Source organism: Heterodontus francisci, chromosome 1 (assembly GCF_036365525.1).
Source record: "Heterodontus francisci isolate sHetFra1 chromosome 1, sHetFra1.hap1, whole genome shotgun sequence".
Lineage (NCBI taxonomy): Eukaryota > Metazoa > Chordata > Chondrichthyes > Heterodontiformes > Heterodontidae > Heterodontus > Heterodontus francisci.
Genome location: NC_090371.1, coordinates 126116525 through 127146786, shown reverse-complemented (window position 1 = coordinate 127146786; position 1030262 = coordinate 126116525). Strand labels below are relative to the sequence as shown.

The 1030262-nt window shown below is 43.2% G+C and overlaps 6 protein-coding genes across 25 annotated transcripts; 4 read left to right on the top strand and 2 right to left on the bottom strand.

The window, feature by feature from the left end:
• Positions 1-118365: 118365 nt before the first annotated feature.
• Positions 118366-219490, top strand: slain2 (SLAIN motif family, member 2). 3 transcript variants are annotated; one of them, XM_068035775.1, is made up of 8 exons: positions 118366-118952; positions 136058-136206; positions 155316-155489; positions 170420-170569; positions 183454-183819; positions 186030-186173; positions 210568-210865; positions 216415-219490. In XM_068035775.1, exons 1-8 carry the CDS (start codon positions 118552-118554, stop codon positions 216479-216481), a joined length of 1749 nt encoding a protein of 582 aa, XP_067891876.1. In that variant the 5' UTR covers positions 118366-118551; the 3' UTR covers positions 216482-219490. The 3 variants fall into 3 exon arrangements, with proteins under 3 accessions (XP_067891876.1, XP_067891865.1, XP_067891885.1); XM_068035764.1 differs by having other exon boundaries at positions 170408-170569; XM_068035784.1 differs by lacking the exon at positions 186030-186173 and having other exon boundaries at positions 170408-170569.
• A 28446-nt stretch (positions 219491-247936) lies between these two features.
• Positions 247937-279660, bottom strand: LOC137372177 (peptidoglycan recognition protein 1-like). Of its 3 annotated transcripts, XM_068035741.1 has the most exons (6): positions 279552-279659; positions 277715-277845; positions 275035-275088; positions 261845-262046; positions 250149-250267; positions 247937-248504 (listed from the first exon to the last, which is right to left on the bottom strand). In XM_068035741.1, exons 3-6 carry the CDS (start codon positions 275078-275080, stop codon positions 248329-248331), a joined length of 543 nt encoding a protein of 180 aa, XP_067891842.1. In that variant the 5' UTR covers positions 275081-275088; positions 277715-277845; positions 279552-279659; the 3' UTR covers positions 247937-248328. The 3 variants fall into 3 exon arrangements, with proteins under 3 accessions (XP_067891842.1, XP_067891832.1, XP_067891852.1); XM_068035731.1 differs by lacking the exon at positions 277715-277845 and having other exon boundaries at positions 279552-279660; XM_068035751.1 differs by lacking the exons at positions 277715-277845; positions 279552-279659 and adding an exon at positions 276052-276155.
• On the top strand, positions 276676-285410 carry slc10a4 (solute carrier family 10 member 4). The gene is given in 2 exon segments (XM_068028688.1): positions 276676-277032; positions 285047-285410. Coding segments are annotated over 2 exon segments (717 nt in total). The 3' UTR covers positions 285407-285410.
• Positions 285411-285990: 580 nt separating this feature from the next.
• Positions 285991-292566, top strand: zar1 (zygote arrest 1). 4 transcript variants are annotated; one of them, XM_068035674.1, is made up of 4 exons: positions 285991-286809; positions 287908-288000; positions 288075-288149; positions 292030-292566. In XM_068035674.1, exons 1-4 carry the CDS (start codon positions 286066-286068, stop codon positions 292114-292116), a joined length of 999 nt encoding a protein of 332 aa, XP_067891775.1. In that variant the 5' UTR covers positions 285991-286065; the 3' UTR covers positions 292117-292566. The 4 variants fall into 4 exon arrangements, with proteins under 4 accessions (XP_067891775.1, XP_067891769.1, XP_067891794.1 ...); XM_068035668.1 differs by lacking the exon at positions 292030-292566 and adding an exon at positions 288243-288565; XM_068035693.1 differs by lacking the exon at positions 288075-288149.
• On the bottom strand, positions 290833-946604 carry fryl (furry homolog, like). Of its 12 annotated transcripts, none has more exons than XM_068035582.1 (64): positions 945733-946604; positions 884073-884161; positions 861790-861870; positions 750315-750511; positions 685810-685863; positions 665438-665577; positions 658147-658243; positions 645740-645819; positions 637772-637852; positions 636798-636966; positions 612827-612919; positions 608735-608833; positions 605912-606013; positions 604819-604863; positions 591229-591332; positions 590074-590182; positions 575399-575485; positions 564138-564309; positions 545342-545474; positions 533272-533379; positions 532554-532791; positions 532256-532441; positions 527857-527943; positions 523246-523514; positions 511423-511612; positions 506521-506645; positions 505966-506023; positions 500884-500975; positions 494770-494942; positions 492819-492979; positions 490752-490862; positions 490224-490378; positions 485991-486090; positions 477608-477776; positions 473279-473538; positions 471431-471571; positions 461772-461940; positions 458174-458261; positions 456280-456392; positions 455746-455896; positions 445752-445855; positions 444920-445105; positions 439440-439644; positions 436482-436603; positions 436179-436366; positions 434614-434708; positions 432287-432894; positions 427878-427975; positions 410789-410959; positions 409748-409888; positions 407041-407244; positions 406530-406691; positions 404337-404411; positions 393873-394049; positions 386445-386645; positions 375621-375791; positions 372703-372911; positions 362545-362752; positions 359801-359950; positions 358791-358889; positions 327936-328004; positions 306592-306702; positions 295220-295404; positions 290833-292788 (listed from the first exon to the last, which is right to left on the bottom strand). In XM_068035582.1, exons 3-64 carry the CDS (start codon positions 861860-861862, stop codon positions 292530-292532), a joined length of 9177 nt encoding a protein of 3058 aa, XP_067891683.1. In that variant the 5' UTR covers positions 861863-861870; positions 884073-884161; positions 945733-946604; the 3' UTR covers positions 290833-292529. The 12 variants fall into 12 exon arrangements, with proteins under 12 accessions (XP_067891683.1, XP_067891740.1, XP_067891731.1 ...); XM_068035639.1 differs by lacking the exon at positions 861790-861870 and adding an exon at positions 804271-804423; XM_068035630.1 differs by lacking the exon at positions 861790-861870.
• Positions 946154-1006984, top strand: ociad1 (OCIA domain containing 1). 2 transcript variants are annotated; one of them, XM_068035717.1, is made up of 8 exons: positions 946154-946548; positions 979306-979390; positions 981054-981107; positions 981195-981242; positions 989327-989456; positions 992901-993088; positions 998849-999007; positions 1006407-1006984. In XM_068035717.1, exons 1-8 carry the CDS (start codon positions 946486-946488, stop codon positions 1006442-1006444), a joined length of 765 nt encoding a protein of 254 aa, XP_067891818.1. In that variant the 5' UTR covers positions 946154-946485; the 3' UTR covers positions 1006445-1006984. The 2 variants fall into 2 exon arrangements, with proteins under 2 accessions (XP_067891818.1, XP_067891807.1); XM_068035706.1 differs by having other exon boundaries at positions 946350-946548; positions 1006404-1006984.
• Positions 1006985-1030262: the final 23278 nt, after the last annotated feature.

The following is a 1030262-nucleotide window of genomic DNA, read 5'->3' as shown; positions in this document are numbered from 1 at the left end:
TGACCAATCTTGACTACATTTAAAACCAAACCCCATAGACATGCTAACTCAATGATATTTTTATACTGTCGGTCTTGGCTCCAAGACAACAGTATAAAGTGGAAACTTCCAGCATCACTCTCCCAATTTACACACGTAGTGTGCCACCAGTCGCCCATGAACCCATGCAGGCCAGTATTTTGCATTGCCACCAACAGCAGCTGTCAGGACCCAGAACATTTCAGATTACATCATTTCAAGTTGTTCCTGCCCCACTGAACTTATTTCTTCCAATCCTGATTCTATCTTTTCTCCCCGGTCCAGTCTCTTCCCGCCTACATCCGTGACTCTTCTGACACCCTACGTCATTTTGACAATTTCCAGTTTCCTGACACTAACTGCCTCCTCTTCACTATGAACGTCCAATCTCTCTACACCTCCATCCCCCACCTGGATGGTTTGAGGGCTCTCCACTTCTTCCTTGAACAGAGGCCCAGCCAGTCCCCATCCACCACCAGCCTCCTCCGTCTGGCTGAACTTGTTCTCATATTTAACAACTTCTCCTTCAACTCCACTCACTTCCTTCAAAAGGTGTTGCTATGGGTACCCGCATGGGTCCCAGTTACGCCTGTCTTTTTGTGGGATATGTCGAACATTCCTTGTTCCAGTCCTACTCAGGCACCCTCCCCCCAACTCTTTTTCCGGTACATTGATGACTGTATCAATGCCGTTTCCTGCTGCCGCCCCGAACTGGAAAACTTTATCAACTTTGCTTCCAATTTCCACCCTACTCTCACCTTTACATGGTCCATCTCCGACACTCCCTTCCCTTCCTCGACTTCTCTGTCTCCATCTCTGGGGATAGGCTGTCTACTATAATTCATATAAACCCACCAACTCCCACAGCTACCTCGACTACACTTCTTCACACCTTGCCTCCTGTAAGGACTCCATTCCATTCTCCCAGTTTCTCCGTCTCCGAAGCACCTGCTCTGATGATACTACCTTCCACAACAGCGCTTCTGATATGTCTTCCTTTTCCCTCAACCGAGGATTCCCCTCCACTGAGGTTGATAGGGCCCTCAACCGTGTCTGACCCATTTCCCGCACCTCTACCCTCACCCCTTCCCCTCCTTCCCAGAACCGCAACAGGGTTCCCCTTGTCCTCACTTTCCACCCCACCAGCGTCCACATCCAAAGGATCATCCTCTGCCATTTATGCCACGTTCAGCGTGATGCCACTACCAAACGCATCTTCCCTTCCCCTCCCCTGTCAGCATTCCAAAGGGAACGTTCCCTCAGAGACACCATGGTCCATTCCTCCATTACACCTGACACCTCGTCCCCTTCCCATGCCACCTTCCCACTGCAATAGCAGGAGGTGTAATACCTGCCCCTTTACCTCCTCCCTCCTCACTATCCAAGGCCCCAAACACTCCTTTCGGGTGATGCAGTAATTTGCTTGTACTGCTTTCAATTTAGTATATGGTATTCACTGCTTACAATGCGGTCTCATCTACATTGAGGAGACCAAATGCAGACTGGGTGACTGCTTTGCGGAACATCTCTGCTCAGTCCAAAAACATGACCCCAAGCTTCCTGTTGTTTGCCATTTCAACACACCCCACTGCTCTCATGCCCACATCTCTGGGCTTGCTGCACTGTTCCAGTGAACATCTACGCAAGCTCGAGGAACAGCACCTCATTTGCCGATTAGGCACGCTACAGCCTGCTGGACTAAACATTGAATTCAATAATTTCAGAGCATGACTGCGCACCCCCCCCACCCCCCCCCCCACTTTTTTATTTTTATTTTTATTTAGTTTTATTTTAGTTTGTTTTATCATTCAATTTTTTTTTACCATGTGCCTGCCCACTGTTTTTTCATGTTTGTGCTTTTGGCTAGGGCTTTCATTATTCTGTCATTTAACACCATCTCTGCACCAACGCTTTGCCTTTCACTGCACCATTAACACACTCTTTGCCTTTGCCCCATGACCTCCTTGTCAGTTATTCTCTGTGACCCTCTGCCCTATCAACACATTCCCTTTTGTTCTCTTTTATTTGCTTAAAACCTGTTACATTTCTAACCTTTGCCAGTTCTGATGAAATGTCTCTGACCTGAAACGTTAACTCTGCTTCTCTCTCCACAGATGTTGCCAGACCTGCTGAGTATTTCCAGCAATTTTTGTTTTTATTTCAGATTTCCATCATCTGTACTATTTTAGTTTTATTTCAGATTCTGATACTGCTGGAGGTACATTTCATTTCCTTTGTATCGGTAAGTGCCAGCAGTAGTGGAAGTGTCAAGTAAGTGTTATTAATAGCAAATTAACGGACTAAAGCAACTATGAGTTGTTTAGTTGGTTAACATTTAATTAACAAAGTTAAATTTTGAATGTAAGTGAAACTCAATAACGTGGCTAACAGTCTGAGACAATATCATTTGTCTTGCTGATCAAGAATGGGCTTCACAAAACATTTTGCACTTGAGGTTTATCTGCAAGTTTTTGTTTGCACATGCATTGCAGAGAAGACATTACATTTCACACAAGGTCCTGTGTTGTAGCTTTGCAATTAGTGTATATAACCATAATTACTCTGCGTTTATCTGACAGGTGGAAATCTCATAACTTTCCACACATTCCTGGCTGTTTCCAAGGTTGGCAGATGCATACATGAGATTGGGCGAATCCCATCAAGAAGAATACTCATTTTTTTTATTCATTCATGAGATGTGGGCATCGCTGGCTAGGCCAGCATTTATTGCCCATCCCTATTTATTGCATGCGTGGCATGCTTTTGATTTATGTACCACTAGTAGTTAAAGCGGGGTTTAGGCTATGGCACATTTAATATTTAAATGCTTTTGGGCCTAACTCTCCTTCCAGTTTGATATTGCACGTACCTAAATTAAAACTTGTGATCTTATACCACTCAATGAAATGTTAGATGTACATTGTTTATGTTTGCTAAAAGCCTGGTTTGGAATTTAAACAAACTATCATCACTAAAATGGCTAGGTATGAATTTTGGGCAGCCAAACAGTGGAGTATGTTGCCAACCCTTGGGCCAGTGGAGAGCCTTGTGCCATTTTCTGACATGTACCCCATTAACATAGTCCAGCAAGCTGAATGTACCAAACAAGCATTACGTTGCAGCTCACCAGTTGGCCTGTGGAGGAATTTCAGTGTGGATGGAGTCTGCCGGCAGGTAGGTCTGCAGGTGGGCAGGAGACTGATTATAGACTAGGGCAAGCCCAGAGTAGCAGCAGCCCACAGTAGATCTGTAAGGCCTAGAGCAGCACTCCTGCTCTTCTTTGCCCCAGAAAAATGAAATCAATAAAGATTTGGGACCATTTTTTGAAATTTCTGATGAAAAGTCATCAATCTGAAATATTAACTCTGTTTCACTCTCCACAGAAGCTACCTGACCTGATGAGTATTTCCAGCATTTTCTGTTTCTGTTTCATATTTCCAGCATCTGCTGTATTTTGCTTTTGAAATTTCCAGTTGGGTCAAATGGATGAACAGATGCAGCACATGCTCCACCCATTTTTTCCTCAAAAGTGCAATCAAAATCCTATATATGAATTACATTGGGTCTACAACATGCAAATAGGCTATTCAACCCGCTGTTTACGCGGGTTGAATAGCCCGGTCAATGCCGCTGTTTACGCTCCACATGAATCTCCTCCCATCACTCTTCATCTAATCCTATCCTCATACCCTTCTATTCCTTTCTTCCTCATGTGTTTATCTTGCTTCCCTTTAAATGCATCCATGCTATTTGCCTCAACAATTCCTTATGGTAGAAGTTTCACATTCTTAACACAATTCAGGTAAAGAAAGAATTTGCTCTTGAATTACCTATTGGATTTATTAGTGGCTATCTTACATTTATGACCTCTAGTTCTGGTCTCCCCCACAAGTGCAAACATTTTCTCCACATCAACCCTATCAAACCCTTTCATTATCTTTTCTCTATTAGATCCCTATGTACATCATAGGGTCCTTACTTCCATATTAAAAGAGCCTACCACTTCAAAGAAACAGGCAGACTGGCCACCCATTGGAGGGCCCCTTACAAGTTGGTGGCTGCAGTATCAATGTAATTGGGACGTTAAGTGATCCTCACCATTTTTGGGCCATTGCTGTTCCGCAAGTTGAATAAAAATCAGGCTCTCAGTGACAAAGAACGTTTGAACATGGTCACTTGAATGTGGTTCAACAGGACTGTCACTGCCCATAATACTGTTTCTCAGCATCTGCCAGCAATGTCAGGGCTGCCAGACAGAAAATTGTGGGGAAAAAAACTTTATATAAAAAGTTAACATTAAAAAAGTAAAAGATTAGACTAAAAGATCTAACAGGCAAATTCTCTATATTCCCTTGGAAGTAAAGAAATTAAAAATTATACAGGAAGAAGCCTTAAACCTCCAAAGAGCAAAATTAGTAGAATACCAAGATTGGGTTGCTTACCATCTTAACCATGGAACTGTAAGAAACATTGGGAAAACATAAAGTGGGATAAATCCACGTCCCCCACCTTTATATAAGAGGCAACAATATGCATGATGTCTTTATTTTCCAATTTTCTGGAAATGTTGTTTTATAAAGCTTTGTAAAATGTACTGGAAAGGATAGCTATGCTCAGAGTGATTAAGTTGCCTGGTCAGATGGCTTGTATCCCAGGAGGTTGCGGAAGGGCTTGCCATAATTTTCCAATCTTCCCTCGATACGATGGAGATGCCAGAGGATTGGTGAATGACAAATGTGAAACGCATTTTTTTCTTTCACGGAATGTGGGCATCACTGGCTAGGCCAGCATTTATTGGCCATCCTTAGTTGCCCTTGAGAAGGTGGTGGTGATCCTCCTTCTTGAACCGCTGCAGTCCATGTGGTATAGGTACACCCACAATGTTGTTAGGAAGGAAGTTTCAGGATTTTTACCTAGTGACAGTGAAGGAATGGTGATATAGTTTCAAGTCAGGCTGGTGTGTGGGTTGGAGGGGAACTTGCAGGTGGTGGTGTTCCCATGCATCTGCTGCTCTTGTTCTTCGAGACGGTAGAGGTTGCAGGTTTGGAAGGTGCTGTCGAAGGAGCCTTGGTGAGTTGCCGAAGTACATCTAGTAGATGGTACACACTGCTGCCACTGTGTGTTGGTGGTGAAGAGAGTGAATGTTGGTGGTGGTGGATGGGGTGCCAATCAAGCTGGCTGCTTTATCCTGGATGTCGAGCTTCTTGAGTGTTGTTGGAGCTGCACTCATCTAGGCAAGTGGAGAGTATTCCATCACACTCCTGATTTGTGCCTTGTAGATGGTGGACAGGCTTTGGGGAGTCAGGAGGTGAGTTACTCGCTGCAGAATTCCCAGCCACTGACCTGCTCTTATAGCCACAGTACTTATATGGTTGTTTCAGTTAGTTCCTTGTCAATGGTAACCCCCAGGATGTTGACGGTGGGGGATCCAGCAATGGTAATGCCATTGAATGTCAAGGGGGATGGTTGGATTCTCTCTTATTGGAGATGTTTATTGCCTGGCAACTGTATGGCACAAATGTAACTTGCCATTTCAGCCCAGGCCTGGATGTTGTCCAGGTCTCTTTGCCGATGGACATGGACTGCTTCAGTATCTGAGGAGTCCCAAATCATGTTGAAGATTGTGCAATCATCAGCGAACATCCCCACTTCCGACATTATGATGGAGGGAAGGTCATTGATGACGCAGCTGAAGATGGTTGGGCCTAGGACTACAACCCTGAGAAACTCCTGCAGTGATGTCCTGGGACTGAGATGATTGACCACCAACAACCACCCATCTTCCTTTGTGCTAGGTATGACTCCAATCAGTGGAGAGTTTCCCCCCTGATTCCAGTTTTGCTAGCACTCCTTGATGCCATACTCAGTGAAATGCTGCCTTGATGTCAAGGGCAGTCACTCTCACCTCACCTTGTTTGTCCATGTTTGGACCAGTGTTGTAATGAGGTCAGGAGCTGAGTGGCCCTGGCAGAACCCAAACTGAGTGTCAATGAGCAGGTTATTGCTGAGTAAACGCTGATTGATAGCACTGTCGATGCCCCCTTCCACCACTTTGCTGGATCAAAAGGAGGATGACGGGACAGTAATTGGCCACATTGGATTTGTCCTGCGTTTTGTGCACAGGACATACCTGGGCAATTTTCCACATTGTCGGGTAGATGCCAGTGTTATAGCTGTACTGGAACAGGTTGGCTAGGGGCGCGGCCAGTTCTGGAGCACATGTCTTCAGTACTATTGCCAGAATGTTGTCAAGGACATTGCCTTCAGCCATTTCTTGATATCACATGATCACATGGAGTGAATCGAATTGGCTGAAGACTGACGTCTGTGATGTGGGGACCTCAGGAGAAGCCCGAGATGGATCATCCACATGGCACTTCTGGCTGAAGATAGTTGCAAATGCTTCAGCCTTGTCTTATTCAAGAAAGGGTGTAAGGACAATCCCAGTAACTACAGGCCAGCCAGTTTAACATCAGTGATAAATAAGGTTTTAGGAAAAATAATCAGGGAAAAAATCAACAGGCACTAGCAGAGGTTTGAGTTAATTAAGAAGAGCCAGCACGGATTTGTAAAAGGCAGATTGTGCTTGACAAATCTAATTGAATGTTTTGATGACGTAAGAAAAAAGGTTGATAAAGGGGAAGAAATGTATGTTGTCTATATAGATTTTAAGAAAGCCTTTGACAAAATATCATATAAAAGGCTGGTTAACAAAACTGAGGCTCATAGAATAGGAGGGTCAGTGTAAGTTTGGATTTTAAAAAATTGGCTTCAGGACAGAAAACAGTGAATCATAGTAAATAAAAGCAAAATACTGCGGATGCTGGAAATCTGAAACAAAAACAAGAAATGCTGGATTCACTCAGCAGGTCTGGCAGCATCTGTGGAAAGAGAAGCAGAGTTAACGTTTCGGGTCAGTGACCCTTCTTCGGAACTGACAAATATTAGAAAAGTCACAGATTATAAACAAGTGAGGTGGGGGTTGGGCAAGAGATAACAAAGGAGAAGGTGCAGATTGGACCAGGCCACATAGCTGACCAAAAGGTCACGGAGCAAAGGCAAACAATATGTTAATGGTGTGTTGAAAGACAAAGCATTAGTACAGATTAGGTGTGAATATACTGAATATTGAACATCAGCAAGTGCAAACCTGAAGAAAAACAACCTGAAAAAAACAGTGGGTAAGCAAACTGAACAAACTATGAAATGAAATAAATGCAAAAAAAGATTGTAAAAAATGTAAAAAGGAATGCAAAAAAAAGGAAGAAAAAATAACTAAAAATGACTAAAAATGAAAGTAAAGTGGGGGGCTGTCATGCTCTGAAATTATTGAACTCAATGTTCAGTCCGGCAGGCTGTAGTGTGCCTAATCGGTAGATGAGATGCTGTTCCTCGAGCTTGCGTTGATGTTCACTGGAACACTGCAGCAATCCCAGGACAGAGATGTGAGCATGAGAGCAGGGGGGAGTGTTGAAATGGCAAGCAACCGGAAGCTCAGGGTCCTGCTTGCGGACTGAGCGGAGATGTTCCGCAAAGCGGTCACCCAGTCTGCGCTTGGTCTCCCCAATGTAGAGGAGACCACACTGTGAGCAGCGAATACAGTATACTACATTGAAAGAAGTACAAGTAAATCGCTGTACTACATTGAAAGAAGTACAAGTAAATCGCTGTACTACATTGAAAGAAGTACAAGTAAATCGCTGTACTACATTGAAAGAAGTACAAGTAAATCGCTGTACTACATTGAAAGAAGTACAAGTAAATCGCTGTACTACATTGAAAGAAGTACAAGTAAATCGCTGTACTACATTGAAAGAAGTACAAGTAAATCGCTGTACTACATTGAAAGAAGTACAAGTAAATCGCTGATTTACTTGATAAACAGCGATTTACTTGTACTTCTTTCAATGTAGTATACTGTATTCGCTGCTCACAGTGTGGTCTCCTCTACATTGGGGAGACCAAGCGCAGACTGGGTGACCGCTTTGCGGAACATCTCCGCTCAGTCCGCAAGCAGGACCCTGAGCTTCCGGTTGCTTGCCATTTCAACACTCCCCCCTGCTCTCATGCTCACATCTCTGTCCTGGGATTGCTGCAGTGTTCCAGTGAACATCAACGCAAGCTCGAGGAACAGCATCTCATCTACCGATTAGGCACACTACAGCCTGCCGGACTGAACATTGAGTTCAATAATTTCAGAGCATGACAGCCCCCCACTTTACTTTCATTTTTAGTCATTTTTAGTTATTTTTTCTTCCTTTTTTTTGCATTCCTTTTACGTTTTTTACAATCTTTTTTTGCATTTATTTCATTTCATAGTTTGTTCAGTTTGCTTACCCACTGTTTTTTTCAGGTTGTTTTTCTTCAGGTTTGCACTTGCTGATGTTCAATATTCAGTATATTCACACCTAATCTGTACTAATGCTTTGTCTTTCAACACACCATTAACATATTGTTTGCCTTTGCTCCGTGACCTTTTGGTCAGCTATGTGGCCTGGTCCAATCTGCACCTTCTCCTTTGTTATCTCTTGCCCAACCCCCACCTCACTTGTTTATAATCATAGTAAATGGTTGTTTTTCAGACTGGAGGATGGTAGACAGTGGTGTTCCCCAAGGTTCACTGTTAGGGCCACTGCTTTTTGGATATATATAAATGACTTGGATACTGGAATACAGAATAAAATTTCAAAATTTACCGTGATACCAAAATTGAACATGTGGCAGACAGGATGATACCAATCGACTGCAACAGGACATTGATAGGATAGCAAAATAGGAAAACAGGTGGCAGATTGAATTTAATACAGAGAAATGTGAGGTGATGCATTTTGGCAGAAAGGATAGGGAGAGGCATTGTAGACTAAATGATACAGTTCTAAAGAGTGTACATGGACAGACCTGGTGGTTCATGAGCATAGATCTTTGAAATGGCAGGACATATTGAGACAGCCATTAGCAAAGCATATGGGATCTTGGGCTTCATAAATAGAGGTATTGAGTACAAAAGCAGGGAAGTTATGCTAAATCTGGTTAGGCCACAACTAGAGTATTGCATCCAATTCTGGTCACTACACTTTAGGAAGAAAGTGAGGGTCTTTGAGAGAGTGCAGAGGAGATTTACCAGAATGATTCTAGAGATGAGGGATTTTAGCTGCAGGGTTAGGTTAGAGAAGCTGGAATTATTCTTGGAGCAGAGGAAATTGAGGGAAGATTTGATAGAGGTGTACAAGATTATGGCAGGTTTAGAAAAGGTAGACAAAGAAAAGCTGTTCCCATTAGCTCATGGTACAAGTACTAGGGGACACAGATTTAAGGTTTTGGGCAAGAGATAGAAGTGAGATATAAGGAAGAACTGTTTTACACAGCAACTGGGAATGACCTGCATATGAGGGTGGTGGTTGCCGTCAGACTTTGAGTAGCTCTCATAAAGCTTTGAAAAATTGCACCTAAGAAGAAAACCCGAGCAGATAGTTGTATAAAAGTAATATCTAGACAATGTAAAGGAAGTCCATGGTTGCTCATCTTTTCTTTTACCCCTCTCAGTAAAACAGTTCCCATAAGATAATGCCACTCTCAGTCAGCCCCTCTCTAGCAGCAGCAGCTGTTGCAGCTCCTTCGCCAATCAGAGATCCAATACAGCCCGACGTGCACACTGGGAATTGTAATCCCACTTCTCCGCATCCATTGGCCACTTATAGCGACATCCAGGCAGCATGTCGACTACAACACCCAATGTGCCCCAGGGGCCCTGCAGTGAGCGCAACCTAGCCCTGCCCCCCCTCCCCATACTCTCATTAGCATCATGATGTCAACAGACAGACATTCTTTCAGAGCAGTGTCCTCTGATTGGGAAATCAGCCACTCATTCATTCCTTTCCACTGCCCCCTTCAAACGCTTAAAAGGTTTCTGCGATGGACCAAACTTTTAATAGCGACCATCAGTGTAGAGCAGTTTGCATTTGAATCTCAAAATTGCTTCCATTTTACTTCCCTTTATCATAGCACTTTGTGTTCAATTATTTGAAAATGTTTATTGGTTTAGAAAAAATGGCCAAGATCAGTTTTTTTCCAGTTGCATCTGAACAACTCCATCAGGGTTGTATTCTCCAGTTACATGCCAAATTTCACAAGACTGGTAAACAGCATGCAGTGTCAAATATCACACTGAAATAAAGTTAAGATCAGTTTTCCTTCATATTAAATATATTATAATGCAATTATAATAGCTACATATATAGTTTGCATTTATCTATCCATATTTTTTCAATATATGTTTAAAGGTCTCGTGATATGTTTTACTTATTATTGAAGTAGCTCTCACTAAAGAAAAGGTTGGCAACCCCTGCTATACAGAAAGCCAGCATGGACTCGATGGGACAAATGGCTTCCTTCCGTGCCATAAGGACTGTATGACTCTAAATGAGAGTTGCGTGTATTTTCAGATATTGAAACAATGTCATTTGAGAAAATGGTAAGACTTGTATGTTGACTGTATTTCAGCAGGAGCTATACTTCTCAACTTGAATATTTAATATTGTACTGTTAATGTTTTCCAAATTCTTCAATGGGATAAAATTGGAATGGAGACTATATCTGGAGAATTTTTTTTAAAATCCAGTCAGGAATTTCTTGTCCAAAATTAAACAAGTCTGATAATTTTATGTAATTGTTGCAAAATCATGCATATCACTACAGCACTATTAATCTTATCATAATGCTATCAATTAGGTGTACTGTATAGCCTCCAACTAGTAGGAAAGATATAGAGTAAAAAATTTGCAAGGAAATTTCAGAAAGGTGCAAAAACAATAGAGTGGTTATAATAGGGGACTTTAATTATCCCAATATAGACTGGGACAGTAATAGTGTAAGGGGCAGAGAGAGGGAAGAGTTTCTGATGAGTCTTCAGGAGCATTTTCTTGATTGGTATGTTTCCGGCCCAACGAGGGAAGGAAGCATTGCTGGATCTGGTTCTGCGGAATGAGGTGGGTCAAGTGGATCATGTAATAGTAGGGGAACGTTTAGGGGACAGGGAACTTAGTATCATAAAGTTTAGGTTAGCAACTGAAAAGGACAAGAAGCAATCCAGAGTAAAAATAATTAACTGGAGCGGGGGCAATTGCAGTGGGGTGAGAAAAGATCTGGTCCAGGTAAATTTGAATAAAAGATTAGCACACAAAATTGTGATGGAACAATGGGCTGCCTTTAAAGAGGAGATAGTTTGAACATAGGAACATAGGAAATAGGAGCGGGAGTAGGCCATTTGGCCCGTCGAGCCTGCTCTGCCATTCAAACCGATCATGACTGATCATTTACCTCCACATCATTTCTCCCCACTATCCCCATATCTCTTGATGTCATTAGTATCCAGAAATCTATTGTTTTCTGCCTTGAACATGCTCAATGATTGAGCGTCCACAGCCCTCTGATCAAACATTTTAGACAGGGAGCCATTCCAAGTGGGCAATCAGCCTTTAAGCGTGTCTTTTATAAATAGGGTTTATGATTTTGCGACTCATGTTGCACAGGGGAAATGTCCTCCTAAGCTACCTGTTGAGGCCACCTATGTAATGTATTTCAATGACTTACGCTGGTAATATATTCAATTTGATTAATAGTTTCGTCTGAATATTATTAATATGCTCCAGGAACCTAAGGTACTTTTCTTTCCTTCTGCTTGTGTATAATAGTGTTAATTTAAAAGTCAAATTTAGGCATGGAAATTGGATTTGCAAATTCCTGCATGCAACACTGCTTAATTTGTATTATGTTCAAGGACAATGATAGATGTCTTCTTCCATTGTACTGAATTCTTGCTGAGTGATATAAGGTCAAAATCAGATGAAGAATCTTCAAAATGTTACTCACACTTTCTAGCAGTTGTCCAAGAGCTTTGCTGAAGGCTAGTGAATAGGCCACGTGCTGTTCTCCTCAGCTGTGTGAGGCCTGTGATCAGGGAAGGGCAAATAAGAAAGAACCATAGTGTGGGGGAGGGGAAAAGATAGTTATACAATCCAAAAAAATTGCAATGTTTCAGTTTCAATATATTCAATTAGAAGTAGCTGTGTGCTGTAAATGTAAAAATGTATATGGCATGACAATGAAATGGAAGGGTTGTGAGGCAACTCATGATTGTATAGAAGGAAACTGATCACCTTTGCACTGTTTGTATTTTTTGACTTGATGCTGTTTTAAACTGTTTGGGAATGTAATTTTTACAGATTTTTATGAATAAAGTATATTTTGGAAAAAAAAAAATAATCTTCCAATCCTCCTTAAATGGGGTTGGTGCCAGAGGACTGGAGAATTGCAAATGTTGCACACTTGTTCAAAAAATATTATAAGGATAAGCCCAACAACTACAGCCAGTCACTTTAACCTCGGTGATGGGAAATTGTTTGAAAATGATAATCTGGGACAAAATTAACTATCACTTGGACAAATGTGGATTAATTAAGGATAGCCAGCTCAGATTTGTTAAAGGCAGCTTGTTGTTAACCAACTTGATTGAGGTTTTTTATCAGGTAACAGAGAGGGATGATAAGGGTAATGTGGTTGATGTTGTGGCCATGACTTCCAAAAGGTGTTTCATAAAGTTCCATGTAACGGGCTTGTCGACAAAGTTAAAGCCCATGGAATAAGAGGAACATTAGCAGCATGGATACGAAGTTGGCTGAGTGACAGGAAATAGAGTGCAGTGGTAAATGGTTGTTTTTGGACTGGAGGAAGATATACAGTGGGGTTCCCCAGAGTTCGGTACTAGGACCACTGCTTTTCTTGATCCATGTTAATGACCTAGACGTCAGTGCACAGGGCACAATATCAAAATTTGCAGAACACACAATTTGGAAATATTGTGAACTGTGAGAAGGATTGTGATCAACTTCAAGAGGACATAGACAGGCTGGTGGCATGGGTGAACACGTGGCAAATTAAATTTAATGCAGAAAAGTGTACATTTGGGTAGGAAGAATGAGGAGAGGCAATATAAAATAAAGGATATAATTCTGAAAGGGGTGCAGAAGCAGAGGGACCTGGGGGTGTATGTGCACAAATCATTGAAGGTTGCGGGGCAAGTTGAAGAAGCAGTTAATAAGCATAAAGGATCCTGGGCTTTATAAATAGAGGCACAGAGTACAAAGCAAGGAAGTTATGGTCAACCTTTATAAAACTCTAGCTCGGCCTCAACTGGAGTATTGTGTCCAATTCTGGGCACCACACTTTAGGAAGGATATGAAGGCATTAGACAGGGTGCGGAAAAGATTTACAAGAATGTTTTCAGGGATGAGGGACTTCAGTTACGTGGATAGATTGGAGAAGCTGAGGGTGTTCTCCTTAAAGAAGAGATGATTACGAGGGGATTTGAAATAGGTGTTTAAATTTATGAAGGATCTGGACAGAGTAGATAGGGAAAAACAGTTCCCATGGGCAGAAGGATTGAGAACCAGAGGACACAAATTTAAGGTGAATTACAAAAGAACCAAAGGTGACATGTGGAAAAAATTTTATGCCGCGTGTGGTTAGGATGTGGGAGGCACTGCCTGTGAATGTGGTGGAGGTAGATTCAATCATGCCTTTCAAAAGAGAATTCAATAATTATCTGAAAAGAAAAGATTTGCAGGTCTACAGGGAATGGATGGAGATGTGGAAATGCTGAATTGCTCTTGCAGAGAGCTGGCATGAAGGGCTGAATGGCCTCCATCTGTACTGTAAACTTTCTAATCTATAATGGTTCTATAATACCATTTTATATCACAATAGCATCCATGTTGAAATATATCATACTGTACTATCACAATACTGCCATACATCATTTGCTCTCACGGGGCACCTGAAACAAATTTGACAGTTTACCTATTAGGCAGAGACAGGAAAAATTATAATGTGGAATATGGAAATAACAGAGACATTAAATAAATACTTTGTATCTATTTTCATGGTAGAAGCCACAACAACATCCTAGAAATAATGGGGAATCAAGGATCTTGTGGAAATGAGGAACTTACGGTTATTATTAGTAAAGAAATAGTACTGGAGAAATTAATGGAACTAAAAGTCAACAAATTCCCTGGATCTGATGGCCTGCATCCTAGGGTTTTAAAGGAGGTGGCTACAGAGATAGTTGCTGCATTGATTATGAGTTTCCAGAATACCGTGGATCCTAGAACAATCCCCATGGATTGGAAGGTAGCAAGCGTAAATCCACTATTCAAGAAAGGAGGGAGAGAGAAAACAGGAAACTATAGACCAGTTAGCCTTTCATCAATAGTAGAGAAAATGCTAGAATCTATTATTAGGGGAATGGTAACAGCTCCCTTAGGGAATCATAATATGATTAGGCAGAGTCAACATGGAATTATGAAAGGGAAATTGTGTTTGAAAAATCTGTTAAGAGTTTTTTCAGGATGTAACTAGCAGGGTAGATAAGGAGGAGCCAGAGGATGCAATGTATTTGGAATTTCAAAAAACATTCAATAAGGTGCCACACAAGAAATTATTACACAAAATTAGAACTCATTGGATTGGGGGTAATATAGTAGAATGATTTGATGGCTAATAAACAGAAAACAGAGAGTAGGAATAAATGTAATTAGTAGAGTCCCACAAGGATCAATTCTTGGGTCTCAGCATTTACAATCTATATCAATGACTTAGATGAGGGGACCAAGCGTAATATATCCAAGTTTGCGGATGATACAAAGTTAAGTGGAAAAGTAGACAGTGAGGAGTACACAAAGAGATTGCAAAAGGATATTGTCATGCAGGCCCCCACCTGCCAAGAACGAGGCACATTAATTTTCCCACATGGACATTAAATTTCAAATTGTTGCTCGGATGAAGAGAAGGCTTGTGACAAGGGGTTGCCAAGCCTTTGGCTGGAAAGACATTTTTGCATATTAACAGTTGGTGCGTGGAACAAAGGAGCTATTCCCTGCTCCAATACAATCCACAAGCAGACGTGGTCAAACCAGTTAGTCACATGACTAACCTGCTGGGTTTTTTCTGAATTGTAGAGTTTGAATTGAGAGGCTGCAGAAAGCAGAATGCTCCTGAACTGAAGCAGACCTCCTCTCCTGTCTGTCTTCTCCCATCTCTTTATCACAGAACTCCAAAACCCACTGAAGACATATGCACCCCAAAAGAGAAAATTCTCCTGCAGTGAACAAGGTTTAAGAAGAATACTAGGCCCCAAAAAAAAGCAAGATCTACTTACAGTGAGCTCGAATACCCGTAACAAAAACTCTTCAGATATTGCCTCAAACTTCTCCACTTTATTTCTTCTGCTCTTTTCTGTCCCTATCTGCATGTGTATATCACATATGCATCCTAGCGTGGGTGCGTCGTGTATCCGTAAGCGTTAACCGAATTAGAGTTTAAGTTTAATAAATTTCAATCTTTCTTCTTTAAACCTAAGAAGACCTGTTTGTGCTGGTTTCTTTCCCGTATAATTGGAAAGTGGTGAACAAGGATTCACCAAGGGGAGCTAAAAACACAGTGCGTTTAAAATTAAACCCTGTTACATTAAGACCAGGTGAAGGCTGAAAGGGAACCCTAGACCTCTTTCTCACCTTGTCACAACAATATACAGATTCAGTGAGTGGGCAAGATGGCGGATGGAACTAAATATGGGTAAGGATGAAGTTAATTAACTTTGGAATGAAAAATAGAAAAGCAGAATATTTTCTGATGGTGAGAGTCTGGGAAATGTTGGTATTCAGAGGGACCTGGGTGTCCTTGTACATGAATCACAGAAAGTTAACTTGCAGGTACAGCAAGCAATTAAGAAAGAAAATGGTGTGTTAGCAGTTACAAAGGGTTTGGAGTGTAAAGGTGAAGAAATCTTACTGCAGTAGTACAGGGCCTTGGTGAGACCACACCTGGAGTACTGTGTACAGTTTTGGTCTCCGTACTTAAGAAAGGATATACTAACCTTAGAGCGAGTGCAACAAAGGTTCACTAGACTGATTCCTGGGTTGAGGGGATTGTCCTATGAGGAGAGATTGAGTAGACTGGGCCTATATTCCCTGGAATTTAGAATAATGAGAGGCAATCTCATTGAAACACATAACATTCTGAAAGGGCTTGATAAGGTTGATGCTGACAGGCTATTTCCCCTGGTTGGAGACCGAGATCTAGGGGTCACAATCTCAGAATAAAGAGTCAGCCATTTAGGAATCAGATGAGCAGAAATTTCTTCACTCAAAGGGTTGTGGATATTTGAAATTCTCACCCCAGGTGAATATATGCCGACAGAGTTCCATAGATTTTTGGGTACTAATGGAATTAAGGGATATGGGGATTGTGCAGGAAAGTGGAGTTGAGGGAGAAGATTAGCCATGATCGTATTGAATTGCAGAGAAGGGTCAAAGGGCCGAATGGCCTACTCCTGCTCCTATTTCTTATTTTTTTGTGTTCTAAACCTCCTTCAAATGCAGACCTCATCGTACAGTGAGGTTATGCAGTATGCAGCACAACTGCAACAAGAGACACTTTATGGGCTATTTTGTAGGGACCCCTCAGACTTGCCCACAAACCTGAGTCTCTGCTTCAGCACCCCTATTGTGATCCCCTGGCTTTGATTATACCTGCAATGGTCGTGTGCAGTGAGGGGTGTCATGACCCACAAGTGCATTGGGTATTCCTTGTCTCCGGAAGCCATCTTGCCATGATCCTGGAAGGATAAATAGAGTGGTAACCTCTTCTATTGACAACTGCTGCTGGCTGGTGTTCTGGTGTCCTGATGGCAACATCCATCTAGTCAGTGTTACACTGGATGTGAGGGCAGCTAGCCAAGGTTGCAATTCCCAAAGCTCTCTCTGTTGACGTTCAGATCAAGGGGCAAGGTGATGTACTGCTCAGCCTTGGTGAACAGGGTGTCAGTGACAGGCTTAATACAGCTGTGAACTGTCGACTGGGAGATGTAGCTAAAGTTCCCTGTAAAGACTGAAAGCAATCAGTGGTGGAGTTAAGGGCTGTGGTGACTTTCACAGCCATTGGCAAAGTATGACCCCCTGGTCCAGCAGCCTGCAGATCCTGTTACAGGAGGTTACAGAGATCTGCAGCAGCCTGCCTGAAGAAACATAACCTCCTGAGGTACTGCTCTTCAGCCAGATCCAAAAAAATGCTTTGTGATGGATGTTGGCTCCTACAAAAAGTCTCCACTCATTTGATATCTTCTAATAGGCCCAACTGCTGGTGGTGCTGGTCACTGAGGCTCCTGCTGTTCCTCTTCCTCCAACTGTTCCCCCCTCCAAACAAAAGTGGTAATCAAACACCTAATATAAGCAGATAAGTCTTACTGAGCGTGTTAAGGAAGAAAAAGTGAGAAACAAGCAATCTGAAAGTTGGAAATTCTCTTCTGAATAAATTAGGTGCAGGTGAGGACATCGTTCAATACTACTTGAGTGGCTCAGATACCAATCCCGCCAAATTAAAATTCCAACACTGGGTGTTCTGCAATCTTTTTATTTAAATAGTATTGATCTCCTATTGGTGTCATAGGACAGCAATTTACATATATTCAAGAGCTCTTGTCTGCCTGTGGCGGCATCCCGGCCCCCTCTGAAAAGTGTGCGGTTAAAATGCCGGTGAGCAGAAGACCATCAGGAATGCAAAGGTAAAAATGCTTCTGCTATTTTAGCCACCCACCCGCCCCGCTCCCATTGAGTGGGCTGGCTTAAAATGGGACTTCCCATTTCAAAAGGATTAGCAATCAATGTACTTATTTCAATGTTAATATTTTCAAGTTCTGTAACTGAAGTTTACAGAGGTTTTACAGAAGAAATCCAGTCATTAAGTGACTTATCATGAGACATCTGCAAACAGCCTCAATGTATTGCTGTTATGGGCAAGATTCTATGATTAAACAAGTAGCAGTAGACTACAGTAGATGCATGCCTATGTGGCATACTTTGATAGGTTTTGTTGCATAGTTGATGGTAAGTATTAAAACTGTGGCAATAACGTGACAAAGTCTAACTTAGTTAATCCTTTTCTTGGCATATGTTGTATCTTACTTATGCCAGTGTTAATGTTTTCAAATACTGTAACTGAAGTTTAATCAGGTTTTACAATATGAAACCTATTCAGTAAATGACTCAGTATGAGAGATCTGCAGACAGCCCAAATGTATCAACATTATGAGCGTAAGTGAGGAATGAATAGATCATATACAGAATTAAACAACTTCTCCTTCAACTCCACGCACTTCCTTCAAGTAAAAGGTGTTGCTATGGGTACCCGCATGCGTCCTAGTTATGCCTGTCTTTTTGTGGGATATGTCGAGCATTCTTTGTTCCAATCCTACTCAGGCCCCCTCCCCCAACTCTTTTTCCGGTACATTGATGACTGTATCGGTGCCGTTTCCTACTCCCGCCATGAACGGGAAAACTTTATCAACTTTGCTTCCAATTTCCACCCTTCTCTCACCTTTACATGGTCCATCTCTGACACTTCCGTTTTCTTCCTCGACTTCTCTGTCTCCATCTCTGGGGATAGGTTGTCTAATATCCATTATAAGCCCACCGACTCCCACAGCTACCTGGACTACACTTCTTCACACCCTACCTCCTGTAAGGACTCCATTCCATTCTCCCAGTTTCTCCGTCTCCAACGCATCTGCTCTGATGATGCCACCTTCCATGACGGTGCTTCTGATATGACCTCCTTTTTCCTCAACCGAGGATCCCCTCCCACTGTTGTTGACAGGGCCCTCAACTGTGTCCGGCCCATTTCCCGCACCTCTACCCTCACCCCTTCCCCTCCCTCCCAGAACCGTGACAGGGTTCCCCTTGTCCTCACTTTCCACCCCATCAGCCTCCATATCCAAAGGATCATCCTCCGCCATTTCTGCCACTTCCAGCGTGATGCCACTACCTAACGCATCTTCCCCTCCCTTCCCCTGTCAGCATTCCGACGGGATCGTTCCCTCCGCGACTCCCTGGTCCACTCCTCCATTACCCCCACCACCTCGTCCCCGTCCCATGGCACCTTCCCCTGCAATCGCAGGAGGTGTAATATCTGCCCATTTACCTCCTCTCTCCTCACTATCCCAGGCCCCAAACACTCCTTTCAGGTGAAGCAGCGATTTACTTGTACTTCTTTCAATGTAGTATACTGTATTCACTGCTCACAATGTGGTCTCCCTACATTGGGGAGACGAAATGCAGACTGGGTGACCGCTTTGCGGAACACCTCTGCTTAGTCCGCAAGCAGGACCCTGAGCTTTCGGTTGCTTGCCATTTCAACACTCCCCCCTGCTCTCATGCTCACATCTCTGTCCTGGGCTTGCTGCAGTGTTCCACTGAACATCAACGTAAGCTCGAGGAACAGCATCTCATTTTCCGATTAGGCACACTACAGCCTGCCGGACTGAACATTGAGTTCAATCATTTCAGAGCATGACGGGCCCCCCATTTTACTTTTATTGATGGTTATTTTTTCTTTTTTACATTTTTTACAATTTTATTTCTTTTGTTCATTTTAATTCATTGTAGTTTGTTTACCCACTGTTTTTTTTTCATGTTTGTACTTGCTGCTGCTCAATCTTCAGTTCGTTAACACCCTATCTGTACTAATGCTTTGTCTTTCAACACACCATTAACATATTGTTTGCCTTTGCTCCATGACCTCTTGGTCAGCTATGTGGCCTTGTCCAATCTACACCTTCTCCTTTGTTATCTCTTGCCCCACCCCCGGCTCACTTGCTTATAACCTTTGACATTTCTAATATTTGCTAGTTCCGAAGAAGGGTCACTGACCCGAAACGTTAACTCTGCTTCTCTTTCCACAGATGCTGCCAGACCTGCTGAGTGGTTCCAGCATTTCTTGTTTTTATTTCAGATTTCCAGCATCCGCAGTATTTTGCTTTTATCATATACAGGATCATTTGATTTTGTGTATGAAAACCAGAGGCATATGTCTCAGTATCAAATGTGAAGTCTGTGTGAAAACACTACCATTCTGTTCATTGTGAACTAATAGCAACTCAACATTATTGATAGTTTTGAAGCTCTAAACTGTCTCAGAAATGATTAAACATCTGTTATCATTCTTGAAAATGCAGTCAGGTAAAAAGAGAGTTCAAGTCATAGAATAGTAAATGGAGATTTTATTCAAAAATTACATTTTATTTGAAATTCGAAATAGACAGTGATTTATAGAAATGCAGGATTACAGGGTTGAGTGTAACAAGATATAACAACATTTTGCACCTAACTGAGATAAGCTGATTCATTTTGACACTGCAGGTAATTCCTTCCATCTTCATATAGTTTTTTATTGGCTGTATGCAAAAAGTATAATTGATCAAAATGCAAAGAACAAAGTTTAATAAGTTGTTCTACTTGATAAGGTATCGTATTTCAAATCACCAAACACAATGAAAAGTCATATTTGCTAATGATAACTTCCACACAAATGCAGGCTCTGAATACTGGTTGACATTTAGCAGGTGCATTTGCTTCCAATGGTTGCAGGTGGCCCCTGCCCTCTAACTATCTACCCCCACCCCCCCCCCCACCACCTCCTCCCTCACGATCTTAAGGGTAGGTGGGGTTCTTTTGCCTTGGTTGCAGCCCAACCGGGAGAAGATACTCCTAATATTTTAAAAACCGTAAGGAAGGCAGCAAGAAACCACCCCAGCTACTCTTACTTCATAAGTGGTTTAAGAATCTCATGTATGAGACTCAAGTTAGGACCTACTTTGCAGCAGACTGTTATCTAACTTGAAATGGGGCTCATGATTAACTTTTTCTATTCCATTTAGCGCCTTATATACTACCATTAACTTCCTTCTTCTCCAGCTACTTTAAAAGCTGAAGAGTCCAAACTTTAATTTTTTTTTCTTAGCTCAATCCTTGGGTGTAAATGATCACCTGAGCACAGGGCAAGGAAGGAAACTTCCAAACAGCAGGAGATTTCCAACTTGCAGTCACTGTCAGGATTGCTGTTCTGCAGCAAGCAGCTTCACCTACTTACATAAATATTCAGAAAATAAAGAACTGCACTGCCAAAGGCCACAGGGAATTGGTCATGGGAATACGATTATTTATATAATTTTACTCTCTTTAATGCTTGAAACATGGCCCCAGAAAGTGTAAATTATTTCTCTCACAGAATCAGGAATTGAGCATTGAGTTTAGCATTGATAGGAAATAGGAAATAGAAGCAGGAGTAGGCCATTTGACTCGTCGAGCCTGCACCACAATTCAAACAGATCAAGACTGATCATTTACCTCCACATCATTTCTCCCCACTATCCCCATATCTCTTGATGTCATTAGTATCCAGAAATCTATTGTTTTCTGCCTTGAACATGCTCAATCATTGAGCTTCCACAGCCCTCTGATCAAACACTTTAGACAGGGAGCCATTCCAAATGGGGAATCAGCCTTTAAGTGCATCTTTTGCAAATAGGGATATGATTTTGCTACACATGTTGCACAGGGGAAATGTCCTCCTAAGCCACCTGTTGAGGCCACCTATGTAATGTGTTTCAATGACTTACCCTGGTAATATATTCGATTAATAATTTTGTCTGAATGTTATTATTAATATGCTCCAGGAACCTAGGATACTTTCTTTCCTTCTGCTTGTGTACAATACAGTGTTAATTTAAAAGTCAAATTTAGGCATGGAAATTGGATTTGCAAATTCTTGCATGCAACACTGCTTGCTTTGTATTATGTTCAAGGACAATGATAGATGTCTTCTTCCATTGTACTGAATTCTTGCTGAGTGATATAAGGTCAAAATCAGATGAAGAATCTTCAAAATGTTACTCACACTTTCTAGCAGTTGTCCAAGAACTTTGCTGAAGGCTAGTGAATAGGCCACGTGCTGTTCTCCTCAGCTGTGTGAGGCCTGTGATCAGGGAAGGGCAAATAAGAAAGAACCATAGTGTGGGGGAGGGGAAAAGATAGTTATACAATCCAAAAAAATTGCAATGTTTCAGTTTCAATACATTCAATAAGAAATAGCCTAGCTTTGGACAGAATAATAGGTTTCCAACTTTTTCTTTAAATTGCTTTTATTGAACAGCAAGGAGCATCAATAAACAAAACAAACAAAATGGAAATTATAGAATTGGGCTGCACAGCAGTGCAGATGCCGGCATTATGGAAACTCCGATCTATGAAAAATGGAGCAGGGAGCCATCAACTGCAGACACATGACTCTGTGAGCCCCACATGCCAATGGGGAAATGTACTGGGACTACAAAGTGTTCCACTCCATTAATGTGCAGCTGGTGTGAGGTCATGACTAAACCATCATATCAGTGAATGCCCACTATCCTGGCAACAGCCACGATGCCATCGCCCTGAGGCAGTCTGCCATTCACACTGTCTTTGGACCACCATATAGAACCAGAGGCTGGCTGCTTGGAGACAAGGAATACTCATGGCTGATGACACCCTTTCACCATCCAATCGCACAAGGTCAATGGGCATACAACAAGAAACATGCTATCACCAGAAACATTGTGGAGAAAACCATCAATAGTCTGAAGGAATGGTTCCACTGCTTGGTTTACCTGGGGGAAGCCCTACAATACTCTCCTGAGCATGTCTCCAAATTCATGTTGGTCTGTTGTGTCCTCTATAACCTTGCTATTGTGAGGGCACAACCATTGCCACCAGGCATACGGAGGCCCGATCAGGAGGAGGAGGAAGAGGAGGAGGCAGGGAGGAGCCGTCCAGGCCCCCTTCACTCTGAACAGGCTATCAGTGAGTGCCTGCTGAGACTCTGGTTTCCTTAGATCATCATCCTTTCTCCACCATTGCTCCACAATTCTCCACTTTCCCATCCATCTGCAACATTCCATCAAAGTATCCTCCTGGGCAAAATCCTAAAAATAAAAGCCACCAACAAAAACTTTTCCATAAAATCTTTATCCAATAACACATTCAATGATACAAAAGAAACGGAACTATTCACCCTTGTGCATTCCCTTAGTGCCTGTCTTCAGGGGCCTTTGCCTGTCCTAGTGCTCTTACACAGTCTGGTGGAAGGCTGCTGAGACGGCACATGGCTTTGCAGGACGACCTCGAGCAGCTTGGGTCATGATGCTGCTTCCGCAAGTGCTGTCACGGAGTTGGCCACCACTTCCATGGTAGAAAGGATAGCCTCCAAGCTCCAATGCGCTGTGCCATGTTAGAGCTGAACTCCTCCATGTTCCTTGACTGTGACAAGAGTCCTGCCAATACACCAAATATCTTGATGTGCATGCTCATCAGCTGCCCCATCGAAGTTCTCATCTGAGTCCCCATGACAGAACTCATCTCCAACCTCGCCCTCAGAGGAGTTGGCACCTGAACTGACAAAAGACTTCAGGCACGATTGTAGGCTATTTGCGCCCACTGACTCACCATGTGCAGATCCTGACTCGATACTAGACTCTAAGGTACATGTAGTGCCAGTATCTGAGCTTGTGGCTGCAAAATTCAGATCAAGTGATGGTGCTTTTCCATCGGAGGTGTGGTACAGCTCTCGCTTATCCTCCTGAGGTTGCAGTTGCTGGGCATGTAGCAGTTCTTGGGTATCTGAAAGCAGAAAATCAGAAGGGGAGGTTTGGGGTGAGGGAAGGGGAGTAGGATAGAAATTAATAAATCCATGGTCACAGCATCGGCAGCTTTCACTTCATGGCAGATAGCAGGATGAGGTGGGATTTGAGAAGGGCCATAAGTCAGAAGCATACCACATACTGTCATTCTGAATGAATCCAATGGGCTTAGGGGATGCAGATGTGCTTGTCCCCCTCTGGTTCTGGTCTGCTCCCTCCCATGATAGGCTGCCTTGTCCTGTAAGATTGAGGGAAGAATGTCAGTGATTGTGTTGCACTGTGTTTGGGTGCTGTGCCTTCCACAGCTGAATAGCTCAAGGTATATGGAAGCACTGAGAGGTGGGTATGAGGCTGGTATTCTTGGAAGGTGTGTGAGGATGGGTGAAGCATGTGAACGTTAGGCCTACATCCTGACTGCTAGGGACTGCAGATGAAGGCGTTATGGGGATGTGGTGCATTAAGCAATGTGAGAGCTTGGTGGGACAGTAGTTAGGAAATGTCGTGTGAAGGTGCATTCACTGACTTTGGCCCCCTGCCTGAGATCATTGAATGTCCTCCAGCACTGCTGCAGGTTTTCGGGGCGAGACACCATGAATTGGCCTCTCTGGCTTTCTGTTCTCATTCCCTTCTGAGCACATTCCTGAAGGGCCTCCTAGCCCCCTGCAGAAATATGGCATCTCGCCTCCTGTCAGCATCCTGGACTAAGGCCTTCAGCGCCCTCTCGCTTTCCTGTTGCTTCATCTGAAGTGCTTTTCCATCCACCCAATTCCTGCAGAGACAGTCAGCAGCAGCTTCCTTCTCATGAGTGCAGCTCCCATTTAAATGGTGCAGGCTGCCTTTAAGAGGCGCAGGTGAGCTGAAACATGTGATAGCCACGCACGCTGCTGGACCCCCTGTTGAGCCTTCAGCTAGCTGGCAGTGCGGTTTGTGCGTTGATGCTGCAATCATGGAAATGAGGAGCCAGCACAAAATCTGGGTGCTGCCTGCCTCAACAGGACTGGGTGCAGGCAGATCACGAAGCGCAATCCCCATGTCCGTAAGTAAGGGCAAACCAATTATATACCCAAGATATTCAAAATAATATAGCACAAGTCACAGAAAAAACTGCACAGTGCTCTGGCTAGACTGCACGAAGACAAAAACAGGAAAGGCCATGAAGTTGCTCTGTAGATAGGGGGCATACCCTTGTCAGCCCCAAGGTATGACCACAAGGTGATATTTAAAATCGTCAGCATGAGCTAAAAGAAAAATTTACAACACTGGACTGAATTTTAACTTAAAAAATAAGTGGGTTAGGTGGTGGTGGTGGGGGGGGAGTGGGCACAGGCGGATGGGGCATTAAAGTCTCAAAATTCTGTTTCCTGACCCAAACCCACCTCCAATCCATCCATTTCCGTCTTTAACTCAGACCGGAAGGTGGGCAGGTGACCAACCTGATCAAAGGATGCGGGCTGGAACTTAATATATGATGATGAGGCTGCAGGCCTCGTTGTCATGCAGATTTTAAACTTTAACTGCTGTCGGCTGGGTTTCCTGAGTATCGGAAACCCAGCAGCTTCATCAAGGCAAGGACTTGATGGATTCAGGAGACCGTCACACCTACCTCCTGGATCCAGGTCCAGAATTTTATTCACCACCCGCCACCACCCCCCACCACTGGGAGAGGGCTGGCAGGCAGGGGGGAGGGGAGGAGCATAAAATTGGGTGGTATGCCAGGGGCACCATGCCTGTCACCTACTCACCTCCTACCAATGCCAGAGTAGCTGTCGACTGGCCCAGCCACCTTTGGGCCAATTGAGGCCCTTAAATAGCTAATTAATGACCATTTAAGGGCCTTTTCCAGCCATGGTTGGTATACCCTGACAGCCTGATTGCAGAATTGGGTGGAGTGGGGGTGTAGGGAGTGTCCCCCTGCCAGTGCACCCTGTACCCACTGAGGGCCATCCCCACTCCCACCAGCAGAAAGAGCCACCCCAGCTTGACTTTTATTCCCCCCCGCCATCTCCCGTTCTCCTGATTCCTACCCCCCGCCCCACACGCTGGCGCCTGCCTGACTGGCTCCAGTGAGCTGAATTCCAGACTTCCATCACTGGCTGGGTCCAGTGCTGGGTGCATTCCCAGCAGTGGCCACTGCTCCCAATGGAGCTGCTGGGACTGAAGAACTGCCGGCCCTCTGATTGGCTGGCAGCTCTTGGTGGCAAGACTTCCTGCCTCATTGGGGTGGAAGCCGTGAACTCAGGCAACTGATTACCTTAGCCACACAAAATTGTGTCGTCATTTCCCAGGCTGGCAGAGGAGGGCTTGCTCCTGGCTTTGCAGCTGGTGGGCAGGGCCATCAGCTCTTCGTTAAATCCTGGCCCAGGCGTCTGCCTGAGAAGTTTCCATGATCAGGACCACGTTGCCCCAAAGACCTTCACCCCCAGGTCTCGAATCTCACCCCCTACTCCCAATCGAGGCCTCTGATCACCCCCACCTCAGGCTCCCGACCTCCCCCTCGCCGCAGGATTGGCAGCCCTCCTGATCAACCCCCCCACTTCCATCAACCAGCCCCCCCGACTCCTGTCAACACCCGCCCCATCCCCACACAGGCTTACCTGCTGCTGCAGCTGTCCCTGACCAGCTCCCCCCCCCCCCACTCACTGAAGGCCCAGCTATCAATCAGGCTGCCCTCCACGCAGGGAATCAATTAGTGACATCATTGACACTCTGTGAAATTAAGTCTCCACAGTGTGTGGGGGAATTTCAAATTGCAGATCCTCACCACTTTCTGACCAACCTGCGGGTCAGGTCAGTAAAATTTCTGCCTGCTCTTTCAAGCTAAGTCATGACTAATGCAAAGCAAATTTAAGTCTTTTTGCATAAAAATTAATCAATTTGCTGGGTTCTTAGCCTCTGACCTGCTCTTGTAGCCACGGTATTTATATGGCTACTCCAGTTCAGTTTCTGGTCAATGGTAACCCCCAGGATGTTGATAGTGGGGATTCAGCGATGGTAATGCCATTGAATGTCAAGGGGAGATGGTTAGATTCTCTCTTGTTGGAGATGGTCATTGCCTGGCACTTGTGTGGCGCGAATGTTACTTGCCACTTATCAGCCCAAGCCTGGATATAGTCCAGGTCCTGCTGCATTTCTACATGGACTGCTTCAGTATTTGCGGAGTCGCGAATGGTGCTGAACATTGTGCAATCATCAGCCAACATCCCCAATTCTGACCTTATGTTTGTCGGAAGGTCATTGATGAAGCAGCTGAAGATGGTTGGGCCAAGGGTACTACCCTGATGAACTCCTGCAGTGATGTCCTGGAGCTGAGATGATTGACCTCCTACAACCACAGTCATCTTCCTTTGCGCTAGGTATGAATCCAACCCGCGGAGAGTTTTCCCCCTGATTCCCATTGACTCCAGTTTTGCTAGGGCTCCTTGATGCCATACTCAGTCAAATGCTGCCTTGATGTCAAGGGCAGTCACTCTCACCTCACCTCTGGAGTTCAGCTCTTTTGTCCATGTTTGAACCAAGGCTGTAATGAAGGCTGGAGCTGAGTGGCCCTGGCAGAACCCAAACTAAGCGTCAGTGAGCAGGTTATTGCTCAGCTTGATAGCACTTTCGACGACACCTTCCATCACTTTACTGATGATTGAGAGTAGACCAATGGGGTGGTAATTGGCCAGGTTGGACTTGTCCTGCTTTTTGTGGGCAATTTTCCACATTGCAGGGTAGATGTCAGTGTTGTAGCTGTACTAGAACAGGGGCATGGCAAGTTCTGGAGCACAGGTCTTCAGTACTATTGCTGGAATATTTTTTTAAAATTCATTTATGGGATGTGGGCGTCACTGGCCAGGCCAGCATTTATTGTTCATCCCTAATTGCCCTTGAGAAGGTAGTGGTGAACTGAGTGCCTGGCTAAACCATTTCAGAGGGCATGCAAGAGTCAACCACATTGGTGTGGGTCTGGAGTCACATGTAGGCCAGACCAGGTAAAGACAGCAGATTTCCTTCCCTAAAGGACATTCGTGAACCAGATGGGTTTTTACAACAATCGACAATGGTTTCATGGCCATTATTAGACTAGCTTTTTAATTCCAGATTTATTAATTGAATTCAAATTAATGTGGTGGGATCGAACCCATGTTCCCAGAGCAATACCCTGGGTCTCTGGTTTACTAGTCCAGTGACAATACCACTACGCCACCGCCGCCGCCTCCCCCTGTCGGGACCCATAGCCTTTGCAGTATCCAATGCCTTCAGTCATTTCTTGAGATCACGCGAAGTGAATCGAATTGGCTGAAGACTGGCATCTGTGATGCTGGGGACTTCAGGAGGAGGCCGAGATGGATCATCCACTCACACTTCTGGCTGAAGATTGTTGCAACTGCTTCAGTCTTATCTTTTGCACTAACCTCAGTAGTGGGCAAATTATTGGATCTAGCCTCAGCAGTGGGAAAAGTATTGGAATCTATTCTGAGAGACAGGATTAACTGTCACTTAGAAAGGCGCAGGTTAATCAAGGATAGTCAGCATGGAATTGTTAAAGGAAGATCTTGTTTGACCAACTTGATAGAATTTTTTGAAGAAATAACAAGGAAGATAGATGAGGGTAGTGCAGTTGATGTGGTCTACATTGGTTTTAGCAAGGCTTTTGACAAGGTCCCGCATGGCAGACTGGTTTAAAAAAATAAAATCCCATGGGATCCAGGGAAATGCTGTAAGGTTGGTACAACATTGGCTCAGTGGCAGGAAACAAAGGGTAATTGTTGATGGGTGTTTTAGCGACTGGAGGGCTGTTTCCAGTGGCATTCTGCAGGGCTCAGTACTGGGTCCCCTGCTTTTTGTGTTGTATATTAACGTTTTGGACGTAAATGTAGGGGACATGATCAAGATGTTTGTGGACGACACAAAGATTGGCCGTGTGGTATATAGCGAGGAGGATAGCTGTAGGCTGCAGGAAGATATTGATGGTCTGGTCAGAAGGGCAGAAAGGTGGCAAATGAAATTCAACCTGGAGAAGTGTGAGGTGATGCATTTGGGGAGGTCAAACAAGGCAAAGGAATACATGATTAATGGGTAAATACTAAGAAGTGTAGAGGATGTGAGGGACCTTGGAGAGCCTGTCCACAGATCCCTGAAGGTAGCAGGACAGGTCGATAAGGTGATTAAGAAAGCATATGAAATCCTTTCCTTTATTAGCCGAGGTATGGAACAAGAAAAAGTTGCAGCTGAAGATGACTGAAGTCAAATACATAGGGCATGTACTGAGAGCTAAAGGACTTCGTCTTGATCCCGATAAGGTGTGAGCTGTAGCAGAGATGCAGCAACCAAAAGATGTGAAGGCAGTTCAAAGATTTAAAAACAAAGTGCTGGAAATACTCAGCAGGTCTGGCAGCATCTGTGGAGAGTAACAGAGTTAACGTTTTGGGAATTGAATTTATTTTAATGCAAGACAAATGAAAACACCTGTTTGAGACACTGACAAACAAACCTAGGGTGATTGCAAATCAAAGGATGGCCCACATCTATTTTGTAAGGTCATAATGGGAAGTGTAAAGACCCCAAACAATGGGAACCTTTCTGAACTTCTTGATGGAGATGGTGTGTCTGCAGCTACTCAATCAGGGGTTAAATTATTCATTCAATTTCCCAGGAAAAAAAGAGAAGATCTGGAGTTGGAGATAATTATTTTAAATTGCTATTTGGACATCTCAAATGTACCACTTGTGAAGATACGAACATACAAATTAGGAGCAGAAGTAGGCCATTCGTCCCTCGAGCCTGCTCTGCCATTCAATAAGATCATGGCTGATCTGTTTCTGTCTTGAATTCCACACTCCCATCTACCCCTGATAACCTTTGATTCCCTTGCCAAAAAGAATCTATCTACCTCCGCCTTAAAAATATTCAATGGCCCAGCCTCCACCACCTTCTGAGGCAGAGAGTTCCAAAGTCACACAACCCTCTGAGAGAAAAAAATCTCCTCATCTCTGTCCAGAAGTGCGACCCCTAATTTTAAAACAGTGACCCCTCGTTCTAGACTCCCCCACAATAGGAAACATCCTTTCCACATCCACCTTGTCAAGACCCTTCGGGATCTTATATACTTCAGTCAAGTCTCCCCTCACTCTTCTAAACTCCAGTGAAAACAAGCCCAGTCTGTCCAACCTTTCCTCATAAGACAAACCGCTCATTCCAGGTATCAATCTAGTAAACCTCCCCAGCACAGACCCCAGTGGGACTCCACTCGTTAAAGATCTGCAAAGGAAACCCAATCGAGCCCGAATGCCGGACCTGGAAGAGCGACCCGACCTGGACACATGCCATCGAGTCCTGTCGGGGTCAGGTTGGGTAGCAGGCCTGCACATCGGTACATGGGCACAGCCCTGCTACCCGATCCAACCCCGACGAGACCCAACAACATGTCAGGCTCGGATCGGGTCACACTTCCAGGTCAGGCATTCGGGCTCGGTCGGGTTTCCTACACAGACCTTTACCTCACATATAAGGCTATCCAACAGGGCATTGCAGTACTTTACCGCTCGTCACATCCTGCCAATCAGAAAAGGGCCCATTTTTGCATACTCTCCGTTTTCTGCCAGCCAACCAATCTTCTATCCATGCTAATATGTTACCCTCTACACCATGAGCTCCTTCTTTTGTGCAATAACCTTTTATGTGGCACCTTGTCAAATGCCTTCTGGAAATCCAAGTACAGTACATCAACGGGCTCCCCTTTATCCATGGCGCATGTTACTCCTTCAAAGAACTCCAATACATTGGTTAAACATGATTTCCCGTTCACAAAGCCATGCTGACTTGCTACAGAGATAGATGATGAAGCGGGTATCTGTTAGTGCTTTGGTCCATGTGCTTGCTGACAGACAAGTAGTTGGCTTTTGGAAAAGCAAGTTGGCTTTTAGATAAGCAGTTGCTTTCAGAGAGGCTATTCGTTATAGAGAAAGCTATTGGCTTTGGAAGCAGCTGGATTTACGAGCAAAGAGGCCATCGGGAATCAGGGGTTTTTGTTTTGAGTAAGGCCTATCCTCAAACTGAGAAGTCCAGATCCGGGAGATCTGATACCTCAGAAGATAGCTGAGGAATTAAGAATGCACTTCAATTTCCTTAAGAGCTGTGGATTGGTCCCAGGAGAAGTGAACAAATTGCCAAGATCCTGTAATGTATAGTGGAATCTTTGGGCGGAAGTGATGGTCAAATAGGAGTGTGCTATTTAGATTTAAAGTTTAAAGCATATGACTTCATGTTCTGTTAAGATTTTAAGTTTAAAATACAAATATTTCCAAATTGTAGTGGTAAGTTAGAGTTTTGCTTTGTTTAATTCTTGTACAGTAAAGTTTTTTGTTTAAAATGTGAAATTTTGTGGCGTAATTCTTTCAGTAATAATTGGAAATTCAGCTTTCTCTTTTTAAACATTAATGGTCCCTAATGGGATTTTAACAGTAGAGTCTGACCACAAGCCATTTCAAAGCATCTTTCTCAAACTGCTTCTATCTGCTCCAAAACATTTGCAAAGGATGTTACTTAATTTGCAGAGATATCACTTGGAAGTGAAGTACAAGCAAGGGAAGCAGATGTACATCGCTGACATGCTGTTGAGAGCTGTTTGAAGGAAGTTGATGCTAGTACAGTGTGTGAAATCTTTCAGATTCAATGAGAAGCAAAAGCACAAAATGTTCTGGAAGTCAGCAACCCAGCAGAGAAACTGAATCTGACAAGTGTCTTGCTCAGATTAAGCAAACTACGCAGCAAGATGCAACTCTTCAAGTGTGACAGGAAGTTGTGATGAAAGGACGGCCTGAAACCATCTAGGACACACCTGTTGCTGCAAGACAGTATTGGGCATACAGAGATGCAGTGACAGCCCAAGATGGCACATTTTACAAAGGAACTAGAGTCATTATCCCTGAAAAGAGATGAGAAATGAGATGCAGAAGCGCATCCACGCAATACATCAAGGAATCAAGTCTAGTCTCAGGAAGGCAAGGCTCTACTGGCCAAACATTAGCAATGAGATTAAGGACCACATCAGCCAGTGCCAGTGCAGTGCTTGCAATAAGCATCAAGCTGAGCAAGCTATAGAACCCTTCATAACTCATGACATCCTAGACAGAGCATGGATAAGTAGATTAAAATGTATGACAGTAAATGAACAGTGGGAAAGATTTAAAGAAACAATTCAAAATGTTCGACAAAAATACATTCCATTGAAAAATAAAAACAAAGCAAGAAAAATCCATCTGTGGCTTACTCAGGAAGTGAAGGATAGTATTAGATTAAAAGAAGAGACTTATAATATTGCAAAGAACAGTAGCAAGTCTGAGGATTGGGAGTGTTTTAGAAACCAGCACAGGGCCACCAAAAAGTTTATTAAAAAGGGAAAAAATAGAAGAATAGAATAGATAGAATAAGAGAGTAAATTAGCTATGAATATTAGAACAGATTGTAAGAGCTTTTACCAGTATATAAAAAGGAAGAAAATAGCTAAAGTAAACATTGGTCCCATAGTAGCAGAGACAGGAGAAATTATTATGGGGAATGAGGAAATGGCAGAGACATTGAACAAATATTTTGTGTCTGTCTTCACAGTAGAAGACACAAATTAAATACCAGAAATAGAGGGTAACCTAGGGTTATAAAAGAGAGGAATTTAAGGTAATTAGTATCAGTAGAGGAAAAAGTATTGAAGAAACTTAAGGGACTAAAATCTGACAAATCCCCAGGACCTAATGGCCTATATCCTACGATTCTAAAAGAGATAGTTGCAGAGATAGTGGTTTCAAGTTGTGACTAGTGGAGTGTGCCAAGGATCAGTGCTGGGGCCTCAGCTATTTATAATCTATATAAATGTCTTAGCTGAAGAGACAGAGAGTAATGAATCTAAGTTTGCTGATACAAAGGTAGGTGGAAATGCAAGCTGTGAGGACACGAGAGGCTGCAAAAAGACACAGAAAGGTTAAGTGCGTGGGCAACAAAGTGACAGATGGATTATAATGTGGGGAAGTGTGAGGTTATTCACTGTGATTGTAAGAACAGAAGAGCAGTATATTTTTTAAAAGGTGTGAAACTTGTAAATGTTGTTGTTCAGAGAGACTTGGGTGTGCTCGTACAAGGAACACAAAGTTAATATGGAGGTACAGCAAGCAATTAGGAAGGCAAATGGCATTGTGGCCTTTATTGCAAGGGGATTGGAGTACAAGAATAAAGAAGTCTTGCTGCAATTGTGCAGGGCTTTGGTGAGAACACACCTGAAGTACTATGTGTAGTTCTGGTCTCCATATTTAAGGAAGGATATACTTGCATTGGAGGCAGTGCAGCGAAGGTTCACTAGATTGGTCCCTGGGATTTGAGGGTTGTCCTGTGATGAGAGACTGAGTAAATTGGGCCTATATTCTCTGGAGTTTAGAAGAATGAGAGGTGATCTCATTGAAAAACTTACAAGATTCTGAAGGGACTTGATGGGGCAGACACGGGGTCATTTTATGGTATGGGGGCACAGTCTCAGAATAAGGGGACAATCATTTAGGACTGAGATGAGGAGAAATTTCTTCACTCAAAGGATTGTGAATCTTTTGGAATTCTTTATCCTGGAGGGTAGTGGATACTCTATCGTTGAAATATTTAAGGCTGAGATAGAAAGCTTCTTGGACTCTCAGGGAATCAAGAGATTTAGGAAGCAGGTGGGAAAGTGGAGTTGAAGCCCAAGATCAGCCATGATCATACTGAATGGTGGAACAGGCTCGAGGGGTCGTATAGTCTACTCCTCCTATTTCTTATGTACTTATGCATGAAGCATGGGGTAGACCTTGTCACTGTCATTGGAACTGATTTATCTCATCACAGTCAACTACTATTCAGAATATTGGGAGTTAGACCAACGGCAACCAACAACTACCAGTGAGATTGTGAAATATCTGAAAGCACACTTCTGTTGTCATGGCATTCCTGACATTGTGATGAGCAACCGTTCAGTTCAGGCCCTCAGTTCATGAGTGAAGAATTCAGATGCTTCACGAGCGATTGGGAAATTCAGCACTACACTGTCTCCACACTATGTCCAGTCAATTAGAAAGGTTGAGGTAGTGGTGAAAATTGGCAAAAGAAGCATAAAGAAATCTACTAGATCTGGCAAAGATGTGTACATGGCAATCTTAGAGTGGAGAAACACACCTACTGAAGGCATGGAAAGTAGTCCAGTCCAGCGACTATTGTCACACCACACCCAGATGGCACTTCAGTAGTTGGCTTCCAACTACTGAAGCCAGAAGTAAGATCAGGTGTGAGAGACAAGATCATAGTGAAACAACAGAAAGTCAAATGTCACTTTGATAAAACTGTCAGACTGAGAGTTTGAGAGCCAGTCAGAGTGCAAACATTCAATGCATTCAAGAAAAATGAGCCCACTTGGCAATTTGGAACTTGCATGAGAAGCTGTCACCTCCATCATACCAGGTACATTTGAACAACTGGATCTATCATCGCCACCCCAGACATCAATACTCAACCAGAGAAGCTGCTCTTTCACAGCAAATACTGATAAGCCAGATCTAAGTTCGCCAACTGAACAAGGATCTGAACGACCATCAGTCCCAGAAATTAACCGTACTCCAACAAGTGCAACAGATGAGCAGCAACATGCACCACAGCAACAACATTCCCCAGAGAAGCAACACCAGCAACATCACCAGACACCAGGCATACAGACAACAACTTGCATGTGTACCATAAAATGACCTAAATGCTTTAAAGATTATGTGTGAAACACTTATGTCAGGACAGACAAATTTGAAAGGAAAGAGAGAAAAAGGGGATGTTTGGATAAATACCTTTGTACACTTTTGGCTTGCTGTACCTCTGACATCATGATATATAAATAAAAATTTTGGCATTAGCCATTTTATGCACCACATGGAACAGTGCCAACTGCTCAAATTATTCAATTTCACTATTGTCACATCTATGCTTTATCCCTTCTGCAGTTTTTTGCTGTCTCATTTTCCTTTGCCAATTATATTAAATCTGCGTCCTCTGGTTACCAACCCTGCCACTACTGAAAACAGTTTCTCCTTATTTATTTTATCCAAGATTTTGAACACCGCTATCAAATATCACTTTAACCTTCTCTGCGCTAAGGATAATAACCACAGCTGCTACAGTCTCTCCAGGTAACTGAAGTCTTTCATCCCTGGGCACATACTAGCAAATCTCCTCTGCATCCTCCATAAGGCCTTATCATCCTTCCTAAAGTGTGGTGCCCAGAATTGGCCATGATACCCAGCTTGGGGCTAACCAGTGTTTTATAAAGTTTAGTGTAACTTCCTTTTGTGTAGTCGAATGCCTCTTAAAAAGGCATGTGGGACGCTTGGCTTTCTAAACAACCTTCTCAACCTGTCCTGCCACCTTCAAATACTTGTGCATGTACAAATCCAGTTCTCAATGTTTCAGCAACCCCTTTAAAATTGTACCATTTAGTTTATATTTTGGCTTTTTTCATTCTTCCTATGTAAATGCATCACTTCATAAATCTCTGCATTAGCGCTCATCTGCCAAGTGTCTGACTATTTCATCAGTTTATGTCCTCCTGGAGTCTATTACTATCTTCCTCACTGTTTACTGCATTTCTGAGTTTCATGGCATATGGTAAATGGTGGTGGACAATTAAACAACTAACTAGAAGAGGTGGCTCCACAAATATCCCCGTCCTCAATGATGGGGGAACCCAGCACATCAGTGCAAAAGATAAGGCTGAAGCATTTGTAACAACCTTCAGCTAGAAGTGCCAAGTTGATAATCTGTCTTGGCCTCCTCCTGAAGTCTGCAGCATCACAAGATACCAGTCTTCAGCCAATTCGATTCACTCCGCGTGATATCAAGAAACGACTGAAGGCACTGGATACTGCAAAGGCTATGGGCCCTGACAATATTCTGGCAATAGTACTGAAGACCTGTGCTCCAGAACTTGCCGCGCCGCTAGCCAAGCTGTTCCAGTTTAGCTACAACACTGACGTCTACCCAGTAACGTGGAAAATTTCCCAGGTATGTCCTGTACACAAAAAGAAGGACAAGTCCAACCCGGCCAATTACCGCCCCATCTGTCTACTCTCAATCATCAGTAAAGTGAAGGAAAGTGTCGTCAACAGTGCTATCAAGCAGCACTTTCTTATCAATAACCTGCTCAGTGACATTTAGTTTGGGTTCTGCCAGGGCCACTCAGCTCCTGACCTCATTACAGCCTTGGTTCAAACATGGACAAAACAGCTGAACTCAAGAGGTGAGGTGAGAATGACTGTCCTTGACATCAAGGCAGCATTTGACAGAATATGGCATTAAGGAGGCCTAGCAAAACTGAAGTCAATAGGAATCAGGGAGAAAACGCACCACTGGTTGGAGTCATACCTAGCGCAAAGTAAGATAGTTGTGGTTGTTGCAGGTCGATCACCTCAGCTCCAGGGCATCACTGCAGGAGTTCCTCAGGGTAGTGTCCGAGGCCCAATCATCTTCAGCTGTTTTATCAATGACCTTGCTTCAATCATAAGGTCAGAACTGGGGATGTTTGCTGATGACTGCATAATGTTCAACACCATTCGCAACTCCACAGATACTGAAGCAGTCCATGTAACATTCTCACCACAGAAGTGCCAGGCAATGACCATCTCCAACAAGAGAGAATCTAACCATCTCCACTTGACATTCAATGGCATTACGATCACTGAATCCCCCACTATCAACTAATCCTGGGGGTTACCATTGATCAGAAACTGAACTGGAGTAGCCATATAAATACCGTGGTTACAAGAGCAGGTCAGAGGCTGGGAATCCTGCGCGGGTAACGCACCTCCTGACTCCCCATTGCCGGTCCACCATCTACAAGGCACAAGTTAGGAGTGTGATGGAATACTCTCCACTTGCCTGGATGAGTGCAGCTCCAACGACACTCAAGAAGCTCAAACCATCCAGGACAAAGCAGCCCGCTTGATTAGCACCCCATCTACAAACATTCATTCCCTCCACCACCGACGCACAGTGGCAGCAGTGTCTACCATCTACAAGATGCACTGCAGCAACGCACCAAGGCTCCTTAAAAGCACCTTCCAAACCTACGACCTCTACCACCTAGAAGGAAAAGGGCAGCAATTTCATGGAAACACCACCACCTGTAAGTTTCCCTCCAAGCCACACACCATCCTGACTTGGAAATATATCGCCGTTCCTTCACTGTCGCTGAATCAAAATCCTGGAACTCCCTTCCTAACAGCACTGTGGGTATACCTACCCCAAATGGACTGCAGTGGTTCAAGAAGGCAGCTCACCACCACCTTCTCAAGGGCAATTCGGGATGGGTAATAAATGCTGGCCTAGCCAGTAATGCCCACCTCCCATGAATGAATTAAAAAAAAATACCCAAGTCCTGGTCATTAATAGTAGTGATCAAAAGAAAATTGAAGTCAACAGTAATCCCAATGTCAATGCACATCACTGTACATTTCTCTCCAATCTGAAAAACACCATTTACCACTACCCTTTGCTTTCTGTCTCTTAGCCAATTTTGTGTCCATGCTGCCACTGCCCCTTTAATCCCATGGGCTTCAATTTTACTAACAAGTTTATTATGTGGTACTTTATCAAACCCATTCTTGAAAGCCCACGTACACAACATCAAACACACTAAGCTCATCAACCCTCTCTGTTACTTCAAACCAAACATGATTGATCAACATAGGGGAGGCAGTGGCGTCGTGGTAATGTCACTGGACTAGTAATCTAGAGGCAGAGGCTAATGCTCTGGGGACATGCATTCAAATCCCACTGTAGCAGATGATGAAATTTGAATTCAATTAATAAATCTGGAATGAAAAAGCCAGTCTAATGGTGACCATAAAACTATTGTCGATTGTTGTAAAAAGACCCAACTGGTTCACTAAAGCCCTTAAGGAAAGGAAAACTGCTGTTCTTACCTGGTCTGGCCAACATGTAACTCCAGACCCACAGCAATGTGGTTGACTCTTAACTGTCCTCTGAAATGGCCTACATACGAACATATGAATTAGGAGCAGGAGTAGGCCACTGGGCCCCTTGAGCCTGCTCCGCCATTCAATAAGTTCATGGCTGAACTGATTACTCCACGTTTCCACCTACCCCTGATAACGTTTCATCCCCTTGCTTATCAAGAATCTCTCTACCTCTGCTTAAAAATATTCAAAGACTCTGCTTCCACTGCCTTTTGAGGAAGAGGATTCCAAAGACTCATGACACTCTGAGAGAAAAAGTTTCTCTTCATCTCTGTCTTAAATGGCCAACCCCTTATTTTTAAACAGTGACCCCTCATTCGAGATTCTCCCAAAAGGGGAAACATCCTTTCCACATCCACCCTGTCAAGACCCCTCAGCATCTTATATGCTTCAATCAAGTCGCATCTTACTCTTCTAAATTCCAGCGGATACAAGCCAAGCCTGTCCAATTTTTCCTCGTAAGACAGCCTGCCCTTCCAGGTATTAGTCCAGTAAACCTTCCCTGCACTGCCTCCAACGCATTTACATCTTTCCCTAAATAAGGAGACCAGTACTGTACACAGTACTCCAGATGTGGTCTCACCAATGCCCTGTATAACTGAAGCATAACCTCCCTACTTTTGTATTCAATGCCCCTCACAATAAACAATAACATTCTATTAGCTTTCCTAATTACGAGCTGTACCTGCATACTAACCTTTTGCGATTCATGCACTAGGACATGCACCAGATCCTTCTGCATCTCAGAGCTCTGCAATTTCTCACCATTTAGATAATATGTTTTTTTATTCTTCCTGCCAAAGTGGACAACTTCACACCTTCCCACATTATACTCCATTTGCCAGGTCTTTACCCACTCACTTAGCTTATCCACATCCCTTTGTAGCCCCCTATGTCCTCTTCACAAGTTACTTTCCTACCTATCTTTGTGTCATCAGCAAATTTAGCAACCATACCTTCAGTCCCTTCATCTAAGTCTATAAACTGTAAAAAGTTGAGGCCCCAGCACAGATCCCTGTGGCACACCACTCGTTACATCTTGCCAATCAGAAAATGACCCATTTATGCCTACTCTCTGTTTCCTGTTAGCTAGCCAATCTTCTATCCATGCCAATATCTTTCGACCTACACCATGAGCTTTTATTTTCTGTAATACCTTTGATGTGGCACCTTCTCAAATGCCTTCCGGAAATCTAAATACAATACATCCACCAGTTCCCCTTCATCCACAGCACATATAACTCCCTCAAAGAACTCCAATAAATTGGTTAAACATGATTTCCCTTTCACAAAACCATGTTGATTCTGCCTGATTACCTTGAATTTTTCTAAATGCCCTGTTATAACTTCTTTAATAATAGCTTCTAACATTCTTCCTAAGACAGGTGTTAAACTAACTGGCCTGTAGTTTCCTGCTTTCTGTCTCCCTCCCTTTTTGAATAAAGGAGTTACATTCACTATTTTCCAATCTAACAGAACCTTCCCCGAATCTAGAGAATTTTGGAAAATTAAAACTAACGCATCAACTATCTCACTAGCCACTTCTTTTAACACCCTAGGATGAAGTGCATCAGGACCCGGGGACTTGCCAGCCTGCACCTCCAACAATTTGTTCAGTACCACATCCCTGGTGATTGTAATTTCCCTGCATTCCTCCCTCCCTTCCATTTCCTGATTTACAGCTAATACTGGGATGTTACTTGAATCCTCAATAGTGAAGACCGATGCAAAATACCTGCTCAATTCATCTGCCATCTCCTTATTACCCATTATTAATTCCCCAGACTCACTTTCTATAGGACCAACGCTCACTTTGTTAACTCTTTTCTTTTTAAAATATCAATAGAAACTCTTACTGTCTTTATATTTCTAGCTAACTTTCTCTTGTACTCTAATTTTACCATCCTTATCAATTTTTTAGTCATTCTTTGCTGTTTTTTATATTCTGTCTAATCTTCTGACCTGCCTACCATCTTTGCACAATTATCAGCTTTTTCTTTAAGTGTGATACTATCTTTAACTGTTTTAGTTGTCCCACCCTTGGAATTTTTCTTTCTCATTGAAATGTATCCATTCTGTGTATTCTGAAATAACCCCTTAAATGTCTGCCACTACATCTCTGTTAACCTATCCCTTAACCTAATTTGCCAGTTTACTTAAGCTAGCTCTGCTTTCATACCCTCATAATTGCCCTTATTTAAGTTTAAAATACTAGTCTTGGACCCAATCTTCTCTCCCTCAAACTGAATGTAAAATTCAATCATATTATGATCGATGCTACCGAGGGGCACCTTAACTATGAGGTCATTAATTAATCCTATCTCGTTGTACAAAACCAGGTCTCGAATAACCTGCTCTCTGGTTGGCTCCAGAATGTACTGTTCCAAGAAATTATCCCAAAAACATCTATGTACTCCTCATCTAGGCTACCTCTGCCCATCTGATTTTTCAAGTCTATATGTAGGTTAAAACCCCCCATAATTATTGCCGTACCTTTCTGACAATCTGCCATTATTTCTTCCTTTATTCCCTGTCCTACAGTGTGGTTAATGTTAGGTGGCCTGCACAACACTCCCACAAGTGGTTTCTTATCTTTATGATTTCTCACCTCCAGCCAAACTGCTTCTCCATCCTGGTTTGCTGAACTTAGGTCATCCCGCTCTATTGCGCTAATACCATCATTAACTAACAGAGCTACCCCTCCACCTTTTCCTAGCTTCCTATCCTTCCTAACTGCCATGTACCTTTCAATATTCAGGTCCCAAATATGTCATCCTGCAGCCATGTCTCTGTAATGGCTACCAGATCATATTTATTTTTTATATTCATTCATGGGATGTGGGCAACGCTGGCCAAGCCAGCATTTATTGCCCATCCCTAATTGCCCTTGAGAAGGTGGTGGTGAGCTGCCTTCTTGAACCGCTGCAGTCCATGTGAGGTAGGTATACCCACAGTGCTGTTTGGAAGGGAGTTCCAGGATTTTGACCCAGCGAAAGTGAAGGAACGGCGATATAGTTCCAAGTCAGGATGGTGTGTGACTTGGAGGGGAACTTGCAGGTGATGGTGTTCCCATGTATTTGCTGCCCTTGTCCTTCTACTTGGTAGAGGTTGCGGGTTTGGAAGGAGCCTTGGTGCATTGCTGCAGTGCATCTTGTAGATGGTACACACTGCTGCCACTGTGCGTCGGTGGTGGAGGGAGTGAATGTTTGTAGATGGGGTGCTAATCAAGCAGGCTGCTTTGTCCTGGATGCTGTCGAGCTTCTTGAGTGTTGTTGGAGCTGCACCCATCCAGGCAAGTGGAGAGTATTCCATCACACTTCTGACTTGTGCCTTGTAGATGGTGGACAGGCTTTGGGGAGTCAGGAGGTGAGTTACTCGCCTCAGGATTCCCAGCCTCTGACCTGCTCTTGTAGCCACAGTATTTATATGGCTACTCTAGTTCAGTTTCTGATCAATGGTAGCCCCTAGGATGTTGATAGTGGGGGGATTCAGTGATGGTAATGCCATTGAATGTCAAGTGGAGATGGTTAGATTCTCTCTTGTTGGAGATGGTCATTGCCTGGCACTTGTGTGGCGCGAATGTTACTTGCCACTTATCAGCCCAAGCCTGGATATTGTCCAAGTCTTGCTGCATTTCTACACGGACTGCTTCAGTATCTGAGGAGTCACGAATGGTGCTGAACATTGTGCAATCATCAGCGAACATCCCCACTTCTGACCTTATGATTGAAGGAAGGTCATTGATGAAGCAGCTGAAGATGGTTGGGCATAGGACACTACTCTGAGGAACTCCTGCAGTGATGTCCTGGAGCTCAGATGATTGACCACCAACAACCACAACCATCTTCCTTTGCGCTAGGTATGACTCCAGCCAGCGGAGGGTTTTCCCCCTGATTCCCATTGACCTCCGTTTTGCTAGGGCTCCTTGATGCCATACTCAGTCAAATGCTGCCTTGATGTCAAGGGCAGTCACTCTCACCTCACCTCTTGAGTTCAGCTCTTTGGTCCATGTTTGAACCAAGGCTGTAATGAGGTCAGGAGCTGAGTGGCCATGGCGGAACCCAAACTGAGCCTGACTGAGCAGGTTATTGATAAGCAAGTGCTGTTTGATGGCACTGTTGATGACACCTTTCATCACTTTACTGATGATAGAGAGTAGGCTGATGGGGCGGTAACTGTCAGGTTGGATTTGTCCTGCTTTTTGTGTACAGGACATACCTGGGCAATTTTCCACATTGCAGGGTAGATGCCAGTGTTGCAGCTGTACTGGAACAGGGGCACGGCAAGTTCTGGAGCACAGGTCTTCAGTACTATTGCCAGAATATTGTCAGGAATATTTGCGCTCTCGGTTCATCTGTTTTGGTTCAAATGCTAAGTGCATTCAGATACAGAGCCTTTAGTTTTGTCCTTTTATTATTTTTGTAACCTCAAGTCTTATCTGTTGATTTACTCTAGATTTGTACGCTCTGTCCTTTCCTGTCACAGTCTGTTTATTATTTTCTATATTAATACCTTTCTCTCTTGCCTTGGCTCTACTCCTTGATTGACCATATCTTCCCAAATTTGATCCCTTGCCCCCACTATTCTGTTTAAAACCCTCTCTACTTCCCTAGTTATGCAATTCGCTGGAACACCATCCACAGCACAGTTCAGGTGTAGACTGTCCCAACAGTACAGCCACCACTTTCCCCAGTACTGGTGCCAGTGCTCCACGAACCAGAACCCGCTTCTACCAAACCAGTCTTTGAGCCACACATTAATTTCTCTAATTTTATTTGCCCTATGCCAATTTGCACGTGGCTCAGGTAATAATCCAGAGATTGTAACCTTTGAGGTTCTGCTTCTTAATTTGGTGCCTTGTTCCTCATACTGACTATACAGAACCTCTTTCCTTGTCCTGCCTATGTCATTGGTACCTACATGGACCACGACGACTGGATCCTCCCCCTCCCACTGTAAGTTCCTCTCTTGCCCTGAGCAGATGCCCCGAACCCTGGTACCGGGCAGGCAACACATCCGTCTGGACTCTCGCTCTTTGCTGCAGAAAACAGTGTCAATCCCCCTAATTATACTGTCCCCTACTACCACTACGTTCCTTTTTTCTCCCTCCACTTGAATGGCTTCCTGCACCATGGTACCATGGTCAGGTTGCTCATCCACCCTGCAGCCCCCACTCACATCCAAACAAGCTGAAAGAACCTCAAACCTATTGGACAATCGCAAAGGCTGAGGCTCCTGCACTCCTGCCCTCTGGGTCCCCATACTTGCCTCAGCTACAGCCACACTCTACTGTCCCTGACCATTGACCAAATCAGAAGACCTTATCCTAAGGGGCGTGACCACGTCCTGGTACAAAATGTAACTTTCCCGCTCCCTGATGTGTCGCAGTGTCTGCAGCTCAGACTCCAGTTCAATGACTCTGAGTCAAAGCTCTTCGAGCCACAAACATTTATTGCAGATGTGTTTGCCCTGGATCACACTGGCATCCAGGAGCTCCCACATGCTGCAGCCATAACACATCACTTGTCCTGCCATCCTTAATGTGTTTTAATTAACTACTTGATTATTTTATTCAATTATTTATTTTATTTTCCTTTTTTTATATATTTTATTAAATTTACCACTAGTTCCTTTACTATTTTAAACATTAGCATTAGAATAGACCTTAAGCACTTACCAGATACTCACCAAACAGGTAGCTCCTTCCCCAACCAATCACGCTTGCCTGTAATGTAACACTTCATTTTCTTGAACAAGCTCATTCCACTGAACAGAGGATCCGATAGGATAGAGGATAGCCTCTCCCCGCTCTTTTCAATGAAGCCTCTCCCAGCACTCTGCGCTCTTTTCAATGCAGCCTCTACAAGTTAAGGAACAGGTCCATTCCGTTAACAAAACAAAGATTTTGCAACACTTCAGATTGTCTGCCCCAATAAGGCTGGACGGCATCGAATGAAAGTGAAGATTGACACAGGTGCAAGTGCTAAAACTCTACTTTTCCACATTCTCAAGGACATGTACCAAAAGGCATGGAAGTATGTTGTCCAACCTACAAATGTGAAGCTTATAGCATGGAATGCCTCATTAATAAAGTGCCTAGACTCCCTGGACCTGGAATGCAGGTACAAAGAGTCCACATGGTCTACTCAGATATTCTACACAGTGGCTGTGTCAGGACCAGGTTGCCGGCATGCAACAAACTTAACATGGTCACCATCCATGAGCTGAGCCAGTCAGAAGACCACACCAGTCAAAACCGGTGCACACCCATTGGATTGGTACAAAACCTCCAGAGGCTGTACCTGGACTGGTTTGACACAGTTTGGAATTTCCACAGGGCACAGTCCTACACCTTAAAGAAGGTGCAAAACCTCAATTGACCTGCCGTGAAAATGCAGTGTGCACATTCAAGAGAAGTTGAAGATGGAACTGGATGGACTGGAAAAACAAGGCATCATTCGACGAGTGCAACATCACACAGACTGGTGCAGTTCCATCACTACCGCAATCAAACAGGACGGTTCAATTTGACTATGTTTGGAACCAAGAATGCTAAACAAAGCCTTAAAGAGATGTCCTCAAACGACACCAATGCTGGAAGAGTTAAACCCGATGTTTGCTGGAGGAAAACACTTTTCCAAATTAGATGCAAAAAACGATAATGGTCCGCACACTCGTCAAGAGGGTGACAAGAGCTAACAACATTTGGAGTTCCCTTTGGCATGTCCTGTTTCTTCCACTTACTATTTGACCTGCCAGTCAGCGAGGATAAATTCAACAGCATTGGGACTGGATAACAGAACGGGTCCTGGGCTATGTGTGTGTATTGCAGATGGCATCGCCGTAGTAGGACGTATGGAAGAAGAGCATGACAGAAACATACACCTATTAATGAAGATGTGAAGGTTTGGTTTTCAACAGGAAAAAGTGCTCCACTAAGGCTGATCACATAAATTTCTTCGGTGTCATCTGCTCAAGTTCAGGTATCTGCCTGACTGAAGATTGAAAACATCCAGTAATACCGATACCGCAGGACAAGGATGATCTGCAAAGGTGTCTAGGTCTATTCCACTTCCTTGCTGCATACATACTGCGCTTCACTGAAAAGGCATCTCTACGAAGAGAACTGCGAAAGAATGACAAGCCATTCTGATAGTAGGACGATCGCCAACACACGTTCAATGCATTGAAACAAGCACTGTCAGCCAAGTCATGTCTTCAATACCCTCGGAAGGCAACAACATTAAAAGTGGACGCATCACAGAAAGGTCTCGGTGCAAGTCTTCAAGTCAGCAAGCCTGTCGCATTTGGTTCAAAAGGTCTGTCATCAGCACAAGCCAATTACTCCAATAGTGAACAAAAAGCGCTCACTCTTTGGGATCACCAGGTTCCACACATCCTTATTCGATAAAGAGTTCACGGTTGAGACAATCATAAGCTGCTGAAGATGATCTGGAGAAAATTGCTCGAGTTCACTGCCTCGACTCCAGAGGTTACTCATCGAGATTCAGGGCTACTACTGTGATGTCAGATACAAACCCAATAGATAGATGATCCTATCAGACACTCCAAGTAGACTGCCCAACCCTGGGAAGGCACGACAAATGCTATTTGACTTCCAGGTGGATGAAGTCTGTACAAGTTTTGAGGATGTCTACAACATAGATATCATGTGCTTTGGTCAAAGCAAGAGAGAGGAACTCCAGAGGGAGACTTCTCAAGACCCCAAGCTACAAGCTTTATGGCAAATCATTCTAGAAGTTTGGCTTGAGACCATTCAGGAAATCCTTGTGGATCTAAGAATGTATTGGCCATAAGGAGATGATATCAGTATATCCAATGGAGTACTAGTCAAAAGACACCAAGTACTCTTCCCAGCTACACTTCAGTCTGAAGTACTTGCACAGCTTCACCAAGGACACATGGGAATAGAAAGAAAGAGACGACTCGCCCGTCAGTCAGTATTCTGGCCCGGCATCAGCAAGGACCTTAACCAGATGGTGTGTGTCATAAACATCAGGCTAGTCAACAAAAAGAGCCTCTCCAACTGCATGATATACCATCATCACCAGGGATCAAGATAGCAACAGATCTGTGCTCTGTGGGCAGAAAAGACTCTGCTAGTGACTATCACTTCAAATTTTCTATTGTGCAGAAGCTTTGAAACTCTTCAAGTACAGCAGTGGCCAACACTGTTAGTGCCATCTTTAGTCTTTTTGGTGCCCCAGTAGAAGCGGTGTCCAACAATGGCCCACAATACACCAGAAAACCATTCCAGGATATGTGTGAATCTTGGTCCATCAACCATGTCACATCATCACCCAGGTATCCTCATTCGAATGGGATGGCTGAACATATGGTCAGGACAGTCAAATCGCTGATCAAAAAGTGTTTGGAAATTGGACAAGATATCCAAGTTGCGTTATTGCATCTTTGTGCAACGCCATTGAACTCTGGATTGCCATCATCTGCTGAGATTATGTTTGGTTGACCAGTGGGAACCAAACTACCAAGCTACCATCTCACCAAGTGATCACAGACTGGTTACGTCAGAAACAAGACAAGATGGATAAGGCACATGACGTGCATGTGGGTACAGAATTACCACCTCTACACATTGGCCAGAAGGTGAGGGTCATTTACCCACAAGAACAGACATGGATCCCAGCAGAGGTGTCCAAGGTGTTCGTGACAACATCCAAATGATGTGGTACTGCAAAGAAATTGATCTCGCCTCAGGGGACTCTCTACTAGCCATGTACAAGGTGACAAACCAGCAACACTTATGCATACCTGTGTACGCTTTGAAGCCGAAGGGACAACAAGCAACACACCAACAACTGAGAACTATTCTCCCAAACACAAACTTCAGGAGGAGAGGATGGATAATTTGAGAGCTATCACATCATTATCACCTTGTCAGCCAACGACCAGTACGGTTCCAAACTTAGACAACATGTTGAAGAGGAATGTTCCAAATGTTCTTGTTACAGTTGAATGCTTTATGTAAATAGTGTTAGAGTTGTCAAATTTCCTATATCTCATAAGGGTTGCTAGTTAATATAAATATAAATGTTATATTATATGGGGTTGCCATTGAAGGGAAGGGGGATGTTGTGATAGATTATTTGTTAGTACGTTAAATATAATCATTTAAATATATGTTTATGCTAATATGTATGTCATTACAGGAAGTGATGCAATACCAGGCAACTCAAAACTGGGCATCCATGAGGCACTGTGGGCCATCAGCAGCAGCAGAATTATATTCAACCACAATCTGTAACCTCATGGCCTGGCATATCCCCCACACTACATTACTATCAAGCCGGGGGACCAACCTGGAAGATAAGTCAGGAGCAGCACCAGATATACCTCAAAATGAAGTATCAGCCTGGTGAAGCTACAACACAGGACTACTTGCATGCCAAACAGCAGAAGCAGCATGTGATAGACAGGGCTAAGCAATCCCACAACCAATCAGATCTAAGCTCATGCAGCCCTGCCACATCCAGTCGTGAATGGTGGTGAACAATTAAACAACTAATAGGAGGAGAAGACTCCACAAATATCCCCATCCTCAATGATGGGGGAGCCCAGCACATCAGTGCAAAAGACAAGGCTGAAGCACTTGCAACCATCTTCAGCTAGGGGTGCCGAGTGGATGTCCATCTCTGCCTCCTCCTGAGGTCCGCAGCATCACAGATGCCAGTCTTCAGCTAATCCGATTCACTCCATGTGATATCAACCAACGGCTGAAGGCACTGGATACTACAAAGGCTATGGGCCCTGACGATATTCCAGCAATAGTACTGAAGACCTGTGCTCCAGAAATTGCTGCACCCCTAGCCAAGCTGTTCCAGTACAGCTATGACACTGGCATCTACCCGATAATGTGGAAAATTACCCAGATATGTCCTGTGGACAAAAGCAGGACAAGTCCAACCCGGCCAATTACCACCCTATCAGTCTACTCTCGATCAACAGCAAAGCGTTGGAAGGGGTCGTTGACAGTGCTATCAAGCTGCACTTGCTCAGCAATAACCTGCTCACTGATGCTCAGTTTGGGTTCCACCAGGGCCACTCAGCTCCTGATCTCATTACAGCCTTGGTCCAAGCATGGACAAAAGAGCTGAACTCCAGAGGTGAGGTCGAGTGACTGCCCTTGACATCAAGGCAGCATTTGACCGAGTATGGCATCAAGGAGCTCTAGCAAAACTGAGGTCAATGGGAATCAGGGGGAAAACCCTCCGCTGGCTGGAGTCATACCTAGTGCAAAGGAAGATGGTTGTGGTTGTTGGTGGTCAACAATCCCCGTCCCAGGACATCACCGCAAGGTAGTGTCCTTGGCCCAACCATCTTCATCTTCTTCATCAATGACCTTCCCTCCATCATCAGGTTAGAAGTGGGGATGTTCGCTGATGATTGCACAATGTTCAGCACATTCACGACTCCTCAGATACTGAAGCAGCCTATGTCCAGATGCAGCAAGATCTGTACAATATCCAGGCTTGGGCTGATAAATGGCAAGTAACATTCGTGCCACAAGTGCCAGGTAATGACCATCTCAAACAAGAGAGAATCTAACCATCTCCACTTGACGTTCAGTGGCATTACCATCTCTGAATCCCCCCACTCTCAACATCCTGTGGGTTACCATTGACCAGAAACTGAATTGGACCAGTCACATAAATACTGTGGCTACAAGAGCAGGTCAGAGCTGGGAATTCTGTGGCAAATAACTCACCTCCTATCTCCGCAGTATACCATCTACAAGGCACAAGTCAGGAGTGTGATGGAATACTCTCCACTTGCCTGGATGGGTGCAGCTCCAACAACACTTAAAAAGCTCACACCATCCAGGACAAAGCAGCCTGTTTGTCTGGCACCACATCCACCACCTTCAAGATTCACTCCTTTCAGCACGAACGCACAGTGGCAGCAGTGTGTACCATCTACAAGATGCACTGTAGCAACTCACCATGGCTCCTTCGACAGCACCTTCCAAACCTGTGACCTCTACCACCTAGAAGGACAAGGGCAGCAAATGCATGGGAACACCACCACCTGCAAGTTCCTCTCCAAGTTACACATTAACTGAGTTGACTCAGTTAAAGACATATATGGCAAAACTGTAGATTGCAAATATTAGTATATACAACAATAGCATCATTTTCTGATACTTTCTTCTTTTCTTTCTTTCTTTTGGGCCTCCTTATCTCGAGAGACAATGGATACGCGCCTGGAGGTGGTCAGTGATTATGGAGTGACCTCTCCATGGCGCATGCCTGGGCAAATTTATGGAGGTTGAGAGTTGCCCAGTCGTCAAAACCCCCCTCTCGGCCTTTCTGGTGGGGTCCAAAGGAGTGCACTCAATCATATTATCAACCACAAGACTAAACCCCTTTTCTTTCACTGAGCTAGAAAAATGTAATTTTTATCTGCAAAAACTTTAATGTAACAGGACACAAGCTAAGGGTGAATAAATTGCTTTGTCTTTCACTGAATGACAAAGACACATCCTGGAAAACTCACGTTATCTCCAAGTTCACTCATACAATTTTAAGTTATCAAGCACAAGTCGAGAGAAAATAAATCTCTTTTGTTCTAATTATTTTGCTTGTTCATCATTCTTAAGAGTAGAAATCCAGCATTGACTATATTGTAATACTGATATTAGTTGGATTGGTTTGAAAATGTAACGCTCTAATTCATGATTTTAGCTTTTCCTACAAAAATTGGTGATATACTTTCTCATTCTTCTTTACTCCATCGAAAATAAGTTGAATTCCAAGAGAGTAATTGAAGTTACTCAGCATGTTGAAGCTAGGCAAGAGAATCTCTTGTATATTTAGGGATCAATAAAGAATGCTCTTAATTCTCGAACTGGCAAACATAATTTTCTCCTGATTTTTAGAACTTAAAATCCCAATTTATTTCCTGGTGTACACATTGCATTAGTGATATCATCACTCCCCGTGGGTGATGTGCTTGAAATATATGTGATGATGAATCTAATTCAATGTGTGGGCATCTCAGGATTCTTTTTTGTAGCAAATTCTTTCAAGGGAGAATTCTTGAAAACTTGAACAGAGTTCAGACCTTGCAGCAGTGGGTGCAGTCTTTCTCTGCAATCACCAGTAAGGAATGAAAGAAAAGGCAACAGAAATATAAGAAATTCTTCATGGGAGGACAAAACTTTATGATTTGATTATATGTTCACAATGTTTCTCATATCACTGTTTTAAATACTTGCAGTATTCAAGCAAAACTATAGAATTGAAAACCTGTTACTTTTTCATTCCCCAAATCTCTTGCACTAGTTTGTCTTAAACATTCAAGGCTAGAAATTGGCTTACCCTCCTTTCCGTGGACAGGGGCTATGATTCATGGCCTGCCCGTGCTGATTCCAATAGAGGTAGGAAGCATATAAATTTGGTGCTCTCACCTCATTAATGTGATTGTAACTCGGGGCCGAGCAGATCTTGCTGTCCTCCTCACAGTGCTGCTGGCGGCCCTTTATAAGCAGCTGAGTAGCTTTGGGCCGATAGCATGTGGTGCAGGCAGCCTTCCCTTCTTGAAGGTACATTCCTTAAAAAAGGATGCTGCACTAATGAAATGAAGGCTGCTGGTAAATTATTTTAAAAGATCCAAGTTGCAGTGATATGGCATAGCAGACAGAAGGCTCCCAGATTCAGTTACGGTGCCTTGGATACACTTGTCACCCAGGTGGATGACAGGAGAGAGGCCATGTTTCTGCAGTGGGGTGGAGGCAGGATACCTGCAAGGACCACCTTCATTCGGGAGTGGGAGCAGGTGGCCAGACAGGTCAACTGCCAGAGTTTGGACTCAAGGACCTGACAGGAGTGCCACAAAAGTTCTAATGGCCTCACATAGGTGGTCAATCTAAGTGAATGCATCTTCATATGACATCTCTTACCCACCACACCACCAATCTCTCATGTTGCTCAATGCACCACATCCCATCACTCAGCCAGCAGCACTCCCTGGCATTCATGTGTCAATCCTACCATCCAGATACTCCATCTCACTCTCACCCACCTACCAATGCTGCCAGCCTCACACCTACCACCGTTGCATCCACAGACCTCCTGCTATTCAGCTGTGGCAGGCACATCGTCTAAACATAGTGCAACACAATCACTAGTATTCTGCCCTCCCTCTTGGGGACAGGGTGGTACACAATGGAAGCAAAGCAGAACTGGTAGGGGACAAGGATGCCTGTATCTCCTGGGCCCAAGGGGAAGACGGTTCTCTGCATCATGTGGCCAGCTGCAACGGACTCCGTAGCATTCAGCATCACTGAGAACCTTGAGGATGATGGTATTCCTGCCTTATGCCGCTCCAAGCACACCCTTACCCCGCTACCTGTCATGATGAGCAAGATGCTGATGGCGTGACCATGCACCATACCCCGCCTTATATCACACCAAATTTCCCTTCTGATTGCCTGCTTTCAGACACCCAAGAGCTGTAGTAGGATTAAGAGAGACAGCAACATCACAGCACTGATGACAAAGCCCCGTCATTTGACCTGACACTTGCAGCCACCAGCTCAGGTACTGGCTCTGCATTTACCTTGAAGGATAGTATGGAGTTGGAGTCAACACATGGTGATCCATCCAGGCACAAGTGAGTGCCACCAGACCAGGAGTAAAGGATGCTTCATTTGCCTACTTTCTGGAGGGTGAGGTCACAGTTGATAGAGGATTGAGATGAGTACCTCGATGGGGCGGCAGAATGGAGAACACTAATGGATATATACATCAAGAGGTGAGGTGGTGGCATAGTGGTAATGTCACTGGACAAGTAATCAAGATGCCTTGATTAGTGCTCTGGGAACATGGGTTCAAATCCCACCACTACAGATGATGAAATTTAAATTCAATTAATAAAAATCTGGAATTAAAAAGCTAGTTTAATGGTGACTATTCAACCATTGTCAATACAAAAACCCATCTGGTTCACTGATGCCCTATCTGCCATACTTGATGAAAGATCACAGACCTGAAATGTTAACTTTGCTTCTCTCTCCACAGATGCTGCCAGACTTGCTGAGTATTTCCAGCACTTTTTGTTTAGGTTCAGATTTCCAGCATCTGCAGTATTTTGCTTTTATATTAATCTGCCATCCTTACCTGGTCTGGCCTACATGTGACTCTACATGTGGTTGACTCTTACATGCCCTCTGAAATGGCCTAGCAAGCCACTCAATTGTATTAAACTGCTGTAAAGTGTAAGAAAAGGAATGAAACAGGACAGACGACCCGGCATCAACTGAGGCACTGGAAAGGACAACGGAAAACCTAGCCCTGTAGACCCTGCAAAGTCCCCTTTACTAACATCTGGGGCTGGTGCCACAGACTAGTCAAGCAACATCGTCATACTCATGGAATCATATCTTAAAGACAATGTCCCTGACACCACCATCACCATCTCTGGGTATGTCCTGTCCCATTGGCAGACAGACAGTGGCAGCATAGTGGTATACAGCAGTGGGAGAGTGGCCCTGGGAGTCCTCAACATTGACTCCGGATCCCATGAAATCTCATGGCATCAGGTCAAACATGGGCAAGGAAACCTCCTGCTGCTTACCAACTACTGCCCACCAATTCCCCGCCCCCCCAGCCTGCAGCTGATGAATCAGTGCTTCTCCATGTTGAACACCAACTAGAAGAAGCACAAAGGGTAGCCAAGGCACAGAATGTACTCTGGGTGGGGGACTTCAATGTCCATCACCAAAAGAGGCTCAGTAGCACGACTACTGACTGAGCTGGCCGAATCCTAAAGGACATAGCTGCTAAAATGGGTCTGCGGCAGGTGGTGAGGGAACCAACAAGAGGAAAAATCTACTTGACCTTGTCCTCATCAATTTACCAGTTGCAGATGTATTAGTCCATGACAGTAGTGGTAGGGGTGACTACCGCACAGTCCTTGTGGAGTCCTTTCTTCACATTGAGGATACCTACCGTCGTGTTGTGTGGCACTACCACCATGCTAAATGGGACAGATTTTGAACCGATCTTGCAACTCAAAACTGGGCATCCATGAAGCACTGTGGGCCTTCAGCAGCAGCAGAATTGTACTCAACCACAATCTGTGGACTCATGGCCATCAAGTCCGGGGACCAACACTGGTTCAATGAAAAGTGCAGGAGGGTATGCCAGGAGCAGCAACAGGCATACCTAAATATGAGGTGTCAGCCTGGTGAAGCTACAAGACTAATTTCATGCCAAACAGCGGAAGCAGCATGCAATAGACAGGGCTAAGTAATCCCACAACCAACGGATCAGATCTAAGCTCTGCAGTCCTGCCACATCCAGTCATGAATGGTGGTGGACAATGAAACAACTGACAGGAGGAGGAGGCACAACAAATAACCCCATCCTCAATGATGGGGGAGTCCAGCACATCAATGCAAGAAACAAGGCTGAAGCATTTGCATCCATCTTCAGCCAGAGGTGCCGAGTGGATGATTCATCTCGGTCTCCTCCTGAGGTCCCCAGCATCACAGATGCCAGTCTTCAGCCAATCCGATTTACTCCGCATGATATCAACAAATAGCTCAAGGCACTGGATGCTGCAAAGGCTATGGGCCCTGACAACATTCCAGCAATAGTACTGAAGACCTGTGCTCCAGAACTGGTCGCGCCTCTAGCCAAGCTATTCTAGCACAGCTACAACAATGATAATTACCTGGCAATGTGGAAAATGGCCCAAGTAGGACCTGTACATAAAAAGCAGGACAAATCCAACCCAGCCAATTGCCATCCTATAAGTCTATTCTTGATCATCAGCAAAGTGATGAAAGGGGTTGTCGACAGTGCTATCAAGCAGCACTTGCTCAGCAATAACCTGCTCACTGATGCTCAGTTTGGATTTTAGCAGCGCCACTCAGCTCCTGACCTCACTATAGCCTTGGCTGAAACATGGCATCAAGGAGCCCTAGCAAAACTGGAGTCAATGGGAATCAGAGGGGAAATCTCTCTGCTGGTTGGAGTCATAGCAAGCGCAAAGGAAGATGGCTGTGGTTGTTGGAGGTCCATCATCTCAGTCCCAGGAGTTCCTCAGGGTAGTGTCCTTGCCCCAAACCATCTTCAGCTGCTTCATCAATGGCTTTCCCTCCATCATAAGGTCAGAAGTGGGGATGTTCGCTGATGATTGCACAATGTTCAGCACCATTCACGACTCAGCAGATAATGAAGCAGCCCATGTCCAGATGCAGCAAGACCTGGACATTATCCAGGCTTGGGCAGATAAGTGCCAAATAACATTCGCGCCACACGAGTGCCAGGCAATAACTATCTCAAACAAGAGATGATCTAACCATCTTCCCTTGATGTTCAGTGGCATGGCCATCACTGAAACCCCACTAAGAACTGCCTGGGGGTTACCATTGACCAGAAACTGAACTGGACCAGCAGATAAATATGTGGCTACAAGAGCAGGTCAGAGGCGAGTAACTCACCTCCTGTCTCTCCAAAGCCCGCCCGCCATCTACAAGGCACAAGTCAGGAGTGTGATGGAATACTTTCCACTTGCCTGAATGGGTGCAGCTCCAACACTCAAGAAGTTCAACACCAGCTAGGACAAAGCAACCCACTTGATTAGCACCCCATCCAACACCTTCAACATTCACTCCCTCCACCACCAATGCCAGGTGGCAGCAATGTGTATCATCTACAAGATGCACTGTAGCAATTCACCAAGGCTCCTTCGACAGCACCTTCCAAACCTACGATCTCTACCATCTAGAAGGACAAGGGCAGCAGATGCTTGGGAACACCACCACTTGCAAGTTCCCCTCTAAACTACACCTTCCTAACTTGGAACTATATCGCCATTCCTTCACTGTCGCTGGGTCAAAATCCTAGAACTCCCTTCCTAACAGTGCTGTGGGTGTACCTACACCCCAAGGACTACAGCGGTTCAAGAAGGCAGCTCACCACCTTCTCAAAGGCAATTTGGGATGGGCAATAAATGCTGGCCTAGCCAGCGATGCCCACATCCCTTGAACAATTTTTTTAAAAAGCGGCTGGGTACATTGGCTGGCCTTCCAGACAGCCTCCTGACACTCTTGAGGGATAGCAAGCATCGGCAAAGCTCCATCTCCATGTCATGCTGCAGACTCAGAGACACTGCTACTGCTGCCCCTCAACCTGTTGCAGCCTTTGTATGGGCAGGTCACCTACTTCTCTACATTCACTGTGTAGAGGCCACAACAGTCTCTAACAAATCCAGTAACTCAACACAAAGAACCTCCAGAAACACTCCTAGCGTACATCCAGACACATTGCAATAGAAAAAGTTGTCAAGAATGACCTTACCTGCAATTTGGGTGCCTGACCCATTAACATACATTTTTGCAGGGCCCATCTTGCAGCCTGAAGCTAGATCGTTGCAGAGTGACACACAACTTCGTTGCCAAGACTGACGTTGCTTAAGTTTGAGATCCTGGCGTCGCATCATCTGGTTAGACTGTGCTGGCAGGATAATGCTGCATCATGGGCTTCCAGTGCATGCTGGGGAAAGCCATGCTGGTACTGTTTTGAACAGGCTGCACTGGCAGTCACTGGTGACACTACTCATCTTCAGAAAGCGCTTCCAGCGGCACTATGCAACTGAATTTTGTGGCCTATTTATCTCAAACTTGGTCTCTGTGACAGTGTTGAACACATAATGAGTCATTTACTGATGTTTTGTGCCACAGCTGGAACTGTTTTCGGTTGCTGCAATGCAAGCAGCAGCTCCATTTTAAATAATTGGGAATACTTCTTTCATGTTCCAAAATATTTTATTGTCAAGTTTTCCCCCCTGATTTTCTCCATCTAAATATAGAAGCAGAATTACATCCTTGTCTTACCCTCTCCTCCCTTTGTACCTCACACTCTGCTGTTTCTTCCTGCTCACTATCTAGAAGCCTTGGGTTCTTTTCTCCGGGATGGGTTGCAAGAGAGAGGATAAATGGGTGGGGACAGATTCCTGGCAGGGCACCAACTGAAGTAGCTTGGTTTCTATTCCTGATTGACTCAGCATTCTGCTGCTGAAAGTTGTCTACAGGAGAAGAGAGGAACAGGAATTCATAAGTATTCAGACAAGAGTTGAACAATCAGTTAAAGAAACTACAACGTCATCAAGCTTGATGGAAGGATATATCTGCTTTTTCCGGTTGTGAAAAATATAGAATGCTAATGAGTCTTTAGCCATGTCCTTACATCTTATTTCACTATCCCCAAATCCTCTGTGATAGACTTCCTCTGTATGGACAATGTTGTCTCCTTATTGATAGGGCTGTATCAAATTTACTGCCAAAATGCGTCCCGGACCATGAAATGTCAGGTCTTCCATGAAATCGACCATTTTGCGAACATCGCGATTCAGTGATTGACACAAGGCTGATATCACATTCTGTAGGATACCTGTAATGTAAACAGTATAGTCAGTGATAAAGTTTGGAATATGGATTTCATTCCACTTGTGTGCAGGTAACATGTTTTTCCCTTACCCAAAATAGCCTTTCTTCATTTGTGGGGAGCATCAAAGCTCAGCCCTATTCTGTCCTCACCTGGCGCTCTCAAACATGCACACATTTCGGATGGATTTCGCATGAAGCTGTTACCTTCAGGGTCATCTTTATAATAACTCAGCATGACACATTTCCTAACTTTCTGACAACATTGTGAAAATGGTGTATCAGTTCCACAGAGGCTCCTCTGCATTTAATAAATAATTTTCAACGTGAGATCAAAAATTCTGAAGAGGTACTACTTTGATCTGCTTTTCGTTGTGATGGTGACCATTTTAAAAGTGCACTTTGTGAAGTTGCTCCATAAGTTTAACTAATAAATGTATTGTTAATGTTATATTTAGCTATACAGTTCAGGTAAGTCTCAGATTTGACTCAAGGGGGTAGAAATGATATGCATTGTGCACATTTTTCAGGAATTTAACAATGGGACAGCTTGCGCCCAATCTGTGTAGGCATTGGTTGCACTGTCAAATCCACGGGACCCAGTTTTTAGGTGTTCCAGCAGGTGGTTAAAACAAGCATTAGGTCTCTTGAAAATGCAAATTCACCGAGTGACAGAAACATTACAGCACAGAAGAAGGCCATTTGGACTGTCATGTCTGCACTGGCTTTCCGAAAGAACAATTTACCTAGTGCCACTCCCCTGCCTTCTCCCTGTACCTTGCACATTCTTCCTTTTCAGATAACAATCCAATTTCCTCTTGAATGCCTCATTTGAACCTGCCTCCACCACACTCCCAGGCAGTGCATTCCAAATCCTAATCACTTGCTGCGTGAAAAAGTTTTTCCTCATGTCTCCTTTGCTCCTTTTGCCAATTACCCTAAATCTGTGCCCTTTTGCTCCACTTTCCACCAATGGGAACAGTTTTTCCCTATCTACTCTGTCCAGATCCCTCATGATTTCAAATGCCTCTATCAAATCTTCTCTCAATCATCTCTTCTTTTAGGAAAACTGTCCCAACCTCTCCAACCTATCCATGTCTCTGAAGTTCTTCATCCCTGGAACCACTCTCATGAACCTTTTCTGCACTCTTTCTAATGCCTTCGTATCTTTCCTCAAGTGTGGTGCCCAGAACTGGATGCAATTCTCCAGTTGAGGCTGAACCAGCATTCTATACAAGTTTAACATAACTTCGTTGCTTTTGTAATCTGTGCCCCTATTAATGAAGCCTAGGGTGCTGTATGCTCTATTAACCGTGCTGTCAACCTGTCCTGCATTTTACGCCTGTTAAGGGGCACCTTTGACAAATTGGCCCCACTCAAGATTCTTTAGCAGCCCCACAGCCACCAACTTAAGGGACATTTTTGATCTCTTTTTTACAATATCTTTCAATGGAGCCAGGAAGAGCAGGATTGCTCCACAGCAGTCACAACTGTTCCCTGCCGCTTGGCAGCCTGCGCCAACCAACACCATCCCCTACCAGGACTTATCTGAGCACCACTACCAGTGGACTAGGTGGTCTGAAATTGGCATCTCCTTTCAGGCCAGCTTCCTATAGAGAAGTGACCAATGCTAGCAGATCGCCCCGTTATAAAAATGGGTCCTAAGGATCAATTTTCAATTGATTCTCAAGCTTTATGTTTTTGGTGTGCTGCGTCTGGACTGATTAATTTCTGCCCCATGACTTTTTTGCAAGGTTAACTAATTTAAGCTAAGCTGACAGTCTGTGAGCTGCAAATGGTTTTGATGTTTCTGGGAAACTTAGGGTTCCAGCACTTGATTGCTAGTCAGTGACCCTGTAATTATTTGGATTGTAGGACTATACTCAAGTATGAATTCATGGAAAAGCAAGTCTGGTTTCGAGTCATTCTATCATGTTTTAAGCATTGTAACTTTGTGACTTATGTGGAGAGGAAGAGAATAATTCATTCCTACATAGTCCAAAGAGGAAAAAGTAATCAAACTTCCTATTAGTCCTATTCACATAGGGGTTAAAAATTTCTTTGTGCCCTACATGCAGAGACGTCATGAACAGAGGAAATCTTCACAATCACATTGACAAGTATCTACAGAGAACAGCCAAAGGAACTCTTATCTCTTGATGCTTAAGTGGAGTTATCATTGAAGTTGGTTCTTTTGTTGTGGTATCAGTCTGGTTTCCAAACCTGGCTGGTAAAATATCACATATCTCATTTGCTCTGTGTATACAGATGCTTCAATTTGCTTTTGTTAATGAAATTCTAAGACTGCAAACCTAAATGATCTTTGTTAGCGGGAATGAATCTGAAAGAATCACTCGACACTCGGGTCTGCTCCAAACGTCAAACAGTTTATTGGATTACGCAAGCAGGGAGTAGGTAACTGGGCAATCCAGATTCCTCTCCACCGAACAAAGGAAAATCATCAATACTTATACATTTTCAAACAGTTACTCAGCCCATCCTGGCTGGACACGGTCTAATCATAGTGATTATAGATTACATACATTCATTATTAGAACCAATGAAATTGGTTACTAGGCATTGGGTGACTGCGTGACCAGCTCATGGACAGCTAGGGGGTTACTCTTGAACTCATGATGTCTTCCAAACCCCCTTATCTACCGTCCTTGGGTCTTATGTATACATAACATCTTATCTTAACCTTGTTACAGGCTGGTATCTTTGTCAGCATTCCATAAGGGCATCTGCTAGAGGCTGCTTGATTAGATTCCACTGAATCTGTGTGAATCAGCCCTTGTAAGGAATGTAGTCAAGTTAGTTAGCTAAGTCCCATGGTGCCTTGCAAACATTTCATTGCTAGCTAGAATTATATGTTATTAGTTATTCGTATAATATTTATTGCAGGTGTCTCTGCCCCTTTGTTAGCGGGAATACATTTCAACAATCTTGATACCCACAAACAGCAAAAAAAACCCTGCTCTTCCTTAAACCATGAGAAGGGATAACTTTCAATGAACACTGGTCTTATGGAAAGATTTGAACCTCTACAGTTAGGGAGCTAAATTGGACCGTGTAACAGCTTTTTTTAGGTGCTCCGTGGCCAATTAAGATTCGAAAATGGGGTGTTGGATGTGTACACACACTTCTGATGGGAAGTGCACAGGATGCCATCTTGGTAAAGAGGTTTGTGCATTTGTGCAATTAATGACCACGGCAGAGCAGTGACACAAGTCAGTGTGCAATGTTGATTTGAAGCCACTGCTGCCAATTTCCAAACCCTGTCTTAACCTCAAACAGCTGAACACAATGTCAAACAGCATGAAGGATGTCCCACTAGAACTATTTAAAGGGATAGAAACATAGAAAATAGGAGCAGGAATAGGCCATTCGGCCCTTCGAGCCTGCACCGCCATTCATTATGATCATGGCTGATCATTCAACTCAGTGACCTGTTCCCGCTTTCTCCCCATACCCTTTGATCCCTTTAGACCCAAGAGCTACATCTAACTCCTTCTTGAAACATACAATGTTTTGGTCTCAACTGCTTTCTGTGGTAGCAAATTCCATAGGCTCACCATTCTCTAGGTGAAGAAATCTCTCCTCAGCTCAGTCCTGAAAGGTTTACCCCGTATCCTTAGACTATGACCCCTGGTTCTAGACTCCCCCACCATTGGGAACATCCTTCCTGCATCTACCCTGTCAAGTCTTGTTAGAATTTTATAGGTTTCTATGAGATTCCCCCCTCACTCTTCTGAACTCCAGCGAATATAATCCTAACCGACTCAATCTCTCCTCATACGTCAGTCCCGTCATCCCAGGAATCAGTTTGGTAAACCATCGCTGCACTCCCTCTATAGCAAGAACATCCTTCCTCAGATAAGGAGACCAAAACTGCACACAATATTCCAGGTGTGGCCTCACCAAGGTCCTGTATAATTGCAGCAAGACATCCTTGCTCCTGTACTCGAATCCTCTCGCTATGAAGGCCAACATACCATTTGCCTTTTTTACCGCCTGTTGGACCTGCATGCTTACCTTCAGCGACTGGTGTACGAGAACATCCAGGTCTCGCTGCATATTCCCCTCTCTCGGTTTATAGCCGTTCAGATAATAATCTGCCTTCCTGTTTTTGCTACCAAAGTGGAGAACCTCACATTTATCCATATTGTACTGCATCTGCCATGCATTAGACCACTCACTCGACTTGTCCAAATCACACTGAAGCCTCTCTGCGTCCTCCTCACAACTCCACCCTCCCACCCAGTTTTGTGTCATCTGCAAATGTGGAGATATTACATTTAGTTCCCTCATCTAAATCATTAATATATATTGTGAATAGTTGGGGTCCTAGTACCGATCCCTGCGGTACCCCACTAGTCACTGCCTGCCATTCAGAAAAAGACTCATTTATCCCTACTCTTTGTTTCCTGTCCGCCAACCAATTTTCTATCCATCGCAATACACTACCCCCAATCCCATGCGCTTTAATTTTACATGCTAATCTCTTATGTGGGACTTTGTCGAAAGCCTTCTGAAAGTCCAAATAAACCACATCCACTGGCTCCCCCTCATCAACTTCACTAGTTTACATCCTCAAAGAATTCTAGTAGATTTTTCAAGCATGATTTCCCTTTAGTAAATCCATGCTGACTCTACCCGATTCTATCACTGATCTCCAAGTGCTCTGCTATAAAATCTTTGATAATGGACTCTAGAATTTTCCCCACTTCCGACATCAGGCTGACGGGTCTATAATTCCCTGCTTTCTCTCTACCTCCCTTTTTAAAGAGTGGGGTTACATTAGCTACCCTCCAATCTGTAGGAACTGTTCCAGAGTCTATAGAATCTTGGAAGATGACCACCAATGCATCCACTATTTCTAGGGCCACTTCCTTAAGTACTCTGGGATGCATACCGTCAGGCCCTAGGGATTTATCGGCCTTCAATCCCATCAATTTCCTCAATACCATTTCTTACTAATACTGATTTCCTTCAGTTCCTCTCTCTCACTAAGCCCTGTGTTCCCCAACATTTCTGGTATGATATTTGTGTCCTCCTTTGTGAAGACAGAACCAAAGTATGCATTTAGTTGGTCAGCCATTTCTTTGTTTCCCATAGTAAATTCCCCTGTTTCTGACTATAAGGGACCTACATTTGTCTTCACCAATCTTTTTCTCTTCACATACCTATAGAAACTTTTACAGTCAGTTTTTATGTTCCCGCAAGCTTGCTCTCATACTCTATTTTCCCATTCTTAATCAATCTTTTGGTCCTTCTTTGCTGAATTCTAAACTGCTTCCAATCCTCAGGTCTGTTGTTTTTTCTGGCAGATTTATATGCCTCTTCCTTGGATCATGAACTACTTACTGGATAGTTGCTGGATTTATTCTTCTGGCTGCTGGTGCAATTGTATGTTATTTTAGAGGTTTCTTAAACCTGACTAAAGTTTGAATAGTCTACAGGGAGTGATCTGGCTGCTGTTGCAGTATTTTGTTATTGTCATTTAAGATATTGTACTGAAATAAATTTGTTCTGGACATGGGTGGCCTGGTAGACCTTCCTCTGTAAATTGAACAGGACTAGGAGAATGAAGAGAGGCATACAGAACAGGACAAACTGCTGGAAGAGGGAAGAGGGAAAAGGTAAAAGGGAGGAGGAAGAGGAGGAGGATAGGGAGAAGGGCTCTCAGCAGGAGCCATATTACTTCAGGAAGAAATAGTCTCAAAAGAAAGACTTGCATTATATTGTGCCTTTCATGACCACCAGACCACCAAATTGTTTCTGTATCACATTAAATTCTTTTTTGAATACCTCCCACTGATCTTCTGTTGTTTTATCCTTTAGCAGACTTACCCACTTTACTATGGGCAGTCTCAATCTCATCACATTGAAGTCAACCTTGCCTAAATATAGAATCTTAGTAGCTGTTTTGTGTTTCTCCCTTTCAAACACGATATTGAGCTTAATCATATTATGATCGCTACTGGATAAATCTTCATGCACTGTTAGGCTATTAACAAAATCTGTCTCATTGTTCACCACTAAATCTAATATGACCTGCCTCCTTGGTTCTAGGAAATATTGCTGCAGAAAACTATCCCGGACACACTCAAGGAATTCAACCTTTTTAACATGTACTAGTCTGTTTAGCCTGGACGCTCTGAAGAAGCCCTGCACTGCTCAGCTGAGCAGGTATTAAGACTTTGATAGTATGCTGCATGCTGCACAACCTGGTCATTGTGACAGAACGGCCTTTGGCACCAGTCATCAGAAGAAAAGTTGAGGAGCAGGAGTACAAGGAAGAGGAGAGGAGGAAGTGGAGGAAAAGGAAGGGAGGCTACAATGTAGACACCTACCCAATTTAACTACACCTCCCCTTTCACCAACAGTGCCACACTCCTTGCTTTTCCTCTATCACATCGTTCTCTTTCTGACAACACAGAAATAAAAATCACCAGAAAATGCAAATTCAAATCAAATGTTATAGAAAATAGGAGCAGGTGTAGGCCATTTGGCCTTTCGGGCCTGCTCCGCCATTCAAAAAAGATCATGGCTGATCGTCTAATTCAGTACCCAATGTCTCCCCATATCCCTTGATCCCTTTGGCATAAAGAAATATATCTATCTCCTTCTTGAATATATTTAATGACTTGGCCTCCACTGCCTTCTGCGGTAGAGAATTCCAAAGGTTCACCACCCTCTGAGTGAAGAAATTTCTCCTTATCTCAGTTCTAAATGGTATACCCCGTATCCTGAGACTGTGACCCCTGGTTCTGGACTCCCCAGCCATCGGGAACATCCTCCCTTAATCTAGCCTGTCTGGTCCTGTTAGAATTTTATAGGTTTCTATGAGATCCCTTCTCATTCTTCTAAACTCGAGTGAATATAGGCCTAGTCGACCCAATCTCTCCTCATACGTCAATCCTGCCATTCCAGGAATCAGCCTAGTAAGTCTTTTTTGCAATCCCTCCAAGGCAAGAACATCCTTCCTCAGATAAGGAGACCAAAACTGCACACAATACTCCAGATGTAGTCTCACCAAGGCCCTGTATAACTGTAGTAAGACATCTTTGCTCCTGTACTCAAATCCTCTTGCAATGAAGGCCAACACACCATTTGCCTTCCTAACTGCTTCCTAAATTCTCTCATTAAATAATATGTACAAAATTAAACTAACCATTCTTGGTTAACCATTCCCTTAATGCCTGTCTTCTGTTTGCCTTTGCCTATACCAGTGCTCTCACAATGTTCTTCCCCAGAGGCTACAGTATGGGTGGTGAAAGGCTGCTGACCTTCAATTGAGGAGACAGCTGATGTCCTTGGAGAATGACTTCAAGCAGCACTGGGCCTAGAGGGCCAGCTTTAGACTGCATCATCACATCAGTAAAATATCACATGAGTAAAATATAACATGATGAGCCATCACTTGATTAATCCCCTGGAATAAGGCACCAGAGTTGGTAACTTAAGTTGCAACTGAAGCTGTTGGTGCTGCGATTGAAGCTGTGCCATTGGCCAACACACATTGGTAGGTTCCACAGGTATGCTGATGGAGGTGGCCACCCATTCTACGTTGGAAAGGATGGGTTCCAAGCTCTGGCAAAGTTGGAGCTGGCCTCCTCCTAGCTCCTTGATATTGTGTACAGGCTTTCTGGCAGGCTTTCCAGTGCATCAAGCATTTGGTTATGTAGCCTGGCCCGATGAGCTCCTCATCTGACTCCTCTGCAGCAGAACTAGTGAGTGGCCTCGCCTTCTGGTGAGCTGGCACCTGCACGATCCTTTTTCTTCTCACCCTGACTCCTGCACACTTCTGTCCAGTGTCTCACCAGCTGCAGATCCCTCCTCTATCCTAGCCTTTATCCTAGCCTCTAAAGCATATGCAGTATCAATCTCTAAGCCAGTGTCTGCAAGTGGAGTAATGGTAGCTCTTCATCTTTGCTGTCGTCTTCCGCTTCCTCCTCTGACTGGGAAGGTTCCAGTTCTTGGGTATCTGAGATGAAAGAGACAAGGTTTAGGCTGCAGCAAGGGTAGCAGAGAAAGTAAGAAATGCGTGCTTACACCATCTGCAGTTTCTCAGGTCTGAAGGGATGAGGGCGAAGTGGGATGAGAGAACGAGGATTAGGTATGCAGATACATACTCATCATTGATCCTTCCAGCCCTGCCAGTGCTCATGGCCTCAGCAATGCACCCTCCTGTGATGGCCAGTACTGTCTCCTCCATAGGGATTAAAACATGTTGGCGTGCTGGTCCTCTTCCATTTCTTTCCTGCTGCCTTATATTATGTAGGACCTTCTCCTCCAAGAAAAAGGTAAGTATGTCAGTGAGTGTCCTGCAATACATTTGGGTCATGTAGCTGTCATGGTTGAATAACTGCCAGTGTGTGCTAGCTGTGGGTTGTGGGTGCGAGACTTGCAACAGTGCTAAGTGTGGGAGGGTTGGTAAAGTATATGAATTGAAGGACTGAGTACTGATTGATCAAAATTGTTGGTAGGTGAATGATGAGGATGTAGTGAATTGAGCAGTGGATGAGGCTAGTGGTGTAGTTGGCAGGATATGCCTTTTGACCTCACTCAACTTGTCAATTTGTGCCCGACCATCCTGCACTGCATTCATGTTCTTCGGGCAATGCTCTTGACATTGACTTCTGCCACTACTTCTTCCCACTGTCCCCTGGCATATGTCTCGAGGGCCTCCTGTCCCCCGTGGATATAGGGCATCTCTCTTTGTTTTCACATCCTTTACCCAGGCCTCCAGTGCATTGTTGGAAAACCTTGATTCTCGTTCTTTTGTACATTCTGCAAAGATTCAATCTTGTACAGCATAGTTTCAGGACTCCCACCACTTCTTGTTAGCACATTGCACCTCCCCTTTAAGAGGTGCAAGCTGCTGCTACCTGCACAGCCTGCATGGCATTCTTCAATGATATCAATGGAAAACACCATGTGGGCCATGCTCCTGCCCCTGGGGAATTGAGGTAAGTCTGCTCAGTACTGCTACAAGTAGTGCTATGTGAATGAATTTCTCCCCTATGGCATTTATTTTTAAGAAATAAGCTTACTTTTACATAACACCCTACACAAACTCAGGATGTAAACACTTCACAGCAACAAATCGCTTTTCAAGTATAGTAACTGCTGTAATGTAGGGAAGTATGGCAGCCATATTCTGCACAGTGAGCTCTAACATACAACAATGGGATAAGTGACCAGATAATCTATTTTAGTGATGTTATTTGAGAGACTACTGATGGCTAGGACACCAGGTGAACCCTCCTGCTCTTTTTCGATTAGTGCCAGGGGATCTTTTATACATATATTGTCAGCCATGGATCAGTTGGTAGCACTCTTGCCTGAGTTAGAAGGTTCTGGTTTCAAGTTCCCCACCAGGACTTGAGCACAAAAATCAAGGCTGTAGATTCAGTGCAGTATTGAGGGTGTGCCGCACTGTTGGAGGTGCCACCTTTCAGATGAGATGTTAAACCGAGGCTCTGCCTGTCCTTTCAGGTGGACATAAAAGATTCCACGGCACTGTTTCAAAGAAGAGCAGGGAGTTATCCCCAGTGTCCTGGCCAATATTTATCCCTCAATCAACCTCACAAAAATAGATTATCTAGTCATTATCACATTGCTGTTTGTGGGAGTTTGCTGTGTGCAAATTGGTCGCTTTGTTTCCTACAAGAGACTACACTTCAAAAATACTTCATTGCCTGTAAAACATTTTGAGGTATCCAGTAGTTGTGAAAGGTGCTAAGTAAATGCAAGTCTTTCTTTACCTGAGAGGGCAGACAGGGCCTCAGTCTTACATCTCATCCAAAAGGCAGCATCTCTGATGGTGCAAAACTCCACTGAAGTTTGGGTCGTGACACTGTGTTCCAGTCTCTAGAGTGACGTTTGAATCCCTGACTTTCAGAGTGTTACCACTGAACTAAGGCTGACACCTTAGGGGAAGCTAGTGACTGGTTCCAGAATGGTAATTTTGGGGCTTTTGTGCTGAAATATGTCATCAAGTTGCTGTGTTAAGACAGAATAACTACATTGCAGCAAAGGGCACTTGAGAGCTGGTGAAGTCTGGCTGAGAGCTATTGTAATATCCTCAGAGAAAAACTGAGTGGCTGGCAGCTTGTACTTTAATCCAAAGAAAATGCTGAGGGCCCAATATTCCTCACACTAGTACCTGGGTTCCACTTAGTTCCCAGGTGCTATGAAGAGGAAGTGGGCTGGAAACCTATTATGTAGATCTCCTCCCACTTAAAATGGTCCCTGTATTTCTGGGGATTTCCTAAATTTCCCTATTGGCGCAATCTCAGCACTGTAATAGAAATTAGGGAGATGGTGTTGTTTTCAGGCCTCTTACCTCAATTTCCTTAGTCTACACCAAAAGGACTATCACTGCTTCCCCAGGTAACTAGTGCTAAAACTATACCCTCCTGTCAGGCTCGAATGGCCTACTCCTGCTTCTATTTCCTATGTTTCTATGTCAGAATTTCTCATGGAGCCCAGTAGGAAAGTAAAAAGGACCCTAAAAATAAGTGACTCATTCGCTTACCAAGAGAATCTTTGGGTCATAAGAATCCTATCTGCAGTCCTCCAATCAAGTCTGTAGCTCCTGATGCTGCCTCCGATTCCCAAACCAAAATCCTGCATCTATGTTGTTTCTGGTCGTATCGAGCCACACTCAATATATCACAAGAGGTGATTTTCAAAGAGAAACAAGTCCTGATACTCAAAGCTCTGCGTTCTGATATTCTAACCCAACTGCATCAAGGACATTTAGGAATAGAAATTACCAGGTGCTTGGCCAGAGAGACTACTGGCCAGAAATCAACAGTGATGTTGAGACAGTGGTGAAATCCTGTGAGGCATGTCAAAGTTGTCAGCCAAATCAACAGAAGGAACCCTTGATTCTGCATGAAACACCTTCACATCCATGGGAAAAGATTGTCACAGATTTATTTCACGTTCAAGGTGATGATTTCCTTCTTGTTACAGATTACTTCACCAAGTTTCGAATCATCAGACGGCTACGTGATTCGTCAAGTGCGGTGGTTGCTGATACGGTCAGTGCTCTGTTCAGCCCATTGGGCATGCCGGAAGAAATTATCCCCAATAATGGGCCACAATACGCAGGAAGACCATTCCAAGTGTTACAATCAGGTGAGGAGGGGTTGAATGGTTCCCCTCTTTTTCTTCTCCTTGTTTGACTGCAACAGGTTTACTTCTTTTTTGAAAAGGATATACTTGCCAATGCAGTAAGTGTTTAACTGTTTACACACCGTGATCATAAAAGAACAAATCAGACCGTTTTCTTGAATTTAACAAAGTTAGCTTTATTATACTTAAACTGATCTAAGTAAAATAATAAAACACACTCTGGCTTTCACTCACACGCACACATACGCTCAAAATTCACACACACACAGATAGGTTACAGAGTGGGGAAGGAAAGATTGACTAAATTAGAGTCCAGAGAAATAAAAGGAGTATACAGTCTGTGGAGGTTGTGACTTCAGGCTGAATTCGGTGGTCATGTGACATTTCACTTTGTGGTCCTGATGCTTCTGATTTGAAGGTGTGGATGGCTGATTTGGCTGTTCTCCTGGAGTCAGCAGTGCGGGGTTAATTTCCTTCAAGGAGTCTCTGTCTGCAGCAGGGGCGTCCCTGGGTGGTCACATCAGCAAACAGGATTAAAAGTTTGCAAGAGAGAGAGGGAAGAAAGAGGGACTCCACTTGGGTCTTCTCTTGTCAGTGTCCAGCTGCTTATCTCCTTACTGCAGAGAAAGCAGAAGCTTAAGCACATGAAGGCCGGGCCTGTCATATGGCCATTACCCAGTGATTCAAGCATGGTCATTACTAGTGTATTTCCCTTTGCAACTTAATTAGTCCATGTCTGGGAATCCCCTTCTCACAGCTAGGGTCCCGTTGTTCAATTGATTAGGTTTAATAGTTCATCTCCACCAGCTGAATACCTCAGGTGATGGCCTTGATGCCTTTCTCATGGGGTCAGGATATATGGTTCACTCAGATTCCCCAGGTCATTGCCCTTGATGGGTCCTAGCAGACATGGTGTTTCCATCTCAATGGGTTGGAACGTGGAAGGTACAGTGATGCAAATTGGAGTAGCTATCTTTAGCTGCAAGTATCAAGTCACCTTTAGTTTCGGTTTTATAAAAATACAATTTGCGTTGCCAAAATCATCAAAATCATCATTTGACATAAAGCACATTTTTGTGACATAAGACGTGAGCCAGGTGGGAAGTCCATCACGTGACATTGTCATCACTTTATCCAAAGTCCAACAGTATTTTTTATTTTTATTTTATTTTTTTTATTTTTATTTAGAGATACAGCACTGAAACAGGCCCTTCGGCCCACCGAGTCTGTGCCGACCATTAACCACCCATTTATACTAATCCTATATTCCTACCACATCCTCACCTGTCCCTATATTCCCCTACCACCTACCTATACTAGGGTCAATTGCTAATGGCCAATTTACCTATCAACCTGCAAGTCTTTTGGCTGTGGGAGGAAACCGGAGCACCCGGAGGAAACCCACGCAGACACAGGGAGAACTTGCAAACTCTATACAGGCAGTACCCAGAATCAAACCCGGGTCCCTGGAGCTGTGAGGCTGCGGTGCTAGTACCGATGGCCCTTAGTGATAGCCGACCCTCTCATCTAGCAGTTTGGGCGACCAAACATCTCACACAACAGTTTGGTCACCTGATACAGCCACCTAAACATAAGCCCCCACCTTGCAGTGCCACCAAGACACTTTCTGCAGAGCAGCTGAGACCCCAAGACTGCCCTTGCAGAGCACCCTAGAGCTTGACCCCCACCTTGCTGAACCCCTGAGAACCTAATCACCCCCTTGCAGATCACTAGAGAACCTGACCCCCCCTTCAGAACCCCTGAGAACCTGACTCCCCTCTTGCAGAACACACAACCCCCCGCTCCCCCTTGCAGAGCACCCACGACCCTGAATCCTCTTGCAGAGCACTGCAGTCTGACAATGCAAACCCCTCTTCCCCTATACAGTGCTAGACATGGTTACCTATCCATCACGGTAGTGAAGCCTCACTCCAGTGCCTCCAGTTTTTAACAGTGGGGAATCCAAAGGCAGGTATGGGCTGCCCACTATCCCCTTAATCCCAAGCCCCCCATTGAATTGTAATGAACTAGATAAAAATGTATTAAAAGAAAGTGTTCAGCAATTTAAAATATATTCCCATCGTGTCGGGGTGGTGATGGTGTTTTCCCGCCACTGGCTACAGCTGGAACCAACATCATGATGCCGAATTTCCAAATGAATGCTTCCATCGTGATTCTCCACGCCACCCCCAACCCCACCCCACGCCACTATTCCTACTCAAAATGGCCACCCTGAATTCAGGCCTCTTTGTGTCCTCCTCACAACTTTTTTTCCTACCTATCTTTGTATCATCAGCAAATATGATTACAATAGACCCAGTCCCTTCATCCAAGTCATTAATATAGATCATAAATTGCCCCAGTGAGTTCAACAGTCCTTGCATATTCCCAGGAAGATGTGCCTATTGTGAGGATGATACATGAGATCAAGCTATTTATCTATGAAGAGCGAGGAAATAAATTTTTTTAAAAATAGAACAAGAAAGACTTGTATTTATATAACGACTTTCATGCCCTCAGAACATCCCAACGCACATTACAGCCAATGAAGTACTTTTGAAGTATAGTCACTGTCGTGATATAGAAAATAAGGGTAGATTTTACACATTAGCACTCCGGGCACAAAGCTAAAGGGAGCACATTTGAGAATACAGACATGGAAGTCAACATGCCCCACATGATTATCTGTTATGACCAGGTGCGAAAGGTGTCTAGGGATCTTTTTCAGCCTTCACCTGGTCTTATTGTAACAGGATTTAATTTTTAAACACACTGTGTTTTGAGCTCGCCTTTGGAGAATCCTTGTTTACCGCTTTCCAATTATAAGGCAAAAAAATGAGCACAAACAGGCTTTCTCAGGTTTAAAGAAGAGAAGCGAAATTTATTAAAACTTAAACTTAAACTCTAATTTGGTTAATGCCTACGGATACACGCCACGCCCCACGCTAGCATGTATACGCCATACGCACATGCCAATAGAGACAGAAAAGAGCAGAAGAAAAATAAAGTAGAGAGGTTTGAGGCAGTCTCTGAAGAGGGGATTTTGTTACTATGTTTTGAGCTCGCTGTAGTCCTTGCTTGTAGGTAATTCTTGCTTTTCGTTGGGGCCCAGTATTCTTCTTAAACCTTGTTCACTGTAGGAGACTTTTCTCTCTTGGGGTTCCTGTGCCTTCAATGGATTCCAAAGCTGGTGAGAAAGAGATGAGAACAGACAAGAGAGAGGTCATTTCAGTCCAGGTGCAAACAGCTGTCTGAGTTTTAAAACTCTGTGGCAATTCAAATTCAAAAAAGCTCCAACAGCTAGTTAGTCATGTGACTAAACTGGTCTGACCATGTCTGTTTGTCTTTTCGGCCATTTTAGCAGTTAACCTGGAATGCTAGCCTCTCCACCTTCAATGTCTGATCATCAAAAGTCCATTGTGGATTAAATTCGAGCAGGGAGTGGCCCCCTTGTCCTTTACAAGTACTGTCTGTTACTATGCAAATATCTTTCCAGTCAAGGGTCTTTTTTTTTAAACAAGTTCTGTCCTTACTCCAGTAATTGTTTAAAAATCAATGTTCATGTGGCGAAATATGAGTGCCTCATTCTTGGCAGGTGGGGGCTAGCATGACATTACCCACCTAATAAAATAGATGGAAAATTATGCAGGGGTGCTGACTTCTGTATTGAAACTCCTGACATGCACAAAACTCTGCGGTGTTTCAGAAAATCTACAGCATGTCCCCTGGAGATGGGGAGTTTTGGGATGATCTGATCGAGGCGTTTAAAATAATAAATGGCATTGACAGAGTAGACACAGAACAATTCTTCACTCTAGTGGAGGAAGCTAGAACTAAACTGGCTGAAAGTGAATCCAAAAAAACACAAAGGAAGTGTAAGTTTGAAATCACTTCCCCAAAAAAGACTACAAATGCTGAATCAGCTGACTTGTTTAAAGGGGCAATAGACTTGTGAAATAAGCATTTTAAAGGCTATGCAGAAAGGAAAGGCCACTGGGATAAAACTATAGAGCTGGCAGGGCTAACATAATGGCAGAGCAGGCTTGATGGGTCAAATTTTGCCAACAGACCTCAATCTTACCAGCGGCGAACAGAAATTGAGGAGACTCGGAGGCTTGCTGACTGCAACGAGATGAGTTATCAGCACCATTACAGTTGGAGGGTCTGTGAACCTGTCTGCACCATGTGTCCTCAACCAAGCCAAGCTATCATGTTTGGAGGCTCTGCAAAGGGTTGGGCCAAAGTGATTTGCTGCTGCTGGAAAGGTGGCACTCAGGAGCCAGGGAAAAGGTTCCTAGGATGCTCAAGGCAGAGGAGGCTTCATCTGCGATGGGGTTAGTGTTTTCAGACTCTAACTCCACCAGTGAGGAGGAGTGTGGACCAAGAGATGTGCATGCAGCCACATAGTGTGGCTGTGCAGTGGCCAGGGGACCTCCAGCAGCCTGAGGAAGCCATTGGAGGTGGATGAGGAGGGTGCAAATGACAATGAGGACAGCCTGGCCGCAGAAGGCGCTACCCAGCTCAATGAGTGTACTGGCAGAAGCTCAGCTTCATCGAGATGTCTGAGCACTAATGCCTATGCAGACTGTGCCTCTCCAGGGAGGTGGTGGCAGAGCTATGCAGAATAATGGAACAGGAGTTGAGAATGCATTGAAGTGGCAGCCACCCAATGCCTGTTGCCTTAAAAGTGATGTTGGCGCTCAATTCTTTTTGCCAGTGTTGGGGTTGTCTGGCGATCTCTGTGGTATCTCTCAGTCAGCGGCCCATCGCTGCACAAAGGAGGTAACAGATGCCATGTACCATCAGGCTGGCCAATATATCAAGTTCACAACCGATCAGGCCAGTCAGGCCGAGAGGGCAGTCGGCTTCGGGGCCATGGTTGGATTTCCCCAGGTGCAGAGGATCATTGACTATATTCATGTGGCCATTAATGCTCCCCCAGAGCAGCCAAGTGCCTTTGTGAACAGATAGGGGTTCCATTCGCTCAATGTTCAGGTTGTGTGTGACCACCGTAAGCAGTTCATGCAGATGTGTGCGAGGCTTCCAGGAAACTTCCATGACTCCTACATTCTTAGACAGTCCCAATTGCCTCAGTTCCTCAGGCCACCCGAGCACCTTCGTGGCGGGATCCTGGAGTACAAGGAGTTTCCTCTGAAGTCATGGCTTCTGACCCCTGTGCGCAATCCCATTACACAGGCAGAGGACACATACAACTGCTGCCATATGAATACAAGGGCCACCATTGAGCTGGACATTGGCCTGCTGAAGATGAGGTTTTGATGCCACGATAGATCTGGGGGAGCCCTGCAATACGCACCCTCAAGGTATCCCGCATCATTATAGTCTGCTGCACATTGCAAACCTGGCGCTCCAGAGGAGAGTAGCGCTGCAGACTAGGAAGACATTGAGTGAGCTGAATCCTCAGAGGAGGAGGATGGGCATGAGGCGCCTCAACAGGTGGCCAGTCGATGAAGATGGCATCGGGGGGAGGAAGGGGTCAAGCCACAGGTCACTTACAGATGTAGCTCTCTGATCTGCAGACGTTTCACTTGAGGGTAAGTGGAGGGGCAACTGAGCCAAGAATTTCTATCGAGAGGCCATGTTGGGATTCAAACACATGCCCCTAGAGCATTAGCCTGGACCTCTGGATTACTTGTCCAGCGACAATACCACTATGTCACCACCTCCCTCAGGCGTCTTTGCTCACCTGTTATCGCAGACCCTCTGCATCTCTGTGTGCCCGTGACCAGTATGTGCAAAGGCCTTCATCAAAACAGGTGCTCATGAGTCCCTTCCCTTTTACAGACTATACAGTCATTTAATTCTGGCTAATTTCAACTGTTGCATCGAAATAAAAATACAATTCATTAGAGGTTGCATTTAACCAACTTTAACTTTCACTATACATAGGGGTGGCACAGTGGCGCAGTGGTTAGCACCGCAGCCTCACAGCTCCAGCCACCCGGGTTCAATTCTGGGTACTGCCTGTGTGGAGTTTGCAAGTTCTCCCTGTGTCTGTGTGGGTTTCCTCCAGGTGCTCCAGTTTCCTCCCACATGCCAAAGACTTGCGGGTTGATAGGTAAATTGGCCATTATAAATTGTCACTAGTATAGGTAGGTGGTAGGGAAATATAGGGACAGGTGGGGATGTGGTAGGAATATGGAATTAGTGTAGGATTAGTATAAATGGGTGGTTGATGGTCGGCACAGACTCAGTGGGCCGAAGGGCCTGTTTCAGTGCTGTATCTCTAAACTAAACTAAACTATTACACACATTTCAAAGTAGCAAAACAATATCACCCGTGAATCCCAAGCGCTATGCATTTAGACACACGTTTACGGTAACTTCTACAGGGTGCTACTCCTGCTGCCTTTTTTGCTCCAGTGCATTAGATGGCTGTGGCCTGCACTTTGGAGTGCATGAACCCTACTGCGGCCTGGCACATGAGAGGCCACCTGCATCTGTGCAGGGGCCGCCTCCGTCATCAGAGCAGGATCCAACGAGTGTGTCACCATTGAAGAGGCTGAGGATGTGTCATCAGCTGTGGAAACATCCTGAGAGGTGCCCCCAGTGCCTGAAGCCTGCTCCTCCCCTGCCCTCTGAAGCCTCAAATTTACTCCTGTGGTCGCCTGGAGAGATTGAGCTCCTGGCAACGGGGAAATGCATGGCTGGACCATCTTTCCCATGCATCGTTCCATTGGCCTCATGGATGGGGCTATACTATGGTTGTCCGCTCACAACCCCTGCATCCACTTGGTGCTACGCTCCATGTGTCTCTCCATGAGAGTTGCCACTCACTCAATGGAGGACGCCATACAGTCACATGCCAGGGAAATGGAGCCACTCATGTCATCGTTTGTGCATGGGACTTCACTGGCTCTGGAAATTCTGACAGATCTTAACATATTTGATGCATCAGCTGGAACCTCTGCTGCTTTGCTGTTTACCCCCGAGGCTTGCCATCTGCATCGAGCTGAGCATCGGTGGGCCTCTCCTCACTCCTCTGAGGGGAAGTGGCCACAGCCAACACTGCCTCTGCTGCCTCCTCCTATGTGTCTGTGAAATGCTTGCCAGGTTGTGCCACCCGCTGTAGACGTGCAACAGAGCCCACTGACGTGAGTGTTTCTGTGCTGGTGGAGGTTGCACAGGAATGAAATGATGCAGTGTCTTCACATGGTATTGCATCCTGCAAACTTCCAGGTGTGCATGGCATCCTCCTTCATTGGTGTCAACAAGGTGATAACAGAAACATCACCTCCAGTCCATTGGCGCTCCCTGGCATTCGGAGTGCATGTCTCCTCCAAGCATGAAAATAGGCAATGTCAGTACTGTCACATGGTGCCTACGTGCTGGTCACTCTGGGGCACTGTCAACATGCAGCACAGAGCTGGGATGGCATGATGAGGTGGCCATTCAGCCACTTCGGTGCAGCATTTGCCCATGCCTGAGCATGGATTTCAGGTGTATGACAACTGGACGCCTCACTGTTAACACTGGTACCTGGTGTTGCCCCATGCATAAGTCTACAAACTGGCGTCACATATCATACTCACCATTCAGTTACGACTGGGCTTTCATTTGTCAAATGTAAACACCTCTTAGCTTTCCAGACCGCAGCAGGTCATTAAATCATTTCCTGAACTGGATCCAAGTTCTGGCAACAACACCCTGGCCGCTCATAACATCTGACACTTCCAGCCATGCCTTCTTGGTGACATTTGCTGGCCTCCTCTTTCCGTCTTCTGGAAAGCGGACCTGCCTCCTTTCCTGGACTGCTTCCACAAGTGCTTCAAGGGAGGCATCACTGAAACATGGGGCAACCATTCCTCCTTCTGCTGCCATCTCTATAGTGCCTTCTCAGTTGTCCACTCCCTCCTTCTCACCTGTGGGTTCAAGCTGGCTAACTGCTACACAGGTGTCTTTAAAAATCCCAGCTGCGTGTAATCTCCCGGCACTAGGACCCGGCCGCCGCCATTATTTGGACGCCTCCCTCGCCAGCAGCCCCATAATTGGCTGCTCATGGTAAAATGAAATGGGATGTCCCACCGCCTGCCTGTGTGCTTTAGCGATAGGCATTTATTCCTAACGTCGGGACTTCCGCAGAAAGGGTGAACACATTCACTCTCTGGCTAGAATAATGGAGCAAAGTGAGCTGACTATTTTATTAGATTTAAACCATTTTCATAAAATATTCTTACATTTTCTCCTTTTGAACCTGAGTTGAAGCATTCTGGATCAGTTTTCTTATGGGTATTTACACTTTTCCCCATAATTTTCTGGCCTTGCTTAAGATCATCCTGAGCCCACAATGATCTAATATTACAATTACATAACCAGATGACATATTGCTCCAAATTTGTTTTGTTTTGCTCCAATGGCTCCTTTGATCTTATTGCATTTGTTGATAATTATTTGTATTCCACACTTGGAAGAGTTATCTGCCAACCCAGTTCCTTGGTTTCCCCTTTAATTTTATAAGGTCTTGTCGAACATGATACCTTGTTTAACTTTCATTTGACCCACACAACACATCAAGATACAGAGAGAGAAAATCATAATACATTGAACAGAAAGCTACAATATACTTCATTAGCAATTAGTAATACTTGGTAATAATAGTATAGTAATTATACTGTATTTACTATATTTTATCCCTATCCATCTTGTGGGTAATTCTTGCTAAGTATTTTCCCTAGCCCTCAATTTTTCCAATTTTATTGTTAATTCAAAGGAACCAAACCTTGAATTTTGGAAATCTAAATGCTATTTCTTTGTTTACATTAATTTCAATCCCTCTGATTAGTGGGGTCAGTCTTCGCTCGAGTCGTTTTAAACAGACTCCAGAAGCTTGTTGAGTGTGTCTACCCTGAGGCACAGTGCAGCTTCCAAGCAGAGAGATCCACCATTGACATGCTGTTCTTCCTTTGCCAGCTACAGGAGAAATGCTACGAACAACAGATGCCCCTCTACATTGCTTTCATAGATCTCACCAAAGCCTTTGACCTCATCAGCAGATGTGGTCTCTTCAGACTACTAGCAAAGATCGGATGTCCGCCAAAGCTACTAAGTATCATCACCTCATTCCATGACAATATGAAAGGCACAATTCAGCATAGCGGTGCCTCATCAGACCCCTTTCCTATCCTGAGTGGCATGTAACAGGGTTGTGTTCTCGCACCTTCACTGTTTGGGATCTTCTTCTCCCTGCTGCTCTCACGTGCGTTCAAGTCTTCAGAAGAAGGAATTTTCCTCCACACAAGATCAGATGGCAGGTTGTTCAACCTTGCCTGTCTTAGAGCGAAGACCAAAGTACGGAAAGTCCTCATCAGGGAACTCCTCTTTGCTGACAATGCTGCATTAACATCCCACACAGAACAATGTCTGCAGAGACTCATCGACAGGATTGCGGCTGCCTGCAACGAATTTGGCCTAACCATCAGCCTCAAGAAAACGAACATCATGGGATAGGACGTCAGAAATGCTCCATCCATCAATATCGGCGACCACGCTCTGGAAGTGGTTCAAGAGTTCACCTACCTAGGCTCAACTATCACCAGTAACCTGTCTCTCGGTGCAGAAATTAACAAGCACATGGTAAAGGCATCAGCTGCTATGTCCAGACTGGCCAAGAGGATGTTGGAAAATGGCGCACTGACACGGCGCACAAAAGTCCGAGTGTTTCAAGCCTGTGTCCTCAGTACCTTGCTCTACGGCAGTGAGGCCTGGACAACGTATGTCAGCCAAAAGCGACGACTCAACTCATTCTATCTTCGCTGCCTTGGCATCAGGTGGCAGGACCGTATCTCCATCACAAAAGTCCTCGAGGCAGCCAACATCCCCAGCATGTACACCCTACTGAGCCAGCGGCGCTTGAGATGGCTTGGCCATGTGAGCCGCATGGAAGATGGCAGGATCCCCAAGGACGCATTGTACAGCCAGCTCGTCACTGGCATCAGACCCACCGGCCGTCCATGTCTCCGCTTTAAATACATCTGCAAACGCGACATGAAGTCCTGTGACATTGACCACAAGTCGTGGGAGTCAGTTGCCAGTGATCGCCAGAGCTGGCGGACAGCCATAAAGGCGGGGCTAAAGACTGGCGAGTCGAAGAGAACTTAGCAGTTGGCAGGAAAAAAGACAGAAGCGCAAGGCGAGAGACAACTGTGTAACAGTCCCAACAACCAATTTTATCTGCAGCGCCTGTGGAAGCGTCTGTCACTCTAGAATTGGCTTTTATAGCCATTCCAGGCACAGCTTCACAAACCACTGACCACCTCTAGGCGCTTACCCATTGTCTCTTGAGACAAGGAGGCCCAAGAAGAAGAAGAAGATTGGAACCAGTGTGTTTGATTGTTTAACATAAATGTTTGTTTCTCTATGGAGCTTGTGTTAGTGCCTTGATTAAAAAGTTTTTGCGTTATCGTGACTCACATTAACTATTTCATGTTGGGTTGTGGTCAAGAAACTGAACATGGCTGTGACCTGTTCTTCAAAGCATCTTTATGCATGCTAGTTGTCTCACATGTAATAAATCATATTTGCATACATACACTGGTATCACAAGATCATGCTATATGTGACATTAGATGCAAGCTATTCTTGAGCTTTTCAAGTAATCTTAAATGATCAATGGGCTGGAGGGGAGGTGGCTATTTATCTCGCCCTGCATGGTACTGGTGAGGCTATCAAATGGCTTACATATCAGTTGTATAGACAAAGGCACAAACATTTCCAAGAGAAAGCAGTCAATTAATATTCGCACTTACACTCTCCTGCCTTTCACTAAAATATACATTTATACTAGGTGATTTTACACATCCCAATAATTAACATTTTGTCTTATTCATGAGCCCTGGATGAACTTTACTGTCCAATTTATCATATCTTTAAAACATAAATCAAATTTTCCCACTTGGGCCAAGTTATAACCACATCTTGTTTGTTTATGTTATTTAATGGAACAACTTCTTGGACTCTTATTTCCCAAAAGAACCTATTACATTGTCCCTGAGTCCGTTTCATTATTTAAAAATCATCCCAAATCCAAACAGCAGTATTGTTGGACTAACAGGACTTATCAATGTTCAATTTTATTTCCATGCAAACTTTCTTTTTTGATACACAGCACTGGGAAGGAACCACTTAGACTACACACAGTAACAACATAATTTATTATGTTACGACCAGGTGAAAAAGGTATTTCGGGGTCCCTCTCAGCCTTCACCTGGTCTTACTGTAACAGGGTTTAATTTTAAACACACCGTGTTTTGATGAAGGGTCTGATGAAGCATCAGTGACCTGAAACGTTAACTCTGCTTCTCTCTCCACAGATGCTACCAGACCTGCTGAGTATTTCCAGCATTTCTTATTTTTATTTCAGATTTCCAGCGTCTGCAGTATTTTGCTTTTATTTTCGTGTTTTGAGCTCCCCCTTGGTGAATCCTTGTTTACTGCTTTCCAATTATAAGGCAAAGAAATGAGCACAAACAGGCTTTCTTAGGCTTAAAGAAGAAAAGTGAAATTTTATTAAACTTAAACTGCAAACTCTAATTCAGTTAACGTCTACGGATACGTTCCGCGCCTCACACTAGCATGTATATGCAATGGGCACATGCAAATAGAGACAGAAAAGAGCAGAAAAAAAGATAAAGTGGAAAAGTTTCAGGCAATCTCTGAGGAGGTTTTTTTGTTACTGTGTTTCGAGCTTGCAGTAGAGTCCTTTTGTAGGTTGATCTTGCTTTTCATTGGGGCCCAGTATTCTTCTTAAATCTTGTTCATTGTAGGAGACTTTTCTCTCTTGGGATTCATGTATCTTCAGTGGGTTTCAGTTCCGTGGGAAAGAGATGGAAGCCATTAGGAGAGGCTGTGGCGAGCCAGCCAGGAGATGTCTTTTCAGTCCAGGAGCAAACAGCTTTCAGAGTTTTTTAGAGATACAGCACTGAAACAGGTCCTTCGGCCCACCGTGTCTGTGCCGACCATCAACCACCCATTTATACTAATCCTACACTAATCCCATATTCCTACCACATCCCCACCTATCCCTATATTTCCCTACCACCTACGTATACTAGGGGCAATTTCTAATGGCCAATTTACCTATCAACCTGCAAGTCTTTTGGCGTGTGGGAGGAAACCGGAGCACCCGGAGGAAACCCACGCAGACACAGGGAGAACTTGCAAACTCCACACAGGCAGTACCCGGAATTGAACCCGGGTCGCTGGAGCTGTGAGGCTGCGGTGCTAACCACTGTGCCGCCAATTCTATGTGGCGAAAAAAAACCTGCAACAGCCAGTTAGTCATGTGACCAGCTGGCCTAATCAGTCCTGGCCCTTGTGGATTGTCTTGTCATAGCAGACCTTGGAACTTCTCCTCTACACACAATAAAAGGTCCATTGTGGGTTAATTTGGAACAGGAAATTGCCCCTTTGTCCTTTCAAGTACCGTCTGTTGATATGCAAAAATGTCTTTCCAGCCAGTCTGGCAGCCCTTGTAATAGGCCTTCTTTTCCCAGCAACAATTTGAAATTTAATGCCCATGTAGCAAAATTAATATGCTTCATTCTTGGCAGATGGGGGCCTGCATGACAATTATCACAATGATAAAAACTACAAGTTTCCTTTATTAGCACATTTAACATCCCAAAGCACTTCACAGGAGTGTTATAAAACAAAACTTAACACATAAGGAGATATTAGGGTAGATGACTAAAAGCTTGGTCAAAAGTTTGGTTTTAACCAGCGTCTTAAAGGAGGAAAGTGAGGTAGAGAGGAGGAGAGTTTAGGAAGGGAATTCCAGAGCTTAGGGCCTTGGCAGCTGAAGATACAGCAATTAAAAATGGTGGATGCTCATGGGGCCAGAATTAGAGGAGCGCTGATATCTAAAAGGGCTGTTGGGCTGGAGGAGATTATAGGGATAGGGAGGGGCAAGGCCATGAGGGATTTGAAAATCAGGATATAAGTTTTAAAATTGAGGTGTTGCTTAACCGGGAGCCAATGTAGGTCAGCGAGCAGAGGGGTAATAGGTGAAAATGACTAGGTGTGAGTTAAGACATGGGCAGCAGAGTTTTCAATGACTTCAAGTTCAAGAAGATGGGAGGCCAGCCAGGAGTGCATTGGAATAGTCAAATCCAGAGGTCACGAAGGCATTACTGAGGGTTTCATCAGCAAATGAGCTGACATAGAGGCAGATTTGGGCAATATCACAGGCATGGAATAGGTGGTCTTAGAGATGGCATGGAGGGAAGGGTTTGGGGGGGTGGGGGGTGGAAACCAGGATGTATCATTCGGAAGGGAAAGCATGGTGCACAAATAATTCGGATAGACAAACAGTACGAGAGCAAGAAATACTCAGGTATTGGGGGTGGGGTTGGGGTTGGGTGGGTGGTGGGTCAGAGTAAGAGAGAATGCCATAACATCTAAATTAGGTTTACAGTGCATGTATGTGAACGCATGGTAAAGGCCTGCTCGGGGCTGCAATTGAAACCCGACCCGAGACCGGCAGAACCACATCCGACCCGCGCCCGATCCGACCAGCAGAATGAAGTTGATCATATTAAAGAGGTTGTGCTCTACCTTGGATGGAATCGCTCACTGCAGACTAGTGCGGAGTCCAGATGCACGTTTCCTGCCTTGACGTCCTGGCTGTTTAAATCTGGAAGCTTTTCCCTCCCTGACCAAAAGGCAGCACTGTTTCCGACCTTGCCTGATCCGACCCGACCTGAGCCTGAATGCCAGACTCAGAAAAGAGACCCGACCTGACCCGATCCCAATGGGAATATGATGCTCTGGCACTAATGGAGACCTGGCTCGAAAAGGGCAGAACTGGGTACTAGATATTCCTGGGTACATGATGTTCAGGAAAGATAGGGAAGAAAAGAAAGGAGGAGGATTTGCAGTATTGATTAGGGAGAAGATTACAGTGCTGGAGAGAGAGGATGTCCTAGAGGGCTCAAAGACATAATCTATTTGGTTAGAACTAAGAAACAATAGAGGCACCATTACACTACTGGGTGTATTCGAAAGGTCACCAATTAGTGGGAAAGGGCGGCACAGTGGCTCAGTGGTTAGCACCGCAGCCTCACAGCTCCAGCGACCCGGGTTCAATTCTGGGTATTGCCTGTGTGGAGTTTGCAAGTTCTCCCTGTGTCTGCGTGGGTTTTTGCCGGGTGCTCCGGTTTCCTCTCACAGCCAAAGACTTGCAGGTTGATAGGTAAATTGGCCATTATAAATTGCCCCTAGTATAGGTAGGTGGTAGGGGAATATAGGGACAGGTGGGGATGTGGTAGGAATATGGGATTAGGGTAGGATTAGTATAAATGGGTGGTTGATGGTCGGCACAGACTCGGTGGGCCAAAGGGCCTGTTTCAGTGCTGTATCTCTAAATAAAAAATAAATAAATATAGGGGAACAGATGTGCAAGGAAATTAGAGAGTTACAAAAACGATAGAGTAGTTATATTGAGGAACTTTAATTATCCTAAAATAGACTGGGATAGTAATAGTGTAAAGGGAAGAGAGGGGGAACAGTTTCTGAAGTGTGTTCAGGAGAATTTTCTGTATCAATTTGTTTCTGACCCAATGACGAAGGAGGCACTGCTGGATCTGGTTCTGGGGAATGAGATGGGACAAGGTGATCAAGTGTGATTTGGGGGACAGTGATCATTTTATCATGGAAAATGATTTAGTCATTTTATCATGGATTTAGCTATGGAAAAGGATAAGGAGCAATCCAGAGTAAAAATGATTGATTGGAGGAGGGCCAAATTCAGTGGGGTGAGAATGGATCTGGCCCAGGTAAATTGGAATCAAAGATTGGCAGGCATAACTGTAATGAAACAGTGGGCTGCCATTAAAAAGGAGATGGTTCAGGTACCATCAAGGTATGTTCCCATGATGGGGAAAGGTAGGACAACAAAGCCAGAGCTCCCTGGATACTGAAAGAGATAGAGAGTAAAATGAAGCAGAAAAAGGGTGCATAAAACAGATATCAGGTGGATAATACAAGCGAGAACCAGGCTGAATATAGAAAGTTCAGAGGGGAAGTGAAAAAAAGTATGAGATGAGACTGACAGCTAACATAAAAGGGAATCCAAAAGTCTTCTATAGGCATATAAATAGTAAAAGGGTAGCAAATGGAGGGATGGGGCCAATTAGGGACCAAAAAGGGGATTTACACATGGAGGCAGAGGGCATGGCTGAGATACTAAGTGAGTACTTTACATCTGTCTCTACCGAGGAAAAAGATGCTCTTAAAGTCAGAGAAAAAGAGGAGATAGTTGAGACACTGGGTGGGTTAAAAATTGATATAGAGGAGGTATAGATAGGCTGGCCATATTTAAAGTTGTTAAGTCACTAGGACAGGATGGGATGCATCCTAGATGTTCGGGGAAGTAAGGGAGCAAATGGCAAAATTGCAGAGGCACTGGCCATAATCTTCCAATTCTCCTTAGATACGGGGGTGGTGCCAGAGGACTGGAGAATTGCAAATGTTACACCCTTGTTCAAAAAAGGGTGTAAGGATAAACCCAGCAACTACAGAAGGTCAGTTTAATTTCGGTGATGGGAAAGTTTTTAAAGACAATAATCTAGGACAAAATTAACAGTCCCTTGGACAAATGAGGATTAATTAGGGAAAGTCAGCATAGATTTGTGAAAGGCAAATCATGTTTAACTAACTTGATTGAGTTTTTTGTTGAGGTAACAGAGAGGGTTGATGAAGGTAATGCAGTTAATGTGGTGTACATGGACTTCCAAAAGGTGTTTGATAAAGTGCCATATAACAGACTTGTCAGCAAAGTTAAAGCTCATGGAATAAAAGGGACAATGGCAGCATGGACGCGAAATTGGCTGAGTGACAGGAAACAGGGAATTGTGGTGAATGGGTGTTTTTCGGACTGACAGATGGTACATATTGTAGTTCCCCAGATGTCAGTGTTAGGATCGCTTCTTTCTTTTCTTGATCTATATTGATGGCCTAGACTTGGGTGTGCAGGGCACAATTTCAAAATTTGCAGATGACACAAAAATTGGAAGTATTGCGAACTGTGAGGGGGATAGTAACAGATTTCAAGCGGACATAGACAGGCTGGTGGAATGGGTGGACACATGGCAGATGAAATTTAATGCAGAGAGGTGTGAAGTGATACATTTTGGTAGGAAGAACGAGGAGAGATAATATAAAATAAAGAGTACAATTCTAAAGTAGGTGCAGGAGCTGAGAAACCTGGGGGTATATGTGCACAAATCGTTGCAGGTGCCAGAGCAGGTTGAGAAAGAGGCACACAGGATCCTGGGCTTTATAAATAGGGGCATAGAGTACAAAAGTAAGGAAGTTATAATGAACCATTAGAAAACTATGGTTCGGCCTCAACTGGAGTATTGTGTCCAATTCTGGGTTCCACCCTTTAGGGAAGATGCGAAGGCAGTAGTGAGGGTGCAGAAAATATTTATAAGAATGATTTCAAGGATGAGTGACTTCAGTTATGTGGTTAGATTGGAGAAGTTTAGGTTCCTCTCCTTAGAGAAGAAAAGATTGAGGAGAAATTTTATAGAAGTGTTCAAAATCATGAGGGGTCTGGACAGAGTAGAGAGGAGGAACTGTTCCCATTGGCAGAAGGTTTGAGAGCCACAGGACACCGCTTTAAGGTGAATGGAGAAACAACTAACGGCGATATGAAGAAAAAAATTTACACAGGTTGAGGTTAGGTTTTGGAATGCACCACCTGGGGTTGTGGTGAAGACAGATTCAATAGTGGTTTTCTAAAAGGAATTGAATAATTATCTGAAGAGAAAAAAAATTTCCAAGGCTACAGAGAAACTGCAGTGGAGTGGGATGAGCTGAGTTGCTCTTGCAGTGAGCCCGCACAGACACAAGTCAAATGTCTTCCTTCTATGCTGTAACCATTCTCTGATTCTATGTGGTCAGAAGCTCATGTTGGGGTCAAATATGACACTCAGGTTACAAACAATCTAGTTCAACCTCAGACAATTGACAGGGTGAGGAATGGAGTCGGTGGCTAGGGAGTGGAGTTTGTAGCATGGGCCAAAGACAATAGCTTTAATTTTCCCAATATTTGAGTGCTTTTTCTTGTATTCTTTCTCTCTACTTATCTGGCTTTTATTATTGCAGTCACAGACTGGATTGATGGTTTCAATGATTTTTCCATAAGTAATATTTATTGTATTGCAGCAGTAGTTGCATTCTCACACCAGATGCCACTATAAAAGTAAAAACAGAAAGTGCTGGGAATACTCAGCAGGTCAGGCAGCCTCTGTGAAGAGAGAAACAGAGTTAATGGTCTATGACCTTTCATCAGAACTGGCAAAGGTTAGAAATGTAATAGGCTATGAGCAAGTGAAAGGGGGGAGGGGTGAAGAAGAACAAAAGGGAAGGTGTGTGACAGGGTAGAGGGCAGGAGAGATTAAATAACAGAGATGTCATGGAACAAGGCAAAGGTAGTGCTAATAGTTGTAGTAAAAGACAAAGCATTAGCCCAGAGAGAGTGTTAATGGCAGAATAATATGCAGTTCAGTCCAAAAGCACAAACATGAAAAATAGGTTTGAGACAGGCACATGGTTAAAAAATCAGATAAAATAAAATAAAATTTTTAAAAGGCCAGTCATGCTCAGAAGTTGTTGAACTCAATGTTGAGTCCAAAGGCTGCAGAGTGCCTAATCGGAAGATGAGCTGCTGTTACTCAAGCTTGTGTTGAGCTTCAGTGGATCACTGCAGCAGGCTGAGGATAGAAATGTGGGCATGAGAGCAGGGTGGTGAATTAAAATGGCAAGCAACCAGAAGCTCGAGGTAATGCTTGTGGACTGAGCGGAGATGTTCTTCAAAGCAGTCACCCAATCTGCGTTTGGTCTCGCCTATGTAGAGGCACCCACATTTTGAGCACTGAATACAGTATACTAAATTGAAAGAAGTACAATTAAATCACTGCTTCACCTGGAAGGAGTGTTTGGGGCCTTGAATAGTGTTACGACTGAGGTGGGAGGAGTGCACTGTCTTTTCTAGTTCCACTTCTCCACAGGTCACAACATATATTTGAATGTTTACCCAGTTACCTGTATAGCCAATCATACACTCTATTTTTTATCCCAGAATAAAGTACACCAACCAGGTTTCTTTAATAAACAACAAGATTATCAGTTTATTATAAAACAAGACTTAACCAGTAATGAAGCAAAGCATTAACACACACATTGAAATATGAAAACTCCCTTTTTAAATTTCCCAATTACACTCACACACACACTGGAAAAGGTACAGAAATTCCCCTCTGCAGAGGTCTATTACAAAAAAAAGACTACTTTGGCCAGATACTTGCTAATTCTTGATGAAAAAAAAGAGAAGCTATGGAAGGAAGTCAGTTTTCCCTTTTTTGGTCTGGCATCCGGGTGTACAGAGATGGGTTACTGGGATCGTTTCAGAAGCAGTCCATTCAGGCAATGTCGAGAACTATTCTAGTAGGCTTTCCAGGAGAAATGTGGCATCAGGGTTTTCCGCCAGCTCACACTTGAATCTCAGGAAAAAAAATTTTCAGCTTCTTAGGAGCTATACAGCACCAGGGATTTTTGCTCACCCACGCAGGATCTTTGCAGGATTTCTTCAAAGAGGTAGAGAAGGAGGTGAGCTGGGTGGTTTCTTTTTCCTTGGCAGGAAAATATCAACTGTCTTCACACCCCAACTGATGCACTGAAAACAATATCCAAACCCCAAACAGAGAGTCGACCTCCTGACCTCCATAAACATTGACTTGTGGCTTCTCTGTAACCATTTCCCCCAGGTCACCAAGGGTTCTGTTGTTTACTGAGCCCAAAGCACATGACTTCCAGCACAGGTGTTTTTCAAACAGCATTTCAAATGTCCTTTCAGTGAATTTGGCAAAGAAACATATCCATGAAATCTTTTCAGATTTAACACAAGTGCTCAAAAAAATACAATACTTTTAAAAAATGTAACAATGGTGAGGGAAGATGAGGTAAAAGGGCAGGTATTACAACTCCTACAATTGCATGGGAAGGTGCCGTGGGAAGGGGACAAGGTGTCGGGGTGATGGAGGAGTGGACCAGGGCATCGTGGAAGGAATAGAGTCATAGAGGTATACAGCACAGAAATAGGTCCTTCGGCCCATCATGTCCCAGCCATCAAGCACCTATCCTAATCCCATTTTCCAGCACTTGGCCCGTACCCTTGAATGCTATGGCATTTCAAGTGCTCATCTAGATATTTCTTAAATGTTGTGAGAGTTCTTGCCTCTACCACCCCCTCAGGCAGTGTGTTCCAGATTCCAGCCACCCTCTGGGTGAAATTTTTTTTTCCTTAAATTCCCTCTAAACCTCCTGCCCCTTATCTTAAATCTATGCCCCCTGGTTATTGACACCTCCGCTAAGGGAAAAAGTTTCTTCCTGTCTATGCTATCAATGCCCCTCATAATTTTGTATACCTCAATCAGGTCCCCCCTCAGCCTTCTCTGCTCTAAGGAAAACAACCCTAGCCTATCCAGTCTCTCTTCATAGCTGAAATGCTCCAGCCCAGGCAACATCCTGGTGAATCTCCTTTGCACCCTCTCCAGTGCAATCACATCATTTCTATAGTGTGGCGACCAGAACTGTACACAGTACTCCAGCGGTGGCCTAACTAGCGTTATATGATCCCTTCAGAATGCTGACAGGGGAAGGGAAGGGCAGATGTGTTTGGTGGTGGCATCACGCTGGAGGTGGTGGAACTGACAGAGGATGATCCTTTGGATGTGGAGGCTGGTGGGGTGGAAAGGGAGAAGTGCAGGAAATGCGACACCTGTCACGGTTCTGGGAGGAAGGGGAAGGGGCGAGGGCAGAAGTGCAGGAAATGGGTCGGACATGGTTGAGGGCCCTGTCAACCACAGCAGGGGTGGGGGGAGGGGTAAATCCTTGGTTGAGGAAACAGGAAGACATGTCAAAGGCGCTGTTGTGGAAGGTTGCATCATCATAATAGATGCATTGGAGATGCAGAAACTGGGAGAATGGAATGGAGTCGTTACAGAAGGCAGGGTGTGAAGAAGTGCAGTCGAAGTAGCTGTGGGAATCGGTGGACTTATAATGAATATTAGCGGTCGGTCTATCCCCATAGATGGAGATAAAGAAGTCGAGGAAGGGAAGGGAAGTGTCGGAGGCGGACCATGTGAAGGTGAGAGAAGGTTGGAAATTGGAAGCACAGTTGATGAAGTTTTCCAGTTTGGGTTGAGAGCAGGAAACGGCACCGATACAGTCATCAATGTACTGGAAAAAGAGTTGGAGAAGGGGGCCTGTGTAGGACTGGAACAAGGAATATTTGACAGACGCCACAAAAAGACAGGCATAACTAGGACCCATGCAGGTACTCATAGCAACACCTTTTATTTGAAGGAAGTGAGTGGAGTTGAAGGAGAAGTTGTTCAATGTGAGAACAAGTTCAGCCAGGCAGAGGAGGGTGGTGGTGGATGGGGACTGGTTGGGCCTCTGTTCAAGGAAGAAGCGGAGAGCCCGCAGACCGTCCTGGTGGGGGATGGAGGTGTATAGAGATTGGACGTCCACAGTGACGAAGAGGCAGTTAGGGCCAGAAAACAGGAAATTGTCAAAATGATGTAGGGCGTCAGAAGAGTCACGGATGTGGGAAGAGATTGAACCAGAGGAGAAAAACTAGAGTCAAGATAGGAAGAAAAAGTTCAGTGGGGCAGGAACAGGCTGAAACAATGGGTCTACCAGGACAGTCCTGTTTGAGGATTTTGGGAAGGAGGTAGAAGCGGGGTGTCTGGGGTTGCGGGACTATGACGTTGGAAGCTGTAGAGGGAAGATCTCCAGAGGAGATGAGGTCAGTGACAGTCTTGGAGATGGTGGCTTGTGTTCAGTGTTGGGGTCATGGTCCGAGGGAAGTAGGAAGAAGTACCTGAGAGTTAACACTCAGCTTCTGCAAGGTAGAGTTTGGTGCGCCAGACAACAACAGCACCCTTGTCAGCTGTTTTGATCACAATGTCAGGGTTAGACCTGAGAGAACGGAATGCAGCAAGTTCAGAGGGAGACAGGTTAGAGTGAAGTCCCTTGTGTAATGAACATTATGGGGCCAATTTTCCACAGCCCTGTACTACTAGTGTGGCCTTGTGCACTGACAAAATATATTATTTTAAAAATCCATTTCTGGCAATACGAGTCGAATCCAAATCATTAACACACCTGAAACAGTTAAGTTTCTGATCATTGGTTACTTTCAAAATGATAGCCTTTAATTTATTTCAAGGTAGACGGTCAAAAGCAAACTCAAATTTATAACGATTCTTTTCTTTTCTTTTGGGCCTCCTTATCTCGAGAGACAATGGATACGCGCCTGGAGGTGGTCAGTGGTTTGTGAAGCAGCGCCTGGAGTGGTTATAAAGGCCAATTCTGGAGTGACAGGCTCTTCCACAGGTGCTGCAGAGAAATTTGTTTGTTGGGGCTGTTGCACAGTTGGCTCTCCCCTTGCGCCTCTGTCTTTTTTCCTGCCAACTACTAAGTCTCTTCGACTCGCCACAATTTAGCCCTGTCTTTATGGCTGCCCGCCAGCTCTGGCGAATGCTGGCAACTGACTCCCACGACTTGTGATCAATGTCACACGATTTCATGTCGCGTTTGCAGACGTCTTTATAACGGAGACATGGACGGCCGGTGGGTCTGATACCAGTGGCGAGCTCGCTGTACAATGTGTCTTTGGGGATCCTGCCATCTTCCATGCGGCTCACATGGCCAAGCCATCTCAAGCGCCGCTGACTCAGTAGTGTGTATAAGCTGGGGATGTTGGCCGCTTCAAGGACTTCTGTGTTGGAGATATAGTCCTGCCACCTGATGCCAAGTATTCTCCGAAGGCAGCGAAGATGGAATGAATTGAGACGTCGCTCTTGGCTGGCATACGTTGTCCAGGCCTCGCTGCCGTAGAGCAAGGTACTGAGGACACAGGCCTGATACACTCGGACTTTTGTGTTCCGTGTCAGTGCGCCATTTTCCCACACTCTCTTGGCCAGTCTGAACATAGCAGTGGAAGCCTTACCCATGCGCTTGTTGATTTCTGCATCTAGAGACAGGTTACTGGTGATAGTTGATTACTTGATTACTTGATTACTTGATTACTTCCGAAAAATCAGTTACAAGTGAAATAGACCTACAGCAACATACATTTCTACATTGCTTCTCATGGCGATTGCAATGCCTCCAGAGTTTTTACAAGAAGGTGGATGCTGAGCAGGAGCGTAAAAGGGCAAATGCAGAGGTGGATGACTGTGTAAATGCACAGTCAAAGAGTAGAGCCTTACGCAGACTTTTGAAAACAAGGAGGGAGATGATAAGGTGGAGAGAATTTGGCAAGCAGTTCAAAGGACATGAGTATTGTGGCTAAACGAATGACTGACAATTTTGGAGCAGAAGATGTGGGGAACATTAAAGTTGATTCACAATGGAAATTCCCAGAGAGGAGCGGCACACTGAGGATTGCACATCAGGAAATTCCAGACAAAAAGCCCACAATCATCCACACATGAACATTAATGGAAGAAAAAGCACAGGCTGTGGGCCTGAAGTTGGTTGGCCTGCGCTCCCTCACCGTGCTGTTCCTCACAGGAAGAGCCACATTGCAGAATTAACCCTGAATAGTAACACCAGGTCAGAGGAGTGGAAGGTATATGTGGGATGTGCAATTGCAGGATATCACATCAAGTCAACGTAAGTTCTTCTCCAGATGAGCCACAAAGTCCAATCACACTCTGCTAGTCATTCCTCATATTCTCAGGTGACCTGAAACGTTAACTTTGCTTTTCTCTCTACAGATGCTGCCAGATCTGCTGAGTATTTCCAGCATTTTTTGGTTTTATTTTAGATTTCCAGCATCTGCAGTATTTTGCTTTTATTTTAGGGCAAGAGCAGAAATGTCTCAGTAACTCAATTACCTCCAAGTTCCCCTCCAAGACTCACACCATCCTGACTTAATCGCCATTCATTCATCAATGCATCAATTATCAGAGGGCTGCTTTTAGATGAGATGTTATACCATGTCTGTCCATTCAGATGGATGTAAAACATCCTACAGTATTATTTGAAGATAAGCAGTGAGTTCTCCCAATGTCCTGGCTAACATTCTTTGGTAAACTAAAGTCACCAAAAACTACTTATCTGTCACTCATCTCATTTTCTGTTCTTGGCACCTGGCTGTGTGAAACATTAGCCACCTCATTTTCCTACATAACAGGAATATATTGCAAAAATAATTCATTAGACGTAAAGCAGGTTGAGATGCCCTGATGATGTAATGAAGCAGTATATAAATGCAAATTATTTATTTTCTATCTGTTCACTTTCCTAACTTTCCTATGTCCTCCTGCATTTTCCCTTGTTTTTCTTTGCAGTTGCCAAGCCACAAATGAGGTATTGCCAGATAATTCTGGTATCATTCCCTTCATGCACATCTCTAGGTCATTTATGTATATGAAGAAAAAGGGAGGTACTTGTACAGAACTTGGGGCACAGCTACAACTTGATACATCATTTACTGCCGGCTTTCTGCACTTCAGCCCTTGCCCCCATGCGGCCACTTTCTGCTTTCTGTGGTTAGGAGAAATTTTATTGCATAGAATGTTGTTTGGAAATAGAAGGGTCAATTTTCAACTGCAGGCCATCTATCACTTGCCTGATAACCATGCAACCAGCAATTGAAAATTGTGTTGGGGTGGGGGAGGGGGGGGGGGGGTGGTGGTGGGTGTGGCATCTCAGCCAGATACTCCAGACACTGGAGCCCATAATCTAGCCTGGCATTTCAGTGCAGTATTGAGGAAATGCTACAAGGTCAGAGGTGCCAACTTTCAGATGAGATGTTAAATCAACATCCCTGTTTGCCCTCATAGATGGAAGTAAGAAATCTCACAGTGCTATTTGAAGAACAGCAGGGGAGCTCTCCTCATGGCCTGGCCAACATTTGGCCTTCAACCAATACCTAAAACAAATTATCTAGTCATGTATTTCATTGCTGATTGTGGGAACTTGCTGTGAAAAAACTGGCCATTGCGTTTCCTCTATTACAACACTTCAAAAGTACCTAATTGGCTCTAAAGAGTTCTGGGAAATCCTGAAGGTGTGATATAAATGCAAGATTTTTTTTGATGCAATGTTCAGGCAGACCCATAAATGAGGCAGAAGCCCACCCACTTGAAACATATGGAAGGCTGTTGACAAATAAAAATCAGTGTTCTACACTGGATTTAGGGCTCTGATTGTAATCTATGGGTACAAATAAGTATAGTGTGCACCCTGCATGCTCTGTCCATTTATATTAGGTATTAAGCGGCTTAATGAGTAAGGACTGCTGGATGTTACTCAAAAAACAGCCAAGGAAACTAACATTTTTCTTTTGATGGGCCCAGGTGAACATCCAGGTGAATATGCTCCTCCTTAGACCCAAAAGTTCCTGACCGTTGCTAGCCTATCAGAGGCACTCTCTGGATTTACATCCCCCGCCAGACCTGACTGGCCAGTTAAATCCGGAGTTGTGGATTCATCTGTATCTCCGCATTCCTACAAGGAAAATCCAAAATAGTTTTAAAAAGGGAAGTGGATAAATATTTTAAAAAGAAAAACTTAAAAAGATGGAACTTGTAATGATAAATTCTGACAAGCATTTGGATTTCAGTGCCGTTGGTTCAGCTGGCTCCTGTGGCCAAATCCTCTCTGATTAAATGTTGTTGAAGTCTGCCCCCTATTGCAAGCCCATAGACGGTGCAAATGTACTGGATCTGTCCCACCTCCTCTATCTACAACGATAATAATTGGTTAGACCTTGCCCGGTGAAGGTATCTCTGCTGGAGACTCAGAAGGGCGGCACAGTGGCGCAGTGGTTAGCACCACAGCCTCACAGCTCCAGCGACCCGGGTTCGATTCCGGGTACTGCCTGTGTGGAGTTTGCAAGTTCTCCCTGTGTCTGCGTGGGTTTTCTCCGGGTGCTCCGGTTTCCTCCCACAAGCCAAAAGACTTGCAGGTTGATAGGTAAATTGGCCATTATAAATTGTCACTAGTGGTGGTAGGGAAGTGTAGGGACAAGTGGGGATGTTTGGTAGGAATATGGGATTAGTGTAGGATTAGTATAAATGGGTGGTTGATGTTCGGCACAGACTCGGTGGGCCGAAGGGCCTGTTTCAGTGCTGTATCTCTAATCATAATCTAATCATAATCAAGCCTTTCTTCCATTGTTTGGAGTCACAGGATGTTGTGCAGTTAGGATGAGCAGATAAAATGTGGAAGGTGATATGCTGACATTATTGTCCAGTTTTGGATTTTTTTGAACCACTTAACCTGTGGCGTATCTGCTGTGCACTAGACTGGATAACTTGGTGAAGACCTTGGCTTTTAGCTCATTGGATACCTCACAGAAGGCGATGCCATCCTTCTCTGGGGCCTCCTCTCTCATGCTCCTTCGCCTCAACCAGAGGTCAACAGCAGTAATTGTTTAGTCAGGGCAGTTGCATTGCTTGTTAAGGCAAGATCTTGGCTATTAGTATCTGGGAGTTATGTATGGATATAATGGACCAATTCTTTTTCTCAGCTAATGTCAAATTCCTTGTGATTGGGTTTAGTGTAAACAGTGCTTTCTTCTTTGCACTGTAGCCCAGGAAATAAAGAGGCAGGATGTTTTTCGACTGAAACTAGCCTGAAGTTTTGTGGATCTGATGCCAGAGTCATTTGACACTACTTCTCAGCATTAGCTTTAAGGAGATGTTGAATTTTAGTCTGAAATTCTGTTATTAATGAGAAAGAAAGAAAAGAGAACTGCACTCACTGTTGTAATGTAGGAAACATGGCAGCCAATTTGCACACAGCAAGGTCCCACACATATCTTAGAAATAATAACCAAAATGGGCGGCACAGTGGTGCAGTGGTTAGCACCACAGCCTCACAGCTCCAGCGACCTGGGTTCAATTCTGGGTACTGCCTGTGCGGAGTTTTCAAGTTCTCTCTGTGACCGCGTGGGTTTCCTCCGGGTGCTCCGGTTTTCTCCCATATGCCAAAGACTTGCAGGTTGATAGGTAAATTGGCCATTGTAAATTGCCCCTAGTATAGGTAGGTGGTAGGGAAATATAGGGACAGGTGGGGATGTGGTAGAAATCTGGAATTAGTGTAGGATTAGTATAAATGGGTGGTTGATGGTCGGCACAGACTCGGTGGGCCGAAGGGCCTGTTTCAGTGCTGTATCTCTAAACTAAACTAAACTAAATCTCTCTATGACTCTAATAATCTGTTTTAGGTGTTGGTTGAGGTATAAATGTTGGCCAGGATACTGAGGAGAACTCCCCAGCTTTTCTTCAAACAGTGCCATGGGATCTTTTACGTCCATCTGAGAAGTAAGACAAGGTTCCTATTTCGCATCTAATTCAAAAGGTAGCACCTCCAATAATGCAGCACTCCCTCAGTATTACACTATCAGCCTGGATTCAGTGGCCAAGTCCCTGGAGTAGGATTTCAATCGACATCCTTCTGACTCAGAGGCAAGAGGACTGCTACTGAGTCAAGGCTGACATCTCACACTGTAGCCCTATTGCCAGGATCCTTCTGCTTCTGTATGGGTGGTTTCACTGCTCCCATTAGTATGTCAGTACATCAAGTTACTGATCGACTTTAGGTCATCAGGGGTTTCACAGACTATCAGTGGGCGATGCTTTTACTAGGTGCTGCTAGAAGGCTGCCTGGATCACAGGTTCCAAGAAGTGGTCACCCATGGCCAGATGGAGTTCAGAATAGCAAGTCAGTGGCCACCTGAAACAGTAGAAAGAGGCAGGCAGAGCAGGAATCCCCCAGGAATGTGGCACACTCAAACTGATATTCAGCATTGAATATCAGTGAGGGTGAGAGCACCTCAAAGGAGTGCAGTCCCGAGTCTGGCACTGTGAGGCAAAGGACTGCATAGGAGGTATAACAAAGTTTAAGAACACAGTAGTAATAGTAGTAATTCAGAGGGACAGACAAACAGTTCAGTACCGTCAACGTGAGACCTACACATATATTGCCTCCGTGGGGTGTCTTGCAAAGCGTTAAGGTAGATAAGTCCCCAGGGCCTGATGGGATCTACCCCAGAATACTGAGGGAGGCAAGGGAAGAAATTGCTGGGGCCTTGACAGAAATCTTTGCATCCTCATTGGCTACAGGTGAGGTCCCAGAGGACTGGAGAATAGCCAATGTTGTTCCTTTGTTTAAGAAGGGTAGCAAGGATAATCCAGGAAATTATAGGCCGGTGAGCCTTACATCAGTGGTAGGGAAATTATTAGAGAGGATTCTTCAGGACAGGATTTACTCCCAGTTGGAAACAAATGGACTTATTAGCAAGAGGCAGCATGGTTTTGTGAAGGGGAGGTCGTGTCTCACTAATGTAATTGAGTTTTTTGAGGAAGTGACAAAGATGATTGATGAAGGAAGGGCAGTGAATGTTATCTATATGGACTTCAGTAAAGCCGTTGACAAGGTCCCTCATGGCAGACTGGTACAAAAGGTGAAATCACACGGGATCAGAGGTGAGCTGGCAAGATGGATACAGAACTGCCTCTGTCATAGAAGACAGAAGGTAGCAGTGGAAGGGTGCTTTTCTGAATGGAGAGATGTGACTAGTGGTGTTCCGCAGGGATCAGTGCTGGGACCTTTGCTCTTTGTAGTATATATAAATGATTTGGAGGAAAATGTAGCTGGTCTGATTAGTAAGTTTGCGGATGACACAAAGGTTGGTGGAGTTGCAGATAGTGATGAGGATTGTCAGAGGATACAGCAGGATATAGATCGGTTGGAGACTTGGGCAGAGAAATGGCAGATGGAGTTTAATCCGGACAAATGTGAGGTAATGCATTTTGGAAGGTCTAATGCAGGTGGGAAGTATACAGTAAATGGCAGAACCCTTAGGAGTATTGACAGGCAGAGAGATCTGGACGTACAGGTCCACAGGTCACTGAAAGTGGCAACACAGGTGGATAAGGTAGTCAAGAAGGCATACGGCATGCTTGCCTTCATCGGTCGGGGCATAGAGTATAAAAATTGGGAAGTCATGCTGCAGCTGTACAAAACTTCAGTTAGGCCACACTTAGAATATTTTGTGCAATTCTGGTCGCCACACTACCAGAAGGACGTGGAGGCTTTGGAGAGGGTACAGAAGAGGTTTACCAGGATGTTGCCTGGTCTGGAGGGCATTAGCTATGAGGAGAAGTTGGATAAACTCGGATTGTTTTCACTGGAACGACGGAGGTGGAGGGACGACATGATAGAGGTTTACAAAGTTATAAGCGGCATGGACAGAGTGGATAGTCAGAAGCTTTTTCCCAGGGTGGAAGAGTCAGTTACTAGGGGACACAGGTTTAAGGTGAGAGGGGCAAAGTTTAGAGGGGATGTGCGAGGCAAGTCCTTTACACAGAGAGTGGTGAGTGCCTGGAACTTGTTGCCAGGGGAGGTGGTGGAAGCAGGTACCATAGAGAGGTTTAAGAGGCATCTTGACAAATACATGAATAGGATGGGAATAGAGTGCTGCAGGCACATGTCGCTACATGGAAATAGGTTGTAGTGGTGATAACTGAGACATGACTCAAAAAAGGAAGGATTAGAATAAAGAAGAATCCATTGTGTTGCAACAGCATGCTGTCTCTCTCCCATATCTTTTACTAAGTGCGGCTAAACTTCACTTCAGTACTGAAAATACCACACCATATTCCATAATATCTTTGGTTAACAAAAATCTATCAATCTCAGTTTTAAAAATTAACGATTGATCTTGCATCAATTGCCGTTCATAAAAGAGAGTTCCAAACTTCTACCACCCTTTGCATGAATAAATGTTTCCTAATTTCACTCCTGAAAGGACTGACTCTAATTTTTAGACAATGCCCCCGGTCCTAGACACCAAACTAGCAGAAATATTTTCTCCCAACCCACCTCATCTGCTCCCTTTAATGTCCTGAAAACTTTGATCAAATCACCCCTTAACCTTCAAAATTTCAAGGAATGCAGCTCTAGTTTATTAAATCTCTCCTCATAGCTTAACCCTTGGAATCCAGGTATCATTCGAGTAAATCTACGCAGCACTCCCTCCAAGGCCAATATGTTTTACCTTAGGTGGGGTGCCCAGAACTGCTCACAGTACCCCAGGTGCGGTCTAGCCAGGGTTTCATGCAGCTGAGACAGAACTTCTACCCTTTTGTATTCTACGTCTCGAGATATAAAGGCCAGCATTCCATGAGCTTTTTTGATTATTTTCTGTACCTGTTGTAAGAAATGAGACCTTTAATAAATGATACTTTTCAGAATAACATAGAATTCGTATGGAATTAATAGACATAGTATTGTGAGTGCCTCTCTCTCTGTTAAGAAAAATCCTATGGCAAGCAGCCAGGACAGCATAGGCCTGTTATCTCTGCCAAGGACATGATTCTAGCACAGGCTCTGAAAGAAGACATTCCTAAAGCTGATAAGGTGGGATGAGTAAAGGTTAAATAGGGTGTCCTAGCAAGTGATGAGCCACGAGATGACTCCACGGGCTCTGGACGGAAATGGGAGGGATTACCTTGAATATGATTGACATGGTACACTCATCAGCCACGAGAATTAAAGTATATGAACAGGCGCTCGGGAGAGAAATGTGGGGTCTTCTTTGGATGGAAAAGACCTTCTCAAGGTGGATTCATGCTGGCTCCAGCCTAATACTTTGGGTAGCTCAAGAAGACTGAGGATCCTGAGGACTAAAGAAACCACCAACACCTCAACTGTCTCAAAAGTCGGGGAGGCTGCCACCACTGTTCTGCCCCACTGTATGATCTGGGAACGGTAATCTGTTCAATCTGTTATGGGTCATATGTCTTTTCTGTCTATTTAGCTTATCCATCATCATATTTAAATACCTGCTTCTTAATATACATCATATTTAAACTGTTACTTCTTAATAAACTATTTTAAAATCACATTATGAACTCGACCCCCTTCTTTGGGTACCTGCGACTCCCGAACCTAAATCTTACACTGTTCATGACAGTTTAATGACTTATGTACCTGGACCCAAGTACATAAGAACATAAGAACTAGGAGCAGGAGTCGGCAATTCAGCCCCTCGAGCCTGCTCCGCGATTCAATACGATCATGGCTGATCTCATGTTGGCCTCAACTCCACTTTCCTGCCCGTTCTCCATAACCCTTCAACTGATTTCTAATTAAAAATCTGTCTATCTCCTCCTTAAATTTACCCAATGTCCCGGCATCCGCCGCACTCTGGGGTAGTGAATTCCACAGATTCACGACCCTTTGAGCGAAGTAATATCTCCTCATCTCTGTTTTAAATCTGCTACCCTTTATCCTAAAACTATGACCTCTCATTCTAGATTGCCCCACAAGAGGAAACATCCACTCTATGTCTACTTTGTCAATCCCCTTAATCATCTTATATACCTCAAAGAACAAAGAACAGCACAGCACAGGAACAGGCCATTCGGCCCTCCAAGCCTGCGCCGATTTTGATGCCTGCCTAAACTAAAACCTTCTGCACTTCCGGGGACCGTATCCCTCTATTCCCATCCTATTCATGTATTTGTCAAGATGCCTCTTAAACGTCATTATCGTACCCGCTTCCACCATCTCCCCCGGCAGCAAATTCCAGTCACTCACCACCCTCTGTGTAAAGAACTTGCCTCGCACATCCCCTCTAAACTTTGCCCCTCACAGCTTAAACCTGTGTCCCTAGTAACTGACTCTTCCACCCTGGGAAAAAGCTTCTGACTATCCACTCTGTCCATGCCGCTCATAACTTTGTAAACCTTTATCATGTCACCCCTCCACCTCCATCGTTCCAGTGAAAACAATCCGAGTTTATCCAACCTCTCCTCATAGCTAATACCCTCCAGACCAGGCAACATCCTGGTAAACCTCTTCTGTATCCTCTCCAAAGCCTCCACGTCCTTCTGGTAGTGTGGCGACCAGAATTGCACGCAATATTCTAAGTGTGGCCTAACTAAAGTTCTGTACAGCTGCAGCATGACTTCCCAATTTTTATACTCTATGCCCCGAACGATGAAGGCAAGCATGCCGTATGCCTTCTTGACTACCTTATCCACCTGTGTTGCCACTTCCAGTAACCTGTGAAGCTGTACGCCCAGATCTCTCTGCCTGTCAATACTCCTAAGTGTTCTGCCATTTACTGTATACTTCCCACCTGCATTAGATCTTCCAAAATGCATTACCTCACATTTGTCCGGATTAAACTCCATCTGCCATTTCTCCGCCCAAGTCTCCAACCGATCTATATCCTGCTGTATCCTCTGACAATCCTCATCACTATCTGCAACTCCACCAACCTTTGTGTCATCCGCAAACTTACTAATCAGACCAGCTACATTTTCCTCCAAATCATTTATATATACTACAAAGAGCAAAGGTCCCAGCACTGATCCCTGCGGAACACTACTAGTCACATCCCTCCATTCAGAAAAGCACCCTTCCACTGCTACCTTCTGTCTTCTATGACAGAGGCAGTTCTGTATCCATCTTGCCAGCTCACCTCTGATCCCGTGTGATTTCACCTTTTGTACCAGTCTGCCATGAGGGACCTTGTCAACGGCTTTACTGAAGTCCATATAGATAACATTCACTGCCCTTCCTTCATCAATCATCTTTGTCACTTCCTCAAAAAACACGATCAAATTAGTGAGACACGACCTCCCCTTCACAAAACCATGCTGCCTCTCGCTAATAAGTTTGTTTGTTTCCAACTGGGAGTAAATCCTGTCCTGAAGAATCCTCTCTAATAATTTCCCTACCACTGATGTAAGGCTCACCGGCCTGTAATTTCCTGGATTATCCTTGCTACCCTTCTTAAACCTCAACTTGATCTCCTCTCATCTAAACTCCAGAGAGTAAAGGCCTAAACTGCTCAATCTCTCTTCATAAGACAAGCCCCCCATCTCTGGAATTAATCTAGTGAACATCCTCTGAACTGCCTCCAACGCAACTACATCCTTTCTCAAGTAAGGGGACCAAAACTGTACGCAATACTCCAGGTGCGGTCTCACCAATGCCTTGTACAGTTGCAGCAACATTTCCCTACTTTTATACTCTGTTCCTTTAGCAATAAATGCCAAAATTCCATTTGCCTTCCTTATCACCTGCTGTACCTGCAAACTAGTTTTCTGAGATTTATGCACAAGGACACCCAGATCCCTCTGCACCGAAGCACTCTGAAGTTTCTCTCCATTTAGATAATAATTTGCCTTTCTATTCCGACCAAAATGGATAACCTCATATTTATCCACGTTAAAATCCATCTGGCAAATTTTGGCCCATTTATCTAATCTATTCATATCCATTTGTAGATTTCTTATTTCTTTATTGCAACTTCCTGTCCCACCTATTTTAGTGTCATCTGTAAATCTGGTTATAGTACCTTCTATCCCTGCATCCAAGTCATTTATATAGATTGTAAATAGTTGGGGCCCGAGGACCGAACCCTGTCGCACCCCATTAGTTACATCTTGCCAACCAGAAAAAGACCCATTTATCCCGACTCTCAGTTCTCTGTTGGTTAGCCAATCTTTTATCCAAGCCAATAAATTGTCCCTAACCCCATGTGAACTTACCTTGTGTATTAACTTTTGTGCAGCACCTTATCAAATGCCTTCTGGAAGTCCAGATAAACTACATCTACAGGATCCCCATTATCCACTTTGCTTGTTACAGCTTCAAAGAACTCTAGCAAATTAGTCAAACACAACTTACCCTTCATAAAACCATGCTGACTCTGATGGATTGCATTTTGACTTTCTAACTGTCCTGTTATTACTTCCTTAATAATGGATTCTAACAATTTCCCAACGACAGATGTTAAATTAACTGGTCTATAGTTTCCTACTTTCTGCCTCCCTCCCTTTTGAATAAGGGCGTTACATTAGCTTTTTTCCAATCCACTGGAACCTTTCCCATATCCAGAGAATTTTGGAATATTACAACCAATGGATCCACTATCTCCACTGCCACTTCCTTCAAGACCCTAGGTTGTAGGCCATCAGGCCCTGGGGACTTGTCTGCCTTCAACCCCAATAGTTTGCTCAGTACTTTTTCCTTAGTGATGATGATTGTTGTAAGTTCCTCCCTTTCTATAACCTTTGCATTACCTGGTACTATTGGGATGGTACTAGTGTCCTCCACCGTGAAAACTGAAGCAAAATACTGATTTAGTGTCTCTGCCATTTCTGTGTTCCCTTCTATTAACTCCCCAGTCTCATCCTCCAATGGACCAACATTCACTTTAGCTATTCCCTTCCCTTTTATATACTTATAGAAGCCTTTGGACCTCCACTGTTTTTAGCTTTTCACAATTTAGAAAGTACCCTGTTCTATCCTATTTAGATCCAAAGTGTATGACTTCACACTTGTCAACATTGAAATCCATTTGTCACAGTTTTATCCATTCATTTAATCTGTCAATATCTCTTTGTAATTTATCTTGTAACTTCTATATACAGTGTTTAAACTGACACCTATCTTTGCATCATATGCAAATTTTTATATGTGACTTTCTCTCCCATCACCTAAATCATTAATAAATATAATGAATAGTTGAGGCCCCAACACAGATCCTGGCAGGACACCACTAGTCGCATCCTACCAATTAGAGTACCTGCCCATTATCCCCACTCTCTGTCTCCTTCCGCTCAGCCAATTTCTTAACCAGGTCAATAATTTGCCTTCAGGAAGAAAGGGGACATTACTGGGTCTAGTCCTGAGGATTGAAGTGGGTCAAGCGGAGAATGCCACAGTCAGGGCGCATCTTGAGAATAGCAAACTTAGCATCGTAAGGTTTATATTCATTATGGAAAAGGACAAGGAGCAATCTGGAATAAAAATACTTAACTGGAGGAGGGCAAATTTCAGCAAATTGAGGACTTGCTTGGCCTGAGAAAATTGGAGTGAAAGACTGGAAGGTAGAAATGTAATGGAGCAATGGGGGACCTTTAAAGAGTGGATGGTTTAGGTACAGTCTAGGTACATTCCTACAAAGGGGAAAGGGAGGGCAACCAAAGTCAGAGCCCTCTGGCTGACGAAGGAGCAGAAGAGAGGATAAAGCAGAGAAAGGGGGCATAGGAGAGATGCCAGCTTGATAATACAAAGGAGAATCAGGCTGAGTATAAAAAGTACAGAGGAGAAGTGAAAAAGGAAATAGGAGCAAAGTGACAGTACGAGAATAGATTGGTGGGTAACATGAAAGGAAATCCAATCTGTATGCATATTAACAGTAAAAAGGTTGTCAGAGGAGCAGTGAGGCTGATTAGGAGGCAGAAGGCATGACTAGGGTACTAAATGAATACTTTTCATAGCAAGGAAATGGACTTTGCCAAAGCTATGGTAAATGAGCAAGTTGCCAGGACGCTGGAAAGGTTGGCATTACTTAAAGTGGATCTGGTCGATATGGAATGCATCCTAGGTTGCTGAGGGAAGTTATTTTATTCGTTCATGGGATGTGGGCGTCACTGGCTAGGTCAGCATTTATTGCCCATCCCTAATTGCCCTTGAGAAGGTGGTGGTGAGCTGCCTTCTTGAACCGCTGCAGTCCATGTGGGGTAGGTACACCCACAGTGCTGTTAGGAAGGGAGTTCTAGGATTTTGACTCAGCGACAGTGAAGGAATGGCGACTTGGAACTATATTGCCGTTCCTTCACTGTTGCTGAGTCAAAATCCTGGAACTTCCTTCCTAACAGCACTGTGGGTGTACCTACCCCACATGGACTGCAGTGGTTCAAGAAGGCAGCTCACCACCACCTTCTCAAGGACAATTAGGGATGGGCAATAAATGCTGGCCTGGCCAGTGATGCCCATATCCCATGAATGAATTAAAAAATATATAGTTCAAGTCAGGATGGTGTGTGGCTTGGAAGGGAACTTGCAGGTGGTAGTGTTCCCATGCATCTGCTGCCCTTGTCCTTCTAGTTGGTAGAGGTCATGAGTTTGGAGGTGCTATTAAAGGAGCCTTGGTGAGTTGCTGCAGTGCATCTTGTAGATGGTACACACTGCTGTCATTGTGCATTGGTGGTGAAGGGAGTGAATGTTGAAGGTGTGGATGGGGTGCTAATCAAGTGGGCTGCTTTGTTCTGGATGGTGTTGAATCTCTTGAGTGTTATTGGAGCTGCACCGATCCAGGCAAGTGGAGAGTATTCCAGCACACTCCTGACTTGTGCCTTGTAGATGGTGGACAGGCATTGGGGAGACAGGAGGTGAGTTACTCGCTGCAGAATTCCTCGCCTCTGACCTGCTCTTGTCACCACAGTATGTGGCTGGTCCATATCTGTTTCTGGTCAATGGCAAACTGCAGGATGTTGATAGTGGGGGATCAACGATGGTAATGCCATTGAACATCAAGGGGAAATAGTTTGATTCTCTCTTGCTTGAGATGGTCATTGCATGGCACTTGTCTGGCGCAAATGTTACCTGCCACTTATCAGCCCAAGCCCAAGTAAGGGTAGATATTGTGGAAGTGCTGGTCGCAATCTTCCAATCCTCCTTAGATACAGGGGTGATACCAGAGGACTGGTGGATAGTAAATGTTACACCCTTGATTAAAAAAGTGAAGAAAGATATACCTGGCAATTACAGGCCAGTCAGTTTAACGTCAGTGATGGGAACGCTTTTAGAAACAATAATCTGGGAGAAAATTAACAGCCACTTGGACAAGCATGGACTAATAAAAGACAGTCAGTACAGATTTGTTAATGGCAATATAATAAAAGCAAAATACTGCGGATGCTGGAAATCTGAAATAAAAACAAGAAATGCTGGAACCACTCAGCAGGTCTAGCAGCATTTCCACAGATGCTGCTAGACCTGCTGAGTGGTTCCAGCATTTCTTGTTTATATTTGTTAATGGCAAATTGTGTTTGACTAACTTGATTGAGTTTTTTGATGAGATAATTGAGAGGGTGGATGAGGGCAGTGCAGTTGATGTTGCAGATATGGACTTTCAAAATGCACTTGAAAAAGTATCCACATATTAAACTTGTTAACAAAATTGACGCCTATGGGATAAAAGGGGCAGTAGCAGCATGGATACAGAATTGGCTCAAAGGATAGGAAACAGAGTTGCAGTGAACTGCTGTTTTTTTGGACAGGAGAAAGGTATATAGTGGAGTTTTCCAAGGTCCAATACTAGGACCACTGCTATTTTTGATATACATTAATGACTTGGACTTAAGGGTATAGGGCACAATTTTGAAATTTGCAGATGACATGGAACTTGGAAGTATAATAAACAATGACAAACATAGTAAACAGATGTCAAGAGGACATAGACAGACAGACACATGGCAGATAAAATTCAATGCAGCAAAGTGTGATGTGATATATTTTGGTAGGATCAAAAAGGAAAGACAATACATGCTAAATGGTACAGTTTTAAAGGCGTGCAAGAAGAAAGAGACCTGGAGGGGTTTCTGCACAAATCTTTGAAGATGGCAAGACAATTAACAAAGTAGTTAAATGGGATCTGGGCCTTATAAATGGAGTTGTAGAGTACAAAAGCCAGGGAGTTATGATAAACCTATATAAAACAATAGTTCGGCCCCACCTGGAGCTTTCTGTCCAATTCTGACGCCATATTTCAGGAAAGATGTGAAGCCTTTGGAGAGGGTACAGAGGTGATTTACTAGAATGGTTCCAGTGATGATGGATTACAATTACATGGATAGACTGGAGAAGCTGTTCACCTTTAGAGCAGAGAAGGCTAAAAGCAGATTCAATAGAAGTGTTTAATATCATGAAAGATTTAGATCGAGTAAATAAAGAGAAACTGTGTCCAATGGCTGTATGGTCAATAAGCAGGGGGTACAGAGTTAATGTGACTGGTAAAAGAACCAGAGGTAACATGAAGAAAAATTATTTTACACAATAAGTGGTAAGGATTTGGAATGCACTGCCTGATAGGGTGGTGGATACAGATTGAATAGCAACCTTCAAAAGGAAATTGGATAAATACTTGAAGGAGAAAAAATGACAGGGATGTGGGGAAAGAGCAGGGGAGCAGAACTAACTGGATAGTTCTTCAAAACAGCTGACACAGACTTGCTGGGCCAAATTGCCTCCTTCTGCACTATTCTATGCTATACTATTCTATGATTCATTGGAGGCGGCTGTACAGTCAGTCTCCTGGGACATATTCTGCCTAAACCTGTCTGCCTTTCCACCTTCCTCTTTTCCTTTCAGACCCTCCTTAAAACTCACCTCTTTGAATAAGCTTTTGATCATCCATCCAAATATGTTCTCAGCATCCATTTTTTGATTATGCCTCTATGAAGTGCTTGGGGTCATTTCTCTGTTAATATGGTTGGCATCCTTCCATCTATGAACGATGATGGACGTGCAGCAAACAATCCATTTATGTGGGGTGTCTTCTCTTGGTGCACCTTGCTGATGCTGTGAAGGCCAATCCTTGAGAGGCAGGTTCTTCCACAAGTGCTGCACGTGACGCTGTCAAGTGACATTTTTTGACGTTGGCACCTGTTGCCAAGCTGTTGTAGCAATTGGTCGTCATGGTACTGCACGACAGTCAGCAGGATGTGTCGCCTTTTCCCCTTTTAGAACCATAGAAAAATTACGGCACAGAAGGAGGCCATTCAGCCCATCGTGTCTGCACCGGCCAAAGAAAACTAGCCGCTCACTGTAATCTCACCTTCCAGAACCTGGTCCGTAGCCTTGCAGGCTACAGCACTTCAGGTGCTTGTCCAGGTACCTTTTAAATGAGTTGAGGATTTCTGCCTCCACCACCATTCCTGGCAATGAATTCCAGACACCAACCACCCTCTGGGTGAAAAAGTTTTTCCTTATTTCCCTTTTACCAATCACCTTAAATCTGTGCCCCCTGGTAATTGACCTCTCCGCTAGGGGAAACAGGTCCTTCCTGTCTACTCTATCTAGGCCCCTCATAATTTTGTACACCTCTATTAAGTCACCCCTCAGCCTCCTCTGTTCTAAGGAAAACAACTCTAGCCGATCCAATCTTTCCTCACAGCTGCAACTTTCAAGCCCTGGCAACGTTTTTGTAGATCTCCTCTGTATTCTCTCCAAAGCAATTATGTCCTTTCTGTAATGTAGTGACCGGAACTGTACGCAATACTCCAGCTGTGGCCTAACTAGTGTTTTATACAGTTCCAGCATTACATCCCTGCTTTTGTATTCTATACCTCGGCCAATAAAGGAAAGCATTCCATATGCCTTCTTCACCACTCTATCAACCTGTCTTGCCACCTTCAGGGACCTGTGGATATGCATTCCAAGGCCTCTCACTTCTTCGACCCCTCTCAATATCCTCCCATTTATTGTGTATTCGCTCGCTTTGTTTGCCCTCCCCAAATGCAGCTAGTGACTCCCAGGTGCAATAGTCGACATTTAGGGTGTTTATGTCATGCTTGAAAGCATCCTTGAAGCAGAGTTTTAGGTGCCTCAGTGGTCATCTGGCCCCAGTTACCTCATGATGCAGAAGGACCTTGGGTATGCCACCATCCTCCATACTATGGTTGTGTCCGATCCACCAAAGTTGCCTCTGTTTGATTAGTGCCAACACATTTGGGAGCTGTGCCTTTGAGAGGATTGCTGCATCTTTGATTTTGTCCTGCCAGGATATACCCATAATGCGCCGCAGACAGCAAAGGTGGAAATTATTAGCTTCTTTTCCTGGTAGCTGTAAGTCACCCATGTTTCACAGCCATACAGCAAGGTGCTGAGAACACAGGCCTTATAAAGCATCATGTCATGCAGACCCCCACCTTCCAAGATTGAGGCATATTAATGTTGCCACATGAACATTGAGTTTAAACTGTTGTTGGAGTGAAGAAATAACTTGTTTGAAGATCACCAGACACTGGGCTGGAAGGATAGTTGCATACTAAGAGATGCTGCTTGTGGAGTCAAAGGACTATTCCCTGCTCCAATTAACCCAAATGGATGTTGATCACCAGACATTGAAGGTGTAAGGAAGCGCATTCCAGGGTCTGCTAAGACAATACAATCCACAAACGCAGAAGTGGTTAAGCCAGTTAAGCCACATGACTGACCTGCTGGTCAACTTAAGTTTTTATTTGCGCCACACAGAAAATAATAGAGGGCAGTTTTGCAACTAAAGCTGGAACAAGCAGGTCTCTCGCCTGGCTGTCCCTCTTTCACTTTCTGTCAAGCCATGGAAGACACGTACACCTCAGAGAGAAAGACTCCGACATCGAAACACGTTGAAGCGTGAAATGGGCCCCAACGAATAGCAGGATTTACCAGCAACCAAAGACTCCACATTGAACTTAAAGAACAGTAAATACCTAACAGATATTGCCTCAAACTGTTCCCCTTTATTCTTTCTACTTTTTCTGTCTCTATTTGCGTGTGTGTTTATCGCATATGCATGCTAGCATGGTTGTGTCGCATATTCGTAGTCATTAACCAGATTAGAGTTTAAGATTCATAAACTTCTACCTTTCTTGTTTAAATCTAAGGAAACCTGTATGATTTCTTTGCCTTACAATTGGAGCAGTGAACAAGGATTCACTGAGGGATTTGCTAAACACGGTGTTTCTAAAATTAAACCCTGTTATGGTTAAACCAGGCAAAGGCTGAGAGGGAACCCCTAGCTCCCTGCTCACCTGCTTTTCCTGTGCTGGGATGAGGGAACAGTACCATAGGACATGCGCGATGCCAATATCATCACCCTCTATAAGAACAAGGGTGACCGCGGTGACTGCAACAACTACCGTGGAATCTCCCTGCTCAGCACAGTGGGGAAAGCCTTCGCTCAAGTCATTTTAAACAGACTCCAGAAGCTGGTTGAGCATGTCTACCCTGAGGCACAATGCAGCTTTCGAGCAGACAGATCCACCATTGACAAGCTGTTCTCCCTTCGCCAGCTACAGAAGAAATGCCGCGAACAACGGATGCCCCTCTACGTTGCCTTCATAGATCTCACAAAAGCCTTTGACCTCGTCAGCAGATGCGGTCTCTTCAGACTACTAGCAAAGATCGGATGTCCACCAAAGCTGCTAAGTATCATCACCTCGTTCCATGACAATATGAAAGGTGCAGTTCAGCATAGCGGTGCCTCATCAGACCCCTTTCCCATCCTGTTTGGTGCGAAACAGGGCACCTGCACCTGCACTGTTTGGGATCTTCTTCTCACAGCTACTGTCGCACGCGTTTAAGTCTTCAGAAGAAGGAATTTTCTTCCACACAAGATCAAATGGCAGATTGTTCAACCTTGCCCGTCTTAGAACGAAGACCAAAGCATGGAAAGTCCTCATCAGGGAACTCCTCTTTGCTGACGATGCTGCATTAACATCCCACACAGAACAATGTCTGCAGAGACTCATCGACAGGATTGCGGCTGCCTGCAACGGATTTGGCCTAACCATCAGCCTCAAGAAAACGAACATCATGGGACAGGACGGCAGAAATGCTCCATCCATCAATATCGGCGACCACGCTCTGGAAGTGGTTCAAGAGTTCACCTACCTAGGCTCAACCTTCACCAGTAACCTGTCTCTCAATGCAGAAATCAACAAGCGCATGGGAAAGGCTTCCACTGCTATGTCCAGACTGGCCAAGAGGGTGTGAGAAAATGGCGCACTGACACAAAACACAAACGTCCGAGTGTTTCAAGCCTGTGTCCTCAGTACCTTGTTCTACGGCATCGAGGCCTGGACAATGTATGTCAGCCAAGAGCGACGTCTCAATGCATTCCATCTTCGCTGTCTCCGGATCCTTGGCATCAGGTGGCAGGACTGTATCTCCAACGCAGAAGTCCTCAAGGCAGCTAACATCCCCAGCATATACACTCTACTGAGCCAGCGGCGCTTGAGGTGGCTTGGCAACGTGAGCCGCATGGAGGATGGCAGGATTCCCATTGACGTATCGTACAACAAGCTGGTCACTGGTATCAGACTCACTAGCCGTCCATGTCTCCGCTTTAATGACGTCTGCAAACACGACATGAAGTCCTGCGACATTGACCACAAGTCGTGGGAGCCAGTTGCCAGCGATCGCCAGAGCTGGCGGGCAACCATAAAGGCGGGGCTAAAGTGAGGCGAGTCGAAGAGATTCAGCAGTTGACAGGAAAAGCGACAGAAGCCGTAAGGAGAGAGCCAACTGTGTAACAGCCCCGACAACCAACTTCACCTGCAGTGCCTATGGAAGAGTCTGTCACTCTAGAATTGGCCTTTATAGCCACTCCAGGCGCTGCTCCACAAACCACTGTCCACCACTAGGCACTTACCCATTGTCTCTCGAGACAAGGAGGCCAAAAAGGAAAAAAGGACAATTGGAGTAGTAAACAAGGATTCACTGAGGGGGAGCTAAAAATACGGTGTTTCTAAAATTAAACCCTGTTACGGTTAAACCAGGCAAAGGCTGAGAGAGAACCCCTAGACTCCTGCTCACCGGGTCGTAACAATTAGCTTAGTCCTCAGGGTCAGCTTGGTGTTATCCCTTGCGTGTTTCGCGAGTCGGCCAAAGGTGGTAGCTGCTTTCCCTACGCATGTATCGAGCTCTGCATCAAGGAACAAATTGTCTGTCACCATAGACCCAAGGTAGCAGAATTTGCTGACCACTTTCAGTGGGGTGTTATTTAGTTTGATCGGGGTGGAGAGGCTCTGTTAAAGGTGTCATATAAGTACAAGTTCTTGTCAGTGATAATTTCTCTTATGGGATGTAAGTAGTTGAGGACAAGGAGGAAGCTAAAGATGTATCCTTGGCTGACTCCCAAGTTGACAGCACAGGGACAGGACGTGTGATTGACACTTGGAATGATCTTTGGGTAGGGCAGTGGACACAGAAGCCTTAGATTCATTCAAGAGGCAATTACATGGAAAGTTGGGGGAAAATTAAGCTTTTTTTTCCAGATGGATACATAGAATAGCCTTCATCTCTATTTATCTTGTAATACAAAGATTCAACACCAATATAATAAAAGCAAAGTACTGCAGATGCTAGAAATCTGAAATAGAAACAGAATATGCTGGAAATACTCAGCAGGTCTGGTAGCATCTTTGGAGAGAGAAACAGAGTTAACGTTTCATGTCTGTGACCTTTCATCAGAACTGGCAAAGGTTTTGAGCAAGTGAAAGTGGTGAGGTGGGGGGGGGGGGGGTGCGGGGAAAGAAGAACAAAAGGAAGGTGTGTGACAGGGCAGAGGACAGGACAGATTAAATGACAATGATCTCATGGAACAAGACAAAGGGAGTGGTAATAGTTGCAGAAAAAGGAAAAGCTTTAGTCCAGACAGAGTGTTAATTGCAGAATAATGAGTGGCTCTAAATATAAGTCAGCATCATAAGGTATCTATGGCCGAGGAAAGCCATTCGATTCTTTTTAGCTCATCTCTCATCACAGCATCTAATGGTGTCCTAAATGACTCCCACGTCTTAGCCTCCACCAATTAGCCCTGGGGTCCATTACAAGTGTTTATCGCGATTTGCATAATACAAAGTTGATAAAATCATAGAATTATACACAACAAAAGGTGGCCAATTGGCCCATCAGGCTCATACTGGCTGTTTGAAAGAGCTATTTAATTAGTCCCACTCCTCCACAGCCCTGCAAATTTTTCTTTTTGAAAGTTTTAAATCTGCTTCCACACCCAATCCGACAGTGCATTCCAGATCATCATAAACGCTGAGTAACAAAAAAGTTCTCATTTCCCGTCTGGTTCTTTTGCCAATTATTTTAAATCTGTCTCCTAGGGTTACCGATTCACCTGCAAATAGCGACAGTTTCTCCTTATTTACTCTGTCAAAACTGCACAAACTTTTGAACAACTCTATGAAATTTTCCAGTAATCTTCTCTGCTTTAAGAAGAATAATCCCAGCTTCTCTAGTCTAGGTGATCTTGATATCAGTCTTGGTATCATTCTAGTAAACATCCTCTGCACCCTCTCCAAAATATGTTCTAGGTTTGCCGTTCATCTGTTTGAACATGTACCCCCTTTTCTTAGTATCCGTTTGCCATGAAGTTTTGCTCTAGATTTATCTCTTCTATACTTCTTCCACCTAGAAGGACAAGGGCAGCAGATGAATGGGAACACCACCAAGCCACGCAACATCCTGACTTGGAACTATATCGCCATTCCTTCACTGTCACTGGGCCAAAATCCTGGAACTCCCTTCCTGACAGCACTGTCGGTGTACCTATTTCCCAAGGACTGCAGCAGTTCACGAAGGTTCAAGGGCATTTAGGGATGGGCAATAAATGCTGGCCTAGCCAGCAACGCCCAAATCCCACGAACGAATGAATAAAAAAAAGTGGATTCAAGGAGAAAGCATTTTCAGGGAAAAGTTCCAGGAATTTTTCCTCCATGTGTAGTGCACCAAGCAATGGCTAAACAAGTTCCATCGCCAGAGGTCAAACTGGCACCACAGACAGATATTTGCCTATCTGATCAAGGCTCAGCAAGCCCATCCAGAGTTAAGTAAGGTGGCACAATTGGCTCAAACTGAAGCTGAGACAGAGGAAGTTCTGAAATGCTACTATATTAAAAATGGGATTCTGATGAGGAAGTGGAGACCTCCTTACAGACCTGCGGATGAAGAGTGGAGAGTGATTCACCAGATAGTGGTACCACCCAAGTATTGCCAGAAAATATTAAGGATAGCCCATGAAATTCCTATGGCGGGACATGTAGGTTTCCGGAAGATCCAAGCATGTATGTCGACTTTTTTACTGGCCAGGTCTTCACAAGGACGTGGTGCAGTTTTGTAAAACGTGCCATACATGCCAGATTGCGGGAAAGCTGCAACCTGCAATAAAACTGACACCTCTCATTCTCATGCCAATTTTTGAGGAACCATTTAGTAGGGTTTTGGTAGACTGTGTTGGACCTTTACTGAAAACAAATGCGGGACACCAATATATACTCACTATTATGGATATGGCTATTCGGTTCCCAGAGGCCATTCCCTTGAGAACAATTTCTGCTAATGTGGTGGTAGAGAATTTAACCCAGTTCTTCACTAAATACGGATTACCAATTGAGATCCAGTTGGATCAGGGTTCCAAATTTTTGCCTGAAATTTTTCAGGCAGTTATGAATAATCTGGGCATAACACAGTACTCAGCATACCACCCACAGACACAAGGAACTTTAGTACGGTACCATCAGACCCTCAAAACAATGATCAACTGTCGTGAATATCCCCATGATTGAAACAAAGGGCTGGAATTTCTTTTGCTTGCCACCAGGGATTCATCTAATGAGTATACCAGTTTTAGTCCTTTTGAATTAGTTTATGGACATGGGGTAAGAGGTCCTCTGAAACTATTCAAAGAAAGGTTTTTCGAACAAAGGGATGAACCTTCCATGTATCTGTGTTTGAGAAGTGGCTCACAAGAGCCTGCAAAGAGGCTCAGGAACACCTTTAAGCGTCCCAAACAACCATGAAGAAATGGGCAGACAAGCATGCCAAGACCCGAACATTTCAACCAGGGGATGATGTTTTAATATTACTTCCTTTCCAGGGTGTACTGCTGAAAGCACAGTTCAGTGGTCCATATAGAATTTGTCAAAAGGATTGGTAAAGTAAATTATTTGATTGACACACCAGATTGCCGGGAAAAGAATCAGCTCTGTCATATCAATATGTTGAAACAATATCATTGCCAGGAGGAGGATAAACAGCACAGGTATGTCAGGTAGTAAGGACAGTGAAGGACAAAAGGGATTGTGAGGATGAGGCAGAAGGAGGCTTAGGCAATTCCCAAACTGAACCTCCTAATATCCAGTTAGTTAACACTGAATTGTTAGGGAGATTAGGCACTATGCTTTCACATCTAGATGCAGAACAATCTTCTTTCTTCTTCTTCTTTGGCCTCCTTATCTCGAGAGACCACGGGTAAGCGCCTGGAGGTGGTCAGTGGTGTGTGGAGCAGCGCCTGGAGTGGCTATAAAGGCCAATTCTAGAGTGACAGGCTCTTCCACAGGTGCTGCAGAAAAATTTGTTTGTCGGGGCTGTTACACAGTTGGCTCTCTCCTTGCGCTTCTGTCTTTTTTCCTGCCAACTGCTAAATCTCTTCAACTCGCCACACTTTAGCCCCGCCTTTATGGCTGCCCGCCAGCGAGTTCGCCACTGGTATCAGACCCACCGGCCGTCCATGTCTCCGCTTTAAAGACATCTGCAGAACAATGAGGAGACCTAAAAAGGCTACTCACAGCATTTAATGGAGTCTGTAGGGATAAACTAAGATGTACAACCTTAGCCATACATGATGTGGGTGTAGGAGAATCCTCTCCTATTAAACAGCATCCTTATCACCTAGGTCCAGAGAAACAGATCCAGGTGAAAGCAGAAATCCCCAGTGGTGTTACAGCCTAAGCCTGATTGTTCAACTAGATTTTGCATAGACTACAGAAAGGTTAATGCAGTAACAAAAGCAGACTCCTACCCAGTTCCTCGCTTGGAAGACTGTATTGACAGAGTTGGCAGTGCGACGTTGCTTACCAAAATAGATTTGTTAAAGCGAATACTGGCAGATTCCTTTAACATGCCGAGCTAAAGAAATATCAGCCATTGTCACACCAAACGGTCTTTTCTGATGCCAAGTGATGCCATTCGGGGTAAAAAATGCCTCAGCAACTTTCCAGAGACTAATGAACCAAGTGGTAGCCAGTGTTCCTAACTGTGTGGTTTACCTTGATGATGTGCTGGTACACAGTGACACTTGGAAGAACCACTTGGAACAACTAGAAGCTCTGTTTAGAAAATTACAGTCGGCTGATTTGGTGATAAACCTTGCCAAAAGTGAATTTGAAAACGTGTCGGTAACCTACCTAGGGCATATTGTACGACAACGATAAGTATTGCCAAGAACAGCAAAAGTACAAGCATTGGTGGAGTTCCCTGCCCCTAAGACTAAATGAGAAATCATGAGGTTTTTGGGGATAGAGTCATAGAGTTATACAGCATAGAAACAGGCCCTTCGGCCCACCGTGTCCATGCCGACCCATGCCTATCTATACTAATCCCACCTGCCTGCATTAATTCCATATCCCTTTATGCCTTGCTCATTCGAGTACCTATCCAGGTGCCTCTTAAATGTTGCTATTGTTCCTGCCTCCACCACCTCTTCTGGCAGCTCATTCCAAATACCCACTATTCTTTGTGTCAACAATTTACCCCTTTGATCCCCTTTAAACCTCCTCCCTCTCACCTTAAATCTATGCCCTCTAGTTTTAGTCACCCCTACTATGGGAAACAGACTCTGGCTATCTACCCTATCTATGCCTCTCATAATTTTATATACCTCTTTCATGTCCCCTCTCAGCCTCCTTCTCTCTAGGGAAAACAGACCCAGCCTATCCAATCTCTCTTTATAATTCAAGCCCTCCAAACCAGGCAACATCCTTGTGAATATTTTCTGCACCCTCTCTAGCTTAATCACATCTTTCCTGCAGTGTGGCGACCAGAACTGCACACAGTACTCCAAGTGCGGCCTAACCAACGGTATGTACAACTGTAACATGACGTCCCAACTCTTGTACTCAATGCCTCAGCCAAGGAAGGCAAGCATGCCATACGCCTTCTTCACCACCCTGTCTACCTGTGTTGCCACTTTCAGGGAACTATGTACTTGCACCCCAAGGTCACTCTGCTCAACAACGCTCCCCAGGGCCCTGCCATTCACTGTATATGTCCTGCCCTGGTTTAACTTCCCAAAATGCATCACTTCACACTTATCTGCGTTAAATTCCAATTGCCAATCCCTTGCCCATTTTCCCAATTGATCTATATCCTGTTGTAACCTTAGACAACCTTCTTCACTGTCCACTATACCACCAATTTTGCTGTCATCTGCAAACTTACTAATCATGCCCCCTACATTCACATCCAACTCATTAATATATGTGACAAACAACAGAGGGCCCAGCACCGATCCCTGCGGCACACCACTGGTCACCGGCCTCCAATCTGAAAAGCAACCCTCCACTACCACCCTCTGCCTCCTATCACCAAGCCAATTTTGTATCCAATTGGCTAGCTCACCCTGGATCCCATGTGTTTGAACCTTCTGGACCAGCCTACCATGCGGGACCTTGTCAAAGGCCTTGCTAAAGTCCATGTAGACAACGTCCATCGCCCTGCCCTCGTCAATCCTCTCGGTCACCTCCTCGAAAAACTCAATCAAATTCGTGATACATGATTTCCCACGCACAAAGCCATGCTGACTATCCCTAATCAGACCATGCCTTTCCACATGCATGTAAATCCTGTCTCTCAGAGTCCCTTCCAATAACTTTCCCACCATTGATGTAAGGCTCACCAGCCTGTAGTTCCCTGGCTTATCCCTGCTGCCCTTCTTATATAAAGGCACAACATTAGCTATCCTCCAGTCTTCCAGTACCTCACCCGTGGCTGACAATGATACAAAAATCTCTGCCAGGGCCCCAGCAATCTCCTCTCTTGCTTCCCATAACATCCGAGGATGCACCTGGTCAGGCCCTGGGGATTTATCCACCTTAATGTGCTTCAAAATCTCTAACAACTCCTCCTTTGTAATGTTGATATGCTCCAGGATATCGCTGTTCCCTTCCTTGAACTCACTAGCTTCCATGATCTTCTCCATGGTAAATACAGACGAGAAGTATTCATTTAAGACCTCGCCCATTTCCTGTGGTTCCACACATAGGTTACCATGCTGATCCTTAAGGGGACCTACTCTCTCCTTAGCTACCCTTCTACTCTTAATATACTTATAGAATATTCTAGGATTCTCCTTTAGGATGTGTGGTCTCTACTGCAAGTTTGTACCAAATTTCAGCACTATAGCTGATGAATTTGCTACAAAAGAAAGCCAAGGCAGTGTGGACAGTACCAAGCATCTCTGGAGAGGCTGAAAGCAATTTTGATCAATAAACAGTGGCGCAGTGGGTAGCACCGCAGCCTCACAGCTCCAGGGACCCAGGTTCGATTCTGGGTACTGCCTGTGCGGAGTTTGCAAGTTCTCCCTGTGACTGCGTGGGTTTTCGCCGGGTGCTCCGGTTTCCTCCCACCGCCAAAGACTTGCAGGTGATAGGTAAATTGGCCATTGTAAATTGCCCCTAGTGTAGGTAGGTGGTAGGGAATATGGGATTACTGTAGGGTTAGTATAAATGGGTGGTTGTTGGTCGGCACAGACTCGGTGGGCCGAAGGGCCTGTTTCAGTGCTGTATCTCTAAATAAAAAATAAAATAAACCAGTGTTGGCTGCCCCAAATTTCACTCAGCCCTTCAAGATAGCAATTGATGCCAGTGACCTGGGGGTAGGTTCAGGCCTATTACAAGAAGATGAATCGGGCCTAGAAAGGCCAGTGGGATACTTTTCCAAAAAGCTAAATCGACACCAAAAGAAATACTCTACAGTAGAAAAAGAAACCCTGGGCTTATTACTAGCTCTTAAACATTTTGCAGTATATGTCAGCCACGGCTACAGGGAGGCACTGGTATATAGTGGTCATAACCCTTTGTAGAAAATGTCAGACTATTTTGATGGAGTTTACTATTGCAGCCCTATCACTTAAAGATAATCCACATTGTGGGGAAAAATATTTTAATTGCTGATGCTTTGTCTAGAATTTAACTTTTCTCTGAGTTATCTGAGTACAAAGATGGTACAGGGCATAACTGCATTAGTTACAGGTAAAGAGTGAATGAGAATTAGTGTGTAAATGTGTTTTAATTTTTGAATATATTTTGTTTTTTGTCCATACTTTACAATGAAACACATCTAAAAATGGTGTTTCATTTCTCCAAGGGTGAAGGTGTCATGAAGGTGCTTCCATTATTAATATGTTTTTGAGGACTCGTGTTTAAAGATTGTGAAAATTGGTTCATTTGAAAGACTGAGAAGATGCCTGGATTTTTTTTTAAAGGTAACTGGAAGGACACCTGGGACTTCTTTTTTAAGAAAGCATGTACTGGAAGAGACAATGAAGAGCTAAATAAACATAAGGAGCCTTGCTAGCTATTGGAGTTGTTTACAGAGAATTCACATGTCTAGATTTATGTTTATCTGGAGTTTTTGGCTTTCTGTTTTGGGGCTGGACTGTTTGAATGGTTAGTGTTGTACAGCGTGCTAAGAGAGAAGCCAACCAACTCATCTTGTTCCACCTCTTTGAGAAACCCTGAGAATCCAGTGTGAGAGCTGGAGAAAATGAGGCAGCATTTCTCCTGAGAAGCTTCTGGAAGACATCCTCTCGGCATCGCCTGAAAGAACTTCTTCTAAAAAGATCCCAGTGACAACCGCATGTGTCTAGTGACACCCGTCTACGTGCACCAGGATGCCAGACCGAAAGTCATCTGGAACAATCCATATCTTACCCTTTTCTTCAAGAATTGACAATAACTTGGGCCAAAGTATTTTTTTTTACTGATCTCTGCAGAGCCAATTTTTCAGTTTTCTTTATTTTTTTCTTTAACCAAAGTGTGTATGCGCGCGTGTGTTAGGTTATTTTAGAAGGGTAGATATTTATACTTTCATATTTCAAACTATATGTCAATGAGCTTTGCATCTTTATTGAATAAGTCTTGTTTTATAATAAATCAACAATTTTGTTGCTTATTAAAGAAACCTGGTTGGCAGATTTTTATTCTGAAACTAATATAAAGTATATAATTGGCCGTATCAGTAACTGGGTAAAACATTTAAATATATGTTGTGACCTGTGAAGTAGTGGAACTAGAGAAAGACAGTGCATTCCTCCAACCTCGATCGTAATAATTGTAAAAGTGAAGCAGTGAGATGTCAGATTTGAGAATGTAACTCCCGATACCTGTGCTGATATGATCCTTCATGTTTTTCAACTCTAACAATTAACAGCTTCATCCCTTAGTCAGGTATCTATGTAGATTCTTCCAAGTAAGTCTTTCTTTTTGTTGGGTGTACTTTGCTGTGTGGAAATTAACTGGCATTCCAAGCGTCAACTTGAGTCACAGGTGATACTCTTACCTCAGAGTTGGGTTGTGTGTTTAAACCCCAGTCCAAGACATTAGCATAGAATTATTTTTTTTTAATTTTTTTTTTTATTAGAGATGCAGCACTGAAACAGGCCCTTCGGCCCACCGAGTCTGTGCCGACCATTAACCACACATTTATACTAATCCTACACTAATCCCATATTCCTACCACATCCTCACCTGTCCCTATATTCCCCTACCACCTTACCTATACTAGGGGCAATTTATAATGGCCAATTTACCTATCAACCTGCAAGTCTTTTGGCTGTGGGAGGAAACCGGAGCACCCGGAGGAAACCCACGCAGAATCTAGGCAGATATTTCAGTACAGTACCGATGAAATGCTACATTGTTGCTGGTGTCACTTTTTGGATCAGATGTTAAAAGGGAGCCCTGTTTGAATGTTTAAGTGGAAAGAAAAGATCGTATGATACATTTTCAAACAACAGCAGGATTTCTCTAGGTGGCCTGACCAACATTTATTCTGCAACACCACCAAAACAGATTAACTAATCGTTTATCTCATTGCTGTTTGTGGGACCTATCTGTACGCAATTTGGCTGCCACATTTGCTGACAAAACAACAGTGACTACATACAAAAACAGCAATTTATTGGGTATGGATTGCTTTTGGAGGTCCCAGGAAAGTGAAAGGTGCTATGTAAATACAAGCTTTTCTTTCTACATTTACCAGTGATGTAGTGGCGACGTCCTCTCACCCCATTCAAGTTAGACAAAAACAATTTTAAAGGGATTAGCTGTGGTTTAGGAAGTGGATGAATATTGTAAAAACTGTGACTTCTTGAGCTTGCATTATCATCATGAACAGGTATAAGTTCAACCAGTTGATGTCTCAATTGACTGGATGAGGGACAGAGACACAGGCAGCACCACAATACTGAAATAAAAGCAAAATACTGCAGATGCTGGAAATCTGAAATAAAAACAAAAAATGCTGGAAATACTTAACAGGTCATGCAGCATCTGTGGAGAGAGAAGCAGAGTTAACGTTTCAGGTTAGTGACTCTTCATCACAAATGCTATGTGACCTGCTGTGTATTTCCAGCACTTTCTGCTTTTACTACTGGACTAAGATGAACGTGGGCCAAAGGACACACTGATATCGCGTCGCTGGGGGTACGCGCTGACGTCATGAATCAGGACGTGACTGGAACCCGCTGACGTACGGTCCCACGCGGGTGGGAACACGATGACGTCATGCGACGGGGTGGAGACCGGTGGCAGGAAGATGGCGGCCGGCAAATGACAGCCGAGCCGGAGTTGGGCGTGGGAATCGTACGGCTGTGATCTCGGAAGCCCGCCCGCGTCCGTCATGTACCGATAAACGAGGAGGAGAAAAAACATCAAGCGAGGAAACGTCGATAAACGCGGAAGATGGAAGACGTTAACTCGAACGTCAGCGCCGACTTGGAAGTACGGAAGCTGCAAGAGTTAGTTCGCAAACTCGAGAAACAGAACGAACAGCTGAGGACCCGATCCACCTTCCTGAGCCCCAAGCAACCGGCGACTTCCCCGGTATCCGCACCCGCCCCTGGCGGGAACGCGTGGCAGCCCCTCCCCAGTTACTGCCCAGGTTCGGCCCCGAGTCTGGAAGGGGAGGCTCTGTCCCACTTTACGCCCCGGGGAGGAGCCGTGTCTCAGTCGCCGGTTTCGGGATCTGGGTCGGGCTCGGGCGGTAATGAGAGCCCCGAGCAGGGGGAGCGGACTGTGTTGGATGAGGTGACGGCGCTGGATCTGGAGACAATGACTTTGGAGGAGGACGAGGAAGACAGCTGGTGAGTGAGGGAGGGCGGGGACAGGTTGACATGACTCGCCCGGTGTCTGGCGGCAACATGTCTGGGCAGACGGATGGGAGTACTGCTTGTCAGTGTACTAGTCTGTCTTCCGGTGTGATTTTTAAAGTTGGGGTTTTGATATAGAGTTACGTCTGTTGGAACGTATTTGAAGACAACAGTATTTATGTGTAAACCTGAGCGATTGGTGACACAAATACTAGTTGTGTACTGTTGCCCCAAGATGTTTGGGATACGTGCTCAAATTTCTCCCCATCCCTCAAAGATCCACATTTTGGGATGCAATAGATACTCTTTCGAGATAGATGGCCATAGATTGAATTGCTGTCTGGGAAAAGCCGGAGAAACTGAAGCACTGTTCACTGGGTGTCTAAATGCCAGTTAAGGTGGCTTTATACTGATGTCTGCAGTAACCATACTATTAAGAAGCCTGGTCCCTTGTCTCAGCAACATAGATTCATGGAAATGTGCCTCTACAAATCTGCTGTAAGAATAATAATGGAGCCAGTTTTAGTAATGGCAAATGCAGGAAGCTGATAAACGTTTGCTTTTGTGTGACTATATGTAACCACTGATATTCCTCTCCTGAAACATGCAAAGATAAAAGTACCTTGAGACCACCTTTGCAGCTTAGATTGGGTAACCAAACCTGTTTTATGGCATCACCTGCCATGTTCAACGAATGTCCATTGGTGTGGAGTTTTCCTATGTCCTGTGTTGCTGAGACTAAGAAATCTTTAAGACAATAGTCAGTGTAACTTGCTTAGGATGGATATAAGCCTAAAAGGTGCTGAGGCTTTAATGCTTTATTTCCTCTAATATATACAGTAGCCCTGTTAATGTACTTATTTTGATAGGATGGTAGCTTCATAAGTCGTACATACATAATTAAATTAAAATAGGCTACTGCCTGTTTTCATTCTTTGTGAATACTGAATTTCTAAACTAATGTTCATTTATGTATAAATATGTAATTTCAAAATATTAAGGTAGTAACATGGTAAATACATGGTATATTCCACTGTTAGGTCTTCATCCAGTTTTGATGAGTTACAATTTCCACCTCCTGAATGGAATGACTCATGGTGGGCCAACAGTTTCACATGCACCAGCTGCACTTCACCTTACCAAAGTGACCATGTGTGAAATAAAAAGAGAAAATGCTGGAAATATCCAGCATGTCTGGCAGCATCTGTGGAGATTTAAACAGAGTTAACAGTCAGGTTGATGACCTTTTGTTAGAACTGGAAACAGGTTTTAAGCAAATGAAAGGGGGAAGGATGGAGGAGAGAACAAAAAAGGGCTGAGACAGGGTTGAAGGCGGGAGAGATTAAATGATTAAAGAATTGATGATGTAAGGCCAAAGGGAGTGATAATGGGGCAAGTAAAGAAACAAAAGATGTGTCTGGAGGTGTGAATGGCAGAATCATGAACAGCTGCTGTCCGTAAACAAAAAAGAGAGAAACACAAAACCGGCAAAGAAAAAGGAAACAAAATGGGGGCAGAGGTTACAATCTAAAATTGTTGACCTCAGTGTTGAGTCCAGAAGGCTGTCAGGTGTCCAGTCAAAAGATGAGGTGCTGTTCCTCGAACATGTGTTGAGCTTTATTGGAATACTGTAGTGGGCCAAGGATGGAAAGGTCAGAGTGGGAGCAATGTGTAGAATTAAAGTGACAGGTGACTGAAAGCTCAGTGCCACGCTTGCGGACTGAATGGAGGTATTCCACAAAGCAGTCACCCAGTCTGCATTTGGTCTCCCCATTGTAGAGGAGACCTCAACATGTGCAATGAATACAGTATACTAAATTGAAAGAGGTACAAGTAAATCACTGTTTCATCTGGAAGGAGTGTTTGGGGTCTTGGACGGTGAGAAGGGAGGAGGTAAAAGGACATCTCCTGCGCTTGCATGAAAAGGTTTTTGGGATAACTGAGGAGTGGAGGGCACGATGTGAGTTTGGTGTCTCAGCCAAGGCTGATATTCCCCTTATCTGACATTCACAACGTTATTTTCCGTGGGTGTTATAAGTAATTAGGAATGTGAACTTGGCTGATTTTATTTTCCGCATTAGCTCAAAAGTTGAGGTCAGCTGTAGCACACTGGTAAATATAAATGACCCGATTCCCCAGAGACATAGTCATTTACGGCATAGAAGGAAGCCATTCAGACCATTGAGTATATGCCGGCTCTCCTTGGAGCTGTCCAGTCAGACCCACTCCCCCGCTCGATGCCCGTAGCCCTGCAAATCTATTTCCCTCAAGTGGCCACCCAACTTCTTGAAGTCATCGCTTGTCTCCACTTCCATCACCCTTTTGGGCAGCAAGTTCCAGAACATTAGCACCTGCTGCCTTAAAAAAAAAAGTGCTTCCTCATATTCCCCCAGCACAGTGGCGCAGTGGTTAGCACCGCAGCCTCACAGCTCCAGCGACCCGGGTTCGATTCCGGGTACTGCCTGTGTGGAGTTTGCAAGTTCTCCCTGTGTCTGCGTGGGTTTTCTCCGGGTGCTCCGGTTTCCTCCCACAAGCCAAAGGACTTGCAGGTTGATAGGTAAATTGGCCATTATAAATTGTCACTAGTATAGGTAGGTGGTAGGGAAATATAGGGACAGGTGGGGATGTTTGGTAGGAATATGGGATTAGTGTAGGATTAGTATGAATGGGTGGTTGATGTTCGGCACAGACTCGGTAGGCCAAAGGGCCTGTTTCAGTGCTGTATCTCTAATCTAATCTAATCTGTTGCCCAAAACTTTCAAACTGTGTCCCCAAGTCCTTGTACCATTAGTTAGTGGGAACAGTTTTTCTTTTTCTAACTCATCTAAGCCTGTCATAATCTTGGACACTTCTATTAAATCTTCCCTCAATCTCCTTTGTTCTAAAGCGAGCAAAATCAGCTTTTCCAACCTAACCTTGTAACTAAATTCCTCCATCCCTGGAACCATTTTGGTAAATCTCCTCGGCATCCTCTCAAGGACCCTCACATCCTTCCTGAAGTGTGGTGACCAGAACTGGACACAATTCTCCAGTTGGGGCTAACCAGAGATTTATAAAGGTTCAACATAACTTCCTTTCTTTTGTACTCAATGTCTCTATTTATAAAGCCCAAGATCCCATATGCTTTACTAACCACACTTTTTCAATATGTCTTGCCACCTTCAAAGATCTTTGCACATGCACCCCCAGGTCCCTCTGTTTTTGCACACTCTTTAGAACTGTGCCATTAAGTATATATTGTTTCTTCCTAGTCCTTCTGCCAAATTGCATCACCTCACATTTGTCTGTATTAAATGCCATCTGCCATCAGTCTGCCCACTTTGCCATCTTCTCTATGTCTTGTTGAAGGTGGTTCATATCATCCTCACTGTTTGCCATACCTCCAAGTTTGGTGTCATTGGCAAATATTGAGATTCTATCCAAGATCTAAGTCATTTTTAATTAGCAAATAAAGCAGTGGTCCCAGCACAGGCCCTTGGGTAACACCACTGTCTACCATCCTGCAATCTGAAAAGCAACTATTTACTGTGGCGACGACTTTTCTGTTCTTGTGCCAATTTTTTATCCAATTGGACACTGACCCTCCTATTCCATGAGCCTCAGTTTTGCTAACCAGCCTTTTATATAGCAACTTAGCAAGCACTTTCTTAAAATCCATATAAACAACATCCACCACATTCCCTTCATCGACCTTCTGTTACTTCATCAAAAAATTCAATTAGATTAGTCAAGCATGATCTGCCTTTTACAAATACGTGCTGATCCTTAATTAACTCAAACCTCTCTGTGTGTCTGATATTTTCCCCAATTATTGTTTCTAAAACCTTACCCACCACTGATAAACTTAATGGCCTGTAGTTGTTCGGACTGTCCTTTACACCTTTTCTGGAATAAGGGTGTCACATTTGCCACTCTCCAATCCTCTGGCACCTCCCCCATATCCAGGGAAGATTGGAAGATTATGGCAAGCCCTTATGCTATCTCCATCTCCATTTCCTTTTGCAACCTGAGATGCAAGCCATCTGGACCGGGTGACTTATCTTCCCTAAGCATAGCCAGCCTTTTTGGTACCCCCCCCCATCTCAATTTTTACCCGATTCATTGCCTCTACTCTCTCCGCTTCTATTGATGTTTTGTCAGATTCCATTTTCTTCTTTAACACTGATGCAAAGTACTCATTAAGTATATTAGCCTTGCCCTGCGCCTGTATGCATATATTGCCCTCCTAGTCCCTAATAGGCCCCACTCCACCTCTTACTACTCGCTTACTATTTACATGTTGGTAGAAAGTCTTTAGGTTCCCTTTTCTTATTATGTGACCGATCTCTTTCATCATTGGAATTTCTCTTGTAACTTTTGTAACTGCACTTTAAACATTATTTACAGTAAAATTTGTATGTCAGTTTAAAATGTTTTTATTTGGTCCATTGGCGATGATATGGAGCTGCAATGACTTGTGTTTCAAAATCATTTAGTAACTAATGAGTTATTCTGTTAGTCCCTGGGCAGGTTCTTAGACCAGTTGAATTAGCCATTTTAGGTGAGTTTTAGGTGGAAATCATTATATTTCAACAAACTTAATTCAAACATGCATTCTGAAGTAAAGCCAGTAAGAATTTGAAATTGAATTTTTATGTTAAATTAGTCTTTCAGTATTTTCAATAATGACAGATTCTTGCATATAACAGATAATACATTTAAAAACAATCTACATTGAAATTTGGTCAAGTATCTAAAGTATTTAATCATTCAGATTCTTTTTTTGAAAAAGACACTGAAAATTTTGCATCAGTATCCTGATTTTGGAGGAAACTGCTTTTGCATTTGGGTGAATGAAGCTAGTCCCATTGTTTGAAGCATGAAAGTACAGGTAGTCGATCATTTGATTGCTGTTCTGAATTTCTCATTAAAGAATATGGCAGCAAAATTGAGCTTGATAACCATTGTGCGGTCGCTACAGGTGCCGTTTGGGGACTGAAATGATGTCCACTGTGTTAGTGTGCGCTTCTGTTGTAAATCGTGTCAAATGCTGTTTTGGTGAAGGCACTGGTGTGTGAGCATCTGATGTCCGCCAAATATATGCAGAGTAGGCAGATCATAATGTCACTCAGCATGCAAAGCTGATTTGACATAAGCACTGCGATTTTGGAGCTCCACGCTCTAGCTGATGCCTTCTCTTAATCTCACACAGCTGAACACACATTAAGCACCAGTGCTATTTAAAGGGATCATCAACTACTTAGATCCTTCTGTCTGTGGCTACAATTCTAAGTGTTTGGTGCTTTCCATCGTTTTTTCAAGTTACAAAAGTCTTAAGGCTTGCATTTATACAGAACCTTTGACTATAGCACCTTTCACAACCTCAGAATGTCCCAGATTGCTTTACAGCCGGTGAAGTATAGTCACGGCTATAATGTAGGAAACGTGGCGGCCAATTTGGGAGAGAGCAGGTCTATCGGGTGAGAGAGCAAGGAGCCGACTCATGGGAGCTAGGCGAAGCCTGATAGACCATGGTTGGAGACCAGAGCGCTGCATGGCATCGAGCGTGGGAGAGGGATAGTAAAGGGCGACAGAGGGTTTAGGGCAGTGCTGGAAAGGGTGGCTCCCTGAGCCGCAGGCGGAGAGAGGTGGAGGCAGAGCGACTGGCATGCCGTGAACCAGAGCCACAGAGAGCTGGTATGTGATGACATGACCATGCGCAGGCGCAAACCAGTATTGATGCCAGTGAATGGGCTGATGGATGCACACTGATGATGTCACCAGTGGGAGAAACTGTGCATGAGCCGATGGATGCAATTTATGCTGAGTGCGCACTGCACAAAGACGCCAGCTAATCGGCATCAGTAGTTACTCCCATGTGATAAGCAGATAATCTATTTGTTTTTCGAGAGATGATTATTGGCTAAGACACGGGTGACTCCCCTACTCATCTTCAAAATAGTGCCGTGGGATCTTTTATGTCCACCTGAGAAGGCAGATAGGGCCTTGGTTCAACATCTCATCTGAAAGATGGCACCTCTGACAGTACTGGACTCCCTCAGTACCGCACTGGAGCATCAACCTTGAACTTTGTGCTTAAGTCCGAGAGTGAAACTTGAACTCAGCGTTGTGACTTAGAGGTGAGAGTGCTACCAATTAAGCCACAGTGACACAACCATGCTGCAAGACTTTTTGCTGCCTTCCCAGCTTTGGCACAAACTAATTGCTCTCAGACATGGGCGCACAAGTAGGCCTCTCCCTTGGGATGTGGCATGAATGGGAGATGATCAGTTGCTACACAGAGCAGGACAAGCTGTTGGAGAAGTGCTCTCAGCAGGAGGCCATATCCGCCCAGGGTATTCGGGGAGCAATTCTTCTGAACCTCAGCAAGGAACTAATGTAAGAGATGCCTGTGCTTTAGTAAGGATGACCTCACTGAAATCTGCTGACTGCTGCAGCCACAACTTCAACCTCAGCAGAGCAAGAGCCTCATTGCCAGTGGCTGTGACGGTGGCAGTGGCGATGAACTTTTATGCATCTTCCTCCTCCGAGGATGGAGCTGGAGATATTAGCATCATCTCACAGTTTGTCATCCACTGTTGAATAAGGGAGATCACTGAGGCTCTCTATTCAAAGGGAGCTAACTATGTTTCATTCTCTCTTGCCAGAGACAAGCAGGAGGAGCGAACACGAGGGTTTGCAGGCTTCCCCATGGTGCAGGGTGCCATTGACTCGATGCACGTCGCTTTGTAGATGATGCATGTCAACTCTGCCATGTACCAGAACCGAATAGGATTCCACTCCCTCAACATCCAGCCGGTGTGTGATCATAAGCGCAACATGCAGGTCAGTGCCCTGAACCCAGGCAGCAATCATGATACTTTATTCTATGGCTTCCAATGTGCTAGCTGCATTTCGGCCACCATAGCAAACCAAAGGATGGCTACTGGACAACAAGGGCTAACCACTGACAACATGGTTCATGACTCAGGTTCGCAACCCATGCACACGTGTGCAGCATGCATGCAACAAGAGCCATGCTGCCAGAAGAAATATGATGGGGCAGACTCTTGGTGTGCTGAAACAACAATTCTGCTACCTGGACCATCCAGGGGGAGCCCTGCAACACGCAACTAAATGAGCCCGGAGATTCCTGATGGCCTGCTGTGTGCCGCACAGCTTCTGTCATGAGAGAACAACCCTTTCCGTCAGCTGTTAGGCAAGCTGCTGAAGTGGAGGAGGAAGGACGCAACAACCTACACAGCGCCTGTGTGTCCAGGCTGTCCATGACAGACAGATTTGCGTGTGATATCACGAACCACAACCCCCAATTCTCCAATCACCAGCAGTCCCACACCTTATCTTTCCTCTGTCACTGACCAATACATCATTCCCTTGGCTACAATGCCAAAATAAAATTCACCAAAAAATTAGCATTGCTAACATAATTTATAAATAAGATCATGCGCTATTACATATACATTAAACTAATCGACTTTGTACATTCCCTTAGTGTCTGCCTCCGTGTGCCTTGCCTGTCCTAATGCTGCAATGCAGTGCTACCCCACTGGCTATAGCATGGCTGGTGGAAGGCTGCTGATTTTTAATGGAGGCAACTGCAGAGGTCTGGAGGCCAACCAGCTCTCACTTTGAAGGCCCAACTTCAGACTGTGTTGGCCGGCTGACAGGTAACAGCAAAAAACCACTGGCAAAGTAGCAGGATGGGAGCACAAATGCTGTCATCCTGAGAAAGGACAGCAGATTTGTGCTCCATGGAGCCACTGCCACTCCCAGGGGCACTATCTCAGCAATTGTGGCAATCTTTTGTAGGGCTGGTAGCTGGGCTGCTGTGACACACTGCCAGCCTCTTTTGAGCACCAATACCCGAAACCATGATGACAGCAGCTTGAGCTTGCATGGCAACAAGCTGACCTTGTATGACTTCAGTCTGAGATTTCACTGCAGCACCCAGACATTTGGTGGCTTCTGCTTGTGCTGCAGTGGAAGCTGAGACATCGGCCTTCAGACATTGCATCATGGTTGAATTCACAAGGGTGCTCATGGAGTTGACCACCACTTGCAGACAGGAAAGGATAGGTTCCAAGCTATGCACAAAGTCTTGTGCCAAGTTGGCCCTGCACTCCTCTAAGCTCCTTGACATTGAATGCAGACTATCTGAAAGTTTTCCCAAAGCAGCAAGCATTTTGTTGTGTATGCCCATCAGCTGCCTTCTGTAGCCTGTCCCATCAAAGTTCTCATCTGAGTCCTGTGCAGCAGAACTCCTATGTGACCTTGCCCTCCAGCAAGCTGGAACCTGCACTATACTTTTCCCCTCCCCTGGCTGCACCACTCATGCCCAGTGACTCACCACATGCAGATCCCACCTCTATGCTATCTTTTTAATTACACACCGCATCAGTAGCTGAGCTGGTAGCTGCAAGTGTGAAATCTAGTGATGGTGTGTCTTCATCATCACTTTCTTCTTGGTCTTTATCTGTTGCTTGGCCAGGAATCTGAAGGCAAAAAGGCACAAGGGTAAGGTTGTGGTGAGGTGGGAAAGTAAGAAGTGCATGCTTATACCATCTGCAGCTTGTAACTCAGAAGAGATTGTGGGGTGTGAGAAGGAGGTTTGGGAATGAGGATGCTGTCGTCTTCACTGGTTTCAGCCCCGCCGCTTTCCATGGCCTCAGCAAGGGTCGTTCCAAGAATGACCAGCACTGTCTTCTCCAAGGGAGTTAGGGTACCCTCTGGTTAGGTCCTGTTGCCTCCAGTTATGTGCCACCTAGTTCTGCAAGAGAAAGGGAAGTGTTGTCGGCGAGTGTTGTGCAATCTGTTTGGATGATTTGACTGTTATGCTAGCAGTGTGTGCAAGCTGTGAGATGTGGGTGTGAGGATTAAAAACACAAAAACATAGTTTGGTAGAGATTGTTTTTAGGTGAGCAATGGGGGTGTTGTGTATTGGGCAGTGTGTGAGGCTCGTGGTGCAGTTAGTAGGATATGGCATTTGAAGATGCATTCACTTACCTCACACAAATGGTCAAGGTCATTGAACTTCTTGCAGCACTGCATTCAGGTCCTCGGCTTGACTCTTGCCATTGACCTCCACAGCTATATGCTCCCACTACCTTTTGAGCATGTGACTGGAGGGCCTCGCAGCCCCCTGCAGATACAGAACATCTCTGCTTCTTTCCATCTCCTCCACCAAGACCTCCGGTGCAGTGTCTGAAAACTTTGGAGCGCACTCTCCCACGATGTGCCATTCTTTGCTGTTTCCCAGGTCAGATTCACTTCTTGCCCAACTCCCTGCAGCTGACAGGAGCTGAGAATTCTGCAGTGAGTAACTCACCTCCTGACTCCCAAAGCCTTTCCGCCATCTACAAAGGCACAAGTCAGGAGTGTGATGGAATACTCTCCTCTTGCCTGAATGACTGCAGCTCCAATATCACTCAAGAAGCTTGACGCCATTCAAGACAAAGCAGCCCACGTGAACGGCATCCCATCCTCTACTTGCAACATTCACTGCCTCCACCACAGGTACACAGTGGCAGCTATACCTAGCATCTACAAGATGCACTACAGCAATTCGCCAAGCCTGCTATGACAGCACCGTCCAAACCTGAGACTTCTACCATCTAGAAGGACCAGGACATCAGGTGCATGGCAAGTTTCCCTCCAAGTCACACAGCATCTTAACTTGGAACTATATTGCTGTTGGTTGACCGTCGTTGGTCAAAGTCTTGGAACTCCCTCCCTAACAGCAATGTGGGTATACATACACCATGTGGACTGCAGCGGTTCAATAAATGCTGGCCTTGTCAGCAGTCTTTGCATTCTGTGAATGTATTAAAAAAAATTGCTTCAGCTGCAATGAACCTCCCGTTTAAGGTGCAGACTAGTGCTACATGGTGCGAGGAAGTTACAATTTTGGGCCCCCTGCTGATGCATGCAGGCAATGAACAGCGTGGTAAGCACTGGCCACACACAACAATCATGCTAGTCAGCAGGCAGCGTGGAGATGGGGCGCTGCCTGCATTTTGATCATTGGGCAGAGGTTAATTGCACATTGTGATCCCCATGCCCATTTTTGGGGGCGATCCAATTTAGCCCCCTGTGTGCTTAATAAATGAATCAGACAGTGACAGGATAATCTTTTTATTTTTCTCAAATTTTTTTGTTCTTTCATGGGATGTGAGCATCGCTGGCAAGGCCAGCATTTATTTATTTTATTTTTATTTATTTAGAGATACAGCGCTGAAATAGGCCCTTCGGCCCACCGAGTCTGTGCCGCCCAACAACCACCCATTTATACTAACCCTACAGCAATCCCATATTCCCTATCGCCTCCCTACACGAAGGTAAATTGGCTGTTGTAAATTGCCCCATCACCTGCAAGTCTTTGGATGTGGGAGGAAACCGGAGCACCCGGCGAAAACCCATGCAGGCACAGGGACAACTTGCAAACTCCGCACAGGCAGTACACAGAATCGAACCCGGGTCCCTGGAGCTGTGAGGCTGCGGTGCTAACCACTGCGCCACTGTGCTGCCCTTCCATAACTACCCTTGAGAAGGTGATGGTGAGCTGCTTTCTTGAACCGCTGTAGTCCTTCCCTTGTAGGTACACCCATGGTGCTGTTAGGAAGGGAATTCCAGGTTTTTGACAGACAGTGGAGGAACATTGCTGTAGTTCCAAATCAGGATAGTGTGTGGCTTGGAGGGGATCTTGCAGGTGGTGGTGTTCCCACATGTCTGCTGCCCTTATTCTAGGTGGTAGAGGTCACAGGTTTGAAAGGTGCTGTCGGAGGAGGCTTGGCAAGTTGCAGCAGCACATCTTGCAGATGGTACACTGCTGTCATCATGCACCCATGGTGGAGGGAGTGAATGTTGAAGGTGGTGGATGCGGTACCAATCAAGCGGGCTGCTTTGTCCTGGATGGTGTCGAGCTTAGAGTGTTGTTGGAGCTGCACCCATCGGGCAAGTGGAGAGTATTCCATCTCACTCCTGACTTGTGCCTTGTAGATCGTGGACAGACTTTGGGGAGTCAGGAGATGAGTCACTCACTGAAGAATTCCCAGCGCCCCTCCTGCTCTTGTAGCTGCAGTTTTTATGGTTGGTCCAGTTAAGTTTCTGGTCAATGGTAACCCCCAGGATGTTGAGAGTGGGGATTCAGTGATGGCAATGCTGTTGAATGTCTGAGAGAGATGGTTAGATTCTCTCTTGTTTGCGATGGTCATTGCCTGGTACTTTTGTGGTGCAAATGTTTCTTGCCACTTGTCAGCCCAAACTTGAGTGATGTCCATGTCTTGCTGCATGTGGTCACCGGTTGCTTCAGTATCTGAGGAGTCTGTGGATGGTACACTCTGCAATCAAATATTCCCACTTCTGACCCCATGGAGGAAGTGGTCATCGATGAAGCAGCTGAGGATGGTTGGGCCTAGGACACTACCCTGAGGAATTACTGCAGTGATGTATCTAGGGCTTCGATTTTTAGCCTCCAATAACCACAGCTGCCATCTTTTGAGCTAGGTATGAATCTAGCCACTTTTGTTTTGTTTTTCCCTGATTCCCATTGACTTCAATTTTGCCAGGGCTCCTTGATGCCACACTCGTCAAATGCTGCCTTGATATCAAGAGCAGTCACTCCCGCCTCACCTCTGGAATTCAGCTCTTTTGTCCATGTTTGGACCAAGGCTGAAAAGAGGTCTGGAGCTGAGCGGCCCTGATGGAACCCAAACTGAGCATTGGCGCGCAGGTTATTACTGAGCAAGTGCCACTTGATAGCACTATTGACGACCCCTTCGATCACTTTGCTGATTGAAAGTAGACTGGGTGATAATTGGCCAGGTTGGATTTGTCCTGCTGCTTTTGGACAGGACATTCCCGGGCAATTTTCCACATGGTCGGGTAGATGCCAGAGTTGTAGCTGTACTAGTACAGCTTGGCTAGGGGCGCAGCTAGTTCTGGAGCACAAGTCTTCATTTCTACTGCTGGGATATTGTCAGGGCCCATAGCCTTTGCAGTATCCAGTGCCTTCAGCCATTTCTTGATATCACGTGGGGTGAATCGATTTGGCTTAAGACTGACGTCTGTGATGCTGGGAACTTTAGGAGGAAGCCACGATGGATCATCCACTCAGCACTTCAGGCTGATGATGGTTGCAAATGCTTCACCCTTGTTTTTTTGTACTGATGTGCTGGGCTCCCCCATCGTTGAGGTTGAGGATATTTGTGGAGCCTAGTTGTTTAATTGTCCTCCACCATTCATGATTGGATGTGGCAAGTATGAAGAGCTTTGATTTGATCTGTTGGTTGTGGAATCATTTAGCTCTATCGCATGCTGCTTCCACTGTTTAGCCTAATTGTAGTCCTCATCCTGCATTTACTGTGAAATGTACAGTTTTGGCTGATTTGAGTCATCAAAAACAAACCCATATTAACTCAATAGTTTGAAAATGATGAGCAGCAACATTCAATTAAACATTTTGCAATGTTGAACTCAGGCTACTTTATTTCAGTGCATGTGTAATGTCATTGCTCAAAAATAACCCTCGCTAGAATATAACACTTGTCTGTAGTTATTTTCAAGTAATTTAAATATGCTTTGGACTGTAGAACATCCTTCGGCCACCATTAGTCATCTATCTTAGGTATGCCTTCTGGAAATATGTTTTCTAACTCCTTTAAAATCATTTGTTTGCTCAGTTAATGTTTTCAGTTAGTTGTAGTTCATTTGTCCAACATTTCAATGCTTATCAGAACATAGCCTGTCCTGAACTGTGCCTTGAGTTACCGGCAAAGATGTTGGAACAGGTGGTTCGATATCACACAAATAAGTGGACCTATAATCTTTCTCCAAATCTGGCATATTTTGGGGTATTTGATTATCTTTTTTACAAAACTGTGCTAATTTTTTAATTATCAAGCTAATTCTGTATCTGGTTCTGGTTTCATGCAATTGCTGTATTGAGAGAAAATCCTTTTGTACAGTTTGGCTCACGTATTTATGAATAAAATATTTGTGGAATTCTACTTAAGGCAAATGACTTCTGATGTATAATACTGAAAAACAAGAAGTCATCTTGGTGAGGGGTTTCTCATATTGCAAATATTTAATTGCTTTTTGAATCACTGATCTAATCTGCCTTTTGAGTTCTTTAAAATTTACCATTTGAGACAAAATTTTACAAAAAAATGAGTAATTTCTTTGCACAATTTAAAACCACAGCTGAAATATTTGTGGATGGTTAAAAGTAAATAACATTAAACAAATGTGTTTTTATCAATACTTGCCATATAACTTTCTAGTGCTGTGTGTATGTTTCTATTAATGTACACCTTCTCAAGGGCAATTGGGGATGGGCAATAAATGCTGTCCTAGCCAGCGACGCCCATGAATGAATTTTTAAAAATGTGTACACTCTGCAGCCAGACTTCCATCAACATAGAATGGAAGCCCACAGTAAATGCCAAAACATTTTTGAAATATATTCGTTTTGTCCTTTTGACCTTCCTAGAAATGGCTTTCCTACTGCCAAACTCGGGAGTAATTTATAAAAGCCTCAATATCTGATTAATCATCACTCTTCAGATTGGAAGAATAAATACTTAAATTTTACAATTAATTGATTGCTTAAAGTCCAGCTCTCCTTTTCCCACATGCGGTTAATTTGTATAGTGTTAACTGCAGTAATAACAGTTGATGGATTGAAGTTGGTTTTGCCAATGAAGGTCAGTAGGAAAATAATACCACCCACCCTGATGGCAGATTTAAGTAATTAGTGATTAGTATTTTTCTTGTGACCTAGGAGAAAATTAATCATTACAATGAAGTCCTGCAATTTGAGTATTTTGTTATATCCTAGGACCCTGTTACTTATTTGAATTTGAAGGGAAATCTACCGTTAGTTCTGCTTATAATCAGCCTTAGGGTGCTAGTTTGTGTCAATAATAGAATTTTGTAACGTTACTATTAATATTATTTTTCTCAAGTTTATTTGGTTTGTTCTGCTTAAAAAGTTATTAGTAAACTCTCAATCACATTTGCTTTTTGTTTCACACTTACACAAATTATTTTTACTTTGCCACAATCATGAATATTCTATTAATATGCTACGATATACTGTTGCAAAGTAGATGACTTTAAGGAAGAGATGCAGTGATGAGAGGTGTACAAACATCATTAAATCATGCAACACGTAACCATATGAACTAGGCAAAGAATCTTTTATAAATTGGCTTTGCCTGCCACTTAGTATGATTATTTATTGTATATCAATTGGGTGTTTAATTGTATTCAGGTGGTTGGCATTAACTGGGGACTCACCTGTGCTCATATATAAAGGGTGAAGCTGAAACCGTGGTTGTTGGGTTGAAGGTCCATGATATGCATGTAATGTATGTCTCTGTAATTAAAAGCTTGTAAACGTATAAAGATTTGGCTCCAGTGTTCTGTTCTTTACCACCTGGCTGTCTTGAGTTCTGACATGATTTGGTATTGAAAATTTGACAGGTTTACCTAACTGTTTCATAAATCCCCTTCCTAGGCAGAACCCTCTTTTTGCTGAAGTTCTTGTGTTTTATTCTGTAGTAATGATTTCATGCTTGAAATCGGGGGTTTTAAATTTTTTTGACTTTATGATGAATACTTTGTATAGTACATCCTCACATCACCCTCAGGTAATTATTCTTTAGAGTGCACTATCTGTTAAGTAGACAAATGTAGTAGCAATGTCTGATAAACAGCAATGAAATAAATGACCACTTGACTTTTGGTTGTTGGTGTGGATGGAGGAAATGTTGAGGTCACTGAGAACTCATCACTGCCCTTTGAAAAGTCTCATCTGTAGGATGACACCAACAGCAATGTAGGGCTCCTTCAATTCGCAATTGTCAGCCCAGGTTATATGCTTATATTCAGAATTTTCTGACCCAGAGACGAGAGTACTACCAGCTGAGGCAAGCTGGCCGTCGAGCTGATTTATGATGCATTCATAAAATATTTTTCTTGAAACATCTTACTCCCTTTATTTAAAATATGTGAAAATACTGAAGGACATCAATGAATGAGAATCTACCATAAATGCTGGCAAAAGCTTCCACTGAGTTACAGTTTTTGAAACTTTTAAACTGAGCGTCAAGAACATAGTACAGTCCACCAAGGATCTTTTGTAATTGTTTTCTGAGAGCATTGTCTACAGGCTTGACCCTGTATAATGCAATATTAGATTATTGTCAATCCTGAAACCCCAACACCAGCTGGTGCAATCTGCGATGGATAGCAAGGAACAGTACTCGTGCTGAAGGGCACGGCCCTGAATGATAACGTGCCAAAGGAATTTGTATTTAATGTAGAGGACCTTTTAGGCCTTTTCCATCCTGTATCAGGATGTCCTTTTATACTCAAATATGTGCTAGTAATTTGAGAAGATGTTTGTCCTTTATGCTAATTCAGTGTTAATTACTGCAAATTCAGTTAATTTTCTTACTGTTAAAGCATGTCCAGTTATTATATGATATTGCCACTTTGCTTGTCAGTGTGGAAACTGCATGTTCAGTGTTGCCATCCCTTTTCCCGTGTGTGTGTGTAAGCTCATGAACACATTAGTAAAACTGTCCTTGCATAGTGCTAACCAGATGTGCAACTTTAGTTGATTTTTGTCCTTTTGAACTATCTGTGACATCCCGATTTTTGTGGTTTTGATTCATTCATTGCTATCCCAAAATGTTTTTTTCAAAGCAAAGGTATGTCTGAGCTTAAGTTGCCAAAGAGGAAAGATTAGGATTTACAATTGTCGATTAAAATAAGTAAATAAATCAGGACTTTTTTCCTTTGCCTTATCCTGAGAGGTATGTCTTCAAATTGATCTTTTTGTTAAATTACAAGCCCATATTCCTCTTCTCGCCTCCGATTAAAGGAACTGCAGAAATCCTTGTTTTTCTCTGAGCAGAATTTAGTTTTTTTTTAGTTTTTAGAGATACAGCACTGAAACAGGCCCTTCGGCCCACCGAGTCTGTGCCGACCATCAACCACCCATTTATACTAATCCTACACTAGTTCCATATTTCTTCCACATCCCCACCTGTCCCTATATTCCCCTACCACCTACCTATACTAGGGGCAATTGCTAATGGCCAATTTACCTATCAACCTGCAAGTCTTTGGCATGTGGGAAGAAACCGGAGCACCCGGAGGAAACCCACGCAGACACAGGGAGAACTTGCAAACTCCACACAGGCAGTACCCAGAATTGAACCCGGGTTGCTGGAGCTGTGAGGCTGCGGTGCTAACCACTGCGCCACTGTGTGGTCTGAAGGAGAGCATGGAAAATGTATATCAACATCTTCAGCAGTGTCGGCGTTATCGTCGTCATCAAATGTTGGTGAATGTACAGTGTGCCCGGATTGGGGTGTTCACTGTCTGGTTTACACCGATAACTACAAATTCTAAATTGCTGCAAGGAGGCACGGTGTTTATTGTTTTGGTGGCAGAAAGTAGATTGGAGCATAACTTTAAATGCAATTATGCCATTTTACAATAGTGCATAATAAAGAAAGAACTTGTTGTGCCTTTTGAGAAGTCAGGACCTCCTAAAGCACTTCACAGCTAACTAAAGTATTTTTGAAATACAAAGTCACTGTTGTCATGTAGGGAAACGCAGCAGCCAATTTGTGCATTAGTGATGAAAAAAAATCCTGTGAAGGCATTGGATAAGTTGAGTAACTAAAAACAATTATGAGATAAAGTTTTCTGTTTCATCATTGTGGGCACATTACTGAAAACTTAGATTCTCAAGACTAAGAGCCATACTTTCAACACAATGGGGAGTTGATACTTGCTGATGAGAGTGAACTAAGATATGAGAATCAAATAAACTGGAGTAAGAAAAGACTGTGCAACATAATTAACATTATTTGTAACTTGTAAAGTGAAAAACAAGCTTGTACAGCTATTATGATTTTTGTTTCATTGATATATCTATCAAGGTTATTTTTAAATGTTATTTGAGGGAAAGGAATAGGAAAGATAGTAAAATCAATGGAATTGATATTTGTATTGAATTACAAAAAATAATTCACAACCATATAATTAATCCAGCTTTTTTTTTTGTGTGCTTTCAATTTTAGGTTGTACACATCACCAAAGAGGTTGCCAACCCCAGTTCAAAAAGCTTTTAGTCCATTACGATGGTGCAGACAGGTGCTGGATCATCCAAGCTCCGATATTGAAACAGCAAAAAGATCATTGATACACAGGCTTGATCAAACAATGGCAGGTAACTATTCAAAGTATTTTCTTCACTGCTTTAGTGTGAATTTAAATTTGGTACAATGCTGTATGAAAGATTATTTTTATTCCAAATTGGGGCTCATCGTTTTTCACCCAGTAATGTGCCTGATTGTTTTCATATGTTGTGTTTGGGTAAAAATGGACATTATAAATTTCAAATTAGAAAATATTTTTGAGTGAACTAGTCCACATGCGATATTTATTTTATTTTTATATCACCAGCACAGTCGGCACTAAATACTAAACCTGTAAATAGTCTTAATATTGGATTTGAGATGGTAAGGCCATGCTGCAATAATCTTCAAGTTGTACTTGTATTGTACTTACTTTGCTTTAATGTGTTAATTACACCTCAGAATTATTGCATTTCACTTTCTTTAGCTCTTGCCGATGATTAAAAACCTAATTGTCGCTAAGAGTTCAAGGTTACGGTATGATATTGCATGCATTACTTAATATCTCCTAAGATTATTACATTATCATTCCTACCTACTTGTTAATTGAGCAGTGGAAATCCAGCTAATGTTCTAGGACAGGGATGCCCAACCTTTTGTAGCTTGGGCTCAAATACACGTGTCAAATCCAGTGATTGGGCCACATGTGATTATGCAGTGATGCAAATCTCATACACAAAATTCAAGATTCTCCTATAGACCCAAAAGTGAGGCCTTTTTTGCATAAAATTTTATGCATATAAAATTTTGCATAAAACATACACAATTAGCTCTAAATAGCACAATCCTTGTACACAAAAAGCCAGACTCTCCCATCCCTCTTTATCTTTCTTCACTCCTGTTCTCAGCTACCCCTTACTCCACTTTCACTCCTCCAACCTTTCACTCTGTTTCACCTACTTGTAAGTTTTACAAGAGATCCCAGTTGATGGTGAAGGTTTAGTTCAAACCCCACAAGCAAGAAGCCACATTTCTTCTAGGTAGCAAACTTTTTTTTCCCCCTACTTTCTTCCAAAAATGATGCACACATTAAATAAGCCTGATGTACATCTCGGATTTTGATCTGAATTTTACACCCCATTTACACTTACTGCCAGTGCATCTACTTGTGTAATGAATGAAACAAGAGCTGGAAGAATTGCTGTATTTTGCCCGATGGAAAATCTTGGCTCTGAATATCTAATTACCCAAGTATTCTGGCACAAAACTACTTCCTAGCTTTGTGAAAACCCATACAAGTTAAAGACAAACTATGAAGACACACCAGCTTCAGATTTATATTCTGCCAAAACTGTCTCAATGATGTGAGAGCTGAACCTGATGGAAGTGAATTTCTGTACCAGTATGAGATCTTGATGCAAAGGTTACATTGCAAATTTGTGTTGGACTAAGAATTGTGAACACAAAAAGTATTATCCTTTGGATTTCAGATTAAATTCAAATAAACACATTTTTAAGTAAAATTTTAATCATGATGGTTCAAATTTATGTTACAGTGCAGTAGACCTGGACTTGTTTTGATGGAAATAATCACTGTATACTGACCAAATTATTTTCCAGTAATCAATATTTTATTTGTAGTCACCCCAACAACAATAGTGGCATTTTGTGAACCTGCTTGAATTGGTTTCACAAAAATTCAAGTTTTAGGATATTTTGTGCTTTTAAACGTGATGGTTTTGGCTGCTGCCTCATGCAGTGAGGGATTGGATTATAGCTCCAACTGAGAGCACTATATAGCTGGGTGAGAGGAACCTATTACGGGGCCAAACTCTTAGTGTTGTAGATAAGATGATTCCCTTGTTTTGAATAAAAGCAAAATACTGCGGATGCTGGAAATCTGAAACAAAAACAAGAAATGCTGGAATCACTCAGCAGGTCTGGCAGCATCTGTGGAAAGAGAAGCAGAGTTAACGTTTCAGGTCAGTGACCCTTCTTCGGAACTCAGTTCCGAAGAAGGGTCAGTGACCCGAAACGTTAACCCTTGTTTTGAATGTTGATCTTGAACTGTGTCCAAAAAAAAAAAGCCCCCATACCAAAGTTCAAAATATGTCCTCTGTGCAAGTCACTGCATTATTACTGCTTTATTATCCAACTTTAATAATGGAGAGGATGTGGCTGTAGTGCAGTATTTTTGGAGAATTCATTGATTAGGTTGCTGATTACATCTGAGACACCGGGTGAAGCAGTTAAGAGTAGCATTAACACACTGGTCTAATTTTACACTTTCAGGTTTTGTAGATTTGACGCATAATACACCATTAGTATAACAATTTTCAGCGATAACTACTGTAACATAGCTTTCTCTGTTATCTTCAAGCAGTGGAATAATGCTTACTGTATCTAGTACCAAACAGCTTTGAGTGAATCCCTGAACTAAGGGAGTAACAGAACGTTTACAACATACTTTGGGATATGTGCCAGATATATTGCAAGATTATTACCCTGATATCTATTTCTGATGGTCAGTGTTAATCAGCATGTTTTAGTTATGGCTCTCCGACCTTGCATTTAATCAGTGTCCCAATATAAGTTGAGATGACTGAACATTTATTTTTTCCATGATCTTTAGATCTCATCTTAGGAAAATAAACTGTAGCTAATGAGCAATACAGTGGTGCCTGAAGTAGATATTGTAGCTTAAAAGCTAACTTAATTTTAAAATAGAAATAACATCAATTTGATTGAAACTGCATGCAAGTTTTTACGAGTTGCACAATAGCTTATATCATTCTTATTCCGTATTTCAGTCACTATCATAGGCATAAAAACATTTAATCCAGTACCTGTACTGCCCTTAAAAAGATTTGACTGGGGGAGGCGACTGCAACAAGCAAGTTTTAACTTGTAGATTTATATATTACAGCACAGAAGGAGGCCTTGTGTTCTCGTATCATGCCTGTGACAGTTCTTTAACAGAGCTATACAATACATCCTACTCCCCTGCTCTTTTCCCATAGTCCAGTAAAAGCTTCATTTTCAAGTATTCAATTCCCTTTTGAAAGTTGTTATTGAATTTGCTTCCATCAGCCTTTCAGGCAGTACATCCCAGATTGTAACTCTCATCCTAATTTTCTTCTCCTCACGTTACTCCTGGTTCTTTTTGTGAATCACCTTAAATCTGTGTCCTCTGGTTACTGGCTCTTCTGCCACTGGAGACGGTTTCTCCTTATTTACTCCATCATAACACGTCAAGATTTTGAACACCTCTATCAAATCTCCCCTTAACTTTCTCTGCTATAAGGACAACAACCCTAGTTTGTCTAGTCTCTCCACATAGCTGAAGTCCTGAACATCCTTCCTAAAGTGCACTGCATAGAATTGGCTGTAATACTCCAGCTGGGGGCTAACCAGTGTTCCGTAAAGGTTTGGTGTAATTTCCTTGCTTTTGAAGTCTTGTGCCTCTATTTATAAAGCCAAGGATCCTGTATGCCTTTTTAATAACCTTCTCAACTTGTCCTGCCACCTTAAAGACTTGTGTACATACATCCCCTAAAGTTTCCAAAAGCATGAGCCCAAGCTTCCTGCCATTTCAACACACCCCTTGCTGTCATGCCCACATTTCTGTCTTTGGCCTGCTGCAGTGTTCCAGTGAACATTAACACAAGCTTGAGGAGCAGCACCTGATCTTTCGATTAGGCACTATACAGCCTCGCAGACTCAGCCTTGAGTTCAACAATTTCAGAGCATGACTGGCCTTTTTTTATATTATATTAAATTATTCAATTTTTTAACCATGTGGACAGAGCTGCCCTAACACACTCTCTAGACTAATGCTTTGTCTTCCACCACAAGCATTAACATACAGTTTGCCTTTGTCCCATGTTATTTAATCTCTCCTGCCCTCTGCCCTATCACACACCTTCCCTTTTGTTGTCTTCCCCACCAAACCCCCACCCACCCTTCACTTACTGAAAACCCAATTATTTTCTAACCTTTGCCAGTTCTGATGAAAGGTCACAGACCTGAAACGTTAACTCTGCTTCTCTGTCCACAGATGCTGCCTGACTTGCTGAGTATTTCCAGCACTGTCTGTTTTTATTCCCCTAAGTCTCTCTCTGTTCCTGCATCCCTGTTAAAATTGTACCTTTCAGTTTATATTGCCTTTCCACATTGTTCCTGCCAAAATGCAATTCTTCACACTTCTGTTATCTTTCATCTGTCATGTGTCAGCTTATTTTGCCAGTCTGTCCATATCATCCTGAAGTTGTTACTCACCTCACTGCTACATTTCAAAACTTCATGTCATCTGTAAACTTTGCATTTATGCCCCATATACCCAAGTCCAGGTCATTCATTTATTTTTGAATATATCGCATATATTTAGTTAGCTGTATTATTTAGATATAGATAGCAGTGGTCCCAACACTGACCCCCGGGGAACACCACTGCACACTTCCTTATAGTCTGGAAAAAGAGCAGTGCATCACTACTCTGCTTTCTGCACCTTGTCCAAATTCTTATCCACTTAGCACTGCTCTTTTACTCCCATGGGTTTCAATTTTGGTAACAACTCTTATGTGGTACTTTACCAAAAACCATTTGAAATTCCATACACACAGCATCAACTGTACTGCCTTCATCAACCTCTCCATTACTACATCAAATAACTCACATCAAGTTAGTCAGATATGATTTGCCATGAACAAATCCCTGCTGGCTTTCATTTATTAAAAGTAATGGTGACCATGAAACCATTGTCAATTGTTGTCAAAACCCATCTGGTTCACTAATATCCTTTAGGGAAGGAAATCTGCCGTCCTTACCTGGTCTGGCCTACATGTGACTGCAGACCCGCAGCAATGTGGTTGACTCTTACATGCCCTCTGAAATGGCCTAGCAGGCCACTCAGTTAAGGGCAATTAGGGATGGGCAATAAATGCTGGTCTAGCCAGCAACACCCACATCCCATGAACAAATAAAAAGAAAAAATTCCAAATGCCAATAAATTTTGTCCCGGCTTAGCACCTCTAAATGTTTTCCCCACCACCGAAATTAGACTGACTGCCTACTAGCTTATCGACTGTCAGCTTATCCCATCTTTTTGAACAGTTACAATCGTCCAGTCCTTGGCACCAATCCCATATCTAAGAAGAATTGGAAGTTTGTGGACAGAACCTCTCATTTCTACCCTCGCATCCTTCAGCAGCCTAGGATGTGTCCAATTCACACCAGTGACTTTTCTACTTTGAGCGCTACCAAACTTTAAAGTACCTCAACTTTATCTATTAACTTATCCAATTTCTGTACTACCTCCTCCTTCATTTTGACATTGGCAACATCCTCTTTAGTGAAGACAGATTTTTAAAAAACTCATTTAGTACTTCAGCTATCCCTTCTGCATCCACAAGATCATCTCCTTTTTGGTTCCTAATTGGCTCTCCCTTCTTTTGACCACCCTGAATAAAGAAGTAATAAATTTGTATAATATATTGGCTTCGCTACAGTTAGAATGCTGTACACAATTATGCAGATCTGATGACAACATTGAAGTCATAGAGAACACACAATCACCGGGATGATGACATGGATGGGAAGCTATACTTATGAGGAGAGAATTGAGATATTGGGACTGTTACGATCAAGGTGAGAAATGTGTCTAGGGGTCTTTTGCTGTCTTTACCTGGTCTTATTGTAACAAGATTTTATTTTCAACATGCTGTGTTTTGAGCTCCCTTTTTGTGAATCCTTGTTCACAACTTTCCAATTATAAGGCAAAGAAATGAGCACAAACAGGCTTTCTTTGGTTTAAAGAAGATGAAATTTATTAAACCTTAAACTTAAACTCTAATGCGGTTAACGCCTGCGGATATATGCACGCTAGCATGCACACGCGATACACGCGTGCAAATAGGGACAGAAAAGAGCAGAAGAAAAGTAGAAGAGTTTGAGGCAATGTCTTGCTACTGTTTCTCAAACTCACTGTAGTCCTTGATTGAAGATATAGTCTTGCGTTTCGTTGGGGCCCAGTATTCGTCTTAAACCTTGTTCACGGCATTCTGTCTGTTCCGATTCCTTTGGGAGTTCAAATTCAAACAAAAACTCACAGGTTGCCCAGCAGATTAGTCATGTGACTAGCTCCTTATATGGAACAGTCTCCTCAAAATCCTTTGGAAGTTCAAATTCTCTGCAACAGCCAGCTAGTCATGTGACTAAAACTGGTCTGACCAGTTCTGTGTATTGGGGAAGTAACTATTGGGTCCCTTTAAGTTCAACATTGCTAGCTCTATGTAAATGTCCTTCCAGTCAGGGTCTTGCAATTTTAAGTTTTTGTTCATGTGGCGAAATAATGTGTGCCTCAGTCTTGGCAGGTGGGGGTTTGCCTGACCAGACTGTTCCTGTTGGTACAAAGGAGGCTGAAAAAATACTTACAAAAATTCTTAATTTAAAAATCTTTAAGAGTGACTAGAGAAAGACTTTTTCTTCTGTTTGGGAGTCTGTGCTGAATGATCATCAATTTAAAATGGTCTCTTAGAGAACAAGGGGTTAGGAGCAATTTCTTTACATAGTGTCGCTGGGATACTGTGTGGAAAAATTGGAGAAATATTTGGAACAGAGGAAAATGCAAGCAGTGTGGAGAGTGCAGGACACTGGAATTAGAAACATAGAAACATAAAAAATAGAAGCAGGAGTAGGCCATTCAGCCCTTCGGGCCTGCTCCGCCATTCAAAAAAAGATCATGGCTGATCGTCCAATGCAGTACCCTGTTCCTGCTTTCTCCCCATATTCCTTGAAACCTTTGGCATTAAAAAATATATCTGTCTCCTTCTTGAATATATTTAATGACTTGGCCTCCACTGCCTTCAGCGGTAGAGAATTCCACAGGTTCACCACCCTCTGAGTGAAGAAATTTCTCCTCATCTCGGTTCTAAATGGCATACCCCATATCCTGAGACTGTGATCCTGGTTCTGCACTCCCCAGCCATCGGGAACATCCTCCCTGCATCCAGCCTGTCTAGTCCTGTTAGAGTTTTATAGGTTTCTATGAGATCCCCTCTCATTCTTCTAAACTGTGGTGAATATAGGCCTAGTCGACCCAATCTCTCCTCATACGTCAATCCTGTCATCCCAGGAAACAGCCTAGTAAGTCTTTTTTGCAATCCCTCCAAGGCAAGAACATCCTTCCTCAGATAAGGAGACCATAACTGCACGCAATACTCCAGATGTGGTCTCACCAAGGCCCTATATAACTGCAGTAAGACATCCTTGCTCCTGTACTCAAATCTTCTTGCAATGAAGGCCAACATACCATTTGCCTTCCTAATGGCTTGCTGCACCTGATTGCTTGCTTTCAGCGATTAGTTTTGGATTGCTCTCGTAAAGGGCTTTCACAAACATAATGGGCCAAATTGACGCTTCCTGCGTAAATATATATAATTCGGTAAAACCATGTTAAAATAATGGAAGCAAAATACTGCGGATGCTGGAAATCTGAAACAAAAACAAGAAATGCTGGAATCACTCAGCAGGTCTGGCAGCATCTGTGGAAAGAGAAGCAGAGTTAACGTTTCGGGTCAGTGACCCTTCTTCAGTTCCGAAGAAGGGTCACTGACCCGAAACGTTAACTCTGCTTCTCTTTCCACAGATGCTGCCAGACCTGCTGAGTGATTCCAGCATTTCTTGTTTTTGTTTAAAATAATGGATGCTTGGAAAGGATGTGTAATTTAGTTCGTGTTTAATAATATAAATATAATCATCTATTATCACTTGCATATTGTAAGTTATATTATATGTTCTATGTTTTTACATTGTAGCTGTTATGCAGAGCTTCTGAGAGTATCAGTTTAGTTTAATAAATGCTATTAAAGTTTTGAATAGTTTTTGGCTTCGATCATGATATAACTGAAAAATATTAGCAATAGTGGTAAAGGATTTCTGGTGTCATTTTGTACTGTTACCAAGAGTTCCTTAACATTGTTCATAGAATAATTCAGGCAGGTGGAACCAAAATGGCAAGGGGTATAGATAGTGTATAATGTCACCAGGATCCCCATATTCGTATTGCCGTAAACTCACTGGTAGTTACTTGTAAATGGAGTGATACTATTGTACCTATGTAATGTGAAGAACAAATCAGCCCAGTTGACACTGCAAAGTGCTCTTCACAATTGGAATAGGAGCACTGCCCCACATTCTAGGCAAACAATAGCCTGATATAGTTGTATTCACTAGATCATATCTAACAGCTAGCAACCCAGACTCTTTCCCAGACTCTCTCACCATTATTCTTAGAAATGTCATGTCCCAACTGCAGAGTAGACCTACCATCAGCGTGGACACAGTGATGTACAGTCAGGTGAGAGTGGCCCAGGGAATCGTCCATATTGACTCCAGACTTAAGGTCTCATCGCTTCTGGTCAAACAAGGCAAAGAAAATTTCGTGCTAATCACCTGCCCTCCCTCTCAACTGACAAATCAGTATTCCTCCGTGGAGGAAAAACTGAAGTGCAAGGACATCGACTGGGTGAGGTTTACAGCATCCTCCACTGATGCTAGTATCACCACAGACTCTGCTGCCTGAGTCCAGAGGACATAACTGTCAGACTAGGTTCTGCATCAGTGGGGGATGGAACCAACATGGGGCAGTAAGCTACTTGACCTCCATCACTCTATCTGTTGCAGATGCATCTATCCATGATGGCATTAGTAGGAGTGATTACTACTCATCTTGCCTCCACCGGAATGAGACATTTCCAGTAAATGACCGATTTCTGATTTTTTTTATTTAAAGCTGGCCAGCCATGAAGCTGCCCATGTTGGATGGGATACAGTGTGTGTTTGTGTGTATGTGGGGGGAGAGTTGAATAGGGTACAGTGTGTGTGTTGCGGGGGGAATTGGATGGGGTACAATGTGTGTGATGGCAAGTTGTTGGATGGGGTACAGTGTACATGAGTGGGGGGAGTTGGAAGGGGTACAATGTGTGTGGTGAGACAGTGTTGGATGAGTGTGTGAGTGAGTGAGGGTGGGTGGGTGGTCGGTCGGTTTTCATGGATGTCACATACCCAGTAGTTGACGGTAATAGGGTGAACAGGTGTTGGAGCGGAGAAGTACGCTTTGTGCCACGCAACACACTGTCACCACCAAAGCATCCTAGTCGCCGTGTCTTCTTCACAATGAGGCTTGGAAGGTTCTCTAACCATCGGATGGGTACAGTGTCTGTGTGTGTTTTGGGAGGCAGGTGGATGGGGTACAGTGTGTGTGTGGGGAGTTGGATGGGGTGCCGTGCGCGCGTGTGGGGAGTTGGGTGGGGTGCAGTACGCGCTTGGGGAGTGGGGGTGGGTGGGGAGTTGGATGGGGTGCCGTGCGCGCGTGTGGGGAGTTGGGTGGGGTGCAGTGCGCGCTTGGGGAGTAGGGGTGGGGGGGGGAGTTGGATGGGATGCAGTGCGTGCGTGGGGTGGGGAGTTGGATGGGGTGCAGTGAGCGCGTGGGGGGAGGAGTTGGATGGGGTGCAGTGAGCGCGTGGGGGGAGGAGTTGGATGGGGTGCAGTGCGCGCGTGGGGGGAGGAGTTGGATGGGGTGCAGTGCGCGCGTGGGGGGAGGAGTTGGATGGGGTGCAGTGCGCGCGTGGGGGGAGGAGTTGGATGGGGTGCAGTGCGCGCGTGGGGGGAGGAGTTGGATGGGGTGCAGTGCGCGCGTGGGGGGAGGAGTTGGATGGGGTGCAGTGCGCGCGTGGGGGGAGGAGTTGGATGGGGTGCAGTGCGCGCGTGGGGGGAGGAGTTGGATGGGGTGCAGTGCGCGCGTGGGAGGAGGAGTTGGATGGGGTGCAGTGCGCGCGTGGGGGGAGGAGTTGGATGGGGTGCAGTGCGCGCGTGGGGGGAGGAGTTGGATGGGGTGCAGTGCGCGCGTGGGGGGAGGAGTTGGATGGGGTGCAGTGCGCGCGTGGGGGGAGGAGTTGGATGGGGTGCAGTGCGCGCGTGGGGGGAGGAGTTGGATGGGGTGCAGTGCGCGCGTGGGGGGAGGAGTTGGATGGGGTGCAGTGCGCGCGTGGGGGGAGGAGTTGGATGGGGTGCAGTGCGCGCGTGGGGGGAGGAGTTGGATGGGGTGCAGTGCGCGCGTGGGGGGAGGAGTTGGATGGGGTGCAGTGCGCGCGTGGGGGGAGGAATTGGATGGGGTGCAGTGCGCGCGTGGGGGGAGGAATTGGATGGGGTGCAGTGCGCGCGTGGGGGGAGGAGTTGGATGGGGTGCAGTGCGCGCGTGGGGGGTGGAGTTGGATGGGGTGCAGTGCGCGTGTGTGGGGGGGGGGAGTTGGATGGGGTGCAGTGCGCGTGTGTGGGGGGGGGAGTTGGATGGGGTGCAGTGCGCGTGTGGGGGCTGAGTTGGATGGGGTGCAGTGCGCGAGTGGGGGGTGAGTTGGATGGGGTGCAGTGCGCGAGTGGGGGGTGAGTTGGATGGGGTGCAGTGTGCCTGTGCATGAAGGGGGGAGGTGGATGGGGTACAGTGTGCGTGTATGGGGGTGAGTTAGATGGGATACAGTGTGCCTGTGCATGAAGGGGGAGGTGGATGGGGTACAGTGTGCGTGTATGGGGGTGAGGTGGATGGGGTACAGTGTGCGTGTATGGGGGTGAGGTGGATGGGGTACAGTGTGCGTGTATGGGGGTTAGTTATATGGGAAACTGTGTGTGTGTGCATGGAGGGGGGAGGTGGATGGGCTGCTGTTTGTGTAAGGAGGGGTACTTGGTTGGAGTACAGTGTGAGTATGTACAGGGCAGAATGTTGGATGGGGTACAGTGAGTGTGGGGGAGTGTTGGATGGAGTGCAGTGTGTGTGTGGGGTGAGTTGGATGGGGTACAGTGTGCATGTATGGGGGTGGGTTGGATGGGGTACAGTGTGCCTCTGCATGAAGGAGGGGAGGTGGATGGGGTACAGTGTGCATGTATGGGGGTGAGTTGGATGGGGTACAGTGTGCGTGTCTGGGGGTGAGTTGGATGGGGTACAGTGTGCCTCTGCATGAAGGAGGGGAGGTGGATGGGGTACAGTGTGCATGTATGTGGGAGAGTTGGATTGAGTACAGAGTGTGTGTGGGGAATTGGATGGGTAGTGTGTTTGTGTGTGTGCGCGTGTTTGTGTTTGTGTGTGTGTGTGGTGAGTTGGATGGGGACACTGAGGGAGAACTTCAGAGCTTCCACCTGGAGGTCAGACAATTCCATACAGGTAAAAAGTTGTTCCCAAAAAAAAGGAAAGAAGGTTAGACTTCTGATGAAATGAAGTACACAAGGGAGGGAGGTGCAACGCACTCTGCAGAATTGTATTTGCTTTGGTGAGCTGCTTCCAAATACCTATGGTTCATGGTTCTTTCAGCACAGTGGCTAATATAATTGACTCGGGGTCTATCTGGATGAATGTTGGCTCATACAATGCCATCCAAACTGTGAAATAGGCACTGAAAGCGGAGGATAAGTCAAGTTTGGAGTACTTCGCAAGAAGACACACGACTAGTGAATCTGTCGGTGGCAAGCTGGTGAAGTATATGCACGATGTATGCTGAGGGGAAACATTAGGGGAGGAAAGAAAAAGAGGAACAGAGGAAAAGGCTAGAAATCACACACCAGAAACTGGCCACAAAACACAGTGCTAAAACAGTTATGCTGGTTGCTGTTAAGAAAGCTAATAAAGCCCATGTTACAACTCTGCATTCATCAGCGAAAGTGAAAACCTAACCAGTTAATTAGCAGTGTTTGTACAGATTGATGTACAAAGCAGAGAATACCCCAGATTGTGTGCTGATGTGAAGAAATCTGTATAAAAGCCAAAAACAACTGGCAGAGGGAAAGAGTTGAGGAAGCTTTCAAGAATGGTAACACCAAGAAAGTATATTCACTAGTCAAGATCATAGCTGGAAAGAAATAAGTAAACCCAGGAATAGGTATCATAGGAACATACGAATTAGGATCAAGAGTAGGCCACTCGGCTCCTCGAACCTGTTCTGCCATTCATAAGTTCAGGGCTGAACTGATTACTCCACATTACCACCTACCCCCGATAACCTTTCATCCCCTTGCTTATCAAGAATCTGTCTACCTTTGCCTTAAAAATATTCAAAGACTCTGCTTCCACTGCCTTTTGAGGAAGAGAATTCCAAAGACTCACGACCCTCTGAGAGAAAAAATTTCTCCTCATCTCTGTCTTAAATGGCCGACCCCTTATTTTTAAACAGTGACCCCTAGTTCTAGATTCTTCCGCAAGGGGAAACATCCTTTCCACAATCCACCCTGTCAAGACCCCTCAGGATCTTTTATGTTTCAATCAAGTCGCCTCTCTTCTAAGTTTCAGCAATACAAGCCTAGCCTGTCCAAACTTTCCTACCTGTCCAATCTTTTATCAAGGACGAAAACAAAGATGTGTATATGATAAGAACAAGATCAGGCTGAGATGGGAAAATTACTGTATGAAATTGTTTGAAGAAGAACCAGAAACGATAAACTACAAAGATTAGAAGTTAAAAGAAGCACTAGAACCTGAGGTACTAAAAGATGAGATAAGAAAAGCTATTAAGAACCCTGATTGGAAGGCAGAAGGACAAGCTTCTGCTGGTATCTGATCACTAAAAGAGGGCGGTGAAACAGTAGTAGATGCAATGAAAGAAATTATTGATGTATGGACAACAGATGAATGGGTTTGCAAGTGTGAGATGGTCACAATGCCAAAGATAGCAGACATACAGGACTGTCAAACATTGTACACTAAGTCTCATCAGACATGCATTGTAAAGTACTGCTTGACGTCATTAGGCAGAGTCACTCCACTGTGAACAGAGATGTGACGGGAGCAGTTTGGTTTCATTCTGGGAAAGGGTGCAACTGACGTTATGTTCAGGAATCACATGGAGGAATGTGAAAACAAGCAGGAAGCCCAGCTTTGGCTTATGTTCATAGACTATGCCAAAGCTTTCGACACTGTCTAGCACGGTGCTCTATGGAAGGCACTTATAGACTTTGGTTGTACCCAAACATCGTGTGTGGCTAATACAAGAGCTATACAGAAATGTTTCACAAGTTTTCAGAGTTGGTGATGAACATACCTGTTCGAGAAGGGAGTCAGGCAAGTGTATCTTCTGTTATCCATGCTGTTTAATGCTGTGCAAGAGAAGATAATAAGGATAGTACAGGAAGAGAGTTACCAGAGAGAAGTGGCTGCATGTTAGGAGGTCGTAACATATGGAATCTCAGGTATGCAGGTGACACCACACTCATCGGCAGAACAAAGGAAGAGCCAGAGACTATGGCATGCCTATTCAAAAGACAGAGTGTTTTGGATTGAACATAAATGAGGCAAAGTCGAGATTAGAAGCACCAAGATAAAGGTATTGGAGAAATTCAAGTACCTTGGCTCTAAAATAAACACCAAAGTTACATCCATAAATGAAATATAGGTTAGATTAGCTAGGGCAAGAGGTGTGACCAGTGACTTAAGTAGCATCTGGATGTCCAAAAGCATCAGCATGAAGTTGAAAAAACATCTAGTACATTCACTAGTGTCAAGTGTTGCAGTTCCATGGATGCGAGAGTTGGACTCCGAAGAGGATGAGGAGGATAACAGCTTATGAAATGTGGGTATGGCAGAGGATGCTGACAATTAGCTGGATGGACAGAAAGATAAATGAGTGGGTTATATCAAGAGTAGAAGTTCAGGAATCAAAAGGGTTGCTAAGTATAGTTAGAGAAAGATAGCCAAGTGTGGACATCAGAAACAAAGACCTGACAGCTTTGTTTTGGCAACAGTTGAAGGAGAAATTGAGCGAAGAAACAGAAGAAGAGGAAAATTCGGATGGGTAGATGACAGAGATGTGGATAGAGGGAGGCTTGAAGAAAGCCAGAGAAGGAGCAAGACCATGTTAGGAGGTCGTAACATATGGAATCTCAGGTATGCAGGTGACACCACACTCATTGGCAGAACAAAGGAAGAGCCAGAGACATGCCCCACTAAATGAGCATAGATTTACAAATAAGTTTTCAAAGTCATGTTCTGGTGTTAAAATTTACTTCATCCTTCATAATTGCATGATGCACTAACTATTTAATGCTGAAGTCACTTTGGTGATTTTATACAAATGCATTGTCCATCGTCTTGGTGGTAATCAAAGGTAAACAAAGGGAAAACTAATGTTTGCACACATTTGAAGTGGCCTGGAAGCATTTGCATTCATTACAGAACATTAAAAGTCCAAGAACATAAGAAATAGGAGCAGGAGTAGACCAACACAGCCTCTTAAGCCTGCTCCGCCATTCAATACGATTATGGCTGATCTGCCTCAATTCCACTTTCCTGCCTACTCCCCATATCCCTTGATTTCGTGGGAGACCAAAACTCTTATCTATCAGCCTTTAATATACTCAACGATGCATCCACATGTCTCTGGGGTAGAGAATTGCAAAAATTAATAACAGTCTGAGTGAAGAAATTTCTCCTTCGCTCAGTCCTAAATGATCCATCCCTTAACCTGAGATTCCTTTGTGTCCTAGATTCCCCGGCCAGGGGAAACATGTGTCTCCCCTGTCAAGCCCCTTCAGAATCTTGTATGTTTCAATGGATCACCTCTTCTAAATTCCAGAATTTATCCAATTTACTCAGCCTGTCATTATAGGACAACCCTCTCATCCTAGGAATCCGTCTAGTGAACGTTCATTCGCTGTACTGCTTCTATGGCAAGTAGATCCTTCCTTGGATATGGAGACCAAAACTGCATGCAGTACTCCAGGTATGGTCACACCAAAGCCCTATACAATTGTAGTAAGACTTCCTTATCCTTGTATTCAATGCTCTGCTAGCTGGCCTTCCATCTTCCACCCTCCATAAACTTGAACTCATGAAAACGATGCTGCCTGCATCCTGACACGCACTAATTTCCGTTAACTTATCACTCCAGAGCTCATGGACCTAAATTGACTCCCAGTCTGGCAGCGCCTCTATTTAAAAATTCTCATCCTTGTTTTCGAATCCCTCCATGACCTTGCCTTTCCCTATCTATGTAGCATCCTCTAGCCGTACAACCCTCTGAGATCTCTTGCATCCTCCAATTCTGGCCTCTTGCGCATCCTCAATTTTCATTGTTCCATCATTGGTGGCCGTGCTTCCAGCTGCCTAAGCTTAAGACTTTCTACTGTCTTAAAAATACTCCTGGGGGTGGGCAAGTGGGAGAATGGCATATCAATTTCCAATGGACTCCATTGTAGATAGGGAACGTGCCTGTTGCAATAAAGATTGGAAGAGTTATGGGATTAAAGGCTAGTAGTGAGCATTCATGCATGCAGAACATCCAGAGCGTAATAAACCTAAAAGATATTAATTGACGTGAACTGAATGATAGTAGCTGACAACCAAGAAACAAGCTGTTGTATCAACTCCTTGCATGTAGATAGTAATGACGTCTTGGTCCCAGTAGTTAACCATGTAAGTACAGGCTACGCTGTTGTACTTTAGGAACTCTATATAGTCTGTCTTGTGACTATTGTGACTCGTGGCTGGTCACCAATCACTGTGGTTGAAACATAAAGAAAACTCAAATTCAAAGGACAACTAACTATCGGATAACGCTTGGCTCACAGAATGTCAGAATGCTTTTAGGCAATAATACAAGACCAGAAAGTAGAAGAGCCCTCAGCCAGAATGCTGCACAGGTACAATATTGGTGTAGCTGCTCTCAGTGAAACCAGGTTTGCAGAGGAGTCTCATCTTGAGGAAGTAAGCACAAGCAACACGTTCTATTGGATAGGCAGGTCCAAGGACCAGCCTCGACAGTCAGGTCTGGGCTTTGCCATTTGATCTGAATTGGCACGTAAGCTGAACTCACTTCCCAAGGGTATCAACAACCAACTCGTGGTACTTCGAATAAGTCTTGCTAGGAACCAGTATGCAACACTTGTCAGCACCTATGCACCAATAATGACACACACGAGGTCAAAGAAGCATTCTGTGACGATTTCAGCCAGATCATCAGAAGAGTACTACACCAGGACAAATTAATCATTCTTGGTAATTTCAATGCCCATGTTGGGACAGCGTGTAATAAAATGGAGGGGAGTACAGGGACATCACGGCATTGGTATAGTAAACTCTAACAGCCAGCTTCTCTCTAAGTGCAGTGAGTTTGACCTCAACATCACAAATACAATTTTCCAACAAGCTAATAAATTGAAAACAACATGGATGCACCTCAGATCTAAACATTGGCATAGGTTGGTATACATTATTTTACGACAGAGACCTCAAGGATGTGCGCGCTCTCCGCTACCTTAGAGGTGCTGAATGCTGGTCAGGCCATCGGCTTGTCAGGAGCATCATGTCCCTGAAGATAACACCTAAAGCGCTACGACAGATGCAAACCACAAAGGAAGCTTGACATAATTATCCTAAAAGACTCGGCCGAGAGACAGGAACTGGAACAAAAAGTACCATAGAGCTTACTGGTATCCCAGAAGATAAAGTAGACATTGAAGATTCTTGGAAGTTAAAGGATATCACTCCTAGCATCTGAGGTCCTTGGATTCGTTAAACGGAAGCATCAAGATTGGTTTGACAAGAACAAGCAAGATATAGCCAAGCTGCTAGATGATGTACACAATGCTCCCAGATCCTACGTATCTGACAAAAAAATCGCCATCAAGTAAAACGCAAGTTGCAGGTGTAACTAAGAGATCAAGAAATGATAGTGGTAGAACAAGACTGCGGAGCTTCCGGAAGTTGCCAATAAACACAACCTGAAGGTTGTCCATGAAAGACTCCGTTTTGTCTATGGCCCCAAAACCAACAGTGCAATACCCATCCTCTCAGCAGACAGCAATCAGCCTCTAATGAAGAGGCATGAGATTCTCTTCCGACAAATTGCCAAGTATCTCTCATACCGTGCATAATGTGCATATATAATAAATAAAATACATGTTTTGAATTTATGTATCAATGAAAAAAAATCAAAATTAAAATAGTCTTAACTCTGAATTATTGCATTCTTTGACTTTTTTTTTACTATAATTCTGTCAGTAAAGTTATTTTTATTGGGGGTAGGCGGGAATGTGGAGTTGAGATTACAATCAGATCAGCCATGATCATCTTGAATGATGGAGCAGGCTCGAGGGGCCAAGTGGCCTACTCCTACTTCTAATTTGTTATGTTCGTATGTTTTGTATGTAAAACAAACCATAACTTAAGATGCATAGAATTAAGGCAATTGTTTTCAGCTAATGATTCTCGTGATTTTTAAAAAAGCATCTAATAGCACATTCAGAATAATTTAGTGCCTCAGCTAGATTAGAAACAACTATCTCAACAACAAAATCTGTTCCTTGCACAAATCAAATCTTTGGCCTCCTTATCTCGAGAGACAATGGATACGCGCCTGGAGGTGGTCAGTGGTTTGTGAAGCAGCGCCTGGAGTGACAGGCTCTTCCACAGGTGCTGCAGAGAAATTTGTTTGTCGGGGCTGTTACACAGTTGGCTCTCCCCTTGCGCCTCTGTCTTTTTTCCTGCCAACTACTAAGTCTCTTCGACTCGCCACATTTTAGCCCCGTCTTTATGGCTGCCCGCCAGCTCTGGCGAACGCTGGCAACTGACTCCCACGACTTGTGATCAATGTCACAGGATTTCATGTCGCGTTTGCAGACGTCTTTAAAGCGGAGACATGGACGGCCGGTGGGTCTGATACCAGTGGCGAGCTCGCTGTACAATGTGTTTTTGGGGTTCCTGCCATCTTCCATGCGGCTCACATGGCCAAGCCATCTCAAGCGCCGCTGACTCAGTAGTGTGTACGAGCTGGGGATGTTGGCCGCCTCGAGGACTTCTGTGTTGGAGATACGGTCCTGCCACCTGATGCCAAGTATTCTCCGGAGGCAGCGAAGATGGAATGAATTGAGACGTCGCTCTTGGCTGACAGATATTGTCCAGGCCTCGCTGCCATAGAGCAAGGTACTGAGGACACAGGCCTGATACACTCGGACTTTTGTGTTCCGTGTCAGTGCGCCATTTTCCCACACTCTCTTGGCCAGTCTGGACATAGCAGTGGAAGCCTTTCCCATGCGCTTGTTGATTTCTGCATCTAGAGACAGGTTACTGGTGATAGTTGAGCCTAGGTAGGTGAACTCTTGAACCACTTCCAGAGCGTGGTCGCTCTGCATTAGCTATAACCACGGTGTAGCTATGACCACTCGAACAGGTTTATTTAGAGCTCGATATTTTTTCATTAAAATCATCATTTGAAACTGTAAAGTGCAGCATAATGGTTAGCATTTTATCCTCACAATAAAAACATGGCCCTTACTTTGCTTGATTTATTTTTTTTCGGCTGTTTTCATGCTAATGTGATCCAACTGGAAAAGCTTGGAAGCCATAAATGAGATGTTAAAGAGCCGCATGCAGCTCAGGAGCTGCAGGTTGCAGACCCCTGGCCTAGGTCCTACTCATTGTGATTCCCTTCCTCATCTCTCTGTCCTCTTTTACTATTCTCCTTCAAATCCACCTCTTTGACCTAGCTGTTTACCACATCTCTGATTCTCTCCTGTTGGGATTTTTGGAAGTTGAATTGATTGGTGTCTGTGGTGCATGCTGGTTGGGTACCACAAATGACCAATGTGATTTCAGCTGTGTCAGTGTTTCTGTTAAAGTGAACAAGGAGCATGCTTTAATGATGCAAGGAAGTTGACATTGCTATGAGCAGCAGAAATACTTTAACTCATTTTGGAAATATTTATTCCAATCCTATCTATCACATTAGGTCAATAAAGAAAAAGAAAGACTTGCATTTATATGGCACTTTTCATGACCACTGGACATCTCAAAGTGCTTTTGAAGTCGTAGTCACTGTTGTAATGTAGGAAAGTTTGCACACAGTAAACTCGCACAAACAGCAATGTGATAATGACCAGATAATCTCTTTGTGATGTTGATTGAGGGATGAATATTGGCCTGGATAACTGCCCTGCTATTCTTCGAAATAGTACCATAGGATCTTTTACATCCACCAGAGCAGGCAAATGGGGCCTCGGTTTAACATCTCATCCGAAAGACAGCACCTTCGGCAGTGCAGCTGTCCCTTGATTTTTGTGCTGGAGTCCTGAAGTGGGACTTTGAGCCACATGGTTCTGGGTTCAAGGGGAGAGTGCTACCAACTGAGCCACAGCTGACACACAATGTCATTTGTTTTTCATCTTGCAGATAACAAAAGGCGGAGTCTGTTCAGTAGCTCTTGTTATCCTGCTGGTTACCCAAGTTCTTTCAGTCCAAGTGGAGGCAGCAGTCCCTATGGCAGTGGCTTCAGTTCCCCGTCCTCTACACCAGTCCGAACTGCACCACTCGTGAAACAGTTGATGACGACGCCTGGAAGTACAGGTACAGTGACCTTCAGATCATAGTGGTCATTTAATGGGTTTCATAACTGTGCATGTGCTACTGTGTAATAACTTGGGTTCTTAATAGAGGCCTGTATGTAAACAGTCCAACTAGGGGCGATGCCACATTGGATTTGGTACTGGGTAATGAACCCGGCCAGGTGTTAGATTTAGATGTAGGTGAGCACTTTGGTGATAGTGATCACAATTTGGTTAGGTTTACCTTAGCGATGGGCAGGGACAGGTATATACCGCAGGGCAAGAATTATAGCTGGGGGAAAGGAAATTATGATGCGATTAGGCAGGATTTAGGATGCGTAGGATGGGGAAGGAAACTGCAGGGGATGGGAACAATCGAAATGTGGAGCTTATTCAAGGAGCAGCTACTGCGTGTCCTTGATGAGTATGTACCTGTCAGGCAGGGAGGAAGTTGTCGAGCGAGGGAGCCGTGGTTTACTAAAGAAGTTGAAGCGCTTGTCAAGAGGAAGAAGAAGGCTTATGTTAGGATGCGACGTGAAGGCTCAATTAGGGCGCTTGAGAGTTACAAGCTAGCCAGGAAGGATCTAAAGGGAGAGCTAAGAAGAGCAAGGAGAGGACACGAGAAGTCATTGATGGATAGGATCAAGGAAAACCCTAAGGCTTTCTATAGGTATATCAGGAATAAAAGAATGACTAGAGTTGGATTAGGGCCAATCAAGGATAGTAGTGGGAAGTTGTGTGTGGAATCAGAGGAGATAGGGGAAGCGTTAAATGAATATTTTGCGTCAGTATTTACTGTAGAGAAAGAAAATGTTGTCGAGGAGAATACTGAGATTCAGACTACTAGGCTAGATGGGATTGAGGTTCACAAGGAGGAGGTGTTAGCAATTTTGGGAAGTGTGAAAATAGATAAGTCCCCTGGGCCAGATGGGATTTATCCTAGGATTCTCTGGGAAGCTAGGGAGGAGATTGCAGAGCCTTTGTCCTTGATCTTTATGTCGTCATTGTCGACAGGAATAGTGCCGGAAGACTGGAGGATAGCAAATGTTGTCCCCTTGTTCAAGAAGGGGAGTAGAGACAGCCCTGGTAATTATAGACCTGTGAGCCTTACTTCGGTTGTGGGTAAAATGTTGGAAAAGGTTATAAGAGACAGGATTTATAATCATCTTGAAAAGAATAAGTTCATTAGCGATAGTCAGCACGGTTTTGTGAAGGGTAGGTCGTGCCTCACAAACCTTATTGAGTTTTTCGAGAAGGTGACCAAACAGGTGGATGAGGGTAAAGCAGTGGATGTGGTGTATATGGATTTCAGTAAGGCGTTTGATAAGGTTCCCCACGGTAGGCTATTGCAGAAAATACGGAAGTATGGGGTTGAAGGTGATTTAGTGCTTTGGATCAGAAATTGGCTAGCTGAAAGAAGACAGAGGGTGGTGGTTGATGGCAAATGTTCATCCTGGAGTTTAGTTACTAGTGGTGTACCGCAAGGATCTGTTTTGGGGCCAATGCTGTTTGTCATTTTTGTAAATGACCTGGAAGAGGGTGTAGAATGGTGGGTTAGTAAATTTGCGGATGACACTAAGGTCGGTGGAGTTGTGGATTGTGCCGAAGGATGTTGTAGGGTACAGAGGGACATAGATAGGCTGCAGAGCTGGGCTGAGAGATGGCAAATGGAGTTTAATGCGGAAAAGTGTGAGGTGATTCACTTTGGAAGGAGTAACAGGAATGCAGAGTACTGGGCTAATGGGAAGATTCTTGGTAGTGTGGATGAGCAGAGAGATCTTTGTGTCCAGGTACATAAATCCCTGAAGGTTGCTACCCAGGTTAATAGGGCTGTTAAGAAGGCATATGGTGTGTTAGCTTTTATTAGTAGGGGGATCGAGTTTCGGAGCCACGAGGTCATGCTGCAGCTGTACAAAACTCTGGTGAGACCGCACCTGGAGTATTGCGTGCAGTTCTGGTCACCGCATTATAGGAAGGATGTGGAAGCTTTGGAAAGGGTGCAGAGGAGATTTACTAGGATGTTGCCTGGTATGGAGGGAAGGTCTTACGAGGAAAGGCTGAGGGACTTGAGGTTGTTTTCGTTGGAAAGAAGGAGGAGGAGAGGTGACTTAATAGAGACATATAAGATAATCAGAGGGTTAGATAGGGTGGATAGTGAGAGTCTTTTTCCTCAGATGGTGATGGCAAACACCAGGGGACATAGCTTTAAGTTGAGGGGTGATAGATATAGGACAGATATCAGAGGTAGTTTCTTTACTCAGAGTAGTAGGGGCGTGGAACGCCCTGCCTGCAGCAGTAGTAGACTCACCAACTTTAAGGGCATTTAAGTGGTCATTGGATAGACATATGGATGAAAATGGAATCGTGTGGGTCAGATGGTTTCACAGGTCGGCGCAACATCGAGGGCCGAAGGGCCTGTACTGCGCTGTAATGTTCTAATTCTAATTCTAAAAAAAACACACAATTTCAGATGTTTGCAGGAAATTTGATTTTGATATACTGTTAGTTGCTAATGGTTTTAAAATCTTAATCTAAGCTTTGAATAAAGGCACCAGTCCAATAATGACAAGACATCTGTCTGACATAATTTTACTTCACCACATGCTGGTAAGATCGAATGATAAACGCTATTACAATGTCAGTTGTGGCATTTTCCAGTGAAGAAAATGTAAAATATCACTCCAGTTCTTCAGCTACTAAGGACAGAAATACTATGGTAACATTACAAAAATGTGAAGGAAAAACTTAATTTATAAATATTGGAAGGTTAGCTTTTTCCCCTATTTTTCAAATGTGGCAAATGGTGTATTTCCATTGTGTACCCAACACAACTGAAGAACCAGGGGGTCATATTCCTGCCTCCTTACTCCAACCACAGAACTCTGCCTTTGCTGCTTTTGTGGGTAGGGGAGAAGAGACAACTTCTGGACTGCAAAATAAGGTTCCATAAGGCCAATGGTCTTGCACGACGGGACCTGGTTGGGTTATATAAAAGAAAGGAGGGGCTAGGGCTGCACTGCCCAGTTCCAGCGCAGCATGGGTTGATCGCCATGTTGTGAAGTCACAATGCTTTCATCCTGCCCCAGTCTGCAGTTCTATCCACCTTTGAGCCACCACTTTGAACCAGAGGGTGGCTACTCGGTGGAAAGGCTGTCTGCTGTGCGTGTGGCTAATGATTCCCCGCTGCAACCCCACCACATGTGGACAGTGCCTGTACAATGAGAACTATGTTACAACAAGGCATATCATAGAGCAGACCATTGACATCCTGAAGAAAGGGTTCCAATGCCTGGACCACTCCTCGGTGGGGGGGAGCCCTTCAGTACGCGGAGCATGACCTCGATTCGTGGTGGTCTGCGTCTCCACAATCTAGTCGTCATGAGGGCAGGCAGCCTTTGCCACCAGGGCGTCAGTGATGCTTCAGGAGGAGGAGGCAGTCGGCATATCCGTGGTCCAAATGGCTGTCCATGAGCATCAAATTCCAATTACCCTGAATGAATCCCCAAACCCCTGTTGTTCAATACTTCCCCACCTTACCATTCCTCAGCTAGCGATCGTCACAGCATCTCTTGGTCACAATCCTGAAATGAAAGCCACAAAAGAACCATTCCACACCAACTTTATATAACAACAAATCCAAAACCCCATACAATACTCAACTAATCATCCAGGTGCATTTCCTTATTGCCTGTATTGCGGTGCCTTTGCCTGGCCTAGTGCTCCTCCATTGCTCCCCCTTTGGCTGCAAAGACTGGTGGAAGGCTGCTGACTTTCAATGGGGGAGACTGCAGATGGCTTTGCAGGACAATATTGAGCAGCACACACTGGGCCTTGAGGACGTGGCTTCGGACTCCACCATCTCTGCAGGGGCGGAAGGAGTCTGAGCTGGCTGGCTGGCAGGGGCACTAGCAGAGCGGCTGAGGCGACACTTCAGGAATCCTAGTAATCTGCTGCAATACAGATTGCTAGACTGCTGTGAAAGCCTGAAAGCCCCTTTAACACAAAAAATAGGAGCAGGAGTATAGACCATCCAGTCCATGAAGCATGCTCAGCCATTCAGTACAATCGTGGCTGGTCTTCGGCTTCAACTCTCATTTTCTGTCTACTCCCCATATCCTATGATTCCCTGAGAGTCCAAAACTCTGTCTCAGTCTTAAATGTATTCAACAATAGAGCATCCACAACCCTTTGGGGTAGAGAATTCCAAAGATTCGCAACCCTTTGGCTGAAGAAATTTCTCCTCATCTCAGTCCTAAATGACCGGCCCCTTATCCTGAGACTGTGCCCCCCGTGTTCCAGATTCCCCAGCCAAGGGTGACAACCTCATACTTCCCCACATGATACTCCATCTACCACCTTGTTACCCATTCACTTAACCTGTCTGGATCTCTTTGTGACCTCTTTGTGTCATCCTCATAGCTTGCATTTCCACCATCTTTCTATTGTTAGCAAACTTGGATACATTACTCACTGTCTCTTTGTCTAAATCATTAATATAGATTGTAAATAGCTGAGGCCCCAATACCGATCCTCGCGGCACTCTACTAGTTACAGCCTGCCAATTTGAAAATGCCCCATTTATCCCTACCCTTTGCTTCCTGTCTGTTAACCAATCCTCTATCCATGCTAATATATTACCCCCATCTCCATGAGCTCTTCTCTTGCGTAGTAACCTTTTGTGTGGCACCTTAGCGAATGTCTTTTGGAAATCCAAGTATACTACATCTACGAGTTCCCCTTTACCCTACCAGTTACATCCTCAAAAAACTCTTATAAATTTGTCAAACGCAGCTTCCCTTTCGTAAAGCCATGTTGACTTGTCTGATCATACAATGATTTTCTAGGTGCATTGTTAAGACTTGCTTCATAATAGGTTCCAGCAATTTCCCGATGACTGATGTCAGGCTAATTGGCCTGTAGTTCCCTGTTGTGTCTCTCCCTCCTTGAATATTGGTGTCAGATTTGCTAACTTCCAATCCGCTGGGACTGTTCTAGAATCTAGGGAATTTTCAAAAATCATCAATGCATCCACTATTTCTGCAGCTGCCTCTTTTAGAACCCTAGGATGTAGGCTATCAGGTCCTGGGGATTTGTCGGATTTTAGTCCTTTAAGTTTCTCCAGTACTTTTTCTCTGCTGATATCGATTAGTTTAATTTCTTCACTGTTATTAGACCCCAGGTTACCCTTTATTTCTGGAATGTAACTTGTGTATTCTACACAAGTCCCTGCCATTTCCTCATTTCCCATGATAATTTCTCCTATCTCTGCATCTAAGGGACCAACATTTAGATTAGTTTAGATTAGAGATACAGCACTGAAACAGGCCCTTCGGCCCACCGAGTCTGTGCCGAACATCAACCACCCATTTATACTAATCCTACACTAATCCCATATTCCTACCAAACATCCCCACCTGTCCCTATATTTCCCTACCACCTACCTATACTAGTGACAATTTATAATGGCCAATTTACCTATCAACCTGCAAGACTTTTGGCTTGTGGGAGGAAACCGGAGCACCCGGAGAAAACCCACGCAGACACAGGGAGAACTTGCAAACTCCACACAGGCAGTACCCAGAATCTAACCCGGGTCCCTGGAGCTGTGAAGCTGCGGTGCTAATCACTGCGCCACTGTGCCGCCCCACTTAGCTACTCTCCTTTTTGTATACTTGGAAAAGCTCTTGCAATCTGTTTTTATATTCCTGGTTAGATTACTCTCATTCTATTTTTTTTCCTTTATATCAACTTTTTTGTGGCCCTTTGCTGGTTTCTAAATCTCTCAATCCTCAAGCATACTACTGTTTTTTGCAACATTATAAAGCCGCTTTAGTCAAATACAATCCTTAACTTTGAATGCTGGTATTTTGAAGCCATGATGGCAGCAGTCTAAACCTGCATGGCACCAAGCTGAGCTTGTTTGGCAACAGACAGATCTCATGACCTCAGTCTGAGCTTCTCAGCACTTGGGTGTTGTGTGACTTCTGCCTGTGCTGCAATGGAAGCTGAGACATCAGCCATCAGACACTGCATCACAGTAAGTGTTCTCATGGAGTTTGTCACCACTTACACGCTTGGAAGGATGGGCTCCAAGCTCTGCGAGAAGCCCTATGCCAAGCTGGAGCCAGGCTCCTCCATGCTTTTTAACAGTGACAGCAGGCTCTCTAGCACACCTGCCAATGCATTAAGGATTTCTGTGTGCATACCCATCAGCCTTTGCCTGTATGCTGCTTATTGAAGTCCTCATCTGGGTCCCCTGCAGCTGAACTTGTCTGCAACCTTGCCCTCTGGGAAGCTGGCACATGCACTATCCTTTTTCCCCCTGGCCTGGCTACAGCTCACTCATGCCTGGTAACTCACCACATGCAGTGCCAGTATCTGAGCTGATGGCTGTGTGTGTCAGATCAAGTGACAGTGCTTCTTCCTCAGAGGTCTACTGAGCCTTCGTCCTCAGGCACCACTGGCTGTCCAGCTAGCAGTTCTTGGGTATCTGAAAGCATAAGGGCACAAGGGGAGGGTTGGTGTGAGGAAAGGGGGCATGGGAGAAAGCAGGAGGTGCGTGGTTAGACCATCTGCAGCTTGTACCTCATACAAGATTACGGGATGGGGATGAAGTGGGATTTCATAAGGTACGTAACTCAGGAACGCACCGTCCATCTTGGGTGGCTTCAGTGATGCCACTTGCCACGGCCAAACTAACAGCACCAATAATGCCGAGCAGAGTCTCCTCCACGGGGTGAGGGCAGGCCATTCCTGTCTCCCGTTTGTTTGTTTCTGCACCCTCCTGTTGTGGGCAATGTTGTCCTGCAAGAGAGAGGGAAATGTGTCAGTGAGTGTGTTGCAACATGTTTGGGTGATGCGCCTGTCATAGCTGTATAGCTGGCAGAATGTGGAAGCTGCAATATATGGGTGTGAAGCTCTCAGCAGTGCTAAGTTTGTAAGCGTGAGGTGGAGCATATGCACGTTAGACATGAGTCCTGATTGGTAGAGAGTGTTGGCTGAGTTATGGGGGTATGTGCATTGAGCATTGTGTGAGATGGGTGGTGCAGTTGGTTGGATATAGAATTTGAAGATGCATTCACTGACCTCGACCACTTATGTGAGATCATTGAATGTTTTCTGACACTGTGTCCAGGTCCTCGGGATCAGACTCTTGGCATTGAACTTGGTGGCTGTCTGCTCTCTCTGCCTTTGCAGTGTCTATCTATAGGGCCTCTCCTCCTTTCAGCTTCCTGCACAAAGGCCTCCCCCACTGCATTGCAGAACCTAGGACCCCTCTCTCAGGTCTGCTGCTCCGTGACTCAGGTTTCTTCCTGCCAAGACTGATTCTGTTAAATTGATTTGAACCTATGCAGGTTTGAAGTACTGTTTTTGCACCAAACTTAAGATGAATGTACTGCTGCTACCAACCTTCCTTCCGAAATATGGCTTCCCTGTATATGTTTTTTTCAATTCGTTCATGGGATGTGGGCGTCACTGGCTAGGCCAGCAATAATTGCCCATCCCTAATTACCCTTGAGAATGTGGTGGTGAGCTGCCGCCTTGAACTGCTGCAGTCTTTGGGTGTAGGTACACTCACAGTGCTGTTAGGGAATTCCAGGATTTTAACCCAGTGATAGTGAAGGGATGGCAATATAGTTCCAAGTCAGGATGGTGTGTGGCTTGGAGGGGATTGTGCAGGTGGTGGTGTTCCCATGCATCTGATGCCCTTGTCCTTCTAGGTGATAGAGGTCACTGGTTTGGAAGATGCTGTCGGAGGAGTCTTGGTGAGTTGCCGCAGTGTATCTTGTAGATGGTACACACCGCTGCCTCTGCGCGTCAGTGTTGATGGTGGTGGATGGGGTGCCAATCAAGCGGGCTGCTTTGCCCTGGATCGTGTCGAGCTTCTTTAGTGTTGTTAGAGCTGCACCCATCTAGACAAGTGGGGAGTATTCCATCACACACCTGACTTGTGCCTTGTAAATAGTGGACAGGCACTGGGGAGTCAGGAGGTGAGTTCCTCGCAGCAGAATTCCCAGCCGCTGACCTGGGCTCTTGTAGTCACAATATTTATGTGGCTAGTCCTGTCCAAATTGGGCATCTAGCTGAAAAACCTGAGCGTTGTCACTCAAGCCGTTGTTCATGGGCACGTTGTTGGATCTCCGCAGGCAGCCGCCGCCATCGCTCGGAGCCAGCGGCACCGGGAGCTCCAGCTGCTTCTACTCCTGAGCCATCAGGCGGAGGCTCAGCTGCTCATACCGAGGCCGGAGCTCCCAAGCTCCTAGATATCCCTTCCCAGCTCTCCACCCCCCCCCCCCCTTCCACCTCGCACCCCTCCCCTGCCCCCCTCGCACCCCCTTCCCTCCACTCCCCCTCCCCCCCACCCCCTTCCCCTCGCCTCCTCCCACCGGCATCCACCTATCCCTGAGCAGGGGCCCTAACTGTCTTGTGGGCAACTCGGGAGAAACCAAGGCTAAGGGCGTAAACCTGAACAGAAAATCCGGAGCGGAACACCTTTGGCATGTTTCTGGCAGCTCCTGCAGCCATACCGGTGCCAAACGTCGTGCTCTGCACACCTTTGGAACCCACCAGGAAAGCCGAGTGGGGGTTTTGACGCATGGGCAACTCCCAACCTCCATGCATCTGCCCAGGCATTCGCCATGGAGAGGTCACTCCATAGTTACCTCACAGCGACCAAAACAACACGGAAGGCAGCAGTTACGGGTTATAAGCCCAGCTCAATTGGCGTAGAGATTGGGTGCCACCGGTTGTCTTTGTCGGTGGGAGAGGTCATCGCATCTCATTGGACAGCTACCACCCGCCTCAAACCGGGCAGCCCCCGGTCAGTAAGTTTCTGTCCCGCCACAGTCCACCTGCTTCAATGGGTGCTTGGAGCTCAGGGTCTCTGCCCGACAAGTGGACTGTAGCACTGCACCAAACAGCATGATTAAAAAAAGGAAAGAAGGTACCAGCCCTTCGTTTTGCAAGCTGGAATGTCAGATCTACGTGTCCTGGCCTGTCGGAAGACCCTACAGAAATCAACGATTCTCAGAAGACTGCCATCGTTAACAACGAGCTCAGTAGACTCAATGTGGACATCTCAGCACTCCAGGAGACATGCCTCCCTGCGAGCGGATCTCTAAGAGAGCAAGACTACACCACCTTCTGGCAGGGTAGGGATCCTGAAGAACCAAGACAGCATGGAGTGGTTCCAGCATTTCTTGTTTTTATTTCAGATTTCCAGCATCCGCAGTATTTTGCTTTTATTCAAATGGCCCGGAACACAGACTGTCCATCCGACTGCTCACTGCCTCTGGTCCAGTACACCTACTCAGCATCTATGCTCCAACACTCTGCTCCCCACCTGAAGTTAAAGACCAGTTCTACGAGGAACTCCATAATATCATTAGTAGCATCCCCAATCCGAACATCTGTTCCTGCTGGGGAAATTTAATGCCAGCGTTGGGGCCGACCATGACTCATGGTCCTCCTGCTTTGGGCGCTATAAGCATTGGAAGGATGAATGAGAATGGGCAGAGACTGCTTGGGTTGTGTACCTATCACAACCTCTGCATCACCAACTCGTTCTTTCATACTAAACCCTGTCACCAGGTTTCTTGGAGGCACCCAAGATCACGTCGTTGGTACCAGCTGGACCTCATCGTCACAAGGCGAGCCTCTTTAAACAGCGTTCAAATCACACGCAGCTTCCACAGTGCGGACTGCGACACCGACCACTCCCTGGTGTGCAGCAAAGTTAGACTCAAACCAAAGAAGCTTGATCACTCCAAGCAGAAGGGCCGCCCGTGCATCAACACTAGCAGAATTTCTTATCCACAGCTGTTACATAAGTTTCTAAATTCACTTGAGAAAGCCCTTCAAAACATTCTTACAAGGGATGCAGAGACTAAGTGGGCCCACATCAGAGACGCCATCTATGACTCAGCAATGACCACCTATGACAAATGTGTGAATCAGAACGCAGATTGGTTTCAATCTCACTTTGAAGAGCTGGAACCTGTCATAGCCACTAAGCGCACTGCACTGTTGAACTACAAGAAAGCCCCCAGCGAGTTAACGTCTGTAGCACTTAAAGCAGCCAGAAGCGCTGCACAAAGAACAGCCAGGCGCTGCGCAAATGACTACTGACAACACCTATGCAGTCGTATTCAGCTGGCCTCCGACACCGGGAACATCAGAGGAATGTATGATGGCATTAAGAGAGCTTTTGGGCCAACCATCAAGAAGAATGCCCCCCTCAAGTCTAAATCGGGGAAACGATCACTGACCAACAAGCAAATGGACCGCTGGGTGGAGCATTACATAGAACTGTACTCCAGGGAAAATGATGTCGCTGATACCGCCCTCAATGCAGCCCAGTCTCTGCCTGTCATGGATGAGCTGGATGAACAGCCAACAAAATCGGAACTCGGTGATGCCATTGATTCTCTAGCCAGTGGGAAAGTCCCTGGGAAGGACGGCATCGCCCCTGAATTAATCAAGGGTGCCAAGCCTGCTATACTCTCAGCACTCCATGAACTGCTTTGCCTGTGCTGGGATGAGGGAGCAGTACCACAGGACATGGGCAATGCCAATATCATCACCCTCTATAAGAACAAGAGTGATCGCGGTGACTGCAACAACTACCGTGGAATCTCCCTGCTTAGCATAGTGGGGAAGGTCTTTGCTCAAGTCACTTTAAACAGGCTCCAGCAGCTTGCTGAGCGTGTCTACCCTGAGGCACAGTGTAGCTTTCGAGTAGAGAGATCCACCATTGACATGCTGTTCTCCCTTCGCCAGTTACAGGAGAAATGCCGAGAACAGCAGATGCCCCTTTACTTTGCTTTCATTGATCTGACCAAAGCCTTTGACCTAGTCAGCAGACGTGGTCTGTTCAGACTACTAGCAAAGATCGGATGTCCACCAAAGCTACTAAGTATTATCACCTCATTCCATGACAATATGAAAGGCACAATTCAACATAGCGGTGCCTCATCAGACCCCTTTCCCTTCATGAGTGGTGTGAAACAGGGCTGTGTTCTCGCACCTTCACTGTTTGGGATCTTCTTCTCCCTGCTGCTCTCACGTGCGTTCTAGTCTTCAGAAGAAGGAATTTTCCTCCACACAATATCAGATGGCAGGTTGTTCAACCTTGCCCGTCTAAGAGCAAAGACCAAAGTACAGAAAGTCCTCATCAGGGAACTCCTCTTTGCTGGCGATGCTGCATTAACATCTCACACTGTCTGCAGTGACTCATGGACAGGATTGCGGCAGCCTGCAACAAATTTGGCCTAAGCATCAGCCTCAAGAAAACGAACATCATGGGACAGGACATCAGAAATGCTCCATCCATCAATATCGGCGACCACACTCTGGAAGTGGTTCCAGAGTTCACCTACCTAGGCTCAACTATCACCAGTAACCTGTCTCTCGATGCAGAAATCAACATGCTCATGGGAAAGGCTTCTACTGCTATGTCCAGACTGGCCAAGAGAGTGTGGGAAAATGGCGCACTCGCGTGGAACACAAAAGTCCGAGTGTTTCAAGCCTGTGTCCTCAGTTCCTTGCTGTACGGCAGCGAGGCCTGGACAACGTATGTCAGCCAAGAGCGATGTCTCATTTCATTCCATCTTTGCTGCCTCCGGAGAATCCTTGGCATCAGGTGGCAGGACCGTATCTCCAACGCAGATGTCCTCGAGGCGGCCAACATCCCCAGCATATACACCCTACTGAGCTAGCGGTGCTTGAGATGGCTTGGCCATGTGAGCGCATGGAAGATGGCAGGATCCCCAAGGACACATTGTACAGCGAACTCGTCACTGGTATCAGACCCACCGGCTGTCCATGTCTCCTCTTTAATGACGTCTGCAAATGCGACATGAAGTCCTGTGACATTGATCACAAGTCGTGGGAGTCAGTGATCGCCAGAGCTGGCTGACAGCCATAAAGGCGGGGCTAAAGTGTGGCGAGTCGAAGAGACTTAGCAGTTGGCAGGTAAAAAGATAGAAGCGCATGGCGAGAGCCAACTGTGTAACTGCCCTGGCAACCAATTTTATCTGCAGCGCCTGTGTAGGAGTCTGTTACTCCAGAGTTGGACTTTATAGCCACTCCAGGCGCTGCTTCACAAACCACTGACCACCTCCAGGCCCTTTGTCTCTTGAGACAAGGAGGCCAAAGAAGAAGAGTCCAGTCTAATCAATGGTAATCCCCATGATGTTGATAGTGGGACATTCAGCGATGGTAATGCCATTGAACATCAAGGGGTAATGGTTAGATATTCTTTTGTTTGAGATGGTCATTGCCTGGCACTTGTGTGGTGTGAATGTTACTTATCCCTGATCAGCCCAAGCATGGATGTGGTCCAGGTCTTGCTGCATCTGGACACTGGCTGCTTCATTAGCTGAGCACTCACGGATGGTGCTGAACATTGTGCAATCTTCAGTGAATGCCCCCACTCCTGACCTTATGATAGAGGGAAGGTCATTGATGAAGCAGATGAAGATTGTTGCCTAGGACACTACCTGAGGAATTCCTGCAGTGATGTCCTGGGACTGACATGTTTGACCTCCATCAGATGACAACCATCTTCCTTTGTGCTTGGTATGACTGCAACCAGCAGAGAGTTTTCCTCCTGATTCCCACTGACTCCAGTTTTGCTAGGGTTCCTTGATGCCATACTCGGTCAAGGGCAGTCACTCTCACCTCACCTCTGGAATTCAGCTTTTATGTACAGGGAAGTATATGTATGGAAGGGGAATTGTCATTCAGAAAGTTAGCCCAAGTTACCTGGTATTGGTTCCACTCTGGGCACTGACAGTACTTCAGTTCCAATTACATATATCCTGTAGACAGTCCACCCATATCTGATGTGGAAAAGTTTGTGCTATTCCAGAATAGGAGGAAACAGCACCTTGATGCTTCCATAAGTTATATCAGTTCATGGGATCGCCTCACTATCCAGCAGAAGTTTTAGGCATTGCTCTGCTTGAATTATAAGCTTGTTGAAACCTTTGTAATCTTGGTGATTGTCATCCAGAATTTTTGTATGACCAACATTTGCAGAACAATGTTTTTCTGGTCACTGCCCCAACAACATTTAATAATTGGCTTTTGTGCAGAGTGACATTACATTCAGTCTGGTTCTGGCCTTGCCAAACATACTGAGAGAGTCCAGGTTAAAGTCACTGATATTTTCTGTGACAGCGATCATGGCATTTTATCCGTTCTTGACCTTCCTGAAGCTTTTGACCAGGTTGGCCATGCCATCCTCCTTCACTGCATCACCTAAGTGGAACTGTCTTTGTGTTGCTTAATTCCTATATTTCCTAACACAGTCAACACCTCTCCAGCAATGATTTCTCTTCTTGCTCCTAACTATTAATAGGGTGAGCATCTACAGCTTTTTGTGGGAGGGAGTTGCACATTTCTATCAACCTTTGCTTGAAAGTGTTTCCTCACTTCTTGTGAATGACTTGGCTCTGATTTTAAAGTTTTGTCCCTTTGTCCTAGACTGCCAACCCCCTCACCTCCTTCCACTCACCAGCTGAAAAAGTTTCTCTCAAAACACCCTATCAGTTCCTTACAAAATCCTAAAAACCTCAGTCAAATCATCCCATATACTTTTTATATTCCAGGGATTACAAATCCAGTTTACGTAATCTCTTACAATCTAACCCTTAGAGCCCAGTAAAATTCTGGTGAATCTGCGCTGCACTGCTTGCAAAGCAAAATATATCCTTTCTGGGCACCGCGCATTAGAAGTATTGGGAAGATCACGATGGCGGCTTCAGAGTAAATAATAAATTGTTTTCAGTGACAGAAGGGTTGGTAACCAGAGAGCACAGATTTAACACAAACAAAAACAAGAAATGCTGGAATCACTCAGCAGGTCTGGCAGTATCTGTGGAAAGAGAAGCAGAGTTAACGTTTCGGGTCAGTGACCCTTCTTCGGAACTGACAAATATTAGAAAAGTCACAGGTTATAAGCAAGTGAGGTGGGGGTGGGGCAAGAGATAACAAAGGAGAAGGTGCAGATTGGACCAGGCCACATAGCTGACCAAAAGGTCATGGAGCAAAGGCAAACAATACGTTAATGGTGTGTTGAAAGACAAAGCATTAGTACAGATTAGGTGTGAATACACTGAATATTGAACAGCAGCAAGTGCAAACCTGAAGAAAAACAACCTGAAAAAAACAGTGGGTAAGCAAACTGAACAAACTAAGATGAAATGAAATAAATGCAAAAAAAGATTGTAAAAAATGTAAAAAGGAATGTTAAAAAAAAAAGGAAGAAAAAATAACTAAAAATGAAAGTAAAATGGGGGGCTGTCATGCTCTGAAATGATTGAACTCAATGTTCAGTCCGACAGGCTGTAGTGTGCCTAATCGGTAGATGAGATGCTGTTCCTCGAGCTTGCGTTGATGTTCACAGATTTAAGGTGCTTGGCAAAAGAACCAGAGGTGACATAAAATATTTTATTTCACAGAGAGTTGTTATCTGGAACACACAGCCCGTAAGTGTGGTGGAAGCAGATTGAATAGTAACTTTCAAAGGGGAATGGCTAAATACTTGAAGTGGACTAAATTACTGGTCTATAGGGAAAGAACGGGGAGTGGGACTAATTGGACAGCTCTATCAAAGAGCTGGCGCAATGGACTGAATGACCACCACCTGCGCTGAATGATGAAGTTATTATCCACGCTTCTACTGGTATTGTCGTTTGCATACATCCTGATTCTGTTTAAGATTGCTCGGAATATCTCCGTTGTGCAAAATGGAAGGTAGGGCTAATAGACACTTTTACTCATCATATAGGTTTCTCCCCTGGCTGGTGCTTGTTGTTTCAGTGTTGAAGTAACTATTAGTAAGGACGTTGAAATGTTATCTAACTATTTGCAAATGCAAGGTATCAGAACTATAGCAAAAACAAACTGGCAACTTCCTCCTCTTATCTATGTCAGGTCATTTTAAAGGTTCCGTAGACCAGAATCCTCCCGTTAGCCCTCCGTCATCTGTGGATAGTGAGCTAAGTGCTTCAGAAGTAGATGAAGATTCATTGGGGTCTGGTTACAAGCTTACCGATGTCACAGATGTACAAATCCTAGCTCGGATGCAGGAAGAAAGTAAGTATTGACCTGATATTTAATGTAAATTCTGTTAACTCCAAGTAAGAAAAAAAATTGTCTGAAATCAATAAATTTAACAATGCTTGCCCTAAGTGCTTTCGAATGGGTGCTTTTACGTAATGGGCTCCTTCACATAGGAATTTTCTTGGGCAGACGTTTTATGTAAGAAATGATAAGTACATTGTTTTTGTCGTAGATTGTTTTATTTTTAAATTACTTCCTTCTGCTACCTATTAGTAGCACTATCTGGTGGTTCTGCAACATTTTCTTTCTACATACAGCATATGGAGCTGGATGAACTTGATATTGGTGCTCAGTGATTTAGTGTGAGAATCTACCATCCAGTACTATCTGTCTTGACACCTCAGTTGTAAATAAGAAAATTGGCTGATAAAATTGATGAATATGTTCATATAATGTATAACAATTTGCATTTATGTAGAACCTTCAATATAGTAAAACATCTCAAGGCACTTTCACAGGAGCATTATCAAAACAAAATTTGATACTGAGCCACTTAAGGAGATATTTGGGCAAATGACCAAAGGCTTGATCAAAAAAGGTAGGTTTAAAGGAGGAAAGGGAAGCAGAGAAGTTTAGGGAGGGAGTTCCAGAATTTAGGACCTTGGCAGATGACGGTACGGCTGCCAATGATGGAGCAATTAAAACCAGGAATGTCCAAGAGGCCAGAATTAGAGGAACACCGATATCTAGGCGGGTTCATAGAGTCATACAGCACAGAAACAGGCCCTTCGGCCCATTGTGTCTCTACAGGCCATCAAGCACCTACCTATTCTAATCCCATTTTCCAGCACTTGGCCCGTAGCCTTGTATGCTGTGGTGTTTCAAGTGCTAAATACTTCTTAAATGTTGAGGGTTCCTGGCCTCTACCACCTCTTCAGGCAGTGCATTCCAGATTCCAACCACCTTCTGGGTGAAATTTTTTTCCTCCTGCCCCTTACCTTAAATCTTTGCCCCCTGGTTATTGACCCCTACACTGAGTAAACGTTTCTTCTTATCTAATCTATCAATGCCCCTCATAATTTTGTATACCTCAATAATGTACCCCCTCAGCCTTCTCTGCTCTAAGGGAAACGACCCTAGCCTTTTCGGTCTCTCTTCATAGCTAAAACGCTCCAGCCCAGGCAACATCCTGGTGAATCTCCTCTGCACGCTCTCCAGTGCAATCACATCCGTCCTATAGTGTGGTGACCAGAACTGTATACAGTACTCCAGCTGTGGCCTAACTAGCAATTTATACAGCTCCATCATAACCTCCCTGCTCTTATATTCTATGCCTTGGCTAATAAAGGCAAGTATCCCACATGCCTTCCTAACCACCTTATCGACCTGTGCTGCTGCCTTCAGTGATCTATGGACAAGTCCATAAAGGTCCCTCTGTACTTCCTAGGGTCCTATCATCGATTGTATATTCTCTTGCCTTGTTAGTCCTCCCGGAATGCATCACCTCACACTTCTCAGGATTAAATTCCATTTGTCACTGCTCTGCCCATCTTACCAGCCCATCTAGATCCTGTAATCGTAGGCTATCCTCCTCATTTTTTACTACACCACCAATTTTCGTGTTATCCGTGAACTTACTGATCATACCTCCTATATTCACGTCTAAATCATTAATGTACACTACAAACTGCAAGGGTCCCAGCACCGATCTCTGCGGTACACCACTGGTAGCGGGCTTCCACTTGCAGAAACAACCCTCGACCATCACCCTCTGCCTCCTGCCACGAAGCCAATTTTGGATCCAATTTGCCAAATTGCTCTGGATCCCATGGGCTCTTACAAATAACAGTACAGCACAGGAACAGCCATTCGGCCCTCCAAGCCTACGGTGATCTTGATGCCTGCCTGAACTAAAACCTTCTGCACTTCCGGGGACCGTATCCCTCTATCCCCATCCTATTCATGTATTTGTCAAGATGCCTCTTAAACGTCGCTATCGTACCTGCTTCCACAACCTCCCCTGGCAGCAAGTTCCAGGCACTCACCACCCTCTGTGTAAAGAACTTGCCTCGCACATCCCCTCTAAACTTTGCCCCTCGCACCTTAAACCTATGTCCCCTAGTAACTGACTCTTTCCCCCTGGGAAAAAGCTTCTGTCTCTACACTCTGTCCATGCCGCTCATAACTTTGTAAAACTCTATCCTATCACCCCTCCACCTCCGTCGTTCCAGTGAAAACAATCCGAGTTTATCCAACCTCTCCTCATAGCTAATGCCCTCCAGACCAGGCAACATCCTGGTAAACCTCTTCTGTACCATCTCCAAAGCCTCCACATCCTTCTGGTAGTGTGGCGACCAGAATTGCACGCAATATTCTAAGTGTGGCCTAACTAAAGTTCTCTACAGCTGCAGCATGACTTGCCAATTTTTATACTCTATGCCCCGACCGATGAAGGCAAGCATGCCGTATGCCTTCTTGACTACCTTATCCACCTGCATTGCCACTTTCAGTGACCTGTGGACCTGTACGCCCAGATCTCTCTGCCTGTCAATACTCCTAAGCGTTCTGCCATTTACTGTATACTTCCCACCTGCATTAGACCTTCCAAAATGCATTACCTCACATTTGTCCGGATTAAACTCCATCTGCCATTTCTCTGCCCAAGTCTCCAACCGATCTATATCCTGCTGTATCCTCTGACAATCCTCATCACTATCTGCAACTCCACCAACCTTTGTGTCATCCGCAAACTTACTAATCAGACCAGCTACATTTTCCTCCAAATCATTTACATATACTACAAAGAGCAAAGGTCCCAGCACTGATCCCTGCAGAACACCACTAGTCACATCCCTCCATTCAGAAAAGCACCCTTCCACTGCTACACTCTGTCTTCTATGACAGAGCCAGTTCTGTATCCATCTTGCCAGCTCACCTCTGATCCCGTGTGATTTCACCTTTTGTACCAGTCTGCCATGAGGGACCTTGTCAAAGGCTTTACTGAAGTCCATATCGATAACTCCCACTGCCCTTCCTTCATCAATCATCTTTGTCACTTCCTCAAAAAACTCAATCAAATTAGTGAGACACGACCTCCCCGTCACAAAACCATGCTGCCTCTTGCTAATAAGTCCATTTGTTTCCAAATGGGAGTAAATCCTGTCCTGAAGAATCCTCTCTAATAATTTCGCTACCACTGATGTAAGGCTCACCGGCCTATAATTTCCTGGATTATCCTTGCTACCCTTCTTAAACAAAGGAACAACATTGGCTATTCTCCAGTCCTCCGGGACCTCACCTGTAGCCAACGAGGATGCAAAGATTTCTGTCAAGGCCCCAGCAATTTCTTCCCTTGCCTCCCTCAGTATTCTGGGGTAGATCCCATCAGGCCCTGGGGACTTATCTACCTTAACGCTTTGCAAGACACCCCACGGAGGCAACATATGTGTAGGTCTCACGTTGACGGTACTGAACTGTTTGTTTGTCCCTCTGAATTACTACTATTACTACTGTGTTCTTAAACTTTGTTATACCTCCTATGCAATCCTTTGCCTCACAGTGACAGACTCGGGACTGCACTCCTTTGAGGTGCTCTCACCCTCACTGATATTCAATGCTGAATATCAGTTTGAGTGTGCCACATTCCTGGGGGATTCCTGCTCTGCCTGCCTCTTTCTACTGTTTCAGGTGGCCACTGACTTGCTATTCTGAACTCCATCTGGCCATGGGTGACCACTTCTTGGAACCTGTGATCCAGGCAGCCTTCTAGCAGCACCTAGTAAAAGCATCGCCCACTGATAGTCTGTGAAACCCCTGATGACCTAAAGTCGATCAGTAACTTGATGTACTGACATACTAATGGGAGCAGTGAAACCACCCATACAGAAGCAGAAGGATCCTGGCAATAGGGCTACAGTGTGAGATGTCAGCCTTGACTCAGTAGCAGTCCTCTTGCCTCTGAGTCAGAAGGATGTCGATTGAAATCCTACTCCAGGGACTTGGCCACTGAATCCAGGCTGATAGTGTAATACTGAGGGAGTGCTGCATTATTGGAGGTGCTACCTTTTGAATCAGATGCGAAATAGGAACCTTGTCTTACTTCTCAGATGGACGTAAAAGATCCCATGGCACTGTTTGAAGAAAAGCTGGGGAGTTCTCCTCAGTATCCTGGCCAACATTTATACCTCAACCAACACCTAAAACAGATTATTGGAGTCAGAGAGATTTGATTTAGTTTAGTTTAGAGATACAGCACTGAAACAGGCCCTTTGGCCCACCGAGTCTGTGCCAACTATCAACCACCCATTTATACTAATCCTACACTAATTCCAGATTTCTACCACATCCCCACCTGTCCCTATATTTCCCTACCACCTACCTATACTAGGGGCAATTTACAATGGCCAATTTACCTATCAACCTGCAAGTCTTTGGCATATGGGAGAAAACCGGAGCACCCGGAGGAAACCCACGCGGTCACAGAGAGAACTTGAAAACTCCGCACAGGCAGTACCCAGAATTGAACCCAGGTCGCTGGAGCTGTGAGGCTGTGGTGCTAACCACTGCACCACTGTGCCGCCCATTTTGGTTATTATCTCTAAGATATGTGTGGGACCTTGCTGTGTGCAAATTGGCTGCCATGTTTCCTACATTACAACAGTGAGTGCAGTTCTCTTTTCTTTCTTTCTCATTAATAACAGAATTTCAGACTAAAATTCAACATCTCCTTAAAGCTAATGCTGAGAAGTAGTGTCAAATGACTCTGGCATCAGATCCACAAAGCTTCAGGCTAGTTTCAGTCGAAAAACATCCTGCCTCTTTATTTCCTGGGCTACAGTGCAAAGAAGAAATCACTGTTTACACTAAACCCAAATACAAGGAATTTGACATTAGCTGAGAAAAAGAATTGGTCCATTATATCCATACATAACTCCCAGATACTAATAGCCAAGATCTTGCCTTAACAAGCAATGCAACTGCCCTGACTAAACAATTACTGCTGTTGACCTCCTTTTTGATAATGAGATGACGGAGACTACACTCCCTTCCCTAGGCTCATCATCCACCAAGTCCCTTCTCTTTGGTGAATACTGATGCAAAGTACTCATTTAGTACCTCGCACATTTCCTCTGGCTCCACATATAGATTCCCTTCTCTGTCCTTGAGTGGGCCAACCCTTTCCCTCGTTACCCTCGTGCTCTTTATATACATATAAAAAGCCTTGGGATTTTCCTTAATCCTGTTTGCCAATGACTTTTCATGACCCCTTTTAGCCCTCCTGACTCCTTGCTTAAGTTCCTTCCTACTGTCTTTATATTCAAGGGATTCGTCTGTTCCTAGCCTTCCAGCCCTTACGAATGCTTCCTTTTTCTTTTTGACGAGGCTCACAATATCCCGCGCTTTCCAAGGTTCCCGAAACTTGCTAAACTTGTCCTTCTTCCTCACCGGAACATGCTGGTCCTGGATTCTTATCAACTGACAATTGAAAGACTCCCACATGTCAGATGTTGATTTACCCTCAAACAGCCGCTCCCAATCTAACTTCTTCAGTTCCTGCCTAATATTGGCCTTCTTACCCAATCTCCAGTCCTGGGCTGGAGGAGGTTACAGAGGGAGGGGAGAGACGCTGTGAAGGGATTTGAAAATAAGGATGAGAATTTTAAAATTGAGGTGACGCTGAACCAGGAGCCTGTGTAGGTCAGCGAGTCCAGGGATGATGGGTAAATAGGGCTTGGTGTGAGTTAGGACAAGGGTAGCAGAGTTTTGGTTGAGCTCAGTTTTATGGAGTGTGGAAGATTGGAATAGTCAAGTCTAGAGGTAACAAAAACATGGATGAGGGTTTCGGCAGCAGATGAGCTGAAGGGTGAGATTGTGGAGGTGGAAGTGGGTGGTCTTGGTGATGGCATGGATGAGTGCACCATTGAATTCTATACCTCGGCCAGTAAAGGAAAGCATTCCAAATGCCGCCTTCGACACTGTCTACCTGTCCTGCCACTTTCAGGAACCTGTGGATGTGCATTCCAAGGTGTCTCACTTCTTCTACCTCTCTCAATATCCTCCCGTTTATTGTGTATTCCCTCGCTTTATTTGCCCTTTCCAAATGCATTACCTTACACTTCTCTGGATTGAATTACATTTGCCACTTTTCCGCCCACTGGACCAAACCATTAATATCTTTCTGGAGTCTATGGCTATCCTCTTCACGATCAACTACACGGCCAATTTTTGTGTCATCAGTAAATTTCCCAATCATGCCTACCACATTCAAGTCCAAATCATTAATATATACCACAAACAGCAAGAGACCCAACACTCAACCCATTCACAACAACATCTGTCCAATACTACCCTTTGTTTCCTGTCCCTGATCCAATTCTGGATCCAACCTGCCACATTTCCCTGTATCCCATGGGCTTTCATTTTACTGACCAATCTGCCATGTGGGACCTTGTCAAATGCCTTGCTAAAATCCATGTAGACCACATCCACTGCACTTCCCTCATTAATCCTTCTTGTTACTTCCTCAAAAAAGTTAGTAAAATATGACCTTCCCTTAACAAATCCATGCTGACTATCCCTGATTAATCCGTGCCCTTCTAAATGGCAGTTTATCCTGTCCCTCAGAATAAATTCTAATAATTTACCCACTACTGAGGTCAGACTGACCGGCCTTTAATATTTGGTCTACCACTTGCACCCTTTTTTTAAACAATGGTACAACGCTTGCAGACCTAAATTCATCTGGTACTTCTCCTTTATCCAGTGAGGATTTAAAGATCATGCTCAGCGCATCCGCTATTTCCTCCATGGCTTCCTTTTAACAACCTTGGATGCACTCCATCCGGCCCTGGGAATTTATCCACTTTGAAGGATGTCAGACCCTCTAATACTTCCTCTCTCGTTATGTTTATCGCATCTAATATTTCACACTACGCATTAACTACAGTGTCTACATCAACCCTCTCCTTTGTGAAGACCGAGACAAAAAACTCATTAAGAACCCTGCCCACATCTTCATCCACACAAGTTCCTTTGTACATTTCTGATAAGCCATACCCTTTCCTTAGTGATCCTCTTGCTCTTAATGTACTGATAAAACGTCTTTGGGTTTTCCTTTATTTTACTTGCCAATAATTTTTCATGTCCTCTCTTTTGCTTTTCTAATTTCCTTTTTAACTTCACCCCTGAACTTGTATACTCCTCTAGGCTTTCTAAAATATTAAGATTTTACAACCTTCTTACTAAGACTGATTTCCTTCAATTCCTCATTCCCCCCCCTAATCTCTTGGATCTCTAATTCTGGGACATTTCTTGTATCTTCCTCAGTGAAGACAGACACAAAGTAATCATTTAGCGATTCATTCATTCATCTGTGATTTCTCTATTGATTTATTTTTTGATTTAGAGATACAGCACTGAAACAGGCCCTTCGGCCCATCGAGTCTGTGCCAACCATTAACCACCCATTTATACTAATCCTACACTAATCCCATATTCCTACCACATCTTTACCTGTCCCTATATTTCCCTACCATCTACCTATTTAGGGGCAATTTATTCCTCATTATAAATTCTCCTGACTCTGCCTGTATTGGACCCACATTTGTCTTAGCCAAACGTTTCGTTTTTGCGTACCTGTAGAAGCTTTTACAGTCCGTTTTTATATTTTTTCCTAGTCTACATTCATATTCTATTCTCCCTTTATCAGTTTCTCCGTCCTCCTTTGCTGTATTCTAAAATCCTCCCAATTCTTAGCTTTACTGCTATTTCTGGCAACTTTATAGGCCTTTTCTTTTCATCTCTTACACCTCTTAACTTCCTTTGTTATCTACGCTTGACTGCCTTTACTTTTGGGGTTTTTGTGCCTTGAAGGAATGTATAGTTGCTGTAAACTATGTAATATTTCTTTAAAGACTATCCATTGCCTATGTACTGTCATAGCTTTTAATGTATTTCCCCAATCCACCTCAGCTAATTTACCCCTCATACCTTCATCATTTCCTTTGTTCAAATGTAACACCCTGGCTTCAGTATGAACTACCTCATTTTCAAACATAATGTAAAATTCCATCATATTACGGTCACCCATCCCTAAAGATTTTCTTACAAGATTATTAATTCATCCTTTCTCATTACATAAAACTGATCTAAAATAGTCTTTTCCCTAGTCGGTTCCTCAACATACTGCTCTAGAAAACCATCCCTAACACACTCCAGAAACTCGCGTTTCACAACATTAGTGCTCATTAGGTTTACCCAGTCTATATGCAGGTTGAAGTCATCCATGATATCTGTATTATCCATGCTACCTACTTCTCTAATCTCCTGATTAATACCATGCCCCACACTACCACTACTGTTTGGTGACCTATAAACAACTCCTACCAATGTTTGCTGCCCCTGGCAGTTTCTTAGCTTCCCCCAAATAGATTCCACATTTTGTTCTTCCGATCTGAGATCCTCCCGTACTAATGTACTGATTCTATCCCTTATTATCTGTACAACACCACCTCCTTTTCCTTTTTGCCTGTCCTTCCTAAATGTCGAATATCCTTGAATATTCAGTTCCCAGTCTTGGTCCTCCTGTAGCCATGTTTCCATTATGACAATTAAATCAAACCCATAGGGGCGGCAGTGGCGTAGTGGTAACTCAGAGACCCAGGGTATTTCTTTGGGGACATGGGTTTGAATCCCACCATAGCAGAAGGTGGAATTTGAATTTAATTAATAAATCTGGAATTAGAAAGCTAGTCTAATGATGGCCATGAAACCATTGTCGATTGTTGTAAAAACCCATCTGGTTCACTAATGTCCTTTAGGGAAGGAAATCTGCTGTCCTTACTTGGTCTGGCCTACATGTGACTCCAGACCCACAGCAATGTGGTTAACTCTTACATGCCCTCTGAAATGGCCGAGCAAGCCACTCAGTTGTACCTAACTGCTACGAAGTCAATAAAAAGGAATGAAACCGGACAGACCACCCGGCATCGACCTAGGCACCGGAAACGACAACTGCAAACAGATGCCAGACTTCAGCCAATTCAATTCACTCCGGTGATATCAAGAAACGACTGAAGGCACTGGATACTGCAAAAGCTATGGGTCCTGACAATATTCCGGCAATAGTACTGAAGACTGTGCTCCAGAATTTGCCACGTCCCAAGCCAAGCTGTTCCAGTACAGCTACAACACTGGCATCTACCCTGCAATGTGGAAAATTGCCCAGGTATGTCCTGAACACAAAATGCAGGACTAGTCCAACCCGGTCAATTACCGCCCCATCAGCCTACTCTCAATCATCAGTAAACTGATGGAAGGTGTCATCAACAGTGCCATCAAGCGGCACTTGCTTAGCAATAACCTGCTCAGTGACGCTCAGTTTGGTTTCCGCCAGCGCCACTCAGCTCCTGACCTCATTACAGCCTTGGTTCAAACATGGACAAAAGAGCTGAACTCGAGGTGAGGTGAGAGTGACTGCCCTTGACATCAAGGCAGCTTTTGACTGAGTATGGCATCAAGGAGCCCTCGCAAAACTGAGGTCAATGGGAATCAGGGGGAAAGCTCTCCGCTGGCTGGAGTCATACCTAGCGCAAAGGAAGATGGTTGTGGTAATTGGAGGTCAGTCATCTGAGCTCCAGGACATCCCTGCAGGAGTTCCTCAGGGTAGTGTCCTCGGCCCAACCATCTTCAGCTGCTTCATCAATGACCTTCCTTCAATCATAAGGTCAGAAGTGGGGATATTCGCTGATGATTGCAAATGTGCAGCAACATTCGTGACTCCTCAGATACTGAAGCAGTCCGTGTAGAAATGCAGCAAGACTTGGACAATATCCAGTCTCGGGCTGATAAGTGGCAAGTAACATTCACGCCACACAAGTGCCTGGCAATGACCGTCTCCAACAAGAGAGAATCTAACCATTTCCCCTTGACATTCAACGGCATTACCATCGCTGAATCCACCACTATCAACATCCTAGGGGCTACCATTGACCAGAAGCTGAACAGGAGTAACCATATAAATACTGTGGCTACAAGAGCAGGTCAGAGGCTAGGAATCCTGAGGCGAGTAACTCACCTCCTGACTCCCCAAAGCCTGTCCACCATCTACAAGGCACAAGTCAGAAGTGTGATGGAATACTCTGCACTTGCCTGGATGGGTGCAGCTCCAACAACACTCAAGAAGCTCGACACCATCCAGGACAAAGCAGCCCGCTTGATTGGCACCCCATCCACAAACATTCACTCCCTTCACCACTAACACACAGTGGCAGCAGTGTGTACCATCTACAAGATGCACTGCAGCAATGCGCCAAGGCTCCTTAGACAGTACCTTCCAAACCCGTGACCTCTCCCAACTAGAAGGACAAGGGCAGCAAATGCATGGGAACACCACCACCTGCAAGTTCCCCTCCAAGTCGCACACCATCCTGATTTGGAACTATATCGCCGTTCCTTCACTGTCGCTGGGTCAAAATCCTGGAGCTCCCTCCTAACAGCACTGTGGGTATACCTACCCCAAATGGACTGCAGCGGTTCAAGAAGGCAGCTCACCACCACCTTCTCAAGGGCAATTAGGTATGGGCAATAAATGCTGGCCTAGCCAGCGACGCCCACATACCTGAATGAATAAAAAAAATTTTTACCTCTATTTGGGCCTTTAAATCATCTACCTTGTTGCGAATACTGCATGCATTCAGGTAGAGTGCCCTTAATTTTGGCATTCTGCATTCTAAGTGTAGTTGTTGCTCACCTTTGTTTTGCCTGCCTTCTAATGTCACTTGCTACTTTTCTACCTTCTCTTATCAGCTTTACTTCCTTCCAATTTGAGCCACCCCTCAGGTTCCCATCCCCCTGTCTAAACCCTCCCAACAGCACTAGCAAATCTCCCTGCGAGGATGTTAGTTCCGGTCCTGTTGACGTGTAGCCCGTCCATCTTGTGCAGGTCCCATCTGCCCCTGAACCGGTCCCAATGCCTCAGAAATCTGATACCCTTCCTCCAACACCAATTCTCCTGGCACGTGTTTAATCGATCAATCCTCCTATTCCTATGCTCACTAGCACATTGCACTGGGAGTAATCCTGAGATTACTGCTTTTTAGGTCCTGCTTTTTAATTTCCTTCCTAACTCCCTAAAACCTGCTTTCAGGACCTCATCTCTCTTCCTCTGTAATTGGTACCAATGTGGACCATGACCTCGGGCTGTTCACTCTCCCCCAGATGGATATCCTGCAGCTGCTCCGTGACATCCTTGACCCTGGCATCAGGGAGGCAACACACCATCCTGGAGTCACGTTTACTGCCGCAGAAACACCTGTCTGTTCCTCTGACTATCGAATCCCCTATCACTATTGCTCTTCGACACTTCTTCCTCCCCTCCTGTTCAGCGGAGCCTCTCATGGTGCCACAGACTTTGCTCTGGCTGCACTCCCCCGAGGAATCATCACTCTCACTAGTATCCAAAATGGAAAACTGATTAGCAAGGAAGATAGACTCAGGGGACTCCTGCACTGCCTGCCTGGTTCTCTTCGACTGCCTAGTGGTCACCCATTCCCTCTCTGCCTGCATGCTCCTAACCTGCAGTTTGACCACCTCCCTAAACATGCTATCCACATAGTTCTCTGCCTCACGGATGCACAACAGTGACTCCAGTCACTTCTCGAGTTCCAAAACCCGGAGCTCAAGCTTCTGCAGCCGGTGATGCTTCTTGCACATGTGTTCGTCTAGGACACGTGTTGCATCCATGACTTCCCACGTACTGCAGGACGTACATTCCACTTGGCTGAGCTGACCTGCCAAAACGTAACTTTAAAAACTTTTTATTACAAGGAGAAGTAAAGAGAATTTACCAGTTACTCGCCAATCAGCTTCTTCCCCAGTAATGGAGAGAGGCAGCTACTGGAGGCTGAAAAAAGGTAAAAGAAAGAAAGAAGCCCCTCCCTCCCATTTTTTGAATTTGTAGTTCCCCTCCTTGCTGAATTCCCTCAATTACCAAACTCCCTTCTTAACACACTGTGCCCTCCAGCAGCACTCAATGCAGACAAGCAACACTGAGTCCCCTGAATTTATACTCTGAAAACAATGCTGTGTCAGCTTTGCTGGAGCTCAGAAACTAGTTTAAGCTAGCTACCTAATTAACTAGCTACAGCTACTCTGAGTGTTAATATACCCCTATTTAAAACTGTAAGAAATCTAACCTCTTAACTGAAACAGGGATTTTGATTAATTGCTAGATGTAAACAAAAACTGGTCTTGAGAGATTAACCCTTAAAATTCACTCACTTGCCGCCCTCCCCTCTTCACATTCGGTACAGTTAAGAGTCTGTTTGAGGAACATAAATTGGATTGGCAGATCAGTTTGAAATCGCCACATTAATATTAATATCTTTTAGCAAACTGTGGCCTTTGTTATTTAGATCACTGTAATTTGTAACCACTGGTTCTTAGGTGAAATTAAAATGAACTGTTCTAAATCTCTAAATAATATTCAATTTATTCATTCAGTTTAGGAGTTAATACACATGTATTTAAATTATGTTGCATTTAAAACATCAGTAACTTTATGTACTGTCCTGTTTCTTTCTTTGGGCCTCCTTATCTCGAGAGACAATGGATACGCGCCTGGAGGTGGTCAGTGGTTTGTGAAGCAGCGCCTGGAGTGGCTATAAAGGCCAATTCTGGAGTGACAGGCTCCAGACTGTCCTGTTATTGCTTTAAGTATCAGTTGAGGCTATTCTTTTGTCCATTGTATTAATTGAAATAGTGTGTTCCACTAATTAAAACAGCAATCGCGTATCCTTTGAGAAAAATTTCCATACTACTGTTCAATTTTCAGAAACACAATATTAGACAAATCTAGTTTTCTTTTAATCCTCATTCTGCAATAATTCAGTTTCACTTTGTACTCTTACTGTCCCTAGGTCTCAGACAGGAATATGAAGCCAGTACCTCAAGACGTAGTTCAGGTTCTTCCTGCCACTCCCTGAGACGAGGCACATTCAGTGATCAGGAGTTTGATGTTCAAAGTTTAGAAGATGAAGAAGAATGTGTTCCTCATGCTCTGCACCCTCCCCTGAACCGATTCACTCCATCTCCACGGCACACCCCTCGAGCTTCACCAAGACACTCACCTAGGAACTCGCCACGCTCACGCTCTCCTGCCCGGAGTCTGGATTATGGGAGAGCATCTGTGTCACCACAGCCTATGATTAGTCGACTGCAACAACCTCGTCTCTCCCTGCAAGGCCATGCTACAGACTCCCAGTGTAATACTGTCAAAAATGAAGGTAAGCTGTGGAGGAGTACTGGACATAAGTTCCAAATGAATTGTAATATAACTGTTGCATTGAATAGTGGTAGCAACTGTAATAAAAACTAAATCTAGTACTTTAAATGACATGAACTACTTTCTGTAGACACACCCATTTTGTCATCTTTACATGTCAGTGTCCAGTCGTTACGGATAACCTGGCAGTTTATATAAAGTGATAGTACTCTGCATTTCAGTATAAAAATGTTATGGCAGAAACATTGGCTGTTTCCACTTATGCTTGCCAAAGTAATGAAAAACAAAGAACTGTAGTATATATAAATGATTTGGAGGAAAATGTAGCTGGTCTGATTAGTAAGTTTGCGGACGACACAAAGGTTGGTGGAGTTGCGGATAATGATGAGGATTGTCAGAGGATACAGCAGGATATAGATCAGTTGGAGACTTGGGCGGAGAAATGGCAGATGGAGTTTAATCCGGACAAATGTGAGGTAATGCATTTTAGAAGGTCTAATGCAGGTGGGAGGTATACAGTAAATGGCAGAACCCTTAGGAGTATTGACAGGCAGCGAGATCTGGGCATACAGCTCCACAGGTCACAAAGTGGCAACGCAGGTGGATAAGGTAGTCAAGAAAGCATACGGCATGCTTGCCTTCATCGGTCGTGGCATAGAGTATAAAAATTGGCAAGTCATGTTGCAGCTGTACAGAACCTTAGTTAGGCCACACTTAGAATATTGCGTGCAATTCTGGTCGCCACACTACCAGAAGGACGTGGAGGCTTTGGAGAGGGTACAGAGGAGGTTTACCAGGATGTTGCCTGGTCTGGAGGGCATTAGCTATGAGGAGAGGTTGGAAAAACTCGGATTGTTTTCGCTGGAACGACGGAGGTGGAGGGGCGACATGATAGAGGTTTGCAAAGTTATGAGCGGCATGGACAGAGTGGATAGTCAGAAGCTTTTTCCCAGGTGGAAGAGTCAGTTACTAGGGCACATAGGTTTAAGGTGCGAGGGGCAAAGTTTAGAGGGGATGTGCGAGGCAAGTTCTTTACACAGAGGGTGGTGAGTGCCTGGAACTTGCTGCCAGGGGAGGTGGTGGAAGCAGATACAATAGCGACATTTAAGAGACATCTTGACAAATACGTGAATAGGAAGGGAATAGAGGGATATGGGCCCCGGAAGTGTAGAAGGTGTTCGTTTAGGCAGGCATCAAAGATTGGCGCAGGCTTGGAGGGCCGAATGGTTCCTGTGCTGTACTGTTCTTTGTTTGTTTGAATGAACATGAGGTGTGACTGGACAGAAAAAACATTTGATAGATCATTCAACCTATCAAATATGTTTTCCATGCAGAGTGTTAAATTTTCCCTATGAAGGAAAGTTGGGAAACTTAGGAACTGGAGTGGGCCATTCAGTCCCTTGAGCCTTTTCTGCCATTCAGTTAGATCATGGCTAATCTGTGTCTTAACTCTTATTTACCTGCCTTGCTTCCATAACCTTTAATACAGTTACCTAACAAAAATCATCAGTTACAGTTTTGAAATTTTCAGTTGAAATGAAAAGATCTGCGCAACTACTTAATCAGTGCAATACGATGGCATCTTTTGCCCCTCCACTCCCAGTATTACATACAGCTTATCCATTTGGGTATTAGATCATTTTGATCTCTCTAATTTTAAAATCATCTTTTTTTAATCAATAAATTAATCAGTATGCATTAATTTCTTTTGCTGGAATGTGTTCCAAATATCCATCATTCTGAAGGGGGAAAAAAACACCTAATCTTGATTTCAACTTAGATTAATTTTAAATGTATGCATTTTAATAGTCCCATGTAAATAGTCAGCTTTTATCTATATTATCTTTGCTTTTCAGCATTTACAAACCTGGATTGTGCATCCTATTCAATTTCTTTCTTCAGTAAGAGCAAGTTTGTACCATGCCCTGCAAAACTGTCAGTTTAACTAACATTGATAGCAATGGTAGCAGTATGACTGGTGTTATTTGTTCAGTGAGAATTTAGGCGAAAACATTTTTTTTTGTTGCCGTTTTCCACACAAAGAATTGCCACTTTAATTTTTTTTAAAAAGGATACATACTCTGTTAATCTTTGATTACAATATTCTATAAGGCAAAACCCTTTTACAGGGTTCATTTGCTATGTTAAAACTGCAGATTCATTTCTAATATAGGTGGCTAACCATTACTGTTTTTTTTTTCTCTATTTTAGAAAAGTTGAGACGTAGTCTTCCAAATCTATTCAGGACATCTAATATACAGTCAGCAGAATCTGTTAAAAACAGTAGAAGTTGTGACTCAAATTTACAAGTGCCAAATGGGGGAATACCCCGAATTCAGCAACAAGCTTCAGCGAGTAAGTCTGTATTAAAGTCTAAACAAACAAGTTTACACATGGAGTTTCAAAAGGCCTTCAGTGAGGTACTACATAGTAGACTCATGACTAAGGTCAGAGCTTGTAGAGTTAGGGAGCAAGTAGCAGAATGGATAGCAAACTGGCTACAGAACAGAATGTTCTTTAACAGAGGTTAAAGATAGACTGGCAGAAGATAGGAAGTGATATTCTGCAGTGGTTACTGCTGGGATTACAGGTGTTCACCATTTACATAAATGATTTGGACTCTGGAATCGGGAGAACCGTATCAAAATTTGCAGATGGTGAATTGGAGGATATAATTATTACAGAGGAAGACTGCCAAAATACAAGGTAACATTAACAGACTTGCAGAATGGGTGTATAAATGGTAAATGAATTTCAGTATAGATGTTTGAGATGATGCATTTTTATAAGAGGAGTCTGGAGACCACCTACCCCTTAGAAAATAAGGGTCTCAATGTGGTAGAGGCATAAAGGGATCTAGGAGTACAGATTCACAGATCATTCAACAGAGGTTATCAAAAGCATGAAAAGTCCAGTTAAACTAGGGTTCATTTCTATAGGAATATAATTCAAAAGCAGAGAAGTTATGTTAAAATTATGAAGACCCTGTGTTATCCACACTTAGAGTACTGTACACAGTTCTGGTCTCCATACTATAGAAAGGATATAAAAGTACTGGAGAAGGTGCAAAAAAGACTTACAAGGATGGTCTAACTATCTGTACTCTATATAACTATATGATAAAGACTGAAGAGGCTGAGTTTCTTTTATCTAGAAAAGAGAAGACTGAGAGGTGACTGATAGAGGTCTTTAAAATTATAAAGGGGTTTGATAGAGTCCAAAACTAGGGGGAGATAAATATAAGATAGTCATTAACACATCCAATAAAGATTTCAGGAGAAACTTCTTTACTCGAGAGTTTTGAGAATGTGGAATTCACCACTATAAGGACTGGTAGAGGTGAATAGTATAGATGTATTTAAGGGGAAGATGGATAAGTACATGAGGGAGAGAAAGGAATAGAAAGACATGTTGATAGTGTGAGAGGAGGCTTGTGTGGAGCATAAATACCAGCATAGACCTATTGGGCTGAATGGCCTATTTCTGTATAATTGCACGAACAAGATAACTCATCGAGCCAAAACAAGTCTCTTTAAATAATTTAGCGTAAAGCACTAATTTCTGTTCATTACATGATCCATTTTTAGTTGGACGTACAAGTTTTTAAATGTTTGACTTTGAAAAATCTTTGTTTAAACCCATGGCAACAATGCAGTATAGTCCTGACACTTCAGGACATGGAGGTAACTTGAGTAGTTTTCAGTTGACACCAGCCACGGATGTCATTGCATTTCCATTAATCCACTAGGAATCTGCATCCTGTTTTTGTTCCTGATTTGAAGCTTTTCATCTATTTTCCAACTCTACACTGTCCAAATAGTGGTGTGGTTACTCTTGTCTTCCTAGGTACAGGGATGAATTTGTAACTGTTCGAAGTGATGGTACTGTGCTTTTTGCTCTCTGTCTGGTCATAGGGGAAGTTGTTAGCTGTTCCATTCACCGGCTAGTCTTACAGTCAATGTCTTTGTGGTTCATTCACTGGCACTTTAATTCATATTCTAATTTTAAGAAGTTGCAGTAAGATTAGTCTGTGCAGCAATTATCTGCTAATACAGCAACCGTCAGGGAGAGGCAGATCATTTCTCCGTCCTTCCTGTTGACAAGCAAATGACCAATAAGCAGAGAATTTGACTGTTCCGTCTGTGATGAATTTTGAGATTAGAGGAATCTACAAAGCAAATTTATTTATCATCAATATAGCTAGTTCCATGCATTCTAACCCAATAATCATCTTTACAAAGGATTGATCTATGTAATCTATGCGAGTCGAAGAGACTTAGCAGTTGGCAGGAAAAAAGACAGAGGCGCAAGGGGAGAGCCAACTGTGTAACAGCCCCGACAAACAAATTTTTCTGCAGCACCTGTGGAAGAGCCTGTCACTCTAGAATTGGCCTTTACAGCCACTCCAGGCGTTGCTCCACGCACTACTGACCACCTCCAGGCGCTTGCCCATTGTCTCTCGAGATAAGGAGGCCAAAGAAAGAAGGTCTATGTAGAGATAGCATCCTTGCTTGGTAGATAAGATTAGTGAATTAACCAATGATTAAATTCTCTCGAATCCTATGAATGTGAGTGAAGTAATAACCAATAATTAAAAGGATACTTTGAGCCTCGTTGGTTGTCAAGGACCATACCAGACTTTACTGGATAAAAAATAAAATGTGACATGGTGAGGTATTAAGATCTTTGCCATTGATGTGGTATGCTGTCCTCCCAACAAATATGATGAAAATCGGCTGTGTTAAAATCATGTATTACTATTACACATTAATAGTTTGTAGTGTTAGAGTGCTTACAGCTAAAATAAGGGGTTGAAGTAATTTGTGGTATGTCTGATACGTGATGCCTAAAATACATCCTTTTTCATCTGCCCCTTTCTTTATCTTTTAATAGACCAAGTAATTATCAGAGGATATAAAAAAAAAAGCTTTTGTTTCTCTGCAGTTCAGAGAAGAAAGCATTCAGATTCACATCACATTACCAGGACTAACAAATTATATATTTATAATCAAACTACCCAGGAAGATAAACTACTGTAACTGTTCTCAGTTTATTTCTAATGAAAAAATTGAGTGACAAATAACCAACACTTAACGATAATCAATATTTCCACTTCAGTGGCATTCCTTAACAATTATTAATATATTAATTTTAATCAGTTATACTGAGTAACATAGTTGTCAATAAAGTTATTCATAAATAGTCAATTAAAAATGTTAAATTGGCAGGGTTGCAGATCTCTAGATTGTCCTGTAGTTCTATCCACCAGTCTCCTGAACAGCAACCCTTGCCCTGATCTCTTAGGGAGATTGTAAGAAGCATCTGCCCTTATCTAGCAAATCCTTCTGAATAAGAAAATCGGCATTTGATCATTACATTTTTCAAGTAGTGTTGCATACGAACGAACATACGTACGTACAAATTAGGAACAGGAGTAGGTCACTCGGCCACTCAAGCCTGCTCCGCCATTTAGTAAGATCATGGCTGATCTGATTGTAACCTCAACTCCACATTCCCGCCTACCCCCAATAACCTTTTACCCCCTTGCTCATCAAGAATCTATCTACCTCTGCCTTAAAAAATATTCAAAGTCTCTGCTTCCACTGCCTTTTGAGGAAGAGAGTTCCAAAGACTCATGACCCTTAGAGAAAAAAAATTCTTCCTCACCTCTGTCTTAGATGGGCGACCCCTTATTTTTAAACAGTGACCCCTAGTTCTAGATTCTCCCACAAGAGGAAACATCCTTTCCGCATCCACCCTGTCAAGACTCCTTAGAATCTTGTGTTTCAATCAAGTCGCGTCATACTCTTCTAAACTCCAGCGGAGTCAAGCCTAGCCTGTCCAACCTTTTCTCATAAGGCAACCCGCTCATTCCAAGTATTAGTCTGGTAAACCTTCTCTGAACTGCTTCCAACGCATTTACATCCATAAATAAGGAGACCTATACTGTATACAGTACTCCAGATGTGGTCTCATCAATGCCCTGTATAACAAACATAACCTCCCTACTTTTATATTTCATTCCCCTTGCCATAATAACATTCTATTAGCTTTCCTTATTACTTGCTGTACTTGCATACTAACCTTTTGCAATTCCTGCACTAGGGCACCCAGATCCCTCTGCATCTCAGAGCTCTGTAATCTCTCGCCATTTAGATAATATGCTTCTTTTTTATTCTTCCTGCCAAAATGGACAATTTCACATTTTCTCACATTATACTCCATTTGCTAGATTCTGCCCAGTCACTTAACCTATCTATATCCCTTTGTAAAATCCTTATGTCCTCTTCGCAAGTTACTTTCCTACCTATCTTTGTGTCATCAGCAAATTTAGCAACCATACCTTCAGTCCCTTCATCCAAGTCATTTCTATAAATTGTAAAAAGTTGAGGCCCCAGCACAGATCCCTGTGGCACACCACTCGTTACATCTTGCCCACCAGAAAATGACCCATTTATGCCTACTCTCTGTTTTCTGTTAGCTAGCCAATCTTCTATCCATGCCAATATGTTACCCCTGCACCATGAGCTTTCATTTTCCACAATAGCCTTTGATGTGGCACTTTATCAAGTGCCTTCTGGAGATCCGCGTACCGTGCATCCACTGGTTCCCCTTTATCCACAGCACATGTTTCTTCAAAGAACTCCAATAAATTGGTTTAAACATGATTTCCCTTTCACAAAACCATGTTGACTCTGCCTGATTACTTTGAATTTTTCTAAGTGCCCTGCAATAACGTCTTTAATAATAGCTTCTAACATTTTCCCTAAGAGAGATGTTAAGCTAACTGGCCTGTAGTATCCTGCTTTCTATCTCCCTCCCTTTTTGAATAAAGAAGTTACATTGGCTATTTTCCAATCAAATGGAACCTTACCGAAATCTAGTAAATTTTGGAAAATCAAAACCAACACATCAACTATCTCACTAGCCACTTCTTTTAAGACTCTAAGATGAAGTGCAACAGGACCCAGGGACTTGACAGCCTGCAGCTGCGAAAATTTGCTCAGTACCAGTTACCCGGTGATTGTAATTTTCTTGAGTTTCTCCCTCCCATTTCCTGATTTACGGCTATTTCTAAGATGTTACTTGTATCCTCTATGATGAAGACTGATGCAAAATACGCATTCAATTCATCTGCCATCTCCTTATTTTCCCTTAATACTTCCCCAGACTCACTCACTGGAGGACCAACACTCACTTTGTTAACTCTTTTTTTAAATATCTATAGAAACTCTTATCTGTTTTTATATTTCTCGCCAGCTTTCTCTCGTACTCTAATTTTCCCCTCATTAATCTTTTAGTCATTTTTTGCTACTTTTTATATTATTATGACCGAACCGGAGGAGTGCACTGTTCATTCTAGTCCCACTTCTCCACAGGTCACAATATATATTTAAATTTTCCCACTTACCGATACGGTCAATCATAGACTCTCTTTTTCCCAGAATATAACACACTAACCAGGTTTCTTTAATAAACAACAAAATTATGAGTTGATTATAAAACAAGCAACGATGTAAAGCATAAACACACAGATTGAAATATTAAAGTTCCCGTTTTACCTTAGCCCCTCACACTCTCTCACACTGGTTAACCGGAAAAATAAAGGGATTTTTGTTTTTAGAGCTCTATTACAGACAAAAAAAACACTTGGGCTGAATACATGCTCATTCTTGAAGAAACAGCAGATGAGAAGTTGTGTTCCAAAACTGGCATACAGTCTGGCCTCTGAGTACATATAGACAGGTCACTGGGATCTTTTAGAACAGTTCTTTTCAGACAGCATTGCGAATTAATTTAGCAGGCTTTTCTTCGAAGACAGGAGACAAGATGAGTTGACACGGTGGACTTCTCAGGGTCTTTTCGAGATGTGCTGGAAAGCTGAGCTGGGTTGTGGTCTTGCTCCTTCCTTGGGAATTCTCTTCTCTGCTTGGACGTTCTCTCCCTTTTTATACACTTCAACCCCAACTCAAAACAATTCAAAAGTGAAACTGACAACAGGAGGTCAAAATCAATCTTGACCTGTCATTTCTTCGTAAACAACTTCTCCAGGTGTCCAAAGTTCTCCCTCATTTATTTAGTTGGAAGTCAGCTGGTTTCCCAGCCAGGCTTGTTTTCCTCACAAGACCCCTTAGTGTCCCTTTTAAAAAAACATTTCCAGGGACTGTTTTTTAAAGTCAAGTGGCCTTTACATGACCCCCCCTTTTGAAAACCCCAAAGTTTAACATTTCTTCAATCTTTCAAAAATGAATCCTCAAAAAATATATTTAACAAAACCGAGGCACTTTTGCAACAATATTCATTCCGGTCTTCTGACCTGCCACCCATCTTTGTGCAATTATGTTTTTGCTTTAAGTTTGATACTATCTTTAACTTTTTTAGTTAACCACAGATGGTGGGTGCTCCCCTTGGAATTTTTCTTTCTAGTTGGAATGTATCTATTCTGTGTATTCTGAAATATCCCCTTAAATGTCTGCCACTGCATCTCTATTGACCTATCCCTTAACTGACTTTGCCAGTTCACTTTGTTAGCTCTGCTTTCATGCCCTCATAATTTACCTTATTTAAGTGTAAAATACCAACCTAGACCCACTCTTCCCTCCCTCAAACAGAATGTAAAAGTCAATCATATTATGATCACTGCTTCTTAGGGGCACCCTCACTGTGAGGGCATTAATTAATACTATCTCATTGCACAATACCAGGTCTTGTATAGTCTGCTCTCCGGTTGGCTCCAGAGCATGTTGTTCTAAGAAACTATCCCGAAAACATTCCATGAACTCCTCATCTAGGCTACCTTTTCCCATCTGATTTTTCCAGTCTATATGTAGATTAAAATCCCCCATGATTATCGCCAGCTGCTTTCTGACAAGCACCCATTATTTCTTCCTTTATACCCCATCCTACCATGTGGTTACTGTTAGGGGGCTTGTACTCCACTCCCACAAGTGGCTTCTTGCCTTCATCATTTCTCATCTCGACCCAAACCGCTTCTACATCCTGATTTCCTGAACTTGGGTCATTCATCTCTGTTGTGTCAATACTGTCATTAATTAATAGAGTCACCCCTCCACCTTTTCCTAGCTTCCTGTCCTTCCTAAGTGTCATGTGCCCTTCACTATTCAAATCCCAATCTATGCCATCCTGCAACCATGTCTCTGTATTGGCTATCCGATCATACTACTTTATTTCTATTTGAGCTATCAGTTCATCTGTTTTGTTTCGAATGCTACGTGCCTTCAGATACAGAGCCTTTTGTTTTGTCCTTTTTGTTATTTTTGTAACCTCTAGCCTTGTCTGCTGATTTACTCTTAGATTTGGAATCTCTGTCCCTTCTTGACACGGTCTGTTTATCTTTTTCCATATTAATGCCTTTCTCTCTTGCCTTGTCTCTGCTGTTCAATTTGCCACATCTTCCCAAATTTGAAATCTTGCCCCCAGTATTTAGTTTAAACCCTCTCTACTTCCATAGTTATGCAGCTTGCTAGAACTCTGGTCCCTACACTGGTTCATGTGTATGAATCTCTGACAGTATGGGAACAGCAGTGTTAATTTCTGAGAAGTCAGTGAAGACCAACAAGTATCGATGTAACCAGGAAGTCAGACTTATTGTGGGATAGGACGTGGCTAGCCAAATGTTTGCTGAATTTGCATTTCTGTGCAGTGGAGTGTGGTTTGGCTGGCAAGGAGGTTGGAGAAGTAGCCCCTGAAGGTAACAAAATGTGAATGAAGGATTCATCAGTAGTGGGGGTGAGGAACGAGCAGGGGTGGGTGATGCTTTGGAGTTAGAAATAGGCAGTCCTGACAAATAGAAAGTGGTGTTTGAAGCTGAACTAAGGATCAGACAGAATGCCAACATTGCACAATGTCTGGTACAGCGTGAGCAAGCAACAATGGATGGGAATGGAATGGATATGTGTAGTTTTTGGCAGTAGCTGAACTGCTGGTAAGTAGGGGGAAATTCTGGCTATCCTTCATTTGCTGTTCAGGTAATCTGACAGTATTGGGCGATGGTGGAGTCGAGAGTGGCAGTGAACTTCTCTGAAATTCTCCTCACCCACCAAACCATACTTGACAATACAGAAAAGCCAACGTAGCTAAAACTCTGTCACCTGTTCCCCTCCCCTTCCACCCCCTCACTAAGTCCTGCTGCACAGTCACTCCACCCTTGGTCTCCATTCACTCCTCGTAATTCAATCTTCAAATTCCAAATCATCAGCCTAATTTACAAATCCCTCTAAGGCGTTGTCACCCTCTTGTTTGTCAATGCATATGAATGAAATCAATGAAACATGCCTATGGTGTTAACTGAGGGGCAGCATGTAGACAAGAAATAGCGACCCACCATGGAATGTTCAGGCATTGTCAAGATAACCATGCTAGAACAAGAGAACGCATTGCAAGTTGCATCTGAACTGGAGGGGCACCAATATCCTGGGCGGGAGGTTTGCTAGAGCTCTTCGGGAGGGTTTAAACTAGTTTGGCAGGGGGGTGGGAACCGGAGCCACGGATCAGTGGATGGGGTAGCTGTTGAACAGGCAGATACCGAGTGCAGAGAGTCTGTGAGGAAGGTTAGACAGTTGACAGGGCAAAGTTGCAGCCATTATGATGGGTTGAAGTGTGTCTATTTTAACGCAAGAAGTATCAGGAATAAGGGTGATGAACTTGGAGCATGGATCAGTACTTGGAGCTACGATGTTGTGGCCATTACGGAGACGTGGATATCATGGGCAGGAATGGATGTTGGATGTTCCGGGGTTTAGATGTTTCAAAAGGAATAGGGAGGGAGGTAAAAGAAGTGGGGGAGTGGCATTGTTAATCAGGGATAGTATCACAGCTGCAGAAAGGGCGGTCATCGAGGAGGGTTTGTCTACTGAGCCATTATGGGTGGAAGTCAGAAACAGGAAAGGAGCAGTCACTTTGTTGGGAGTTTTCTATAGACCCCCCCAATAGCAACAGAGTCATGGAGGAACAGATTGGGAGGCAGATTTTGGAAAGGTGCAGAAGTAACAGGGTTGTTGTCATGGGTGACTTCAACTTCCCCAATATTGATTGGAACCTCCTTAGTGCAAATAGTTTGGATGGAGCAGTTTTTGTCAGGTGTGTCCAGGAAGGTTTCCTGACTCAATATGTAGATAGGCCGACTAGAGGGGAGACTATGTTGGACTTGGTGCTTGGCAACGAACCAGGCCAGGTGGCAGATCTCTCGGTGGGAGAGCATTTCGGTGATAGTGATCACAACTCCCTGACCTTTACTATTGTCATGGAGAGGGACAGGAGCAGACGGGATGGGAAAATAATTAATTGGGGGAGGGGGAATTACAATGCTATTAGGCAGGAACTGGGGAGCATAAATTGGGAACAGATGTTCTCAGGGAAATGCACGACAGAAATGTGGAAGTTGTTTAGGGAGCACTTGCGACTGCTGGATAGGTTTGTCCCGATGAGGCAGGGAAGGGATGGTAGGGTGAAGGAACCTTGGATGACAAGAGATGTGGAACAGCTAGTCAAGAGGAAGAAGGAAGCTTACTTAAGGTTGAGGAAGCAAGGATCAGACAGGGCTCTAGAGGGTTACAGGTAGCCAGGAAGGAACTGAAGAATGGACTTAGGAGAGCTAGAAGGGGACATGTAAAAGTCTTGGGGAGGATTAAGGAAAATCCCAAGGCGTTCTACACTTATGTGAGGAACAAGAGGATGGCCAGAGTGAGGGTACGGCCGATCAGGGATAGTGGAGGGAACTTGTGCCTGGAGTCGGAGGAGGTAGGGGAGGTCCTAAATGAATACTTTGCTTCAGTATTCACTAGTGAGAGGGACCTGGTCGTTTGTGAGGACAGCGTGGAACAGGCTGATCTGCTCGAACAGGTTGATGTTAAGAGGGAGGATGTGCTGGAAATTTTGAATGATATGAGGACAGATAAGTCCCCGGGGCCAGACGGGATATACCCAAGGATATTACGGGAAGCGAGGGAAGAGATTGCTGCGCCTTTGGCGATGATCTTTGCGTCTTCACTGTCCACTGGAGTAGTACCGGATGATTGGAGGGTGGCAAATGTTGTTCCCTTGTTCAAGAAAGGGAACAGGTATAACCCTGGGAATTATAGACCAGTCAGTCTTACGTCGGTAGTGGGCAAATTATTGGAGAGGATTCTGAGAGACAGGATTTATGATTATTTGGAAAAGCATGGTTTGATTAGAGACAGTCAGCATGGCTTTGTGAGGGGCAGGTCATGCCTCACAAGCCTTATTGAATTCTTTGAAGATGTGACGAAACACATTGATGAAGGAAGAGCGGTGGATGCAGTGTATATGGATTTTAGCAAGGCGTTTGATAAGGTTCCCCATGGTAGGCTCATTCAGAAAGTAAGGAGGCATGGGATTCAGGGAACGTTGGCTGTCTGGATACAAAATTGGCTGGCCCATAGAAGTCAGAGGGTGGTAGTAGATGGAAAGTATTCAGCCTGGAGCTCGGTGACCAGTGGTGTTCCACAAGGATCTGTTCTGGGACCTCTGCTCTTTGTGATTTTTATAAATGACTTGGATGAGGAAGTGGAAGGCTGGGTTAGCAAGTTTGCCAATGACACGAAGGTTGCTGGAGTTGTGGATAGTGTGGAAGGCTGTTGTAGGTTGCAACGGGACATTGACGGGATGCAGAGCTGGGCTGAGAAGTGGCAGATGGAGTTCAACCTGGAAAAGTGTGAAGTGATTCATTTTGGAAGGTCGAATTTGAATGCGGAATGCAGGCTTAAAGACAGGATTCTTGGCAGTGTGGAGGAACAGAGGGATCTTGGGGTCCATGTCCATAGATCGCTCAAAGTTGCCACCCAAGTTGATAGGGTTGTTAAGAAGGCGTATGGTGTGTTGGCTTTCATTAACAGGAGGATTGAGTTTAAGAGCCGCGAGGTTATGCTGCAGCTCTGTAAGGCCCTGGTTCGACCACACTTGGAATATTGTGTTCAGTTCTGGTCGCCTCATTATAGGAAGGATGTGGAAGCTTTAGAGAGGGTGCAGAGGAGATTTACCAGGATGCTGCCTGGACTGGAGGGCATGTCTTACGAAGAAAGATTGAGGGAGCTAGGGCTTTTCTCATTGGAGCGAAGAAGGATGAGAGGTGACTTGATAGAGGGGTACAAGATGATGAGAGGCATAGATAGAGTGGATAGCCAGAGACTTTTTCCCAGGGTGGAAAGGGCTTTCACCAGGGGGCATAATTTTAAGGTGATTGGAGGAAGGTTTCGGGGAGATGTCAGAGGTAGGTTCTTTATACAGAGAGTGGTGGGTGCGTGGAATGCGCTGCCAGCGGTGGTAGTAGAAGCAGATACATTGGGGCATTTAAGCGACTCTTGGATAGGTACATGGATGATAGTAGAATGAAGGGTAGGTAGTTAGTTTGATCTTAGAGTAGGTTAAAAGTTCGGCACAACATCGTGGGCCGAAGGGCCTGTACTGTGCTGTACTGTTCTATGTTCTGTCTATGTTCTATGAGACATGTTGACTACATTGGACAGGTAAAAATGGAACTAAACAAGGGTTGTGCCACAGAAATGATGAAACAGGAAGGATGGAATGATTGACTGTGTTGAGCACCACAGTACAGTAGGTCTGGTAATGGCACTTGAGGACTATTTATGTCCAACATTTAAAACATACAGTGAGGGGATAAATATCTCCATATCTGTTATGTGGAAAACACATAGGCACAAGTTATTATTTGTAAAACACAATATTGCTAATTAGCGTTTGTGTATTGTCTTTTTTCTCCCATATCCTGGCACCCATGGATATTTTAACCCAACAAATCTTTCTTTCACCTCCAAAAAATGGCTTCATTTTAAAATAACATCTATTTCAGCTTTTCAGCTGCAATGTCATTCCTTGATCAAGAAGACATGCAGGCTGTCTGCTCTTATTTACCAATGCTACCTTGTAACTAGAGTGGTACGAGAGTAATACAAAATGACTCACTTTACAATTTCTCTTCCTTCCCTGTGGAAAAGTGCTAAGGTGTTTCTCATCTTGCTGTTAGCCAGTTTTCATTGCGATTAGAACATGCCATAGAGGAAATTGCAGTAGTGCTTACCTCCGTAAGCGAAAGGTGTTTGTAATCCTTGATTTCTTCTCACACCTCATACATACACTGAGATGTTCCTTAGAAAACCTTTCCTCTGGCCCCACCCATTGTGGTATTAGAGATGGGTTTCGACCGAGATGTTAAAATACTCCATGAAATGCATTGCTGCTGCAACTGGTGAGGGGAGGGGATGTTGCTGGAATGCAGCGAGTAATTATTGAGAGTGGAAATGCAAGGATGGATAAGCATTCTGCAGTTTTGTTTGATTACCTTCAAGGATCAGGTGAGTATTCAGGCATTTAATCAGTGGATTAGAGTTTGCAAAAAGGGAAATTCTATGATTTGTCGATGGTGTGGGCTTGGTGAGTTGAATAGTAATTTTTTATTTTATGTTTTTTTTTTAAGAAGCCATTTATGATCACTTTAATTTTACTTTGCCACGTATTTGTGAAAAAAATCTCTTTGGTACTGTGCTTGCCCTAGGTTTAACTTAAAGTTTTTGATATATCAGATCTTCATGCTGACTTTTAATTTTAATATTTAATTTGCAGAAAGAACATCACAATTATCAGTAACATATTAAAAAGTGGGAATGTGGCAGTATGGTTGGTTACTGCAGTAGTTGCATTGCCTGCCATAATGTTGGAGATTTGACTTTTGTACAGAACTGTTCACTTCCATTGCTGACGTAGTAGGGAATGTGGAGAATGGGTGGGCTACCAGTTGGCAAACTGATCTAAGCTTTGTAAAAGACTGAAGGTAGCGACAGTGATATGGGGCACGGTTTCTTCTGGGTTCCTTTTCAGTCTCTCGGCCACCATTGCCACCTGTTTAGTCCTTGCATCGATGAATGTGATTACCCAGTCAAGTATCTGAGTGCTTTGTAACTGAGTGGGTGACCCCTTTTTTACTCAACACAGTTACTGGCTTTCATTTGAACTAATTTGCTTTCCTTATACAAATATTGGTTTGGCTGCTTGATGTAACAATGGAATGGGTTAATCACTGAACAGTACTGATGGTGGCTGATGAAAGGCCTGGCTCTGAGACTGTTTGACTGAAATTTTCGAAGAGCACAGAGGGATCAGATAATTTATATCAATTGGAAAACAGAAACCGGTGTAAAGGATTATAAATCAACTCTTCTCAGTAAATGAGAACAGTAAGTGCCTGAAATGCTGAACAGGTCTGGCAGCATCTGTGTAGAGAGAAACTGAGTTAACGTTTCAGGTCTGTGACCTGTGAAAAGTTAGAAATGTAACAGTCTTTGAGCAAGTGAGAGGGGAAGGACTGTGATGGGTCAGAATGGGGAGAGATTAAATGACGGTCAGTAAAGCTCGTGTTATTGAATTTGCATTCCTTATGGCTATGTGTATCTTGTTAAATTTAAAGTCTCTGGTAAGATACTTCCCAAGGACATGGTTAAGTATTTTAATTTTCCAAGCAAGGAATTTCTAGATACAGCAGGTAAAGAATGTGAAAGGCAGCAATGGAATTTTTGAATTCCTTCTTAGGATGTGAGCATTGCTGGCAAGGCCAGCATTTATTACCCATCCCTAATTGCCCTCGAGAAGGTGGTGGTGAGCCGCTGCAGTCCATGTGGCGTACGTACACCCACAGTGCTTTTTTCTGTAGCAGAGTGATACAGCTGAATAGCTTGCTACACCAGTTCAGAGGGCAGTTAAGAGTCAACCATATTGCAGTGGGTCTGGAATCATGTGTAGATTTTCTTCCTAAAGGATATTAGTGAATCAGATGGGTTTTTCGTGAATCGGATGTTTTTTTGGGGAATCCAGTAGTTTCATGATCATTATTAATGAGACAAGCATTTTATTCCAGATTTATTAATTAATTGAATTTAAATTCCCTAGTTGCCACGGTGGGATTTGAATTCATGGCTCTGGAGCATTAGTCCAGGCCTCTGGCCTCTGGATTGCTAGTCCAGTAACATTACCACTATGCTACATTCCCCCTTTACGGCACTTATTTCTGGAGATAGTTCATACAAAATATTCACATTGATGAAATGGGGCAGAAGATTATTTTTATGTGTAATTGATGTAGATGACAGGTGATTCTAGATTTTATTTCAATATTCATGGAATGTGTTTTGCAGGAAAGTCAGGATACAGGCATATATAACAATTAGGCAATGAAATATGCCACTCTTGGTGATTTTAAAATGACTGCCAAGTATTTTCTAGAATGCTAAAACCTGAAGTAGCAATATGGGTTGTTTGGGTTGTTCACAGTTGGTGACATTAGCTCTGTGGCTTAAGACTCTTCCAGTTTTTGTTCATGGGAACATAGGAGCAGGAGTAGGCCATTCAGCTATATCACTTGATGTCATTAGCAACTAGAAATCTATCGGTCTCTGTCTTGAACATACTCAGTGACTGAGCTTCCAGCACCCTCTGGGGCAGAGAATTGCAAAGATTCACCACCCTCTGAGTGAAGAAGTTCCTCCTCATCACAGTTCTAAATGGTTTGCCCTTTTTTTTTTTTACAGATTATGTCCCCTAGTTCTCGACCCCACAGCCAGGGGAAACATCCTTTCTGCATCTACCCTGTCTATCCCTTTTAAGAATTTTGTAAGTTTCTATGAGATCGCCTCTCATTCTTCTAAACTCCAAACAATACAGGCCCAGTCACCTCAATCTCTCCTCATAGGACAATCCCACCATCCCAGGAATCAGTCTGATGAAACTCCGCTGCACTCCCTCGATGGCAAGTATATCCTTCCTCAGGCAAGGGGACCAGAACCGCACACAATATTCCAAGTGCGGCCTCACCAATGCTCTATACAATTGACGCAAGACTTCTTTGCTTCAGTACTCAAATTCTCTTGCGATAAAGGCTAACATACCATTTGCCTTCCTAATTGCTTGCTGTTCCTGCATGCTAGCTTTCAGTGACTTATGAACAAGGGCACCCAGGTCCTTTTGGACATCAACACTTTCCAATCTCTCACCATTCAAGAAATACTCTGCGCCTCTGTTCCTCCTTCCAAAGTGGATAACCTTACACTTATCCACATTATAATTCCATCTGCTATGTTCTTGCCCATTCACTCAGCCTGTCCAAATCCCCTTGAAGCCTCTTTGCATCCTCCTCACAACTCACATTCCCACCACGTTTTGTATCATCCGCAAACTTGGAAATATTACAGTTGATCCCCACATCCAAATCATTGATCTAGATTGTGAACAAGTGGGGCTCAAGCACTGATCCTTGCAGTACCCCATTGGTCACAGTCTGCCAACCTGAGAATGACCCACTTGTTCCTACTCTCTGTTTTCTGCCTGTTACCCAGTCCTCAATCCATGCTAGTATATTCCCCCAATCCCATGCACTTTAATTTTGCTCAGTAACCTCCTATGTGGGACTTTATCAATAGTCTTCTGAAAGTCCAAATACACTACTTCCTCTGGTTCCCCCTTATCCAATCTGCCTGTAACATCCTCAAAAAACTCTTTAACAAATGTGTCAAGCATGATTTCCCCTTCATAAATCCATGTTGACTCTGCCCAATCAGACCATTATTTTCCAAGTGTCCAGAAATCACATCCTTTATAATAGATTCTAGTATTTTCCCTACTACCATTATCGGGCCAACAGGTCTGTAGTTTCCAGTTTTCTCTCTCCCTCCTTTCTTAAACAGTGGGGTTACATTTGCTACCTTCCAATCCTCAAGCACCATTGCAGAATTTATAGAATTTTGAAAGATGATCACCAATGCATCCACTATCTCTGTAGCCATCTCTTTCAACACCCGAGGGTGAAGATCATTGGGTCCCAGGCATTTGTCAACTTTCAGCCCCATTAATTTCTCCAATACTACTTTTTTACTAATCCTTATTTCTTTCAGTTCCTCATTCTCACTAGACCCTTGGATCTCAATTATTTCTGGGAGACTTCTTGTGTCTTCCTCGCTGAAGACAGACACAAAGTAATCATTTAGCTTCTCTGCCACTTTATTTTCCATTATAATTTCTCCTGTCTCGATTTGTAATGGACCCACATTTGTCTTAGCTAATTTTTTTCATTTTTGCATACCTATAGAAGTTTTAACAATCTGTATTTATATTTCTTGCTGGTTTACATTCATATTCTGTTCTTTATCAATTTCTTGTTCCTCCTTTGTTGGATTCTAAAATTCTTCCAATCCTCTGGCTTACAACTTTTTTTTGGTAACTTTATAAGCCTCCCCCTTTGATCTAATACTGTCTTTAACTTCCTTTGTTAACTACAGCTGACTTGCTTTCCCAATTGGGTTCTTTTGCCTTAAAGGAATGTATGTTTTTTTGAAAACCATGCGCTAATTTTTTAAATACTAGCCATTGCCTATCTACTGTCAAACCTTTCTCAACTGACATAATGGGACATGAAATTGTATTTCAATTCATGATCAGTTTGATTCTTGCAGATTTTGCGTATGTTTCATCTGCTTAACAGCAATCCCCATTTGGTATGCATTGACACAAAATTATGATATATATGAGCAATGAGTCTTCTCTCCATTTTGGTGAGGTGGTGGTGTACTGTTATTGTCACTAGACTAATAACCCGGAGATCCAGGGTATTTCTGCGGGGACATGGGTTTGAATCCCACCACAGCAGAAGGTGGAATTTGAATTCAATTAATAAACTAGACTTTTAATTCCAGAGTTAATGGCCATGAAACCATTGCCGATTGTTGTAAAAACCCATCTGGTTCACTAATGTCCTTTAGGGAAGGAAATCTGCTGGCCTACATGTGACTCCAGACCCACAGCAATGTGGTTGACTCTTAAATGCCCTCTGAAACGGCCTAGAAAACCACTCAGCTGTATATAACTGCTACGAAGTCAATAAAACAGAATGAAACTGGACAGACCACCCTGCATCAACCTTGGCACCAGAAATGACAACGGCAAACCCAGCCCTGTCGACCCGGCAAAGTCCTCCTTACTAACATCTGGGGACTAGTGTCAAAGTTGGGAGAGCTGTCCCACAGACTAGTCAAGCAACAGCCTGACATAGTCATACTCACGGAATCATATCTTACAGACAATGTCCCAGACACTGCCATCACCATCCCCGGGTATGTCCTGTCCCACCGGCAGGACAAACCCAGCAGAGGTGGCGGCACGGTGGTATAGTCGGGAGGGAGTTGCCCTGGGAGTCCTCAACATTGACTCCTGACCACATGAAGTCTCAGAGCATCAGGTCAAACATGGGCAAGGAAACTTCCTGCTGATTACAACCTCCTGCTGATGACCACCTACCTCCCTCCCTCAGCTGATGAATCAGTACTCCTCCATGTTGATCACCACTTGGAGGAAGCACTGAGGGTGGCAAGGACACAGAATGTACTCTGGGTGGGGGACTTCAATGTCCATCACCAAAAGTGGCTCAGTAGCACCACTACTGACCGAGCTGGCTGAGTCATAAAGGACATAGCTGCTAGACTGGATATGCAGCAGTTGATGAGGGAACCAACAAGAGGGAAAAACATACTTGACTTCGTCCTCAACAATCTGCCTGCCGCAGATGCATCTATCCATGACAGCATTGGTAGGAGTGACCACCTCACAGTTCTTGTGGAGACGAGGATACCCTCTTTCGTCTCGTGTGGCACTAACACCATGCTAAATGTGATAGATTTTGAACGGATCTAGCAGTGCAAAACTGGGCATCCATGAGGCGCTGTGGGCCATCAGCAGCAGCAGAATTGTACTCGAGCACAATCTGTAACCTCATGGCCCGGCATATTCTCCACTCTACCGTTACCATCAAGCCAGGAGACCAACCCTGGTTCAATGAAGAGTGCAGGAGGGCATGCCAAGAGCAGCACCAGGCATACCTCAAAATGAGGTGTCAACCTGGCGAAGCTACAACACAGGGCTACTTGCGTGCCAAACTGCGTAAGCAGCATGCGATAGACCAAGCTAAGCGATCCCACAGCCAACGGATCAGATCTAAGCTCTGCAGTCCTGCCACATCCAGCCGTGAATGGTGATGGACAATTAAACAAATAACTGGAGGAGGTGGCTCCACAAATATTCCCATCCTCAATGAGGGGGGAGCCCAGCACGTCAGTGTGAAAGATAAGGCTGAAGCATTTGCAGCAATTTTCAGTCATAAGTGCCGAGTTGATGATCCATCTCGGCCTCCTCCTGAAGTCCCCAGCATCACAGATGCCAGTCTTCAACCAACTTGATTCACTCTGCGTAATGTCAAGAAACGACTGAAGGCACTGGATACTGCGAAGGCTATGGGCCCTGACAATATTTCGGCAATAATACTGAAGACCTACGCTCCAGAACTTGCTGTGCCCCTCCTACACTCCTACAGCTACAACACTGGCATCTACCCAGCAATGTGGAAAATTGCCCAGGTATGTCCTGTACCTAAAAAGCAAGACAATTCCAAACCGGCCAATTACCGCCCCATCAGTCTACTCTCAATCATCAGTAAAGTGATGGAAGGTGTCAGCGACAGTACTATCAAGCAGCAGTTGCTTAGCAATAACCTGCTCAGTGACCCTCAGTTTGGGTTCCGCCGGGGCCACTGAGCTCCTAACCCCATTACAGCCTTTGTCCAAACATGTACAAAATAGGTGAGGTGAGAGTGACTGCCCTTGACATCAAATGCAGCATTTGGCCGAGTATGGCATCAAGGAGCCCTAGCAAAACTGAAGTCAATGGGAATCGGGGAAAACTCTCCACTGGTTGGAGTCATACTTAGCGCAAAGGAAGATGTTTATGGTTGTTGGGTCAATCATCTCAGCTCCAGGACAGCACTGCAGGAGTTGCTCAGGGTAATGTCCTAGGCCCAACCATCTTTAGCTGCTTCTTCAGTGACCTTCCTTCAATCATAAGGTCAGAAGTGGGGATGTTGGCTGATTGCACAACATTCAGCGCCATTTGCAACTCCTCAAATACTGAAGCAGTCCGTGTAGAAATGCAGCAAGACCTGGACAATATCCAGGCTGGGGCTGATAATTGGCAAGTAACATTCACGCCACACAAGTGACAGGCAATGACCATTTCAAGCAAGAGAGAATCTAACCGTCTCCCTTTCATGTTTAATGATATTACTATCGCTGAATCCCCCACTATCGACATCCTGGGGGTTACCATTGACCAGAAACTGAACTGGAGTAGCCATAATACCGTGGCTACAAGAGCAGGTCAGAGGCTAGGAATCCTGCGACAAGTAACTCGCCTCCTGACTCCCCAATGCCTGTCCACCATCTACAAGGCACAAGTCAGGAGTGTGATGGAATACTGTCCACTTGCCTGGATGGGTGCAGCTCCTACAATACTCAAGAAGCACGACACCATCCAGGACAAAGCAGCCCGCTTGATTGGCACCCCATCCACAAACATTCACTCCCTCCACCACAAACATTCACTCCCTCCACCACTAACACACAGTGGCAGCAGTGTGTATCATCTACAAGATGCACTGCAGCAACGCACCAAGGCTCCTTGGACAGCACCTTCCAAACCTGCGATCTCTACCAACTAGAAGGACAAGGGCAGCAAATGCATGGGAACACCACCACCTGCAAGTTCCCCTCCAAGTCACACACCATCCTGACTTGGAACTATATCGCCGTTCCTTCACTGTCGCTGGATCAAAATCCTGGAACTCCCTTCCTAACAGCACTGTGGGTGTACCTACCCCAAATGGACTGCAGTGGTTCAAGAAGGCAGCTCACCCCCACCACCTTGAGGGCAATTAGGGATGGGCAATAAATGCTGGCCTAGCCAGCGACGCCCACATCCCATGAATGAATTTTTAAAAAATTTGGTGTTTAACTTCTCAATTTCATATAGAGCACAAAGATGAGACTCACATTCTCCAGCCGTCCAGCAGTACCAAATAATGTTTATTAGCTAAATGAGGTACTGATTGGGCTGTAGTTTGAAAAAAAAAATGGATTGAAAATTAGGGTACGTGCTCCTTGTCTACTAATGTGCTGACAGAACAAAATGAAAAGTTGGAGAAATGATGCAAGCAAACTCATTTTGTGAGGGTTTTAAAAGAAAGTTTGGTGAGGCAAGTTGCACATTATATATATTGAATGGTGCAACTGTCTGTTTCCCTTTTCACAAAGAGTAATGTTTTTGTGGCTGACCATGAGAAATACCTGAAATATTCCACTCGGAGCAAAGTTTTGCCTTAGTTACATCATGGGAGGGCGGGAGCATAGTAGTAATGTTACTGGATTAGTAGTCTAGAGGTCTGGACTAATGCTCTGGAAATATGAGTTCATATTCTATCATAGCAGCTGGAAGAATTTAAATTCAATTAATTAATAAATCTGGAATAAAATGCTAGTTTCATTAATAATCATAAAACTTGAAGGGGTAGCTGAAAGCCTGCTCCAAGTATGCGAGCTCCATGAGGGGTCCCTGGGAACCCTCATCACTGGCCTTATGGCCTGTGTCTTCCTGATGCTCCAATGTGTATGACAGGACAAAGCTGTCTTGTTCCACTCTGCTCCCGACTCCTCACTCTTTGGCAAAGTGGATCCAAAGTTTAGCAAATTGGATCCAAAATTGGCTTGGTGGCAGGAGGCAGAGGGTGATGGTCGAGGGTTGTTTTTGCGAGTGGAAGCCTGTAATCAGTGGTGCACCGCAGGGATCGGTGCTGGGACCATTGCTGTTTGTAGTGTACATTAATGATTTAGATGTGAATATAGGAGGTATGATAAATAAGTTTGCAGATGACACGAAAATTGGTGGTGTCGTAAATGAGGAGGAAAGCCTTAGATTACAGGATGATATAGATGGGCTGGTAAGATGGGCAGAGCAGTGGCAAATGGAATTTAATCCTGAGAAGTGTGAGGTGATGCATTTTGGGACTAACAAGGCAAAAGAGAATATACAATGGATGGTAGGACCCTAGGAAGTACAGAGGGTCAGAGGGATCTTGGTGTACTTGTCCATAGATCACTGAAGGCAGCAGCACAGGTAGATAAGGTGGTTAGGAAGGCACATGGGATTTATCAACCGAGGCATAGAATATAAGAGCAGGGAGGTTATGATGGAGCTGTATAAAACACTAGGCCACAGCTGGAATACTGTGTACAGTTCTCGGCACCACACTATAGGAAGGATGTGATTGTCCTGGAGAGGGTGCAGAGAAGATTCACCAGGATGTTGCCTGGGCTGGAGCATTTCAGCTATGAAGAGAGACTGAAAAGGCTAGGGTTGTTTTCCTTAGAACGGAGAAGGCTGAGGGGGATATGATTGAGGTGTACAAAATTATGAGGGGCATTGATAGGTTAAATAGGAAAAACTTTTTCCCTTGGTGGAGGGGTCAGTAACTAGGGGGCATAGATTTAAGGTAAGGGGCAAGAGGTTTAGAGGGGATTTGAGGGAAAAATAATTCACCCAGAAGGCGGTTGGAATCTGGAACACACTGCCTGAAGAGGTGGTAAAGGCAGGAACCCTCACAACATGCAAGAAGTATTTAGATGAGCACTTGAAGTGCCGTAACATACAAGGCTACGGGCCAAGTGCTGAAAAATGGGATTAGAATAGTTCGGTGCATGATGGCTGGCATGGACACGATGGGCTGAAGGGCCTGTTTCTGTGCTGTACAACTTTTTGACTCCTGTCCATCACCACCACCGCTCTCGCTGTGCTCCCTGTCAACCCCGCTCCTTCATCCTGCCGCTGGTCTTGCTGTGCTCCTTCTCGGCCCTGCTCCTTTATACTGCCGCCAGTATCGCTGTGCACCCCCTCAAACCCGCTCCTTTTTACTGCCGCTGGTATCGCTGTGCACCTCCTCAACCCCACTCTTTTATACTGCCACCGGTGTCACTATGCTCCCTCTTGGCCCCGCTCCTTTATACTGCCGCCAGTCTCGCTGTGCTCCCTCTCGGCCCCGCTCCTTTATACTGCCGCCAGTCTCACTGTGCTCCCTCTCGGCCCCGCTCCTTTATACTGCCGCCAGTCTCGCTGTGTTCCCTCTCGGTCCCGCTCCTTTATACTGCCGCCAGTCTCGCTGTGCTCCCTCTCGGCCCCGCTCCTTTATACTGCCGCCAGTCTCGCTGTGCTCCCTCTTGGCCCCGCTCCTTTATACTGCCGCCAGTCTCGCTGTGCTCCCTCTTGGCCCCACTCTTTTATACTGCCGCCAGTCTCGCTGTGCTCCCTCTTGGCCCTGCTCCATAATACTGCCGCCAGTCTCGCTGTGCTCCCTCTCGGCCCCGCTCCTTTATACTGCCGCCAGTCTCGCTGTGCTCCCTCTTGGCCCCGCTCCTTTATGCTGCCGCCAGTCTCGCTGTGCTCCCTCTCGGCCCCGCTCCTTTATACTGCCGCCAGTCTCGCTGTGCTCCCTCTCGGCCCCGCTCCTTTATACTGCCGCCAGTCTCGCTGTACTCGCTCTCGGCCCGCTCCTTTATGCTGCCGTCAGTCTCGCTGTGCTCCCTCTCGGCCCTGCTCCTTTATACTGCCGCCAGTCTCGCTGTGCTCGCTCTCGGCCCGCTCCTTTATGCTGCCGCCAGTCTCGCTGTGCTCCCTCTCGGCCCTGCTCCTTTACACTGCTGCCAGTCTCGCTGTGCTCGCTCTCGGCCCCGCTCCTTTACACTGCCGCCAGTCTCGCTATGCTCCCTCTCGGCCCCACTCCTTTGCACTGCTGCCAGTCTTGCTCTGCTCCCCTTCGGCCCCGCTCCTTTACACTGCCGCCAGTCTTGCTATGCTCCCTCTCGGCCCCACTCCTTTGCACTGCTGCCAGTCTTGCTCTGCTCCCCTTCGGCCCCGCTCCTTTGCACTGCTGCCAGTCTTGCTCTGCTCCCCTTTGGCCTGTTCCTTCACACGGCCACTGGTCTTGCTATTCTCCCTCGGCCCCGCTCCTTTATACTGCTGCACAGAGTGTAGTATCTCCCCAGATTGTTGTAAAGATCTTTCTGGTTCACTAATGCCTTCCAGGGAGGAACTCTGATGTCCTTACCCTGTCTGACCTACATGTGACTCCAGACCCACAGCAATGTAGTTGGCTCTTAACTGCCCTCTGAAATGGTTTAGCAGCCCACTCAGTTCAAGGGCAATTACGGATAGGCAATAAATGCTGACCTTGCCAATGACACTTACATCCCAAGAATGAATAAGAAATAAATTATAGGAACGTAAATGGTTTCAGATATCAGTTTAGTTGAATGTGGCGAGCTAGGAAAGATACTCAAAAAATATATTGACAGAGGCTTAAAAATTGCTCCAGTTTGATGGGAAACAGGTTAAATATTTGAAACACTTGCTTGACATTGCAACCCAGAAATATGACCCAATGGCATGGTTGTTCAAATAGTCGTTTGGTAATATAGAACTTGAGAATTGCTGAAAATAGAGACACGTTGTCAAAGCTTTTCATTGTACACTCATCAGGACAATGCGCAAGACAATGTACAGAACTTTAGTTAGGCCACACTTAGAATATTGCGTGCAATTCTGGTCGCCCCACTACCAGAAGGACGTGGAGGCTTTGGAGAGGGTACAGAAGAGGTTTACCAGGATGTTGCCTGGTCTGGAGGGCATTAGCTATGAGGAGAGGTTGGATAAACTCGGATTTTTTTCACTGGAACGACGGAGGTGGAGGGGCGACATGATAGAGGTTTACAAAGTTATGAGCGGCATGGACAGAGTGGATAGTCAGAAGCTTTTTTCCAGGGTGGAAGAGTCAGTTACTCGGGGACATAGGTTTAAGGTGCGGGGGGCAAAGTTTAGAGGGGATGTGCGAGGCAAGTTCTTTGCACAGAAGGTGGTGAGTGCCTGGAACTTGCTGCCGGGGGAGGTGGTGGAAGCAGGTACGATAGCGACGTTTAAGAGGCATCTTGACAGATACATGAATAGGGTGGGAATAGAGGGATACGATCCCCGGAAGTGCAGAAGGTTTTAGTTTAGGCAGGCATCAAGATCGGCGTAGGCTTGGAGGGCCGAATGGCCTGTTCCTGTACTGTTCTTTGTTCTTTATTAATAACCAATGTGTAAGCGAAAACATCAACTTATACTGCATGAGAAGAAAGTGCTGATTGGTTGGCAAGTATACTCTGGTGGAGGCGTTGCCATGGAGAATGCACCAGTTTACAGTGACTGACCGTTAATGGCCAAGCTTTGCTTGAAATTTAAAACTGGTTGGGGAGTCTAGAACCAGGGGACACAATTTCAAAATAAGGGGGAAGCAACTTAGGACAGAGATGTGGAGAAATTTCTTTACTCAGAGGGTAGTGAATCTTTGGAATTCTCTACCCCAGAGGGCTGTGGAAGCTCAGTCATTGAGTATGTTTAAAGCAGAGATTGACAGGTTTCTAAATACAAATGACATAAGGGGATATGAGGATAGTTTTGAATGGTGGAGCATGTTGAATAGCCTACTCCTGCTCCTATGTTCCTATATCATCAGTGATGGAAAGCCACACAGATTCCAGTGCTGCATTTCTATTTCTGTATTTACGCAATCTGTGGAAGGATTTTGGTGGGGTTGTGTGTGTGTGTGTGTGTGTGTGTGTGTGTGTGTGTGTGTGTAATAAATATATATATATATATATAACAAAGGTTTAGGTTTCAAACCTTCAGAGTAGTTTATTTCAGATTAGATCACAAGGGTACTAATATCGAAATTATTATACAGCGCATGAAATGTTCAAGAAAAAATATCTACTTGTAGCATTTTCTTTTTCTTTTGCAGTTCCTTCTCCAAGTAAGCTCAGACTTCCTACCACACCATCTCCATTAGCTCTCCGACAACCACTGAAAGCAATGGCCAATCCAGGGGCTGTCTCCACAAGTTCTACATCTAGTCACAATAGTTCTGCTCCAGGGTCCTCCGTTCAGTCTCTCAGTTCTCCAAGTCATACTGCTGCAGGTGGCACTAATCCTAATAAAGGTCAAGTTGCAGGGATCCGGAGTGGCTTGCCACGACCTAGTGCCTCTACTGGAGGGGGAATACCAGTGCCTCGGAGTAAGCTTGCACAGCCTGTTAGAAGGTAAGAGTGTAACAACAGAATATTTAACTTACATGAAATAGAGTCTCTGAAAATGCTGATTGAGAGAGGATGAGTACTGAGAACCGTTTCAACAAGCTGTGTGTGAACCAAATGGTTATAATTTCAGATAGAATAATTGAATTACTTTTCCTTTATTTTGTAGTCACTGTTCTATTAATTTTTTTTGCAAAACTAAAAAAAGGCTTTCAATGCTGTAGAAATGTAGCTCTCTGTCATTTGGGTACTTTTTTTCTTAATCTTTTTTTTTTCCAGAGTGAATTCTATGCTCATAGATCCACTATCTTTGGCCTCTTTGAGATTACCACATTATGAGCAGTTTGAGCGCTATCCCCAACACTTTAATTGACAGAGACGATCTGCATCTGAGCCACACAGGCCAAAGGATTCCCAATTCAAGTCTAATTTAACTAAGCTCAGATGGGTGGGTGCTAAGGTGCAACAATTAGTTCCAGTGCCCTTGGCCTAAGGAGAGGAAAATTAGGCAGCGTTCTGGTTTCTGTTTCTGATTTCTGTTCAAAAGGCATGCATGGTCGTGATGTTCAGTGGTCATGTAGCATGACTATAATATTGTCTCGTTTCACGCAAGAGAATGGACATATTTTTAGCAAGACACCAGAGAGAAAGCAGCAGTCAAAGCCACCTTTAGCAAAAGATGCAAGTTTTATGATATTCACCAGAGGATACAGGGTCAAGGCTGTGCTTACACTTTGCATAGAATATACTTTGATTGTAGGAGTGGGGGAAGGATTTGAATGTAGGTACCAAGAGACAAAGGAGCAATCTGTAACTCACTGCATGAATAGAATGTTTTATTTTAAAAAAGGACAAGGAACTGTATGGGTCAAAGTGCATATTTCATTGAAAATTGCACTGTGCAAGGTTCTGATCTGTTATTACAAAAAGGATATAGGAGCACTGGAAAAGGTCCCAAAAAATTACAAGGATGATACCAGAACTGAGAAGTTACAAATATCAGGAAAGACTGAACTGGCTGTGCCTGTTCTCTGGAAAAGAGTAAGCTGAAGGGTAACCTCACAGACGTCCTTAAAATTATGATGCTGTTTGATAGGGTAGCATTGAAGACGTTTCCACTTGTGGCGAGTCCAAAACTAGGGGTTTTAAATATAAGGAAGTCTCCAATAAATATAATAAGGAATTGAGAAATTTATTTACTCACCGGGGTAATTAGAATGTGGAACTTGCTACCGCAAGGAGTAATTGAGGCAAATATCATAGATGCATTTAAGGTGAAACTAGTTTAGTTCATAGATAAAGGAATAGAAGGATATGTTGATAAGGTTACATTAAGTTGAGTGGAAGGAAGCTTGTGTGGTGCATAAATGTCTGTTTAAACCAATGGGCTGAATGGCCTGTTTCCGAGTTGCAAATTCTGTGTAAAATACATTGGGCCATAATTTGCTGCAACGTGCATCTGCTGTTAAACTTGCCCTTGCATGTTTAGATTTTTAAATTTGCACAGCAAGTTGTTGAAAGTGCGAGCGCAGCGAAGAAAACCGGGCATCTAGGGCCTGAGTGAACAGGGCCACCAACTGTGTATCTCCTTAACCAGTTAAATTGAGAGATTGCAAAATTAACAGTGCAAAAGTTTGACGAGGAGGTATAAATTAGAGTGGGTGAGTTCAGTGTCAAATGAGGTACAGAAAGAGAAATAGAGAGGGAAAGAAAGACAATGAAAGGACAGAATAGAAAAGTTTTTTTTTAAATTACTTTCTTAAAATTTCTAACAATTTAAACCTGAGGGAATGAGATGTTTCGCAAAGTCAATTTTCAGTGCCAGAAAGGGTGGCTAGCAGTAATTAACATTTATCACATCATTAAAAGGGTACTTAGACTGAAATGGACAAGTGGTGAATTGTTTGTATTTACCGTGCAAGTATAGCAACTTAATGGCATTCAATGTATTCCAGTGGTGAATCAGCCAGCAAGCTGCTGTTTTCACAAAAGCCCTCAGACAACAATGTTTGGATTTCCATACTTAATCACACAACTGCCCTTCTCTGATGTTGCTGTAGTAGTTGCATATAAATAACTGCAAGTGTCATTAGCTTCACTGCTATTTTGACAGCAAATTATTGGCCATGTAAGTACCTGCAGTTCCTATAATTCCTCTAGACAGTGCTATAATAAATGCCTTCAGTGTTAAATGTGACACGCAACCTCTGCAGTGAGAGTGTATCACCCTGTGCTTGTGCAATCTGATCAAGTTCCCATACAGTGCTCAAAATTCTTTTTGGAATTTTTTTTGACTTCCTTTCTTCATCAGTATCTCCTATCAAATGTCCACAATAAGGGCTAAAACAAAAATAAATATTTCACAGCAACAATTAAGTTTATCCATTGAATTATCTCTTACTACCTTTGTTAAAGTTTTTACCTGAAGGTGCCGCCTTTCCCAAAAGCTATGGCTGAGACACATTTTTTGCCCAGAGCTCTGCTCAGTGAGCTGAATATGAAGTGTGCTGTCTGCATATGTGCATTGTGTCTAACTTCCTGGATGTACCCGTACTATGCAGGCAGCTGTACTGGTGAAATATTTTTCTTCAGCTTCTCGCAACTTCAACTCCAGGTTTTCTTCAAATAATTTTGGAAAAATAAAAGGACAAATTTATTGAGAATTGATTGAGAACAGGTTAATGGACAGAAAACAGAGAGTAGGAATAAATGGGTAATTTTCAGGTTGGCAGGCTGTGACTGATGGGGTACCGCAAGGATCAGTGCTTGGCCCCATCTATTCCCAATCTGTATCAATGATTTGGATGTGAGGATTAAATGTAATATTTCCAAATTTGCAGATGACACAAAACTAGGTGGAAGAGTGAGTTATGAGGAGGACCCAAAGACTCTTCAAGGAGATTTGGAAAGGTTAAGTGAGTGGGCAAAAATTTGGCAGATGGAATGCAATGTGGAGAAATGTGGGGTTATCCACTTTGGTAGGAAAAACAGAAATAGAGTATTTCTTAAATGGTGAGAGATTGGAAAGTGTTGAACTTCAAAGGGACTTGGGTGTCCTTATTCATGAGTCACTGAAAGCTAACATGCAGGTACAGCAAGCAATTAAGGCGGCAAATGGTATGTTGGCCTTTCTTACAAGAGGATTTGAGTATTGGAGTAAAGATGTCTAACTGCAATTATATAGAGCCTTGGTGAGACTGCACCTGGAGTATTGTATCTCCTTACCTAAGGAAAGATATACTTGCCATAGAGGGAGTGCAACGAAGGTTCGCCAAGCTAATTCCTGCGATGGAGAGATTGTTCTATGAGAAAAGAGTAAATAGACTGGGCCTTTATTCTCTCTCTGGAGTTTAGAAGAATGAGAGGTGATCTCATTCAAACATACAAAATTATTGCAGGGTTCAACAGGGTAAATACAGGAAGGATGTTTCCCCTGGATAGAGAGTCTAGAACCAGGGGACACAGTCTCAGAATAAGGGAAAGGCCATTTAGGCCTGAGATGAGGAGGAATTGCTTCACTCAGAGGGTGGTGAATCTTTGGAATTCTCTGCCCCAGAGGGCTGTGGAGGCTTAGTCATTGAGTATGTTCAAGACTGAGATTAATAGATTTCTACATATTAAAAACATCAATGGATATGGGGAGAGTGCAGAAAAATAGTGTTGAAGTAGATGATCAGCCATGATCTCATTGAATGGCGGAGCAGACTCAAAGGGCTGAATGGCCTACTCCTGCTCCTATTTCTTATGTTATGATAAATATAGGGTATTTTAATTTTGGTTTTCTAAAGTTTTTATAAAGCATATTAGGAGGAGGGGATGTGGAGAGAGGTTTCAAGTTAGTGGATCTGTTTTCAATAAAATAGAATTTTGAAGATAAAAGATTCAGTAAAAGATAATTACTAATCCTTTAAATTTGTGATAGAGATCCTAATTGCTAATGTCTGAGACAGACAGGTCGAGAGAAAAATAGACACTGAGCTGGATTTCGTGGAGAGGGCAGAAGTCCCACTGCCAGGGCTGAAAGCGGGAGGCAAACCTGCTTCAGCAGGCAGTGGGACCCGGGGCGGCATTTTGTCAGCAGCGGCCAATTAATGGCTACCGCCAGGATTGCCATCCAATTAAGGACGGCGGCGCGCCTCCTGTAGCTGTTGGTCCAATCCGAGGACCAGCTGTTTCAGCAGCGCCACCACTAGCGGCAGCCTGTACTGAGGCTGCAGCTCCAAGGACAGGGCACCTCAATGGTGGCGTGCCCTTGAAGAGGGGTAAGTCTTGTTAGGGGAAGCCTGGGCCAGGCAGAGAGGCCCTGGTGATTGGGGGCAGGTGGTCCTGTGCTAGTGGTGGTGACTGAAGCACGGGGTTGCCCATTGCTGTCAGGAGTCCCCTCCATGGGCCATGGAGTGCCCGTAAAGGAGGCCCCCGGGAGCCCAATGGAAGGTGGACGGTCTCCCCACCCGGTGGCAGGCCCTCCCAATGCAGACAAAATGGCTGCGGAGGCAGGAGGTGGCCCTTATTTGGCCACTAGGACCACTTGCTAGTTACATTGTTGTAGTCAGTTTCAAGAAAAGTTGTATATTCAAAATCTTTTAAGACATGACAATTAGAGCCCTTGCACTCAAAAGAACCAACTTAATTTTACAAGCCTCCTCAAAGGCCTGGAAACAGGCACAATTAGCGGAAGCCCAGAATGATGGTTGATCTGATCTGGGGGAGTCGCCAGCTTGTAGCACGATGATTTTTAAAGTAGCGCAAAGGAGCGCAGAATCTCAATTTGCACTGGATGTAATTTACGCTTGAAGGTCCACAATTTTTTGTGCTGGTTTACCCAATTTTGGGCAAAGTGCACTGGAAATAATAGTGCAACCTAGCGGAAACTGTATTCTCTGTAAATCTGTTTAGCTTTGAACATATGTTACTAAAAATATAGTCTAATAGAATACTACTAAATTTCACAGTCATGTATCGTTTTCTAAACAAAATACATATTTGCAATTCAATAAGAATTTGTACATTAACATTTAACATTTGGGAAGATTTACAAAGCTCAAAGATCAGGCAAGTTAGCTCTGTATACCATTATATTTCTGATTCGTTGGTTTGTTTCGTTTGAATTTTGCAGGCCTGGATATTTGAAAAGGGCCATTCTCAGCAATGGTTATATCCTAACATTAAGATATATTTGTATGATAAACTTGAACTGTATATGCATTTATGGCAACATTGATTTAAGCTTGATATATGGTTTGCAAAGACAAGAAGTTTGGGCAACCCTACTTTACAATGACCAAAGCCTCCTATAACTATTTATGTCAATGTGACTGGTCAGTGAAAGGGTGTGCACACTACCCACTTTATACATAGTGAACATTATAGAAATAGCTGTTGATTTTCTATTACAAATGCACAGTCCAAGTTTTCTGTTCACCATTGTCCATTTCTAAATTGTATAACAAAATGAAATGATGTAAAGTTGTGGGACTTTGTTGTTGAATTGCAATCGAAGTACAATTGTGTACTGTCAAGTGTATTAACATCTTTTCCTATAAATTGACTTCCAGATCATTGCCAACTCCGAAGACTTACGGCAGCATTAGAGATGAAAGCTGGAAAGATGGTTGCTATTGAACTGATTACACAAGAGTGTGAAGCTTGCTCCGCTACTGTTCCTGAAACAAAGGACTTTTTACTTATAGACTGTTCAGAGAGATTTAGTAGGATTTAAGAAAATCCAGTTCTCTGCCATAAATCAGCACAAGTTGGTGGAGATCGTGGAGTAGCACTTTATTGACATTAAACATCAGACTTTTTCATACATGTACAATCAGTTTTTCCATGACTTTGTCCATTGTTTTAATGCTCACGAGCAATTTATGTCATCATTCAAAACAAAAAAGCAGAAGTCTGGACACAATCCCAAAAAATGCCAAAGAAAAAGCTTACAACAACCAGTGGTGTGGGAGATGGATAACTAACATTGTTGAGACTTTAGAATGGTCAAATAAAAGACTACTTGTGGAATCCTGTTTTGTACAAATCAGATATTATAGCAGTTACAGATTTTATATTCTGGAAGTAAAACAAGGCGCAATTCCATTATCATGGGCAGATGTGTAGTCATAGCAATCGATAGCCCACTGTAATCTGGTTTATTTTCAGTACAAAAAAGAGTAGCATCCCAAATGTTGTAGTTATGAATACCTTGAGTGATATGATGACAAATTACACATTTTTCTATTTTTGTTCGTGAAACTTTGGGGGGGGAGCGTGTAGTTTTAATTTGTAGCAACTTATGTTAATACCCCAATGATAATGCCTCATTGAAAATCTTAGTATCTCACATTTTTTGGCCACTTAAAGGCTAAAATTGCACCAGTAGTTTTCATTATAGAAGTTGAAATGTATTATGAGCAAGTTGACAATTTTTGACACTCTGCTGGTGATCACTGGAGTTGTGTCCTGTTGTACTTGGTAACTGAAAATTTTTGATGCATTGCTGGTAAGAAAAGGCAAGTTGTAACCTGAATGGTGCTTTGTGCAGACAAAATACTGTGGATAAGTGGCTTAAGTTGAAAGTTGAGTGTATATTGTAAGTGAGACACTTTGTTTAACTCTTTGCCCACACCAAGAAAAAAATATTGGTAGGCAAAACTTTCAGTATCTTTTTTTTGCAGTTGACCATTTTTTTTAATTGCCAAAGGGCTTAGTGTTAAGTGTGTTTTATACAATTGCGTTTGTCAAATTGTACAGCACTGGCTCAGGAAAGAATAGCTTTAATGTGCAACCAAGTTTTCAGCATGCAACGCGTGGTAAGATATGTCTGTTTTGGTAACTAATATTTCCTTAAAAGGTAGATAGTGAAAACTTGGTCCATTCAAGTTGTAATCTGATCACACCACAGTGCTTACAAAAAATAATGCAACATAGTTCTGTCTAAACTATGCACTCATATCCTGTTATACAAACACACTTACTTGGAGCTGTTCAATAAATACTGCAGCCTAGTAGGTACTATATTCAGTAATTACAGTGTTCAAAGACATCACTACACTTGTGTATATTCTTATGAAAGGTTGAGTTTACATTTAAATAAGTTTGTCTGCTACTGCAGGAAGTAGTATGGACTGTTATTATTTTGCAGATGATGCCATAAAATAGCTTGAATTGACTTTCATGTAGTTATTCACCAGAGGCCAATGTTTAATTGTTATAAAAGAGTATTTTTTGATTTGTTTACAAGAAGGATTCCTTGCAAATTTAGAAGAAAAGCCTTCTTTCCAAATGCCCTTAATATTCAGGTGTTGCAACCTTTCAAAATAACCAGTGGTGGGATAGACATGCTAGGAATGAGTGGGGTAAACATGAAGGAGATGGGTGAGTCAACAGTGAGTGAATGAGATGGATGTGGGATGATGGGTGAGTGAATAGGGTGACTGGTGAGTGGACAGTAAGAGGGGTGGGCCTGGGCTACAGATGATTAGGTTTGCAGTTAATGCATGGAGTGGACTTGGACTGAATAGTGAACAAGTTGAATGTGATTTTTTATTTTTGCTTGTTTACCTATCTAAATGGCCAACTGAAGTAAAGTGATATGTCATCCCAATTGTACAGATGAATAGGTGGATTCATGAGAACGTAATTGTGTGTCGTAAGGAAAGAACTTGTTCGAATGTAATACTGTGTACACAACTATTTACTGTCAATATATTTTTAAATATACACCTGTAAAACTTGTTTGTCCTCTGTTGATTAATTGCCTAGACAAGGGAATTATGATATTTTACAAATTGCCTTTCACGATCTAAAAAGTCATCAAGAGAATGAGCAGTATAATCCTTACAGTTAAGAGTTTTTGTTTCATACAAATTACGTGCTTTCGGGACATTTGTGGCGAGATGAACAGCATTTTCAAAAAGTTGGAGGTTTGGATTAGTCCTTTTCACAGGAAGGATATATGTGAAAACTTGATGCAGACTAAAGGCAAGAAAAAAAACTTCTGAATAGCACTTTGTGGGGGTGGTGATGTAACCCACAAGCCCACTCCAAGTTGTGGAATTTCCTTCAGAAAATGACTGTAAACACTGACCGTACACAATAGTGGGATTTTTTTTTAACTATGAACAACTTTGTTTTAACATGTTATACATACACAAGTATACACTTTCACACTGCAGTACTGCGAGACACAGACAAAAAAAACCTTACAGTAACCTTAAGAATAAATTGATCTGTAAAATTCAAAGCATGTTACCTCCACAGTGGTTTAGTTAACTGTAGAGGAATTAATCACAAATTTGACACGCAAACAACATTGAACTAAAATGCTGTGGGCAAAATAAACTTGCTTACACCATAAGTGTGGAATTGTTAATTTTATACAAGAAAAAAAATAGTGCCTATAATTTAAATTCATTTTTGAGGTTGTTATAATTTTGTTTGAATGTGGGTTAATTTTTGTGCCAATAGCTTGGAGTAGACGATACCCAATGTAAATAAATGGTCATATATTGCTTTCGATATTTAATTTTTTGCTCTGCTATGTAACTTTTGTAAATGTTAATGAACTTGTTTTAAAATAAAATGCAAGAATCACATCTTGTTTGAAAAAAATAAACAGTTCTTGACATTGGAAAACTATTCCATTGTATTACTGAAGTCAATATCTATTGAACAGAGGAGGGTTTTTGGCCGACTGCTTTGTAACTGTTCATCTACATTCTGCCAATGTTATATCAGCTATGAAAAGGAAAATTCTTGACTAGAGCCATTGTAAATGGTCATCAGAAGACATTTGTGTAAATTAACCTATCCACAATTCCTCGTTAATGAACAACTTTATTAAGTTGCTCTGTGCTATAATCTAATTGCTGTCTTCTTGGGATTTAACCTTTGCCACTGGGCTCATAAAATTTTGATATTTATGCCAAACACTTTGGGTGTGGGGGTGGATGATAAATAGAATATCATGAAACCATTTTCTATGGAAGTGTGAGCTGTCTATCATTATGCTGAATGTCATTGAACCTGACTAGTGGATTCCTCCATTGCCTCATGAAAACTGTAAATAATAAAATCTGACTACTCCACACTGTAAAATGATGGGAAAGAGAAGTAATTGGATAGTGTTAGGAACAAGATGCTGTTAGTTAACATTCTAGCCTTGGAATGTAGCCTTCTTGATTCATTCTCTTTTGATAACAAATCTTAAGTCCAATGATGCATATTTTTTTTTCTTTGGCTGAAGTCTTTAAGAGTTGCTAAATACTTTTCTAAACTTTTAATTTAAAAAAAAAAGTAATCTCGGAGAAATTGGTCACTAAGACTTTTGTCATCTCTCTCCTCCCTCCCGTCTCTTCCCAAACACAGAAGGGAGCATCTAACTGAGCCTGAACTGTGGAGCACTGAAATACTCCATTCTGAAAGAGTTGAAGATGATCACCCCCTTGCAGGATGTTGGGGCTGAGTGCCAGACTCGATAGTAAATTTCACATATGATGAAAGGGCCTACTTGCCTTCATTACCTGAATGCTGATATTACTACCAAAAGGGCAGCACCTGCTAGGAAAGTAGGTAGAGGCAAGACAAATAGAAGCACATTAGATGTTAGTTGATCCAGAACAATTTGACCATTCTGTATTTGGGTTCAAATTTAGAGATCCCCACAGATCCTAACTACAACAAAGTACATCACCATACCCTGAGGTGCAAAGTACTTGGAGTTCTCTGATTTTTCATGAACTGTATTCCAAGCATCTTGACTTGAATAAGCTTACAACACATACTAAGGGACTAGAGAATGGAATTGGCTCGCAATTGGATCAGTTTAAGCCATTTCTGTGCAGGTTCTTCCCTTGTTGAAGGAGGTATGATAAAGCAATGTTTGGCATCTGACAGAGCAGCAGGTTTGATACTGGGAGCCATAGCTACATACTGCACCTAAGTAGTCTGGGATCCCGGTCACTCATTGCTGGATTCATGTGACTTTAGCATCCTCCTGTCTGACGAAGCAGCCCTATTCAGGTTTTGAACTGCTCATCCTTCTTTTAGACGGTACCCTAAAACATTGCCAGTGTTAACTAGGTCAGCTAATTGCATTTGGTAAGCTCCCTTAACTTACAGCAGGCAACAAAACACAACTTGTCTTAACAGACAAAATGCAGAAAAAATAGATGGGAGAACTCTGCTGATAACACCACAGCTGTCTCACAACAATAACATTACTGCACTGAACAGGACCAGACTAGCTGGAAAGGGGCTTTTGGTGGAAGATTTTCATCTTGTGTGCCCCTAGATGAGGTACTGTGTGCTGCTAGGATAGGGTTTAGAGTCATAGTTTTACAGCACAGAAACAGGCCTTTCGGCCCAACGTGCCTGCGCCGACCATCGAGCACCCGTCAAAAACTAATGCCACTTCCCCGGACTTGGCCCATAGCCTTGTATGTTATAGCGTTTCAAGTGCTCTTCTAAATGCCTCTTAAATGTCGTGATTTACAATGGTATAACTCTGAAGTTGGATAGTCTTACAGCAGAGATCAAGAAATGCCGATGATAGAGACGACCACAGAAAAATGAGCACTAAGTCATGGTTGCCTATGCATCAGTGAGAACGAATGACAATCAGGTGAAGGAGTGATCATGCAGATGATGTGATTACTGCAACATCAACACCAGGCAAAATAATATTCATGATACTTCAGTGTGTAGGTTGGGAAAAATGTCACTGCCTGGTCGTCTTTTTATATTCATTCATGGGACATGGGTGTTGCTGGCACGGTCAAACATTTTTACTGCCCATCTCTAATTGCCCTTGAGAAGGTGGTGGTGAGCCACTGCCTTGAACTGCTGCAGTTCATGTGGTGTGGGTACGCTCACAGCTGTAAGGGAGTTCCAGGATTTTGACCTAGTGACAGTGAAGGCACTGATATATTCCCACGTCAGGATGGTGTGCAACTTGAAGGTGGTGGTATTCCCATGCTGCCCTTGTTCTTCTGGGTGGTAGAGGTTGCGGGTTTGAAAAGTGTTTAGTAGTGTTGGAAAGGGCAGTTGTAATGATCCCTTCTCGTGAGAAAATGTATTGAGCTCAAGCTAGTCCACCCATGCAGTCTTCACCTGCCAAACGTATAAAAATATACCGGATGGATCCTTGACCCAAGGACTGCCATCTGACTGTTTGCATCATTACCTCATTATCCAGTGTGACCGGCAGGATGCAAGAACTATCCGAGCAATGAATAGAGCAGAATGCTGGAACAACCATCGTACAGTATGCCACAAGTTATTACAAGTAATCGAACCACATTGTTACAAACTGTCAAAGCCAATTGAGTGCTTAGATGCAAAGCAGCTGATGGAGGAGTTCTGAGAGGCAGTAACTAGTTTCTTTCTTTAACAAAAGTAGTCTTCAATCGGAGAGCCCAAAAGTAAAGGAATGTGAGATGATGGGCATGTAGCTGGTGAGTTCTTTTCTGGCCAGATCAGGGACAGCCTTAAGTTTATTTCTGGTAAGTTGAGTGAGGTGTCTAATAAATATAGGCATTCACATCGAATGCACATCCCGTGCCATCTGGGAACTCCAGGCAACCACCACGGCTGTTGAATCAATGCTTCTCCACTTTGAACACCAATTGGCAGAAGCACTAAGGGTAGCAAGGACACAGAATGCACACTGGGTGGGGGACTTCAATGTCCATCACCAAGAGTGGCTCAGTAGCACCACTACTGACCGAGCTGGTCAAGTCCTAAAGGATATAGCTGCTAAATTGGCCCTGCGGCAGGTGGTGAGAGAACCAACAAGAGGGAAAAACCTACTTGACCTCGTCCTCACCAATCTACCTGTCACAGATGCATTTGTCCATGACAGTATTGGTATGAGTGACCATCGCACAATCTTTGTGGAGACAAAATCCCATCTTCACATTGTGAATACCCACCATTGTGTTGTGTGGCACATCCATCGTGCTAACAGATCTAACAACTCAAAACTGGGCATCAATAAGGCGCTGTGGGCCATCAGCAGCAGCAGAATTGTACTCAACCACAATCTGTAACCTCATGGCCCGGCATATCCCCCACTCTACCATTACCATCAAGCAGGAGGACCAACCCTGGTTTAATGAAGAGTGCAGGAGAGCATGCCAGGAGCAGCACCAGGCATATCTCAAAATGAGATGTCAGCCTGGTGAAGCTACAACACAGGCCTACTTGATATCAAACAGCGGAAGCAGCATGTGATAGACAGGGCTAAGCAATCCCACAACCAACAGATCAGATCTATGCTCTGCAGACCTGCCACATCCAGTCATGAATGGTTGTGGACAATTAAACAACTGATAGGAAAAGGAGGCTCAACAAATAGCCCCATCCTCTACAATGGGGGAGCCCAGCACATCAGTGCAAAAGAAAAGGCTGAAGCATTTGCATCCATCTTCAGCCAGAAGTGCCGAGTGGATGATCCATCTTGGCCTCCTTCTGAGGTCTGCAGCATTACAGATGCCAGTCTTCAGCCAATCCTATTCACTCCACGTGATATCAAGAAACGGCTCAAGGCATTGGATACAGCAAGGACTATGCCCTGCCAACACTCCGGCAATCGTACTGAAGACTTGTGCTCCAGAACTAGCCATGCCCTAGCCAAGCTGTTCCAGTACAGCTACAACACTAGCATCTACCCAGCAATGTGGAAAATTGCCCAAGTATGTCCTGTGCACAAAAAGTAAGACAAATCCAACACGGCCAATTACCATCTTATCAGTCTACTCCTGATCAACTGCAAAGTGATGGAAGGGGTTGTTGACATTGCTATCAAGTAGAACTTGCTCAACAATAACCTTCCCACTGATGCTCAGTTTGGGTTCCATTAGGGCCACTCAGCTCCTGACCTCATTACAGCCTTTGTCCAAACATGGACAAAAGAGCTGAACTGCAGAGGTGAGGTGAGAGTGACTTCCCTTGACATCAAGGCAGCATTTGACCGAGAATGGCATTAAGCAGCCCTAGCAAAACTGGAGTCAATAGGAATCGGGTGGGAACTCTCCGCTGGTTGGAGTCATACCTAGTGCAAAGGAAGATGGATGTGATTGTTGGAGGTTAATCATTTCAGATCCAGGACTTCACTGAACGAGTTCCTCAGGGTAGTGTCCTAGGCCCATCTTCATCTGCTTCATCGATGACCTTCCCTCCATCCTCAGGTCAGAAGTGGGGATGTTTGCTGATGATTGCACAATGTTCAGCATCATTCACAGCTATCAAAGCAGCCCATGTCCAGATGCAGCAAGACCTAGACAACATCCAGGCTTGGGCTGATAAGTGGCAAGGAACATTCGTGCCACACAAGTGCCAGGAAATAACCATTTCAAACAAGAGAGAATCTAACCATCTCCCCTTCATGTTTGATGGCCTTACCATCGCTGATACCCCCACTATCAACATCCTGGAGGTTACCATTGACCAGACACATAAATACTGTGGCTACAAGAGCAGGTCAGAGGTTGGGAATTCTGCTGTGAGTAACTCACCTCCTGACTTCACAATGCCTGTCCACCATTTTATTTTATTTAGAAATACAGCACTGAAACAGGCCCTTCAGCCCACCGAGTCTGTGCCGACCATCAACCACCCATTTATACTAATCCTACATTAATCCCATTATCCTCTCACATCCTCACCTTCCCTACCACCTACCTATACTAGGGCAATTTATAATGGCCAATTTACCTATCAATCTGCAAGTCTTTGGCTGTGGGAGGAAACCGAAGCACCCGGCGAAAACCCACGCAGACACAGGGAGAACTTGCAAACTCCGCACAGGCAGTACCCAGAATCGAACCCGGGTCGCTGGAGCTGTGAGGCTGCGATGCTAACCACTGCACCACTGTGCCGCCATCTGCAAGACACAAGTCAGGAGGCTTTCCAAGTTTATAAATGACACAAAACTAGGTGGGAATGTGTTGTGAGGAAGATGAAAAGCGGCTTCAAGGGGATTTGGTCAGACTTTGTGAGTGGGCAAGAACGTAGCAGATGGAATATAATGTGGAAAAATGTGAGGTTATCCATTTTGGTAGGAGGAATAGATGTGCAGAGTATTTCTTAAATGGTAACAGATTAGAAAGTGTAGATCTACAAAAGACCTGGGTGTTCTTGTCAATAAGTCACTGAAAGCTAACATGCAGGTGCAGCAAGCAATTAGGAAGGTTAATAGTATGTTAGCCTTTATCGCAAGAGGATTTGAGTACAGGAGTAGTGAAGTCTTTCTTCAACTGTATAGAACCTTGGTTAGACCGCACCAGGAGTACTGTGTGTAGTTTTGGTCCCCTTACCTTAGGAAGGATATTATTGCCATAGAAGGGGTGCAATGAAGGTTCACTAGATTTGTTCCCAGGTTGGCGGGACTGTCAAATGAAGAGAGATTGGGGAAATTGGGCCTGTATTCTCTAGAGTTTCGAAGAATGAGAGGTGATCTCATTGATACCTACAAAATACTTAAAGAGATAGACAGGGTAGATGCAGCTAAGATGTTTCCCCTGGTTGGGGAGTCTAGAATCAGGAGATACAATTTCAAAATAAGAAGGAAGCCACTTAGGATAGAGATGAGGAGAAATTTCTTTACTCAGAGGGTTGTGAATCTTTGGTATTCTCTACCCCAGAGAGCTGTGGAAGCTCGATCATCGAATATGTTTAAAGCAGAGATTAATGGATATGGGGATAGTGTGGGAAAAAGGCATTGATGTGGATGATCAGCCATGATCGTATTGAATGGCGGACCAGGCTCGATGGGCTGAATGGCCTTCTCCTGCTTCTATGTTCCTATGTGATGGAATACTCTCCACTTGGCTGGAGGAGTGTAGCTCCAACAACACTCAAGAAGCTCAACACCATCCAGGACAAAGCAGCCAGCTTGATTGGCACCACATAGAACCATAGAAAAATAGAACCATAGAAAAATTACGGCACAGAAGGAGGCCATTCAGCCCATCGTGTCCGTGCCAGCTGAAGAAACTAGCCGCCCAATCTAATTCCACCTTCCAGCACCTGGACAATAGTCTTGCAGGTTACAGAACTTCAGCTGCATGTCCAAGTACCTTTTAAAAGAATTGGGGGTTTCTGCCTCCACCACCGTTCCTGGCAATTCTAAACACCCAACCACCCTCTGGGTGAAAAGGTTTTTCCACATGTTCCCCCCTATCCTTAAATCTGTGCCCCCTGGTAATTGACCTCTCCGCTAGGGGGAAACAGGTCCTTCGTGTCTACTCTATCTAGGCCCCTCATAATTTTGTACACCTCTATTAAGTCACACCTCAGCCTCCTCTGTTCTAAGGAAAACAACCCTAGCCGATCCAATCTTTCCTCATAGCTGCAACTTTCAAGCCCTGGCAACATTCTTGTAAATCTCCTCTGTACTCTCTCCAGAGCAATTATGTCCTTCCTGTAATGTAGTGACCAGGACTGTACGCAATACTCCAACTGTGGCCTAAACAGCGTTTTATAGAGTTCCAAAATTACATCCCTGCTTTTGTATTCTATACCTCGGCCAGTAAAGGAAAGCATTCCATATGCCTTCTTCATCACTCTATCAACCTGTCCTGCCACCTTTAGGGACCTGGGGACATGCACTCCAAGATCTCTCACTTCTTCTACCTCTCTCAATATCCTCCTGTTTATTGTATATTCCCTTGCTTTATTTGCCCTCCCCAAGTGCATTACCTCACATTTCTCTGGATTGAATTCCATTTGCCACTTTTTCACCCACTCAACCAAACCACTGATATCATTCTGGTGTCAACAGCTATCCTCTTAACTATCGACCACACGGCCAATTTTTGTGTCATCAGCAAATTTCCTAATCATGCCTCCCACATTTAAGTCCAAATCATTAATATATACCACAAACAGCAAGGGACCCAACACTGAACCCTGTAGAACGCCACTGGAAACAGCTTTCCATTCGCAAAACATCCATCGACTGCCACCCTTTGTTTCCTGTCACTGAGCCAATTTTGGATCCAACCTGCCACATTCTCCTGTATCCCATGGACTTTCATTTTACTGACCAGTCTGCCATGCGGGACCTTGTCAAATGCCTTACTAAAATCCATGTAGATCACATCCACTGCAGTACCACTCCACATCCACCACCTTCAACATTCACTCCCTTCACCACTAACGCACAGTGGCAGCAGTGTATACCATCTACAAGATGCACTGCAGCAACTCACCAACTCCTTTGACAGCACCTTCCAAACCCGTAACCTGAACCATCAAGTAGGACAAGAGCAACAGATGCATGGGAAAACCACCACCTGCAAGTTCCCCTCCAAGCCACACACCATCCTGACTTGGAACTATATCGCCGTTCCTCCACTGTCACAGGGTCAAAATCCTGGAACTCCCTTCCGAACAGCACTGTGGGTGTACCCCAAGGACTGCAGTGGTTCAAGAAGGCAGCTCACCACTACCTTCTCAAAGGCAATTAGGGATGGGCAACAAATACAGGCCTAGCCAGTGACGTCTACATCCCATGAGCGAATATAAAAGAAAATATATGCAGGAAGTGTCATCAGCTGGAGGTGGTTTTGGAACTACAGCAGCAGCTGACATCATTGTTGTGCATCCGCGAGGCCGAGTGCTACATGAATAGTACGTTTGGGAGGTGGTCAACGAGCAGCTTAAGAGTATGAAGGCAGACAGGGAATGGATGACGGCCAGACAGACAAGTAGGACCAGGAAGATACTGCAGGAGTCCGCTGAGTTGTTCTCTAATTGGTATTCCATTTTGAATATTGGTGAAGGCAATGGTTCTTCTGGCGAGTACAGCCGTAGCCAAGTCCACAGAACATTGGTAGTTCAGCTGTGCGGGGGAGGAGGAAGAAGGTCAAAAAGCAAAAATGATAGGGGATTCAACAGTTAGAGGAATAGACAGGCATTTCTGCGGCCACAGATGTGACTCCAGGATGGTATGTTGCCTCCCTAGTGCCAGGGTCACTGAGTGGCTGCAGAGCACTCTGTGGGGGTGGGTGAACAGCCAGAGGTCATGGTTTGTATAGGTACCAATGACATAGGTAGAAAGAGGGATAATATTCTGCAGGCAGATTTTAAGGAGCTGGGAAAGAAATTAATAAGCAGGACCTCAAAAGTAGTAATCTCTGGATTATTGCTGGTGCCGTGCACTGGCAAGTACAGAAATAGGTGGATAAGAGCATAAGGAATAGGAGCAGGAGTAGGCCATTTGGCTCCTCGAGCCTGCTCTGCCATTCAATAAATTCATGGCTGATCTGATTGTGGCCTCAACTCCACTTTCCTGCCTGCTCCCCATAACCCTTGATTCCCTTGTAGATCAATAACTCAGTCTTGAATATATTGAATGACCCAGCCTCCACTGCTCTCTGGGGAAGAGAATTCCTAAGATTAACAACCCTCTAAGAGAAGAAATTCCTCCTTGTTCCCGTCTTGAATAGGAGACCCCTTATTCTGAAACTGTGCCCCCTAGTACTAGATTCCCCCATGGGGTTGGGGGATGGGGGGGAACATCCTCTCAGCATCTACCTTGTCAAGAGCCCTCAGAATAAGATCACCTCTCATTCTTCTAAACTCCATTGAGCAGGCCCAACTTGCTCAACCTTTTCTCATAAGACAACCCTTTCATCCCAGGTATCAACCGAGCCAAACCTTCTCTGATCTGCCTCCAATGGAAGTACATCCCTCCTTAAATAAGGAGAAAAAACTATATATAGTATTCTAGGTGTGGTCTCACCAATGCCCTGTACAGTTGTAGCAAGACTTCCCAATTTTTATACTTTATTCCCTTTGCAATAAAGGCCAATATTCCATTTACTTTCCTTATTACTTTCTGTAACTGCATGCTACCTTTTTGTGAGTCATGTACAAGGGCACCCAGATCCCTCTGTACTGCAGCATTCTGCAGTCTCTCTCCATTTAAATAATATTTTGCTTTTCTATTCTTCCTACCAAAGTGGACAACCTCACATTTTCCCACATTAAACTCCATCTGCCAAATTCTTGCCACACACTTAACCTATCTATATCCCTTTGCACGCTCTCTGTGCCCTCCTCACAACTTCTTTCCCCCTATCTTTGTATCATCAGCAAATTTGGCTACAATACACTCTGTCCATTCATCCAAGACATAAATATAGATTGTAAATAGTTGAGGCCCCAGCACTGATCCCTGTGGCACCCCACTAGTTATAGTTTGCCAACCTGAAAACGACCCATTTATCCCGACTCTGTTTCCTGTTAGCCAATCCTCTGTCCATGCTAATGTTTTTACTAAACACCATGAGCTCCTACCTTATGTAATAATCTATTATGTGGCACCTTATTGAATGCCTTTTGGAAATCGAAATACACTACGTCTACTGGTTCCCCTTTAACCACCCTGCTTGTTACATTCTAAAAGAACCCTAATAAATTTGTCAAACATGATTTCCCTTTCGTAAAACCATGTTGACTGTGCTCGTTTGTATTATGATTTTCTAAATGCCCGGCTACTACTTCCTGTGGGGCGGCACAGTGGCGCAGTGGTTAGCACCACAGCCTCATAGCTCTAGGGACCCGGGTTCGATTCTGGGTACTGCCTGTGTGGAGTTTGCAAGTTCTCCCTGTGTCTGTGTGGGTTTTCTCCGGGTGCTCCGGTTTCCTCCCACAAGCCAAAAGACTTGCAGGTTGGTAGGTAAATTGGCCATTATAAATTGTCACTAGTATAGGTAGGTGGTAGGGAAATACAGGGACAGGTGGGGATGTTTGTTAGGAATATGGGATTAGTGTAGGATTAGTATAAATGGGTGGTTGATGGTCGGCACAGACTCGGTGGGCCGAAGGGCCTGTTTCAGTGCTGTATCTCTAATTTAATCTAATCCTTAATGATACATTCCAGCAGATGTTAGGCGAACTGGCCTTTAGTTTCTTACTTTCTGTCTCTCTCCATTCTTGAATAGAGGTGTTCCATTTACAGTTTTCCAATCTGCTGGGACCTTTCCAGAATCTAGGAAATTTTGGAAGTATACAACCAATGCTTCTATACATCTGCAGCCACTTCTTTTAAGACCTTAGAGTGTGCAGATGAATGGGTAGCTGGAGAGATGGCTTTAGATTTCTGCGATATTGAAACTGGTCCTGAGGGAGATGGGACCTGTACAAGCCAAATAGGTTGCACCTCAATAGAGCTGGGACAAATATTGTGCTGTTGGGAAGGGGTTAAACTAGCTTGGCAGTGGGTTGGGAACCCAAGCATAGATACAGAAGGGAGAGAAGCAAAGCTGGAAATGGAAGGCAGGAAATTAGTGAGTATGAAAGGCAGAGAAAACAAAGCCTTGAAAACAGACAACAAAGGAGTTGTTTGGTGATAAATAGCATATACTTCAATGCCAGAAATCTAGTGAATAAGGCAGATGAACTGAGGGCACAGATAATCAATTCTTCTGGCAGCCTTCAGTCTCATGAGATGATGGTTTTCACCCTGATGGTCAACTCCATGTTAAACATCACCTGGTGTGTCTCAGGAGCCCCACTCTGGCATGGCAGTCTCTGCCACACTTGCTAGAGATGAAGGTAGTGGACTGAGAAGGTGCAGAATTCACTGGCCTCTGTTTTCTCTCAGCCAGCTGAGTTTTCTGTTTCTCCTCGCCTCTTCTGATGCCCCTCTGAACAGTCAGACTCCAGAGGTCCCAGAACATTAAATGGGAGATTATTGGAGCATGTAAAAAAGGTAATGTATTAGTTGTGGGGGGCTTTAATCTGCATATAGACTGGGACAATCAAATTAGCAACAGTGATCTAGAAGATGAGATTGTAGAATGTTTTCGTGACAGTTTCATGGAGCAATACATTATAGAGTCGACTAGGGATAAAGCTATCTTAGAGTTTGTATTGTGTAATGAAGCAGGGTTAATAAGCAATGTCACAGTAAATGATCCACTTTTATAAATAGTGATCATAATACCATTGAATTTCATGTTAAGTTTGAAAGATACACATTTCAATCACAAACAAGAATCTTAAACTTAAACAAAGGTATGAGGGGAGAACTGGCTAAGGTTAATTGGGTAAATAGACGGGAAGGTATGGCAGTAAATGAACAGTGGGAAACATTTAAAGAAACAATTCAAAGGGCTCAACAAAAGTACATTCTGTTCAAAAACAAAAACTCTTCAAGAAAGAGCCATCCGTGGCTCACTCAGGAAGTTAAGGAGAGTATTAGACTAAAAGAAGAGGCTTACAATGTTGCAAAAAAAGTAGCAAGTCTGAGGATTGGCAGTGTTTTAGAAACCAGCAACGGGCCACCACAAAGTTGATAAAAAGGGAAAGAAATAGAATATGAGAGTAAACTAGGCAGCAATGTAAAAACAGATTGTAAGAGCTTTTATAAGTACATAAAAAGAAAGAGAGAAGTAAAGTAGACATTGGTCCCTTAGAGGCAGAGACAGGAGAAATCATCATGGGGAATGAGGAAATGGCAGAGGCATTGAACAAATATTTTACATCTATCTTCACAGTAGAAGACACAAGTTCCATACCAGAAATAGGCAGTAACCTAAGGTCTAAAAAGAGTGCGGAAATTAAGGAAATTGATATCAGCTGAGAAAAAGTATTGGAGAAACTTGAGGGACTAAAATCTGACAAGTCCCCAGGACCAGATGGCCTACACCCTATGGTTCTAAAAGAGATAGCTGCATAGATAGTGGATGTGCTGGCTATGATTTTCCAGAATTCCTTAAATTCAGGAACAGTTCCTTCAGATTGGAAGTCAGCAAATGTTACACTGCTTTTCAAGAAAGGAGGTAAAGAGAAAACAAGGAACTACAGGCCAGTTAGCCTAACATCAGTCATTGGGAAGATGCTGGAAACTATTATTAAAGAAGTCTTAACTTTGCACTTGGAAAAGCATAGTATGGTTTTACTTAAGGGAGATCCTGTTTGACAAATTTATTAGAGTTTTTTGAGGAAGTAACCAGTAGGGTAGATAAAGGGGAACCAGTAGATGTAGTATACCTGGATTTCCAAAAAGCATTTGATAAGGTGCCAAATAAAAGATTAATAGGCAAGGTAAGAGCTCATGGTGTTGAGGGTAATACATTAGCATGGATAGAGGATTGGTTAACAGACAGGAAGCAGAGACTGAGCATAAATGGGGCATTTTCAAGTTGGCAGGCAGTGAATAATGGGGTGCTGCAAGGATCAGTGCTGGGATCTCAGCTATTTACACTTTATATTAATGACTTGGATAAAGAGACAGAGAGTAATGCATCTAAGTTTGCTGATGATACAAAGCTCGATGGAAAGGTAAGCTGCGGGGAGGACATAGAGAGGCTGTGAAGAGATATAGACAGGTTAAGTGAATGGGCAACTAGATGGCAGGTGGAGTATAATGTAAGGAAGTGTGAAGTTGTTCACTTTGGTCATAAAAATAGAAAAGCAGATTATTTTTTAAAAGGTGTGAAACTGGTAAGTGTCGATGTTCAGAGAAACTTAGGGATATTCATACAAGGAATGCACAAAGTTGACATGTAGGTGCAACAGGCTATTAGGAAGGCAAATGGCATGTTGGCCTTTATTGCAAGGGGATTGGAGTACAGGAACAAAGATGTTTTACTAAAATTGTATGGGGCTTTGCGAGACTGCACCTGGAATACTGTGTGCAGTTTTGGTCTCCACATTTAAGAAAGGATATACTTGCATTGGAAGTGGTGCAGCGAAGATTTACTAGATTGGTCCCTGGGATGAGGAGGTTGTCCTATGATGAGAGGCTGAGTAAATTGGGCCTATATTCTCTGGAGTTTAAAAGAATGAAGGCAATCTAATTGAGACATAGAAGATTCTGAAAGGGCTTGACAGGGTAAAAGCTGAGAGATTGTTTCCGCTGGTCGGGGAATCTAGAACACGGGGGCACAGTCTTAGGAAAAGGGGCTGATCATTCAGGACTGAGATGAGGAGAAATTACTACATCAAAGGGTTGTGAGTCTTTGGAATTCTCTACCCAAGAGAGTTTTGGATGCTCCATCATTGAATACATTTACGGCTGGTATAAATAGATTTTTGGTCTCGCGGGAAATCAAGGGATAAGGGGTGTGAGCAGGAAAGTGGAATTGAAGCCCAAGATCAGCCATGATTGTATTGAATGGCAGAGCAGGCTCGATGGGCCTTGAGTTCTTGAGCATCTCTCCAAGACAAAGGTGGATGGTGCAGGCATTGTAATTAAGGAGGAGTGTGAAATATTGGATATATAAATAGAATGAGAGATGAAATATCAGGGACTTTAGCAACTTTGAAAGATCACCTGGCCCAGATGAAATGTATCCCAGGCTGTTAAGGGAAGCAAAGGGGGAAATTGCAGAGGCTCTGACCATGATTTTCCAATCCTCTCTGGCTATAGGTTTGCTGCCAGAGGACTGCAGGACTGCTAACATTATATCGTTGTTTAACAAGGGAGGAAGTGATAGACCAAGTAATTACAAGCCAGTCAGTCTCACCTCGGTAGCGGGCAAATTATTCTGAGGGACATGATAAATCATCATTTAGAAACAGCCTTCGAGTCACAAAAACACCCGTTGACTATTACCCTTTGCTTCCTGCCACTGAGCCAATTGTGGATCTCGCTTGCCACTTTCCCAGAACTAGGTCCCTTGCTTTTCATGGTATATATCAATGATTTAGACTTAAATACAGGGGACAGTATTAAGAAGTTTTCAAATGATACAGAAATTGGTCATGTGGTTGATAATGAGGAAGAAAGCTGTAGACTGCAGAAAGATATCACTGGACAGGTCAGGTGGATGGAAAAGTGGCAAATGGACTTCAATCCGGAGAATAAGGGAATACACAATAAATGGTAGGATACTGAAGTACTGTGGAGTGCATGTCCACAGACACCTGAAGGTAGCAGGACAGATAGATAAGGTGGCTAAGAAGGCACATGGGATACTTACCTTTATTAGCTGAGGCATAGAATATAACAGCAGGGCGGTTATGTTAGAACTGTATAAAACACTAATTAGGCCACAGCTGATGTTCTGTATACAGTTTTTGTCACTGAATTACGGGAAGGATGTGATCGCATTAGAGAGAAATAGGTTGGGGCTGATTTCTTTGGAGCACAGGAGGCTGAGCGGGGATTAAGTTGAGGTGTATAAAATTATGAGGTGCCGAGATAGAGTGGATAGGAAGGACTTACTTCCCTTTGCAGAGAGGTCAATAACCAGGGGCCATAGAAACAAAATAATTGGTAGAAGGATTAGAGGGGAGTTGAGGAGAAATCTTTTCACCCAGGGGTAGTGAGGGTCTGGAACTCACTGTCTGAAAGAGTGGAAGGGGTAGAAACCCTCACCACAAATAAAACATTCTTGGATAAGCACTTGAAGTGCCGTAACCTACAGGGCTACAGACCAAGAGCTGAAAAGTGGGATTAGGCTGGATAACTCTTTTTCGGCTGGCACAGACATGGTGGGCTGAATGGCCTGCTTCTGTGCTGTAAATTTTCTAAATTTCCATGAACTAAACACCAAGCAAGTACTTCGCTTTGAAGAGCTTACCTCTATTGTCACACCCGTTAATGTTAGTCATGGAACTTGAGGCAACCTTGCAACATGGTTGAAAATTGGTTAGCAAGGAGAAGGGATAAAGGAAACATACTCTGATTTGCAAGATGTGACAAGTATTGTGCCTTAGGCATCTGTACTGTGGTTTTAGCTTTCTACCATATATATCAATGATTTAGTTGAAGGAATAGTCATATATCTTAGGTGACATTATGTTGGGAGCAGCTTTTTGTTTCGGTAGTTGATCTCTCACGGTGTTGCTCACAGACTTAACTGTCTCTGCTTGTCTCTCACTTAATTCTTTCTATCTTTCTCCCTCTCTCTTTATGTGCGTCTATTAAAAGTTTTGGTTCTGCTTAAGATATTCTCTCAATTTCAGCGATATTGGTCCCTTCTTTAAATGGTCCTCTGCATCACATTCAGGAACATGCCCATACTTTGGTATTAGGAAATCCATCTCTGTGTCTTTCACATGGTTTGTTCCAGCCTTGGTTCAGTGGCTCCCACCTCTAAATTAGAAGGTCATGAGTTCAAGCCCCACTTAAGGACTCAAGCGTATAATTTAGGTTGACACTTCAGTACTGAAGACTTGTGCTCCAGAACTAGCAGCGCCCCTAGCCGAGCTGTTCCAGTACAGCTACAACACTGGCATCTACCCGACAATGTGGAAAATTGCCCAGGAATATCCTATCCACAAATCCAATCTAGCCATGATGGAAGGTGTCGTTGACTGTGCTATCATGTGGCACTTTCACACCTGCTTACCAATGCTCAGATTGGATTCCGCGAGAGATCCTCGGCTCCTGACCTCATTACAGTCTTGGTCCAAATATGGACAAAACAGCTGAACTCAAGAGGTGAGGTGAGGTGAGACTAATTGCCCTTGACATCAAGCCTTAAGGAGCGCTAGTAAAATTGAGGTCAATGGGAATCGGGGGAAAATTCTCCACTTGTTGGAGTCATACCTAGTGCAAATGAAGATGGTTGTGGTTGTTGGAGGCTAACCCTCTCTGCCTCAGGACGTCACCGCGGGGGTTTCTTACAGTAGTGTCCTAGGCCCAACCATCTTCAGTTGCTTCATCAATTACCTTCCTTCCAACATATGTTAGAAGTGCGGAAGTTTGCTGATGATTGCACAATGTTCAGGACCATTTTCAACTTCTCAAATACAGGGGCAGGCATCGACATGTTGCACCACGGACATCTGACAAAATTATTGACTCAGTCACGGACATGGGGGCAAGTAATCTGTGTATGAAGTGTACAGCCAATCTAATACCATCAAAATACAGTCTGATTTAAAACACGTTTCACCCTACAAATAAAGTAACTAAGCATACGAATATCATTGGAGAGCAGTACAACTGCATTAGCTGGCTAGCAAGCAAAACAGTATGCAATGCCAATGGAAATTATTTGTTGACAGAATAGAGTTAGCCTACACCATGTCATGGGGTGGTAGATGGACCTTATTGAATGACCTCTGTGGATTCACACTGTGTCAGGAGTGCAAATTCATCCAATAAACCATGAAACTCAAGGAGAGGATTGTTATTGTGGTTATTGAGGTGAGTCAGTAGAAAAATCAGCAAAAGGAAGATGGACCATTTCTCACATTGCTATTGTCACAAGACAATTTAACCCATGATGGTCAATGTCTGTAAAACTTCTCCACCTGCCTGAAATATATGTCTGAAGAGAGGGCAACCAACAAAAGGGCAGTGATCTCCAAATCAGGAAAATTTTATGGGATGGAGCAGATAGTACTTCAGAAGTGTCATGTACAGAAAAAGTAGAGTGGAACAGGGAGGGACAGAGATTAACGGTAGGCGGCCAAGATTAGTTTATTCATCTTGACAGGCTGTTAAACTAGGTCCTGGATTCTAAAATACAGAAACAACAAACTCTCACATGGACAAAATGTCATCTGCTCACCAAATCTAGTGACAAAATTAGATAAACACAATTACAAATAAAGAGCGCCCTTCAGTTTCTCCAATAAAGCGATTCTCTTAAATTCACATATGTCTATAGCTCAGTCTATCACTGTCAATTCCAATTCAGTTCTGACAAGATAACTATGAACAAAAATATTTTCTGCAAAATGTTGAGCAGTTGTTACTGCGTGAATTATTCAGTTATAAAATGTTTAGTCACTATCTGTAAGATTGTACTCCAGATTAGCCAATTTATGTCCAAGCCAAGTCTCTTACCTGTTAGCAAATGTGCACTTTTAACGTGATGTAATTATGATACAGACAACTTTCAAATGACATTGGCCACTCAGGTTATCGGCCCTCAAACTGGATATTAAATGATGCACATTGCAGTTACTGATCTTTGACATACTTGTTAAACTTGTCCTTTAAGACAATTTGCAGCAAAAAAATCAGTTAATGACTGATTCTACCATGGTCATTGAAACATAACAAATTTTTACTATGTCTTCCCCGACAGTTTTTAAAACTGCAAATGTAGAATGGATTTTGTTAAGGAACTGTAGACAGTTCATCATAGTGTCATGTAGACCCCCACTTGCCAAGAATGAGGCATATTTTTTTCATATGAACATTGATTTTAAACTGTTGCTGGAGTGACGAAAGGACTTGTTAAAAAAAGATCACCAGACACTTGGCTAGAAAAACATTTGCATACTAACAGACAGTGCTTGGAGAGACAAAGGACTATTCCCTGGTCCACTTAACACAAAATGGGCTGTGATCACCAGACATTGAAGGTGAAGACACTCATATTCCAGGATAACTGCTAAGATGGCAGAATCCACAAACAGAAGTGGTCAAACCAACTAGTCACATGACTAACCTGCTGGGCAACCTGGGCCTTTTTGAATTGTGCCACACAGAAAGGCTGAGGCTGGTTGAAACTGAAGCTGTAGCAAGGAAGCCTCTCTCTCACTCTCTCTTTCTCACTTTCTTGCAAACCTCTGGACCCACAGAAGACATGTAAACCTCAAGACAGAAAAGACTCTGACCTCAAAACAAGTTGAAGCGTGCACTGAGCCCCAGTGAATTGCAAGTCTGACCAGCAACCAAAGACATCACAGCAAACTCAAAGAACAGTAAAATAGAAGACCTTTCCCCTTTATTCTTTTCTACTTTTCTGTCTCTATCTGCGTGTGTGTTTATCACATATGCATGTTAGCGTGGTTGCGGCGCACATTCGTAGTCGGTAACCGGATATAGTTTAAGATAAATAAACTTCTACCTTCCTTGTTTAAAAACCTGTCTGAATTGATTTCTTTGCCTTACCATTGGAAAGTGGTGAACAAGGACTCACTAAGGAGGTGCTAAAACACGGTGTTTTTTCAAATTAGACCCAGTTATGGTTAAACTAGTCAAAGGCTGAGAGGAAACCCCAGACCCATCTCACCTGGTCGTAAGAATAGATTAAGGTTTATTAAAGATATCCGTTAATTGGATTTACTAACTATTGTATATGGGTCAGCAGCATGCTATTTTGGCCAATATCACTCAGCTCCATTTCACCTTATTTTTGTATTCATGAAAAACTTAAAGTGCTGACTTCTGGAGATTTCTTGGATTTTCTTGCCCGTTTTGCCTCATTACAAGTTCTGGAACAATGTGATTCCAAATGGATAGCAGTGGAATTGCAACATTTATATAGAAGTAAAAGTCCAGCAACTTTCAACATGTCACTGAGCTTGTGTCCCAATTGAAAGCAATGTGTGCCAGAGCGTAGAAATCGAGCCATTCCCGAAGTGGCTTTTGCCATTTTAAATGAGTTTATATAACACAATTTAGTAAGATACCTAACATTCTTTTTTGCTTGCACAAATAGTCAATATCTGTCTGCACCCTTGTTGTAGCAATGCAGAGTATTCCAGATAGATGTTCATCTATCACGAATGATCTTGATTGCTCTCTCTTCCTCCTCTCTCTCTTTGTCTGTTTGTCTCTCTCTGTCTTTATCTCTGTCTCTCCCCCTTCTCTCTGTGTTTCCCTTTCTGTGTTTCTCCCCTCTCTGTATTGTTCTCTCCCCTCTCTGTATTGTTCCCTCCCCTCTCTGTGTTGTTCCTTCCCCTGTGTCATCCCCCCTCTCTGTCCTCTCTCTTTCTCTCTGTCCCCGCTCTCTGTCTTCTCTCTCTCTCTGTCTCTCCCTCTCTATTCCCGCTCTCTGTGTCATTTCCCCCTCTCTCAGTACCACCCCCTCTCTGTTCCCCCTCTCTCTGGCCCCACTTCTCTCTCTGTCCTCGCTCTCACCCCAGTCTCTCACTCTCTCCTTCTCCTCTCTCTCTTCCTCTCTCCCTCTCCCTCTCTGCCCCCCCCTTCTCTTTCTCTCCCTCCTCTGTCTGCCCCTTAATCACACTCTCGTCTCTTTCTCTCTCCTCTCTCTTTCTCCTGCCAAGTGAAGTGAATCAAATTGGGTGAAGACTGGCATCTGTGAGGAGGTTGAGATGGATCATCCACTCGGCACTTCTGGCTGAAGATAGATGCACAAATGCTTCAGCCTTGTTTTTTGCACTGATGTGCTGGGCTCCCCCATCATTGAGGATGGGGACATTTGTGGAGCCTCCTCCTACTGTTAGTTGTTTAATTGTCCATCACCATTCATGACTGGTTGTGGCAGGACTGCAGAGCTTAGATCTGATCCGTTGGTTGTGGGATCGCTACTCTTTTTTGCAAAATTATAAGCCTCTTCCATTGACCTAATACTATCTTGTTAGTCATGGTTGGACCACATTTCTTGTGCCCTAAAGGAATGCATATTTGCTGCAAATTATGTATTAATTCTTTAAATGTTAGCCATTGCTGTCTACCATCATATCTTTTAACAAAAACAAGAAATGCTGGATTCACTCAGCAGGTCTGGCAGCATCTGTGGAAAGAGAAGCAGAGTTAACGTTTCGGGTCAGTGACCCTTCTTCGGAACTGACAAATATTAGAAAAGTCACAGATTATAAACAAGTGAGGTGGGGGTTGGGCAAGAGATAACAAAGGAGAAGGTGCAGATTGGACCAGGCCACATAGCTGACCAAAAGGTCACGGAGCAAAGGCAAACAATGTGTTAATGGTGTTTTGAAAGACAAAGCATTAGTACAGATTAGGTGTGAATATACTGAATATAGAACATCAGCAAGTGCAAACCTGAAGAAAAACAACCTGAAAAAAACAGTGGGTAAGCAAACTGAACAAACTAAGATGAAATGAAATAAATGCAAAAAATGTAAAAAGGAAGAAAAAATAACTAAAAATGACTAAAAATGAAAGTAAAGTGGGGGGCTGTCATGCTCTGAAATTATTGAACTCAATGTTCAGTCCGGCAGGCTGCAGTGTGCCTAATCGGTAGATGAGATGCTGTTCCTCGAGCTTGCGTTGATGTTCACTGGAACACTGCAGCAATCCCAGGACAGAGATGTGAGCATGAGAGCAGGGGGGAGTGTTGAAATGGCAAGCAACCGGAAGCTCAGGGTCCTGCTTGCGGACTGAGCGGAGATGTTCCGCAAAGCGGTCACCCAGTCTGCGCTTGGTCTCCCCAATGTAGAGGAGACCACACTGTGAGCAGCGAATACAGTATACTACATTGAAAGAAGTACAAGTAAATCGCTGCTTCACCTGAAAGAAGTGTTTGGGGCCTGGGATAGTGAGGAGAGAGGAGGTAAATGGGCAGGTATTACACCTCCTGCGATTGCAAGGGAAGGTGCCCTGGGACGGGGACGAGGTGGTGGGGGTAATGGAGGAGTGGACCAGGGTGTCGCGGAGGGAACGATCCCTTCGGAATGCTGACAGGGGAAGGGAGGGGAAGATGCGACTGGTAGTGGCATCACGCTGGAGGTGGCGAAAATGGCGGAGGATGATCCTTTGGATATGGAGGCTGGTGGGATGAAAAGTGAGGACAAGGGGAACCCTGTCACGGTTCTGGGAGGGAGGGGAAATGGAGTTCAATGTGGGAAAGTGTGAGGTCATCCACTTTGGTAGGAAGAATAAAAAGGCAGATTATTTAGATGGAGAAAGACTACAAAATACTGCAGTACAGAGGGATCTGGGATTCTTGTACATGAAACACAAAAGGTTAGCATGCAGGTGCAGCAAGTAATTAGGAAGGCAAATGGAATTTTGGCCTTTATTGCTAGGGGGTTAGAGTTTAAAAATAGGGAAGTTCTGTTACAACTGTACAGGGTGTTGGTGAGGCCACACCTGGAGTACTGTGTACAGTTTTGGTCCCCGTATTTAAGGAAGGACATACTAGCATTGCAGACAGTTCAGAAAAGGTTCACTAGGCTGATTCCTGGGATGAAGGGGTTGTCTTATCAAGAACGCTAAACAGGTTAGGCCTTTATTCATTGAAGTTTAGAAGAATGAGAGGTGATCTTATCGAAACATATAAGATTCTAAGGGGGCTTGACAGGGTGGATGTTGAGAATATGTTTCCACTGGTGGGGGAATCTCGAACTAGGGGACATAGTTACAGAATAAGGGGGCACACATTTAAAACTGAGATGCGAAGGAATTTCTTCTCTCAGAGGGTGGTGAATCGCTGGAATTCTCTACATCAGAGAGTTGTGGAGGCTAGGTCACTAAATGTATTTAAGGAGGAGGTAGATAGATTTTTGAAATCTTGGGGAGTCGAGGGTTACGTGGAGCAGGCCCGAAAGAGGAGTTGAGGCCTGGGGCAGATCAGCCGGGATCTTATTGAATGGCGGGGCAGGCTTGAAGGGCTGAATGGCCTACTCCTGCTCCTATTTCTGATGTTCTTATGTTCTTTACCTTAAATCTATGCCCCCTGATTATTGACACCTCTGCTAAGAGAAAAAGTTTCTTCTTATCTACCCTATCAATGCCCCTCATAATTTTGTATGCCTCAGTCAGGTCCCCCTCATCCTTCTCTGCTCTAAGAAAAACAACCCTAGCCTATCCAGTCTCTCTTCATAGCTGAAATGCTCCAGCCCAGGCAACATCCTGGTGAATCTCCTCTGCACCCTCTCCAGTGCAATCACATCCTTTCTATAGTGTGACGACCAGCACTGTACACAGTACTCCAGCTGTGGCCTAACTAGCATTTTATACAGCTCCATCATAACCTCCCTGCTCTTGTATTCTATGCCTCGGCTAATAAAGGCAAGTATCCCATATGCCTTCCTAACCACCTTATCTACCTGTGCTGCTGCCATCAGTGATCTATGGACAAGTACACCAAGGTCCCTCTGACACTCTGTACTTCCTAGGGTCCTACCATCCATTGTATATTCCCTTGCCTTGTTAGTCCTCCCAAAATGCATCACCTCACATTTCTCAGGATTAAATTCCATTTGCCACTGCTCTGCCCATTTTACCAGCCCATCTATATGTAATCTAACGCTTTCCTCCTCACTATTTATGACACCACCAATTTTCAACTGCTTTACCCTCATCTACACATCTAGTCACCTCCTCAAAAAGTTCAGTCAAATTTGTTACACATGATCTCCTTCTGACAAAGCCATGCTGACTATCCTTGATTAATCCCTGCCTCTCCAAGTGGAGATTAATCCTGTCTTCACGAAGGATAGGTGGTACGGCACGGTCCAACTGCATGGAGCGTTCCGTGGCAATGTGACCAGGCCCATCCTTCGCAACACCGGGGACAGATAGAACCTCAGCACGTAGTGACACTTGGAGTTTGTGTACTGGAGATCTACACACAGCTTGATGCAGCCGCACACGAAGGTGGTCATCAGGATGAGGGCCACGTTGGGTACATTTTTCCCGCCCTTGTCCAGAGACCCAGTCCATTTTAGATCCCCAGATGAAGCGGAAAATGGCTCGGGTGACTGCCACAGCGCAGGAGTGGGGTATGGTCCAGACCTGCGCCACGTACAGCAACAATATGAGCGCCTCGCACCTGATGACCAGGTTCTTACCCACAATGGAGAGAGATCGCTGCCCCCACATGCTCAACTTTTGTCGTACCTTGGCTACTCGCTCCTCCCAGGTTTTGGTGCACGCCCCGGCCCTTCCGAACCATATCCTCAGCACCTTCAGGTAATCTGACCTGACGGTGAAGGGGACAAAGGATCGGTCAGCCCAGTTCCCAAAGAACATGGCCTCGCTCTTGCCGTGGTTAACTTTGGCTCCCGAGACCAGTTCGACTGATCACAGATGCTCATCAGTCTGTGCACAGACAGCGGATCCGAGCAGAAGACGGCAACGTCATCCATGTACAGGGAGGTTTTAACCTGAGTGCCTCCGTTGCCTGGGATTGTCACCCCTCTTATGCTCTCATCCTTCCTAATAGACTCAGCAAAGGGTTCAATACAGCAAACAGACAAGACCGGGGAGAGAGGACAGCCCTGTCTGACTCCAGATTGGATCGGGAAACTTTCCGATTCCCACCCATTGATTGAGACTGCGCTACTGATGTTTGAGTAGAGCAGTTGGATCCAATTGCAGATTCCCTCCCCAAACCCCATTTTGGAAAGCACATCCATCATGTAGGTGTGCGATATCCCGTCAAAAGCCTTCTCCTGGTGAGGCAGGTGTCCACCCTCCTGTCCCATACGTAGGCGATCGTATCCCTGAGTAGCGCGAGACTATCAGAGATCTTCCTGCCGGGTACAGTGCAGGTCTGATCGGGGTGGATCACCAACTCCAGAGCAGACTTGACTCGCCTGGCTGTGACTTTGGACAGAATCTTGTAGTCAACATTAAGCAGTGAGATGGGCCGCCAATTTCTGATTTCTGCCCTCTCCCCTTCCGCTTGTAAATGAGGGTGATGATGCCTTTCCTCATGGATTCTGACATGCTGCCGGCCAGGAGCATACTCTCGTATACTTCCAGCAGGTCCGGGCCGACCCAGTCCCACAGGGCCGAGTACAACTCGACGGCCTTTGTCAGCTCGTCCAGAGTTAGCGGCTTTTCCAGTCTCTCCCTCCTGCTGTCATCTCAGACCTCTGTGATAGATGACAGGAAGGACTGGGAGGCTCTGCTGTCTGTGGGCTTCGCGTCATACAGCCCAGCATAAAAGGATTTGCTGATCCTTAGTATGTCGGACTGCAAAGATGGTACCGAGCCATCTTCTTCCTTCAGGCTGCTGATAACAGAGCTCTTTCTGTGTACCTTTTGGAAGAAGTAACGCGAGCACGTCTCATCCTGCTCGATGGAGCGGACTCTGGACCAGAAGATGATCTTGGAGGCCTCCTTGGCAAAGAGCGAGGTCTGCTGGCTCTTCACCTCTTGGAGGTCCTCCTTGACCTCGACCCCCATTGACTGCAACCGGAGCAGATTTTGCATACTTTTCTGGAGTCAGGACATTTCCCAGGAAGTTCTTATGGTACTCTGTCACCTGTTGCTGGATCAATTGCAGTCCAGCACAAGATTGCATGCATACCTCCTTACCTGTGGCTATCAAAGTCACTGTGGCTCTGAATATTTATGCCTCAATGTTAATCCAGGTTGGAGCAGGTGACAGTTGCAACACCAGCCAATCAGCTGTGCAGGTCTGACGGATGAACTCTTTGACAAATCCAATGATTTGACATATCTATCGCCATGGACATCGAAAAGCAGGAAGACTGCTCTGGGAAACAAACAGGAAAGGCTGGAAAGACTCAGCAGGTCAGGTAGGATTATTATGAGAGGAAGGTAGGGTTAATGTGTCGAGGGTAGGCGGTGGCGTAGTGGTATTATCACTGGACTAATAACTCAGAGACCCAGGGTATTCCTCTGGGGACATGGGTTCGAATCCCACCACAGCAGAAGGTGGAATTTGAACTTAATAAAAATCTGGAATTAAAAACTAGTCTAATGATGGCCATGAAACCATTGTCGATTGTTGCAAAAACCCATCTGGTTCACTAATGTCCTTTAGGGAAGGAAATCTGCTGTCCTTACCTGGTCTGGCCTACATGTGACTCCAGACCCACAGCAATGTGGTTAACTCTTACATGCCCTCTGAAATGGCCTAGCAAGCCACTCAGTTGTACCTAACCGCTACGAGGTCTATAAAAAGGAATGAAACCGGACGGACCACCCGGCATCGACCTAGGCACCGGAAACGATAACGGCAAACCCAGCCCTGTCGACCCTGCAAAGTCCTCCTTACTAACATCTGGGGGCTTCTGCCAAAGTTGGGAGAGCTGTCCCACAGACTAGTCAAGCAACAGCCTGACATAGTCATACTCACGGAATCATACCTAACAGACAATGTCCCAGACACTGCCATCACCATCCCCTGGTACGTCCTGTCCCACCGGCAAGACAGACCCAGCAGAGGTGGTGGCACAGTGGTATACAGTAGGGAGGGAGTTGCCCTGGGAGTCCTCAACATTGACTCTGGACCTCATGAAGTCTCATGGCATCAGGTTAAATATGGGCAAGGCAACCTCCTACTGATTACTACCTACCGCCCTCCCTCAGCTGATGACTCAGTACTCCTCCATGTTGAACACCACTTGGAGGAAGCACTGAGGGTGGCAAGGGCACAAAATGTACTCTGGATGGGGGACTTCAATGTCCATCACCATGAGTGGCTCGGTAGCACCACTACTGACCGAGCTGTCCGAAAGGACATGGCTGCTAGACTGGGTCTGCGGCAGGTGGTGGGGGAACCAACACGAGGGAAGAACATACTCGACCTCGTCCTCACCAATCTGCCTGCTGCGGATGCATCTGTCCATGACAGTATTGGTAGGAGTGACCACCGCACAGTCCTTGTGGAGACGAAGTCCCGCCTTCACATTGAGGATACCGTCCATCGTGCTGTGTGGCACTATGACCGTGCTGAATGGGATAGATTTCGAACGGATCTAGCAATGCAAAACTGGGCATCCATGAGGCGCTGTGGGCCATCAGCAGCAGCAGAATTGTACTCAACCACAATCTGTAACCTCATGGCCCGGCATATCCCCCACTCTACCATTACCATCAAGCCAGGAGACCAACCCTGGTTCAATGAAGAGTGCAGGAGGGCATGCCAGGAACAGCACCAGGCATACCTCAAAATGAGGTGTCAACCTGGTGAAGCTACAACCCAGGACTACTTGCATGCCAAACTGCGTAAGCAGCATGCGATCGACAGAGCTAAGCGATCCCACAACCAACGGATCAGATCGAAGCTCTGCAGTCCTGCCACATCCAGCCGTGAATGGTGGTGGACAATTAAACAACTAAGTGGAGGAGGTGGCTCCACAAATATCCCCATCCTCAATGATGGGGGAGCCTAGCACATCAGTGCGAAAGATAAGGCTGAAGCATTTGCAACAATCTTCAGCCAGAAGTGCCGAGTTGATGATCCATCTCGGCCTCCTCCTGAAGTCCCCAGCATCACAGATGCCAAACTTCAGCCAATTCGATTCACTCCACGTGATATCAAGAAACGACTGAAGGTACTGGATACTGTAAAAGCTATGGGTCCTGACAATATTCCAGCAATAGTACTGAAGACCAGTGCTCCAGAACTTGCCGTGCCCCTAGCAAAGCTGTTCCAGTACAGCTACAACAGTGGCAGCTACCCTGCAATGTGGAAAATTGCCCAGGTATGTCCTGTACACAAAAAGCAGGACAAATCCAACCTGACCAATTACCACCCTATCAGCCTACTCTCAATCATCAGTAAAGTGATGGAAGGTGCCATCAAGCGGTACTTGCTTAGCAATAACCTGCTCAGTGATGCTCAGTTTTGGTTCCGCCAGGGCCACTCCGCTCCTAACCTCATTACAGCCTTGGTTCAAACATGGACAAAAGAGCTGAACTCAAGAGGTGAGGTGAGAGTGACTGCCCTTGACATCAAGGCAGCATTTGACTGAGTATGGCATCAAGGAGCCCTAGCAAAACTGAGGTCAATGGGAATCAGGGGGAAAACCCTCCGCTGGCTGGAGTCATACCTAGCGCAAAGGAAGATGGTTGTGGTTGTTGGAGGTCAATCATCTGAGCTCCAGGACATCACTGCAGGAGTACCTCAGGGTAGTGTCCTAGGCCCAACCATCTTCAGCTGCTTCATCAATGACCTTCCTTCAATCATAAGGTCAGAAGTGGAGATGTTTGCTGATGATTGCACAATGTTCAGCACCATTCGCAACTCCTCAGATACTGAAGCAGTCTGTGTAGAAATGCAGCAAGACTTGGACAATATCCAGGCTTGGGCTGATAAGTGGCAAGTAACATTCGCGCCACACAAGTGCCAGGCAATGACCATCTCTAACAAAAGAGAATCTAACCATCTCCCCTTGACATTCAACAGCATTACCATCGCTGAATCCCCCACTATCAACATCCCAGGGGCTACCATTGACCGAAAACTGAACTGGAGTAGCCATATAAATACCGTGGCTACAAGAGCAGGTCAGAGGCTAGGAATCCTGAGGCGAGTAGCTCACCTCCTGACTCCCCAGAGCCTGTCCACAATCTACAAGGCACAAGTCAGGAGTGTGATGGAATACTCTCCACTTGCCTGGATGGGTGCAGCTCCAACAACACTCAAGAAGCTCGACACCATCCAGGACAAAGCAGCCCGCTTGATTGGCACCCCATCTACAAACATTCACTCCCTGCACCACCGACGCACAGTGGCAGCAGTGTGTACCATCTACAAGATGCACTGCAGCAATGCACCAAGGCTCCTTCGACAGCACCTTCCAAACCCAAGACCTCTACCAACTAGAAGGACAAGGGCAGAAAATACATGGGAACACCACCACCTGCAAGTTCCCCTCCAAGTCACACACCACCCTGACTTGGAACTATATCGCCGTTCCTTCACTGTCGCTGGGTCAAAATCCTGGAACTCCCTTCCTAACAGCACTGTGGGTATACCTACCCCACATGGACTGCAGCGGTTCAAGAAGGCAGCTCACCCCCACCTTCCCAAGGGCAATTAGGGATGGGCAATAAATGCTGGCCTGGCCAGCGACGCCCACATCCCGCGAATGAATAAAAAAAAAGTCGATGACCTTTTATCAGAATCTGGAGATGTTACAGATGAACACTGTATAAAAAAAGGATAGAGCCAAAGGAAGGGGGGTGAGGGGAAAATAATGTTCTGTGAGTAGGTGGAGGGCAGATGATTAAATGACATAAATGATGTTCAGATAAAAGGAGGAAATAAGGAAAGAAATTAAAGAAATAAAAGACGTAATCGAGACATGGAGGAGCCAGTCGTGCACTGGGAAGCTGTGACAGACCACAATCTCTTCTCTGCTACAGCAGCTGTTGCTTGTGGTTATATCTATGGTACAGAAATCATCTATAAAAACCTTTCATACTTATATACTTATATACTTATACAGGCTATAACTTAGTTCTTGCTTGATTCACAAAGGCTGAGAAGCTCTTGTACATTAGACAAAGTATGAGGCACAGTTTCAAATAAAATCCTGTGCATGAAGCACATGTTGATGCTGTTGTCATAATTCACATTTAAAATGGAGACATGTAATACAGTTTTTTGTGTATGCCTTGATCAGAAATTTAAAATTGTCTGCTTCCATGTAAAATCCTTTATGGTGTATTCCCATTGTAGCCCAGCAGATGGCCTTCCAATCACACATGACACATTGACAGAAAACATTTTGACCTCACACTACTTTTGGATTTATATTTTCAACTAAATTTATTGCGATCATTTGGTGCAATATGTTGCAGAATGCGAAGCCAAGGACTTTATTTAAGTCAAGTCCATGTACTAACTTACATAAATCACGGTAACACCACCTTCTCTGGGCAACAAATGAAGGCTTGTCAGTGTTGGCCAGATCCCAAGAACTAAATAAACTGAATATTACCATGCGCATTTAAAAGGATGCTTGGCAGAGCATTGATATTTAATCTGAGCAGAATCTGTTATACGAATACACAAACCTTGTATACATTTTCCAGACTACTTTATGCCAGATATGTAAATTCATGAAATAGCGCAACCATCAAAACAAAGCAGCCAGGCATGTTTAAAGAAACAGCAATCAAGACATGAATTGCATTAAGCCCATCTGGGCCATGTCTTTATGATCTCGTAGAGTTTATTTCCAGGACATTCAGTTGCTCTTAGCTGCCTGTGACCCTTCAATATGTATCTGGATGACAGATAGCCTCTCGAAGCAGAACATTGAATCAAACTCTGGGCAGCATTCAGTGCATGGCTGTTTGGTGCAACACCTGCAACAAATTGGAGACTTTATCATAGAATCCAACTTGTGTTTAAAGAAAATTCAATTAAATCACAAAGCAAATTATATCAAGATTGAAATAAATGAAAATCATTTAAAGCTGCTGTGCTACACAGCAGTGTTTATCAACCTTACTGGTCTTCACTGGTTGCAACACAGAGGAAAATCAGATGATTTCTGTTATGGCAATCATGAAAAAATCTTATACTTGTCTTTTTCTAAGCATCCAGCAATGGTCCCTTTAAAGACTGGTGGTTAGGCCAATCTACACCTTGTACCAACCAACGGATCAGATTAGGCACACACACCGTCGCCTGGTACCTCAGAATTTGTCAGGTAACAGAGTTTTGGATGAGCTGAGGTTTATGGATGATACAGGATGGGAGACTGAGCAGGAGAGCATTGGATTAGTTGAGTCTGAAGGTGACGAAGGCAGGATGAGGGTTGCAGCAGCAGCTGGATGGAGGTCAAAGTGGCAGTGTGTGATGAAGAGAATATAGAGTCATAAATTTAGCTCGGGGTTGAATAAGACTCTGAGGTTGCAAATAGTCTGGTTCACATGGAGACAGTGACTGGGGAGGAGGGTACAAAGTTTGCGGTGGGGCCAAAAGGCAATGGTTTCAGTCTTCCCAGTGTTTAAGTAAAGGTTATTGCAGCTCATCCAAAACTAAATGTTGGACAAGTAGTCTGACTACACAGAGGCAGTGCAGAGGTTGAGAGAGCTGGTGTAGAGTTACAGCTGTGCATTGTCAATGTACACATGACTCCATTTCTACAGATAATGTCACCAAGGGAGTAGTTTGTTGATGAGGAAGAGCAGAAGGCCAAAGATCAATCTCTAAAGTTAATAGTGTGGGGACAGGAAAAGAAGCCTTCATAATTCTGGAGATGCTCAGGCTAGGATCAGATAGGTAAGAGTGGAACAAAATGAGGGCAAACACAATGAGTTGGGCACCAGAGGAGAGGCATTGGAGGAAAATAGAGTGGTTGACCATGTCAAAGACTGCAGAGAGATCAAGGAAGGTGACGGAAGATAAAGAACTGACGCTCCCAAATTTTCAAGCTGCAGGAGGCACCGAGGCTAGTTGGAAAGGACAAGGCTTGAATGTTTTGTGTATGGGGGTCTCATTTCACTGTGTAGGATGGGGTCCTGAAATTTTGTCAATGGGTCTCTCCATTTTCTGATCATACACAGCCCACTCACTGGTTTTAAGATGGGTATCTGGCCCTCTTCTCAAACAGGTTGGATATTCCTGCCCTATAAAACAGCAATGCTTTATCATGATATAACTAGCAGATCTTGAAATATTAAGGGAGCAATATTTAACCATTTTCCTGGTAAGATTCAAATGGTTACATCTGAATCTTAACAGATCTTACTCTCTCACATGCTAATTGCCTTAATATGCTCTACAACATTCTTTGCTTTTATTTTAAACACCCTTTAAGTTGATAAGATGAACATCTCCCGGGACTGTGATGTACGAGGGCATTCAGAACAAGTTATTGATATTTTGACATTGGTGAGGAATAATGTTTTCTTTCATCAGAGTTTATCAAAGTTTAACATATTCAATTTTCTCATTGATATAACCCAAGTTGTTTGGCAAAATGATCAAACATATTTACTCACTCGTAAAGTTTCCCATGATGCTTATCCCAAGACTGACATGGTTGTACCCACGGGTATGAGCTCCCATTTTGGTCCATCCGCGGCCTTCATAGATATTTCCATCTTCTCCAATGAGAAAACTGAAGTAATGACATGAAAATAATTCTGGACATATCTAGTTTTATAGTTTAGAAAAAATGTAACTAGTAGAATTAGAAAACGTTGGTAGAATTAGAGAAAAACAATGGAACATTTGTAAAGTCAAGTTATTTTGCAAATAAACTAAGAATAACCTTCAACTCCTTATGCTACAAAGATTCCACATAACTAAAGACATTGAAGGAAAATAAGGAGCATATACTTTGAAATGGAAGTGGTGGCACTATTCGATGAAGGAGACTTCTCATGGTGCCATAATGAACATTTATCTCCCAATCAATGCCACCAAGATAGACTAAGTGGTCATTTATCTCAGTATCTGTTTCTGAGACCTTGCAGTGCATAAATTGACCGCTGTCTCTTCCTATGTAACAGCAGTAACTTCAAAAGTAATTCATCAATCAAGCATAAATACAAGTTCTTTCTTACATTTTGTGTTTCTTATCAATATCACCTGAATGTAACAGCTCACTGTTTATAGGTTTGATGTAAATCCTGCTTTTACAGTATCAATCAGTGGTGTCAATATGATGCAAATAGGTGAGTTCTACAACATGTGGGAAATCTGTTCCATCAGCTGACTGTCCAGGCAGTGAAATTGAAAATAACCTTCAATATCATAGTCCTTAAGTATATGAATTTAAACAGAGTAATATGTAAAAGAATCCCTTGGATTACAAAAATAACTTGTATTTATACACCACCTTTAACGCAGTAAAATATCTCAAGGCACTTCCTAGAAGCATGATCAAAAAAATTTTGACACCCAGCAGCTTAGTCAAAGAGGTAACTTTTAAGGAGGAAATTGAGGTAGAGAGGCAGAGAGATTTAGGGAGGGACTACCAGAGTTTAGGACCATAGCTGCTGAAAGCACAACCACCAACAGTGGAGTGATTAAAGTCAGGGATGCCAGAATTGGAGGAGTGCAGATATCTCAGAAGGTTGTGGGGCTGAAGGAGATTACAGAGATAGGGAGGGCTGAAGCCACGGAACGATTTTAAGAGGATGAGAATTTTAAAATTAAGGCGTTTCATAACTGGCAGCCAATGTAAGTCAGTGAGCACAGGGATGATAGGGGAATGGGATTTGGTGTGAGTTAGGATACAGACAGCAGTTTTGGATGACCTCAAGTTTACGGAGAGTACAATGTAGTGTAGAAAGTGTTGGAAGAATAAAGAACAGTGGTAGCAAAGACAAGGATGAGGGTTTCAGTAGCAGATAAGCTGAGGCAGGGGCAGAGTCAGATGATGTTACAGAGCTGGAAGTAGTGATGGCATGAACATGTGGTCAGAAATTTACCTTGGGGTCAAATACGAGAACAAGTTTGCAAACAATTTGGTTAAGCCTCAGACAGTGAACAGGGATAGGGTTGGAGTTGTTAGCTAGAGTACAGAGTTTATGGTGGAGTCCAAAGACAATGGGCTCAATTTTATTATCCCGCCACTGCTCCCAGTCTCTGGTGTGCAATATGGCAGTGGTCCCACCTGTGACGTCAGCAGCCGTGATTGTGTGGTGGGCAGCCATTTAGCATAATGGAGACGGCCATCCCTTCCAATCACATGGTGGGGGCACCAGTGGAGACGCTGTTCATGGTGTCACCTGATGCTGGAGCAGGTGCTGGCATCATATTTAAAAGGTTGTCAGCCCTGCATATAACATCTCTATTCTCCTTGGACCTTCAGATTCCTTCAAAAGCTAAAGTAACCTGTCTGGGCAAAGAAGTGCGTAAATTTTGGTTCTGCAGGATGCCTGCAGTTGCTCTATAGTATAGATTAATGTTGGTCTGACAACTTTTCAATACGCGCCAGCCATCATTACCATACCAATACCATTTAAACTACCCTCTAATGCCCCCCTCGACATACCCAACCTCTACATTCTGAGAGTTCCCCACCTTCAAACACAATACCCTTGCAGAGCTCCCCCCTCCCATCACCATGCCCCCCCCCTTTCTGACACAATCCACTTGCAGAGTTCCCCACCACCTTGACTTGCAGAGTCAGCATACCGGCAATGCCTGCTGCAAACCCCACTTGCCCTACATAACTCCAGTGAAGTTACCTTCCCTCTCGAGGCACTGAGAACTCTTGCCTCAGTGGCACCAGTTTTTGAAGGATGTGAAACTGAAGGCACGCGAGTGCTGCACGTCAAACACAATATTGAGAACGCTTTGTTGAATCGCGGTGAATGACATTTAAATGTATGTAAAACACCACCGTACTTCGCCAACTTTGACAAAATCGGAAATGAGCATTATGGCGTCAGGTTCTGTGGTGGACAACACTGCAGGGATTCTCCAGCCTCCTCCCATGCCCCCTTGCACCCCGCCAACGATCCTACCTTCAATAGGAGCATAAAATCCAGCCCAATGGCTTTGGTCTTCCCAATATTTAGTTGGAGAAGATTTCTGCTCATCCAATACTGGATGTCAGACAAGCAGTGTGACCATTTAGAAACAGTGGAGGGGTTGAGATAGGTGGTGGTGAGGTAGAGCATCAGTGTACATGTGGAAATTTACACTGTATTCTCAGATGATGTCACCAAGGGACAGAACGTAGATGAGAAACAGGAGGAGGCCAAGGATAGGTCTTTGGGGGACACCAGAGGTATTGGTGAGGGAAGCGAAGATATTGCAGGTGGGGCGTGAGTCACATTATTCAAAACATATTATAAACCATAGAACAGTGGAGAGGAAATTGAGGATGAAATTTGTAGACAAATTAGAGGTTTGCATTAACAATGAAGTTTTAATTCTTGATTTTGTAGCGAAGTGGGCAGAGCTTTTAAAAAATAGTCAGCATTGTTTTCTCATTCAAAATGTTGCTACTCCAACAAGGACAGAAGAACTATTTGACCTGCGTCCGTGTAATGTTACAAGTAAATACATAATCTAAAAACATTTGGGAAATAGTGACCAGACTATAATTAAGCTTAGTATAATAGAAGAAAAAGAAAAATCAAGGGCAAGGATAGTTAACTGGAATAAGAAGCAAATTATAGTGAGATAAAGAAGGACCTTACCCAGATTACATGGAAAGAAATCTTAGCAACTAGAACTGTAGATCAAGGAAAAAGAAAGGCTGCAAATCAGGTTCCTTCCACAAAGGAAAAAGTAAATATATCAAAGTCTGGAGTTCCATGGATGAATAGAAAGATTCAAAACTGAAAACGGCATTTAATGCTTACAGGGAACATAATGAAAATGAAAGAGAGGATAAATATAAAGAATATATAAGAAAACTAAAAAAAGGAAATTAGAAGAGGTAGAAAGAGGATGAAGTCCTGCAGGCAGATGTTAGGAAGCTAGGTAAGAGTCTACCAAGCAGGACTTCAAAGGTAGTAATCTCTGTATTACTCTCAGTGCCACGGGTTGGTGAGTGTAGAAAAAGGAAGATAAAGCAGATGAATGCATGGCTAGAGAGATGGTGCAGGAGGAAGGGCTTTAGGTTCCTGGGACATTGGAACTGGCCCAACCTATCTGGGAGTCGGAGCAGACCAGCGGGAGACAGTTGTGAGCAGCGGAGCACTTATAAATAAAGCGCAGGATCAGACTGCAGCCTAACCTACCTGGGAGTTGGAATGGACCTGCAGGAGACAGCTGGGAGCAGCGGAGCACCTATAAATAAAGCCTGGGGATCAGAGTGCAGGCTAACCTAACTGGGAGTCAGGGTATACCTGCAGGAGACAGCTGGGAGCAGCAGAGTACCTATAAATAAAGACCTGGGATCGGAGTGCGGCCAAACCTATCCGGGAGTTGGAGTGGACCTGTGAGAGACAGTCAGGAGCAGCGACACCAGTTCAACTGCTGTGAGCCAGTGCGCGCTCAGTTTGAAGAAACTGCATGAAAAACAACTGTGACATCACAGAAAACGAGTAGGTTGATTGGTCAGTCAGTGCTTAGTGTAAGGGACTGTGTGTTAATAGCCAGCTTAGGACACTGGAGTTAGGGAAGATCTATAAATAAAAAGAAATAAAACTTTATAATAAATACTAAAACATATACCTGTGTAATTAAGCAACTTGTAACTTTTAGTTGTAGGCATACCAGAATTTAATAAGAAAGTAATTAAATTAACTAAATAACATAAGTAACAATGGAAGGAGAGGTGTTGTGTTGCAGCTGTGGAATGTGGGATCTCCTGGTCAACGCGATCCAGGACAAACACGTATGCAGAAAGTGTAAGCAGCTAGAGGAATTCCAGATCAGGATTATTGATCTGGAAGCCGAACTGCAGACACTGCACAACATCAGGGAGGAGGAGAGATACCTGGACATTTTGTGCCAAAAGGCGGTCACACCCCTTAGAATAGGGTTGTCTGTTTTGGTCAGCGTGAGGGACAGGAGGGTGTGACCATGAGCAAGGCAGGTAAAGGTACCGAGCAGACAGTAGTGGAGGAGCCTGAGCCTTTGCAATTGTCAAACAGGTTTGAGGTGTTTTCAACCTGTGTGGACAAAGCAAGGTCTGCAGACTGGCCATGGCACCATGGTACAGGAAGCCATTCAAGCAGCAAGAACAAAAAGGAAAGTAGTGGTAGTAGGGGACAGTATAGTGAGGGGGATTGACACTGTTCTGTACAGCAAAGAGCAAGAGTCTGGACCAGGGTTCAGGACATCTGCTCAGGGTTGGAGAGGAACTTACAGTGGGAGGGGGAGGATCCAGTCATCGTGGTCCATGTAGGTATCAACGACATAGGCAGGACAAGGAAAGAGGTTCAGTCAGTATGAGGAGCTAGGCATCAAATTAAGAAGCAGAAACCTTAAAAGTAATAATGTCTGAATTATTACCTGAGCCACGTGCAAGTTGGCATAGGGAAAATAATATTAGAGAAATTAATGCGTGGCTGAAAGACTGGTGTGGTAGAAGTGGGTTCTGGTTCATGGGACACTGGCACCAGTACTGGGCAAAGGGGGAACTATACTGTTGAGATGGTCTACACCTGAACTGTGCTGGGAACAGTGTTCTGGTGAGCCGCAAAACTAGGGAAGTAAACTAAATAGTGGGGGCAAGGGATCAAATTTGGGGAGATGTGGTAAATCAAAAAGTAGAGACAAGGCAAGAGAGAAAGATATTAATATGGGAAATGATAAACAGACTGTGACTGGAAGGGACAGAGATTACAAATCTAAGAGTAAATCAGCAGAAAAGGCTAGAGGTTTCAAAAATAATAAAAGGACAAAACTAAAGGCTTTGTATCTGCACATGGCATTTGAAACAAAACAGCTGAACTGTTCCGAAACGTTAACTCTGCTTCTCTTTCCACAGATGCTGCCAGACCTGCTGAGTGATTCCAGCATTTCTTGTTTTTATTTCAGATTTCCAGCATCTGCAGTATTTTGCTTTTATTATAGCTGAACTGATGGTGCAGGTAGAAATAGATAAGTACTATCTGATAGCCATTATAGAGACATGGCTGCAGGATGACATAGATTGGGACCTGAATATTGAAGGGTGCATGACATTTAGCAAGGACAGGAAGCAAGGAAAAGGTAAGGGTGGCTCTGTTAATTAATGATGGCATTAGCACAATAGAGAGGGATGACCTAAGTTCAGGAAACCAGGATGCATAAGCAGTTTGGGTAGAGATGAGAAATGATAAAGACAAGAAGCCACTTGTGGGTGTGGTGTTCAGGCCCCCTAACAGTAACCACACAGTAGGGCGGGTATAAAGGAAGAAATAATGGCAGCTTGTCAGAAAGGTACGGTGATAATCATGGGGGATTTTAACCTACATATAGACTGGAAAAATCAGATGGGCAAAGGTAGCCTAGATGAGGAGTTCATAGAATGTTTTCAGGATAGTTTCTTAGAATAGCACGTTCTGGAGCCAACTGGAGAGCAGGCTATACAAGACCTGCTATTGTGCAAAGTGATAGGATTAATACATGACCCCACAGTGAAGGTGCCCCTAGGTAGCAGAGATCATTAGATGATTGAATTTTACATTCAGTTTGAGGGAGAGAAGAGAGGGTCTAGTATTTTAAACATAAGAGCAATTATGAGGGCATGAAAGCAGAGCTAACTAAAGTGAACTGGCAGATTAGGTTAAGGGATAGGTCAATAGAGATGCAGTGACAGATATTTAAGATAGTATCAAACTTAAAGAAAAAGCATATAATTGCGCAAAGATGGGTGGCATGTCAGAAGATTGGACAGAATATAAAAAGCAGCAAAGAATGATGAAAAGATTAATAAGGAGAGAAAAATTAGAGTATGAGATAAAGCTAGCTAGAAATATAAAACCAGATAGTAAAGTTTCTATAGATAGTTAAAAAGGAAAAGAGTTAACAAAGCCAGCGTTGGTCCTATAGAAAGTAAGTCTGGGGAACTAATAAGGGAAAATAAGGAGATGGTAGATGAATTGAACAGGTATTTTTGCATCGGTCTTCACTATAAAGGATACAAGTAACATCCAAGAAATAGCTGTAAATCAGGAAATGGAAGGGAGGGAGAAACTCAAGAAAATTACAATCACCAGGGAAGGGGTACTGAGCAAATTGTTGGAGCTGCGGGCTGACAAGTTCCCGGGTCCTGAAGGATTTCATCGTAGGGTCTTAAAAGAAGTGGCGAGTGAGATAGTTGATGCGTTGGTTTTAATTTTCCAAAATTCCCTAGATTCGGGTAAGGTTCCATTAGATTGGAAAATAACAAATGTAACTCCTTTATTCAAAAAGGGAGACAGAAAGCAGGAAACTACAGGCCAATTAGTTTAACATCTGTCACAGGAAAAATGTTAGAAGCTATTATTAAAGACGTTATTGCAGGGCACTTAGAAAAATTCAAGGTAATCAAGCAGAGTCAACATGGTTTTGTGAAAGATCATGTTTAACCAATTTATTGGAGTTCTTTGAGGAAGTAACATGTGTCGTTGATAAAGAGGAACCGGTGGATGTGCTGTACTTAGATTTCCAGAAGGCACTTGATAAGGTGCCACATCAAAGGTTATTGCGGAAAATAAAAGGAGGAGGGGATAACATATTGGCATGGATAGAAGATTGTCCAGCTAACAGGAAACAGAGAGTAGGCATAAATGGGTCATTTTCTGGTGGGCAAGATGTAACGAGAGGTGTGCCACAGGGATCTGTGCTGGGGCCTCAACTTTTTACAATTTATATAAATGACTTAGATGAAGGGACCAAAGGTATGGTTGCTAAATTTGCTGATGACACAAAGATAGGTAAGAAAGTAACTTGTGAAGAGGACATAAGGGGGCTACAAAGGGATATAGATGAATTAAGTGAGTGGGCAAAGACCTGGCAAATGGAGCATGATGTGGGAAAGTGTGACATTGTCCATTTTGGCAGGAAGAATGAAAAAGAAGCATATTATTTAAATGGTGAGAGATTGCAGAGCTCTGAGATGCAGAGGGATCTGGGTGTCCTAGTGCATGAATCGCAAAAGGTTAGTGTGCTGGTACAGCACGTAATTAGGAAAGCTAATAGAATGTTATCGTTTATCGTGGGGGGAATTGAATACAAAAGTAGGGAGGTTATGCTTCAGCTATACAGGGAATTGGTGAGACCACATCTGGAGTACTGTGTACAGTACTGGTCTCCTTATTTAAGGAAGGATCTAAATGCTTTGGAGGCAGTACAGAGAAGGTTTACTAGACTAGTACCTGGAATGGGCGGGCTGTCTTATGAGGAAAGATTGGACAGGCTAGGCTTGTATCCGCTGGAATTTAGAAGAGTAAGAGGCAACTTGATTGAAACGTATAAGATCCTGAGGGGTCTTGACAGGGTGGATGTGGAAAGGATGTTTCCCCTTGTGGAAGAATCTAGAACCAGGGGTCACTGTTTAAAAATAAGGGGTTGCCCATTTAAGACAGAGATGAGGAGAAATTTTTTCTCTCAGAGGGTTGCGAGTCTTTGGAATTCTCTTCCTCAAAAGGCAGTGGAAGCAGAGTCTTTGAATATTTTCAAAGGTAGATAGATTCTTGATAAGCAAGGGGGTGGAACGGTTATCGGGGGTAGGTGAAAATGTGGAGTAATCAGTTCAGCCATGAACTTATTGAATGGCGAAGCAGACTCGAAGGGCCAAGTGGCCTACTCCAGCTCCTAATTTGTATGTTCGTAAGTAATTAATACATACATGTAATTAGGCAGAATTCATATATAATACATTACACTTTAGGAATAAAGATTCATTTAACAGAATTAAAAATTGAGTAAATTGAAGAAATAAAGATTCATTTAATGCAATTAAAGATTGAATAAATGGTCAGTTCTCAAGATTCACTGGAATTCCCTTTAAGATCAGGGTTAAAAATTTATGATTGTCTTTTAATTAAAAAGCCCATTCCAACATCTGTGCTACATTGGAATATATAAACTAATTTAAAAATGAGACATACAATACATGGTACACACTGATAGCTATGGTCAAGCTATGATCCTAAATCAGTTGGTAATGATAATGATATAGACAGACTGTCTCTCAAGGAGATGATACAAGATAGCACCAAGGAACCATTAGGAATGATCAATCACAAAAATGGCACATTACATAGGAAAAACATGCCATATAACCCCAATTTAACCTGAAAAGAAAAAAACAGTTACTGCACAAAGTTCATTTAAAAAAGCTTTTAAGAACACATTTATGAAGTTAAGTAACCAATAAAACAAAGCCATAGTGTTACTATAAAGTATTACAAACATTTTGACCAGATAAAAGCTCACAATTTCATGATAATTAGCAATTAATTAATTGGGAATAATAGTGAATGATACAACCATATATGGATAATGAAACAGGGAGGAACATCCATAGAAAGGTACACCCAAATTTGCAAAGGATGAGCTAATCGATTAGAGACAGTATAAATGTGAGAATTTTGAATCAAAAAATCAGAAATATTGGATTCCTCAGCAATGCTTCTCAACCAATGGTAAATGTGGCTGATTGTGTGACAAGAGAACTCTACTCTTGCAGAGGAGATTCACCAGGATGTTGTCTGGGCTGGAGCATTTCAGCTATGAAGAGAGACTGGATAGGCTAGGGTTGTTTTCCTTAGAGCAAAGAAGGCTGAGGGGGGACCTGATTGAGTTATACAAAATTATGAGAGGCATTGATAGGGTAGATTGGAAGAAACTTTTTCCCTTAGCAGAGGTGTCAATAACCAGGGGGCATAGATTTAAGGTAAGGGGTAGGAGGTTTAGAGGGGATTTGAGGAAAAACTTTTACACCCAGAGGGTGGTTGGAATCTGGAACACACCGCCTGAAGGGGTGGTAGAGGCAGGAACCCTCACAACATTTAATAAGTATTTAGATGAGCACTTGAAACGTCATAGCATACAAGGCTACGAGCCAAGTGCTGGAAAATGGGATGAGAATAGCTAGGTGCTCGATGGCCGGCATGAACACGATGGGCCAAAGGGCCTGTTTCTGTGCTGTATAATTCTATGACTCTATGACTCTTAACCGAGAGTGCTTTGTCTTGTTAAGCAGGAAGTTTATTCGGGGAATTTAAGGTAACAGTTTACTTTGCATTTTGCTGGATACTCTAAGACATTTCGCTGTAACATTGTCAAGGTTGAACTTTTGTATTCTATTTTAGGAATAGGATTATGTTTTACATCTTTTAATAATCTTCTATGTTGTAGTATACATAGCCACTTAGAGTGTATTGCATGTTCAATTCTTTAATAAATATATAAATAAGTTAGTAAATCGGCTCATGCAGCATTCTGTATACAACAACAAGGACCCCTCTCTGTATCTCCTTAAGTGGGGAGATATGTATTGAACAGAGTTTCCCAAACCCTCCTAATATTTGGCATATTTGTGACCTAGCCATAATGTATTGAAAAATAGCTATCCAAATGATGGTAATATCCTCCGTTGATTTCTTTATTTGAGGGAGAGCTAGTTCAGTTCTTCAGACACAAACAAGTGTCTGTGGGAATCTGTCTGGTTTAAATTTAATTGAAAGAAATTAGCAGAGGAGTACGCTTGATTTGGTTTAGTCCTTTTAAAGCAGGGCTGTCCAACCTTTTCGGGCGGAGGGCCACGTTGCGATTTTTTCTCAGCTGGATGGGGGAGGGGGGGTGTTGGTGAGCAAATTTCGAAAGATAAAGGCATTAAAAATTTATCTTACCAATAATAATAACAACAAATGTGCATTTTTTGAAGAAACTTTAAATGAGAAGACTAATTTATTGACTTACTTTCTCGTCATTATATTGAAAATTGCTTTGGTGACATACTTGGTATTGTTTTTGCTTTAATAAGTAGTCAATCTCTGCCCGCACACTTGATGTAGCAATGCAGAGTATTCTGGATAGATGTCCACCTTTCAGGAGAGACCCTGATCTCTCTTCCCCCTTTCCCCATGCTCTGTGTGTGTGTCTCTTTCTCTCTTCCCCCGTTTAGGACTTTGGACACAGATTGAAAGTTTTGTGTGAAAGATACAGTAGGAAGCACTTTGTTATGCAGTGGGTGGTAATGACCTGGAATTCACTGCCCACAATGGTGGTGGAAGTGGAGACAATCAGTGACTTCAAGAGAAAGTTAGATGACCACCTGAGAGAAATAGACTTGCAGGGCTACGGAGATTGAGCCAGGGAGTGGGACTGACTGCATAGCTCCATGGAGAGCCAGCATGAACATGATGGATGGAATGGCCTCCTTCTGTGCTGTAAGTAATTGACTCTTTGACTCTCTCTCCCCCCTCTGTCTCTCTCTCTCCCCCTCTCTGTCTCTGTGTCTTCCTCTGCCCCCTCTCCCTCTCCTCCCTCTCTCCACCTCCTTCTTCCCCCCTCTCTATCCCTCTCCCCCCTCCACCCCCCCCCCAGTCTCCAGTGTTCCCCGTTCTCTCATTCCCCTGTCTCTCTGTCCCCCCTCTCTGTTCCCCACTCTCTGTCTTACCCCCTCTCTCCCCCTTTCTCTCTCTCTCTCCCCTTTCTTTCTCTCTCTGTCCCCCCTCTCTGTCTCTCTGTCCCCCTCTCTCCCCCCTTTCTCTCTTTCTCTCTGTCCCCCTTTCTCTCTCTCTCTCCCTCTCTGTTCCACCCTCTCCCTGTTCCCCCTCTCTGTCTCTCCCCCTCTCTCACACAGTCTCTCTCACAATCAGAACCTGCCAGAAAACCCCGAAATGGCTGTCCCCGATGTCAGCGGCTGTCAGCTGTGAAACTGACAACGATCTTTTTAAAAGAGCTGACTTTTAAAAGAAATTTAAAAGAGTGTTCCACACTCTTCAACCGTATGAGAATCAGCATCTGTGACCTGTGAAACTGACAGCGCAATAGTTTAAAAGCGGGACAGACAATGGGAAATGTCTCATCTCCAGTCATGGTAATGATGAGGAATGGCCCAGGTACAGTTTACACCTGCCGGCCGGCTGGAAACATTTGGCGGGCCGAATCCTGGCCCGCGGGCCATATGTTGGACAACCCTGCTATAAGGGGTTAAGGTCATAAATCACCTCAAGCTGCTCATTATTGCAAATCTTGCAGAGAAAGGTCATCCCGTGTTACTGCAGTAGAAAGAAGCTTTGAAGGATTGACATTTTCTGGAATGACAAATGAAAAAGACGTTGAGGATTTCCTCGCAGTGACCTACTTGTAGCCAATATCGCACCAGCCACGTGTGACCATATGGTAATGTTGAATATTCTGGAGTTGCTTCTTACAGGCCGCCATGTTGAAGCAACGATTGCCATCAGTATGGTGAATCACAGCATATGTAAGAGAGGTCGACAGATTTTGGGTGCAACGAGAAGCCCGTGTTGACCATTCAGAACGTCTTATAATTGGTGGGCAGCCTATGAGAAATGGGGAGGGACAGATGAATCATAGAATCAACAACAACAGCTTATATTTATATAGTGCCTTTAATATAATGCCCCAAAGTGCTTCACAGCAGCATAATAAAACAAAGTATGACACCAAGCCACAAAAGGTCAGATGTCCAAACGATTGGTCAAAGAGGTAGATTTTAAAGAGTGTCTTAAAGGAGGAAAGTGAGACGGAGAGGTGTAGGGAGGGTATTCCAGAACTTGGGACCTAGGCAACTGAAGACACGACCACCAACGTTGGTGTAATTAAAATCAGAGATGCACAAGAGGCCAGAATTCGAGGAGCACAGATATCTTGGAGGGATGTGGGGCTGGAGGAGGTTACAGAAATAGGGAGAGGTGAGGCAATGGAGGGATTTGAAAACAGGGATGAGAAGTTTAAAATCAAGCCAATGTAGGTCAGTAAGCACAGCATAATAGGAGGCCATTTGGTCCATCGTGCCTGTGCCAGCACTTTGAAAGAACTATCCAATGACTCCCACTCCCCTGTCCTTTCCCCATAGCCCTGCCCTTTCAGGCAATGCATTCCAGATCATCATCTTTGTCACCTTCTTAGGTCTGTGTACGTGCACCCTGAGGTCCTATGTTCCTGCATCCCTTAAAAATTGTACCTTTAGTTTATATTGCCTGTCCTCATTCTTCCTAATGGCCTACTTCTGCTCCTAATTCGTATGTTCCTACCAAAATGCATCACTGCACATCTTTTTGTGCTAAGTTTTATGTCATCTGAAAATTTGAAATTATTCCCTGTAAACCCAAATCCAGATAATTAATATATATCAGAAAGAACAGTAGTCCTACTACTGACCCCAGGGAAGACACCATTGTATACTTCCCTCTCGTCTGAAAAACATTCATTCACCGCTACTCTCTGCTTTCTATTCCTTAGAAAATTTTGTATCCACACAACAACTGCCCCTTTAATCCCATGGGCTTCAATTTTGCTACAAAGTCTATTATGTTGTACTTTATCAAATATCTTTTGAAAGTGTATATATAGGACATCAACCCCACTACCTTTATTAACTGTCACAGTGGCGCAGTGGTTAGCACCGCAGCCTCACAGCTCCAGGGACCTGGGTTCGATTCTGGGTACTGCCTGTGTGGAGTTTGCAAGTTCTCCCTGTGACTGCGTGGGTTTTTGCCGGGTGCTCTGGTTTCCTCCCACAGCCAAAGACTTGCAGGTGATAGGTAAATTGGCCGTTGTAAATTGCCCCTAGTGTAGATAGGTGTTAGGGAATATGGGATTACTGCAGGGTTAGTATAAATGGGTGGTTGTTGGTCGGCACAGACTCGGTGGGCTGAAGGGCCTGTTTCAGTGCTGTATCTCTAAAATAAAAAAGAACTCAATCAAGTTAGTCAAACATGATAGGCCATTAACAAATGGCTGTCATTTATTAACTCATATTTTCTAAGTGCCAATTAATTTTGCCCCGTAATATTGCCTCTGTAGTATAAGGAGCTGAAAGGGTTAATGTTTCAGATAATGAGAATAACCACCACCCCCCCACCCCGCCCCCCCCCGCAACCCCGCCACTGTAGTGATGATAACGTAATAGTCACATGGGTATCAAGCTTGGAAAAAACTAGACGCATCATGAGCGGTGTTAGCCAGACAAGCTTAATGAGAGTGTAAGTAGTTATGTATATAAAATAAACATGTTACTATTTAGCCTTACAAAGACTTCAAGATATCTGTAAACAAAGCGCAAAGTACGCTAACAATACACAACAGGCTTCAGTGTTTCCCCGCCACAGATGTTTCGCTGAGGGCCCTACAGTTGCTGGGTTTACCCCTCTCCCACAGGGCTGTAACATTTGCAATGCTCCAGTTCTCTGGCACCTCTCCCATATCTAAGGAGGATTGGAAGATTATTCTCAGAACCTCAGCTATCTCCACCCTTACTTCCCTTATCAACCTACGATTCCATCCATTTTTTAATTCGTTCAAGGGATGTGGGCGTCACTGGCTAGGCCAGCATTTATTGCTCATCCCTAATTGCCCTTGAAAAGGTAAGGTCACCTGGTCTATCAGTCTGGACCAGGTGACCTGTCTACTTTGAATGTGCCAATATTTTAGGTACCTCCTCTTTTTCTATTTTTGTCCTATTCAATTCTTCTACTACCTCCCCCTTACTGCTATATTGGCAGCATCCTCTTCTCTAGTGAAGACAGGTGCAAAGTCCCTCATCCACGTCCCCTGCCTCCACAAAAAGGTCTCTTTTTTGGTCCCTAATCAGTCCCATCCTTCCTTTGACTCTCCGCTTACTATGTAAATGCTTATAAAAGACTTCCACGTCCCCTTTTATGTTAGCCGCTAATCTGTTCTCGTACACTGTCTTTGCCCCTCTTCGTTAATTTTTCAGTTTTCCTTTATACTTTCTGTCTTCACCTTGTTTCTCTACTGTATTATGATCCAAACTATTACCATAAGCCTCCTTCTTTTGTTTCATTTTAGTCCCTATTTAACGATCCAGGAAGCTGTAGCAATGGCTGCTTTTCCTTTCTCCCCTGTGGGAATGTATCACACCTGAATCATTTCCTCTTTGAAGGCCTCGCACTGTTCATTTACTGTTTTGGCTGCGAATCTTTGTTTCCAATCCACCCAGGCCAGATTCCCTTTCAACTCACTGAGATTAGCTCTCCTCCAGCTGAGTATTTTTTCAACAACGAATAAAAATAATATTCAGTAATTATTCCCCAGCTAAGTATCAGTGAAGATGCTATTGTAATATACAATTTCTAGAGACAATCAGTACCACAGCTGAGGCCTAAACTGCTGTCAACCAAGAATCACAACTTCACCATCTAATCTATCACTTACCTTCACCACATTTACCAATAATTCCAACTACCAACACATCAGTAATGATGTCAACCAATGGGACAGATGTTCAATTTTTCTCCGAGGAATTAAACAGATGTTGTGAATTGACTGCCTATTATAGAAATCAGCCGTTTTCACTTCTACTGAAATTAATGAAAGTGAAATTCAAATGGTTTCCATAAAGGGTGGCTGATCCACAACTCCGTCCTCACACTGAGGCATCATATTAAAAACCAACAACGATATCCTTATTGGCAGCTGTTTTATAAGCCGGTCACTCGGCTCCACCACAAGGAAAGATCGAACTCTCACTCTGCTCCACCACAGGGACAGATCGAACTCTCACTCTGCTCCACCACAGGGACAGATCAAACTCTCATTCTGCTCCACCACAGGGACAGATCGAACTCTCACTCTGCTCCACTACAGGGACTGATCGAACTCTCACTCTGCTCCACCACAGGGACAGATCAAACTCTCACTCTGCTCCACCACAGGGTCAGATCAAACTCTCACTCTGCTCCACCACAGGGACAGATTGAACTCTCACTCTGCTCCACCACAGGGACAGATCAAACTCTCACTCTGCTCCACTACAGGGACAGATCGAACTCTCACTCTGCTCCACTACAGGGACAGATCAAACTCTCACTCTGCTCCACCACAGGGACAGATCGAACTCTCACTCTGCTCCACTACAGGGATAGATCGAACTCTCACTCTGCTCCACCACAGGGACAGATCGAACCCTCACTCTGCTCCACTACAGGGTCAGATCAAACTCTCACTCTGCTCCACGACAGGGACTGATCGAACTCTCACTCTGCTCCACCACAGGGACAGATCAAACTCTCACTCTGCTCCACTACAGGGACAGATCAAACTCTCACTCTGCTCCACCACAGGGACAGATCGAACTCTCACTCTGCTCCACTACAGGGATAGATCGAACTCTCACTCTGCTCCACTACAGGGACTGATCGAACTCTCACTCTGCTCCACCACAGGGACAGATCAAACTCTCACTCTGCTCCACCACACGAACAGATCAAACTCTCACTCTGCTCCACTACAGGGACAGATCAAACTCTCAATCTGCTCCACCACAGGGACAGATCAAACTCTCACTCTGCTCCACCACAGGGACAGATCAAACTCCCACTCTGCTCCACCACAGGGACAGATCAAACTCTCATTCTGCTCCACCACAGGGACAGATTGAACTCTCACTCTGCTCCACCACAGGGACAGATCAAACTCTCACTTTGCTCCACCACACGAACAGATCAAACTCTCATTCTGCTCCACCACAGGGACAGATGGAACTCTCACTCTGCTCCACTACAGGGACAGATCGAACTCTCACTCTGCTCCACCACAGGGACAGATCAAACTCTCACTCTGCTCCACCACACGAACAGATCAAACACTCACTCTGCTCCACCACAGGGACAGATCGAACTCTCACTCTGCTCCACCACAGGGACAGATCGAACTCTCATTCTGCTCCACCACAGGGACAGATCAAACTCTCATTCTGCTCCACCACAGGGACAGATTGAACTCTCACTCTGCTCCACTACAGGGACAGATGGAACTCTCACTCTGCTCCACCACAGGGACAGATCAAACTCTCACTCTGCTCCACCACAGGGACAGATCAAACTCTCATTCTGCTCCACCACAGGGACAGATTGAACTCTCACTATGCTCCACCACAGGGACAGATCGAACTCTCACTCTGCTCCACGACAGGGACAGATCAAACTCTCACTCTGCTCCACTACACGAACAGATCAAACTCTCACTCTGCTCCACCACAAGAACAGATCGAACTCTCACTCTGCTCCACTACAGGGACAGATCGAACTCTCACTCTGCTCCACCACACGAACAGATCAAACTCTCACTCTGCTCCACCACAGGGACAGATCAAACTCTCATTCTGCTCCACCACAGGGACAGATCAAACTCTCACTCTGCTCCACCACACAAACAGATCAAACTCTCACTCTGCTCCACCACAGGGACAGATCAAACTCTCACTCTGCTCCACTACAGGGACAGATCGAACTCTCACTCTGCTCCACCACAGGGACAGATCGAACTCTCACTCTGCTCCACCACAGGGACAGATTGAACTCTCACTCTGCGCCACCACAGGGACAGATCGAACTCTCACTCTGCTCCACCACAGGGACAGATCGAACTCTCACTCTGCTCCACCACACGAACAGATCAAACTCTCACTCTGCTCCACTACAGGGATAGATCAAACTCTCACTCTGCTCCACCACAGGGACAGATCAAATTCTCACTCTGCTCCACCACACGAACAGATCAAACTCTCACTCTGCTCCACTACAGGGATAGATCGAACTCTCACTCTGCTCCACCACAGGGACAGATCGAACTCTCACTCTGCTCCACTACAGGGACAGATCAAACTCTCACTCTGCTCCACCACAGGGACAGATCGAACTCTCACTCTGCTCCACCACACGAACAGATCAAACTCTCACTCTGCTCCACCACACGAACAGATCAAACTCTCACTCTGCTCCACCACACGAACAGATCAAACTCTCACTCTGCTCCACCACAGGGACAGATCAAACTCTCACTCTGCTCCACTACAGGGACAGATCAAACTCTCACTCTGCTCCACTACAGGGACAGATCAAACTCTCACTCTGCTCCACCACAGGGACAGATCAAACTCTCACTCAGCTCCACGACAGGGACAAATTGAACTCTCACTCTGCTCCACTGCAGGGACAGATGGAACTCACATTCTGCTCCACTACAGGGACAGATCGAACTCTCACTCTGCTCCACCACAGGGACAGATGGAACTCTCACTCTGCTCCACTACAGGGACAGATGAAACTCTCACTCTGCTCCACCACAGGGACAGATCAAACTCTCATTCAGCTCCACTACAGGGACAGATCGAACTCTCACTCTGCTCCACTACAGGACAGATCGAACTCTCACTCTGCTCCACTACAGGGACAGATCGAACTCTCACTCTGCTCCACCACAGGGACAGATCGAACTCTCATTCTGCTCCACTACAGGGACCGATCGAATTCTCACTCTGCTCCACTACAGGGACAGATTGAACTCTCACTCTGCTCCACCACAGGGACAGATCAAACTCTCACTCTGCTCCACTGCAGGGACAGATGGAACTCTCACTCTGCTCCACTACAGGGACAGATCGAACTCTCACTCTGCTCCACTGCAGGGACAGATGGAACTCTCACTCTGCTCCACTACAGGGACAGATGGAACTCTCACTCTGTTCCACCACAGGGACAGATCAAACTCTTACTCTGCTCCACTATAGGGACAATAGACAAGTCATTAGCGATGTCTACTCATTCCAAAATGCATCAAAATCTTGATGTTTAGAAACTCCATTGATGCCAACATTCTTCTCGGTGGAGGAAGTCTTGGTATTGGGATGTTTTATTTTTATTCACAGGATGTGGGGATTTCTAATCTGATCCGTTAGTTGTGGGATTGCTTAGCCCTGTCTATTGCATGCCACTTCCACTGTTTGGCAGTCAAGTGGTCCTATGTTGTAGCTTTGCCAGGTTAACATCTTATTTTAAGGTATGCCTGCTGCTGCTCCTGACGTGCTCTCCTGCACTCCTCATTAAACCAGGGTTGGTCCCTGGCTTGATGGTAATGGTCGAGTGAGGGATATTCCGGATCATGAGGTTATGGATTGTGTTTGAATACAAATCCGCCACTGCTGATCGTCTACAGGGCCTCATGGATGCCCAGTTTTGAGCAGCCAGATCTGTTCTGAATCTATCCCATTCAGCACGGTGGTAGTGCCAGACAACACGATGGTGGGTATGCTCAACAGGAAGACAGGACCTTGTTTTCCCAATGATTGTGTGATGGTTACTCCTACCAATACTGTCATGGACAGATGAATCTGCAGCAGGTAGATTGGTGAGGGTGAGGTCAAGCAAGTTTTTCCCTCTTGTTGGTTCTTACACCAGGTCCAGTCTGGCGGATATGCCCTTCAGGACTCGGCCAGCTCGGTAACTAGTGGTGCCACCTAGTCTCTTGGTGATGGATATTGATGTTCCCCATCAAGAGTACATGCTGTTCTCTTGATACCCTCAGTGCTACTTCTAAGTGATTTCAACATGGAGGAGCACTGATTCATCAGTTGGGGGTGGGCAGTAAGTGGCAATCAGCAAGCAGTTTCCTTGTCCATGTTTGACCTGAAGCCAGGAGACTTTATGGGATTTGGAGACAATATTGAGGACTCCCAGGGCCACTCTCTCCTGACTGCATGAGCTGACCTTTCACCTTTGTGGTGGGAAACAGAGCCTGGACCATTTCTGGGTCCAGAACACAACTCCCAGGGGAAACAGTCACTGACAGAGGAACATCCATGGAGACAGGTTCACAGTCTAATTAAGGGTGGCAGGCGGGCTCTTGAAGCTGGTAGGCCAATCAGAGGCCTTCCAGCTTGAGAGGAGCAACAGGTTGCAATAAAGGGTAAGTAACAGAGAAGGTGCTTCAACATGGAGGCACCCTCTCATTAACTTCATTAAAAATGGAAATAAAAAATGGAAAAGCAGCCTGGCCACCACTGTGGGGGTGGAATCCCTCTACAGGGTGGCCTTTAACTGCACCCGCACCAAGGCAGACAGGGAGGGCCTGCAGGCCTGCCTGGAGAGTTGGCTCCCTGGCCTGACACTGGGTACTCGCCTCCAGGTAGTTAAACGGCTCCCCTTTGCTACAGAAAACTGGAGGTCCACTGGAAAATTCCAGTCGACCTTTAACTGTCCTTCACAAGGTTCATAATGAGTCTAATTGGCTACCTGCCTCATCAGGACAGATAGCCCTGCGGGGCCCTGAACCTGCCTCAGCCAAAATGTCTGCTGCTGGGATGGGGTCAGGAAACTGGCATGCTGGCCGGTCCCCATATAGGCAGGCCCCATCTGCCTTCATTCTTGACCTCATTGGGAATGGTCTGGTTCAACCACAGAGAACAAGCAGGGAGAGGGATGGAGTCAGTGGATAGGGAATTTTTTTTATTATTCATTCCTGGGATGTAGACGTCACTGGTTAGGACAGCATTTATTGCCCATCCTTAATTGCCCTTGAGAAGGTGGTGGTGAGCTGCCTTATTGAACCGCTGCAGTCCTTGGGGTGTAGGTATACCCACAGTGCTGTTAGGAAGGGAGTTCCAGGATTTTGACCCAGCGACAGTGAAGAAACGGCAATATAGTTCCAAGTCAGGATGGTGTGTGACTTGGACGGGAACTTGCAGGTGGTTGTGTTCCCATGCACCTGCTGCCCTTGTCCTTCTAATTGGTAGATGTCGCAGGTTTGGAAGGTGCTGTCTAAGTAGCCTTGGTACATTGCTGCAGTGCATCTTGTAGATGGTACACAGTGCTGCCACTGTGCATTGGTGGTGGAGGGAGTGAATGTTGAAGTTTGTTGATGGGGTGCCAATAAAGCGGCTGCTTTGTCCTGGATGGTGTTGAGCTTCTTGAGTATATTGGAGCTGCACCCATCCAGGCAAGTGGAGAATATTCCATCACACTCCTGACTTGTGCCTTGTGGATTGTTGACAGGCTTTGGGAGGACAAGAAGTGAGTTACTCGCCACAAAACTCCTCGTCTCTAACCTGCTCTTGTAGCCATATGACTATTCTAGTTCAGTTTCTGGTCAATGGTAACCCCCAGGATGTTGATAGTAGGGGATTCAGCAATTGTAATACCATTGAATGTCAAGGGGAGATGGTTAGATTCTCTTGTTTGAGATGGTCATTGCCTGGTACTTGTGTGGCGCAAATGTTACTTGCCACTTATCAGCCCTAGCCTGGATATTGTCCAGTTCTTGCTGCATTTCTACACGGACTGCTTCAGTATCTGAGGAGTCACAAATGCTGAACATTGTGCAATCATCAGCGGACATCCCCACTTCTTATCTTATGATTGAAGGAAGGTCATTGATGAAGCAGCTGAAGATGTTTCAGCCTAGAACACTGCCCTGGAGAACTCCTGCAGTGATGTCCTGGAGCTCAGATGATTGACCTCCAATAACTACAACCATCTTCCTTTGTGCTGGGTAGGACTCCAACCTGCAGAGAGTTTTCCTCCTGATTCCCCTTGACTCCAGTTTTGCTAGGGCTCCTTGATGCCATACTTGGTCAAATGCTGCCTTGACGTCAAGCACAGTCACTCTCACCTCACCTCTTGAGTTCAGTTCTTTAGCCCCTGTTTGAACCAAGGCTGTAATGAGGTCAGGAGCGGAATGGAGTTTGTAGAAGGGACCGAAGGCAATGGCTTCGCTCTTCCCAATATTTAGTTGGACAAAATTTCTGCTGAACCACTATTAGATGGAAGGTCAGTGTGAGAAATCAGAGACAGGGAAACATCAACAGCTATTTTAGATCTAATATTGCGCAATGAGAAGGGGCCTCTAGGGAAGAATAACCATAATATGATAGAATTTTACATTAAGTTTGAAAGTTATATAATTCAATCCGAAACTAGGATCGTAAATCTAAACAAAGGAAACTTCGACGGTATGAGAGGCAAATTGGATGTCGTAGATTGGAAATATAGGTATCACTATAGACAGGCAATGGCTAGCATTTGAAGAATTACAACAAATTTACATTCCTTTAAGGCACAAAAACCCAGCAGGAAAGCTGGTCGAACCATGGCTAACAAGAGAAGTTTGAGACAAAAACAAGAAATGCTGGAATCACTCAGCAGGTCTGGCAGCATCTGTGGAAAGAGAAGCAGAATTAACGTTTCGGGTCAGCGACCCTTCTTCGGAAGAGAAGTTTGAGATTGTATTAGATCAAAGGAAGAGGCTTAAAAAGTTGCCAAAAAAGTAGTAAGCCTGAGGATTGGGAGTATTTTAGAATTCAACAAAGGAGAACCAAGAAACTGATAAAAGAAAGAAAAAAAAAAGAATATGAACATACACTAGCAAGAGACATAAAAACAGACTGTAAAAAGTTCGAAAGGTATGTAAAAAGGAAAAGATTAGTAAAGACAAATGTGGGCCCATTACAGGCAGAGTCAGAGGTATTTATAATGGGGAATAAGGAAATGGCAGAGAAATTAAACAAATGCTTTGTGTCTGAGGAAGATACAAGAAACTTCCCAGGAATACTAGAGAACCAAGGGACCAGCAAGAATGAGGAACTGAAAGAAATTAGTATTCGGAAAAAAGCAGTACTTGAGAAATTAATGGGACTGAAAATTGATAAATCCCCTGGACCTGATAATCTGCATCTCAGAGTGTTGAAAGCGGTGGCTGGAGAGATAATGGATGTGTTGGTGATCATCTTCCAAAATTCTATAGATTCTAGAATGGTTTCTGCAGATTGGAAGGAGGCAAATGTAACCCCACTATTTAAAAAAGGGAGAAAGAAACAGGGAACTACAGACCTGTTAGCCTGACATCAGTAGTAGGGAAAATGCTAGAATCTATTTTAAAGGATGCGATAACTGGGCACTTAGAAAATAATAAAAGCAAAACATTGTGGATGCTGGAAATCTGAAATAAAAAAATAAAAACAAGAAGTTCTGAAGAAGGGTCACAGAACTGAAATGTTAACTCTGCTTCTCTCTCCACAGATGCTGCCAGACCTGCTGAGTATTGACAGCATTTCTTGTTTTTACTTAGAAAATAATGGTAGGGTGGGGCAATGTCAACATGGATTTATGAAAGGGAAATCATGTTTGACAAACCTGTTGGAGTTTTTTTGAGGATGTTACTAGCAGAATAGATAAGGAGGAACCAGTGAATGTGATGTATTTAGATTTTCAGAAGGCTTTCGATAAGGTCCCACATAGGAGGTTAGTAAACAAAATTAGAGCTCATGGGATTAGGGACAATATACTGGCATGGATTGAGAATTGCTTAACAGACAGAAAAGAGAGTAGGAATAAACGGGTCATTCTCAGGTTGGCAGGCTGGGACTAGTGGGGTACCGCAGGGATCAGTGCTTGGGCTCCAGCTATTCAAAATCTATATCAATGATTTGGATGTGGGGACCAAGGTTGCTGACAGCACAAAACTAGGGGAGAATGTGAGTTGGGTTGGAGATGGTCTGGTAGTTTGCAAGGACCAAGGGGTCAAAGATGAGCTTTTTGAGGAGAGGGGTGATGATGGTGGATTTGAAGGAGGGGAGACGGAACCATTAAAACTATCAGCTAACAAGGAGGCCAGGAAAGAAAGTTGGATGTTCAGCAGTTTGTTAAGAATGGGGCCGAGGGAGCAGGTGGGAGTCTCATGGACAAGATGAGCTCAGAGAGAGAATAATGGGAGATAAGAAAGAAACTGGAGAAAGATGCAAGTTCAGTGCTAGGGCAAAGGGGTACCTTAGGAGACATTTGGCTTGGTGGGCTAGTGAAAAGGAGGGATGTAACAGAGGCAGCACTTCGAATGGTCTCAATCTTAGTGACAAAGAAGTCCTCTAGTTCTTTACACTTGAAGGTGAAGGTGGAGGAGGCAAGGGAGAGGGATTTAAAAAGGCAGTTTGCAGTGGAGAAGACAAGCCAGGGCTTTTCTTTCCATTCCAGGTTGAAAACTAGAATGTTTTGCCATGTAAGCATCTTCTCAAGGGGTATCCTATAAAATATGTTCTTTTTGTGGCTCATTTAAGGGTCCATGAGGATTGAGTGGCAGAGTGTAATATCTGGACATCAACCATGCACCTCACATCATCCTGTGTAACCCACTGCTGCAATGGCAAGTACAGATACACTTAGTGAGTTACATAAGAGATCACTTAGTGAAACGCAATGTACAACGGAAGAGCAAGTACAGGTGGAATTGGAGAAGCTGCAATTTACTCAGTTAGCTGCTGGGCCTGGGGTTTGAACTTCACAGGGTCTGTCTACAAATACAGTTTGATAGCTCATTTTTGACTGATGACATTTTCAAAAACTTCAGTCTTATCTCTTGCACTACACATTGGCTCTACCATGGTTGATGATGGGAATTTTAACAAAGCTTCTTCCTCCGATTGGTTTCCTGGATGTTCACCACATTTTAATTACATTATTTCCCCAGGAAACTTACTATCTACTGTTTTATTTTGTTTGTAATGTCAGTAATGGCTATCTCTTAGGACCAAGCTGATGGTTTATAAGGCCTGTGTTCTCAGCACCTTGCTGTTTGGCTGTGAAACATGGGTGACTTACAGCTACCAGGAAAAGAAGCTCAATAATTTCCATCTTCGCTGTCTGCGGCACATTATGGGATTATCCTGGCAGGACAAAATCATTAATATGACAATCCTCTCAAAGGCAGAGCTCCCAAATGTGTTGAAACTAATCTAACAGAGGCGGCTTTGGTGAATCAGACACGTCCACAGGATGGAAGATGGTTGCATACCCAAACACCTTCTGTATGGTGAAGTAGCCAGGGCCAGATGACCAGTGGGGCACCCAAAGCTCCTCTTCAAGAATGCTTGCAAGCATGACATGAAGGCTCTAAATGTCGACTATTGCACCTGGGAGTCACTAGCTGGCAACAGGCGTCAACATCAAAAACAACACACAGCATCACTTGGCAGCTTCAAGTGCGGCACTTGTGGCAGAACCTGCCTCTCAAAGATTGGTCTTCACAGCCATTAGCAAAGGTGCATCAAGAGAAGACACGCCACCTAAATAGATTGTTTGTTGTGTGTCCATCATCTTTCACAGATGGAAGAATGTCAACCAATGTCAGGATCTTGTTCTGTGGTCTACAAGAGGGCCAAGCTGAGATTTATCCATTGGATTTTTTTTAATGAAGGAAAATGTCAGTGCCTCACCTTTTGATGGGGACCAATACAGAGATAAATGAAGAACTTCCAATTTGATTGCATTGCATGTAACAAACACAAATGGGGTCAGATTAACAATATGCCTATATTTCATGGATTGTACCAGCGTGTTTCTTACTGTTAGATTAAAGTTGATAACGACTCCTGCCCTTTTACAGTTTTGACTCTAAGAGAAAGCAAATTTAAAGTGTATTTTTCCTGTGTTTTAGGAGTACCAGTCATAGTAAACGGGCATCCCAGTGTCATGCTGGTACAATTAACACCACCAGTGTGGATGATGCATTGTATCTGCTTACCTTGGACTGCAAAAAGGATTCCGGAAAACACAAGAAGGACCTTCATTCTCTAAACTAAAAAAAGCAAGAAATTCAATATTTAGCCTTCAAAAATAAGCATTTTTGCCAGTTAAAGATATAATGAGAATAGACTATTTTGCAGGTTCAGTGTTACTGAGTTAAGTTTAACTGTGAAAACATCCTCATAATTCATAAAAATTAATTGCAGGCATTTCAGACTTGTGCAATAACTCACTCCTCGAGCCATAGCCTACATGTATTAACACAGATAAACCCATACATGTTGTTTCAATGGCATTCGTTCAATTCCTGATCACAATCCTTTTACAATAACTTGCTATTTCAGTAAGATATCAATCAAATGGTGCAGTGAATATTGTATGAATCATGGCCTGAACCTCCTGCCCACACAAGAGAACATGTTTACATGTTTAATATTAACTGAGTCAGCTCTGAAGTCAGTTCTGAAGCTGTCTCGCATCATCGAGATAATATCACAAGCAAAGAGCACTCGAGCCTGAACACCCGATCAGTAACATTTTAACTCTAAGCTGTCTTGGAGCAGACTCATTATTTATCATTCGACATTCTTTCTAACATTTATACAAAATATCATTATTCAACCAGCAGGTATTCAGCAACAGACTCTTGATTTGCAAGAGGGGGAAAAAAATCACAATAACAATTCCAACATAACAGAATTTCTCAAAGTGCTTCCCAGTGGGGGCGGGAGGAAGAGGAAAGGTTGGTAAACATCGAGCACAAAATGAGATCTAGGGGCCGGAGTGATAGACTGAAAGCAGAGAGAGAGAGAGAGGGGAGGGGGGTGGTTACAATAATGGACATTCCTGAGATCAGGGTCATGTAGCTGAAAGAACAGCCTAAAAAAGTAGAGCACAAGGAGCGGCCAAGTAATGGAGCTGGAAGAGCAGCGGTTGCCGAAAGTGACACGGAAAATTTAAGACTTTATCACGGCGATGCTCGAGAGTGAAAAGTGCAGTGGATTAGCAAACTGACCTTTCAACTCCGGGGTATGGATTCAAACTCACTGCTGATTGTGATTCATGTGCCACTTGGCAGCACTCTGTCCTCTGAGGCAGAAGTTTGTGGGTGCACAAAAATCAAGGCTGACACTGCAGTTCAGTACTGAGAGAATACTGCACTGTGGGAGATGCCGTCTTTCGCGAGATGTTAAACTGAGGCTCCACTTGCCCCTAAGGTGGATGTGAAAGATCCCAATTCTATTTCCAAGAGCAGGGGAGTTATCTTCTGGTGTCCTGGCCAAAATTTATCCCTTAACCAACATCACCAAAAAGGTTGTTACCACATTGCTGTTTGTGGGAGTTTGCTGGTTGCAAAATTGGCTGCTGTGATTCCTAAACTACAACTGTAACTAGATTTGAAAAAATACTTCAATGGTTGAAAAGCACTTTTATCCGGTGGTTGTGAAAGGCGCTATGTAAATGCCTATGTAAATGCAAATTTGTTTTAATAAGTATTTTGTGTCAAACCAGTTTTGTTAGTCTCAATGCAGTTCCTCGGTCCACGGAAAAGTAGACTGCACCCAGCTCATCGAAATGCACTTGGAGTGTAGCCAGGAGAGTGTGTCGGATCCGAGACACAGAAAGCTGACTCCTCGAGATGGAGAACTACACTTCAGCAGAAAATAATACATGGGTCCCATCAGATCTCTCGGATACTTTTAATTTCACAGACTTCTATAACAATACTGCTGTAGGCTTCACCAGTCAGACAAGTATGCACGTCACCAGCCTCTGGGCCCAAGAAGCTTCGACTTGGAGCGATCTTCCCCCTAGTGAGCTTTTCCCGGTGAAACCCGCCCCACCTTTTTGGGACTCTGCCCTGAACGTCCAGCTCATGCCCTTCGGTGCGATAACCCTCACCTTCTGCAGCACTTTAATCCCGATTGGGTTGGGGGCCATCCTTAGATACAGATACAACTGAGCAGCAGACATTCTCCTAAAGATACAATGACCGGCATGGGCGGACAAGCAGAGTCCGTCCCTTGTGTAAACCTGTCGAGACTGTTTGAAAACATCCTCACTTTTGTTTGTTGAACCAATGCAAGCTAAGGCCAAGAATCAGACAACTTTTCGCTTCTTCTGAGTAAAGCAAATATTGTAGTAAATTGTATGAAATTCAAATATCAATCAGGTCAGTAAAGATGATTTGATGTGAATATCGACAAAAACATAATTTAAAAAAACAGTCTGCGATCATTTAAAGGCTTGACTTGGAGCAGACCTAATATCACATTGAAGTATCATCTCAACCCCAGCAGACCCCATTAAGCCATTCGTCCAGCCAACACAATTAAACCATAATTTATTTTTGTAAAGGCTTGCTAACTAAAGAAATAAGTGGTTTGTTTTACTGGGGGTTTGCTCGCGTTTTTATGTGACCGCGTGGGGTTCCGCCGGATGCTCCGGTTTCCTCCCACAGCCAAAGACTTGCAGGTTGATAGATAAATTGGCCATTATAAATTGCCCCTAGTATAGGTAGGTGGTAGGGGGAAGGTGGGGATGTGAAAGGGTAATGGGATTAATGTAGGATTAGTATAAATGGGTGGTTGATGGCGGCACAGACTGGGTGGGCCGAAGGGCCTGTTTCAGTGCTGTATCTCTAAATAAAAAAAATAAATAATAGATTGGACTCTTACAGATTTGTCGGAGGAGTTGGGCTCCAGAATCGCCTCATGCACTGAACACTGAGAACAGTGTTGAGACAGATAATTAAGATCTGAAACAAAAATCAGGATCTGCTGGAAACTCTCAGCAGGTCAGGAGGCATCTGTGAAGAGAACAGAATAGTTAATGTATGAATTAGTTAATGTTAATGTTTTGGGTGTGAACCCTTCTTCAAAACAGTTTTGAACTATTGGCCAGTTGCCACTCACATTCTGCTGCCAGAAGGGAACTGCGATGTTTTACTGCTCAACAGCCAACCCTTAACTTAGGAAAGAGTGGGCCATGTCATCTGTTTTGACATAATATTAAAAACATACCATACCAGGTTTATAAGGTGCCTAGGTGATCCAAATGACCTTTTCAAGCATGTCTTCACATCTGATTAGGGTTCTACTCACCTTGTGTCAAGCCCAAGTAGTGTGAGACAGCATTTTAGAGAAGGGTGATTTTCACTGCTTTGGTGTATTCAGAAGTCATTGCAGAATATAATTCCCAAATTATACACCAACATACATAACCTTACATTATTTCAAAGACTGCAACTGCAATTCTGTATTAATCCTCTTCAAATAAGTCCTGTGTAAAGTTTCAATCACAATTATTTGGTGTGGAAGCCTAAATGCATGCAAAGTTTTAAATGTAATATTATTACTTCTCTAATTGTTATGAAAGATCAAGAAGACCAATGCAGTTTATACCAAAGGATAAAGATGGGCTGGTAAGATGGGCAAAGCAGTGGCAAATGGAATTTAATCCTGACAAGTGTGAGGTGATGCATTTTGGGAGGACTAACAAGGCAAGGGAATATACAATGGATGGTAGGACCCTAGGAAGTACAAAGGGTCAGAGAGACCTTGGTGTACTTGTCCATAGATCACTGAGGCAGCAGCACAGGTAGATAAGGTGGTTAGGAAGGCATATGGGATACTTGTCTTTATTAGCTGAGGTATGGAATATAAGAGCAGGGAGATTATGATGGAGCTGTATAAAATACCAGTTAGGCCACAGCTGGAGTACTGTGTACAGTTCTGGTCGCCACACTATAGAAAGGATGTGATTGCACTGGAGAGGGTGCAGAGGATGTTGTCTGGGCTGGAGCATTTCAGCTATGAAGAGAGACTAGATAGGCTAGGGTTGTTTTCCTTAGAGCAGAGAAGGCTGAGGGGGGACCTGATTGAGGTATACAAAATTATGAGGGGCATAGATAGGAAGAAACTTTTTCCCTTAGCGGAGGTGTCAATAACCAGGGGGCATAGATTTAAGGTAAGGGACAGGAGGTTTAGAGGGGATTTGAGGAAAATGTTTTTCACCCAAAAGGTGGTTGGAATCTGGAACACACTGCCTGAAGGGGTGGCAGTTGCAGGTACCCTCACAATATTTAAGAAGTATTTAGATGAGCACTTGAAATGTCATAGCATACAAGGCTACGGGCCAAGTGCTGGAAAATGGGGTTAGAATAGATAGGTGCTTGATGGCCAGCATGGACACAATGGGCCGAATGGACCTGTTTCTGTGCTGTATAACTCTATGACTCTACGATAGAATACCAGTACTGTGTCAGCTTGGGTCAGTTGGTGACACTCTTGTCTCTGATTCAGATAGTTGTGGGTTCAAGACCCACGATCAATTTGTCTATTTGCTGACCTTCTAGTGCAATTGGTGGTGCTGTCCTTTGGATATGATTTAAAGAGAGACACCATCTATTTCCGTGATTCAGGTAGATTTTAAAGATCTCACAACACTATTTTATCTTAATAACTATTTTATATATAAAAGCATTGCAGAAAACAAAGATGCATCACAACTCACGTGACTTTAAGCAGTCTTCTCCTGGCCAGAATTTACTGGGAATTAGAAGGAAAACAGATATTCAGGTCAGTGCACTACAACTGCGATCTAAAACTGAAAGATTCCTTACTTGGGGGAAAGTTTGATATGGAGATTTCTTCATCTTACTTCCACATATGGTAAACAGAACTTCTGCTTTTTCTAAAACATTTCAATTGCAGATTTCCGTTCTGAATGTTATTGTGAAATGACTGTTTGACTACACCATTTGGTAGCTTGATATCTTTGTTATTCCCTCTTCCATTATTATGTTAAAAGATTTATGATTTGCCTTAATTCACTATTAGAAAATCTAGTGAATATTGCTACCAGTTTATAGTGAGTATAAATAGCATACCCTACTTTAAAAACATTGAACAGCACAAATTAAATGTGGCTCAAGTAAACACTTCACAGTGACTCACAGGACTAAAATCCTCAAATTTTTTGTAACATAGCAATAGAAATAGGGAACTGCATAGATTCAAATGGTATAATAAAAGCAAAATACTGTAGATGCTGGAAATCTGAAATAAGAATAAGAAATGCTGGAAATGCTCAGCAGGTCTGGCAGCATCTGTGGAGGGAGAAGCAAAGTTAATGCAGTCAAGTGACCTTTCATCAGAACTGGCAAAGGTTAGAAATGTAATAGGTTTTAAGCAAATAAAGCGGAGGTCGTGCAAGAGACAACAAAAGGGAAGGTGTTGATAGGACAGAGGGTCACAGAAAATAACTCAACAGAAGGTCATGGAGCAAAGGCAAACGGTATGTTAATGGTGTGCTGCAAGACAAAGCGTTAGTGCGGAGAGGGTGTTAATTAACAGACAAATTAACAGCCCTGGCCCAAAGCACAAACATGAAAAAAACGCATCTTCCCCTCCCCTCCCCTGTCAGCATTCTGAAGGGATCGTTCCCTCCGCGACACCCTGGTCCACTCCTCCATTACCCCCTGCCCCTTTCCCACGGCACCGCCCCATGCAATCACAGGAGGTGTAATACTTGTACTTTTACCTCCTCTCTCCTCAATATATCCCAGGCCCCAAACTCTCCTTTCAGGTGAAGCAGCGATATACTTGTACTTCTTTCAGTGTAGTATACTGTATTCGCTGCTCACAATATGGTCTCCTCTACATTAGGGAGACCAAACGCAGACTGGGTGACCACTTTGCAGAATATCTCTGCTCAGTCTGAAAGCATGACTCCGAGCTTCCGGTTGCTTGTCATTTCAACACTTCCCCCCTGCTCTCATGCCCACATCTCTGTCCTGGGATTGCTGCAGTGTTCCAGTGAACATTAACGCAAGCTCGAGGAACAGCATCTCATTTATTGATTAGGCACACTACAGCCTGCCAGACTGAACATTGAGTTCAATAATTTCAGTGCATGACAGCCCCCCCACCCCCTTTTAAATTTCAGTTATTTTTTTCCTTTTTCTTTTTATTTTATTCTAGTTTGTTTCATTATTCTTTTTTTTAAACATGTGCCTGCCCGCTGTTTTTTTTTTCATGTTTGTGCTTTGGGCCAGGCTGTTCATTTTTCTATCAATTGACACCCTCCCTGCACTAACACTTTGCCTTTCACCACACCATGAACATACCATTTTCCTTTGCTCTGTGACCTTCTGGTCAGTTATTCTCTGTGACCTTGTCCTATCAACACCTTCCCTTTTGTTATCTCTTGCCTCACCCCCCACTTTATTTGCTTAACACCTATTACATTTCTAACCTTTGCCATTTCTGATGAAAGGTCGCTGATCTGAAGCATTAACTCTGTTTCTCTCTCCACAGATGCTGCCAGACCTGCTGAGTATTTCCAACATTTCTTGTTTTTATTCCAGATTCAAATGGTATGTTATTATTATAGCGGGATTAGAGTATAAGCGTAAAGAAGGCTACAATAGGGGTTTGGTGAGACCATACCTGGGTACTGTGTACAGTTTTGGTCTCCTTACGTTAGGAAGGATCATCTTGCCTTAGAGGGAGTGAAATGAAGGTTCATTAGACAGATTCCTGGGATGTCCTGGGATGGTGGCACAGTGGCGCAATGGTTAGCACCGCAGCCTCACAGCTCCAGGGAACCGGGTTCGATTCTGGGTACTGCCTGTGCGGAGTTTGCAAGTTCTCCCTGTGTCTGCGTGGGTTTTCGCCGGGTGCTCTGGTTTCCTCCCACATCCAAAGACTTGCAGGTGATAGGTAAATTGGCCGTTGTAAATTGCCCCTAGTGTAGGGAGGTGATAGGGAATATGGGATTACTGTAGGGTTAGTATATGTTGGTCGGCACAGACTTGGTGGGCCGAAGGACCTGTTTCAGTGTTGTATCTCTAAATATAAATAAATAAGAGATTGAATAGACTAGGCCTATGATATCTAGAACTTAGAAGAATGAAAGGAGATCTAATTGAAACACATAAAATGCTTAAGGAGCCTAATAGGGTAAATGCTGGGAAGATACTTCCCCTGGTTGGAGAGGCTAGAGCTAGGATCACAGCTCAGATAAGGGGTCAGCCATTTAGGACTGAGATGAGGAGAAATTTCTTCACTCAAAGGGTAATGAATCTACCCAAAGTGCTCTGGATGCTCAGTCATTGAAAGTATTCAAGACAGACATGATAGATTTTTGAATACTAAAGGAATTAAGAGATATGGAGATAATGCATGAATGTAGATTTGATGTAGATCAGCCATGATCTTATTGAATAGCATTGCAGGCTTGAAGGGCCAAACAGCCTACTCCTGTTCTATTTCTTATGTTCTTATGTAAATTGACAATTATAAATAGAGATCAATTTCCTTTTCCACTACTTTATGTAGCTGTGAATATGTATAAATCATTGTATGACTGAGGTTTCATAGTTGACTATATTGCATTTTCCATACAGTTTAAACAAATTGTAACTTCAAATGTTCCAGTGTAAGGGTTATGTTGTGAGATGTATGCAGGGTTTTAACTTCATAAGAAACAGTCTCATTTTGTCATGATCATGAAGTTAGGGCTGTAAAGTTAAGATAATTTTAGGACAAGATAGGCATTCTCTGGATCACTGCAATTTTGGAGTGGGCTGGGAAACAGGTAAGTGATGCCTCATGCAATTTTTAAGTACTACAAATACTCCTCCTGGCCCCACAAAAATCTTCCATCCACTGCCAGTTTCCTCCATTTCTCCCCTCCACAGGACTGCCTCCTTCCCCATTCAATGGCCTATTTACACTTGGCTCCACAGAGAAACTGTTGGATTTCCCAGCCTCCCCCATTGCCATTTGTGAATTGACTTAACACTCAAACTGAAAAGCATCTCCATTTAATTTCTGACCTATCTTCAGCAGAGCAGTTGTTAAACAATCTCCTTGATTTGTTTAAATACTTCACTGATTCATTTGAAGTTGGATTATTTAAAATTGTAGACATAGTTGTTGGCCTTTTGTTTTAATGTATCCCAAATCCTAATGAACTTTATTATTATGCGATTGGTATCATTCATTAGTGACTTCCCTTGCCTGCAAAATGTATTACCTGGATCACCCACCATTACCAAGTCAAGATATGCATTGCCTCTTGTGACTTCACTTGAATCAGACCTGTATTATGTCCACTACCTTAGATTTTGAAATATGTTTTATTTGATTGGTTGAAACCCTCCATTAAAATGAACTCTATCTTTTCACATATCTTTATGACTTTATAGGATTGACTGTTTTCCACCTTATTCTGACCTGATAAGTTTTCGGTCATCACAGATGTTAGCTTTATCCTGTCAGACTAGTTTAATGTTATGACTTTCCACTTAAATGGTATAATTTATTTCACCTCTGAGGTTACTGTTTCAAATGTGTATCCTTGCTCATATTTCTAGCTTTTGCATTTTTAAACATAATGTATAATTTTCTGAACCGTCAGTTGAAGCCCTATCCTGATGTGCCGATATGTTCTATTTCTTGTGTGATATTCAGTGAGTTACCCTATGTAACTCTGCATTCATTATCCCAAAAGCTTCTTAGAGCTGACATTTCTAGTAAGTTCTGGGGGCACAGCTGATAAGGAACGCTCCCAACCATATTATTATTTTCAACCAAATTGAGTGTGCAGTTAATGACTGCTGCCTCATACAACCTTCTATTGGAGCATCTGTGCCAAAATTACATTGAGTCCAAATATACACAACTTTGTATTTTTAGGAACAAAGGAACAGGAATAGGCCATTCAGCCCCTTGAGCCTGTTCCACCATTCAGTGAGATCATGGCCAATCTGTGACCTAACTCCACCTCTCCCTTCCCCCACTCCCTTTGCCCGTTTCCCTTCATACCTTTGGTTAACAAAAATCTATCAATCTCAGATTTAAAATGAATGATTGATCTAACACCAATTGCCATTTGTGGAAGAGAGTTTCAAACTTCAAAATTCTGATGAAGGGTCACTGACCTGAAACATTAACTCTGCTTCTCTCTCCACAGATGCTGCCAGACCTGCTGAGTATTTCCAGCATTTCTTGGTTTTATTTCAAACTTCTACCACCCTTTTTGTGTCGATGTGTTTCCCAATTTCACTCTGAAAGGTCTGCCTCTAATTTTTAGGCTATGCCCTCGAGTTCTAGCCTCCCCAACCAGCAGAAATAGTTTCTCTCTATCTGGGCGGCACAGTGGCGCAGTGGTTAGCACTGCAGCCTCACAGCTCCAGGGACCCGGGTTCGATTCTGGGTACTGCCTGTGCGGAGTTTGCAAGTTCTCCCTGTGTCTGCGTGGGTTTCCTCCCACATGCCAAAGACTTACAGGTTGATAGGTTAATTGGCCATTATAAATTGCCCCTAGTATAGGTAGGTGGTAGGGAAATATATAGGGACAGATGGGGATGTGGTAGTAGTGTAGGATTAGTATAAGTGGGTGGTTGATGGTCGGCACAGACTCGGTGGGCCGAAGGGCCTGTTTCAGTGCTGTATCTCTAAACTAAACTGTTCTCCTTACTATCTCGGAAACTTCAATCAAATATCGCTAAATGTTATAAATTCCAGAGAATACAATACCAGTTTGCATAATCTCTCCTCATAATTTAACCCTTGGAGACCAGGTAGCATCATTCTAATAAATCTACACTGCACTCCTTCCAAGGCTAATATATCCTTCCTAAAGTTTGGTGCCCAGAATTATAGACAGTACACCAGGTGTGGTCTGACTAGAGCTTAGTATAGCTGAAGCATGACGTCCATTCTGGTCCTCTAGATATAAATGGCCAGCATTCCATTTACTGTTTTGATTATTTTCTATATCTGTTCATGACATTTTAATGACCTATGTACCTGTACCTCTAAGTCTCTTTGGACCGCCGCTGTTTCTAGCTATTCACTGTTTAGAAAGTGTTCTGTTCTATCCTTTTTAGCTCCAAAGTGAATGACCTCACATTCAGAAAATAGGATGTGAACTATTTGAACTAATAAAAGAAATAGAATGTGCACCGGGTGAAATTTAAAAAAAAAATCCTTGTCTAGGTTTCCCTGTGGTCCTCGATGGTCACTCTAATAATCCTCTTCATTCTCACTGGCACCTTACTGGGACCTGATCTTCTAGTCACTATCCCAGCTTCCGTGAACATTGTGGCTCTGCTGATGTCGCTCGCTGGATATGTTGCTGGTTATGGTCTAGGCGCTCTCTTCAAACTGCCTCCTAACTGCAAAAGGACAGTTTCCTTGGAGGCTTTATTCCAAGCTACAGAAGCTGCCCTTTTTGTTTTGGGATGTAAAATATACAGAAGAGATGCATCACGCAAGGAACCAGCAGACCAGGATGATGACATGAATATTTCATACAAGAAACTCAAGGAGGAAGAGATGGATAACACGTCATTATGATAGAACCCACTACTAGCGATATGCAAATACAAAACAAGGCTGCAATAAAATATGAACTGTAATGAGCTAACAGAAGTTCATGACCAACAGCTGTTGTCCACTAAACCCTTTAATAGGGTAATTGATCGTTAGTCATGCAATTTTAAATGTTCTGCCCAATCCAGTTTTCGTGTTTTGGGGAATGAATATAATTGATGAATTTCAAAATTAATGAAAGAGATTTAATGAGTAGTCTGAGTAAAAATGTCAACTATTTTGTAATCCGTTGGGCGCAGTATAAATTATGATCATTTTTAACATGTCAAGAATAGTGATCCTCCAGGACACAGTATCAATATATTCTATCTTGTAACCTAAAACCTGTTGGTGTTTCATGAATAACTTCACGGAAACATAATCCAAGTTTGTATACACTATTTCTAAATACAATTTTCTCTAGAATTTTCTGAGCCACAAGAAGTTATACTGTATCTTGTAGAGCAGTTTTTATTCTAATTGCAATGTTTTGTTCGCGCACTGCCAATAAAATCGTCCAAAAGCTGTGAGTGGAGCTTGTTAAATGAATTGATTTAATAGATTTAACCAGTGGGACTTTGCAATTGACTAGTTGGGTGGACTATTTAAACAAAGCAACGGGTATAACACCTTAGCCTGAGACTATGGCTACCTTAGGTGAAGATGCGTTTGATTACATTTACTCACCCTATAATCCTTACTCTTATCAATATATAAGTAACCGACCAAAAGGTTCTAGTTGGAGACAGAGGAATTACTTGAGCAACTATGGTGATCCTGGCGAATATTTTGACAACTATCAACGAGCTCAGCTCAAAGCGATATTATCCCAGGTGAACCCAAACCTAACCCCAAGAGTGAGAAAAGCAAACACGAAAGATGTTGGAGTCCAGGTTAACCCCAAAATCGATGCGTCTGTGCAATGTTCTTTGGGTCCCAGGACACTGATGATGATGACTGTGAGGCGGAGGGGAGCATTCAAACGCCGAGCTTCACAGAATCAAGTCCAAGGGAGTCCGGCTAGTATGCCCAAGAATGTTCGGTTCCGAAGGACTATGGCCATCTACTCTCCTATCATATCACCCAATCTAAATACTTTCCTCTATAAAGGAGCGCGGGATGCTGGAAAACAAGATTCCGAAGAGCAGGAGAAACCTCAGCAGAAAGAAAAGAACGAAACTGAAGTGGTAAAAGAGGAGAAAGTTATAAAGGAGGAATCGGCAACTGAGCAAGTTGAGGAATCTGAGGGGAAAGGAACTAAGACCGTGGATAGTTCAGGTGGGATAACTACCGAACAGCCTGAAGATACAACGAAAGACAAGATCGATCAAGATACTGAAAACACTGTCACCAACGCAGCCAAAAGCGAGAAACGCTTAAGATTTCAGGTAAAAATTTTTCCCCGAAGTCTGAATCCCCCTCTCGTATTCGAATGCGAAATTACAGTAACATTCATTTGTGCCGTCTAAACTGCTAAAGGATATTAAGTGTTTTTTTAAAAACACGGGACAGTTACTAATGTACCCCAGTGAAGTTTGATGTAGCACAATGGCTTTCCTATTAAATTCGCCGACTTTTTTATAGCTGTTCCGACACCAACTTTAATATGGCGCCTTTAAGATAATAAAAGGTTCCAAGGTGTTAAACACCAAGCCACATGGAGATGTGAGGACACTAATAATTATCCTGTCTTTTGGTAAAAGGTATGTTAAATCCTCTTGTTAATTGTAAGTCACTGAAGTGGGATATCTGACACACGATAACAGTACTATAATCGCCAAAGCAAAAAATGAGAAATCAGTTAGATAACACCGTCTCCTGCATGAATTCGCCCACTTCATTGTCCGAAAAGTGCAAATTAGTAAGAGCTGTAGCTTCGCCAGTAACATTAAACATTCTAAAGTTTCTGCTATTTGGCTAACCGGCTAGAGTCACGTTAGCGTTTACAACCCTTTTTTAGAAGGTTGTAGTTCCGATAATAAGGCTGGCCGGCCACCCGCTGTCATCTAACACGAGTGTTACCTTTGAGCAACCTTAATCCGACAGTCTCTACCCCCCGCCGCCCCTTTGCCACTAAACAGCTGGGGAAAACCTGGAACATTCCGCCATAACTTGGGTCGGAGATGGGGAGGGGTCCCGAATTTAACCCCTTTGACACAGGTAGCACCAGGAATACTTAAATGGCATAAAAGTTGTTAGTTCCGACTAACGACATCTACCATCATTGAAGGAGTCCGCTTCATCGGCCGCAATGAAAGTAATCCACCACCTTCCACTAAAATTCTTAAACTTTTTAATGCAAACCTGGATGCATTGCCGCTCCATTCTGATTCATAACGCTGATTGAAAATGCATTTGGGGAAAATCTTAAATTGGAAACATTGTTCGGGTTTTGTGTGCTGTATCACTTCGATCGGGTAAACCACCTTGCAGTCTTATACCTGGTGTTTGGATTGCTGACCGTCCTAAATGTTTTTACACTTTAGTTTCTAGAGCAGAAATACGGATTCTTCCATTGCAGAGACTGTAACGCTCGCTGGGAGAGTGCTTACGTTTGGTGTGTACAAGGCACTAATAAGGCAAGTGTAAAATTAATAATTTTATATGTAATCTCTTGAGAATCGTCCGCATCACGAATCTCCTCGTCCGACAGGTCTACTTTAAGCAGTTTTGCAGAACCTGCGAGAAGGCCTACAACCCTTATCGTGTCGAGGACATCACCTGTCAAGTAAGTAACACAGGAAGCACACAGCCTGTGTAGACGTTTACTGAGGAGTATCCAACATCCGTACAGTGAGCCTTGTTTTTTCCTGCCCATCAGACCTGCAAACAGACCAGATGCATATGTCCCGTCAAAATGCGCCACGTTGACCCAAAGAGACCACATCGCCAGGATCTGTGTGGGAGATGCAAAGGCAAACGGCTCTCCTGTGACAGCACTTTCAGCTTCAAATACATCATTTGATTTCGATAGTAGCATTGATTCCTGTTAAGACTCAAGTTAATGGAACACAGGAAGCTACTTTATTGTTTCATTTTGGTTTCCTTAAATGATCGAATAAAGCTGAGGAAAATAAAGTGTGTAAAAAGCACGTTAGCTTTCTCTTGCCGTCACTTGAAATCGGGCATTACCTGTATTTGCAGTGTCTGAAGATTCAAATCCTCTCCAATGAATTCTTGTCACAGCTCTGGGTTCAGTAATAACGGCAACTAGAACGTTTCCGTTAAGTACTTAAGATTTTGAATTCATTGTCCACTACCTTGAATACTCATTGTCCCATCGGTTCTCCATAGTTGAACTACAATCATTAGTAACTCTTAACAGGCTCAGGCACCTAGGAACTTTTTTTTTTTCCTTCTAGCGTCCGAACAGTCGAATCCTACAGGGGGATTCCTCTTAGTTGCTGGGTATCTGGTTAAAGGGAATGTTAAGTTTTTAACCCTGGGGTGGTGGACACTGAAGTGATGTCTTCAAAAGTTGATTTGAGGGACAACAATTGGCTTAAGTTGCAAGGGGAAAGGTGAGTCCTTGCTCAACTTTATTTTCACAATAGTCAAGACGCCAACTGGAGATCACTAAATTAGGTAGCAGTAAAATATTAAATCTTGTGGTGTTCAATTTTTCTCAAGATTGGAAAATAAAATTAATAACCCCTTCCTTCCATATTTGCCAGCACTGACAGACTTGCAGTTGTAGCTGCTGTGTGCTTGGTAAACCACTTCCTTCACTTCCCGCTATCTAGCTTTGAGTGACCCACAATGCATAGGGTTGTACGTAGCTATGGCTCAAGTGCAGGGTATATGACAAAATTTGTTTAATTGACTAAATTTTGGCTTCATTGTACAAAGCCACTATTATGAATGCAGAATTACTGAAATGCATGACCTGGATGTCACCAGCATTCTGTTCAATAGGATTTAAAGCAAGGTAACAATTTTCCTATTGGTCATCTTGCTTTAATTGTATTCAAATCTCATACATGTGGCCCAAGTTACTAGTCTAGAATTTCCTTTTTGATACAACACCTAGAGTTAAGGAAATTACAAGCTAATTTAGTACTTAAGAATTGGCAACTTATAAATGAACTGTAGCCTGATCTGAGCTTATCTTCCTAATGTAACCTTTTATTGTAGATCCATTTACTTGTGCAAAAATCTCCCCCCATTAGTTATCTTCTGACATGGCAATATTAAAACTGAGGATTAAAAGGGGCAGGATTCAAGTTGTGGAAAGGGAAAGAGGGTTAGGTCATGAAAAGGAAACATTATATATTCCTTGTTGGCTGGAAATTAACTTAATGCTATCCTTGCCCTCTTGGTAGTGCCTGGCTTGCCATAAGGCAATGAATGCCATGTTTAACTGCGAGTTCTAATGAGAACACTACATTATCTAGCAACTCTTCCAACAACATTTTTGTTAAGATTGTAAGTGTAAATAAAATTTCTTCTAGCAATAAGAACTAAATAAACTCACTCTTCACTTCCAGATCTTGCATTCAAACTGTTTTGCAAAATGAGGCAGCTACTTTTTTTAAAAAAAAAAAGGCATAATGCTAAATTATTAAGAACTAGTTCTTCCCCACTTCCACAACCCTACTTTAGCTGCCAGGCTATAACTTCCCTGCTGCTCACAGTATGGTCTGAGTGGATTTTTGTGTTGCCAGAAAATTGCTGATATTTGACAATTCAGCACTAAATTGGCTGACTTGGGATGAATATTGTATAATAGGGTATCTTAAACCAATGAATGTAGTGCAAGTTAAATAACACCCTGTTTAAATAGAATCTATTTAATCAGCTCCAGTCTAGAACTTCAGGCAAACTGAAGTGGGAGAAAGTGATGGTTTAAGGATAGAGAGGAGAGAATGTCACCACCTGTAAAATACAGATCACAACATAGTTCAGATTAATAGGGCAATTAATTAAGTTGATTTGTTTAGGACCACCCAGAAGTGAAATCAAGATTTGTAGGTGGGGTTAGTAACGATGTTGGAGTGTCACACCAGTTTGTGTATCTTTAAAATATAATATAGTGCATCTCAATAGCTAATTAGCTCACTTCAGTCAAGTTGTCAGGATAAAGCAAAAGTAAAGATGGGGGCAAAATAAACATCCCCTTACTTGGACTTTAAATTGCATTTTAGGGAAAGGCAGAAAAAAAACTTCTTTACTCAATGGTTGGAATAATGGATGTGAATGGCAGAAATGTTGGAGTTAACAAAATGAATTAAGGTACAAATATTCTGACAGTTCTTCTTGTTCAGATCACCTGATCTAACATTCACAAGGGGAGATGAAAAAGGAGTTATACCACTAACCAGAGCTACAGTAGGAGTTGCTTGCTAAGTCTGTGTGCTAAAGTGGATCAATGTTCCCTGCCTTGCTCCAAACATCACATACTTTGATAAACACATTAAGAAAATGAACTTCACCATTTACTGCAAGTATGTCAATTAAATATTAACAGCCATAGTACCAAACTGCCAACAAAATAATTTATCATTGTTGAAGAATGATTACAGTGATTTGTTAATTTGCTATGACTGGTTACAGAGCCTTATTATATTAACTACTGTTGCAGTCTGATAGCATGCACAGTGCCTTAAACTCATACAATTCATCACAATTATTCCTGCTCTGTAGTTCACTTTTGCAAAAGGCAAATGCTAATAATTGAACAGTACATTCTACGCTCCATGGTATAGAGCCCAATAAAAATCACAGTGGATAGGATAGATGCATATCATAAGCAGGGTCATTCCCAGCAAAGAGGCAGATACACCATCAATGGGTGATTTTTACATTCAATTTCTCTTCCCACAGAAAGCCACTGCTGTGAATGAAATCTCAAGCATTTCAGTCCTTTGAGTATGACAAAGGTTGTGTATTCAGTCTTTGACTTTCTTTTCCCAAAAATGCAGCAAAAGATGGTCCCAAAGTCCATGGGAAACAGACCAATATCTGCTTTCAGAATTATCTGTAAATTCACAGACTGCAGAGACAGCAGATAAAGACTCATTACCAGTACTTTAGTTTTTTTTTTTGTTTTGCATTAGTTTTATACACCTATTCTCATAACAGTGTAATGCACAAATGTACAAGAAAAAAACAATACTGATTTTACACTATACAGGTCTAAAATATTTACAGAGTAAAATAAGTTAGATGAGTTTTCCTAATAAATTGCTAGGATGAAGCACTTTTTATTTCTCTTGCCACTCAGTTTTAAGTCCCTAATGGCATATTTTTGGTTGAATACCATTGGTATTTTTAATGTCCACTGAACAGTAAACAAAAGTAACAGATGTAGAATTAGTTTTACAGTACTGAGTAAAACTCAGTTGAAAATTACTTATCAAGTATCCTAACTTTGTATAAGACTTTCTACAGCATACCATGGATTATTAGTTCTAATACAAAATAAATTTCCTCAAACTGCTTTCAGGCATGCTTTGAGACCTTTTGAACTATTAACATTTTTATATTCTAAAGCCCGTAGTCAATTTGTCATAAATCAAGTATTAACCTCTTACATATAATTCTTTTACCACGTAGAAAGTGGTCTGTCCGTCTATGCAGGAGTTTAACCTTTCTTTATTTGTCCACAGACACTAGAAAACGAAGCTGAAATATTCTTGTTTGCCTTGAAGCCTTGCAGGTTATTCAGCTTAAAGCCATTTCCCAGAGGATTTTAGCATCATTCCACCTGCTGCAAAGAGCCTGAATGTCACTACTATACATTATTACAAGGGAGCTGGCTTGTCTTCAGAAAATGAAGAATAATGCCTTGTCTTCCTTCCGTGCTGTATAACTGACAGTACTAGTGCAATGAACCAATAAATGGTTGCACAGTCAATCCTAAATGTTTTGTGCACATTAAGTGATTCGCTGTTGATTAGTTCCATACAGCTATTACCCACTCTGTTTTAATTTATGTTCCTGTTTAACATCTGGTTTCTTCATATGAGTATATTTCTATAAATAGAGGCAATCTGGAGAGTGTTCAAATAAAAACAAATTGAAGCCAATGCGAGGGATGTAATTAATATATACATGATGCACCTTATCAACACTGAAATGGATGAATATTTTGAGTCAGTGGGCTATCTTAAAATCCAGTACTTAAAACATCTGCTGTAGGCATTGCCTTTGCCAGAAGCTGGTATGACTGGACTGTTCGGAGAGACTCACGAATCTGCAGATTCAGCTCCATCAGCTTGGAGCAGACTTTGGATAAGTCCTGGTTAGAGCCCACCACAGCAAAGCTGCCGGTTTGGCCCAATGTTTGATGGCGGAAATAAATGTGCAGGAGGGTTTGTATTGGATCGTCATCACAATTTCCAAAGATGTCATTGGGCCATACAGATCTGTGGATAAAAATATGGAGAAGCATATAAGTATTCACTTACAAAGGCAGCATCCAAGCTTATGCAATTTATAATAAAACTACATCTAAAATCAACATTTCCAATATTTTCCTTTCCATAAATTACAAACCTGCTAATTCTTGAACATAGTAGGAATTAAAAGGGATCCAAACTGGACACTTATGACGTTTTGAACAAACAAATTTTTCATATCAAATTATAATTGGGAAGATAACAGTATTAGCAAACAAGATGTGACACTGAGCCACATCAGATGATCTGAGGGAAGATGACCAAATGCTTGGTCAAAGAGGTAGGGTTCAAGGACCATCGTATAGTGGGCAAGAGAGGTTGAGGGAGGAAATTCTAGAGTTTAGGGGCTTGCAGCTGAAGGCATAGCCACCAATGGCAGAGCAATTAAAATTGGGGATGCTCAAGAGGCCAGGATTAGAGGATTGCAGGGACAAAGGAGATTAATGAAAGGAAGGGGTGAGACCACAAAGAGATTTGAAAACAATGAGAGAATTTTAAAAATCAAGGCATTGCTTAACCAGGAGTCAATGTAGTCAGTGAGCACAGGAAGATGGGTGAAAAGGACTTTGTGTAAGGACACAGACAGCAGAGGATAGAATGAGGGAGGCCGGCCAGGAGTACAATGTTATAGTCAATTCTGGAGGTAACAAAGTCATGGATGACAGTTTCAGCAGTTGAGCTGAGGCAAGGGCGGAGTTGAGTGATGTTAGAGGTGAAAACTGGCAGTCTTATGGCATGGATATGTATTTAGAAGTTCATCTCGGGGTCAAATATGGCACCCAGGTCATGAACAGTCTGGTTCAGTCTTAGACAGTTGCCAGGGAAAGGGATGGAGTCAGTAGCTAGGGAACGGAGTTTGCATTGGGGACTGAAGTTAATGGCTTTAGTCTTCCCAATATTTAGCTGGTGAAAATTTCTACTCATTCAGTATTGGACGTCCCTGTGATTACTGACCTACATTGGCTCCTGATTATACAATGCCTCCATTTTATAATTCTCATATTGGTTTTCAAATCCTTCCATGCCCTTGCCCTCTTTCTTTGTAATCTCCTCCTGACTTGCAAATCCCTGATCATGTGATCCATTTAAGTCAGTAAATGTAGGGTTGAGTATCCAGTAAGAATAATTGGACAACCCAGATAAACACCACGACTACAGTTATATTACAGTCACTGGCTACAGATATTATATACAAGTTTTTTAATTCTAAAGAAAGGCTTGTTTTATTTGAAGAGAATGAGGTGAGATGTGATACAGTTGTTCAAAATAATAGTGTACAGGTAAGTTTGAAAGTAAGCAAATATTATTTGGACAATTAGCACAAGACTAGAGGATACAAGTACCATATTCAAAAGCCTTTAACAAGGTTAAAAAGTAGAAAACATTTTACAGAATATCAAACATATGGATGAAACATCCAAAGAAGGTAGTTGAATTGGGGCTAACTGACACTTGAAATGGAAGCTGGATTAATCTTGAGAGGACTTCGAGTTAGAGAATTAACAGTACCATTACATGTTCTTTTCAGGAGAGCGAAGAAGGAACAGCGTTTCTTAGAGTAGGGGATTAATAAATGGGTGGGACAGAATAAGTCCTCAATAGGATAATCATATATGATCAGAAATGGGAGTACTGGTAATAGGTGTAAGTATCAACATCGATGAAAAAATATATCTTGGAACAAAATCAAACAAATGGGAAGTGCCATGAGATGACCACTCTAACAAATTCTGGGCCACTGATCCTCCTGCTACTGGGTAATGAAAATGTCAACCATGGAAAGTAGCCAGCTAAGTCTGAATGAGGAACAGCAGATAGGTACTTTTGAAATTAGCTCAAATTACCTTTGATGTACAGGAATAAATCCACAATAGGGTAGATTATACAAGACGAGTGGAGTTGGCAGAATTATTGGGTTAAATTGTATTGTCTCAGTCCATGCTTTCTAATGCAGATTAATGTTCTTATGTATTCACCAATGTCATCAATCTACTTGTTTGTGAAGGATGCTTATGTGTTAAAAGCAAATCATACACAAAATTAATGTTTAACACCATCCATTTAGCATCAGTCTAATGGATCATGCTGGATTAAATGCCACAGTTAATGCACCAGTTTAGAAGCACAAAGTGCATCATGAATACTATTCCAGCAAGCTGGTACAAAATACAGTTCCAACAAGACCAACTGCATTTCAGAAGTCCTAAATGTAAAAAAAAAAGGAAAAAGCATGAAAGACTGCTTTATGTCGAAGTATTCTATGTTGCTCATAATTTACATCTACAAATAGTGTTGCTTGCCATTTATCTTTAGAAACAAGCCTATTCCTTAATGTAGTCTGTTTTTTTGCTGACATCATTGTTTTATTAAATGACCACTGATTAATTGCATGAATTACCTGAATGCCTTGACCTGAGCAATTGCAGATGGGAAGTCCTTGTTTCTCAAGGTCTCAATGAGAGAATGAATGGCTGTCTCTGTACATGTCTGCAGGGCTTCAGGGACTTCAACTTCATCACTGATACCTTCTGCCTCTTTCAGGCTGGCTTCTAACTGAGCCAGTTCTTCTGACATATTTATAACCTGAAAATGGACAAAAATGAGAAAACTAATGTTTCAACTTTATTATTGTGACAGTTCCTGAAATATTCCTATATATCACATAAATCACTCTGTAAACAACTGAAAAACAGCAGCAACTTGGAGTACAAAACACGATGTTCTAAATTTCTATCTGGTGACAACTGAATGATAGAGGGATCAGATACCTGCATACACAAGTCTGCAATTTGGAAATGATATGCACATACTCTATTATTGTAATATTTCAGTGAAGATTTCCTTATTAGACCTGTTGTTAATGCATCCTTTGTCAGCTGGGCTATTGACTACCAGGTCAGCAGCATAACTGGCAAATGATGTGCACTTACTGTGGAGAAATATGATGTCACCAGGTAAAAATGAGCCTCTTGCTGACTGATTGGGAAATAGCACTAATGATTGTTGTACAGAAATCCATTGCCTATTTCCACATTGTAAAAGAATGAATAACAGCTACAAGGACAAAATGGGGAGTATAAATACCTTTTGTGCCCTGTCCAAGCACCAGTCTGTAGTATCTGTGTTCCCAGTTGCAGATGTCAGTGGAGGGCAGTATCCTAGTACTATGGTTAAGGTAGCTTAGTGATTATGGTTGCTGGATTAGTAATCCAGAGGTCATGAGTTCAAATCCCATTTTGGCCAACTGAATTTGTGGGCTATAACTATGAAAACCACTGAATTGTTGTAAAAATCCAAATGACTCATTGTCTTTCAGGGAAGGCAGTTTGTCATCCTTATTTGGTCTGGCTTAACATGTGACCACTACCATCCTACGTGCTTGACTCTCAATGCCATTTGAATTCACCAAGCAAGGCATCAGTTGTAAATAATAGCTGCACAAGTTCAATAATATACAAATTAGGTGATGATTCTGGCATCCCATCAGAGTAAGATTAAGGCAATCGCTTCCCAGTTAACCCTGCAAAGTCTTCCTCACTAATATCTGAGGGTCAGTGCCCAAGTTGGGACAGCCATGCCACAGTCTAGTCAAGCAACAACTTGACAGTCATACTGGTAAAATCATATGAATCAGCCGAAATCCCATATTTCTTCTTCACATTCCTCTAGTATGTCCTATTCCATCTGCAGGAGAGATAGACCAGAGGTATAGAGTCCAGGAGGAGTGTCGGAGAGAGTCCTTGATATCGACTACACACCCTATGACGCTCAAGGTCAATGAAACCTCCTGCTAAATACAATCTCACATGCAACCCCACCCCAACTGATGAACTGACACTCCTTCATGTTAATCATCACTTGGAAACTCGAGAGAGAAACAAGCATACAGAATGTATGATGGGTGGGGGCTTCAATGTCCACCACCAAGAGTGGCTAAATAGTACTATCATTGACCAAGCTGGCTGAAGGACATAGCTGTCAGACCAGGACTGTGTCAGGTACAGAAGGAACCAACATGAGGAAATAACCTACTTGACTTTGTCTTCACTAACCTATCAGTTGCAGACATGTCTGTCCATGACAGTATTGGTAGAAGGAATGGACAGTCCTATAAAGACAAAAACACATCTCCATGTGGATATCCTTCATTGTATAGTGTCACAACCTGAGTGGGACAGACGAGCAGCCCAAAACTGAGTCTCCATGAGGTACTGTGGACCATCAGCAACTGAATTTTGTACAATTACAATCTGCAACCTCAGTCCAACACATGCTATACTCCTCCTTCATCAAGCCAGGAAATCAACTGTAGCTCACTGCAATATGTAGAAAGTTGTGCCAGGAGCAGTACCAAGCAGGCTACCTAATGTAGCTATTTCACACGTGAAGTACCTGCATGTGAAATGTCAAAAGCAACAGACTAAAGATAAAGTCAAGCAACCACACCGTCCCCCACAACCAATGAATCAGTTCAAATCTCTGGAGCAGTACCACACCAGTCAAAAATGAGGTGCCAACCTGGTGAAGCTACAATACAGGACTACATGCATGCTAAACAGTAGAAGCAGCATGAGATAGAGAGCGCTAAGGAATCCCACATTCAACAAATCTGATCAATGCTCTGCAGTCCTGTCACATCCAGTTGTGAATGGTGGTGGACAATTAAACAGCTAACCGGAGGAGGCAGCTCCACCAATACCCCCATCCTCAATAATGGGAGAGCCCAGCATGTCAGTGCAAAAGACAAGGCTAAAGCATTTGCTCCATCTTCAGCCAGAGGTGCCGAGCGGATGATCCATCTCAGCCTCCTCCTGACGTCCCTCGCTTCACAGATGCCAGTCTTCAGCCAATTTGATTCACTCCACATGATATCGAGAAATGGCTGAAGACACTGGATGCAGCAAAGGCTATGGGCCCTGACAACATTCTGGCAATAGTACTGAAGACGTGCTCCAGAATTTGCCGTGCCCCTAGCCAAGCTGTACCAGTACAGCTCCAACACAGGCATCTACCCAACACAAAAAGCAGGACAAATCCAAAATGGCCAATTACCGCCCCATCAGTCTACTCTCCATTGCCAGAAAAGTGATGGAAGGTGTCATTGACAGTGGTATCAAGCGGCACTTAGCAATAACCTGCTCTCCAATGCTGAGTTTGGGTTCAGCCAGGGCCACTTGACTGCAAGGTTATAATGAGGTCTGGTCCAAACATGGACAGAAGAACTGAATTCCAGGGCGGAGGTGAGAGTAACTGCCCTTGGCATCAAGCAGCCCTAGCAAAATTGAAGTCAACGGGAATCAGGTGGAAATCTCTCCAATGGTTGGAGTCATACCTAGTTAATCCTGGCTCGGGTATAAAATTAAAACCCGATCCGGGCCTGACCTGACCACAGTCAACCCGAACCCAGACTGAGCCCTTTAATTTTTTTTCGCACCCGACCCGACACGAATCTCCTTCATCTGTTCCAGCAGCAGGTGATTCCTGTGACTTCCTGGAAGCAGTGTCCAGCCAGACCCAACCAGAGCCCGAATGCTGGACTTGGAATTTCGACCCAACCCGCACCCGACACATGTAGTCGGGTTTAGTTGGGTTTGGGTCTGGTAGCCAGGCTTTAATACCTCGCACAAAGGAAGGTGGTTGTGGTTATTGGAGGCCAAACATCTCAGCCCCAGGACGTTGCTGCAGGAGGTCCTCAGGTTAGTGTCCAAGGCCCAACCATCTTCAGCTGCTTCAATGACCTTCCCTCCTTCATAAGGTCATAAATGGGGATGTTCACTGTTGACTGCACAGTGTTCAGTATGATTCGCGACTCTTCAGATACTGAAGCAGTCCATGTCCACATGCAGCAAGACCTGGACAACATTCAGGCTTGGGCTGATAAGTGATGTGACAAGTGACATTTACGCCACAGAAGTGCCAGGCAATGACCATCTCCAACAAGAGAGAATCTAAGCATCTCCCCTTAACTTTCAACGGCATTACCATCATTGAAATATTTAAAAATGATTTGTTCGGCGGATGTGGGCGGCGCTGGCTATGCCAGCATTTATTGCCCATCCCTAATTGCCCTTGAGAAGGTGGTGGTGAGCTGCCTTCTTGAACTGCTGCAGTGCTTAGGGTGTGGGGGTGGGTTACCATTGACCAGAAACTTAACATGCTCTCTCTTTGCTTCTCTTATTTGCTTTTTCACTTCCTCTCTGGACCTTCTATATTCAGCCTGGTTCTCAATAGTATTTTCTATCTGTCATAAGCACACTTTTTCTTCTTTATCTTAATCTCTACCGATGATGAAAGGTCACAGACCTGAACCGTTAACTCTGCTTCTCTCTCCACAGATGCTGCCTGACCTGCTGAGTATTTCCAGCACTTTGTTTTTATCCCAGCTTCTTCAATCTAACCCTGTAACTAAAATCTCTCATCCCTGAAACCATTCTGGTAAATCTCCTCTGCACCCTCACATCCTTCCCAAATTATGGTGACCAAAACTAGACGCAGTACTCTAGTTGTGGACTAATCAGAGCTTTATCAAGGTTCTGCATAACTTCTCTGCTTTTGTACTCAATACTTCTATTTATTAAGCCCAACATTCCATATGCTTTGCGAATTCTTTTTGGGCCTCCTTATCTCGAGAGACAATGGATACGCGCCTGGAGGTGGTCAGTGGTTTGTGAAGCAGCGCCTGGAGTGGCTATAAAGGCCAATTCTGGAGTGACAGGCTCTTCCACAGGTGCTGCAGAGAAATTTGTTTGTTGGGGCTGTTGCACAGTTGGCTCTCCCCTTGCGCCTCTGTCTTTTTTCCTGCCAACTACTAAGTCTCTTCGACTCGCCACAATTTAGCCCTGTCTTTATGGCTGCCCGCCAGCTCTGGCGAATGCTGGCAACTGACTCCCACGACTTGTGATCAATGTCACACGATTTCATGTCGCGTTTGCAGACGTCTTTATAACGGAGACATGGACGGCCGGTAGCTCTGATACCAGTGGCGAGCTCGCTGTACAATGTGTCTTTGGGGATCCTGCCATCTTCCATGCGGCTCACATGGCCAAGCCATCTCAAGCGCCGCTGACTCAGTAGTGTGCTTTGCGAATTATTCTTTCAATATGTCCTGCCACCTTCAAAGATCCATGCACATGACCTCCCAGGTCCCTCTGTCCCTGCACACTCTCTAGATCATGCCATTAAGTCTATATTGCCTCTCCCTATCCCTTCTGCTAAAATGCATCACACTTCCCTATATTAAATTCCTTCCCCATATTAAATTCCATCTGCCACTTGTCGGCTCATTCTCATAGCCTGTCACGCCAACGTGCTTTGTTGAATGATAATTTTCCTTAATCCACTGACTGGAGATCAGAATTTATATTTTTTGAAGAAATTGAAAAAAAGAACAGATAAAAGATGACTTTGCTAGCAGCTTAAGATGGCCACATAATTTGCAACATTGTATCCTACATTGCAAGGCCTGTGAGGGAGATGAAATGTCTGCTTATCCCAGCAAGAATCAAGACCCAGGAAGTTTAAGGAAACTGCCTGTTCTTTTAAGCAAGAAATATGCTGCTAACCATCATGCTTGAATCACTGGGTGACTGTCATGTGACAAGACCCCTGCCCCCATCTGGGTTTTTAAGCAGGTGTTTCTCTGCAGCAGCAAGGAGAAGCATCTGGACTCTGACACGTGCAGACCCAAGTGGGTCTGTCTGTCTCTTTTTCTTGACCTTCCAGCTTGCAAGCTTCGAACTCTGCCTACTGACTGACCACCTCTGCATACTTCGGCAACAATCAGAAACCCCTTTGGAGGAAATCACCCGCATCGCTGTCTCCAAGAGACCCACCGAATCAGTCATCTAACTCTTCAAACTAAAAGGCTCAGGACCACTGAATTCAGCTAGAAGCCAGCAGAATCACCAAACTCCAAAGACTGTACGCTCCATTTTTTCTATGGACTCTTGACCAATCTACCCTTCCCCACTCTGTAACCTATTTGTGTGCGTGGACCTCTAGTGTGTGTGCGTGTGTGAGTGTTTGTGAAAGTTGCCGCATAGTTTATTATTTTAATTAGTTCAGTTTAAGTACAAAGTTAACCTCTTTCTTTGTTAAACCCAAGAAAACCTGTCCGATTACTTACTTGCTATGATCATAACAAGAACCAATCAAACACCTACTGAATTGGCTAGTACATCCATTTTAAAAAAGAATTAAACCTGTTGTGGTCAAACAAGGAGTGGAAAAGAGGGAAGTCATTCAATCCCTCCTCACCTGACTGTAACAAGCCTATCTATGTTCTGTTGCAGTTAACTGTATCATCCTCACTGTTTGCCACAACCTCCATGTTTGCTATCATTGGCAAATTTTGCATTCCAACATCTAAGACATTTGTATCTATCAAAAGATCCTAACATTGACCCTTGGGGAACACCATTGTCTACTATCCTCTAGTCTGAAAAACAATAATTTACCATGACCTTCTGTCCTTAAGCTAATTTTTTATTCAAGCTGACAGTGACCTTCCTATTCCATGAGTCTCAATGTTTTAACCAGACTTTTATGTGGTTCTTTGTCAAACGCTTTCTTAAAATCCATTTCGATAACATCCATTGCTTTCCCTTCATCAACCTTCTCTGTTACTTTATCAAAAAATTCAATTAGATTTGTCAAGCACGATCTGCCTTTTACAAATTGTGTTGGCTCTCCTTAATTAGCGCAAACCTCTCCACATGCCTGTTGATATTTTCCCTGATTATTGTTTCTAAAACCTTACCCACCACTGATGTCAAACTGATCGGCCTGTAATTACTAGGAATGTCCTTACACCCTCTCTTGAACAAGGGTGTCACATTTGCCACTCTCCAATCCTCTGGCACCTCCCCTGTATCTAGGGAAGATTATGGCAAGCCCTTCCGCTATTTCCAACCCCACTTCCTTTAGTAACCTGGGATGCAAGCCATCTGAACCAACCGACTTATCCATTCGAAGCATAGCCATCCTTTCCAGTCCACCCTGCCTACCAATTTTCACCCCATCCATTATCTCTACCAATTCATTTCTACTGATATTTTGTCAGAATCTTCTTCCTCAGTAAAAACCGATACAAAGTACTCGTTAAGTATTCTAGCCTTGCCCTGCATCTCCAAGCATATATCATCCTTTCTGTCCCTAATAGAACGCACCCCACCAAGAGAAGCAATGTCAGAGGAACACCAACACATCCAAGTTCCTCTTTTACAAATGACATCCAGGGATATGGGGATAGCGTGGGAAAGTGACATTGAGGTAGATGATCAGCCATGATCTAACTGAATGGCGGAGCAGCCTTGATGGGCTGAATGGCCTACTCCTGCTCCTATGTTCTATATTCCTAGTCTCACATCATCCTGACTTGGGGAGATCGACATTCATTCATCGTTGCTGGGTATCTTGGAATTTCCAACCTAACATTGCGGGTGCATCATTACTGCAAAGACTGTAGCAGTCCTGAAGGACCATTACTATCTTCTTGGGGCTATTAAGAATCAGCAATAGATGCAGCCTTCCAGTATAGTCACACCCAAGAACAAATATGAAATTAATAGTGGAGATATAACATTAGATGAACTTTTTGGAGTTTTGTGTAATCACCTTTGGGGATCAATGAATAATTATGCAGAAAGTGGAAGGAAACTGGTAGAATGCTTTGTCTTCAAAATAGGCCAGTAAACAGTGGAAATCTGCTGAAATTCCAGAGTGATATGTGAGAAAAGGACAATAACATTGGGCGAATTTAACTGTCGCAAGGTAGACGGGAACAAAGATAATGCATGTGGTCAAAGTGGGAACTGGTTTTTAAAGTGCATTCAGGACTGCCTTCTGGATCACTATGGGCTGAATTTTAAATTCCTGATGTGCTGGGAGTGGAGGGGGATCCAGTAAAATGTGGGAAACCCGGAAGTAACTGCAGCACGTCTGCTGGTGGCTGTTTAACCCAACCATTGCATTGACATATTATTTCTGGGTTTCCCGACGAATTAACTTGAGTGGGCATGAAGATGACCTACATGAGTTGATTAAAGGGGCATTGCAAACATGAAATGTGATGGACTCTGGAGTTGGGAGTAGAAGACAACAAATTGACAGAGTTGAGTGCATGCGTTCAAAGGCTACGTCTCGTTTTAGTGATACCTCCCTGAATGTGATGCTGCGGACTGTAAGGGCCTGCAGGGAGATACTGTTTCCTACTTATGGGAGGAAGAAGTCCACCAGTGAAATTAAGAAGGCATGTCTGGAGATAGCCGAGGTCAGCAGCAGGAATGTGGTACCATGCTCCTGGAATCGAAACCGGAAACAGTTTGATGGCCTAAGCAGGGCAGGAAAGGAGAGTACATCGGCACATTCAACTGCATCCTGAGTTGTGTATCACACTAAACCCCTTCACTCTGCTTTCTCCAGCACATCACTCCTCCTCCTAACTTACCCTGCAGGTGCATCATCCCTCTCTGTCTATGCACTTGCACAGGTGCAGGTGGAGCAATCTTTGGCGGGGACCTCATGGGCTCAAAAAGCCTACAGGATGATGGCCAAGAGCATCACAGCAGTCAGAACAGGGATCTGAGCAGCTGCCTTTTCATCTCCTGAAGTCACAGAGGTTGTACCATGTGGAAATGCCAGAAAAAGGAAGAGTAAAGATTTGTAGTTGCACAAGGGTATGCTGCTGAGAGTATTACACAATGTTAGAATTTTTTCTGTTAAGTTTCTGTTTAATTTTTTAGCCACATAAATAATATATTTCCACCACTTTCCTGCTGTTACCCATTTTTGGTTGCTGCTTGGCAAGTGGTCTTTTCACTTGTATCATCTGGGAACATAAGAATAGATGCTGAGCAATTGAGGCGGGGGGTGGTGTGGTGAAACGGATATGCTTGATTGTTTACTGGAGTGCTTTGTGTTGGTGTTGGGGATGGTGTGGGGGTAGTAGGTGGGCATGGGCAGGAAATGGCTTTTGCTTTTAGATGGGTGGAAAGGAGGGCATGCTGGTGCCATGGCCCCATCATAATCCGCCTCCTCCCCGGAATCGCCTGAAGAGGCTCTATGCCCTGCACCTTGTTCCTCCTGCAGGTCCAAATCTTACTGCTGTGTAATGCTGTGCAGAGTGCAGCAACCATGACCATTCTGAAGACTGTGGCTGGTGTGTACTGAAGAGCATCTCTAGTTCTGTCCAGGCACCCGAACCACAGTTTTTGCATGCCAATGGCTTGCTCAATGACACATCAGGTTGTCATATGACTTTCATTGTATTACTCCTGGGCTTCACTGGCTGTATTCTTCACGGGTGCCTTCAGCCATGTTGTAGTAGGTATCCTTCATCTCCGAGCAGCCAGCTGATAAATCTACATCAAGGTGCAAAGAGATTAGGGAGAGTGAACTGCTGCTGGATGAAAGCTGCTGCCTGGGAATCTTGCACGGACCTACATAGACATCATTTTGTGGTAGCACACCAGATGCACATTGATAGAGTGGAAGCCCTTGTGGTTGATGGACACTCCTGGCTGATCTGGGGCGTGCCTTGATCGCCATATGCATGCAGTCAATGACACTCTGCACCTGTGGACGCCAGCCAGAACTACAAACCTGAGTGCTCGCTCAGTCTGACTGGCACCATTTGTGGCAAAGTTGACATAATAGCTTGTCCTGGAAAACAAGGCATCAGTCATCTGGTTTGTGCATTTGTGAGGCGCCGACTGCGAGATTCTGCCAATATTTCTGGCAGAGCCCTGTAAGGAACTGGAGGTAAAGAGGTTGAGGGTGGTGGTGACTTTGACAACACTGGTGATGCCGTTCACAGCATCACCTGATGCGGGAGCAGGTACTGACGCCATTTTTAAAAGGCTGCCAGCCCTGCAGATAGTTCAACAAAATGCAGAATTGACTCCTTCCCTCCCTTCCCTATACACAAAGTGCAAAGCTGACCTTTTCTTCCCATTCCCTATACAAATAGTGCAGAGTTCACCCCTTCCCCACATCTTTCTCTGGATGGGAAAGTGAAGACGCATGAGTGCTGCACATCGTGCTGAAGATTGGCAACCGCAGGTAAGATCGCTGTGGATTACATTTAAGTTAATTCAAAGCAGTGTCCCGTCGCAGAGCGACAGAGGGGATGCCATGGAGCTTCCCCACCGCTGGGAAGATCGGGCCCGGCAATCCTATCGTCGGGGTCTGTGGTGGCTGCTGCTGCTCTGATTCTCTGGCTCCCACTGCGATGGAACCCGACGTCAGGCTGGGAACAAAATCCAGCCCGTAAAGTGTAACTCCAAGTCTACCTTGCAAGAGTTCTTGTTCGAGCAGGCTGCAAATGCCTGCCACCAGCTGATGTGACACTATGAACCTTCCGAGACACTGGTATTCCAACATGCCAAGGAAGCATTTCCTCTGCTTGTACATCCTGCGTTGCGGATATGGCCTCCTACAAGCTGCTCTTCTCTGTTCATCCCCACTCTCCTGTGGAGCGGTAGATTTGTGAGGATCAGGCTGTTGCTGCTCCTGCTGGTGCTGTTGATGCTAGTGGTCAGCTTGATCCTCATCTGAGTTCTAATGTAAAACAGTATAAGCGGCATCCATGCTGATTTGATCACAGTTCCAAAGTGGAGATCAGATGTACAAACCTTCAAAGTTGTGAAAATAACCGCTCAGCATAAGTAGTGTGAACAAAGATTTCATTTTCACACAATCAGACAAGAAATCAGCTGTGAGGTTTCAGTACTTATTGGCATATTTCCCTGTCATGTCTTCAACCCCCTCAACTGTTGCTATGTTTTCACCTTGCTTTCACTAGCGAGTTCCAAGAAGCCTGGAAAATCCGAGACCCACAGTTAAATTCCAAAAGCCATGTAATTGAGTAACTGACATATTGAAATTAACAACCCCCTCTCCCAAGGAGGTTGCTTGCATACATACTAATGTGCTGCAACTAAATGCAGAAGTCAGTGGGTTGGAGCCAGCTCCCTGACGCACTGTCAATTTCTGTGCTTTTAATCCTCCCAAACCTACAAGTTAAAATTCAGCTTTATGTTTCTAATTCAACAAGGAAAGAAACATTGCTTGATTTAGTTCTGGGAAATTAAGTGGAACAAATAACTGATGTAAAGGTACAAGAACAACTGGGAAACAGCAACCACAACATAGGTTCAACGTGAAAACTGAAAAGGATAATGGAACGTTAACGATAAGGGTACTGGAATCAAAAAAGGCAAAGCACTGTGCGATAAAAAGGAAATCTAGCCCAAACTAGGGCTAATACTACTAAAGATAATCAACAGACAGATAAATATAAAAAAAAGCTATAGAGATTGTCAGCATAGATTCACCAGGACATTGCCAGCGATGGGAAAGTATAGCTAGGAGGTGAAAAGGGAGATCAGAGGGCTAAAAAGGAATGAGAAAATGCTAGCAGATAATATGAAAGGGTTTTTTAAGCATATATGTAAAAGAATAATTAAAGAGCAGGTAGGAAGACTCGGGAATGAAGGAGTAAATTGAATTGCAGAGAGTGAAAAGTATGTTGGAGATGCTAAATATCTTGCATCAATTTTTACAAAGAAGTGAGAACAAAGGTTTATTTAGAGTGAGGATATGGAACATTTTGTTAGAGGTAACAGTAATAAAGGAATTGGTTTTGATAAAATTATCTACAAGAGAACTCAAGGTGGATATGTCACTGATGATATTAAATAAAGGGCTTTATTCCTGATAGCACACAGAAAATAATTACTGCCCTAAATGCAAATATTACTTAAAAGTTACCTCAGCCTTTTGCTTGATGGTGTCTACTTGACTGATGAGTTTACAATAGGCTTGATACAGGAGCAGTAGTTGGAAATGCAATTTGTACAGCCGTCGGCACAGCTCCAGCTCCTAAAAAGAGTAAATGTAGGTAAATTAGTATGTTCCACAGCTAATCGCACATGAAATAACTTGAAGATTAATCACAGCCAGCTTTCTGCAACAAAATATTAAAGATGGTTACTTACTACTTGCACAGAGGAAATGCCAGCTTAAAATGAGCTGATACAATGTAAAGCTGATGAAAGGCAGATGAAAGCTGAACTTTGCACTACAGTCACAGTTACAGCTCCAGCACAAAAAGCAAACGTTCAGTTCACTGGCACATTTAACGCAAAACAGCCAGCATTGCTGTGACAGATTGTTATCTAACAGTTAGTGAAAAAGTAATTAAATCTATTGACACTCAGAAAAAATCATACCACATTGTAAAATATTACTCTCAAAATAATTTTAAATCCCACAGCTGAATTAATATTTACAAATTACTATTCCGGTGCATATGTGGCATCTTAAAGACATCTGAAGCACTAAGCTAATTGAGTTTATATTCTTTAATTGATATTATGATTTCTACATAGGAATATGACATAAAATAATATGACTACACTCAGTGATTATTAGGTAAACAAAAATTGACCTGGAGGTTACGGAAACAACCAAGTCCATTACTACACAGCCAATTCTATTCTGAAGCTGGTAAGAGCAAAAGCTTGTCTTATTGTTCCCAGCTTTTGGTCAATATTTTTTTTTATAAGTTTCTACATATTTTAGAAATGGCAGACTTTTCACTCATTTTGCAAGTATTGCAATAATTGCTTTACACCATCATTAGGCAACAATTTCTGTTCTTACCCAATGACTTTAGTAATTGTACAATATTGAAAAAAATAGTTCCTCAATGTCTCATCAGTCATTTGGTTTGAATTTCTGTGAAGGATACAACATTCTCCCTGTACTAGCAAGAAAAAAAGACAAATGGATACTTGTTTCAATGATTAAATTCCAGACATATACTTTAATCACAGAGTTATACAGCACAGGAGGCGATTCAGCCCATTATGTCTGTGCTGACTCTTTTGAAAGAGCTATCCAATTAGCCACACTGCCCTGCTCTTTTGCCATAGCTCTGGACATTTCTCCTTTTCAAGTATATATCTAGTATTAAACTTAAAGAATGAGCTCTTGCCACAATTAATTTTTGTAAATACAATCTTGTTGGAGTAAGCTAAGAGACAAAATTCACACTGGCTGATCCATCACAGATTTTCAATAGGGATTCCACAACGTTGATCCTGTCCCAGTTATAGTGTCCCACAGTAATAGGAATCTAGCTAGTCATTGAATAGTCATTGAATCTGTGAACATCGTCTAGGAGAGTGTATACCCGCATCAGAAGACTCTGAAGACATGAAGGTATACTGGAACTCATCACTACCTCTGAAGAAGAAAACAGCAAAAAGAATTATGGTTAACTTTAACCCCTTTTAGATTTCTGTTCCTGATGGTTTTCTCTTTTTTTTTGAGGAAAACGAAGAACTGGCAGAGACGTATTTTTGCGCTCAACAGTCCCAGGAAGCTGACTTAACAGCAGTAGATACAGCTATAAACTTGGGGTGTTTCAGTAGACTCGCTATTTGAACTATATCATTTAGATCCCCTCTCACTTTTGGGTAAATAAATTCTTTCATGTCATATCAATGATGTAATTTGTACATACTTGCTTAGAACATTCAGGAATCACCAGAAATAGAAAGGATGGAGGGCTGTCTAAGAACACTGAAAATAAGCATAGCTCATAACAGGAAATATAAAAGGAAATAAAGTGGGTAAAATTTCTTATTGAAAAGCACAGGTAACATCAAATTGCACTTAAGTTTAAAATAAAATCAACCATCACTCACTAAAATATGACACAATGTATTCAAGGTCAGTTTCCATAATTTACTTTCAATCCATGTGTATTTAATTTACAATCTCCAATTCTCTGCCTTCCTTACTGCACTACAGCAACCCGTTCTTGAAACCATCATTTGAATATCTTCTCAAATTCAAGTCTATAACAATTCTCATGAATTAATTTCAGAAAAACAAACACACACCAATATAATAGCTGGCAATTACACTGTAAACAGTTCGGTAAGTGGAAGTGTTGAGCGGTAGGTACTTGTTACAACACCTTTTATGTTGACATTATCTAGAATGCATTATATTCAAGCAGATAAACACATTTTTGAGTCAGTAATGGTGCTGAAAATTAACATTTAGCTGTCCATACCTTACTCATTAATTTAATAACTTGCTAAAGTGCATATTGGTTGCTACAATATTTCTTAAAAATACCAATAATCCTGTGCAAAAATATATTTATAATTTGCACCAACATTTCTGCTTGATTATTAATACACATAAATTCTGGGAGATCTTTTAAGATTTTTAAAAAATAAACTTTGTAAGTATGTGATGTATTGTTAATAGTTTGGTAATGGCTCAAACCTTCAGTCAATTGTAGTTTCAATATAATTTGATACTTTATTTTCAAAAAAACTAACTTTACAATACACTGGAAGACCACACTTGGCAATTGTATGTTCAACTGGTCACCATACTACAAAAAAGGATAAACACGTCCAGAAAACAACAGCTTGCATTTATATAGCAGCTTTAATGAATTAAACTGTCTTATGCCCTTTCATAGGAGCGTCAAACAAAAACAGTTGACAAAAAGCACCAAAAATGATCTCAAATGTAAAGGGGATGAACTATTCTCTTCTCTCTGGCCTCCTTGTCTCGAGAGACAATGGGTAAGCGCCTGGAGGTGGTCAGTGGTTTGTGAAGCAGCGCCTGGAATGGCTATAAAGGCCAATTCTAGAGTGACAGACTCTTCCACAGGTGCTGCAGATAAAACTGGTTGTCAGGGTTGTTACACAGTTGGCTCTCCCCTTGCGCTTCTGTCTTTTTCTTGCCAACAGCTAAGTCTCTTTGACTTGCCACTCTTTAGCCCTGCCTTTATGGCTGTCCGCCAGCTCTGGCGATCACTGGCAACTGACTCCCATGACTTGTGGTCAATATCACAGGACTTCATGTCGCGTTGGATGAACTATTATGAAATAGTAATTGGAGTGGGGGCGAGGCGAAGAGCTGGGAAGAAACATCAAGGTATAAGATATCAAATTTTACAGATAAGACAAAACAAGAACATTACTTCAAAGTATGTTAAACCAATAGAACCAGAGATTCAGAATTATGATTAGTGAGAAGTAAATATGGTGTGGCTATCAGGAATAAGTTCAAAGTGTGATAAATATTTGAAATAATTTGCCAGGCAAGATAGTAGAGACAAATGCAATTGGAATCTAGGCTTGGATAGTATGGGTACCATAGAGATGAGCTTCAATGGATCAAACCATTCATGGGTGAATATATTCACTGATTTTAAAACCGCTGCATGTGCTTTCTGACATCACTGGGCCAGTGTTCCTGCCCATTGACCCGAATAAGTGAACAACAGTGATAAATTATTTTTTCACATCAGATTTCTTTTGATCTAAAAGTTGTACTTATTTCAGAACAGATCAACGACTATGAGCCACAGTAGTTATCTTAAAACTCAACTTACTAAAGCATGCTAGAGTCTGGCAACAACAAAAACTGTACATTCTTAACATTTTAGCAACTGAAGTCTAAAGTGTCATAGTAAAAACACAGACAGAATTACCAAATAAAAACAAATGTTTTTGGCTACTTCATTCTTGAAGTGACATATGTGATCAGTGTGGTTTCATGCCTGTTCAATGTTATATTTTACCACAGTATTTCAATAATAGACTTTCTGAGCAGAATTATTGCTTGAATAAAACAACTGAAGCAAGAAATTAAATGCCAAATTAAATGTTGTGTGTATGTTGCCTTATTCATGCTGCAAGAACTCCCTGGGCGGCACAGTGGTTAGCACTGCAGCCTCACAGCTCCAGGGACCCGGGTTCGATTCTGGGTACTGCCTGTGCGGAGTTTGCAAGTCCTCCCTGTGTCCGCGTGGGTTTTCGCCGGGTGCTCCGGTTTCCTCCCACAGCCAAAAGACTTCCAGGTTGGTAGGTAAATTGGCCATTATAAATTGCCCCTAGTATAGGTAGGTGGTAGGGAATATGGGATTACTGTAGGGTTAGTATAAATGGGTGGCTGTTGGTTGGCACGGACTTGGTGGACCGAAGGGCCTGTTTCAGTGCTGTATCTCTAAATAAATAAATAAAAGATAGGAAACATTATAAATTTTTTTGGTACATAAGCACATAAACTGCAGCATGTGATACAAAGAGTGAGAGACAAGAATGATTTTCAACAACAGTATGATGTACTAAATATTCTTTTTTTAAAAATTAATTCATGGGAAGTGGGTATCGCTGGTCAGGCCAGCATTTATTGCCCATCCCTAACTGCCCCTGAGAAGGTGGTGGTGAACTGCCTTCTTGAACCGCTGCAGTCCATGTGAGGTATGTACACCCACAGTGCTGTTAGGAAGAGTTTTCCAGGATTTTGTCCCACAACAGTGAAGGAACGACAACATAGTTCCAAGTCAGGATGGCGTGTGACTTGGAGGGGAACTTGCAGGTGGTGGTGTTCCCCATGCATTTGCTGCCCTTGTCCTTCTAGTTGGTAGTGGTCATGGATCTGGAAAGTGCTGTCTAAGGAGCCTTGATGCGTTGCTGTGGTGCATCTTGTAGATGGTACACACTGCTGCCACTGTACATCGGTGGTGGAGGGAGTGAATGTTTGTAGATGGGGTGCCAATCAAGAGGGCTGCTTTGTCCTGAATGGTGTCGAGCTTCTTGAGTGTTGTTGGAGCTACACCCATCCAGGCAAGTGGAGAGTATTCCATCACACTCCTGACTTGTGTCTTGTAGATGGTGGACAGGCATTGGGAAGACAGGAGGTGAGTTATTTGCCGCAGGATTCCTAGTCCTTGATCTGCTCTTGTAGCCACGATATTTATATGGCTACTCCAGTTCAGTTTCTGGTCAGTGGTAGCCCCTAGGATGTTGATAGTGGGAGATTCAGTGATCGTAATGCCATTGGATGTCAAGGGGAGATGGTTAGATTCTCTCTTGTTGGAGATGGCCATTGCCTGGCACTTGTGTGGCGCGAATGTAACTTGCCACTTATCAGCTCAAGCTTGGATATTGTCCAGGTCTTGCTGCATTTCTACACGGACTGCTTCAGTATCTGAGGAATCGCGAATGGTGCTGAACATTGTGCAAACATCCCCACTTCTGACCTTATGATTGAAGGAAGGTCATTGAAAAAGCAGCTGAAGATGGTTGGGCCTAGGACACTACCCTGAGGAACTCCTGCAGTGATGGCTTGGAGCTCAGATGATTGACCTCCAACAACCACAACCATCTTCCTTTGCACTAGGTATGACTCCAACCAGTGGAGAGTTTCCGATTCCCATTGACTTCAGTTTTGCTAGGGCTCCTTGATGCCATACTCGGTCAAATGCTGCCTTGATGTCAGGGGCAGTCACTCTCACCTCACCTCTGGAGTTCAGCTCTTTTGTCCATGTTTGAACCAAGGCTGTAATGAGGTCAGGAGCTGAGTGGCCCTGACAGAACCCAAACTGAGCGTCACTGAGCAGGTTATTGCTAAGCAAGTGCCACTCGATAGCACTGTTGATGACACCTTCCATCATTTTACTGATGATTAAGAGTAGACTGATGGGGCGGTAGTTGGCCGGGTTGGACTTGTCTCGCATTTTGTATACAGGACATACCTGGGCAATTTTCCACATTGCCGGGTAGATGCCAGTGTTGTAGCTGTATCAATAGAAACATAGAAAATAGGAGCAGGAGTAGGCCATTCAGCCCTTCGAACCTGCTCCGGCATTCATTATGATCATGGCTGATCATCCAAATCAGTCACTTGTTCCCGCTTTTGCCCCATATCCTTTGATCCCTTTAAACCCAAGAGCCACTGGAACAGCTTGGCTAGGGGCACGGCAAGTTCTGGAGCACAGGTCTTCATTACTATTGCCGCAATATTGTCAGGCCCATAGCCTTTGCAGTATCCAGTGCCTTCAGTCGTTTCTTGATATCACGTGGAGTGAATCGAATCGCCTGAAGTCTGGCATCTGTGATGCTGGGGACTTCAGGAGGAGGCCGAGATGGATCATCAACTCGACAATTCTGGCTGAAGATTGTTGCAAATGCTTCAGCCTTATCTTTTGCACTGATGTGTTGGGCTCTCCCATCATTGAGGATGGGGATATTTGTGGAGCCACCTCCTCCAGTTAGTTGTTTAATTGTCCACCACCATTCACGGCTGGATGTGGTAGGACTGCAGAGCTTCGATCTGATCCGTTGGTTATGGGATCGCTTAGCTGTCTATCGCGTGCTGCTTACACAGTTTGGCATGCAAGTAGTCCTGTGTTGTAGCTTCACTACCCCCAACACCTAACACGTCCCCCTTCCCCCTAACTGACCACCTTTGCCTCGCCGGGGCCCAACCGATTACCCCCGACGAGCCAACCAAAACTTACCTGAGCTCCCGGCTCCATGTCTTCCTCTGTGGATGGCTGGGCTGCAGTCCCAGCAGTGACCACCATTTCCGGTGGCGCTGCTGGGACTAAGAGCTGCCGGCCTGCTGATTGGCAGACAGCTCAATGAGGCGGGACATCCTCCCTCAAGCGGATGGAAGTCCCGCCTCGGAACACTTAAAGCCTGGGGACCCGTAAAATAGGGGACGGATCCCCAGGCGAGGCAGAAGTGGGTTCGCCACCAACTTTCCAGTCGATGGCCAGCTCCCGGCCACCCAATGTAAAATCCTGGCCGTGGTTTCCTTTAAGGGTATAGCAACCATATAACAAACATAGCTTGTCTGAACTTTTACATATTTTAAATTTGAGACTTCGATTACTAATTAAAAAGGAAATTTACATGATTCAGTCATACTGTACTTAAATTTAAAAGTAAGTAAAAAATGTTCATGGCCTAAATGGTTTGATAGGAAAAAAAGCCTATTTTTAAGTTTAAAAAAAAATCTTTTAGAATACCTACATGCAGCATAAACTACCATTTTGGTATCCTAAAAGGACTGAGAGTAGTCATAATAAAAAGACTTTAATATTGAGGTTTACATGGATTCATCATTGACCACTAATTGAAAAGTCATAAACTTTAATTTCTAAGCACTGCCCACTTGTTACATATATGGTCTGTAGAATCAAAAATCTGATACTTACAATATTATTTACCTCACTATTCACAACTGGATGTCATTTTATCAGCACCAGGATAGCAAATCAAATCTATTTAATATACTTACTATAGATGTTCAAAGAATTTTTTTTTCTTTTCAGTAATCATTTAAGTGAAAGGCTACAAGGACATTGTATAACAGTCATCATAAACAACATGGAAGCAACACATAGCATTCTTTGGCAGCTGCACACATATATGAATGATGACAGACACATTGCAGGGTTACAAAATGTAAATACGCCAAACAAAGGTCAGTTTGCGATTCCAACACTGTTAATATGTCTAGAAGACAAGAACCATCACTTACTGCTAGAACTTCCATTTGCTAAGCAAGAAGATGAAGTCAGAAAACAAGGAAAGAAAAAGAGATCAAGAATTAGTGACAGTTAAACCTCACACAAGGTCAAAGATGTCCCAGTGTTACCAGAACCAATTTACAAACTAACATACGCTACAAATTGAACCCAAATCCCTAGTGATGGTCAAAAGATGTATTTTCACATGAATGTTCATCACACCTAAGTCATTTCACAAAGCCTCCTTCCTCAATTAAAACCTGATTTCAAATGCTTCACATTAAACAGTTACCAATATATGTAACAGAAATCATTTTCGGTTTTGTGGTAAGTTTACAATATATAGTTATGAATTGCTTCACCATAGGATTACATTTCTCAATGGAAAACTATCTGCAGTTGCCAAGTTAGGTAAAATCTTATTTTAAATTATCTTAAGATTACTTCAAAACCATATTTGCACATTTAAGTCCAAGTTCAGCTTTAATGGTGACACTGTGATAAATTGATCAATTTCATATTTTTGTCCCAATAATAGTGGGAATAATTTATGTAATTTTACTGCATGGCTTTAATAATAGTACAGAAGAGTAGAAAGTTAAATATTTATTTAATTTTTATTATTAAAATATGGATTATAAAAAATCTTGTGTGCCCTCTTTAAAAAAATTATATACATTCAAGACTATCCATAATGACTCTTTTGGGACAAAATGAATTGATACAAACCTGATTCATATTACAGCAAAGGAAAGCCTATCAAACAGTTTCTAAAATGACTGCAGGAATCTAGCCACTGCAGTATTTTGAAGGACTAAAATAGAACACACTTATTTTCTAACCTTACGAATCAGTTGTATTGTGAGTCACTGTCATATATTTAATTTTTGTAGGCTGCCAATATGACCAGGAGGAAATTTTAGATTCTTTCCTCACTAATATTTGGGAAACACATTTTTTATATGCTACGCGTAGATTTCTAAAACCAATTCTACACTTGTTTACATAGAATATTTACAGGACAGAAAGAGGCCAATCCACTCCTCTTGTTTGGGTGGTCGAAAAAAAGCTAAGCAGCCTAATCCCACTTTTCACCACTTGGCCCGTAGCCCTGTAGGTTACAGTACTTCAAGTGCATACCCAAGTATTTTTAAAAATGTGCTGAGGATTTCTGCCTCTACCACCCTTCCAGACCCCCATCACCCTCGGGGTGGAAACATTTCTTAATGCCCCCATTTTCCTTCTACCAATTACTTTAAATCTTTGCTCCCTAGTTATTGACCTTTTTGCCAAGGGAAATAGGTTCTTCCTATCCACTCTATCTAGGCCCCTCATAATTCGAGCCACCTCAATTAAATCTCCCCTCAGCCTCCTCTGTTCCAAAGAAAATTCCCCCAGCCTATCCAACATTGCCCTATAGCTAAAATTCTCTATTCCTGGCAACATCCTCGTAAATCTCTTCTATACCCTCTACTGTGATCACATCCCACCTGTAATGCAGTGACCAGAATTGTATGCAGTACTCTAGCCATGTTCTAACTAGCATTTTCTACAGTTCTAGCATAACCTCCCTGCTCTTACACTCCATGCCTTGGCCAATAGAGAAAAATATCCCATGTGCCTTCTTAACCACCTTATCTATCTGTCCTGCTACCTTCAGGTATCTGTGAACACGCACTTCAAGGTCCCTCTGTTCCTGTACACTTCTCAGAATCCTACCATGTTCCTTTGCTTTGTTTGCCCTCCCCAAAAGCATTGCCTCACACTTCTTCAGATCAATTTACATTTGACATTTTTCTGCCCACTTGACCAGTCCAGTGATATCTTCCTGCAGTCTAAAGCTTTCTTCCTCACTATCAACCACATGATCAATTTTCATATCATCTGCACACTTCTTAATCATGTCCCCCAATTTCAGTCTAAATTACTGATATATACCATGACAGCAAGGGATCCATTACTGAAACCAGTGGAACACTATTGGAAACAACCTTTCAGTCACAAAAACACCTGTCGACCTTTCCTTCCTGGCACTGTGTCATTTTGGATACAACTTGCCTCTTTCCTTTGGCTTCCATGAGCTTTTAATTTTCTGACCAGTCTACCATATGGGACCTTGTCAAACGCCTTGCCAACAATCATGTAGACAAATCAAACACACTATCCTCATCGACCCTCCTCCCTGTTACCTCCTGAACAAATTCAGTCAAGTTAGTCAGACACAGCCTTCCCTCAACAAATCAATGCTGTCATAGATCATAGAGAGATACAGCACTGAAACAGGTCCTTCGGCCCACCGAGTCTGTGCCGAACAACAACCACCCATTTATTCTAATCCTACATTAATCCCATATTCCCTACCACATCCCCACCATTCCCCTACCACCTACCTACACTAGGGGCAATTTACAATGGCCAATTTACTGATCAACCTGCAAGTCTTTGGCTGTGGGAGGAAACTGGAGCACCATTGCGGAAACCCACGCAGTCACAGGGAGAGCTTGCAAACTCTGCACATGCAGACAGCTGTGAGGCTGTCCTTGATTAATCTTTGCCTTTTTAAAGGACGATTTATACTGCCTCTCAGAAATATTTTGAATAATTTGCCCATCACCAAGGTTAGGCTGACTGGCCTATAATTATTCAGGCTATCCCTTTCTTTCTTTTTAAACAATGGTCCAATATTAGCAATCCTTCAGTACCATGCCTATAGCCAGAAGGGATTGGAAAATGATGGTCAGAGCCTCCACTATTTCTTCCCTCAGTTCTCTTAGCAGCCTGGGATGCATTTCATTCAGGCCTGATGATTTATCCACTTTCAAGGATGCTAAACACCTTAATATTTCCTCCCTCACTATGTTTATCCCATCCAATATTTCACACTCTTCCTTAACTACGATGCCTGGTTCGCCCCCTCTATTGTGAAAACAGATGCAAAGAATTCATTAAGAACCATGCCCCTGTCTTTTGCCTGTGCAGACAAGTTACCTTTTGGTCTCTAATTGGCCCTACTCTTTCCCAACTTACCCTTTTACCCTTTATGTATTCAAACATGTTTGAATTTTCCTTGATTTAACTTGCCAATATTTTTCATGCCTTCTCTTTGCTTTCCTAATTTCCTGTTTAATTTTCACCCATGCACTTTCTACACTCATCTACAATTTCTGCAGTATTGAGCTCTTGGTATCTGATATAAGCTTCCTTTTTCCCCCCTTATTCTACTCTGTATGCTCTTTGACATCCAGGGGTGAGGGGGTGTTTGGGCAGGGGGGGGGGGGGGGGCAAGTGAGGGGGTGTTGGGGGGGGTGTCTAGATTTGGGAGTCCCAACCTCTCTCAGTGGAAGCATTTGTTCTGAACACTCTCCATCCCCTCCTTGAATACTTCCCACTGCTCTGACACTTATTTACCTTCTAGTATCTGTTTCCAGTCCACTTCTGCTAAATCACATCTAAACTTAGTAAAATTCGCCTTTCCCCAATTGAAAACTTTTATTCCTCACTTTATCTCTTTCCATAACTATGTTAAATCTATTCTCCTGAATGCATTTAAGAATTTTGCACCCTTTAAACCTATCTCTTGTGTTATAGATATTTTAAAGGCCCTATCAGAAAAAATCAAGGAAAACAAATCTATAACTGAAAATCAAGATATGTCCACATTCCCTACGTTGCACATTACAAACTATAAGTAGTGCAAACTGTAATCTTTTACAGCATGACGAAAAATACAAGAACAACATTTTAATTCAAATTTAAACACTCAGCAGTTCACCAGGACAAATGTTAGATCACTCACGGTTAATTTATCATTTCCAATAAATTGGACATTTAAGCAGATACTGCCCTACACAAATATCTGGTCTGCATTCACTGAACACTGTTAACATTTCTGGACACATCATTACACTGCAAAAATGTCCTTGTGTCTCTTGTCATCTGGCTGTTCTAATGCTTTCCCTTTCCAATAAACAAGGCGTTCACTCTTTATTAAAGTTCTCAGAGATGATGTAATATATTGAGAGTTAATTTAAAATTAACATTCAGAATTAATTTAAATAGTAGTTTTTGCAACTGTTTATCAGTATAAGAAGCCCTGACATTAAATATTATTCTGGAGTAAAATGGCACCAACATCTATTACTGCTTAGCTAAGATCTTTCGCAATTACATTACATTACTACCTTTTTTATATTGCAAAGACTACCACCAAAAGCAGAAGTGATAGTGACTCCCGAAAGTACTCTGTATGTTCATTATTTCTGTACTTCTGTCTTTACGCAATAAATGAAGTCCAGATAACAATTGCTTTGGGCCCACTTTCTGATGGTCTGATTCTCTCAGTTTCCTTCAAAAAGTCACTCTTATCCTGTTGATGTCACTCAGTCTGGCCTATGTGTAACTCTAGTCACACAAACATGTGCTCGACTCTTCTTAACCTCTGAACTGGCCCAGTAAGCCAATTACTGGGAGCATGTAGTCATTAGTTGACAGAAAGCAGAATGAGATAAGCTTCAATAAACAGAAGGATGAGAGAGCTTTGCACAAAATCACTAGTATAAATAACATAAACTTGAAAGAATTCACATAAATGAAACAAAGCCACAAATTTATATGTTACAAAGCACCTTACAGAAAAATACAAGAGGTGCTGGAAGCAGTCAATGTTTGTTTGATTCCTGATGTTAACAATTTATCTTTTAATCCAAGGAATGAGTGATCTTTAATGTACTTTTAATAAAATTTAATGCACATTTTTGAAGTAGTATTTTCAAAAAAAAGCTAAACTTTACATTTTAGGCAGCCACTCGTTTAATGACAACAATATAATAATAAACAGAGTGAATATTGACATCGCCACCAGATTGATGACATACATACTTGTGACATTGCTCAGTTGCTTAAGTCCATGACAAGTGTTGTAATGTGCTGTGTTGAAGTGTTGCACATTGTTGAGTTTGCACATAGCCGTATAGAGAACTTAAATGCAGTTCTGTCAGTCTGCATCAAATTACACTTCTTCATTAATTGTACTGGCAGTGTAACAAAAATGCATATCCTCTCTCACAAATGCATTGGTAAGTGCCAGCGGTTATAGTTAATATCTCACAGAATTGTAATGGAACAGCCCCAGAGTTCAGTCCCTAGTACAGTCCCACCCAGTAGAGTTGACTGTATCAAATTAGACATTCCAAGTACTGGGTGATTTATAAAGAGTAATAACCATGGGAGATTTCAACAACTCCAAATAAACTGGCAAGGAGAGGTAGAGAAAAGGGAATGGAATTTTCAGTGTGTTCAGAATTCCTTTCTGATCAGTACATAAGAAGCACAACAAGAGAGGAATCACTACTTGATCAAGTTATGGGAAATGAACCAGAGCAGCTAAGAGAAGCAAGAGCAATCTAGGCAATAGCAATCATAACATAGTAAGGTTTAAAATAATGATTGAGAAAGACATAATACGAAGGTGGCGTAGTGGTCCTTATGTAACAGGGGGGAGCTGGAAAGGTGGTGCCAGAGGACTGGAGAACTGCTCAAAAAAGGGTTTAAGAATAAATCCAGAAACTCTAAGGCAAATCAGTTTAACCTTGGTGGTGGGAAAGCTTTTAGAAATGATAATCTGGGACAAAATTAACAGTCACTTAGGGCAGGATTTTGCATTTTGGGTCAGGTCCCCAATGTTGGGGTCAAATGGGGATCCTGACCCCGCACTGTGTCGGGAACAGTCATTCGGCAGTGATTCTCCCTGAACTGGCCAATGCATAGCCAACAGCCATCTAATGAAGAATGACAAGCAGGCTCTCGAAGTTGGAGGGTCAATAGGAGGCTCTCGAAGTTGGAGGGCCAATAGGAGGCCCTCCAGCATGGAAGAAGCTGCAGTCTGCTGTTACAGGTCCCTCTCAGCAACTTTGAAAAATCTAAAATAAAAAATGGCCACAGTTGCCAGATCACCACTATGCAGAGGCAGTCTGTGGCCGTCTCCAAGAACCTGGCCTGTTCCCAATGCTGCAGGGCAAATTGAAAACTCTAGCTGGCCTCTGACATTTGGCCTTTAACTCTCCTTAATTAACTATGTGCTGCTTGTGGGTTGGTAGCACTTATGCCCGCGATCCTGTCTCCGGGAAATTGGCAAACGGGCACGCTCGCTCACCTCCATTCTTGCCCCTATAAAGGGCCGAAAATTATGCCCGTAGACAAGTGTATATTAGTTAAGCAAAGCCAGCATTGATTTTTTGAAGGCAAATCGTGTCTAACCAACTTGATTGATGAGGTAAGAGAGAGGGTTGGATAAGGGTAAGACGGTTGATGTGGTGTATATGGACTTCCAAAAGGCATCTGATAAGGTGCCACATATTAGGTTTGCCAGTCGAAGCCCATGGAATAAAAGGGACAGTGGCAGCATGGGTACGCGGTTGGTTAAGTGACAGGAAACAGAGTAGTGGTTTTTCGGACTGGAAGATGATATACAGTGGGGTTCCCCAGGGTTTGGTACAAGGCCACTGCTTTTCTTAATATACATTAATGACTTAGACTCGATTGTACAGGACACAATTTCAAAATTTGCAGATGACACAAAACTTGGAAATATTGTGAAATATTGAGGAGGATAATGATAGACTTCAAGAGGACAGAGGCTGGTAGAATGGGTGGACATCACACAGAGTGACTGTCCTTGACATCAAGGCAGCATTTGACCGAGTATGGCATCAAGGAGCCCTAGCAAAACTGAGGTCAATGGGAATCAGGGAAAACTCTCCAATGGTTGGAGTCATACCTAGCGCAAAGGAAGATGGTTGTGGTTGTTGGGTCAATCAACTCAGCTCCAGGACATCACTGCAGGAGTTCCTCAGAATAATGTCCTAGGCTCAACCATCTTCAGCTGCTTCTTCAATGACCTTCCTTCAATCATAAGGTCAGAAGTGGGGATGTTTGCTGCTGATTGCACAATGTTCAGCACCATTCGCGACTCCTCAGATACTGAAGCAGTCCGTGTAGAAATGCAGCAAGACCTGGACAATATCCAGGCTTGGGCTGATAAGCGGCAAGTAACATTCGCGCCACACAAGTGCCAGGCAACGACCATCTCCAACAAGAGAGAATCTAACCATCTCCCCTTCATTTTTATTGATATTACCATCGCTGAATCCCCCACTATCAACATCCTGGGGGTTACCATTGACCAGAAACTGAACTGGAGTAGCCACATAAATATCGTGGCTACAACAGCAGGTCAGAGGCTACGAATCCTGCGACGAGTAACTCACCTCCTGACTCCCCAAAGCCTGTCCACCATCTACAAGGCACAAGTCAGGAGTGTGATGGAATACTCTCCACTTGCCTGGATGGCTGCAGTTCCAACAACACTCAAGAAGCTCGACAGCATCCAGGACAAATCAGCCCGCTTGATTAGCACCCCATCCACAAACATTCACTCCCTCCACCACCGACGCACAGTGGCAGCAGTGTGTACCATCTACAAGATGCACTGCAGCAAAGCACCAAGGCTCCTTAGACAGCACCTTCCAAACCCAAGACCTCTACCAACTAGACGGACAAGGGCAGCAAATGCATAGGAACACCACCACCACCTGCAAGTTCTCCTCCAAGTCGCACACCATCCTGACTTGGAACTATATCGCTGTTCCTTCACTGTCGCTGGATCAAAATCCTGGAACTCCCTTCCTGACAGCACTGTGGGTGTACCTACCCCACATGGACTGCAGTGGTTCAAGAAGGCACCTTCTCGAGGGCAATTAGGGATGGGCAATAAATGCTTTCCTAGCCAGCGACGCCCACATCCCATGAATGAATTTTAAAAAATGTAATTTAATGTAGACAAGTGTGAACTGATACTTTTTGGTAGAAAGAACAAGGAGGGGCAATATAAACTAAAGGGTACAATTCCAAAGTGGAGTGCCGGAACAGAGGGACCTGGGGGTTCATTCAGAAGGTTGACTGTCATGGATCTCCACCTCTGTCTGTCCTGTGCTGGCCTTACACATTCTGCACAGGTCAACTGCTTCCAGTCCATTATATCTGTCATCCATTTTTTTCTCTGCTTTCCTCTCCAACGATTTCCATCAATCTTTCCTTCTAATAATAGTCTCTGTCTACCTTCTGCTATAATGATGTGACCAAAGTATTGTATCTTTCTCTCTTCAATGTTATGCACCAATTTCTCCTTTTCTGGGGGTATATGTGCACAAATTGTTGAAAATGGCAGGACAGTTTGAGAAAGTGGTTAAAAAGGCATATGGGATCCTGGGCTTCATAAATAGAGGCATAAGAGTACAAAAGCAAGGAAGTTATGACAAACCTTAATGAGAATGGTTCCAGGGATGAGGGATTTCAGTAACATGGATAGACTGGAGAAGCTGGGGTTGTTCTCCTTAAAGGTTGAGAGGAGAATTGATAGAGGTGTTCAAGTTCATGAAGGGTCTAGACAGAGTAAAGAGAAATTGTTTCCATTGGCGAAGGGTCGAGAAACAGAGGGCACAGATTTAAGGTGATTGGCAAAAGAACCAAAGGCAACATGAGGAAAAACATTTTAATGCAGTGAGTGGTTAGGATCTGGAATGCACTGCCTGAGAGAGGATGCTGGAGGCAGATTTAATCATGACTTTCAAAAGGGAATTGGATAAGCACCTAAACAGAGACAATCTGCAGGGCTACAGGGAAAGTGTGAGGGATTGGGACTAGCTAAATTGCTCTTGCAGAGAGCTGGCACGGACTCGATGGGCTGAATGGCCTCATCTTGTGATATAACCATTCCATGATTCTATAGGTGGTGCATTTTGACAGGAAGAATAAGGAGGCCACACACTGCTTGGATAATAAGTGACTGAGTAGGGTAGAGGAGAAAAGGGGTCTAGGGTACTGAAACACAAATCACAAAAAGCAGCAAAATACTGCAGATGCTGGAAATCTGAAATAAAAACAGAAAGTGCTGGAAATACTGAGCAGGTCAGGCAGCATCTGTGGAGAGAGAAGCAGAGTTAACGTTTCAGGTCTGTGACCTTTCATCAGAACAGGCAAAGGCTAGAAAAGAATTAGGTTTTAAGCATGTGAAGGTGGTGGTGGGGGGTTGTGGCTGGTGGGGAATAGAACAACAGGGAAGGTATGTGATAGGGCAGAGGGTAGGAGAGATTAAATAACAAAGCTATCATGGGGTAAAGGCAAAGAGCGTGTTAGTGCTTGTGGTGAAAGACAAAGCATTAGTCCAGATAGAGTGTTAGTAGCAGAGTGATGAGCACATTAAAAACAGGCACATGGTCAAAAAATGAAATAAAATAAAATTAAAAAAAAATTGAAAATATAAAAAAAGACCAGTCATGCTCTGAAATTGTTGAACTCAAGGTCGAGTCCGCAAGCCTGTAGTGTGCCTAATCGAAAGAACAGGTGCTACTCCTCGAGTTTGCGTTGATGTTCACTGGAACACTGCAGCAGGCCAAGGAGAGAAACGTGGGCATGAGAGCTGTTTACTAATATTCATTTTAAGCCCACCGACTCCTATGGCTACCTTGACTACACTTCCTAACACCCAGTTTCCTGTAAGGATTCCACCCCATTCTCCCAGTTTCTCTGTCTCTGACACATCTGTTCTGATGATGCAACCTTCCACAACAGCGCTTTTGACATGTCTTCCTTTTTCCTCAACTAAGGATTCCCCCCCCCACTGCGGTCGACAGGGCCCTCAACCATGTCCAAACTATTTCCCGCACTTCTGCCCTCACTCCTTCCCCTCCCTCCCAGAACCACGACAGGGTTCCCCTTGTCCTCACCTTCCGCCCTCCACATCCAAAGGATTGTCCTCCGCCATTTCCGCTATCTCCAGCGTGATGCCTCCACAAAACACATCTTTCCTTCCCCTCTTCTGTCAGCAATCCGAAGGGATCGTTCCCTCCATGACACCCTGGTCCACTCTTCTATCACCCCCCTATACCTCGGCCCCTTTCCACAGCACCTTCTCATGCAATCGCAGGAGGTGTAATCCCTGCCCTTTTATCTCCTCTCTCCTCACCACCCAAGGCCCCAAACACTCCTTCCAAGTGAAGCAAGTTACTTGTACTTCCTTCAGTTTAGTATACTGTATTTGCTGCTCACAATGTGGTTGCCAATACACTGGGGAAACCAAGCGCAGATTTGGTGACTGCTTTGTGGAACACTCCGCTCAGTCCAAAAGCAATACCCCGAGCTTCCAGTTGCTTGCCATTTCAACACACCTCCCTGCTCTTGTACCCAAATTTCTGTCCTTGGCCTGCTGCAATGTTCCAGTGAACATCAACGCAAGCTCGAGGAGCAGCACCTGATCTTTCGATTATGCACTCTATAGCCTTGCGGAATCAACCTTGAGTTCAACAATTTCAGATTGTGACTGGCCTTCTTTGTATTTTTTCAATTTTTAAATTATTTTATTTTATTTCATTTTTTAACCATGTTCCCGTTTTTCATGTAGACAGAGCTGCTCATTATTCTGCTGTTAACACTCTCTCTGGACTAATGCTTTGTCTTTCATCACAAGCATTAACACGCTTTTTGCCTTTACCCCATGACAGCTTTGTTATTTAATCTCTCCTGCCCTCTGCCCGATCACACACCTTCCCTTTTGTTCTCTTCCCCACCAATATCCACACTCTTCACTTGCTTAAAAAATAACATCCTTTCCTAACCGTTGCCTGTTCTGATGAAAAATCACAGATCTGAAACGTTAACTTTGTTTCTCTCTTCACAGTTGCTGCTTGAACTGCTGAGTATTTCCAGCATTTTCTGTTTATAGATCATAGGAAATTTCCACTGCTTGAAAGATGGTTTTTAAATTTGTTATTTCTTATATTTTCATGTAAACATACAATTAAAATATCTAAAAATGAACACTTAAAGATAAACAATTATTTACAATTCCTAATTGAAAATCTACTTACACCACAGCTTTATGAAATACAAGTACTATTTACTTTTAAAATATTTCTCTCATTTGATGCACAAATACTCATGATATTTATAAAAAGAGGCTTTCACTGCTCATTGGTAGTTTTTGGACAGATTTATTGAAACCTTGGGAACACATGCTGGTTAGAAACCTAATTAAAAATGTACAGCTCAGACAAAACTGAAGTCTAAAACTGCATAAAATTCTAAACTGGTTAATATCTGTACTAGGTGAAATATCAATGAATTTTCAGGTGGCATTCAATAGGTGTCTTAGTGTTCAATAAGGTGTCTTACAACAGACTTGCTACAAAAAAAGAGAACATGCAGCAGCGTAGATAGAAAATTGGTAGACAGACAGGAACCAAACAGGGTAAATGGATGTTGCTTGAATTGGAAAAGTGTTTTTTTTTTTATAGAGATACAGCACTGAAACAGACCCACCGAGTCTGTGCTGACCATCAACCACCCATTTATACTAATCCTACACTAATTCCATATTCCTACCATATCCCCACCTGTCCCTATATTTCCCTACCACCTACCTATACTAATGGCAATTTATAATGGCCAATTTACCTACCAACCTGCAAGTCTTTTGGCTTGTGGAGGAAACCGGAGCACCCGGAGGAAACCCACGCAGACACAGGGAGAACTTGCAAACTCCACACAGGCAGTACCCAGAATTGAACCCGGGTCGCTGGAGCTGTGAGGCTGCGGTGCTAACCACTGCGCCGCCCCATTCAAATTCCACTTTCTGCCATGGTGGGATTTGAACTTGTGTACCCTGGGTTTCTGGATTACTAGTCCTGTGACAATACTACTATACCACCATCTCCCTGGAGAGCACTGTTCCTGCTTCCTGTTAGAAGTGGCATACCCCAAGAGTCAGTGCTAGGCCCACTTTTGCCCTCGGTATATATAGATGATTTGAGTTTGCATATAAGAAGCACAATCTTCAAGAGTGTTGATGAAAAGAAAGGAGGTTTGCCTTCAGGAAAATATGGACGTGTTGGAAGAATACTCAGGAAAGTAGCAATTTAATGTGGGTAAGTGTGAGGGAAACCAAAATAAGGAACAGGTGTATACCGTCAATGACAGGACAGTATATGGTGTGGATAAAGAGAGAGATTTAGAGGTTTCAGTCATAATTCCATGAAATTGTGAGTGCAGCCATCGAAAAGATTGATAGAGTTCTGGGTGTTATAATTGGAGGCACAGAGTAAAGGAATAATGATGAATTTATATCAGACATTGATTCCACCATACAGCTCAATTTTCAAACTTTCTTGGCAGATTTTCCATGTGGCAAAGAAAAAGAGGATTTGAAACACAGAACAGTGACGCTGTAAATCGCTAACTTTTTAAATTTACCACAGTACTGTCAAGTAGAAAAGCAAGAATTGATACTCTAAGCTAATTGTTGTGTATCAGCCTGGTTGTCCACACAATGACCACCCACTGGCTCTGCCAAAGCCTGTTACTCCCAGCAGCTTATGTCAAGTAGCTGACAGCCCCCCAACTTCAGAAAGCCGAGTGGCACATTTAGGCAAGAGTAAGGGCATTGCATTCCATCCCCACAACACCCCACTCCTACCTCAGCGCCATACATAATAGCCTGACCCCAGCACGGCATGCAGGAATTTTTGTGACTGTTCCTGCACAAGTCTTCTTCTAAATTTTCCCACAAAAGCCATTGCGAGGACTTTAGACCGGGCGTGTTTTGGTTGCTTCATATGTGGGAGATGTCAAATAGTAGGAATGAAGCTAACCTGATGTGACCACACACTACTTTTATATTCAAAACATGAGAAAAAATTTTGTAAATATCTGTTAGCACTAAACAAATCCAAATATTTTCGTTCTTTGTTTCTAGCTGGAGCCCTGCGCTCATAGACTTCTACCATGTAGGCATGCTTACAAGAACCGCAATGCAGGCACACAGCATGATTTATCATCCATGAAAATTGATGCACCCCCTGTGAACGCCACTCTCCACTGAAATGGTGGAATTTGCCCAATATGTAGTTTAAAAAAAAGTGATCCTGTTCACGGCAATGGAAGAGGAAGTGCAACACTGTTTACATCCTAATGTTCAGCTGGTCACTTCTTCATTTACAATATTATGAAACAATAGAAAGCAAAACAGAGAAATTGAATCAGTTTGTTTTACTAATTAATTGGATGACATACTGAGCAGACTAGTTAGAACATTCATTGGAAGAAACTATCAACTGACCATTTGTTTTCTGAATTGAACAAAAATCAAATAAATTAAGGACCAAAAAGACTGCAAAGCCATATTTATCTACACATGAATATGGAGCAAGGTACAAGGACATTAAACAATCTGAAAGCAGGCAACCACATATACAGTAAAGTATGGTTTAATTCAAGATGCGGTAGTGTAATATTCACAAATAAATAGTGATACCACATGCAGGATTCAAACTTCAGTAAATGTACTACAGTACATGGTTTCCTGATGGGAAGCCAATGTTTGCTTTCCTTTGCTCTCCATCGTTGATAAAGATAGTGGTAGAGGTTTTAGAGTTGTAGGAAAAAGTATGTTACAATTAGCTGCATTTGTAAAAATTATATTCAATAGGAGTAATCAATTTGTACTATTCAGTTAGTAAAATAATTACCATAAAATTGCTGAGATGGAGATTTATGAAAATAATTATACTAATGCTCCTTCTTCCACTTTCTCCTAAGCTTTGCTCTATATCCTAGTACACTAGCAAAGTACAAAAATGAATAGGGTGGGTGGGTGGGGATGGGGTGTGTTGGGGGAGAGAATAGAAAAAAATATGCAGTCACTCACCTGTGCATCTCTATTGGTTCTTTGGAAACCATCCCCTGTGCCAAACGTCCTTTTACAGTTTTCCAACCACTGCATTAAAAAATTCAATCATATCATTAAGTAAATAGTTTAATAGGCACAAAAATAATAATCTCATATATATGGTTACTCATACATAAATCACAGATAACCATCCCCAGATACCACTCCTATAGCAAAACCAACACACTACATAATTAGCAGGTCCACGAACGCCAAAGATCACCTGCACGGCCACATCTCTTACCTGTTGTCCAACGATGGCAGAGCCCGGCACGTGAATGCAAAAGATAAGACTGATGTGTTTGCAACCATCTAGTGCCCCAGAACTAGCCACGTCTCTAGCCAAGCTGTTCCAGTACAGCTACAACACCGGCATCCACCTGACAAAGTGGCAAATTGCCCAAGTATGCCGTGCCCTCTAAAAACAGGACATATTCAATCCGGCCATTTACCGACCCATCAATCTAGTCTCAATCATCAGCAAAATGGTAAAAGTACTTTCTGACTTTATTTCTGAACGACCTAGCATTAATTTCAAGATTGTGCCCCCTTATTCTGGATTCCACCCCCAAAGCTTCTCTGTATCTACTCTATCAAATCCTGCTATCATTTTAAACAGGTAAATTAGGATTACCAAAGTGTGCAAGCTGCCCGAGAATTGACAAATCTGGAGATTTCACTGCCCATTTACGCTTCTGTATTCCTCCTTTCAATATTCTCTACCAAATTCCTGATTTCTGGCCTGTTGAGGAAAATCTCCTGCAGAAAGTTCATTCCTGAACCATGATTCACTAAACTGTAATCTACTTGGCTGATACAAATTTAAAAGAGTTGATGTATTTTTAAAATATCGGTACACAATATCATATTTGTACAGAACACATAGCTTATTCTTATTGTTAACCAGAGATGGTCATTTAGTCCATTATAAAACAATATTGTGTATATAAAGTAAGTACATACCACTTCTTAAAATGTCACATCCCCCCTCAAAGATCTGTGTAATTCTAGTGATAAACAAGGAAGCCAATTCTTCATATTATCAATTCAAAAAGTGCACCAGAATCAGAAGAATATATTTGATGGCAAGTGCAATAATGGATGGGATACTCCAGAGATTATGGTGTCTGTTTCAATTAGTGAATGGATTCCAAGTTCCATTTGTGAATCTCATTATGCCTATGTGACCTGATTTAATTACAGTGTAAATTTATGAGACAGAGCTTACAACAGGAATTTGCTTGTAAAATGAAGCAGCAGATCCTCTTGCTCCCATCATCCACTAGTCAATTATTTAAATAAAGGTTATATAGCTGAAGCATGCTACATATAATGCCATAAAAAGCCAAACCAAAGTTTGGGAGTGGTGAGGTGCAGGGGAGGAGATTTAATATAATTTGGGGATTTAAATACTTTATCTAAGAAGTAAGTGGCTTACATGACCACTTATGCACCCTAACCGTGCTCCTGGCTCACGATTTCTTTCTGGTAACTATTAGCAATGTATGTATCTATCTTGTACATGTTCACAATGATCAGGAGAAAAGTTACTAAAATTAGCATTTAAAATCTATTAATGTCCAGAATCATCATTTTAAATCTCTAAAGAACAAAGAAAATTACAGCACAGGAACAGGCCCTTCGGCCCTCCAAGCCTGCGCCGATCCAAATCCTCTATCTAAACATGATGCCTATTTTCTAAGGGTCTGTATCTCTTTACTTCCTGCCCATTCATGTATCTGTCTAGATACATCTTAAAAGACGCCATCGAGCCCGCGTCTACCACCTCCGCTGGCAATGCGTTCCAGGCACCCACCACCCTCTGCGTAAAGAACTTTCCACGCATATCCCCCCTAAACTTTTCACCTTTCACTTTGAACTCGTGTCCCCTTGTAATTGAATCCCCCACTCTGGGAAAAAGCGTCTTGCTATCCACCCTGTCTATACCTCTCATGATTTTGTACACCTCAATCAGGTCCCCCCTCAACCTCCGTCTTTCTCATGAAAATAATCCTAATCTACTCAACCTCTCTTCATAGCTAGCGCCCTCCATACCAGGCAACATCCTGGTGAACCTCCTCTGCACCCTCTCCAAAGCATCCACATCCTTTTGGTAACGTGGCGACCAGAACTGCACGCAGTATTCCAAATGTGGCCGAACCAAAGTCCTATACAACTGTAACATGACCTGCCAACTCTTGTACTCAATACCCCGTCCGATGAAGGAAAGCATGCCGTATGCCTTCTTGACCACTCTATTGACCTGCGTTGCCACCTTCAGGGAACAATGGACCTGAACACCCAAATCTCTCTGTACATCAATTTTCCCCAGGACTTTTCCATTTACTGTATAGTTCACTCTTGAATTGGATCTTCCAAAATGCATCACCTCGCATTTGCCCTGATTGAACTCCATCTGCCATTTTTCTGCCCAACTCTCCAGTCTATCTATATTCTGCTGTATTCTCTGACAGTCCCCTTCACTATCTGCTACTCCACCAATCTTAGTGTCGTCTGCAAACTTGCTAATCAGACCACCTATACTTTCCTCCTAATCATTTATGTATATCACAAACAACAGTGGTCCCAGCACGGATCCCTGTGGAACACCACTGGTCACACGTTTCCACTGCTACTCTCTGTCTCCTGTTGCCCAGCCAGTTCTTTATCCATCTAGCTAGTACACCTTGGACCCCATGTGCCTTCACTTTCTCCATCAGCCTACCATGGGGAACCTTATCAAACGCAAGTTTGAATGTGCCATAATTGTGCTAATATTATAGCAGCAACCAAAAGTGAAAAAAGCCATGTTAGCAGTGGAATCCTTTGAGTCTGCAGGTTCTACATATTGGCATCTGTCTCCACAGTTCAATCACTGAAAATGAAAATCCAACCATAGCCCAAACATTGCACTGAATTTTTTATTAACATGTCAGTTATAAAGGCAACAAAAACACAAACACATGTCAAATTATCTGTAATGCAGCATATGTACTTCATATGGAAACTAATGTTACGATTATACCTGTCCGGTCAATACAATTGGAGAGCAAAATGTCCCACCTGATTTGCACAGCCCAGGTTACATAAGCGGGACACCAGTTTTCGGCAAAGGCACATATGTGGTTTGTCAAGTTTTGCATATGTACCTTCAAATGAACAGCTGTGTCCCTGGTAGAGACAATGATCCCGATATTTATGAGGAGGAACTGGGGGATGCTTTGAGTTGCTGGGAAACTTAGAGGGGTGGGTCAGGAGATCGAGGGAGGGAGAGGCAGATCATGGCAGGGTGGTTTGCAAGGCTGGTCGGAAGCACTCCTATTCCTCCTGGCCCACCAGCAGTGCTGTAAAAGAACTTTCCTGCTGGATCCGTCAGTTCTTGGCTCCCTTTAGCTTCCAGCTTTCTTAGTGCCCAGGAAACCCAGCCCTTAGCCACATTGACATATTATTACTGGCTCTCCAGAACAGGTTACTCACCCATCCCGGTTTGCAGCAGGTTTCCCATTTTTAAGAACTCTCTCCCATCCATCCCGTCCTGTGGCCGGGGGTGAAGAGAGGGATTTGAAAATCTCTGCAGTGCAACCGAAGCAAAGTAAGAATATGAAGGTGGAAAAGTTTAACAATGCAATAAGATGGAAGTCTGTTACAGTAAACAAATTCTTGTACAGTTTGGTTTATGCATCTGTTTGACGTATGCTCTTGCGTCTATAAGGGTAGAAGGTAAAATGATTTTCCTTCTGATTTGCATTTCATAATTTAAAATATGTAAAAATTATTTTGTTCACTTAGTATTATGTCGGTGTGTCCACAAAGATGTTATGGATGCTGGATGGAAATTTGGTACAAACATCAACAGGACATATTAATGAGGCTTGGACTAAGTATATGCTAGAGTGTTTATACAGTTATTTATTTATTGCCAGTGTTACAACCAGGTGAGGCAGGGATCTAGGGCTCCCCTCTCAGCCTTTGCCTGATTTGGCCGTAACAGGATTTAATTTGTAAAACACCATGTTTTAAGCTTCCCCTCAGTGAATCCTTGTTCCCCGCTCTCTAATTGTATTGGCAAAGAAATCAACCAGACAGGTTTTCTTAGATTTAAGCAAGAAAGGTGCAAGTTTATTAACCTAAAAACTCTAATTTGGTTAAAACTATTAGAAATACGCGATGCGACCATAATATCATGCATACGTGATAAACACACACGCAAATAGAGACAGAGGAGGAGAAAGAAGGAGAAAGGTTTAAAGTAATAGCTGGAGTTCAGTTACAGGCTTTTGGGTTTGATGTAAAGTCTTGGATTGTAGTTGTCTTGTAGTTCTTGTTGGGGCCCAGTGCACACCTTCAAACTTGTTTAGCTGCAGCAGTCTTCTCTCTTGAGGTTTGAGTGGCTTCGATGGATCCCCTGGAACGTCGTGAGACACAGAGAGACCTTTCTTCTCTGCTGTCTTCAAATTGCAGTCTCTTTTCCAACTGTTCTGTAAGCACAATTCAAAACTCCAAGTTGGCCAGCAGGTTAGTCATGTGACTAACCCCTTATTTGGAACAACCGCTCCTGCGGTTTATGGATTTCAAAGCTCTCGGGCCAGATGTGGTTCTGTCGGGCTTGGGTTGGGTTTCATTTCCAGTCCCAAGCAGGCCTCTAATAGCAAGGGGCCACTAGTAGGGTTTCACATGGATCAGTGCTAGGGAATTGCTTTTTGTATATAAAGTATTAAGAGCCAGGACAGAAATAAAACAGTCTAAGTTTGCAGAAGCTACCAAATAGGGTGGTAGTGGTGGGGGGAGTCAAACAACAGCCCCTCATGTATACACTCCAACTCAATGGATTTCCTTCTCACAGGATCAAGACATGTCCACCTGTTACTCGCACTGCAACGACTACCTCAACCAAGACAAGAGTCAGCCTCCCCGACATTGTCTCTGCCTCACACAGGGTACAATACATACGCAAGTCAACAGACATAAAAGTCTGACATAAGTCAGAAGAAAGAAGCTCCACTCCATTCTTCATACCCACAAAGGCAAGAAACCATCTCACAACAAACCAGGAATTGACAGCATACCCTGTGACTGCAAACTCGTCTACATCAGAGAAACAGGCCGCAGCTTACGCACTAGTCTCAAGGAAACCAAGCCTGCTTCAAACAGTATGAATGGGACAAGTTAGCTATCGTCAAGCACGCTCAACTCAACAACCATCGCATCAAATGGTACAATTCCAAACTCATTCATTATGCATTGGCATACAAGACGCATCAGTGAGGCTATGGAGATCTATCAGCACCATGCTGACCCCAAGACAGTGTCGTGCTCATCAGTGATGTCTGGTTACCCCTATGCAAGAAACATATCACCATCTGCTCCACAGTCAACATACCCTGACAACAGCAACAGTATACATCAACGTACAGCGAGATACAGTAGCTGACCAATCAACAGCAAGAACAGCAGCATGTACTGACCTAGCATGGAATACAATTAGCTGACCAATAGCAGCAAGAACAAGAACATGTAATGACTTATCAGGAGTAAGATCCTGCCCACATTCTCATTCTCCACCACATATAAACCTAAAATTGCCACCCGTTCCAGTTACTCATCCAGTCGACAAACAGAGTACGCTGCCCGAAACGTCAAGGCCTGCCAGTTCTTCTAGGAACTAGTTTTTCAAGGAAATGACTTCTTTTCAGAGCAAACTGACATGGTATAAAACCATACAAATAGTCTTACTCAACTCTAAATAAAAATGTTCTGTCATGCCAACGTGCTTTGTTGAATGATCATTTTCTTTAATCCACTGACTGGAGACCTGAAGTTATATTTTTCAAAGAGATTTAAAAAGGAACAGATAAAAGATGACTTTGCTGGCAGCTTAAGATGGCCACCTAATTTGCAACATTGTATCCTACATTGCAAGGCCTGTGAGGTGGAGACGAACTGTCTGCTCATCCCAGCAAGAACCAAGACCCAGGAAGTTTAAGGGCACTGCATGTTCTCTTTAGCAAGAAGAAATACACTGCTAACTACCATGCTTGAATCACTGGGTGACTGTCATGTGACAAGCCCCCCCCCTCCCCCCGCCCTATCTGTGTTTTTAAGCAGGTGTCTCTCTGCAGCAGGTTGAGAAACATCTGAACTCTGACACATGCAGACCCAAGTGGGATCCCCCCCCACCCCACTCATCCTTCACCATTCCAGCTTGCAAGCTTCAAACCAAACCCTGCCTGCTGACTGACGACCTCTGCATACTCTGGCTACAATCAGAAACCCCTTTGGAGCAAATCATCCGCATCGTTGTCTCCAAAAGACCCACCGAATGTCAGCTATCTCTTCAAACTAAAAGCCTCAGGACCACCGAATTCAGATAGAAGCCAACCTGTCCTATTGGTACTTGTTATGATCAAAGCAAGTAAGTAATCAAATACCTATTGAATTGGCCAGTACATCCATTTAAAAAAAGAACTAAACCTGTTGGGGTCAAACAAGGAGGGAAAAGAGGGAAGCCCTTTGACCCCTCCTCACCTGACCATAACTCATCAAACAGCTTTTAATAATGCAAGGTAATGAGACTAGGGAAGGGAAGTTAACAGCAAGAATATTAACTGAATGGCTCTAGACCACTGGAAACAACAAAGAACAGGGGTCCGGGGCCACTAGTGGCTAGTTCACTGAAATCAACAGCGCAGTATACAACAACAGTAAGGAAAGCTTACAGGATCTTAGGATGCATTGCCAGAAGGATAGAGCATAAATCTGAGTGATTGTCTACTGTAATAGCCACAGCTGGAATGCTATGCACGATTCTTCTCCGTGTCCTAAAACAGGGATATTCAGACATTGGAGGCAATGCAGAAAAGGGCAACTAAGCTAATGCATATTTAAGATTTAAGAGCCTGAGATTGTTCACTCAGCGAAAGCTCAAAGATCCTTAAAGGAATAGATAAATTGAACTTCCATAGCTTAGAAAGGGGATTGTGCACACATTTCAGATTTGCACTTAATGCACAGAGTGGAGAATGCATGCAATGTACTGTCCAAAGAGGCAGAAGAAGTAGACAGTGTGGAAACATTTGAGGGAGAATTAGATATTTGAGGTTGTAGGAGATAGAGATGCATTTGTTTGAGGATTGCCAGATTGAGTGCACAGCCTTTTTCAGTTCCCTACTTTTGTACATGATTTGCTTTCTAAAACTGGAAAGATCTTCTTTGCTCAAACTTGTCAAGTTCTCCTATAAAGCACCACAGCAACTTCCTTTCACCATGTCTTGGCAGCTTCTCCATGATGGCAATGACTCTGCACAAAGAAATACTCCTGGCAACTAACCAAACTCTTTGCATAAAGATTTTATAGGAATGACCTCTAATTCTACTATCCCTATCCATTTCAAATAAAGCATCGAACTGGATTGTATCCAATCCTTCCATCATTTAAAAACTTAATTCATGTGCTCACTAGGCCCGCAATTTTCTAAACAAAACAACAAAATTTTGGAACCATTGTCATAGATATAACTCTAAGATTTGATATCATTTTGTTTGCATTCTACAGAGCCTAGATAACCTTCAACATGTGTATGGACTAAAACTGGACACATTACTTCAAGTACCAAAGAAGCTTTGTTATCCAATGAGACAAAGCATTAGCTACGTTATACATTCTAATTATTGGGTCCCTTGTTTTGTACTTAATGGTCCAATCAGGGATCGGCACCAACATGTTGCACCATGGACATCTGACAAAATTATTGGACTCGGCCACAGACATGGGGGCAATTAATCTGTATATAAAGCGGATAGCCAACCTAATGCCATCAAAACACAGTCAGATTTACATATTTCTCCCTATAATGTAGCTAAGTATACAAACATTAGTGGAGAGCAGCAGTACTGTATTAGCTAGGTAGCAAGCAAGCAGTATGCAACACCAATGTGAATTACTTTCGTTGACAGAACAGAGCTAGCTACACCATGTGCTAACACTGCATTAGCATGTAGCCCACTAGCTAAACCATTACATGATAAAAACAAGGACTAAGAAGTAACTTTATGTCATTCAACCAATAAAATAGCAAATAAATTTCCACACTGGAAAAAGTGATTAGCTAGCTGTCCTAGTTAGCTAGCAAGTTAATAATAATAAATTCAACTCAGTTTAATGTTTTCGAATGCATCTCGCCGCCATAGCTACATAGACAAATTCTCTTTCCCAAACTGAGTTAAATAATCTTTTTTTCGAATTCAATACCATGTTTTTTTTCACAGGTAAGAAGAAACATGTGAACGTCGCTAATGTTTTGTCGGATTGGATAACAAAGCTTCTTTGGTTCAGTGTCATTAAGATTCTATAGTAACTATGGTTAATGTAGAATCTTGGCGTCATTGTCAGTTTATGGGGAGAAATAGAAGCTAAATCTGGCCCATCTGTATCGCAATTGCAAAATGTACACAGATAAATCATGTCTTTTTTTGACAGAGCTTGCAAGTTGTACTTTTTTTGAATTACCATGGACCTCAAAACTTTTACCTTAGACACAGATGCCAACCCCTGGTCCTCGCAACCTCACGCTGCTGGTGTGGTTTCAACAGCAGATCAGCCACTAGCCCAAGGCATCTTTCCTGATATGTATTTCAATTGGTTCTCCTGTATAGTTGTTATGAATTCAGGCCTGCCCTGATGCATTCTCAGATACAATGATGCCAGTCAAATCCTTAAAAAGTTTTTTTTAATCAAAGTTTACTTTCACTGCCCTGTATCTGCTTGTGCAGTCGCAGGACATACAAACATACATATGAACATACGAACTAGGAGCAGGAGTAGGCTATTTGGCCCCTCGAGCCTGCTTCGCCATTCTATAAGATCATGGCTGATCTGTTTATGGACTCAACTCCACTTTTCTGCCTACCCCCGAAACTCTTTGACTCTCTGTCAAGAATCTACCTATCTCTGCCTCTTGGGGAAGAGAGTTCCACATTTGCAACCCTCAGAGAAAAAAATTTCTCCTCATCTCGGTCTTCAATGGGAGACCCCTTATTTTTAAACTGTGCCGCCTAGTTTTAGTTTCTCCCTCAAGGGGAAACATCCTTTCAACATCCACCCTGTCAAGTCCGCTCACGATCTTATATGTTTCAATAAGATCACCACTTATCCTTCTAAACTCCAATGAACACAGACCCAATCTGTCCAACCTTTCCTCATAAGATAATCCTTTCGTCCCAGGAATCAGTTCAGTGAACCTTCTCTGAACTGTTTCCAATGCAATTATATCCTTTCTTAAATAAAGAGACCAAAACTGTACACAATACCTGAGATGTGGTCTCACCAATGCCCTTTACAACTGTAGCAAAACATCTCGACTTTTATATTCCATTCCCTTTGCAATAAACGACAACATTGCACTTGCTGTACCTGCATACTAACTTTTTGTGTTTTGTGTACGAGGACACCCAGATCGCTCTGCATCTCATCTTCTTCATCTCTGTCCATTTAAATAATATGTCGCTTTTCTATTCTTCAGGCCAAAGTGGCCAAACTTTCCTACATTATATCCATCTGCCAAATCTTTGCCCACTCACTTAATCTATCTACATCCCTTTGCAGACTCCTTATGTCCTCTTCACAACTTACTCTCCTACCTATCTTTGTGTCATCAGCAAATTTAGCAACCATACATTCTGTCCCTTCATCCAAGTCATTGATATAGATTGTAAATAGTTAAGGCCCCAGCACTGATCCCTGTGGCATTCCACGAGTTACAGCTTGCCAACCTGAAAATGACCCATTATTTACCTATTCTCTGTTTCCTGTTAGCTAACCAATCCTCTATCCATGCTGATATGTTACCCACTATAACATGGGCTCTCATTTTGTGTATAAACTTTGATGTGGCACCTTGTCAAATGCCTTCTGGAAATCCAAGTACATCAAATCTACAGGTTCCCCTTTAACCACGTTGCTTGTTACTTCCTCAAAGAACTCTAATAATTTAGTCAAACACGATTTCCCTTTCACAGAACCATGTTGACTCTGCCTGATTGCATTGAGATTTTCTAAATGACCTGCTATAACTGCCTTAATAATAGATGCCTGCATTTTCCCTATGATAGATATTAAGCTAACTGGCTTTCTGTCTTCCTCCTTTCCTGAATAGCGGAGTTACATTGGCTATTTTCCAATCGGATGGGACCTTTCGAGAATCGAGGGAATTTTGGAAAATTACAACCAATGCATCTACTATCTCAGCAGCCTCTTCTTTTAATACCCTAGGATGAAGTCCATCAGGACCTGGGGACTTGTCAGCTTTTAGTTCTAATAATTTTCTCAGTATCCTTTCCCTGGTTATGGTAACTGTGTTAAGTTCCTCCCTCCCTTTCAACTGTTGATTCACAATTATTTCTGGGATGTTATTTGTATCCTCTACAGTGAAGACAGGTGCAAAAAATCTGTTCCAATTCCTCTGCCATTTCCTTATTTTACATTATTAACTCCCCAGACTCTCACTCTGGAGGACCAACACTCATTTTACTTATTCTTTTCCTTTTGAAATACCTGTAGAAACTCTTACTATCCATTTTTATATTTCTAGCAAGCTTTCTCTTATACTCTAATTTCTCTCTCAGTTATCTTTTAGTCATTTTTGCTGTTTTTTATATTCTGTCCTATCTACTGACCTGCCACTATACTTCGCTGAATTATATGCTTTTCTTTCAATTTGGTACTATCTTTAACTTCCTTAGTTAGCCACGGATGGTCTGTCCTTGTCCTAGAGTCTTTTTTTCTCAATGGAATGTATCATTGCTGAGTGTTATGAAATATCTCCTTAAATGTCTGCCACAGCATCTCTACTGATCCATCCCTTAACCTAATTTCCCAGTTAATTTAGCCAGCTCCATCTTCAAACCCGCATAATTACCCTTATTTAAGTTTAAAACAATAGTCTGAGATCCACTCTTCTCGCCCCCAAACTGAATGCAAAATTCAGTCATGTTTTGATCACTGCTACCTGGGGGTGCTTTTACTATGAGGTCATTAATTAATCCTGTCATGTTATATATTACCAGATCTAGAGTTGCCTGCTCTCTGGTTGGCTCCAGAATGTGCTGCTCTAAGAAACTGTCCCGAAAACACTCCATGAACTCATCTTCCAGGCTATCTTTGCCAATCTGATTTATTCAATCTATCTGTAGATTAAAATCATCTATGATTATCGCCGTACCTTTCTCACAAGCCCCCATTAGGTCACAGAAGCATAACAATAAAACTCTTTTACAATCCTTCAATCTTTCCGAAGGAGTACTGAAACAATCTGAAACCATCTTCAGAACTGCCAAGTGGATGATCCAACTCTGCCTCCTCCTGAGGTCTCCAGCATTACAGATGCCAGTCTTCAGACAATTTGATTCACTCTATGTGATATCAAGAACTGAAGGCACTGGATACAGGAAAGGACATGGGCCCTGACAACATGCCAGCCGTAGTACTGGAAACTTGCTACAACACTTACATCTGTCTGACAATGTATATCCTGTCGAGAAAAAAGCAGGTCAAATCCAATCGGCCAATTACCACCCCATCAGCCTACTTCTAATCATCAGCAAAGTGATGGAAGGTGTTTGAAGAAGGGTCACTGACCAGAAACGTTAACTCTGCTTCTCTCTCCACAGATGCTGCCAGACCTGCTGAGTATTTCCAGCATTTCTTGTTTTTATTTCAGATTTCCAGCATCCACAGTATTTTGCTTTTAATTTATTCTATTGATGGAAGGTGATATTGACAGTGCTATCAAGCAGCACTTACACAGCAATAACTTGCTCACCGATGCTCACCTGTGTTCCGCCAGGGTCACTTGGCTCCTGAACTCATTACATGGACAAAAGAGCTGAATTCCAGAGGTGTGGTGAGAATGACTGCCCTTGACATCAAGGCAACATTTGACCGAGTGCAACATCAAGGAGCCCGACCAAAACTGAAGTTAATGGGAATCGGGGGAAAACTCTCCACTGTTTGGAGTCATACCTCGCACAAATGAAGATGGCTGTAGTTGTTGGAGGCCAATTATCTCCGTCCCAAGATATTGCTGCAGGAGTTCCTCAGGGTAGTATCCTAGGCCCATACATCTTCAGTTGCTTCATCAATGACCTTCTCTTTATCATAAGGCCAGATGTGGGACGTCCGCTGATGATTGCACAGTGTTCAGTACCATTTGCCACTCTTCGGATACTGAAGCAGTCTGTACCTGCATGTCGCAAGACTGGACAACATTCAGGCTTGGACTGATAAGTGGCAAGTAAAATTCATGCTTCACAAGCACCCAGGCAATAACCATCTCCAACAAGAGAGAATCTAACCATCTCCCTTGACATTCAATGGCATTACCATCATTGAATCCCCACTAACAACATCCCGGGGGTTACTATTGACCAGAAACTAAATTGGAGTAGCCATATAAATACCGTGGCTACAAGAGCAGGTCAGAGACTGGGAATTCAGCAGTAAGTAACTCACCTCCTGACTCCCCAAAGCCTGCCCACCAGCTACAAGGCACAAGTCAGGAGTGCAATAGAATACTCTCCACTTGCCTGGAAGAGTGTTGTTCTGACAACACTCCAGAAATTCAACACCACAAAGGACAAAGTGGCCTGCTTGATTGGCTCCCCATCCACCACCTTAAACACTCACTCCCTCCACCACCAGTGTACAGTGGCAGTAATGTGTACCACCTACAAGATGTACTGCAGCAACCTGCCAAGCCTCCTTTGCCACCTCTACTACCTACAGCGACAAGGGCAGCAGTCGCATGGGAACACTATCATCTGTGAGTTCTCCTCCAAGTCACACACAATCCTAACTTGCTGTTATGCATCGAAAATCTGTAACTTCTTTCCCAACAGCACTGTGGGTGTACCTACACCACATGGACTGCAGCGGTTCAAGGAGGCGGCTCAGAACCAACTTCTCAAGGATAATTAGGGATGCACAACAAATGCTGGCCCTGCCAGCAACACTCGAATCCCATGAAAGAGTAAAGAAAGGGAAATTTCATATCAAATTGTAAGCTGTTTTATTCCACAAAATAAAAAGCACACAGAAAAGTGAGTTTGATCAGGCCCTTGCATTTTAATTACCACTTGTCCACCTACAAACCTACAAGTCAGAATGGGACTGTCTTGAGAAACTAATCTTCTGGCAAGAGAAAGAGAAAAAGAGGGGAAATAGAGATAGGAGGAGGGACAGTGAAAGCACGAGAGGGGGATGAGATGAGAGGAAAGAAAAGAAAGGGAGAGAGAACAAAAACGGGCAAAGAAAGCATGAGAGAGGAGAAACAGAACAAGTGGCAGAGAGATAGGGAGTGTTAATTGTGTATCAAATGTTTAATTAATTGCAGGTGGAGGCTGTTAATTGGGGTCTCACTTGAGCACTTATGAGGAGACACTCAGACTGGTGGAGGTTTTGAGTGAGGAGCTGCATGTTTGTAATCCTTTTACTCTGCACAAGAAGTGTGAAACTGAATAAAGATAGGCTCCAGCATTATCATTCCACAACAAGATTTCTGGAATTTAACATGGTAGCAGAGGATAGTTGCCTAAAGCTGAAGGTTGGAAACTAGGAATTTTTTTTTTTACATAAAAAACTAAACCTCTCACTGGCTATTGTGGAAAATATGGCAGAAAGCAAGTGTAAATTGTCAGGGTACAATTATCCTCCAATATTGAGTCTGAACCATATGACCAGTGGAAGAATGAAGTGGATATGTGGACATGGGTTATGTCCCTACCAAAGAGGAAACAAGGTATGGCCTTGGTGTTGTCATTTTCTACCAAAAGTAAAATCAGAAGTGAAGTGTTTTGTGAACTGGATGCTCATCAGTTGGACACTGAAGGAGGTTTGGATCTTCTGTTAGAATTCTTGGATGAAATTTACAAGAAAGATGGCCTATTGAATGTGTATGAGGAATGCTCAGACTTTGATAGATTTTGGAAAACAGACGGTTATTCAATGGAGGAACATATCATGGACTTTAACAGACTGTGTAGAAAATTGAGAAAATTCAATTTGGAGATCCCTGGTTCAGTGCTGGCATTTAAATTGCCAGATTGTGCTAGGGTGTCACACATGGACAGGCTCTTGGGTCAGTTCTTGGAAAAAGACTCACTGTGAGATCAGATGTCTACTGCCTTAAAGAAAATCCTGGGGAAACAGTAATTTTCAGTAGCTCTGGTGGAACAAACAGGGAATTCTGCAGTGATCCAAAGAATGGAGGACTCTATGCTTACTGGATTTCAAAATGGTTCAGATACTGGACGCAGGCATAAGTACAATGGAAGAGTTAACAACAGGAGGAATGAGGATGAAAGCACCTTTAGTAGGTCTAACCTATTATAGTGGAAGACCGAATTGGAACAGCAATCATAGGCGAATGAATCCCAGGAATGCCCAAGGAACAGTTAATAGGTGCTTCAGGTGTGACTCAAAGCATCATTATGCAATGACCTGCCCAAAGTGGAGGGGCAGAGTCCTTGAAATAACAGGACACAGAGAATTCTGAGGCAGAAGAGGAAGATACTGATGAATCTGAATGAATTGTACTAGTCACAAGGAGTTTTAGTCCTGCAATGAATGAATCTGCAACTAACACATTCAACTGTGCTGTAGTAGATAGTACTTACACATTGACAGTATGTGGAACTGATTGGTTACATTGTTATTTGGATTCACTCAGAAATGAAAATCGATGCAAGATTAAGGAGTATAAAAGTACTACCAGCTTTAGGTTTGGTGATGGCAATACATTGAAGTCACTGGAGAGAACAGTAATTTCATGTAAAATAAATTCCTATTTATCAGTACTGATGTTGGCCGGAACTTTACTCTCGGACGGGAGCCGTCCGCTGGCAGAAAAGTCGGTGGCGATCCCGCCTCTGCTGGGCCAGGGGATCCAGACTGCATTTTACGGTCCCCAGGTCCTTAATTGGTCTGAGGCGGGACTTCCCACCTCATTGAGGCAAGAAGTCTCTCCTAATGGAGCTGCTGGCCAATCAGCGGGTTGGCAGCTCTCTGTCCCAGTAGTGCCACTGGGAGCAGTAGCCACTGCTGGGACTACAACCCAGATTCCGCATGAAGAGGAAGGACGTTCACAGAAAAGAGGTGAGTTTTTTTGGGGGCCTCGCCAGGGGTGATCGGTCGAGCTCTGGTGAGGCAAGCTGGGTGGGTGTGGTTGGGGCATTGGGGACAGCTCTCCATTGGTCACAGGGTGCCTGATCAAGAGGGCCTCCCCCTCCCCCCAAGCCATCAGAAGGCCGCCTACTTTTTACAGGCTGCGGGTGGGCGGGCCATTTTTTGCCGCTGCCACCCCACATAAAATAGTGGTGGATGAGGGAGTGGATCAGGAAGGGGCCCCCCCCCCTTCCACTACCATCCCACTCTTTGGGTGGGCTAAAATTCCGGACGCAGTCTCTAGTGAAATACCTTTAACTATTGAGTAAACCTTCAATGAAAAAGGCACAAATGAAACTTGATATGGAGCATGATAAGGCAATTGTTTTTGGAAAGTCAGTGAATTTGCAGTTTACTCAGTCAGGATATTATATCCCCTTAACAAAACCTGATATTTCTAGTCAGAGTGTTAAAGAAGTATTGACATCAGGTGATAAGAATCAGATAAAAAGCAAATTCTCTCAAAGTTACACAGACAATTTGCTCACCCTTGTCAAAGATTAAAAATCCTGCTAAAGAATGCAGGTGTGATTGAGGAGGAGTATACGAGGATAATAGAAAAGATTAGTGAGAAGTGTGAAATCTGTACAATGCATTAGAGGACACCATCATGTCCTATAATCAGCTTTCCATTGGCATGTGTTTAACAAGGTAGTTGCCATGGATTTAAAGATATGGAACGAAGACAAGAACATTTTCATTCTACATTTTATAGACCTAGCAACTAGATTTAGTCTTTCTACAATAATAAATAATAAGGACAAAAGGCTGATTATAGATACAATTATGGAGAAACGAACAGGGACTGGACTTGGGGCACCAGCTAAGTTTCTGACTGATAATGGAGGGGAATCTGCCAACGACGAGTTCAGGAACGTGTGTGAAACCATGAAAATTATGGTCATGAAAAGCGCAGCTGGAAGTCCTTTCAGCAATGGGCTCTCTGAAAGGAATCGCACAGTCGTTGATGAAATGCTGCATAAAATCTCAGCTGACCAACCAAACTACAAGAGGACAACCGCCCTGCATGGGCGGTTCATGCAAAGAATTTGCTTCAGATGCTTAGGGACTATATTTCACCGCCCCCCCCCCCCCCCCCCCCCCCCACAATCAATTGATCTATGGGCAGAATTCCAAATTGCCTTCTGTACTGTGTGACAGTCCTCCTACTCTAGAAGGTAATACAACTAGTTCCACTTTTTTTCTGCACATTTGAATGCTTTACATGCAGGGAGATGGGCTTTTATCAAGGCTGAGGTCTCAGAAAATTCAGAGCTCTGGCGCATTGTACAAGACCATCTGAGGTGGACTTTAATTCAGGAGATTTGGTTTATTACACAAGAGGGTCATAGGAATGGAAGGGCCCTGGTAAGGTAATAGTTCATGATGGTAAGACAGTAGTTATGGAAATCAAACTGTTAAGGTTCATTCCTCACAATTAATTGGGGTTGATGACAAAATCTCAGAATCGGAGCAGCTGATAGAGGGAAACAAGGCAAATGATCATGTGTTTTGTGATGAAGGTCCTGAGGAACAAAATGAGGTAGATCAAGGGTTGGATCATGTTATGACCGAGGCGGGAGCAATGCAGTCAATTCAGTCCCATCACTCCACAGGTCGCAGCATTTTATTAAAGTTTTCCTACCCAACCGGAAAAACAACCAAATTAAACACTCTAGTAACCCTCAGAATAAAACAGACCAAACCAGGTATCTTTCGACAACAACAAATTAACTATTAAAAAAAAACCGAAATCTTAAACACTATTAAGATAAACCTATGTCTAAAGACCTGATAACTTACTTTACCCAAACTTCCCCATGCACACACGTACACTAAAAACTAACAGTTAACTGTCTTTAAAAGTGGTGTTTTTAAAAATAAAATTAGATGTTTCTTAAGTTTTTTGTGTTACGATCCTGATGATGGGGTATTCTAATGTGAAACTAATCAAATGCCACTCGAAGTCTCCACATGGATTTGATGAAATAGTCTGTTCTTGATGCAGCAGGCAGAATGGGGTGAAAGAGTAGAGAATAAGAAAGCACAGTGCAAGTTCTAATAGTGGGTCAGGAAACTATGTACTGGAGAAAGAGCCTCTGATAATACGTGAGGAATATCTTGTAGCAGTAGGCCCGACAGATATCCAAGTGCTAATAGAGGCCGTAGTTTGAACAGATTCCACAATGAAACTAAGGCTAGTCAGCAGTCTCTGAATAGAACTAGAATCAAAAGTTCTCATGACTGTTGTTACAACCAGGTGGGAAAGGTGGCTAGGGGTCCCTTTTAGCCTTCACCTGGTCTTATTGTAACAGGGTTTTGTTTTAAACGTACTCTGTTTTGAGCTGCTCCTTGGTGAATCCTTGTTCACCGCTTTCCAATTATAAGGCAAAGAAATGAGCACAAACAGTCTTTCTTGGGTTTAAAGAAGAAAAGTGAAATTTATTAAAACTTAATCTCTAATTCGGTTAACGCCTACGGATACACGCGCCCCACGCTAGCATGCATACTCGATACGCACATGTAAATAGAGACAGAAAAGGGAAGAAAAATTGTGGAGAGGTTTGAGGCAATCTCTCAAGACTGGTTTTGTCACTGTGCTTCGAGCTCGCTGTAGTCCTTGCTTGTAGGTAGATCTTGCTTTTTGTTGGGGCCCAGTATTCTTCTTAAACCTTGTTCACTATAGGACACTTTTCTCTCTCAGGGTTCATATGTCTTCAATGGATTCCGAAGTTGGTGAGAGATGAGAGCATACAGGAGAGAGGTCTTTTCCTGTCCAGGAGCAAACAACTTTCTGTCTTCAAACCTTTCTCCAATTTAAAACTCCCCTAGTTGGCCAGCAGGTGGTCACGTGACCGACTTGTTTGATCAGGTCTCTTCTGTGTATTGGGACAGGGACTGGTTCCTTTGTTCCAACACTGTCTGCTAGTATGAAAAAAAATGTCTTTCCAGCCAGGGGCTTGGCAACCCCTTGTAATAGGCCTTCTTTTCTTTCCAGCCGCAATTTTAAAATATAATGTCCATGTGGCGAAATATTTGTGCCTCATTCTTGGCAGGTGGGGGCCTGCATGACAGCGTGAAGTTTTAGTGGCTGCCAATAAAATTGACGCTAAACTAAGAGAAGCAAAACATAATGAATTAGAGTTGGAGGGAGTTTGTTGTTTATTCTGAGGTACCAGATAGGGGACAGCCAATCTTGTCACCTCGATGGATTTGTACTGAAAAAGTCATTCCGATGGGACTTATAAGGCTAAAGCGAGGCTGGTTGCAAGGGGTTTGAAGAGCAACTGGGTGATATCAATGTTACAGTGGACTCTCCCACAGCTGGAAAAATAATTTTTTTTTTAAAGCTATTTTGGCCACATATTCATGGGAGTGTACATCCATTGACAAAAGCGGCAATTGTGCAGGGTCTTACTTCTCAGAGAAGTGTTTCTGAAACCACCTAAAGAGGCAGCAGATGCAGAAGGAAAACTATGGAAACTGAATAAATGCTTCTATGGCCTTAATGATGCTTCCAGGGTGTGATATATCTCGGTGAGATCTGTTTTGTTGAAAACTGGTTGTGTTCAACTAAAAGCAGATCCTGCCATGTTTTATTGGTATCATAAAGGGAAACTTTCAGGCATCTTCATGCTGCTTGTTGATGATTTCTTATTGGGTGGTACTGCCCAGGTAATCAGTTTTAGTTATATTGTTTGAGGAATAATTATTGGCCAGGACCTAGGGGAACTCTCAAACTCTTTTTGAATGGTGTCATGGCATTTTCTATGACAACTTGAGAGCACAGTTAGGTCAGTTTAACGTCTCATCTGAAAAACAGCGCCTGCAACAATGCAGCACTCCGTCAAAACTGCACTGAAGTGTCAGCCTCGTTTAGATGCTCACGTTATGGAGTGGGACTTGAACTACGACCTTTTGATTCAGAGGCTAAATAACCAGAACCAGAAATGAGCTCCTGAATATATGAGCCAGCAGATCACAATTGGGTTTCCCATTTCCTTGAACTCTGGTGAAATGGTCCTACACCACTTGAAACTAACTATGAATAGTTTCATATTCAGGCTCAGCCTGTCTTAATTTACAAACTAGCATGTCATTTTTCAGCTGCAGTACACTCTACTATCTTTAAGCATAACCATTTTTGGTTACTTTTACTTTTAAAAAATTTTTTCACGGGATGTGGGCGTATCTGGTAAGGCCAGCATTTATTGCCTATCCTAGTTTCCCTCGAAGGTGGTGGTGAGTCACCACCTTGAAATGCTGCAGGCCATGAGGTGCAGATATACTCACCGTGCTGTTTTGGAAGGGAGTTCCAGGATTTTGACCCAGCAACAGTGAAGGAATGCTGATATATTTTCAAGTCAAGATGGTGTGTGACTTGGAGGGGAACTTGTAGATGGTGGTGTTCCTATGCACCTGCTGCCCTTGTTCTTCAAGATGGTAGAGGTCTTGGGTTTGGAAGGTACTGTCAAAGGAACCTTAGCGAGTTGCTGCAGTGCATCCTGTCGATGGTACACACTGCTGCCACGGTGGTGGAGGAGGTGAATGTTTAAGGTGGTAGATGAAGTGCCAGTTAAGTGGGCTGCTTTGTCCTGGATGGTATTGACCTTCTTGAGTGTTGGAGCTGCGCTCATCCAGTAAAGTGGTGAGTATTCCACCATACTCCTAACTTATACCTTGTAAATGGTAGACAGGGTTTGGGAAGTCGAGAGGCGAGTTCCCAATCTCTGACCTGCTCTTGTAGCTACAGCATTCATGTGGCTGGTCCAGTCAACTTACTGGTCAATGGTAACCTGCAGGATGTTGATGGTAGGGCATTCAGTGATGGCAATAATGTTGAATGTCAAGGGGATGTGGTTAAATGCTCTCTTGTTGGAGATAGTCATTGCCCGGCACTTGTGTGGTGAGAATGTCACTTGCCACTTATCAGCCCAAGCCAGAATGTTGTCCACATCTTGCTGCATATGGGCACGGACTGCTTCAGTGTCTGAGGAGTCACGAATAGTACTGAATAATGTGCAATCATCAGTGAACATCGCCACTTCTGACCTTATGATGGAGGGAAGGTCATTGATGAAACAGCTGAAGATGGTTGGACCAAGGACACTGCCCCAAGGAACTGCTGCAGAGATACCTGGGGCTGAGATGATTGACCTCCAACAACCACAATCACCTTCCTTTGTGCGAGGTATGACTCCAACCAGTGGAGAGTTTTCCCCTCGATTCCCATTGACTTCAATTTTACTAAGCTCCTTAATGCCCCACTCAGTCAAATGCTGCCTTGACGTCAAGGGCAATCACTCTCACCCCACCTCTGGAATTCAGCTGTTTTGTCCATGTTTAGAGAAGGCTGTAATGAAGTCTGGAGCCAAGTGGTCCTGGCGGAACCCAAACTGAGCATTGCTGATCAGGTTATTGGTGAGTAGGTGCCGCTTGATAGCAATGTCATCAATACCTTCCATCACTTGGTTGATGAAGTGTCGACTGATGAGGCAGTAACTGGTTGATTTGATTTGTCCATGCTTCTTATGGACAGGAAATACCTGGGCAATTTTCCACTTCGTCAGGTTGATGCCAGTGCTGTAATGAAACAATTTTAACTGCACATCTATTCTGTCATACTGGGAATGTGTGATGGCCTTCAGAAATCAAAACTGACTTTTAAAAAAAAACTATTTAGCTCATCAGTAATATCTTCATCCTGGTACACAATCTGCCCTGACAAACTCTTGGACAAAACATTTCACAATAAACTGCAATTACCACAATACTGGATATGTAAAAGATTACAACAATTCTCCAAATTTAACTTTTCAATCACAGTTTATATTTAACTGGAAAATATAAGCCAGCATCATAAGGTATCTATAACCAAGGAAAGCCATTCGATTCTTTTCACCTCATCCCTCACCACAGAATCTAAATGACTGCCGCATCTTAGCCTCCACCTATTAGCCCTGAAGTCCATTACAATCATGATTTATCATGATTTGCATAATAAGAACTTGATACAATCATAGAATCATAGAATCATACACAACAGAAGGTGGTCATTCGGCCCATCATGCTCATACTGGCTGTTTGAAAGAGCTAATTAATTAGTTCCACTCATCCTCAGCATTGCAAATTTTTCTTTTTGAAGTATAATCCAATTCCTTTTTGAAAGTTTTGAATCTGCTTCCACACCCAATCCGGCAGTGCATTCTAGATCATAATATGGTAACATGGTTGGTAGGCGTTGTGAGAAGCGTTGAAATCTTTGGAAACAATGGCTTTGGAAGTCAAAAGATTAAATCTTCTTGAGCATCTCACTTTTGTTTCACTTGCCTCCCTGAAGGATTAATTGGGATATGTGGAATCCATGACAGGGTCAAATGTGCAGGGAGACTTGGACTCTTCGGTCTTGGTAAGAAAAGGACAGCTATGGGGGTCCTCCTAGGAGTATCAAAGATAGTAAACTATATTTTTTTATTTGTTCTCATTTTACCCTCTGGTTCTTTTGCCAATTATTTAAATCTGTGTCCTAGGGTTACCGACTCACCTGCAAATGGAGAGTTTCTCCTTATTTACTCTATCAAAACTGCACAAAATTTTGAACAACTCTATGAAACCTCCCATTAACCTTCTCTGCTTTAAGGAGAATAATCCCAGCTTCTCTAGTCTCTTCATATAACTGAAATCCCTCAGTCTTGGTATCATTCTAGTAAATATCCTCTGCACCCTCTCCAAGGCGCAAACTCTGTACTAAGTTTGCTGTTCACCAGTTTGAACATGTACCTCCTTTTCTTAGTATCTGTTTGCCATGAAGTTTTGCTCTAGATTTATCTCTTCTATACCTCTTCCACCTAAAAGGACAAGGACAGCAAATGCATGGGAACACCACCAAGCCACGCAACATCCTGACTTGGGACTATATCACCGTTCCTTCACTGTCGCTGGATTAAAATACTGGAACTTACTTCCTAACAGCACTGTTGGTGTACCTACCTCCCAAGAACTGCAGCGGTTCAAGAAGGCAGCTCACCACCACCTTCTCAAGGGTAATTAGGGTTGGGCAATAAATGCTGGCCTAGCCAAGTCACCCACATATCCCGAACGAATAACAAAAAAAATATAGTTTACTATCTTTGATACTCCTAGGAGGACCCTCATAGCTGTCCTTTTCTTACCAGGACCAAAGAGTCCAAGTCTCCCTGCACATTTGACCCTGTCATGGATTCCACATATCCCAATTAATCCTTCAGGGAGGCAAGTGAAACAAAAGTGAGATCCTCAAGATTTAATCTTTCGACTTCCAAAGCCATTGTTTCCAAAGATTTCAATGCTTCTCACAACGCCTACCAACCATATTACCAAGTTGTGCAATATTTGATTATCAATGTCAATATTTTACATACACCTTTCAATTATGTTCTCGAGCAGTTATTTTATTCAATTCTTTTTCAAAGGGATTAATGAGTACAGCATAAATTTTTTTTTTTACAAGAGGACACTGCTCATTTGTCAAAGGGCAGAGAGGACATTTTAGTGATGGCGTTAGCGCATGCAGAGTTTTTTTTTTCTTTGGCCTCCTTGTCTCGAGAAACAATGGGTAAGTGCCTGGAGGTGGTCAGTGGTTTGTGAAGCAGCGCCTGGAGTGGCTATAAAGGCCAATTCTAGAGTGACAGACTCTTCCACGGGTGCTGCAGATAAAATTGGCTGCCGGGGCTGTTACACAGTTGGCTCTCGCCTTGCGCTTCTGTCTTTTTTCCTGCCAACTGTTAAGTCTCTTCGACCCGCCACACTTTAGCCCCGCCTTTATGGCTGTCCGCCAGCTCTGGCGATCACCGGCAACTGACTCCCACGACTTGTGATCAATGTCACAGGACTTCATGTTGCGTTTGTCAATGTCTTTAAAGCGGAGAAATGGACAGCCGGTGGGTCTGATACCAGTGACGAGCTCGCTGTACAATGTGTCCTTGGGGATCCTGCCATCTTCCATGCGGCTCACATGGCCAAGCCAGCTCCAGTGCCGCTGGCTCAGTAGGGTGTATATGCTGGGGATGTTGGTCGCCTCGAGGAGTTCTGTGTTGGAGATACGATCCTGCCACCTGATGCCAAGTATTCTCCGGAGGCAGCAAAGATGGAATGAATTGAGACGTCGCTCTTGGCTGACATACGTTGTCCAGGCCTCGCTGCCATAGAGCAAGGTACTGAGGACACAGGCTTGATACACTCGGACTTTTGTTTTCCGTGCCAGTGCGCCATTTTCCCACACTCACTTGGCCAGTCTGGACATAGCAGTGGAAGCCTTTCCCATGTGCTTGTTGATTTCTGCATCTAGAGACAGGTTACTGGTGATAGTTGAGCCTAGGTAGGTGAACTCTTGAACCACTTCCAGAGCGTAGTCGTCGATATTGATGGATGGAGCATTTCTGACGTCCTGTCCCATGATTTTCGTTTTCTTGAGGCTGATGGTTAGGCCAAATTTGTTGCAGGCAGCCGCAATCCTGTTGATGAGTCTCTGCAGACACTCTTCAGAGTGGGATGTTAATGCAGCATCGTCAGCAAAGATGAGTTCCCTGATGAGGACTTTCTGTATTTTGGTCTTCGCTCTTAGACGGGCAAGGTTGAACAACCTGCTATCTGATCTTGTCTGGAGGAAAATTCCTTCTTCTGAAGACTTGAACGCGTGTGAGAGCAGCAGGGAGAAGATCCCAAACAGTGTAGGTGCGAGAACACAGCCCTGTTTCACACCACTCGGGATAGGAAAGGGGTCTGATGAAGCACCACTATGCTGAATTGTGCCTTTCATATTGTCATGGAATGAGGTGATGATACTTAGTAGCTTTGGTGGACATCCTATCTTTGCTAGTAGTCTGAAGAGACCACGTCTGCTGACGAGGTCAAAGGTTTTGGTGAGATCAATGAAAGCAACGTAGAGGGGCATCTGTTGTTCGCGGCATTTCTCCTGTAGCTGGCGAAGGGAGAACAGCATGTCAATGGTGGATCTCTCTGCTTGAAAGCCACATTGTGCCTCAGGGTAGACACTCTCAGCCAGCTTCTGGAGCCTGTTTAAAGCGACTCGAGCGAAGACTTTCCCCACTATGCTGAGCAGGGAGATTCCACGGTATTTGTTGCAGTCACCGCGGTCACCCTTGTTCTTAGAGGGTGATGATATTGGCATCACGCATGTCCTGTGGTACTGCTCCCTCGTCCCAGCACAGGCAAAGCAGTTCGTAGAGTGCTGAAAGTATAAGCAAGCTTGGCACTCTTGATTATTTCAGGGGTAATGCCTTCCTTCCCAGGGACTTTTCCACTGGCTAGAGAATCAATGGCATCACTGAGTTCCGATTTTGTTGGCTGTGCGTCCAGCTCAGCCATGACTGGCAGAGACTGGGCTGCATTGAGGGCGGTCTCAGTGACAACATTTTCCCTGGAGTACAGTTCTAGGTAGTGCTCCGCCCAGCGGTCCATTTGCTTGTGTTGGTCAGTGATCATGTACCCTGATTTAGACTTGCGGGGGCGATCTTCCTGAAGGTTGGCCCAAAAGCTCTCTTAATGCCATCACACATTCCTCTGATGTTTCCGGTGTCGGAGGCCAGCTGAATACGACTGCATAGGTGTTGCCAGTAGTCATTTGCGCAGCGCCTGGCTGTTCTTTGTGCAGCGCTTCTGGCTGCTTTAATTGCTATGGATGTTAACTCACTGGGGGCTTTCTTGTAGTTCAACAGGGCAATGCGCTTAGCGGCTATGACAGGTTCCAGCTCTTCAAAGTGAGATTGAAACCAGTCTGCATTCTGCTTCACACATTTGTCATAGGTGGTCATTGCTGAGTCATAGATGGCGTCTCTGATGTGGGCCCACTTTGTCTCTGCATCCCCTGTAGGAGTGTTTTGAAGGGCTTTTTCAAGTGAATTTAGAAACTTATGTAACAGCTGTAAATAAGAAATTCTGCTAGTGTTGATGCACGGGCAGCCCTTCTGCTTGGAGTGATCTAGCTTCTTTGGTCTGAGTCTAACCTTGCTGCACACCAGGGAGTGGTCGGTGTCGCAATCCGCACTGTGGAAGCTGCGTGTGATTTGAACGCTGTTTAAAGAGGCTCGCCTTGTGACAATGAGGTCCAGCTGGTGCCAATGATGTGATCTTGGGCGTCTCCAAGAAACCTGGTGACAGGGCTTAGTATGAACGATGTTGTAAATATGCAGTGCAGGCTGGTCATGATGTCAATCAGTGTGCAACACTGCTTTGATACCAGCGGTGCGATTTTGGATTTCAACACTCCAGCCAGTGCCCTCTCAACCTTGCGCAACTGAACATCTGTTCAGCTGGAAGGACCCACTCCGCACCCCCCACCGATGTTCTTTAAAGGGATCATTAGCTACTTGAGGTTAGTGTCTGCTTGATTTATTCTGGCTGTTGTTCTGAATCTGCAAGTATTTGGTGCTTTCCATAGTTCTTTCAAGTTTAAAAAGTCCACAGGGAGTGGTGTGGCAGGTGCTGAAAGACATTTTCCTGACTTCAAGGCTTCTGCACAAACCAGTTGCTCCCAGACATGGGTGCAGTAGTAGGCACTGCCCTTGGATTACAGCATGACTAGGAGAATGAACAAAGGCCATTCGGAAGAAGGCAAGCTGCTAGAACAGGGAGGAGCAGGAAGGTGAAAAGGGCTCTCAGCACAAGGTCATATCCAAACAGGGTGTTTAGCGAGCAATTCTACTGCCTGAACTTCATTAAGCTTTAATAAGGACATCCTCACTGAAATCTGCCCTTGCTGTTGCCACAGCTGCAATCTCACTGTAGGGCAAGGATGGCATTGCCAGTGAATGTGACCATGTCTATAGACTTGTACATGCCTGGATCCTTTCAGGCCAGAGTTGGAAATATTTGCAACATCTCGCAGTTTGCCATCTACTTTTGTGTATGGGAGGTCACTGAATCTCTCTACTCAATGAGAACTAACTACATTTCATTCTCTCTTGCCAGAGACCAGCAGGTGGAGTGAGCATGCAGCTTGGCTAGGATTGCAGGTTTCTCCCTGGTGCGGGCTGCCACTGACTGCACACACATCGCTTTGCAAACACTGCACATCAACTCTGCAATATTCTGGAACTGAAGGATTTCTACTTTCTCAACATCTAGTTGATATGCAAGCATAGGTAATGAATCATGCAGGTCAATGCCCAATATCCTGGCAGCAATCATGATGCCTTTATTCTGTCTGATATACCATCTGCATTTGAGCTACCACAGCAAATCAAAGGGTGGTGACTGGGTGATAATGGCTATCTGCTGACGACATGGCTCACCATGTGCAAATCCTCCTCTAATCTATCCTCTAAGGCATGTGCAGTGTCAATATCTGAGCTGGTTGCTGCTAGCAAGAGATCAAGTATCTTCATTACTTTCTTCTTGTTTTTCCTCCACTGCCTAGACAGGTTATACCTCTTTGGGATCTGAAAGGAAAAAGGCCTGTGTATAAGGTTGTGGTGAAGGGAGGGGGGAAAAGTAAGAGCTACATTCTTATACCATCTGCAGCTTGTAAATCAAGAGATTGTGGGCTAAGTGTGAAGTAGGATGTGACGAGGGCAATTAAGTATGAGGATACTGTCACCTTTGATGGTTTTAGCCTTGCCACTCACCATGGCCTTAGCAAAAACCATTCCAATAATGGCCAGCACTGTCACCTCCATGGGGGTTAGGACAAGCAGGTGCATCTGCTCCCTCAAGTTAGTTCCTGCTGCCTAGTGTTGTGCAATCTGTTTGGGTGATGTAGCTGTCATGGTCGAATAGCTGGCAGTGTGCAAGGTGGGAGATGTGGGTATGAGGTTGCAGCAGTGCAGAATGTGTGATGGTGAAGGTGAGGTGAACCTATATCAGGTATGAGTCCTGATTGATAGAGATTGTTTGGTAAGTGAGTGATGAGGGATGTGCTGCATTGACTATTGTGCTGCTATTGGCTCAGTAGTTGGTAGGATATAGCATTTGAAGATGCATTCAATGACCTTGACCACTTGTGTGAGATTACTGAACTTCTTGCAGCACTGCATCCAGGTTCTCAGGGCTTGACTCCTTGCTATCTGCTCCAAATGCTTTATGATTGTTTGTCTGGATGGCCTCCTACCCCTGTGGGTACAGGACAGCTCTCCTCTCCACCTCCTTCGCCAAGACCTCTAGTGCAGCGTCCGAAAACTTTGGAACCCGCTCTCTCCCATGTTGTGCCATTCCTCATTGTTCCCTCAGGATAGATTAACTTCCTGTATTATTCCCAGCACCTGCTTGAGCCACAATGCACTTCCTTCTTAAGAGGTGTAGGCTAGCTTTAAGTGATGCTAGGAAGTTACGATTTCCCCCTGCTAATGTGTGTAGCTAATGAACAGCGTGGTTGGTGCTGGGTGCGCATAGAAATAATTCTAATGCGCAGGCAGTGTAAAGTTGGCAGATGCCTGCATTTTAATCAACAGGTGCGGGTTAATCTCACATCGTGATCCATGCGTCTGTTTTTAGGGGCTATCCAACTTATCCCCCGTGGTATTTGAAATGGTACACAATATTCCAAAAGTGGTCTTGCTAGTAAATTTTTCATGATTGCAATAAAATCAGCACATTTAAAATGTTACTAGAAATACCCTCATTTATCATGTTTACAAATATTCTAAATACAAGACTGAGAAAAAAATCTACAAATAACTGACCATTTAAGTGTATTAAATCTACAATCAGTTCTGATGTGACCTTGCCTCTTTACATATGAATTCAAGCAACAAAATGCTAAGCTTATGAGTTAACATTAACCATTATTTGCACAACAATATGTTAAAGAATCTGCAGCAACATTAAGTCACAGTGACACAGTAATTTCTCCAATTGCTGAACTCACACACCACACTTCCGGCCCCATGGCTCTTAGCTAACACACACAAAAAGAATATATTTTGTAGATTAGATGATTAAAGTGAGACCCAATAAGGCTCTGCAAAAATTCTAGCAATGAACATTTATTTTTTAAACCTTCCCCTCATCTCCCCACTCTATCAAGCTCATCACATTCATGAGATCTAGTTCATACCCCTTTGACTCCTTTCCCACTAAACTCCTGACTGTCCCATGTCCCTTCCTGGCCTTCATACCAGCTGACACTGTAAATGGTTCCCTCTCATCAGGTGTGCACAGTTTCAACTAATAACTCATGTCACAATTTTGCTTCCATCCCTGTGGCAAAATACCAATACAGCAGAAATTGGTAACTTATAGGGTTGGGGATGCTTTTTTTAAAAAATTCATTCATGGGATGTGGGCGTCACTGGCCAGGCCAGCATTTATTGCCCATCCCTAATTGCCCTTGAGAAGGTGGTGATGAGCTGCCTTCTTGAACCGCTGCAATCCACGAGCAGTAGGTACACCCACACTGCTGTTAAGGGAGGGAGTTCCAGGATTTTGACCCGGCGACCGTGAAGGAACGGTCAGGATGGTGTGTGGCTTGGAGGGGAACTTGCAGGTGGTGATGTCCCCATGCATCTGCTGCCCTTGTCCTTCTAGGTGGTAGAGGTCGCGAGTTTGGAAGGTGCTGTCTAAGGAGCTTGGGTGCATTGCTGCAGTGCATCTTGTAGATGGTACACACTGCTGCCATTGTGCGGTGGTGGTGGAGGGAGTGAATGTTTGTGGATGGGGTGCCAATCAAATGGGCAGCTTTCTCCTGGATGGTGTCGAGCTTCTTGAGTGTTGTTGGAGCTGCACCCATCCAGGCAAGTGGATAGTATTCCATCACAGTCCTGATTTGTGCTGGATAATATCATTATTAAAGTTCTGAAATATTGTGTTAATATGCTGCCTGAACCATATTTTACAACAGGTAACTATCTACAGTTCTAATTTATAGGATTATTTTTCTTTTTTGCAACTGCAGAAATATCAATAACTCAGTTATCGACATTTTAATCACTTTAAAATGTAGTTTACATAACATCCAATTATCCATCATGGAGAATTTTCAGCCAATCTCTGCAAAACGAACACATAAGCATACAGCTCCTTGTGGTCCTGAAAAAATTATTTAGAACGGAATCGGTTAGCAGCTCCTTACTACTTGATTAGAATAGACGACAGGGTTAATTTTGCACTCCTGTTCTCCTGATGAGGAACTGCGCTCCACGTGTCAGAAAATCACGGCAAAAATATTCCAGCACTATCTCCAATTGGCCCTCCTTTTTAAGGAATAATTTCAGATTGGGATAGCAGGATAATGGAACTCACACATTCTTTAGTATTATTTTTGCTTGCCAATAAATGCACTTGTCTGTTGGAAGTATGGAGTACGCAAGTTTGCAGTCATTCTTAATAATTTTAAGACTTCTCCTGTAACCAGCTATTTTCTCCACTTTCAAACGAAGGGGAAACTCAAAGCTTCAGAATCAAGTCTGTCAATGGGCTGGATTTTACCTTAGGCAGACGGGAATTTGCTGCCGACATAAAAGTCTGTGGCAAACCCCCTTCCACCTAGCCCGGGGATCAGTCCCATGTTTTATGAGTCCCCAGGCTTTAATTATCCCGAGGCGGAACTTCCACCCACTTGAGGGATGAGGTCCCGCCTCAGTGAGCTGCTGGCCAATCGGCGGGCTGGCAGCTCTTCGTCCCAGCAGCGCCACCAGGAGCAATGGCCGCTGCTGGGACTGCAGCCCAGCCGACCAGATGCAGCCAGGAGACAAAGTAAGTTGGGCTTGCCTCACCAGGGAGATCAGTCCTTCCCTGGTGAGGCTGGAGTGGTCATTTGGGGGGAGGGGGGGGGGCGTCTTGGGTCCCGGGGGTGGGTTGGGAGGCAGGGGCGGCCCTCAATCGGGCACCCTTTCACATCCCCAGCACGCCTGCTTGCCACGTAAAATACTCGTGGAGGCGGGTGAGGGCCCTTAAGTGGCCATTGTGGCCACTTATGGGCCTTGATGGGCCTCAGGTGGGTGGGTTGTTTCCCCCGACCGCCGTAAAGTTGACCGGAGGCAGGAGCAGGGCAGGTAGGCGTCCCGAGCCTCCCACTCAATTTTACGCCCACGCCACCATCTGATCAGCTGGGGCGGCGTAAACTTCAGCCTAATATGTTTGAATCTAAGTAAAATCACAGTCAGTGCAGTACAAGTTGTGAATAAAAGCGAAGCCATGAAATAATTGACAATCTGATCTGAGATGGCTCCAGTTGTAGCCTGTAAACGGTAACAGCTGGGATTTACTCCATGCCACACAAAGGAGCAGCTTGTGTAGTCTTTCCTTATGAGGTACAGGCAGAGTTAAATAATATAAATAAAAATCAAGTATTCTGTTATGCAAATTTTAAGTTTTTATTCAACTTTATATTCCCAATATTTAGCGTGCTAAAAAGAAGTGAAGCACTTCTTCACAATGCTGTGATAAATATGTTGCATCCGGCAACTCTCCTAGGGTGCTCTGGAACACGTGATCCCAAGTACTAGGTTTGTAGAGGAAAGAGAAGCATGAGGAAAAAGCAGTATTACATTTTTCTTTACTTTCAATGTTCCACACTTTTCAAATATTTCATTTCAACATCAGTACCAGTGTAACTCTGTAAAGATTGCCATACATAAATCAAAACAAAGTGCAAATGTAAGTGAAGGAGGGTTTCTATGGCTCACCTGCTCAGCTCCCTCCTTTTTGGCATTGTAGGTATCCAAGTGTTCTTGTAGCTCTAATACACTAAACTTTAATGTCTCTAGCAATCCACATGAGACAAGCTGCAAGAAAATAAATAGAAAATTTACATATTCATGCTACACTTTAATGAAATCAAAATTAGAATGTGTTTTACGCCAGAACAACTGTTGGAAACTGATGAACAAAATTGTTCAGTGGGTTCACACATTGTGTTTGCAATTCTGCTTTCCTGGTTAGCATCCAAAATCAGGAAGGGAGGGAAACTAGAGTGCAAGTTATTCTATGCCACTCTTGAGCACTGCTACATGACCAGATCATGAACACTCATGGTGGACCGGATAGAGATTACTTGTGGACCGATGCATGGACATAGCTCGGGCACACCTATTGTAGGGAGCATGGGGAAGAGGTGGAGAAGAAAGAGATTAAAAATAGACATGAAAATAACAAAACCAAGAAACATAAATGGGATTGTAAAAATGGACAATTTTTAATGTTGCAGATTGCCAGCATCATAATCAGAATGCTACTTATTCTACTACAAACCGATTCCAGCGCATTTTTGGAGATGAAGGCATGCAGATAAAAAAACACTTGCAGTGAAACATTAATTGTTGTCAGCACATACTCAGTGCAGGAACTAATTAATATTTTCATGTCGTCCTAGGTCAATTTCATGGTTCCCACTACATGGGCAACTGTCGGGAGTTAAAAACAATATCTTATGAATAGTAAGTGCAAGTTTACCTCTAACTTCAAAAATTGTGAGATATCAGCAGAAGGCTCAAAATATGACTGGCAAACTATTCTTGAAGTATTATTTTCAAGGAAGGTTCTACAATATAGCCTTATGAATGCATGTGATAAAGTTGCCTTCTGTGCTGCAACCATTCTATAATACTATGATAAGAATGCCATAGCATTTTGTATATATTATATAGCTTTTACACAATTGTCACTAGTTTAATTGCAGGAAAAGTCTAAAACTTACAGTTTCAGCATCCACAAAGACTGTAGGGCAATCTGAACACATCATCATTATTTCCAACGAGCTCTTGAACTTCGACCCAATCCTCTGCAGACTGTCCCCCAAATGACTGACTGAATCATGAGTTATGGCACAGAATTTTTTCTGAATGTTCTGTAGAAATAAGCAACTGGCTGTCAACATCACGTTTTACTCTATCCCCACCATATATTATGACTGAACAAATTTTCACATCAGCAAAAAGGTTTATACATATCAGGTGTCTTCGGTTGCACTTACAGGTTTAGCAGTGGCACAAGCCATTTTGGCTTCAAGGCAATGTTAAACTTGTAGTGCAAATCAGGTGACACTCAACTAGTTTAGACATCCATTATTAGATCTGGCTGGACCATGTCAAACATTTTTGGGCCTCACTCTCCTGTCAAAACCATTCACTACGCCAGGACAATCCTAGAAAGCAAAGATGAGCTGTTATTTCTTTCTGCACTCCTGACCATCTCCACCCTCAACTCCCACCAGAATGAGAAGCTCATGAACATCTTTGTCACCAGGATTGGACCCAGCCTCTCAGTTGCCTCTGCTGCATTCCCCTTTCCCCATGTTCTCATTCTTCCCAACCCCTCTGCAGTCTCTGACATGATCAACCACACTATACTTCTCTGATGACCCTCCTCCATTGTCCACTTTAGCGGGACTACCCTCACTTGGTTCCACTCTTAACTAGCTGATCGTTGGCAGAGCATTTCTAGCAAAGCTTCTCTTCCCACTCCACTGGAGTACCCTTGCCCCCTCCTTATCTACATACTGCCCCAAAGGCATGGGGTTAGCTTCCACATATATGCCAATGATACCCAGCTCTACTTCTTCACCATCACCACCACAGCTTTGGTGTTGTCCATTTGCTTGTCCAAAATTCAATCTTGGATGAGTTGCAATTGTCTCCAGTTTAACACTGGAATGGCCAAAATCATCTTTGGCCTACACCACAAACTCTGTACCCTTGCCACCAATTCCTTCCCACTCTCTGGCCACCAAAGCTGAACCAGTTTGTTTGCAACCTCAACATCCTAAATTACCCAAAGCTGAGCTTCCAACCCCATAGTTTCTCCATCATAAAGACCATCTACTTCCATCTCAGTAACACTGACTGTCCTAGTCTATCTACGGTTATGTTAAGCCTGCATAAAACATTAGTTCAGCCTCAACTGGAGTATTATTTCTAGTTCTGGGTGCCAAATTTTAGCAAAGATGTGAAGGCAATGGAGAGAGTGCAGAAAAGATTCATGAGAATGGATCCAGGGATGAGGAACTTCAGTTACTTGATTAGATTGGAGAAACTGGGACTGTTTTTCCTTGGAGAAGATTGAGAGGTTTGATAGAGGTATTCAAAATCATGAGGGGTCTGGACAGAGTAGATAGGGAAAAACTGTTCCCACTAGTGGAAGGATCGAGAACTAGAGGGCACAGATTTAGCGTAATCGGTAAAAGGAGCAATAGCCACATGAGGGAAAACGTTTTCGCACAGCAAGTGGTTAGGACCTCGAATGCGCTGCCTGAGTGTGTGGTGGAGGCAGGTTTAATTGAGGCATTCATGAGGGAATTGGATCATGATCTGAAAAGGAAGAATGTTCAGGGCTACGGGGAGAAGGCAGGGGGAGTGGCACTAGGTGAATTGCTCCTTCAGGGAGCCAGCACAGACACGATGGGCTGAATAGTCTCCTTTTGTGCTGTAACAATTCTGTGATACTGCTCACTACCCTGCGAAAATTCAGCTCATCTGATCGTGCATCAAGTCCTGCTCACCCATCACTCCTGCCCTCATTAACCTACATTAGCTTCCGGTACCCCAATGCCTCTAAATTAAAATTCTTATTGTCATCCTTTCATGTCCTCATCCCTCCCTAGCTTCATAACCTCCTCCAACTTCACAAACTCCCCAGAACACTCTTCTTTTGACTGTGGCTTCCTGTGCATCCCACTCTTTTAGCAGCTGTGCCTTCAGCCATCTAGGAGCTACTCCTGCAATTCTCACCCTAAGCCTCTTCACCTTTCGCTTCCCCTTTAAAACCTTCTTCAAACCTCTCTGAGCAAGCTTTTGGCCACCTCTTCTAATTTCTCCTCCTTTGGCACATCATCCAGTTTTTGGCTGATTACACGTCAATGAGCCACCTTGGAACATTGTTCTATGCTAAAGATACTATATAAATGTATGTTGTTATCTTTGTATGAAATGAGGGATATTACAGAAGAATTTGAGAATACCACTCACTGGGCCTACTGCATCTCTGGTGGGTATAGTAATCAAGACATAAAACTGACTAGGATATATTGCAGCAAACATATTCCCTTTCAGAATGGTGAAATATTAAATTTCTTCTCCAAAATGCAACTATTGTAAGAAGACACTACTTGTAAATTTTCCGAAAAAAGAGGAAGTCTTGATGCATTTTGAAAACACTTCGAATTTTACCTGAATCATACTTTTCTTCAAAAGACTCTGACATCCTGTGGTGAATTTGTTGCATAGATAGCCCAATCTGTTTTTCTATCAGTAATATCTTTATGTCTTTGTTACTTATGGATGACTTATAGGATGTCAGTTAGAATCTTCCAACTGACTTAAAATCAGTTTCAACAACTTTGAGAGTAAAGCAAACTCCATGGACACAACACCCACTGTGTTTTCTGAATCCACCATATCTGACATCTCCCCAAAAAACCCAATCACCAGGTAATAGACCACTGACCTGAAACAATCTGGAGAACACATGAAATGTATGCACTGCACAGGATCCATCTGTGTCCGACAGCATTTGGTTGACATGGCAACGCCAGGCTTCCTCCTCATCCTCATAAGCCACTGGTTGGAAAGCAGATAAGATAGCAGAAAGGAAGGGTGATGGTGGTGGTGAGGCTTGAATCTCAGGAAACCCTTCCTGGTCTCCCTCATCTTGACTGAAAAAAGATACAAAGTAGATGCTCAAAGCAAAGGGTCTAAATTAGGGAGGTAACTAACGCTATATTCATTTAAGTTGATGGGCCACTTTGTGTATGGAAACCAACAACACTAATGCTTTACACTAATCCTAAAGTATCATTCCAGTATGCTTTTATGATCATACTGGAAAACAGTGTTGTGCTGGAAATGTAATGTTTGATTTTTTTTTCTTATAGTGCAATTTTATAAATAGCACTTTTTCCTGCATTTGTTTTACAAATCCATGCAGAGGTACACATTTTCCTTGCATAAATTAAGTATAACATAGTTTACATTGTTCAGGAAAATATTGTATTAAAGTCACAACAGAAATGCTAAAACTAAAATCAGCACTTGCAATGAAATGATGCTGTCCTAGTCCTTTAGTTGTTTCTTTAGTAAATAACAGGCATAAAGGCATAACTCAAGAAAGGTTCACTTTAATAAATATATTACAATAGTTGCCAGCTGCCAAGTGTAAGATCGAACTGGATTATCAAATTAGAAGGTGTGATCAGTTTGAAATTTGATCTCAGCTGACATTTTAACTCAGAAAAAAGTGCCGTGATTAGGCCCATCATTCAGCACACCCCAGATAGATTATATTGATACCAGTCATGGAGAAGTCTTGTTCTAGGCCTTCCCACATGTCAGGCTTAAAGGGCGACTGTTGATTCAGGACAGCAAGGAGCATAAAAGGAGTGGGAAATAGAAATATACACAGGATACATTCCTTAAGTTATGACAGCAGCGTTACAGTTTGCAATTAGTTAGAAATCCTTAGAATATGGATTTTCTTCTGTAGCTTTTCCTATGGGTGCATATATAATCATACAGAATCTCTACAAAAGCATTCTTCATGTTAAATATTATAAAGTATCATTTGAGAAGCAAAAATAATCACTGACTCTTCAGAGCACTTTCTGAAAGCTAAATGGATTTTTTAAAAAAATTTGGTGCAGAAATACCACTGAAATCCTCAAAGGAGTACTGCAAATAGCAGCAAATGACAATAATGTTGCAGGTGAGAGATCGTATTTTAATTTCAGCCCAAACAAATCTTATTAGGTGCAACATTCCTCTACCATATTTAATCAGAACAATGCAATTATATATTGTCTCACAGAATCTTTTACTACTGGTAAAATCAATAAACTGATTAAATTATTCTTAAACCAGAATCATTGCGAAAAAGATTTAATGTGAATTTAAAGACATGCCAATATATGTGTTTCCCCAATGTACTTCTTATTCCAAAGAAAGTTAGAAAATTGAACAAATCTACCCACTATAATAAATCATAATTTACAAAAATATACTCACTGTTCAAGTTTACTGAAAATTCTTACAAAACATGCAGAGTAAATATATCTGAGACTGTTCCTACTTAAAGCAGATAACATTTCTACAAATGTTAAGCAGCACTGTTTCAAGTGCAGTCAAACAGCTTCTATGCATTAGCTGGCAGATTATCTGCACCATGTGAAATGTTGTCTCTTGGAAAAGGCACAAGATCTTTTGCTGTCGTAGACAGTATTTTTAATTATCTTAAGAGGTTAGATGTATTAAAGGATGTCAATCTACAAGCACAATCAATTTAATGGGATTCACATTTGTGAAGTTCCTTAACATCTCTTGGCCATCTATCTTTTACTGCTAATTGACATATCAATCACTTTTTTCATTTTACTCAAAGATTGAATGATCTCATTGCACCTGCTGTATAAATTGAGGTTAATCACTTATTCTTTATCCTTCATATTCGTCAGAAAATATGATGGGATTAAATAACTGAACAGAATAAAAACAATGAATGATCTCAGAACAAAGCAATAAGACAATTAGCTTCTATCATTCCAGTTGGTGCAAAGCAAAATAAGCCTTAACAGCAGCACTGAGAAAATGTTTTGGATTTCATTCTTAACTGGCTGGAGTTTTGTACTTGAGCTTCACGCAACTGGAAGGCTTTCTGTGGGACACTGGATACCAAATTTTAAGATCTCTCATCTAATAGTTGCAGCAATTTTATAATAAATCTCAGCAAGGCCAATAGTTCAGGAAATCAAGGTTGAAAAAAAAGTATGCTTAGAGACAAATCAAACAGCAGTACTCAGCTACAGCCAAGCCTGGGTTTTAAAAGCCCCCACTGAGTGCAGGAGAAAAGGAAGGCTTGCGGAGACAAAGAGTTCCATATTTTGGAGATCCTCAAAGTATGCTGTAGAGTAAGAAGTGATGCAATGAGTCTTGTCTTACTTCAGTCACAATACAGGAATCATAAAAATTTAAATTGAGTTACTACCCTTGCTATCCTAAGTTACATATTACTTGGTACCTCGTCACCTTTCCCTAAAGCAGTGAATCTTTTGGACTCCACCAGAGGCACAGGCCTTTTGCCTTGGATAGCATGCTTGTGATTCTTGGTTCAAATGTTGAATAAAATGGATAAACTGGCAACAAGCAGAGTATGCAACATTCTATCAGTAGTGTAGTTTGCTATCCTGACCAGTCACGAGCAGAATGCGTTCCTAATTTTTTTTTGCACTTCCCCAAGAGCGATCAAAAAGCAAATTCTGGAAAGCCAGTGGATGAAAGGCGATCCTTAATACTTCTGACAGAATTTGTAGGGTGTAAGGTCAAGTTTTAGTGCAATCCAGGTTATTATTCACATAAAATGTTTTTTGAGGATGCAATGTTCTAAATTTCAGAGTGACCAATAGGATCCTCGTTGTATTGACTGGTATTAAAATATCTTTCTTCAACCAATACATGTCCTGAAGTGTAAGGTATAGAAATGAGGTGGGACCTAAAGGTATGGGAAAACATAATCCATTGAACAAAACCAATTCGCTGCCCCCTGAAAAAGCTAAGATAATACAAGTACATTAACACATGATGCAAGTTTCTTCATTATTCCAGTTACTAATTCAAGGAGTAGAACTAAATGATGTCAACTGTGGCTCACTCCAGGAACATAATCTGGGCTAATGCTTTAGCAGAGTACTGAAGGAGCCCGCACTGCTGAATGTGCTGCCTTTTGAATGGGAGATAAATGGAAATCTGATTTGTTCTCTCAGCTGGATTTAGAAGTTCCGATGGTCTTATTCAAAGAGTTGGGAATTCTCCTGGTCGCCTGGCTAATATTGATCCTTATCTCAATGCTGTATGTGGAACCCAGTAGCACTTGGGACCATATGGTTAATTATAACAATTTAGTAAGGATTGAATAAGTATTTATTGATTTTAAATTAATTTATTAATTAGTGCTAGAAATGTCAGTTAGAGGGGTGAAGTGCTTCACCTGTGAGATGTGGGAGGTCCGTGACACTTCCAGTGTTCTGGATGACTACATCTGCAGGAAGTGTACCCAGTTGCAGCTCCTCACAGACCACATGGATTGGTTGGAGCGGCAACTGGATGCACTTAGGAGCATGCAGGTGGCAGAAAGTGTCATAGATAGGAGTTTTAGAAACGTGGTTACACCCAAGGTGCAGGCAGATAGATGGGTGACCACTAGAAGGGGCAGTCAGTGCAGGAATCCCCTATGGCTATCCCCCTCTCTAACAAGTATACCGTTTTGGATACTGTTGGGGGGGTGGCCTATCAGGGGAAAACAGCAGCAGCCAGAGCAGTGGCACCACGGCTGGCACTGTTGTTCAGCAGGGAGGGACAAAGCGCAGAAGAGCAATAGTAATAGGGGACTCTATAGTCAGGGGCACAGATAGGCACTTCTGTGGACATGAAAGAGACTCCAGGATGGTATGTTGCCTCACTGGTGCCAGGGTCAAGGATGTCTCTGAACGGACAAGGGGCATTCTGAAGGGGGAGGGTGAACAGCCAGAGGTTGTGGTGCACATCGGTATCAACGACATAGGCAGGAAGAGTGATGAGGTCCTGCAGGGGGAGTTTAGGGAGTTAGTTAAAAAGTTAGGTAGAAAGTTAAAAGACAGGACCTCTATGGTTGTAATCTCGGGATTACTCCCTGTGCCACGTGCCAGTGCAGCTAAACACGTGGCTGAACAGCTGGTGTAGAAGGGAGGGTTTCAGATATCTGGACCATTGGGATCTCTTCAGGGACAGATGGGACCTGTACAAGAAGGACAGGTTGCATCTAAACTGGAGAGGCACAAATATCCTGACTGCGAGGTTTGCGAGCGTCACTCGGGAGGGTTTAAACTAGTGTGGCAGGGGGGTGGGAACCAGAGCAGTAGGACAGCAAGTGAAATAAACTAGTAAATAAGGCCAGTAAGACTAAGAGGAAGAGCAGGCAGGGAGATGTTGCGGAGAACAGCGAGACTGGTGGTCTGAAGTGCATTTGTTTCAATGCGAGAAGTATAACAGGTAAGGCAGATGAACTTACAGCTTGCATTAGTACTTGGAACTATGATGTTGTTGCTATTACAGAGACTTGGTTGAGGGAAGGACAGGATTGGCAGCTAAATGTTCCAGGATTTAGAAGCTTCAGGCGGGATAGAGGGGGATGTAAAAGGGGTGGGGGAGTTGCATTACTTGTTAAGGAGAATATCACAGCTGTACTGCGGGAGGACACCTCGGAGGGGTTGTGCAGCGAGGCAATATGGGTGGAGCTCAGGAATAGGAAGGGTGCAGTCACGATGTTGGGGGTTTTCTACAGGCCTCCCAACAGCCAGCGGGAGGTAGAGGAGCAGATATGTAGACAGATTTTGGAAAGATGTAAAGCTAACAGGGTTGTAGTGGTGGGTGATTTTAACTTCCCCTATATTGACTGGGACTCACTTAGTGCTAGGGGCTTGGATGGGGCAGAATTTGTAAGGAGCATCCAGGAGGGCTTCTTGAAACAATACGTAGATAGTCCAACTAGGGATGGGGCCGTACTGGACCCGGTATTGGGGAATGAGCCCGGCCAGGTGGTCGAAGTTTCAGTAGGGGAGCATTTCGGGAACAGTGACCATAATTCCATAAGTTTTAAGGTACTTGTGGATAAGGATAAGAGTAGTCCTCGGGTGAAGGTGCTAAATTGAGGGAAGGCTAATTATAACAATATTAGGCAGGAACTGAAGAATTTAGATTGGGGGCGGCTGTTTGAGGGTAAATCAACATCTGAAATGTGGGAGTCTTTCAAATGTCAGTTGATTAGAATCCAGGACCAGCATGTTCCTGTGAGGAAGAAGGATAAGTTTGGCAAGTTTCGGGAACCTTGGATAACGCGGGATATTGTGAGCCTAGTCAAAAAGAAAAAGGAAGTATTCGTAAGGGCTGGAAGGCTAGGAACAGACGAATCCCTTGAGGAATATAAAGACAGTAGGAAGGAACTTAAGCAAGGAGTCAGGAAGGCTAAAAGGGGTCATGAAAAGTCATTGGCAAACAGGATTAAGGAAAATCCCAAGGCTTTTTATACGTATATAAAGAGCAAGAGGGTAACTAGGGAAAGGGTTGGCCCACTCAAGGACAGAGAAGGAAGTCTATGTGTGGAGCCAGAGGAAATGGGCGAGGTACTAAATGAATACTTTGCATCAGTATTCACCAAAGAGAAGGACTTGGTGGATGATGAGCCTAGGGAAGGGAGTGTAGATAGTCTCAGTCATCTCATTATCAAAAAGAAGGAAGTGTTGGGTGTTTTGCAAAGCATTAAGGTAGATTGTCCCCAAGGCCTGATGGGATCTACCCCAGAATACTGAGGGAGGTAAGGGAAGAAATTGCTGGGGCCTTGACAGAAATCTTTGCATCCTCATTGGCTGCAGGTGAGGTCCCAGAGGATTGGAGAATAGCCAATGTTGTTCCTTTGTTTAAGAAGGATAGCAAGGATAATCCAGGAAATTATAGACCGGTGAGCCTTACATCAGTGGTAGGGAAATTATTAGAGAGGATTCTTCGGGACAGGATTTACTCCCTTTTGGAAACAAATGAGCTTATTAGTGAGAGGCAGCATGGTTTTGTGAAGGGGAGGTCGTGTCTCACTAATTTGATTGAGTTTTTTGAGGAAGTGACAAAGATGATTGATGAAGGAAGAGCAGTGGATGTTATCTATATGGACTTCAGTCAAGCCTTTGACAAGGTCCCTCATGGCAGACTGGTACAAAAGGTGAAGTCACACGGGATCAGAGGTGAGCGGGCAAGATGGATACAGAACTGGCTCTGTCATAGAAGACAGAGGGTAGCAGTGGAAGGGTGCTTTTCTGAATGGAGGGATGTGACTAGTGGTGTTCCGCAGGGATCAGTGCTGGGACCTGTGCTGTTTGTAGTATATATAAATGATTTGGAGGAAAATGTAGCTGGTCTGATTAGTAAGTTTGCGGACGACACAAAGGTTGGTGGAGTTGCGGATAGTGATGAGGATTGTCAGAGGATTCAGCAGGATATAGATCGGTTGGAGACTTGGGCGGAGAAATGGCAGATGGAGTTTAATCCGGACAAATGTGAGGTAATGCATTTTGGAAGGTCTAATGCAGGTGGGAAGTATACAGTAAATGGCAGAACCCTTAGGAGTATTGACAGGCAGAGAGATCTGGGCGTACAGCTCCACAGGTCACTGAAAGTGGCAACGCAGGTGGATAAGGTAGTCAAGAAGGCATACGGCATGCTTGCCTTCATCGGTCGGGGCATAGAGTATAAAAATTAGCAAGTCATGCTGCAGCTGTACAGAACTTTAGTTAGGCCACACTTAGAATATTGCGTGCAATTCTGGTCGCCACACTACCAGAAGGACATGGAGGCTTTGGAGAGGGTACAGAAGAGGTTTACCAGGATGTTGCCTGGTCTGGAGGGCATTAGCTATGAGGAGAGGTTGGATAAACTTGGATTGTTTTCACTGAAACGACGGAGGTGGAGGGGCGACATGATAGAGGTTTACAAAGTTATGAGCGGCATGGACAGAGTGGATAGTCAGAAGCTTTTTCCCAGGGTGGAAGAGTCAGTTACTAGGGGATATAGGTTTAAGGTGAGAGGGGCAAAGTTTAGAGGGGATGTGCGAGGCAAGTTCTTTACACAGAGGGTGGTGAGTGCCTGGAACTTGTTGCCGGGGGAGGTGGTGGAAGCAGGTACGATAGCGACGTTTAAGAGGCATCTTGACAAATACATGAATAGGATGGGAATAGAGGGATACGTGCCCCGGAAGTGCAGAAGGTTTTAGTTTAGGCAGGCATCAGGATCGGCGCAGGCTTGGAGGGCCGAATGGCCTGTTCCTGTGCTGTACTGTTCTTTGTTCTTGTTGTGCAGAAATTGACTGCCACGTTTTCGTACATTACTGCAGTGACAACATTTCAGAAGTACTTCACTTGCTGTGAAGTGCTTTGGGATGTCCTGAGTTTGCCAAAGGCACTATAGAAATGTAAGTTCTTTCTTTAAAAACCTTCCTTCTTGGAAGTACCTTCAGAAGAGGTTCCTTGAGATTTGGAACCTGTATTTTTGTTCCTTCTATTAGTTTATCCCCTTTGTCACAGATTCTATAAAATGCAGAGTCTCACTAAGCAGAGAAATTAATACTTTGAAGATCAACCCAAGGAATCAAGCAACAAACCTCACATGGTATGTTCCCTTTAATATTCCTTCCAGTGTGCTGACCCTTTAAATTTTTTTACGTGGCCGCACACATGCTTCATCACAGAACAAGGCCTGCATGGTACGTATCAGGCTGCTGTATGATTGTGCAGCTTAGCGGGAGCATTGGGTATGAAACACTGGAGTATGAGTGTGACAGCCAAACCCTCTGGACCAAACAACATGTTCTAATGGGGGACTGTTTTAGTACCCATACTCTGAGAAAGAAAGGGTCATTCTACTGGTGCAAAATGACACAGTGGTTATTTCTGCTTCAGCCGTTATTGAAAATGTATGCGAGTTACAGAAGGCGCTCATGACATCAAGTTCTTCTTCCCAGCTTTGTGAATGGACATGGAATTCTAGTTTGAACATTACTTCTGATGTAGAGTGATCCAAAGATAGGCAACGCTCCTACATCCTAAGCTCAATGTTTTTGTTTATTTGCAGTTTTTGCCAGTGCTTTAAAGTTTGGATTAGACTGCACATCTTTTGCCGGAAAGGCTTCGTGACAAAAGATGCAAATCTAAACAACTTCTGACTGGGACAAATACTTCGGGTTGGCCAAAGAATATAATGGACAAAAATAACAGCCGTGCTCTGAAGCTGAAGGATCAATGCTGAGAACTGGGGATAGAAGTGTTGAAGGGAAATTGCAATAACATTTTGGAAAAGACTTACATAAATTAAACGTCTCACTAAGCTAACTACTATACTTATACAAAGCAAGGTATCACACAAGCAACATCTTTAAATCCAAGTTTCCACCCTTCATTAGAACAGTGACTCAGATTTTTAAAAAAAGAAAATGAGGCAGGAATTGAGAACAAAAAGTTATATACGCACAATTAAAATCATATAACTGGTGCAGCTACCTTGCAACTTCAGTCATAGAGACAATATCCTATGACATCCTCTTTGGATGATGGCTTATTTATACATAAATATTTCACTTGCAAATAATGAGGAATTAAGTGCAATTCCACCAGCTACAGAAATCCTCAGGAAATGGCTTAAAAAATGGTTGAAGCTGCTGGAGGTTTTGTTTTCCTCTGAATGCTCTCCTTGGATTAGAGAAGGTAAAGAGATTTACAGAATCTAATACAGGGCTTATGGATTTTATACCCAGCAGAATGAAACAACACTTTGAAAGAGAACTGGAATAGCACAGGTGCTAATATATATATGATAAACACAAAACTGAAAATAAATCAAGCTGATCCTATTTTTTTTTTTAAAAATACCCAAATAAAATCAAAATTACTTTGAAGGTTGTGTATGGATAATTTCAATGGAGAATATAATGTATAAACTGGCTGTATCATTGTGCCACTTGTTTGAAAGGAGTTTAAAAATCTTGTGTTGATTATTACTATTTATCCTGTGGTAAGCATCAAACTAATGCCACATGATCAGCTCCATATAATTCCATGATCATATTATGTAACCTTGATTTAAAATTGTTTTGGAACTGTGTTTCTTTCTATTCTGACCATGATATTTAAATACTCAATCCACATCAATGGCCTGGAATTTGGGGTTCTAATGATGGCAAAACCATCAGCGTTCACTGTATTCACTGTGTAAAACTGACAGCACCTTTTAACACCCACACATGCGCAGTTAAACATGGAAATCTGGAAGTTGCTGTGATACGCTGCTCAGCAGGGTGCGCTGTTTCAGTCTTTGCAGATTCAATCAACACAATCAGTGAATTGATGTGAATTTCAACTTTTGACACATTTCTCATTGTAAAAGCCATTGAATATGTTAAATAAGGGGTAACTGAGTTTTTAAACAGCATACCAAGTCATAATTACTGCCGAAAAACCTCTCTGGCCCTGAAGGGCTAATTTTAGAATTGTGGAGCATCATTCCCTCAAATTAACATTTAAAAACTCCATTATTTTTAAAGTAGTAATTAAAAAAAAAATGTGATTTAGCTTCTATCTTAATCCCATGTGTATGCCCCAATCTTAATTTCACATCTTCAAAATGATTTAAAAGTGAATATAATCTGTTTTTTACTTCCTGGTTTTTGGTCTGTGAGAATTCTTCAATCTGATTGGCTAAACAGCCTGCTTGATGACTTCACTGTTGCTGGATGCCACAGTTCCCCGACAGATAGCGCCAGATTCAAAGTCATGGTAGAGTAGGGGAAATCAATGCTCTACAGCCCACTAAACCTTTGTGGGCAACCTTCTTTGTGGTCAGTGGCGAGCGCTATTTCTTCGCTGTTACTCGCAAAATCTGGGCCATTATATATGCTGCAGTGGGTTTGCAACGACATGACTCTTACTCCTTCAATTTCAGGCAGCACAAAATGTACCAACAAAAAATAATGCACTAGCTGGAAAGAATAACTGCGCATAGTATCCTTTCTCTTGTCTTAGCTAAGTAATATTGAAGTAACTACCTTGAATGTCCTGAAAGATCTGCCTCCTCCTCTTCACATCTCTCATCCAGCTCTTTAAGGGCAAGGGTGACATCATCTTCACAGATGGACTCTGGGGAACTCCCAGGAGCAAGAGTCTCTTGAAACTTCTGGGATTCTTGGTTGATGCCTGAACCTGTGTCATCACCAACAGTGCTAGCCAGTTCATCCTTCACAATTGCATTGGCATCCTGCAATCAAATACAAAACTAGAAATACAGCACCGAACATGATTTGCTGCTGTTATTTTCTCAATTACATAAAAAATTTGGTAATATATCCTAACCTAAATTGTAAAATTTTAAGATTAACAATTGCAGCCTTATCATTACTTAGGAACAGCTTAACGCTTTCAGGAAAAATAAACAGCAGTAAATTTTGTTTTCTAAATGCTGACAATATTTATGCTGCTTGCTCTTTGGTTTGGAAACTTAAATGAGGTCCAATTGACAGCAATCAACAGAGACACAGATGGCCACTGAAAAACTGTGGAGAAATTAGCCTTTTTACAAGCAGAGCAAAAACAAAAATCAAGATCCATTAAACCAGATGGGCAGCTTGGTGAAGCCCATGATCCCCACAAGATAAGTTAAGAGAAGACATGCTGCAGTCGGGGAATGCACCGAGTGAAGGACAGGTTTTTCTCTAGAGAGGGAAAATAAAACTCAAAAGGAAAGTCACCTGACGGACACTCCTGTGCACCTGACTGATTCTGGGGTAGAACAGGGAGCTGATCACCTCTCAGTCAAAGAAGGTGTAAAACATGGGAAACACATCAACAATAAAAACATGTTTTTTCTAAAGCTCAACAACAATTAATAAAAGATTTAGAAATAAAATACATTTTGCTAAATATAATTTTAACATTATTGATTTTTATATTTTGTTTACATTTGTAAGCAATCTGGCTATAAAAGGGGATCAATCAGGTACTTGTTTCATTGCTTCAGGAATTATACTGCTACAATAATGCATCAAAAAACAATGGACAGCAGAATGATATCTTCTCATCAGTACAGAGACATCCTTTACTGCCATTATAAAGGTTTCCTTTTGAATTAAAGCAGCCCTAATATTTGTACAGTTATAGGCAAGACATCTGTCTTATACTACCAGTTATGGAGTTACACAATCAAATCCAATGATAAGTGCAATAATCAGTAGGGTTATGAGGAGTAACCACAAGGGTAGAGATAGTAGCTAGAAATATATTTGTCTTTCTCTGGTGTGATTTTCTTTACATTTTCTTCCCTCTCTAACCAGACCAATCATCTCAGGCTTATAGATGGATTGCTCCAGTTTGTGACCTTCTTTGTGGGCAACATCAATCCTGAACCTTAACTGACCCACTGGGATTTTACTAAGAACCTGACCAAAACAGATGAGCCTACTGTTCCAGGAAACCAAATATAAAATCAAGATTGGATCCAAATTCAAGTTTTCATAATTTGGAGAGAGAGTGGGAGGTTGAGTGCTCTGGCATTGTAACTACCACAGGTAGCATAACTAAAATTGGCAGTGTCATTTGGTAGACACAGAGGCTCACCAGTGATTTCACATACAAAATACATCACAATATCAAGTACAAGCCTGAAAGAAAGTTCCATTTATTTCCTAGAAGTAGGGATTTTTGTGGAAATTGAAGAAAAAGGAAGAATAATAAGACAGCATGGTATCACTCCAGCTGGATTTTAATCTAAATCACTAGCCTGTTCAACAGCAGCAATGGAAAGACACTGACTGTTCTTCTGGCCAGAAATAATGCATAGTACACTGGAATTTAGGTTTTGTCTCTCTGCCACAACTCATAAAATGTTACTCATCACAGATTAGGCTACAAATTGTTCCAAGTGGGTACAAGTCCACAATATAAAACTGTCCCACAATTTAGTACCAACAATTGTCCCTAAATTGTCAGTCTTGCTCAGAATCCACAGGATATTTGGTGTGGGAATGTGTAAACTTGACACTGGTCAAGTTTGTTTTAAGGCACTTTGTTGAGGCAGAGTAAAAGATTTACTCTGCATCGTACCTATGTTTTATTTGATTTGTAGGTGTTTGATGCAGTCAACAGGTACAAAAATGAGAAATGTTTAACTATCTGCATTACTGCCTCCCACTTTGAAAATACACCCTTCCTTCATAAAAAAGAAAGGAAATCAACAATTATAGCTCTATGCCCAAATGCTTAAATAACATTTACCATTTTGGTAGGATTCTTAGTTACAAAATTTATATATTAAAAATAAGCAAATTAAAGCTGCTAGACACAAATAATCAAACTTATATTAGGCTCTAACTGTAGTAAAAAAGGAATGTTATAATACTTACAAATCAGGTTTAGCCCCAAAGGTGACACTAATCAGCCTTATTCCATAGGTCAATACATTGCCATTTTAAGGATAAATGACATAGATGATATGCTAACACAGCAAGCCTGAGGCTAGTAGCTGCAATCTCAACCCCCAATCACAGAGAAATATGCAAAGCCAGGAAAAGATTAACATTGCCAAGCCATAATCAGATTTCTTGAATTAGCTGCTTAGAAAAATCACCATCAACCTTGAAGACCACAGGAGGGACCACTGAGAGAGAATGCAGGTTTCTTCTTTAAATTATACCTCTGCAAAAGTGCTATATAAGTGTATTATACAAAAGGAGGACTTTTTAACCTGTGCAAACAATTCATGCGTCTAAAGACAACCCTTTAGGGATCTTATGACACACACATCTTGTCTAAATACTGTCACAGGTTAAAAATATTAAAACTTCATATGGTTCCGTGAATCTGCAATGTTTAATCAACTTTCAGTGCAGAAATATACAAGGAATAAACAGCATTAGAAAGATCCCAAATCAGCCATGCACCAACCCATATTTCTACCCATATTGCTTCCCACCTCAGGCAGCTGGTTGTTAGCGCTATCTGGAAGAGGTGTCTCTAAATTTGGGGTTTCAGCTCTAGGCAGTGGTGCTTCTTCAGACACCACATTGGTTGCTGTGTCTCTTGACTGCAGCAGGGAATCCACATGGTTTGGAGCAGCATCATCTATTGCTGAATCACTGTTTAGCTAAGGGAAACATACAGGAAATTACAAGTGAGAATAAAGCCATAGGAATTTAAGTTCTTATACTAGAGCTTAACTACACCAAGGGAAAAAAACTCAAATATAAAAGTTATTACCATCTGAAAAACTAAAAATTAAATGGCATGGTGCACCAGAAACAAAATTTGATGCCGAACATTTAAACAATGTATGATACCAGTGGCTACTATCTAAGTTGTTACTAAACATTCAAATAGTTAACTGTCAGAATTGAGAAAACAAATTGGTTCCTACTGTCCAAAAATTGCATGCTGACGCATGGACACGTGTGCACATAAATGCCAGGAGTTTCAATAGTTTTTAAACCTGAAATCATGGGTTTTGGTGTTGAACTCTCACTTCGTCTATATGCAATACATAAATGGAAACCTAAATAACTAAATAAAAAAAACTGTATGAACAGTGAGTGGCAGCACTGCATAAATTATTCAGCAGCCAGCACATTAGAGTTATTCTACAATCATTTTGACTTGTTTGAGCTCTTTTTAATTGGTCATTCATTGAACTATAAGTTATACTGTCTAACAGTTCAACAGCCAATTTCGCAAATTGCTGATATTTTTATAACTACAGCCCAGAGGTGAAGAGCGGGGACCTGAAGGGAGTTTGGGGGCAGAGCAGGATAAAGAGTGAGGGTAGGCAGTAGGCCTCAATTGGAGAGTCTGGATGTAAACAACATGAATCTGAGGGGGTTCGGGGGCAGAGCAGCAAAGTGGAGTTAGCGGGAATGTGACGTCAGCACAAGGGAAGTTGCAGACTGTTGAGTAGCTGTTCAGTGTTTTTTTTTTTAATAGTCTTCAGTTTATTTCTGCTAAGTTTAGTTAGTCTAATCAATAGAGGCATGGGCAGGGCACCTTATTTCTGTGGAATGAACATCCTGTTCCACGTGGGAATGTCAGGAAACTTCTTGTGTCCTGGACAACCGCACGTGCTAGGTTCTGGAGCTTGATCAGCAGCTGGCATCACTGTGGTGCAGTGAGGCCGAGAGCTATGTGGATAATTTCTCGAGGTGGTCACTCCGCAGATTGAGGGTGTGCAGGCAGAGAGGGAATGGGTGGCAGTCCAGCAGGACCAGGCAGGTAGTGTGGGGGTCCCTTGACTGAATCTCGCTCTCCAACCGATATTCAGTTCTGAATACTGCTGAGGGCAATGGTTCCTCTGGGGAATATGAGGAAGAACTTTTTTATGCAGTGGGTGTTAATGACCTGGAACTTGCTACCACAAGGGTGGTAGAAGCAGAGACCAATGACTTCAAAAGGAAATTGGATGGAAATAAACTTGCAGGGCTACGGGGATTGAGCGGGGGCCTGACTGGATTGTTCCTTGGAGAGCGGCATGGACTCAATGGGCTGAATGGCCTCCTTCTGTGCCGTAAATGACTATGACTCTATGAATACAGCCAGAGCCAAGGCCACAGCACCACTGGTGGCTCAGCTGTGCAGTGGGGGAGGAGGCTATTTTTACTGGAAACAACGGACTAGAAACAGCTACTTGACGGTACATCTGTGTCGTGCCATGGGAGGTATTCACGGAGGAGATAGAAGGTTGAGAACAAATAATGTTTCCACAAAGAAAAAGGGTGGGAACCCAAATCTAGAGCCCCCCTGGATGTCAAAGAGCATACAGTGTAGGATAAGGTAAGAAAAGAAAGCTTATGTCAATGTCAAAAGCTCAAGACTGCAAAAAGCCTAGAAGAGTATAGAAAGTCCAGGAATGAAATTAAAAAGTAAATTAGGAAAGTAAAAAGAGCATGAAAAAAATAATATGCAAGTAAAATTAAGGAAACCCCAAAACATTTTATGAATACACAGAGAACAAAAGGATAACTAAGGAAAGAGTAGGGACAATTAGAGACCAAAAAGGTAACACGTGTGTGGAGGTAGAAGATGTGGACATGGTCCTTAATGAATACTTTGCATCTGTTTTCACAAGAGACATGGCAGTTAAGCAGAAGGAATGTGAAAAATTGGACAGATAAACATAGTGAGGGAGGAAATATTAAGGAGCTTAACATCCTTGAAAGTGGATATATCATCAGGGCCGGATGAGCCGTATCCCAGGCTGCTATGGGAAGTAAGGGGGAAAACAGCAGAAACTCTAACCAGAAATTTCCAGTCCTCATTGATTGCAGGCATTGCCTGGAGGACTGCTAACATTGTGTCATTGTTTAAAAAGGGAGAAAGGGATAGACTGAGTAATTACAGGCCAGTCAGCCTAACCTCAGGGCTGGGTAAATTGTTGGAAAAAAATTCTCAGATACAGTGAAACTCATCATTTAGGAATGCACAGATTAATCAAGGATAGTCAGCATGGATTTGTTAAGGGATGGTCGTATCTGACTAACTTGACTGATCCAATAAGGAGTGTTAATGAGGGTCGTGCGGTTGATATAGTCAAAATGGATTTTAGCAAGGCTTTTGACAAGATCCCACATGGCAGACTGGTCAGAAAATTAAAAGCTCATGGGATCTAAGGGAAAATGGCAAGTTGGATCCAAAATTGGCTCAGTGGCAGGAAGCAAACAGTAATGGTGAACAGGCGTTTTTGTGATTCAAAGGCTATTTCCACAGGGCTTAGTACTGGGTCCCTTGCTATGTATTAATAATTTAGACTGAAACGTAGGGGACATGATCAAGAAGTTTGCAGATGATATGAAATTTTGCCATGTGGCTGATAGTGAGGAAGAAAGCTGTAGACTGCAGGTAGATATTAATAGATTGGTCAGGTGGCCAGAAAAATGGCAAATGGGATTCAATGCAGACAAGTGTGAGGCGACACATTTGAGGAGGACAAACAAGTCATAGGAATGCACATTACATGGTAGGATTCTGAGAAGTGTAGAGGAACAGAGGGACCTTAGATACCATGTCCACAGATCCTTGAAGGTAGCAGGACAGGTAGATAAGGTGGTTAAGGTGGTATACGGGATACCTTCCATTATTAGCCAAGTCCTAGATCACAAGGGCAGGGAGGCGATGCTAGAACTGTATAAAACACTAGCTGAAGTGGTGTGTACAGTTCTGGTCACCGCATTACAGGAAGGATGTGATGGCACTAGAGAGGGTGCAGAGGAGACTTATGAGGATGTTGCCAGGAATGGAGAATTTTAGCTATTAGGAATACTTGGATAGGCTGGGGTTGTTTTCTTTGGAGCAGAGGTGGCTAAGGCAAGATTTAATTGAGATATATAAAATTTTAAGGGTCTAGATAAAGTGGATGGGAAGGACCTATTTCTGTTAGCAGAGAGGTCAATAACCAGGGAGCATAGATTTAATAGTAACTGGTAGAAGCATTAGAGGGGAGTCGCAGAGTACTTATTTCACACAGAGGGTGAAGGGGATCTGGAATTCACTGCCACTGAAAGGGTGGTAGATGCAGAAACCCTTATTGTACTTTTTAAAAAAAACTTGGATATGCACTTGAGCTGCTGTAATCGCGAGGTCTACTGACCAAGAGCTGGAAACTGGGATCGGCTGGATGTGTCTTTTTTGGCTGGAAAAAGTGAGTCGAATGGCCTCCTTCTGTGCAGCAAATCTTTCTTTTTTTATGTTTGATAAACCTGCAACAACCTGGTAGATCAGTTATATTGAGATGTTGGTCTGTTCCCTGTGAGCTCTCAATGTTATCTGAGCCTTTTGGTCAAAGTGCAAGGTAGACCCAACTGCTGCCCAAACACAGAGAAACAATAAAAATAAAAAAAATTGTAAAAATACATTGGTTTCCTTCAGCTTAGAGCAGCTGGTTCAGATAATCCTGAGTGGAGGCCAGGGAGAAAAGCTTCCTGCCTTCTTGATCAAGCAATATGCCTCTTTTTTTTTTATAACTAAACTGCAAAATTGCTCTTGGTGCAGATTCGTAAACAACTGTAGCGCAAGTTTAATATGATTGGCAAAACAAATCAGAAGCGGCATGACAAAACATTTTTTAACGCAGCGTGTTGTAGTGAGCTGGAATGCACTGCTTGAAAGGGTGGTGAAAGCAGATTAATTACTAAAATTCAAAAGAAAACTAAATAACTACATGGAAGGGGGAAAAAATGGGGAAAGAGCTGGGAAGTGACATTAATTAGATAGCTGTACCAAAGAGTTGACACAAGCACAAGAGGCTAAATTGTCTCCTCCTGTGTTGCATCATTTGATGATTCCATAAGATCCATTTAACATCGATATTCAGAAAATCAAAAGCACTGCAAAATGGTTGCACTGACCTTTGCACCAGATTACCAAATTCTCCAGATGCTGTGCCAAGTGCAGAGTCTTGTAATTTTAGAGCCCTGGTGCTGGGTCAAATATACAGCTGACCAAATTTAATGCCAGATTTTCCAGTACTAGGTATAATGATCTATACCATTACACTGCATCATTTATGTTATCATATAGATGTAGCGTTTGGAACATTTTAAAACTTTGCTAATTAAAGAATTGAAGTACATATGTCCCTGTCCAAAACATTGTCAACAGAAACGACTTTTTCCTTGGGTGCAGAACAACCAAGTTTTCAGGAAATCAATAGTGTAATTTGCTTTCTGCAGTCATTCAAAACAATCATACTGAAACTAACCCATATTTTTGATCCTTTCTTTCCGGTTCATTTCTTACTTATGATTTCAGCAATCCAAACTGCAGCTTACCAAGCCCCAGTGAGGAAAATATATCAATTGCAGTAATTTTCAGAGAATAAGTATTTAAGTTAGTTGTAGTCAGTCACTATCAGCAGAAGCAGCTACACTACCATCTTGTGTGATTAGCAATCCAGTTCTGTCCACAACTGTAAACATGAGATTCTGAACATCGCAGGTTGTTTTATGACATGGTTAACTTACATTTATAAAGCGCCTTTAATGCAATAAAATGCCCCAAGGCATTTTACAGAAGCATTATAAAACAAAATATGACATCAAGCCACAAAAGGAGATATTGGGTCAGATGACCAAAAGCTTGGTCAAAGAGGTAGGTTTTAAGGAGTGTCTTAAAGGAGGAAAGCGAGGTGGAGAGGTGTAGGGAGGATATGCCAGAGCTTGGTACTTAGGCAACTGAAGGTGTGGCCACCAATGGTGGAGTAATTAAAATCAGTGATGCACAAAAGGCCAGAATTAGAGGAGCGCAGATATCTTGGAGGGTTGTGGGGCTGGAGGAACACAATGAAAAACTGTGATGTGACTAACTGGACTTGGTAAGCTGCAGTTTGGATTGCTGAAATCATATGTAAGAAATGAACCAGAAAGAAAGGATCAAAAACATGGGTTAGTTTTAGTATGATGATTGCAGTAGGCAAATTACACTATTGGTCTCCTGAAAACTTGGTTGTTCTGCACCCAAGAGAAAAGTCATTACTGTTAACAATGTTTTGGATTTCCAGCATCAGCAAAATTCTTTTTACTTTGTTAACCATTTCCTTTCAATCCACCAAGATCATGATGGTTTCTGAACAACTTTTAAGTTAACCTCCCTATAAAAAAAGTAGTCAGTTCAAAAGAAGGAGCCAAATTGTGAGTTTATTTAAGATTTAAAGTTTATTTCTCTTAATTTAGTAAATAATCTGATAAATAGACGTATGGCAGAGTATCTCAGGCCAGGATTTTATACTGGCGACTGGGGTCTCGATGTCTGGAAAAAGTGGCGCCGAGATCCCCGGGTCGCCTCTTCTCCGGAGGGCCTGCCGAACCTAGTGACAATCAATCAGGCACTTAAGGGAACAGCAGTAGGCCTCCCACAGGATCAAGGACCCCATTGCCACAAGTCCAGCCCTTGGAGAGTTGCAGGCCAATCAGAGGCCGAAAGCTGCAGCGCGGAAGCAGTGGCTGCTGCTGCTAGAGGAGCACCTACCGGAGGCCCAGGAGCGGCGGTGGACCCAAGCCACAGGTAGGTCAGGGAGGGAGGGGTCTCGCAGGATGGAGATTTCAGGGGAGGAGGGTGTTGGGGGGGGGGGGGGTCACTAGCAAGGGCAGGGGGGGTGGCTCTCAGCGGGATACTCCCTTCCTGATTTCAAGTCCCTCGTTCAGACACGAAGTACCTTTTAACAAGGGACCTGCCGCCACCATCCCACCTCATTTTATGCTCTCCCTGCCTCTAATCCTGCTGAGCCAGAGAACAAAATATTTCCACCTCAGTTTATGGAGTGCACAAACTACCATGTGGGAACTCCAGTTTCTCCTGCCCTGCACAACCATATGTGCAGGAAGCATCATCTGGGCTTCAGAACCTGAGCAGCAGCTGGAATCACTGCAGTGCATCTGTGAGGCTGAAGGCTATGCGGATAGCATGTTTCTGGAGGTCGTCATCCCGTAGCTTAAGAGTGTGCAGTTCAAGAGGAAATGGGTGACCGCCACACAGTCAAGATAATGCAGGAGTCCCTTGAGTGCATCTTGTTCTCCAACCAGTATTCAGTTCTGAGTAATGGCGAGAGTAATAGTTCCTCTGGGAAATGCAGCCAAAGCCAAGTCCATGGCACCACAGGTGTCTCAGCTGTGCGGGGAGTTAGAGGGCGAAGCAGGAAATTTGGTTAAACAATAGCAATAGGTAATTCCATAGCCAGGGGAACACAAAGGTGTTTCTCTGGCCCCAGACATGATTCCAGGATGGTACGTTGCCTCCCTGGTGCCAGGGTCAAGGATGTCACTGAACAGCTGCAGAGCACCTTGACGGGGGAGGGTGAACAGCCAGTGGTCATGGTCTATATCGGTACCAGCAATATAGGTTGAAAGATGGATTAGGTCCTGGAGGCAGATTTTAGGGAGCTAGGAATGAGATTAGCAAGCAGGACCTCTAAAGTACTGATTTTAGGATTACTCCTGGCACTTTGCGCTAATGAGTACAGAAATAGAGGATAGTGCAGACGAATGCATGGCTAGAGAGATGGTGCAGGAGGGCAGGCTTTGGATTCCTGGGACATTGGGGCCGGTTCTGGAGGAAGGCGGGACCTCCATGTATGTAAACACGTGAAGCGTGGTAAATAAGGTTAGTGAGCTGCAGGCACAATAGGTACATCGGAATATTATGTTGTGGTGGTAACAGAGACCTGGCTCGAAAAAGGGCAGGTCTGGGTACTAAATATTCCTGGATACAAAGTGTTCAGGAAAGATAGGGAAGGAATGAAAGGAGGAGTGGCAGTATTGATTTAGGAGACTATTATGTTGCTGGAGTGAAAGAATATCCTAGAGGGGTCCAGGAAACAATCTATTTGGTTAGAGTTAGAAACAAGAGAGGTGCCATTACATTACTGGGTGTATTCTATAGGCCACCAACTCGTGGGAAAGATATAAAGGAGCAAATTACAGAGAGGTGTAAAATCTATAGAATAGTGAAAATGGGGGACTTCAATTATCCCAAAATAGAATGGGATAATAATTGCATAAAGGACTGAGAGTGTGAAGGGTGTTCAGGAGAATTTTCTTGGTATGTATGTTTCTGGCCCAATGGGGAAGGTGGTGTTGCTGGATATGATTTTGTGGCAGTAAGGGAACATTTAGGGGACGGTGAAGATAATATCATAAGTTATACATTAGCTATGGAAAGGGACAAAGAACAAAGAACAAAGAAAATTACAGCACAGGAACAGGCCCTTCGGCCCTCCAAGCCTGCGCCGATCCAGATCCTCTATCTAAACATGTCACCTATTTTCTAAGGGTCTGTATCTCTTTGCTTCCTGCCCATTCATGTATCTGTCTAGATACATCTTAAAAGACGCTATCGTGCCTGCGTCTACCACCTCCGCTGGCAACGCGTTCCAGGCACCCACCACCCTCTGCGTAAAGAACTTTCCACGCAGATCCTCCCTAAACTTTTCCCCTCTCACTTTGAACTCGTGACCCCTAGTAATTGAATCCCCCACTCTGGGAAAAAGCTTCTTGCTATCCACCCTAAAGGAGCAATCTAAAGCAAAAATACTTAATTGGAGGAGGGCCAATTTCAGTTGGTTGAGAATAGACCTATCCTGGATAAATTGGAATGAAAGATTGAAAGCAAAACCTTAACGGAATAATGGGCTGCCTTTAAAGAGATGATGGTTCAGGTGCAATTAAAGTACATTCGCAAGAGGGGGAAAGGTAGGGGAAACAAAGCCAGAGGTCCTTGGTTGCCGGAAGAGATAGGGAGTAAGATGAAGCAGAAAAAGGATGTGTATGACAGATGTCAGGTTGATAATACAAGTGCGAAACAGGCTGAATATAGAAAGTTCAGAGCGCAAGTGAGAAAGGAAATAAGAGAGACAGAGAGTATGAGAAGGGACTAACATAAAAGGGAATCCAAAAACCTTCTATAGGAATATAAATAGTAAAATGGTAGTAAGAGGAGGGGTGGGACCGATAAGGGACCAAAAAGAGGATCTACAAATTGAGGCAGAGGACATAGCTGAGGTGCTAAATGAATACTTTCCACCTGCCATTACTAAGGAAGATGATGCTGGAATCATGGTAAATGAGGAGGTGGTTGAGACAATGGATGGGCTAAAAATTGACAAAGAGGAAATATTAGTAAAGCTGGTTGTACCTAAAGTTGATAAGTCACCAGTACCGGATGGAATGCATGCGAGGATGCTGAGGATTGTAAGGATGGAAATTGCTGAGATACTGGCCATAATTTTCCAATCATCCTTAGATATGGGTGTGGTGCCAGAAAACTGGAGATTTGCAAATGTTACACCCTTGTTCAAAAAAGGATACAAGGATAAACCCAGAAACTACAGTCCAGTCAGTTTAATCATAGCGGTGGGAAAGCTTTTTAAAATGATAATCTGGGACAAAATTAACAGTCACTTGGACAAATGTAAGGAAAACCAGCACAGATTTGTAAAAGGCAAATCATGTTTAACCAACTTGAGTTTTTTTGACAAAGTAACAGAAAGGGTAGATGAGAATAATGTGGTTGATGTGGTGTCTATGGACTTTAAAAATGTCTTTGATAAAGTGCCACATAGTAGGCTTGTCAGCAAAGTTGAAACCTATGGAATTAGAGGGATGGTGGCAGTATGGATACAAAGTTGGCTGAGTGACAGGAAACAAGAGAGTAGTGGTGAATGGTTGTTTTTCTAACTAGAGGAAGGCATATAGTGGGGTTCCCCCGGGGGCCAGGCCAAGACCACTGCTTTTCTTGATACGCATTAATGACCTAGACTTGGGTGTACAGGGCGCAATTTCAAAATTTGCAGAATACGTAAAAATTGGAAGTATTGTCAACTGAGGAGGATAGTGATAGACTACAAGAGGACATAGGTTGTTGGAATGGGAAGACAGGTGGCAGATGAAATTTAATGCAGTGATGTGTGAAGTGATACATTCTGGTCAGAAGAGGAGAGGCAAGATAAACTAAAAGGTACAAAGGGTATACGTCCACAAATCTTCGAAGGTGGTATGGCAGGTTGAGAAAGTGATTAAAAAGGTATACAGGATCTTGGGCTTTATAAATAGAGGTATAGAGTAAAAAAGCAAGGAAGTTATGACGAACCTTTTAGAAAACACTGGTTTGGCCTCAACTGGAGTATTGTGTACTACTCTGGGCATTGCATGAAGAATGTGAAGGCATTAGAGAGGGTGCAGAAAAGATTTACAACAATGGTTCCAGAGATGAGGGACTTCAGTTACATGGACAGATTGGAGAAGTCGGGATGACTCTCTTTAGAAAAGGGAATGTTGAGAAGAGATTTGATAGAGGTGTTCAAAATCATGAGAGGTCTAGACAGACAGAAATTGGTCCCACTGGTGGAAGGGTCAAGAACCAGAGGACACCGATTTAAGGCGAATGGCAAAAGAACCGAAAGCGACATGAGAAAAAATTGGAGTGCAGTGCCTGAAAGGGTGGTGGAGACAGATTCAATTGTGGCTTTTAAAAAGGAAATGGATAAGTACTAGAAGAGAGAAAATTTGCAGGATTATGGGGAAAGAGTGGGGGAGCAGGAATAGCTAAACGGCTCTTGCAAAGAGCCAGCACTGACTTGACAGGTCAAATGGCCTCCTTCTGTACTGTAGCCATTCTATGATATTATACAAAGAAGCAAACCAGCAGGATTAGTCCCACCGTGCATTGATGGTAGCTGTGTAGAAATCTCACTACCAATTAAGCAAATTATTAAATAGCTGCAGGCTGCATTGGGGACTTGTAAGGAAAAATATAACACCAGCAAAAAACAAAAGGTAGTTTTCTAAATCAACCAGTAGGGAGACAATGGTTTGCCCTAGTGTCAAATAATAAAAGGAAATTTCTAAACTTAAATAATAAAGTAGTATGGGATTTAGTCATGTAAACATGGTTAGTATATGTTTTAAACAAAAATTTCTAAACACACTTTAAAATGTATATTTCATGCAATGTCTTGTGCCAAATGGATAATTCGTGTATTTCCTTTCCCAATCCTAATTACTGATTTAAAAAAAAAGTTGAGAAAAGGTTTTCTTCTGAGAAACAGAAATTTAAAGTAGCTTACAATGCTAATTATGACCCACGAGTAGCCAGATTTTGATAAAATAACAGATACTTCAGGATCACATCAAAAAAGGAATTGACACAAATCTCAGAGATTCACATCCTCCTAAAGTTCAATCAATGTCTCTATTAGCAGAACGTGTCAAACAAAACTATAAATATAAAAAAGACTGTGTAACACAAGAGAAAAACAATGACTTACTATCTGTGATCGGGTTAAGATCTGACTAGCAGTCAGTACCTCCTCCTCAGATGACTCGTCAGTGTCCTCCTGATTGGTTAAGTTTAAGCTAGGTGTGCTTCCTGAATACTGGAACTCCTGGAGCGATGGTGTATCTCCCTTCTCAATGCTGTCCAATGAACGTCTTCGCACACCCCAGTTAAAGTTGTCCATGCTTTCACCCTGCAACAGTTTTACTTTTAATTTATTATTTCTTAACGCAGCATTTTTTAAAACTGTGTTGCATGAGATCAACTTAAATGCTACCAGAGAATCACGGGATTATACATTACAGGTGTGCTAAAAGTAGCTTATTTCCATAACACTTTATATCAATACAGTTGTAAATCCCTACTGACTGACTGAAATACCCACAAGTAATACAGTGTGCAAAAATACACAAAACATGCAGTCAACAACATTAATTAACACAAAGCTCGCTATAATCTATAATGGTACTTTCTGTAAGTACATAACCAATTTACAAAAGTTAAACATATTTTACACTAGTTAACATTAAAAATTGCCCATAAAACATAAGTTAGCTGGTGCTTTACATTAATGTATTACTTGTTATTTTTTAACATTTATGTACAGGCATGTCCTAGAAAGGGCCAAAACTTGCACACAAATATAGACAGAACACTAAGGCCCTACACAGTAACGCTATATCATGAACATTCAACATTTATCACACACAAGACAATAACTCAACAAAGCACTGCACCAGGCTGCAACTTACCTGCAGCTCCTGGTTAGCAATGAGGAAAAGAGATGACCAGCATTAAAAAGTAAGAAAAGAGAAATATTTGGCACGATGTAAGAAACAGGAGTATGCCTTAATCTGAACAAACATCAATTACATTGAATTTAATAGGCAGTTTAGTTAGGGTGTGACAGTTCAAGTAACAAAATACATGCAGGACGTGCAGCTCATCATTTTAACACTTCTTCATAAGCTGCATATGCTGTTTAAAGACATCACCTTCTGGTGGCTGAGCATTTTTTTCAAGTTACCAGTAAGCAACTGCATGTCAAAAATGAAATCGCACCATACTGATTTTCTACCATTAGATTCTGCAACATAATTGTTACACACCACTGAGAAAATATGGAGATTATATTGGATAAATATATTTAACCTATATTATTTAACTATTGCTAACATTTATGGCAGTAGAACTGTTCAGACTCCACAGCTGACATACTGTTGCCATACTGTCGAGCTAGTTTGTTTTTGGAAAACATGACAGCTTTTACCTGCTCATGGTTGAAGTCCCACCCTCAGAAGCTCAGAACCAGGTTAACTCAAACAATTTCCGTTAGAATACCTTTTGTCTTTCAAACATCCCTCCTCTGCCTTTCTGCCCAAGGTATTTATTTTATGGAGGAAAGTCTAATCTTTACTATCATAATTAGGGAGTTAAATCAGTAATTACATATAGAAAGTTCCCAACGTGCTCATTTAAACTTGCATGACGGAACATTGTTTACAAACTTCTTCGTATTTTCTTTTGACTATCAAGCATCTTTATTTAACTAGTATATAAACAGTAATATGAAATATATTTATAAAATGTATTTACAGACTATCAATCCAGTAGTTTTTATTCGACAGAGATCGTAAGTCAGTACAATAAATGCTAGAACCACAAAGTGCATTATTTCCAGCAAATTGAATAACAAAGGAACCTTATCTGGTGCAACTTATTTTTTTTTTGTTTATATTTTTTGTAATTTAGGTAATAACTTGACATTCAATATCGTCCAAGTTGTTTTCAAAATGCTTTTCTCCACTTTAATGACCCCAAAGAATATCACCTGCCATGGCTAGTGAACATCCAAAAATGAGTCAAATGTGAGGTAATGCATTTTGGAAGGTCTAATGCAGGTGGGAGGTATACAGTAAATGGCAGAACCCTTAGGAGTATTGACAGGCAGAGAGATCTGGGCGTACAGGTCCACAGGTCACTGAAAGTGGCAACGCAGGTGGATAAGGTAGTCAAGAAGGCATACGGCATGCTTGCCTTCATCGGTCGGGGCATAGAGTATAAAAATTGGCAAGTCATGCTGCAGCCGTACAGAACCTTAGTTAGGCCACACTTAGAATATTGCGCGCAATTCTGGTCGCCACACTACCAAAAGGACGTGGAGGCTTTGGAGAGGGTACAGAGGAGGTTTACCAGGATGTTGCCTGGTCTGGAGGGCATTAGCTATGAGGAGAGGTTGGAAAAACTCGGATTGTTTTCACTGGAACAACGGAGGTGGAGGGGTGACATGATAGAGGTTTACAAAGTTATGAGCGGCATGGACAGAATGGATAGTCAGAAGCTTTTTCCCAGGGTGGACGAGTCAGTTACTAGGGGACATAGGTTTAAGGTGCGAGGGGCAAAGTTTAGAGGGGATGTGCGAGGCAAGTTTTTTTTACACAGAGGGTGGTGAGTGCCTGGAACTTGCTGCCAGGGGAGGTGGTGGAAGCAGATACGATAGCGACGTTTTAGAGACATCTTGACAAATACATGAATAGGAAGGGAATAGACGGATATGGGCCCCGGAAGTGCAGAAGGTGTTAGTTTAGGCAGGCATCAGGATCGGCGCAGGCTCGGAGGGCCGAATGGCCTGTTCCGGTGCTGTACTGTTCTTTGTTCTTGGTTCTTTGAGTCAGTTACCTCAGATGTAAAATAGTTCAGCATTCAGTGAGATTGCTTAGGAATATATTTAGGATCTGGTGATGAGTTTTTAAGTACAGATGAACATAACATTATCCTCCCTTTTTGGAGCTACAAATTAAACACCAAATTTCAAGTTGGAACACTTGTTCCTTTGATGAGCAGTCTGATACTTAAACACACCTACATCATCAAAATCCTGCTCCTAAAATATAACACCAATTTCGCACCCTGAATGGTAAAATTTGTGAAGCTTCACACCCTGAAAGATCAGATTGGAGAATTGGTTTGTAGTATCAACACAGCAAATATCTACAAGTTCACATTTATGCACAGTTTTCACAAACCTTTCTTTGCAGAAAGTAATTTTACAATACTATGATAAAAAATATTGCCTTTAGATAGAGGCTAAATCAATTGTAAGAAGGTAATTGGAAAATGTTTTCACCTGCACATGTATTAAATGATAAGCAATCATGTTTGACCTTTAAAATAATAAAAAGTTTATTATATTTTAAAGGCATGCAACTCTGAAAGTAATTGACTCCTTATCCGGAGACTATCATTTAGGATTAGGATTTAGGAGAAATTTCTTCACTCATAGGGTTATGAATCTTTGGAATTCTCTACCCCAGAAAGTTGCAGATGTCCCATCATTGAGTATTGTTAAGGCGAAAATAGACAGATTTTTGGTCTCTCGGGGAATTAAGGGAAATGGGGAGCAGGTGGGAAAGGAGTTGAGACAGATGATCAGCCATGATTGTATTGAATGGCAGAGTAATATTGAGGGGCTATATAGTCTACTCCTGCTCCTATTTCTTACATTATGTTGTTAAAGGAACATACTGTACCCCTAACACAAAAACAAGAAATGCTGGATTCACTCAGCAGGTCTGGCAGCATCTGTGGAAAGAGAAGCAGAGTTAACGTTTCGGGTCAGTGACCCTTCTTCGGAACTGACAAATATTAGAAAAGTCACAGATTATAAACAAGTGAGGTGGGGGTTGGGCAAGAGATAACAAAGGAGAAGGTGCAGATTGGACCAGGCCACATAGCTGACCAAAAGGTCACGGAGCAAAGGCAAACAATATGTTAATGGTGTTTTGAAAGACAAAGCATTAGTACAGATTAGGTGTGAATATACTGAATATAGAACATCAGCAAGTGCAAACCTGAAGAAAAACAACCTGAAAAAAACAGTGGGTAAGCAAACTGAACAAACTAAGATGAAATGAAATAAATGCAAAAAATGTAAAAAGGAATGCAAAAAAAAGGAAGAAAAAATAACTAAAAATGACTAAAAATGAAAGTAAAGTGGGGGGCTGTCATGCTCTGAAATTATTGAACTCAATGTTCAGTCCGGCAGGCTGTAGTGTGCCTAATCGGTAGATGAGATGCTGTTCCTCGAGCTTGCGTTGATGTTCACTGGAACACTGCAGCAATCCCAGGACAGAGATGTGAGCATGAGAGCAGGGGGGAGTGTTGAAATGGCAAGCAACCGGAAGCTCAGGGTCCTGCTTGCGGACTGAGCGGAGATGTTCTGCAAAGCGGTCACCCAGTCTGCGCTTGGTCTCCCCAATGTAGAGGAGACCACACTGTGAGCAGCGAATACAGTATACTACATTGAAAGAAGTACAAGTAAATCGCTGCTTCACCTGAAAGGAGTGTTTGGGGCCTGGGATAGTGAGGAGAGAGGAGGTAAATGGGCAGGTATTACACCTCCTGCGATTGCAAGGGAAGGTGCCCTGGGACGGGGACGAGGTGGTGGGGGTAATGGAGGAGTGGACCAGGGTGTCGCGGAGGGAACGATCCCTTCGGAATGCTGACAGGGGAAGGGAGGGGAAGATGCGACTGGTAGTGGCATCACGCTGGAGGTGGCGAAAATGGCGGAGGATGATCCTTTGGATATCCGCAAGCAGGACCCTGAGCTTCCGGTTGCTTGCCATTTCAACACTCCCCCCTGCTCTCATGCTCACATCTCTGTCCTGGGATTGCTGCAGTGTTCCAGTGAACATCAACGCAAGCTCGAGGAACAGCATCTCATCTACCGATTAGGCACACTACAGCCTGCCGGACTGAACATTGAGTTCAATAATTTCAGAGCATGACAGCCCCCCACTTTACTTTCATTTTTAGTCATTTTTAGTTATTTTTTCTTCCTTTTTTTTGCATTCCTTTTTACATTTTTTGCATTTATTTCATTTCATCTTAGTTTGTTCAGTTTGCTTACCCACTGTTTTTTTCAGGTTGTTTTTCTTCAGGTTTGCACTTGCTGATGTTCTATATTCAGTATATTCACACCTAATCTGTACTAATGCTTTGTCTTTCAAAACACCATTAACATATTGTTTGCCTTTGCTCTGTGACCTTTTGGTCAGCTATGTGGCCTGGTCCAATCTGCACCTTCTCCTTTGTTATCTCTTGCCCAACCCCCACCTCACTTGTTTATAATCTGTGGCTTTTCTAATATTTGTCAGTTCCGAAGAAGGGTCACTGACCCGAAACGTTAACTCTGCTTCTCTTTCCACAGATGCTGCCAGACCTGCTGAGTGAATCCAGCATTTCTTGTTTTTGTTTCAGATTTCCAGCATCCGCAGTATTTTGCTTTTATTATACTGTACCCCAAGATTTTTTTTAAAATCACAAAGTAATTAACCAGCCAAGAAACTGTGATCAAATCCTTTAATACTCCATTCTCCCAGTTTGAGTTATTTTTTCCCTATCCTTTTGGAGCTCCAGGTAAGAAGATAGCCGACATATTCCCAATCCTTATCCTGTCACTAGGAGGAATATGTGACTTGCTAATTCCCTGCCTTTCTTCTTCTCTCAAGGGAAAATCAGCTTGTTTAAGGAGGCCTAAGTGAGATTGGGAATACATGGGAGCCATGGCCACTGTCTGGCATTGTGCACTTGTATACAATATACCACATAGGCCCACTTTTTTCAAGTTAGAAAGGTAGTATAAATGTGAGAAAATATACTGTAATTAAACATTGACTTGAGCAAATATCACAGTGACTGGTGACATTCTCCAGCAGTGAGGTCATTGTTATTATGACAGAAGCCAATATTTTCACAAGATTCCAAATTAGCAATGAGTTAAATGGCCAGTTAATCTACTTTGCTGACGTGGGTTGAGAACCTCCCCACTCTTCTTTGTACAGAGCCATGGGATCTTTTGTAGCCACTTGAATAAGCAGTTGGGACCTCGGTTTACCATCTCATTCGAAAGAAGGCACCTCCAACAGTGCAGTGCTCCCTTGGTACTACATTGACATGTCAACCTAGATTGTATGTTCAAATCCTGCAGTGTGGTTTGAACCCATAATCTTTTGAATCACAAGTGATACCATGGAGCTAAATTGTCATTTGACTCTCAAAAGTCAATCTATGCTTGTTAAAAGTGAATCCAGAAAGAAGTTCTGCATGCAAAGGGTTGTGATGCACTGCTACAGAAAGCTACAGATGTCAAATCAATCTGGGTATCTAAAAGCGAAATCTAATTAGGAAGTAGATAAGCCACATGTTCCTCCAGTTAAATACCGAAGACCAAAGCCATCGTCTTTGACCCCCATTACAAACCCCATATCCTTGCCACTGAATCCATTCTCCTGCCTGATTCCTGCTTCAGATTAGATTAGATTAGATTAGAGATACAGCACTGAAACAGGCCCTTCGGCCCACCGAGTCTGTGCCGAACATCAACCACCCATTTATACTAATCCTACACTAATCCCATATTCCTACCAAACATCCCCACCTGTCCCTATCTTTCCCTACCACCTACCTATACTAGTGACAATTTATAATGGCCAATTTACCTATCAACCTGCAAGTCTTTTGGCTTGTGGGAGGAAACCGGAGCACCCGGAGAAAACCCACGCAGACACAGGGAGAACTTGCAAACTCCACACAGGCAGTACCCGGAATCGAACCCGGGTCCCTGGAGCTGTGAGGCTGCGGTGCTAACCACTGCGCCACTGTGCCGCCCTGGATTGAACCAGATTGCTTGCAATTTCAGCATTGCATTCAATCAATCCCAAACTAAACTTCCTAATCCATTACCTCTCCATCATAAAGATCAACTAATTGTACCTCCATACCACCACCCATCTTCATCCCTACCTCAACCCATCTGCAAGTGGAATCCTTATTTATGCCTTTTTTACCTCCAGACTCCTCCTTTGGCTGACTATGCATTTTTTGATTACACCCCTGAAGTGCTTGGAGACATTTTTCTACATTAAAGGTGCTACATAAATGCAAGTTGTCACTGTAAAGGTATTAGGAATATGGAGAAACGACAAGAGAATTGGGATTAAAAAGAACTCCGATGGCTGACAAAATGATGAAATAAGTTCATATGGTTCAATACCCCACTCATGTTCCGATGACATCTTCAATTTGTACAATGGACCTTTTGTTCTATTTTTGATTTGTTTAGTTTAAATTAATGCCTGAAATCCATGTTACAAACTTTTTGTTTTACTAAATATCAAAAAAGAAAAAAGAATGACTTTAAACAGTGATCTAAATTGTAATTGACTAATTCAAGTTTTATTAGAATCTGTTCCAGTCCGATCTACTGCTTCAAGACTAATAAAGTGCAACTTTGGTACAACGTTACAATGCCATTTTCCTTTTGTGGTACTTGGCTTGATGACCATGCCCTTGGTGCAATACAATATAAAAGAGGTGTGATTTTAGTTTGCCATCTTAAACTGCTACAGAAGTTTCTTACCTCTGCATCTTCCAGTTCGACATCTAAAAAATCAAAATCCTTTAACACTCCAAATTGCTGTTCACTATTAGCGTCCTCTACTGGTACTTCCTCTTCTCTGATTGGATCTTCAGTTGTGGAGATTAAACTTGTCTGTTGTTCTGCAATGTCTAGGTCTTCACTGGATGAAAATACAACCTAAAAAAGTGTTTTGCAATTATACACAGGCGTATCACTCATTTGCAAAAAACATGTTTCTACATGAAATATTTTTTCTAATCTTTAGGCCTCCTTGTGACACCCTCCATTGTCTGAGACTGGATACGTGACCAGCTCCTAAATCTATTACCTGGGTTCCAAGAAGTGTGTCACAGATTTCTTTCTTGCCCCAATTTACCTCTTCCTGCGGCTGGTAGAAGTTGTATTTCAAGTCTTAATGGCATTTTGATACATAGGCTTCATGAATGGGACTGAAGAGATTAATTGGAACTAAAAAAGGATTTATTTATATACTGCAGTAATAAAAAAGTAACATTAATTGGCTTCAGAATACACAAAACACTAGAGGAATACATACAAAAGGTAAGGAGGAAGTAATAAGGAATTTTAGCAGACTAAGGCAAATGTGGGAGAAAAAAGACAGGTTATAGCAACAGTAAAACTGGTAGATATGCAGCTAATTTCTTTTGTGCCAGAGATGAAGAAAATATGGAATGATTAGTTTTCCACATGCCAAGCTTGTAGATAAGCGGATGAAGGGGCCAGGGGAGAAGCCAGTTTTAGTGGTTGTCTACATAAGAATAAACGACATGAGGGAGGCAGCAGTCCAAAATTCCCAAAACCAAGTTTCTACACATTGCTTTCAAGTTCATGGATCCATATAGTCAAGTTTTCAGTGTCACTGCCAAGCTTTGCAAGGGGAAGCAAATTTGTGAGTAGAATCATAGGGGTGAAGAGAATGGCTGACTGGTTGGGGCAAGTTAATGGGTTTTGATTAATCACAGCTGGTATTGCTTCGGGGTAATCTTGGTTGGTTACAAAAGAGGGATGGCAACTAAAAAGGATAAGAACAAAGCCATAACTAATATACTGCAATAAAGAGTTTTTAATAGATATGGAAGAGGGAAGAGCTGTGATGTAACAATAGGGCATCAATGGAAACAAGGAGAAAATTTATGTGGGGTTGGCAACAGTCCTGAGTTTTACTGGGCACTGCAGTGATCCTATAGCATTGGAAGCTAGCAAACAGATCTCAAGTTTTAAAAGGGAAACAAATCAGTTCCAGGTATCTACAAACACGCTTCAATAATGGATAAAATAATTTAAACATGAGTAAGGAATTGGTTTGACGACTGTATTGGATAGTGGTAGTTTAATAATTAAACAATCAACATGATTTAGGAGAAAGGTCTTGCTTGGCAAACTCAACTCTTCAGCGAACATTACAAAAATTAGGGATAATGGGAATCCCTACCATTTGTCGTAGTTTATTTAGATTTCCAGAAGGCATATGACAAAGTCCTACATGAAACATTGCTAATTAAACTAACGCATGAGAATCCAGGGTAAAATGCAGGACAGTATTACAAATTTGGATTAAAAGAAATCTAGATAACAATAATTGTGATATGCATAGCATCATATTGTGGGAGATGGTGAATAGTGTATCGCAGAGATCAGTGCTCCTCTAGTATTTGTGTCCACATAAGACAACCTGGGATATAGAAAGCAGCAGTAAGTTTGTTAAATTTGTAAATGATATAAAAATAGGGAAGGCAGCAGGGATGGAGGATGCAATTGAAGTTTTGTATTTAGATTAGTTATGCAACTGAGTAGATAAAAGGCAATTTAAAACAGAAATTTAATACAGGCAAACGGAAACTTGTATTTATATAGTGCCTTTAACATAATATAATGTCCAAAGGCAATTCACAGGAGCGTTGTAACAGAAAATTTGACACCGAGACACAAATGGAGACATTAGGGCAGATGACCAAACGTTTGATCAAAGTGGTAGGCTTTAAGGAGGGTCTTAAAGGAGGAGAGAGAGGTAGAGAGATTTAGGGAAGGAATTCCAGAGTTTAGGGCCTTGGTAGCTGAACGTCTGGCCACCAATGATGGAACAATTAAAATTAGGAATGCTCAAGAGACCAGAATTAGAGGAGGGAAGATATCTGGGAGGGTTGTGGGGGTGTACAGACATAGGGCAGGGCAAGGTCATGGAGAGATTTGAAAACAAGGATAAAAGTTCTAAAATCAACATGGCTTAACTGGGAGCCAGTGTCAGTCAGGGGTGAGAGCTGAACAGGACTTGGTGTGAGTAAGGACATGGACAGCAGAGTTTTGGATGACCTCAAGTTTACAAAGGGTAGAATATGGGAGGCCAGCCAGGAGCGCATTGGAATCGTCATGTCTAGAGGTAACAAACCTGTGTTTTAGGGTTTCAGCAGCAGATGAGCTGGGGCAGGGTGAAGTTGAGCGATATTATGGAGATGGAGATAGGCAGTGTTAATATTGGCACATATGTGTGGTCAGGAGCTCAGCTTGTGTTCAAATATGGCGCCAAGGTTATGAACAGTTTGGTTCAGCCTCAGACAGTTGTCAGGGAGAAGGATGGAGTCAACAGTTAGGGAAAAGAGGTTGTGGCAGGGACCGAAGACGATGGCTTTGGTCTTCCCAATATTTAACTGGACGAAACTTCTACTTATATAGTAGTGGATGTCAGACAAGCAGTCTGATAATTTGGAGACAGTGGAGGAGTCCGGAGAGGTGGTTGCAGTAGAGCTGGGTGTCGGCAGCATACATGTGAAAACTGACACTGTTTTCAGATGATGTTGCTGATCAGCAGGGCTCAAATGAGAAACAGGATGGGCCCAAGAACAGATCCTTGGGGGAAACCAGTGGTACTGGTGCGGCAGCAGGAAGAGAAGCCATTGCAGGTGCTTCTCTGGCTACGATAAGATGGAGCTAAACGTTTGCAGTCCCATCCAGCTGGACGACGGTGGAGAGGTGTTGGAGGAGGATGGTGTGGTGAACTGTGCCAAAGGCTGCAGACAGGTCGAGAACAAGAAGGAGGGACAGTTTTCTTTTGTCAAAGTCACATAGAATGTAAAATGTGACTTTGGTAAGAGCCGTCTTGTTACTGTGACAGGGACAGGTGTCATGATCCTGTCTTTTTTTTTCTTTCTGTGGAAATATGTGGTGTGTCTTTAAGACAGCAAAGGATCAGTATGGTTTTAAGAACAAGTAGGCCTCAGGAGTTACCCAGAAAGTGCATTTTGGTGGCCGTTAGACACAACCATAGAGAGAGAGAACCAATCAGCTTCAAAGGATGCATCCTGGTTGCCTTGGATACAGCCACTCAGACTGAGCATCGAGAGATACATGTGTTACAATTTAATTTTGAACTGTCTTATAGTGGAAAAACAGCCTGTTCTAACGGAGAAACAGACAGACAGCTGCGTGTTAGCACCTGAAAGGAGCGCTCTCAGACCACTTAAACTGAAGGAAGAGAATTTAGTCTGTGACAATCTTTTATCCCTCAAAAATTCTGAAGCCAAATTGATTCATGAAAAAGTGTTTGCAAATTGTTAATTGTAGACATGCATTGCCGGAGAAGGAAAGCAACAATTTCAATTTCTGGATTAGAGTACGGACTGTTCTACTGTTGAAGAAACTTTTCTTCCCATCAGACGGCTGTCTTAAATCTGCAAGGACTCTAATTTTTTCTATTTTAAATGTTGCTTATACCTTCGTAGCGTTTAAGAATTTAGTTTTTCTAATTAAACAGTTAATTTGTTGATTTAAAGACACCTGGTTTGGTTAATAGATGGTACAATTTGGCTGGATCTCTCTTTAGTTTGCAAAGTTAAAATGATATGTTAGGCGATCTGTGGAGGGACAGGATTGAATTAACAGTGCGTTTCTCCCACCACAATCAGAATCGTATATTTTGATTGGGGGCTTTGAATGGAGTGGCCGGTTGTAACACAGGCACCTGACTGATCCCAATATGGATTTCCAAGCAAGATGAGCATGGATTTGGAAGATGACAAAGCATTCAAGGACTTTGGAGAGGAAAGGGAGGTTGGAGACGGGGCAGTAGCTTGCAATGACAGCGGTGTCAAGGGTTGTTCTTTTGAGCAGAGAGGGGATGACGGCAGATTTGAAGGAAGAGACACAGTATCTGAAGAGTGAGAACTGTTAACAAAATCAGCTAAAATGTGGACCAGGAAGGAAAGCTGAGTGGGCAGCAGTTTAATGGGAATAGGGTAGAGGGTGCAGGAGATGGATCTCCTGGACAAGATGAGCTGGAGGACGATGAGGGGAGATAGGAGAGAAACTAGAGAACAATGCGAGTTCTGAGCTAGGCCAGCAGGGAACTTTAGAGGAAATTTTGCCCGGTGGGCTAAGGTAAGGGATGGAAGTTGAAGAGGCAGCTGCTTGGATGGTCTCAATCTTAATGACAAAGCCGTCCACAAGCTCCTCACACTTTTTTTTACTCTTTCAGGGGATCAGAGGGTTGCTGGCAAGGCCAGCATTTGTTGCCCATACCCAATTGCCCTTGAGGTGGCGGTGAGCTGCCTTCTTGAACCGCTGCAGTCCGTCTGATGTAGGTACACCCACAGTGCTGTTAGGTAGGGAGTGCAAGGTTTTTGACCAAACAACAGTGAAGTAACGGTGATGTAGTTCCAAGTCAGGAAGGTATGCGACTTGAAGAGGGAACTTGCAGGCGGTGGTGTTCCCAAGCATCTGTTGCACTTGTCCTTCTAGGTGGTAGAGGTTGTGGGTTTGGAAGGTACTGTTGAAGGAGGCTTGGCAAGTTGCTGTAGTGCATCTTGTGTATGGTACACACTGCTGCCACTGCACGCCAGTGGTAGAGGGAGTGAACATTTAAGGTGGTGGATGGGGTGCTGATCAAGCAGTCTGCTTTGTCCTGGTTGGTGTCAAGCTTCTTGAGTGTTGTTGGAGCTGCAATCATCCAGGCAAGTGGAGAGTTTTCCATCGCATTCCTGACTTGTGCCTTGTAGCTGGTGGACAGGCTTTGGGGAGTTAGGTGGTAAGTTACTTGTCACAGAATTCCCAGTCTCTGACCTGCTCTTGACCAGATATATAAATACTGTGGCTGTAAGCTAAGTTTCTGGACAATGGTAACCCCCAGAATATTGATGGTAATTCCATTGAATGTCAAAGGGAGATGGTTAGATTCTCTCCTGTTGGAGATGGTCACTGCCTGGCACTTGTGGCACGAATGTTACTTGCCACTTACCAGCCCAAGCCTGAATGTTGTCCAGGTCTTGTATGGACACTGACTGCTTCAGTATCTGAGGAGTCGCAAATGGTACTGAATAATGTGCAATCAGTGAACGTCTCTACTTCTGACCTTACGAGAGAGGGAAGGTCATTTATGATGCAGCTGGGTTTAAGACACTACCCTGAGAAACTCCTGTAGTGATATCTTGGGGCTGAGATGTTTGGTCTTAAACAACCACAATCATCTTCCTTTGTGCCAAGTATGCCTCCAGCCAGAAGAGTTTTCCCTTGATTCTCATTGACTTCAATTTTACTAGGGCTCGTTGATGTCACACTCTGTTAAATGCTACCTTGACGTCAAGGGCAATCACTCTCGCCTCACCTCTTGTGTTCAGCTCTTTTGTCCATGTTTGGACTAAGGCTATAATGAGATCTGGAGCTGAGTGGCTTTGGAGGAACCCAAATTGAGCATCAGTGAGCAGGTTATTGCTGTGTAAGTGCTGCTTGATAGCCCTGTCGATGACACCTTCCATCACTTTGCTGATGATCCAGAGTAGACTGATGGGGAGGTAACTGGCCAGCTTGGATTTGTCCTGCATTTTGTGCACAGGACATACCTGGGCAATTTTCTATAACCTATGACAAAATGGGATATGCAATCGCACTATACAATACAGGGGCACTCCATCCTTTGGAAGACCCATGTAATATAAAATTGCGATATTAAAAAGATTTAATGGAAAGGGGGATGGATTATAGCCATTCATGATTTATGACAATGTTCCCCTGCCCGCCCACCCGATGAGGCTGCCAGACTCCAGAGGGAGACAGTCATAAGCTGGTTAAGGTCAGACCTCCGAGAAGAAGAAAGTTTTCTGATCACACTGCTGTCTGTAACTGGTCCTATGTATAACACTTGTAGCATGTTTATAAACCAAAATTTGTACCTTTGGTTTGAAAGGGGTGGGGGTGGGGGGGGAGGAAGGAGGGCAGACTGAGGAGAGGAGGGGAGGGAAAGAAATCAAGAAAGGAGGAAAAAAGTAAATCAGAACTACATTGTTATTCAATATGTAATGTCAGGACTTGGCCAGCTCGGTCAGTAGTGGTGTACCGAGCGACTCTTGGTGATGGGTATGGAAGTCCCCCACTCAGAGTACATTCTGTGCCCTTGCTACCCTCAGTGCTTCTTCCAAGTGGTGTTCAACATGGAGGAGTACTGATTCATCAGTTGAGAGAGGGCGATAGATGGTAATCAGTAGGAGGTTTCCTTGCCCATATTTGACCTGATGCCATGAGACTTCATGGGTTCCAGAGACAATGTTGAGAACTCCCTGGGGAACACCCCCTGACTGTATACCACTGTGTTGCCACCTCTGGTGGGTGGTAAAGGAGGAGACTGCGACATTGTAAGGTATGATTCGATGAGGATGACTATGTCAGGCTGTTCCTTGACTAGTCTTTGAGTCAGTTCTCCCAATTTTGGCACAAGTCTCCAGATGTTGGTATAAGGACTTTGCAAGGTCGATTGGGTAGGGTGTGCTGTTGTTTCCAGTGCCTAGGTCGATGCCAGGTCATTTACCTGGTTTTATTCTTTTTTTACTTTTCTTTAGCAGTTTGGTACAACTGAGTGGCTTGCTAGGCCGTTTCAGAGGGCAGTTAAGAGTCTACAACATTGCTGTGGGTCTGGGGTCAAATGCAGGCCAGACGCAGTAAGGATGGCAGATTTCCTTCCATATGGATGGATTTTCCTTCCGGATGGATTTTTACACTAATCCAGTAGTTTCATGGTTACCACTACTAAGACTAGCTATTAATTCTGGATTTGTAATTAACTGAATTTAAATTCCACTAGCTGCCATGGTGGGATTTGAACTTGTGTCCCCACAGCATTCGTCAGGGCCTCTGGATTACTAGGCCTGTAACATCACCACTACACCGCCAGGAAGACCCATGTAATATAAAATTGCGATATTAAAAAGGTTTAGTGGAAAGGAGGATGGATTATAACCATTCATGATAATAGAAAGGAAGCTGTGGATTATCTTTGCATTCCAGGTGATCCTGGAATAATAAGCAATATTAGCAGACGAGAGTAGGACCCAACAGTGCTTTGTGTGGTCCAGCCAGATCTTACGGTGAAAAGCTAAATAGTTGTCCACTGTATTGTTCAAGTCTGCATCCCTTATATTTAAAGAAACGGAGATGTAAAGGCCATACTGGGGGAAAGCCTAGGTCAGAGAGAGTAATAGTTTTAGTGGGCACTATGGCACCAAAGGTGGAGGTTAGGGTGCAGTTGAGCAAATTAGTAGCTGCAGAAATATTGTAGTGAGTGGATAGCTAAAAGCCAGATAGTTGGGATTTGGACAGTTGAAAGCGAATTGGGAGATTGTGTTTTTCCATGGGTGGGCGCAGAAGGAAGTAGGGTTGAGACAGGGAAGAGGGGATGTGGGTGAAGATTGATACAAGGAAATGACCAGAAGTGGCCTTAACTGTGATTGATACGATGGGAGTAGCGACGTCATGTGGAATGGCAATGTAAAGGGAATGGCCGTGAATATGGGTTGGAGTTTATATGGAGGGACAGATTAAGGGAAAAGAGGGCAGTAAACTCAGGAGAGAGAGAATGATGAGCTGAGATGCAGGTTGAAATCATCGAGGATGAGAAGTTGCTTGGTGCAGAAGTGGGAAGGAGAACAGTGAAGATAGCTCAATGAGAAAAAACACAAAATATTGCATACTGGAAGAAAGAATGAGTAGCATAAGTATACAGAATTAGCACAGGGATACTTCAAAAGTGATCTAGTAATGATAATAGGCATCATCAAGATAATGATGAAAAATAATTTAGAAAGCAGAAGCTTTGGGATACATAACCAGAACAATATAGTCTACAGAGGTTAGACTGAAGCTCTATGATACACTGATCAAAGTGTACATGAATAATGTGTGCAATTACACATATGGGGAGATAGTGACGTATTGGTAATGCCACTGAACTAGTAATCCAGAGGCCCAAGCTAATGCCCTGGGGACACAGGTTAAAATTCCACCATGGCAGCTGGTGGAATTTAAACTCAATTAATTAATAAAAACCTGGAATTGAAAGCTAGTCTCAGTAATGATGCCATGCAACTATCATTGATTGTCGTAAAAACCCATCTGGTTCAATAATATCCTTTAGGGAAGGAAATCTGCTGTCTTTACCTGGTCTGGCCTACATCTGACTCCAGACCCACACAATGTGATTGATTGACTCTTAACTGCCCTCTGAAATGGCCTAGCAAGCCACTCAGTTGTCAAGGACAATTAGGGATGGGTAAAAATGTTGGCCTTGCCAGCAACGCCCACATCCCATAAAAGAATGAAGAAAAAAAAAGAAAAAATTCTGGTTAGCAGTCTTTAAAAGAGGCAATATAGATTTATACAGCACAGAAGGCAGTATTCGGCCCACTGTGCCTGCGTTAGCTCTTTGAAAGCATTACTCATTCCCACTCCCTAATCTTTTCCCTACAACCCTGCAAAGTAGTCCTCTTCACCCCACAGCATACTTCTCTCCAGTCAGAAAAACATCTGCCTCCTATCACTTAGTCAATTATGTACCCGAGTTACCACTGTCCCTTTAATACCACGTGCTTTTATTTTCCAACTATGTCTGTTATGTAGTACTTTATTAAATGCCTTCTGAAAGTCCATATATACATGTACTGCATTATCTTCATCAACTTTGTCTGTTACTGCATCAGAGAACTCAATCTGGTTAGTTAGACATGATTTGCCTTTAAACAAGTCCATGCTAGCTGTCCCTTATTACTCATGCTTCTCCAAATGAGAATTCATTTGTACTTGATATTTTTCTCTAGTTTTTCCACCACTGATGATACAAAGTATTCATTCAGTACCTATTATGTCCTCTGCCTCCATAAGACCATTTCTGTAACTACTTTTAACGTAATTATCTTATGATCACTATTACCCAGATGTTCTCCCATTGATACACACTCCGAGACTAGGTCCAGCATTGCTTCCTTCCTTGATCAGCTAAAAACATACTGATTAAGGAAGTTCACCTGTGCACATTTTAGAAATTCTTCACCCTCTGTGTCCTTTACACTGTTTTCCCCCAGTCTGTATTAGGATAATTGAAGTCCCCTACTATTACAGCTCTATTATTTTAAAATTTCTCTGGAACTTGCCTGCAGATTTGCTCTCCTACCTCATTCTCACTATTTGGAGGTCTATAGTTCACAGTCAGCAATGTAAGAGTCTCTTAGAACTGCAATATAATCCTTGATCAATACTGCCTCCTTCCTTATCCCTTGCGATTAAATTGTCACCAGGAATATTTGCTTCCCATTCCTGCCCATGTTTAACTGAGGTCTCTGTTATAGGCACTACATCATAACCGTGTGACTACCTGTGTTTTCAGCTCATCCTTATTTTTAATACTACTCGTATTAACACACATGCATTCCAACACCATGCTAGTTGGCTTTGCTTTTTTTCCTCTATCTAATTCCTGCTTTTTCTAAACTATTCTTTATTCTGTTGCTGTTTGTACCTCCACGGCACTGCTTAGCTTGATTCCACTTGTACCAGTTGTAACACAGCCAATATGTCATCTGCATTTTGTCCTCCTCCTTTACATAGACATTGGGTGTGCTCCAAGGCTCAATACTTGGCCCTCTTCTTCTCATTGCCTAATAATAATGTCATCAAAGGGCAAGTCACCTTTCACATGTATGCTGATAACTAGCTTTACCTCTCCAGACACTGTGGGCATTTGTGTCCTCTGACTGTTTAGCTGACAAGTCCTCAATGTGCAAGAATTTAATCAGCTGAACATTTGCAAGACCAAAAACTTCTTGATTGGTTACTGCCTAAAACACTGTGCCTCAGCACTCAAAATCCTCTCTATCTCTACCAGCTCCCTCAGACTGAGTATAGAAGTATACAGTCTTGATGTTGAAATTCCAGTGGTAATTGGATGCTAGGTTGTATGAATTAAACATACTGGAGGGATAAAACAATGGGGAGAGTCTGTTCTTGTCCTTGTTTTCTCCTTAGGTCCTTATGAATAAAATGGTTACTCAGCTTCCACCAAGGACAGAAGATACCATTTTTTAAAGAGCTATTGAAAAGCTATGTTCAAACAAAGAAGGTTTTATTTAAAAACATTGTACAGTAGTGAGAGTTAGAAACATACTTTAGACAGAATGAAAACGTGTAACTTACTGATGGGTTCTTTGGGAGACCAACTTCTTGGCCACAAAGTGAGAGTACATTCATTAATTTCTCTCTTGTCCTCCTCTAAAATAAAACACACAAATGTTTCAAAAGAATACAAAAGTTAAAAGATTCAAAACATTTTTAAAAACTTATTATATCAAGCTAAAATACCACTAGCTTTGAATGTGATCAGATTACATTTTGAATATGAACAGGCTACTTCACTGCTTTGTATTTTAATTTTTATGCATATATTTCTGCTAAGAAAGCAAAGTTTGAGTCAGAGTGTCACCTCTTCTAAAAATAACCTTACATCTATTGTCAGACCATCATGGTTCTATTGTACTGATAATGCTGCACAGCAATATCCATTACCAAAGGCTCGCTCAGTGTACAGTAATAAAATAACTATTGGTTACGTGATTGGAAACATGGGGGCCAAGAGAAAGAAAACTGTTGAATACATCACATAAAATAATGGATCGTCAGGTGATAAACAGCAAATCTTCTTTGAAGCGTCTTGGGATATTTTTCTACATTAAAGGTGCTATATGCATGCACCATTATTGTAGTATTTGTATGGCCCAACCAATTTGGAACAACATGTAAATCTGTACTTCATAGCTTTGACTTATTTTTAATAACTTTTGGTGTATTTATGTGTTCATCAAGGAGTGCAAGACCTAGGAAATGTCATTTTATCCAGCGCAGACATCTAGTGCCAGCATCAAACAACACTAGATAAGTTATAGCTTAAGTTAAATACGGAGTAAAGTTCTCTCTTCTCTGTTCCAATATCTACATCACAAGCTCTGAAGAGCACCCCCTACTGGACAAGCATGACTTTCCATTTTCCACATCAGCTTTGAGTAAGATTACAATTGGTGCTGAATTACAATGCAATAACTGCAGCCGAAGTCTTCACTATACTGGGACAAGTAACTGGGAACATAGAACAGTAGGAGGCCATTCGACCCTGCTCTACCATTCGATAAAATCATGGCTAATCTGGTTGCGGTCTTAACTCCACTTCCCTGTCTGCCCCCCCATAACCCTCGACTCTCTTGTCTATCAAAAATCTATCTAACTCAGCCTTTGAATATATTCAATGACCCAGCCTCTACTGTTTTCTGGAGAACAGAATTCCATAGACTAATGACCCTCAGAGAAAAAATATCTCTTCATCTCAGTCTTAAAAGGGAGACCTCTTATTTTTAATAAAAGCAATATACTGCAGATGCTGTAAATCTGAAATAAACACAAAGTGCTGGAAATACTCAGCAGGTCTGGCAGCATCTGTGGGGAGAGAAACAGAGTTAACGTTTCAGGCCTGTGACCTTTCATCAGAAAAGCCAACTCTCAGACACTTTTTCCTACCTCCCCCCCACCCCCACCCCCGGAGCATGACCCTACCACCAAACATCAAGTCTCTACCTCCAGGATTGTCACTGACCTCATCTCCTCTGTAGATCTTCCCTCTACAGCTTCCCACCTCATAGTCCCGCAACCCCAGACAGCCTGCTTCTACCTCCTTCCCAAAATCCACAAACAGACTTGTCCTGGTAGACCCATTGTTCAGCCTGTTTCTGTCCCACTGAACTGATTTCTTCCTATCTCAACTCTATTTTTTCCTCCCTTGGTCCAGTCTCTTCCCACCTACATCCGTGACTCTTCTGACACCCGACGTCATTTCGACAATTTCCAGTGTCCTGGCCCTCATCACCTTCTCTTCAATCTCTCTATACCTCCATCCCCCACCAGGATTCTGCTTCATCCTTGAACAGAGGTCCAACCAGTCCCCAACTACCACCTGGCTGAACTTGTTCTCACATTGAACAACCTCCCCTTCCTCCAAATATAAAGTATTGCTATGGGTACCCGCATGGGTCCTAGTTATGCCTGTATTTTTGTGGGGTATGTCGAACATTCCTCATTCCAGTCCTACTCAGGCCTCCTCCCCCAACTCTTTTTCCGGTACACTGATGACTGTATCAGTGCCGTTTCCTGCTCTCACCTCTTATTTTTAAACTGTGTCCCCTAGTTCTAGTCTCTCCCACAAGAGGAATAATCTTTCTGGTATCAACCCTATCAAGTCCCTTCAGGATCCGGAAAATCTAACATAATTTTTAATGCACTAGATTTGGGTAAGTATGATCTATCCAGATGAACTGAGCCTAGTTTGGGTGGAGTTCACTGTACCTGGGATAGCTGTGGCCTTTTCCAGCTGACAGGTACCAAGGCATTTGAGTTGGACCCTGAAGATGTAGAAGAAGTACTTCGAGTGACGGCAATGACTTTCGGCTTTCCATTTCGGCATGCAGCACTGTGTTGGTCACCATACTTCTGTCCTATAATTGGCGTCTATTAAAATCAAAATGGCATTAAAATAAAATGAGCACAGTATACTTACAGAATTGGTTCTGGTGAGCTTTCTGTGCTGTACACCTAATACAAACTTTCACATTCCCAAGGTAAGCTCTGTAACAGTAGACCAGTGGAACACAAGGGCAAAAACTTCATCCAGATTTTTCAGTACTAACACAGGTGTGTGCTATAAATCTGATACCATACTACACAGAACAGAAAATTGCAAAAAATAAAAAAAACTTAATTGGTCTTTGTTAGGACACTGACTAGGAGGATCACTGTTAATAAATTTACCTTCAATAAGCATCATTATTTTAAGGCCCATGAACAGCATTTAACCTACCTCAGAGATGTCAAAATGGAAATCTAGAGTCTTTCCAGGCAATTCTTTTGAAGCATTGTTCCAAATTTTTGTGAATGAAATTTCAGGAGATGTCGAGGAATCCCCTCCATAATTTGATCTGTGTACTTCATCCGGCACAACAAGGCTAGCTGAACGAGATACCACCAATTTCAGAATGTTAAGTGCTTCCTTCCAGTATGGGCTCTAAATAAGATAAATAAAACAATGATTGCACTGCTAGACCTAGAAAGCTTATTTATATTGAATAAGCTGCCATTGGACTATTGCAAAATATGCTGAGATCTGATTACAACCCACGAATTAAATGTGACAAAATTGTAATCCAAGGAATGTATGAGCGAGTTAGTTTTGCGACTTCAAGGCCCCAGTGGGGTTAAAAGAACAGACTTACATTGGTACAAAAGCAAAATACTACAATTACGGATGGGCAATAAATGCTGGCCTTGCCAGTGACAACTATCTCCCATGAGCAAATAAAACACTGGCTAGGGTTGTTTTCTTTAAACAACACTATTCTAAAACGAGCTGATAGGAGGTACAATGAATTATTTGGGAGTAACTTGTCCTCTGATTCTCCAGGGAAAACAACCTCATGTCTCTGCACCCAGCACGACTCCAAATTGAGGAATCACGGGCATGAAGTTGTTCTCATCACTTCATGAACCATATCTCATGTTCCAAAATGATAAGCCAACCACCCGCCAATGCCATAGTTCTAAAAATCAAATACTCCCACAAATCTCTGTGCAGGTTTTTATTTTGCTCTTGTTACTGCAATAATGAGCCGCAATGAATGTATCTACAAATGTGGTCAAATGCTAAAACTAGCTCGTCTTTCCTCTTCTCTTATTTAAAATGGAATCTTTTTTCTAAATTGGTGATTTTATATTTTATCTTGCTGAATAACTAAAACTCAAACAAACCACACACAAAATGTAAATCAACTAGTTAAATTATTCTAATTAAGACCAGACCAAGATAAATACTTTGTGAATGGCTCTATTTCTTTATTTAAAATGTTAGAAAGTAGAATCATAGAAAGCTTACAGCACAGAAAGAGGCCACTCGACTCATCGCGCCTGTGCCGGCTGGAAAAAAAAGTGCCACCCAGCCGAATCACACTTTCCAGCATTTGGTCCGTCGCCCTGCAGATTACAGCACTTCAGGTGCACATTCAGGTGCCTTTTAAATGAGATGATGTTTTCTGCCTCTACCACCCTTTCAGGCAGTGAGTTCCTGACACCCCCACCACCCCCACCCTAGGGGTGAAATTTTTTTTCCTCATCTCCCCTCTAATCCTTCTACCAATCACTTAAATCTATGCCCCCTAGTCACTGACCCCTCTACTAAGGCAAATAGGCCATTCCCATCCACTCTGTCTAGGTCCCTCACAAATTTTGTACATCTCAATCAATTCTCCCCTCAGCCTCCTCTGTTCCAAGGAGAACAACCCCCACCTATCCAATCTTTCCTCATAGCTGCAATTTTCCAGTCCTGGCAACATCCTCGTAAATCTCCTCTGTACCCTCTTTAGTGCAATTACATACATCCTTTCTGTAATGAGTTGAATTGAAATCATCCCGAGGCAACAAACCTACATTGTGAAAAAGCACTATACTTAAAAAGCAGTTGTCTTGATTCATTTTCTGGATATTTTAATCTGCTGTGATTTAGACATTCATCGGATGGAAATGTTTTATGATATGGCACAGATTTATTTGAAATGCAAGAACTTGTGTCTCAATTTTGGAGGTTTCTTTAAACTAGAAGATGGCACAAAAGGCTAAATTATCCCACGTGTGAACTATCAACTATAACGTCCACATAAAGTTATAATGTAATAAAGTACACATTTGTTTTGAGTTGCTTTATAAATACAGTTTTCACAGGAAACATGACTTAAAATCAAGCTAAATGTGCCCATTTTCTCAAACCATTTTTTTCTGAATACAAATATTCAACACAAATGAAGTTAAGATGTGGTTTAAAGCTAGAATTTAAATATTCTCAGAAAGACTGGCAATTTTATGCAGTTTCTCCACAATGGTAACTAACTCACTCTGAGGAACTGAGATGTGCATAAATTGTGCTATTTTAATTCTTTGCCCCATTCTCACTCTGATCTCTCTGTCCTCAGCCTCCAACACTGTTCCAATGGAGCTCAGCGCAAGCTTAAAGAGCAGCACCTCATCTTTCAATTAGGTACTGTGCAGCCTTCCAGACTCAACATTGAGTTCAACAATTTCCGATCATTTTTGGTTTTTATTTAAGATTTCTAGCATCTGCAGTATCGATTGTGGGGTTTGGTTTCTATCCTACATTACAAAATGCTCTATTGTTGCAAGATGCTTCCCCCACATATCAGGCCAACCTATAATGGTGATTTAAGTGACTGAATCTCTAGTTACAATGTGAAAGTTTTTAACATTCTGACTGTAATCATGAATTTGTGTGGCAAAGGTACAGTTTGATACTGCAGAGATATTTTGTTGGTAAAACAGCCTGTGTAAATAAATCAAAATATTCATTTTTCATATACTTCAGTAGTTTTGCGCTCTTATGCGCCCATCATAAAATAGTAGATTATGAAGCAAGAACTTGAACAATTATAATTCGCTCCAGGTAGTTATACTATACCTAACAAAAGACATAACCTTTAGCACAAGATTGTTTCATTATGACTCACCTGCACATATTTCCCAATGATCTTCATGATCTCCAAATTGAACTGTTTTACTGGAGCTCCAGATAGGTCAATATGACTCAGAAGGCTATAGATAATTTGTAGTAATGACTGCTGCATACTAGTTAGGCCCTTTTCTAATAGCTGTGGGAAAAATGCATATAGAGGTAATACCTTTACAGCCATTTCTGTGTACAACTATGCACTAAAATAATCATAGCAGCATTTTTAAAAATCGATTTTAATTAATTGCTATCAACACTAAATGTGAGCAGAGCTGATGTCACATACCTCAGCTTGACATAGCAAGTTGTGGCTTGCTAAATTCTGCCTTCATACATTTTGACCCTAAAAGTTTGAGAAAATATATTGGATCTCCTATAGTTTTGCTCACAGCTAGTCATGGCAAAACAAATTTCCCTCAGAGTGCGGCACAGATATAGTTACAGGGATTGGCAGAATCTGGAGTTCATGATGCTTCATCCAGTGGTAATGATGTGCGGTTGTCGGTGTAACTGTGTCACACAGAATGGTGATCAAATAAGGTGTGTAAGACATGTGTAGCAAATTTAACATGTTACAGACATCCAACATTTTAAAAGTCCAATACAGCAGGACACCAAATCAGGGATGTATAAAGGTAAGTAGATTGAATTAAAAGACAAGATTTTCATTTTCCCACTAAAGGAGATATAAATGCAGTGATTCAGCCATTGTGGTGGAAGTTTCGTTCACCAAGAACATGTGATCTGAAGGAAGTTGATAAATAGAGAACAAAATCATCAGCAAAAGGGTGGGATAGTGTTGGATGTTAAATGGAGAAAGTAATTGATAAGAGGAGACCCTGGGATAAAGGGATGAGGTCTGGGAACCTGTCAATTGACAGAAAAAGAGTGACATGAAGAATCCTCAGGTAAAGAAATCTTAGTTCTTAACCAATGCCAGCCAACAATAATTTAAAAAAATGTTTAGTATTTCTTCCACCCAGTTATCCTCTACAAACCAACGTTATCAATTAAGTAGACAAACGATAAGAAAAATTACCTCAGCTAAGTAAGTAACCAGGTTAAAGGTGATATCTGAGAACGCATCATGGAGGTACCTGCAAACCACATTAATCCAATTTGCACTGTCTCGTGAATAACTGTGTGTGCTGTAAAGGCTCATCATGTGAGCCAAGTTGGAGAGTGTGGCTGTCTTTTCTTCTGCACAGACCTAAGGTGAAAATAATACAACATTCAACTACAAAAACACTACAGGCATTAACTTACATTGTTGCTTGGAAACTTTGGTTATCTGAATACAATGCCTTAATATCATTTCAGCTTAGCTTTCTTTGTAGTACCAATATGACAGAGATGAAATATTTCTTTAAAATAGAATGATAGAAAGTTTAAGGCACAGAAAGAGGCCACTTGCATTGTGCCCACGCCGGATGAAAAAAGTGCCACCCAGCTTAATCACAGTTTCCAGCATTTGGTCTGTAGCCCTGAAAGTTATGGCACTAAATGAGATGAGGTTTTCTGCCTCGAGCACCCTTTCAGGCAGTGAATTCCAGACCCCCAACTAAAGGCCGGCTACCCAACCCGAACCCAACGACATGTGTTGGGTTCGGGTCGGGTCGCACTTCCGGATCCGGCATTCAGGCTTGGGTCGGGACAATGTTGGACACGCTCTACCTCAGGTAAGTGGCTCCAATGTTAATTTAATTTTTGGACTAGAAAGGTGGTTTTGTTACAGTTATTTTAAGCTTGTGCAGATCAGCAACAAAGTGAAAAATGGAAGGTAAGTTAACTAATGGTCGGGTCGGGTCAGGTTAATTGGGCATGGGAAAAAAATGGAAGGACTCGGGCAGGGTTGGATGTGGTTCTATTGGGCTCGGGTCGGGTTTTTTTTTTTTTTTGCAGACCTGAGCAGGCCTTTACCCCCAACACCCTCTGGGTAAAAAAAATTTCCTCATCTCCCCTCTAATCTTTCTACCAAACACTTTATATCTATGCCCTCTAGTCACTGACATTTCTGTTAAGGTAAGTAGGCCCTTCCCATCCACTCTATCCAGGCCCCTCACAATTTTGTACATCTCAATCAAATCTCCCCTCAGCCTTTTCTGTTCCAAGGATAACAACCCCAGCCTATCCAATCTTTCCTTATAGCTGCAATTTTCCAGTCCTGGCAACATCCTCGTAAATCTCCTCTGTACCCTCTCTAGTACAATTATATCCTTTCTGTAATGAGGTGACCAGAACTGCACACAGTGCACAAGTTGTGGCCTAACTAAAATCTTGTTGTAACACTTCTGCTTTAATACTAGAGTACTTGACTTCCGAACGAGCACTCTGAGTTTGAAGAAAAATAAAATTAAAATAAAATGTATTCATTAAGATTTAGGTTTCATTTCCACACAATACACGTGTTAGTTTTTTTTAACCACTCTTCAGCCATCCTATTTATTACGACAGAATATACTTCAACACTGGCACTCCATTTACCACCTTAAACATTCATTCGCTCCATCACCACCAATTAGTGACCATAAAGGGGATTTACGCATGGAGGCAGACAGCATAACTGAGGTATTAAATGAATACTTTGCATCTGTCTTTACCAAGAAGATGCAACCGAGGCAATGGTGAAAGAGGAGGTAATTCAGACACTAGAAAGGTTTAAAATTGATGAGAAGATATTAGATAGACTGTCTGTATTTAAAGTGGATAAAGCACCAGGACCAGATGAGATGCATCCAAGGATACGAAGGCAAGTGAGGGTAAGAATCGCAGAAGCACAGGCCATAATTTTTCAGTCTTTCTTAGACTCGGGGGTGGTGCTAGAAGACTGGAGAATTGCAAACATTACACCCTTGTTCAAAAAAGGGTGTAAAGATAAGCCCAGCAACTACAGGCCAGTCAGTTTAACTTCGGTGGTGAGGAAACCTCTAGAATTAATAATTCGGGACAAAACTTACCTTCCGGGAGAGCAGTGGAGTCCAGACGTGCCGGAGTTTGAAAACAAAGTGAGCAGTGATGTCACAGGAAAGGTACAAGGTGATTGGTTGGTGAGTAACTGCTGTTAGGGAAGAACGCTAAATAGCTGGGTAAATAATTAAAAGTAAGGAGAAAGGTCTACAGTTTTTTTTAAAATATAGTAGGTAGTGTTTTTTTTAGGGAATCAAGGTCCCTAGTGTAAATAATCTAATTTTTGTGTAATTTAAGGGGATAAATTAAGGGTAAGTCATGGTAGGGCAGCTCGGGAACGTGGAATGCTCCTCCTGTGCAATATGGGAAGTCAGATACACTTCCAGTGTCCAGGGCGAACACGTGTGCAGGAAGTGTCTCCAGGTGCAGCTACTCGAAATCCGAGTTTGGATCTGGAGCGCTGGAGACACTGTGGAGCATCCGCGAGGCTGAAATCATTGTGGATAGCACATACAGGGAGGTGGTCACACCGCAGATAAAGACTGCTCAGACAGAAAGGGAATGAGTGACCGCCAGGCAGAGTAGAAGAACTCGGCAGGTAGTGCAGGAGTCGCCTGGGTCCATCTCCCTTTCTAACAGACTTTCTGCTTTGAATACTGTTGGGGGAGATAGCTTCTCAGGGGAATGTAGCAAGAGCCAAGCCTGTGGCACCACGGGTGGCTCAGCTGCACAGGAGGGGAGGAAAAGGAGTGTAAGAGCTATTGCGACAGGGGATTCTATCGTAAGCGGTACAGATAGATGTTTCTGTGGCTGCAAACGTGACTCCAGGATGGCATGTTGCCTCCCTGGTGCTAGGGTCAAGGATGTCACGGAGCGGCTGTAGGACATTCTGAAGGGGGAGGGCAAACAGTCAGAGGTCGTGGTAGACATTGGTACCAATGACATAGGTAGAAAGAGAGATGAGGTCCTGCAACAAGAATTTAGGGAGCTAGGTAGCAGATTAAAAAGCAGGACCTCAAAGGTTACAATCTCTGGATTACTCCCAGTGTCACGTGCTAGTGAGTACAGGAATAGGAGGATAGAGAAGATGAATGTGCGGCTGAGATGATGCAGGAGGGAGGGCTTTAGTTTCCTGAATCACTGGGTCTGTTTCTAGCAAAGGTGGGACCTGTACAAATTGGACGGGTTGCACCTGAACCGGAACGGGACCAACATCCTTGCTGGGAGGTTTGCTGGTGCTGTTGGGGAGGTAGTTTAAACTAATTTGGCAGGGGGATGGGATACAGAGTGGAGGTACAGTAGGGGGTGATGCACAGTCAAATCTAGAAGAGAAACTGAGTCAGTCTAGAAGGCAAAGCAAATATAGACCTGTTAAGGTACAAGTGAAAAATGCAAGGCTGGATTGCATCTATTTTAATGCAAGGAGTCTTACTAGTAAAACAGATGAATTGAGGGCGTTGATTAGCACATGGGATTATGATATTATTGCTATCACAGAGACATGGTTGAGGGAGGGGCAGGACTGGCAGCTCAATATTCCAGGGTATAAAATCTTCAGGCAAGACAGGGGAGGGGGTAAAAGAGGAGGTGGCATTGCAATGTTGATCAAGGAGTCAGTTACTGCAGTAAGCAGGGATGATATCTTAAAAGGTTTCTCAAGTGAGGCCATATGGGTAGAACCTAAAAACAAAAAGGGGGCTGGGAGTGTACTACAGGCCTCCAAACAGTCAGAAATAGAGGAGCAGATATGTAGGCAAATCTCAGAGAAGTGTAAAAATAATAGAGTAATGATAGTAGGGGATTTCAACTTCCCCAATATATACTGGGATAGTCTTAGTGCAAAAGGCTTAAAGGGGATGGAATTCTTAAAATGCATACAGGAGAAATTTTTGAGCCAATACGTAGAAAGTACTACAAGACAAGGGGCAGTACTGGACCTAATCCTAGGGAACGAAGCCGGACAAGTGGTAGAAGTGTCAGTGGGGGCGCATTTTGGGGATAGTGATCATAACTTGGTAAGATTTAAGGTAGTTATGGAAAAGAACAAAGAGGGACCAGAAATAAAGGTACTGAATTGTGGGAAGGTCGATTTCAATGATAAAACAGAATCTGGCCAAAGTGGACTGGGAGCAGCTACTTGTAGGAAAGTCTACATCAGACCAGCGGGAGTCAAAGAGGAAATAATGATAGTTCAGAGCCAACATGCACCTGTTAAAGTGGAGGGTAGGACCAATAGGCCCAGGGAACCCTGGATGTTAAGGGATATAGAGGATTGGATCAGGAAAAAAAAGGAGGCTTATGGCAGATTCAGAGTGCTGAAAACAGCGGAGGCACTAGAGGAGTATAGAAAGTGTAGGGGGGAACACTTAGAAAAAGTAATTAGGGGAGTGAAGAGGGGACATGAAAAAACACTGGCGGGAAAGATAAAGAAAATCCTAAGGCATTTGCTAAGTATATTAAGGGCAAGAGGATAACCAGGGAAAGAGTAGGGCCCATTAGGGACCAAAGTGGCAATCTGTGTGTGGAGCCGGAGGACATAGCTGTGGTTTTAAATGATTAATTTTCATCTGTGTTTACTAGGGAGAAGGACGATGTAGGTGTAGAGATCAGGGAGGGGGATTGTGATATACTTGAACAAATTAGCATTGAAAGGGAGGAGGTATTAGCAGGCTTAAAAGTGGATAAATCCCCAGGCCCAGATGAGATGCATCCCAGGCTGTTACGTGAGGCAAGGGAGGAGCTAGCATGGGCTCTGACACAAATTTTCAAATCCTCTCTGGCCACAGGAGAAGTACCAGAGCATTGGAGGACAGCAAATGTGGTACCATTATTCTAGAAGGGTAGCAGGGATAAACCAGATAATTACAGGCCGGTGAGTCTAACAACAGTGGTTGGGAAACTACTGGAAAAAATTCTGAGTGATAGGATTAATCTCCATTTGGAGAGGCAGGGATTAATCAGGGATAGTCAGCATGGCTTTGTCATTGGGAAATCGTGTCTAACAAACTTGATTGAATTTTTCAAGGCGGTGACTAGATGTGATGAGGGTAAAGCAGTTGATGTAGTCTACATGGACTTCAGTAAGGCTTTTGATAAAGTCCCACATGGGAAAGTGGTTACGTGGTTAGAGCCCATGGGATCCAGGGCAATTTGGCAAATTCGATCCAAAATTGGCTTAGTGGAAGGAGGTAGAGGGTGATGGTCGAGGGTTGTTTTTGCGAGTGGAAGCCTGTGACCAGTGGTGTACCACAGGGATCAGTGCTGGGACCCTTGCTGTTTGTACTGTACATTAATGATTTAGATGTGAATATAGGAGGTATGATCAGTAAGTTCGCAGATGACACGAAAATTGGTGGTGTCGTAAATAGTGAGGAGGAAAGCTTTAGATTACAGGACGATATAGATGGGCTGGTAAGATGGGCAGAGCTGTGGCAAATGGAATTTAATCCTGAGAAGTGTGAGGTGATGCATTTTGGGAGGACTAACAAGGCAAGGGAATATACAATGGATGGTAGGACCCTAGGAAGTACAGAGGGTCAGAGGGACCTTGGTGTAATTGTCCATAGATCACTGAAGGCAGCAGCACGGGTAGACAAGGTGGTTAGGAAGGCATATGGGATACTTGCCTTTATTAGCCGAGGCATAGAATATAAGAGCAGGGAGGTTATGATGGAGCTGTATAAAACGCTAGTTAGGGCACAGCTGGAGCACTGTGTACATTTCTGGTCACCACACTATAGGAAGGATGTGATTGCACTGGAGAGGGTGCAGAGGAGATTCACCAGGATGTTGCCTGGGCTGGAGCATTTCAGTTATGAAGAGAGACTGGATAGGCTAGGGTTATTTTCCGAGGAGCAGAGAAGGCTGAGGGGGAACATGATTGACGTATACAAAATTATGAGGGGCACTGATAGGTTAGATAGCAAGAAACTTTTTCCCTTGGCGGAGGTGACAAATAACCAGGTGGCATAGATTTAAGGTAAGGGGCAGGAGGTTTAGAGAGGATTTGAGGAAAAATCTTTTCACTCAGAGGGTGGCTGGAATCTGGAACACACTGCCTGAAGAGATGGTAGAGACAGGAACCCTCACAAGATTTAAGAAGTATTTAGGTGAGCACTTGAAACGCCACAACATACAAGGCTACAGGCCAAGTGCTGGAAAATGGGATTACAGCAGTTAGGTGCTTGATGGCTGGTACAGACACTATGGGCTGAAGGGCCTGTTTCTGTGCTGTATAACTCTATGACTAAAATTAATAGTCACATGGACAAATGCAGGTTAATTAAAGAAAGCCACCATGGATTTCTTAAGGGAAAATCATATTTAACTAACTTGCTGTAGTCTTTGGAGGAGGTAACAGAGAGGGTTGATGAGGGCAATGCAGTTGATGTGGTGTACATGGACTTTCAAAAGGCGTTTGATAAAGTGCCACACAACAGTTCTCGCTCATGGAATAAAAGGGACAGTAGCAACATGGACACGGAACTGCTGAGTGACAGGAAACAAAGAGTAGTGATTAATGGATGTTTTTTGGGCTGGAGAAAGGTTTGTAGTGGCATTCCCCAGGGGTCAGTGTTGGGACCTTTGCTTTTCCTGATATATATCAGTGACCTAGACCTTGGTGTACGGGCACAATTTCAAAGTTTGCAGGTGATACGAAATTTGGAAGAACACGGAGAGACAATATAAAATAAAGGGTATAATTCTAAAGAGGGTGCAGAGCAGAGGGACCTGGGTATATATGCACATAAGTGATTGAATGTGGCAGGACAGGCTGAGAGAGCAGTTAATAAAGCATACAGTATCCTGGCATTGTTTAATAGGGGCAAAGAGTACAAGAGCAAGGAAGTTATGTTGAACTTATATAAGACACTAGTTCAGCCACAGCTGGAGTATTGTGCCCAGTTCTGGGCGCCACATTTTAGGAAAGATCTGAGGTCATTGGAGAGAGTACAGAAAAGATTCAAGAGAATGGATCCAGGGATGAGCAACTTCAGTTATGAAGAAAAATTGGAGAAGTTAGGACTGTTTTCCTTGAAGAGAAGGCTGAGAGATTTGATGGAGCTATTCAAATCATGAGGGGACTGGACAGAGGAAACAGGGAGAAACTGTTCCCACTCATGAAAGGATCGAGAACAAGAGGGCACAGATTTAAAGTAAGGGGCAAGAGAAGCAAAAGTGACAGGAGGAAAAACTTTTTTACGCAGCGTGTGGTTAAGGTCTGGAATGTGCTGTCTGACAGTGCGGTGGAGGCAGGTTCAATTGAGGCATTCAAAAGGGAATTACACTGTTATTTGAAAAGGAAGAATGTGCAGGGTTACGGGGAGAAGGCGGGGAATGGCTCCTTCGGAGAGCTGGTGCGGACACGATGGGCCAAATGGCCTCCTTCTGCGATGTAACAATAAGATGCACTGCAGACACTCACCAAGACTCCTTTGATAGCATCTTCCATATCTGTGACCTCTACCACCTAGAAGAACAAGGGCAGCAGGCACATGGGAACACCACACCTGCACATTCCCCTCCAAATCACACAGTATCCTGACTTGGAAATATACCTCTGTTCCTTCACTGTCACTGGGTCAAAATCTTGGAACTCCCTACCTAACCTACACCATATGGATTGCAGTGGTTCAAGAGATGGCTCACCACCACCTTCTCAAGGGCAATTAGGGATGGGCAATAAATGCTGGCCTTGCTGGTGACGCCCAAATCCCATGAATGAACAAAATACAAGTTCCCTTGGAGGTGGTTGGGTCCAAAGATCACTCCACTACATCAGAACATTCAGCAATCAATTCAGCCAGTATTAAAAAAATAAAATTTTGCTCATGATTGAAAGTCTGTGGGTGTATGGGCAATTAGCATTATTTTCCTGCACAGTTTACTCTTGGTTTGAAATTAATTAATTCAGATTATCTGACAATTCAAATGGAAATTATGCAAGAATATCCTCTCATCCAAAAAAGCCAAGAAGCAAACTACCATCTTGGTTTACACTGGGGGGAGGAAGAGAAATAAAGCTACTGGTGATGTGGGACTTAAAAAATCTCGAGTGTTTTAATGGTGCTATTATGTTCATCATCTATAGAAACCACAAAAGCACATGGATAACTGGTGTAATATAAAAACAAAATACTGCGGATGCTGGAAATCTGAAATGAAAACAAGAAATGCTGGAACCACTCAGTAGGTCTGGCAGCATCTGTGCCATGGATAACTGGTGCACTTTTTGAGGTCTAATTGCATAACTTTGACTGAAGCATGACATTGCAAAGCAGAATTGTTGTCAACTACTGGGGTCACGTGAAGTATCAATGTTTATATGAGACTGATCTAATATTTCCACTCTCAAACATGATTGTGACCATAAGAAATAGGAGCAGCAGTAGGCCATTTGACGCCTCTGGCCTGCTCTGCCATTCTATATGATCGTGGCTGATCTGATTGCGGCCTTAACTCCACTTTTCTGCCAGCATCCCCAAGACTCTTGACTCCCTTGTAGATTAAAAAATCTGTCTAACTCAGCCTTGAATATATTCAATGACTCAGCCTCCCGCTGTTCTCTGGGGAAGAGAATTCCAAAGATTAATGACCCGCAGATAAGAAATTCCCCCTCATTATGATCCAGCCAATGGGTGCTGGTGTGCTTATGTCGTGAAACAGCATTACAAGAAATATTTGGTGAAAAAACTGATTGCAGCGCGTGATGCTGGCATTCACTTTTTGTTGAAGTTCTTCAGCCAATCCACATGTTCCATTGAGCATGAAAGCAGCTGACAGCAGAATTTATTGCCAACCGCTTCCAATGCTGTAAATTCACCAACAGAAGCAGCAGCCACATCTGACATAGTTAAGTCCCCCAAATAGAGAGCAAAGCTATAAATCTTCTGTATCAGGGCTCTGTTGTGACTTCCAGTAAACATGAGAATTGAATGAATTGTGAATAGGGAAGATCATTGTCTGGAAATTACTGAATCTGTGCAGGAGAATGCAACTTTGAGTGGCAGTGAGAGTCAGCAAGAGGCTTGACTTAGTGGATCCAGTAAAGAGAGATTGCTGGAGGAACCAGTTCTTTAGAGTCATGCCTCCAATTCTGTGCAATTACTGAAGCAGTTGACAATGAGTCCAGATGTCCAGATAGAACTTTTTTCTAGGCTAAATAGGATTGCCAATTTTGTTGTTTGATGTGCTACCAGCAGGAAGTAAACCACTGAATATTTCTCAAAATGAATGAGCGTTGTGTTGGACAGCATACAAAGAGCTTAATTTTTGATTATTTGCATTTCAATATTTGTTTTGATGTTTTATGGTGCTTCTTAGGGTTGGAGTCTAATAAGCATATGCGCTGGGAGCTGGGGGCCAGGAGGAATGGTGGTGGGTGCCAATATATTTCTGGATTCCCCATGTGTTGTTAAGCACATTTGTCAGTGGCTTTTTAACTGAGCCACCTGTTAGAAGTTAGAAATATGCCATATATATATATAAAAAGGATATTTTATAAATCAGTTTGGCATAGGTAGAGGATTAGATTAAGTTGCGCATTACTGGGAATCATTTAAGTTTCATTTCAGTGGAAACAAAAGTAGTGAAAGAAAGCACGGTCAAATGATATCTCTGCAGTAGTGGCAGAGTAACTGGGGAAATGAATAAAGGAGTACCCATACCATAAAGCTGTATTAGGAATTTCTTCCAAAAGGTCTGCTTGCTAAAATGAGTAAGCTAGTTATTTTGAGAGTAGAATAGCAGGCAATTTAGTGAATCATCCCATGGTTCAATAGTTTGATAAGGGATCAGAACAGTTAGTCTGGCCATCATTTTCCAGTCTTCCTTAGACTTAGGGGTGGTGCCAGAGGACTGGACAATTGCGTATATTAGAACATTGTTCAAAAAAGGGTGTAAAAATAAGCCAGAAACTAAAGGCCAGTTTGTTTAACCTCGGTGGTGGGGAAGCTTCTAGAAACGATAATTCAGGACAAAATTAATAGTCAATTGGGCAAATGCAGGTTAATTAAGGAAAGCTAACATGGATTTGTCAAGGGTGAATTGTGTTTAACTAACTTGCTGGAGTTTTTTGATGAGGTAACAGAGAGGGTTGATGAAGGTAATGCTTTTGGTGTGGGGTTACTTCCAAAAGACATTTGATAAAATGCCGCACAACAGACTTATGAGCAAAGTTATAGCTCATGGAATAAAAAGGACAGTAGCAATATGGAAAAAATTGGCTGAGTAACAGAAAAGAGTAGTGGTTAATGGATGTTTTTCGGACTGGAGAAGGTTTATAGTGGAGTTCCCCGGGGTTGGGGTTAGGCTCTTGCTCTTCCTGATATATATTAATGACCTAGATCTTGGTGTACAGGGCAAATTTTCAAAATTTGCGGATGATACCAAACTTGGAAGCATTGTGAACTGTGGCGGAGGATAGTGTAGAACTTCAAAAGGACTTAGACAGGCTGGTGGAATGGGTGAACAAGTGACAGATGAAATTTAATACAGAGAAGTGTGAAGTGATTCATTTTTGGTGGGAAGAATGCAGAGAGACAATATAAAATGAAGAGTATAATTCTAAAGGGGGTGCAGGAGCAGAGGGTGTATATCTGCATAAATCACTGAAGCTGGCAGGACAGGTTGAGAGAGCAGTTAATAGAGCATACAGCATCCTAGGCTTTGTTAACAGGGGCATAGAGTACAAAAGCATGGAAGTTATGTTAAACTTGCACAAAACACTGGTTCAGTCTAACTGGAGCATTCCGCCCAATTCTGGGCACCACACTTTCGGAAAGATGTGAAGGCACTGGAAAGAGTGCAGAAAAGATTCACGAGAATGGTTTCGAGGATGAGGAAGTTCAATTATGTGGATAGATTGGAGAAGTTGGGACTGTTTTCCTTGAAGAGAACATTGACAGGAGATTTGATGGAGGTATCCAAAATCATGGGGGGGTCAGGACAGAGCAGATAAAGAAAAACTGTTCCCATCGGTGGAAGGATTGAGAACAAGGTGGCGCAAATTTAAGGTAATTGCAAAAGAAGCAAAGGCAACAGGAGGAAAAACGTTTTCACACAGCAAGTGGTTAGGATTTGGAATGCACTGCCTGAGAGTGTGGTGGAGGCAGATTCAATCGAAGCATTCAAGAGGGAATTTGATTATTATTTATTTAAATAATAATCCAATTGAAAAGAATGTGCAGGGCTATGGGGAAGAGGCAGGGGAGGAGCACTAGGTAAATTGGTCCTTCAGAGAGCCAGTGCAGACATGACAGGCCGAATGACCTCCTTCTGTGCTGTAACAATTCTGTGATTCTCTGGATGGTTAGCCTTACAAACAGCTCTAAGTATAAATAACTGATAACAGGCAAATATGAACAATGGGGTTGCTGTAAGTACTGGACTAGTAACCCAGAGATTCAGGGTATTGATCTGGAGACATGAGTTCAAATCCCACCTCAGCAGAAGGTGGAATTTGAATTTAATTAATAAATCTGGAATTAAAAGCTAGTCTAATGATGGCCATGAAACCATTGTCGATTGTTGTAAAAACCCATCTGGTTCACTAATGTCCTTTAGGGAAGAAAATATGCTGTCCTTACCTGGTCTGGCCTACATGTGACTCCAGACCCACAGCAATGTGGATGACTCTTACATGCCCTCTGAAATGGCCTAGCAAGCCACTCAGTTGTACCTAACCACTACGAAGTCAATAAAAAGGAATGAAACCGGACAGACCACCCGGCATCGACCTAGGCACCGGAAACGACAACGGCAAATCCAGCCTTGTCGACCCAGCAAGGTCCTCCTTACTAACATCTGGGGGCTTCTGCCAAAGTTGGGAGAGCTGTCCCACAGACTAGCCAAGCAACAGACTGACATAGTCATACTCACGGAATCATACCTTACAGACAATGTCCCAGACAATGCAATCACTATCCCTGGGTATGTCCTGTCTCACCGGGAGGACAGACCCAGCAGAGGTGGTGGGACAGTGGTATACAGTAGGGAGGGAGTTGCCTTGGGAGTCCTCAACATCGACTCCGGACCCCATGAAGTCTCATGGCATCAGGTCAAACATGGGCAAGGTAACCTCCTACTGATTACCACCTACTGCCCTCCCTCAGCTGATGACTCAGTACTCCTCCATGTTTAACACCACTCGGAGGAAGCACTGAGGGAGGCAAGGGCACAAAATGTACTCTGGATGGGGGACATCAATGTCCATCACCAAGAGTGGCTCGGTAGCACCACTACTGACCGAGCTGGCAGAGTACTAAAGGACATAGCTGCTAGACTGGGTCTGCGGCAGGTGGTGGGGGAACCAACACGAGGGAAAAACATACTTGACCTTATCCTCACCAATCTGCCTGCCGCAGATGCTTCTGTCCATGACAGTATTGGTAGGAGTGACCACCGCACAGTCCTTGTGGAGACAAAGTCCCGCCTTCACATTGAGGATACCGCCCATCGTGTTGTGTGGCACTATCACCGTGCTAAATGGGGTAGATTTCAAACAGATGTAGCAATGCAAAACTGGGCATCCATGAGGCACTGTGGGCCATCAGCAGCAGCAGAATTGTACTCAACCACAATCTGTAACCTCATGGCCCGGCATATCCCCCACTCTACCATTACCATCAAGCCGGCAGACCAACCCTGGTTCAATGAAGAGTGCAGGAGGGCATGCCAGGAGCAGCACCAGGCATACCTCAAAATGAGGTGTCAACCTGGTGAAGCTACAACCCAAGACTACTCGCATGCCAAACTGCATAAGCAAAATGCAATAGACAGAGCTAAGCGATCCCATAACCAACGGATCAGATCTAAGCTCTGCAGTCCTGCCACATCCAGTCATGAATCGTGGTGGACAATTAAACAACTAACTGGAGGAGGTAGCTCCACAAATATCCCCATCCTCAATGATGGAGGAGCCCAGCACAACAGTGCGAAAGATAAGGCTGAAGTATTTGCAACAATCTTCAACCAGAAGTTGATGATCCATCTCGGCTCCCTCCTGAAGTCCCCAGCATTACAGATGCCAGACTTCAGCCAATTCAATTCACTCCGCGTGATATCAAGAAACGACTGATGGCACTGGATACTGCAAAGGCTATGGGTCCTGACAATATTCCGGCAATAGTACTGAAGACCAGTGCTCCAGAACTTGCCGCACCCCTAGCCAAGCTGATCCAGTATAGCTACAACACTGGCATCTACCTGGCAATGTGGAAAATTGCCCAGGTATGTCCTGTACACAAAAAGCAGGACAAGTCCAACCTGGACAATTATCGCCCCATCACCCTACTTTCAATCATCAGTAAAGTGATGGAAGGTGTCATCAACATTGCCATCAAGCGGCACTTGCTTAGCAATAATCTGCTCAGTGATGCTCAGTTTGGGTTCTGCCAGGGCCACTCAGCTCCTGACCTCATTACAGCCTTGGTTCAAACAGGGACAAAAGAGCTGAACTCAAGAGGTGAGGTGAGAGTGACTGCCCTTGACATCAAGGCAGCATTTGACTGAGTATGACATCAAGGAGCCCTAGTAAAACTGGAGTCAATGGGAATCAGGGGGAAAACACTCTGCTGGTTGGAGCCATACCTAGCGCAAAGGAAGATGGCTGTGGTTGTTGGAGGTCAATCATCTGAGCTCCAGGACATCACTGCAGGAGTTCCTCAGGGTAGTGTCTGAGGCCCAACCATCTTCAGCTGCTTCATCAGTGACCTTCCTTCAATCATAAGGTCAGAAGTGGGGATGTTCGCTGATGATTGCACAATCTTCAGCACCATTCGTGACTCCTCAAATACTGAAGCAGTCCGTGTAGAAATGCAGCAAGACCTGGACAATATCCAGGCTTGGGCTGATAAGTGGCAAGTTACATTTGCGCCACACAAGTGCCAGGCAATAACCATCTCCAACAAGAGAGAATCTACCCATCTCCCCTTGACATTCAATGGCATTACCATCGCTAAATCCCCCACTATCAACATTCTAGGGGCTACCATTGACCAGAAACTGAACTGGAGTAGCCTTATAAATACCGTGATTACAAGAGCAGGTCAGAGGCTAGGAATCCTGAGGCGAGTAAATCACCTCCTGACTCCCCAAAGCCCATCCACCATCTACAAGGCACAAGTCAGGAGTGTGATGGAATACTCTCCACTTGCCTGGATGGGTGCAGCTCCAACACTCAAGAAGTTCGACACCATCCAAAACAAAGCAGCCCGCTTGATTGGCACACCATCCACAAACATTCACTCCCTCCACCACCGACGCACAGTGGCAGCAGCGTGTACCATCTACAAGATGCACTGCAGCAACGCACCAAGGCTCCTTTGACAGCACCTTCCAAACCCGCGACCTCTACCACCTCGAAGGACAGAGCAGCAGATGCATGGGAACATCACCAGCTGCAAGTTCCCCTCCAAGTCACACACCATCCTTACTTGGAACTCTATCGTCGTTCCTTCACTGTTGCTGGGTCAAAATCCTGGAACTCCCTTCCTGACAGCACTGTGGGTGTACCTACCACACAAGGACTACAGTGGTTCATAAAGGCAGCTCACCACCACCTTCTCAAGGGCAATTAGGGATGGGGCAATAAATGCTGGCATAGCCAGTGATGCCCACATCCCATGAATGAATAAAAAAAAAAGTTTGAGGGCCAGAAATGGTATGTCTTCAGTGAATTGTGAAACTGATCGTGGGGAAAAGCACTGGATGAGATAAGGGGAGAAGTCCTTAGCATGATGTAAGGAGATGGTTGGTTAAGAACAGAAATTATGTGCAAGGGCTGTAGGGACTCCTGAATGGTGGAAGATAATATAAGGGTGGGTTTTTACTCCATGGTTTAGACAAAGAACTTGATATACCATTGGGCATCTTGTATCAAGGGGAACCTTTAAAGCACAATGAGATCTTGTCAATATGAACCCCAGGTCCAGCCTTGAAAAAGGGTATAAATGTTAAGTTTTTGAAAGAAGCTATTGTAGTAGTCAGTGAGAAGGAGGGCCCCGGAGAGTGGATCCACGTTGACTTTGGTCTAACACTTTTGGGTAGTTTGGAAGACTTTGAAAAGAAGCAAGACGCTGAGGAGAGAGAGATAAGCTGTTCATGCATGCCAGCCATCCTCCCCGACCTGGACCTAGATTCGCTACTTGTCATGGTCTTTTGTTTTTGCTGTATAACTAGAGTGTTATAATCATCTTAATCTCTGATTCAACTCAACATACCCACCATATTGGTTGCAGTAGATCCTGATTGATAACATACCTCATTATTTTACTTCCGGGTTTTCTGCCCAACCAGCAGAGATGATGTAGCCCACATGATGCAATCTTAGCTTTGGTATTTAAAGGAACAATCCAGATATGAAAGTTGAACGAGTCTGGAAGCCAACATGTCTGCCACTTTAAATGGGTTGACAGTTAGATATCTTAGTCTTGGGCTTACAAGACTGTACTGATCTGTATCCAAGTGCTCTCCAGTACAGTGGTAACAGTGAAGTGCAGCTGGGCCAAGAGAGGGATGATGGCGAAAGATGTCATGAAAGTGGGGACTCAACTCAACACTTTTCCATTTCTCACCAACAGCCTACCTCTCAGACAGTGGCATATATGCTATCTTGGCTTTGGTGAGACCACACCAGGAATACTGTGTGCAGTTTTGGTCACCATATTTAAGGAAGGATATACTTGCACTGGAGGAAGTACAACGAAGGTTCACTGGATTGATCCCTGGGATGAGAGGGTTGTCCTATGCTGACATGCTGAGTAAATTGGGCGATACTCTCTGGAGTTTAGAAGAATGAGAGGTGATCTCATTGAAACATAAAAGATTCTGAAGGAGCTTGACAGAGTAGACACTGAGAAGTTATTTCCACTGGTTGGGGAATCTAAAACACGGGGGGCACAGTCTCAGGATAAGGGTACGATCATTTAGGACTGAGATGAGGAGAAATTACTTCACTCAAAGTGTTGTGAATCTTTGGACTTCCCTACCCCAGAGGGTACTGGATGCTCTAACACTAAATATATTTATATTGTTGATGATGACCTGCACCTGTGGGAAGTCAGCCAGAGCAGAAAACCAGACAGCCTGCTCATTCTGACTAGCGTCATTACAGGCAAAGTTCACATAAATGTTGACCCTGGAAAACATGCCATTAGGCACCTATCTTAAGCATTTGTGGATCGCCGATTGGGAGATCCTGGATATGTTTGGGGCACAGCCCTGGAAGGATTCAGAGGCAAAAAAAGTTAAGGGAGGTGGTAACTTTCTCAGCCACTGGTAATGCACGGCCAATGCAAGGTCTTCTTCTAGGAGGCTGCAGATATCTGCTACCACCTGGCGTGACATCCTAAGCCTCCTGAGACACTGGCGCTCAGATATGACAAGGATCTCCTGCAAGACCCTGTTTCGTAGGTATTGCCTCCTGTGAGCTGTGCCTCTCTACTGCTCCCCTCTCTTGTGGAGCCACAGGTCTGTGAGAAGCAGGATGCTGTTGCTGATCACCTTGGTTCTCATCTGAGGTCCAATCTACGTCAGCATAAGTGGCACGTATTCTGATGTGTTGGATTAAACCTCGAAGTGCAGAAAGTACTGTGAACAAACTCTTCCCCACAAGTTGGTAAGAAAGCAGCTATGAGTACTGAGTATTTATTGGCATATTTCCCCCGAGATTGATTCAGCCCCCTCAGTTGCTGCTCTGTATTCGCCTTGCTTTCACTGGCGAGTTTCAGGAAGCCTGGGAAACCCATGTAACCTGAAGCCAAAGTCAAAAGTGTATGTTAATATGTTCTATTTGAGTGATTAACACATGGTAATTGGCAACGTGCTTCTCCCAAGGATGTTGCGCACAAACAGCCTAATGTGCTGGAGTTAAATGCGAATGTCAGTGGGTTGGCGTTTACTTTTTTTTGCCAGTTTTAACCTTCCACTCGCACCCAAATCCATGTGCTCTTCCCGATTAAAAGAGTTCCTGTAGTGTTTTGTCATGCTGTTCCATTAAAATTGTTCAATTTGAACAGATGAGTAATTTGATATTTTCAAGCAAAAAGTGAGCAAATTAACAATATTTGCAATACCTGTACTGATATGTATATACACACACACAATGATTCGACTTGTCACATCCTATTACTTATTAAATATCTGGGACAATTTTCCAAAGAATAAATTGTTTATATTCAGCATTCCAATACTTGTGTACTTGTTCATAACTGCATACATACCTTTGCTATTCTGTCAGCAGTTTCCTTGCAGAATTGGGTAGGGTTATCAAAATGTTGAATTAAATGAGGTAGCAGGCACAGAATATTTAATGGAAATCCTGAAAATAAATTTAAGTCTGGTCAAACACAGATTGCATTAAGAGGATCTTTCCATAGTTACTAATGTAATTAGGAATAATAAATAAATGCCCATGAATTAGATTGCACACAAGTTAATACTGCATGAATAAAAATTAATAAAAAAATTCTTCATGACTAATTGAAATGAGATTTAAATTATCTGACTGATAAAAGAACACAATATGCAGCATTCTTATTTATATGGAGCTTCTTGGAGTCGGTAGAGTCATAGAGAGATACAGCACTGAAACAGGCCCTCAGCCCACCGAGTCTGTGCCGACCATCAACCACCCATTTATACTAATCCTACATTAATCCCATATTCCCTACCACATCCCCACCTCCCCTCTATTCTCCTACCACCTACCTACACTAGGGGCAATTTACAATGGCCAATTCACCTATAAACCTTTTGTAAGTCAACAAAACTAGAAGATTCCTCTCCATAAGTAGGATTGCTGCACAACTGGTGTTGGTAGTTTTTTTTTGGAAACTTCTATTAATTCTAATCAATTTGCAGTGAATCTAACGCATATGAATCAATAGGAGTACTTGTAAGTTACATGAATCTATTTCAGTATTGTACAGTGAAGTATTTTGGATGGAGATCTAAAATGACCATTCAAGTGAACTAGATCTTTGGATTTTGATTAGTAATTTAAAATTATGCTAATGTAACAAAACTGAAAGCAGGCATGAAATAAACAAATTTATGATAAGATGCATCGAGATTTTGAATTGTTTTTGCAAATATTCAACACAGAAAACTTTTGGATACTTCAAATCTAAGAACACAAGTTAATTTAGCAGTAGGCTGTTGTAGATAAATATATGTGCAGTTATTGTCCACAGGCCTAATCATGAATCATGGAATGTATAGCATAGCAAGAGGGACCCTTTGGCCCACTGTGCCCGTACTACTTCTCCAACTGGAGCTAGCTACTCTAAACATATCTTCTTGAATTTTCTCATATTCTTTTCAAAAACATATCCAAATCAGTGTTAAGCAATAGCCAAATGTGGCAAAGCATTTCATATTCTAATATCCCTCAGTGCAAAAATAAAATTCTAACTCTCCCCTTCGAAGCTCTCATAATCCTTATTCTATATTCCTTTGTTACTGATTTGCTAACTTTTTGCTGTTTACCTTCTCAAAATCTTTCAAAATTTTGAACATCTCTATTACATCTTCTTTTAACCTCGAAGGCAATCATTTTCAGCCTTTCTTCATAATTTCTCATTTCTGGCATAATTCTAGTGAATCTTCACTGTACCCTTTCCATGGCTTTAATATCCTTTCTATAATGGAGTATTCAGAATGGCAGGCAATACTCCAACAGTGGTTTAACCAATGTTTCATACAAATTCAACATCATTTCTTTGCTTTTATATTCAATGCCCCATGCATAAAACCCAGAATACCATTTTCCTTTTTATGGCCTTTTCCAACTCCAATCTCAGATCCCAGCATCTGCACCACTAGATCTCTCTTTCAAAAGAAAGTCAGTCAGTAATGGTGTGGATAAACAGAATACTCCATTATAGAAAGGATATTAAAGCCATGGAAAGGGTACAGTGAAGATTCATTAGAATTATGCCAGAAATGAGAAATTATGAAGAAAGGCTGAAAATTATTGCCTTTTAAAGATACAAAGGAAAAATGGACGTGCTACAGTGTAATTGCTCACATTTCTGTGGTGAAAAATTAAAAAGAGGAATGGGCTAATTTGTCTATGGTTTTAAAACTATTACATTCTGGGCTATTTCCTAGCTCACCATAAAGGAAGCTTCCATATGCAGGTATGCATCTCTCAAGCTTACCCTCATGCATTGTGTCCTGGATGTACAGGTAATAATATACCCCTTTACTGCTGAGTAGGGAAGTTCACTGTTCACTCCTGATCATTAAGATTGAAAAAACAAAACGCTACCAGCAATATATTTCAGGGTAGGAATTCCAAATTGTTTTACAAAAAAGAAACATACCAAGAAGCAAGTTAAGTCAGCATGCAAAAAAGCAATACAGTAATTAACCCTCACTTTAATACTTAAAGCTGAGTCTTTTGTTGAGCATCACACATTTACTTCTGCACTCAAAGCTCTGACTCGCTACAACCATCTGGAAATATAGTTGAACCGAGTGAACTAAAGAAAAGGAGCAATCACAAAGCCTTAATGCCAAATAGGCCTTCCATATCCAGGATGCTAATGGCTTTGCTAGCAGGATACCTCAATATAACGGCCAATATAAATAAAGCATCTGCCTCTCTTTTAGCGACAATCATGCAAACATTGAGGAATTAATCAATTCAATCTTGTGCTGGTAGGGATCTGTCTGCAAGTAATTGACTGAAACTGAGATGGGATGTCCTTTATAGTTAATACCTCAACTGTAAACAAGATTTGTGATATTTGCCTCATGCAGGTAGTAGAAATCCCTTTTAAAAAGCAACCAACACAAACTAATTTAAATTTGGCATTAATGTGCGACATCTCCAGATGGTTTTATAATCTTCTTGTGTACAGGTTATTAAAATAAACAAAAGAAAACTTAACAGAAACAGCAGCCTGACCTCTCTACAATTGAAATGAAAGGAGATAACCTATAAATGTTATAACTTGAAAAAGGATGGAACACCATTTCCATTACAGCCATAAGCGCCTAAGTAATTTAACATTTGTTTTTGGATTTCAGCATTTGCGCTGTTATTTCTTCTCTGTTTCTATCAGGCTTATACTCGACTGATCTGGCAATATAGCTCATCATTCTGTTTGCTTTGTTGATTGCTGAGATGACATTTCTTCCAGCCTGTCTTCTAGCTTGTTTGAAACCAGTGGGCAAGTCCTCTTACTTTTCTCTCAATGGGCAATTAGTGAATTGTATTGAAATTCATCTGGTTTAGTTTTGACCACTTGCAGATTTTGTATGCTTTATTGAAGATCCTTAGCTACTTCGCCAAACTCAACTTCTCATTCTACTTTGATATCATCTGTGAATTTGGCCAACTTACATTGGATTTCTGAATTCAAGTTAAGTAGATTACAAAAAAACAATCTCTGGGGCACTCCACATAGTGGTTTGGATTTTACGACGGGCGGACGGGAGCTGGCCACCGAAATAAAAGTCAGCGGCGAACCTGCATCCGCCCAGCCCGGGGATCCGACCCGCATTTTATGGGTCCCCGGGCTTTAATTGTTCAGAGGTGGGACTTCCACCCGCTTGAGGGAGGAGGTCCCACCTCATTGAGCTGCCTGCTGGTCAATCATCGAGCCGGCAGCTCTTAGTCCCAGCAGCGCCACCAGGAGCAGTGGCCACTGCTGGGACTGCATCCCAACCGAAGACATGGAGCCAGGACCAAGGTAAGTTTGGTTTGCCTCGCCGGGCTGCAACTGATGCAGCCCGGCGAGGCAAGGGTGGTCGTTTGGGGGGAGGAAGGGGGGGATGGGGGCATCTCGGGTCCTGGGGACGGTTGGGGAAGTGGGAGTGGTCCTCAATAGGGCACCCTGTGCCCGATTGTCAGCTCCCCCCACCCCCCTTCGGTGCATTGGAAGGTCACACCGGACGCCCGCTTGCCACGGATAAAATACCCATGGAGGTGGGCGAAGGCCCTTAAGTGGCCGTTAAGTGGGGTAGAGGCGGAAGCAGCCCTGGAAGGCCTCCCGGAGCCTCCCGCTCCATTTTACGCCACCTCCCCATCCCACCGCCACCGCTGGGGTGGCGTAAAATTCAGGCCAGTATATCTGCCCAGCCCACCATCACAGAGCTTCACAGCACAGGAGGCCATTCGGTCTATCACATCTATTCCAGCTCTTTATAATGAACAAACAACTTAATCCTAATTGTCTACTCTTGCAATTTTTTCTTTCTCAAATGCTTATCCACTTATCTTTTAAAAGTTGTGTATTCTGCTCTCTTCCATGTTTCTGGTAAGGCATTAAATATTGTTAGTTACACTATTTATAAAGTCTTATATGTTTTTTGTACAGCTTTTATCAACTTGTGCACCCATTTTTAAGATTTGAGCATCTGTATATATTAGAGGCATTAGTTTTTGGAACTGGCCAAGTAGAAAACATTGTTTTTTCCAGTCTGGACTTTCCACATTCTCAGTTGTTCCAGTGCTGGTTTGAACCTGGGCTTTACAGGATATAAAGGAGAGTATTTTATATAGTTTTCTTGGTCATTCCCAAATTCTTATTTAAATACAATTCGATTTTGTTAAAACTAATTACTGATAAAGCAAGAATGACACATGAGCAAAGGCTTAAAGATGAAATCAAAAACCTACCTGCCACCTGAGCTGGATCCACCAGCGTGTGTCTAGAGATGGAAATTAGTTTGCTCAGGAGATGAACAGTCATCTCCTGAGTGGAAGCTGAGGTAAAGCCCTTAAGGAATAACTGCTGGAGGCCAGGAAAACTGTTCCACTTCAGTTTGCTCTGCACTTTTTCAATCTTCTCCCGACTCTCTGCTTTATCCAGGGGCAACTGTGTGAGCAGTTTGTTGAGCAGTTTTAGTGCCAAAAGGTATTCATATTCATAGTCTGACTCTAGTAGGGCTGTAGCTATCCAGAAAATGGTAGCCATCAGGCTACTTGGGTCAGTAGTTGGCTGCTGGTCAGGCATTTCTCCCTCTCTAAGAGAGGATAGGCTTCGAGTCCTCGCTAAGTTACCATAGTTCATCCTCCCATCCAAAATATCCAGTGTATTACTTCGACGCCTGTCACACCGTCTCTCGCCCAGTAGACTGGCTCGCAAGGAGTTACTTCTTGCATGACAACTATGATGAGTTAGGAAACCACTGGTGCTGAGTGGGCTTGTGCTTAGGTTTAGTTGTCCAGTGCTTTTCCTGTTAGCTGCCAACTTGGTGCCCATTAAGGAATCAGTTAAATGCGTTCTATAATAAAATGAAGACAAATACAGAAGATTATTTGCATGTGTATTTTAATATTAGTCTGTGTAAATAGAACTAATGTAAAACTTGACAATAAAAACAGAAAGTGCTGGAAATACTCAGCAGGTCTGACAGCATCTGTGGAGAGAGAAACAGAGTTAACGTTTCAGATCAGGTGACATAGACCTGAAAAGTTAACTCTGTTTCTCTCACCATAGATGTTGCCAGACCTGATGAGCATTTCCAGCACTTTGTTTTTATTTCAGATTTCCAGCGTCCACAATATTTTGCTTTTATTTCAGTGCAAAGCTTGACAACTTGCTTTCTGTCCACTTATTAATTTTCTTTATAGTTCTTGGCCTCATTTTCAAATCCTCCCGTAGTCTTGCTTCACCCTTGTTTAATAATTCTCTCCACAATTGTATGTTCCAGCCAGCCTACATCCTCTGAATTATCATTTGCTTGCCCAATTGCACCGCTGAAATTCGGTCATTCTGGGCCACTTTCAAAACCTCTTCCAAGCTTCATCTTGCTATCATAATTCCTTCCTTCTAAGATCTCCGTGGTCATGCTTAAATTTCTTTGATCCAATTTTAACCTCCTTTCCCCTTAAAGTGCTTGGACATGTAGTTCTAACCAAAAGGCACATTATAAATACTAACTTCTGTTGTTGGCAAATATAGAATTGTATTACATGCGCACAGTATACAAATAACCTATCATATTGTGAAAATATTTGTACACAGGTGTCAAAATAGAAATATGTGCAAACTGCTGACAGTTGCTTTGCATGTTAGATCGACATCTTTACTGTTTTAAGCTCATTTAAGGTCTTTTCCGCCCCCCCTTTTACAGTCTCTTCAGACCAGCAACCAACTGCAGCAAAAGGTCAGTGACCAGAATCAAGGCCTTTACTCATGTTGCTGCCCTGAACCAGTTAGTAGGAACCAAGCCAGAGTATCCTTTGAACAATTCTTCCACCCTCCATTAATTTCCCTTCAACAAGTGGTGATCAGCAGCTCAGTTAAGTGGGAGAATTAAAGTCACTACTTTTTAATCATGCTGTAGTGAATTATACTCCAAAATTGGTATCCCATTACATTATCTAGTTTCTCTTTCCTGGTGCTGTAGTTGGACACCAGCCTTTACTTGGAATACTGAAGTATTCTAACAGGAGATTATAGTGGGAGTTTTGAGTTACAATTGAATTTGAAAAAAAAACAGTAAACTTGTTTTTTTCAGACAGACACGTTCAAGCTTCGTTAAATTAAAACAAAAAAACATAAAAATAGAGCTCCTTTGAGCAATTAAAAACACATAGGTTGCAATATTCTGTTCCGTCCATAGAGGTTGCCTGCATCCTAAAGGCTCATATTACTCCATCTCTTGCACTGTACTGAGCAGTCTGCTTGAATACAAATAACTTAAATTTTCAAACTATGGTAAGGTATAAGCTTCTGAGCGTGCCAGCAGAGCTCAAGAGAGATCAATGTAACTCCTGGATGCAGAAAAGCCATATAACCAGGTTACTTGCATGACGTGTGCTGCAGAATGCTTTGAAACAAGCATCCACAGCCTTTAGTTACATGTTTTCAAATATAAAAAAAATGTACATTTGGGTTAAACTATGTAACCTTTAAAGACAGATATAAAATGAAATGGTTGCTAATAGTAGATTTGATAATTTGACAATTGACTATGTGTAAAGTCACAAGTACTTACTGAGAAAGTGCAGAAAGCAGATCATACTGCTTTATAGTGTCTGCTAATGTGTCAATGGCAGACTCAAGAGTGAGCAGCAGTTCTATAACAAAACCCTGTTAACAGAAACGTCAACATGAAATTTCACAATTCTAAGAATACAAAACAGAAATGTGCAAGTTGAACAAATGCTTATTAAGAGGCTGGATGACTGAGATTGAATGAGAAGAAATGTTTTCTTTTTAAATGAACTTACCAGAAAGGTCAGCAGATAGACATCAGGAACAGGAACCAGAACTGATTTTTCCCTGCCCAGCCCAAGTGAGTTGAGGTCAATTGTACAACTTCAACACTGTTCTGAGATAAACTACCTGATATCCAGAGAAAAGTTGGGTGCCTCTAGAGTGCAAGACTTAATGCTAGATGTAGCAGAGTTCAAATTAACACCAAATGTATTTCTGCAATAGACTGACTTCATCTATATTGTCATGCTAGGCCCCCACCTGCCAAGAATGAGGTACATCAATTTTGTCATGAACATTGATTGGAGCGAGGAAATGACTTGTTAAACAGATCAGCCGTGGCTGGAAAAAAACATTTCCATACTAACTGACATCAAAGGTGAGGAAGCGCATTCCAGGGCCTGCTGAGGAGGATACAATCCACAAGGACCAGGACTAGTGAGACCAGCTGGTCACATGACTACCTGGCTGTTCCACGGTTTTCTTTTGTACTGGCCACAGAGGGTTGGAAGTCAGAGTGTCTGTTTGCTCCTGGACTGAGAAGATCTCTCCTGTCTGCTCCCATCTCTTTTTCACAAGCCTCTAAATCCACTGAAGACACATGAACCCCAAGAGAGAAAAGTCTCCTACAGTGAACAAGTTTTAAGAATACTGGGCCCCAACGAAAAGCAAGATCTACCTACAATCAAGGACTCTACAGTGAGTTCAAAGAATAGTAACAAAAACTCTTTAGATATTGCCTCAAACTTTTCCACTTTATTTCTCTTCTGCTCTTTTCTTTCTCTATTTGCATGTGTGGATTGTGTATGCATGCTAGCGTGGGCTTGTCGTGTATCCATAGGCATCAACCGAATTTGAGTTTAAGTTTAATAAATTTCAACTTCTCTTCTTTAAACCTAAGAAAGCCTGTTTGTGCTGGTTTCTTTGCCTTATAATTGGAAAGTGGTGAACAAAGATTCACCAAGGGGGAGCTAAAAAAAACACGGTGTGTTTAAAATTAAACCCTGCTAACAGTAAGACCAGGTGAAGGCTGAAAGGGACCCCTAGACCTCTTTCTCACTGGTCGTAACAATATAAATCAAGCATCAAAAAATGCTATTGCTTTTTTAATGATGTGTTTCATTATTTGAAATTGCACTGATGTAAGTATGTAAATAGTCAACCCTGATTAACTCATTCATTAACAGTCAGATAACCATACCACTGTGGTTTCTGGTTCATATTTTTCTGACATTATGTGACTACAATTGTGCATTGAGACACAGCTAAAAATGTAACAAACACATTTTCCATAACTGATGCACAGAATTATTTTGTTACTTTTATTACAAGTGGATTATTTACCTGAGCCTCTTCCCCTGCATCTCCAACTGTTTCAACAAGTCTCGACAGTACATCAGACAGTGTAGTTACAGTCAGTGGCTGTTTTAGGGCTCTGAAGATTTGGAATGACCTTCCAGCATAATGTCTGTTAGAACATGAAAGTGCTGTCTGCAAGGCGACTTCACTGAGAAGCTGCTCCAGCTGAAAACCTAGTTTAGTGAGAAACAAAAAGACCATAAAAAAGAGCTAGGTTAAAATTTAAAGTGTTTAGATTGTGAACAGTTATATTTCAGAATTTGCAATAAAAGCATGCATTCTAATTACCTGATCTTGATTGCTTGAATATGGATATTACATGCTTTAAAAACACAGTTAACTGTTCAGCAGTTTTAATGTTTGGGTTCTTAGGAGAGACATCTTCATGGTTCCAGAGTGGCCCTCGTTTTCTTTTAGAAATGAAGATAAATAAAATTTTTATAGGTATTAAAATATAAAGTTATAATTTTTACATTATGTAAAATAAATCTAATTAAACATGGTGGGGTGCAATTTCCTGTGTGACTGTAATGAGGAAATTACCCTCAAAATTACAGCGATTCAGCCGATGCCAATTTACGCTGAATGTTTTCTTTTATTCGTTCATTTGTAGGATGTGGGCATCGCTGGCAAGGCCAGCATTTATTGTCGATCCCTAATAGCCCTTGAGAAGGTGGTGGTGAGCTGCCTCTTGACCCGCTGCAGTCCTTGGGGTGTAGATACACTAACAGTGCTGTTAGGAAGGGAGTTTCAGGATTTTGACCCAGCGACAGTGAAGGAACAGCAATACAGTTCTAAGTCAGGATGGTGTGTATGTGATGTGAACCTAATTTGACTACACTGGAACACAACAGTGAGAGTAAACAGTCAATGTGATTTGAACAAAATTTGAATGCAACCAATGGGGCCTCAAAGGGTTAGGGAGGGATCCTACAAAACTGAGGAATTATTTTTTCCCTTCAGAGTCAGAATGGAAGGTAAGTCACAAAGAGCAACCTGTCTTAAAAGATTTTTTGAGAATTCACTTGAATTGCTCAGTGGGGAGTCTATATTATCTAAAAAATTTCCTTCCTCACTATTGAATTAGATAACACTGCTATTAAGAGGGCCTGCTTGTCTGCGGAGCGTGACATGCAGGCCTTCCTGCATGAGATAGAAAGGTGGTATGAACGGCTACTGAATTCCCCAATACCCCAGCCCCCTTGCACAGACAGGAGGCGGCTGTGGAAGGACATGGCACAGGCACTGAGTACCACATCCATATTCCCAAGGCCTGCAGAATAAAGCCACAAAAGATTCAATGACCTAACAAGAACAGGGAAGTAAGATATTCAATATGTTCTCCTTTTCTTCCTCACTCCGTGGGTACCACCACACTCTAGTTGGGGGAAAACATTGAGGTACCGGAATCAAGCAAGGTGCCTGGAGGGAATGAAGTGAACTTAATTCGCATCTCTTGTTGCCTCCTCTTTCCCCTCCTTTCTTTGGGGAAGGATGTCAAGATGCCTTGAGGATTGTGATCATCACTGTGATATTCTGCTTGCTTGTTGACATGGTAAAATTTTTAACTGTTCCTACTGCTAAGTAAACACTTCAACTTTCATCCATACAGGTTACATTTTTATTTAAATTAGTCAAAGTTTACCAAAATTATAAGATTGATTAAAATGTACAAAAGTTTAACTCAAGTTTTGTATGATTCCATACATTTCTCGAGGTTTATTCAAGGTTTATTGAATGACTTGTAAATTTCTAGATATAATTTACTTTAGTTATGAAACATTTTTTGTGATAAAATTTTTTTGAAGAACAATATGACCCTTCAACAGATTAATAATTTGCAGGAAGCTCTCCTCGGAGCTGCTCTCTTGAAGCAATGCCCCATGTGGACAGGATAGAATATGTCCATTACCCTCAGCAGTTCAGTATCTTCTGCTTGGATGACTTCCTCCCCAGCACATTGAGACTTAGACCCTCCAACATGTGCACAGCAGACAGCAAACTTCACTATCCTTCTGGGGTCACACCCAGACTTGCCAAGGCACCTGAAGCGGCTTTTCCGAACTTTGCTGGTCCGAGTAACTACCGACCTGGTGGCCATTAGGCCATGGTTCTCTCTCTCCTCTGGTGCAATTTGAGGAATGTGAAAAGGTGTCAGAAGCCATGTCAATAAGGCGTATGCTTCATCACTGAGGATCCATCCTTTAACTTGCTCAGCTGCCGAATTGAGTGAGAAAAGCATAATGGCAAGTCCCCAAGTGCTGTGCATTCACATGCAAGATGAGCAGTCACACATTGCAGGCGATCTGGATGTTCAGTGAATGGGAGCCCTTTCTATTCATGTAGCTTAGTAGGTCCTGATCTGAGCCTTTACTGCAATGTACACATCATCAATGGCCCCCTGCAGTGTCAGGCTGTCACAGATGTGCCATATTCTCAGAACAGGATGACAATGACCTACTGTTTGCTGATAGTCACTACTCCGTGACTAATTAATCTCAACTATTAAGGCACTGCAGCATTTCGAACGGGGCTGGAGATCACTGCGAAGCACAGTGCAGAACTAGTCGACAGCCTCCTCGGACAACTCATTATATGTTTGTTGTAGCCTATACGCTCTGCAGGGTGGAAAATTAAGTGTAGGATCTTCGCTGTGGTGCTTACTTTTCTGGGCCTCCTGTCTCTGGTTCACCTCCTACTCCTCCTTCATAATAATGGAAAGGCAGTAAAGCCAACAGATGAGCTATTGCGATTGAAGAAAACAAGTCTGAGAAATAGGTGTCAGGATGAATAGGACGAGTACGCTATTAATATTTGTGCTTAGTTCAGGTGACCATGAGTCCCTCAAATCTTGGACATAATTTTACACCCGTTCTGAGCCAGTGTAACTGAGTGAAACTTGCATGTTCCGCTCTCTAGAATTAAGCTACCATAACAAGCCTCAATGCGACTGGGCATAGCAATCGATAAATGAGCATAGAAAAATCAAGGAAATTTGAGCGTAGTATGTTTGTGTGTAGCAACTTGCTTTTAAGTTTCCTTGAACTTTTACACCAGAAATTGGCTTCACACCCAGATTGTGTATGTCGTCGGGTGCAAATGTACAGAAAATTACACACCAGAACATTTTTTGTAAAATCTAGGATAGAAATTTTTGTAAAATATGTTTGAATTGCTCATGGAGATTTATTTTCAGGCCTTGTAAGTATAAAAGTCACTGACTTACTCAATTTTTAATTAACTTACCTTGTGGTTATAAATTCAATGAGTGTTTTCACCTTCTCATCTTGGTCTGCAGTAATATCCACCTCATTTAAAATGGTGGGAGTGAGCTGGGGAATGGCAGCACTAGTAGTTCCTAAACTGATGCTAGAAGAGGTAGAGCTTGAGCTGAGTCCTGAGTCGGTCATTGGCGATGGCTGGTAATCTGGTGCAAATTCACTGCCCCCTGCTGGAAGAATATTTAAAATAAAACATAAATAAAAAGGCAGCAATTATTTTAAGGCTGCTTATATAGTGCCACCATAACTCCTGGCCAAAATGGTGATGATTGGATAATTCCTCCATCAATCATGCCTGGAGGCTGCATTGCTGTAGGTAACTGGGATTGATTTTACATACATAACATGAAGGAACACAAGAACAGGAGTAGGACATTTAGCCCCTCTAGCCTGTTCTGCCATTCAATGAGATCATGGCTAATCTGCGACCCAACTCCATACACCCGCATTTTCCCCATATCCCTGAATACCTTTGATGAACAAAAATACAGTAATCTCAATTTAAAACTGATTGATCTAGCGTCAACTGTCATCTGTGGAAGAGAGTTCCAAACTTCTAACACCCTTTGTGTGTGGAAGTGTTTCCTTTTTTCATTCCTGAAAGGGTTGGCTCTAATTTTTATACTATGCCCCTAGTCCTAGACTCTCCAACTGGCAGAAATAGTTTCTATTTACCCTATCTGTTACCCTTACTATCTTGTAAACGTCGATCAAATCACCCCTGAACCTAATAAATTCCAGGGAATAAAACCCTAGTTTGTTAATGTACACCAGCTAAGCTGTTTGTGGATTTGTCCAGCTGTAGAGCAAAGTACTGGATGCTAATGACCGGGTTCACTAATTGAGTTAAGACATCATTGGCCATGTCATAATTTTTTGCATTGTTTGATAATGGCACCAATTGAATTAATTCGATGCAACACTGCTGTTTGATAATTCTGAGCACTGTATTTTAAGAAGGATGTAAGGGCGTTCGAGACGGTGCAAAAGAAAATATTGCGAGAATGGCTCCCTGAATGGACACTGGAGAAGTTGGGGCTGTTCTCCTGAGAGAAGGTTGAGAGGAAATTTGACCAAAGTGTTCAATATCATAAGGGGCCTGGACAGAGTAGATAGGGAGAAACTGTTCCCATTGGTGGATGGGTCAAGAAATAGCAAACACTGATTTAAGGTGAATGGCAAAAGAAGCAATGGTGAGATGAGGAAAAGCTTTTTCACGCAGCATGTGTTTAGGATCTGGGATGCATTGTCTGAAGGTGTGGTGGTAGCAGATTCAATCATGGCTTTCAAAAGGGAATTGAATAATTATCTGAAGAGAAAACATTTGCAGGGCTATGGGGAAAGGGCAGGAGAGTGTGACCAGCTGAGTTGCTCTTGCAGAGAGCTGGCGCAGACATGATGGGCCGAATGGCTTCCTTTTGTGCATTCTATGATTTTGTGATTCCAATCTCTCCTTATAATTTAATCTTTCGACTCCAGCTATCATTCTGCTAAATTTACACTGCACTCTGTCAAAGGACAATAGAATCATAGAATGGTTACAGGACAGAAGGAGGCCACTTGACTGTCATGTTGGTGTCTCTCTGGAACAGCAACTCAGCTAGTTCCATTCCCCATAACCCTGCAAATTTTCTCTGTTCAGGTGCTTATCCAATTCCCTTTTGAAAGCCCAAATGAATCTGCCTCCATCACACTCTCAGGCCTTCAGATCTTAACCACTTGCTGTGTAGAAGTTTTTCCTCATGTTGCATTGCTTCTTTTGCCAATCACTGTAAATCGGTGTCCTCTGCTTCTTGACCCTTCTGCCAATGTGACCAGTTTCTCCCTATCTACTCTGCCTAGATAACTCATGATTTTGAACACCTCTATCAAATCGTTTCTTAATCTTCTCTTCTCTAAGGAGGACAACCCCAGCTTCTCCAATCTATCCACTTGACTTAAGTCTTTCATCCCTGGAACCATTCTCATGAATCTTTTCTGCACCCTCTCGAAAGTCTTCACATTATTCCTAAGGTGCAGTACCCAGAATTTGACACAATACTCCAGTTGAGGACAAACCAGTGTTTCATAAAGGTTCATAATTTCCTTGCTTTTGCACTCTATTGCCTACATTTATAAAGCCCAATATCCCATCTGCCTTTTTAACCGCTTTCTCAACCTGTCCTGCCACCTTCAATGATTTGTGCACATATACCCAAGGTCTCTCTGTTCCTGCACCCCTATGGAATTGTACCCTTTAGCTTATATTGTTAACATACGAATATACAAATTGGGAACAGGAGTAGGCCACTCGGCCCTTTGAGCCTGCTCCGCCATTCAATAAGTTCATGGCTGAACTGATACTCCACATTTTCACCTAGCCCCAATAACCTTGCACCCCCTTGCTTATCAAGAATCTATCTACCTCTGCCTTAAAAATATTCAAAGACTCTGCTTCCACCACCTTTTGAGGAAGAGAGTTCCAAAGACTCAAGACTCTCAGAGAAAATATTTCTCTTCATCTCTGTCTTAAATTGGTGACCCCTTATTTTTAAACAGTGACCCCTAGTTCTAGATTCTCCACAAGGGGAAACATCCTTTCCAGATCCCCACTGACAAGACCCCTTAGGATCTTATATGTTTCAATCAAGTCGCCTCTTACTCTTCTAAATTCCAGTGGATACAAGCCTAGCCTGTCCAATCTTTCCTCATAAGACAACCCACCCATTCCAGGTATTAGTCTAGTAAACTTTCTCTGAACTGCTTCCAATGCATTTACATCCTTCCTTAAATAAGGAGACCAGTACTGTACACAGTACTCCAGATGTGGTCTCACCAATGCCCTGTATAGCTGAAGCATAACCTTCCTACTTTTATATTCAATTCTCCTCGCAATAAATGATAACATTCTATTAGCTTTCCTAATTACATGCTGTACCTGCATACTAACCTTTTGTGATTCATGCACTAGGACACCCAGATCCCTCTGCATCTCAGAGCTCTGCAATCTTTCACCATTTAGATAATATGCTTCTTTTTTATTCTTCCTGCCAAAATGGACAATTTCCCACTTTCCCACATTATACTCCATTTGCCAGATCTTTGCCCACTCACTTAACCTATCTATATCCCTTTGTAGCTTCCTTATGTCCTCTTCACAACTGACTTTCCTACCTATCTCTGTCTCATCAGCAAATTTAGCAACCATCCTTCATCTAAGTCATTTATATAAATTGTAAAAAGTTGAGGCCCCAGCACAGATCCCTGTGGCACACCACTCATTACATCTTGCCAACCAGAAAATGACCCATTTATGCTCGTTAGCTAGCCCATCTTCTATCCATGCCAATATGTTACCCCCTACATCATCAGCTTTTATTTTTTGCAATAACCTTTGATTTGGCACCTTATCAAATGCCTTCTGGAAATCTAAGTACAATACATCCACCAGTTCCCCTTCATCCATAGCACATGTAACTCCCTCAAAGAACTCCAATAAATTGGTTAAACATGATTTCCCTTTCACAAAACCATGCTGACTCTGCCCAGTTACCTTGAATTTTTGCAAGTGCCCTGCTATAACGTATTTAATAATAGCTTCTAACATTTTCCCTCAGACAGATGTTAAGCTAACTGGCCTGTAGCTTCTTGCTTTCTGTCTCCCTCCCTTTTTGAATAAAGGAGTTATATTCGCTATTTTCCAATCGAATAGAACTTTCCATGAATCTAGGGAATTTTGGAAAATTAAAACTAACGTATCAACTATCTCACAAGGCACTTCTTTTAAGACCTTAGGATGAAGTCCATCAGGACCCGGGGACTTCTCAGCCCACAGTTCCAACAGTTTGTTCAGTACCACTTCCATTGTGATTGTAATTGTCTCGAGTTCCTCCCTCCCTTCTATTTCCTGACTTACAGCTAATTATGGGATGTTACTTGTATCCTCTATAGTGAAGACCGATGCAAAATATCTGTTCGTCTGCCATCTCCTTATTATCCATTATTAATTCCCTAGACTCACTTTCTATAGGACCAAAGTTCTATTTTACTTATCTATAGAAACTCTCACTAACTGTTTTTTATATTTCTAGCTTTTCTCTCATACTCTAATTTTTCCTTCATTATCAATCGTTTAGTCATTTTTGCTGTTTTTTATATTTTGTCCAATCTTCTGACCTGTCACCCATCTTTGCCTAAATATATGCTTTTTCTTTAAGTTCTTTGGTAACAACAGATGTAAAGTGCTCTTTAATTACCTCTGCCATGTCCTTTACCTCCATGCAAAGATCTTTTTGGTCCCTAATCAGCCCCACCCTGTCTCTTACTACTCCTTTACTATTAAAAGCTTTAGAAGACTTTTATGTTAGCTGCCAGTCTCTTCTCATATACTCTCTTTGCCTCTCATTTCCTTTCTCACTTCCCCTCTGAACTTTCTACATTTAGCCTGGTTCTCACTTGTATTGCCAACCTGACATCTGTCATACGCAGCCAATTTGTAACTATCCTCCAGTTAGTGCATTTTGCAGGAGATATAATCCCGCTACACTCGGGAGACTAGTTTGCTGTAGTTCATGTGTAAATGAACTCTGTTTTCTGTAGTTCATGAGTAAATTAAAATCACAGTGGTGTCAATATTCACTCCATTATTTTAATTAGGTTGTAAAAGCATATATTGTCAAATTGAAAACACAATGTTTAACAATGGAATAGAGCATGCAGGATGTTGTTATAAAGCTACCACCCATCCATGATATTAACTCAAAAGAAAGCCTATGAATGTTTTTGTATGAAATTGTTCATGATTAACAAGACCATGGACAACACAGGACATCTTTTACAAATGAATTACACCATGAACAGAAGACTACTAAAACCAAAATTATTCAAACTATGGATGTGTTATAACTTTTGATAATTTTGGTCAGTTTTTCTGTTCCATAGATTATTTTCCAACTAGGTTGATTTACTCTCTCCACTTTTGTCTCTCTGCAAGCTCACCCTCCGAACTGACCTGACTTCAGTTAAGAAATAACTATTTTGTACTTGTTATTCAATGCTTTGTTTCTTCCTTTACTTCAATATCTGACTTCCGCACAAATGTCAGAAATCTGCAGTTGTTAAAAATAAAAACAAGTACAGAAAATGCCATTGGCATGCAGTAGCAAGGCTGAGTTGAAACAATATATTGCACATCATATCAAAAGTACTGGAAATGTATGCCATAAACATTTCATTTCCCCCAAAGTATTTCGGTACCATACATTAGCCTTGATCAGATGTACTAGATTTTGTGTCTCAGCTTCTGCAAATTTAATACACTACTACATTTTCATAATATTTTTGGAAAAGTGAGACAATGCTTGAAATTGTATTTTTCATGGACAAGTAGCACCATCTGCTGGAGTAAAAATGATCAACACGGTCTCTAACTGGTTTATTGATGAGATATATACAACAGTCACTAACCTGTAAAACTGTACTCTACATGAGTGGTTGGTTTGACAGTGAGCACCTTCGGCTCGGTAAACTCCCTGTTCCTGAGGAGAACGGAGGCCATAGCTTGAACATTACTGTTATAGGCCATTACTATAAGCAAGTGCAAAAGCAGTCGCTTACAATGTTCATACACTTCAGGATGCTGGTGATCAAATCCTGAATACAGAAAAAATCATGAAATAGTTTATGATTTTTAAACCAATATTTCATACAATTCAACCTGATTTTTTGAAAAATATATATCCCCCTTAATAATAACAAAACAAACATTTTATTTTACATTACCTGAAGTTCTAAAACATTTTTGGATTAGTACCATCAATTACAAAAAAATTCTCATTTTCTGTACTGTAGATTTTTTCTGTCATTACAGCTAAATTTGATTGTGAATTTTTCAAACCCAAACATAAAATGATAAGCAAACATCTGAAATTACTGTAAGGGCTATGCTCTTCAATATACAAAGTCAAACAAATATGTTAAAAAAATCATTTTTTGCCTAGAATAGGCAAATAGTATATTTGTTTGTATCGCTTTTGCAAGTGTTCAAAAACAACACTGCTTGGCTTCTTTCTCCGTCCTTAAACAGAACGTATTCATGAAATTCATATTCTTAACACTGGTGCCCGTGACTTGGCTGAAGTAGTGAACAGAGGTCATCATCCCATGACTTTGACCAAAGTCAGTTTCTCTTTGATAGCCTGGCTGAAACTAGCATGCTAATTAGATAATATGGATCCTTATTCTGTCACTGTGTGCCACATCACCCTAGCATTAAAACAAAACATGTTTACTTAATTACCTATAAATATTGCATGGAGCAAAAGATGCATGTAGCTCCCCCATTCCACCTTTACACTGTGATCAACAATTAGATCTGTCAGAAGGATCACTGCTATATTACACCTGAAAATAAAACAAAGCAGTTACAGTTTTAGAACCATAGGAATATAATCGGTCTATAAAACATGAATAGATTTCTGACAATTGAGACAACAATTAACTACTGAATTTTTACAGCATAGATTCATTCAATGGCAAGACAAATCATTGCATCATCCCAGGCTAATCAGGAGTGACAATTGTATTCACATCAATATGGTATTCAAAAATGGATAATTATTAAAACAAACTTTTATATGAGAAAATATTCACTGATTTAAACAAAACACACTGAACAAGTCCAAAATGCCTGCTAGTTTTCCCCCTTTACGAATTCTTATGCTTACTGCGCTGCAGGGCATCAGTACTAGGTAATGGAACACTTCCATTCTAACTACTTTGTAGCTGCAATCAAGTATACCCAGGTTGAGTACATGAAAGTCAACATGAAGCTCTCTGCTTTGCTGCATCTTCAGAAGGGTACATTACTATTGCCACTGTGAATTTTCTTTGCCATATAACAGTGACAGTTTCCTGGAACAATACTTTGCGGAACCAACTAGGGATAAAGCTATTTTTTTGATTGGGGGTAGTGTATTGCAATGGATAGAAAATTGGTTGGCAGACAGGAAACAAAGAGTAAAGATAAATGGGTCTTTTTCCGAAGGCAGGCAGTGACTATTGGGGTACTGCAGGGATCGGTGCTAGGACCCCAGCTATTCACAATATATATTAATGATTTAGATGAGGGAACTAAATGTAATATCTCCAAATTTGCAGATGACAAAACTGGGTGGGAGGGTGAGTTGTGAGGAGGATGCAGAGGCTTCAGGGTGATTTGGACAAGTTGAGTGAGTGAGCTAATGCATGGCAGATGCAGTATAATGTGGATAAATGTGAGGTTATCCACTTTGGTAGCAAAAACAGGAAGGCAGATTATTATCTGAACGGCTATAAACTGAGAGAGGGGAATATGCAACGAGACCTGGGTGTTCTCGTACACAGGTCGCTGAAGGTAAGCATGCAGGTCCTACAGGCGGTGAAAAAGGCAAATGGCATGTTGGCCTTCATAGCGAGAGGATTCGAGTACAGGAGCAAGGATGTCTTGCTGCAATTATACAGGGCCTTGGTGAGGCCACACCTGGAATATTGTGTGCATTTTTGGTCTCCTTATCTGAGGAAGGATGTTCTTGCTATAGAGGGAGTGCAGCGAAGGTTTACCAGACTGATTCCTGGGATGGCAGGACTGACGTATGAAGAGAGATTGAGTTGGTTAGGATTATATTCGCTGGAGTTCAGAAGAGTGAGGGGGGATCTCATAGAAACCTATAAAATTCTAACAGGACTTGACAGGGTAGATGCAGAAAGGATGTTCCCAATGGTGGGGGAGTCCAGAACCAGGGGTCAGAGTCTAAGGATACGGGGTAAACCTTTCAGGACTGAGATGAGGAGAAATTTGTTCAACCAGAAAGTGGTGAGCCTGTGGAATTCGCTACCACAGAAAGCAGTTGAGGCCAAAACATTGTATGTTTTCAAGAAGGAGTTAGATATAGCTCTTGGGGCGAAAGGCATCAAAGGATATGGGGGGAAAGTGGGAACAGGTTACTGAGTTGGATGATCAGCCATGATCATAATGAATGGCAGAGCAGGCTTGAAGGGCCGATTGGCCTTCTCCTGCTCCTATTTTCTATGTTTCTATGCAGATATAGTATTGTGCATTGAGTCAGGGTTAATTATTAATCTCATCGTAAAAGATCTGTTGGGGAAAGGTGATCATAATACGATTGCATTCCATATCAAGTTTGAAAGCAGCATACTCCAGTGCCAAACACGAATCTTAAAACTTAAATGAAGCCAATTACTTAGGTCTGACAGGAGAGCTGTCTAAGTTTGATGGGCTAAAAGGTATGGTGGTAAATAAACAGTGTCAACATTTAAAGAAACAATTTAAAATGTTCAACAAAAGTACATTCTATTAAAGAAACAAAAAGTCAGTGAGAAAGATTCAACCATGGCTTACTAAGGTGGTTATGGATAATATTAGATTAAAAGGGGCTTATAATGTTGCAAAGAGAAGTAGTAAGCCTGAGGACTGGGAGTGTTTTAGAAACCAGCAAAGTGTCACCAAAAAGTTGATTTTTAAAAAAATAGAATGAGAGCTTTTACAAGTATATAAAAGGAGGAGAGTAGCTGAAATAAATGGTGGTCCCTTAGAGGCAGAGACAGGAGAAATTATCTTAGGAAATGGCAGAGCAGTGAACAAATATTTTGTGTCTGTCTTCACAGTAGAAGATACAAGTTACATACCAGAAATAGAGGGTAACTGAGGGGCTAATAAGAGTGAGGAAATTAAGCTAATTGATATCAGCAGAGAAAAAGTACTGGAGAAACTTAAGGGACTAAAATCCAACAAATCTCCAGGACCTGATGGCCTGCATCCTAGGGTTCTAAAAACAGTAGCTGCAGAGATGGTGGATGCGCTGGTTATGATTTTCCAAAATTCCCTAGATTCTAGAATGGTCCCAGCAGATTGGAAGTTAGCAAATGTAACACCGCTATTCAAGAAAGGAGAGAGAAAACAGGGAACTGCAGGCCAGTTAGCCTGACATCAGTTGTCGGGAAAGTGCTAGAATCTATTATTATGGAACTCTTAATGCACTTAGAAAATAACAGTATGATCAGACAAAGTCAATATGGTTTTACAAAAGGGAAATCATGTTTGACAAATTTATTAGAGTTTTTTGAGGATGTAACTGGTAGGATAGATAAAGGGCAACCAGAAGATATAGCATACTTGGATTTCCAAAAGTCATTCAATAAGGTGCCACACAAAAGGTTAACACGCAAGATAAGGGCTCATGGAGTTGGAGGCAATATAGTGGCACGAATAGAGGATTGGTTAACAGACAGAAAGCAAACAATGCGGATAAATGGGGCGTTTTCAAGTTGGCAGGATGTAACTAGTGGAATACCGCAAGGATTGGTGCTGGGGCCTTAGCTATTTACAATCTATATTAATGACTAAGACGAAGGGACAGAAAATAATGTCCCTATGTTTGCTGACGATATAAAGCTAGGTGGGAATGCAAACTGTGAGGATGACAAAAAGAGGCTGCAAAGAGATATAGACAGGTTGTCCACTCATTTAACAAGGCAGTAGATGGAGTATAATGTGGGGAAGTATGAGGTTACTCACTTTTGTAATAAGAACAGAAAAGCAGAATTTTTTTTAAAAGGCGAGAAACTTGCAAATGTTGACGTTTAGAGGATCTTGGGTGTACTTGTACAAGGAGCACAGAAAATTAGCACAAAGGTAAAGCAAGCAATTAGGAAGGCAAATAGCATGTTGGCCTTGATTGCAAGGGGATTGGAATACAAGTATAAAGAGGTCTTCCGATAATTGTACGGGGCTTTAGTGAGACCACACCTGGAGTAGTGTGTGCAGTTTTGGCCTCTATATTTAAGAAATACTTGTATTGGAGGCGGTACAGTGAAAGCTCACTAGATTGATCCCTATGAGGAGAGGGTTGTCCAATGATGAGAAGCTGAGTAAATTGGTTTTATATTCTCCAGAGTTTAGAAGAATGTGAGATGATCTCATTGAAACGTACAAGATTTTGAACAGGCTTGCCAGGGTAGATACTGAAAGGTTGTTTCCCTGGCTGGAGAATCGAGAACATGGAGCACAGTCTCAGGCTAAGGAGCTGATCATTTTTGATTGAGTTAGGGAGAAATTTCTCCGTTCAAAGGGTTATGAATCTTTGGAATTCTCTACTCCAGAGGGTTGTGGATGACCCATGGCTGAATATATTTAAGAACAAAGAACAAAGAACAGTACAGCACAGGAACAGGCCATTCAGCTCTCCAAGCCTGCGCCGATCTTGATGCCTGCCTAAACTAAAACCTTCTGCACTTCCGGGGTCCGTATCCCTCTATTCCCATCCTATTCATGTATTTGTCAAGATGCCTCTTAAACGTCTCCATCGTACCTGCTTCCCCCACCTCCCCCGGCAACAAGTTCCAGGCACTCACCACCCTCTGTGTAAAAAACTTGCCTCGCACATCCCCTCTAAACTTTGCGCCTCTCACCTCAAACCTATGTCCCCTAGTAACTGACTCTTCCACCCTGGGAAAAAGCTTCTGACTATCCACTCTGTCCATGCCGCTTATAACTTTGTAAACCTCTATCATGTCGCCCCTCCACCTCCATCGTTCCAGTGAAAACAATCCGAGTTTATCCAACCTCTCCTCATAGCTAATGCCCTCCAGACCAGGCAACATCCTGGTAAACCTCTTCTGTACCCTTTCCAAAGCCTCCACGTCCTTCTGGTAGTGTGGCGACCAGAATTGCACGCAATATTCTAAGTGTGGCCTAACTAAAGTTCTGTACAGCTGCAGCATGACTTGCCTATTTTTATACTCTATGCCCCAACCAATGAAGGCAAGGATGCCGTATTGTCTTCTTGACTACCTTATTACTGACGTAAGGCTCACCAGCCTATAATTTCCCGGATTATCCTTGCTACCCTTCTTAAACAAAGGAACAACATTGGCTATTCTCCAGTCCGCTGGGACCTCACCTGGAGCCAATGAGAATGCAAAGATTTCTGTCAAGGCCCCAGCAATTTCTTCCCCTGCCTCCCTCAGTATTCTGGGGTAGATCCCATCAGGGCCTGGGGACTTATCTACCTTAATGCTTTGCAAGACACCCAACACCTCCTCCTTTTTGATAATGAGATGACTGAGACTATCTACACTCCCTTCCCTATGCTCATCATCCACCAAGTCCTTCTCCTTGGTGAATACTGATGCAAAGTACTCATTTAGTACCTCGCCCATTTCCTCTGGCTCCACACACAGATTCCCTTCTCTGTCCTTGTGTGGGCCAACCCTTTCCCTGGTTACCCTCTTGCTCTTTATATACGTATAAAAAGCCTTGGGATTTTCCTTAATCCTGTTTGCCAATGACTTCTCATAACCCCTTTTAGCCCTCCTGACTCCTTGCTTAAGTTCCTTCCTACTTTCTTTATATTCCTCAAGGGATTCGTCTGTTCCTAGCCGTCCAGCCCTTACGAATGCTTCCTTTTTCTTTTTGACGAGGCTCACAATATCCCGCGTTATCCAAGGTTCCTGAAACTTGCCAAACTTATCCTTCTTCCTCACAGGAACATGCTGGTCCTGGATGCTAATCAACTGACATTTGAAAGACTCCCACATGTCAGATGTTGATTTACCCTCAAACAGCCGTCCCCAATCTAAATTCTTCAGTACCTGCCTAATATTGTTATAATTAGCCTTCCCCCAATTTAGCACCTTCACCCGAGGACTACTCTTATCCTTATCCACAAGTACCTTAAAACTTATGGAATTATGGTCACTGTTCCCGAAATGCTCCCCCTACTGAAACTTCGACCTCCTGGCCGGGCTCATTCCCCAATACCAGGTCCAGTACGGCCCCATCCCTCATTGGCCGATCTACGTATTGTTTCAAGAAGCCCTCCTGGATGCTCCTTTCAAATTCTGCCCCATCCAAGCCCCTAGCACTAAGTGAGTCCCAGTCAATATAGGGGAAGTTAAAATCACCCACCACTACAACCCTGTTACCTTTACATCTTTCCAAAATCTGTCTACATATCTGCTCCTCTACCTCCTGCTGGCTGTTGGGAGGCCTGTAGTAAACCCCCAACATCATGACTGCACCCTTCCTATTTCTGAGCTCCACCCATATTGCCTCGCTGCATGACCCCTCCGAGGTGTCCTCCTGCAGTACAGCTGTGATATTCTCCTTAACCAGTAATGCAACTCCCCCACCCCTTTTACACCCCCCTCTATCCCGCCTGAAGCTTCTAAATCCTGGAACATTTAGCTGCCAATCCTGTCCTTCCCTCAACCAAGTCTCTGTAATAGCAACATCATCATAGTTCCAAGTACTAATCCAAGCTCTAAGGCTGAGATAGACAGATTTTTGGTCTCTCAGGAAATCCAGAGATATGGGGAGTGGGTGGGAAAATGGAATTGAAGCCAAAGATCAGCCATGATTGTATTGAATGGAGGAGCAGGCTCAATGGGCCGTACGGTCTACTCCTGTTCCTATTTCTTATGTTTAGTTTAGTTTAGAGATACAGCACTGAAACAGGCCCTTCGGCCCACCGAGTCTGTGCCAACCATCAACCACCCATTTATACTAATCCTACCCTAATCCCATATTCCTACCACATCCCCACCTGTCCCGATATTTCCCCACCACCTACCTATACTAGGGGCAATTTATAAAGGCCAATTAACCTATCAACCTGCAAGTCTTTGGCATGTGGGAGGAAACCGGAGCACCCGGAGGAAACCCACGCAGACACAGGGAGAACTTGCAAGCTCCACACAGGCAGTACCCAGAATTGAACCCGGGTCGCTGGAGCTGTGAGGCTGCGGTGCTAACCACTGCGCCACTGTGTTCTTCTGCTTAAATCTTATGGTCCCGGAGTGAAAATGCCAATTTGTTGACTTTTGTTAGTTTTGTGTTGTGCGTTCATGCTCTTTTTGAAATAGGTTGAAGATGTCCAAGTTTATCTTATCTACATATTTACACTCAGTAGAATGAGGGGTCTTTCATCCCATCAGTCTAACCCAAGCCCGACAGAAGCATCAACTGCTAATATACTACACCGACCAGTTCTCCTACACCAGGATCTCTCTGTTGATTCACATTTTGTTTTCCCCCTGTTTCTGAATTATTAAATGCATAAAATTTAAATCATATTCAGCTTAGATTATACATATGTATTAAATTTTCCTCTGGCCAGTTCTTAGATAATTCTAATGTGCCAATGGGAAAAAGAATTTGAACTTTGGTTACGGCATTTTATTTTGTTTTGCAAATAGAAGTATAAGTCATTTAAATTACTGGTGATTTGTGAGGTTCCCATCTCCATAGTGCAATACTTAACTCTCCATGTATTCCACTTAGTAAATAGTACAACAGTGAAGCTTGCTATTATATTGTAAAATGTTGCTGTGAATGCAGTATTAAGGGGATAACTGAACAACCCATTGAAACATGACAGGAAGCAAATGATATCTAGCTGCACTTGTGAGTATTTTTCAATTTCAACACCCCTCCTAAGCTGCATTCACTATTTACACTGCAGGATAACATACTAAAAGTATTCATGATTAAGCTAGTTGGCACATTTCAAATTAAGAAGTCTTTCAATCGAAGGCTGTTAGATGTGTCAGTTTAATAGCCAATACACTGCTGTGATGCAACCTCACCTTCGAGTCATAGAGTCAGAGTTATACAGCACAGAAACAGGCCCTTCGGCCATCGTGTCTGTGCTGGCCATCAAGCACCTAACTATTCTAATCCCATTTTCCAGGACTTGGCCCGTAGCCTTGTATGCTATGGCATTTCAAGTGCTCATCTAAATACTTCTTAAATGCTTCCTGCCTCTACCACCCCTTCAGGCAGTGTGTTCCAGATTCCAACCACCCTCTGAGTGAAAACATTTTTCATCAAATTCCCTCTAAACCTCCTGCCCCTTACCTTAAATCTATTCCCCCTGGTTATTGACCCCTCCGCTAAGGGAAAAAGTTTCTTCCTACCTAACCTATCAATGCCCCTCATAATTTTATATACCTCAATCAGGTTCCCCCCTCAGTCTTCTCTGCTCTAAGGAAAACAACCCTAGCCTATCCAGTCTCTCTTCATAGCTGAAATGCTCCAGCCCAGACAACATGCTGGTGAATCACCTCTGCACCCTCTCCAGTGCAATCACATCCTTCCTTTAGTATGGTGCCCAGCACTGTACACAGTACTCCAGCTGTGGCCTAACTAGCATTTTATACAGCTCCATCATAACCTCCATGTTCTTATATTCTATGCCTTGGCTAATAAAGGCAAGTATCCCATATGCCTTCCTAACCATCTTATCTATCTATGCTGCTGCCTTCAGTGATCTATGGACAAGTACACCAAGGTCCCTCTGACCCTCTGTACTTCCTAGGGTCCTACCATCCATTGTATATTCCCTTGCCTTGTTAGTCCTCCCAAAATGCATCACCTCACACTTCTCAGGATTATATTCCATTTGCCATTGCTCTGCCCATCTTAGCAGCCCATCTATGCCGTCCTGTAACCTAAGGCTTTCCTCCTCACTTTTTACGACACCGCCAATTTTTATGTCATCTGCGAACTTACTGATCATACCTCTTGTATTCACATCTAAATCATTAATGAACGCTACAAACAGCAAGGGTCCCAGCACCAATCCCTGTGGTACACCACTGGTCACAGGCTTCCACTCGCAAAAACAACCCTCTACCATCACCCTCTGCCTCCTGCCACTAAGCCAATTTTGGTTCCAATTTGCCAAATTGCCCTGGATTCCACGGGCTCTTACCTTCTTAACCAATCTCCCATGCGGGACCTTATCAAAAGCCTTACTGAAGTCCATGTAGACTACAGCGGTTTAGAATGTCAAGGCTCAGTCTGGATCTTTACAGCACAGTGATTATTTGAGGTCAACAAAACACTAAACAGCAGAGCTGGAAAGTTGAAACGAAACACTGAACACCGAAAAATTAGCAGGTCAGTCAGCGTCTATGGACAGAACAGACAAGTTAAAAGGTTTCAGTTGTGGAACTTTCATCAGAACTGGAAAATATTATGAATGAACACCATTAAAAACAGGAACAGGACCAAGGGAAGGGAAAAGAGTAAAACTACACACGAGAGGAGAAATAGAATGGCCTGGAAAGTTCACTAAACCCCTTCCCCTTTGTTCTAGTCCTCCATTTAAATGATGGCCATCTGTAATATCTTCTAGTTCTTACAAAGAATCCATACATGGAAGATATTAACTTGTTCATCATCTCCACAGATGCTGAGTGGCCTTCTACGTGTTTCCAGCATTTTCTAAGACCATTTGAGATCACGTTGATGATACTAAATGGTGTAGAAAGAAACTGAAATGAGGAGATTAAAAAAAACACTGGAAAAAGCAGGTCCATCAGCACCTGTTAAGAGAAGAGAAAAGACAAGTTATGATATTTCAGGTGCAGCCTCTTCAACAGTCTCAGGATATGATGAAAGGTTTACATCCAAGACGTCAACTACTGTCCTATCTCTTTACAGACCCTGGCTGATCTGCTCTGTATTTTCAGCATTTTTGGTTTTCATTTCAGCTTTCCAGCATTTGCAGTTTTTCTTTTTTAGTTTACAACAGGAATGAGGAATTGTACAATAAACGCAAGGTCTGCAGCTCCAATGAAATGATTCCCGGGACATACTAGAGGTGGTAAAGACAGAAATGAGTACAGGCAGAAACAGAGACAGAAATACAGAACATGAGTGTGTGAAAACTGACTGCAGAGAAAGACAATGATAGACAAGGTAAGGAAAAAATGGGGGTGGGGGGCGGTGGTGGGACCAGATGGAACGAAATGACATTTTGTGGTGTACAGCTGCTACTCAGCCTTGCTGTAAGTATAGTTTGTCTGTTCCCAGAGCAAATGGATCCCAAAAAGGACTACTGTCTTTGATAAGGTCAGTGCAAATAATTTTTTAAAAAACTTTGAATCAGACAAACCTTACCCACATCAATCTTGGAAAACAGATGCCTTCTAGAGGAAGTTCAACCACTTGACTTCATCATAAACTATACAAATGTTTTCTGATAATCCAACTAATATTGGCACTAACATTGTAACAAAAATCTAGACTGGATTACATGTTAGTTAGTTCACATTCATTCTAGGAATATAATATGCTGTCATTGCATTCCTCCAGTACATCTAACACCAAGTGGATATTTCCCTGAATAAATACGGTTTTGGTAATTTTGTTTATAGGATGTTGCAATCACAATTGTAATAGTTTTGTAGAAGCATTACTTTACTGTCTAAGTGCAGTGATCACTGACCTTTGCAGGGGTATCCCTGGGGTACCAGTCTCAGGCAGATAATCAGCCAGTGGTGACCAGCTTCCACCAGTGGGAGGAAATGGCAACGGCTCTGCTTTGTTGAGTTCCATCACTTTCAGCCTCCAGTTTGCATAAATGGGCATGGAATCACCTATTAAATACAGTATGCAATAGTGGAGTTAGTACAGCACTTTAAATGGTTGACTAAATTTCGTCCCCATGTGTAAAATGGATATTCCTTGCATTCAGATTCAGGTGCACAATAGAGAAATAGTGTTAAAAGATCAGATAGACTGTGAGTAAAGATGCTTTCTGCTAAAATTTATAATTCTAGAAATATAAATGATGTACTAATACAGTTTCCATGATCATAACCATATTTATTATTTAATATTTAGTCAAGTGCTTCACATTTAACAATGTAATTGCCTGGCAGGCCTACAGGCCAAAAAACATATATGCTTTGAAACTCAAAGGGGTTTCACGCTGATCTAGAAAATGCTTTGCAATATATTTTGGAATTACTGTACGCACTCTTTTCCTCTTCATAGGATCCTCCAGAGCTGCTGCTGTAACGAGATTCTAGCCGGTGATGCTGCCGGTTTAGGTTACTATTCAGCCCACCATAGATATCGAGATGTCCATAACTGTTAAGATAGAAAAAGCAATTAATTTTGACTATGTTGTACATTTATGTGCATATTGTTACGACCAGGTGACCAATATGTCTAGGGATCTTTTGCTGTCTTCACCTAGTCTTATTGTAACAGGGTTTAATTTTAACCACACTGTGTTTTGAGCTCCCCCTTTGTGAATCCCTGTTCACAACTTTCCAATTATAAGGCAAAGAAATGAGCACAAACAGGCTTTCTTTGGTTTAAAGAAGAAAGATGAAATTTATTAAACCTTAAACTTAAATCTAATACGGTTCACGCCTACGGATAAACGATGCGCCCACACTAGCATGCATACGCGATATAAACATGCAGATATGGACAGTAGAAAAGATAAGGAGAACAGTTTGAGGCAATATCTTTTTACTGTTACTCGAGCTCACTGTAGTCCTTGATTGAAGACATGGTCTTCCATTTCGCTGGAGCCCAGTCGTCGTCTTAAAACCTTGTTCACATAGGAAACCTTTCTCTCTTTGAGTTTCACGTGTTTTCACAAAATTCAGTTCCGTGGGAAGAGATGGAGGCAGGCAGACAGGAGAGGAGATGTTCTCAGTCCATGAGCCCACGGCGTTCTGAGTTCAAATCCTTTGTTGGAAGTACAAATTCAAAACTCCAGCCAGCTAGACATGTGACTAAAACTGGTTTGACCACTTTTGTGTATTGGGGAAACAACTGCTGGGTCCCCATTGTTTCAACGTTGTCTGGTACTATGCAAATGTCCTTCCAGTCAGGGCTTGCAATGTTAAGTTTTTGTTCATGTGGCGAAATAATGTGTGCCTCAGTCTTGGCAGATGGGGGGTTTGCATGACAGTATGAATGTAAAACTTGGAAACAAAAGTCTATACAATGTTTTTAATTTTACTATGGTTTGTATATTTCCTCCGCAAATTATTTTAGATGAAAGGTTTTTGTAGAATGGTAACAGCGATGTTCCAACACACTTTACACCAGACTGGATAGAACACAAGTCTGGAGGGCCAATTCCCTAATCAGTAAATGCCTATGGAGCCCATGCCAATCGGGATGGATCAATATTAATGTTCTCTCAAAGGTGTGTAAGCGAGCAGCAACCCGGAAGATACCAGGCAGGCCACTCACAAGTTGTCCCATTTAAGATAAGGCATGTATGTGGCCATTGTAAATTTAAAGGCTCTGCACATCAAAATGAAAGGCACAACAAATAAAAGAGAACATTGATCAATAAGGAAAGCTGGAAAAGCAGCATTTAAGTCAGTCCAGAACATCCATGTGTACCTCTTTACTGAAAGCATTAAGGCATCAATGAGACAAAGGATGTGGAAGTAGCCAAAGAAGTGAGGAAACTTGGGATAAAAAGAAAGAAAATAAAGACTTGCATTTATACTGCACCTTTCACTAGCTCAAGACTTCCCAAAGTACTTAGCAGCCAATGAAGTATTTTTGTAGTGCAGTCACTGTTATTATGTAGGAAATGAGTTAGTCAATTTGCACAGAGCAAGCTCCCAAAAACAGTAATGAAATAAATAGCCAGATCATCTATTGTAGGTGTTGGTTGAGGGATAAATGTAGGCCAGGATACCAGGCAAACTCTCCTGCTCTGCCTCAAAGAAAAAGAGACAAAAGCAGAAGATAAGAGACACTGAGAAATATCAGAGATAGGTAAAACAGTGACACAATCTTCAACTAGTTGTGTGCAACACAAGTGGGCATATTAAGAAAATCTACAAAATTTTCAACAAACTATAACAAAGTTTTTTTGAAACAGGAGTACATACTTCTCATCAAGAGCAGAATCCTTTGCTAGCTTACTGTCCTGATGACCATCATGTCCAGCCACCATTGTATTGCTGCTGGAAGTGGTACCTGCACATAACAGAAATGAATAAAAAATTGAAGGAAACAAGTTGAAAAAGTGCAATTAAACCACAAGATGACAAACGAGAATTTAGAAAAAAAAATAAAAATTCCACTATTAAATTACAAGTGTAAGAAAGAACAAACAAGGCAAGTCCATACATGAGTAAACTTCATGAATGACACACTGGATTTTGTTTCTAAGCAAAATTATAATCAAGTACACTTCTCAACTTTCCTTTGTTGCCTTTGCTAGATATTTCTTTCAGAAGTGTTTTTAATTGGGCTGCAGCCAATTATATGTCACATCAGTATTTTCATTCAACTACACTATTTGCTTTTCCTTGAGAACAATTAAAATTATCCTGAAAAAAACAAACTAGGTTTAAATTTACAAAAAGCAAATCTGACCATCTCAATGTCAATACTCAACTACACATTAAATTTGGAATCTTCTAAACTTTGTAGTACTGATGAGAAACTATCAGTCTGTAGACACAAATACAGAGGGAATTATGTTATTAATGAAACCCTATTGCATAGAAGCAGAGGAATTGCGAGAAGGAAAAAAGACAGGTTCATCAAGTTTAAAAAAAAAATTATTTCATGGGATGCGGTTGTCGCTGGCAAAGCCAGCATTTGTTGCCCATCCCCAATTGCCCTTGAACTGAGTAGCTTGCTAGGCCATTTCAGAGGGCAGTTAAGAGTCAATCACATTGCTGTGGGTCTGGAGTCACATGTAGACCAGATCAGGTAAGGTTGGCAGATTTCCTTCCCTAAAGACATTAGTGAACCAGATGGGTTTTTACGACGATCGATGGGAGTTTCATGGCGCTATGAAACTGAGACTGGGTTTGGAATTTTACGCCACCCCAACGAGCCGGATGGTGGTGGTGGGGGGGGGGCATAAAATGGAGTGGGAGGCTTTCCCGACTCGCTGCTACCTCTGCTCCCCTTTACGTAGGGAGGGGGTAGGGGCGACAAATGGCCCGCCCGCCCCAGGCCACTTAAAGACCACTTAAGGGCCTTCGCCCGCCTCTACGTAGATTTTACGCGGGGCAAGCGGGAGTCCTAGAGCCGGGAAAAGCAGGCAGCTTCCGATCGTCTCGGGAGGGTTGCCTGCTTATCAAGCACAGGGTGCCCAATGGAGGGTCGTCCCCACCACCCCAAGCAGCCCCCCCTTTCCCCCAAACGACTACCCTTGCCTCGCCCAGGCCCAACCGATTATCCATAGCGAGGCAACCAAAATTTACCTGGAATCCCAGCTCCATCTCTTCCGCTGCGCTCGGCTGGGCTGCGGTCCCAGCAGTGGCCACCGCCCCCGGTGGCGCGGCTGGGACTAAGAGCTGCCGGCCCGCTGATTGGCTGGCAGCTCAATGAGGCGGGATTTCCTCCCTCAAGCCGGTGGAAGTCCTGCCTCGGAACAATTAAAGCCTGGGGACCCATAAAATGCAGACAAAGCGGAAGCGGATTTGTCACCGACTTTTCAGTCGATGGCTGGCGCCCGTCCGCCCAACGTGAAATCCTGGCCTAGTTTTCAATTGCAGGTTTTTATTAATTAATTTAATTTACTAATGAATTGATTTTAAATTAAACCAACTGAAGCTAGCATTAGCCGGGGCCTCTGGATTACCAATCCAGTGACATTACCACTACACCACTGTCTTCACCCTAACACTTAGCCTTACAGTATCCTGACAGTTGCGTGACACAATGAAAAGTAAAGAGAAACAGAGATTGTTTCCAACGGCTGAAGGGTTGATAAACCAGACGGCACAGATTTAAGGTGATTGGTCAAAGAACCAGAGGTGACATGAGGAGAAGTTTTTTTTTATGCAACGAGTGGTTAGGATCTGGAATGCACTACCTTCAAAAAGAAATTGGAGAAAAAATTTCAGTGATATGGGGAAAGAGAGGGGGAGTGGGACTAACGGGACTTTTCCTCGTAAGAGCTGGTGCAGACACGATGGATTGAATGACTTCCTTCTGTGCTTACTTTCTACAATTCTATGAATTACTTTTGAAGTGTATAGCTGTTATGTTGGAAATTAGCAGCCAGTTTGCACACAGCGAGGTCCGAGAAGCAGCTCATGAGTAACCCGTTAACTTTTTGGTGGTGTTGATTGACAGATAAATGTTGGCTAAGACACTGGGAGAAGTCTCCTGCTCTTCCTCAAATATTATGGGATCTTTTAGCTCATAGACCTGTATAGTAAGAAGGCACCTTGATTCAAAAGGCAGTACCCCTGGCAACGTAGGATGCTCTCAGTAATGCACTGAAGTGTGATCCTAGGTGGTGAGTTCAATCCCTAGCCGACTGAGTCAATATCTGAAAGTTCAGGGTTAACAGGTAAGGGTGGATCTAAACATAAGTATTTGGGCATTAAACTCAAAAGGATAATTGTCCAGTTTATATGGTTTACTAGTGTTAAATCTCAATATTTGTCCCCCTTCCTTCTTCTGAATTAAGAGTCTGCTGCGGTTAAGGGGTCATTTAAGCCAGCAAAACCTCCATGAGTGTTGCAAACATCAATTCACTTGACTCTCGATAAAGAAGGCGCTACAACAAAACCTACATATTAGGGCATGCTCTGAGAACAAAGCTCTGAATAGGTTGCATTAAGCCACGACAAGAATTTTTTTTAAAGCAGGATCTGGCATTAAGAATTGAATTGGAGCCAGGGAGAAACAGAAGGTTGCTGTTCAAGTTCTTCCAAGAGCTAATAATAGCTCCCTGAGCCTCATTTCAAACCAATAGTTCAGCCACAAGAAAAGGAGAACTAAACACCACATTCTGATGACCTATAACTAAACCCATGTACTTCAACTGAACAACAACAGCTCAAAAATCTTACTCAAACCACTGGTGCAATTACAGTCTGAGGTAAGAGGTTCATGTGTGAGTATACATCTTCCTGATCAAGGTGCTACTTGGATAAATTAACTACATTTCTCGATTCACACTTTACTATAGCCTGCAGAAAATACCAGAGCTTCTGACTAATCATGCTACAAAGCATGGCTTGATAAGTACTTTTAAACTATCCTCCTGAACAAGATGAATCTCTATACACAATTGTATTTAAAAGAAGTCCTGAACTACAAAATTTATTCTATAATCAACTGAGCCAATTCTTCCCATCTTCAAGAAAAACATCTCTCAACAATATTTGATTCAAACTCCCCCACTGAGGAGAGTGGGTCAGGAGAAACATTTGGCACCAATCACAAGAAAGCTTACCAAAGTTTCATAACTGTGGACCTAGGAAAGTTTGCCCTTTTTTTCCCTCTTCCTTTGCTTATAGCACAGTACTCAATGAGACTGAGGAACCTCACTTGAGTTCAGAGAGTATCAAAATTCCTGTCTCCTTAACCTTCCCTTAGCTGAACTAGGGGTGCATACACAGCTATGTACAGACTAAACAAAGAAGAAAGAATCAGTTCTTTCGTGTACAAGTGATCATGGTTTGAGACTTAAACAATATCGTCAACCTCGGTACTCAGCTAAAGTAAAGTTACCTGAGGTGATGGAGGGGATTTTGTAGTTAGAGGTGATGCGGTAGTAAGGTGGGTTGTCCATATGAATGACAGCTGAGCTAACCGGATCAGTCAGTTGCAGTTCTACCACCAGCTCCTCCAACAGCTGCATCGTTTTATCTCTGCCCAGATACACAACCACTTTCTTGATCTGTTTAGGCACACATAAAAACTATTTGAAAACAAGAAAGGAAATCAAGTTTTTCCTGTGATTTTTGCAGACTCCATCATTTTTCTACCTTCTCAGGTGAACCAGATTATTGAAGCCAAGGTGCTACTTCATAGGAATAACATACGTAGTACTATATGAAATTCTTTACTGCCATGACGTCATAAAATCATACTCAATTTAACCATATTACCAGAAACAATGCTGGAATACTTAAATAAAGTTAAAGTAAATTTAAACAATGTTCTATTTGTTATTATTATTAGAATGATCTGCTGTTAGTATTTTAGGACAATTTAGTTTTTCCCTTCCTGTGGAGGCACAGTTTTCACCAGATTCATTAAGTACATTGGGCAGGACATGCTATAGAGCACATGGCCAATACAGTAACAGTGGTGCAGCACTGATAATACCATTACAGACAGAGAAACAGCAGTTAACGTGAATGGAGGCAATGCTTATTCCTTAGTAAAGATGTATACAGTCTCAACAGGCTACTGAGCCGTGCCACTCCTGAGCAGTATAGTTACATTCCAACCTCAATAGTATGAAACTTTCAACTGTAACAGGAAAAAGGAGGATAAAGGTAACGAGAGGAAAATAATTTTTTTTTAAACTGAGAAAGGAAAAGGAAATTACATAAATCAAAAAGAAATACAAAATGGAAACAAAAGTGGGTGACTGTACACCCAACTGGTTAAAAAAATTTCAAGGTTGCATTCAATTTGTAGTATAGTGTTGCAGTTGATTACTTACTCCCAGTCTCTTTTTGAATAACCTGTTCCCTGGGTTCTTCTCCCCCAATTATCATTTACATGTTTTTTTCCCCTCAGTTTGCATTTTCAAGTACAAATGACGAGTTTCCCAGTAAAAGTATTTACAATTACGTCCATCATTCAAATTTTTATATTCTATTATTGCTGACAGTTTTGTCAAAGAACAAAGAAAATTACAGCACAGGAACAGGCCCTTCGGCCCTCCAAGCCTGCGCCGATCCAGATCCTCTATCTAAACATGTCGCCTATTTTCTAAGGGTCTGTATCTCTTTGCTTCCTGCCCATTCATGTATCTGTCTAGATACATCTTAAAAGACGCTATCGTGCCCGTGTCTACCACCTCCGCTGGCAACGCGTTCCAGGCACCCACCACCCTCTGCGTAAAGAACTTTCCACGCATATCCCCCCTAAACTTTTCCCCTCTCACTTTGAACTCGTGACCCCTAGTAATTGAATCCCCCACTCTGGGAAAAAGCTTCTTGCTATCCATCCTGTCTATACCTCTCATGATTTTGTACACCTCAATCAGGTCCCCCCTCAACCTCCGTCTTTCTAATGAAAATAATCCTAATCTGCTCAACCTCTCTTCATAGCTAGCGCCCTCCACACCAGGCAACATCCTGGTGAACCTCCTCTGCACCCTCTCCAAAGCATCCACATCCTTTTGGTAATGCGGCGACCAGAACTGCACGCAGTATTCCAAATGTGGCCGAACCAAACTCTTATACAACTGTAACATGACCTGCCAACCCTTGTACTCAATACCCCGTCCGATGAAGGAAAGCATGCCGTATGCCTTCTTGACCACTCTATTGACCTGCGTTGCCACCTTCAGGGAACAATGGACCTGAAAACCCAAATCTCTCTGTACATCAATTTTCCCCAGGACTTTTCCATTTACTGTATAATTCACTTTTGAATTGGATCTTCCAAAATGCATCACCTCGCATTTGCCCTGATTGAACTCCATCTGCCATTTCTCTGCCCAACTCTCCAATCTATTTATATTCTGCTGTATTCTCTGACAGTCCCCTTCACTATCTGCTACTCCACCAATCTTAGTGTCGTCTGCAAACTTGCTAATCAGACCACCTATACTTTCCTCCAAATCATTTATGTATATCACAAACAACAGTGGTCCCAGCACGGATCCCTGTGGAACACCACTGGTCACACGTCTCCATTTTGAGAAACTCCCTTCCACTGCTACTCTCTGTCTCCTGTTGCCCAGCCAGTTCTTTATCCATCAAGCTAGTACACCCTGGACCCCATGCGACTTCACTTTCTCCATCAGCCTACCATGGGAAACCTTATCAAACGCCTTACAGAAGTCCATGTATACGACATCTACAGCCCTTCCCTCATCAATCAACTTTGTCACTTCCTCAAAGAATTCTATTAAGTTGGTAAGACATGACCTTCCCTGCACAAAACCATGTTGCCTATCACTGATAAGCCCATTTTCTTCCAAATGGGAATAGATCCTATCCCTCAGTATCTTCTCCAGCAGCTTCCCTACCACTGACGTCAGGCTCACCGGTCTATAATTACCTGGATTTTCCCTGCTACCCTTCTTAAACAAGGGGACAACATTAGCAATTCTCCAGTCCTCCGGGACCTCACCCGTGTTTAAGGATGCTGCAAAGATATCTGTTAAGGCCCCAGCTATTTCCTCTCTCGCTTCCCACAGTAACCTGGGATAGATCCCATCCGGACCTGGGGACTTGTCCACCTTAATGCCTTTTAGAATACCCAACACTTCCTCCCTCCTTATGCCGACTTGACCTAGAGTAATCAAACATCTGTCCCTAACCTCAACATCCGTCATGTCCCTCTCCTCGGTGAATACCGATGCAAAGTACTCGTTTAGAATCTCACCCATTTTCTCTGACTCCACGCATAACTTTCCTCCTTTGTCCTTGAGTGGGCCAATCCTTTCTCTAGTTACCCTCTTGCTCCTTATATATGAATAAAAGGCTTTGGGATTTTCCTTAACCCTGTTTCCTCGTTTCAGATTGGTCCTACATTCCCGATATTCTTTCAAAGCTTCGTCTTTCTTCAGCCTCCTAGACCTTATGTATGCTTCCTTTTTCCTCTTAGCTAGTCTCACAATTTCACCTGTCATCCATGGTTCCCTAATCTTGCCAGTTCTATCCCTCATTTTCACAGGAACATGTCTCTCCTGCACGCTAATCAACCTCTCTTTAAAAGCCTCCCACATATCAAATGTGGATTTACCTTCAAACAGCTGCTCCCAATCTACATTCCCCAGCTCCTGCCGAATTTTGGTATAGTTGGCCTTCCCCCAATTTAGCACTCTTCCTTTGGGACCACTCTCGTCTTTGTCCATGAGTATTCTAAAACTTACGGAATTGTGATCACTATTCCCAAAGTAGTCCCCTGCTGAAACTTCAACCACCTGGCCGGGCTCATTCCCCAACACCAGGTCCAGTATGGCCCCTTCCCGAGTTGGACTATTTACATACTGCTCTAGAAAACCCTCCTGGATGCTCCTTACAAATTCTGCTCCATCTGGACCTCTGACACTAAGTGAATCCCAGTCAATGTTGGGAAAATTAAAATCTCCTATCACCACCACCCTGTTGCTCCTACATCTTTCCATAATCTGTTTACATATTTGTACCTCTATCTCACGCTCGCTGTTGGGAGGCCTGTAGTACAGCCCCAACATTGTTACCGCACCCTTCCTATTTCTGAGTTCTGCCCATATTGCCTCACAGCTCGAGTCCTCCATAGTGCCCTCCTTCAGCACAGCTGTGATATCCTCTTTGACCAGTACTGCAACTCCTCCACCCCTTTTACCTCCCTCTCTATCCCGCCTGAAGCATCGATATCCTGGGATATTTAGTTGCCAATCATGCCCTTCCCTCAACCAAGTCTCAGTAATAGCAATAACATCATACTCCCAGGTACTAATCCAGGCCCTAAGTTCATCTGCCTTACCTACTACACTTCTTGCATTAAAACAAATGCACCTCAGACCACCAGTCCCTTTGCGTTCATCATCTGCTCCCTGTCTACTTTTTTCCTTAGTCACGCTGACTTCATTATCTAGTTCCTTACAGGCTTTAGTTACTACCTCCTTACTGTCCACTGACCTCCTCATTTGGTTCCCATCCCCGTGCCACATTAGTTTAAACCCTCCCCAACAGCGTTCGCAAAAGCATCCCCAAGGACATTGGTTCCAGTCCGGCCCAGGTGTCGACCGTCCAATTTGTAATAGTCCCACCTCCCCCAGAACCGGTCCCAATGTCCCAAAAATCTGAACCCCTCCCTCCTGCACCATCTCTCAAGCCACGCATTCATCCTGACTATTCTTTCATTTCTACTCTGACTATCACGTGGCACTGGTAGCAATCCTGAGATTACTACCTCTGAGGTCCTACTTTTTAACTTGGCTCCTAACTCCCTAAATTCTGCTTGTAGGACCTCATCCCGTTTTTTACCTATATCATTGGTGCCTATGTGCACAACAACAACTGGCTGTTCACCCTCCCCTTTCAGAATGTTCTGCAGCCGATCTGAGACATCCCTGACCCGTGCACCTGGGAGGCAACATACCATTCGGGAGTCTCGTTTTCGACCACAGAACCGCCTATCTACTCCCCTTACAATCAAATCCCCGATGACTATAGCCCTTCCACTCTTTTTCCCGCCCTTCCGAACAGCAGAGCCAGCCACGGTGCCATGACCCTGGCTACTGCTGCCTTCCCCTGGTGAGCCATCTCCCTCAACAGTATCCAAAACGGTATACCTGTTTTGGAGGGAGATGACCGCAGGGGACACCTGCGATGCCTTCCTGCTCTTTCTCTGCCTTGTTATAATGGATGGTTATCTTTAATTATGCTTGATGAAAAAGTTGAAGAAAGAAAATGAGTAAAGGTGATGCAACACATTGTGCGAAATAATCAAGTGTGGTTTGTGTTGTGGGGAGCCGAAGAAGCAGTCAGGAGCTTCACCACACAAATAAAAAAACAAGCTTAGGATGTCCCAAAACACTTTATAGCCCTTAAGTATTTTTTTTGAAGTGTCGTCAGTGCTGTGACGTAGAAAATGTTGCAGCCAATTTGCACACTAGGTCCCAACAACAGCAATGAGATAATGACCAGATAATCTGCTTTAGTGATATTGGTTGATGGGTAAATATTGGCCAGGACACAGAGAGAAAGTGTCTCTTTTTCTTCTAAAAGTGGTAAAAGATCTTTTACCTGAGAGGGCAGACAGGGCCTGGAAAATTCCTCTGGGAGACGCCCACGACTCCCGACGTTGAGAAGGCTCTGCCGCATTTTACCGGTGATGGTGAGGCCTCGGCGCGGCCCTTTGGTGGCGAGGCCTTCACTTGTGCTGCTAGATCTATGCAAATAAATGTAAATAAACATACCTAGACCGGGCGGCCATCTCACGCTGATATTCCGGCCAGTGACCGGAAGTCTTGCCTTCCGATCTCTGTTAGGGGATTCAAGGTGAGACACTGGTCAGGAGGGGGGAGGAGTTTAATTTTCAAGTCCTGGGGGGCGGGGGGGAGAATGGAGGAAACTCACTCCATTGGCTGGGGGGATGGTGGGAAGGGCTTGAAGAGTAAAAGTAACTAGGTTTTGATCACCTGGTTCATGGTTTGTATTAATTTTCTAGAGGTAAATTTTAATTTGGAAATTGAATTTTTTTTAATGCAAGTCAAATGAAAACAGCTGGCTTGAGAAGCTGACAAACAAACCTGGGGTGGTTATAAATCAAAGGGTATCCCATGTTTATTTAGTAAGGGCATATTGCGAAGTGTAAAGACCCTACACAAAGGGAACCCCTCTTAACTTGTTGATAGAGACGGTGTGTCTGTTTTGAGGCAGGCCTGTGCTCAAGCTGGGAAAACCAGATTTGTGACGTGTTGAAGGTGAACTGGAGGATTTGCCTGGCTGAAGCTAGAGGGAGAATTCCCAGGAAATCTAAAACCTCGAAAGACAGCTGAGAAACTAAGGAAATTAAAGTGAATTCCTAAGAGCTATGGTACACCTTGGATTGATCCCAGCAAAAATAAACAAACTGCCATGATCCTGTAACATATAGAGAAAATTCTTGGGGTGGAAGTAACAGTTAAACGAGGGTGTTCTGTTGAGATTGAGTTTAAAGTATTCATCTTCATGTTCTCATAGGATCGTAGGAAATAGGAGCAGGAGTAGGCCATTCAGCCCGTCGAGCCTGTTCCGCCATTCAAACATCATGGCTGATCATCTACCTCTACGCTATTTTCCCCCCACATCCCTTGATGTCGTTCGGATCCAGAAATATATCGATTTCTGTCTTGAACATGCTCAATGATTGAGCTTCTACAGCCCTCTGTGGTAAAGAATTCCACAGATTCACCACTCGGAGTAAAGAAATTTCTCCTCATCTCAGTTTTAAATGCCCTGTCACTTATTCTGAGACTGTGTCCCCTTTTTCTGGACTCACCCACCAGAGGAAACATCCTATCCACATCTATCCTGTCATGCACTGTAAGAATTTTGTAAGTTTCAATGAGATCATCTTTCATTCTTCTAGACAATACAGGTCCAGTTTCTTCAATCTCTCTTCATAAGACAATCCTGCCATTCCAGGGATTAGTCTGGTGAACCACCGTTGTGCCCCCTCTATGGCAAGTATATCCTTCCTTAGATAAGGAGACCAAAACTGTACACAATACTCCAGCCATGGTCTCACCAAGGCTTTATACAATTGCAGCAAGACATCTGTCTTCAAATCCCCTTGCAATGAAGGCCAACATACCATTTGCCTTCCTAATTTTTGCCTGCTGCACCTGCATACTAGCTTTTAGTGACTCATGAACAAGGACACCCAGGTCCCTTTGGACATCAACACTCCCAAACCTCTCACCATTTAAGAAATACTCTGCCTTTCTGTTTTTCCTACCAAAGTGAATCATTTCACATTTATTCACATTATATTTCATCAGCCATGTTCTTGCCCACTTAGCCTGTCCAAATCCCCTTGAAGCCTCCTTGCATCCTCCTCACAACTTACATTCCCATCTAGTTTTGTGTTATCAGCAAATCGGGAAATATTACATTTGGTCCCCACATCCAAATCATTTATATAGATTGTGAACAGCTGTGGCCCAAGCACTGATCTTTGTGGTACCCTACCAGTAACAACCTGCCAACCTGAGAATGGCCCATTTATTCCTACTCTCTGCTTGCTGTCTGCTAACCAATTCTCAATCCATAGCAGTATATTTCCCCCAATCCCATGTGCTCTAATTTTGTTTACTAACCTCCTGTGTGGGACCTTATCAAAAGCCTTCTGAAAATCCAAATACACCACACCCATTGGTTTTCCTTCTTCTATGCTACGAGTAACATCCTCACACATCCGGCGCAGTGGTTAGCACCGCAGGCTCACAGCTCCAGCGACCCGGGTTCAATTCTGGGTACTGCCTGTGTGGAGTTTGCAAGTTCTCCCTGTGTCTGCGTGGGTTTTCTCCGGGTGCTCTGGTTTCCTCCCACAAGCCAAAAGACTTGCAGATTGGTAGGTAAATTGGCCATTATAAATTGCTCCTAGTATAGGTAGGTGGCAGGGAAATATAGGAACAGGTGGGGATGTGGTAGGAATATGGGATTAGTGTAGGATTAGTATAAATGGGTGGTTGATGGTTGGCACAGACTCGGTGGGCCGAAGGGCCTGTTTCAGTGCTGTATCTCTAAAAAAAAACTCCAACAGGTTTGTCAAACATGATTTATTTCCCTTTCACAAATCCATGTTGACTCTGCCCAATCATATTATTTTCCAAGTGTCCAGTTATCTCATTCTTTATAATAGATCCTAACATTTTCCCTCCTACTGACGTCAAACTAACAGGTCTATAGTTCTCTGTTTTCTCTCTCCCTCCTTTCTTAAATAGTGGGGTTACATTTGGTACTTTCTAGTCTGCAGGAACCCTTCCAGAATCTATAGAATTTTGAAAGATAGCCACCAATGAATCCACTATCACTATAGCCACCTCCTTCAACACTCTGGGATGTAGCTGAGCTGGTCCAGGGGATTTATCAACTTTCAATCCAATTAATTTTTCGAGTACTACCTCTTTATTGATACTAGATTCTTTCAGTTCCTCATTTTTACAAGTCCCTTGGTTCCCTAGTATTTGTGGGAGATTTTTTGTGTCTTTCTCTGTGAAGACAGATACAAGTTAATTGTTTAGTACCTACACAATTTCCTCATTCTCCACCCAAACTCTCCTGTCTCCATCTGCAATGGACCAACATTTGTCTTTGCTAATCTTTTCCTTTTCACATACCTAAAGAAGCTTTTACAGTCCTCCTTCATGTTTCTAGCTAGCTTGCATTCATAATCCCTTTTCCCTTTCTTTATAAGTTACTTGGTCCTCCTTTGTTGGATTCTAAATTGCTCCCAATCCTCGGGCCTACCACTTTTTCTGGTGACCTAATGAAATCTTTAACTTCTTTTGTTAGCCACGTTTGATTCACCTTTCCTATTGGTTTTTGTATCTTAAGGAATGTGTTCTGTCAAGTTTCTGAGTTTAACAAATGTGTTCAAGTTGTAGTGTTAAGTTAGTAGTGTTTTGCTTTGTTTAACTCTTGTACAGTAAAGAAATTGTTTAACACGTGAAATCTTGTGACGCATTTCCTTCAGAAATAACTGCGAATTCGACTTTCTCTTTTTAAATATTAACCGTGCATAACGTGATTGTAACACAATTAACACATGAAAACTTGAGGTAAAAATGTACGAGGAAAGGAAAAGAGAATCTAACCCCCTAAACACAAATAAGGATGCACATTTCTATGTTTCTGATACCCTTTAAAAAGGGTACAAAGCTGAATATGTACAATAAAACCACTTCACCGTGGCAAAAAAATATATAAGACAGTAGTTACGGATGGCACAACTGAAAATAACAGGAACTAACTGTAGACCCAGTAAAAACACATATAGTAAAAACACATAAGAACTCAGTTGAAATAAAGGGGTTAGTCACACAACAATGAACAGTGTGTTAAAGAATAGGGGGGCTGGGTAGAAAGGGGCCACAGCACACAGATGGCTGAGGAATTGTAGACAGTATAGAAAAGACATGGTGATGCTCCCAGACACTGTCCTTGCACGTAGCAGATAAAGGAGTCATCATGGACACAAGATATGATTAGACTCATAGTAAACAATGGGAAACTGTAAAGTGTTGACCAGGTTCTCACTGAGCCAAATAAGGAATTACCATTATGTCATTATACCAGACCCCTATGAGTCAGTAAGAGGGGAGGGTCTTGGAAACAAGATTTAACCCTTGACTGAAACTGGGGAAGGCACGAGAACCCCAGGGAAGAACACTCGAGAAGATACCCCTGAGCCAAGGACTCAGAGAACAGAAGAGCAGCCGCAAGTTCAAGACTAATCACCTCATGCCTTGACGGGTAGTATACTGTGCAAGTTGTGAGAGCTTGTACTTTGATGATTCTGGATACTGTGAAAGTAGTGAGAGCTTGTACTTGATGATTTAGTGTGTGAATAAAATATTGATATACCTTTCACCAATCAGCTTCCGCAGATTCTTTAAGAGTAAGTGCGGATTAGGCACAACATAACCATTTATTCTGGAATCAAAACACAATAAACAAATTCTACCTCCGATTTCTATTTTCAGCAGTGCATAGCATTTAACTTACATACGGCAGGAGGCTGGGCTCACTTGTCACACCACACATGCTGATGAGAAAGTGCAGAATTATTTTCAGGTTTTTGGGCCAGCTGTCTGCTAGTGTTGTCCATACACTTTCTATCTCTGACCATGCAAGCTCATCACCATACTGCACAGAAAAGAAAATGTAAATTACAAGCAACTTAAAAATAACACAACCTTGACACCTCATCATTTTAAACAAAAACTCTGGCAAGATTTTCACGTTTGACTCTGGGAATCATGTGCACTTTCTAGATTTTACTGTCAAAACTGACACACATTAAAAACATAGTTTGCATCGCTATGGCAGTATTTTCCTCATCGCAAGGAAATTTCAACATCAATAGCTGGCCAAATCAGAAACTTGCACTATTAAATTTAGTGGTGCAAAAAGTTCTAGTTTTAGAATATCCCTTTTCAGTTTCAGCAAACATTATGTATATGTGAAAGTATTATTTCATGCATTATTGCTCTGAGGTTATTGGCGTATTATATATTTTTACGGTTAAGAGAAACCCAAATTCAAGCAGACCTCTCCCCCAATGCTCAGTCTCCAGGTTTGATGTAATGACTGAAGGAATTGTGAGCCTTTTATACCTGGCACTGTATCTCACACTGTCTTGGAAACAGTGAAGGATGTAAAAGGTGCACTGCTTAGTCTGTCTGCAGAGTTCTGTTACCAAGACAAATAATAAATTCAAATACCCGATGAAAATTTCAAAATCAGTTTACGCCGTATGCAAAAATCAGGATTTTTTTAACGCAATAAACCTTTAACGTGCATTTGTTATGAATACTGGACCTTGTAACATGATTATATTTTTTAAAATTGTGATTTTTGAAAGTTCAAGATGGAGTCTGGAAGGTCAGGTGACCTCACCTCCACTCTGTGAAAGGTTACCAAGACAACCGAGAACACAGATCAAAGACTTTCTTCTGAAAACAGAGACTGCAGGACTAACACCTGAAGAACAATGGGTTTTGTCCTCCCAGATTTTCAGGTTTTTAAACAAGGAGTCAGTAATTCAGAAGATGTTAATATACCAGGCAGCCATTAGCACTTGGGAACAATGGAAAGACCCAAGAGGATCTGAGAAACCAGACTTCTGGACTCTGTATTTTGGAGCAGAACAGTAAGTACTAACTTCTGAGTCCAGATAAATTTAACAGACTTTCTGAAGGCAAACAGGCCGAGAGAGAGAGAGAGAGAGAGAGAGAGAGACAAAGAGAGAGAGAGAGAGAGAGAGAGAGAGAGAGAGAGAGAGAAGACACCTGCTTTAAGAAGCTTGTTACAGTAAATGCCTACAAAGATTTGAACCAGTTTTGAAAATTGAAGCTTGTGGAAAAGTAGACCAGCAGGATCGCCTTAATCACAGACTTCCAGGTTGGAAATGCTCAAAGAAGTGAGTGAAGGGAGCATTGGTTTTTGAAATAGTCTGGGACATCCAACCCATTGCAACTGGGAGAAGTTTGGGACTTTTAACTGCAACAGATTTTGTCATCAAAAAGGACTCTAAGGTACAAGTGTGGTGTGACTTTTTTAAGCATTTTTTAAAATAAGTACAGAAAATACCTTTTATGGTAATTTGGGAAATCAGCTATGTACTATTCAGTTAATTGCGTATTTCTTTTCGTTTAGTTAAAAGTCTTAAAACGTGAAATCTTGACGTGTAATTCTTGAAATTGGTCTGGGGATTCATTTCTCATACTTTTCACGTGAACGATCGCACTGAGGTCGCAATATAACTGATTTCCTAGTGTGCCTCGAAACATTTTTCATGATATTGCAAGTTTGCTTTAGAATGAGAACAGAAACCTATGAGAACACACTTACTTTTGCTGTCATATACATCAGGTTATTTAGCACCATGATAGTAGCCTGCGGAGATCCCCAACCTTCCCCCCTGAGCCAACGTCTGCTGTTTGTCATCATCTCCCTGTCCTTCATATAGACTGCATCAGATTCATCCATCGGCTTTGTTGAAGGCAAGGGTTTGAAATCGACCAGTTCAATGTTATTCATCCAGGGCAGAAGGTAGTGCAGCATCACTTGCCGACCAGCAGGGTGCGCTGTTTGTATTCTGTGACTTACTTCTGTAAAGATTAAAACCGCAATACTATAAAATCAAATGCACAGCTTGCGGCAATATCTGGAGGCTCAAAATTACTTTATAAACCATTTTAGAAACAAGCCTAACATCACACTAAAAAGGAATAGCGAAAAATAAAATCATGCCTCGAAGGAATAACAAGTATGATCAGAGAACAAATTAACCTACACATTTTTTGGACAACTGACACAAAATGTCATAACATCAAAAATCTATCACATTGAATTGGTTACCCAATACTGGCAAAGCAAGCGTTTTATTAAATCCTGGCAGCTGGTGGAGTTTAAATTCAATGAATTAATTAAAAGCTGGAATTGAAAGCTAGTCAGCAATACTAACCATGAAACAACCATCGATTGTTGTAAAAACCCATCTGGTTCACTAATGTCCTTTAGGGAAGGAAATTTGCCGTCCTTACCTGGTCTGGCTTACATGTGACTCCAGACCCACAGCAATGTGGTCGACTATTAACTGCCCTCTGAAACGGTCGAGCAAGCCATTCAGTTGTACAAAACTGCTTCACAAAATTCAAGAAGGAATAAAACATTCGGCATCAACCTAGACACTGGGAACGACAACGACAAACACAGCCCTGCAAAGTTCTCCTTACTAATATCTGGGGGCTTGTGCCAAAATTGGGAGAGCTGTCCCACAGACTAGTCAAGCAACAGCCTGGCAAAGTCATATTCAAGGAAACATAACTTACATCCAATGTCCCAGACATCAACATCACCATTCCTGGGTATGCCCTGTCCCACCAGCAGGACAGACCCACCAGAGGTGGCGGCACAGTGGTAAACAGTAGAGGGGGATTTGCCCTGGGAGTCCTCAGCATCGACTCTGGACCCCATGATGTCTCATGGCATCAGGTCAAACATAGGCAACGAAACTTCCTGCTGATTACCACCTACTGCCCTCCCTCAGCGGATAAACCAGTACTCCTCCATGTTGAACACCACTTGGAAGAAGCACCAAGGGTAGCAAGGACACAGAATGTACTCTGGGTGGGGGACATCAATGTCCATCACCAAGAGTGGCTCAGTAGTGCCACTACTGACTAAGCGGGCTGAGTCCTGAACGACATATCTGCCAGACTGGGTCTGCAGCAGGTGGTGAGGGAACCAAGCGGGAAAAACCTACTACCTTATCCTCACCAATCTACCTGTCACAGATGCATCTGTCCGTGACAGTACTGGTAGGAGTAGGAGTGACCATCATACAATCCTTGTGAAAATGAAGTCCTGTCTTCATACTGAAGATACCGCCCATTGTGTTGTGTGGCACAACCACTGTGCTGAATGGAATAAATTCAGAACAGATCTGGAAGCTCAAAAATGGGCATCCATGAGACGCTGTGGACCATGATCAGCAGCGGAATTGCATGCAACCACATTCTGTAAACTCATAGCCTGGCATATCCCTCACTCTACCATTACCATCAAACCAGTGGATCAACCCTGGTTCAATGAGGAATGCAGGAGAGCATGCCAGGAGCAGCACCAGGCATACCTGAAAATGAGGTGTCATCCCGGTGAAGCTACAACACAGAACTACTGGCATGCCAAACAGCAGAAGCAGCATGCAAGAGACAGAGCCAAACAATCCCACAACCAATGGATCAGATCAAAGCTCTGCTGTCCTACCACATCCAGTCGTGAATGGTGGTGGACAATTAAACAACTAACAGGAGGAGGAGGCTTCACAAATATCCCCATCCTCAATGATGGGTGAGCCCAGCACATCAGTGCCTAAGACAAGGCTGAAGCATTTTCATCCATCTTCAGCCAGAAGTACCGAGTGAATTATCCATCTCGGCCTCCTCCCGATGTCCCCAGCATCACAGATGCCAGTCTTGAGTCAATCCGATTCACTCCACATGATATCAAGACATGGCTGAAGGCACTGGATACTGCAAAGGCTCTGGATCCTGACAACATCTTGGCTGTAGTACTGATGACTTGTGCTGCAGAACTAGCTGCAGAACAAGCCAAGCTATTCCAGTAGAGCCAGAACACTGGCATCTACCCCGACAATGTGGAAAGTTGCCCAAGTATGTCCTATCCACAAAAAGCAAGACAAATCCAATTCGGCCAATTACCGCCCCATCAGTCTATTCTCGATCATCAGCAAAGTAATGGAAGGTGTCATCGACAGTGCCATCAAACAGCACTTATATAGCAATAACCATCTCACCTATGCTCAGTTTTTGTTCAGCCAGGGCCACTCGGCTCCTGACCACATTACAGCCTGGTCCAAACATGGACAAAACAGCTGAACTCAAGAAGTGAGGTGAGGGTGATTGCCCTTGATATCAAGGCAGTTTTGATCCAGTGTGGCATCAAGGAGCATTAGCCAAAATGAAGTCAATGGGAATAAAGGGAAAAAATCTCCACTGGTTGGAGTGATACCTCGCACAAAGGAAAATGGCTGTGATTGTTGGAAGACAATCATCTCAGCCCCAGGGCATTGCTGCAGGAATTCCTCAAGGTAGTGTCCTAGGCCCAACCTTCAGCTGTTTCACCAATGATCTTCACCATCATAAGGTCAGAAGTGGGGATATTCACTGATGATTGTATGATGTTCAGTACTATTTGCCACTCCTCGGATACTGAAGCAGCCTGTGTCCACATGCAGAAAGACCTGGACAACATTCAGGCTTGGGCTGATAATGGCAAGTAACATTCACGCCACACAAGTGCCAGGCAATGATGATCTCCAATAAGAGAGAATCTAACCATCTCCCCTTGACATTCAATGGTATTACCATCGCTGAATCCCCCCACTATCAACATCCTGGGGGTTACCATTGACCAGAAACTGAACTGGAGCAGCCAGATAAATACTGTAACTACAAGAGCACGTCAGAGGCTGGAAATTCTGTGGCGAGTAACTCACCTCCTGACTCCCCAAAGCCTGTCCATCATCTACAAGGCACAAGTCAGGAGCGTGATGGAATACTCTCCACTTGCCTGGATGAGTGTGGCTCCAGCAACACTCAGGAAGCTCGACAACATCCGCAACAAAGCAGACCTCTTGATCGGCACCCCAGCCACCTCCGACACACAGTGGCAGCAGCGTGTACCATTTACAAGATGCACTGCAGCAACTCACCATGCCTTCTATGACCTTCCAAACCCACGACCTCTTTCACCTGGAGGAACAAGGACAGCAGACACATGGGAACTCCATCACCTGCAAGTTCCCCTCCAAGTCACATACCATCCTAACTTGAAAATATATCACCGTTCTTTTGTTGTCACTGGATCAAAATCCTGGAACTCCCTCCTTAACTGCACTGTGGGTGTACCTGCACCAGCGGTTCAAGAAGGCAGCTCACCACCACCTTCTCAAGGGCAATTAGGGATGGGCAATAAATGCTGTCCTAGCTAGTGACACCCACATCCCATGAAAAGAATAAAAAAAGAGTACTGATGAAGTACACCATAGACAAAATACGCAAAGAATGGTACTTAACAGGAAAGGAAACGACTGGGTATTATTTATTTACTCTGCACATCCAATGGGCAGCATGCTCCCCCTGGGTCAGAGCTGCTCTCAGGATAGTCTGAAGCTGTTCTAGACCCGAGTTAGTCACATTGCAGAACAGACCCTGACTTTTCAGGCTGCCTTAAGAGAAAGAATTTTACATTTATCTTTTGGACTCCCTTTTATGATTTGCCTCTTTTACATTATCTATGAATATTTTACACAGCCTTCTTTATGATCCAGTTCTTGTCACATCATCTGCAAGATCAGAACAGGAAAATAGGACATAACCCAATGAACTCAAGCAAATTGTTCACAGTATCTAAGCAGATTGAAGACATTGGGAAAATAATAAGGGCAGGTATTCAATTGGAAATTTTCATTTTTTTTTTGCTATTTAAATACTATGTATAACAAAAGGAAAAGGAACTATTGGAATTCTGTCTTTCAAGTACAAAGTAAATCAAAAAGGGTTTTGCAGTCATCCAGTATTATGTAAATTTGAACGATCATTTCTACAGCCAATATTGAGAAAAACTGTTGCCTGTGGCATAAATGAAATATACCTGAGAAGACTGGGATAGTGAGTTCTGGGTAAGTCCTTGCCAATTCCTCTGACAGCTGATAGTAGGAAACAGAATAGAGATGTGGCAATGGAGAAGGGTGATTTAGTATTCCATCAGTTCGCTGCACTTCCAGCTTGTGGGCATAGCGAAACAGCTTGGGCTCCAAGATCTGCAGTAAGTAAAACCAACAAGCAAAACATTTAAAAAAATCTAGATCAGGATATCTATACATTGGTGTTTTGATATTTGGGAGACTTTTAAAGGCAGGGAGAGAAGCAGCAAGGCAAAGAGGTTTAGAGAGCAGCCTTCAGCCACTGGATGGTTTATCATAACTCTTTACTGCAAGCATTATTTTATAATTTTTCATAAGTTACATTATTCAGAAATATTATCAAAGCACTTGCTTAAAAACACTACAAAATGCCACTGCAACTCTTAAACATGATTTTTTTTTTTTAAAAAGGCAAGTTCAAAATTTACTTCAATTATCTAGCTCATCTAAAAATGATTTGGTCAATGTCACCATGTGCTTTTAGCATCAAAATCAATAGATGCTCTTAGAAGTATCCCCACAGAGGAACGCACAATCATCCTGCCATCATTCAGGGCTCCTCACATCTTCTTTTATTTTTAGTCTATTCAGAAACACACCTGCTATCAAGCTGAAGAAAAGTCCTAGCTTTGTGTTGTGAGATTATAGGAGTTCCATAAAGTCTACTGAGTGAGGAGACCACTGACAATGCAACATTTTTCAGTACTGCACTGAAATGTCAGTTTAGATATTTCCCTGGATTTTGCAGAGCTTTTGAAGGCAAACTGTCAACGTTCGCCATCATTACCCCTCTGAAACTTACCGAAACTTCAGGATTTAATGCACGGGCAGATTAACGCAGAAATCCTGAAGTTGCAGTCTGTCGCTCACTGTGCTGTGCAAAACCCACCCCACCTCTGCAGTGAAATCAGTTGATCTGGTGAGAGCATCCCCTTTTTTGGTTTCACATCGCTGTAGAGACCCCATAAAAAGTTGGACCTTGTTCAATCAGGTATAATAAAAACAAGAAATGCTGGAAATACTCAGCAAGTCTGGCAGCATCTGCGGAGAGAGAAGCAGAGTTAACGTTTCAGGTCAGTGACCCTTCTTTGGAACTGGCAAATATTAGAATTGCCAAAGGTTATAAGCAAGTAAAGTAGGGGTGGGGCAAGAGATAACAAAGGAGAAGGTGTAGATTGGAAAAGGCCATAGAATAGCTGACCAGAAGGTCATGGAGCAAAGGCAAACAATATGTTAATGGTGTGTTGAAAGACAACGCATTAGTACAGATAGGGTGTTAACAGACTGAAAATTGAACAGCTGCAAGTACAGACATGAAAAAGAAACAGTGGGTAAGCAAACTGAACAAACTAAGATGAAATAAAATAAAGATACGAAAACAAACAAAAAAATGCAAAAAAGAAAAAAAGGAAAAGAAAAAATAACTAAAAATGAAAGTAAAATGGGGAGCCCATCATGCTCTGAAATTATTGAACTCAATGTTCAGTCCGGCAGGCTGTAGTGAGCCTAATCAGAAAATGAGATGCTGTTCCTCGAGCTTGCGTTGATGTTCACTGGAACACTGCAGCAAGCTCATAATAGAGATGTGAGCATGAGAGCAGGGGGGAGTGTTGAAATGGCAAGCATCCGGAAGCTCGGGATCCTGCTTGCAGACTGAGCGGAGGTGTTCCGCAAAGCGGTCACCCAGCCTGCATTTGGTCTCCCCAATGTAGAGGAGACCACATTGTGAGCAGCGAATACAGTATACTACATTGAAAGAAGTACAAGTAAATCGCTGCTTCACCTGAAAGGAGTGTTTGGGGCCTGGGATAGTGAGGAGAGAGGAGGTAAATGAGCAGGTATTACACCTCCTGCGATTGCAGGGGAAGGTGGCATGAGAAGGGGACGAGGTGGTGAAGGTAATGGAGGAGTGGACCAGGGTGTCGCAGAGGGAATGATCCCTTCGGAATGCTGACAGGGGAAGGGAGGGGAAGATGCGTTTGGTAGTGGCATCACGCTGGAGGTGGCGGAAATGGCGGAGGATGATCCTTTGGATATGGAGGCTGATGGGGTGGAAAGTGAGGACAAGGGGAACCCTGTCACGGTTCTGGGAGGGAGGGGAAGGGGTGAGTTTAGAGGTGCGGGAAATGTGCCGGATACGGTTGAGGGCTCGGTCAACAACAGTGGGGGGGGGGGAATCCTCGGTTGAGGAAAAAGGAAGACATATCAGAAGCGCTGTCATGGAAGGTAGCATCATCACAGCAGATGCGTCGGAGACGGAGAAACTGGGAGAATGGAATGGAGTCCTTCCAGGAGGCAGAGTGTGAAGAAGTGTAGTCGAGGTAGCTGTGGGAGTCGGTGGGCTTATAATGGATATTAGTAGACAACCTATCCCCAGAGATGGAGACAGAGAAGTCGAGGAAGGGAAGGGAAGTGTCAGAGATGGACCATGTAAAGGTGAGAGCAGGGTGGAAATTGGAAGCAAAATCAATCAGGTAAAGCTGGGTTTTTAACTGTGATCTGAGTAATGACGATTGCTGAACAACAGATCTGGCCCTGAAGAAGTAATTTTATATTTGTGGAGTGTTGTTAAATACCACCATGATGATTACTGACTAGATTTTTTGAACTACATTTTCAATTTTTTTTAAATGTTTGTCCATGATAATTTCAGTTTCTACCTTTACCCAATGTGTATGTCCCAATCTTAATTTTGCTGTATGCAAAATTTTTCAAGTGATTTGATTTTGGTGTTCATTTCCTGGTTGGCTATCTGAGAATTCTTTAACGTGTTTGGTTGTTTGGACAGTTTGATGACATTACAGCAGCTCTACACTGGGATTCCCCATTAAAAACCCTACAATCGGTTGCATGGTGAGAGAGGTAGATCACTCAGTGAGCCATTCTTTGAGGTCAATAGCAGCTTCACCACTGATGCTTATCAGGGTGAACGTAATGCAAGGGAATTATATATTTTTTCATTTTTTCCACTCCATGCCTACATCAGCAAACCCAGACTAAATGAGTCACAAGTATTGTAGAAGGTAAAGTTCTCTGTGCAACATACCTTAATACCTGAGGAACATCCACAACTACCAGACCAGTTATCTTTTATGTTACTGTCAAAATTGAAATTTACACTGATTTGGCACATGTATGGATAATAAATTAGTGCCAAATTCACAGTACTACATAACTGAATTCAGGATTGGCACACTGGGACCACAGTCAGTGTGATTTCCTCAGGCAGGTGGCCTAAAGCTAGACTAATATTGTGTGAAAGTGTAATACAACAGCTGGATCCAGCAAAGCTCATCAGAATCCAATGCACAAAATGTCTACAGAGGTCAGTAGCTTGGTGAGGGCACCAAAAAGCTCTCACCTAATTTGCAGAATACTTATGGAATCACAGGAGGCCATTCAGCCCCTCATGGCAGTGCTGGCTCTTTGGAAGAGCAGTCATGTTTAGTCCCGCACTCCATTTTTTGTCCATAACCCTCTAAGTTCCTCATCCTCAAGTACCAGTCCAACTCCCTTTTAAAATTATTTATGGAATCAGCTTCACCACCTTCTCAGGTAGAATGAAAGACCAGTCATCAAATCCTTCAATAGGCTTGAGCCAAATTCCAGCTGCATTTGCTGGATCTATCTGGTACTTATAAATGAAACACATCCTATCTTGGTAATGTCGTAAACAATTAGGCTAATAGTAACAGACTTCAGAAGGACATAGACTGGCAAAATGGGCAGACATATGACAGATGAAATTTAACACAGAGAAATGTGAAATGATACATTTTGATAGGAAGAATGAGGAGAGGAAATATGAATTAAATGCTACAATTTTTAAGTGGGTGCAGGAACAGAGAGACTTGGAGGTGTATGTACACAAATCTTTGAAGGTGGCAGGACATGTTGAGAAGTCTGTTAAAAAGCAGATGGAATCCTTGGCTTTATTAACAAAGGCAAAGAGAAAAAAAGCAAAGAAAGTTATGCTGAAACTTTATACAACACTGGTTAGGCTGCAGCTGGAGTATTGTGTTCAATTCTGGGTACCAGATTTTAGGAAAGACATTGAGGTCTTGGAGAGGATACAAAAGAGATTTCCTAAAAAGGTACCAGGACTGAAGGACCTCAATTATGTGGAGAGACTGGAGATGACGGAGTTGTAGTCCTTAGATTCCATCCCTCTCCCTGACAACTGGTTGAACCAGACTGAACAGCATTTTTAACACTGACATGAGCATCCAAATATATATTCATGCCATCACCAAATGGTCTAATACCACCTCTGTTACACTGCTTGACTTCCCCCATGCCTTAGCTCATCTGCTGCTGAAACCCTCATCCATGCCTTTTTTTTTATCACTAGACTTTACTAAGGAATTTCTAAAGCATGCTCAGGAGAATGTTCTGCACCAGGATGTTTCCAGTCCAATGAGGAAGGAGGCATTGCTGGATCTGGTTCAGGGGAAGGAGGTGGGACAAATGGATCAAATGGCAGTAAGAGAACATTTAGGGGACAGTGATCATAGTAGTATCATAAGATTTAGGTTTGCTTTGGGAAAGGACAAGGGGCTATCCAGATCAAAAATAATTAATTGGGGGAGGGCAAATTTCAATTGGGTGAGAAGGGATCTGGCCCAGATAAACTGGAAACAAAGATTACATGCAAAACCATACAGAATAATGGGCTGCCTTTAAAGAGGAGACAGATTAGGTACGATGTGGACAAAAAGCCAAAGCTCCCTGGATGACAAAGAGATAGTAAGGTGAAGGAGAAAAAGGGTGCCTATGACAGATGTCAGGTTGATAAAAAAAGTGAGAACCAGGTTGAACACAGAAAGTTCAGTCGGGAAGTGAAAAAAAAAATTAAAGCAGCAAAGAGAGAATATAAGAGACGAGACTGGCAGCCAACATAAAAGGAAATCCAAAAGTCTCCTATAGGCATATAAATAGTAAAAAGGTGGTAAAAGTAGCAGTTTGATTATGGACCCAAAAAAAGGATTTATGCATGGAGGCAGAGGGCATGGCTGAGGTACGAAATGAGTACTTTGCCTCTGTCTGACCAAGGAAGAAGATGCTGCCCAAGTTACAGTGAAAAAGGAGGTACTTGAGATACTAGATGGGCTAAAAATTGATAAAGGAGGTATTAGAAAGGCTGGCTGTACTTAAAGTTGGTAAGTCACCGGGACCAGATGGGATGCATCCAAGGATACTGAGGAAAGTAAAGGTGAAAATTGCAGCGGTACTGGCCATAATCTTCCAATCCTCCTTCGATACAGGAGTCGTGCCAGAGGACTACAAATGTTACACCCTTGTTCAAAAAGGGGTGCAAGTATAAGCCCAGCAACTGCAGGCCTGTAAGTTTAACCTCATTGGTGGTAAATCGTTTAGAAACTCAAGACAAAATTAACAGTCACTTGGACAAATGTGGATTAATTAAAGATAGTCAGCATGAATTTGTTAAGGGCAAATTGTGTGTTTAACTAACTTGACTGAGTTTTCTGATGAGACAGTTGATGCGGGTAATGCAGTTGATGTGGTATACGTGGACATCTAAAAGGCGTTTAATGAAATGCCACATAACATGCTTGTCAGCAAAGCTGAAGCCCAAGCTTTAAAAAGGACAGTGCCATCAAGGATACAAAGTTGGCTGAGTGACAGGAAACAGAGAGTGGTTAACAGTTGTTTTTCGAACTGGAGGATGGTATATAGTGGGGTACCCTTGGGGTTGGTATTAGGACCACTGCTTTTCTTGATCTAGATTAATGGCCTCGACTTGGGTCATTATTTGAGTCAAAATTTGCAGATGACACAACGTTTGGAAGTACTGTGAACTGTGAGGAGGATAGTGATAGACTTCAAGAAGATATAGACAGGCTGGTGGAATGGGCAGACACGTGGCAGATGAAATTTAATGCAGAGAAGTGATACATTTTGGTAGGAAAAACAAGGAAAGGCAATATAAAGTAAAAGATAAAATTCTGCGGGAACAGAGGAACTTAGGGGTATATGTGCACAAATCATTGATGGCGGCAGAGGGGTAGGTTAAGAAAGCGGTTATAAAACATACAGGATCCTAGGCTTTGCAAATAGAGGCAGAAAGTACAAAAGCAAGGAAGTTATGGCGAACCTTACAAAACACTGTTCAGCCTCATCTGGAGTATTGTGTCCAATTCTGGGCACCATACTTTACAAAGCATGTGAAGGCACTGGAGAGGGTGCAGTAAAGATTTACGAGAATGGTTCCAGGGATGAGACACTTCAGTTACATGGGTAGATTGGAGAAGCTGGGGCTGTTGTTCTTAGAGAAGGTTGAGAGGATATTTGATACAGGAGTTCAAAAGGGCGGCACAGTGGCGCAGTGGTTAGCACCGCAGCCTCACAGCTCCAGCGACCCGGGTTCAATTCTGGGTACTGCCTGTGTGGAGTTTGCAAGTTCTCCCTGTGTCTGCGGGGGTTTCTTCCGGGTGCTCCGGTTTCCTGCCACAAGCCAAAAGACTTGCAGGTTGATAGGTAAATTGGCCATTATAAATTGCCCCTAGTATAGGTAGGTGGTAGGGGAGTATAGGGACAGGTGAGGATGTGGTAGGAATATGGGATTAGTGTAGGATTAGTATACATGGATGGTTAATGGTCGGCACAGACTCAGTGGGCCGAAGGGCCTGTTTCAGTGCAGTATCAATAAATAAATAAATAAATAAAAAATGATGAGGGGTCTGGACAGAGTAGATAGGGTAGAACTGTTCCCATTTACAGAAGGGTCGTGAACCAGAGGACACCAATTTAAAGTGATTGGCAAAAGAACCAGAGGCGATATGAGGACAAACATTTTTACGCAGCAAATAGTTAGCATCTGAAATGCACTGTCTGAGTGTGGTAGAGAGAGAATCAATCGTGTCTTTCAAAAGGGAATTGGATAATTAACTGAAGAGGAAATATCTGCAGGGCTATGAGGAAAGGGCAGGGGAGTGGGACTAGCTGAGCTGCTTTTGCAAAGAGCCAGAATGGACATGAGAGGTCGAATGACCTCTTAATGTGCTGTAACCATTCTATGATTCTATGAATGGTTTTGATAGATTAAATAAAGAGGAACTGTTTCCAGTGTTAGTAACCAAAGGACACAGAATTAAAGGTGGTTGGCAAAAGAACCAGAGGTGACATGAGGAAACTTTTTTTATACAGCAAGTTGTTGTAATCAGGAATCACTGCCTAACAGTGTGGTGGAAGTGGAGTTAATAGTAACAATAAAACAAAAAACGATAAATACTTGAAGCAGAAAAAAAATTAAAGGGCTTTGGAGAAAGAGGAGGGCAGTCGGATTAATTAGGTAACTCTACCAAAGAGCTGGCACAGGCACAACAGGCAGAACAATGTCCTTCTGTGCTATATCATCCTTTGGACGAGGTCATATGGCTACTCACAGCTTTAGAAATTTTTTTTTACACCCAACAAAGACACAGCAAAACTAATTTCTAAGAGATATGGAATCTTTATTTCTATGTGCTTAGACAGTAGCAATGGAGCAAAAAAAGCCTAGGAGTGACATGAACAAATACTATCTGACAACAATTGAGATGCCATTTGTGTAGTAGTGCACACAATTTCAACCTGTAATATAGTTTTCAGAAAGAAAAAGTAAACTACCTTAAGACACACAGACACACAATATCTTTGTTTAAATGCACAGTGGTTTTCCATATTTACTGATGCTAATCTGGATGTTTATGAACTTATGAGAATTGTCAAAACTAAAACCTTTGAATTAATGGGTCTCATTTGCTACTTGACGCATATTAAATGGAGGCAATATTACAAATTAAATAATTTTGGCTTTATGCTTCCCAAATTGGGGTGGCACAGTGGCGCAGTGGTTAGCACTGCAGCCTCACTGCTCCAGCGACCCGGGTTCAATTCTGGGTACTGCCTGTGTGGAGTTTGCAAGTTCTCCCTGTGACCGCGTGGGTTTTCGCCGGGTGCTCCGGTTTCCTCCCACAGCCAAAGACTTGCAGGTTGATAGGTAAATTGGCCATTATAAATTGCCCCTAGTATAGGTAGGTGGTAGGGGAATATAGGGAAGGTGAGGATGTGGTAGGAATATGGGATTAGTGTAGGATTAGTATAAATGGGTGGTTGATGGTCGGCACAGACTCGGTGGGCCGAAGGGCCTGTTTCAGTGCTGTATCTCTAAATAAATAAATAAAATAAATGCCATAATATCTAGATTTTGAATCAAGAGAATTTTTTTGCTGATGTTTGATAACAGAAAACAAATATATATTAAGAGTTATGTAAGACATTCAGTTACTCATTGGGTGACACTGCTTTCATTTCAAATCATTCACAAACCTGCAGCAGTTGCATGGCAATTTCATAGATCTCTCTGGATGAATCAGCTGCTTTGAAAAGTATCAGGTTCAGAAGGGTCACAGTGTCAAACTGGTAATCCCTGTGAGGAAGTGCCAGAAGAACATACAATATTATTAAATTTACAGTTAAACTTTTATTTAGTCTTATTATTAGTTTAAGTAAAGCACACATGAACAGAAACAAATACTAAATCAAACAGCATGATCCCAAGATAAATATGTCAGTTTGTTTACACAGAATACGCACACAATAGTTAATGAAGGTCAAACTTGAAGAGCTTGTTTAAGCCAGAGCACTACCATCAGAAATAAACTGAAGCCACACTATATGTATAATGAAAAATTTGCATACACCAATGTAAGGTCATTAAATTAAAAAACCTCATTACAGAAAATTAACTTTTGATGATCCGTAATTAAAGATACTAGCTGCCATCATGGCTCCTCAAAAGATTTAATACTTGGCCAGTATACCTTTACATGATTTAAATTTTTATTTCCACAATTTTGTGAATTCTAGTTAAACACAGGTATCGCACCAATTTTGACTGCACAGTGTGAAAAAAAAATAAGCTTGACATTATTTTCCACTGTAGACACAATTGTGCACTTCAAGCAACATTGCAGTTTGTAACTAGTTATAGTTCTCTATTTAAGATATCTTCATTCATGGCTTCAGATTGCACCATTCATGAAGGTGAGCAGTGGAGTCTGCAGCGAGTACTCTGCCAATACCCTCTGTAACTGGTAGCTAGGAGCTGTACGAACATGGTACAGGTTGGTTCTGAATTTTCCTCATTGGAACTGCTTGTTGCAGATAGCCCGACTGAAGTTGGTAGTTTACTGAAAACCACACGTGAACTCGATTCAATAGCTCAGCACAACCAAGAGGAATTTTAAAAAAGTTTTCCAACAATAGATAGTTCAGAAGCATAAAAGTAAAATACTGCGGGATGTTGGACATCTGAAATAAAAATGGAAAATGCTGGAAACACTGAGCAACTCTGGTAGCAACTGTGGAGATAGAAACTGAGTTAACATTTCAGGTCAATGATCTTTTGTCAGAAATGGATAAAGTTAGAGATATAACAAGGTTGAAGCAATACAGAAGCAGGGACAGGGTGAGGAAAGAACAAAAGGGAAGGTCTATGACAGGGCAAAAGGCAGGAGAGATTAAGTGACAAAAAGGATAATGGTGCACAGCAAAAGGGTATGGCAGTGTGACTAGGAAAGAAACAAAAGATAAGTCTAGAGGAGGTTTAAATGGGCACAGCAGAAGGCTGTAAAGTGCCAAATCAAAAAACAAGGTGGTTTTTGAGCTTCCAGCTAGCTTTGTTGGAACAGTGTAGGAGGCCAAGGGCATAATATGAGTGGAAGTGGGGTGGAGAATTAAAATGACATTCAACTAGAAGCTTGGGACCATGCTTGCAGATGGAACAGAGGTATAAGAACAAAGAACAGTACAGCACAGGAACAGGCCATTTGGCCCTCCAAGCCTGCGCCGATCTTGATGCCTGCCTAAACTAAAACCGTCTGCACTTCCAGGGACCGTATCCCTCTATTCCCATCCTATTCATGTATTTGTCAAGATGCTTCTTAAACGTCGCTATCGTACCTGCTTCCACCACCTCCCCCGGCAGCAAGTTCCAGGCACTCACCACCCTCTGTGTAAAGAACTTGCCTCGCACATCCCCTCTAAACTTTGCGCCTCTCACCTTAAACCTATGTCCCCTAGTAACTGACTCTTCCACCCTGGGAACAAGCTTCTGACTATCCACTCTGTCCATGCCGCTTATAACTTCATGTCGCCCCTCCACCTCCGTCGTTCCAGTGAAAACAATGAGTTTATCCAACCTCTCCTCATAGCTAATGCCCTCCAGACCAGGCAACATCCTGGCAAACCCCTTCTGTACCCTCTCCAAAGCCTCCACGTCCTTCTGGTAGTGTGGCGACCAGAATTGCACGCAATATTCTAAGTGTGGCCTAACTACAGTTATGTACAGCTGCAGCATTACTTGCCAATTTTTATAGTCCATGCCCCGACCAATGAAGGCAAGCATGCCGTATGCCTTCTTGACTACCTTATCCACCTTCGTTGCCACTTTCAGTGACCTGTGGACCTGTACGCCCAGATCTCTCTGCCTGTCTATACTCCTAAGGGTTCTGCCATTTACTGTATACTTCCCACCTGTATTAGACCTTCAAAATGCATTACCTCACATTTGTCTGGATTAAACTCCATCTGCCATTTCTCCGCCCAAGTCTCCAACCGATCTATATCCTGCTGTATCCTCTGACAATCCTCATCACTGTCCGCAACTCCACCAAACTTTGTGTCGTCCGCAAACTTACTAATCAGACAAGCTACATTTTCCTCCAAATCATTTATATATACTACAAACAGCAAAGGTCCCAGCACTGATCCCTGTGGAACACCACTAGTCACATCCCTCCATTCAGAAAAGCACCCTTCCACTGCTACCCTCTGTCTTCTATGACTGAGCCAGTTCTGTATCCATCTTGCCAGCTCACCTCTGATCCCGTGTGACTTCACCTTTTGTACCAGTCTGCCATGAGGGACCTTGTCAAAGGCTTTAGTGAAGTCCATATAGATAACATCCACTGCCCTTCCTTCATCAATCATCTTTGTCACTTCCTCAAAAAACTCAATCAAATTAGCGAGACACGACCTCCCCTTCACAAAACCATGCTGTCTCTCGCTTGTTGGTCGACAGCCTATCCCCAGAAATTGAAACAGAGAAATCAAGGAAGGGCAGGGAAGAGTTGGAGATGAATTATGTAAAGACGAGGGAAGGGTGGAAATTGGAAACAACTTTCATGAAATTTTTCAGTTTGGGATGAAAGCAGGAAACAGCACCAGTACAGTCATCAATACACTGGAAAAAAAAGTAAGGGAGGGGATTTGATTAGGACTAGAGCAAAGGAGGTTCCACATTACCCTCGAAAGTGCAGGCATAGCTAGGATCCATATGGGTTCCCATAGTAACACCTTTTATTTGGAGGAAGTGGGGTAATGTCAAGGGAGAGGTTATTCAATGTGAGAACAAGTTCAGCCAGGCAGAGGAGGGTGGTGGTTGATGAAGACTGGTTGGGTCTCCATTCAAGGAAGAATCAGAGGGCCCTCACACCATCCTTGTGAGGGGGTGGCAGGGAAGAGGGAATGGACATCCATGGTGAAAAAGAGACGGTTAAGACCAGGAAATTGCAAACTGCTAAAATGGTGGAGAGCATTGGAAGGGTTGTGGATGTAGGTGGGAAGAGACTGGACAAGTGGAGAAAAAACAGAATGTGTATAGGAAGAAATCAGTTCCATGGGGCAAGAACAGGCTGAAACTATGGGTCTACCAGGGCAGTCCTGTTTGTGAATCTTGAGAAGGAGGTAGAACCAGGCTGTGCGGGGTTGGGGGTCTATAAGCTTGGAGGCCAAGGAGCAAAGATCTCCCCTCCAGAGGAGATGAGGTCAGTGATAATATGGAAAACGATGGCTTGATGTTCGGTGGTGGGGTCGTGGTCCAGGGAAGTAAGGAGGCATTGGAGAGTCGCCATTCAGCCTCCGCAAGGTAGAGCTCAGTTCGTCAAACAACAGTGTCACCCTTGCCAGTAGGTGTAATGACAACATTAGGGATGGACATGAAAGAACGGAGTGCTGCAAGTTCAGAGGGAAGTAGGTTAGAGTGAGTGAATGGAGTTGAATAATTGAGACAGCCGATATCACACCAGCAGTTCCCAATGTAAAGATCTGGAGAGTTAAGAGGCCAGAGGAAGTGGTCCAGGTGGAACGGAAATTGTGAAAACGCGAGAAAGGTTCTGCTGTACAAGGGCAAGATTCCTGGCCAAAAAAGTGGGTGCGAAGGTGAAGACAACAGAACAGGAGTTCAGCATTGAATTTTGAGCTCTGCACATTCAGGTGGGGAGGTAAATGAATGAGCTGAAGCCTTTACTTAAGACTGATTGTTTGAGGTTGGGGAGGTGGGCAGACGTCAAAGGGGATAGTGAAAACATGACAAAGGGTAAGATTGGAAGGATAATTCAGAACTTACCTCCCAGTGACCAATTGAAGAGAATGACGTTTATTTAACTGAATCAGCCTGATGCTTATAATGTTCAGCTGAACTACCCCAGTTACAGCCGAGTGTATGAGCATGTGTTTATTATTGTTTAACAATCAATATGAGAACAGTTTAACTCATACCTGTTATGAAACACATTGGCTATTGCCTTGAAACATCCAGCTGCCACACGTCTTGAACCTGTATAGCATCGATCTACAGCCCAGTACATCAGATTACTCTGGTCTGGATTCAACTCTAATAACAACATTACAGCTTCACAGCCTAACTGATGAACCTAAAGGAAATGTGCAAACTACAGAGTTAATATTAAAGCTATAGAAGTGAATTATTTCACATAACAATGCTGACTGTTACAGGCAGGGTCAATTAATTATACAAGCTAATGCAGCTAACAGCTTGGTTTTAACATGAGCACCTGATTAAATTCAATCTCACCATGAAAGACAACAAACATAATATTAGTGTATCTTGTAAAATAGCAATCGTTACAATATTATCTTTAACTGTTGAATTTTCAGATCATAAGAGACCAAAGACCATATTCAAGTTTATTTGATTTTTCATATTATTAAAATTATTACTTTTATACATGGCATTTATTGTATATATTTATCATTTATGAAGGATGTATTCCAAATAATTCTTACCTTTTTTTCTTGGGAATCCAGGATATTATCCAACCACTTGTACAAGTAGCCATCAGATGACAGACCTACGTTATCAGACACAGGTCCACAACATAGTACAGCTGACATAGCCTATGGTGATGAAAGACAGGATTGATGCATATGATTCAAGAAAATAATTGTGACAACAACATAGGTGTAGTGATAACAACGGTGTCTGTAGTACAAGGATTGGCAATATATTACTATTAGATATACCAATTGTTCATACGTTGGTTAAGTTTAAGGTGAAGATAAGAAATACAGTTAACTGCCATCACTTATTTGTACTTAGTCATGATATTCATCACAAGGCTCCAATTATTTTTTAAACATTCATTTTTTAAAGTGATTTTATTAGGGTATATTTTGCACTGCTTAGTGCACTAGAATCACCTGAAAGTCAGAAGTGCCACCAAATAGACTCGCTTCCATACACAAATCTTAGATCCATACATGTTAAGCAGGCTCCATATCAGGAGTGGAGCCTCACAAAATTAATTGCATTATGTCTTCTTAGAAGCCTATATGAACATAAGAAATAGGAGCAGGAGTAGGCCATTTAGCCCCTTAAGCCTGCCCCGTCTTTCAATAAGATCATGGCTGATCTGTCCCAATCCTCAACTCCTCTTTCAAACCTGCTCTGCATAACACTCGACTCCCCGAGATTTCAAAAATCTAATAAGAACATAAGCCTCCATTGTAAGAAGTAGCATATGCAGCCAACAATAGAGTGACATTATGTAGAGGGTTCCCATCAATATTCCTTCTCATAACATTGGGGTCAATGACTCCACGTATCACACAGACATCTTCACCAAGTATAAACAATTCAGGTGCTCTCATCACATTCAATTTGTACTCAATTAGCATCTATCGCTGAGATAAACAGCAGCATCCTCAGTGCATTAGTACTGTCCCATCGTGATAAGAATATCATATGCTCCAGAGACACAAGTTCAAATCCCACCATGGCAGGTGGGGGAATGTAAATTGAATTAATTAATAAAACTGGAAAAAAATGCTAGTCTCATTAATAATCATCATGAAACTACTAGATTGTCATAAAAACCCATTTGATTCACTAATGTCTTTCAGGGAGAAAAATCTGCTGTCCTTACCTGCTCTGGCCTATACACAACCCCAGACATACAGCAATGTGGCTGATTCTTAACTGCCCTCTGAAATAGCCTAGCAAGCCACACCGTTGCAGGTGGCTCACCAACACCTGCTGAAGGGCATTTAGGGATGGGCAATAAATGCTGGTTGTGCTAACGAATTTTTTAAAAATAGGGACTTCAGTTATGTGGAGATACTGGAGATGCTGGGGTTAGAGCAGAGAAGGTTAAGAGGAGATTTGAAAGGTGTTCAAAATCATGAACAGTTTTGTTGGTTTAAATTCAGAGAAATTGTTCCCAGTGGTAGAAGGGGTGGGGACCAGAGGTGATTGGTAAAACAACCGGAGGCGGCAGGTGAAAAACATTTTTTATGCAGAGTTGCTGTGATCTGGAATGCACTGCCTAAAATTCCAGTTAATGGCTCACAAAGAATGTGCCAAAACAAGATGAAAGAAGAACGATACTGACTTGAGAGTGTTGAATATAGCAATCCTTTCACATGTGCGGATGCCACAACCATGACTAAAATAAAGCTGAAAATTATTCTGTTGCAGGTATTAGGCACATACAGTTTCATTTAGTGTCACATGTAATAAAAAGACATTATGGCTTTCACTGCCACTGGTATGAAATTAAACTTCACTTGACCTTGCATCTAGACGGAAGCATTTTTTATGCAAGGAAATGAATTCTAACATTTTCATTCTTCCTTAGATAAATTAGCTGGATTATGAGAATTTTTAATGAATACGTTGTTGGCATATGCACTAATGTGTTCATTTTTAGTACGTGGTCCGTTTAAAGAAAAACATTGATCAGTAATATTTGTCAAATGACAGGATGCAATTAGCAGCACACAATATAACACTATTACACATAGATCTGGGCTTAACAAAACATTTGGTGTATTGTCAGTGATCTTGTCTTGTACCTTTAATGCAGAATACTGGTGCCGGTTAATTTGCATGTTCCTATCACTGTATCTGTCCAGAGGAGTAAACATTATGCTAAAGGGTCCGGCCCAGTGGCTGAACAACATAAATAGACTATGGCGTAGACTCTGCTGTGGAAAGATAGCCCTGCGTTGGTGCACTGTAAGGAAAGACAAAAGAGTAAAATGAATCTCAAAATATCTCCTGGCTAAATTAAGTATCCTTTACCTTTAAAATGATTTGAACAAAAAGCCCCATCTGATGGATAAGAGTAAAACAATGCTCAGAGAACTGTTCATTTTCTTTGGCTCGAATCAGATTTTGGGTCCAGTGAACTCTCACATTCATAGATGAAGGGTTACATAGAACATATTAATTTCAAAACTACACTAGGTTTGATTAATTTGACTGGTAAAAATTAATACCTCAACAAAAAAAACATATATGCAATTTTGACAGTTATACAAACAATCCTTCTGTAAGAAATCTCAGAGAACATTCAGCAATGATGATTTCTGCCCTTATGATATAAAATTCAACCAGTGCTCAGAGTAAGTTAAGCTAAGCACTGGTGGCAGAAGCAGACCCCCATCACAAATGAATTATGTAATATATATTTGTTCCATATGAAACTACAAATAACACAAAATACAGAGAATTTAGAAAATGGACACTTAGTGAGCTATCCTCTTAAACTGAGTTCCTTTACATGGGGGGGGGGGGGGGGGGGGAAGAAAAACATCATATTAAAACTATAGAGAGATAGTTTCAAGCTGTGGCCTTTGTTGATGAGATCTAGGCAGAAGCTATTAATATCAAGTTTGTTTGCCAGTACCTTGAGTTTTTGAAAGACATAATATGTAAGTTCGAAATTATGGGAGAAGAGACTTTTTAAATCTTTGATTCCTGCTCACACCTACGTCTACTTAATTGATAGAAATAATTGGCATTCTGATTACTGGACTAAAATCCCCACTACTAAGAGCGGGTACATTGCTGTCAATGCAATTTTCCCACTATATGCAGTAGGCATATTTTTTTTAAAAACACATTCTCCACCTCTCCAGTGACTGAAGACGGCTGGGCAACCTGAATAGACCGACAGGTAAGCACACTTTAATGAGGTGCAAACAGTTGCTTGAACTGCCCAAAATAGTCCACACTTATAATACAGTTTAAGTGGCACCATAGTGGTTGACACCTGTGAGAATGACAAATGGTTAGCACCATTTGCCTGATATAGGCAGCTGTATTGAGAAAGAACCCGGTGGTCTTCAAATAAGGCTGTCTCTACTTCAAAGGCGAAAAGTTTTCTGTTCACTTGCTATCTAACTAAATGGTAAAACTGATTACTATGATTGCATGCCTTCTGTGATCTAGTGTTTTAAAGTCTGCCTTTGGAATAGCTAGCACATTACTAGTTTTCCTCCATCTTCAGTCCCTTTTCTTATTAAATATTTACTATATTATTGAAACATGGTACGTTATGTACTCGCAAAAGTTATGATGTTGTAGTTTATTTATAATTTAAAGATTTACTTCCAATTAGTAACAGGTAATAGTTCTTGTACCATTTTCCTTACTTCATGTTCTCATTCTTGAGGGACCAGTTATACTATAGAAATGTAACTAAACTGGTATGGTGTAACTGCAGAGTTAAGGCCCGACCTGATGCTGGCCTAATGGGATTTAAGCTACAACTAGTATTGATGTAAAGTAAACTTGCACTACATTCAATAAACAATTGTTGGGTAAATACACTCCAAGACTGAACCAGGTTAAGATAAACTGCACCTCTTGTTCTTATATTCCAAATCAACTAAATATTACTGCCAACTAATGAGAAAAAATTAGATCACGTTGGTTAGATTACACATTTATACTCACAATGCATATTAGTTAATAAAAATTTTCACATTAGCACATTGCTTATTTTGTAATTATGCATACCTGGTACATTTTGAATGATATTTGCCACCAAAGCACTGAAATGGCATCGGATATCCTTTAATGTGTCAGAATCCTTGTCATTCTCAGCTTCAAGCAGCTGCCTTGTTAGATCAACATACTCCAACAAAGTGTTATTGAGGGAATGTGTTTCATTATCAAGACCTCCACTTCCACTGATATTTTGGGGGGTGGGGGTGGGGGAGAAAAACAAAGATACGTAAGCAAACTAAAAAGACAAACAAAGCAAACCAACTATGAGAAAAGCCTACGCCCTCATTATACCGGGATATTTGAGAGAAATTTAAGCTGTTAAATTCAGAGTGAAATTTCAAGCAATGAACAGACAAACTGCCCTTCAATTTTAGCTGTTCCTCCTCAAATCAGAAACACAAATTCAAATGTTCAACACTGAAATGATGCCATGGTGTCTCCAGACTAACAGACAGCCCGAACAACATACCTCCAAAACAATGCACATCCTGATGCCACAAAGTGCAATAAATTTACTCGATCTACTTATTAGTACAAGTCCTCCCAACTCCCTGATAACCCCCCTGCACGAGTGCTGCAAGTGGATTGAAATGTGTCCCTAAGTGAAGTAGGCTATACTGATCGGGAGCTTTGGTTTCCTTCAGAATTTGGAACACCATATTGCAAGTAAATATCTATACATACGGTAGTATTTATGATATATATGCTGGGACATGCTTAAGCACGTTATTAAGTTTAGGAGAAAACTGGAGTTTCGTCAACAATAAACTGAGAAGGCTGGATAATGCAAGTAAAGCATTTTAATATTCATCATTCATATTGACCGTCTTAAGTATAACAAAGGCTTTGTCTCTTTCCCAACTAACATTTTAAAATTATATCCATAGTAGAGTTTCACCACTTGAAATGATAGCCAGTTATGAAGAATTACCATTGACTAATGCAAACTTCTGTTCAAATAACAAGTCCTAATGACAATAAAGATTAAAACAAAAACTGTTTTACAACTTAACAGACCAAAGCTACATAAGGCTCTCTACTTTTTATATTAAAAGTGTAAACAAAATTTCACAGCTATGTGCAAATTAAATCTGAATTCCTTGCCAAGTAATGACAGCCACTGGCAAGTTGCAGCTCATATCATTTTTGACACAAATTAATAATGCTTTCAGAAAACCAGGCATGAAGTTAGGAGAAACTATTGTACCTCGGTCCAAATTTTTTCCAAAGTCAGGAAATAATGTTCAGTATAAAGCATAAATATGTCCTTCCTAAGCCTTTCCTTATTTCTCAGTGATTTTTAAACCTTATAACATTGTTTTGTGAACACTTCCTTTCTATGGCCTGAGAACAAAATGACAAACAGCACTGAACTACTGCTTCTAAAAAGTATAGTCAATATACAATTTGGGAAATGGGACCCTGATTATCTGGCACAGTGGAACAATACTTGGCAAATAACTGAAACTGATAGATAATCAAGACACTCCAAATATAGAAAATGAATCTATGCACAAAAATAGTGACCCATCCCACAACATGAGATATGAATGCAAAGGATAGACAAAAGAAATAAGTATTTATATTATATTTTATATTTATTTTAATAATGAATAATTTTAGAGTTGGTGGAATATAACCTCTAATCATATCAATATTGTTGCCACCATGTCATTTGTCACGCCCTCCTTATGAGCAGCATGGTTCACTGATGTCCTTTAGGGAAGGAAATCTGCTGCCCTTACCTGGTCTGGTCTACATGTGACTCCAGACCCACAGCAATGTGGTTGACTCTTAAATGCCCTCTGAAATGGCCGAGCAAGCCACTCAGCTGTATCTAACCACTACGAAGTCAGTAAAAAAGAATGAAACTGGACGGACCACCCGGCATTGACCTAGGCACCGGAAACGACAACAGCAAACCCAGCCCTGTCGACCCTGCAAGGTCCTCCTTACTAACATCTGGGGGCTTGTTGGGAGAGCTGTCCCACAGACTAGTCAATCAACAGCCTGACATTGACTGTAAGGTATGATTCCATAGTATAACTATGTCCCAGAGCTGCCATCGCCATCCCCAGGTATGTCCTGTCCCACTGGTAGGACAGACCCTGCAGAGGTGGCGGCACAATGGTATACAGTCGGGAGGGAGTTGCCTTGGGAGTCCTCAACATCAAGTCCGGACCCCATGAAGTCTCATGGCATCAGGTCAAACATTGGCAAGGAAACCTCCTGCTGATTACCACCTACTGTGTTCCCTCAGCTGATGAATCAGTACTCCTCCATGTTGAACACCACTTGGAGGAAGCACTCAGGATGGCGAGGGGGCAGAATGTACTCTGGGTGGGAGACTTCAATGTCCATCACCAAGAGTGGCTCGGTAGCACCACTACTGACCGAGCTGGCTGAGTCCTAAAGGACACAGCTGCTAGATTGGGTATGCGGCAGGTGGTGAGGGAACCAACAAGAGGGAAAAACATATTTGACCTCGTCCTCACCAATCTGCCTGCCACAGATGCATCTGTCCATGACAGTATTGGCAGGAGCGACCACCGCACAGTCCTTGTGGAGACGAAGTCCTGCCTTCACATTGAGGATACCCTTCATCGTGTTGTATAGCACTACCACGGTGCTAAATGGGATAGATTTCGAACGGATCTAGCAACGCAATACTGGGCACCCACGAGGCGCTGTGGGCCATCAGCAGCAGAAGAATTGTACTCAACTGCAATCTGTAACCTCACGGCCTGGCATATTCCCCACTCCACCATTACCATCAAGCCAGGAGACCAACCCTGGTTCAATGAAGAGTGCAGGAGGGCATGCCAGGAGCAGCACCCAGGCATACCTCAAATGAGGTGTCAACCTGATGAAGTTACAACACAGGACTACTTGTGTGTCAAACTGTGCAAGCAGCATGTGATAGACAGAGCTAAGCGATCCCATAACCAACAGATTAGATCTAAGCTCTGCAGTCCTGTCACATCCAGCCGCGACTGGTGGTGGACAATTAAACAACTAACTGGAGGAGGTGGCTCTACAAATATCCCCACCCTCAAAGATGGGGTAGCCCAGCACATCAGTGTGAAAGATAAGGCTGAAGCATTTGCAACAATCTTCAGCCAGAAGTGCTGAGTTGATGATCCATCTCGGCCTCCTCCTCTCGTCCCCAGCATCACAGATGCCCGACTTCAGCCAATTCGATTCACTCCACGTGATATCAAGAAATGACTGAAGGCACTGGACACTGCAAAGGCTATGGGCTCTGAGAATATTCCAGCAATAGGACCGAAGACCTGTGCTCCAGAACTTGCCACGCCCCTAGCCAAGCTGTTCCAGTACAGCTACAACACTGGCATCTACCCAGCAATGTGGGAAATTGCCCAGGCATGTCCTGTACACAAAAAGCAGGACAAGTCCAACCTGGCCAATTACCGCCCCATCAGCCTACTTTCAATTATCAGTAAAGTGATGGAAGGTGTCATCGACAGTGCTATCAAACGGCACTTGCTTAGCAATAACTTGCTCAGCGACACTCAGTTTGGGTTCCGCCAGGGCCACTCAGCTCCTGACCTTATTACAGCCTTGGTTCAAGCATGGACAAAAGAGCCGAGGTGAGAGTGACTGCCCTTGACAACAAGGCAGCATTTGACCAAGTATGGCATCAAGGAGCCCTAGCAAAACTGAAGTCAATGGGAGTCAGGGGGGGGGGTGGGTGGGGGGAGGGGGGTGAAACTCTCCGCGGGTTGGAGTCATACCTAGCGCAAAGGAAGATGGTTGTGGTTGTTGGAGGTCAACTATCTGAGCTCCAGGCCATAACTGCGGGATTTCCTCAGGGTAGTGTCCTAGGCCCAACCATCTTCAGCTGCTTCATCAATGGCCTTCCTTCAATCATAAGGTCAGAAGTGGGGATGTTCGCTGATGAGTGCACAATCTTCAGCACCATTCGTGACTCCTCAGATACTGAAGCAGTCCGTGTAGAAATGCAACAAGACCTGGACAATATCCAGGCTTGGGCTGATAAGTGGCAAGTAACATTCACGCCACACAAGTGCCAGGCAATGACCATCTCCAACAAGAGAGAATTTAACCATCTGCCCTTGACATTCAATGGCATTACCATCGCTGAATCCCCCACTATCAACATCCTAGGGGTTACCATTGACTAGAAACTGAACTGGACTAGCCACATAAATACCGTGGCTATAAGAACAGGTCAGAGGCTGGGAATCCTGCGGCGAGTAACTCACCTCCTGACTCCCCAAAGCCTGTCCACCATCTACAAGGCACAAGTCAGGAGTGCAATGGAATACTCTCCACTTGCCTGGATGGGTGCAGCTCCAACAACACTCAAGAAGCTCGACACCATCCGGGAGAAAGCAGCCTGCTTGATTGGCACCCCATCTACTAACATTCAGTCCCGCCACCACCGACACACAGTGGCAGCAGTGTGTACCATCTACAAGATGCACTGCAGCAACACACCAAGGGTCGTTAGACAGCACCTTTCAAACCCGTGACCTCTACCAAATAGAAGGACAAGGGCAGCAAATGCATGGGCACATCACCACCTGCAAATTCCCCGCCAAGTCACACACCATCCTGACTTGGAACTATATCGCCGTTCCTTCACTGTCGCTGGGTCAAAATCCTGGAACTCCCATGGACTGCAGAGGTTCAAGAAGGCAGCTCACCACCACCTTCTCAAGGGCAATTAGTGTTGGGCAATAAATGCTGGCCTAGCCAGCGATGCCCACATGCCATTATTTAAAAAAAAAATTCCAGCTGCCCCATTTTCTTTTGTCCACCCTCCCACCTTACTTGCCTGATGCCAGTAATCTTGCCAACCTCCTCTGCATCCTGCTCACTCTGCCCTCATTTCCCCTTTAGACTCTGCTGGTGGATTAACAATCACCACCCCATTCCACAGGATATCCATTCATTTGAAAGAAAGCCCATTTCCATCCATAATCTTATTTTGGATGATTGCATTGACATCCAGGCTTTGACAGACAGTTGGCTCACAGATGGTGATCCCTCACTCTTTCTTGAAGCCTCCATGCCTGACTACACCTTCCAGCACCTGTCTTGCCCAATTCACTGAAGTGACAGTGTGACCCTCATCTAAAGATCACATCTTGGTCTCACCTCCTAATCCTCTAATACCATTCCCTTCTTGAGCACCTCACTTTGGCGTCCCCTATAATATCCTTGTTTTCTGCCAATCTTCCAAGCCCAATCATGAGTTTCTCACGAAGATATAATTTCTCCTTTCCTCTCAAACTCTGCACTAAGGAATTCCTCATCCTCCATGATTTTAAAGTCCATCTCAACTCACCTTGCCAACAATCCTCTTTTGCTGCCCTCCTGCCCTCCCTTAATCTCTCTCTCCATAATCTCCTACCCATAATCACGGCCAACCCTTCGATCTCATCTCTCTACTCCCATGGTCTCAAATCACAGACAAGGCCTTCTTTGACCACTTCTTTGCATCCCCCACCATCCACATTACCTTGCCTCCTTCCAACCTCACTTCTTTTTGCACCACCCCTGAAATAAACTCCTTTCAAGTTTCTTACAACTGCATTTCCAAATTTCAAACTGTCTATACTTTTGTCCATCTGAGACAGACAGAGGCAGGCAATGATACAGACGTGGAGGTAGACATTCTTTGTGATGGAGAAGGTATTAGCTTGGAAGGTCAGCTCATGGTTGAGTAGAATACTAAGGTTATGAATTGCCTAGTTCGGCCAGAGATAGCGGCTAGGGAAGGGAATGGAATCAGCTGCAAGAATGCAGGAGATTGTGGCAGGGGCTAAAGATGATTCTTTGTGTATTGTCTAGACAGTGAAAGCTATTCAACTATGTGGGACTCCAGCATTGAGCCCAATCCTGAAATTTTTCCCTCCCTAGCCACAAGAACAGAGGTCAATCATATTACATTTCTTGCTAGCCCAGTTGAGATCAGCTGCAGGAAGTATACTGAGATCAAAGCTGGGATGTTTGCAGTCTCTATGGCTTAGCTTCACATCATCAATTAATAACCGTGTAATGCATCTTTAATAGAACATTTCTGTGCAGTTTCTTGATGTAGATTTGAAAGCTAATTGTATGTTTGTTACTTACCTGTGACTAATTACACCAGCATCTGCTAGCAGCTCAAAGATCCTCACGAGTTGCACTCGTAAAATATCTCGACGCCTGCGTCGTTTCATATTCTGCATTACAGACACAAACAATATTTATTTCCAGTGTTTTGAAGTTCCACATTAGCAATTTAAAAAATAATTTAACAGATGACAAATAATTACCATAACACTGTTTACAACAGAGTAAAATATCTTCATTCACTTTTCAATTTTTATAGTGAACAATTAAACTGTATTGCCTATTTATCAGTGAGATTCAAATATTATATAAACCAGTCTACACCCTATTGTGGAGGGTTGGTAAGAGAGGGAGAAGGGCAAAGGATAGGAAACGGAAGAGAGGAAAGGAAAAAGAGGAGGGAAAAGGGTGAAGGGGACAAAGAAAAGCAACAAGGAGGGCAAGAAAGGCTAATAGGGAAGGACGAAGGAAGGAGAGAGGACTTGCTGGCTACATGGACATGTGGCTTTTAAAACTCACAGAGGAGGTTTCATGGAACTGTAAAGACACGCTTGTACAAAAGATGGTGACACACAATCAGGTTCTCTGAATGAATTCATTAGGGTGGAGGTAGGGCGGGTGGAATCTTAAGCTTAACATAGGGTGGCATGCTACTTCTTCAGACGCAGCTGGTGGAGGGTTGGGGGTGCAGGAGGTGACTACAGGAATATGGGTGAGATATGGAGGCCCAGGCCATGGAAACTAGAATCATAATGCTATTAAGAAAGCCAATTCTACCTGAACCGTTAAATAAACTTTTATTCTGCACTGCCATCTTGTGGATTTATGTCAGCTGTGGTTCATTAGTAGCATTCCCACTTCTGAGTCCGTGGGTTGTGGGTTCAACTTCCACGGCAGAGACTTGAGCAAAAGGTTGAAGTTGACTCTTCAGTGTAGAACCGTGACAGTGCTGCATTGTCAGAACTTCTGACTCATCCGTCTTTCGAATGAGACATTAAACTGAGATTGTCCACTCAGGTGGATGCAAAAAGTCCCATAGCACTATTTGAAGAGGAGTTCTCCCCAATGTCTTGGCCTATATTTATCCCTCAACCAACATCTCTAAAACAGATGATTTGGTCATTTATCACATTGCTGTTTGTGGGACGTTGCTGTGTGCGAATTGGCTACTGTGTTTTCCAACATTACAACAGTAACTACACATCACCTTATACTTTATTGATTGTGAAGTGCTTTGAGACAATCCATAAGAACATAAGAAATAGGAGGAGGAATGGGCCATTTCGCCTCTAGAGTCTGCTCCACCATTCAATAAGATCATAGCTGATCTGACTGTGGCCTTAACTCCAGTTTCCTGCCTACTCCCTTGTAGATCCCGAAGCATTATGGAAATGCAAGATTTTTCTATAACACAGATGATGGCTGCAAGAGCAATAATATGCAGTGGCAGATTTTGAACTAACGTTCTATGACAATTCATTTTACCATCATAAATGCGTACCACTGCTCCACCTACAGGTGTAAGAGGTACTGTAGGTAAATGTTGACACTTTATAAAATGGGAAAACCAATTTTAAATGACTGACATATATATTTCGATTTATTTTGTTGCAGAATGCTGCAGATGCATGGCAATGCCACCACCTGCAAGTTCCCCTCCAAGTCACACACCATCCTGACTTGGAAATATATCACTGTTCTTTCACTGTTGCTGGATGAAAATCCTGGAACTCGCTCCCTAACAGCACTGTGGGTGTACCTGCACCAGATGGACTGCAGTGGTTCAAGAAGCTGACTACCACCATCTCAAGGGCAATGAGGAATGCAACAAATGCTGGCCTTGCCAGCAATGCCCACATCCCATGAAACAAACTTAGAAAATATGTGACCAGTATTTTTAATAGAGGACAGTTAAATAACAAAATTTACAACAATTTGGGAAGCTGAGCCAGTTGGAACATAATTTCTCTGCACTACAGGTTGAGGAGCTGGGAGATACAAAACTGGCATGCTACATCAACACCAGTAGTAGGAGGGTGTTAGTAACAACATGACAAGTTTACACAGGAAGCTTCTATTATTGTTATGAAAATGCTTCCATTTTTAAATATTTTTTGAGGACTCATGTTTTAGAATTGTGGAGATGGATGCATTGGAAGATTGAAGTGATTCCATAGATGCTGGACGTTTTTTCAAGAAAGGTCATTGGAAGGACTTGAGCTTTCTGTTTAAAAACAACATTTACTGGGTGTCACATGTCTTCAACTAAGTAAACATCAGGTGCCTTTGGACGATGGGAATTGTTTACAGAGAAGTGACCTGTCAAGATTTATGGTGGTCAAGAGTGGGTTTTATTTTTGAATACTGTTTTGAGAGATGGCGGTCAGCCTGTTAAAAGAGAAGACCAGTTCATCTTTTCTCCACCTCTTTGAGAAACCCTGAGAATCAAGTTTAAGAAATAGAGAAACTGAAGCAGCATTTCTCCTGAGAAGCTTCTGGAAGACTTCCTCTTGACATCTCCTAAACCACCTGCTTCGGAAAAGATCCCAGTGACCCATTTACGTATACTCAAATGCCAGACTGTATGTCATCTGGAACATAACATATCTTATCCTTTTCCTTCAAGAATTAACAAGAACTTTGGACAAAGTATCTTTATTTTTCCTTTAACCGGTGTGTGTGTGTTGGGTATTTAGAATTTATATATATATACATATTTACTGTCATATTTCAAACTGTGCGTTAAAGCTTTGCATCTTTATCGACTAAGTCTTGTTTTAAAATACATTAATACTTCTGTTGTTTATTAAAGAAACCTGGTTGGTGGATTTTATTTTGAAATAAAAATAGAGTATATAATTGGCCACATTGGTAACTGGGTACCAGCATTTAAATATGTTGTGACCTGTGGAGAAGTGGAACTAGAGAAAGACAGTGCACTCTTCCTGCCTCGGTTGTAACATTTTCAATGCAGGAAAAGGAATTTATAATGGAAAAAAGTAGCACAGAAGTGTGACATAAACATGATGACAGGAAGTAAAATTTTGTAGACATCAAGTACACACACACGAGCTTATGTATTATATTTTGAAACAGCTAAGGAAAAATTAATTTGTTTAAAAGGACTCACACCAAATGAAAATATCAGAATTTCTGTGAACAACAGCTACTTGCATTTATATAGCACCTTTAATGTAGCCAACAAACATCCCAAGGCACTTCACAGGAGCACTATGAAACAAAATCTGACACCAAACCGTATAAGGAGATATTAGGGCAGATAACCAAAAGCTTCATTCGGAACCTTTTAAAGGAACAAGAGGAAGAGAGGTGGACAGGTTTAAGGAGGAAATTCCAGAGCTTAGGATGTTGGCAACAGAAAACACAGCAGCCAATGGTGGAGTGATTAAAATAAGAGATGCTCAAGAGATCAGAATTGGAGGAATGCATATATCTCAGAGGGTTTTAGGGCTGGAGGAGATTACAGAGATAGGAGGGGAGAGGTCATGAAGGGATCCGAAAACAAGGATGAGAATTTTTAAAATGGAGGCGTTGTTTAACCAGGGACCAATGTCGGTCAGCAAACACAGCGATAATGGGTGAATGGAATCTGGTGTGAGTTAGGATACGGGCAGCAATCGAGTTTTGGATGACCTCAAGTTTACACATGGCACAGTGTGGGAGGCCAGCCAGAAGCGCACTGGAATTATCAAGTCTGGGGTAATAATGCCGTGGATAGGGGTTTCAGCAGCAGACGAGCTGAGACAGTTGCGGAGTCAGGCAATGTTATGCAGGTGGAAATGAGCGGTCTTAATGACGACACAGTTGTGTGGTTGGAACTCATCTCGGGGACAAATATGACACCAAGGTTGCGAATAGGCTGGTTAAGCCTCAAACAGTTGCCAGGGAGAAGAATGGAGTCAGTGGATAGAGAGTGGAGTTTGAGTTTATGGCTTCGGCCGTCCAATATTTAGTTGGAAGAAATTTCTGCTCATCCAGTACTGAATGTTAGATGAACAGTCTGACAATTTAGAGACAGCAAAGGGGTCATGAGAGGTGCAGGTGGGGCAGAGGTGGTGGTAAAGTAGAACTGGATGCTGTCAGCATACATATGGAAATGAATGCAGTGTTTTTGGATGATGTTGCTGAAGGACAGCATCTAAATGAGGAATAGCAGGGGACCAAGAATAGATCCTTGGTGATCACCAGAGGTAATGGTGTGGGAGCAGGAGGTGAAGCCATTGCAGTTTATTCTCTGGCTACGATTAGATAGATAAGAATGCAGGCAAATGAGTGTAGTCCCACCCAGGTAGAAGATGCTGGAGAAGCGTTGGAGGAGATAGTGTGGTGAACCGTGTGAAAGGCAACAGTCAGATCAAGAAGGATGAGGAGGTTTAGTTTACAACTGTCATAGTCGCACGGGATGTTATTTGTGACTTCGATAAGAGCTGTTTCGGTACTGTGGCAAAGGCAGAAAACTGATTGAAGGGATTCAAACATGGACTTATGGGAAAAATGGGCATGGATTTGGGAGGCAACAACACATTGAAGAACTTTGGAGAGGAAAGGGAGGTTGGAGATAGGGCAGTAGTTTCCAAAGATGGAATGGGCAAGGGTTGTTTTTTTTTTTGAGTGGGGTGATGACATCAGATTTGAAGAGGGCAACAGTACCTGAGGAGGGAGTACTGTTAATAATATCAACTAACATGAAAGCCAGGAAGGGAAGTTGGGTGGTCAGCAGTTAAGTGGGAATAGGGCCAATGGAGCAGAAGGTGGATCTAATGGACAAGATGAGCTTGGAAAATGCATGAGGGGAGATAGGAGAGAAACTAGAGAAAGATGCAAGTTCAGGGGATAGAGGTCTGAGAAGAAGTCTGACTCGGTTGGAAGCGGCAGAGGCAAGCTGATTGGATTATCTTAATCTTACTGAAAAAGTCTTCTCGCACTTGTTGGAGGTGAGAGGACAGGGGCTTAAAAGACAGTTTGCAGTAAAGAAGTTGGAGGTTATCTTTGCATTCCGGAATGTTCCTGAAATAGCAAGGAGTTTCAGCAGACTGGAGTAGGATATGATAATGCTTTATGTGGTCCAGCCACATTTACCTCTGGTCTTCTTTCAAGTGCTTCTTTTATAATGGGATGAAGTTCTTCAATTAAGTCTCTGAAAAAAAGGAAACAGGCCCAGCATGAGCTGCTGACAATTCAGTCTTCATGGAGTAAAAGTACCCTCAGAATACCTATTGAACTTGGTTTGAAAATTAGTGGCAAAGTATTTGTTCAATGTGAACAAAGTGCATAGCTGTCAGATGAAGCTTATTTTTAGTTGATAGCACTGCTATATGATTTTTCCCCAATCCAGCTTGAAACCTGAGCTCAATCTCTTTATTCTACTTTTTGGGTCATAGAAGCAGACCGTGTGACTCAGAGCACAAAGCAATGTCTTGTCTGCCTAGGACACAAACAGTTGGAATTAGTGAACAAATGTAACAAACTGGCTTTTGAACTGGCTCTCAAAAATTATGGACATTTGGATAATCCTAAAGTGAGTATACCGCTCTCCTAGAATCTTGAAAGATAAATAAAAAAAATGTATCCTAATGTGCTTTGTTAGTGCTGACAAAGAATAAGTGTGCAACTTGAGCAATGAAATGCTCTTACCTAAATGCTACAGGATTGGTCCTGCCAAGCCCCAGCACCAGCGACTCTGTAATTTCCATGCTCTCAGAGCGCATCATTGGAACTATAAACTTGAATAATGAGGATGGGGATGGAATGCCGATTATCTGAAATTATAGAGTAATTAATTGCAACAGTTATTCACATTAAGACAAAGTTCATATCTTCAGAATTTCATGCTACCTATTCAATTCATTACCACTGGAAATGTCAAATTTACTCAGTTGGTAGCACTCTTATTTGAGTCAGAAGATTGTGGGTCCAAGCCCCACTACAGTCATGATCTCAGCTGACATTTAAGGGTAGTACTAAGGGACTGCTGTATTGTTGGAGGTGGCATTTTCTGGATGAGATGTTAAACTCAGGCCCCAAATGCCTGCTCAAGTCAGCATAAAAGAACACATAAAGGAAGAGAATAGAATACCATTCCATGTGTTGATCACTCTTTGTTTGAACAATGTCCTGATATCCGCCCTAAATTTATCTTAAACTAGTTTGATCCTGTAGCTCTTCATCCTATTTTCAGTTTGATTCTAGATTTATCTGTTCATTCTCTTGGCTATCTTGCATGACCGTGACTGCACTTTAAAAAGTGATTCATTGGTTGAAAAGCATTTTGGCAAGTGCTCATTTGTCTATTTTTGTAGTCCCGTGGGCCGAGTCTGAGGCATCCATTTCCCCGGTAGTCAGAAAGTTATCTGCCTGCAACATTTCATTCATAACATTCCCAAAAACATAAAACACTTCTCCCAACATTAGATCCATATCATCCAAAATACAATCTGAATCCAAATATGTAACTCAAATTGATGCAAAAGTTCATCACTGCATAGTTAACTGCAAATGTTAATGTTGTTTCTAATCACTGCCTTTGCCATTTTTAGTTCAAGGAGCAAGAAAGTAATCTGCTCAAAAGCCAAAGACATCAGACCAAACCTTGCGACAGCTCGGACAGTTTTTATTCCGTAACTTGCAGAAGTGAGTGCTGATAATGTTGCGGACAAGGGGAACAGGACTTCTAGAATCTTAGTGGATGGTGGGATCAATAGTATATCTCCTTAACAAATGGAATTGAATGATTGAGAAACAAACAGAGGTACGATGGCGAAGGAAGTAAATTAGTGTCAAATCAGGTACAGAGATTTCTACATTTCCCCGGTAGTAAGAAAGTTGTCTGCCTGCAACATTTCATTCATAACATTCCCAAAAACATAAAACTGCTGAGTAACTGCTGTAAGAAACAACAGTAACATTTGCAGTTAACTATGCAGTGATGAACTTTTGCATCAATTTGAATTTCATATTTGGATTCAGATTGTATTTTGGATGGTATGGATCTAATGTTGGGAGAAATGTTTTATGTTTTTGGGAATGTTATGAATGAAATGTTGCAGGCAGATAACTTTCTGACTACCGTGGAAATGTAGAAAAAAGAGAAATAAAGATTGGATTAACAAAGAGAGAAAAAAGAGCAGCATGTCCATTGACACCACTCTGTCAGCCAATAAGTTGGAGGCAAGGCAAAACTTACAGCAGTTCCTCAGCAGACAGCTAAGCAAACAAAGTTTCTTTACTAAGTCAACAAGAAAGTAAACAAAGTCTATTTAAACAGACAATCAAAGCGAGTCCTTACAACTGCAGCAAAAATAATGCAGCAACTTTGCCCAATAAAAGCAGTGACTTCTCCAGCAAAATGCAGAGAGTGGAAGATAGTTGCATAATACAAATTATGTGCATAAAATCAATCCTAGTCACTTACAGCAGTGCAGGCTTCAGGTGTGACTGATGTGAGAATTACCTAATCATTTCCATTCAGGCCGGATAAAGTGCTGTCACTGTATGCAGCCATCAATTATGAGCCCTAATTTTCTGCAGTGAGTTTAATCGGCAATTAACGTGGAAATCCAGAAAGCTCTTTAAAATAATGGGGAGGACATTCGTGCAAAGCAAATTGTGGAGCGATGTAAAGTGAACAGCAGGTCACTCACGGTCTATCCCTTCATCCCCTGAACTTGCTGGCTGATTTCCATGTTAGTAACAGGCTTTGTTAACACGCTGCTATTTTTCCAGGAGAATTTTGCCCAGTAGCATCAGCCACAAGATGCCGAAGAACAGTCAAGCTGACTTATGCTCCAATTTTTTTTCCTCCCATGTTGTATTCTATTCCATAGTGCTATGGCAGTTATCTACATTATCCCTAGTGATTATGAGAAGATCACTTCACCTCTGTGTTCATGCTGATTCAATGATATGCAGGTGGAACAAGCTCAGAATAGATTTTTTCAAACAGCTGATTCGATCTCTTCTTACCTGAGTCAATTTAAGAGTCATTTTACTGCTTCACTGCTTCCAATCTAACTAAATAACAGGTCTAGGAATATAAATTAATAATTTAATTTCCTGTTCCAATATTCCCAGAGAAGTCTAGGAAACAGCAAGTTGAACCAGTCTAATAATTCATGTGTAGTGCAACAGCTCCTACCTTGATCCAAAGGAGTTCTATACTCAATACCACCCATATTTTGAAACTCCATACAATTGCAATGGATGCGTCTTTGTCTCCATCTGAAATTGTTTTTGCAGTTCTCATTTTTTTTCTTTGCTATCACCTAAAAAAGTCCTTATATACAAGTGCCCAATAATTGTTTAAAAATAGTAGGTGCTACAATATATGCTGTTTGCTTTGCTAGCAAAAATGGTATTCCTCATTCCTGTGTAATTTATCTGAATCAATTTCAATGAGTCGCTTTGCATTTCCATATAACTTGTATGTAGTGAATATAAAACATTTAACTGTGTTGAGGAATTCACTTCATTAAATTGCTTTCAATTTCGCCAGTCTTAACATGGAACAAACTAAAACAGAATCATTCCATTCAACATGTGGCAAGAACAGTAAGATCAGAAAAGTTCACTTTTCCGGTGAAGGGAACGTTGTTAAAGAAACAACTAGATCAGAAAAAACAGAATGGATAGCAAAATGTTGATATTTAGAGATAAGGCTCAAAAATACACATAATAAGAAAGACTCAAGTTTCAAAAGGAAAGCTTAAAGAAACAAACAGAAATAGGTAAATGTTTGGCCTGTGTAAGCTAACATGAGAGTTGAACAAAATGCCATGTTAATGGCATAAACATACAGTTCTAGTCTGAATTAACAACCTTGCTCTACAATGGATTGTGAACTCTAAGTTCACAATCTGCAACACCTTCAAAAGCATTAAATGCCCCAAGCAACAGATAATTTGCTATAAACACACATAAACACACTTAAGGAGCTTTTTTTTTACTGGCAAGTGAATAACTTTGTTCCCTCCTATCATAACAAAAGAAATGGGAGAAGTAGGGCATGAGACCCACTGAAACCTGTGCCGTCGAGACCATGGCCAAACTTCTACATCAACTCCACTTTCCCACACTATCCCCATATCCCTCGATTCCCACAGTGCCCAAAAATCTATCAATCTCAGTTTTGAATATACTCATCAAGGATACAGAATCATTACAGCACAGAAGGAGGACATTTGGCCCATTGTGTCAGCACCAGCTTTCCGAATGAGCAATTCACCTAGTACCATAGCTCTGCCTTCTCCCCCTAACCCTGCACATTTATCCTTTTTAGATAACACTCTAATTCCCTCGTGAATGCCTCGATTGAACCTGCCTGCACCACACTCTCAGGAAGTTCATTCCAGACCTTAACCACTCGCTGCATGAAAAGGTTTTACCTAACGTCGCTTTTGCTTCTTTTGCCAATTGCTTTAAATCTGTGCCCTCTCATTCTCGATCCTTTCAGGAGTGGTAACAGTTTCTCTCTATCTGTCCAGACCCCTCATAATTTTGAATAACTCTATCAAGTTACCTCTCAGCCTTCTCTTCTCGAAGGAAAACAGTCTCAACTTCTCCAATCTATCTTCATAAGTGAAGTTCCTCATCCCTGGAACTATTCTCATGAATCTTTTCTGCACTCTCTCCAAAGCTTTCACATCTTTCCTAAAATGCTGTGCCCAGAACTGGACGCAATACTCCAGCTGAGGCCGAACTAGTGTCTTATACAAGTTCAACATAACCTCCTTTCTCTTGTACTCTATGCCCCTATTAATAAAGCCCAGGATACTGTATGCTTTATTAACCACTCTCTCAACCTGTCCTGCCACCTTTAATGACTTATGCACACATACCCCCAGATCTCTCTGCTCCTGCACACCTTTTATAGTTGTACCCTTTATTTTATATTGTCTCTCCATGCTCTTCCTACCTAAATGAATCACTTCACATTGAACTTCATCTGCCACTTGTCTGCCCATTCCACCAACTTGTCTATGTCCTTTTGAAGTTCTACACTATCGCCCTCACAGCTCACGATGGAATCCAATGGAATTCAAAACAATTTCAGAGAATTCTTTACATAAACGAGGTTCAAGAGGAAAAATGCGCATGTTCACTGTTCAAATGTGCTTTGCTTGTAAGACAGGAAATATTTTTGATCACTGTCAAGGTGAACATTCTCGAAGGTTTTTAGATGCAGAGAACACAAATGCCTAACAATTATGGGACACTGGCTTTCACAGTGACATAGCTACCTAGTACAACAAAGTCTTACAAGTGGATGTTGGAGCATTTTTGAAGGTAACTTAATTGCATGTGTATGGAAGGCTAATCCTCAAGATAAAATAAATACAATTTTACAACAAACAGAACTTTTGTGCCATAAGATGTTTTCAACATGCATTATGGGACTGAGAGAGGATAAAATGCTCCAGAAGCCATATGTAGAATACAATACTTATTTTACAGAGAACTAGGGAACAATCCAAGAATTGATTTTCCCTCCCTCCATTCTGCTCAAGAGTCCATTTTAATTTTTGAACAATAAAGACTAACCTTAGAATCCAGACTATATCCACTATCAGGAGTAGACGCCAGCGTCTCAGGAGGGGAGCACCGCACTGACCCTGAAGTAGTCGTGTTACACGTTGCTGCACTGCAGCAAAGAATAAGGTAGTTTCTCCAAAGCCCAATGTACGAATCATTGCCAATTGTGGTGCTCACCTTTTTGGCATTTATAGGACTGCTGTATGGAAAGAGAGGAGGTTTAGAGCAAAAAATATAATAGTAAAAAATATTCAAAATTTGGGAACGTTTGTTACAGAATCATAGAATGGTTACAGCATAGGAGGAGGCCATTCAGCCCCTTGTGTCCATGTCAGCTCTCTGCAGGAGCAACTCTGCCAGTCCCACGCTACCACCCTTTCCGCATAGCCCAGCAACGTTTTTTTCTCTTCAGGTACTTATCCAACTTTTCTTTTTAAAGCCCCTTTTAAAAACCACAATAAATCTGCCTCTACCACTTTCAGGCACTGCATTCCAGATCCTAACCACTCACTGTGTAAAAAAGGGTTTTCTCATGTCGCCATTGTTTTGCTTCTTTTGTCAATCACCTAACATCAATTTCCTCCAGATCATGACCATTCCACCAATGGGAACAGTTTCTCTCTATCATCTCTGTCAAAACTTCTGTCAACCTTCCCTTCTCTAAGAACAACCCAGCTTCTCCAAACTGAAGTCCCTCATCCCTGGAACCATTTTCATAAACCTTTTCTGCACCCTAACGCTTTCAGATCCTTCCTAAAGTGTGGTGCCCAGAATTGGACACAATTGAGGCAGAGCCAGCATTTTATAAAAGGTTCATCATAACTTTCTTGCTTTTGTACTCTATGCCTCTAGTTATAAAGCCCGAGGATCCTGTTTGCCTTTTTAACCACTTTCTAACCTGGCCTGCCACCCTCAACAATTTGAACCCATATAGCCCCAGATCTCTCTCTTCCTGCATCCCTTTTAGAATTCGGCCCTTTATTTCAAATTGCCTCTCCTTATTCTTCCTACCAAACTGCATCACTTCACATTTCCCTGCTTCAAATTTCACCTGCCACGCGTCCACCCATTCCCCCAATCTGTCTATGTCCTCTGCAAGTCTATCACTATCCTTCTCACAGTTCACAACACTTCCAAGTTGCGGGTTATCTGCAAATTTTGAAATTATGCCACCCAAGTCTAGGTCATCGAGAAAAGTGGTCCTAGTACCAAACCCTGGGGAGCCCCACTGTATACATTCCTCCAGTCTGAAAAACAATTCACCACGAATCTCTGTTTCCTGTCACTCAGCCTATGTTGTATCCATGCTGCCACTGTCCTTTCTATTCCATGAGCTTCAACTGCTGCTGACAAGCCTTTTATATGGCAATTTGTGGCCTTTTAGAAGTCCATGTCCATCAACCCTCTCTGTTACCTCATCAATCATTTACCTTTAACAAATCCATGTTGGCTTTCCTTAATTCATCCACATTTGTCCAAGTGGCTCCTAATTTTGTCTCGTTTTATCATTTCTAAAAGCTTTCCCACCACCAAGGTTAAACTGGTTGGACTGTAGTTGCTGGGTCTATTCTAACACCCTTTTTTGAACAAGGGCGTGGATGGCATTTGTCCATCACTTCTGGATTGATCATCTATTGTAACTGTCGCGGCCAACACTTGAGTGACAATGCCTTCCGCAGCTGGCACAGATGAATAAAGTTGACCTGAAGTCAACATGTTTTTTCCTTCCACCAGACTTTCTTTTCCGCCATCTGGTCGTTTCTTTTGTCCTCTGCTTTTTCCATGCCCTTCCTGACTGCATGTCTCCAGGCGCTTGGGTCAGGTACAAGGACTTCCCATGCATCGACTCAGATCCCTGTCAGCTTCAGGTGTCACTTGTAGACATCCTTGTATCGCAGACGTGGGGAACCTGTTGGTCTTGTGCCAATAGCAAGCTCGCCATAATGCATGTCTGTGGGGATGCGGCTGTCATCCATTCAGTTCACATGAGCCAGCCAAAGGAATTGCCGCTGAGTCAAGTGGGCAAATGTGCTGGGGATCCCTGCACGCTGGTGTACTTCCATTTTTGGGTCTCTGCCCTGCCAGGAGATGCCCAAAATTTATCTGAGGCAGCGGAGGTGGATGGTGGAAAGTTCAGTGATATCACCCCTGATCACTCCTGTCTTTGTATTTGCCCATTGCTTTCTTAATTCCTTCATACATCCCTCTAGCATCCCCGGATTGAGCAGCAGATTGTATGCTGTTGCAGAATTTCAACCAATATTGATGGCGCAGTGCTGAGCAGTCTGCTGAGATTTGATTCTGGCAGCTCTGGAGCATCTAGGTTTTGTTTACTGGGGACTTGGTTGTAGTTTATGAGGGCACACCTCCTGATCACTACTATAAAGTAGGACTTTGAGAATACAAGCCTGTACACACGGAGCTCTGTATTTTCGGTTAGTTTGCTATTGGTCCATACTTGCCTTCTCAACTGTGACATGACAGCTGTGGCCTTGGCAATCTTAGTGCTGATTTTGGCATCAAGGGACAGGTTGCTGGTGATTGTTGATCCAAGGTATGTGAAGCTGTCGACGACCTTCAAAGAGAGGTTGTCGATGTGGACAGAAGGTGGAGTCTCTTCATCCTGGCCCATAACTTTGGGCTTCCTGACACTGATTGTCAGTCCAAACTCCTTGCAGGCCCAGGAGAACCGATTTACAAACTGCTGCAGGTAAACTTCAGTATGGGAGGCCTGCGCAGCATCATCAGCAAACAACAACTCACGGATTTGGACTTTACTCACTCTTGCCAAGTTGAACAGTTTGCCATCAGCTCTGGCACGCAGGTAAGCACCCTCATTTGAGTCACCAAAAGCGTACAATACCAGCATGGACACAGCCCTGCTTTATCCCACTGCTGATCTTGAAAGTGTCTGATGTTGCTCCACTGTAACTGACGGAACTGTGCACGTTCTTGTGGAAAGAAGAAATGATGCCCAGGAGTCCAGTCTATTTTCTGCAGGAATTTGAAGAGTCCGTCTCTGCTGACGAGATTGAAGGCCTTGGTGAGGTCTATGAAGGCAATGTAGAGTGGTCTGCACCGTTCGCAGCACTTTGCCTGTGACTGCCGAAGTGAGAAAATCGTTCGACTGTCGATCTGCCAGCTCTGAAGCTGCACTGACACTCAGGATTAATGTGGGATGGCAGGGTCTGCAATCTGGTCAGAGCAAAGCGAGCAAAGACATTCCCCACAATACTTAGCAAGGAGATGCCTCGGTAATTGTTGCAGTCACTGTGGTTTCTCACTTGTTTTTGTACAAGGTGACAATGTTTACATTCATGCATGGCTTGAGGCACAGATCTTTCCTTCCAACAGAGGCACAAAAGCTTGTGGAAATGCTACAGCAGTGCTGGTTTTCTACTTTTGATGATTTCATGTGGAATGCCATTATTTCCCAGGGCTTTACCACTGGGGAGATGGTCAATGACCTTGTTGAGCTCGACTGTGGTGGGCTCGCTGTCCAGCTCCTCCATGACAGAAATTCTGGAATGGCGGAGAGAGCTTCTTCAGTGACAAAGTTCTTCATTCCATAGAGTTTGAGGGAATGCTGCACGTGCCTTTCCATCTGCTTGCTAGGTTCAGTGATGATCACCCCTGTCTCTGTCTTCAAGGGAGCTTATTTGGTTGCTGCTGGGCCCATTGTTTTCTTAATTCCTTCATACGTCTCTTGAGCATCCCCGGATTCAGCAGCAGATTGTATGCTGTTGCCGAGTTTTAACCAATATTGACTGAAGCTCGAGGAGCAGTACCTGATCTTTGGATTCGGCACTCTACAGCCTTGCGGACTGAACATTGAGTTCAATAATTTCAGAGCATGACTGGCCTTTTTAAAAATATTTTATTTTATAACCATGTGCCTGTTTTTCATGCAGACAGAACTGCTCCTTATTCTGCTATTAACACTCTCTCTGGACTAATGCTTTTTCTTTCACCACAAGCATCAACATACTCTTTGCCTTTGTCCCAAAACAGCTTTGTTATTTAACCTCTCCTGCCCTCTGCCCGATCACACACCTTCCCTTTTGTTCTCTTTCCCCCCCGCAACCCCCACCCCCCCACTTCACTTGCGAAAAACCCAATTCTTTTCTAACCTTTGCCAGTTCTGATGAAAGATCACTCTCCACAGATGCTGCCTGACTGCTGAGTATTTCTAGCACTTTCTGTTTTATTTCAGATTTCCAGCATCTGCAGAATTTTACTTTTATTATTGATGGCGCATTGCCGAGCAGTCTGCTAAGATTTGGTTCTGGCAGCTCTGGCGCATCTAGGTTTTGTTTGCTGGGGACTTGCTTGTAGTTCAAGAGGGTCCACCTCCTGTTTGCAGTAACTGACTCCATTTCAGTGCAACAAGGGTGTAACATTTCCAATTCTCCAGTCCTCTGGCACAATCCCCATATCTAAGGAGGATTGGAAAATTATGGCCAGGACCTCCTCAATTTCCACCTTACTTCCTTCAGCATCCTCGGATGCATCCCATCTGGTCCTGATGACTTATCAACATTAAGTACAGCAAGTTTTTCTAATACTTTCTCATCAATTGATAGCCCATCCAGTATCTCAACTACTACTTTTTCTATGTCTTCAGCAGCATCTTTTTCCTTCTAAAGGCAGATGCAAAATACTCATTTAGTACCTCAGCCATGCCCTCTGTCTCCATGCATAGTTCTCCTTTTCTGTCCCTAATTGGCACCACCCCTCCTCTTACTACACTTAAAAAAACAAATTAGAACACTAAATAAAGACTAAGTACTTATATAAAATGAATTAAATAAGAAATGTAGGCAAAGATTTGAAAATTATAAGCACCTCTAACAATTTAGAAGCAACATAACAAACATATATTGTGGCTAAGTTAATATTTTCAGGTACTTGATATATTTTTACCAAGTGCAGGTGCATATAAAAAATAGGAGCAGGAGTAGGCCATACGACTCCCTCAAGCCCACTCCGTCATTTAATAAGATCATGGTAGATCCTCGACCTCAACTTCACTTTCTCACCCAATCCCTGTATCCCACGAATCCCTTCGAGTCCAAATATCTATCCTTCTCTGCTTTCAATATACTCAATGACTGAGTATCTAAACCCCTCTGTGGTAGAGAATTCCAAAGATTCACAACCCTCTGAGTGAAGAAATTTCCTATCTCAGATGGAAGTCACACTTCCCATATCCTGAGACGAGAGCCCCAAGATCTAGATTCTGGTCTGTGACCTTTCATCGGAACTGGTTATAGCACCGAAGGAGGCCAATCAGCCTGCCATGTCAGTGCCAGCTCTCTGCAAGGGCAACTCCTCTAGACCTACTTCCCCACCTTCTCCCCGTAACCCTGCAATTTTTTTTCTCTTCAGATAACAGAACAATTTTCTTTTGAAAGTCACGATTTAATCTGCCTCTACCACACTCTCAGGCAGTACATTCCAGATTCTAAACACTTGCTGTGTAAAAAACATTTTTCCTTATGTTGCTGTTGTTTTTTTTGCCAATCACCTTAAATTGGTACCCTCTGGTTCTTGGTCCTTCTGCCAAAGGGAACAGTTTCTCCTTATCTACTCTGTCCAGACCCCTCATGATTTTGAACACCTCTATCAACTCTCCTCTTAATCCTTTCTCAATCTTCTCTTCTCTAAGGAGAACAACACAGCTTTTCCAATCTATCCACATAACTGAAGTCTTTCATCCCTGAAACCATTCTCGTGAATCTTTTTTGCACCATAATGCCTTCACATCCTTCCTGCAGTGTGGTGCCCAGAATTGGATACAATCTTTCAGTTGAGGTAAAACCAGGTTCATCATAACTTCCTTGCTTTTGTACTCTATGCCCCTACTCATCAAGCCCATGATCCCATATGCTTTATTAACTGCTTTCGCAATCTGCCCTTCCACCTTCAATGATTTGTGCACAAATACCGCCCCCACTCCCCCTCCAGGTCCTTCTGCTCCTACACCGCCTTTAGAATTGTACCCTTTATTTTATATTGCCTCTCCTCTTTCTTCCTATCAAATGAATCACTTCACACTTTTCTGTATTAAATTTCATCTGCCACTTGTCTGGCCATTCCACCAGCCTGTCTATGCCCTCTTTAAGTTCTACGCTATCCTTCTCACAGTTCACAATGCTTCTAAGTTTTGTGCCCTGTGCACCCAAATCTAGGTCATTAATATATATCAAGGGTCCTAACACTGACCTCAGGAGAACCCAACTGTATGCCTTCCTCCAGTCCTAAAAACAACCATTCACCATTACGCCCTATTTCCTGTCACTCAGCCAATTTCATATCCATGCAGCTACTGTCCCTTTTATTCCATGGGTTCAATGTTGCTGACGAGCCTGTTACGTGGCACTTTATCAAATGTCTTTTGGATGTCTATGTACACAGATCAACCGTATTACCCTCATCAACTCTCTATGTCACCTCATCATAAACCTCAAGCAAGTTATTTAAACACAATTTGCCCTTAACAAATCCATACTGGCTTTCCTTAATTAATCCACATTTGTCCAAGTGTCTGTTAATTTTGTCCCAAATTATCGTTTCTTAAAGCTTTCCCACCAAGGTTAAACTGACTGGCCTGCAGTTGCAGGGCTTATCCTTACACTCTTTTTTTGAACAAGGGGGTAACATTTGCAATTCTCCAGTCCTCTGGCAGCACCCCATACCTAAGGAGGCCTGGAAGATTATGGCCAGTACCTCTACAATTTTCACCCTTACTTCCCTCAGTATCCTTGGATGTATCTCATCTGGTCCTGATGACTTATCAACTTTAAGTACAGCTTCTTCTTCTTCTTCTTTGGCCTCCTTGTCTCGAGAGACAATGGGTAAGCGCCTAGAGGTGGTCAGTGGTTTGTGAAGCAGTGCCTGGAGTGGCTATAACAGCCAATTCTATAGTGACAGACTCTTCCACAGGCGCTGCAGATAAAAATGGTTGTCAGGGCTGTTACACAGTTGGCTCTCCCCTTGCGCTTCTGTCTTTTCTCCTGCCAACTGCTAAGTTTCTTCGACTCGCCACTTTTTAGCCCCACCTTTATGGCTGTCCGCCAGCTCTGGCGATCACTGGCAACTGACTCCCACGACTTGTGATCAATGTCACAGGACTTCATGTCGCGTTTGCAGACGTCTTTAAAGCGGAGACATGGATGGCCGGTGGGTCTGATACCAGTGACGAGCTTGCTGTACAATGTATCCTTGGGAATCCTGCCATCTTCCATGCGCTCACATGGCCAAGCCATCTCAAGCGCCGCTGGCTCAGTAGGGTGTATATGCTGGGGATGTTGGCCGCCTCGAGGACTTCTGCGTTGGAGATACGGTCCTGCCACCTGATGCCAAGGATTCTCCGGAGGCAGCGAAGATGGAATGAATTGAGACGGCGCTCTTGGCTGACATACGTTGTCCAGGCCTCGCTGCCGTAGAGCAAGGTACTGAGGACACAGGCTTGATACACTTGGACGTTTGTGTTCCGTGTCAGTGCGCCATTTTCCCACACCCTCTTGGCCAGTCTGGACATAGCAGTGGACGCCTTTCCCATGTGCTTGTTGATTTCTGCATCGAGAGACAGGTTACTGGTGATAGTTGAGCCTAGGTAGGTGAACTCTTGAACCACTTCCAGAGCGTGGTCGCCGATATTGATGGATGGAGCATTTCTGACGTCCTGTCCCATGATGTTCGTTTTCTTGAGGCTGATGGTTAGGCCAAATTCGTTGCAGGCAGCCGCAATCCTGTCGATGAGTCTCTGCAGACACTCTTCTGTGTGGGATGTTAATGCAGCAGCGTCAGCAAAGATAACCTTCCGTATTTTGGTTTCGCTCTTAGACGGGCAAGGTTGAACAACCTGCCATCTGATCTTGTGTGGAGGAAAATTCCTTCTTCTGAAGACTTGAACGCATGTGAGAGCAGCAGTGAGAAGAAGATCCCAAATAGTGTAGGTGCGAGAACACAGCCCTGTTTCACACCACTCATGAAGGGAAAGGGGTCTAATGAGGCTGAATTGTGCCTTTCATATTTGTCATGGAATGAGGTGATGTTACTTAGTAGCTTTGGTGGACATACGATCTTTGCTAGTAGTCTGAAGAGACCACGTCTGCTGACGAGGTCAAAGGCTTTGGTGAGATCAAGGAAAGCAGCGTAGAGGGGCATCTGTTCGCGCCATTTCTCCTTTAGCTGACGAAGGGAGAACGGCATGTCAATGGTGGATCTCTCTGCTCGAAAGCCACAATGTGCCTCAGGGTAGACACGCTCAGCCAGCTTCTGGAGCCTGTTTAAAACAACTCAAGCGAAGACTTTCCCCACTATGCTGAGCAGGGAGATTCCACGGTAGTTGTTGCTGTCACCGCGGTCACCCTTGCTCTTACAGAGTGTGATGATATTAGCATCGCGCATGTCCTGTGGTACTGCTCCCTCATCCCAGCACAGGCAGAGCAGTTCGTGGAGTGCTGAAAGTATAGCAGGCCTGGCACTCTTGATTATTTCAGGGGTAATGCCGTACTTCCCAGGGGTTTTTCCACTGGCTCGAGAATCAATGGCATCACTGAGTTCCGATTTTGTTGGCTATTCGTCCAGCTCACCCATGACTGGCAGAGACTGGGCTGCATTGAGGGCGGTCTCAGTGACAACATTTTCCCTGGAGTACAGTTCTAGGTAGTGCTCCACCCAGCGGTCCATTTTCTTGCGTTGGTCAGTGATCGTGTCCCCTGATTTAGACTTGAGGGGAGCGATCTTCCTGATGGTTGGCCCAAAAGCTCTGATGCCATCATACATTCCTCTGATGTTTCCGGTCAGAGGCCAGCTGAATGCGACTGCATAGGTGTTGCCAGTAGTCAAAGAACAAAGAACAGTACAGCACAGGAACAGGCCATTTGGCCCTCCAAGCCTGCGCCGATCTTGATGCCTACCTAAACTAACACCTTCTGCACTTCCGGGGTCCGTATTCCTCTATTCCCATCCTATTCATGTATTTGTCAAGATGCCTCTTAAACGTCTCTATGGTACCTGCTTCCACCACCTCCCCCGGCAACAAGTTCCAGGCACTCACCACCCTCTGTGTAAAGAACTTGCCTCGCACATCCCCTCTAAACTTTGCCCCTCTCACCTTAAACCTATGTCCCCTAGTAACTGACTCTTCCACCCTGGGAAAAAACTTCTGACTATCCACTCTGTCCATGCCGCTTATAACTTCATGTCGCCCCTCCACCTCCGTCGTTCCAGTGAAAACAATGAGTTTATCCAACCTCTCCTCATAGCTAATGCCCTCCAGACCAGGCAACATCCTGGTAAACCTCTTCTGTACCCTCTCCAAAGCCTCTACGTCCTTCTGGTAGTGTGGCGACCAGAATTGCACGCAATATCCTAAGTGTGGCCTAACTAAAGTTCTGTACAGCTGCAGCATGACTTGCCTATTTTTATACTCTATGCCCCGACCGATGAAGACAAGCATGCCGTATGCCTTCTTGACTACCTTATCCACCTGCGTTGCCACTTTCAGTGACCTGTGGACCTGTTCCTCCAGATCTCTCTGCCTGTCAATACTCCTAAGGGCTCTGCCATTTATTGTGTACTTCCCACCTGCATTAGATCTTCCAAAATGCAGTACCTCACATTTGTCCGAATTAAACTCCATCTGCCATTTCTCCGCCCAAGTCTCCAACCGATCTATATCCTGCTGTATCCTCTGACAATCCTCATCACTGTCCGCAACTCCACCAACCTTTGTGTCGTCCGCAAACTTACTAATCAGACCAGCTACATTTTCCTCAAAATCATTTATATATACTACAAACAGCAAAGGTCCCAGCACTGATCCCTGCGCAACACCACTGGTCACATCCCTCCATTCAGAAAAGCACCCTTCCACTGCTACCCTCTGTCTTCTATGACCGAGCCAGTTCTGTATCCATCTTGCCAGCTCACCTCTGATCCCGTGTGACTTCACCTTTTGTATCATGAGGGACCTTGTCAAAGGCTTTAGTGAAGTTCATATAGATAACATCCACCGCCCTTCCTTCATCAATCATCTTCGTCACTTCCTCAAAAAACTCAATCAAATTAGTGAGACACGACCTCCCCTTCACAAAACCATGCTGCCTCTCACTAATAAGTCCATTTGTTTCCAAATGGGAGTAAATCCTGTCCTGAAGAATCCTCTCTAATAATTTCCCTACCACTGACGCATGGCTCACCGGCCTATAATTTCCTGGATTATCCTTGCTACCCTTCTTAAACAAAGGAACAACATTGGCTATTCTCCAGTCCTCTGGGACCTCACCTGTAGCCAATGAGGATGCAAAGATTTCTGTCAAGGCTCCAGCAATTTCTTCCCTTGCCTCCCTCAGTATTCTGGGGTAGATCCCATCAGGCCCTGGAGACTTATCTACCTTAATGCTTTGCAAGACACCCAACACCTCCTCCTTTTTGATAATGAGATGAAATTTGCACAGTCATTTGCACAGCGCCTGGCTGTTCTTTGTGCAGCACTTCTGGCTGCTTTAAGTGTTACGGATGTTAACTTGCTGGGGGCTTTCTTGTAGTTCAACAGTGCAATGCGCTTAGCAGCTATGACAGGTTCCAGCTCTTCAAAGTGAGATTTGAAACCAATCAGCATTCTGCTTCACACGTTTGCCATAGGTGGTCATTGCTGAGTCATTGATGCTGCCTCTGATGTGGGCCCACTTGGTCTCTGCATCCCCTGTAGGAGTGTTTTGAAGGGCTTTTTCAAGTGAATTTAGAAACTTATGTAACAGCTAGCCTATCTAATAACTCCTCTCTCAATTTTTAGCCAATCAAGTGTCTCAGCTACCTCCTCTTTCACGAGGACTTGGGCAGAAGCAACTTCATTGGTAAAGACAGATGCAAAGTATTCATTTAGTACCTCTGCCTCCAGGCATAAATCTCCTTTTAGGTCCCTAAAAGGCCCACTCCTCCTTTTACCACTCTTACTATTTATATATCTGTAGACAACTTTTGGATTCTTTTTATGTTAGCTGCCTGACTCTTCTCATACTGTCTCTGCATCTTTCATTTGTTTTTCACTACTCCTCTGAACCTTCTATATTCAGCCTGGTGTTCTCTTATTATTCAACTGACATCGGTCATATGCACCCTTTATCTGCTTCATATTTCTATCTCTTTCGCCATCCAGAGAGCTCTGGATTTGCTTGCCCTCCCTTTCCCCCTCGAATGTACCTTGACTGTACCCGAACTATCTCCTGTTTCATTACTGGGTTTCATTTCAGTGTTGCCAGGGTTCTGATGGAAGGTCATAGACCAGAAATGTTAACTCTGTTTCTCTCTCCACAGATGCTGCCAGACCTGCTGAATCATACTGTTTTTATTCCAGATTTCCAGCACCCCAGCATTTTATGTTTGTTCCTCTAATTCTAGACTCTACAGCCACCAGAAACAGCCTCTCAGTAGCTACCCTGTCAAGCTCTCTCAGAATCTTGTACATTTCAATGAAATTACCTCTCAGTTTTCTAAACTGCAGAGAATATAAGCCCATTCTACACAATCTCTCCTCATAGGGCAATCCTCTCACCCCAGGATTCAATCTAGTGAACCTTTGTTGCACTCCCTCTAGCACAAGACTATCTTTCCTTAGGTATGGAGACCTAATAAATATCACTGGAAGAAGCTCACAACCAACACTTATCAATAATTCACAATTTATGACTTGGATTCTAAATTAACGAATCTAATGAACCAAAAGGTGGAGAATAGGCATCACTCATGTATCTGACTAACTGATAAGGGACCACAGTCATGGTCAGCAATGAGTTTAACGATCAGTTCAGAAAGACTTACTTTATGTCCACTTGCGGAGAAAGCATCTGTAGGCGAGTGTATGAAAACATCCATGCATAACTCAGTGCTGATGGACAGTGTTTGGGCAAATTTTCTTGCTTGAGGAAGCTTGATAAGCTAATTACCCAAGGGTCCAGACCCTGTGTCACATGTGCAAATATCCAAATGTGTGAAGGACTGACCACATCAAACTGATGACTGATAGGAGAGGAACTCCATTCTGCAAGTGTCTGGAGGTCTATCCCAGTGGGGCAATACAGCAAGTTGGTCTAATGGCAAAAAAATAGCAGTTTCTTTTACTATACATCATTTTAGGAAGTTATACTCAGTACAAAACACAGCAATATAAGAAAATATTTCCAACTCTTAAGCATATCAACAGGTTTCCTTTCCTCCCCTCATGAAAATACTAACTCCTTGCTGGAATATGATTTCATCAACATTTTTTGCCTTCCAGTGGCTCACAATACAAATCTTTAGTCATATGTGTCATCAGACTATTGAATTGAGAGAGACATCACAACTGAGTGTCATCCTGTCCTCACCTGGTGTCTATACATCAGTTCCAGTGGGGAGAGCTGCGTCTCTAGGTAACAATCAAGGGCAAAAACCTTTCTTTTTATCTTTGGAATTCTAACATCTTCCAGGTTGGGATTAGCTATCATATAGAATGGATACTAAACCTGAGACATTACTGCTGTGTTTCAGCTATTCAGTGGAAACACTCATATTTGTAGGTGTAAATTAAAGTGATGACAGATGAGCTAATGTTTTATAAATAAAACAGGACCATGATGCACAGTCAACAAATAATACATGCATTTGTAGCCTTCACAATGTGGTGAGGTGCAGTGACTTATGTAAAAAGGAGGTAGCTGTTTTACTATGTGTTAAATTGTGAATTTAATCACATTTTTTAAAAGTGTTAAAACTGCTGGACTGTGTCTTACAAATACTCATCTGTTTCTTTTATTGAACTTATTCTTAAGTCTATAGCTTAAACCACTTTCTGAAATCAATGAGATAACTGGAAGGCACATGTCATATTCAGTTAGTTAAATATGGTACCAAGGCTATCTGTTACATGTGCTGTGGATAAAGGGGAACCGGTGGATGTATTGTACTTAGATTTCCAGAAGGCATTTGATAGGGTGCCACATCAAAGGTTATTGCAGAAAATAAAAGCTCATGGTGCAGGGGGTAACATATTGTCATGGATAGAAGATTGGTTAGCTAACAGGAAACAGATAGTAGGCATAAATGGGTCATTTTCTGGTTGGCAAGTTATAACACGTGGTGTGCCGCAGGGATCTGAGCTGGGGCCTCAACTTTTTACAATTTATATAAATGACTTAGATGAAGGGACAGTAGGTATGGTTGCTAAATTTGCTGATGACACAAAGATAGGTAGGAAAGTAACTTATGAAGAGGACATAAGGAAGCTACAAAGAGATATAGATAGGTTAAGTGAGTGGGCAAAGATCTGGCAAATGGAGTATAATGTGGGAAAGTGGGAAATTGTCCACTTTGGCAGGAAGAATAAAAAATAAGCATATTATCTAAATGGTGAGGGATTACAGAGCTGAGATGCAGAGGGATCTGGATATCCTAGTGCATGAATCACAAAAGGTTAGTGTGCAGGTACAGCACGTAATTAGGAAAGCTAATAGAATGTTATTGTTTATCGGAGGGGAATTGAATACAAAAGTAGGGAGGTCATGCTTCAGCTATACAGGGAATTGGTGAGACCACATCTGGAGTACTGTGTACAGTACTGGTCTCCTTATTTAAGGAAGGATGTAAATGCGTTGGAGGCAGTACTGAGAAGGTTTACTAGATTAATACCTGGAATGGGTGGGCTGTCTTACGAGGAAAGATTGGATGGGCTAGGCTTGTATCCACTGGAATTTAGAAGAGTAAGAGGCAACTTGATTGAAACATATAAGATCCTGAGGGATCTTGACAGGGTGAATGTGGAAAGGATGTTTCCCCGTGTGGGAGAATCTCAAACTAGGGGTCACTGTTTAAAAATAAGGGGTCGCACATTTAAGACAGAGATGAGGAGAAACTTTTTGTCTCAGATGTTCATGAGTCTTTGGAATTCTCTTCCTCAAAAGGCGGTGGAAGCCATGTTGTTGAATAATTTTAAGGCAGAGGTGAATAGATTCTTGATGAGCAAGGAGGTGGAAGGTTATCGGGGGTAGGTGAAAATGTGGAATAATTAGTTCAGCCATGAACTTATTGAATGGCGGAGCAGGCGCGAAGGGTCGAGTGACCTTCACCTGCTCCTAATTCGTATGTTTGACCCAGGGTCAACGTTACGATAGATATCACGCATGTACAGTTACCCATAGGAAGCCAGGACCCACTTATGGATGTGGTCTTTGGCACAGTGCAGGAGAAAAATAACATGGCAATGCAGGATCAGCCATTTTGCACAGCTACATCCCATGAAGAGTAATGAGATGGATTTTTTTTTTGGTGGTATCTCTGAGGGAGGAATATCGACCAGGACACTCAGAAAACAACCCCTGTTCTTCAGGTCATGTCATGAAATCTTTGGTGTCCAGCTGGACCAGTGGAACAGCAGAAATCAGAGGAACGGTTCATTTGGGAAGGGATAGAGGGCTGGAGAAGATTGCAGAGATAAGTTAGGTCGCATTCCTTGGATAAAGTAGCTGATGTTCCTCAATAATATTACTGGTATAACACATATTGCATGTTTGTCATCTGAACTTGCATTAATTGTTTAAAAAAAACATGTATTCAAAAAAACTTGCCAAAATAAAAAATGATTTCAACTAATAGTCGCTTGGCAGTACAAAACTTGACCATTGCTGAAAAAAGAGAGACACGGTGTCGAAGCTTTTTGTCTTGTACTCATCAGGACAGATACAAGAATGTCAAATTTCAAAGGCAGCAACAATTCTACTGCATGAAAAAAAGAGTGCTGATTAGTTGGCAATTTGACTCTGATTGGTCGAAGCATTGCCATGGAGAATGCACCAGTGGAACTATTGTCCCCCATGTTTTTGCTCCTTTTGCCTGCAGAGGACAGGTCCCTGCGTATGAATATATTAGCTTTTATCAAGAGTAAGTGAGCCACATTGCGAACACAACTCTTAAACTGGTTGTTCGTGCAATTCTTAGCACACTCGAGATTGTTCAGTAAGTGCTGTCTAATCGCAGAATCATATTTAATGCCAGATATTGTGTTCTGAGTTTTGCAAGTACTGGCTGGTTCACCTTTGAAATAGAACAGTCTAATAAGCTCCCTTTCCTTGACTTGCTCGTTGTGAAATCCACTAATGGGTTCTCTACTACTGTCTACCACAAACCTACCTTCACTGGTTAATATATATTTTGGGAATCCGACAGCTCCATGCACTATAAGATTGGTCTCATCAGCAATCTCGTAAATAGGGCCAGAGCCATTTGCTCACTGGGCCCATCAAAGCAATTCTGTGGGATAATGGCTATCCTGATCAGATCATTGCTCATTGTGTATTGCGCATGCTCACGAATGGGCCTAAGGCCGCCACTTTCGGACCTGAAAAGTGCCCAGTCTACCTCGAGTTACCTTGGAATGGTAAGGTATCTCAAAACTTTGAGCAACAGGTGAAGCTAGCTATTTCACACTGCTACTATGCAGTATAAATTGTTGCTCCCTTTGAAATTTGGCATTCTTGCACCTGTCTTGATGAGTGCAAGACGAAAATCTTGGACAGCATGTCTCTTATTTTTCAGCAATTTCAACTAAAAATGAACTTTATAAAATAAAATCTTTTTACGTTTTTCACAGGCCAGATATAGCAGAAGGTTTAATAGTGAGCCTGTTACATCCAAATGTACACAGAATGTATTTCAAATAAAGGAACAAGGCTATACGAGAGGTATGGACTAGATGAAGTGTTCTCAGCTGGACAAAAAAATGGAATTCTAGTTCTATTTGAACACTTTGAAGAGTGTTCCCTGTAACTATGGTACACCCGACCCCCCCGCTCCTTCCCACTCTTTGGTTTCCAGAGACTACTTATGAACGTTGATCATAGAGAGATGATCTACTTTCAGAAGTCTGCTTTTGCGACACGAAGGCGACTCAGAGGTACACAACAGCAGCTCAAATAGGAACGTAGGGCGCTGTCCAGTTTTTCATCCCTCCCTGTGGGGAGCACCTGACCTCCCCATGTAGCAGGGCACAGGTCAATAGCTTGCAGTGTGGGGAATCATGAATGAGAATCCATGTGTACTGGCCAAGACCTCTAATGCATTGTACAATTAATTATGTTGTCTGATCCTTTTCCCTTAGGAGGAAAAATACTGAATTAGTAAATTATTGTTAATCACCACCATAACAGCTATTATTTCACAAATTTGGTTCCCAAGATATAGGACTGTTATGGAATTTATTCTAAAGGGGTATTTATAAATTCTTATGCACCTTTGGAATTCGCTAATGGAAAAGAAGACCAATGTTGTGAGGACTGGGTAATAAATTCTGAATACATCAATGAGGTTCACAAAAGTTATTTGTTAATATTGTCAAAATTGTAAATGTTACAATGGTTTTCTGGCTGTATAGTATCAAAGAATTCCAGTTCATTGGTCTACCTGGTCTGCTCCAGTGAGATGTATGAAGCTTTCCAAGATTGAAGGGCTCAATCTATCCATGACATCAATTGCCAACTCTTCCTCTCCCTGAAATAAAAGGAAAATTCTTATCTTGCATAATAGGCTGTCTGGTGTAATGGATTCAGGCTATAGCAGTGCAGGAACATCAAGTGTGCACTGTTGCCTACTAGGAAAACTGGCAGGACTGTCACCAATAACATAGGTTGCAATTCTAACAAAATACACAAGAAACTAATGGGACTTAAAAGTTGACAAATCCATGGGATCTGATGGCCTGCACCCTAGAGTTTTAAAAGAGGTCACGATAGAGATAGTGGATGCATTGTTTTTGATCTTTCAGAATTCCCTCGATTCTAGAATTGTTTCTCGAACAGGGTTGGAAGGTAGCAAATGTAACCCCACTATTTAAGAAAGGGAGAGAGAAAACAGGGAACTATAGATCAGTTAGCCTGACATCAGTGTATGGAAAATGCTAAAATCTATTATCAGGGACATTGTAACAGAGCACCTGGAGAATCAGAATATACTTAGGCAGAGTCAACACAGATTTATGAAAGGGAAATAGTGTTTGACATCTCTGTTTGAGTTTGTTTGAGGCTGTAACTAGTAGGGTAGATAAAGAGGAACCAGTCAATGTAGTGTATTTGGATTTTCAAAATGTTTTTAATTAAGGTACTACATAAAAGATTATTACACAAAATTAGGGCTCATGGGATTGGGCATAATCTATTAGCAGGGCTTGAGGACTGGTTAACGGACTGAAAATACAGTAGGAATAAATGGGTCATATTTGGGTTGGTAGGCTGTAATTAGCAGGTTACTGCCAGGATCACTGCTTGCGCCTCAGCTATTTACAATCTATATCACATACTTAGATGTAGGAACTGAGTGTAATGTACCCTGGTTCATTGATCATAACAAAGTTAGGCTGTAAAGTAAGCGCTGAGGAGAATGCAAAGAGGCTGCAGGTTAAGTGAGTGGGCACGAAGTAGCAGGTAGAATCTAATGTGGGGAAGTTTGTAATTATCCAACTTGGAAGGAAAAATAGAAAAGCAGTGAAAGAAACTTGGAAATGTTGGTATTCAAAAGAACTTGGGTGTCCTTGAACGTGTATCAGAGAAAGTTAACATGCAGGTAGAGCAAGCAATTAGGAAAGCAAATGAAAAGAAAAAAAATGCTTGCATTTATATGGTGCCTTTCATGACCTCAGGATGCCTCAAAGCATTTTACAGCCAACGAATTACTTTTGAAGCGTAGTCACTGTTGTAATGTAGGCAATGTGGCAGCCAATTTAAGCACAGCAAGCTCCCACAACAGCAATGTGATAATGACCAGATAGTTTGGTTTTTTTTGAGATGTTGATTGAGAAATAAATATTGGTCAGGGCACTGAGGATAACTCCTCTGCTCATCTTCAAAATAGTGCCATGAGATCTTTTACGTCCACCTGAGGGGGCAGACGGGGACTTGGCTTAAAGTCTCATCCAAAAGACAGCACCTCTGATAGTGCAGCAATTTCTCAGTACGGCACTGGAGTGTCAGCTTAGATTTCTGTGCTTAAGTCATAGAGTGGGACTTAAAACCACAACTTTCTGACTCAGAGACGCGAGTGCTACCAACTGAGACAAAGCTGACACTAAACGGTATGTTAGTATTCATTACAAAGGGATTGGAGTATAAAAGTGAAGACTTACAGCAACTGTACAGGGCTTTGGTGAGACCACAAATGGAGTACTGTGTACTGTTTTAACCTCCTTACCTAAGGAAGGATATACTTGTCTCAGAGGGAGTATAACGAAGCATCACAAGACTGATTCCATTGATAAGGGGATGAGGACAGATTGAGTTGATTAGGCCTATAATCACTGGAATTTAGAAGAATGAAAGGTGATCTCATTGAAACATAAAATTCTTAAGGGCTTGACCGGGTAGATCCTGGGAGGATGTTTCTCCTGGCGGAAAAGTCTAGAACTAGGGGTCCTAGTCTCAGAATAAGGGGTTAGCCATTTCGCGCTGAGGTAAGGAGAAATTTCTGTACCCAGAGGGGTGTGACTCTTTGGAATTCTCTACATAAGAGGGCTGTGAATGCTCACTTGTTGAGTATATTCAAGACAGAGATCTGTGAATAGTGCAGGAAGGTGCAGTTGAGGTAGATGATCAGCCACGGTCATGCTGAATGGTAGAGTAGGCTCAAAGGGCCGAATGGCCTTGTCCTGCACCTATTTCTTATGTTCTTACTTAAAAAATGAAGTTAAGAAAGAAGGATGATGTTCTTCTATTGCATAATTAGTGGCTGCTGTCAAGCATTCTTTGCTCAGCGACTTACAAGAATTATAGTTCTCTATAGGACAAGGGTAGCTACGCTTTTTGATTTTTCAGCCTCATAGTAATACATCATGGAACCTTAGTCGCCTTTTTTAAAGTTTAAATCACCATTCCCCCATTAGTCTGCATATATTTCAAATCACTGATACTAACAAATATTGGTGTTCTGATTTAGGATTTATTTACCAATGAGATTATCATGTTAAAAGCCTTCTTAAATCATCAGGCTCACGAAGTTCAAACAGGTCAAAACAGCAAATAAGAAGTACAAAGACAAATATGATGGCATTGCTTGGGATCAGGGAGCCAGTTTTCAGGAGCCGCTTGTGGCCCATGGCCAGCAGCTTGTATCCCCTTCCCCAAGGCTTGCTGTCTGATTGATTAAACCATGTTGTAGGTACCAATACGTGAATGATATGTTTTAACTTTTCAGAAATAGAAGAGACTGAATATTCAATAGGGCCAAACTTTGCTCCCATGATTATTTAACTCAGGAGGTCCTCAATCTAAGCTGGGTCATCTGGTAGAACATAGAACATGGGCATTTCTCCGTCATGGCAGATGGATAAATCTGCAGTTAGCTAAATTCCCTCACTCTGTTGTTAGTTCTCATAGTTCTTAGGAAATCAATGATAAGGCTATAACAAAATGCATGAAGCTTGAAGTTTTAAGGATTAAGGGGTTAAAAATGGGATTTAAAACACCTTCAAAGGACTGTATATATTGTAATGATTCAATACAGTTCTACCATCATACCAATGCAGAACCTATGGCATAACCGCAGTTCCTTGTCTGTGCACCAGTCAATTCAGCAGAAAAGCTGACGGCTCACTTCAAGGAGGTAGTCTTCCACACATGCATTGAGAATATTCAGGTAACTCATCACAGACCATGGAGCAAAGCTGTGGCTTTCCTGGTTTGCATGACTCTGCTATTCACTGCCTTTACCAACTAAGCCACTGGAACACCTAAAGTCCACTTTTCAAACTTGCAAATTATTTAAAAAAATCTTTGGCAATCCTCTGGATCTCTTTTTAAGTTCTCAATGTTTGCGAACAGTCAACAAGACAGCCTGTTTTCTCATAACATGAAATGAATCATGTGCATTCGAACAAAATTCAAATAAGGTTCTGTACACAATCCTAAGGGTATAGAGCTCTGCTTTTTATCAGCAGAGAGTGGTGTTGATGAGACAGTGTAACTCAGTGCTGGCCACTTGCACTATTCTTAAAGTAGGTAACTGGCAAATCTTAGAAACAAACTCCTTATACACTAGAAAAGAATCAGACTTTCTATAATTTAATATCTGTTTTACCCGTGACTTTGAATTTTATCAAAATGTTATATCGGCTAAAGTTTCTCACCCTTAACCCAGTCCATCTGATTATTGATTCACAAACTAACTTGAATCCTGTTGAAAGAGATGAGATTAAGAAGAGTTCTGATAGTTTTTTCCTAGTCACTCTATTTCCTCTGGCTTTGGAAGTCCATTTAAAATGATCACTAAGTGAGGAGAGATAGGAAAAACTTGTTTACAGATTGGGTGTTGGAGCAGGAAACGCTTTTCCATAGGGTATGACTGAGGCAGAGATAATTACACTTTTTAAAGGAAAGTTGAGTAAATATTTGAAGTAGAGGAAGATACAGGACTATCGGCAGGGCAATAGGTTTAGTTTTAGCAAAGAGCAAGTACACACATCTTGGGCCATTTTGTTCTGTAAACTCCAATGGCTCTAATGGAAAGCAATACTATATTTATAGTACAAATTAATAAACTAAATACTTTCAGTAAAATACAATTTCTGAAACAACACTCTAAGGATGATCCATGATGTAAATGTTTCTGGTCAAACCTACCCTTTGTTTCAAAGCTTTACATATCAGTAAGTTTAGGTCCCTGACACTAGAAATATGGGCCAACTTATTTTTGAGTTGGTTAATAGTGAGCAGTACAGAACTGCTGAATAGTACAGCACTTAAGGAGGCCATTCGGCCCATCCAGTCTACATTACACAACTTTTAATAATAAACAGCAACCTATTAGTAGCACTAACCTTTGAAAGGCCCAAAGCTGTGAACAAAGTTCTAATTTCTCGTAGAATGTTGACAGCAAGCCTCCTGGTGGCTGGCCGACAGCTGCAGAGAACCACTAAAGCAAAACCTTCCGCTGCATGGAAAACGGAGGAATAAGGGCTCCGTTCCAGTGGAAGTGTGTGGGCAGCTCCATTGGGAACAGCACGCTGTGGATAACAAATCGGTTACTGAGGAGGAAGTGTTAAGTCACAAAGCGAATTAGCAGTTGAACTGTTAAGAAGAACTGCATTGCAGACTCAATGTAAATTTTGTCTTTACCTGTAGATCATGACCTTTCATGTGAGACTGAACTGCTTGTTTCCAATGGTTTATTAATTGCACTAACATCTTGACAGAGTTATCTAGGAGTGTTGGATGGACATCATTCACTTCTCGGACAATGAATGACACAAACCCTGACAGAACATCCTCTCTCCAGTCAGGAAAGTCAACCATTAAAGCCTGTAGAGTAGTAAATGCCAGACCACGAAGCTCTTCATCCATGTGAATGGTGAGTCTATAAAAAGAAAATATATGTAATAACTACGAATAAGAATGCATAATATATTCCTCTCCTGAATTATAAAGATGCAGGTTAATAAAGAACAGAAAATACTAGAAGCACTCAGCAGGTCAGGCAGCATTTGTGGAGAGAGAAACAGAGTTAACGTTTCAGGTCGATGATCTTTCATCTAAATCCTAAACTGGCAGTCATTTCCCAACCTCCAATTGTTTTTCTTTTTGAAAGAAAAGTTTCAGCGCTCTTAATTCTAAGGAAAACAGTTTTACAATCTTGGAAAAGTCAACCAGGCACACTCACTCAGATAGCAGATTGATATGATTGACCAAATGAGCAGGGGAGGCTATCTTTCAAAGTTCAGGCAAGGGCAGGATTTGTTCTGCTCCACTTTATAGTCTATCTGATGGAGTTACATTTCACTGCTAGACATCCTGCATGTATAAACAGTAATAATTTTTGGTAAAATAAATGCATCACCTTGCCAAGAGTTCAACAAGTTCTGCCCTGCTCATGCCATCTGGAATCAGCCTGGGTATAGCAGCCACACAGGTCCGGAAGAGGTCTATCTTAGGCTTTCTTTCGCCCCTATTAAAACATGAAAACATTGTGAAATAATTAACCACAGTGGCTGTTAAGAATCATGTATAACCATAAAGGAATGGACCAGAGAAAGTTGCTGAAATTATTTGTAATTTTTTTACCTATTGGTTTTCTGCTCTGCTAATCGTAAAAAGACTATTACTGTCCTAAGTAGTTTACATCGGTGCACAAGAGATTTCCAAGCATCAGAAAATGTTAGAAATGTTAAGGAAATGTCAGTAAATGCTAAGGAAATTTGACTTATTTTTTATGAAAAAAAGATGCTGAGGCGCCATCACCAAGACTGACCATTTCCACCTCCATAACGTCACCCAACTTCATCCCGTCTCAGCTCATCTGCTGCTGAAACCCTCATTCATGCCTTTGCTACCTCTGGACCTGACTATTCTAACACACTCCTGGCTGGTCTCCTACATTCTACCTCTGTAAACTTGAGGTTATCCAAAATTCTACTACCCTTGTCTTAACTCGCACCAAGCCCCATTCACCTATCATCCCATGTGCTCACTAATGTACATTGGCTCCCAGTCAAGCAATGCCTTGATTTAAAAATTCTAATCCTCATTTTCAAATCCCTCCATGGCCTCGCCCCTCCCTATCTACACAATCTCCTTCAGTCCCACAACCCTCCAAGATAGCTGCGCACCTCTAATTCTGGCCTCTTGGGCATCCCCAATTTTCATCGCTCCACCGTTGGTGGCTGCACCTTCAGTTGCCTAGGCCCAAGGTCTGGAATACCCTCCCTAAACCTCTCTGTCTCTTTACTTCACTTTCCTCCTTTAAGGCACTCCTAAAACCTACCTCCTACCAATATCCCCGTATGCTGCTTGATGTTATATTTTCTTTTATAATACTCCTGTGAAGCGCCTTGGGATGTTTTATTACTTTAAAGGTACAATATAAATATAGATAATTGTTGTTTGTGACATAGTTTGTTTTCAAGACTATGAAAGGAATTGACAAAATTAATCTTGGTAAATTGTTCACAAATAACAGACCACTACTTAGAAATTCAGAAATTACCAGTAAAGAGGGACGCTAGGTTGAACTGCTTTGCCCAAAGGGAGGAAACTGCAGAAAAGCAGAAGGATTTTGAAATAAATAGTGTGTGGGTTCACGAGGCAATTAGTTCACATTTCTGAGATGAGAAGAATGAGATGTAATGAAAAGGTGTATGTGTGTAGTTGATATATGAAAAAGGGAAAGTGCACTGCTACTCGACATCTTAAATATGTGAACCTCAAGCACTTTTGACAGATTCTGAGTCAAGTATACCTAAACATCACCAACAAACCTATTTAAAGGAATGGTTTATCTGAATCCAACATTCCAGTATTATACAATCTGAAAAAAATATTCAATTTAGACTTTCCTTGTACAGACACCAAAGATGATTTGTTACCCTTTATCTAAATGCAATGTATTTTAAATGTAAAAGAGTCAAAAATTATAAGTTTTAAACTCTGATATTTTTATCTAGCAGAGATATCTGCAATAATTAGATTTAATCATAGATTCATATAGCACAGAAAGCGCCGTTCGACTCATTGAGCCAACCTTTAACCTATAAGGCCGCTCGCAGTGCAGGCGACACAAGCTCAGGGTGGGGAACCTGAAAAATAGAGGACCAGGTTTTGCTGTGGCTTTTTAAACTCAGCGATGTCATTAGCATCCCGCTTACGAATTTCATGACCAATCGGAACGGTGGGCATGATCACGACCCCACCTGTTAAAGCCTCAATATTTAGGGCAACCCCAACAGGGTTGCAATTGATCATTCTGCAATTGCCAGGACACAAACAGGAACATTACTGGTGAAGATTCAATGTGGGATGGCTGTCCCACAGTTCTCGGAGGTATCCCTGGAAGTAATGCTGCGGTCTGTAAGGGTCTATAGAGAAACGTTATCCCTGGCAGACAGGAGGAAGAGGTCGGCCTCTGAGAGCAGCAGGAGTGTGGCCTGCAATTCAAGGATGCAGTGCCGAAAGAGTCTCAATGACCTCATCTGGGCAGGAAAGGGGAGTGGTATGCCACCTTCAAGTGCCAACCCCCTCACTCTGACTTTCCCAGCATTCTCCTGCACAGCACTTCTCAGTCCAAATCACCTTGCAGTTCCACCCATTCTCTCTCCCTCTCAGGGGACCTCCTCACATCCCCTTTTAAAAAGCTACCAGGGACACTCCTCCTCATCTTACTGACATCTCACATCCATCCCTTAAAGTCTCCCTCCACAAATGTTGTCCTTCCATCCTTTGAAATATTCCATCTCGCACACTCGTAGCTCTCTTCTTTCTCTCCTTACAGGAGAGAGAGTGCAGAAAACCAGGGAATGGCCCTCCATTCAGCGCCACCTGACAGCTCCTTCCCCTGCTGAGGTTTTCGTAGCCAATGTCCTCTGGTTTTGATTCCATAAGGGCTCCACCAACCACTACCCCATCTGCACCTCTCTGGGTCAGACTCTGCCATTCAGACAGGTGTCAGTATGTGCAGATCTGACTGAGGTGCGGGGAGCAAATGGGAGAGGATGTGGTGATGGAGATCATCAGAGTGATGAAGTGCATGGCCATTGGAGATGGAAGTCTCCCAAACGCCTAGTGGCAGAATTAGATATCTCACAGCTACATTTCACCCTACACTCACTCATGTTGATGTCATGTCACCTATAATTGAAATATGATCATCTGCCCAATGATGACTTTGAAACCTTTCCCCTTGTCAGTTCTAATTCATGTCTTTCATCGCTCACAGGTCCTTCAAGCGTAATGTAAGAGAAGGTGCAGGTGGTGGTCAAGGAGATCGTACACTCTGAGAAGGCACTGTCACACAACTCATGCATACCCTCTAGCAGCTCAGATACACACACCTTGGTGGGGCCTCCAAGGCAGGTAGCTGGATTATCACATGGTAAGCCGTACATCACAAGTGAACAGGAGCATGTGCTGGAGATAGGGACAGAAGTGGAGTGACCCCATTGGAGAGCACTGGGCCTTCCAAACTCTACTCAGCTGAGCATAGATGTTGAGGCTGGGGGAGGTGGGGGTCATCAAACATGAGGACTATTCTGGAGCAGCAGCAGAAAATGTGTGAGGTTCTGTTAACATTTCCAGAGGCACTGCGCCCCATTGGTGAGAGACTGGAGGAGTCCATCTGTAGCACGAGTGCCATGATGTTTCAGACCTTTGTGTTGATGTCCACCTACATGGAAAGAGTGGCCTCCTGTATGGAGAATCAGATGCTGCAGTAAACTGTGTGCATGCTTGCCCTCACCTATGATCTGCACACTTAGTCCGTCAGTTTAAACAGGATGGAGAAAAGATTCATCTTAGCCATTCAGTACCTCACTGAAGTGTAGCAAAGTGTTTTCCAGCTCTTGACTAGCAGGAATTGCTGATGGACCATGAGAGGGAAGATGGAGGAAGGGCACCAGGGAGTTGGGATTCTGCGCAAGGCATTACCACTCCTCCCCCACTTGCTCCCCGCACCTCAGTCAGATCTACACATGGTGACACCTGTCTGAATGGCAGAGTCTCACCCAGAGAGGTGCAGATGGGGTAGTATTTGATAGAGCCCTTACGGGCTCAAAAACCAGAGGACACTGGCCACGAACATCTCAGCAGGGGAAGGAGCAGCCTGCCTCTAGCTCTGCTGAAACCACAGGGTTAGCAACAGATAGAGGCAATAGGAAAAGGAAAAGAAAGACTTTGTAGTTTTATGGGGGAAATCACCTGGGGATTTGAAAGTGTGTTAATGTGTCAAATTCATTATGAATATTTTTGCACCATAAACTTTAATTCAAAACTCCATTGTCCAGTTATCTCCATTGTTGCCTCTCACTTGCCAATGGACATCAGCCGTGAGATAAATGGCATGACAAGAGTAGAAGACAAGCAATGGGTGTCAGTGAAGCGGAAGGAATATTGACTGTGGGAATGCTTTGTGATGGCGATGCAGTGGGGCCATCATTGGCTGGCCACACGGCTGCAGCAGGCATACCTAAAAATGAGGTGTCAGCCTGGTGAAGCTACAACTCAAGACTACCTGCATGCTAAACAGCGGAAGCAGCGTGCAATAGACTGAGCTAAGCGATCCCACAACCAAAGGATCAGATCTAAGCTCTGCTTACAGCTTGGAAGATCTTTGGGACACCTAACTGATGTAGATGAAGGCACCATGGCAGCTTCCTGGATATTTGGCACGATTATCTTCTGAACATGAATGGAGTGGAATCCCTTTCAATCCTATTTGATCCGTGGGCGCCATAATTGCCACATGATTGCAACCTATGATTTCCTGCACTTGTGGGAATCCAATCAATGCAGAAAATTCAAAGGGCTCTCTCATTCTGACTGGCCTTAACAGCTGCAAAGTGGACATAAGTGGTGGCCTTGACAAACATGGCATCGGTCACCTGGGAGACGCACTTGTGCGTCAACAGATTGTGAAATCCTGCAGCTGTCACCAGCTGATTCCAGGAGCAGCTGGAAGTAAAGAAATTCAGGGCTATGGTGACACTGACCGCCAAAGGCAACGCATGTCCACCTGGCCCGCTGGAAAGGTGCTCTCCTTCAAGAAGGTGGCAAATGTCAGCAACAACCAGCCAAAAAACTCTAGGGCTCCTGAGGAACTGTCGCTCAGTTATGTCCAAAAAGCTGATCCTCTGTTGGCATACCTTGTGCTAGGGGTATCTCCTCCTGCGAGCTAGAGCTCTGCTCATCCCCTCTGCACTGTGGAGCAGCAGGTGGCTGAGGAGAAGGCAGCTGCTGGTGTTGCTCTTTTTGTTCCTCATCAGGTCCAAGGTACTGCTGCGTAAGCTGCTCACCTGCTACTGTGAAGGCTGGCAGTTGGGCAGTGTAGATCAAAGTCCAAAAAGCCCATGGTAGCAGAAATTACCTCTAAAATCTTAGAAATCACCTTCAAAGAAGCAAAAGCACACACGCGGAACAAGTTGTGTCAGCAAAAGCCTGTCACTTAGGCACATTGAGGATACCCTCCATCGTGTTGTGTGGCACTACCACCCTGCTAAATGGGATTGATTTCAAACAGAACTCAAAACTCAGCATCTATGAGGCGCTGTGGGTCATCAGCAGCAGCAGAATTGTATTCAACCACAATCTGTAACCTCGTGGCCCGGTATATACCCCACTCTACCATTATCATCAAGCCGGGGGACCAACCCTGGTTCAATGAAGAGTGAGGGAGGGCATGCCAGGAGCAGCATTAGGCATACCTCAAAATTAGGTGTCAGCCTGGTGAAGCTACAACACAAGACTACTTGCATGCTAAACGGTGGAAGCAGCATGCAATAGACAGGGCTAAGTGATCTCAAAACCAACTGATCAGATCTAAGCTCTGCAGTCCTGCCACAGCCAGTCGTGAATGGTGGTGGACAATTAAACAACTAACAGGAAGAGGAGGCTCCAGAAATATCCCCACCCTCAATGATAGGGGAGCCTAGCATATCAGTGCAAAAGACAAGGCTGAAGCATTTGCAACAATCTTCAGCCAGAAGCGCCGAGTGGATGATCCATCTCGGCCTCCTCCTGAAGTCTCCAGCATCACAGATGCCAGTCTTCAGCCAATCTGATTAACTCTGCGTGATATCAAGAAAGGAATGAAAGCACTGGATACTGCAAAGGCTAAGGGCCCTGACAACATTCCGGCAATAGTACTGAAGACCTGTGCTCCAGAACTTGCCACGCCCCTAGCCAAGCTATTCTAGTACAGCTACAACACTGGCATCTACCCGGCAACGTGGAAAATTGCCAAGGTACGCATGTACACAAAAAGCAGGACAAATCCAACCCAGCCAATTACCATCCCATCAGTCTATTCTGATCATCAGCAAAATGATGGAAGGCGTCGTTGACAGTGCCACCAAGCAGCACTTGTTTAGAAACATCCTGTTCAGTGACGCTCAGTTTGGGTTCCGCCAGGGCCACTCAGCTCCAGACCTCATTACAGCCTTGGTTCAAACATGGATAAAAGAGCTGAACTCCAGAGGTGAGGTGAGAGTGACTGCCCTTGACATCAAAGCAGCATTTGATTGAGGAGAGCATCAAGGAGCCCTAGCAAAACTGGAATCAATGGGAATCGGGGGAAAACTCTCTGCTGGCTGGAGTCATACTTAGCACAAAGGAAGACGGCTATGGTTGTTGGAGGTCAATCATCTCAGCTCTAGGATATCACTGCAGGAGTTCCTCAGAGTAGTGTCCTAGGCTCAAACATCTGCAGCTGCTTCATCAATGACCTTCAAGATCAGAAGTGGGGATGTTCGCTGATGATTGCACCATGTTCAGCATCATTTGCAACTCCTCAGATACTGAAGCAGTCCGTGTAGAAATGCAGGAAGACTTGGACAATATCCAGGCTTGGGCTGCTAAGTGGCAACTAACATTCATGCCACACAAGTGCCAGGCAATGACTATCGCAAACAAGAGAGAATCTACCCATCTCCCCTTAACATTCAATGGCATTACCATCGCTGAATCCCCCACTATCAACAGCCTGGGGATTACCATTGACCAGAAACTGAACTGGAATAGCCATATAAATACCATGCCTACAAGAGCAGGTCACAGACTAGGAATCCTGCGGCGAGTAACTCACCTCCTGACTTCTCAAAGCCTGTCCACCATCTACAAGGCACAAGTCGGGAGTGTGATGGAAGTGTCTCCACTTGCCTGGATGGGTGCAACTCCATGAACACTCTAGAAGCTTGACACCATGCAGGACAAAGCAGTCACAAACATTCACTCCCTCCACCACCGACACACAGTGGCAGCAGTGTGTACCATCTACAGGATGCACTGCAGCAATGCACCAAGGCTCCTGAGACAGCACCTTCCAAACCTGTGACCTCTGCCACCTGGAAGGACAAGGGCAGCAGATGCATGGGAACACGACCACCTGCAAGTTCCTCACCAAGCCACACACCATCCTATCTTGGAACTGCAACACCGTTCCTTCACTGTCACTGGGTCAAAATCCTTGAACTCCTTTCCTAACAGCATTGTGGGTGTACCTACCCCACATGGACTGCAGCAGTTCAAGGTGGTAGTTCACCACCACCTTCTCAAGGGAAATTAGGGATGGGCAAAAAATGCTGGCCTAGCCACTGACGCCCATATCCCAGTATTTAAAGGCTTTCCAGCTTGTCAATTTCACAGCCCTGTCAATCTTCACTATGATCTCGCCCTGATAACCCTGACGAGTTTCAGACATCCTGGAAACCCAGTAGCTGGCAGTTAAAGGCAGAATAAATGGTTAAATCTTCAGTTGCCTTTCTGCATATTTAAATCGCTAACCTGCCTGTCCTACAGGGGTTTCCAGTGTGCCTTGAAATGTGCACTGGTTAAATGCATAAGTCAGCAGACACACCGGCATTTGTTTCTTCTTTAACCTTCCAAACTCAGCTACACTGGCCTTCCCTCGCAGTTTAAAATTCCCATTGTGTCTTTGCTGGATGTTTGAAAGAGTTATTCAGTTAGACCAACTCGCTTGCACTTTCCCGATGGCAGTCCACAGTTTTCCATTTCATGTATGCATTCAATTCCCTTTTGAAAGTTATTATTGAATCTGCTTCTTCCATTCTTTCAGGGGATACATTCTAGACCATAACAAATCGCTTTGTACAACAATTTCTCATTTTTCCCCTGGACTTTTTGACAATTATCTTGAATGCATGTCCTCAATTTCTGACCCTCCTCCCAGTGGAAACAGTTTGTCCCCATCTATTCAATCATACCCTTCATAATTTTGAACAACTCTAACAAATTCCCCCTTAACCTACTCTGCTGTAAGGATACCAATCCCAGCTTCTCATCTCTTCACAAGTCCCTCAATCCTTGGTACCATTCTGGTAAATTTCTTCTACAGTAATATATAGTTATGACAATGACTGGTAATATATTCACAGCACATTTGCAGTTCACTACCGAGCACAGAGTAATTCAATACAGCTTATGACTGCAGTAGGCTAAAAACTGAGAACACCATTACATTTTATTAAACAAATTTTCCTTAAGGAACTCAGAACAAGAGTTCAAATTCAGCTGAACCAAAAAAGGTGTAATCTCTCCACCCAATTATTCTTTCATTCTTCAACCAATAAATATAAGCAAACCAGACTAATAGTGCACAGTTAAGGTATGTAGCTTTCAATTCCACTGGCCATGAGCAAATCATGAGCACACTATTGAAGGCCTCCCAGCTAAAGGGAGGAAGACTGTGGAGGCTTTGAAGGCAATAGAATGTTTTCTGAACGGTTCCTCTTTCATAAAAGGAAGTGGGGGAGCACAGAGTGGGGGCGGGGGGGGACACAGAAATTGTCTCACCGGTGCCCTATGTAAGACAAAATTGTAATGTGGCCCCCCCACTTGAAAAGGTTTGACAACCCTGTTGAACATTAATGTCCAGAATGTTGGGTATACAGGGCATAATTTCAAAGTTCACAGATGAAATGAAACTTGGAAATGTAGTAAACATTGAGGAGCAGAACAACAGACTTCAGGAAGACATACACTTATTTCACTGGTTGGTTGGGGGGTGAGACACAGAGAGGGGGGGGGGGAACACAGGGGGGGGGAAAACACAGGGGGGGGAAAACACAGAGGGGGGGGGAACACAGGGGGGGGGAAAACACAGGGGGGGGGAAAACACAGGGGGGGGGGAACACAGAGGGGGGGGAACACAGAGGGGGGGAACACAGAGGGGGGGGAACACAGAGGGGGGGGAACACAGAGGGGGGGGAACACAGAGGGGGGGGAACACAGAGGGGGGGGAACACAGAGGGGGGGGAACACAGAGGGGGGGGGAACACAGAGGGGGGGGGAACACAGAGGGGGGGGGAACACAGAGGGGGGGGAACACAGAGGGGGGGGGAACACAGAGGGGGGGGGAACACAGAGGGGGGGGGAACACAGAGGGGGGGGGAACACAGAGGGGGGGGGAACACAGGGGGGGGGAACAACGAGGGGGGGGGAACACAGAGGGGGGGGGACACAGAGGGGGGGGGAACACAGAGGGGGGGGGAACACAGAGGGGGGGGGAACACAGAGGGGGGGGGAACACAGAGGGGGGGGGAACACAGAGGGGGGGGAACACAGGGGGGGGGGAACAACGAGGGGGGGGGGACACAGAGGGGGGGGGGACACAGAGGGGGGGGGACACAGAGGGGGGGGGGACACAGAGGGGGGGGGACACAGAGGGGGGGGGACACAGAGGGGGGGGGAACACAGAGGGGGGGGAAACACAGAGGGGGGGGAAACACAGAGGGGGGGGAAACACAGAGGGGGGGGAAACACAGAGGGGGGGGAAACACAGAGGGGGGGGAAACACAGAGGGGGGGGAAACACAGAGGGGGGGGAAACACAGAGGGGGGGGAAACACAGAGGGGGGGGAAACACAGAGGGGGGGGAAACACAGAGGGGGGGGAAACACAGAGGGGGGGGAAACACAGAGGGGGGGGAAACACAGAGGGGGGGGAAACACAGAGGGGGGGGAAACACAGAGGGGGGGGAAACACAGAGGGGGGGGAAACACAGAGGGGGGGGAAACAGAGAGAGATCAAGATCATTCCTGACAGATGAATGTCTATCGGAATACTTTGCATCGCTACAAGTTTGCGGGCAATCACTGACTACTTGTGCAAGCAAAAAATTGCCTGGTTTCTCACTAAATCATTATCCAACACAGTGACAAGAAAGTAAATCAATAAATTAAGATAAATTTTTCATGCCTTTATCTTTCCGAATTTGCCTCACCGCCCCCCTCTGTAAGACAAAAATTGCAATGTGGCCCTCTCACGCAAAAAGGTTGGACAACCCTGATGTATATTAATGACCAGACTGTTGAGTATACAGGGCATAAACAATGAGGAGGATAACAACAGACTTCAGGAAGACATACACTTATGAAATAGGCAGACACATGGCAGATGAAATTTAACCCAGAGCAGTGTTAAGTGATACTTTTCGGTAGAAAGAATGAAAAAAGACAATATAAACTAAATGTTATGACAAGTTGGCTTTATTAATAGAGAAATAGGGTACATGAGCAAGGAAGTTATGCTAAACTTTTATTAAATGCTGATTAGACTTCGCCTGGAGTATTGTGTTTAATTCTGGCCATCACACTTTAGGAACAATATCAAGACCTGAGCGAGGGTGCAGAGAATATTTACTAGAATGGCACCAGGGATGAGGGACTTCAGTTACGTGGAGCAACTAGAGAACCTGGGGCTGTTCTCCTTAAAGCAGAGAAGCTTAAGTGGAGATTTGCTAGAGCTGTTCAAAATCATGAATGAGCGAACATAAAGAGAAACTGTTTCCAGTGGCAGAAGGGGTGGTAACCAGAAGACACAGATTTGAGGTGACTGGCAAAAGAGCCAGAGACGACATGAGGAAACATTTTTCTTCACAACAAATTGTTGTAATTTAGAATGCATTGCCTGAAAGATGGTGGAAATAGATTCAATAGTAACTTTCAAAAGGGAATTTGATAAATACTTGAAGGGAAACATTTATCAGGCTACGGGGATAGAGTATGGAACTGGGACTAGTTGGAGAACTCTACCAAAGAGCCAGCACAGCCACTGTGATGGAATATCAGTATAATAGGCTTAATTAGGTAGAACTTAGATATAGTTAATATATTATACCTTTTAGAATTAGAGATTGAATAAATGGTCAGTTTTCAAGACTCACTGACATTCCCCTTTAAGAAGGTAGAGTTAGAAATTTCAAGGTCCCTGTTACAATAGAATGTGAACCAGAAACACCTTTTAAGTTGGGAAATCCATTTCAGCGTTTCTGTTGCCAGGGATTTGGAGGATAAACACACATTGAAATATCCTGTGTGACATCAGTAAGAGGTAGCAATAAACTTAATTGATAGTGTTGGTAATGTAGATAGATTGGCTCAAAAGGTTGCTACAAGATCCCATAAATACACAAATAAAATAATAAATGGAATAGTACTTACACGAACAGATGTCAAGTAAACACAATTATAAACATTTTGACCAGATAAATGCTCACAACTTCAAGACCAGGGGAATTCCAGCAAAACATTAAGTGGAGATGTTAGTTAATGATACTATGGATTTCAAGAGTAGGAAAAACACACACAGAAAGGTAACACCTATATGCTAAAAGGTCAGATGATACCTTAGAAACAGTATAAACATGAGAGTTTCTGCAGCAAAAATTAGAAGTGTTGAATCCCTCATCAATACTTCTCACTCTATGGTTTACTCAGGGAATTTAAGGCAAAAGTTTACTTTAAATTTTGATGGATATTCTAAGATATTTTGCTGTAACAATATCAAGATTAAACTTTTGGATTCTATGTTAGAAATAAGATTATGTGTTACATCTCCTAATAATATTTGATATTATGATATACTTATCCATTTAAAAGTGTATGGCATGTTAAATTCTTTAATAAATATATAAAAGTTAATAAATCGCCTCATGTAGTATTCTGTATACTACTACAAGAACTCCCTCTCTGTGTCTCTTTAAGTGGAGAGATACACATTGAAGAGAGTTTCCCAGATCCTTATAATATCCGGGATATTTATGACTTAGCCATAATTATTAAAAAATAGGCTATCCGAAAGATGGTAATCTTCTCTGTTAGTTTTCTTTCTTTGAAGGAAAACTAGTTCAATTCTTTGGACCCAAATAAGTGTCTATAAGAATTTGTCTGGTTTGAACTTAATTAAAGGAGATTCATAGGGCTATACTCCTGATTTGGTTTAGTCCCTATAAAGGGGTTAAAGTCATAAATCACTTCACCATGATGGGTCAAACAGGCTCCTTCTGTGCTGTAAGAAAGTCTTTCCATAAAAAATGATTTCTTGCCAATATTAAAATGTTACTTGAAAACATGTTAGTTGTTTTTACTGTCAATATTTTAAAAACAATTTTATGTTTCCAGTACTTACGTGATCATGTCTTCAGGCTCCTTGTTGGACATCTGTACGTTAGTCATACTCATAGATCTTCCCACCTCCTTGTCCAAATGTCTGAGAATGCTATCAAGAGCTTTTCTCACTTGGGGATAGTAAAATGACATCCCTAATAGACAAAGATGATTTGGCATTTGTTATTACATTACCTAGATCAAATTTTTGAACAAACACAAACCATGAAGCAAATGTGAAATGTCGAGTGATATTACGAGTAACAGATGTAACAGCAGACATTTATTTTTAAATAAAAAGCATTCTGCAGACATAAGCAATACTAGTCATTAAAAGTGTTCAGAGCATGACTGATTAATTACAGACAAGCTAAGCCGATATCGATACTGGAAAAATACACAGGCCAGGATTTTGCAGTGGTAATGACTAACAGAACTCCAAGAGTCTGTACATGCGTAGAATAATGTGGAAAGCTGCTGTCAGTGATACGACCCTCTTCCAAGGGTGTGTGGTTGTGGTCCTGTCCTCCTCCACAACCCACGTTCAATCCTTTAACAATCTGTGAATTGACGGAAACTTCCACTTTTACACTGTGAAGACCCTTGAGGAAGTTACACCTCATTGAATGAGGTTTTTAATGACATACTAACTTCATAATTCTGCTAAACATGCTCACTGGCCCTGAAAAGCTAATTTTATATTTGTGGAATATCAAATTCTCCATGATAAAAGATTCCATATATTTTTTAATTTTTTTAAAAGTTTGGTTATAATATATTAACTTCTATCATAATCTAATCATTATCATTTATTTTGTTATCTGAAAATTTAAATTAAAAGTTAAGGAATTCAGTGCTTTTTACTTCCTGGTTTACTGTCTGTCAGAATACTTCAATGTGATTTGTTGCTTACCCTGCCTACTGACATCACTGCTGCTGGATGCCTGGAGATCCCCATCACTTGGTGCCAGATTTAAATTGCTGTTAAGAAAGGGAAAGTCTGCGCCACAGAAATTGCAAGATCATTGTGGGCAACTTTCTTTGAGGTCAGTGGCGAGTGGCGTTGCTTCGCCACTGACCTCAAAATCCAGCCCACAGTGTATAAAAGCATGCAAGGGGCATCTAACAAGAGTAAAGGTAGTATAATCAACCCATGTTATTCAAAAGCTTTACAGAAATGTTACATTGAAGCTGAGCCAAATATGCAAAGATTCCCGTCCTCCATTTAAAAAAAAATATCAACATCTAAAAAAGTTGAACTGCTAAATGACATTGGATACATAACTAATGATCTTGAAAGTACAGTGAGTGAATTACGCACCTATAGTATAAGGTAGAGTGAGTGAATTATGCAGCCATAATATATTTTTATATGTCTTTTCTATGTCTCCAAACCCAGGAAAATACCACACATGCATTTATGGAAGACAGATAATACCTGATAAATTCATTTTCATTCTTTCGTTTAATATGTTGTGCATCACAGCATAGGGATGAATATCTAATGCCACACGTGAACTCAATATCAATGAGGTAGCTTATTTCTGAAAGCAGCAATTTTGACTTTCAAAATCATACCAGACATCGTATGAAATACCCAATGATACTGTATTTTAACCTGCCCTCTCTGCTGACTATAAAGAAAATTCTAAACAATCTGCATTTACTCAGTACATTCAAAGTGCATTATTTCACCTGGATGGGGAAAAGCAGATATCCATTAATTAAAGGAAATTTCTCACGTGATAAGGAAATTCAAAGTCTTTCTGTAATTATGTTTTGCAATAAAAGGATGGTACTAATATACTCAGAAGCTACATACTAGTCTCTACTGCTTCAATATGTGCACACCTAACAGGTTGCCTCAACAACTGTTACACAACAGCATCACAGAAAACCAACAGGTTAAGTCTCCAGATAATGAAATATCAACTTAGAAAACTTAAAAAGAACGCAGGATCAGTGAATAAGCAATATAAAAATATATTATGTCTATATAATTCACTCAATCTACCTTCAAGGTCATTACTTATGTACTCAATATCATTTAGTGGTTCCAATTTTTGAATAAGTCATCCAATCCATCTTGTACCCATCGCTGCTTAGGATTTCTTTCTCCTTATTCCTCACTTTCGTACAAAAGGAGAATTTCATAGGTGTCCTTCAGCACCTTTTCCAAGTTGCTAGTAAGCACATTTCAGCCTGTCTCTTGACCACTGGGCATTCTAGCCAAGAAAACTTCCATCCTCAATAAGAATAAGAGTTCTCCCTTTTAAGATGAGATGAGGAGAATTTTTTTCTCTCAAAGGGTTGGTAGCCTATGGAATTCTCTTCCCCAGAAAGCAGCGGAGGCTGGGTCATTGAATTTATTCAAGACTGAGTTGGACAGATTTTTGATAGACAAGGGAGTCAAGGGTTACGGGGGGGGGGGGGGGGGCAGACAGGAAAGTGGAATTGAGAACATAACCAGATCAACCATGATAATTATCAAATGGCGGAGCAGGCTCAAAGGGTCGAATGGCCTACTCCTGCTTCTATGTCCCTAAGACAAGGGTGAAGAATTTGCAACTATTGTCAGCCAGAAATGTTGGATGGATGATCCATCTCAGCCTCCTGCCATCGCAAATGCCAGTCTGCATCCAATCTTTTCAGCCAAAAATATCAAGCTTTCCAGCCAACATCAAGAAACCACTTAACCTACTGACTAAAGCAAAGGCTACGGGCCCCAACAACATTCCAGCTGTAGTGCTGAAGACTTGTGCTCCAGAACTACCTCGGCCCTAGCCAAGCTGTTCCATACAGCTACAACACTGGCATCTACTCAACAGCGTGGGAAATTGCCGAGGTATGTTTTGTCCACAAAAAGCAGGACCATTTGGCTCAGGACCTCATTACAAAGTTTTTGCAAATAGAGAGAAAAGAACTGAATTCCAGATGTGATGTGACGCTAACTGCCCTTGATATCTAGGCAGCATTTAATCAAGTGTGGCATCAAGACAACCTAGTAAAACAGAAATCAATGGGAATTGGGGGAAAACTCCAAGCACAGAGGAAGATGGTTGCTGTTGGAGGCCAATCATCTCTGCAGGGTTTCTCAGGGTAGTGTCCTAGGTGCAACCATCTTCTGTTACTTCATCAATGACCTTTCCTCCATCACAAGGTCAGAAGTGGGGATGTTCACTAACGATTGCACAGTGCTCAGTCCATTTGCCACTGTGGGGGAGAAGATGGTGTAGTGGTAATGTCACTGGACTAGTAATCCAGAGGCCCAGTCTAATGCCCTGGGAACACAGATTCAAATTCCACCATGGCAGCTGGTGGAATTTAAATAAATTAATTAATTAATTCAATGAATAAAAATCTGGAATTGAAAGCTAGTCTCAGTAATGGTGCCATGAAACTATCATTGATTGTCATCACAGAATCGTTACACCACCGTAGGAGGCCATTCGGCCCATTATGTCTGCACTGGCTCTCTGAAGGAGCAATTTACTTAGCGCCCTCTCCCCATAACCCTGTACATTCTTCCTTTTCAGGTAACTATCTAATTCCCTTTTTGAATGCCTCGATTGAACCTGCCTCCACCGCATTCTCTGGCACTGCATTCCAGATCCTAACCATTCGCTGTGTGAAAAAGCTTTTCCTCATGTCACCAATTTCTTCTTTTGCCAATTACCTTAAATTTGTGCCCTCTTGTTCTTGATCCTTTCAGGAGTGGCAACAATTTCTCCCTATCTACTCTGTCCAGACCCCTCATGATTTTGAATATCTCCATCAAATCTCTTCTCAACCTCATCTTTTCCAAGGAAAACAGTCCCAACTTCTCCAATCTATCTTCATAAATTAAGTTCCTCATCGCTGGAACTATTCTTGTGAATCTTTTCTGCACTCTCTCCAATGCTTTCACATCTTTCCCAGTACTGGACGCAATACTCCAGCTGAGGCCGAACTAGTGTCTTATACAAGTTCAACATAACCTCCTTGCTCTTGTACTCTATGCCCCTATTAATAAAGCCTGGGATACTGTTTGCTTTAATGACCGCTCTCTCAACTTGCCCTGCCACCTTCGATAATTTATGCACATATACCCCCCTATTGTGTCTCCATGTTTTTCCGACCAAAATGAATCACTTCATATTTCTCCGCATTGAACTTCATCTGCCATTTGTCCACTCATTCCACCAGTTTGTCTATGTTCTTTTGAAGTTCTATACAAACCTACTCACAGATCACAATGCTTCCAAGTTTCGTATCATCTGCAAATTTTGGAATTGTGCCCTGTCCACCAAGGTCTAAGTCATTAATATATATCAGGAAAAGCAAGGGTCCCAAAACAGACCTCTGTGGAATTCCACTACAAACCTTCCTCCAGCCCAAAAAACATCCATTAACCACTACCCTCTGTTTCCTGTCACTCAGCCAAGTTCGTATCCATGTTGCTACTGTCCCTTTTATTCCATGAGCTATAACTTTGCTCACAAGTCTGTTGTGTGGCACTTTATCAAATGCCTTTTGAAGTTCATGTACACCACATCAACTGCATTGCCCTCATCAACCCTCTCTGTTACTTCATCAAAAAACTCCAGCAAGTTCGGTAAACACAGTTTTCCCAACATAAATCCCTGCTGGCTTTCCTTCATTAACCTGCATTTGTCCATGGAACAATTAATTTTGTCCCAAATTATTGTTTCTAGAAGTTCTCCACCAACAAAGTTAAACTGACTGGCCTATAGTTTCTGGGCTTACCTTGACACCTTTTTTTGAACAAGGGTGTAACATTTGCAATTCTCCAGTCCTCTGGCACCATCCGGGTCTAAGCAAGACTGGAAAATTAAGGCCCATGCTTCCGTAATTTCCATTCTCACTTCCCTCATTATCTTTGGATGCATCTCATCCGGTCTTGGTGCTTTTATCTATTTGAAGTATAGACAGCCTACCTACTACTTCTTCCTCATCAATTTTAAATCCTTCTAGTGTATTAATTACCTCCACTTTCACCGTGGCCAGGGTAGCATCCTCTTCATTAGTAAAGACAGATGCAAAGTATTCATTTAATATCTCAGCTATTACCCTTGCATCCATGCTTAAATCCCCCTTTTGGTTCCTAATCGGCCCAATTCCACCTTTTACCACCCTTTTACAATTTATATGCCTGTGGAGACTTCTGGATTCACTTTTATGTTAGCTGCCAGTCTCTTTTCATACTCTCTCTTTGTTTTTGCACTTCCTCTCTGAACCTTTTATATTCAGCCTGGTTCTCCATTGTATTATCGACCTGACATCTCTCATAAGCACACTTTTGCTTCTTCATCTCTATCCCTTTTGGAGCTCCAGGGAGCTCTGGATTTGTTTGCCCTGCCTTTCCCCTTCGAGGAAATATACCTTGACTGTGCCTAAAAGCTCTCTTCTTTGATGGTAGCCCATTGTTCAGTTAACATTTTTCCTGCCAACCTGTGATTCCAATTTATTCGTCCCAGAACAATTCTTACTCCATTGAAGCTGGCTTTCCCCCAGTTAATTATTCTTACTCTAGATTGTTCTTTGCCCTTTCCCACAGACAACCTAAACCTTATGATACAATGATCACTGTCCCCTAAATGTTCTCCTCCTGATATCTGATCCACTTGTCATAAAAACCAATCTGGTTCACTTCAGGGATGGAAATCTGCCGTCCTTACCTGCTCTGGCCTACATGTGACTCTAGACCCACAGCAATGCGGTTGAGTCTTAACTGAAATAGCCTAGCAAGCCACTCAGTTGTCAAGGGCAATTAGGGATGTGCAACAAATGCTGCCCATGAAGGTGATGCCCACATCCCATGAAAGAATTAAAAAGAAAACAATTTCTCATGAAGCACTCCATGCTTGTGTGCAACAAGACCTGAACAACATCCACATTTGGGCTGATGTGGCAACTAACATTTGTGCCAGGCAATGACCATCTCCAACAAGAAATAGTCTAAACACATCCCTTGACATTCAATGCTATTGCCATTGCTGAATTCCCCCACCATCACCATCCTGGCAGGTAACCAGGACCCCAGAAACTTAATTGGACCAGCCATATAAATACTGCAGCTACAAGAGCAGCTCAGAGGCTGGGAATTCTTTTTTTTTATTATTCATTCATTGGATGTGGGCATCGCTGGCTCAGCCAGCATTTATTGCCCATCCCTAATTGCCCTTGAGAAGATGGTGGTGGTGAGCTGCCTTCTTGAACCGCTGCAATCCATGTGAGGTAGGTACAACTGAGTGGCTTGCTAGGCCATTTCAGAGGGCATTTAAGAGTCAACCACATTGCTGTGGGTCGAGAGTCACATGTAGGCCAGACTAGGTAAGGAGAGCAGATTTCCTTCCCTAACAGGACATTAGTGAACCAGATGGTTTTTTTTTTGTTTTTACAAGAATCGACAATGGTTTCATGGTCATCATTGGACTAGCTTTTTAATTCCAGATTTATTAACTGAATTTGAATTCTGCCTTCTGCTGTGGTGGGATTCGAACCCATGCCCCCAGAGAAATATCCTGGGTCTCTGGGTTACTAGTCCAGTGACAATACCACTACACCACCACCTCCCCTGCTAGTAACCCACCTCCTGACTCCCCAAAGCCTGTTCACCATCTACAAAACACATCAGGAGACTGATGGAATATTCTCCACTTGCCTGGATGAGTGCAGCTCCAACAAGACTCCCTCCACCACTGATGCACAGTGGCAGCAGTGTACACCATAGACAACAAACACTGCAGAAACTCACCATGCTTCCTTCAACAGCACCTTCCAAACCCGGAACCTCTTCCACATATCCAGGCTTGGGCTGATAAGTGGCAAGTAACATTCGCGCCACACAAGTGCCAGGCAATGACCATCTCCAACAACAGAGAATCTAACCATCTCCCCTTGACATTCAACGGCATTACCATCGCTGAATCCCCCACTATCAACATCCTAGGGGCTACCATTGACCAGAAACTGAACTGGAGTAGCCAGATAAATACCATGGCTACAAGAGCAGGTCAGAGGCTAGGAATCCTGAGGCGAGTAACTCACCTCCTGACTCCCCAAAGCCAATCCACCATCTACAAGGCACAAGTCAGGAGTGTGATGGAAGTGTCTCCACTTGCCTGGATGGGTGCAGCTCCAACAACATTCAAGAAGCTCGACACCATCCAGGACAAAGCAGCCTGCTTGATTGGCACCCCATCTACAAACATTCACTCCCTCCACCACCAACGCAGCAGTGTGTACCATCTACAACATGCACTGCAGCAACGCACCAAGGCTCTTTAGACAGCACCTTCCAAACCTGCGACCTCTACCAACTAGAAGGACAAGGGCAGCAAATACATGGGAACACCACCACCTGCAAGTTCCCCTCCAAGTCACACACCATCTTGACTTGGAACTATATCGCCGTTCCTTCACTGTCGCTGGGTCAAAATCCTGGAACTCCCTTCCTAACAGCACTGTGGGTATACCTACTCCAAATGGACTGCAGTGGTTCAAGAAGGCAGCTCACCACCACCTTCTCAAGGGCAATTAGGGATGGGCAATAAATGCTGGCATAGCCAGTGAAGTCCACATCCCATGAATGAATAAAATAAAAACCTAGGCCAAGGGCATCAGACGTGTGGAAACAGCCCCATCTGCAAGTTCCCTCCAAACCCCACACCATTTGGGAAAGATAATACCATTTCTTCAGTGTTGCTGGATCAAAATCCTGGAACTCGCTCCTTAACAGCACTCTGGGTGTACCAATACCAGATGGACTGCAGTGGTTCAGGAAGGCGGCTCACCATCACCTTAGGGATGAACAACAAATGCTGGCCTAGCCAGCGACGTCCACGTCCCATGAAATTAATTTTAAAAATCTGTGACTTTTCGGATTTAGTCTGACATCAAGTGCTCCACTAATTTGATGAGCCCTCAGGGGCTGCACATATTTTACTTCTTGACTTTCAGAAAGCTTTAGTAAGATACTTCCAGAGCCAGTGGTTAGAATTTATGAGATATAAAGTCCCAAGATAACAAGCAGTTCATTAATGCAAATGACAAACAGTAATGGTCCAAAAGTCAAGCCCTGGGGCAACTGCACTCAATTCTTTCCCCCAACATGGCCTATCTCCTCCAATGTGTCCACATTGCTTTCTACCCTTCAGCCAGTTTCTTTTCTATTTCCAGGTTTTACTCTGAAGCACCATATTTTTGAGTTTGACCAGCCTTTCAATAGTGATTTTGTCAAAAGCCTTCTCAAAGGACAGATTTTGTCAAATGCTCTTCCACAGTCCACTTGGATGTTGCTTCTTCAGAGATTGACCAGGCATGTTGTTCCCTTCCTGAATCTATGTTGGCTACTGTTTACTTGGTATTACTAAAAAAAAAAGCAGGTATTCATCAAGTTCACTCCTGACAATCGATTCTAGTGTTTACTTGGAATAGAGGCGAGACTGATGGGCTTGTAGTTGTTGTTTCTTTTATTCTTTCTGAATAAAGGCACGACACTGGGCTGTTTCTATTCTACTGGTAACCAAACAGCCTCACCTCTACCTCATCCCCCAGCCAAGTATCCAATGTATCCCTCATCACAGTTGTGAGTGTCTCACTCATCTCATCCAGCATTCTGGGATTAAAAAAAGGAAAAGGAAAGACTTGCATTTATACAGCGCCTTTCACGATCACTGGATGTCTCAAAGCGCTTTACAGCCAATGAAGTATTTTTCTGAAGTGTAATCACTATTGTAATATAGGAAACATGGCAGCCATTTTGCACACAGCAAGCTCCCACAAAAAGCTTTGTGATAATGACAGGATAATCTGTTTCTGTGGTGTTGATTGAGGGATAAATATTGGCCAGGACACAGGGAACAACTCCTCTGCGAAATAATGTCATGGGGTCTTTCACGCTCATCTGAGAGGGTATATGGGGCTTCAGCTTAACGTCTCATCTGAAAGACACCTCCCAAAGTACAGCACTTCCTCAATACTTCAACTTGGAACCTTGTGACTCAGAGGCAAGAATGCTACCAATTGAGCCACAGCTGACACTTAATACCATCTATCCCTAGTGACTTGTTTGCTTGATGCCCTTTGAACTTGTCTAGGGCTCCTATCTCACTTGTATCAAAGTTACTGACTTTTCTTGCATTGTACCTTTGGGCAACTCATGTTACTCATGTCTTCCCTTGTGAATAAAAAAGTAATAAAGAACAAAGAACAATACAGCACAAGAACAGGCCATTCGGCCCTCCAAGCCTGCGCCAATCCTGATGCCTGTCTAAACTAAAACCTTCTGCACTTCCGAGGTCCCTATCCCTCTATTCCCATCCTATTCATGTATTTGTCAAGATGCCTCTTAAACGTCTCTATGGTACCTGCTTCCACCACCTCCCCCGGCAACAAGTTGCAGGCACTCACCACCCTCTGTGTAAAGAACTTGCCTCGCACATCCCCTCTAAACTTTGCCCCTCTCACCTTAAACCTATGTCCCCTAGTAACTGACTCTTCCACCCTGGGAAAAAGCTTCTGACTATCCACTCTGTCCATGCCGCTTATAACTTTGTAAACCTCTATCATGTCGCCCCTCCACCTCTGTCGTTCCAGTGAAAACAACCCGAGTTTATCCAACCTCTCCTCATAGCTAATGCCCTCCAGACCAGGCAACATCCTGGTAAACCCCTTCTGTACCCTCTCCAAAGCCTCCATGTCCTTCTGGTAGTGTGGCGACCAGAATTGCACGCAATATTCTAAGTGTGGCCTAACTAAAGTTTTGTACAGCTGCAGCATGACTTGCCTATTTTTATACTCTATGCCCCAACCGATGAAGGCAAGCATGCCATATGCCTTCTTGACTACCTTATCCACCTGCGTTGCCACTTTCAGTGACCTGTGGACCTGTACGCCCAGATCTCTCTGCCTGTCAATACTCCTAAGGGTTCTGCCATTTACTGTATACTTCCCACCTGCATTAGACCTTCCAAAATGCATTACCTCACATCTGTCCGAATTAAACTCCATCTGCCACTTCTCCACCCAAGTCTCCAACCGATCTATATCCTGCTGCATCCTCTAACAATCCTCATCACTGTCCACAACTCCACCAACCTTTGTGTCGTCCGCAAACTTACTAATCAGACCAGCTACATTTTCCTCCAAATCATTTATATATACTACAAACAGCAAAGGTCCCAGCACTGATCCCTGCGGAACACCACTAGTCACATCCCTCCATTCAGAAAAGCACCCTTCCACTGCTACCCTCTGTCTTCTATGACTGAGCCAGTTCTGCATCCATCTTGCCAGCTCACCTCTGATCCTGTGTGACTTCACCTTTTGTACCAGTCTGCCATGAGGGACCTTGTCAAAGGCTTTAGTGAAGTCCATATAGATAACATCCACTGCCCTTCCTTCATCAATCATCTTTGTCACTTCCTCAAAAAACTCAATCAAATTAGTGAGACACGACCTCCCCTTCACAAAACCATGCTGCCTCTCGCTAATAAGTCCATTTGTTTCCAAATGGGAGTAAATCCTGTCCCGAAGAATCCTCTCTAATAATTTCCCTACGACTGATGTAAGGCTCACCGGCCTTGTTTCATTTTGTTTTAGAGATACAGCACTGAAACAGGCCCTTCGGCCCACCAAGTCTGTGCCGACCATCAACCACCCATTTTAATCCTACACTAATTCCACATTACTACCACGTCCCCACCTGTCCCTATATTTCCCTACCACCTAACTATACTAGGGGCAATTTATAAAGGCCAATTAACCTATCAACCAACAAGTCTTTGGCATGTGGGAGGAAACCAGAGCACCCGGAGGAAACCCACGCAGACACAGGGAGAACTTGCAAACTCCACACAGGCAGTCCCCAGAATTGAACCCGGGTCGCTGGAGCTGTGAGGCTGCGGTGCTAACCACTGAGCCACTGTGCCTCCCTTATCCACAAGTACCTTAAAACATGAAATTATGGTCACTGTTCCCGAAATGCTCCCCTACTGAAACTTCGACCACCTGGCCAGGCTCATTCCCCAATACCAGGTCCAGTACGGCCCCATCCTTAGTTGGCCTATCTACGTATTGTTTCAAGAAGCCCTCCTGGATGCTCCTTTCAAATTCTGCCCCATCCAAGCCCCTAGCACTAAGTGAGTCCCAGTCAATATAGGGGAAGTTAAAATCACCCACCACTACAACCCTGTTACCTTTACATCTTTCCAAAATCTGTCTACATATCTGCTCCTCTACCTCCCGCTGGCTGTTGGGAGGCCTGTAGTAAACCCCCAACATCGTAACTGCACCCTTCCTATTCCTGAGCTCCACCCATATTGCCTCACTGCATGATCCCTCCGAGGTGTCCTCCCGCAGTACAGCTGTGATATTCTCCTTAACCAGTAATGCAACTCCCCCACCCCTTTTACATCCCCCTCTATCGTGCCTGAAGCTTCTAAATCCTGGAACATTTAGCTGCCAATCCTGTCCTTCCCTCAACCAAGTCTCTGTAATAGCAACAACATCATAGTTCCAAGTACTAATCCAAGCTCTAAGTTCATCTGCCTTACCTGTTATACTTCTTGCATTGAAACAAATGAACTTCAGACCACCAGTCCCGCTGTTCTCCGCAACATCTCCCTGCCTGCTCTTCCTCTTAGTCTTACTGGCCTTATTTACTAGTTCCCCTTCATTTATTTCACTTGCTGTCCTACTGCTCTGGTTCCCACCCCCCTGCCACACTAGTTTAAACCCTCCCGAGTGACGCTCGCAAACCTCGTAGCCAGGATATTTGTGCCCCTCCAGTTTAGATGCAACCCGTCCTTCTTGTACAGGTCCCATCTGTCCCTGAAGAGATCCCAATGGTCCAGATATCTGAAACCCTCCCTTCTACCCAGCTGTTCAGCCACGTGTTTAGCTGCACTATCTTCCTATTTCTACCCTCACTGGCACGTGGCACAGGGAGTAATCCCGAGATTACAACCCTCGAGGTCCTGTTTTTTAACTTTCTACCTAACTCCTTAAACTCCCCCTGCAGGATCTCATCACTCTTCCTGCCAATGTCGTTGGTACCGATGTGTACCACAACCTCTGGCTGTTCACCCTCTCCCTTCAGAATGCCCCCTGTCCGTTCAGAGACATTCTTGACCCTGGCACCAGGGAGGCAACATACCATCCTGGAGTCTCTTTCATGTCCACAGAAGCGCCTATCTGTGCCCCTGACAATAGAGTCCCCTATAACTATTGCTCTTCTGCACTTTGTCCCTCCCTGCTGAACAACAGTGCCAGCCGTGGTGCCACTGCTCTGGCTGCTGCTCTTTTCCCCTGATAGGCCATCCCCCCCAACAGTATCCAAAACGGTATACTTGTTAGAGAGGGGGATAGCCACAGGGGATTCCTGCACTGACTGCCTGCCCCTTCTAGCGGTCACCCATCTATCTGCCTGCACCTTGGGTGTAACCACGTCTCTAAAACTCCTGTCTCTATATCGATGTAGAATTGTACAGCAGGCCATGTCCCTTCTGGCTGGTTGGATTTTCTCAGCTTGTTGGATGCTTTCTAAGGATCTCTCTCTTGCTCGCACTCTTGCCTGCACTCCCCGCACCGCCAACCGGAGAGAGTCGGGAATGGCAGACCTGGAAGCAGCCTGCTATTGGGAGCGGATAAGAGAGAGAGCCAGACTCGGGGCCTTCCCCATACCTGGAAAGAGTCGGGATTGGTGGCGGAGGACCTGCGAGAAACCTACTACCCCTACAGGCTTAAAGACAGGATTCTTGGTAGTGTGGAGGAACAGAGGGATCTTGGGGTCCATGTCCATAGATCGCTCAAAGTTGCAACCAAGTTGATAGGGTTGTTAAGAAGGCTTTCATTAACAGGGGGATTGAGTTTAAGAGCCGCAAGGTTATGCTGCAGCTCTATAAGGCTCTGGTTCGACCACACTTGGAATATTGTATAGGAAGGATGTGGAAGCTTTAGAGAGGGTGCAGAGGAGATTTACCAGGATGCTGCCTGGACTGGAGGGCATGTCTTACGAAGGGAGCTAGGGCTTTTCTCATTGGAGCGAAGAAGGATGAGAGGTGACTTGATAGAGGGGTACAAGATGATGAGAAGCATAGATAGAGTGGATAGTCAGAGACATTTTCCCAGGGTGGAAAGGTCTATCACCAGGGGGCATAATTTTAAGGTGATTGGAGGAAGGTTTCGGGGCGATGTCAGAGGTAGGTTATTTACACAGAGAGTGGTGGGTGCGTGGAATGCGCTGCCAGTGGTGGTAGTAGAAGCAGATACATTAGGGGCATTTAAGCGACTCTTGGATAGGTACATGGATGACAGTAGAATGAAGGGTATGTCGGTAGTTTGACCTTAGGGTAGGTTAAAGGGTCGGCACAACATCGTGGGCCGAAGGGCCTGTACTGTGCTGTACTGTTCTATGTTCTATGACACTTTCTGCCACTTGCATGCTCCTAAGTGCATCCAGTTGCCGCTCCAACCGATCCATGCGGTCTGTGAGGAGCTGCAAGTGGGTACACTTCCTGCAGATGTAGTCCTCCGGAACGCTGGAAGCGTCACGGACTTCCCACATCTCACAGGTGAAGCATTTCACCCCTCTAACTGTCATTTCTAGCACTCATTACTTAATTAATATAAAATAAATAAATACCTATTAAATCCTTACTAAATTGTTATAATTATATATATGGTCCCTCGTGCTAGATTTCTACTATAAATATTAAATGCTAACTAAATACAGTAATCTCCTCCCTCTGGTTTAGTTACTCTACTTATTAATTAGTTAATTAGTGTTTTCATCAATTTTTATCAGTTTTATTTTCAAATTCGGTACAGATTCCCTACCAGCCAATCAGGTCACAGCTTTCCTGTGACGTCACCTTTTCAGTTTTTTTCCCCCACCCGAGGTAACTTATCGCTCTGGAACTCCGCCCTCCGAGTCTGCTCCGAGAATCCCCGAGGTAAGTTTTTTATACTTATCGCTCTGGAACTCCGCCCTCCGAGTCTGCTCCGAGAATCCCCGAGGTAAATTTTTTATACTTACCGCTCTGGAACTCCGCCCTCCGAGTCATTGGTTTTAAACTATCTTCCGTTTGGAGGCAATTTTGCTTCTGTTTACATTTTATACTTTTCTGATTGCCCTTTATTGTTAAAGTACTGAAATAAATTTTTGCTGTTGATGTTTATCTTCTGCTGCTATGTTCTTCTCTAGGTTCCTCTTTATCATCTTCATTACCCTTCTAACTCCTTTCAGTGTTTTCTTGTATTCATCCCAGTGAACCCCTGCCCCTCTGCAAGATTTGTAGACATTATTTTACCTCTTTCTATCACATTTAATTAGCTAGTTAATCTATTTTTGATCAAGTTTGTTTAGATTGTATTTGTCTGTACATTCAGCATAACACCTTTAAAGGTGATTCACCTGTCCTTTACTTAACAATACATAATTATAACAACTTAATAACAATTTATATTTATATAGTGCCTTTAATGTAATAAAACGTCCCAAGGCACTTCACAGGAGCATTATAAAACAAAACATGACACCAGCCACATATGGAGACATTAGGTCAGATGACCAAATTAGTTAGGTTTTAAGGAGCATCTTAAAAGAGGAAAGTGAGAAGAGAGGCAGAAAGGTGTAGGGAGGGTATTCTAGTGCTTAGGGCCTAGGCAACTGAAAGCACTGCCACCAATGGTGGAGCGATTAAAATCAGGAATGCTGTAGAGGCCAGAATTAGAGGAGCGCAATTATCTCTGAGGGTTGTGGGACTGGAGGAGATTACAGAGATAGGGAGGGCCAAGGCCATGGAGGGATTTGAAAACTAGGATGAGAATTTTAAAATCAAGAAGCTACTTGATCGGGAATTAACGTAGCTCAGTGAGCACAGAGATGATAGGCGAATGGGACATGGTGTGAGTTAAGACACAGGCAGCAGAGTTTTGGATAACCTCAAGTCTGCAGAGGGTAGAATGTGGAAGACCAGCCAGGAGTACATTGGAACAGTCAAGTTTAGAGGTAATGAAAGCATGAATGAGAGGTTCAGCTGCAAATCAGATGAGGCAGGGGTGAAGTTGGGCGAAGGGGTGGAAATAGGCAGTCTCAGTGATGTCACAAATATGAGGTAAGAAGCTCATCTCTGGGTCAAATGTGACACAAAGGTCATGAACAGACTGACTTAATCTCAGACTGCTGCCTGGGAGATGGATGGAGTCAGTATCTGAGGAATGGAGTTTGGAGCAGGGACTGAAAACAATGGCTTCAGTCTTCCCAATATTTAATTGGAGGAAATTTCTGCTCATCCAGTACTGGACATTGGATAAGCAATCTGATAGTTTAGCAACAGTAGAAGAGTTAAGAGTGGTGGTGGTGCGGTAGAGCTGAGAGTCGTCAGCATTCGTGTGAAAACTAATGCTGTGCTTTCGATGACATCACCGAGGGGCAGCATGTAGATGAGAAATAGGAGGAGGCCAAGGATAGATCCTTCGGGGACACCAGAGGTAACAGTGAGACGACAGGAAGAGAAGCCATTGCAAGTGATTCTCTGGCTACGATTAGATAGATAGGAATGGAACCAGGTGAGAGCAGTTCCACCCAGTTGGACGACAGTGGAGGAGGATGGTGCGGTCAACCATGTCAAAGGTTGCAGATAGGTCGAGAAGGATGGGGAGCGTAAGTTTACCTTTGTCACAGTTACGTAGAATGTCATTTGTGATTTTGGTAAGAGCTGTTTTGGTACTGTGGCAGAGGCGGAAACATGATTAGAAGAAGTCAAACATGGAGTTCCAAAAAGATGGTGTCATGCTAGGCCACCACCTGCCAAGAATGAGGCACATTAATTTCATCATGAACATTGATTTTAAACTGTTACTGGAGTGAAGAAAGGACTTGTTAAACAGATCAGCCGTGGCTGGAAAGACTTTTGCATATTAACAGACAGTGTTTGGAAGGACAAAGAAGCCATTCCCTGACACTTTTAATCACCAGACGTTGAAGGTGGGGGAGCTCGCATTCCAGGTTGACTGCTAAGATGGCCAAACACACAAATGGACATGGTCAAACCAGCTAGTCACATGACTAACCTGCTGGGCAACCTGAGTTTTTTGAATTTGTACAAGCAATTTGGGCAGAAAGTCTGTTTGTTCCTGGACTGAGAAGATCTCTCTCCTGTCTGCCTGCTCCCATCTCTTTCTCACAAGCCTCTGAATCCACTGAAGACACATGAACCCCAAGAGAGAAAAGTCCCCTACTGTGAACAAGGTTTAAGAAGAATACTGGGCCCCAACAAGTAGCAAGATCTACCTACAAACAAGGACTCTACAGTGAGCTCAAAGAACCGTAACACAAAAACTTCCTCAGATATTGCCTCAAACTTTTCCACTTTATTTCTCTGTTTTCTTTGTCTCTATCTGCATGTGTATATCGCGTTCGCATGCTAGCGTGGGTGCGTCGTGTATCCGTAGGCGTGAACCGAATTAGAGTTTAGGTTTAAGTTTACTAAATTTCAACTTTTCTTCTTTAAACCTAAGAAAACCTGTTTGTGCTGGTTTCTTTGCCTTATAATTGAAAAGCGGTGAACAAGGATTCACCAAGGGGGAGCTAAAAACACGTGTTTAAAATTAAACCCTGGTTGTAACAATGGGAACAGATTTGGGACATGACAACACATTCAAGGACTTTGGAGAGGAAAGGGAGGTTGGAGAAAGGACAGTAGTTTGCAAGGACAGTGGGACCAAGGGTTGTTTTTTTGTTGACGAGAGGGTGATGACAACAGATTTAGAGACAGGAACAACACTGGAACAGCGAGAACCATTTAAAATATCGGCTAACATGGGAACCAGGAGGACAAGTTGGATAATCAGCAGCTTAGTGGGAATAGGATCGAGACAGCAGGAAGTGGGTCCCAAAGACCAGATGAGTTCTGAAAGGGCATGAAGGGAGATGGGAAACAAAGAAAGATGCGAGTTCAGGGCAAGATAGGGGGAAGCATTAGAGAAAGTTTGACCGGTGAGCTAGTGGAAGTGAGGGACACGGCAGAGGCAGCTGATTGGATGGTCTTGATCTTAGTGACAAGGAAGTTCTTCATACTTAAATGTTCGAAGTGAGGGTTGAGCGGACAGGAGAGAGAGTTTTAATAAGATGGCTTGCAGTAGAGAAAAGAAAATGGGCATTATCTTTACATTCCAGGATGATCCTGGAATAGTGCGCATTTTTAGCAGGTGAGAGCAGGACCCGATAGTGTTTTAAATGGTCCAGCCAGAACTGGCAGTGGATGGCTAAACTAGTTTCTGCCATATCTTGTCAAGTCTGCGTCCCATGGACTTAAGGGAGTGGAGATGAAGGCTATACCATAGGGAAAGGCCAGGGTACGAGAGATTAATGGTTTTATTGGGGACTAGGGCATCAAAGATGGAGGTTAGAGTATGGTTGAGCAAATCAGTGGCTGCAGAAATGTTATGGCGAATGGAGGGCCAGAGGCTAGAAAGTTGAGATTTTGAAAGTGCAGCTGTAAGTGAATTGAGGGATAGTTTTTTTTTCAGGGACGGATGCACAAGGAGATAGGGTTGGGGTGTGGAAGAGGGATGTGGGTAGTGAGTGATACAAGGAAGTGATCAGCGAAGGCCTTTTCTGTAATCGATACAATGACACGAACATGACATGTGAGATGACAAGGTCAAGGGGGTGGCTGTGGATATGGGTTGGGGAGTTTACATGGAAGGAGCTATTTAGGGAGGATAAGAGAACATGATGAGTTGAGATGGAGGTTGAAATCACCAAGGATGAGAAGTCATTCGGTGCAGAGGCTGAGGGAGGAAAGCTGTGAAGACATCTCAGTAAAAAATGTTTATTGTACTTGGGAGGGTGGTAAAGAATGATGATTTTGAAAGAGCGGTGAGAGGGGTGGAACAAAGTGAGATGCCCAAAGGAGGAGAAAGTGCCAGAGAGTTTGAGTTTGAGAACAGAGCCAATCAGGCTTCAAGTAGCTGGGGAGGGATCCTACAAAAGCCACCGAAAATGCTTTTTACTTCAGAGTGAGCCTGAAGATCAAAAGGTAAGAATGCTACTTTCTCTCTCTGCAAACTTTTTACTGTCATGTGCCCTGCTGTTATAGTTAGGACCACTGATTATTGATCTAAATTAATTATAATTTATTGATGCATAAGTGTGAATAGCAACATCGAACAAAAGAGAGTAATCTAACAACCGCCACTGAATGGCGCAATTGGCGGAAAGTCGCCAACCTCATTATTTTAACCTGGAGATGCGGTCAGTTTTGTGGAAGGGGGCTGCTTCGGGTGAAGTGATTTTTGTCCTAGCATAAACTGTTCAACGAAAACACAAGCGTAAGTGGATTTGGGTGTAACTAACAACTTAAATTCCACAATCGGACAATTCCACCGGATCATAAATAAAACTACAGGGACTTGACCCCAATACTGTCTTTGTTACTGTTTATCTATTCATTATTTAATAAATCCATGTGGTAATTTAAGCAATAGTCTGATAAACTGTTTTACTGCTTTTTGATATCAACAAGGCCATGTGGGGACACAACATATCTAACAAGCCATTTACGGTGATAAAGATTTCTCCAGCTCACTGTTTAGGAATTGGGCAACTAAAAGGCATGCACTAATTTTGAGACAAGAGCAGCTAACTTAAGGCAATGGTGTACAATGTTGAAACAGAGAATATCTCAGAGAAAAATACAAAAAATGTATTCTTGTAAAAAAAATAATTTTTGCAATTTGAATATAATGCAACTAGGATGCAAAAAAACATATATATTCAAAAATAACTTCCAAGCATACAAACAAACCTATCACTTTAGCTTCTTCATCTGTGAGGGTTTTGTTCAGGAAGATTTTCTTCACTCGCAGTGTATTACCCGATGGAAGAACAACTCCTGTTGTTGGCATTGGAGGCTCACCATCTTTCTGCTGTAAACTATCTGCAATTACTAAAAATGCTCTCAAACCGATGTTCATTCTCTGTAACAGAAACATTTAATAGTGAGTACTTTCAGTTGTAAGACATCTAAAAAAGATCAATCTCTACACAAGTGGTGGAAATCCAATTGTACCTTTAGTCATCTACTGATCAAAAACACTGCTTAAAATAGTACTGAATGCATCATCTAACTTTCATATCTGTTAATTAAAATACTTTTTTCATGCACTGAGAAAACCTGAATGTGTATGATTGAGACATTCATATCATTTGAGTTCCAAGCATTATTCTACATGCTGACTTACCAGTGATGAATTCAAGTTTAACCAAACAGAACTTGCCTTTATATCAGTGCTTTCAATTTGTTCAAGGACATGTTGCACATTATTGGCATTATGCATAACTTTAATCATAAAGGAAAAGAGGGCTTGATGATGATCTTTAATGTCAAATTTGACTGAAAACATTACGAGTTTTGAATGAACAATTTAAACCAAATAACATTTGGTTTAACTATTGATTGTACAGTTAAATAGGAGCAAGATTACAGCTTCGCTACAGTTTCGAGGTTATTTCCTTGCTCAAAGAGTAAGTGTTCATGAGTAAATGACTCAAACTTCCAGTTTTGTTTTATTTCACCATTTAAGTAAATAGTGCAATGGAAGAGACACTTATGGGAACATAATTGTGGCAAGCAATTGATTTTTCTATGCAACAGCATTTGTTGATGATAACATATTTGTATCTATGAATGTGCAGACATGTATTGTGGCATAGAAAAACATTTGCTTTAAATAGGTTTTCAATAACATGCCAAAGACTTGCAGGTTGATAGGTTAATTGGCCATTATAGATTGCACCTAGTATAGGTAGGTGGTAGGGAAATATAGGGACAGGTGGGGATGTGGTAGGAATATGGGATTAGTGTAGGATTAGTATAAATGGGTGGTTGATGGTCGGCACAGACACGGTGGGCCGAAGGGCCTGTTTCAGCGCTGTATCTCTAAAACTAAAACTAAAACATAACATGGGTTCCATTAACTGATGTACACTGTTCTTACATCACGCTCAGTGTACTTAGGCAACAACTCAACGTGGCAGCAGAAGTCAAGAAAACAATTGTTTGTGCTAGTCATTACTTTGCAACAACTATTATCCACGCCAGTGAATTAGCAGCAAACATTGCAAACTGTTTCAGGTTAGTCTCAGGGAAATGTAGTAATACATTAAAATTAAAAACTCTTTATCTGAATGCATAAAGCATTCATATCTAGATGAATTAATGGCACCAATACAGATAAATTAATTTGATCTGATATCCATTACAGATATGTGGTTGCCAAGGTTGGCAACTAAATATTCGAGGGTACTTGACATTTTGAAAAGACAAACAAAATGGAAAAGGGTGGAGGGAAGATCTTGTCCTAGAAGATCAGGAAGTATTATCAGAATGGATGGAGATGAGAAATAACAAATGGCAGAAACATGATGGGAGCAATAGGCTCCCAAACAGTAGCTATGATGATGGACAAAGTATCAAGAAATAAGGGGAACTTATAATAAAGATAATGCAATAATCATGAGTGATCTTAAACTTCACATAAACTGCACAAATCACAATGGCAAAAGTAGTTTGCAGAATGAGTTCATGGAATGGATTTGAAGCATTTTTCTACAGCAATACACTGTGGAACCAACCAGGGAACAGGTTATTTTAGATCTTATCTAGTGTAATGAGATAGGGTTAATTAGTAATCTCATAGTAAGGGTCTTCCAGGGAAGAGTGATTATAATGGTAGAATTTCACATTGAGTTCGAGAATGACGTACTTAAATCCAAAACGAGAGCATTAAACTTAAACAAAGCCAACTACATAGGCGAGAGGGGCTTGGTGGCTCAGGAAGATTGGGAAATTAGATTAAAGGGATGACACAGAAAAATATCTAAAGAAGCATTTCATAATTCTCAACAAATCTACGTTCCATTGAGAAATAAAATCTCCATGGGAAAAGAGATCCAACCGTGGCTAATGGAAGAGATTAAGGACAGCATTAGACTAAAAGACGCTTATAATTAATGTTGCCAAGAAGAGCAGTAAACCTGATGATCTGGGAGTTATAGAAATGAGCAAACGATAACTAAAGAATTAATTAAAAGGGAGAAAACAGAATATTTGAGTAAACTAGCAATAAATATTAAAACAAATTATAAAAGCTTCTGTACATATGTAAAAACAGAGTAGCACAAGTAAACAAGGGTCCTTTAGAGGCTGACACAGGAGAAATCACAATGGGGAATAAGGAAATTGCAGAGACTTTAAACAAATATTGTGTATGTTATGGACAGGTGGAAAGGGGTGTGGGTCCCACTGATCACCATCCAACTGGCCTCAATCGTACTTTGTAAAAAAATGAGTTGGTCCCTCAGTGTTTTTTTTAGGGTCAAATAAACAAATGACAGGTTTTCTTGTAGGTTAAAAATTATCTTTTTATACAATTCCTGCAACCTCACCCATGCACACATTCGCTCACATGCATACCCTAGATAGAGAAAAATAATAAGTAGTTTAAAGATCAAAGTGAGGTAGTTGTTCATGGTTTAGGTAAACCTGTTGTATTTTCTCAGGAGGACAGTCTTTTTTAAAAGGTGAAGGCCTGTCCAGGTGTTTATAGTCTTGAACTTGTTGAGGTGTTGTAGATGGTTAAAACTTCAGACTGGAGGCTGCGGTCACTTTAGGTTTTCTGCTGCAACAAGTTGAACTGTAGGATTAGCTGCAGGGCTTGACTGCTTTCTGAAGGTGTTGGCTTGATCTCCCCCTCTCTCTCCAGAGGGTTACCTTTTTAAGGTAAAAATTCATCACATTAGAGTTTCTGTTAGGAGACACATGGCTCGTTCCCCTGGTGTGACCACACAATGGATGAGGATGTGAAGACTATAGCTATCAGTTGATGTTTGAATGGGGACCCTTCTGTTATCGCAGTTCAATTTCACACCTATTCAATTTTGGTTTGTGCTGTTAACCCATCTGTCTCCAGAATCCTTTGTTAGTTCATTCATGTTGACAGGACTCATTAATATGCAATAGTACTATTTTCAACTTCAAAAGGCTATTTCAGACAAGATTAATGCATTCCATTCTTGTCGACAGATTTAGTGATTTCCAGTACAGGAGGGGGTCACGTGACCGCTACTCAATTTTGACTGTGGCACAAGTGTCCATGTTCTTCTCAAAAAGATAATTTTTCAATTTCATTGTTAATTTCATCATGGTTCCTTCTGTGCATGATATGTGTTGTTACAACAGAAGACAGAAAAACATCAGAAATACTGGGGAACTAAGGGTCTAATGAGAGTGAGGAGCTTACATTAATTAATACAAAAGCAAAATATTGCAGATGCTGGAAATCTGAAACAAAAACAGAAAATGCTGGAAATACTCAGCAGGTCAGGCAGTATTTGTGGAGATAAAAAAAAGTTAATGTTTCAGATCTGTGACCTTTCGTCAGGATGGATCCAGAACAGCCACCGACCTCATCTCCTCTGGAGATCTTTCCTCCACGGCTTCCAACCTTATAGTTCCCCTATCCTGTACAGCCCGCTACTACATCCTTCCCAAAATCCACTAAGACGATTGCCCTGGTAGACCCATTTGTTTCAGCCTGTTCCTCCTACGCTGAACTGATTTCTTATCTCAACTATTTTTACTCCAGTCTCTTCCCACCTACATCCGTGACTCTTCCGACGCCCTCCGTCACTTCAACAGTTTCCTGGCCTCATCATCTTTTATTCACCATGGACGTCCAATCTTCATCCCCCACCAGGACGGTCTGAGGGCTCTCCGTTTCTTCCTTGAATTTCTTCCTCCGCCTGGCTGAACTTGTTCTCACATTCAACAACTTCTCCTTTAACTACACTCACTTTCTCCAAACAAAATATGTTACTATGGGTACCCACATGAGTCCTAGCTATGTCTGCTTTTTTGTGAGTTATGTGAAACATCCTTTGTTTCAGTCCTACTCAGGCCCCCTTCCTCACCGTTTTTTCTGGTACACTGATGACTATCAGTGCTGCTTCCTGCTCTCACCCTGAACTCGAACATTTCATTGACTTAGTTTCTATTTCCACCTTCACATGGTCCATCGCCGACTCTCCCTTCCATGACTTCTAGGTCTCCATTTCTGGGGATAGGCTATCAAACAATATTCACTATAAGTCCACAGATTCCCACAGCGACCTGGACTACACTTCCTCACATCCCATTTCCTGCAAAGACTCTATTTCATTCTCCCCCTTTCTCAGTCTCTTCTGTTTGGATAATGCAACCTTTCATACTAGCGCTTTCGATATGACTTCCCTTTTCTCAACTGAGGATCCCCCCACACCGCCCCACCACCATGGTTGACAGGGTCCTCAACCATGTCCGATCTATTTCATGTACATCTGCTCTCATCCCTTCCCTTCCCTCCCAGAACCACAATAGGCTTCCCCTTGTCCTCACCTTCCACCCCACCAGTCTCCATATTCAACAGATCATCCTCCACCATTCCTGCCACCTCCAGTGTGATGCCACCAAACACATCTACCCCCTCCCCTCCCCTTTCAGCATTCCGAAGGGACAGTTCCCTCCACGACACCCTGGTCCATTCCTCAGTTACCCCCCAAACACCTCCCACCTTTCCTATGGCACCTCGCCACGCAAATGCAGGAGATGCAAGAGCTGCCCTTTTAACTCCTCCCTTCTCACCATACAGGGCCCCAAGCACTCCTTCCAAGTAAAGCAACTTGTACTTTTGTCAATTTAGTATACTGTATTCACTGCTCACAATGTGGTCTCCTCTACACTGGGGAGACCAAACACAGACTGGGTGACCTCTTTGCGGAACATCTCCACTCCATTCAGTCCGCAAGCACAACCCCGAGCTTCCTGTTGCATGTTATTTCAACATTACACCTTACTCCGACTCTGAACTTTCTGTCCTTGGCCTGCTACAGTGTTCCAATAAAGTTCAACACAAGCTCGAGGAACAGCACCTCATCTTTTGACTGGGCACTTTACAGCCTTCTGGACTCAACATTTAGTTCAATAATTTTAGATCATAACCTCTGCCTTAATTTTATTCATTTTTTGTGTTCACTTTCTCAATCCTTTTCTTTGTGATCGAATGGCTGCTATCCTGCCATTTGCACCTCATCCAGATACATCTTTTGTTTCTTTACTCTTTCGGCTTTGTACCATAGATTCTGATGAAAGGTTACGGTCCTGAAACATTAACTCTGTTTTTTTCTGTCCACAGATGCTGTCTGACCTGCTGAGTATTTCCAGCATTTTCTGTTTTTGTTAAAGAAATTAACATTCATTTAAAAAAAAAAGTACTTTGGAAATTAATGGGCCTGAAATGTGAACAAATCCCCTGGACCTGATGGGCTATATCCTAGGGTTCTAAAAGAGATGACTGCAGAGATAATGGATGCATTGGTAGTAATCTTTCTCTCCCTTAAAGGTGCACCATTTTTAAGAGTCTTAAAGGCACAAACACTGTTTTTTAATCAGAGGAGAAAAATAATTACAGGTCTGTGACAATACTGTCAGGACAACGGATCAGCCATTTAGGACTGAAATGAGGAGAAATTTCTTCACTCAAAGGGTTGTGAATTTTTAAAATTCTCTATCACAGAGGGCTATGCATGTTCATTCACTGAGTATATTCAAGGTTGAGATGGATATGGGGATCGAGCTGGAAAATGGGGTTGAGGTTGAAGATCAGCCATGATCTAACTGAATGGCAGAGCAGGCGCAAGAGGCCATATGGTCTACTCCTGCTCGTATTTCTTATATCCTTAGTCAATCTGACCTTATGTTCTAAGACAAGTGTATTGCAGTACTAAATGTATAAGTGAGTCTCCAATGACATTCTTCCCTGTGATCTAAATGATGCACTGTCTTACAACAATAGGGGTGATATGACATGGAAGACTATGCATTATCAATGTCACTGATTTATAGTGACAGTTTAAGTCAAATTCTGTTTTTATTACACGATTACTTTGGGATTTTTAATCAGTGCTTTAAGAATCAAATTCTGTGGCTCTCTCCATTATTCTATGAAAACTGCTAATTATATCTATTCCTTTAACTATAATTTTTTTCATTCTCCGGACGTGGCCGTCATTGGCAAAAATGATAACTATTGCCCCTCTCTAGTTGCCTTGACAAACTAGTTGACTGCTGTATCCCATGTGGTGGCAGTTCGAAACAACTGAGTAACTCACTTAAGAGGGCAGATAGGGACAACCGTGTCAGTGTGGGTCTGGAGTTACATAATAGGCGAAGAACAGGTAAGGATGGCAGGTTTCCTTCCTTGAAGAATATTAGTAAACCTAATACAACAAACAGACAGCTTCATGATAACTTTTACTCATTTAGTTTTTAATTTCCAGATTTTTCAACTGCATTCAAATTCTCAAAGTGTCAATGTGGGATTTGAACACAGTTTCTAGATTTTTCAATCGGGATTAGTAGTCCAGCAACATAACCAATACACAAACATACCCTTTGATCTGTCAGCAGTTAGGAGTGAGACATGTCTGCAACAAATGCATGCATCACAAAAACACAAGAAACAGGAGCAGAAGTAGACCATATGGCTCATCAAGCCTGCTCCGCCATTCAATACAATCCTGGCTGATCTTGGGCTTCAATTCCACTTTCCTGCCCGCACCCCAGATCCCTTGATTCCCTGCAAGACCAAAAATCTATCTATCCCAGCCTTAAATGTACTCAATGATGGAGCATCCACAACCCTCTGGGGTAGAGAATTCCAAAGATTCATAACCTTTTGAGTGAAGCAATTTCTCCTCATCTCAGTCCTGAATGATTGACGCCTTATCCTGAGACTATGTCCCTGTGTTCTAGATTCCCTAACCAGCGGGAATAATCTCTCAGCTTCTACCCTATCAAGCCCTTTCAGAATCTTATATGTGTCAATTAGATCGCCTCTAATTCTTCTAAACTCCAGAGAATATAGGCCCAATTTACTCAGCCTCTCATCATAGGACAACCCCCTCATCCCAGGGACCAATCTAGTAAATCTTCGCCGCACTGCCTCCAGTGCAAGTATATCCTTTCTTAAATGTGGAGACCAAAGCTGCACACAGTATTCCAGTGCGGTGTCATCAAAGCACTATACAATTTTAGTAAGACTTCTTTATTCCTGTACTCCAATCCCCTTGCAATAAAGGCCAACGTGCCATTTGCCTTTCTAATTGCTGTGTGCGTCTGCATGTTAACTTTGTGCGCTCCTTGTACGAGTATCCCCAAGTCTCTCTGAACAGCAATACTTGCCAGTTTCACACCTTTTAAAAAATATTTTGCTTTTCTATTTTTATGACCAAAGTGAACAACTTCACACTTCCCTACATTATACTCCATTTGCCATCGTGTTGCCCACTCACATAACCTTTCTATATCTCTTTGCAGCCTCTCCACACCCTCCCAGCAGCTTACCTTTCCACAAGCTTTGTATCATCAGCAAACTTAGATACATTACTCTCCGTCTCTTCATTCAAGACACTAATATAGAGTGTAAATAGCTGAGGCCCCAGAACTGATCCTTGCGGCACCCCACTATTCATTGCCTACCAACTTGAAAATTCCCCATTTATGCTCACTGTCTGCTTCCTGTCTGTTAACCAATCCTCTATCAGCATCGGCTTAGTGGTAGTCCTATCAGTCTATTCTTAAACATCAGAAAGGTGGTGGAAGCTGTCGTTAACAGTGCTATCAAGTGGCACATACACAGCAACAACCTGCTCACCGATGGTCAGTTTGGGTTCTGCCAGGGCCACTCCGCTCCAGATCTCATTACAGCCTTGATCCAAACATGGACAGAAGACTGAATTCCAGAGATGAGGTGAGTGTGATTGCCCTTGACATAAGGGCAGCATTTGATCGAGTGTGGCATCAAGCAGTCCTAGAAAAATTGAAGCCAATGGGATTCAGGGGGAAACTCTCACTTCATGGGTTAAAGTCATACATAGCAGAAAGAAAAATGGTTGTGGTTGTTGGAGGCCAATCATCTCAGCCCCAGGATCTCACTGCAGGAGTTCTTCAGGGTAGTGTCCTAGGCCCAACCATCTTCAGCTTCATCATCCTTCCCTCCAAAATAAGGTCAGAAGTGGGGATGTTTGCTGATGATTGCATAATGTTCAGTACCATTCGCAACTTCTCAGGTACTGAAGCAGTCCATGCCAGCATGTAGCCAGACCTAAACAACATTCAGGCTTGGGCTGATAAGTGACAAGTGACATTCGAGCTACACAAGTGCAGGCAATGACCATCTCCAACTAGAGATACCCCAACCATCTCCCCATGCCATTCAATGGCATTACCATTGCTGAATCCCCCACCATCAATATCCTGGGGTTACAATGACCAGAAAATTAACTGCACCATCCATATAAATACAGTGGCTACAAGAGCAGGTCAGAGGCTGGGAATTCTGTGGTGAGTAACTCATCTCCTGACTCCCTATCCACCATCTAATTGGCACAAGTCAGGAGTGTGATGGAATTCTCTCCACTTGCCTGATGAGCGCAGCTTCAACAACACTCGAAGCTTGACATCACCCAAGACAAAACAGCCCACATGATCAATGACCCCATCCACCACCTTAAATATTCACTCCCTCCACCACCACAGTGGCAGCAGTGTGCACCATCTACAAGATGCACTGCAGCAACTCACGAAGGGTACTCCGACAGCACCTTCCAAACCCACCACCTCTATCTTCTAGAGGACAAGAGCAGCAGATGCATGGGAACATCACCACCTGCAAGTTCTCCTCAAGTCACACACCATCCTGACTTGGAACAATATCACCGTTCCTTCATTATCACTGGCTCAAAATCCTGGAACTCCCTCCCTAACAGCACTGTGGGTGTACCTACACCATATGGACTGCAACATTTCAAGGCAGCGGCTCACCACCACCTTCCCAAGGCCAATAGGGATGGGCAATAAATGCTGGTGATGTCCACAACCCAAGAATGTATGAAAAAAAAACTCTCGTCTTTGAATCAGGGGGTCATTGGTTCAAGTTCTACTCCAGAGTCCTGAGCACATAATACAGGCTGACATTTCAGTGAAGTATTGAGAGAATGTGCACTGTCAAAGGTGCTGTCTTTATAATGAGACTCTTCGGTGAATGTAAAAGATCCTATGTTACTATTCATGGCCAATATATATCCCTCAACCAGTGTCAGTAAAACAGATCATCTGGATTATGGGTATAGATATTAGAACAAGAAACCTGAATGAGTTTCAGGAAGGAATTAAATGGGATTCAGGGTTAGTAGAAATGCACCATGGGAATACTGTGGATAGGCAGGTTAGATTGACCTTGCCTGAAACCGTTAATATGTAGTTTCACCTCAATAGTTGCTGTCATCAATCCTCAGAAGTTTCTCTTAGCCACTTTCATCGCATATGATTTATATGCTTCCTACTTTTTCCAATTATGACTTGCTGCCATTTTACTTAGAGCGATTCAACAAAGTACGATGGTTGAAGCGTGACAGCAAATATATGTTCCTCTTATTGGAAGTGTGTGCTACATGCAAGACTTTTAATATATTACAGATAGATACATATAGATCTATATAAATCTGGGTCTGGAGTACAGTTGCAATGTTTAGCTGCTGACTTGGCCTGTCACTTAAAAATCATAGCTGCAAACAGTCAAACCCAAGTTAGTTTTAGCAGGTTGCAAATTTCAGAATCCAGTTTCAGTAGATTATAACTATTTCTAAGTTGCACATGTGACAACCTAACTGAGAAATTCAGAAACCAGGAGAGCAAATATTATTTTTTGTTACACCCTTAAAATTCACTCCTTTTTAACCTTTATACATATTCTGAAAATGGGGTTCATATTTAAAAAACATTTTGCACAAGTTCCAAGGAGCTTCTTTTCACCCTTTCAGAATGATCCTAACAACTTAGTGCAGTGCAAAATAATTCTTCTGGAAAGTAGTGCACTTCCCTGTGATGCCTTTATTATAGAATTAAGCCAGAAAAACACTTCACATGCAGCATGCTATTGAGCTAGAATTACTAAAAGTGTCATTAAATTTGAAGCTTTATTGTATGATGTTAAAATGTGAAAAGCCCATAAACCCAAGAATTTTCCATCAGCAGGGTGTTGCAAAAATGTGCTAGGTCGAATGCTGATTTTTTTAAATCCACAGGCTACAAACCTGAATATTAAATTGGTGAAGACGAACCACTCAAATCTCGCAAGCTTCAAGCTCTGTCTGCTGACCATGAGCACCGAGCCATGTCTCCTGCTGCAGACTGGTGGTTTAATTGATCTGTGTTTGATTGTTGGTCTGTTCACTGATCACTGCTTACTGTGCTTAATGACTTAAGCTTGATAGGGGAAGCTACTGAGAGTAGAGAAGGTTTCAGAAAGAACAGATAGAGACTCCCTTGAAGATCAGCTGCATTGCTGTCTCCTGGAGAACCAATGAATCAGCCTCCACATCTTCAAACTGGAAGCATCAGGACCAAAGAAAAATTTCATGACCACTGAATTCAGGCTGAAGCCAGCCAAGTCACCAACCTCCACAGACTGTATACTCCTTTTATTTCGCTGGACTCTAATTTGACCAATCTATCCTTCCCCACTCTGTGACCTATTTGTATATATGTGTGTGTGTGTGTGTGTGTGAGAGAGAGAGAAAGTTGCAGCATATTTTATTATTTTTACTTAGATCGGTTTAAGTTCAATAAAGGTAACCTCCTTCTTTGGTTCTTTTTATGATTATGGCATGTAAATTGTTAAACACTCACTGAACTGGCAAGTATATCCACTTCAAAAAAAATAAACCTGTTGTGGTCAAACAAGGAGGAAGAAGAGGGGAGCTCTTCAACCCCTCCTCAGCTGATTGTAACAAGGGGTACTGTTTCATTGAGAAGACCATAAAATACTTGTATAATTTATCTCAAAGAAAAAATAGTCATAATATCCTACACAACCATTAGTTCTATCTCAGCTAGATATTTGTAGCCTTGTTTCTGGGATTGCTGGCTATTAACATAGAAAAATTAGAATTAGCCAATCCTAGTCTTACCTCCGGATTAATGGCAAATGTTTTTGATGGCTTTCCAACACAAAGTAGATCAAATATGATTTCTTTCATTGCAAAATCAAGCCGCTCCTATTAGAACAAAAATAATACAGTTGAGCTTCCAAATGTGTTTATATATGAGTTCATTTTCAAAACTTATTACATAATTAAATAGTATTAACAGCACGGTAACAAGCCATGTGGTCAACAGGCCAATCGCAGTGTTTATGCTCCACATAAGGTTCCTCTCACCGTACTTCATCTAACCGTATCGATATATCCTTCTATTCTTTGCTCCCTCACATGTTTATCTGGCTTCCCCTTAAATACATCTAAGCTAGTTGCCTCAACTATGCCTTGCAGTAGCGAGTTCCACATTCAAACCACTCTCTGGATAAGGAAGTTTCTCTTGAATTCCACACTGGATTTATTGGTGACTATCTTATATTACTTGCTCCAATTCTGGTCTCCCGAGAGTAGAAACATCTTCTCTACCTCTATATTATCAAACCCTCAGTCTTCTACTTTTGAGAGAAAAAAGCTCCTGCCTGTTCAATCTTTCCTGATAGGTATAACCTTTCCAGTTTCGGTATCATACAGTAAATCATTTTTGCACCTTTTCCAGTGTCTTTATATCCTTTTTATGATATGGGGACCAGAACTGTTTACAGTACTCCAAGTGTGGTCTGACCAAGGTTCTATCAATGTTTAACATAACATTTCTGCTTCTCAATTTTATCCCTCTATCCCTGAATTGCAGCGCCTTGCATTTTTTTTTTTAAAATGGCCTTATTAACGTGTCACTACTTTAAGTGATGTATGCATCTGTACCCCCAGATCACTCTGCTCCTCTACCCCATTTAGACTTATACTTCTTAGCAAAATGCATCACCTCACACTTATCTAGTCAATTAATGTGCTAATTGCATGAGCATTCTGCAATTTTATTAACGTCTTCTAGTATTTTGTCACAATCCTCCTCTATCTCTTATTGAAAATGTTATGAAAATCCAAATATATTCCGTCTACTACATTTCCGTGTCTACCCTTTCTGTTGCTTCTTCAAGGAATTCAATAAGATTGGTCAAGCATGACCTTCCCTTTTGAAACCGGTGCTAAGTATTCATTGTTATATTTCCAGTTTCTAGATGTTTTTCTATTACATCTTTAAGTAAGAGTTCAAGAATTATCTTTCCCACCAGTTAAGATAACTGGTCTATAGTTCCCTGGATGTGTTCTACTTTCCTTTTTAAATATAAGAATCACATTGGCCAGGATTTCGCAATCAGTGGCGAAACGACAGTGCTTGCCACTGCCCTCAAAGAAAGCTGTCTATAAAGATCCAGCAATCTCTATGTCATGGATTCCCCTTTCCCAACATTAGTTTGAATTTGGTGCCAAGTCCAGGGGATAGAAACACAGAAACATAGAAAATAGGAGCAGGAGTAGGTCATTCGGCCCTTTGAGCCTGCTCTGCCATTCATTATGATCATGGCTGATCATCCAACTCAGTAACCTGTTCCCACTTTCGCCCCATACCCTTTGAACCCGTTAGACCCAAGAGCTATATCTAACTCCTTCTTGAAAACATTCAATGTATTGGCCTCAACTGCTTTCTGTGGTAGCGAATTCCACAGGCTCACCACTCTCTGGGTGAAGAAAATTCTCCTCATCTCAGTCCTGAAAGCTTTACGCCGTATCCTTAGTCTATGACTCCTGGTTCTGGACTCCCCCACCATCGGGAACATCCTTCCTGCATCTACCCTGTCAAGTCCTGTTAGAATTTTATAGGTTTCTATGAGATCCCCCCTCACTCTTCTGAACTCCAGCGAATATAATCCTAACTGACTCAATCTCTCCTCATACGTCAGGCCCGCCAACCCAGGAATCAGTCTGGTAAACCTTCGCTGCACTCCCTCGATAGCAAGAACATCCTTCCTCAGATAAGGAGACCAAAACTGTACACAATATTCCAGGTGTGGACTCACCAAGGCCCTGTATAATTGCAGCAAGACATCCCTGCTTCTGTACTCAAATCCTCTCGCTATGAAGTCCAACATACCATTTGCCTTTTTTACCGCCTGTTGCACCTGCATGCTTACCTTCAGGAAATAGTGGATGCATTGGTGGTCATCTTCCAAGATTCTATAGATTTTGGAACAGTTCCTACAGATTGGAGGGTCGCTAATGTAACCCACTATTTAAAAAGGGAGGTAGAGAGAAAGCAGGAAATTATAGACCAGTCAGCCTGACATCAATAGTGGGGAAAATTCTAGAGTCCATTATCAAAGATTTTATAGTGGAGCACGTAGAGAACATTGGTAGTATCAGGCAGAGTCAGCATGGATTTACGAAAGGGAAATCATGCTTGACAAATCTACTAGAATTCTTCGAGGATGTAACTAGTAGAGTTGATGAGGGGGAGCCAGTGGATGTGGTTTATTTGGACTTTCAGAAAGCTTTCGACAAAGGCCCACATAAGAGATTAGCATGTAAAGTTAAAGCGCATGGGATAGGGGGTAGTGTATTGCGATGGATAGAAAATTGGTTGGCGGACAGGAAACAAAGGGTAGGGATAAATGGGCCTTTTTCCGAATGGCAGGCAGTGACTAGTGGGGTACCGCAGGGATCGGTGCTAGGACCCCAGCTATTCACAATATATATTAATGATTTAAATGAGGGAACTAAATGTAATATCTCCAAATTTGCAGATGACACAAAACTGCGTGGGAGGGTGAGTTGTCAGGAGGATGTAGAGAGACTTCAGGGTGATCATAGTGAGAGGATTCGAGTACAGGGGCAGGGATGTCTTGCTGCAATTATACAGGGCCTTGGTGAGGCCACACCTGGAATATTGAGTGCAGTGTTGGTCTCCTTATCTGAGGAAGGATGTTCTTGCTAAAGAGGGAGTGCAGCGAAGGTTTACCAGACTGATTCCTGGGATGGCGGGACTGACATATGAGGAGAGATTGAGTCGGTTAGGATTATATTCGCTGGAGTTCAGAAGAGTGAGGGGGGAGCTCATAGAAGCCTATAAAATTCTAACAGAACTTGACAGGGTAGATGCAGGAAGGATGTTCCCAATGGTTGGGGAGTCCAGAACCAGGGGTCATAGTCTAAGGATATAGGGTAAACCTTTCAGGACTGAGATGAGGAGAATTTTCTGCACCCAGAGAGTGATGAGCCCGTGGAATTCGCTACCACAGAAAGCAGTTGAGGCTAAAAGGAGTTCGAAATAGCTCTTGGGTCTAAAGGGATCAAAGGGTATGGGGCGAAGGCGGGAACAGGTTACTGAGTTGGATGATCAGCCATGATCATAATGAATGACGGAGCAGGCTCGAAGGGCCGAATGGCCTTCGCCTGCTCCTATTTTCTAGGTTTCTATGTTACCTTTCCCGTTTTACTTTTGCGCCAGACAGGGATAAACAATTGTTACAGTTCATCCATGTGCTCTTCAGATGTATGCCATTGCCTATCCACCGTCATCCCTTTAAATAACGTTTCCCAATCTGTCATGGCCAACTCGCGCCTCATACCTTCGTAGTTTCCTTTGCTAAGATTCAGGACCCTAGTCTCTGAATCAACTACGTCACTCTCCATCTTGATGAAGAATTCTATCATATTATGGTCGCTCGTCCCCAAGGGGTCTCGCACCACTAGTTTGTCAATTATTCCCCTCTCATTACACAATACCCAGTCTCGGATGGCCTGTTCTCTAGTTGGTTCCTCAACGTATTGGTCACCCATAATTACAGATGTTCCTTTAGCGCATGCATCTTTAATTTCCTGTTTAATGCCATTCCCATCATCACCACTACAGTTTGGGGGTCTATATACAATCCCCACTAACGCTTTTGCCCCTTAGTGTTTCTCAGCTCTACCCATACAGATTCCACATCGTCAGAGCTAATATTCTTCCTCACTACTGCGTTAATTTCCTCTTTAACCAGCAATGCAACTCCACCGCCTTTTGCTTTTTGTCCATCCTTCCTAAATACTGAATATCCCTGGATGTTCATTTCCCATCCCTGGTCACCCTGCAGCCATGTCTCCCTAATCCCTACTATATCATACCCGTTTGCATCTATTTTTGCAATTAATTCATCCACTTTATTGCGAATGCTCTGCGTGTTAAGGCACAAAGCCTTAAAGCTTGTCTTTTTAACATTACTTGTCCCCTTCCCACTATTTTTCACTGTGGCCCTCTTTGATTCTGGCCCTTGATTTCTCTCCTGATCACTTTTCTTATTCTCCTTACTGTCTTTTGTTCTTGTCTTTAATCCCCCCTCCTCTGATTCCTTCCAAAGGTTCCCATCCCCCTGCCATTTTAGTTTAAACTCTCCCCAACCATTCTCGCAAATATTCCTCCTAGGACATCAGTTCTAGTCCTGCCCAGGTGTAACCCGTCCAGTTTGTACTGGTCCTACCTTCCCCAGAAATCTAAAACCCTCCCCCTCACACCATCTCTTCAGCCACATATTCATCCGATATATCCTGCTATTTCTACTCTGACTAGCACGTGGCACTGGTAGGAATCCTGAGATCACTACCTTTGCAGTCCTAGTTTTCAACTTGCGTCCTAGCTCCCTATATTCTGCTTTTAGGACCTCATCTTTTTTTTTAACCCATGTCGCTTGTACCAATGTGTACCACGACCACTGGCTGTTCACCCTCCCCCTTCAGAATATCCTGTAACCGCTCTGAGACATCCTTGACCCTAGCTCCAGGGAGGCAACATACCATCCTGGAGTCTCTTTTGCGGCCACAGAAATGCCGATCTATTCCCCTTACAATTAAATCCCCTATAACTATTGCACTCCCACACTTTTTACTCCTCCCCTGTGCAGCAGAGCCAATCGTGGTGCAACTAATTGGGCTGTTGCTGCTTTCCCCTGAGAGGCCATTCCCCCCAACAGTATCCAAAACAGTATACCTGTTTTGCAGGGGAATAGCCACAGGAGCTTCCTGAACTGCCGGCCTAGTCCTCTTGCTCTGCATCGTGGTCACCCATTCCCCTCCTGCCTGTGGGGTCTGAGACTGCGGTGTGACCACCTCTCTATAAGTGCTATCCATGATACTCTCCACCTCGTGGATGCTCCACAGTGTCCCTCGCTGACGCTCCAGCCCCGAAACCCGGGCTTCAAGGAGTTGCAGCTGGATACATTTCCTGCACACACACTGGTCCCCGGCACTGGAAATTTTCCCGGCTTCCGACATGGAGCACACGGAGAACACCACGGCTTTGAGCTCTCCTGCCATGACTTAAGCCTTTAAATTAAATCTTCTGGAAGATCTTAATGCCTAATAATATCAGTTACTCTAGGGCCCTTCTTCCCTGGTCCTCGTTACTACAGAACTCCCTAAAAAAAAAACACTACTTGCTATATTTGAAATAAACTTTAACCTTTAAACTTTTCTTACCTTAGATACTTCCCCAGCTATTTAGAGCTATTCCCTAACAGCAGTGACTCACCAACCAATCAGCTTGCAGCTCTCCTGTGACGTCACTGTTGTTTTTTTTCCAAAACTCTGGCGTGCTGGAAGAGGTCTGACTGCTCTCCGCTGCTGAAGGAGCGTGAAGGCCCCGAGTCTCACGCTGGATTTATCCGCTCCCGCGTCTCGGCATTTCCACACAGGTCCGACTGCTCTCCGTTCCTGAAGGCAAGTGAAGGCCCCGAGCCCTGCGCTGAATTTATCTGCTCCCGGTTCTCGGTGTTTCCACACAGGTCCGACTGCTCTCTGCTCCTGATGGGATCTCCACGCATCCAACAACAGTGTCATCTGGGCCATTAGCTGTCCATGAGCCTTCTGGCACTATTCATTATACTAATGAATTTATATATATACATATATATATACATATATAAAAAATAGTGCCTCTCCTGTACACTAACCTCTTTTAATATGCACGGATGCAATCCATCCAGACCAAAGGTTTTATCCTCTCCAGGTTTGATTCATTTATCACTTAAATGTCTATTTTTTTTTTATTTCTTCTAATGTCATGTCCACCTTGTTAGTCTCCCTAATAAATACTGGAGGTGAAGTAATTAGTTAATATTTCTGCCATTTTACTGTCATTATTATGGGTATCCCTCAGTGGCCCTAACCATACCTTGACTTTTATTTACGTACTTATTGAATACTTCAATTTTTTTTTATTCCTTGATAATTTCAATTTGTAGTTTGATAGTTTCTCTTTGTCTTGCTTTTTTTGACTTCTAAACTTAATTTATTCATTTGTCATCCTCTCCTTTGTTGTCTGTGTACTTAGCATATGGCAGTTTTCTTTAGTTTTAATTTTGTACTTATTTCTTTATTCCTTCAAAAGCACCTTCCAAACCCGCGACCTCTACCACCTTGAAGGACAAGGACAGTAGATGCATAGGAACACCACCATCTGCAAGTTCCCCTCCAAGTCACACATCATCCTTACTTGGAAATATATCGCCTTTCCTTCACTGTCACTGGGTTAAAAACCTGCAACTCCCTTCCTAACAGCACTGTGGGTGAGCCTACACCAGATGAACTGCAATGGTTCAAGAAGGCAGCTTACCATGACTTTCACAAGGGCAATTATGGACGGCCAACAAATACTGGCTTTGCCAGCGAGGCTTACATCCCATGAAAGAATTAAAAAAATAAATTCATCCATGGTGTGTTACTACTGCCTAATTTGCTCCTACTTTTTAGTGGGATATATTTCTCCTGGATTCCATTGATCACTGTTTTAAAGGTTTCTTACTGCTGTCCTATTTATTTGCTTGTTAGTAGATTTTTCCAGTTTATGTGCCCTAGTTTTATTTTCATCCCCTTAAAATTAGCTAACTATTCCTGATTCATTACTTTGATCTTTGCCTCACTTATGTACTTTGCAGTCTTTATCTTAAACCACATTATGTTGCATTTGTTATTGCCTAGATGCTTCCCCAGACTTACTTCTCTGTTCTGGTTTATTTCCCATTACTGAATCCAGCAGTGCGTTTCCTCTTGTTGGGCTTTTTACATAGTGGCTAAGAAAGAAGTCCTGCACACATTATAAAAATTCAATTTCTTGCACCCATTTTAAAACACCATACCTTCCTGTTTTTCTTTTCCTACACTCTGCAAGTTTTAACCCCAAGTTTACTGACACCTAACCATTATTTCTTAGTTTAATTTGTCTTTGCACCTACTCCTTAACCTTGATGCTGTCCTGCACTATGGGCATTAATCCTTTACCTAGGTTTCTCTCGTAAAATAACAACTTGCATTTACATAGCACCTTTAATATCGAAAAATGTCCCCAGGTACCTCACCAGATATGCAAGAAAAAAAACTGAAAACCAACACGAAGAGGAAGGTATGAGGAGGACAGACCAAAAGCTTGGTCAAAAAGGTGGGTTTTAAAAGTCTTAAGGAGATGAATGCCTATGAGTTTAGGGACAGAATTCCAGAACATGGAGCCTCGATGGCTCTAGTCATGATTGGCATGCTGGGAATAAAGAGGGCAAAGTAGGGTGGTTGTAGTGGTGGAGGAGGTTACACAGATGATGAGGGGCAAGGCCATGAAGGATTATGAACAAAAATATAAAAAAGTTTGAAAGTGAGGTATTGGAGGACTGAGATTCAGGGGCGGTAGCAAGTGTGACAGTGATAGGATAGATGTAACAGTTTTGGATAAGCTGAAATTTAGATAGGTGGAGGATGGGAGGCTAGTTAGCAACACAAAAAATGATTGTAAAAGCTTCAATAGGTATGTAAAAAGAGATTACTAAGAGTAAATGGGGGCCCCTTACAGGCAGAGACAGGCAAAATTATAATGGGCAATAAGGAACTGGCAGACATTAAATCAATATTTGTATCAGTCTTCACGGTAGAAGACAGAAAAAACATTCCAGAAGCAGTGAGTGAAAATGAGGAAATTAGTAACAGTAAAGAAATAATACTGGAGAAATTAATGGGACTGAAAGCCAACACATCTCCAGGCCTGATGTTCTTTATGCTAGGGTTCTGAAAGAGGTGGCTATAGCAACAATGGAAAGTATTGGTTTTGATTTTCCAGAATTCCCTAGATTCTACATTGGAAGGTAGAAAATGTAACCCCGCGATTCAAGAAAGAAGGGAGAGAGAAAACAGGGAACTAGAGGCCAGTTAGCCCAGATCTGTGCTTTGTTTTGCATTTTTGTATCTCATTTTAGTTTAAAGTTGTCTCTAATCTTTTTAGTCATTCATTGCTTTTTTGGCAATAACTCTTGCCCCTCAGGGCATAAGCTAGTTCTGTATTACATTAAAGTCTTTTTTGAACATCTCCCACTGATCTTGTATCTTGATATTCACTAAAAGATTTTCCCAGTTTACTGTGGACAGTCTCTGTTGCATCATACTGAAGTTGGCCTTACCTAAATCTAGAACCTTCACAGCTGTTTTGCATTTCTCCCTTTCAAACACTACGTTGAACTCAATCTATTATGATCACTGCTAGATAAATGCTCATGCACCATTAGGCTGTTAACTAAATCTGGCTCATTACTCATTATTAAATCTACTATGACCTGCCCCATATTTGGTTCTAGAATCTATTGTTGCAAAAAACTATCCTGAATGTAGTCAAGAAATTCACTACCTTGCCAACATGTACTAGTCTGCTTATCCCAATCTATATGGTAATTAAAATCCCCCATTAAAACCACTTTACTTTTAAACCACTTGTTTGCCTAATCTTTGCATTTATACAATCTAACATTTCACAGCTGCTACCAGAGAGCATGTACACAACTCCCACTACAGTCTTAAATCCTTTTCTAGTTCTTAATTCTGCCCCCTTACCTCTCATTATATCCTTTTTTATCATTGAAGTGATTTCATCCTTAACCACTAAGGTTATTCCTCCCATCTACCATTTCCCCTATCTTTCCTGTAGACCTTATAATCTGGTTTATTTAGTTCCCAGTCCTGAGCATCTTACAGCCATGTAAGTAATGGCTACAAAGCCTCCAAGTTGAAGTTGTGCCTGCAATTCATTCAATTTGTTCTTTATACTCCGTGTGCTTGTATAAAGAACGCTCATTTGACCCTCAACTGTCTTTCTGCTCTATTGTTGTTTTTATCACATTGCTTATTTCTCTCTCCTGGTCTGTGTCCAATTCTGGGCACCACACTTCGGCAAGGATCTGAAGGCATTAGAGAGGGTGCAGAAAAGATTTATGAGAATGGTTCCGGGGATGAGAGATTTCAGTTACACGGATAGAATGGCAAAGCGAGGGCTGTTCTCTTTCAAGAGAAGGTTGAGAAGATATTTGATAGAGGTGTTCAAAATCATGAGGGGACTGGACTCAGTAGATAGGGAGAAACTGTTACTACTGGTGGAAGAGTTGAGAATCAGAACACCGATTTAAGGCGATTGATACATGAGGAAAAACATTTTACACAGTGAGTGGTTAGCATCTGGAACGCACTGCCTGAGAATTTTGTGGATGTAGATTCAATTGTGGTTTTCAAAAGGGAACTGGATAATTATCTGATCCTGCTTATAAAGGCTGCTATCCGTCTCACTAAATATTGAATTCCCGACAATAACATTGCTCCTCCACTTCAGCCTCCTGCTCCAATGTGCCATCGTTGGCATTCTGGCTGTCCTTCTGACTGTCTTTATCCTTATCTTCACAGGTAGCAAGTCCATTGTCCCTGTTGGATAGGATCAGTTTCTGGAGATGCTCAATCTTCATCTCAACAACCCCACCCCCCCACCCAACAAACCTTACTCTATATACTACTGGTCACACCAAACCCACTTTGAACCACAGGAATGCACATCCTGTGCTATGTGGGAACTCCAGAATGCTTCTCGTATCCTGGATAATTATACGTGCAGGAAGTATCGTCAGTTGCAGTAGCTTGCGCTCCGGGTTTCAGGGCTTGAGCAGCAGCTGGCAACACTGCGGTGTATTCATGAGGATGACAGGTTCGTTGATAACATGTTTATAGATGTGGTCACCCCACAGCTTAAGAGCATGCAGGGAGAAAGGGAATGGATGATCTTCAGACAGTTAAGTAGAAACAGGCAGGTAGTGCAGGAGACCCCTGAATGTGTCTCTCTCTCCAACCAGTACTCAGTTCTGAATACTGAGGAAAGTGATGGTTCATCTGGGGAGTGCAGCCAGAGCCAAAGCTATGGCACCACGGGTGGCTCAGCTGTACAGAGGAGCACAAAGAGTATTGGAAGAGAGATAGTGATAGGAGGTTAGATCGTCAAGGGAACAGACAGGCATTTCTGTGGCCACAGATATGAATCCAGGATGGTGTGTGCCACCCTGTGCCAGAATCAAGGATGTCACTGAACTCCTGCAGAGGACCCTGAGGGGGCAGGATGAACAGCCAGAGGTCGCAGTCCACATTGGTACCAATGACATAGGTAGGAAGAGGGATGTGGTCCTGCAGAAAGTGCTTAGTGAGCTAGGTAAGAAAATAGCAAGCAGGACGTCAAAAGTAGTAATCTCCGGATTACTCCCTGTACCATGTGCTAGTGAGTATAGAAATAGGAGAATACAGCAGATGAATGCATGGCTGGAAAGATGGCGCAGAGGAGAGGGCTTTAGATTCCTGGGACACTGGGACCAGTTCTGGAGAAAGTGGGGCATGTATAGGCCTGAAGGGTTGCACCTGAACAAAGCTGGGACATATTTCCTTGCGGGGTGATTTGCTAGCGCTATTGGGATGGGTTTAAACTAACTTGGCAGGGGTGTGGGAACCAGGAGGAAATATCAGAGATGCACAGAATACTGGCAGAGATAGATAGCACTAGAGTACAGAATAGCAAGTTATTAGGTGGGGTCAGAGTAAGGTAGAAAGTAATAAAGTCTAAATCAGGGTTAATATGCATGTATGTCAATGCACGGAGAGTTGTTAATACGATTGGTGAGTTACAGGCACAAATTGACATATGGAGATTTGATGTGGCTATAACGGAGACCTGACTCAAAGAAAGGCAAGACTGGGTATTAAATATTCTTGGATACAAGGTGTTCAGGAAATATAGGAAAGGGAAAAAAGGGGGAGGAGCAGTGGTATTGATTAAGGAAAGCACTGCAGTGTTGGAGAAAAAAAGGATATCCCAGAGGGTTCGAGGACAGAATCTATTTGACCAGAACTAAGGAACAAAAAAGGTGCAGTGCCCGGTGTTGTCTATAGGCCACCAACTAGTGGGAAGAATGTAGAGGAACAAATGTACAAGGAAATTACAGAGAGGTGCAAAAATTATAGGGTAGTTATAATGGGGGCTTTAATCATCCAAACATAGACTAGGACAGCTGTAGTGTAAAGGGCAGTGAGGGACAAGAGTTCCTAGAGTGTGTTCAGGAAAATTTTCTACAGCAGTATGTTTCTAGTCCAATGAGAAAGAAAGCACTGCTAGACCTGGTTCTTGGAAATGAGGTGGGCCACATGGATCAAGTATCATTAGGAGAATATTGAGGGGACAGTGATCATTGTATCATAAGGTTTAGCTGACTATGGAAAAGGAAGAAGAGCAATCCAGAGTAAGAATAAGTAACTGGGGGAAAGCCAACTTCAATGAGCTAAGAAAGGATCTGGGAAGAATAAATTGAAGTCAAAGGTTGGCAGGAAAACAGTAGGCTGAACAATGGGCTACCTTCAAAGAACAGATAGTTCGGGCACAGCCAAGGTATGTTCCCTCAAAGGGGAAAGGTAGGGCAAACAAATCCAGAGCTCCTTGGATGACAAGAGATAGAGAAGAAAAGGTGTGCTTATGACAGATGCCAGGGTAGAGAATACAACTGAGAACCTGACTGAATATAGAAGGTTCAGAGGGAAGGTGTAAAAGTAAATAAGAGAAACAAAGAAAGAGTATGAAGAGAGACTGGCAGCTAACATAAAAGGGAATCGCAAAGTCTTCTATAGACATTTTAAAAGTTAAAGGGTGGTAAAAGGAGGAGTAGGGCCATTTAGGAACCATAAAGGGGATTTGCACCTGGAGGCAGAGGGCAGAGCCGAGGTATTAAATAAATACTTTGCATTGATCTTTACAAAGAAAGATGATGCAACCCAGGCAATGGTGAAAGAGGTAATTCAGACACTAGAAGGGTTTAAAATTGATAAGGAGGTGGTATTGGATAGGCTGTCTCTACTTTAAGTGGATAAGGCACCAGGACCGGACGAGATGCATCCAAGGATACTCAGGGAAGTGAGTGTGGAAATTGTGGAGGCACGGGCCATAATTGTTCAGTATTCCTTAGACTCGGGGGTGATGCCAGAGGACTGCAGAATTGCAAACATTACATCCTTGTTCAAAAAAGGATGTAAAGATAAGCCCAGCAACTAGAGGCCAGTCAGTTTAACTTCGATGGTGGGGAAACTTCTAGAAAGATTAATTTGGGACAAAATTAACAGTCACATGGACAAATTCGGGTTAATTAAAGAAAGCCAGAATGGACTTCTTAAGGGAAAAATCATGTTTAACTAACTTGCTGGAGTTTTTTGAAGAGGTAACAGAGAGGGTTGATGAGGGAAATGCAGTTGATGTGGTGTACATGGGCTTCCAAAAGGCATTTGATATAGTGCCACACAACAGACTTGTGAGCAAAGTTATAGCTCATGGAATAAAAGGGACAGTAACAACACGGATACAGAATTGGTTGAGTGACAGAAAACAGAGAGTGGTGGTTAACGGGTGTTTTACGGGCTGGAGGAAGATTTGTAGTGGAGTTCCCCAGGGGTCAGTGTTGGGACCCTTGCTTTTCCTGATATATATTAATGACCTGGACCTTGGTGTAGAGGGCCCAATTTCAAAGTTTCAAACTTGGAAGCATTGTGAACTGTGAGGAAGATAGTGTAGAACTTCAAAAGGACATAGACAAGTTGGTGGAATGGGCAGACCACGTTCAATTCGGAGAAATGTGAAGTGATTCATTTTGGTAGGAAGAACATGGAGAGATAATAGAAAATAAAGGTACAATTCTAAAGAGGGTGCAGGAGCAGAGGGACCTGGATGTATATGTGCATAAGTCATTGAAGGTGGCAGGGTAGGTTGGAAGCGTGGTTAATAAAGCATACAGTATCCTGGGCTTTATTAATAGGGGCTTAGAGTACAAGAGCAAGGAGGTTATGTTGAACGTGTATCAGATATACTCGTTCAGCCTCAGCTGGAGTGCTGTATCCAGTTCTGGGCACCACACTTTAGGAAGGATGTGAAGGCACTGGAGAGCGTGCATAAAAGATTCACGAGAATGGTTCCAGTGATGAGGAACTTCAGTTATGAAAACAGACTGGAGAAATTGGGCCTATTTTCCTTGAAGAGAAGGCCGAGAGGAGATTTGATAGAGATATTCAAAATCATGAGGGGTCTGGACAGAGTAGATAGGGAGAAACTGTTCCCACTTGTGAAAGGATCAAGAATGAGTGGGCACAGATTTAAAGAAATTGGTAAAAGAAGCAAAAGCGACATGGGGAAAAAACCTTTTCACGCAGCGAGTGGTTTAGGTCTGGAATGCACTGCCTGAGAGTGTGGTGGAGGCAGGTTCAATTGAAGCATTCAAAAGGGAATTAAACTGTCATACGAAAAGGAAGAATGTGCAGGGTTACGGGGAGAAGGTAGGGGAGTGATGCTAGGGGATGAATGCTCAGAGAGCCGACAGGAAGGGCCAAATGGCCTCTTTCTGCGCTGTAACTATGCTGTGATTCTGTGATCTATCTACGAGATGCGACTGAGGTCTGGAGAAAACTGTCCAGATACTACTCCCTCTCCCCCATGTGTTGGGGTGTTTCCAACTCACACTCCAGCTCAATGACTTTAAGCCAGAGAGATCTGAGACAGTTATCTCTGCAGATGTGTTTGTTCAGGACAGTCTTGCTGTCCACTAACTCTCTCACTGCAGGCGCTGGGGATGCTGAGAATGGCGTTTGCTCTTGTCTGTCCCATGCTAATTAGGTGCCCTCATACTTGCCCTGCAAATTCCAGCCGGGGTAGTGCTGTTGGATATTGGTAGGCAGGATCTGGACATAACTGCTGAGATCTTGGCTCAAAGAATTCTGGCCTCATTATGTCTACACAACTGAAAGAGCCACACACAAACAAATCTCCCAAAGTTGCAAGATTTCAGAAAATAATGTACAGTTGTACGTAGACCCTTTAAAGTAGAAAATGCACGAAGGTACTTCACAAAGAAGGAGTTCAAAAGAAGAGGGTGAAAATAGCTGAAGCCATTAGTAGTAAAGCAAGGAAGCACAGCAAGACAGACTGAAGTACTGAACACTATGGTCTGAGATTCAGAGAGACAGTGAGAGAGAGACAGAGAGAGAGAGGTACAGCAGGTGATTCACTAAAAATTGTGTCCAAAATAGAAGGTTGTTTCCAATGAATTAAAACGTTATAAATTAAACAAAATCCATTATATAAACTTGTATAACAATGCTCAGTGTAATTTCATACTGATTACTGTACAGATTTGCAGCACAACGGCACTATATTAGAGTATATATCGACATGGAATATTCACAAATATTACAAAACTAAAAAGCTTAACATATGTTTAATGAAAATTAAACATTTAAAATAGGGTAAAATGTTGCACCAGATTATGCTGCTTCAATATTGTGTTTAAATTTTGTATGATGCAGAAATAAAAGTCAAAGAACTTTTAACTTTATGAATTACAGCATAAATATTACAGCTAAAATCATACCTGAGCAATAAACTGGATGATCTTCACAAATATATTCAGAGGTGTGTCACGGGGGACGACACTGCGGGAGCCTTTGGGGAAAAGTGCTGATACAATGCTCAAAAGGCGACTGTTTCAAAGAGTGAGAATTTAAAAATGTGTATTAACAATGGATCAGTACCAGTATGGACACAATGTATGAAACCACAATTTACTACTCATCCAAAAAAAGTGAAAAAAATCATTCCATGCTATAAAAAAGATAAAAGATTTGAAGTCTGAATTTATGTGCAAAATGCCTAAAAGCTACGTCAAGAAAGCTACCTGATGTCCAATGATGTCTAAGGACATTGCAAGCAAAGGTAATTTGAGCTAATATAACTTTACAAATCAAAGAACCATTGATAAACAATCTACTTTGAAAATATGGGTCTGATTTTGATGTGGCTGAACTAGGACAGGATGGGTTAATCATTAAGTATGTAGAATATTATTGGAAGTACTATTGTTTCCAAAAATATAGTTTTTATTGTAACTACAGTCAAAGCATTTGGCTGCATACTAGTAAATTAACAAGCAAAATGAAACCCACAAAACCAGATAGTTCTTAAAAACGTTCATACCGAGACACAAAAAAATTAGATTGTAGGTAAATATTTAAAAGCTGGAGTACACCAAGACAATCAAGTGCTTGTGCAGTATATAACAACTGCTGCATTTCTCTAATGCTGAGCATGTTGGGATTAAATACAGCACCCTTTGTTTTAATTCATGTCAGACCAACATGAAAATACAGAATACAGATCAATCATTGAGACTTGCGAACTGCAAATGCATCTTTAAGATTTAACTTATGTCCATCATGTCCTTAGCTTTTGGCACACAAGCTATTCTGTGGAAATATTCCATACGTGTTAAAAAATTACTGGGCATTAAAAGTTTAATGCTACAGTACTCTAATGAAATATTTCAGTCAAGTAAATGCTTCATAAATGGATGAAAAGTTCCAAGGACCACTGCAGCTTTTAAGACTTAGGTATATTACCGAAGGATAATTTCCTTCCTTTTGCAAAATTTCTGATATTGTTGTTTAAAATGGTATCTATAATGTTTCGGATACATTGCAGTTCAACATTAATTCATTGACCTTTCTAAAATACACTTACATGTACCCACCTTTGTGTTACAGTGTTGCTTTCACATTTTATTCTGATCACATAAACCCATAGCAACCTATACAGTGATTCCAGTGCAACCCGGGACATTTTGGGGTCTTTGTTCTATTGGAACAAACAAAGGAAATGTTTCAATAGCCAGAAGGCAACAACTAACGAGTAACATGGACATGCATTTTTCACACAAAACATTATTAACATCAGTGCAGGTAAACATAGAAATTTACAGCCTGGAAGGCCATTCGGTGCCGACTGACAAGGAACCATCCAGCCTAATCCCATTCTCCAGTTCTTGGTCCGTAGCCTTGTAGGTTACGGCACTTCAAGTGCACATCCAAGTACTTTTTAAAGGTTATGAGGGTTTCTGCCTGTACCACCCTTTCAGGCAGTGAATTCCAGATCCCCACGATCCTCTGCACGAAAAAATTTCCCCTTGAATTCCCTCTAAACCTTCTACGTCTTACCCTAAATCTATGCCCCCTAGTTATGGGCCCTTCAACCAAGGGGATTGGGGCCTTCTTATCCACTCTGTCCAGACTTTTCTTAATTTTATACACTTATACACTTCAATTAGGTATGCCCTCAGCCTCCTCTGTTTCAAAGAAAACAACCCTACCCTGTCCAATCTCCAGCCCAGGCAACACCCTCATAAAAGTCCTCTGTACCCTCTCGAGTGCAATCACATCGTTCCTACAGCACGGTGACCAGAACTGCATGCAGTACTCCAGCTGTGGCCTAACTAGTGTTTAATACAGTTCCAGCATAACCTCCCAGCTCATGTATTCTGTGCCTCAGCTAATAAGGGCAAGTATCCCTTATGCCTTCTTGACCACCTTATCCACCTGTGCGGCCACCTTTAGGGATCTGTGGAAATGCACTCCAAGGTCCATCTGTTCCTCTACACTTCTCCGTATCCTACCATTTATTGTGTATTCCCTTGTCTTGTTAGCTTTCCCCAAATGCATTACCTCACACTTCTCGGGATTGAACTCCATTTGCCACTGTTCCACCCACCTGACTGATCCACTGATATCTTCCTGCAGTCTACAGCTTTCTTCTTCATTATCACACGCCCAATTTTTGCATCATCTGCAAACTTCTTAATCATACCCTCTACATTCAAATCATGCCTAGCCGTGCCTATGCTATGCATTCAAGTCCAAATCATTGATATATACCACAAAAAGCAAGGGACCTAGTACTGAGCCCAGTGGAACCCCACTGAAACAGCCTTTCAGTCACAAGAATAGTCATCAACCATTAACCTATGCTTCCTGGATCTAATTTGCCACTTTGCCTTGGATCCCACGTAAAGGACAGATCTCGGAAATATCTGTAGATATGATGATGCTGGAACAAATACATAAGAAACTGTTTACTTTAAATGACACAGGAAGCAACTCTCTACCTCTGCAGATTTGTTTTGTTTCATTATTACTGCTATTGAGCTCTATTGCTCAGAAATTGATGCACCGACAATCAGAACATGATTTACATTTTCGGTGCACAAAGTGAGTACGCATTTTAAAAAACTTTGAAATGTATGTTAATCAATAACTGTCCAAGTTTGTAGCTCTTTGTAAAAATGCACAGCTCAGATGAAAACTGTAGGATTTAAATAATTTAGTATGCATATATCATTTTACTGATTTAAATAATTATTTTACTATCATCAACAACTCGCAGTTACGTTGCAGCTGCAATGTAACAAAATGGCCCAAGGCACTTCACAGGAACATTATAAAGCACAATCTGACACTGAGCTACATAAGGACATATTAGGACAAATGACCATAGGCTTGGTCAAAGAGGCAGGTTTTAAGGAATGAGCTCAAGGAGAAATGAGAAGTAGAGGAGGAGGAGAGGTTTAGGGAGGGTGCTCCAGAGCTTCGAGCCTTGGCAGCTGAAAGCACAGCCACCAACAATAGAACCATTAATCAGGGATGCTCAACAGGACAGAATTAGAGGAGTGCAGATATTGAGGGCTGGGGGGGTTGGAGGAGATCACAGAGTTAGGGAGAGTGAAGCCATGGAGGGATCTGAAAACAAGGATGACAATTTTAAAATCAAGGCATTGCTTAACTGGGAGCCAATGTAGGTCAGAGAGGGTGGGTGAACGGGACTTGGCGCAAATTAGGAGGCTGCAAAATTTTGGATGACCTCAAGTTTGCGGAGGGTAGAACAGCTTCATTCACCTCCTCATTCAGCTTTGCAGTCAAAAGTGAGTGAGCTGGCCATCAAACTAAATGTGTTTGGAGAGAAGGTATCTCACACTAAAAGTCTTACAGGATAAAGTCAGAGTCTGTGTCCAACCTGACTCTGGAAGGAGAAGGTTTGATAAGAGGTGGAATATTCAACATACACCCAAAATGGGCACTAAGAGGGCCTGCCCGAAACTGACGACATGAATCATGCACCATTTTCAGGTGCGTGTTTCATTTCCATAGGATAGGTGAGCTATAAGCATTGCTCACACTTGTAATTGGAAGATTGTTCTTTGGGGTGCAGGAAATATAGCAGGTCTCCCGCAATCTAAAGGCAGCCTCCACCCCGATAGAGTCTACTGTTGCATGTAAAATTATTTCTTCCAGTGCCACCCTTTTTCTGACATACCATGGAAACCCTGGTGGAGGACGGGACCAAGCAGAAAGTGGTCCTCTTCCCTGCAGACAGACGCAGAGTGCCCTACCAAATCAGTCAATAGTTGGCAGAGCTTGCTGAGCCATTCAAGCCAGGAACATCGTACCAACGACCTGGCCGTATTTTCAGAAGCAATTCAATGATGTGACCAGTGCAGCTAAGAAAAGGCTCCCATTTATGGCTTTCTTACAATCTGCACAACCCTGCATCATGCTACTGTAGCCCCAGCATTAATGAAACATCTCTGCCCGTTTTCCCTTTCTGCTTCCACTTGTATACTGTAGTGCTGCTGTTACCATCATTGTTATTAGGCCCAGCTTCCCACTACTTGTTTCTCTCATCAGATACACTATGTTAAATTGTCACAAAAATGTCACATCCGTTCACCATGCCACTCACCAACATCCTCCCACTCATCTTGCAGGACAAGTTGGCAAACAAAGGAGATTTTCAGAAGCCAATTATCCAATTGTGGTTGTGCTGAGATTTTATACAAATTCACCATTACATCTTATATATTCTATATTTTTTGCCAGAAAATCCAGTATTCAATTATCTTTCTTTATGCACTGGAGATAATTCTCTTCACATCTTATGAACCTGAATCTCAAATCTCTTGCTTTTCCACATAACCCGACCATCCTCATTTTAAAGTATATCTTTTTTAAAACAAAATGTAGCAGCTCACCCTTATACCAACCATAATAGAAGGTACCTCAGCGCAGCTTGCAACCAATGCTGATCTCACATTGGGTGGCATGAGACTGTAGTGCCTAGATTTTTTTGTAGCTCTTACATTTAAAAAGAACACATAGCTCCATACATTTAAATGAGACTGCAATCTGCCTCACCATTGTGAATGATAAGGGTTACTCCTTATATTTATCAATGTTGACATCTCTAATAGTGATATACCTATCTGGTTCCCAATTGCTAACTAGGGGAAGCTATTCGTGTTTTGGTGCTATGCCACACAGAAGTCCAAACAGGTGATGCTTGCACATGATTCTTAGCTTAGCTGCTTATACATTTACACAAGACTTAAACGTTAAGACTCAAGAAAAACAAAATCCAAAGTCAAGTAAAGCACTCATTTTTAATTGGCGTATCTGCCGAATCATGGAAGCCCTACCCAAGGACTTTTATTTTGTGGCTTGAGCTTTCAGGCTTTCGCTATACAGTATTTCACAAATTCCTGGCAAAAGCTTGACAATTTGGATAAAATGGAAACAGAACAAACCTAACATGATCCTTGGACAATCCCTTTCATATAGCAATCAGTACAATGCCTTCAAGTATTGAATATAATTTCAAAAGGAAGCACATCGTTTGATAGGAAGAGAATCTCATGAGCACCGCCCACCGCACTATCAAGGAAGAGATCTGGCAACACTGCATGGGAGAAGACTTGGATTCTGGATCCTTCTTAAAGAACCACATCAGCATTGACAGGAACAGAGATATTGGAAAACTAGAGAGAAGGCAATTCTGTCCTCAATAAACATTTAAAATACCTATCGCTTGCTCAGAGGCTTTTAAGCTATATGTTGATTGCTTGCTTCGGTATAATCTTCATTACATTAACTTGGTTTTATCCTCCACCTTATTATTCAACAAACTTACAGAACAAGGATATTTCTATAGGGCACTGTAGCGTAGTGGTTATGTTACCATATGACTAGTAATTCAGAGGCCTGGACTACCGATCCAGAGATGAGAGTTCAAATACCACCATGGCAGGTGGGGAATTTAAATTCAATTAAATAAAATCTGGAATAAAAAGCTAGTATCAGTAAGGATGACCATGAAATGACTGGACTGCTATAAAAACCCAACTGGTTCACAAATGTCCTTCAGGGAAGGAAATCTACCACCCTTACCCGGCCTGGCCTATATGCAACTCAGACCCACAATGTGGTTGACACTTAATTGCTCTCTAAAATGGCCGAGCAAGTCACTCAGCTGTATTCAAGAAGGCAGCTCAAAAGCATCTTCTAGAATCACCGAAATTTACAGCACTGAAGGAGGCCGTTTGGTCCATGATGTCTGTGCTGGGCAAAAAAAGAGCTACCCACCTAATCAGATCTTGGTCTGCAGCCCTGTAGGTTTTGGCAATTTAAGTGCATTTCCAAGTACTTTCAAATGTGATGAAGGTTTCTGTCTATACCACCATTTCAGACAGTGAATTCCAGACCCTTACTATGGGGAGACAGTGGCGTAGTGGTATTGCCATTGGACTAAATCCAGAGGCCCAGGCTAATACCCTGGGGGCATGGTTTCAAATCCCACTATGGCAGTTAATAAAAAATCTTGAATTGAAAGCTATTCTCAGAAATGTTGCCATAAAACTATCTGGTGAACCCATCTGGTTCACTAATATCCTTCAGGGAAGGAAATCTGCTGTCCTTACCTGCTCTGACTCCAAACTTAACACTTAACTGCCCTCTGAAATGGCATGGAAAGCCACTTAGTTACTTTAAGGGCAATTAGGGATGGGCAACAAATGCTGGCCTTGCCAGCAATGCCCACATCCCACGAAAGGATACCAAAAGAGCCTGGGTGAAAGGATTTCTCCCAACTCCCCTTTAATCCTACTACCAATTACCAACTACAATCTATGCCCCGTGTTTATCAATACAATAAAAGCAAAATACTGCAGATGCTGGAAATCTGAAATAAAAACAAGAAATGCTGGAAATGCTCCACAGGTCTGGCAGCATCTGTGGAGAGTTAACGTTTCAGGTCTTTGACCTTTCATCAGAACTGGCAAAGGTTAGAAATAAAGTGGGAGTGGGGCAAGAGATAACAAAAGGGAAGGTGTTGATAGAACAGAGGGTCACAGAGAATAACTGACCAGAAGGCATTTATCAACCTCTGTTAAGGGAAATAGAGTGGATGCAAAGAACAAATCTAGGCTCATGATTTTATACACCTCAATTAAAGCTCCCTTCAGCCTCCTCTGTTCTAAAGAAAATAACCCAAGCCTACCCAATCTTTCCTCATAGATAAAATTCTCCAGTCCTGGCAAGACCCTTGTAAATCTCCTCTGTACCCTCTCCAGTGCAATCACAGCCTGCCTGAACTGTGGTCACCAGAACTGCATGCAGGACTCTAGCTGGAGCTTAACTAGTGTTTTTTAAAGTTCTAGCATAACCTCCCTGCTCTTAAATTTTATGCCTTGGTTAATAAAAGGAAAATATCCCGTATAGCTTCTTAATCACCTGCTAGCTTCAAAGATTTGTGGACATGCACTTCAAAGTCCCTCTGTTCCTCTACACTTCTCAGAATCCTACCATGTATTGTGCATTCCCTTGCCTTGTTTGTCCTCCTAATTGAATTACCTCACACTTCTCCAGATCGAATTCCATTTGCCACTTTTCTGCCCACCTGACCACTCCACTGATATCTTCCTGCAGTCTACATCCTTCTTCCCTACTATTAAATACACGACAATTTTTGTATCACCTGCAACCTTCTCAAGAATGCACCCTACATTTAAGTCTAAATCATTGATACATGACACGAAAAGCAACAGACCCAATACTTGAGCTCTTTGGGATCCCACTGGAGCCAGCTTTCCAATCACAAAAACATCACCGACCATTACCCTTTGCTTCCTGTCACTGAGCTAATTGTGGATCCAACTTCCTACTTGCCCTTGGATCACGTGGGCTTTTACTTTTCTTGCCAGTCTACCATGCAGGACCTTGTCAAAAACCTTACTGAAATTCATGTAGACTACATCAATCGCGCTACTCACGTCGACTCTTCCTGTTGCATAACCAAAAAAATTCAATCAGGTTGGACAGACACGAGGTTCCTTTAACAAATCCATGCCAACTGTCCTCGAGTACTCTGGGTGGGGGACTTCAACGTCCATCACGAAGAGTGGCTCGGTAGCACCACTACTGACTGAGCTGGCCGAGTATTAAATGATATAGCTGCTCGACTGGGTCTGGGGCAGGTGGTGAGGGAACCAACAAGAGGGAAAACTGACCTCGTCCTCACCTATCTACATGTCACAGATGCATCTGTCCATGACTGTATTGGTAGGAGCGACCACTGCACAGTCCTTGTGGAGATGAAGTCCTGTCTTCACACTGGGGGTACCCACCATCGTGTCATGTGGCACAACCACCGTACTAAATGGGATAGATTTTGAACAGATCTAGTAATGCAAAACTGGGCATTCATGAGGAGCTGTAGGCCATCAGCAGCAGCAGAATTGTATTCAACCACAATCTGTAACCTCATGACCCGGTATATCCCCCACTCTACCATTACCAACAAACCGGGCGACTAACCCTGGTTCAATGAAGAGTGCAGGAGGGCATGCCAGGAGCAGCACCAGACATACGTAAAAATGAGGTGTCAGCCTGTTGAAGCTACAACACAGGACTACTTGCATGCCAAACAGCGGAAAGAGTATGCAATAGGCAGGGCTAAGCAATCCCACTACCAATGGATCAGATCTAAACTCTGCAGTCCTGCCACATCCAGTCATGAATGGTGGTAGACAATTAAACAACTGACAGGCGGAGGAGGCTCCACAAATATCCCCATCCTCGACGATGGGGGAGCCCAGCACATCAGTGCAAAATACAAGGCTGAAGCCTTTGCATCCATCTTCAGCCAGAAGTGCCGAGTGGATGATCCATCTTGGCCTCCTCCTAAGGTTCCCAGTATCGCAGATGCCAGTCTTCAGTCAATCCGATTCACTCCACGTGATATCAAGAAACGGCTGATGGCACTGGACACTGCAAAGGCTAGGGGCCCTGACAACATTGCGGAAATAGTACTGAAGACTTGTGCTCCAGAACTAGCCACGCCCCTGAACAAGCTGTTCCAGTACAGCTACAACACTGACATCTACCTGGCAATGTGGAAAACTGTTCAACTTTGTCCTGTGCACAAAAAGCAAGACAAATCTGACCTGGCCAATTACCGCCCCATCAGTCTATTCCCAATGATCAGCAAAGTAATGGAAAGTGCCGTCGACAGTGCTATCAAGTGGCACTTGGTCAGCAATAACCTGTTCACTAACGCTCAGTTTGGGTTCCGACAGGGCCACTCAGCTCCTGACCTCATTACAGTCTTGGTCCAAACATGAACAAAAGTGCTGAACTCCAGAGGTGAGGTGAGAGCGACTGCCCTTGATAGCAAGGCAGTATTTGACTGAGTATGGATTCAGGGAGCCCTAGAAAAACTGCAGTCAATGGGAATCAGGGGGAAAACTCTCCACTCGTTGGAGTCATACCTAGCACAAAGGAAGATGGTTGTGGTTGTTGGAGGTTAATCATCTCAGTCCCAGGACATCACTGCAGGAGTTCCTCAGGGTAGTGTCCGAGGTCCAACCATCTTCAGCTGCTTTATCAATGACCTTCCCTCCATCATACGGTCAGAAGTGGGGATGTTCGCCGATGACTGCACAATGTTCAGCACCATTCGCAACTCCTCAGATACTGAAACAGCCCGTGTCCAGATGTAGCAAGACCTGGACAACATCCAGGATTGGGCTGATAAGTGACATGCAACATTAGTCAGACAATGGCCATCTCAAATAAGAGAGAATCTAACCATCTGCCCTTGACATTCAATGACATTACCATTGCTGAATCCCCCACTATCAACATCCTGGGGGTCACAATTGCCCAGAAACTGAACTGGACCAGCCATCTAAATGCTGTGGCTACAAGAGCAGGTCAGAGGCTGGGAATTCTGTGGCGAGTAATTCACCTCCTGTCTCCCCAATGCCTGTCCACCATCTACAAGGCACAAGTCATGAATGTGATAGGTGCAGCTCCAACAACATTCAAGAAGCTCGACTGGTACCCTATCCACCACCTTCAACGTTCACTCCCTTCACCACCAACGCACTGTGGCAGCAGTGTGTACCATATACAAAATGCACTGCAGCAACTCACCAAGCCTCCTTCAACAGTACCTTCCAAACTCGTGACCTCTACCACCTAGAAGAACAAGGGCAGCAGTTGCATAGCAACATCACCACCTACAAGTTCTTCTCCAAGCCACACACCATCCTGACTTGGAACTGCATGACCGTTCCTTCACTGTCACTGGGTCAAAATTCTGGAACTCCTTTCCTTCGGTCCCTTCATCTAAGTCATTTATATAAATTGTAAAAAAAAATTCAGGCTCCAGCACAGATCCCTGTGGCACACCATTCAATACATCCTGCAACCAGAAAATGACCCATTTATGCCTACTCTCTGTTTCCTGTTAGCAAACCAATCTTCTATCCATGTCCATATGTTACCCCCCACACCATGAACTTTTATTTTCTGCAATAGCCTTTGATGTGACACCTTATCAAATGCCTTCTGGAAATCTAAGTACAATACATCCACCGGTTCCCCTTTATCCAAAGCACATGTAATTCCCTCAAAGAACTCCAATAAATTGGTTAAACATGATTTCCCTTTCACAAAACCATGACTACTCTGCCTGATTACCTTGAATTTTTCTAAATGCCCTGCTGTAATATCTTTAATAATAGCTTCTAACATTTTCCCTAAGACAGATGTTAAGTTAACTGGCCTGTAGTTTCCTGCTTTCTGTCTCCCTCCCTTTTTGAATAAAGGAGTTACATTTGCTATTTTCCAATCTAACGGAACCTTCCCCGAATCGAGGGAATTTTGGAAAATTAAAACTAACCCATCAACTATCTCACTAGCCACCTCTTTTAACACCCATCTGAAGTCCATCTGAACCTGGGGACTTGTCAGCCCGAAGCTCCATCAATTTGTTCAGTACCACTTCCCTGGTGATTGTAATTTTCTTGAGGTCCTCCATGCCTTCCATTTCCTGACTTGCAGATAATACTGGGATGTTACTTGTATCCTCAATAGTGAAGACCGAGATCAAAATATCTGTTCAATTCATCTGCCATTTCCTTATTATCCATTGTTAATTCCCCAGACTCACTTTTTAAAGGACCAACGCTCACCTTGTTAACTCTTTTCTTTTTAAAATATCTATTGAAACTTTTACTATCTGTCTTTATATTTCTAGCTAGCTTTCTCTTTACTTTATTTTTCCTTCCTTATCAATCTTATAGTCATTCGTTGCTGTTTTTTATATTATGTCCAATCTTCAGACCTACCTCCCATCTTTGCACAAGTATAGGTTTTTTCTTTAAGTTTGATACTATTTTTAACCGTTTTAGTTAACGGATGGCGGGTCCCACCCTCGGAATTTTTCTTTCTCAGTGAAATGTATCTATTTTGTGTATTCTGAAATATCCCCGTAAATGTCTGCCACTGCATCTCTATTGACCTAACCCTTAACCTAATTTGCCAGTTCACTTTAGCTTGCTCTGCATTCATGCCCTCATAATTTCCCTTATTTAAGTTTAAAATACTAGTCTTGGACCCACTCTTCTCTCCCTTAAACTGAATGTAAAATTCAATCATATTATGATCGATGCTACCTAGGGACGCCTTAACTATGAGGTCATTAATTAATCCTATCACATTGCACAATGCCGGGTCTAGTATAGCCTGCTCGCTGGTTGGCTCCAGAATGTATTGTTCCAAGAAATTATCCCGAAAACGTTCTATGTACTCCTCATCTAGGCTACCTTTGCCCATCTGATTTTTCCAGTCTATATGTAGGTTAAAATCTCCCATAATTATCGCAGTACCTTTCTAACAAGCTGCCATTATTTCTTCCTTTATACCCTGTCCTACAGTGTGGTTAATGTCAGGTGGCCTGTACACCACTCCCACAAGTGACTTCTTTCTTGCCTTTATAATTTCTTATCTCCATCCAAACTGCTTCTCCATCATGGTCTCCTGAACTTAGGTCATCGCTCCTATTGCGTTAATACCATCATTAATTAACAGAGCTACCCCTCCACCTTTTCCTAGCTTCCTGTCCTTCCTAAATGCCATGTACCATTTAATATTCAAGTCCCAATCTATGCCGTCCTGCAGCCATGTCTCTGTAATAGCTATCAGATCGTACTTATTTATTTCTATCTGCACTCTCAGCTCATCTGTTTTGTTTCGAATGCTACGTGCATTCAGATACAGAGCCTTTGTGTCCTTTTATTATTTTTGTAACCTCTAGCCTTATCTGTTGATTTACTCTTAGATTTGCATGCTCTGCCCCTTCCTGTCACAGTCGATCATTTCCCATATTAATACCTTTCTCTCTTGCCTTGTCTCTACTTCTTGATTTACCATATCTTCCCAAATTTGATCCCTTGCCCCCACCATTCAGTTTAAAACCCTCTCTACCTCCAGAGTTATGCAGCTCGCCAGAACACCAGCCCCAGCACGGTTCAGGTGTAGACTGTCCCAATGGTGCAGCCACCACTTTCTCTAGTACTGGTGCTAGTGCCCCACAACCAGAACCCACTTCTACCACACCAGTCTTTGAGCCACGCATTAATTTCTCTAATCTTATTTGCCCTATGCCAATTTGAATGTGGCTCAGGTAATAATCTGGAGATTATTACCTTTGAGGTTTTGCTTCTTAGTTTGGCACCTAGTTCCTCATACTGACCATGCAGAACCTCTTTCCTTGTCCTGCCTATGTTGTTGATACCTACATGGACTCCCTCCCACTGCAAGTTCCTCTCCAGCCCTGGCACTGGTCAGGCAACAAAGCCATCTGGACTCTCACTCTTTGCTGCTGAGAATAGTCTCAATCCCCCTTACTATACTGTCCCCTATTACCACTACATTCCTTTTTTCTCCATCCACTTGAATGTCTCCTGTGCCGTGGTCAGGTTACTCATCCACCATGCTTCCTGTACCATGGTGCCATGGTCAGGTTGCTCATCCACCCTGCAGCCCCCACTCTCATCCAAACATGCTGAAAGAACCTCAAACACGTTGGAGAATCACAAAGGCTGAGGCTCCTGCACTCTTGCCCTTTGGATCCCCTTATCTGCCTCAGCTGCAGCCACACTCTCCACTGAGACAAATCAGAAGACCCTATCCTAAGGGGTGTGACTGCCTCCTGGTACAAAATGTCCCGGTAACTTTCCCCCTCCCTGATATGTCGCAGTGTTTGCAGCTCGGCCTCCAGTTCAATATCTCTGTGCCGAAGCTCTTCGAGCTGCAAACACTTACTCAGACGTGTTTGCCCTGGATCACACTGGCATCGAGGAGCTCCCACATGGTGCAGCCGTGACACATCACCTGCCCTGCCATCCTCAATGTGTTTTAATTAACTACTTAATTATTTTATTAAATTATTTTATTTTCCTTTTTTAATAATTTTATTAAGCTTACCACTAGTACCTTTACTATTTTAAATGTTGGATTAGAATGGACCTTAATCACTTACCAGATACTCACCAAACAGGTCATTTTTCGGTTTTTCCCTTCTCCTCTCTCTCGCTCTGTCTGATTCTGGTCTCCGACTCTTGGGCTTTTGGTGCGCTTTTTAAACCTCCACTCCCACCTTGCTCCTCTTGCTCTGCCTGTCTCTGGTCTCCATCATCATCTGCGCTATCAATGACGTTCTCTCCAACATAAAGTCAGAACTGGGGATGTTCGTTGATGATTGCACAGTCTTCAGTACCATTCGCAACTCCTCAGATACTGAAGGAGTCCATGACCCCATGCAACAAGACCTGGACAACATTCAGGCTTGTGACACATAACAGTCATGCCACTCAAGTGTCAGGTAATGACTACCTTCAACAAAAGAGTTATGTAACCATCTGTCCTGACATTCAACAGCATTACCATCGCTGAATTCCCCCATCAACAAAATCCTGGGGGTTACCATTGACTGGAAACTTAACAGCAGCAGTCATATAAATACTGTGGCTACAACAGCAGGTCAGATGCTGGAAATTCTGTGGTGAGTAACTCACTTTCTGACTCCCCAAAGCCTGTTCTTCATCTACAATAAAAGCAAAATCCTGCAGATGCTGGAAACCCAAAATAAAAACAGAAAGTGCTGCAAATACTCAGGTCAGGCAAATGTGTTCTGATGACAGGTCACAGACCTGAAACGTTAACTCTGCTTCTATCTCCACAGATGCTGCCTGACCTGTTCTTCATGTACAAGGCACAAGTCAGGACTGTGATGGAATACTCTCCATTTGCCTGGATGGGTGCAGCTCCAACACTCAAAAAGCTCAACACCATCCAGGACAAAACAGCCCACTTGAATGGCATCCCACCCACCACCTTAAACATTCACTCCTTCCATCACCGGTGCACCGTGGCCGCAGTGTGTACCATCTACAAGATGCTCTGCAGAAACTCCCAAGGCTCCTTCGACATCACCTTCAAACATGCAATCTCTACTACCTAGAAGCACAAGGATAGTAGACGGATGGGAAAACTGCCAAGTTGCACACCATCCTGACTTAGAACTATATCGCTGTTAGCTTCACTGTTGCCGAGTCAAAATCCTGCAACTCCCTCCCTAATAGCACTGAGTAAGAATTTGGTGACAGATACAGCTTTTAGATTTTGTTTTAGTTCATTCACAGGGTGTGGGCATCACTGGTAATGCCAGCATTTATTGCCATATCTAATTGCCCTTGATCATAATTCAGTTAAATTTAGCAGTTATGGAAAAGGACAAAGACCAGGTTCAAAAATGTATTTTTAAAAAAACAAATCTCAAGTGGTTTATCACTATCATATCAACTGCTTGATGAGATTAATGCTTTCTATTCATTCATGCATATCAACAATCTATTTATATATATATATTGATTGAACTGGTGAGGCAGTTTTATTCGGTTTTAACTATTTTTTGTTGCTGATTGGTATTATGGTCACTCCATAGAATTAACATGTGAGGTCATCCTCACAGAGATCAACAAGCAATCACTGCAATTTGGTGAGTGGTAGTTATAGTTGAGTACTAAACACCATCTATATAAAGATTATTTGATATCTGCTTATTACTAACTTTCTAGACTGTATATGTTTGAGAACTTGGCAAGCATACTCACCTGCAAAGTTTCTATTTGCTTTCTGATACTGTTGTTAGATGGCATCTGAATAAAGCAATGCAAGACAGCAAAACATAAACAAGCATGAGAATGGGATGTCCATGCATGTTAGATGGGGAACAAAGCACAAACGTAAATTCTTAATGGCTTTTGATGAACGAAGTATAACATACAGCAATGTGAACAGCTTATGTTAAACGCAACAAAAAGCACTGCAATACACTGCTAGCATAGGAACTCGAAGTTAAACTGAATGTTTAAAGTATCATCTTGGAAAACACAACTTAAACAAATAATGAAATATGCTATTATCATAAGCATTTTTCCCTCTCACAGGGATTTCCTGATGCTAAATACAAGCATAAATTGACATATAATTGAGTTAGTAGTGAGTTCAACAAGGAAAAACAAGACAGAGTATACAAATACAGCCACGAGGAGCACCAAGAATAAATGCAATGATAAGCATGCAGAAAGAAATTCTCCAAGGAAACTGATGGCTTTTGCTTTGAATTCTAGACACCACTAACTACCTGAAGTTCATAGATTATTTAGAAAGTAGTAATACTTTACCTACAAAAAAAAAGTTGATAGGAACACAACAAAAGCGAGTACAATAAACAATATGGTACATTAAAGAAGAACTAAACATGACCATCAGGGGCTACAATTTGGACTAGTTGCTAATCCAATGGTGCCACTTTTAGTTGTCAGCAATTTGAAGCAACAGTGAATAAACACTCCTTTCCCCCTGTTATTTGTAGCTAAATGGACAAATGAAAAGGAACTTCACCCAAAAAAACCATATCTGAATAAACAATGCAAAAAGACAAAAAAAAAAGAAAATGAGATGTGGTAATTAAAACTATTTAAAAATTGCACATTCCTTATGATTGCAGGATTTGGACCAGAGACTTGCACCCAAAGACCAGCAGGTTTCTAATATGCTAGTCTTGGTCCATCAACATAAAATTTATTTTGACCCGATTGTTCTGCATTAATTTCATTTTTATCGAATTCTTTTAAGGAATCTATAGTTTTCATGTATTCATTTTTTTGATCAAATGGATTTTCCTCATTGCCCATTCCTTACCTTTAAATGAGATAGACAATTCTGAAGGAATATGTGCCAGTTGTTGAGAAAGAACTGTTTTTGACTGACGCACAGCAGGCAGGTAACCAATGGGTACAGGGCCTGGTAAGATGAACAGAAGATAGAAATGAAATCAGTATCAGTGAGATATTTCAAAATGGTCACAGGAAGTAAACAACAGCAGTAGCAAAGGGATAGAGATTTGGGGTTTTGTTAGTCAAATGAATTGCACTCAAGACATGCCAACTCTCTTAAACTGACCATGAGACTTGCGATTTCTGCGTAAAATTGTGCCTCACTTATGATCTCATGAGAGGTCTCCAAAATCTCAGCATTCTGTTGGACGCCACTGCTGAAAGGTCAGTTGAGGTTGGCAGTGGAGATGAGAAGTTGGTGGCAGCTGCGTATGAGCGCTTGCAACTGTGGGTAAGACGGAGGCCCGAGGAAAAGAGAGAAAGTACGTGCAGGCTGGCAGTGACTGCCAAGAGTGAGACACCTCCATGGTGATGGCTCTCTAAGTCTTCTGGGTTGGCGGGGGGAGGGGGTGGCGGGAGACAGTGGTGGTTCAGGCCACTGCCCGTGACTCCATCTGACCCCAGGTTTGCTCTCCTCTTCCGATGGCAATGCCTCAGTCTACAATGTTTGCAAGTTCACCCTGTGACCGCGTGGGTTTTCGCCGGGTGCTCCGGTTTCCTCCCACTGCCAAAGACTTGCAGGTGATAGGTAAATTGGCCACTGTAAATTGCCCCTAGTGTAGGTAGGTGGTAGGGAATATGGGATTACTGTAGGGTTAGTATAAATGGGTGGTTCTTGGTCGGCACAGACTCAGGGCCTGTTTCAGTGCTGTATCTATAAATAAAAAAAAAAATGTGGATGGGTGCTGACAATCTTCTGGTAAACTTCCCAAGTATCGATTCTTCATGTGTCAGCTACATATTGGGCTGAATATTACCAGCCCTTCGATGGTCACGGGTCTCGGAGGGGGTGGGGGGTTGGGGGCTGGTGCCGGTAAAATTCTGCAGGGAGAGGCCAGCCTCGACCCCCGACGTCAAGAAGGGCCCGCCGCATATTACCAGCGGCGGGGGGACCTCGGTGTGGCCCCCCCTGCCGCATAGCAGCGGGCCCGTTATCTAAATATGTAAATTAACAATAATGATATGTAAATAAACTTACCTGCAGGCGGCAGCCGTTCCACAAAGAACGAAGAACAGTACAGCACAGGAACAGGCCATTGTGGCCTATAGCCTGCGCTGATCTTGATGCCTGCCTAAAACTAAAACGAGTTCAAAGCGCGGCACGCGAATAAAATTCAGCCCATTGAGTGTGACTGGCTATCTGACATTTCGGTCCACCAATCCGGAGCTGTATTTTTAAAAAAATCAGCTGAAATAGTTATGTTCTCAGTTTCTAGAACGTGTTACTGGATAATAAGCAGAGCAGGAATCCTGGGTGATTTTGTTTTCTCTCTCTCTCTCTCCAACCTAGGGATTCTGAGACCAATTATAGTGCTCTTATGCTGCCTGGCTAAGACGGCAAAGACCTGAGCTTGAGAACTTCCTGACCTATGTGTCTCAGCACTTCACTATGTAGGGGTTTTACAACAATGACAAGCTAAATTTATATGGGCATTTAATTTCAGAAAAATGTCCTAAGGGTGGTGGGGGGGGGGGGGGGGGGAGAAAGAAAAGGTAAAAGGAATGAAGAAGTAGACCACAAGCTATCGTGTGCATTAGGAAAGATGACCAAAGGTTTGGTTGACAAGATGAGGTTTGAAAAGATTAGAAGGGTTTAAAAGTCATCCAGGTTGTTTGGATAAATGCAGAGGCCATGATATACTGGGGTTGGGGGCGGGGGAGAGGGGGTCGGGGCGGAGCTCCAGAGCCATTGTCCGTGTCTTGGCCTGAAGTAGCGAGCTATTAATAGATTATTCCGCTGCCTAGACCAAGGCAGCCTGGACTCTGTCCCTGCCTCTACGCTCAGTTTGCTGGGTCTTGCCAACCAGTGCAAGGGGCCCCAATTGGCACAGAAGTTCTGGAAGCTTATGTTCGACTGTTCCAACAAGGTATTCTAACATTGTACTAGTTTCTTAAATTGGTTCCGCACTTTCTTGACATCGAAAGCGAAGTACTTATTACTGCCAAGTATCAACACTAATTGAAATCCAGTTATTGTAAATTGTTGGAAACTTTAAATTTCATTTACCATGTGTCTGCCCAACTGCAAAACAAACCTAAGTTATTTTCCAGCATCCTGTGTCTCTAGATCTTTTCCTACACTTCAAAAGTATTTCATTGGTTGTAAAGTGTTTTGAGATGTCCAGTGGTCGTGAAAAGCATGATTTAAATGCAAGATTTTTTTTAATTTTAGTGCTGTCAGTAAAGCTTACTAACAATGTTGGTTTTGGTTTTGAAGTAATTTAGGTGGATTAGATACACTGGAATATGCACTGATTCTTGAGACTACACACATATTTCTCCCCAGTTTTATATTACATATCGCATGGGTATCCACTATTTCTTATTTTGTCCCAGTGGCAGGCATAATTCAGATTTACAATATTTTTAAGGAAATAAGCAAGATGCAGACAACAGATATATTAGAGCATATTCTAACAAAACACTATAGTATGTAACAATATCTAAGATGTTTTTAAGGTTTGATGACTATCAATAATGAACCTTAAAACTGGGCTCCAGGAAACATTTTCTGTAACTGGGGTTTGCTGGTAACAATGCACCATGAAGGGAATTTAACTGAATCACACTGGTCCTGGCACATAATGTTACTTATCTGACACAAACCTGATGACTTCAGAATACTTACCAATGAATGTTTCTTTCTTGATGAAAGCTCAAAGGTGGTCTGATAGAGCATCTCTACAAAATTCTTGAGACACGGCACATTCACTTCATTTTTAACAGCCTAGACAACCAAATTTGGTGAGATTAGTGCAGTCTCCAAATATTAGGTTCAATGATAACAAAATGTATACATTTTTTACTTTACATTGAAGTCATCACCCTTTCCAGAATCTGAATATGTGTGCAATCTCCATGTATTGCAGCTTCCAAGTTGTGCTGCTCCGGAGATTCATGGAATCTCAGTAACTGATGTTATCATGACAATGTGTGAGACAACACAAGTGTTTTAAACTTGCACAAATCCATTGCAGTCTGTCCTATCTACTAGCTTCGTCAATACTGGGCTGATACATACTTAGCAAATAATGTGAAAAGTAGTGGCTTTAAGAAAGATCAAGGCATTTTGCATCCTGTCTGAGACTGCAGCAATTTGAAAATTTAGCTCTTAGGATGTACACAGCGCTGGCAAGACCGTATTTAACATCAAACCCTAGTTGCTCTGAAAAGGTGGTGTTGGGCCTTGCACTTGAAACCATGCAGCCCTAGTGATAGAGAATCTACTTCCGTCTTTGTTCCAGCATCCACGCCAGGATCTAGAGTCAACTGGTTCTGGTGGAACCCAAACTAGCGTTGGTGCCCAAGTTACTGGCAAGTAAGTCTTGGGTCAAAAGTTCAGATGAACAACACAGAAAGGAACCTAATCTTTGTATTTACTTGCTATGAGAGGTGCCATGCTTAACTAATGGTAAAAGCCTACATTTTAAACACAAGAACAGCCTTTTAAATTAACTTTTATAAAAAGCAATTACCCTGTTCTATTTTTAAGATCTGGAATTTTCAGATGACAATGAAAACAGCAATGTTCAGGGCAAGTGCAGTTACTGCATTGAACTGCAATTTTATAAGGGAAAAGTTCCATAAATTTTGCTAGGTAACCTTGAATATTTACTAATCTCTTGGCATTTCTTCGCGGACAAAGGTTTTGGGAAAGTTGTACTTATCGGTTGCAGGCCCACTATTAGCTAGAAAGGCCTATCCATGACTGGCAGATTCTCCCACAGCGGGTATAAGTGAAGGTGTAGTTGCTTCTGGGGGCAAATGGATCTATCCTTCTCCTCCTTTTCTCTTTCATGCTGGTTCTTCACTCAGTCTCAAAGGTGTTGGTAGCCCTCCTGATGTAGCATCTCCAGGCATCACAATCTATGGCCTGCGCTTCCCATTGGCGATGGTCGATGTGGCACACAGAGAGGGACTTCTTCAGGGAGTCCTTGAAATGTTTGCATGAGGCCCTTCTTTTCCTTTTACCAGTGGTCAGCTCTCCATACAACACGATCTTGGGCAGGCGACTGTCATCCATCTGGGCAACGTGACCCACCCAATGCAGTTGGTTTTGCAGGAAGATGGCCTCATGCTGGTGATGTTGGCTGTTTCCAGGACTTCAATGTTTGTGCTGCAGTCCTGCTAGCAGATCTTGAGGATGCTGCAGAGGCAGCACTGATGGAAGCACTCTAGAAGGCATATATGATGGCGGTGTAGGGCCCATGACTCAGCGCCATACAGAAGGGTGGTGGGAACCACGGCTTTGTACACTTGGAGTTTGGTCTGTGCTCTGAGGCTGTGGTTGCTCCACACTCGTTTGTAGAATCTGCCGAATGTACTGTTTGCTTTTGAGAGCCTATTGTCTACTTTCTTGTCTATGGTGGCATCAAACGAGATGACGTTCCCCAAATAAGTAAGTTGCTTGATGGCATTCAGCTTAGTTCCCTCGATGACAATGCTTGGTGGTCTAGATTCTTCTTGAGGTGCAGGCTGATGCAGGACTTCAGTTTTCTTTAAACTGATTTTTAGTCCGAAGGGTTGTGCTGCCTTGGAAAAATGTGTTATACATTCCGGGTCTGACAGACTGTGCTCTCCTGGCGCACAGTCATTGGCGAAAGGAAGTTCACAGATGAGTTTTTCTTGTGTCTTTGTGTGAGCCTGAAGATGCCCGAGGTTGAAAAGGCCTCCATCAGTCCGAAAGTGTACCTAAACTCCCTCCTTAAGGTCTTCCATTGCCTGCTGCAGCATCATGCTGAAAAAGATGCTGAATAAGGTTGGGGCCAGCACACATCCCTGTTTCATGCCACTGGAGATTCGGAAGGGACTTGAGAGGTTGCTGATTTACTTGACTCATCCATACTGATTTTCATGAAACTGCTTCACCATAGCCAGGAACCTGGGTGGGCATCCAATTTTTTTTTTTTTACAAAGTCCATCTCTGCTTACAGTGTCAAATGCCTTGGTGAGGTCTATGAAAATGACGTACAGGTCTTTGTTTTGCTCACGACACTTTTCTTGTAATCGGCTGAGTGCAAATACCATGTCTGTGGTGCCTCTGTTTGCACTGAAATCACACTGGCTCTCTGGGAGGTTTACTTCCGCAATGGTAGGCACAAGTCTATTCAGAAGTATTCTAGCCAGGATCTTCCCAGCAATAGAAAGGAGGATGATCCCAAGGTAGTTGGATCATCTGATTTTATATTTTGCTAAATTTTGCTAGGTAACCTTGAATATTTACTAATATTGTGCAGTAATTACCTTACTATAGGTTGTAACTTAACAAGATGTTAGTTAATATAATCATGCTTCTGATCACAGAATGATTTAGTTTTCTGGCAGTGCATTATTGTCAGCAATTGGTGTAATGAGCTTTTTCAAAATTTATTCATCATGTGCTTAGCTTCTGACTACTCTTTACAGTCAGATATAATAACACAACTCCTTTAATTATAATACATGCTGAAGTTGATTCCTTATTATTTTTTGACAGTAGAATGGTATTTTAATCCTTTAATGAGTGGTTATCATATGATTCATAAAATGGTTAAATACTTATCACATACTTTTACAAATACTTTTGTAAATTATTGCCAATAATAATATCTGCATCAACAAATTATGTTTTATACAATTGAAAAGAAACACTTTGCACAAGTTAGCTAGGCTGAACTCATGAGCATATTGGGAACCAGTAAACCCATAATTTCATCATCATTTAGGCTGTGCTCATCCACTGTAGGATGTACCCTCCTCATTCCTTTTCCATTTATTTCTATCCCTTGCTGCTCTCACCCATGTGGTTCCAAGGTATGATATTGTTATCTCTCCATCTTCTTCTTAGTCTCCCCCTTCTTTTCCTGTTCTTGGTTGCCACTCCATTAGCCTTTTTGTCTACATGTTATCATCGAGCAACATGAACAGCATATCTCCATTTGGCTTCTTTTAACTGCTGAATTATGTTCTTAACGCTGGTTTTCCAACATCTTTTATCACGAATGGAGATATGTGACATTTGCCTTTCCATTGCTCTCTGAGCTGTACATAGTTCTTGTTCTATATATTTTGTAGTTGTCCATAATTTCCCCCCCCCATATGTCATGGTTGGTAAAACACACTGATCATTCTCCCTCCTCCTTAATGCCTATGGTATTTTCTTATCATACAGAATATCTCTGTATCTCCCGAAACAATTCCATCCTGCCCTAATCCTACTCAGTGCCTCTGCATTTGTACAATCCTCCATATTTAATGCTTGGCCCAGATATTTGTACTCAGTCACTTTTTCAATTTCTTGGTCTTCAATTTGTATGGCATCTACAGTTGTACTTCCAAGCCTTTAATAAGTGAAGTAATTAGTACAACATCAGCAAAGCATAAGTCTGTTAGTTTTTCTCCATCAATATTTAACCCTCTCTCCTCTAAGGCTATCTTCATAAGAATATGCTCTCCACTAATGTGCTGAATATTTTTGGTGAGACTGTATGCCCTTGTCTCACCCCTCTATATTTGATTAAAAAATTAAGTTTGAAGTTTATCATTTGAATATTAATCCTAGTGTTACTTTTTCAACTCTGTCAGCCATTTGCCTGAAAAATTACAACACGCCTTCCTACAAGTCAAAACAGGAATTTAGCCACAGAATAAGGAAGTTTTCGAAACACGTGCAGGGCAATAACATTTGTTAGTTGTGTTATTAGCAAAATCTTAACAAAATGTTCTGACTGAAAATACTTACAGCAGCCACAGGAATCAGAATTTCCACAAAGAGTCCAGCAAGTGCATGTTTTATGTCTTTATCTTTCACTTCATGGAAATACTGGGCACATTCCTGCATAAAATAAAATCTAGTTAGAAACCTTAGAATCTTATTGAAATAAAACAGAAACCAAGTGAATACTGGTTTCCAAGAGAGCTTTCCAACTAATCCAGAAAGTCCTACGCTGCTGAAATGAATGACTGTACAAAAGCAGAAAGTGGCAGTAAAACCTTATCAGCAGTACAATGCACAAATGTATAAACCTTTCAGATGGTTAAGAAACCCACATTAGGAGGGTTGCGAAATAGACCACTAAAATTATTTTACAAAATTTTAAAATATCACCAGGCAGTAAAGCTTGTTGGAACTCCAACGCACATTGTCATAGTAACTAGGATATAGGTTCTATTCCCGATATAGGTTCTATTCCCCTACCCGGATGTTGATGTTAGCCAGAGTGTAGGTCAAGCCCTTCCTCATCAGGAGAGAGAAATATCTGACAGCAAGACATCACCACATCATTCTTGCACACTTTGTGCAAGCACAGAAATAAGCCTTTCAACTCGTCAAGTCTATTTGGCATTTTTCTCCTTGAGCCATCTTGGCTAATCCCACTTTTGTACACATTACCCACATCCTTAAATGTTTCTCTTATTCTAAGTGACTATGTAACTTCCTTTTAAAAATACTTATGGACTCTGCCCCAACAATGGAGCAAGGCAGAGAATTCCACATTCCAACTACCCTCTGCAATTAAATACTTTCTGATCTCTCAATTCTTTTCTTGATTTAATTTGTACCATTTTGTTACTGCCCCACTGACATGTGGAAGAAATCTATCGTTATTTAGATCATTGTCTTGAAGATCTCGATTAGGTCACCCCTTAGTCTTTTCAATTTAATAAATAAAATCCTAATTTCTTGAATTTCATCATAGCTGTAACCCTATACTTTGATAAAATCATTCTGAACAACACAGAACTTTTTAAATTACGTCCATACACTTTCTATAATGGGGTGCTCAAATCTGTACTGTCAGGAAAACTCCACCTGCCAAGACTGAGGCACACATTATTTTGCCACATGACATTAAAACTTAAAATTGCAAGCCCTGAGCAGAAAGACATTTTCATGCTAACAGACAATACTGAAACAATGAGGATCCAGCAGTTGCTTCTCCAATACACAGAACTGGTCAGACCAGTTTTAGTCACATGGCTATCTGGCTGTGGCAGAGAAATCTGAACCCCCATCAAAGGATTTGAAGAGACTGTTCCATATAAGGAACTAGTCACATGACTAACCTGTGGGGCAACCTGGGAGTTTTTTTTAAATTTGAGCTCCCATCAAAGGAATTTGAACAGAGACAAAGCCTTGTGCTCATGGAGTAAACATCTCTCCTGGAACTGAAGCAAGAATTACAGCTTCTCCTGTCTGCCTGCCTTCATCTCTTCCCACGGAACTGAATCTTGTGAAAACACATGAAACTCAAAGAGAGAAGGGTTTGTCATGTGAACAAAGTTTTAAGATGATTACTGGGCCCCAACGAATTGCAAGGCCATATCTTCAATCAAGGACTACAGGGAGCTCAAGAAACAGTAACAAGATATTGTCTCAAACTGTTCTATTTAACTTCTGCTCTTTTCTATTCCTATCTGTATGCTTATATCATGTGTGTATGCTAGTGTGAGCGTGTCGTACATCCGTAGGCATGAATCATATTACAGTTTAAGGTTTTAATAAATTTCCTCTTTCTGCTTCAAACCAAAGAAAGCCTGTGTGTGCTCAGCTCTTTGCCTTATAATTGGAAACTGTGAATAAGGATTCACAAAAAGGGAAGCTCAAAACACAGTGTGTTTAAAATTAAACCCTGTTACAATAAGACCGGGTAAAGACAGCCAAAGACCCCTAGACACACTGATCACCTGGTCCTAACAGTACGAAATACTCCAACTGTGGCCAAAGGTCATCTATAAATTCTTGCACTCTATGCCTCTCAATACAAAACAAAGGATACTATCTGCCTTATCTACTGGTGCTGCCAGTATAACGAGCTGTGTAACTGTACATCAAGCTCCATCTGCTCCTCCACTGCATTCACAATGCATTTTCTTTCCATATTCTTACTTCCAAAAGCTGCTACTTCACATTTTTTTATAATTAATTGTATCTGCCCATCCTGCTAGCCTATCCATGCTTCCCTGCAATCTTTCACAGTCATCACAATTTGCCCTATCCAGCAATTTGGTGTAATTTCCAAATTTAGTATTGTTCCCTCAATTCTGGTGAACATCTTCCTTAATTGATCATTTGTAAATATCTAGCTGATGAGGGTGGTCCCCAACACAGATCTACATGGAATATCAGTTCAATTAGCTCTTTTACCCCATTTACTTTCTTACCACCCAATTAGTCACATTTTCCCCTCAATTCCATGTATGCTTTTTTCCCTTTTGTGGTACCTTATCAAATACCATTAAAAAAATCTATAACCCACACGGCACAGTGGCGCAGTGGTTAGCACCGCAGCCTCACAGCTCTAGTGACCCGGGTTCAATTCTGGGTACTGCCTGTGTGGAGTTTGCAAGCTCGCCCTGTGTCTGCGTGGGTTTCCTCCGGGTGCTCCGGTTTCCTCCCACATGCCAAAGACTTGCAGGTTGATAGGTAAATTGGCCATTATAAATTGCTCCTAGTATAGGTAGGTGGTAGGGAAATATAGGGACAGGTGGGGATGTGGTAGGAATATGGAATCAGTGTAGGATTAGTATAAATGGGTGGTTGATGGTCGGTACAGACTCGGTGGGCCGAAGGGCCTGTTTCAGTGCTGTATCTCTAAAAAAAAAACAACTGGATTTCCTCTCTGCTTGTTCTTCTAAGAATGTTCTAAGGTTAATCAAGCATGACCTGTCATTCAGAATTCCACACTGAATGGTTCTGCTTAACCCATGTTGGCGCTGCTTAACCCAGTTATTAATAATTTTATCCAGTATTATAGTCTATTAGTATAGCAACTGAAGGAAGTCTTATTCCTGTCTCCTTTTTTGAAGAGTGTCACACATGCACTCGTCCCAACTTCTGGCGTAATGTTTCTTCTTTGCAACTGATTTTGAACACCCCAGGTGAAGGCCTGCGAGTAAATCATGATCTTAGCTACAGGAATTGAATAGATCAGGGAAACCAAAAAAAGGGGAAAATGAGGAAATATTACCTAAAAAAGCCATTAAGAAATGCAACTTCAGTTTCAAAAAAGATTGTGTTTGCATAATTCAAATCATATAACCAACAAAACATTGTGTGCCTGATTAAATGAAATAATTCCACTACTCTTCTGACTGGCATGACTCACATATACTCTGCAGTTCCCAAAGAATACCCTTTAAATTATACAAAAAGACTAAAAGTATATCACCATTTTGTTTTCTACAATTTCTTATCTCCTCCCTTGTTTGGATGTGGTTCCCTGGATGCTGATAAACCATTGCTGCCTACAAACCTCCATATTTATGGGAAACATCAAAAAAACCAATTAAAATGTAGGGGCATCACAGATGAGTCCCATCCTGTCCTCGCCTCATATTAAACCTTGGAGTTTGTCAAATCTATATAGCTCAGCAACTCATTGGATAAATTTAATGAGCCATCAGGGAATCATTGAATAAATCACCTTCAACAAACTTGATAAGGCATTAAAAAAGGAACTACTGTAGAAATGGACATTTTTGTATCCTCACCACACAAATCAAATAAAGTTACACAAGGAAATCTATACAGTATGTTGTAGAAACCCTCGGTGACAATCTGAGGAACATCCCAAATGGCGAGAGGACATTCATCCTGGGTGACTTCAATGCACGTATTGGGGCAGACAGTGATGCATGGCCAACGTGCCTCAGGCATCATGGGGAGCGCAAGATTAATGATAATGGACACGCCTTTTTGAGCTTTGTGCCTGAATGAACTCTGCATCACCAACACCTCCTTCCAGGGCAGACATCGCCACAAGGTATCATGGCAGACCCAAGGTCTATTCATTGGCACCAACTAGACCGAGTCATCACGAGGATGCGTGATCTGCCCAGTGTTCTTCATACCAGTACTTATCACAGCGCAGATTGCAACACCAACCACTCTCTTATCAGTAGCAGAATGAAGGTGCACCAGCGAAAGTTCTGCAGCTCCAAACATGACGGCCCACCACGCATCAACATCCCTCGCATAAACAATGATGACAAATACAAACACTTCGCACTGTCACTAGAATGCTTGCTACCCGCCAAAGCTTTAACAGGAAGCACCAATACTGACATTGATGAAGCTTGGAAGTCACTAAGCTCAATCATCTATGAAGCAGCAGAGGCATCACTTGGTAAAGGTGGACCCGTAACAAGAACTGGTTTGAGACTACTCATCTGAGATGATTTCTGTCATTGATGTAAAAACAAAGCCTACATGATGTACAGCATAAACCCAACAGTTAAGACACTGCACGACCTGAAAATAGCCAAAACAGCTGTGCAAACGACAGGGAGATACTTCTCAAACACTGGATCAACTCATGTCAAGAAATCTAAACTGAATGTGACAAAAGAAATCTACGAGCAATGTACGAAGGAATCAAAAGGGGGGTTGGCTCTACCATCACCAAAGTTGCACTGCTGAAGTCAGCAGATGGTGAAGTACTCACCGACAGAAGTAAACAGATGTCCCGCTGGGCTGAACACTACAGAGAGAGTCGGACATCTCCCAGTATGCGCTTGATGTTCTCGTGCAAGTTCCTGTCATGGATGAGTTAGATGAAGAAATCTCATCACTGGAGCTTGAGAAGGCCATAGAGCATCTAGCGAACAGAAGGGTACTAGCCAGGATGGAATCCCAGCCGAACTGCTCAAGCACAGAAAGTCTCACCTATTGCAACACCTTTATGACCTTCTCCTTCTCTGCTGGAAAGTAGGAGATGCGTGACACCAAAATCATCACACTCCACAAAAACAAAGGCAACAGGGGAGACTGCAAAAACTACAGGGGCATCTCAATCCTTAGCGTCATGGTGTACCCTGAAGAACAGTGCAGTTTCCATGCCGGCAGATCTACTGCCGACATGATCTTCTCCGTACGCCTACTACAAGAGAAATGTAGGGAACAGAGTATACCCCTTTACCTTACTTTCATAGATCTCACTAAGGCATTTGACACTGTCAGCAGAGCAGGGCTGTGCAAGATTTGGGGAAAAATTGTCTGTCCACAGAAGCTCCTCATTCTCATCCGCTCCTTCCATGACAACATGCACTGCACTGTACAGTTTGATGACTCCATTTTCAACAGTTTCAGAGTGAAGAATGGAGTGAAACATTGTGTCCTAGCCCCCACTCTGTTTGGCATCTTTTTCTCCACGCTCCTGATCTTCGCCTACTGTACAGATATGGAAGGAGTCTACTTGGACACTAGGTCAGACAGCAAGCTCTACAATCTATCAAGGGTGAAAGCGAAAACAAAAACACATCTTGTACTGATCAGAGAACTTCTCTACGCTGATGATGCTGCGCTAGTCGCTCACATGGAAACTCAGTTACAAAGGCTCATGGATTGTCTCTCCCATGCCTGTAACTTGTTCTCCTTGACTATAAGAGTAAAAAAAACCATGGTCATGGGATAAGGTCTCCGCACCTGATCATACTAAATAACACCCCACAGGAAGTGGTTAGCAAATTCTGCCAATTTGGGTCCATGGTGACAGACAATCTGTCTCTTGATGCAGAGCTTGATACGTGCATAGGGAAAGCTGCTACCACCTTTGGTCGATTTGTGAAACGTGCATGGGATAACAAAGATGACTCTTAGACCAAGCTGATGGTTTATAAGGCCTGGTTTCTCAGCACCTTGCTGGATGGCTGTGAAACATGGGTGACTTACAGCTACCAGGAAAGAAGCTCAATAATTTCCATCTTTGCTGTCTGTGGGGCATTGTAGGTATATCCTGGCATGCCTCTCAAATGCAGCAGTCCTCTCAAAGGCAGAGCTCCCACGTGTATTGGCACTAAGCAAACAAAAGCAGATTCCGTGCACTGGACAGTCTGCAGGATGAAAGATGGTCGCATACCCAAGGCTTTCTGTGTGGTGAGGTAGATGGGGCCGGACAACCAGTGGTTCAGTCCCCAAAGCTTCACTTCAAGGATGCTTGCAAGCTTGATATGAAGGCCCTAAATATTGACTATCACATCTGAGAGTCACTAGTTGGCAAAAGAGGGAAATGCCGTCAGACCCTGTGGACTGGCGTTGCTCTAAAGGTGTTTCTATTTTATTTGAGGATTCAGGTGTTAGAATTGTGGAGATGGATTCATTGGAGAACTGATTTACTTCCATAGATATTGAACTTTGTCTTTTTTTAAAAAAGAGGTCGCTGGAAGGACACTTGAGGTCTTGTTTGAAAACAGCATTTACTGGAAGTCACATGCCTTAAGCTCAATAAACAACAAAAACCTTGGTGACGTGCGGGAGATGTTTACAGAGAAATGACATGTCATGATTTATGAGGGTCAGGAGGTTTTGACTTGCTGTTTGGTTTTACTTCTGAAATATTTTCTTTCAGTTGGGGTGTGAACTGGGCTTGAAAGCAGTCGTAGATCAACCTGCCAAGAGAGAAACACCCAGCTTGCCGCCTTCCTCTAGTCTCTGTGAAATGCCGTGTTTCTCCTGAGGAGCTCCTGGAAAGCTTGCCAGATTAATTCTCGATGCCGGCTGAAAAGAGCTGCTCCAGAAAAGATCCCAGTGACCCGTCTACGTGTTCTCGGATGCCAGACTGTATGCCATTTTGGGACACAACATACCTCATCCGTTTTCTTCAAGAGTTAACGAGTACTTGGCCAAAGTATTTTTTTTTGGTAAACGTTCTGCAGCGAAAATCTCTATTTTTCAGTTAACCGGTGTGTGTATGTGAGAGAGAGAGGACTAAGGTAAAAAGGGAACTTTCATATTTCAATCTGTATGTTAAAGCTTTGCTTTGTTACTGGATATGTCTTGTTTTAGAATAAACTGATAATTTTGTTGTTTATTAAAGAAACCTGGTTGGTGTATTTTATTCGAGGATAAAGAGTAGAGTATTTGATTGACCATATTGGTAACTGGGTAAACAACTAAATATATGTTGTGTTACAACCGAGGCGGGAGTAATGCACTGTCAAATCAGTCCCAATCCTCCACAGGTCGCAGTATATTAGCAAAGTTCTCCCACCTACCGGAAATTAGCCAAATTAAACATTTTAGTAATCCCCAGAATAAAACAGACCAAACCAGGTATCTTTAGACAACAACAAATTAACTATTTATTAATAAACTAAATCTTAACACTATTAAGATAAATTTATGTCTAAAGACTTTATAACTTCTTTTTTTCTCTTAACCCTAGTGTGCGCACACACACATTCAAAAATTAACAGTTAACTGTTTTTTAAAATAGTATTTCTTTGGAATAAAATAAGTCGCTAGGTTGTAAGTCGTGGTGAGTTACGTTTTGTCCCAGACTAGAGCAATCAGCTGCCACTCGAAGTCTCCAGGCGCATTTGACAGTCATTCGAATAGGCATTCAAAGCACTGTGATTGCAGCAGGTGTCACACAGTTCTTTTAACAAGGAGTATAGCCACAAGTCTATTTGGATTCTAAAATTGGTAGTTTTTTTTTAAGTACAAACTTTACTGAGAATTCCAGCAAACACAAATAAACGACAGAGTCCCTTTTGAAGGCAAATGTTCTTTTTTGTCGAAGGTTTCTTTTCCTCTCCTTAGGCAATACCGAGCCTGAAAATAAATGTAGATTTTCCTGCTAAGAGAAATAGACAGCTTCTTCCTTCAGAGCATGCTTCGCCGCACTCTAGTTCAAACCTGTTGAAATCAGTTTTTGTCCACAGTTAAAAGTTACAGTATACCATGTGACCTCTCTCTCTCCTGCTGTGGCCAAGGAAACAAGTGCAGCTGCTGGCACACTGTGCTCAGTCTTGAAGGCACACTGTTTTAAACAGAGGAGAGAAAAACAGTTCCACCTATGGAGAAGACAGTGCACTCCTCCTGACTCGGTTGTAACAGTGTGCACTATCATGACGACCAGTGGCTACAGCCGCTTGGCAACAGGTGCCTGTGCCAAAAACAACTCTCAGTGTCACTTGGCAGCTTCATGTGCGGCACTTATGGCAGAATTTGCCTCTCAAGGATTGGCCCTGACATCAGTAATAGTGCACCAAGAGAAGACATCCCACTTAAATGGATTGTCTGCTGCGTGTCCATCATCTTTCGTAGATGGAAGGATGCCAACCCAATTCAAGTGGAGAAAAATGATTTAAGATTAGAAATTCAATTAAATGTTCTGAGATAAATTTTAGATTTTTATAGTATTGCGCAGGATAGCAAAAATGTAAAGCTCTTGTATTGTCCAAAGGAGTTGCATGTATTTGACATCAATCATATTGGGAATACATGAACAAGATCAGTTTGAACAAGGCAGGACTCTTCATTGTAATAAGACCCTGCAAGGATGAAAATTAGGGGACTGTGCATATCTACCATTTTTGTACTATAAATTGAGACATTTCCAACTCACTGTATCCCTCAACATTACACAGCAATCTTCAAACAACTTCCCTTTCTCTTTGCAATTTTGAATCAGTTGTCTTTTCACTTGCATTGAAAATATTATGACCTTTTTACACATATAAACAATGAGCTACAACAAGGCCATATATTGTTTTGTTGCCCTTTGAATACAACTCAAATTTCATTGATCACTGCAGGTCCACATCATTTTGGGATTATCAGAATGTCTGATAGTGCAAATTTAGGTGCAATGGTATTGGTAAACTACATTTAATGAATGCTTTGAAAATTAAAGCATTGTTTGGATATTGAAGTAATGGCACAGCCCACCAGTCTCCCAACATTCTCTGCACAGGCACAAGACCACAAGAATGGAAGAACACGAGATAAGCTGTTACAGAAAAAATAAAAGCATTTCATATTTCTACTGCATTCTATTACAGTGGAATCATGTTACAATGATCAACTTACCCAAACGATTAATATAGTTGACTAATCAGCATATCAGAAGACAGCAATTTACGAAATGCACTAAATAGAAGTTTGAGCATAACTTTCCTGAGCAATACAGCTTGCATGTGTCACAATAACATAATCACTGCCAGTGCATCAGCCAGGTTGGACATAATTGTGACTCCTCTGTGGAAAAAAGCCAGTCCCAGAACTTGCCTCAAACTGTGCAATGCTAACATCCAACCAATCCTGGAATACAGTCATCCAGCCTAGTGCTCTTAGAATGAATCACAGAGTCAGAAGTTGCAAACATTAAAGAAATTAGCAAAATGAGAAGCATTATCAGCTTCCATGATTAACCTGCTTAATCTCTGCGCATTATCTGTGGACTCTAAATAATGGGGAAAAAAAGCTACTGGATCTCCAGCAGAAGTACCAGTACAAGGCAAGGACAGGTTCATCATTGTTACTGCTAATCGAGGAAGAGGGATACAGCCCACCCCAGTACATCTGCATCTCTGGACCTGTTTGTGACTGCAGTTGACAGCAATTCTTGGCAACATTTAATCATAAAGTGGGTTGGTCAGAGGGATCTGCTAGACCACAACAAAATCCACACACCTGTCAAAATAGACTGTTACAAATCCTCACTATGAAAAGGGCAAGCTCCCAAAGTTCCTAACACTATATGGGATTGTGCAAAATAAGAATGTCGCAACTGAGCAAATGAAAAGAAACTGCAGAAGTTGGATAGCTGTAACAAAATCAGAAAATTATAAAAGACAGCATGTCAGTCAGTGTATGTAAAGGGAAATGAGAAGGTAACAACTTTTCAAGTATAACCATTTTGATGAAAGCTTCATTCGATGGATTTTTATCCAAAACATTAAATTGCCTTGACCAATCAAGATACCAATTAATCTGATCTTTTCAGTACTTACCGTTTTTGTTTCAAAAACCCACTGTGGCAATTCTCTTCAAGCAATGGGAAACTGCCACAAAGAACACTACAAACCAACTGCACCGATCACTATAAATGATTGCTGTAACCCAACATCAAATTGACTGTCCTTTTCAAAAGTAGCTTTTGATAACGATAACCAATTGGTAACTATAAATGGTGATCAATGCAACAGAATTCCATTATATGTAATTCAACGTTTTATGCAATCTTGTGGGCGAGCTAGTACAGGGAAACCGAAAATTAAGCAAGATTTACTGAGATTTACTGGGAACCATGAGGTTCAAGCTGCCTGCTTGATTTTCTTCTTATTACTGATTTGCAACTACTGCATTATTGAACTTAAACACCTCCTTACATTGGCCATTAAAATATTAAATTTGTGAGACTATAACCTGAAAAGTTGCAAAACGGTAGTTTCAAAGATTTATAGGAAAATTCATGTAAATTCAGCTTCAATTAGAACTACAATGCCAATTCTCAATTACTGACAAAATTTTAATCGATAAATTCTCTAATATATTGCCCACTTAACAAATGAAGTTGCCTGAGATATTTTGACTAGAGTTGTTTTGCTGCTTTTAGAGTCATAGATTCTAGAGAGATACAGCACCGAAACAGGCCCTTTGGCCCACCGAGTCCGCGCCAACCATCAACCACCCATTTATACTAATCCTACATTAATCCCTTTTTCCCTCTCACATCACCACGTACCTACAGGAGGGGCAATTTTTTTTTTTTACATTGGCCAATTTACCTATCAACCAGCAAGGCAAACAACAAAGAACAAAGAACAGTACAGCACAGGAACAGGCCATTCGCCCCTCCAAGCCTGCGCCGATCTTGATGCCTGCCTAAACTAACACCTTCTGCACTTCCGAGGTCCGTATCCCTCTATTCCCATCCGATTCATGTATTTGTCAAGATGCCTCTTAAACGTCTCCAGGGTACATGCTTCCACCACCTCCCCCGGCAACAAGTTCCAGGCACTCACCACCCTCTGTGTAAAGAACTTGCCTCGCACATTCCCTTTAAACTTTGCCCCTCTCACCTTAAACCTATGTCCCCTAGTAACTGACTCTTCCACCCTGGGAAAAAGCTTCTGACTATCCACTCTGTCCATGCCGCTTATAACTTTGTAAACCTCTACCATGTCGCCCCTCCACCTCCGTCGTTTCAGTGTAAACAACCCGAGTTTATCCAACCTCTCCTCATAGCTAATGCCCTCCAGACCAGGCAACATCCTTGCAAACCTCTTCTGTACCCTCTCCAAAGCCTCCACGTCCTTCTGGTAGTGTGGCGACCAGAATTGCACGCAATATTGTAAGTGTGGCCGAACTAAAGTTCTGTACAGATGCAGCATGACTTGCTAATTTTTATACTCTATGCCCCGACCGATGAAGGCAAGCATGCCGTATGCCTTCTTGACTACCTTATCCACCTGCGTTGCAACTTTCAGTGACCTGTGGACCTGTACGCCCAGATCTCTCTGCCTGTCAATACTCCTAAGGGTTCTGCCATTTACTGTATACTTCCCACCTGCATTAGACCTTCCAAAATGCATTACCTCACATTTGTCCGGATTAAACTCCATCTGCCATTTCACCGCCCAAGTCTCCAACCGATCTATATCCTGCTGTATCCTCTGACAATCCTCATCACTATCTGCAACTCCACCAACCTTTGTGTCGTCCGCAAACTTATTAATCAGACCAGCTACATTTTCCTCCAAATCATTTATATATACTACAAAGAGCAAAGGTCCCAGCACTGATCCCTGCGGAACACCACTAGTCACATCCCTCCATTCAGAAAAGCACTCTTCCACTGCTCCCCTCTGTCTTCTACGACCGAGCCAGTTCTGTATCCATCTTGCCAGCTCCCCTCCGATCCCATGTGACTTCACCTTTTGTATCAGTCTGCCATGAGGGACCTTGTCAAAGGCTTTAGTGAAGTCCATATAGATAACATCCACTGTCCTTCCTTCATCAACCTTCGTCACTTCCTCAAAAACTTCAATCAAATTAGTGAGACAGCCCTTCACAAAACCATGCCTCTCGCTAATAAGTCCATTTGTTTCCAAATGGGAGTAAATCCTGTCCCACAGAATCCTCTCTAATAATTTCCCTACCACTGACATAAGGCTCAACGGCCTATAATTTCCTGGATTAACCTTGCTACCCTTCTTAAACAAAGGAACAACATTGGCTATTCTCCAGTCCTCTGGGACCTCACCTGTAGCCAATGAGGATGCAAAGATTTCTGTCAAGGCCCCAGCAATTTCTTCCCTTGCTTCCCTCAGTATTCTGGGGTAGATCCCATCAGGCCCTGGGGACTTATCAACTTAATGCTTTGCAAGACACCCAACACCTCCTCCTTTTTGATAATGAGATGACTGAGACTATCTACACTCCCTTCCCTAGTCGCATCATCCACCAAGTCCTTCTCCTTGGTGAATACTGATGCAAAGTACTAATTTAGTACCTCGCCCATTTCCTCTGGCTCCACACACAGATTCCCTTCTCTGTCCTTGAGTGGGCCAACCCTTTCCCTGGTTACCCTCTTGCTCTTTATATACGTAATAAAAAGCCTTGGGATTTTCCTTAATCCTGTTTGCCAATGACTTCTCATAACCCCTTTTAGCCCTCCTGATTCCTTGCTGAAGTTCCTTCCTACTGTCTGAAGGGATTCGTCTGTTCCTAGCCTTCCAGCCCTTACGAATGCTTCCTTTTTCTTTTTGACGAGGCTCACAATATCCCGCGTTATCCAAGGTTCACGAAACTTGCCAAACTTATCCTTCTTCCTCACAGGAACATGCTGGTCAGTTGATTCTAATCAACTGACGTTTGAAAGACTCCCACATGTCAGATGTTGATTTACCCTCAAACAGTCGCCCCCAATCTAAATTCTTCAGTTCCTGCCTAATATTGTTATAATTAGCCTTCCCCCAATTTAGCACCTTCACCCGAGGACTACTCTTATCCTTATCCACAAGTACCTTAAAACTTATGGAATTATGGTCACTGTTCCCGAAATGCTCCCCTACTGAAACTTCGACCACCTTCATTCCCCAATACCAGGTCCAGTACGGCCCCATCCCTCGTTGGACTATCTACGTATTGTTTCAAGAAGCCCTCCTGGATGCTCCTTTCAAATTCTGCCCCATCCAAGCCCCTAGCACTAAGTGAGTCCCAGTCAATAAAGTGGAAGTTAAAATCACCCATCACTACAACCCTGTTAACTTTACATCTTTCCAAAATCTGTCTACATATCTGCTCCTCTACCTCCCGCTGGCTGTTGGGAGGCCTGTAGAAAACCCCCAACATCGTGACTGCACCCTTCCTATTCCTGAGCTCCACCCATATTGCCTCGCTGCATGACCCCTCCGCGGTGTCCTCCCGCAGTACAACTGTGATATTCTCCTTAACCAGTAATGCAACACCCCCACCCCTTTAACATCCCCCTCTCTCCCGCCTGATGCTTCTAAATCCTGGAACAATTATCTGCCAATCCTGTCCTTCCCTCAACCAAGTCTCTGTAATAGCAACAACATCATAGTTCCAAGTACTAATCCAAGCTCTAAGTTCATCTGCCTTACCGGTTATGCTTCTCGCATTGAAACAAATGCACTTCAGACCACCAGTCCCGCTGTTCTCCGCAACATCTCCCTGCCTGCTCTTCCTTTTAGTCTTACTGGCCTTATTTACTAGCTCCCCTTCATTTATTTCACTTGCTGTCCTACTGCTCTGGTTCCCACCCCCCTGCCACACTAGTTTAAACCCTCCTGAGTGAAGCGAGCAAACCTCGCAGCCAGGAAATTTGTGCCCCTCCAGTTTAGATGCAACCCGTCCTTCTTGTACAGGTCCCATCTGTCCCTGAAGAGATCCCAATGGTCCAGATATCTGAAACCCTCCCTTCTACACCAGCTGTTCAGCCACGTGTTTAGCTGCACTATCTTCCTATTTCTAGCCTCACTGGCACGTGGCACAGGGAGTAATCCCGAGATTACAACCCTCGAGGTCCTGTCTTTTAACTTTCTATCTAACTCCCTAAACTCCCCTGCAAGACCTCATCACTCTTCCTGCCTATGTCATTGGTACCGATGTGTACCACAACATCTGGCTGTTCACCCTCCCCCTTCAGAATGCCCCCTGTCCATTCAGAGACATCCTTGACCCTGGCACCAGGGAGGCAACATACCATCCTGGAGTCTCTTTCATGTCCACAGAAGCGGCTATCCGTACCCCTGACTATAGAGTCCCCTATAACTATTGCTCTTCTGCGCTTTGTCCCTCCCTGCTGAACAACAGTGCCAGCCGTGGTGCCACTGCTCTGGCTGTTGCTCTTTTCCCCTGATAGGCCATCCCCCCCAACAGTATCCAAAACGGTATACTTGTTAGAGAGGGGGAGAGCAACAGGGGATTCCTGCACTGACTGCCTGCCCCTTCTAGCGGTCACTCATCTATCTGCCTGCACCTTGGGTGTAACCACTTCTCTAAAACTCCTGTCTATGACACTTTCTGCCACCTGCATGCTCCTAAGTGCATCCAGTTGCCGCTCCAACCGATCCATGCGGTCTGTGAGGAGCTGCAACTGGGTACACTTCCTGCAGATATAGTCGTCCGGAACGCTGGAAGCGTCACGGACCTCCCACATCTCACAGGTGAAGCACTTCACCCCTCTAACTGACATTTCTAGCACTAATTAATAAATAAAAATAAATACTTATTAAATCCTTACTAAATTGTTGTAATTAACTATATGGTCCCTAGTGCAAGATTTCTATTATAAATATTAAATGCTGACTAAATACAGTAATGTCCTCCCTCTGGTTTAGTTACTCTACTTATTAATTAGTTAATTAGGGTTTTAATCAATTTTTACCAATGTTTTATTTTCGAATTCAGTACAAATTCCCTCCCAGCCAATCAGGTTACAGCTTTCCAGCGACGTCACTTTTCAGTTTTTTTTTACCAAAGGTAAGTTTTTTATACTTACCGGTCTGGAAATCCGCCCACCGAGAGGGGGGGGAGGGCGAGAGAGAGTGGGGGGGGAGGGCGAGAGAGAGTGGGGGGGGAGGGCGAGAGAGAGAGGGGGGGGAGGGCGAGAGAGAGTGGGGGGGGAGGGCGAGAGAGAGTGGGGGGGGAGGGCGAGAGAGAGTGGGGGGGGAGGGCGAGAGAGAGTGGGGGGGGGAGGGCGAGAGAGAGGGGGGGGGGAGGGCGAGAGAGAGGGGGGGGGGAGGGCGAGAGAGAGGGGGGGGAGGGCGAGAGAGGGGGGGGGGGAGGGCGAGAGAGAGGGGGGGGGGGAGGGCGAGAGAGAGGGGGGGGGGAGGGCGAGAGAGAGGGGGGGGGAGGGCGAGAGAGAGGGGGGGGGAGGGCGAGAGAGAGGGGGGGGGAGGGCGAGAGAGAGGGGGGGGAGGGCGAGAGAGAGGGGGGGGAGGGCGAGAGAGAGGGGGGGGAGGGCGAGAGAGAGGGGGGAGGGCGAGAGAGAGGGGGGGGAGGGCGAGAGAGAGGGGGGGGAGGGCGAGAGAGAGGGGGGGGGGAGGGCGAGAGAGAGGGGGGGGAGGGCGAGAGAGAGGGGGGGGAGGGCGAGAGAGGGGGGGGGGAGGGCGAGAGAGAGGGGGGGAGGGCGAGAGAGAGGGGGGGGGAGGGCGAGAGAGAGGGGGGGAGGGCGAGAGAGAGGGGGGGAGGGCGAGAGAGAGGGGGGGAGGGCGAGAGAGAGGGGGGGAGGGCGAGAGAGAGGGGGGGAGGGCGAGAGAGAGGGGGGGAGGGCGAGAGAGAGGGGGAGAGGGCGAGAGAGAGGGGGGGGAGGGCGAGAGAGAGGGGGGGGAGGGCGAGAGAGAGGGGGGGGAGGGCGAGAGAGAGGGGGGGGAGGGCGAGAGAGAGGGGGGGGAGGGCGAGAGAGAGGGGGGGGAGGGCGAGAGAGAGGGGGGGCAGGGCGAGAGAGAGGGGGGGGAGGGCGAGAGAGAGGGGGGGGAGGGCGAGAGAGAGGGGGGGGAGGGCGAGAGAGAGGGGGGGGAGGGCGAGAGAGAGGGGGGGGAGGGCGAGAGAGAGGGGGGGGGGAGGGCGAGAGAGAGGGGGGGGGAGGGCGAGAGAGAGGGGGGGGGAGGGCGAGAGAGAGGGGGGGGGAGGGCGAGAGAGAGGGGGGGAGGGCGAGAGAGAGGGGGGAGGGCGAGAGAGAGGGGGGGAGGGCGAGAGAGAGGGGGGAGGGCGAGAGAGAGGGGGGAGGGCGAGAGAGAGGGGGGAGGGCGAGAGAGAGGGGGGAGGGCGAGAGAGAGGGGGGAGGGCGAGAGAGAGGGGGGAGGGCGAGAGAGAGGGGGGAGGGCGAGAGAGAGGGGGGAGGGCGAGAGAGAGGGGGGAGGGCGAGAGAGAGGGGGGAGGGCGAGAGAGAGGGGGGAGGGCGAGAGAGAGGGGGGAGGGCGAGAGAGAGGGGGGAGGGCGAGAGAGAGGGGGGAGGGCGAGAGAGAGGGGGGAGGGCGAGAGAGAGGGGGGAGGGCGAGAGAGAGGGGGGAGGGCGAGAGAGAGGGGGGAGGGCGAGAGAGAGGGGGGAGGGCGAGAGAGAGGGGGGAGGGCGAGAGAGAGGGGGGAGGGCGAGAGAGAGGGGGGAGGGCGAGAGAGAGGGGGGAGGGCGAGAGAGAGGGGGGAGGGCGAGAGAGAGGGGGGAGGGCGAGAGAGAGGGGGGAGGGCGAGAGAGAGGGGGGAGGGCGAGAGAGAGGGGGGAGGGCGAGAGAGAGGGGGGAGGGCGAGAGAGAGGGGGGAGGGCGAGAGAGAGGGGGAGGGCGAGAGAGAGGGGGGAGGGCGAGAGAGAGGGGGGAGGGCGAGAGAGAGGGGGGGAAGAGAGAGAGAGCGGGGGGGGAGGGAGAGAGCGGGGGGGGGAGGGAGAGAGCGGGGGGGAGGGAGAGAGCGGGGGGGGGAGGGAGAGAGCGGGGGGGGAGGGAGAGAGCGGGGGGGGAGGGAGAGAGCGGGGGGGGAGGGAGAGAGCGGGGGGGAGGGAGAGAGCGGGGGGGAGGGAGAGAGCGGGGGGGGGAGGGAGAGAGCGGGGGGGGGAGGGGAGAGAGCGGGGGGGGGAGGGAGAGAGCGGGGGGGAGGGAGAGAGCGGGGGGGAGAGAGGGAGCAGGGGAGAGAGGGAGAGAGCGGGGGAGAGAGGGAGAGAGCGGCGGAGAGAGGGAGAGAGCGGCGGAGAGAGGGAGAGAGCGGCGGAGAGAGGGAGAGAGCGGCGGAGAGAGGGAGAGAGCGGCGGAGAGAGGGAGAGAGCGGCGGAGAGAGGGATGAGAGCGGCGGAGAGAGGGAGAGAGCGGCGGAGAGAGGGAGAGAGCGGCGGAGAGAGGGAGAGAGCGGCGGAGAGAGGGAGAGAGCGGCGGAGAGAGGGAGAGAGCGGAGGAGAGAGGGAGAGAGCGGCGGAGAGAGGGAGAGAGCGGCGGAGAGAGGGAGAGAGCGGCGGAGAGAGGGAGAGAGCGGCGGAGAGAGGGAGAGAGCGGCGGAGAGAGGGAGAGAGCGGCGGAGAGAGGGAGAGAGCGGCGGAGAGAGGGAGATAGCGGCGGAGAGAGGGAGAGAGCGGCGGAGAGAGGGAGAGAGCGGCGGAGAGAGGGAGAGAGCGGCGGAGAGAGGGAGAGAGCGGCGGAGAGAGGGAGAGAGCGGCGGAGAGAGGGAGAGAGCGGCGGAGAGAGGGAGAGAGCGGCGGAGAGAGGGAGAGAGCGGCGGAGAGAGGGAGAGAGCGGCGGAGAGAGGGAGAGAGCGGCGGAGAGAGGGAGAGAGCGGCGGAGAGAGGGAGAGAGCGGCGGAGAGAGGGAGAGAGCGGCGGAGAGAGGGAGAGAGCGGCGGAGAGAGGGAGAGAGCGGCGGAGAGAGGGAGAGAGCGGCGGAGAGAGGGAGAGAGCGGCGGAGAGAGGGAGAGAGCGGCGGAGAGAGGGAGAGAGCGGCGGAGAGAGGGAGAGAGCGGCGGAGAGAGGGAGAGAGCGGCGGAGAGAGGGAGAGAGCGGCGGAGAGAGGGAGAGAGCGGCGGAGAGAGGGAGAGAGCGGCGGAGAGAGGGAGAGAGCGGCGGAGAGAGGGAGAGAGCGGGAGAGAAAGGGGAGAAGAGAGAGAGGGAGAGAAAGGGGGAAGAGAGAGATGGAGAGAGGGGGAAGAGAGAGAGAGGGGGAGGGAGAAAGAGGGGGGAGGGAGAGAGAGGGAACGAGAGGGGGGAGGGAGAGAGAGGGAACGAGAGGGGGGAGGGAGAGAGAGGGGGGAGGGAGAGGGAGGGAGAGAGAGGGGGAGAGAGGGGGGAGGGGGAGGGAGAGAGAGGGGGGAGGGAGAGAGAGGGGGGAGGGAGAGAGAGGGGGGAAGGGAGAGAGAGGGGGGAAGGGAGAGAGAGGGGGGAAGGGAGAGAGAGGGGGGAAGGGAGAGAGAGGGGGGAAGGGAGAGAGAGGGGGGAGGGAGAGAGAGGGGGAGGGAGAGAGAGGGAGAGAGAGGGAGGAGGGAGAGAGAGGGAGAGAGGGGGAGGGAGAGAGAGGGAGAGAGAGAGAGGGAGAGAGAGGGAGAGAGAGGGGGGGAGGGAGAGAGAGGGAGAGAGGGGGGGAGGGAGAGAGAGGGAGAGAGAGGGGGGGAGGGAGAGAGAGGGGGGAGGGAGAGAGAGGGGGAGAGGGAGGGAGAGAGAGGGGGGAGGGAGAGAGAGGGAGAGAGAGGGGGGAGGGAGAGAGAGGGAGATAGAGGGGGGAGGGAGAGAGAGGGAGATAGAGGGGGGAGGGAGAGAGAGAGGGAGATAGAGGGGGGAGGGAGAGAGAGGGAGATAGAGGGGGGAGGGAGAGGGCGGGCGGGGCAGGGAGAGGGCGGGCGGGGGAGAGAGAGGGCGGGCGGGGGAGAGAGAGGGCGGGCGGGGAGAGAGAGGGCGGGCGGGGGAGAGAGAGGGCGGGCGGGGGAGAGAGAGGGCGGGCGGGGGAGAGAGAGGGCGGGCGGGGGAGAGAGAGGGCGGGCGGGGGAGAGAGAGGGCGGGCGGGGGAGAGAGAGGGCGGGCGGGGGAGAGAGAGGGCGGGCGGGGGAGAGAGAGGGCGGGCGGGGGAGAGAGAGGGCGGGCGGGGGAGAGAGAGGGCGGGCGGGGGAGAGAGAGGGCGGGCGGGGGAGAGAGAGGGCGGGCGGGGGAGAGAGAGGGCGGGCGGGGGAGAGAGAGGGCGGGCGGGGGGAGAGAGAGGGCGGGCCAGGTTGAGGGGAAAACCCCAACCTACAGTGAAATCTGCACCCCTAAGTCCTGTATCAGCTTTTGGTAAATCCTCCAGCAGAGAGTTGCTAAACTGTAAGGAACCCCTGCCGAGAACATAAGGGGGCAAAAAGTTAGAGAGGAAATGGGTAAAAGGGGGAAAAAGGGACAAAGCGGACAGGTTACAGGGGATTTGTGAGGATTCCCATATGAAAACCCCTACCTTCCAGTCAGCCAACCTTGGAATGTTTGATAAATGAGACCCCAATCCTCCTAGGTAAATGCAGACTCCAGAAGCACCCCACCGGAGTTGCTAACAACATTTACAGAAACCCGCAAAGACAATAAAAGTCCTCAAGAGGGCAGAAAACCTGTCGAAGTTACACTGGGGAGTGCAGTGGAATCTGGACAAATACCTGCAAGCAGGAGCATCCCAGAGGACAAAGGGAATATTAGAAAAGAATCCTCCCCACACTCAGGAGAAAAGGGAACCAACCATCCCCTAAAGTGAAAAGCCCTTGCATGACTCATCAAAGCACTGAAAGAGAATTCAGATTGGATCCACCCACTGCCAACTCTCATGAGCAGAACCTTGAACCAGCGCTAATTAAACCCTAGTCCTCCCCCTGCAGACCACAAAAGAACAAAGACACCCTGGACAATCATGGAAATGTGAAAACTGTAAGCCTCCCCAGAAATCACATGTTTATTGGGATGCCAAAAGGGGCATTTAAAGCAGCAGTGCTACCAAGCAAAGACAGGCTGTTACGATCTTTAGGATTTCTGAATGAATGAGAATGAATGAGAGAAATATATGTGTGTTTTCCTGTACATTCTCTCCTTTCTATTTTTTTTTAATGAAATGCTCTTCTAAAATCGCATTTTATTCCGCTGGATGTGGAGGTGTCATGAAAACCACACCTGCCAAAGCAAATCATATTGGTTTCGTCATATGGAACATTAATTTTGAACTGTTGCTGGACTGAAAAAAAATGGCTTGGTTTAAAAGAGCACTGAACCATGGCTGCGTATTCTGAAGGACAGTTGAAAGAAAAAGAGACAATGGGAACTGCTCACTGATTCAATTAACAAAGATTGGTCTGGGCAACAGGATCCACATCTTGTCTGTGTAAGAGACAGCACTACACCCTCGTACCGAGAGCATTGAAATCCACACCGCAGGAGCGGTTGTTCCAAATAAGGGGTTAGTCACATGACCAACCTGCTGGCAACTTGGAGTTTTGAATTGTGCTTACAGAACAGTTGGAAAAGAGATTGCAATTTCAAGACAAAAGAGAAGGAAAGTCTCTCCCTCTCTCATGAAGTTCCAGGGGATCCATTGAAGCCACTCAAACCTCGAGAGAGAAGATTCCTGCAGCTAAACAAGTTTGAAGGTGTGCACTGCGCCCCAACAAGAACTACAAGACAACTGCAATCAAAGACTTTACATCAAACCCAAAAGCCAGTAACTGAACTCCAGCTATTACTTTAAACCTTTCCCCTTCTTTCTCCTCCTCTGTCTCTATTTGCGTGTGTTTATCACGCATGCATGATAGTATGGTCGCATCGCGTATTTCTAGTAGTTTTAACCGAATTAGAGTTTTAAGGTTAATAAACTTGCACCTTTCTTGTTTAAATCTAAGAAATCCTGTCCGGTTGATTTGTTTGGATTTACAATTAGAGAACGGTGAACAAGAACTCACTGAGGGGAAGCTTAAAACACGGTGTTTTTAAAAATTAAACCCTGTTACAGTCAAACCAGGCAAAGGCTGAAAGGGGAGCCCTAGACCCCTGCCTCACCTGGTACTAACAAGAACTTCATTGTGATTTGTATTGGTCATTGATATCAATGGTTTGGTTGAGTGGGCAGAAAAGTGACGAATGGAATTCAATCTGGAGAAATGTGGGGTAATGCATTTGGGGAGGGCAAACAAAGCAAGGGAATACACATTAAACGGGAGGATATTGAGAGGGGTATAAGAAGTGAGAGACGTAACAGTGCATGTTCACAGGTCCGTGAAAGGGGCAGGACAGATAGAGTGGTGAAGAAGGCATATGGAATGCTTTCCTTTATTGGCTGAGTTATAAAGCAGGGTTATAATGCTGGAACTGTATAAAACGCTGGTTAGGCCACAGCTGGAGTATTGCGCACAGTTCTGGTCACCACATCTCAGAAAGGACATAGTTGCTCTGGAGAGAGTACAGAGGAGATTTACAAGGATGTTGCCAGGACTTGAAAATTGCAGCTATGAGGAAAGATTGGATCAGCTAGGGTTGTTTTCCTCAGAACAGAGGCTGAGGGGTGACTTAATTGAGGTGGACAAAATTATGAGGGGCCTAGATAGATTAGATAGGAAGGACCTGTTTCTCCTACCGGAGAGGATAATTACTAGGGGGCACAGATTTAAGGTGGAGGCAGAAACCCTCAACTCATTTAAAAGGTACCTGGACCTGCACCTGAAGTGCTGTAACCTGCAAGGCTAAGGACCAGGTGCTGGAAGGTGAGATTAGATTGGGCAACTAGTTTTTTCAGCTGCCGCAGACACGGTGGTCTGAATGGCCTCTTTGTGCTGTAACTTTTCTATGGTTCTATGGTTTCTATTTGATTTTTCCAATAAAAAGCCTCTGTGCAAAGCCACCAAGTTTGAAATGTGCAAGGTAGAACACTGTCAAAATCAAAAAGTAATAGCTAGTACTTTGTGCAATGAAGGTAACAAAGAGAGAGAGGGGTAAGGAGCTCCACAATTCTGGGGAATTTTCATTTGAACACAATGTGGAAGCAGGTAGGAGGAAAAGTGCATGTGATGTTGTAATTGAACCTTAGGGGGAGCTGAAGAGAAATTTAGTTTAGTTTAGAGATACAGCACTGAAACAGGCCCTTCGGCCCACCGAGTCTGTGCCGACCATCAACCACCCATTTATACTAATCCTACACTAATTCCATATTCCTACCACATCCCCACCTGTCCCTATATTTCCCTACCACCTACCTATACTAGGGGCAATTTATAATGGCCAATTAACCTATCAACCTGCAAGTCTTTGGCATGTGGGAGGAAACCGGAGCACCCGGAGAAAACCCACGCAGACACAGGGAGAACTTGCAAACTCCACACAGGCAGTACCCAGAATTGAACCCGGGTCGCTGGAGCTGTGAGGCTGCGGTGCTAACCACTGCGCCACTGTGCAGTGGTGAAATGTTGAGATGATCATATCAGTATAAGAGACAAGTAAGCATCCTGGCATGTTTTACTACATTAAAGACCTTTACAAGTTCAAGTTATAAATGGATAAATAAATAGACAGTGAGATAGATAGGAGGCCAACGGTGAGACAATCATCGAATGTACAGCAAATTCTTTCTTGTATCCTATCTAGAAGCACAATATGTGCTAGAAGAACCTTCCCACATATGGAAGTAGTATTTGAGTTTTAGATAAACTTTTAAATGTACCATAGAGTTTCCCACACTGTGTTCTTTACATATTTAATGAGAATACATACTTCAAAGCATAATGTTGAAAAATTAATCTAGAAAAATCATTTAGGACCGATTAAAAGATTTAAACTGGCCACCATCCAGTAAATAATAAACCTGAAACACAAGCAGTCCATACAAAAAACAACATGAAAGCTGTTTATGTGGCAAGCTTTGTAAGTCATTCAAAAAAGTCAAATCACATAAGTAAGTAAATACTGTAAAAGGACTCAATTAAAAATCATCCCCTCTGCCACACTTTCAACAGAGATAGATTTTTAAAATATTTATTATTTGGTCAGATTATTCTAACAATTAACATCTTTGCATTTTTAATGGTATGAATTGCAAATATGGTGACAAAGGTAAATTAACTTTATACACTGCAAAAATTCCTTTAAATAAGGAAAATTTTAGCTTTTATAAAAACATAAACAAGACTAAAGATGACGTGATGACCATTCCAGTGAGTTCCCAAGCACAGCACACTGTCATAAGGAGACAGAGCATGGGGAAAGTGCCTCCCTGCAGTGGAATGGAGAAACAAAAAGGTATTGTCTCTTGAACCAGACTTTACTGCATGTCCAGCAATCAGCATCACCGGAATTAGCTGAGGTAATGACCCACTATTTTGGGCACAAATGAGTGAACACCATTAAAATAAGTAAACAAAGGTTTACAGTTAAGTTATTTTTTTAAACACCTTCGACAATATGGAAAAGAAATATGTAAAACTAACCCCTCTCTTCCTTTTCAAATCTTTTGCTGGTTTCCTTTTTTTCTCCTTGATGGCCTTTTTTGATTCTCACAATTTCTCTTTCAGCATACTGCTTACTTTCATTTTAAATTTGTTTTGATCCTTCTGCCTTACACAATATTTTCTGGCCAAAGCATGGCAGGCTAATTCCTTCTAGTCCTCTGTCGATGCTATTCTTGAGCCGCATGCAGGAAGATGAGCAAGCCAGACCCAAGGTCAATGATCTATCAACTTTGTTTCCCTCACCTTCTAATTTATACCACCTCTGTATGTGCAAGAATGGTAATCACCTGTCCATAGCAATTTCCTAATTCTCCATAGTACACCGTATGTAACAGCAACATATCGTGCAACCAAACTACTCATCTTTTTATATCTCATTTAAAAGGTAGCTGGCTTTTAAAAGAAATCTATAATTTCTTCTCAAATGATGAGAGACTGGGAAACTCTTGAACTTTACTATTTCCTCATACCTCAATGTTCAAAGTCAATTAGAGGTTTATATATGAGTAAGTGCATGTTAAAAGGATGAAAATAAAAATGTCCACTTTACCTGCATAAACTGAAATGAAGCTTCAAAATCCTCCACAGGATACATTTTAACCCGGAAGAACTTCATTCCCATAATTAGACTGATGATGCTTTGCACTATATGAGGAATCTGCTCTTTCTGACGTAGTTCCTTCAGCTCAGTCATAAACTTCTTTCTTACTGCCTGAAATCTAAAAAAAAATTGAAGAATTCATGCACTGCAAATCTTTACAATTCAAGTGTCAAAGTCTGCTCAGTGGAACTTAATTACTTGAGTGCCGAGAGAAAGAAAATAAAGATAACGGGAAAGTATACTTAAGACACTTCCAATCAAATTATCTAGAGATTTATTTTGGCCACATTGCAAGTAAGTGTCTTTTCAATCACTTCTGCTTATACTTGTTTCCTGTATTCCACTCATACAATTAGAGTCAACTTCATGTGCGATTAAAGACCATATTAAACTATGCTCGCAGCAGTCCAAAAGTACTTCGATAAATTCGACTCCTAGTATGCGTGCACAGCAGGAAAAGTACACTGACTCAAACTTCAAGAGAAAAGATTGTTGTAAATGAGCATTCTGTCAAATCATAAGAAAGCCTATATATTTATCTATTGGCAATATGACTAGTAACTTAAATCTGGTTACTACTAACTTGCTTTTACTTGTTGGAGGGGGTATTCAGCATGCAAAATGTTATTTCAAAAACATTATTTTATTACAATTCAAGAGGAGGTAGATCCAATCGTGGCTTTTAAAAGGAAATTGGATAATTCTCTGAATAGGAAAAATTTGCAGGGCTACGGGAAAAGGCAGGGGAGTGGGACTAGGTGAAATGCTCTTGCAAAGAGTTAGCATGGATACAATGGGCTGAATAGCCTCCTTCTGCACTGTAACCATTCTGGACAGAGTACGAGATTAATATCTGGACAATGCCTTCAAAAATGCAAAGAAATTACATATTCATAAAATAATTTATTTTATAAAATCCTTACTTTGATTGTGCTAGAACTCCAATCACTTCTGCATATAAATCTGCAATAATGTGCATGTTCCCAGTGTTGGGTCCTGAATACCTGTTAAAGTTAAGTACAGAAGGCAGATGAAATACAAATATATGATCAGAGCAAATTATGAAAAAAACAAATTGGACCAAACTTAAACAATACCGAAAAATAATCTAAATCATAATCCTATAAAATGAAACAAAAATATAACAATGCAATGCTTTTGAATCAGGCAGGAATATACTGTTCCAATTGAACATTTTTGTCACTTAAAGAATACTGCACTCAGCAATTGAGGGCTGGGGCCAAATATCATGCATTTCAATTGCCTTATCGTATGCAAAGCAAATCCCAATTTGTATTATCCAGAAAATTAATCGAGTAAAAATGAATCTAAATTTGAAAGGTGGTTGTTAAAAGAGATGAAACAGAAAACCATTACCCACAAGCAAAGAAAATTCACTTGTTTTTGTTTTTTAAACAATAAATGCATTGTTCTATCATGTGAATCACAGAAAAATCTCCAAAACATTACAGCATTGTTGCAGTCATGAGATTGGCACAGTTACACACCTCATTTGCATCACATTCATAATTTTTGTTCATTTGCTTTTTAGCTACATAGATGGACAAGCCTGAGACTGTACTGTCTGCATTACAATCTTTACATCCAACAGTTAGGGCACAGTAAGTTCCCAAAACATTTTAGCATCAGTGCTAATTTTTGGATCATTCTTGGTTACCTTCTCTTGCCAAATGACTGAAAGTTGAAAATGTTCTGGCGAACTATGTTCCATGCAGTCATACAATGCCACATTTCATTGGAATAGAGCAGCAAAACTTTTAGAATACATTGATTCAATGGATAAACCCAGCAATATACAATCGCGGGCGAGGGGGGCGAGGGGGGGAGAGAGAGGCGGGCGAGGTGGGGAGAGAGAGGCGGGCGAGGTGGGGAGAGAGAGGCGGGCGAGGTGGGGAGAGAGAGGCGGGCGAGGTGGGGAGAGAGAGGCGGGCGAGGTGGGGAGAGAGAGGCGGGCGAGGTGGGGAGAGAGAGGCGGGCGAGGTGGGGAGAGAGAGGCGGGCGAGGTGGGGAGAGAGAGGCGGGCGAGGTGGGGAGAGAGAGGCGGGCGAGGTGGGGAGAGAGAGGCGGGCGAGGTGGGGAGAGAGAGGCGGGCGAGGTGGGGAGAGAGAGGCGGGCGAGGTGGGGAGAGAGAGGCGGGCGAGGTGGGGAGAGAGAGGCGGGCGAGGTGGGGAGAGAGAGGCGGGCGAGGTGGGGAGAGAGAGGCGGGCGAGGTGGGGAGAGAGAGGCGGGCGAGGTGGGGAGAGAGAGGCGGGCGAGGTGGGGAGAGAGAGGCGGGCGAGGTGGGGAGAGAGAGGCGGGCGAGGTGGGGAGAGAGAGGCGGGCGAGGTGGGGAGAGAGAGGCGGGCGAGGTGGGGAGAGAGAGGCGGGCGAGGTGGGGAGAGAGAGGCGGGCGAGGTGGGGAGAGAGAGGCGGGCGAGGTGGGGAGAGAGAGGCGGGCGAGGTGGGGAGAGAGAGGCGGGCGAGCTGGGGAGAGAGAGGCGGGCGAGCTGGGGAGAGAGAGGCGGGCGAGCTGGGGAGAGAGAGGCGGGCGAGGTGGGGAGAGAGAGGCGGGCGAGCTGGGGAGAGAGAGGCGGGCGAGGTGGGGAGAGAGAGGCGGGCGAGGTGGGGAGAGAGAGGCGGGCGAGGTGGGGAGAGAGACGCAGCGGGGGGGGGAGAGAGACGCAGCGGGGGGGGGGAGAGAGACGCAGCGGGGGGGGGGAGAGAGACACAGCGGGGGGGGAGAGAGACACAGCGGGGGGGAGAGAGACACAGCGGGGGGGGAGAGAGACGCAGCGGGGGGGGGGAGAGAGACGCAGCGGGGGGGGGGGGAGAGAGACGCAGCGGGGGGGGGGAGAGAGACGCAGCGGGGGGGGGAGAGAGACGCAGCGGGGGGGGGGAGAGAGACGCAGCGGGGGGGGGGAGAGAGACACAGCGGGGGGGGGGAGAGAGACACAGCGGGGGGGGGGGAGAGAGACGCAGCGGGGGGGGGGAGAGAGACGCAGCGGGGGGGGGGAGAGACGCAGCGGGGGGGAGAGAGACGCAGCGGGGGGGAGAGAGACGCAGCGGGGGGGAGAGAGACGCAGCGGGGGGGAGAGAGACGCAGCGGGGGGGAGAGAGACGCAGCGGGGGGGAGAGAGACGCAGCGGGGGGGAGAGAGACGCAGCGGGGGGGAGAGAGACGCAGCGGGGGGGAGAGAGACGCAGCGGGGGGGAGAGAGACGCAGCGGGGGGGGGGGAGACGCAGCGGGGGGGGGGAGAGAGACGCAGCGGGGGGGGGGGAGAGAGACGCAGCGGGGGGGGGGGGAGAGAGACGCAGCGGGGGGGGGGGGAGAGAGACGCAGCGGGGGGGGGGGAGAGAGACGCAGCGGGGGGGGGGGGAGAGAGACGCAGCGGGGGGGGGAGAGAGACGCAGCGGGGGGGGGGGGGGGAGAGAGACGCAGCGGGGGGGGGGGAGAGAGACGCAGCGGGGGGGGGGGGAGAGAGACGCAGCGGGGGGGGGGAGAGAGACGCAGCGGGGGGGGGGGGAGAGAGACGCAGCGGGGGGGGGAGAGAGACGCAGCGGGGGGGGGAGAGAGACGCAGCGGGGGGGAGAGAGACGCAGCGGGGGGGAGAGAGACGCAGCGGGGGGGAGAGAGACGCAGCGGGGGGGGGGGGAGAGAGAAGCAGCGGGGGGGGGGGGGGGAGAGAGACGCAGCGGGGGGGGGGGGGAGAGAGAGAGACGCAGCGGGGGGGGGGAGAGAGACGCAGCGGGGGGGGGGGGAGAGAGACGCAGCGGGGGGGGGGGGAGAGAGACGCAGCGGGGGGGGGAGAGAGACGCAGCGGGGGGGGGGGGAGAGAGACGCAGCGGGGGGGGGAGAGAGACGCAGCGGGGGGGAGAGAGACGCAGCGGGGGGGGAGAGAGACGCAGCGGGGGGGAGAGAGACGCAGCGGGGGGGGGAGAGAGACGCAGCGGGGGGGAGAGAGACGCAGCGGGGGGGGGAGAGAGACGCAGCGGGGGGGAGAGAGACGCAGCGGGGGGGAGAGAGACGCAGCGGGGGGGGGGAGAGAGACGCAGCGGGGGTGGGGGAGAGAGACGCAGCGGGGGGGGGGGGAGAGAGACGCAGCGGGGGGGGGGGAGGGGAGAGAGACGCAGCGGGGGGGGGGGGGGGGGGGGGGGTGGGGGAGAGAGACGCAGCCGGTGGGGGGGGGGGGGGGGAAGAGAGACGCAGCCGGGGGGGGGGGGGGGGGGGAGAGAGACGCAGCCGGGGGGGGGGGGGGTGTGAGAGAGACGCAGCGGTGGGGGGGAGAGGGGAGGGGAGAGAGATGCAACGGGGGGGTGGGGGAAGGGGAGAGAGACGCAGCAGGGGGGGGGGGGGGGGGGGGGACTCGCAGCGGGAAGGGGGACGCGCAGCCGGGGGGGGGGGGGGGGGACACCAACTTGTCTATGTCCTTTTGCAGTTCTACGCTATCCTCCTCACAGTTCACAATGCTTCCAAGTTTCATATCATCTCCAAACTTTGAAATTGTGCCCTGTGCACCAAGGTCTAGGTCATTAATATATATCAGGAAAAGCAAGAGTCCCAACACTGACCCCTGGGGAACGCCACTAAAAATCTTTTTCCAGATCGAAAAACATCCATTAACCACTACTCTTTGTTTACTATCACTCAGCCAATTTCATATCCATGTTGCTACCATCCCTTTTATTCCATGAGCTACAAGTTTGCTCACAAGTCTGTTGTGTGGAACTGTATCAAACGCCTTTTGAAAGTCCATGTACACCACATCAACAGCATTGCCCTCATCAACCCTCTCTGTTACCTCCTCAAAAAACTCCAGCAAGTTAGTTAAACATGATTTTCCCTTAAGAAATCCTTGCTGGCTTTCCTTAATTAACTCGTATTTGTCCACGTGACTATTGATTTTGTCCCGAATTATTTTTTCTACAAGTTTTCCCATCACCAAAGTTAAACTGACTGGCCTTTCGTTGCTTTATACCCTTTTTTCAACAAGGGAACATTTGAAATTCTCCAGTCCTCTGGCACCACCCCCGGAGTCTAAGGAAGACTGAAAAATTATGGTCAGTTTCTCTGTGATTTCCACCCTCACTTCCCTCAGTATCCTTTGATGTATCTCATCTGGTCCTGGTGCTTTATCCACTTTAAATACAGACAACCTATCTAATACTTTCTCTTTATCAATTTTAAACCCCTCTAGTGTCTGACTTAACTGCTCTAAAAACATTTCCTGGGTTGCATCTTCTTCCTTGGTAAAGACAGATGCAAAGTATTCAATACCTCAGCTTTGCCCTCTGCCTCCATGTACAAATCCCCTTTCTGGTCCCTAATCAGCTCCACTCCTCCTTTTACTATTTATATACCTATAGAAAACTTTGGAATTTTCTTTAATGCTGGCTGCCAGTCTCTTTTCATGCTCTCTCTTTACTTCTCTTATTCCTCACTTTCCCCTCTGGACCTTCTATATTCAGCCTGGTTCTCAATTGTATTTTCAACCTGGCACAGTGGCTAGCACCGCAGCCTCACAGCTCCAGGGACCCGGGTTCAATTCTGGGTATTGCCTGTGCGGAGTTTGCAAGTTCTCCCTGTGACCACATGGGTTTTCGCCGGGTGCAGGTGATAGGTAAATTGGCCATTGTAAATTTCCCCTAGTGTAGGTAGTGGTAGGGAATATGGGATTACTGTAGGGTTAGTATAAATAGGTGGTTCTTGGTTGGCACAGACTCGGTGGGCCGAAGGGCCTGTTTCAGTGCTGTATCTCTAAATAAAATAAAATAAGCACACTTTTTCTTCTTTATCTTAATCTCTACCTCTTTTGTCATCCAGGGAGCTCTGGATGTGTTTGCCCCACTTTTCCCCTTCGAGGGAACATACCTTGACTATGCCCAAACGATCTCTTCTTTGAAGGTAGCCCATTGTTCATCTACCGGTTTTCCTGCCAGCTTTTGACTCCAATTTATTTGCCCCAGTTCCATTCTTACCCTATTGAAGTTGGCCTTCCACTGTTAATTATTCTTACCCTAGATTGCTCTTTGTCCTTTTCCTTTAAGCCTAAACCTTATGATACAATGATCACTATCTCCTAAATGCTCTTCTACTGATACTTGATCCACTTGGCCCACCTCATTCCCAAGAACCAGGTCTAGCAGTGCCTTCTTTCGCATTGGACTAGCAACATACTGTTGTAGAAAATTTTCCTGAACACACTCGAGGAACTCTTGCCCCTCACTGCACTTTACACTACCATTATCCCAGTCTTGTTTGGATAATTAAAGTCCCTCATTATAACTACCCTATCATTTTTGCACCTCTCTGTAACTTCCTTGCAAATTTGTTCCTCCACATCCTTCCCACTGGCTGGTGACCTATAGACAACACTGAGCAATGTAACTGCACCTTTTTTGTTCTTTAGCTCTAGCCAAATTGATTCTGTCCTCGACCCCTCTGGGACATCCTTTTTCTCCAGCACTGCAATGCTTTCCTTTATCAATACCGCCACCTCTCCCCCTTTTTCCCTTTCCTATCTTCCCTGAACACCTTGCACCAAGGTATATTTAACACCCAGTCCTGCCCTTCTTTGAGTCAGGTCTCTGTTTTAGACACAACATCATATTTCCACATGGCAATCTGCGGCTGTACCTCACCAGTCTTATTAACCACACTCTGTGCATTCACATACATGCACATTAACCCTGATTCAGACTTTATTACTTTCTCCCTTACTCTGATCCTATCTAATCACTTACTATTCCCTACTCTAGTGCTATCTATCTCCTCCAAATCTGTTTTGATCACATTGTAAACAAAACTGAGAAGCGCAGAACAAGCTACCTGATGCCTGTCAAAGTTAAAATGTGACATTTACAACAGCACTGGGTTAACTAGTATCAAAATAGATCCTTGATCTGCATTATAAAGTACACTGTTTAGGCTGTTCAGGTGTAAGGGAAGAACTTGGGAATTTTCAAATACGTCTTGCAAAATATTCCTGCTTGATACTAAAGAACAAACCTTTAATTATGTTCTGGCAACCCATCAACCTACAATCGCAGGAACAATGGAATTAAGAGATAATAACCTAGGTACAAGTCTTAATCATGAACAAAAAAGCACTTTTTCATGCAGAATGATATTTACCTACAGTATGAGAGCCAATGAGGTAATCTCATTGAAACATTGTTTCCACTGTGGGGGCAGGATCTGCAACATGGGGGCACAATCTCGGGATATGGGGCTGATTATTTAGGACTGAGATGGGGAGAAATTTCTTCATTCAAGGGTGTGGATCTTTGGAATTCTCTACCCCAGAAGGTAGTGGATGCTCTATCGTTGAAGATATTTAAGGCTGGGATAGACAGTTTTTGGTTTCTCAGGGAATCAAGGGATATAGAGAGCGGACAGGAAAGTTGAATTGAAACCCAAGATCGGCCATGATCATATTAAATGGCAGGGCAGGCTCGTCGGGCCATGTGGTCTCTCCTGCTCCTATTTCTTATGCTCTTATGTTCTTATGAGAAATAGGCAAGTAGAAAAATAGGTATCTGAAAGAGTAATTAATGAATCACAAGAGCAGTATTACAGAATGCTGCTCTCCTTGCTGACCAACGAGGTGAAACTGATGCTTGATAGACAAGAGGAAGGGAGGCATGAAATTGGCTCATTCAGTATTGTAGGATCAGTGCCATGTCAATTTATTATCTCTTCACCTTGCTCAGCCTGAACTTTGTGTTACCACCATCAAACAGAGATATTGCAAATTGTAGCATGAAGTAAAATGCAGCCTATGTACAAGTTAAGCCCACCCACATTTTATCCATCATCAAGATGGGGCGGCACAGTGGCATAGTGGTTAGCACCGCAGCCTCACAGCTCCAGCGACCCGGGTTCAGTTCTGGGTACGGCCTGTGCAGAGTTTGCAAGTTCTCCCTGTGACCGCGTGGGTTTCCACCGGGTGCTCCAGTTTCCTCCCACAGCCAAAGACTTGCAGGTTGATAGGTAAATTGGCCATTGTAAATTGCCCCTAGTGTAGGTAGGTGGTAGGAGAATGGTGGGGATGTGGTAGGGAATCTGGAATTGATGTAGGATTAGTATAAATGGGTGGTTGTTGGTCAGCACAGACTCGGTGGGCCGAAGGGCCTGTTTCAGTGCTGTATCTCTAAATAAATAAATAAAAATAAATTTAAAAAGATCATATATTTCTGCCTCCGCAACAAAACCCATCTCTATCCTTGCCTCAGCTCCTCTGCCAATAAAATCCATCTATGCTTTTGTCAACTCTAGACTCAATTATTCAATTAATAAATATTCTCCTTGCTGGCCTCTCATTTCCACCTTCAAAAATTCCCAATTTTCCCTAAGCTCCGCTGACATTTCCTGCCCTGTAGGAAGTCCCACGCCCATCACCCACCCCATAATTGTTGATCTACACTGGTTCTTTGTTTTACAACACACTAGGTTTAAAATGCCCTTGGCTACAAATCTCTCCACAGTCCTGCCTCATACCATCTCTGAAATGTCCTCAAGCCCTAGATCCCCTCCCACACTCTCCGGCCCTCCAACCCCAGCTTTGTGGTCATCTCTCCTCCCTTTTCTATACCACTGTTTTTAGTGACCCCTCCTAATCTCCCTTCATAACTCAGTGTTCTTTCCCTAACTTATTCTTGAAACTTTTTAAACCAGTCAATGGCATTATAACTGAATGGGTATTAAGTCAGGGAACATTCTTCACTGCAGAATTCCACAGATCAGTTAAAAAATAACTCACCTTGCATGGTTAATGAGCGTTTAATGTAGAATATTGGCAAAGCACAACATTTCAGTCAGCAACCACAAACTTTTATGTACACATATTACACTATCGTGAAGGCATTTGTGAAAAGACAAAGAGCCAACTTACCCTTCCCTGTGTTTAAAGTGCTTAAAAGCCAAGTTCAGAACTTCATGTACTAAAGTATCTGGCACTGGATGAAGAGGAATCTGTAAAGCAATTAACACAAGCATAATTATGCAATACATGTTTTTAAACTGCAGGTAAACCTAGTATGTTTTGCTGCTACAAGGAACCGTTGAAAATGTACTTTCCTCATTCCCCTATAAATCTAACATCTAAGCTTCAATGAGTTCCAGTTTAAGACGATACATCAAAAAACTCACTCCTTCCCAACTCCTCACGTTTTCTAAAAAAAGGTGATATTAAATGTTTATCCCATCTCTTCTGAACACCAGTATTTTAGACACTTCTACTTCAAATCTAGATGAAAGTGAAAGGCACTTCGGGCTGCAAAAAATATTGTACTACTAATGGGTTTAGTGCTACAGTACATATTGTGCGTACATTTTTTAAATAAATGACAGCGATCAATATAGCAAAAAACACATGACTGGAAATGATGAAGTCTCATTTCCACAAATGTAAAGTTTTTTGTCGTGTGGCAGAGCTCGCATTAAGTTGCCCGAGTCTGTTATCATTTTGACTGATTGTTTTCAAAAAATAATTTAAATGAACTTAATAGAAGTTAAAATATACATATTAATTCCATAGGTTGTAGTCATTTCTGATCTTGCTAAAATAAAAAGTGAGGTACAACTTTTACGCAGAACACTACTAGTATGGAAGTAACAACTTACATTTATATAGCACCATTAACATAGAAAAAAAATCCCAAAATGCTTCAGAGAAAAATTGACACAGAGAAGGAGGAAATATTAGGAGGGTTGACCAAGGGAGCAAATTCCAAAGCTCAGGACCAAGACAGCTGAAGGCTGATGGGTGAGTAGAATTTAATGCAGGATAAGATGTGGGCAGCAGAGTTTTGGATGAATGGAAGTTTATGGAGAGTGAGAGAGAGCCACCAAGGGAGATTTGGAAGAGTTCAGTCTGAAGGTGACAAAAGCATAGGTGAGGGTTTTGGCAGTAGATGGCTTAGGTAGGGACAAAGGCGGGCAATACCACAGAGGTCAAAGTAGGCTGGCCTTGTGATGGGCTCCTTGATGCTATACTCGGTCGAATGCTGCCTTAAAATCAAGGGCAGTCAGATTCACATCAGCTTTCTAATTCAGTTTTGTGTCTATGCTTGGAGCTGAGTGACCTGGCAGAGCCCAAATTGAGAATCGGCAAGCATGCTACTGATTAGGAAGTGGTACGACATGGCACTGTTGACAAACCTTCCATTATTTTGCCAATGGTTGAACGATGGTGCGGTAATTAGACGGAACATGCCTGGGCAATTTTTCACACCATTGGATAGATGGCAGTAGCTGTAATGGAATAGCTTGGCTAGAAGCCTGGTTAGTTTTGTAGCACAGGTCTTCAGTACGACAGTCGAGATGTTGTTAAGGCTCCATTGCCTTTGCTGTGTCAGCCATGGCTCAGATGGTAGCACTCTCACCCAGTTAAAAGACCGTGGATTCAAGTCCCATTTCAAAGACTTGAGCACAAAACCTTGGCTGATATTCCTGTGCAAATCTGAGAGTGCGCTGCAAGGTCGGAGGTGCCGTCCTTTGGATGAGACGTTAAATGAGGCCCTGTCTACCCTCTTAGGTGGACGCAAAAGATCCCATGACACTATTTTGAAGAGGAGCAGGGGCATTTTGCCACTGTCCTGGCCAATATTTATCCGCAACCAGCATCACTAAAACCGATTATCTGGCATTCATCAGATTGCTGTTTGTGGGACCTCACTGTGCACAAATTGGCTGTACATTCCCTACATTACAACAGTGACAACAATTCAAAAGTACATAATTGGCTATAAAGTCCTGATGTCCTGAAAAGCACTATATAAATGCAATCTTTCTCTCATTTGTCCAGTCTGCTCAGCCATTACTTGGTATCAAGTGGAGAGAATCAAATTGGCTGAACATTGGCATCTATAATGGTAGGGATCTCAGGAGGAGGCTGAGAAGAAGAATCTTCTCAGCACTTCTGGCTGAAGACGACTGTGAATGGTTCAGCCTTGTCTTTTGCACACGCTCTGGGCTCCATCATTATTGAGGATTGATATGCTCATGGAACTTCCTCCTCCCATTAGTTGCTTAATTGTCCACCACCATTTTCAACCAACTGGCTGTGGCAGGAATGAAGAGCTTTGACCTGATCTGGTTCCCATGTTAGCTGTTAATGGTTCCCTCTCCTCAGGTACTGTCCCCCTCTCCTTCAAATCTGCAGTCATCACAAGTCACCTCAAAAAAACCCTCGACATCCCTGTCCTTGAAACTACTGCCCCATCTTCAACCTCCTTTTCCTTTCCCAAGTCCTTAAATGTGCTGTCACCTCCCAAATCCATGCCCATCATGCCAAGAACATCATGTTTGATTCTCTCCAATAAGTTTTCTGTCCCTTCCACAGTACCTAAACAGCTCTCTTCAAGCCACAAATAGCATCTTATCTGACTGTGACAAAGGTACACTATCCCTCCTCATCCTTTTTGACCTGTTTGCAGCCTTTGTCACAGTTGACCACACCATCCTCCTCCAATGCCTCTCCATGGCTCTGTTGGGAGCGCTCTCACCTCCAACTCAGGAGGTGTGGGTTCGAGTCCAACTCCAGGACTTGAGCTGAACAATCCAGGTTGACAAGCCAGTGCAGTACTGAGGGAGTGCTGCACTGTCAGAGGTGCCATCTTTCAGATGAGACATTAAACCGAGGCCCCATTTGCCCTCTCAGCTGGACGTAAAAGATCTCCCCAATGTGCTGGCCAATATTTATCCCTTAATCAACATCACAAAAACAAATTATCTGGTCATTATCACAATGCAATTTGTGGGAGTTTGCTGTGTGTACATTAGCTGTTGCATTTCCTACAATTCAACAGTGACTACACTTCAAAAGTACTTAAATAAAAGCAAAATACTGCGGATGCTGGAAAGAAGGGTCACTGACCCGAAACGTTAACTCTGCTTCTCTTTCCACAGATGCTGCCAGACCTGCGGAGTGGTTCTAGCATTTCTTGTTTTTACTTCAAAAGTACTTAATTGGCTGTAAAGTGGTTTGGGACATCCAGTGGTTGTGTAAAGCATTATATAAATGCAAGTCTTTCTTTTACCCTTGTCCAGCTGGGTGCGACTGTACTCGCCTGGTTCCATTCTTATCTATCCAGTTGTGGTCGGAGAATCACCTGCAATGGCTTTTCTTATTCCTGCACTATTGGTGTACCCTGAGGATATACGCTTGGTCCCCTCTTTTTTCTCATCTACTTGCCACCCCTCGCTGACATCACGCAAAAAGCATGTCAGTTTCCACATTTACACTGACGACACCCAGCTTTACCTCACCACCACCTCTCTCAATCCCTTCACTGTCTCTAGATTGCCAGACTGTGTGGCCAACATTCAGTTCCGGATGAGCAGAAATTTTCTCCAGTTAAATATTGGGAACACCAAAGCCTGTGTCTTCAGACCCCGCCACAAAATCTGTTCCCTGGTCTCCAACTCCATCCTTCTCTGAGGCTGATCCAGACTGTTCACAACCTCGGTATCATATTTAACCAAGATGAGCTTCTGACCACATGTTTGTGCCATTACCAAGACCACCATTTTCACCTCCATGACATTGCCAAACTCGGCTGATCTGCTGCTGAAACCCTCAATCATGCTTTTGTTACTTCTGGACTTGACTATTCCAATGCACTCCTGGCCAGCCTCCCACGTTGTACCCTTCAAAAACTTCAGATAATTCAAAACTGTGCTGCCTATGTCCAAACTTGTACCAAGTCTTGTTCACCCATCATCCTTGCGCTTGCTGATGGACACTGGCTACTGGTTAAGCAATACCTCAAGTGCCTCATTCCATAGCCTCACCTAATCTCTGTAATCTCCTGCAGCACTACAAACCTCCAAGATATCAGTACTCCTGGCCTCTTGAGCATCCCTGATATTAATTGCTCCACCATTGGTGGCCATGTCTTCAGCTGCCAAGGCCCTAAGCTCTGGAATTCCATTCCTCCTTTAAGACGCTCCTTAAACCTACCTCCTTGACCAAGCTTTTGATGATATGCATTAGCTCCAAGGAAGAGGCATATAAATTTGCCAGAAAAACAACAGACCTGAGGATTGGGAGCAGTTTAGAATTCAGCAAAGGAGGACCAAGGGATTGATTAAGAAGGGGAAAATAGAGTACGAGAGCAAGTTTGCGGGGAACATTAAAAACTGACTGTAAAAGTTTCTATGGGTATGTGAAGAGAAAAAGATTGGTGAAGCCAAATGTAGGTCCCTTACAGTCAGAAACAGGGGAATTTATCATGGGGAACAAAGAAATGGCTGACCAACTAAATGCATACTTTGGTTCACAAAGGCAGACACAAATATCGTACCAGAAATGTTGGGGAACACAGGGCTTAGTGAGAGAGAGGAACTGAAGGAAATCAGTATCAGTAGAGAAATGGTGTTGGGGAAATTGATGGGATTGAAGGCCGATAAATCTCCAGGGCCTGACGGTATGCATCCGAGAGTACTTAAGGAAATGGCCCTAGAAATAGTGGATGCATTGGTGGTCATCTTACAAGATTCTATAGACTCTGGAACACTTCCTACAGATTGGAAGGTAGCCAATGTAACCCCACTATTTAAAAAGGGAGGTAGAGAGAAAACAGGGAATTATAGACCAGACAGCCTGACGTCAGTAGTGGGGAAAATTCTAGAGTCCATTGTCAAAGATTTTATAGCAGAGCACTTAGAGAACAGTGGTAGAATCGGACAGAGTCAGCATGGATTTACAAAAGGGAAATCATGCTTGACAAATCTATTAGAATTCTTCGAGGATGTAACTAGTAGAGTTGATGAGGGGGAGCCAGTGGATGTGGTTTATTTGGACTTTCAGAAGGCTTTTGACTAAGTTCCCACATAAGAGATTAGCGTGTAAAATTAAAGCACATGGGATTGAGGGTAGTGTATTGCGATGGATAGAAAATTGGTTGACAGACAGGAAACAAGAATAAGGATAAATGGGTCTTTTTCCGAATGGCAGGCAGTGATTAGTGGGGTATCGCAGGGAGCAGTGCTAGGACCCCTGCTATTCACAATATATATTAATGATTTAGATGAGATAACTAAATGTAATATCTCCAAATTTGCAGATGACACAAAACTGGGTGGGAGGGTGAGTTGTGAGGAGGATGCAGAGAGACTTCAGGGTGATTTGGACAAGTTGAGTGAGTGGGCTAATGCATGGCAGATGCAGAAAAATGCGGATAAATGTGAGGTTATCCACTTTGGTAGCAAAAACAGGAAGGAAGATTATCTGAATGGCTATAAACTGAGAGAGGGGAATTTGCAGCGAGAACTGGGTGTTCTCATACACCAGTCGCTGAAGGTAAGCATGCAGGTCCAAAAGGCGGTAAAAAAGGCAAACGGTATGTTGGCCTTCTTGGCGAGAGGATTCGAGTACAGGAGCAGAGATGGCTTGCTGCAATTACACAGGGCCTTGGTGAGGCCACACCTGGAATATTGTGTGCATTTTTGGTCTCCTTATCTGAGGAAGGATGTTCTTGCTATAGAGCGAGTGCAGTGAAGGTTTACCAGACTGATTCCTCGGATGGCGGGACTGACATACAAGGAGAGATTGAGCCGGTTAGGATTATATTCGCTGAAGTTCAGAAGAGTGAGGGGGGAATCTCATAGAAACCTACAAAATTCGAACAGGACTTGACAGGGTAGATGCAGGAAGGATGTTCCCAATGGTGGGGGAGTCCAGAACCAGGGGTCATAATCTAAGGATACTGGGTAAACCTTTCAGGACTGAGATGAGGAGAAATTTCTTCACCCAGAGAGTGGTGAGCCTGTGGAATTCGCTACCACAGAAAGCAGTTGAGGCCAAAACATTGTATATTTTCAAGAAGGAGTTAGATATAGCTCTTGGGTCTAATGGGATCAAAGGGCATGGGGCGAAAGTGGGAACAGGTTACTGAGTTGGATGATCAGCCATGATCATAATGAATGGCAGAGCAGGCTCAAAGGGCCGAATGGCCTACTCCTGCTCTTATTTTCTATGTTTCTATGCCCTAATATCTTATGTGGCTTGGTGCCAAATTTTGTTCAATAACACTCCTGTGAAGCACTTTGGGATTTTTTTTTAAATGTTAAAGGCGCTATATAAATATAAGTTGTTGATTCATTGTTTGTGGGATCACAGCTCCATTTATAGTATCTCACAAAAGCAAAATACTGCTCATGCTGGAAATCTGAAAGAAAAACAGAAAATGCTGGAAATACTCAGCAGGTCAGGCAGCAACTGTGGAGAGAAAAATAGAGTTAATGTTTCAGGTCTTTGTGACCTTTCTAACTTTTGCCAGTTCGGATGAATTGTAATCGGTTATGAGCAAGTGAAAGGGGAGGACTGGGGGGTGTTGGAAAAGAAGAACAAAAGGGAAGGTCTGTGATAGGGTGGAGAGCAGGAGACATTAAATGACAAAAGGTTTCAAGGTACAAAGCCAAAATGGGTAGTAATGGGACAAATGAAGAAACAAAAGATGTATGTGGATGAGGTGTAAATTACAGCATAGCAGCCATCCAAACACAAAGGAAAGAGATTAAGGAAAAAAGGGTGGGGGGGAAAAAACAAACCAGAGAAAAAAAACGCTAAAAAGGAAAACAAAATGGGGTCAGAGATTATGATCTAAAATTGTTGACCCCAATGTCGAGTCCGGAAGGCTGTTAAGTGCCCAGTCGAAAGATGATGTGCTGTTCCAAGCATGCACTTCTATGCTCCCCATTGAACCAGGGTTGCTCATCAGGCTTGATGGAAATGGAGGAGTGAAGGATATGCTGGGCCATCAGGTTACAAACAGATTGTGGTGGAATACAATTCTGCTGCTGCTGATGAAGTTTACTACCTCCTGGATGCCCAGTTTTGAGCTGCTAGATTTGTTCTTTGTCTATCCCACTTAGTGTGGTGACAGTGAGCACTTCGGACTTGACAAAGCAAAGATTGATGCCAGACCAGCAGGCATGACCGGGCTAGAAGAAACTAAGAGTTTTACTGTGGACAGGAACATCAAAGGTGGAGGTGAGGGAATGATTGAGCAGATTGACAGATGCAGAACAATTGTGACAAACAAAAGATCAAAGGTTAGGCAGTTGGAATTTTTGGAATTTTAAAATTGCGGCAGTGAATGTCTTGGGGAAGAGTTTTATTTTACAAGGTGGACCCCATGGGAAGTGGAGTTAGAAGGAAGTAGGGGTGTGTGGAAGCTGAGAGATGCAATTAAGTGATTGAAGATTATTATTTTAACCGTTCATGGGCTGGGCTTCACTGGCAAGGCCAGCATTTATTGCCCTTCCCTAGTTGCCCTTGAGAAGGCGGTGGTGAATCACCCTCTTGAATACAACTGAGTGGTTTTCTAGGCCATTGCACCCTGCTATGGTTCTGCAGTTACATATAGGCCAGACCAGGCAAGAAGGGCAAAGTTCCTTTCTTAAAGGACATTCGTGAACTGGTCACAAATGACATCCTCTGTGACTGTGGCAAAGGTAAACTATCCCTACTTGTCCTTCCCAACCTGCCTGCAGCCTTTGACACAATTAATCATACCATTCATCTCAAATGTCTCTGCACCATCACCCAACTGGGTGGGACTTCACTCATCTGGTTATATCCATATCTATCTAAGCACAGCCAGAGAATCACCTGCAATGGCTTCTCTTCATACTCTCACACCATTACCTCCAGTGTCCCCCCAGGATCTATCCTTGGTTCCCTTCTATTGCCCATCTACATGCGGCCTCTCAGCAACATCATCCGAAAACACTTCAGTTTCTACAAGTACATTGATGACACCAGCTCTACCTCACCACCACCTCTCTCGACCCCTCTGCTGTCTCTAAATTTTCAGACGCTTGTCCAACAACTGGATGAGCAGAAATTTCCTCCGATTAAATATTGAGCCATCCAAGGCTTTAGTCTCCACTACAAACTCTATTGCCTAACCACCAACTCCATTTGTCTCCATGAAAAATGTCTGAGGCTGAACCAAACTGTTTGCAACCTTGGTGATATATTTGATCCCGTGATCAGCTTCCAACCACATATCTGCGCCATTACTAAGGCTGCCTTTATACGCTCCCATAATGTAACCCATTCCAACACACCACCAACCCCCCACCCCCCCTCAACTCGTCTGTTGCTGAAAGCCTCATCCATGCTCTTGCTACCTCTCGACTTTACTATTCCAATGCATTTCTGGCCAGCCTCCCACTTTCTATCCTCCACAAACTTGAGGTCATCCAATCTCTGGTACCCATGTCCTAACTTGCACCAAATCCCATTCACCCATCACCCCAGTGCTCGCTGACATAAACTGGTTAAGCACTGCCACAAATTTAAAATTCTCATCCTTGTTTACAATTTCCTCCAAAGCCCACCCCTCGCCATCTCTGTAACCTCCTCCACCCCACAACTCCCTAAAAATATCGGCACTCCTCTAAGTCTGGCATTTTGAGCATCCCTGATTTTTATCGGTCCGCCATTGGTGGCTGTGCCTTCAGCTATCTGAGCTCTTAGCTTTGGAATTCTCTCCCTAAACTTCTCTGCCTCTCTACCTCCTTTTTCTCTTTCTAAGACCTTCCTGAAAACCTACCACTTTGATCAAGCTTTTGGTCATCTTCTAACTTGACTGACATTTTTTTTTTTAAATGGCATTTTATTACATTAACTCAAGTTGTTGTTGTAGATGTGTTTTTTTTTTAAACAACAATCAGTAATTTCAAAGAAAGAAAGAAAATGTATGGCACAAAATGAGGCCATTCAGCTCATCATGTTAGTGTTGCCCAAAAAAGAGCTATCTGGCCTAATTCCACTTGCCATCTCTTGGTCTGTAGCCCTGTAGGTTACAGCATTTCAAGTGCCTATCAAGCATTTTTAAAATGCGATGAGGGTTTTTGCCTCTACCACCCTTTCAGGCAGCGAGTTCCAGATCCCCACCATCCTCCAGGTGAAAAACGCTCTCAACTCCCTCTAATCCTTCTACGAGTTACTTTAAAATCTATGTTCTGTGGTTACTGACCTCTCTTCTAATGGAAATATCCTATCCACTTTATTTACCCCCTCATAATTTTATATCCTTGAATTAAATCTCCCTTCACCCTCCTCTGTTCCAAAGAAAACAACCTCAGCCTAATCCAATGTTTCCTCATAGCTAAAGTCCTCCATTCCTGGCAACATCCTCGTAAACCTCCTCCATACTCTCTCTAGTGCGATCACATCCTTCCTGTAATGCCGTATGCAGTACTCTGGTGTTTTAAACAGTTCCAGCATAACCTCTGCAGTAATAGTCACCATTACTGATACTAGCTATTTTTTAATTCCAGATTTATTTATTTAATTTGAATTTAAATTCCCCGGATGGCATGGTGGGATTTGTCTCAATCATTCATCCAGGCCTCTGGATTACATAGGAACAAAGGAACACCGGAAATAGGAGGAATCAGCCATTCGGCCCATGAGCCTGCTCCGGCATTCAACTAGATCATGGCTGATCTTCTACTTCAATGCCATTTTCCCGCACTATCCCATATCCCTTGATGCCTTTAATATCTAAAAAGGTATCGATCTCTGTCTTGAACATACTCAATGATTGAGCTTCCACTGCCCTCTGTAGTAGAGAATTCCAAAGAATCACCACTCTCTGAGTCAAGAAATTCCTCCTCATCTGAATCCTAAATAGCCTACCCCTTATTCTGAGACTGTGTCCCCTGGTTCTAGATGTCTCCAACCATGGGAAGTATCCTTCCTGCATCTGCCCTGTTGAGCCCTGTCAGAATTTTGTATGTTTCATTGAGATCACCTCTTGTTCTTCTAAAATCTAGAGAATACAGACCCAGCATCCTCAATCTCTCCTCATAGGACAATCCCGCCATCCCAGGAATTAGAATCATAGAAATGTTCTGGCACAGAAGGAAGCCATTCAGCCCGTCATGTCTGCGTTGGCCGAAAAATCTAGTAAAATTAGTCTGATGAACCTTAGTTGCGTTCCCTCTTTGACACATATATCCTTCCTTGGGTAAGGAGACGAAAACAGTACACAATACTCCAGGTGCCGTCTCACCAAGGCTCTAGACAATTGCAACAAGACATCTTTATTTCTGTCCTCAAATCCTCTTGCAATAAAGACCAACATACCATTTGCCATCCCAAGTGCTTGCTGCACCGGCATGTTATTTTTCAGTGACTCATAAACAAGGACACCCAGGTCCCTCTGGACATCAACACTTCCCAATCTCTCACCATTTAAGAGATACTCAGCATTTCTGTTTTTCCTACCAAAGTGGATAACTTCACATTCTTCTACATTATATTTCATCTGCCATGTTCTTGCCCCCTCACTTAGCCTGTCTAAATCCCCTTGAAGCCTCTTTGGCTCTTGACCACCATGCTAGATAACCCATGATGGCATTTTCTGCTATGGAGGCCATGGGGGTAGAGAGGCCATGAGAAGAGGCCTTAGCAGTTGGCCATGAATATAGGTAGGACAGTTGATATGGAGGGAAAGCTTGAGAGAAGACAGAGGGCACTGAAATCAGACGAGAGGTGAGTTGAGCTGGAGATTGAAATTACCTAGGTGTAGATGCTACCTGGTACATAATCAGGAAAGAAGTGAGGATATTTTGATGAGAAACATGAGGTTGAGCTTGGGGGGATGGTAGAGAATGAGGATTTTAAGGAACAGATCTCTTTCACGAGTGAACGGACATTCAGAGGAGAAATGTGGAAAGGGACGGTGATTGTTGATTCACTGTTAAGAGTCCAAGGGAGCAGTAGTGAATGAGGTGGGCAAAATGGATGACTAATGTCCAGCAGGAATGGTGGGTGGGAAAACTGACAAAACAAGAGCATGAGGCAATTTGTGTGGCTGCAACAGATCCTTCATGGGTCATATCGGAGAATGCCAAAAGAGACATAGTGGATAATTATGGGATGACTATTTCTCACCTGAAGAGTAACAGGAAAGAGATAATGGGATACAAATGGTGGTCAGAAACAGCAGCAAGCTTCAGACAAGCTGCACAAGATGACCATTATGCAGACATAGAAATAAAAAGGAGATGAGGTGCTGCAATATTAAATACAGCTTTTCACCTCAGCAACCTAAATTCAACTCCTGGTCAAACAACGGATTGAAGTTATCAATCCATCTTCTTGTGGAAATGGGCCTCCAGCACAAAATTGTGCCCAACTGAAATTAAATTACCAATTTTGCTCAGAAAGGTCCAAGGATGTCTGGTGTGGAAAATAAAAAAAAATCTTGCTCATTATGAATGTTCTTCTGAAATTGGGGTCAACACACATTTTGGAAGCAGAGTAGGGATAGCCTATAGGACATTTATAGGACATGGGAATGCTACGTTTTGATACTGAATGTGTAAAATGGAAAGAGTTTTTTTAGCAAGCACAAACTTCATGAACAAAAACCATGCCAGAAACTGTGACAAAGAGAAAGAAACCAAATACATGCATATAATGAAAACTGAAAAGAAGACACGAAGCAAAATGTTGAACAAAAATAGAAAGTGTGCTCAAGAAGAAAATTAAAAGCAAAGAGTAAGCAGTTATATCGGATATTTGAAAAGCTTGATCGGCATTAAATATAACAAATTAATTTTAAAAATCTCAAATTCTATACAGATGCGATCCAACAAAATATAAAACAAAAACAGTTTACAAGCAAATTCACAAAGAAATGATAAATTAGTTTGAGCCAAAATAACCTTTTTCATCTGTAACTCTCTACCTCAGATATACTGTGGCTCTTAAGTAACTAGTTCATGCAATACTTCAGAGTCAGAGAATCAGAAGCCAAGTATGTGCAAGATGATGTGAACAGATTGTATAAACTAGATGATAACATTAGATTCAGTATAGATGAAACTTTGTAAATAAAAATATTATTGCATGATACAAATGACAAACACAAAATGATATACTTACAGAACATAAGGTGCTGCCAAAGGGTCATTTTATAAATTGCATCTTAATCCTTTGAATTCTGTAGCCATGAAAGCTTTTAAAATTAACATTTATCTACAATTATGCTATTATTTATTCATGGTTAACATTAACAAGTCATTTATTTGAACACATATCATCTTCCTTCTCTTCCATGCTCAGTGGCGCATGAAGAAAGCCACTTCTTCCACTGCTTTTATATACAGCAGATTGTGTTCTATTTTATTTCCATAACAAAGATCTTTTTTACATGGGCAGCTTGTTGGCCTGACTGGATTGTGGAGGGGGCAGGGGCATGAACACCTAATAATCCATTAAAATGCCTGCTGCATATGGAAAACAAAACTAGCAGTACTTTGAAAGCTTACCTGTTTTAAAACTTCTATTAAAACTAAACAGAAAATGAAATCTATAGCTAAGTCTCTTCGCTCAAGCAGATAATCTCTATCACGATGTTGTTCATCCCTGAAAATAGAGAAAAACAAATTGGCAAAGTATCAACCAACAATTGTTTATTTTTCAAGATTCTGTTTCATGGAACATAAGAGTAATGTAATTGCTTTTAGTTTGTTTCATGTTTCTGAACATGGGATTGACTAATCAATTCCAGTTATTTAATTTTATTAATTATGGGGAAGTGCATTGCAGTTAGAATCAACTACACTGGAGATTTCCTGGAAAAGATTTGGACACCTTGGCAGGCACACAGGGGTATGCTGCTATGTACTAATAACAGATGCCAAAATACAACAGATTAAGTAGTTTCTATCAAATATTATAATAGTTATTTCATATCAGACACATTATTTTATTTGGTTATGCAAATTACAATTATTTCAATATCAATTCAATCATCTTGCATTGGTTACAATGTAAAAATATTTACACACCAATATGGAAGAACATTAGAGTCCATCAGGATATCCTAAAATTATATTTACATCAGTTTGTTCAATCTAGAAAGATTACTGTTCAAACTAGAATGACAACAGGAAACTAAAATAACATCTGAGAGTCAATGGCAGAGTGTGTAAAGATCAAGAATTGATGCAAGATACATTCCAAAGACATTATTCATGTTCTATTACCTTTGACCAAGAGGCCATTCTATCTGCCTGTTAAACTATTGAATACAGCTCTCACATACATTATGATAAAAGATGAAATTTTAGAAGAAAACTAAACGCTGTTCTGTATGGTTAGACTAAAAATATGCAATTAGCTATAAATTAAGAGATTATACTCATTTGCAACATAGGAGGCTATATCACCCCATCAAGTCCATGCCGGCTCTCCGCAGAGCAATCCAATTAGTCCCGCTTGCCCGCTCAATCCTCATAACCTTCCAAGTTTATTTCCTTCAAGTGCCCATCCAATTTTCTCTAGAAGTCATTGATTGTTTCCGCTTCCACCACCCTCATGGGCAGCGAGTTCCAGGTCATTACCACTCAATGCGTAAAAAACCTGTTCTTCATATTCCCCCTGCATCTCTTGCCCAAAACCTTCAACCTGTGCCCTCCAGCCCTTGTACCTGGTCTACCTTATGTAAGCAAGTCATAATCTTGTACACCTTTACCGAATTTCCCCTCAATCTCCTTTGTTTTCAGGAGAACAACCCCAGCTTTTCCAACCTAACTTGATAAATAAAATCCCCCATCCCTGGAACCATTCTGGTAAATTTCCTCCACACCCTCTCAAGGACTTGCACATTTTTCCTAAAGTATGGTAACCAGAACTGGATGCAACAATCTAGTTGGGGCCTAACCAGATCTTTTTATAAAGATTCAGCATAACTTCCCTGCTTTTGTACTCTATATTTTGTACTTTATGATGCCCAAGATCTCATATGCTTCCACTCTCTCAATATGTCCTGCCACCTTTAAAGATCGATGGACATGCATCCCCAGGTCCCTCTGTTCCTGCACACTCTTTAGAACTGTGCCATTAAGTCTATATCACCTCTCTCTATCCCTTTTGCCAAAATGCATCACCTCACACTTGTCCGTATTAAATTCCATCTGCCACTTGTCTGCCCATTCGGTTAGCCTATCGATGTCCTGTTGCAGGAAATTCATATCATCCTTACTGTTTGCCACTCTTTCGAGTTTGGTGTCACTGGCAAATTTTGAAATTCTACTGTTTTCTGTCCTTAAGCCAATTTTTTCTCCAAGTTGACAGTGACCATCCTATTCCATGAGCCTCAATATTGTTAACCGGGTTTTTATGTGATACTTTATCAAATGCTTTCTTAAAATCCATATAGACAATATCCATCACATTTCCTTCTTCAATCTTCTCTATTACTTCATCAAAAAAATCAATTAGATTAGTCAAGCATGATCTGCGTTTTACGAATCTGTGCTGGCTATCCTCAATTAACTCAAACTTCTCCAAGTGCCTGTTGATTTTTTTTCCGATTGTTGTTTCTAAAACCTTACCCACCACTGATATTAAACTAACTAGCCTGTTGTTGCTAGGACTATCCTTTTTTCAATAAGGATGTTACAGTTGCCACATTCCAACCCTCTAGAACCTTCCGCACATCTAGGGAAGGTTGCAAGATTATGGCAAGCCCTTCCATCATCTCCACCCTCACTTCTTCTAGGTTACTTTAAGGTATTGTGATCGAGTGGACTGACGGTGTAACTTTAAAAAAAAAACCCTGCATGGCAAACTGAGTTTTTACTAGCTAATCCATTAACTGCTCTAGAGGTAGATCCAAAATGTTCTATCCACAGCACAATGCACAAAAGAAAACTATGGCCCAGATTTTGTAGCTGCAATGATGACACAAGAACACAAGAAATAGGAGCAGGAGTAGACCATATGGCCCATCACGCCTGCTCCACCATTCAAAATGACCATAGCTGATTTTAGGATTCAACCCCACTTTCCCACCTGCTTGCCATACCCTTTGATTCCAAGACCCCAAAAATCTGTCTATCCCAGCCTTAAGAAACTGTCAGTGTTGACCGACATTACTCCGTGAAACTGACAGCAACATCTGGTATACAGACACACGGAGTTAATTGCAGTAATCTAAAAAATGCCAGCGAGGATACCCAGCTCCTCCACAGGTGTGCAGTTGCAGCCTTCACAGCTGCAATCAACAGGGAAATCAGTTATTTGATGTGAATTTTAGCTTTTTACACTGAGTATTCTACGATCTGATTGGCTGCTCAGCCTGCTTGATGACTTCACAGTTTCGAGATGCCAAAAATCCCCTATAGCTGGCACCAGAATGAAATTGATGTAATGGGAGAAATCAACACCAGAGAGATTGTTAGATATTTTTGGACAGCTTTCTCAGAGCTCAGCAGCGAGTGCCTACGTTCCCTTCCCCCCTCCCAACCCTTCTTTGTCTGTGTCCGTCCCTAGAAAACAAACTCTATCCCAATTCACTTACAACTGCACTTTCAAAATCCCAACTGTATAGCTTTTGGCTCTCCATTCATCATGACATTTCTGTAGCTACTGATCTGTTCAAACACACTTTACTTCCACTTTTGATGCCACAGTCCTCAATAAAACCATTATTCTTTCTTGCCCTGGCTATTCTGGCAGCATAGTCTTCATCTCCATTCCCCTAAGTCCAAGGGACGCAGACCTGAATAAAAATGGCAGACAACTGGTTTAGCCATTCACTGCCTGATCTGGATAGGCCGCATAAAGCATGGCTGGGTTCTGCACATGTCTGCCAAAAGTGCTCACTATTCCAGGATCATCCTACAATGCAAGGATAACCCCAGCTTCTCTTCCCTACTGCAACAGTCTTCTTGAACCCCTCTCCACAGGCTCCTCCAACCTCATCAACAAATGCAAGGAGCTCATGGATTTGTCACAGAGATTGAGACTATCTGATCAGCTGCCATTGATTCATCTCTCCCTTCCCCAAATCAGTGGGCTGAAATTTCTCTAAGGATCCCCTCTGCCCTAGTCCTGAATTCACATCAATCTCTAGTCTCTCTCCTATCTCCCCTCATGCCTTTCTGAACACATCCAGTTCAAGAGACCATTCGACCCTATGTCTACTAAAATGCTGACCACCCAATTTCCCTTCCTGGCTCTCATGTTAACTGATATTGTTAATGGTTCTCTCTCCTCAGGTACTATCCCCTCTCTCCTTCAAATCTGCCATATCATCCCTCCTCAAAAAAAAACAACCCGACCCCACTGCCCTTGCAAACTACTGTCCCATCTCCAACCTCCCTTTATCTTCCAAAGTCCTTGAACACGTTTGCTTCTCCCAAATCTGTGCCCACCTTTCCTAGAACTCCATGTTCAAATCACCCCAATCAGGTTGCTACCCTGCCAGAGTACCGAAACAGCTCTCATCAAAGTCACAAATGACATCCTACATGACTGTGACAAAGGTAAACTATCCCTCCTTGCCCTGTCTTCAACCTTTGACATGGTTGACCACACCATCCTCCTCCAATCCCTCTCCACTGTGGTCCAGCTGCATGGAACTGCACTCGCCTGGTTCTATTCTTACCTTTCGAATTGTAGCCAGTGTATCACTTGGAATGGCATTTTCCGCTGCTCCCACAACCTTACCTCTGGTGTTTCCCCCAAGGACCTTGGACCCTCCTATTTCTTATCTACCTGCTACCTCTCGGCGACAAGATCTGAAAACACAGCATCAGTGTTCACATGCACATTTATGGACACCCAGCTCTACCTCACCACCACACCCAATCCCTCCAACTGTGTCTAAAATATCAGACTGCTTTTCCAACATCCAATACTGGATGAGCAGAAATTTCTTCCAATTAAATATTGTAAAGACCAAAGACAGTGTCTTCTGTCCCTGTAAAAAAAACTCTGCTCCCTAGGCACTGACTCCAACCCTCTCCCTGGCAACTGTCTGAGACTGAACCAGACTGTTCACAACCTTGGTGTCATATTTGAATCTGAGGTGAGTTTCCAATCACATAGTCACGCCATCACTAAGACCACCTACTTCCACCTCTGTAACATTACCCGACTCTGTCCCTGGCTCAGGTCATCTGCCACTGAAAGCCTCATCCGTGCCTTTATTACTTCTAGACTTGACTGTACCAATGGTCATCCTCCCACGTTCTAACCTCTGCAAAGTTGAAGTCATCCAAAACTCTGCTGCCCGTGTGCTAACTTGCACCAATTCCCATTCACCCATCACCCCTGTGCTTGCTTACCTACATGGCTCACAGTTAAGTAATGCCTCTATTTTAAAATTCTTATCTTTGCTTTCAAATTCCTCCATGGTCTCGCTCCTCTCTCTAATCTTCTCCAGCCCCACAACTCTGAGGTATCTGTTCTCCTCCAATTGTAGCCTCTTGAACATCCCCAATTTTAACTGCTCCATCATTGGTGGGAATGCCTTCAGCTGCTAACCTCTAAGCTCTGGAATTCCCTCCCCATTCCCTGTGCCTCTCTTTCCTCTGTAAAACTTATCTCTTGATCAAGCTTTTGGTCATCTGCCTCAATATCTCCTTTTGTGATTTGGTGTCAAATATTAGCTATATAATGCTCCTGTGAAATGCCTTGGGACGTTTTACAAATGTCGAAGGCACTATATATATTTAAGTTACTGTTGTTGCATAGTATGTGAGTAGGTTCTTCAATTTCTTTGTCCTAGATTTCATTTCTACTTACTGTATAATAATTCATTTAATAATATTGCCATCTTTATCCCCCCACTTAAATTTCCAAAGAATACTTCTTCAAATTTCTCAGCAAACAGCTATTGATACCTCTGAGAAATAACAAAGAACAAAGAACAGTACAGCACAGGAACAGGCCAATCGACCCTCCAAGCCTGCGCCAATCTTGATGCCTGTCTAAACTAAAACCTTCTGCACTTCCGGGGACCGTATCCCTCTATTCCCATCCTATTCATGTATTTGTCAAGATGCCTCTTAAACGTCGCTATCGTACCTGCTTCCACCACCTCCCCCGGCAGCAAGTTCCAGGCACTCACCACCCTCTGTGTAAAGAACTTGCCTCGCACATCCCCTCTAAACTTTGCCCCTCGCACCTTAAACCTATGCCCCCTAGTAACTGACTCTTCCACCCTGGGAAAAAGCTTCTGACTATCCACTCTGTCCATGCCACTCATAACTTTGTAAACCTCTATCATGTCGCCCCTCCACCTCCGTCGTTCCAGTGAAAACAATCCGAGTTTTTCAAACCTCTCCTCATAGCTAATGCCCTCCAGACCAGGCAACATTCTGGTAAACCTCTCACGTACCCTCTCCAAAGCCTCCACGTCCTTCTAGTAGTGTGGCGACCAAAATTGCACGCAATATTCTGAGTGTGGCCTAACTAAGGTTCTGTACAGCTGCAGCATGACTTGCCAATTTTTATACTCTATGCCCCGACCGATGAAGGCAAGCATGCCGTATGCCTTCTTGACTACCTTATCCACCTGTGTTGCCACTTTCAGTGGCCTGTGGACCTGTACGCCCAGATCTCTCTGTCTGTCAATACCCCCAAGGGTTCTGCCATTTACTGTATACTTCCCACCTGTATTAATAAATCTGTTATTAATAAAACCTGTAATAAACCAATAAATAGAGCTGTGTTCAAAGCAATGTGGAATTTTCCCCCGAAGAAATTAGACAGGAAAGGTTATAGTTGGGTGCATTATTGGATAATTCTGTTACAACAATTGTAAATTATCTAAATAAATGAGCACAGTGTTAAAGAAACACTTTCCATGTAAGGTTAAATTATAAGTTTCTTTTGGGTGGCCAACCAGTTCTCCAACCTTCGCAATCTTATTGTTGCCTCATGCTTTTTGTGAAAAAATGTTTGCAAAGTACTCACATATACTATGAGGGAAAACTTTTAGAACAGAACTGCACCACAGAAATAACATTCCCATTGTTCATTAGTACAGTATCAACAAACTGTTATTGCCTCTTCTACTACATAAGAACTTTCAAAAGAAAAACATAGGGTACAGTAGCTTAGTGGTTAAGTCACTGGACGAGTTAACCAGAGGCCTGGATCCAGGGCAGCTGGGAAATTTAAATTCAATTGAATAAATTCTAGAATAAAAAGCGAATATCAGTAATGTGGTCATGAAGCTACGGGATTGTTGTAAAATCCCATCTGGTTCACTAATATTGTTTTGGGAAGGAAATCCTTACCTGTTCTGGCCTATGTGAGTCCTACACTTGCTTAGCAAACCACTCAACAAGTATTCGAAGCTCACCGCCACCTTTTTAAAGACAATTAGGGATGGATAATAAATGCTGGACTTACCAGCGATGCTTACATTCTGGTAATGGATAAAAAAAACCAGAATATTCCTGTTAAGTGAGACTATTGAATCAAATCAACAATTTCTCTTATTTCCATTTTTGCTCATGATGCAGAGACTGAATGGTTTCTCATAGGAAAAAGGAACAAAAACACATTCACTTTGCTTTCCTCCAAGGTACTCTTGTGCACATTATAGTAATGAGGTGACACAGCAACACTGCCACAGGCATTGGACTTGACTGCCCACTACCATGTGATACAGGGGAGAAAACAATAAATGCAGAAACAAAATAGGACATCCTTGGAGTATGCCTGCATTAAACATTTAGCAATATATGTAACGGATTATTAAGCAATTATGGTTTGCTTTATTTTTCCTATTTTTCAAAATAAAGAAATATAAATTACCCTTTTGATTTTGTACTTGACCGCGGCCTATATTCATAGGATTCATCTTCTGTTCCATTCTGCCGCCTGTACCAGTCAAACAAGGTGCGAAGTAGAGAGGGAAGGCAGTGTTCTGCTACTGAGCTCATAGAGCTAATCACCTGCAAAACACAAATAGCACATAAATAAACAATCTCTGAGCTGAAAATATCCATGTTTATTGACATGAAACAACAAAATGTATGATCCCACCCCACCCATCACTGTTGCCTGCCTTGAGCCCCAACCCAACTTTGAGTCTCCAGTAGTCCTTTAGTGCTTTTACAATCAATACTGAGGCTGGCACCCAGCAATCCTCACAGCCGGCTTGGAATCCATTTGTAACACAGGAGGATTTACTTTACATTATTCATTCTCAGAATGCGGGCATCACTCGCAAGGTTGGTGTACAATCAGGAATCGGCATCACGTTGTGCAACGGTGAAAGTAATTGTATGCAAACCACTTTGTGATATTTCAGAGACATGTCACTATATAAATGCATCTATTTGCTACCCCTAACAAATGAAAGGCTTGGTAGGCCATCTCGGAGGACAGTTAAGAGGCAACTGCATTGTCATTGGACTGGAGTAACATACAGGCCCAACCAGATAAAGACTGCAGGTTTCTTTTCTTAAATGGCATAAATGAACCAGTGGGATTTTTGGTGTCAAACAGCTTATACTGGTCACTTATATTCGTTAGTCGTAAAGCATTTGGGACAACCTGAGGTCAGCATATATATATAAATGCAAGTCCTTACCCATCAAGGAGGTTTTCTAGCATTGGCCTACAGAAACCTATATTATTTAAAATAAATACTTAGCTTTATTTTTTGTAATTAAGGTTCCCGAAATCACTGCTCAATTAATCATTTTAAAAATCCCTTCTTCGCCATCCAAGGAACCACTGAGTCACACCCTCACAATCACCTGTGCCTTTGTCTGTCCTCTGCTCTCACTCCACAGCAGCTACTTGTACTTCTGCCATACCCTTTCTTTCCTTACCTTTCCACCTGCCCTGGAAAATCACCCTGGGAAATCTCCCGCGAGAATATTATAAACAAATACCAACAGCAAGTCAAACATCATCACACTCCTCCATTAAAGTGTCAAGTTTCCCTGGGGCTTCGAGGCTTGGTCCTCGAGAGGCCTTAAGTGGTCGATTTTCAACCTATGAAGCTTGTAAGTGAGCTACAATGGGCTATTCGACTGCAGATTGCATCACAGTCAGGTCTGATCTGATCATCACTAGGCCTTCCAGAAAAGGAATCGGGGGCAAGGATAGGAAGAGAACACCCAGATAGCAATCAGACCTGGAACCCAAGTACTTTAATCAACAGTATCCCACTACCCACTCCTGGTGTGCCCATGCCCAGCAACAATATGCCCCACCTCCCTCGCAAAGTTCCCACACAACCAGCAAACTCCCATCCCCCCTCCACCATCACTGGTCCCACACCCAGCAATCACCCCCTCGCACCTTCCTATCTGTGCTCCAAGATGCAGCAATTACCTCCAAAGCCTAGCAAGGTTTCAGGTTCTATCCGAGCCTGCCCTGAGTTAGTTGATCACAGGACAGGAGCATGACTTCTAACAGTTGGCTTCACTGGCCCTGGATTTACGAGGGGGAAATTGGTTGCGATTACTGCACCAGGCAGCTACCCAGTGACTGCTGCTGGAAGTGCACACATATGGAAATGACAACATTGGATGCAGAGGCAATGGTGTGATTAAGCATCCTCCAACTTACACTCCAGTGATTTCTCAGCATAATTTATTATATTTGCTTTGTTAATTGCTGCTTTACAGGGTCAAACTATTAAGTACCAAGTTCACTCGTATTCCAAGAAACCTTTTAACTTCACCCTAAATTATTTCAACAAGAGTTCAGAGAATTTGTCACCCATTGTTTCTTTCAATGTGCAGTATTAAACACTTCTCCTTAGTGATCTCCATCTGCCACTGCTCTGCCCATGAATGGACTTCCGGTTCACTTTCTCAATTCTTGGGAGGATCAATGAATTCAACAGCCCTCCTCATTTGGTATCATTTGCAAAAACAATTTACATTCAGTTTCTCAATCAGGTCACTTATTATATGTGTGAAACAGTAGAGACATCAACCATAAATCATCAGCAAGGCTATGGCGTAGTGGCAATGTCACTGGACTAGTAATCCAGAGGCCCAGGTGTATGCCCTGGGGAGACGGGTTCAAAACCTATCACAGCAGCTGATGGAATTTAAATTCAATTAATTAATAAAAAATCTGGAATTGAAAGCTAGTCTCAGTAATGGTATCACCTTATTACAGAAAGGATGTAATTGCACTACAGAGGAGATTTACAAGGATGTTGCCGGGACTGGAAAAATGCAACTGTGAAGAAAAATTGGATAGGCTGGGGTTGCTCTCCTTCGAATAGAGAAGGCTGAGGGGAGACCTGATTGAAATGTACAAAATTGTGAGGAGTCTGAATGGAATGGATGTGAAGGGCCTATTTACCTTAACAGAGAGGTCAGTGACTAGGGCAGAGATAAAAAGTGATTGGTATTAAGATTAGAGGGGAGATGAGGAAAAAAAGTTTTCACCAGAGGGTAGTGGGGGGTCTCGAACTCACTGCCTGAAAGGGTAGTAGAGGCAGAAACCCTCAACTCATTTAAAAGGTGTCTGGATATGCACCTCAAGTGCCATAACCTGCAGGGAATACGGACCAAATGCTGGAAAGTGGGATTAAACTCGGTGGCTCGTTTTTGGGCGGGGGAAAAAAGATAGGCCAAGTGACCTGTTTCTGCGCCGTAAACTTTCCATGATTCTACGAGCCAAAATTTCCTTCAATTAAATATTGGGAAGACTGAAGCCCTGTTTTTGGTCTCTGCTCCAAACTCCATTCTCTTGCTACCGACTCCATCTGGCAACAGTCTGAGATTAAGCAAGTCTGGTCGCAACATTTGATCCGGAGATGAGCTTTCAACCTCATATTCATGCCATCACCAAGACTGCCTATTTCCACCTCCATAACATCACCAAACTTTGCCCCTGTCTCAGCTCATTTGCTGCTGAAACCCTCATTCATTCCTTGTTACCTCTAGACGACAATTCCAATGGGGTCATGAAAAGTCATTGGCAAACAGGATTAAGGAGAATCCCAAGGCTTTTTATACGTATATAAAGAGCAAGAGGGTAACCAGGGAAAGGGTTGGCCTGCTCAAGGACAGAGAAGGGACTCTATGTGTGGAGCCAGAGGAAATGGGTGAGCTACTAAATGAGTACTTTGCATCAGTATTCACCAAAGAGAAGGACTTGGTGGATGATGAGCCTAGGGAAGGGAGTGTAGATAGTCTGGGTCATGTCGTTATCAAAAAGGAGGAGGTATTGGGCATCTTGCAAAGCATTAAGGTAGATAAGTCCCCAGGGCCTGATGGGATCTACCCCAGAATACTGAGGGAGGCAAGGGAAGAAATTACTGGGGCCTTGACAGAAATCTTTGTATCCTCATTGGCTACAGGTGAGGTCCCAGAGGATTGGAGAATAGTCAATGTTGTTCCTTTGTCTAATAAAGGTAACAAGGATAATCCAGGAAATTATAGGCCAGTGAGCCTTACTTAAGTGGTAGGGAAATTATTAGAGAGGATTCTTCAGGACAGGATGTACTCACATTTGGAAACAAATGAACTTATTAGCGAGAGGCAGCATGATTTTGTGAAGGGGAGGTTGTGTCTCACTAACTTGATTGAGTTTTTTGAGGAAGTGACGAAGATGATTGATGAAGGAAGGGCAGTGGATGTTGTCTATATGGACTTCAGTAAAGTCTTTGACAAGGTCCCTCATGGCAGACTGGTACAAAAGGTGAAGTCACACGGGATCAGAGGTGAGCTGGCAAGATGGATACAGAACTGGCTCGGTCATAGAAGACAGAGGGTAGCAGTGGAAGGGTGCTTTTCTGAATGGAGGGCTGTGACTAGTGGTGTTCCGCAGGGATCAGTGCTGGGACCTTAGCTGTTTGTAGTATTTATAAATGATTTGGAGCTGGTCTGATTAGTAAATTTACGGACGACACAAAGGTTGGTGGAGTTGCGGATAGTGATGAAGATTGTCAGAGGATACAGCAGGATATAGATCGGTTGGAGACTTGGGTGGAGAAATGGCAGATGGAGTTTAATCTGGACAAATGTGAGGTAATGCATTTTGGAAGATCTAATACAGGTGGGAAGTATACAGTAAATGGCAGAACCCTGAGGAGTATTGACGGGCAGAGAGATCTGGGCGTACAGGTCCACTGGTCACTGAAAGTGGCAACACAGGTGGATAAGGTAGTCAAGAAGGCATACGGCATGCTTGCCTTCATTGGTCGGGGCATAGAGTATAAAAATAGGCAAGTCATACTGCAGCTGTACAGAACTTTAGTCAGGCCACATTCAGAATATTGCGTGCAATTCTGGTTGCCACACTACCAGAAGGACGTGGAGGCTTAGGAGAGGGTACAGAAGAGGTTTACCAGGATGTTGCCTGGTCTGGAGGGCATTAGCTATGAGGAGAGGTTGGATAAACTCGGATTGTTTTCACTGGAACAACGGAGGTGGAGGGGCGATATGATAGAGGTTAACAAAGTTATGAGCAGCATAGACAGAGTGGATATTCAGAAGCTTTTTCCCAGGGTGGAAGAGTCAGTTACTAGGGGACATAGGTTTAAGGTGAGAGGGGCAAAGTTTAGAGGGGATGTGCGAGGCAAGTTCTTTACACAAAGGGTGGTGAGTGCCTGGAATTTGCTGCCGGGGGAGATGGTGGAGGCAGGTACGATAATGACGTTTAAGAGGCATCTTGACAAATACATGAATAGGATGGGAATAGAGGGATACGGTCCCCGGAAGTGCAGAAGGTTTTAGTTTAGGCAGGCATCAAGATCGGCGCAGGCTTGGAGGGCCGACTGTCCTGTGCTGTACTGTTCGTTGTTCTTGTTCTTTGATTGTTTTTTGAGGAGAGATTGCAGAAACTGGGCCTGTATTCTCTAGCGTTTCCAAGAATGAGAGGTGATCTCATTGAAACTTACAAAATTCTTAAAGGGCATGACAGGTTAGATATGGATAGGATGTTTCCTCTGGCTGCTGAGTCTAGAACAAGGCAACACTGTCTCAAAATATGGGGCAGGCCATTTAAGGCTGAGATGAAGAGGAATTTCTTTACTTAGAGGGTGGTGAATCTGTGGAATTGTCTATCCTAGAGGGCTGTGGAAGCTCAATCATTGAGCATGTTCAAGACAGAAATCGATAGATTTCTGAATACCAACGACATCAAGGGATATGGGGATAGTGGGGAAAAATGGTGCAGAGGTAGATGATCAGCCATGATCTGTTTGAATGGCGGAGCAGGCTTGATGGGCCAAATGACCGACTCCTGCTCCTATTTCCTGTGATCCTATGAACCAACTCCAAAATCTGAAAATCCCACACAACAGCGTACAAACCAGAGGGTAATCGTCAAGTAGAGCACTTTAACAGGACACTGTTGGGGATGCTTCATACTCTATATGCTCACAAGAAGTTCAGATGGAAAGACCATGTCAACAAGGTTGTGCTGCTACTAGTTACTCTCCATTCCATTTTGTAGGTCACCAAGGCTACCCGTGGACATGGGTCTAGTCTTCATGATGCAGAGGATGGGTCAGCCGCAGTCAGCCACAAAGAATGCGCACACAAGTGGAGATAGCAGTTGCATCAGGCGTGCAAGACAGCAACTCGTAACGTAGCAAAATCATCTGCAAGAGGCTAAAAGCATTATGATAAGAACGTTCCAAGTGTTCCGCTTAGTCCAGATCGCGTGTTGGTCAAAAACATCGTTCTTTCTGGAGGACACGTCAAGCTGCATTCAAACTGGCAGGATGCAATTCATCAGGTAATCTCGCAAAAGGAAAAGTCAATGCCAGTTTATGAAGTAAAGTAGAACATGGCAAGGGAGGTGTTAAAGTTCTACACAGAAATATGCTACTTCCATGTGACTGTTTACCTTTTAACGAAAGCTACAAGCCACCTATGGAAAAGACTCCAGCTCGACAACCAGCCAAATGCAAAGAACCAGACAGAAAGTCTATCCAGATGATGAATTATGACTCCTTTGCACTGAGTCAGAAAGAGAGTACCATCTGAGATGAAAAACAGGTGGAGGAAATTGAACCTTCAGGCCCAGACCGCATCACCGAAGAGATATCTGAGACCCTAAAATAAAAGCAAAATACTGCGGATGCTGGAAATCTGAAATAAAAACAAGAAATGCTGGAACCACTCAGCAGATCTGGCAGCATCTGTGGAAAGAGAAGCAGAGTTAACGTTTCGGGTCAGTGACCCTTCTTCGGAACTGACAAGTATTAAAAATGTCACAGGTTATAAGCAAGTGAGGTGGGGGTGGGACAAGAAATAACAAAGGAGAAGGTGTAGATTGGACAAGGCCACATAGCTGACCAAAAGGTCATTGAGCAAAGGCAAACAATATGTTAATGGTGTGTTGAAAGACAAAGCATTAGTACAGATAAGGTGTTAACGGACTGAATATTGAACAGCAGCAAGTGCAAACATGAAAAAAACAGTAGGTAAGCAAACTGAACAAACTAAGATGAAATGAAATAAATGCAAAAAAAGGTTGTAAAAAATGTAAAAAAGAAAAAAGAAAAAACTAAAAATGAAAGTAAAATGGGGGGCTGTCATGCTCTGAAATTATTGAACTCAATGTTCAGTCCCACAGGCTGTAGTGTGCCTAATCGGTAGATGAGATGCTGTTCCTCGAGCTTGCATTGATGTTCACTGGAACATTGCAGCAATCCCAGGACAGAGATGTGAGCATGAGAGCAGGGGGGAGTGTTGAAATGGCAAGCAACCGGAAGCTCAAGGTCCTGCTTGCGGACTGAGCGGAGGTGTTCCACAAAGCGGTCACCCGGTCTGCGCTTGGTCTCCCCAATGTAGAGGAGACCACATTGTGTGCAGCGAATACAGTATAAGACATTGAAAGAAGTACAAGTAAATCGCTGCTTCACCTGAAAGGAGTGTTTGGGGCCTGGGATAGTGAGGAGAGAGGAGGTAAATGGGCAGGTATTACACCTCCTGCGATTGCAGGGGAAGCTGCTATGGGACGGGGACGAGGTGGTGGGGTAATGGAGGAGTGGACCAGGGTGTCGCGGAGGGAACGATCCCTTCGGAATGCTGACAGGGGAAGGGAGGGGAAGATGCGTTTGGTAGTGGCATCACGCTGGAGGTGGCGGAAATGGCGGAGGATGATCCTTTGGATATGGAGGCTGATGGAGTGGAAAGTGAGGACAAGGGGAACCCTGTCACGGTTCTGGGAGGGAGGGGAAGGGTTGAAGGCAGAGGTATGGGAAATGGGCCGGATACGGTTGAGGGCACTGTCAGCAACAGTGGAGGGGAATCCTCGGTTGAGGAAAAAGGAGGTCATACCAGAAGCACCGTCATGGAAGGCAGCATCATCAGAGCAGATGCGTCGAAGACGGAGAAACTGGGAGAATGGAATGGAGTCCTTACAGGAGGTAGGGTGTGAAGAAGTGTAGTCGAGGTAGCTGTGGGAGTCGGTGGGCTTATAATGGATATTAGTAGACAACCTATCCCCAGAGATGGAGACAGAGAAGTCGAGGAAGGGAAGGGAAGTGTCAGAGATGAACCATGTAAAGGTGAGAGAAGGGTGGAAATTGGAAGCAAAGTTGATAAAGTTTTCCAGTTCGGGGCGGGAGCAGGAAACGGCACCGATACAGTCATCAATGTACCAGAAAAAGAGTTGGGGGAGGGGGCCTGAGTAGGACTGGAACAAAGAATGCTCGAAATATCCCACAAAAAGACAGGCATAACTAGGACCCATGCGGGTACCCATAGCAACACCTTTTATTTGAAGGAAGTGCGTGGAGTTGAAGGAGAAGTTGTTCAATGTGAGAACAAGTTCAGCCAGGCGGAGGAGGGTGGTGGTGGGTGGGGACTGGTTGGGCCTCTGTTCCAGGAAGAAGTGGAGAGCCCTCAAACCATCCTGGTGGGGGATGGAGGTGTAAAGCGATTGGACGTCCATAGTGAAGAGGAGGCGGTTGGGACCAGGAAACTGGAAATTGTCAAAATGACGTAGGGCGTCAGAAGAGTCACGGATGTAGGTGGGAAGAGACTGGACCAGCGGAGAAAACTGAGACCCTAGATGGTTTGAGTGAAATCTCGCCTGCAGACAAACTAGGACAAAGTAAAGCTGGTGTGCAGGGGATACCCAAGGAAGCAACACTGGTGCAAAATACAAGTGACATGTCTGATCCCATTGGTGATTGCCAACCTTTCAGACCCAAATAGGAACTGAGGCCATTCGTCCAATGAAAGGGGCAACCATTTCACAGGAGACCAAAGGAGTTCAACAAGGACAAGGAGACCTCCTCAGACATTCACATACATAAAATGATTAGGGCAACCAAATTGGGAGTCTAGGAAGGCAGAGATAAACTCCATTTTCATTCCTTCCCATCTGCAAGCTGGTTTGACTCTGCAGCAACTATGCTCACCTGCACATCATCCACAGCAACATGGTCCCTCTCAGAACCTGCCTACACCCCAGCCTCCAATTATGCCACACATCCAGCAACCTATACTAATGTCCTTTAGGGAAGGAAATCTGCTGTCCTTACCTGGTTTGGCCTATATGTGACTCCAGACCCACAGTAATGTGGTTGACTCTTACATGCCCTTGAAATGACCGAGCAAGCCACTCAGTTGAATCTAACCACTATGAAATCAATAAAACAGAATGAAACTGGACAGACCACCTGGGATTGACCTCGGCACTAGAAACGACAACGGCAAACCCAGCCCTGTCTGCTCCTGTCCCTCTCCATGACTATAGTAAAGGTCAGGGAGTTGCGATCACTATCACCGAAATGCTCTACCACTGAGAGATCTGCCACCTGGCCTGGTTCGTTGCCAAGCACCAAGTCCAACATAGTCTCCCCTCTAGTCGGCCTATCTACATATTGAGTCAGGAAACCTTCCTGGACACACCTGACAAAAACTGCTCCATCCAAACTATTTACACTAAGGAGGTTCCAATCAATATTAGGGAAGTTGAAGTCACACATGACAACAACCCTGTTACTTCTGCACCTTTCCAAAATCTGCCTCCCAATCTGTTCCTCCATGTCTCTGTTGCTATTGGGGAGTCTATAGAAAACTCCCAACAATGTGACTGCTCCTTTCCTGTTTCTGACTTCCACCCATAATGACTCAGTAGACAAACCCTCCTCGACGACCTCCCTTTCTGCAGCTGTGATACTATCCCTGATTAACAATGCCACTCCCCCACCTCTTTTACCTCCCTCCCTATTCCTTTTGAAACATCTAAACCCCGGAACATCCAACATCCATTCCTGCCCCTGTGATATCCACGTCTCCGTAATGGCCACAACATCGTAGCTCCAAGTACTGATCCATGCTCCAAGTTCATCACCCTTATTCCTGACACTTCTTGCGTTAAAATAGACACACTTCAACCCATCATACTGGCTGCAACTTTGCCCTGTCAACTGTCTAACCTTCCTCACAGACTCTCTGCACTCTCTGCCTGTTCAACAGGTACAATGTTAGCAGACCTCCAATCCTCTGACACCACACCTGTATCCAGTGAGGACTGGAAAATGATGGTCAGATCTTCTGCTATTTTCTCCCTGGCTTCTTTTAACAGCCTGGGGTACATTTCATCTGGCGCTGGTGATTTATCCACTTCCAAAGATGCTAAATGCCGTAATAAGTCCTCTCTCCCTATGTTTATCAAATTCAATACTTCACACTCCTCTTCCATAACTACAGTGTCTGCATAGTCGTCCTCTTTTCTGAAGACAGATGCAAAGTATTTATTAAGAGCCATACCCACGTCTTCCATCTCCACACATTGGTTACCATTTTGGTCTTTTATGGCCCCGACGCTTTTTTTTAGTTATCCTCTTACTCTTAATGTATTGATAAAACATCTTTGGGTACTCCATTTTATTTGGTAATATTCTTTCATGCCCTGTCTTTGCTTTCCTAATTTCCTTTTTGATTTCACTCCTCCACTTTCTATACTCCCCTCAGCTTTCTGTAGTATTGAGTTCTCGGTGTCTGGCATAAGCTTTCATTTTCTGCCTTGTCATAGCCTGTAAGCTCCTTGACATCAAGGGGATTTGGCCGCCCTACCTTTTTCTTTATGGGAACATGTTTACTCTGGACCCCTGAATCTCCCCTTTGCTTCCCACTGCTCTGACACTGATTTATCTTCAAGTAACTGTTTCCAGTCCACTTTTGTTAAATCACGACAGAAATGTTGAGGTTGTTTAGGGAGCACTTGCTGCGACTGCTGGATAGGTTTGTCCCGATGAGGCAGGGAAGGGATGGTAGGGTGAAGGAACCTTGGATGACAAGAGATGTGGAACAGCTAGTCAAGAGGAAGAAGGAAGCTTACTTAAGGTTGAGGAAGCAAGGATCAGAGGGCTCTAGAGGGTTACAAGGTAGCCAGGAAGGAACTGAAGAATGGACTTAGGAGAGCTAGAAGGGGACATCAAAAAGTCTTGACGGGTAGGATTAAGGAAAATCCCAAGGCGTTCTACACTTATGTGAGGAACAAGAGGATGGCCAGAGTGAGGGTAGGGCCGATCAGGGATAGTGGAGGGAACTTGTGCCTGGAGTCGGAGGAGGTAGGGGAGGTCCTAAATGAATACTTTGCTTCAGTATTCACTAGTGAGAGGGACCTGGTCGTTTGTGAGGACAGCGTGGAACAGGCTGATATGCTCAAACAGGTTGAGGTTAAGAGGGAGGATGTGCTGGAAATTTTGAATGTTATGAGGACAGATAAGTCCCTGGGGCCAGACGGGATATACCCAAGGATATTACGGGAAGCGAGGGAAGAGATTGCTGCGCCTTTGGCGATGATCTTTGCGTCTTCACTGTCCACTGGAGTAGTACCGGATGATTGGAGGGTGGCAAATGTTGTTCCCTTGTTCAAGAAAGGGAATCAGGATAACCCTGGGAATTATAGACCAGTCAGTCTTACATCGGTAGTGGGCAAATTATTGGAGAGGATTCTGAGAGACAGGATTTATGATTATTTGGAAAAGCATGGTTTGATTAGAGACAGTCAGCATGGCTTTATGAGGTGACGGAAGAAGAGCTCAACGTCATGCCGAGCGCGAAGTTCACTGAGGTGGGGGCGTAATGGTATAAAACTGAGACCTTTGCCGAGTACAGAATGCTCAACATCAGAGGGGGAGGTCAGAGGGTATAGTGAACACACGGCAAGGGGTCAGATCAGAAGGGGTGGGGTCAGAGGGAAGTGAAGCGGACGGAGGATCTGGAGGGGCATTAGTCCCCATCAGCTGCTGGAGCTTGCGTTCCTTAACACCTGAAAGGAAGAAAAAAAGTTTTTTGTTAATGCGTCGGATGAGACGTATGATGAAATGAAACTGTGGAGTAGAACAGCTCTGAGATAAGGTGAGGCGGTGCTGCTGGAGAGAGAGGTCCAGTGTGTGCATGTGGTGGCGCATAGCACCAGCACTGAGTGTGGATCTCAGGATGCAGCGAGAATAGCAGTCCGAGGAACGTTGTATTTCTCGGAGATACCGGTGATCCTGGGTGGTTTCAAAGCATGATGGGTGAAACTGCAGTTGGAATCCACGTGGAATAAGTCGGAGCCGGAGACAGTCACTGAGGAAGGAGATGTGGCTGTGAAAACGAGTTTTGGTAGATACCTTATCAAACACCAGGAGGGAAATAGAAAGCAATGAAGGTGAACAAGGTAAAAGAGACAAAACGAAAATCCCGTCAGAGAGAAGAGCAGAACTTCTTCAAGGTAGGCATTCCTGGAAGAGAAGTGGCAGTGAATTAAACACTAAAATAAAAGCAAAATACTGCGGATGCTGGAAATCTGAAATAAAAACAAGAAATGCTGGAACCACTCAGCAGGTCTGGCAGCATCTGTGGAAAGAGAAGCAGAGTTAACGTTTCAGGTCAGTGACCCTTCATCGGAACCCATCGATTTCCAGCATCCGCAGTATTTTGCTTTTATTATTATGGCTTTGTGAGGGGCAGGTCATGCCTCACAAGCCTTATTGAATTCTTTGAAGATGTGACAAAACACATTGATGAAGGAAGAGCAGTGGATGTGGTGTATATGGATTTTAACAAGGCGTTTGATAAGGTTCTCCATGGTAGGCTCATTCAGAAAGTAAGGAGGCATGGGATTCAGGGAACGTTGGCTGTCTGGATACAAAATTGGCTGGCCCATAGAAGTCAGAGGGTGGTAGTGGATGGAAAGTACTCAGCTTGGAGCTCGGTGACCAGTGGTGTTCCACAAGGATCTGTTCTGGGACCTCTGCTTTTTGTGATTTTTATAAATGACTTGGATGAGGAAGTGGAAGGCTGGGTTAGCAAGTTTTCCGATGACAAGAAGGTTGCTGGAGTTGTGTATAGTGTGGAAGGCTGTTGTAGGTTGCAACGGGACATTGACAGGATGCAGAGCTGGGCTGAGAAGTGGCAGATGGAGTTCAACCTGGAAAAGTGTGAAGTGATTCATTTTGGAAGGTCAAATTTGAATGCGGAATACAGGCTTAAAGACAGGATTCTTGGTAGTGTGGAGGAACAGAGGGATCTTGGGGTCCATGTCCATAGATCGCTCAAAGTTGCCACCCAAGTTGATAGGGTTGTTAAGAAGGCGTATGGTGTGTTGGCTTTCATTAACAGGGGGATTGAGTTTAAGAGCCGCGAGGTTATGCTGCAGCTCTATAAGGCCCTGGTTCGACCACACTTGGAATATTGTGTTCAGTTCTGGTCGCCTCATTATAGGAAGGATGTGGAAGCTTTAGAGAGGGTGCAGAGGAGATTTACCAGGATGCTGCCTGGACTGGAGGGCATGTCCTACGAAGAAAGATTGAGGGAGCTAGGGCTTTTCTCATTGGAGCGAAGAAGGATGAGAGGTGACTTGATAGAGGGGTACAAGATGATGAGAGGCATAGATAGAGTGGATAATCAGAGACTTTTTCCCAGGGTGGAAAGGGCCATCACCAGGGGGCATAATTTTAAGGTGATTGGAGGAAGGTTTCGGGGAGATGTCAGAGGTAGGTTCTTTACACAGAGAGTGGTGGGTGCGTGGAATGCGCTGCCAGCAGTGGTGGTAGAAGCAGATACATTAGGGGCATTTAAGCGACTGTTGGATAGGTACATGGATGATAGTAGAATGAAGGGTAGGTAGTTAGTTTGATCTTAGAGTAGGTTAAAGGTTCGGCACAACATCGTGGGCCGAAGGGCCTGTACTGTGCTGTACTGTTCTATGTTCTATGTTCTAATAGATCAGACTGCCCAGGAGAGGGACAAACTGTGCCTGAAGTAGCAACTTTATCACACCTTTATTCTACTTCAACCTACAGTGTCTCCTGTTCTTCTTCTGTCTTAGACAAATACGACACATCACTTCCCACCCCCACTTCAGGCGGGTACAACATTTAACCAACTATTTCAACACCAGTGTGTTGAATATCCACAACAGTAATGCAAATTAGAAACCTTGGGGCACACCATTCAGGAACACGTAGCCAAAACACAATATAGAAACTTCAGTTGGCAGTGTTAATAAAATCACATAAAACCATTTCAAGATTTAAGCTTTATGAAAAGTGTGCTGATCTGGTCTTGGGTAATTTTGTTTAAAGCATAATTATTTTACTGAGCTAAAACATGTCACTTTTGTGTCCATTTCTTACGTAAATATTTTTCAACAATGTTATATCCCATATTTATTCCCAACTCCTAAAATGAAATGGAGTTATTACATTACAGTGAAGAAACTGAAAGATCTACTGCAGAAGTGTACACATCCAAATTCGGACCTATACTGACGACAGTGCAAAGTACTTCATTGGCTATGAAGCATTTTGGGAAGTCCTGAGAACGTCAAAGCATGATACAAATGCAAGTTCTTTCTTATAAATCTTTAAGTAGAGTGATTATCATTGGAAAGATAATATTCCACAGTTTCTAATTACATACGTGCTCTGTTCAGTTTACACAGGCTTCAACACTAAAAAAAACTGATAAAAATATACTTCAACCATCACCCAAACATGTATAAAGAACTTATTAAAAGACGTTACTATCACATTATTGAAATGTGAAATAATTGTGGACATCTTTCAGTTACGTATTCTGTTAGCTTTGAGAATCGTACTAAATGTAATATTTTAAGAATATGAACTAGGTTCCAAATAACTTATCCATGTATCAAGTGTATTTTGAAATCTTGCTGCCATATTTTTATACAACTATATTTTTATACACTCTAGTTATATATTTTATATACATTGTTATGCACCCTAGTTGTTATATGAACCAGCTTTTAGTTTTGTACTGGTTTTGAGATTATGTAATTTACCATCTTACTTTTGTCATGGTTAAAAACATTATTCGTCCTTCATAATTTCATTTATAAGAACATTAGATGTGCAGGCCTTTTCCTGCAAACCACATGATCTCCTCAGAGTTCAGATTCCTGGAAATCATGTAGTCTCCTCAGTCACAGTGATGAGCAGGATTCCTGGAAATCACATGACTCTAATTCATGTAAGACATTTGATCTGTTATCTCTACAGAATAAAGGTACCATTTAATGGATAGCACTGCCCTAGGTGTCTGTCACTTTAAGAAACCAATGAGAAAGTGAACACATGCACTTGAGACCAAAAGAACTGGGGAGGGTCATCTGGTTAGGGGTGTAAACCTCCTAGAAAGGGTTAAAAGACTATGCCCAGTAGCCCTTGGCACACAGTTTCAAAGGAGGAAGTAGTAAGAAGACCAGAACTAGCATTGACCTGTGTTCAAGCTGCTCCAGACAGTAAAGGCCGTGGGTGACTTGTAAACAATTGCCTGGTTAAGTATAACATTGTTACTTAATAAATCCTTTTAATTTGTTGCACCAGAACTACTGTCTGCCAACTGTTTTGTCTTGTCCGAGAACCCAAGCAAGGTTCAGAACCACCCAGAACCTTTACAACATGCATCCCAAGCCTAGTTGGAATGTTGTTTCCTTGTTATAGTTTAACTTGAAAAAATATAATTCATCTTTTAGATTCTTTGAATTTAAGAAGAAGAAGCTTGGAAGCGTAGTTCTCATCCAATTTATTTGCACCAAGATTTGCACCAACTTTAAGTTACCTTTTTTCTTCTCTTAAGAATGTGTAGCATCACCTTGAATCCCTATGATGGGGATTGTGCTTAAGAAATTCATCCTGGCACCTGTGATGGCTTGGTGGACAAAATCATACAAGAGTAACTTGCATTCATATACTGCCTTTAGCGCACTGAAGTATTCCTCAGAGGCGTAATCAGACAAAAATGGACGTTGAATCAAAGGAGTCAACGTGACCAAAAGCTTGGTAAAAGAGGTGGGTTTTAAGTAGAGTCTTGAAGAAATAGATGGATGTGAAGAGGCAGAAAGGTTTAGTTAGGGAGGAAATTCCACAGAACTGTTGGCGGATGGCACTACTGAATGGTGGGGTGAAATGGCGGGGGCGGGAGTGGGGGAGGCGGGGGGAAGAATAGATGCACAAGAGGCCAGAGTCAGAGAAACAGACTGTTTGAAGGAGGCTGTGGTGTTGGAGGAGGTTTACAAGATAGAGAAGGCGGCGGCTATGAAGGGATTTAAACACAAGGACGAGAGCTTTCAACTGGAAGTGTTGGGGGTTTGGAGTCAATGTAGATCAGAAAATACAGGAGCACTGCATCAGCAGTCCTTGATGCAGGATCGTAACTGAGCAGCAGGGCTTTGGATGAGCTGAACTTCAGGCAGGGTGGAAGGCCAGCTGAGAAAGCATTGCAACAGTAAAGTCTGGAGGTGACAAGCGCATGGATGAGGGTTCAGTCAGGAGCAGAGTTGGGAGATACTAAGGAAATAGGAGTAGACTGTCTTTGTGATGGAGAGGATAAGGGATTAGAAATTCAGCTGGGGATCAAACAGGAAGCTGAGGATGTTAACAGTCTGATTCAACCTGTGACAGGGCCTGGGAAGGAGGATGGCATTGGTTGCAAAGGCACTGTGGCAAGGACCAAAGATGATGGCTTCAATCTTCCCAATGGGAAGTAATAGTGACTCATCGAAGACTAGATGACAGACAAGTATGTTTGACAGTACAGAAGCAGTAGTAGGATCAAAAGAGATGGTAGAGAAAAAAGAGCTCGGAATCAATGTGCAAGGGGACCTGGCCGTGTCTTTAGATGATGTTGTCAAGAGGCAGCATGCAAATGGGGAAGAGGAGGGATCCAAGGAAAGATCCTTGGGAAACTTTAGAGGCAACTGCAGGAATGGAAAGAGAAGCTATTCAGTGCTATGACCGGGATATAAACCTGACCTGAGAGGTTCAAATATGGAGCAGTGGAAAAGATAGGCATGGACTGGGGAGTGGAGCGTTGGAAATAGTTTGCAAGAACGGAAGGGTTGAGGAATTTTTGTGAGCAGGTGGTGTCTATGTTGATGGGGGACAGCATAAGGAGCAGAACCATTTACAATGTCAGCTAACATGGAAGCCAGGAAGAGATGTTGGGTGGTCAACAGTTTAATAGAATTGGCGTCAAGTGAGCAAGAATTGTAGAGATACGCTCAAAGAAGGCTTGACAGAAGGGGAGAAACTAGAGAAGAATGTGGGTTAGGGCTGGAGGAAGCCTGAAGGAAGGTTTGGCTTAGTGGGCAAGGAGGAGGGGAGGAGGCAACAGAATGGATTGTCTCAATCGTAACAAGATCCTCACACTTATTAGACGTGACAATGGGCTGGGGGTTAATTTTGCTTTCCAGAGGGAGCCTGAAATAGTGGGTGGTTTTGGCAGAAAAGAGAAGCCCAAAATTATGGTGTTGTATTTCTGCAGATGCCCTCAGAAATAGAACTGGCAATATTCCATTTTGTTGAGTTTGTCTGCTTCAAAATAATGGATTCCAGGAGCATCAAGTTCATTTATGATATTAAAAAAAAAACTCAAGGATGGGATTCAACTGGTTCTTATCTGAGCCAGTCATGTATGACTCATATCATAACCTCTTGTTATGGAAATTGCATATATTAATATTTACGAAGCAATCTTTGAATGGATGAATTGTGTAATACCCTTTTTTCATATTCAATTTTCTTTCAGTTTGACTAATCTACACTGTCAAGCTTTTTAACTTTTCACAGCTATGGTGCAATTGACTAAATTCTTAGTGCAGAAACCTTTTTTTTAAGAGATACAGCACTGAAACAGGCCCTTCGGCCCACCGAGTCTGTGCCGACCATCAACCACCCACTTATACTAATCCTACACTAATTCCATATTCCTACCACATCCCCACCTGTCCCTATATTTCCCTACCACCTACCTATACTAGGAGCAATTGCTAATGGCCAATTTACCTATCAACCTGCAAGTCTTTGGCTTGTGGGAGGAAACCGGAGCACCCGGAGGAAACCCACGCAGACACAGGGAGAACTTGCAAACTCCACACAGGCAAACTCCACTCCCTTCAAGTTTTCTTAAACAGAAACAATGGTTGTTAAGTGCACTGCACAGTTTACAAATACACAGTTCACATCAGGAAAGCCCCAGGATCATTTGCCTTCCATCCTGAGTTAGTGGGTTTCAGTTAAGGTAAAGGCCATTATAAATGGCTTCAGCATTCCTAGAATATGGAGTGGGTGAAAGAGAAAGTCAGTCAAGGTTCCTATTCCTGATCACCATCCCAGTGACTTCACACGTGCAAATATCACGCAAGGCAAAGTGACGTTTCCCACCCAACACTAACCAACACTTGGGAATCATAGACAGTTACAGCACAAAATGAGGTCATTTAGCCCATCAAGTCTGGGGAAAACACATACACACACACCACAAATCAAATCACAAGAGCACATTTAAACTCAAACTTCTACTCAAACACCCTCAATTGCACTATGGCCAATTCATCAAGTAGAGTTCTAAAAGACAAGCAAAACCAAAACTTTGAAATCTAAAATAAAAACAGAAAGTGGTGGAAATACGCAGCAAGTCTGGCAGCACCCATGGAGAGAGAAACAGCTAACATTTCAGGTCTGTGATCTTTCATCAGAACTGAAACTAAATTTTCTAATCTAAGTCTGCTTACACAAATCATGGATGAGTTTAAGCACTTCACTGATTTAAGGGCACCAAATCTAATTAGGAACACAGGAGCAGGAGTAGGCCATTCAGCCCATCGAGCATGCCCCGCCATTCAATACGATCATGGCTAATCATCCACTTCAATGCCTTTTTCCCGCACTATCCTCATATCCCCTTATGTCATTTGTATTTAGAAATCTGTCAATCTCTGCTTTAAACCTACTCAATGACTGAGCTTCCACAGCCCTCTGGGGTAAAGAGTTCCAAAGATTCACAACCCTCTGAGTAAAGAAATTTCTCCTCATCTTGGTCCTAAGTGGCTTCCCCCTTATTTTGAAATTGTGTCCTCTGGTTCTAGACTCCCCAACCAGGGGAAACATCTCAGCTCCATCTACCCTGTCTATCCCTTTAAGTATTTTGAAGGTTTCAATGAGATCACCTCTCATTCTTCGAAACTCTAGAGAATACAGGTCCAGTTTCCCTATTCTCTCTTCAGAGGACAGTCCTGCCATCCTGGGAACAAGTCTGGTGAACCTTCATTGCACTCCCTCTATGGCAATAATATCCTTCTTAAGGTAAGGGGACCAAAACTGCACACAGTACTCCAAGTGCGGTCTAACCAAGGTTCTATACAATTGAAGCAAGACTTCACTACTCCTGTACTCAAATCCTCTTGCAATAAAGGCTAATATACCATTAGCTGCCTTAATTGCTTGCTGCACCTGCATGTTAGCTTTCAGTGACCTATTGACAAGGACACCCAGGTCCCTTCATACATCTACATTTTCTAATCTCTTCCCATTTAAGAAATACTCTGCACATCTATGCCTCCTACCAAAGTGGATAACCTCACATTTTTCCACATTATATTCCATCTGCCACGTTCTGTTCACTAAGTCTGTCCAAATCCCCTTGAAGCTGCTTTGCATCCTCCTCACAACACACATTCCCACTTAGTTTTGTGTCATCCGCAAAATTGGAAATACTACATTTGGTCTCCACATCCAAATCATTGATATATATTGTGAACAGCTGGGGCTCAAGCACTGATCCCTGTGGTACTCCACTGGTCACTGCCTGCCAACGTGAGAATGACCCATTTATTCCTACTCTCTGCTTTCTGCCTGTTAACCAATCCTTAATCCATGCCAGTATATTACCTCCTATCCCATGTGCTCTATTTTGCTAACCAACCTCCTGTGGGGGACTTTATCAAAAGCCTTCTGAAAATCCAGGTATACCACGTCCACCGACTCCCCTTTATCAATTGTTAGTAACATCCTCAAAAAACGGCAATAGGTTCGTCAAACATGACTTCTCTTGAAATGCTAGTATCACACAAAACAACAAAAATAAAAGGCATATCTGTCAACTTTAAAATCAATCAAGAGCTTCAAATAATATGGCAACTTAGCAGCCATGACATGTGAAAACAAGCTTTGTAATTTGCACAATTGTTTTGTGTGATACTCAATATGCCTTCACTTGTATTGGGAGAGGGACAAAAATATCTTGCAATTTTGATGAAAAGCCACAGACCTGAAATGTTAGCTCTGTTTTTTTCTCCACAGATGCTGCCTGACCTGCTGAGTCTGTTTTCTGTTACTTATATATTTATACATTCGCTACATTAAAGCCTGAAGGAGGAAATTCTGAAAAACACTGAAGGCACCAAATTGGCAGTGCAGTTCGAGGGGCCCTGAAGCATGCTTCCCTGTAACATGTTGACCTTCTACATTTAAAATAATGCATTTTGGTTTTCGTGCTGGAATTTGTTTTCTCCTCCAAAGACTCCAATACATGCTGGCACTCCCCCTTCCTACTTCATGTCGGTTAATGCTGACACTCTCCATCCTACCTCACCACACAGCATCACTTCCAGATTCTGCCCATTCCCTCTCCCCTTCAATGCAATCCAATCTAGTAATATGTCCTACATACGTCACTAATGACTGCATAATTTTACATACAAAGTTAAGATAGGGTAGTACTTATAGCTTAACTATCAATTGGATTTAATCAAAAAGAAAAAAATAATTTCAGATAGTACAAATTGGATAACAACACCTTGCATTTTCACAAATATCAGAATAAATTGTAATGTACCTATGCATTTATGATCATAAACATTAGACCATAACATAGAAAATGCTGATCTGGGAGTACCAATATTCTCCTGGTGTGACAAATATAATAGTAGATCCGTTTTCTTACCTGATCAAACTGTAAATCTTCACCTCGTTGCAATGATCTGGACAATGGTTTCTCCTAAAATACAAATAATGAAAAAATAAAATTTAGACTACACTGTAGCTTTCAAATAATAAAAATAATTCTCCATCAATATACTTGAGACTCAATGTAGAAAGGTTAAGCTACAAAAATAAAGTCGTCCCATTTGGCTTAATGTCAGTTTTCACCAAAAATGGGCATTCACACGGTTCTAAGAAAGTTACTACCAAGTTGAAAAAAAAGCAAATAACCCTGACAACTTCTTACTGTAACAAGCTATCAAATCTACAAAATGCTGTCCAGGGAGAGAGAAACAGAGTTAACGTTTCAGATCAATGACCGTTCACCAGAACAGGCAAAGAGTTGGAAATGATGTACCCAAGGGGCCAGTGCTGGGACCATTTCTATTTTTGGCACATAGCAGTGATTTCAACTTGGGTTCAGGGAACAGAGTCTCGACTTCTGCTGAGAATACAGAAGTAGGGAGTTTGGCAAGGAGTAAGGACAAGTGTAAAAAATTTCAGCAAACTGTAGACAGATGTGAGGACAGGTGGAAGATACAATTTAAAGTGAATATATTTTAGGAGGGGAAAAACAGGGGAACACTCAATGGAAAGATGTTGTAGGGTGTGGATAAACAGAGACACATAAGGGTTCAAACATACAATTCCCTGAAAATGACAGCACAGGTTGACAAAGCCATAAAAAGGCTAACAATTCTCTAATTAAGGGCATAAAGTAATGATAAATTTGCACAAAATACTGGTTAGGCTACAGTTACCATGTGCAGTTTTGAGTGCCCTAACAGAAAAAATATTGAAGCTTTGGGACTATTTCCACAGGAACAGAGAAGAGTCAGAGGACATAAAGATTTCTTTCAAATAGTTAAGGATTTTGATACAGTTAATTGGCAAATACTATTTCCCACTGGTTAGGGAATCCATGCCATGTGTCACTAATTAGAAATAATCACTAAGAGACGGAGGCCGAGAGAATTTATTTACTTTTTAAAACACAGAGTGTTCCAATGATGACAGCAAGAAACACAATTAAGTATTCAATGTTTATACTTAATTGGCAATTTTAACTGGTTCTGTCATATCTCAAAAGATAGCATAAAAGTTAAAGGCAGACATTTAGCAAAAATGTTGAGCAATACTGATCAATTGGATTATCTAGCTGTGAAGCAACTCAAAATATGCTTGCATTTAATTGTTAAAAGACCAGTTTAAGGTTTGGTCCACCATTCACACTGTGACATTGACAGAATCAATTTTATATTATTACAAAGAACACCATTCCAAAGAAGTAAGTTCATTACTCTCATTGGTTATTGCAATTTCACTAGATTTGTGACTTAAAGAAGACATGGAATTGTCAAAAAATACAACAATGATGAGTACAATTTCAGATTAACACCCTAATATCCTAACACTTTTCAAACTCTGGAAAAAATGGCACATTTGAATAGGTTTAGATGGTTTCGAAATATAGAGCATGATGCAATGTACAACCTACTTCACAATGCTGCAAATAGCAGGTATTCCAGATAGAGTTACTCGTGCTTTAGACAAATTTGAGACACAAGTGAAAATGGAGGAAATAAAGCAAAGAATTCGAAGAACTTTAAAAAAAAAAGTACCCTTGCTGAGTGGTAGGAGGCTGAATCTAGAATGGATTACAACTTTGGACACAATCCTTAACAGTATTAGAAGATTTGGATCGGTGGATGATGCACAACAGCGCAATTAGAATGCTTTTGGCATGCAGTGTCAGCCTACACCCTAGACATCAACAATATGAGCTACATTATGCTCCTTCCACACTAACCAAACAATAGAAGCGTACTTCTCACTGCTCTATACTAGTATTTCTATTTCCCACACTGCCATCATCGCTTGCATGTGGGCTCGATTGAAACTGGTCTCTGAGGTAAAGTATCAATATGTAACCTACTCTACCACTTTAGAACAATATTCTAAATCATTTGTCCTGAGACAAGTTTGTCAGTATTCCTCAACTGACTGATGAATAAAGTATCACAACGGATAGAGCATGGTTAAGATGAAACAGCCCTATCTTTCATAAATGGTACTACATGTTAGTCAACTACCAGCCAGCATTAATGACGAATGAAGACATCGGTCTCCCAGGTTGCTCCACATTGCTAGTGAAGAAAGAATGGCAAAAGGAGGCCAGCTTAAAAGGCAAAAAATTGGGTGTGGGCATGCGTGAAGACTTTCAAATCTGTGTGTTAAAATTCAAACCTGAAACCTCAAAAATCATTGACATTAGCTAAATCCTATACAGTAAGTAACAAATTTTGGGAGCATAAATATACTATCAAGACTTTCATGGACAACATAGTCACTTGAAATACATTATCCTATAACCTTATCTGGTAATATTACATCAAGGAAAATAAAAATCTTGGGAAGCATACTTTTTCTTCAAATACTTACCCTTTTTATAACAAAAGGCGACAATCTTAGCAGGAATTTCCTTGATTTTGTTCGAAAAAATTCAATAATGTTCTCATCAATGTGAAGACTATCAAGTAAGGTCTTGCTCCCTGCTAGACTGTTCCAGTAGCATCAATTATGGGCAGCACTGTCTGTGTCTCACAAGGTAGGTGTACATGAACTACAATACACAACTGGGCTGACGATCGCTGCAGCTCCATGAAAATGCCCACATTAAAAACATCAACTTCTTTTTGATGAAGTAAAAGCATGTTTTGAAAGGTTTAGCACTTAATAGTACATGCAATGCAATAATACTATTTCTTTATTTCTCCTCTTGTCCCAAGGCATCATGGCATGCTAGCATGGAGACTGATAGGCGCAAGATAACCTCTGATACCTCACCAAAGTAGCCACAAATGTTCCGACGAAGGGTCACTGACCCGAAACGTTAACTCTGCTTCTCTTTCCACAGATGCTGCCAGACCTGCTGAGAGATTCCAGCATTTCTTGTTTTTATTTCAGATTTCCAGCATCCGCAGTATTTTGCTTTTATTTTAGCCACAAATGTTCACAGGCTATACAATCACAGTGGAGTAACACAGCTGGATCCAAACCTGTTCTTACCTGATGTCTACACACAAGCAAGTCCCAGCATAAGACACTGGAAAATGATCAGCAGCAGGAAAGCTGACTGATCTTGCAAGAGTGCCAAAGACAGCTGTAGTGCAGCTACTCCCTTGCCATCCCAGAGCAACTCATTCAGCATGGACTGGCAGTTAAAACTATGACTTTTTGATCTCTATGGCTCAGTTAAGAACATAAGAAATAGGAGCAGGGGTAGATCATATGGCCCCTTGAGCCTGCTCTGCCATTCAGTATGATCATGACTCATCTTCTGCCTCAATTCTACTTTCCGCCCACTCTCCGTATCTCTTGATTCCCTGAGAGACCAAAAATATATCCATTTCAGCCTTAAATAGATTTAACGATGGAGCATCTACAACCCTCTGGAATAGACAATTCCAAAGATTCACAACCCTCTGAGGGAAGAAATTTCTCTTCATCTCACTCTTAAATGATTGTGGCTTATCTTGAGGCTGCGCCCAGTGTTCTAGATTTTCCAGCCAGGGGAAAACAACCTCTCGGGAACTACCCTGTCAAACCCCCTCAGAATCTTCCCTATCAGCATTCCAAAGGGATCATTCCCTCGGCGACACCCTGGACCACTCCTCCATTACCCTCAACACCTCGTCCCCGTCCCACAGCACCTTCCCCTGCAATCGCAGGAGGTGTAATACCTGCCCATTTACCTCCTCTCTCCTCACTATCCCAGGCCCCAAACACTCCTTTCAGGTGAAGCAGCGATTTACTTGTACTTCTTTCAATGTAGTATACTGTATTCGCTGCTCACAATGTGGTCTCCCCTACATTGGGGAGACCAAACGCAGACTGGGTGACCGCTTTGCAGAACACCTCCGCTCAGTCCGAAAGCATGACCCCGAGCTTCCGGTTGCTGGCCATTTCAACACACCCCCCTGCTCTCATACTCACATCTCTGTCCTGGGATTGCTGCAGTGTTCCAGTGAGCATCAACGCAAGCTCGAGGAACAGCATCTCATTTACCGATTAGTCACGGTACAACCTGGCGGACTGAACATTGAGCATGACGGCCCCCCCCCCATTTTACTTTTATTTTTCGTAATTTTTTGTGTTTATTTTATTTTAGTTTGTTCAGTTTGTTTCTACTGTGCCTACCCACTGTTTTTTTTCATGTTTGTGCTTGTGGCTGTTCAGTTTTCAGTCCATTAACACACTATCTGTACTAATGCTTCGTCTTTCAGCACACCATTAACATATTGTTTGCCTTTGCTCCATGACCTTCTGGTCAGCTATTCTGTGACCTTGTCCTTTCAACACCTCTTTTGCTATCTCTTGCCCCACCCCCGCTTTACTTGCTTAAAATCTATTACATTTCTTATATCTGCCAATTCTGAAGAAGGGACACTGACCTGAAACGTTAACTCTGCTTCCCACTCCACAGATGCTGCCAGACCTGGTGAGTATTTCCAGCGTTTGTTTTTATTTCAGATTTCCAGCATCCGCAGTATTTTGCTTTTATCCCCTCAGAATCTTTTGTTTCAAAGAGATCACCTGTCTTTCTTCTAAACTCCAAGGAGTATAGGCCCAATTTACACAACATCTCATCATAGGACACCCCACTCATCCCAGGAACCAATCTAGTGAACCTTTGTTGTACCAGCTCTAAGGCAAGTATATCCTTCTTTAGAAATGGAGACCAAAACTATGCACAGTACTCCATGTGTGGTCTCACCAAAGCCCTATACAACCGTAGCAATATCTCCTTGTTCTTGTACTCCAGCCCCCTTGCAGTAAAGGCCGACATGCCATTTGCCTTCCTAACTGATTGCTGTATCTGCATGTTAACTTTTTGCTCCTTGTAAGAGTACACTCAAGTCTCTCTGAACATCAACATTCAAAGGTTTCATGCCTTTTTTAAAAATTCTGCTTTTCTATTCTTATGACCAAAGTGAATAAACTTACACTTCCCCACATTATACTCCATCTGCCATTTTGTTGTCCACTCACTTAACCTGTCGATATCTCTATGCAGCCTCTTCACAGTTTACATTCCCACCGAGCTTTGTATCGTCAGCAAATTTAGACACCTCATTCTCGGTCTCTTTGCCTAAGTCATTAATATAGATCGTATATAACCAAGTCCCCAGCACTGATTCTTGCGGCACTCCAGTAGTTACAGGCTGTCAAATTGAAAATGCACCATTTATCCCTACTATCTGATTCCTGTCCATCCATAATATATTACCCCCAACTCCATAGCCCTTACCTTGGGTATTAATCATTTGTGTGGCACCTTAGTGAATGCCTTTTGGAAATCCAGGTATACAACATCTACTGGTTCCCCTTTATCTACCCTACTAGTTAAATCCTCAAAAAACTCTAATAAATTTGTCAAGCATGATTTCACTTTCGTAAGACCATGTTGACTCTGTCTGATCATACCATGATTTTCTAATTGCATTATAAGACGTCCTGAATAATAGATTACAGCAATTTCCTTAATACTGATGTCAGACTAACTGACCTGTAGTTCCCCGTTATCTCTCTCCCATCTTTCTTGAATAGCAGTGTTACATGTGTTAACTTTCAATCTGCTGGCACCGTTCCAGAATCTATGGAATTTTGGAAAATCATAACGAGTGCATCCATTATCTCTGCAGCTACCTCTTTTAAAACTCTAGGAGAGGTGTCGGCAACATTTTTTACTTGAACAGTCTTTTTCCAAAAAAAAAGAATTGCCGAAAATAAAAACCACTGGGAGCTGCAAGATGAAAATTCAGCATTTCTAAACCAAATACTTGGCATATTGCCAAGTGTCTCTGGTAGAATGCATAATTTGCATATATAATAAAATATATGTATTGAATTTATGTATCGATACGAAAAAAACAAAATTAAAATAAACCTAACTGAACTATCATGTTTTTTGACTTTTACCTATAATTTTGTCAGTAATGATATCTTTAAAACAAACTTTTACTTAAGATACATAGAATTAAGACAATTTTTCTGCCTATTGATTCTCATGATGAAAAAAAAAGGTATGCATTTGTGTATACCATTGTGAAGACAGGCACAAAGTATTTGTTCAATGTCTCTGCGATTTCCTCACTGCCCAAGATAATTTCTCTGGTCTCTACCTTGAAGGCACCAACGTTTACTTTAACTAAGCTCCTCCTTTTTATATACTTATAAAAGCTCTTACAATCTCTGTTCATATTCTTTGCTACTTTACTCTCATTCTGTTTTTTCTGTTTTTGAACAACTTTTTGGTCACTCTTTGCTGGTGTCTAAAACTGTCCCAATCCTCAGGCTTACTACTATGCTTCGCAACATGATAAGCCTCTTCTTTTCATCTAATACTATCCTGAACCAGTAATAGAGGATAACCAAGGGGCTAATAAGAGTGAGGAACTTAATGTAATTAATAGCTGCAGAGAAGAAGTATCAGAGAAACATAAGGGACTGAAAGCCGATAAATCCCCAGGACCTGATGGCCTATAGGGATCAGCAACCTGCGGCTCTTAAGCATCTCATTTGCAGCTCCCACCACGGTTAGAGATAATGCCTTTGGTTCAAGGAACAGGTTTTATGGTTGCAACCATTATTGTTCCGAATCTAGCTGAGACAATAAATTATTCTGAATATGCCATTAGAAGCATTTTTTCCATCATAAGCCACGGATCGACCTTTTTTGGCAGGTTTTTGTTTTTTTTAAACTGAACATATTTTTGTTGAACATTTTGAATCATTTCCTTTTAGTCTATTTACCCAATCAACCTTAGCCAGCTCTCCCCTCATACCTATATAATTAGATTTAAGTTTAAGATTCTTGTTTTGAACTCATATATGTCACTCTCAAATTTGGTATGGAATTCAACTGTATTATAACCATTTTTTTCCCGGAATCTTTTACGATACACCTTGCCTCATTACACAACACTAGATTTAAAATAGCTTTGTCCCTAGTTGGTTCCGCAACATTTCATTTTAGGAAGCTTTCACAAAAGCACTCTACAAACTCATTTTCCAGACTACCGTTGCCAATTTGAGTTGTCCAGTCTATATGAAGATTAAAGTCCTCCACATTATTACACTGCCTTTTTTATAAGCTGTAATTATTTTTTGCTTAATGCTCTGTCCAACGGTATAACTACTGTTGCTGTTGTTCTAGCCATAGTCCCAGAGGACCATAGACATCTCTTTCCATTAGAGAGAGACAGTTGGTGATGCATAGCTTGAGAGTCACCACTCCTCAAGTGTGGGGTAAGATGAGGAGGCAGGCCTCCATGAACTACCATAACCAGTATGGGGATTGAACCCATTGGCGTCTTTCTATATCGCACTCGAGCCATCTGGCCAACTGAGCTAACCGACCCCCAACTACTTTTAGGGGGCCTATAAACTACTCCCATCAGCATTTTCTGATCCTTGTTATTCCTATTCTCTACCCATACTGATTCTACTTTCTGATCTCTTAGCCAAGCTCCTTTCTTACTACTGACCTTATCTCATCCATTACTATCAAGTATACTCCTCCTCCTTTCCCATTCTACCTATCTTTTAGAAATGTTGTGTACTCTAGAATATTTATTTCCTAAACGGTCACCTTGCAACCATGTCTCTGCAGTAACAACCATTACAAACCCACTTATCTCTATTTGTGTTGCTAATTCGTCTATCTTGTTACAAATGCTTTGTGTATTCAGAAAGAGACTTCATTTTTTTTTAACCACTATTCTTTGCATGGACCTTATTCGCTGACACACTATTACCATGAAACACTCTATTCCTTCCTATCCCACTCTGCTTGTCTTTACCCAAATCGCTACACTGCTCTATTTCCTCAATTTTTCTTTTTAGATTTCTAAATCTCCCTTCAGCTGACCCTTCCCCCACTCTTCCAGTTTAAAGCCCTGTACATAATACCTTTACCAAGTAAGCCAGTGAGGGATTTTTTCAACTTCAGTAGGAGAACTATATAAAAAGAGCATTACTAAAAGTTCCATCGTCTGTGGAAATACTAATGAAAAGCTGATTTTCTATTTTGTCGAAATCAACTTCATATTTTTTCTGCAATGCTCTGTTTAGGTACAGCTTTTCAAATCAATGGAAGCAGCAAAAAGAATAATTGTATTGCATGAATCAAGGTTCATACAATATGAAATCAAGGATTGTGCTGCAGTCACTGCATTTTACTGGTCAATTATCCCAAATGAAGATAAATATACCTCACCATTAATGCCAGTACTTGTTTACAAGCATGAAGGTCACAAAAAGATGACTTTGCATTCTCTGTGACGCAGCAATTACTCATAATAATCTTCTGAAGGTAGTATATGATTCTGTAGTCTCAAGAGATCCTTACAAGCATTAGCCAGTTGTTCAAGAAAACCAGCAGTGAAAAAGATAACTGCAAGATAAGTGCATGTTTGGATTACTAATTATATATCCTATACAGGCATAGATCACAGGATTCTTTCCAGCAGGCCAATTATTATCTATATTTTATGGATGTAGATTCAGAAGCATGCTATTCCCAGTGGTGCTCATGAGGAACTACTCTAATTTTACCACACTGGTTTCAAATTTCTCAGTTTAAAGGCCATTAGTATGTCACAATTTGCAAACATATTCCATCACCTAAATAAAGTAAGGGATCCATATCTATGGTTTCTTTTCTCAACATCTACTATTCACCGAGAACAATCAGTTTGTGTGTTAATAAGTTCAAAGAAAATCTCATAAATGCAAGCACTACTGCAATAGTTCAGTGCATCGATACACTATGTGCTGTATTTTACTGGGTTGTCCAAACAGCCAGTCTTAGCAAATCTAGGAAGTTTGTGCTCAGATTGCCACTGGCTATGTTAAAGCCAATGATTTGGGAACTGGTGGACACAGCACCTCCCCAAGTACAATGGGAAACAAATTTACCTTTGTATGTTGCGTTTTTATTGAGTGAAGGGAAGGAGGAAGAAAATTTGTCATTCTCATGTGACATATTTGAAGGAAGAGAACAAACAAGAACATTTTCTGAAAAGTAACACTATTTTGCATGGCTTAAAGGCATTTCTTGTCATGGCAAACGTTCCACTGCAGCTACTGAGAGAGCAGCAATAAACATACAAGGAGGATGGAGGATGTGGGCATTTCATTAAGTGGGTATCCCTGTCAAGTCCAATACTATCATAATGACATTACCCAACACACATTGGTAAAAGTGGGCTGGGAGTTTCAGCTTCAAGATTTTAAAAGTTATTTTCAAAGGGGAAATAATAATTTATTAAGCAGGGTATAAATTATAGCTTTTTTTGTTATTTGCTCATGGGTTGTTGGCCATTGCTGGCAAGGCCAACATTTATTGCCTATCTCTAATTGCCCTCAAGAAAGTGGTGGTGAGCTGCCTTCTTGAAGCACTGCAATTCATGTGGCAAAGGTACTCCCACAGTGTTTTTAGGTAGGGAGTCCCAGGCTTTTGATCCAGCAACAATATATTCCCAAGTCAGAATGGTGTGTGACTTGGAGAGGGAACTAGGTGGTCGAGGTCGTGGGTTTGGAAGGTGCTATTAAAGAAGCCTTGGTGAGTTGCCTCAGTGCAAATGGTACAAATTGCAACTATGGTGCGTTGGTGGCACAGGGAATGAATGTTTAAGGAGATGGCTGCTTTGTCCTGAGTGTTGTTGGAGCTGCAATCATCCAGGCAAGCAGACAATATTTCATCACTCTCCTGACTTTTGCCTTGTAAATGGTGGACAGGCTTTGGGGACTCAGGTGGTGAGTCACTCACCACAGAATGCCCTGACTATGACATGTTCTTACAGCCACAGTATTTATGTGGCTTGCCCAGTTAGGTTTCTGGACAATGGTGACTCCAGGATGTTGATAGTGGGGGATACGGTGATGGTAATGCCATTGAATATCATTGGGAAGCGGTTAAGACTCTCTCTTGTTGGGATGGTCATTGCCTGGTACTTGCATGGCGTGAATATTACAAGCATGTACTGAATATCAGAGGTTTAAGATCAGTTATGAGTAAAAACATTTTTCAATTCCTGAAATCATGGAGTCCACAGAAGCTCATGTATCTATGGGAATCCTCTTTTTTTGATCATAGGAACATACCAATTAGGATCAAGAGTAGGCCACTTGCCCTTCAAATCTACTCCGCCGTTCAACAACTTCATGGCTAAACTGATTACTCCACATTTCCACCTACCCCTGATAACCTACCAACCCCTTGCTCATCAAGAATCTATCTACCTCTGCCTTAAAAATATTCAAAGACTCTGCTTCCACTGCCTTTTGAGGAAGAGAATTCCAAAGATTCAAGACACTCTGAGCAAATTTTTCTCCTCATCTCTGTCTTAAATGGGCGACACCTTATTTTTAAACAGTGACCCCTAGTTCTAGATTCTCCCACAAGTGGAAACATCTTTTCCATATCTACCCTGTCAATACCCCTCAGGATCTTATATGTTTCAATCAAGTTGCCTCTTACTCTACTAAATTCCAGAGGATGCAAGTCTAGCCTGTCCAATCTTTCCTCATAAGACATCCCGCCCATTCCAGGTATTAGTCTAGTAAACTTTCTCTGTACTGCCTCCAATGCATTTACATCCTTCCTTAAATAAGGGGATCAGTACTCTGCACAGTACTCCAGATGTGGTCTCACCAATGCCCTGTATAGCTGAAGCATAACCTCCCTACTTTTGTATTCAATTCCCTTTGTGATAAACGATAACGTTCTACCAGCTTTCCTAATTACATGCTGTACCTACATACTAGCCTTTTGCGATTCATGCACTAGGACACCCAGATCCCTCTGCATCTCAGAGCTCTGCAATCTCTCACCATTTAGATAATATGCTTCTTTTTTATTCTTCCTGCCAAGATGGATAATTTCACACTTCCCCACATTATACTCCATTTGCCAGGTCTTGGCTCATTCGCTTAATCTATCTATATCCCTTTGTAGCCCCCTTGTGTCCTCTTCACAAGTTACTTTCCTACCAATCTTTGTGTCATCAGCAAATTTAGCAACCATACCTTCGGTCCCTTCATCTAAGTCATTTATATAAATTGTAAAAGGTTGAGGCCCCAGCCATGATCCCTGTGGCACACCACTTGTTACATCTTGCCAACCAGAAAATGACCCATTTATGCCTATTCTGTTTCCTGTTAGCGAGCCAATCTTCTCCCCATGCCAATATGTTACCCCTACACCATAAGCTTTTATTTTCTGTAATAACTGTTGATATGGCACCTTGTCAAATGCCTTTGGAAATCTTCTTTTGGGCCTCCTTATCTCGAGAGACAATGGATACGCGCCTGGAGGTGGTCAGTGGTTTGTGAAGCAGCGCCTGGAGTGGCTATAAAGGCCAATTCTGGAGTGACAGGCTCTTCCACAGGTGCTGCAGAGAAATTTGTTTGTTGGGGCTGTTGCACAGTTGGCTCTCCCCTTGCGCCTCTGTCTTTTTTCCTGCCAACTACTAAGTCTCTTCGACTCGCCACAATTTAGCCCTGTCTTTATGGCTGCCCGCCAGCTCTGGCGAATGCTGGCAACTGACTCCCACGACTTGTGATCAATGTCACACGATTTCATGTCGCGTTTGCAGACGTCTTTATAACGGAGACATGGACGGCCGGTGGGTCTGATACCAGTGGCGAGCTCGCTGTACAATGTGTCTTTGGGGATCCTGCCATCTTCCATGCGGCTCACATGGCCAAGCCATCTCAAGCGCCGCTGACTCAGTAGTGTGTATAAGCTGGGGATGTTGGCCGCTTCAAGGACTTCTGTGTTGGAGATATAGTCCTGCCACCTGATGCCAAGTATTCTCCGAAGGCAGCGAAGATGGAATGAATTGAGACGTCGCTCTTGGCTGGCATACGTTGTCCAGGCCTCGCTGCCGTAGAGCAAGGTACTGAGGACACAGGCCTGATACACTCGGACTTTTGTGTTCCGTGTCAGTGCGCCATTTTCCCACACTCTCTTGGCCAGTCTGAACATAGCAGTGGAAGCCTTACCCATGCGCTTGTTGATTTCTGCATCTAGAGACAGGTTACTGGTGATAGTTGAGCCTAGGTAGATGAACTCTTGAACCACTTCCAGAGCGTGGTCGCCAATATTGATGGATGGAGCATTTCTGACATCCTGCCCCATGATGTTCGTTTTCTTGAGGCTGATGGTTAGGCCAAATTCATTGCAGGCAGACGCAAACCTGTCGATGAGACTCTGCAGGCATTCTTCAGTGTGAGATGTTAAAGCAGCATCGTCAGCAAAGAGGAGTTCTCTGATGAGGACTTTCCGTACTTTGGACTTCGCTCTTAGACGGGCAAGGTTGAACAACCTGCCCCCTGATCTCGTGTGGAGGAAATCTAAGTACAATATATCCACCAGTTCCCCTTTATCCACAGCACATATGACTCCCTCAAAGAACCTTTATCATTTAGGCTGCCCTCCCTCATGCCACATGTTCAACCAGTTACAATTATGCAATCTTTGTTACAACTATTTCTTCAGGATTACTATAATAAAAACTGCAAGGATTGCCCACTATTTTCTATTCCTCTGCAGTATGTACACAGGTCAACCATCAAAATAAACTTGACAACTATCAGGGTACTATACCACAGTCTAACATCTCTATACCAAAACTATGTAAAAAATCTTCTATGTCAGTTTTAGAAACAAAATTAAACAATTCAATGTTAACGAGCATTAACAAATGAACAAGTAATCTCTGTCATGTAGGTGCATTTGGAGATTGAACAGTTTACTGAAAGAAAATACAACAAGTTTGTTGTGTACACTCTTCGCAAATATAATTTGGTCACCAATTGCAGTAACTCACTTCAACTTCTGGACCTACTCAGCTCTTCATGTCACCAATACCCTGGTCTTTTGAACATCCTTGAAGCTTACACAGCAATCGAGCAATCTATGTGAAAATGTTAGTCAAGGCCAATTAGAGGGAAGACCTTACTATAGCAATGCACATCTGGTACCATAATTTGACATCAGTCTAATCTTTTCACTAAAACACTGAATTAGAATCCAAACTCTTGAAAATAATAGACTCCCGTGACAAAGTACACACCACCAAAAGCTAAAGAATTACACTTGGCAAACAGCCAATACTTTTCACTTCAGCAAACCTGAAAAGTCACTCAGCAACCTGCAACTCACATCAACATTTTCCCCAATGACTGTTTGCTTTATAATACTAAATTATTAATGCTACACATATACAGGTTTTTAAATCACTTGATTTTACCTTGTTCGTGGGATGTGGGCGTCGCTGGCTAGGCCAGCATTTAGTACCCGGCCCGAATTGCCCTTCAGAAAGTGGTGGTGTGCTGTCTTCTTGAACCGCTGCAGTCCTTGGGGTGTAGGTACATCAACAGTGCTGTGAGGAAGGGAATTCTAGGATTTTGACCCAGCAACAGTGAAGGAATGGCAATATAGTTCCAAGTCAGGATGGTGTGTGGCTTGGTGGGGAACTTGCAGGTGGTGGTGTTCCCAAGCATCTGCTGTCCTTGTCCTTCTAGGTGTTAGAGATCACGGGTTTGGAAGGTGCTGTCAATGCAGCCTTGGTTTAATTGAATTAATTGCTGGCATGATAAAGATGCCTATTTAACTATGGTCACACTTGTAAGATATCTGCCCTCATTTCCCCACTGCTTGGATCGTCACTTTTTTTTTTAATTCATTCATGGGATGTAGGCGTCACTGGCCAGGCCAGCATTTATTGCCCATTCCTAATTGCCCTTGAGGAGGTGGTGGTGAGCTGCCTTCTTGAACCGCTGCAGTCCATTTGGGGTAGGTAGACCCACAGTGCTGTTAGGAAGGGAGTTCCAGGATTTTGACCTTGCGACAGTGAAGGAACGGCGATATAGTTCCAAGTCAGGATGGTGTGTGACTTGGAGGGGAACTTGCAGGTGGTGGTGTTCCAAAGTATTTGCTGCCCTTGTCCTTCAAGTTGGTAGAGGTCGCGGGTTTGGAAGGTGCTGTCTAAGGAACCTTGGTGCATTGCTGCAGTGCATCTTGTAGATGGTACAAACTGCTGCCACTGTGTGTCGGTGGTGGAGGGAGTGAATGTTTGTGGATGGGGTGCCAATCAAGTGGGCTGATTGTCCTGGATGGTGTCGAGCTTCTTGAGAGTTGTTGGAGCTGCACCCATCCAGGCAAGTGGACAGTATTCCATCACACTCCTGACTTGTGCCTTGTAGATGGTGGACAGGCTTTGGGGAGTCAGGAGGTGAGTTACTCGCCTCAGGATTCCTAGCCTCTGACCTGCTCTTGTAGCCACGGTATTTATATGGCTACTCTAGTTCAGTTTCTGGTCAATGGTAGTCCCTAGGATGTTGATAGCGGGGGATTCAGCGATGGTAATGCTGTTGAATGTCAAGGAGAGAGAGTTAGATTCTCTCTTGTTGGAGATGGTCATTGCCTGGCACTTGTGTGGCGCAAATGTTACTTGCCACTTATCAGCCCAAGCCTGGATATTGTCCACATCTTGCTGCATTTCTACACAGAGTGCTTCAGTATCTGAGGAGTCACGAATGGTGCTGAACATTGTGCAATCATCAGCGAACATCCCCACTTCTGACCTTACGATTGAACGAAGGTCATTGATGAAGCAGTTGAAGATGGTTGGGCCTCGGACACTACCCTGAGGAACTCCTACAGTGATGTCCTGGAGCTCAGATGATTGATCGCCAACAACCACAATCATCTTCCTTTGCGCTAGGTATGACTCCAGCCAGCGGAGGGTTTTCCCCCCGATTCCCATTGACTCCAGTTTTGCGAGGGCTCCTTGATGCCATACTCAGTGAAATGCTGCCTTGATGTCAAGGGCATGTTTGTCCATGTTTGAACCAAGGCTGTAATGAGGTCAGGAGCTGAGTGGCCCTGGCGGAACCCAAACTGAGCGTCACTGAGCAGGTTATTGCTAAGCAAGTTCCGCTGATGGCACTGTTGATGACACCTTCCATCACTTTACTGATGATTGAGAGTAGGCTGATGGGGCAGTAATTGGCCGGGTTGGACTTGTCCTGCTTTTTGTGTACAGGACATATCTGGGCAATTTTCCACATTGCAGGGTAGATGCCAGTGTTGTAGCTATACTGGAACAGCTTGGCTAGGGGCACGGCAAGTTCTGGAGCACAGGTCTTCAGTACTATTGCCGGAATATTGTCAGGGCCCATAGCTTGTGCAGTATCCAGTGCCTTCAGTCGTTTCTTGATATCACGCGGAGTGAATCGAATTGGCTGCAGTCTGGCATTTGTGATGCTGGGGACTTCAGGAGGAGGCCGAGATGGATCATCAACTCGGCACTTCTGGCTGAAGATTGTTGCAAATGCTTCAGCCTTATCTTTCGCACAGATGTGCTGGGCTCCCCCATCATTGAGGATGGGGATATTTGTGGAGCCACCTCCTCCAGTTAGTTGTTTAATTGTTCACCACCATTCACGGCTTGATGTGGCAGGAATGTAGAGCTTCGATCTGATCTGTTGGTTATGGGAACGCTTAGCTCTGTCTATCGCATGCTGCTTACGCAGATTGGAATGCAAGTAGTCCTGTGTTGTAGCTTCACCAGGTTGACACCTCATTTTAAGGTATGCCTGGTGCTGCTCCTGGCATGCCCTCCTGCACTCTTCATTGAACCAGGGTTGGTGTCCTGGCTTGATGGTAATGGTAGAGTGGGGGATATGCCGGGCCATCAGGTTGCAGATTGTGGTTGAATACAATTCTGCTGCTGCTGATGGCCCACAGCGCCTCATGGACGCCCAGTTTTGCATTGCTAGATCTGTTCGAAATCTATCCCATTTAGCACGGTGATAGTGCCACACAATACGATGGATGGTATCCTCAATATGAAGACGGGATTTCGTCTCCACAAGGACTGTGCGGTGGTCACTCCTACCAATACGGTCATGGACAGAAGCATCTGCAGCAGACAGATTGGTGAGGATGAGGTCAAGTATGTTTTTCCCTCGTGTTGGTTCCCCCACCACCTGCCGCAGACCCAGTCTAGCAGATATGTCCTTTAGGACTCTGCCAGCGCGGTCAGTAGTGGTGCTACCGAGCCACTCTTGGTGATGGACATTGAAGACCCCCACCCAGAGTACATTTTGTGCCCTTGCCACCCTCAGTGCTTCCTCCAAGTGGTGTTCAACATGGAGGAGTACTGAGTCATCAGCTGAGGGAGGGCAGTAGGTGGTAATGAGTAGGAGGTTACCTTGCCCATGTTTGACCTGATGCCATGAGACTTCATGGGGTCCGGAATCGATGTTGAGGACTCCCAGGGCAACTCCTTCCCTACTGTATACCACTGTGCCACCACCTCTGGTGGGTCTGTCTTGCCGGTGGGACAGGACATACCCGGGGATTGTGATGGCAGTGTCTGGGACATTGTCTGTAAGGTATGATTCCGTGAGTATGACTATGTCAGGCTGTTGCTTGACTAGTCTGTGGGACAGCTCTCCCAACTTTGGCACAAGCCCCCAGATGTTAGCAAGGAGGACTTTGCAGGGTCGACAGGGCTGGGTTTGCCGTTGTCGTTTCCGGTGCCTAGGTCAATGCCAGGTGGCCCGTCCGGTTTCATTCCTTTTTATTGACTTCGTAGCGGTTAGGTACAACTGAGTGGCTTGCTAGGCCATTTCAGAGGGCATGTAAGAGTTAACCACATTGCTGTGGGTCTGGAGTCACATGTAGGCCAGACCAGGTAAGGACAGCAGATTTCCTTCCCTAAAGGACATTAGTGAACCATCGACAATGGTTTCATGGCTATCATTAGACAAGCTTCTTAATTCCAGATTTATTAATTCAATTCAAATTCCAACTTCTGCTGTGGTGGGATTCAAACCCATGTCCCCAGAGAAATACCCTGGGTCTCTGGGTTACTAGTCCAGTGATAATACCACTACGCCACCGCCTACCCTTCAGGGTTGTCCTTAGCAGGACTCAAACCTAAACAATGACAGTGAAATGCCAAGACATCTTCCTGTTCATTACTGTCTTAGATCTTTTATCAAGTAAAGCGGTAATCTAAGCATATTCAAAAGTTGACCCAATTGTAAGATGGTTCTGTTCTAGTACCATCCCAGAAAAACATTTTAATTACAACAGTGACTACACTTCAAAGGTACTTCCTTGAATGTGAAGCATTTTTGAACATCCAAACGTCATGAAAGGCACAATATAAGCCCAAATTTGTTCTTTTATGATTCACAGACAAATTATTGAGGGGTAAAAACTTAAACTTATCACTTATGTTGCAAATCTATTTGCAGATAATGCAAGTTCCCAAAATTAGCTATCAAAGAAAATAGATATAACACATTGTGTAACAACAGCCTGCATTTATATAAATGCTTTAATGAAGTAAAATGTCCCAAGCACTTCACAGGAGTGTCAGACAAAATGTGATAGAACCAAAGTAATATTTAGGACAGGCGACCAAAAGCTTGGTCAGAGGTGGGTTTTCGGAGCAACTTAAAGGAGAGAGGGGGAGAAAGCCTGAGAGGTTTCGGGGAGGGAATTCCAGAGGTTAGGGCCAAGGCAACTGAAGGCATGGCAGCCAATGGTGAAATGAAGGAAATCGGGAATGTGCAAGAGGCCAGAATTGGGAAGAATGCAGAGATCTCGGTAGGTTGTAGAGTTGGAGGAGGTTACAGAGAAAGGCAGGGGTGAGGCCATTGAGGGATTTGAAAACAAAAATGAGAATTTAGAGTTGAGGCATTGCCAAACCAGGAGTCCATGTGGGTCAGCAAACACAGGGGTGATGGATAAGCAGAACTTGGTGCAAGTTAAGATATGGGCAATATAGATTTGGTTGAGTGCAAGCTTACGGAGGGTGGTAGGTGGAAGACGGGCCAGTGCAGTGGAATGGTCAAGTCTGAAGGTAACAATGGCATGGGTGAGAGTTTCAACAACAGATGGGCTGAGGCCAGGGCATAGCTGGGCAAGGTTACGGAACAGGGAGTAGGCAGTCTTGATGATTTCGAGATATGGGGTGGGAAGCTCGGCTTCAAGTTAAACAGGACATTGAGGTTGCAAACAGTCAGATTGAGCCAGGGAGGTGGGAATAGAGTTGGTGGCTAAGGAACGAAGTTTGTGGTGGGACTGAAGACAATGGCTTCAATCATCCCAATATTTAAATAAAAAATATAGTTTAATATTCCACAATAAAATATCTGAATGTTACTTTTAGTTGATTCTGTAAATTAACAAGGCAACATTCAATTCTGTGCACGCAACATTATTTTAGACTTAAATAGTACCATTTCCAGCAGTTGCAACAAAAGCATTTCAGAACTTCACACAGAAGTGACACTTGGGAAATCAAAGGGAGGTCCCTGACCCTTCGTAACTATCAGGCTTCTTCATTTTGATTTTTGGAGGCTGGCCAGGAATGGGTCTTTTGAGTCCTCCCTACTTAGCAGTTCACTGCATAGTTCCATAGCACTCTACAATGAAACCTCCACACTGTACTGCACAAATACTGACTTGAAGGCAAGTTCACTCTGTACATTGATAATGAGGTGCAGCAGTGCCGTGATGGCCGTATACTGTCAACTAGTTTTTTTGCATCTAAGTTTTGCTGAGCTCCAGCCATGTTACTACTGGTTCCTGTGGTTGCAGTCTCCCAGCTACCAACCAAACATATCTTAATTTGCCCTTTTTGTACTACTGTGCACTGTGGGACAATAGCAAAGTAAATCCCAAACAAAAATATATCGACACAAGATCCACTTTACAACTTTCTGAACTCAACACGGAGTTCAGCAATTTCAGATCATAACCACTTCTCCCATTTTTTCAGACAGCAGCTGTTGGTGATGATTGTTATTGCCAGCTACACCTCCTAGAACCATAGAAAAGTTAATGCACAGAATCAACCTGTCGTGTCTGCGCTGGCTGAAAAAAAACTAGCTGCCCATTCTAATCCCACCTTCCAGCACCTGGTCCGTAGCTTTGCAGGTTACAGCACTTCAGGTGCATGACCAAGTACCTTTTAAATGAGTTGAGGGTTTCTGCCTCCACCAACCATCCGGGCAGTGAATTCCAGACACCCAGCACCCTTTGGATGAAGAAGATTTTCCTCATGTCTCCTTTAATCCTTCTACCAATCACCTTAAATCTGTGCCCCCTGGTAATTGACCTCTCCATTAGGGGAAACAGGTCCTTCCTGTCTACTCTATTTAGGCCCCTCATATTTTTGTACACCTCTATTAAGTCACCCCTCAGCCTCCTCAGTTCAAAGGAAAACAACCCTAGCCTATTCAATCTTTCCTCATAGGTGCAATTTTCAAGCCCTGTCAACATTCTTGTAAATCTCCTCTGTACTCTCTCCAGAGGAATTACGTCCTTTCTGTAATACGGTGACCAGAACTGTAAGCAATACTCCAGCTGTGGCCTAACTTTTATTTTATACAGTTCCAGCATTACATTCTTGCTTTTGTATTCTATACCTTGGCGAATAAAGGAAAGCATTCCATATGCCTTCTTCACCACTTTATCTATCTGTCCTGCCACCTTCAGGGACCTGTGAACATGCACTCTCACTTCCTCTACCTCTCAATATCCTCCCGTTTATTGTGTATTCCCTTGCTTTGTTTGCCCTCCCCAAATGCATTACCTCACACATCTCCGGATTGAATTCCATTTGCCACTTTTCCGTCCACTTAACCAAACAATTGTTATCATTCTGGAGTCGACAGCTATCCTCCAGACCCATTTTTTGTTTCTTTACTTGTCCCATCACCACTCCCTTTTGCCTTTGACCTTCATCCTTTTTGTCATTTAACCACTCCTGCCTTCCACCCCAATACAGACCTTTCCTTTTGTTCTTTACTCCTCTCCCTCTTCCCCGCCTCTGTACTTGCTTAAAACCGGTTACATCGGCAACCTACTCCAGTTCTGATGAAAGTTCATCAACCTGAAATGTTAACTCTGTTTCGCTTGCCACAGATGCTGCCTGACCTCAGTATTCGGAGCATTGTCTGTTTTTATTTCAGATTTCCAGAATCCGTAGTATTTTGCTCCAGTGAGTTTATACTGAATATAAGGTTGGAAATGTGGTGAAGGCACATGCAAAATGCATCTTGCTGATGACGATCAAAAGACTTGGACTGAATATAAATTTCTCAATCTGTGCTTATATTTTTTCAAGAAAACCACAGTAATTTCACCCTACTGCACCCTGCATACTTTTGCACAACTGGGTTCTGCAACTTTATACACTCCAGTATAAACTTGTTTTTTTCTTCCTTCAACATTTTGTCTTCCTCCCCTATTACAAGAGGGATACAGAAGAACTGGAGAAAGTAAAACAAAATTACAAGAATGATACCAGACTGAGGGGGTACAACTATCAATAAAGACTGAAACAGTAAGGCTCTCTTCTCTGGGCAGTTGATTTGAATCAAACCTGTTTCAGTGTTATAAATTCTATGTATTTTGTTGATACCAGCTCGCAACTGTCAAATTATGTTTGATAACACTGCTGTGAAGAGTCTTGGGACGTTTTACTACATTAAAGGCGTTATATAGTTACAAGTTGTTGTTGACTTGCAATAGGTGCAAAGAGCAGCCCAGGACAACGAATGTATTTCCCCTCATTCTAGTACTTTTCCTCACCTGTCTGAAACAAAGAGCCACTGCCATGATAGAACATTGTGCTATATTGTGATTTAGTAAACATTATTGCAGTATTCTCTCAATGTCACCAAAAAGTCAGATATCTCCATCCCCCATTCCTAAAAATGTATTTACATTTCCTTTTGAAACAGTTAGTAATATTCAACAAACCTAAACTAGGTGGATTTTTTTAATGTATTATTTTTTAAAAAGACAGTCTATTGATGGCCATGAAACCATTGTTTGTTGTCGCAAAAACCCTTCTGGTTCACTAATGCCCTTCAGAAAACGAAATCTGTTGTCCCTACCCGGTCGGATCTACATGTGATTCCAGACCGACAGCAATGTGGTTGACTCTTAAAATGCCTTAGCAAGCCACTCAGTTGTACCTAACCGCTAAAACGTCAATAAGGAATGAAACCAATTCAGACCACCCGGCATTGACCTAGGCACCGGAAACGACAACGGCAAACCCAGCCCAGTCGACCCTGCAAAATCCTCCTTACTGACATCCAGGGGCTTGTGCCAAAATTAGGACAGCTGTCCACATACTAGTCAAGCAACAGCCTGACATAGTCATAGTCACTGAATCATACCTTACAGACAATGTCCCAGGCAACACCATCACCATCGCTGGGTATGTCCTGTCCCACTGGCAGAACTGACCCACCAGAGGTGGTGGCACACTGGTATACAGTCGGGAGGGAGTTGCCCTGGGAGTCCTCAACATCAACTCCGGACCCCATGAAGTCTCATGGCATCAGGTCAAACATGGGCAAGGAAGCCTTCTGCTGATTACCACCTACGGCCTCCTCACCCCACAGCAACCCCCCTGCCCCGACCCCCTTAGCTGTTGAATCAATACTCCTCCATGTTGACTAGCACTTGGAGGAAGCACTGAGGGTGGCAAGGGCACAGAATGTACTCTGGGTGGGGGACTTCAATATCCATCCCCAAGAGTTGCTTGGTAGCGCCACTGTGACCGAGCTGGCTGAGTACTAAAGGACATAGCTGCTAGACTGGGTCTGCGGCAGGTGGTGAGGGAACCAAGAGGGAAAAACATACTTGACCTCGTCCTCACCAATTCTGCCTGTCGCAGATGCATCTGCTCATGACAATATTGGTAGGAGTGACCACCGCAGTCTTCGTGGAGACAAAGTCCCATCTTCGCATTGAGGATGCCCCCCAACGTGTTGTGTGGCACTACCGCCGTGCTAAATGGGATAAATTTCTAACAGATCTAGCAATGCAAAACTGGGCACCCATGAGGCGTTGTGGGCCATCAGCAGCAGCAGAATTGTACTCAACCACATTCTGTAACTCATGGCCCGGCACATTCCCCATTCTATCATGACCACCAAGCCGAGGGATCAACCCTGATTCAGTGAAGAGTGCAGGAGGGCATGCCAGGAGCAGCAACAGGCATACTTCAAAATGAGTGGTCAACCTGGTGAAGTGACAACCCAGGACTACTTGCATGCCAAACAGCGTAAGCAATATGAGATAGACAGAGCTAAGCGATCCCACAACCAATGGATCAGATCTATGCTCTGCCACATCCAGTCATGAATGGTGGTGGACAATTAAACAACTAACTAGAGAAGGAGGCGCCACAAATATCCCCATCCTCAATGATGGGGGAGCCCAGCACTAGATGTCAGTCTTCAGCCAATTCAATTCACTCCTCGTGATATCAAGAAATGAATGAAGACACAGGATACTGCAAAGGCTATGGGCCCTGACAACATTCTGGCAATAGTACTGAAGACCTGTGCTCCAGAACTTGCCGCGCCCCGACCCAAGTTGTTCCAGTACAGCTACAACATTGGCATCTGCCCCGCAGTGTGGAAAATTGCACAGGTATCTCCTGTAAGCAAAAAAGCAGGACAAATCCAACTCAGCCAATTATTACCCCATCAGTCTACTCATCAATCAAAGAAAAGAACAAAGAAAATTACAGCACAGGAACAGGCCCTTCGGCCCTCCAAGCCTACGACGATCCAAATCCTCTATCTAAACCTGTCGCCTATTTTCGAAGGGTCTGTATCTCTTTACTTCCTGCCCATTCATGTATCTGTCTCGATACATCTTAAAAGACGCTATCGTGCCTGCGTCTACCACCTCCGCTGGTAATGCGTTCCATGCACCCACCACCCTCTGCGTAAAGAACTTTCCACGCATATCCCCCCTAAACTTTTCCCCTTTCACTTTGAACTCGTGTCCCCTTGTAATTGAATCCCCCACTCTGGGAAAAAGCTTCTTGCTATCCACCCTGTCTATACCTCTCATGATTTTGTACACCTCAATCAGGTCCCCCCTCATCCTCCGTCTTTCTAATGAAAATAATCCTAATCTACTCAACCTCTCTTCATAGCGAGCGCCCTCCATACCAGGCAACATCCTGGTGAACCTCCTCTGCACCCTCTCCAAAGCATCCACATCCTTTTGGTAATGTGGCGACCAGAACTGCACGCAGTATTCCAAATGTGGCCGAACCAAAGTCCTATACAACTGTAACATGACCTGCCAACTCTTGTACTCAATACCCCGTCCGATGAAGGAAAGCATGCCGTATGCCTTCTTGACCACTCTATTGACCTGCGTTGCCACCTTCAGGGAACAATGGACCTGAACACCCAAATCCCCAGGACTTTTCCACTTACTGTATAGTTCACTCTTCAATTGGATCTTCCAAAATGCATCACCTCGCATTTGCCCTGATTGAACTCCATCTGCCATTTCTCTGCCCAACTCTCCAGTCTATCTATATTCTGCTGTATTCTCTGACAGTCCCCTTCACTATCTGCTACTCCACCAATCTTAGTGTCGTCTGCAAACTTGCTAATCAGACCACCTATACTTTCCTCCAAATCATTTATGTATATCACAAACAACAGTGGTCCCAGCACGGATCCCTGTGGAACACCACTGGTCACACGTCTCCATTTTGAGAAACTCCCTTCCACTGCTACTCTCTGTCTCCTGTTGCCCAGCCAGTTCTTTATCCATCTAGCTAGTACACCTTGGATCCCATGCGCCTTCACTTTCTCCATCAGCCTACCATGGGGAACCTTATCAAACGCCTTACTGAAGTCCATGTATATGACATCTACAGCCCTTCCCTCATCAATCAACTTTGTCACTTCCTCAAAGAATTCTATTAAGTTGGTAAGACATGACCTTCCCTGCACAAAACCATGTTGCCTATCACTGATAAGCCCATTTTCTTCCAGATGGGAATAGATCCTATCCCTCAGTATCTTCTCCAGCAGCTTCCCTACCACTGACGTCAGGCTCACCGGTCTATAATTACCTGGATTTTCCCTGCCACCCTTCTTAAGCAAGGGGACAACATTAGCAATTCTCCAGTCCTCCGGGACCTCACCCGTGTTTAAGGATGTTGCAAAGATATCTGTTAAGGCCCCAACTATTTCCTCTCTCGCTTCCCACAGTAACCTGGGATAGATTCCATCCGGACCTGGGGACTTGTCCACCTTAATGCCTTTTAGAGTACCCAACACTTCCTCCCTCCTTATGCCAACTTGACCTGGAGTAATCAAACATCTGTCCCTAACCTCAACATCCGTCATGTCCCTCTCCTCGGTGAATACCGATGCAAAGTAAATCATCAGTAAAGCGATGAAAGATGTCTTGACAGTGCCATCAAGTGGCACTTGCTTTGCAATATCCTGCTCAGTGACGCTCAGTTTGGGTTTCACCAGGGCCACTCAGCTCCTGACCTCATTACAGCCTTGGTTCAAACATGGACAAAACACCACCACCTGCAAGTTCCCTCCAAGTCGCACACCATCCTGACTTGGAACTATATCGGCGTTCCTTCACTGTCGCTGGGTCAAAATCCTGGAACTCCCTTCCTAACAGCACTGTGGATCTACCTACCCCACATGGACTGCAGTGGTTCAAGAAGGCAGCTCACCACCACCTCCTCATGGGCAACTAGCGATGAGCAATAAATGCTGGCCTGGACAGCGATGCCCACATCCCATAAAACAAATTAAAAAAAAACAACAGAACAGTTGATGGAATTATAAACTGAACTATTTCTGTATATTTAAAAGTTTTGAATATCCATCAAAAGCATTAAAATAAGAAAGGTTGCCATTTCATTATGAGTTCAATTACAAATTAATTTCTGTTAGTGACCGAAGCCTGCAGATTGAACTGCAGCCTGAACTTTAGAAGCACCTAGCAAACTAGAAACTTCCTCATGAACACCTATTAATCTGTAACTCACCTCAGAACCCATCAAGACCACAGAATTATCCAAGTAACAGTATTAAAGCAATAGGCAGCTAAATATCATAACTGTATTCCTGACCCGAGGCCAAATGTGAGCAATTCCACAGGATTTTAGTTAGTACTAAAGTTAAAAAAAACTACTGAGTAATTACAGACCAGATGGCCCCCAAAACACACACGACAAGGGCCCCTCCAGCAATCCAACGAAAATTAAACAATACTGTGGTTCACAGATTTGTTACAATGCAGAAGGAGGCCATTGGAGTGCTATCATTTCCCATTAAAAATATTTAGATATTTCTTCATAAGACAATTACTAACACAGTCCTTTTGTGATATTGAACTAATACGTCCCAATCCTCAGAAATGTTAATCGATGTTTAAACCTACACCAGTGTTAAATGGAATTGAATAACCCTGAATTGACAGGTATTGAAAAAAATTGGTACTTTCCCTAACAAAATGCTTCGTGCAACATGCTGTAAAGTAGACCAAAAAGTCATTAAGCATTGGATATAAGACACACACACAGCTTGAAGTCAAAGGTGTCAAAAATTGCATATTTGGCATTTTTTTTTCAATAACTGGATGATACAAGTATGGAACAGGTTACCAGCAGAGATAATGGAACAGTAAATCAGCACAGGTTTAAAAAAACAGGTCTGGATGACTACCTGTTTCAAAGGGGAATAGGGAGCTATTATTTCTAGAAAATGGTAAGGAACCTGATGGAAGATTTGAAAGGGAAGCTCAGATGATCCAATTCTCCTCTCCAAAATATTGTTACTATGTAAACATGATAAAGTAAATAGCAGATATTAGTGATCACGTGCTTCACACAGACAAATCAAGTTTGACTTTAGAATCAATATAGAAATCAGATTGTTAGAATTTTATATTCAGAATTTACATGTGCTACGGTCCGACATGACGCATGGCTGAGTAGGTCTTTATTTTTGAAGATTTAGTGAGATGACCGTTTCATGACATATAACTGCTGTAAAATCTCAAATGGCCAATAACATACAAAAAGAGCCAATCCGAAGCATACTTTTGGTCATAAGGACATTTTTCCGAGTGCAACAAGACAATCCAGCTTGCAGGAGCAGCCCTATCGTTTTAAGCACAAGCAAATTTACAAGATCATCTGATAACACCTCAGTTTTACAACTAAACAGATTACAGTAAGGATTACAGCACTGAAACTCTTACTGATCTTACAAACTCCAAGATCTCACTGTGCAAATGCACTCAGAATACCCTTCTCTATCTGTTTTTGGCATACATATAGAAGAAGTGAGAAGTATGGACTAAGAACAACATTTTAAAAACGTGCTCATGTATGCTGCAGAATTGTATGTCTTTGGACCATAATGACTATGTGATTTTAGGGTTAGCATTGACCAATCTGCAACACAATAAGCACTTAACAATCGTAGATATGTTCTTTCGACATCTGTATACTCTACATTCCTAGACTCAAAACGCGTTGTATTTATTTCAGCAATTGACCAGCTGGATCTCGAAACAATGGAGCGACATAGTCTGACTCTTTAACAAAGTGGTAATTTAGAACATTATTTGAAAATCAGTCACAGCTGTTGAAGGATAACAAAAAGCTTAATCAAACAGATAAATGGAAGTCTTGCTTATTTCTGACAAATGTGAAGTAATGGTCAGCAGGTATTCCTTCCAAATTTGTGACGATCTAAAGTGCAGCATTAAAATTAGCTCTTTTGCAAGCAGTATTTTTTCTCCACCTCAACTTCTAACTAGATTAAGCTGTATTTAAGATCTCATTCATGAACTGAGTAAACCAGCACCAAGACTAGCAAAGACCCACAAAATATTTGTGATATAATTTGTATTTTTATTGCAACAGTATTTCTGTAAATCCCCATCCCATGTCATTCCATCCCATTCCTTTCATCCCCATCCCACCCATTCTTCCTATGAAATTCCCACCCCTTATGCCATCTATCCCCTCACTCACCCACTCCCAAGCTGTCCCCCACTGACTCCATGCAGTCTCCCCACACCCTGCCACTCACATCGTCCAGCCCCCCCCATGCCATCACCACCCCTTACTCCCCACTACCATGCTGTCTCCCCCATGCCGTTCCACGCCCCATCCCTGCCAACAATCCTTCCAGCCAGGGTAACTTTGTTGTTGGGTTCCCCCAACCTCCCAACCCACAAAACATCTGCAGTGAAAGTGATATCTTTATTGCAACAGTAGTTCTTTAAATCTCCATCCCATGCCATTTCATCCTTCTCAAGCCATCCCTCTCAAGTTATACCCTTCCCATTCTGTTGATCTCTCTCATATCATCCCCATCCCACTTGTTCTTCCTATGCCATCCCTACCCCCCATTAAATCCTAACCCTTATTCCATACCTCCCATGTCTTCCCCCGCCTACTCCATTGCCCCCCTCACCCCCCCACCCCACCCCCCGCACCAATCCTTTCAGCCAGCATAACTGTTGTTGGGCTTCCCTTACTTTCTGATGTGCAAAGAATTTGTGGTAAAATTAGTATCTCCATTCCCTGCCCCCACCCCCCTCCATGCCTTCCTTCCCCCTACCCCACTCCCGTGCCATCCCCGCACCCCACCGTGAGTCCCCCACCCCAAACCCCACCAGCCATGATAATAACTTTGTTGTTGGGCTCCCATTACCTTCTGATGTTCTATTTCGCCACTAACACCCCTCCTCCATTCCACCACCACCTGAAACCGTTGGCAGCCTCACATGCCTTATGCATTACAGTCGACACATCGTAGCAGCTATGCCTCAAAGCAGCAACCACTAACAATTTTTTTTATTCTGGGAGCACATCCTTCTTTTTTCCAAAAATATACTTTATTCATAAAAATCAATAAAAATACATTACAAAACAGTTCAAACTTGACATTTTAGAAAGTGCAAGAGAGAGCAGATTCCTTCGATACAGAATGTGAGTTTCCTCACAACTCTGGCCATTCCATTTTACATGCAATGAACACAGGCATTCCGCAGCAAAAACATATTTTGGTGTATACAGCCCAAGGGTTTTACAAGGGTTCCAGACCCTCTGTTCACTATGGCAGGAGGACCTTACACAGTGGCCTTTCCCTAATGAGCCTTTGCGGCAGCTGCCCCAAGCTTTAGTGCGTCCCTCAGCACGTAGTCCTAGACCTTGGAATGTGCCAGTCTGCAACACTCAGTCGTGGACAACTGTTTGCACTGGAAGACCAGCAAGGTTTGGGCAGACTAAAAAGCGTCTTTCACGGAGTTGATGGTCCTCCAGAAGCAGTTGATGTTTATCTTGGTGTGCATCCCTGGGAACAGCCCGTAGAGCACAGACTCCCGTGTTACAGAGCTGCTCGGGATGAACCTCGACAAAAAGCACTGCATCTCTTTCCAGACCTGCTTTGTCAAGGCACATTCCAGAAGGAGGTGGACAACGGTCTCTTCCTCACCACAGCCACCTCGAAGGAAGCGTGCAGAGGCACAGACACTCTGGGTGTGCAGGAAGGATCTGACGGGGAGGGCCCTTCTCACCACCAGTCAAGCTCCATTTTGGTGCTTGTTTGAAAGTCCCGGCTATAAGGCATTCTGCCAAATGACTCTGGCAGTTTGCTTGGGGAACCATCCGACAGGATCCACCACCTCCTTTTCCCAAAGGGCCATGAGGACATTCCATGCAGACCAGTGCCTGTTGGATTTGTGTTCAAAGGTGTTTTTCTGCAACAACTTTTCCACAAAGTATAGGTGGTACGGCACAGTCCAAATGAATGGAGCGTTCCACGGCAATGTGACCAGACACATCCTTCGCAACACTGGGGACAGATAGAACCTCAACACGTAGTGACACTTGGTGTTTGCGTACTGGGGTTCTACGCACAGCTTGATGCAGCCGCACACAAAGGTGACCATCAGGATGAGGGCGACATTGCATAAAGGGGCCAAATATGTACCCAGAGATTTGTACATCATGTCCCTGTGGACACGGTCCACTTTTAATCCCCCGATAAAGCGGAAGATGGCTTGGGTGACCGCCAGATCTGCGCCATATACAGTACAACATGAGCGCCTCGTACTTGATGACCAGGTTCTTAATGGCAATGGAGAGAGAACGCTGCTCCCACATGACCAGTTTCTGTTTTACCATGGCTACTCACACCTTCCAGTTTTTGGTGCATGCCATTGCCCCTCCAAACCATATTCCCAGCACCTTCAGGTAGTCTGACCTGACGGTGAAGGGGGTCAAAGAATCGGTTAGCCCAGTTCCCAAAGAACATGGCCTCACCCTTGCCGCGATTTGCTTTGGCTCCCGAGGCCAATTCGAACTGGTCGCAGATGCTTGGACAGACAGAAGGACAGCGGATCAGAGCAGAAGACAGCGATGTCATCCATGTACAGGGAGGCTTTAAACTGGGTGCCTCCAATGCCTGGGTTTGTCACCCCTCTTATGCCCGCATCCTTCCTAATGACTCAGCAAAGGATTCAATACAGCAAACAAACAAGACAGGGGAGAGAGGACAGCCCTGTCTGACTCCAGGTTTGATCGGGAGGCTTTCTCATTCCCACCCATTTATTGAAACTGTGCTACTAATGTTTGTGAAGAACAGGTGGGTCCAATTATGGATTCCCTCCCCAAACCCCCTTTTGGAGAGCACGTCCATCATGTAGGTGTGTGATATCCTGTCAAAAGCCTTCTCCTGGTCCAAGCTGATGAGGCAGTTCATGCTATCCATGGGCTTCACATCGTACAGCCCAGCATAAAAGGATTTGCTGGTCCTTAGTATGTCAGATTGCGATGACGTTACCGAGCCATCCTCTTCCCTCAGGCTGCTGATCACAGAGCTCTCTTTCTGCACCTTAATTTCGGAGATGGTGAAGTTGCCTCCCCGCAGCAGAATACCCAGGCCAGAGGGATGGGAATCATTGCCCCCTGACCAGATCGATGACCCATGGGACCACCATCGCGACCATGCCTGTAGTGCTGAGGTGCGGTATTCCACACTCCTGCAGAAAAAGTAGGCCGGCTTCGATCTTGGCCAGGTAGCCCAAGGTCGAAACAAATCGCACAGTGGATTCAACGCTATGCACATTACTGGAAGCAATCTTCATAACCATTTAAAGATAGTAAGGGAGAGACCATGATCAGTGGACTTTGATCGTTCAGGTGTTTTTGTGTTTTTTAGGAGGGGGGTTTCAGTGTCGTTTTTATGGTATTTTGCCCTTTGGGATTGGAGACCTACCGTGATTGTTTTACTGTTGGTTGGGGTTTTAGTGCCTGTCCCAGGAAGGCTTCAAGCAAAAGTTGACTGCAACCAACACCAGAGCTCCAGGCCAGTGGGTGCGTTACACCGTTAGGGTGAAAGATAGTGAAGGAGGTGCACCCATCAACCATGCCTACATGTGACTCCAGAACCACAGCAATGTGGTTGACTCTTACATGCCCTCTGAAACGGCCTAGCAAGCCACTCAGCTGTATCTAACCGCTACGAAGTCAATAAAAAAGAATGAAACCCAACGGACCACCCGACCTAAACACCAGAAATGACAATGGCAAACCAACCCTGCCGACCCTGCAAAGTCCTCCTTACTAACATCTGGGGGCTTGTGCCAAAGTTGGGAGAGCTGTCCCACAGACTAGTCAAGTAACAACCTTACATAGTCATACTCACAGAATCATACCTGACAGACAATGTCCCAGACATTGCCATCACCATCCCTGGGTATGTCCTGTCCCACCAGCAGGACAGACCCAGCAAAGGTGGCGGCACACTGGTATACAGTCGGGAGGGAGTTGCCCTGGGAGTCCTCAACATCGACTCCGGACCCCATGAAGTCTCATGGCATCAGGTCAAACATGGGCAAGGAAACCTCCTGCTGATTACCACCTACACCCTCCCTCAGCTGATGGGTCAGTACTCCTCCAAGTTGAACACCACTTGGAGGAAGCACTGAGGATGGCAAGGGCACAGAATGTACTCTGGGTGGGGGACCTCAATATCCATCACCAACAGTGGCTCGGTAGCACCACTACTGACCGAGCTGGCAGAGTCCTAAAGGACATAGCTACTAGACTGGGTATACGGCAGGTGGCGAGGGAACCAACAAAAGGGAAAAACATACTTGACCTCGTCCTCACCAATCTACCTGCCGCAGATGCATCGGTCCATGACAGCATTGGTAGGAGTGACCATCACACAGTCCTTGTGGAGACGAAGTCCTGCCTTCACATTGAGGATACCCTCCATCGTGTTGTGTGGCACTACTACCCTGCTAAATGGGATAGATTTTGAACAGATCTAGCAATGCAAAACTGGGCATCCATGAGGCACTGTGGGCCATCAGCAGCAGCAGAATTGTACTCAACCACAATCTGTAACCTCATCGCCCAGCATATTCCCGACTCTACCATTACCATCAAGCCAGCAGACCAACCCTGGTTCAATAAACAGTGCAGGAGGGCATGCCAGGAGCAGCACCAGGCATACCTCAAAATGAGGTGTCAACCTGGTGAAGCTACAACACAGGACTACTTGCGTGCCAAATTGCGTAAGCAGCATGCGATAGACAGAGCTAAGCAATCCCATAACCAATGGATCAGATCTAAGCTCTGCAGTCCTTTCACATCCAGCCATGAATGGTGGTGGACAATTAAACAACTAACTAGAGGAGGTGGCACCACGAATATCCCCATCCCCAAGGGAGGAGATTGCTGGCAGAGATTTTCTGGCAGAGATATCATCGTTAGCCACAGGTGAGGTACCGGAAGACTGGAGGATAGCTAATGTTGTGCCTTTATTTAAGAAGGGCAGCAGGGATAAGCCAGGGAACTACAGACAGGTGAGCCTTACATCAGTGGTGGGAAAGTTATTGGAAGGGATTCTGAGAGATAGGATTTAAATGCATCTGGAAAGGCATGGTCTGATTAGGGATAGTCAGCATGGCTACATGCGTGGGAAATCATGTCTCACGAATTTGATTGAGTTTTTCGAGGAGACGACCAAGAGGACTGACGAGGGCAGGGCGATGGACGTTGTCTACATGAACTTTAGCAAGGCCTTTGACAAGGTCCTGCATGGTAGGCTGGTCCAGAAGGTTCGAACACATGGGACGCAGGGTGAGATAGCAAATTGGATACAAAATTGGCTTGGTGATAGGAGGCAGAGGGTGGTAGTGGAGGGTTGTTTTTCAGATTGGAGGCCGGTGACCAGTGATGTGCCGCAGCGCTCTGCTGTTTGTCATTTCTATTAATGACTTGGATGTGAATGTAAGGGGCATGATTAGTAAGTTTGCAGATGACACCAAAATTGGTGGTTTAGTGGACAGTGAAGAAGGTTGTCTAAGGTTACAACAGGATATAGATCAACTGGGAAAGTGGGCAAGGGATTGGCAAATGGAATTTAACGCAGACAAGTGTGAAGTGATGCATTTTGGGAAGTTAAACCAGGGCAGGACATATACAGTGAATGGCAGGTCCCTGGGGAGTGTTGTTGAGCAGAGCGACCTTGGGGTGCAAGTACATAGTTCCCTGAAAGTGGCAACACAGGTAGACAGGGTGGTGAAGAAGGCGTATGACATGCTTGCCTTCATCGGCCGAGGCACTGAGTACAAGAGTTGGGACGTCATATTACAGTTGTACATAACGTTGGTTAGACCGCATTTGGAGTACAGTGTGCAGTTCTGGTCGCTGCACAACAGGAAAGATGTGATTACGCTGGACAATATCCAGGCTTGGACTGATAAGTGGCAAGTAACATTTGCACCACACAACTACCAGGCAATGACCATCTCCAACAAAAGAGAATCTAACCATCTCTCTTTGACATTCAATGGCATTACCTTCGCTGAATCCCCCACTACTAACATCCTCGGGACTACCACTGACCAGAAACTGAACTGGAGTAGCCATATAAATACCGTGCCTACAAGAGCAGGTCAGAGGATGGGAATTCTGTGGCGAGTCACCTCCTGGCTCCTCAAAGCCACCATCTGTCAAAGAGCATACAGACAGACACAGCTTTGAGCCCTGCTCATCACACTGTCTGATCTCTCAACCTACATTCATGAGAAATTGAAATGTCTCCCATCTTTGGTGGGGGGTTGGGGGCAGGGGAGGGGCAGGGAGAGGGGAATATCTATTTAGCCAACTCTCACCCAATAGGTGTAAAATTTCACTGGTTCAACATCCAACCAATCAAAACAGTCCATATGACAAATATTGCATATTAGTTTTTCATATCTACTATTTTTTAGTTTCTTGGCTGCTAATACTACACTACTTTACACAGAATTGGAACATTAAGCGCTGATGTAATTTTCATATATAGCAGGCTGCAGCAAATGCAACATATTTAAAATCATGTCTTATTACTACAACGTTATTTGAAGGAAGAGGTTAGCAATGTCTCATGGAAGGGAGTGGACGTTGCCTACCCTGCAACCTTAGAACAAATAAAGAACTTGTAAGGAATCATCACGATGTAATAGAATCCTCTCTCAACCAATTGCTACTGGACTTTCCTTTTCACTTTAATGCAAGAATTACTCTGTTTTAGTATTTCCTGCCTATTGAATTGCAATGCCAGATTTCAACTAAATCAACAACTTCCCACAGCATTCATCCATGCTCAAAACAGAGATATAATCATTTCTATTTATGCATTTTTGAGGCATTGCCAACTTCTGAGGCTAACAGTACCTTTTGGAAATCATTCCATATAGATCCTTTGGAAGCCCTGGCTGAGCTATAAGTTCAACTCTATGCATTCCTCTTGCAATAAGAACCATACTTCCAGATTTTTATTATTTTTGATCACTCCCCTCACCCACAAACATGTACAATTCCCACTGTAGGTCTCACTAACACAAAAATTCCCAACAAGAAAATCTTTGATCAGCAATAGCAAGAGATAAAAACAAACTAGATCCACTGTAAATGTTGCTCATGGGAAGTCTGGGAACTGCAACAGTTTTTGATGCTTAGTACAGTGCCACAGCATCTTGCATCACTGAATGAAGCAAAACTGTTAATATATCACGACTGATACGAGGTGAAAAAATGACATTACTGATTCTGAAGGATACAGACCTCAGAAATATGACACTTCCAACAGTATTTAGCACTTCAGAAAGTTTACTTAATGTCAAAGTAACTTTTTTTAAATTCATTTTCACATCCCTGGTTGCACTGAGCTGATGGTTCTTCAAACAAATAGGTTGCAGATTGATCCAAATGAGTGACTCGCAAGGCAATTTCATAGGGCAGTTAAGAGCCATCCACATTGGACTGGATTCACCGAGGACAGCAGGTTTCCTTCTCTAAAGGACACTAATGAACCAGTTGGGTCTTCACAAATATCCAAAAACTTAATATTCACTTTACTGATCATAGCTATTTTTTTGTTTCAATATTTATTAAAAATTTTAAACTGAATTCAAATTCTCAAAACGCCCTGGTGGGGTTTGAACTCTGGTTCTCTGAATTATTAGCCCAGTACCATAACCAATACACCACTATACTCTGTTCTTTCTTCCCCACTTTTCAGAGTTATTCACAGTCAGAATCTTTTCTCTTGTTTTCCACGGTATATTTGCAATTTTCCTATTGTTGTAGCAATGCACCAGAGAGGTTCTCCTCACCATCCACTCTCCAATTACCTGTACCTTGAACAGGTGATCATTAGTGGTCAATCATTAGGCTATGGACCTGACCGAAAGAGCTGACTACCAAGTTTTATCTTTCCGCATCTACGTGCAGATTTCTTTCAGAGGGATGCAAGTATTGTATGTTTTTATTTTAAAAATTATACTTCCATCTGTACATTTCTTTAATCTATTTGTCTGATGTCCATTTTTTCCAATACCAACTGAAAATTACATACATTCCAGTCTCTTTTACTGTCTCACCTGCTTTCCTTAAACCCCACTATTCAGAATCTCGTGCCCCAACTTGTGCTTCTCAATACTCAGTGGCATAATGCATATTAATAGCCACAAAATAAAACGATTTTGTCAATGTATAACATCAAAACTTTTCGCCCCACAAAGGTTGGAACTTTTCCCTTTACAAAAGGGAGCTAGATGAGTTTTGGAGAGTCAAGGACATCTCAAAATGTTTTAAGTAGGTGAGGAATAACTGCAGTCATTGATTGGAGATACTGCAGTCTCCCAAGCTTGCTTCAATAGCTCTTGGAGTTGGAGAGATTTTGCTCTGCTTTTTTTTTGTCTATCTCAGGAGATTGTATGACTGGTTGGGGAAGAAGGCGGACACGGTTGAGATCAGGTCGTTGATGCTCGTGGGTTGCACCAAGTCTGGATGGACCAGTTAGTTTTTTCCCTATGCTTTTTTATCTGTTACATGTAAAAAGCTAATTTTATTCATTTTTAATAAATAAAAATCTATGTACGTTTACTAGACAGGAGATTTTAACACAGATAACCTTGAGTGCTGGCTCTGAATCAGATCAAGTCTATGCTACTGAGGCATTGTGCAGGATAATCTTCAATCATACTGTGAAACTCAATTGTAAGCAAATCTGTTGACAGAGGAAGAGAGAGCATGTGAAAATGAAATGGTCTAAACTCCACATCCTGACTGAATGTAACATTTAAAATGCACATGTTCATGTAAAGGGTAAGTTGAAGAAATGGAATTGGGAAGACAATTATTCTGGAATGTGTGGCACTGCAGAGGGAAAGGAATCTGTGCAAGCCCTTTGAGCCTTTTGTTTAAAAAAAATAGCCATAAAGAAAGAGACTTGCATTTATATTGTGCCTTTCACAACCACCGGATGTCCCAACGCATTTTACAGCCAATTAAGTACTTTTTGAAGTGTCGTCATTGTTGTAATGCAGGAAACTCGGCAGTGAGTATGTGCACAACAAACTCCCACAAACAGCAATGTGGTAATGACTAGGTAATCTGTTTTTGTGATCTTGATTGAGATATAAATATAGGTCAGGACACCAAGGATAACTCCTCTGCTCCTCTTTGAAATAGAGCCATGGGATCTTATACATCCACCGAGCAAGCAGATGGGGCCTTGGTTTAATGTCTCATCTGAAAGATGGCACCTCTGACAGTGCAGCGCTCCCTCAGTACTGCACTGGTGTGTCAGCCTAGATTTTTGTCAAGCCCTGGAGTGAGACCTGAACCTGGAACTTTGTGACAATGTACATTATTCATGGACAAAAAATAAATAAATTCTCATCCCTTTTGCTGAAACTGTATTGTTATTGCTTTCCAGCATAAGGTGCCAAGCAATCTTAGTCCGAATAGTAAGTTTAGTGAAGGGTTTTTTACTGCAAAGTATCAAATTCATAAGAGAGTTCTGCTATACACGTGCTGACATAGACTAACAGGACTCCAACTGCTGTATCACATGTTGGTTGACATCACTTCCTGTGATGAAGCATACTACACTCAAGCAGTGTTATTGCAACAGAACCGTTTCTCTGCTCGAGTCTCACTCTATTTCTTTGTCACTAGCTTTCTCTGACTGTTTTCCACTCTTCATTTTGCTCTATCCAGATGTATCTTGAACTACTTTGGTCATTTGCACCAACCTGTGTCTCCTCTCTTTTTTCTGCATGCCTCACACTATTATTTTACAGACTTACTCAATTTGTATTTTTTTTATTGTAACGTCACACCCACAGCATAGGGACCCTTGCATATTGCAAAAGAAAAAGGAAACTATGGATTAAGTGACTTCCTCAAAACAGATGCCTGGGTTGAAATGCAGGAGGGAAGTGTTGTCTGAGCACGGGTGTTCGTAAATGATAGTTACTTCCACCGAGGAATCTGATTGCTCAATGGTGTCACTTAATGTGGATCTGATGGGCAGTAACATTACGTGACGAACAGGGACAGTTAGAAGTGCACAATAATTTTTACAAATTTAAAGTTGGAAGGGTCATTTTAGGAAAACAACATCAGATAACTGATGAGTTTCTCACTGTAGCTAAAATAAATCATGTGATGGAAACGTAAATAAGGTAACACAATAGTGAAGATGAATGTGAACAGCAAGCCACAGAAAACTGTTCATTATTTAAGCAACATTATAAAGGTCTGATGAGGGAGAAAATGCCAGCATTTGAAGGAAACCATAACTTTTCAACTCAGTAATGGCAGAGATTTTTTTTCTGAAGTGGAATAGTTGATGGTTTATGCAATAGTTTTCATCTAGCTAATTATAATGGGCTATTTCTAACTGTTCTTCTGCATACTAAGTCAAAACATGACATTTTCACAGTACGATACTGGGCTGTAAAATTAACAGTGCATGAAGGAATCCATATGACATGTTTGCTTGGCAGCTCAACAGTTTGTTGAACCTCATTAAAGGAGCCCACAGGAACATTATGTAATATCCGTCCATCATATAACTAATCTGTCCTGTAATTTCCTGACTTGAGTTGTTCACAGCTTGTAGAAGCTCTTTTTATGTTACAGTTCAGATCCTGGAAGAATGATACAAATATTACTTTCCGTTCACCTCTTGTTTCTTTACAACAGTCGTCATGAGTCGAAGACATCACTTTAGAATGGTTTAGCCCCATGCGAATTGTTAATGGGAAGAAGGTTGAAGACCCAACTTCCTATCCTTGGAAGAACACTCAAACCCCAAGTGAGTGCAGAAAAGTTGGAAAAAGCAAGGGAGAGAGAGAATAGAGAAAGATCTAATCAATCAGAGAACCAAAAACTTGACAGATATACAACCTGGAGAATCAATTTGGGTGAGAAACCAGAGAAGTGATGGAGAAGTGATGGAACAATCACCATATCCACAATCATACATCGTTCAAACTGACCAAGGGATGATAAGAAGAAACAGAAGGGGGTGATACCAAAGAAGCAGCAAATACAACAACTATCTCAAGAAGTTGATGAACCAATAATGCTGCAATCAGCCATCAACCTAGAGGATAACCCGAGTGAAGAACTTGAGTCATCAAATAGTTCTACTGAAGTACAAAAGAATAAGGAGAAACCAGAAGACTCAAAACCCCAAACACCTTCCAAAGTCGAATGCATTATGGCAGACTTGTAAAAACACCACTGCGGTTAACAATCTAAGAGAAGTCAGATGTAGCATAATATAACATAGGATTGTTACTGAGCAGAATACGTAAATAGTCTGTGAGTGTCATCACAGGAAATGATGTAGCAGAACTTGTGCAGAACTTCATGTAGAGTGTAAGTGGAAGCCATAGATGCCAGACATATGTAAATAAGCTCCTGTTCCTGGAACCGTCAGTCTCTTAGATATTCTGTTTTAAGCCTTAATAGTATCAGAATATTACATGGTCAACAGGTCTACAAAGAGGAGGAAGGAAAGTTTATCTTTGTCACTGTCACTTAGGATATTACAAGATATTAAAAACAGCACCTCAAGTGGATATGGTAATAAAAAAACTAACAGAACACTGAGTTTTATGATGAAAGGTATAGAATGTAAAAGTTGAGGTATAAATCACAGGTGGAGTACTGTGTTCAGTTTGGGCTCCACACTACAGGAAGGAAGTTGAAGCAGTAGAGACAGTACAGCATAGATCAGCTATGCTGCTGCCTAGTACGAGGAAGTGCAAATATAAACAGAAAGTTGAAAAATTGGGACTACTTTCCTCAGAAGAGATCACTGGATGCTTTGATACAAATGTTTAAATCTATGAAGGATGGAACAGTGTAGAAAGAAATAGGCTGTTTCCAGTAATTGAGGGATCTAAAACATTTAGAAAAATTTAAGATTAAATGCGAGAGATTTAGGACTTAGAGCAGGAGAAGCTTTTTGCAGAGGATTGGTAGGCTATGGAATATACAACTGGAGTAACTGATGAAAGCACAGATCTATCAATTTAACAATGGGTGAGATCATAATGGGTGAAAGGATAAAGGGATATGGGAACACTAGACACATCGAATTAGAACTACTGCTCGTGTGGAGGACAAACATCAAAATGGACGGCTGAGGCCAAATGGCCTATTTCAGTGTTATAATTTCTACATAATTTTGTTTCAGAATTTACATATTACAAAAGAAGTTAAAAAATAATTTGAATAGCTACATTTATTCAATCACATATATTCTGTACAATAAACTAATCCGTCATCATCAATCTGTTCCATTTGTTAATCATCTCTGTCTACTAAAATATTACAGAAGACCATGTGGGGGCAAAAGGCACATTATTCACTTTGCATGACAAGGGGAATGTGTTGTTACTTCCCTCCTCCACCCTGTTTTGTGTTTCACTTATGTAGATGTTAAGCAGTGTAGTTTGACTCTGGGACCTAAGAGGCACTAAGTCTGCATATGGGAGTAACTTGGACTACTGAATCTGAGAGATATTCCATAGCAGATTGGAAATTTATCCCACAAAAGAGAGGGCGTGTGTTATTTTTCCCCCATATTTTACGAAGTGAGATCAAGTTTAGTGGAATTTGTTTTGACTATAACTCTATGTTCATTTTCTGTCTGAAATAAAGCAGCTTAATGATATCTATCTGGCCTCCTCTAACCAAGTGTTTCTCAGTTCGCTTTTGAAAAAAGTGGTGAGCAAGAACAGCGGAAGGTCCAAAGGCACAGCAGGGATAAAACAGCGGCTGAGAGACAGATGGAGCACCGTGAGAACAGCGGAAGGTCCGAGAGCACAACATTGATAAAGCAACAGTGGCCGAGAGAGCGCACTGCAAAAGGAAAGCAAGAAACAAAAATCCAAATGTGAAAGGTATAGAAATCCACAGGAAAGCAGGTAAGTGATTGGTTGGTGAGTGTTTCTCTTTTTCTCTCTCCAAACTAGGGCAGTCTTTCAAATTAGGAGCAGAGGAATTAATAACCTCAAAAAGGGTGAGTATAACAGTAAGTGAATTAATCAGAGTCACAGCACAGAGCAGGTCTCGAACCATTAATTAAAATTAATAGTTTAAACAAAGTACCAACTTGATTCTAAAGGAGGGAATAGAGTTTTGTTTAGATCATTGATGGGCAGCTGCAACCTGTGGCTTGTAATTCCTGTGCCATGTGGGAACTTCAAGACACTTCACATGTCTTGGGTGACCACATGCGTACGAAGTGTCTCCAGCTGCTTCAGCTCAAGCTCAGTATTGGGCACAGGGAGCAGGAGAGTTTCCTGGATCGAACTTTCCTGTAGGTGATCACCCCACAGACACTAAGAATTCAGGATAGTAAGTGGGTGGCCAACCGGAAGACTAGGAAGAGGCAGGAGGTGCAGGAGTCTTCAGGGTGTGTGCCACTCTCAAACAGGTACTCAGCACTGGAGACTGCTGGGAGTGACGATACCCTGAAGGAGTGCAGTCCAGAACATGGCACCAACGGACAAGGAGGGAGCAGCAAAGTGTAGAAATGGAGTCGTTAAAGGAGAATCCATAGTCAGGGGGCAGACAGGCATTTCTGTAACAATCATCGTGAGTCCCACATGGTGCATTGTTCTTTATCCTGGCACCAGGGAGGCATCACGGAGAAGGTGCACGATATTCTGCAGGGGAAAGGAGTGAGCCAGAAGTTTCGTTTAGTTTCGTTTAGAGATACAGCACTGAAACAGGCCCTTCGGCCCACCGAGTCAGTGCCGACCATCAACCACCCATTTATACTAATCCTACACTTATACCATAATCCTACCACATCCCCACCTGTCCCTCTTTCTCCCGACCACCTACCTCTACTAGTGGCAATTTATAATGGCCAATTTACCTACCAACCTGCAAGTCTTTTGGCTTGTGGGAGGAAACCGGAGCACCCGGAGAAAACCCACGCAGACACAGGGAGAACTTGCAAACTCCACACAGGCAGTACCCAGAATTGAACCCGGGTCACTGGAGCTGTGAGGCTGCGGTGCTAACCACTGCGCCACTGTGCCGCCCAAGTTGCAGCACACATTGGTACCAACAACACTGCAAGGCAGATATTGAGTCCTGCAGTCAGATTTTTAGGAACTAGGGAGTAAGAGTTGGACCTCGAAGGTAGTAATCTCTGAATTACTCCCAGTGTCACACACTAGCGAGAGTAGAAATAGGAACATAGGCAGGATCAATGTGTGGCTTGAGGCATGGTGCGGGAGGGAGAGCTTCAGATTCTTGGGCCATTGGGACCAATTCTGGGGCAAGAGACACCTCTTCAAAAAGAACGGGTTGCACTTCAACAGGACTGGGCCCAATGTACTTGTGGGGAGGTTCACTAGTATGGTTAGGGAGCGTTTAAACTAAATTTGCAGGGGGGTGGGCATCAGCATATAGAAGTACAAAAGAGGAATTAGGTGCATAATGTGAGTGTGTTGGACAGTACTAGAGAAGGGAGTAGTTCCATATTAGATAGGAGGAGACTAAGAAAGGCTACAAGGAATGCAAAGATAGGATTACAATGCATGTATATAAATGCACAACGTGTGGTGAGTAAGGTTGGTGAGCTACAAGCAGAAAGAGCAGTTTCAGAATATGATGTAGTGGCAATAACAGAAACGTGTCTTAAAAATGGTGAGGACTGGACGCTTAATATTGAATGATATACTGTTCAGAAAAGATTGAGAAAGAAAAAAAGGGAAGTGTTGGAGCAATATCAATTAGGGAAGACATCGTAGTGTTGGAAAGAGGGGATGTCCTTGAGGGGACAAGGGTAGAATCGCTTTGGCTAGAGCTGAGAAGCAAAAAGGGTATGATCCCACTACTAGGGGTATTCTATAGGCCTCCAAATAGTGAGAGAGAGATAGAGGAACAAATCTGCAGGGAAATCACAGAGATTAGATTAGATTAGAGATACAGCACTGATGTGCAAGAACTATAGAGTAGTGATATTGGGGGACTTTAATTACCCAAATATTGATTTGGATTATTTAAGAGTAAAGGGAAAGGAGGGAGAGGAATTTCTGGATTGTGTTCAGGAGAACTTCCTTGATTAGTATGTTCTCGGCCCAACTAGAAAGGAGGCATTGCTGGATCTGGTGCTGGGAAATGAGGTGGGCCAAGTGTCTGTGAGAGAACACTTGCGTCAGAGTGATCATAACATAAGGTTTAGACTAGTAATGTAGCAAAGCAAGGAACAATATAATGTACAACAGCGAGACTGGAAGAGGGCTAATTTCAATACCATGAAAAGGGATCTAGCCAGGATAAAATGGAACCAAAGACTGACAGGAAAAACTGTAACAGAACAATTGGCCATCTTTAAGGGAGAGATGCTTCAGGTACAGGCTACATACATTCCAACAAGGGCGAAAGGTAGGGGAACCAAAAACAGGGCTCCATGGATGACGAGGGTGATAAGAGATTATGACGGAACAAAAAAAGGTGTAAGACGCATGTTAGGTGAATTCTTCAAGTGAGAACCAGGCCAAATATAATAAGTTATATTATGCCGCACCTTGAGTATTGCGTGCAGTTCTGGTCACCGCATTATAGGAAGGATGTGGAAGCTTTGGAAAGGGTACAGAGGAGATTTACTAGGATGTTGCCTGGTATGGAGGGAAGGTCCTACGAGGAAAGGCTGAGGGACTTGGGGTTGTTTTCGTTAGAGAGAAGGAGGAGGAGAGGTGACTTAATAGAGACATACAAGATAATCAGAGGGTTAGATAGGGTGGATAGTGAGAGTCTTTTTCCTCGCATGATGATGGCAAACACGAGGGGACATAGCTTTAAGTTGAGGGGTGAAAGATATAGGACAGATGTCAGAGGTAGTTTCTTTACGCAGAGAGTAGTAGGGGCGTGGAACGCCCTGCCTGCAACAGTAGTAGACTCGCCAACTTTAAGGGCATTTAAGTGGTCATTGGATAGACATATGGATGAAAATGGAATAGTGTAGGTCAGATGGTCGGCGCAACATCGAGGGCCGAAGGGCCTGTACTGCGCTGTAATGTTCTAATTCTAATTCTAAGTTGAGGGGTGGAGGTAAAGAGGAAAATAAGCCTGGCAAAGAGAGAATATGAGAATAGAATGGTAGGCAACATAAAAGGGAACCCAAAATAATCTTCTGGCATGTAAATAGTATGTGAGTAGGTAGTAAGAGGTGGAGTGGGGCCTGTTAGGGACAAAGAGGGTAATAGATGCTGAGAGGCATAGAGCTAGGCTAGAATACATAATGAGTACTTTGTATCAGTGTTTACTAAGGAAGAGGCATCTGACAAAATATCAGTAGAAGCGGAGAGAGTAGAGGCAATGGATAGGGTAAAATTTGAGAGGGGAGGTGGTACTGGAAAGGCTGCTTATGCTTAGGGTAGATAAGTCACTTGGTAGTTTGCATCTCAGGTTGCTGAAGGAAGTGGTGGTGGAGATAGAAGAATGGCTTGCCAAAATCTTCCAATCTTCCCTGGATATGGGGAAGGTGCCAGCTGATTGGAGAGTGGGAAATATGACACTCTCATTCAAGAAAGGGTGTAAAGACAGTCCTAGAAACTACAGGTCAGTTAGTTTAACATAAGTGGCGGGTAAGGTTTTAGAAACTATGAACAGGGTAAAACTCACAAGGACTTACTGAGGTATGAGTTAATTAAGGATAGTCAGCACAGATTGTAAAAGGCAGATCCATGTTTGACTAATCTAATATAACTTTTTTGATGATGTTCGAGAGAAAGTTGATGAAGCGAATGCAGTGGATGTTGTTTATGTGGATTTTAAGAAAACATTTGATAAAGTACCACATAAAGACTGATTAATAAAATTGAGGCTCATGGAATAGGAGGGTCAGTGTCCAAATGGATAAAAAAAACTGGCTTTAGAACAGAAAACAGCGAGTTGTGGTAAATGGCTGTTTTTTTAGACTGGGGGATGGTAGACAGTGGTGTCACCCAAGGGTCGGTGCTAGGACCACTGCTTTTTCTTTGCTATATATAAATGACTTGGATCTCGAGTAGAATTTCAAAGTTTGCCAATGATACCTAACTTGGAGGAGTTGCAAACAGTGAGGATGATGCCTGCAACAGGGATTAAACAGGCTAGCAGAATGGGCAGACAAATGGAAAAAGAAATTTCAAACAGAGAAGGATGAGGTGATGTATTTTGGCAGAAGGGACAGGATGAGGTGATATAGAGTTACTGATTAATTCTAAAGAGTGTGCAGGAACAGAGAGACTTGGGGGTGCATCTTTGAAGGTGGCAGGACATATTGAGAGAGTGGTTAGTAAAGATATGGGATCTTGGGCTTCATAAATAGAAGCAGGGAAGTTATGCTGAACCTTTATAAAGCTCTGGTTAGGCCACAACTAGAGTACTGCGTCCAGTTCTGGTCACCACACTTCTGGAAGAATGTGAGGGTCCTTGATAGGATGCTGAGGAGATTTACCAGAATGGTTACAGGGATGGAGAATTTTAGTTACAAGGTCAGATTGGAAAAGCCGGGTTTGTTCTCCTTAGAACAAAGGAGACTCAGCGAGATTTAATAGAGGTGGACAAGATTATGACAGGCTTAGATAAGTTAGACAAGGAAAAGCTGTTCCCATTAACAAATGGTACAAAGTGGGGGGAGGGCGCGGGATGGAGGGGAGCACGTGAGACAGACAGCACACATGCATGAGACAGAGGGGGGGAACGCATGCGTGTGCGGGACAGAGGGGGAACGCAATAAAGAAAGGGAATGCATGCGAGAGAGAGGGGAAGCACAAGAGAGGGAGAGAGGGGAAGCAAGAAAGGGGGGGGCAGAGACAGAGAGAGGAAGAGAGAGGGGCAAAGAGAGCCAGGAAGAGACCAATAGAGAGAATCTATCAATTTTTAACTTAACTATACATAATTGAACAGATCTCAGTCAGATCACCCTGCGACACTCTAAGCTCCAGAGTAAAGTTCCAGCCTCGGCAGTCTATCCGCAACTGTTTCTTCTATCTCTGGTAAGGGATTCAAAATGGATAGACGGAAATGAGGTGGTGCAGCTATATTGTTAATGAGAATCTAACTGTTCTCAAAAGAGGTGAACTTGGTGCACCTGAAACTATTTCCATTTAAGTGGATGAAGCTAATACCACAAACTGATCACTGACACTTCTTAAAGGCCTGCTGGTTAACAGCCTCTTGTGATGAGGCACCAATTACAAAAGCAACTGAACCAGGACTATTTCGAAAGAATAAATGGAATGATAGTGATGTTTACCCAATACCACCATGACAGAATATACATCTCAAGTACTGTCCCCAATTTAATAGGGCACTTTTATCACAAACAGTCCAGTCAAGCTAAAACTCGGAATTTAATCAGGATGTTGTTTTCATGATCACTGAAATAACCAATGTCCAGCAATGCCCACCAGTCACACAAGGCTTTAAGCGTACCAGTGGGCACTGCACAATCTCTTTCTAATGTCATCCAGATGTGCACAAGATTTCTAAAAAGTAGCAAACAGTTGAAGCAATATTTCCTGCACATCCTAACCATTCTGGACTTGTAGCTGGCAATGTTTAGCCAGGTCCATGAGTAGACCCACCAGGCAGTCCACTGCCCTGCACACTCCCACTGGGAATGGGATGACAGATGATGAGGAGGGCAGGGCTGAAATGCAGCCGGAAATAAAGCAACTCTTTCAGGTAGTGATAAAACGGCTGCAACTTCTGACATTGTCACTCAAATATGTGGCTGCACATCACAATAGATTGGTCCTATGTGACTATGTCCATAGTAAGTTATTTTTCCTCATCCTTCTCGACCTGTCTGCAGCCTCTGACATGGTTGATCATAACATCCTCTCCAATGCCTCCCCTCCGTCGTCCAGTTGAGTGGGACTGCACTCACCTGGTTCCATTCTTGCCCATCCAAAGAACTTTTTATTATTCATTTCATGGATGTGGGCATCGCTGGCTAGGCCATCATTTCTTGCCCATCTTTAATTGTCCTCCAGAAGGTGTTGGTGAGCTGCCTTCTTGAACCGCTGCAGTCCATCTGGTGCAGGTACATCAACAGTGCTGTTAGGAAGGGAGTTCCAGGATTTTGATCCAGCGACAGTGAAGGAATGGTGATATATTTCCAAGTCAGGAGGGTGTACGGCTTGGAGGGGAACTTGCAGGTGGCGGTGTTCCCATGCGTCTGCTGCCTTGTCCTTATAGGTGGTAGAGATCACGGGTTTGGAATGTGCCATCGAAGGAAGCATGGTGAGTTGCTACGGTGCATCTTGTAGATGGTGCATGCTGCTACAACTGTGCGCTGGTCATGGGGGGAATCAATGTAGAAGGTGGTGGATGGGGTGCCAATCAAGCGGGCTGTTTTGTCCTGGATGGTGTTGAGCTTACCGAGTGTTGTTGGTATGTGGAGAGTATTCCATCACACTCCTGACTTGTGCCTTGTAGATGGTGGATAGGCTTTGCGGAGACAGAAGCTGAGTTACTCGTCGCAGAATTCCCAGTCTCGACCTACTCTTGTAGCCACAGTATTTTTGTGGCTACTCCAGTTGAGTTTCTGGTCAATGGTAACCCCAGGATGTTGACAGTGCGGGATTCAGCCATAGTAATGCCGTTGAATTTCAAGGGAAAATGGTCAGATTTTCTCTTGTTGGAGATGGTCATTGCCTGGCACTCATGTGGCACAAATGTAACTTGCCACTTATCAGCCCAAGCCTGAATGCTGAATTCTCTACCCACTCCTGCATCGTTACCTTTGGTACCCCGAACCTCCTCCTATTTCTTATCTACATGCTGCCCCCACAGTTATCCAGAAACACATTGTTAGGTTCCACATGTATGATGCTGACACCCAGCTCAACCTCACCACCTCTTGTCCGATATTCAATACTGTAATGCACAGAAATCTCTTCCGATTAAATACTGGGAAGACCAAAGTCATTGCCTTCGGGACCCACCAGAAATTCCGTTCCCTCGCCGCCGACTCTATCCCTCTCCATGGCAATTGTGAGGCTGAGCCAGACCATTTGCAGCCTTGGTGTTATAATTGACACTGAACTTCCAACTACATATCCACTCCATAACCAAGACCACCTACTTTCACCTCTGAAACATTGCCCGATTTTGCCCCTGCCTCAGCTCATGAGCTGCTGAAACCATCATCCATGCCTCTTTTTTTTACTTCTAGATTTGAGTATTCCAACACTCCCCTGGTCAACCTTCCAACCTGCACCTTAAACTTGACCTAATCCAAAACTGCAGTTTGCATCCTAACTCAAGTCCCGTTCACCCATCGTCTATGTGCTCACTGACCTACGTTGGTTCCTAGTCTGGCAACGCTTCAACTTTAAAATCCAAATCCTCCATGGCCTCACCCCTCCCTATCTCTATAACCTCTTCCAGTTATACACCCCCAGAGATTAAAGCCTGGTTACCCGAACCGATCCCGACTACACGTCTCGGGTTCGGGTCGGGTCTGTATTCCGCGTCCAGCATTCGGGCTCAGGTCAGGTCGGGCTGGACTGTAGTGTTTTGTTTTGTACTGTTTTCATTTTAATCTATGATTTTTTTTCTGCTTCGATAATATGTTTGTTATTTTCAGGTCGGGTCGGGCATTTAAAAAAATTAAAGGACTCGGGCCCGGGTTGGCTGTTGGCAGGTCGGGCCCAGGTCAGGCTTTAATTTTATAGCCGAACCAGACTTTACCAGAGATATCTGCGCTCCTTCAATAGGGCCTCTTGGGCATCCCCAATTTTAATCACTCCACCACTGGCGGCCGTGTCTTCAGCTGCCAAGGCCCTAATGTTAAATTCCAGAAAGTTTGTTGTAGAAGGATGTTGCTGGAGCCTATCTTGACTCAGTTTCGCATTTACTGTACAGAGTAAAAAGATGACAAACATATAGCTCCTCGCTCAAAAACCTCCACCAGTCTCAGTAAGTGCTCAGGTAAGACCCCAATTAACACCCTCCACCTGCATATAATTAAACAATTGATGCACAATTGACAGATTAACACAAACTCCAGAATTCCCTCCTTAAATCTTTCCATCACTCTCTCAAGATACTCCTTAAAACCTACCTCTTTGACTAGCTTTAGATTATCTGTCCTCATATCTGTGTGTTTAGTGTCAAATTTTGTTTGGTAACTCTCCCGTGAAGGCCCTTGGGACGTTTTTACCATATTAAAAGCACTATATAAATGCAAGTTGTTCTTATTGGTAAACTCATCACCTGAATCATGATCACCTCATGGTCTGTGTAATGAAAGATTTTAATTTCCTAGATATTCACCTGGTTATCTAGACTTGAAAGTAGGGCAGCAGCAAGATTTATAGACACCATAAATAATGGTTTTTAATAGAATGTTAACAAGGAAACTAGGAGCAATTGGATTCTTAATTTCATTTTCAGTAATGATCCGAATGCAGCAGCAGACTGCCATGTAGGAACATGTGGGCAACAATGACTATAATGATATATTTAAACAGACCAGAAAAACAAAAGTTGTCAAGAATTTAATTCCTGTGCCCCTGCGCTAAGATGCTCCAGCAGAATCTCCTCTCAATTTTACACATTTTCTCAAAACACCCTAACTGAAAGACCATGACTGTGATTTTTTTTTTATTATTCGTTCAAGGGATGTGGGTGTCGCTGGCTAGGCCAGCATCTATCGCCCATCCCTAATTGCCCTCAAGAAGGTGGTGGTGAGCTGCCTTCTTGAACAGCTGCAGTCCTTGGGATGTAGGTATACCTGCAGTGCTGTTAAGGAAGAGAGTTCCAGGATTTTGAACCAGTGACAGTGACGGAACGGTGATACAGTTCCAAGTCAAGATGGCTTGGAAGGGAACTTACAAGTGGTGGTATTCCCATGCATCTGCTGCCCTTGTCCTTCTAGGTGGTGGAGGTCACGGGTTTGGAAGGTGCTGTCAAAGGAGCCTTGGCGATTTACTGCAGTGTATCTTGTAGATGGGACACACTGCTGCCACTGTACGTCAGTGGCGAAGGGAGTGAACGTTGAAAGTGGTAAATGGAGTGCCAATCAAGCTGGCTGTTTTGTCCTGGATGGTGTCGAGCTTCAAGTGTTGTTGCAGCTGCAACCATCTAGGCAAGTGGAGAGTATTCCATCACACTCCTGACTTGTGTCTTGTGTTTTGATGGTGGTCAGGCATTGGAGAGACAGGAGGTGAGTTACTCATCACAAAATTCCCAGTCTCTGACCTGCTCTTGTAGTCACAGTATTTATGTGGCTACTCCAGTCGAGTTTCTGGTCAATGGTAACTCCCAGAATGTTGGTAGTGGGGGATTCAGCAATGGTAATGCCATTGAACATCAAGGGGAGATGGTTGAATTCTCTCTCGCTTGAGATGGCCATTACCTGGTTCTTGTGAAGCGCGAATGTTACTTGCCACTTATCAGCCCAAACCTGGATGTTGTCCAAGTCTTGCTGCATCTGGACACGGGCTGCTTCAGTATCTGAGTCGTCGCGAATGGTGCTCAACATAGTGCAATCATCAGCGAATGTCCCCACTTCTGACTTTATGACAGACAGAAGGTTATTGATGAAGCAACTGAAGATGATTGGGCCTAGGACACTACCCTGAGGAACTCCTGCAGTGATGTCCTGGGACTGAGATGACTGACCTCCAACAACCACAACCATCTTCCTTTCTGCTAGGTAAGATTCCAACCAGCAGTGCATTTCTCCTGATTCTCACTGACTTCAGTTTTGTTAGGGCTCCTTGATGCTATACTCAGTCAAATGCTGCCTTGATATCAAGGGCTGTCACTCTCACCTCACCTCTGGAGTTCAGCACTTTTGTCCATATTTGGACCAAGGCTGTAATGAGGTATGTAACGGCATGGCCCTAGCCGGAGAAAATACATCTTTTGTTGTCTGCCACTATAAAGCCCTGAATGCATTTAAGTCCAGAAGACTTCGATAAAATTTTGAAATCTTTTGACAAAAAAAGTCAAATACTGATAACAACTGAAAACAAAAACAACTGCTCTATTAAAACTAAATGTTTATATGTGGGAAAGGCACCAGGGATGGTCCACTAATAAGTAAAAATAACAAAACTCAAAGGGGCAAAGGCATGCTTAATGGTGTGGGAAGGAAAACTTCATGTGAGCGGCATCATGGACATCCTAACATCGCAAAAGAACATAATCCCTTGTAACCTGAATTCATCCCTTTTGAGCATGGATTCTACAATGAAGAAAAATAAATTTTCACCTCTGATTATTCTTTTCTACACATCCTTATATGACCCTGGTCAATTGTTTCAAAAAAAATTCAAAACATACAGGTGAAATGATTTTGTAATATATGTGTAGTGTGCAGTACTTGAGACAAACAAGCACTGAACTGTTTATTTTTCACATTTATTCAAAGAACTTACAATAAGCCCTCTGATGGAATGTTAGTTCAGTGGAATGTTTTGGCAGTACCAGAAATTCATTGGAAAAATGCAAACCCAACAGAATGCCAGCACTTACAGTAAACAAGTTATTTTTCCAGCTGTTGTCTACTTTTAACTCTACCAGTAAGGCACTGCAAGGAAAAATCAAGGGACAGTATCAGGCATTCTTTCGTGCCACTCCTGTACAAAAATCTAGGACCCATACTATCAAGCACTTACATCTATGAGTATTATTTAGCTATCAAATAACCCCACTGATACCAATGTGATATCCTACGACTATCAATTTCCCATCCATCAGCTCAGTAGAAATGATGGGGTCAAATTAATACATTTATTTTTATATCCATTGTCTTAGCTAGCCGAGCCATTTCAGTCTTCTGCATTCCTTTCTTTGACAAGTCACTTGTGACATGGTCTAACCAGCACAGAGGAAAATGGAAATAGGCAGGACTGCAAATGCTAAACGCAGCAAAACTTTCAGTGCCATAATCGTAAAAAAGGCAGTCAAGAAAGAGTTTAGTACCCTACAATATGCTAACACTGATTAGCATATATATGCTAATTATTCATATTACCATATTAATAATTAAGGACAATCAGCATGGATTTGAGCAGTGGAGGAAGTGTCTGACTAACTTGATTGAATTTTGTGAGCAGGTAACAAGGAGGGTTGATGAGGGTAGCACATTTGATGCAGTCGACATGGATTTTGTTTTTGACCAGGATCCACATGGCAGACTGGTAGGAAAAATAAAACACATGGGATCAAAGGGAAAGTGGAAAAGTGGATCCAAAATTGGCTCAATGGCAGGAAGCAGAGGGTAGTGGTCAACTGGTGTTTCTGTGACTGAAAGGCAAGGGTCAGTTCTAGGTCCCTTCCTTTTCATGGTATATATCAATGATTTAGACATTTTTTAATATTCATTCATGGAATGTGGGCGTCGCTGGCCAGGCCAGCAATTATTGTCCATCGATAATTGCCCGGGCGAAGGTGGTGGTGAGCTGCCTTCTTGAACCACTGCAGTCCATGGGAGGTAGGTACACCCACAGTGCTGTTAAGAAGGGAGTTCCAGGATTTTGACACAGCGACCATGCAGGAACAGTGATATAGTTCCAAGTCAGGATGGTGTGTGACTTGGAGGGGAACTTGCAGGTGGTGGTGCTCCCATGCATTTGCTGCTCTTGTCCTTCTAGTTGGTAGAGGTCACAGGTTTGGAAGGTGCTGTTTGGAAGGTGCTGTCTAAGGAGTCTTGGTGCGTTGCTGCAGTGCATCTTGTAGATGGTACACACTGCTGCCACTGTGCGTTGGTGGTGGAGGGAGTGAATGTTTGTGGATGGGGTGCCAATCAGGCGGGCTGCTTTGTCCTGGATGGTGTCGAGCTTCTTGAGTGTTGTTGGAGCTGCACCCATCCAGGCAAGTGGTGAGTATTCCATCACACTCCTGACTTCTGCTTTGGAGATGGTGGACAGGCTTTGGGGAGTCAGGAGGTGAGTTACTCGCCACAGGATCCCTAGCCTCTGACCTTTTCTTGCAGCCACTGTATTTATATGGCTACTCCAGTTCAGTTTCTGGTCAATGGTAGTCCCTAGGATGTTGATAGTGGGGGATTCAGCGATGGTAATGCCATTGAATGTCAAGGGGAGATGGTTAGATTCTCTCTTGTTGGAGATGGTCATTGCCTGGTTCTTGTGTAGCGCAAATGTTACTTGCCACTTATCAGCCCAAGCCTGGATATTGTCCAGGTCTTGCTGCATTTCTACACAGACTGCTTCAGCATCTGAGAGTTGCGAATGGTGCTGAACATTGTGCAATCAGTGAACATCCCCACTCCTGATCTTATGATTGAAGGAAGGTCATTGATGAAGTAGCTGAAGATGGTTGGGCCTAGGACACTACCCTGAGGAACTCCTGCAGTGATGGCTAGGAGCTCAGATGATTGACCTCCAACAACCACAACCATCTTCCTTTGCGCTAGGTATGACTCCGACCAGCGGAGAGTTTTCCCCGATTCCCATTGACTTCAGTTTTGCTAGGGCTCCTTGATGCCGTACTCGGTCAAATGCCACCTTGATGTCAAGGGCAGTCACTCTCACCTCACCTCATGAGTTCAGCTCTTTTGTCCCTGTTTGAACCAAGGCTGTAATTAGGTCAGGAGCTGAGTGGCCCTAGCAGAATCCAAACTGAGCAGTTTATTGCTAAGTAAATGCCACTTGATGACAATGTTGATGACACCTTCCATCACTTCACTGATGATTGAGAGTAGGCTGATGGGGCAGTAATTGGCTGGGTGGGACTTGTCCTGCTTTTTGTGTACAGAACATAGCTTGGCAATTTTCCACATTGCAGGGTAGATGCCAGTGTTGTAGTTGTACTGGAACAGCTTGGCTAGGGGCACAGCAAGTTCTGGAGCACAGGTCTTCAGTACTATTGCCGGAATATTGTCAGGGCCCATAGCCTTTGTAGAATCCAGTGCCTTCAGTCGTTTCTTGATATCACGAGGAATGAATCGAATTGGCTGACGTCTGGCATCTGTGAGGCTGGAGACTTCAGGAGGAGGCTGAAATGGATCAGCAACTTGACACTTCTGGCTGAAGATTGTTGCAAATGCTTCAGCCTTATCTTCCGCACTTGATGTGCTGGGCTCTCCCATCATTGAGGATGGGGATAATTGTGGAGCCATCTCCTCCAGTTTGTTGTTTAATTGTCCACCACCATTCAGGTCTGGATGTAAAAGGACTGCAGAGCTTAGATCTGATCCATTGGTTAGGGGATCGCTTAGCTCTGTCTATCACATGCTGCTTACGCAGTTTGGCACGCAAGTAGTCCTGTGTTGTAGCTTCACCAGGTTGACACCTCATTTTGAGGTATGCCTGGTGCTGCTCCTGGCATGCCCTCCTGCACTCTTCATTGAACCAGGGTTGGTCTCCTGGCTTGATGGTAATGGTAGAGTGCGGGATATGCCAGGACATGAGGTTACAAACTGTGATCGAGTACAATTCTGCTGCTGCTGATGGCCCACAGTGCCTCATGGATGCCCAGTTTTGCATTGCTAGATCTGGTCAAAATCTATCCCATATAGCACGGTGATAGTGCCACACAACACAATGGAGGGTATTCTCAATGTGAAGGCAGGACTTCGTCTCCACAAGGACTGTGGGGTGGTCACCCCTACCAATACTGTCATGGACAGATGCATCTGCGGCAGGCAGATTGGTGAGGATGAGGTCAAGCATGTTTTTCCCTCTTGTTGGTACCGAGCCACTCTTGGTGATGGACATTGAAGTCCTCCACCCAGAGTACATTCTGTGCCCTTGCCATCCTCAGTGCTTCCTCCAAGTGGTGTTCAACATGGAGGAGTACTGACCCATCAGCTGAGGGAGGACGGTAGATGGTAATCAGCAGGAGGTTTCCTTGCCCATGTTTGACCTGATGCTATGAGACTTCATGGGGTCCTGAGTCAAGGTTGAGGACTCCCAGGGCAACTCCCTCCCGACTGTTTACCACTGTGCCGCCACCTCTGCTGGGTCTGTCCTGCCGGTAGCACTATGTCAGGCTGTTGCTTGACAAGTCTATGGACAGCTCTCTCCCAACTTTGGCACAAGCCCCCAGATGTTAGTAAGGAGGACACTGGAAGATCGATAGGGCTGGGTTTGCTGTTGCCGTTTCCGGTGCCTGGGTCAATACCGGGTAGTCCGTCCGGTTTCATTTTTTTTTATTGACTTCGTAGCGGTTAGATACAACTGTGTGACTTGCTAGACCATTTCAGAGGGCGTCCAAGAGTCAACCACATTGCTGTGGGTCTGGTCTTGTACCCTTGTTTAAGAAGGGTAGCAGGGAAAATCCAGGTAATTATAGACCGGTGAGCCTGACGTCAGTGGTAGGGAAGCAGCTGGAGAAGATACTGAGGGATAGGATCTGTTCCCATTTGGAAGAAAATGGGCTTATCAGTGATAGGCAACATGGTTTTGTGCAGGGAAGGTCATGTCTTACCAACTTAATAGAATTCTTTGAGGAAGTGACAAAGTTGATTGATGAGGGAAGGGCTGTAGATGTCGTATACATGGACTTCAGTAAGGCGTTTGATAAGGTTCCCCATGGTAGGCTGGTGGAGAAAGTGAAGTTGCATGGGGTCCAAGGTGTACTAGCTAGATGGATAAAGAACTGGCTGGGCAACAGGAGACAGAGAGTAGTAGTGGAAGGTAGTTTCTCAAAATGGAGACGAGTGACCAGTGGTGTTCCACAGGGATCCGTGCTGGGACCACTGCTGTTTGTGATATACATAAATGATTTGGAGGAAAATATAGGTGGTCTGATCAGCAAGTTTGCAGACGACACTAAGATTGGTGGAGTAGCAGATAGTGAAGGGGACTGTCAGAGAATACAGCAGAATATAGATAGACTGGAGAGTTGGGCAGAGAAATGGCAGATGGAGTTCAATCAGGGCAAATGCGAGGTGATGCATTTTGGAAGATCCAATTCAAGAGTGAACTATACAGTAAGTGGAAAAGTCCTGGGGAAAATTGATGTACAGAGAGATTTGGGTGTTCAGGTCCATTGTTCCCTGAAGGTGGCAACGCAGGTCAATAGAGTGGTCAAGAAGGCATACGGCATGCTTTCCTTCATCGGACGGGGTATTGAGTACAAGAGTTGGCAGGTCATGTTACAGTTGTATAAGACTTTGGTTCGGCCACACTTGGAATACTGCGTGCAGTTCTGGTCGCCGCATTACCAAAAGGATGTGGATGCTTTGGAGAGGGTGCAGAGGAGGTTCACCAGGATGTTGCCTGGTATGGAGGGCGCTAGCTATGAAGAGAGGTTGAGTAGATTAGGATTATTTTCATTAGAAAGACGGAGGTTGATGGGGGACCTGATTGAGGTGTACAAAATCATGAGAGGTATAGACAGGGTGGATAGCAAGAAGCTTTTTCCCCCAGAGTGGGGGATTCAAATACTAGGGGTCACGAGTTCAAAGTGAGAGGGGAAAAGTTTAGGGGGGATATGCGTGGAAGGTTCTTTACGCAGAGGGTGGTGGGTGCCTGGAACGCGTTGCCAGCGGAGGTGGTAGACGCGGGCACGATAGCGTCTTTTCAGATGTATCTAGACAGATACATGAATGGGCAGGAAGCAAAGAGATACAGACCCTTAGAAAATAGGCGACAGGTTTAGATAGAGGATCTGGATCGGCGCAGGCTTGGAGGGCCGAAGGGCCTGTTCCTGTGCTGTAATTTTCTTTGTTCTTTGTTCTTAAAGTAATTGTAAGAATTAGAGGGGAGTTGAAGAGAAAGCTTTTCACCCAGAGGGTGGTGAGGGTTTGAAACTCACTGCCTGAAAGGATAGTAGAGGCAGAAATCCTCATCGCACTTGAAAAATACTTGAATATGCACTGGAAGTGTCATAAACGACAGGGCTGCAGACCAAGAGATGGAAAGTGGGATTAGGCAGCAACAGCTCTTTTTGGCTGGCACAGACCCAAAGGGCTCAATGGTCTCCTTCTGTGCTCTTAATCTGATGTATTTTTCGAACAAGATGTGGAATTAGGAATTGAGGGAAAAATACTGAAATTTGATGACATAAAATTAGGTGGTATGGTAATTATGAGAAGGATTGTGAAAGACCACAGGGCGACACAGTTAGGCTGGAAGGATGGGCAAAAAGGGTCGTCGTACCAATGCAATGTGGAAAAATATCAAATATTATGCATTGGTAATCAATATTGGGAAACGAAATACACCTTAAATGGTAAGGAGCAGAGTAACCTTACTGTGAATCAAGACATATCATTGAAGAACTCTTTAATTTTGTACCTAGAGGTACAGAATACAAAAGCAAGAAGGTAACATTGAACGAGTGACCTGACAGAGACGTTGAAGATTTTGCAGGTTTAAGATATGATTGACAGTTATCGATTGCTTCTCGTGGTTGGCAAGTTGGAAGAGAAGGCACAAAGTTAACATCACTTACACTTCTGGGTTTTAACCCAGGGGTTCCGAGTCACTGCAAGCAGATCTTGTGTTTACATGTCCAAATCTAAGGTAAGTGTAGCTAAACCCAGAAATTTTGTCACTGGAATGCAGTACATATCACCATGTGATCTTGTCTTCCGAGGGAGCATATATACTCTTATTGTAAAAAAAATTACATTATATTCTGCTATATACTTTGTACATTTATTGACTATTAAACAGGTAAATGAATACTGCTCAGCACAAAAGTATTTACAATAATTACAACCATTACTAACCTCCTTGGAATCAAAACCAAGACACTTCCCTGCACACACATACTCAACATAATACTGAGCCTTAAACCAGCTCCCTTTAGTGCATACATGCATGTCTGTGTGCTACCATGGAGTTGGTTTGATAACAAAACGCTCTGCAACAAACTGCTGTTGCAGAGTCCGTAAGTGATTGTAAAAGGAAAATAGATGTTTACTTGGAAAAAGGGATTGATAAAGACATGCAGTACAAGCAGAACAATAGGATCAGACTGAGTGGCTCATATGGAGAAAAACAGTTTCTGTGCTATAATATTCTATGATTCTATGAGAATTAAGCTGAAGACAAAGTAAGATTTCCAAATGAGTATTTCTTTAAAATATTCACTGGAGAATACTACAGCAACATACCCTGCTCCAATGAAAGTAATCCTTGCAGATTTAAGGATTTCGACATTAATGACATGGGGGTACTAAACAAGCCCAAATGACTAAAAGTGATCAAATCCCCCAAGGAATTATAATTTCTATTCTAAGTTATTAATAACAGGCTAGGGATAATTGACAATCTAGTTGTGCAAGACCCCTTGGGGATGAGCAACCATAATACGACAGAATTCTTCATCAAGATGGAGAGTGATGTAGTTGATTCTGAGACTAGGGTCCTGAATCTCAATAAAGGAAACTACGAAGGTATGAGGCGCGAGTTGGCTATGATAGATTGGGAAACGTTACTTCAAGGGATGACAGTGGATAGGCAATGGCAAACATTCAAAGAGCGCATAGATGAACTGCAACAATTATTTATTCCTGCCTGGCATAAAAGTAAAACGGGAAAGGCAGCAAAACCATGGCTTACAAGGGAAATGAGAGATAACATTAGATCCAAGGAAGAGGCATACAAAATCGTCAGAAAAAACAACAGATCTGAGGATTGGGAGCAGTTCAGAATTCAGCAAAGGAGGACCAAGGGATTGATTAAGAAGGGGAAAGTAGAGCACGAAAATACGTTTGTGGGGAACATAAAAACTGACTGTAAAAGTTTCTATTGTTATGTGAAGAGAAAAAGATTGGTGAAGACAAATGTAGGTCCCTTACAGTCAGAAACAGGGAAATTTATTGTGGGGAACAAAGAAATGGCTGACCAACTAAATGCATACTTTGGTTCTGTCTTCACAAAGGAGGACACATATAACATACCAGAAATGTTGGGGAACACAGGGTTTAGTGAGAGGGAGGAACTGAAGGAAATCAGTATTAGTAGAGAAATGGTGTTGGGGAAATTGGTGGGATTGAAGGCCGATAAATCCCCAGGACCTGATGGTATGCATCCCAGAGTACTTAAGGAAGCAGCCCTAGAAATAGTGGATGCATTGGTGGTCATCTTACAAGATTTATAGACTCTGGAACAGTTCCTACAGATTGGAGGGTAGCTAATGTAACCCCACTCTTTAAAAAGGGAGGTAGAGAGAAAACAGGGAATTATAGACCAATCAGCCTGACGTTGGTAGTGGGGAAAATTCTAGAGTCCATTATCAAAGATTTTATAGCAGAGCACTTAGAGAACAATGGTTGAATCGGACAGAGTCAGCATGGATTTACAAAAGGGAAATCATACTTGACAAATCTATGAGAATTCTTCGAGGATGTAACTAGTAGAGTTGATGAAGGACAGCCAGTGGATGTGGTTTATTTGGACTTTCAGAAGGCTTTCAACAAAGTCCCACATGAGAGGTTAGCGTGTAAAATTAAAGCGCATGGGATTGGGTGTAGTGTATTGCAATGGATAGAAAATTGGTTGGCGGACAGGAAACAAAGAGTAGGGATAAACGGGTCTTTTTCGGAATGGCAGACAGTTACTAGTGGTGTACCGCAGGGATCAGTGCTAGGACCCCAGCTACTCACAATATATATTAATGATTTAGATGAGGGAACTAAACGCAATATCTCCAAATTTACAGATGACACAAAACTGGGTGGGAGGGTGAGTTGTGAGGAGGATGCAGAGAGGCTTCAGGGTAATTTGGAGAAGTTGAGTGAGTGGGCAAATGCATGGCAGATGCAGTATAATGTGGATAAATGTGAGGTTATCCACTTTGGTAGCAAAAACAGGAAGGCAGATTATTATCTGAACGGCTATAAACTGAGAGAGGGGAATATGCAACAAGTCCTGGGTGTTCTCATACACCAGTCGCTGAAGGTAAGCATGCCGGTGCAACAGGCGGTAAAAAACGCAAATGGTATGTTGGCCTTCACAGCAAGAGGATTAGAGTACAGGAGCAGGGATGTCATGTTGAAATTATACAGGGCCTTGGTGAGGCCACACCTGAAATATTGTGTGCAGTTTTGGTCTCCTTATCTGAGGAAGGATGTTCTTGCTATAGAGGGAGTGCAGCGAAGGTTTACCAGACTGATTCCTGGGATGGCGGGACTGACGTATGAAGAGAGATTGAGTCGGTTAGGATTATATTCGCTGGAGTTCAGAAAAGTGAGAGGGAAAATCTCATAGAAACCTATAAAATTCGAACAGGACATGACTGGGTAGATGCAGGAAGGATGTTCCCATTGGTGGGGGAGTCCAGAGTCAGGGGTCATGTCTAAGGATACGGGGTAAACCTTTCAGGATTGAGATGAGCAGAAATTTCTTTACCCAGACAGTGGTGAACCTGTGGAATTCGCTACCACAGAAAGCAGTTGAGGCCAAAACATTGTATGTTTTCAAGAAGGAGTTAGATATAGCTCTTGGGACGAAAAGGATCAAAGGATATGGGGGGAAAGCGGGAACAGGTTACTGAGTTGGATGATCAGCCATGATCATAATGAATGGCAGAGCAGGCTCGAAGAGCCGAATGGCCTACTCCTGCTCCTATTTTCTATGTTTCTATATAATTTATGAAGCACCAATGATTTCCTATCTATTGGAATCTTCCTTCTTAGGGATAGAAACTTGTGGACAGGAACACCAAGAGTATGCAAGTCTCAAACAGAACCACAGTTCCTGACTTCAGAGGATAATTGGCAGTACTTGGTACTGGTAACCCAGAATAATGTCATTCCCTGGCCTAAAGCAGTTGAATCCAAAACTAGGGTCCTGAATCTAAATAAAGGAAACTACGAAGGTATGAGGCACGAGTTGGCTATGGTAGATTGGGGAACTTTACTAAAAGGGTTGACGGTGGAAAATATTTAAAGAACGTGTTCATGAATTACAACAATTATTCATTCCTGTCTGGCGCAAAAACAAAGCCAGTAAGGTGGCTCAACCGTGGTTTACAAAATAAATTAGGGATAGTATTAGATCCAAAGAGGAGGCATATAACATTGCCAGAAAAAGCAGCAAGTCTGAGGATTGGGAGCAGTTTAGAATTCAGCAAAGAAGGACAAAGCAATTGATTAAGCAGGGGGGAAATAGAGTACGAGAGTAAACTTGCGGGGAACATAAAAACTGGCTGTAAAAGTTTCCATAAGTATGTGAAGAGAAAAAGATTAGTGAAGACAAATGTAGGTCCCTTAAGGTCAGAAACAGGGGAAATTATAATGGGGAACAAAGAAATGGCAGAACAATTAAACACATACTTTGATTCCGTCTTCACAAAGGAGGACACAATATAAATTGCCCTTAGTATAGGTAGGTGGTAGGGGAATATAGGGACAGGTGGGGATGTGGTAGGAATATGGGATTAGTGTAGGATTAGTATAAATGGGTGGTTGATGGTCGGCACAGACTCGGTGGGCCGAAGGGCCTGTTTCAGTGCTGTATCTCTAAACTAAACTAAACTAAACAAATAACCTCCCAGAAATGTTAGGGAACCAAGGGTCTAATGAGAGGGAGGAACTGAAGGAAATCAGTATTAGTTGAAAAAAAAATGGCTGCGTTCGCTGACAACATTACCACTAGGTGGCGCTGCAGTGACACATGCGCAAATGCAGCCTGTGCCACTATAACATCAAAGTCTGTGACTGCCAGGACTAAAGATGGCGCTGCTCAAATAATCACACGAAGGCAACCTAAACACATGGCCGGGGAGGAGAGAGCGAGCGGGCGGGCTGGGGAGGAGAGAGTGAGCGGGCGGGCCGGGAGGGAGGAGAACGAGCTGGCGGGCCGGTGGGGGGGGGGGGAGGAGGAGCGAGCGAGCGGGTGGGCTGGGGGGAGGAGGACAGCGCACCCGTCACCACCAAGGTCTTCGGCCGCGCTCTCCCCGCTTCCCCCACCCTCGCTCTCTCCCCGCTTCCCCCACCCTCGCTCTCTCCCCGCTTCCCCCACCCCCGCTCTCTGCATGCATTACTTGATGACGTAAACTGCGCATGCGCCAACCAGTCCTGGCAATGTGGAACACAGCGCATGTGCATAGAGTAGGAGTCAATCTGCGCATGTGCGCAGATTGGCGCAGTCTGATGACGTCAGCTGCCGGCTGCGTTGTCGATAATCACTTTGAAAATAAATAGTGCAAGGGAAATTAATGGGGTTAAAGGCTGACAAATCCCCTGGGCCTAATAATCTACATCCCAGAGTACTAAAGGAAGTGGCCCTGGAAATAGTGGATGCATTGGTGGTCATCTTCCATAATTCTATAGACTCTGGAGCAGTTCCTACAGATTGGAGGGTGGCAAATGTAAAACCACTATTTAAAAAAGGGAGGGAGAGAAAAAACAGGGAATTACAGACCAGTTAGACATCAGTAGTGGGGAAAATGCTAGAGTCTATTAGAAAGGATGTGATAGCTGAACACCTGGAAAGCATAAACAGGATTGGACAAAGTCAGCATGGGTTTACGAAAGGGAAATCATGCTTAACAAATCTACTGGAGTTTTTTTGAGGATGTAACGAGTAGAATAGATAAGGGAGAACCAGTGGATGTGGTGTATTTGGATTTTCAGAAGGCTTTCGATAAGGTCCCACATAAGAGGCTAGTGTGCAAAATTAAAGCAAATGGGATTGGGGGTAATATACTGACTGGCATGGATTGAGAATTGGTTGACAGACAGAAAACAGAGAGTAGGAATAAACGGGTCTTCTTCCAGGCAGGCAGTGACTAGTGGGGTACTGCAGGGATCAGTGCTTGGGCCCCATCTTTTCACAATATATATTAATGGCTTGGGTGAGGTGACATTTCCAAGTCTGCAGATGATACAAAGCTGGGGGGGAATGTGAGCTGTGAGGAGGATGCAAAGAGGCTCCAATGTGATCTGGACACGTTGGGTGAGTGGACAAATGCATGGCAGATGCAGTATAACGTGGATAAATGTGAGGTTATCCAATTTGGTTGTAAAAACAGAAAGGCAGATGATCTGAATGGTGATAGATTGGGAAAGGGGGAGATGCAACAAGACCTGGGTGTCCTTGTACACCAGTCGATGAAAGCAAGCATTCAGGTGCAGCAAGCAGTTAGGAAGGCGAATGGTATGTTGGTCTTCATTGCAAGAGGTTTTGAGTACAGGAGCAAGGATGTCTTACTGCAGTTATACAGGGCCTTGGTGAGACCACATCTGGAGTACTGTGTGCAGTTTTGATCTCCTTATCTGAGGAAGGATGTTCTTGCCTTGGAGGGAGTGCAAAGAAGATTTACTAGGCTGACTCCTGGGATGGCAGGATTGACGTACGAGCAGAGATTGGGTTGACTAGGCCTATATTCACTAGAGTTTAGAAGAATGAGAGGGGATCTCATAGAAACCTATAACATTCTAACAGGACTAGACAGGCTAGATACAGGGAGGCTGTTCCTGATGGCTGGGGAGTCCAGAACCAGGATCACAGTCTCAGGATATGGGGTATGCCATTTAGAACAGAGATGAGGAGAAATTTCTTTATTGAGAGGGTGGTGAACCTGTGGAATTCTCTACCACAGAAGGCAGTGGAGGTCAAGTCATTAAATATATTCAAGAAGGAGATAGATATATTTCTTAATGGCAAAGGGGTCAAGGGATATGGGGAGAAAGCTGGAACAGGGTATTGAATTAGATGATCAGCCATGATCATTTTTGAATGGCAGAGCAGGCCCGAAGTGCTGAATGGCCTGCTCCTGCTTTCTATGTTTTTCAGTGTTTCTATAGACGTGGAACTACGGTCAATGAGCTCTATGAGTCAGCAAGTGTCTAATTTGTAGTCAGAAGAATGATGATAAAGCACTTACACATTTTATATGAATTGCGCTGCTCATCCTACTATTCACGTGGAGTTCTGGTTCCTACTGTCCACAAGCAAGGATTCAAACACACGTGACAACTGTTTAAATCATTAACTGGTGACTATTCCCTTTGGGATGGAGAAGTAAGCAGGGTGTCTCTGGATATGAAGTGCCTCCAAGTTGCAAGCCTCCTGATGGAAGATCAGATTAAGGCAACATTCACATGCATGCAATATTTCAGGGTTCTGCTGATAGAAGATCTGCTACCTGGATCAACAATGGGATTTGCAGTGGTAATGTCACTGGAAGCTAGGATTCTTCCTAGTTGGCTCTAGGTAACCCTGCAAACCAGTGCCATAATTCAGGGTTTCCAAGCTTTTATATATGTATTATAAAGCCCGGAGGACTACATATAGTTTTAAGATGCAGGCTGCCATTAATTGTTGATCTGAACAGATTTTGGTTTTCTGATTTAGGATTTATCAGGCAATAACATAACAGAGCTAAATACCGCCCTCATTCCATATCACCAGGATCACAAAATTGAAATGGACAAACCACCATTTAACAAAGAAGTGAAATAGGGCTGAGGGACCTTGGACTTCGAGGGCCAGAACGCCTGAGTTCGGGAGGCTATAATTTGAATATCTTTGTTCTGTTTGGTATGGTCTAGATAAGTAGGCTATAAAATCAGATGAGTAAGATTTCACATGAATTCTGCAATGCTAAACTGTTTTCTTCAAAATGTGTTCCATCGCATGCTGTTTGCAGCATGCTTAAAGTGTACTCTGAATGGCCGTATATATAAGTGTTGCAACAAGATGCATCTTTTCATACTTCTCATCAACATGTCTTGAGTTTGTTCCCAAAGATCCAACTCACATATATGCTGAAACAAATTCTGCTACAGAAAGTAACTCGCACTTGTTTCAACTTCATTGTTGTAAATATTAACCCGCTAATAAAAGCAACATAAAACTTTTCTATAATAAACCTTCATACACTCTCTTGCCAATTAATTTAACTTAATTTCTGAATTATCTATTACTTATTTTCATCTATCTTTTTCCCATCCACAGTATAGATCAATCTACACCATTAAAAACTGTGTGGCATGTCTGTAGTGGCACACCTCAAGGGAAGCAAAGCTTCGCAGAGCAAAAAAAAATCCAAATAATCACCATCAGTTAAGGTAATCAAATTAATAGGTTCAGAAAACCAACTGACTAAATACAAACCAAGCATAAACCTGCTTCAGGCACTCGGCAAATACGAATCAAAAACCAGCGACCACCACGAAAAACAACCAAATCTCTTTGTCAACCCCTTTTATGCCAAGTTAGTATTCATGTACTGCAAACTTGACCAAATGGTTCAAACAATTTTTCTGTAACTGCTTTGGGCAGCTGTATTTTTTAGGCTGCTGCTGCTGCCTCTATATATATGAAATTAGCAACATAATAAATAATAACTTGCATTTACATAAAGCTTTTAAAGCAGAAAAACATCCGAAAGAGCTTCATAGATGTGGAAAAGAAACAGAGATCCAGCCTTCGAGTTAGGAAAGATAACTGAAAACTTTGTTGAAGAGATGTTTTTGAAAAGGCTTTTGAAAACCGTGAGGGAGTTAAAGAATTCGGGGCATAAGAGAAGGTTTTCTAGACAGTCAGGGTTCTTCTGCCTAAAGTTAGGGAGAAAGGATGCAAAGGGAAACAAATCAATAGGACCAGCTGCCTGAGGCTACTCCCACACAGATAGAGAGTAGCATTAATGGGGACCTCACAGCATTTCGCCAACCATTATTCTTGATCAGGGAAGGTGCTACAGTGCTGCTCAAAGAATGGTGGGAGGGAAAATGAAAAGAAAATCAATCACCTTCCCTCTATTTTTTTTCTAGTAGAATTTGACTTACCAATGGTTCAGCCATCACAATGTCAATCTTTTTTTCAGCCTGAACTGTGAATTCTGCAAAGAGGCTCTTAATAACATACTCCCCAGGTTTGATGTCCGGGTCAATGGTAATGTTTGACATGGTGACACTCTTCGCCCAGGTGGGATTACTACCTGGAGAAATACGGCGCCTGGTTACGGTGCTAACAGGTGCTGATGCTGCACGAAAACACAAAGAAACATAATTATTTATGATGGGTGACCAGCAGGAAGCATGCAACGCAGTATTGTAAGCAGCTTAAACTAGGACGACAGAAGATTACACCTATCAGCAAATTACAACTTACATTTTTACAGCATTCCTAACAAGAAAAAACATCTCAGCAATTTAGAAAGCAAAAAAAAGTAGACATTGAGCATGAGAAAAAGAAACTTTTGGGGTGGAGGGTATGAAGGTGCAAACAAAACAGAAAGACTTTTTAGGTGCTTTTGACAGCAGACGGTGACACGCTGAATAGTTTTGAAAATGAATTCCAGAGGCCAAGGACAAAATGGCTGCAAGAATGGCACAGATCATGGACTGTAGGGTGCAGGGAACAAGTTAATAATCCAATGACAAGAGAGTGGAGAATTTTTTTTTAATTCATTCATGGGATGTGGGCATCGCTGGCTTGGACAGCATTTATTGCCCATCCCTAATTGCCCTCGAGAAGGCGCAGGATTGTATGTTTATAAATTAATCAGGTAAAGTGGAAAAAGACAGGGAGGGATTTTGAAGTGACATGAGAATCTTAAACCATTTGCTGGGGCATAGTAAGACTTGGCAAGGATAGAAATAATGGATGTGTGGGTCTTTGCATGGGGAAGAACAGTCTTTGCATAGGCTGCTGAATGTTGACGAAGTTGAATTTGTGGAGCCAGGGATGCCAGCAAGCAGAAGGTTGAAGAAGTCAAGTCTTGAATCAATAAAGATGTGATCTGGATTTCACAGCAGAGAGGCAACATACAAACATACAAATTAGGAGGAGTAGGCCACTCGGTCCCTCAAGCCTGCTCCGCCATTCAATAAGATCATGGCTAATCTGATTGTAACCTCAACTCCACATTCCCGCCTACCCCTGATAACATTTCACCCCCTTGATCAAGAATTTATTTACCTCTGCCTTAAAAATATTTAAAGTCTCTGCTTCCGCTGCCTTTTGAGGAAGAGAACTCCAAAGACTCATGACCCTCAGAGAAAAAATTTTGCCTCATCTGTCTTAAATGGGTGGCCCCTTATTTTTAAATAGTGACCCCTAGTTCTAGATTCTCCCACAAGGGGAAACATCAAATCTCAGAATTTGTTTCAATGAGATAACCTCATTCTTCTAAATGCTATTCCACTCATCATCTCACCATTGGAAAACACTAATTCTGGGAATTAATCTAATGACCCTTCATTTCAGCCTCTGCAAGGCAAGTACATCATTTCTTAGGTACAGAGACCAAAACTCCAGATGTGGTCTCACCAAAATGTTGTACAATTGCAACAAGGCTTCTTTACTCTTGTACTCCAACCCTTTTACAATAGAGCAGCATAGTATTTGCCTTCCTAATTGTTTGCTGTACCTGGATGTTAACTTTGTGTTTCGTGTTCAATCCTACTCAAATCCCTCTGCACATCAACATTTAATAGTTTCCCACTATTGAAAATATACTGTTTTTCTATTTTTCATATCAAAGGGAATAACCTCATTTCCCCACATTATACTACTTCTTGCCCACTCACTTCACCTATCTGTGTCTCTTTGCAGAGTCGTTGTGTCCTCCTCACAGCTTAGTTTCCCACCTAGCTTTCTGTCATCAGCAATCTTGGATAGATTGCAATGGGTCCTTACATTCAAATCATTAATAGAGATACTAAACAGCTGCCAGCCCAACCCCGATTCTTGCAGCACCCCAAAAGTATCAGTGAAAATGACCCATTTATTCCTATTCTCTATTTTCTGTCCTTTAACCTGAAATAGATTATAATCCCCTTTTTGGGACCATCCTGGATCAGGCGTTCTTTCCAGATTGTCATTCGCACTTAAGGTTGAGAAAGACAGATCTCTCAGACACTTGAATGTGGCTGAAGAACTAATCTAACTCTCTCCAAAGGAAAGGAACCAGCTGAGGATATCACGGTCTTCCAGATAGTGTTTTTAACAAGTTTTAGCCAGATTATAACAGCACTAAAAATATAAAGGTCTGGGCATCTCTCCTCAATAATGTACCTCCCCACTAAAGAGGGTACGGAGATGGGTTCTCAAGTTGAGATACAGAAGACTATGAGACAATATATTTTCTAAATTATATAAAAGTTTATTAAAGAAATGAACATGCAATTCACACTTAATGGGTAAACTAATCACAACGTAATAGCCCTAGGAAAAGAAAGTAAGTATAATCTTATTCCTATGTCATGATCCTGTTGTTTTTTTCCCTCAGGAAATATGCAGTGTGCCTTTAAGGCTGTAAGAGATCAGTACTTCTTTAAGGCAGCAGCTTCAGAAGTTACCGAGTAAAGGTGCATCTTGGTTGCCCTGGATAAAACCAGAGACAGAGAACAGAACATACAATGTTGCCATTTAACTTTGAACCTAGCTGGAAAAAAAACTGGCTTTGCAGAGACAGTTGACACACAGCTGTGCCAGCCTGTACTGAAGGAGAGATCGCTCAGTCAATTTAAACTGAAGGAAGTGAATTTAGACTGTTTATTTTTACCTCTCACAATTCTAAAAGTTAAGCCAGATTGATTCTTTTGAAAGTGGTTGTGAATTGTTGATCTGCAGTGGTCATCACTGGAAAGAAGAGGAGTTTGAAACTTCAAATGTGGAACTGAATTACCGAATTCCTATCATCAGATTCATTGGACCCTGGAAGATTGCAAGTGGACTTTGAATTAGAGGACTGTTCGTCAGGAAGCGTAAATTTGCAAGGACTTTACTGTTATTCCTATTATTAAATATTGTTTTATCTTAGTAGTCTTTAAGATTTTAATTTTTTCTAATAAACAGTTAATTTGTTGATACCTAAAGATTTGGTTCACCTTATTTCAGGGGTTAGAGTAGATTAGAGATACAGCACTGAAACAGGCCCTTCGGCCCACCGAGTCTGTGCCGAACATCAACCACCCATTTATACTAATCCTACACTAATCCCATATTCCTACCAAACATCCCCACCTGTCCCTATATTTCCCTACCACCTACCTATACTAGTGACAATTCATAATGGCCAATTTACCTATCAACCTGCAAGTCTTTTGGCTTGTGCGAGGAAACCGGAGCACCCGGAGAAAACCCACGCTGACACAGGGAGAACTTGCAAACTCCACACAGGCAGTACCCGGAATCGAACCCGGGTTCCTGGAGCTGTGAGGCTGCGGTGCTAACCACTGCGCCACTGTGCCGCCCACTGGAGTGTTCATTCAGCTGTGGCTTTCTTTGATTTGGGAAAGCTCAAAGATATATGTTATGCGACCTGTGGAGTTACGGGACTGAATTGACAATGCATTGCTCCCACTGCAATCAAAGTCATATATTTTGATTGGGGGCTTTGTCTTGAGTGGTCGTGCCATAACACCTAGTAGAGAATTCAAGCTTTAAGTCTTAAATATTGTTACAGTAAAATATTTTATATATCTAACAATATTTAAAGCAGCATTTACCCTAAATCCCCAGTAGAAAGCTATAGAGTTTAGCGAGATACCTCTATCCCAATTAAGGAGGGAACTATCGTCACTGCACCAGGTAGCTCATACCTTTACAGTGAAAAATGCTGGAATGAATCCAACGATTCTAAAGATCCACTGCGTGGTTCGAATATTTATACTGTTTCTAAGCTGCATAACATATGGGGGTGTTATCTCTCTTACAAGTGGGTTCGCCCCCTTCTATTTCCCAAATAAGGCTGTATAACTGTCAATTTCCAGTTGAAATCCACATTATTTAACTTCTAAGGAAAGGCTGAGCTTGCAAGAAGCTGTAAACACATATGTTGGTCAATATCTCCAGAGCTAGCCGGATTGTCAAGATTGCACTTGATGGTACACTTCCTAGCTACACCTAGTTAAGATTATAACTCCGTTTCCCAGATTGAGTTGACTTTTGACTTAGTTGCATCGATAGAAAATAATGTCATCCATTGTTAGGTTGTGGTAAGTTACAATGATTATTTATAAGACTTGTATTGTCAGTACTTAATGAAGTTCAGAGAAGGTTCACTCGACTAATTCCGGGAATCAAAGGCTTATCTTATGAAGAAAGGTTGAACAGGTTGGGCCTATACCCATTGGAGTTTAGAAGAATGAGAGGTGATCATATTGAAACATATAAGATCCTGAGGGGACTTGATAGAGTAGATACTGGGAAGATGTTTCCTCTTGTGGGGGAGACCAGAACTAGGGGACACAGTCTAAAAATAAGAGGTGTCCTGTTTAAGATGGAGTTAGTTTAGTTTAGAGATACAGCACTGAAACAGGCCCTTCGGCCCACCGAGTCTGTGCCGACCATCAACCACCCATTTATACTAATGCTACACTAATCCCATATTCCTACCACATCCCCACCTGTCCCTATATTTCCCTACCACCTACCTATACTAGGGGCAATTTATAATGGCCAATTTACCTACCAACCTGCAAGACTTTTGGCTTGTGGGAGGAAACCGGAGCACCCGGAGAAAACCCACGCAGACACAGGGAGAACTTGCAAACTCCACACAGGCAGAACCCGGAATTGAACCCGGGTCACTGGAGCTGTGAGGCTGCGGTGCTAACCACTGCGCCACCGTGCCGCCATGGAGATGAGGGGAAAGTTTTTTCTCAAAGGGTTATGTGGATTCTCTTCCCCAGAAAGCAGTGGAGGCAGGGTCGTTGAATTTACTCAAGGCTGAGTGAGATAGATTTTTGATAGACAAGGGGAGCAGTGGAGTTGAGACCAAAACCAGATCAGCCATGATCTGATCAAATAGCAGAGCAGGTTCGAAAGGCCAAATGGCCTACTCCTGCTCGCAAGTCTATATTCCTACCCTATCCTTGCCACATCCATCCTGTCAAGACCCCTCAGGATCTTATATGTTTCAATTAAGTAGCCTCTTACTCTTCTGAACTCCAGCAGATACAAGCCTAGCCTGTTCAACCCTTCCTAACCCCAGTCCAGCTATTAGTCCAGTAATCCTTCTCTGAATTGCTTCTAAAGCATTTACATCCTTCCTTAAATAAGGAGACCAGTACTGTACACAGTACACCAGGTGTGGTCTCACCAAAACCCGTAAAACTGAAGCAGAACATCCCTATTTTTGTATTCAATTCCCCTCACAATAAACAATAACATTCTATTAGCTTTTCTGATTACGTGCTGAACCCTGCATACTAACCTTTTGTGATTCATGCACCAGGACATCCAGACACCTCTGCATCTCAGAGCTCTGTAATCTCTCACAGTTTAGATAATATGCTTCTTTTTAAGTCTTCCTGCCAAAATGGACAATTTCACATTTTCCCACATTATACTCCATTTGCCAATATTTGCCCACTCACTTAATCTATCTATATCCCTTTGTAGCCTCCTTATGCCCTCTTCACAAGTTACTTTCCTACCTATCTTTCTGTCCTCAGCAAATTTAGCAACCATACCTTCGGTCCCTTCAGCTAAGTCATTTATATAAATTGTGAAAAGTGAAGGCCCCAGCACTGATCCCTGTGGCACACCACTCGTTACATCTTGCCAACCAGAAAATGACCCATTTATGGCTACTCTGTTTCCTGTTAGCTAGCCAATCTTCTATCCATGCCAGTATGTTACCCCCTACACCATGAGCTTTTATTTTCCACAATAACCTTTGATGTGGCACCTTATCAAATGCCTTCTGGAAATCTAAGTACAGGACATCCACAACTGTGACAAAGTCTAGAAATGTTCCACAGGTGAAAGAAAGGAATCTTGGTAACACATTATGAGAAAGGAAACTCAACTTGGGGTTAGAGAAAGCAACAAGGTTCATCAAATCCAGAATTAACCTTCGGATAGAGAAAAGACCAGATGAGGCCAAGACGGCCATGTGGATGGCCTCCATTTTGGATATAAACAAATTCATGAGCCTTTCTCATTTTATATCAACAATGGGAAGAAAAGGTGTGGAAGCGATTGATTGGGAGAGACAGTAAGCAATGGAGGAAATAAGTTTGAAGTTGTTCTTATCCTCCAGGATGAAGGTAGACGAGGAAGATTGTGTGTGGAAAGGGTGCAGTCAAATTGCTCGTAGCTAAATCTGGCATGTGTCAGTCAGGATGGTTAAGAACCATTCCTATTTTACAAATTTCAGATCGTGTCAAGATTTTACCAGTGGGGGCAGTGAGCATGAGAGACCATCCAGGATCTGGTGAGAATGAGGGAACAAAAAATCAAATAAAGTTTCAGAGCAATTCCAGAGTTAATATTAATATATGCAGCACTTCTAAGGGGATTAGGGCATAGCATTTTGCAGTAGCAAAGAGATATTGTCGAAAAGTTTGGGGTAATCAGAGATGTGTCGGAAGAAAAAATTGGAGAATCTGCTACCAGTTACAGAGACCTTAAAGGAAGCACGGTCTTATGTAACAAGGTTGAAGAAAACAAGAATATCAAGGAAATCTGAAGTGGAGGAGCGTAAGCTCACACAAAGATTGTAATTGCCAAGGACGAGGAGTTGCTTTGGGGCCAAAATTAAGGGAAGGCAGGAGAAAGTGGAAATGCAAGTCCAATATCCAAAATACAGGTTAGAAAACAAGGTCACATATACAAATTAGAACTTTGTCGCAACAAAACAGGCTGATTGATAACCACAATATATCTAGACGAGCTGTTTTTAATTTTTTCTCCACTTTGCTATTTTACTGATCTTTACCCCCACCCACACCCCAGTCCAGCTATTACTGTTTCTTTTAATACTGCTGTACCTGAAATCAAGAATATTCCATCAGAACCCATAGAAAGACTCACTGATCGACTACTATATACTATTTTCTTGGCCATGAAAAAGTGGGAAACATCCATGTCGAGAGAATGAACTTATAGGGCCAAAGCAGCATCCTGTTCTTGCTCAAAATTGCTAGTTAAATTTCTCATGTGTGAATCATCATTCAGCTATTCCAATACAAACTACACTTAAGTTTATTTTAAGGCTGCATTTGCTGACAACGCAACCACTACGCGGCGGTGTACTTGCGCATGTGTAAATGCAGCCTGTTCCACTGAAACGTCTGCGACGTTCAGACAGCTGCCAGGATTAAAGATGGCACTGCTCAACTCATCACAGAAAAACAACTTCAACCTATGGCAGCACACAATGGACATATTAGATATTTGGAGAATGTTTAACATCTCATCAGAAAGACAGCACTTATGACAGCGCTGCACACCCTCCGTAATTCTCAGAAGTTTCAGTGCCATCCTGCTCACTGGCTGCTCGCTCCAAGGGGGAGGGAGGAAAGTGAGGAGCAGGGAGCAAGTGGCCTGAAGATCAGTGACTGTGGAAGGAGGGGGGAAAAGGGTTTCCTGCACATGCACCAGTTAGCCTGGCAAGGCAAGACGTAGGCTGCACACGCGCAGCATCTCCGAGCGCAGGAGACCGTTTGCGCAGCTTGGAGCGCTGTGATGACATCAGCGAGCCGCTGCGTTGTCAGGAGTCACTTTGTTATTTTAATCAATTTAATAGTACAGCATGTAGTCAAGCTAATTCAAATCATCTCAGAATTAACTATTCACTTGGGGAGCCAAGTGCCTCAGTAATGCAGTGCCACTGTTTATATCAAACATGGTGAAATAGCGGCTAACTAACAGGATTACATATATTTATCACTCAGGCTGCAAATTTCACAGGCCTGGATTTTGTGATAAAAACAGCGTGGCTGTCAGCACTCACTGTTATTTGAGTGTAAATAGGACAGCAACTTCCAGCAACTGTACTTAGATGCTAAATTCAGGAGGTTGTTGTCCAAGATGCTGTGCTCTTCCAGAAGCATTGCTACACCAGTGTCTTACCAAGAGACTCAGCGTGAAGTTGGGGTACTTAATAGATATCCACTAAACACCAGATAAAGTTAGGTCACAGACCTGAAACGTTAGCTGTGTTTCTCTCTCCACAGATGCTGCCAGACCTGCTGAGTATTTACCGCACCTTGTTTTGACTGCAGATAAAGTTAGGGTTTGGCCAATCTAGTCTAAGTGAATTTTTAACAGTGTGATGCGTCTTAATTATTGCCAAACAATCTCTCTGGCACTGAAAATTAATTTTAACATGTGTGGAATCTCATTCTTTCAGATTTTAATTATTGGTGCATGTTTTAAAAATTTACATACTTTTTCTAAAATGTTTTCTTCCTGTTTCTGTTATCGTCCTCTCATCATCTCATCTTTCTTTCACTTTCTGTATGATTTGACATTGAATGAACTATTCTAACTTACACTTCCTTGTTCAGATGGCATATCTCAGTGAGGATTCTTCAACCTGATTGGTTGAGGAGATTATACAGTTGTTTTCTCGGTTCACATAGGTCCCAGATCCCCTCCAGGGAACGCTGCACTGTTTTGGACCACAACTTCCAGTTTAAAAGTTTGTATCCAAGAGTAAGTGTAATGAAAGGCTAGCACTGTCTGTACACTGCTGACTTCAAAACCTGGACCATTATCTTTATCTCCATCAGCTATTAAAGTCCTGTGTTCCTCTCCTCTTTCAGGAGTTCATGACTCCTTCCTGAATAGGATAGAGCTGGAAGCAAAACTGACTACTGACACTGTATTTATTCGACACTACAGTTTAAGCATCCGTTGCTTACAGTGGGTAAATCGGGTTAACACCAACACACCCATTATGAGCAATGGGGTTTGTACTTCTAAAATGCTATGAATACAAATGGATTTCTTTGAAGTAATACTACAATTTTAGTTTAAATACACGCAGATAATTTTGGTTCATTCATTCTGCAGTTAGAGCCATTATTACAGCATAGAAGGAGGCCATTCAGCTCATCAAGTCCATGCCAGCTCTCTGTAGAGCAATCCAGTCAGTCCCATTTCCCCCGCTCTATTCCTATAGCCCTGCAAGTTTATTTCCCTCAAGTGCCCATCCAAATCAGTGATCATCTCCAATTCCACCACCCTTTCAGGCATTGAGTTCTAGGTCATTACTATTCCAGAGAGAGAGAGAGTAGGTATTTTAAGGGAGTAAAAACAGAGAGAAAAAAAAGTGACATCACAGGAAAACCGTAAGTTCATTGGTTGGTAAGTAACTGCTAGTTGAATTACCTATTCTAAGTTGATTTCAGATTAAAGGTGAATAGGAGAACTATTTTTACAGATTAAAAACTAAAGACCAGTCGGAAATTTCAAAAAAATTAAAATCTAATTAAATAAAAGAGATGCAGGGCCAGGCAATGTTTTGTACCTGCACGATGTGGGAGCTGGAGGAGCCCATTGTGGTTCCTAGTGACCAGATCTGTAGCAAGTGTTGGCTGTTCGAGGAACTCCGGCTCAGAGTTGATGAGCTGGAGCCTGAGCTTCGGACACTGCGACACGTCAAGGAGGGGGAGAGTTACCTGGACGCTGTGTTTCAGGAAACAGTCACACCCCTTAGATTAACCACCTTGAATTCAGCCAGTGGTCAGAGACAGGAGGGTGTGACTATGAGTGAGGCAGGTAGAGGGATCCAGGAGGTAGTGCTGCAGGAGCCTCAGCCCTTGTCCTTGTCCAGCAGGGACTGTATGGAGGATGAGCAAACTGACCAGAGCACTGTGATACAGGGAGCCATTCCAAGTGGAGGGAGAAAAGAGAAATGTAGTCATAATCAGGGACAGTATAGGTAGGGACATAGACACTATTCTCTGTGGCCAGGATTGAGGGTCCCGAATGCACTGTTGCCTACCTGGTGCCAGGATTCAGGATATCTCATCTGGGCAGCAGAGGAACTTGGAGTGGGTGGGGAAAGATCCAGTTGTCGTGGTCCACATAGGTACCAGCAATATAGGTAGAACGAGGATAGAGGTTCTGCTGAGGGAATATGAGCAGCTAGGGGCGAAATTAAAAAGCAGGACCAAAAAGATAATAATCTTCGGATTACTACCTGAGCCATGAGCTAATCGGCACAGGATCAATAAGATTAAAGAGGTAAATGCGTGGCTCAAAGATTGGTGTGGGAGAAATGGGTTTGAATTCATGGGGCCAGTACTGGGGAAGGAGGGAGCTGTTCCAATGGGACAGGCTCCACCTGAATCATGCAGGGACCAGAGTCCTGGCGGATCCCATAACTAGGGCTGTAGATAGGGCTTTAAACTAAATAGTGGGGGAGAGGGTTCAGTTCCATGGAAAATTATGAAGTCAAAGTTAAAGGAGAAGGTAGGAGTGCAGGTTAGTGATGAGGCTGATTGTTACCAGAAAATAAAAGGTAGGGACAGAACGTGTGAATGTCATATTGCAGCAAGGAATCGTACAACAGTAAGGAAATTTGATAATAGAACAAACTTAAAGGCTTTGTATCTGAATGCACGAAGTATTCAGAATAAAATTAATGAGTTAACAGCGCAAATAGAGACGAATGGGTATGATTTACTGGCAATTACTGAGACGTGGTTGCAGGGAAACCAGGTTTGGGAACTGAATATCCACGGGTACTCAGTATTTCGGAAGGATAGGCAGGAAGGAAAAGGAGGTTGTGTCGCTTTGTTAGTAAAGGAAGAGATCAGTGCTGTAGTGAGAAATGATATAGGCACTGGAGGTCAAGACATAGTATCAGTCTGGGTAGAAATAAGAAATAGCAAGGGAACGAAGTCCCTGGTGAGAGTAATCTATCGGTCCCCAAACAGTACTTCCGCAGTGGGGCACAGTATAAACCAGAAAACACTGGGGCTTGTAAGAAAGGTATGGCAATAATCATGGGTGATTATAATATGCAAATAGACTGGATTAATCAAATTAGCATGGGTAGCCTCGAGGTAGAGTTTATTGAATGTATTAGAGATTGTTTTTTGGAGCAATATGTTGTGGAACCAACCAGGGAGCAGGCTATTCTAGATTTCGTATTATGTAATGCGGTGGGATTAATTAATGATTTCATAGTTAAGGATCCCCTAGGGAAGAGTGATCATAGCATGCTAGAATTTCAAATTCAGTTTGAGGGCGAGAAACTGGAGTCCCACACTAGCGTTCCGGAGTCCCACACTAGCGTTCCGGAGTTAAACAAAGCTAATTACATAGGCATGAGGACAGATTTGGCTCCAGTGGACTGGGTAGGAAGACTAAAAGATAGGACAGCTGATGAGCAGTGGCAGATGTTTACGGAGATATTCAATTCCTCCCAACTAAAATATATTCCAGAGAGGAAGATTGTAAGAGGGGGAAAAAACATCCATGGCTAAGCAAGGAAGTTAAGGATAACAAAGACAAAAACTAAGGCATACCATATTGTAAAGGTCAGTGGCAGGCTGGAAGATTAGGGAACATTTAAAGATCAACAAAGGGTTACTAAAAAAGTAATAAAAAGAGTAAAGGTAAATTATGATAAGAAACTAGCGCAAAATATAAAAACGGATAGCAAAAGTTTCTATAAGTATATAAAAGGGAAGAGAGTAGCTAAAGTGAATGTTGGTCCCTTGGAGGATGAGACTGGGGAGTTAATAGTGGGGAACACAGAAATGGCAGAGACACTGAATCATGTATTTTGCCTCAGTTTTCATGGTGGAGAACACTAGTACCATCCCAATAGCAACAGGTAATGCAGAGATTATAGAAAGGGAGGAACTTAGAACAATCATCATCGCTAGGGAAAAAGTATTGAGCAAACTATTGGGATTGAAGGCAGACACGTCCCCAGGGCATGATGGCCTACATCCTAGGATCTTAAAGGAAGTGGCAGCGGAGATAGTGGATCCATTGGTTATAATATTCCAAAATTCCCTGGATACGGGAAAGGTTCCAATGGATTGGAAAATTGCTAATATAATGCCCTTATTCAAAAAGGGAGGGAGGCAGAAAGTAGGAAACTATAGACCAGTTAGTTTAACATCTGTCTTGGGGAAATTGGGGCGGCACAGTGGCACCGCAGCCTCACAGCTCCAGGGACCCGGGTTCGATTCCGGGTACTGCCTGTGTAGAGTTTGCAAGTTCTCCCTGTGTCTGCGTGGGTTTTCTCCGGGTGCTCCGGTTTCCTCCCACAAGCCAAAAGACTTGCAGGTTGATAGGTAAATTGGCCATTATAAATTGTCTTTAGTATAGGTAGGTGGTAGAGAAAAATAGGGACAGGTGGGGATGTGGTAGGAATATGGGATTAGTGTAGGATTAGTATAAATGGGTGGTTGATGTTCGGCACAGACTCGGTGGGCCGAAGGGCCTGTTTCAGTGCTGTATCTCTAATCTAATCTAATTATTAAGTAATAACAGGACATTTAAAAGTCAAAACGCAATCCATCAGAGTCAGCATGGCTTTATGAAGGGTAAATTATGTTTGACTAATTTGCTGGAGTTCTTCGAAGACGTAACAAGTAAAGTGGATAATGGGGATCCTGTAGATGTCGTATATCTGGACTTCCAGAAGGCATTTGATAAGGTGCTGCACAAAAGGTTAATACACAAGTAAGATCACATGGGGTTAGGGACAATTTATTAGCCTTGATAGAGGATTGGCTAACCAACAGAAAGCAGAGAGTCGGGATAAATGAGTCCTTTTCTGGTTGGCAAGATATAACTAGTGGGGTGCCACAGGGTTCGGTCCTCAAGCCCCAACTATTTACAATCTATATTAATGACTTGGCCAAATTTGCAGACGACACTAAAATAGGTGGGATAGTAAGTTGCAATAAAGAAATAAGAAATGTACAAATGGATACAGATAGGTTAGGTGAATGAGCCAAAATTTGGCAGATGGAGTTTAATGTGGATAAGTGCGAGATTATCCATTTTGGTCGAAAGAATACAGAGGCAAATTATCTAAATAGAGAGAAACTTCGGAGTGCTTCAGTGCAGAGGGATCTGGCTGTCCTTGTGCATAAATTGCAGAAAACTAGTATGCAGGTACAGCAGGTAATAAGGAAGGCAAATGGAATTTTTTTTTTTTAAAGAGATACAGCACTGAAACAGGCCCTTCGGCCCACCGAGTCTGTGCCGACCATCAACCACCCATTTATACTAATCCTATACCAATTCCATATTCCTACCACATCCCCACCTGTCCCTATATTTCCCTACGACCTACCTATCCTAGGGGTAATTTATAATGGCCAATTTACCTATCAACCTGCAAGTCTTCGGCATGTGGGAGGAAACCGGAGCACCCGGAGGAAACCCCCGCATTTATTGCTAAAGGAATAGAGTATAAAAGTAGGGAAGTGTTGCTGCAACTGTACAAGGCATTAATGAGACCGCACCTTGAGTATTGCGTACAGTTTTGGTCCCCTTATTTGAGGGGGGATGTAGTTGCATTGGAGGCAGTTCAGAGGAGGTTCACTAGATTGATTCCAGAGACGAGGGGTTTGTGTTATGAAGAGAGATTGAGCAGTTTAGGCCTTTACTCTCTGGAGTTTAGAAGAATGAGAGGAGACCTAATTGGGGTATATAAGATGATTAAGGGGATTGACAAACTAGATGTGGAGAGGATGTTTACTCTGGTGGGGCAATCTAGAACAAGAGGTCATAGTTGTAGGATAAGGGGTAACAGATTTAAAACAGAGATGAAGAGAAATTACTTCTCTCAGGGTCGTGAATCTGTGGAATTCACTACCCCAGAGTGCGGTGGATGCCGGGACATTGGGTAAATTTGAGGAGATTGACAGATCTTTAATTAGTAATGGGTTGAAGGGTTATGGAGAACGAGCAGGAAAGTGGAGCTGAGGCGGAGATGAGATCAGTCATGATCGTATTGAATGGTGGAGCATGCTCGAGGGGCTGAATTGCCTACTCCTGCTCCTAGTTCTTATGTTGTTATTCGCTGGGCTAAAAAGTTCTTCCCCATATCTCTCCTTCATCTCTTGCCCAAAACCTTAAAACTGTGTCCCCAGTCCTTGTACCATCAGTTAATGGGAACATTTCTTTTTCTTTGTCTAGCTTATCTAAATTTTGTACACCTCTATCAAATCTCCCCTTTGCTCCAAGGAGAGTAACCCCAGCTTCTCCAACATAAAAGTCCACCGACATAAAGTAGTTGCATTGCCATTAATGCATTTGTAGTGAAGTTACATAAAACACAGCAATTTAATTCAAAAAGCTCACAGTAAAGAAAGCTTCAGTGTGGACTGTTCCCAACTCCAAGCATTAAGCTCCCCAAATTATCTCAATTGCAGTTATGCAAACCCTCCAATGAAAATTCTGGAACCTGGATTTAAACTTATAGGTCTCTTATTTGTAATACAAAGCAAAACTGGAACCTGACCATCAACCTCAGGAGACAAGTTATCCACCTATTCTTTTGGGCCTCCTTATCGCGAGAGACAATGGATACGCGCCTGGAGGTGGTCAGTGGTTTGTTATCCACCTATTAACATGTCTAAATCTAGGAACTGACCTCCATACACAGCCCCTTAATGGAATCAGATAGGGTGGGATGTTTTGATTCCCTGAAGCAGAACAATCCCAGATACTCCCAAAAGTATGCACAAAGTCAGTCAGTTCTCACTATGCTTGCTCCCAGTACCAAAAGTTCTTAACATTACATCGCAGGACATGATGCTGCCTAGTTGCTCTAATTCACAGAAATGAAATCCCTTAAAACTGGAAAAAAACAGCCAAGTGGAATAAACTGGGTTTTTCTTGCAATTCTCTCAACAAGCATAATTTTCTTAACCACTGAATCGCTAAAATAGAGTTCATTGCAGTAACTTTACTACCTAATTTTAGAAAGTCAATGCTTTCAATACAAACACCTATTTTTCCTATTTGATTATTTTATGATTGGAGAATACTGCAATTATCATCTATTCTCCACAGTTGTGTATTCCACTTTATAATGTCCAAAATATGAAGTCAATACAATATGCAGCACAGTTTAAAATTAAATAGGCATATTTGAAAGGGTTAATCTTCCAAAATTAAATAAGAAAATGGCTTCTGAAAAATACTGATCCACTTGGTGCTTCTCAGAATTTAACTATGCTGTCACCTTGACAGTTTACAATCACCTAGCATTTTTGTTCATTAGAGTACTATGCAGTGTGCATATAAGTCTTTCATATAAATTGTATGACAATTTTCAATCACTACACTTAGTGAAGCAGGAAATGTCTGCCCAGTGATTAGATGGTTGCTAGGAGCAGGATAGTGTTTTGGCAAATTAAAGGAATGGTAAAACAACATAATTGGCTCAGGAGCAGTTCATGAGTTCAAAAGGCAATGTTTTCAGTGCCACAGGAGACTAACAGATTCTCACACCCACAGGCGGTACCAGGCTATTCATTGCATAGTGGGCTAACCCTTTCTCCCCATGGTAAACTCAGCAACAGTTACATCAATTTCACATTGTCCTTTTACCATAACTTCAAAACATTTTTTCCAATGTTCTCATGCTGATGTACAGTTTCATAAGCAGCTCTCCAGTACATACATGCATTTAAGGGGAAACTAGAGAAGTACATGAGGGAGAAAGGAATAGAAGGTTATGCGGATAGGGAAAGATGAAGTAGGGTAGGAGGAGATTCATAATGGAGCATAAACACTAGCAGAGACTAGTTAGGCCAAATGGCCTGTTTTTTTTTCCTATAATTTCTTTTTAATTCTGACTAGGGTTTCCAACATTTCCAGAGTGACCAGGAGTCTCCAGGAGTGGAAGATTGAGCTCACAAGCACTGGTGCTAGAAGCCCAGGAGAAAAGTACATTGCAAGTGTGGTTCACTTTGTAACTGCGTACCTATGTGCTTTTACTTCTTGTGTGATAGCAGCCCTTACAATTATTCCTGCCTCCCTTGAACTCAAGCTTCTGAAGATACAGCTGTCTTTTTTCTGTTGGCAAGTTCACAGTCACTTCCTGCCTCCCATTTCAAGAAACAACATGGAATTTTCTCGAGGCTGGTCCCACCTGGCTAACATAACTTCTTTGAAAAGGTGGCTCTGCCACACTTTCAGCGATGTCACAGCAGCAGGCGGAGCAGGACCAGTGAATTCCAGAATTAACCTAGCAAGAATTTCAACTACTCAACCAAACGTAGTCTGCAATAGGTAGGTAAAATCATTCTGATTATAAAAATGAGAGAATAAGGGACCTATCTTATGCAATGTGATGTGACTATTCGTAAACCTGCCAAAACCTTCTGCTCCAAATTGGTCTCTCTGTGTCTAGTAAACATCACATACTTTGCAGATAGGTAGTTAAGTGGCATGTTACAGATGTTAACAAGTCTTAAGCTGGTAGAGTTAAAGGAGGAGGGAGGGGAGGAAAGAACAAAGGGGAAGATCTGTGATAGCGCAAAAAGCACGAAAGGTTAAATGCCAAAGGGGATGATGGTGCAAGGCAAAATGGGATGGTAATGGGACATGAAAAGAAACAAAAGATGGGTCCACAGCAGGTATAAATGGGAACAAAATCATTATCAACCAGTGGTGTCCAAAAAAAAAGGGGCAATGGTTCTGATCTGAAATCGTTGAACTCAATCTTGTGTCCAAAAGACTGGCGTGCCTAATCTAAAGATGAGATGCAGTTCCTTGAGCTTACATTAAGCATCACTCGAACAGTGTAGAAGGCCAAGGACTTGTCCAGTCCTCTTCCCACCTACGTCTGTGACTCTTTGACACCCTCCGTTACTTTAACAGCTACCAGTTTCCTGGCCCTACCTATCTCCTTTCCACCATGAACATCCAATCCCTCGATACCTCCATCCTCGACCAGGATGGCTTGAGGACTATCCGCTTTTTCCTTGAATGGAGGTCCAACCAGTCCCCATCGATCACAACCCTCCTCCGTCCAGCTGATCTGATTCTTACATTGAACAACTTTTTCTTTGATTCCACATTTTTACATTCTAAAACTAGGTTGTTGTAATTGTAAACTAGCCAGTTACAACAAAGTAGTTCTCTGTAATCTTCGCAAAGTTGCTGTTGTATATGGGTAGTTTGTGCTGGAACAGATAGCCCATGGCTACATAACATAAATCCAAACACATTTCTGTCCAAGTTTTGCGTTTAGTTTAAAAAAATTCTTAAGTACCAAGACATAACTACATTAGGAATGCTAAAATATTCAGACACTCAACTAAGGTACATACAATAACATTTGCAAAAAGTGGACAAAAGTCACGTGATGAAGCCTCAAGGAATACGCTCAACCAGAGTGGTCACCCCATACCTGGTCTGAGTGACCATTCTTGATGTGAGCCTGTTGGCAGGCTATTTGACTGAAGAAGTATCACAGTTTAGCCTAAAGTTGCATTCACCTAACATCCACAATCTGCAGGTCTGTCGATGATACAGAAATTGGAAAGTGCTCTCTATTATGAAATACGATTAGATCTGTATGGTTCAATTCACTTTCGGCACAGCCATTTTCAGAATTCTGGAAGGCATCGGAAAACAAAGATCATACTTAGGGATGAAATGCCTCCCTGTCACAATTTAAAAAAAAATTTTCTCTGGTTTATTACTACATGGCCAGTGGTTCTTGGAACATTTTTCTCTTGTTCCTAGTAAATATGCTATCTTAAATGCTCCTCTTCCACCCTATATTGCCATAGTATTAAAATCAAGATGTATTCCACAGTCCCCTCCTCTAAGACACTTTTCCAGGACCACAAACTTGGAAGCTGCTTATATCCTTCACTCTTTCCTATCATTAAATTTCAAGCTATCAAAAATTATGTGTGCTTAGCATCATCTAATCATGAATTTCTGATTTACGTTGTTATCCCTTTCAATCATGCTATGTATTTTGGTTTATCAAATTTGTATTAAATCCAAGTACCAGTTGCCAACATTTGCGGCAGTGCAATCTGTAGGCTCCATTATTGGGATAGCAGAATCAGGCATGCACATTTTTGTGGTTCTGTAATTCTGGCATCAGGTGAAAAGAACCACTATCATCATCGTGGTTGTGTTGGGCATCACCCAGAAGCTTAGCTGGAACAACTATATCAACACTGTGACCACAAGAAGAGAGCAAAAGCTGGGCTCTCAAGATACATGACTCATCATCTGACCTCTCAAAGCCTCTCCATCTTCTACAAGGCTTGTTGGGAGTGTAATGAAACGCTTATTTTATTTTTTATTTATTTTATTTTAGAGATACAGCACTGAAACAGGCCCTTCGGCCCACCGAGTCTGTGCTGACCAACAACCACCCATTTATATTAACCCGACAGTAATCCCCTTATGGTTAACAAAAGTAGTTCAGCACTATCCAGGCTACACAGTCCACTTGGCTGGTGCCCCACCACTAGACTCAATATCCACCCACTCCACACTGTGGCCACAGTATGCACCACCTACAGATTGCACTGCAGCAAATCTGCAGGCTTATATCATTATCATCGGGCAGTCCCATAAGCTCTAACACAAAGAAGAAGGGCAACAAATCATGAGAATTCCATCAGCTCTAAATTCCCCTCCAAGCCTCACACCATCCTGATTTGTATATAAATGTTTATTTCCTTCATCACCAGTTTAAAATCCTGCAACTCCCTACCTAATACCAATGTATAAAAAGCTTTTCCGGTCAGGGCAAATTGTGAATGAGGAGGGCAATGAAATAGATGGAGGCCAAGAAAAGAGGGCATAAGAGCACAATCCAGATTTCAGCAATAAAAGCCACATCACATTGACAGGCGAGATTTCAACATTTTGTGTGTACTTTATTTTGAAAAACATTTCAGAACTGCATTCAAGTGAACCATACCAGAACAACGATGCATATGTTGACACACACATTGTTATTATGACAACTTCAGACAATTGTTCACCATCTTATGTGGCAAAACATATTTTAATTTCAAGTTCTTATAGCCTTTTATACTTTCACCAATTTAGCTAACTTAGCACATCACAAGATGTGGTGATCTTCACCAGTGCATAAATTAGAAACCCCTTCATTTATTTTCTTCAGCAACAAAAATATAGACTCACATTTCAGGAACACGATCTAATGAATAGAAGAGTTCCACATCCAACTTTCATTTCTGAAAGCGTTTCCAACGATAATATTCACTTCCTGCAGCTCACAGAAAAGCTTGAATACAAAACGGAAATGTAATGTCTCCGCCCTTGTAACAGACCACAGCAGTGTAATCATTACTGAATTACACCTGTGAATCCATAGCTTCTACTGAACAAATACTACTTACTGATTAATCCTTGAACCAAATTTGACCCTATATTCTAATATTTAATTAACCTCTTGTATTTGCTAATTTGTAATAGTCTAATGCTGGTTATAGATCTTGTGGTCATATACAAGTGCCTGATTGATGTCTGTGGATGTGTTTTACAATCTGTTAAATTACAATTAATGCTATTTGACTTTCAAAGTTCCTCTGGACTGAAGACTGAAATTTCACCAAAAAGTAACTAATACTGTTTTAATAACTAATAATGCTACTTCAAGTATGACCCCAAAACAAACCTTTACGTTTGATCAGGTCTTAGAATTTACCAGAACTTTCATTTACATAGGGCGGAGGACAGAGACATTCCCTTTTGTTCTTCTTCCCCTTCCCGCCCCCCTCCCTCCCTTTCACTTGCTCAAAGCCTTTTACCTTTCTAACCTTTGCCAGTTCTGATGAAAGGTCACAGACCTGAAACATTCACTGTTTATCTCTCCACAGATGCTGCTAGACCTGTGTATTTCCAACATTTTCTCTTTTTATTTCAGATTTCCAGCATCCGCAGTATTTAGCTTTTATTATATTGCATTTATATAGCTCATTTAACATAAAGAATGTCCCAAGGAGTTTCACAGATGCGTGGGGTGAGTTCATGGAGGGAATTGAAGAGGAGGTTGATGCGTTGAAAACCATTGTTTGGATAGATAGAGAACACGAGTGATGAATGAGACATGACTTTCTGTAGCACACGTTTGGGGTCGACAACTAAGCCAGCTGCATGCCAAGTGCATTTGAGTTTATGCATTTCCAGTGAGACAGTCTCACTCACACTCTCGGCCTTTAGCTTCCTATGCATCTCTCCATTTGTCCCATCGTTGGTCTGTAATCTTCTTTTCTGGACCTCCTTCTTAAATCACCTTTCCAATTCCAAGAACTCCTTTAAAAATCTCCACTTCAGATCAGCATTCAATTACCTAACGTCTCTTTTACGGCTTAACATTGGTTCCTCTTATTTATTCTTTTGTAAAATGTCTTGGGATGCCTTGTATGTTAAAGATGCTATATAAATGCAAATTGCTATTGTTGATGAAACACAAAAATATTCAAGTTCAAAACACTCCATCACTGCCTTCTAAGGCTGGAGTGTCTCTTCAAATCAGAGATGCTTGACATGAGTCAAAATGTTTGTGAAGGACTTTTTGGCTAAGCTTGAAATAAAGTTTCACACTTTTGGAAATTCAGTGTTAGAAAACAACACAAACTATGGGTATCAATCACTGGGAAGTGTCCATGATATTCAACTTAAAACCTAACAAACTTTAACAATAACTGATAGCAGAGACTGAGATGAACTTATTGGAACCAAATCAAATTATTGGTTCAACCTAATAATTCAAAGTTATTTTTTGTACTAAGATCATCTGAATTAGCCAATAACCTGGACTGAGCAAAGAAAACACTTCTATCCTGAGGGAAAATTCAGTGCTTTACAAATCTGAAGAAAATGATTTGGATTAAGCAACTGTGAAATAAGAGAAGACTGTAAGCCATATATAGCTTCAAGACATACAAGCATCAGTCAAACCACAATGTCATTAACAATTTATGACAAAAATGTGGTAAATATAAAAAGTCTGAAAATTATTTTATACTTTGGAACACAGGAATGTCCAGGACTAGAAAGGATCAGTGAACCCAATTAGCCAAACTCAATAATTAAAGCAAAATACTGCAGATGCTGGAAATCTGAAATAAAAACAAAGTTCTGGAAATATTCAGCAGGTCAGGCAGCATCTGTGGAGAGAGAAGGAGAGTTAACGTTTCAGGTCTGTGACCTTTCATCAGAACCTCATTAAACATTAATCCCACAATACTTTAGATTAGATTAGAGATACAGCACTGAAACAGGCCCTTCGGCCCACCGAGTCTGTGCCGACCATCAACCACCCATCTATACTAATCCTACACCAATCCCATATTCCTACCAAACATCCCCACCTGTCCCTATATTTCCCTACCACCTACCTATACTAGTGACAATTTATAATGGCCAATTTACCTATCAACCTGCAAGTCTTTTGGCTTGTGGGAGGAAACCGGAGCACCCGGAGAAAACCCACGCAGACACAGGGAGAACTTGCAAACTCCACACAGGCAGTACCCAGAATCGAACCCGGGTCCCTGGAGCTGTGAGGCTGCAGTGCTAACCACTGCGCCACTGTGCTGCCCCTCATATGGATTTATAAATTTTTGCTCCAGTGAGCCAACTATCTCTTTAATTTGCTGTAACATATGCCCAAAATGCTTCGCTTGTCAATCAATTGCACATATTCATCAACCTCTGTGTATAGTAGTTAAATGAAATTGTTTTTGCATCCTTCATCTTCCAAGTTTAAGGCAAAGCCCTCTTTTAGAATTTGCGACTGCATTAAATATCCTGACATTTATCATCCCCCTCCTTCCATGACAACATGCACTAGACAGTACAGTTTGATGGCTCCACTTCAGACAGTTTCAGAGTGAAAAATGGAGTGAAACAGGGTTATGTCCTAGCCCCCACTCTGTCTGGCATCATCTTCTCCATGCTCCTGACCTCCGCCTTCCCTGCAGATATGGAAGGAGTCTACTTGCACATTAAGTCAGACAACAAGCTCTACAATGTAACAAGGCTGAAAGCAAATACAATAACACATCATGTCCTCATCAGAGAACTCCTTTACACTGATGATGCTGCACTAGTCGCTCACACGGAAACTCAGCTACAAAGACTCGTGGACTGTCTCTCCCGTGCAAGTAATTTGTTCTCCTTGACTGTGTCAAGAAAGCCATGATCATGGGACACATTATTGCATCTCCGCCCCTGATCACACTAAATAACACCCCACTGGAAGTGATTAGCAAATTCTGCTACCTTGGATCCTCAGTGAAAGACAATCTGTCCCTTGATCCAGAGCTCGCTACACGCATAGGGAAAGCAGCTACCACTTTAGCTGACTCACGAACCATGCAAGGAATAACACCAAGCTGACCCTTAGGACCAAGCTGATGGTTTATAAGGCCTGTGTTCTCAGCACTTTGCTGTATGGTTGTGAAACATGGGTGACTTACAGCTACCAGGAAAAGGAGGTCAATCATTTCCATCTTTGCTGTCTGCGGCGCATAACGGGTATATCCTGGCAGGACAAATTCACAAATGTGGCAGTCTTCTCAAAGGCAGAGCTCCCAAGCGTGTTGGCACTAATCAAACAGAGGCGGCTTCAGTGGATCAGACACATCCGCAGGATGGAAGACGGTTGCATACCCAAGGACCTTCCTTGAGGTAACTGGGGCCAGACGACCAGTGGGGTGTCCAAAGCTCCACTTCCAAGATGCTTGCAAGCGTGACATGAAGGCCCTAAATCGCGACTATCACACTTGGGAGTCACTAGCCGGCGAAAGAGAGAAATGGCGACACATCCTGTGGACTGGGTGCACTACCACGATAACCAGTAGCTTGGCAACAGGCGCCAATGTGAATAACAGCTCACAGTATCACTTGGCAGCTTCATGTGCAGTACTTGTGGCAGAACCTGCCCCTCAAGGATTGGCCTTCACAGCCATCGGCAAAGGTGCACCAACAGAAGACACCCCACCTAAATGGATTGTTTACTACGTGCCCATCATCTTTCATAGATGGAAGGATGCCAACTTCATCTATAGGCTGTATTTGCTGACAACACAACCACGAGGTGGCACAGTACTGGAACGTGCGCAAATGCAGCCTGATCGCCTGCGACGTCTCAGGCAGCTGCCAGTAATAAAGGTGGTGCTGCTCAATTTGACACAAAACAAGCAGATTGAACCCAAACTCTCTTACCCCTCAATGGCTGCGATCACTGCCTCCATGCCCCCCCCAACAGTACCCCACTCCCTCTCGCAATCACCGCTTCCTCCTGCGCCCGTCAGCTCGCTGCTCCATGCCACCGCTCCCAACTGCTCGCCTCCCTCCCCCATTACCCGACGTCTTTCCATGCAGCGAGGCGGGGAGCGAGCAGGGGGAGTAGAGAACGGGCAGACGGGTGCGGGAGGGAGCGGCAAAGAGAAGCGAAGATTATGGGAGGGAGTGGGAACCTGAATGCTGAGACTGAGGTGGCGATTGCGAAAGGGAGCGGGATACTGTTGGGGGTAGGATGGAGGCAGTGTTTGCAGCCATTGAGCCATGCTCGGACGTCATTACGTGGTGACATCAATGCATGTATTCGTGAATTCATCTGGCAAGCTGGCAAATGTTCGGATGCGCTGATGATGTCGGCAATCGCTCTGCGCATGCGCTGCATTGTCAGGAGACATAATATCAAAACTGTGAAAACACCAATAAACATTTCCAGTTGCGCTGTCCAATCACAGGAAAAAGAAAACTGCACACATAACCATAACTCGGGAGTGAGCCTTTGGCTCGGTGATAGTACTCCTGCCTGAGTCAGGCTAAGGATTCAAGCCCCACTCCAGACAATCACAGTAAATGGAGACTAGAATATGGTCTCTAAATACTGCACTGACATCCAGATATACTCATATCCACTGGCTCAGCAATAGCATTCTCACCTGAGTCAGAAGGGTCCCAACTCTAGACAGCTCCATTAAGTAGAGACTGGAGCGTTGACTCTGAATTGAAATGAAAAATTTTCTGCCCAGAGGGGTAAATGCGTCCCGTGGGTACAGATGTTGTTGATCACCACCACCTAAACCCACAACCAAGCCATCATAAAGCGTTGCTGGATCTCTTTAATCTTGGTTGTACCCCATCTAGGAAACAGTGAGTAAGGCAATGGGAAAGCAGCTCAGCTACTCTTCCCCCCTAAATGGCTCAAGAATCTCATATTTGAGGCTCGAGTTGGGACCTGCTCTAGGGCAGAACACAATGGATGATACCATAGCTGAGAATCAAGTATAGACGCCAGCTATTTAATGGAGTGTTACTTGAACCCATAAAATTAGCAAGTTTCATTAAATTCAGGAAAAGTGAGAAAAAATGGAAGAGAGCGAAAATTTGAAAAAAAAGTATTTTTAAATGAATGGCCAATACTGGTGATGTGAGTCTAGTACTGGTTTGGAAGGGCTACTGAGCCCAATTGAAAGTGACAGAATTGAATTAAAAAGCACAATTAATATCTGGTTATTTTTGGGCTTATCACCACCTCCACCATTATTTTGGCTCTTGCCCAAACTTGTGTTAGAGCTTTTAAGCTAACCTCTCCCAATTCAGCACAAGCAAAGCAAAGAACACAAAAAGGACCTTGAAGCTTATCCTTCCAGTGACCTCCTATTATCACATCGGACTGCATTTTGAATAACCCGAATAATTTTCTATTATGCTTAGTGGATTATTCCAAAAATTCATCATTCCTTATGTTAAGTGTTTCCCGATAGCTGTTGCAACTTTACTTTTCAGTATTTTTCCACATCATCTAATCCTACTTGATGTACTTTGAAATAACAATCTTAGTTTATCATTTAACATTTTATTTACATGATGAAGTCACCACCTTTTCACCAGAATGTAAAGGTAAGTTTTCTTCACAGCTCAACTTCTTTAAACTCAAGATCGGTCTTGCTCTTTTATTGTACCTTCCTAATGCTAGTACAGTCTATTGTTAATTTTAACTCACTTATGTAATATGTTTCAAAATGTCAGATCAGTCAGACTAAAAAAAAAGGGCCACGTGGAAAAACTGTGGTTCAAAGACACTGGACATGACTGGGCACTGAACCATTGGTTCTAAAAAAATTCTACAAATGCTTCCTGTAGGAGTGCTACTTGCACAATAATTACATAAAATGTTCAATCTCCTCCATTTCACAGTAAAAAGTATTTCCTTGTATTTTGCATGTACGTGCATTTCATAGTCTTTGGTTTGACAAAAGATCAATACCAGGGCATGATGGGCTTGCAAAACAGTAACATACATAAACAGGAGCAAATATTGTGTACCTCCCTCTAATATGCATTACAGTGAAACGGCTGTAGCGCTACACATTTGAAAAGCAAAAAGATTTTAATTATGTATTTAGAGTTTATCCATGAACATTTGGAGAATTTTTTCTGATGAATACATTCAATTACCATATAGTATGTTTTTGTTTTTACACACCAGTACAGCAGAAGCATTATGCATGACAATAACTGTACAAATACAGAATGGCATATTTTTATCAACTGGTAGTTTCTTCGACTGTTCAATTCCAGGCCAAGAACCTTGCCAAATATTATTGCCCAACAGTCCTCAGGCATTTCTACTGCTTCCTGTTATTCATCAGGAAACTAACATCACAACAACGCCTCCTCCTCTCTAAGATATATTATTTGTACTATACTCATTTTAGATGATTAAGCAGCTTCTGCAATACACATCGTTCCTGTTGTCCACTGAAGCAAAGAATGGAATTATTACATGCGCATGCTCCATGTACAAACACTGAAAAAACATGTGTACCACTAATAATTCCAGTATTTTGCTATTATAATTCCAATGCATTTGTGTTTAAACTATATTTAGACTTATGCAGCATTTTCACATCAAAATATTTCAAAACATTGCATTAATGAATTACTTTTGAAACACAGTGACTGCTGTTAGTACATAAAAGTGGCAGCCATTCTCTGCCAGCATGTCCTATAATGAGACGAGTAACCAGATAATATGTTTTTGTTGGTAAGGCTTGATTGATGGTAAGGGTGCAGGAGATATATTTGTCTGACAATAGGGCAACTTCCTGCTCTTTTTTTTTCAATAATGCCACAACATGTGAACCACTGGAACAGGGTGACAGGGATTCGGCTTAACATCCCATCTGAGGAACGGCCCCTTGAACAATGGAAAACACTCAGTACTGCAATGGCGTGTCAGTCAAGAGTATGTGCTCAGTACCTGATATAAGCCCCAAACTAAACTTAAAACACAAAGGCAAGAGTGCTACCTGCCAATGTGACAACATTTCAAGATTTGACTGTAACTAAAACAAAAGTTGCTAAGACTTCTTCCCATTGGTTCTAAATTGTCCAGTATCAGTCAAGTATTTACTAAAAAAAAATTCACATTAGCTCAGATCTGTGCTCTCATTACAATGTATTTCCATATAGCTTTGTCAAGACAGCTTTATTGAAGTATTAAGAGCAAGTTTCATCAATATCGCTTTAAAAAGAATTAAATCACTCCAGCATTATTTTATTTCTCTGCCGACTTAGGTATTATTTGATTTTTTTTTAACCAGTGAGTTCTGATGACTTAATTGTTAGTCAGTTAACAGTTAGTAAATCAAATAGTAAAGGCAGTCAATCAGAAACGCTTCAACGATTGTGTCTTTAAGTTAATCCTGTTCCATTGTGCAGTTGGGTTTAACAGCTCTTCAATATTAGTTGTCCCAGAGAGGCTGGGTGGCATCCTTCCATCTATGAAAGATGATGGACATGCAGCAAACAATCCATTTAGGTGGGGTGTCTGCTCTTGATGCACCTTTGCCAATGGCTGTGAAGGCCAATCCTTGAGAGGCAGGTTCTGTCACAAGTGCCACATGTGAAGCTGCCAAGTGATGCGGTGAGTTGTTTTTCACATTGGCGCCTGTTGCCAAGCTGCTATAGCCACTGGTCATCATGGTAGTGCACGCCAGTCCACAGGATGTGTTGCCATTTCCCTCTTTCACCAGCTAGTGACTCCCAAGTGCGATAGTTGAGATTTAGAGCCTTCATGTCACGCTTGCAAGCATCTTGGAAGTGAAGCTTTTGGCGCCCCACTTGTGATCTGGCCCCAGTTACCTCACCCTACAGAAGATCCTTGGGTATGCAACCGTCTTCCATTTGGCGGACGTGTCTCATCCACCGAAGACGCCTCTATTTGATTAGTGCCAACACACTTGGGAGTTCTGCCTTTGAGGGGACTGCCACATTTGTGAATTTGTCCTGCCAGGATATACCCATAATGCGCCACAGACAGCAAAGATGGAAATTGTTGAGCTTCTTTTCCTGGTAGCTGTAAGTCACTCATGTTTCACAGCCATACAGCAAAGTGCTGAGAACACAGGCCTTATAAACCATCAGCTTGGTCCTAAGGGTCAGCTTGGTGTTATCCCATGTGTGTTTCGCGAATTAGCCAAAGTGGCAGCTGCTTTCCCTATGCGTGTATCAAGTTCTGGATCAAGGGACAGATCGTCTGTCACTGTGGACCCAAGGTAACAGAATTTGCTAACCACTTCCAGTGGGGTGTTATTTAGTGTGACCAAAGGCGGAGATGCAATACCTTGTCCCATGACCATGGTTTTCTTGACACTTATAGTCAAGGAGAACAAGTTACAGGCAAATAAGTAATCAGCATTTATTACTTAAACAAAAATATTCCGCAGGCCGTAATGGTACAGCTGGTAAGTTTACCGTCCAGTGTGTAACCAAGTCTTATAAAACAGGGGTGTTCGAGGTTGTACACTCTATGCTGAGTTGAATCCTCCCATCATATTAATCTATTTATTGAAGACTATGGGCTATATGAATCAGGTTAAGAGGTGCATGGTGTTTTCAATTTTTGCATCACCTATTTTGTTGTTCAACAGTGTAAAGGATACTTAAAAATTCAAACCATTCTGCAGCAACCTAACAGCAAGTTTGCCAAGTTACACGTGTATGTTTTTCTATTTTTAGTTCAGGTTGATTAATATTTCTTAAAATATTTGTTTAAATGCTGTAGGCAAGGATGCAACAGCTTGTATTTATAGGATGTCTCTTATCTAAAACAAGGAATGAGGAGGACACAAGAAAAATGTTTTTTTTTAAAGAGGAAAAGGGAACGAGCTGACAAGACAAAGTGATTTTAGGCGGAAGTTTCAAGGAGCAGGAGCAGAAGCAGAGTGACATAAAATTCAACCTCCAATTGTGTGGTAAAGGATAAACAGCAATCTAGAGTCAAGGAATTGGAGGGTCAGCTCACCATTAAGTAGAACACTGAAATTTGTGCACTACTTGGTCTATTTTGAGTAGATGGCCAGGGAAGTTCCTGGAACAGGAGCCAGAAGCAGAGAGATGCTGATGCAGACCAAAAAGAATGGCTTCAGTTTTACATGTTAAGCTGAAGAAAATTGTTAGTTCATCCAGAACAAATGTCTAGTAGTACAAGAGCAACCTCTTTATTGATTAAATTACCAGAGAAGTAAAGGTGCACACACATATCAAAGCTAACTTCACATATGTAAGTAGAAATCATCAAAAACCTGAGACAAACCACAGTTCACTGTGCAGGTATGCATTCAAAAATATGTTGCAGCTGCTATGGAAATAATAGGCATGAAACCAGAAGTGCACAGTACCATAAAAATGGGAGAAAAATTGAGTGTTTGATAGAGATATGAGACACAGTCACACACTCACAAAATGGCACTGGTGACTGATTAAAGGTGAACTCAATGGGCAAATCAAAACCACACTGGAAGAACTCAAGAGGGAGTGCCAGGAGGGAATTGCAGGAAGATGGGCGGCAATAATACAGTCAAAGATCCTGGAGACAAAGGAAAAGTTAAGAATATGGGCAAGTAGTTTAAGAGAGCAGAGGGCTAAAAGTCAGCTTTTTTTTGAAGAAAAAAGCAGGGGTGAAATTATGGCAATTTTGAAAGGAGTTGGATCAGGTAAACAGAAGTTGGCAATGTCTTCAAAAATAGAGCAAGAAGTGAGAGTTGGGTGCTCTGTGAGGTTGGATCATGATGTCGGTAGGCTATTTGCTAAATGTTGCAGGGACTTCTTGTGCTTGTGGAGTTGCACCCTAACTAAGGAGAGCAGGATGGTGAGAGAAATAAAAAGTGGAATTATGTTTGCAGTCCATTGTTGCACCAGGCCTCTTCTCTTGCTACAAGTGATGACACCTTTGTAAATTGTTGGGGCATTTCAGCCGAGCCCAAATACTTCATCACCAAACACACACCCTCCCTTCCCTACCCCTCCCAACGTGGGGGTTACTGGATATTGATCAGGAGAGGGATCACAAGTCAATATATTTCATTCCCTTCCCGAGGCATTATTAATGTTAAAATTACCGGTGGAATACTTTCAGCTTTTAAGAGCAGCAAAAACTATTCTTCAGCAATATATATATTAATTTAAGCCCAATTGTACTGCCCCAGCTGAAAGCAACTAATTCAGTAAATACCATCATGAATCTGGCACTATCCTGGTCTGCTGTTGAGTTCATTAATCAGATGTGCCGTTAGAATATTTTCTTATATATATTGCTGAAAAATAAGTCCTGCTGCTATAGAAGCATCTCACCAATAACTTCGAATCAAAAATGCTTAAACCCAAATTAAAGCATATGCACAAGCCTTAGTCGGCCTAAAATTAAAACATATATTCTTGAAATAATATATGTGCTCATTACTGTAAATAACCAGCTGCATACTTATTTCTTGAATGTTTACTTGCTGAAATGTCTTGCGTTTTCATAATAACTGGCAACTAATTCTCAAGATTTAATTTTATATTTTCTCAACATTTAGTTTCATATTTGCATGTTAATGGGAAGACGAGTGTAATCACAAAAAACAAAATAGATCTTACCCCCACCCACCGCCCCCCAAACCTGCCAAAGAAAATTAAAGTTGCCCACTGCTACCCTCTCCAACATACTTCTTCAGACTATGGGTTACAGACTCCTTTTATGGTTACCATCGATACCACTCTGTGATCAATGGTTATTGCAGTACTGTTACTGGCAACACACTTCCAAAGACCGCACCGCACCCCACCCACCCACCCCCCCCCCCCCCCCCACCACACCGACACCCCAGCCATTTGCCAAAGCCACCAAGATAAATGTCAACCAACAGGCAATCCAATTTAAACAGTTGAACTCCAATGCCAGTCGTGTTTCGAATACAAATTCCAGTTCCAACCATATCGATTGACAAAGCCATCAAGACTTTCACATCCTCCAATTTTCAAGTTCTATTTAAAGCAGCTGCATTTCTTCATTAAATTCTGAACTTGCTCCTTAAAATGTTAGCCAAAATTTATACTAGTCCCATGAAAATCTCATTTCCACCAAGTGGTAATTTGGATATTACACAACAAGTTGAAAAAATATCTGGAATCGTCAGAGCTGCTTCTGTTACGACACCATAATTTTGCCACAAATGTAGTGGAAAACCTGTTCAGATGCATAAACAGGCTTTCATCCACATTTCCGGTGAAGTTATGGCAGCAGAATGGGAGTAACTCGAAGGAAATTGCCAGCCTATGAGTTAGACAGCCAGTGACACAGCATAAGATTCAATGTCCTGAACAGGATATTTTTATAGAACTAGTATAAAATTGGACTAATATTTGCAGATTAACATTAAATGTATAACTTTAAGAAAGGAAACTGGCCTCAAATATCTGAACACTTCAGAGTTTGTTATAGTGTGTTCTAATGTACAATATCAGTTATCAACCTTAACACATTGTGCTTCGCAGCAAAAACTGAACTTAGGAAACAAAAGATCAGTAGTCTTCATTTGACAGCACAGCAAGATATTGTACACTTTCTGACAGTAACATTCTAAAACCATATACAAGTGCATTTCTGTGGTAAACATTTCTGCGATAATGAGTAGTTGTAATAAAGTACCATAAGTGAAAAGATCATCTCATAATCTCTCATGTGCTGCATCCTTAGATCCAATTTCACACTGAAATTAACATTAATCTACATTATTGGATGCTGCGTTGTGCTACTAGTGCGCACTCTTCTGCTTTGCTCTCCATTATTTTTCTTGACTTTGATTCAGAGAGAGAGAGAGAAAACACAGCGGGAGCAGAGCTTTAAAAAGCGCGTCAAGAACTCGGAGACCAGAAAGAGAGAGAAAGAAAACGCAGCAGGAGCAGAGCCAGGGGAAAAAAAAAATCGAAAACTATCAGAGTGACCCAACATTCAACAGTGAAAGCAGGGAAGCAGAGAGTCGCTGGGATCAGTATTCAGGTAAGCTTTTAATTTAATTCACATCAAATATAGAGTAAGACTTGATCGATTTATTAGTATATAAACTAAAAACTAAAGCGGATTGAAAAACTAAAGACCAGTTGGAAATTTAAAAAACAAATTAAAATCTAATTAAATAGAGATGCAGGGCCGAGCGATGTGTTGTACCTGCATGATGTGGGCGCTGGTGGACCCCAGTGTGGTTCCTAGTGTCCACATCTGTAGCAAATGTTGGCTGCTCGAGAAACTCCGGCTCAGAGTTGATGAGCTGGAGTCTGAGCTTCGGACACTGCGACACATAAGGGAGGGGGAGAGTTACCTGGACGCTGTGTTTCAAAAGACAGTCACACCCCTTAGATTAACCACCTTGAATTCGGCCAGTCGTCAGGGACAGGAGGGTGTGACTATGAGTGAGGCAATGTAGAGGGATCCAGGAAGTAGTATTGCAGGAGCCTCAGTCCTTGTCCAACAGGTTCGAGATTCTTGCACCCTGTGTGGACGAGAGCAGGGACTGTAGGGAGGATGAGCAAACTGACCATAGCACCATGGTACAGGGAGGCATTCAAGTGGGGGGAGAAAAGTGAAATGTAGTCGTAATCGGGGATAGTATAGTTAGAGACATAGACACTATTCTCTGTGGCCAGGATTGAGGGTCCTGAATGCACTGTTGCCTACCTGGTGCCAGGGTTCAGGATATCTCATCTGGGCTGCAGAGGAACTTGGAATGGGAGGGGAAAGATCCAGTTGTCATGGTACACATAGGTACCAACGATATAGGTAGAACGAGGATAGAGGTTCTGCTGAGGGAATATGAGCAGCTAGGGGTTAAATTAAAAAGCAGAATCAAAAATGTAATGATCTCCGGATTACTACCTGAGCCACAAGCTAACTGGCACAGGGTCAATAAGATTAAAGAGGTAAATGCGTGGCTCAAAGATTGGCGTGGGAGAAATGGGTTCGAATTCATGGGGCGTTGGCAAATGTACTGGGGAAGGAGGGAGCTGTTCCGATGGGACGGGCTCCACCTGAATCTTGCTGGGACCAGAGTCCTGGTGAATCACAGAATTAGGGCTGTAGATAGGGCTTTAAACTAAATAGTGGCGGGGGGGGGGGGGGGGGGGCCGGAGGTTCAGTTCCATGGAAAACTAGGAAGTCAAAGTTAAAGGAGAAAATAGGAGTGCAGGTTAGTGATGAGGCTGATTGTTACCAGAAAAGGAAGGGGTAGAACGTGTGAACGTCATATTGCAGCAAGGAATCGTACAAGAGTAGGGAAATTTGACAGTAGAACAAACTTAAAGGCTTTGTATCTGAATGCATGAAGCATTCGGAATAAAATAAATGAGTTAACAGCGCAAATAGAGACGAATGGGTATGATTTACTGGCAATTACTGAGATGTGGTTGCAGGGAAACCAGATTTGGGAATTGAATATCCAAGGATAGTCAGTTTTTCACAAGGATAGGCAGGAAGGAAAAGGAAGTGGTGTACCTTGGCTAGTAAAGGAAGAGATCAGTGCTGTAGTGAGAAACGATATAGGCACTGGATATCAAGACGTAGAATCAGTCTGGGTAAAAATAAGAAATAGCAAGGGAAAGAAGACCCTGGTGGGAGTAATCTATAGGTCCCCAAATGGTAGTTCCGCAGTGGGGCACAGTACCCAGGAAATACTGGCGGCTTGTAAGAAAGGTATGGCAATAATCATGGGTGATTTTAATATGCATATAGACTGGATTAATCAAATTGGCAAAGGTAACCTCAAGGGAGAGTTCATTGAATGTATCAGAGATTGTCTTTTGGAGGAATATGTTGTGGAACTAACCAGGGAGCAGGCTATTCTAGACTTGATATTGTGTATGAGGTGGGATTAATTAGTGACCTTATAGTTAAGGATCCTCTAGGGAAGAGTGATCATAGCATGCTAGAATTTCAAATTCAGTTTGAGGGCGAGAAACTGGAGTCCCACACTAGCATTCTGGAGTTAAACAAAGCTAATTACATAGGCATGAGGACAGATTTGGCCCGAGTAGACTGGGTAGGAAGACTAAAAGGTAGGACAGTTGATGAGCAGTGGCAGATGTTTATGGAGATATTCAATTCCTCCTAACTAAAATATATTCCAGAGAAGGGGAAAAAACATCCATGGCTAAGCAAGGAAGTTAAGGATAACAAAGACAAAAACTAAGGCATACCATATTGCAAATGCCAGTGGCAGGCTGGAAGATTGGGAAACATTTAAGGATCAACAAATGGTTACTAAAAAAGTAATAAAAAGAGCAGCGGTAAATTATGAAAGAAAACTAGCGCAAAATATAAAAACGGATAGCAAAAGCTTCTATAAGTATATAAAAGGGAAGAGAGTAGCTAAAGTGAATGTTGGTCCCTTGGAGGATGAGACTGGGGAGTTAATAGTGGGGAACAAAGAAATGGTGGAGACATTAAATCAGTATTTTGCCTCAGTTTTCACCGTGGAGGACACTACTACCATCCCAATAGTAACAGGTACTGCAGAGGTTATAGAAAGGGAGGAACTTAGAACAATCATCAGCACTCGAGAAAAAGTATTGAGCAAACTATTGGGATTGAAGGCAGACAACTCCCCAGGGCATGATGGCCTACATCCTAGGGTCTTAAAGGAAGTGGCAGCGGAGATAGTGGATCCATTGGTTATAATATTCCAAAATTCCCTGGATGCGGGAAAGGTTCCAGTGGATTGGAAACACGCTAATATAACGCCCTTACTCAAAAAGGGAGGCAGGCACAAGTAGGAAACTATAGACCAGTTAGGTTAACATCTGTCATGGGGAAATTGTTAGAATCCACTATTAAGGAAGTAATAACAGGACATTTAAAAGTCAAAACACAATCCATCAGAGTCAGCATGGCTATATGAAGGGTAAATCGTGTTTGACTAATTTGCATGAGTTCTTCAAAGCTGTAACAAGCAAAGTGGGTAATGGGGATCCTGTAGGTGTAGTATATCTGGACTTCCAGGCGGCATTTGATAAGGTGTCACACAAAAGGTTAATACACAAGGTAAGATCACACGCGGTTAGGGGCAATTTATTAGCCTGGATAGAGGATTGGCTAACCAACAGAAAACAGAGAGTCGGGATAAATGGGTCTTTTTCTGGTTGGCAAGATGTAACTAGCAGGGTGCCACAGGATTCAACTATTTGAAATCTATATTAATGACTTGGATGCAGGGAGAGAAGGAACTATAGCCAAATTTGCAGATGATACTAAAATACGTGGGATAGTAAGATGCAATAAAGAAATAAGAAATTTGCAAATGGTTATGGACGTTAGGTGAATGGGCCAAAACTTGGCAGATGGAGTTTAACGTGGACAAGTGTGAGGTTATCCATTTTGGTCAGAAGAATACAAAGGCAAATTATTATCTAAATGGAGAGAAACTTCAGAGTGCTTTGGTGCAGAAGGATCTGGGTGTCAAAGAACAAAGAACAGTACAGCACAGGAACAGGCCATTCGGCCCTCCAAGCCTGCGCCGATCTTGATGCCTGCCTAAACTAACACCTTCTGCACTTCTGGGGCCCATATCCCTCTATTCCCTTCCTATTCATATATTTGTCAAGATGTCTCTTAAACGTCGCTATCATATCTGCTTCCACCACCTCCCCTGGCAGCAAGTTCCAGGCACTCACCACCCTCTGTGTAAAAAACTTGCCTCGCACATCCCCTCTAAACTTTGCCCCTCGCACCTTAAACCTATGTCCCCTAGTAACTGAGTCCTCCACGCTGGGAAAAAGCTTCTGACTATCCACTCTGTCCATGCCGCTCAGAACTTTGTAAACCTCTATCATGTTGCCCCTCCACCTCCGTCATTCCAGTGAAAACAATTCGAGTTTATCCAACCTCTCCTCATAGCTAATGCCCTCCAGACCAGGCAACATCCTGGTAATCCTCCTCTGTACCCTCTCCAAAGCCTCCACGTCCTTCTGGTAGTGTGGCGACCAGAATTGCACGCAATATTCTAAGTGTGGCCGAACTAAAGTTCTGTACAGATGCAGCATGACTTGCCTATTTTTATACTCTATGCCCCGACCGATGAAGGCAAGCATGCCGTATGCCTTCTTGACTACCTTATCCACCTGCGTTGCCACTTTCAGTGACCTGTGGACCTATACGCCCAGATCTCTTTGCCTGTCAATACGCCTAAGGGTTCTGCCTTTTACTGTATACCTCCCACCTGCATTAGACCTTCCAAAATGCATTACCTCACATTTGTCCGGATTAAACTCCATCTGTCATTTCTCCGCCCAAGTCTCCAATCGATCTATATCCTGCTGTATCCTCTGACAATCCTCATCATTATCCGCAACTCCACCAACCTTTGTGTCGTCCGCAAACTTACTAATCAGACCAGCTACATTTTCCTCCAAATCATTTATATATACTACAAACAGCAAAAAGTCCCAGCACTGATCCCTGCGGAAGTCACATCCCTCCATTCAGAAAAACACCCATCGACTGTTATCCTCTGTCTTCTGTGACTGAGCCAGTGTCCTTGTGCATGAATCACAGAAAACAGGTAATAAGGAAGGCAAATGGAATTTTGGCATTTATTGCTAAAGGAATATAATATAAAAGTACGCAAGTGTTGCTGCAACGGTACAAAGCATTAATGAGACCGCACCTGGAGTATTGCGTACAGTTTTGGTCCCCTTACTTGAGGAGGGATGTAGTTGCTTTGGAGGCAGTTCAGAGGAGGTTCACTAAATTGATGCCAGAGATGAAGGGTTTGTGTTATGAAGAGAGTTTGAGCAGTTTAGGCCTTTACTCTCTACAGTTTAGAAGAATGAGAGGAGATTTAATTGAGGCATATAAGATGATTAAGGGGATTGACAAAGTCGGCGTAGAGAGGATGTTTTCTCTGGTGGGGCAATCTAGAACGAGAGATCATAGTTTTAGGATAGGAGGTAGCAAAACAGATTTAAAACAGAGAGGAGGAGAAATTACTTCTCTCAAAGGGTCGTGAGTCTGTGGAATTCACTACCCCAAAATGCAGTGGATGCCGGGACATTGAGTAAATTTAAGGAGGAGATAGACAGATTTTTAATTAGTAATGTGTTGAAGGGTTATGGAGAACGGGCAGGAAAGTGGAGTTGAGGCCGAGATGAGATCAGCCATGATCGTATTAAATGGCGGAGCAGGCTCGAGGGGCTGAATTGCCTACTTCTGCTCCTAGTTCTTATGTTCTTATACCCACTACCAGATTGGTTTCCCTTCCAGTTCAAAGTTCCCCATTCCAATTTCTGAAATATAATTTACAATGGCAAACTGCCAAACAAAGCTCTACATCTTTTGTCTCAGTATAACATAGTTTAAGTAGGAAATTTGTTTGCAAATTTTCTGAGCATACACTAACTTCAGTAATATTTGAGATGAAGGACTATCATATTTTAGTTTTCTATAAGTCACTTGCATTGTCAAGTTATACCATTTATGTTTATGGTAAAGAACTTCAAATACCTGATTTTCTACATTCATGAAGTATATTAAAAGAGAATGTGCATAAGCATTATACATGCCCAAAATAATCCTCTATTTTAAAAGGATTCAATTTAAATATTTATTTAAAATTATTCTAACTTTCATTTCTTTTTTTAAAAAAAATGAAATTAAAATGATTGTGGCAGAGCATCATGAACCACAATAGTCCTGGAATATTTTCTATGATTTTGATTTGTTCCGGTATTGTTGAAGGTTGATTCTTCAGGCTGTTTCAATAAATCTTGCATCCTCAATAAACCAGACCAATAATCGGTTGGATGGAAGGGAGTGTGCGTGTCCCCACTTTATTGCTGCATTCCTTTAGGTGTAGATGAATTCTTACATCTATACCCTGGAAGCTGACTTTGGTCAATAAGCAGAACAAAGTCGATAGCAGACCACACACATTATCATCATAAAGGTAACATACAGGAATCCCATTCCAAGCCAGCAATTTGGATATCAACCTAGCTGGTCAAGTTATAAAGTGAACTGAAACATCCTGAAAAATTAGCCTAAAACACTAAAGGTGTCAGCTTTGGCTCAATGGTAGCACTCCCGCCTGAGTCAGTAGGTTGTGGGTTCAAGTCCCACTCCAGCACAAAATCTAAGATGACACCTCAGTACAGTACTGAAGGAATGCTGCACTGTCAGTGATGCTGTCTTTCAGATGAGATGTTAATCCAAAATTTTGTCTGCCCTCTCAGATGGACATGAAAGGTCCCACGGCACTCTTCAAAGAGCAGAGGAACTCCCCCTGGTGTTCTGGTCAATATTCATCCTTACACCAACATAACCAAAACAACAGCTTATCTGGCAAATGTCTCACTGATGTTTGTTAGGCCTTGCTGTGCTTAAATTGACTGCCTTGTTTCTTGCAATACAACAGTGACTACACTTCAAAAGAACTTCAAGTAAAGCTTTGGGACATCTTGAGGTCCTGAAAAACACTATAAATAAATGCAAGTTCTTTCTTTTCAAGACAAGAAGTAACACCAGGGATTTTTTTTTTTTAAGAGAAGATTATACGAAAGAGTACAGATAGGGGAAACTGCAACAAGCACAAGTTTCACAAATTTGACCCTGACAGTTAATGAAATTTTCATTGTTGCAAGTAAACCAGTACCAGGTAATTTTTACACACCCAAATGGGCAATGTGAATCAAATTTATACAATATTTTTCACTGGTGTATTTGTTATAATCATTAACGGTTACATCACAGAAGTACATCATTTCGGCCAACAACTGTGATTAGTTTTGGTCACTGAGAAATAAGGGAAATATTCAAGCCTGGAGGCAATACAAAGAGTGTAAAATGATAGCCGTGGGAAGGGTGGGGACGTTTGGAGATTAACAAGGACATTTTCTTGTCGATGCTAAAGCATGACTGAGGCACTAAATGAGTACTTTGCATCTGTCTTTACGAAAGAGCAGAATCATGCCAATGCGAAAGTAAAGAAAGGGATAGAGAAATTGCACAGGATAAAAATAGATTTAAAAAGTACTTCAAAAAGAATGGCACTGCTCAAAGTAGAAATGTCACCTGGTCCGGATAAGATGCATCCTAAGTTGCAGAGGGAAGTAATGGTGGAAAGAACTGAGATTTTGGACACAATCTTTCAATCCCCCTTGGATATGGGAGAGATGCCAGAGGACTGAAGGGTTGCAAACATAACAAACCTGTTCAAAAAAGGGGCGAGATATCAAGCCAGTAGCTGTAGGCCAAGGGCGGCGCAGTGGTTAGCACTGCAGCCTCACAGCTCCAGGGACCCGGGTTCGATTCCTGGTACTGCCTGTGTGGAGTTTGCAAGTTCTCCCTGTGTCTGCGTGGGTTTTCTCCGGGTGATCCGGTTTCCTCCCACAAGCCAAAAGACTTGCAGGTTGATAGGTAAATTGGCCATTATAAATTGTCACTAGTATAGGTAGGTGGTAGGGAAAGATAGGGACAGGTGGGGATGTTTGGTAGGAATATGGGATTCGTGCAGGATTAGTATAAATGGGTAGCTGATGTTCGGCACAGACTCGGTGGGACGAAGGGCCTGTTTCAGTGCTGTATCTCTAATCTAATCTAATCTAATCTAATCATTCTAATATCACTGGTGAGAAAACTTCTAGGGGCCATAATGTAGGCTAACACTAATTATCACTTGGAAGCACATGGATTAACAAATGACAGTCAATGTGAATTTATTAATGGCAGATTGTGTTTAGTATAGTTGATGTGCATGTGCACTTTCAAAAGGTATTTGATAAAGTGCTACATAATAAACTTGCTAGCAAAAAAAAATTGAAACTCATTGGATTAAAGGAGCATTAGCAGTGTGGATACAAAATTGGCTAAGAGACCGAAAACAGAGGGAAATGGTGAACAGTTCATCATCAGACTTGGGTTGGAGGGCTTGGGGGCAGCAAGGGGTGGGGGGAGGTGACATATACAGTGGTGCTCACTAGGGGTGGGTATTAGGACAATCGTTCGTTTCAATATATATCAATGACCTGGACTTTGATATAGGAAGAAAAATGTCAAAGTTTGCAGATGGCACAAAACTTGGAAATGTAGGCAGATAGATAAGATGGGCAGACTCATGGCAAGTGAAGTTTAACACAGAAGTGTAAAGTGATGCATTTGGAAGAAAGAATGAGAGGCAATATAAACTAAATGATACAATTTTAAAAGGGGTTGCAGGAACAGAGAGACCTAGCGCTTTACATACAGAAATCTTTGAAGATGGCAGGGCAACTTGAGAAGGCGGTTTAAAAAAGCATATGGGATCCTGGGCTTTACATAATAAAGAAACAGAGTACAAAATCAAAGATGTATGCTAAAGCTTATAAATCATTGGTTAGGCCTCAGGTGGAGTGTGTCCAATTCTGGGCACCACACTATAGGAAGGATGCGAAGGAGGAGATTTACTCGAATGAGGGATGAAGGACAAGAGAAGCTGGGATTGTTCACTTTAAAGCAGAAAAGGTCACAGAGAGATTTAAATTAAGAAGGGTTTTGATAGAGTATATAGGGAAAATGGTTTCCATTGGCATGAGGATTAATAACCTGAGGGCACAGATTTAAGATAAATGGCAAAAGAACCAAGGGGGAGATGCAGTGAGTTATAATTTGGAATGCACGGCCTGAAAGGGTGTTGGAAACAGCTTAGTAGTAACTTTCCAAAGGGAATTAGATATATACTTGAAAAGGAAAAAGCTGCAGGGCTCTGGAGAAAGAGCAGGGGAGTGGGGCTAATTGGTAGCTCGTCAGAGAGCCATCACAGGCATGATGGGCCGAACAGTCTCTTTTTGTGCTGTAAAATTCTAAGAGATACCTCACAGCTCCAGGGACCCGGGTTCGATTCTGGGTACTGCCTGTGCGGAGTTTGCAAGTTCTCCCTGTGACCGCGTGGGTTTTCATCGGGTGCTCCGGTTTCCTCCCACAGCCAAAGACTTGCAGGTGATAGGTAAATTGGCTTTGTAAACTGCCCCTAGTGTAGGTAGGTGGTAGGGAATATGGGATTACTGTAGGGTAAGTATAAATGGGTGGTTGTTGGTCGGCACAGACTCGGTGGGCCGAAGGGCCTATTTCAGTGCTGTATCTCTAATATAAAAAATACCTGGGAGGTAATTTGAGAACTATATACCGTAGTCAATGATATGGAAAATGTTAATCCAGAATACATGAAATTAAACAGTGGGGGCCCGTTTAAACGATTAAAATGCAAATTTAAAACCAATATTCGAGGGATCAAAGTTAGAATGGACTTTCGAGCAAAATGGTGGAGGCAAAAATACTGAATCATTTAAGAAACAATTAGATGCAGCAATTGAGAGTGTAGAATTGTTCTGGATGGATGAACTATGATGTTGTTATGACCGGGCGAGGAAGGAGTCTCAGGTTCTCCTCTGGCACCTTTCCTGGTTTGGCCGTTAACAGGTTTTAACTTTTTAAAACACAATGTCTTTAGCTTCACCTCAGTGAGTCTTTTCTCACTGCTTTCTAATGGCAACAGTAAACAAACCAATCAGACAAGCTTTCTTGGTTTAAAATGGAAAGATGCAAGTTTATTAACCTTAACACTCTAACTCAGTTAAAATTACTAAAAATACGCAACGCAACCACACTAGCACATACACAGATAGATACAAAGAAGGAGAAAGAATTAAAGGGGGAGGGTTTGGAGTAGTAGATGGAATTCAGTTACTGTTTTTGGTTTGGATGTAAAGACCTTGATTGGAGTTAAGTCTTGCAGTTCTTGTTGGGGCCCAATACACACTTTCAAACTTGTTTCGCTGGTACCAGAAGGCTGAAGAAGTCCTCTTAAGTTGTTTCCGTGGGTCCCTGGAACTTTGCTGGCTCGAGAGACAGAGAGAGAGGGGTGCTTTCTTCTTGAAGTTTAATTGCAGTCTGCCCCAAACCTTTCTGTGAGGCACAATTCAATCACTCCCAGGTTGGTCAGCAGGTTAGTCATGTCACCAGCTCTTTGTTTGAAACAGCCTCTTCTGGGGAGGATTGTTGATTATTCAAAGCTTACCAGACACGCTCGGTGGGGGGAGGGGGGGGGGGTGGGGTGGATCATCACTGTTGCCCAGCCCAAACTTGCTAAATGAATCAGGGAGCACTTCCATTGTCTCTCTATTCAACTGTCTCTCAGAATGGAAATGTGCAGCCATGTTTTCAGCCGTTCAGCTCTGTGGTCTTTTTGAACAAGTTATGTTCAATGTCCAGTAAAAGTTCAAATAGTGTTCCATATAACGAAATTAATATATTTCCGCTTGGCAGGTGTGGTTTTGACACAATGTGTAGAGGAATCTCTCATGCATAGGTATCTCCTGAACTCTATGCCAATGTTCTTCTCCATGAGTCACCTAGACTAATCCAAGTCTCCTGCTCGCTCCCTGTACCCTCTGTGATACCTATTTTGATTTCAACTTAAAAGAATTTATGGACTGTTTCAACAATAGCTTGTATCTCAGATTTCCACTCAATACCTGTTGTACAGAAACATTTTATTTAGCCGTTGATGTAATTTCATGATAATTTTTTTTATCCCTACAGGTACTACTTCACAGAATCACAGAATTGTTACAGTGCAGAAGGAGGCTATTCAGCCCATCGTGTCCTCACCAACTCTCTGAAAGGACAATTCACTCAGTTTCAGTCCTCCACCTTCTCCCCGTAACCCTGCACATTCTTCCTTTTCATACAACAATCTAATTCCCTTTAGAATGCTTCAATTGAACCTGCCTCCACCACACTCTCAGGCAGTGCATTCCAGATCTTAACCACACTGTGTGAAAAAGTTTTTCCTCATGTCACTTTTGCTTCTCTTACCAAATACTTACTCGTAAATTCTATGTAATTTACAAAAGGCAATTTACTCTCAAAAAGTAATTTTAACAGTTTTAATCTTCGAACCGCACTTAAGAAGTTTCAGCAAGATGAAAAGTATTCATTCTGAGCAAAGGATTTTTAACGGTCACCATCAAGAGTGGCTGAATAGTATCATTATTGCTCATCGAGTTGAGAAAAATAGAGCTGCCAGATTGGCCCTGCGTTAGTGATGAAGGAAAACAAGGAAAAATCTACTTGTCTTTTTCATCACCAACCGAACTTTACCAGACACTTCTTGCCACAACTACACATTAGGAATGACCACCACACAGTCTTCATGAAAACAAAGTTTAATTTCCACAATTACATCCTCCGCCATGCAGTATGGCACTATTGCCACACTAAGGTGGTACAGACTACAGGCTGGATTTTATGATCTGCTGGAAGGCGGGATTTCATGTGGCGGGGGGGGGGGAAGCTGGAGAATCCGCGTGGAGACATCCGCCCTGAAACTCAAGGCCATAATGCAACTTCCCGATTCTGTTGGAGGCGGCAAAGAGCTATGGCGGCACTTCCACCCCGACGCGACAGTATGGTCATTTATATCTGTTAAATACTATTTAGCATACATTTAAATGTGATTCATTTCAATCTTAACAGGTGCTAGCAATCTTGTGTTGGACGTGCGGCACTCACATGCCTTTAGATTCACATCTATAAAAAGCTGACACCTCTGAGCTGAGAGTCCTCGGTGCCGCAAGAGGGTTAAGTAACTTTGCTGGTGTTATCTAGGGGAAGTGGATGGGTGGGACAACTTGGCAAGTGGTTTGTCTGTGAAAAGGGAGGGAGAACTCAGCAGGTGGATTATTTATTGGGGGGAGGGGAAGAACTCTTCAACTGGATTGTTTATGGTGGGGGAGCAGGGAGAACTCTGCAAGTGGTTTGTCTGTGAAAGGGGTGGCGGAAGAACTGTGCTAGTGAATTTTTTTATGGGGGTAGGGGAACTCTGCAAGTGGATTGCTTATTTGGGGCGGTGGGGGGGGGGTGCGGAGGGAAGAACTCTGCAAGTGGATTGTTTATTGGGGGTGGGGGAGAACTCTGCAAGTGGTTTGTCTGCAAAAAGGGTAGGGGAAGAACTCTGCAAGCGTAGGGGTGGTTGTTTGTCAGCAGGCCAGTGCAGGGCACTGAAATGGTATTAGTGTGGTCATGATAGCTCGCACTTTTGGAACATTTGCAAGTCCAACATCATTCTAAAGACCTCCTGCTTTTCCCTTGCAGCCTGGAAGAGAATCAGCAGGGAGACATCACTGAAGCGTGGGGCCACCCTTGCATATGCCATCGTTAGATGAATGCCCGGGGGGCTGCTTGCAGAGAACAAAAAAAAATTTCAATACAGGAGTGAAGCCTCAGGGGGATAGTGATGAAAGCACACTAGTGCAAATGCAGGGGTGGCAGTCTTAGAAATCACCAGCACCTGCTCCAGCATCAGGTAATGCCATGAATGGCATCTCCATTGCCACCCCCACCACTCGATTTGGGGGTGGGGGGGGGGGGGGGGGGGGGGGTGACGAGAGAAACGGCTGCCGTTATGTTAAATGGTCAGCCGCCACGTAATCGCATGAGCGCGACCGCTGACATCACAGGCAGGGTCACTACCATTTTGTGCACCCGTCACTACTCCCAGCAGCAGGATAATAAAATTCAGCAGATATGGTAGCCCAAAAGTGAGCACTATTAACAACAGTACAGTTGTATAGAGGCACATTCTGTAACCTCATGCCCCACACATCCATCACCCTTACAACGCCACTAAGATGAGAGACCAAACCTGGATAAATGGAGAGTATAGAATGGCAGGCCCCAGATATACCTAGAATAAGGAACCAATATATTGAAATTATGCAGGACTACCTACATGCTGAACACCAAAAGCAGGTTACAAAGACAGTTAAATGGCTCCACATCAACAAAACAAATCAGAGGGAAGCTTTGGAAATCTATCACATTCAGTGCAGAATATTGGTGGACAACTGAGCAACTAACAGGAGGAGCAGTTCAAGGAGAAGACCTACTGCCAGCTTCTCATGATAATTAGGAATGGACAATAAATGGAGCCTCGTCAGTCTGGCCGACATCCTATGAGCCAACACATTTATAAAAATTAACATGCAGTATCTCAAAACAACGATAAGACATGTAGTTCCAAGGCATTGGAACAGAAAGGTTATGGCTGTTCTCCTTTGAGAAGCATTTTTTGTTTCTCTCCTTCCTCTTTTGGCACAAACAATGGCTGAGCTGCTCCCTGCTCTCTTCCAATGCCAGGCTATAACTGCTGCAATGAAATGCGCAAGCCCAACCTTCAGGACTTAACCATCCTCTCTGTGTTGAAGTGCCTAACCTCTGCTTGTTACTTAGCCCCACTGTCCTGGGCAGATCAGAAAGTTGCTGCATAAATAATTGAAATCCCAGTCTCTACTAGTATCTGAACTCCTCTCAGAAACAAATTTGTCTGAATCATTTTGGAAATCAAAGGAAAGGATGAGTACCTTTACCAGTTCTCTCAAGTACACCTCATGTAAATTAACTAAGGAATGCTAAAAACAATGCCCAGAGTTTCAACCACTGCAGTCTCTGAACTAAATATGTGAACTCAGACAAAACATGCAAAAATTTACCTAAGGCAATATTTTAAAATTAAAAATATACTGCAACATCCATAAAATGCTCATTAAGACAAACATTAACCAAAAAAAATTTGATCTTTTTTCCCACTGCCCCGACCTGGTTTACCAATTCCTGTTATTCATCTCTCAATCTGACAGTTGGCAAATGAAGCAATGTAACACTACAGTGAAAGACTGGTTCTCTTTTCTACCTCTCGGCTCCACCGTCCACCCCCGGCCCCACCTACCCCCCCAGCACCTCCCGGCACACCCCCAACCCTGGCCGAGAATTAAACTTACAGCATAATAAATCCAATATCATTTCATCATTAGACTGAAAGCACTTATATACTCACTTAATTTCTTAATACAGTATACAGGTCCTGGCCTACCATATTTTTGAATGCAGCACTGAAGAACTAACCACTGGTAAAGAATCATCTTCGAAATGCTGGCAGTGGATAACTTAAGTGGTTAGAATGATTAGTTTCCATCCATAGGCTGGTCGATCCACCAACATTGCAACCTTCATTACCACATTTTTTTTTGGAAGGGGTGGTCAGAATGTTACAAATCCAATTTCCTGCTGCCTGATCTAGGGTCTAAACTGTCACTGACTGGGTGCTGTAAGATTTCACTTATATTTGAACACTGCAGTAATCATGCTTCAAACAGGAGTTGTCATGCAGGTTGCGGGGGGGGGGGGGGGGGCAGGGGGAACCATGGGGTTGTGGCGGGGGGGGGGGGGGTTGGGGGGAAGAGAGAGAGAGATGATAAACAAAAGCACTTTCAACATACAAGAGCTAGACAGCTGTTTCACATAACATTCTTGACAAAAGTATGAACTACCAGCATTCAAAATGTTGGCAGAAAGCATGCATACCAAAAGCCAGCCATATTAATGTCAGTCCATTGTTGCTGCTGAATAGAAAAAGCTAAACTATAATCAAACAGCAGCTAGCTATGCATCTACATTCTGCACATTAAGCCAGCTCATATTACTGGAATGATATAACACTATATCTGGCTTTGCAAAAAAGAACTTAGCAGCACAAAATGATATGTGAACATTTCAGAACATATCCTCCTAGTGGGTAAGCTGCGCTGCATCATTTTCATTCCATCAATAAAAACATTAACCCCGGCTACAAAATTAACCTGGCATACAAGTATTTACTGATTACAATGAATGTGGTAATTATTTGAAATCATGGGCAACAGAGCACTCCAATTAAGGTACAATACTGTGGCTGCAGTGGAAAGAAAATAAAAACATTCCCCACATTTTGCTCAGTGTAGAGAATGATGAAAAAAGTATTTTATATTAATAAAATTAATTGAATGCAGTGATTCTGTAGATTAATGCATTGTATCAGCTTGTTTACAGCAAAGGGAATGACACAAAAGATCCAATTAAAAAGAATTAAGAATAATTTCCTTCCATTTTTACACAGCTCTCAAGATACATAAATGCCAAGCCCTTAGTTTGTACAATCACATTTATTATTTGCACTTATAGGTGTTTTTTTTTTTTACTTACAGCTACTACTCCAAGACTTCAGCAGGGACTTGATGCTGATTTCAAAAAACACAGAATCCTGTAGACTTAACATTATGCCTTTTGATGAGCAGCAGTAAGAAGATATATCACAACAATCCGTCCAAGCTGTGTTTATTTCGTCTCAAATTGCCATCCCTTCAGTCCTTTCAAAGGCAGTCCAGTTTTGGCCTCAAGTGTCCCTTTCTCATTATCATGCAGTCTTTCTATGTGACGCACGCTTCGAGTTCCAGCAATGCTGAATGTAGATGAACTCACAAGCCGGCCAGAAAACTTACTCTACACGAAGGGTAGTTTGAAGGGCAACTTCACCTTTCACAGGACACAACATGCATCTTCCGCAAAGACTGAACCATATGATTCACACACAAAGGGTAGTCTATTATGGCTAAGTCGAGCAACTGCTACCAGCTGCTTCCTATGATATTGGTAAATACAGTACAGAAGGGTGGAGCTCAGAACTACTGAAAACAACTGCTTAGTTCTAGCTACCAGAGAAATACAAATGCACAGAGTGGAACCACCAGAGCACCTCTCCTCGCATGCCTTGTACAACGGACAACCTTTCACGAAGTCACCATTGAAGTACATTCTTTGGCACTGCTTGCTTCTGAAAAGCCTGGTTCCAGTGTCTCTTCACAGCAGTACATTACTTCCTACAGCACAGCCCACCCAGTCAATAATCAGCGACTTCTCAGCATGCTTGTGATGACGCAGGATACAGCGTCCCACTTAATCTACCAAAGATAATGCTAGCTGCCTGGCTTTTGCTTGCGGGGAGGGGAGGAGGAGGGAGAAGGGTGATGCAATCAGTACTGTGGTTTTTCAGTCTATCGTGCAGCATTTCAGCTTACCTCACACAACATTTTTTTCCCTCCCTATCTGCTGAAACAAAATTTCTCTCATTTCACAATTGCAGTAGAACAGAAACGGATTACAATGTTAAATCCATCATAAAAGCATTTTTACTTGGATTATTTTTAACTAGATCAGGCACGCACCATTTTAACATAACATTTTTGTCTCAACAATCAAATGTTAAATAAAGATGTTAAGAATTCAAAGCAGAAGCAATTTATTTTAATGCAAATATTACCCAATTTAAAATAAAAGGTTTCTCCCCATCCCATTCCCATACAAAAGGTTTCCCTCAACAAGAACTTGGTTTTACATAGCGCCTTAATGTAGGAAACCGTCCCAAGGTACTGCACAGGAGCATAATGAGACAAAAAGTGACACCGAGCCAAGGAAGGAGACAATAGGGCAGACGGCCAAAAACCTGGTCAAAGAGGCAAGTTTTAAGGAGGGTCTTAAAAAGAGAGAGAGAAATGGGGAGGAAAGGCAATTTGGGAAGGGAATTTCCAGAATGTGCGGCCTAGATGCCAATGGTGGACCAAAGGGATTGGGGGATGCACAAGAACCTGAGAGTTCTCGGAGGGCTGTAAGGTTGGAGCACATTAAAGAGATGTGGAGGGGAGAGCCCATGATTTGAACATGGAAGATGGGAAGACTAGAAGAGCATTGGAATAGTTGAATCGTGAGGTAACAAAAGCATGGATGAGAGCTTCAGCAGTAATTAAGCTGAGTCAGGGTGGTGATAGATGTTACAGAGGTGGAAGCAGACAGCCTTTTAAAAATTTGTTTGTCCTTAGAACATGGACGACACTGGCAAAGTCTCACATTGAACATCCCAAGTTGCCTGAAAAGGTGGTGGACCTTCTCCTAGAATTGGTGAAGTTCTGGTGCATCCAAATAGCATAATGTAGAGAATTCCAGGATATTGAAAGAGTAACAATGAAGGAACAGCAGTATATACAGCATAGTGTCAGCCCAAGTAAGGGTCCCATGCTCAGGATTATGAACCAAGGCCAATGGCAGAACCAGCAAATTTTTGGTGGTGATGGCGGAAGAGCTAGAAACTCAAAGGACAATAGCTGCTTACAGGTGGAGGATCCTTCGGGAAGAGGACTTGCATTTCCTTTAAAACACACGAGGAAGGCAACAGGAAACCACCTCATGTACTTTTTCCCCTCGTCATATTGCTCATTTCTGATGGAAGTTGAAAAAAGGGAGGCTCTTATAAGCAACAGAAAAGGACAAAGTAGGACCGTGAGGCATGGAGAAATAAGCAGAGGACCTGCCCTTGGGCAGGCCACTACTGCACAGCGTGCAATTTGGAGGTTGTTATGACCCAGTGAGAAACGGGTCTAGGGCTCCCTCTCAGCCTTCACCTGATCTTACTGTAACAGGGTTTAATTTTAAACACACCATTTTTTTTTTTAGCTCCCCCTTAGTGAATTCTTGCTCACTAACGTCCAAGTATAAGGCAAAGAAACTAGCCAAACAGTATTTCTTAGGTTTAAAGAAAAAAGGTTGAACTTTATTAAACCTAAACTCTAATTCGATTAACACCTAATGAAGCATGGCTACCCGACCAGACCCGACGACGTGTCAGGTTAGGATCAGGTCGGGTCGGGCTGGACGTGGACACAGTGCTGCCTTGCTCAGGGAGGGAAGTAAACTACAAGATTAACTTTTATTACGGTAGTCGGGTCAGGTAAGGCGCGGGGGAAAAAAAATCAAAAGGACTCGGGCCCGGGTCGGGTTTGGGATGGATATGGTCGGGTCTGAGATGGATGTGGTCGGGTCGGGTTTCAATTTCATACCCGAGCAGGCCTTTGATGCAGACGGATATACGACGCGCCCGCGCTAGCATGTAAACATGATATGCACATGTAGTTAGAAACAGAAAAGAGAAGAAATTAAGTGGAAAAGTTTGAGGCAATATCTGAAGATTGTTTTGGTTACTGTTCTTCGAACTGCTGTAAAGTCCTTGATTGTAGGTCGGTCTTGCTTTTCGTTGGGGCCTTAAACCTTGTTCGATGTAGGAGACTTTTCTCCCTTGAAGTTCATGTGTCCTCAGTGGGTCCAGAGGCTTGTGGGAAAGAGATGGGAGCAGATAGGAGAGGTCTTCTCACTCCAGGAGCATTCTGTAAACTCTCGGAGTTCAAACTCTTTGTACAATTCAGAAGAACCCAGGTTGCCAAGCAATTAGTCATGTGACTAGCTGGTTTGACCACGTCTGTTTATGGATTCTCTTGTCTTAGCCAACTCTGGAATGTCTCTTCTTACACATAATACCTGGTGCTCAAAGTCCATTATGGGTTAAACTGGAGCAGGGACTAGCCCCTTTGTCTCTCCAAACACTGTCTGTTAGTATGCAAATATTTTTTTCCAGCCACGGCTGATCTGTTTAACAAGTCCTCACTCCAGCAACAGTTTAAAAATCAATGTTCATAGGACAAAATTAATATGCCTCATTCTTGGCAGGTGGTGGGGTCTGCATGACAGAGGGGAACCTGGACGTGATATGTTACCATGATGAGATTAGAGATACAGCACTGAAACAGGCCCTTCGGCCCACCGAGTCTGTGCCGAACATCAACCACCCATTTATACTAATCCTACACTAATCCCATATTCCTACCAAACCTGTCCCTATATTTCCCTACCACCTACCTATACTAGTGACAATTTATAATGGCCAATTTACCTATCTACCTGCAAGTCTTTTGGCTTGTGGGAGGAAACCGGAGCACCCGGAGAAAACCCACGCAGACACAGGGAGAACTTGCAAACTCCACACAGGCAGTACCCGGAATCGAACCCGGGTCCCTGGAGCTGTGAGGCTGCGGTGCTAACCACTGCGCCACTGTGCCGCCCTTGCTGATGTTGCTGGTTTTGCCTTCTTCATGGCAGAGATCACAGGACTGGGAGGTACTGCTGAAGCAAATATATTGATTTGTTGCAGTACATCATATAGACAAGCCATGCTACTGTGTTGCAGCAAATACACCCATCCAGGCAAATGGTCTAAGCAATGATGGAGAAGCTTTGAGGGGAAAGGCGGTGAACCAATTGTCACAAAGGACTCAGTTTCTCCCCTGCTCTGGTAGCCAGTGTTAATGTGGCTGTTTGTTAAGTTTCTGGTCAGTGAACTCCAAGATAGAGATGGTGGGATGAATGATGAGCAGCTTGATCACAGTAGTGCAATTGAATTTGTCAGGGAAACTCTATATGCCAAGTGGGAAATATTAATTTCATCAGTTGGAAACTTACTTTTAATGGAAAATTCCTACAAGTTAACTTTTAAAAAACTAGCAGCCGAGATGGCCAAGGCAATTTACATTTGAAATACCGTGTAATTGCACTGGAGACGAAAAGTCTAAAAGTCCAGCCAGAACAATGGCTTGCTCTAAGTAACTGAATTACCTAGAATGGCTTTATCAGCATGGTTGTCAAGGCCATTCCCACCTATTGACTTTGAAAGAGGCAACCCCCTCCAAATGTGGATGGACACCCTGGGGCATGTAGTATCTTGATTTTCATTAGAAGATTCCAGAAAAAACCTCATTAAAAACAAAGCGGATTGATAGAACCATGTGACTGCTTGCGCAGCTCTGAAGAAACCTTAAATTTTGTCACACTGTTGTGATCCTGTAGTTTTTTTTCTGGGAAGAATGCGGTGTGCCTTTAAGAATGGAAAAGGAGCAGTACTGCTTTAAGGCAACAAGCTCCAGAGACTGAGTCAAAGAATGCTATCTCATTGTCCTGGGATACAGCCACTCAGAGACTGAAGATCAAGAGATACAATGTTACAATTTAATTTTGAACTGGCTTATAGTGGAAACAGACTATTCTATCGCTCAGACACAGACACACAGCTAGACCAGCATGAATGGAACAGAGATTTCTGATAATTTAAATGGAAGGAACAGAAGTTAGACATTGGCAATCTTTTATCCCTCAAAAATTCTAAAGCCAAATTGATTCATTAAAAAGCGTTTGCAAGTTGTTAATTGCTGAATTCATCGCTGGAGAAGAAAAGCATCAATTCAACTGCTGAACTAGACTACGGACTGTTGTACTGTTGAAGAATCTTTTTTTCCCCCATTAGACAGCTGTAAGGACTTCAAGCAACCTTGCACTATTCCACATTGGAAGATTTCACTTCAGCAGGAGTGTAAATATGCAAGGACACTAATTTTTCTATTTTACATGTTGTTTATATCTTAGTAGTGTTTAAGAATTTAGTTTTTATAATTAAACAGTTAATTTGTTGATCTAAAGACACCTCTTTTGGTTAGCCTCATGCGGGGGGTAATAGATGGTACAATTTGGCTGGATCTTTCTTTAATTTGGAAAGTTTAAAATGATATGTGAGACGATCTGTGGAGGGACGGGATTGAATCAACAGTGCATTTCTCCCACCATAATCAGAATCGTATGTTTTGATTGGGGACTTTGACTTGAGCGGTCTGTCATAACAACACAGACAACACATAGGCAGTTGGGGAGGTACAGTGGCGCAGTGGTTAGCACCGCAGCCTCACAGCTCTAGCGACCCGGGTTCGGTTCTGGGTACTGCAGGTGCGGAGTTTGCAAGTTCTCCCTGTGACCGCGTGGGTTTCCACCGGGTGCTTCGGTTTCCTCCCACAGCCAAAGACTTGCAGGTTGCTAGGTAAATTGGCCATTGTAAATTGCCCCTACTGTAGATAGGTGGTAGGAGAATTGAGGGAAGGTGGGGATGTGGTAGGGAATATGGGGTTAATGTAGGATTAGTATAAATGGGTGTTTGTTGGTCGGCACAGACTCAGTGGGCCGAAGGGCATGTTTCAGTGCTGTATCTCAAAAAAAAACTGAAAAGACAGCCACAAAGCAGGTGGCTCTCTCTCTCTCTCTCCCCAGCAAATATCAAGAGAAGATTTGGCTATGACTGGGAACCTACAGAATGCTTCAGCCAGCAACCAGGGGAAGAGAATCAACATAAAATAAAAACAAGAAATGCTGGAAATACTCAGCATCTGTGGAGAGATACCTTCAGGAGCCTTAAGCGAAGCAAGCCAACCACCATGCACCTGGCCCAGCGAGAACGTCAAGACTACAACTTCAACTGAGGACTATAAGAGTAACATACTGCATTTAAATTCCATTTATTCTGAACTTTAATCCAACCACCAAATCGGTTTCCCTCCTTAATCGATTTGTGCGCGTGAGACTCGCATGTAAATGTGTGCGTGAATATGTAGCGTATTTTTAGTATTTTAAATCGGGTTAGAGTGTTATGTAATAAGCTTACCTTTTTGGTGGTAAGCACAACCACTGTGTTAAAAAAGGATTAAACCTTGTTGCAGTCGAACAAGAGGAAGGGAGAAAGGGGAGCCCAAGACCCCCTCTTCACCTGGCCGTAACAAAGTCCAGAGTGGTAGTTACAGCACTTCTTGTTAGAGATGGTCACTGCCTAGTATTTGTAAATGTTAACTAGTTGCCAGCTCAAGGTAGCATGTTGTCCAGGTATTACAGAGTGCAACAATGGACTGCTCCAATAGTAGTGGAATTGTGAATGGAGCTGAACATAGAATCATAAAATAGTTACGTCATGTCAATGCCGGCTTTCTGCAAGAACAACTCAACTAATTCCACTCCCCCACCCTTTTCTTGTAGTCCTGCAAATTTTCTCATTGCAGGTGTTTATCCAACTCCTTTTTGAAAGCCATAATTGAATCTTCTTCCAACACTCGCTCAGGCAGTACATTCCAGATCATAATCACTCACTGTGTAAAAAAGTTTCTCCTCATGTTGTCTTTGGTCCTTTTGCCATTCACTTTATATCAGTGTCCTCTGGTTCTTGACCTTTCTGCCACTGAGAAAAGTTTCTCTCTATCTGCTCTGTCTCAACCCATCATAATTTTGAACACCACTATCAAATCTACTCTCAAACTTCTCTTCTCTAAAGAGAACCCCAGCTTCTCCAATTGTGGAATTAAAAGTGAATAGTTTCACCACCAACTTCAAAAACGTCCTGCAGCTCCCCGATGCCTCAGTGGGTACAAAGCAGTGCAGTATTAAGCCTGTAAGACTACAAAGCCCCATGTTTGATTCCCAGAACACTGGGAAAACTGCTGCACAATTGAGTATTTATCATCTAAGGATCCCTGCTGGAAAGTATGTGTGGATGTTGGGCAAGGTCCGTATTTGTCTCAGCTTATCCCCTACCACAGTCAAATAGGCTGCCAACACTTAACATCTATGTTTACGCATGAATAGTCACTGGTTGAGGTATCACAGGATTAACAATCTACCGCAACATGAGTTAGCATCTTTGCAGAATAAAGAGATTTTTGAAAACTAAATGGAGAAAAAAAAAATTAAAAGGATTTGTATACAATATTTTTTTAATCTCAGTTCAGTCACAATTCTGCAACATAATTAAAATAGAATACACTGATATAAAAATTAAAATCTTCAAAAAGAATAACGTGCAAAATACTAATATTCTCTCACTTTAGGTGAACGTAATACAACAAGTACAATCAGCAGTGAAAATACAAATGCAGAAGAAATGTTATGCTTTAAGATTATATATACACATTCAAACCTGTCTGGTGCTCATCTCAGAACTGAAAACTCTGGTGTTTGTTAGCACTGCGATTCAAGCCCTTCATCATAACATTTTTCTTGAAATAATATGAAAAATTCACAGCATTCTAAATTCAAATTATTTTAGGATTGAGACCTGCAAAAATGCGTTCTTGAATACATGCTAGTCTTTTCATGCAAAGTTAGTCCATGCACATGAAGTAGCTCTAGAAATTTATTTTTACCGTGATGAGATTTAATGTTGCTTTTTCATACACTGGTCAAACTGAAGTATATATTTGCTGCAACCTCATAGGATAGGTAGTATTTTTTTTTTAAAGGCACTGGTGAAATTTCAGTGTTCTGGACAGCCTACTTCCATCAGCAATTGCAGGTGCCTGTATACAATTTTAAGAACATTTTTAAGATATGTCATTTTAAACGAACAGGAACCTATCTTATGCAAGTACTACAACACAGGGATTGGCAATAAGACATTATAATAATTAAATTGCAACAGTAAACAAACAAGTTCACATTTCAGAGAATTTAAACTTACTGAAGAGATTATTTATACAAAGACTGTTTTAGCATTCACTTGCACTTGTACATTCCACGTTTAACAAAGAAGCAACAATTCTCAGTTGGGAGAATACTTTTCATCTCCATGATCCCAGAACATTAATAAGAAAAAGTTATCAAAATTAGTCTCCATTTTTTGTAATTGAAAAAAAAAATCAAGAGTTCAGAGATTTGCCATGGTGAGCCTGCCACCCAAATGGTCAGCAGGGCAATTTACAGTAGCTGCATCGATCTGAAGGGAGCATCAGGATCCTTTCCAGTCCTGGATATCAATCTCTGTGCTTGAACACAATTCGAGTACAAACCAGCCAGTACTTTTCCCCACACATTCAGCAGTGTTTCCTTCCAAGGCAGCTTTATGCATTACAGTGTTTGTCCCGATTATTTTCCCAATTACAGAGGCCTCAAGCACATGCTGCCATGAGATTGCACAACTTAATCACAGAATCCTTACAGTGCAGAAGGAGACCATTCAACCCATCATGTCTGCACTGCCTCTCTGAAAGAGCAATTCCCTCAGTTCCATTCCCCCGCCTTCTCCCCGTAACCACCTCAATACTTTTACATGCATAAAAAAAGCTAAAGATAAAGACGTAACTGCAGAGATCAATTTTGACTGATACTTGGCCTCCAACAACCACACCATTTTCCTTTGTGCTAGGTATGACTCCAACCAATGGACACTTTCCCCCCCACCCCGATACCCACTGACCAATTTTGCTAAGGCTCCTTGATGCCACACTCTGTCAAATGCTGGCTTGATGTCAACGGCAGTCACTATCACCTCAACTCTGGAATTCAGCTCTTTTGTCTGCATCCAGACCAAGGCTGTAATGAGGTCTGGAGCCGACTGCCCCTGGCACAACCCAAACTGACCATCGGTGAGCAGGTTATTGCTGAGTAAGTGCCACTTGATGGCAGGTGTCATCGTCAGTGCTATCATTTTACTGATGTTTGAGAGTAGACTGATGGAACTGTAATTAGGCAGATTGGATTTGTCCCGCTTTCTTTGGACAGGACATACCCGGGCAAGTTTCCACATTGTCAGGTGGATGCCAGTTCTGTAGCTGTACTAGAATAGCCTGGCTAGGGATGCAGCAAATGGTACCCAACACTGAAATCATGATGAAGGGAAGATCATTGATGAAGCAGCTGAAGATGGTAGGGCTGAAAACATTACCCTGTGAAACTTCTGCAGCAATGTTCTGTGGTTTGAGATGATTGGCCTTCAACAACCACAACCATTTTCCTATGTGCTAGGTATGACTCCAACCAGTGGAGAGTTTCCCATCAGCGCACCACCTCCCGCACCCCCGATTCCCATTGACTTCAATTTTGTTAGGTTCCCTGATGCCACACTCGGTCAAATGCTGCCTTGATGTCACACCTTAACTTTGGAATTCAGCTCTTTTGCCCATGTTTGGACCAAATTCCATTTGCCTTTTTAATTACTTTTTGTGCCTTCCACTAGCTTTCAATGACTTCTGTCGATGGGCCCCAAAATCTCTCTGTTCCTCCACAGTTCCTAGCTTCTTACCATTTAGAAATTACTCTGCTCTATCTTTCTTGGGTCCAAAATAGATACTCATACTTAGCCACATTGAACTCCATCTGTCACAGTTTTGCCCACTCACTTTATCTGTCAATGTTCCCTTTAAACTTTCTGTTCCCATCTGCACTATTTGCTGTGCCACCTAACCTGGCGTCATCAGCATATTTGGTTGTACAGCTCTCTACTCCTTCATCTAAGTCATTGATAAATATAGTGAAAAGCTGAGGTTTCAGTAGATTCCTGGAGACACCAATCACATCCTGACAATTGGTGTAGATAGCCATATCCCTACTCTCTGTCCCCTATTTACGAACTGATTCCCTACCCATGTCAACAGATGCATTATGTGCAATAGTGCATCAAGTTGGGGAAAGAGAAAGAAAAATGATGCCAATGCTAGATCTGAAACAGGAGCTCCATCAATATCTGAAATAGAAAAGAACATTTTAGATAGAGATAAAAACAAAATACTGCCGATGCTGGAAATCTGAAATAAAAACAAGAAATGCTGGAAATACTCAGCAGGTCTGGCAGCATCCGTGGAGACAGAAGCAGAGTTAATGTTTCAGGTCAGTGACCCTTCATCAGTTCCCAAGCAGACCGTGAGAACGGTTGGCGATGGATTTAATCCTCTTTGAGGCAAGATTCTATCTAATTATAGTTGATTATTTCTCAAGATAGATCGAAGTTAAATGGATGTAACACAGCAACTGAAGCAGTCATCAGAGCTTTACAAGAAGTTTTTGTAACACATGGTATATCTGATCAGATAGCGTCTGATAATGGACCACAATGCAAATGATTACTTCATGCACTTTGCAAAAGAATGTGGATTTGTTCACCTAATAAGCTCTCCTAAGTATCCACAATCAAATGGAGAAGCTGAGCGAGCAGTAAGAACTATTAAAACTGCGTTGATGAAAAATCAAGACCTCCAATACTGACATACAGAATTACTCCATTAGTGTGCGAATTAGCGCCATCAGAACTCTTAATGGAAAGAAAACGTTGAATTCTACCCAAGAAACTACTTCCAGGTTTGCAAAGCAAGGATTATCAGAAAATATAAGACAAAGAAAAGTTGTATCGAAACAAACAGACCCAGAAGATACCGTACAAGAAAGCTAACAGTTTTTTTTTTGTTCGTTTGGGGGATGTGGGCGTCGCTGGCTAGGCCAGCATTTAGTGCCCTGCCCGAATTGCCCTTGAGGGGGTGGTGGTGAGCTGCCTTCTTGAACTGCTACAGTCCTTGGGGTATAGTTACAACAACAGTGCTGTTAGGAAGGGAGTTTCAGGATTTTGACCCAGCGACAGTGAAGGAATGGCGATATAGTTCCAAGTCAGGATGGTGTGAGGCTTGGAGGGGAACTTGCAGGTGGTGGCATTCCCATGCATCTGCTGCCCTTGTCCTTCTAGGTGGTAGACGTCATGGGTTTGGAAGGTGCTATCAAAGGAGCCTTAGTGAGTTGCTGCAGTGCATCTTGTAGATAGTACACACTGCTGCCACTGTGCATCGGTGGTGGAGGGAGTGAATGTTTGTGGATGGGGTGCCAATCAAGCGGGCTGCTTAGTCCTGGATAGTGTCAAGCTTCTTCAATGTTGTTGGAGCTGCACCCAACCAGGCAAGTGGAGAGTATTCCATCACACTCCTGACCTGTGCCTTACTGATGGTGGACAAGCACTGGGGAGACAGGAGGTGAGTTACTCACTGCAGAATTCCCAGCCCCTGACCTGCTCTTGTAGCCACAGTATTTATGTGGCTAGTCCAGTTCAGTTTCTGGTCAATGGTAACCTCCAGGAATTTGATAGTGGGGGATTCAGCGATGGTAATGCCATTGAAAGTCAAGAGGAGATGGTTAGATTCTCTCTTATTTGAGATGGTCACTGCCTGGCACGAATATTACTTGCCACTTATCAGCCCAAGCCTGGATGTTGTCCAGGTCTTGCTGGATATGGGCATGGACAGCTTCCGTATCTGAGGAGTCGCGAATGGTCCTTAACATTGTGCAATCATCAGTGACATCCCCACTTCTGACCTTATGACGGAGGGAAGATCATTGATGAAACAGCTGAAGATGGTTGGGCCTAGGACACTACACTGAGGAACTCTTGCAGTGATGTCCTGGGACTGAGATGATTGACCTCCAACAACCACAACCATCTTCCTTTGTGCAAGGTATGACTGCAACCAACGGACAGTTTTCCTATTTTGCTGGGGATTCTTGAGGCCCTACTCGGCCAAATGCTGCATTGATGTCAAGGGTAGTCACTCTCACCTCACCTCTGGAGTTCAGCTCTTTTGTCCATGCTTGGACCAAGGCTGTAATGAGGTTAGGAGCTGAGTGGTTCTGGGGAAACCCAAACTGAGCGTCAGCAAGCAGGTTATTGCTGAGCAAGTGCTGCTCGATAGCACTGTCAACGACCCCTTCCACCACTTTACTGATGATCGGGCATAGACTGACAGGGCGGTAATTGACCGGGTTGGATTTGTCCTGCTTTTTGTGCATAGGACATATCTGGGCAATTTTCCACATTGCCGGGTAGATGGCAGTGTTGTAGCTGTACTGGAACAGCTTGGCTAGGGACACGGCTAGTTCTGGAGCACAAGTCTTCAGTACTTTTGCCAGAATGTTGTCAGGACCCAATGCTTTCGCAGTACCCAGTGCCTTCAGGCATTTCTTGATATCAGGTGGAGTGAATCAGATTGGCTGAAGACTGGCATCTGTGATGCTGGGGACCTCAGGAGGAGGGCAAGATGGATCATCCACTCAGCACTTCTGGCTGAACTTGGATACAAATACTTCAGCCTTGTCTTTTGCACTGATGTGCTGGGCTCCCCCATCTTTGAGGATGGGGATGTTTGTGGAGCCTCCTCTTGCAGTTAGTTGTTTAATTGTCCATCACCATTCACAACTGGATGTGGCCGGACTGCAGAGCTTAGATCTGATCCATTGGTTGTGGGATCGCTTAGCCCTGTCTATTGCATTCTGCTTCCGCTGTTTAGCATGCAAGTAGTCCTGTGTTGTAGCTTCACCAGGCTGACACCTCATTGTTAGATATGCCTAGTGCTGCTCCTCGCATGCCCTCCAGCACTCTTCATTGAACCAGGGTTGGTCCCACGGCTTGGTAATGGTCGAGTGGGGGATATGCCACAATATGTCACAAGGGCAAAAGGTATGAGTAAGAGACCAAAATAGAGAAGGAGTATTTCTCCAGTAAGACGAGATTCAACAGCGATCGTATCTAGTAACTCAAGAAGGTTCTATACGGAGAACTGGAAGGAATCTTATTCCTGTACATGAAAGATGTCAATCGGTCATACATTTAGATGACTCAGATGATGAACCAAAAATTCAAAAAGCACCAAATGCTACAAATCTCAACAAAGGCCATCCAAGTCAAGAAACAAGGGATCAGAGAAAGACTACCAATCTTTCACATCTGACGACACGATATGGGAGAGTTGTGAAGGCTCCAGATAGGTTGAATTTATGAATTCTTGGGGTGGGGGGGGGGGGGGGGGGGCGGGGGGAGATGAGGTAGCATGTAAATAAAAAAGTGAATGTATGTAAATATATATTGGGGTAAAGACTTGGGCGGAGATAAGGGTATCAAAGGGTTAATCTTGAGACACTGTAAAGATTAATGCCCACCATGATGAGGTAAAAGATCATGTGGGAGAGACTTGAAAACAGTTACAGCATGGTTTTTGAAGGAGACACACAGCCTAGTGTGGAGTGTATATAGTTACTATATAAATAAGATTAATGTTTAAACAATACAGTCTAAAAATCTCTATGGCTATACTGCCACCGTATACAGTCTAAAGAACTAAATATATAACACATTCCACATTTCTGTCATGCAAAATTTTGGCCAAAATTGTGGATTAATCATAGTAAATAAAATGTCGTAAGTCAAGAAAATTACCATAGAAATCATGAAAGCCCATAGGCTTGTTTTGTGGTAGCCTGAAATGTATTTGGCTATATTTCTCTTCTTTCCTCCACTTGGTTTTCTCACTTCGCTTTTCTTACTCTTCTGTTTTTGCCTTTGTAATTGTGAGTGTGGAAAACAAGAGGAGGCAATTAGGGATGGGCAACAAATACTGGCCCATGGAAGAATAAAAAAATGTAGCATCCACATGCAGGTAAAGTCAGAAGCACTCAGACTCATTCTGGTGAGTGAGCGAGTTTGGCAATATTGATACCAAACTCCAGCCAATTTAAAAGAATCAGTGCAGCACCACTAACACTTAAAAAAAACAATTTAAATGACAAGAATTCTGACTCCTGTGGCAAAGGTACAGAATTAGTTATCACCAAAACACAAAATAATTTGACATCATGCTGCAAAATAGGAGCAACGCAGGCTTCAGTTTTAAAAAATGTTCTTTCAATAATTCAGCATCGTGGTTATGTAAGCAGCCCAAGTTGTACATTATGTAGTTTTATATGGAAAGTGCACAGCCTCTAAAGCAAGATTCTGAAAGAGTAGTAACACATTATGACAACAGCTGGTGCACAAACACATTCTGTATTGTGTTCAGGTCTTCAATATAGCTGAGTCACATAGCCTGTCAGTTAATGATACATTCAGATGTGCTGTACGTTATGCAGCAACTGCTAACATCTCAGTCTTGCTATAAACTGAAAAAATACTAGGATATAAAAAGACAAGTAGATTTTTTGGGTTTGAGCCTCAATCATTCTATTACTGTCTTTAAATAGTAAATAAATGGGACTAAAAAAAAACAAGTTAGCAAATCAAACTAGAATATCTATCATTACAAAGGTTGAGGTCAACAGCTTTCAGACTCAGCTCCGAATCCTATAATTTTCAAATCTCTAAATACCAGAGTAAGATGCTATGAACTGAACAGGTCACCACTTCAGAAAAGTAGTATAACTCAATCTGCATATAATGAAGATTTAACATATTAAAACAAATTTAGAGTTTCTCAAGCTTGAATAGTTCAAGTGGATGTTAAAAATCCCACATTATTCAAACATCATCAGATTTACCAGAGTGTTCTAACAAACAATCCTCTCACAACCAACATTACCAACAATCTGATCAGAATGGCTGTCATTTTTCCCTCTATGACCAGAGTCAATAAATCTCAAAGTAATGCATTGTATATGAAACATCTTAGACATTGAGAGATGTGATAAAGTTCTTAACTGTAAGTCTATTCTATTAACCCAAATAATGCTTGAAGAGCATCTCCTGTTTATACTGAATAAAAATTATTTTAGCTTCATTATGACATTACAATATTGTAAAAAAAGGCCACAGTGCCATTTACTATTTCATTTTTAATATGTAGTACAGTGGATGGGAAATCTGCAATTTGGCAGCATGAGGCGCAAGTCTAATCCATGATTTAATTTACTAGCTAAGCAGTAATGGTGCGGGCACTGGGAGGAAAATGGAAATCTTTGGAGTAAATGGCACTGGGGAGGGTGCTTTTGGATGTGAACCATTAAAGTGGGTGGGCAGAGGGTTGGAGGCAGGGAAGAAAGCTACCCACAGAAGTAAACAGATGTCCCACTGGGCTGGACACTACTGTGAGCCGTTCTCCTGTGAGTCGGACATCACCCAGTCTGCGCTTGATGTTCTCTCGCAACTTCTTGTCATGGATGAGTTAGAAGAACCACCCTCATCATTGGAACTCATGAAGGCCATACACCATCCAGCGAACAGAAGAACAGCCAGAAAGGACAGAATCCCAGTCCAGTTGCTCAAGCATAGAAAGTCCCACCTATTGACACACCTTTATGACCTTCTCCTTCTCTGTTGTAAAGTAGGTTTTGTTCCACAGGAGATGCGTGACGCCAAAATCATCACACTACACAAAAACAAAGGCAAGAGAGGAGACTGCAGCAACTACAAGGGCATTTTACCCCTTAGCATCATGGGGAAGGCCTTTGCTTGGGTCATACTTAAGAGACTCCATTTACTTGCACTGGAAGTGTACTGGAAGCACAGTGCATTTCCATGTCAGCAGACCTAGTGTGGACATGACCTTCTCTGTACGCTATTTACAAGAGAAATGCAGGGAACAGAGAGTGTACCCCTTTACCTCACTTTTGTAAATCTCACGAAAGCATTCAACAAGGTCACCAGAGCAGGGCTCTACAAGACTTTGGGGAAAAACTGGCTGTCCACCAAAGCTCCTCAGTCTCATCCACTCCTTCCATGACGACATGCACTGCACTGTGCAATTTGAAGGCTCCATTTCAGACAGTTTTGGAGTGAAGAATGGAGTGAAACAGAGTTTGTCCTAGCCCCCACTGTGTTTGGCATTATCTTCTCCATGCTCCTGACCTTTGCCTTCCCTCCAGATATGTCAGGAGTCTGCTTGCACACTAGGTCAGACAGCAAGCTCTACAATCTATCAAGGCAGAAAGCGAAGACAAAAACACATCATGTCCTGATCAGAGAACTCCTGTACACTGATGATGCTGCACTAGTCACTCACTTGGAAAAATAGTTACAAAGACTCATGGACTGTCTCTCCTACGTCTGTAACTTGTTCTCCTTGACTATATGCGTCATATAAGCATTTATAAGGCCTGTGTTCTCATCACCTTGCTGCATGGCTGTGAAACATGGGTGACTTACAACTACCAGTAAAGGAGGTTCAATAATTTCCATCCTTGCTGTCTGCAGTGCATTATGGGTATATTCTAGGAGGACAAAAATCACAAATGCAGTAGTCTCCTCAAAGGCACAGCTCCCAAATGTGTTGGCACTAATCAAACAGAGGTGGCTTAGGTGGATTGGACACGTCTGCAGGTTGGAAGACTATTGCATACCCAAGGACCTTTTGTAAGGTGAGGTAGCTGGGGCCAGACAACTAGTGGGGAGCCCAAAGCTCCGCTTCAAGGATGCTTGCAAGAGTGACATGAAGGCCCTAAATGTTGACTATCGCACTTGGGAGTTACTATCTGGCAAAAGAGGGAAATGCTGCGGACTGGCGTGCACTACCACAACAACCGGTGGCATTACTGGTCAAAGAGGATATCACAGCTGTGCTGAAGGAAGGCACAATGGAGGACTCGAGCTGTGAGGCAATATGGGCAGAACTCAGAAATAGGAAGGGTGCGCTAACAATGTTGGGGCTGTACAACAGGCCTCCCAACAGCAAGCGTGAGATAGAGGTACAAATATGTAAACAGATTATGGAAAGCTGTAGGAGCAACAGGGTGGTGGTGATAGGAGATTTTAATTTTCCCAACATTGACTGGGATTCACTTAGTGTTAGAGGTCTAGATGGAGCAGAATTTGTAAGGAGCATCCAGGAGGGTTTTCTAGAGCAGTATGTAAATAGTCCAACTCTGGAATGGGCCATACTGGACCTGGTGTTGGGGAATGAGCCTGGCCAGGTGGTTGACGTTTCAGTACGGGACTACTTTGGGAATAGTGATCACAATTCCGTACGTTTTAGAATACTCATGGACAAAGACGAGAGTGGTCCCAAAGGAAGAGTGCTAAATTGGGGGAAGGCCAACTATACCAAAATTCGGCAGGAGCTGGGGAATGGAGATTGGGAGCAGCTGTTTGAAGGTAAATCCACATTTGATATGTGGGAGGCTTTTAAAGAGAGCTTTTAAAGATTAGCGTGCAGGAGAGACATGTTCCTGTGAAAATGAGGGATAGAACTGGCAAGATTAGGGAACCATGGATGACAGGTGAAATTGTGAGACTAGCTAAGAGGAAAAAGGAAGCTTACATAAGGTCTAGGAGGCTGAAGAAAGACGAAGCTTTGAAAGAATATCGGGATTGTAGGCGCAATCTGAAACGAGGAATTAAGAGGGCTAAAAGGGGTCATGAAATATCTTTAGCAAACAGGGTTAAGGAAAATCCCAAAGCCTTTTATTCATATATTACGAGCAAGAGGGTAACTAGAGAAAGGATTGGCCCACTCAAGGACAAAGGAGGAAAGTTATGCGTGGAGTCAGAGAAAATGGGTGAGATTCTAAACGAGTACTTTGCATCGGTATTCACCGAGGAGAGGGACATGACGGATGTTGAGGTTAGGGACAGATGTTTGATTACTCTAGGTCAAGTCGGCATAAGGAGGGAGGAAGTGTTGGGTATTCTAAAAGGCATTAAAGTGGACAAGTCCCCAGGTCCGGATGGGATCTATCCCAGGTTAATGAGGGAAGCGAGAGAGGAAATAGTTGGGGCCTTAACAGATATCTTTGCAACATCCTTAAACACGGGTGAGGTCCCGGAGGACTGGAGAATTGCTAATGTTGTCCCCTTGTTTAAGAAGGGTAGCAGGGATAATCCAGGTAATTATAGACCGGTGAGCCTGACGTCAGTGGTAGGGAAGCTGCTGGAGAAGATACTGAGGGATAGGATCTATTCCCATTTGGAAGAAAATGGGCTTATCAGTGACAGGCAACATGGTTTTGTGCAGGGAAGGTCATGTCTTACCAACTTAATAGAATTCTTTGAGGAAGTGACAAAGTTGATTGATGAGGGAAGGGCTGTAGATGTCGTATACATGGACTTCAGTAAGGCATTTGATAAGGTTCCCCATGGTAGGCTGGTGGAGAAAGTGAAGGCGCATGGGGTCCAAGGTGTACTAGCTAGATGGATAAAGAACTGGCTGGGCAACAGGAGACAGAGGGTAGCAGTGGAAGGGAGTTTCTCAAAATGGAGACGTGTGACCAGTGGTGTTCCACAGGGATCCGTGCTGGGACCACTGTTGTTTGTGATATACATAAATGATTTGGAGGAAAGTATAGGTGGTCTGATTAGCAAGTTTGCAGACGACACTAAGATTGGTGGAGTAGCAGATAGTGAAGGGGACTGTCAGAGAATACAGCAGAATATAGATAGACTGGAGAGTTGGGCAGAGAAATGGCAGATGGGGTTCAATCAGGGCAAATGCGAGGTGATGCATTTTGGAAGATCCAATTCAAGAGTGAACTATACAGTAAATGGAAAAGTCCTGGGGAAAATTGATGTACAGAGAGATTTGGGTGTTCAGATCCATTGTTCCCTGAAGGTGGCAACGCAGGTCAATAGAGTGGTCAAGAAGGCATACGGCATGCTTTCCTTCATCGGACGGGGTATTGAGTACAAGAGTTGGCAGGTCATGTTACACTTGTATAAGACTTTGGTTCCGCCACATTTGGAATACTGCGTGCAGTTCTGGTCGCCACATTACCAAAAGGATGTGGATGCTTTGGAGAGGGTGCAGAGGAGGTTCACCAGGATGTTGCCTGGCATGGAGGGCGCTAGCTATGAAGAGAGGTTGAGTAGATTAGGATTATTTTCATTAGAAAGACGGAGGTTGAGGGGGGACCTGATTGAGGTGTACAAAATCATGAGAGGTATAGACAGGGTGGATAGCAAGAAGCTTTTTCCCAGAGTGGGGGATTCAATTACTAGGGGACACGAGTTCAAAGTGAGAGGGGAAACGTTTAGGGGGGATATGCGTGGAAAGTTCTTTACGCAGAGGGTGATGGGTGCATGGAACGCATTGCCAGCGGAGGTGGTAGATGCGGGCAAGATAGCGTCTTTTAAGATGTATCTAGACAGATACATGAATGGGCAGGAAGTAAAGAGATACAGACCCTTCGAAAATAGGCGACAGGTTTAGATAGAGGATCTAGATCGGCGCAGGCTTGGAGGGCCGAAGGGCCTGTTACTGTGCTGTAATTTTCTTTCTTTCTTTCTACAGGTGCTCCGGTTTCCTCCCACATGCCAAAGACTTGCAGGTTGATAGGTAAATTGGCCATTATAAATTGCCCCTAGTATAGGTAGGTGGTAGGGGAATATAGGGAAAGTGGGGATGTGGTAGGAATATGGGATTAGTGTAGGGTTAGTATAAATGTGTGGTTGATGGTCGGCACAGGCTCGGTGGGCCAAAGGGCCTGTTTCAGTGCTGTATCTCTAAATAAATAAACAGTAGCTTGTCAACAGGCGCCAATGTCAAAAACAACTCTCAGGGTCAGCTTCACATGCAGCACTTGTGGCAGAACCTGCCTCTCATGGATTGGCCTTCACAGCCATTAGCAAAAGTGCATCAAGAGAAGACAGTCCACCTAAATGGATTGTTTGCTGCGTGTCCATCACCTTTCATAGATGGAAGGATGCCAGCCAGCCAGTAATGGTGCAGGCACCAGAGGAAAGGAGAAATCTCTGGAGCAGCTTGCACTAGGGAGCGTGTTCTTGGATATGGAACAATAAAGTGGGTTGTGGTGGAGGTTGGGGGGGGGGGCTCTGCTGGTTGGTAGCAGGGAAGAAAGCTGGTCTTGTAGAGGATGGTTCTGGTAGCATTGAAGGGGTAGACAGAAGAGTATGTGGGCCTACCTACTGGAGACAGTTGCAGGTCCGTCCAGACAGAGCACCACCATGGCTCCTAGCCAGTTTTAAATTTGAAATGTGCTTTAGTACTCGAATTGTTGTACATGGCAACTAAAACAGCTGTAACTAATTAGAATGTCTACCATCAGATGGCACAGGTGATGTCATTACCTTATTAAATGCAAAGGCTAAAAATAAACCAACAAAGGTAATGTTATTTACCTGGACTATATTGTTGTGTTTCTTTTACCAGCTTTACTCCAGATATTTTTTGGCTTCTACATCTTCACTTTCCCTGAAATCTTGTTAAATTTTAAAGTGTGGCAAGAATAATGCAAACAGAAGCCTCTTATAGATACTTTATGTACTTGTTCTATTCCTTGCCTCTACTGGATCTTTCTCAACTCAAAAGTCAGAAAAACAGCATAACATTAGACATTGTTTTCGACTTTATGGGGGAAATTTTAACCTAGCTCGTCAGTCAGGAAACTGATGGGAAGAGGTGTAAGGCTGGTTTTACAACGCACCCAACTGAAGTCAATGAAAAGTAATATTGGACAGGGTGCAATTCTCGCAATTCACCCAATCCTGTTGGTTTCCCAGCAGACTAGTTAGGATAGAATTGTTCCCCAAGTGTCAAATCGATTTCATGAACAGTAATTGAATAAGTGAATATGAGCAACAACATTTTTATAAGTTCATTTTTAGGATATAGGCATTGCTAACAAGGCTGATATTTATCGTCCACCCAAGGGATATGAGTGATCAAATCAGTAAAAGTAGCATTGCAGGTTAGCAAAACAATTAATAATGCTAGCAAAGGACTGGGATTTATTTCATGGGGTATAGAATTCAAAAGTATTGAAGTTACATTAAACTAGTATCAGACCCTGGTCAAGCTGCACTTGCAGTACTCTACACAGTTATGTCCACATACTATAAAAAGGACATAGAAGCACTGGAGAAGGCGAATAAAGATTTACAGGGATGATACCAGAACTGCGATTTTTTAAAATTCATTCATGGGATGAGGGCGTCGCTGGCCAGGCCAGCATTTAGTGCCCATCCCTAATTGCCCTTGAGAAGGTGGTGGTGAGCTGCCTTTTTGAACTGCTGCAGTCCATGTGGGATAGGTACACTCACAGTGCTGTTAGGAAGGGAGTTCCAGGATTTTGACCCAGCGACAGTGAAGGAACGGCAATATAGTTCCAAGTCAGGATGGTGTGTTACTTGGAGGGGATCTTGCAGGTGGTGATGTTCCCATGCATTTGCTGCCCTTGTCCTTCTAATTGGTAGAGGTCGTGGGTTTGGAAGGTGCTAAGGAGCCTTGCTGCGTTGCTGCAGTGCATCTTGTAGATGGTACACACTGCTGCCAATGTGCGTCAGTGGTGGAGGGAGTGAGTGTTAGTGGATGGGGTGCCAATCAAGCGGGCTGCTTTGTCCTGGATGGTGTCGAGTTTCTTGAGTGTTGTTGGAGCTGCACTCATCCAGGCAAGTGGAGAGTATTCCATCACACTCCTGACTTGTGTCTTGTAGATGGTGGACAGGCTTTGGGGAGTCAGGAGGTGAGTTACTCGCCTCAGGATTCCTAGCCTCTGACCTGCTCTTGTAGCCACGGTAGTTATATGGCTACTCCAGTTCAGTTTCTGGTCAATGGTAGTCCCTAGAATGTTGATAGTGGGGGATTCAGCGATGGTAATGCAATTGAATGTCAAGGGGAGATAGTTAGATTTTCTCTTGTTGGAGATGGTCACTGCCTGGCACTTAACAGTCCAAGCCTGGATATTGTCCAGGTCTTGCTGCATTTCTACATGGACTGCTTCAGTATCTGAGGAGTTGCGAATGGTGCTGAACATTGTGCAATCATCAGCAAACATCCCCACTTCTGACCTTATGATTGAAGGAAGGTCGTTGATGAAGCAGCTGATGATGATTGGGCCTAGGACACTACCCTGAGGAACTCCTGCAGTGATGTCCTGGAGCTCAGATGATTGACCTCCAACAACCACAACCATCTTCCTTTGTGCGAGGTATGACTCCAACCAGTGGAGAGTTTTCCCCGATTCCCATTGACTTCAGTTTTGTTAGGGCTCCTTGATGCCATACTCAGTCAAATGCTGCCTTGATGTCGAGGGCAGTCACTGTCACCTCACCTCTGGAGTTCAGCTCTTTTGTCCATGTTTGAACCAAGGCTTGAATGAGGTCAGGAGCTGAGCGGCCCTGGCGGAACCCAAACTGAGCATGACTGAGCAGGTTATTGCTAAGCCAGTGCCGCTTGATGGCACTGCTGATGACACCTTCCATCACTTTACTGATAATTGAGAGTAGGCTGATGGGGCAGTAATTGGTCGGGTTGGACTTGTCCTGCTTTTTGTGTACAGGACATACTTGGGCAATCTTCCACATTGCCGGGTGGATGCCAGTGTTGTAGCTGTACTAGAACAGCTTGGCTAGGGGCGCGGCAAGTTCTGGGGCACAGGTCTTCAGTACTATTGCCAGAATATTGTCACAGCCCATAGCCTTTGCAGTATCCAGTGCCTTCAGTCGTTTCTTGATATCACGCGGAGTGAATCGAATTGGCTGCAGTCTGGCATCTGTGATGCTGGGGACTTCAGGAGGAGGCCAAGATGGATCATCAACTCGGCACTTCTGGCTGAAGATTGTTGCAAATGCTTCAGTCTTATCTTTCACACTGATGTGCTGGGCTCCCCCATCATTGAGGATGGGGATATTTGTGGAGCCATCTCCTCCAGTTAGTTGTTTAATTGTCCACCACCATTCACGGCTGGATGTGGCAGGACTGCAGAGCTTAGATCTGCTCCGTTGGTTATGGGAGCGTTTAGCTCTGTCTAACACATGCTGCTTACGCAGTTTGGCACAGCTATTGGGAAAGATTGAACAGACTGGCAATTTTTCCTTTAGAAAATAGATTAAAAAGTTGATCCGATAGATGTCTTTAAAATTTTGAACAGATTGAACAGCATAGGTGTGGAGAGAATGTTCCCAGTTGTGGGAGAATCCAGTACTGATGTGGGAGAAGTGGGGCACTGGCACCAGTACTGGGGAAAGTGGGGGATGTACTGTTGGGACAGACTTCATCTGAATCATGCTGAGACCAGTGTTCTAGTGAGTCGTACAACTAGGGACATAGAGAGGGCTTTAAACTAAATAGAGGATGGAAGAGATCATCCAGGAATAGATAAGAGTAAATTAAAGGGAAATGACAAGGCAATAGATCAAGGTAGCAATAAAGGTAATGATGATCAGAGTATGGCAGGAAGGGACAGTGATTGCAAACTTGAATGTGCCAGCAGATAGGACCAGAGTTTACAAAAACAATTAAAAAAACTGAATTAAGGGCTCTGTATCTGAATGCCTGCAGCATTCGCAATAAAACACATGAATTGTCAGCTCAAATACAATTTCATTTGTATGAACTGATAGCCTTTACAGAGACGTGGCTACAAGGAAACCAAAGCTGGGACCTGAATATCCAAGGGTACATAACTTTCAGGAAGGACAGGAAGCTGGAAAAAGATGGTGGGGTAGCTCTGTTAATTAAAGACAGCATTAGTACTGTAGTGAGAGATGACCTTAATTCTAAAGATCAAGATGCAAGATCAGTTTCGGTGGAACTAAGAAATAGCAAGGGGCAGAAAACATCGGTCGGAGTTGTTTATAGGCCACCAAACAGCATGGGTAATGTAAATCACAGTATAGAGGGGCGTGTAACAAGGGTAATACAGTAATCATGGGGGATTTCAATCTACATATAGACTGGACAAACCTAATTAGTACTAATGTTGCAGAGGACTAATTCTTGGAATGTATACGAGATGGTTTTCTAGAGCAGTACGTTGAGGAACCAACTAGGGAATGGGTTATTTTAGATCTAGTATTGTGCAATGGAAAAGAGATAATCTTGTTGTAAAGGAGCCTTTAGGAAAGAGTGACCATAACATAATAGAATTTTGCATTAAGTTTGAAAGTGATGTAGTTCAATCAAAAACAAAGGTCTTAAATCTAAGCAAAGGAAACTGTGAAGATATGAGGAGCAAATCGGCTATGGTGGATTGGGAAACTACATTAAAAGGTATGATTTTCATCTTCTTCTTCTTAGGCAGTCCCTTGGGAACGAAGATGACTTTCTTCCACTCCAGAGTTGTGGGCCCTTTGGTGACTGAACAGTCCAATTCTGGATCTGCACACTCTTCCACAGGCGGAGCAAGTGGTGTTTGGTGAGGCGAGTGAATGGGATGCTTGAAACTCCAAATGCTCCTTCTGCTGTTTGCACTTGGTCGCTGCCCTGGCGTGTCGACGTTGTTCGAACTGGCAGGTACCACTGCGGATGCTTCTTCATTTTGAGCAGTCTTGAGCAAGAGATTCCCACGAATCAGTGGAGATGTCACATTTTTCAGGGAGGCTTTAAGGACATCCTTGTAGCAATTCCTCTACCTCCTGGTAGTCTCTTGCTGTGACGGAACTCAGAGTAGAAAGCTTGTTTTGGGAGTCTTGTGTCAGGCTTGCAGACGATGTAGCCCACCCAGCATAACTGACTAGCCATGACCAGTGTCTCGATACTGGGGATGTTGGCCTGAGAGAGGACACTGATATTGGAGTGCCTGGCCTGCCATTGAATTTGCAGGATCTTGCGGAAGCACCGCTGGTGATATCTCTCCAGGGTTGTACAGTGTCCATGTTTCCAACGCATACAGGAGGGCAGGTAACACTGCAGCTCTGTACACCATGAGCTTGGTGCCAGGTTTGAAGTCAAACACTCTTTTTCCTCAGGTGACCGAAGGCTGCGCTGGCACACTGGAGGTGATGTTGAGTTTCACTGTCGATGTCTGCCCTTGCTGTCCAGTGGTTCACCGTGAATCTTGATAGTTGGGGGACAGTGTTGTGCTGCGGGAGCAGGCTGGTAGAGGACCTTGGTCTTCTGGATGTTAAGCTTAAGGCCGATTCTTTCATACGCTTCCATGAATGCATCGACGAGGGTTTGAAGCTTGGCCCCTGAGTGCGCGCATACACAAGCATCGTCAGCATACTGCAGTTTGATGACAGAGGTTGCAGTGGCCTTAGTTCTGGACTGGAGGCGACATAGGTTAAATAGTTTGCCACTCGTCCTGTAGAGTAGATCTACTCCGGCAGGGAGCTCCAAGGAGATGACGAGGAAGATGGAAAAGAGCGTTTAGTGCGATGACACAGCCTTGCACTTGACCCCAGTTTGCACTCCGATTGGGTCAGTGGCAGATCGTTGGCAAGGATGACGGTATGATGTTAGACAGGCAATGGTTAACATTTAAAGAACTAATATACAGTTTGCAACAAAAATACATTCTTTTAATGCACAAATACCCAGCAAGGAAAGTGCTTCAATGGTGGTTAACGAAAGAAATCAAGGGAAGAAGTGTATGAAGTTGCCAAAAAATATGGTAAGCCTGAGGATTGGGATCATTTCAGAATTCTGTAAAGGAGGACCAAGATAAAGATTAAGAAAGGGAAAATAGAATACAAGACTAAACTAGCAAGAAAATAAAAACGGACTGCAAAAGCTTCTACAGGGATGGAAAAAGGAAAAGATTACCAAAGACAAATGTGGGAACACTGCAAGCAGAGTCAGGAGAATTTATAATTGGGAATGAGGAAATGGCAGAGAAACTAAACAAACACTTCATGTCTGTCTTCACAGAGGAAAATACTAAAAATCTCCCAGAAATAATGGAGAAGCAAGGGACCAGTGTAAACGAGGAACTGAAAGATATATTAGTAAAAAAAAACAAGATAAATTAATGGGACTTCAAGTAGATAATCCCTTGGACTGATCATCTACATCCCAGAGTGTCAAAAGAGGTGGCTGGAGAGATAGTAGCTGCATTGGCGGTCATCTTTCAAAATTGTAGAGAGTCTGGAATGGTTCCTGCAGATTGGAAGGTGGCAATTGTAACCCCACTATTTAAGAAAGGAGGGAGAGAGAAAATGGAGAACTACAGACCTGTTAGTCTATCAGTCGTAGGGAAAATGCTAGAATCTACAATAAAGGATGTGTTAACTGAACACTTAGAAAATAATGGTAGGACTGGGCACAGTCAATATGGATTTATGAAAGGGAAATCATGCTTAACAAACCTGGTGGAATCTTTTGAGGATATAACCAGCAGAATAGATAAGGGGGAACCGGTGGATGTGGTATATTTAGATTTTCAGTAAGCTTTTGATGAGGTCTCACACAAGAGGTTAGTAAACAAAATTAGAGCACATAGGATTCTTCCTTCACTGTCGCTGGGTCAAGATCCTGGAACTCCCTTCCTAACAGCACTGTTGGTGTACCTACACCCCAAGGACTGCTACGGTTCAAGAAGGCAGCTCACCATGACCTTCTCGTGGGCAATTAGAATGGGCAATAAATGCTGGCCTAGCCAGCGACACCCACATCCCATGAACGAATAAAAAAAATTGTGGAGAATATACTGGCATAGATTGAGAACTGGTTAACGGACAGAAAACAAAGAGTAGGAATAAATGGGTAATTTTCAGGTTGGTAGGCTGTGACTAGTGGACTACCACAAGGATCAGTGCTTGGGTCCCAGCTATTCACAATCTATATCAATGATTTGGATGTGGGGATTAAATGTAACATTTCCAATTTCGCAGATGACACAAAACTAGGTAAAAGTGCGAGTTGTGAGGAGGATGCAAAGACGCATCAAGGGGATTTGGAGAGGCTAAGCGAGTGGGCAGAAATTTGGCAGATGGAATACAATGTGGAGAAATGTGAGGCTATCCACTTTGGTAGGAAAAAACAAAATAAAGTATTTCTTAAATGGTGAGAGGCTGGGAAGTGTTGAACTTCAAAGGGACTTGGGTGTCCCTGTTCATGAGTCACTGAAAGCTAACATGCAGTACGGCAAGCAATTAAGAAGGCAAATGGTATGTTGGCATTTATTACAAGAGGATTTGAGTATAGGAGTAAAGATGTCTTACTGCAATTATACAGAACCTTGGTGAGACTGCACCTGGAATATTGTGTGCAGTTTTGGTCTCCTTACCCAAAAAAAGATATTCTTGATATAGAGGGAGTGCACCGAAGGTTCACCAAACTAATTCCTGGGATAGAGGGATTGTCCTATGAGGAAAGACTAAATGGACTGGGCCTTTATTCTCTGGAGTTTAGAAGAATGAGGGGTGATCTCATTCAAACATACAAAATTCTTACAGGGCTCAACAGGGTTGATGCAGGAAGGATGTTTCCCCTGGTTAGGGAGTCTACAACCTGGGGACAGTCTCAGAATAAGGGCAGATCATTAAGGACTGAGATGAGGAATTTCTTCAATCAGAGGGTGGTGAATCTTTGGAATTCTCTGCCCCACAGGGCTGTGAAGGCTCAATCATTGAGCATGTTCAGGACTGAGATTGATAGATTTCTACATATTAAAAACATCAAGGGTTACGGGGATTGTGTAGGAAAATGGTGTTGAAGTAGAAGATCAGCCATGATCTCACTGAATGGCAGCACAGACTCAAAGGACTGAATGGCCTACTCCTGCTCCTATTTCTTATGTTCTTAATCCAAAACTAGGGGTCAGAAATACAATCCACTAGTGAAATAAGGAAAACATTTCTTTACTCGAGAGTGGTTAGAATGTGGAACTTACTACAGTACAAATAGAAAAGATGCTTTCAAAAGGAAACTAGGCAAGTACACAAGAGAAAAGAAATTGAAAGATATGCTGAAAGGCTGAGTTGAGGAAGGTGGAATGGGAGGAGACTCACATGGAACACAAACACCAGGACAGACTAGTTTGGCCAAAAGTGTTTGTGCTGTATATTCCATGTAATTTTTCTCATGCCAAGTATGACTCCAGCCACTGGACAGATTTTCCCCCGAACCCAATGACCAGTCTTACTAGAGTTCCTTGGTGCCAGAGTCAGGTCAAATTCTGCCTTGATGTCAAGAACTGTCAATCTTACCCTACCCTCTAGAATTCCACTTTGTGTCAATCTTTGGACCAAGTTTGTAATGAGGTCTGGAACTTAAATGCCACTTGCGAGCACCGTTTGTGACAACGTACATCACATTGCTGATGATGCAGAGGAAGCCAATGGGGCGGTAATTTGTCGGGGTGGATTTATCCTGTTTTTTGCAGACAAGACATACCTAGGCAAGTTTCTACCTCGTCCAATAGATGCCAGCGTTGTAGCTGTGTAGGAACAGCTTAGCTCAAGGGCCCGTTGTGGTGCACAAGTCTAAATGGGTATGGTAGGGTAATGGTCATGTTATAATTCTAGTAATACAGAGGCCTGGACTAATAATCCAGGAATATGAATTCAACTTTCACATGGCAGCACCACAGTCAGGAGGGCCCGTAGACTTCACTGTGTCCAGTGAACTCAGCTGTTTCTTGATATCACACGGAGTGAATCGAATTGGCTGAGCACTGGCATCTGTGATGGGGACCTCAGAAGGAGGCAGAGAAGCAGCATTCACTTGTCATTTCTAGCTGAAGATGGTTGTGAACACTTCAGCCTTGTCTTTTGCACTCACATGCTAGATTCTTCCATCATGGGGTTGGGGATGTTCATGAAGCCTTCGCATTGATGCCAGATTTGAAATGCTAGGTCTGTTCTTACTCTATTCCACTCAGCATGGCAGGAGTCCCACACAACATGGTGAAGGATGCTCCAGTTTGAAGGTGGGACTTGGTCTCCATGAGGACTCTGCTGTGGTCCCTCCTATCAATGCTGCCATGATATGCATCTGAAAAGGTAGCTTGGTAAAGTCATTAAAGTTCCCCAAAATAGTATATTATATGCCCTTGCTATCCTCAGTGCTTTGTCCAACATGGAGGAGTGCTGCTTCTTCACCTGGGGAAAGTGGGGAGGGAAGGGGTGGTGGGTGGTTGCAGTAGGTAATAGTCAACAGAAGGTATCCTGGCCCATGTTTGACTTGAAGCCATGAAATATTGAGGATGCCCAAAGCTACTTCTCCGACTGCATACAATTATGCCCCCACTCCTGGTGGGCCTGTCCTGCAGATAGGACAGGATATAGCCAGGGATGGTGATGGAGAGTGGGATGGTTCATAGTCATACTGACAGAATCTTACATGTCAGGCTCTTGCTTGACAAATCTCTAAGACAGAAGGGCCTGTTTCTGTGCTGTATGACTCTGACATTTTTCCCAATTTTGGCATGAGTCCCTAGATATTAGTGAGGAGGACTTTGCAAGGTGACTGGCCTGGACATGGCTTTGTCATGTCCTGCTTTGAAAGCAAGGTCACAGTTGAGTGAGCCGTCCAGTTTATGTTCCTTTCCAATGCTTTAGAACAACAGAGTGCCTTGTGAGGGCATTTCACGGGCAGTTAAGACTCAACCACATTAGGGCCTGGAATCAGAAGTAGGCCAGTCCAGGTACGGACAGCAAGTGTCCTTCCCTAAAGGACATTAAGAACATAAGAACTTAAGAACTAGCAGCAGGAGTAGGCAATTCAGCCCCTCGAGCCTGCTCCGCCATTTAATACGATCATGGCTGATCTCATCTAGGCCTCAACTCCATTTTCCTGCCCGTTCTCCATAACCCTTCAACCCATTACTAATTAAAAATCTGTCTATCTCCTCCTTAAATTTACTCAATATCCCGGCATCCACCGCACTCTGGGATAGTGAATTCCACAGACTCACGACCCTTTGAGAGAAGTAATTTCTCCTCATCTCTGTTTTAAATCTGCTACCCCTTATCCTAAAACTATGACCTCTCGTTCTAGATTGCTCCACCAGACGAAACATCCTCTATATGTCTACTTTGTCAATCCTCTGAATCATCTTTTATACCTCAATTAGATCTCCTCTCATTCTTCTAAACTACAGAGAGTAAAGGCCTAAACTGCTCAATCTCTCTTCATAAGACAAACCCCTCATCTCTGGAATCAATCTAGTGAACCTCCTCTGAACTGCTTCCAATGCAACTACATCCCTCCTCAAGTAAGAGGACCAAAACTATACACAATACTCCAGGTGCGGTCTCATTAATGTCTTGTAACGTTGCAGCAACACTTCCTTACCTTTATATTCTATTCCTTTAGCAATAAATGCCAAAATTCCATTTGCCTTCCTTATTACCTGCTGCACCTGCATACTAGTTTTCTGCGATTCATGCACGAGGACACCCAGATCCCTCTGTACTGAAGCACTCCGAAATTTCTCTTCATTTAGATAATAATTTGCCTTTCTATTCTTCCGACCAAAATGGATAACCTCGCACTTATCCACGTTAAACTCCATCTGCCAAATTTTGGCCCATTCACCTAACCTATCCATATCCATTTGTAAATTTCTTATTTCTTTATTGCAACTTACTATCCCACCTATTTTAGTGTCATCTGCAAATGTGGCTATAGTACCTTCTATCCTTGCATCCAAGTCATTAATATAGATTGTAAATAGTTGGGGCTTGAGGACCGAACCCTGTGGCACCCCACTAGTTACATCTTGCCAACCAGAAAAGGACCCATTTATCCCGACTCTCTGGTTTCTGTTGGTTAGCCAATTCTCTTTTCCAAGCTAATAAATTGCCCCGAACCCCGTGTGATGTTACCTTGTGTATTAACCTTTTGTGCAGCACCTTATCAAATGCCTTCTGGAAGTCCAGATATACTACATCTACAGGATCCCCATTATCCACTTTGCTTGTTACAGCTTCGAAGAACTCTAGCAAACTAGTCAAACACGATTTACCCTTCATAAAACCATGCTGACTCTGCTGGATTGCGTTTTGACTTTCTAAATGTCCTGTTATTATTTCCTTAATAAAGGATTCTAACAATTTCCCCAAGACAGATGTTAAACTATCTATAGTTTCCTACTTTCTGCCTCCCTCCCTTTTTGAATAAGGGTGTTAAATTAGCTTTTTTCCAATCCACTGGAACCTTTCCCCCATCCAGGGAATTTTGGAATATTATAACCAATAGATCCACTATCTCCGCTGCCACTTCCTTTAAGACCCTAGGATGTAGGCCATCAGGCCCTGGGGAGTTGTCTGCCTTCAATCTCAATAGTTTGCTCAGTACTTTTTCCCGAGTGATGATTTTTCTAAGTTCCTCCCTTGCTATAACCTCTACATTACCGGTTACTATTGGGATGGTACTCGTGTTCTCCACCATGAAAACTGAGGCACAATACTGATTTAGTGTCTCTGCCATTTCTTTGTTCCCCTCTATTAACTCCCCAGTCTCACCCTCTAAATGACCAACATTCACTTTAGCTACTCGCTTCCCTTTTATATACTTATAGAAGCTTTTGTTATCCATTTTTATATTTTGCGCTAGTTTTCTTTCATAATTTACCGCTGCTCTTTTTATTACTTTTTTAGTAACCATTTGTTGATCTTTAAATGTTTCCCAATCTTCCAGCCTGCCACTGGCCTTTGCAATATGGTATGCCTTAGTTTTTGTCTTTATGTTATCCTTAACTTCCTTGCTTAACCATAGATGTTTTTTCCCCCTCTCTGGAATATATTTTAGTTGGGAGGAATTGAATATCTCCTTAAACATCTGCCACTGCTCGTCAACTGTCCTACCTTGTAGTCTTCCTGCCCAGTCCACTAGAGCCAAATCTGTCCTCATGCCTATGAAATTACCTTTATTTAACTCCAGAACGCTAGTGTGGGACTCCAGTTTCTCGCCATCAAACTGAATTTGAAATTCTAGCATGCTATGATCACTCTTCCCTAGAGGATCATTAACCATGAGATCATTAATTAATCTCACCTCATTATAAAATCTAGAATAGCCTGCTCCCTGGTTTGTTCCACAACATATTCCTCCAAAAAACAATCTCTGATACATTCAATGAACTCTCCCTCGAGGTTACCTTTGCCAATTTGATTAATCCAGTCTATATGCATATTAAAATCACCCATGATTATTGCCAAACCTTTCTTACAAGCCCCCAGTATTTCCTGGTTTATACTGTGCCCCACTGCGGAACTACTGTTTGGGGACCTATAGATTACTCCCACCAGGGACTTCTTTCCCTTGCTATTTCTTATTTCTACCCAGACTGATTCTACGTCTTGATCTCCAGTGCCTATGACTTTTCTCATGAGTTCTGATGAAAGGTCACAGACCTGAAACGTTAACTCTCCTTCTCTCTCCACAGATACTGCCAGACCTGCTGAGTATTTCCAGCACCTTTTGCTTTTGTTTCAAATTTCAAACATCTGCAGTATGTTGCTTTTAATATATATTTGAAACTTGGATCTAGTTTTCCATCAACACACTGAAAAAACTGTCAAATAATCTTAGCACATTTTGACATCACATTAAACTTTCAAAGAAATTTGGAAGCTGTGCCATATTATCTCACCACAATGAATGTGCTTCAAACAGGGATACACAAGCTGTATTCCATTTGGCAAATCTTAATCCGTGTATTATCACCAAATTTACAGAAGCCATTTCCTAAACCACAAAGATCTTTAGAATTCTAAACAAACCCAGTTGAACACAAGGCAAATTCCAACAGCACCATGCAAATGAATTGTTCCTGGAAAAGAACGTAGACCACATTTCCTACAGCATTTGTATAACTGAGATAATGGCATAATGCAACACTCTTTTATTGTTACAAAACTGGTTCAAAAATAATTATATATTATGCATATACAATATGCCATTTACAGACAGCTCTGGCACCAAGTACACATACCACAAACCAACATCATGCTACTCTGAGGCACAGTATATCAGTAAAGCAACTGCACTTCTTACTACCTATATTGTTGGTCTTAAATAACCTGAAGCCTCTAAGTGTAGTTCTGATGGGAACCCACTATCACTATCCTATCTGGCCTACCCCTGACACGCATTACCCCCTGAAGTAGCCCAGCAAGCTACAAAACATAACTGACAGACAGCAATGACCAAGCATTTGATCAAGTCAAGCCTCAGGCAATCCCAGCCCATCAACCTGTGCAAAGTCTTCCTCACCAACATCTAGGATTGATGCCTAAGATGGAAGAGCTATAACAGACTTGTCAAGTGACAGCCATTTTCAGTCATAAATTTCAGCCAACAACCCAAACTCCACCATCACTGATCTGCCCAACCAGTAGAAAAGACCCACCAGAGGTGGTTGAGCAGTTTGGAGAACTCAACTTCAGGTCACAAATGAATCTTCAACAATATGTTCAACAATAATTGTGGAAAACACGAGAAGCAAGGGAACAAAATGTACACTGGATTTCAATATCCAACTTTAACACTAGCTCATCAGTACCATCCCTGACAAAGCCATGAAGGGCATAACTGACATACTGGACCTGTGTAAGATTGTATTGGGACTAACATGAGGCAGCGAACTATTTGGTCTTGTCTTCACCACCTACCTGTTGTAGGCACATCTGTCCACAATAGCACTGGTGGAACAACCACCCTACAATCCACGTGAAGATAAAATCTCGGACCTCCATTGCGCTAGATCTAGCAGATCGAAATTGGAAATCCGTGAAGCCCCGTAGGCAATTAACAACAGAATGTACAAGTGTGCTGTGTCAGGAACAGCACCAGACATCAAGCTAGCAAAACTATAATGCACAGCTACATGCATACTGGGCACAAAGCAACAGGTTATAAACACAGCAAAGCAGTCTCAACCAATGGGTCAGGGTTAAGTTTGAGTACATGGTGGATAACCAGGCAACTAATAGCGGGCAACTGAATAAACATCCCCATTCTCAACCATGGTGAAGCAAATGTGTGCAAGATCATGGCTGATCTGATCATGGTCTCAACTCCACTTTCCTGCCTGTCCCCCATAACCCTCGTGTCCCTTGTAGATCAAAAATATATCTAACTCAGCCTTGAATATCTTCAATGACCCAGCCTCCAATGCTCGCTGGGGTAGAGAAGTTTCAAAGATCAATGACCCTCAAAGAAGAAATTCCTCCTCATCTCTTTCTTAAATGGGAGACCGCTTATTTTGAAACTGTATCCCCTAGTTCCAGATTTCCCCCACATGGGCAAACATCCTCTCATCTTCTCAACTCCAATGAGTATCAGCCCAACCTGCTCAACCTTTCTTATAAGGCAACCCCTTCATGCTAGGAATCAACCTAGGGAACCTTCTCTGAACTACGTCCAATGCAGGTATGTCCCTCCTTAAATAAGGAGACAAAAACTATATGCAGTACTCTAGGTGTGGTCTCACCAATGCCCTGTACAGCTGTAGCAAGGTTTACCTACTTTTAGGCTCCATCCCCCTTGCAATAATAGCCGCCATTCCATTTGCCTACCTAATTACTTGCTGTACCTGCATGCTATTTGCGATTCATGTGCGAGGACACCCAGATCCCTCTGTATCGCAGCATTCTGCAATCTCTCTCCATTTAAATAATATTCTGCTTTTCTATTCTTCCTACCAAAGTGGATAACCTCACATTTTCCCACATTAGGCTCCATCTGCCAAATTTTTGAATGAGGGTTTCAACAGCAGATGAGCTGAGGCAGGGGTGAAGTCAGGTGATGTTAGAGGTGGAAATAGGCAGTCGTATTTATGACATGCATGTGTGGTCGGAAGCTCATCCTGGGGTCAAATATGACACCAAGGCTGCAACAGTGTGGCTCAGCCTCAAAGAGTTGTCAGGGTGAGGGATGGAGTTGATAGTTTGGGAACAGAGTTTAGAGCAGGGACCAAAGACAATGGCTTCAGTCTTCCCAATATTTAATTGGAGTAAGTTTCTGCTCATACAGTACTGGATACCAGATAAGCTGTCTGATTTCTAGCAACTGTGGAGGAGTCGAAAGAGATGGTGCTAAGGTGGAGCCGTGTGTCATCAGCATAACTTCCTATTTTGAGTTCTCTGGTACTATTATAGAGGTTGACAGTTAGCTGCAGTACTCTTTCTCTTCTGTGATCTTCCACTTAAAAGTAACAAATTTCAGCATTGACAGTTTGTAGACCATTTTGTTGAACATGGAAACTTGGTAAAGGATTTTCATAGGAATTTGCAAATTGAATCTTTTACTGTAGTACATATAGGGTCTTGTTCAGCTTTTGGTCTCTGGGGAAGTAAAAATGTTTATCATCCAGTTATTTTCCTAATTTAGAATCGACAAGCATGAATTATACATGCAGAATCGTATCAGCGATTAATGTTTTCAGTAATCTGAGGATCTCAAAAGCTTATGCTATACTGGAGTTTATCAAATATATATATATACTGGGGATTTTCTTTCCTTTTCTCCATTCTTCTCCTGAAGCTCATGATTCAGTCATAGTAACCATTTCAGCCAGGATAAGACTTTGACCCATCTAACCCAGCTCTCTTGGTTTGAACAGTTCTCTCTCATTCTTGTTTTCAGTTCCCTCCATGGCCTCGCCCCTCAAACCTCCAAGATATCTGCGCTCCTCCAGTTCTGACCTCTTGAGCATCCCTGATTTTAATCGCTCTACCACTAGCGGCTTCAGATGGATCACTATCAACCATTACTATTATGTCATCATAGAGCTGCCTGTTTATACTAATGATGTTAGAAACACCCAACTTGTTAAATAGCATCCTGAATACTTCTCTGCTAACCATGGCATCAATGGAACAAAAATGCAAAAGCATAATCATCACTGCAGCAACTTGTCCTGCATATATTACATAGCAGTCACAGCACTGAAAGTCATTCACTGTTTGAAGCACGGAGACATTCTTCTACGATAAGAAGCTATAAAATGCAACTATTTTATCTTGTTGATGAAAATGGAACAAGATAGTACAAGAGCACCAAACCACGTGACGGTATGCACAACATAATTATCAAGACTAAAAATATTTGCATGAAATATTTCAGGGTCAACAACAGCTTTGCAAATATTTGTGTTGGAAGCTCTTTGTGACTGATCAGCAGTGTACAGTGTTCTCTCCCTTGCCCTGCCCAACATCCTGGCAACAAACACAGAACTGACCATTTGTTTACTCTGCCAGTCAGATAGCAATCCGCCAGATGGTCCTTTCCAGAAATCATAATGAATATCATCCTAATTACTGTATGGTTTAAATATACAAACAAAGCAACATATTAACTGAAATTCAGTTGGAATTAAATTGTTTTAGCCAGACTTCCAACAATCGGTTATAATAACTTGAGTGTTAAATCTAAAAGAGTTTTGCAGGAGTATGATTCCATGTATCCTAAGTCTTATAAAATTCATTTTCAGTGGATTTTGGTGGTGGGGATAGGAAGATAAAATACAGCTTTTCTAGTTTGTGGTTAAGATGTATACCAAACAAGTTTTGAGAAGAAAAATCCACTTTGTTCTGTGCCCTTAATAAGTTGTGCCCCCAGTATTGGAAAGAACAGACGACTAGAAACAGTAAATCCTGAGAAAATGAGACCCCCAGATTTTCATGCCCACTGAGATGAATGAAGTAATTTGTTTGCACTTTTCCCCCATACCCATGGTTCAACAAGTTCAACAGTTAATAGTTGAGGCACACCAGCCCAGGAAAGTACCAGTTTCCGTGCTGTTTTAAGTGAAATCAGATGGGACATTGGTATGGGATAGGGAACGATCGCTGCTGAAGTGCATATCTGGACATTATACAAGGAAATGATTAGGTTCATAAGATCATAAGAACTAGGAGCAGGAGTAGGCCATCCGGCCCCTCGAGCCTGCTCCGCCATTCAATAAGATCATGGCTGATCTTTTCGTGGACTCAGATCCACTTACCCGCGCTCTCACCGTATCCCTTAATTCCTTTATTGTTCAAAAAGATATCTTTAAAAACGTTTACTGAAGAAGCGTCAACTACTTCACTGGGCAAGGAATTCCATAGATTAACAACCCTCTGGGTGAAGAAGTTCCTTCTTAATTCAGTCCTAAATCTGCTCCCTCTAATCTTGAGGCTATGCCCTCATGTCCTAGCTTCACCTGCCAGTGGAAACATCCTCTCTACTTGTATCTTATCTATTCCCTTCATAATTTTATATGTTTCTATAAGATCCCCCCTCATTCTTCTGAATTCCAATGAAAATAATCCCAATCTACTCAGTCTCTCCTCATAAGCCAACCCCCTCAACTCCGGAATCAACCTAGTGAACCTCCTTCTACACCCTCTCCAGTGCCAGTACATCCTTTCTCAAGTAAGGAGACCAAAACTGCACACAGTACTCCAGGTGCGGCCTCACCAGTACCTTATACAGCTGCAACATAACCTCTCTGCTTTTAAACTCAATCCCTTTAGCAATGAAGGACAAAATTCCATTTGCCTTCCTAATTACTTGCTGTACCTGCAGACCGACCTTCTGCGATTCATGCACAAGGACACCCAAGTCCCTCTGCATAGCAGCATGCTGCAACTTTTTACCATTCAAGTAATAATCCTTTTTACTGTTACTCCTACTGAAATGAATGACTTCACATTTATTAACATTGTATTCCATCTGCCAGACCTTTGCCCACTCACTCAATGTATCTATGTTCCTCTGCAAAGTTTCACAGTCATCTGCACACTTTGCTCTGCCACTCATCTTAGTGTCATCTGCAAACTTTGACACCCTACACGTGGTCCCCAACTCCAAATCATCATTATAAATTGTAAATAATTGCGGTCCCAACACCGATCCCTGAGGCACACCACTAGTGACTGATTGCCAACCAGAATAGCACTCATTTATCCCCACTCTCTGCCTCCTGTTAGTCAATCAATCCTCTATCCATGCTAATACTTTACCCCTAACGCCATACATCCTTATTTTATGCAGCAGCCTCTTGTGCGGCACCTTGTCGAAGGCCTTTTGGAAATCTAGGTACACCACATCCACCGGGTCCCCATTGTCCACCTTGCTCATAATGTCATCATAGAATTCCAAAAGATTTGTCAAGCATGACCTGCCCTTCATGAACCCATGCTGCGTCTGCCCAACGGGACAATTTCTATCGAGATGCCCTGCTATTTCTTCCTTGATAATAGACTCAAGCATCTTCCCCACTACAGAGGTTAAGCTAACCGGTCTATAATTCCCCATCTTTTGTCTACCTCCCTTTTTAAACAGTGGCGTCACATCTGCTGTTTTCCAATCTGCTGAGACTAATATGACTTGAAAGCCTGCCTATATTCACTGTCAAGGCTAACATGAATAATGGTCATTTGCCCAAAGAAACAAATGGTCACCATGGAAACCATGTCCCGAACAGTTAACACTTTCAGGAAAGGAAAGGGGGAAACTGGCAAGGGAAAGAAACCGCTTTTCTTCAACATAGTGATGGTTAGCATCGCAGCCTCACAGCTCCAGCGACCCGGGTTCGGTTCTGGGTACTGCCTGTACGGAGTTTGCAAGTTCTCACTGTGACCGTGTGGGTTTCCACCGGGTGCTCCGGTTTCCTCCCACAACCAAAGACTTGCAGGTTGATAGGTATATTGGCCATCGTAAATTGCCCCTTGTGTAGGTAGGTGGCAGGAGAATTGTGGGGATGTGGTAGGGAATATGGGATTAATGGAGCATTAGTATAAGTGGGTGGTTGATGGTCGGCTCGGTGGGCCGAAGGGCCTGTTTCAGTGCTGTATCTCTCCATGACTCTATAAGTCGCCTGCATTTTCCTATATCATGCTCTTCTCTTGCCAGGGAAGCAGCACAAACTCCACCTCACAGCTTCCTTCTCATTCATTTGTTACAAGCCCATATATATAGTATTTATACCTTATAATGTCTAACCATACCCATTTTGTACAATAGTCAATGTCACTTATTATGTTGCATTGTACTGTGCTGCTGTATTGTTGTGTATCTTTGCACTCATTTTTCTTAAACCAAAAATGACTCATTTTCAATGCTTACTTTATCGTAATCACATTATAACAATCTCTAATTCTCTAAAAGCTAACAGGTTTACAATACTCACCTCAACTATCAAGTTACAGAACAGAAATTACAAGATCATAATTAATTGTATCCAGCTCTAATTATAGCAGTACACAAAGCTGCTTCAACCTAGGCCCTCTGTGGCAACTGGAGTACTGATCACTCCAGAATACAGAAGTCACTAGTGAAATAAACCCCAGTAGTATCAGACAACTGCAGAAACAAGTACCGTGTTTTTACCACCAAAGATCCATGCACTGATTTACATGGAGATTATATGCGTTTATACATACATATTTCATTAAATTAAACCTGAAGTTTTACACTTGACAACAGGATAAAATAGCATCAGATTGCAAGAGTACAGGACAGATAACTTTTAAACTAGTTTCTGAGTGAAGCATCTTAGCAAAGCTCAGTGTTTACACCTCCTGATAAGCTATAATCTTTTCACAAAAACCTCAACATACAACAAAACAAAAACAGATATAGTTGCTGTGCTTCATAACTACAGTGATACTACTATACTGATATGAAGCAAATATCAATTTCTCTTTACGGAGCCAAATTTACATCAAAGCTCAGATAATTTCTTGTGCAAGAACTTTAAAAATGATCAGAATTCATCTATGAAAACAGTAAAATTACCTCTTCTGATCTTTGTCCTGCTTCTTATGTTACTAATGAATAGTGAGTGACTGCACAGTTGGCAGTCAAATGAATAAATGTTTCGTATCATTACCAGGATACTAAAATAGATATAAGCAGATCATTTTAAAGAGGATTCAGTCATCATTTGCTCTTGCAATAGCTCGTCCCTATGCAGCTTATGTCTTTAAAAACGTGGTTCAGAATATGTGCCGCAAAACAGGTAATAATTAAATTTTTATACACTATCAGTAATTTCTTTTGTTTAAAATACACCTTTAACAATTATTATTGCCCATGTTAAAGTTTAATTTGCAAATGTGCTATATTATGTCTTTTTCAAATCCAAAGTGGATGACTTCACAATTCCCCACATTAAACACCATAGTTTTGCCCACTTAGTCTATATGCCTTTGTAAATTTCTCCTCCCATCCACACAATGTACTGTGTCTCCTAACATAGGTAATTTGAAAACTTGGATATACAACGGAAGAGAATGTAGTCCCTGAACTGAAGAGGCTGCTGAAATGATTCACACAAATGCCAAAGATATTTTTGTGCAATGGGGCTTAAGATTGTGATCTCTCATTTAGACGTATTCCTAGAGGTTTCAAACAGGAAGTAGAAGTTAGAAGTATTTAATCAGACTGTCGGAAGGGGAGACCACTACTGTGCACCATTTACATAAATGATTTGGACTCAGGAATTGGAAGTATAATTTAAAAATTTGCAGGTGACACCAAATTGGTGAGTATAGTTAATGTCGAGGAAGACTGCAACTAAATACAAGACGACCTTAATAAACTCGCAGAATGAGCCTGCAAATAGCATAAGTGTGAGAAGGTGGTGCATTTTGATTGGAAGAATAAGCAGGTCACATATTCCTCAGAAAATAAGCATCTAAATGGGGTAAAGGAGCAATAGGATCAAGAAGTGCACATTGAAAAATTGAAAAAGGAGCAACACAGGTTAAACAAGACCATAATAAATGCAAACAAAGCATTGGGCTTCATTAGTAGAGGAATCGAACTAAAAAGCAGACAAGTTATGTTAAACTTATACAGAACCTTGGTTAGACTACACTTGGAGTACTAAACACAGTTCTCCTCATCTTATCATAAAAAAGGACAGAGGCACTAGAGAAGGTGCAAAGAAGATTTATAAGGATAATACCAGAACTGAGATGTTATAACCATCGGAACAGACACAAATAAAGTAACACAGTGGTTATGTTACTGGACCAGTAATCCGGAGGCATGAACTAATGAGCCAAAGACACAAGTTCAAATCCCACTGTGGCAGTTGGGCAATTTAAATTCAGCTATTTAAATAAAGCCAACATCAGTAATGGTACCATGAAACCACCTGATTGCCATAAAAACCCACCTGGTTCACTAACGTCCTTAAGGGAAGGAAACCTGCCATCCTAATCAAGTCTGGCCTATCTGAGAGTCCAGACTGCCAGCAACATGCTTGACTCTTAAGTGGCCTCTGAAATGGCCTAGCAAGCTACTCAGTTGTATCATACAAAATCAAAATACAAGACTAAAAATGGACGGACCGCCTAGCATTAACAAAGGCACACCCAACACAGCAAACCCTGCAAAGTCCTCCTCACTAACATCTGGGGACATGTGGCAAAAGTGGGAGAACTGCTGCATAGAATAGTCAAGTAACAGAATGACATGACCATACTCACAGAACCATGTCTTTCAGACATCACAAACTCCTCCATCCCCATCTCTGGGCATGCCCTGTCCCACAGGCACCATAGAGTTGACAGCACAATGGTAAATAGTCAGGCATGAGTGGCCCTGGGAGTCCTCAACATTGACTCTGCACCCCATGAAGTCTCATGGCATCAGGTCAAACACAGACTCAGAAACCTCCTGCTGATCACCACCTATTGTCCTCCCTCAGGTGATGAATCAGTACTCCTCCATGTTGAACATAACTTGGAAGAAGCACTGAAGGTAGCAAGGGTGCAGAATGCACTCTGGGTAGCGGACTTGATGGCCATCACCAAGGAGTGGCTCAATAGCACCACTACTGACCAAGTGCCAACGGACATAGTTTCCAGACTGGGCCTGTGGCAGGTGGTCAGAGAAACAACACAAGGTAAAACTTACTTGGCCTTGCCCTCACTAATCAACTTGTTGCAGAGGCATCCACCCATGCCATGATTGGTAACAGTGAACATTGCACAATCCTTGTGGGGATGAGGTCCTGTCTTCACACTGAAGACACCCTCCATCATATTTTGTGACACTACCTTTATGCTAAATGTGATAGATTAAGCATACATCCAGTAGCTCAAAACTGGGCATCCATGAGCTGCTGTGGAGCATCAGCAGCAGCAGAATTGTATTCCACCACAATATATAATCTGATGCCCTGGCATATCCTTCATTCTACCAGGGGGCCAAGTATGGTTCAATGAGGAATGTAGAAGAGCATGCCAGGAGCAGCACCAAGCATATCTAAAACTGAAGTGAAGTGTCAACCTGGTGACATTACAATACAGGACGACGTGCATGCTAACCAGCAGAAGCAGCATGCTTTAGACAGAGCTATGTGATCCCACAAGCGACAGATCAGATCAAAGTCAGCAGTCCTGCCCCATCCAGTCGTGAATGGTAGTGGACAATTCAACAACAGGAGGAGGCTTCATGAACATCCCATCCTCAATGGCGGAGCCCAGCATGAGTGCAAAAGACAAGGCTGATGTGTTTGCAACCATCTTCAGCCAAAAATGCTGAATGGATGATCAATCTTGACCTCCTCCTGAGATCCCCATAATCACAGATGCCAGGCTTAAGCCAATTCGATTCACTCCATGTGATATCAAGAAATGGCTAAGAGCACTGGATGCAGCAAAGGCAATGGGTACGGACAACATGTCAGCTTAGTGCTAAAGACGTCTGTGCCAGAACTAGCTGCCTCTAGCCAAGTTGTTCCACTACAGCGACAACACTGGCATCTACCCAACAATGTGGAAAATTGCCCAGTATGTACTGTCCACAAAAAGGACAAATCCAATTCAGCCAATTACCACCCCATTTGTCTGCTCCCAAGCATCAGCAAAGTGATGAAAGGTGTCATTGACAGTGCTATCAAGTGGCACTTACTCAGCAATAACCTGCTAATCAATGCTCAGTTTGGGTTCCGCCAGGGCCACGACTCCATACCCCACTTCAATCTTGGTCCAAACGTGGACGAAAGAACTGAGCTCCGGAGTGAGGTTAGAGCGATTGCCCTTGACATCAAGGCAGCATTTGACCAAGTGCAGCATCAAGGAGCCCTAGCAAAATTGGAGTCAATGGGAATTGGGGGAAACCTCTCCACTGGCTGAGGTCATACCTAGCACAAAGGAAGATGGTTGTGGTTTTGGAAGCCAATCATTTCAGCCCCTGGACACTGCTGCAGGAGTTCCTCAGGGCAGTCTTTTCAGTCCAACCACCTTCAGCTGCTTCATCAATGACCTACCCTCCATCATAATGTCAGAAGTGTTGACATTCGTTGCTGATTGCACAGCATTCAGTCCCATTCGCCATTTGCAACTCCCCATAATGAAGCAGTCCATGCTCGCATACAGGAAAACTTAGACAACATTCAGGCTTGAGCTGCTAGTGGCGAGTAATGACAATCTCCAACAAGACAGAGTTTAACCATCTCTTCTTGACATTCAATAACATTACCATCACTGAATCGCACACCACTGACGTCTGGGGGCTTATCATTGACCAGAAACTGAACTGGACCAGACATATCAATACTGTGGTTCACAGAATCGTTACAAAGCAGAAGGAGGTCATTCGGCCCATTGTGCCTACACCAGCTCTCCAAAAGAGCAATTCCCTCAGTTCCATTCCCCCGCCTTCTCCCCATAACCCTGCACATTCCTCCTTTTCATATAACTGTCTAATTCCCTTTTGAATGCTTCAATTGAACCTGCCTCCACCACGTTCTCAGGCAGTGGTTTCAAGAGCAGGTTAGAGGCTAGGTATTCTGGGATGGGTGACTCACCTCCTGACTACCCAAAGCCTTCCTACAAGTCACAAGTCAGGAGCATGATGGAATACTCTCCGCTTGCCTGGATGAGTACTGCTCCAACGACACTCAAGAAGCTTAACACCATGCAAGGCACGGCAGCACGCTTGACTGGCAACCCATCTACCACCCTGAAACATTCATTCTTCTACCAGTGGAACACCATGATTGCAGTTTTATTTTAAACCATCTACAAGATCACTGCAGCAATTCGCCAGGGCTTCTTCAACATCTTCCAAACCCGCAATCTCTATTACTTACATGAATAAAGGCAGCAAGTTCTTCTCCAAGTCACCCACCATCCTGTCTTGGAAACATATCACTTCATTGTTACTGGGTCAAAATCCAGGAACATCCTACCTAACAGCACACAGACTGCAGCAGTTCAAGGGCAATTAGGGATGCTCAATAAATGTTGGCGTTGCCAGCGATGCCCATACCTCATGAATGAATTTTTTAAAAAACCAACAAGCTAGGGTTCTTTTCTCCAGAAAAAATGTTGCCAGGTGACCTAATAAAGATCTTTAAAATTAAGAACAGGTTTGAGAAGGCAGACATTGTGAAGATGTTTCCATTTGTAGAATATTCAAAATAAGTATATTCCCACTGTAAAGCAAAATTCTAAGGGGAGGACCCACCATCCGTTGTTAACTAAAGAAGTTAAGGAAAGCATCAAATTTAAGGTAAAAGATGAGCAAAGATGAGTGGCAGGTCAGATGATTGGTCAGAATATAAAGAACAGCAGAGAATGACTAAAAAGGTTAATCAGGAGGAAGAAATTAGAGTATGAGAGGAAGTTAGCTAGAAATGTAAGAATGGATAACAAGGGTTTCTACAGGTATTTAAAAAGGAAAAGAGTAAGTAAAGTGAGTGTTGGTCCTCTAGAGAATGAGAATGGGGAGTTAATAGTAGATAATAAGGAAATGGCAGATGAAATGAACAAATATTTTGCTTCTGTCTTCACCATAGAGGATACAAAAAGCATTCCAGTAATACCTGTAAATCAGGAGGTGGAAAGAAGAGAGGAACTTGGTGAAATTACACTCACCAGGGAAATGGTACTGAACAAACTGATGGAGCTGCAGGCTGACAAGACCCCGGGTCCTGATGGGCTTCATCCTAGGGTCTTAAAAGGTGACTAATGAGGGAGTAGATGCATTGGTGTTAATATTTCAAAATTCCCTAGATTCTGGAAAGGTTCCATCAGACTGGAAAGTAGCAAATATAACCCCTCTATTCAAGAAGTGGGGGAGGCAGAAAACAGGTAACTATAGGCCAGTTAGCTTGACGTCTGTCGTGGGGAAGGTGTCAGAATCGATCATTAAGCAGGCTATAGCTGGGCACTTGGAAAAACTCAAGGTAATCAAGAATAGTCAGCATGGTTTTGTGAAAGGGAAATCATGTTTAACCAATTTATTGGAGTTCTCTGAAGGAGTAACATGCGCTTTAGTTAGTTAACATCTTATCTGTACTAATGCTTTGTCTTTCAACACACCATTAACATATTGTTTGCCTTTGCTCCATGACCTCTTGGTCAGCTATGTGGCATTGTCCAATCTACACCTTCTCCTTTGTTATCTCTTGCCCCACCCCCGGCTCACTTGCTTATAACCTTTGACATTTCTAATATTTGCTAGTTCCGAAGAAGGGTCACTGACCCGAAAAGTTAACTCTGCTTTTCTTTCCACAGATGCTGCCAGACCAGCTGAGTGGTTCCAGCATTTCTTGTTTTTATTTCAGATTTCCAGCATCCGCAGTATTTTGCTTTCATTATATGAATGGTAGGATATGCTGATTTAATGAGGTAGGGTGGCAGGAGGCTCGTGTGGACTATGAAACAGTTCGGACAAAAGGCCTGTTTTTGTGCTCTAAATTCTATGTAATATGTGACCCTACTCTGTTATTTTACAGAAGAAAAAGCAAAGATATTCAGATAATCACTTTTATGTCACTCTATTAAGACAAGTACAGTTAAATGTGCAAAACTGCCTTATTTTAAATATCTGAACCAATGTTGCTATCATAATGGGCTGGATTAAAATACTGCAGATGCCGGAAATCTGAAATAAAAACAGAAGGTGCTGGAAAATACTCAGCAGGTCAGGCAGCACCTGTGGAGAGAGAAGCAGAGTTCATGTTTCAGGTTCTGATGAAAGGTCACAGACCTGAAACGTTAACTCTGCTTCTCTCGCCACAGATGTTGCCTGACATAAGTATCTCCAGCACTTTCTGTTTTTATTACATTCATACAGTAATTCATTTCGATTTAAAAGTAGACTTCAAAGCTAAGATTGCAGAAACACAAAATATAATATGAGCAGCTGACGAGATACTGTTGCAAGCCTGTCAACATCCTTCCACCATACACATTTCAAAACAAATACAAATAGATCATTTTGAAGACCAGTCAACTCCTCAATAGATTGAGGATAACTGCTCCTCACAGTGGAGGAGATATTGAGTCATACATATCAACCTGACTCATCTAGGCTATAATAAAAAGAAGAAATGCTGGAACCACTCAGCAGGTCTGGCAGCATCTGTGGAAAGGGAAGCAGAGGTCGTGATGAAAGGTCACAGACCTGAAACGTTAACTCTGCTTCTCTTTCCACAGATGCTGCCAGACCTGCTGAGTGGTTCCAGTATTTCTTGCTTTTATTTCAGATTTCCAGCATCCGCAGTATTTTGCTTTTATTCATCTAGACTATGTTCAGTTATTCGCATCATTGACCCTGGGCTTGAGAGGCAAGGGGGAAAAAAAACAAGTCCTCTCATTCCCAGTCACTACTACTGCCAAGTACATGTATGTATCTCCAGCAAGAACTGAATTAGTCTCAGCTATAATGTCTTTCTTTTGAATAACTTGTTGACTACCACACAAGGATCAATTACTAAAAAGCTATTTGGGAAATGTATCACAGAAAAAAGAGAAAACTAAAAAAAAAAGTGTTGCTTTAGTTTAAAATAGATAAACACTCCAATATTCTGCCAACAATGCCTTGTGACTGCACTTGAAATAAATATTGTATAGATCAAATGAAAAAGTTCATATATACTGCCTGTGTGGAGTTTGCAAGTTCTCCCTGTGTCTGCGTGGGTTTCCTCCGGGTGCTCCGGTTTCCTCCCACATGCCAAAAGACTTGCAGGTTGATAGGTAAATTGGCCATTATAAATTGTCACTAGTATAGGTAGGTGGTAGGGAAATATAGGGACAGGTGGGGATGTGGTAGGAATATGGAATTAGTGTAGGATTAGTGTAAATGGGTGGTTGATGGTCAGCACAGACTCGGTGGGCCGAAGGGCCTGTTTCAGTGCTGTATCTCTAAACTAAACTAAACTAAAATTGCTGGTGACAGAATGAATCGCTAACATTTTCAACAGCTGCAGCAAGAAATTTGATATTTTCTGAAATTTTAGTTACAAAGTAGACTATGGCTTCCACTATCTCCATTCGCACTTGCTTTAGCAATCTGGGATGCAAGCCTTTCCAGTACATCCTTCCTATCAATTTTCACCCCATCCATTACCTCTATCACCACCTCTTCTACCAATATTTTGTCAGGATCCTCTTCCATAGTAAACACAGCTACCAAGTTTTCATTTAGTATTCCAGCCTTGCCCTGTACTTCTAAGCATATATTACCCTCTTTGTCCTAATAGGCCCCACTCCACCTCTCACTACCTGGTTACTATTAACATGCCAGTAGAAGATTTTTGGGTTCCCTTTTATGTTAACAGCCATTCTATTTTCATATTCTCTCTTTGCCAGTCTTATTTTCCTCTTCACTTCCCCCCCCTCCCCACCCCCCAGCTTATTGTATTTGGCCTGGTTCTCGCTTAAAGAATTCACCTGACATTCATCCCACGCCATCTTTTTTGTTTCATTATATTTTCTATCTCCCTCGTCATCCAAGGAGCCCTGGTTTTGGTTCCCTTACCTTTCACCCTTGTTGGAATGTACCTAGCCTTGTACCTGAAAAATCTCCTCCTTAAAGATCATCCATTGTTCCGTTAAAGTTTTTCCTGTCCATCTTTGGTTCCATTTTAGATCACCTCTCCTCCCTTTGAAGTTAGCCCTCTTCCAATTTAGAAGTTTTACTTTAGATTGTTCCTTGCTCTTCTCCATTACTAATCTAAATCTTACGATATGATGATCACTCTTATCCAAGCGTTCCTCACAGACACTTGGTCCACTTGGCCCACCTCATTCCCCAGCACCCAACCCAGCATTACCTCCTTACTGGTTGGACGGAGAAGATACTGATCAAGGAAATTCTCTTGTACACATTTCAGAAATTCCTCTCTCTCCTTTGCCTTTAACATTATCCCAATTAATATTTAGAGTCATAGAGAGATACAGCACTGAAACAGGCCCTTCGGCCCACCGAGTCTGTGCCGACCAACAACCACCCATTTATCCGACATTAATCCCATATTCCCTACCACATCCCCACCTGTCCCTATATTCCCCTACCACCTACCTACACTAGGGGCAATTTACAATGGCCAATTTACCTATCAACCCGCAAGTCTTTGGCTGTGGGAGGAAACCAGAGCACCCGGCAGAAACCCACGCGATCATAGGGAGAACTTGCAAACTCCGCACAGGCAGTACCCAGAACTGAACCCGGGTCACCGGAGCTGTGAGGCTGCGGTGATTAAAGTCCCCCAATATCACCAGTCCTTGCACATCTCCTGATTTTCCTGCAGATTTTCTTCTCTCTCTCTCTGACATGTGCACACTCAGGCTCACAGGCACTTGCATTGTTGCTTGCTCACACTTGTTCGCTCACCCTCTCGCTCGCGCACGCTGTTTGTCTTTGTCTGCTAAAGGTCTTGCTCCTTTCTAACTCTACAAGTGCTGCCACCCCACCTCCCTTTTTTCCTTCCCAATCTTTTCTGAACACACTGCGTGAGTATTAAGTGCCCAGTCCTCATCATTTTTAAGCTACGTTTCTGTTATTGCCACTACATCATATTCGCATATGGCTATTTGTGCATTTGGCTCACCAACTTTATTCAACACACTTTATGCATTTACAATCATATGGTGTAAACCTGTCATTTTATTCCTTGTAGTCCTCCTTAGTCTGCTGCTACCTAATATGGTTTTACTTCCTTCACTAGTAGTATCCAACACTCTCACTCCTGTATGCACCTTATTCCTCTTGTCTACTTCTAGATGCTGGTGTCCATTCCCCTGCCAATTTAGTTTAAATCCTCCCCAAACACACTAGTGAATTTCCCCATGAGGTGTTGGTCCCTGTCCTGTTGAGGTGCCACCCGTCCCTTTTGAATAGGTGCCTGCTGCCCCAGGACTGGTCCCAATATCCCAAGAACCTGAAGTCCTCCCTCCTGCACCATGCCTCAAGTCATGCATTGATCCTCTCTGTCTTCCTATTTCTACTCTTGCTAGCACGTGGCAGTGAAATTAACCAGAGATTATTACCTTTAAGGTCTTGCTCTTTAACTTCCTCCCTATCTCCTGAAAATCTGACTGCAGGACCTCAAGACCTGCTCTCCCTATGTCCTCAGTATCAATGTGTACCACAACCTCTGGCTCACTCCCTGCAGTATATTCTGCACACTCTCCATGATGTAGTTTACATCAGAGGATTCTTCGGGACAGGATTTACTCCCATTTGGAAACAAATGACCTTATTAGTGAGAGGCAGCATGGTTTTGTGAAGGGGAGGCCGTGTCTCACTAACTTGATTGAGTTTTTTGAGGAAGTGACGAAGATGATTGATGAAGGAAGGGCAGTGGATGTTGTCTATATGGACGTCAGTAAAGCATTTGACAAGGTCCCTCATGGCAGACTGGTACAAAAGGTGAAGTCACACGGGATCAGAGGTGAGCTGGCAAGATGGATACAGAACTGGCTCAGTCATAGAAGACAGAGGGTAGCAGTGGAAGGGTGCTTTTCTGAATGGAGGGCTGTGACTAGTGGTGTTCCGCAGGGATCAGTGCTGGGACCTTTGCTGTTTGTAGTATATATAAATGATTTGGAGGAAAATGTAGCTGGTCTGATTCGTAAGTTTGCGGACGACACAAAGGTTCGTGGAGTTGCGGATAGTGATGAGGATTGTCACAGGATACAGCAGGATATAGATCAGTTGGAGACTTGGGCGGAGAAATGGCAGATGGAGTTTAATCCGAACAAATGTGAGGTAATGCATTTTGGAAGATCTAATGCAGGTGGGAAGTATACAGTAAATGGCAGAACCCTTAGGAGTATTGACAGGCAGAGAGATCTGGGCGTACAGGTCCACAGGTCACTGAAAGTGGCAGCGCAGGTGGATAAGGTAGTCAAGAAGGCATACGGCATGCTTGCCTTCATTGGTCGGGGCATAGAGTATAAAAATTGGCAAGTCATGCTGCAGCTGTACAGAACTGTAGTTAGGCCACACTCAGAATATTGCTGCAATTCTGGTCGCCACACTACCAGAAGGACGTGGAGGCTTTGGAGAGGGTACAGAAGAGGTTTACCAGGATGTTGCCTGGTCTGGAGGGTATTAGCTATGAGGAGAGGTTGGATAAACTCGGATTGATGGAACGACGGAGGTGGAGGGGCGACATGATAGAGGTTTACAAAGTTATGAGTGACATGGACAGAGTGGATAGTCAGAAGCTTTTTCCCAGGGTGTAAGAGTCAGTTACTAGGGCACATAGGTTTAAGGTGCGAGGGGCAAAGTTTAGAGGGGATGTGCGAGGCAAGTTCTTTACACAGAGGGTGTTGAGTGCCTGGAACTTGCTGCCGGGGGAGGTGGTGGAAGCAGGTACAATAGCGACGTTTAAAAGGCATCTTGACAAATACATGAATAGGATGAGAATAGAGGGATACGGTCCCCGGAAGTGCAGAAGGTTTTAGTTTGGAGAGGCATCAAGATCGGCGCATGCTTGGAGGGCCAAATGGCCTGTTCCAGTGCTGTACTGTTCTTTGTTCTTTGTACCCTGGCACCTGGGAGGCAACACACCATCCGGGACCCACAGTGACACTTACAAAAATGCCTGTTTGTCCCCCTAAACTATGGAATCTCCTGTAACGACTGCATTTCTATTCTTTGCTGATCCCTACTGTGTAGTCCCTTGCTCATTGGTCTATCATCTTCTGTTAATCGTGGTGTTGTTTGAACCTCAGGAATCCGTAACAAGTTTCCACCCCAGATCACAACTTTCATTTATCTATTGCCTTTAACGTAGTAAAATGCTTCAAGGCATTTCAAAGGAGTGACAGCAACAAAATCTAACACTGAGCCACGTAAGGAAAGGTGACCAAAAACTTGATCAAAGGGGTAGGTTTAAGGAGCGTCCTAAAGAAGGTAAAGAGGTGCAGAGGTTTAGGCAGCGAATTTCAGACTTCTACTTTAGGGCCCAGATACCTGAAGGCATGCTGACTGTGGTGGGATGAAGGAAATTAGGATGCATATGAGGCCAGAATTCGAGGAACACAGATCTTGGATGTTCTGTAGAGCTGGAGTAGATTATAATGATAGGGAGGAGTGAGGCCATGGAGGGATTTGAAAACAAGGATGAGAATTCTAAAATTGAGCTCTCGTTGGATCGGGGGACAATGTCCATCTGCGAACACGGGTATTGATTTGTGAACAGGACATGTGAGCTAGGATAGGGGCAGCAGAGTTTTGGATAAGCTCTAGATTACAGAGGGTAAAAGATGGGAGGCTGGCTTGGAATGGATTGGAATAGTTGAGTCTGGAAGTACTGAAAGCATAGATGAGGGTTTCAGCAGCAGACAAACTTATACAGGGCAAAGACAGGTGATGTTATGAAAGTGGAAGTTGGCAGTCTTGGTTCTGGAGACGATATTGGGTTGGAAGGTCAGGTAGGACACCAAGGTTGTGAACAATTTGGTTCAGTCTCAGAGTGGATAGAGAGGGGGATGGCATTGATGGCCAGGGAACAGAGTTTGTGGTAGGGTGAAAAACAGTGGTTTTGGTTTTCTAGATTCTGAACTTAAGGAAGTTTGTGCTCATCCAGTACTAGATGTCGGACAAGCCGCATGACAAATCAGAGATAGCGAAGGGATTGAGAGAGGTGGTGGTGTGAAGTTGAGCTGGGTTGTGTTTTCAGATAATGTCGCTGAGAGGCAGTATGTAGATGAGAAACAAAGGAAGGTGCCAAGGATAGGTCCTTGGAGGACATCAGAGTAAAGCCTGGCTACCCGACACCAACCCAACTAGACCCGACTACGTGTGTCGGGTTGAAAATCCAAGTCCAGCATTCGGGCTTCGGTCAGGTCGAGCTGGACGCTGCTTCCGGGAAGTCATGGGATCAGGCTTACCCATGATTCCCCATAACTCCAGCAGGAATAGCCTGCTGCCGGAACAAATGAAGGAGAATCGTGTCGGGTCGGGTCGGGTCAGGCACGAAAAAAATTTAAAGGGCTCGGGTCGGGTTCGGGTTGGCTGTGGTCAAGTTGGGCCCGGATCGGGTTTTAATTTTATACCTGAGCCAGGCTCTGCTCCAGAGGTAACAGTGCGGCAGAGGGAAGAAAAACTATTGCAGGAGATTCTCAGGTTAGGACTGTATAGGTAAGAATGGAACCAGGCAAGGGATGTTCAGCTCAACTGGACAATGGAGGAGAGGCATTGGAGGAGGGTGGTGTGATCAACCGTGCCAAAGTCTGCAACCAGACTTCGATAGGACACTGTGGTCACAATCAAAAAGGATGCCATTTGTGACTTTGGTAAGGGTTGTTTCAGTGCTGTGGCACGGTGGAAACCTGATTTGAAGTTCAAACATGGAGTTGCGAGAAAGATGGACATGGATTTGGGAACACGTTCAGGGCCTTTGGAGGGCTGAGTGTTGAGAGAGGCAGCTATGGAGAGAAAACAAGGAATTACAGACCTGTTAGCCTTACATTAGTCATTGAGAAAATGCTAGAATCTATTCTAAAGGATGTGATAAATGGATACTTGGATAATAATGATCTGATTGGGCATAGTCAACATTGATTTATTAATGGGAAATCATGTTTGACGAACCTGTTGGAGCTTTTTGAGGATGTTACTAACAGAATTGATAAAGGGGAGTCAGTGGACGTTGTATGCTTGGATTTTCAGAAGGCTTTTGATAAAGACTCCCACAGGAGGTTGGTTAGTGAAATTAAAGCACATTGGATAGGAGGTAATATACTGGCATCGATTAAGGATTGGTTAACAGGCAGAAAGCAGAGTAGGAATAAACAGGTCATTCCCGCGTTGGCAGGCTGTGACTAATGGGTTACCGCAGTGATCAGTACTTGGGCCCCGGCTGTTCACAATATATATCAATGATTTTGATGTGGGTACCAAATACAGTATTTCCAAGTTCGCGGATGACACAAAACTAGGTGGGAATGTGTGTTGTGAGGAAGATGCAAAGCGGCTTCAAGGGGATTTGGTCAGATTTAGTGAGTGGGCAAGAACATGGCAGATGGAATATAATGTGGAAAAATGTGAGGCTACTCACTTTGGTTGGAGAAACAGATTAGATTAGATTAGAGATACAGCACTGAAACAGGCCCTTCGGCCCACCGAGTCTGTGCCGACCAGCAACCACCCATTTATACTAATCCTACACTAATCCCATATTCCTACCAAACATCCCCATCTGTCCCTATATTTCCCTACCACCTACCTATACTAGTGACAATTTATAATGGCCAATTTACCTACCAACCTGCAAGTCTTTTGGCTTGTGGGAGGAAACCGGAGCACCCGGAGAAAACCCACGCAGACACAGGAAGAACTTGCAAACTCCACACAAGCAGTGCCCAGAATCGAACCCAGGTCCCTGGAGCTGTGAGGCTGCAGTGCTAACCACTGCGCCACTGTGCCGCCTGTGCAGCGTATTTCTTAAATATCTTTATCGCAAGAAGATTTGAGTACAGGAGTAGCGAAGTCTTGCTTTAATTGTATAGAACTTTGGTTAGACCCCACCTGGAGTACTATGTGCAGTTTTGGTCCCCTTACCTTAGGAAAGATATTATTGCCATAGAGGGAGTGCAACGAAGGTTCACCAGAATTGTTCCTGGGATGACGGGACTGTCCTCTGAACAGAGATTGGGGAAACTGGGCCTGTATTCTGTAGAGTTTCGAAGAATGAGAGGTGATCTCATTGAAACCTACAAAATAATTAAAGGGATAGACAGGGTAGATGCAGCTAAGTTGTTTCCCCTGGTTCAGGAGTCTAGAACCAGGGGACACAATTTCAAAATAAGGGGGAAGCCACTTAGGATAGAGATGAGGAGAAATTTCTTTACTCAGAGGGTTGTGAATCTTTGGAATTCTCTACCCCAGAGGGCTATGGAAGCTCAGTCACTGAGTGTGTTTAAAGCAGAGATTGACAGATTTCTAAATACAAATGACATAAGGGGATATGAGGATAGCGTGGGGAGAAAAGCATTGAAGTGGATGATCAGCCGTGATCGTATTGAATGGCGGGGCAGCCTCAATGGGCTGAATGCCGACTCCTGTTCCTCTGTTCGGACACCGAGGTCTAAGTCATGAATATATATCGGGAAAAGCAAGGGTCCCAACACTGACCGCTGTGGAACTTAACTATATACCTTCCTCCAGCCTGAAAAACGCCCATTAACCACTACTCTGTTTCCTGTCACTCAGCCAATTTCATATCCATGTTACTACTGTCCCTTTTATTCCATGAGCTACAACTTTGCTCACAGGTCTGTCGTGCGCCTTTTGGAAGTCCATGTACACCACATCAATAGCATTGCCCATTCAGCCTTCTCCAGCAAATAGTTGAACATGATTTTCCCTTAACAAATCCATGCTGGCTTTCCTTAATTAACCTGCATTTGTGCATGTGGCTATCTATTTTGTCCTAAATTATTGTTTCTAGAAGTTCCCCCACCACTGAAGTTAAACTGACAGGCCTGTAGTTGCTGGACTTATCTTTACATCCTTTTTTGAGCAAGGCTGTAACGTTTGTGACTCTCCAGTCCTCTGACACCACCCTGAGTCTAAGGAAGACTGGAAAATTATGGCCAATGTCTCCACAATTTCCACTCTCACTTTCCTCAGTATCCTTGGATGCATCTCATAGTCCTGCTGCTTTATCAACTTTAAGTATTGACAGACTATCTAATAACTCCTCCTTATCAATTTTAAATCCTACTAGTGTATTAATTACCTTCTCTTTCGCCATGGCCTGGGTAGCATCTTCTTCCTTGGTAAAGACAGATGCAAAGTATTCATTTAATACCTCAGCTATTACCCCCGCCTCCATGCGTAAATCCCCCTTTTGGTTCCTAATTGGCCCTATTCCTCCTTTTACCACCCTGTTACTATTTATATGTCTATAGAAGACTTTTGCAATTCCCTTTTATGTTAGCTGTCAGTCTCTTTTCATACTCTCTCTTTGCTGCTTTGATTTGCTTTTTCACTCCCCTCTGAACAGTCTTTTGAGCCTGGTTCTCCATTGTATTATCTACCTGACATCTGCCATAGCGCATTTTTCTTCTTCATCTTTATCTCTTTTGTATTCCTGGGAGCTTTGGATTTGGTTTCTCTACCTTTCTCCTTCAAGGAATATATCTTGACTGTGCCTGAACTATCTCCTATTTGAAGGTAGCCTGTTGTTCATCTACTGTTATTCTGCCAACTTCTGATTCCAATTTATTTGGCCCAGATCCATTCTTACCCCATTGAAGTTGGCTTTCCCCCAGTTAATTATTCTTACTCCAGATTGTTCTTTCTCCTTTGCCATAGCCAACCTAACCTTATGATACAATGATCACTGTCCCATAAATGTCCTCCTGCTGATATTTGATCCACTTGGCCCACCTCATTCCCAAGAACCAGGTCGAGCAGTGCTTTCTTTCTCCTTGGACTAGAAAAATACTACTGTAGAAAATTTTCCTGAACACACTCTAGGAACTCCTGCCCCTCTCTACCCTTTACACTACTACTATCCCAAAAATGCTCCATCCATCAATATTGGCGACCACGCTCTGGAAGTGGTTCAAGAGTTCACCTACCTAGGCTCAACTATCACCAGTAACCTGTCTCTAGATGCAGAAATCAACAAGCGCATGGGAAAGGCTTCCACTGCTATGTCCAGATTGGCCAAGAGAGTGTGGGAAAATGGCGCACTGACACGGAATACAAAAGTCCGAGTGTATCAGGCCTGTGTCCTCAGTACCTTGCTCTATGGCAGCGAGGCCTGGACAACGTATGTCAGCCAAGAGCGACGTTTCAATTCATTCCATCTTCGCTGCCTCCGGAGAATACTTGGCATCAGGTGGCAGGACCGTATCTCCAACACACAAGTCCTCAAGGCGGCCAACATCCCCAGCTTGTACACACTACTGAGTCAGCGGCGCCTGAGATGGCTTGGCCATGTGAGCCGCATGGAAGATGGCAGGATCCCCAAAGACACATTGTACAGCGAGCTCGCCACTGGTATCAGACCCACCGGCCGTCCATGTCTCCGCTTTAAAGACGTCTGCAAACGCGACATGAAATCCTGTGACATTGATCACAAGTCGTGGGAGTCAGTTGCCAGCGTTCGCCAGAGCAGGCAGGCAGCCATAAAGACGGGGCTAAAATGTGGCGAGGCGAAGAGACTTAGTAGTTGGCAGGAAAAAAGACAGAGGCGCAAGGGGAGAGCCAACTGTGCAACAGCCCCGACAAACAAATTTCTCTGCAGCACCTGTGGAAGAGCCTGTCACTCTAGAATTGGCCTTTATAGCCGCTCCAGGTGCTGCTTCACAAACCACTGACCACCTCCAGGCACGTATCCATTGTCTCTCGAGATAAGGAGGCCAAAGAAGATCCCAGTCTATATTTGGATGATTAAAGTCCCCAATTATAATTACTCTATAATTCTTGCATCTCTCAATAATTTCCATGCAAATTTGTTTCTCTACATCCTTCCCATTAGTGACTATACTGAACAATGTAATTGCACCTTTTTTGTTCCTTTGCTCTAGCCAAACCAATTCTGTCCTTGACCCCTTTGGGATATCCTTTCTCTCAAGCACTGTAATGCTGTCCTTCATCAATACTGCCCCTTGTCTTCCTTCCCTATCTTTCGTGAACACCTTGTATCCAGGAATATTTAACACCCAGCCCCGCCTTTCTTTGAGCCACATCATATTCCCACCTGCACCTGTAACTGACCAATCTTATTAACTGCACTCCGTGCATTCACATACATGCACGTTAACCCTGATTTAGACTTTATTACTTCCTCCCCTACTCTGCCCCCACCTAATAACTTACTTTTCCCTGCTTTAGTGCTTTCTATCTCTCCCAGTATTCTGTGCAACCTTGGTTGTACTGTCTAACACTCTCAGCTTATGTACCTTATTCCCCTTTTCCACTTCTATAGGCTGGTGCCCACCCACCTGCCAATTTACTTTAAACCTTCCCTAACCATACTAGTGAACCTCTCCTCAAGGACATTGGTCCCAGTCCTGTTGAGGTGCAATCCATCCCCTTTTGAATAGGTGCCTCCTGCCCCAGAACTGGTCCCAATGACCTCCCTCCTGCACCACGCTTCAAGCCACACATTGATCCTCCCTATCTTACTATTTCTACTCTCGCTAGCATGTGGCACTGGGCTCCTTGTCTCGAGACAATGGGTAAGTGCCCAGAGGTGGTCAGTGGTTTGTGGAGCAGCGCCTGGAGTGGCTATAAAGGCCAATTCTAGAGTGACAGACTCTTCCACAGGCGCTGCAGATAAAGTTGGTTGTCGGGGCTGTTACACAATTGGCTCTCCTTGCACTTCTGTCTTTTTTCCTGCCAACTGCTAAGTCTCTTAGACTCGCCACTCTGAGTAATCCAGAGATTATTGCCCTTGAGGCCCTACTGTTTAACTTTCTCCCTAGCTCCTGAAAATCTGACCATAGGACCTCAATTCCTGCCCTTCCAATGTCTTTGGTGCCAACATGCGCCACAATCTCTAGCTCACTCTCTTCCCCTTGCAGAATATTCTGCACCCTCTCCCTGATGTCCTTTACCCTGGTATCAGGGAGGCAACACATCATGCAGGACTCTCTATAACGGTTACAGAAATGCCTATCTGTCCCCCTGGCTATGGAATCACCTAGAATAACTGCATTACTCTTAGAAAGATAGTTGATGGTATCGGTAGCTAGTCATTCAGGATTGACTGCTACCAATGTGGTGGCTATGTTGACTTGAATTAGTGTTTAAGACCGGAAATAGCACACTAGTTATACAGCAAAAATATATGACCATGCAAGTAGCGAGCACTAGTCCAGATTGGGAAGGACAGCTGGCATGTTCAAACAGCTCTCTCTTTCTCTTTTCTTCTCGGTGCCCCACGTTTTCATGACTTCTCAAACTACCCAATTGCTAGCATAGATTTACCCTTAGGAGTTTCTCTCCACCACCTACTGTACTGAGGTCTCCCAAAATTAATAGATTTATAGATTTATCACAGATGCTGCCAGACCTGCTGAGTATTTCCAGCACTTTCTGTTCTCATCTCTTATTTATATCCTTTTTCAGATGTGGACCTGGGTGGATTATTGACTGGCCTTATAGTGCAATAAAGATTTACTTTATTTCAAAATACGCTATAAAACGTTCAGTTCTTTGTCTAAACTATAGGTTGAAAACCTGCCTTTGTCATTCACCTGCCATTAACTTGAGCTCTCACACGGACCTTCTGTCCTTGATCAAGCAAGCCTATGCCTTGCCACATCCTTTCCTTATGTCATCTCAAGCTGTTCTCGTGATCAAGTCCATCCTTCCAAGAAACATTCCACTTCCAGTCTTCAAAGTTAACTTTTAGAAATTTCATTATGTCATGTAATCATTTATTTATGCCCAAAACTGTTCATAAGGTCTATTAATGAGCTGTTCTGGATTGTAATTAGACTGTTGAACTATAGTGTTCACTAAATAAACTTCTATTCTTCTTGCGCACATTAATGAATTGTGTATTTCAGTAAGCATCTTAATTAGGTACGGTTAAATGAAGAGCCTAGCATAGCTTTGTAGAATGGTTGTTTGTTTTAATTATCTACCCAGTTGCTCTCCACTAGGCCTTGTACGACTGTGGCCCCTTTCTGGGCTAGGTACAGCAGTTATGACCTAAGGATTTGTTTTGAGAGAAATGAAACCTTAAGCAGTTTCCAGGAAAACAAAATCAGAGTACTGACCTATTCCTTTATCTGTTTGAGGCTGATTTTTTAAAAATACAATACATACACACATTGTTACGAGATTGCTTCGGTTTCTTTTGTACAACATGTTTTAAAGCATTCTGGACATTGAGTCATCTGGAGATTGCTGAACTTTGTGTTTTTTTTTAAAAAAAGGACGGTCACCAGAAGGTTCAGACTGAGAATGGAACTGTAAACAGTTACTGTAAGGCATCTGTTTGCAAATAACCCAGCAGGGGTTGTGCTTGTGACTCTGAAAGGATGTTTGCAAAGGAATGACAGGTCCAGATTTATAGATGCCACAGGACTTAGTACTGAACAGTTTGTTTCATTTTGAACTGTTGTTTTAAAAAAAAGCCAGTTGCTGTTTGGCCAAAAAGCAAAAAGAGTTTGCTTATTGACCTGCCAGGAGAGCAGAAGAAGATCCAGTTGGCTCAGCTTTTTCTCTTGAAAAGACATCCTGCATCATGTGCATTAACAATTTCCTCCTGTATTTGAAGAAACTTTTGCTGCTACATTGCTGCTATAAGACCTAAAGAGATCCTTGTTGCTGCTTTCTGCTGTAAAGCCTGACAGGAGCTTTCTGTGCTACATCTTTTGGAAGCCTACCCAAACTGATCATCTGCATCGCCTGGAAAGAACTGTTCTGGGTAGATCCCATTGAGATCCGTCTATTAGCATTTGGGACACCTCACCAAAACAAAGGACTTCCATACCTTCTTTTCAGCCGAAGTGTTTTTTTATTCCTTCAATTTCTTTGTAACAGCTGTAAACAAAATTCCTTTTTTTTCCCGGTTAACCAGTTGTGTGTGTGTGTGAGGGGGCTAGGATAAATAAGGGGCTTTAATATTTCAATTCGCATGTATGTTTACTTCCTTGTTGGTTAAAACTTGATTTATAATAAACGGATAGTTTTGTTTATTAAAGAAACCTGATTGGTGTGCTTTATTCTGGGGAAAATAGAGTATCTGATTGACTGTTACGGTAAGTGGGAAAATTTATTGATATGTTGTGACCTGTGGAGAGGTGGGGCTTAATTAACAGGGCACTCCTCCCACCTCGGTCGTAACGACACATACATATTATACAGTAGGCATATTGCTAATTTCTAACAGCTGACATTGTAGTTGCCCACACAGATTATGTGCATATTTTTAAAACAAATGCAGAATTTTTAATTTATTTTGAATGAAACAAAGAAGCCATAATATCAGCAAGATATTGTAAAAGCAATTCTGTAGCAGCGCAGGGAGGATTGGGATGGCTTGAGCAATTGCCCTGCAGAGGCGTTCAGTTTGACTGCTATTGCTGAGTGGTGAGAAAGTGAAGCCAAATTTGCATCTTATGCCTTTGACACTTGGGAAATTACCAAGAGGCAGACTTTATTTAACTCAGCTTTTTGTGTTTACTGCATATATTGTAGTAAATGTAAGTCTAATAGTGTGTTAACTCCAGTTTGCTCCACAAACAGGTATAATTCAAAATTAAATAAAAAATCCTCCTATATTAAGCTTATTGCTTCAGAAAAGCTAAGTGAAATGTTTTTGCACGTTGAATGCTGAGAACGCTGAATTTATTTGGTTGTGATGAGAAATCCCTAAAAATTTCAAGTTACATGTAAATGCAAATGCATACTTGATTTGATTTAATTGAGATTTTTTGGGATTACTGGAGACTGTATTAAATATATCTCATGGTAGGTCATGCTTTTGCAAAATCAAAAAATAATCAAATCATCTTTTAATCTTGGTTTGGCTTTCAACCAAAAAATTGCAGGTAATACGAAACTTGTAAGTGTTGTGAATTGTGAGGAGGTTGGTAATAGATTTCAAGAGGGCATAGAGAGGCTGGTGGAATGGGTGGAAACATGGCAGATGAAACTTTTTGCAGAGAAGTATGAAGTGATACATTTTGGTAGGAAGAACAAGGAGAGACAATATAAAACAAAAGGTGCAATTCTAAAGTGGGTGCAGGAACAAAGGGACCTGCACAAATCATTGAAGGTGGCAGGGCAGGTTGAGAACGTGGTTAAAAAGGCATATGAAATCATAGAGTACAAACGCAAAGAAGTTATGATGATCCTTTATAAAACTCTGTTTTGGCCTCAACTGTAGTACTGTGTCCAGTTTTGGGCACAGAACTTCGGAAAGGATATGAAGGCTTTAGAGGGGGTGCAGAGAAGATTTAAGAGAATGGTTCCAGGAATGAGGGACTTCAGTTACATGGATAGATCGGAGAAGCTGGGGTTACTCTCCTCAGAGAAGCTTGAGAGGAGATTTGATACAGCTGTTCAGAATCATGAGGGGTCTAGACACAGTAGATAGAGAGACACTGTTCTCGTTGACAGAAGGGTTGAAAACCAGAGGGCACAGATTTAAAGGTGATTGGCAAAAGAGCCAAAAGTGACATTAGGAAAACCTTTTTATGCAGCGAGTGGTTACAATCTGGAATGCATCCCTGAACATGTGGTGGAGGCAGATTCAATCGTGGCTTTCAAAAGGGAATTGGGTAAGCACCTGAAGAGAATAAAATTGCATGGCCACAGGGAAAGGGTGGGGGAATGGGACTAGCTAAATTGCTCTTGCCCAGAGCTGGCACGGACCCAATAGGCCAAAAGGCCTCCTTCTATGCTGTAACCATTCATGATTCTAAAACCTGTGTGTATAAGGTACAGTATGTACGTTTAGTTACTTAAATGGAGGAATGGTGTCTGTCTGTCTTACAGGCTAGCAAGGTCTAAGTTTAATGTTGGTTCATGCTGAGTTAACAGGTCATAGCTAGACTTTAATAAGATATCTTGTGTTCCCCAGCCAAGGAAGAGGAAAATTTGGTTAAGATTCCCATTCCTGATTGCTATCTAGCAACCTGTGGTGGAAGTGTGGACATTGATAGTGGAATGGGCTCAGCTGTGTGGGAGATGATGATTAAATGGCTTGCTACTCAGGACTGAGACTTGCACTTGAAGCTCAGTAACGTAACAGGCATCAATTCCCATGAAATTAAATCCTCATGAATTGTCAATTTCAGGATAAGGGCGATAAGTGGGAGACATCTTAGGTAAAATTTTGAAGTTTGATTTTGGTACTGTTTCAAAACAGTATCCTATCGCACCCCACACAAGCCCTGTTCAACCATCACCTTTGTCTTCTCTATCCTACATTGGCTTCTATTTCCGAATGCCTCAGGTATAAATTTCTTAACCTTATATGTGAATCTCTCCATGGCCTCAGCATTCCCCATCAGTGTAACCTTTACCAGCCCTACCCCCTCCCCATCTCACCCCATTCCTGACCCAGGCCTTTCAAACCCCACCCATTCCTCCATTACCTTAGTTTCTTTTCAGTCATGCCTCAATGAAGTGCAATGGGACAATTTTCCATGTCAATCATATAAATTTAAGTTGATAAAGAAACATTACCTGCAATGATAGCAATGTCTTTCAAAAGTTAGCATCGGGGTCTATTTGGAAAGAAGACCCTACACAGAAAAATTTGAAACCATTTCTTTAGTTACGGATGAACAAATTCTCTAGAAAAGGGGGAGGTGTCAGAGGACTGGAGAGTGACAAATGTGACACCCTCATTCAAGAAAGGGTGCAGATGACATTCCAACTACAGGCTAGTCAGTTTAACATCAGTGGGGTGACACCCTCATTCAAGAAAGGGTGCAGATGACATTCCAACTACAGGCTAGTCAGTTTAACATCAGTGGGGTGGGTAAGGTTTTCGAATCAATAATCAGGCAGAAAATCAACAAGCACTTGGAGAGTTTGAGTTAATTAAGGAGAGCCATCAGGAATTTGTAAAAGGCAGCTTCTGTTGGACTGATTTAATCGAATTTTGGATGATGTTACAGAGAAGACTGATGAAGGAAAAGCAATGGATGTTGTCTATACGGGTTTTAAGAAAGCCTTTGACAAAGTAGCCGGTTAACAAAATTGAAGCTCATGGAATAGGAGGGTCAGTGTCAGCTTAGACAAAAAATTGGCTTAAGGACAAAAAAAAACAGCGAGTCATGGTAAATGGCTATTTTTCAGACAGAAGGATGATAGACAGTGGTGTGCCCCAAGATTCAGTGCTTTTTTGGTATATAAAAATAACTACAGGGGTTAAGTTACAAGGAGAGATTACACAAATTAGGCCTCTTTTCGCTAGAATTTAGAAGGTTAAGGGGTGATCTGATCGAAGTCTTCAAGATATTAACAGGAAAAGACAGGCTAGATAAAGATAAACGATTTCCACTGGTTGGAGATTCTAAAACTAGGGGGCATAGTCTAAAAATTAGAACAGACCTTTCAGGAGAGATGTTAGGAAGCACTTCTTCACGCAAAGGGTGGTAGAGATTTGGAACTCTCTCCCACAAACAGCAGTTGAAGCTAGAACTGTTGTTAATTTTAAATCTGAGATAGATAGATTTTTGTTAAGCAAAGATATTAAGGGATATGGGCCAAAGGCAGGTATATGGAGTTAGGCCGTGGATCAGCCATGATCTCATTGAATGGTGGGACAGGCCCGAGGGGCTGAATGGCCTACTCCTGTTCCTATATTGGAATACAGAGCAAAATTTCAAAAATTGCTGATGATACCAAACTTGGAAGTGTGGTAGATAGTGAGGAAGATACCAATCCACTGCAACAGGACATAGATAGGCTAACAGAATGGGCAGAAAAGTGGCAGATGGAATTTAATACTGAAGTGTGAAAAGTGGCAGATGGGATAGGGAGAGGCAATACAGGCTTGATGGCACAGCTCTAAAGAGTGTGCAGGGACAGAGGCATAGATCACTGAAGGTTGTAGGATATATTGAAAAAATCATTAGCAAAGCATATAGGATCTTGGACTTCACAAATAGAGATATTGAGTACAAAAGCAGGGAAGTTATGCAAACTTGTATAAATCTCTGGATAGGCCACAACTACAGTATTGTGTTCAGTTCTGGTCACCACACTTTAGAAAGGATGTGAAGACCCTTGAGGCTTACAAGAATGGTTCCAGGGATGAGGGATTTTAGCTACAAGGTTAGGTTGGAGAAGCCTGGGCTGTTCTCTTTGGAGCACAGGAGATTGAGGGGAGATTTGATAGAGGTGCACAAGATTATGACAGGTTTGGATAAGATAGACAAAGAAAAGCTGTTCCCATTAGCTGATGGTACAAGGACTTGGGGACACAGATTTAAGGTTTTGGGCAAGAGATGCAGGGGGGATGTGAGGAAGATTTATTTTTAAACACAGCAAGTAGTAATGACCTGGGCCTCGCTGACTAGAAGGGTGGTGGAAGTGGAGATGATGAATGATTTCAAAAGGAAATTGGCTGTACACTTGAAGGAAATAAACTTGCAGGCCCACAGCGATAGAGCGGGGAATGGGACTGATTGGATTGTGACTCTAGGACTCTAACATCACGTAACATATTTTCAAAATTTCCCAAATCTCCATTGAGTGATTTCACAGAGATCATCAATATACTGATGGATCTTTGGATAGTTACCACTGTGATTCTACATTCTTTTGATTCCTCCATCTGATCTACAAGAATAATGTTTTGGTGAGCTTAAGGCTTCAGGGCACGGAATCCAGACATCCGCGTTATCAGAACAGCACTCTAACAGATCAAATGTTTAAGTTTGAAGCAAGGTACACACATATAGAAGAAGTGACGAAACAAAATTCATGAGTGTCAATCAGGAAGGATCCACAACGTTCAATGCAAATCTTAAAACCGGGAGCTAGAGTCTACTGCAGTTCAGAACTAAACCATACAGGCATCAACCAAAGCCAAACTTGCAAAAATCTCTCAAAATGATTTGACAAAAAAAGGTTTGAAGGCACATTACTACCACTAAACCAGTAATACAGTCATTAAATCGGCTTTGCTTTCCATGACTGGTTAGTTTTTGATTCTTCAGTAAAAGACAACAAATTATAAAAGCAGACCAAGAGGCCTAATGCCAGTGCTGTCTACTGGCTATATTTACATACGACAAAGTAAAATATTCGGTTATCCTTATGAAACATCTTGGTCAACACCTGTTCTAAATTATTAACAGTTAATACTAGTTAATGAAAAAGCAAATATACCCTCCATTACTATTTGTATGAAAATAATTAACTCAAATTATTAGTTCAGACACACCTATATGTAACACAGGTAAATCAAGTTTTTAAGAGTTTGCACAAGATTTCTCCATCTATAATCCAGATGGTTCACAAAATTTCAGGCATAAAATGAACAAATGCAATTTTTATCCAAAATTTCTTAATTCCTTTTTTTTTTAAGCGTGCAACTATTGCTGAAAACTTTACCATTGATCAATCCTGATCATTTGTTTCGAAGATCAGCCTGCTATGCTGCTTAGTGTTATAAAATTAAATCTTCTTCCAGGTCTACCTATTATATTGCTGAAAAGATTTTTGGAAATCATATATAGTGAGCAAAGAACTGTACAAGAATGCCCACAATTAGCACAAACATACATAATTATTAATTCTCAACATTCTACAACACATTATACCAATACTGCAATGTTCATCTAACCACCTATGGTAGACCTACCATACGGTGAAGTGACAAAGAAAAGTGTAACTCTGATGTACCTTTTGATGGTTGTAGTTCACATAGTTGACCTCTGGAATTCATTAAAAAATTTTCATCAATTTCTTCTTCCATTGTCTGCCCTACAGAAAGCAAACTCAAACGTCTCATTTTTAAAAGCCTGGGGACACTGTCACGATCAGTAGCCCCAACATCCAAAACCACATTCCCAGATATAACAGCAGGTACTACTCGCTTCAAAAAATCCATTATTCACCTTTTAAAAAGTGCAGGGGGAAAAAAAACACAGCAGCTTAACTGCCTTACTCACACATGGAAGGACTCATGCAAACTTCCTTAATACATAAAGGTGAAATATTTGCTGTGCACTTCACAGTGATGTCATATAGGAATTGGGTGGCGCTTAAAAGCTGCAGATCAGCTTGCTATCATCAAGCAACTTTTGGGAAACATGCCCTGCCTTGTAAACTGATAAACATGCAGAATACACCAATTGACAAGAAGCCTGAAGGTATATTTTAGCAGCAGTAATATCTGTTAATGAACGCACCAGAATCTACATTAGCTACAAACTGAGAACTGAAGAATTATGCAATTCTTTTAAACATCAGATATTCCAGGAACTGTCCAGAAACATGAACTTGGTTTCTGTTTGCCAACTTACATTATTCTCTCAAACGTATTCATAGTGGGTGGAACCTCATACCTCCAACAGTGAAAGCTGTTTTCCAGAGATAATGTGTATCATTTTAAATGCTATGTAAACACATTACATCTCAACTTACAGTCCACTTTTATTCAAAATTAAAACATTTTCATCCAGCATAAAACACTTCACAAAAGAAAAATAGTACTGCAACAGATTCAAGCTGTGATTAAGATATCTTCAAACACTCCAATGGCATCACACACAATGAAATAAAAAATATGCTGTTCTGCAACAATGACTTATAGTTATAAAGTGCCTATAATGCAGAAACATTCTTAAGTGCTTCAAAGGAGAAACTAATGAAACAAAGTGTTAGAGGGGATGCCTGAAAGCACACTCAAAAACATGTGTTTTGAGGAGCCTTTTTAAACCAAGCAGAGACCAGGGCAGAGATGCTGAAGTTGTGGCTGGTCCAAAGAACACAAACACCTATCTGAAGGTCATTTCAACAACTTGATTGTCTAACAGCTCATGATTGGGAGATTTTCCTGTCTCTGTTAGCAGGACTAAGTGAAGTGGGGTTATTTAAGGCATTCAAGTAAAGCTAACAGGTATTTCACGTACAACATGGCCTTTCGTAACTACTACGCTAGATGCAAGATTTAATTATATTGATATTAGTATAACACATCTCATACTAAGTAGGATGATATGGGCCGGGATTTTACTCTTGGCAGACAGGAGCCATCCACCGACTGAAAAGTCTGTGGCAAACCCGCTTACATAGGAACATAGGAGCAGGAGTAGGCCATTCAATGTCATCATGGCTGATCATCCACTTTTCCTACACTATCCTCATATCCCCTTATGGCATTTGTATTTAGAAATCAGTCAATCTCTGCTTTAAATATACTCAATGACTGAGCTTCCACAGCCCTGTGGGGTAGAGAATTCCAAAGATTCACAACACTGAGTAAAAAAATGTCTCCTCATCTCTGTCCTAAGTGGCTTCCCCCTTATTTTGAAATTGTGTCCCCTGGTTCTAGACTCCCCAACCAGGGGAAACATCTTAGCTGCATCTACCCTGTTTATCCCTTTAAGGATTCTGTAGGTTTCAATGAGAGCACCTCTCATTCTTCGAAACTCTAGAGAATACAGGCCCAGTTTCCCCAATGTCTCTTCATAGGACAGTCCCGCCATCCCGGGAACAAGTCTGGTGAATCTTAGTAGCACTCCCTCTGTGGCAATAATATCCTTCCTAAGGTAAGGGAACCAGAACTGCACACAGTACTCCAGGTGCGGTCAAACCAAGGTTCTATACAATTGAAGCAAGACTTCATTACTCCGGTATTCAAATCCTCTTGCGATAAAGCTAACATACCATTCATTAGTCTTCCCAATTGCTTTCTGCACCTGCATGTTAGCTTTCAGTGACTTATTGACAAGGACACCCAGGTCCTTTTGTACATCTACACTTTCTAATCTCTTCCCATTTAAGAAATACGCTGCACATCTGTTTCTCTAACCAAAGTGAGTAACCTCACATTTTTCCACATTATATTCCATCTGCCATGTTCTTGCCCACTCACTAAGTCTGTCCAAATCCCCTTGAAGCCGCTTTGCATGTTCCTCACAACACACATTCCCACCTAGTTTTGTGTCATCCGCGAACTTGGAAATATTACATTTGGTCCCCACATCCAAATCATTGATATTTATTGTGAACAGCTGGGGCCCAAGCACTGATCCCTGCGGTACCCCACCAATGACAACCTGCCAATGCGAAAATGACCTGTTTATTCCTACTCTCTGCTTTCTGCCTGTTAACCAATCCTTAATCCATGCCAGTATATTACCTCCTATCCAGTGTGCTTCAATTTTGCTAACCAATCTCCTGTGAGGAACTTTATCAAAAGCCTTCTGAAAATCCAAGTATACCACATCGCCCTTTATCAATTCTGTTAGTAACATCCTCAAAAAACTCCAACAGGTTCGTCAAACATGATCTCCCATTAATAAATCCATGCTGACGATGCCCAATCAGATCATTATCTAAGTGTCCATTTATCACATCCTTTAGAATAGATTGTAGCATTTTCCCAATGACTGATGTAAGGCTAACAGGTCTGTAATTCCCTGTTTTCTCTCTCCCTCCCTTATTAAATAATGGGGTGATATTTGCAACCTTCCAACCTGCAGGAACCACTCCAGAATCGACAGAATTTTGGAAGATGATCTTCTGCCTGGCCTGGGGATCCAACCCACATTTTGCGGGTCCCTGGCCTTTAGTTGTTCTGAGGTGGGACTTCCACCTGCTTGAAGCAGGAGGTCCTGCCTAATAGAACTGCCGGCCAATCAGATTATGTCGGGGAGCCCCGGAACTAAGGTAAGCTTTTGTTGCCTCACCGGGGGTGATCGATTGGGCCCTAGCGAGGTAAGGGTGGTCGACTGGGGAGGGGCGGGGGGGGGGGGGGGACTGGAGTAGCCCTCCATCGGGCATAGGGTGCCTGATCAGGAGGGCCAACACCCGCCACCGCACCTCCTCCCCTCCCCGACCATCAGAGAGCCGCCTGCTTTTGTCAGGTGGCTTTTCTCGGGCCTGGGACGCTCGCCTGCCAACATTAAAATCTCTGTGGCAGCGGGCGGAAGCCCTTAAGTGGCCACTTAAGGGCCTTGATTGGCCTGGGGCAGGCGGGCCGTTTTTCGCCGCTGCCGTCACGCGTAAAGTGACAGTGGAGGCAGGTGCGGGTTGGAAAGGGCCCCCCGAGCCTCCCGCTCCATCCTACACAACCCCCCCACCCTCCCCCCTCTTTGGGTGGGGCATAAAATTCAGCCCATACTGTTTTATAATAGTAATCTTATTCCCTATATGCACTGTGTATTACAATGCCCACTGATGCATGGCGACTGAATAAGTTCAAGTTTGCTCTTACGTACGAACATACGAATTAGGACAAGTAGGCCACTCAGCCCCTCAAGTCTGCTCTGTTATTCAACAAGATCATGGCAGATCTGATTGTAACCTCAACTCCACATTCCCGCTTACCCCCAATAACCTTACACCCACTTGCTTATCAAGAATCTATCTACCTCTGCCTTAAAAATATTTAAAGGCTCTGCTTCCACCGTCTTTTGAGAAAAAGAGTTCCAAAGACTCACGACTCTCAGAGAAAATTTTTTTCCTCATCTCCGTCTTAAATGGGAAACCCCTTATTTTTAAACAGTGACCCCGAGTTTTATATTTTCCCTCAAGTGGAAACATCCTTTTCACATCCACCCTGTCAAGACCCCTCAGGATCTATAGTTTGTCCACCTCATTTTCCAGGGTCAAGGATGTCACAAAGCGACTGCAGGACATCCTTCTTGGGGAGGGTGAACAGCCAGAGGTCGTGGTCGACATTGGTACCAATGACATAGTCAGGAAGAGGGATGAGGTCCTGAAAGCAGATTTTAGGGAGTTAGGAAGGAAATTAAAAAGCAGTACCTCAAGATTACTCCCAGTGCCACGTGCTAGTGAGCATAGGAATAGGAGGATTGATCGATTGAACACGTGGCTGGAGAATTGGTGTTGGAGGGAGGGCATCAGATTTCTGAGACATTGGGACCTGTTCTGGGGCAGGTAGGACCTGTACAAGATGGATGGACTACACGTTAATAGGACCGGAACTAACATCCTCACAGGGAGATTTGCTGGTGCTGTTGGGTAGGGTTTAATCTAGCTTGTCAAGGGGATGGTAACCCTGAGGGGTAGCTCAAATTGGAAGGAAATAAAGCTCATAACAGGAAGTAGAAAAGAAGCAAGCGAAATTAGAAGACAGGTGAAACAATGGTATGATTGGGAAATTTGCTGATGACACAAAAATTGGTCGTATAGTTGATAGTGAAGAGGATAGCTGTAGACTTCAGAATGATATCAAAGGTTTGGTTGAGTGGGCGGAAAAGTGGCAAATGGAATTCAATCCAGAGAAGTGTGAGGTAATACATTTGGGGAGGGCAAATAAAGCGAGGGAATACACATAAAAACGGGAGGATATTGAGAGCGGTAGAAGAAGTGAGGGACCTTGGAGTACATGTTCACAGGTCCCTGAAGATGGCAGGACAGGTAGATAGAGTGGTGAAGACGACATATGGAATGCTTTCCTTTATTGACCGAGGTATATAATTCGAAAGCAGGAATGTAATGCTGGAACTGAATAAAACACTAGTTAGGCCACAGCTGGAGTGCTGCGTACAGTTCTGGCCATCACATTACAGAAAGGACATAATTGCTCTGAGGAGAGTACAGAGGAGATTTACAAGAATGTTGACAGGGCTTGAAAGTTGCAGCTATGAAGATAGATTGGATCAGTTAGGGTTGTTTTCACTAGAACAGAGGAGGCTGAGGGGTGACTTAATAGAGGTGTACAAAATTATGAGAGGCCTAGATAGAGTAGACAGGAAGGATCTGTTTCACCTAGCAAAGAGGTCAATTACCAGGGGGCAAAGATTTAAGGTGATTGGTAGAAGGATTAGAGGGGACATGAGGAAAAACATTTTCACCCAAAGAGTGGTGGGTGTCTAGAATTCACTGCCAGGAATTCACTGCCAGGAACGGTGGTAGAGGCAGAAACCCTCAATTCTTTAAAAAGGTATCTGGACATGCACCTGAAGTGCTGCAAGCTGCAAGGCTATGGACCAGGTGCTGGAAGGTGGGATTAGACTGGGCGGCTAGTTTCTATTTTTTTCTCCTCGGCCGGGACGGACACGATAGGCTGAATGGCCTCCTTCTGTACCATAATTTTTCTACAGTACTATGGAGAACAACCCACCCTGCTCTTTTTCGAAATAGAGCAATGGGATCTTGTACATCCAGCTGAGAGGGCAGATGGGGGCCTTGTTTTTTTTTTATAAACGTTTCATCCTAAAGACGGCATCTTTGATAATGCAGCATTCCCTCAGTACTTCACTGAGCTATCCGCCTAGATCATGAGCTCAAAACTCTGTAACGGGACTTGAACCACTGAACCAAGACTAGCATATTTTCTGAAAGGAGTCTATCTAACTTACATTTGAATGAATACTACCTACTTCTATTATCTCCCCAGGAAGCCTGTTCTATTGATTAACATGGGACTACATGAAGATTTATAGCACAGAAAAAGGGCATTCAATTCAATAGGTCGATGTTGGTGTTTATGCTCCACATGAGCCACCTCCCATCTTTCTTTATCTCATCATAACATTCTTCTATTCCTTTCTCCCTCATGTACTTATCTAACTTCCCCTATAATGCATCTCAGCCAATTGCCTCAATTACTCACATAAAAGCATAATACTGCAGATGCTGGAAATATGAAATAAAAACAAAGTGCTGGAAATATACAGCAGGTCTGGCAGCATCTGTGAAGAGAGAAACAGAGTTAACGTTTCAGGTCTGTGACCTTTCATCAGAACAGTCTTGACTCTTTTTTCTCCCCTTGTCCAGCTCCTTCCCAAAATCCATAAACAGGACCGTCCTGGTAGACCCATTGTTTCAACCTGTTCCTACCCCACTGAACTTAGTTCTTCCTATCTTCATTATTTTTTTCTCCCCTTATCCAGGAGTTCTGATGAATGGTCACAGACCTGAAATGTTAACTCTGTTTCTCTCTCCACAGATGCCGCCAGACCTGCTGTGTATTTCCAGCACTTTGTTTTTATTGCCTGAATGACTCCATGTGGTAGGGAGTTTCACATTCTCACCACTCTGAGTAAAGAGGTTTCTTCTGAATTCCTTATTACCTTTATGGTCCTTTGGTTTGGACCCCCCCCCCCCCCCCCTCATTCCCATAAGTGGAAACACTTGTACATCTATCCTATCAAACCCCTTCATAATTTTAAAGGCCTCTACTATGTCACCTCTCAGACTTCACTTTTCTGAAGAAAAGAGCCCCAGCCGACTATATACTATTTACAGTCACTCAGCTCCAGACCTCAACACAGCCTTGGTCTAAACATGGACAAAAGAACTGAATACCAAAGATGAGGTGAGAATGACTGCCCTTGACATTAAGGCAGCATTTGACTGGGTGTAGCATCAAGAAGCCCTAGCAAAATTGAAGTCAGGAAGAAAACTCTCCACTGGTTGGAGTCCTAGCACAAAGGAAAATGGTTGTCATTGTTGGAAGCCAATCATCTCAGCCCCATGACGTTGCTGCAGCAGTTCCTCAGGGTAGTGTTCTCGGCCCAACCATCTTCAGCTGCTTCATTAATGACATTCCTTCCAATGAAAGGTTAGAAGTGGGGATGCTCGCTGATGATTGCAGTTTTCAGTGCCATTTGCAACTCCTCAACTACTGTAGCACCCGTGCCCGCATGCAGCAAGACCTGGACAAAATTCATACTAGGGCTGATAAGTGGCAAGTCACACAAGTACTAGGCAATCACCATCTCAAACAAGTGAAGATCTAACCATCTCCCCTTGACATTCACTGGCATTACCCTTCGCTGAATTTCCACCATACACATCCTGGGGTTACCACTGACCAAAATATGAACAGGACCAGCTACATAAATACTGTGACTACAAGAGCAGGTCAGAGGGTGGGAACTCTGTGGCGAGTAACTCACCTCCTAACTCCACAAAGGCTGTCCACCATCCACAAAACATAAGTCAGGAATGTGATGGAATGCTCCACTGGTCTGGATGAGTGCAGCTCCAACAAAACTCAAGAAGCTCGACACGATCCAACACAAAGCCCACTTGATCAGCACCCCATCCACCACTTTACACATTCACTCCCTCCTCCACCACAGCACAGCTGCAGCAGTGTTTACCATCTACATGAAGCAGTGCAACGATTCACCAAGGTTCCTTGGACAGCACTTTCCAAACCCACCACCTCTACCACCTAAAAGGACAAGGGTAGCAGATGCATGGGAACACCACCACCTGCAAGTTCCCCGCCAAGTCACACACCATCCTGACTTGGAACTATATCGTCGTTCCTTCATTATCGCTGGTTCAAAATCCTGCAACTCCCTACCAAATAGCACCGTAGGTGTACCTACACCACATGGACTGCAGCAGTTCAAGAAGGCAGTCCACTACCACTTTCTCAAGGACAATAAATGCTGCATTGCCAGCAATGCTCACATCCCAAGAATGAATTTTTAAAAACATGCTCATTAAATGTTTCTGCAGATTAGTTTTGAATACACCCACTGCAAGCACAGGCCATATCCTCTGATTCCACTATTTTGACAAGGTAAAACATCATATTCTAATGAAATCATGTTGAGAATCTTTAATAACCCCATCTCTGGGCGTACAGAGTATCTCAAATCATCCATCTCACTTTAGAATAGGAATTGACTCGAAGAAGTATTTGAGCACAGAGGATAGATCTTTGAGCCATAATGGCATGTACTGTGGACAGTTCAAAGCTGTCAAAAAGATAAGAGTCTCTTGTTACATTTTTTCAATCCTCATTAAATATGCAAACTGTGCCTTTGGACTGGCAAGCAGCCAATATAATAAGCTCTGTTCAAGGAGGATAAACTGAGTGACTATAGCCTAGTTAGTTTAACACCAGTTATGAACAAAATCTTAAATTTCAAGATAAAATTAATGAAGAATTAGAAATGCATGGGTTAATCAAGGGAAGCCAGCAAGGAGTTATTAAAAGAAAGATGTCTAGTACATATGGATTTTCAAAAGGTAGGCAATTAAGTGTCTCACAAGAGTCTTGTTAGAAATATACAGGTATATATGATATGAGGAAATTAGCAGCACAGATAGAAAGCTGATTGGCACAGCAGGAATTAGGGCAAATTGAATTGGCCCAGGGCAGATATTACATATACAACATATGCATCTGGTGAAATTGTTAAGAATGATTTTAAAAGGTCTTTATGGGTGGGAAGCTAGTAAAAAATAAACATACCAAAACAAAATACAGCAGATGCTGGAAATCTGAACTAAAACTGGTCATTGTTCTGACAAAAGGCCACTGACCTGAAACATTAACTGTTTCTCTCCCCACAGATGCTGCCCAATCTGCTGAGGATATCCTTCATTTCCCATTTTTAAAACATGCATACCCTTACACAAAACAGGTAGAAGTTCTGATCATTCAGTTACCACAATTTCTTTTAAATTCCCAAACATAATCGGGTCCTTTTTAAAAAAAACTTGTTTTGTGTGCATTGAAGTAACATGCAGATCAACATTTTAAAACTGATACGATTGTGCCTTATTTTCTCTATGCACATTTTTTAAAAAGTGGCACTCTGAACTGTGCTACACTTTGAGACAAATATTCTTTACTCAAGTATCCTGACAACCTTTAAATCTAGTTTGCAAATTTCATTACTGCTGACAAATGTTCCAGCTGCTAAGTTCAATTTAAAACCCCATAAAGTCAAATAGAGGCCAGTGGACAGTCTATTCCTAAATTTCTATTTGTGAAGCATGGCTGCTTTTTTTTTTATTATACTGTCACTGTAGTTTGAGTTATGATTAAGAAGCACATTTCTGCAATGATTGAATTCAATAAAGTATTATCCCTACCCTAACACACCAGTGGATTATTTTCACATCCACCAGGAGACAACTTAAGAGCATGGTTCAATCCAAAGCCACATGCATAAGATTTTTGAAGAGGTTTCAATGGGCGACGTTGCAACATGCATAAAGCTCCAATTTTGTTTGGAAAATTTCAAGAGAAGTCATAAAGGTTTCTTTAGTCTTGTAGTGGGTGTTACTAGTGGGTGTTGATTCCTAAATAGCTGTTTACTGCTAAAATACAACTCCAGAGATGATTACTGTGCAAAATATAACAGGTACAAAACATTATTTCAGATGGATTTGATGACATTAAGATTCACAACAGAGAATTCTGAATCTTAGGTATTCTCTACTCCAGAGGGCTATAGATGCTCAGTCACTGAGTACGTTCAAGGTAAAAATCAATAGATTCTTGGACTCAAAAGGGAGTTCAGGGATCTGGGGATCAGGTAGAAAAGTGCAGCTTAGGTGGAACATCAGCCGTGATCTTCCTGAATGGCAGAGCATGCTGGGCTACCCCTGCTTCTTGTGTTCTAGTATCATGAAGGAAGACCTAACTGAGACCCATAGCATGTCTGCCCCTTCCTATTCACATAAATGTATTAATTATGTGAAGACCTGATAGTTTTTTTGGCATCAGAACTTTTAGGCACTCATTGTTTTATTTATTCATTCAGGGACATAGGCATCACAGGCTAAGGCAAGCATTTATTGTTCATCACTAACTGTCCTTGAGAAGGTCATGATGAGCCGCCTTCTTGAACCATAGCAGTCCCTGTGGTGTAGGTACACCCAGTTCTGTTAGATAAGAACGTGCAGGATTTTGAGCCAGCGATGACGAAGGAATTGCTATATATTTCCAAGTCAGGATGGTGTGCTATTTGGAGGGGAACTTGCAGGTGATAGCTTTCCTATGCACCTGCTCCCTTGCTCTTCTCGGTGGTGGAGGTCACGGATTTGGAGGATGCTGTCGAAGAAGCCTTGGTGAGTTGCTGCAGTGGTGTTAGTGGGGTTCCCCATGGGTCAGTGCCAGGACCACTGCTTTTTTTTTGATATATATGATTTGGATATTGGAACAGGATCATAGGAAATAGGAGGAAGCCATTCAGCCCATCAAGCCTGCTCCGCCATTCAAACATGTCATGGCTGATCATCTACCTCTGCACTATTCTTCCCCACTATGCCCATATCCCTTGATGTCGTTAGCATTCAGAAATCTATCGATTTCTGTCTTGAACATGCTCACTGAGCTCCACAGCCCTCTAGGGTAGAGAATTCCACAGATTCACCACCCTCTGAGTAAAGAAATTCCTCCTCATCTCAGTCTTAAATGGCCTGCCCCTTATTCTGACACTGTGTCCTCTTGTTCTAGGCTCACCAGCCAGAGGAAACATCCTATCCACATAGAGACACAGAGTCATAGAGTCGTACAGCATAGAAACAGGCCCTTCGGCCCACCGCGTCCAGCCAACCATAATGCCTATCTATACTAATCCCACCTGCCTGCATTAATTCCATATCCCTCTATGCCTTTCTCATTCAAGTACCTGTCCAGATATCTCTTAAATGTCGCTATTGTTCCTGCCTCCACCACCTCCTCAGGCAGCTCATTCCAGATACCCAGTATTCTTTGTGCGAAGAGTTTACCCCCTTTGATCCCCTTTAAACCTCCTCCCTCTCACCTTAAATCTATGCCCTCTAGTTTTAGTCACCCCTACCATGGGGAACAGACTCTGGCTATCTACCCTATCTATGCCTCTCATAATTTTATATACCTCTATCATGTCCCTTCTCAGCTTCCTTCGCTCCAGGGAAAACAGACCCAGCCTATCCAATCTCTCTTTATAACTCAAGCCCTCCAAACCAGGCAACATCCTTGTGAATCTTTTCTGCACCTTCTCTAGCTTAATCACATCTTTCCTGTAGTGCGGTGACCAGAACTGCACACAGTACTCCAAATGCGGCCTAACCAACGTTATGTACAACTGTAACATGACGTCCCAACTCTTGTACTCAGTGCCTCGGCCGATGAAGGCAAGCATGCCATACGCCTTCTTCACCACCCTGTCTACCTGTGTTGCCACTTTCAGGGAACTATGTACTTGCACCCCAAGGTCTCTCTGCTCAACAACACTCCCCAGGGCCCTGCCATTCACTGTATATGTCCTGCCCTGGTTTAACTTCCCAAAATGCATAACTTCACACTTGTCTGCGTTAAATTCCATTTGCCAATCCCTTGCCCATTTTCCCAGTGGATCTATATCCTGTTGTAACCTTAGACAACCTTCTTCACTGTCCACTATACCATCAATTTTGGTGTCATCTGATCACTTACTAATCATGCCCCTTACATTCACATCCAAGTCATTAATAGAAATGACAAACAACAGAGGGCCCAGCTCCGATCCCTGTGGCACACCACTGGTCACCGGCCTCCAATATGAAAAACAACCCTCCACTACCACCCTCTGCCTCCTATCACCAAGCCAATTTTGTATCCAATTTGCTAGCTCACCCTGGGTCCCATGTGTTCGAACCTTCTGGACCAGCCTACCATGCAGGACCTTGTCAAAGGCCTTGCTAAAGTCCATGTAGACAACGTCCATCGTCCTGCCTTCATCAATCCTCTTGGTCACCTCCTCGAAAAACTCAATCAAATTCGTGAGACATGATTTCCCACGCACAAAGCCATGCTGACTATCCCCAATCAGACCATGCCTTTCCACATGCATATAAATCCTGTCTCTCAGAATCCCTTCCAATAACTTTCCCACCACTGATGTAAGGCTGACCGGCCTGTAGTTCCCTGGCTTATCCCTGCTGCCCTTCTTAAATAAAGGCACAACATTAGCTATCCTCCAGTCTTCCGGTACCTCACCCGTGGCTAACGATGCTACAAAAATCTCTGCCAGGGCCCCAGCAATCTCCTCCCTTGCTTCCCATAGCATCCTAGGATACACCTGGTCAGGCCCTCGGGATTTATCCATCTTAACGCACTTTAAAACCTCCAACACCTTTGTAATGCTGATATGCTCCAGGATATCGGTGTTCCCTCCCTTGAACTCACTAGCTTCCATGACCTTCTCCACGGTAAATACGGACGAGAAATATTCATTTAAGACCTCGCCCATTTCCCGTGGCTCCACACATAGATTGCCACACTGATCCTTAAGGGGACCTACTCTCTCCCTAGCTACCCTTTTACTCTTAATATACTTATAGAATCTTTTAGGATTCTCCTTTATCTTATCTGCCAGGGAAATCTCATGGCCCCTTTACGCCCTCCTAATTTCCTTCTTAAGTGTAGTCCTACATCCCCTATACTCCTCGAGGGACTCGCTCGATCTCAGCTGCCTATACCTGACATATGCCTCCTTCTTTGTCCTGACCAGACCCTCAATATCCCTCGTCAACCAAGGTTCCCTAAACTTGCCAGCCTTGCCCTTCCATCTAACAGGAACATGCCGGCCCTGAACTCTTCCTATCTCACTTTTAAAAGCCTCCCACTTGCCAGACGTCCCTTTACCTGTAAACAGCCTCTCCCATTCAACTTTTGAGAGCTCCTGTCTGATGCCATCGAAATTAGCCTTCCCCCAATTTAGGACTTCAACCTGAGGACCAGTCCTATCCTTTTCCATAACTATCTTGAAGCTAATAGAGTTATGGTCACTGGTCCCAAAGTGCTCCCCCACTGACATATCATCTACCTGCCCATCCTCATTTCCAAAGAGGAGGTCGAGTGTAGCCCCTTCTCTAGTTGGGCCATCCACATACTGCTTCAGAAAACTATCCTGGACACACTTAACAAATTCTTCCCCATCTGATCCCTTAGCACTAAGACAGTCCCAGTCAATATTAGGGAAGTTAAAATCATCTATTACAACCCTATAATTCCTACAACTATCTGTGATTTCCCTACATATATGCTCCTCCGCTTCCTTCTGACTAGTGGGGGGCCTATAGTATAATCAAAGTGATCACCCCTTTCTTATTTCTAAGTTCTACCTATATGGCCTCGCTGGACATTCCCCCCAGGATATCCTCTCTAAGTACTGCCGTGATGCCCTTCCTAATCAATAGTGCAACTCCCCCTCCTCTCTTACCTCCACCTCTATCACGCCAGAAAGATCAGTACCCTGGAACATTGAGCTGCCAGTCCTGCCCATCCCTCAACCACGTTTCCGTAATAGCTATAATATCACAATCCCATGTACCGATCCATGCTCTGAGTTTATCTGCCTTACCTGTAAGGCTTCTTGCATTAAAGTAAATGCAGTTTAGCCTACCAGACCTTTCACGCTCCCTGTCCTGCCCGGCCTGCCTACTGGACTGGCTTGCTTTAACCTCTACATTTGCCTCAACTATCTCATCTGAGAGACTACTACTTTGGGTCCCACCCCCCTGCAAGACTAGTTTAAACCCTCCCGAGTAGTGCTAGCACATCTACCCTGTCACGCCCTGTAAGAATTTTGCAAGTTTCAGTGAGATCACCTCTCATTCTTGGAAACCCAAGAGAATATAGGCCCAGTTTCTGCAATCTCTCCTCATAAGACAATCCCGCCATCCCAGGGATTAGTCTGATGAACCTCCGTTGCACTTCCTCTGTGGCAAGTATATCTTTTCTTCGATAAGGAGACCAAAACTGCACACAATACTCCAGGTGCAGTCGCACCAAGGCTTTATACAATTGAAGCAATACCTCTTTACTCCTGTATTCAATCCCGTTGCAATGAAGGCCAACATAGCATTTGCCTTCCTAACTGCTTTCTGCACCTGCACACTAGCTTTTAGTGACTCATGAACAAGGACACCCAGGTCGCTTTGGATATCAACACTTCCCAATCTCTCACCATTTAAGAAATACTCTGCCTTTCTGCTTTTTTCTACCAAAGTGGATCACTTCACACTTATTCACATCATATTCCATCTGCCATGTTCTTGCCCATTCATTTAGCCTGTCCAAATCCCCTTGAAGCCTCCTTGCATCCTCCACACAACTTACATTCCCTCCTAGTTTTGTGTCATCTGCAAATTTGAAAATATTACAATTGGTCCCCATATCCAAATCATTTATATAGATTATGACAACAGCTGTGGCCCAAACACTGATCCTTGCAGTGCCCCACTAGTAACAGTTGGCCATCCTGATAATGACCCGTTTATTCCTACTCTCTCCTTTCTGTCAGTTAACCAATTCTCAGACTAAAATTTCAGAAGTGGCTGATGATACCAAACTTGGAGGGTGCGGCAAACAGTGAGGAAGATACTAACCAACTGCAACAGGACATAGATAGGCTAGCAGAATGGGCAGACAAGTGGCAGATGGAATTTAATGGAGAACTGTGAGATGGTTCATTTTAGCAAAAGGTATAGGGAGAGGCAATATAGATTTAATGGCACTGTTCCTGCATACTCATTAGAACTGAGGGAGCTGGGAGTTCATGTGCATAGATCTTTGAAGGTGCAGGACATATTGAGAGAATAGTTAGCAAAGCATATGGGATCTTGGGCTTTATAAATAGAGGTATTGAGCATAAAAGCAGGGAAGTTATGCTGAACATGTATAAAGCTTGGGTTAGACCACAACTACAGTACTGTATCCAGTTCTGCTCACCCCACAGTGGAAGGGACATGTTGTTAGATACGCTCCACCAGTCTTTGGGACGTACGGTCTATATACCTCGCATCACACTGGCATTGAACTTATGAAAGGGCCTAAGTCCGTCATTTTCGACCCTGAAATGTGCCCAGTCTACCTTAGATTACCCTGGAAGGGTAATGTATCCCAAAAATTTGGGCAACAGGTGAAGCTAGCTGTTTCACGCTGGTACTAAGCAGTAGCAACACGTGTGGTGTTCGCCACTAACAGGATGCTGCCGTCAAGCCAAAAAGACTTTCTGCCTATCACACAAATGAGTAATGTGACAGATGAATTTCAATGCCAGTGTGATGCCAGGTATATAGGCCGTACATCCCAAAGACTGGCGGATCGTATCGAACAACATGTCCCTTCCGCTGTTTGCCACTGGCGAGGTACAGACCATACCCAACCACCCCGTGCTCGCAAAACTCAAAACACAGTGTCCAACATTAGATGTGATTCCGCGATTGGACAACATTTGCTAAATAATCCTCAGTGTGCTAAGAATTATGCTGACAACCAATTTAAGATAATCAATCAGTCGGGCTCGTAGTGTGGCGCATTTGCACATACTGGAAGCTAGATATATTAATACACAGGGTCCTTTTCTTTGCAGACAGAAAGAACATGTTCACACATTGCGCCTGTTTCAGCTAAACAAAATAAGTGACAGCCATTCGCTTGTTCATTCCTCAGGGCAATGCCTTGACTAATCAGAGTCAAGCTGCCTGGTTTAAATTTCAAACAAAGCTTAGCAGTTAACTGTCAGCCAACATAAACTGCTGCATTCTCCATGACAATGCGTCTATCAATCAGAGACCACGTGCCAACCAATCAGCACTCTCTTCTCATATAGTATAATTTGTTGCTTTCCCTTACATTGGTACTCTTGCGGACTGTCCTGATGAGTGCAAGGTGAAAAGCTTTGACAAAATGCCAGTTTTCAGCAATACTCAAGTTCTGTACGACCAAACGACTATTAAACTTTTATTATGAGGCGATGTTTTTAAGTCCAGAGTCTCCATTATCTCATGTTGCAAAGTTGTTCTTAGAAATCATAGAATAAGAAAAATTCAAAGGTGGAATTTTTAGTTTAACAGGGTGCCACGAGATGCTCGTTCTAGCAAAATCTGGCCCATATTCTTTCCTTGTTCTGATACGAAAAAAGAATCCATTTTTACTTTTAAGGCTAAAAATGCTGTCAGTCAGCAAAAAATCCAAAATAGCCTTAGAAAAGAACATTCGCCTCAGATAAAAGTCCCAAAGTAGTTTTCAGGTTTTCAAATCCAAAAAAAACTTGACACACTGCAGGATTTTTCACATTGTTTACTAAGGGTGGGGCTTACAAACAATAAGTGCTGGATAGTCAATGTCCATTTGACGCAGAAGAGAAAGTTTCTCAACAGTATAGGGAGCCAAAATGGAGAGGAAATTGCCCTGACTAGCATGGGCAGCAAGCAACTAAGATAAGGCTAAGCATTTACAAAAAGAGTGAACAAAGCCCAATTAAGTAATTCAAATTTATCTTCCATCTAAGTTAAACATCATCGGGAAAAATAACAAATCAGCAAAGGTATATCTGACTGTTTCATTGAGAAAACTCTCTGTAATCATTGTTTTAGACGTGACATTTAAACAATGGAAAACAGTTTGGCAACCTGACTGTCTAGCTGTCTTTGAAGTAAAATGAAGCAGTTGAGAATGAACAAAGTAAGCAGTTGAAAACATAAGTTACTTGGAAAAAAAATCTGTTCTCCAACATTTTCGGAATCATGTGAAATCACGAACCAATTAATAAACTGTGTTACAGGATGAGGAAAGGTATGACTTCCACTTGGACAGAGAAAATCCTACTTTGCATGCTGGAAAATTGTGCACACTGCACATACTCCTATTCCTTCAGCTAAAAGATGCGTGGCACGCCATCATGGAATAGCGCAGGAGACCATTCAGCCCATCGAGTCCACGCTGGCTGTCTGCAAGAGCAATTAAGCTAGTCCTACTCCCCTGCCCTTTCCCTGTAGCCCTGCAAATTTATTCCTCTTCAGATGCTTAACTAATCCCCTTTTGAAAGACACAATTGAATTCGCCTCCACCACACAATCAGGCAGTGCATTCCAGATACTAACCATACGCTGCGTAAAAACATGTTTACTTAGGTGGTCTTTGGTTCTTTTGCCAATCACCTTAAATCTATGTCCTCTGGTTCTCGACTCCTCTGCCGAAGGGAACAGCTTCTCTCCATCTCCTCTGTCCAGACCCCTCATGATTCTGAACACTTCTATCAAATCTCCTCTCAACCTTCTCTTCTCGGAGAACAACCCCAGCTTCTCTAATCCCTTCTCGTAGCTGAAGTCCCTCATTCTTGGAACCATTCTCTTACATCTTTTCTGCACCCTCTTGAAAGCTTTCACATCGTTCCTGAAGTGCAGTGCCCTGAACTGGACACAATACTCCAGTTGACGCCAAACCAGTGTTTTATAAAGGTTCATTGTGACTTCGTTGTTTTTGGACTCTATACCTCTATTTATAAAGCCCAGGATCTCGTAAGTCTTATTAACCTCTTTCTCAATCTGTCCTGCCACCTTCAACGATTTGTGCACATACACCCCAGGTCTCTTTCTGTTTACGCACCCCCTTTAAAATTGTACTTTTTATTTTATACTGCCTCTCCTCGTTCTTCCTACTAAAATGTATCACTTTGACATTTCTCTGCATTGAATTTCATCTACCACATGTCAGCCCATTCCACCAGCCTGTTTATGTCCTCTTGATATCTATCACACTATCCTCCTCACAATTGTCACCTGCAAATTTTAAACTTGTGCCCTGAACACCCACGTCTAGGTACTTAACATAGATCAAGAAAAGCAGCAGTCCCAGTACTGACCAATGTATACCTTCCTCCAGTCCAAAGAACACCATTCACCACTACTGCGTTTCCTGTTATTCAGCCAACTTCATGTCATAGAATCATAGAGTTATACAGCACAGAAATAGGCCCATCGTGTCCGTGCCGGCCACCAAGCACCTATCTATTCTAATCCCATTTTCCAGCACTTGGCCCGTAGCCTTGTATGCTATGGCGTTTCAAGTGCTCATCTAAATACTTCTTAAATGTTGTGAGGGTACCTGCCACTATCATCCCTTCGGGCAGTGTGTTCCAGATTCCAACCAACCTCTGGGTGAATTTTTTTTTCCTCAAATCCCCTCTAAACCTCCTGCCCCTTACCTTAAATCTATGCCCCCTGGTTATTGACACCTACGCGAAGGGAAAAAGCTTCTTCCTATCTATGCCCTTCATAATTTTGTACACCTCAATCAGGTCCTCCCTCAGCCTTCTCTGCTCTAAGGAAAACAACACTAGCCTATCCAGTCTCTCTTCATAGCTGAAATGCTCCAGCCCAGGCAACATCCTGGTGAATCTCCTCTGCACCCTTTCCAGTGCAATCACATCCTTCCTATTGTGTGGTGACCAGAACTGTACACAGTACTCCACCTGTGCCCTAACTAGCATTTTATACAACTCCATCATAACCTCCCTACTTTTATATTCTATGCCTCGGCTAATAAAGACAAGTATCCCATATGCCTTCCTAACCATCTTATCTACCTGTGCTGCTGCCTTCAGTGATCTATAGACACATACAGCAAGATCCCTCTGTACTTCCTAGGGTCCTACCATCCATTGTATATTACCTTGCCTTGTTAGTCCTCCCAAAATGCATCACCTCACACTTCTCAGGATTAAATTCCATCTGCCATTGCTCTGCCCATCTTACAGCCCCATCTATATCATCCTGTAATCTAAGGTTTTCCTCCTCACTGTTTGCAACATCACCAATTTTCGTGTCACCTGCGAACTTACTGATCATACCTCCTATTCTTCTTTGGCCTCCTTATCTCGAGAGACAATGGGTAAGCGCCTGGAGGTGGTCAGTGGTGGGTGGAGCAGCGCCTGGAGTGGCTATAAAGGCCAATTCTAGAGTGACAGGCTCTTCCACAGGTGCTGCAGAAAAATTTGATTGTCGGGGCTGTTACACAGTTGGCTCTTCCCTTGCGCCTCTGTCTTTTTTCCTGCCAACTGCTAAGTCTCTTCGATTTGCCACACTTTAGCCCCGTCTTTATGGCTGTCCGCCAGCTCTGGCGAACACTGGCAACTGACTCCCACAACTTGTGATCAATGTCACAGGATTTCATGTCACGTTTGCAGACGTCTTTAAAGCGGAGACATGGACGGACGATGGGTCTGATACCAGTGGCAAGCTTGCTGTACAATGTGTCTTTGGGGATCCTGCCATCTTCCATGCGGCTCACATGGCCAAGCCATCTCAAGCACCGCTGACTCAGTAGTGTGTATAAGCTGGGGATGTTGGCCGCCTCGAGGACTTCTGTGTTGGAGATACGGTCCTGCCACCTGATGCCAAGTATTCCATATTCACGTCTAAATCATTAATGTACGCTACAAACAGAAAGGATCCCAGCACCGATCCCTGCAGTACACCACTGGTCACAGGCTTCCAATCGCAAAACCAACTCTCAACCATCACCCTCTGCCTCCTGCCACTAAGCCAATTTTGGATCCAATTTGCCAAGGATCCCATGGGCTCTTACCTTCTTGACCAATCTCCCATGCGGGACCTTATCAAAAGCCTTACTGAAGTCCATATAGACTACATCAACTGCTTTACCCTCATCCACACACCTGGTCACCTCCTCGAAAAATTCAATCAAGTTTGCTAGACACGATCTCCCCCTGACAAAGCCATGCTGACTATCCCTGATTAATCCCTGCCTTTCCAAGTGGTGATTAATCCTGTCCCTCAGAATTTTTCCAATAGTTTCCCTACCACTGATGTTAGACTCACCGGCCTATAATTACCTGGTTGATCCCTACTACCCTTCTTAAATAATGGTACCACATTCGCTGTCCTCCAGTCCCCTGGCACCTCTCCTGTGGCCAGAGAGGATTTGAAAATTTATGTCAGAGCCCCTGCAATCTCCTCCCTTGCCTCACATAGCATACTGGGATACATCTCATCTGGGCCTGGGGATTTATTCACTTTTAAGCCTGCTAAAATGGCTAATACCTCCTCCCTTTCAATGCTAATTTGTTCAATACCACCAGTGTCCCTTTTATACCTTGGCCCTCAACTTTGCTCACAAGGTTATTCAGTGGCACTTTATCAAACATCTCTTAGAAGTCTATTTGCATCACAACCATATTACCTTCATCAACTCTCTCTGTTACCTCATCAAAAAACTCAAGTCAAGTTAGTTAAACATGATTTGCCTTTCACAAATTCATGCTGGCTTTCCTTAATTAATCCACATGTGTCAAGTGACTTTTAATTTTGCCCCGATTATCGTTTCTAAAAGCTTTCCCACCATCGAGGTTAAACTGACTGGCCTACAGTTGCTGGGCTTATCCTTACACCCTTTTTTGAACAAGGATGTAACATTTGCAGTTCTCCAGTCCTCTGGCACTACATTCATATCTAAGGAGGATTGGAGAACCGTGGCCAGTACCTCTACAATTTCCATCCTTACTTCCCTCAGCACCCTCAGATGCATCTCATCTAGTCCTGGTGATTTATCAAGTTGAAGTACAGCCAGCCTTTCTAATATCTTCTCTATCAATTTTTAGCCCATCCAATACCTCAATTACCTCCTCCTTCACTATGACTTAGGCAGCATCTTATTCCTTTGTAAAGACAGATGTAAAGCACTCGCTTAGTATGCCCTTTTCCTCCACACATAGACCCCCTATTTGGTTGCTAATGGGCCCCATTCCTCCTTTTACTATCCTTTTACCATTTATATGTTTATAGAAGAGTTTTGGATTCCCCTTTATGTTAGTTGCCAGTCTCTTCTCATACTCTCTCTTATTTCCTTTCACACTGCCCTCCGAACTTTCTACAATCAGCCTGGTTCTCACTTGTATTATCAACTTTGACATCTGTCATACACCTCCAAGAGGTACTGTGTGTATAATATAAATATAAAAATAGATAGATGTACAGAACCAATTTAACAGAAGTTAAAAGTGCACGGTATTGGAAAGAAGTTTGTAAAAAGACTAAAAGTTAGACCTTAAAATGTTTGACAATGGAAAAACAACATTATTAGGTAAAAGTACATATAAAGTCACCATATAAACAGAAAGCATGACTGACAACAATATAACTTTAACTTTTGAATACTTCCACATCAAAATTTCCCAGGGGCTCTCCAGAGGTCAGTTCTAGGACCACTGCTTTCCTTGACATTTATTAATGACTTAGACTTTGATGTACAGGGCACAATTTCAAAATCTGCGGATTATACAAACTTGGTTGTGAATGGTGAGGAGGACAGCGAAAAACTTCAGGAGAACATAGGCTTGTGGAACGGGCAGACAAGTGGCAGATGAAATTTAATGCAGAGTTGGCGATTCAGTTTGGTAGGAAAAACGAGGAGAGGCAACAGAAAATAAAAGGTACAATTTTAAAGGGGATGCAGGAGCAGAGGGACTGAGTGTATGTGTACAGATCATTGAATGTCGCAGGGCAGGTCGAGAAAGCAGTTCATAAGGCAAATTGGATCCTGGGCTTTATAAATAGAGGAATAGAGTAGAAAAACAAGGAAGTTATGATGAACCTATATCAAACACTGGTTTGGCCTCAACTGAAGTATTGTGCCCAGTTCGAGCACCACGCTTCAGGAAGGATGTGAAGGCATTAGAAAGGGTTCAGAAAAGATTCATGAGAATGGCTTCAGGGATAAGGAACGTCAGTTGCATGGATAGACTGGAGAAGCTGGTGCTGTTCTCCTTGAAGAGAAGAGAAGATTAAGCGGCGATTTGATCAAGGTGCTCAAAATCATGAGAGGTCTAGAGTAGATAGAAACTGTTCACATTAGCAGAAGAATCGAGAACCAGAAAACACCTATTTAAGGTGATTTGGGGGGATAAAAGCAACGGCGTCATGAGGAAACACGTTTCTATGCAGTGAGTGGTTAGGATCTGGCGTGTATTGCTCAAGCTTCCGATGGTGGCAGATTCAATTGAGGCATTCAAGAGGGAATTGGATAATCATAAGAAAAAATTTCCAGAGAAAAAATTTGTAGGGCTACAGGAAAAAGGCAGGGGAGTGGGACCAGACGTCTTTTATCCCATTTAGTTGCACCTTCAATTTTATACTCAAAGCTCAACCATAATAAACAACTCTACAATTTCATACACTGTCATTTGTGTAAATATTTCTACATAATAGTTTTACTACTGTGCAGTATACAGTCATTTTAAACTAGGAAAAAATAGTATGCAGCAATTATCAAAACAATGAATCCACTCTCTCATTCTTTGCTTTCTTTTCTGAATCTGATAAATGGAGAACACTTGCACTTAAGTTGAAAACCTACAGGGATATGTTCCTTCACAGTGGATGCCTAAAAATAAAACTTTAGAAACAGAGTACCTCTTAATTCTTCATATTTAAAAGGAACACTACTAGATTTTTGCACCTACCTAAATTGCCTGCGGTGACCGGTCTTGCCTAAATTCCATAGAGATGGGCTGCGTCTTCCTCAAATGGTATCAGAATGGGACAATAAAATCTGCAATAAAATAATTGATTTAGTACTGTAATTATTTAGTGTTAATTTTAAATTGCATAACTTCAATACAACTGATGACTATGATCAGTCACTATATGAAAAGTGATTTCCTCTTTTGAAAATATGAACGTTAATGCAAGTAACTGAACATTCTTTGAAAAAGCAACAGTATCCCTGCACATATTTGAGTTCTTAAATCTTGCCCCTGCCAATCTGCACCAAAGCTGCTGATTTGGGACAGCACAGGGTATTCCCACAGGGACGGCGTGCACTCCAAACTGGAAAACAAAAAAAATTCTACCTGTGTGGCTTTCTCAGCCATTTAGGTTGGAAACTGAAACATGGTGGTGAGTTTCTGCACATATAACACACCTGGTTGACTAAAAAAGAACAAAATTTGTGCATGGATCCAAATCTTATATGCATGTTTACATGCAGACTTGAAGCAATACAAATCCAGTATTTAAGACTGATCGGGATAGTTTTAGCCTTTGAAAGTCCTTTTTTAATAAGCCCATGGTCTCACTCTGTTCCTCTATTCTTATGTGGCACGTGTCACTGTCTCACACCAAGCAGCAACCCAACTATCGTATCCTCCATTCCCATCCTCTACCCACCCAGCCTGCTCCTTGAGGGGCATTCCCTCTAACCTCCTCTTGATCCCACTAGTGCATCATCAACCAATGCACCACTCCACATTGCCCTCAGTTGCAAATGGTCATCACAACCTTATCATGATGACTCTACTGACATTATGGTCCTGACCACACCTGGTTTACAGACAGCAACACATGACCACCTAATCTATCAAATTCCTTTCAAGCCACCATAACAGGCATAGCTCTCATTGACAAGTCCCATCTCAGCCACTCTCCCCACTCCTCTTGCAGCTCTCCTCTTTCAAGCATCTAGCCTTCTTCCATCCTTCCTGCTACTTACAATCACTGCAATTCACCCCCCTCCATTCTCTCTTTCCTTATGATTAGCACCAAGCGACTCCTTGTGTTGGGTGATTTCAACCTTAAATTAAAAACTTGTTCCCTCTGGTTCCCCGTCCTCATTCAATTTCAACCTACCACCCAGGGCTACCCTCTCGATTCACCTTCTCACGTGCCTCTCCACTTCCAAATCTCTGTGACCAATATCTTACTCGTGTGCGTTACCATCCATATCTGTCCACCACCCCCCACTCCGTCTACCTACAATCACAATACTCTCACTTTTGTCCTTGGGAAGAACTCTTCCCCACCTCCCTCAAAATTCACAGAAACTACCTCTCCGCTGGCACTGCAACTGTTTCAACATCTCTGCCAATGCTGATCTGCTGAACTTCTTCTGCACCTCTGTTTTTGATCCCCTTATTCCCACCAAATCACAATCTCCTGCTCCAGCTGTTACTTCCCAATTCATTTCCTTAAGTAAGTTTCCTGCCCTGTTCACATCAACAAAAGCAGCCTAGCCAAATTCACAATTAACATTTTCTGTGACAATGAATGCATTATCTCTCCTTGACCTCTCTACAGCATTTGACATGATCAACCATGTCATCCTCCTCCATCACCCCTCTTTCGTCCGGCTGCGTGAGACTACACTTGTATAGTTCCACTCCCTTCTATTGCAATACAGTTAACGCATATCCACCAATAGCTTCTCTTCCAGCCAGGAGGCAACTATCTCTGGAGTTGCTCACGAATTAAACTTTAAGCATCATTCTCTTCCTCATTAACTTGCTGCCTCAGTGACATCATTCACACACATAGGATCACCTTCCATATGTAAATTGACAGCAACCAGCACCCACAACCATCACCATACTGTCAGATTGCCTGATTGAAATGGTCAAAATTTCATCCAACTAAACATGAGGAAGGCCACAATTATTATTTTTAGCCCCCACCATAAAGTGCACTCTCTTGCCACTGATTCTACCCTTCTCCCTAGTATTGAGAAATACTGGCACGCTGTTCAATCCAGAAATGCATTTCAAACATCACATTCTCTCCATCTCCTAGATGACTTGCAACTCCACAAGTAGCTCCAACAGGTCACACATGCTCAAATTCCAGTTTATCTGATCCCAGTAGTAACAAGTTTCAAACTATGAGCTTGTAATACGTCTGCCATGGTTAAGTGCAGTTGGATTATGAACTTACAATATATTCCATTATTGCTTGAGTCCATCATTTCAATTTTAAGATAAAGATTTATGTCACTTGAGTTAAAACAAATATTTCTGACACTGCCATCTAGTGTTACTACATGTTATTGGCAAACAGAGCTGCTTCTAAGCTAATACTTACAATATATTTAATAAATAAGGCTAACAATCAAGTATCAATTCACTAGCCAGAGTCCACTATCCAGTATTGTGGATGGCCTCTCAAACTCCTGGCTGGAAATGAATGCCTGAATGGTCTAGAATGCATTATTTGTGCATTCAGAGATCCTTGTTTGAAGGCAAGCTAGCAAGCAAGTGAACAATAATTGTGCTCTCTCCTACCTTCCTTGTTTACTGCAAGAAGATAAATATATACTAGCAGATCTCTCATTGTGCTGCCCATGGTGAGTCAACATTTGGTCCATCGTACCTGTGCCAGCTCTTTCATGAAGCTGCCCAATTAGTCCCATTCCCCTGCTCTTTCCTCATAGGCCTATTAAATTTTTTCCTTCAAGTAGTCATTCAATTTCCTTTTGAAAGTTACTTTTGAATCTGCTTCCACCACCCCCACAGAGTGCATTCCAGATCATCGTAACTGGTGTTTTAAAAAGTCTCCTCATGTCATCTCTGGTTCCTTTACCAATCACCTTAAATCTGTGCCTTCTGGTACTGACCCTTCTGCCATTAGAAACAGTTTCTACTGATTGACACTATCAAAATTTTTCATCATTTTCAACATTTCCTCTTAATCTTCTCTGCTCGAAGAAGAACAATCCCAACTTCTCCAGTCTCACATAACTGAAGTCCCTCCATCTCTGATACCATTCTAGTAAATCTCTTCTGCATCATCTCCAAGGCCTTGACATCCTTCTGTATGGTATCCAGAATTGAACATAATACTCCAGTTGACGCCTAATCTGAGATTTATAAAGGTTGAACATTACTTTCTTGCTTTTGTACACTATGTCTCTATTAATAAAACCACAGATCCCATATGCCTTTTTAACAGCCTTCTCAACTTGTCCTATCACCTACAATGTTTGTGTATCTTCACCCCTAGGTCTCTCAGTTCCTGCACACCCTTAGTTTATATTACCTCTCATTTTTCCTACCAAAATATATCACTTCACACTTCTTTGTGTTAAATTTCAGCTGCCACATGGCTGCCTCTTCTGTCAGCAAACTTTGGAATTATGCTCTGTATACCAATGTCCAGGTCATTAATATATATCAAAAAGAGTAGTCCCAATACAGACCCCTGGCGGAACACCACTGTAAATCTCTCCCCAGTCTGAAAAAACATTCGCTGCTACTCTGTTTTCTGTCTTTTACAGTGTCAGCTGTGGCTCAGGAGGTTGCACTCTGATCTCAGAAGCAAACGGCTGCGGATTCAAGACCCACTTCACAACATGAGCACAAAAATCAAGTTTAACACTCCAATGCAGTATTGAGGAACTGCTGCACTGTCGGAGGTGCTATCTTTTAAACGAGACATAAACTGAGGCCCCATCCGCCCTCTCATCTGGATGCAAAAGATCCCATGACACTATTGCAAAGAGCAGGGGAGTTATCCTAGGTGTCCTGGCTAATATTTATCCCTCAAATTGGCTGCCGCATTTCCTACAACATCCAGGCTTGGGCTGATAACTGGCAAGTAACATTTGTGCCACACAAGTGCCAGACAATGACCATCTCGAATAACAGAGAATCCAGCCATCTCCCCTTGACTTTCAACGGCATTACCGTCACTGAATCCCCCACTATCAACATCCTGGGGTCACCACTGACCAGAAACTGAACTGGAACAGCCACATAAATACTGTGGCTGCACGAGCAGGTCGGTGGCTGAGAATTCTGCAGCGAATAACCCACCTCCTGACTCTCCAATTCCTGTCCACTATCTTTAAGGTGGAAGTCAGGAGTGTGATGGAATACTCTTCATTTGCCTGGATCAGTGCAGCTCCAACACCACTCAGGAAGCTGGACATCATCCAGGATAAAGCAGCCCACTTGATCAGAGCCCCATCCACCACCTCAAACATTCACTCCCTCTACCACCGATGCACAGTAGCAGCAGTGTGTACCATCTACAAGATGCACTGCAGCAACTCACCACGCCTCCTTCAACAGCACCTTCCAAGCCTGCAACCTCTTCCACCTAGAAGGTCAAAGGCAGCAGACACATGGGAACACCACCATCTGCAAGTTCCCCTCCAATCCACACAGCATCCCGAGCTAGAAATACATCCGCCGTTCCTTCACTGTCGCTGGACCAAAATCCTGGAACGCCCTCCCTGACAGCACTGTGGGTGTACCCGCACCAGACAGACGGCAGCGGTTCAAGAAGGGAGCTCACGATCACCTTCTCAAGAGCAATTAGGGATGCGCAACAAATGCTGGCCTTGCCAGCAACATCCACATCCCATGAAAACGAACTTTTAAAAAGCTGCAATCTCTGTGGAAGGGGATTTGGTAGAATTGTGGATAACAAACAAGTTTGACTCAACTGTGGGCATAATGTGATATTAGCTTACTAGTGGTATCAATCAGAGGTAAGGAAAGGGGAAAAGCAAGGCCTGACAATAGTGGCTAGGTGGGGGAATTCCATGTGAGTGCTGTTTGTAATTTTAAATGGAATTCATGTTAACATTGAGTTTTGTATTTCTGAAAACCACTGAACAAAAATTGCTGGAGGCTAAAGTAGAAGTATTCCAGCAATTCTCCAATTGAATGGCACTGATGCATCCATGAAATGGAGTATACTGCAAACACTCAGTGCACAATCTGAACTAAACTAACAGCATCACAGCTTCATCAAAAATATCAAGTCCAAACCCAGACTTTTGGGAAAGGCTTACATTTTCAAATAGATACCAAAGTGAAGACATTAAATGACTTAAAATACAAATCAATGGCTAAATGTAATCACATTATTGTGAAATATGTGTTTTTAAAATTTAATTTTGCTAAAAGCTCTTACTTTGGACATTAAATACTTCAGCTACTAGGGAAGAAAATGACAGTTCTTTTTCAGAAAATTTTGAGAAGCTTGTGGGATTGAGAAATACAGTGCCAGCTGGTGGACACGGCCTGTAATTACACAGTGACAGGAGCCATTTGACATGTCTTATCCATTTTACATATGGACACAGGAACTAACAATTGAAAAAGTAAATAAAAGTGTAATAACAACAACTTATATTTATATAGCACCTTTAATGTAATAAAACATTCCAAGGAGCTTTAACAGGGAGTACAGGTTTTGTACATAGGACATATTCACAGGTCAAAGATGCACAACCATTAGCAGATTTCTTGTGACACTGCTCAGAGGTTTTGTAAGAACAGGGTGTATACTAAATAATATAACCAGTGATGCTGATTCATCAGTAATGGGAGTGAAAATGGGATCCTGGAAAAATGCCTAAAGTCGAGCAGTATTGGGAAGCAGCCACATGGTCTAGCAATAATTTGAAGAATTCTGATGGTCTGCCAGCACAAGGATCCAGGAACAATGGAGGACAGGGAGATTTTTGGGAACAATGAAATGGATCCTGGAATCCGTGATCAAAGGGAGTGGGATCCAGAAGCTTTGGGGGCCGTTGTGGGATCAGATCATTAGTGAAGGAACTCAGGTGGTATGGAACAGCAAAGACAGTTCAAGGTTCAGAAAATATTAGGAATGCAGTCTAGTTACTGATGAGCACTGAAATGATGTCATATGAGTTGAAAGGAGCAGAGGGGGACCCGAAGCCAAGTGTATTGGGGAGATCAAGTAAAAGTAAGGCCCAATCTATCATTGGCCCTTTCACAACGTAAGCCCCAACACACCCACCCCCCTGCCCACCATGTTTCCCATCATCAGCTTCCTCTCCCAACCACAGTAAATTGCACCGTCATATTTCCACAGCACAACTTTATCCATTGTCAGCCAGTTCCTGCATTACATTTCTGCCTCAAAGGATCTGGGAGTAAATATTCTGCTATCCTGACTGGTCCCCCACATTCTATCCTCCATAAACTTGAGGTCATCCAAGATTCTGCTGCCTGTGTTCTTACTTGCACCGTCTCATTCATCCATCAGCCCTGTGCTCACTGACCTACATTGGCTTCTGGTCAAGCAATGCCTCGATTTCAAAAATTCTCATCCTTATTTTCAAATCCCTCCACGGCTTCAACCCTCCCTATCTCAATAATCTCCTCCCAGGTCCAACAACCCTCTGAGATGTCCACACTCATCTAATCTAGCCTCCTGAGCATCCCCAATTTTAATTACTCCACCATTGGTGGCTGTGTCTTCAGCTGCCAAAGCTGTGGAATTCCCTCCCTAAACCTCTGACTCTCTACACCTCTATTTTTCATTTCAGATGTTCCTTAAAAGCTCTTTGACGAAGTTTTTGACCATTTGCCCAATATCACCTAATGTGGTTTGGTGTCAAATTTTATTTTATAACACTCCTGTGAAGGACCTTGGGACACTTTATTACATTAAAGATGATATGTAAATACAAGTCATTGTTAAAATTAATGGACAGAAAAATCACAGGTTGCCATGCGTAATGTTGCAAGATGCACACCAATTCTGCTCCAGGAGTGCAGAACAGGAACATTTATCCTTTTCTGTGCTATTTGTGAGTTTGCCAACAGTCTTTAATAAACACATTTCCATAAACAAAACAAAAATTACCTCAAATTCTTTACTGTGTTCTTTTCTAACCATCAACAAGGAAACAAAAGTCCCAGTGTTGCTAATAAATAGTGTTGCCTCTCACGGGTATCGTCTGCCTAAACAGTTCATGACATTTGTTAAGAATTACCGTTTTATGTTAATGCTTCCCTGAGATAAAACTTCGAGAATTTAATCTCTGCTTTCCTTACAAAAAAGCTAAGAAAATGAAAAAGCTTCCAAATCCCCACAGGAGGAGGGGACACACCCTTTATCTTCCAATTCTTGTTTATACTGAAAAATTCTAACAACTGTATTGACACAGAATGCATAGATTGCATGTTGAAAAATACACAGTTGTGGCTGAAAGCTCTCTCGAACTGTTCAGTTAAAAATATTCTCAGCCCCTCTCAAAAGTTTTGAGAAAGGCTGATGTCTTGAAAGTAGAACATTAATGAAGCAAAAGCTTTGGGTTGAAATGTGGGAGGGACAACTGATAGAGGTCTGCAAAATTATGAAACATTTTGATAGAATAGACACAAAGAGTGTTTCCACTTCTGGGGAACAGCAAAACGAGAGACAATCAATAGAAGATAGTCACCAAGAAATTAAATAGGGAATTCAGAAGGAACTTCTTTACCCAGAGAGTGGTGAGGATGGTGGAACTCGCTACCACATGGAATAGCTGAGGCAAACAGCACTTAAAAGGAAGCTACATAAGCATACGAGGAGAAGGAATAGAGAAAGGATGGGAAGAGGTTCAAGTCGAGCAGGAGATTGGGCTGAATGGCCTGTATATGCAATTAAATGGAATACTTAAGTGTACATCTGGAGTTTCTAAGAGACATTGTGACTAAGAGAACTGAGATCAATGAATAGTCAGTAAAGGATCTGATATAGCCTAGGAGCAAGCAGCAACTGGAACTTTGAAACTTTGAAAGAACTAGGTTGCAGGAAAGGTTGGGTCATGGAAAAAGTTCAGTTAGCTGCAGTCTGCAAATACCAGCAGTAAACACACTGCAGTGGGATTTGGTCGTTGGAGCACTGAGGGACTAGCTAGATTCGGAGAGTACTGAGAAGGGAAGTGCGGGTTGGAAGTACTGAGGGAATCTAGGAGCAATAATGGGAGATGGCAGCTAAGACCACTAAAGGGGAAGATGGGCCCATTCTGCAGCATATCCTAGAGTACTTCCAGTCCAAGTCCAAAAGTGCCAGAATCAGGAATAGGAACATAGGACTAGGTCATTCAGCCCGTTGAGCCTGCCCCGCCATTCAATATGATCATGGCTGATCATCCACTTCAATGCCTTTTGCCCACATTATCCTCATATCCCCTTACATCATTTGTATTTATAAATCCGTCAATCTCTGCTTTAAACATACTCAATGACTGATTTTTAACAGCCCTCTGGGGTAGAAAATTTCAAAGATTCACAACCCTCCGAGTTAAGAAATTTCTCCTCATCTCTGTCCGAAGTGGCTTCCCTCTTATTTTGAAATTGTGTCCCCTGGTTCTAAACTCCCCAACCAGGGGAAACATCTTAGCTGCATCTATCCTGTCTATCCCTTGAAGTATTTTGTAGGTTTCAATAAGATCACCTCTCATTCTTCAAAACTCTAAAGAATACAGGCCCAGTTTTCCTAATCTCTCTTCACAGGACAGTCCTGCCGTCCCGGGAACAAATATGGTGAACCTTCGCTGCACTCCCTCTATGGCAATAATATCCTCCCGAAGGCAAGGGGACCAAAACTGCACACACTACTCCAAGTGCGGTCTCACCAAGGCTCTATACAATTGAAGCAAGACTTCACTACTCGTGTATTCAAATCCTCTTGCGATAAAGCCTTCCGAATTGCTTGCTGCACTTGCATGTGAGCTTACAGTGACTTATTAATAAGGACACCCACATGCCTTCGTACATCTTTCTTTTGGGCCTCCTTATCTCGAGAGACAATGGATACGCGCCTGGAGGTGGTCAGTGGTTTGTGAAGCAGCGCCTGGAGTGGCTATAAAGGCCAATTCTGGAGTAACAGGCTCTTCCACAGGTGCTGCAGAGAAATTTGTTTGTTGGGGCTGTTGCACAGTTGGCTCTCCCCTTGCGCCTCTGTCTTTTTTCCTGCCAACTACTAAGTCTCTTCGACTCGCCACAATTTAGCCCTGTCTTTATGGCTGCCCGCCAGCTCTGGCGAATGCTGGCAACTGACTCCCACGACTACACTTTCTAATCTCTTACCATTTAAGAAATACACATCTGTTCCTCCTACCAAAGTGCAAAACCTCACATTTTTCCACATTATATTCCATCTGCCACATTCTTGCCCACTCATTAAGTCTGTCCAAATCCCCCTGCAGCCGCTTTGCATCTTCCTCACAAGCAGGGCGGCACAGTGGTGCAGTGGTTAGCACTGCAGCCTCACAGCTCCAGCGACCTGGGTTCAATTCTGGGTAGTCCCTGTGTGGAGTTTGCAAGTTCTCCCTGTGTCTGCGTGGGTTTCCTCCGGGTGCTCCGGTTTCCTCCCACATGCCAAAACCTTGCAGGTTGATAGGTAAATTGGCCATTATAAATTGCCCCTAGTATAGGTAGGTGGTAGGGAAATATAGGGACAGGTGGGGATGTGGTAGGGATATGGGATTAGTGTAGGATTAGTATAAGTGGGTGGTTGATGGTCGGCACAGACTCGGTGGGCCGAAGGGCCTGTTTCAGTGCTGTATCTCTAAACTAAACTAATACACATTCCCACCTGGTTTGGTGGCATCCGCGAACTTGGAAATAATATATTTGGTCCCCACATCCGAATCATTGATTTATATTATGAACAGCTGGGGCCCAAGCACTGATCCCCGCGGTACCCCACTAGTCACAGCCTGCCAACGCGAGAATGACCCGTTTACTCCTAGTCTCTGCTTTCTGTCTGTTAACCAATCCTTAATCCATGCCAGTATATTACCTCCTATGGCATGTGCTTTAATTTTGCTAACCAACCTCCTGTGGGGGACTTTATCAAAGACCTTCTGAAAATCCAAGTATACCATTCATTATTCAATGAATGCCTGACACTGGGAAGTGCCGAGGAACAAAGGGACCTTGGCGTGTTTGTCCATAGATCTCTGAAGGCAGAAGGGCAGGTTAATAGGGTGGTGAAAAAGGCATATGGGACACTTGCCTTTATCAATCAAGGCATAGATTACAGAAGCAGGGAGGTCATGTTGGAGTTGTACAGAACTTTGGTAAGGCCACAGCTGGAGTACTGTGTGCAATTCTGGTCGCCACATTATAGGAAGGATGTGATTGCACTGGAGGGGGTGCAGAGGCGATTCACCAGGATGTTGCCTGGGATGGAACATTTAAGCTATGAAGAGAGGTTGGATAGGCTTGGGTTGTTTTCGCTGGAGCAGAGAAGACTGAGGGGTGACCTGATCGAGGTGTATAAGATTATGAGGGGCATGAACAGGGTGGATAGGGAGCAGCTGTTCCCCTTAGGTGAAGGGTCAGTTACGAGGGGTCACAAGTTTAAGGTGAGGGGTGGGAGGTTTAAGGGGGACTTGAGGAATAACCTTTTTACCCAGAGGGTGGTGACGGTCTGGAATGCCCTGCCTGGGAGGGTGGTAGATGCAGGTTGCCTCACATCCTTTAAAAAGTACCTGGATGAGCACTTGGCACGTCATAACATTCAAGGCTATGGGCCAAGTGCTGACAAATGGGATTAGGTAGACAGGTCAGGTGTTTTAGTGCATCGGTGCAGACTCGATGGGCCTCTTCTGCACTGTATTATTCTGTGATTCTGTGATGTCCACCAACTCCTATTCATCAATTCTGTTAGTAACCTCCTCAAAAAGCTCCAACAAGTTTGTCAAACATTATTTCCCATTCATAAATCCATGTTGACTATGCCCAATCAGATCATAATTATCCAAGTGTCTATTTATCACATCCTTTAGAATAGATTCTAGCATTTTCCCAACAACTGATGTAAGATCTGTAATTTCCTGTTTTCTCTCTCCCTCCCTTCTTAAATAGTAGGGTGACATTAATTTCTCTAATACAACCTTCTTACTAATACTAATTTCCTTCAATTCCTCATTCCCCTTATCCTTTGGATCTCTAATTCTGGGAGATTTTTTGTATCGTCCTCAATGAAGACAGACACAGAGGGTGGTCGGAATCTGGAACACACTGCCTGAAGGGGTGGTCGAGGCAGGAATCCTCACAACATTTATGAAGTATTTAGATGAGCACTTGAAATGCCACAGCATACAAGGCTACGGGCTAAGTGCTGGAAAATGGGATTAGAATAGATGGGTGCTTGATGGCCGGCATGGACACGATGGACCGAAGGGCCTGTTTCTGTGCTGTATAACTCTTTGACTCCATGACAAAGTAATCATTTAGCTTCTCTGCCATTTCTCTATTCTCCAATATAAATTCACTTGACTCTGCCTGTAATGGACCCACATTTGTCTTAGCCAAACGTTTCCTTTTTACATATCTATAGAAGCTTTTACAGTCCATTTTTATATTTTTTGCGAGCTTACACTCGCATCCTATTCTCCCTTTCTTTAACAGTTTCTTCATCCTCCCAATCCCCAGGTTTACTACGATTTCTGGCAACTTTATAGGCCTTTTCTTTTAATCTTATACAATCTTTAATTTCCTTTGTTAGCCATGGTTGCCTGCCTTTACTTTTGGGGGTTTTGGGCCTTGAAGAATTGTATAGTTGCTGTAAACTATGTAAGGTTTCTTTAAAGACTATCCATTGCCTATGTACTGTCATACCTTTTAAAGTATTTTCCCAATCCACCTCAGCCAATTTGCCCCTCATACCTTCATAATTTCCTTTGTTCAAATTTAACACCCTGGCTTCAGATTGAACTACCTCACTTTCAAACATAATGTAAAATTCTATCATGTTATGGTCACTCATCCCCAAAGGGGCTTTTACAACATTATTAATTAGCACTTTCTCATTACATAAAACTAGATCTAAAATAGCCTATTCTCTAGTCGGTTCCTCACCATACTGCTCGAGAAAACCATCCCCAACACACTCCAGAAACTCATCCTCCACAGCATTAGTGCTCATTAGGTTTACCCAGTCTATATGCAGATTGAAGTTACCTATGATTACTGCATTATCCATGCCACATGCTTCTTCTCTAATCTCCTGATTTAATACCATGCCCCACACAAGCAGTACTGTTTGGTGGCCTAAAAACAACTCCTACCAATGTTTGCTGCCCCTTGCTGTTTCTTAGCTCCACCCAAACAGATTCCACATTTTGTTCTTCAGATCACTCACGAATGAACTGATCCCATCCCTTATTATCAGCACAATACCACCTCCTTTTCCTTTTTGCCTGTCCTTCCTAAATGCTGAATATCCTTGAATATTCAGTTCCCAGTCTTGGTCACCATGTAGCCATGTTTCCGTAATGGCAATTAGATCATATCCATTTACCTCTATTTGTGCCTTTAAATCACCTATCTTGTTGCGAATGCTGCATACATTCAGAGTGCCCTTAACTTTGTCTTCTTGATATTATTCTGCATTCTAAGCCTAGTTAATGCTCACCTTTGTTTCATGCGATAAAGGAACATCTGTAATTATGGGTGAGCTTAATCTGCATATAGATTGGGCAAATCAAATAAGTCACAATATCATAGAGGAGGAATTCATGGAGTTTATACGGGATGGTTTTCTGGATCAATACATTGAGGAACCAACTAGAGAACAGGCCATCCAAGACTGGTTATTGTGTAATGAGAGGAATAATTGACAATCTAGTTGTGCGAGACCCCTTGGGGATGAGCAACCATAATATGATAGAACTCTTCATCAAGATGGAGAGTGACGTAATTGATTCTGAGACTAGAGTCCTGAATTTTAATAAAGGAAACTACAAAGGTATGAGGCGCAAGTTGGCTATGATGGATTGGGAAACGTTACTTGAAGGGATGACGGCGGATAGGCAATGGCAAACATTCAGAAAGCGCATGGATGAACTGCAACAATTGTCTATTCCTGTCTGGCGCAAAGGTAAAACGGGAAAGGTAGCAAAACCATGGCTTACAAGGGAAATGAGAGATAACATTAGATCCAAAGAAGAGGCATACAAATTCGCCAGAAAAAACAACAGACCTGAGGATTGGGAGCAGTTTAGAATTCAGCAAAGGAGGACCAAGGGATTGATTAAGAAGGGGAAAATAGAGTAAGAGAGTAAGCTTGTGGGGAACATAAAAACTGACTGTAAAAGTTTCTATAGGTATGTGAACAGAAAAAGATTGGTGAAGACAAATGAAGATCCCTTACAGTCAGAAACAGGGGAATTTATTATGGGAACAAAGAAATGGCTGCCCAACTAAATGCATACTTTGGTTCTGTCTTCACAAAGGAGGACACAAATATCATATCAGAAACGTTGGGGAACACAATGTTTAGTGAGAGAGAGGAACTGAAGGAAATCAGTATTAGTAGAGAAATGGTGTTGGGGAAATTGATAGGATTGAAGGTCGATAAATCCCCAGAGCCTGATAACCCACATCCCAAAGTACTTAAGGAAGCAGCCCTAGAAATAGTGGATGCATTGGTGGTCATCTTCCAAGATTCTATGGACTCTGGAACAGTTCCTACAGATTGGAGGGTAGCTAATGTAACCCCACTATTTAAAAAGAGAGGTAGAGAGAAAACAGGGAATTATAGACCAGTCAGCCTGATGTCAGTAGTGGGGAAAATTCTAGAGTCCATTATCAAAGATTTTATAGCAGAGCACTTAGAGAACAGTGGTTGAATCGGGCAGAGTCAGCATGGATTTACGAAAGGGAAATCAGGCTTGATAAATCTATGAGAATTCTTCGAGGATATAACCAGTAGAGTTGATGAAGGACAGCCAGTGGATGTGGGTAATTTGGACTTTCAGAAGGCATGTTAAAAAGTCCCACATAAGAGATTAGCGTGTAAAATTAAAGCGCATGGGATTGGGGGTAGTGTATTGCGATGGATGCAAAATTGGTTGGCAGACAGAAAACAAAGAGTAGGAATAAACGGGTCTTTTTCCAAATGGCAGACAGTGACTAGTGGAGTACCGCAGGGATCGGTGCTAGGACCCCAGCTATTCACAATGTTTTAGATGAGGTAACTAAATGTAATATCTCCAAATTTGCAGATGACACAAGACTGGGTGGGAGGGTGAGTTGTGAGGAGGATGCAGAGAGGCTTCAGGGTGATTTGGACAAGTTGAGTGAGTGGGTTAATGCATGGCAGATGCAGTATAATGTGGATAAATGTGAGGTTATCCACTTTGGTAGCAAAAACAGAAAGGCAGATTATCTGAACGGCTATAAACTGAGAGAGGGGAAAATGCAACGAGACCTGGGTGTTCTCGTACACCAGTCGCTGAAGGTAAGCATGCAGGTCCAACAGGCGGTAAAAAAGGCAAATGGTATGTTGGCCTTCATAGCGAGAGGATTTGAGTACAGGAGCAGGGATGTCTTGCTGCAATTATACAGGGCCTTGGTGAAGCCACACCTGGAATATTGTATGCAGTTTTGGTCTCCTTATCTGAGGAAGGATGTTCTTGCTATAGAGGGAGTGCAGCAAAGGTTTACCAGACTGATTCCTGGGATGGCGGGACTGACGCATGAGGAGAGACTGAGTTGGTTAGGATTATATTCGCTGGAGTTCAGAAGTGTGAGAGGGCACTTCATAAAAACCTATAAAATTCTAACAGGACTTGACAGAGTAGATGCAGGAAGAATGTTCCCGATGGTGGGGTGTCCAAAACCAGGGGTCATAGTCTAAGGATACGAGATAAACCTTTCAAGACTGAGATGAGGAGAAATTTCTTCACCCAGAGAGTGGTGACCCTGTGGAATTCACTACCACAGAAAGCAGTTGAGGCCAAAACATTGTATGTTTTCAAGAAGGAGTGAGATATAGCTCTTGGGTCGAAAGGGATCAAAGGATATGGGGGGAAAGCGGGAACAGGTTACTGAGTTGGATGATCAGCCATGATCATAATGAATGGCGGCGCAGGCTCGTGGGGCCAAATGGCCTACTCCGCTCCTATTTTCTATGTTTGATTCTGCCCCAGGACCGGTCCCAATGCCTCAGAAATGGAACACAAGAGCCAGTGACAAGCATCATAGAAATGCTGTATAAACATCAAGCCCTGGTGTTGTGAGTAGCCAATCTTGACGTCAATCTAGGGAGAATAAACTCCTCTCACTCCTCACCCTCTTCCCATAATGGCTCCAAATAGGGTTGTGATCTGTGGATCCAGAATCAAGCCTTGATGCATTCAATTAGTTCTCGCCAATAACTGTTTTAACAGCTACATTGGTGCAAATTGAAAGTTTTTCCTGCCAATTATGAGGTCATTGACTGTTGAAAATGTAGGTAACATTTCAGCGAAAATGCCAATGTACATGTAAATTTCATTATTTTCTTGGAAATTAATTTTGTCTTTATTAGGCTACAAACTTCACTTCTAATGATATGTCCACAACTTAAGAAACTAATATGGTTGGCAAAATATTTTCAAAATAAAATTGAACCAATTTAGATTGGTTCCTCTCCTTTCTCTTATTGGTGGATTTTACTGATTGCTCATGCTAAATCTGTTTTCACAGGACCTAGGTAGTTCCTTACTGAGGTTATAAATGTGATATTAAATACTTATCCCATGCACATATGGAAATATTTCCACCCTAATCAGTTAAGATTTTTTTCCATTTTTCCTGAATAAGAAATACGAACCATTCAGGTGCAACTGTGACATGGATGTTTGTAAATAAACCAGTGTGATGCTTATGTGACTCCAAAGCACACGCTAAACAAATAACTTTCATATTTGTACTATTCTTCACAATATTTCAGATAGACCAGCAGATCTCCCATTGTGCTGTGCAGTAGTCCAGGTTTTATTTGGCCAAGATTATACCACACAAACACAATGCATTATTCTTCTATTAAAGTGTAGACTTGCATCCCATCAAACTACTAAGCCGACTTGCACACACTGGGTGGGTGCATAGAAATGTCAATTAAAATGCTGCAGACATTTTGGGATGAATTTTCCTTTGGCTGAGGAGACAGGACAGGAGGTGGGCGAGATTGCACGTACTAGCTTTCCGACGCGGTCCCGCCTCCCAACGATTTTGGGAGAGGTGACAGGTCCTGTATCCCAATCACCCACCCAGATGTGTCCGGTAGTCAATTAGGCCCATTGTCTTCATCTTTGGCCTCCTTGTCTTTTTTCCTGCCAACTGCTAAGTCTCTTCGACTGGCCACTCTTTAGTCCCGCCTTTATGGCTGTCCGCCAGCTCTGGCCATCACTGGCAACTGACACCCACGACTTGTGATCAATGTCAGAAGACTTCATGTCGTGTTTGCAGACGTCTTTAAAGCGGGGACATGGACGGCTGGTGGGTCTGATACCAGTGACGAGCTCGCTGTACAATGTGTCCTTGGGGATCCTGCCATCTTCCATTGAGCTCACATGGCCCCTTGAGGGCTTAATTAAGGACACTCCCAACCGGATTTTCAAGCCAGCGCATGGGGTAGCTGTCAGGTCAGGAGGTCATCCAAGAAACCGTGGCAGCCTCCCAGAGGCAGGACAGGTAGACATCGGAGCCAGATGCTCCAATCTATATGGAAGGCACAGCTCCGAAAATCAACTGCAACCACAGCAGTGTCAGTTACTGGCGGGAGGGGGGGGGGGGGGTGGGGGCTTACCCCGGATATGCAAAGGCCCTAACCCTTCTGGCCCTCTTACTTGCCTAATTTGTGGCCAGTGACTGGGAATAGAGGAGTCCTCGTGCCTCCCTACCCACTTCAGCAGCTCTGGGGTTGCCAATCGGTTAGTGCTGGACAACTTCCTATTGGTCCTCCAGACTTAGGAGCCCACCCACCATCCTTAATTGGATAGGACTCCCAAAGACGGCGACTTCACTGGCTGCCTCCTTCAAAATCACCCTCTGGGTCCCACTGCCGGCATTTGTGGGTTCCCAACTCACATTTCTGCCCAACGGCAGGATTGGGACCAAGAATGAAACTTCAGCCTATTGGTTCTAGTAGCATGTTTCTGGAAATTTGCTTAATTTCTCTGTACCTTCATTTCAAACAGAAATTTGAGTGCAGCATGAAAAGTGTGACATGAAAAGTGGAAATATGACATGAGAAACATTGCCCAGTCAACAAGGTGCAGATCTTCAATGGTTATTGTTCATGATTCGTGGGATAATTTGCTGTTTGAAGCAGCGAAATATTAAAATGATAAATATGTTCTGAAAAGCAGAATTCAGAGGTAGGAAGAGTCTGATAAACAAATGTAAAATCCACCAAAATTGCTTCCTATTCTTAATGGTGCAATTGGAGGAGCTGCAGAACTCTGACAGCCAATCTATATAACAGTTTAGTTCACTAAGTTCTGCTGTAATGCGATCTGACAGAGTCAACTTGGTTTTGTAAAAGGGAAATTGTGTTTGACTAATTTATTAGAGCTCTTTGAGGAAGTAACAAGCAAGATGGATAAAGGGGAACCTGTAGATGTGGTATGCTTGGATTTCCAAAAGGCATTCGATAAGGTGGCGCTTCAAAGATTAGTACACAAAATAAGAGCTCATGGTGTAGGGGTAACATGTTAGCATAGATAGAGGATTGGTTAGCTAACAGGATGCAGAGGGATAAATGAGGCATTTTCAGGTTGGCAAGCTGTAACTAGTGGAGTGCCACAGAGATCAGTGCTGGGGCCTCAAATACGTACAATCTATATAAATGGCTTGGGTGAAGGGACAGAATGTATGGTTGCTAAATTTGCTGATGACACAAAGATAGGTAGGAGAGTAAGTTGTGAAGAGGATATAAGGAGTCTGCAAAAGGGATATAGATAGGTTAAGTGAGTGGGCAAAAATATGGCAGATGGAGTATAATGTGGGAATATGTGAACTTGCCCACTTTGGCAGGAAGAATAGAAAAGCAGCATATTATTTAAAGGGCGGGAGATTGCAGAACTCTACAGTACAGAGAGCAGTGGAGGCAGGGTCATTAAATATTTTTAAGGCCGAGTTACATAGATTCTTCTCGAAGAGCAAAATACTGCAGATGCTGGAACTCTGAAATGATAACAGATCATGCCGGAAATACTCAACAGGTCTAGCAGCATCTGTTCAGAGAGAAACAGAGTTAACGTTTCAGGTCTGTGACCCTTCATAAGAACCTTCATTAGATAGATTCTTGATTGACAAAGGAGTCAAAGATTATAGCGGGTAGTTAAGTTGAGGCCACAATCAGATCAGCCATGATCTTATCAAATGGCAGAGCAGGCTCAACGGGCTGAATGGCCTACTCCTAATCCATATGTTCGTATGTAATGATTCAAAGGCATAAGGTTTGTTGAGTGTTATGAATCAAACCTTGATCTCGTGAAATTAAAACAGAAAATGCTGGAAACATGCAGCAGGTCTGGCAGCATCTGTGGAGAGAAACAGTTAACGTTTCAGGTCTGTGCCAGAGTACTTGAGATTGCACAACGCTTGCCAAGTACTACAATCAAACTGTATGCTCACTGAGTTCATTAACACAATGGTCACGGTGAAGAAGCTTTTACAAAAAACTGTCTCTCACTGAACCAGGAAGCTGTCACACCACCAAGCTCATACTTATTGTCACTGAACAGTAGCATATTATTTTGAACCTGTACTGTTCTGCATTCTGGATAGCAGATGAGAAGTACATTTCTGGTAGGATCACAACTATTAATCCTAGAAACATGGTACCAACAACAGTGAATCATTGTGGCTATTTTTAAGGAAACATAGAAAATAGGCGGAGTAGGCCTTTCGGCACTTCGAGCCTGCTCCGCCATTCATTATGATCATGGCTGATCATCCAACTCAGTAACCTGTTCCCGCTTTCCCCCATATCCTTTGATCCCTTTCATCTCAAGAGCTCTATCAAACTCCTTCTTGAACACATACAATGTTTTGGCCTCAACTGCTTTCTGTGGTAGCGAATTCTACAGGCTTACCACTCTCTGGGTGAAGTAATTTCTCCTCATCTCAGTCCTGAAAGGTTTACCCCGTATCCTTAGACTATGACCCCTGGTTCTGGACTGCCCCACCAATGGGAACATTCTTCCTGCATCTACCCTGTCAAGTCCTGTTAGAATTTTATAGGTTTCTATGAGATCCCCCTCACTCTTCTGAATTCCAGCGAATATAATCCTAACCGACTCAATCTCTCCTCATGCATCAGTCCCGCCATCCCAGGAATCAGTCTGGTAAACTTCGCTGCACTCCCTCTATAGCAAGAGCATCCTTCCTCAGATAAGCAGACCAAAACTGCATACAATATTCCAGGTGTGGCTTCACCAAGGCCCTGTATAATTGCAGCAAGACATCCCTGCTCCTGTACTTGAATTCCCTCACTATGAAGGCCAACATACTATTTGCCTTTTTTACCACCTGTTGGACCTGCATGCTTACCTTCAGCGACTGGTGTATGACAACACCCAGGTCTCGTTGCATATTCCCCTCTCTCAGTCAACAATCAGCCTGTTCAACATCAACTAGAGTCTGTAAATCATTTATAATGGCATGTCCTAATATTTGTTTTATGTTCAAAAATGGATGTCTATTCAGGATGATTTTCATCCTCCAAAAGCCTTTCCACAACACTTAGTTTTTCTTGTATTTCACTTCAGGATCACACATGCACTGCTTAATTTTTTTTTGGTAAGAATACTCATTGCTATAGAATATCCCACGTTCATTTAGATGAACTTACAAATTAATTCTATTTGTTTATCGTTACAGAAACAATCTGTATTACAAATGTGCTGAGAATCAGTACCGTATTTATTTCATACCAATAAGTTCCTTAGTGTTTAATAGCAATGAGATGGTTTGTTGCAACTAAATAATTGCATTTGGTGAATTTAAAACAAAAGATTTGCTAACCAGAAAAATGAAATGCACTCCAGTCAAAATTTATAAATATCTTGTGCCATGCCAAGTGAAATTATTCCCAAATCTTAAGTGTGCGTATAAATATTTTTAAAATATATTTTAAAGCAATCAGTTGAGGCAAGTACTAACCCAGTATCACGAACTGACTTGTACGTGCTATACGTACTATAGCATAGTACTCTTGGCATTTCTTCACCGACGAAGATTTTGGGAAGGTTGTACTCATCGGTCGCATGCCCGCTGGTGTCTAGTCAGGTCTATCCACGACTGGCAGATTCTCCCACAGCGGGTACAAGTGAAGATGTAGTCGCTGCTCGGAGCAATTGGATCTATCCTTCTCCTCCTTTTCTCTTTCATGCTGGTTCTTCGCTCAAAGGTGTCGGTAGCTCTCCTGATGTAGCATCTCCAGGCATCGCGATCTATGGCATGCGCTTCCCATTGGCGATGGTCGATGTGGCACACAGAGGGACTTCTGCAGGGAGTCCCTGAAACACTTGCATGGGCCCCTCTGTTCCTTTTATTAGAGGTCAGCTCTCCATACAATACGATCTTGGGCAGGCGACTGTCGTACATCCGGATAATGTGACCTGCCCAACGCAGTTGCATTTGCAGGAAGATGGCCTCATGCTGGTGATGTTGGCTGTTTCCAGGACTTCAATGTTTGTGATGTGGTCCTGCCAACAGATCTTGAGGATGCTGCGGAGGCAGCGCTGATGGAACCGCTCTAGAAGACGTACGTGACGATGGTATAGGACCCATGACTCGATGCCATACAGAAGGGTGGTGAGGACTACGGCTTTGTACAATTAGAGTTTGGTCTGTGCTCTGAGGCTGTGGTTGCCCCACACTCGTTTGTAGAGTCTGCTGAATGTACTGTTTGCTTTCGAGAGCCTATTGTCCACTTCCTTGTCTATGGTGGCATCAAATGAGATGATGCTCCCCAAATAAGTAAATTGCTTGACAGCATTCAGCTCGGTTCCCTTGATGACAATGCTTGGTGGTCTGTATTCTTCTTGGGGTGCAAGCTGACACAGGACTTCAGTTTTCTTTAAACTGATTTTTAGTCCCAAGAGTTTCACGGCCTTGGAAAAATGCGTTGTTATACGCTGCAGGTCTGACTGACTGTGAGCCAGGATAGCACAGTCATTGGCGAAAAGAAGTTCATGGATGAGTTTTCCTTGTGTCTTTGTGTGAGCCTGACGACGCCCGAGGATGAAAAGGCCTCCATCAATCCGGAAGCTTACGTAAACTCCCTCTTTTAGGTCTTCCATTGCCTGCTGCAGCATCATGCTGAAAAAGATGGCGAATAAGGTCGGGGCCAGGACACATCTCTGCTTCGCGCCATTGGAGATACGGAAGGGACACAAGAGGTCGCTGTTTTGCTTGACTTGTCCGTACTGGTTTTCATGAAACTGCTTCACCATGGCCAAGAACATGGGTGGGCATCCAAGTTTTACAAGGATTTTCCAAAGTCCATCTCTGCTCACAGTGTCAAATGCCTTGGTGAGGTCTACAAAAGTGATGTACAGGCCTTTGTTTTGCTCACGGCACTTTTCTTGTCATTGTCTGAGTGCAAATACCATGTCTGTGGTGCCTCTGTTTATTCTGAAACTGGCTTTCTGGGAGGTTTTCTTTCACAATGGTAGGCACAAGCCTGTTCAGAATTATTCTAGCCAGGATCTTTCCAGCAATGGAAAGGCGGGTGATCTCACGGTAGTTGGAGCAATCTGATTTTTCTCCTTTGTTTTTGTACAAGGTGATGATAACGGAATCACCACAATCCTGTGGAATCCTGCCCTGTTCCCAGCAGTCCGTGAAAAACTCATGGAGCTTGCTGTATAGGGCAGGGCCATGATGCTTCAAGGCTTCGGGAGGAATTCCACAGACTCCGGGGGCTTTATTGCTCTTCACCTGGTTGATGGTGGTCACAGTTTCCTCCAGAGTTGGGGTCTCATCCAGTTCTTCTTTGACAGATTGTTGTTGGATGCGATAGATGGCAGTCTCATGCACTGTGCACTTGGTGCTGAAGTGAGTTACAAAGTGCTCCGACCAGCGATCCAGGACTGACTCCTTGTCGGTGTGTAGGGTCTTGCCATCGGCGCTCCTCAAGGGGTTTTGGGTTTGATGTGCTGGTCCATAGACAGATTTTAGTGCTTCACAGAAACTTATGTCGCCACAATCAGCGTACAGTTGAGTTTTTTCTGCAAGTGCGATCCACCAGTCATCTTGGATGTTCCTCAGTTTACATTGAACGGTGCTGCATGCTTGACGATAGGCTGTCTTTTTCTCTTCGCGGGCCGGCTGAGCCAGGTGAGCCTGATAAGCTGACCTTTTTATTTTTTAGCAGTTCTTGAATTGCCTTGTCATTTTCATCAAACCCTCTTTTTCTTGCTGCTGGGTCCGATGGCCTAGTTGAAAGTATCCAGGACTGGAGATTTGATGTGTTCCAGTCTAGTCTCTAAAGTTGCTTGATATCTATCTCTGCAAGATAAGGTTTGCAGGTTGCTGACTCACAATTTCTTTGATGGATTGTCTCCAGGCCTGTTATTGGGCTTAGGCCTGAAGTGGAAGTTCAGCTTTGAATGAACGAGCGGGTGGTCTGTATGACAGTCAACACGGGGCATGACTCTAGTATGCAGGACGTCCTTTAGGTCATACTGGCGCACCAAGATGTAATCTATCAGGTGTCAGAGTTTAGAGCGGGAATGCATCCATGTGGTCTTGAAGCAATCTTTTTGTTGAAAGAAGGTGTTGGTTATGGGCAGCTGCTTTTCTGCAGAGTTCCGAGAGTAAACCTAAGTTTTCATGGGAGAGTTGCATTACTTGTTAAGGAGAATATCACAGCTGTACTGCGGGAGGACACCTCGGAGGGGTCGTGCAGCGAGGCAATATGGGTGGAGCTCAGGAATAGGAAGGGTGCAGTCACGATGTTGGGGGTTTTCTACAGGCCTCCCAACAGCCAGCAGGAGGTAGAGGAGCAGATATGCAGACAGATTTTGGAAAGATGTAACGGTAACGGGGTTGTAGTGGTGGGTGATTTTAACTTCACCTATATTGACTGGGACTCACTTAGTGCTAGGGGCTTGGATGGGGCAGAATTTGTAAGGAGCATCCAGGATGGCTTCTTGAAACAATACGTAGATAGTCCAACGAGGGATGGGGCCGTGCTGGACCTGGTATTGGGGAATGAGCCCGGCCAGGTGGTCGAAGTTTCAGTCGGGGTACATTTCGGGAACAGTGACCATAATTCCATAAGTTTTAAGGTACTTGTGGATAAGGATAAGAGTAGTCCTCGGGTGAAGGTGCTAAATTGGGGAAGGCTAGTTTAAACAATATTAGGCAGGAACTGAAGAATTTAGATTGGGGACGGCTGTTTGAGGGTAAATCAACATCTGACATGTGGGAGTCTTTCAAATGTCAGTTAATTAGAATCCAGGACCAGCATGTTCCGGTGAGGAAGGAGGATAAGTTTGGCAAGTTTAGGGAACCTCAGATAACACGGTATATTGTGAGCCTAGTCAAAAAGAAGAAGGAAGCATTCATAAGGGCTGGAAGGCGAGGAACAGACGAATCCCTTGAGGAATATAAAGACAGTAGGAAGGAACTTAAGCAAGGAGTCAGGAGGGCTAAAAGGGGTCATGAAAAGTCATTGGCAAACAGGATTAAGGAAAATCCCAAGTCTTTTTATACGTATATAAAGAGCAAGAGGGTAACTCGGGAAAGGGTTGGCCCACTCAAGGACAGAGAAGGGAATCTACGTGTGGAGCCAGAGGAAATGGGTGAGGTACTAAATGAGTACTTTGCATCAGTATTTACCAAAGAGAAGGACTTGGTGGATGATGAGCCGAGAGAAGGGAGTGTAGATAGTCTCAGCCATCTCATTATCAAAAAGGAGGAGGTGTTGGGTGTCTTGCAAAGCATTAAGGTAGATAAGTCCCCAGGGCCTGATGGGATCTACCCCAGAATACTGAGGGAGGCAAGGGAAGAAATTGCTGGGGCCTTGACAGAAATCGTTGCATCCTCATTGGGTACAGGTGAGGTCCCAGAGGACTGGAGAATAGCCAATGTTGTTCCTTTGTTTAAGAAGGGTAGCAAGGTTAATCCAGGAAATTATAGGCCGGTGAGCCTTACGTCAGTGGTAGGGAAATTATTGGAGAGGATTCTTCGGGACAGGATTTACTCCCATTTGGAAACAAACGAACTTATTCGTGAGAGGCAGCATGGTTTTGTCTCACTAATTTGATTGAGTTTTTTGAGGAAGTGACAAAGATGATTGATGAAGGAAGGGCAGTGGATGTTATCTATATGGACTTCAGTAAAGTCTTTGACAAGGTCCCTCATAGCAGACTGGTACAAAAGGTGAAGTCACATGGAATCAGAGGGGAGCTGGCAAGATGGATACAGAACTGGCTCGAACATAGAAGACAGAGGGTCGCAGTGGAAGGGTGCTTTTCTGAATGGAGGGATGTGACTAGTGGTGTTCCACAGGGATCAGTTCTGGGACCTTTGCTGTTTGTAGTATATATAAATGATTTGGAGGAAAATGTAGCTGGTCTGATTCGTAAGTTTGCGGATGACACAAAGGTTGGTGGAGTTGTGGATAGTGATGAGGATTGTCAGAGGATACAGCAGGATATAGATCGGTTGGAGACTTGGGCGGAGAAATGGCAGATGGAGTTTAATCCGGACAAATGTGAGGTAATGCATTTTGGAAGGTCTAATGCAGGTGGGAAGTATACAGTAAATGGCAGAACCCTTAGGAGTATTGACAGGCAGAGAGATCTGGGCGTACAGGTCCACAGGTCACTGAAAGTGGCAACGCAGGTGGATAAGGTAGTCAAGAAGGCATATGGCATGCTTGCCTTCATCGGTCGGGGCATAGAGTATAAAAATTGGCAAGTCATGCTGCAGCTGTACAGAACTTTAGTTCGGCCACACTTAGAATATTGCGTGTAATTCTGGTCGCCACACTACCAGAAGGACGTGGAGGCTTTGGAGAGGGTACAGAAGAGGTTTACCAGGATGTTGCCTGGTCTGGAGGGCATTAGCTATGAGAAGAGGTTGGATAAACTCGGATTGTTTTCACTGGAACGACGGAGGTGGAGGGGTGACATGCTAGAGGTTTACAAAGTTATGAGTGGCAGGAACAGAGTGGATAGTCAGAAGCTTTTTTCCAGGGTGGAAGAGTCAGTTACTAGGAGGCATAGGTTTAAGGTGAGAGGGGCAAAGTTTAGAGGCGATGTGCGAGGCAAGTTCTTTACACAGAGCGTGGTGAGTGCCTGGAAAATGCTGCCGGGGGAGGTGGTGGAAGCAGGTACAATAACGACGTTTAAGAGGTATCTTGACAAATACTTGAATAGGATGGGAATAGAGGGATACGATCCCCGGAAGTGCAGAAGGTTTTAGTTTAGGCAGGCATCAAGATCGGCACAGGCTTGGAGAGCCGAATGGCCTGTTCCTGTGCTGTACTGTTCTTTGTTTATTACAGTTTCCAACTCCATGGTTTCCAAGCCCTCCCTTCCATGACAGGCTGTCAGAGCCCACTCTGGCGTTGAAATCGCCAAGGATGATAATTTTGTCCTTGGGAGAGGCATTCTGAATGAGTTCACTGAGATCGGTGTAGAACTTATCTTCGTCAGCTGGGTTAGCCTTCAGGGTTGGAGCATAAACGCTGATGAGAGTTGCATGCTGCTGGTCTTGGAGGGAGAGGCGCAGGGACATGATGCATTCGGAATAGCCGATAGGCAGGCTTGAAAGTTTAGTGGCGATAGTCTTCTTCGCCATGAAGTCGGCACCTAAGAGGCAATGTTCACCTTGAGGTCTACCTGACCAATAGAGGGTGTAGGCAGCGTTGTATTCCATCAGGCTGCCTTGTCCCAAGAAGACGACCTCACGCAGGGCTGCTATATCAATGGCTAGTCTGGCTAGCACATGGGCCACCAGGGCTGAGTGTCGTTGGGGGCGGCTGTTGCTACCAGAGTTGAACATTGTTCTCACGTTCCAGCAGGCGAGTTTCAGAATTTTTCTTCTTTTCCCCCCTTTTGAAGCAAGATTAGGAATTCGCGTTTCCTTCTCTGTCGTAGTTTGACCGCATTAAGAGATGCCCGTTGACTGCGGCAAGCCAACTGGGTGGTAAGGAGATGAGCATTTTTTAGGCCACTTTTTCTCGGCCCCTCTCCAATTCAGGAGCAAGCACTGCTGTCCTTCAAAAAGGCTGCTTGGTCGCTCAGGGTGCTACCGGGTGATGATGTTGTCTCCAGGTCATCATCAAAACAAGCAATATCCTGAGCCGCCAGCATGCAGGATTGGAACTGTAGCTGCCAGTGCCATCTTGCACCTACCGTTTTCGCCCCTTTCCCGTCGCGACAGGACTTACCTGTTGAGTTATAGTTGAGGTGGATTTCCTTCCTGCCTGCGCATTGGTGCTTTAAGGTCAAGTACAGTTTGCGCTTACTGAACCCCACCTTTTAAGCCTGGAGCTCATCTGACATGGCCCAGTGAACTGGGACGGCGTCAGCAAGGTCTCCAAGCAATAGGTTTGGATTCAGAGTTTCCCTCTCCTAGGTGGGTTGCCGACCAAGGCTTGAAGGGACCCTCCTTCCCTTGCTATTTTATCCATAGCTGGTATACCAACAACTGTAGTCCACACAATATGGCGTAGCACGCCTTTGGTCCAGAACCTGATGGTCACTTGAGCCGTTTGGAATCCTTCTGCCCTGGCCGTTATCTTTATCAAGAAAGACATCCGCCCAGGTGGTGTCATGTTCATCATTTCTCCCCTCACTATGTTTAGCCTGTCAGCTGAGACTGTGTGCCGGGGTGTTGCGCTTGGAGCCAGCAGTGAGAGCTCGATGTACTTGAGGACCAGCGATTACAGTCCATCCTACAAACTGGATGCATCTGAATGAAAATACAAGGGTACTACCTCTAACTGAGCACTCCAAATACCCATGGTACACTGCTAATATAACATACTGTCTATTAAAATGTCAGCATACAAGCCTATGTTCATTTCTTATAGGACAAGTTACTGGCCTCAGTCATGCTGAAACAGGATGCAGTAAGAGGAATGTCGTTGGCAGGCTAGGAGCCCAAGACTTTTTACGTGCTTTCAGCTGGCTCAAAAGTACAGAGCAGAGACCTAGAGGCAGGTTACTTGTCCACACACAGAACAGTTAAATCACAATTTTTTTTTTTAAATGGGTATGGCAGTAATTAACTAAACACTTATAGCTCGCACCATTCATCATTTTGCAAAACTTTTAGTAAGGTGCTGGTCGGGGAATCTAAAACACGGGGGGCACAGTCTCAGGATAAAGGGCCGATCATTTAGAACTGAGATGAGGAGAAATTACTTCACTCAAAGGGTTGTGAATCTTTGGAATTCTCTACCCCAGAGGGTTGTAGATGCTCCATCATTGAATACATTTAAGGCTGGGATAGAAAGATTTTTGGTCTCTCAAAGCATCAAGATATATGGTGAGGGGGCAGGAAACTGGAGTTGAATCCTAAGATCAGCCATGATCATTTTCAATTGCAGAGCAGGCTCAATGGGCCATATGGTCTACTGGTGCTCCTATTTCTTGTGTAAATAATGTTTTTTTCCTTCAGTGACAACTGTCCTCCAATTTGAACATAATTGAACTTGCCTGCTTTAAGCAATCCCCAAAAATCCAGTGACAATTAACAAACAAACAGCTGTACTCAAAAAAGCTTATGCTTTACTAAGTCAGCAGAGCAAAAGACTTCCAGTGACATATACGTGTAGGCTGTGCTCTGGAGCATGATCATAATCTGTAGCTGCAAACTTGGCATTATTCCTTTCTGGCCACTTTTCAGATACTCACTGTAAGGAAGCGGTCAAAATATGTACCAAGGTTAATTATAATTGTTGGAAGTTTCTCGAGATTGGCATCTGCTTGGTTCCCCTCCTTGTTATCTCTACAGCCTCTTCAGGTTATCACAGTTTGAAATAATAAGAGAAAAGAATAGCTTATTTGCCTTTTTGTATATTTCTAAATTGTATGAAATACCAAATCGCAGATGATCAAAGTTCAACTCTCACATATATACCAGCAGATCACCCGTGGTATTGCTCATGATGAATTGCAAGATAATACTATTGCAAGGGGATTCTGGAGTACAAAAATGGAAGAGGGGTGAACATCTTTAATGAAAAACTTTGTAAAGTGCACTTTTGCTTGGCTCCTGGAAAATATGTTTTCACGCAGGTAAGTGCTCAGCTACGTAAATAAAAAGTTTTCAGAATGCTTTGAAAGGCATAATAAAATATATTGATGGATTTCCCATGGAGTTACACACACGAATTTAAGATGAAGTATAATCCTCAATTGATTGAATTTTTTGAAAAGGTGACTAGATGTGTAGATGCGGGTAAAGCAGTTGATGTCTACATGGACTTCAGTGAGGCTTTTGATAAGGTCCCGCATGGGAGATTGGTCAAGAAGGTAAGAGCCCATGGGAACCAGGGCAATTTGGCAAATTGGATCCAAAACTGGCTTAGTGGCAGGAGGCAGAGGGTGATGGTCGAGGGTTGTTTTTGCAATTGGAAGCCTGTGACCAGTGGGGTACCGCAGGAATTGGTGCTGGGACACTTGCTGTTTGTAATGTATATTAACGATTTAGATGTGAATATAGGAGGTATGATCAGCAAGTTCGCAGATGACTCAAAGATTGGTGGTGTCGTAAATAGTGAGGAGGAAAGCCTTAGATTACAGGATGATATAGATGGGCAGAGCAGTGGCAAATGGAATTTAATCCTGAGAAGTGCGAGGTGATGCATTTTGGGAGGACTAACAAGGCAAGGGAATATACAATGGATGGTAGGGCCCTAGGAAGTACAGCGTGTCAGACGGACTTTGGTGTACGTGTCTATAGATCACTGAAGGCAGCAGCACAGGTAGATAAGGCGGTTAGGAAGGCATAGGGGATGCTTGCCTTTATTAGCCGAGGCAAAGAATATGGAGGTTATGATGGAGCTGTATAAAACACTAGTTAGGCCACAGCTGGAGTACTGTGTACAGTTCTGGTCACCACACTATGGGAAGGATGTGATTGCACTAGAGAGGGTGCAGAGGAGATTCACCAGGATGTTGCCTGGGCTGGAGCATTTCAGCTATGAAGAGAGACTGAAAAGGCTAGGGTTGTTTTCCTTAGAGCAGAGAAGGCTGAGGGGGGACGTGATTGAGGTATACAAAATTATGAGGGGCATAGAAAGGGTAGACAGGAAGAAACGTTTTCCCTTAGCGAGGTGTCAATAACCAGGGAGCATAGATTTAAGGGAAGTGGCAGGAGGTTTGGAGGGGATTTGATGAAAAAAAATTTCATCCAGAGGGTGGCTGGTATCTGCCTGAAGGGGTGGTAGAGGCAGGAACATTTACAACATTTAAGTATTTAGATGAGCATTTGAAATACCATAGTATACAAGGCTACGGACCAAATGCTGGAAAATGGGATTAGAATAGATAGATGGCCGGCACGGGCACGATGTGCCGAAAGGCCTGTTTCTGTGCTGTATAACTCTATGACTCAGGTGAAAAAAGGTTAGTGGCAGGTAATAATTGGACCAGAGTAGCCAGACAATTTCTGTCCTTACTTTTTATGTTCCCTTTTATAAGTGCAAATTCAGAATGGAAACTGCCAATATAGTCATATTCTAATTACACTCTCTCACCAGTGGTGATGTTACAGCACCTCCATTTGCAGGCAAGGTATAACTACAGCATGACAGTTTACATTATTAGTTTCTACTATTACTCTAGACAGGAAATCATGGAAAAAGGTTGACAGAAAATGTGTGCAGACACAAGATTTGTTAATATATTGCAAATCAGTCTCCTGTGCCGTTGCACACCAAGTCAGACAGCATGGTTTCTCTCTTTTCTGCCTCAGCTGTCTTCATCTTAGTGATTATCCTTCTGTCTTTAAACCTCCATTTGTTATTTTTCTCTTCCCTCTACTTCACCCCTCATAATTTTTCATTTAGCTTCTTTTTTCCCTCTCCTTCTAGTTTGGAGTTGGTGGGTGACATGACAGGGGAAAGGAGAGCAGGCTACGTTTGTGGTGGGACGAGTGAGGCTCTCAGCCACACTCCATCCTCTCCCTCACTCATTCATGCTTTCCTCCACCCCTTGCTCTTACCAGGCCACCAACTCCTTCACCCTATGAATTTAGGTTATTCACCTGAGATATTTGATTTATATCAAATCACTTTTTTGAAAGCTATTTGTTTGCAGTTGGACAACCCCATCTGTTCAAAAACCACAAATTTAAGATGCTTTTTGATCTACAAGTAGTGTAGTAATAAGAAATAGCGACAGTTAAAAAAAAAACATACGATTCTTTGAATCCTTTGCAGTTGAGTTCTTCCTCTTCCTACTACAGGTTCATACCCATTGCTACTCCTTATTCTTCCCCTTTCAACTACCAGTATTAACATATTCGTTCATGGGATTGCAGCAGCTTATTCGGGAGCAGAGAGTGCGAGCGAGTGAGCAGCTGGGAAGGTCAGTTTCAGCTTAAACTTAATTCCCTTTTGTTTTCGGCGGACCAAGGGGCTGCTGGGTAAGTAAACCCTATATATTTGGGCCTTTTCTGAACCCGAGAAACTACACGGGTAGTGTCTCCCACCCGCCCTCCTCCTCTAACCAAAAAAAAAAGGACTCGGTGATGTGTAGATAAGGTAAGGCTTTTTCTACTTTTTTTTTTATCGTGTGATTGGTAAAAACTTTTCATTCCTTTTTCATTTTTTCTAAGTTTCAGACTAAGTTAAGCTTAAGATTAAAAATGGCAGGAGATCTCAGACCCGTGTTATGCTCCTCTTACTCAATGTGGGAGCTCAGGGACACGGCTGATGTCTCTGACTCCTTCACGTGCAGGAAGTGAGTCCAGCTGCAGCTCTTGTTAGACCGCATGACGGCTCTGGAGCTGCGGATGGACTCACTTTGGAGCATCCGCGATGCTGAGGAGGTCGTGGATAGCACGTTTAGCGAATTGGTCACACCGCAGATTAGGATTGCTGAGGGAGAAAGGGAATGGGTGACCAAAAGGCAGAGAAAGAGCAGGAAGGCAGCGCAGGTGTCCCCTGCGGTCATCTCCCTCCACAACAGGTATACCGTTTTGGATACTGTTGAGGGAGATGGCTCACCAGGGGAAGGCAGCAGTAGCCAGGTTCATGGCACCGTGGCTGGCTCTGCTGTTCAGAAGGGCAGCAAAAAGAGTGGAAGGGCTATAGTCATAGGGGATTCGATTGTAAGGGGAGTAGATAGGCGGTTCTGTGGTCGAAAACGAGACTCCCGAATGGTATGTTGCCTCCCAGATGCACGGGTCACGGATGTCTCAGGTCGGCTGCAGAACATTCTGAAGGGGGAGGGTGAACAGCCAGTTGTTGTTGTGCACATAGGCACCAATGATATAGGTAAAAAACGGGGTGAGGTCCTACAAGCAGAATTTAGGGAGTTAGGAGCCAAGTTAAAAAGTAGGACCTCAGAGGTAGTAATTTCAGGATTGCTACCAGTGCCACGTGATAATCAGAGTAGAAATGAAAGAATAGTCAGGATGAATGCGTGGCTTGAGAGATGGTGCAGGAGGGAGGGGTTCAGATTTTTGGGACATCGGGACCGGTTCTGGGGGAGGTGGGACTATTACAAATTGGACGGTCTACACCTGGGCCGGACTGGAACCAATGTCCTTGGGGGTGCTTTTGCAAATGGTGTTGGGGAGGGTTTAAACTAATGTGGCAGGGGGTTGGGAACCAAATGAGGTCAGTGGACAGTAAGGAGGTAGTAACTAAAGCCTGTAAGGAACTAGATAATGAAGTCAGCGTGACGAAGGGAAAGAGTAGGCAGGGAGCAGATGATGGAAGCAAAGGGACTGGTGGTCTGAGGTGCATTTGTTTTAATGCAAGAAGTGTAGTAGGTAAGGCAGATGAACTTAGGGTTTGGATTAGTACCTGGGAGTATGATGTTATTGCTATTACTGAGATGGTTAAGGGAAGGGCATAATAGGCAACTAAATATCCCAGGATATCGATGCTTCAGGCGGGATAGAGAGGGAGGTAAAAGGGGTGGAGGAGTTGCATTACTGGTCAAAGAGGATATCACAGCTGTGCTGAAGGAAGGCACTATGGAGGACTCGAGCTGTGAGGCAATATGGGCAGAACTCAGAAATAGGAAGGGTGCGGTAACAATGTTGGGGCTGTACTACAGGCCTCCCAACAGCGAGCGTGAGATGGAGGTACAAATATGTAAACAGATTATGGAAAGATGTAGGAGCAACAGGGTGGTGGTGATAGGAGATTTTAATTTTCCCAACATTGACTGGGATTCACTTAGTGTTAGAGGTCTAGATGGAGCAGAATTTGTAAGGAGCATCCAGGAGGGTTTTCTAGAGCAGTATGTAAATAGTCCAACTCGGGAAGAGGCCATACTGGACCTGGTGTTGGGGAATGAGCCCGGCCAGGTGGTTGAAGTTTCAGTAGGGGACTACTTTGGGAATAGTGATCACAATTCCGTACGTTTTAGAATACTCATGGACAAAGACGAGAGTGGTCCTAAAGGAAGAGTGCTAAATTGGGGGAAGGCCAACTGTACCAAAATTCGGCAGGAGCTGGGGAATGTAGATTGGGAGCAGCTGTTTGAAGGTAAATCCACATTTGATATGTGGGAGGCTTTTAAAGAGCAGTTGATTAGCGTGCAGGAGAGACATGTTCCTGTGAAAATGAGGGGTAGAAATGGCAAGATTAAGGAATCATGGATGACAGGTGAAATTGTGAGACTAGCTAAGAGGAAAAAGGAAGCATACATAAGGTCTAGGCGGCTGAAGAAAGACAAAGCTTTGGAAGAATATCGGGAATGTAGGACCAATCTGAAACGAGGAATTAAGAGGGCTAAAAGGGGTCATGAAATATCTTTAGCAAACAGGGTTAAGGAAAATCCCAAAGCCTTTTATTCATATATAAGGAGCAAGAGGGTAACTAGAGAAAGGATTGGCCCACTCAAGGACAAAGGAGGAAAGTTATGCGTGGAGTCAGAGAAAATGGGTGAGATTCTAAACGAGTACTTTGCATCGGTATTCACCGAGGAGAGGGACATGACGGATGTTGAGGTTAGGGACAGATGTTTGATTACTCTAGGTCAAGTCGGCATAAGGAGGGAGGAAGTGTTGGGTATTCTAAAAGGCATTAAGGTGGACAAGTCCCCAGGTCCGGATGGGATCTATCCCAGGTTACTGAGGGAAGCGAGAGAGGAAATAGATGGGGCCTTAACAGATATCTTTGCAGCATCCTTAAACACGGGTGAGGTCCCGGAGGACTGGAGAATTGCTAATGTTGTCCCCTTGTTTAAAAAGGGTAGCAGGGATAATCCAGGTAATTATAGACCGGTGAGCCTGACGTCAGTGGTAGGGAAGCTGCTGGAGAAGATACTGAGGGATAGGATCTATTCCCATTTGGAAGAAAATGGGCTTATCAGTGATAAGCAACATGGTTTTGTGCAGGGAAGGTCATGTCTTACCAACTTAATAGAATTCTTTGAGGAAGTGACAAAGTTGATTGATGAGGGAAGGGCTGTAGATGTCATATACATGGACTTCAGTAAGGCGTTTGATAAGGTTCCCCATGGTAGGCTGATGGAGAAAGTGAAGTCGCATGGGATCCAGGGTGTACTCGCGAGATGGATAAAGAACTGGCTGGGCAACAGGAGACAGAGAGTAGCAGTGGAAGGGAGTTTCTCAAAATGGAGACGTGTGACCAGTGGTGTTCCACAGGGATCCGTGCTGGGACCACTGTTGTTTGTGATATACATAAATGATTTGGAGGAAAGTATAGGTGGTCTGATTAGCAAGTTTGCAGACGACACTAAGATTGGTGGAGTAGCAGATAGTGAAGGGGACTGTCAGAGAATACAGCAGAATATAGATAGATTGGAGAGTTGGGCAGAGAAATGGCAGATGGAGTTCAATCAGGGCAAATGCGAGGTGATGCATTTTGGAAGATCCAATTCAAGAGTGAATTATACAGTAAATGGAAAAGTCCTGGGGAAAATTGATATACAGAGAGATTTGGGTGTTCAGGTCCATTGTTCCCTGAAGGTGGCAACGCAGGTCAATAGAGTGGTCAAGAAGGCATACGGCATGCTTTCCTTCATCGGACGGGGTATTGAGTACAAGGGTTGGCAGGTCATGTTACAGTTGTATAGGACTTTGGTTCGGCCACATTTGGAATACTGCGTGCAGTTCTGGTCGTCACATTACCAAAAGCATGTGGATGCTTTGGAGAGGGTGCAGAGGAGGTTCACCAGGATGTTGCCTGGTATGGAGGGCGCTAGCTAAGAAGAGAGGTTGAGTAGATTAGGATTATTTTCATTAGAAAGGCGGAGGTTGAGGGGGGACCTGATTGAGGTGTACAAAATCATGAGAGGTATAGACAGGGTGGATAGCAAAAAGCTTTTTCCCCCAGAGTGGGGGATTCAAATACTAGGGGTCACAAGTTCAAAGTGAGAGGGGAAAAGTTTAGGGGGGATATGCGTGGAAAGTTCTTTACGCAGAGGGTGGTGGGTGCCTGGAACGTGTTGCCAGCAGAGGTGGTGGATGCGAACACGATAGCGTCTTTTAAGATGTATCTAGACAGATACATGAATGGGCAGGAAGCAAAGAGATACAGACCCTTAGAAAATAGGCGACATGTTTAGGTAGAGGATCTGGATCGGCGCAGGCTTGGAGGGCCGAAGGGCCTGTTCCTGTGCTGTAATTTTCTTTGTTCTTTGGGATGGGATCACCACTGGCAAGGCCAGCATTTATTGTCCATCCCAAATTTCCCTTGAGAAGGTGGTGGGGAGCAATCCTTCTGGGTAGGTAAACCCACAGTGCTGTTATGATGTAAGTTCCAGGATTTGACCCAGCAACAGTGAAGGGACAGTAATATATTTGCAATTCAGGATGGTGTGTGACTTGGAGCAGAACTTTCAGGTGGCGGTATTCCCATGCACCTGCTGCCCTCCTTCTTCTAGGTGGTACAGATCATGGGTTTGGAAGGTGCTGCTAAAGGAGCCTTGGCAAGTTGCTGCAGTGCGTCTTGTATATGGTACACACTGCTGCCGCAGTGCACCAGTGGTGCAGAGATGGATGGTTAAGGTGGTGGATGGGGTGTGAATCAAGCAGGCTGCTTTGTCCTCAAGTGTCAAGCTTCTTGTGTTGGAGCTGCACTCATCCAGATAAGTGGAAAATATTATATCACACTCCTGACGTGTGCTTTTTGGATGCTTCAGAGTCAGGGGGCGAGTTACTCAACACAGAAATGGATATCTCTGACATGCTGTCGAGCTACAGAATTTATGTGGCTGGCCCAGTTAAGCTCCGGGTCAATGGTAACCACTAGACTGTTGATATTGGAGGATTCAGTGATCCATCCCTCCTTGCCCTTGAGAAGGTAATGCCATTGAACATGAGGGGCGGCACAGTGGCGCAGTGGTTAGCACTGCAGCCTCACAGCTCCAGGGACCCGGGTTCGATTCCGGGTACTGCCTGTGTGGAGTTTGCAAGTTCTCCCTGTGTCTGCGTGGGTTTTCTCCGGGTGCTCCGGTTTCCTCCCACAAGCCAAAAGACTTGCAGGTTGACAGGTAAATTGGCCATTATAAATTGTCACTAGTATAGGTAGGTGGTAGGGAAATATAGGGACAGGTGTGGGGATGTTTGGTAGGAATATAGGATTAGTATAAATGGGTGGTTGATGTTCGGCACAGACTTGGTGGGCCGAAGGGCCTGTTTCAGTGCTGTATCTCTAATCTAATCTAAAACATCAAGGAGAGATGGTTATATTCTCTCTTGTTGGAGATGGTCATTGCCTGGCACTTGCCATTTATCAGTCAAGCCTGACTTTGTCCAGGACTTGCTGCACGCGGGCACGGACAGCTCCATTTTGAATGGGACTGCTAACCTTATGATGGCGGGAAGGTCATTAATGAAGAAGCTGAAAATGGTTGGGTCCAGAACACTGCCCTGCAGCAATGTCCTGGGGCTGAGATGATTGGCCTGCAACAAACACAGCCATCTTCCTTTGTGCTCGGTATGACTCCACTCGCCCGATTCCCATCGACTTCCAATTTCACTAAGGCTCCTTGATGCCACACTCAGTCAGATGCTGCCTTGATGTCAAGGGCAGTCAACTCTCACGTCACCTCTGGAATTCAGCTCTTTTGTCCATGTTTGGACTAAGGCCAAAATAAGGTCTGGAGTTGGGTGGTCCTGGCAGATCCCAAGCTCAGCATCAGTGAACGTTATTGCTGAATAAGTGCCGCTTGCTAGCACTGTCAATGACACCTTCCATCACTTTGCCGATGATTGAGAGTAATCTGATGGGGAGGTAATTGGCCAGATTGGATTTGTCCTGCTTTCTGTGGACAGGATATACCCGGACAGTTAACCACATTGTTAGGCAGATGCCAGTGTTGTAGCCGTACTGGAACAGCTTGGCTAAGGCTATGGCTAGTTCTGGAGCACAAATCTTCAGCTTTACAGCCGGATGTTCCCAGGGGACCCATAACTTTTGCTGTGTCCAGCACACTCAGCCATTTCTTGAATCACATGGAGTGAATTGAATTGGCTGAAGGCTGACATCTGTGATGATGGGGATCTCAGGAAGAGGACAAGATGGATCATCCACTCGGCACTTCTGGCTGAAGATGGCTGCAAATGCTTCAGCCTCGTCTTTTGAACTGATTTGCTGGGCTCCGCCTTCATTCAGAATGGGGTTATTTGTGGAGCCTCTTCCTCCCATTCGTTGTTGAATTGTCCACCACCATTCACAACTGGATGTGGCAGGACTGCAGAGTTTTGATCTGATCTGATTGGTTCCAGAACTGCTTAGCTCTGTTTACAGCATGCTGTTTCCACTGTTTCACATGTTCGTACTACTATGTTGTAGCTGCACCAGGTTGACAGTTCATTTATTGGTATGCTGGTGCTGCTCTTGGCATGCTCTCCCTCACTGTTCTCATTCCTCACTGTAGCAGGATTGTCCCCTGGCTTGATGATAACAGTAGAGTGAGGGATATGCCAGGCCACGTGGTTACAGATTGTGGCAGAGTACAATTCTGCTGATGCCTCACAGCACCTCGTGGATGGCCAGTTTTGAACTGCTAGATCTGATCTTAATCCATCCCATTTAGCACAGTGGTCGTGCCACATACCAAAATAAAGGGTGTCCTCAGTGTGGAGATGATGCCCCATCCCCACAAAGACTGTGCCGTGGTCACTCCACCAATACAGTCATGGACCGATTCATTTACCACAGGCAGATTAACGAGGATGAGGTCAAGTACATTTTTCCCCCGTGTTGGTTCTCTCGTCACTCGCCACAGGCCCAGTCCAGCAGCTATGTCCTCCAGGACATAAGAAATGGGAGGAGTAGACTACATGGCCTGTCGGTACGATCATGGCTGATCTTGGGCTTCAATTCCACTCTCCTACCTGCTCCCCATATTCCTTGATTCCCTGAGAGACCAAAAATCTCAGCCTTAAAAATATTTAACAATGGAGCATCCACAACCCTCTGGGGTAGAGAATTCCAAAGATTCACAATTCTTTGAGTGAAGACGTTTCTCCTCATCTCAGTCCTAAATGATCGGCTCCTTATCCTGAGACTGTGCCCCCATGTTCTAGATTCCCCAGCCAGAAAAAAAAACCTCTCAAGCCCCTTCAGAATTTTGAATGCTTCAATGAGATCCCCTCTCATTTCACTCTTCTAAACTCCAGAGTATAGCCAATTTACTCAGCCTCTCATCATAGGACAACCCTCTCATTCCAGAGACCAACCTAATGAACCTTCGCTGTATCACCTCGAATGCAACGTATATCTTTCCTTATATATGGCGATCTAGACTGTGCACAATACTCCAGATGTGGTTTCACCAAAGTCCTGTGCAACTGTAGCAATACCTGCATATTCTAGTACTCCAAACTTCTTGCAATAAAGGCCGACATGCCATTTGTCTACCTAATTGCTTGCTGTACCTGAATGCTAACTTTGTGTTCCTTGTACAAGTTAACCAAAGTAATCTCTGATCAACATTTACAAGTTTCACACCTTTTAAAAATATTATGCTTTTCTGTTCTTAGTACCAAAGGGAATAACTTTACACTTCCCTACATTATACTGCACCTGTCACTTTGTTGCCCACTCATTTAACCTGTCTATATCTCTTTGCAGCCTCTCTGTGTCCTCCTCACAGTTTGCATTCTCACCTGGCTTTGTATCGTAAGCAAAAAAATACATTACTCTCTGTCTCTTTGTCCAAGTCATTAATATAGACGATAAATAGCTGTGGCCCCAGCACTGATCTTCACGGCACTCCACTGGTTACAGCCTGTCAGCTTGAAATAGACACGTTTATCTCTATTCTTTGCTTCCTGTTCATTAACCAATCCTCAATGCATGCTAATATGTTACCCACCACTCCATGAGCCTTTATCTTGCATATTAACTTTTTGTGTGGTACCTTATTGAATGTCTTTTGGAATTCCAAGTATACTACATCTACTGGTTCCCCTTTATCTACCCCACTAGTTACATCCTCACAAAACTAATAAATCTGTCAAACATCTTTCCCTTTCATAAAACCATGTTGACTTTGCCTGTTAAGTGCATTGTTAAGACTTCTTTAGTAATACCAGCAATTTCCCAGCGACTGATGTCAGACTAACTGGCCTGTAGTTCCCTGCTTTCTCTCTCCTTCCTTTCTTGAATAGCAGTGTTACAATTGCTAACTTCCAATCTGCTGGTCTCATTCTAGAATCTAGGGAATTTTAGAAAATCATAACCAGCGCATCTACCGTCTCTGCAGCTACCTCTTTTAGAACCCTAGTATGTAGACCATCTGATCCTGGGGATTTGTTGGATTTTAGTGACTTACATTTCTCCAGTACCTTTTCTCTGCTGATATCAATTAGCTTAATTTCCTCACTCTTATTAGCCCCTAAGTTACCCTCTATTTCTGGTATGTAACTTATGTCTTCTACTGTGAAGACAGACACAAAATATTTGTTTACTGTCTCTGCCATTTCCTCATTTCCCATGATAACTTCTCCTGTCTCTGTCTCTAAGGGCCAACACTTACTTTAGCTACTCTCCTCCTTTACATATACTTGCAAAAGCTCTTAATCTTTTTATATTCCTGGCTAGTTTACTCTCATATTCTATTTCCCCCCCTTTTTATCAACTTTTTAGTGGCCCTTTGCTGGTTTCCAAAACACTCTCAATCCTCCGGCTTACCACGATTCTTTCAAACATCATAAGCTTCTTCTTTTAATCTAATACTATCCTTAACTTTCTTAGAAAGCCATGGCTGAATCTTTCTTGCTGAATTTTCATTTTTAATGGAATGTACTTTCGTTGGGCATTTTGAGTCATTTCTTTAAATGTTTCCCACTGCTTATTTACCACCACACCTTTTAGTCTATTTACCTAATCAGCCTTAACCAGCTCTCCCCTCCTACCTAAGTAATTAGCTTTTTTTTTAGTTTTAGATTTGTGTTTGTCATTTTCAAACTTAATATGGAATTCAATTACATCATGATCACTTTTCCCCCAGAAGATCTTTTACTATGAGATTACTAATTAACCCTGCATCATTGCACAATAACAGATCTAAAATAGCTTTATCCCTAGTTGGTTCTGCAACTTATTGTTCCAGGAAACTGTCACAAAAGCTTTCTACAAACTCATCTTCTAGACCACTTTGCCAATTTGATTGGTCCAGTCTGTATGAAGATTAAATTCACCCACAATTACAGTTAGCTCGGTCAGTCGTAGTGCTACCAAGCTACTCTTGCTGATGGACACTGAAGACTCCAACCAGAGTACATTGTGCCCTTGCTACCCTTAATGCCTCTTCCAAGTGATGGTGTAGTGGTAATGTCACTGGACCAGTAATCCAGATGCCTAGGCTAATGCTCTGGGGACGTGGGAGACGGCAGACGGTGAAATTTGAACTCAATTCATAAATCTGGAATTAAAAGCTAGTCTAATGGTGACCATGAAACCATTGTTGATTGTTGTGAAAACCCATCTGGTTCACTAATGTCCTTTAGTGAAGGAAACCTACCTTCCTTACCTGGTCTGGCCTTCATGTGACTCCAGACCAACAGCAATGTGGTTGACTCTTAAATGCTTTCAGTGGGCAATAAATACTGGCCTAGCCAGCGACGCCCACATCCCATGAACAAATAAAACTGCACACAGTACTCCAGATGTGGTCCCACCAATGCCCTGTATAACTGAAGCATAACCTCCCTACTTCTGTATTCAATTCCCCTCACAATAAAAAATAACATTCTATTACCTTTGCTAATTATTTGCTGAACCTGCATACTAACCTTTTGTGATTCATGCACTAGGACACCCAGATCTCTCTGCATCTCAGAGCTCTGCAATCTCTCACCATTTAGATTATATGCTTTTTATTTTCCTGCTAAAATGGAAAATTTCACATTTCCCCACATTATACTCCATTTTCCAGATCTTTGTCCACTCACTTAACCTATCTATATCCCTTTGTAGCCTCCTTATGTCCTCTTCACAACTTACTTTCCTACCTATCTTTGTGTCATCAGCAAATTTAGCAACCATACCTTCGGTCCCTTCATCCAAGTCATTTATATAAATTGTAAAAAGTTCAGGCCACAGCACTAATCCCTGCGGCACACCACTCATTACATCTTGCCAATTAGAAAATGACCCATTTATGCCTATTTTCTGTTTCCTGTTAGCTAGCCAATCTTCGATCCATGCCAATAGGTTATCCCCTGCACCATGAGCTTTTATTTCCGCAATAACCTTTGGTGTGGCATCTTATCAAATACCTTCTGGAAATCCAGTTCAATCCTTTTATTATTCCCTCCTCTTTGCATTGTTGCTACTCATCTCAATTCACTCCAAGGGCAAGTGGTGAGACCCCGGGATCCTCCCTTCCCTTTCTGATCTTTTTACCTTAAAATCTTCATCCTTCATTGTCAACTCTGCAGTCTTCAATAGCATAAACCACACCACGCTCCTTGAACATCCCTCCTCCTTTATCCAGCATAGTGGGACTACCGTTGCTTACTACCACAGTTACCTATTGGCTCATAGCCAAAATATCTTTAACAACGGCCTCTATTACCTCTCCCAGTCAGAGCCAGCTCAGGAATACCTGGAAGATCCACCCATGCCCCCACTTGTCCCCTTCTGCATGGTGTCCTCTGGTGACATTATTCAATAACATAACTCTACCTCTCTACCCCACACTACATCTGTATTGTCAGACTGCTTGACGGACATCCAGTTCACAGAGCCACAACTTCCGCCAGTTTCAGATATACCAAAGCCATCATCTTCACCCCCCACCACACACTCCATATCTTTGCCATAGATTCCAACCACCTCCCAAGTCAAACTCTCAATTAGCAATCTCAGCAGCCTGTTAAGACTCCAAGCTGAGCTTCTAACCCCATTTCTTCACCCATTACCATTTCACCTTGAGAACAACACCCCCCCCCCCCATCTTTTCCCCTATTGCAGCCCATCTGCTGTTGAGATCTTTACTCATACGTTTATCACCTTCAAACTCTATTATTGCAATGCCATTTTTGCTGACTTCCCATCCACCATGATCTTCATATAGCTAAAATTCTCCTGTCTCTATTTTATCCTTCTCCAACGCTCAGGTACCCTTCCACCCCATTCTTGCTACATTGACTCCATCATGCCTAAAATTTAAAATGTTCATCTTCATTTATAAATTCCTTCATAACCTACCCCCTTTCCATCTCTGAAAGCTTCACAGACCTAGAACCTCCCCATACTCTGCCCTAAGCTTTGGAATTCCCTTCCTAAACAGCTCTGCCTCTTCTCTTTTAAGACAGTTCTTTCATCTTACCTCTTTAACCTAGGTTTAGTCACCCATCCTAATACTTCCTCCTTTGGCTCTGTGAACTTTTGTCTGATAATTCTGTGAAGCATCTTGGGAAGTCTTCCAACATTAAAAGGCACTAAATAAATGCATGTTTTTCTATTTCCTTCAATTTAGAATGTTAATGGGTAATCTAATGGAGGGCTTGAAAAAATGATAAACAAACTTGATAGAGTAGAGGCAAAAAAAACGCTGGTGGTGGGAATCCAGAAGAAAGGAAATAATTTTAAAATTAGAGCTAGGGCATTTAGGAATAAGAAATTTTCATACAAAGGGTCATGGAAATCTTGAATTCTCTCCCAAAATGGCTGTGAATGCTACATTAATTGAAGTCTTCAAGTCTAAGATCATCTGATTTTTGTTAGGTTAGAGTATTAAGGGATATAGATCAAAGGCAGGCAAATAGAGTTGAAGTACAGATTTGGGGTGGTCTAATAGAATGGTGGAACAAGTTCAAGGAGCTTTTCCCATTCCTATGGTTCATTTCCTTCTTTCTCTCTCTCTCTAACCACCTTCCTTTATTTCACGATATTTCTTCTATTTGTCATCTACATTATGCCCCTTGGTGATATCATCCAAAAATGCAACATCAGGTTCCACGGGTATGCTGGCGAGACTCAGCACTACCTCACCACCACCTCTCTCAACCCGTTCAGCTTCTTTGATTTGTCACTGCTTGCTCAACATCTAATATTGGACAAGCAAAATTTCACAAACTAAATATTGGGAAGACTGAAGCCATTGTCTTTGGTCCCATCACAAATTACATCCCAACTACCATTTCCATTCCTGGCCGCTGTCTGAAGCTGAACCAGACTGTCTGCACCCTTTGTACAGTGTTTGACCAGGAGCTCCATCACTAAAGCTGCCTACTTCCAACTCCGTAACATCGCCCAACTCCAACTTCACTTCAGCTCACCTGCTGCTGAAACCTTCATCCGTGCCTTTGTTACCAATAGTCCTGACTATTTCAATGTTCTCCTGGCTGGCCTCCCACACTGCATTAATTTGCACTCATCTAAAACTCTGCTGCCTGTATCTTAACACCGACCAAGTCTCACTCACTACTCACCCCTTCGTCTGCTGATCTACATTGGCTCCCAGTCTGACAATGCTTCAATTTTAAAATTATCATCCTTGTTTTCAACTCCCTCCATGGACTCACCCCCTCCCTACCTCTGTAATCTCCTCCAGCCCTACAAGCCTTCCAAATGTCTGCATTCCTCGAATTCTGGCCTCTTGCTGTCAGAGATACCTTTTCCTCCACAGGCTGTACCGTTGAAGTCCTCACCGATAGACTCAGCACTGAAATCCCTGATTTTAATCAGTCCACCAATGGTGGCCTGCTTTCAGCTGCCTTGGCGCTAAGCTCTGGAATTCCTTCCCTAAGTCTCTTCCTCTCTACTCTCTTTCCTCTTTTAAGATGCTCCTTAAAACCTACCTCTTTCACCAAGCCTTTAATCATCTGTTCCAATATCTCTATGTGGTTTGTTGTCAAAATGCATTTGTTAAGTGCCTTGGGACATTTTGCTATGTTAAATGCATTATAGAAATACAAAGTTGCTGTTGTTTATATCCCCTCTTTCCCTTCTCTATAACATTATATTGCAATGGATCAGATATGCACTAAGAATAACGGTGAGGCTAAGAGTGCTCACTGATATAACAGGGTAAATCAGACTGAAAATTCTGACATATGCATATGCGTAATTAAACTCAGAACCCCAGAAGTTGCTGTCAGAGATACCTTTTCCTCCACAGGCTGTACCGTTGAAGTCCTCACCGATAGACTCAGCACTGAAATGAATTCAACAACATGAACTTGGGTTATTTGCCCACTAGATCTGCACTAAAGACAACAGAAAAATTTAGTGCTGGCGCATTCAGGAGTGAGTTTTTAAATGGCATAAGTCCTACTAAGAAATGGCCCTGAAAATTAACTTTACAATTGTGGAGTCTCATTCCCTCAGTAGATAATTAGCATTGGAATTTTCTTTTTCTGTGTGCTTCTTTTACCTCTGTTAATCCCATCTATATGTCCCAACTTTTGGTCCACTTTCTGGACATGATTTAAATCTAATTAATATTTCCTGCTTTATACTTTCCGGTTTACCTCAATCTGACTGATTGAAGAACCTCAATTTTGATGCCACAGATTCCCTGTCGGAGGCACCACACTGGCTTAGATGTCAGATTAGAGCAAAGCTGCACTCTAAAGCCTGGGAAAACTCTTTGGGCAACTGTCAGCAAAGGTTTCTTTGCCTCTGACCACAAAAGCCGGATCACTGTATTACTCTGCCTATTTTGCTAAACACTAGAGGAGTCCTTGTAAGGCTGCAAATTTTAGTTAATGTTAATCAATACTGAATAAACTCATTCAAAAGTTAATTGCCATTTAGACTTTCTTTTAAGGAGGTCAATTAGGAGCCTGCCTTCTGGCTCTGGTAAGTTTTAGTCCAGAAGAGTTTTTTATACAAGTGACAGTCTTTGTTTCATGTTTCTAAAGATTGTAATAGAAATTTGCATTGGCCATATGTTACAGACATCTGAAGTGCGATAGATGACAGACATCAGAGGCTGAGATGATTTTTTTTTCTCCAATAACTAGAATTTAACACCTTAAGCAACAAAGTTACTTTTTCACAACTTTAAACAAGTTTAAGTTACATTAAAAATATCAAACTATTTGTCCATAATACAGATTTGAATACCTAGAGCACATCAAAGAAATGTAGCCAAATAGGTTGAACTTCAGCACTTTTAATAGGTTGAGATAAATGCCAAATACAATGGAGCCATAAAGAGTTCCAAGTCCAGAATGTGGAAGATTGCCAGACAGGATCTTTCAGATGCCTGACCAGGTGCAGAGCTTTAGTAGGAGTTCAGGTAACCATGGAGTATGCCCACATAGTGTGCACCAGTTTATTTGAGGATTTTTCAGGGCCAATTGATGCTGTAAATGTTGTATAATACTTTTGGGTGAATGAGAGAACTGAAAAGGATTACTGAGGTTAGGAGTGATCTTGATTAGTTCTCTAAAGAGGACCTTTCAAGTGGTATTGCTGAGCTGTTTTTATCATTGTATCTGTGTGAAATATTAGCCTTTCATTTAATAAACATAATGCAGTTTAAACCACAATATCTTGAAATAGCTAATCAATGTTTGAATATCTGAATAGATAGTGATGAAAAATTATCCTGTAGAAACAAGTAATATAGCATGCAAATGTCCTTGGGAAATGCTGAGGTTGGATGAATAAAAGGAATTTGTAGATTAGTAAGTTCAATGACTCCTAAAGTTTAATGGCTACGAGAAAGGGATGTTTATAGTTGATGCTTACCAGTGCTGATTACAAAGACCCCAGAAGCAAAGGAGCACCATCCATTCAGACAAACGTACAGTTCATGCGAACACTAAGAGGAAGCTGCAGCAGAGCTGTCACATAGCTGTGATAAGAAGGGGAGAATCTATACCTAGACAGGGAGCTACAGTGAATCCTCCACAGAAAAAAACCTCAGCTGGCATAGATCCCAAAATGGAGATAATTACTGTGTCCTGCTGGTAAGTTTAACCCGTAATGCGAACATAGCACAGCGTCTTCTTACTGCTTTGGTTATTTTGCTGCTTTGTTGGTCCTTTAAAAAAAATCTATTTAATCTTAATGACAGACTTAATCAATTTGACAGGCCTGTACCTAAACTATATTTATAGACATGGTATACATCATTTAACCAATACAAGGGATTGAATATATTGCTGATTTAAACCTGATTATAATTTGAAACTAATGTATTTAAGTTTGGACAGACACCCCCATTTCTATTATTTTGGGATATTTGTTCTGGTGCAACCTAACACTGACCATCAGTCTATGAAAAACTGATCAACAACTTGTATTTATATAGCAAAAGGATTATCAAACAAAACAAATGCATACCAAAACCACAAATTAATACCACAAAGCCACAACCTAGCGCACATTCACCTAGAACAATGCAACCACTGGCATTCATGCAAACACAACTGAGCTAGGATAATGCAACCAGTGACACAAACATCTGACCCAAGATAGTGTAACGGACCCAGAACAGTGTAAATAAACTATGCTTATATAGAAACATCAGTACCAGAACCAAGACGATGTAACCAACTGCTCTTCTACATGCACAAGTCAGAACCTGAGCCAAGAAAGTATAACGTGTGCAGATGCAGAAGTCAGAACCAAACATGTGACAACATTAACAAACACATGTACACATCAGAATCAGACCCAGGACAGTGTAAGCACTTGCAAGAACCAAATGGGACACTGTAAACACTGATGCAAGCACACAAAGCCAAACCCAAAAGGTCCTTTACATTTGGCACTTTTGTAGGTTAGGCAAGGGAGTCTGACGTGTGTGCCGGTTCTCCTAAACTGAAGCTCTATCCCAATGACAGAATCCAAGAGCCAGACTTTTGTAGGCCTATGATTCTGGCTTCATAAAGGAATTAGTGTCAGCAATGTAAATGTGAAGTGTGTACGGATGCCACCCTCCCATAATCTGAGCTATAAAAGTGCTCAATGTAAAAGCGCCTAAAAAACAAACATGGCTTACTGGAAGAAGCAGATCCAGCACAGTGTGAACCTCGATGCTCAAACATGTGCATCAGTCTCATGATAGTGTAAACAATGACACAAATGTATATAGCAGACCCAAGCTTGCAACTGCATATGCACACTGCAGCCAGTTCCATTACAGGGTAATGGACGCTCACACAGAAGAACTAGAACAGAATCGCACTAACTGTCTCATAGACATAGCCCAATACAATGTAAACCCTGCCATGCACTCACATCAAAATAGCAGTGTAAATTCAAAGACCCTTTCATACACAGTACAAATCATGTCATTTGCACAAAATAAGAATAGTGTAGATGAGGACTAATTTACTTCAGGCCACAGGGGGGTGTATGACTGTGCACTAGTTCTGGCGTTTACCCTGCTAAACTGGTCTCCTTAACCTAATGGCCTTTGCATTTTTACAGCACAGGTGTCACTTGCAGGCAACGTGAACTAAATAAGCACCAATGGTAAGTGCTTTGTTAAGCCTGACCTTCTCAAACACACATCTGAACAGCACCTGGTATAGTATACAGACAGTCATGCAAACAGCAGTGCCAGATTCAGCGTTTGCAAGTCAGATGAGCAATGCTGTGATGGATAAAAGGAAAGTTTTAAATAAGTTTGTTCACCTAAGGGAAGGCAACATACAAAGGCCTAATGCATACAACTGCCAGGACCACTCGACTCCAGACCTCATTACAGCCTTGGGCCAAACATGGACAAAAGCTTAAATCCAGAGGTGAGGTGAGAGTGACTGCCCTGGACATGAAAGCAGCATTCGTCCAAGTGTGGCATCAAGGAGGCTTAGCAAAATTGAAGTCAATGGGAATCTGGGGGGAAGCCTCTCCACCGGTTGCAGTCAAAGCTAGCAGAAAGAAAGATGGTTGTGGCTGTTGGAGGCCAATCATCTCAGCCCCAGGACATTGCTGCAGGTGTTACACAAGAACATAACAAATAGGAGTAGGAGTTAACCATTGGACCTGCAAGCCTGCTCCACCATTCAACAAGATCATGGTTGATCTGACTGTGGCCTTAACTCCACTTTCCTGTCTGTCCCCCATAACCCTCGACTCCCTTATCAATCAAAAATCTGTCTCACTCAGCCTTGAATGACTGAGCCTCCACTGTTCACTGGGAAAGACAATTCCAAACACTAAGGACCCTTCAAAGAAAAAAAATCCTCCTGATCTCTGTCTTAAATGGGAGACCCCTTAATTTGAAATGTGCCCCCTAGTTCGAGATTCCCCCAAAAGGGGAAACATCCTCTCAGCATCTACCCTGTCAAGCCCCCTCAGAATCTTATACTTTTCAATAAGATCACTTCTCAATCTTCTAAACTCCATGAGTATAGGCCCAACCGGATCAATCTTTCCTAAGACAAACCCCTCATTCCAGGAATCACCCCAGTGTTTCTCTGAACTGCTTCCAATGCAAGTTTGACTCTCAAATAAGGTGACCAAACTGTACACCATACTCTAGGTGCAGTCTCACCAGTGCCAAATACAGCTGTACCAAGACTTCCCTACTTTTATACTCCGTTTACCTTGCAATAAAGGCTGACATTCCATTTGCCTTCCTAGTTACTTGCTGTATGCAGACTTTTTGCGATTCATGTGCCAGGACACCCAGATCCCTCTGTACCGCAGCATTCTGCGTCTCTTTCCATGTAAATAATATTCTGCTTTTCTATTCTTCCTGCCAAAGTGGACAACCTCACATTTTCCCACATTATACTCCATCTGAGAAATTTATGTCCACTCACATAACCTATCTATATCCCTTTGCAGACTCTTGTATCCTCCTCATAACTTGCTTTCCTACCTATCTTCGTATCATCAGCAAATCTGGCTACAAACCAGTCGATCCCTTCAATCAAGCCATTAATATAGATCGTAAATAGTTACAGTTTGCCATCCTGAAAATTACCCATTTAGGGCGGCACAGTGGCGCAGTGGTTAGCACCGCAGCCTCACAGCTCCAGGGACCCGGGTTCGATTCCGGGTACTGCCTGTGTGGAGTTTGCAAGTTCTCCCTGTGTCTGCGTGGGTTTTCTCCGGGTGCTCCGGTTTCCTCCCACAAGCCAAAAGACTTGCAGGTTGATAGGTAAATTGGCCATTATAAATTGTCACTAGTATAGGTAGGTGGTAGGGAAATATAGGGACAGGTGGGGATGTTTGTTGGGAATATGGGATTAGTGTAGGATTAGTATAAAATGGGTGGTTGATGTTCGGCACAGACTCGGTGGGCCGAAGGGCCTGTTTCAGTGCTGTATCTCTAATCTAATCTAATCTAATCTAATCCAGATTCTCTGTTTCCTGTTAGATTAGCATGGATAAAAGACTGGCTAACTATCACTCCAAACACCATGAGCATTTGTCATAGAGTTATATACTACACATAAAGGAGGCTATTTGGCCCATCGAGTCAATGTCAGTTCTCAACAGAGCTATTCAGATAGTGCCACTCCCACACTTGATCCCTGTAGCCCTACAAGTCTATTTCCTTCAAGCAGCCATCCAATTTCCTCTTGAAGTCATTGATTGTCTCTGCTTCCACTACCCTGTGGGCAACGAGTTCCAGGTCATTACCACTCGCTGTGTAAAAAAGTGCTTCCTCATATTCCCCCCGCATCTTTTGCCCAAAACCTTCAATCTGTGTCCTCTAGTCCTTGTACCATTAGTGAATGGGAACAGTTTTTCCTTGACTAACTCATCTAAGCCTGTAGTAACCTTTTCTGTGGCACCTTATCAAATGACTTTTGGAAATCCAAATACACTACATCTACTAGTTCCCCTTTATCCACACTGCTTGTTACATCCTCAAAGAACTCGAATAAATTTGCCAATTTTTCCCTTTCACAAAACCATGTTGACTCTGCCTGATTGTATTGCGATTTTCTAGATGTCCTGCTACTACCTCTCTAATAATGGATTCTAACATTTTCCCAACAAGACGTTAGGCTAACTGGCCTATAGTTTCCTGCTTTCTGCCTCCTTCCTTTCTTGAACAGAGGTGTTACATTTACGGTTTTCCAATCCACTGGGACCTTTCCAGAATCTAGGGAATTTTGTAAGATACAACCAATGCAGCCACTATCTCTGCAGCCACTTCCTTGAAGACCCTCAGATGCAGGCCATCAGATTCAGGGGGCTTGTCAGTCTTTAGACTCATTAGTATTCCAATTATTACTTCTCTTGTGATAGTGATTGTTTTAAGTTCCTCCCTCCCTCTGGCCCCCAGACTTTCTACTATTCTTGGATGCTTTTTCTGTCTTCTGTGTGAAGACGGATACAAAATATTTGTTCAAAGCCTCTGCCATTTCCCCGTTTCCCATTATTAACTCTCCAGTCTCACCCTCTAAGGGACCAATGCTCACTTTAGCTGCTCTTTTCCTTTTTATATATATGTCAAAGCTTTTACTGTGTTTTTACATTTCTTGCTAGTTTTCTCTCATACTCCAATTTCTCCTTTTTTGGGGGGTATCCTTTGCTGGTTTCTAAAATGTCCCCAATCTTCTGGCCTACCACTAATCTTCACAGCACTGTACGTCTTTTCTTTCAATTTGATATCACCCTTAACTTCCTTAGTTTGCCATGGATGGTGCATCCTTCTCATAAGAGTCTTTCTTTCTCAATGGAATATATCTTTGTTGAGAGTTATGAAATATCTCCTTAAATGTCTAACACTGCCTCTCTACCGTCTTAGCTTTTAACCTATTTTCCCAGTCCACTTTAGCCAACTCTGTCTTCATACCCTTGTAATTGCCTTTATTTAAGTATAAAACACTGGTTATGGACCCACATTTCTCACTCTCATGTGAATGTGAAGTTCAGCATGTTATGATCACTCTTGCCTAGGGGATCCTTTATGAGGTCTCATCAAACATTACCAGGTCCAAAATAACCTGGTCCCTGCTAGGTTCTAGAAAGTACTGTTCTAAGAAACTGTCCCGAATACACCCAATTAACTCATCCTCCAGGCTACCTTTGCCAATTTGATTAGTCCAATCGATGTGGAGATTAAAATCACCCACAATTATTGTTGTACCTTTCTTGCAAGCCCCCAATTTTCTTGATGTATACTCTGTCCTCTTTGTAGCTACTGTTAGGTCCCCTTAAACTACTCCCACCAGTGACTTCTGACCTTTGCTGTTTCTTATCTCCACCCAAAGTGGTTCTACATCTTGATCTTCTGAATTAAGATCACTTCTCACTGTTGTACTGATCTCGTCCTTTATTAACAGAGCAACTCCACCTCCTTTTCCTTTCCTCCTGTCCTTCCCAAAATGTCAAATATGCTTGAACATTCAGGTCCCAGCCTTGGTCACTTTGCAACCATGGCCGGAATTTTACGCTGAGCAGACAGGAGCCGGACTCCGACGTAAATGTCGGTGCCGATCCCACTCCCGCACAGCCTGGGGATCAGTCCCGCATTTTACAGATCCCCAGGCTTCAATTGGCCCGAGGCGGGACTTCCACCCACTTGAGGGAGGAGGTCCCGCCTCAGTGAGCTGCCGGCCAATCAGTGGGCTGGCAGCTCTTAGTCTCAGCAGTGCCACCGGGAGCGGTGGCCACTGCTGAGACTGCAGCCCAGCCGACTGAGGAGGACGCAATGGAACCGGGACTGAAGGTATGTTAGGGCAGCTTCACCAGGGGAATCGGTCGTGGTGAGGCTAGGGTGGTCGTCTTGGATCCCGGGGTTGGGTTGGGAGGCAGGGGCGGCCCTCAATCGGGCACCCCGTGGAAGCGGGCAAGGGCCCTTAAGTGGCAATTTGTCTTGATTGGTCTTGGGCGGGCAGGCCTCTTCTCACCCCCCCCGCCAGACCTCGTAAACTTGGTCAGAGGCGGAATCGGGGTGGTTAGGCCTCCCGGAGCCTGCCGCTCAATTTTACGCTGTCCCCACTGCACCAGCCGACCTGCTGGGGCGGCGTAAAATTCCAGCCCATGTCTCTGTAATGGCTATCATATCATACTCCTTTATTTCTTTTAGTGCTATGAATTCATTCAACTTATTACAAAAGCTGCAAACATTCAGATAAAGAGCCTTTATTTCTGCCTTTTTACCATTTGTGCCTATTCTGACTTTATTTGCTGGTGCACTCTTATGTTTGCATGCTCCTTCCTTTCCCGTCCTGGTTGTCATTACCTGTATCATTACCCTGCACTATTTCCTTGTCCTTTCTCTTTAACTTTACAAATCTCCTCCTCCCCCCAACTATTTAGTTTCAAACCCTCTCTACCGCCAAGTTATACAATTCACCGGGACGCTGGTCCCAGCGCGATTCAGGTGAAGGCCATCCCAACAGTACAGCTCCCTCTTTCTCCAGTGCTGTTGCTGGTGCCCAATGAATCAAAACCCACTTCTCACACACCAAACTTTGAGCCACGCATTCAGATCTTATTTACCCTATGCCAATTTGCTCGTGGGTCAAGTAGTAATCCAGAGACTATTATCTTTGTGGTTCTGCTTTTTAATTTAGCCCCTAGCTTTTCATACTCCCTCAGCAGAATCTCTTTCTTAGTCCTACCTATGTCATTAGTACCCACTTGGGCCACGATAACTGGATCCTTCCCCTCCCACTCCAAGTTCCTCACCAGCTCTGAGTAGATATCCTTAATCCTGACACCGGGCAGGCAACACAACTTTCGGGACTCACATTCATGTCTGCAGAGAACCATATCTATCCACCTAACTATACTGTCCCCTACTACAACTACATTCCTTTTAACTCCCCCCATTGGAAAGGCCCCCTGCACCACGGTGCTGTGGTCACTTTGCTCATCCTCCCTGCAGTCCCTGCTCATCCTCCCTGCAGTCCCTGCTCTCATCCACACAAGCTGCAAGAACATTGAACCTGTTGGACAATTGCGAGGGCTGAGGTTCCTCCAGTGCTACCTTCTGGATCCCCATATATGCCTCTCTTGCAGTCACACCCTCCTGTCCCTGGCCACGGACCAAATCAGAAGTACCTAGCCTAAGGGCTGTGACTGCCTCCTGGAACAAAGTGGCCAGGTAACTTTCCCCTCCCCGATGCATCACAGTCAGAAGCTCGGACTCCAGCTCATCAACTCTAAGCTGAAGTTCCTCAAGCTGCAGACACTTACTGCAGATGTGGTAGCTGTGGATCACACAGGTGTCCACCAGCTCACACATGCTACAGCTGCTACACATCACCTGCCCTACCATCTTTACTGTGTTTTCTTTAACAAATTAGGTTTAGAAATATCACTCAACAATTATCTGTAGTTATACTGATCGATTTAACTAGTTAAGCTATAAATTTAATGCAATACTTATATCTCCACAGACCAATTTAAACTACAGCCCCCGTTTAGAGGGGAAAAAACCTAAACCTCACTAACCACTCACCTGCCTGCTCACCTAATTAATGCTTCCACACTTCAGCTTTCACATCTCACTGCTGGTCTCCAGCTCCCTTTCTCAGACCACTCCTTTTTTTTTTGAGGTCAGAACAGCACGTCCTCCCTCACTGCACCAAATTCCCTTGCTTACAAATTCCCAAGCTCTCACTCTGTCTCAAGCTGCATTCAGTCAATAGCTGCTACCTTCGTGCCTGTTACTTCAGGCTAATGTCCTGGGCCCAACTATCTTCAGCTACTTCATCAATGACCTTCCCTCCGACATCAGGTCAGAAATGGGGGTGTTCGCTGAGGATTGCACATTGTTCAGTATCATTTGCAACTCCTGAGATACTGAAGCAGTCCATGTCCACATGCAGCAAGACCTGGACAACGTTCAGGCTTCAGCAAGCAACATTCGCGTCACACAAGTGCCAGGCAATGGTCATCTCCAGCGAGAGAATCTAACCATCTCCCCTCGACATTCAATAGCATTACCATTGCTGAGTCCCCCACCATCAACAACCTAGTGTCACCAGTAACGAGGAACTTAACTGGACCAGCCATATAAATACTGTGGCTACAAGAGCAGGTCAGGGGCTGGAAATTCTGCAGCGAGTAACTCATCTCCTGACTCCTCAAAGCCTGTCCACCATCGACAAGGCGCAAGTCAGGAGTGTGAAGGAATACTCTCTACTTGCCTGGATGAAAGCAGCTCAACACCATCCTCGACAAAGCAGCCAACTTGAATGGCACCCTATCCACCATCTCAAACATTCACTCCCTCCACCACTGATGCACAGTGGCAGCAGTGCGTAACATCTACAAGATGCACTGCAGCAACTCACCAAGGCTCCTTTGACAGCACCTTCCAAACCCACAACCTCTACCACCTAGAAGAACAAGGGCAGCAGATACATCCTGCAAGTTCCCCTCCAAACCACACATCATCCTGACTTGGAACTATAGCACCACTCCTTCGCTGTTGCTGGGTCAAAACCCTGGAACACCACCCCCCCCCCCCCCACTAACACTACTCTGGAGTACATATACCACATGGACTGCAGCACCAGGATATGTGCTGGAGGTCCAGAAAGTGGCCAGTTTTTAAGAGACAGAGCTCATCCAGATAATTACAAGTTCACAGAACATCTGCATAAGGGAAAATTGACAGTATTTAACTAAGGATGAAATTATTTAGATGTAGCCAGCACAAATTTCAAAAGGGGCAAATGCAAATCTCAGAATTCTTTTGAGCAACTAACAGACATGGTAGATGGCAGAAATGCCATGGGTATGTTGTTCAAATTTTAGTAAAGCCTTTGCAAGGCACCACGAGAGATTACGAAAGAAGGTTAAGCGGTATCAAATTAGGGGGAGGATTGCAAACTGCTTTAAAAATTGGCCATAATGGAGGAGAGTGAGGGTAGGAATTAAGGGCAGTTTTTCAAACTAGTTGGAAGTGGGTAGTGGTGTCCTCGGGGTTCTGCTATGGGCCACTTATATTCGCTGAGTGCATCAGTGATATGTACAGGACTAGATGGAATGTTGTCCAGATTTGCAGATAATACCAAAGTAGAAGATATAGTTAATTCTGTAGAAGAGCAAAGAAAACTGCAATAGGAGATTGGTATGATGGGGGAACAACTTATATTTATATAGTACCTTTAACATAATAAAACATCCCAAGGTGCTTCATATTATCATTATAAAACAAAGTACGACACCAAGGTCTGATGACGAAAAGCTTGATCAAAGAGGTAGGTTTTAAGCAGCGTCTTAAAGGAGAAAAGCGAGGTAAAGAGGCAGAGAGGTGTAGGGAGGGTATTCCAGAGCTTGGTGCCGAGGCAACTGAAGGCAAGGCCACCAACAGTGAAATGATTAAAACCAGGATGCACAAAAGGCCAAATAAGATGAGCGCAGATATCTCAGAGGGTTGTGGGGCTGGAGGAGATTACAGAGATAGGGAGGGGCAAGGTCATGAAGGGATTTGAAAACAAGGATGAGAATTTTAAAATCAAGACGTTACTTGACCGGGAGCCAATGTAGGTCAGCCAGCAAGGCGTGATAATGGGACTTGTTGCAAGTTAAGACACAGGCGGCAGAGTTTTGGATAACCTCAAGTATATGGAGAGGAGAATGTGGGAGGCCAGCTGGGGAAATTAAAAGGATATACCTGCCTTAGGGGGAGTGCACGAAGGTTCAGCAGACTGATTCTTGGGATAAGAGGATTGTCCTACGAGAAGAGATCGAGTAGATTAGACCTATACTCCCTAGAATTTAGAAGTTTGAAACATGTAAAATTGTTAAGGGGATTCACAGGGTAGATGCCAGGAGGATGTTTCCCCGTCAGATGAATCTGGAACTAGGCGCTACAGTCTCAAAGGATTGAGAATCTTTGTAATTCGCTACCCTAGACTGCTATGTTTAGTTATTTAGTATCTTCAAGACAGAGATCAATAGACTAAGCAAATTAAGCATTATGGGGATTAGTGTGGGAAAGTCCAGTTGAAGCAGATCAGCCATGATTTGATAGAATAGCAGAGCAAGCTCAAAGGGCTGAATGGCCTACTCCTGCTCCTATTTCTTATGTAAATAGTCTAAAAAGATGGAATTCAACATCATTAAGTTTTGAGGTGATGGTCTTGGTTAAAAAATATCAGTAACTATACTCTAATCGAAGTAATTTTAATGCTGCACAAGAGCAAAGGGCCTTGGGGTACAGCTTCACTGACATCTCAGTGAAATACCTCAAATTGAAAAGGCTGTTTTAAAAAATGAATCACAGAATCGTTACAGAGCAGAAGGAGGCCATTCAGCCCATCATGTCCGCACTGGCTCCGAAAGAGCAATTCCCTCAGTATCATGCCCCTGCCTTTTCCCCATAACTCTGCACATTCTTCCTTTTCATACAACTGTCTAATTTCCTTTTCAATGCTTCAATTGAATGCTAATAGCTATTTCAAGAGGTACAGCATATGAAAGCCAAGTGGTAAAGATCAGTCTACATAAAAATTTATGTAATAAGACCTCAGTTAGAGTACTGTGTTCAGTACTATATGAAGGATAGTGAAGCTTTAGAGGGTACATCTTAGATTCACTACAAGGAAATAGAAATACGAAGATAGACTTGAAAAATTTGGCCTTTTCAGAAGGGCACAAATTATGGGAAAATATCAGAAGTTTATGAAACAATACAACAGGTTGAATAGAAGCAGATTGTTTCTAATAGTTCAGGGGTCATAAACAAGATTTGGAGCAGACTGCAAGAGACATTTCTTCATGCAGAGAGTTGTGAGGCAACGGAATTCACTTCCACTGTTCATGGTTGAGGCAAAAACTATGGCAACATTCAAGATTAGATTAGATAGGTGAATGAAGGAAAGGGATATGGAAACAAATGACTATTTGTTTGTGTGGAAGGTAAACACCAACTGACTGGTTGAACTGAATATAGCGTGCTTCCTTGTTGCTTCTCTGTATTTCTATGTAGATCTAGAACAGTAAATCCTGAAATTTCCACATAACAGACACATGACAGAGACATTAATTCTCCATTTGCCATTCTCACACTAGTGCCACTTCAAGATATCAAACGCTCATAGAAATTGTATTTGCTTCATGTCTCCAATAACATGCATTAGTGGCATTGTTTCAAGTCAGCATCTCAGCTCTGACTTCTTCTTCTTCGGCCTCCTTGTCTCGAGCGACAATGGGTAAGCGCCTGGAGGTGGTCAGTGGTTTGCGAAGCAGCGCCTGGAGTGGCTATAAAGGCCAATTCTAGAGTGACAGACTCTTCCACAGGTGCTGCAGATAAATTTGGTTGTTACACAGTTGGCTCTCTCCTTGCGCTTCTGTCTTTTTTCCTGCCAACTGCTAAGTCTCTTCGACTCGCCACACTTTAGCCCCGCCTTTATGGTTGTCCGCCAGCTCTGGCGAACGCTGGCAACTGACTCCCACGACTTGTGATCAATGTCACAGGACTTCATGTCGCGTTTGCAGACGTCTTTAAAGCTGAGACATGGACGGCCGGTGGGTCTGATACCAGTGGCGAGCTCGCTGTACAATGTGTCTTTGGGGATCCTGCCATCTTCCATGCGGCTCACATGGCCAAGCCATCTCAGGCGCCGCTGGCTTAGTAGGGCGTATATGCTGGGGATGTTGGCCGCCTCGAGGACTTCTGTGTTGGAGATACAGTCCTGCCACCTGATGCCAAGAATTCTCCGGAGGCAGCGAAGATGGAATGAATTGAGACGTCGCTCTTGGCTGACGTACGTTGTCTAGGCCTCACTGCCGTAGAGCAAGGTACTGAGGACACAGGCTTGAAACACTTGAACTTTTGTGTTCTGTGTCAGTGCGCCATTTTCCCACACTCTCTTGGCCAGTCTGGACATAGCAGTGGAAGCCTTCCCCATGCGCTTGGTGAATTCTGCATCGAGAGACAGGTTACTGGTGATAGTTGAGCCTAGGGAGGTGAACTCTTGAACCACTTCCAGAGTGTGGTCGCCGATATTTATGGATGGAGCATTTCTGACGTCCTGTCCCATGATGTTCATTTTCTTGAGGCTGATGGTTAGGCCAAATTCGGTGCAGGCAGCCGCAATCCTGTCGACGAGTCTCTGCAGACACTCTTCAGTTTGAGATGTTAATGCAGCATCATCAGCAAAGAGGAGTTCCCTGAACTTTCCGAACTTTGGTCTTCGCTCTGAGACGGGCCAGGTTGAACAACCTGCCACCTGATCTTGTGTGGAGGAAAATTCCTTCTTCTGAAGACTAGAATGGACGTGAGAGCAGCAGGGAGAAGAAAATCCCAAACAGTGTAGGTGCGAGAACACAGCCCTGTTTCACGCCACTCAGGATAGGAAAGGGGTCTGATGAGGCGCCGCTATGCTGAATTGTGCCTTTCATATCGTCATGGAATGAGGTGATGATACTTAGTAGCTTTGGGCATCCAATTATTTCTAGTAGTCTGAAGAGACCACGTGTGCTGACGAGGTCAAAGGCTTTGGTGAGATCAATGAAAGCAACGTAGAGGGGCATCTGTTGTTCACGGCATTTCTCCTGTAGCTGGGGAAGGGAGAACAGCATGTCAATGGTGGATCTCTCTGCTCGAAAGCCACACTGTGCCTCGGGGTAGACACGCTCAGCCAGCTTCTGGAGCCTGTTTAAAATGACTCGAGCGAAGACTTTCCCCACTATGCTCAGCAAGGAGATTCCACGGTAGCTGTTGCAGTCACCGTGGTCACCTTTGTTCTTATAGAGGGTGATGATATCAGCATCGCGCATGTCCTGTGGTACTGCTCCCTCGTCCCAGCACAGGCAAAGCAGTTCGTGCAGAGCTGAGAGTATAGCAGGCTTGGCACTCTTGATTATTTCAGGGGTAATGCCGTCCTTCCCAGGGGCTTTTCCGCTGGCTAGAGAATCAATGGCATCACTGAGTTTCGATTTTGTTGGCTGTACGTCCAGCTCATCCATGACTGGCAGAGACTGGGCTGCATTGAGGGTGGTCTCGGTGACAACATTTTCCCTGGAGTACAGTTCTAGGTAGTGTTCCACCCAGCGGTCCATTTGCTTGCGTTGGTCAGTGATTGTGTCCCCTGATTTAGATTTGAGGGAGGCAATCTTCTTGATGGTTGGCCCAAAAGCTCTCTTAATGCCATCATACATTCCTCTGATATTTCCGGTGTCAGAGGCCAGCTGAATATGACTGCATAGGTGTTGCCAGTAGTCATTTGCGCAGCGCCTGGCTGTTCTTTGTGCAGCGCTTCTGGCTGCTTTAAGAGCTATGGATGTTAACTCGCTGGGGGCTTTCTTGTAGTTCAGCAGTGCAATGCGCTTAGCAGCTATGACAGGTTCCAGCTCTTCAGTGTAAGATTGAAACCATTCTGCATTCCTCTTCACACATTTGCCATAGGTGGTCATTGCTGAGTCATGGATGACATCTCTGATGTGGGCCCACTTGGTCTCTGCATCCCCTGTAGGAATGTTTTGAAGGGCTTTTTCAAGTGAATTTAGAAATTGTAAAAAGTTGAGGCCCCAGCACAGATCCCTGTGGCATACCACTCCTTGTCCCTTTGCTGGAAGCTGCATCCTGCAGTATAAACAAGGCACATTCAGCAGCAAGGAAGCTGCAAAACTACTCAACTGCTTACAACATAAATGGAGTAACTCTCTGAAACACATGCTGCAGAGCCTCGACATTTGGACACACATTAGAGTCTGCCCAGTGTAAACTAAGACATACACGACAAAGCCAAATTTTGCGATGTGTAAATGCTGACTTTCAAACACACACATCAAATTCAACATAATAAAAGAAAGGATTTGTATTTATATAGCGACTTTCAGGACTTGTGACGCCCAAAGCACTTTACAGCTAATTAAGTACTTTTTAAGGGCTGTTACTTTGTAATCTAAGAAATGTAAACCTGGACCCTCATACTCAGTTTATATTAAGGAGCCACTTGCAATGGTTCCACAATACAAGTCAGTTCCACTGATGCCAAATTCACCTCTTAATTGAAAGTCTGATAAATTCAAACCTTTTCACACAAAATTCCAACTTTTCCATTTTATTTACATTGGCTGTGTTACAAAAGTACTTACATTTTTTGTTAAATTTTGAGGACGGGTTTTGTTTGGGAAAACTGAAAAGGATTCCATGGATTTTTTTTTCACTGGGATCATTAAAAGGACTGAGAGGTCTTGTTTGCAAACATGTACCGGAAGTCACCTGTCTTCAGATAAATGCCCAGCAGGGTTTTTTCTTTGACTTGGATAAGATGTTTACAGAGAAGTGACAGGTCAAGATTTATAGAGGTCAGGAGGCTTGACTCTTGAGATTGTTCTTGGTTTCTCTTTGAGCAATCAGTGGGAGTTTTAAAAACCAACCTGAAGGACAAATCCCAGTCTGTTCCATCTCTTTGAAATGCCTGTCAGGGTTTCCATCCCTTTCAGAAGCTCTTTGAATCGAGTGTAAAAAAAGAGAAATCGATGCTACATCCATCCTGAAAGTTCTGCTTGAAACCCCTGTTGCCGCATTTCTCCTGAGATGTTGAAAAAGCCTGATGGATAAATCCTTGACGCTGCCTGAACGAATTGCTCCAGTGAAAAATCCCAGTGACAGCTGTCTATGTGTATTTGGGACGAGCTAATTCAAGAATTAGCAAGTATTTGGCCAAAGTATTCTTTTTTTGTAACAGGGCTCTAAAAAGAAAATCTCTATTTTTTTCCAGTTAACTGGTGAGTTGTGCGTGCGTATATGTGTGTGTGTGTGTGTGTGTGTGTGTGTGTGCATGCGTGAGAGGTTAAGGTAAAAGAGAACTTTCATTTCAATCTGTGTGTTATTGCTTTGCTTCGTTGCTGGTTATGTCTTGTTTTATAATAAACAGATAATTTTGTTGTTTATTAAAGAAACCTGGTTGCAGTATTTAATTCTGGGATAAAGAGTCTATGATTGACCGTATCGGTAACTGGGTAAACATTTAAATACATGTTGTGACCTGTGGAGAAGTGGAACTTGAAAAAACAGTGCACTAATTGTTTGATCATTGAAATGTTTAAATGCAAAAAATTCTGAATTATCAGCAGTAAATTGTGTACTGTGGATCTTTTCTTTTGAAACCCATAAGGATACACTGCTTTGCCCTACTGACATCAAAAAAAACAGGTGCCCTTGTTTAAAGGCATACAACTAATAGGAACCTAAATCATAAAGAACAAAGGAAATTTATCAAATTAATTAATAACGTTGTTACCTGTGTCCAATATCCCCTTTAGCCCCTGCAGTGCCACCAGTTGAGGAAGGCCACAAGCATATTGACAGATACTGCATACCCCTTCCTCCTCGGCCACCTGCATACTGTGGACGACAGTGGAATACTCTTTTGACCAATGTCAAAACTACATTACTGTTCTACAAAAGTGCCAAAAGGGACAACCATACAAGTGGCATAGGTAACAATCATGTATCTTTGCAGTTAGCAGCATGTTGTCTTCAAAAATAGACTGTGAACCCATTCTCAATGAGGGCAACAGTGCCTCAGGAACTACAAATGCTGCATGGTTTGTCTCCAGCAATACTTTTGCATCTTATAAAATATAAGATGAAAAAAAAGAATAGAACATGCTAGAAACACTCAGCAGGTCAAGCATCGTCTATGGGAAGCAGAGGATAGGGTTAACAGTTAAGGCCTATGACCATTCATTAGACTACATCTTATTTCAGACCTGCAACATGTTGCTTTTAACCCTACATGGTAAAACTGATCTCATACACACATCAGATATAGGAGAGTGGAAATCCTCTTGAACTGTACAAATCAACAAAGTGTTCACACACACACCACAACCAGGGACAGAATAAAAACAGAAAGTGCTGGAAATACTCAGCAGGTCAGGAAGCATCTGTGGAGAGAGAAGCAGAATTAACATTTCAGGTCTGGGACCTTTCATCATAACAGACCTGTAACGTTAATTGTAGGGGAGGAAATTCTACATCTTTGGGGCTCTCGCACACCCACACCACAGACAGAGACAGAATAACCCAGAGAACACTCTGACTCTCACACTTCCCAGAGACAGGATAGCCCAGGGTGTCTGCCTGCCCCTCTCTCACACAAACCAGACATACACTCAGCATCCATACGGACGAGCTTTGTTCACCCCAGGCCACAGCGGAGCTCAGCCTCACGCTAATTCTCAAAAGCTTTGTTCACTCCTTTTCCAACAGCGTATGTGAGCTTGTCTTTGAAGTCAGCGGGCAGGACTCGGCCTGCCGCCCGCCGAAGGCTCTGTCTGAGTTACGATCGAGGTGGGTTCCGCGCCTTGCCTTGCCTCCCCTCCCTCGCCTACCTGTGGAGCCGGAGTTCGGACTGGTGTTCGTCAAGGAGAGGATAGCAGATGGTTTCTGCGCGATTCTCGCTCTAACTGTTGAGGCCCAGCCACCGCGTCCGGTCCGGTCCGGTCCGGTCCAGCCACTATAACTCGCCGATCGCGTTTTTTCCTCCGTGACAACCGGACTTGCTCCGCGCTCTTGTCCCGCCCCTAGCCTCGCGGATTGGTGCCGTGACGTCACATCATGCCGTGGATCGGAGTGTCAATTGGTCTGGAAAGCTGTCAATCGAAATCGTCACGCAGCTTCTCGGGGAAAATCATTTCCGGTCTGCCGTTAGTTTAAAGGCAAACGAGGAAGTACAGATAAAACCAGAAACAGAATAGAATAGAAACGCATAAGTAGATTTATACACGAGAGGGAATCTTCATTTTATGAATTACTCTTTCCCTGTTCCATTGTTGTTTTGGTATAGATGCCGTGGCTGAATACATTTCAATGCGGTTCAATTTATGAGAATACAAATCTGCAAACGACATCAAATTATTAGAATCGCGTAGCGAATGATGCTGTTTTTAATCACGGAATTGTTAGCGGATCTTCTATTTCCTCCAGTTTGATTGTGCGAACATGTGATAATTTAGGGTCTGCCCGCGGTTTCGCTTCCGGGATCATGGTTGATTTTTTAAAGAAATGCTTCCGGGCTGGGCTCGGCACAATCGTTGGAGAGGAGTTGACCGCGAGCTGGACGGTGTCTGGTGTTGTCAACGTTGATGGCGCGAGTTCCCGTCGGGGTAGAGGAGGAGCAGGGCGGGCCCCGGCCCGGTTCAGTTCAGGTATCCGCAACAGGGCGCATACAAGATTCGGCCTCGGGGCGAGGTCTCAGGCGTGACATTGGGAGTGGAGGCTGGTTATAGGCCGAGCTCGAAGGCCGCTATTTACTGTCGATAGTGATCAGGTCGCTGGCTGAATTTACTTTGAGGATGTTCATTCCCTTCATACACACACACAGCCCTTCTTTCGCCCCCAGCTCGCCAACCTTCATAGCATCTCCGCTACCGAGAGTGATGCAACGTCCTTGGGCCAGCCCGGAACACCCTGGCATTCTACCCTTCCCTCACTGCTGGTGGAGAGATGGCCGAGGAGGAGTGGCGCCCTGCCAAACTTTCTGCGGCTCTCCCAAGCATGATTTTCTCCTGGAGAGATTTATATCTTCCATTGGCGTCCTCTTAAGGACTCATCAATTTGAGGCAGTCATCGTTCCCTCCTTACAAGCAGCAACCCCAATTACTCCATCCCACTCTCACCAACCTGCCGCCCAGTGTGCTGGCTGGGAGTTAATCTTGTCAAACTTCTCTGTGTCCAACTTGCCCTTCCTGTGCTGGCCCTGTGAACTCTGCTATCACCACCCCTGTCTACATCTTCCTCCAGAATAACAAGGCCCTTGCATCTGTCAGTTCATTGTGGATGATTGAGTTAACTTCATGTCCTTGATGAAAACTTAGTTGAGGGGTGATTGCACTTTCCCTGAAATGAAGCTTCCCTGCTTGACTATACTTTCTACCACTGGCCCTACCCAGACCATTGCAGTGGCACAAAAACAAGAAATGCTGGATTCACTCAGCAGGTCTGGCAGTATCTGTGGAAAGAGAAGCAGAGTTAACGTTTCGGGTCAGTGACCCTTCTTCGGAACTGACAAATATTAGAAAAGTCACAGATTATAAACAAGTGAGGTGGGGGTTGGGCAAGAGATAACAAAGGAGAAGGTGCAGATTGGACCAGGCCACATAGCTGACCAAAAGGTCACGGAGCAAAGGTCCCCGGGTGGAGCAAAGCGTTACAAGGGGTCATAAATTTAAGGTGAAGGGTGGGAGATATAAGGGGGATGTCAGGGGAAGGTTCTTTACCCAGAGAGTGGTCGAGGCATGGAATGCCTTGCCCGGGGAAGTTGTTGAGTCAGAAACTTTAGGGACTTTCAAAAGGCTTTTGGATAGGTATATGGATAAAGGAGAATGATGGGGTATAGATTAAATTGTCCTTGACAGAGGACAAAGGATCGGCACAACATTGTGGGCCGAAGGGCCTGTTCTGTGCTGTATGTTCTATGTTCTATGTTCTAAAGGCAAACAATATGTTAATGGTGTGTTGAAAGACAAAGCATTAGTACAGATTAGGTGTGAATATACTGAATATTGAACAGCAGCTAGTGCAAACCTGAAGAAAAACAACCTGAAAAAAACAGTGGGTAAGCAAACTGAACAAACTAAGATGAAATGAAATAAATGCAAAAAAGATTGTAACAAATGTAAAAAGGAATGCAAAAAAAAAGAAGGAATAAAAAATAACTATATAGATAACTTCATAGTCCTGCAACCCCGGACAGCCCGCTTCTACCTCCTTCCCAAAATCCACAAACGGGACTGTCCCGGCAGACCCATTGTGTCAGCCTGCTCCTGCCCCACTGAACTTATTTCTTCCTATCTAGACTCTATCTTTTCTCCGCTGGTCCAGTCTCTTCCCACCTACATCCGTGACTCTTCTGACGCCCTACGTCATTTTGACAATTTCCAGTTTCCTGGTCCCAACCGCCTCCTCTTCACTATGGACGTCCAATCGCTCTACACCTCCATCCCCCACCAGGATGGTTTGAGGGCTCTCCGCTTCTTCCTGGAACAGAGGCCCAACCAGTCCCCATCCACCAACACCCTCCTCCGCCTGGCTGAACTTGTTCTCACATTGAACAACTTCTCCTTCAACTCCATGCATTTCCTTCAAGTAAAAGGTGTCGCTATGGGTACCCGCATGGGTCCTAGTTATGCCTGTCTTTTTGTGGGATATGTCGAGCATTCTTTGTTCCAGTCCTACTCAGGCCCCCTCCCCCAACTCTTTTTCCGGTACATTGATGACTGTATCGGTGCCGTATCCTGCTCCCGCCCCGAACTAGAAAACTTTATCAACTTTGCTTCCAATTTCCACCCTTCTCTCACCTTTACATGGTCCATCTCTGACACTTCCCTTCCCTTCCTCGACTTCTCTGTCTCCATCTCTGGGGATCGGTTGTCTACCAATATCCATTATAAGCCCACTGACTCCCACAGCTACCTCGACTACACTTCTTCACACCCTACCTCCTGTAAGGACTCCATTCCATTCTCCCAGTTTCTCCGTCTCCGACGCATCTGCTCTGATGATGCTACCTTCCATGACGGTGCTTCTGATATGACCTCCTTTTTCCTCAACCGAGGATTTCCCCCCACTGTGGTTGACAGGGCCCTCAACCGTGTCCGACCCATTCCCCGCACCTCCACCCTCACCCCTTCCCCTCCCTCCCAGAACCGTGACAGGGTTCCTCTTGTCCTCACTTTTCATCCCACCAGCCTCCATATCCAAAGGATCATCCTCCGCCATTTTCGCCACCTCCAGCGTGATGCCACTACCAGTCGCATCTTCCCCTCCCTTCCCCTGTCAGCATTCCGAAGGGATCGTTCCCTCCGCGACACCCTGGTCCACTCCTCCATTACCCCCACCACCTCGTCCCCGTCCCAGGGCACCTTCCCTTGCAATCGCAGGAGGTGTAATACCTGCCCATTTACCTCCTCTCTCCTCACTATCCCAGGCCCCAAACACTCCTTTCAGGTGAAGCAGCGATTTACTTGTACTTCTTTCAATGTAGTATACTGTATTCGCTGCTCACAGTGTGGTCTCCTCTACATTGGGGAGACCAAGCGCAGACTGGGTGACCGCTTTGCGGAACATCTCCGCTCAGTCCGCAAGCAGGACCCTGAGCTTCCGGTTGCTTGCCATTTCAACACTCCCCCCTGCTCTCATGCTCACATCTCTGTCCTGGGATTGCTGCAGTGTTCCAGTGAACATCAACGCAAGCTCGAGGAACAGCAACTCATTTTCCGATTAGGCACACTACAGCCTGCCGGACTGAACATTGAGTTCAATAATTTCAGAGCATGACAGCCCCCCACTTTACTTTCATTTTTAGTTATTTTTTATTCCTCCTTTTTTTTTACATTCCTTTTTACATTTTTTACAATCTTTTTTTGCATTTATTTCATTTCATCTTAGTTTGTTCAGTTTGCTTACCCACTGTTTTTTTCAGGTTGTTTTTCTTCAGGTTTGCACTTGCTGCTGTTCAATATTCGGTATATTCACACCTAATCTGTACTAATGCTTTGTCTTTCAACACACTATTAACATATTGTTTGCCTTTGCTCCGTGACTTTTTGGTCAGCTATGTGTCCTGGTCCAATCTGCACCTCCTTTGTTATCTCTTGCCCAACCCCCACCTCACTTGTTTATAATCTGTGACTTTTCTAATATTTGTCAGTTCCGAAGAAGGGTCACTGACCCGAAACTTTAACTCTGCTTCTCTTTCCACAGATGCTGCCAGACCTGCTGAGTGAATCCAGCATTTCTTGTTTTTGTTTCCGATTTCCAGCATCTGCAGTATTTTGCTTCCATTGCAGTGGCAGTTCGGTTCTTGTCACCAAATCACACCTTGGTCTGTTCCTTCACTTCTCTGACACTTTCATCCCTTTTGAGCATCTCCCCTTGTTCCACCCCCTCACCTCTCATTTTATTTTTTAATTTAGAGATACAGCACTGAAGCAGGCCCTTCGGCCCACCGAGTCTGTGCCGACCAAGAACCACCCGTTTATACTAACCCCACAGTAATCCCATATTCCCTACCACCTACTGACACTAGGGGCAATTTACAGTGGCCAATTTACCTATCAACCTTCAAGTCTTTGGCTGTAGGAGGAAACCGGAGCGCCTGGCGGAAACCCACGCAGTCACAGGGAGAACTTGCAAACTCCACACAGGCAGTACCCAGAACTGAACCCGGGTTGCTGGAGCTGTGAGGCTGCGGTGCTAACCACTGTGCCACTCCTAAGTACCATAAAAACTTTCTCGCTGAGATATCTTCACTGCTTTCCCTCCTTAGCCTCTGCACCAAGCAACCTTTCATCCTTGGTGATTTTGGCCTCCATCTCATTTCATCATGCTCCCTCACCTTTGAGTTTGCTGCCCTCCTATCCTCCTTTAATTTCGCCCTCCATGTAAACTCCCCAACCCCATACTCATGGCAGCCCTGTTGACGCCGTTTCATGTGGCCTTGCTACTGTACTCCCATTGTGTCAATCACAGATAAGACCCTCTCTGGGCACTTCCTTATATTGTTCTCCATGCACAACCCTTCCCCTCCCAACCCTGCATCTTTTTGTGTCTGCCCCTGGAAAAAGCACTTTCCCAATTCACTTGCAGCTGCAGTTTAAAAATCTCAGTTGTTTAGCCTTTGGTTCCACATTCACCACAACATTTCTGCAGCCACTGAATTATTCAAGCACATTCTTGCCTTCACCTTTGACACCACAATTCCCATTAAAACTATTACACTCTCTCAGACTGGTCAGTCCCCCAGTAGTCTTCTCTTCGCTGTCTAAGTCGAAGGAACACAGACCTGAATGGCTATGACTGACAACTGCTTTAGCCATTTGCCGCCAGACCTGGCAGGCTCACGTAAAGCACAAACGGGTCCTGCTGTCGTCTGCCATCAGACGTTCTGATGAAAGGTCACTGACCTGAAATGATAGCTCTGATTTTTTTTTTCTTCACAGATGCTGCCAGACCTGCTGAGTATTTCCAGCACTTTGTTTTTATTGCAGATTTCCAGCATCTGCAGTATTTTGATTTTATTTTAGTGCAAATCTTTGGCATTATTTACCCAGAGAGCAGTGAACAATCAGTCATTGAGAATATTCAAGACAGGTCGATAGATTTTTGGGTACCAAGAATTAAGGGATTATGGGGATGGTGCAGGAAGATGGAGTTGAGGTCAAAGATCATCCATGAGCTTGTTGAATGGTGGAGTAGGCTGTAAGGGCCAAATGGCCACCTCCTGCACCTTTTTCTTGTATAACATCTCTCCACTGTCATTCAGCTGGAAGGGACTGCACTTGTGTGTATCTATCTAATCGATGCAGAGAATGGGTGGCGCAGTGGTTAGCACTGCAGCCTCACAGCTCCAGTGACCCGGGTTCAATTCCGGGTACTGCCTGTGTGGAGTTTGCAGGTTCTCCCTGTGTCTGCGTGGGTTTCCTCCGGGTGCTCCGGTTTCCTCCCACATGCCAAAGACTTGCAGGTTGATAGGTAAATTGGCCATTATAAATTACCCCTAGGATAGGTAGGTGGTAGGGAAATATAGGGACTGGTGGGGATGTGGTAGGAATATGGAATTAGTATAGGATTAGTATAAATGGGTGGTTGATGGTCGGCACAGACTCGGTGGGCCGAAGGGCCTGTTTCAGTGCTGTATCTCTAATAAATAAAAAATAATAATAAATCACCTGCAATGGCTTCTCTTTCTTTTCCCACACCTTTACCCCTGTTGTCTCCTAAGGATTCATTCTTGTCCGCTTCCTATTTCTGAACTACATGCTGCCATCAGTGATAGAAACATAGAAAATAGGAGCAAGAGTAGGCCATTCGGCACTTCGAGCCTGCTCCGCCATTCATTATGATCATAGCTGATCATCCAACTCAGTAACCTGTACCCGCTTTCTCCCCATACCCTTTGATCCCTTTAGACCCAAGAGCTATATCTAACTCCTTCTTGAAAACATACAATGTTTTGGCCTCAACTGCTTTCTGTGGTAGTGAATTCCACAGGCTCACCACTTTCTGGTTGAAGAAATTTCTCCTCATCTCAGTCCTGAAAGGTTTACCCTGTATCCTTAGACTATGACCCCTGGTTCTGGACTCCCCCACCATCGGGAACATCCTTCCTGCATCTACCCTGTCAAGTCTTGTTAGAATTTTATAGGTTTCTATGAATTCCCCCTATGAGATCTTCTGAACTCCAGCGAATATAATCCTAACCGACTCAATCACTCCTCATACGTCAGTCCCGCCATCCCAGGAATCAGTCTGGTAAACCTTCGCTGCACTCCCTCTATAGCAAGAACATCCTTCCTTAGATAAGGAGACCAAAACTGCGCACAGTATTCCAGGTGTGGCCTCACCAAGGCCCTGTATAATTGCTGCAAGACATCCCTGCTCCTGTACTCGAATCCTCTCGCTATGAAGGCCAGCATACCATTTGCCTTTTTTACCGCCTGTTGGACCTGCATGCTTACCTTCAGCGACTGGTGTACAAGAACACCCAGGTCTCGCTGCATATTCCCCTCTCTCAGTTTATAGCCATTCAGATAATCTTACTTCCTGTTTTGCTACCAAAGTGGATAACCTCACATTTATCCACATTATACTGCATTTGCCCACCAACTCAACTTGTCCAAATTACCCTCCTCACAACTCACCCTCCCACCCAGTTTTGTGTCATCTGCAAATTTGGAGATATTACATTTAGTTCCCTCATTTAAATCATTAATATATATTGTGAATAGCTGGGGTCCTAGCACCGAACCCTGCGGTACCCCACTAGTCACTGCCTGCCATTCAGAAAAAGACCCAATTGTCCCTACTCTTTGTTTCCTGTATGCCAACCAATTTTCTATCCATCACAATACACTACCCCCAAACCCATGCGCTTTAATTTTACACGCTATTATGTGTGACTTTGTTGAAAGCCTTCTGAAAGTCCAAATAAACCACATCCACTGGCTCCCCCTCATCAACTCTACAAGTTACATCCTCGAATTTGTCAAGCATGATTTCCCTTTCGTAAATCCATGCTGACTCTGTCCGACTCTACCACTGTTCTCTAAGTGCTCTGCTATAAAATCTTTGATAATGGACTCTAGAATTTTCCCCACTACTGACATCAGGCTGACTGGTCTATAATTCCCTGCTTTCTCTCTACCTCCCTTTTTAAATAGTGGGGTTTCATTAGCTACCCTCCAATCTGTAGGAACTGTTCCAGAGTCCATAGAATCTTGGAAGATGACACCAATGCATCCACTATTTCTATGGCCACTTCCTTAAGTACTCAGGGATGCATACCATCAGGCCCTGGGGATTTATCGGCCTTCAATCCCATCAATTTCCCCAACACCATTTCTCTACTAATACTGATTTCCTTCAGTTCTTCTCTCTCACTAAGCCCTGTGTTCCCGACATTTCTGGTGTGATATTTGTGTCCTCCTTTGTGAAGACAGAACCGAAGAATGCATTTAGTTGGTCAGCCATTTCTTTGTTCCCCATAATAAATTCCCCTGTTTTTGACTGTAAGGGACCTACATTTGCCTTCACCAATCTTTTTCTCTTCACATACCTATGGAAACTTTTACAGTCAATTTTTATGTTCCCCGCAAGCTTGCTCTCGTACTCTATTTTCCCCTTCTTAATCAATCCCTTACATAAGAACATAAGAAATAGGAGCAGGAGTAGGTTATTCAGCCACTCAAGCCTGCCCCGCCATTCAGTAAGATCATGGCTGATCTGTCCCAGTCCTCAACTTCTCTTTCGGGCCTGGTCTGCCTAACCTTCGACGACTCCAGATTTCAAAAATCTCTGCCTCCTCCTTAAATACATTTAATGACCTAGCCTCCACAACTCTCTTGAGGCAGAGAATTCCAGAGATTCGCTACCCTCAGAGAAAAAAATTCCTTCGCATCTCAGTTTTAAATGTGTGCCCCCTTATTCTGTGATTATGTCCCCTAGTTTGAGATTCCTCCACTCGTGGAAACATCTTCCCAACATCTATCCTGTCGAGCCCCCTTGAAATCTTATATGTTTCTATAAGATCACCTCTCATTCTTCTAAACTCCAGTGAATAAAGGCCTAGCCTGTTTAGCCTTTCTTGATAAGACAATCCCTTCATCCCAGGAATCAGCCTAGTGAACCTTTTCTGAACTGCCTCCAATGCTAGTATATCCTTCTTTAAATAAGGGGACCAAAACTGTATGCAGTACTCCAGGTGTGGCCTCACCAACACCCTGTACAGTTGTAACAGGACTTCCCTAATTTTAAACTCTAACCCCCTAACAATAAAGGCCAAAATTTCATTTGCCTTCCTAATTACTTGCTGCACCTGCATGCTAACCTTTTGTGTTTCATGCACAAGTACACCCAGATCCCCCTCTACTGCAGTATTTTGTAGTCTTTCTCCATCTAAATAATCTGCCTTTTTATTCTTCCTACCAAAGTGGATGACCTCCCGCTTTCCCACATTGAACACCATCTGCCGTTTTTGCCCACTCACTTAACCTACCTATATCCCTTTGCAGATTCTTTGTGTCCTCATCACAACATGCCTTCCCACCTATTTTTGTATAGTCAGCAAATTTGGATACACTACACTCTGTCCCTTCCTCTAAGTCATTAATGTAGATAATAAATAGCTGAGGCCCCAGGACCGATCCTTGTGGCACTTCACCAGTTACGGCTTTCCAACCTGAAAAAGACCCATTGATCCTGACTCTCTGCTTTCTGTGTGTTAGCCAATCCTCAATCCATGCCGACACGTTACCCCCAATACCCTGAGCTGCTATTTTGTGCAATAACCTTTTATGTGGCACCTTATCAAACGCCTTCTGAAAATCCAAATACACTACATCTACTGGTTCCCCTTTATCCGCTCTGCTTGTTATATCCTCAAAGAACTCTAACAAATTTGTCAAACATGATTTCCCTTTCATAAAACCATGTTGACTCTGTTTGATTGCATTATGTTTTTCTAAATGCCCTGCTTGGTCCTCCTTTGCTGAATTCTAAACTGCTCCTAATCCTCAGGTCTTTTGTTTTTTCTGGCAGATTTATATGCTCTTCCTTGGATCTAATGCTATCTCTAATTTCCCTTGTAAGCCATGGTTTGGCTACCTTCCTCATTTTACTTCTGCGCCAGACAGAGATAAACAATTGTTGCAGTTCATCCATGCGCTCTTTAAATGTTTGCCATTGCCTATCCACCGTCATCCCTTTAAGTAACGTTTCCCAATCCGTCATAGCCAACTCGCGCCTCATACCTTCGTAGTTTCCTTTCCTAAGATTCAGGACCCTAGTCTCAGAATCAACTACGTCACTCTCCATCTTGATGAAGAATTCTATCATATTATGGTCGCTCATCCTCAAGGGCATGGCGTCGGTTTCCACATGTATGATGATGACATCCAGCTCTACCTCGCCACCGCCCCCTCAATTCCTCCACTGTCTCTAAATTGTCAAACTGCTTGTGATATCCAGTAATGCATGAGCAGAAATTTCTTCCAATTACATACTACGAAGACCAAAACTGTTGTCTTTGGTCCCTGAAACAAGTTCCGTTCCCTCACCACTGACTCCATTCCTCTCCCGGCAACTTTATGAGGCTGAACTAGGCTGTTGACAACCTTGGTGTCATATTGGACCCCAAGATGAGCTTCTGACCACATATCCACGTCATCCCTAAAGCCAAATATTTCCACCTCCAATAACATCATCTGACTCTACCCCTTGTCTCAGCTCATCTCCTTAGCCTCATCCATGTCTTTGTTTCCTCTGAGCTTGACTATTTCAATGCACTTCTGGCTGGCTTCCTATGATTTACCCTCCATAAACTAGAGCTCCTCTAAAACTGTAAAAATTTGGTGTCGTGCCAGACAACAGACCTATGAACAAAGTTATAGCTCATGGAATAAAAGGGACAGTGGCAACATGAATACAAAATTGGCTGAGTGACAGGAAACAGAGTAGTGGTTAATGGATGTTTTTCGAGCTGGGGAAAGTTTTGTCGTGGAGTTCCCCAGGGGTTAGTGTTGGGTCCCTTGCTTTTCCTGATATTTATTAATGACCTAGACCTTGGTGTACAGGACACAATTTCAAAATTTGCTTATGATACAAAATTTGGAAGCATTTTGAGCTGTGAGAAGGATATTGTAGAACTTCAAACGGACATAGACAAGTTGATGAAATGGGCAGACAAGTGGTAGATGAAATTCAATGCGGAAAAATGTGAACTGATTCATTTTGGTCAGAAGATCTTGGCGAAGCAATAAAAAATAAAGGGTATGATTCTAAAGGGGGTGCAGGAGCAGAGGGACTTGGGTGTATATGTGCATAAGTCATTGAAGATGGCAGGCCAGGTTGAGAGAGCAGTCAATAAAGCATACAGTATCTTAGGCTTTATTAATAGGGGCATAGAGTGCAAAAGCAAGGAGGTTATGTTGAATTTGTATAAGACATTAGTTCAACCTCAGCTGGAGTATTGCATCCAGTTCTGGGTGCTGCACTTTCGGATCGATGTGAATGCAGAAAAGATTCTCGAGAATGGTTCCAGGGATGAGGAACTTATGAAGAGAAATTGGGACTCTTTTCCTTGGAGTCAAGCCCCCAAGTTAGCACTTGGAGCAGGGGTGTGCAGCCTGCAGCTCCAGAGCAGCATGCGGCTCTTTAACATCTCATTTGCGGCTTCCAAGCTTTTCCATTTGGATTGCATTAACTTGCAAAAGCCTAAAAAACATTGATAAGAAAAATAAGAGCTTTGTCTTTATTGTGGAGATAAAAGGCTAATCATTATGCTGCACTTTACAGTTTCAAATGATTATTTTAACAAAAGCATCAGCATACTCAAAATAAACCTGTTCGAGTGGTATAGATTTTGGTTCGAGGAACAGGTTTTATGGTTGCGACCATTGCTGTTTCTAATATAGCTGAGATGATGAATTGTGCTAACTGAAGCTATTTTTTAATCATGAGAATCAATAGCTGAAAAAATTGTCTTAATTCTGTGCATTTTTCGTTTGTTTAAAGATGACTTTACTGGCAATTGTAGTAAAAAAAAGTCAAAAAACATGATGATTAAGAGTTAGGACTATTTTAGTTGCAATTTGATTTCTACTGGTACGTACATGTATTTTATTATATGCAAGTTATGCATTCTACCAGAGACACCTGGCAATTTGCCAAGTATTTGACTTAAAGTTTCATCTTGTGGCTCCTGATACTTTTTACTTTCAGCAGTTTTTTTTTTTTAAAAAGGCTCTTCAGGTTTAAAAAAAAAAGGTTGCTGACCCCTAACGTTCGGTCCTTGTTTGGAGTCATCAAAATGATCACATAAAATGCGAAAAATACTCATCGGGTCTGGCAGCAACTGTGGAGAGAAAAACGGTTAACGTTTCAGGTCGATGACCTTTCGTCATAAAAACATGAGAAATCGGAGCAGGAGTACACCTTGCGGCCCATCGAGCCCACTTCCCTGATCTTGGGTTTCAACTCCACTTTCCAGCCTGCTCTCCATATCCCTTGATTCCCTGACAGACTAAAAATCTGTCTACCTCAGTCTTAAATATATTGAATGATGGAGCATCCACAATCCTCTGGGGTAGAGAATTCCAAAGATTCATAATGGTTTGAGTGAAGAAATTTCTCTTCATCTTAGTTCTAAATGATTGTCACCTTATCCTGAGACTGTGCCCCCATGTTGTACATTCCCTAGCCAGGGGAAATAACGCCTCAGAATGTACCCTGTCAAGCCCCTTCATAATCTTGAATGTTTCAATGAGATCATAGACTCAATTTACTCAGCTTGTCATCATAGGACAACCCTCTCATCCCAGGGACTAATCTAGTTAACCTTCACTGTACTGCCTCCAATACAACTGTCAGGCAAACCCCCCCACCTGCCAAGACTGAGGCACACATGATTTCGCCACATGAACATTAAAACTTAAAATTGCAAGCCCCCTGATTGGAAAGATATTTGCATAGTATCAGACAATGTTGAAACAATGGGGACCCAGTAGTTGCTTCCCAATACACAATTGATCAGATCAGTTTTAGTCACATGACTAACTGGCTGTTACAGAGGTTTGAACTAAGACTTTTAAATTGAAGAAAACAGGATTTGAACTGAGCCAAAGCCGATTGCTCATGGAGTAAAAATCTCTCCTGGAACTGAAGCAAGAATTACAGCCTCTCCTGTCTGCCTGCTTCCATCACCTTCCCATGGAACTGAATCTTGTGAAAACCGATGAAACTCAGAGAAAGGTTTCCTACGTGAACAAGGTTTTAAGACGACTACTGGGTCCCAACGAAACGCAAGACCATATCTACAATCAAGGACTGCACCGAGCTTGAGAAACAGTAACAAGATGTTGCCTCAAACTGTTCTACTTATCTTCTGCTCTTTTCTGTCCCTATTTGCATGTGTGTATCGCGTGTACATGCTAGCGTGGACACATCGTATATCCGTGGGCGTTAACCGTATTAGAGTTTAAGTTTAAGGTTTAATAAATTTCATCTTTCTTCTTTAAAACAAAGAAAGCCTGTTTGTGCTCATTTGTTTGCCTTGTAATTGGAAAGTTGTGAACAAGGATTCACAAAGGGGGAGCTCAAAACAGTGTGTTTAAAATTAAACCCCGTTACAGTAAGACCAGGTGAAGATAGTAACAGACCCCTAGACACTTTCGCACCTGGTTGTAACAGCAACGTATATCCTTCCTTAAACGTGGAGGCCAAAACTGCACACAGTATTCCCGGTGTGGTTTCACCAAAGCCCCGTCCAATTGTAGCAAGACTTTATTCTAGTACTCCAATCCCTTTGCAATAAATGCCAACTTGCCATTTGCTTTCTTAATTTCTTGCTGCATGCAAACTGTGTTCCTTGTATGAGTATACCCAAGTTCTTCTGAACATCAACATTTTCAAGTTTCATACCTTTTTAAAAAAAAAAAATATTCTGCTTTTCTATTGTTACGATCAAAGTGAATAACCTCACACTACCCACATTATAGTCCATCTGCCACCCTGTTGCCCACTCACTGCCTGTGTGGAGTTTGCGAGTTCTCCCTGTGTCTGCGTGGGTTTCCTCCGGGTGCTCTGGTCTCCTCCCACATGCCAAAAGACTTGCAGGTTGATAGGTAAATTGGCCATTATAAATTGCCCCTAGTATAGGTAGGTGGTAGGGAAATATAGGGACAGGTAGGGATGTGGTAGGAATATGGGATTAGTGTAGGATTAGTATAAATGGGTGGTTGATGGTCGGCACAGACTCGGTGGGCCGAAGGGCCTGTTTCAGTGCTGTATCTCTAACTAACTAACTAACTTAACCTTTCCATATCTCTGCAGCCTTTTTGTGTCCTCCTCACAGCTTGCATTCCCACATAGCTTTGTATCGTCAGCTAATTTAGATACATTACTCTCTGTCTCTTTGGCTAAGTCATTAATATAGTTTGTAAATAGCTGAGGATCCAGCAATGATCCTTGTGCCACTCCACTATTCACAGCCTGCCAACGTGAATATGCCCCATTTATCCCTACAGTCTGCTTCCTGTCCATTAACCAATCCTCTATCCATGCCAATATATCACCCCCAACTCCATGAGCCCTTATCTTGTGCATGAACCTTTTGTACGGCACCTTATTGAATGCCTTTTGGAAATCCAAGTACACCACATCTACTGGTTCCCCTTTATCTACCCCACTAGTTACATCCTCAAAAAAAACTCAAATAAATTTGTCAAACAGGATTTCCTTTCGTAAAACCATGTTGACTTGTTCTAATCATATTGTGCTTTTCTAAGTGCATTGTTAATACTTCCTTAATAATAGATTCGAGCACTTTCCCGAGGACTGATATCAGGCTAAATTGCCTGTAGTTCCCTGTGTTCTCTCCTTTCTGGAATAGTGGTGTTACATTTGCTAACTTCCATTCTGCTGAGACCGTTCCAGAATCTAGGGAATTTTGGTGCTTTTATTTGGAAAATCATAGCCAGCATTTCCACTATTTCTGCAGCTATCTCTTTTAGAACCCGAGGATGTAGGCCATCAGGTCCTGGGGATTTGTCGGATTTTAGTCCCTTAAGTTTCTCTCAGTACTTGTTCCTCTGCTGATATTAATTACCTTAATTTCCTCACTCTTATTAGCCTCCAGGTTACCCTCTTCCTGGTATCTAACTTGTGTCTTCCACTGTGAAGACAGACACAAAATATGTGTTCTATGTCTCTACCATTTCCTCATTCCCCATGATAATTTCTCCTGTTTCTGCTTCTGAGGGACCTACCTTTACTTTAGCTGCTCTCCTTTTTATATACCTGTAAAAGCTCTTCCAATCTGATTTTATATTCCCGGCTAGTTTACACTTGTATTCTATTGTTTCCCTTTTTATCAAATTTTTCATGGGCCTTTGCTGGTTTCTAAAACCCTCAAAAGTACAACAATTCTTGGCAACATTATAAGCCTTCTCTTTTAATCTAATACTATCCTTAATCTCCTTAGTAAGCCACGGATGGATCTTTCTCGCTGAATATTTGTTTTCTAATGGAATGTATTTGGTTGAACATTTTGAATTGTTTCTTTAAATAAAAAATGGGAAACATTTACCGAACATACGAATTAGGAGCAGGAGTAGGCCACTCGACTCCTCGAGCCTGCTCCGCCATTCAATAAGTGCATGGCTCCACATTTCCAACTACCCCGATAACCTTTCACCCCATACCCTTTTATCTAATTTACCCAATCAACTTAGCCAGTAATTGCCTTTATTTAAATTTAGGATTCTTGTTTTTGATTGGAGTATGTTTTCAAACTTAATGTGGAATTTAAATGTGTTATTACTATTTGATAGGGGATCTTTTACACTGACAATTAATCCTGCCTCATTGCACAGTACTAGATCTAAAATAACTTTATCTATAGTTGGTTCCACAATGTTTTGCTCCAGAAAACTATCAAAGTATTCAGAATTTTGAAAAATGTTAGATATTTAACGCGTTTTAAGCAAGTACGGCATCAGGGAAAGGGGGAAAGCACAAAAGGGAAGGTCTGCGTTAGGGTGGAAGGAAGGAGAAATTAAATGAGAAAAGGGATAACGATGCAAGGCAAAGGAACAAGCAGAGAAACAGAGGATAGATCTAGAGGAGATGTAAATGGAAATAGCAGAATCATCAACGGCTGCTGAAAAAATGCGGGCGGTAGTTATGATGTGAAATTTTTGAACTCTGTGTTTGATTCTGGAAGGCTGTAAAGTGCCTAATAGAAAGATGAGGTGCTGTTCCTCGAGCTTGTGTTGACTTGAAACATTAACGCTGTTTCTCACTCCACAGGTGCTGCCTGACTTGCTGAATATTTCCAGCATTTTCTGTTTTTATTTCAGATTTCCAGCATCTCAGTATTGTGCTTTTGTAACTATGGTGATCAGTCTGATTGGGGGGGGGCAAGCATTTGAGTAGACATGGCTGTGTGTGTTCCTGTCAAAATAGGTTCTGCTTTCAAACTGGGTCAATGTTCCTATGATTGCTACTTGGGTGAGTCTGACTCTGACTTGTCTTCAGTTTACGTTATTTCCTGTTACAAATTTTGGATCTGTGCGAGATATTCTCATGTTGAGCCTCAGCTCTATGTCCCTGAAGGATACCCTGTGCCCCTTTCAATTGAGTTTACTTTTACTGCTAAATAATTAGTTCATGGGATATCCTGACAAAAATAAATTGCATTGCAAAAGTTGTGCTTCAGAACAGAGAGCTGTAGAATGCCCAGATGTGCCTGAAACCTGCATTGAGCCTGTTTGGGATGGTATGGAAGAGCAAAGACTGAAGTTAGACTGGGGGAGAGGAAGAGTTAAAATGGTAGGCCATGGGTAACTGTCACAATTGCTAACAGATTGGAGCTGGTTGGCACAGTGGTCATTTAATTTGCATTTAGTGCTTCCAATATAGAGACACACCGCAGAAAGAACATACATACGAGCATACGAATTAGGAGCAGGAGTAGGCCACTCAGCCCCTCGAGCGTGCTCCACCATTCAACAAGATCATGGCTGATCTGGTTGTAACTTCGACTCCACATTCCCACCCAGCACGATAACCTTTCATCCCCTTGCTTATCAAGAATCTGTCTACCTCTGCCTTAAAAATATTTAAAGACTCTGCTTCCACTGCCTTTTGAGGAAGAGAGTTCCGAAGACTTACAACCCTCTGAAACTGTTTCTGCTCATCTCTGTCTTAAATGGGTGACTCCGTATTTTTAAATAGTGACCCCTAGTTCTAAGTTCTGCCATAAGGGAAAACATCATTTCCACATCCACCCTGTCAAGACCCCTCAGGATCTTATATGTTTCAATCAAGTCGCCTATTACTCTTCTTAACTCCAGCATCTAGTAAACCTTCTCTGAACTGTTTCCAATGCATTTACATCCTTCCTTAAATAAGACCAGTACTGTATACAGTACTCCAGGTGTAGTCTCACCAATGCCCTATATAACTGAAGCATAATCTCCCTACTTTTGTAAATTCCTCTTGCAATAAATTGTAACATTCTATTAGCTTTCCTAATTACTTGCTGAACCTTTTGCGATTCATGCACTAGGACACCCAGATCCCTCTGCATCTAAGAGCCCTGCAATCTCTCACCATTTAGATAATATGCTTTTTTTATTCTTCCTGCCAAAATGGACATTTTCACATATTCCCACATTATACTCCATTTTCCAGATCTTTGCCCACTCACTTAACCTATCTATATCCCTTTGTAGCCTCATTATGTCCTCTTTGTTATGAAAGTGATTGTTTTGTTAAATATTTTTATAGGAATTTATAGTTAAACTGAATAAATGTTGGACCAGGTTTTTAAAAAAAAAACAGAGCCATCAAGCGAACACTGAGGGAGCCAGATTGGCAACAGTGTTGCTGGTTGTCACATGACTCTGGTTAGGGATGGAACAGAAACCCTGGTAACAAGGGCAGAGAAGTGACCAGCACTCCTTTTGATTCGATAAGCTCAGTAGCAGCAGAGCACCTGGAAGGGCAAAAGACTGACCAGCTTTCTGGTTGTATGTCAGTGTGTGTGTGATTTACCTTCTAGAAGGAGATAAAGACAAGTCTGCTGCAGAAGAAGGTGAGAATTCCAAGGAAGAACAGAAGACTGCAACCTAGCTCACTTTCCAGCAATTTCCTAAAAGAGTGTGAGAAGTCCAATGTGTCAGTTCATCTAATTTCCTGTATTTGAAGAAAGCCTGCTGAATATAATTCTCAATGCTGCCTGAAGAGAACTGTTTTAGGAGGATCTCGGTGGTCTGTCTGCATGTGCTCGGAGGTTGGACTGTGTGCCAGTTTTGGTGCTGTGTGTCTCACCTGTTTTCTTAAGGGGTGGGCAAGTGATCTGCCTGGGTGTTTTTTTCTGTCTGGAACAGAGCTCTGATTCAGAACTCCCTTTTTATTTTTTCAGTTAATGTATGTGTGTGAGAAGGGGCTAAAGTTTTTTTAAAAAGGAACTTTTAAAATTTAATGTTGGGACTTGAAAAATTTTGATCTGTGTTTGTTTTATAATAAATTGATTATTTTGTTGTTCGGTAAAGAAATCTTTAAGGGTAAAGGTTTGTGTGTTCTATTCTGGAAAAGATAGAGTACATGATTGACCATATTGATAAGTTGTGAAATTTAAAATAATGTGGTGTGACCTGTGGAGAAGTGGGACTGAATTAACAGTGCACTCCTCCACCTTGGTTGTAACATCTTCACAACTTACTTTCAGTTTCTTCCCCTCCCATTTCCCCCAATATTACTAAAATCCCTACTTATCTTTCAGGGTTCATTTCAAATTAACTGAAATTTCAGTAATCAACTATTTCTCTTCACACAAGCTGATCTGGCCTGTTGTGTTTTTCCAGCAATCTGTTTTCTCTTTTTCTTAGGACTTTGAATCTTGAAAAAGTACAAATAGTTGAAGATTACAATTTTAAATTGGTATACATTTGGTAACTTGCATGTAGAAAATAACTAGTGAGCCTTCTGTCAGCTTGGTTCAGTAACATTGTTGGCTCTTAATCAGGACTGTTGTGGGTTCAAGTTCCACTATAGTACATAGTATGTAATCTATCTTGATAAACCAGTGCAGGACTGAGAAGTTGCTGTATTGTCTTAAATACTATCTTTTGGGTGAGTTGTTAATCTGGAGCTCACTGTTGATCAGATGGATGTTAAAGATCCTGTGGGACTGTTGGTTGAAGTGGAGAAATGTGATTTTTATTTTGTATTCGTTCAGGGGATGTGGGCTTTGCTGGCAGGCCAGCATTTATTGCCCATCCCTAATTGCCTTGAGAAGGTGGTGGTGAGCTGCCTTCTGGAACCACCGCAGTCCTTGGGCTGTAGGTACACTCACAGTGCTGTTAGGAAGGGAGTTCCAAGATTTTGACCCAGCGACAGTGAAGGAGTAGCGATATAGTCCCCAGTCAGGATGGTGTGTGGCTTGGAGTTGAACTTGCAGGTGGTGGTGTTCCCATGCATCTGCTGCCCTTGTTCTTCTAGGGGGTAGAGGTTGTGGGTTTGGAAGGTGCTGTTGAAGGAGCCTTGGTGAGTTGCTGCAGTGCATCTTGTATATGGTGCACACTGCTGCCTCTGTGTGTTGGTGGTGGAGGGTGTGAATGTTGAAGGTGGGGCATGGGGTGCCAGTCAAGCAGGCTGCTTAGTCCTGGATGGTGTCAAGCCTCTTGAGTGCTGTTGGAGCTGCACCCATCCAGGCAAATGGAGAGTATTCCATCACACTCCTGACTTGAGCCTTGTAGATGGTGGACAGGCACTGGGGAGACAGGAGGTGAGGTTACACATCGCAGAATTCCTAGCCTCTGACCTGCTCTTGTAGCCACAGCATTTATGTGGCTGGTCCAGTTCAGTTTCTGGTCAATGGTGACCCCCAGGATGTTGATAGTGGGGGCTTCAGCGATTGTAATGCCATTGAACGTCAACGAGAGATGGTTGGATTCTCTCTTGTTTGAGATGGTCCTTGCCTGGCCCTTTTGTGGCATGTATGTTACTTGCCATTTATCAGCCCAAGCCTGGATGTTGTTTAGGTCTTGCTGCATATGGACACGGGCTACTTCAGTATCCAAGGCGTCGCAAATGGTGTTGAGCATTGTGCAATCATCAGCAAACAATCCCACTTCTGACCTTATGGAGGGAAGGTCATTGATGAAGCAGCTGAGGAACTCCTGCAGTGATGTCCTGGGACTGGGATGATTGACCTCCAACAGCCACAACCACCTTCCTTTGTGTTAGGTATGACCCCGACCAATGGAGAGTTTTCCCCATCGATTCCCGTTGACTCCAGTTTTGCGAGGGCTGCTTGATGCCATACTCAGTCAAACGCCACATTGATGTCAAGGGCAGACACTCTCACCTAACCTCTGGAGTTCAGCTCTTTTGTCTATGTTTGAACCAAGACTGTAATGACGTCAGGAGCTGAGTGGCCCTGGCGGAACCCAAACTGAGCATCAGTGAGCAGGTTATTGCTGAGCAATTGCCGCTTGATAGCACTGTCGACAACCCCTTCCATCACTTCGCTGATGATCGGGAGTAGACTGATAGGGCACTAATTGGCCAGGTTAGCTTTGTCCTGCTTTTTGTACACAGGACGTATCTGGGCAATTTTCCACATTGCCGGGTAGATGCCAGTATTATAGCTGCACTGGAACAGCTTGGCTATGGGTAATAAAGCGCGACATAAAATACAAGTCTTTCTTCATGGCCAGATGTCTGCACTTGAGTGCCTGCTCAGAACAGGGCTTGCACATGAATGGGTAAATTGACTATTTATAAAGACAGTTTGCCAGTACTTGTGAAACTAAACATCACCATTTGCCTCTTGAATCCAGAGAGCTAGCCATTACCCTCAGTACCTTGCTCTACGGCAGCGAGGCCTGGACAACGTATGCCAGCCAAGAGCGACGTCTCAATTCATTCCATCTTCGCTGCCTTCGGAGAATACTTGGCATCAGGTGGCAGGACTATATCTCCAACACAGAAGTCCTTGAAGCGGCCAACATCCCCAGCTTATACACACTACTGAGTCAGCGGCGCTTGAGATGGCTTGGCCATGTGAGCCGCATGGAAGATGGCAGGATCCCCAAAGACACATTGTACAGCGAGCTCGCCACTGGTATCAGACCCACCTGCCGTCCATGTCTCCGTTATAAAGACGTCTGCAAACGCGACATGAAATCGTGTGACATTGATCACAAGTCGTGGGAGTCAGTTGCCAGCATTCGCCAGAGCTGGCGGGCAGCCATAAAGACAGGGCTAAATTGTGGCGAGTCGAAGAGACTTAGTAGTTGGCAGGAAAAAAGACAGAGGCGCAAGGGGAGAGCCAACTGTGCAACAGCCCCAACAAACAAATTTCTCTGCAGCACCTGTGGAAGAGCCTGTCACTCCAGAATTGGCCTTTATAGCCACTCCAGGCGCTGCTTCACAAACCACTGACCACCTCCAGGCGCGTATCCATTGTCTCTCGAGATAAGGAGGCCCAAAAGAAAAGAAGCCATTACCCTGCTATCAATAGAACAATTTCAGGTATTATATTCTATGCGAAGAAGTGCTTCCTGACATCAGTCCTGAACATTCCTTTCGATAGTTTATACCTATATTCCCTTATCCTGCAGTCATGGAATAACTTGAAATAATGCTGCAGATTAACATTTTCTATTCCTCCTATTACTTTATGTACCTCATTAAGGACTCATTTGCTTCCTTTTGAAGACTGCAGACTATTTTCCCAATTTTTTCCTCACAACTCAGTCTTCTGACGCTGAAGATCAGCCTTGTGGTGTTTCTGTGTACCATTTCAAGGCCTGTCAGTTTTCTTTGTGCGTTAGTGACCAGAACTGAACACCATACTCCAAGTACAGCTTGATCTAAACACTTGACCATTGTTGCTACCTTTGGATCTAATTGCGTACTGCTATGTTTGTCTACATAACAATCATTGCACTTCAAAGTAATTCATTAAATGTGAAGCATTGAGAAATAAGGTACGATATTGATGCAAGTCTTCTATTCATGTTATCAGCAGGTGAAATACACATGCGCGTGCACACACTGCAGTTTGCGACATCAGGAAGGAGATGATTATGGGAAGTTATGTGTACTTTTTTTTAAATGTCCCATGTTCAATAGGATCAGGACATTTTGGTTGAACAGGATTATCAAAACTGTACTTTTCTTACTACTGGGTTCAGTAGTGTAGTGGTTGTGCTACTGGAATAGTCATGCAGAGGCTTGCATTAATCAGAAAACATAAGCTCAAGATCCCACCACGGCAGTTTGTGAATTGGAATTCAATTTTTAAAAGAATCTGGTGTACACAAAAATGAGTGTGGTAACTGACCAGTGTCACAAAAACCCAGCTGGTTCACAATGTAAAACCTGCCATCCTTACCCGGTACAGTCCCACACCCAAGTGCTTGGCTCTTAACTTCCCTAATGTGGCCTTACAAATCACTCCATTGTATTTAACCACTACAAAGAAACAACAGTTTAAGAAGGTGGCCCACCACTACATTCACAGGGCACCTGGCCTTATCAGTGATGCCCATATTCTGTGAATTAATTTTTTTCTAAATACTCCCTTTACCAACAAACTGCAGTGTTTTGATTTGATTTTGTGGGGATTTGTACAGTCATGCCTTTAGATATTTTCATTCTTCTGTTTATGGTTACCAACATATACTGTGTTTACGTGTTTGTCTTTATCTTGCAATGTTGGTTCCTAGCTCTGTAACTAGAGGAAACTAGTAACGAAGGATCCACATGGCTATAATTTATATATACTCTTGGCTGGCAAGCACAACAGGCAGTTTCTAGAATTCTATTACAGATCTCAAGTACACTCTGAAAGAAGCTATTTCTTCTACTTTTGATTTTTGTGTTTGAATTTAAAGCTTTTAAGCTAGATTGTTGACTTAAATTGTTTTTCTTTGCAATAGACCTTTGAAAGCAGTGGTAATGCATACAACTTCAGAAGACTGCTGGGAGGGTTTATTGTTGGCAGTTGTTCCTTAAAAGTGTTGATATTTTTAAGCATAAGTGGGGCAAAGGGAAGGCAGATGCTCAAAAGAATAGTGCATACTGAGGGGCCATCGGTCTGGAGGAAACTGTTGAGATCAAGTGGAGCAAGGATATAAAATTTATAGATGAGAACAAGGATTTTGAATTGAGTGCATTGTGGGAATGGGGTGCCAATGCAGATCAGTGAGGACAGAGGTAATGAACAAATGGGGTTTACTGTAGACAGGATCCATGTAACAGAGTTTTTGAGAAATTTGAACTTATGGAGACTGGAGGCCAGCAAGGAGAGTGTGATGTAGTCGAGTTGGGAAGTGACAAAGGCATGTATAGGGATTTTGGTGGTGGAGGTGGGTCATGTTGCAAAGGTGAAAGGAAGTTCTCATGATGACTGGGATGTGAGGTTGAAGATCAGGTCCTGGTCATACGGGACCAGTTGAGATGGACAATTTAGTTCAGCTTGAAGGTGAGGAAGGAGATGGAATCAGTGGCAAGGGAGCAGAGTTTGTAGCTTCACTCTGCAATGTTGCACTGAAGGAAATCATGACATTGATATTTGATGTCTGATAGAGGAGAGATGTTGGAAGAAGGTAATAGTCAAAGCAAAGCTGCAGAAAAGTTGAGCATAGTGCACTATGGTCACAGAAAATACTTGGGAGTTTGGTTAGGGCCATTTTGGTGCTAAGAAGGACAAGACAGATTAAAGGAATTCAAACAGGGAGTTTCAGGAGAGATGGGCATGAACTGAGAGGCATCAGTACTTTCAAGCACCTTTTTAGAGGAAAGGGAGTTTGGAGATGAGGTGGCGATTGGAGAGGCTGGGTGGAAAGCAGGTTATTTTGAAGGGACTGAAAGACATTGGTTTGGAAGGGACTAGGATCAAGGGATAGTAACTGAGGAAAGAGAACCATTGCCAGCTAGAACTGGTTGATGGAGAGAGATGATGATAGGCCAGTAAGGGTAGTTAATGGAAAGGCGATCCATGGCACAGGAGGTGAATCTTGTTGGTGAGATGCACTTTAACAGGATGGTGTGTGAGGTGGCAGGGGTTGTGAAGAGATTGAAGCTGATTACTTGGACCCAGTTAATAAATCATCTGAAACCAGATGTTTCTTCACAGGGAGGTAAGTCAGAGGATGAACCACTCCAGGCCATGGCCACATTATTGATAGACAATGTTCCCTTTAATTTTTTTTGGACCCTTTTAATTTTGTTGTGTGGCCGTGTACACACTGTAATTTGAAGGGGCCAACTTGTGCATGGCCTGCTTGGGAACTTTCAGATAGCCGTGCAGCTTGGAGCAAACTTTGGTAGATGCTTAGAGAAACTTGAGAATGAATCTCCATCTAGCTTGTCCTCTGGGCAAGTGGAGGTGGTTGAATTAGGAAGACTTCAGGAAGGCAAAAGTAATGAACATTTCTATTTAATGGTCATGTTGCTTCTCGTGATATCTGTAGAGCACTCAATGATGATGATGGCTAGGGGATATTTCTGTATGGGTGCTGTTCAATTTTCTCATCAAGTTTTACTTGAATATAACTACATTTTGTAATTAAGACTGGTTCTTGCAAATAATTTTTATACTGCATTTTGTTGTGTACTACATTTACAATAGAATCATGCCTATTATTCATAATGTTCAATGTTAATTTATGGTTTTGTGAAAAATGGATAGAAAGAAGAATATGATCCCTGAAAAGCCAGTAAAAATTCCACACCAAAAAAACCCAGAATTGGACTAGAAATGAATGATCCTAATTATAATCTAAAATTGCCGAATATAATCATCAAAACATTGGTTAAAAATTCCTGAAATCTAAGTAGTAAAATGGAATTTGAGTTGTTAAAGCAATGCCCTGATGATTAGTCTTTGTGTGATGCTTATGTAAGCTTTTCCAGCCACCCAAGAAGACAGAATCACTCACTTAACTTCACTGGAAAGTAAAAATGAACAGCCAATCCATTCCCATCAGTTTCTTGCCAGGTTGTTATCTTAAAATTGCTCTCGATACCAGGGGTGTCAAATTCAGGTAATATGGTGAGCATGATTTAACATCCTGAAACTTGATGTGAGTACAATCAGCAGATGTTATTCAGACACATTAGGATGGAAGTTGTCGTGTGCTTTGCCCCTCTTTTTTTTTTTAGCATTAAAGAGGTGCAGTGTGTACCAATTTCCGAGCAAGAACACTTGCACTTGCTGCCGCCACCATGTTAGTCTTTACTGTTTTAAGCATCCAGTGCCTGAAATTGACATTGGATAAATTTAAATGAGAAGAATCATCTTACATCTGTTTGGGGATCTTCTGCAAAATGTGTGGAAAAGCCTGAGGAGGCACACATCGTGTAAACTCCAACTAGTTTTTCCCCATTCTGCAGTGCTCCTTAAAGGAAGGATGCTGAAGAAATGATAGGAAAAGTTTTTTTTTAACTTCCCCTTCTGTGGGGCATGGAGGAGCAGAACTGCTTCTCCCAACTCCACAGCACTTATATGTGCTATTGCTGGCCGTACTCGTCTCTCCTGCATCTCCTCCATGTATTGGAGCTTTTGAATCACAGAAATTTATAGCACTGAAGGAGAATATTTGGCTCATTGTGTCCGTGCTGGCTAACAAGTAGCCATCCAGCGTAATCCCACTTTTCAGCTCTTGGTCTGTAGCCTTGTTGGTTGCAGCACTTCAGGTGCATATCCAAGTACTTTTAAAGGTTATGAGGGTTTCTGCCTCTACCACCCCTTCAGGCAGTGAGTTCCAGAACCCCACCATCCTCTGTATGAAAACATTTCCCCTCGAATCCCCTCTAAACCTCCTACCTTGCCTTAAATTTATGCTCCCTGGTTATGGACCCCACAACTAAGGGGAATAGGGCCTTCCTATCCACCCTGTCTAGACCCTTCATCATGTTCTCCCTTCAGCCTCCTCTGTTCTGAAGAAAACAGCCCTAGCCTATCAATCTTTTCTCATAACTAGAATTCTCCAGTCAAGGCAACATCCTTGTAGATCTCTTCTGCACCCTCTCTAGTGCAACCATATCTTTCCTATTGTCCGATGACCATAACTGCATGCAGTAGTCAAGCTGTGGCCTAACTAGAGTTTAATACAGTTCCAGCAAAACCTCCCAGCTCTATATTCTATGCCTTAAATTATAGAGGCAAGTATCCCGCATGTCTGCTTAACCACCATATCTCCCTGTCCAGCCACCTTCAGGGATCTGTGGACGTGCACTCCGACGTCCCCCTGTTCCTCTACACTTCTCACTATCCTACCATTTATTGAGTATTCCCTTACCTTTGGATTGAACTCCATTTGCCACTGTTCTACCGATATAACTAGGCCATTGATTTCTTCTTGCAGTCCACAGCTTTCTTCATTATCAAGCAGACACGCAATTTTTGTATCGTCTGCAAACTCTTATTTATTTATTTCCATTTCTTCTCTTGCTTCCCTTAACAACCTAAGGATTTATCCACTTTCAACGATATTAAACCTCTTAATACTTCCCCTCTTACTAGGTTAATTTCATCTAATATTTCACACTCCTCCTCATCCCAGATAGCAATGCCTGTATTGTCCCTCTCTTTTGTATAAACAGATGCAAGTTATTCATTAAGAACCAACATCCTCCGCCTCCGCTCACAGGTTACCCTTATGGTCCCTAATAAGAATTACTCTCTTTGCTCTTTATGTCGTTATCAAAAATCTTGGGTTTTCCTTGATTTTACTTGCCAATAATTTATCATGCCTTCTCTCTGGTTTCCTGATTTTCCTTTTCAATTTCACCCCTACACTTTTTATGCTCCTCTAGGTTTTCTGCAGTATTGAGCCCTCGTCTGCCATAAGCTTCCCTTTTTTTCTTTATCCTCTCCTTTAAGCCGTTAACCCTCACTATCTCTTCCTTGAAGGCCTCCCACTGTTCTGGTACTGATTTATGTTCAAGTAGCCAGTTCACTTTAGCTAAACCATATCTCTGCTTAGTAAAATTATCTTTTACCCAATTGAGAACTTGAATTCGTAATCTATGTTCATCCTTTTCCATAACTACCCTAAATAAATCAAACTGAATTATGGGTCACTTCCACCAAAGTGCTCCCCTACTGATGCACCTTCCATCTGCCCAGCTTCATTCCCTAAACTAAGTCCAGAACTGTCAGTTCTCTTGTTGGGCTTGCTACACACTAGCTAAAAAAAGTTCTCCTGAATGCATTTTAAGACTTCTGCCTCCTCTGTGCATTTACAGTAATTCTATCTCTGTTAATATTAGCATAGTTGAAATCCCCCACTATTACTGCCCTGTAGTTTTTGCATATCTTAGAGATTTGCCTACATACTTGCTCTACTATTTCCCTCTGACTGTTTGGGGGTATAAAGTGTACTGCCAGTACAGTTCAACTCATATGGCCTCATTTGATGATCTTTCCACTATATCATCCATCTTCACAGCTGTAATTGTATCTTTAGTCAATATTGTGACCACACCCTCCTTTTTCAATCCTCCTTTCTATATCATCTGAAAACTCTGTTGTAGGAATGTTGAGCTGCCATTCCTGCTCTTCTTTCAGCCATGTCTCAGTAATAGTGAGAATATCATATTCCCACATGTCAATCTGTGCTCTAAGCACATCTGCCTTATTCCCTGGACTCCTTGCATTGAAGTATATACAATTTAGCACTGCCAAACTCCTGTCTTGTCTATTTTCTAGTCTTTGTTTCCTCTACCTTCCAAACATGCTTACTAATTTTCTGCCTTTGATTTCTAACTTTTCTTCTGCCCCTTCTGACTCTCTCAGGTTCCCATCCCTCTGCCAAGCTAGTTGTAAACCCTCCCCAACAGCACTAGCAAAACTCCCATTGGTCCCAGCTCTGTTGAGGTGCAACTTGTCCAGCTCGTACAGATCCTGCCTCCCTCAGAAACTGTCCCAGTGCCTTAGGCATCTAAAGCCCTCCGTCCTGCACCATCTGTCCAGCCACACACTCATCAGCTCTTTCTTCCTATTTCTGTACACTCTATCACGTGGCACGGGCGTAATCCGGAGATTACTACTTTTGAGGACCAGTTTTTCAATCTCTGCACCACCCTAAACTGTTCCTTCAGGACCTCATTCCTCTTTTTCTGCCTATGTCATTGGTGCCAGTATGGGCCATGATTACTGGTTGATATTGATGCTCCCTGAGTGCTGAGAATTCTGTCTTTGTCCCCTTGTTCCCCATTTGCTCACCAGTGGAAGCAATCTTTCATTGTTTACCCACAATAAGGTCCCCCCAGGTTTCACTTACCCGTTTACTGTCTGGTACCCCTCTCTATGTACTGCTCCTACTCATGTTGCTCTACCTCCTGGCTCTTCCAGGAAAAACAATGGTGGAATTAAACTGTCGTATATTTGAAACCCCTGCTCTATATATAAATAGGTCAGGAATAGGCATGTACATGCTCACATGCTAATTTCCTATTCATTCACGGAACATGATCATAGCTGGCAAAGCCAACCTTTATTTCCCATCCCTAGTTACCTTCAGAAGGTCATGACGAGCTGCCGCCTTGAACTGCTGCACTTCTTGTAGTGTAGTTGCTGTCTCAGTGCTGTTAGGGAGGGAGGTCAAGGACTTTGACTCCACCACGATGAAGGAATGGCGATGCATTTCCAAGTCAGGGTGATGTATGACTTAGAAGTTGTGATGTTCATTTGCGCCTGCTGCCCTTGTCCTTCCAGGTGGTAGATGTCATAAGTTTGCAAGGTGCTGTCAAAGATACCTTAGCAAGTTACTGCAGTGCTTCTTGAAGATGGTATTCACTGCAGCCAGGGTACACTCGTGGTGGGTGGGGTGCTAGTTAAGTGGACTGTTTTGTCCTAGATGCTGTCAAGCTTCTTGAATATTGGTGGAGTGGCACTCATCCAGGCAAGTGGAAAGTATTCCATCACACTTCTGGCTTGTGTCTTGTAGAAGGTGGAAAGGCTTTGGGGAATCAGGAGGTGTGACACTTGCCACAGAATGCCCAGCCTCTAACTTGCTCTTCTAGCCACATTATTTATGTGGCTGGTTCAGGTAAGTTTCTAGAACATAGAAAATTAATGGCACAAAAGGAGCCCATTCAGCCCACTCTGTGTCAAGGGATATGGGCATCGTTGGCGAGGCCAGCATTTTTTGCCCATTCCTTATTGACTTTGAGAAAGTGGTGGTGAGCCACTACCTTGAACTGCTGCAGTTTGTGTGGTGTAGATACACCCATGGTACTGTTGGGGTTATGCTATAGGATGTTGACACTGCGACAGTGAAGGAACAGCGATATAGTTCCAAGTCAGGATGGTGTGTAGCTTGGAGGGGAATTTGCAGGTGGTGTTCCCATGTGTCTGATACCCTTGTTCTTCCAGTTGGTAGAGGTCGCAGGTTTGGAAGTTATTATCGACTGAGGCTTGGCGGGTTTCTGCAGTGCATCCTATAGAGGGTAAATGCAAGTGTTGTCGCAGTACTGGAGCAGCTTGGATGGAGGCATGGCCATTTCTGGAGCACAAGTCATCAGTGCTGCAGGCAGGATGTTCTTGGGGGTCCATAGCCTTTGCTACATCCAATGCGCTCAGCCGTTCCTTGATATCACGTGGAATGAATCTACATGGCTGAAGACTTGCTTCTGTGATGGTGCAGACCTCCGCACGAGGCTGAGCTGGATCATCTACCCAGCACCTCAGGCTTGTAGATGGTTGTAGATGCTTCAGACTGGTCTTTTGCGCTCATGTGTTGGCTCTGCCATCATTGCAGATCAGAATATTCATCGAACCTCCTCCTATTAGTTGCTTAATTGTCAACCACCATTTACAACTAGGGCCAGAATTTTATGGCCCCCAAACGAGTGAGCTGGGGGGTGGGGTGTAAAATTGAGAGGAAGGTGGGGCAGGGGGCCGTTCCTGACCCCCTCCCGCCCCTGCTGCAATTTTACAAGGGCAGCAGCGGTGAGAAACAGCCCTCGCGTCCCAGGCCAATCAAAGCCCTTAAGTGGCCAATTAACTGGTACTTAAGGGCCTCCTCCCACCGCTGCAGGTATTTTACCCTCGGCGGCCAGACCTTAAATACCTCGAGCACCACCTGGTAAAAACAAGGCAGCCTTCTTGTGGCCTGGGGCAGGGGGGCCTTCCCGATCGGGCACCCTCTGCCCCACGGAGGGCCGCCCCTGAAGCCCCAACTCGCAACACTCCTGCCCAACGTAAAATTCCGGCCCAGATGTGGCAGAATTAGAGTTTAGATCAGATCCATTGGTTGTAGAATCTTAGCTCCACCTATAGTATGCTGCTTCTACTGTTTAGCATGCATGTATTCCTGTGTTGTAGCATCAGCAGAGTGCACGTCATTTTCAGATACTCCTAGTGCTACAACACTGACATGCTCTTCTACATGCCTCATTGAACCAGGGTTAGTTGCCTGGCTTGATGGTAATGGTAGAATAAGGGACATGCTGGGTCATGAGGTTACAGATTGTGGTGGAATACAGTTTATTTATTTTATTTATTTAGAGATACAGCACTGAAACAGGCCCTCCGGCCCACCAAGTCTGTGCCGACCATCAACCACCCCTTTATGCTAATCATACTAATCCTACGCTAATCCCATTTTCCTACCACATCCCCACCTTCCCACCACATCCCCACCTTCCCTATATTCCCCTACCACCTACCTATACTAGGGGCAATTTATAATGGCCAATTTACCTATCAACCTGCAAGTCTTTGGCTGTGGGAGGAAACCGGAGCACCCGGTGAAAACCCACGCAGTCACAGGGAGAACTTGCAAACTCCGCACAGCCAGTACCCAGAATTGAACCCGGTTCGCTGGAGCTGTGAGGCTGCGGTGCTGACCACTGCGCCATTCTGCTGCTAATAGTCCACAGTGTCTCATAGATGACAGTTTTGAGCTGGTAGATCTGTTCTGAATCCCCCATTTTAGTAGGGTAGCATTGCCACACAACATAATGGAGGGTGCCCTCACCTCAATGTGGAGATGGGACTTGGCCTGCATGAGTACTGTGCAGTGGTTATTCCTATTAATATTTTCATGGGCAGACATATCTGCGACAGGTCGTTTGAGGACGAGGGCGAGTAGGTTTTTCATTTGTGTTGATTCTTTCGCCATCTGCTGCAAGCCCATTCTGGCAACTATGTCCTTCAGGACTCTATCAATAGCAGTGCTACTGAACCGCTCTTTGTAACGGACATTGAAGTTCCCCATCCAGAATACATTTCGTACCCTTGCTGCCCTTAGCGCTTCTTCCAAGTGGTGCTGAACATAGAGGAGAAATGACTCATCAGCTGAGGGAGGCAGTAGGGAATCATCAGCAGAAAGCTTCCTTGCCCATGTTTGATTTGATGCCATGAGTATGACCATGTCAGGCTGTTGACTAGTCTGTGGGCCAGCTCTCCTAATTTTGACATAAGTTCCCCGGACATTAGTGAGCAGGACTTAGCAGGGTTGACTGGGCAGGGTTTGCCTTTGTCATGCTGGGTGGTCCATCTGTTTTTTGTTTTTACATATTGTAGTGATTTGGTTCAACTGAGTGGCTTGCTTGGCCATTTCAGAGGGCATTTAAGAGTTAAACATATTGCTGATTTCCTTCCCCATTTCTCTAAAGGACATTAATGAACCAGATGGGTTTTTACAACAATCCGGTAGTTACATAGTCATCAATACTGATACTAGCTTTTTATTCCAGATTTCTGTTGAATTAGCTGAACTTAAATTCCCCAGCTGCCATGGTCGAATTTGAACTAATGTCTCCAGATCATTAGTCCAGGCCTCTGGATTGCTCGTTCAGTAATGTAACCACTGTGTTATTGTACCCATGGCAATGGTATTTCAAAAAGCAGCTACTCCCAGTAGTGCTATGAATAGAGCAGAAACAAACTATTAAAAGCTGAAAAGAGACAAAGAAATGTCCTCCTTCCTATAATTTAGGGAACTGAGTCGAATGTTGGGTGCAAAATACTGGGAGAGGAGTGGGGACCAATGTGGTGCACAGATTGTCTGATCATGGGTGTTCCGCATGGGTGTTGGGGCCTCAACTATTCACCGTATTTATTAACAATTTAGATGATGAGATAGAAAGCCACATGTGCAAGTCTGCCAATGACGCAGATAGGCAGCAGTGTAGATGGAAATATAAAATTACAAAGAATCATTGATAGATTAAATGAATGGGCTAAACTGTGGCAATTGGATTTCAATGTAGGCGAATGCAAGGTCATCCATTTTGAGCCTAAAAAGGATCGAACAAAGAAACAGAGGAGGTCCAAAGTGACTTGGAGGGTCCATGTGCATAGATCCTGAAAATGTCATGAACTGGTGCAGAACATAATCAAAAAGGTTAATGGAATGCTGGCCTAGAGGACTAGAATACAAGGGAGTAGAAGTTATGCTGCAACTGGACTAAGCCCTAGTTGGAGCCCACCTGGAATACTGTGAGCAGTTCTGGGCAATACACCTTAGGAAAGATATATTGTCCCTGGAGGGAGTACAGCATAGATTTACCAGAATGATACTTGGACTTCAAGGGTTAAATTACGAGGAGAGATTGCACAAACTAAGATTGTATTTCCTGAAATTTAGAAGGTTGAGGAGTGATCTGATCAAAGTTTTCAAAATGTTAAGGGGTTGCAGATTGGGTAGATAAAGAGAAACTATTTCTACAGCTTGGGGAATCTAGGACTTAATGGCATAGTCTAAAGATTAGAGCCAGACCTTTCAGAAGCGAAATAAGGGAACACTTTTACACACAAAGGGTGGTAGAATTTTGAAGCTCTCTTCCACAAATGGCAATTGATGCTAATTGTTAATTTTAAATCTGAGATTGATGGCTTTTTGTATACCGTAAGTATGAAGGAATACGGGGGAAAGGCGGATCGCAAATCAGTCATGATCTCATTGAATGGTGGAGCAGGCTTGAGGAGCTGGATGGCCTACTGCTGTTTCTGTGAGCCATGACATGTTATCAATCAGGTGATGACTTCCAGATAGTCTATTTATATAGCAGCTGTGTCTGAATAATGTCCTCACGAGGCTCACCCTCCCTTAGGTACTTGTCCTTTCAATCAGATCCCACATACTAGGTATTCCTTTTAAATAATGACCTGCCCTAAAATTCAAAGAAACTACCCACCGAGTTATGGCACAATTTCATGAGCAGTCGCATTTTGCTACAATTTTTTCCTTTTTTTTTAAGCTACTGGAATTATGCCTCCATAGGAACTATCTCAGGTCCTCAAACAGTAGTACATCACATCAGACATTGTTCTAGTTTTAAACTATTCAGCAAATTTATTAAAATAAGCTACGAACAAATGAAAAAGTAAGAATATAAAGGTATATATTTTACAATGGAGATCTTGCCTGTCTCCTTGAAAGGAAAAATAAATAATCTAAATGCTAAACTCTTCTTGTAGAAACAATTTGTATTTTCGTAGCTCCCTTTGTTTTTCCTTTACCAGCTGCAGAAGCAATTAAAGCTACCTGCCTGTCTGAAAGATTTAAATTTATTATACTGTAATCACAGGATGGTTCTCTTCTTTTTGATCTGTTGGCAAGGCTTATTAGAAATTCATAACTTCTAGCCTCGTTTAAAAATAACTGGCATCCATATATTTAACTGAACCATGTCAGACTCCCTCTCAAGCCTGTTTACAGGGAACCAGTAATGACAACTCTCACATTTATAATTATATCAGCTGGTGCGCAGATCATAAATTGATCCTGGGACCTATGTGGTCTGAATGGTTCAGTTGCACACTCGGCAGTGCACATACCAAATAAGCTGTGAAGCTGGCCATGTGCAATTAAACTTTGCATTCTCTTTTCTGAATAGAAAAAGAATGAATCCCATCTTTTGTCATTCTCCAGGGTCCAATGGGTTCTTCATACATCCCTACAGAAGAAGAAAGAAGAGTCTTCAGGGAATGCAATCAGGAGAGCTTCTATTATAGATGTATGTACGAATTCTTGGTCAGTTGCTATTTACCTGTGTTCAGTGAGTTGGCATTTAAAGTTTTATTTCAGTAGAAATTTAGTTTTAGTATATAAGCAGCAGCAAATTTAAAGGGAACAAAGAAATTCTCACCACAAGGTAATGTGTTTTAGTTTTTAAAAATAATCTTTTTGATTTAAAAATAACTTCAAGGTGTACTCAATTCTGCTCTGGGAATTATTTCTCTCTGGTGGCCAGTTGAGCGACACTGTTTCAGATTTGCAGGTCATATCTCATCATGCAGTAATGATGCATATTCACCTGTTTGCTCCTACTTTCATGGTGGCCCTATAGTTAATTAGCCAAAATCACTCTAAGTTTTTACCTATCAATACTGAATGTCCTCTATTCTTGAACATTAATTGTACATGATGTCATATGTTTATTTTTTTGCTGTTAATATTTTCAATGTCGCCTGCAGCTGGAGCAGCTTTTTTTTAAACAGTTCCCAGTTTAAACTCCTGTAAACTGTTATTAACTCTGCCAAATTTGATATGTTTATTTTCTATCTGCTTTTCTCCTCCTCTTCTGTGCCCCCATTCCCCTGCCCAATTGAATTTGAAATTGCATAATATTTTCTGTTCCAATTAATAGGAACTGGTAAAAGTTGAATCTGCAAACAGTGGTAAATCCATGTCTATCTGTAACAGATGCAAAAGTGTTTCCATTTTGGAGGATTCCAGAGGAGCAGTGTCAGCCTTTGCTCAATGGCGGCACACTCATGTTTGAGTCAGAAGGTTGTGGGTTCAAGCCCCACCCTTTGAGCGCATTATTCAAACCAACACTGTAGCACCATACTAAGGAAGCACTGCATTCTCAATGTTGTATTATTCAAATGAGGTGTTAAATGTAACCCATATTTTAACTCTCAGATGGATGTAAAAGATCCATTGTAGAGGAGTTCTCCCGATGTCCTGGTTATCCCTCAACCTACATCACTAAAGTAGGATATCTGGTCATGTTGTCTGTGAAATCTTGCTATGTACAAATTGGTTACCACATTTCCCTTCATTACAACAGTGCAGCTTAAAGTTGGCTATAAAGCACTTTGGAACATGTTGAGGTTGTGAAAGGCACTATAATGGTGCAGATTCTTTCCTTTTGAAATCATCCTTACAACTGTATTGTTGACTTCACCTCGAGCTACCACTGGAATTTCAATAGAATTTTTTTTAGACTAGGGCAGTACCAGAACAAGAATGTAATTCCATTTTATGGTTCAGATTCCAGATATAAACAAGGTGTGAAACTTGGTAGTTTATGATATTGGAATCATTCAGAGATTAGAATGTTGGAATCCTGTCCAAAGTCCATTATTTTTTTAATGATTCTGAATTTTTTTTTGTCAAATTGTCATCATAATAATGTTTGCTCAAGTCTGCTATGAACAAATGTAGGTTACCCAAAACTCTGTTCACTTTTAAAGCCTTCCTAGAGAAGAAACCTTTTCTAGCATCTGTCCGCACAGGATTCAAATCCAAGTATGAGGTGAAATCACTGCTAACAAATTGACATAATTTTATTGCAGAGTTGTTTTTGAATCACTAAGTAGAGTTGTAACTTTTCGGAGTCACTATTCAACAGTTTCAGTAATTCAGGTTATTTACCAATTTGTTCTTTACAGCACTGCCTTTTTCTGGGATGAGCGTGCTAGTAACTCAAGTTCTAATTTCGAGAGGTAACTTTTAAAGTAATTAGCATAATTTTTGATTATAGTTATTGTATTCATTAATGAGTTGATCTAGTTTCTGTACTTCCTATTTAGGAATCCTTTCTACTTCAACTCGATTTGGATCAATACCTAAAGTCGCATGTAAGTGAAGTTAGTATTCATTTCATAAGCAAAAGAGAAAGCAACCTGAAATAAATGGACATTCTAAGTTCCCTAGTTGTTGAGGAATTTTCCTTACTCTGGTGAAAGCATTTTCTCATGAAGCTATATCCAGTGTGTTGTAAAATGTTTAAAATATTTGTTTTAATTTCTGCATGTGAGTTACATTTTCACTATCAACAGGTGGGACTTCTGGGCTAGATCAAGAGTGATACATTTAGTTTTAGTTCCACTCTCCTGCTGTTTCCCGTAGTCCTGCAAATTTTCACTCAAGTATTTATCCAATTCCCTTCTGAAAGTTATTAAAATTGCTTCAGGCTGTGCATTCTCTTGCTTTTACCAGTTACCTTAAATCTATGTCCCCGGTTTACCTACCGTCTGCCACTGGAAGCAGGTTCTCTATCAAAACTGTTCATTTTTTTTAGCACCCATCAAATTTTCCCTTGTTCTTGGAGCAGAGAAGATTAATCCCAGTTTCAATAGTCTCTCCACGTAGCTGAAGTCTTTCATCCCTGGTACCATCCTAACAAATCTCCTCTGCAGCATCTCTAAGGCCTTGACATTCTTCCTAAAATCTGTTGCCCAGAATTTACCAGTATAATCCAGCTGGGACCTAACCAGTGCTTTATAAAGGTTTAGCATAGCTTCCTGTTCTTGTACTCTATGTCTCTATGAAGCCAAGGATCTTGTATCCCTTTTTAACAATCTTCTCAATTTTCCCTGGCACCTTCAAAGATTTGTGTACATAGCATTCCCATCCCCCTGCCCCAGGTTGCTCTCTTACTGCACCTCCTTTAAAATTGTACTGTTTAATTTATATTGCCTCTTTTCATTCTTCCTCTCAAGGTATCACTTCGCACCTAATTAAATTTAAGCTGCCATGTGTGCCTATTTCACCAGTCTGTCTATATCTTCCTCACTGTTTATTACATGACTGAGTTTTGTGTCCTCTCCAAACTTTAAAATTATGCCCAAGTCTAGGCCATGTATATCAAAAAGAGTAGTGGTCCCAACACTGACCTCTGCAGTCCAAAACTTACCTCGGAGTACACCACTGCACACTTTCCTCCAGGTTGAAAAACAACCATTCACCACTGCTTTCTGTCCTTTAACGAATTTTGTATCCATGCTGCCATTTTCCATTTAATTTTACTCACCAGTATATTATGTAGAAGTTCATCAAAAACATTTTGAAAGTCCATATATGCATCAACCCTCTCCGGTATTTCATCAAAGAATTCAATCAAGTTAGTCAAACATATTTTCCTTTAGCAAATCTGTGCTGGCTTTCATTTATTAACCCATACCTTTAGAGTGTAATTAAGTCTGTCCCAGATTATTGTCTCAAGAAGTTTCCCCTCCAACAATGTTAGGCTGACTGGCCTGTGGTTGCTTTTTATTTTTGCCTTTTTTTGAACAGGAGTGTGGCATTTTCAATCCTCCAATCCTCTGGCACCTCTTCCATATTTAAGGAGGATTGGAAGATTATAGCTGGAGTGTCTGCAATCTTCACCTTACTTGCCTCAGTAACCTAGGATACATTACATCTGGACCAAATGACTTTTCTATAACACTTCCAACCTTTTGAATACGTTCTCTTTATTTTTGTCCTATCCAATTTCTGGCAACAGTCTGTGATTAAGCCAGTCTGTTCACAACCTTGGTGTCACATTTGACCCTAAGATGAGCTACCGACCTCATATTCGTGCCAACACCAGGACCACCTATTTCCACCTCCGTAATGTCACCCAACTTCACCCCATCTCAGCTCATCTACTGAAACCCTCATTTATGCCTTCATTACATGTAGTCTTGACTATTCCAATGCACTCCTGGCTGGTTTCCTATATTCTACTCTCCATAAACTTGAGGTCACCTAAAACTCTGCTGCCCATATCTTAACTCGCACCAAGATTCGTTTCCCTATCACCTCTGTGCTCACTGACCTACATTGGCTCCCGGTCAAGCAACGTCTTGATTTTAAAATTGTCATTCTTGTTTTCAAATCCCTCCATGGCCTCGCCCCTTCCTATTTGTGTAATCTCCTCCAAACCCACAACCCTCAGATATGTGTGTTCTGGCCCCTATACATCCTTGATTTTAATCGCTCCACATTGGTGGCCGTGCCTTCAATTGCTGAGGCTACAAGCTATGGAATACCTACCCTACTCCTCTCCGCCTCTCTACCTCACTTCCTCCTTTAAAGACACTGCTTCAAACACACCTCTTTGACCAAGCTTTTGGTCATCTGACCTAAAATCTCCATTTGTGGCTCAGTATCATACTTTGTTTTACTATGCTTCTGTGAAGATCCTTGGGACATTTTATTGCATTAAAGTCACTATGTCAATAAAAGTTGTTGTTCTCTACTACCACCTCCTTTTAATGTGATGTTGACAGCATCACCTTCTTTAGTGAAGACAGGCACATTCATTTAGTAACTCAGCCATGCCCTCTGCCTCCACAACAAGATCTCCTTTTCAGTCCCTAATCTACCCTAGTCTTACTTTAAATACGGTTTTACTATTTATGTTTATAAAAGATTTGGGTATCCTTTTATGTTACCTGCTTATCTTATTCTCACAGTCTCTTTGCCCCTTTTATTTCCTTCCTCAGTTTTCTGTGTGTTTTGTATTCAGCTTGGTTCTCTACTGATTATGAACCTGACATTAATCATAAACCTTCTTTTTCTGTTTCATTTTAATCTCTATATCTTTGGTCATTAAGGGGCGGTCTAGTTTTGGAAGCCCTTCCTTTCTCCCTCATGGGAATATGTCCTGTTGGTGTACTGAAACTATCTGAAGACCTTCCATGGCTCATTTACTGTTTTACCTGATAATCTTTGATTCCAATCCACCTGGACCAAATCCCTTTACAACTTGCTGAAATTAGATCTCCTCTAGTTAAGAATTTTCAGATTTTATTTTTCCTTGTCTGTTTCCATAACTATTCTCATGATGTTGATCAGTTTCCCAAAAGCTCGCCCACAGAAACATACTGCACTTGACTCACTTCATTTCCCAGGACTAGATCCAGCACTGCTTCCATCCTCATTGGGCTAAAAACTCACACATTGAGAAAGTTCTCTTGTACGCGTTTCAGGAACTCTTCCCCCTCTTTGTCCTTTACACTGTTAGTTTCCTGTTTTATATTAGAATAATTGCAATCTCCCATTATCACTATTCTAAAACTCTTGCATCGTTCTGCAATTTGCTTGCAAATTTGCTCCTCTATCTCCTTCACACTATTTGGTGTCTATAATATACGTCCACCAGCATAATAGCTCCTCTGATGTTCCTTTAATTCTAAACAAATAGATTCTGTCTTTGAATCCTCAAGTACATCATCCTTTACTTGTGCCATGACCGTATCTAATCAGTATTGTCACTGCATCCTTCTCTTTTCTTTCCTTCATGTGAATGTCATATTGCACCAAGGAATCATACAAGAGTAGGGAAATTTGATATTAGAACAAACTTAAAGGCTTTGTATCTGAATACACGAAGCATTCGGAATAAAATTGAGGTAACAGTGCAAATAGAGACAAATGGGTATGATTTACTGGCAATTACTGAGACATGGTTGCAGGGAAACCAGGTTTGGGAATTGAATAGCCAAGGGTACTCAGTATTTCGGAAGGATAGGCAAGAAGGAAAAGGAGGTGGTGTAGCTTTGTTAGTAAAGGAAGAGATCAGTGCTGTAGTGAGAAATGATATAGGCACTGGAGGTCAAGACATAGTATCAGTCTGGGTAGAAATAAGAAATAGCAAGGCAAAGATGTCTTTGGTGGGAGTAATCTATAGGTCCCCAAACAGTAGTTCCACAGTGGGGCACAGTATAAACCAGGAAATACTGGCAGCTTGTAAGAAAAGTAAGGCAATAATCATGGGTGATTTTAATACGCATATAGACTGGATTAGTCAAATTGGCAAGGGTAGCCTCGAGGGCGAGTTCATTGAATGTATTAGAGATTGTTTTTTGGAGCAATATGTTGTGGAACCAACCAGGGAGCAGGCTGTTCTAGATTTGGTATTATGTAATGAGGTGGGATTAATTAATCTTGTAGTTAAGGATCCTCTGGGGAAGAGTGATCATAGCATGCTAGAATTTCAAATTCAGTTTGAGGGCGAGAAACTGGAGTCCCACACAGGCGTTCTGGAGTTAAACAAAGCTAATTACATAGGCATGAGGACAGATTTGGCCCTAGTGGACTGGGCAGGAAGACTAAAAGGTAGGACAGTTGATGAGCGGTGGCAGATGTTTAAGGAGATATTCAGTTTATCCCAACTAAAATATATTCCAGAGAAGAAGAAAGATGGTAAGAGGGGGAAAAACATCCATGGCGAAGCAAGGAAGTTAAGGATAACATAAAGACAAAAACTAAGACATGCCATATTGTAAAGGCCAGTGGCAGGCTGGAAGATTGGGAAAATGTTAAAGATCAACAAAGGGTTACTAAAAATGTAATAAAAAGAGCAAAGGTAAATTATGAAAGAAGACTAGTGCAAAATATAAAAACAGATAGCAAAAGCTTCTATAAGTATATAAAAGGGAAGAGAGTAGCTAAAGTGAATGTTGGTCCCTTGGAGGATGTGACTAGGGAGTTAATGGTGGGGAACACAGAAATGGCAGAGACACTAATCTGTATTTTGCCTCAGTTTTCACGGTGGAGGACACGAGTACCATCCCAATAGTAACAGGTAACGCAGAAGTTATAGAAAGGGAGGAACTTCGAACAATCATCATCACTCGGGAAAAAGTACTGAGCAAACTATTGGGATTGAAGGCAGACAGGTCCCCAGGGCCTGATGGCTTACATCCTAGGGTCTTAAAGGAAGTGGCAGCAGAGATAGTGGATTCATTGGTTATAATATTCCAAAATTCCCTGGAGGCAGGGAAGGTTCCAGTGGATTGGAAAAATGCTAATAAAACACCCTTATTCAAAAAGGGAGGGAGGCAGAAAATAGGAAACTATAGACCAGTTAGTTTAACATCTGTCATTGGGAAGTTGTTAGAATCCATTATTAAGGAAGTAATAGTAGGACATTTAGAAAGTCAAAACACAATCCATCAGAGTAAGCATGGTTTTATGAAGGGTAATTTATGTTTGACTAATTTGCTAGAGTTCTTCGAAGATGTAACAAATAAAATGTATAATGGAGATCCTGTAGATGTAGTATATCTGGACTTCCAGAAGGCATTTGATAAGGTGCCTCACAAAAGGTTAATACAAAAGGTAAGATCACATGGGGTTAGGGGCAATTTATTAGCTTGGATAGAGGATTGGCTAACCAATAGAAAACAGAGAGTCGGGATAAATGGGTCCTTTTATGATTGGCAAGATGTAACTAGTGGGGTGCCACAGGGTTTGGTCCTCTGGCCCCAACTATTTACAATCTATATTAATGACTTGGATGCAGGGGTAGAAGGTACTATAGCCAAATTTGCAGATGACACTAAAATAGGTCGGATAGTAAGTTGCAATAAAGAAATAAGAAATTTACAAATGAATATGGATAGGTTAGGTGAATAGGCCAAAATTTGGCAGATGGAATTTAACGTGGATAAGTGTGAGATTATCTATTTTGGTCGGAAGAATAGAAAGGTAAATTATTATCTAAATGGAGAGAAACTTCAGAGTGCTTCTGGGTGTCCTGGTGCATGAATTGCAGGAAACTAGTATGCAAGTACAGCAGGTAATAAGGAAGGCAAATGGAATTTTGCCATTTATTGCTAAAGGAATAGAGTGTAAAAGTAGGGAAGTGTTGCTGCAACGGTACAAGACATTATTGAGACTGCACCTGGATCTTTGCATACAGTTTTGGTCCTCTTACTTGAGGAGGGATGTAGTTGCATTGGAAGCAGTTCAGAGGAGGTTCACTAGATTGATTCCAGAGATGAGGGGCTTGTCTTATGAAGAGAGATTGAGCAGTTTAGGCCTTTACTCTCTGGAGTTTAGAAGAATGAGAGGAGATCTAAATGGAGGTATATAAGATAATTAAGGAGATTGACAAAGTAGACGTAGAGAGGATGTTTCCTCTGGGGCAATCTAGAACGAGAGGTCATAGTTTTAGGATAAGGGGTAGCAGATTTAAAACCGATATGAGGAGAAATTACTTCTCTGAAAGGGACGTGAGTCTGTGGAACTCACTACCCCAGAGTGCGGTGGATGCCGGGATATTGAGTAAATTTAAGGAGGAGATAGACAGATTTTTAATTAGAAATGGGTTGAAGGGTTATGGAGAACGGGCAGGAAAGTGGAGTTGAGGCCGTGGTGAGATCAGCCATGATCGTATTGAATGGCGGAGCAGGCTGGAAGGGCTGAATTGCCTACTCCTGCTCCTAGTTCTTATGTTCCCTATGTTTCCTGAATATCTTGTATCCAGAAATATGAAGTGGCCGTTACTCTGGTTGTTTGAGCCAAGTCTCTGTTATTACCACTATATCATAATCCCAGTGGCTACTTGTGCCTGCAGCTTACTAACCTTACTTATCATGCTGCTTGCACTTATTCAGGAGCGCGCACATCTCCTCTTAATCTGCCTCACGTTTCCCCCCAACTGATCCCTCCAACTTCATAGCCATTCTTTTTCCAAATGCCATTTGTCTCTTCAAGTCCTCTGTGCACTTTGTATCTCCTCTCAAATGCTTCATTCTGGTACCCCTCCCCTTGCCAAATGAGTTTAAATCCTCCCCCCACATTGATAGTTAACCTCCTTACATTGATCCCAGCTTTGTTGAGGTGCAACCTGTACAGGTTCCTCATCCACCATTTCTCCAGATACACATTAACCTGTCTTATCTTACTGCTCCTATATTTACTAGCTCGTAACTCTGAGTAATCTGAAGATTACTACTTTTTGAGGTCCTGCTCTTTAACTTCCTCCCTAGCTCCTGAAACTCTGCCTGAAGGACCTTGACCCTTTTCCTACCTTTGTCGTTGGTTCCAACGTGAACTACAACTTCTGGCTGTTCTCCTCCTCACAAGGTTCTGCACTTGTTCAGTGATGTCCTTTACCCTGACACCAGGGAGGCAACCCATCATTTTTTTTGTTCTTTCATGGGATGTGGGTGTCAGTGCCAAGGCCGGTATTTGTTGCCCATCCCTAATTGCCCTTGAGAAGGTAACTGAGTGACTTGCTAGGCCATTTCAGAAGGCAGTTAAGAGTCAACCACATTGCTGTGGGTCTGGAGTCACATGCAGGCCAGACCAAGTAAGGATGGCAGACTTCCTTCCCTAAAGGACATGAGTGAACCAGATGGGTTTTTAACAACAATCAATGATAGTTTCATGGCACCCTTAATGAGACTAGCTTTCAATTCCAGATTTTTTAAACTTATTAATTAAATTTAAATTCCACCAGTTGCTATGGTGGGGTTTGAACCCGTGTCCCCAGGCATTAGCTTGGGCCTCTTGATTACTAGTTCAGTGACTCTAAAGTGAATGTTGGTCCCTTGGAGGATGTGCCTAGGGAGTTAATAGTGGGGAACACAGTGACTCTATGACATTACCACTATGCCACCCTCTCCCTTAATGTCATATTGGTGGTTACAGAAATGCCTGTCTATCACCTGACTATCAAATCCCCTATGACCAACTGCATTTCTACCATTGACTGTGCCCCCTGTGTAGTCATTTGCCCCATGTACTGTGGATGTGCTCTAAACTGCACTCCCCTATCGTTCTCGGCGGTGTTCAGTGCTGATAACCAATTTGAGAGTTCCATTCTTCCAGAAGATTCCTGCACTGCCTGCTTCTTCCTACCCTGCTGGATGACCACCCACTATCCTCCTGTACTCTCTGTGGCTGCAGGATGACCACTTCCTGGAACGTGTAATTGGGACAACTAAATAAGACTATTCAAGGACCCTAAATTATAGATTGGCCAAGGGAAAGATATTAAGAGCACATGTAGAAATATCTGGCATCTTGCATTGATAGCTGTATTGTGGATTAAATATTTAAAGTACTATCCTCATTTTGGGTGGGAAAGAAACTGGGAATTGAGAAACTAAAGTTTAGAAATCCTTGTAAGAATTTTTTTTTTACTGCATTTCCTTCTCAGTTGCTGGTGTTTGTGGTTACCTGATAGGAAAGATCTCCTATATGAAGACATGCCAGGAAAAGTTCATGAGACTGGAGAATTCACCACTTGGAGATGCTCTACGGCAAGGACGTAGAACATTCCTGCATCAGTCAGTTGCCGTTATATCATGTTTTCCAATTTTTTTTCATTCAATTATGTAGTCAAGAAAATTCTTTGTGCATGTTAGAAAATAATGGTCTGCAATTACTCTCTTGAAAAAGCTGGAGATGTATATTAATATTTATAGCTTACAATTGAATATTCTCGATGTAAAGTAATGCAAAGAAGCTTCTTTGTTCTTGGAGAGAAACATTCTAGTTTTAAAAACCTAATGAAATGGTTGCCATTTCTGACAGCAGCAAGTGTCTTCAGGTGGACACAAACAAAAACTTTTTTTTATAATAGTAACTGACTTTTCAGCTCATACTAATTAGAATGAAAGCAGGATACCTCTCTAATTTATAGAATCATAGAATGTTTACAGCACAGAAGGAGGCCATTTGACCTGTCGTGTCTATGACAGCTCTCTGCAAAAGCAACCTGCCTAGTCCCACTCCCCTGCCTTTTTCCTGTAGCCCTGCAAAGTTTTCTCTTCAGATAATTGTCCAGTTCTCTTTTGGAAATCATGATTCAATTTGCCTCCATCATACTCTGATTGCAGATCCTACCCACTCACTACATAAAAACGTTCTTCCTCATATCACTGTTGCTGCTTTTGCCAATCACCTTAAATCGATGCTCCTGGTTCTCTATTCTTCTGCCAACAGTAACAGTTCCTCCCTATCTATACTGTCCACTTCCTTCATGATTTTCATCTCTTAATCTTCTCTTTTCCAAGGAGAACAGCCCCAGCTTCTCCAACCTGTCCACATAACTGAAGTTCCTTATCCCTGGAGCCACTCTCCTGAATCTTTTCTGCACCTTCTCTAATGCCTTCTCGTCCTTCCTAAAGTGTGGTGCACAGAACTGGACACAATTCTCCAGTTGAGCCGAAACAATGTTTTATAGCTTCCTTGCTTTTGTACTCTATGCCCCTACTTATATAGCCCAGGATCATGTGTGCTTTATTAACTCCTTTCTCAGCCTGCCCTGCCACCTTCAATGATTTGTGCACATATACCCCCAGGTCCCTCTGCTCCTGCACCCCTTTTAGAATTGTACTTCATAGGTATGAAAAGGTATCTAGCAGTATTTGAGATGCTGGGAACGGCTAATTCATTTTTTTATGGTACAAGTTAAGATAATTGGCAACTGTTCCCAGAAAATGCTGGAATTACTCAGCAGGTCAGGAGCATCTGTGGAGAGAGAAACGGGGTAATAGTTCAGGTCGATGACCTTTCCTCAGAACAGGTTTTGATTCCAAGTACTGGCTACATGATACTTATGTTAATTCTGTACAAGATATTACAATGCATAGGATGGGCCACATGAAACCATAATTAAATAGCAAATAACCAATACCCCCTAAGGAATTGGTAACATACAATTTGGAATGCAGAATGTTGCTGCACTGTCCCTGCCTTGGTTAAATGTAAAAATGATTTGATGTTCGTAGATCTAGTTAACAGTTGCCACCTGAATTACTTTAGCAACTAATGTTTATGACATCAAATGTACACTGATAAAATAACTTATTTACAAAGAAACAAATAGGACATTAAATTATCTAATTTATAAGCAGTGGTATAATTTTTCCACGGAGCTATGATCTTAAATGACCGCAATGCCCAAATAGGTTCTGGCTTTGTAGAGCAAATTACACTATCCATTTTACATTCCTCTAAAGTGTTTTGGCTTTGCAACATTGATAAATGTGTAGTACAACTACAGTCAAACCAACAATCCCAAGTTTGGGATTTGCTTCAGCTATTAGAGAGCCTTGGAGAAATAGTTTCACACAGCTTTAGCTTCTCGCAGACTACAGTATAATTTTTTAAATTCCTTATGTCTCTAAAGAGATACTTGCACAACCCACTCTTCACTAACGTTGAAAAGTTCCACTAGTTAGCAACTCTATTCAAGTGCCATATACTGAGATCTAGTATCCCCTAACTAGCAAGCCGTGAAAGTAGGCAGTATAATTTTGTACTGCTATCTCAGCCTGCCATTGAAACGGGCCTTACTGCAGCATAAAACTCTGTTTTTCTAACCACTACCTTGATAGTTTTCTAAATGATATGAATATTGTTTCATAATGAATATAAGCACGGTTAGTGTTTTTGGTACAACATTTGAAGTATGTTTCTTTCCACTTGCAAATTTTAGCCAAAAATGAAGATGAGTTAAAGTTAAAGCCTGCCAGAGCACAACTTGGCCATTGAGATCCAAGTGCAGCAATAGAAATGAGATGAAATGGTTACAAAAATTATTTTGTAAGACAGGGAGTTAAACTGATCCTCCCAGTCATAGGTTTTACTGCTGTAATCAAGCATGGATCAGTGTGGAATTCAAGAATAATTTTGGAATTGTCTGTGCTGAATTGATTTTTCCCTCGGCAGACGGGAGCTGTCCACCGACTAAAAAGTCGGTGGCGAACCTGCCTCCTCCTGGCCTGGGGATCCGATCCACATTTTGAGTTCCCCGGCTTTGAATCGGTCTGAGGTGGGACTTCCACCCGCTCGAGGCAGGAAGTCCTGCCTAGTGGAGCTGCCAGCCAATCAGCGGGCTGGCAGCTCTTTGTCCCAACAGCACCACTGAGAGCGGTGGCCACTGCTGGGACTGCAACCCAGCCACTGCAAAGAAGATGTCGGGGAGCCTGGAACTAAGGTAAGCTTTTGGAGCCTCGCCAGGAGGTGATTGGTCGGGCCCCAGCGAGGCAAGGGTAGTCGAATAGGGGGACGGGGGGCATGTTGGGGGTGGTTGGGGCAGCCCTCCGTCAGGCACAGGGTACCTGATGATGAGGGTCCCCCTTCCAGACCATCAGAGAGCTGCCTTTTTTTGTGAGACAGCTTTTCTTACACCGAGGTCGCACAACAGGCCAAGGGTAAAATCTGTGGGCAAAGGCCTTTAAGTAGCCGTTAAATGGCCACTTAAGGACCTTGATTGGCCTGGGGCGAGCCGTTTTTCACTGCAGCTGCCCTGTGTAAAGTGACGAGTGGCGGCGGGAGTGGTTCAGTTAGCCCCCCTGAGCCTCCCGCTCCATTTTACGCACACCCCCATCACCCCCTCCCCTCGCCCTGCCCACCACCTTCCTGCTCTGAGGGGGGCGTAAAATTCCAGCAGTAATTTTTAATTCTAGTGGATTTAAACCTAGCTCAGGAATTTTGCCCATGGTTACAACATGACCTAAAATCATTCAAATGAATGAGATATACTTATTTTAAATCAGATTATGCTGTTGAATAGTTCAACTGAGCTCCACTCTGACATAAAAAGGGAGCATTATGAACCTTGTGATGAGAAATAAATACCGAGTATTTTAATATAAATTATGCCGTGAGAACATATCGTGTCGTGTCTTACTACATCCCTCTTGTAGCCTCTCTTGTTTCTCTTCCCCCACCTCCATAAGCCTAACCATCTAGAGATAATAAATGTTCATTTTGTATTGCAGACATTCATATCAGAAGTCCGGGTTTGCTGACAGCACTGTAGAACATCTACCACCTGAAGTAAATAGCCCTAGTTCCTATTCTGATGATTACAGCTACAGTGACCAGTCTGAGTCCAACTATGAGCTTGTTCCGTTCAGTTCTACGCTCAGTGAATCGGCTCCTACAGGGATCGTTGAAACTCCAGGAGGTATTTTGTGTGCTCTTGCACTTTGAAATAGTACTCTTTTGAAGAAGGATGCAGTGGATATTTAATAAACAGATCTATTTAATGATAAACACTCACTTTTTATGTTAGTGAAGCCCAGATGAACTATTCAAAAACATAACCTGATTTTAAGATGCAAAGTATTTTTCATTCATTTGCATGATTTTGTCATACTGTAATCAAGGGCAAAATTCCTCAGCTAGCCTTAAATTCACCAGAATTAAAAATTACATCTTACTATTCACAAATCCAAATCAATTCAGCACATACATTTAATTCCAAGATTATTTTAAGTGAGTTTGATTCGCTGCAACCTTTAAGATTGTTCTATACTTTAGCAAAGTTCTTCTCTTGAATAACACACTACTTTTGTCAATTATTTAAATTCTTAGTGCAACAATAATATGTGAGTCTTCGTTATCCATTTTACGGCAGTTTTGGAATGCAGAACTCTATCAGCATATGTGCCAATCTACAAAATTTTGTAAATGTAATAGCTTCAAAAAAAGCTAACCACTACAAGAAAAAGATGACCACTCCAAAAGAAATATAACTGGAAAAAACTAGCATTGGTTAAAGGACTGAATGTATTAAATTTTTAATGCATTGGGTTTCAGGATTTTTGGCAGTGCTTGATCTTCTGTGAAAGCCTCAAATATGACATGAAAAGCAGTAGTTACTATGGAAGTGCAGTGGGTATTACACATATGACTTAAGCTGAAGCTGTGCTTTTTTGCAGCGGTGGATTTGGAAATTTTTGGAAGAGAAAGCGAATTCTAATTTTAAATTGTTGGGTCTAAGAGCATGCTTCTCTCAGAAATTTTTTTTTAAATATACTTTTTGATGCATTTTTAATTGTATTTCAATTCAATATTTGGAGCCAAAAACATACTGCTGCAGTGATTCTGATTAGCGATGTATGTACAAATATATTCAGAATTTCAATTCAATTTTTTTGTGTTAAACTCCCAGATTTCAAATCTCAAGTCTGAGAAATGAAGGTGGCCTGTTTATGATGAGGCAGTTTACACTAGGCTTCAGTGGGTGTTTATTCACTTGCTCCTATATCTCCTCCAATCGACTAACAGCAGCAAGAACTTAGTTATTTGATGTTTCTCACTGTTTTATAGCACTTTAAATATAACATGAAGGCTGATTTGTAATTGAAATTATTTCTTTTGGATTAAATGCCTTTTTAGCATATAACAGCCTTTTTATGTATTAGCAGCAAATGTTATGTAGTTACACAGGAAATCGAATATTTTCTTTTAACTCTAAACCACTATTAATCTCTTGATCTTATTACCTCTGAGAATTTTTGCTCTCAGGCGATAAAATGCCAAGAAGCTTGGTTGATCAGCTCAGTCTGTACCTGGAGCTTCCCTCAGTTCTAACATTAGTTTCAGTGCATTTGGTCTGTTCCAATTCCATAATTTTAAATTGATATTCAGTAATTGACATGACTACATGTGCTATCTGTCCACTTGCTAAATTATTTAAACATGATAACTAATACATTTCATGTGTTATTTTGGTGAAGTCTTGAGCAACTGAACATAAAGATCTTGAATTCAGACTTTGACTGAGAGATAGCATTCTCGCCAACAATAAGCTGTAGTCCTCCAAAGAAATTTCATGAAAGCTTCACTTGACAGATTTTGATATAATACTGAGTGTCCTGCCAATGTATCATATTGTAGCCAGAGCAAAAAAGCAGTCATCTCTGATAAACAGGGGTTATCGCCCTTCATACGTTACTCACTTTGCTTACACTTATGAGAAACGCTGTAGGGGATTGATTACCCTTTGATTGTCTTATAAAAGTCCCGGGTAACTTTTGAATGCTATTCTGTTCCCAATAACATTCAGCCTCTCCCTTTCCCATGCTCAAATCCTCATTTACCCACAAAAAGTGCCTGCCCAATTCAAATGCTGCTTTTCAAAGAATTTCTAAAACTGTTCATATCCACTTTTAACATTCTTTAGGATCATACTGCGCAGCTCTTCATTTTCTTGGTTAAATTTTCCAAACATATTTCATACAGATTCAGAAAGGTCAGTGATGTCCCCGCGTATAGTTTCATATATTCCAGCAGAATTGGTTTGCATGATCACTCTATTGTGTTAGAGAAAAAAATCCACTTCTAATATGATCGAGTACTGCTTATACACAGCTATTTTTATTTTTGAATTATAAAGTATTTTTATCAGTGCAAAAGTCATTGTGCGTTAGTTTAACATCGTTTCAGTTTCTGCCTTTTTGAAAATTATTTGAATGCAAACAACACTGAATTTGAGTAAGCTTTCAATAACGCTATCTACTTTTTGCTTTAAAAAGCATGTCCAGTAGACGAGAGGGGTAGTCAGAATAGCCATAATAGAAGAATCAAAGCACAAATTTAACTAAGAACAGCACAGGAACAGGCCATTCGGCCCTCCAAGCCTGCGCTGATTTTGATGCCTGCCTAAACTAAAACCTTCTGCACTTCCGGGGACCATATCCCTTTATTCCCATCCTATTCATGTATTTGTCAAGATGCCTCTTAAACGTCATTATAGTACCTGCTTCCACCACCTACCCCGGCAGCAAGTTCCAGGCACTCACCACCCTCTGTGTAAAGAACTTGCCTCGCACATCCCCTCTAAACTTTGCCCCTCTCACCTTAAACCTATGCCCCCTAGTAACTGACTCTTCCACCTGGGGAAAAAGCTTCTGACTATCCACTCTGTCCATGCCGCTCATAACTTTGTAAACCTCTATCGTGTCGCCCCTCCACCTCCGTCGTTCCAGTGAAAACAATCCGAGTTTATCCAACCTCTCCTCATAGCTAATGCCCTCCAGACCAGGCAACATCCTGGTAAACCGCTTCTGTACCCTCTCCAAAGCCTCCATGTCATTCTGGTAGTGTGGCGACCAGAATTGCATGCAATATTCTAAGTGTGGCCTAACTACAGTTCTGTACAGCTGCAGCATAACTTGCCAGTTTTTATACTATATGCCCCGACCGATGAAGGCAAGCATGCCGTATGCCTTCTTGACTACCTTATCCACCTGCGTTGCCACTTTCAGTGACCTGTGGAGCTGTACGCCCAGATCTCTCCGCCTGTCAATACTCCTAAGGGTTCTGCCATTTACTGTATACTTCCCACCTGTATTAGATCTTCCAAAATGCATTACCTCACATTTGTTCAGATTAAACTCCATCTGCCATTTCTCCACCCAAGTCTCCAACGGATCTATATCCTGCTGTATCCTCTGACAATCCTCATCACTATCCACAACTCCACCAACCTTTGTGTCGTCCGCAAACTTACTAATCAGACCAGCTACATTTTCCTCCAAATCATTTATATATACTACAAACAGCAAAGGTCCCAGCACTGATCCCTGCAGAACACCACTAGTCACATCCCTCCATTCAGAAAAGCACCCTTCCACTGCTACCCTCTGTCTTCTATGACTGAGCCAGTTCTGTATCCATCTTGCCAGCTCACCTCTGATCCTGTGTGACTTCACCTTTTGTACCAGTCTGCCATGAGGGACCTTGTCAAAGGCTTTACTGAAGTCCATATAGATAACATCCACTGCCCTTCCTTCATCAATCATCTTTGTCACTTCCTCAAAAAACTCAATCAAATTAGTGAGACACGACCTCCCCTTCACAAAACCATGCTGCCTCTCACTAATAAGTTTGTTTGTCTCCAAATGGGAGTAAATCCTGTCCCGAAGAATCCTCTCTAATAATTTCCCTACCACTGATGTAAGGCTCACCGGCCTATAATTACCTGGATTATCCTTGCTACCCTTCTTAAACAAAGGAACAACATTGGCTATTCTCCAGTCCTCTGGGACCTCACCTGTAGCCAATGAGGATGCAAAGATTTCTGTCAAGCCCCAGCAATTTCTTCCCTTACCTCCCTCAGTATTCTGGGGTAGATCCCATCAGGCCCTGGGGACTTATCTACCTTAATGCTTTGCAAGACACCCAACACCTCCTCCTTTTTGATAATGAGATGACTGAGACTATCGACACTCCCTTCCCTATGCTTATCATCCACCAAGTCCTTCTCTTTGGTGAATACTGATGCAAAGTACTCATTTAATACCTCACCCATTTCCTCTGGCCTTGAGCAGGCCAACCCTTTCCCTAGTTACCCTCTTGCTCTTTATATATGTATAAAAAACCTTGGGATTATCCTTAATCCTGTTTGCCAATGACTTTTCATGACCCCTTTTAGCCCTCCTGACTCCTTGCTTAAGTTCCTTTCTACTGTCTTTATATTCCTCAAGGGATTTGTCTGTTCCTAGCCTTCCAGCCCTTACGAATGCTTCCTTTTTCTTTTTGACTAGGCTCACAATATCCCGTGTTATCTGAGGTTCCCGAAACTTGCCAAACTTCTTCTTCCTCACAGGAACATGCTGGTCCTGGATTCTAATCAACTGACATTTGAAAGACTCCCACATTTCAGATGTTGATTTACCCTCAAAAAGCCGCCCCCAATCTAAATTCTTCAGTTCCTGCCTAATATTGTTATAATTAGCCTTCTCCCAAATTAGCACCTTCACCCGAGGACTACTCTTATCCTTATCCACAAGTACCTTAAAACTTATGGAATTATGGTCACTGTTCCCGAAATGCTCCCCTACTGAAACTTCGACCACCTGGCCGGGCTCATTCCCCAATACCAGGTCCAGTACGGCCCCATCCCTAGTTGGACTATCTACATATTGTTTCAAGAAGCCCTCCTGAATGCTCCTTACAAATTCTGCCCCATCTAAGCCCCTAGCACTAAGTGAGTCCCAGCGTGGAAAGTTCTTTACGCAGAGGGTGGTGGGTGCCTGGAACGCGTTGCCAGCGGAGGTGGTAGATGCGGGCACGATAGCGTCTTTTGAGATGTATCCAGACAGATACATGAATGGGCATGAAGCAAAGAGATACAGACCCTTAGAAAATAGGCGACAGGTTTAGCTTTAGGATCTGGATCGGCGCAGGCTTGGAGGGCCGAAGGGCCTGTTCCTGTGCTGTAATTTTCTTTGTTCTTTGTTAATATAATCACCCACCACTACAACCCTGTTACCTTTACATCTTTCCAAAATCTGTCTACATATCTGCTCTTCTACCTCCTGCTGGCTGTTGGGAGGCCTCTAGTAAACCCCCAACATCGTGACTGCACCCTTCCTATTCCTGAGCTCCACCCATATTGCCTCGCTGCACGACCCCTCTGAGGTGTCCTCCCACAGTACAGCTGTAATTTTATTTTCTGTTCTTTATTTCAAACATTTTAGGGGTTTTTTATTCTTAATAGTTTCATTTTGAAAGTTTTTCAGTTAAGCAGAAGGGGCTAATTTTGTCGCCAATGTTTAGCCTTTGTTTTTCCGAAGCTACTTACATCTATTATCTCATTGTAAGCACTAATGACAATTATTTATAGAATTGCAACTACAGTACTAAAGCTTTTTGCACTTGAAGCCAGCGTCATTCCTGGAACTGAGTTGTCAACCTGGGAACACAGTGCAGGGATGCCCAATGGCATGCAGCAGTCTGGAGTGACTCAACCCAGGTGTTCCTAGGTCTTCTACTTACTCCTCATTGCTGCCAAACCCAGGCTTTTCCCAAAATGATGTCCTATCCTGTAAAACCGCATTAGTTTGTTTTGCATTGCATTTCTGTTTGAAGGACACGACAATGTGCAGGTTTCTACAATCTCTTCTAAAATATGTTTATTTGCTTCTGACCACAGCACCGAGTCCAGAGATAGAAGAATCAAAGCCTCGAAGGAAATCGATGACATACGACGAATTGAGAAACAAAAATAGGGAGCTATATGAAGTGACAGTGGCACAAAAAACAGAGTCTCTTCACAAACCAGCTCTACAGAGATTACCTGATAACAAAGGAGGTCAATTATGGATTTTCTTTTTAGTTTGTTCTTGCCAAGGGCGCATTTATTGCTGAGTTGCTTCTTGAACTGTTGCAGTTCTTGTGATGGTACTCCCACAAAAGTGTTAGATCAGGAATTACAGGATTCTGAGTAAATGACATCTGCCAAGGATAGTGATGTATGTCCAACTCAGAATGGTATGTGGCTTGGAGGGGATTGTGGTTAAGTTTTCTTGAATTGATGGTTGAAACAAATCTGGCTGGATTGTAGTTGGTTATGAAGCAAATGATTGGCAGCATATCTAGTTTCAACTGTTGTCTGCAGCCTATTTACCAGGAAGATAAGCTTGCCACAAACAATGTTTTAGAGAGCCTTCTTGTACATAGGAACAAGGAAGTATTTATACAGCTGTAGAAGATGATCATCTACAGTTAGAGTACTGTTTGCTGTCGAGACTGTTCAATATTTGAAAATTAAATTCATAGCATAAATTCGTGGCCTGACAACCTATAGTTATAAGGAGAGAAGATACGACTACTGCCGCTGGAGTTAACAGGAGATTGAATAATTTTTTTAAAATAACAAAGTGCCCATCTCCACTCCTGCCTCAGCCATCTGCAGCCAAAATCCTCATCCATGACTTTATTGTCTCCAGACTCCGTTATGCCAACGCTCTCCCAGCTGGCCTTCCCATCCTCCACTCTCGATAAACTTCAGCTCAGTCAACACTGTAGTGCTAATAATCTATCTCACACCATTCCACTCACCCATCACCTCCGTGTCCGTTGACCTATGTTAGCTCCTAGTCCATCAACACTTCAAAGATAAAATTTACATTGTTGTCTTCAAACCACTTCATGCCTCAACCCCTTCAAAGCTTTTCCAGCCCTACAATCTTTGAAGAACTCATAGAAAGTTTACAGCACAGAAAGAGGCCACCTGGCACATCGTGTCTGCACCAGCTGGAAAAAAGAGCCACCCAGCCTAATCCCACTTTCCAGAATTTGGTCTGTAGCCCTGCAGGTTACGGCAGCTGAGGTGCATATCCAGGCACCTTTTAAATGAGTTGAGGGTTTCTGCCTGTACCACCCTTTCAGGCAGTGAATTCCTGACCCCCACCACCCTCTAGGTGAAAAATAAAATTTCTTCATCTCCCTTCTTATCCTCCTACCAATCACTTTAAATCATCCTCTCGTCACTGACCTCTCTGCCTAGATAAATAGGCCCTTCCCATCCACACTATCCTGGCCCCTCATAATTTTGTACATCTCAATCAGGTCTCCTCTCAGCCACTTCTGTTCCAAGGAGAACAACCTGAGCCTATCCAATCTTTCGTCATAGTTGCAATTCTCCAGTGCTGGCAAAAACCTCGTAAATCTCCTCTGTACCCTCTCTAGTGCAATTACATCCTTTCTGTAAAGAGGTGACCAGAACTGCACACAGTACTCAAGTTGTGGCCTAACTAATGTTTTCTATAGTTCCAGCATAACCTCCCTTCTCTTATATTCTGTGCCTTGGCTAATAAAGGAAAGGATTCCATATGTCTTCGTAACCAGCTTATCGACCTGTCTTGCTATCTTCAGGGATCTGTAGACTACACTCCAAGGTCCCTCACTTCATCTATAATAAAAGCAAAATGCTGTAGATGCTGGAAATCTGAAATAAAAACAAAAATGCTGGAAATACTCAGCAGATCAAGCAGCATCTGTGGAGAGCGAAGCAGAGTTAACGTTTCAGGTCTGTGACCTTTCATCAGAATTGTTCTGATGAAAGGTCACAGACCTGAAACATTAACTCTGTTTCTCTCTCCACAGATGCTCCCTCACTTCCTCTACACCTCTCAGTATCCTCCCATTTATTGTTTATTTCTTTGTCTTGTTTGACCTCCCAAATGCATCACCTCACATTTCTCTGGGTTAAATTCTATTTGCCACTTTTCTGCCTACCTGAGCAGGCCATTGATATCTTCCTGCAGCCTACAGCTATCCTCCTCACTATCAACCACACAGCCAATTTTTGTGCCGTCTGCAAACTTCTTGATCATTCCCCCTACATTTACTTCCAAATCGTTAATATATACCACAAAAAGCAGGGGACCTAGTACTGAGCCCTGCGGAACCCCAATGGAAACTGCTTTCCAGTCGCAAAAACATCCGTCAACAATAACCCTTTGCTTCCTGTCACTGAGCCAGTTTTGTATCCAGCTAGCTATATTCCCATGGTCTTGTATTTTTTTTTAACCAGTCTGCCATGTGGGACCTTGTCAAAAGCCTTGCTAAAATCCATGTACACCACATCAACTGCACTACCGTCATCAATCGTCCTTGTTACTTCCTCAAAAAATTAAGTCAAGTTAATCAGACACAACCCTCCCTTAACAAATCCATGCTGATTATCCTTGATTAATCCAGGCCTTTCCAAGTGACTGTTTATGCTGTCTCTCGGAATTGATTCCAATAATTTAGGGTGGCGCAGTGGTTAGCACCGCAGCCTCACAGCTCCAGCGACCCGAGTTCAGTCTGGGTACTGCCTGTGCGGAGTTTGCAAGTTCTCCCTGTGACCGCGTGGGTTTCCACCAGGTGCTCCAGTTTCCTCCCACAGCCAAAGACTTGCAGGTTGATAGGTAAATTGGCCATTGTAAATTGCCCCTAGTATAGGTAGGTGGTAGGAGAATGGTGGGGATGTGGTAGGGAATCTGGGGTTAATGTAGGATTAGTATAAATGGGTGGTTGTTGGTCGGCACAGAGTCAGTGGGCCGAAGGGCCTGTTTCAGTGCTGTATTTCTAAATAAATAAATTTGCCCACTACCGAGGTGAGACTGACTGGCCTGTACTTATTCGGTCTATCCCTCGCTCCATTTTTAAACAAATGTACAACATTAGCAGACCTCCAATCCTCTAGCACCACGCCTGTATCCAGTGAGTTTTGGCAAATGATGGTCAGACCTTCCACTGTTTCCTCCCTGGCTTCTTTTAACAGCCTGGGGTACATTTCATCCAGCCCTTGTGATTTATCCACTTTCATGGATGCTAATCCCCTTAATACTTCTTTCTCCCTATGTTTATCTCAACCATTACTTCACATTCCTCCTCATTAACTACAATGTCTGCATCGTCCCCTGTTTTGTGAATTCAGATGCAAAGTATTCATTAAGAACCATACTGACATCTTCCGCCTCCACGCATAGGTTACCTTTTTGGTCTTTAATAGGCCCTGCGCTTTCTTTAGTTATCCTCTTACTCTTAATGTCTTGGTAAAACATCTTTGGGTTCTCCTTGATTTTACTTGCCTATATTCTTTCATGCCCTCTCTTTGCTTTCCTGATTTCCTTTTTGATTTCACCCTTCCATTTTCTACTCTCTGCTTTCTGCAGTATTGAATTCTCAATGTCTGACGTAAGCTTTCCTTTTCTGTCTCATCATGTCCTGTAAGCTCCTTGACATCCAGGGGGCTCTAGATTTGGCTGACCCACCCTTTTTCTTTATGGGAACGTGTTCACTCTGAACCCCCGAATCTCCCCTTTGAATGCCTTCCACTGCTCTAACACTGATTTACCTTCAAGTAACTGAGTGGAGTTTGCAAGTTCTCCCTGTGTCTGCGTGGGTTTCCTCCGGGTGCTCCGGTTTCCTCCCACATGCCAAAGACTTGCAGGTTGATAGGTAAATTTGCCATTATAAATTGCCCCTAGTATAGGTAGGTGGTAGGGAAATATAGGGACAGGTGGGGATGTGGTAGGAATATGGGATTAGTGTTCTGTTCTTTTTGGGCCTCCTTATCTCGAGAGACAATGGATACGCGCCTGGAGGTGGTCAGTGGTTTGTGAAGCAGCGCCTGGAGTGGCTATAAAGGCCAATTCTGGAGTGACAGGCTCTTCCACAGGTGCTGCAGAGAAATTTGTTTGTTGGGGCTGTTGCACAGTTGGCTCTCCCCTTGCGCCTCTGTCTTTTTTCCTGCCAACTACTAAGTCTCTTCGACTCGCCACAATTTAGCCCTGTCTTTATGGCTGCCCGCCAGCTCTGGCGAATGCTGGCAACTGACTCCCACGACTTGTGATCAATGTCACACGATTTCATGTCGCGTTTGCAGACGTCTTTATAACGGAGACATGGACGGCCGGTGGGTCTGATACCAGTGGCGAGCTCGCTGTACAATGTGTCTTTGGGGATCCTGCCATCTTCCATGCGGCTCACATGGCCAAGCCATCTCAAGCGCCGCTGACTCAGTAGTGTGTATAAGCTGGGGATGTTGGCCGCTTCAAGGACTTCTGTGTTGGAGATATAGTCCTGCCACCTGATGCCAAGTATTCTCCGAAGGCAGCGAAGATGGAATGAATTGAGACGTCGCTCTTGGCTGGCATACGTTGTCCAGGCCTCGCTGCCGTAGAGCAAGGTACTGAGGACACAGTCCTGATACACTCGGACTTTTGTGTTCCGTGTCAGTGCGCCATTTTCCCACACTCTCTTGGCCAGTCTGAACATAGCAGTGGAAGCCTTACCCATGCGCTTGTTGATTTCTGCATCTAGAGACAGGTTACTGGTGATAGTTGAGCCTAGGTAGGTGAACTCTTGAACCACTTCCAGAGCGTGGTCGCCAATATTGATGGATGGAGCATTTCTGACATCCTGCCCCATGATGTTCGTTTTCTTGAGGCTGATGGTTAGGCCAAATTCATTGCAGGCAGACGCAAACCTGTCGATGAGACTCTGCAGGCATTCTTCAGTGTGAGATGTTAAAGCAGCATCGTCAGCAAAGAGGAGTTCTCTGATGAGGACTTTCCGTACTTTGGACTTCGCTCTTAGACGGGCAAGGTTGAACAACCTGCCCCCTGATCTTGTGTGGAGGAAAATTCCTTCTTCAGAGGATTTGAACGCATGTGAAAGCAGCAGGGAGAAGAAAATCCCAAAAAGTGTGGGTGCGAGAACACAGCCCTGTTTCACACCACTCAGGATAGGAAAGGGATTAGTGTAGGATTAGTATAAATGGGTGGTTGATGGTCGGCACCCCCATCAACGGTGGGGTGAAGGGCCTGTTTCAGTGCTGTATCTCTAAACTAAACTGTTTCCAGTTCACTTTTCCAACATCACTTCTCAGCTTAGTAATATTGGCCTTACCCCAATTTAGAAGTTAAACTCAACTCCTGTTCTATCTCTGTCAGTTTCGATAATTATATTAAAACTAACTGAATTATGATCACCACTGCCACTCCTTCCACCTGCCCAGCTTCAAGACCAAGTCTAGAACTGTGCCCTCTCTTGGACTTGCTACATAGTGGCCAAAAAAATGTGCTGTAAAAATTCTGTTCCCTCCATTCCTTTCGCACTAAAAGTATCCCAGTTAATATTTGGGTAGTTGAAATTCCATACCATTACAGCCCTGTTGTTTTTGCACTTAGAATTTGCCTACATATTTCGTCTTCGATCTCCCTCTAACTGTTCAGGAGTCTATAGTACACTCCCAATAGTGTGACTGTCCCTTTTTTGTTCCTAACCTGTATCCATATGGCCTCGATTAATGATCCTTCTACCATATCATCCCTACTCATAGCTGTAATTGCTTCTCTAATCAGAATTGCCACCCCCGCTCCCTTTTTATTCCCCTCTCTATCTCATCTGAAAAACCTGTAACAGGAACATTGAACTGTCATTCCTGTCCCTCTTTAATCCGTGTTTCTGTAATAGCTATGATATACTGTCATGTTTCTATCTATGCTTATCTGCTTTATTTGCTGTACTCCTTGCGTTGAAGTATATACCCTTGAGCACTGCCAAACTCTCTCCCTTTTTCTATCCTTTGTTTCCTCTGCCTTCCAGACTCACTCACTAATTTTCTGTCTTCCATTTCTGATTTTGCCCCATCCGACACTACCCTCGGGCTCCCATCCCCCTGCCAAACTAGTTTAAACCCTGCCCAACAGCACTAGCAAACTTCCCGGCAAAGATATTGGTCCTGGCCCTATTGAGGTGCAAACCGTCCAACTTGTACAGGTCCCACCTCCCCCAGAACTGGTCCCAATGCCTCAGGAATCTAAAGCCCCCCCTCCTGCACCATCTGTCTCCAGCCAGGCATTTATCAGCTCTAACCTCCTATTTCTATGCTCAGTAGCGCGTGGCACTAGGAGTAATCAGGAGATTACTACCTCTAGGGTCCTGTTTTTTAATGTCTTACCTAGCTCCCTAAAATCTACTTTCAGGACCTCATCCCCCTTTTTATCTGTGTTGTTGGTACCAATGTGAACCACGACCTCTGGCTGTTCACCCCCTTAAGAATGTCCTGTAGCTACTCTGTGACAATAGGGTGAATAAGAACACAAATATTCCTGAGTAATCAGTGATGAGGCCATTTATTTAAAATGGTCACTTCAAGCAACAAGAAGGATTAGGAAAAAAATTTTCAACTTGGTTATTACAGCATGGGTCAGTTGAGGCAAAAACCATTGTATCTTTTAAGAGAACAGTAAATAAGTATTTGAAGCAGAGGAAAATACAGTGCTATAGGGATTGTGTGGCAATTTGATTAGGTTTGGATTGCTCTTGCAAGAGCTGGCACTGACATGATGTGCCAAGTTGCTGCCTCCTCATGGTTTCTGTTTGTTGTAAAGTAACAATTTAATTGATAGATATAACCTTGCATACAATTATGTAGATCGGTTGAAAATTTGTATTTATATCTTTTTATATCCTGTGAATCAAAGCAGTATAAGAATTTCAGAATCGTGAGTGGGGGTCATGCCTTATTTTCTGATAATGGGATATTTCCATGTAAACAAGAAAGTCAGTAATCAGCATTTCCCACGATTACAATTGGTTATTTTGCCAGTAAACTTGGGATGAATGGGAACTGTGCAGTTTATTTTAACCTTTAGTCAACGTTTCTGCCAAAAGCTGTGCTGGTGCGTGGCTGTGCAGCAGTCTGGCAGGTATCGGCCTTGTTCCATGATAAAAAGCATGCAAAAAATTAAGGGGGCCACGTACTGAAAAAATTGGTTGCGCAGAACAATTAAATTTTAACGGGAACATTGCCTGTAGAGTACATGTAACGATCAATGTCTGTGAATAGAAACAAGTAAATATGTAATATGCCATAATATAAGAGTAAAATACTGCAGATGCTGGAAATGTAAAAAATAAAACACAAAATGCTGAAAATACTCAGCAAGATTGGCAGCATCTGTGGAGAGAGAAACAGAGTTAATGTTTCAGGTCAATGACTCTTTGTCAGAACAGTTCTGACGAAGAATCACCAACCTGAAATATTAACTCTGTTTCTCTTTCCACAGATGTTGCCAGAGCTGCAGAATATTTTCAGCATTTTTTGTTTTTATGCCACAATATAAGTTGGTTTTATTTTAAGTAACTGATCTGATGTTTCTTGTAAATTAGTACTGATGATCTATCCTGGTTTAATTTTTTTGCAGCAGCAAAAACAAACAAGTATGGAGACACCTGGGAAGAATAAGGAAAACTCTGTGGACAAGAAGCATGCAAATAAGCCCCGATCTTCGGAAATATTCATAATCAACGCACTCTACAGCCCGAAGTGTTTTTAAAAAGTTTGATCCCAACCTGATTCGACCACAAAAATCTTATGATAATCTGCCTTTTTAATGAAATCCATTTACCTGTTTACAGTATCTTCCATCAAAGACTATTCTATTCCATTTCTTATTGCAAGAATTATGATTTTTTTTCAAAACACCACACAAGCTTTCTGGCTGATACTTGTGTTCATTTCTAAATGTAATAATTTTCAACAGAGAAGGTACTCAATAAAATATTACTTTAGCTCAGTGGTGTAATGGACAGCCTCAACATGGATGACTGTCGCTGTTAGTCAAATTGAACCAAAGCGATGGACTGTATTTCAGTAATAGTGTCTCTTTATATTCCATTCATAACCATGAAGCTATTGACCCAAGTATAAATTTGAAAATGATGAACTTGATTAAATGTACAGTGCTTTGTGTTTAGTGCATTTTTATTAAAAGCTATCCCATAATTTTCTTACTGAATATGCAAATCTTTTCTATTTTAGTTTATCAAAACTAGCTGGAAGAATTATGAATGTTGTGGGGAAAGGATCAGGAGAAAAGTAGCAAGCATACAGTCTGAAATAAGATATTTCAATTTATTTTAGCATGGACTGAAAATTTTCAGTGACTAAAGGTAAACCATCATTAGTGAAATAGCTCACCATTACCAAACTGGTGACTTTTCCTGTCATATTGCAAAGGCTGTGTTTGTTGCCTACTCAATATAACACAAAGATTTGATCTACTTTTATGTAAATTTCTGGTAGTTTTCCGGAGTTGGATTCCTCAAGTGTATAAACATATAAAGTGTTAAAAGCAAAAATGGGTTGTTGGAGGGGTTTGGCCATGAAATGATTTGACCACAAGGAAGAGAATTTAAAAATGCTTTCCAGACCCCTAACACTTCCAATGTAGGTCAGCAAGCACAGGAGTGATTGATGAACGGGATTAATTAGAATATGGGCAACAGAGTTTTGAATCAGCTGAAGTGTGTGCAAGATGGGAGACTGCCTAGGAAAGCATAGGACTAGTTGAGTCAGGAGCTGACAAAGGCACGGATGAGGATTTCAACAATAGATGACCAGAGGCAGGACAAGATAGGCAATGTCACAGAGGTGGAATTAGACAGTCTTTGCATTGGAGAGGATCTATGATTGGATATTCAGCTCAAAGTCAGATAGGACGCCAAGGTTGCAAACAATCGGTTTCAACCTGCGATAGTGGCCAGGAAGGGGGACAAAATCGGAAGTGTGGACACAGTGTTTGTGGCAGGGGCCAAAGACAATAGCTGAAGTGTTGAACAGGAGGAGGTTACGGCTCACCCAAGATTGCATGTTGAACAAGGAGGTTGACAAAACAGAGGGGAAAAGCTGGGCGTGGTCAACCTAAATATGGAACCTGATGCAGCATACAGATGAAGAGGGTTGGGAATGGGCACAGATTTGGGAGTTAATGGCATGTTCAAGGATTTGGGAGTGGAAAGGAATGATGGGTGGTTGTTTGCAAAGATGCAATCCAAGGATGGGAGTGATCATGGCAGTTTGGAAAGGAAGGGGGGTGGGGGGAATAGTACCTGAGGACATAGACAGCCTGGTGCAATGGGCATGGCAGATTCTGGAACTCCCTAACAGCATTGAGTGTATCAACACTGCATGGACTGCAGCGGTTCAAGAAGGTGCTCACCACCACCTGCTCAAGGGCAATTAGGGATGGGCAATAAATGCTGGCTTTGCCAGTGACGCTCTCATCCCAAGAGCAAATAAAAAAATGAAATGCAACACAGATACGTGTGCAATTATTCATTTTGGTAGGAAGATTGAGGAAACAATACATTCTAAATGGTACAATTTTCAAGGGGATGCAAAAAGAGAGATCGAGGTGCTCATGCACAAATCTTTGAAGGTGGCAGGACAGGTTAATGAAGCATTTATTAAACGGGATCCTGGGCTTTATAAATAGAAGTATCGCGTACAAAAGCCAATAAGTTCTGCTTAAACCTATACAAACCACGAGTTCAGCCCCAACTCTAGTATTGTGTCCTATTCTATGCATCACATTTTAGGAAGGAAACAAAGGCTTTGACACAGAAGAGATGCTCAAATGGTCCCAGGGATGAGGGATAACTGGAGAAGATGGGGTCGTTCTCCTTCAGACAGAGAAGGTTAAGGGGAGGTTTGATGGAGGTGAAGATCATGAAGGGTTTCTATACAATAAGCAACAACATGTATTTACAAAATACCTTTAGCATAATAAAATTTCCCAATGTGCTTCACAGGAGCGTTATTAAGCAAAATTTGACACCAAGTCACATAAGGACATATTAGGTCAGGTAATTAAAAGCTTGGTCAAAAAGGAGGATATTAAAGGAGGAAAGAGAGACAGAGAGGTTTAGGGTGGGAATTCCAGAGCTTAGGGCCATAGCAGCTAGGTACACGGCCACTAATGGTGGAGCAATTAAAATTGGGGATGTTCAGGAGGCCAGAATTAGATGGCCACAAATATCTGGGAGGCTTATGGGGCTGGAGGGGATTACAGAGATGGGGGGGGGGGGGGGGGGCAGTCAAGCCATGGAGGGATTTGAAAACAAGGATGAGAATTTTAAAATCAAGCTGTTGCTTAACCAGGAAACAATGTAGGTCAGCGAACCCAGGGATAATTGGTGAATGGGACCTGGCACATGTAAGGACACAGGCAGCCAAGTCTTAGATGACCTCAAGTTTACATAGGGTAGAATGTGGGAGGCTGGTCAGGGGGGGAATTGGAATGGTCAAGTCTAGAGGTAATAAAGGTATCGATGAGAGTTTCAGCAGCAAATGGGCTGATGCAGGGGTGGTGTTGGCGATGTTATGGAGGTGGAATAGCCATAGGCAGTCTTAGTGATGGCACGGATATTTGGTAGGAAGCTCATCTCAAGGTCAGATATGATACCAAGGTTGCAGTCTGGCTCAGTCTCAGCCAGGGACAGGTATGGAGTTGATAACTAGGGAATGGAATTTGTAGCAGAGAACAAAGGCAATGGCTTTTGTCTTTCCAATACTTAATTGGAGGAATTTCCTGCTCATCCAATACTGGATGCCAGACAAGCAGTCTGATAATTTAGAGACAGTGGAGGAGCTGAGAGAGATGGTGGTGAGATAGAGCTGGGTTTCTTCAGTATCCATGTGAAAACTGATTCTGTGCTTTCAGATGATGCTGCCAAGGGGCAGCACGTAGATGAGAAATAGAAGGGGACAACAGAGGTAACAGTGTGGGAGCAGGAAGAGAAACGATTGCAGGTGATTTTCTGGCTATGATTAGATATGTATGGAAAAAGGGGAGTGCAGTCCCACCAGCTGACGACAGTGGAGAGGAATTGGAGGAGGATGGTGTGGTCAACCATGTCAAAGGTTGAAGACAGGTTGAGAAGAATGAGGGATAGTTTACCTTTGTCACATTCACATAGGATTTCATTAGGTTATCATATAGGATGTAAATAAAGTGAAATTATTTCCAATGGGTGAAGGGTCAATAACCAATTGACACAGATTTAAGGTGATTGACAAAAGGACCAGAGGCAACATACGGAAAAACCTTTTTTATGCAACAAGTGATTAGTATTTGGAATGCATTGCCTGATAGGGTGATGGATACAAAATCAATAGTAGCCTTCAAAAGGGAATTGGATACATTTTTAAAGGTGGAATTATTTGCAAGGATATGGGGAAAGAGCAGAGGAGTGGAACTAACTTGATTGCTTTTCAAAAGTGCCAAAGCTTTGAACTGCAGTGGATATTTTGTTTGTGGTCTGCATTCAGATAGGAAAATTATTTTGATTGATGGCTATCAAATAATGCAAGTTCATCGACAAATTCAAATTAATTGAGGTCAATTTGAACTCTTTTAACCCTTTCCCCCCAGTAGTGCAGAAACATGGACTGCAGCGGTTCAAGAAGGCAACTCACCACCACTTTCTCAGTGGCAATTAGGGATGGGCAATAAATGCTGGCCTTTTCAGCGATGCCCATATCCATGAACGAATAAAAAAAAATGTTTTTTAGGAGGTGTTAAAATCGGATAAATCAATTTACCAGTCCAAGGTCACTGCATTCCCACCTGATGCCATTTTCTCTTCTTTGGCTTTCAAATTGGTCCAGGCTCCCACTGAAGGCATAGAAGAAATTCTAGAAATCACAACCCAATGATGTCATTAGTTTTGCTGCAACACAAGGGGAGGCCCACCCAGTGGAACACTTGCCAAAAAAATCTAGCGGGAGGCAGCGGAGTGGCCAGAAAAGGCTATGGTAAGTTATGTTTTTTTTAATTTTTGGAAGTTTTACATGGAGCAAGGAAGAGCAGAAGTGCTTCTCCAGGCCCACAAGGAATCAATGGCCCCACTTCTGCAATCTTTCCTCTCCCTCACCCAAAAGGCATCAGATCTACAACTGCCTCCCAGCACTTAGCTTATGCCGGGGACAGCTCCCTAAGTTCCCAATTGGTGTTCGGCTGCTGCCCAATTCCTACTCCTACTACTCAGTCTCTCCTTATAAGACAACACCCTCATCCCAGGAACCACTTCCTCTTGGGCAAGTATGTCCTTTCTTTGGTAAGAAGATCAAAACTGAACACAGTACTCCAGGTGTGGCCTCAACAATGCCCTGTACAATTGTAGTAAAACTTAAGGGTCACTGACCCGAAACGTTAACTCTGCTTCTCTTTCCACAGATGCTGCCAGGCCTGCTGAGTGAATCCAGCATTTCTTGTTTTTGTTGTGTAGTAAAACTTCTTTGCTCTTGTACTCCAATCCCTTTGAAACAAAAGCTAACATACCATTTGCCTTCCTAACTGCTTGCTGTACCTGCAAGTTAACTTTTGTGATTTATGTACAAAGGTACTTAGGTCATTCTGAATGCAAACGTTTCCCAGTCTCTCACCATTCAAAAAATATTCTGCTTTTTTTGTTCTTCCTACCAAAGTGGATAACTTCACACTTCACCACATTGTATTCCATCTGCCATATTCTTGCCCATTCACCCAACCTTTATATCCCTCTGCAGCCTGTTTAAGTCTTCCTCACCTAACTTTGTATTGTCACGAGCTTTTATATGTTATACTCAGTCTCTTCATCTAAATCATTAATATAGATTGTAAATAGCTGAGACCCAAGTACTGATACTTGCGGTATTCCGCTAGTTATAGCCCACCAACTCAAAACATACTTCCATCCCTCTTATCCATCCTACTAGTTACATCCTCAAAAACTTCTAACAGATATGTCAAACAGGATTTCCCTTCCATAAATCCATGTTGACTCTACTTAACCATGTGTTGATTTTCTAAGTGCCCAGTTACCACGTCCTGAACAATAGATTCTAGCATTTTGCTAGGCTAACTGGCCTATAGTTCCCCGTTTCCCCTCTTCCTACTTTCTTAAATAGTGGGGTTCTGCTTGCAACCTTCCAATCCTTGGGAACTCTTCTAGAAACTAAGGAATCCTGAAAGTTCAAATACATCCATAACCTCTGCAGTGATCTTTTCTAAAATCCTAAGATGTAGGTCATCAGGTCCCATTAATTTATCTAGTACTATTTCTTTACTTATACTAATTTCTTTAAGTTCCTCATTCTCGCTAGACCCTGGGCTCCCCATTACTTCCAAAATGTTTTATGTGTCTTCTAGTGTGATGACAGATAAAAAGTATTTGTTTAATATCTCTTACATTGCCTCATCCCTCATTATAATTTCACCTGTCTCTGCCTCAAATGGGCCTATGTTTACTTTCACGAATCTCTTCCAATTTTTATACCTTGTGATGAAAACTACAACTGCCAAGAATGAGGCACATTAATTTTGTCATATGGAACATTAATTTTAAACTGTTGCTGGACTGAAAAGATGATTTGTTTAAAGAGATCACAGCAGTGGCTGAAAACATACTGCTCATTTGCATTCTGGGAGACGGTTGCCTGGAGAAGACAATGGAACTGCTCCCTGGTTCAATTAACCAGATGGATTTTGACCGAAAGACGTTAAGTGTGTGGAAAGCTAACATTCCAGAGGATGTCTACCAAGATTGAAAGAATCCACAAACAATCCAGGTGGGGAGCTAGTCACATGACTGGCCTGCTGGCCCAGGTTTGGTTTGAACTGTATTCACAGAACAGTTTGAGGTCAGATTGAAACTGAACTTGAAGGAAGACAGCATCCCCCAAGTCTCGCTCTCTCTCTCATGAAAACCAAAGACTGCAACTGGATTTCAAGAAGACAGAAAATCATCGAAACAAGTTTAAAAGAGTGCACTGGGCCCAAACAAGATGGCAAGATTTAATTGCAACCAAAGATTTTACATCGCACTCAAAAGACAATAAATGAACTCCAGCTATTGCTTCAAACCTTTCCCCTTGATTCTTTCTCCTTTTCTGTCTCTATCTGCATGTGTGTATCGCGTATGTACGCTAGCCTGGCCGCGTTGCGTATTTTTAGTAGTTTTAACCAAATTAAAGTTTTAAGGTTAATAAACTTACACCTTTCTTGTTTAAATCTAAGAAAACCTGTCTGGTTGATTTCTTTGCCATTACAATTGGAGAGCAGTGAACAAGGATTCACTGAGGGGAAGCTAAAAACACTGTGTTTTAAAAATCAAACCCTATTATGGTCAAACCAGGAAAAGGCTAAGACGGAACCCCTAGACCCCTTTCTCACATGATCGTAACAGAAATTTGGGGGCTAGCATCCGGATTTGACCCATAGACAAACAAGAACATTGGAAGTGGGAAGTTAAATTGACCCCAATCAAAACAAAGAGAAAAGATTTCAATACAGTTTTCCAGTGGTTGTGTGTGCTAGAATAGTAACATGTCTGCGACTGAAGCCAGTAACTCCCTTAGCCAGGATGAAGTAACTTGGGATAAGTTAAAAGCACCTTCTATGGAAGGGTTGAGCAAAATAACTGAGCAGTGTGGGATCACTATCTGTACCAAGGCTAGAAAGTCTGAACCCCCTAAGACTAGTGGCCAACCATTTTTCCCTCAAATCTGAAAGCAGAAACAGGGTTAGAAATAGACTCCGACAGGGTATTGCTAGCAAAGATACAATTGGAACAGAGGAAACTTGAATTAGAAGACAGGGAAAGAGAGAGAGAGAGGAGAGAGAAAGCAAGACAGGAGGGAGACAAAGAAAGAACCTTCCAGAAGGAATGCGAGAAGAGCTGAGGCAGCTTAAGTTAACTAGGGAGCGACAGAGTAACCCCAGTGAAAGCATGGGCTAATATGGAGGATCATAATTCAGAGCTGGGTACTGAATTGTTAAAATTTACTCAACTGATCCCAAAATTCAATGAGGGAGATGTGGAAGTATTTTTTGTATCTTTTGAAAAACTTGCAAGGCAGTTAAAGTGGCCAGCTGAGGCTTGGACTCTGCTGTTACAAAGCAAGTTATCAGGAAAAGCCCATGATGTTTATTCCCTATTGCCAGATGAGAGTTCATCAAGTTACGAACTGACAAAAAATGCTATCCTCGGCGCATATGAACTAGTACCAGAAGCCTACTGTCAGAAATTTCGAACCCTCAAGAAGCAAGCTGATCAAACTTACCTGGAGTTTGAGAGAAGTAAGCAGCTGGCTTTTGAACAATGGCTGAGGGCTCTTAAAGTGCAGTCCACCTATGAAAATCTCAGAGAGGTAATTTCGCTCAAGGAATTTAAAAACTCTCTCCCACTCTCCATAAAGACACATGTAGAGGAACAAAAAGTTCATAGAGCCAGGCAAGCCACAGTTCTGCCTGATGAGTTTGCTTTCATCTATAAGTCAATTCCCCAGGGGAAAACCTTTCCTAATCACCCCCAAAAATCCGAAAAGGACAAAGGGTGGGAAGGTGATAGAAGCCCAAGCAATCCTGGGAGAGAGAGAAAAGCAAGAGACACAGGGGGCCCTCCTCCAGCCACAAAGGAAGGTGCTGTAAGTAGGAGTGAGACCCGGAGACCTGTGTGCTTCCATTGTAATAAAGCAGGTCATCTGAGAGCTGACTGCTGGAAACTACGGGGAAAGCCTGTAGGGTTAATCAGGGCACACCCGCTCAGTGCAGGAGAAGGGAACCTGATGGAAAGCACAGCAGAACAAGCTGTGACTTTAACTGCAGCAATAGTAACACCCAAAAAGCATACTGCTGCGAGTGCAGGAAAATTTAATAGCGTTCCTGAAAGTTATCAGGATTTTGTGTCTGAAGAGAGAGTAACCCCACACCCCTTGAGTGTGGCAAGCAAGCCCAAAGTAATCCTCAGGGACACAGGGGCCACTAGGTCCCTTTTTACTGGGAAAAGGCTTGACCTTTCCCCCAGAGAGTGCAGTAAATACCTGAATGGTGGTGAATGGTATTGGAGGGCAGTATATGCCTGTACCTTTACACCAGGTGCACTTGGAATGCGACCTAGTTTCGTGACTGGTGACCGCAGGGATTGTCCCTAGTTCGCCTGTGGACTGGGTTGACCAGCTCCTGGTAATGATCTGGCGGGGACGGAGGTGGTAACTTCCCCAGTAGTGAAAGAGAGACTGCAGGAGGTCAGAGAGACAGGGCAGTGGCCTACAATTTCCCTGCTTGTGTAGTGAATCGGGCCATGACCAAACCAGTTCCCCCAGAGGAGACTGAATTGGCACTGCAGACTGTTGACCATGAGGTCTGTCTGTCTGAGACTTTCTTTGGAAAGTTAGAAGACCCAGGGACTGAATTAAATGAATCTTCCCGAGCTGAGGCTCAGCGAGCCGACCCAGTATTGAGAGAGTTAGCACAGGCTGCCCAGTCTGAAAGTGAAACAGAGGGAGTCCCTGACTGCTACTATTTAAAGAATGAGGTACTGATGAGGAAGTGAAGTTCTCCTGCAGACCTGAGAGTAAGGAGTGGACAGTGGTGCTGCAGAAGTACCGGAGAGAAATATTGAGGATGGCCCATGAGATTACAGTGGCTGTACATGTCTGTATGCAAGAAACCAAAGCCCACATAAGACGGCAGTTTGACTGGCCAAAACTCCACAAAGATGTGGTGGAGTATTGTAGGAGTTGCCACATGTGCCAGGTTGAGGGGAAACCCCAACCTACAGTGAAATCTGCACCCATCTCCTTTAACCTCTCCTCTTTGTCCCTTTTTCCCCTTTCCTCTCTATCCTTTTACCAGCCTTGTGCCTGTCTGTCCCCTTTTTTTCTCGGCAGGGGTCCCTTACAGTTCACCAGCCCTCTGCTGGAGGGTCCTCCAAAGTCCTGTATCAGTGTTTGGAGGACCCTCCAGCAGAGGGCTGGTGAACTGTAAGGGACCCCTGCCGAGAAAAAAAGGGGACAGACAGGCACAAGGCTGGTAAAAGGATAGAGAGGAAAGGGGAAAAAGGGACAAAGAGGAGAGGTTAAAGGAGATCTGAGAGGACTCCCAAATGGAAGCCCCTACTTTCCGGTCAGCCAACCCTGAAATGGTTGAAAAAGTAGATCCCACATCCTCCTATATAAATGTAGACACCAGAAGCACACCGCCAGAGTTGCTAACAGCATTTACAGAAACCTGCAGAGCCAAAGAAAGTCCTCAAGAGGGCAGAGAAACCACAAGGGTGATGCCTCATCTAGTCGAAGTGCTGCAGGGGAGTGCAGTAGAATCTGGACAAATACCTGCAAGCAGGAGTGTCCCAGAGGACAAAGGGAAGATTAGCAGCGAACTCTCCCCCACCCCCCATACCCCCCTCCCCCCCCCCGCCACCATAGTCAGGAGAGAAGGGAACCAACCATCCCCTCAGGTGAAAAGCCCTTGCATGACTCATCAAAGCATTGAAAAACGAGTTCAGGGTGGATTCACCCACTGCCAATGCCCCTGACCAGAACTCCACACCAGGGCTAATTAAATCTAACTGTCCCCCTGCAGATCTCAACAGAAACAAAGACATCCTAGGCAGTCATAGAAATGTGCAAACTGCAAACTGCCCCAGAAATCACATGTTTCCTGGGATGCCCATTCCCAAAACATTGCAGGCTGATCATAAAGAAACTTCAAACACCTTTGGGGTAAAACATAGCTTTTCCCAGACCCACCTCAGGGGAAAAAGGGCAGTTTAAAGCAACACTGCTACCAAGAAAAGACAGGCGGTAACAATTTTTAGCATTTCTGAATGAATGAGAATGAATGTGTTTTCCTGCACTTACTCTTCTCTCTAGTCTTTTTTACTAAAATGCTCTTCTAAAAATTGCATTTCATTCCGCTGGATGTGGAGGTGTGATGAAAACCACATGTGCCAAGAATGAGGCATATTAATTTCGTAGATGGAACATTAATTTTAAACTGTTGCGAGACTGAAAAGATGACTTGTTTAAAGAGATCACAGCAGTGGCTGAAAACATACTGCTCTTTTGCATTCTGGGAGACAGTTGCCTGGAGAAGACAATAGAACTGCTTCCTGGTTCAATTAACCAGATGGATTTTGACTGAAAGACGTTAAGTGTGTGGAAAGTTAGCATTCCAGACCCCCTACTGAGGATGTCTACTGAGATTGAAAGAATCCACAAATAATCCAGGTGGGGAGCTAGTCACATGACTGGCCTGCTGGCCCAGGTTTGGTTTGAATTGTATTCACAGAACAGTTTGAGGTCAGATTGAAACTGAACTTGAAGGAAGACAGCATCTCCCAAGTCTCGCTCTCTCCCACTCCCATGAAAAGCAGAGATTGCAACTGGATTTCAAGAAGACAGAAAATCATCGAAACAAATTTAAAAGAGTGCACTGGGCCCAAACGATACGGCAAGATTTAATTGCAACCAAAGACTTCACATCGCGCTCAAAAGACAGTAAATGAACTCCAGCTATTGCTTCAAACCTTTCCCCTTGATTCTTTCTCCTTTTCTGTCTCTATCTGCATGTGTGTTTATCGCGTATGCATGCTAGCGTGGTCGCATCGCATATTTTTAGTAGTTTTAACCGAATTAGAGTTTAAGTTTAATAAACTTACACCTTAATGTTTAAATCTAAGAAAACCTGTCTGGTCGATTTCTTTGCCATTACAATTGGAGAGTAGTGAACAAGAATTCACTGAGGGGAAACTAAAAACACTGTTTTAAAAATCAAATCCTGTTACGGTCAAACCAGGAAATGGCTGAGACGGAACCCCTAGACCCCTTTCTCACCTGGTCGTAACAACCTATAGAAATGTTTACAATCTGTTTTAATGTCTCTTGTTAGTCTACTGTCATATTATGTTTTCTTTTTCCTTATCAATTAATTGGTTCTCCTTTGCTGAATTTTAAAATCCTCCCAATCTTCAGGATAACCTTTTTTTATTCGTTGGCAAGTAACCCACCTCCTCTGTTTGCAAAGCCTGTCCACCATCTACAAGGCTGGCTAGGCCAGCATTTATTGCCCATCCCTAATTGCCTTGAGAAGGTATTGGTGAGTTGCCTTCTTGAACCGCTGCAGTCCTTGGGTGTAGGTACACCAACAGTGCTGTTAGGAAGGGAGTTCCAGGATTTTGACCCAGGAACAGTGATATATTTCCAAGTCAGGATGGTATGTAGCTTGGAGGGGAACTTGCAAGTGGTGGTGTTCCCACATATCTGCTGCCCTTGTCCTTCTAGGTGGAAGATGTCTCGGGTTTTGAAGGTGCTCTCAAAGGAGCCTTGGAGAATTGCTGCATTGCATCTTGTATATGGTACACACTGCTGCCACTGTGTATCGATGGTGGAGGGATTAAATGTTGAAGGTGGCAGATGGGTTGCCGATCAAGCAGGCTGCTTTGCCCTGGATGATATCGAGCCTCTTGAGTGTTGTTGGAACCACACTTATCCAGGCAAGTGGACAGTATTTCATCACATTCCTGACTTGTGCCTTGTAGATGGTGGACAGGCTTTGAAAACAGAGGAGGTGGGTTACTTGCCACAGAATTCCCAGCCTCAGACCTGCTCTTGTAGCCACAGCATTTATATGGCTGGTCCAGTTCAGTTCCTGGTCAATGGTAGCCCCTAGGATGTTGATAGTGGGGGATCTGCATTGGTAATGCTGTTGAATATCAAGGGGAGATGGTTAGATACTCTCTTGTTGGAGATGGTCATTGCCTGGCACTTGTGTGTCGCAAATGTTACTTGCCACTTATCAGCCCAAGCCTGAATGTTGTCCAAGTCTAGCAGCATATGGACACAGACAGCTTCAGTATCAGAGGAGTTGTGAATAGTACTAAATACTGTGCAATTATCAATAAACATCCCCATTTCCTGGGGCTGAGATGATTGGTCTCCAACAGCCACAACCATCTTCCTTGTGCTAAGTATGACTCCAACCAGTGGAGAGTTTTCCCCCAATTACCATTGACTTCAATTAGGCTAGGGCTCCTTGAAGCCACACTCAGTCAAATGCTGCCTTGATGTCAAGGGCAATCACTCTCATCTCACCTCTTGGGTTCCATGCTCCCAGAGTATTAGCCTTGATCTCAGGATTATTCGTCCCGTCACATTACCACCATTTCACCGTCACCCCTGATTCTTGCATGCTGCTTAAATCTGCTATTTTCTTTACTGCTTCAAGCTTACACAAACCACTACAAGTGTTAAAGGAAATAAGAAGCATCTCCTTCCCCTTCTGCACCAAATTCCTACTCTCACCAAATTTGAAACTTCCCACTCTGTTCACAGTGCACTCAGTTAACGTTGTTATCTGTGGTTATGCTCTGGACCTTAGCAGAAAGATTGAATAATTAAAACAACAATATAGAATGGATTAGAGGTGGGGTTGAGGAGAAGCTACAACATGGATGGGAGAGAGAGAAATTGGGGTGAGAAGGGACTTGTGGTGGGAGGAATCAATGAGTTGAGGTTAGAGCATAGGAGGTGTTGGACATGGGAGTTATGGAGGAAGCTGTGTGAGAGCACTGGCATCTGAAAACACTTGGTGAACTTGAAGTCTGTGTTCTTGGAGAGCTTTGGGATGGCTAGGCTATGGAAACACTCCTGGATGATTGGGAGTACTTACTAGGTGGATAGAGCCCTGGAAGCTTTGGAGATATGAGTACTGTGCATGGGAGGGAGGACTCAAATATGTGTCTGGAGACTGGGAGTTGGGGACCTGGGACCTGTGGTAGTCAGAGTGGGCTGGCTGGGTCATTGAGTGTCATGTTGCTGGAGTGTGGAAGTACTGGAAAGGCATTAGGTGGTTGGACACTGAGGGGGAAATGCGAACTGGAAGCACTAAGACGGGAAGTGGAGCATGGAAAGTACTGAGAAGGCAAAATACGTTCTGGAAGCACTAAGAGGACCTGCAAAATCTATCATATGAACTGGATGGTGGAGTCACTGAGGGGAAATATGGGACTGGACATAGCCTGGAACACATCACAGGCTCCCTTAATAGGCCCGGAGCTGTCAAACCCAGGATAGGCCAGTGAGGTGTGCAACAGCGTGACGTTCAATAAGTTATGCTGCAATATCAAGATACAAAGAAACAATTAAGTTAGGTATTGTTATGTATTAAAAATCAAACTTTGATATTATGTCATTTACTGTGAACTGAACAGTTGCATTAAATAACATTGAATATACAGCACAGAAACAGACCATTTGACCCAACTAGTCTATGCTGGTGCTTATGCTCCACACAAGTTTCCTCCCACCACTCTTAATCAACCTCTATTTGTATAACCTTCTATTCCTTTCTCCCTCATGTATTTATTTAGCTTCCCCTTAGTTGCATCTATGTTATTCACCTCAATTGCTCCTTGATTTTCAAGAGGGGAGACGGTGGTGTGGTGGTAATGTCACTAGACTAGACATGGGTTCAAATCCCACCTTGGCAGCTGGTGGAACTTAAATTCAATTAATTAACAAACTTAATTCATTAATAAAAATATGGAATTAAAAGTTAATCTCAGTAATGGTACCATGAAACTTTCACTGATTGTCGTAAAAACCCATTTGAATCACCATGTCCTTTAGGGAAGGAAACCTCCTGTCCTTAGCTGGTCTGATCCACAACAATGTTCAAGAGCAATTAGGGATGGGCATCAAATGTTGGTCTTGCCAGCAACACACATATCCCATGAATGTGAACATAAAATCATATAACACTGTTCCTTGGATAGCAGGCTGGTTGCATATTTGGCCATCCTATGGTCCTCTGGGGTAAGTCTGCAAAGAGTCATTGTTGTCCTTTGTTGCCATCCTTCACACATTCTGTATTTTCTCTGGCGGTTTACTGTATTTATTCTGTGTTTAGGAAGTTATGTACTATTGAATTAAAATGTTAAAACACACTTTGCATTCCCCACTTCTATTCTCAACAAAAACAACTGTCTCTCTTCATACTTTAAACCTATCTCTCAAGTTTCAAGGACCTTCTACCTCCCTTCAAAAATCTCGGTTAGGTGAACAACGCAGGACATTAGAACCTTAAACTACTAATAAGAAAAGCACTTGAGCTGATCCAACAAATTTGGTTACATGGATCACACTGAAGATAACATTGAAGGAAACAGATTGGTCTTAGAAACCACAAACACGAGATCGAGAGAGGACCACACAATAGTTATGCTATTAGAGAGGTACTAATAAAATAATGCAGATATTTTATTTATGTTTTCTTTATTTATCTATATATTACAAAACAACAGTTCTTACAACTGAGTGTCAGAATGCTCCAGATGGCATAATGTTTGCCAAGTATTACAACCAAACTGTATGCTCACTGCCTGAGTTCAGTACACAATGATTCTTCTCAGCGGTCTCTCACAATGGTCTGTCTGTCCCTTGCTGCACCAGGAATTTGACACACCATGAAGCCCATACTAATTCTCATTAAGCAGTACAGTTCAGAACATATACTGTTCTGATTTCTGCATCACAGGTGAGAAATAAATGTCTGGTATGAACACAACTACTAATTCTAGAAACATAGTACCCAGAGCAATGACTCATTGCGGCTACGTTCAAGGAACAGTCAGCCTGTTCAACATAAACTAGAGTCTGTGCATCATCTGTAGTGGCATATCCTGTATTTTAAAATGTGCTTAAGTACAAGAGGTCTATTCAGGGAGCTCCCCTCCACCCAAAAAAACCTTTCCACAATATTTTCCTTTGCTTGGATTTTTTCCTTTTATAGTCACAAAGTCATCACTGCACTTTTTAAGAACATAGATTATTCTACAATACCTGGATGAATGTACAAGTCTGCAATTTGCAAAATTGTAAAATTTGAGGGCACATATGCTATGGCACAATGTGCAGGCTTTTCCCAAGTCTTATATAGTTAATCCTCTCATTTTTCCTAGACTTTTGTTTTCACCTATATTTGAAGGCATTATCCTGTGAATGCTTTGGAACTGGTAGCATTTTCCTCATGCTATAGCTTGAGGCACCCTGATCTCCCACAAAGCAACACAAATTTGCATCAACCCAGCTACTAGCACCGTGGAGCAGGTGAGCTTGAATAAGGCACATCAGATGAAGCCTTATTGACAAGTGAGAAGAATTAAGTAGAAGGAAGCAGGAGGGCATGGGTAAGGTGTTGATATCCTACTGCACCTGACTTCAGACACAGGTTGACACAACAGCACCAAGCAATAGGCTCTAGTATAGTGTCTACTTGAGCAGCATGCAGCACTTGTCCATAATTGTGCAGTAGAGTCACTAAGGGGAAGCATCAATGTAGGAAATTTTAAAAAAAAGTTGTAGGCACTGAAATAATTTTTTGGATTTTTTTTCTTCTCTTGTTTGCTTTTTCAATGGTGTTTTTGGCAGGGGGAAAGGAAAGTGGAATGATGAGCCATCTGCCAGGTGGCCATGAGGACAGGGAAGGTGTCTTCAAGGAAACAAGCACTGTTTCGGAGAGGAGAGTGCATAGAACACAATTATGCAACATTTAGCAAATGGTAACAATCTTGACCACTTTTGCAGGAATAGAGATCAGTGTCCCACCAGAGAAATCTAAACAGCTGAACTGTTGTTCTTGTATCCCATTTATGGGTTTCAGTTTCACTTGAGTGGTAGCATAGCCTTTGTTATCTTTCTCTGCTGCTGTGTGGGATCTCTAATTTGGAGTCCACTCTGCATGAACTTAAGCTCATCCAAAACTCTGCAACAAGTGTCCTGATTCATACCAAGTCCTGTTCACCCATCACCCTTGTGCTCGCTGACCTACATTGGCTCCCTGTCAAGCAATGTCTTGATTTTAAAATTTTCCTGCTTGTTTGCAAATTCCTCCATGCCCTCACCCTTCCAACTGCCCCTCCACCCCCCCCACCCCCCCCCCCCCCCCCCCCACCCCACCAATCTCTGTAACCTCCTCCAACCTGCAACTCTCTGAGATATCTGCACTTCCCCAATTCTGGCCTTTTGCACATCCGCAATTTTAATCGGCACAGTGGCGCAGTGGTTAGCACCACAGCCTCACAGCACCAGCGACCTGGGTTTGATTCTGGGTACTGCCTGTGCAGAGTTTGCAAGTTCTCCCTGTGACCGTGTGGGTTTTCGTCGGGTGCTCCGGTTTCCTCCCACAGCCAAAGACTTGCAGGTTGATAGGTAAATTGGCCATTATAAATTGTCCCTAGTATAGGTAGGTGGTAGGGAAATTGAGGGAAGGTGGGGATGTGGTAGGAATATGGGATTAATGTAGGATTAGTATAAATAGGTGGTTGATGGTTGGCACAGACTTGGTTCGGCCGAAGGGCCTGTTTCAGTGCTGTATCTATAAATAAAAAATAAATAAAATCATTAGCAGACATGCTTTCAGGTGCTGAGGCCGTAAGCTCTGGAATTACCTCCCTAAACCTCTTCACTTCTCTACCTCTCTTTCTCTCTGTTTTCCTTTAAGATGTTACTTAAAGTCTACTTCTTTAAGCTTTTGGTTACCTGTCCTAATATCTCCTTATATGGCTCAGTATCAAATTTTGTTTGTTAACACTCCTGTGACGAGACATGGGACATTTTACTACATTAAAGGAGCTATATAAATGTTAGTTGTTATTGCTGTTATAGCTTGGGAGTCATGATCATGGGTATTCCCTGAAAAGCGTGCATTGAAATACAGGATGAAATTTTTGTGATCGACGACCACCTGCACAATGAGGGAGTGAAAGATCTTACTATGCATTTTAGTATATATAAATGATTTGGAGGAAAATGTAGCTGGTCTGATTAGTAAGTTTGCGGACGACACAAAGGTTGGTGGAGTTGCGGATAGTGATGAGGATTGTCAGAGGATACAGCAGGATATAGATCGGTTGGAGACTTGGGCGGAGAAATGGCAGATGGAGTTTAAAATCTGGACAAATGTGAGGTAATGCATTTTGGAAGGTCTAATGCAGGTGGGAGGTATACAGTAAATGGCAGAACCCTTAGGAGTATTGACAGGCAGAGAGATCGGGGCGTACAGCTCCACAGGTCACTGAATGTGGCAACGCAGGTGGATAAGGTAGTCAAGAAGGCATACGGCATGCTTGACTTCATCGGTCGGGGCATAGAGTATAAAAATTAGCAAGTCATGCTGCAGCTGTACAGAACTTTAGTTAGGCCACACTTAGAATATTGCGTGCAATTCTGCTCGCCACACTACCAGAAGGACGTGGAGGCTTTGGAGAGGGTATAGAAGAGGTTTGCCAGGATGTTGCCTGGTCTGGAGGGCATTAGCTATGAGGAGAGGTTGGATAAACTCGGGTTGTTTACACTGAAACGACGGAGGTGGAGGGGCGACATGATAGAGGTTTACAAAGTTATAAGCGGCATGGACAGAGTGGATAGTCAGAAGCTTTTTCCCAGGGTGGAAGAGTCAGTTACTAGGGCACATAGGTTTAAGGTGAGAGGGGAAAAGTTTAGAGGGGATGTGCGAGGCAAGTTCTTTACACAGAGGGTGGTGAGTGCCTGGAACTTGTTGCCGGGGGAGGTGGTGGAAGCAGGTACCCTAGAGACGTTTAAGAGGCATCTTGACAAATACATGAATACGATGGGAATAGAGGGATACGGACCCCGGAAGTGCAGAAGGTTTTAGTTTAGGCAGGCATCAAGATCGGCGCAGGCTTGGAGGGCCGAATGGCCTGTTCCTGTGCTGTACTGTTCTTTGTTCTTTGTTCATTTTGATGTTTCAATTGCGATGTGGAGACCTGCCGGTCATCTTTGATGCCCTGAATTCTTGTGAAAACGTCTTGGGCTCCTTTTGCTTTTGTCTCCTTTCCAACAAAGAAAAGATCATGGGATTCTCATGGACAAGCATGATATCTTCTTTCATGTGCATGTGAGCTGTAGACTGGCTGATTTGGCAGATGTTCCCTGCAGCTGCATGGAAAGATCCACTTTCTGCTTTCACAGCAACAAGTAAAACAGTGTCAATCAAGGTGCTCCAAAAGTCAGAATACAGCTGATGTTCTGTCACACCATCTGCAGTGAACAGAGGTGCCAAAGGTGAGTGGCATGGTCTTTAGATTGGGTCTGGAGTAGTGATGGCTTCATGCCTGCAGATACTGCCCCATCATAAAATGATCCTCCTCATTAAGATGCATTAGAAGAGGAGTTGACAGTGTCATTCTCCCACTTTGCCAGGTGTCACTTTCATACCAGCTCTTTAAGGAGAGGTGCCATGCAAACCAAATTAAGGCAGTACAAAAGATCAGCACTGTGGAGTCCAAACAAGTACACAAAATACTCAATGAAACCCTTAGGAAATTTTTGCTACCAAAAACATTTGCAGGAATGTTAAATAAGTCATAAGCATGTCAGCCTCGAAATTGCCGTCTTTTGGGGGCTGGAAATCTGGTGTGGTAGAGGAGCAGGAATTTGAAGTGGAATCCATTTCTGCGCCTTTCTAGCAACTCTGACAAATTCCAGCCAGTTAAGAAAGGCAATGCACCCACCTGTCCCCAATCCTTCTGCTATCACATTTTGGGAGTGGGATTGGCCGGATTCTGAGCTCACCCAGAAATCCCAACACTTATGCCTCTAGTACACCCTGTAGTAAATAGGTGTGCACATGGTGGGCTGAATGTTGTCAGCCCAGCGCGGGTCGCAGCGACGGCACCAGAAGTGGGTGCCATTTCCGTTTGTCATGTGTGCAGCTAACCGACTGGAATCACGTGGTGGCCGACCAATTACCATAACCGAGGAGTGGGGCCCATCCTATTGCAGGACAGGGGTGTGGTGTTGATGGCAGCATTGGCAGATGAAAATCCAGGTGCTGACTCCATCTTTAAAGCACTGCCAGCCCTGCTTATACTGCTGTCTTTCACTGATGCAGTGAATCTGGAGTGCTGCTGGACCTGTGCTACTCCACACTGCTGCCCGCCCCCACCACAACCTGCCTCTGTTACTGCTGGAACCCCCCCAACTGCTGCTGTCACTACTGGAACCCACCCCCAACCTGCTGCTATACTAAAATAAAAGCAAAATACTGCAGATGCTGGAAATCTGAAATAAAAACAAGAAATGCTGGAACCAGTCAGCAGGTCTGGCAGCATCTGTGGAAAGAGAAGCAGAGTTAACATTTCGGGTCAGTGACCCTTCTTCGGAACTGCTGCTATACTGCTGGACAACCCGCACTGCTGACGTTGCTGCTAGAACACCCCCACCCCGCCCTCACATCCAACCTGCTACTGTTGTTGCTGGAACCCCCTCTACTGCCACTGTTACTGCTGGATTGCACCGACCACCTCACCCCCGACCCCCACAGCTGCTGTTGCTGCTGGTTCCCCTCCCTACAACTACTGCTTTTGCTGCTGGACCTCCCTACGTCCTGCATCAGTACTGAGAACCCAGCCGATGGACTAGGAGCCAAATGGGACCATGTCCGAGGCAAGACACTGGGTGGCCCCTGGTTTAGCAATGCCTCCCTGGAGATTTTCCTCCAGGCTACAAGGAAAAGGAGGAAGGTCCTCTTCCCAGGGGATTGCAAGAAGGGACCCTCCTGCCTGACCAAGCATACCTGGACAGAGATAACAGAGGAGGTCACCAGCTAGGGGGTCACCCAACACAACTGGATCCAGTGTTACAAGAGGGTCAATGACCTCCTTCGCTCCGCCAAGGTAAGGCCTCCATATCCATCTCCTCAGGGGCTTGCATGTGGCCACACTGGAGGGATCTCTACATGAGGAGGGAGTGACCAACCAGAAGTTCTCAAGAGCGGTGAAGAATCAGTATATTATTTCAGATATAAAAGCAAAATACTGCGGATGCTGGAAATCAGAACTAAAAACAAGAAATGCTGGAAATACTCAGCAGGTCTGGCAGCATCTGTGGAAAGAGAAACAGAGTTAACGTTTTGGGTCAGTGACCCTTCTTCGGCACTCAACCGAAGAAGGGTCACTGACCCGAAACGTTAACTCTGCTTCTATTTCCACAGATATTATTTCAGATGCTCTGCTGCATCTCAGCGACAGGCCACCTTCTTTCAGAGCTCACCCCTATTATGTTCCCTGAGAGCAGTGGTAGGAGGAACCATTTGGGAGCCCTCATCAGGGGATGAGGGACTGCCAGGAGAAACAGGTCCATAACACCAGGGAGACATCGAGGACTGGCGGTGGGATCCCTGATCTGTCTCCTCTGGCGCTGGCAGAAGAGGAGGCTCTGAAGCTGGTGGGGGCCTAGTGCGGCCAACAAATCACGGATGGTGAGACTGGAATGTCCGTACAAGAGAATGAGGAGATATTCTGTTCGCGTGTCCTCCACCACACTTCTGGAGATCCACATCATGCATGGTTGGCATGAGGAGATGTGAACAGCCTAACCCACAAATGTTTGTGTTCTCTCATGCAGGTCATGGCACATCAGAGGCAAGTGCAGCCGTTGGGATGGAGGCCTGCCATCAACCTTTGAGGAAGAGAACAGTCAGAGGGTGCACTATCCCATCATTCCCCTGCACCCTCTACCAGCACTGATACTCTCACCTCAGTTGGCCTGTGCTTGGCTTTAGAATCAGGGTCACAAGTTGGTGAGAGCACCATACATACACCCGAGCAGCTGATGGAGGCTGTGACAGCCGAGGCATTGTGGGAGGCCAGGCCCATGCTGAGCCCCAGGCTGATAACGAACCTCTGGTGTCGGCAGCACAGAACATGTTGGAGTTGCAGAGAGAGGCAAGGGAACATCTGGCAGAGCTGCCACAAGCAATGTGCAACCATGAGCTGATGATGGAGGAGTCCATCCAGGCCATGAGTGCTGCCATATCTCAGGTGTGTGAGTGCATGGCTTCCTCCATCAAGAGGTTGGCGACCCTCATGGAGAGCCAGATCCCACTGATGTGCACAGACCTGCCCATCATCGCCTTGGCCATATGCTCAATGCAGCAGTGGCAAGGCACCAGGAGTCTCCGCCAGGTCCTTGTCCATCTCAGGTTAGCAGGGAGATTCAAGTGAGCCTTGAAAGGGAGGAGGAGAGGCTACCCTCCACAGCTGGGGCTCACCTCAGGCCACTCCGAGTGTGAACAGCAGCTCCTCAGCCCCAATGCCAGTGACCCCAGCTCCAGTAACCATGATGAATGAGGATGGTCCTGCTCCTGCGCAGGAAGCCCTCAGCCAACTGGGGCCTTCCCAGTTTTAGGCAGCTGGAGGAGGCCCGCCAAGTCACTCAGGTCATGGGACAGCCCAATCAGCAGCCTGCCTCCATCTCAGCTGCCTGCACAGGGGTCGCACCATGTAGAAGCACATGAAAGCATATGAAGAAGAGCACCTAGATGCACCTGGGGTTTCACGAGTGTATTAACTTGGCCTTGTCATTGGTTTCTCCAATTGTGCGAATGAATGGAGGTTAAAATCATTGCTGTAACGAGCTCATGCTTTCATTGCTGCCTTGTCAGATGCAACTTTCACCCTTGGTCCCTCAATGGGTTGCCAGTGTGGGCACAGGCTGCGTTTGATCAGCTTCTCAGATGTGTAGGAGTGCATGGTAAACCTGGGCACGAGGCGCTGGAATGCATTAAGAAGGTGAGGTGAATCTTTATTGAGTTCATTTTGAGAGTCCATCATGGTAGCAGGAAGTGGGTATGTATCAGATTATCCCATGCCTCCTTTGCACATCTCTCAATGGCCTTGGCCTCCAGTGCAAGGAAATCAAGATCCAGAGCTACCTATTCAGTAGCCTCCTCCACACCCACCTTGTTGGATGAGGATTGGCAATTAATCATGTCCTCGTCATCCAAGGCCTCCCCTCTCTGCAGTGCTAAATTGTTCAGAGCACAGCAGACCATGATATGCGTGATCCTCGCTGGGGCATACTGCAGGGCTCCACTGGATCGATCAAAGCATTGGAATCTCATCTTCAGCAACCCAATGGCCTGTTTAATGGTCGCTCGGGTACAGCTGTGGCAAATATTGTACCTCTCCTCTGCTGCAGTGAGAGGGTACCAGGGACAGTCAAAGCATGTAGATGTTGTGGCTGCTTCTTGGGAAGAGGGCACACACCTGCAGAATGCGCTTCGCAGACCAGTTGTACATTGATGGAATGGAAGCCCTTCCTGTTGATGAAGGTCGCTGGCTGCTCCGTGGGAGCCTTGATAGCCACATGCGTGCAATCGATGACACCTTGCACCTGGGGGAATCCAGCTAAAGCACCAAAGCTGATGGCCCTCTTGGCCTGACTGTCAGGGTCGGTTCGGTATTGCACATAGTCGCCGGCTCTCTTGAGCATGGCATTGGTCACCTCATTGATGCAACAATGAACTGCAGCCTGGGAGACCCCACAGAAGTGGAGATGGTAGGGGTAATGGATGAAGTGAAAATTGATAGGAAGGATGCACAAGAAAAGCTGGCTATGCTTAGAGTGGATAAGTTGCCTGGTCTGGATGGCTTGCATCCCAGGTTGTAAAGGAAGTAAGAAGGAGTGGAGATAGTAGAAAGGCTTGCCATAAGCTTTCAATCTTCCCTAGATATGAGGGAGGTGCCAGATGATTGGAGAGTAGCAAATGTGGTACCCTTATTCAAGAAAGAAATTCTTAGTCACTATAGGCTGGTCAGTTTAACGTCAGCGGTGGGTAAGGTTTTAGAAACAATAATCAGGGAAAATATCAACAGGCACTTGGAGAGGTTTCAGTTAATTAGGGAGAGTCAACATGGATTTGTAAAAGGCAGATCATGCTTCACTAATCTAATTGATTTTGTTGGTGAAGTAACAGAGAAGGTTGATGAAGGGAAAGCAATGGATGTTGTCTATATGTATTTTAAGAACGCATTTGACCAAGTACCACAAAAAAGTATGGTTACCAAAATTGAGGCTCATGGAATAGGAGGGTCAGTGTCCAATTGGATAAAAAATTGGCTTAAGGACAGAAAACAGCAAGTTGTGGTAAATGGTTGTTTTTCAGGCTGGAGGATGGTAAATAGTGGTGTCCCCAAGTGTCAGTGCTAGGACCACTGCATTTTTTGATTTACATAAATGACTTGGATCAGGGAATACAGAGTAAAATTTCCAAATTTGTTGATGATACCAAACTTGGAGGTGTGTCAAACAGTGAGGATAATACTAATCAATTGCAACAGGACAGAGATAGGCTGGCAGAATGGGCATACAAGTGGTGTTCATGGCCAATTATGTTATTAAAGGTAAACAGCAGAAGGGCATTGGTCAATTGAGGATTTGAAATGAATATAAAGAGAGGCTGCTGGAAACAAGTGTGGTTGGTGAACAGAAGGTAGTGTTGTGTATTCTGGTGATTTGTGCATTAACTGACTATCAAGAAAAGGATCGGTGTCTTGTTTCATTCTTCACTATTTGACTTGGATCCATTTAACATGGCAGTTGAGGATGGTTGTCTAAAGATTGGAAACTAAGAATTTTTAAGATGGAAGGCTGT

Bases quoted from the DNA above. Each gene is read 5' to 3' on its own strand.
- slain2 (XM_068035764.1), top strand. From the start codon at position 118,552: ATGGAAGACGTTAACTCGAACGTCAGCGCCGACTTGGAAGTACGGAAG. The intron at 183,820-186,029 runs GTAAGCTGTGGA...TCTCTATTTTAG, and splicing joins TAATACTGTCAAAAATGAAG to AAAAGTTGAGACGTAGTCTT. The intron at 210,866-216,414 runs GTAAGAGTGTAA...ATTGACTTCCAG, and splicing joins CTTGCACAGCCTGTTAGAAG to ATCATTGCCAACTCCGAAGA.
- LOC137372177 (XM_068035731.1), bottom strand. From the start codon at position 275,080: ATGAAGGTCCTTCTTGTGTTTTCCGGAATCCTTTTTGCAGTCCAAG. The intron at 250,268-261,844 runs GTAGGTCACTGC...TCATTACTTCAG, and splicing joins TGGTGCGATATTGGCTACAA to TTTTCTCATTGGAGAAGATG. The intron at 248,505-250,148 runs GTGAGTAAATAT...AATTTGTTGCAG, and splicing joins CATCATGGGAAACTTTACGA to GTGTTGCACCAAACAGCCAT.
- zar1 (XM_068035668.1), top strand. From the start codon at position 286,066: ATGGCTACCTTAGGTGAAGATGCGTTTGATTACATTTACTCACCCTAT. The intron at 286,810-287,907 runs GTAAAAATTTTT...TTTACACTTTAG, and splicing joins AGAAACGCTTAAGATTTCAG to TTTCTAGAGCAGAAATACGG. The intron at 288,150-288,242 runs GTAAGTAACACA...CCTGCCCATCAG, and splicing joins TCGAGGACATCACCTGTCAA to ACCTGCAAACAGACCAGATG.
- fryl (XM_068035557.1), bottom strand. From the start codon at position 861,997: ATGGATTTTTTGAAGCGAGTAGTACCTGCTGTTATATCTGGGAATGTG. The intron at 591,333-604,818 runs GTGAGTATGCTT...TTGTTCCAATAG, and splicing joins AGCAAATAGAAACTTTGCAG to AACAAAGACCCCAAAATGTC. The intron at 427,976-432,286 runs GTAGGTTTTTGA...ATTTATTTTCAG, and splicing joins GGATCCAGCTCAGGTGGCAG to GATTTCCATTAAATATTCTG.
- ociad1 (XM_068035706.1), top strand. From the start codon at position 946,486: ATGGCGCGAGTTCCCGTCGGGGTAGAGGAGGAGCAGGGCGGGCCCCGG. The intron at 989,457-992,900 runs GTCAGTTGCCGT...TTTGTATTGCAG, and splicing joins CGTAGAACATTCCTGCATCA to ACATTCATATCAGAAGTCCG. The intron at 993,089-998,848 runs GTATTTTGTGTG...TTCTGACCACAG, and splicing joins GATCGTTGAAACTCCAGGAG to CACCGAGTCCAGAGATAGAA.